General features: G+C 37.0%; 28 protein-coding genes, 1 long non-coding RNA gene and 4 pseudogenes across 56 annotated transcripts; 11 read left to right on the plus strand and 22 right to left on the minus strand.

Moving 5' to 3' along the window:
- Positions 1–9273: 9273 nt before the first annotated feature.
- Positions 9274–40899, plus strand: LOC117415682 (plexin-C1-like). 2 transcript variants are annotated; one of them, XM_034026323.3, is made up of 34 exons: positions 9274–10285; positions 12755–12886; positions 13529–13663; positions 13745–13845; positions 14817–14943; positions 15038–15194; positions 15956–16058; positions 21049–21142; positions 21564–21650; positions 22254–22340; positions 22553–22634; positions 22749–22798; positions 25119–25261; positions 25502–25678; positions 26188–26278; positions 28695–28871; positions 28973–29146; positions 29741–29837; positions 30495–30596; positions 31256–31359; positions 31571–31612; positions 31852–31985; positions 33757–33955; positions 34546–34692; positions 35238–35412; positions 35548–35651; positions 36610–36682; positions 37483–37517; positions 37612–37716; positions 38031–38194; positions 38296–38443; positions 39172–39312; positions 39430–39504; positions 39902–40899. In XM_034026323.3, the coding sequence occupies exons 1-34, from the start codon at positions 9350–9352 to the stop codon at positions 40004–40006; spliced, it is 4803 nt and encodes a 1600-aa protein (XP_033882214.3). In that variant the 5' UTR covers positions 9274–9349; the 3' UTR covers positions 40007–40899. The 2 variants fall into 2 exon arrangements, with proteins under 2 accessions (XP_033882214.3, XP_033882216.3); XM_034026325.3 differs by lacking the exon at positions 21564–21650.
- LOC117414604 (centrosomal protein of 83 kDa-like) lies at positions 39889–59831 on the minus strand (annotated as a pseudogene).
- A 5645-nt stretch (positions 59832–65476) lies between these two features.
- LOC117415096 (transmembrane and coiled-coil domain protein 3-like) lies at positions 65477–114300 on the minus strand. Of its 4 annotated transcripts, none has more exons than XM_034025059.3 (4): positions 114180–114300; positions 70883–71805; positions 68773–68908; positions 65477–66198 (listed from the first exon to the last, which is right to left on the minus strand). In XM_034025059.3, exons 1-4 carry the CDS (start codon positions 114222–114224, stop codon positions 65896–65898), a joined length of 1407 nt encoding a protein of 468 aa, XP_033880950.1. In that variant the 5' UTR covers positions 114225–114300; the 3' UTR covers positions 65477–65895. The 4 variants fall into 4 exon arrangements, with proteins under 4 accessions (XP_033880950.1, XP_033880949.1, XP_058883253.1 ...); XM_034025058.3 differs by lacking the exon at positions 114180–114300 and adding an exon at positions 95444–95682; XM_059027270.1 differs by lacking the exon at positions 114180–114300 and adding an exon at positions 95589–95681.
- Positions 114301–121407: 7107 nt separating this feature from the next.
- LOC117415348 (NADH dehydrogenase [ubiquinone] 1 alpha subcomplex subunit 12-like) lies at positions 121408–123377 on the minus strand. The gene is made up of 4 exons (XM_034025577.3): positions 123188–123377; positions 122687–122769; positions 122066–122153; positions 121408–121656 (listed from the first exon to the last, which is right to left on the minus strand). Exons 1-4 carry the CDS (start codon positions 123274–123276, stop codon positions 121476–121478), a joined length of 441 nt encoding a protein of 146 aa, XP_033881468.2. The 5' UTR covers positions 123277–123377; the 3' UTR covers positions 121408–121475.
- Positions 123378–125940: 2563 nt separating this feature from the next.
- Positions 125941–141277, minus strand: LOC117414648 (nuclear receptor subfamily 2 group C member 1). 2 transcript variants are annotated; one of them, XM_034024410.2, is made up of 15 exons: positions 141071–141277; positions 137040–137115; positions 135161–135286; positions 134810–135037; positions 133545–133629; positions 132842–133021; positions 132541–132688; positions 132363–132456; positions 131350–131534; positions 131059–131212; positions 130698–130819; positions 130432–130571; positions 129938–130075; positions 129602–129707; positions 125941–128107 (listed from the first exon to the last, which is right to left on the minus strand). In XM_034024410.2, exons 2-15 carry the CDS (start codon positions 137100–137102, stop codon positions 127933–127935), a joined length of 1944 nt encoding a protein of 647 aa, XP_033880301.1. In that variant the 5' UTR covers positions 137103–137115; positions 141071–141277; the 3' UTR covers positions 125941–127932. The 2 variants fall into 2 exon arrangements, with proteins under 2 accessions (XP_033880301.1, XP_033880303.1); XM_034024412.2 differs by lacking the exon at positions 137040–137115.
- A 1917-nt stretch (positions 141278–143194) lies between these two features.
- Positions 143195–175855, minus strand: LOC117416172 (FYVE, RhoGEF and PH domain-containing protein 6-like). Its single transcript, XM_034027247.3, has 21 exons — positions 175717–175855; positions 170195–172541; positions 166187–166310; positions 164335–164396; positions 164194–164224; positions 161061–161212; positions 160499–160655; positions 159927–160014; positions 157282–157332; positions 155811–155869; positions 155651–155722; positions 155496–155564; positions 154489–154572; positions 153975–154054; positions 151325–151424; positions 151056–151202; positions 150698–150800; positions 148059–148183; positions 147778–147906; positions 146581–146723; positions 143195–146202 (listed from the first exon to the last, which is right to left on the minus strand). Exons 1-21 carry the CDS (start codon positions 175733–175735, stop codon positions 146166–146168), a joined length of 4179 nt encoding a protein of 1392 aa, XP_033883138.3. The 5' UTR covers positions 175736–175855; the 3' UTR covers positions 143195–146165.
- A 195-nt stretch (positions 175856–176050) lies between these two features.
- LOC117416276 (vezatin-like) lies at positions 176051–192336 on the plus strand. Its single transcript, XM_034027397.3, has 12 exons — positions 176051–176140; positions 178193–178327; positions 181494–181583; positions 181819–181994; positions 182629–182913; positions 183839–183976; positions 185151–185298; positions 185641–185978; positions 186411–186604; positions 188063–188163; positions 189272–189479; positions 189777–192336. The coding sequence occupies exons 1-12, from the start codon at positions 176105–176107 to the stop codon at positions 190322–190324; spliced, it is 2397 nt and encodes a 798-aa protein (XP_033883288.2). The 5' UTR covers positions 176051–176104; the 3' UTR covers positions 190325–192336.
- On the minus strand, positions 192054–213994 carry LOC117415242 (uncharacterized protein C3orf20-like). 4 transcript variants are annotated; one of them, XM_059027273.1, is made up of 20 exons: positions 210728–213994; positions 210496–210572; positions 210299–210405; positions 208193–208761; positions 207036–207107; positions 206681–206746; positions 206044–206143; positions 205640–205867; positions 205287–205436; positions 205015–205135; positions 201427–201558; positions 200408–200524; positions 199853–200024; positions 198882–199113; positions 198341–198433; positions 197592–197901; positions 196512–196628; positions 193999–194141; positions 193479–193613; positions 192054–192913 (listed from the first exon to the last, which is right to left on the minus strand). In XM_059027273.1, exons 2-20 carry the CDS (start codon positions 210544–210546, stop codon positions 192772–192774), a joined length of 3057 nt encoding a protein of 1018 aa, XP_058883256.1. In that variant the 5' UTR covers positions 210547–210572; positions 210728–213994; the 3' UTR covers positions 192054–192771. The 4 variants fall into 4 exon arrangements, 3 of the variants coding, with proteins under 3 accessions (XP_058883256.1, XP_058883254.1, XP_058883255.1); XM_059027271.1 differs by having other exon boundaries at positions 208193–208764; XM_059027272.1 differs by having other exon boundaries at positions 208193–208764; positions 210496–213994.
- A 1740-nt stretch (positions 213995–215734) lies between these two features.
- On the plus strand, positions 215735–223954 carry LOC117414742 (methionine aminopeptidase 2-like). Of its 2 annotated transcripts, none has more exons than XM_059027274.1 (11): positions 215735–215975; positions 216583–216693; positions 217715–217777; positions 220216–220318; positions 220408–220569; positions 220924–221105; positions 221204–221298; positions 221496–221592; positions 221976–222079; positions 222896–223011; positions 223365–223954. In XM_059027274.1, exons 1-11 carry the CDS (start codon positions 215822–215824, stop codon positions 223615–223617), a joined length of 1440 nt encoding a protein of 479 aa, XP_058883257.1. In that variant the 5' UTR covers positions 215735–215821; the 3' UTR covers positions 223618–223954. The 2 variants fall into 2 exon arrangements, with proteins under 2 accessions (XP_058883257.1, XP_033880410.2); XM_034024519.3 differs by having other exon boundaries at positions 215736–215975; positions 216580–216693.
- A 2250-nt stretch (positions 223955–226204) lies between these two features.
- LOC117414947 (ubiquitin carboxyl-terminal hydrolase 44-like) lies at positions 226205–239045 on the minus strand. 2 transcript variants are annotated; one of them, XM_034024805.3, is made up of 6 exons: positions 238902–239045; positions 233790–235290; positions 230246–230444; positions 229337–229445; positions 228697–228902; positions 226205–228127 (listed from the first exon to the last, which is right to left on the minus strand). In XM_034024805.3, exons 2-6 carry the CDS (start codon positions 235227–235229, stop codon positions 228003–228005), a joined length of 2079 nt encoding a protein of 692 aa, XP_033880696.1. In that variant the 5' UTR covers positions 235230–235290; positions 238902–239045; the 3' UTR covers positions 226205–228002. The 2 variants fall into 2 exon arrangements, with proteins under 2 accessions (XP_033880696.1, XP_033880697.1); XM_034024806.3 differs by lacking the exon at positions 238902–239045 and adding an exon at positions 238688–238895.
- A 12179-nt stretch (positions 239046–251224) lies between these two features.
- LOC117415089 (netrin-4-like) lies at positions 251225–274922 on the minus strand. Of its 2 annotated transcripts, none has more exons than XM_034025031.3 (10): positions 274507–274922; positions 272373–272908; positions 269335–269610; positions 264416–264542; positions 263365–263553; positions 257534–257747; positions 256287–256396; positions 255545–255613; positions 254599–254769; positions 251225–253958 (listed from the first exon to the last, which is right to left on the minus strand). In XM_034025031.3, the coding sequence occupies exons 1-10, from the start codon at positions 274562–274564 to the stop codon at positions 253819–253821; spliced, it is 1890 nt and encodes a 629-aa protein (XP_033880922.3). In that variant the 5' UTR covers positions 274565–274922; the 3' UTR covers positions 251225–253818. The 2 variants fall into 2 exon arrangements, with proteins under 2 accessions (XP_033880922.3, XP_033880921.3); XM_034025030.3 differs by having other exon boundaries at positions 256287–256399.
- A 19493-nt stretch (positions 274923–294415) lies between these two features.
- LOC117415066 (small nuclear ribonucleoprotein F) lies at positions 294416–297024 on the plus strand. The gene is made up of 4 exons (XM_034025004.3): positions 294416–294562; positions 295111–295236; positions 295547–295611; positions 295930–297024. The coding sequence occupies exons 1-4, from the start codon at positions 294560–294562 to the stop codon at positions 295994–295996; spliced, it is 261 nt and encodes an 86-aa protein (XP_033880895.1). The 5' UTR covers positions 294416–294559; the 3' UTR covers positions 295997–297024.
- A 5210-nt stretch (positions 297025–302234) lies between these two features.
- amdhd1 (amidohydrolase domain containing 1) lies at positions 302235–309131 on the plus strand. The gene is made up of 9 exons (XM_034024455.3): positions 302235–302575; positions 303768–303874; positions 304111–304175; positions 304353–304630; positions 304985–305210; positions 305920–306044; positions 306802–306895; positions 307396–307556; positions 307836–309131. Exons 1-9 carry the CDS (start codon positions 302439–302441, stop codon positions 307939–307941), a joined length of 1299 nt encoding a protein of 432 aa, XP_033880346.3. The 5' UTR covers positions 302235–302438; the 3' UTR covers positions 307942–309131.
- An 832-nt stretch (positions 309132–309963) lies between these two features.
- On the minus strand, positions 309964–323974 carry LOC117414605 (histidine ammonia-lyase-like; annotated as a pseudogene).
- Positions 323975–326975: 3001 nt separating this feature from the next.
- LOC117414843 (leukotriene A-4 hydrolase-like) lies at positions 326976–340497 on the minus strand. The gene is made up of 19 exons (XM_034024664.3): positions 340275–340497; positions 337219–337349; positions 336055–336175; positions 335075–335143; positions 334564–334668; positions 333936–333988; positions 333153–333225; positions 332796–332936; positions 332338–332361; positions 332148–332218; positions 331703–331814; positions 331374–331518; positions 330882–330985; positions 330655–330725; positions 330451–330505; positions 329828–329923; positions 329168–329250; positions 327767–327871; positions 326976–327549 (listed from the first exon to the last, which is right to left on the minus strand). Exons 1-19 carry the CDS (start codon positions 340428–340430, stop codon positions 327411–327413), a joined length of 1854 nt encoding a protein of 617 aa, XP_033880555.3. The 5' UTR covers positions 340431–340497; the 3' UTR covers positions 326976–327410.
- Positions 340498–345783: 5286 nt separating this feature from the next.
- Positions 345784–364787, minus strand: LOC117416125 (leukotriene A-4 hydrolase-like; annotated as a pseudogene).
- An 8621-nt stretch (positions 364788–373408) lies between these two features.
- Positions 373409–388240, plus strand: LOC117415440 (ETS domain-containing protein Elk-3-like). 2 transcript variants are annotated; one of them, XM_059027279.1, is made up of 5 exons: positions 373409–373429; positions 379121–379329; positions 380362–381150; positions 383782–383904; positions 386031–388240. In XM_059027279.1, exons 2-5 carry the CDS (start codon positions 379123–379125, stop codon positions 386127–386129), a joined length of 1218 nt encoding a protein of 405 aa, XP_058883262.1. In that variant the 5' UTR covers positions 373409–373429; positions 379121–379122; the 3' UTR covers positions 386130–388240. The 2 variants fall into 2 exon arrangements, with proteins under 2 accessions (XP_058883262.1, XP_033881675.1); XM_034025784.3 differs by lacking the exon at positions 373409–373429 and adding an exon at positions 373439–373729.
- On the minus strand, positions 387080–465043 carry LOC117415439 (cyclin-dependent kinase 17). Of its 2 annotated transcripts, XR_009329183.1 has the most exons (18): positions 464200–465043; positions 423974–424122; positions 412557–412721; positions 405839–405972; positions 398195–398320; positions 397621–397677; positions 397302–397416; positions 396569–396663; positions 396013–396075; positions 392148–392271; positions 391456–391576; positions 390672–390769; positions 390052–390157; positions 389918–389960; positions 389689–389779; positions 389342–389397; positions 389014–389091; positions 387080–388759 (listed from the first exon to the last, which is right to left on the minus strand). XR_009329183.1 is itself a non-coding variant. In XM_034025783.3 (17 exons), exons 2-17 carry the CDS (start codon positions 424098–424100, stop codon positions 388722–388724), a joined length of 1581 nt encoding a protein of 526 aa, XP_033881674.1. In that variant the 5' UTR covers positions 424101–424122; positions 464200–465043; the 3' UTR covers positions 387080–388721. The 2 variants fall into 2 exon arrangements, 1 of the variants encoding a protein (XP_033881674.1); XM_034025783.3 differs by lacking the exon at positions 389342–389397.
- On the plus strand, positions 462323–472171 carry phyh (phytanoyl-CoA 2-hydroxylase). 2 transcript variants are annotated; one of them, XM_034025079.3, is made up of 9 exons: positions 465125–465399; positions 466212–466267; positions 466868–466978; positions 467933–468101; positions 468480–468561; positions 468760–468941; positions 469923–470072; positions 470237–470371; positions 470773–472171. In XM_034025079.3, exons 1-9 carry the CDS (start codon positions 465334–465336, stop codon positions 470824–470826), a joined length of 1005 nt encoding a protein of 334 aa, XP_033880970.1. In that variant the 5' UTR covers positions 465125–465333; the 3' UTR covers positions 470827–472171. The 2 variants fall into 2 exon arrangements, with proteins under 2 accessions (XP_058883264.1, XP_033880970.1); XM_059027281.1 differs by lacking the exons at positions 465125–465399; positions 466212–466267 and adding an exon at positions 462323–462344.
- Positions 472172–477424: 5253 nt separating this feature from the next.
- Positions 477425–483461, plus strand: LOC117415013 (unique cartilage matrix-associated protein-like). The gene is made up of 5 exons (XM_034024916.3): positions 477425–477628; positions 478067–478135; positions 478537–478632; positions 481239–481337; positions 481682–483461. Exons 1-5 carry the CDS (start codon positions 477439–477441, stop codon positions 481777–481779), a joined length of 552 nt encoding a protein of 183 aa, XP_033880807.3. The 5' UTR covers positions 477425–477438; the 3' UTR covers positions 481780–483461.
- Positions 482224–495829, minus strand: LOC117415012 (protein MCM10 homolog). 5 transcript variants are annotated; one of them, XM_034921893.2, is made up of 20 exons: positions 495698–495829; positions 495095–495142; positions 494318–494614; positions 494067–494186; positions 493512–493652; positions 493071–493269; positions 491268–491433; positions 490855–491022; positions 490562–490678; positions 490236–490432; positions 489743–489837; positions 489441–489548; positions 489018–489138; positions 487278–487500; positions 486870–487008; positions 486148–486275; positions 485628–485741; positions 485305–485450; positions 485099–485141; positions 482224–483705 (listed from the first exon to the last, which is right to left on the minus strand). In XM_034921893.2, exons 2-20 carry the CDS (start codon positions 495099–495101, stop codon positions 483622–483624), a joined length of 2613 nt encoding a protein of 870 aa, XP_034777784.2. In that variant the 5' UTR covers positions 495102–495142; positions 495698–495829; the 3' UTR covers positions 482224–483621. The 5 variants fall into 5 exon arrangements, with proteins under 5 accessions (XP_034777784.2, XP_034777786.2, XP_058883260.1 ...); XM_034921895.2 differs by having other exon boundaries at positions 494318–494636; XM_059027277.1 differs by lacking the exon at positions 495698–495829 and adding an exon at positions 495366–495657.
- A 2746-nt stretch (positions 495830–498575) lies between these two features.
- LOC117415981 (optineurin-like) lies at positions 498576–511196 on the minus strand. 3 transcript variants are annotated; one of them, XM_034026979.3, is made up of 14 exons: positions 510984–511196; positions 506741–506908; positions 506186–506388; positions 505588–505743; positions 505189–505253; positions 504622–504759; positions 504258–504405; positions 503661–503776; positions 503311–503460; positions 503124–503208; positions 502573–502728; positions 500254–500396; positions 500021–500115; positions 498576–499564 (listed from the first exon to the last, which is right to left on the minus strand). In XM_034026979.3, exons 2-14 carry the CDS (start codon positions 506886–506888, stop codon positions 499443–499445), a joined length of 1725 nt encoding a protein of 574 aa, XP_033882870.3. In that variant the 5' UTR covers positions 506889–506908; positions 510984–511196; the 3' UTR covers positions 498576–499442. The 3 variants fall into 3 exon arrangements, with proteins under 3 accessions (XP_033882870.3, XP_033882868.3, XP_058883261.1); XM_034026977.3 differs by having other exon boundaries at positions 505189–505256; positions 510984–511195; XM_059027278.1 differs by lacking the exon at positions 510984–511196 and adding an exon at positions 507012–507310 and having other exon boundaries at positions 505189–505256.
- A 1646-nt stretch (positions 511197–512842) lies between these two features.
- Positions 512843–531303, plus strand: LOC117415391 (coiled-coil domain-containing protein 3-like). The gene is made up of 3 exons (XM_034025673.3): positions 512843–513633; positions 514589–514763; positions 530857–531303. The coding sequence occupies exons 1-3, from the start codon at positions 513263–513265 to the stop codon at positions 531115–531117; spliced, it is 807 nt and encodes a 268-aa protein (XP_033881564.2). The 5' UTR covers positions 512843–513262; the 3' UTR covers positions 531118–531303.
- Positions 531304–554305: 23002 nt separating this feature from the next.
- On the minus strand, positions 554306–660633 carry LOC117414917 (calcium/calmodulin-dependent protein kinase type 1D). The gene is made up of 11 exons (XM_059027280.1): positions 659963–660633; positions 621095–621226; positions 609143–609217; positions 588703–588841; positions 587029–587155; positions 570899–570974; positions 565668–565780; positions 562261–562339; positions 560832–560919; positions 560420–560561; positions 554306–559935 (listed from the first exon to the last, which is right to left on the minus strand). Exons 1-11 carry the CDS (start codon positions 660055–660057, stop codon positions 559805–559807), a joined length of 1197 nt encoding a protein of 398 aa, XP_058883263.1. The 5' UTR covers positions 660058–660633; the 3' UTR covers positions 554306–559804.
- Positions 660634–666169: 5536 nt separating this feature from the next.
- Positions 666170–671962, minus strand: LOC117414606 (cell division cycle protein 123 homolog; annotated as a pseudogene).
- Positions 671963–672163: 201 nt separating this feature from the next.
- On the plus strand, positions 672164–676313 carry LOC117415728 (ADP-sugar pyrophosphatase-like). 2 transcript variants are annotated; one of them, XM_034026445.3, is made up of 10 exons: positions 672164–672305; positions 672648–672812; positions 673091–673158; positions 673434–673486; positions 673782–673889; positions 674078–674173; positions 674545–674646; positions 675764–675772; positions 675879–675932; positions 676046–676313. In XM_034026445.3, the coding sequence occupies exons 2-10, from the start codon at positions 672753–672755 to the stop codon at positions 676153–676155; spliced, it is 660 nt and encodes a 219-aa protein (XP_033882336.1). In that variant the 5' UTR covers positions 672164–672305; positions 672648–672752; the 3' UTR covers positions 676156–676313. The 2 variants fall into 2 exon arrangements, with proteins under 2 accessions (XP_033882336.1, XP_058883266.1); XM_059027283.1 differs by lacking the exons at positions 675764–675772; positions 675879–675932; positions 676046–676313 and adding an exon at positions 675051–675363.
- Positions 676314–677338: 1025 nt separating this feature from the next.
- On the minus strand, positions 677339–683219 carry LOC117414466 (protein transport protein Sec61 subunit alpha). The gene is made up of 12 exons (XM_034024221.3): positions 683033–683219; positions 681873–681940; positions 681288–681353; positions 680875–680953; positions 680543–680674; positions 680233–680342; positions 679732–679885; positions 679371–679531; positions 679076–679273; positions 678624–678815; positions 678295–678371; positions 677339–678184 (listed from the first exon to the last, which is right to left on the minus strand). The coding sequence occupies exons 1-12, from the start codon at positions 683037–683039 to the stop codon at positions 677998–678000; spliced, it is 1431 nt and encodes a 476-aa protein (XP_033880112.1). The 5' UTR covers positions 683040–683219; the 3' UTR covers positions 677339–677997.
- Positions 683105–700997, minus strand: LOC117415044 (2-oxoadipate dehydrogenase complex component E1-like). Its single transcript, XM_059027282.1, has 18 exons — positions 700713–700997; positions 698292–698444; positions 697616–697827; positions 696915–697109; positions 696473–696742; positions 695990–696161; positions 695695–695893; positions 694954–695266; positions 694396–694480; positions 693328–693467; positions 692474–692624; positions 691758–691864; positions 690790–690954; positions 690134–690216; positions 689761–689930; positions 687049–687134; positions 686740–686843; positions 683105–683160 (listed from the first exon to the last, which is right to left on the minus strand). Exons 1-17 carry the CDS (start codon positions 700888–700890, stop codon positions 686742–686744), a joined length of 2781 nt encoding a protein of 926 aa, XP_058883265.1. The 5' UTR covers positions 700891–700997; the 3' UTR covers positions 683105–683160; positions 686740–686741.
- A 771-nt stretch (positions 700998–701768) lies between these two features.
- LOC117415043 (regulator of nonsense transcripts 2) lies at positions 701769–733046 on the plus strand. Of its 5 annotated transcripts, none has more exons than XM_034024971.3 (23): positions 701769–702049; positions 703355–703392; positions 703752–704117; positions 704614–705393; positions 705701–705861; positions 706721–706915; positions 707998–708153; positions 708402–708505; positions 708646–708731; positions 711728–711836; positions 712173–712286; positions 713242–713358; positions 714834–715019; positions 715569–715772; positions 716143–716418; positions 716778–716961; positions 720912–721063; positions 722907–723017; positions 723460–723558; positions 723979–724149; positions 726402–726543; positions 728209–728329; positions 731685–733046. In XM_034024971.3, the coding sequence occupies exons 3-23, from the start codon at positions 703753–703755 to the stop codon at positions 731692–731694; spliced, it is 3843 nt and encodes a 1280-aa protein (XP_033880862.3). In that variant the 5' UTR covers positions 701769–702049; positions 703355–703392; position 703752; the 3' UTR covers positions 731695–733046. The 5 variants fall into 5 exon arrangements, with proteins under 5 accessions (XP_033880862.3, XP_033880863.3, XP_033880860.3 ...); XM_034024969.3 differs by lacking the exon at positions 731685–733046 and adding an exon at positions 728596–729374 and having other exon boundaries at positions 701770–702049; positions 703355–703396; XM_034024968.3 differs by lacking the exon at positions 731685–733046 and adding an exon at positions 728596–729374 and having other exon boundaries at positions 701770–702049.
- A 4991-nt stretch (positions 733047–738037) lies between these two features.
- LOC117415404 (proline and serine-rich protein 2-like) lies at positions 738038–750496 on the minus strand. The gene is made up of 4 exons (XM_034025687.3): positions 750290–750496; positions 748841–749021; positions 745168–745426; positions 738038–744833 (listed from the first exon to the last, which is right to left on the minus strand). The coding sequence occupies exons 2-4, from the start codon at positions 748973–748975 to the stop codon at positions 743449–743451; spliced, it is 1779 nt and encodes a 592-aa protein (XP_033881578.3). The 5' UTR covers positions 748976–749021; positions 750290–750496; the 3' UTR covers positions 738038–743448.
- An 8464-nt stretch (positions 750497–758960) lies between these two features.
- LOC117415701 (USP6 N-terminal-like protein) lies at positions 758961–804785 on the minus strand. Of its 3 annotated transcripts, none has more exons than XM_059027284.1 (15): positions 804365–804785; positions 801766–801850; positions 782218–782291; positions 778355–778437; positions 775972–776011; positions 775396–775476; positions 773812–773919; positions 773472–773581; positions 769570–769618; positions 768051–768171; positions 766313–766407; positions 765778–765843; positions 765089–765188; positions 764697–764849; positions 758961–761365 (listed from the first exon to the last, which is right to left on the minus strand). In XM_059027284.1, exons 2-15 carry the CDS (start codon positions 801845–801847, stop codon positions 759918–759920), a joined length of 2610 nt encoding a protein of 869 aa, XP_058883267.1. In that variant the 5' UTR covers positions 801848–801850; positions 804365–804785; the 3' UTR covers positions 758961–759917. The 3 variants fall into 3 exon arrangements, with proteins under 3 accessions (XP_058883267.1, XP_033882261.3, XP_033882262.3); XM_034026370.3 differs by having other exon boundaries at positions 804331–804785; XM_034026371.3 differs by lacking the exons at positions 801766–801850; positions 804365–804785 and adding an exon at positions 786841–787235.
- A 14505-nt stretch (positions 804786–819290) lies between these two features.
- LOC117415851 (CUGBP Elav-like family member 2) lies at positions 819291–970734 on the minus strand. The gene is given in 16 exon segments (XM_059027286.1): positions 819291–823469; positions 824792–824963; positions 825855–825998; positions 827138–827299; positions 827302–827334; positions 828977–829105; positions 831426–831563; positions 840419–840482; positions 841035–841193; positions 846051–846130; positions 850448–850582; positions 854535–854583; positions 865198–865280; positions 876953–877155; positions 942023–942058; positions 970575–970734. Coding segments are annotated over 15 exon segments (1596 nt in total). The 5' UTR covers positions 970628–970734; the 3' UTR covers positions 819291–823469; positions 824792–824835.
- A 100729-nt stretch (positions 970735–1071463) lies between these two features.
- On the minus strand, positions 1071464–1108055 carry LOC131737540 (uncharacterized). Its single transcript, XR_009329184.1, has 4 exons — positions 1108008–1108055; positions 1106181–1106280; positions 1073573–1073747; positions 1071464–1071516 (listed from the first exon to the last, which is right to left on the minus strand). It is a non-coding gene; the product is annotated as an uncharacterized LOC131737540 (long non-coding RNA).
- Positions 1108056–1153433: the final 45378 nt, after the last annotated feature.

The raw sequence follows: 1153433 nt of genomic DNA on the forward strand, positions 1-1153433 counted from the left end.
CACACACACACACGCACACACTCACACACACACACACAGCAGTACGGTTGTATAAACAAAGCTAAGAAAATAAAGGTTGCCCAAACAGCAACTGAGCACCACTCTCCCCACTATAGAGAGCTCCCGCTACAGATTGCTTCTACACTGACATGTTCTGTCTATACTTCTTGTGACGATCAAAATCCCATCAATTAGTTCCCTACTTCATGAACACTAAGGATCCCAGTGTACACACATTGATCCTCAGTAGTTGGTTTCCATTTTGTCCTGATACTACTAAACACTCAAACCTGAGGCTACCATTTCCAGGCTTGTAGTGAGAGGACAAAGAAACTGGCTCTCAGCTGCCCTTTTAAACCATGTGGACAGGCCTAATTGATAATCTATAAATCAATTAGCACATGGCCACATTCCACATCTGTTTTAGCAAGCATGGGAGTCTAAATACATCCTTGCCATATTTAACACACACTTTACAAAAATGAAAAGAAAAACAAATCACTACAGGTATTTATGCGTGGAGGGCCTCAGCCCTGCCACCAGAAGCTATACAGTAGTAATTTAAAGAGTGCATATATTATTGTTTTGATTTTTTTCTTTCTATATATATGCATCTCAGTCAGATCTTCGGAAGAAAAACGTATTTTTTGAATCTTAACATTACGAAGCCATGTTTTGCTTAAGTGAAGGTGTTGAAACAAACTTGATACAGTGGCTTCCCAGTTCCATAAAGCAGTAAAGCTGGCCATGTCTTCTGAACCTGCTTCGTCTGCAGAGTACTTTATAACCTCTCTGTTAAACAGATTACTCTCTGCTTTGAACTCATTGAACTCAAGTGCGCTATTGCCCTGCCTTGTTAAGACACAAATATACAGTACTGTATAAACCCCATTCCTTTTAGATTATACTGTCTAATCAGTAACTTTTCAGAACGTTTAAAAGGGACCAAAAACAAAGTACACAGAAAGAGTACTTGGAACTGCAAACACAAGTAAAAAAGGAAGTTAGAAAGGCCAAGAGAGAGATAGAAATCAATATTGCTAAGGGGGCTAAAACCAATTCCAAAATGTTTTTCCAATATTATAACAGCAAGAGAATATTCAAAGAGGAGGTTAAATGTCTAAGACACACAAATGGCAAAATCATAGACGAAGAAAAAAAAATAGCAAATATATTAAATTATTACTTTTCACATGTTTTTACAAAGGAGGACACGGACAACATGCCCCACATGTCAACCTGTTCCTATCCAGTTTTAAATAACTTTAGCATAACAGAGGCAGAAGTGTTAAAGGGACTAGGAGCTCTTAAAATAAACAAATCCCCTGGGCCGGATGAGATCCTCCCAATAGTACTCAAAGAAATGAAAGAAGTTATTTGCAAACCGCTAACCAAGATCATGCAACAGTCTCTTGACACGGTACTCTTGTACCGACAGACTGGAAAATTGCAAACGTAATACCGATCCACAAAAAGGGAGACAAAACCAAACCAGGTAACTACAGACCAATAAGCCTGACTTCTATTATATGTAAACTTATGGAAACTATAATAAGATCTAAAATGGACAATTACCTATATGGGAACAATATCCTGAGAGACAGTCAGCATGGTTTTAGGAAAGGGAGATCATGTCTAACTAACCTGCTTGACTTTTTTGAGGATGCAACATTGACAATGGATAATTGCAAAGCATACGACATGGTTTATTTAGATTTCCAGAAAGCTTTTGACAAAGTTCCGCATAAAAGATTAATTCTCAAACTGAACGCAGTAGGGATTCAAGGAAATGCATGCACATGGATTAGGGAGTGATTAACATGTAGAAAACAGAAAGTACTGATTAGAGGAGAAACCTCAACATGGAGCGAGGTAACCAGTGGTGTACTACAGGGATCAGTATTAGGTCCTCTGCTATTCCTAATCTACATTAATGATTTAGATTCTGGTATAGTAAGCAAACTTCTTAAATTTGCAGACAACACAAAAATAGGAGGAGTGGCAAACACTGTTGCAGCAGCAAAGGTCATTCAAAATGATCTAGACAGCATTCAGAACTGGGCAGACACATGGCAAATTACATTTAATAGAGACAAGTGTAAAGTATTGCATGCAGGCAATAAAAATGTGCATTATAAATATCATATGGGAGATTCTGAAATTGAAGAAGGGAACTATGAAAAAGACCTAGGAGTTTATATTGACTCAGAAATGTCTTCATCTAGACAATGTGGGGAAGCTATAAAAAAGGCCAACAAGATGCTTGGATATATTGTGAGAAGTGTTGAATTTAAATCAAGGGACGTAATGTTAAAACTTTACAATGCATTAGTAAGACCTCACCTAGAATATTGTGTTCAGTTCTGGTCACCTCGTTACAAAAAGGATATTGCTGCTCTAGAAAGAGTGCATGTCGTATGCAGATAGGCTAAAAGAATTGAATCTATTCAGTCTTGAACAAAGAAGACTACGCGGTGATCTGATTCAAACATTCTAAATCCTAAAAGATATAGACAATGTCGACCCAGGGGACTTTTTTGACCTGAAAAAAGAAACAAGGACCAGGGGTCACAAATGGAGATTAGATAAAGGGGCATTCAGAACAGAAAATAGGAGGCACTTTTTTACACAGAGAATTGTGAGGGTCTGGAACCAACTCCCCAGTAATGTTGTTGAAGCTGACACCCTGGGATCCTTGAAGAAGCTGCTTGATGAGATTCTGGGATCAATAAGCTACTAAACAACCAAATGAGCAAGATGGGCTGAATGGCCTCCTCTCGTTTGTAAACTTTCATATGTTCTTATGTTCTTATGTTCTTATGTTCTAAACCGCTACTAAATGTGCTAAGTGTGAATAGAAAAAATATACATTTTGTATTGTTTATTATACTTCTGCTACAGTGTAAGGGTTATTGTTAATGTACAAAATTGCTTTTTTCACACCATTTCAGTCTAAAAATAGGTGTTTCAAGATATTTCACGATTAAACATGACAAATATTAAACACTGTCACATTCAAAATTTTCATTTTCTCTAGAGTTATTATGCAACAAATGTTCCTAAATATTTAAATGCTTACCTGAAAAACAGTAAATGCTAAATTGTGGAATATTTCATTTTTATGTCCACCTGTTAAAGACATTCTATATTCACCATCAATAATTATCAAACAAAATAAAAACATAAATAAATGTAAAAATAACAACAGACATATGAAATGGCCCCTTCTTGTACTGGACAGAGTGATCTTTAACAAAACATTTCCGATCTTTGATGCAGCTGGTGTGTTTTTTCCACTGAAGACATTTTAAAGACATTGTGCAGCTCAATGCAGTGTGTTCATTTAGCGGAAGCCAACTAAACCGTCTGCCAGGTTCCTAAGTGCAGTGTAACAGGTAGTGTGTCAGTAAGGCAAACGTTTGCTGTGTTTATTTTTAAGTGATAAAAAAATATGTATATTTACACTATTCTTTCAGAAATTTGAATTTTCACTGGGAACAACATATTACACGGCAGTGGGTAAATTTCATGGAATGTCGTGAAATCCGTGGTAAATGTGAAATAAAATACAGCCTTAGTCATGATTCTGTGTTTTTGGATACCAGGAAAGTCAAAGCGCACATAAAGAAACATTGCTTCTTGAAACATGTGGGCTAACGAGAGAAAAAAGAGTGCACAACAAATTACATTTTTTAAATTGTTGTGATTGGACCAACTAGCAAGATACTCCAAACCAATTGAAATGCAGACATACCATAACTACCTGCCTTGTTTACTGTACAGAACACACTAGTTACTTTGTTCTGAAAAATAAAAGTTTTGATTGCTAACATATGAAGGTTTTTTAGTTTATTGTGTTTAATGGCCCTTGTTGCCACTCTAGTTATATTGGCAGTTTGGCCTCCATTCTGTATTTAGTGATATAATAATAAAGGAGGACTATATACAGAATGGTATATAGGGGCTCCCGAGTGGTGCATTCGGTAAAGGCACTCTGCGTGGAGTGCAGGATGCGCCCTATAGCTTGGAGATCGCCGGTTCGAGTCCAGGCTATTCCACTGCTGACCGTGGATGGGAGTTCCCAGTGGGCGGTGCCCAATTGGCCGAGCGCTGCCTGGAGGTGGAGGGCATAGGTCAGCCAGGGTGTCCTCGGCTCACTGCGCACCAGCAACCCCTGTAGACTGGCCGGGCGCCTGCAGGCTTGCCTATAAGCTGCCCAGAGCTGCGTTGTCCTCCGACGCTGTAGCTCTAGATTGGCTGTATGGCGGGCCTGCAGAGTGAAAAAAAGCGGTTGGCTGATGGCAAACGCTTCAGGGGACAGCGTGTGCTCGTGTTTGCCGCTCCCGAGTCAGCGCAGGGGTGGTAGAGGTGAGCTGAGCTTATAAAAAAAAATACAATTGGATATGTCAAAGTGGGGTAAAAATCAAAAAAATCAAAAAAGAATGGTATCTAGTTTTTTTGGGCAATAGGCAGGCAAATTGCTAACTGTGTATTAAATGTAGGACATGGACAATTTGTCTACTGTGGAAAATCTGGCCCGGTAATTTTTAGAATCTCCAGGGTTATTGTTTCTTTGCAAACTTTAATGGCAGAACATTTTTTGTGTGTGACTTATTCTTGGGGGGGGGGGCTGTCTCTCTGTTTGAAGCATGTGAGTGCTGTGTTTAAAACATTCAAGGAAAATAATACATACAAATTAATCTCCAGATGACAAAGATAACAAAACGCAAAGGTGAGTGCTTTAATTAGAGGAACATCTGCTTTGACAAGAAACTTGATTATTCTTGAGTAGGCCTGTGAAATGCACAGACTTCCAGGAAAATGAAACACTTTCATAATAAATGCCATAGTAAACTCGCACAACATGTATATTCATGCTTGCCAAGGTGTTTAGCATCACAAATTGCAATAGTCTGTAAAATGAAAACAACTTGAAAATACATATTTTTTAATAAATCAAGAACTGAAGTACCAATTAGACAGGATTGTGAACTGCATGCAGAATCACTGTACTTGTGTATTTAAATGCATTACATAAAAAGGCTTTGAATGTAGACCAGGATGGTTGTGAAGCACATCCGTATCAGAAGAGTGTGTTCCACTCGTTAAGGACTGTCTGGGCAGGTAAGGGCTATCTTAGGGAGTGTGGAGGTCAGTTTATTATATATGAGTGCAAACATATATGCTTTGTGTGTACTGGAGCAATTCATATACTGTTTTTAAAAGTTTTTTTAATGTTAAAACATTTTATTTGCAAATAGCTTTTTATATCATTAAATCATGCAACTGGTAAGGAGTTTCTGTAAAAAAATAAATATATCGGAAGGGTCCTATTTAAAGATTTAAAAAACAGCACAAGTTTAACATATTTTGGCAGCCTTCTTATGAATGATTCTAAGAAAAATAAGTTAACTTTTGTTTCAAAATTACTGTGCCAGTTTAGATCAATTGAATAGACCCCCATATACTGTATGTATATACAGTGCCTATAGAAAGTCTACACCCCCTTGAACTTTTTTCACAGTGCCTCAGAGTTTCATGCATTTAAATGAGGATTTTTGTTCCCCTTATCTACACACCATACTCCACATTATTAAGGGAAAAAAAAAGTTTTTATTGAGAAAAAAGTTATATATTAAAAATACAAAACTGAAAGATCATAATTGGATAAGTCTCCACCCCCCTGAGTTAATACTTGGTGGAAGTAATTGGTTTTACAGCTGTGAGTCTGTTGGGATAGGTCTCTACCAACTTTGCACACCTAGATTTGGCAATATTTGACCATTCTTCTTTACAAAACTGTTCAAGCTCTGTCAAGTTCCTTGGAGAGCGTTGATGGACAGCAATCTTCAAGTCATGCGATTGGATTTAAGTCGGGGCTCTGACTGGGCCACTCAAGGACATTTACCTTTTTGTTCCTTAGCCACTCCAGTGTAGCTTTGGCTGTGTGCTTTGGGTCATTGTCATGCTGAAAGGTGAACTTCCGTCCCAGTTTCAGCTTTCTTGCAGAGGGCAGCAGGTTTTCCTCAAGGACTTCTCTGTACTTTGCTCTATTCATTTTCCCTTCTATCCTGACAAGTGCCCCAGTCCCTGCCGATGAGAAACACCCCAATAACATGATGCTGCCACCACCATGCTTCACAGTAGGGATGGTGTTCTTTGGGTGATGTGCTGTGTTGGGTTTGCGCCAAACATAACGCTTTGTATTTAGGCCAAAAAGTTCCATTTTAGTTTCGTCAGACCACAAAACTTTTTGCCACATGGCTACAGAATCTCCTGAGTGTTTTTTTGCATACTTCAAACGGGATTCAAGGTGGGCTTTCTTGAGTACTGGCTTCCTTTTTGCCACCCTACCATACAGGCCAGATTTGCGGAGTGCTTGGGATATTGTTGTCACATGCACACTTTGACCAGTCTTGGCCATAAAAGCCTGTAGCTATTGCAATGTTGCCATTGGCCTCTTGGTAGCCTCTCTCATCAGTCTCCTTCTTGCTCGGTCATCCAGTTTGGAGGGACGGCCTGATCTAGGCAGGGTCTATATTTATTTCTTAGCAAATGCCCTTATCCAGGGCGACTTACAATTGTTACAAGATATCATATTATTTTTTTTACACATTATTTTTACATACAATTACCCATTTATACAGTTGGGTTTTTACTGGAGCAATCTAGGTAAAGTACCTTGGTCAAGGGTACAGCAGCAGTGTCCCCCACCTTGGATTGAACCCACAACCCTCCGGTCAAGAGTCCAGAGCCCTAACCACTACTCCACACTGCTGCCCTATATATAAATATATAGTCATTTTTTATTCTACGCTGATTTATTAAACTTGAATGGTAATATTCATTTTTCAATTATATTTGCATAGGGGATAGATTAAATCTAAAACTAAGGCGAATGTGTGTTCAAAGATGTTCCAAGAATTGTGCTGCTTTCCAGTTTGCGGTTTCTCTTAGGCAGCATCACATCCAACTCCTGAAACGTAGGGTGCCGCAAAATGGGGATGTTACCTTTTGTGAGGGAACTGAAGTTTTTCAGAATCTGATCAACTTTTAATGAAATAAATGAAGGGATGAAACCCCACAAGCATATATTTTCTAATTTATTAATTGAAGCATCTCGCCCAGAAGCATACAAAAGTACACTAGCCCTTTATTGATGTGGTGGTAGGCTGGGCTAGATTGCTATTACATTTTAGAATAAAAATAGGAAGTCTCAAGAACATGAAAAGATAAATAAAAAAGCTGATAGATCTTTTGATTTTTTTGGCTAAGCTGTAATATGAATTACCTTAAATTTCAAAGTGTATTTTCACAGTATGTGTGTCCTGTAGTGTAAGGCACAGGTTTATTGGGTTTAGGCTCTGTTTATTCCACAGAGATGGCCGCCATCTGTTGGAGAATTTAGGTACTGCGTGTATCTGTCCGTCTGTATGTCAAAAGTGCATTTTTACAACTGCATACAGTAGTGATCTGTTTTTTCATTTTACTGATAGCTCTAATTTTGTACAATGCAGTCTTGTTTTTAGAAATAGTTTTCGCACAACTTCAGAATACAGGAACATGCAGAAGACCGACCAAACCAATATTTGTATATATATAAGCATGTTCTTAAAAAATAAGGACATCACTAATTTACAATGGATTATTTAGGGTTGAACATACATATAAAATGTATATCTATGTAATAATGATACTTATACTTTATATGAATGACAGCACTGCACATTTCTGTAAAACAAACTAACACACATTAACATTATTTTAGCGCTTCAGAATCTGTAGGTATATGGAGTCACGCTGTCAAATCAATTGGGTAGACCAGTCCTGATGAAGTCGCTGTTAAATACGTATAGAAAAAACAGATATAACTAGAAAAGAGAATTGTTGTAAGACCTCTGTGAACACAAGTGTAAGAGTATCAGCATCTGGGGGCGTACAGAGGCTTATATCTATCAGCCTGCCTGAATGCCACACTCAAATTTTAACATGAGCATAATGTGAATGTAGGTCATTGTATTGATACTTTTACTTTTACTTCATACAATGTTATGTGTTTTCGTTATATTTTTCTACTTTATATACAAGATGGCAGTATTAAACCACTCACTTCTACACTTCCTCCCTCCTCCCCTTATCTAGCTTTTTAAATCATTTTAGGCATGGAGACCATATCACCGCAGTTTGTTCTGCCCATTGCTATTGTGTTGTCAAAGTTAATTCTAATGACTACAGAAGACTTTGCAGAAATACATTTGCAACAGGTAAGAACACCACTGGTAAATTCATTAATAACTTTTGTTCTGATTCAGGTATTTTTTTTTTTGCTTAATCCACACTTTCCAATTAAATGTCACCCAAAAATACAGTAACAATTCCCATCAGCCCCATGCAATTACCCAAAGGCTATGATAACCTTTGACATTGATTGTCAAAATACCCCACTTCGACTACCCCTAAAACGGAAGGTCCTCCCAGAGTTTTATCTTGGGATTTCAGGAAATAGGGGAGATATTTACGTTTTTATTGCAAACTGCGATACATGACTGACGTCATTGGCCATATAGTTCTTGTTCTTTAACGTTGAGTAGACAGGATGTTCGCAATATTCTTACTGAGAGGAAGAATATTGCGAACATCCTTAGGTAACTAAGTTAATTTACGTAACTGTGGGGTGTGGTTAGACTGAAGTGTTAACAGTGGTCAAGTTAAGACCCCAAACACCTCAAATAGGTAAACCATCATTGTTTGGACTTAAACTATTAGTGTTACACCATAAACTCTAGCTAGTGACTTTAAATGTGTATTCAAAAGCGCAGTTCACTTTCAGAGTGTTGCTTACTAAAACAATTAAAAAATACATGCATTGTACATTTTTTTCTATCAATAAATATTTTTGATGTAATTATTTATTTTGATAGCTTAACAATACTTTGTAAGCACTATAGGTATAGAGCTGTGTTTTTTTTTTTTGTTTTTTTTTTTGTTGTTATTACATTAGACATCGCCTATATGATGTAACGCTGTGCTGGGTCTAATTAAGTCCTCCTAAATTTGTCACTTGAGCATACTATAAGACGCAATACAAATAATTTTGTTGGCAAAGTTAAAACAGGGTAGAAAAAATAATTCAGATAAAGGGGAAGGAAATAAAAATGTATTCATTGTACAGTTTTAACACCTGCTGTTTTAATTACGGAAGTCTTCCGAGCGAGATCCCGTGGTTTAAAAAGAGGAACTTTAAACACTTAATCAAAAATCCCTGTCGTGCAGTCCGGGACACACAGTGGGGTAGATTGCCACTAGTTCTAATAATTTGCTCTGTGATTGTTGACTGTAAAGAAGAACGATGGAAACCTATAACACATTTTGTTTCGTTCTGCTCGTTTATTACGCTTGCTGCAATGAGATCTACAGATTTGGCGCTGATATCAATAACCTAGCTATTGGGAAAAATAAAGTTTACGTTGCCACCGAGAGCCACCTTTACCAGCTGAACCATGATTTGAAGTTGGAAATAAAAAACGAAGTCTTTGCCAACAGTAGTTGTACCGGCAGTAAATCAAACTGGATCAAACTCTTGGTGGTATACGAAGACAACAACACATTAATTCAGTGTGGCACAAGAAATAATGGGGCTTGCGAAGTGAGACGTCTGAATAATATTTCAGACATCATACTTTCAGATGAGGTACCCGTTGTTCCTGTCTACTTTGGTTCAGCTGTAGGTTTCTTATTCAAGGCTGAAACTAATATATATTTGGCTGTTGCCGCGTTTAGAAAAAATCTTCCGCCGAATTGTAGAGATGATGATCTACTGCCAATAACTGTGAGGGACGTTGTTGGTTCAGACATTTTTCTAGAACACCAAGCCCCTCATAAACCCTTTATTGGAGTGTGGGAAGACAAACGCCTGCACACTGTACACTTTGTGGACGGTTTTCAGTGGTTACAGAGGATTTATTTATTTTTAAATTTCAATGATACCTCAGAAAGAGCGAGAATAATTATAATGGAAACTAAACACAAGAAAGTGGACATTCTTAACTCTTTTACTGCTGTGACCCTGTTGTGCTGCAACGATAAAGCCCGGCCAGAGCTGCTTTCCTCTTCTTTAATACAGCTGTCCGGAGACAGCGCGCTCTGGGCGGGGATTTTCACAGCTGTAAAGTCGGGTGGACCTGATACTACAGCACTGGGTGTGTTAAACCTGTCGGATGCCCGATTTCAGAAAAGCGAGGCCAAGGATGATGACTTCTGCGCTTTAGACTGTCGTGAGCGACCGGTATGTATTTTACAGTATACTGTTTTAACACAATTCTGGGGGTTAATGTATAAATACATTTTAGATTCCTATGAATTCTCCCAGTCGACCTAAATGGTAATATATACAGTGTAAATAACACAACTGATTCGGTGGTTAAGAAAGTGGAAAAAACTAACAAATTGTTATCTGAGCCAAAATAAGCCTTCAAAAAATAACCGATCAATTATAACCAATTCACCACAAACCAAGAAGCTGAAAATACTGGAAGCATTGTACCCTCTGCTTGTATCACTCAGTCATGTGCTGTAATATAACACTTAAGTTAAACCTTAAATGACAAACATTAAGCAATATTACACTATGCAGTAACCTCTGTAGAGAGGGAGTTTTGTTTCAAGATATCCTAAAAAAAAAGGGATGATGTTATAAAAATGGTATAAAAAAACTGTGCTATGAAAAAATTATACAAAAAGGTCTAAGTCAAACAGTGCACAATAGGGGCTAAAATATCCCTCAGATTTATTATGTACAGGCACTATGACTTGTAATGATGTACTTGGCCATTTTAATCTCCATAGTATTCTCTGAAATCATCCCCATACTTCCCAGGCCCTGGGTACTCACCTACAACAGGACATGGCCATGCTACAATAACAGCCTTGTATGAGAACATATATGCCTGTTTCTTTTATTTATTGTGAACGTATTACTTACAATAATATGTTCTGTGTGCTTCTCTGTTGTGTTTCTGTGTAGATTAATTACCATGATCTATTCCAAAAATATATTTTTCAATCAGAAACAGTATAAAAGTAGACTTCTTTAAATGTTATCCCTGGTATTGTGGTTTCTGCACAAGAAACAAAGTGGCAAAAGACACATTTGCATAAAGTAATATGATTACTGTGGTTTACTTCTGCCTTTTTTATTTAACTTAAATAAACTCTTGAAAATGTTTTAGAAAAGAGGGCATTATACAAAGAAAAAACACCTTACCGTTTTGTTTTTTGTTTATTACAGTCCTCATAACAGAAAATACTAGGATCACAGCAAAACAAAACATTGATCACTATGCTTAGCATGTACCTTGCAAGTTGGGCTAGTGTTTGAAAAGCGTGAAGCACACCTCCATCTGTATCCCAATTCTAACTTTCTTACCAAATCTGAAGCTGCACTTTGATCCTGTTTTTTATGTTATTGTTAATCCCTACTGTCCCACACATCAGTTGCCATTTTAGAAAATGTTGTGCATATTCTGGCAATGTGGTAAATCGGTGCAAGACAAAACACGTTGTAAGAACATAAGAACGTAAGAAGGTTTACAAACGAGAGGAGGCCATTCGGCCCATCTTGCTCATTTGGTTGTTAGTAGCTTATTGATCCCAGAATCTCATCAAGTAGCTTCTTGAAGGATCCCAGGGTGTCAGCTTCACAACATTACTGGAGTTGGTTCCAGACTCCCACAATTCTCTATGTAAAAAAGTGCCTCCTATTTTCTGTCCTGAATGTCCCTTTATCTAATCTCCATTTGTGACCCTTGGTCAGGTTGAAAAAGTCCCTTGGGTCGACATTTACCTTTTAGAATTTTGAATGCGTAGATATTTGCCTTCAAATTCATGTGCAGCAATGTTTGTTTAGAATATTTCAGGTAGTTTCTCAGAAACTAAAGCAGTATGAGGAAACAGAATGCAAGCAGCACAAACTGTGCTGAGTGAAAGCGCATTTGAGCAAAAACGTTGCTCTAGTGAACTGTGTGAGTGGATGGAATGCATCTGCGTTGGATGAAAAGCAGATTAAATAAGCCCCGGTACCCAGTACCGGCATCAAAATAAGTCCCGGTACAGAGACCGCTGAGTACCAGCAGAATTTCACACCTGGATAGCATCATGTTTTAGAGGAGATGGTGAGCTATTCTGGGATTCCAAGATATTTAGTGAGTGGGATAAAAGGGTAAAGAAATGTCCCATCCACATTTATTCTGTTTCAAGGCTGGTGACACCATAATTTCGATCTCTAGTTTTTCAAATGTCACATTCTAACATTTTTTCCCCATGTTTTATTTCAATTTTATTTTAGTGTCATTGTCTTTGAGGATAGTAATGGGTTTAATTTGTTAGGAATGCTCAGTGTGGGTTGAACCAAAGAACATTTAAGCAACATCAGATGACAGGGGGTTTGTTGTTGTGGGGCTATCAACACACCTCGGAGCCGCTGTGAGGCCTTTCTGTGTGACGTTAGAACGGGTCTATGGCCAAAGCAAAAAAAAATCAATTATGGTAGTGATAGTATCGGGTCCTAATGAAGTGGTCAAACAGTCTAAGTACAGTATGTGCAGAATCTTTTCTTTTCAAAATCATTAAGATTTTTTTTTATCATATTGTATTGTGACCTGCATATTTTTTTTGACCTTAGTATAAGGTTTACAACCCTAGAAGGATACCACCTGAAGAATAAAAACATGTTGTTGCTTTTTTTCTCATCTTCCAGCCCTCCACAAGCCATAAAACTATTCCAATTAAAGCAGCGCTGGTCCATTCTAAGATGACATCCTTAGCAACAGTTGCTATCCACAACTGGGTGGTGGTGTTCATCGGGACTGGGGACGGGCAGCTGCTAAAGGTCAGTGACAATCGTTCATAGCCACTAGTACAGTAAGTGAGGAAGATGTTTGAAAATGATTTGTAATGTCAGAACTGAAAGTGGGTGTAGCTAACAAAGTACTTTCATAAATCTTAACTGTCCTGCACTTCCATTCACTTGAAAGTTGTGCAGTATTGTTTTTTTTTTTGGTAAAATTATATATATATAAAAAAAAAGAATAGAGCACTTGTCCAGTGGTTAATGAAAGCCTTTGGTATTATTAATGAAGTATTTAATGTATCTCATTCATCTCATTCAGGATTAGAAATAAATAACTTCAGCTGTAACAGCAGATCATTTTGCTGTGGCTGGATAGACTAAGATTTATTTTTGGTAGGTTGGAGACATATTGTATTATAAGCCTGATCATTTTAAAGAGTACAAGATAACAAAAGTATTTCTTAAAGAAACTTAGGAAGCTTTTTATACATATCTGAACTGATCCTATTAAAAAGTTTACACCAAAAAACAAACACAAAAAAAAAACATGGCTGTTTCTTAAATGAACTTGTAGCTATAGTATACTGAATAACCATATATTAGTTATAAAAAGTTATTCAGACACTGCAATATTATTCCTTATTTGTTCTAAATTAAATGTAACTATTTCCCTACTTACAGATTGTTATGGACCAGAATCAGAAATTGAGTTGTCCAGAAATCCTGTATGAATCCCCAGCAGAAAAGGCTGTGTTTTTTAAAATGTTACTGGACCCTGTGGATCAAGAGCACATATACATGGCTTCTGGAAACGAGGTACTTCGTCATTTGAGCATGATTTGAGAGGGAATGTATTTTGGAGGGAAATCAAGTAAACCGTGCTGTTTCTGTTTGTAGCTCACCAGAATAAAAGTAGCAAACTGTAGGACATTGGACTCCTGGAAAACGTGTTGGTCGGCACAGGATCCCTTGTGTGGATGGTGTGCTCATGAGAACAGGTCTGTATACACACACACATTTTTACAATCCTTTTCAATAGTGAAATGCTTTCTAAGCCACTTAAAACTTGTTTTTGCAGTTGCAATGCCTGAAAAACCACACCATAAAAAGAAAAGAGCGCAAGACATGTGAAATCATAAGATGGCCACATGACTGAGGTCGACTTATAAAATTTTACACTTAAGTGGTCAGCATCACACTATCAAATGAACTGTTGTGTTGAACTTCTTGGCTTTGAATAAGTCAGCTTTCACACGCAATTATTTATTTATTTATTTATTAAAGTCAATCGTGTCTAGAATGTATCAAAATAAAATGTTAAATATTTTCTCAAATCAACTCTGTTACTAAAGTATCCACATATTTTAAGATGTGTGTCATGCCACGTACAGCAACCTTTCCACCTTTATTCTGGTTTTCTCAGGATTAAAGGGCTCTTTTTTTCAAGCAAGTGTAAGGGCAAAGGAATGAACAAAGCAACAGTAATGACAAACTAGCAAGAAATGAGCAGTTAAATGAGTCACAGATTTCAGCGCACAACCTGTTTTTGAATATGTTTTCTTGTATGGATATTTTGGCTTATTGGTGTTTCTTTGTTTCTCAAAACTTGCAAATGACTTGTTGGTTTGATTTGAAAATGTATATATGCATTCATAATGATGGGAGAATGAACATGCACAAAACACCCCCACTGGATATTATTAATGTAGATCTATGAGCATAATTATTTGTGAGCATACAGTAGAGTGATTTGCAAACAACCTTCTAGTTTCTTGCTGGTTTTATTCTATTGAAGTTATTTTGTTCTATTGTGGCAATCTGCAGTTTTGCAGCCCATTATGTACTGTGTACTGTGCTTTAAACGTGCTGTTACAAGGGTGCTCCCACACCACTGAACTGTGAAACCACAGTTCGGTGCAGCCTTGGAAATGTGCTTCTTACTTTTTTTTTTGTTTGTATTAATTTGTAGATGCACCCTGGCGAATGAATGCTCAAGACCAGACTCGATTTGGGTTACCATAGCAGAGGGGTCTATTCAAAACCCCAAACAGATATTTTCCTATAGATTGATGGACAGCTCTTCTGATAATAAACAGGTACAAATACAGATACAAGTTAACATTTTACAAATTCTTTGTGAAGCAGGTTGTTTTTTTCTGTTCATTCATTCAGTCATTCATTTCCCCGTAGGATATTCATTTGACGGCACAAGTATATGTAAATAACTCAAGAGACCATTCCTTCACTTGTCAGCTAACAGCTGAAAATAAACATCTTTGTGAAAAACACAACACAACGTTTCCAGATTGTTCCTGCAGTTTCCCAAAAGACAAACTTAGTGCTGAAGGTAACTGTTTAATGAGCAGTTTGTATCCGGTTTGAGTGAAGATTTGTAGACCCTCCAGGGAAGTTTTACTTACTGTAATCATGTCCTTACTTCATACCCAGGCTTAATATGCCTAGAATACAGACTGACAGACAGACAGACAGACACATGTATGGTTGCATTAACTATAATATGTGGTAATTGTTTTTCAAGGGCCTGAAAGCTTTGTATTTTGGAACTACTAGAGCAATAGTTTTGGGAGGCTTTATCTAAATACATAAAACAAAAGTAAAAATGGTAATAGACCATGTGTATTCCTGATGAGAATATTAAATATATTTTAAAAAAATGCTTATGTTTCAAAACTATACAATATTTTTTTAAAGTCTCAACTGGCATCTAAATTGTATTTTTAGGTAATGTTTTATTTTGCAAGGAATAAATAAGTATTTAATTATTCATTAATTGAAGCTAACTTTACATGTAAACAACCAATATATGTTATTAATTGAATATGTTATGCTGAATATGTAATTAATTGAATATGTTATTATTTTGTATTAGAAAATCAATTGATATTTAATTAAAGGTCAAATAAGAAGTGTCTGAAGTATGTTGATTAGTTTTAAGCATGGTAAGAGCATTGATATTAATCTAGAGTGCTTGACATCACTTTCATGTGTTGGCCTGAACTATAGTAACATACTGGTACCAGGATGCACAGATTCGATAGATATATTTATGCATACCCCAGTGTTTTTTCCTTCCTTCCTTCATTGTAGGCCTCAAAGTTAGTGTGACATTTACCATTGGCACATTTACGTTCAGTGAAACAGTGACTCTACCTAATTGTTCTAAAATTGGAAGCACCCCCACTAAAGTTCCGTAAGTACTGTAATGTTTTATTTTAATTTTAGAAAAGCTGTTATTTATTTTTAGTCGTGCACACTTTAACCATGTGCTATATTCAGAAAGAATTGAATGTAACAATTTTTCTATAAAGAAAACAACAAATTGATGTTAAAAAGCTTTGAATAAATGACTCAAGAGGTTAACAAAAATGTGTGAAAATTTAGCACGGTAGTAAATTCTTTTCAATATGTATCTACTATACAAAACAGACACACTCCACAACTTGTGATTGAAGCTAACTGGCAACATAAATGTTAGGTTACGGGTGTAACCCTGGTTCCCTTAAAGAGAAGATGACCAACAACAATACTTTTGGGATATACCTGCCACAGGTCAGGTATTTACTGAGCATTTTATGTCAGAGCTACCGATGGGCCCCTCCGGGGAGTGACGTCCTCGGTCCCGCCTACCGAGGGAATAAGTTGTCACTCCACGGAGCTCACATCCTCTTTTGCATTGAAACCACGAATGCGAGTGATGCGCCCTCGCAAGGTTTGTTGGTCGTCTTCTCTTTCAGGGAATGAAGGTTACATTCATAACCTAACAATCCCTTTCAATTCGAAGATGACAAACAACAATACTTTGGGAAAGTATATCAAAGCCGTCGCGAGGGAGCGTGAGAGGAGACAGCGGAAAAGGGACGACTCGAAACCGTAATAAAATTAGCGGTATGAGTGCAACCTCAAGGACCCTTGTGCCTAATAAAGGCATCAGTCAATGAGGCTCCTCTAAAGAGGGCCCATGATGTAGCTACTCCTCTGGTAGAGTGCGTGGCCACCCTCCCAGGAGCGGGTCAGCCTGCGCTAGTATATGCAGCCGAAACTGTGTCCACTATCCAGTGAGACAGTCTCTGCTTTGAGAGGGCTTGACACAGGGTCCTTTTACCATGACAGACGAAGAGCTAGTTGGACTGACGCAGCACTCTCGTCCTGTCTACATAGCCTCTCAATGCCCAAACAAGACAGAGGGGGATGGAAAGCATCTAGCTGCACTGACTAATTCAAATGGAAAGCCGTAACCACCTTAGGGAGGAAAGCGGGGTTCATGCGTAATGATACCCTGTTTCCATCATCCCAAATAAGTATTCAGGCACTGTGCACTGACAGAGCCTGTAGCTCACTATCCAGCTTAGTGGAGGTGATGGCTAACGAAAAGACTGTCTTCATAGAGAGATATTTCAACTGTATGGAATGTATAGGCTCAAAATGGGCCTTAGTGAGAGCCTCTAATACCATGTCTAGACTCCACTCGAGGAGGACGTCCTTTCTAGGAGGATGTAACCGTTGAGCACCCTTTAGAAACAAGATTGCCAGAAAATGAGCGCCCAGGGAACTGAGTCAATGGGGACATGGCATGCAGCTATAGCTGCTAAGTATACTTTCAGCGTAGAGGGTGACCTACCCACCTCTAGCAGGTCTTGCAAAAACTGTCAATAATTGATATAGGGGGCCACCAGGAGAACTGTCACCTCTTCTCTCCGTACGTTCTCTAGGAAAGCTAGGAGCAACGGTATTGGCGGGAATGCATACAAGAGCGATGAACCGCTCGCAACTCCAGAGGCTCGCCTCCACCACGCAGGGCTTCCCAGCATACGTGAGACACGGTCAGCTGACGGTGTCTGTCACATTGGGATGTAGCATTGAGCCATGCCTGAAGCAGTGCATATGAAGTAACCCCAGCTGGAGGGCTGATGAAACCGTGGCCATCAGACCCAGCAACTTCTGACACAACACCAAAAGTACTATCGCCATCTGTTTAAACAGGGATAAACAATTTTGAATGGCAGCCACTCTGTCGTCTGACAGATTGGCTTGCATTGTAAGGGAGGCCAACCGGAGTCCCAGGTAAACTTTTGGCATTGTTGAGGGTGAAACCGTCATGCAAGCCTTCAGGGACCCCACTGGGGCTGCTGGGGCTGCTGAGGCTCAGGTGGAGCCCGTTTTGGGGGCTGTCTGGGGCGGCATTGGAACTGCCTTCGAGATTGCTGCTGTGTTGGAATCCCATGTCTGGCGCCCTCTCGTCGTTGCGGGTAGGCCCAGCTGTTAGCTGCCGCGAAAGCCTGAAGGCGGTGCCTCAGGTCATTACGCGGGCAGTGGGGATCGGAACCGTACCAGAGTACAGGATGGGAGCATTGAGGTTACCTGCCGAGATGCCTCGCGCAATTCCTCTACTGCTGGTCCAAAGATATGGTCAGGGGATATTGACGCATCAAGCAACGCTGACTTGTCCTCATCTGGGACCCTCGCTTGGGAGAGCCAAAGCTGCCTGCTGCCACGAGGCTTGCCAAGCTTCGGCGCAGGGCTTATCCTTGGAAGCCGGAGATCTGGAGCAGCGTACTAACCCAAGCGCAGCTCTGAAGCCACAGGTTCAGGTAGGGGCACTGACTGCAGTAGCTGCTTGTGAAGGAAGGAACCACCTTCCCATGAGGCCGCGATCGAAATCACATCATGGTCCTCCTCAGCGATGCTCACATCCGGTTCTGGAACATCCGGGGTGACCACCGGTGCAGGCGGGGTCAGCTCCGGCACCGGTGTTATCCGCTGAGCCGGGGCCAGTGGAAGGGCTTTTGCCTGCTGCCAGGCCAAATACTCAAGGACTTGGACCATTTGATTTTTCAAGTCTGAAATATCCTGTACCTATCTCGAGTTGCCACACATGGCTCAGCCATACTAGCAGGGGACATTGTGCAGGACGTGCAAGCCTGGAATTTAGCCATGCTTGATGTCTCTATGGCCCAGAGGGTGTTGTTTAAAAACTGGAGAGTGTAAACCTGTGTATTGAAGCACTCAGGCACCAAGGGTGCAGAAGCACCAAGGTGAGGTAGAATACAGTACTGGTGCACCGAAGAATCGGGGCACCAAGTGCAGGTGACATCAACGTGCTAGGGCGCCAAAGCACTGAGGCACGGAGCATTTAAGCACCGAGGGTGCTGAACTACAGAGGCACCGAGGCTCTGAGGCACCGAGCGTGCCGACAGGCGCCTATCCTTAACCGCAAGTAGTCAACACAACCCAGGGTAGCATGTAGTGTACACCAGAGTGGACACACACAGCAGCTGAGCTATGGGGGAAAAACAGTCACCATGCCAGGCAGGTGAGCTGTAAAATATATATATATATATATATATATATATATATATATATATATTTTTTTTTTTTTTACCAAGCACGTCCAGTATGCAGGCTGAAAAAGCCAGCAGATTCAACTCCATAGCGGGGTGCAGCAGAGCTGGGTCCCGGTGGAGGAATCACGCTTGTCATTTTTTTTTTTAGCAAGGCAGTAATAGAAAAAAACACATACATCTGCACATCATAAAGCTGTGACGCTAAATAGAACAGTCACCACGCAATGCGGGTGAACTGAATTTTTTTTTTGCTAAGTGCACCGAGAGGGTGGGCCGAGTCAATCTAACAGAGTCAACTCAACAGCGGGCCGCGGCAGAGCCAGGGCCCGGTGGAGGATCACGCATCTCTTTTCAGAGCCAGGGCCCGGTGGAGGATCACGCATCTCTTTTCAGAGCCAGGGCCCGGTGGAGGATCACGCATCTCTTTTCAGAGCCAGGGCCCGGTGGAGGATCACGCATCTCTTTTCAGAGCTTGGTCCCGGTGGAGGATCGCAGGTTTCCCTTTCTCTTTCTCTTTTTCTTTTTTTAACTGCAAGCAGTAATGTCTTTTTTTTAAGTTGCAAATAGCAGAGGAAAAAACAGCAAGTAGCTGTAAGGTTAGTAAAGCAAACTTGTGATGTAGCTGTTGAAAGAAATAATTAAAACGAAAGCGCCGTTGCGCAACATTTAAGCTCAGCGTTCAGAAGCCAAGTTTCTGATTCCGGGGAAGTGGCAAGCTGACTTCCAGTAAAAATTTGCAAGCAATAATTGCAAGCTAACTCCAGAAAAACTTGAGTGAGAGTTCTTTATACAGACTCAATCACAGCAACTGGACAGGTTAGTATACTTATCTTCACTTACCTGATTATGAGATGCAAAAGAGAACGTGATCTCTGCGGAGTGACTACTAATTCCCTCGGTAGGTGGGACCGAGGACGTCACTCCCCGGAGGGGCCTATCGGCAGCTTTGATATAAAATGCTCAGTGAATACCTGACCTGTGGCAGGCATATCCCAAAAGTATTGTTGTTGGTCGTCTTCGATTTGAAAGGGAACTGAAGCCTATTTCTTAACTACACAGTCCCAGGAAATGGTTGACACTCATGTTACACATGCCACTCTTGTTTTGTAAAATTCCACTTTTAAAATTGAGACATTGAGAAATAATAACTGACTGTCAAAAGTCAGTTGCATTGTGCATGTAGACAGTCTCCAATTCCTGCATTTGTGTAAATCCTTAACGGGAAAGCACTATGTTGGTTGTAAGCGGATCATATCTAGTCTTGCACATATATGCTTAGTGACAAGCAACATGCTACATGCTACAGTGCCCCAAATCAGACCCACCTCAAGCACCACAAGACAATTCTACTATCAACCAATGACTAACTAATGCAACTGCTCTGGCACTTTTATTATTATTATTATTATTTATTTCTTAGCAGACGCCCTTATCCAGGGCGACTTACAATTGTTACAAGATATCACATTATACATTATTTCACATTATACAGATATCACATTATTTTTACATACAATTACCCATTTATACAGTTGGGTTTTTACTGGAGCAATCTAGGTAAAGTACCTTGCTCAAGGGTACAACAGCAGTGTCCTCCACTGGGGATTGAACCCACAACCCTCCGGTCAAGAGTCCAGAGCCCTAACCACTACACCACACTACTGCCCTGCCACTTTTATACTGCACAGTCAATAACAAAGTGTGACGTGTTACATGGTTAGTCAAACATGGTTAGCAAAACATTGCCTACTATATGTGTTTTACAGTGCCTACAAAATAGGCCTTAGCTTGTAATTTGGCCACACAAAAAAAAACCCACTTAACTTTTCTGTTTCCCAGTTGTTCAGATTGTGTTTCAGCTGGCTGCTCCTGGTCTGTAAAAGACCATACATGCTCTACATCATCCAATCCTCAGATTGTGAGCCCTGGACAGGTAAGTGGAACCATGCTTACTCAAAGTGAATAACCAGATGGAAGAGTAGTTCCAAAAGACGGGTGCTGTTCATCATTCCTCATCTTCCGTTAGCTGCTGCAACTACTGAACATGACGTCTGTGTATTTTGTAATGAAGATAATCAAATCCATTTCATTCACTTTAATGGAAATCAAGTTGACAAGCAGTTTTACCGTTTTAATAAATGTTATTTTTAAAGCTCTGTTTTTTGAGTGTTTACTTATTTTATAATGAGAACAGACTAATAAACCCCCTCTAAAACAGCTGGGTGGGTTTCATTAAAAAAAGTCATTGGTAAATGGAATCAGTTATTTTAACTGATCGACATGCCAAATAGAAATCCATTTTAACTGTGTTTAATATCAATCTTAAAACTGTTCTTCTTTATTTTTTTTATCAGAATTCGTGTCCTACGCTAATCAGGATAAGCTTTGACAACTCCAGTAGAGAAATTCTTGTAAAATCTGAAAATACAGAGGCTTTAAAGGTAACTTTACATTCTTATAGGTCAATACTGTACTTCCAATCCTCCCTGTTAAATTCTTATGGAGTTATAAATGTCGCAAGTCAGAAATCAATACATAAAAACAATTATATACAAAAAATTAACAATGACAATGGGTCAGTTGAATCTGTATAGGCTACAAAAAGGAATGGGATAAACCACACACATCTTATGCATATGTTACTATATCTAGATCACCACAAACCATCAGTAAGTACATATGAAAGAAAATAGTATCTATAGGTCTATGTCTTGTATTCCTCTATACACATTTTTATAAAGTGCCTAGCAACATTCCATTGGTGTGCTGTTGTATTTTATTTTTTTCAAGTTATTGACATAAAAATAATTTTACCGGTATTAACCAAACAACACACACCAGGGTGTATAGTCGTCCTATAATATATGGATATCTTACATGATTGAAGGCATTTGGCTTCAACTAGTGCCTCAACACAGTATATCATGTGTTATTACTTATAAACAGTTGTATCACATTATAATTTCTACCTCTTATTTACAAGGTTATGATTATCAAACGTGTTTCTATTACTCAGCCATGGCCCACTTTATTTTTATTCACAGAACAGTGACCTTGTATGTAGATTTGGTGAACATGAAACTGTAAAACCAAAGCAGGAGAGTGGAACTTTCAGATGCTCTGGAAACAAAGTGAGTACCTTTCACAAATATAATCTTCTAAGCAGGGTTAAGGGTCAGAAAGGGTGATTTTACTTGTACATGCACAATATTTAATTAACCAAATGGCACTAATTACTACAATAAAATGGATGTTTCAAATACAGTGCAAATATTTACTGCTTACCAGTGAAGTTGAATATGGGTCATACGTACAAAATCTAATTTCTAAATGATTCTTTTAGTTGCATTTTTCAGAATTGATTATTCCTGTGGACATTGCCTATGATAAAGGTGGAATTGTTGACAACCCTAACCAACTCTCAAGTAAGTTGCTCATTTACATCCTTCACATTTCTCTGTGTCTTCTGCATATTAATGAAAGATTGACCAGATTTTGAAATATGATGTTGGATAATATGATGATTTGTGCTAATTCAGTTTTCAGCTGTTTCCTTAATGCATCTGGATGCAGTCCGGATAAACAATTGGTGAGTAACGTTGGAGTTCCAATAGCTTTTTCTGCTTATTATATAAATAGACTGAACTAAGCTTCATTATTTATATTCACATGCAGAGCCCGATATCTATCTATTTTTTAGATCTATTATTTAAAATTCATTTTATTATGATTGGTCCTGCTTTTCTTGTACTGAATGTTATTTTAGTGTTCTTTGAAATGTCTGCATATAAGGACATATAAACAGATGAAAAGGGGTCATGTGATCATGCTGGTAATGCTTAAAAGAGTTAATAAAATGGATTTTAAAGCATCGTTCAGCACTCCTTAAGCTTTATACTGTACAATATTATTATTATTATTATTATTATTATTATTATTATTATTATTATTATTATTATTATTATTATTATTATTATTATTTATTTCTTAGCAGACGCCCTCATCCAGGGCGACTTACAATCGTATACAAAACCAAACAAACAATGCTTCCAACATACAGTATTTCATTGTTCCAGAACTGTATATTTTAAGAAAAGTCCCCTTTCATTTTGGCCTTGTTTTCAGTCTCTGAATAATTCACCTAAAATCCCATCTAACAGGAAGTGAAAGAAACAAACATTTAAATACCCCTTCCAATCCCAGGTGTAACCGCTATTCAGTGTGTTATACATACTTGTTAATGCAACAAGTACCAGTATGTATTAGTCACAAACATTGTGATTTTGTTATACCAAACAGAAAGCTTAGAAACAGAAACAGAAAAGGTAACATATTACACTATGTAACACAATTTTTGTTCCTGGGTAGTAAGTGTTATTTCCTAATTGCTTATGCCTCAAAAGTATAGAAAATGGCTATTATTCCCCACAGGAATAATAAAATGACCAGGACAGTGATATTTTGAAATTTACCTATTTCCAATGAGAAAACTGGCAAATTTGTGTCTTTTCGTTCACATAAAGTCAGAAAAAAACAACATATGAATCCAAATTAACATGAATTTATACTAAAGTAATACAAAAATGACTACAAAAGATTTAGAAGTGAGTAGTTTTTCGAGATTTACGATTATACTGTAAATCACTTTCACGAATCAGACCCCAAATGTAGTCTCCCATCATGTTCTCGCTATACTGTCCTTGGTAGCGGCGTTCAAAGTCCAGTATATCCTGGTGGAAGCGCTCGCCTTGCTCCTCCGAGTACGCTCCCATGTTCTCCTTGAATTTATCAGGATGAGCATCAAGGATATGGACTCAATCAGCTCCACATAGTTTTCGGCCTTGTGATTGCCCAGGAAGCCCCGTACCACTGCGACAAAGCTGTTCCAAGCCGCTTTCTCCTTACTAGCGAGCTTCTTGGAGAATTCATTGCACTCCAGAATCTTCTTTATCTGTGGTCCGACGAAGACACCGGCTTTGACCTTTGCCTCAGACAGCTTAGGGAAGAAGTCTTGAAGGTACTTGAAGGCTGCCGACTCCTTATCTAGAGCTCTGACAAATTGTTTCATAAGTCCCAATTTGACGTGCAGTGGTGACATCAGCACCTTCCGGGGGTCCACCAGTGGCTCCCACTTGAGGTTGTTCCTCCCCACAGAGAACTCGGTCCGCTGTGGCCAGTCCCGCCTGTGGTAGTGCGCCTTGGTGTCCCTGCTGTCCCAAAGGCAAAGATAGCAGGGAAACTTGGTAAAACCTCCTTGGAGACCCATCAGGAATGCCACCATTTTGGAGTCTCCTATGACCTTGATGCCATCTCAGAAAAATGCAGATATGTATCCACTTAGGCAGCTGGAACTAAACTGAACTGGTGGGCTTAAGGCCCCTGTATTTATACTACTATTTATATTACTGGAAAGTTCTAGAAAGTTCTAGAAGTTACTCCAAGTTTACTCAGCACTGAATCTATCTGGAATGTTCTGGAAAATAGGTAAATTTCAAAATATCACTGTCCTGGTCACAAAAGCAAAGTTTGTGGGGAATAATAGCCATTTTCTATACTTTTGAGGCATAAGCAATTAGGAAATAACACTTACTACCCAGGAACCAAAACAAAATAAAAAATTGTTACACTGTGTTATACTACAGTACATAGTATTTTTTTTCTTTGTACAGTACTGTAGCATGCTAGCATTTATTTTGCCTAACTGATTTTTTCAGCTATGTATAGCTGTGCTTGTCATATACAGTAATTAATGGCATACTGGTTGATGAGTCAAAAGCACCCCTAAATGGCAGGTATCCATTGAAAATTAAATTCACCTACAGATTGATCCCTTGGTGCTTTGTGTATTATTGCCTGTGGGTGGTGAGAATCACTTAACATTGACACACAACTGCATTTTGTCTTACCAGGGGCCGGTTATTGACTCAATAGAGCCAAATGAAGTGTCAACACTTGGAAAAACCAATGTAATCATTAAAGGGAAAAACTTTTTCAGAGGAACAACACCATTTAAAGTACTAGTAAAAGGAAATTCTGACTGCAAACCACAAGAGTAAGTAAATATTATTTTAAAGCCATTAACCGTTTTGCATTTCTAAACAGCTGAGATCAGAAGCCTCTGCAAGAAAACCTCAGAAAATATCAATCTAATAAGATCCTGCTGCAAATGACAAAGGGAACAAATACAAATACGTTTCTAAACAGTGCCCTTTTATCAAATATATATGAAAGGAAAAAATACTTTTTAAGAAGATGGTAAATGTGTGACTCATCTGTCTTTTTGTTTTTCAAGAGCACAAATATTGAGCTCAACAGAAACAGAAATAAGGATCTCCCTGCCAAAGGCAAACAAGGATGTCAGAAAAGTATGTGTGGAACTGGGTGATGGCAGATGCTACGGATCAGCTTTAGTAACATATCTCTCATTACCGTCCTGTGAGAGCATTTCCCCCAACGTTTCATGGGCCAGGTATTTGTTTGCAAATTAACATTACCTCGCTGTTAGCATGAAGAATACTGAGAAATGTGTATATTAAAAGTTAAATATTCAAATGCTGTATTGAAAAAATACCCAACACCCCCTTTAGAGTCACAATTACTTAATTTGATCAATATTTCACTTACACAAAACAAGCAGTACAAATAGCAGTATTCATTTTGAGAAGCTTGGTTTGCCGACAGGAAGTTTCACTTCCCTTACTGACAGACAGAACAGGCATTTAATTTAGATTTGTTTTTGTTATATAGGCTATTTCAGTGTGGTAGCGTAAATAGAAAGCTGATTTTTGTCGCATTGTGTACATATATTTTGTATTGATGAAAATCCTCAAGTTATTATTATTATTTTTTTTTTCTTCTGCAACTCTGGTTGTAAGCTGTTGCATTGATTGATTGTGGTAGACTATTGCAACATGCTTGTGATGGTTTCCTGTTCTGTATTGCATTAAAGTCCCTCATATTATTCATTATTTTAAACAGTGGGAACAGAAGAATCACCATTTTTGGAACAAAATTGCATTTAGTCGACTCTGTAAAGACTGGGAAGCATTCTGCTGATCCTTTAAATACGGTGGGTTCTCAAAAATATTTATAATTTGTAATATCATTTGTTGGTTCATAAATGTAATGGATGATGTGGACATTGCTCAGTCCCGCAGGTCTATGCTGATTGGCCAGAAAGCCAGACACAGGGGTGGGAAGAGCAAGAGAACATATCCAATTACTAATTGCATCTATTTTGTTATCACATTAATTAGTTTGATTAATTATTTTAAGGTTTATTATTATTTATTTCTTAGCAGACGCCCTTATCAGGGCGACTTACAATTGTTACAAGATATCACATTATTTTTACATACAATTACATCGGGTGTCTTGAACAGTTGTGTATTTTACATCTAGCTAGGCCATGCACAAAATGATTTTAAAAGAAATCACACCGGTGCATTCTAGATTTCTGTGGATGGTTTTAGCTTTACAGAGATATTCTACACATGCTATATTTGAATTCTGAGCACTTTTTATTATTATTTATTTCTTAGCAGACGCCCTTATCCAGGGCGACTTACAATTGTTACAAGATATCATGTTATTTTTACATACAATTACCCATTTATACAGTTGGGTTTTTACTGGAGCAATCTAGGTAAAGTACCTTGCTCAAAGGTACAGCAGCAGTGTCCCCCACCTGGGTATGAACCCACAACCCTCCGCTCAAGGGTCAAGAGTCCAGAGCCCTAACCACTACTCCACACTGCTGCCCATGACAGTAGGTCAGTTATAGATAATAGTTTAGAGAACACTTGTATTAACTTGGACTGTCCTAGTGAAGAACAGGTCACACTTAGCAGAAGTCCTGGCCTAGGTGAATGCCTGCCCATCACTGTGCCGAGCAGCAGTCTTTGAAGGCCACTGAGATTTTTTTCTTTGTATTGTGTTTTATTTGCAATAAATATCTTATGCTGTGGATAACAAATACATTTCATTGGTCTAAATTGGTCAAATGTGGTTCACACCAGACCAACCTCATGAAATGTAAGATGCTAGCTAGTTTCCTATCTGTATGGCAAGCCAAATTATCATTTAGAGATATCTCAAATTCATTTAGAGATATCGCTAAATATTTGAAGATATCTCGAAATATTTGAAGATATCTTCAAATATTTAAAGATATCTCTAAATCATTTTAAGATATCTAAAATACATTTAGAGATATCTCTAAATGATTTACAGATATCTTTAAATTGAGCTTTAAATAAGATATCTAAAATGCATTTTTAGATATCTTTAAATCATTTTAAGATATCTCTAGATGTTTTTGAGATATCTTGAAATACTTTTCAGATATCTCTAAATCATTTAGAGATATCTCTAAATAATGTCCTGTTCATTTAAAGATATCTCTAAATCATTTGAAGATATCTTCAAATAACTTCCTGTTCATTTAGTGATATCTCTAAATCATTTAGAGATATCTCGAAATAACTTCCTGTTAATTTAGAGATATCTCTAAATCATTTGAAGATATCTTCAAATGAACAGGAAGCTATTTTGAGATATCTGGAAATGACTTCCTATGAAAATGCTCTATGTTTTCAATGGACTTCCTGTCTATTTAAAGATATCTTCAAATGAACAGGAAGTTATTTAGAGATATCTCTAAATGATTTAGAGATATCTCTAAATGAACAGGAAGTTATTTGAAGATACCTCTAAATGATTTGAAGATATCTTTAAATGAACAGGAAGTTATTTAGAGATATCTTTAAAACCCTAATTTTATGATATCTCTAAATGACAGTTTGGCTTACCATGCTAGCACACTCCATATGGTTTCCATAGTATTTAAAGATATCTGTAAATTAGTTTGAGATATCTTTATTTCATTTTTAGATATCTCAAATTGATTTACAGATATCTTTAAATTAATTTTAGATATCTTAAAAACTGCACAATTAAAGATATTTGGAATTCAATTTGAGATATCTGGAAATGTTTTACAGATATCTCTAAATATTTCAAGATATCTTAAAATGCAATTTGAGATATCTCTAAATGATAATTTGGCTTGCCATATATCTGACCCTCTGCATTTTAACAACAAGAGTGTGTCAGCTTCTTCATTTATTATACTGTACCGACATCCCAATCCAAATTGAGTTTATTAAAATGAACATCATGGTATCTCAGTTTCTAGTACGGTAGGAGTCTTTTTAATGATGTTCAGAATGCAATAAAGTCTATAGACTTTTAGTTACAAATTGTAAAATCGAATCTCTAGGAATATCTAATGCCTCCTACAGTTCAAGAGCTTCAAGTGCAGTATACTATTATGTTTGTAACGGTGTGTGTGTTTTTTTTCTAAAATCTTAAGATTTATTTGCCATAGTATGACGTTATGTGTTTGCACAGTGTAACAGAAATAGAATACCTGTGGTGAGCAAATACTCACCTGAAATGAAAATGACTTACTGTTTTATTTTTAGATGATGAACAGTTCCCATATTTCTTACAATTCACCTCCAAATGCTGGAAAGTCTACTATTTCACTTGTGGTGGATACAAATGAGTTGGACTGTGGTCATCTAATTTACCACCCTGACCCAGAGTTTCTGGGTTTCTCAGCTATTCCCGTGGGAAATGTCTTACAGATAACCATAAAGGTAATCCGTTATCAGTTTTTTTTTTAAAACCAAGCTTTGCCAATTTATTTATTTTTTGTCAAGTACAATATGTTTACATTTGTTTTATTTTTGTTTTTCAGAAAAAGAAGGATACATTGAATATTACAGAGGATGAATTAACTATTCTGGCCAAATCTAACAATGAATCTTGTCCATGTAATGGTAATGTTATTAAAGAAAATGATAAGTCTGGTGATACTTCAATTGTCTGCACTATAGCTTGTAAACTGAGCACATCCAAACTGACATTGGAGGTAAGTTACTCACGCAAGTCTCAAATATGAAACAGAGGGCTGTTCAGTTGAGATCAGTATACAATACATGTTAATTAAAAAAAGGAAAAGTTAAAAAAAAATGTCAGGCTTATGAAATAAAAGTTTATTATTATATGAAAATAGGAAGAAAAAAAAAAACAACATAGAAAGTGGTTGGGGTCATGTGTGGTTTCAGACATTAACGTTTCTTAGATCATGAAATAAAGTCTTTCTTAATTTCTTAATTGCTTGCTTTGATTTATATACTAAACTTTTAAGTGCGTGATTGAAAATGAATAAATAATTGAATGATGGAGACAGATCTGTAAGATATAATGGATAAAGGTGGTATAGAATGATTGGACAGTTTTCTCAGGATCTCATCTGGTCTGGTTCGTCCTCCAACATCAGTCAACCAGGGCCAGGTTTATTAAGGGCTTTATTAAGGGCTTTTTTTTTACCACTTTGATAAAGCAGTGCTGTGTTCAGGGTGTTGTGAAGTTTGACTGAAAAGGGAAATAACTGATTTATATAGGTTTTTAAAAATGTAAAAAAGATACTACATTTCATTATCTTTTTATGTATTTCTTGTAGATCAAGCTGGGAAACTTTTCTACTGTTTTAGAACAGCCATTTAATTATTTGTGGCTCTTAATTATCATCCCATTTTTCATACTTTTTATAGTTGTAGGTAAGTTATTTTCTTTCATAAGCATTGTGTTTTGCATACATCCTCATTATATTTTAATGAACAAGACTCGATTAGAAAGTTCCATCCAAAACAAATGCTCCCCAGTGGCAAATGTTTGTTCTATTTTTACAAATAAAAAAATTGGTTGTAATGTGCTCTTTTGTCTGCCAATGAGAGTAAGAATTCGGTGGGTTTGAGATATGTATCATCTTAGCCACAGAACAATACCACTCTGACAAGCATATAACATAAATCAAGTTCAATCTTCATCTGTGAATACAGAATGCTTATGTAGTTTACAAACATACTCTGCTTTGGGCACTATTCCTGATTATATATTTAAGGCAATGAATAACATTTTTGTGTAAAGAACAAACTTACCTTTATGTTATAAAATGGATAGGAAAAATCCCAGTAATCTGATTATCTTGTAACAGTCCTTAGTTGCGCAATCATTTTTAGTATAAAGATTTGGTCACTGCTGATTCTAGTATTGTAATTGCCCAACAGATTTTATTCAGAGAAGTTTAAAAAAGTAACTTCTGAGGAATTCACCTTTAACAGTTCAAGTTCAATCTATAAAATATGTTCAGTGCCTGTTTTTAAACAAAGAGAAACTGAAACCAGTAATGATCATACTTTTTAATTTTTTTAAAGTCTCCATCTACATAAATCAACGCAATAAAAGAGTAATGTCAAAGAATTTAAGTGAACAGCTGGAGCTTCTGGAGAGCGACATCCGGAACGAGATACGTGAAGGTAACCCTGACCCTTCCTGGGGACTCTACCAATAATCAGGAGCAGATTCCTTCACTTGGGTTACTTAAATAATGCAGGCTGATAAAACGTGCATTTCTGACTGGAAATACCACAGTTTATTCCGAAAGAAATCCCAAACTGCCACCTGCTTATCTTTTTGGGAAATTAAATAAAAAATATATATATATTGGTATGTCTGGATGAAAACTATACCATCTTCCATTTAATCATAGAAGAATCCAGGCTGTTTATACCCACCTGTGTAGTTTCTCATTTTGGCTAGAGACTGCTGGTGTAAGCTCTGAAAGACAAGACCACTGGGACAATTACCCTTTACACGTAGTATATAAAACACTACACACAAACAAAGAAAACATCTTAGCAGGACAACAACGGCAATAGGAATGAATAACTATGACAACTAACAGGATATTTACAAGAAGCAATGTCATACATTTTAGTGGAAAGCTTGCATATTTAACATTGTCAGGTAAACCATTCCATAAAATTGGGGCAAGATATGAATGAGTTTCAAAGTCTGTTTCACAGTAAAGCTTAAGTAGAGTTAATCCTCTAGTCTTAAAGAATAGCTTATAGCATATAAAATTAAATTATTGTGATAAATTCAAATTAACACATTTCTTTCTTTCCCTTGTAAGGCTTTGCTGAATTACAAACGGATCAGACTGATTTAATAGAAGGCTCTGGAACAATCCCTTACTTGGACTATAAGCATTTTGCCATGAGAACATTTTTTCCTGAGGTAATAAGCCATTGCTCTCTTAACCGCATACACTCAATATTGTGTTTCTGAGCTGTACAGTATGTGGTTTACTTCATTTTTATAATATGCTATATGTTTAGGAACATGTGGTTCATTTTGTGTGTGTCAATGTGATGTTATAGGTAACATTTATTTGAAGACCCTAGTACATATTTGATGGCTGGTTTCAGTTTTTATTTGTTCTTTCTAGGTTGGGCATAAATCCAGCCATTTTGTTAATGAAGTTGGTCATGTAAGTTTATCCCTATGTGACTTTTTTATTTCTAATACTGTATGTAACACATATCCTAATAATAACAATACTTTAACAATAATAAACTTGTATGTGTTATAAACCATATAATGTTTTTTTTATAATAATAAAACTGCTCAACACCATCTACAACATACCTAGGCATTCATTATGGCATTGCATTAATGTAGAATATAGAATTGATCTCATGAGAAAGTGAAATATGTTCTTTTTTAAAGCCTTTTCAAGATTCACGAGAAGTCAAGCAAGATGACTGCTCCAAAGCCTTGTCTGAACTTATTTTAAACAAGCAGTTTCTTGTCACCTTGGTACAATCAATGGAAGAGCAAAAACAATTCACCATCAAAGACAGGTGAGTTGCAATTTTAACAGAGAAAAAAACATCTGCAACCTACCTAGCACACCAGTTTCCTGCGTCTTTTTTATTGCTTTTGAGCTTACAGACATATAATAATAATAATAATAATAATAATAATAATAATAATAATAATAATAATAATAATAATAATAATAATAATAATAATAAACAACTTTATTTTGTATAGCGCCCTTAAAAGCAATCATCTCAGAGCGCTTCACAATTAATAGTACAGCAATAAATAAAAAAGATTATATATAAAAAAGCACAAGGAAATAAAACAATCATAAAAATCATAAAAACGCCTTTCTAAAAAAGTCTTTAAATTAGCTTTAAAAACACTCAAAGACGTTGAGTCCTTGATCTCTAGTGGAATAGAGTTCCATAATTTGGGGGCATAGCAACAGAAGACCCTGTCGCCCATAGAGCGCACAGGCGGGACACACAGCAGTGTGAGATCAGCAAAGCGGAGGTTGTGAGTAGGAGTGTAAAAAGATAAAAGATCTGACAGATAAGTCGGAGCTAGCCCATGAAGAGCCTTATATGTCAGCATTAAAATTTTAAAATCACTTCTGAATCTGATAGGCAGCCAGTGCAAGGCCTCCAAGACAGGAATAATGTGATCTCTTGAGCGGGACCAAGACAAAATTCTGGCTGCAGAGTTTTGGACAAATTGAATTTTAGTGAGGACTATGCAGGCTTCTTGAATATTTGCTTAGCAGATATAATGCAGAAGTCTTCATTTCCACATTCTGTAACTGCAGATTTGTTCACCGGAAACTGTACAGAGGAAGGCATTCCTCTATAGAGTTATCTGGATCTAAAATAGCTGCAGTGCTGCCAAATCCTATCAAGGCAGTAGTTTCAGTTACAGTATGCTTCCTTCTTTTTTTGTTCAGTAGAGGGTCTTCAAAGAAGAAGAATTGCCGTTAAACTAAAATCTCTCTGCAATCCAGCCGGCTGAGCTGCTGGTATTATTTTCTTTAAGAAAATATTTTTTTACATACTGATATGAGAGCAAGGTGAAATCAGGAATAGTTTTTCAAAATGTTGTTTCCATTCTGAAAACTGACACATTTTGCCATATGTGTACATTAATATATTCTTTACTGTAAAAGATGCACAATCAGTTTGTTACATAAATTCCGTCTACATCCTAAAAAAGAGGGTAATGCACTCAGTGCTGCAACAGAGGAACTGGTGCTACACAATTCAGTTCCAGCCCTTCCTCTTTTTCAAGTGCAAATGTGCTCACAAAGATCTTTGATACATATGTCATGCAGAAAGGTTCATTACTTTGAATTGGTCTACTTTGAAATATTGATCTAAAAAAAAAAAAAATGAAACATGTGTCAAGCAGCATGAGCTATCCACGGTATGGAAATGATGTAAAAATGATGTGCTGCATATGCACTATACATACAGTAGAGCCGGTCCAAATACAAATGCCCAACTAGACATGAGAAGCATTGAGAACAGGATACTGAGTACCAGGCACTGTTTAAGTACTCCGAATACAGGCAGCCTGTATGTACTGCACTAAACAGAGGGCTGGAACTTGTCTTTTAACATGGTACCTTACCAAAGGGTGTAGCAGACAGTGCCTGATGTGATGGTGTGTAGTACCATAATAGTAAGAATTAGAAGAGATCTGAGTCGGGGTGAAAAGTTCAGAGTGCATGGTCTGAAACACTTCATATCCACCCACCCATATAAAAAGGCCTGTGAAGATTATGCAACTCTACAATACTTTTAATGCCAACAGGTGCACCTTTGCCTCCTATTTGACCATTGCTCTGCAAAGTAACCTTGTATACCTAACCAGTGTGATGGAAGAATTACTTAATAACTTAATGGACCAGTCCAGTAACGCACAACCAAAACTGATGCTGAGACGTACTGAGTCAGTTGTTGAAAAACTGTTGACAAACTGGATGTCCGTGTGCTTGTATGGTTTTCTTAGGGTAAGTATAATACATTTTGAAATGTAAAAGGAATTATTGGGTTCATCAGTGAGTTATTTTGACTTGTTTCTCATTTTTAAAGGGGATTTTTTAAAGTATTAGTTACTGAAAAAACAAAATAAACTGGATACTGGGAGAACAAAAAAGAAGGCAATTCTGGAATAATAAACAAGGTGTCGAAAAGGAATAGTTCAGTTATTTAATTGCCAAGGTTAAATTAATTGTAAAACATTATAATTCAGCCCAGATCATTTTTACATTTTCATTATTTTCTTACAAATTAAGAAGTACAAGTCCATGGTAGGATTGTGGGGGTAATAATGGCTAAACTCACTTTTAATGTTTCAGCTATTTAATAAGATAAGTCTACAATTAAGTCTACAATTGCTATGTTAACAGGGTTAGGAACTCTATCCTATACCCTATTCACACTACCAAAAATTGAGCAATCATCATGTTTTGAAAACAGGATTGTGAATGGTTTCAACACGTGTTGGTCGTGCCTTGTTGTAGGCAGAGAAGACTGTTTTGAAAAGTGGGTTGGTTTGTGTATTATGAAAGCTGCACTGTTCCTGTTTTCTTTTATTCAGGAGTCAGTGGGAGAACCTTTGTTCTTGCTGGTGTCAGCCATAACACAGCGGAACAACAAAGGTCCTGTAGATGCCATTCATGATAAAGCTCTTTACACCCTCAATGAGGACTGGCTACTGTGGCAAGCTCGTGATTTCAGTACTGTGGTATGATTGCATTTTTTTTTTTATATAGATATTTGATTAATTCCTTTTGTGAGTTTTTCAAGTCCGTGGCTATAAACATTTATCTGAACACCCTAAAGTGCATTTTTTTCCCTCAAACATTTTTTTTTTATTTTATTTTATTATTATTGTAGGCAATGACAGTTATAACACATCTTATCTGCTACACAGTTCTTTGGCTGCTTACTAGTGGGTTAATTCTCACCAACTTCTACTGATTCTTATCAGACAGTCATCATATAGGAAATCTGTTGCTCAATGTACCTCTAAGTTTGTCACAACAGATTAAACACAATCGTATCCCTATAATGAACTATTCTTAAACGTACTAAATCAGGAGAAATATATATATATATATATATATATATATTTTTTTTAAATGTAGTATTTTCAGTAAACTAGTAATATAGCTATAGAATGTCATGTTTGGCTGTAGCATTTTCTCTTGAATAACAGCAACAGAATCACTGTTTTCATACTTTTGTGTATACCCACATACTACATTCTTTCTGGTTTTGTTTTACTAGAAACTTAAAGTTTCATTACAAGGAAGTCCTGAAAGTGAGGGTGAGGCACACATTTCTCTCGATGTCAACGTTCTCGATTGCGACACTATTGGACAGGCCAAAGAGAAGATTCTTCAAAGCTTTAAAACCAAATTTGGCCATTGCTATCAGTTTCAGATAAATGATATTGATATCGGTGAGTCTGTTGTATGTGTGATAACATGTTCTTATCATATCAGAAATCTCTTAGAATGTTCTGAAAAGTCATTGCATCTGAGTGTGAGTGTGTCTTTTAAGAAACAAAACCTTTTTTTAATATTCTTTTTTTCAGAATTTGAAAACAATGGGATTCAACAGAAACTTCAAGAAGTAGACAACAGTTCTAAAGTTCTGGAAAATGGGGTAACAATGCTGAACACTATTGGGCATTACAAGGTAGGAATGTGTTGGAACACGTTATTCAGATAAGCTTGTTTTATATAACTTTATGTAGACAAAGAGTATTGGGCCTGGCAGAGTTGAAAGGTCATGTTGTCACATGATTGGAACAGAACGAGGAATGCTGTTCAGTCTCAGACAAGCTGAAAGCAAATTCAAAGCCAGTGGGAATAAAATGCTAATAGTTCAACAGAACCATTCTGAATCATTGCAAACATCATTAAATAGTATGAGAAATGTAAAAAGCTATAAAATTATTATTGAAGTTACTGTTCTTTAAAAGAGCAAGTTGCAGGTTTGCAGCAGAATTGTTAGGATGTTACGTAGCAGCACTGATTCCACCAGAATATTGCTTTTAAATATTTAATTACATAGTTACATTTTTAATTTGTACTGTAACTGTTTAATTTGCAAAAGGGAACCAACTACTGTTATATGGTGAGTGCTGTGCTTCCCACCTATTTGTGGCAGCTTATAGCTGTTGTAGCCTCTTTGGGATTTGCAACACCCACCAGCTTTCACTTTGTTAGTAATAACTTTGAGTTTTTTTTGCGTTTGTTTTAATGTAAGCTCATGACTCAGCTCTTTATTTTTATTTTCACATACCTGTCCTGTCAAATAGAAGTGTCAGTCATGCCTGAACAATCAAATGGCCAGTGATATGAAATCATTTCTGCTCAAACCGTAATTGCTGCTTGGTTATTGGAAGATACCAACATACGAATCGCCACAGGGCATTGCAGCTGATATTTTCCAGTTTGTAATGAAAGTCTATCTTTTTGTCATGCTTTTTCTATTTATACAGTACAAGTCAACATATTATGCAGATGTAGACAAAAATACATAATATATTAGTAATGTGTTTTGTTTTTTTCAACATGGGGGGGGGGTTGGGGTGGGAAATGACCATAGTACAGTACCTGTATTTGAATCTAACTGTGGCCTTTATTTTTAGATTCCTGATGGAGCTTTAATAAGGGTCACCAAGAAAAAACAGGAGAATTTATCTACTCAAGAAAGTATAAAAGGTTAATAAGCGTGTATTAGTTTGGAAATCCACTCCACCACTAATTCAACTGCTAATATCTCATAAACTATTTCAGATACTGATATTTTAGGTATTATAGAAAGTCATTGGGCAAAATATAATGGTGCCCGTCAGTTTGAACTGCGAGATGATAAAGACCCAGCACTTCATGCTTTTAGCTTGATACTCGGTAGCAAGCTGAAATCTGTGACTCCCTAGGTCAAGATTGAAAGTTTGTAGTACAAGAAAAATGTACCTATTTGTACCAGGTATTTCACAAAGCTGTGGCCTGCACCAGTGTCAAGCTTCATGCAGTATCAGAAACCATCTGAGGTAGTGACTTCATGTTTGTTTTTATAAATACTGCATGCTAAATGTGTTGGTGACCATAACCTAATATGGCTGCCATATTGTGGCTTTAAGTTTTTGCCAAGTTATTGTCTTAATGCATAATAGAGCTGCATTCTTTGAATTTCTTCAAGGTCCATTTGCGGTTTAAAAAATAACCATTTCACTGCAACATTGCTTTGACCTCCTTTCTGTGTCAGTGTTCTAGAGCACACACTTTAACTCTATATTGTATATATTCCAGCTGAGGTTTGCCCTCAGATGTGATTTATAGATCCACTTATTAACATTACTACAAACAATACAAATACAGTGAGATGAGGTTGGCGAATGTTTGTACATTTTAGGGAGGCAGTCCTAAGACCTGATAGATTTGATAGCTCAAGCTAATGGTGATATTGATTGTTAGTTCTTTAATTTTACCTCTGTTCATTTCTCTTCCATTGTGTGCAGATGATGACAACTATACAACCAAATACTGCCATTTGGTAAGTTACAGCAACATGCATTACAACACATACGTATATTTGTGTACACATTGTATTGTGTACAATGTTTGACCTTGTCCCAATATGTTTATAGATTGAAACAGATTTACAAGAAGTTGAAGATCAACAACAAAATGGAAAGAAAAGAAAAAAGTTGAAGCTGAAAGAAGTCTACCTCACTAAACTGTTGTCAACAAAGGTATGTTTTCTTAGTCAGCCATTATATACAATATAAAAGGCACAGACAAGAGTAGAGAATATGCAACATACTTAGTTGAGTATTTTCTTAAATATTACAGTAAGAAGAAAACCAGCACTCGCTTCACATCTTTAAAAAAGAGGACTATTTATTTCCTCATTTTAAATTCTTTTTTTTTTTAAAACAGCAGATACGCAAGCACAAACGCGTTGAGGTTAGATGCCTTCCTCTGTAAATATTACAGTATCCAAACTTATTTAAGCTCAGAAAGTCACATACAACAACTCATCAGCTGTAACCACTTACTTTTCTAGGTTGCTATTCACTCTTTTGTTGAAAAACTCTTCCAGACGATATGGGGAATACCAAACAACAAAGTTCCAGTGGCCATAAAGTACTTTTTTGATTTTTTAGATCTCCAGGCTAAAAATAAAATGATCACTGACCCAGATGTGTTGCACATCTGGAAAACTAACAGGTAATATATTCTTTGAACAAACAGAAGGATATGAACCAGTTTCATGAATCTTAAGGTGTTTTTAAGATTTATAACCATTTGCTTTTTCTGTACCTATTCAGCCTCCCCTTGCGTTTTTGGGTCAATATCCTGAAAAATCCGCAGTTTGTTTTTGACATGGAAAAGTCCCCCCACCTGGATGCGTGCCTGTCAGTTATAGCTCAGGCTTTCATGGACTCATTCTCCTTATCAGACCAGCAGCTAGGGAAGGTAACATCTATTTATTAAAGACCAGTAACGCATTCTGTATTTGTAAAAAACAATTTTAAAAAGTGTTTAGACTTTAAAACTTGAAGGCAAGCTTATTGACTGTACTGTATTTTGCGTGGCACTGAAGTGCTGAACAATGTGCTTTAATGATAAGGCATGTTTAGTAAGGTCAAAAATGACACTGAACACTCAATGTAATTACACCTGTTTTCATATTTTTCATTTCTCTCTTAAATAACTTTTACTGGGATATTTAACTTAAATTCAGGGGCATTTTTGACACAATGTAATAAGAGAAAGTGGAACATCCAGGGCAATAGGACTTTACTTTGTTTATCCTCTACATTTAATGGTGGTTTGCTGTTGCGATGATAACTTAATAATTCAGACATTAGAGCTGGAACTGTTCTTCGATTTTTAAAATATACTTATTACCCTCTGAAGGATTCAGATGATAACATTCAGAGGGTGTTTATGGGGCATGGTGTAGTCTGGTTAGAAATAGGAAGGAACCAGACATACAATATATAGAATATGTGCTGTACTTTATTTAGTCACAAGAAACAAGACATTTATGCTATAACATATTTCGATAATACTGTAATTTTATGCTGACTACTGTATGCTTATACACAGTGATTATTAGGTTAGGGACAGAAAGGTTGAAACCAAATAGAAAAATTCAGCATTGTCCTAGTTTGTTCCATGTTTATTCTTTCCAATTTTAGTATGCACCAACAAATAAACTGCTGTATGCCAAAGACATACCACAGTACAAGACAGAGGTCAAAGCCTACTACAAGCACATACAAGATCTCCCTGAATTCACCAAAAAAAACCTTAATGACTTTCTGCTTGAAGAATCAAAGGTATCTAATCATTTTAAAATAGTCTTCCATTTTTTTTATGTGTTATGTTCATGATCTTGTTTGCCTGTACATAATGTACTTCAATTTAACTATTCTGTGTTTTCATTTTTTAATCAGAAGCATGAAAATGAATTTAATGAACAAGCAGCTATGGCTGAAATCTACAAGTTCATTACAGCATATTTTGACGTGGTAAGTGTTTTTTTTTTGTTTGGTTTTTTTTACGAAAATGTTTTTTAGGTAAACACTGACCCTTGGCCTTTTTAAAATTTGAGAAAAACATAACCTTAAATTAAAATACTACGAACACACTGTTCAGTTTTAAATAATAAATAACATCCAAAAATGTCTGTATTCTTTGTATATTTCTGTAGCCGTTTATGTGCTTTTTAACACTAATTGTATCTTCATATACTAGGGAAAAATCTGTGTAATTTATTTTGTGGTAGTAGTAACACTTTGATTTTAATTGTATTAAAAAAGTGACAGAAGGAAATTTGTCAGATGGAATGCTTTTTTCATCACAAGACCTTGCACTAATAAAAATCACCATTGTTATGGCTGTTCTTATCTGTGGTATTCTCGACAGGTCCTGATCAAGCTGGAACAAAATGATGCTTCAGGCAGCCTGAAACAACAGTTACTGAAGGTCAAGGGCTTGTTCTGTGAAAGGAAATCGTGCAAGTGGGAATAATCTTCAGGAGTGGAATTCTTACTGCAAGAAAGAGAAATTACATGATTTAAATAGAATAAAATAATATTTCATTTACAGCAAAACTTTAGCATATTTATATTCAGGAACACAAAGCTAGGGCAGCACGCAGTGCTAAAAATCTAACAGAATTAAGAGGAACAGGCGGTTTCCAGGAGACCGCGTTATTGAAAAACATGTACCAGAGCAGTTCCCCATACATAATACTTTTAATAGGGTTGATACCAGCTCAGATATTACTGTACAAGTCTAGATGGTAAATATTCTTCTGTAGTCCTTTTATAGGTGATAGGTGTAAGCAAGCTGTAGTTACCTAAACTTAAAGCATTTGGATAGTTCTTTTATTTAGCATGTTGCGATTCAGGAAGACATCACATAACATTACTGCTGGCTTCCAGCTTTAATGTAGCCTAGATATAATCCTTCAAATAGCAGTCGCAAGGCTACTTTGTAATATCATTTTAATCTTTGGGGCAAAGGTGTTTGTGCTCTACACATTATATCTTTAAAGATTTTAAAAACAGTAATTAGGTCTGCGAAAATATTTTATTGCTATTCCAGGTAGTGGGACCGAACCATTAGTGATTTGTGCGAGTATTAAATTGTAGCCTGTGCTATACTAAAATCTGTTTGATAAATGTTTACGTACTTATTACGGCACAACTGCCAAGTTTCTATAGATGCATTGCGATAGCATGGTTTGGATAATAGGTACATTTTTAGATTCCTAGGGATTGGATGAGAGAGGTAGTCTACTGTAGATACTGGTACAGAATTGCGTTTCAGCTTCTTGCATGTACTGTTGTGGAGGTTGTACAATATGTAATTATTTGTATAATATGCAAAGTTACAATAATAAATACTACAATTTTAAATCAAGTGTCTGTTGTGAAAAACAGGTTATACAGTATTGAAAACACATAACATTTAAATAGGATATAAAGCTTTTATTTAAAAAAAACACTGATTAGAAAACATTTAAATACAATATAGTACTAATATTTAAATAATGTGCAAAACATACATTAACAAGAAACTGTATTCTATATTTTAGTATTGAATATATGCATGTTTCACTTTAATGTTATGGGAGATGAAAATCGTGAAGATAAATCAATTAGAATATTTCAAAACTGATACTTGATCACTGATCACAACAAAATAAGAAATTGTTTTTGAAGTACATGGTGATCAACAAAATAATTCAAATAAATCTTGGAATTATTACCATCACTTTGTAGATCTCACATTTTTCTTTATGAAAAATGCACACAATATGTTAATGTTTTTAATAGTCTTTTTTTCACAGTATTTGAAAAAATTGATGAATGTCTTGCACTTTTTTCCATGCTGCATTTCCTGTTGAAGGAATGTAGCCAGCAAACATGAGCTGCTTCTGGGAGTTTGAGGAAGCAGAAACTAGTTGTTAGTGGGACAGTAGAGCAGTAGAGGGCGGAGAGAGCCCAGACTTGGGATAGAGAAGTGAGCCGCATTAGCCCGGACTTAGGAGTGGGCTTGGAGGGGCCTGGACTTGAAATTAGGATGGGAAGAGCTCCCCAACCAAAGAGCCGTCCTGTGCGTAGGACCGGGCTTGGTCTCGAAGGTCCAGAGGATCTGAAAAACACATAAAAGGGCTCTGACTCGGCAGAGGCGCCTCTTGGGGCGAAAGAAACAGTCCTGGTGAGTTAGAAAGGAAAGGATAGTAAAAGGTTCCCTGAGTAAACTGGTGCTGCCCTCGGACGAGGTGAGGGACAGGTCTCCGAAGCTGGGAGCAAAAGAGAGAGATGGGTTAGTCTGGGACTTGAGCACTGAGAGCGTAAAGCGGGCCACGTCCCGAAGGAAATAGAACCAAGCCTCACGTGGCAAGGTAGGATAAGCGCATGAGCTGCAAAAGGATAGTGTGGCCGGGGGTCCCCTCTGACTCACTCGGTGAGAACCCCCCTATGCGAAGGAAGAGGTAGCGTAGCTGACCTGAGGTCGGGGAAGTGACCCTCACTTGTCCCCCAAAGGAGGGACCCCTGGCTCCCTGCATAAACCCCACCGTGAGACAAACAGAAGTCGCGCCAGTGCATAACATAAAAGCAAGAAGGAATGTGGCAGAGTGTCCTGCCCCTATGTATATTTATGTACGCCGTTATTATTATTATTATTATTATTATTATTGTATTATGATTTATATTGTATATGACAGCAAAAAGCAGTGTTCTTTGTATTTTATTATTGTTTGGTCGGACGAGCGAGATGCCATTTTGTATTATTATTGTTTAAATACCTCGGGAGAATGTGTGACTGTCAGCAACTGATTATTTAACTAGCTGACAGTCACGCTGACTTAGTAAATCGGTGCAGAATATGACCGAGGGATAATATAATAATTGATAGCTAGTTAGTCCCTCGGTCACAAATTTAAAAAGACCTGCAGTTTGGCTGCACAGTGATGAGTGTGTTTGAGAGGCGGAATGAGCCGGGTGGTGAAAGAAAAGTAAAACTTTAAAGTGAATAGAAAACAATTGCTAAAATGTGCTGGGTCTTCACCAGCACGTTACTTACTTGTTTGTTCCGTCTGTTAAAATATGCTCTGTTGATGGTGGAGGACGGGATGTTCTGTTAGAGCGGAGAGTTGAGTTGGCTCTGTGGCAGCGGGTGCAGTGTGTGGCGCGTGGGAGGGGCGTCTGCTTGTAGTTGCGCCTACAGCTGAGGAGGAAAGACAGGTTCAGCAGACACAGCTTCACTGCTGTAGAGTCTGAACATTTGCTAGAAAGCAAAAACATTAGACATGTGATTGGGGTTTAAATAGGAAATTAGTAATGATAGATATTAATTAAGCAGCTCCCGCCCACCCGAATCTCGCTTGAAGGCTAACATTTATATTAACTTTAAAAAGAAAATGAGAAATGCAGCCTGTAAAATAGATGTATGCATTTGTGGAGCCACGGGTTAGGATTTATAAGCCAATACTGTTTGTAAAACATATAAAATAACTCATATTTAAAATAGGATATACAAGAATTGATATATAATTCATTGTAAAGTTCATATTGACACTGGTGATTTTGCTGGGATATTAAGAAAAAAAATTCAGACCACACAATCAGCTTTGGGTCTGCAGTTTCTCATATCTTATCCATTGTCTTTTCTGTGTCAAAATGCTTCTTGCCTTTCACGTTCTACGGGGCTCCAAGTTCCTCCAGCTGTTGCTGCAGTGTAGTATCCAGATCATCTAGTCGTTTGCGCAAAAGGAACAGTTCACTCTGATGTTGCTCTTCCTAAAATACATGTATATGTATATTTTACTTTTAAAACAATCTTACAAGAATTTCATATACAACATATTTAACATAAGTTAGATATTTAGTGATACTAAAAATAAACATTACACGACTGTGCATCAGCAGAATTACATTACAAACAGAATTGCAAATAGAAAAACACTTTCTTACATATAGACTTCTCATCAACATATTTTTCTGATATAATTACCAAGTTCCTTTTTAGTACTAGGACTAGACTGTGTTTAATTTAGAAGTTTTTATTAATTATTTTATTATTAAATTTTTCATCCAGTTTCCCAATTTATGTTTTTTCAAAACATGCTGATAAGAATATTTATATTATGAAGCAACCTTATTGCAATAAACCACACAGATAACATTTTAGACTACTGACAAAAGCGTGTATCTAAGTTATGAGCCACTGGTTGTAATATTCAGTTGTGAAGCCTGCTTGACCTCCAGTATGAGCAAACTCAAGGTCCCTGGGAAAGTATTTTATGTTGTTTCAAATATTCACCATTTATTCTGTAGGCCAACTGAATTAGTGTACACAAAGTAAGAGAACTTGCCATGATTATTTTAACTTGACTTATACTGGTAATGATACTGCTTTTTTCACAATGCCGATACTCACTTGGAGATGAGGAATTGCCATTTGAGCTCCTGGCGCCAACATGGATGACAGAAAACTGTCTGAATTGTTAATTCCAGCCGCTGTCACGTGCGGCCCTACAATAAGCCTGTGAAATTCATTATGCCTCCGCTGTATATCCTTTAGCCTTTTTTGAAGCTTAGCATGCTCTTCAGTGTAGGTGTATTGTCTGCAAAACAGAAACGGAAATGTATACCAAAAACCATGGAGCAGTGAGGGTAAATTTGGTCAAAATCCCAGAGGAAGGGGGAAATGATGTGTGAAGTCACACAGATGAAAATTTTACTCTTTACATACAACACATTAATGTGAAACTAAGTGACAAACTGATCACTTAATTCAAGTGTTTTAATCCTGTAAATCTGTAAACTTCACAGCATATACAATTACAAACAAATATGTTTCCTTTTATATAATTTATTTTTTACTTTGTTTATCACAGTTTACTTTACGATTGTAATCTACCGGTATGTTGCACATTGAACAAAACAATAAGCCTCTGCTTTCATGAAATACATTTTTGGGGAATCTGACACCCATGACATTTTCCCAGCATTAATTATAGTACACTCAATGTCTGATTACTTGGTGCTGCAGGCCATTTTCACTGAGGGTGTTTGATCTGAAACTACAGAGGTGCTCTTGTGGTTTGCATAAACTGCCAGAAAAAACAGCAGACATAAAAGATTAGATAGAACAGCTTGTGATGCATCTCACATGCCAACACCACAATGTACTGAACTATTCTCTGAAATGGAAAATACATTTTTAAAAACTTTATAATTTAACCCCTTAAGCCTTTTTTTCTAGGTAAGAATAGACATGTATGCAAACATACATAGATAAGTGCAATTTATGTATAAAATACAAGACACTGCAGGTTTGATATTGGCTATGGTCCAAATTAAATCTGTTATTACCCAATATTTGGAGCTCCACTTCTGCCCTCGCCCTTTTTACTGTATGTACATTTCTACCTTACACGCTAACCTCTCATACATATACAGTCGCAAAAGTATTGCCACCCTACACTAATTATACCATAAGTAACAAATTAAGAACAAGCATTGAGTAAACCTGAACCACTTTTCAATAAAATCTAATTTAAAGTTTTCCTTCATGACAAAAGTATTCGCAACCCTGCTTTAGTATTTGGGGTGTCCTCCTTTTGCTTTGATAATTATTAACCAGTATGTTACATCTTGTTGGTGAAGTCTAGGCCCATTCTGTCTTGCATATTTCCTACATCTTAGACCGAATGGATATACAATGGTTGGCTTTTTCAGATCAGTCCTGAGATCTAGTGATGCGCAGGACATTCCAGAACTTTTATCTCGAATTCCAGAGTTGTCTTAGCCGTATGTCTTGGGTCATTGTGTTGGAAGTTAAACTATCTGCCAATCAGCCTTCGAACAGATGGTATCATTGTACTTTGCAGAATGTTTTCAAATCAGATTAATGTTTCCAGTCCACGATCTGCTAAAACCAGGGGGTTGTAAACCATTTGGCCCTTGGCCTGGCAGACTGCAGACCTTGCAATAAACATTCTGATTAAAAAAAAATTATAACTTTATAGAAGCCCAAATAGAATATTCAAACATATTATATTATAAATTATTTTTCTTCGACATGTTAAACTATCAGAAATTGTGTATTTTGGTCTTTGTCATATTAATTAGTGGCTAATGTTCACTAAATGCTTGTATTTAACATGGTTTCTTGAATTACATTAAGTGTAGGGTGTCAATACTTTTGTCTGCTGCTGTATACTGCCACTGCCCAAACTGCCACTTCAGAAATACTTACCCACTAAAAGACCAGATGTTCAACCCCTGCTTTACAGGGATGGTTTTACTACTGCATGAACAGCTCAGCTTTGACATACAATACTATAGCTCAAGTCTTTGCTTATTACTTGTGTTCAATTCTAATGTTGTAAAAAGTACTGGAGTTGATAGATATATGATTGATACTTGGGTGTATGTACTTGTGGTTACAAATCATAGTCAGGAAATGCAGCTTTCAGAAATACAAAGGTTAAGGAGAAGTTAACTTACTTAAATTGAAAGTCACAGTTGAAACAGAAATGCCTGAGCAAATGGGGAAGCTAGTTTGTGGTATTAAACCAGTAACTGATAAATCCAGCCTTTCACAGTACAAACTGGCAATAAATATATTATATCTTAAAAATAAGTGTTTACAGTTGGCCTGCTATGAGTCCAACACCTTTAACAAGTACCGATGCCAACATGTCGGGCTGCATTAATGAGTTTTACTTTAACATTGTAGCTCAAAACAGAAGTGCCATGAAAAACGTTCAACTTTAATCATTCCATGCAAAAATGCATTTGCGTTTCACAAAGGCTTTGCATTTTTCAATGCGGATGACTATCTGGATTCATGCAAAAACAAAAGAAAAAGAGGCACTTTAATGTGAAAATGAAAATTACTTGTTTAAGGTGCTTTTCTCAATTTCTAATTCTTCTTCCTTTGCTTCCAGTAGGTGGATCGTATCTTGCAATTTCTTCTGTTTATTTTCATTTAGTATCTTTCTCTGCAAAAATAAACAAATATGTGTGTGTGTATATATATATATATATATATATATACATATATATAAATATCACTGTCATCTCCAAATGTGTTACTTAACAGAGCGGTCACATATGTTCACAGTTGTAAAAAGTGTGTGGGTAGTTAAGGCACCTTTTTCTGTGCACATGCAGCTCGCTGCAGCTTCTCCTTGGCTTGACACTACTTCTCTTCTAGTGTAGCAGAACACTCCTGCAGTTTGTGTTTCTCTTCTAGCCATTCTATCACGTCTCTCTTCATGAACTCTTTAAATAAAAAAGGGACAGATGGGAATTTGTTAGGACACATAAAACATAACCACATGTTGCCATTTGCTACAACAGTGCAGTGAAAGCTCTCAAATTGCTGTAATTTGGTACAACTGTAATGCTGCAATCTGGAAGGCACTGTCATCAATGAAATGCAATGCCAGACAGTTGATAAAAATTATTTGCTGGGCTCAAAACTTTGGCTCCTCACTATCAAATATAAATTGCACTTTGGTTGTAGCTGTGGTGAGTGATTAGTGATGAATTTTATAAAGGCTTATTGTTACAACTGGCTAAATATTTGCAAGTTCTGAATAAATCAAAATATGTAAACCTCTAGGAGATTCCAACAGTTTATCAATTACTTTGTGGAATGCTTTAAAAGTAAGTTTTAAACTGCAAGAAATCTATAAAGCCACAGAAAGAAAATAACACAACAGAAAGAATTCATAGTAACAACATTTAACAAAATAGCCACATTGCTGATTGAAATGTTACTAAATGCTTCAAAAAGGGTGATAACCAAGGCTTTAACCCTTTGTGGTCCATTTATTTAGTGCCTGTCAGGCGCGTCAGGTCTAATTTATTTTCACACAAGCGGTTTAAAAGTAATTTTATTCACAGTAAAACAGGTTCAAAAGGCACTGCATACCAACATGACACTCAATAGTGCATCTCCTGATCACTCGATTTACTACCAAACTCCTCAATAATGCTATCCAAATCATTATTTTATTACTACAGCATCTCAAAAAGCTTGACAAATGTCCACGATTTTCTTCGAGTACTGGATGCGGAAGCAGCTATCTTGTTTGTTTATGTCCATGTTATGTCTGTGGGGAAGGGACTATGCATATTGCTCAGATCCGCCTCCATTTATTTATTTTTTACCAGCTTCTCTTGGCTTTTTCCGGAGAAAAAACGACTAGGGACCTGTGATTGACGCCTTTTTGATGATGTCGGACCAGAAAGGAAAAATTTTAATGTCGGACGTGGTCCAACATAGGACCACAAACGGTTAAGAGATTTCAGACTACCACATTTTTCTTGAATATTAGATAACCAGTTGTGCAGTTGATTAACCCTTTGCGGTCCTATGTCGGACCTGGTCCGACATTGCAATTTTCCTTTTCCGGTCCAATGTCGGACCCTGTCTGACATCATCAAAAAGATGTAAAAAACAGGTCTCTAGTCATTTTTTCTCCAGAAAAAGCCGAGAAGACCATTCAATGGCTGAGTGAGACCGATAGGAGCTGAGAGAAGACAAAAAAAAGAAAAAAAAGGGGGTGTATCTGAGGAATACAGATAGCCCCGGCACCACAGAAATAACACGGACATAACCAAACAACATAGCTGCTCAAAGAATATCACAGACATTTGCAGAGCTTTTTTTAGATGTTATTAGTAATAAAACAATGACTTGTATCGCATTATTGAGGAGTTTGGTGATAAAACGAGTCATCAGGAGATGATTTATCGGTATGCACTACTATGAAGATGTATGTGAAAAATACAGCGAACAAGGGGTGGGGCGGGGCTGGAGATGCAGTACTCAGTGTCCTGTTGATATGCAGTGCCTTTTAAACCTGTTTTACTGTGAAAAAAAATACTTTTAAAACAGCGCGCTGAGATGCGCTGAATAAATGGACCGCTAAGGATTAAGATTATTGTTACAACCCAATAATCACCTCAACCTCTTGTATGTATTTATGCATGTTCAAGGACACAACATCTGAAAGTAATAGATATTTCAAAGTCTTAAATGAGGAAGGACATCAGTTTTAAAATAAATGCCCTCCTTAGATTTCACTGTTTTGGCTTTTTTCTTCAAGTTCAGCTCTATGACAAATGTATTTGTTTAGGGTCGATACAAATGCTTCAAGTATTTGGCTCATCCGTTTGAACGTCAGGCAGTAATAAAAACAGAATTAAGGGTGTACTTTTCTGCTTCCTGCTGTGCCTTTTCTGCTTGGCTTCTTGCATTTCGTATTTCCTCTTTTATTTGTTCCAGCATCTCACGCAATTTCACATTGGCTTCAAGTAAGTCGCTTTCTGAATGTGACAGTGCTGCAGTGCTGTCACTTGAATTTGGAGGTCATGGTTTTGCTGTTAAGAGAAAGAAAATGTCATAAAAATATTTTAAATTGTATAAATATATGGTATCCCAATACTAGTGTATACCATGTCAGACCATGCTCATGCATATGATAAAAGTAATCACATACAGTAATTAACCAGGAACTATCACCCCTCATATTATAGCCACTGTATCTTGACAAAACACTCAAAAAATCAAAGAAATTTCAAGTAAATACAATAGTCAAGTGTTTTCTGTCATTTTATATTTATTCTTTGATCTAATCTTGATTTTGATAGTATACATTTTTGTTCATTATTCGAAATGTAATAAATGCATATTCTGGGTAACAGGAACAGTGGGGGCACCCGTATACACATAGCTTAGTATAAGTTTTACATAAAGAGCCTTTAACCCTTTGCGGTCCATTTATTCAGCGCATCTCAGGCACGTCCGGTCCAATTTATTTTCACATGCGCAGTTTATTTTATGTGCTGTTTAAAAGTTTTTTTTTTCACAGTAAAACAGGTTTAAAAGGCACTGCATATCAACAGGACACTCAGTACTGCATCTCACATACCTTTTCACATACCTCTTCATAGTCGTGCATACCGATAAATCATCTCCTGATCACTCGTTTTATCACCAAACTCCTCAATAATGCTATCCAAGTCATTATTTTTTTACTATAACATCTCAAAAAGCTCTGCAAATGTCTGTGATATTCTTTGAGTGCTGGATGCAGAAGCAGCTATCTTGTTTGTGTAGTGTAGTGCTCAGATCCGGCCCTTTTTTTTTTTTTTCAGGTTCTCTCGGCTCCTAACGGTCTCACTGGGCCACTGAATGGTTTTCTCTGCTTTTTCTGGAGAAAAAACGACTAGAGACCTGTTTTTTACGTCTTTTTAATGATGTCGGACAGGGTCCAACATTGGACCACAAAGGGTTAAAAACCTTGGAAACTTAAATTATAATAATTATTAATTCATGGCAAAAAAGATCTATGGTTATTTTGTGGAACACCTATGGACCTATTATATTCCCTGAGTAAACAGACCTTTGTAAACCATACCTGTCTAAGATCGGCATTCTCATTTTTCTCTCTCTCCAGATCTTCCAGGAGAAGCCCTTGTTGTTGTTTAACCACTTTCTGCACATTTTTATTCACACAGATTAAACACTGGAAAAATCTAACTCCAAGGAGTTCTAGCTAAACTTTCAGAATTCCTTACTATAGAACCGGATGGCTAAGCCGTTTAGTGGTTACAAAACACACTTGTTCACAAAGACAAGCTTTACACAGGGTTACACACAGTACCTTTAAAGTTGTCCCCACACAGGTTACAAAGTTTACTCCCAGGCTTCACACAGAAAACACACAAACATTTTACCCTGCTTTTATAGGCAGGTGTTTCCCATCCTGGCTCTAATTCTAACCCCAAGGCACTCTGGGGGATGTATTCCTATACTGCACAGAGGACTACATCTTCCTATCTCCTACCCATACTCTGCCACACAAATTACAAAATCACAATGTGCCCAAACTTGCATTAGTTCCATAATAGAAGCACAAGGTATTGTAACAGCTCTGTACTTCTTAATTGTACGAGAGAATATTTTTAAACTGTGTTTGATTGAATACTGAATGAATCACTTGCTTCTTCTATAACAGAACAGAGAAACATGCTGCCCTGGCCTGCACTTCACTGGGTTTATACTCCATTCAGCATGGCTGGGTTAGGACAGAGACTTCACCATTTACAAAGTCAGTCCTATAACGAAGCAGAACATTCAACAACTGTTTTACTTTTTTTGACTGATCGGTCCCATGAGGAATAGATGTACAATAATATGTGATACTTAAAGTCAAGTGATTTTGTTTTACTATTGCTATGTAAACAGAAATTTAAAATTGACTATCTTACTTTTCATCTTGAATTGCTGTAAGTTTTTGAAATTCTTCCTCCCTGATTGCTTGAACTTTGCGTATCAGCTCGCATTCCTTTTCTGCTATGTGGTTCTTGTGCCTTTCAATTGTGTTCTTCAGGATTTCAATATCAGACTGTAATCCTGTAGTAGCAAAAAAAAATTAATAAATAAATGGTCCAATGAAAAAAGGAATGGTACACTATGCTTTTATGGCTTCCAAGCTCAGTACCAATTGCAAATTTTGGCAAGATGTAGCATTGCAGCACAAGTGTCAGCAACAGATCAGTTTTATGGAGCAGTTTCAATTTAACATACTGGATTAGTTCATTATCTCACAATGCTTTACAACTTTAAACACAATAGTAACAATGACCCTATCTACACACTAAGGAGTTACAAGCTAATTTTACATTTAATCTTAAGGAGAGGTCAAAGGTCACAATCAAGATCATTTTTTAATAGAGCATACATGGGTTCTAATTGTGTTGTATAGTAATGTTAGGTTACCTACCGTAACCCTGGTTCCCTGAAAGAGAAGACAACCACCGAACACCACATGTACCAAGCACCACGTGCACTGAGCACTGTGTGATTAGGCACAGATTGCACCATGTATCGTGTGCACCGAGCACTGCATGCACTAAGCACCGTGTGTACCAAGCACCATATGCAGCAAGCAGCACCGTGTGCCTGTTCACCGAGCACTGCGAACAACGCATGCACTGGACGCCGTTAGCACCGGGCACTGTGTGTACCACGCACCACGTGCACCGCATGCAATGAGTACCGTGTGCACCGAGGTACCAAAGTACCAGGGGGCAGCTATGCAATGGTCCCTACCCTAACCATGTGGTTACACACCTGGTCAGCGCGTAGCATGCACCAGGGAGACACAAGGGCCGAAGCTGTAGCGGGCAAGCTGAAAAGCAAACAGCAAAAACACGGTAGAAAAACAGATGGGGGAGAACACACTGTTGTTTGTTGTTGAGGCTCAACTCACCGAGGTGGACGGGCCTACACAGGGTCTACTCTACAGCGGGGTGTATGAAAACAGAGCTCAGTGGAGGAACACATGGCTGGTCAGCTGTTGTTAACAACCGCACTGCAGCTAATCCAGAGCATGACCCAGACAAGCAGGGTTGTGCAGTCTAATATACAGCCAAACAAACAAGGCCCAATCCAGCTGCCAGACAGCGGCTGGTAGAATCACTCGACAGCGGGGATACATCAAGGCCTATCCCTGTGGAGGAACTGTATTCTCTCAAGAGTGTAGTTTTTAGAAAGGAAAAAACACACATACACGCAAATAGTACTGCACAGGCAGTCGCTCACACACAACAGACATTAACAAAGAAGTGAGCAGGCTGCTGATTCCAGGAAAGCGGCAAGCTGGCTTTCAGCCCGAATGCAGGGGAACTGCAGTCGACTCAAGAAGCTCTTTTCTATCAAAACGCTCACAGAGGTCTTACCGTACTGTCTTGAGAAGCAAAAAGAGAAATGGCTTCCTCAGGATCACGGTTTCAATCCCTCGGTGGGTGGGACCGAGTGCATCATCCCAGGAAGGGGCCCATTGGCAGCTCTGATATAAAGAGCTCAGTAATACCTACCCAATAGGCAGGCATATCCCATAGCATGTTGGTGGTCGTCCTCGAATTGAAAGGGAACCATAACCCTGCGTGCACTGTAAGGAGTTATAAGCTAGTTTTACATGTGACTTGAGAGGTCAAAGATCATTTTCGATAGAGCACATATGGATTCCTATATGTGTTCCATAGCAACCATTAACCTATCTGCACTTTGTAAGGAGTTATAAGCTAATTTTACATTTGACCGAAGATTTTCAAAGGTTGTTAAAGAAATGCGTCAGGTGGCCATATTGGTTTATGCACAAACACTATTTTTGAAAAAGTCAATTGTATTGACACAGGGATGATGCTTGTCAACTTTGGAGTTAATCAAATAAATCATTTTTCAACTGAAGCGGTTTTAAATTTAAGAATGAAACGTAGGTCTGGCCGCCATCTTGTTTTACGAAAGAACACCATTTTGCCATATTTGAATTCCATTGTCCCCAGGATGATGCCTACCAAGTTAGGAGTTAGTTGGTTCAACGGTTTTCAAACAGAAGCAGTTTGATGTTTGGGCATGTTTTGGCGAATTTGGTGGCAGCCATTTTGATAGTAAAATTTATTGCAGCAACTTCTGCTTCGCAAACTTGAAGCGGGTTTGGTTGCTGATGATATGCGAAGTTTCAGATCAAATCGGTTCACCAGGTCCCAAATTTTTTTAAAGGTTTTTCCAAAAAATGTGTAAGTCTGCCATCTTGGTTGATGCAGGAGCACAATTTTGTTTTGCCTTTGAACTGCAATCTACACGGGATGATACCTGCCAAGTTTCATGTTGATTGTTTACACCACGTGCAAACAGGAGCACTTTAAAGTTTTGGGATGAAAAAGGACAATAATACAAAAATAAATAATTAAATACAAAAATCTTCACAATAACAATAGGCTTCCCAAGCCAGCTTGGAAGCTTAATTATTATTATTATTTGTTTATTTAGCAGACGCCTTTATCCAAGGCGACTTTCAGAGACTAGGGTGTGTGAACTATCCATCAGCTGCAGAGTCACTTACAACTACATCTCACCCAAAAGACGTAGCACAAGAAGGTTAAGTGACTTGCTCAGGGTCACACAATGAGTCAGTGACTGAGGTGGGATTTGAACCGGGGACCTCCTGGTTACAAGCCCTTTTCTTTAACCACAAACCAGCAGTTAACAGTAACATGAGCTCAGCTTTCTTGGACTTTGCAGATATTAAAAGGAAACAATCTGCTCATTCTTTAAATACATACAGTACTGCTACAACCTGTATCTTCCTGACTTACAATAAATAATGTTTAACTGAAAACCCTGGTTACTGTATTTTAAATTACTTACAGCTTCAGTGTTTAAGAACATGCGTCAATATCAGAATATACCGTAATATTGTGTGCTTATTGGATACTGGTAATTTGCAAATGAGTAAGCCATTTCTGCTTTCCCACTGCACAAAACAACTTGGGTTTTATTTAACAAATATGTGGAACAAACTATCTGATCAGTTCCCTGGTGTGGATGTCCTAACTCCACCAGTTTCACCACTATCTCACACTGATTAATTAGTTTAAATGGCAGTCAGTCAAAAGCACTAAACCAGCTAGCCACAAAGCAACATTCTGTGAAGATATGTTAGAGAAGTGTGAATATTTGTGGATTAGCTATCCACAGTTAATAAAGACCAAATGGAAATTACTTAATCAATACTCGACTCAACTCCATTGGGCAAGTCACTTATTGCAACAACTGCTAAAAGTTCAACGCACCGCAATGTGTTGCAATATTGTATATGTAGATAAAGATAGCTCACAAGGCTTAAGCCCACTGCACACAGCCTGACTCAACCGTGCCGACTCATCTCATCCAAGTTTGCACAGATTCCGCGATCAGTTGTGCTCAGTTTTGGTTTGACGTCACATATGAGTTTTTCCTGACTGGGTGTCGCACATTCCTAGAACTGAATTAGACTGACCACAACTAGATCCTGGTGATTACTATGTTTGTACATTTAATTAATACTGCCCTGTACATATTTTTTTTTTTTATTAACTTAGTCCAACATAGCAACCCTCACATTATGCATGGCATCGTATGCTGATTAGACAGCTATTGACCATTTACACCGTGCAAACGTTTCAGGCAGTGTTTGACTTTTTGTATAGTTTGTCTACTACACTGTAGCCTGTGGTAAATAAAATCCAACCAGTTGATTTTTATTTGATTTGATTTTCTGGCGTTTTTTTCTCAGCGTGTGGATCTAGAGGCTTGTGATTTGTGACCTATTGAAGATAGACACACCAGTTACTTCTGTTTTAGCACAGTAAGAAAATATAGGCTGCCAGTAGATTGATAATAAAAAGGTGACTTGATAATTTACCTTTGATTAATAAACGCCTAAAAAATAATAATTTCAAATGTGCACATATTCGGTATTTTTGAATTCAGGACACTCAGAGCAATTCAAGACTAATGTATTTTTACCTGTGGAACTAAAGTTGTCAATATTCCGCCATCTTGTATGACAAGTCACATGACAAGCCACGTCACTTAAACCTGCTTCACCATTGGTTGACACCATTATGACCAATCGGTCTCAGTCAGTCTTGGTCGGCAACCGCTGCACACAGACAGACTAATCACATCTGAACGAAACTGCGATTGAAAAAGATTCAGCATGTTCAATCTTCAAATCTGAGGACATTCCGACTGAAATCTGCTTAACTTTGGTTTTAAGGGCACACTGATGAGATTCATCCAGACTCTGTACGGCCAGTTGAGATGAAATGAGTCGGGACCGCTTGAGTCGGGCTGTGTGCGGCGGGCTTTAGCCACACTATTTCCAGTTGCAAGAGTTAGCATGCAGATGGTGCATGAGGGAAAAAAACATGAAGAAATCATTCAATACTTTTCTACTTTAAAAAAAAAAAAAGGATTTCAAAATATGCTTACATTGTTAGTAAGTATGTTGACCTCGCTCAGCCTTGTGCAGTTTGCTAGTCAGTTGTGTATTTTGTTCATGGCTTAGCTGTAGTTCTTTCTCAAAGCGATCCAGCTGCTTTCTCAAGGATTGTTTCTCTGCCTTGAAATAAAATGAGATTGTTTTCAGCAACGAAGCTATGAAAAGTAATTTTATTAAATGTAATTTTTGCACATTATAGTACAGTACATCACTATAATGAATGAATAGTATAATTCAGCACATATGACAAAGTTTAATCCAGGGTAAGAATGACTACAAGAAGAGCATTTCAGGCAATTTCAGGCAATAATAACAACTAATAAGAACCAAAAGTCGTAAACAAAGAATACATTTCAAGAATCACAGTTCAAGCATAATACAATTAAGAGCATATTAGACATATAGTGATAGAACATTTTAAATTAAGAGCGACTGCAGACACAATTGCATTTTAGCACAGGAAAAAACTTAGCAAGTTCATAAACATACCTCCAAAGACTTGATTGCAGTCTGGGCCTCAGCCAGTTGCCGCATCTGTATTCTCTGAACATTTTCTGCCTGTGCTCCTGAGTTGTCTCTCTCAGCCTGTAACTCAGCGACCTCTGCTTCCAGGCTCCTTAACTTTTGTAGCAGTTGAGCCTTTTCTCGGAGGAGCGATTCAACTCTCTTGTTGTCTCTAGAAGGATCCATACTCAGCAGTTGGTTACTCAGGTAAATCCAAGTAAACCTGAAATGGACATTTAAAACAGCCCACAATTGTATGTAACACATTAGTTATTACAAGTAACATTACATATTTATCATTTTTTTTAATACATAATGATTTTATTATAGAATTAAAATACATTTTGTGCCCATATTGTTATCAAAATGAATATGACTATGAATGTTTAATCTGTTTTGTATACATATGTGAAAAAAACTTTAGGTCATAACATTTATTATGCAGTGTCAACAGGGGAGGTCTAATTATACAGATGGGGTTAAATTAAAGGAGCTATCCCACTGGGAAACAGCAAGAGTGAACCAAAAACATTTTAATGAGTTTGGAAACACACAGAGAAATAGCACTTCAGTGCTTTACAAATGATTTTGCTACCCTCCATGTTCAATTAAAATACAATACAGGTAAATAACCCCAAAAGCTACTGGGCTATAATAAATGGTTAACTTTATCAATCTCTAAATGTGAGGGGTTTATTTTCTTCTAATTGCTTAATTAATCATGTTGTACAATTAAGATATATTGCATTTTTAAAAATCCACTCATTTATTTGTATTAAATTCTATATATGTTCTAATTATTAGTTTGGTACCCGAGTTCATGTCTGTTAACATAAATAACATACCATATATTTTCTCAAAAACTGGCATTATTGGGTTAAATAGTGATAAAATGTTTAGGTTTACTGAAGCATATTCAGTAATCTTCCAACATATTAACCTTAAATGGCTTTGTCTGAAGATTGTGTATAATTGTTTGGTTTAATGTATAGCTTTTACTGTATATATAGATGGATATCTTTCTCACATTTCAAATAATGTTGGCAGGTTAAAACCTACACACCTACACTGCTGCTTTTAACTGAAAATCATTTGACAAATGATAAACAAATAGAGATCACAGAACAAACACAAATAAAATTAAATGAAAGTAAAAGTACAAAGTGCAATCCCTGCTGTATTCGGCACGTTTCAGAATCAGGTTCAAAGGAAACCATTTGTTCACCCACCTCAGATTCATATCTGATTTTGTTTTCTTCTAATATGCACATGTGTGCCTCCTTCTGGTGCTCAAATTCAGATTTTAGAAACGTGTAATCATAACAAAGTTTGTTGTAAGCTGACCTGTACTTTTCTACATCCTGCAAAGAAAATACAGTTTTGAAAACCTAAGCCACAATACAAAAAAAAAAAAAAACACAAAAATGAATTAACCCTTTCATGCATGAAATATTGCTTTACATGGGGAGAAAATGGCACCCTCATATGAAACTATCATGCATTTATTTGTATCTGTCTCCACATGAGGTCCCCATGCATGGGGATAGGAGCAAAATGTCTGTAAAGCAGTATAGTTTTAAATGAGTTAGTCAGTAAATGACATCAATGACATGCAAAATAAAAATTGATATGGCATGCATTAGGAGAAAGATTCAACACTGCTCAGTATCTTATGCCTTTGAAAGCATAAGATATTAAAACCATTTAAATTTCTAATAGCAACTTATGTCTAAGGCCATCTTTCTGTCAAGTCTTGAAAGGGTTAAGGGCATGATTAACACAGGATATAACAACTAACCTCATCAAGTCTACTAAATTGCTCTCTCACTGGCACCTCTAGCTCCTGCTGAATTTGACCTCTTAATAGTTCTAGCTTCTGTGGTGTGATGACCTGTAAAAGAGAAAGGCTGCCATTTCAAAACAAACACCTTTGCTTGATGTGCCATCTTATATGTTAGAAAAAAATTGTGTGGTTATTTGGTTAACTGAATGTAACTGTGCAATGTTTTACTGCAGTTTGTGCATCAGACTTATTTTTACATCTTGCAGGTCTGCTTTACCTAAATCTTCAGCTCCTCTAGTTCTCTGGTTTTATCCAACATCTCCCCACGCAGCTCAGCAAGCAGTAACTGAAATTGATGTTGGACGCTCTGTTTCTCAGCCAACATGCTTTTCAGATCATGTTGCACCTTTGTGTACTCCTCCTGTAGCCTATTAAAACAATTACAAGATATTTTAATTGGGTCCTTAATGCACACAAATTTTTTGCAACCACTTGCATTATTTCTCTTTCTTGCACGTTGACTTCCAAAATTAGCGACTTCCATAGCAATGTGCAGTACAGAAACAGAACTACAACCCTGGCAGAAAACAGAACAATTTAGCAATGCTTAACTTAACAGTATTTCACCACCATCATGTGGACAGCATTGCAAAATAAAATGCAAGACTGAAATTAAAAAGACACACTAATATATATATATATATATATATATATATATATATATATATATATATATATATATATATATATATAGAGAGAGAGAGAGAGAGAGAGAGAGAGAGAGAGAGAGAGAGAGAGAGAGAGAGAGAGAGAGAGAGAGAGAGAGAGAGAGAGAGAGAGAGAGAAACACACACAACTATTTTTGTATCAATAGGAGTAATTTTAGGAAAACAATTGCTTTTTTTCTTGAAAAGCCTACAGTTAAGTAAATTAAACTAGTATATTAGTCATTATGAGTGCATTGGAAAAATTGACTCTCCAGACATCCTTGAAAAAAACATTGTACAAAAGTGTACATATAAACTTATGATTGGTAAAAGAATGAATAACAATGAAACAAATGGCACGGTGCATTATCAATGCCTTACCTTGTGTGTTCAGCTTTAAGTGTTTGATAATTAGTTTTGTGGTGCTTGCATCTCATTCTTTCAGCAATCAGTATTTTTTGAAGCTCCGTGTCAGACACTCCCAAAACTACAGGGTTAGTACTTAAATATTCCATCTTTGGAAGTAAAGGGGCAGAAAGTGCCTGAACAGGATTCAACAAGCTGGGTTGTCTGTAATGGGCCCCGCCTCCCTGATCAATCGTAGGGATACCATTTTGGACTGATCCCAAACCAAAATCAAGAAAAAACAACAACATAGTGTTTAACAAACAGTTTACATTACAACTTAATGCACTGCCGTGAACGGCATGTCAAAAGAGCTCCCGTGAAAATAAAAACACAGCCGCCTAGGAATAGGTTGGCCCAAAGATGCACCTGGCAATTCTGCCTCTACAGTCGGCTAAGGTGCGGTAGCTTGTGAATTTGTTGTCTTGGCAACAGCCCAGCGCGATCATACTTTACATTTACGCACCTAATACATTTCCTAATATTAAGAAAGGTGTAACGTTCCTTTTTAATTCGTTTCAATAAATGTAAGGAGGGCCTTGTAACCGTGATTAACTGATATACTGACGATAAGACTGCTGAAAACGAAAGGCATCAATATAATAACCAACGACGCCTGAATATTTTTGACAGTCTCTTTGTTGGTAGTTTACAGTTGCAAAGTAAATTGGGCTACTTCATTTGCCAAATACGTTGATTTACACGAAAAGACCAGAAAGACCTGTAACTTTTATATGAAAATAACGATAAAAAAGATATATTCTAAGAAGATAAGGAACAGTAACTGTACGACAAGTTACCTTTAGATGTACGTGCTTTATCTTAGCAGATATTAAGTTAGACGCAGAAACATATTTATAAACCCTTCATATATGCGTTTAATTGTGTTATTTGTTGTGGTAGTGCAGTAAGTAAGGTTGTGTCAGCTTCACAAAGTTCAGATATTTAAATATGGCGCTTTTCCTCCCGCCGTTGCACATAACCCAGAAACCCCAGGGCGTAAACTAAAAAATATGACGTAATATTTTATCACATTTCTAATGTAATGCGTAATCGGACAATAATAACGACATATTTATTCACATTTCCCCTACCTGAATAAGCTTCAGTTCCAGATATCTAACTTATTAGAACCAACAACAGCTGTTCCTGTCTTACAGGAACTCCAAAACCGAACAGCATCACGGGACCACCTAATGTCATCTTCAGCAAGCTCACAGAGCAACCAAGAGAAAAAAGGACCAGAAAACAATATCAGCACCATCTAGCGGACGTATTTTACCAACATACAGATTTGCCTTTTTATTCACACACACAAAAAAAATGTTGGTACATACAACAATTATTATTATTATTATTATTATTATTATTATTATTAGTAGTAGTAGTAGTAGTAGTAGTAGTAGTAGTAGTAGTAGTAGTAGTAGTAGTAGTAGTATAAATAGATGAGAACGAAAAGCTAAAGCAGGAAACATTTAACATTATAAACACATCTAATATTAGGCGTATAGTGGCAGAAAATGTTTATTTAAGAACGGCAACAGATACATGTATCTTTTTCATTTTAGCCAGGGCCTCGGCCAATTGCCGCACCTGTATTCTGTGAACATTTTCTGCCTGTGCTCCTGAGTTGTCTCTCTCAGCCTGTAACTCAGCGACCTCTGCTTCCAGGCTCCTTAACTTTTGTAGCAGCCTTTTCTCGGAGGAGCAATTCAACTCTTGTTGTCTCTAGAAATTGTTCCCTATTTTTTTCACGATGTTAATGTTGTAATTTACAGAATGAAGTGAACAGTTGTATATCCTGCAATACCAAGATATCTGTTAGGCCTGAGTGGAGTAAAATGGGCAACAAATACTGTACCACAGCACCACAAAACAATACCAGTGTAAACATTTTTGGTACACTGATTCATGTTTTAAGGTTATGGACAATATCTTGTATACTGTCCAAATGTCATAACCATTGTACAATAGTATCCCATATTTATTTGAATTTACCAAATACAGTCTATGAATAGATGATGATGGTGCATGTTTATAAATAAAAATATATACTTTTATTTCCTTAATATTTGCTCTTTAGTTATAGTAAATATCAAGAACCCTTTGAGGTAAGAACCATATAAAATTATCCTATACAATTTTCTAAACAAGTAGGTTTACTGCAACACAATGACTTTTACACACTTTTGTGTAAATGGCTCTCTCATGACTGATACATTTGTAATGCAATTAGCATCTCAGATATATATTCTGTAATAAATAGAGGCTGCATCTCCCTGTTACAATATGACTGGCTGATAGTGTGCTTTTAGCAGGCACTAGGTTGTCAGGTACTTTTGTATCTAAAATACTGCACAAATTCCTCATGTTTTACTTTGCAGATTTCCACTGTATTGTAATGAAATGCATTTGTTAAAGTTTAGCTTTCATGTTATCCAATATGCAGTTTGTTAGAACACTGTAAATAAGGTGGTGTGCCTTTTGTTTTTAGTGTTTAACAGCATACCAGTTTTTATTTTCAATTCATAAATTCTAGGAGGCTGTGTGGTCCAGTGGTTAAAAAAAAAACAGGCTTGTAACCAGGAGGTCCCCAGTTCAAATCCCACTGACTCATTGTGTGACCCTGAGCAAATCACTTGTGCTCTGTCTTTCAGGTGAGATGTAGTTGTAAGTGACTCTGCAGCTGATGCATAGTTCACACACCCTAGTCTCTGTAAGGTGGCTGCTAAATAAACAAATAATACATTTTTTAAGTATATTTCTATGGACGGGAAAGGCCTCTCAACAACTGACCTGGTGAATTTAGGAAAGAAAGGAAAGATTAAGGTGAGAAACATAGTATAGTATTTTTTTTTTGTCAGAAAGTAGTTTTTCAGATGTTTTATAGAAAAGGTGCCTGTGGTTTATTTTTTTTTTGTTTGTTTGTTTTTTTTGGGGGGGGGGGGGGGGGGTTAAGCTTACTGCAGATGCAGAAAGTAAAGTCCAAACAGTCAAGGGAACTTGTTGACAGCATTGTTAAGGACCACAAAGGTAAAGTGATATGACATTCACTAACGTTGTCTATCTGCTGTATCGTAAATAAAGGTTTGCGTTACAAAATATCTGTACCATTGATTGGCAATTCATGTTCACTACTTTACCAGCAGAGGGCAAACCAAGTACAGAAATCAAGGTTTGATTATTTTATTTGGTCTTTTGGAGAAAAATAATAATAATAATAATAATTATTATTATTATTTACAATCATGTTAAAAACCTGCATGGGTTATTTTGCAAGTAAGACAAGTATAGTATACCATGTAGCTTTATACATATTATGGAACACATACAGTACAATAACACAAGCCCTTGATGTCTCATTTGTCCCATGGGTTAAAGTCATTATTTTTCTAAATAAAAAAAAAATGTACCGAGAGCTGTGTGGCACTGAAAGGCACTCAGTCAAAAGCACAGAGTAATACAATTAAATCCGAGCGCCGCATGAATCTGGGTTACTTATATAACGACTTTATATAATATTTCAACATATTCAAGCTAAATGTATTGTAGTCTTTAAGTAAAGGTATGCTGCATTTTGTTAAGAATTAATCTAAAATCTAGTAAGATGAAAACAAAAACACATGGTTTTGCTATGCTTTGGGATTTTATCGTTCATGACAGATCTATTTTAAAGCATACAACATAGTAAATACTTTGACGACAAACATGAAGAGTGCTGCAAAACTATGAAATCTTGCAATTATCAAGCAATTATTCGTTTTGAAATGTGTCCTACTAATAAAAAGAAGTTTTATGTTTTTTTTGTTTGTTTGTTTTTTGTTCAGAATGAATCAACTCTGATTAGATATTAGGCAGAGTAGCCTATCACTGAGCATTAAGACAGCAATGATTTCTGCCTTCTTCGCTTCATTGAAAATAATGGTCTGGTCTTGGCTCTGCAATGAAAAACAATCAGGTGTTAACAATCCCAACCCTGATGCATGAATAACCACCTCAGTGCTACAGCTCCATTCTATTTGTTAATACAATACTTTGGCCTACCTCACTCTCAATTCATTTTTTCTCCAAATACATCTGGTATGTTATTTTTTATTAAAAAGTAACACTTGCATATGAAACACCAAATAACAAAATAACTATAGGGTCTCACAGAATCTGCTGTTATAAGGATACTTTTTTTTTTACATACAATATGTTTCTTATTTAAAGCATTTATTTAAATAATGTATTTACAACATTTCATTAAGAACAATTATACAATTTATACCCTCCCCTCCTCGACACACACAAACTGTACATGTAGATAGAGAAAACAGTGAAAACATTTATTCTCAATTATAAAATTTGTAATTTTACAAAATACAATCCAAAACAAATTCCTATCCTTTAAAATGTGCTCAAACAATGAGGCAACATCCATATTTGTTTTACATATCTCCTACAGTCAGTTCATTGGTCCACATCTTTGGTTATGTCACTATATATTTAATATAGGGTCATAGTATAGATTACTATAAGAGATGTACATAAACCATAAACATGTACAGATCAGGATTTGAAATTAGACTCCCAATTGCATAGCAGTTTGAACCCTTCCAGGTGTTAATGGGAGCTTAATTAGCCACTAGGGCTCGTAGTTTTCAGTTTTGTTTTGTTTTTTCTGCAACCACTTGGAAAACATTATCAATGAAACAGAATCAAAGTTTCATTCAAGTTACGGGACAAAAACAAATGTGATCTTGTTTTGCAATCAACGCTCTTCCAAGAGTTTAATGAAGAAACAGAGTCGGTTCAATATAACTTTAAAAGGGACATCACGTGACCAAAAGTAAAACCTGAAACCGAAGAGTCCTATATATAGGTAACCACCCCGGGTGTGTCCAATTAAGATCATAGTAAAATATTTTGTAAGATTTATTTACTGTAGTTTATCAAAAGTGTTGTAAAGCACAGCAAAATATATTAAGGTACATTTTGTAAAGCATGCTAAACAACCACACAGACTTACCACAGTAATCTTATCATAAGAGAGGGAATACTGCAGTTACATTTTTAGGAATGAAAACCTGACCATTTTTATCTTCATGGTAAAACATGAACAAGCACATTTCTAACATGGTCTTTGTGCAAGAGAAACATGTTTATCCCCAGTAAAAAACATTCTCGACTTAGAAAGCATATTTAACTGTGACAAACAAATATGGTTGGTTTTAACAGACCCTCATTACAGATTACTTTACCTACATTAGACAGACCAAGATTAGTGGTTGGAGGTCCATTGGAATAAAAAATATTTCTCAACAAGTTTGACAATTTAAAAGTAATTCTAGGACAGAAAAAAAAACATAACACAACACTATAAACATAAACTAATGGCTGACCAAGCACATTTGATCTTTTTCATTTAAAATATTTATACAGGACAATATGTCCACAGTGGCCTGTGGGGTTTATTCCCTATAAAACTAGCTTTGACATAAAAACTGAGTGTAGTTGGTTGATTCATAGCACTCACAAGTGATTCTGAAGTAGATTTAGAAAGTACAAAAATAACAGGTATGTATGACACTTTACTAATAATTACAAACTCTCAGTATTTATTAAATTACACTTTTTTCACATTAATACTTTTCTTTGAAGATTTAGACATTTAATACAAATGTTTGAACGTACAAGACAGGCACAGCATGAAACCATCAAACATGGAGGACTTCAGTACCATTCAAGCAAATCAACCATAAAGTGGGTTTTGGTCCAATGGCCCACCATGATTATTATATTTACTTTGAGGACATTTAAAATGGAAGGTTCCAATATATTCCATTCGGTAAGAGCTTGATGGGGCGAACACATTGTATTAAGATACCCATTTAAATAATAAAAAAAACAAGGCTGGGAATTAAAACATCCACTGGTGTTTTCTTTGTTAATAGTGGAGGTATGAAAGCTGTTCTTGAGTGCATGCAGGATACAGTAGCTTTAAATTTGGTATTAAGAAATATAAAATTAAGACCAATTAAGAAATCTGAAATTCAGTTGTTTTAATTTGTTTATTAATCAATTAAATTCATATATATATATATATATATATATATATATATATATATAAACTTTTTAATGGGAATGTGATCTGTATCTACATATGCAAAAACAATTAAAAGTTTGGGTTTCCTGTGTGGGTGCAAAACAAAAATACAGTAATTGTTTGGGGAAAAAATAGCATCTTGAATTGAAATACCATAGTTCAACTATTTTTTTCCCCATAGGAACCAATTCAGTTACCAATCTTCATTAGGACTTCATTTGCTGTCCTACACTGAACCTAAGCCACTCAAGCACCCAACTTGCTTATTTAGCAAGAAAAACACTAACATGTTAGTTAAAGACAAACAAACAGTTTATCATAATCAGGTGGAATAACAGGTTTTACAAGCAACTGCCATCCAGCACACAAGATATTTGAATGCATGTATACTGCGCAGTGTAGATTGCTGGCTTGGGTTGGATTTCAGTGGGTTTCAGATAGCATAATAAAAAGCAATCCAAAATCCCACATCTATATTGCACTTTACAAGCCAGCCATTGTAATAGTATAATGCAAAACGAACAGAACTTTTGGTTTTTTGTTTTTTTTTGTTACTAAAACCTCAAACACTCAATCAATCAAACTAAATACAACTAAAATAAACTTCAGTCCAGTCGACAAAAGTTTTGAAAAGGTCACCTAACAAGGCACCATGTCATTATATTTTGCCTACTTGTTTAAAATGTCAAGTTTTATTCTTTTTTTTTTTTTTTACCAAGTTTTGTACTGAGTTGTTTTAGGCGAGGTATTACAGATAAAGTCAAGTTTGTGTTACGATATGGTGCCACATGTCAGGAAGAGATTCCAAACCAAAAAGCCATTGACAGTTCATTGTCACCAGAGGCATTTGTATAAAAAGAAACAACCACCTTTTGAACATGCACGTTTGGCTAGCTGTTCCGTTGAATCCCTCCCAGAACTGTGGAAACCAACAGTAATGCTACCTGTCATTTTCACTGTCACCAGTCACAGAGAATTATACCACAGTATGCACAGTACTTTTAATAAAACTAGATAAAAGAAAACAAAAACAGCATCAGATCACTAAAGTATTTTCCTTCAGTTCGGTAGTAATAATCGCTCAATAGCAATCTGAAAGTGTTCCCAGTTCTTCCAGAAAACGGCAAGGAGGGCGACAGCAAAGAAAGTGCAGATGACGTGCAGTCGGCTCTTCATGAGGGGGGCAGTGAACTTGGCGATGGTGGAGACGCAGACCAGAATCACTGTGACAATGGCCAGCATGATGTTGATGGACTTCCCCAGCAGCACCTTGGCGTTGGTGTTTTCAAACTGCACCACTTGCTGCTGTTGTTGCTGGAGCTCCAGCTTAGAGATCTTGGTCTGGCATGACTCCAGCACTTCCTGATGAGATAAATAAAAAAAAGGAGATAAATGACACTCAGTTCCATCACTGGTTTGTAAACCTTGGCTTGGGCTTTGTTTCTGATTGCATAACACAGTATAAAGCAATACAAAATCACCTACAGTATATTGCACTTTACAAGATTACCACTGGCTGTTCAGAATGACTTTTGGCACTCAGAAAGCAATATTCTTTTTTTTGAAGAATCATCACCTTTACTGAGGCAGAAATACACTTCCTTATCTCCTGTAACCCCGTCGCCAATCTTGTGTTAAGAAATGCTTAATGCACAACTTTAGAACAAACTATGCAAGCGCCAATGAAACTCAGTATGAAAAACAAAAGCCAACTAGGGAAAGGGCAAAGAGCTACATCAGTGCTTCCCCATGACTGTCAGCCAGCTGTATATTCTTAGGAGTTTTGTAACCAATTGTACACACACTGTACAGTATATGAAAACCACTGAAATCTTAGCAGCAAGACAAACTCTCTGTGTCATAAGCCTTAGTTTACAGTCCTTAAGAGCACAGCATTGAATCCCACAGCTGAAGTATTTTAATACAAAAGTTACTCCTCGTATTATAATTATAACCTCTCTTTGAAAATGAAATTGATTTGGAGTTAAGAATCATCTATCTTTTACCAGACATAATTAGTTATAATTCATAGAACAGTGAGCCTATTGATGTTGATGATCACATTGTTGAGTGAGAAAAGGAAACCGTACAAACACATATTAATAGAACGCAGTTCAATAATTAAACTTAAATGGAATTATTAATGATAGCCTATTGGCACTACTTTAAAAAATACATTATTCTGTGCTATGAGATAATCTTAAATGAAAACATTTAACAATAACTACATTTAAACTAATTTCTTTGGAGATACAATTTTTTCACACACGTTAATCGCACTCCCCTGCCTTGACCCTCTTAGCATACCCTAAATAATTTCCTGCGGCACCATTTTAATACACTCAAGTGCATGCCAGGATTGAATGAGTGTAGTCATTTTTGAATATAAAATTAGTCACGGAATCGCATTACGCAGCAAAGCACTCAAACTGAAGGACTTGTGAATGGAAAGCTTATTTAAAAAAAAAAAAAAAAAAAAAAACCTTTCTGACAGTGCATTGGATAGAAATAGGGTTACTTGTGAAAGTGAGTTCTAGTATCACAGATGTGCATCTAGTCAGCTGTACCACCTGTGTGCCAAACATGCTTTCACTTCTCAAAATACACTTTCTAGTAGTTCTTCTGCTACAGACAACAACAACCCATGAATCAAGCTAATTACGATACTATAACCAGGGCTGTTGCAAACTGGATAGCTACCGACTGCAGACCTGTTAACAAAATTATAGCTTTGTTTTATTTCAATAACCAAATTTAATTTAAATGATATGATTTACAATTATGGCACATATAATCGTTACTCAGTAATGTTTTGTCTTATTCAGGCAATTTCATTACTAATAAAAATAATTTAAAATTATTATTATTATTATTATTATTATTATTATTATTATTATTATTATTATTATTATTATTATTATTATTATTATAATTAATAATAATAATAATAATAATAATAATAATAATAATAATAATAGCATCAATAATAAAACAAATGTAAATGAGATGGATGCAGTAATTGTATCAAATATGTGATTGAAACCAAAATTGACTGAGATTAAAATTTTTAATCTCAAAATTAAATTGTGATTAATGTTTTGAATCACTTGACAGCCCTAATTTAAACATCCTCAGAAACAAAAAAAGCAGAGATGACAAGTAGAACGCTCCAGTTACATCTGCTGTAAACCTGGATGATTAGGTAATAACCTGTGATTAGGTAAGTAAAACTGAAACATTTCTGTAACATCATTCTATAATCGTACAGTCATTATAAACACCCATCTAATGCAATTAGCATTTAATTGGCATGTTTGTAATGATGAGCGGCATAGCACAATATTAACATCGACCCTCCTTAATTACCATAAAATGACACCCACAGCACATAGAGGTTTGTTGTAAACCTGTATCAAAAATAATAACACTACTGTTCTAGCATGCTACCTCCCTTTTTGTTGTAAACATTGTGATTTATAATATAATGTAAAGTATCTTGGAGAGTTCTTCATGTTCACTCGGAGATTGATGCAGCTGACATACTTTATGTTATTCACTTCTCTTTACATGTACATTCTTTAGTGTAATTCTTTGCAAAAAACAGAATCTTGTATTTAAATACCAAACTTCAACAAATTTGTTACATATTAATCAATTCAGATACATCTTGAATTTGAGGCACCAAAATGAACTAATCCACTTAAGCAACTAACCTATTGTGGACAACAATAAACAATTAGTGGTGTTAGTAAAATACAATTTTTATGTAAGAAGTATTGCAACGTTACTAAAGCATCGTTCCAATACATTTTTCATGTTTCCAAGTGACACCATCTGTGTCTTCAATTGACAAAAAAAACAGTGCTCGTCTCTGTGTTCCTACTCTGTCTGATAGATTACAAAATATTTCACATTTCATTTCCTATTTTGAAGTACCTTAATGTCTCTGGACCGTTCATAGGCCTGGTAAGCCACTTTTTCTTCAATACTGGACAATTCTTGTTTGAGGTTTGTGGTCTCGTGTTGATGCAGTTCTGTCAGGTCATTTAACTGATCTTCCAAACGCTCATACCTGTGGAAAGATAATGAAATGCTCACCATGCCTGGAACACAGTATGCTGTGCTTTTCAAAACAGTTGAATTTCTAACCTGTTTTTACCCCTAATGGCATTCTGTTTTATTACATCGCCATGTATACCATGGAGGGGTTTGACAAAAAAAAAATAATAATAATAAAAAAAAAGAAAATAGAAAGAACTTTCCATTACACTATCAATAGGGCTTGGCTGCCAGGGTGGCACTGGTCAATTGTGAACAGTCTGCAAGGTGTCTGAATGCTCCAGAGGAATGCGTGACCATTCCTCAATGATCCTTCAGAGAAGTTTGAGGGAGAAGGAAAGCCTTTTCTTCAGAACAGCCCATACAGTTATCATTTTTACATATAATAGCACTTGCAACTATCAGCCCCATATCTGACAGATTGTCTGTCAGATCTGCTGTATTGCCCATCAAGACCGAAACTGACTAGCAATAAGCATACGCAGCTCCTATATATTATTAGAATAAGTGTTAGGCTAACATCTGTATAACAAATATTTCATTCATGAGAGGGCTTCCTTACACAAAAGGTTTTACCAATTGCTGTTCAATACATTGTCTATATCAAAGCTGGCTGACTGACATACTAGCTCAGGTATAATGAGTTTAAGAAAGAGAAAACCTATAGGGGGCTCCCGAGTGGCGCATCCAGTAAAGGCGCTCCTCGCAGGATGTGCCCTATAGCCTGGAGATCGCTGGTTCGAATCCAGGCTATGTCACAGCTGACCGTGACCGAGAGTTCCTAGGGGGCGGCGCACAATTGGCTGAGCGCTGCCCGGGTAGGGAGGGCTTAGGTCGGCAGGGGAATCCACGGCTCACCGCGCATCAGCGACCCCTGTGGCCGATAGGGCGCCTGTGGCTCTGCAGCGGAGCCGCCAGATCTGTGTTGTCCTCCGGCACTATAGGTCTGGTAGCATTGCTGTGGATCTGCAGTGCGAAAAATGACGGCTTGGAAGGAGCACGTTTCGGAGGACGCGTGTTTCAGCCTCCGTTTCCTGAGTCGGCGGGGGGGTTGCGAGCGGTGAGCCGGGGATACAGATAATAATTGGGCATGCTAAATTGGGGTGAAAACCGGGGTAAAAATAATTGGCGACGACTAAATTTATAAAAGAAAAAAATATATATATATATATATATAAAAAAAAATTAAAAAAAAGAAAGAGAAAACCTGTTTCCAACCATTTTGCACAACTGTTTACCTTCCAGCAACTCTCAGTCTCACTCCTTTAATTAGCACGCAAATGCAAACACACAGGTTCACGTGCTACTAATCTTATTTTTGTCAGCTGCAGGATTAATTTAAATTGTTTTCTGGCATGTGATAATCTAAAGTACAATAAATTAAAATAATTATTACTGTTCATTTACAAATGCCCTATACTGCCTATAATAATAATAATAATAATTAAAAAAAAAAACATTTGCTATACATAGGTTTACAAACTACTTTAATAATTTTAACTGTGGTCATTATTTATATGTGCTGTGGTTTGGATATTTATTTATTTATTTTTACATATTATGTAGCTTGAAAAAACAATAGTAGAAATGGTTTACATACATTTTTATTTATGAAAAACTAAAATCACATTTGAAGATAAGTAATGATATGTACGCAATTAAAAAGGAAAATGCCATTGCCATCATCTACTATCTGAGTTTGCAGCACTAGACAAATGATGGCTGTGCGCCTCGGATTGTATATCTTCGAAAGTCAGAATGGCAGCGCAGCAGTAATAAAATAACAATGCCTCCATACGATAAATATCCTGCCTTTTTAAAGGTTAATGTGTGCTTACATTTAAAGGGCAATTTATTAAAATGTATTCCAAAATAATTTGCTGTGACAAGGCCAAGAGAACAATACATTGACAAAAACAATATGTTTAATAATATATTATAGAAATTTAACTGCTAAAATAAACATGTTGTTTAAAAAAAAAATCACCTGTATCTTTCCTCCTGCAGGGTTTGTGTAATGAATCCATATTCCCTCTTAAATTGAATTTTAAAATTTTCAATTTCTTCTGCTAACTGCGTTTGCATCTCCTGCATCTCCTGCAAGTCTTCAAAGATCTTGGTAAACTTGGTCTGGCTCTCCAGCGTGTTGGAGCCTCCAGGGCCAAAGGAGTGGTTGCCGTTGCTGTCTGCAGAGGCAGAGGTCCCACTGGAGCACTCATCGTCGCTGGGATACTTGGGCTTGGCAACAATAGTGGCACTGCCACTTAGGGTCCTATTCCCTCCTTCAGGGTGGAATGTATCTAGTGAGTTTTTAAGTTGTGCTATGTTGTCTGCACTGCCAAACCTATTACGGATCAGGTTGGCAAATTCCCTAGGTTTGTTGAAAAAAAAGGGAGGTGTCAAGGACACACCTGGTCCTATTGTTTTGCTCTTCTCTGTGCTGGCCTGCCCAGAGTTGCCAGTTCGTTGGGTGCTACCTGTATCCTTTGGGGTATGCTGTATGTCCTTCAGGTTGTCTTTGGAGGCATCCTTAGAGTTCTTGGATGGCACATTTTGCTCAATTTCCTTCAATTTCTTGTGGTACTGCTCTAGCTTCTTCTGCAGCTGAGAGATGGCATGGGCAGACTTTTGGTTCTTCTTCTCAAACACCTGCTTGATACGGGCCACCTGCTGCTTGTCTGCACTGTCGACCAGTTTCAGGTACTCAGCTACATTTTCATCACGAGCAGTCTGCTCGATCTTCATCGACTCTGTGATCTTCAGGATCTTTTGCTGGAGGTTGTCGTTGGTGATTTTACTCTTGTGGAAATCCAGGATGCCGTCGGTCACGTCCACGTTGAGGTTGGTGTCCGAGCCTCCACGTCGGATGGTTGCAGGTACAGTGAGGGCGGTGACATCATTCCGATCCGCCTGGATAACAAGAAAAGGAACAGAAATGAGTAAATAATCAGTTCAGTTATTTACAGCATATTACAAAAACCTGGCTAATCAAATAACAGCCCGCACTTTGCCTTTCGTAACACCAGGGCACAAATATTTCAAGTGTTGTGCTACCAATTCAAAGCAAAACTATAGCATTTTTTACTGTTGTAGACTTTTTTTGTCCATATTGGGGAATACCCAACCGTTCATAATGAGATTTTATACTGATGTTTACTGCAAGTAAGTTAATAAAACAAGAATATTGATCCTCATTATAGATTTAACCTTTGAAGATCTTGATAAGGTAACATTGTGACCCTTCTTGCAGTCAGAGCATTTTATTGTACAGTTATTTGTATTGTAAAGGTAGGAGATTTCCAGCAACTGGAAGCACAAACACAATATTCCAGTCTGGTACAGGGGTGTGCAATTCATATCGCCCGACACCTGGGGCAACAATACTTGTGTGAGGGACAAGTTTTGCCGCTATACTTTGCCTGTTGGACAAATAGTTTTTATTTATTTATTTTTCCTATATTCATTCTGTTGCTAGAAAAACACTCCTGGTATATTTTAGAGAGCCACGCAAGTTTCTGAAAACTAAATTGCGGAAGTCTAGCACCTACACACAAACATTTTAAAAAGTGTTTACATCCCACCGCTAATCACTGATTGGCTAGCTGTGGAAAAAGCTGATCTTCTGTTGGTTACAAAGAAACCCAGAAATGGCTGCCAAGAGAGCCTCTGGCAAGGCACAGACTAATCTTATAAACTTATTTATGTTTTGTGTAAATTAACAAATAAGTGATACTGCTTTCTTAATACATGAACCTGATTTAAATGCAGCAATCAAGTAAAGTTACAAAAAACACACACACACCAGTCGCTAAGGTATTGGCAGATTATAAAAAATCATGTTGTGTAAATTATTAAAATATTTACCATATTGACATTTTTTAGATTTAAACACTATTACTAAAAAAAAATAATAATAATCGATTTGTGAAACTATTAAAACATGAAGATTGACAAATGTTTATAATGATACAAATTAAATGCTTATATATGAGAGTCTATACAATATTGTATTATTGTTTAAAATAAAATAGAGACTGTAAATCTCACGGCAATGGGTTGATGTATTAATTCATGTATGTATTTCTTTTTACGTGAGAGTAGTGCAGGGAAATAATATTGCCCTCCCAAAAAACCTGGGGTTCAGCAGTTACAAAACTGAAAGAATGTCAAGAAAAATCAGAATTCCACAAAGCAGCAGTAATACTTGGCAATGTTTTTGTATCTGTGATGCAATAAACTAAAACACATGTGCGTCAGGAGTTGAATTCAGCTTACAGAGAAAGAGTGGAAAAAAAACCAGACCGAACCATTTACGTATCTTAATGAACCTGTCAAGCTACAAGGCTAGATCCGCCCCTGTTAAATCACTAATTGATTGATTGTGTTCACTGTTAAATAAAACCAAAACCCTACAAGTTATATTTAACTTTTTTGCGTGTGCTTTGTGCAACGAGGGGGCAAGTAGATTTTTAAGGACAAGTAGATTTTTCCAGCATTTTGTCCCTTGGACAAGAAGTTTTTTTCAAAAATTGCACACTCCTGTGGTATTTCCATGAGCATTTTGACACAGAGTGTTACAAATTGTTCAAGTTGATTAGGCAGAACATTTATAGCGTGTGAGTGCAGTACTATGGGCTGTACTTGTAAAGCATTAGCACAATGGTATTTGCCTGGGGATTCAATACATTTACTGGCATGAAAACTACTTTATGATTTTTTTAATTTTGTATTATAATGTCTGTTTACTTTTAAAATCACTAGGAACTGAGGTGCATGTGTCTTTAATTGTTTTTTGTCAGATATCTGACTATATCAACAACTGTTCTGTTACTATATATATATATATATATATATATTTGCATTTGCATTTGTAGCTTTTGAACCGCATTAGAAATGTATACAGATTTAATTAATAATGGCTTTTTAGCCATGACTCAGGTCATGTCACATCTTTGACTTGAAACAAACAAAATGTTTGTTTTTTTAGGACCTGGTTTTAAATAATTACACACACACACACAAAAAAAAAAAAGATTAATAAAAATTCCATGATCAGCAACTTGTCAGCCTGGTCTATATGTGTTAGCAGTATTTACATGAAGTCTGCAGTGTACTCTAAGTAGCACCTCTCTATTGTGCTAGAACTTTGATACTGAGCAGAAAACTCTGATCCCCATTGAAAATCTTTCTAATAATCATTGAACTTTCTGGACATGTCCACGAGTGCTCATTTAAAAACCTATATACCGTAGTATGTCAGCCTGAGCTGGGAATTATCACAGTAATAATGCCAGTGGATGACCACCACGGTAGCACTCAACCCCCAAAAATATGTATTGCACACCCACTCGCCCTGAGTTTTGTCACTGTACACACTGTTTTCCCACTGAGATTCAAATTGAAATGCATGACTCACCCAAGTTTGAAAACTTGTTTTGAACAAGAAGACAGACAGAGGGCTGAAGTGACTCGAAACTAAGCAATGTTGTTCACTTGAAATATGAGATAGTTTAAAGGACACTATAAAACAAGTTCATCTGCACAGCTGTACAGTACTGCCATTGTTTAAGGGATGTGCTGCTTTTAAATGAGTGAGTTGGTATTCATTATTAGTTTTCAGCAAGAAACACGCAGACTGAAAGAGCTCAAGAAACATAAAACTAAGCAATGCTATACAGCTGAAATATCAAAAAGAGGCAAGGATAAACACCTAGTACTGCCATAAAAGATCTAACTGGTCTAGCGTCCCCAGTTTTAAACAGTTTTCTACAGATCCATCTGATTTCAAATACATTCTTGAATTATACTACGATAACCACATTGCATAAATAGCACTGAACAATGTGAAATGCTAGTTATTTAGAATCCTCACATAGTCTCGCAGTCTTTTGTTTGCTGGTTAATGATACTGTTGAATGTATTTGTATTTGCTTGCGATTGTAAGTCGCCCTGGATAAGGGCGTCTGCTAAGAAATAAATAATAATAATAATACTGTAAATAGCTGACTACAGTCATGTGTTACTGTAACAGTATGACCTCTATGCAGACTTTGAAGTGTGGAGATTTGTCAAATACAATAATATATAAAAATAAAATCTTTTGAAAACTTTTCATTAGTAATTAGTATTTTTTTACTAGGGGTACACATGAAAAATCTGTCAGTGGCAGTTAACTTTGACAGCTTACATTGACAGTGAACAAATCAAATAGCAGATACTTTATAAATGTGACCTCACTGCAACCTACCACCCACATTATCGGTACTTTCAGTGTTTTCTCACCAGTTATCCAGTACTTCCCCAACTAATATATTGGATCTCTGCTGTTTCTGCTCTGTCTTGATTTGGCAACCCTTTGTCACATACTATCCCAGGCAATGTTCCTCCACCACTGCCTTGAAGGAAATTGGTTCAAACATAATAAGAGTAGTTTTCAAAAGGACTTGCATTGATTTCACAAATACACACCTCGGTTTAAGCATACAAGGATAGTTTGCAACGTAGCTTCTTTGTTTGTTGTTCCACCTCCATTCCCCTATCCCACTGCTGCAGGAAAAAACAGGTTTCCCTCGCAAATAACTGACACTTAACAGAAAAAACTAAAGCAGCCTTGGAAGATGTCTTTGCAAAAGTCATAACTAGGGATTTACCTTGCATGGGCACTTTATTTTATGATGAAGAAATCTCAAAAATACAAATAGGCCATGTCCATTAAAAGTTTGTTCCCTACCCCGTTTCATTTTACTAAATACAGTTGCTCCTAAACTCAAAGCTCTTAGTTTTAGAATTTCAATAAAAGGGTACAGCAGCAGAGAATCTAGAAAAATTGACTAAATCCACATTTAATATGCATTACTAGGATCTAAACATTATTAAGACAAACATAGGCACAACCGGCAGCACCAGATGTTGCTCTCTAAATGTATGATAAAATGCTAGATAACAGATATTTGAAATAAAGTCTACTTCCTTGGATTACAAATAGACCACCATGAGCTACAGTAGATATAAATAAATAGAGAGGAGAACATTTTGTTTTCAGAGGGAAAACAAAAACCTAGACACCTTAAATGTTCAAATTGAAAACAATGTTTTTATTTATTACTCGAAACAGTGCTGCTTGTGTTGTTGTCTTGCATGTTGCTGCTCATCAGAATGTGCATCTCACTGTGAAAACACATCAATAATTTCTTCTTAAACTGAAGTTTTTAGTATCAGAGAGAGACAAGTTTGTAATTGCTACAAATCTCCTGGGGATCCACAATGAATTAAGTTGTATCACAGAAGAATGAAATATAAAAATACTTGAACTGATAAAACATATGTTAGCATTTTAAACATCCTGACTGACTTAATCCAAGAAATCCAAACCTTTCCTCTGCAAAGTGAAACAAGTTGTACTTCCTAAACTGTTCTACTGATTCAGACATGCACCTCTCATTATCTTTTATCGGAAATCATTTTTTTTCTAATAATTGAGCTTTACCTTTTTTCTGCTCCAGGTTTCAAGAAAGAGCTTTTCTTTCCCCATGCTCTGAAAACAGAGGATTACACATAACAGGGCTGTCTTTCACAGTCTCCAATGAAACAGAGCCCTCCAGTCTTTAAAAGATAAGGTCCTTCAGCTGACTGCAGAGGCTCAGCTGCTTCGTTCCCCTTCAGCTCCGGCAAGTTTATGCCAAGTTTCTGATGAAACCAAGAATGATGTCACCAAAACTAAAGGTACTGCAGGCCCTTTTCATCACTGTCATAATGAGAAATAAGGGAGTGGCAAACCACACCACCTGGCCTGATGACTTCTTATCTAGGCTCGTTAATTATAGCCTTTTATATAAGTGTCAAAATCAAATTTTCAAAGCACACAGGAGTTATATTGTTACCATAGTGTACAATGCCAAATGCTAATACAAATAACATTTTGAAAACTTTACTTACTAATAGTTGTGAAGCGGAAAAGAGTAATGCAGGCTACAGTGATCAGAGCTTATGAAGTACATTTTGCTAAGGTACAAATTTAGGTCAAAATGTAGGACTTGAAACGATGCATAAACAACTAACTACTGCTGTGAAAATTAAGACATTAGTGAGACTTGCCACTAAATTGCAGTTTTTTGAGTTGCTTGAGGGGGGGACCAATAAACAGCAGATATTGTTTGTAGTTTGTGGAAAATATGAATCGTACCATTGTACCCCATTTAATTAACACTAAATGAGTACTATCCAGTTTACAATTATGTTCAAATGACCAGACGCCATAAAAATTTGTGTCAATGGAATCAATGTTGACTGATGGGACAGCAGCATGGCAATGCAGGAAATGATAGATTTGTATATGTTAATCCATGTTCTGATTAACACAATAAGTTATGTTGTGTCTTGTCCAGCTTGCAATTATTATTATTATTTATTTTTGAACAGTCATACATGTAACTACAGTAATGCTGTCTGATGGCATCCTGTAACTCAAGTTGTTTAGGCTTATACTGCAGCTATTAAAACTGGCTGTGTGCAAAGGAAATCCCCTAATCACACGTTTTTCACTGGAGATTATTCTTTCATTCTTTTACAGGGAAGGTAAAAAAAAAAAATCACCCAGAGTGAGAACAAATACAGAATTGAAAATCTGAAAGCAATTCAAACTGTGCAAACTTATACAGTGTATGTTTACCCCAAATCTAGTTATCTTTGATAGGATTTCCAATCTTCTCACTCCAGGGAAATTCTCACTCCAGGACGCACATATTATTTGTGTGCTTGTGTGTGTGTGTATGCGTGTGCGTGTGCATGCCATTATATAAGCTACACTCTGATACAAGCCACAGACAGGAGTAAAATTTCACATCAATATTCAATTTACATTTATTACTCAGGGTTTACAGCACTGCACTTCAAGTTTATTAGTCAGATTATATTTAGATCTGCCAAAGCCCATGGGTACATAAATGACACATGAACTGCAGCCTTCATCTGGTTCAGCAATGTGGTATAAACAGTGTAGGATACCTGTAACTCAGGGTCCACTATTCCCCTCATGGTTGGACAGTTACAACCAAGTATTGTACAAAATAAGGTCTTTTGCTTTCTGTGTTTATTTTTTAAGAGGGCAAATAATACAGTAACATGCAGAGGCATCCAGAACAGTTAATAGGTTTTAATTATGTTTTATTGAATCCTGAAAAATAAATATGATAAGCATTTTAGTGTTAATAGTACAAAAAAATTAGGTAAAAAACAGAGCCCCCCCTCTCTCCCAACAGAAAATAGACATTTGTAGTTTGTGGGTGAAACTTGTAGTCTTTTAATCCAACGTGTAGCCTACTGTAACATCTGGTATTTTTGACCATTTTAGTATTTGTAATGTACTTTTAATAATCATTTAATTGAACTATTTCTTACTGATAACTGAATTAGTTCAATACATGTAATGGTTGCTAGGAATGGGCGAAAGTGCTATGCAATAGGAGTCTTATTTCCATGCTTGTGTGCGTCTCTGTCTCTCTCTCTCAGTCTCTCTCTGGGGGAGGAGACATATGTTCTTTGTTAAGCGAGGAGTTGCTGATAAGGAGGGGCTGCTTGTCAAGGAATGTGTGGGCTGTGGGTGAAGGGTAGAGACTTTATGTATTGTTACAATGCTACAGTCAGCATAGTTGGAAAAACAGTAGAGAGGCTGACATGCCTCAACTGTCCACAGCTAATTTTATCTTTATCTGTATCAGGGCTAATTCATAAACTCCAGAAGTAGTGAATTTCTCTGTATAATTTTACCTGTACGTTGATAATAAAACTGGATCACTGCGATTTGAAATTGTTAGTTGTATCTGGTTATGTTTACTCTCATGTTTCAATAGATATCGAAAATATTAGGCCTTGCTTTCTTACACTACCACCAGAAATGCATTTGGTTTCAACGTAACACAAAACAGAAATACAATCCAAAGAGGATTTCATTAGGATTACTAGAAGAAAACTATGTGTGCGCCTCCCTTTATTTGATTTATTTCTTTTATAAATCAGATCATCAGAAAGGCATCTATTGAGGTCATTCAGATTTTCAGGGTATTAGTATACAGATGGTCAGACACAGGCGTTTTTATTATATATTCTCTGTAAACCACTTTCTCAATCAAATAACACTGCAATGCTTGGATTAAATATGAGCCACCATGCATGATCATTTTTTTTCCCCCCAAATGACAGAATTATCTTATCTTGAGGAACAGTGTCCTTAAAGGCCCCTATACGTTAACAATAAACGATATGTTTGATGGTGCCCGGCATGCACTGTGTGCAAGGCTTCTTAAAATGTCAGGTTCCACTGTTAATAATGAATCAGATTCACAGTTAAGTAGCAAACAAGAATTACTGGTCTGAAATCAGCTACTGTATGTCACCCTGGTTTATCACATGGCAACGCAATTCAACAGCAGACTTTGTTTGTTTTATTTCTGACTATGTACAGTAGCAAATACTGTACAGAATTCACTGCTGAATTCTTAAGATGCTAAGAATGTGTACGTTTACCTAAATAATCTCTGGAGCCGTGTCATTTAACATTTTGACCAAGCAGTAGTTAACTCCTTAATGACATCAAATTGGAAATATTCTATATCACCCTTGACTGCTCTTCCATGGAGTCTAGTGTTTTATGTGCTCTGACTACAGGAACTATGCTGCTATCTTTAGTCTCCACATTTAGTTATTTAAAGTGTTGGTTTATTCTTACCAGGAAACACAATGATAATAAAACATCTTTTTTAGAAGAATGCCCTGCAGGAAATTGTCAACAACATACCATACACTGAGTTGTCAAAAAGCAATCCTACTGTATTAGAGTAGCAGAAACCATACATTCCTAAAAGTCCAAACTTGAAACCCTCTTTAGATATTTAACATGAATACTGAGCAGCAAAAGCAAAAGCTGAAAGACTTACCACTTAATATTCACTGGTAAAAACAAATGGCAGCAACCACACAGATATTTGTTATCACAATACATTGCCATTCAAAAGGGAAATTGTTTGCACAATTAAATGTCCAATTTAAATACCAGCAACAGCTGGGTGATTGGAACAGACTGTCCAATCAAAGTTTGGGGAACCACCGTTCTATTCACTACAGCATGCAAACGTTAAAAGTTTGAAACCGATTGCTACTGTACCAAAATGGTTTTGAAAATGGTAAGAAATTGGCCTATTTAAAATCAAGCCTGAGAATTTGAAAATAATAAGAACATAAGAAAGTTTACAAATGAGAGGAGGTCATTCAGCCCATCTTGCTTGTTTGGTTGTTAGTAGCTTATTGATCCCAGAATCTCATCAAGCAGCTTCTTGAAGGATCCCAGGGTGTCAGCTTCTGCTAATCTACTCAAGTAGTATAAAAGAAAGGGGTTGATAAAGATAAAACTAAAGCGATGTCAAAATCTGTATTCCCAAGGAGACAGATCAAGATCCAGTAAGGATTTACAGAAGGCAATGGTCAAAATGGGTTTTCTACCACCTTGTTCTAGAGTCTAAACGGTTGAATAGTGCTGCTGACAATATAGTACAGTAACAACAGAAAACTATGAATTTCTTGAGAACAACGAACACAGTGACACTCACTTAGATTTTTAACAACAGACAGGGCATTTGTATGACAAACAAGGCACCACAGTCTCAGGGATGTTACTGTGGAGTGGTTGATCAGTGAAGAGGCTGCGACTCTCACAATGGACTGAGTAATTAGGCAATGACAGCTATCCAGACAGACCAAAGATTGATCCCTTTTAAATGTGTAAAGTTCTGCTGGAGTTCACCAGGGTGTATACAACAGTTTATATGGTAAAACACTGCTTAGAGTCAGAACACTATTTAGTTAAACATAGGATTAATATGATTTAATGTAACAGATTAAATTAAAGCTTCACTATAAACCAAGTCCTCAACTTTCCTGATTAAGTAGAATGTCATATTCATTTCTGTGAGCAATGGAGAGATGACATTTAGCTGTGAATGCAGCAAATCCCTGTGCACAGATAAGCTGAATCCCACAGAGGCATTATACTGTAAAGAAGTTACAGGATGTTGTGTGTGTGATAGACAGTGCCAACGGTATCTGCAAAAATGCTATGACATTAATAGTACAGTAGTAATTTTTTGACAGATTACCCAGTCTAGTCTGAAACTTTTTGCCATATGGTTTTAGTTTGGAAGTTAACAAAAAATAAGTCCCTGGATTCCACAGCTTTTAATGGCGTGCCTAAGGAGGATGGGGAGGCGGGGTATATATGAGGGTTACATACAGTAGCTAGTCAAGAAAGTTGTAACAATTTCGATTATTGTAGCTCTATAGTAAGTAATGTCAACCTTTAGGCAATGGGATGGATCCAATAGTAATTAGTGTCATTATACAGTAAATTCATTAAGGAAGCTGTCCTGAATGGAAAGAAAACATTTTTTTTCTGTAAAAATGACATGCCTAATATTTGTTCAGGACTGTATATTACTCAAAACAACATTCCTTCATACATTACCGCAATAAATGGCATCTCCACAACACTTTTCATAACAAATAGATTATAATTACTCCTACTTTTACATTTTTCAACATGTCTTTGTAGTTGAACAAGAGTGCTCTGTTACGGTATTAATATTATGATCAATGAACAAGGTATGAACAAGCATCTCCAGGCACTGTACAATACTAATCCCAAGACAAAAAATTGAAATACACTTGATAAGAGTATTTCTCTTGCTCACAGCTCGATATCTATTACGGTAAATGAAGGAATGCCATTTGATGTGACAGCTTCCTGGAGAAGTGTATTTATTTTCTGTTTACTTATGTGTAAATCGCTTTCATCAGTTACTCAGCAGCCTTTATGAGAAAAAAAATCTATATGACTGGTTACCTTTATTTTAGGAAATCACATAAACGGAATGCTCAAAAAAATATTGAGGTAGACTTCTTTGTGTGGAGGGGCTTTCTATAGATTTTTGTTGTGTTTTTCTTCCGGAATACATCTAACAAACCAGCAAAACCGGTTCAGAGATCACCTCTCGCGTCGAGGCATGTCATCAGTATACAACGTTGAGAATTACTATTGCAGTTCCATTATCAAGTGCAATAAGCTGTTAGTGGTCTCCTCAGTGCTGTACTGTAGCAGTACCTGAATGCCAGGAAAAGAAAAACAATCTTGACTGGTTCTGATGTCGCTTATTAACATGAAAACCGCCACGAAGCATGATTTGGTAAATTAAATATCCTACATGTCATTATAAAGACAGAAACAAAACTACAGGGAGCAGACAGTGGGGTCTACTTTAATGATGTAAACACTGGCAGATCTTAATACAGCTGCACTAACATTTTTATTGCAATAAGTGAGTCTATAAATCCTGACCGAAATCCCCACTTGCATTAATATAGACTTAAACTGCAGTAGTGTTTAGATCTACTAATGTTTAGATCCTTAAAATAGACCACAGTATGCCTTCAGGAAAGAGCTCACATTAGAGGTAAATGCTGCAGTTTATGCTCCAAACACTGTTAATATTATATAAAAGCAATCAAATGCCAGTACTAAGTGCAGTGCCAATGTCACAGCTTTCCTTATACTAAAGAATGAATCAGGATTTCAAGGGATAATTCCAAGGCAACAACATTCTTTAGAATCTGAATTACATAACTTTTAAACCTTATCAAGGTTACAAAAAAAATAAAGAAAGAATAATAATTACCTGTCATCTATAAAACAGCTATGGAAAGCACAATACAGTAATTCGCGATGTCTAAAATGACACATAATAAATCTATTGTGAGACTTTATAATTGGACTAAGTGATGATGAAAAGAAAATTTTGATACAAAGGGAAAATGAAGGAACATGTAGGGTGACATCTACCCAAAGCCTGATTAAATCATTTCTTAGTCCACCTACCCATATGATTTTGTTAACCAGTATATTGCCTTACAGCTGAGACACTCCATAAAGTAGTGGTTTATATCCTCTTCTGACTCCATGTCCTTGTGATTTTTTTTTTGTAGTCAGTAAGAGGGGGTCACATGAGAATATAAAATTCAGGTTTGTCTTGTAGTTCCTGAACATGTGCTTTGTGTGTATGTGCTGTAACACCTCCAGAACAATAAATTACTATAATCCTCATATAAACACTACTCCTATAAAATCACTTATCTTAAAGGATTGATGGATTACAAATGGATCGCAATGTAACAGAATGTTTCACACAAGAGCCAAGGAAAATACTAAAACCAATGGTGGATGTGATCTGGAGTTGCTGATATACAAACACCCAAGGTATAACAGAGCCTACATTGTGCAGAAGAACGAGTGCACAGTTCTTGTCCTGACCTGTCAGCAACACTACTGGGCAACATGCTTTCAAAACACGGATATATACATACTTTCGAGATTACATTATCAAGCAAGGACTTAATAACCTCCTTGAACAATAAAATTGTTGGATTATTGATGTACAGTACTTGCTAGTACGGAGCGAGTCACAAATACTTTGATAATGATCCTCTTGGTCATCTGAAAGGTTGTAAGTTCAACCCAGGTCACTGGGCACAATCTTCGAATGCATTTTACAGCGCCTTGAAAAGTTCACTGTGGATTGATTGTTAGACCAATAATGAATTTCAGGTTGCTATATGAAAGGCATAAGGGAAGCAATGTGGAGTAGTGGTTAGGGCTCTGGACTCTTGACCGGAGGGTTGTGGGTTCAATCCCAGGTGGGGGACACTGCTGCTGTACCCTTGAGCAAGGTACTTTACTTAGATTGCTCCAGTAAAAACCCAGGCAATATTTATTCATTTTTCTTAATCCTTTATTTAACAGACGTGAACCAGTCGTGAGAGACCATCTGGATAGAGAAATGTTGGCTTAAAAAGCACATCAGATTTTCACTGCACGGTGCACAAGTCATTCTACTTGACAGGGTCAGGACCCTCAGATCTGACTGTCCTTCTAACACCTAGGACTCTGCTCAAACCTTCTCTACTCCTCTACATGCAATGCACAGCACACCGGCTTCAACATTAGGACACTCAAGTCTGGGAATTATATTTATTCTAAAAACAAATATTTCATTGTTTCCTTCAATAATACCCTCCAGTTAACCATAACTTATTATTATCAATGCATGTGTTTTTTTTATTATTATTTTTTAATATGAACAGAAAGGATTGTTCATGCAAGTACTTTTTCTCTGAAGGACCGTGTATTAAAAGGACTGGCTCCTAAACTCCTTTTCTTTTTTATTCAGACTAATGAGAACTTGAAGCAAGCAGATTATAAGAGATGATTACATCAAACTGCATTAAAGCAGCACCATAATCTGACATCTCATTCACAATCTAATGACACAGATCAGCCTGTTCAACAATCCACTGGAGTCACGTTTTACACTGTACGTCCATCACAGTCATAACAGATCTATATGAATTACTGTGTATTTATTATTATTTGTTTATTTAGCAGACACCTTTATCCAAGGCGACTTACAGAGACTAGGGTGTGTGAACTATGCATCAGCTGCAGAGTCACTTACAATTACGTCTGACCCGAAAGACGGAGCACAAGGAGGTTAAGTGACTTGCTCAGGGTCACACAATGAGTCAGTGGCTGAGGTGGGATTTCAACCAGGGATCTCCTGGTAACAAGCCCTTTTCTTTAACCACTGGACCACAGCCTCCTTTATCTGGGTTTTTAATTTGGTACCATATCTGCAGTGGGTTACATTGCTCTGCGAGAAGTAACATACAGTATCTGTCCTACATGCTACTGTGCAGTGCAAATAGTAAATCGAAACCAAGGTGAAGAAAGCACAGGGGCACAGTGAGCTCATATATTGACATCTATTGACAACGTCTGTATAAAATGGAGTTGGTTGTGGTGCTGGGGGGTCCGGGGGTCTTCATCTATTCACTATTATAAGTCATCACAAAACCACCCTCACATTTGGCACGTCATGCAGTAAGCTTTCAATATATTGCTGATGCTGCAAATCGTGTGCTCTCAAAGGACACGAGAGCCATTCGCTTTAGTATTAATGACTTGCTCTCCAGTACTGGTTTAAAGTTGTTTATTTAAAATGTCACTACATTATATAAAAATCACCTCACCTGACGTGAGCGAGAGCTCAGAATCATCAACATTTACCGTGTTACAGAAAATGTAACATTTCCTAAAACATTTCCATTTATACATTCCGCCCAACAATGGAAAGGAGAAGAAAAAAACACTCTTCTCATACAAATGCATAATTCTGGTTCGTAATTGGTAGCCAGTCACATCTTACTGAATCGACTTTTTTGTTTTGTAATTAACTGCTGCTGCTGGGGTAAGATAGAGTCTAGAAGAAAGACGTCCACAGTGTCTTCAAAGCCTGATGTCACAGGGGGATTGTCCAAAGATAATATTGTACCGCTTCAGTGGCTTCGGTGTAATAAGGCATTATCAGCCTTTTTCAAATTAAATCTGTACTGTATATATATACACTGTATATATATATATATATATATATATATATATATATATATATATATATATATATATATATATATAATCCAGGGCTGGCAATGGAATGTGAAACAAGCAATGTGATTGGTCAAGCAAGGTTCCAGCTGTCCCTATATTGCATGGATACGGACAGCTGGAGCCTTGTCACATATTCTAATTCACTGCGCTGCCTCACAGAATTTAAAGTATCGGATGGTAGCCATCTTGCTTTTACAGTTACAGATGTACAGCTGTAACTATGAAGCTGTGTGACCAATTACCTGCAAAAAATCCCAAAGTAGTAATAGACATGCCAATTTCGATGAAGTACAATTAAATGAGCTAGAAAATAGCAAAAAAAAAAAATCTTTATACTCAGGTCACTGCATCTGACTTTGTCACTTAAATATACTTTTAGCAGTTTGTAAACGCTACAAAAAAAAACACAAAGACACTTCTGCACATTATCAACCCCTCTCAGACACATACCTTGAAAAATTACTGAAATCCTAGACATTGTATTTATTTTTATTTCTGCACTGTGGCAGGGGAAAAAAAGAACTCGGTGCCGTCTCAACTCCGCCCCCTGGTGTATCTTTCAATGGCAATGTCCACAATAACAAAAATACAGATGTACTTTCTTTTGCATGTTCCAATAAAATTAATTTACTCATCTTAACTTAGTGTGTAGTTCAAAGTTATAAATGGGCAAAGCATGCAACATCCCCCAGCAGTTGCTGCCGACATTCTCTGTCTGGTGTGGACTTGCCCATACATTGAGACTGCATGTTCTGCATCCACTGAATTGTTAGAAGTGTACGGCAAAGCTTTGCCAAGTTATACAGATGTGGAAATCAATTAGAAACAGTTCCAAAACTCAGTTACCCAAGGGGATCTGGCATTCTTTAATAAAAGGCAATATATGCTGCACATTCGTTGTCATGTTATTTGTCCCATCCAATATATTATTTTATTCGTACAGAGTCAAAACAAAGAAAACATGCCTATTCGGGTCTAAAATTCTAACTGCATTTGAAAAATAAGCAGCAGGTTGTTTGAAGCGAGGTGGCTGTACTAGATCGTACCTGTAGTACTGATTTAACTTGGCTACAAATAACAGGAATACTTTTTGTCTGGGCTGACTTTACAGTTTGGTTTCTGAAAGCTGTTTATTTTACATTCTGTTCAGCAGCCTCTGTAGTAGCCTTTTGTTTAATGTGTGATTACAAGATGTGCAAAACAATTACCTTCAACTGTATGTACAGTTTCTTTGGGAAATATCTTGACACGAACATCAGCCGAAATATACTTTTCTTTTTTTGCTTTGTCGTCCATTTCTGGTATTTTACCTCCAATGCAACCTAAATCAAAACAACACAGCACTGACTTTGTCCCACCCCCTACTGTACAGTACAGGTCACAGAAAAGCCAGTACAGACTCACTGATAGGCTGATTAAAACATCATTGTCATTTGAACAATAAACAAGAACGTCAACCGCTTTGGAGTATTTTTTTGTAAATGGCATTTGTCCAAGGACATTTTTTTTTTTTGCCTAAGTGCAAGGCACGTAGGACGGTGAAGGAATAAAAAAAAGCTTATCTACAGAAGGAAGATACGTAGTTTGCGTCGTTTGCGTTGTGCAGTAGTTCATTTAAACAAGTTCTCTTTTTTTTCTTTCCCTACTTGTCCGGTATGCATAAAACTATAAAGCTGTAAATCTCTGAAGAGATTACGTTACAAGTAATTAAAAGAAGAAAAAAACACAATACAAAGTCAAACACAATCAGGAGAAACTTGATCAAATGAGAGAACACCTCAACCATCTGATCTTTAACCCCGTTGTGATAGGGGCAGTGTTGACTTTATCATTATAAAGATTTACTTGTAACTGAGTTCCTGTGAGAAAAACAAAGCATCCACTGTGACACAGCAAAGAGCATTAACTCACCAGTAACTGTCTACTATTATCCTATTTAGTTTAGCTGGTCTGCATTAGGCTGTGTATTGATTTACTCTTTTGTATTAATTGGCCTTGACCTAGTACAAAGTATTTGATGACTGTAGTACAATAAATACTACCAATAATTACACAGCCCACACTAGTGGTAAAAATAGATAATGGAGCAAATCTCTCTAAATGCCTGTACAGTATTTTATACTAATGTGTATACAATCATTGTGGACACTAATGTTTCTGTAACAAATCATTACTAACTAAACACTATTAAAGAGAAGCATTTTAACTCGAGCTCAAATCATTGGCAAGACACGAACTGCACAAGTGCACTACTGTAAAGAGCATTCCTCAGACTGAGTCAACCCTGCCGGCACTACAGTACAGGTCTTTCACCTCACCCCTGGGACTAACAGTATGCAACCTGAGTTTACAGGCATGGAAAAACAAATTCAGCAGAAAATAAGGAGGCGAAGGGACAGAGCTCGAGGCTGTACATGTTGACATGAGTAGATGGTATCTGTATCTGGAGGGAAGACTTTGAATTGCCAGCACTGTCAATATCGTTATTAAGGATAGTATATGTACTGTACAGTATTTAGAAAAGTAAAAATGAAGGATTCAGTTGAGACATTTGTATCTGGTAATGATCAGATCAATGTCGCGGACAATCCACCATGGGTTTACACAGTGATCACTAATTAAAATAGGAGTGCAATGAAGAAGACAGAATGCTTTAATTTAAGAAAGCATAAAACTCCAGTATGTTTCCGCTTTGCTTATTATGGCCGGAGGACATTTTGAATTATTGGAACTGGCATAAAAATTCAAGCTGGCTTGGATTGAAGCCAAAATGTAAGAGCCACAGAAAGTCTTTGCAAGTTCCATATAACTAGGTCATATAATCTTAACTGGAGCCTACTACAATAAAGCAGCTATTTCTACATACTGTTAAGTTTTATGCGGTCAGAGTCTGTAATTTATAATACTCTTAAAACGTCATGTGTGGATGCGTGAGCTTGCCCGTAATGATAAGGGTGCTAGACTGCTGTACTTTTCTATGAAGTAAACAGCAATCTGCAATGTTTGTCTACTGGACTAAGTCTGTAGTCATTTTCAGTTTAATGGATATTCAATACATATACTGTCTTATAAAATATTCTGCCACTTGACCGTTTCATTGTGGTCTCTTTAAAACACAGCCTCTATCTGGCCATGTGAAATCTCAGGAGCAAACAAGCTTTAATAGAGCAGCGTTTAAAAGACAGATAACTGCAACGACTCATTTGAGGATTATTTGCAACTAATCTACGAATGAAAATCCCTATATATGTGTAAGCGATGAGGATCTGACAGCGCTTTCTGAAACCTACAACACATGTAGATGTGTGTTTATAAAACTATTTGACAAAGATTACAAAGGAGCAATGTTAAAGTGCCATTTTCACACTTGCACAGCAGGATGGCAAACATTTTATTTGTGTGGCAGTCTAAAGGTTAAAGGAATTAAAAAATCTGTAATTAGATAAGACTTTTAAAATGTTTCCATGTGTCCCTGAACAGTACCCTGGAGAGCTGTCGTACCAGGCTGTGATATCTGGGATATGAAATCCCCCCATGAGATTTTGAAGAGATTATTTCGATTCCCAGGGGTTTGCTAATAGGATTCCTATTATATCTTCCATGATAAAATGTTTAAAAAGCATTCATTATTTACAGCAGTCAACCAATCAAAAGCAATTATCACTTGTACTTTGCTATCGGCATGCTTTTTTTTATCAAACATGTTCAATCTTGCTTCAGAACGTAAAATTCAGACCGTGTTGCTTTGAAATGCAGCACACCAAAGCATTTTATCAAGAAAAGTATCAACACAATTAGCTTTAAACTGCAGAACAAAGCATGATTAAATGGTCAAATAAGAAATAGCCCTGTTGTGACAAACATGCTATAATAGGCCATCCCTTGTGTGCCAGGTTCCATTCGGCTGTGTCCCAAAAATACATAGAACTATTTCTGGGGAAGTGGGGTGTGCAACACAGATGCACTCACCAGCTACAGATTCCAAATAACCTTTTGCTTTATAGGATTTTATCCTAGCACTTTAGAATATTCTGTTGCTATAGGCAACACCACTTTTTCTCCATAGGCTGGTGGGGCTTGCTGAACCATGATCCTCAATTCAATTGATTAGGCAAACACAACAGAGAAAGAAAAAAAAAAGAAACTACACTTACATGTTCCTCAAACATACAGAGTTTATCTTGAACAGAATGTCTTGCATTAGGCTTAGAACAAACCAGGAAATGGTTAAAGGAAAAACAAAACATAACAAAAACCTGCACCCATATGTCTAACAATAGTAATAAACAAAATCCCAAGTCATGCTTCCATATAGCATGTGGGCTCTCCCTGAGTAATTTCCTTAGATTCTAAACAGTTTCCTGGTTGTGAAAGTACTGCGGATTAAATAAGGAATAACTGGGTTACTCTGACTGTACATGAAATACTCCCCTAGTAGACAGGATGTTCCTGGCCAACTCCAGGAAACTGGCATGTATAAAAAAAACCTATGCCTATCTTTCATAGTGAAACAAAGCTTATCTCAGAGTGGATCGAAACAATAGTACTTTAGAGTTGCTGAAGGAACCACACCACACACATAGATGACCCAAACAAACATGTTGGTGCAGAGTCAAAAGTAAGGGTGTGTCCTGTTTTGAAACTTTTAGTACCTTATAGTACCTTGTAGTCTACCATATGTTGTACATACCAAATGTGTACACACAGGTACTAATGCATCCCAATATGAGCCTTTATAGAACTTTAATTACTCTGAAGTAATTATGAGACACAAACCTCAGCACATTTTACAAGAAAAACATTTTAATAAAATCTCTTATGTCAGTACTGTAGAGAGCTTAATTTACTGTATTAATCTGTTTCAAAACTGTCTGGTGGTTAGAACATTTTTCCTACTGTTCTTTTATTGTTAAGCTGTGTGGCCAGCTATGGGCTCATAAAGCGATTGCAGTCACAGCATATTTACAGTTGTGGCTCGTAAAAGACTACCAGGCAACTTCAAACTATGAAACCAAACCGTGAATGTTAAATAATTAAAAAAAAAAAAACATTGTTACCTTCCACACTGCAACCTAGTTCATATATGTTTTTAAGACAAATACAGATGCTTGGAGCGAAAAGCTATTAGAATGACATGTTCCCAACACCGATTTGATTTGGAGCAATGTAATGTTAAGAAAGACAAGCAATTATCTCAAACAGTGTCACCAATAATAAAATCACACTTCGACAGCAGGTGTCATTTGCAAGGCCTTGGTAGGGCACCATAACTAAAGTGTAAGATTTATGAGACCGGGTGGTAAAAGGTCACAGTAAATTTCACATTCAGAGAATACAGTGACAGGGCAGAGTTAAAGTCATTTTCTAGGGTTACTCAGCTACTCCATCATATTTCCTAAGATAAATACTGTACAGAACATACCTGTGTCAAAAGCTGCAACTGGTAATGCATTCAGAATATATATATATATATATATATATATATATATATATATATATATATATATACTGTGAAACATGCATCAGCATTTTATTTCTATACAGTTCATTTAGAGTACAACAATATGTGGAATTGAAAGTTTTTGTGCTTGTTTTTATAATTCTTTCCCTTTTTATTTTTTAGAAGCAAGCCCAGCTCCTCTTAGTACCTCTATCTATATTGAACTAGTTGTACAATTTAATGGAAAGGGAAACCAGTAATGATTGAAATAAATCATTATTTAATAGTCTTACTTTGTCCATTGTTATTTCCTGAAGCTTGGCTCCGGTCTTCCTCCTTCAGCTCAGATAAGCTGGTCTGATGACTGTGAAGTACCTCGTCTCCGAATAAAACCGAAAGGAGCTTGGACTTAGACCCCGTTCACACTACTGTGCTGGCCCAGGGCCGCCTCAGATTTTGGTCTGCAACCCTGTTCACATTTGCGGTTTAAGGCACCTATGCGCGTTCGCATATGTGACTGAAAAGCAGGCCTAAAATGTGGTGAATTGCTTTATTTTATTTTTTTATGGAACGATAGCCTGCACTCAGAATGGAAGAGATACCGGGATATACAGTAATTTTTGATTTGTAGCTGATGTTTTTTATTGCTATATTTTGTTTTCACTGCAGCACAGTAGCAATGTTATAGTATATATTAATAAAAAAACATATTTATTATTGACTATTTTGACTTAATGTTATGGTGTGTAACGTGGTGATGGTCCGAGCTTATCTCCACCCACAATCACATTATTTTCGTAAGAACACCAAGGTATTTACAACGCAGGAAACAGCAACTTGCTAGTGTTCACAGGTATAAATATTTATTTTCGTAATGGATACTTCACTCAGATTGCAAATGACTAGCAGGTTGTACATAAAAGGACTGACATTCACAAGACAAGCTCACGACTGACCAACTAATACTACTGCTCCCTCCTAAGGAAAGACACAATTAATTAATTATTCAATAACCGGTTACACCTGGAATAACATACAAAAATCATATTCCTATGATCCGTGCTACTGAGCTACATAATCAGATTGGTAATGCGATACGAAAAGGCGGCACCAAGTTTGCTCTGCGTTCATATATATGTATAGGCCGGCCCTGGTCCCGGATTGCAGGCCCTGGGACACATCGAAACGGTGGCATAAATCTAGGCCGGCCCTGGCCTGCCTTTTCTTTTTTGGAGCATTCACATACGAGAAAAGGTGGCCCTGGGTCACCTTAAATCACAAGTGTGAACAGGGTCTATAGACCAAACTACTAAGCCTGTTTGCATGTCACCACTGACATGCAATATCTATTTTGGAAAACAGAAATGGTCTTTGCACAGTTTTGCTTCTTACATGCAGGACAACATAAATGGCCTGCTCTGAGTTTTAATGGGAATCTTACAGTTAATTCAATTTCTGTCTCTCCATGCCCTCATAAAAGTTTACCACAGTAAATCTGCAGGTTTCCATTTCTTGTGGTATCCATCTATATTGCAATTTGCAGCAAAATCCAAGGAGATCACGTAGAAAAATGTGTGTTGATTTAAGATAGATTGGCTTCCACATATATCAGGTTGATGTTTGAGACCAAAAAGGTTTTGTTTGCAAAGTGTAGCTGTGTACATTGGAGACATTAAAATAGGGGGTAATAAGATGCCATCCCAGAGGAACTAAGATGCACTGGGACACCCCCCTATATCAGCCTTTGTTAATGTTAGTCATATACATGTCAGCAAGGGATTTTAAGCTGGTTTTCTGCAGTATCACTTCAAGCATTGCAGCAACTGCCGTGGGAGATTTCACAGTGAACAAAAAAAACATTATTAAAATATAAATGGGTTTAAAAAGTGAACCAACTAAACTAGAGCTCTCACAAGCCCAGATGCCAGTTATATAAATCCACTGCCTTTGACATTATTCACCCAAATGAACTACTCCCAAGAGAAATCAGCATCCCAAACTCCACTATCAACCTATAACAATAGAGGTTTTTGTTTATCTTCTATATTTATACAGAATAAAACACCAAAGTATTTACAATATATTTACAAGAAACTAATCTGGAATGCTAATTATTTGCAATTTTAAATTTAGGTTTGACACCCATACAGGACTACCGACAGGGCTAATTCATCACACAGCTGAAAAACGAAATGCTACCCAAATCTTTATTTGTTTCATTTATATTTATGTTGCATATTTCAAAAGGGATATATTTTCTTAGTTCTGTTACTGTACATACTCTTTAATTTACATATTGTATGCTGTGCATATTTTTGTTTCCACAGATCTCGGTTATATTTATTATGTAGAAATGAGAAAGCCAGATGTTCATTTCTCTAAACATGTTTTTTTTGGTCCAGTGCTAGGTCATGCAGTGATTCAGGAAACTACACAAGAAGTCTTGTGACTTCTTTACAATAAGTTACGTTTGTATTTTTTTCAGAACCTGATTTTAATAAACGCAAGAGAAGCTTGACACAGGGCCTATGTGATTTTGAACCGACAAGGAAAGATCAATAAAAAAAAAAAAAAAACAACTGTCTGAATACAAAGTATTTCATTACATATTGATACACATGTCTGAGAATATCTGATTTGTACTGTATATTCTTAACATCCCCTTTTATATGTTCAAGGATGATTACTGAATGCGTTTCCACCAAACTACCTAATTAAAACTATACAAACAAAATCACAAAGTAAAAAAAAAAAAAAGCTGTAAGATATAGGATTCTGCCTGTAGAAACACATACAGTAACTGCACACCACAGTGTGATCTAATGTTCGAAGCTCAATTGCCAGCTCAGCACAACTCCTCTCTTGTCCCCCCAGCTGTTTCAACCTATACCAACCTCAATTGACATTCGTTAATGTTTATTTGTTTTGCAAAAACAATGATTAAAAAAAAAAAAAATCTACAGATCAGTATTGTTATGCCAATATTTTACTGATGTAAATTGACACTGTACTTTAAATTACTATCAGCTGTTCTTGTAATAAGGAGTCTGACCATACTCCAATAAATACATACTTGTTGCCACGGTCTAGTTTCAGACATTTTAAAACACACACATTCTAGTTTTAGTGATCACTTTCAAGGTAATTGATTTAGGAGACAGTGAGTGGTATTTCAGCTTCAGCTTTCACACTTAAAGTGATTATAAACAAGCAGAATGTTCATGTTATGTACACTTTATGTGCATGTATTTTTGGTCTCTTTTGTGTTCTATTCCATTTTTATAACTTCAGCTACATTGTCCTCAGTGCCTGACAACAGCAGTAATATGTTATTCCCATATAAAGCACGCTTCACTGCAAACAATGCTTTTAAAACTAACATATTCAAGTAACAGACCAAACTGAATTCTCCAGGGGGTGAATTTTTACAGATAAGTTAAATGTATACGGGTTTGAGGATTTTACTGACCTCTAAGCTCAACGTCCTCATAGTTCTTAGCATTGGAATGAACACCAAACAATGCAATATGTTACAAAGTTTGTTAATCAAACTACAAAACTGTACCTCAACAAATCCAAGCAGTGTTTAAAACCTACAGAAATAACGAAAGAAAGACTCCAGATTTGCAGTAGAATCCATTCAGCTCAGTAAGTGCTGGTCTTGTAACTCCATAGATTACCTGGAAGACTGAGACTGGCTGCGTTTTATTTTTCTCCTGTTTTAAATAGGCCAGCTTAATAAAACGCAAGACAGCGTTTGGTGCTCATAAGGATGAGGTAAAAGCCAGATGATCTTGCTTTTACTGATGCTGTTGAAATAAAATAATGTAAATCTATTTTCTGTTGTGCTTGTCTCGTGTCTGGTCTTTGGTTTTAGTACTGAACGTGTGCTTGCAGAAACAATCCTGTAAAAAGAATATGTATTCTGAAAGTTAAAAACAATTGCTGCGGAATTTTCGAAACATATTAGCTTAAAAGTCAGTTGACCAAATGGGAAAGGATTCATTTCAAGTTGCATTAAATCACTTGTGGTACACATATTTCTTCCCTGCAGCGAGTTACACAGTCCGCTGCAGATAATTAACCCTGTTACCCGAAGAGCAACGTTATCTAGCCATGTGCAGAAAAGTACGATTTCCACGAAAATAAATGGCTCTTGTTAAATTATTTGCAGAACTATATGTTATGTAAAACGCGATTATCTCCTCACACTGCAACTCACTTTCCAACAACTTCAAACTTCCAACAGTGGTACTATTTTGTACTGCGGCAAGCACGAATGTTATTAGTCTTAAACATGTAAACTTTGACAGGAGAGGTGTGACACAGAACAAGCTACAATCAACAGTCAGAACAATTGCTACAGCACTCAACAATTGCTACACCGAATGCAGCAGTTGCCGGGGGAACACGTAGTAGCCGTTTTGTGATAGAAGGCTTTATCCCGTCGCTTTTGCATAAAAAAAAAAGATTTAACACGTATACATTTTGTACAAAACCTGTGTTTTTACAACATGCACACATTCCGGAATACTTGCTGGAATAAAAATACAGAATTGTTTATTTACCATAATGCTCCTACTCTGGCTGTGCTTTTCTGGTTCTGATAAACTTTTATCCACAGCAGTTGTTGTTGTTTCTGTGCCCAACATAATCACACTGCCCAGTCCGCGATGGTATTCAGGTTGCTCTGCTCTCAGTTCAGGTACATACCTCGAGCACTGTATGTTCCCGACGTGTTACCACTAGAAACTACTATTATTACCGATTACTATTGGTGTGTCTAGAGCCGCCGAGCATAGCAATGTGTCAGTAAACCACGCCTCTTGCATTGCCTGCCAACTCCTTTTAAGTTAACTCTTTCCACACTCAGCCCTGAAAGAACTATATATATATATATATATATATATATATATATATATATATATATATATATATATATATATATATATATAGTTGCGATGTATGTGCTGTAGAAATAAACTGGGGAGAGACTTTAAGAATATTTCCACGTTTATTGTTTACATTGGCATTCAAGCAATCTGCCCTCAGTTCATTCATTATTTTGTTAGAATGTACAGCTGTTGAACATATTTTAAAATCGGCTTGATTTCAAAGTCCCCAAGGCAAATCAAGGTATTTTGGCAACATACAGTATATATTTATCTTGCAAGGATATACAGTAAATAACACAGGAGCACCATGCAGCATGTATAGCTTCTCATGAAAAATGCCCAGTTTTTTTTTTTTTTTTAATAAATCATTATTTAAATTATTTTAATACCCAAGCCTTCATTAGACCTGTGGTGTCTTGCTGTGTACTTGCAGATAATGAGACGGACGTCATGCTAGGTTGAACTGTAAACAAGTTTACTGGGAGTACGGTACAAATACAAATTATTATTATTTGTTTATTTAGCAGACGCCTTTATCCAAGGCGACTTACAGAGACTAGGGTGTGTGAACTATGCATTAGCTGCAGAGTCACTTACAATTATGTCTCACCCAAAAGACAGAGCACAAGGAGGTTAAGTGACTTGCGCAGGGTCACACAACGAGTCAGTGGCTGAAGTGGGATTTGAACCGGGGACCTCTTGGTTACAAGCCTTTTTCTTTAACCACTGGACTACATGCAGACATGTTGCTGGTTAGGAGCTCTTTTTTTGTCATAATGAAATCATGTTTTGGGATATACACAAATCAAGCATGTCTTTTAAACTTGCACATTCTTAAGAACATACTAAAAACCAGGTCACTACACCTTTAAGTCAATAAAAAAAAAACCCTCCTGGGAAGAAGCCAGGCCTCACTAGTGGCCACAATTTATAAATGCCTGATATCTGAATGAGGCGTGCTCAAGGCTATCTTATTGTGCTTGCCTTTAATCCCACATTTTACAAACAGAATTGCACCAGTTTTCTGTTTTTTTTTTCATTTTATAACCCCTCCTCTATAATATAATGTTTCACACTCAGTCCTCAACTTCTTTCTGTTTTAATATCAACATACCTGTACTTCAATATTGCACAGATTCCAGAGTTAAATTCTTGCCTACATTTTCTTATAGGCTTACATTAAATTGTGGTATCACAGCGGCCCATCATGGTTGCGCTTTAGAATATGCTTAATTAATTAAGCATGGACTGCTTGTGAAGAATTCATAAGCTGCTAATGAATTAATGAGACAGCTTATTGAATTTGACACTAAAAATATCTCCTCATAAATTCTTGATGAAGAAGCATTACACATCACAGTGGTTTCCAAGAGAATGATTGCCCTTATGAATTATTTAAACATTGTCATAGCATTGTCAAATTTGACTAAACTCTAGAACTCGTACTCTAACACATTCAGCTTGGAATACTGTCAGGGGTATATGGGGTTTACTTTGTTCATAACAAGTTCATATGCAGATGTTTTGGTGTTATTGTTTTTTTTGGTTCATATAATTCATGATCAGGATGTGACATGCATCAGGGTCCTGACACCAGACAACTGATACACTAGACACCTAGTGGAAGAGCCCCATACAGTACGGTTTACCACATTGACTCATATCAGTGTAACAGCGACTGACCACAGCACTCAACCACTTTAATTACTTTAGCAGAACCTGGATGCCCTAGTGCCCTATAAGGATCAGATGCACCAGACGATTTTTGTCAACACCTTCAATAGCCTGTAAATGATTCTTGTCATTAACCACCGCCAATCTCACTCAGGAATTATGTGATGAATATTTCTCTCCATGTTACTTAAAGCATTCCCATACTAATTATAAGGGACAGTGGAGTTCACAGTTAGCAATACAATTTAATTGTAATTTACAGTGTACATGTGTGGTACCTCCACTGTTTGCTTTCAAACATTGCTTCCACAAGTCATCCCATTTTTGTGTAAAATCTTTTGCAGAGGTCTGAACTCAGCATCTTGAACTCAGATGGCATTAATAACTAGAATGTCCATCAACTCTAACTCCATAAACTCAATTTGCTGATTTATCTCAAAATTCATTTAAACCAAGATGCAATCTAGTTTTACCAGTACCATAATATTTCTAGCTAGTAATTTAGCCAGATATGATATGATATTTTTAATTTAGGATATAAATATAATAAAGGAAAGTCCACTGAGGCAAGTCAGTTGCTGATCTAATTATATCATTGCTGGCTAATATTATACCTACCCACTGCTAATACAAACCTAGCCTTCCTCTGTCTCATTCACCATTCTTTCGTTGACCTTGTTTATGTTAACTATGTTAAAGGTTTGTGCAAAGTGTCTAGCTGAATTCACTTTAGTGTTTTGTTCTAATGGTGTCAGATATGTATTCATATTTATTGTCTGTCTTGTTATACTAAACATGGGGTTTCCTCCAAATTCTCAGGGATGTGCACGTGTTTCATGAATGTGTTTAACTTGTGTTCATTTACAGTAATAAAAAGAAAACTGTCGAGATCAAGCACTGTTGGTGATATTGTTTGTTCGATTGCAAATTTCAATAACCTAACTGCTCCTACATTATTATAATTGACAAACCATATGGGTAGAAATAAAATGCTCACCTTTAGTAATGGCAATATGTTACAAATACAATCCCAACAGTTTGGAGATCATAGTGGAAACACTACCTAATCCTAACCTTAACTCCAAATTGACAGGGTCATATTTTAATTATCCTCAATGAACCCCAAGCAAATAGATTACATTGAAAGTAACAGTCACACCCACTCACACTTTATAAGACCACTATAGCTGTTCATTGTGTGCTAGCAATTTCCTTCACTATTCAGTTAGAGAGTGATCTCCTAGGGGCCTCAGTTTGCACCTAATTAACCACTAAGCGACCTCAGTGTACCAGCAATGGCAAAACAGTAGATTTCAGTGCCCTTTTCACACTTTTCCTGATACAAGCAGCGCTACTGAACGATACATGGTACTGCTACTACAACGGATCATCATTGTGTTGGAACACAGCATTGCAGCCGTCACTGGATTGTCATCTTTTGGTAAGTGTATCCTATCAAAATCTGCATCTGACTTACAATGTATTGCCAGGCTTGTTAGTGATTTACATTAATTACGTACATTATTTCACACAATCATCTTCCCTGCACATAAAAAAAAATAATACAAAAAAATAAAAAAATGTTTTGCTTATTGTTCAAGGCCCATTATAATTGTTGGGTTTCAATGGGTCAAAAAACTAATAATACAAGTTGATTCAAGACTTTACAGTCAGTATATATTTTGTAAAACATCAGCACAATAGCATTAGTGTTTTAGCACAATGTACTGTTTGGGAAGTTAATAATTTGCATCGATTTTCAAGAAGCCTTGCTTTTGTTGTAACCAGTCCTTTTTTGTGAACATGGATTACAGTGAATGCAGGGATTCATTGGGGTCCTGCTGCTGGACGATTACAGTGAGTCGTGTGTGCTTGACTCCCTCCGGCTCCACAGAGAGTGCTGCATTGGTCTTGTATTGCGCCATATTGAGCAGGTGCCTGGTGAGTCAAGGCAGAGACATCACAGTCTGATCCCTTGCCTCCAGGGTTTTACTGCTTGGTATTAGCAATTCAAATTATGCTGAAGTGTGGTAAAATACTATTAAAAAAAATTGATTTAAAAAAAGACTTGTTTGTTCTTTTAATTATTGTTGACTTACAGTTCAAATTACATGTTGTTTATTGGTTTTAAAACATCAATTGCCTCAAAAGAAAATCTAAGGAAATAAAAAGTCATCAAAACCCGCTAAAAAAAAAAAAAAAAAAAAAAAAAAAGGTTGGTAATTATCTAATAGTGCCACAAGTCACTTTTCCAAACAGCATTTAATGAAAATTGATTTCCTTAAATCAAGCTCCGTTTCTGTTTAACAATGAGGCGTAAGTCGGAACACTGAGATTCACTCAGTCATCCTGTTACCTTGTTATATTTGAATAAATGCAAAGATGGATTCCAAAGTGGATCTGAAAAAAAAACTAGATTAAGGGTTAGGATTAAGGTTAGGGCTAGGGCTAGGGTTAGGGCTAGAATTACCGTTAGGGCTAGGGCTACACCATGAGCTTTCATGAAGTACTGCAGTTGTTTCATGAATTATGGCAGCTGAATAACCAATGACCATGCTGATGAGTGAAATAAACACAGCACTCTGTGTATGTAATCTTTTTATAGAACAAGTCCAAAGTATTCCAAATAACCTGAATTAAACAATTGAAATGTGTTTCCATAAAGGAATTATATTGTTTTTACTCTGCTGTTCATTGGTCTAAATAATTATGATTTGTAAATCCAATTTATGTTGCCTAAGAGGTATACTGTATGTGTTTTAATTTGCTGTTTGGTATTCAATCAAATCATGAATTTGTTTTAAGGGGCTTTGACTACAAAGAGACTTGAAAGGTTTTTTTTTAATCCCTCATTATTTTGGATGGCAGTAGAGAAAGTAAGTCATTTTTAAGGCACAAATTACAATTGTACTGCTTCATTTGCAGGATCTAGTGTACGATAGATATAAAAATCTACACAAGCGATTCGCTTACATCCTGAGGAAAGAAGCCCAGATCAAGCTGTATTAAATTTGCTAAAACCACTAAATAACTGTGAGCATCTGTCTCCCATTTGTCAGCCAAGATAAGAAACACAACACATGTTTGTGCCTCCAGACTTTTTACTCAATGAACACATTCATTGCATTACATATATTTAAAATATGCAAACATTCATAACTGTTAATGAGCCAATATCATGCAAGATGTTACATGCAGCAGTGAGATTAATGACTTTTCAGCGTATGCGTGTTTTACAGTTAATGATGTGTTTCCCCAATGACACCAAGCAATATAAACTGCTGGCAATAGGTGTCACCTGAAATGCAACTGATGAATAAAACCCAACAGACTGTTGGTTTTAGTTTTATTAGGGTATTTTTAGACATCATTAAAACGTAATTTTATATTTTTTTGTGAAATGCCTACTGCAACGATTGTTTGACTTGGGTGACCTTTTCCATAACTGTCTCTCACATCCCCGTTATTCTGTCCTCTCACTTCTGCCCTCTGTCCTCTCTCTGCTGTTGCTCCCCTAACCCCTCTAACCTCATCCCTCTGCTTCTCCCCCCCTCCCACTCTCTCCCCTCCCGCACACTCTCTGGTGCCCTCTGGAACTCTTCTGCTAACAAAGCTGATTTCATCTCTGCCTTTGTCTCCCACCTCTCTCTAGATTTCCTTACTCTCACTGAAACCTGGCTCTCTCCTGATAACAATGTAACTCCTGCTGCCCTGTCCTCTCTCTACATCCTGTCCTTTACTCTGCGTCTCACTCGACAGGGAGGTGGGACAGTTCTTCCGACGCCTCCTCAAGACACACCTCTTCAGACAACACCTGTAAAACTCAACTCCTCCCTTCTGGACAATATAGCACTCTGCCTTTAATGCACTTTAACTTGCACTTATCTGCTCCCTATTTTACTGTATTTAATCCTGCACTTAACCCAATATGTAGAATTTTGTATTTCACTTGCAGTTGTATCTAACCCTGATGTAACTATCAACACTGTTATCTGCTCTTGAACTGCCCCGATATCAAATCATACTGTGTTTTGTATTTACTCTTATTAGGACTGAAGTCATTGTATTTTGTATCTTGCTCTTAATTGTATTGCAATTATTGATATGTATTTTTTGTATACAACTGTAAGTCGCCCTGGGTAAGAGCATATGTTAAGAAATAAATAATAATAATAATAATGTTGAAAGAGCAGAAACAATGTAAGCTATGCAATTAAAGTACGATCAGCATTTGCCCCTTGAATAGCCGTGTAAACCACCAGTGACCTTTTCTATTTTACTGGTGGATGTTGGCATGATAGCATTTTAAATCTATTGTGTACGCAAGATGGAAAAAAATTATAAATAAATAAAAGGATACCACGTACTTGGTAACTAATACATTCACATTCCTTTACTTGTATAGAAATTACAATGACTGGGTCGTCATTGATGGTCTATTTTTGGTAGTTACTCACACACACACATCAGATAGAGAGAGACACTGGTACCTACTGTATTTATGAACCTGTTAAAGCCTATTTAGAAAGTAATTTAATATAGTTTGGTATTCATGTCACTTTTCTCAAATGTTTGCTTGCTGTGTTTTCCCTCCTTAGAGAGCAGTTACAAGTTTAATTTATAAAGCCCACTACCTTTTCAAATATTTAAATAGCAAATTAAAAAGTCTAAACAATAGATTTTGAATTCTAGAGTTAAAAAGCACCTTATCAGGGTAAAGTTTACAGGACCACATTGCACATCTCCAGAGGTCTTGACTTTCTATTTCCCCTTGTTAATTAATTGCTTGCTGAATGTAACTAACTCTGCGAGTGGTAATTTGTGAAAACGATAGATTGTAAAGCCACAAACCACATTCTCTATTTTTTCCCTTGGCTGTGGATATTATTGGATTCTTGAAGCTAAATCTTTGAAGTAAGATCTAAGCAGTAAACTGGGCCACAGGGCGCCACAATCACCCAGCTTTATAACCGAGTGGCCTTTTATCTTCTTAGACCCTGCCACTATAAACGGAGGTTCATGGAGTTCATAAAGGGACTGCACACTGACTTCCGTTCTATAGTTTGGTGACCTGTGTTTTATTTCCTGCTGGGGATGCTTTTAAGTGTACATTATTAGGCTTCCAAACTCCAAAGTTGACAAGCATCATCCCTGTGTCAATACAACTGACTTTTTCAAAAATGGCCACCTGAAGCATTTCTTTAAAAACTTTCAAAATCTTTGGTCAAATGTAAAACTAGCTTATATTGCTTGTGACCTTTGACCTCTCTAAGGTCAAATGTTAAACTAGCTTATAACTCTTTACAGTGCACATAAGGTTATGGTTACTATACAACACACTTAGGAACCCATATATGCTCTATTCAAAAATTACCTTGATCGTAACCTTTGACCTCTCCTTAAGGTTAAATGTAAAATTAGCTTATAACTCCTTACAGTGTGTAGATAGAGTCATGGTTACTATGGTGTTGAAGTTATAAAGCATCATGAGATAAGGAACTAATGCAGTATTTTGAATTGAAACTGCTCCATAAAACTGATCTGTTACTGACACTTGTGCTGCAATGCTACAGCTTGCCAAAATGTCCAACTGGTACTGAGCTTGGAAGCTGTAAAACTGCCTGGCAGTTCTAGTTATTACTAGTAGTAGTAGTAGTAGTAGTAGTAGTAGTAGTAGATTTTACATTTATTTGAATCCCTTATCCAATTAATTGCCAAGTTGCAAAAGTAACATTTTATAGGCACTATGCACAGAGGTTGCATGATGAATCAATGATTGGTCTCCTCTCTCTTTAGTCCTAATCATCAGACAACACAGATAATAATACTACAAAAAGCATTTTTAATATTGCACAAGCAAAGCTAACAAGTGTGAGGACTTCCACATAGTGAAATTGTTTATAAAGGGTAGCTGATCTGGCAAACCTGGTTATATACGGGAACCAGGTAGAAAACCCTCCAGGGACAAAAAGCATGTAACCCTATCATTAATTTCTTAACTTTCAGTTTCTTTATTTTTAATGTAGCAGTGCCCACAGAACCACCCCCCCCCCCCCCACCACCATTCCAGGTCCGTTCCACAAAACATTTTAAGTCCCTTCACACGACCAGCCTACAAAGCAAGGTTTCACTGTATTTATTTAAACAGAAGAACTATTATTATTTTCTAAACTTAAAACTGTAAATTTACTCAAGATATGAACTATATGCAGAGTTAATCTCCTTTAGAATGTTGGGTGAGAATCAATACATGTAGGGATATAGCCATACATGTGTATGTCGCACTTTACATTTTCCCATATATCTGGAGAATCACTTCTCCAGTTGTGAGAAAAAATATGAATTGCCATTTCTTATTCTATAATTTTCTGTGCATACTGTTGATTTATGTCATGATCATCAACTTTTGTTTCTCATACTAATAGCTCTAATTGGTGGGGGATTTATGCTATTGACATACTTGTTACTAAAGGCAAAATTGATTATTAAATATTCCTTCTGGATTACTTTACATCTTACAGTCCCCTTCACTGCTATACTGTTAAACCAAGAAGATGAAAGCTTAGCAGCTGACATCTTTATTTTGCTATTCTCCTCAAGCAGTAATTTTTAATGAGAGGTAGTTCTCTTCATCTGAGACTAACTGATTCAGTTCCTCTGGCAGTTACTGGACCCACAGAACAGCTGTTTACAGCTGCATATTGGCAAGGATCTGTGCAAGTATTATTTGGGGACTGATCATCGACTTTCCAGATATATCCTGCTTTGTTAAAATGTATAAGCCTACGCTGCGGCCGAATGAAGTAAAAAGAAAATCACAGAAAAGAGGAAATCACTTAACTCTAGTGACCACTAGATTTCTTTTTCATAACATGGTATCACTGGCAAGAGAAGGTCTAGGTGAAATTATAAAGCATGTTATGACTGTATGTTCTTTACACAGTTGACATGCCTTTCAGTTTCTGTGACAGTAACTTCTGACTGTACTCAGCACTTATAAGCTGCACCTACTCATTATGTGTTGTTATGCCTGTTTGTTCTCTGCAGAACAGCTAAGACTCAAATGCATAATACCATAGTCCATGAGAAGAAACACCCATTTTATCAGGTAATAAGACTGCATAAATGCCTAGGGCCTTGGGAGATATACAGCATATCATCTAAAATGCACCAGTAGCCCAGCATTTTGGTATCACAAGTTGCTCTTAGGAGTATTATCTGTGGCCTTCACTACATCCCCATCTAGAAAATTAAAGGCAACTGCTACCTAATTTGTTGCACACTGCAGAGATCATTTAAGTGTAGCCTTTTTTTTAATTGCCCATAAATATTCCACAGGATTAAGGTCAAGCTAAAGTAGGTTATTAATCTAAACCATGATTAATCTGTCTTCTTTTTTTTTGTTAGTGTAGGATATAGGCCTTATGTCAAAATGGCAATGTCATCATGAAATGTAAACCAATATACCTTTCTGTGTATAATAAATCATGTATAAGAAATTACATTTACACGTATACATTTTATGTTTAAAAGCAGTACCAAATCTTCATTTTGTGATTAATAAGACATTTTGTTGTGTTAAGGGTTCTCTTGTACATGAAACAAACCACTTTACTTCACAATTCTTCCACACAAACATCATGTATCTCTTATAAAATAATAATCTTATAATTATTTGATGAAACATCAAATAAAGAAGCTATAAAACTCAGCTTATGATATACTTTCCGTTTATTTTCCCCATACTGCGTTTACAAAGCATTATGATGTTCATCGAGAAATGGGAAAGTGATAATATACATAAATTAATTTCACAACGCCAAGTCTGAGGTGCTTAAAAAACCCTCAGTTTATCTCTTTTTTATCAGGTATACCCACTTTTCAAGGGATCATACAAGACAGTGTTTTTTGCAACCAGTAAACCTTATAGTTTCTACATTCCAGTTTTAAAAAGCCACAAGGAACAAATAGAGAATGTATTACAAGACAGAATGTTTTTTATAACATGGTATTTGTATCTAGATTGAATAAGATGTGAGTGATACACAGAGATGATGGAGAGAAGACAGGAAACAACACCAATTTAACAATTATGTGATGAGGAAGCAAATTTCATTGTCTTGCAATATTTAAAAATAATTCTACAATATTCTGTAAACTGGATAGGTATATAAAAAAAAATCTTCACAGAATGATTTCTGGGAGCTTAAATATTGGGCAACTGTTGTACAGGGATAATTAAACAGCATTTTTTATTCATATACTAAGTACAGTGGTAATTTAAGGATACATAAAGACCTTTTTATTTGATTGTGTTACATGTTCCCATTTGTTGCTACATGTGAAGCCATCTTGAGGCAGGGAATGCAATTTAAAAGTTTAAAAAAGTGGTCAAAATGTAAAAAAAAAAATAGTAACAAACAAACAAAAAAATACACACACCTTATGTAAACAGTTGTAGCAACACATGGGAACATATTACACAATAAAATAAAAAGGTCCTTATGTGCCCTTTAATAGTCAGTAAAACAAATCCACACAATATAATTATAAAGTAAACCTAATGGAGCTAAAACGTGACCAGGTTTTGCCATTAATTACACCGTAACCATAGTATTTTGAAGTTACTTATTTGATGTAACCGAGTCGCTTACATTTTTAGATGCAGTGCCTATGCCATCTGAAACAATGTTCATGACTAGATCTGCTGTACATGTGTAAGTCTGGTAATTGGCAATTCAATGTGGTATGTAACCTGTACTGCAGTAAATTAATAAATCAGGAAGCAAATACATGAATAAATAATACAACCAGAAGGCTGGGGTTTCTGATTGCTGTATTTCAACATGTCACTCTTGTTTCAATGCATATGTTACAACCCCCTGTTGGGAAGTCCTCCTCTTCTTTTAGTTTCATTAGGTCATCTTTATTATGCTACTTTGTTAGCGCACATTAGCATTTGAGGTTCCACTGTGTTTCTGTTGTCCTTCATTTTGGGCATTTTAGTGCATTATTTCATGGCATAAGGTCTCAAAGTACTACTAGAACCAAATGAAACAGTTTTGCATAATGAGTTTCTCTCTGTGAACCATTTTTAGGTGAATAAATTGATGGAATGTACTGACATAATCACAAAAAGCTGTGGTGTGTGCGAACACACCTGGTCCCCTAATGAATAATATACCAGTGTGATTTGTTTAAAGACAAAGCAAAGGTTGTTGTGGGGGCTCACAGCAGAAGGTGTTGAATAATTAATAAATAGTCAGCATGATTCTAGACGTCCAGTCTAACCCTGTTTTTGTATCGGACTCATATCAAAAAAGTTTGACTTCTGGCTGTGGTAGGAGGCGAGAACATTTAAATGTTATTTCTGAATATTAAAGTAGACAATCAAAGAGACCAGAATAGAAAATAGATTGTGGTACACTGATACAGTTTAGTCTACTGACTGACTGTCCCTTTTTCAAATACAGGAACTGACAGTTTTCAATGCAGTATTTAGAAAAAATATCACGCTATTAACTGGAATGAGAATGCTGAAGTCTAAGTGGTCAAGTGATTTTTGAGTTTAGTTAAAAAGAAGACAAGGAAGTCAAGTTATACAGACACAATTCAAATTTCAGGAAATGCTTAAAACAGAAAATGCAAAGTAGAGGGAAAAAAACTTTAGTTCCTTTAAGTGATATCTGCGGTTATCTAGCTAATTGTAACAGTTGTTCTATATATATATATATATATATATATATATATATATATATATATATATATATATATATATAAGAAAATAGTCTCTGTTTAGTCATCAACCATGTTGAGTAAAAGACAAACCAAAGTCCACTTGTTAGTTGTTTGCAGAGACTGGGTGGGTCGCACACTCAGGATGGCTCAATTGTATCCTTATTTCGTTTTTTTTTGTGTCTTGAAAAATCCTGTTATTTTTTTAAAATAATTCAATGAAAATTATTTATTATTTATTTTTATTTACAGCAAGTAGTCCAAAAAATAGGCCTATTTTAGTAAATGATCTTATCTGACAGCACCTTGATGTCATCAGCAGCTGATTCCAGCTGTGACTAGACAATTAAAAGTAATGAGCACCTCGCTTTAGAAAATGAAATCATATAGGAATCCGTTATTCAATTTTTGATAGAAGCGTTTCTACAGAAATTACATCCCTTGAGCATGATGTTAGGTTTGAGATATCAGCTGTGGTGATGTAATTGAAAATATGCTAAATATAATCTTCCCCTTGTACAAAATGTAAAACGTTTTTTTTCAGATATAAATGCATTTGTCTAATTTAAAAAAAATCACATTGAATCAAATATGATCTATGATGTAGGTTCCTGATGAACAATAAAATAGTGAAGGAAGTGTAATTTGTCTATAATTAAAACATGAAACCAATACCATAAGACTCCATTCTAACACATTTTTATTATTGCAACTGACCTTTCGTCTCGTAGATATGGAAATGCAATGTCTTTGATAAAGACATGTATAATTCTTGTGCTTTTCCATACTCCCTGTGTTTTTTCGAGACAGCCATTAAAGACATTAAGGCCCCTAGAGCCAGTTGTGTGATGTACAGCAAAGTCATTTTTGTGACAGCTAAGGTAAGGGGACAGCGCTTAACAGCTGAAGGGAGGAAAGCCAACTGTTTTTGAGGGAATCTGTTAGCTGGCAGATAGCCGATAAGCTAACCCAATCAGTACCACCACTGCACCAAACTTAATCCAGGCATACCATTAAAACATGTGTCGCTATTGGAGAAAAGCAAGCTGACTATTCCTCATGCCTACTGGCATTCCCTGAAAAGATCATGTCATTTCTTAATTCCGTGACATTAATTAACAATTCAGAAATGCTTAACCACCAATAGAACGTCTTTATAAGAAGAATGTTTATTAACCTATTCAAAACAGTATACAGTAACAGAATGCGAAGTCGCTTATTGTGGATGGTTTTATTACTTTTATTGGTTGTCCAGAAATGTTAAAAAAGCTAGCTGCAGAAACATCCACCCACAGACAAATACGCTTTACAGATAACAACAACCCCTCTTGTATGGAAGTAAATGTTCTGTGTACTGGTACAATTAACACTCGTGTGGATCAGTTCATCCTCCAGTGCAGCAGCATCAACTACTATAAATTACACATCGCATTATGTTGTTTCACTTGGGTGAAGATGCAGACCCATAAACTGTCAGGAAGATGAATAACACTGAAGACACCCATGACCAGTTTAGCTATTTACTGCACTATATGAGGTCCATGGCAATGATTCTGGGTTACAGTGTACTGTTTTAAAGTTAGGCTACAGAATGCATTTCATTATTGACCTATTTCATTGTGGAAGTTGTATGTGTTTAGGAGGGTGACTGCTGCTCATGTTGAATAAAACCAATTCCCACTGTTGGAACTGAACTCTACCCTGCTTCAACAAAATAATTCCCACTGCTGGAACCTTTACCCTGCTTCAACAAAAGAATTCCCACTGCTGGAACCTCTACCCCGATTCAACAAAATAATTCCTACTGCTGGAACCTTTACCCCGCTTCAACAAAATAATTCCTACTGCTGGAACCTCTACCCCGCTTCAACAAAAGAATTCCCACTGCTGGAACCTCTACCCCGATTCAACAAAAGAATTCCCACTGCTGGAACCTTTACCCTGCTTCAACAAAAGAATTCCCACTGCTGGAACCTCTACCCCGCTTCAACAAAATAATTCCTACTGCTGTAACCTTTACCCCGCTTCAACAAAATAATTCCTACTGCTGGAACCTCTACCCTGCTTCAACAAAATAATTCCTACTGCTGGAACCTCTACCCCGCTTCAACAAAATAATTCCCACTGCTTGAACCTTTACTCTGCTTCAACAAAAGGAGGTTCTTAAACTTTCATTAAAAAAAAAAAAACTATGAGTGCGGAGGGATCCTCATGTACATGCACTGTGAAACAAAAGAAAGCATTGCCCAAAAATCCCATGGAAACAAATTCACAGTAACAAGGGAAGTATAGGGAGTGGTACTTGTTTCCATTAGCTTGTGGAGGAAGAAAATGTTAAGAGCAAAAGGGTGCATTTGCTTAGTAACTACACTATACCAAGTGATTCTTCTGTGAAAAAAAAGCAAGCAGATCTTTTTAGTGCTACTGGTGACTTTGACGATCCTGTGAGCTCTATACATGGCTACATTTTTGGCCACCAAAGAGGAAAAAGAACAAATACAGCAGGAATATAAATGATTCTCTACTTAATTTTAAAGTATGCTTTTAATATCACGTCCTATAAAATATTCAATAACCTGGCGAACATTCCGAAAGAATGTGCTTTATATAACAAACCATTATGCCTCGGGAAATACAAGCGTAATGAGTGATGTCTACTTTTTTTCCCCCAGTGTCAGCGTCTTAGAGTAGATTTGGCAAAATTGTCTAGATTTCTCACATCAGCAATTTTTTTTTCTGATATTTCATATCCCCCCCCCCCCCCCCCCCCCCAGAGATCCTGTTATGCTAAAATAATGTAACAAGAAACTTTACAATTTATTAAAATGAATAACAAGATTAAAACCATATATTGATAACGAGGTAAATACAGTCATTTCTTTGTTGATCTACTTCAGGCATCCAGTGTAGTTTTTGGCACACAACACCATAGCTAACATAACTCAGGTCAGCTCATTTTATCTAAACAGCCCCTGGAAGTATTATATTTGTTTTCTTTTGACTTTGTCTTCCTTAGATTGTGCAGACAGAAATTCTGAACCACGCCAAGAGTAGACAATAATGAACAGTGCTCTGTAAGGGATTAGGCCTGCGTTTAAAACTATCAAAGAATTGTGACACGTGGTCTGTCTGACGTAGTCTGAAAATCATCAACATGATAACTGGCTATCTGCAGGAAGGGAGAAGTACATCTTGACTCTGGAACATTAATGTTTGTGTCATGGAACACACTGAACTGTACAACCCTCTCTGGTAAATGTAATTGCCACAGAAATACAAAGTGAGATTAGCTCAATGGAAAAATGGTACAAGAATGGTTACAAATGCTGTATTTCTGAATTCCTAGAATAGAAACATAGTAATCTTCCAAAAATAGAAATCCCCTTCAGATAATTCTGATTGCACAGCCTTCTACATTATAATCCTCAGTTCTTGAACAACTCATGGGAATACTGTTACAAAAACTGGTACCTGCAAAGCCATTAACAACATTTAGTATGCAATATATACCCCTAGAAAATTGTGTAGTTGTTTGGTGTATGAGTGATTGGCAAACCTCATTTACACTGCTGAAAATATTACACACAGTCCATTCTGAGTAAAATAGAGAAGCAGAAAGCAGGACAGCTGCTTTAAAAAAAAAACGTTGCCTTGTGTAATATGCTGTTTTTTTTTTTTTGTTTTTTTTTAAACCTACAGTATATACTGTATTGTTGCATGATATAGCGAGCCCATATCAGTCTAACAGGTTTTTCATGGAGGAAAAATATATCCACCCTAAAGAGAAGTTATAACTGATCCTTAATCCTCTTGAAATGCTGCATTAACCAGAATCATAGAGCAAAGGCATCAGTGATGGAACATTACAACATTAGGCAACCATGTTTTACAATATGTTCTATTGTTTTCTACAGTATTTAAATGGGGACGGGGTGTTGCATTTATGGAACTGAATATCATAGTTTTTACTTACCACTGCCATTTGCTGGTCATTTGTTCCTAGTGTTACACACCATGGCCCCATGAACCTCGATACATTCTATCAAGCACTATGTGGGGGTTTTAAAAAGCAGCATTTTGGAAGCCAATAAGATACAAAAATAAGGAGAAATCCATTACAAAACACCCAAAATAGAATTGATCAACATTGTTTTGACTCACACTATGCCATAGCCTTTGGCAAAACAACCCTATAGAAATGTAACACTGCCAAGCCCTCCGCCACCAACATGTGAATAGAGAGACAGTGAGCCAGCTCTGCACTTTCTAAAGGTCGATTCGATAGTGTGTGAGGTGCTAGTGGTTTTTTCCCTCACCAGATCTGTTTTCCCAGTAATCAGCATGGTTAGGCAATAGAATCACACGTTTGTAGTAAACAACACCGATGACAGATTCACAAATGTGAAAGAATGATGAAATGCATTGAAACAGACAGAGATGATGTGTTTCAATCAACAACGGTTCCATCAACAAAGCATAGTGTTGCTGTTCAGTTTTATTAAATGAATACAGTATACTCTCGCTATTCTGAACCCTAGTAACCCAAACTGACCTACAGTCCAAACCATGCTACCAAAATGAAATGCATGCTGATAGAAGCTGTAGAAACCAACCTTCGATATCATAATTTCAATGATAAATTATTGTAACCATTCATTAATTATACATTCCACATTTATTCATATTAAACCCAAACCCCATTGTTAATTTGTTATGAAATCATCATGAGCAAACACAGAATTGTCATAGACAAACACGTGGTCAGGTTCACTAATATGAATAAAAGTCTTATTCCCTGTTTAATTAAGTTGTTCTTAATGGAACATTTAACACTGTGTAGATACTATAATCACACCATGACTGCTATTTCTGTTTATTTCATTTTCTTTAGAAAGGGGATGTAACATCTTGCTCTTCCGGAGGGCAAGCTGCAGCGTTCAGATAGAACTCACATTTCACAATCTATAGAACTGCTCCCTCCTCCTAACCAGGTCGATATCATGACTAACTCATCTTTAAGACCTCTTTCAGGCATAAAGACAATGAAAAAAGTGCATACACTATATGTATTGTGTTATAATTATAAGTATGTTTAAACTGCTTGATATTAAATTGGTGGAAATACTTTTTCAAGAGGAGCTGTTGACTACAAGAATTTTTACCTTTAACAGTCAAGCTCTCTGGCAATGTCAAAGCTCTACATCTTTAATTACAATGGCTATAGTGGTGGCAGTTTATCATTTTTATAAACTAAAGAAAGCCTTCCTTGCTGAAGATCATGGTGAAGAAAAGAGGATTGCTTCATTTGTCTTCCTTCTCTGTCCCAAGGGTTTGATTATATTTAAGCGTTGCAGCTTGCTCTATGCTGACACAGCAAACATCGCTTTCTCTAGCTGCCTGCCACTGATCTCGGCATTTGTTTCTCAGTAAGCGTGGTTGGTTACTCTATCTTAGTATATTAAAAAAGGTGCTGAAGGATAATATCAATCGATTTTGTTGCCCTGTTTCTGTGTATACCGAATAATGTGTAAACAGATCACACTACTGGCATTTCCTCTAAGAGTTGTATTGCTGTCTGCTGAAAGAAGTTGAAAGAAATTGAAAACTGACTTGTCTTGGCAGTGACACCCATCACTGCACACTGCTAAAATGGCTGATCTATAACAGATTTGTTATCCCCAGCTGACTATACATTTCCTGCCAAAGATGTATTGCGTAGCAACTTTATTAGGCCGGCTCTCTTTCCAGAGCAATCAATGGACCCAGGTGCTGCATACCAGGAGAATGCCCCACACCATTCCAAATACAATTGGGTATACAGGTCCTAATAAAGTGGCCAGTCAGTGGATAAAGTATGAAAAAAATAAATAAGTGAGGATTAAATAAGTCTAAACTTTTACTTTATTGCTAAGCTGATAAAATGCACAAGAATGACATTCATATCTATATAAAAAAAAATTATAGAATTCTACAGCACTGGCTAAATGTTTTAATAGATGTATTGTTTTTTATCATGATAGTACCAGTCTTTTGCTTGTTATGATATAGACCAAAGATGTGGTATATATTTCAAATTGTATTTCAAATTCTATGAACAGCTTTTTCTGCACTTCATGATAACTGCCGGTATTCTAAGGTTAACTTTATAATACTGTACAAAGCTTTATATTATAATACAATTTCCCCTTTTCAAGCAACTTGGAAAAAGTGAGTAAAACATGTTTTGTCCAAGGTGTGGTTTATTTCTAAGATACATTGTGTTTCATGTCCTCATATCAATAACTATAGCTTTGTTTCTTTTTCTCTATTCAAACATGGTTTGACATGATAAAAAGGTGTTTGTTTTAATCAGAATATAGTCAGCACACATCCATTGGACATAATGGTCTAGGTCAGGCATGGAACCAATTACAGTACAATATTAAAAACAAAATTGGTTGCAAGTGAATAAAAGCAACGACAGTTTATTTAATAGAAGCAATGAATGTATTTGCACAGTGTGAAATGTAATACTGCATTGTGTGTTAGCTGTAGGAAAAAGAAAAGAAGTAAACATCAAACATGGAAACCATGGATGATCAATGAACTGAGGACCCATTTGAAAATAATATACAGAATGCATTGGTGTTTTTCCCCAGCTGTGGTTAGTTTTACTCCTCGAACAATTCTTACTGATTTGAAAATTAGTTTCTTTGCATGTTTTCTGTTAAACACAAGTTTTACTTAAATAACCCTTGTATAAGTTTACCACAGTATTTTTGCACAGTATTTTTGAGGTCTATCATGTTTTTCCCATGGCTATACCATTAATATACTGTTTATCCTTGTTTTCCATGTTTATTAATGTGGTTTAACATACCTCACTAGTCTTTACAATGATTACCTTTACTTTTACCATGCTTTCACTATGCTTTATTACACTTTGCTATGCTTTTACTATGGGAAACTTCTCAGTACACAGTCCTCAGAAAATGTCAATAAAAATGATAATGAAACATACCTCTGTGATATAAATCTTTGGAGTTATAGCAATTTGTTTCTTCATTTCTTTTCTCTTAGGTTCCTGTCATGTTGAACCCCCAGCATGTCTGCTAATAAATGCATTTGATTAAAGCCTAATTTGCACTGTCTGGGTGTTATGGAAATCACCTTCCTGTGCAGCAGAAGTAGCCTTTCCTTCCCCTTTAAATTTAACCAAAAAAAGCCTCACAAAACACCACCCACTCACACTGATCAGGCCACATTTCCACACACATTTATTATTTTTTACAGCAATAAGTCAATAATTGCAGGAAGGTATTATTCTTCCAGGGTCACACCAAGGTGAAAATGCACCAGATTTAGCCAGGATTTAATCTAATAATTACTGAAGAGAGATTCAAATGGTAAGTCATAAAGATATCAGAACAGCTTGGCCTGGTATTTCTTAAGAGGAAGTAAAGGGTTCTCAAAAACAAAATTTTTGCCATGACCGACAAATTTTTTGTAAACCCTCAAAAATGTTATCGTGTGACAAACGTATGACAACAGTGTACCAGTCCCCATTTTCCATTGTAAATGTCCACTGCTTATTTACTGTTTGTACATAAATTTGAAACCCAAATCATTAAATCTTTCTTAAAACTATAAATATCATAATAGTAAGTAGTCTGTAATTCTACTGCAGTGTGTTCATTATTTACCATTAAATTAATATAAAAAAACCTGTGTACTTTTGTTGGTATGGCGTTTATAAAATCAAGTAAAAATATGTATACATACATTAAATGTTGTCTAGATGTGCTGGATTATTAGAGAATGTTTAAATATGCAGCTCTTCATTTATAAATAAGTATAATAGGGTTACAATAACACTAATATCAGTTGTGAGAACCCAGATTATATATACATAACAAAAAGGCTGGAGGATAAACACATACTTGTAGTCATTGGTGTTATCACATCAGTTTTGCTTCAGGTTAAAGGCTGTATCAAACTTGTCTGTAACACTGTGGGAATTCTAATATAAATTAAGTGGAGCAACAATCAATTCAGCTAAAACTGTTGCCTACTAGTCAAAGTTGTTTGAATGGGTGTGCACACCAGCAGTATGTAGAACAATGAATACATTAATAAATAGATATAAATATACCACTGCACTGTCACTCACTGTGTCAGTGTTGCATACTTCTTATGATGGATAACTTCACATCTAAAGACTTTAAAAAGTGAAAAGGGAGTTCATACCGTTTACCAACAATATGATATAAACATATATTCAAAATTATAATTTACAAGGTGTGTACATCAGTTTAACATATCATTAAGCATATGACACATGAAATTCTTTCCGCTTTTCCACTGACGTTTATTTTTTTTGTGAACTTCTTTCTAAAACGTTGTCTGTATATCCATATTTGGTCAGAGGTCAATTTCATCGTCACCAGCACATTAATGTATGCAGTAATTATAGTCTGAGATATGAGACTGGCATTGCAACAGAAACCCAAAAGACACATGACCACAATGTGGCAGTCATCGTATGTTACAAGTCAAAAACAAGGGCAACATTAGATTTTGCCTGAGGTTTCCATAGTTGAAACTATGAAGTTCAAATGTTTTATGAGATATTAGCAGTAGTGGCAACATTGGGGCTGCAGTGGTTGAATGACAATTACATAAGCTTGAGCTCCCCTCATTAGCATGCTTAATAAATATAGAACTGTCAAAAACAAAAGCATATATTTTTAACTGATGAGTGACACTAGGTCAAAATGAGGGCTAAGAAAGGACTGCACTAAAACACTGGGAAGCTGTTTCACTGGAATTTGGAGGGTGTCTCTTCAGTTGTGAATTCATGTGAATATCTGTTGTTAATGGACCCAACCATGACAGCACAGTTTACATAACAATGAGTCCTCTTTGTTAAAGGGGCAGAATGGTATGGCACCCAGACAGCCTGCATAAGGTGGCTAGGTATGCAGAGTTTCCCCGGGTGTATTTTAGTTAATTGATTAAAGAAACCCAGGGGCTTTATTTGGGCTTCGACAGCATGTAACCCTGCTGGAAATCCCTCCCACCCACTCTATATGATTTAAGTTATTTGAATTGCAATATTAAGCCAACTAGGCCCAAATTAAAATAGCCTCTTTAACACCCTTGATGAAGTAACATTTCAATGTGGCAAAACTATGCTTAAAAAAAAGGAAGTTGGACTAGAAATCAAAAAATAAGGTTAGCTGTTATATCTTTTTTATGACCAAAAAGGGTGGATTATGTTTTATTAGGATAACTGAGTGCTGTACTAAACACAGATTAAGGTAATTCCACCCGGTTAGCTGCAGTCAATCAAACACAAAACATTAAACCAAATACCGTATTACTTCAATTTGACACTGCAGCGTTAATTTTAAATTGATCAAAATGACTGCGGCCCTTAAACGAGGGCGGAGATTATATGAGGGTGGCCTTTATTAATAATACTATGCTTTACAAACGCTCAAATATTTTATTACATGATTTAAGGCATTTTAGAAACTGCACCATTAGAGGCTCCGACCTTCAGCACTATAGTCTTGGGGGCTTGAATACAGTACATTTACTGACAGTTAACGAGAGCCTATTAGGTGGGAGTTGGGAGGTCAGGGGAGTACTGTACCAGCGAATCAGGAGTGTGCATTGGTTGCTATGGGGCGGGACAAGAAGAGGAGAGAGAACGGTACTGGAGTGTGATGCAGTTGTTTTTCTTAACGAAAAATATTACCTCTGAATATCGGTTTGATTTCTGTTAAAACTAAAATATATCCTACTCGGTTATTTTTTTCTCACTGTAATTTACCTGCTGTTTGTAATTTCTCTGTAAGAGAAACTGAAACTAAATCTTCTCATAGATAGTAAGCAAGTTTTATTATATATATATATATATATATATATATATATATATATACTTGTACAGAACTGAGTAAAATTCCTATTGAATAAAAAACAAAACAACTAAACCACCTACAAGAAGACATCTTCAGCCAGCTTTCGGATAGCGCTTAGAGTGACCGGCAAAGCTCTAAGTTCCTCTGAGTTTAAGTTTTCACCATCCAAGCTGACGACGAGGTAAACAGCCCTTGTTTTGCTGTGTTGGCACTGAACTCTGCTGGAAAAAAAGGGATGTGAATGACTGCTGTGCTGTAAGTAGTTCATCTTGGGTTGTCTGTCGGGACTGTACTATGAAATAGCATTTGCTTACTAAGGTGGATGTACATTCGTTTGTATACATGCTGGATTGAGGTTCAGAGGTGTCATGTACATAGGCAGAGTTGCGCGTTTCTTTATTTTTTGAGCAGGGGTAGAAAAAAATACCTTTATTCGAAGGCGGCGTCTATTAAAAAGATGATATCGGAGGGAGGCGTTAATTCGAAGTAATAAGGTATTTCCTTACTTGACCCTTTTCTTTTAGCAGTTGATCCTGCTGATACAACTTGAAAACTAAGAAATCTTTGAACTATGAAATGAACTAGATATTACATGTGATGCTTTTGGTTTAGCCCTAAATGCAAACAAGATTATGCATCTTCAATACTTTAGCAAGTCACAGCATCAAATTAATTAAACGTTTCAATATGGACATTTAGCATGTTTTCGTTTCACTGAACTGTTTTTTACCAGGTTTTCACAGCAGAAAAATAGCATTGTGATAACAATACATCACGATGGCTTTAAATGCACCTTCAGAAAAATATTAAAATCATTTCACAAAGTGTTTGTCGACATGTGTTTTACCTCAGTCCAGCTCTTCTGTATTTGTTCCAGTTATCTATTGACTAAGATACTCTGGGGGTTGAGTGTACATTTTAATGAATTGCAACTGCACATCCACTTCAGCTTTACTCAAACTGCATATTTGAAAAAAAAAAGATAAAGCATGTGTTTTTTTCACATGCTTTTCAATAAACATGATGTCTTGTCTTGAGTTTCATACCTTTTAGGTTTTATTTTTAACTTTTTTTTCTTTTTTTCTTTCCTCTGGCTCCAAAGTACTTGTACACATACTGCATTGTAACAATATTAATTTTAAGAAACTTGTAAAATTGAAAGTGAAGAATAGTGTGAAAAAAGCGAACTATAACAATTACTAAGAAGCAGCACATAAAAGGTACAGCATGATATATATTCACTGGGGGATCAGTTATTCCCCTTTCCTGATGTTTAGCAATATCCCAGTATGCTTTGAAACCACCATTTTAATGTTCTACATTTATTTATGCCACTTATAACCAGACATGTCTGTTTCTATTTCCTAGGATCACACAACAAAACTGTTTTCTGGCCTCCACACTCTTTTGTAGTACATCAAAACTGTTCATTTTCAAAGCAAAAATGCATGTCAAGGATTGAGGGCATTTACAATTTAACTGATTCCTTCTGTATTGGTATAACTGTTCTGCCCATTGTGTCAAACAACCCGATATTGATTTTTTTCCTTTTTTCTTGTGCATGTTTGTCAGAATACATTACATGTTTTCTGGTTAATAAGGTTACTCTAGGTTTATCTCTGCAGTAAAGTTATTTTAAAACCAGAACAGATGTTTGAAAATCAAAGTAGGTTTTAACATCTGAATTGTTGAGGGTTTATGCACAGCATTATACAGTATTTAAAGACAAGTTGGTTTCTTTTTCCTGGGTTGACTGTGGTTTGTTTTGCTTTAGTTATATACAAGAGAGTCCCAATTATCAGCATTCTGTTTTTTCTATGTAGGGTTCATGGCAATCTTTTTATTATAGGGATGTAAACACTAAATATTCAGTGAAATTTCAGATATAAACTACATACACAATAAAAACCTGTTTATTTTCCACAGTTGCTGTAGCTTTCTTATGCTTGATAATAAATGTTTCTGTACAATATGTTCTTCCTGTTCCAGTAATTACATTTCCACTGATGTCAGTTTGTCTTCAATATCTTCCATCTAGTAACTCCACTAGGTATTGCTCTGAAAATTTGTAGCATAAACTGTATTTGAGTGGGTCCTGCTAGAATAGAAAAACACATAGAAACAAACATGCTGCTTGAAAAACAGCAGTGTCTTTGCATTAGTGTACTATTTAATGTAACAGTGTATGTATTTGAACTCATATCATTTATGTTTTGCTTCCTTATCCATGGTGGTGTGGATAACATTCTTTAAAAAACATCCCCATTTACTAATAAAAATCCAAAGTAACAAAAACACCGACAGCTGCTTGCTTTTGGAATACAAAATACCGCTTATCAGTAGTTTACGAAAAAGTTTGTAAATGATTTACCACAAACTGTTGTACATGTGCAGCCTCAAGCACTGACTCTTACAGTATATAAATATGTACATTTAAAAAAAAATCAACTAAGATATGGCAAACCTGCAGCCCCTCACTCTCAACAGTAGCATTCATCACTGTAGCCTTTTTATGGTTCTGTGTCCTCATCTGGCAACCAGACCAGTAGCAAGTCATTATGATTACCAGTCTTTTAATAACAGAGTAACTGGGCCCTCTAGAGGATAAACCACTACAAACACAACCTCTGCATATAATCTCTGTAAAAGTAGACAGTGGGAACACTGTACCCTAGTGGGAAAAGCCCGTTTTTTAATCATAAAATGAAATTAATCAAACATTTATACACTGCAACTGCATATTTGAAAAAAAAAAGATAAAACATGTTTTTTTACATGCTTTTCAATAAACATGATGTCTTGTCTTGAGTTTCATACCTTTTAGGTTTTATTTTTAACTTTTTTTCTTTCCTCTGGCTCCAAAGTACTTGTACACATACTGCATTGTAACAATATTAATTTTAAGAAACTAGTAAAATGTAACTTTCTCAGAATTCTGTGTCATCAGATGCCGTGCTAAAAGCATTTCAATAACCAAACATGGCTGACTCATACCAATATTGTGGTCTGTGTAGCAGCCTGCAATAATTCACCTGAAACAACCTTGCAGTGTGTTAAGAATGTAGCCAATTTCAGCAGTCAAACATTTTTTCTCACAGGGATTCTGTCATTGTGTTGAGATATAGACCTAAAAAAGAAAATATCCTTAAATGCATGTTTGACAGTCCCCCAGCCAATCAATATTGGTAAGAAGGGGAAAAAATCAATATGGATTATAGTTCAAGCAAGTGCAGTAATACCACAGCTGTTTGAGTAGCAGAAACCTCAGACTGTGACTTTTAACTAAGTCACAGGAAATAATTTGTTTGCTAACAATTATCTGTAGAAGTATCATTGTATTAGTCAACTTGTGATGAAAACCATATGGTGCAGTTGTGAGATTGATCAGCGGTTCTCAAACTGGGGGCTCAGAATGTATCCTGGGGACGTGAGAAGGTTCAGGATTTTAAAAAAGAATTATGAATTACCGCACACATCTTAACTTAAAGCAAATCTTACTGCTGATATATCTCGGCATGTCAAAGTTTCTCAATGTGCTTCTGACTGGTTCCTTTTATTTAAGAGTGCTTAGTATTGGACGAAGTCCGCTGCCATCTAGTGGTGTACGTTGTTTATCGGTTTTCACCATGGTGTGCATAGTAAGTGTTGGACACAATCGGTAAACTATTTGCAGTTTTAAGTTTGTTCTTATTATGATCGTGCAAAAGAAAAGAACACAACAGCAGTGTCATGTTGTATTTTATTTTCACTAGCATATGTATATGTGTGAGAAGGGCATCAAGTACCAGACAAGAGGAAAGTTTGAGAATCGCTGGGAAAGATGACTGGGTAATTACTTTTTTATAGTTTGTCTATTTTGCAGATTGTACATCAGCAGAAATGAATGCTGCTGATTATCCCTTTTAGGTATATAGTAATTGCTGTATATAATAGCACTATGCAGATCAAACGATACACAAGACCCGGATTATAGACACAAACAGATAAGAAGCTTTTTCTTTTAAATCTTTAAGTTTTTTTTTTGTTTTTTTTAAATTAAAACAAATATATAATCTTTACAATAGAGGTTAAATGACTCGCAGTAAAACTTTCACACCCCCTCATACTGTATATATCTATACATGTAATGTATTTGGTTCCAGATAATCGACACATTACAGTAACGTGATCTCACAATACAAAGTCTTTCAAAAGCCTGTATGACATGCTGTAACCATATGTGATGCATTCTAAGTGAATTAAAAAAAAACAACTTAAACGTCTGTTTAAAGACTTAACTGTCAGTCCACCACTGAGACACAAGACACAGCTGAAAACATGAAATACATATTTATATTTTTAATTATAAGCAAGACTTAGTATTAGAATAATTTACAAACAAGCACCACTTTTCACTTTGTAGTTGCCTGGGGTGGGACCCACTCATGTATCTTCTTGCGGGTGATGGAGTATGGGACATACTGACTCGCTGAACCGCTCAGGTTAAATTTGTGATTCTCCCAGATGAACTTGCGAGGCACTGGAGGGTGAGTTGTTGGTGGATTGTCAGTTATGCAATGCAGCCAGCGATGCCTGTAGAGTGCACATAAGAATAAAATGATTTATTTTTTATTTTTAAATGAAGACAGACAAACAGCAACCGTATTTAATCCTTTTTGAAGGCAAACACTATCATATTCCAACTTGGGAATTTAGTACATCAGAGACTGTCTCTTTTTGTATTTTAATTTATACATTTAAAAATGTTTTATCATACAAACACTAAATGTATACAACAGCCCCTACAAGGGTATAAAGAATGCACATAAAGAAATTTCCAGAAAGAAATACAATTATTAACAGTACAAAACCTAGCAACAAAAATATTAAATACATTAATTGAAATGCTCCTTCTTGTTTCTTGTACAGTACTTAAGTCCTACAGTGTTTAATTAATTAGTGCCTACCTCTAGGCTTGAATAATATATAATAATTTATTTACCATTCAGGTGGCACCATGCTTCCGTCTAGTTCCCAGTATGTGTTTTTTCCATTCATTTCTTTGGCATATATTACCCATCTGTGACGACCTGAGATGAGACAGCATCAGAAAAACCAAGGTTGGTTCCCTAACTCTTTATGCTCATAAATTGCATTGCATGTAAGCACTCTTTACGGGTTCAAGGTTCATTATGAAAGCCTCTACCTGCACCATGTGATTTGGAATTTGAGAGTTCTGTTCAGCTTTCTCATTGGATGTGGCTCATGATGCCAGGTGCTTCTAGGTCATGTTGCATATATGTTAGGCAGAATAAGTTTTTTAGAATGTCAGCTGAGTCAACATACTCTGCTTTTTACAGTAAAATGAAAGTAGATGACTTTAAACACTAAGTTAGATCAATTACACCCACAGATAGAAATCTAAGGGGGGCTCATGGTTCAGTTCAAGGCAAAGCATTCAAATCTTATTTAAAAACATATTATATAAGCAGAAGGGCAGTTCTTTCTGAAGGTGTAGATCTAGCACCTCTGCTGAATTAACTTGACCTGGAATGACCTATTAATGCATTAACTATTGGTAATCTGCATACATACATAACTGATACAGAAAGGATGACATTACCAAAAAAGTACCGGTTATCTTCAAAATATTTGTTGCCAGATTTGTCCACTCCAACAAGAGCTCCAGTTTTCACATCATTTACCCTGGGGTGGGGTGGGGTGGGGTGGGGTGGGGTGGGGGGGGGGTGGGGTGGGGTGGGGTGGGGGGGGGGGGGGTGGGGTGGGGTGGGGTGGGGTGGGGGGGGGGGGGGGGGGGGGAGTTATAAAGAAAAGTACATTAAATAAAGTGCACACCAGCAGGGTGGAACAACACAGCAATAACAACAGCCTAATATGTGTCCTGTCTAAACTGTCCAGTTCTAAATCTCTAAATTGTCCAGCTACTACACTGTGTGTTTCTGGCACAAATATAACCGCTATATACTATCCCCACAGGCTTGCCAGAAAAAGGTCAGGTACGACAAGGTTACTTCCCTTTCATTACACATTTATTAAAATGATATGCTGAACACTCGGCACGCTGAATTGTTCTATGAAGTCGGCTGTTTAACAAAAAATGTACCTGAGAAGCTGCATAACAACACCGCGTATACCTCCATGACCTCTGAGCTGCTGTATAGCTCTCCGAAAAACCTGCAGGTACTCCGCCATGTTTAGACAGAACACTGCTATGTGTTCTACCAGCAGAGTGTTCGGGTAAACACGTCACAATAAACGTTTGTTCCGTCGAGTAATTGTTTCTCCTAACAGAGAAGTCTTAATTTATCCAGGTTTGTAGGCTGATAGTAATAGCCAGATACCACGGGTTTCAAAACCATAAACTAAGGCTCAGTTGTTTTATTTTGCGTTAGTGATAGGCAAAATGATCAAACGTGTGTGTGGGGGGGGACTATACGGCAACACTCCGTACAGGGGTATAGAAGGATTTGCAGGCTGCATTTAATTTTGAACAGCGAGGACTGTTTCAAGACAGATTATATGTAAAGTCAAAAACAGCGTTGTTCTTCTATTCTAATTGGAGCAAGATTGGGAACCTGTGGGTTATTGTTACACTGCACGAAGAGACAATAGAGTTTTATATATATCTAGACCTTGGATTAATAAATATGTTTCTTTTAATTACCATAGTGGTAAATTCGGTTTTCTTTTTAGAAATGAAGGCTTTTTCCCTATCGAGGAGGTTAAAGTTAGGATTTCCCGTTTTAGATTACGGTGGTTATATTACCAGTTTGCTTGCAAGCAGTCTTCAGAAGTTAGATGTATTTTATAAATAATGTGGCAGTTTTGTTCTAGCGTTCCACATTTGCACATCCTTGTCATATGTACATAAAACTAGGCTGGCTGTCACTTATGAACGGTAGGCTTTTTCACTGGTATTGTTTTGTGTTTAAGGTCTTTAAAGACTTGGTACCTTCCTATGAGTGCTCTGGTAGAAATGACTAGCACTGGCTAACTTTGTATTGAAATGTTTGTTAGCCCACAGCTGCATGCATATATATATATATATATATATATATATATATATATATATATATATATATTAGTGGCTTAGAGTCCTGGACAAAGCTTAAATGATAACGATTTGAAGCAAACGAAATGATGTGACCATAACAATGTGGACTATTGGTGAAAAAAAGTGGTTATGAAAGATGTAAACATTAAGTCCTGTATAAAACAGGCTTATTTAGAGCTCTTTGTTAGAACACAAAGAATGAAGCAAAGACTACAGGAACATAGGCAAATGTTGACTTATTCTGTATTTCAAATGCTTTCATGGAAGTCTAATAAAGTATTTGTATTAAACTGACATTGTTGTATTGAATGAATCATTCTAGGTAACCCATCACAAAGACACTCCTGTGAGCCACTTTTGAATACAAATGGGAGAATGATCTTTTGCATATCAGCTCCCAAAAGCATGTAACTTTTTCCATCATATTATGAAGATGAAATCTGATAACCTTTCTTTCTCTGTTTTAAAGGTGGTATTTGGGAATGACTTGGAACCTCCGGCCAATGCTTCTCCTTCAGATGTTTTATTTATTCTGTTGTTTGATGTCTCTATGCTGCTGATTGCGTTTGAACCACACGTTTTTATTGTGTTGTTTGTACTTTGCGCTTGTCCTTTTATTGTTTTCCAGGACCTCCTTGTAAATGAGGCCTCTGTCTCTATGCATAAATCTCCCGGATAAATAAATAAACAAAGCTGTAAGCTACAATAACCTAAGTAAAAGTAAAGCAACATTATTTATTTACAGCCTACGGGATTCAGTTCCTTCACTTCATGCGATCGTTTCCAATGGACTCTTTCTCTGATGATCACCCAAATTGGACGGTCATTGTGCGATGAACAAATTCCATTGTGCAATTAATATAATTCTTTGCATTTAATTTAGACTATCAGTTATCTAAATGGATCAATTACACAAGTAGAAATTAATGTTTTACCAATCACAACTTTAAAAACCCATTCTGCCTAACTTACTCCCTGTGCTTAATTCTAATCGATACAGCTTCCTTGCCAGCTGCATTCAATCTTTGAGTAATGTTGTGATTTTATTGATGCCTTTCAGAAGTCGCAATCCTCTGCAGCTGTTATCTTCCCCGATCTGTGACCACTTGCTTCTGACAGCATACCAACATGTAGTCCTCCATGAAATTGATCATTCTTTAAGATGCATGACACAATGGTCCTGTTTCCATGAGTTTCCTAGGCGTGTTCTGATTTCCAAGAGTGTAGAGGAAAAGTTTAGGCACATCAAGATTCAGGGAGGGGAACCATGTTTGAATGGGGGCACCTGACTTGCAAAGTTGCAGTTGGGAGTCTGGATAGATTAGGATCTGGTCACTGGTGTTTCTTGTCTTTTTTATTAATACTATTTCTTAATATAAAGCCCTTTTATAGTGCAATAACAACTCTAGGGTGTCCAGTCCTGAGATATATAGACTTGGTTGAAGGCTCGAAGCAAATAACGCACCAAGTTGTCCATGTAAGGCAGTACAACCACTTATCTTTTGTCTGATATTGCTTACATAATTCGTAGGAAAACAAACAAACAAAAAAAAAAAAACACATGGTTCAAGGTGTTATTTCAAGGCTACTCCTGAAAATGTGGCCTCATCCTATCTATTTATTAAAATGATTATCTATTGTTCATCAGCATCATTTATTAAGCTGTAGTCTCAATTTTGTACCAAACAGTATGATTTGAGTACTGAAATGCATTTGGCCAAACAAATACTAGAATATATAGAAATTGTTTGTGCCTAGTGTTGATATTTTTATTTAAATGGCATCAAAAACACAATTACACATTGTTATAATGGAAGAAAGTATTTTAATGCATTAATGGTGGCAACCAACATCTTTTCCAGTAGCTATATATATACACAAACATAAAACTGAGCGATTGATCTCAATATAAAAAAAGAAATTAAAAAACAATCTTTTTGTTTTAAATACAGGTAAAATAGAATGTACACATCTACTTTGAATCCCAATACATTTACAGCTGCTTTTATACAATAAAAAATAAAACAAAGCAAGCCAAAAACAAGGATATTCTTTGAACAAACCACCCTTTTTGTGTTAGTACTGGGTTGCTTTTCAATGAAGCTGCAGAATGTAAACTAATCCTAGTTCAACACAATACCTTCGAAGAAAACTGTATTGATGAAAGTACCATGGCTGCACTACCAGGAATTACTTTAATGTTACAATTATTTTGGAAACAATATACTACATCATTCTTATTCAAATTCATATATATTCCAGGAAACACCCACTAGATATGTATGTTTTTAAAAACAGTCTTGAACATCCATCTAAATGTTATATATATTTTTAAAACATGATCAACACTGACATTTTTTCAGTGTTCGGTGGTGTGTATAAAATTAATCAGGCATATATTTTGTAAATGACAAAGCATGTGAGTTTGTTAGACATTTTACAGAAAGTGTCCTATTTATTTTTAACTGCTTAAGTTTTGATAGTTATGCATTGGTGTGAAACTTTCCATTGTAAATGCTCTCCTCCAGGTATGGGAAAAAAGCACTTTCTGTAAAATGCTACAGAAACAATTATTACGCTACAAAATCTGTAACATAACTAAAATTAATGACATTTATTTTACTCTTTCAGTAAACTGTCACAAAAATATTTTCTTTAAAATTGTACTGCAGAGCAATACAATGTTAAAACAATGTGGTCACATACATTAGACAATGGTGCCTCTTAAGTACAATTTAATATTTAATGATTAACATCCTTATAATTTCCAAATGGATTTAAGATGACAATAAACCTTACAACACTTCAGTTTGTCTAAAAGATGTGGCTTAAAAGGTGGCTCTGTAACTTTTGCTATTCTCAGAGCTTGTATTTGCTGAAGTTGTTTTGTACATATGAAAAAATTGGATATATAAAATGTGGTTAGGCCATCAACACCAACACTTACATTTCTGGTATATTTAATACAGCACTTCATCTACATGGTTTAATAAAAAGCCCCATTTTAATATAAATGTATTCAATACAGTCCATCTTGGCAGGAAAAATAACGTACCAAAGAAATGAGCCGTAAAATAAAATGCGCCTAGCCAGTGCAATTTAAACATATCTGCAGGGATATATAATTTACCGTCATCACCTCTATCAGCATTTACATGTTCCCATAAGAAAAGAAAGCAACAGATTTTAAAGTGCACGTGTATTATTGGCTGAAAATACCTTTAAGGTATCAGGAATTCTATTTTAATTTTACATTTATACTTTTGTAAGTCTTTTCATTAATGTATCCTCAAAGAGTTTATTTGCAGCGATAATGGGGGGTACAAGTTATGGCTCAAGGTGGCTATATTACAAAGATCTCAGAAAGTTTATTTTTGCCAACAATCTAAAGACACAGTAATCATAAGCATTAAACTCCTATACATGGAACACATCAATTAAAACTTGAATATGTTCCTTATTTCTACATCCTTTTTTCTATTCTGGTTTTCAAGCATTCGTATTTATCAGCTGTATACTTGTTAACGTCAAAATAATTTGTCATATGAACCAAACTGAATAGTTCAATCAATTAGTAGGCAGGAAACTAGGTGAAATGAGATGGAATAGTTTTTCTTACAAATCGGCACAAAAAAAATACTGTACAAAAGAGGCGCTAATAATAAACTTGAATAGGTAAAAGCCAGGTTTATTTCAATTGCAACAACTGTTCAGTTTTTAACTGTATTTTTCAATAATTCATCTATGTACAAATGCTAAATTTGCTGTTAGCCTATTTCATCTACTTGCTATACTTAAAGCGAAGAACTAACTATCTGGCTGTTATAGTCTGCGGTCTCCATTTTCAGAATATAGGGGATGATGCTATCAATCTGTACATTTCCTATGAGGCCAGCAAAGAATAATTCTTCTGTGATGGCTGCACTCATCAGTCTCAATGCCGGTAGCCTCAGAAGGAGCCTTGATAATCTACCAAAAAAAAACAAAAAAACATTTTTCCTAAATTAAATCACATTTTAGTTCAGTGGTATGACAATCTACTGCAAAAACATATACATTACAAAATATAATTCTGTTATTAAAATACATAGTTTTAAAAGAAATTATCCTCCAATATAATCATATGAGGCCCACTATTGCATACAGCTGTTTAGCTGTCAAGACTGATAACAGTAGTTCACAGGCAGATGTTTACTTCAATGACTACCACAAAGAGAAGCGAGACCCTGAGCATGGTTCCCTGGAGTCCTGGGCTACTCACTTCAGCTTCAATCATCCTAGCTAAAACACTGGAAGCAGGACCCCACCAAAAAACAAGATGATTCTCCACTGGGTGCTGCTATCAAGTACAGTAGAAAAGGTTTGGAAAAGTTGCTGTACTCTTCTACTGCTCTCAATCAGAATTATATTTTCTGTCTCTTGTACTTGATTTTACTCTTAACCCTTTGCGGTCCATTGTCGGACTGGGTCCGACATTGCAATTATTCCTCACAGGTCCTTTGTCGGACTGGGTCCGACATCATTATAGCAACGCAATAAACGGGTGTTTAGTCGTTTTTTCTACGGAAAAAGCCGAGAAAACCATTCAATTGCCGAGTGGTAGCGACAGGAGCCGAGACAAGTCGGAAAAAAAATAAAAATAAATAAAAAATGGCGTATTTCATGAATAGTCATACATGGTATCAGGTATCAGATAATGGGCGTCCATAGTAAACAAGCTGGCTAAGTGCGTCAGCGCACCGAGACTATCATGGACATTTGCAGAGCTTTTTTCAGATGTTATAGTAATAAAATAATGACTTGGATCGCATTATTGAGGAGTTTGGTGATAAAACGAGTGATCTGGAGATGATCGATCGGTATGTACGACTATTATTATTATTATTATTATTATTTATTTCTTACACAGCTGAACGCTATAGCAAACAAAAGGCTGGGGAGGGGCTGGAGATGCCTAGTGTGTGCTTTGTTGATATGCAGGGCCATTTAAACCCGTTTGACTGTGAAAAAAAATACTTTTAAACAGCGCGTATAAAATTAACTGCGCGTGTGAAAATTAATTAGACCTGGCGTGCCTGACGCGCGATTAATAAATGGACCGCAAAGGGTTAAAGGTAACCGTATTCATGTTTTTTGTAATTGCTTTATTTGAAATCATTCTTATCCATTTATTGTACTTACTACTTGCCCTTAATGGAATTTACGCTTATAACCAGATATTATATATCTTATATATAAACTTATCTTATAACCAGATATAACCAGATAAGTTTAACTGCTCTTAATCATAAATTGCTCTCAAACGCAATTTACTGTATTTTTTATTTTCTCTCATTTGAGTTTGCTCTTACTGATTTTATTGTATTTTATAAAGGCTCTTATCTGTAATGTGGTAACTTTGTAACAACTAAGTCGCCCTGGATAAGGACGTCTGCTAAGAAATAAATAAATAAATAATGCTACCTGTAAGTATCTTCTGGGTATGTTCTGGTGACATAATCTTGTAATTCCATGTATGCCTTTTCTTGGAACCTTTCAATCTGAAGAGTATTATCTATGCCTGGATGATCTAAAGCAAAAAAACAAAACAAAACACAAACAACATTAACTCGTAAGACTGCTGTGAAGCAAAATTGGGATTTTTACTGAGAATGATCATAGGTTGTTGTATTTTTCAAACAACAAAAAACAGCTTTCCCATATTGTAAAGAAATAAAAGCAAGAGTAATTACAGGAAATACATGACATTGCATTTTATACAACACCAGAAACATAAAAGAACCATAGGTCACCACTTACCAGGGCTAAAGAGAACAATAGCTTTCAAGTATGCATATTCGTAAGAATCCAGACACAGATTAGCCATGCTGTTACAGAATTCTTGCATCTTCCAGATGTGCTCCATTACAAGTTTGACCCTTTCTGCTGATAATTTATCTGTGGATAAAGTTTTGGAAAAAGTGCAAAACTGGAGTCAAGAGTATCATGCAAGTGGGAATAAATGCAATTCCCATACTAGAGCTCTTGGTGGTTCATGCAACTCCTTTGTCTAACTTCACTGAGGCAGTTTTACAGAGGCAGTGCTCAAGAACAGCCATTGCCTACTCCTGGTTCACCATGACGCTGCTGCAAAATCAGCAGTTTCACTAATACTTCATGTTTTCATTTGTTCTTGAAAACGATTTCATTTTTACACAGTACAATTTGTTTTTTGTTTGACTACTGAATGTGTTTGTAAACAATGCTCTATCACTTCTGTGTACACTCTTAGTCCCTGCTTCTCCATAGCTTACCTTGTTGTAAACTGTTCTGGAGGTGATTTATAATGGCAGTTAAAATGGTGCCCACATTCATAACTTGAGAACACTGTGCTAGACCCAATGCAAAGAGTTCATTCCAACATGCTTTCACCAAAGTTATTTCGTTGTCCTGCCTAATAACAAAAAACACACACACAAAAAAATTGTAATTCATTACGCAGTTCATTCCAATATTCAATAGTTAAAACCTTAAGAGAATGACATGAGTGTTTACAATGTAGGAACGATGAATTACTGACCCCAGTGCTTGGAAAGCAGGAATAGAGCGTGCCCAATGCATAGACAGAAACAACAGTCTTGATGCGGATTCACAGATGTAGTGAACGTTAAGGTATTCAGGCATGGGTGAAGGCATTGTAAGCTGGAGAAATAAAATACATTCCATTGGATCTCATTAGAATTAGAATTATTTCTTGTCGCACTTTATCGTAGTTCTTCTTAGAATGCCAGTCTTTATATTTACTGCAACATCACTTAACTGTTTTAACACTGCTATTTTATAGGACCTGATAAAGTCAATAGTTATTATAATTTTCAACTAATCCCAACCCTTACAAAATATTAAGTACAATCTGGAGCTATATAAAATAGTTGGTATACCTTAAAAGCGACGTGGACATCACTTAGAATAGGTCCTTCAATTTCTATAATGCTTCCAGACTGATCTCCCGACACCAGCTGCATGTTGGACTCCACAGGTTCAGCTGGCAGATGCTCGGCTGGGTCCAGTGCTTTTGCAAGTGTATCAAAGGCCCTGAAAATATGACATAATACAACACACTATCAATTTCAAAAACAATAACAAAATATGACTATACTTTTGGTAATCTGATGCACCTTAAAACGTACTGCGGAAAATGAAACAGAAAATAAAATTAGAAAACGCCCAACCTTGTGATTTCACTTGTTGATTGCTCTCCCTGTTGAATTTCAGTCATAGAACTATCTCCATTACTTAAGGTCTCCATTGTTGACAAGTCTGCGTTGTTGTCGCTCAAAACCTTTGACTTGCTGAGGTGTGCAAGTGACGTGACCACATTCGCTAGTGTGCTTAAATCACCTTCGTAAGAGTCACTCTGTAAGAAAGTGCACAGCATTTTTTAAATCCATGTACTTCTCTTGGTAGGACTCCTTATTTTTTTATTTTTACTTCAACACAATCATTACAAAACAACACAACTGTTATAGTCAAGGCTGGTCTTGAAGTGCTACTCCATTCCATTTTCAATGTAATAATTAAGGATGTGGTTGGAACAAACACCCAGACTGGAAGTGCTGACATTTCTTACCATTGTTTTAGATGGTACTCAAAATCAGATCCAAAATGTGCAAGTTGTTTGTGGGCAAATAATTTCATTTTTAGCAACACCAGTAGCTATCTGAAGAAAAGGCTAACTGGAGAAGAGCCTTTTAATCTGTATTAGTCTGATCTCTATTCATTGTATATATAATTTTACTTTTATTCTTAAGGACCACTTAAAGGCTAATGTTTTTAATCCTTTCAAGGCCATGTGACCTACAGCAAAGGTATCAGTATACAGTGCTTTACCTATAGAGTTGTAATATTTGCATTTCCTGAATTAACTTTAAAAGAACCAAACAATTATCACTGAAATAAAATGAGGACCAATGTAAATAAATGGGATTTGAAAGCATGGGTTAAAATGCCTTTAAAACTGATGTTTGGTAACATTTAAATGAAGTGACTGTACCATTTACCAATAAGGTAATAAATAAGCAGAGAGTACAGAACCATACAATTTATTAAAATCATATAATATTACAAACATAATACAACATTTAGTACAATATGTTAGTGCCCAGTTGCACTGGACTGAAATTATTACTAAATCGGTTTGATAATTGCTTGTAAATGATATCTGGTAATACAGCAGCATGTATACCTTTTCAGGTGAGGACATCGTCATTGTATTCTCAATCTTTGGGAAAGGCTGCTGAATGTTCAAAAGCATTCCTGGATCCAGCAAACCTGCAGACCTAAAATAACAAGGGTAAGAAAAAAAATAAAAGCCTGGAAACTTGGAACTAAATATTTTCCCGGTGGGATTTCTAGATTGGTACCTGCAAGTCTCCTTGTCTGTTACAAATGTGGGAGTGGCGGCCAGGGGACTGCGCAGATCTTTTCGGATGTAAATCTTTTCCGTGGAGGCTGCACAGTTTATCGATTTCTCTCGGGAAACTTCAACTGGCTTCCGTTCACACTGAACAGCTGCAAGAGTACGGCTCATGTTAGTGAAAACTGTAGAAGCATTATACCAAATGCACTATTGCAAACAAACCAAGGACACAGTGTTAGCATAAAGACTAAAAACATTCTGCAGTAATAAGTGCAACATCAGAGTAGGTTAAAAAGCCGACTTACAGTCCTGTTTCATACCAAAGCCAACACACCGCTGCAGCCGGCAGTACTGGCAGCGGTTGCGATGGTGTTTGTTGATGACGCAGTCCCTGGTTCCTCTACAGGTGTATACAAGGTTCTTCCTGATGCTTCTTTTGAAGAACCCCTTGCAGCCTTCACAGCTCACTGCCCCATAGTGGCGCCCTGGGGGAACAGCCACGCATCAAAATCATGATCACTATTTACATCCTTTAGAAAAATCAAAGCACATTCTTATATTTGGGTACCAAGTCTAGTTTATATACTTTTGACTGCCAAGTACTAATGCTTCTACTGTAATATGCACTTATACACCCAGAGATACATTCCCAAAGATTTTGTATCTGTCTATAATTTTTGTTCAATATGTCTTGATGAAATAAGGAAGCAAACTTTGTTTTTTACATCCAGGAAAATGTAACTTAAGTTCCTCAGTTTCAAGAGTCCTGGAAACAAAACAAAAAAAAACATTTTTGTCTGTACAACAGATCATGCTTAATATCTCTTTGAATTAATATTTCTATCATATATTCTGTATTTCTGTCTCTTCTGATATTCTTGGCAAGAAAAACAGCTACAAGTAGTAAGCAAAAACAGTAGCTGTCCTGGCCATTGTTATAGGGATTCCAAGTATACATATATTAAATTGGACTGCATTAAATAACTGCACAGTGACTTTTGACAGTACCTGATGCCTTGTCTCCGCACACCACACAATATTCAATTATAGGTTTTGATGGGGATAGCTCTGCTGATCCTGAATCTGTCACAATCTAAGGAAAACAAAAATACAACCTTTCAAGCAAGCATTATTATTCTTTCATTGGTGCAACATGTATTCTCAAAATAGTCATCATACTTAATGCATTTTAAGAACAGACATACATGCAACAGGTTAGAAATAAGATTATGGGTTCAAACCCGAAAATCAGAAGCCCTAATTATAAACCATCCATAGGGTATTTTTTTTAAACTTTTTTTGACAAGAAAACAAAAACACTAAACATCTCTCTGTCTAACTACGTGAAAGTAAATGTAACTACATAATTTGATTGAATTAATAACACCCATAACAAAAAAACTGAGCTCTTAACCTACCGTATCATTTTAAAATGCAAGACAAACTCAATTAGCAACATTTGTGAACAACTATCCGATATGTTTAGGTACCCTAGACTCAGAGGATTGAGAAGTGGCGAGCACAGCAGTTTCAATGACCCTTTTTTCTTCTATCTTGACTCGTTTAAGAAGCAGTAAATTCATTTAGGGCAATTGCTTGGGATTGTTTAAATACATTGCATGGCATTTAGTCAAGTCTATTTGTATCAAAAGCTCACTTTTAAATAGTGTGTTGGCACCAATCGGTTATTTTCTTGTTCAGGAAAAGTTTGCTCATTTATAAATGATTTGCATCATTTGGATTTTGAGTAAAATAGAAAGTCACTTATCAATAATAAATAAGGGGGTTTAATGGGTACATGTATAAATAATATTCACTTCTTGGCTGGTAAGGCAACCTCACAGTTTCTATACTTATTTACAGTATTTATGAATATTTACGTGTACAGAAGACATTGTAGGATATGTGATGATTCTAAGTGGGTAACATAGAAATAACCAGGGTTACATAAACACAGAGGGACAATTCCTGTGTTAAGTCTTTCCTCACAAATGGATCTTTATTTATTTATTTTATTATTATGCAATGCAAACCCATCAATTTCTATGTTTATTCTACTCGAAAATCTTAAAAACCTGAGCCTTTTCTGCTTTAACTGCAGCGGTTATTCTGAAGATACTATCTTAAGCGCTGTAATGTTTCCATTCAATAGTGGTTAGTGTTTGTGGCAGATTTTTCTGGCCATGAATTTATTTTAAAAAATCTAATAATTGCTTTGCAACGTCCATATGCTGTGCATAGAATCTGATCTGCTGTTCCGAGTGATACTGTACCTGGAACTGCTGTGTCGCCATGTCAGATGAAGTGAAAAGCAGCTGGTTGACGCCGGTCCCATCAGGCGTGGCCAAGATGACTTTTCCCTGCGAGTGGTCCTGCCTGGCGAAGATCACCTTGCCCGGTGTAGAACCAGAATTGGTCAGGATAAACTGCTTCCCCGCTGGTGCCTGATCAAGGGCCGTTACAATCTGAATTTTCTGGCCCGTTTGCTGGTCTGTGACAATCTATATATTAAAATATTGTATAACTATGCATTTCAGATCTCATTAAAATGGGGGGGGGGGGGGGGAAATCGGGGGATATAGAATTGTCATAAAAGTAAATTGTGTTTTTACTAATAAATGTACCTGTATGTGCTGCGCCAAGGCCATGCCACTGTCTGCAGGAACAATCTGTAATCTTTGTCCTGTGCTATCCATTACGTGGCGTCCTATTGTAGTTCCTTGGTTGATACCCCCGTGGGATGAAGAGACCTGCAAGAAGTAGCGAGTTAGCACTTCATAGAGATGTAAAGGTCCAGTGCTCCAAACTGTTTAAAAAAGATTTTACATATTACGAAGGTTGTTAACTTGTAAAAATATGCATTTCCTGTCAAAGATTATCAATAAAACAGAGAACTGATGTATATCCTTTGACTAGTCCAAGCAGAAGCAGGACATGCAGGCAACCAGAGGGAGGAATCATAATGTCACTAGAGTCAATAAGAAAATGTGTCCCCTGCAATGGACAATATAGGCAGAACTGATATATATCAGTTCTGTGAAACTATTAGTGATGGAAAGTCTCTCTTAAACTGATTAAATATCCTCTCACATGATGTGGGAATACACTGATTTCAAACACCATAAATAAATAGAAATTCAAAACTGCCAATACAGTAGCATATTAATATAGTGTAGCTTGAGCTCCCTGTACACAATTCAAACCCTAATTTAGTATTATCATCAAGTTTCATCAGATTTTCTATATTATTTCTGTATTACTTTGTTCATTGTGTATTCCAACAGCTGCTCAATTAAAACACTGTCCTGTCCCATACTACTTTGGCATGGATTTATAGGTGGCAGTGCCCGGTTGTTGCTGCACAAGGGTCCAGTATTTGTGTGTGACCATGGGCTGGTGGGAAGCCTGTGTCAAGCCTCCCCTACTCTGACATAAATATTGTTTGTTTCTACAGAATCAATTTCTGTGGCAGTTCAAACGTCCCCTGCACATGCCAGTCATGGGTGATAGGAGTTATTACTGGCAATCACTGAACAGTCACAGATATAAGCAGTCTTGGGCACTCAGAGTGGGCAAGCTGTACAGACCAGCTATGTGCATAATGAATGTTAAGACAGCTAGAGCTCAGCTACGGGGTATATCTCAAACAAAGTGAATGAAACAGGCTCTTCAAACAAGAGTGTGTCTGTATCAGGGTGAGCTGCAGCTCCCCTTTAAAAACAACAGTGAAGGCGACAACTTTTTTTTTTTTTTTTTAAATAAATACACATTTTCAATACATTCTCGCTTGACCCATTCAGATACACCATCACAACCCCCCTTATTTAAAAGCAAATCTAATATAGTTACTTTGATTACCATACTTAAATGTTAGAGCTTTGAATTGGGAATCGTCATTCTAATTAAACTTCCAAAGAATCCCCTGCATCTCGCTGGAGACAACAATCCAAATCAAGCAATACTACCCAGTTTATTCAATTAAACGGATGCAAAACAGCATATGAACTTTGAAGGACACTGAACGTCATCCATACACACACAAGATTTTAGTAGGCACTAGATTGAAGAGAAACAGCAAAGCATTTACCGACAACATTTATTTAACCTGTTTACACACAGGTACATAGTGCAATTTTGCACTGTGAATGTATTTTCACTTTTCGTCTTCTACTGTGCAGTAAATAAAAAAACAACTCTGCACAACATTTTTTTTTACAGCGCTGTGGATACAAATGCTTCGACATAACTGGCATCTCTCTATAATCCCACACTTGACTGGACACAACTAAGCAACTGTAAATGATTCATTCAGACAATTAGCTACAGCCATCCACTAAAATATGCTTGCCTAATTTTCCAACTCAGTTTCTTTTTAGTATCATTAACTTGCAATTGAGTGTTTGAAGTCAAGGATGACAGTAACTGTAAGAACAGGTTTGTATTTAAATGCACAAAAGGAGTGTTTTTAGAACATTTAATTGATGGTAAATATTAATAACATACCTCTACCATTTGCTGTTCAACTATCTGACGCACCAGTTCTTCCACAGTCGTCATGATGGTCATTCATTGGCACTTCCTAATGTTGATTAAATAAGAAAAATGTTCAAGAATTTTTTTTTTTGCTTTGTTTTTGGTCTTCCACCTGGCACAAAACAGCCTTGTATTTAGTCTGAATGAACAAAGTGCCTCTGGCTCTGAATTTTATGGACCTGTTTACAAGTCCAAGAAAAATTTGTTAATTTAAACATGCTGACACCATAATAAACCATCAGGGGCAGCAGCAAGGGGATGCTTAGGGGGTCTGAAGCCTCCCCCCCCCATTACTGTGATCTAAAGCTGTCTTTAAACTACACACCATATATGTTCTCAGTCTCCCTAGTTCCGGCATGTGTAGCTCCGGGATTGGATCAACATTACGGATCAGTGAAGCCTAATCCAGATCTGTGTAGTAAAATACCTTCTCATGATCCAAGTCCAGTGATCCCAGAGCCAATCACATTTTTTGTTAGTAAGTTAGTGCAACCGGTCCAGTGCAGGACGGTTGACGAGACAGAGTTCAGTGTGCAACAAGGAGCAGTGAGGTGCTGTAATTCTACATTGATTTTACAGAGGCTGATATTTTTTGCATCTAGGCTAAATTTCAAAGCTACAGTTTAGATGGATCATGTTTTACTCCCAGCCAGAAGCCAACTAATGCGAAAGAAGGCTTGAATAGTTGATCCTTCAACAAGTAGCACTGCCGAGGTTAAAGACAACTGAAACTGAGGATGTAGATGATGAATGCAGACCTAAGTAAGTCTGTTGATTCTTGGGAAAGGGCAACAACAAGTGTGATGACCAGTGCATCAGCATTTTAAACATGGAAAATCCAGATCCACCTATATGAAACACACATCTCGTGACTAGCCCAGAAACCTATTCTGAACTCAAGCAGAATTTGAAGAACGTCACTGCAGTTACATGTAGTTGTTCTTACCATGCTGTTATTTTAGTAGGTTAAAGTTGCTTTTAGGAAATAAAAGCAAAATTAAAAAAAAAAAAAAAAAAAAAAAGCTTACAGTAAAGATTGCGCTACATTTGTAGTTTTCACTTGTAGCTACAGCTAACTTTAATTTTGTTACTGGTGAAACATTCAAAGTATTTTGTCACTGAAGTCATACCTGCTTTTAACCATGAAATATTGTTACTTTAGCGTCGAGAGCATCAACAGAAAACAAGATACACATAAAAGGACAAGTGTTTCGACAATGGGAAATTATTATGAATTTTATTTGTAGTCCACACCCCTGCTGTTCCCACAGGTCCATGTATTTGATAATCATATTTATTCAAATGTATTTGAATGCGTGCCTGCACATAGTGTGACAGGGATAGCTGTAGTGGTGATATCAGGCCAGAATGCAGGAAGGCATGCGCCGTTTTTATTTTCAGACACAAAAACAAAGTAAGGTTTAACAAAAAAAACAAAAACACATTCTTGCTCACGGAGTGAAAATAAAACAGTTAAACAAAACAAAATCTCAAACCCAAAAATACATAAAATCGGTCAGGCTGGGCAGTAGCCTTTACTGACACAGATTTCTTTTAGTTTTGTTTGCTTTTCCGTTTACCTCGCTCTTGTTCCTCCTTCCTAGAACACCCACCCTGAGCAGGGAGAACTGCGGGCTTATAAGCAGGTGACCACCTCCTGATTAGCAACAAATTAATCACTTAATTCGGGAGATAGCCACCTTCTACACAAGGTTTTTTAAATTGTGGATGTGCTTCCCAGCCACGCTGCCAAACAAAACCTACGGCTCTTCCCCGTCACATTTAATAAAACAATAACAAAACAGGGCTACACCGTCATATTTATAAATAAATAAATCATAACAATAACAGTAATAACAATAACAGTAGTAGTAGTAATAATAATAAAAATAATAATACAACAAAACAAATACAAAATAATAAATTGCACAGGGGTACCTCGTTCTAAAAAATAAACAATACATTTATGGCAGGACTTTGCTACTCTGCTATTAACTTACAGTATTGTACTTATTATTGGGCCAGTTAAAATTCTATCCGGGCCAGTAAAAACACTACCTCAATGGCCCAAGGGGCCAGTACTAAAAAATCTAAATGTAGAGCCCTGATTAATATATCATTGTAGATACTGTATAACTTGTTGTAAACCTAACTTGTTGCATCCCAGTTCTTACTGTTAACTACACTGTATTTAAAGATGAAGCTTGCATTGTAACCCTGTACTGCCCTGTAACACGTGTAAGTCGCCTTGGGTGAAGGCTTCTGCCAAATATTAAATAAATAAATAAATAGAACCAAAATGAGGTACTAAAGCCTCCACTCACAATTTTACTCCCCTCCCTCCACCAATCAAATCTGTGTGAACCCACTTGACAAAGAATTATTCCTATACATAGGAATAATTCTTTGTCAAGTGGGTTTTGTATATATATCTATATATATATATATATAACTAGTTTACTGATTATAAAGCAAGACAACAAATAAATAAATAAATAAATAAATAAATAAATAAATAAATAAATAAAATGTAAAATACCATGATAAAATAGACCAGACAAGGAACTGTAGTAACGTTAAATTAGTTTATTTATATAACAATACACTCATCAAATCAGACCCTCAGTCCCAGCTGTGAATAAACACAATTGCGAGTGACGGTAATAAATGACCCGGTAATGTAACTTACAGCAAGATCCAAAGTAGGTACCCAGTATCAGATAAAAACAACCCCTTGTCAACTCACTGTCTACTGTACAATAATAACTAGTATGTCCAGTCAGTTATTTTATGCAGCACTTTGCTGTTAAACACGTGTAGAACGCACTTAACATACGAAATAACCTACAATAAGACTACAACACATCCAACGACTCTACGGGAAACCATTACAAAATATTACAGTAAAATTAAGACGTCTACCATCATGAGTTTTCCAATGCTAAATGCTAAATGTTAAATGCTATTTCTGTATTATTACACAATACCGGTACGTCTATTCACAATGCACATAAAACAACACGATAAACAAATATAACGATGTAATACCACTTTGAAAGACAACATGTAATCAAAAGACTTTGACTCTAATCTCTGGCCTTTCCTTATTCTACAGTAGTATACTGTACGTTACTGTAATTTCTAGCTCACTGTAGACACAAGACCGAGGCCTGACCGCAGCAAAAAACAAAATTATTCAATATATCAGTAAACCATATGCATCAATCATGTCATTTTTTTAAAGGGGTAAAAACGTATTCATAATGTTATACTTGTGCTATCCCACTGCGACAGAGAAAACAAGAGTAACCTCCATGTTTGTTTGTTTGTTTGTTTGTTAAAGTCGGTAAGGCTAACGACTGTACGTTAAGACGCTCTGGCAAACGTTAAAGATGTAAATTCAAAATGGTGGAAGATAAAAGTATTTTTTGTTGTGGGTGAAAGGTCAAGATTGAAGGGTTAAAGCATGCTGCCGACAGTTCATATGCAAACCATCTAAGGCAAAGGGTTTGGTCTTGAAATAGTCCGGCGGGATTTTGGGGAGAAAAGAGATATCTGTATATGGAAGTAGTCTAATTCTTAAACTTCAGAGTTCAAAATAATATTATGTAAAACCTTTTTATAAAGCGACTTGCGGTTTTCTGTTATTTGAGAAAAGAGAAACTCCTCGACTGACTTTCCAGAGCGTATATAAGCTGCTGAATGTTGCAACGATCAGCAAATTATGCTTTTTATTGTTGTTTAATCAATGCATTTTGCCAGTTAATTCGATAAAACGAGTGCATCAAATACACAGGCAAACATTTCTGACTTGATTGAGATTTTTCGGTTGTAATTGTTAACGATAAGCTTTTTAGATATGTTGTTCCGCTTTAAGTCTGATATGCTCTGTCTAATAATGTTTTCGCCATTTTCCGGCAGTCTTTTCCAGTTTATTTTATCAAATATATACTCGGGCTATAACATTAAAATGCTTCTATTAATAAAATAATAAATCTTACCTGAATTTGAAGTTTTTTGTCTGCTAATATTTAATAAAAATGTATGTTTCTGCTGGTTGCTGCAGCTCCAGGGAGGGTCAGAGTTCGTAACCTCTCTCTGCAACACGTTTCTCCGCCTCTTTACTGGGCATGCGTATTAGCGAGGGTGGAATGAAATGGAGGGCGCGTTGCTGCAGTTCGCGTTCTGCTTCAGGCGGCGTTCCACTTTGTAGTTTGGTTTCACGATAGACCCTTAGTCGAAATCGCTCTCAAACGTAATTATTTACTGTATTTTTCTTCTTATTTGAATTTGCGTCTATTTACTGCTGACTATTGTATTTTATAAGTGCTCTTATCTGTAATGTGGTATTTTCTAACAACATTAAGTCTGCTAAAAATAATAATTAATAAATATACTGGACAATGTTAAAACTAAAAACTTACCGGGCTCATTCTACAGATATTGGACAAATTGCATCACTCCTTCAAATGTTGGTCATTTTTATAGAAAATCAACACATTTATGTGTGTTTTTTTAAACCCTCTGAGGCCTTTATTGTCGAAAGAACTTTGAAATACAGAAAATATTTTCAGTTTTTGTGTAACTCAATCATAACTTCCACCGGTCTGTGTCATTACTATAACATACTGTGCATTGCCCATAAAATGAGATCATACATATTTTGTGTGTCATTACTGTTAATGTTTATTCTGTAAGGAGATTATATTATTATTATTATTATTATTATTATTATATTTATTTCTTAGCAGACGCCCTTACCCAGGGCGATGTACAGTTGTATACAAAAAATACATATCCAGAATTACACTGCAATTAACAGCAATATACAAAATACAATGATTTCAGTCCTAATAAGAGCAAATACAAAACACAGTACGGTTTGATATAGGGGCAGTTCAAGAGCAGATAACAGTGTTGATAGTTACATCAGGGTTAGATATGATATATAACACACATACAGGTAGTGAACAAAACAAATGGAAACACCTGGGTAAATGAGGGACACCAAGTATATTGAAAGCAAGGGCTTCCACACAGGTGTGGCTCATGCGTTAATTAAACAGATAACATCCCAGCATGCTTAGGGTCATGTATAAAAATGTTAGACAGGCCTGGTTGCCTATAATTATGGCTAGCATGGTTGCAAGAGGAGACCTCAGTGACTTTGAAAGAGGGGTGATTGTTGGTGCGCGTTTGGCAGGAGCTTCAGTGACCAAGACAGCTCAACTTACTGATGTTTCACGAGCAACAGTGTCTAAGGTGATGTCGGCATGGAACTCTGAGGGAAAGACATCATCAGCAAAGGGCAACAGTGGGTGGAAGCGCATACTCCAGGATCGTGATATCCGTGCATTAATTCGAATTGCAAGGCAAAACAGACGAGCAACTGCAGATCAATTGACTGTAAATTTCAACCTGGGGCAGGAGCAGCCAGTTTCATCAAAAACAGTCCGCTGAGAACTCCACAGAGCGGGATACCATAGTGGCCCAACGCCCTATTAAGTGACTTTACATTGGTGTTCCCGTTTTTTTGTCCACTACCATATATATATATATAGATAGATAGATAGATAGATAGATACTTATAGTATATAAGGCCTTAATTGTTGACTTTATGTATCTCACCCTACCTAACATATTTTTCATTTCACCAAAAATGATGACTGTTTCTCCCTACCTTGGAGCATAGTGATGTAATGTTTAGTAATGCAGCAGTTGTAGTATACATCTTTAGGACATACACTACTGCTAATGATACATGCTGCTGAGAGGCTCTTCATGCCTCAGCTGAAAATGATACTAATATTCAGACTCCATAGACTGCATAATTATGCCAAACCTCATCGCTGAAGTCATTTAATGGGGTGGGCCTTGTGGCCTCAGTGGTTTACTTGTCTTATTCCAACAGAATCAGTTAATTTTTCAGAACATTTCTGTTGCACTTGCTTCGAAATGGGGACCAACATTATGTATAATCTCTAAACTACAGTGCCAATCCCATCCTCAAGCAATACACCTAGAAACTGATACTCTATGTAAGTGTGCAATTCCATTACTGGGACAGTAGAGTGTTGGTGTCTGCTATAGGCACAAACATGAGAGATTGTCAAACACAAACACAATTTCTTGTTCAAAGTTGACTGTTTATAAACTGTACAAATACTTTACATGATACAAAATTCTGACAATTACAAAGTAGATGTTATTTTTTCCTTGTTCACCTACAATACAAACCGAATTTTGTATTTATACAATATAGTGCAATCCATGGTGACCAGACCAGTTTTTACCAAAACCCTATCAAATAAGAAAGCACACCTTACATTTTATGCAACATAAACATAAAAAGGCATAGAAACGCAACTGGTTGACACTGTTCAGAAAACAAAACGTGCCAGTAATTTCACTTTAAAATCCTTATCTAGTCAACCAGTGCAGAGGCACACACACAGGAAACTTTCATTGGAGGCTAGAAGTGTAAAATAAAAGTTTGTTGCAGATTGAAGCAAAATCAATTGTTATCTAGTTCAGACTGTAGAATGTGAAGGACAGGCATGTGGGCCAGTGAAATTGTTAAAAATGTAACTTACTAGATACTGTACTTTACAGAACACAGTTTATATCCAACAGTTTAAATATAGATGCATTCTATTGATTGAAGTGGACTATGTGGGTATTTTAATATAAATGAAGTGGAGCAACAAGCTATTCAGCTAAAAACAATGGACAGTAGTAAAAAGAAATAGGCTGTTAAAATGTATGCACACCAACAGTACGCAGAACAAATAAATACATATCCCACTGCATTGTCACTCAAATGTTGTATATTTCCTATGATATCATACTATTAATGTGACAAACATTGTAAAAAAAAAGCCAAAAAAATTCTATATAAATACTACTGGTAAATTATTATTCCACCACAACTGATAAAATTCATCATGAAATCGTGTTGTAAAAACCTGGCTATCTGAGGATAAAACAGTACATTGGACATCGAACACCACACAGGGGTGTCTAACAATACAGTAAATGATAATAAAGACAGGTCTTGACAAGAAACATGTGACAAGAAACTCGTGTCATTCTCAGATACATAAACATAAAATACTATCTATTAAATCACGACAGGTTAATCCAGCAAAAAGTAATAGATCACCTACCATGAAAACACAGATTTGAAATGAGGACAATCCATTAAAAATACTAAAAGTGAATCATAACATTTCACATTGTTTAAAATACAATCATATATATGCTCATGAAATCGGGTTGGGCATTCAAGAATGAAAGGTGAACGTGGATGACAGTTAAATGACATGAATGTATGTTGTTTGGAAATTTAAATTTGGCATTATCTATCTTCCCCTGGGAAATAGTCTGTTCTGTGTATTGCCTTATAATAAAAAATAAGGTTTGTTGTAGACCCCAGTGTGTAACTTGAATAACTTGTAACCACTCTTTCCAGTATGTTTTGTGCACATGCATTAGGAGGATACAGTGTAAAGTGATGATGTAATGTTTTTGGACTACTTAGAGAAAGAAAGTGAATGAGTGCATGTACAGGCTAAAAAATATTCATATAAAAATCAAACGCTTATCGCTTATCTCAAACGTCTATAGGAGGCTCGGAGTGTATGATGGTGAAGATTGGTGCAACATTAAGGAAGTTATCATGTTCCCAAGTACAGTATGTCAGACAGACAGACAGACATGATCAGCGTATAAGGGTCCCTATTTTTGAATGAGGACCCTAAAAATTGACCCTTTTTACCAGTCATTTTAAAATATCCTTTCTAGTTAATATATAGTAAACTCATACTTCTTTAGAAAATAGTTAATTGCATTAGCTGAACGAACCCTTTAATACAGTTAAAATCGCTCTGTATCTAGTTTATCCTCTGCGCAACATTTATAAGATGAAAAAGTGATAAAGGCATTACTGTTTATACAATAACAAAACTTGAAGAAAAAATATACACTGCTATATCAGGAACAATTACAATCTGAAATAAAAGTAGCACCAGTAGTGCTTATTTTAAAACACAATTATTGTGTCAGATTTTGTCAAATGTAAATATATTAGGTTTTATTTTTAAATACAAGGCGCAATCTCAATATGGAAGTGAAAATTATATACAGACACGTGTTCCAGTTTCTTTGTTTAACATTTTAAAATTAATACATACTTTAAAAATCCTGCATGTAACGATGTTGACAAAAAGTAAGTTTCACAATTAAAAAAGCTCAAAGGGCTGGTCAGACCAGTTTGAAGTTAACAGTTGAGTATCAGGTATGGCACTTCCTGGTTTTGTTTGTACAGCCCTGGACTAGAATATGAACTGGTCTCCCTCTACAGAACAAACATTTTATCATTAATAACCTGCTCTACAAATTCTGCAAGCCATATGTCCTAATACACATTTTCTCTTTGAATCGTTGGTTACTTTCCAATCAAACTGCGGTGTCTTAACTGTGTTTAGCAAAAACACACCAGATATGCAATAAATGATTAACAAAAACACTACTACTTAAATATAGGATCATGGCAGAAGATTTGACAGTTGTTGGCAGTCAAGGGTTACTTTGCAGCAAAAGGACATCGTAACAGGCATTCATGGAATAGTTTACTAAAAAAAATACATATAAATAAATATATAAATTACAGCACCAATATATGGTTGTTTCATCTATTAACAAAGGCACCAGGTGATTTGGTTGACAAATCTCTCAACATGTATTCAAGATTCAGTCAATGTAGTGTTGGTATGGGCAGTTTCATTTTCCAGTTTTGATAGGATATTCGGCAATTTGTTCCTCTTATATCAGAATCATGATGTTGTTTTGCACTACGGAGGAGGAATACCGCTTCTTTTTCTTTAAAGACATGTCCAGCAGGAGACATATTGGTAGTGTAGTATATTTAGAAAACACACAGGACAAAACACAGGGACACAACTTAAACTGTAGCATGTTTGTAAATGTGCAATATTGGTGAAATAAGGTTGGTTTCTTCCACAAGATCCAGTGCTTTACTGTATTTTGTGTGCTGGCTTTGCTCATACTGTTATACAAAACAAATACAAGGGACTGCTAGAGTACAGTGGCTTCTTGGAATGCTTCTATCCACCTGTATAAACAACAAAACCACAAAGTAAATCATAACCAATACAAAATTCATTTTAAAGAGCAATGTTTACAAGAGCCACTTAAGACTGCCTGAACATCGTTTTCTTTTGCTTATTGGCAGAGCAAGGAAGTCTAAAATGTTGGTATTCAAAAAGGCACTTTAAAGTCTCAAGTGAATGCACACACAACATGCAAATGCATACAAATTAGTTTTGCTAAATTCTTTTTTGTTTCAGCACACCTCATGATATTATACAGTACCTTTACTGGACACTAATTTAGTTAATCACCTCGATACTCTGGATATTGGGTACCGTTCGGGTTTTAATTACACATTATAAAATCAGTTAAATGTGGCAGGAATAAAATTACAACATACCTTTGGGCAGTGTGAGGTTCATCTGCTTTGAAGATGTAAAACAAGGTGTTTTTGTGATAGAGCTGGAATTGTGGATTATGATCAGATCGCTCATCTTTCACACTGAATCCTAGCAAGGGCTGGCTCTCTAAAGCAGCCACATCCTGAGAAATAAATAAATAATACAATTTTTAAAGAAAAGCTGCAGCTGTTCAAAAACACACAAACATTTAAATTCTTTAACCCAGGACCGTCCAACGAATGGCTTGTTGAGCTCCACAGTATGGTTCTCTTGGTTTAGAGGTGAATGAGCATAGATATACTGAAGTTCTGTTTAGTCCAATAAAAAAAAAAATATTTATATTTTTTTAATACACATACACAGCAGTCCAGATAAGCTGCATACCTGCCATTTTTACGCATTTAAAAATCCGAAATATGCACAATTTTAATTCAATGTGTCAAAATACGCATAACAGTTTTGCTGCACAGCTTGTCTGCCTCCCCGCCCACCTGCCCTAAAACCTCCACTAACTACATCTCCCAGAATACAATGTCTTCACTTACTAGGAAACTGTACACAAAAAAAAAAAAAAAAACACAACAACAAACATTATCCAATCTCTGGCTAGCCCTGTTGTCTTTGCAGCCAATCACAGTAGAATAAGAAAAATTCGAAGCTACACAGGCTGAAGCGTAAAAACCCCAGTCCAGCTACAAATCCAATTGAAACCATCATCAGAGGCAACCGCTAAAAAAAGTGCCTATAATATTAAACAAACTGTTTTATAACTTATTAATGCATTTCCTTATTTTATTTATCTGTACGGCATTATATTGAAGTTTTAGCATGTTCATTGAGTTTAAGAATTTAAAATATAAAGTAACATAATTAATTTGCAGAGTCTGTATGATACCTCCAAAAAAAATGCACTGAGCCGATAAAGAACCTGTAGAAAACACACAGTTGGTTGTACAGTAGTTCAAAGTAACATTACAGTTAAAATGGAAGGCTCTTTTTAATGCCCATCCCATTAAAGATTGTATTAGTATTTATCGAGATTACTCATGACTTCAAGGTAATGTTGCATTTTACCCCCCGAAAATACATTTTTCTCTCTCAGTGTTCAAATTAGAGGGTAAGTTACTCCCAGACCCAAAACCTTATCTGGAGCGCTGCACATACATAAACTTTCCAACTATCTGCCAAGGGCTTACCTCGCTAGCAGCATAGGTGTATAATACTTTGTTCTTGATGACAAACCATAGATGTTTCCATGGCTTCTTATTACCCTTTGACCTATACAGGTAGCCACTCATAGAAGAGTCTTCAGTGCTTGCAGACACCTTAAACAAAAAAAAAATTAAATTTAAAAAAAGAACCAATCAATCAAAGCCATCGCTTGAAATCTCTTGTTCCTTTATGGTACTGTTGGTGGGGTTATAAGGTGGTACACTATATAAATTGGGAAATGTACAGCATGAAGGGGCTTACTTACCTCTTTCAGGGCAGCTGGGATTTTCTTTTGCTTTCGTCCTGAAGGAATGCTATGGAGAACGGAAGACAAGGCACTCGATGGAGACTTGCTGGTAGGGGACACAACTTTGGGTGAGGATTGATTATCTAGGTAAAGGAAAACAAATATGTAACAGATAAGTATGTTGATCCTACAACATTCAATTTTACACGGCTAGCGCTGAAATCAGTGGCATTTGTTTACAGCGTGTGTTTTATAAATCACAGTTTACAAAAGGATACACTTTTCCCATTTCCTGTCACAGAAGCATGGTATTAATAGCAAAACTGTGGAATTAGTCATTCAAATTTTATTTAAGGTATTTAGGCTTGTAAACAATAAACTGCATGCTTGGGAACAGTTCCCAATGCCTATATTTTCTTTCAAGTTATTCATTTAACATTATATTTAAGCTGATCTAAGTTACAAAAAAAAAAACTATACAATATCAAAATACATATCTGGGGGCTCCCGAGCAGTGGAGTGCAAGATGTGCCCTATAGCCTGGAGATTGCAGGTTCGAATCCAGGCTATGTCAATGCCGACCGTGACCGGGAGGCGCACAATTGGCTGAGCGCTGCCCGGGTAGGGAGGGCTTAGGTCAGCAGGGGAATCCACAGTTCACCGCGCATCAGCGACCCTTGTGGCCAATAGGGTGCCTGCGGTTCTGCAGTGGAGCCATCTGATCTGTGTTGTCTTCCGGCACTATAGGTCTGGTGACCTCGCTAAGGATCCACAGTGCGAAAAATGACAGATTGGCAGGAGCACGTTTTATATATATACACATATCTGAAAGGACTGTGTTTTAAAATAAAGTAGGCTTCCATTTAGATGTACTGTATTGGTTTTGTTGGTACAGTACTATACAGTATTTTCAACAGTAGTAGTATTTTAATTCAGAACGATATGATTCTGAAAATATCACTTGCCAAAACTAAAGAGACAACACGTTAACTGTAATACGGTACATACTTTTAAATCCGGTACGTATTGTAGCATTATGTAAAATTTCCCATAAATGACCTAACCATAAAATCAAATCTAAATGTTATCCATGCACAGAACTGTGTAAAACGTAAAAAGCAATGCAATTTAGCTAAACCAAAAGACAAAAAAAAACCCACCAGTTTCCACAATTAAAACAGTATCCCAAGTCAGCATTCAAAATTGCAGAATATAGTGCTCGATAAGGCCCTAATGTCACAGTTCACTTGCAAATGAAAATGCACAAAAGCATCACAGTATCTAAAACTGTTTAATGATTAACTGTTACATTACCCTAGCTTGTTTCGTTCACTTTGTTTTGGTTGCATTTGTCAGGTGAAACCGGAGGGAGCGTTGTGTAACTGCACAATATAAGGACAGACTGATTTGGCATTAGAGAGAATTAAAAAAAAATAAATAAAAAAAGGCAGGCTGTGACGGATATCTCAGATAAATTGTAACATTGAAGAGATGGGCTTATATATATATATATATATATATATATATATATATATGGGGATTGAGTTACAAGGGTGGTAAAACACCGACGGTTATCTGGTTAACGGATACAAGAGTGCTGACTGTCTGTGTATTAGATATTATATATATATATATATATATATATATATATATATATATAAATTAGAATCAGTCCTTAGAAATTCTGGCATGTGATTGGTTAAAACCTGATCACATGATCAAAAATAGATCCAACTATTGCCCTTGTGACCCTGCTTATGTTCAATAGTTTTTTTATAAACTCCCTTCACACTGAGCGTCCTTCCTGTCCACACACAACAAAAATGATTTACAAAATATACTACAAAACAAATTCAAACACTAAAATCGTCATGAGAACTTTGCTTTTAGGTGTTTCCTGACTTCCTACAATTCAAACAAATCCAATTTGACGATGTAAATAAATACAACATTCACAAACTCAGACTCCTCCGAAAGTTCTATGCCGCACTGAGAAAGTCAGACAGACAGTTCTGTGCAAAAAAAAACTTAATAACCATGCGTTGTGGACTTCAAAAACATGACTTTCTTGAGTGATTCATAAAACAAATATGGACTTCAGACCTCGGCTCATAGTGGGAAACTAAATGCCCCTCGGGAAGAACTATAGCTACCTCCTGCAGCTTTTGTGTATTATAGTCATGTTGATAACTATAGTTCTTCCCTCAGGGGCCATGGTTTCCCCCTGTACACCTCCTACTCAGTCCATATTTGATAGATAGATAGATAGATCATTTTTTCAGAGACATACATCTCCTTTCTGATGTAATTTCAAAATTAGGGCTATTTGTATACTGAATAAGTAGACCATTGTGATGTACATGTATAGTATATGTACATAAAAAAATTTGATTAAAAAAAACAAACATCTGACATACAGATATATCCAACCAAATGCTATTGAGTACACTGAATGCAGTCATGTGCAGGAGATATATGCATATCTTTTTTTTAACCAATGGGCAGGTTCCGCCAGTATTTTGACAGACTAATACAGTATTCGAAATAGCTTGCGTTGAATAAAGCTCTTACCAAGTTTTATCACAATTGGATAAGCAGCTCATACATTTTAAAATGTAAGATACGTAAAACAGAGCCAGATATGAAAATATAACCACCATTCTTCTGAAGCTCTCTGAAGCAGTGATCACAGACTCTGGCAGGTTGATTCTTGAGGTATTCAAGGCTGTGTTTGTTGGAAGAACAGGCTTGACACACAATCTGAAGAGACAGTAAAAAGGAAAATGTTAGGAAAACTCGTACCTATAGACTGGAGAAATATTTATTTATAGGGGAGTGCAGTGAAATTTCAGGAGCAACAACAAAAAAAGAAAAACGCGATTTACACAGAAATGCAGGGAAGGCAGTCAGCAGTGAAAAGTAGTGAGAATAAAGTCGCTGGGTGTTCATTAATCCATTAATCTTAGTGCATGGTCTGTTCCTTGTTGACTGGATCTTGAGGAGTAGATCACAAACCTTCCCACAGGCTCTGCAGTGGTGCCTCCTCCAGGTGAGAGTGAACTCACAGGTACACACCATACACATGGTGGCTCTGGGGTCTGGGATCCAGATGGGAGCCTTGGATCCAAGAGGGGTGTCGCTCTCCACTTCCACTGGATCAGCCTGAGGAACATTTTTAACCTCTGGTTACAACCTGGGAAATTGTCTAATTTAATCTCCAGTATTTAAATCAATTAACAAGGGCGACACCACCATGTAGCATATGATGTAGCCAACTACCATACCTCTTCGCTTTTGCTGGCACTAAATGTAATTCTCTTCTTGGTATAGTCATTAATTGCTTTTGAAATGGCTTCCAGCCATGCATCCCGCTCTGTGGCAGAGCTGCATAAATACAAAAAAAAAATAAAAAAAATACAAATTTTAGCAATGAATGACAGAAGCTAGGACACAGAACAATATTAGTCTATATAAACAGAGCTGCCATGGTATATATATATATATATATACCACTGTAGCATATCTTTATTCTGAGGTGGCACCAATTAGCAAGAAAAAGTCTGTATCCCAATATTGAAAGCCTTTGTTAAGAACTGACATGCTAACAGTATGTATTTTAATAAATACCACTTAACATCCCAAGTATAAGAATACTTTACAGTGGTGCCCATACAGATGCGCTGTAGGATTAAAATTCTCAAGTACCAAGTTTCATGAAAAACAGCTTGTGGACTTGCATGCTTGTTCACATTTGCAAAGCTATTTATTTCAAACACATCCCCCATTCACAGATTATTTATAGCCTAAGCCACTACACAGACAGAATTGTCCTACTTCCCCTCTGCACTTCCAACAAAGATACATCTATTTTTCTTAGCAAACTGAAGATGTTATCGTTTCTCTACAGACATCCTGGTGAGAGCAAATAAAAGGTCAGCAAGTGCAGGAAGGCTGGCAGGAAACGTAAAGTGACCAAGTGACATTATTTAACAGTTTCCATGGAGAGTGGCCTAATTTTTTTCCTGAATGTGTCTGTAGCAGGGCAGGGCCCTGCTTGTAAATAATATTGCTTTGTGTTGTTTTGGTGGTGGTTGGCAGGGATGGGGTTAATTTCCTATCCCTGCCAAAATACATGTGAGAATGTGGCTGGAGCTAATTGAATAATTGACGATAATTAGGCTCCAGCCACATGGTATAAAAGGGAAAAAAATATGTATTTATTGGGTGAAATGCTATTCTGTGAACACAAGTGTGTTCAGAAAGCTGCTGCTGCATTTAAAGAACCCATTTCTGTGATAGTGTGTCATCTTCTTGTGACGAAAAGGTGCTGCGCTCATGCATAGTTTTTTATATAGCGCAACATCTGTTACTAACAGACGAGCTGGAAATTGGGACTGCACTGAAAACAGTTTCATACCAGCAAACAAAACTTTAAACTGGACCCATTGATTGCCGAGTCAGTAAGTGTTTCTAGCAAACGCCTCCGATACAGACTCTTGCAAAATATCCAAAAACAAATAAACCGAGTCATTCCACTGGTAAAGGCTTCTTCTCAATTTGAATCTCTGAGAACTTTGGCAGCAGCACACAAACTGTTTATTTTGTGTTACTTTTAATTATAAACCTCACAGTTCATCCTAATAAAGCGGTCAGTATTCCATTAAAAAAAAAAACACCTGTGTATCAGTAGTTTTAACTAAAGATTTGATACTTATAAAATGCATAGTTTCAGTTTGTAATAAACGTGTATCATCCATTGCACAAATTAACTGTTTTGTTTTAAGTACATTTTTTAAATGCAACTTATGTACTAAATGTTTTATATACAGTATATGTACCTATATATGAATTTTATTATTGGCAGCGGCCAGTACATTTATCATCCCTTTCACTGTTACAAAAAACGCGTTTGATAATTAGGATACACCATTTCAAGTGCTAGAAATTAATAATATTCACATTTTTAATCTCTTTATGTTGAGATAATAGTATTCCATATTTAAAAACAATTATAATTCAGGAGCTGCATGACTACTGTAAACCATCTACCTAACAAAACCTAGAAAAAATCTAACTAGTCAAACTAGTTTTTGAGTAACAAGTGGGAGGACACAAACTAGCCTTGCAAATGCACAGTCCCCAGTTCTGAAGTTCCTCTTGGTAGCCCTGTGTCTGTGTGACACAGAATCCTTAACCAATATCTCTGTCATCTCCACTGACACAACAGCAGAAGCATCTGCCACATGGTGTTGGCAGAATGGTGGAAAGAATGATGAACTAAAGAGCGTTTCACTGGGTCATTCTTTTCTTTGAACATAATGGAACAATAACCTGGCTTCCCACTGTGTCAATTATTAAAGCTAAATTCTGCCTGCATGACACATGTCGAAGTCAGAACTGTAATGTTTCCTTTAGAAATTGGGAGCACATTATTCTATTGAAATGTTACAATAAGTAACAGCTTGATTCAAGCAGTAGTTATAATAAGTATTACAAGATGGATCACCACTAGAATACAATGCATTTCACAGAATGAAGCTCCTTCTGTAACAAAGTGCCCAGCCTGTGTGATCCCTCTTCGGCATGGTGAGAGTTACTGAAAGGACATTGTTCTGTGCAGGACAAGAAGTGAAGTGCAGCCATTTAATACCTGTATCAAATGGGCATTTGAGTGGCAGGACTCCAGCCAGAGACACTGTAGTGCTGGGATTCAAGGCACTAAGGCAGGGACCTAGTGTTCCAAGCCACTGCACTGGCAAGACTTTATTGAATAAATATTTCATAGGGTCTCTTAAACAAAGGCTGAACTACTGATAGACAGCTTGCTGAAAACCGCCAAGGAATTCTTTTCAACGTCTTTAAAAAGCAAGACGTGACAGCAATTACAATTGTCATTCAAACTTGAAAACTACCAAGAAAGGTTAAACTCCATACCAGGCTGACAGAATAAACGAACGTTCCACACTTTCTATGTTCAGCTCATTCTGGTAGGCTTCTTGGGTTGGTTTGCTAACCTGTATGAAAGGAAAGGGATTAGGGGGCATGTTCCTATAAATGGCATTTGAATCTTAGCGAATCACTGGAAAATAAGTCCACTTGTTTTTTTTTTTTTTAATTTGTTATCTTAAAGCCTGCTACTGACTCACTATTTCCTGATCAAGAGGGCCCTGTGACCACATTGCCATGTGCTTCAGTCCCATCCTGGTTGCACTAAAATCAAGAATATGTTGGTAAAGAAAGGTGATTTTTATCTACATTCAATGTCTGTGTTGTATCAATTTGGATTATATATCTACTACTAATATCTAAAAATAGCTTCAGCTATCTATCTACAGTACATTTCTAAATCTAAGATATTAATCCATATTAAGCCATATACATTTTGCACAGTTATATCTAGACCTAGCCATGTATGGGGTGGAAAAAAAAAAGAAAAAAGTGTGCTTACCTTCATTCCAGCCAAAGACAACATGTTGTTTAGTTTATACATTCCAGACTGTACAGGGGTGGTATACAACAGGCCATCATTAAACTGGAATTACAAACATTTAAAAATCACCAAACTATACTGTACTGTGATGTAACACAGTATAAAACGTACAGGCCAGGGTAGATACAATAAGGATGTGGTTTGAATCAATACTGCACAATGGTTATTTCTATCTGATGGCCAGTATGAGTGCCTCACCCTAGTTGTCTTTGGACAGCTATCCATATCCACACAGCAAATGGCACCAGTATTAATGTAGCAGAGAGACCAGTCTAGAAATCATGCACTTCAAGTCATTGTGATTTGGACATGGGACTTTAAATATAACAATATTCTGCACATTAAGACACAACACTAATTACAATCAATCCTGCGGCAAGCCAAATCTGTAAACATTAAATGCATAGATTTTATGAAAGAGACATATACAAGTTACTGGTCTATAAACAGTAGAGGAGCTATACACATTTAAAAAAAAAAAAAAAAAAACAGCAAGAACAACAACACAGAGGGCTCCATCACCACTAATGTATTTAGATTTGCTTCAATTCCTTCTGGACAAATTTAATATACCACGTTGTTTTTTAAAGTTACTAACTCTAAAATCTCTTCCCTGTTGGAGTTTATTCATGACCCAATTTTGACCACCTAACACTGAACATCTTATTAAAGCAAAACCCCATTCTGCTAAACACTGACACTATAATATGTCCACCTAGCCCTAACTGCACACTGGAAGCAAATGTTTAGGAGAACAAAGTTAAGGTTCTAATAGTCTTTCAGTGTTATGAGGTAGGATGGGCTTCATCATGAATACACTCTGTTGCAGTGAACTCCTGAAGTGTACAAGCAGCTTGGTTTCTCCCACTCTGTTCTTTACAACAAAGTCTATTTCCTGTGCACAATGCAACCTTAAAACTGTTTCTTACGACACCTGCTTCCAGGAGCGACAAAGAGGAACTCACCAGAAAGAACAGTCGGGGCTGCATGACTTTCCGGGAGAGCTTCATCAGCGTTCCTTCCTTGAGAAAAACCTGGCCAAGCCAAGCCACCGAGAATGTTAATGTTGGCTCTGTATACAGGGCGACATAAAAAGAACAAGAAACAAAACAACACTTACCCTCCCCGGCTGAACAATCTCAGGGTGACCATTCAAACTATACTGGATCTGCATGAGCTTCTGAAAGTTATCCTGTGGGGCAATTACAATGATATGAGTGCACCAAAGAATAAAAGGGTTCCCCAGACTTGGAATTTTCCATTATTATTGTTGGACTTACCCCTTGTTTCATGATGTCATTTGCATGATTGGCCACTTCTATGACAACGATAAGAGCAGCTGCATGTAAAGGAATATGTTTAGAATGCTTTAATATATGGCGACATTCTAACAGCTTGTTAGAATTGTCCAGAACAGCCAGCACAAAACCAAAGACAATTTTATGATTTTCATTCATGTTTATACACAAACTAACCAGCAAATGTTGTACACCACACATTCGCAGTAAACCATTAACCTACCTAGGTAAAATGATGCTAGTTTCTGTGACTGCAGCACAAGATAAACCCCTGTCAACACACTATTTTAACATGTCAAGTGCCAAGCAACATATGCTTTATAGGTGAGGTTGTACATGTAACAGGTTTACCACAAGTAAAGCTAAGGCCAAATAAAAAAAAATATGTGTGGTTCCGTTTACCCACCTAACCCTAAATATTTTTTGCTGATAATGGGCTATATTTTTCGATATCAATCTGAAAATCTCATACGATTTTCCAGAAACCTTGTGCAAACAAGATCGTGATAAAACACATAATCAGAACGATTAAACAAACATCCATTTAAAAAAAATAAATGACTGCTATTACTATGTTTCAGTTTTGTACTCATAAAAAGCCCTTACAGGAGCAGCGTATCACCAGTCTATCATTAGGGTGGGCGAACAGAGCGTGATCGAGTTCATCCTCTCATTCTACCACCAACTAATACAGTGGAATAGTTGTGTGCCTTTGTGTTATGTAGGTATTCACTTACTCAGGCCACTAGATTTCAGTTTACAAAAGCTCCCTTATTTTAAAAATTAAACGCTGACAGGGATGCAAACCCACTTTCGCAGTCAGCTATGCTCACTGGAAGAGTTTCCACTACAAGTATTTTTTGGTCTAGTTTTTAAGCGTCTTCATGCACCGAATCAAGGATTATAAAATCCTTGCCGAATAAAGCTAATGTTATGAAACGACCACCCCTAATGTTACCATGGCGACTACCCCTAAATAACATGAACGGGACCTAAATTAAGTTCAGAGTTATTTGGTTTAAACATCAATTCAGTGTCGCAACAATGATGCTGGAAGGAAGGTTTGAAGATGCACCATCAAAATGAGACTGAGCATTTACAGCAAGGTGAAGACCTGTATTTCAATCAAAATGATGCATCACTGATAGGTGATAAGTCTAAGATATTGGACCTGCATCCCCAACTAGGTCATTGATTGAGGTTGTGAAGCCCCTGAGCCCACTCTACCTTCAACAAGAATGCTTTTCTAATCGGCGTCAATTCTGAGACCTGACTGAAGCTGCTTGCAGAAGGAGGGTGTATCAGTCCTGGACACACTGATTGGTCCTTCATTTAGCAAAAAATAAATCACCAATTTATGTCCAGATTATATTCTACTGGAAAGGGATGGTGCATATATTACAAAAGGCAAAGCTATGGAAAATAAACCAGAAGAATGCAGTTTTTGCAGTACCTTGTGTATCTCTATAATCTGTGGAATCTTCAATCAGGTTTTTCAAGTAATCTGCAAACACAAAATACAAGTTTCTGGTAAGGAAAGGAAAAGAATAATTGTAACATTCATAGCACCTAACATTACAATTTCATTTTAGGAATAAAAATACAATAACAATATTTTTTGACTACATGTTATATACTTGTGTGAAGGTTATTTAATTTAACATTATTGTATGTAGTTTTCTTTGCATTTATTTAGTTGCAATTTGAAACTTATTCCACTAGATGGCAGTTCTGCTACTTGAGGACGAATGATCAGCGGTTTAAAAGGATAAGCTACAGTACAGTGTTTTCACAGTGTGAATATTCATACATTAGCAAATAACAGCAGACTGTTCTATCTCCAGATCAGTTTTCTAGTGTGCCAATTTTTTTTTTTTTCTAAAATGTATAGATGATTCTAGCCTGAAGTGTCTAAAAGCTGGTGTGGTAGTCTTATCTTTAAAGGACACCCCTTGGATGTCTGTTTCCTGATCTCCTTGCAATTCAATATGATCTACCATAAGCAGTGTGGAGTAGTGGTTAGGGCTCTGGATTCTTGACCGGAGGGTCGTGGGTTCAGTCCCTGGTAGGGGACACTGCTGCTGTACCCTTGAGCAAGATACTTTACCTAGATTGCTCCAGTAAAAACCCAACTGTATAAATGGGTAATTGTATGTAAAAATAATGTGATATCTTGTAACAATTGTAAGTCGCCCTGGATAAGAGCATCTGCTAAGAAATAAATAATAATAATAATAATAAAAAGAAGTCTAGACAGCTGTACTGTAGTACACACTATTTTACAGAGATCAGATACGAGGCATAAAGTTCAGACAACTGCAGAACTTCCGTCTAGAGTATACAACGCTCAGATCACTGAAAAACAACTGGAAAGTGACACATTTTTACAACACCTGGAATTTAGGATGAAAAAAGCAAACAGAAAAAAAATAAATCAATACAAATGATGAAGTGCCAGACCATTCCCTGTGCCAATATGTAATCTATGGACTGTGTTCCTGTGACAGGAATGGCTGACTGGTCTGACGTCACGGCAGAAGAAGGGACAACAAAAACAAAAAGGTATGATGCAGTGGCGCGGGCGCCGTTTTATTTAAAGCAACCAAAAATAAAATAAATATTTAAACAAAAGAACACTTGCTCACAGAGCAAAATAAAAGGGTAAACAAAACCAAATCACGAACACAAAATCCAAAATAAATAAACCATGAACCATACAGGTCAGGCTGGGCAGTCGCTGTCACTGTTCCTGTATGCTATGATTTAGTTTCGTTTTAATCCTCTCGCTCACTCTCCTTCCAACACCCACCCCGAGTTGGAGATCTGCAGGCTTTTTATAACAGGTGACCATCTCCCGATTAGCAACAAATAAAATCACCTAATTAATTCGGGAGATGGCCACCTTCTGCACGAGTTTTAATTATTACTCCTGGCAGAGGACGAGCACTGATCTCGCCTCTGCCAGGACACGTTTTAAAAAATAAACAAAACAATAACACAGCGCTCGCCGACATAAATACAATAATACAATAAATCATAATAAACAAAAACAATACTCTGCACAGGGGCGGAGGGGGAGACCCCGATCTAAAAATAAATAAACAATGTACAGGGCTGCTCGCCCTGTTACAGTTCCCTACAGATGATTTACTTATCTCCTGATTTTAAGTAAAAAATCTTACTGAGACTGCTAAAGATTGATGACGAAACACCCACACCTAAAAATAAAAGGGTGCTCTTCACAAAATGTTCTTTTTTTTGTCTCGTTTTCCCCTAAAGGTCTTCGTGTATTGAGAGTGCGGAAATTTGGAGAAGCTCACACTGTTCAACTTTTTAGTCCGGTAAATTGAGTAACATGTATTGCATTTTTATAAAATTTATTAAAAGTAAAATAGAAGATTGGATAATTTGTTTCAGTATAGCTCTATAAATACCAGGATTATACCTTTCCAGAGCAGCTTCTGTCTGCATGCATATATCAAGACAGAGGCGAAGGTAAAAGAACTCTTCTGCTCTACAGAACTGCAGTTAAGTTCTAAAAACAAATGATTCCTGTGGGAGTTTTTGGTTTTTCTGTTTTTTACCACTGCTTTTAGAACAAGAGTCTATGATGTAAAATATGGTCACTTTAAACAGCCCCTTTTCCTCAGTGACGAGTGTTCCACCCACATCTGGAAATGAATGTCTTGTGACTATTTAAACTGTTCGTGCAACTCAAAGGAAGGTGGTTTTGTTGTTGTTGTTTTTACTGAAGTTTTATTTGGCTTATGTTTATTTCACATTGTTGTATTGAACATGAATACTCCACTGTTTACTTTTAGCAAATACAAACTGTTAATAAACACAGGAGCTTCAGAGAACTGAGCTAGATCTTTCACGGACAGCTAGGACAGACCCGACAAGGTTTTACTATATTAAAAAAAAAAAAAGGGGGGTGATTTCCTTAGCAATACTGGTGCCTCAGGCCAAATAAGGGAAAATGTAAAATTACAGCGATTTAACACCATTGAAGTAGCAGATAACTTTCTATTCTTAGAAACACAGCTTAATCCATTTTGTGGAATTAAAAGATGCGTGCCTATGGTAATGAACAGGTACCTGTGAGCAGCAGTCTGTACTGTGGAATTCTCTGCACAGGTTTCAGCAGGTAATGTTTGAGTGCCAAGCTTGCACAGCGCGGGCTCATCTGAAAGCACAGAAAAATGATATGATCGAGAGCAACCCTTCTGAAATTCAAAAATGTTTAGAAAAAACTGGTACAAACCCACTGTTTGCTTCAGTGATCTCTGCAGAGTTTTCAAACACTTAACCCACAGATAACTTTTGGCTGAATTCAGAAAACCCCTTTTATGGCACAGGGTGCCTCATTAGGCTGGTTGACAAAATAACATGTCACTGGTTCTCAACTCCAGTTCACCAAAAAAGGAGCAAGTTGTTGGCTCAACCAGGAACTAAATATATGTTGAAGCAGTTTTCAATAGCACATAAAATACAACACTCAGAAACAGTGTTTACTGACAGAGTCCCCAAGATGGGAAATTAGATCTAGTTAAAATGAAAAGCTGGACAGATTGACTGGAGCCTGGAGTGGAGAACCACTGGTATATAAAGCCTTATTGTATATGTCACATTATAAAAGGTAATCATCATTGTTTTATATTTGTGGTTACCTCAAACTCCTTCACAACTCCAGCAAATACAGGGTTCTTCCTGCACTGTTCATCCAGCAATGCCACATTCTTATCAAACTCTTTGATATACGTGGAATACATTTTGAGGTATGGTCCCTTCTTCACAAAGATGTCAGCTATCCTTTGATTATCATTCCTACAAGAACCAAAACATACCACTTAAACAAAACAAGCAAAACAAATACTAACACCACACAGAAACTTCCAACTGAAAACAAATAAGGTGCGCCCCATTATAAACTCTGCTGTGGGAGCATTAAGAGGCTGCATTATTTGTGTTCTACCTTATAACAAAGCAGCAAGTGCTGGTTGAATGGGGCCAATGGTAGCCATGACCACAGTAACCAGTTACGTGGTAAAAGGGACACATTACAGTGTTTTAAATCTTTCAGAATTAAGGTAACTTACTTCAAATATCTGTTTGGTTTGTGATCCTTTAACATTTCTCAGTAAATGTGAAAACCCTACTTGTAAACAGCACTGTAGAACTCCTGAGTTAGCAGGAGCATGTGACCAGGAGTACTGTGACAAGGTTGTTTACCAGTGAGCCATTCGCTCCTCCAGCTCCCGCAGCAGGTCCCGGTTCAGCTCATACAGCTGGGGAAGGTAGTAGAGAATCTGGTTCAGTATCCGGTCCTCAATCACAGGCTTCCCAATCTGCCGGGAGGCTTTGGCCACAGCATCTCGGAAATCCTGCAGACAGAGAAACAGACTGTGTATCTCAGAAGTTTTAAAAGGTGTTATTTCATTAAAACAGTTCTTTGGACCCTACGTGGTTATACTGTATGCAGTAAAAACATAAGCAAACATTTAAGTGTAAAAAGGAGAAGGGTTCCTTTTCCCTTTCAATATGGCAATGAAGAATATCAGAAAGCATCAAGCAAATTGTGACTATATATCCAGAAACAGCAGCGAAATTGCACAGCTGTCTGAAGACCACACAGCACTTGCATATTCATGACATTTAGGGGCAGTATAATTGTGTAATTTATTGTAGTAAACAGCAGACATAATGATCATCATCATCACTCATACCGAAAGCAAAGAGATAATCAGTTCCAGCTTTCCATGTAAAAATGAATCACCAATGAAGTGCTTCAACCTACTGTTATTTGTTTATTTAGCAGATGCCTTTATCCAAGGCAACTTACACAGACTAGGGTGTGTGAACTATGCATCAGCTGCAGAGTCACTTACAATTACGTCTCACCCGAAAGACGGAGCACAAGGAGGTTAAGTGACTTGCTCAGGGTCACACAATGAGTCAGTGGCTGAGGTAGGATTTGAACCGGGGACCTCCTGGTTACAAGTCCTTTTCTTTAACCACTTTCTTTTGTCCAGTGGTTAAAGTATTCTTATTCCAAAGTATTCTTATTCCAGATAAAAGTGGGAGAATTATCCATGCTTCATTTATAAAGAGCATTATCATCTCTACAAAGATGTACCATTATAAATAATGTTTATGGGGGGAGTAGCAAGATGGATGCCCAAAACATTTATGAGTGCATTATTTATTTATTTTGCACAAGCAATATTCTAAAGAATCAACTGAACTGGAGCTCACTCACTGCTAAATTCATGGTATCAGAGGAATTTAGTGGAGATCCACATGCTGAACTACCACATCCAGCATCTGGGATAGAATTCAGCCGTGATAATAAACACAGACGTAGTTCTTGGATAGAAAGGGTATTTCCCTGCCATTAGCTCCTAAACCTCCAAGTTTTAGCTCACATGGTCTAATTTATGAAAGCTGGAACTCAGCTCAGTCACAACCACAGACATGTAGAACTCAGCTCAGTCACAACCACAGACATGTAGAACTCAGTCACTGGGGATCCTAAAAGACTAAGTGGAACTTGCTGTTTTCAACATACAAACAAGTCTGGTATGTTCGTAACATACAGTACACCACCTACCTCAGCTGCATCTTTATTTCCTGGTTCTAGACAGAGTCAGCCGAGTATATCTACCACTATGGCAGCCAAAACAACTGCATGGTTTAATCAGGGATAACCAAACAATCTTACTCTGATCAGGGCAATTCACAATCAAAGGTGTAACTTACAGTGCGACTGAACAACCTACAGCAAACATACTGTAGACATATGAATAAGAGACAAGCTGGGACCTCTATAGAACACATGCCATTCTAGATGACAAAACTTAGCCTTGGCTCTCCCCCCAACTCATCGTCCCTGGAAAACTTCCAGTTAAACCTGCACAGTGTTACCATCAATCAGAAGCAGAGTGCACCAGGAGAGAGATTCGTAAAGCCATTTACTGGAATGTATCATTTTCTCCCATTGAAGTTACATAACTTTAAATTAACCTCAAATTAAATTATATTTAGCATTCAAGTATTTTTGAGTTGTTGACTTCTGAGCATTAACGGGCAGCAATGTGCTGACACTTGAGTAAAAAGGCTTTTTGCCCCAAGTGAATTAATAAAATTACCACTTAATTTAGGTTAAAAGAGCATATTGTTTAAGTAAAAAAAAACCAGAATTAATCTTATCAATTGCACACACTCTACTATTTATTCTGTCCCTTCATTATTATTATTATTATTATTATTATTATTATTATTATTATTATTATTATTAATTAAGGCAGCTGTCTTCTAAACAGCTGCCTTAATTTTTTTACTGGATTTTTACTGGACAACAGGTGGTTGTCTATTGCACCTTTTCACTTTTTTTTTTTTTTTTTTTACTATTCGGTCTCTTACCACAGCTGAGGAATCAAGCATTTATTGATGATATGAACAAAGTATTGATCTGTTAATCAGGTTCACCTTGGTTATTAAGCCTTACTCCTAGACGTTCATGCCATTCTCATTATTCTCCAAAATAGAACTGCTGTCCCCTCAATAGCTCCAAGCAGTTTAAAGAGACCAGATTAGGTTTTATATACTAGAGACCTTCCCAAGAGACCAGATTAGGTTTTATATACTATGCATACTTTTTTTTTTCAAACAACCACAGCGAGATGTTAAATCCCAAAGAAAACATCCTGATGTAAGCACTCTGCTGTTGCACTTCAACAATACCAACTTTGCACAAAACTTACAAAAAAGGAGCAATTCAGGAGGCTCCTACTACACATCTGTCATTAAACTGAAACTCATTATAATATTACACCACCTGTCAGGTCCCAGGAGTGGTGATGCAAGACATTTGATCACTTTACACTGGATTCTTTTTCACAATCATTGTGTGTATGTGTGTGTGTATGTTTTGAATGGGGACTAAAAAGATGATTTATTATAAAATGCTTTTTTTCTTGCAGTGGTTCAATAACCAATGTAATCTTTTATCATTTATACTCATAAGCAGTGTACAAACAATACTGCCATAGACGTAGGCAACATAGGTTAGATCAGACAAAAGTGTCTTTATATTAGTAAGCACCAGCACCATAGAGTCCTCAGCTGTATAGTGCCAGCTGGTTCTTGCTTCTTTATAGACTCTTTGGCTGATCTAGTTCCATATGTCCGACAGGAAACTAGAGCAGCTGATCTCATGTAAAAACACCTAAACACAGGCTTGTCACACAAAAAAAACACACACACACACACTATGAGCCATAGCAATAAGAACCATACAGAGTGACTGTAAACTTTAAAGACATTTTAGGAATTGTATTTAGAATTAAAAAAAATAAATACTTACAATATGAAGGAGTTTGAGAACATCCACAAACCTGTTTAAAAAAAAATATATATATAAAAAACAAATATATATATATATATATATAAATTTCAGTTAAATAGAAGCACATCTGTAGAAAATTCTGAAAAAAAATATACCCACACTTTCTCTGAACTCATGATCTCCTTGGCGATGTGGACAACTTTCGTTTTCTTACCTCCTAGCTGCAATTAAAAGACAAACAGATTGCAACCATCGTGTATATATAATTCTCATTCCAATTTAATCATTATTATTAGAGGTTGGCACAGGTAGCAAATCCGGAACCGGGTACCCGCCGTGAAATACCCGGGTACCTGGATCCTTTTCGGGTATTTTTTTTTTTTTTTTTAATTCACATAATAATGATGTTTTAAGTGTGTGTTATAGTACACATACATTTAGTCCCTTAAGAGCTGTAGACTTGTGTAACCTTTTTCAGTATTGGAAACATCGAAATAATAATAATAATAATAATAATAATAATAATAATACCTTCATTGTTCATATCTGAATTTTGTTCATCGCGTTTTTCTTTTGAAACTTCTCCAATCACATGAAAATAATTTGTTATTTTCCGCACTTTGGCTTGACAAGTTTTCAAACTGTCTGGAAACAAGTAACCATCGCACTGATAAAATCAGTGAAATTGGCAGGGTATGGGATTTGTGGTTTTTAATGTGTGATTAACAGTGGGCAGTGGACACCAATAAACTACATTCCAAGAGTATATTACAATTGAGCTATGCAAATTTAGACCTGTTTTTTGATTTGTTTTGTTTTATACTGTCCCCTAAACAAACAAACAAAAAATAAATTTGTAGTCACACACGTGCACCTAAATTAAAATGTACGTTCGCACAAGCAACTTTTGATATGCCCTGTTGTTATGTTGTTTTGTTTCTGATTAATTGCTGAGAATAGTCACCGCAGTTATTACTATAGGTGTACTTAACGCTCGCTGTGTTATTGATTGTTTCCTGTAAAACAGTGATATCCTGTCAGTTAAGAAAAGCTTGGTTTAACGTTGTCTATTACGCCAGCCAGAGACCCACGCTTACAACTGTATTGTCATTTTCTACATTTGCTTTAAAATCTCAAATTAATAAACAGAAACCCGAGTCGTAAAAAGAGACCTTGGTAGTGTCGGGTAATTTAAAAGCTGGGTTTTAGGGTACCCGTGCCGACCTCTAATTATATTTAGAAACAGGATTTTTCAAGCTGGTAAAAGTGAAGACATAACAGGTAGGTACATTTACAGAATAAACTAAAGTAGACACTCAATAATTCAAACTACAAAAATAAGAAAGAAAAAAAACTGCTCTCTTCAGTTTAAAACCAGCCTGTACCCACAGCAGAAGAATGTCATTCATGATAGCCAACTTCAGTCTCAAATTCATTCATCCCACAATGCACCAGACCAGAGGTCAACCAATTTGTTGAGGGTGCACTGACCCAAAAACAAGAGCTACTTATTTTTGGAAGTTGTTCAGCTACACATATTTGAGGGTCCAGATACAATATTATAGCAACAGCAGTCTACATTGCGGCTGTCCTATTGATGTGAATTGGTTGTTTTATGTAGATCTGGCAACACCTGATAATGACTACAAACACTAAGAGCCATTTTTGAATTCCTTGACATGAACCAGATCATCTCTTAAACCCCTAATGCTGACCTGACTGTCAACAGTGCAAATCTAGATCCCTGAATTCTAAACATTCATCCTCACTGTCGGGCCTTGTTCAATACTGTACTTTGTCTATGAACTTTAAAGACAGGAATATAGATGTCTTCAAAATCTTGAAAGAAATATTGGGTTTTTGAAAATTAAGAATAAATAAATATTTTATGGCCAAGAAAATAACAGGCCTGGGTCATTAAGAAAGTGCTTATAGATTAGCTCTGTGCCTTTCCTTTAATAAAAAAAAAATAAAATAAAAAAAATTAAAAAAATTCTAGCACCTAGCTTACCTCCAGCAGATCAAGCTCTCCTTTGCTGGAGGCTGAACTGGCGTCTTCTTCATCCGAGCTGTAAATGACTTCCTCTTCGTCAGAGCGGACATCCTCCAAATCAGGATCCTCGTCCTGCGAGGGCCTGGCAAAAAAACAGGAAAACCCAGTCACTCACTCCCACCTGGAAACCAGGACAAACGCCTAGACGCAAAGCCTTAGAGCAATGCTTGACGAACAAGGGATAGAAAATCACTCTGACATTATATCGGTACATAAAATACAGTCTAATTACCACTGTCCCTGTCACCACAAAACTCAAGGCCCAGGACATAGCAGCATGCATCGAATGAAACAATAGAAATAAAATTACATATACATTAGCAATAAAACTATAATATAAAGATAGTGACTAAAAAAAACACGATTTCTTTAGACCCAAGAATAGTGATACGCTGCTGTCACTTACATAGCCATTGATTCTCATATCAAGTCCAGTTTATGATTTGCTATAGCTCAATGCTGCTACCCTAGCCTGAAGAAGTGTCTGCTTTCCGTCAGGGTGAAGGAGCTATATATACAGCCTCTTGTGCTGCCTAAAAGGTTTTGTGCTGTGGACTACCCTACTCTAGGGACCGAATGAATGGAGTGACTTTAACATGGTAAACACAGTCAGGAAATCCTGACCGAGATTTTTTTTGGTATTTTCAGTTTGGTTACTGCTTATAACTGATGAGAGGGACTTGGGCAAAAGAAGGTGAATTCACCGGCTTTCAACCTGTTGGATCCCTTGGCTCCCACAGTAGTTCTCAGACCTAATCACTATATTTCCCTGCCTCACCCTCATTTACTTTCAATTGCTTGATTCTGTAGCAGTTCCAGGTATCTTTCGTCTGTCCAGAAAGAAACCGTCACTTACTGCTAAATACAGCTGCTTTGCTCTTACATCAAAGAAAACAACCAATGGCCAAACATGATAAACTCATTTATTACCAAAACTACTTAAGCCAAGAGTACAGTACAGCAGTTATAGAAAGGCATTTTATCCTGACAGGGTCCTGAGCAAAATTATTAGGGCTGACACGCTACAGTAAGCTGGAAATGGAAGCCATAAAACTAACATGTATAAACAAAGACCCGGAGTTAACAATGTATCACATCAGTAAAAGAACATGCACATTGCACAACACAATTATTTTCTAGAAATAATCAGTGCCAAGTTTCTTCAGTAGGTACAGCAGCTGGTGGAGTACAGTACCTGTGGAAAAGTAGATAGGGGATTGATCTGTAGCCAGAGCTGACTCACTGTAGTCTAAAATGGGCACACCAAGACACTCATCTGTCTGGAGGCTACTAGGTAACTGCTTAGGCGTACAAACCACTTTCAAGACCAGTTAGCTGATTTATTTTATTCCAGCTGGAAAAAATATGGTGTAACTGCACGGATACTGCAAGGCATAAGAAATTCAGAATTCAGTAAACCACTTTAAAACGGAACAGCGGTGAATTCAAAAGGCAATTATAACATAAATTGAATTGTCACTGTAAAAAGCTTGAAGGTTAGATCTTAAGTATAAAGAAAACTTCACTAAAGCTTTTGCTTCAAGCCAAGCACCGAAGGTAAAAAGAAGACGAATGATGAAGTCGTATCAGACAGTATATTATTTTTTCTACTGCAAATTCATTGGCTGCCATGTTAATACGTGCTGAACAAAAATAACTGACCTACGACCTGCACGGCCAACAACAAACAGGAAGCCTCTGCCTGTCATTTGCAATTGTGAACTGCGTACAGTACAGTAAACCATTCTGGATTATACTTAATCTTGTATTACATTCTATACCACAGTGACTACTGTAGGCTTAGATAGGCATTCAAACACTTTCCCCTTTTTTATTTCTAAAGATCCAGGGCATAACAATGAGTATGTGGCAATACACAGGGCAGTAAAGCACCAGTGTGCCAGTAAATGCATTGTCATCCTATCAGCACATCCTGAATCGGTATGCCAAGGCTTACAGTGACATTCAAATAAAATGTGTATAGCCACTGATTTTTCATCATCACAAGAAAAAAATAATTCCTCAATAACAACAACCAGAAAGGTTAAGTTTCTTTCCATTAACATAACAACATACAAATTTGTTTCCTGTTTTTCCATTCCAGTGACTTTGACAAACAAGCAGCACGTAACCTTCAAGCACCTGCAGCCCTCGGCACTGTATAAAAACAGTTCTTCTGTGCTTTATTGCTGCACCTGCTCAGTTTGTATACATGCTCAATATCAAGCCAACTAAACGTCTTCTTTTTACGATTTCATTTAGGAACTAAACTGTGGGTACCTACACAGTGGGAATGCATTTTACATCTTATCTGTTCAAGTTCAAATAAACAGCAGTGCAATCCATTCTAGTGTGATAGGCATTGCATGCAATAGGTAAGACATACTATAACAGTAGTCTGTATTAAATAATCTTAACCTTACACAAATCAGCAGGGGCTCAAATAATATAGCAATGAAGTCCACATGGACCACTTACTGTATGAATAGCGAAACAAGCTTCCTTCCTTCAGGTAGCATACACTGTCATCTGGAAGCACTTACACTCCAGTGAATATTACTTTCCAGTAGGTCCAGAAGCCCTGATATTAGTCCTCAGTGGTCAACAGGGTCACCAACCTCTCCATAATACTGAAATATATTTAAACCCTATAACTGCATGAACAATGCCTAGTAGTAAACCTACAGGCTTAAGTGAGAATTAATCATGCTGTACAATCAGTTCAGACTAGATTTACTGCAGCAGCGGCCTGATGGCAGACGTTCCTGGCACACAGTCATTTCAATAATATATCTAAATAAGGGAAATTCTGACACCCAGTACTGGGTGCAGGACTAGCTTGTGTTTTTACAGTAGCCCTGGTAACCTGTTGCAATCTACTGTGTTGTATGTCATAACACTTAATTATACTAGTATGATTATTACATACAAAACCACAAATAACAGTAACACTATACTGAAAGTGGAACTTACTCCACAGTATGTTTTTAATATCAAAATATAAGTAGGCAAGTAAAAGGCTTGTGTCTAAAACCTCTATTTAGATCAGAGGTACTGTACAAATGTTCACAATGTATGCTGTTTTTATTTCAAGGTCCATCCAGGCCTGCAGGCTCACAGCTGTTCATTTGTGTCAGCACACCACTCCACAAGGTGACATGCCACCTGCCCAACATCTTCAGAAGAGTTCAGACTACACTGTTTTTATACCATTACAGGGCACCGGTTCCCTGGAGAGAGCATTGTAGCTCAGGTATCAAACTTCTAGATAGCTTTTTTACCATAGTAAATGTAAATTAATCAGACCTACTGTGTAAACCATTCTGATATAATACACTTACTTACTACCCATTACGCCTCTGGCGTTTAGGGCAGAGACGAAGCTCCTCCACTCCTGTCTGTTTCTGGCAAGTCTTTCAATTCTTTACATTATTTATATTGTTAACACTACATACCATTCATATTTGTTTATTATTTGTGTTGTCAAGAGAAAGTATTTTTATGCAGTGTGTCAGCAACTGATAAATAAAACCACACTACAGTAAAACGTTAAATGCAAAATCAGGACAGGAATAATCTGTCTGATGCCAACTCCCCACGTTTATAATCTCTATTGCTTCATTAGGACACTCCTAGGGTATGTGTGACTGGAGGGGTTTTAATACTGTAGTTGTCAAGACTTCTAGATTTCATCAAGAGTTTTAATTCCATTTTAAGTGAACATTTAATCATTTACTGTAGAAATAAATTGCCATTAACTGTAATATAATTATTAGGAATCTTAATTGACTGAATTATGGATTTAAATATATATATATATATATATATATATATATATATATATATATATACATATATATATATATATATTATTTTCATAATTAATTGTTAGTATTTTTGCTATTATTAACCTTGATTATCCTCCACCATGCATACAATATTACATATATTAAAGTATTGCATTACCTGCAGTATATGTTCTTTTGCCTGTAGGTTATATAACTCCTAGCGGGTTCATAAGGTTCCTGTACCTCATATACGCTTGTCTCAGAGTCTTCCAGGCTGCAGGAATTTTGCCGGTCAAAAGCCAGAGAGTGTGGTGTGTGGTTTCGAGAAGCATGTAGGAAAGGCAAATTCATGTATTCAGGGATTTCCTCATAATAAGGCAGGTTCTCATATTCAACAGCTGATCCTTGACTTGTGAAAAAATCTGTCGGTGAACACCCCTCCTCAGAGGTCTGTAAACAAGGGCCTTCGGGCTCATCCACTAAATCCCATTGGGCAAGCCTGCTGCTCTGCATGTCAAACTGGCCTTTCAGTTTCAGCCCATGCTTCTGGGACACAGGATTGTGCGATTCAGCGGAAAGTGCCTTAACCGGTTTGCTTTTCCCATCACCTCCCGGCGTGCTGGGGTTTAACTCACCGTCGGACCCATTTCCTTCCACAGAGATATTTCCTACTGCTGTGCTGCTGTCTAGCGACTGGCTCCCCTTGGTAAAAAACTTGGGAAAGTCAAACATTTTCACAGCAAGCTTCATGCCCAGGAACTTCCTTAAAGAGTTCTTCTTTTGACCTGTTTTGGGAGAGATCTCAGATCTTTCCATGTCTGCTGATGAAAACGACTTTGCCCTGGTTTTTCCGAGATCGATATGAGGCGCAGTGCAAGGAACATTCTGAGCATTGCCGTTTTTTAAAGATTCAGGGTTCCCTAAAAAGGGTACAATTGGGTGAGGCAGCTTCCATGTTGGTTTCTCCTGTGGCTGCCCTTGCAAATTATCTGTGAATTCAGGATTGCTTGTTTCTACTGTTGCACTGGGACTCCTCTCATTCAACTCTGTTGATAAGTGTTTTTTCAGCAAGCCTGCTGCTGGCAAACTGTGCCTTTGGGGCTTCTTTGGAGCCACTCTCGGGGACCGTTCTGCTTTGAGAGGCAATTTCTTGTTGCCATTTTTCAATTCTACAAGAGCTGGGCTGTTTGCTACAGACAGCTGTAGATCGCAAGACAGTTTAAGTTGTTTTGGCAAACTCAAAGTCAAAGTGCTATAACGGATAAAGTTGCTATTTTGCCCAGTCGGAGTGGTGTTTTCACTTTCAGTTTCTGTATTGGATTGTTTACAAGCTTCATCTTCCACATTCCCAGATATTTCGACTGGCGTGTCAGCAGCTTTGTCCTGTTCAAATGATGGAAAATGATTACACAGCACATCAGGCGTCACAGGTTTTTCAACTGTTTGAGGAGCACTGTCTGCGTCAGGCAGGAGTTCACAAAGCTCAGGATTTTCATTGCTCTTTCTGGGATACGAAACACTCTGAGCATGAATAGAAACATTTGGGGACTTTATTTGACTACACTTGCTGAGTCTATCTGGTTCATTTAGCAATAGCTCACTCTTATCTGTTTTTTCATCCACAAATGTTTCAATACAGTTTTGTCTGATAAGCCCAGGATTTCTTGGTTTTCTGGGTTTTGGGACTGGAAGAGCTTTAGTTGGTGCAGCTGGTGGTACTGGAGAGTCATGTGGATGTCTGCTCTCAGTTGATATGACTGTGCTGTCAGCACTTCCTGGTCCCTCTTGATGCTGAATCACATTGGAAATGGCTACTTTACCACTCTCTGATTGGTCAGGACTTTTTTCTGCAAGATCACCAAAATTAGCTGTGGATGAAACCTGTTCAGTGTCAGAAGCCTCTTTCATGGTATTGGATTTCTCCAGAGGTTTTTGCTTTACGTGATAATTATTAGGCGATACAGCTTGGACCAAAACACCTTTGAGTTTTTGTTCCAAAAAGCTGGCCTTGAGGACCACCTGATTCTTGTTCAAAGCCTTTTCCTGGCCAACATCTTGTTTGATTCTTGTCCTTGGAAGAAAACATTGTCCATCAATGTTTTCATTTTGCCAGACCTTTTCCAGCTGACCAATGAAGATTTCATCGTCGTTGCAGTGCTCTGTATTATTGCATTTATGGCTACAATCAAAGCTGCAGGTGCATGTTGGTATGATATAGCTGGAATTAATCTCATGCAGTTCTTTCTGCAAGCCATTTTTACAATTAAGGACACCCAAGTTCTGGGACAAGTCAATCTTCTCTTCCTTTAGGTTTTTATTGTTGTTTTTTTGAGGGCAAGGTTTCACTTCAGGAACAGAAGAGCTTTTCGGTAGCCTTGGTTTTGGCGCTACTATTGGCTTGGCTTTCTTCGGCAAAGGGGCAGAATGTGACAGCACTATATCTGGCTTGGGTGCAACTGGTGGAGGAAGAGGCTTCTGGGTCACAGCAAACTTGGGTTTGGGGGCCACTGGTGGCTTCTTTATATCTACAAAGAGAAAAAAACAGTTCGTTTCCTGTCTTACAAAAATAAAAATCATACACTACTTTAGGACAATGCCTAAAGCATGGACTTGTCCTAAAGTTGAACAGTTATTTAAACAAAAATAATGTCACTTTTTATTCTTTATCAAATTTCCAAAAATGTGTAATATGTGATGAAATAAGATTACATTTTCAATGCTCTTTTGCAATTCATGAACTGTAAATACATTGTTATCCATTGCGCCTACTCAAAACAACAACAAAACTTAAACAAATACAGTAATAGATCTGAAGTACAATTATTATTTTTATTATTATTATTATTATTATTATTATTATTATTATTATTATTATTATTATTATTTATTGTATTTTGAGGTTGCAAATGCACATATTTTTGGTGCCAGTATTAAATTCTCACGGATAACTTATAAAATCTAATCAAAATGTTAAAAAAGTGAATTTTAAAACTTACAACCTTTAAAATGTCCTACCAAGTAGCCCACAAATATATCCCAATAAACAAAGCATGTGTCTGGCAGACAGCACAAGAGGGAGCTTTAGTTTAACTGAGTTCTGTCTTGTGTATTTAAAAATAGAAATCATAGTAAATCACAGCCAAAATAGTCAGTTTATTCTTAAAAACAAAAAAGTGTCCCTGAATCCCACGTGGCAACTGGAGCCCCAAAACTACTCCTTGCACACCCAAAAATGAAACCAGAGGTGGGGCAAGGGACGAGGAGCTTCGGGGTTACAGGAAGGTCAAACTGAGTCTCTCCACCACAGCTGTGCTGTGAGGCAGAGAAACAGAGGTAGCAGACAACTGCTAAAAAGGTAGAGTGTGCAGCCATAGAAAAATAAGTCACAGAAACAATGCTTTATTTGTCCTTAAGAAAACCTCACATGGAATGTGAGACATCTGCACTGAAGGGTTTTTTTTTTCCTTGGCTTCAAATTACAGTGGCGCTTGTACAGCAAACGTTGTACCAAAGATTAAACAATCTAAGCCAGAGTAAAGCAAGACTGCCCCCATTGCTGAACATACTGCACTGCACCTACTGTCTGCTCTATGTAATTTAATCGTAATTCAATTATCTTGCCTGCCTTAGAGATTTAACATTCAGTGTTTGATTAGAAAAGTCTTTCAGTTTTATACTGCAAAAACCTTTAGGCTCAGGAGGCAGAGAGAAAAAATGAACATCTTCAAAATATACAGACAGGGTATAGAGTACCGCATTAAATTAAACGCTCTGTATCAACATCCAAACATTTTTGCCCTCTCTAAAGATTCAAAAAATAAATCGGCTTATTAAAAAAGTAAAATCAGCACAGTATACACCTAGCCCCTAACCAAAATAAACTACAAGTTGAAGTTTTGTGAACAAAAGCTAAACATCCTCTAAGGGGCTTAATCTATGGGGAATGTTATATCACATCGAATGGGTTATATGTCTACCTAGCAAACTTGATTGATAGAATCACAGAACACAGTATTATTCCAACATCTTAATACATTAATAGATTAATACATACCAATTGGCAGTTCTGCTGCATGTACTGTACAAATCAGTTAATAATACCCAAGTAAGACTCCACATACCTTACTGGATTCCTATATTTGTACAGCTGTGTTGTGTACGAGAAAAAAACACATCTAGTAAGGAGCTGGCCTTGTTCCCATGCCATGCTTGTACAGTAGTGTATTGTGAATCTTTTTTAATGTCATGTTAAATCGTTTTCAAAAGCATGTGCCTTATATTTAATCTATAAAGTAACTGTGCTGTATTACGATCTTTGTTTAGCAGTCCAAGTGGGTCAATTCGATTGAATTTCAATGCTAAAATGCCACACTCGATGAAGGTTTTTCAGCTTTTCTTTGATGCTTTCTGCATTATAGCAGAATGGTTAAACTACTCCCAAGCTTCCCCATTGCTGAAGATAAATAAAATATGCTAGGCAAGTAATTTCCATGTTAGGTGCACCCTCTTGAAAGTATTTTTAAGAGGCTGGCTTGTTTTTATTAAGTAACGGAAATATGTTTTGAAATATTTTCCCACTGAAAGCAATATGTCCCCACAGCACACAGATTTAAAATAACGTAATGGTGCCACTACAAAATAAAATATATTTTTAATACTGTATGCACGCCTAAACACCTTATTTGCTTGTCTTTGGTAATACATAAGAAATCGAAGTGATTACCCAACGGTCTAATTCTCAGCAGCCTAGGTGGTCTTCCAAATGTGAATTTATTTTGTTTCTGTGACAACTGGATTTATGTTTTCGAAAGAAAAGAAAACATGCACTGTACCGGTACCTATACAGAAAGCTGAAGAGTTCTCAGACCATGAAGAGCCACTCCTGCTAAATAACTTAATTACACGGCGAATAACATCTATTTTGTTTTGGTAGATTTGTTTTGCAGAAGCCGTGTCCAACATAGATAATAGTAAACATAATGTATACATCAGGGTTGTTTCACTAATATTCGACACGGTGTCATCGTGATTGTGCAGTTTCTTGTTTCAAACCTGGTTATTAAAATAAAGAACAATACAAACACCGTATATAGCACCTTTGTACGGAGACGTACAATGCCCTTTTCTCCTGCAATCTGAAAACAAGTTGGTAATACCTGAAAACTAAATTACTATAAACACAACTGTACGCACTCTGCTTAATGTGGCATTTAAATCCCAAATCACTTCAATGAACTATTCAGTTGCTTTTGTTTTGTTTTACTAATTGTGTTCCGTGTGCATGACTGCTCAGAGAAGAACATACTGCAGAATCTGAATAGGACTTATCAATTAATTAAATATACTCATTATTAATCAATATACACATGATGTACTAGGTCACGGATACAACAAAGACTAAAGTTTTATTTTTTACGTTAACAAAAAAAAAGTGTTTACTGTTTCTATAATCTACTTTTGTATTTATTTTTTAAATTAGCCCACTGTAACGTTAAACTGTGAAACTTGACGACCTTCATTCAGAATCTTATAGTTGTGCAGTATTGTTTACCAGTACAATTATTGACTTTACTCCTCAAAACAGTTTTAAAACGCTTAAATCTGGACCTAACGTAGGCTAATAGTATAATTTGCTCATTATTTTAATTACACATTATTCTCATTGGGACCGAAGGTACGGAGCCAAGATAAGAAACTAACCTGCACTCATGATTTCCATGTTCTTTCATTTCACTCAAATTGTTTTTTTAATCGGGATATATTCCTTCGTTTCCCCCTTTCATCTCAAACTCCAAGAAGCAATGGTAAATGTTGTTCCCATGGGGTGATCTGGTAGCCCAATAATCCCAACGGACTTTGTTCTTATACCCAAATGTAAGAGTTCTCTGTTCGCTCGTTCTTGTAAGTTCCAGTCTGCTACTCACAGCGCTACTTTCCCACTAGCGAGTCTTTCAAGAATATTGCTCCCTCAATGACGTTAAAAGAAAGGCTTGATATGGAACGGAACGGGCATCCCCTACAGCGCCTGCGTCTGCATGGGACTACAATCCCACAATGCTAAAGGGGTGGAGGTCCATGGCGGAGAGCAATGACTGAGGAGTTTGATGAAGAGGTGGTCTTTGAGGTTGGTGCAATGTTTCCAGATGTGTTATGCAAATAGCTGTAACAGATCGCTATTGTAATAAACAACAGAAACATCAGGTTTTGCGTCATATATTATGTTTGATTGCAAAATGTTTGAAACAGCGTAACGCAGTGCTGTTTGAATGAATGTATTCGTGTAATGTCAGACTACTAGGCTACTTCTGTTGTTAACGAGCTAGGTTAAATATTACATTTTAAAAACGCAGATTAGAAATATGATTTAAATAATGGTGTGTTGTGTTTTATTATTATAATTTTTTTTAAAGAATCAGAAGACGCCAAATGTTCTTTCCGTGTTGTCAGAGATCCATAAGAATTCGCTTGCATGTGTTTACACAAATAAATGTTTTATCTCGTCTATTTAGGTTAATTGCTTTTTAATGTGTAACCCAACACACAAGCACCAGGTATAAGCATTCGTTCTGCATTTTAAATTAGCACTGTGAATTGGGCAGAGACTGGAAAAGTAGGTCAGTGTATGACTGAATGTATGTATGAAATTATGTTGTATATTATTATAGTGTAGACTGCTCTTTTATTATGCTAGGTTAGTCATAACAACATATTGCTGCTGTTTGGGTGACATGTTGAGAAATGTATGTCGCGATTCACTTCAGTTGAAAACAATCACTTTGCCATCAGAGGTCTTTTTTTTTTTATAAAACTACTGTGCCTGTAACGAAAATAAATAGAATGCAATGCTGGATTTAAAAAACAAAAACAAAACAAACAAAAAAGATATATGACTAGTCAGACTTTTTGATTATTAGATAGTATAATACTGTTTTAATATTGTAGTTTAAGTTGTACATAGTTCAAATCAGGGGATCAGAAGTCATCATTCTAAATGCATACCAGAATCAATATCCAGTGCAAGCTGTGCTGACAGTCCCCAGGCAATACCAGACTTGGAACACAGATACAGTAGCAATATTCACAAATTCAAACACCCAAATTAAAATGTGTAACATGTACATAGCAACCAAATGCTGAAAAATGCTCTGTATATGTAGCTGGATTGTTTCATTTAAATATATATATATATATATATATATATATATATTCACTTAGATGCATCTTATCCAAAGGGGTTTTGTGTTGGCTGCTTCCTGGTTGTAAAATAATCCATTAATTTTACAATCTCTGAGTGATAAGTTTGTACAATGAATACTTTTAATCAGTCATGTTTATTACAGTATAAAAATCTTTGAATCATTTTCAGACATTTTCTTTCTTCTGATAAAGTGCAAAAGTAGATTTCATACTTCAAATATCGGTGCTCTTTTTGCTCCTACTCAACAGTTCCTGGTCGTATCATTTTGAGAAATGTGTAATTACGTGTATTGAATATTTGTTTTTATACACTCGAATATACTTGCTTATATACTTAGAATCAAAGAGACCATGTGTATAGATATAAGTATGCCTTTCAGAAAGCTTAAAACATTTATTTTGTAATACCACCATACTGCATATCCTTTTCGGACCCCTGCTATACAATATCCAGTATCTAATGCATGTCATAGGACCCTGCTAGAATTTTTTTTTTTTTAAATAAAACTTGCTTAGTTTAGTCAATGTGTAACTCCATTGATCAGTAGCATGTGCTCCTTAGTTGGATGTGCAGCAGAGTTTCTCTTTCCACTGGCAATATATAAATCATGCCATGCTGTTGCAATATAATCCATTTTGTGCTAACTTTATTGATTCTTTATTTTAAATCTAGGATACAGTTCTGATAGCAGTAAAGTGAGGCTTTCACCTTTTTTGATTTAAGCTTTTGTGCTTTACTCCTCAGTTGATACAGTGGGTCAAGAGGCCAGGAATAAGATGAGTTTATGTTAAGAGCTTTATTTGCCTGCAGTGGCAGGAGCTTGCTTTCTGCCAGTGCTTTGGCACCGGGACAACAGAAATAAAATGTTTTGATATGATATTCATGTATATTTACACATTTGTCACTTGGTTCATAAAAAATATAAAAAACAATTTCAGTAATTTGTGGATCTAACTTTGGATTTCTCCCCGTCACCAGAATTCTCCGCTGTTCCAATACTTGCAGGATTTAGGACACACGGATTTCGAGACATGTGCAGCTGTGTTCCAGGAGGCAGAACATTGCACAGGAGAGGAGGGGCTCCACCAACAGGATATCCACACCACACCAAGAGTGAGTGCTGCTCATGAACCCCTGCTCTGCTCCTCTGGGTCCCCCTGCTGCTGCCTTTATTTTCTTTCAGCTTTCCTCCTTTGCATAATACATTGCCATACAATTGCGTTTAACTAAACCGTTTTTTTTTTTAGTAGCGGCCATGGTTTTTAAAACTGCAACTGCATAAAACTGACAGTAGATGAAAAACAGTTTTCTGACCTGCTTGACCACACCTTGAATTGTCTAAAACTGGGTGTGCCCAAAACCAAGACACCACAAACTCCCTGTGCTCTACATAGTTTTGCAGTGCCCCTTCTACCATGTGGAATAGGGGGAGGCCACTTTTGGCATTAAGCCATACCAGCTTGAGCCTGGGGCACTTGGTGTCTCTTGACATGCCAGGCTTGACCGAATGAAGGGCATTAGGAGTGCTTTGTCAGAGATTGGTTTGCATGAGCTTGTTCATAGATCAGCTCTGGTTTTGTTGCATTGGTCATTTATCCAGGGAAATGTTATTTATTTTTAGGTTAGAGATTTAGTATTACTTCTGTGGTGGCTTTCCTGAACCTGAATATGTACTTCGGGGATAGATCTGAAATGGGCAGATTGTATAAGACTCTGGAATTACTAGTAAAACCCACCAACGAGAAACAAGCATGGCATCTAGCACAAGGAAACCGGTATTTAACAGTAATGACTCAATTAAATGATATTACTTCATGTATTTAAATAAATTATAATAATTTAGTTGGCTGGTATTCAAGATAATCTAGGAATAAAATGTAAACTGGCGAATCTTAATACTGCCACTGAACTAATTTGCATCATGGTTATGAAAATGAAACCTCTAATAGTGCATGTATGTCTCTTTTAGTGCAAAACAACGGAGACAGTCTTTTGTATCGATTTAAAGGAAGGCAGTATCTAAATGTGCACCCTTGTGATCAATTGCATAGCCCTACTGGCTTTTGGTTCATTTTCATTCCATTTTTAAATTTTTTTTTGTCTTGCTTGTTTGTGGTCAGATTGTTTGGTAATGAGTCCAGTCTTATGACCTTGGAGGATGATGACTGAGAGTTCTGCGTTCTGTTCTGTAAACGAGCTGCAACATTTTCAGCAGTCACCTCTGGAAATATAATTTGCTTTTTGGAAAATCTGTCATAATGATTTCCTCTTACTGCATTTATTGTATCACATTGCCTGTCAGAAGCCTTGAATCTCTTAAGTGAGAAGGGAACTTTTTCTACAAGCAGTGATGGCCAGAGCTGCATATTTAAGCAAGACTGTCCAATGCAGGCATATACTGTGGGATAATGTATGCTGTACTGGGAACCATTGGCTGAGATCAGGTGAGGGTTATATTGGAACGTTTGGACACTTATTAGGGAAGGATTTTATGTTGCCAAATTTGTATTTATGGCATTTTTTCATTTGGTGGTAACTTAATACAAAATGCTATTTGATTACATAGCTACAGAATATATTATACTGCTGTAAAGTCTGACCTGCACATGTTGTTAGTATAACTGACCCAGGATTGCCCTGTTTTATTCAGATTAAAAGGTTACATGCAGAATACATTAATGCAAGATTGGCTCAATCACCATTGTATTCATACACATGCTAATACCGGAGCTTGGCACACTAAATTGTATACCCCCTTTTTCAGGATGTGAGTAAGTCCTTTTCTGACAAGGCTGGGATCCAAACTAAAGCTGTGGCGACTTGCCAGAGCGCAGTAGTGCACAGATGGAGAGGCATGGGCTAGTCTTTTAAGTGACTGCCCTCCAGGGAAGGGGATACAGAAGTAAAGTGATCACAGGGAGAAGCTTGGCCGGCGATTAGGCATTTCGAAATGGATTTCATAGGGCTAAGTGGGTAGTCCAGCTCCTCTTCATTTAGATCTCTGCAGGATTTGCACGAACCCGATTTGTTTCTAATCGCATGCCTTCAGGACCTTCAGGACAAAGTGGTGAACTAGCAGGAGTTTCTTTCTTGACATGTAGGATTTTAATGTACATTTGGCACAGCTTATCCCTGAGGTCTTTCTTTTAAGCTGAATCAGTTCTAGACAGGGGGTGGTGGGGTTAGGGGAAGCTTTCATCGCCTGTATGTTGTTTTACAAGATCTAATTAGGAAGCCTAACTAATACGGCTAATTGATTGAAAAATCAAGAAGTTACAGCATAAACTAGCTTTGTAGTGGAAAATCCTGTGTGTCACTCACAGCTAAATTCATAAATAAATACATCAATAAATTCCATACATAAAAAACTTCCAAATAAGTTGGAGTGTACAAAATAATTAGCCTAATTATGGGAACACTCACCTCCCAATAACAATGTGCCAGAAATGGGGGGAGTATTTGAATTAAAGTGTTATTATTTTCAATCTTCACGCATTTTAAGCCAGGGAGAAAAGTGAGTGTGAGCTGCATCAAACACAATAATTGGGAGAGGACTGAACATGGTAAGCTAATGTAATTTAGACAGATGAGTTTAGCATGCTAACAAATACATCTTTAAAGACCAGGACCAGATATAGGATTTAAAATAGGGTGCGTTCCTAAATGTGGAAGTTGTCTCCCCTGATAGGAAAAGGCAAGGGCTGCGTTTGCCTTCACAGCATTGGCTGCATGGTCAGATTTGTTTTTCTTCTTTTTAATTTTTTTTGTCTTTACTGGGATGACTTGGGTTTATATTATTTTTACTAGCAAACAGATACATTATATCACATCTCAGTCTAAATGAGTCAGCCAAAATAATGCAATTGAAAAGATAAGCATGCTGTAACAAAGCTGGTCACGAGAAAGAAAGGGAGGCAATGCCAGTTTAATGTTTTCTGCAGCTGTCTCCTGGGGCACTTAACTAAAGAAAACTTACATTCTTCAAAACAAACAATAGACTGAGGTTCTTTGAAACAAGTCAAAGTTAGAGTAGATTGATAATTCAAGGACAGCTGGAGTTGGTTTTTGATGTGGTGTGCATGAGGTCTCCTGCAATGGATACCTGTGGTGGGCAAGCATCCAGTGTGACATAGATTCAGTTCAGCACTTCTGTGCTCTGCAGGCCAGTCCTCTAATGATACAGCTATATGTTTGTATTGTATTGTGGCTTTGTATCGATGTTTTTAAATCAATGGGCCCTATCCAAAAGGTTTACAATGTTTTGTATCCTGTTTTTCAGCAAGGGCTTTTCTTGAAACTGGCTGATGCCATTCTGAAGTTGAACCCCTTCCAGCAAGGCAAAGCATCAGACAGCCCAGAGATGCAGTTGGTGAGTGTTATTTCTTAATAAGCTGTAACTAAGCCAGTACACACCCAGGTTCTCTCTAGACTGCCATGTCAGGAAATGTTGGTGTTTTAGCACAGCCCCAAACCAGCTGTTGCTTATCAGACTCGTGGTGATTAAGTGCACCTTCCATTAGCCACACCTGGTACAGTGTTGTTACAAAACCTCAAGTGGAGCACTCTACTTCCCACTCTATTTTTTATTTATTTTTTTTAACTAGGATGTGGGATTTCGGCAGTATTCGCTGCATACCATCCTGGAACAGGAAGTGCTGCTACAGGAGGATGTGGAGCTGATTGAGCTTCTCGACCCCAGTATCCTGTCCACAGGACACTCTGAGCAAGCGGAAAATGGCGACACTTTAGGCCTGCGCTTCATAGCAACTCTAAATTTTTGGTAGTGCCTTGAAAATGCTTCTTCTGTCATATCGCACAGATGTGCTACTATGCTATAGTCAGGACACTAATTTCCAGGTTAATCTGAAAGTAAATTAAGCACTGAACGGTTTTAAAGAACAGGGTGGTAGACAGACTTCTTGAGACAAGTATGTTGATTGATGTGCACAATGGATTTTCTGTTGTGTGTGTGTGTTTTTTTTTGTTTTTTTTTATATAAAGTTGGTTGCTCCTTTCTGTTGTTCTCAGTACCACATGACTTTTACTGGCCATTCTCCTCCTGTATTCTGGAATTCTACCATGTAAACGTGCCTGCATTATGAATACTCCTGCTTTTTTTTATCCATTTATAATGTATTTGTTGTATGTTTAGAGAGTCTCCCTCTTGCATTATGTTTGTGTCCAGCCTATTCAGCTTTGATACCCCATATTAAAACAAAACATTCTGATCTTGTGGTTATCTTTTTGCCCATACTGTGTAGAAGTCAAATATTGTTGTCAAAGTCACCAGCCTGGGTGACATGATCAAATTCATTAAAATAATATAAATTCTAATCTAAACTGGGAGCAGGTACAAGCAATGAAAAACTGATCATAATCCTAAGTATGTAATGTAAGGCATTTTGTCTCCTCAGGGACCTCCCTGTGCTGGCTGCCTTTATCGGGGTCCTGATCGCCCTGCACCTGTTCTGTGATGATTTGTCATGGGTGGCCCTGGGGCCCGGCCTCCTCGCTTTCACCTCCTACGTGTTTCTCAGGGGATTGAGCCTCTGGAAGACCGCCAGGCTGCGGATGACTATGAGAAAGTGCAGCATCCAGCTGGAGGAGCTGACAGCCAACAGTCGGGCCTTCACCAGCCTGGTGAGGAAAGCACTGCGCCTCGTTCAGGAAACAGAAGTCATCTCCAGGGGTTTCACCCTGTAAGTCTCTCTTCACTTCTTTTTTAATACCATATTTCAATGTACAAACTAATACACACACACAAACATACCTCCCTCTTAAGACATGAAAGCTGTTTAGGTTACTTGGTAGAAGCTGTCAACAAACTGGTTAAAGTTTTTATCTCTCACCCTCGTAAAGTAGAACTGTGGAATTCCTTGTATTTTCTGTGAAGTTTGTCATTCTATCACTTATCAGGTCTGCATTGTGTAGAAAAGAAACCGCAGCAATTGCTGGTTTACAGAAACTCCAGTCCTGATAAGATTACATTGTGGGAATGGAAGATAATTCTGATGATCTGCATGCAGTCATCTTTTCCAGTGCTGGAGTTCCATATTTTGTTTAAAGGTTTTAGTCTAATGGTGAAATGTCTCTGGCTACACAAATTTGACATGCAGTCTTTACATAACTGTTTTATTATGTAGGATAAAGAAGCTACTCTATTTTTATTTTATTTATTTTTTTAATTTTACAACAAATAAGCCATTGGCTCCACTTGGTTAAATATCCATGTGGTGTTGAATTTGCATTTATTCTAATTATTCTAAATAGTTTATTTACATCAAACAATATGTAATACTCAAAATTCATAAAGACCTTATAATTCTTAAATTCATAGTGACTGGAAAATGGACTTCTTGTACTATGAGGCACTGTCTGAATTGTCATCTCCCACAATGTAACTTTTTTTTGTATTTAGAAAGTTGACAACCAGTTTGCTCACTCTGATATACAGGAGTACAGACTGAAGTGCATACCAGACCCCTGTCCATTAGATTCTGCTAACTTGGTAAAGCAAAGCCATTACGCCAGCCCCTTCAGCCATTACGTGTTGTGTGTAGTTTGAGATGTTCTGGGACATCTGTACAGTTGTATCACATTTCACTTTTCAAGTTTGCTTGACAGGGTCAGTGCTGCTTGTCCATTTAATAAAGCGGGGCGACACCGTAGCCAGCAGCTGATCGGCCTTCGGAAAGCAGTGTACAAAGCCCTGAGAGCCGCCTTCCGAGACTCTCGGCTGGCCACCTGCCACATGCTGAAGTCATATCCTTTTCATCTGAGACCGCAAAGCGGCTGCTGGGTAAATGGACAGCAGAACAACACCGATCAGGAAGCTGCTTCTCATTAATCTGTCCACTCTGCGCTGTTTATTGTAAGACGAGTTGAATTTTACTACTGGGGGTGAGGTCTGTTGACCTGGAAAAGACAATACTTATGTTTGCCTCAGAGGTGGGTTCAGTAGACCTAGAGTTTAATTGAAGACTGTTTCTAATGTTACGGTAAAAGTCAGAATATTGTCAACTATTAAGATTTACTGGTAAATGTCCAAAATAAACATGATGGTGCTTTACTTAAGGCATTTACCGGTAAATCTCAAGCATAACCAAGTGCCTTTGACTGTAATGACTGAATATCTCACTTTTGTGCATTGTTTGTAAGGCTTCAGGAGTCCTGTGTAACTCCGTGCCACCAAATACTGTAATAATTAAGTAAATATATCTATAAACTGCCTGTCTTTGTGGCGTTTTGTGTCATAGTCATAGTAATCAAAGTATGATTTAATTTGCATTGAACAGAATGTTATTTTTCATTAAACTACGTATTTGGAGTACAATAGCCTTCAACACCATTGTGAATTGTTTTATATGCAAATTTACAGAATTTTGGTTGTTCAGCATAAGTAGATTCCAATATTGTACCACGTTGAACTAGTTTAAATTGCTCAATTGTGCATTACTGTAAGCTCATTAATGATTATTTTATTAATGGAAAAGGTGTATGCATAAATAAATATATTCTTCAACATTAAGGTTTTTTGTTAATTGATAATTTGTATACAGGACTAAATAAATTATTTGATGATATAGTATACCTGCATTTACCAGTAAGCTTTGGTAAATCATAAGATTAACCGGTAAGTCTAAAAAACTATTTCTTCATAATTTCAGACATTTACCACCTTATTTGGTAACATATATACTAACAATACATAAATGTTGACTTTTACCAAAGCATATATACTAACAATAACAATGTTATTCTACATGTTACAGAATAGACTACAGAGTTGTTTCTTTTTGGCCTAGGGGTATTAAAAATCTATGGCTATAAGTCTTGCTTTTATACACATGCTTGCACACTTTTCTTAAACAATTTTTGTAAATGGGGAAAGAGACCCACGTTTTCTGATCTTAGTTTCTTTAACCCCTTCGTGAACGTACCCCCTGAACTCAGAGATAGACAACGTGACAAACTATGTATCAGCAGTGCCCCTGAAGGAGTTGGGTTTAGGTTTGAGTGAGGAACAGCTGTCGGACGAGCAGGCCCAGGAGCTCACCGACGATTACAGTCTCCCTGCGCTCAAGGTAACGGGGCCTTTTTTTTTCCACTCAACCCAGAAAGAAAAGTTACAAAGGCTAATATGGTAGAACAGTATTTATACCAGTTTTCTCAACAGGAGACCTATAATATATTATTTGGAGAGTTTGGTGACTTTCTATAGCTGTCATCCACTTAGACAACACAAGTCGATTTTTTATTTTGCAAAAATTAAGGAAGCTGTAAACAAGACGGTGCATGCTGCTTCTTAAACTTCTCGGCAGAGTTTAATGTCCTCGAGGCAAATTCCTCCGTGCTTGCCTTTAACAGCAAATGTCATATATTTTATTAATACCCTTAGTTTTGTTTTTGCTTTGTGCTTTTAACAGGTACTTTTTCAGCTGTGGGTGGGGCAAAGTTCTGAGTTCTTCCGGAGGCTGGCTTTGCTCCTGTCCCCAGTGCACATGCCCACAGACTCGGGTCTGAGCCCTGAGCATCTGATGCATCAAGTAGTGACGGAGGTGACGGGGCCGCTGCACCGCACGCTGACCACATGCCTAGAGGAACTGCGGCGCAGCTATGAGTTCCACCGCTACTTCGAGACACAACACCAGCCGCAGGGAGGGGGAGATCGCTCCAACAGGGCCAGGCAGAAGTGCAGGGAGCTCAACAGCCTGTACACTGCCGTGCGCAGCCTCCAGCTCCATCTCAAAGCCCTGCTCAATGAGTACGTGCTGTCGGCTATTGCGCCTCCTCATCTTGTGGTTGCAATTTGCTACATGTTTACCTTGGTGATAATAATGGGCTTTAGTCCCACAGTTGCATGATTTTGTGATCACACATTACTTTTGGAGTATGACGTATAGCAGCTGTATTTCTTGGCTCTTTTTTAGGTCATTTTTTTTTCCTTTGTTTGTTTTAGTGTCATCTACAATCTGCACTTTCCATCTTCATTTAAGTCAGGCCTATTTAGGACACCACTTGTGATTTCAATAATTTGGAAGCTTGTGTAGCCTTATTACCCATGCTACACAGGTATTTTATTTGGGACCATTTATTATTACTTTTCCACATCATTTTAATTGTTTGGATGTGTGTTTATTGGCATATCAGTAGGAATTGTGTGTTTTGCTACTGTTATTTTCCTTTCTTATTGCAGAGTGATCATTCTGGAGGATGACCTAGAGAAGCTGATGGTTTCCGGGGAGCCTCCAGAGATGACTTGCACAGTGTACCGGGAGCTGGGGCAAAAACTGAAGCTGATCCAGCCACACATGCAGGCCAGTTCAAGCTGCTGGGAGGAGGCGGTGTCCCAGGTTGACAAAATGATACGCAGAGCCACAGACTGCAAAGGTAACATTTGTTTATAGTATAAATATTAAGCATGACACGGAGCTGGTGCCCATTCGTTAACCTTGTGCAGGGATAAGACCTAAAAAGTAATTCACAAAGACAGTAATATCTAAAGAGATCCTCTGAGTTGAGAAGATTGACTTGATTTCTTGAAGTTATGTTGAGGTGTATTGAAAGTTGTAGCTTGAAATGTGGACATTTTTCACCTAGTGCTTCTGCATTGGTAGTAAATGGATGACATTTAGGGTACCACTAGCTTAATATAATGTTTTGTATGTATTTGAAGAGTGACTAGTTTTGAAAAAGTTTTTAATGTCTGCTCATTTATGGAAGATTACTCAAGTGAGTTATGTCTCACTCTGTAGCTCTTTTGTAGTAATTGTCCTATGAAAGGTTTAGTTAGTTTAATTGGAAATAACTGTGACTCATTTCCTTACAACTAACACTGCTGCATTCCTCCTTATCACCTTCTGGGAGATTAGGCAACAGATGGGAGATCTATTCATATGGTAAACAGGCCAGTTTTTAGTTGCCTCCCTAAATATAAGTCATTATCCCAACTGTATTGGCATTTTCTAGTGAAGTGAGGTTTGAAGTGTTACTTGCTATTAATTTGACCGGCCGATGCATGATTTATTGCTTTTGTTCCTGTACACAATGTTGGCCTTCATTGACTTTTGCTGATATGTTGTCTGCTTTGTGTCCAGTAACCCATTCATTTTGATCCTCAGGCTATGCTACGTCAATGGTTATCTAACCACAACAGTTCGTCCATCAATTACAATGGGCTATAATGAAGGTTATATATATATATATATATATATATATATATATATATATATATATATGTAGTAGTAGTAGTATAAAACCTTTTAGTAACATAATATGCCCATGCTGTCCTCTTATAAGATTTTAGTAATCGCAGTACTCCTCTAAATTTACAAAACCTTAACCGTCTGCTGTTCTGTTTAATGTGCCTTACTCAACTGTTTTTCTTTCTAAACTCAGGCTAATCCTGCACTGGAAGATAGACATTGGAAGGCTATGTAACTTCACACTTGTCCCCTATACCCTGTACCCTCAGTTAAGTGTATTATTAAAATGATCAGGAGCCAGGAGTTTGAGCAGTAATTGTTCCTCCCCTATAGCTGCATGAACAACTCCTAATAGTAAACCTACAGACTCAAGTAAGACTTAATGCTGTGATCCTGTAAGTGTGATCAGTTCAGAGCAGTTTTAAGAGGTACCTGATTGCTGAAATTCCTGGCACCTGATGATGTCAATAATATACATTCATTGAGGACTGGGTGCAGGGACTCGTGTGAGATACTAATCATGCTGTGTTTTCTGAACAATATATTTCTGTGTTTTTATTCTGTACAATACATGGTATTCTGATCAATAAATCACTGCTGCTACAGTGAACTAATGTTTGCTGCCCCTTAATATTCCCTGCAGGAAAGCCTGAAACTCCAGATGAGAGCTTCACTCCTGTCCTGACTCCCACGTCGCGTCCTGTCACACTGATCGAGGACAGAGATCCCGTCCCGGAGGAGCAGGTACTAAGTGTGTTACACGAGCTGTGTGGGACAGCAGGAACAGGAGGGACTACTATATAAGTAGGCTTGTTACTTTTCAATATTAAACGGTAAAGCTCATTAAACGTCGAATTCACAAAAAATATTTGAGTTTGACTGAAATAAATGTCTATGCGATAAATGTCGGTAAAACCACTCGCTATTTTTTTTATTTTCTTACCAAAACTAATAATTTAGAAATCATCTCTAGTTTGTGTAGTTTTTATACTTGCTGTCTGTCCCATCACCGTTCCACTCTGAATGACTACGGTTTATTTGAGACAATTTTTAAATGTATAGCTCAGCTATGACCAAACGTTATTTCAATTAGAATGTTGGTAACCATGGTTTTGTTGCATGTTGAATATCATAAAGGGGTTTCGCTCAATGTGACATTTTCCAATGGCATAAAAAGTCTGTTTGTTTTTTTTAAAGCATAAAGGTCGATTTCACCCATTCTCTGCTTGAATTAAAAAATAAAGATTGAAAAAAAATGTTAAATTCTTTCAAAAATAAACATTGATATTAATCGTCGATTTGGCAAAAAAATAAAAATCAAATAGTAGCAAGCCTATATATAAGTAGTCTTATTACCATCTAAAAAACACTGTGTTTCATCATCACATATTTTGTTTAATTAGAACTATTGACAAAAACAGAAATTCTATGAAAATGTGTTTGAGGTGTCATGATTTTGAGGCAGATTTACTAAGCTTTTGCTGCAATACTTTTCTAAAGTGGAATAAACAAATTGCTAATGTTTCAGAACTTGAACAAATTAGGTGTACATAGAAGCTCTTACAATACATACTGGGTTGTTTTGTCTAGTTCTGAAAGATAAGCAGTTTTTTATATGGAAAGAGAAATTTTCTGCTGAGAAAAAAAAAATCATAAATCTGGCTCTTTGTTTTATAAAGTCAGAGCATGTTGTTGTTGAACTGGAAGCAGTAGATGACAGTGCAGAAGAGGGGGCAGGTCTGCTCCTGTAGACCAAACAGGAATTGCTTAACGAGGGGACTCTAGACGGAATCACTGCAGGTTCTTTTTTTTTTGTTTGTTTGTTTACTGAAAAGCACATTTGCCTCGTCAGGAGCTGGAAGCCTATGTGGATGACTCCGAGTCGGATGGAGAGGGCAGGGGGGTGGGGTTTGACTACCTGTCTCCGGAGGAGCGAGCGCGGCAGAAGAAGGAAGGCGAGGAATCCAAGAGGGTCTTACTGGAGCTCAAATCAGTGCTGGGGCTCCGAGCCTCCGAGATGGAGAGGCAGAAGTGGAAGCAGCTGCTGTTCAGCGATCAAGGTCAGGGTGATGCATGAGTGTGTGTTAATTACATGACTGTAATTTAGAGTGTAGGTAACATTGAACATTTTGTAACTTTCGTAAGGACTGAATAAGGCACATACATTAGGTCTGACAGTTTTCCCTACTCATAGAATATCCCTACTCATAGAATACTAAGCATAAAAAGTCATTTGTCATACTGGAATGCAGATATCAGTTTGTAGTCTGTGTTGAATGCTTTATAGTCCTGTCTATTAAACTTTTAATGTGTTTTACATATTTATTCATATACATTTAATTTCTATTGCTTTGCAGCTATTTTGAATCCTATAGTGCCTGCAGAGACTTTAGAGCCTGTTGGTACCTCTGATTCACCCCTGGACACACCCTCCCCTCCACAAGAGTACAGTCGGTATAATCATGCCCCTAAAGAAGAGGGTGATTGTAGGAGTGAGTTCACTGGCAGTGCTGCAGACTGTCAGACAGAGTATTGCTGTGCTCTGCCAGAGGGGGCGCAGAGTGAGGAGGACACTACAGACAGGGAGACATTGAACTCCCACAGGGCTGAGGGAATGCTGCACTATCAGTATGACGGGACGGAAGCAGATGCTGAGAATGATGAAGCTGCTGCTGAAACCATGCCCTCCCAGGACGTTTTGGAGAAGGTTTTGCCAGCCACTGTGCAGGAGACGCTGAGTGGACTGAATGGGTCTGCAGCCATCAGTTTCAGCTCTGCTTTAGCTGCTCAGGCAGCGGCCAGATCGTATGCCTTCTCCAGCATGCAGGAGCAGACCTTCGAAGAGGATGAGGGTGAAGGCGAGGGGGAGGATGGAGGAAAACTGAGTGGTGACTCTGAGGAATAGAAAAAATGGAGCTGCTTTACTGGCACGCATTATTGGAAACTGTACAAAAGGATATTCATTTTAATATTTTCTGTTATTTATAGAAATCCTGTAAAGATATGTCCGTTTGTAATTTTAAAACACAACTTTTTATTTTAACGGCAGAAAAGTATTGTCTTTTATGGATGAACAGAATATGTAACCAGAATGCTTTAATATTCCTGTACCTCATTTCCACTGTCCACAATACTGTTCTGGAAATCATTCTTGATTAGAACCCCCTTTTGTAACTGTCCTTTTTCCCCTCTGCATGGGGGGGGGGGGGGGGCAGCATTGGCTGTGCGGTTCAAAAAATGAATACCTCATAATGGGTCAGTATGGCTGTGTTTTCCCACAAATACTGTCTATACATTTTTTTTTTTTGGTAGTATGTCTGAGATGGTAACAAACCACTGTGAGCTGTTTAAGAACGGTGCTTAACAAGAACTCATTAGAGCATGCTTCTGTCTGAGCAGGGCAACATTGGACAATGGAAATGTAGTATCAAAGCACTGTGCATGGAGTAGATCAACCCTCTAACCTACCGTCCAGCAAATGGGGCAAGGTGCTGAAACTCGCAATGGAGTTTCTGAATGATAAAGAATGCTTTCCTTGGTTTTAATTACCATCTCAGTATTTTGATAGTGGGTGACAAGATTGGACAGAAAACTGAAGCAGAGACATACCATGCTGCTTTAAACAATGAAACACACTTAATCAGTGGTGGGGATTAATCTGCAGTGTCTGACCAGAGAAACAGCTGCTTAGGCCTTGCCTCTGTCACTACATAGTAGTGACATTTTGAGTAGAGATGCGAAGAGTATGCCAGGTAATGTTGAAAATACAGGTTGTGGTCTTGGGTATGGTACCCGTACATTTGAATGTATTTGTAAAACCTAAACCGGGACATGTGCTCTGAAGAAGGACTTGCACTTGGTCTTTAGAGCAGGTACGAAAATACTTCTGTTTCTTTAACAACATGATTGTTTGGTGATTTATTTCATTAAAATGTGTTGTGGTTTTTGGACACTCATCTGCTACATAACTCTGTAGCCTTCTGTAAACCAAATGCAGTGATACTGCATTCACAATTTCCGTGCCAACATCTATTGAATGGTCCACAATTGCATGCAGTTTTGTTGCATTTGTTATATACAAATGATGAGATGGAAGGATTGTATTCTAACAAAACATTCTATGCTAAAGGGCACCCTTGATTGTGTTTTAGCAGTATGTACTTACTACGACTGTGTGCAGCTGAGCAGTCATTTGCTCATCAACACATCTCACAAAGGGCAAAGGGGTTTCATTGATGTAACACAAAATAGGCTATTTATTGCACATCACACTGTTTAATCACAACACAAGGATGAAAGGGTTTTGCTGTCATAGTACTGGTAAAATAATATGTTGACAGCTGGTTTCACAAGCCTTGATTATCACTCATCTTGGACTACCTTACCTAAAATAACATTATGTAGTCCAAGATTAGTTCTAATCGAGGTCTGTGAAGCCAGCCCTTAAAGTAATATTTGTAATGTAAACCAAAAACATGGTACAATGCCCTGTATCAAAACCAACAATATATAGGATCTCTAAAAAAATATTGTTATATTGTTTGATTTTTTTCAGTCTACAGCTTAGATAAAACAGCACACATGTTACAAATAGTTTTACCTTTTACAAAAATAAAAAACATCATTTTCTTCACTCCAAATACATTACAACTTTTAGCAAGACTGTATAATTCCACAATTTGTGAAAAACAAGTAAGAATTTTACATATTATTAGATTTGTATGATGAAATTGACCTTTTATTAAAATGTTTTTGTGTGTAAATCTCCTGTGTAATCTAAAAGCCCTCCTTTATGTTGTTGCTTTGTTTTTCTTTGTATGAAGGATGTTGACGAGGCACATGTACTGTGTGGATTGCACTCGTTCACCACAAACCATTGACTCTTCTGTTATCCAGTATTTTAAATAAATATTGCAGTATTCCTGTACAAAGTATTGATTCATGAGTGATTTGTCTTTGTTTCCACACTCACAAGTCCTCTAAACACTACAGCTAATTATATATATATTTATATTTAGATATATTTAGATATTTTATTTAACCAAAATGTAATCATGTAATCAAAGAAACTACAAAATGATATTGCAAAAGTCTACTGGAAGCCATCACAGTAGTACAGTATTTGACTTTGTGAAGTAAAATGTGTTACTTCTATAGGGTGATGCCAAAATTTTGGCCAGAGCAGTACACTTACAACACTAGTCCATTTCATTCCAAAAACATTCACATTTTGGGAATCCAGATTCTTTATCTGTAACTTGATTATTCTGCTTCTGCATTGCTGTTGAATGTTTTGAACACTGATTGAACTATAACATTAACTGCTGGTGTTCCAATGGATATATTTAAGTTTTATTTAGCAATTCTCATCAGATCCAGGTTTTTGAAATGGCCCTTCCAAGTGAAAGATGGTTGGTTCTTTTTCTTTCTGTCACAGAGCAGGTGGCTCCTTTTGGACATATTAAACGTCACAGATTCTTGAACCGACACTGCTCTGTAATGCAAAAAAGCAGCTAACATCAGCACCTGTTCATGTAAATCCAGACGCAATGCATACATTCGGTTTCTGAGAGTATATTAAGTGGGTGTATTGATCGCTGGTGTGCGAACATGCCAGAGCACTGTGCTTTAACTGGGCCTCCCGCATTCAATTTTCATGTAAGTAATAGAAGACAGTCTGACATCATATATAAGCTAAAACCAACTGTTTATGTTTATTATCATTTATTGTTAATATGACATGTTTCACTGATTTTTATCAATCCTTTGATTCAGTGTGTGGGGTATTGCTAGCAAAATAATAAATGATTTGTCTTCACGTACCAGATGGTACAGCTCTGTGTTAGCAAAGGGCTGAATTCTAAAATTCCATTTAATGTGTATAGATCCAAAGCCAGGGATAATACACATGATCAGGCTGTTAATTAGCCATCTCAGATAAACATGTCCAGTTCCAATGCATAACTGTGTTTCTCTTTTACTGAAGGACTCTGCTGGGATATCTTCATTTACTGTACCTTGTCCTACAGGGCACAAAACAAATAATTGCATGTCTGTACCTGTCAGCAACCTGGACTGTGCTCTTGTCTTTGTGAAGGGGAGCTTTTGATTGACATATGTCACGTTGTGAAGATGTGCTGCATTCTCCCTGTGCTCCTTGAGTCGTGTTACTTTCAGAAATCTCCCGATGAGGGCTGTAAAACAAAAAACAATAATAATAATGTTTACTATTTAATTGTGCAACGTCCAACAACTGGTCCCATGCAGCTCAGTTTGAAGTCCGCAACAGTTGTTGAATTGAAAAGACCACAGCAGCCCTTCTTTTATCACTTGCACAAGCCTTTGAAAGTGCTAGGAGCTGACATGGTGTGCCAGAAAAGGTCATAGGTTACACCCTTCAACATGCTGCATTTGATGACACACTAAGCCATTGTAGTACCACACTGTTGGCAGTGTAAAAGTTGGCCATCTGCTTTTTAATCATATGTACAGCTTCATAGCATTGATTCCTACTCCTAAATAAGTAAGTAAATACATAAATAAATAATACAAGTCATATGGAGAAATGCTAAAGAATACCTGAATCTGAAATCTGAGGGAAGACTGAGGCCCATGCGATAGTTGCCACGTGTTATAGAAATCTGCTTTTGTAGGTCTTTAATAGAGCTGCTGTACCCATTAAAAATATAGTCAGCAAAGAGCAGCTTTCCACAAATGTACATCTGTAAATAAAGGTGTGGAAAGCTATTAGTGAACTGCAAGAACTGGATTTCTACCCCAGCAGATACCTGGGGAAACAAAACAGAAAAGTTTATTTTATCCCCTCTCTTGTCTGTCCACTGGATACATTTTCTTTAGGTTTCTTTAAAATTAATGAATACTGTGTCCTGTTGCTATGTAGCAACTTTATATCTAACCCCCGTTTGGGATTACTTGGTCAATATCATCAAAACATGAAGAGGTTTTCAAAATAAATAACTGGAAAAAAAAACTTTATCCTATACAATGTCTTGAGGCATATCTGAATTCCATTTCCAGCCACTTCAAACACATAAATGCAAATGTGGACGTTGTGGGGCACAACTGTATTAGTAACATCTGGACCATTTCCTGGAATTTATTCAGCGGGGGAGTCTGTGTTGGCTGGTGTTGGTCAGAACATTTTTCAGTGCCTTACAAAAAAACATATACTGAAAATTGTGATAATGATAATGTTTTGGGATTTCAATGGGTCTGCTGCTGATGTCTTCCCGGGTGATGCATTATGGGTGGCTACTGTTTGTTACCAGTGTGTGAATTGATTGATTTCAGAGGCACAGACTAATCAGATATAGTTTTCTGGGTATAATGGACATTGGCTCACACTAAACCACTGGTACGGAAAACAGCATCACTTTCAAAAACCATGTAAAATAAAAATAAAAAAGAAACCAGTGTTTCAATGTTTCAAAGATCTCTCGGGTTGCTTCAGTAAACCCTGCTTCTGTTATGCCAGAAATGTTTTCGAAATGCAGAAATAATCAGTTTTAGTTCTACAATAATATTTGCCTTGGACAAGATTCAGATTAAACTGTAAAGTTAATTCTTTTGAATGAGTCTGCTGCCTCACTTAATATGGCAAAGCCATATCTTCAACTACTAGTGTGCACAGCTGGATGTGCACTAAGCTTGGAGGGGCTCTATGCTCAATACATAAACCAGAATAATACAAACTCACAGCCCACCTGGAAGGGGGACATCTGGACAATCCCCTTGATCAAGACATATTAAGACTTTTACAGCCAGATAACCCTTCATCACAGCTTTACAGCTCCATATTAAAGCAGATGTGCCCTTTTCATAAAACAGCTAGGATTTTATGTTCATGACCTTGCCACCAAGAAAGGAACATAAAAGATTCAGGTCAGGAAAAGCTATTTATTGCCCCTTTGAAACCAATAATAATAATCTTGATCACAAAAATGTCTAGCTTAGATTCATTTTGTTTTGAGTTGTTTGGGTGGGACGGATAGAACTTTTAATAAAGCACGTTTTTGTAACTGAATTCCTTCATCTAGATTCTGTAGGACAGGTAATTTTTATTGTGTTATAACAAAGCTATATATGTTTATGTTTGTTTATGGAATAATAAAGCACTAGCCTTGATATATAATTTAAACAAGATATTTGCATTCTTACTGTAAGCAAAATTAATATTATTATATATAGAGAGAGAAAGAGTGAGGGAGAGACTCCATGACCATTTCGTATGTAAGTATATATGTAAATAATGTAAATATATATTGTTGTAAAACAAGTGACAGCTGTTTATACTGAGCATTTGTTTATGAATTCAAGTCTGCTGGTGTAAAGTTAAGATGCAACAAACTGGTCGTAGAAGCTGACAGGTTCATACGTACACACATACACACACAACTCTTAAGTGAACTATGTTTCGTACAGAAAATAAGCAGGCAGTGTTCCACTGGACACCATTCAGGAGTCTGAAGGAAGGTGGATTTGCACAGATGTCAGGAAGACTTTGCCAAGATCAGAAAAAGACAGCTGCCCCTGGGAGTCCACTACATTATTACAATTCCTTTCTCCAAAACACTGGGTCTGCTGTAAGTTGAAATTCACAACATTTATGTTCAGGTATTACTGAAAATAACTTAATGTAAGAGGTATTATTCAATATAACCTGCTATAAGAACGAATATTAAATAATGAAATCCACATGTCCTGGGTTCAGCAGAGGACCTTTAAATTCAAAGCTATGTCAATGAAATTCAACCCGGCAGCTGCAGTAGTTATGCTTAAAATGTATGCTGGGCATATATATGTTAGTACTGAAGCTTACATTGCTGCCATCTAGTCTATGGCCCGAAATGTACTAAGCATTTACTCCGTGCTGCATTTGCACAATTTTTTTCCCTAAAATGGAAAAGTTATAATATTGCACAAAAGTTATTTAGAATTTGTTTTCTGGTATGGCCATGAACTAAAATGAGATGAGCTCTTTCACAAGTAAGATCCAATTAAATAAAAAAAGTTGATTAGCAATAAAAATACCATTTAAAGAATATATGTGTAGAAATGCTCTGGTCACCTACCAGAAACATACCAGGAGCCACATTGTGTCTTTGCAGCAGTAGAGAACCCTGGGGGACAGTTTGTGTCCCCGCTGTGGCGATGTCATACTTCACCAGGCGGAACGAGTCTAGTCGACACTGGGGGCACGAGAGAAAATACAGCAGCCGCTAAGTGGTTTAACAGAATAACGTTAAATACAAACAAGACTTCAGCAGCCACTGTGTCCCTGGCCTCTGCAATGAAAGCCAATTTCAAGCTGTTGCAAGTTTGAAAGTTTATGGAGGGCGTAACCACTTTTTCTGAGCACTTCCTGCTAAACCTCATATAAAAATAAAGAGTGAAGGCTCGGAAGGCCATTTATTTTGTTCAGCAGGCTCAGCAACAGGTTTCTATTGTACCAGATACAATCTCCTGAATTTCCTTTACAAATCTTTTATTCTTTGAATATAAATAAACACAAACTGCATGTTAATTTACATACACCTCTTTGAAAGTGATTACAATTATAAAGGGAAATAAGTAAGACTGTTACAGATCAATTCAACTTCTTGATCTTGTTTGGACAGTTTGTCACCAGCTGTTACAGGGCTTCCTAATCTTTTGAACATTACTTCCTTATGTCATTGTTTCACCAGGACCAAAAAAAGCTGTCACACTATTAAAACCTGTGGATTTTACAATTGGCATTTAGCCCGGGACCTTGAAATGCAAATGCTACACTTTTAAGGGGACAACAGTTAAACAGAATTAACCCCAAAAAAGCAATTTTCAATAGAAATCACTGTCGCCAGCTCACGTAATAACTCTCTCATTACAAACTGCATTCTGCTACAGCAGGTTGTAATGGCTTATTTTAAAATGTACCTCCATGTATACTTAAGTTAGTCACAGCAGAAATCCTCAAACAGATTAAAACAAGGAGATGGGTTGAGAAAAAAAAATGTGATGAAAAATGTTCAAAAGTCTATTTTAATTATCTAAATACTGTCCTAGGTGTTTTTATCCCTTGAATTACTTCTTTACCTCTTTATTAATATGTGTAATACTGCTGTGTCTCTGACTCAGCACAGTATTCTTATTTAGGCTTGTTGTCTCAGTACCTGTACACAAGGCATGCTCCTGTTTTTGTTTTTCTTCTCATACAGCTTTTCCAGTATGTCCACACTGAGGCTGCTCTGTGGGTTTGACGAGGAGACCACACACACCACCACGATCTGCTCGATGCCTGGCATCTGCCCTGTGATGAAGGCGTCATACTCCAGGTCTGTCAGGTAGGGGGTCTGATGGTTGCTGCACCTGCACCTCTTCTTCTCTCCTTCCCCCATCATCACACTTCTAAGAAGCACAGGGCAAGGGTTGTGGGAACTCAGCAGTGGCCTGTAGTTTTTGGGACTTTTGTGTATTACTGGCCTGAGGAGCAGATGAGAAATCAAAAGCTGTTTAAGACATTGCCACACAGTTACCCAGTGAGTATTCATGATCGCCAACACACTGGGTAAAGAGGATTAAAGTTTCAGAGAGGTGTTCATTCAGGCTGTGAGGTTAATACCCTTGCTTTAATTTGACAAGCTCAGTGGGATTTTAAATTTCTTAAGCAGAAAGGATCTTCTTAGTAGACCACAGCAACACCATCAGCAGAGCTCCCCCCCCCCCCCCCCCCCCCCCCCGCCCCCGCCCCCTTTCTTGTGCCTTTATTTTTCCTTACCATTGGCTGAACATATTTTCTTCTATAAAGAGACCCCAACACTACAGTATATCAGGTTTGATTTGAGCAGAAGAGGAATCTTTTAAGTAGCCCACCTCCCGGGGGCGATAGAGCTGATCACGCTAACCTATTTACTGTCCTTACCCTAATTGTAGACTGTTCTGTATCCTGGTTGTGAGGTTGCCTGTGATGACAGTGGGCTCCTCCTTCACATTCACACTTACTGAAGAAAAGGTCCTGTCACAGAGGGGATGAACACATTGACAGCTCAGCGCATACAAGTTAATGTTACTATAACCCTTACAAAATAAAAATAAGAAAAACATACCAACAGAAAGAGCTTGTGGCTTTCATTAGGATTCAAACAGGAATGATACACTTTAAAAACATTTTGATCATTTCAATTACAGCTAACAGAGGGTGGGTCTGTGTGCCATGTAAAATATGTCATTCAAATGAACAGCAATTACAACATTTGGCCAGTGGGTAGCAATCCTATTACAAGAAAAACTATTGTAAAAAAGTTATTTTACACATAATATGCAGATATTGGGATACACCTAGTACTGTAAGTCCAATATAATTCACAAACCCTTTCTCCCCACTCTCCATCCAACAGGAACAAAAGGTAATGTGAATCACATATGACCTGAATAGGCCTCTATGTAGTTGGTTTCCCTGTTACCTCGATGACTGGGAGCTTTTGGGAGGGTCCCACAGGATATTCCGTGCAGGGGCTGAGAGGAAACGGAAGGGGCTTGCCTCAGGATTGTTGCTCTGTGGCTGGACTGCGTCAGTCTCCTTCCACTCCACATCAATGGGGACCAGCGAAGGTGATGCAGCTGACTTAGTTTTGCGTTTCAGGATGGTCCTTTGAGGTGTGCTAGACATCTTAGAAATATCTGGCGAACTGATTCCTAAGACAAAATCGGACAATAAATGGCTTCTAATATGAAAGAAAATAGTCATTAAAACAAGAATAATGCACTGGGATATGATCAATTATTTTATTTTATTTAAAAAACATAAACCAGGGGCTCCCGAGTGGCAAATCCAGTAAAGGCGCTCTGCGTGTGCAGGATGGGCCCTATAGCCTGGACGTCGCCGGTTCGAGTCCAGGCTATTCCATTGCCGACCATGGATGGGAGTTCCCAAGGGGTGGTGCACGATTGGCCGAGCACCGCCCGGGGGGGGGGGGGGGTTTATGTCGGCCAGGGTATCATCAGCTCACCGCGCACCAGCGACCCCTGTAGTCCGGCCGGGCGCCTGCGGGCTTGCCTGTAAGCTGCCCAGAGCTGCATTGTCCTCCGACGCTGTAGCTCCAAGGTGGCTGCATGGTGAGTCTGCAGTGTGAAAAGAAGGCGCACGCCTCCGAGGGCAGCGTGTGTTCATCTTCACCGCGCCCGAGTCAGTGCAGGGATGGTAGCGGTAAGCCGAGCTTTAATAATAATTGGATATTCTAAATTGGGAGAAAATAATAAAAAATAATTGCCGACTACTAAATTAACAAAAAAATAAATAAGTAAAAAAATAAACCAACCTGCGTATAAGCGCACTAATTAATTATTTCCTGAATGGCAGCTCATGTACTAAATTAACTATGTCATCTTATGGTACCTTACACTGAATAAAGCAAAACAATCTGCTCTGGCTTGCCTGTAGCTATACGATAGTGTTCCATCCAGTCATCCAATATGTTCTTGATCTTCCGTTGAAGCTTCCTCAGTTCCTGTGCTGCCTCCACTCCCCGCACATGACTTGGTCCTTCTTCTGGGATTTCTAACATCTTCACAAGCTTGGAAAATTCATTTGAAGATTTTGTGGCTTCCTGTTATATAAAAAAGAGCCGCAGTTCAGAATTCTCTTGTTTACTGTCTTCTGTTACTGTATGTTCTCTGTTTAGCATATAAAATAGATGATTGCAGTGAGTTGGTATTTTTGTATGTAAACATATGTAAAATATGTTGCTTGATTTTGTAGGTGTAGCTTTTTCACGTTAGTTTGGAGAGAATATAACCCTAGGATTACTTTTGAATTATGCCAATCATGCATATAATTAACCCTTTCTTGGAAAACATTACTATTAAGCCTATCAATATAAGGCAATTCAATATACTGTAGAAATGAACGTTTTCAAAATAACAAAAATAAGTTCAAAATGTTAAATCTGTAGAAAAATGTCAGTTATCAGCATTATTTTCTGATACTCACTGATTTTTTTGCCATGAATTTCTTTCGTGCTTCTATTTCCATCATTTTCTTTCTGTTTGCCTTTGAAAGTTCCTTAGATGCTTTTGATGAAAGCTTTTCCCCAGTCAATATAAAACCCTATAAAAAGGTATTGTGAAACTGTTGAGCCGAGCTATTTGGATCCTCACATCTCTACACATTATGACTCCTTATAGATAGGTATTGTGAACCACTGCCCTATGCTATTGATAAAAGTGGTCGCTATCATGTGGTGTAGGTCACTTGTGTGGTTGGGGTGTACAGATTTTCCTATTAACAGAAACAATTAACTATTTCAGCACTAAGTAACTTTAAATAAAGACTAAGAACACAAACTAATTTATGTTTTTCAAATTAGATTGTATTTTAACCTAATTAGTTTCAGCATCTTATCCTTATAAGTAACTTTTCTTGTATAAATCTAGATCTTCCAATATTTGTTGCTCTTCTAAATGGTCCAGTGGTCTATCTATCTATGTTTGCAATAACTTTTGGCACCCAGAATGGAAGATTATTTTTCTAGAATGTTGATGTCATCGTACTATATTGCCAGTTTGGTGCAATTAACATCATTCCATAGGTCAAAATGGGTCAAATTCAAGGGACAAATCAAAGAAGCATCATCTTCTGAGACAGAAATATACTTCCTTACTTCCTGTAAATCCCGTTGCAAAATCTTATTTCCATAACTTGAAAACAAATAACGCAAGGTATAAAAATAAATAAATCCAACCAGGGAATGGGCAGAGCTACCACATGATTGTCAAAAGTACATTCTTAGGAACTTCACAACAGACTTCTCAAAACAGGCTAACCTATTTATACTGGAGTTTTTAATTAAATATAAATTACAAATATAGTATAAAGTTAAGAAATACATACCTTCAGACTTCAATCAATAAAGCCTTAGATTGTGGTTCTTAAGATAATACAGTAAGCAAGCATCAAGCAATTATACTGACACTGCAGCTTTAAGTTCCCAGACTTCATGTACAACTCACCAGCTCGTCAGGACCTGGAGGGATTACGTTTGTAAGTGGAGAGAGGGACACTTGCACACTCTCCTGCTGCCACCTATAGGATAAATTGATTGAGGTCGGGCTCACAACTCGAACAGTAATAAAGTCATTCACCTGCAAAAAAAGAAAAGGCACCTATTTCAAACTTACATAGCATTAAACCTATCTGTGTGAAACTGTGGCAAAGTGCCCCGCCCCTGTGTGCATTTGTGTGTTTTGTGTATGTATGCGTGCGTATGTTAATGTTGGTGTATAGATTGGTACACGGGATATAAACGGGTCTGTGTTTCACGTGTGTTTAAAAAGTGTAGATTTGTATTTAGGCACGAGGAGAGCACAAATCACTTCACGTGCTGGTTAAATGTAATATGTGAGCACGGGGTTGCACAGAATTAATTCACGTGCTGGGATTCAAGTGAATAATTAATTAGTAATTGAATCCCAGCACAATAGTATATATAGACGCACATTTCGTTCAGTCAGGGTTGGGTGTTCGGAAGAGGAGAACGGGTGAGAGAGAGAGAGGAGTAATTAAGATCGCAAAAGTAAAGAGAAGTGTTTTGTTTGTACTCACCGTGTTTGTTTGTCTCTCCGTGCACCGTTTGTTTAGTGTTAATCCGTTTTGTCTGTCTGTTTATTTTGGCTATAGTGCCGTGTCCTGTTTTGTGCTGTTTTCAACCCTTTTATTTGTTAATAAACGCTGAGTGCAGCCATTGCACTCAGCTCATCACAACCACTGTCTGTGTTTGGATTCCTTTCTGGTCTGACGCAACCCACTCTGGCCGTCTTTGTGACACGTGGTGTCATCGTGGGATAGCCGCGCCTCCAAGCGTCAGACCAGGAGGGGTCTGGATTTAAAAAAAAAAAAAGAGAGTCAATGGCAGAAGACGCCATCAAACTGCGGGGCTGGTTCCTGGAGAATGCTGGGCTGGAGGCCCAGTCTCTGCCCATGGTCGTCCGGGGTCCTGTGGATGATGGACAGTGAGAGATGGGAGGCATATCAGCAGGAACACACCCCAAACACCTTGGAGGAGGGTGTGGAGTTTGTCCTCAACTACCTGGAGGCAACCATAAATGGAACAGCAGCCCAGGTAGCAGGACCACCAGCAGAGGAGTACCTGCTGTCCCCATCTCCACCAGCAGAGGGTGAGTACCTGCTGTCCCCATCTCCACCAGCAGAGGGTGAATGCCTGCTGGTTTTGCCTCCACAGCCCAAATGGGAGGAGCCTGAGCATCCACAGCCCAAATGGGAGGAGCCCAAGCGGAAGGAGCCCGAATGTCCTACGCCTGAGTGGGAGGAGCCCGAACGTCCTACGCCTGAGTGGGAGGAGCCCGAACGTCCTACGCCTGAGTGGGAGGAGCCCGAACGTCCTACGCCTGAGTGGGAGGAGCCCGAACGTCCTACGCTTGAGTGGGGGGAGCCCGAACGTCCACAGCCCAACAGGGAGGAGTCGGGGCGTCCACAGCCCAACAGGGAGGAGTCGGGGCGTCCACAGCCCAACAGGGAGGAGTCGGGGCGTCCACAGCCCAACAGGGAGGAGTCGGGGCGTCCACAGCCCAAAGGGAGGCAAGTCGGGGCTTCCACAGCCCTGGGACCCAAGCCACCAGCAGAGGGAAAATGCCTGCTGGTTCAGCCCCAAGAGCCAGAAGGGGAGGAGTTACAGGCTCGACCCCCCTGAAAATTTTTGGGAGGGAGAAGGGCAGGATGCTGGTGTCCCCCAGCAGCTTCTCGCTATGCTGCTGAAGGCAGCACGGCGTGCACATGCCCAGCCGCCACAGCAGAGGGAGCCAGCACCGCCAGGAGCAGAGGAGCTGGAGCTGCCTCTACCTCCACCACCTCCAGGAGCAGAGGAGCAGGAGCTGCCTCTGCCTCCGCCACCACCACCGCAAGGAGCAGAGGAGCTGGAGCTGCCTCTGCCTCCACCACCGCCACCGCCAGGAGCAGAGGAGCTGGAGCTGCCTCTGCCTCCACCACCGCCAGGAGCAGAGGAGCTGGAGCTGCCTCTGCCTCCACCACCGCCAGGAGCAGAGGAGCTGGAGCTGCCTCTGCCTCCACCACCGCCCGGAGCAGAGGAGCAGGAGCTGCCTCTGCTGCCCGTACCTCCGCAGGGAGTACGGTGGCCGGAGCCCCAGAAAGGGGAGCTGCCGGCCACGAAGAAGGGGGAGGAGGTCTGGAGACCACTTTCCCCAGCAGCAGTTTCGCTGCAGGAGTTCTTGTGGCCGGAGCCCTACAGGAGGGAGCTGCCGGCTACGAAGAAGGGGGAGGTCGGGGGACCACCTGCCCCCGCAGCTTTTTCGCTGCAGGACGGGACCAACAGGCTGTCAGCCGTGCCACTACCGGCAGGGGTGCTGACAGCATTGCCAGCCAAGGGCCCACTGAAGCCTCCCTTCCCAGCCCGAGACTTTGTTCTGGACTGCTGGGTTTTTAAGGGGGGAGGTGGCCGTTGAGGCCATGTGTGCTGCGCACAAGGGGGGGTATATGTGGCAAAGTGCCCCGCCCCTGTGTGCATTTGTGTGTTTTGTGTATGTATGCGTGCGTATGTTAATGTTGGTGTATAGATTGGTACACGGGATATAAACGGGTCTGTGTTTCACGTGTGTTTAAAAAGTGTAGATTTGTATTTAGGCACGAGGAGAGCACAAATCACTTCACGTGCTGGTTAAATGTAATATGTGAGCACGGGGTTGCACAGAATTAATTCACGTGCTGGGATTCAAGTGAATAATTAATTAGTAATTGAATCCCAGCACAATAGTATATATAGACGCACATTTCGTTCAGTCAGGGTTGGGTGTTCGGAAGAGGAGAACGGGTGAGAGAGAGAGAGGAGTAATTAAGATCGCAAAAGTAAAGAGAAGTGTTTTGTTTGTACTCACCGTGTTTGTTTGTCTCTCCGTGCACCGTTTGTTTAGTGTTAATCCGTTTTGTCTGTCTGTTTATTTTGGCTATAGTGCCGTGTCCTGTTTTGTGCTGTTTTCAACCCTTTTATTTGTTAATAAACGCTGAGTGCAGCCATTGCACTCAGCTCATCACAACCACTGTCTGTGTTTGGATTCCTTTCTGGTCTGACGCAACCCACTCTGGCCGTCTTTGTGACAGAAACACAAAACCTAACCCTGGCAGTTATCTTATTCACAATGAGTGGGACTGACACAATCAGCGATCACATTTTGAACGAATAAAAACAAGGAAATTATTATTTATTTACATAAAATAGTATGATAAAATTCTAAACTATTTTTTGTATCCAGCAGAGTTACAGAGGCCATTTCAGAACAAGATCAGGTACCACCCAATAGATCTGCTATTCCAAAGTCCTGTCACCTCTCGGATAGTATATCTGCACGTGCCACATTCAGGATGCTCTGTTGCACTGTCCATTACTACACAAACAGTATATCAGATAACTGATAAAGATATGTCACCTCATCCTGAATTACTCTAAGAACAAACTCACACATATACTGTTGCATGTCCGTAGTTTCATTGTGTCACTTGCTTTAACAGTGTTTCTTGTTTCTTTCAAACTATTAACACTAATGACACAAAATAAAATGGAATGCTTATACCTGTATCAGAACTGTCTCATTCAGTTTCACTCCCTGTGCCCAATTCCATTCTTTCGTGACTGTGCCTTCCTCATCAGTCAGTATGCCCCCGTCTTGATCAAGCAATAGTGCCACTGTGTGGCTGAAACAGGAATTACAAATAGCATTATTAAAGACCACACTTAATCAGGCAAGCATGCAGTTCAAGGTCTGGTTTCTGTTGAAGAGCACAGGAAAGGTAAACTGTGGACGGATGTAGTAACAATAACATTTTAGTATCCCAACAGTATTACCTGCCTGGATGGCAAACACTGGCATGTCCAAAGGGTGTGAAAGTAGCAAGTGTGTAAGGATCTGATGAGTCACTGAACACATTAGTGTAAAATCCACCACATGGCAGGCCTGAGTAACTCTGGCAGACGGCAATGCGACCTGAAGGGTAGCTGAATGCCTCTAGTTAAGGAGTGCTTACACAGGTACCTGTGAAAGAGCAACACAAGGTAGCTAGAAATGTAAACGATACACTGGAAACAAGTTTGAACATGCAAGGAACTGATGACTGTTGAACAGTGTTTGTTCTATATGTCACAGATAAAATGTTATGAAGGGATTTACAGTGGTTATTGTCTGACAAAAGAAAGGATACTAAATAAATGAAGAGCCGTCAATGATTGTGTAGTGCAGTTTCTGTAAGGACGGGTCTTCCTGCTTGAGTTCTGGAATCATCGGTCTCCCATTGACCAGTGTGAAGGAACAGTTCTTACTGCCCTGCTTCTTGTACTTGGCAAAGGCTTTGTTTTTGGCATCCCCATAGTGACGCAGAATGACCGGTTTGCTGAACCCTGCTTCCTTCAGATTACTTGTTTGTTCATTTCTGTATTAGACGACAAAAAATACATTATATACTTAAAGGCAAATTCCACTCAATAAAAGCGTTATTCATTGATTTACTTGGTGAGCTGTTTTTATCTTACCAGGGTTGAAGATGTTTAAATGCCTTCCCTCATGTCCAAGCACGAGAGAATAAAACGGCTCATTAATAATACATACATGGGCACCTGAGCGAGTCGCAGTCTCTCCACAGCCCAAGCACAAAGTGCTTTCCATTCAGGGTCCTGGGGTTTAGATTCCTCCTGCTGAACAATCCAGCCTAGTCAACAATAGCACAGACAGGGATATGAATTCAAATGCAGCTGGGATTGAAATCATTCTTCCATAATTTAACAGTCTGAGTCAATGCATGTTTTATACCAGCCTAACACATCTGAGCTTAGCCACACTTGGAATCACATGCTTAGGTGTGACTATTAAAGCTTATAGTAAACCCTGACATTGCTTGAACATCAATGCTATTTCCATTACTTAATACGTAAATAATTATTTGAAACTTGGGACCATAATAAATTAATATGTTGTGTTTGTTGTGTTTAGAAATTCTGCAGTTAAAAAAAAAAAAATAATAATAATAATAATAATAATAATAATAATAATAATAATAATAATAACAATAATAATAATAGGTGCTTCTCATCTAGTTTTAATTTTGCTCCTTTTGAAAACCAGGCTGTAATGTCGGCAACTAGAAAAACAGTTTATGGTAACCTGGGCAGCAATTACTGGACATCACACACAACAACCAGGCTTCAAGCTGTAAGCCCTGATTTGTTTTATTATTGAAATACGTTACCTTGCTCTTCACATATCTTTGACGATATAGAAAAGGTTATTGTAAGTGGCAAATGGGACACCTGAGCTGGAAGGTAAAAAGAAAAAGTAAAAATACTTAAAAAGAATATGCAGACTTATTACAGTCTGTATCAAGGTTTAAATAACAAATCAGAACTGAGACCTGAAGTATTGTACAAGTAATGCAGTTCCTATCTGAACAGATGTATGACTCTCCCCTGTTGTTTCACTATTCAGTAATTAACAAATGTGGTTAAATCCCACTCTGACAGTACCTCAGTAATGCAAATGTAAATAAAATAATATTAGTTGTAACACTGAGCATTTCAGAACTGATTCATATTGTCCCTGGTCACCTGTTTCGTTCAAGGGTTGTGTGGCTCTGTCTTTTTCTGCCGGACTGCTTCCTTTCCTGGACTGCTTATCACCTTGAACAATTGGTAAAGTGGATTATTATAAAAAAATAAAATAAAAAAGATGTAATAAACTAAAAATGAGTGTGTTCAGTCCACAGTTATTTAACATGTTAATAACCCACAGCATGAATAAATTAGTATACGCAACTTGAAAACAGTGTTCCATAAAAAATAAAAAGGAATTGACTGGTTTTATTTTGGTGTTCCATGTTTTTAAATATGTTCCATTTAATATGAGAATATTGAGGGAAGAGTCTCTCTTCAGAATCATTGTGACAGAGGTCCTGCTTTTGAAGTACTGTATTTCTAAATGCCTTTGCTTTGGGAATAATCCACAGGCCAACAACAGCCTAAACCACACTTTACAGATAAAGTGTATTTGTTTTTTATTTAAACTAATAATTCCATAACTAAGCAACAGAAATACACCAATATTACTTTAGTTAAGTGTGTTTACCTGAAATAGCGGGGAAATAACCAGATACTTTTTTTTCTTACAGGCCTACATGTGCATAATCTCTTGCAAAGCAGCAGTCACCCTGCCTGCTCAACAGGTTGGTAACTGGAGAAGATTATGAGCTCCAGCTCTCTTTTCATGTTCAAGGACCAGCAATTAGAGTTAAGAGGTGGTAAATGTTTTAAACTTCCTTTCATTGTCTATCCAAGAAGTAGAATGGATAAGAGTAAATCTTTTATCATAATTATACCTGACGCCAGGAGAGCTAAACAGATATTCCTATGACACATATAAACAGCATGTATGCAATAGGAATTAGCAATGAAATTCGGATAAGTGATACTCCTGATCTATGTAAAAATGAAAGTGTTAACAGACAAGGATGGATGAATGGACAAATAGACCCCACCATATAGCTCCAGAATGTGCTACTCTTGACAGCTCTTGGTAAATAATGTTAATAACTAGTTTTATGACAATTGGATAAGCAGTTATCGAGGTATATGCAAACATTATAAGTGTAAAATACTGATGGCCAGATGACAGACAGACAGACAATCAGACAACCACCTGTATCCCTAAGAATCTGTTATTCTCAGTAATTGAAGATAAACACTTGATGGTAAGATAGTAAACTCACGCTTTTGTCCCTTTGTTTCCTGTTTAAAGTGTACACTCATGCCCCTTTCTATCGTATTTTCGGCCCGAGTGACTCTCTTTTTTGGTTTACTTTTTCCATGCAATTGTTTGTCGGCAACGTCTTCAGAGAATTTCTCGGAATGCACGGAACTTCTGAGCTTCAGGTGTTTCATACTTTTGCACGCGAGGGACTGCTGTTGTCTTTTGCTGTACACTGCTCCTTCGACAAGCTCCTTCCAGCTACAGTTCAAAATATTTAAAAGACCTCGTGGGAAATTGACTTCTTCACACCCTTCGTACTCCAGTAACATTTCCCCCAGTTCTTCGAGCAAAGTGGGTGCTGCATACTTGTACTCATCAATCTGGCTTGTCTGCGCGTGATCTCCAAGTGAGCTGGACACTGGTTGAAGAGTAGGGTCTTCTGCAGAGCTATTCTTGGACAAAGAGTGGGACGGGTCTTTGTTTATCAATGGCAGAACTGAATGTTTTTCTTTCTTTTTCACGTCTTCAGTAAGTTTACTGTCCCCATCATCATCCGCAGAATTATCTTCAGAGGCAGACTTTTTGCTCCTGCTGGACAAATGCAACGAACGTTGAAATTGTACTTTAGCTGTCTTAACGCTAGTAGGCAATGATGATATAACAGGCGATTTTTAAATATGTAATTCAAAATTGTATTTTATAGTCAATACAATTAAAACAACAATATGCTATAGACATTACACTATGTAACACAATTTTTGATCCTGGGTAGTAAGTGTTATTTCCTAATTGCTTATGCCTCAAAAGTATAGAAAATGGCTATTATTCCCCACAAACTTTGCTTTTGTGACCAGGACAGTGATATTTTGAAATTTACCTATTTCCAATGAGAAAACGGGCGAATTTGTGTCTTTTCGTTCACATAAAGTCAGAAAAAAACAACATATGAATCCAAATTAACATGTATTTATACTAAAGTAATACAAAAATGACTACAAAAGATTTAGAAGTGAGTAGTTTTTCGAGATTTACGATTATACTGTAAATCACTTTCACGAATCAGCCCCCAAATGTAGTCTCCCATCATGTTCTCGTTATACTGTCCTTGGTAGCGGCGTTCAAAGTCCAGTATATCCTTGTGGAAGCGCTCATCTTGTGCCATTGTGCCGTAGTTCTTCACCAGAGTCTCAACCAGCTCCACATAGTTTTCGGCCTTGTGATTGCCCAGGAAGCCCCGAACCACTGCGACAAAGCTGTTCCAAGCCGCTTTCTCCTTACTAGTGAGCTTCTTGGGGAATTCATTGCACTCCAGGATCTTCTTTATCTGTGGTCCGACGAAGACACCGGCTTTGACTTTTGCCTCAGACAGCTTAGGGAAGAAGTCTTGAAGGTACTTGAAGGCTGCCGACTCCTTATCTAGAGCTCTGACAAATGGTTTCATAAGGGCCAATTTGATGTGCAGTGGTGGCATCAGCACCTTCCGGGGGTCCACCAGTGGCTCCCACTTGACGTTGTTCCTCCCCACAGAGAACTCGATCCGCTGTGGCCAGTCCCGCCTGTGGTAGTGCGCCTTGGTGTCCCTGCTGTCCCAAAGGCAAAGATAGCAGGGAAACTTGGTAAAACCGCCTTGGAGACCCATCAGGAATGCCACCATTTTGAAGTCTCCTATGACCTTGATGCCATCTCAGAAAAATGCAGATATGTATCCACTTAGGCAGCTGGAACTAAACTGAACTGGTGGGCTTAAGGCCCCTGTATTTATACTACTATTTATATTACTGGAAAGTTCTAGAAAGTTCTAGAAGTTACTCCAAGTTTACTCAGCACTGAATCTATCTGGAATGTTCTGGAAAATAGGTAAATTTCAAAATATCACTGTCCTGGTCACAAAAGCAAAGTTTCTATACTTTTGAGGCATAAGCAATTAGGAAATAACACTTACTACCCAGGAACCAAAAAAATAAAAATAAAATTGTTACACGGTGTTATCAAACAAAGTAATAAGAAATTAATATGGGCTAGTCAACAACAAAAATAATAATAATTTGGTCATGCAATATCCATATATATATATATATATATATATATATATATATATATATTGCATAATTATTGTAATGTTTACCTTCGTATGAAAGCTGCCAGACGTGGATTGATGTTCAAGTATCTCAAATCAGCAGGCAGCTCTCCCACCAACTTCCTTGTACGTTTATTGCATTTCCTACCAACGGGCTAAAACATTTATTTATTTTTTTAGTTCAACTGCATTTGTGAGTAATTACATAATTTCCATAAAAAAACAATAACTATGACTTGATTTACCTGGTCGAAGAAGTAAATAGGTCCGCTGCATAATGTTAGGTTCTCTGACATTTTCTTCCATTAATGAATGACAGCTCCTAAAACACGTGTTTACTCTTCACAGATTAAATATTTCCTAATACCAATAGCATATTAAATTATTTCCACTGATTACATATGTTTACAAAGTATATTAATTGTTGATATCATATCTAATTAATTAAGAATGTTTTCTTATTTCTAGCGCACTTACCTGTAATTTGCTCAATTGAACGACATTTCACAGAACTTTACTAGCACCATTCATTTCTGCATAACTAGTACGGTAGCAGTAACGTCACTGGAATAACTGTCCTGTGTTCTACTTACAGTACATATTTTTCAAGGAATCTATTCAGCGCGTTCCCATATCTACTGTAACAAGCGGTGGTTGTGTGTGTGTGTGTGTTACTCACACAGGCATATATACACTCCTTCCAGTTCTGAGTTTGTTGGCCTTGTTGCTTAGCTACACCAAGCTTTAGTGTACTCTGCAAATAACCCCTTTGCTTTTACAGCACTATTATTGTAATCCAACAAGGTGTGTACTGAACTATGGCTCATAATAATGATAACTTTTGAAAAACACGAGCGACATAGTAAAAGCTAGAAGTCAAATAATTGCACCTGATATTATAGAAAAGTAATGCTATAAAGTTAATTTATATGCTAGGTATGTTTTCAATGTGTCCTTATTTGTGCTTTTTATTGTCTTGGGCCTACCTTGGTATTTTGCAGTATAAATTAGCTTTTTTTTCAGGAGTTAAAATAAAATAAAATAAACAGTCTCTGATTCAAATTACATACGAGGGCAATACTCGGGACTTGTTCTGTGGGGGCTTCCCAGCGACACTGCAGGACACCCTCCCACATGGCCAAGCAGGACCACTGTGCCCAGAGTCCCTTCACGACCGGAGAGAGCCAGGCAATGGCTTCCCAGAACGGATGCTGCCACCGCTCCACCCACTCCAGGACCGGAAGGAGATCGGGGTCCCGCTCCTGCAGCCGGCGTCACTCGGCTGCCTCCATCATGGTCAGCTGCCCACAGGTTGCTAGCAGGGCTGGATCACCCATTCCAGGCAGCTGCTCTGCGGGTTCTGAGCCTCTTCCGTGCTGCTCTGCTTGCAGCTCCTGCTCCCGGTCCTCCTTTCTCTGGCAGTGGTCACAGCCCTCTTCAGCACACGACCGCCAGGACAGGGTGTCCGCGTTGGTGTGGCAGACCTCGGCCCAATGTTGTGAATTTAAAGGGCTGCAGCTGCTCGATCCATCAAGAAACCTGTCCCTCCGGCTCCCGGAAAGTCAGTAGAAACTGCAGAGCGGCGTGGTTGGTCTGGACAGTGAATGGAAGACCGCAGAGGTAGTGTCGGAACTGATGCACCCCCGCCACCATAGCCAAAAACTCCTGGCGAGTTACGCAGTAGCGGGTTTCCGCCTTGGTTAAAACCCGACTGTAGTAAGCCAATACCTGCTCTCCTTCTGGTCCCTGTTGGGAGAGGACTGTCCCAGTCGCCAGGTTGCTTGCATCAGTGTCCAGTCAAGGCTGCCGGGGCTCCAGTAGAACAACTCGCCCTTTTTAAGGAGGCGGTTCAAGAGAGCTGCCTTGTCCACAAAGTTGGCCACAAACCGCCGATAGTAAGAGGCCAGGAAGGCCATCACTTGTCATTTGTTAGCAGGGGTAGGCCAGTCCCACACAGCGCTGATCTTGTCCGCCTCGGTGCTGATGTCCTGACCCCCCACTTAGTGCCCGAGGAAGGTGACCCCCTTCCTCGTGAGCCAACACTTGTTCAGGATCAGCTTCAGAACCGCTGCCTCCAGGCATTGCAGCACCTGTTGGAGGCATGCAAGGGCCTCTTCAAAGCTGGGTCCGTGCACCAGCAGGTCTTCCAGGTAGACAAGGCAGTGCTGCCGGGGGATGCCAGTTAGGGCCCATAAGCCGCTCGAAAGTAGCAGGAGCGTTGCAAACTTCAAACGGCATCACCCGGAACTGTCATAGACCCTGCCCAGGGGAAAAGGAGGTCTTTGGTTGAACTTCAGGGGCAAGGGCCACCTGCCAGTAGCCACTCCTTAGGTCCAAGGACGTGAACCGTGAGGAACCAGCCACCACATCCAGGGATTCGTCTATGCAGGGAAGCGGGTAAGAGTCCTTTCTAGTGATCTTGTTAAAACCGTGCAAAGCCCCTCGCAATTACGCTACCAGACTGCGATTGTTATGTCATGAGCAGTTTCTTCCACACTTCGTGGTCGAGGAGAGACCCTTGGCCACTGGCTCGGGGGCCTGAAGGAAGTGGTGGTGGTTGGCAGAGAGCACTGTTCAGGCAGCTCCTCTGGTCGAGGTGGATGGACACGGCCCCCCCGTTTCCGACGAGACCAACCTGACGGCCGAGTCCTCCTCTTCCACCCAGACGGAACAGGAGTGGTGTTCAGCTGCAGTTGATGACTGACTGGGTGACCCAGGGAAGGTGGTTTCTGTACTTGCTGTCTCCCCGGGGCCGACACCGGTGCCCTGGGTCCGGCCAGGGCAAGAGCTGGTTCTCTAGGGACATGGAGTACTCCCCCAGACAGGTCGAGCTGGCCGCCAATACGGCGGAGGAAATCCAGCCCAAGAATGCACGGGTCTAGGACTGGGGTAATCCACACCGGGTGTTTCAACACCTGTCGCCCGATGTGGATGGTCAATGTCTCTTTTCACCCCGATCGGCGTCAGCTCCCCCGTCACTGTCTGCAACTGGGCAGTAGTCGCTGTGTCGTCCGGACTGCTGGTCGGCTTCGTCCCCCCGAGCCCTGTCGCTCCATAACCCAGACCACCTCCCTCTCATGTGCTAGTTCCACGGAATACCAGAGACTCTGGGGCTGGAGTAGATGCACCTGCGCCTGTATAGCCTCCACATACTGTTCCCTGGCCAGCTTCTCCTGAACGTCGGAAGGCGTGTGGACAAATACGTGCCGGGTTAGTATCTCTATGGCGGCCGCCAGCTCGCGGAGGGACTCCCCTGCCCTCGTTGTCCGACTCGGACTGTTGGCTGGCTGTTGGCTGCTGCCAAACTGACTCCGGAGGGCCTCACTCAGTGCTGTGTAGTCAGCCTGCTGCTCTGGGGTGAGGGTCAGTAGGCAGGGCAGAGCATTGTCCGACAGACACCCAGCAAGTCGGAGGGCCTTTTCCTCCCTGGTCCATCCTTTGAGTCGGGCCACCAGGTTGAACTGGGCGTGGAAAGCATCCCAGTCAACTTTTCCATTGAAGCGGGGGGGTCTTGACTCGACTCCGCTTGCCGCTGTGTGGTGTCGGGATGGCCGCTGCCTCCATTTCCTCTAGTGGACTTTTTGGTCCCGGCAGCCTGCACTCGAACTCCCATTCGGCCACCGGTCAAGGCTAAACTTTTTATTTGTTTTAGCCTTAATAATCGCTTTAACAAAGCTGCTGTCAGCCACAGCTCACGCTTCTACAAGTCGGCTTTCTCTTCTCTTTAGCTCTTTCTCTCTTTCCCTCTTTAGCTCTGTTCTCCTTTTCTCAGTCCTACCCTGGGATCCAGCTCTCAGCTTCTTTTACAGGAGAGCTGGAGGGAGGCAGTGCCCGTTCCAGCCAATCCAGAATGGACACCTCACCCTACTGGAAGGTTCCAGATTGACAGCTATATGGAAATCCCCAGCCCAGGTGCCTCAGTCTGGGGATCATAACACTCTAGATGAAAGGGGGCAGGGCCCCAGCCTGACCGCGGGTAACCTCGCTGGATGGAAAAGTACAGGCTGAGTTCTCCAGTTCACTCCAGCGTGCTGACCACGCGCTCTTCCGGGATGTTAACAAGCAGTCAGCGCGCTGGACCCGCCCATCTCACCAGCCTGCCTCGGGACTCGCCGTTACAATATTGATGTTTGTGATTAATTGATTTTATATCCAAGTACTCACAAGAACATTCCAATAAAAGACAGCAGACAAAAGACACTATTGTTGAAACCTATCAGTCCTCAGATAACCCCTTTGACTGAGTCTACTGCCTCTAGGAGGTATGCAGTTGAAAAAAGTACATTACTGCACATTTTGGGGGAAAGAAAGCTGCATTTCTGTTCATCTTTCTGTTTTAAGTACTTTATTTTTACTTTGACTAAATTGTGTAAAACGTTTCACGTTAGGTTTGACACACCCTGATCTTGGACTATTTAATAGATAAGGCCTTCCAAGATTAGTGCCAGTGTTTGGGAAATCAGCTGCTAAAGTTCTCTTTCTGCGTTTCAGGGCCCCTGCCTGATGTGTTTTTTTATCAGCACGAAGGATATGTCAGATGCAGTCCTATGGCCTAACAGAGCAAGTGAATGGTGAATACTTTAATTAAACATAGTACTGTGGCATGTTAAACTGGGTCAGTAAGGTATAGGTAGAGCGTTTTGACTGTGCAAATCCCACTGATACTCAGTTGAATTGTGATTCTGTGATTGTCTTGGTGGATGGCTGCATTGTCATTTTATGGGATGCCCAGGCTGTCTTGTGTAGACTAGCATGGGGTGGACTTGACCAGAAACAATATTCACCCATCACAAACATACAATCAATCTCTTGGTACACAAGTGCATACATGTACATTTAAAAGAGTTATGCAAGGATGATACAATGATAAGGAAGGATTCCAGCCATGCCTTGTACAAAATCCAGGGTTATGATTGGGTGATCCAGTGTTAAGTTTAGTGATAAGGGATGCGAGAAAACACAAGACTGCAAGGTGAATGAAATCCTCCCGTTTTTCATTGCATTCCAGCTTGCATTTTCTTTGTTATTGCTTGTCTATTATGTTTGTATTGGTTACTGGCAATGTAGACTGCACAAGACGATACCAGTAAGTATGATCTGAGCTCTTTAAAGATGATGCATCTGGTGCCCTGAAACCTTACAGTATTCTTCCCTACAATAGTTTGGCTTACTGAACTGTACGCGCATGCTCACCTGTCAAAATCTGATCTCACCAAATCGTTTCAGACTTAAAGAGAAAGGGAGAAAGACTTACATTTACATTTATAGTGTGAAACAATATTTGACTACTAATTTAAATGGCAAGCTTTTTATTTTATTTTTTTTGGGTGGGGCACTTTATATACTCAGATATCCAACTCGTTATCCTTCTGCCTAGCCAATACTTACAGGCCTATCATCATTTTCATTACGTCTAATGGTCTGGCACCCAACCTTATATATATAGGGCAAAAAATATCTTGTATTGGTGCCTACACACTCGTGCGATTTCCAAACGAGACTGTGGAGGTCAGGCAGGCCCCAATTGACTCCCAGCAGTCCCTGCGCTTCCTCTCTCGTTGTGTTTCCATCATGGCGGACATGGTGCGGCAACAGGAGCAAGAGAAAAAATCTGAGCAAGAGAAACACTTGAACGGGGAGATGGAACCCGAAGACAAGGAAGAGGCGGATACGACAGAGGAAGCAGCAAAGAAGAAGAAGAAAAAGAAGAAGAAAAACAAGTCTGGTAAGAGTAAATATATTGGTAATCAGGCCACGATTATACAGCGCGTTGCTGCATGTCAGTTCAGTGTGCTGATGAAACATCCAGATTATGGGAAAAGGCCACATGAAAATACGCCTTGCAAAAAAAAACAAAAACCGACAGTTTCTTTCTGTATTAAAAAAACAAAACATGATTCTGCTCACTTGTGCTATATATTTTTTCTCGTAAACTTTATTTTATTTTTGAAAGTTTGTATTTTATTTTTAGTAGTTGTGGAATTGAAGCTTACATTATGTAGTACTACTGTACAGCAGTACGATTGGGTGTATTATTGACGTCGGTTGTCTTACTTGATTGATCGCATGCTGCAGTGAAGCCTGTTTTTTAAAGAGTATATATGTATATATTGAAAAAACATTAACATCACATTTTACGATTACTTACATGCGTTTTTATATAACTTATTTAATTGGGTTTTTTTTTATATTTGTTAACAATTGCTTACTAGCTTTTAAGAAAGTAAGTTATGTGTGTTGTACACCCAAAGATGCACGTTATAAAATGCGGGGACTACCTTCACTGAAAATTAAAACAAGTAGCAGTTACACTTCTTAAAATCTTTTAGCAGGAAATAATGAAAATGAGAGTAATGCCACAGCTGCTGGTGTTGACAAAGTGACAGATCAACTGGAGAAACAAGCCCTGGAAGACAAAGAGAAGGATGAGGAAGGAGAGGAAGGCAAGTGGACACTTCAGCAATTAATGGCTGTTGTATTTAAGATGTGTATTTCGTGACTTCGTTTAGTATTTCAGCCGCAGAAATTGCCATTTGTGTCCCTTGTTACGGTAAGATAATTTATATATGCTGACTGGCCAAAAAATATATAATGTTTTTAAATCCAATGGTCTGTAGTGCATGCAGATTTGGGTTGTCATGTGATCCACTAGACCTGCATGCTGTGTGTATGAATGTTGTTATGAACTATTTGGTAACAATCCTGTGACAGCAGAAGGATCTCTGTGACTTGAGAGTTGACAGTGGGTGCCCATGCAACTGGCTTGTCTCAAAGTAGTTGAACAGTTTCCCAGGTGCCTCTGAATTGGCAATGCTTGCAGAAAACAACCACTGGGAAGCACAGCTTTGTTTCCAAGTGGAGCATCAAGACTTAACTGCAGATGTGTGCAATATATTACAGTTTCTTTGGTAGTAGGTCACTCTAATGTTTGGCTAGTCAAGTGTACAGCAATAGCCACGTTTGTTGCATCACTTAGAATTTTAGGATTAAGAAAATATATATTAACATAATTGATCATAATCTTTTTTAACATCATGTAACCAAAAAAACTACAGTGATATTACAAGTGTCTACCAGAAACCGCAATAGTAGTACAGTATTTCATGTTATTTCAAAATGTTTTGTTTTATTTTTCTATTTTTGTCTTTTCATTAAGTAAATGGAATACTACAAAGCGGTATGTAATTCAATATGTTAACGTAACATAATTCAGCAGATTTCATTTGACTATGAAGCAAAATTAGTTAATTCTATAGGGTGATGCAATTGTTTTGGCCAGTCAGTGTAGTTTAATTCCCCTTATATTCTGCATTGTCAAATGCTGTTGGCTTTTTTTATTGAATTACTTTCAGTAAATAAATCTAGACCCTCAATCGTCAAATTTGATAAAATGGTAGATTCTTAATTTCCAGTCACAGATAATTGTAGTGAGATAGATATATGTATATATATATATTTTTACAGATGGAGAGGAAGGAGAAAATTCAGCTGGGAAGAAAAAGAAGAAGAAAAAAAAGAAAAAGGGATGTAAGTAATGTTTTTTGGCCTTATTGTTTCATTGCAAACTTCTTTAATATTACTTTGCACGTCATACACACAAAGTATTTGAAAAATTACAGGGACTGTTTGACTGCTGCATAGATAGTCAGGAGTGTGCAATTCATATCGCCAGACGCCCGGGACAACAAGATTTGTGTGAGGGACAACAAGCTTTACTGTTATACTTTGCGCGTCAGACAAGTACTTCATACGAAAGAAAATTTAAAATAAATAAATAAATCGTAACTAAATCTCAAAGCAAAATTATATACAGAGTACACAAATACGCATATCCTTTTAATTCACAAACCCTCAGTGACACACAGTAACAAACATATTTAAATTAATGCAACAATACTGTTAAATGATACCACCAGCTCTAGGAAGAATATTTAACATAATAAAAATTACAAAAAACTTTAACAGTAGGATTTTCGCACTACCTAGAACCGCCACATGGATCACTTTGACCCATACATTTTTAAACTGCTTCGTTATGAAAATGAGAGACATACGATCAGATTCAACTGAAAAGTTTTATTCATGAACAGCATATCTTACATTTGCATCGCAGAAACACTATTTAAATGGAAAATTAAACATAAGGCTTTATTTTTAAAATGAGCACATATACAGTACGACTACAAACAGTGAAAAAATATAATAAAATACACATTTCAAAAGAAACGGGTATGTACATTAAAGGCGTATATGTACACACAAAACTGAAACTTTTAGCATAATTATTGCGCTTATTGCTCCATTAATTGTTTTCTTTATGTAAGTTTTCAGGGCATTTTGTTAATGCACGTCTATTTTTGTTTTTCGCTGTTCTACATTTTTTTTACACAACAGTACTCGCAGTACTCGCACACGTTTGGTCACCATCATAACTGTTGCATGAAACCGGAGTGTAAAAATCCAGCACCTCTGCACTTAAGCATTTGTATGTCAGCTGAGAAGTGTTTAGCTGATACACCCGAAAATAATCTTAATATTTTTTTTAATAAAGTACCCGGCGCAAATGTAGTAATTAGGCAGGGATTGAAAACCCTGCATTCATTGTCACTATTTTTGCTTTGAAAACAATTGGTTATTTTTTTAGCAGTCATTTTTAACGTTTTAGCCTCTCGAAGTGCTTAACACAGAAAACCCGCCCCTTCAACTCTCTGATTGGTTAAATGTTGTGTCAAGACGTAGCACAGCTGTCGTGGTGCCAAGATTTTTATTTTTTTTTAACCCAGCAACGTGCAAGTGATCTAGTCTGCTAGAAGCGCAACCAATCCTTATTATTAAAGGCACAGTAGCATCTGCAAGACGGTCGGCTCAGGTTTTTTCAGCCAGGCGGCCCGTCCGGCTGAAAAGGCCTGGGGAAGAACCCTGTGTATGTTTCCGTTTTACTGTATAGCTACTTTTTATTAGGGGTGTAACGATTCATCGACTATCGATGCATCGCGATATTTTATAAAACGATCCAATCCATGATCCATTGTATCGCGATACAAGCAATCATTTTATACAGTTACCTGTGCACGTGCATTGTGAACTGATGTAAACAGGCACTGGCACGATGTCCAGGATGTGAATGCTTTCAGTACATTCCTGCACTGAAATGTCTGCAAAAAAGGAAACTAACTTCACTGGGACTGTAGTATGATGTGCTATAGTGAACACAGCATTTGTTAAATGTAGGCCCTCCGTCCATTCAGTTTTCTGGTAGGCTAAAATTACAGGTAGATGTGTGAAGAGACTATGAATGAATACAATTTTCAGAAAGAATATGGTAAATTGTCTGTGACGTACATACAGCATTTAAAAAGCAACTATTTCCATATCATTCTTAAAAGAAAGTGGTATTTTTTGACTGTAGTTATTTATTATTTGCTGTACATTTAAATAAAATACATTATAAACTGATGGTTCTGTGTTTTCTTAGTCAAGTAAAATAATTGTTGGCCTGAATTAAGTAAAGCCTCATAGAAACGGTAAATACTGTAGTGTAATGCATTTTGTTACTGGTACAGTAATATTTTATAAGAAGAACTGCGATCGCAGATCACCAACCTGCTTAAGTGTATACTCTGTAACTGTATAACTGTTCATTAAAAAAAAAAAAATTTAAAAAGTTTTACACTTATGCAGCTTAGACTGTAGTTTGTGGAGACAAGGAGAGATCTGGCTTAATATATATATATATATATATATATAAATATATATAAATGTGTGTGTGTGTATAGATTTAACCTTAAACTTTTGTTCTAAATAAATATTATCCTTTGGTGAACATCAAAATGCAGCTCTATATATTACACCTGCTTCTGTTTTATATATAGCGATACCAATGTGTAAAATGAGTCTTAACTTCAGTTCAAAAACTGACAATCAGCAGCTATAAATGTTAACACTTAATTATTTCCTGCTTGCAGCAAAGGTTCAAACTGATCCACCTTCAGTTCCAATCTGTGACCTCTACCCAAGTGGAGTCTTCACAAAGGGACAAGAATGCGAATATCCATCTACGCAAGACGGGTATGCTACATGCAACTTGCATTGCAGTGAAGTACAGTAGTTTTAATGCAACACACAGTATGTTTCATTGTATTTCTTCTCCTTTGCAGACGAAGTGCTGCCTGGCGCATGACCAATGAGGAAAAGAAAGTATTGGATAAAGCCAATGAAGAGGTTTGGAGTGATTTCAGACAAGCAGCTGAGGCTCATAGACAAGTCAGGAAGTACGTCTCAAGCTGGATCAAACCTGGAATGACCATGATTGAGATCTGGTAAGATTGTTACTTTTCTCAAGTTGTCTTTCAGTGGTTTGTTTTTTTTATTTTATTTTTTTATTGTATGTTTTTGGTGCACACCCCCATTTTTCACACTTAGAATTTTATAAATGAATGTACAGTATCTAGCTAAGGACATTCTGCACACAATTTATTACAGAGTTCTTGTGTTTAGCCAGCAAATGTCCTGTTTTAAGTTAATCAGTTTGTAATTCCAACTATTTTCCAGTAACTCAGCTGTGGTTTTAGTCAATTTAAATGCTGGTTTTGAACAGCAATAAAATATATATTTTGCCATTTAGTTTTCATTGGTCTCCTATCTTATAACTAGTTGTAACAAAACTCTTTCAGTGAAAAGCTGGAAGACTGTTCCAGAAAACTGATCAAAGAGAATGGTTTACATGCAGGCCTGGCATTTCCAACTGGCTGTTCTCTGAATAACTGTGCTGCTCACTATACGCCCAATGCTGGAGACCCGACAGTTTTGCAGTATGATGATGTCTGTAAAATAGACTTCGGAACGCACATCAATGGTTAGTTACAAACCTTTCATTGAAACATAGAACATGCAGATCAAGCATTTGCAATGCTAATCTTGGTAATCCCATTGTTTTGTTTTTTTTGTCAACAGGTCGCATCATTGATTGTGCTTTTACTGTAACGTTCAATCCAAAGTATGATAAGCTTCTTGAAGCTGTGAAAGATGCCACCAATACTGGAATCAAGGTAATTAAAATTACCCTCTGCCACCTTTCTGTGTGGTGTTCCTTTGATTTTATGTTTTATTTATTTTTTTAAAAATATTACATTATTGCCCTTGTATCTGCAGAAATAAATAAGATAACTATGTAAAATTCAATCCCCTAAACAAACTGTTGTAATTTCTCCAGTACATTTTGTTTTGATTTTGTTTATCGTTCTAGTGCGCTGGGATAGATGTCCGCCTTTGTGATGTTGGTGAAGCTATACAGGAAGTCATGGAATCCTATGAGGTTGAACTTGATGGCAAAACATATCAAGGTGGGCTTTTATTTATTTTTTTGTGCTGGTTTAGCTGCATTGGAGGTCCTCTCTATCCATTGAGATGGAATATCTTAAGCAATGGTGAGCTTTCCTCATTATTCTGGTAACAGTTTCAGCCACTCCACTCATTCTGCTTGTGGCCAAGCCAGCCACAAATTTGAAATGCTGTAACTGGCCATTCCACCAAGTGTAGACACTTACAGTATATAAATACTGTTAAGACTTTATCTGTATTTATTGTTCGATCATGCTATTGTGGTTAATAGGTTAATTAGTGAAAAAAACCAAGTCATGAAATAACAACAAATTATTTGCAAAGTAATAAACACTCTTCCATATTTGCCATAAGTTTATGTTGAATTTGCTGTGTTTTCTTACAGTGAAGCCAATACGTAACTTAAATGGGCACTCCATTGGACAGTACAGGATACATGCTGGCAAAACTGTTCCCATTGTCAAAGGAGGAGAAGCAACACGAATGGAGGTAGGCTGATTTTATTCAATCTGGTATATTAAGTACACCATAAAACATACTTAATTGCTATTGGTGCATAGTCTGCGTGATTTATTTATTTATTTTTAAATACATATTTGAATAGGAATAAGCTTTTTGTAAGTAACATGGAGAAAGCAAAAAAAGGAAGGTGTCCAGTTTGTGACCCATTTATTAAAATCCATAAACATTAAACATATTCTAAATTGTAAAAACGTTATAATACACTCCAGATTAGTAGTTGTCTATATAAAAAACAAGCAATCGGTGTACTACAATATGGAAGTATTATAGGTGGAATACAGCCTCCTAGTTATTTGAGAAAATGAAAGCCATGTGTAGTATGCTTAATGCAATACTCTAATGCTAATCTGACTTGAGTTATACATTTTTAGCTGCATGCTGCAAGGCTTACTGATAGACTTCTTGGGTGTTTATTAGAGTGCAGTTGCAAGGTGCAGTATCGATAAATCTTTAGCTGTCGGATGCAAAGGAAAACAACCAATAATGTGTGTGGCTTTAAACAATTACCATTCTTAAAGTGGAGGAACAGCTGTTCCTATTTCCACATTTAATGTCTATGCTTTTTGGAAACTAATTGAGTAATTCAAAATATGTAGCTCTAAGTAATGCGTGCTTTGCCCCCAACATAAAAGTTGTTTAGGACTAGTGAAGATGACCAAGAGAGGCTGTTGCTTGTGTTGCAGACTCTGGTATACCTTTTAATGTGAAAAGGTGTGCAAAAAATGTCTGAAAATTCAGGTATTTGTCAATACTGTAAGGTATTAATATATACTTTTTTTAAAGGAAGGAGAAGTGTATGCCATAGAGACTTTTGGCAGCACAGGAAAGGGGGTCGTTCATGATGACATGGAGTGTTCGCATTATATGAAGAATTTTGATGTTGGACATGTGCCAATCAGGTTAGTTATTTTTCATTTTCTTTTCTTTTCTATACAAGATAATGCATTTGAGTGGAGATGCAAAGTTTACTCCAAATATTATAATATAAATGTGTAACACAAACCACTATATAACCACTAAATTATAGCATTTTTTATGGTATAATACACCTGGTGTAGGTTTCAAAGTAGAATAGATATTCTGGTCTTTTATTATCTATGTTGTACAGAAAACCGTGGAACCTTGTTACAGTTCCTTCCTATGATATGTATTATAAATCCATCCATCCATACCTGAGAAAGAAAACTGTTAATGTTTTATAGTCTTTCATTCAAAACCATGTTTATTTCCATCATTGTCTTTTATCTTCCAGGCTACCCAGGGCTAAACACATGCTGAATGTAGTCAATGAACATTTTGGCACGCTGGCTTTTTGCCGCAGGTGGTTGGATCGCCTGGGTGAGACAAAATATTTAATGGCTCTGAAGAACCTTTGTGACTTGGGTATAGTGGATCCCTACCCTCCACTCTGTGATACTAAAGGCTCCTATACAGCACAGTTTGAGCACACCATTCTGTTACGCCCCACTTGCAAAGAAGTTGTGAGCCGTGGAGATGATTATTAAGCTCTGCAATTTATTTTCTTTCTTACATTATTTTTCCTGACAAGCTTTATCCTTTCTCACTTTGCTTTGGCAGAAATCAGCATGAACTAATTAATCTGAAGCTCGGTGTCTGTCTAAGCAGGGGACTTGTATATCTGCCATGTTTTGACAGGGATGGGAAATAGGTGACAAACTAATGTTTTCAGTTTTTTGTATATTTCTTTCTTGATCTAGAAATGATGAATGTATGCACATCCTATTGCTGATTTATAACACCTATGCCCAGTGTAGGATTGCCTTTTGAATTTTCCTGAAAGTTTTTTTTTTTTGTAAAAATAAAGATTAAACTCAAATCTGATTATTGGTTTCAATATTAATTCAATGTGTTAATTCTTCTGATTTGTCTATTCATCTTCTTTCCCCTGCCTCACTTACTTTTAGAACAGAGCATTGTAATTTATGGTCTTTCTGATTTTAATTGGGCAAGCTACACTTTTTAAATGATTTAATTGTGATTTTATTTATCAGTAATTCCACAATCCTTGCTACAACTTCCATCCATGATTCAGTACACACTGGGAAAGCATCCATAAACACCAGAAAGTAAGGATATTTATGTAGGTAGTATGTTCTGAACTGTACTTGCCTTCATACACGCTTGATTATTTTTATTTGTTTAGTGTTTTTACTCCCAATATAATTAATTTGGTACTGAAACTACTTTTGGGAGCAGCAGCCAGAATTACATGAAGTCTTTTTACTAATTTCCTCTTAAGTGTGAAGATAAACAGACGTGATTCTGGCCCAGGTGATCTCGCGCAAGTTTTAACTTAGTGTGAAAACAGTATTAGGTTTCTAGATAGCCTCACTACTGCATAATTGATTTGAGTTTGAAAACTAAAGATGGTAATGAACTACACTACTGTTTGTTTATTATTTACAATCTAAGCCAGAATAATGAATAAATAACTGAAAATTAGGCATGACCACAAAGCCCATGCACAGGTCATTTAAGTTGACACCAATTTGTCCATAGCTACTGCTATTCTGATGGAAGGTGCATCAATATGAAAATAAGATTGTGATACGGGTGATGTCATACCCATGTTCAATATAACAGCATTTATATGAATCTCACACCCAAGTACTGTAGTTTAAATGGCTCATGAACATTTTGTAATTGGTTGACTAACTTCGATATAAAAACTGGTGAACTAGCAGTTGGCTTGAGGTGTAACAGGAGTAAACTATCTGTTCTGAACACAGTATCTTAAGGATTATTCATTTTGGAAAACTGAATTCCTTCAATAAAACTGAACACACACGTCAGTAACATACATCCCTTGCCACAGCTGGAAATACAAAATAAGAACCAGCTGTTATGTGGGCCCTGTATCTTAATTGTCATAAAACATGCCATACCCAAGACTCATGAAAAAGGTAGCAGTTCTGACATAATAAATGTGACGTGTACAGACGGGTACATCCTTATATCCCCAGATTATAATTTAAATGGCTTGTTTAAAAAAAAAAAAAAAAAAGTACTAATAAAACTAGATCATAATTGGATAAACTATTTTCTAGGCCTCCTTTAATCATAGCACTGCAGATTCCACTAAGAATTTATTACTAATACATACATCATATTTAGGGTTTCTTATTTGTCTATTTTAAGAATACATTTTATGGAAGGTATCAATATTTTTATCCCCAGGGACAGGCATCTTTGCATAAGGCACACAGTCTTTACATACGGTATACCTGGTTTACTTTTTTTATGATACTGTTAGGTTTCATTTTATATTTACAGCTGTGACAGATCTTGCTAAAAATGTTTTTAATAAATACATTATTTATTGCATCCAATTGTATTCTCTTACTGTCTGGAATATTTCACACGGTTACAAAAAGCAAATGCAAAAAGAGTAATTTGAGTCATGTTTCAGGACTTAATTATCTTGATTTATCATGAAGTAAAATGCACATACATGCCCTTTACATTATAGAGTAGGCTATGTTAAACAGCTCATAGCTCCAGAAGACAAACTCGCAAGAGAAAGCTGTTTTACCCAATGAAAGTCTTCATGATAACAAGTAAATTGAGTCATGTGTGTCTCAGTGATTTGAGAGTTATTGGGACCGACGCATTGATAAATCGAGCCCGACCGTGCTTTTGTTTTCAGAAAGTGGTATGCAACTGCAACTCAAAATTATGCCTCATCTACCAAAATGATAGTATTGCAAAGGCAGAGAAATTACAAAAGATAAAATCAAATGAGGCTACCACAATCTCTTACAAGTATTAAGCACACTCATGCTCACGAGATAGTATCTTGTGCGCACGAGATACTAACCTTTTTTTAATTCTCACCATGTCCCTTTAGGAGTTCATAACACCTATCATAACTTTTTATTCATGTTTGCTTACTTAATAAATATATAAAGCAAGTGCACATGTGATGTAAATAAACTGCATATTACATGTAGGTCCCATTTAAAAAAAGAACAATTGCCTAAGCTATACAGTAACCATGGAACACAAATGTCTGGTATTAAATGAATCAAAATAAAATGAGCCAGAATGAAAATATATATATATATATATATATTTTTTTTTTGTAAAAACAATGTCAGTTTATTGAGGTAAAAGTTATCTAAAACTGAGGTAACAATTTGCATAGTATTACTTCCAAACATTTATATCAGAAAAAAAACAAAATATACTACAGAACACTGAATTTTTACAAACATCTTAAACAAAACAAAAAATATCCATTGCAACAGTGCTGTGCTCGACTATTTTTTTTCAATTTTAAATACGACTGTAGAAAAGTATAAACCAAAATATTTAACCGGTTATCTCAGCTGGGGCCTTTACGCGCTAAATGTTTCCAGTAGGGGTTTGCTAAACATTCCGATTTGGGCTTCCCTTTAAGATGTTTTGGTATTCCAAATTAGAAACCTATAAAATTGCAAAATGTGGTCATATTTTCAAAAGTATTCTGACAAGAGTGTTTTGAATTAATTATCCAATAGTCTGTTCTCATTTTACCTAATTTTAGTTAAGGCTGCACCAAGGCTGAATGCAAGGTTGCAATACAGATTTCAGATCAATATAGTGTGAAAAAAAAGGTTTAAATCACTTACCTATAATACATTTAAAATGGATTGGTGATTACATTTTGATTCAGAGCTTTCAGTCAGAAAATTGCTCTGTTTTGTAATTAACAAGCTTCTTTGATGAGAATAAAAACAAAAAAATAAATCCTGGAGGGTCAAAGACCAATCTTAATACCTGGCAAGCCCTGTGCATTTGTGCACTGCAATCTCCTAAATAGATCAGTACACCACTTTCCCTGAAGGGCATATCAAAGACAGAAAAACAAACGAGAATTTACATCTACAAATGTACACATACATCAAGACACTTGCATTACTAAACTACCTCTCAGAACTGATTTTATGTTGCATTACCAAGAGCTTTGGTTACCAAATAAAAAATACATATTAATAATAAAGGGAATAGCTTACATTTCAAAAGCATGTGATGCTAAAGCATTTATATCCCAATATGAAAATGTAGATAACCCCACCCCCCTCCCTCCTAAAATGGGTATGTTCCCATCCCCATTTAATGCCTACTTTCTTCATGTCAAATATATTGGACATTAAGCAGCAAAGGGATCAAATTAATTAAAATATTTTAGACCTGTTCTGAGAAAACATTAAAGTCAGGCCTTCCTTCTATTTTGACTGAGTGCTGAACAAGTCACGAAAGATTACTGGCACCCCCCCCACCCCGTAATAAAGAAAAATCTAACTTGATTGTTAACTAATATTAACACTTATTCTGGGTACATTCTAAAAGGGACTATTAAAACATAACTTGCATTGTATGGTTGTTTCAGTACAAGAAGTGCACAGTAACTGACTGAGATTGTTCAGTTGAAAGGCAAGTATCTAAATATGTATTTACTCTCAGAACAGTATTATGAAATTAATACTTTCTGAAAGACCATAGCAAAACAGACTACAAGAATTTCCTCATGGCAGTTCATCCTGTTTAAAATGCTTGAACAATTGCCACATACATGCAGTTCAGTTATTTTTATCAATGTAAATCAATTACAGCTGTATATACACTTACTCTTAACAAAATGCAGTTTACAAACATTGTATTACAAAACATTATAAACAAAATGTACACCAATTCACAAAAGGTGGAACCTTAAACTAGTATTGTAATCAATACTTTGTATCCATACTTCATATTCACAAAGAAAAGTCTAAACAGTGTACAAAGACTAAATGTCTTTGGATGTGCTGATGTTTTTAAGTGAAGGGTTACCCTTTTCAATGCCATGCTGGTGTTCAGCTGCTGGAGGACTACTCTGGTGAGGCATTGTTTAAAGAGATGGTCCTTTCTCCTGAGAAACACGCTGGGTATAAAACAGTATGTAGGCCTGTGCCTTACACACTTCCTCCACAGTGCAGATGTTTAACTTGGAATCATTACAATGCACCCAGAACCCTGCAGGAAAAGGATTGTGAATCTCAGGTTGTATCAAATTTATTGCAAGGTCATTAATCCTATAACTTCAGGCTAAATAAAAAATAAATAAGGAGTATTTAATTCTCTCAACACATTGGTACATGATATCCAAGTCTAAAAACTACTCTTTTTTTACCTCTGGTCCGTACCTCAATTTGTTTAATTGATTAAAAAGCAGGCAAGCAGTCTGTTTTAATTACGGGTATATACATTCCCTATTTACACAAGATTCATAAGGATATTCAGCTATTAAAGAAACAGTCCTGACACAGTTTGAGATACATTATGTGATGCATGCAAATGTCTATAACTTAACTGATGGAGTGGTATTTAAATGCAAAAAAGCAATTTCATTGAAGACATGTTTACTTTATGATAAAGTTTAGTGCTTTAATGGTTTTCTGCTAAAAGCAAATTACAATTTGGAAGTGCAATGAAGCTATGAAAACAAAATAGCACCTGTTTTTTCCTGTTGATATTTATTTAGGCTTTGAAAAGAAGAAAAAAAAAAAATGATTGTACTTCAAGCACTAATAACTCTTGCCTACCTCCTTCTGTATTATAGCAATACGAAGTGTAGTGTCCTGAGCCAAATCCCTTTCCATGATGCATCACCACAGCAGACAAGTCATATATGAAACAGTCTGGCCTGAGGGTCCCTGTGGAATCCCTACAGCAGTAGGGCTCCATGTTCAGTATCTGATCAAAGCCGACATGAACTCCAATTTTCTCACGATGATTTCGACCTGACCACCTGAATACATAGATTGTGAATAGGGTGAATTTTAAAGCACTCACTGAGACCACTACAAGTATGCATCATCACAACTAACACTGTACAAAGCTAAAATCAAAACAATGAATAAAGCAATTTTCTAATGATTTTCTCAAAGATGATTTCAGGTATTATTACAACTTCTTGGCAGACTACTGTAGAGGCCTGGCATAGTCACTCAGGAGATATCCTTGCAGGACACCTACAATTCTCATACTGGCACAGGACAAACAATGGGAAACACAGCAACGCAGTAAAAATAAAAATGCATGTATGGGCTTCAACATTTTGTTATTGCATCATTGTGTTCCCATATGGCATATTTAATGTGAGAAACACAAGAGACCTTATACCAGCACTGCACCTGCACTCAATCATCATTGCAAACATTTGGAAGCCTTAGTAGGTGTTACCTAAAACGCTTAAGGTGCAGTCTCAAGACCTGAGGCAGTTTGTGGACCATGAGCTGCTTCTGAGCTTCCGTCAGGATGACTGGTTTAGAAGAAAATCTCCTGCGCTTACCTTAAAAACACGAGGGGAGAAAAAGGAAAGTTACCATGTCTTACCATTAACCCGTAATCGTGTCTTACTGTTAATGATTAGCTCAGTGTCCTGTTCTTGACAATATATTGTTGTGAATACAGGCAGCATTAAAATGTGTAGTATTTTCTTCAGGTACACAATCTTCCTAAAGCTGGTCTATTAAACTTTCTCTGTTTATTCTACTGTTTGTAAGTTTGTTAAAAAAAAAAAAAAAGTTGGATCATATTAGGGCAAAACACACCCACAAACCTTTAGTCAAAGTCCACATTATTTATCAGACAGTGCTGTGCGAATTAAGATTTAGAACAATATGTAATCTGAAAATAAATAATGGCAGTAAAACAATCTAAACTGAAAGACGCATAAGGTTCTGTTGCTATTATACTAAAGAACAAGTTTAATCGAAATATTTTGTAACTATGTGGATACAAATTATTCACAAAGCTTTAACTCAGGGGTTATTTAAAGTCTGTTTTGATTAGATAAATACAATCTAAATGGTGTGCCTTCCTCCCTTTGTAACACACACACACACACACACAATTGGGGACTTATTAGATGGTGGGAGTTGGTGGGGGGTATTAATACATTCCCTGTAAAACTATGAAAATGGTTATTTGTGCATATTATTTACATTATGTATTCACCATCAGAATACATATTAGCTACTGGGCTGGAGTAATAAATCTAGAAGTGTTACTCTAGATTCACAAACCGGTAACTTTGAATCTGCACCCAGTGGGCATATGTGATATTGCATACATACTGCCTTTACTCACTGTTGCACTGATCACATGCATATATCTTCCCTTCCAAGGCTTCAGTCTCTGTGAACTTTGCTAACATTTCTGTTAGCAGGCAGGGATACTGCGAGGCAGTTTCTTTTCCGTAGCAGTGGTACCTTTCAGGGAATTCTAGTGACAAGTCCCAGAATGGCTCCACGGTATTGGATTTATTGTCACAGGCAAGGCAGGTAACCTGTCAAAGGAGAACAGGTTACACTTAGTGCATTTCTTAAATGGTTGGCATTCACTTTACCTCAGAATAACCTACACAAGAGTTACCAGTATTCTTCTAGTCTCTCCTGTTTCATCTAGGATTGACAGAGGAGTGGTTTCCTTTGATCTTTGTTACACATACAACCTGTCTATTTTAATATACAAGCAGCGACCAATATAAATACTTAATAATTTTGCTATTAGTTGACCCATATGGTCAGAAGCACTTGTTTTCTTTTTGTGAAACTATGTGGTGTTGCATGCCATTTTCATCCCCACTACATTGATCTGCTGCATAATGGGAGAATCTAATAACATAACTAGTGAAAAGACATCAGCACCTATTTCTATAAAACAATTTGGAATGGCATATTTCCATGAAAAAAAACACACATTTCAATTTACTCTGGAGAAATAATACCTTGTAAGGTAGCTTCAAAATCAGTTATATTTTTGTGGGTCAATAAGTAGTGACAACTATTGAACTGTTTTTGTAAATAATTACTTTGCAGTGTCAAAGCAGCAAATGCTTCTGTAAACCATCAATAAATCAAACTGACAAGCAAACTGCTCTATAAAAGTATCTTCTTTTATGGCAGGAATCTGCTCTGTATTCACTTTACATTTTGTAACTGGATATGGAAGAATGCCCATCTATACTGGTGTTGTAAACCAGAGTAACAGGAAATTCAGTTAGGCTTTGTTTCTCATTACTTATCACATTCAAAGTCCCTTGTCCTTTCTATTATACATCTGCTGTTTTGTTAAACCCAGTTTCATGCTGTGTGGTTTGTACTGTTGGTACCAATGAAGCTGCAAATGCCAAGAAGCCCTTGAATATACTGTAGATTGTTGCAGTGAAAGTATTCGGCAATTCCCCAGTAATAAAACATAATTGTAACTGAAACCAGTTTCCCCTTAGGTAATCCTAGGCACAGTATTAAAGTGTTAAATACAGTACAAGCTCACCATTCTGACAACAGCATAAAGGCCAACAGGATTTCTGGCCTACAGGATTTGGGTTTAACTGTCAACTGATTACATGTCACAGACACCTGTTGATACCATTCAGCAGGTAGGTTTTATTTTTTTTGTAACCAATAAAACCAAAACAACATCATCCTTTCCTGAGTTGGGTCAGCACCTTTGTTGAGCTTAAAAACCAGAGTAGAGGAGAGGCCTTGCTTGGACTGGTGCAGAACAAATGGAGCTATGGTAAGGGGTTGTATATCACTGACAACTAATGAAAAAGGGCAAAACAGGTAGCCCTGAACCGGCAGACCGATGTTCCCACCCCTACCTTAAAATGCGAATCAGTAAAATTAAACACTAGTGATATTGATTTGTTGAGAAGTTTGTGCAATGTTACAAAAAAGTCTCATTTTAGTTTTTTAGTAGAACAAAAAAATTATAAATCAACCAGGGGTCCCCAGTGCCTCACCTATTAAAATGATTGCCTCTTGCGAGTGCAGGGTGACTAATGCAAGCATGGCTGAAGTGCAGAGTGGATCATGCAAGTGTGTTTCAAATGCATAATTGGACATTTCAAATTGGGTAGAAAACAAGGGTAAATTTGATCCTCCCAAAAAAGAATACAAATAAATAAATTATCCACAAATATTTTCTATTTGGGTACCTACATTTACCCAAGAAAAAAAAGTAACACATAAAAAATATATATATATATTATTTTTTTTAATGCAGTCTTGGACTACAGGTGTATTACTATTGTTGTATTTGTATCACTACTTCATACAGTACACATTTAAATGTACCAAAAAGTACACAAATAGGGTTTATTAAAAATCTGTTATTTTACTCTTGACTGCTATCTTGCCAACGTATTCATTTAAATCGTTCAATTTAGCACATTTATGATCTGCAGCACAAAAAATAATCCCATTGCAAAAATCATTATTAGGAAGATAATTTGGAAAAATACTGTGGCAAGCCCTTGGCTTATATTTCCCAAATGGGCACAGAGCCCTCCTATAAAAATAAAAGCTTAAATTGCAGATGTTTCCAGTACATCATAACTTGAATATAAAAAGCAACAGCAAAGCAACCACAGAAAACAGGCATGTTTATTCAATCCTTTCTAAACATAACAGCTTCTAAACTTTAATGAGAAAAATGTGTACAACACAAAAAAGGAAACCCTTTTCACATGAGTATATACAACTGATTGAAGAAAGGTGCTCTGTCAAAATGTTTTAAGCTCTTGAAAAGTAAGGTGATATAAACTAACAGCTGTAAATACTGCTTAGAAATTTCTTCCTGTTTATTTTTTTAAAGAGAGACACATACATTTAATTGTATTTAACTCATGATCTCACAGAAAGAAAGACGCGCATATTAATAGTGCTATGTATGCCTTTAAGAGGGTCTCAGATGGCTGAGGGAATAGAATGGACAAGGGGCTTTGAACATCCTAGTAGTTGATGTTGAAAACCCTTTATGGTGGTGCCTCGAGTTTTAGCCTTAGTTTCTGTTTTTGTTAATTGAATGCTGCTGTCAAGTACTTTATTAAATGAAGGCTGTGTGGTTAAAGAGTTCCAGTTCAAACCCCACCTCAGCCACCGACTCATTGTGTGACCCTGAGCAAGTCACTTAACCTCCTTGTGCTCCGTCTTTTGGGTGAGACGTAATTGTAAGTGACTTTGCAGCTGATGCATCGTTCACACACCCTAGTTTCTGTAAGTCGCCTTGGATAAAGGCGTCTGCTAAATAAACAAATAATAATAATAATAATAATAATAATAATAATAATAAATTAATGTAATACTTTAGTAACCTTAAAAACAAAAATAAATTTAGGCTACTGCTGTGCTATGCTCTCCCGTACTTCCTTGTTAGCTAGGTACTGAATCCCTCCATGTTAACTTATGGTTTTGCACATTCAGGCTGAGTTTCACTCAAACAAACTGCAGCATCCTGTAAGCTGAATGAATACATTCCATGGGGGCTTAACACAAGATAAAGTCCATAAAGAGGTGAGGGCTGGGATATACAAATCAGCTCCAAACGTTCTACTTCTCTAGAAAACAGGGGGTTCCAAATGTATCTGTTTCAATGCAGGTTTTTGCCCATTTACTCTCCTGTAACTTCTGCTTTATTTATTTCAATTATTTTTTTCAAAGTGTGTGTGTGTGTGGGGGGGGGGGGGGGAAGAGGAGATGTTATCAGAAAAAGAAAAAAGTTACCTGTACTGAGCTGCCAGAAGTGTTACCTGGGCTGAGCTGCCAATAATGTTTATTTAAAAAAATATGTACATATATTTATGCACCTGGTATCGTTAAGAAATATTTCAACCTGAAGAACCTACCTGACTGAGAAGCTGCCCGTGAAATATAGTGTTGATTACATTCAGGACCTGTTTGATAAGCTTTCTCTGGGAGGCAGGCATGTGTGCAGGCTGTACAGTGCCCGTGGTCTCCAGTTCCCGCTGCACTTTATCCAAGAGCTCGCAGAGGAACTCCTGAGCATCCTGTTGGGCATAGCCCCTAAAGGCTGGGATAAGCCTCCACACTGAGTGGAGCATGGCAAAGGGGGACACCAGAGCCCACTTCCCCGACCACATCACCTGGAAAAGGGTGTGCAGCTCGTGGCACAGGGAAATGTGTTTAGAGCTGGGCTCCTTGGGCTGGATAAGTTCCATGCTCCTCGTACGTGAGGCTCCCCCGCTCAGGCCTGCTGATAAGTTCCTCCTCTTTAAGATGGGGGATGAGGGTTTGTGAGCACTGCCATTGGTGGCGCTGGCGAGCAGCTCCAAGGCTTGGTTGAGGTCGAGCTGCAGGAAGCACTCGCGGAAGATGTGCAGGTGGCTCAGCACTTGCAGGATAGAGTTCATATAGCAGGTGTTGCCCAAATTGCGCAGGCCTGTCACCCCAGGGGTTACTGTGGGCCTCCGTTTGATGGGAGAGTCTCCAGACTTTAACTTGCCTGCTCTGAGCGAGGTGGATGTGGTTGTTTTTTTTTCCCCTGTGCATATCTTCCTTCGCTTACGAATTGCCGTTGCTACTTTTCTTCTTGCTGCTTGTTGCTGTGGTGGCACCGGTATCCTGCTAAATGTCTTGGGCAAAACTGCCCGCACCTTCATTGTGGGAGTGCTTGTTTGGCTCTGCTCCTTCAGACGGTAGCTCTTCCTCGGAGGGGTGCTTTCCAGCTCCTCCTTCAGCCGACGCTTCAGCTCCTGCCTCCTCTCCCGGGTCTTTGTCCTCCTTATCTCTGCCTCTTCCCTAAGCCTCTCCTCCTCTGTCCGCCGCTTGCCTCCTGCCGTCAGCTCAAACCAAGAGCGGAAGACACGGCCCATTAGGGAGCGTCGCCGGTGCCAGAGCGCTGTGAACATGCGGTCCTCATCCCACAACAGCTCCTGCACACTGCCTGCAGAGATGTCTTCACTGGCCATGGAGCGCAGAGTTCGGCCGCTGCGAGTGGTGCACTCATAGTTCTGGCTCTTGATGGCACTTAGCGTGCTGCGTAGCAACTTGAGGTCCCCTGTGGCATTGTCGTTCAGCACGTAGTCGTCGCACAAGTAGCAGAAAACGTACAGCTCATTCACCTCTAGAGCCACGGGGTGCTTCTTTTCCTGAAAGTGCTTGATTGCATGTTCCTCAATGTAGCGTCCGCAGGCCACATGCGAGCAGCTGAGGCAGGCCCACACCGATTCTGTGGTGTTACAGTCAACACAGTGCCACTTCTGCGGGTTCAGAATCGAGTGGTCCTGGGCAAGTCGTAGCCGTCCAACATGTTTACATTTATCCATATCTGTTTCAGATCTCTGCTCTCAATAAGGCGAGTTGCGGCTCACCCCAATGCATCTTAACCTAAATTAGAGAAAAAATATCTATTATTTTCTTCACTTTTTTTCCTTAATTTATTCTGTATGCATGCCTCTTTTTCTCCAGTCTGTTTTAGGAATTAATTTAAGCTTTAATTTTTACAAAAAACAATGGTTTCACATAGGGGCACCACTACTTCACAGTAATATGTATAATTTATGTGTCTGTATTTCCAGAAGAGTTTCTATAATGTAACAGGCTTACAGCTGTTTTTCTAGTTAATGTGTACTGTAGTTACACACATGCACAGATTTTTTTTTGTTCTTAAATTCATAAACTAACATTTTCAGAGCGAGAATCAGTGACTTAATCGATAATATTTTGCTCTTAGCAATTTAACTTTCAAAAGAACACCTGGGGTGTTTGCACACCCCTTGCATTACTTGTTGTAATTATTATCTTCCACAAGGTGTTGAAGCAAGCCACAGATTTTGCCATTTGAAAACAGACCTTTAGAACAAGTGCTGCTACTATTCCAAGTTACTGATTTTGTGGCTTTATTACACTGTCAATGTGCCACCTAGCAGAAATAATCAATGAATCAATGTCAGTCAAATTTTCACCATTAATTTCTGGTTTTTAATAACCATGTGCAAATAATGCCAGAGGGGAAAGAACTGCCTAGAAGTAGTTGCTCTGTGCATTGAATGGATCAGGGTTAGGGATAGGGTTATCTTCGGTTCAGTTAACAAAGACGTGGAGTTCGGCGGTTTCAGATCAGATGATACACACTCTGATTGATTACGTGTTCCTGTTACGCTGCAATCCACATTTTGGAATTTTGGAACATTTTGCTACAGCACTACCTTGGATGTTAATTTATTATTTCGTGTTGTGTTTTCCCACTGGACACTGCAATTTCTTTCTTGCAGAGATTATGTTAAGCCCTTTATTTTAGTGGACCAGAAATTTAATGTGTTTATATGTTTTAAATGTAGCAACTTTTATTTGACAGTTTTTCACCTACAAATGTGGTTTTTCATCATGCGGTTTTGCACTGAACACTGCATGCAGCTTTAAAGTTGAATGTTTGTTTTGTATAAAGATTTTAAATGACAAAACAGTGGACATACTGCAACAGCTTTGAACTGTATTTCACCAGTCATTAAATACAGTGTGTTTTATTTAAAAGTTTACCCAATAATAAATTTGCATAATGAAATTAGAATATTAGATTTCCTTTTCAAGATGTATATGAACAGAGGGGAATCTAACAATAGTCATGTGACAGCTCTGACCTTGACTGCCATATGGGAGCTGTAATAAGGTGAATCACATCAGTTGAGTGTGAGCTGTAAAACAGTGAGTACGTGTTTTACTGTTTTTTTACTGTTGAGTGAATGGTATGGTGTTAAACATCAAGAAACATGTATTGTTTTGGTTGAAACATATACTGAAACAAAAGCATACAAAATGTGCAGAGAATTATTTAAAGTAAAATATCCTGTTGAGGAATATGGGGAGCCATCATCAAAGCCAGCCATTCAAAAGTTAGTGCAGAAATGGAGGGAGACTGGTTCTGTCAAAAACCTAAAAAAGGTGCGCACGAAAACCGTGTTAATTTAGAACAAAGTGGAAGAAATTCAACAATGAATATTGCATAGTCCACATGTCACTGAGGAGTCTCTGCACAATGTGATGTGCCTTGTATATCATTATCAAACAACAAAACTGCTTAAGTTAAAGGCTTCAGGAGCTTCTAATTTCATTTTTCTAATTTATTATTAGGTAAACTTAAATAAAACACCCTGTATGTTAATTGCATGTCTTGATTAACAAGACTGTGTGCTGTGCTCTACCTTTGAATTTTAAGCTTGCCTAATGGTAAACGTAATCCATCTACCTAACATAAAAATAAAAAATAAAAAAATACTCCCTCTGCAATAATGCCTGTAATTTGACCCCTACCTGAGTTAACATCCCTCCCACCACCACACTTTTGCCTTAACAACAACTTTACGCCACCTGGGCATTGACTCCGCAGAATCTGGTAAATAAATTAATTAATAAATAAATTATTCACATTTTCAGCTGGGTTGAACAGACCACCTTATTTTGCACAACTAAGCTAATCATTGAAGCCTGCAGCTTTGTTAACAATTGTGGGGGATTTTGGGTTTGTCTCAAGGGGCTGTACGAAAAAGAATGAACGAATGGCTTTTGTTTGTTGATGCTGCTGCCACACACAAATTCTAGGACAAAAAAAGCAGTGATGAATGGCTTTCAGCGCATTAACAGAAGCATGAAGCCTAAAGTCTCAACTGAACTTTGGATCTAACCCAAGGAACTGTTTCTTTAAAACATTTCTGCATTTCCAAAGTGAAAAAAAAAAAATACTTTACCTATTCTTAAATCTTTGTCTGAGGGTTTCTTTCCCTACTACAAAGCACAGAACACTGCATATTTTATAAGTTCAAAAGGAGATCCTACCAAATGTCCTTCATTGTTGTTACAAACTTCTGCATTTCATAAGAGGCCCCTCCTTATTCAAAGCAAGAGCACTGCACATGCCTAACATGTGCTAAAAAGTTAATATAATAAATTACAGCAACAAATAGTTTTTCACTAAATCATTTGTATTTTTTTTAACTTTCTTCATTATGATTTAAACTTGTTTATGTGTCTTTTTTATATCATGTTGCTGTGGAGTAGCCTATTTATTTATTTTTAAAGTAATGAATAAAAACTAGGAACTACTTCCACCCACAACATGTAGAGTTAAATACTGCATAAAATAAAAACAGCGTTTAATTAAACATTGATTAGCACAGAGGTGACAGGCTTACAGTAACACAGTGCATTAATCAGACCAGCCACTAACTGCGTACCGAGAACAAATCGTCTGTGTTGTGGCAAGATGACCTAACTCAGCAGAACTCCCAAAACACTTAGCTGCATAGTAGTAGTACACAGAAAGGAAATGCTCAGCTTATCATTTAATGTTTAACTCTGAAAAGTTTTATAAATAGCGAACAATGTAATTCCCCAGTAATTTAATCAATCACTCTGACTTGCATTAGAAACCATATTACAAATTTAAAAACATAATTTGTACACAATACCGTAATAATTCAACAAAACTGCACGCCGTTTTAACTTGAAACAACACAATAGTAAACAACCGATATCAAGCTAAAACTAGATACATGAACTGACCCCGTGAGCTTTAAATTCCCACGGGCTTCTTTACAGTGTTTATTATTACTAGTATTGCCAAAGCCAGGTCAGGAGGATTCCAGGATATAAAACCCCACACGAGCGACTAAGTTTTTCTCCTTACAAGACCTGTATATTTATGAGTTATAAGTTATATTTTCTCTACAGACACTGTAGAATATCGACAATACGAAAAGTTCGAACGGCAACGATAAACACAACAAACCTCCAGTGTCTCTGCCCGCCTGGAGATGCTGTGGTGCAGATTAAATCCCACTGATTCCACAGCGTGTCTCATCACACGGGTTAAAGCTAAATGACTGTTTTGTCACACTAAAGAGAACCCTGCATTGGTAACATATGTTTAAGTCGTTCGGTGTGGCACTCTGTTTATTTGTTTTACTGTTCTGTATTTTAATGAATATACAACGCTAACGTACCTACGAAACGACACTCAATCCGTCGCCATCTTGTCTGCTCACATTGACTGTCGCGTGGAGCACTCAGCGTCCTCCCATGACGTCGCACGAGATAGTGTGTGTGACGTCATTGGTCTCCTCCCACAAATAGTAGACTGGGAGTCGGTGGGGTGTGATTTTTTTTTAAGCCTAAAGTCCTTTTTTTTGTAATCTACATTCTCAATTACCTTTTTTGATATTTGCAATCATGTGGTTCTTATTGCAGTAACTAAAATACTGTCTTTGATTTACTTTTTTAATATACTCTGTTTTTGACCTGAACCTGATCTAGCCTGCATTATAATGAGATGAAAGATAATATGACAGTTTGATATACACACCTTAAATTTACAATAAACTGACTCAATTGTGTTAATAGGAAACAGACAAGATTTTTTTCGAGTTAGTCAGTGTGTGATTGGATTTTGTAGCAGTAACCAGTAGAGGGCGTTTAATTTCGTTGAAGCACTTCAGCTGGTTTTAGAATACTGTTGCGATCTCGGTTAACGCAGGCAGGCGCATCACGCAGGGCGAGGCAATCCACACGCAGCCGTAGGGCAGGCGCGAACCCGGGACATCTCACACTAAACCATAGCGCCGACAGAGCTGCCGGGTTTGCGCCCACCCTCCGCCTGTGTGTGGATTGCCTCGCCCTGTGTGATGCGCCTGCCTGCGTTAACTGAGATCGCTACATTGGTGTCAGAGTGGACGCAGGTACCCCGGACTGATCGTCGGACTGTAGTCTGGTGAGCAAGTCCGGGGCGGACTTGAGGCTGGCAGGGGAGAGTGTAGTGTGCACGGGGGAAGGCAGCAGCAGGGCTGGTAGGTGACCTAATCACACACAAAGACATAAGACCGATATACGCTCCTTGAAAAGGAGCCGGCTCTTTTGTACAGAGGTATCGGCGCTATGAGCCTGCCTGTATTCCCAGCTGACGTTTCAAAACTTAATGTCAGGGGCAAGGGTCAATTACATTCTCTGGCGGGCCAGATAAGGCAATGTCCAAACCTTGGGGGGCCACAGGGCGCTCAAGATGTGAGTACTAGAAAATGTTCTGAAAATGACTGCTGCAGCAAGCATTCAAGTTAACTAATGAAAGCGCGTCAATTAGTGATCGCTTGTAGTTATGCTGTATAAGCATCTTAAGCGCCTGATTAAAAGTGTTGCACATTGTCTAAATATGCATGTTCTAGCTCCAATGTGTTTAAATGTAAATGAAAAGTTTATAAAATTAAATACACAGCATGACAGTAAAACAGAGGGAAAATAAACTTAAGTGCATATCCACCGTGCCGTCTTTGAGAGGCGTGCCGTAGGTACATTTCTTACTGTTGCCAAACAGGTTTTCTTTAAGCCCAAAAAATAAATTTGACAGACTCGGTTTCTTCTGCTAATTTCCTGTGCTTGGACACTTACTGGTGGCCGCATTGCATTTTTTCCTAAAAAATACTTAGTTTATCATATGAAAAATAAAGAAAATATAGAAATATGCACTTAAGTTTTTCGTGTATTTCTATAATAAAGCCAAACTGTTTCTCATTTTGAAACGTTCAGCAGCCCCTCTCAACTTCCAAAGACTTTCTATAATAACCTGGAGACACAAATCTGGTGTTTTACAAGATAAAAAAAACAAACACCAGGTCAAAAGTAATAGGTTAATTAATCATATAACTTAATACAATACCTAAGCTAATGTACATTGCTAACGTATTTAAATTAAATCACTACAAAAACTACTTTCACTTTCCTGTTCCAATCACATGCTGCACAATTACTTGCAAAATCTAGCGAAATTAAAGCGATTTCCAATACTGTTTATCCTAAAATTATATTTAAAACTGTAATATTCCAGAATAGGTTGTGAAGGCTTTGCGCCACTGAATTAACTATAAAACAAAGGATGTCAAAACATAAAATTATACAATTTTTCATGTGTGTATTTCAGGCAGAAACAGTACCAAAGTAGACATCGCATTTTTTCTTTTCTTTTTCTTTTAATTTTTTTTTAGCCCTGCCATTGTAGTTTCTTCGCAATAAACAAAGTGACACATTTTCATAAATAGCGTTACAGAGATTTTTTTATTTATTTATTATTTTTTTTAAAGCTGTGCACACAAGTGAATACTGTCAAATTTAACTTAAATAAACTCTTTAAGACATAAATGTGGAAAATGGGGCGTTGCACAAAGAAAAAAAAATACCAATTTGGTTTTTGTTTATTACTCTCCTCATAACAGAAAATAGGTTCACATCAAAACAAAAACGTTGCTCACTATACGTAACATTTACCTTGCTAGTTTGGCCAGTGTCTGGAAAGTGTCGGTATTCTGACTCGCTCGCCAAATCTGAAGCATCACTTTGTTGATGGTGTGTTAATACCACACATCATTCGCAATTTTAGACACAGAGGTTGATTTTTGCCTTCGAATTAATGTGCAGCAATGTTTGTAAGAATATTCACATCGTTTCCCCTCACCAAATAAAATAATATTACGCGGAGATTTGTGACGCATGCATGAAAAAAGCTGGCCAATCAGATGACTTGTTCCTGATTAGGGTGCCAAAAAACAAAAAACAAAAACGAATTCGGCGCGCGGGCCGCCAATTGAGGGTCCATGGTCTTGGGGATTTCCAAAACGCCAATGAACAAACACTGCCGTGTTCAATGGTACTGTTAAGAATGCTATGCATACACAACTTTTTAAATTGGGGAACTGTTGTTTTGTTGTTGCCCTATGCATTTGTTTCAATTTTTTGTTGCTGTTTAGATTAGATTTAGTGTAGAACCAACACAGTTACTGAAGTACATTCACAGAAAACCAAAAGAGAACATCTTATCAATACTAGTATTAACTAATACTAATACTATTAATACTTTACTTGGAACTCTTGGAAATCCAAATGAGAAAGTGTGTCCCACAGTCGGAAGGACACGGAGCCTTAAGCTTCAGGTGTCCTTGCAGGGTAATGAGCTTACTGTGCTGCCAAACCAAATGTTACCTGAACCAGATGCGCTTCTCTCTAACTACTGTATAACACAGTAGAAACACAATAATTACACATATGGTTGTGCTGTTACAATGCAACAAATTACACAATGAAAAACGTTGGCAGTGACACTGTGTGTTGAATGCACTGTATTTAACACCAGGCATAGGGCAGCAGTGTGGAGTAGTGGTTAGGGCTCTGGACTCTTGACCGGAGGGTCGTGGGTTCAATCCCTGGTAGGGGACACTGCTGCTGTACCCTTGAGCAAGGTACTTTACCTAGATTGCTCCAGTAAAAACCCAACTGTACAAATGGGTAATTGTATGTAAAAAATAATGTGATATCTTGTAACAATTGTAAGTCGCCCTGGATAAGGGCGTCTGCTAAGAAATAAATAATAATAATAATAATAATAATAACACATATACAAGTGCACTGTACTGTAATTATAGTGCAGTTAGAGACCATGTAAAGTTACTACCCAGATACCTTACAAAGAAGCACTTCATCCCTGCCACTGTGGGCAGCTCCAAATTCTACCAGATAATGACATTTAAGTGCCTTCATAACTCGAAAAGTGATTCTCTGGTTATACATACGAATTGAAGTGTGACATATCTACAGGCAGATGGTTAAACACAGACAGATATGCAACTTCCATATACTCCCAAATTATTATACACTTGTTCAGAAGAAAATCTAACAAGCTTCCTCACAATTTGGATAAACTGTTCTCTAGATATGTTTAAACATGGAAGAGTGGCATACAGACTGACAGCCTCTATACACCATCACTTTATAAAGCACACAATAACTAAAGAAGTTCCTTAACAAGGTTCATCACAATTGGAAACATCTGTCTGCCTGTCTGTATATCTAATTTACATGTTTACATGTGTAAACAGCTGGTGTAGGTTATGTTGATCTACTTGTTCATGTTATATTTGTGTTTACATGGCAGAGGATATATGCCAGTGACAAGCTTCTTAATGTTAGTACAGTATGTTTACTTTTAATGTGCAGTATACATTTTTACCATAAGAGGGCAGTATGTGATAGTAAGACAGTTCTGTCATATTCAATGCGATGGTAACATTTGTGCTTTGGTATGTATTGTTATCTGTACTCATTCCTCCCACACATTTGCTGTGGCAACTGCAATGCTACCAGTTCTAAAGAATAGCATACACTTGGCTTTCCTTGCAATAACAAGATAGCCTAATAAAACAAATAACACAGTGCTTGGATATAAGCAAATTCATGGTATATTCATGGTGTGTGTGTGTGTGTGTGTGTGTGTGTGTCTCTCTCTCTCTCTCTCTCTCTCTCTCTCTCTCTCTCTCTCTCTCTCTCTCTCTCTCTCTCTCTCTATATATATATATATATATATATATATATATATATATATATATATCACACACAACACATTAGATTGTTACAGTTTGGCTATAGTGGAATTTAAAACTGACATTTTATTTTATAAACATTTTGATACATTTTTTAAAACATCAATTATAATAATTTCTTTGGTTCCCAAAACACTGTATCCTTTTGAAATCATATACTATATTGCACTGCAACTGTTCTTCCTTATTTGCAGCAGTATTAGGTAGTGGGGCAGTTTATGATATATTAAAATATAGATGTTTTCGTTTTCTGTATGCCTTTAAAAAAAAAAAAAAAAAAAAAAACCTGGTTCAACCAAGATGAAGTAAAAAAAAAAAAAAAGACAAAAGAAAAAACAAGCCTATACTTGCATATTGTGGGAGGGCATACCTTCAGACAGGCCTTTAGAGAGGAAGCTTCTAGATTTCTCGGAAAGAACATTGATCTCAATCTCATTTTCAGTTGCAACTATTTTCTGTAGCTCTATCAGCCCTGCCATGTCAACATAGTTAATATTGTTAATATTATTACTCCCAGATCGCGAATTGTTCAGCAACTCTTCTCTTTTAACCACAATTTTTTTTACTCAGACAGACTGTTATCTAAGTGCAGAAAGATTGTTGTTATTGTGACTATTTATAACAGTCTGAATCCAACTGCTCAACCAGGAATAAATAAGTATGTACCTCACATCACAATAGCTACCCCTTAATGGTGACTGTTTTTCCTGTTTTTTGTTGTTTTTGTTGTCTGCCATGAACAGTTGTAGCATGGATAGAGCTCGTATCCTCTTTATAATATATTCCTATCTTTGCCCTTCAGTTTGTTTGCTGCTCTCTGTTTGTTTAATAGCTGTTTGTTTCGACAGGGAGGAATTCATTCCACTTCTATCACTCTCAGTGCCACCAGACATGATTTAAAACTGTCTGTAAACTGTTAACTAAATCCACTGGTGTGGTCAGGCGCTTCAATACAGTGTGGTAGTAGATCGAAATGTTAGCCTTGAAGACCTCACAGCAGTACCATCTGAAAAAAACATGCATTATTTATATGTAGAGTCGTAGGCTAGCAAAGAGAAGAAAGCTAACACTGCTAATACAGCAGCTCCACAAGCTGAAGCCAACACACATTCTCTTCTGTCTTGGATTTTGTATGTTGTGCTGGACCCCTATGAGTGTGTTGGCAGCATTCAAAGGGAGAAAAGTAGTTTAAGAGATTGTTGGTTTGACCAATAAACCTCAACACCCAAAACTCCATAACTGTTGTTCATGGACTATACCTATCATGCGTATATGTCTGCTGTTGATTTATATATTAATGATCTCAGTACTGTTGATGCTTAATCTGGCAAAATATGTATTAATAATTGTTATCAGGGGTACATTTTTTTTACTGGATCCCAGAACTGGGACCTTTTTGTTTCACAAGCAAGAATTAAACAATTTTCAGATGATGCACTGTATGAAAAACTTTATATACATAACATGTACAATAAAGAATGCTTTCCTGTTTTCTTGAATTGACTAACAAGTGTACTGTAACGATATATTTTAGGATGCGACGTCTATGAGTAAGAAAATGGTGAGTCTTTTTGCACCGCAAATGGCAAAATGCCAAAATGCCAAAAAAATACCGTTCTTAACAACAGTGTCGTCGCTCTGTTTAGTTGAACTGCCGCTGGCATTATTGAAACATGAAGATTATGTTAAAACACGAAGGCAAAGGTCGGCATGCAGCTACCAACAAGAACAATAAAGAGGAAGCCCTGATCCACAAGCAGATGAGAACTTGTATGGGTTATATGGAAGCTACATTTGGTGTATAAACAAAAATACTATCCCTCTTCCTTAACTATACGATCAATACATTTTTGCTTACAAATTAACCCCCTGGTTATTTTAGAAATATTATCACTACAGACATTTACATAAGGAGTGACACAGTTGGTTTAATTTTGATGGTGCACACAAACTACTGTGGTAAAAAAAAAAACAAAAAAAAAAAAACATTCAAACAATGACTCTGACAATTTTTAAGTGCATCTCCAAACCATTGTTTGTTTTAGATTTGAAAACCAATAGAGATATTAAACCAATACCAAGGTGCAGCATAAGAAACTGATTTTATTCTGATAGTGACACTGAAATGAATTTACCATACAGCCTGGTGTATGAGGCATACAATAAATATAGATAGGACCACAATATCAAAATGATGCTGTAACATGTATATAATTATTATTTATTTCTTAGCAGACACCCTTATCCAGGACAACTTACAATTGCTACAAGATATCACATTATTTTTTACATACAATTACATTATTTCTTACATACATTTACCCATTTATACAGCTGGGTTTTTACTGGAGCAATCTAGGTAAAGTACCTTGCTCAAAGGTACAGCAGCAGTGTCCCCACTTGGGATTGAACCCACAACCCTCCGGTCAAGAGTCCAGAGCCCTAACCACTACTCCACACTGCTGCCCATGTGCACACACCTTTATTTTTTTCAACCATTTAAAATGTCCACATGTTTTTATTACAATAACATTGAAATTTGAATCTGCCAAATACGCTAACCTCACACTTCACCAGGTCCAAGTCATTTTGATTGGGAGTTAGATTGTATCAGTTGTGGAATGCAAACCACATACAGCCTAACTGTTTGGCACAATACAACTTTTCATGTACTTCTAAGATTGTACTATAAAATCCATTGACATGTGGACGGTTTTTAACACTTTCTACAGAAAAGAATGCAAGATACTTATGTTACAATAAATCACGGTACTTAGACCTTCTAACGCAAACATAATTTTCCAATTGAACGTTACTTATAATAAAGTTGAATTGTCATTGAGAACATTCGAGGAGGATAAAAAGCAGGATGGATATACTCAAAACAATGAATATCTGTGATACCATTTTTATTCATATATATATATACATATATATATATATATATGTATATATATATATATATATATATATATATATATATATATATATATATATATATATATATAACTTTACCACTTTCATTGATTGTAAATCACAAGTATTCAGATTGCAGTCAAGGTAATGGGTCACAGGTAACTGCTAAACATTCCTTAAATGTTTTTTTTTTCTGTATTTCTCTTGTTCTGACCAAAAGGCCTCTGAACCATGCATTCCTTCACGGAAGAGTGGTATATGTTTAGGTTTGTAAATTAGTGACTTGATTCTTTTATACTGGTCTTCAGGTGAGACATAGTTTAATATGTATTTTTTTTTTTACTTTTGCCTGCGGGGCGCAATTGGTGGAGCTGCTTGTATGCACACGCACCCCCTGAGCAACTGAAGTCCTGTGCCAACACAGGACAACTTTGTCAGCTGCATTCATACCTCAGTTCTTTACATTAAAAGAGATAATACTCTTTTTATCTTTGAAAATGTCAATCTTACAACAAAATAAATGTATATACCTGAAGACAAGTTCTATAGGCAAATCAAATCGGGCTACTTGTGTTCTCTAAATACAGTCAGTATGAAATTTCTGCATGCAGGCTGTCTGGCGTGAAATGAAAACATTTTATGGTTATAAAATAGATCTAATAAAAGTGCTCTTGGTATGTAGCTTTTCCGGGTGCATTCTCTCTCTCACAGTATACATGACGGAGTAAAACATAGGTACAATCCTGTGATTCCCAGTTGTATCAGGCCAGCAAAGTCATATCCAAGAATGTTACACAAAATCAACCACTTTAGCCCGAAGATAAAGGCTGTAGGTGCAAATATAATAGGATTGTTAGGCAGTACAAATGCCTGGCAGATTTCAAATCATGGGTCCTGAAGCCTGCTGGTTTAAACCGCTTCAAATGACGACCAAGCAGACAATGATGCAAAGAAGATTACACAAGCTTCTTCAAGTGTTCTCAGTCGATTGTGTATCGATTTAGGGTTTAGAAGGCACAGCACGTGCTTCAAATGCTACCTGCTTTACCTTAGGGTTTATGTATTATGTTTAATGAATAAAATACATTCTGACAACAATGTAGTCTAGATCCATTTCATGAATATTAAACCAGAAAAAAAAACATCTGCAAAAGACAATACTACCAAAAGGAGCCATCTAGCTGAACTATGTCATTTGTGAAGCAATTGCTAGGTTTTCAGCTTTTAAATTGACCAGCATTTGGCATTTTTGAGTACCTAACATGGTCAGATTCATTAAGGGGTTGACCTTTTTGTCCTTCCTGTGTTTTGTTTGTTTTATGTAGTAATTTATTCATCTCCACAAATAGCAGCACCCATTAATGCATGATGTTAAAAAGGGTCATAAAGCCTCAAGAAATTCTTTTCATTGTTGTGACGGTATTGTTTGTTTCACTCGAGGAGAAAATGGTTTAGCAATGAGCAACTTGCTTGCTTGGTTCTAATGGCAGATTGTTTGTTGCAATGAGTTCTGGTCTGTGATTGGCCACTTTCTACCTACTTTGTAGGCTGAAGAAGGTCAAGGTCAAAAGCAGCCAGAGAGACCTGAGCTGAGAGTGGAATGTTCAGTAATTGTTAAAACACTAATAGAAACACAGTGTCTGTGCTTGTCATATCCCCTGCAGGAAGACATGAACAGACCAACGTTCCTTAAAGGTGCAGTACAGCATTCTTTCTTCCTCACTGACTGTATGCTTGCTTCCAAAAGTTAAGAGTAGCTTGCCCTTTTCAATACTAAAACAACATATGAACTCATTGGCTTTTAATTGTCAGTCGTACATAAGCATTGGCAAGGTTTGTGTCCTAAACACAGAATTTGAAAGCACTGGAAAAAGTCCAGTTTTAGAATGTTTTACAAGATAATTTCATGCCCATGGACACTGATACACAATGAACATTGAGGCAGTCTCTGCAAATATAAGGAATATAGTACTTGGGAATATGAATATGTATCTCTGCTTGTTTAATATGTTCATGTACATTCATTTATAACAGCAATTCTACATGAAACAAACTGCCACCAGTGGCCAAATGTACCCATCATAAACATTGTATTGTCTGGATAAATAGTAGAAAAAAATGGTTTTAAATTCAGAAGTTGTAGTGTATGCAGTGGTGTAAAGAAATCATGTGGCCCTCAATTGAAGAATCACCCTTTTGCGTGTTACACTTGAGTACTTTCTAAAGTTCAGCCACAGTTCATATTTAGTCTAAGGAAGACTGATACTCGGTACTGTAAACATGACATGGCTTTAAGTATTGACTTTGAATATGGTAGACCGAAGCCAAATACCAGGCATTTGACAGATACCTTTTCCATTACCTGTGACTGCTAGACATTCCCTCGCAATCCTGATATCAGAACATATGGGAGGCTGGGAAAACTCAATCTTACACTTACTTTATTTTTCTCCCTTCACTCTTTAGGTTCAAACAGAGGTACTCTTTCTTTTCCACTGTTTTGATTAGTACAAGGTCCACTGTAGTGACACCCTAGTGATGCTAGACAAGCTGTTCAGGACAAACCCAAAACAGGAAAAATATTTGTTTTCCCTACAGAAGTTACAGTAAATTATACAGTCATAACAAGCAATGTTTTAAAAAAGATATATATATTTTTTTCTCTCATCTTAAGAATTCTAATTAAAAAATCTTGCATGTCCCTGAAAAAGATTATTAAGCACAGTCAAGCTCAACAATACTGAGCTGTTACCATACAGTCTTTACACCGATAATGAGTTACAAAACGTTTTACTCAGGTCTACATAATAAAAAGAGCAGATAAAGTGTGGTTTGTGTGATGCTGTGGGCCTTGTATTCCCTGCGACTTTGCTGTGAATTACAGAAGTCAGTATAAATAATTGTAGAGGTTTACAAAAATGTTCACTTTGGTATGTGGTGCAGTGGGTTGAACATTTGCTATATAAACCTCTTGAGCTTATACCTTTCACATCTAGTGCTTTTCATATAATAATACACCACAGCGTTTTTTGTCTTGTTTAATTGAACCAATGAAACATTTCGATTTAAATGTAATTGTACTGAAAAAAAAAACTTTCAGGTGATTTCCTTGAGACCTTAGAATTTGAACAAATTGAACTGTACAGTACTCAACACTCTTATTCACTGTATTCACCTATATTCAACATCTCCTGCCAATTTATAAACAAAGACCTCACTGTGCTTATAATTTGATTTTACTTATTGAGTGTTCCTAATTGCAAGATAATACAAAGAAATAAAACACATTTCAGACAAGGTGCATGGGTAAATTGAGTTTATTTTCCTTTGTCACACCACGTCTCTGAGAACGGGCCAAACTGCTCAACACAGGCATTGTGAACGCAAAGTGAAAACTGCAATGCAATAAAAACAGAGGAATGTGAGCTGAACAAAAGCAATAACCCAATTATATAGCACACAGCCAGTGTATTGTCTAACATGTAATGCATGAAGGCTGTTACTTCATTAATGATAGACGATGGGATTCAATGAAAGGAAGCTTTTTTTCTGTGTGTGCATTGAAAAGATATGATAAGATAATAAAAAAATTCATTTGAATTCATTCATATTTTTTTTAAGGACAATTCGAGAATATCCTTTTGCGTTTAATGTCACCTTGGCTCCTATTAAAAAAAAGTGTTATCCCTTTATAAATTATGTTTTTAAAAATAAAACATGAAAAATCCTATTCAGTAGTTCTGTGTTTCTATGAGACTAATTATTCCATAGATCCTGTATACAACTGGTGTAAACAGCAACACATTTACATACCGGTTTAATGCCTGACTCAACTTGGAAAGAAATCAAGTACAGTACGTTGAAATAAAAACTGCCTTTTGATTTGCATACAAATTCAACAAATCTTCCCAACCAAGTGAATGCACCTCAGTCCTGACCTGAACACTCCAGCAAGTGCAAGATGATTTTGTGATGTGGTTTCAGTGCCTGTGTTTTAAATGCATATCTTTTATTAAGAACCACAATCTGTGATAAACCAAAATATTCTCAAGGGGGATCAGTAATGTTAATGAAGCTATTTAAAATAACTGGTTAAATCTACTTGCAGCTTGTGTTATGCAAAAAAAAAAGTGAAAGCATAACCTTGACCATTCTTTCCTGTTGTGTTCAGTCAGAATATACCGCTGGGTTGTGATTTTGCTACAATTATTATTGCTCTCATAAAGTTTGCTCTTGTTAGTCGACTTTGTGAGTCGAGCATTCTGCACAGATAGCTCCAAGTCTATTCTACATAGTTACAATGAACATTGCTCTTTTTAACTGCATCAATGTTCTATGCTTCACAGCTCTCAAACAGATGGCACCATACCATTTTTTTTCACGCTCAAGTTGTTGTCTCTGTGTCTGACTTCCCGTCTAGCAGAACATCAATATTTTCATGCAAAGCTGTGGGAAAATTAACTGCCTGCAGCTTTCACCCTGGGTGTAAGGTCCACGTCAACACCAAAGTGCATAACCTCAGAAGCTATGTGACTACCACTTCAGCTTATTGGAATATTTTAGAGCACTGACATACCACTTCATTCTCATCTATGATTCTTCCCAGTTAATGTTTTCCCAGAATTTCTATAATATTGAACAGATAAGAATCGTGCATTTGATAACCAAACAAACCAATTCTGGCATTGATAAAACACATAACCTCCCGGGTTGGGTTTTAGCTACAATTTCTATGTATTACCATCCATGAGCCTCTAAAGCTGCAACAGTTCCAAGGTCCTTTTGCTATTTATAAGGTTTATTTTCAGAAACAAAAAAATGTCAAAAACAAATACTAGGCCACATGTTATCTTTTACTGAAGGACATGCTGTCTTCAACATTGCCTTATAAAGAATGTAATCTGGTAATATTTAATGTCAGCACCGTTGATAAAGTGCTGATTCTAAAGCAGTTGAATGTGAACTTAAAAATGGAACAGGTTTTATTTTTTGAGTTACACCCAGGATTAACTTAAATGTTCTCTTTTTTTTTTTTTTTAACAACCCTGCATGAATACACTTCTGTTTGTTCTGGGCACAGCTTGCACTTTCAACCATGTTAGCTTTGTTTGACTGCTTCAGTTCATGGCTACTCCTTTTGATACTATATTTGTGCCTTTTTTGAATGTTGAAAACAGTTTAAAAACTGACTAGGAGTTTTCTTTATAGTACACATAACATAATGTATATTTCCTTAAACAGACCAAGAACTGTGGTGTTATTCCACCAGCCTTGGGGGATCTAGAATGCCTGAAATAAAAAATGAAAATTCTGCATCTTACCAAGACTAGTACCATTACCCTGATCAGCAAGTGTTTAATTGTTGATGTTGATGATGATATATGCAAGTACATGATTCAGACATTGTTACGAAAGGTGGCTATGGTGACATTTACAATTCCGTGCTCAGATTCTAAAGGTGCAGAACTCAACAAATCAAGTCAATTGAGTTTTCATGAACACAGTCAAGGCACCCCTGGGGGTGTAATGAAAAGGGAATTGGCATCTGTAATCTAATGCTTTGTAAAAATGAAGTATGTGAACAAGATATGAATCATTAATAAAATCACAGAATACAGCTTTGTACTAAATATTAACTGCCTCTATACCCAAGAGAAGGCCTTAATATGGCAGGTATATTAGATCAGAGGTCAGTCATGGCCATCATCACATTAAGATACAGAGTTTATACAACCATGCAAATATAAAGACACAACCTCAAGTGGTGTCTGAGATTATTATATGAGGCTTTGACTCTTACATGGCAACAGTTTTGTAAAATAACTGACACAAAACATTGAACCTGACAGAAGATAAAAGAAAACACCTGACCCCAATATGAAGGGTAAAATCATATTTTGCTAGAGGAGTTTCCAGAACACTAAAATATGAAGCTGGCATCTCAAATGATGCATAAGACATTTGCAGTTGAAACAGCTGTTAGTTAAACCTCAATTCAGAATCAAATCAAATTTACATTTTTATTATATACTGTACATGAACATATAAAAAGTAGTTGTCAGATATCTAGTAAGTGCATATATACATACATACATACATACATACATACATACATCTATCTTTATGAAATAATGGTCCCTATTCAAAGAGTTTTAACGCATATGTTTTTCAGAAGTTTGGTATACAAGAAACTGTTCTACATTGTTGCTAAACACACCAACAATGGTTAAAATGTTACATGAACTTCAAACTTTTCTCAAAATAGACTTAAAAAATGTTATTTAATAACTAATGAGTTAAAGCTGTGTGTAGGGCCCCTTGAAAAATAAAGTTCATTTTTGAACACTGTCTTTCTTTCCTTTTAACTTAAAGAGTAAGTAGTGGGGTTCTGAAAAATATAGCGTAACACGTCCCCACGTGATGCTACAACTGTTTAACTAACGTACCTGTAACTTTTCATTTCATTTTTTAACATACTGACAACTTTTTACACTTTTATAATTCTAAAGTCTGTTTCAAATGTCTTTTCAAAATGTCTGCTCTAGTGCACTACTAGTGTAAGGATTATTGCCCATATTGTCAAACAGGTAACACAGCAATAACGATCCATGATGTGGTATGAAACAGAAAAGCCAGAGCACTTTTTTTTTTTTTTTTTTTTAATTGCTCTACCTGCAGTGATTTAGAGGACAGATCTCAATCCCCAGTGCACTAGAGCGGACATTTTGAAAAGAGCTTTGATACAGACTTTAAAGTTATAAGAGTAAAAAGTTGTCAGTATGTTAACAATGAAAAGAAAAATGATAGGTACGTTATTTAAACACTTGTAGCAACACATGAGGATGTATAACGCTATGTTTTTCGGAACCCTGCTGCTTACTGTTTAAGCATACGTTACACAAAATTATTTTAAAATAATGTTCAAGCAATGGCTTGTTATGGCTATTTTGATCTGAACCCAAAGGACCTATTTTCCACCAATTATTTTATCTTCTGAAATACAGTGAGCTATCAATCATTAAGATGCAGTATGTCCTCAGAATAGCTAAGTGTAGTGTGTGTGCATTATGGGATCTTTCCTCAAATAATGCATCAGCACAAGCTGAATATTCAATGTAAAAATCATAAAGAAAACGAAATTTTCACTTTTGATCCCACCTTTGCATTATTCAGTCAGACAAAAACCTTCAAGATTCATTAAGATGACATCCCCATAACAGCAACAATCAAACAACGAGTGTGTAGAGATTGCTGAAGTACAATCTTCCACTTCAAACTTCATTTATGGACTTTTCCATGTCTTTCCTGGTGAAGCAGGGCCATTATCTGCTACGTTGCTTATTTTTTAAATTTTGTTTTTAAGAAGCATCTAATCCCACAGTCTTTAATGCCTTGACCCAACAGATAGTAAAGTGCTTTAGAGAATGAAGTTAGGTATGCAGGAAATATTGCCAGCTTTGGTTTGAGTCCTATCGTACCTCAGTACCTATACTTTATGGCACTTTAATCCATTTCTGCTTCTTGGGTGTTCACTCATCAGTTAAACCCACTTAGTGCACAGAATACAAATCTGTTCTTCACCTTAAATTTACCACTTGCAGTCAGTCTTCAAAAACTGCATTACTTTTCTCCCGAGGTCTGGTTTCCAGGGTTTGACAAAACTTTTCATGTTGACAATCAGTCGACCCATCCTCCGATCCTCATGTCCTGCCACCAGGTATTCCGTCCCTGAAAGGACATTCCACAATATAAAAAAGATCATCTTACTGCTTACACATTATTATTTTGTTAACTGTTGAATAATTAAGTAGTGCTGAAAGGCCGAGCCACAAATATGGTACTATAAATGACTGCGTAAAAAATGTATGTGATTCAAAAACGTATTTTGCTAATGTCCTGTTTTTTTATCTAGACCGTTCTTTTATAACCCACAGTAGAAATATTTCTTATACATCACAAAGGGTTGAGGCTTTTAACCCTTTCAGTCCTGAATTATTTTAGTTGAGTTGAGGAATGATAAAATAAGTCATCATTCAAAAAGGAACTCCTTTATTGAGTATACATGAGAACAGAGGTCACAATTGATGAAAGTAGAGGTGCAACACCATAATATTAGATTGTCAATCAAATTTCCATTCTTTATTATTTAAAAAGAACAAAGCTAAAAATAACGTTTCAGCCAGAGGGCCTTCATCAAGCGTTTGGTAAATGGGACTTTAAAGTCCCCTAAGTACTTTAAGAACTCTAAACAGCGCTAAGATAAGACAGGACCTTAAATGCTGTTACCATGGCTATGCTTTACCATGGTTTAACATATTTTCACTAAAAACTAACCCCCAACTCACAACAATGTTAGAGAATGTCTTACCAGGGTTTAGAATTGGACACGTGCAGCCTCGGGTTGTCCAGGATTCAGGGTACAGTGTCAATCTCCCATCAACGATCTTCATTTTTGTGGGTTTTAATACCTTTTTGACCTTGACGTTTACTTCTGCATGTGAGCCTTTGTCATGAGCTGAGAGAATCTTTATTTTCAGGACTGAAAATCATAATAAACATGCTGTAAATGATTACACAATATATTATCCCTATTTCAATGTTGTCACATATGAGGCTATTTTACTTCTCTTATTGGATTCAACTGGCAGTGTTTACTGACATATATATATTTTTTTATTCAAGGGCAGAAGACAGTGATAATTCATGTTTGTTTTAACAGAGAACGGACAATTAAAAGGGTACTTTCGGTTAATTTTGGCATCAGGGGTAAATCTCTTTTACTCTTATTATCCACAAAAAAGAAGGACCCACATCTGAATGAGTATTAGTATGGTGGTTGGTAAGTGGTGTATGTAGAATTAATGTAAACTAGACCCATAGACATGAGTGATTTTTTTTTTTGATTTTTTTTTTTTTTTTGGGGGGGGGGGGGTATCTTGTGTTCCTTCAAATCAAACATGAACATGAAAGTTAATGGACTATCCTCTTTATGCATCATGCTATTAAGTTGTAAACAGTGTATGTGTGTAAATAAAGCTCTTCATAATTGATAATAATAAAGGTATATTGGTGTACAGGAATCTGTCCTCCATTGCTAAACTAGCCATTCTAAGAATCCTGGAATAGTGTTCCGAACATACCTGGCTTCACCTAATGCCTTTGCAGGTGAGTCTCAGGTTAAGATACATTTCAAGTTGGAATACTAATTTCAAACGATCAAACCATATATACTGTCATTCGCTCAAGAGATGGAAAGAATACCAAGTGCCTGTCACATATTTTTCTTTTCAATATTTCTTTAGAGGGCAACTCACTGTAGGTATACTTCATGGCGCAGAATATTTTGGGGTTTCCCAAGACCTGCTCTTTACATTCACATTTACCTAGGAAAAGGAGAAACTTGATGAATATTTTCACAAACTGAGCATTAGTATTATTTCTTCAATGAATTAAACCACTTTTTTTACTGGAGCAAATATATTGCCATTTCGACAGTTTCTTCATTTTTCTATCCTCATGCCCTACCATGGTATAGGTCCTGAGGTTTACCATAGTAATAGTAACAGTATGATATAGTCAAAGCATAACAGTATAGCACCAATCATGTTAGCACAGGAACATGGAACACAAGGAACACCGTAAAGCAATTCCCCTCAAGAAGTATCTGCAATACCAAAGATTAAATTGTGTGCCATGTTTTTACTCCAGTAATTTTCTCCAGAATTTAAAGCTAAGCTAAATAATTTTTTTAAAGGAAAAAAAAGTGCTCGTCAACGTAACAAAACTGAGAAAAACAACAACTGAAAGTGTTCAGGAGACTCTGAATTACATCACTTGTTGTTTCCAGTTTTGTAGAATGTACAGTTGTTTTTCTCCTTCTTAATAATTTTATTCTTTACCAAAACTACAACACTATTCATTTCATATGAGTTAATTGTTACTCTACACCCCTTAATTGGTAGTAGGTTACATAAAAAACAAACAAACAGTACTCAGTCAGTACCAAGGCTTGTTCGTCAGAAAAGCTACTGAAGATGCAGAGAAGTGTGTGCTTACCTGAATGCCGGAGAGCTGAGAAGCCTTGTTCATCCACCCAGTCCCACACGGGCTCAGTCTCATTGTGCTGGGAGAGATAGTCACTCTTGTGGTACCAGTCTACATCAGAACTGCTGAAAGATTCAAAGAGACATTTGCAAAGATGTAGTGCACCAGCCTTCAACATTACTGTACAGTGGTGTCATTTCTCATGGTTCCCCTGCCAGCACTGGCTTAAGCACTGTGGGATATTTCCAGTTCTTCCTAATTGACAACCATGTTATAGAAAAGGGGGTGCCCTCTCCCAAGTCAGTGCAGATGAGATACAGAACTCTTTTAAGACCTGCAGCAAAAGCTGGCAATAATTACCAATGTGTCATATATTGAAAGTAATACTAGTGAGTGTTGAACTGTGTGAATATCATTTTCTTTCTTGAAGGCTTCAGGTTTACAGCTAAAAGGGAAGGTTACAGCTTATCATGTTTAAGATACAGGACTCATTAATGACACAGCCTTTTTGTCTATAACAAGTTGATGGAAAGGGTTGATTCAGGACAACAGCATAGTGGATTATCCATCCGAAAATGACCTTCTCATTTTGCATTTGTTTTGTATTGTGTGTTCAGTAACCTAACCCTTTAAACAAAGGTCCACCTTATTTAACAGTTCCTGTAAATCTCACTCTTTAACAGACAGAACAATTTTTAGTACGAATAAAAAAACTCACTTCTAATGCAGATAAATTGCTCCTGGTAATGGTCTGATCTTGACTGCTCTACAAATATTGTCGGGCACCGTTAAATTGATTTTTTTTCCCCTTATGGGAGTGGTATAAGGAAATAAGACACTGGCTAGTAATAATAGAAGCTCTTAACAAACCCAATTTGTAAAGATTGTAATGCAGGGTAAGTATACATAAGAACATTTCAAATGGACCTCTGGTGGGTACTTGGCCTGGGTCCCAGACAACCAAGAAGCTGCTCCTTAAAACACCTGGATCCTTCCCTGTGAATTATCATTTTCTATGCTTCATAAATGCATTCCTTCTTTCTCTATACTGTATTTTTCCCAGCTTTAACATTTTTAAACAAGAAATAAATTAATGACGACCATCATTCTTTTAATTGGCAATTACAGTTTGCTGTGAATAGACTTTAGTTTTCTTTACTATGTAGTACAATATAATAAAACTACAGTCTCTATATAAAGAGCCTACACAGTGGTGTTTGAAGTGCCTGTCTTTGTTTAGAGATCCCAGGTTTACCCACCTGCTAATGCAGTCCCCAGTGAATGGATCACAGCTCCCAGCACAGTCACACGGTCGGCAGCCGTATTCTCCAAAGCCCCAATATCCCACCATGCACTTGTCACAGTGTGGGCCCCCAACTCCGGGCTTACAGACACACTCCCCGTTGCTCGGGTCACAAAGGGAGAAGGCACTGAGTTGATATGGTACAGAACCAACAGGATGGCAGGCACAAGCTAAAGTTAAAGAAAAAGTGGAGCATTAATGAATTCATTACAGTATTTCAAAATTGTCCATCATCTCTTTTCCAGTGTGATTCAACCTAATTTGGTCAGTTTTTAACCCCTCCGGGAGACTGAATCATTAGGTCAATAAATTACCCACAGCAGTGAGTCAGTGACTATACTGTACAGTCGCCCACATTATCAAAACTGTGAACATTTTCTATAAGTATTGTCAATTAATGCACTATTCTAGAATTAAGTTTCCACAGAAACTATTTGTGGTGCTCCTCTAACAACAGTATCACACTACTTCCAGTGTGCTCTGTGCTGGAATCTGTAACCACTTCTGGCTCCCAGTACATTGCACTTGTAATATATACAACATCAGAAGGACATTTCTCCATATGGTGATAACACTAGGTTTAGGATGAATTGTATGTGCAAATATTCGTTGATTAAGATTAATTATATCAAACAAACATGTTTGCAAAGCACTCACTGGAATTTGCCTAGTTCTTAGCACAGTCCAACCTTTCTCTCACTCTCTGTGCAAACTTGCCAAGTGGAATTGCTCCTGAATACGGCAATGTCTGCTTGTGTTACATCCTAATTTGTCACAGTGTTTCGTGGTTTGGCACTGTCAAAATGCAGGGTAATTCAATAACTGAAGTAAAAGTATAGGGGAAGAGAGAGTCATATTGTTTTGGGATTAGCTACTCACTCTTTGTTATGGCATGCTCCAGTTTGTAGAAATAAATATTTTGAATCATAACCCTGCTAACTACCCAACACTTGTTTTTCAAAAGCAGATAAAGGGGTTTACTGGTAAGTAATGGTTGTTATGTTTATTAGTTTTATTATTAATACATAGTAATAAAAGTAAAACCTGCATTAACTATAGGCAATCACCTGTTCTTACCAGTCAGTAAACCCCAAAACACATTTGATTTTCAAAACCTACAACTTTATCTCTGGTTTGCTTTTACATTTGGTTATGTTTTTAAGCAAAACACCAGAAAATTATCACTTTGTAATCATGCAGGAGGAGGTACTAAAAATAAGTTACTGAATCACACCCTAAGTTGTGTGGTTAGTCGATTAGAATCACGCTGAATTAATCGCTACATGATATACTTAAAATCATAGCTGCAGTAACACATTTCTTATCATTATTGTACATAATAATGTCAAAATAATTGTACACTGTACAGGATTAAAAGGCACTTCAGTATAATTTTAGCCCTAGGAAATTGATATTTGGAAAGAAAACAAAAGGTTTGCTTGTCTTATTCAGTTACAGTAAAAGTAGTTTTTACTGTCCATATGCAATAGACGTAATAAACTGTGGCACATACAGGTAAATCCTAGTTCCTTCATCACTGTCAAACCCCATTTGTTTCGTGCCATAGTCTACTTACAAAGCCAGTAGAAATGGCTCAGTATAAGGGCAACATTCAGGATAATTATGAATTTGGTGGTACTTGATAAAGACTAGGTTAACTCTAGGACCTCATAAGTTTATTTACTTATTTATTTATTTTTGAATATAGTTATTAATATAGTTATTTCTTGTATGCCGCAGCCATGTAGTCAATCGTTGAAAGTGCTTGCATCTGCCTCAATGACTTTCCAAGTCCTCATCTACATCTGGCTGTTTGTCAACGGTACAGCAAAAAAAAAAAAGTCTTAATTCTTTATTTATTTTACAGCATAGATCAGATTAATACTGTATTTCATCAGATACCATTGTCAGACACTAGCTAGTGAAAGGCCTTTTATAATTCAGATGAAGATTAAAGACTGTGGTTCTCTACACTGTTTATCTCCAGAAGGCTGACAGCTCAAAGAACAATGATAGCTTTTTTCAAAGTATTTTCACATAAAGTGACAGAACTGTAAGTGTAAACGGCTGTTAAAAAAAAGAGTAATTTGAGCTAAAGGTAATAATGTCTATTATTTGGTAAGACTTTAATCCTTAGTGATTTTGTTATTTACTTCTATTGTATCATAACAGCTGTTGTATTCTTAAGATGAGGATATTGGATTTCAGATGCTTTGAGAAATATTTTCTGGAATGAACACAATGTCACTCTCCAAGATTTATGGGGTATGCCTGCTGCTTAAATACAAATTCAGAAGTTTTGTTATGAGTCTAAAGTTGTCTTTCCTTCCTTTTCATCTGCCACAGCCTTCCGCCCCAGGTGATATGTGCTCGTATTCCGAGCTGGCGGACTGCAGCTTTTCTTTCTGCCTTCCCAAGCTGTTTTCCCTTAGGGGAAGTGAAGCTAGCTTCCCTAGGTAGGGAGCACCACCCTTCCCTTTCGGGACGTCTCTCTCAAGCAACCTCTCTTCTTGTTGTAAGACAATGAGGCCTCGCCTCTATCGTAGCCCCGGCACCTGTTCTGTGAATTTTTAGGCAAAGTACATTTCTAAGAGAAACAAAACAATTGTAAAACGAAGAAACAGCTACATTTCAAGAAGGAGCAGTTCAGTTAAAGCAGTTTCATGCCAGTAGCAGTAGGCTGTTATTATTATTTTGTATTCCTTTTTATTTGAAAATAGAAAAGTAAAAAAATCTTATTTCAAAATTATAACTGGTAAATTATGCCTATATTACTATTCTGATATCATTTCATTACGTTCAGCATTTCCTGTAGCTATATAATAAATGTAAAATCTGTGACCCTTGCACACAAAGAACTGCACATCTAATATTTATTAGAGAAAATAGGCTTCACTCAAAATCTTTTCCCAACAATACATTTCTTTCTGATGCAACATGCAGCTATTGTAAAGATGAATAATGCTTGAGCTGGGCAAGGCACACATGACTTATGTAATGTTTAACTTTAGACAGAATTGGTTGTAAGAACACATCAAAGTGTGGTAAAGCATAATGAAAGAACGAGGGCACATAGGTATTGTAAACGACAACCTTTTTCAATAGAATGGTCTTTAGGAATTCCAGTATAACATTCATCCTAGTCACAATGGCACGCATTATCTGGATCTAAAGCGTTTAGATTTTTGTAGAGGAGTCAGCTTTGATTAGAAACTCCTGCAAACATTCAGGTTACTGCATCAATCATTTCAATGTCAAACCATTGTGTGTTTCCCTCATGTACTCATACTACTTAAATTCCATTTCTGTTCTTCATTTAAAAACAAAAAAGCTGTTCCAGCTAACAACATATTAACCAACAGCTACAGTTGTAATCAACAATGTGGGTATAAGAATAAATAGACCTTTGCTCGCAGATCACCAGTGCAGCAGACCAGACGCAAGGCTCAGTATCTGTAATGTACATTTCTTCATGTTCCCAAATGCCTGATAACTTACCAGCTTTTAACATGATGGCACGTGGTTTCATATGGAAATGGCTCTCAGCGAATCCTTTCCCAAATATCCTAAATGTTTTTAGCCTAATAAATACCCCAAACACTGTTGAGCTTCATCAGAAACACTTTTTTAGGCTTGTAAATAAATGAAGCACCAGGAAAGCAGAATTAATATTTAATAGATTATCACGGGGCAGGTTTGGGAGACAGCTTCTTCGATTCTCAATAGTTTCTCATAAGAATGCACTCAGCCCTACATACATGCAGCACACAGTTTAGCAGAGCATTGACAATTTGAGTTTAGATATCTGGCACAGAGTGTTTGGATTTAAGTTGCATTACTTGGTTCGAGGTTGTTTTCAGGAGTGATAGTAAGGATATGCAGTTGTGCAAAGGCAATGCACATTGATAGCTCTTGACAGCTAGGAGGCTAATATGTACAGTTATAACATGGCAGGAATAGAGGGAGCAATCTCATTGGCTAACAAGTGTTCCAATCTGGCTTCACCTTGTGCTGAACAACATATTTGGGCCATATTTGAACACCCTGTCATACATTATTGCTTTCTTATAACACTATAGCTATTTCTATTTTGTTAAATGTTCAACTAGGGCACCACTGCAGTGGTAGTGTTGTTAACTATAGCACAACTCTGTTGGTAGTTCTGAACCCTGCCTTTTCTTTGAGTGATTGGTTTTGTATCTGGGAGGAGTATCCTGGATACAAATATTGTTCATCCTAGTTTCTTTTTACTGATCAAAAGGCTGATCATAAGCAAACTACCTATAATGTAGGAAGATCACACACAAAGCATCAAACAAAACACACAGAACTCCCACATGAAGAAGAATGCACCACAAACAAACCAGAGGCAACACAAAATCCAGGATGCAAAGCTAACAACAAAGCAACCGCAATCACGGACACAGAAACCCAGACATAAAAGAAAGCATGTATAAATAACACTTCAAAAATGCCTCATTTAACATATCTGAATAAAGGAAATATGTGCTACAGTGCAGAATATTTCTGTATATATCTTTCTAAGCCATCCTCAAGTTTTTGCAGCCCAAAGCCCCACTGCGTATAAAGAAACGTCATTCTTACACAGCTGTCGATTCTCATATAACCCCCTCAATCTGGCATATGGATCAACTTGACAGTTTTTATTTTATGGAAAAAAACTACAAGTTTATACCCATTCATGAGGTGGCACATATATTTAAAAAGCGCTACAGTAAATGTATTTAGATTAGAAGTCTTGCGTGTCATACAAGTAATTAGAAAACTCCCCCGGGCTACAGGTTGTTAGTAGTGTCAGTAATGTTTTTGAGACTGTACAATGATACACCTTCAATTATTTGATACCCTTATCTTTCTAGTAGTTGTGAAGGGGAAAAGTGAAAAATTCCTTTCTGACGATTCATCTAGCTGACATTCCTGGGTAGTGGGCACTGCACTTCTAGATATAGCTTCTGTTTGCTCTCTGCTTTTTGACTCGCTTCCTGTTTTTATACCTTACTCACTTGAAGTTATATGCTGACTACTCCAACAGTCAGGTGCCCACCACTATTTCATCACCTTGCCTGCCCAGACTTGCTCTCCTGCTATCTTGATGATTTAATTTATGTTCCATTTCTACTGTAACCTTCTCTAGTTTTCAGTCTCTGAAGTTCTTCCAGTCTAGGTGTCTGGTGCAGCTGTCTGGTTTACTCACTGGCTGCCACTCCTTAGACAGTCCTCAAAACCTGTTCTTTTTCTATAAAGCACATACTTTCAGTAATTTGCCTATTAGTTTTAAAGGAATCCAATGTTAAAAATAATAAAATATTGCATAAAATAATTATAGATCCTGAGCTAATGCAAAATTGTATCACAGCAATTGTACCACTTTTTGTCCCACTCAAGCAAGTGATAATACAAATTTACAATAAGAAAATCTAATGCTGTCTGTTAAATGTACTGTAATACTGACTGAGGTTATCTAGCTGCACGATCATTTAGACAGTTGATAGCATTCACAAAATACTGCCGCTTTTCCATCCGCCCTCAATATTACTATAATATTTAACCATATTTCATATAACATAAAAAAAACATAACTTAAACTGGCATTATTTATGTGTTTATTTATTCACATGGGCCTGGTATAATATCCCTAACTTAAAGTAACCTTTTGTAGTCCAATGTCTAGTATAGGTCTACATAACATAAGGATGTTTTAACTTCATATAATGGAACACAAATGCAGGTGGCGCTGTGCTTGGGAATTGTTTTTCTTGTTCTTACGTTTGCAGGAATCTGGAGCAGAGAAGGGTCTGAGGGGATCTCTGTAGAAGCCAGTCTTGCACCTCTGGCAGTGCTGCCCCTCTGTGTTGTGCTGGCAGTGGTCACACACTCCTCCGCTGCGCTTCCCTGACGCCAACCACACGCTATGCTCGAAGTGGCAGCTGTCTGCGTGCCCATTGCATTTGCACTCTGAAGCAAGGGAAAGGTAGCTGACGTTAGTTTTCAGTCATTGAATTCTATCCAATAGTCCTTGGTAAAAATGATACTATTTCCCCATGTCTAGCTAAATAAAAATAAGAAAAATTGCTAGTTTTGAATAAAGATAACAACATTTCTAGGAGCTGCCTAACCTTTCAAGAACTGGAAATACTGCAGCACAACAGAGGAAGGGGACATTTCAGATGTCTGTACTAGCCTGGATGTTTCTCGGTTAAGATTCAATGCCAAATTCTCAGAACAAAAGTGTAGACAGCTCTTTTCTTATGTGACACAAACTCATATTGTATATACAGTATAATCACAAGCATGTGAGGGGTGCGCTTTACACAAGATTTAAGTGCACATGTTTGTCTGAGGGACTATTTTAGAAAATATTCTAGACTTTACAGTCATCTTCAGGGCATGGGCTAATATCAACCAAAGGAGTAAGTGCATTTTAATAGGAAAACGTGTATACACACATACAGTATGCACATGAGGAAACGTTTTAAAATTCAAACCCTCCATGCCATCAAAGCTAAACTGCAAGTTCAGGATTGTAATTTTTTGTTGTCTGGATAAGTTAAAGAGAAAGGTCTTAAGGGGTGGTCCTTCTTGGACCCCACAGAATGACAAAGAATTATGCCTGACTTGTTTTTGTGTTTAAATGTTAGCGAGCATCTCAGATGAGTGGATACTCTATTGTTTAAGCATTGAGTAGCTAATGTCATAAACAATGCATGCGCCAAGATACTTTAGAAACAGTATTTGGTTACCATCTAGAAACACAAAGAGACACATGAGGAATCTAATGAATGAGGGGCGCCAGCGTGTCAGTCATCTTGTTACTTACTCTTACATTCATGGGGGGCCCCGGTTGTGCCGTCAGCAGGCTGCCAGGGCTGGTCATTGTAAAGTGGTGTGCAGAGCTGACAATGATCACCTGCTGTATTGTGCTTGCAAATGCACTTTCCGTGGACCTGCAAGATGCAGAGAACAATGAGGACTGTGTAATCATGAAAATAGTGAGCTTTCCCACATATTATGATGATTCATTATTAAGATACTGAATGCAGTATGACACTCACACACATATACAAAGAAACTCTCTCTTGACAAATGTATCCCATAAACATGAACACACACAAGTGCACATTGGTTTTTAGATGAGGTTAACAGTTTATAAATGGCATTTCTTTAAAGATTAATAAGATTATTAATGATCAAATATGGATCCTTTTTCAATCAAAAACACATAAAACCAAGGATAAGCCTTTACCCTCTTGAGACCAGGGTACAACTCCAGTGTCAAATGAGCCTGGTTATTTCAGCCCCTAGTGAACATTTCAACACAACTATCAAGGGACTGAATGACAGGGGGTTTTCAGGTCATAATTGACGTAAATGTTACAGTTCAAATGAGGCATTCCACCAAATGACTAAAAATGTCAGGGTTTCTGGCCAAATTATTTGTAGTCATTTGGCCAAATGCCTGGTCTACAAAATTACTGATACATACAATTATACTTCAAAGAAATACATTTAGAATAATCCTACTTATGCATAATACAACATCTGTGGGATAGTACAGCCCAACTGTGACATTGAACTTCATCCCTTAAACCTTGAGGGACTGCACAGAGACATAACAGCATTGAAGACAGCATTCCACAAATTAAAGGCCGGAACCACCAACGACACTGTGGGCCTTTTTGCCAATGCAGCCCTGAGAAGCCCTCTCGAGCCTGGTTGTCTATGAGCACTGGGATGGAACACAGGGGAAAAAAATTGGAACTAAGTTATATAAGCAAAACAGGGTTTGGTATTTAAATCTCAATTCCAGTAAGGCTATTTCTTTAAAAAAAAAAAAAAAGAAATAGAGAGAGAGATTAAGTCAACCATAAAGAGCAGTGCAATATGGCCTGGCTTAATTCCAGCTATGATTATTTTCAGCACTATCTACTCCAATTATGCAAGTTTACCAGTGGGATTGGGGCCGATTAGCCTATACAATTGCCATCCCTAGCTTTTATCCGCTGGCTGGTTTGTTACCCTAAAATAGGAACTTGTTATGTAAAACAGTTCCCTTGTCCATAAACGTGGGTTGGGAGAATTAGACTGATGGACAAGAGGAAATAAAGTTCAGCACTGTTTCCCTGGAACCAAAAGCTGCAGCACATTCCCAAGTAGATAAAGAATGCTGTCAATGAAGCAGTAACGTGTAGGATTGGGAATCCTGAATGTTAAGTGGGCAAAACAGAGACGGTTGTTGTGCAGCAGCTTTTAAACGGGTGCTCAGTGATTTATCTGCCAGGGGACTGAATTGATTCAATTGAACTTGCTTCACTGTTGTCCCTGATTAAACCACGGTAAAAAAAAAAGGCAGTGTGGTAAAGAGTATTAAAAACCAAGTAAAACATAGACAGGTGTGGTAAAGCCCATAAAATGCACACTTCTATGGGAAGTATATTATAAATACAGGAAAAAGCTGTGTGGTGAACCACAAAAATACAGTGCAAATTTACCATGGTTCAATGGGTATACAATATTTAATAGTTAACCATATTTAAAATGTTTACCAATGCATATTTGCTATGTTTCTGGGTCATCAGGCAGGTTGACAAAAAGTTTTAATTATCTGGGTGATTAAAATGTTGAAATTATGTGGTAAAGCCACAGTAAACCACGTCATGCAGCTATTCAATTAAAGGAAAGCGATGTTATTTAAAGGTTCTGTTTTTCTTCTCTAGGACATTATTTCTCATTCAAATGTTTTCATTCCATAATAATAAACAGAACTCTTTACAGTCACGCAGTATCCTCATGTGAAATCCAAATCTAGAATTAAATAAAAAATATCTTTAATTTTCTGGATTTGGGCCTTTTTCCCGTCTGAAGTAGGAACTGATAGCATGGAAATCAGGAAACATAACTTTTAAATAATGATAACTGTTTGTTTGCCCAGATTAAAGGAAGGCCCTTGACTGTTTCTCAGAGTACCGTATACCTGGACCCCATGTCAATTACTAATTGTTTACAACAAAAACAGAAAATCAAAGCTCTGCTTTTTGTCACAAGCTTGCAGGACTATCACAGTGCTCAGTAATTAGGAAAACGATAATGGTTTCAGCATGCAGGCATTTGGATAAAGATACTGATATTGCTTTTAACTCAAAATGCTTCCTGAAGGAAAGTCACATTTCAAACTGACCCCCCATGTCAAGTTAATTATTACACAAAACAAAGTACAAAACATGAGGCTGTGTGAACTTGATGCCTGACTAAAAAGGAATCTTCCAATTAATAAATATATATGGTGGGACTGTTTCACGCAGTCATTGCAACAGCAACAACAGCATTAACCTCAATGGAATTGAACCTTGTAGGTATTGGAGAATCTTTACATTTACAGACCGCATAGCCCCGATAATGATGACAGGTCTTTTTTTTCTCAAAACGACAACAGAAATCCTTACCAAGATGAAAGCAACTTACTGGCATTCACAGCTAGGATATGAACCTAGGATCTCTTGACTCTTAGCCCTTTGTAAAAACCTGACTACATCTGATGCTCTCCCTAAATCAGCTGCATTATGTATGAAATCTTTTTAGAAAGTAAAGCAATGGATATAAAAAAAAATTGTGTTTTTCATGGGAATGCTCTATTGCTCCATCGAAACCATGTCTTACAAATCAACCAAGGTTTCCAGAGCGACTGTCATTTGAATAGTGACAAATACTTTCAGCTGCATTTCATAAAGAGAGAAAGGTTAAGTGGTCCTTGTGCTGGTAAGTGTTCTCTAGTATGGACCTAGCGCCAGTTATTCAAAGTCTTACAAATGCAGATGAAAGCATGCAAGCTAGCAACACATGGAATGAAAAAGTGATTAAGCTGTCACTCAACCTCAAAACATATGGCTCCTAACAAGGACTCTCTTTATAAATGCGATTCAATGTGCACCCAGGACTGCAGGAAGTGGTTATGGTTATCCTGGGAAATGTGTGGGAGAAAAGGTCACGGTATATCAAAACCTCAGGTCAAGAAGGCTTACCACCCACCCACCAGGTGGACAACGTTCCTGAAGAGGCTGATTATGCAATCCCTTCATTCCATAGCCTTTCATGTTGAAACATTTCCTAACATGATGCAACAAAGAGACAACCACAAAAAAAGCAATTAACTGTCATGTTGTGGTGTACTGACTAAGAGTTTAAGCAAGCAAATTAATTGTTCTTGTTTCAAACCACCAAGTAATACCAAGCCTCTGGTCTAACACTGCCTAATCCGTAGGTGGGTGAATACTGTCTTGTAATGTATTAGCAAGTCAAGCAATTGTCACAAAGTACAAAAGATGTTGTCTTCATGAAATACAGTCTACATGCATATATCCAAAACAATGGCAAGGGACAGACACCAGCAGAGTGTACTGTTGTACTGGATATACATTCAGATACATGTCATTATCTTTAGATCCCTTAAACTTGCAATAATAGAAAGCTTGCAAGGTTTTCAGGCAGGAAATCTATAGTATCATTAATACAGTTCCAAGTACATTGCATTTATTCATTGATCAAACTACAAGCCAATTAGCGTCAAGTTCCCATCAACCTATTAGGTATATAAACCTGTTTCGCAAACGTAGTCCTGCTGTGCATTTGAATTGTCACCTTCTCCCCAGCCATGACCACCACCTCACTCCCAGCCTCGTCTGGAGGGATGGGGCGGGGGGGGATGAATATACAATGTTTCTCTGCAAAATATTTTTGGTTCACTGGGTTGCACACGTCGCATAGATTTATTATTTTATTCTTTTTTAGCAGGCGGCACCAGGATGCTCTGAAGGATGAAGCTGTGCTCCAACTATTTTTATTCTACTTTTTATTTTTCTTCAACCATTGTTTGGGTTTAATGTTTTTGGAAATCTGTAACATTTTGTATTATAATAAAAGTGGTTATTTAACGCAAGATTGTCCTGACTGAATAGACTTGCTGTATATGGCTGTTCATGCCAATTTATCAGTGGTCAGCAGACATTCCTTTAGTCCAGCCACCAGGTTTGTAGGTCTGTGCCAGCTGGGCATTGTAGTGGAGTCCTTTCTAGGTTTAGTACAGTTAACCAACTATTGTACAAAATCTCACAACAGAGTAGGAGAACCGGACAGATTTCTTACATTGTCTTCCAAGCTGAACTGTTTCCAGAAACGTACTACTTAGATTTAAAGCAGTTAAATGCATATACTTCATCCATAAAAAAAATATAAAAAAATGTAACCTAGACTAAATGTATATACTGTATAAATAGATATAAATAAATAGTTTTCAACCTATAGTGCCCATAAGGAGGCTGTGTGGTCCAGTGGTTAAAGAAAAGAGCTTGTAACCAGGAAGTCCCCGGTTCAAATCCCACCTCAGCTACTGACACTTAACCTCCTTGTGCTCTGTCTTTCAGGTGAGACATAGTTGTAAGTGACTCTGCAGCTGATGCATAGTTCACACACACTAGTCTCTGTAAGTCGCCTTGGATAAAGGCGTCTGCCAAATAATAATAATAATACACTGCATAGCACACAGAGCCACTTCGTGCCCACTTGCTGTACTTCTCTTTGATAAACTGGGACATTTGTTGAAGCATGCAGTCGTAAGTGATGCTAGAATATTGGTCTAAACCACCATGATTTAAAAATGAATAATCTCATTGAGAATTCTGGCTTCCAGCTATCACTAGAAAGATAAGAGAGGGGGGGTTCTTGATGTTTTTTAATTAGACATACCATATGATGTGTCCTTTCCCTGACTGAGCGATACCCATCCACTGTTACGCAATGCTCAGCATGGCCATTGCAGAAACAGCTGCCCTTCACAATGAAATGGTAGACCGCGTAGTGCGCCAGGTGCTGTGGTTTGGTGGCTGGGTCTTTACCCAGACACGGGCACTGCTGCCTCTTCAGGAGCTGCACTCGAATGTTGGTCACCTTCAACTGGTCCTGGGATTCTGCACTGTAAGGGTCCACTGCTGAATGCAAGGGTGACAGGGCCCGGTATATAACCTGCACAAGCAAAAGAAAAGGAACTCAGTGAGTAACAGCTTGTAACCTCATTCCGGTAGTTATATTTAGAGACATCTATTCAGGGTAGCCCTTTATGGATGTCAAGGTCTTGAGGTGGTGAGGAGATGCCTCTAGCAGTACTTCAATTTGACAGCCCATTCACAGAACAGCTGCTGTCTGCACATAGCACCCACAAACTATGCTGAAGTGTTGCAGAGTGTGCCCAGGTTATCTTCAGGCAGGAGGCAGATTTACAATGTGCAGAACTACTACACATCCTGATTCACATCAAATCCCTGTCAAACAACTGCTTAGCTTAACATACCTGATGCATTTTAATAACACTTAAAGCTACTTAGAATAAGTTAGCAGTGGGGAAATTCTTCTGGAAGTACTTCTATTCAGGGTCCCGGACTTCAAACTCAAGAAGCCAAGGCAAGCTATTGGATGACATCTAGTAGATATAACAGTTGTGTTTTCTGTGCATGTTTAGTTCTCCAGGCTATTGAAAGAAACACTATTAATTTCCTATGCTGTGCAAAGGGGTAAGGAGGTCATTGTATTGTGTTCATCAATTAAGGGTGAATAACAAATAGGCTTTGGGTTCTAGGATACTTGAGAAAATCAGTTGACAAAAGCTGTTGATGGATTTAGGCCTACATACCTCTAGTGATAACAAAAGCTTTTGGACAGCGCCTCTGACTTATGAAGTGGTTCAGTTTTATGACCGTTGCGAATGCACTATAAAATCTTATCCTTATAAAGAACCTTCACAAAGTTCCTTTCAGGATCACTTTTCATTTCAAGCAACAGCTGTAACAAGATAATGATGTTTCTTTAAGGCAATGGGGTGAAAGAATCTGTCTCAAAATAAGAAATTTCAGCTATTTGTGTGAGTTGACAAGCACCGGATTTGAAATAGCTGCCTTAGCTTTCTTGTTAAAAATAAATAAATAAAAAACATAAAACATGTTCCTTTAAAAAGTGTACTTTTCTGAAAAGGTTTTTAAAAGCTTTAATGATTCTCCAGTGGCAGCGATTGCTGAGGAGTGATTGTTCAGATACAACCTAAATTCAAATATCTATGCAAGACAATATCAAAGCCTGCTTTTGTAAATTGCCATTATAGTTTTCTGTTTTACTCTTGAGGGAAAACTAAACACTTCTGTTATGCACATTTTTGTTTGGTGACTGATATTATTTCTTGTGCAATATAGGGAGTGTAATATTTAAAATATTACACTGTTTAAATAAGTATTAGGTTAAATCATGAACTTTTTAAAATAAACACCTATCATTTGAAAGAATGTGTTGAGGGTTTGCACATCTCTCCAAAGGCGTTGGGGTTACAAGCACAGGGTTACAGAGTATAACCTCACAGCTACACTCATCCATCATGATAAGAAACACACAGCTGGTGCAGGTATCTTCTAATACTGAAGGAATTACCTAGTATCAGGTATATATATTTTTTATATTACATGCACACCAATTTACATTCACCACAGCAAGGCAATGCACATTATGTTTCTGTGGTAGAATTATATCTGTATTGTACAATATGTAGAATAATAAACTTGCGTCTCATTTCTTCAAATCAGCAACAAATGATTTTTCAATGCACTGTGCCAATACTTGTTGGAGGGTGATTTATATGGATCTGATATTATTTAAAAAAATCAATTTTACAGCCAGAAGGGCTTCTGCAATAACAGATTGAGTACCTCATAAATCAGCAAGTCAGTGGCTGAGCTAGGATTGGAAACTCAGGATCTCCTTCCTCTGAGTAATTAGCTGTAACCTGCAAACCACACTTCCTCCTCATCATTTTGATCAAGTTTGATAGTTAAGTAAAACATTTAAAGGATTCATTCTCTGCATCTGCTAGCAAACTTCCATCTGGATCCTAGTTTCCTGACCATCCATCTTGCCTGCTGAATCTTCCCTATGGTCATGGAAGCAGGTGACATAGAAGTGTGAAAGGTTTCAGCATCTTGAAAGGGGGCACACATACTGTACAGGGTGGGATGGAAAATGGCTTATCGGAATTGAAAACTAACTTTATCCCCATACTTGTTTCTTGCAAACTGACATAAGTCATAATGCAAAATTAAATCATAAAAGGTGGGCAGCTGGCTCTTTGAGCTAAAATATATATAAACTAAATTCAAGAGTCTTAAAAACAAAACTATTTTAAACAAAAATGATGTCTGTATACTGGAAGTTTTTTGTTTTAGTTTGCATGGAGCATTGTGACAAACTGTGAAGCAAAATATAGCTCATAGTCCAAGCATAGTTACATTGAGACAATGCTTCATGATGTTGGCTAGGCTGCATTACTGCAGTACTGCATTCTCTTCAAGACAGTGTAGGATTTGCACTATTCAAATCAATAGATGGCTATTCAAAGCCCTCTGTTGGTGTAGGTTATATATTTACTGGCATTATACAAGTTAGTGATTGGAGAGTAAAGTTGTGTTTTTTTTTTAAATGTTGTACTGTACTTCTTAGCTTCTACTTCTCTGAGAATAAGAAAGCCTCCTTTTCCTAAGATGTATATATCCTGTTTAAACTATTTATGTGAATAACAAGATTGATATCTTGAGCTTCTTTTTTTATTTAAATGGAAGAATTTCAGCTCCAGCAAAGCAAACGAATCACTTCCACCCTAAAAATACAGAGAAGTTGTGAACGAGGGCACTCACTGCTGTTTCACCTCAGCAGGACTATGCTGTTCACATGAACCCTGGCTCCCTGCTTACCTCTCCTCGTGTGCAGGGGAAGGCTCCGGAGTATTTGGTAGTGCAGAGGGCCCCTTCCTGTTCAGTGTCATCCCCCAAGCCGAATGTTTCGTTGCAGTTGGTGGCGTAGTATTTGCAAGGCCTCCAAGTCTTCCCGAAGTCTTGTGATCTCTCCAGCAACATGGCGGCCGGCCGGGGGGACTTGAACACCATGATCATGTGGGTGAAGTAGAACTCTGCCCCCAGGTCCAGCTGGATGGTCTCCCGCTGCACGCCCTCTGCAGACTGCCACCACGTGTTGGGAAAGCGGAACGAGGAGTCTGTCATGGCCGCGGGCAGGTGGGAGTGCTGATGGTGTGCCGCGTTACATTTCCCACACTTGGGCGGCCTGCAGGACCTGTTTGCATTCTCTGTATAAGAGCAGTAGAGTTCGGTGGAGTTGTGTCCGCACACTGACTCGGTGAGTAGGTTCCTGCCCAAGGCCAGGTTCCCCATGCGGGGGTTACAAGCCTGGTTCTCACAGCGATGACCCACCCCTGCAGCCACCCTGCCAAGCCCTGCAAGGGAATGAAGACAAGGAATGAATTAGGAGTCATGCTGAGAAATTATGATTGGTCTTTTGAAGGATTTAGTCTTTGCTTTAGTAGGTAAAAATGTTCATATTCATACTTTTAATGTTGTAAAAACTTTTTACATAACGGATCCTGCTCTGCCAAAATAAGGATGTGTGAAAAAATGGACTATAGTGTTTCCAATCACATACAGCGTACCTTGAAGGTGTAAATGTTTGCCTTTTACTTTTATCAGAATGAGATTCTTTACTTAGCACTGCCTTGTGGCTGGACTTTGCATTGCGTTGTGATTTTTGAAGAGAATGTCAATGTCTAATTCAATTGAGGGTAAGTCCATTTTCAACATGCAAACATACTATTTGTGTCTACCACAACAGAGCCTGTTTCAATGCCAAAATTACAGTACACTCACTGACCAGAAGACACTGACATTGAGTACTTTCACTGTCAATAGCTTTCTACCTTCAGCATAGAGCCAAGGCAGTTTCTGGGGTTGAAGAGGTCACCAAGCAACTGCACTGATCATCATAACCTTTTTGAGTTTATGTGTCAGGACCCCCTTGTAAACGAGGAATAGTTCTCAATGGGTACTCTCCTGGTTATATAAATAATAAAAATAAATATACTATTTAAGTGAACACTATTTTGAACAGTACTGTCTATATTTAAAATTTGTAAAAAAAAAAAAAAAAAAAAAAAAAAGTTTTTACAACATTAAATACTGGTAACATACAGCCTATCCCCAGATATTCGTCCTCATTGTTGCATGTTTAAGTGCTGGATAATGAGAGTGCATGTACTGTGCTCTCTGTTCTGTTCCTTGATAACTGAGATAACTGAGTGTCTGATATGTGAATGTCCACTGCATAGTGCTGCTTGTAAAGCAACTAGCACTTGATTCTCTGGCTACTCTAACCAATAGCTCAGAAGCTTAAGAAAATAAAAACGTTGTAACTTAACAAACACTAAGATAGGTCCCTGGGGCATCAGTTGGCCAGAACAATTTTTAAATAACCGGTATTTAAGCATCTACCAAATCCCCATTGTCGGATCCTAGACTGTAGTTGTTAATTCTAGATAGATAGATAGATAGATAGATAGATAGATAGATAGAAAAATTAGACCGTGGTATTCATTCCTACCAGCAGGGTTCTGGAGAATGCCCTTAGGATATTAATATATTCATATCTTTACAAGCTCTGCCATGAAAGCACCTGATTTAAACTCGCGTTTGCAATGATGCTGCACTTGAATTGAAGTAAAAAAATAATAATAAATCCCAATAAACCGAAAACACTTTGTATTTAGCCAGTATTTTTAAATGTGTTATTTGTTTATTAGCTGACAGCATGAAATCAAAGTACATATGTCAGAAGGCTCTCGTGTTGTATGTGTTTTGTATACACTTTTTAAATAATACCACATGTGAACACTGAAGACAGCTGCTACAGCAGGCAATACCTAAGAGGCTTACTAATGAGATGGCGTTTTCGTTTTAATGAATGTGATTTGCCAATTCCTAGGTTATTCTACTATAAAAGAAAAGCGCAATACTTATAAACACATCAATCTCAAACACTAACCTGAATCAAAAGTGAATCCAAAGAGTGCAACCAAGGAGAACAGAGTCCAGTGACACATCGCAGTCCTTGTGAAATGCCTTGAGAAATGTTGGATTTACGTAGAAATACTCAGACAAGCCAAAGAGCTCTGTGAATATACAGGGTGCTGAAATTTCACTGCCATGCCATTACAATGACATGTGGAGGCAGGTTTTACCAGCGGGAGAAAGCGAACTGGCTTAGCTCAGTTGCCTTGATCCTAAACATGAGAGGCTAAGAAAAATAATTGAAAGTCCCAAACGTTTGACAGCTTGGGATCGATCTTCTTTAGACTGTGAGTGCTCACATAAATATCAAATTTCAGTTTAGCGAAAACAAAAAGTTCTTGAGTTGGAGATGCGATGCCTGTCTCATACTGCTACTTCAGTTTCGCTGTAAATAAGGTAATAATAAAGAGTGACAGGACGCTGTAAGCTCCGCCCAGTAGCTTCGCATTTTTTCCAACTTTTAAAGCAACATTCCTGTAAAGCATGAGTCACTCACTGTCAGATCAACGCTTGCACGCAAGGTTCCTTTATCAAATATGCGTTTCACCAATGGATTTCGTTTCTTACATAAATCGTACAATATCAGCAATTTGAATTTTGCAGTCTCGCCACATTGTTGAACATTTTAAAATTGTTTGTCAATATTGTGTGTAACTATTAGATACTATATTGTAACATTAACACTGTAATACCATATTGTAAAATATGTAAAATTAGTTATACCAAAACTAGTAACTAGTACAATTTTAACAAACATTTCAACTTAAATATGGTAGTTATATAAACAAAAACAAGAAGAGGGTATATTATTTATAAAGTAATGTAGAAGAGGTTCTGTAGATAATAAATAAGACTTTATATTTAACAATAAGTGATTAATCGTGTATTATTAGAATGCTGGTCAAAGGGCATACAATTCAAAGTCTTCCATGTTCGTGAGAAATAAACAGCTGTTGAAACAACACTTCAATTGTTACACTTAAGTATTTTTTTATCCTGGGAGGCACGATTCTGAGCCCTTGTGTCTCCCTCTCTGCCACCTGCTTTGTATATATTAAGAAAAGAGAACCTGTGCGTGTCTGGGGTTGTGGGGGAGCAAATTGTGTGATACAGCAGATGCTCAGACAGCTCAAAAAGACGGATTAAAACTAAAAGGAGGTGCAGTCGTGACAAATTGAAGCTATACTGTAGGCTACCTGGATACAATCAGAACGACTGATCTACTGAATGGAGGGATCAATCCCACCAAATCTAGTTTAGTCATATAATGTAGGCTGGAGCATATTGAAAGGCTCAATGAAATGTAATAATTATGACATGCCCATTAAATATACTGTCATTTAAAACGTTAAGGTTCTGAGGTAAACCGTGGTAAACGCCTAGCAAAATGAGTAAAGCATAGTAAAAGTGAAAGCATGGTAGCAAGGTGTATCGATGGTAACCATGATTGTTAAACCCAATTAAAAACATAATGCGTTTCTTAAGCAATCTTAACAGTAATGCATATGACAAACATAGGAAAAACAAACAAATATTTTGAGTTCCTGTTTATAAGCTGCATTATTCCTTATGTGAAATAGTTATCAAGGATACTCGTCATATTTGTGCCCTGTAAATTAGGAAATGGAGTAGGGGGTTTAGGAAGGCTATGTAGAAAATGTGTGAGAAGAAGGAGTGCCTCTCAGAAATGAACTTCCAAAACATTTTCTTTTTTTTTGTATAGCTTAGCTATATATCTAAACTCAAGTAATGATACAATGTTATGAAAGAGTTATAAAAGTTTGGAATCCGTCAGATAAACCAAAGGCTGAAATGGCACATTTTAAAGATTCGAATGATGTCGCGAATGGACCTTATCAATGTATTTATGATGGTTTTTATCAGTGTAACAAATACACCATTGAGCACAAAGTCTCTTTAATCAGATCATTTAAAAACAATATTCTACAACTGTTGCAACACCTTTTCTTTTCATTATTTTTTAGACTTAAAGAATACAATTGTACCATTGTTTTTTCAATTGTTTCAGTAGCTTGCAATTATTGAACTTTTGTTATTGTTATTAATAATATTATTTGTAATGTGACAGACATAGAGAACCATGATAGTCACAGCGTGAAAATAATTGAAACTAAAAACAATTACTTTAAAAACTAAACAAAGTGTACATTTGCTCTTAAAAAGAAACCAAACGCACAAGTCGTTTCACAAAGACGGTATTAGTGTTAGTCCATAAAAAAAATACAGTACAATAACATTTTGAACAGTGTAATTGCATAGTAAATGTATCAGGATAAAGTGTTATTGTTTTTTTTTTAACAGTGTTGAAATGCAGTCAGTTTGAAACAACTTCAAGCACAGCAAGCCAGTGGTGAATGATCTCAAGTCATACCTCAAAACTATTTGCAATTGACACATTTTTCTCATTCATGTCAATCATGCAGATTCCTTGAGGGAGGGTGAGAGGTATCTCATTATTCATTATTCACTGTCTATTGGAGGCCCAGTTATTTCACCTATCAACCTGCCAGTTGTAGTTCGGTCATCATAGCCAAAAGCTAATGATCCCTGACCTTATAGTCAAGAGCAGTGGTTTTCAACCCCAGTCCTGAGGACCCCCTGTGTCTGCTGGTTTTCATTCTAAGTGAGCTCTCAATTACTTAACTAGGCCCTTCATTGAACTGATAATTTGCTTAATTCAACCTTTTTAATTGTTTTCAGCTCTTAAACAGTTGCATATTTCAAGTTAGCTATAACATTTTATAAAGCACAGGTTCATGTTGTAACGGTAAATGCATAGTACAATATAAGCACAGGGAAAGCATTTTAAAAGCGTTATGAAAGATCCACTTGGTTGAAAAATAGTACACAGTTCAGGATGTGGCCACATTATGGTCGTAATCTGTTGAGCACCTATGTAGTATATTAGGTCCTGTTATTTAGTTGGACATACAGTTTGATAGAGGAAAGTGGCCTGTTAGTCAGAGCATCTGAATCTGTAACTTGGAAATCAAACCACTATGTCAGACATTTTTAAGGAATGAAAAACATACCAGAAGACAATTATTGACTGATCTGAATGCTGTCTTGACATCCGAAAGGCTCCAGGAAATGGGTACAATAACCCAAACAATAACGTCCACTGTGAGCATGTGGTATCAACAAAAACAAGTACCATAAGGCAGATATGTGGTGATATCAAAATATATTTATTTCTCAAGAGGCTATTACACCTTATTTACTAATTCGCTGTTGAAAGCATTTCTCATTCACGAAGTAATCTGGCTGTTTTATCTATACTTGAAGGTTATACTTGTTACTGCAGGTACATTATATGTCAGAGGCAGGTACTTGATCACTCTTCAAGCTGGAATAGTCTATGAATATTTCTATTTTAAAGCTAATAAGCACGACATATTGATCTAGTTTAAAACTTACAAAGGAATTAAAGCACTTTTTAGATGTACAGCAATTATTTAAAGTGCTTTAGATGCATTTTGATATTAAATAATAATCTAAAGTTAATAGTCGCCCCCCCCAAAAAAAAATAAAAATAAAAATAAAAGTCTCAGATAGCTGTACTGAAGTAGGATTGTTGTGCACATTATGGATCCTAACAGTTGCATAAAATGATAAACTACAGCTATCCCCAAAAGTTTTGCATCACCTAGAATTTTAGGGTTAAGACATTTTTTTAAAACTAAATGAACATAATTATTCCATTTAACATCATGTAATCAAAGAAACTACAACATGATAGCACAAAAGTCTACTGGAAGCCATAAGAGTAGTAGAGTATTTCATGTTAGATTTTGAAATGTCACATTTTTCAATTTTTGTCAGTATGTAATTCAATATGTTAATGTAACATTATTTATCAGGTTTCATTTGACTTTATAAAGCAAAATGAGTTAATTCTATAGCGTGATGCAAGACATTTGTCCATAGCTGTGCATAAATAAACTCTCTAAGTACTCCTAGTGGGAGGTAAATAACCAGGATGTATCTTTTCAGCCAAGCACACTCAGGGTATTGGCACCACTTGAATCCTGCTAGCTGACAGATACCCCATGCAACTGACCCAGAAGTTTCTGAATATTAAACCCATTATTGGTCAGAGCTACACTATCTTGTATGTTGAATACAAAACAGGAATGCAAAACAAATCAGCCTATTCTGCTCTGTCCTTTTTTACAGGTCTTGACACACATCGCACTGCAGCTCTGTTCTTTGCCAAGAATGAAATACCAGTGCTGTAACTAAACAACAAGTCTGGCCATATGGCAGCAGAGCAGTTCTTTTTCAATACAAGCGCAACAGACTCTCTCAATAACATAATACTGGATTAGTATGGCACCAGCCATTGTGAGTGCAGTATAGAATATCAATACACAATGGACATAATCACCAGACAATAAGAATGCTGTTTGTCATTTTTAGGACAATTATCATACTTTCCATACAAATTGGTTTTAACATTCTTTTTTTTTAATCAATTTACCCCTATTTTTTTCAGGAGGACTGCAGATCAATGAACATCCTCTGTTCCCATTGTCAAGCCTATCCTATTTTCACCCACTGAATATGTAACAGATTTTACCAAGCTGTTGAGCCCTGGAAACAGGATCCCAGCCTGGGAAGAATCAATGTGAACTTGTCTAGAAATTACTAATCATCTTAAATTATTAGTAGCTTCATTAGGATGCAGACTTTGTCAGTGCATACTGTACAAAAAGCCCAACTAAGGGTCCATGTGTGTTAATAAAATATGTAAAATATTTGCACAAGGCATTCTAGACCCAGTTACAAAAAAGTCCCTTCTTGCTAGGGTAGGCTAGTGAAGTTCCTGGGGTGGATCTGTGAGGGCACAGTGTCAATACAGCTGGGCTTGTACAGTGTATGGCAGATATAGGTCAATATATGTACAGCAAAATAATGTGTCTGGGAACAAAAAAGCAAAACAAAAAAGGGGTATTTGCTTGAACAATGTGTACTGTTTAGGAAAGGAAACTTGAGGGCCATAAATATGCAAGCAAAGGATAATATCATATGGAATAGGTTAGGAAATATCACTGAAACAATGAATATAATAACATCATGACAGAACTATGTAGATTTGTTTCCTAAAAAGTGGACTGAGTGATATTCGAAGAAAGCAAGGAAGTGGAGATAAGGAAATCAAAGCAATGGGGCAGGTCTTTTCCTCTTCCTAAAGGTTCTTATGTTGTCACTGCATGTGCACTCTGTACAGAATGTCCTCTCTCACAGTCCAGTTATGTTGAATTCCGAACATGCTTTTAATCTTCAGCCGTTTCTGTTTGTTTTTTTCTTGCCAGCAGATTCTCCCATGCTTTACCATTCCCAGCAATTTGTGTGGAAAACACTCTGATGAAATTATTCCATGATCTTTTGGGATCGACATTTTTATCAACATTTTTTATTACATTATTTATGGGTTTAACTTTAATAGAATTGTGTGCTCTCTTTACAATTCACCGCTCCCTAAAACTCCCTTAACCCCTAAGGTTATGTTTTACCCTGAATGCAAGGCATAACTATTTCCCTATGACTGCTTTTTTTAACCACTAATGTGTCTTTAACCCCTTCAACAGGATTTATCTGACATGTAGTAATGTCTCAGCTGCATATTTTACATCAGAGAATGGTTTAGTCAACTCCTTGGAATTTCAGGGTTTTTTCATACTGTCATTAGGGTTATATATACATTCACCAACAAGTACAGAATTGTGGCATATGATGAACTCCCCATTTTAACCAGCCTCAGAGTCAGACCACTTGTTTTGTTGTTTTTGAAGGAGGCTTGGCTTTGTTTTTTTTTTAATAACCTCAGGGGCAACACAAACCCTTTGAGGTTTCACATGTTTACATAGATTTTATTGATACTGATAGTTTTATACAGCGGGTCCATTCTAAATGTATCCTCCACAAATGGTGTCAAATTGGAATAGAGGGAAGGTGATATTCTGATCGATTTCAAGTGTTTTTTCACAGATATTTAGGATTACCAACATTGAGAGTCTATTTTTATGAACTAAACATTCAGAGTTCTTTTACCACCACCCTAACTTTTAGAAACCACATTTTTTCATGAACCTCATTACATAGTATTTTTAATTGTACAAAAAAATACGAATAAGTGGGTCAATTAAATATGGGGGAAAACCCCAGCTGGATTACACAAGAATTAAGGAGTGGCACTGTTTAGGTCATTAAAATAAATCATATTATTCAGAAGTCCAAATTCTTATTGGCTATTCAAAAACAAACCCCCTTGCTGAGAGCCAATAAACGATTACTTTGATAATCCATCAATGGCTTGGCAGAGGGAGACATGATGGATGGGTCTTTTGTGTTTCCAGGGTGGGATGTCACAAGAGCAATTCATAATTTGGACTTGCGTTGAGTTTCAAATATCTCACCATGTTATTAAAAGGTAAAAGTTGTGCAGGTCAAGTGTTTAAAAATGTGTCAGTAAGGTGTTTGTGTGTGTAGGGGGTTAGGGGGTAGCCTCAGAGTTTTGAGTCGCAGTACAAAATCTGTACTTTAATTTGTCCATTTGCTATTATATATGCCATTTTATAAAGTTCAAGCATAACCATGGGTACTGGTATGTATGTTTTCACACATCTTTCATCTTATACTAGAAACACCTACTACTGAAGAAAATTTTTAATTTATAGTAATTTAATTTTTAATTCTACACCCCAGGGTAGAAAAAATGAACATGTGTGCATAAATGCACTAGTCAATACTACTGTAAAAGACCACCTTAACTTCACATATAAGAAACAATGACAGATCAAACCCATTTCAAATTTACACAACATAGTGGATAAGATCATTGTATTACAAAATAGACAGTATATATTTTGTAAACATGAAAAGCTCTCAACAGTTTATAAAACCATAAGTGGTCTATCATGTTCATGCTTGATTTAGACTCTGTGAAACTATCAACAAAGTGCTTGTATCAAAATAAAGCATTGCTTTCACTGCTAGCAGTGATCTGGGGTCTGTATCACCACCAATCTCAGCAACAGCAGATTTAAATGCTGCTTCCGTTCAAGTAATAAAATTGGGCCCATCCTGACATTTTTTTGGACAAAAACACAAAAAGGGATGCTAGTACTTAGAAATTCCACTGCTTAAATCGTATGAATAGACCCTCAATCTTAGGCAATGGCATCAATTTAAGCAGTAGATGTTTTTACCACAATGTAAGAAATTTCACACAGGTTATACAACTATACATCTCGGCAACTGAGCAATAATGTGCCATCTTTTGTGAATTGTGTGCAGTTTTGGTATTATTTAGTACTTATAAGGACAGCATTGGAGTAATGGAATACTGAAGTCAGGCAGTACTCATGCCTGTAAATCCTTGTTTTGGACCATATTGTGTTGAAACTACATTTTATGGTCTTTTACAAATCACACACGTAGAGCTTGTAGAGCCTTTGGAAGAGTTCCTTGGCATCCAAGAAGGATTAATTTCCCAATTTAGACCACCCTGTGCTATTACTGTCTGATTAGGATTTGCTAGTTTGCACTGAATACCCAGCTATTAATGTCAATGGCTCCAAAATACCATTCAATAGAAAGATTGTGTTTCCTGTGTCTAAATTGCCTTGGTTTACTCAAATTGAGTTTGGTTGAAGTGGACCTCTGTAACCATACTTAACATACCTGAGTTTGCACAATAGGAAAAAAGTTAGCAATTTAATAATTAATTATTTTGTCCACCAAAAAAAGTTACATCTTAGTTCTAGAAAACACAAACGCTTTGTGGTTTACTATAAGTCACTTATGTACAGCATGGAAAAATGCAAATTTGGATTGTTAGAGGGCAAATTCCTACAAAGTGAAGGGGGGGGGGGGGGGGGGGGGGGTCAGATGGTGGCTTTTGGTCTGAAAAGATTAGAGTATAAAAAGGTTTCACAAGCTGCTCTTGGAGTCTTTTCTGCCTGTGCATTTTAGGATATAAACAGACTAATCCCCCCAGCCTATCTTTCATATTATTAAAAGAGTAAGTGATTAACAAGAGAAAGCTATGGCTGTGCTGACCACAGGATAGCCGTGTATAACAAGAAAGAAAAAGAAAATCTTGAACTTCTTAAGTGGTGTTCGTGGCTTTAGGAAGAGGCACACAATAGCTCTAAAGGGTCTCCTGGAGTCTTTACTTAAAAGCATTTTTTTCTTCTTTTTTTCTTACTTATCAAAAAAGAATTTTTTAATAGTCACCAGGGGTTCCTGTTGCAATGAAGAACTTTTGCAACGCACTGAATCACTCTGCTTTCTATGCCTACCTGAACAAAATTAGATATATCAATTAAAAACACTAAACTAAATGTTGTCTTTATACTGCGGCCAATATGTTATTCCATTCTTCTTTTTTCAGTGGGCATGTACCTTTTGCACATAAATGGTAAATAGTGAAAACTGTTCCAAAAGATAACCTCCTCTCAGTTCCCTGCATAAGGTAAACATGCCCACTTCCTACCTAACAAAAGAAACACTGTTTTTGTACAGTAGACCATGCTTTATTTATTTCAGACATCAGATTATGCATGCGAAGGCTGGTGGCAGGAAGGCTTCTTTCACAAAGGAATAATGTATTTAAAGAGTTTATACCTCTTGCAAACACAGTCAGTAATTTTTTCCTCTGAATTAATTTTATTTTTTTAGTGGCAATTAACAAGACATACTTTGTTACAGACAATGGATATTATCTTGAAACAGATAACTAGAATGAAGCCGCTGGCTGCTGATATAATGCTGTTATTGCTATGTGGTGCAGCTGAAATGCACACAGAAGCATGTTACAAGCATAGAGAAGGGTTTGGCCGTCTCTTATTCTAATGAGTTGGCTGCAGATCTGCAGCGTCATTTGTCTTTTGCCCAGGTTATTATGCGGGCTGTCAGGGAGGGTGAGGAAGGGGACAGCAGTGCATCCCTCAGCCAGCGGGGAGCGGGGAGTCTGTTTACAGGGAAGCAGCGGGGAGCTGTGGGAACATGGCAGCTCCAGCAGCACCTGCCAGGCCTGGGCGTCTAGCACAGCTCTAGAGGTTTAGAGAAAGCTTAGCAAGGTCTCGTGGGCTATACGCCTTAATGAGGGTCTGTGAAGGATTGACTCTGTGTCTTCAGTGGATTTCAGATTTCAAGAATACACTGGGATTCACAATGCCACCGCGGATGGTTAATTGCAGATCAAGCATAACTTCAAACAATCTATCATTCACTATGAGGAAAAACTAAAGAAACTACACAGAATTACAAAACATGGAAGCAATTTCCAGTGATGTTAAAACAAGGTCAAAGTTTACAAACCAAAACTATCTGGAATTAGTATTAACATTTTATAAACGTTACTGAAAGGTTTCTATGTGTTTTATTTACATGTATCAGATGAAAAATATTACAACAGTTTTCAAGAAAGGTAACATTTTCCAACTGAACAATTTATTGCACACTGAAGAATACACATGCACATGGCATACTTAAAATGATAGTTATCTGAATGATTTAAGAATGGAATTCATGTTTGTATTATCTTTGCCTTGTCTACAGCTATCCTTTGCGCTGGTATCGCTCAATCCAGCCACCTGGGTCCAACTCCTGTAATCATCCTCTTTACTAAATATGTTGTTTTTGCCCTTAAGCCCAGCAGTGGTTAGTGGTGCTTTAAGCAATATAGAGTGTGTGTCGCTGTGGGATATTGCCACGTCTTGAGGTCCATTGAGAGGGCCCGTATTGTGACTATACAATGGCTATGATGTATTTTCAAATTAAACAAGGTTTAAAGATAACTGTGGCAATATACCGGTACTGTGTAACATGATATTAAGGTTACCATGGAAAATCCCGGCCCATCCCTAGAGATATCATCACAGCTATGACATCACAAAGCCCATTGAAACTGGCTTTTTTTTTTTTTTTTTTTAATTCTGGAGGATGACATCTATATGTCAGACAATCACAATTGTTGTTGTTGTATCTACTGTAATTTTAACCTCAGTGTCTGAGACCCAATAAAAAATGAATTTACCAATAAAACTGACCCAGGCTGGATGCAGTCGCATTTAAACTTTAATAATAAAATAAAATAAAACAGTTTACTTGGCAAATTATGCATTTGGAAAACAAACATAACGATTGTTATCACTATTATTTGCAGTTGACCTGATTCATAGACCTCTCTGGTATCAGCTTTTGATATACTGGATTAAATCAAAATATTAGGACTCCTATAGCCACTGTAGTGCAACAAAGCTGCTTTCTGGTGACACTATTGCATCACCGGCATTTTTTTAATGAATTTGATTGTGTACCTTTTCGTGTGGTTGGGGGGTTCTTGACCTCAGAAATTATTGTACCTCCCTGAGAAAAGACAAAAGGATGAGTAATAATATTGAATGTTTAATCATTTTAATCGCTCTGTGGTAACCACAAACCTGGTGCCACCAAATTCACTGCACTACACAAATAAATCCAGGTAGTCTTTTTTTTTAATATTTGCTAAATATCCTTGCTCTCCAAGTAAGCTTCAGGTCAGTAGTGTAGACCCTGGATACGGGTATGGGCAGGGCACCTGGAATCATTCTTCCCATTTATTCTGCTTGGTGATTTTAACTTACAGCTGTCTATATGTTTAATGTAGTCTGCATTTTTTAATTTAGTCTGACCTCCCATCAAGTCTGACAACTTTTCAGCCTTAAAAGTCCATACAAATAAACCTGGAAGCAAATGGTTAATCTACCAAAGTAATAATTTTCTAGCTGTCACAGCACACTTTTTTAAAGGCATAAGGCTATAAACACCCCAACACGTTTAACATATCACAGAATCGAGAATGTGCCTGACTAACAAGTTCTAATAGGGGATGAGGAGTGGGCACCCTTCCAAACTCACTCATCATCAGGTGTGAGATTTATGTGTGATGTGCGTGAGAGGTTTAACCGCTACCATTTGTAGGACGCTTTAATCTAGAGAACCCTTGTGTGTTATTATAAACATCTGGAGTGAAAAAAAAAAAATCTTACCAAATCACAGTCACAAGAGGGGGAGACTCTCCAGTGATGCAACATTATATTAGTCTGGCAATATGTGACCTTTTCTTTCAAAATAAGTCTGACAGTAGCAGGGCTCACTGCTTTTATTTTCATATAGAATACAACTTGACGCTATTGCATAAAAATGACCATCTTTTAATCTAATATAATTATTACTTCGGAGTTTCTGTTTAGTTAATGTCCATGTTACTGTTACATTATTAGTGCTATTAGAATACTTCAGAAAGTTCAGTGTAATTCTTAATATATATATGACAGGTATGAGCGGGTTCTTTACTAAACTGTAATTATATATATTTGTTTTAAGATAGTGCTTCTGGCATGTTTTCTCTTGCCTTGGATAAAAAAACAAACAAACAAAAAAACGTTTTTGCTCAAATATGCAAATTCTTTATAAAACGAACTCCCCGGTTAGTACATTTATTTTTCATTCTGTGCTGTACAATTGATGTGTCAATTGTGTAGTATTTCTGTTGCAGTAATTAAAGAAGAAACTGTTGAGGCTGTAAAAAAAACTTATTATTATTATTATTATTATTATTATTATTATTATTATTATTATTATTATTATTTATTGTTTTGTTTAAACAAGGAATGTCCTGAAGTCATAAGAAAACATGCATTAAGGGGTGCTAGTTAGGCAGGTATAAATGACATATAAATGTAATATAATATAAATTGTTGATGATGCTATTCTAGTTATTTCCAATTTCCAAAGCTGTATTTGTGTTGCAGATATATATTTTATTGGGTGCTCTTGGAAATGCTGTAACAACCCTGTTATTTATGATAAAACACATCATAGAATTCCCTGTTCTTTTACCAAGACATATAACATCCAGCTAAAATGACAAAGAGAGGGTACGTGTGTGCCAACAAATACACCTCCAAGGAAGTGCCAGGGCAAATTATATGGCCAAGTACTGTGAGTGTTTTTATAGGGAGCCAGGATATCCCTGAGCAAAATGAAAATAACAAGGGAAGGCTTGTGCACATCTTGCTAAAAATCCTTTGAAATCACCTGTCAGTTTAAGAAAAAATACTCTGTGTTGTTTATGTATATATTGATGTAAAATGTACTAAGCAGTACCATTCCAATTAAAACAAAAGCTGTTTCCAAGAGGATCGGCCTTAATTCAGGTAAACACTAAGTGATGCTCCTTTATCACGTCCTTTAAAACAAACAAAAACCACACCATTAATTAGCACCAAAGGGTAATGATTTTTCATATGCATAACCAACACTAAAAAACAAACATGTATACCTGAAGTTCATCTTTAAAGCCTACAGATATTAAATTATTGCAAATATTGCAATAGAGATATTTTACTCGCATAGATCTGGTTTAGATCTGGCAGCAATGCAAACTTAAAACAGGCTTAATGAAATTTGATTAATCTTGATTCTTTCTTTTTTTTGCAGATAAACATCTCCTTGTTTCTTCTTTACAAAAGTCCCTGTTAGTTCCAATGGCAGACGCATGAAAGGGATTATTAAATCACTCTTCTGATAACATTCCAGTGTAATGAGTGAAAATAACTAAATAGATTGCCAAGTTATCTATATGTGAATTTGTTTATTTTGTTAGTCATGGGGTTTTCCAGATATTGTGAAGCAACATGCCACATCAAATGGTATGCTTATACAACACCTTCAAATAAGCCATGCCTAAAAGCTAAAAACGAATACCATACTGAAAACAGAATCAATACACTGTGTTTAACTTGACTCCTTGGTGTGAAAGGAGAGCTTGATGACTGCTCTGAAGGCCAAGATCAAGCTGATACTGTAAATGTTAAGAATGTATGGACATGCTGTCTCAGCAGCTACAGGTGAAATGATATCCCAAACATTACTTTGTAAATACCACATGTTTTTTTAAATCTTTTGGTGCCAAACATGTCTTCACATTATTTCAACACACACTCTCTGTGTGGCACAGTGCAGATAATTATGACTTTTGACGATTTACGAAATGCTGATCTTCAGGGCAATACAAGTCATCAGCTGAGGCAGGTCGTGAATTTATGGATCCCTTCTTAACTCTGTGGACATATACAGCAGTCACAGCAAATATTATTTGTACACACAGTGTACAAAACTAACACTGGTTCAACCTGCAAGACAACTACATCATATTTTATAATATAAGGGCTAGGCCCAAACCCAAAAAAGTGACATGGCTTATGTCCCTTCCACCTCAAAATAACGGAAGAACATATCTTACTGTATAGTACACGTCAAGTAACTGGACTAATGGGGGGTGTAAATAGTCTGGTAAGCTGGATAATTGACCCACACCCTAAGGAACAAGGACACATTGCTAAATGGAAAACTATTAGATTTGCCTGTTTTAAATGTTCAATAATGAAGGCACAAGCCAAAATGCTTGTCGACTTGACTTAATTTCACATGCTTAAATGTGCAATGTTGCCAGAGTCCCTTTGTAACCTGCAAACCCCAAATTAACTTTTTACACATGACCATTGAACATGTTTTATTGGGTGGACTGGTTGATTGACAATCTGTTTGATAAACTTCCAGATACTCAAATCTGTATATAATTCTAAAAAGCAAGCGACATAGGTTGAAGTCAGCAGAAATTACTGAATACTAAGAGAAAAATATCAGTGTTTAAACTGAATGCTACACAGTATACATAAGTGATATATATCATGAACCTGAAATCGAACCTAATCTAACAAATTGCCAAGCTGCTGTTTTCTTGTTGAAGGTGCATGACTTTATTTATTACTGGTATCCAATGGTCCACTTAACAGGAGCTGCTTGCCGTGTTGGCTGAAAGCCTAGCCTGGATGAAGAGGGCTACCTGAAGGTTTGTTGTCAGAATGAGTAGGAGTGGAGCGAGGCTTGTCCCCACTCAATGCTCTGTGTAAGATGTTGTTGAAGTGGCAGCAGGAGGCAAGCGAAGGGCGATGTGGGAGGTGGGTGCAGCTCCCTGGCTTTGTGTTGGAGATACTCTGGGCGGCAGAGAATAGTTGCTGGGTCTTTTGTTAGAGTTTTAATCGAGGCACAGCAGAAGGCTAGAAACACTTTTTTAAATATAAAATTACTTTTGGCTTTTCTTATATATAAAAGAGGAGTTCACAAGTGTATAGTTTTATTGAGGGAAATCAACTTGTGGTTGTAGTCAACAAAATAATTCCATATATCCTACCTCTCCTGTACATCCATTTGCTTTAAAAGTACCAACTGTGCAGTTTTGAAAGAGACATGTTATTGCAAACTTCCAAGGTCATTTCACCTCAGCAGGGTGAAAGCATGCTACTGACTGCAAAGCATATCATTCAATAGAGGAAGCAATTGGTTGGTTAATGATAGGAAAAATGGTGTTGAACAGTGGGAGCAATTCTCCAGGTGAAATAACCAAGGAAGTGCAAGATAACCTGCTTGCAAACATTAAAGTGTAGTACAAGATACATCACAATTTTAAACATGAAAACTCATATTTACTTTAAAATGTGTTTTGTTTTTTTCAAAACTGGACATTTGAGACCTATATAGTGAACAGAAGTGAGTGACAGGTAATATATATGACTATTTAGATCATTAAACTAGACTTATTAACAGATTAAAAATTTGATGGGAAGAGCTACTGTTAACTTGTGTATTCTTTACAAATATTACCCCTTAATTTATGAAGACTTGTTTTTATTGATAAATGCAAAGACTGAGGCACAGCTTGATATGTAACAGATTAAGGTAGTGTGGAATAATGCAATATTTTGACCATGGATCACCGTCATCTAATCTGACAGAGGCTAACCTCCACTGACATGTGACCTCCAATGTCACTCAGAACTCAACCAAGGACCACCGAACTTTCTTAACGGCTACAGTTGCAAAGGTGACATTGGGAGGTGACTTTCAGAACATTTTGTGAAACGTGGGATCAGTCTTCCATAGGATTTAGTGAAGGGGCAAGAATACTATATTGATTGGCTGGGTGGGGGATAGCAGGTTCTATAGTTATATCATACATCCCTACAAAAAAAAAAAAATAATAATATGCACATCAGTTCCTTTAATGGGAGGTTCCATAAATTCCTCTCATTGAACATAAAAACAATACACTACCACAGCTGTAAATTCAGAATCAGAGCCATCAGTAACATGAAACAGTAAATAATTGTGACCTTACTGTATACACATGTACAGTAAAAATGTGACATACAGACCGATGCCTTCACATACCTCCAGATTCTGATACCCAGTTGCTTGTGTTAAATGATATCCTTGTTCAGATCTAATTTCATTATTACTTTGCTGCCAATAATGAAACATGCCTATACAATATCATTTTAATTAAATGAAGTTTAATTTAATTGAGTGTTTGGTGTATTACAAATAACTTGACTAAATTAAGTTTTTAATTGTGTAGGTTTAAACTGGATGTGCCACACACCTCATACACCTGCAGCGATCCATTATAAAATACACTACCAGTATTTATAAGAAACCATGCCAAGAAAAAAAAAAATCATAAAACCCTTAATGCATACTAAATTAAAAAAAATAAACCTCTTACATTAAATCAGGGTTAATAACTATTTTTATTTTCTCCACCAATTATACAATATTTCTTTACTACTGCCAGGGAATTGACAGTTCACCACGAATGAATCACGTCTCTGCCTAAGTAGACATGTTTGGTTTTAATACAAAATGAATAACCACGTGATTTTCCAAATAAGTTTTCCCCCTGTAAGTTTCATGGTAAACTGCACAGTGAAAAGGGTGGACTGCAACAAATCAACTTAATTAATAATGTTCAAGAAAAATACTTTTGCCCTATATGTAATAAAATTGTTTGGTTTAAAGATTCCTTTCGGATAATAAATCAGGTTACTAAGCCTTAAAGTACATCAATCTGATCAAATATTTGTTGATTTTTTCATTATTTTGAATGCCAAACTTATATTTCACTTTAATGCCACGATTGCTGTAAGTGAGCTAAGTGGTAAGAAATGTAAAACTTTAATGATTGTTCACTTAATCATGGTTCGGAGACAGTAAAACAAAAACAAAAAAGGTACAAGTTTAAGCTCTCTGTAACATAAACACAACCTGTGATCTTACATATCTGCTGCTCAGATCAATTATGGAATCTTCTAACTTGAACAATTGTTATAGAATAATTATATTCAATTATATTTACATGATGTTTTTATGAACCACCATCTAAAAAAGGAACAGATGTTCAGAGATATTTCAGCAACAGCCATAAGATACAGTTTGCAACCTGCTATCTGCAGGTTAATATAAGGGTAACACGAAATATACTTCCATACTTTCCTAAGAAGTTAAGACTTGTGCCAGGAATGATAAGCCAATCAGCCCTATCACAGACAGGGTGATAACATAAGTCTACACAAAGCAAAGCTTGGGGAGAGAGTCAGTGTGACTTTACAATGTGTTTATTGTTTAAGTTTTCCTTGGTTCATTCAAGTTTTACTTACATAGACATTAAAGCTGTCCGTTAGAGGGTGGCATACAGAGAAGCAGTAGGAGGAATCAGAATGTAAGGCCAAATCCTGACAACAACAGTGAAGTGGCTAATGGAAAGCTGCAAGTCAGTTACCAGTACAATAGTAACGATGATTAAGAGAGAAACACTGAGGGATTACAAAATTACCATGGAGGTCACATAGGCCATCAAAGCTGCTGTTGAAGTGCATCAGAAGTCTTCAGGGCTGTAATTGTTTTCTATGCATACAAAACAAAAAGGTTTTCTGTTAATCATTAGATACTTTTATGTACCTCTTATGTATGGGCACCAATCCACATGGAAATAATGAAGGTTAATAAATTAGCGGCTGTTTAAATCATTAAAATAGATCCCATTGTGTCATGATTTAAGTACTGCAATTTCCAACATTAGAATAGTTAGAAATAACTTGGTAATGGATAATAATATTGATCTTTCAATTAGGCATGATAGAGGTAAATACAAAATACTCTAAAATAATGTGAGATTTGTAAATCACAGAATTGATATTTAATGCACAGGAGATTTTAAGTCTTGGTTTATTTTGCTTTATTTCGTCTGGAAATACAAATTAAATAATTATCTTCAAAATAGGGCCCTAACATTCATCATGTTACAGGCTTCATTCTAACCGTAACCCTCATTATACACTTATTTTCCAATCTTTTAGAAATAAAGTCTAGCTAATATAAACTGGCAAAAAAAAAAATTAAAATGTGTGATACATAACAGACTACATAACATAAACCTGCACTAATATTGTCATGGACGTTGTGCATTTCCATAATGACAACCCCTAATGCTGGGTTACATGTTTCCCCACCAGTGCAAAGGCAATTAAAATCTAACTACAAAAAACAAACAATCACATTTTGTGAAGCACAGTCTGTTTCTTGTATATATCCTGTGCACCAAGCACATAAAAACATCAAAAACTTGCAGAGGAGGATGCAAATGACAACTGTGTACATTATTATTGCATTATCCTTGTTTACACACTGTTAGTATTTGCTGTTTCCCTGAGGCTGACAATTCTCTTATATAGAGCAGACATGGTCCTTAAATTCAGGGAAACAAAACAATGACATTATTTTTTTTAAAGAAGTAAAATCATTCCTGTTGATGTCAGTGCATTTAATGAACACTGCGATCATCTTAATATCTACTACTATCAATTAAGTTCAAAAGCAAAACAGGCATATTTGTTTTCTCAACATTGTGTCTTAATGCTTGTTTTGCCAGCATATTGGTAAACTCTTGATAAAGTCAACTATACTTATTGTCACAATTTTTGCTCAGTTCATTGAAGTGATATTTAAAGGGTCTGACTTGTGTGTTGTTTTGGAAGGTCTGGTAGAATGCTGCCATCTTATGTCAGTAGCCTGTAATGAAAACAAAAAAAATATTTGTGTGCTTTGGGAAACATGTTGCCTATTGTCTGTTTCCACGGATCCCGCTTAACACTAGTCTTGGACTACCTTACCTAAGGTAACATTAGAAAGTCTAGGTTTAGTGCTAATCAGGGTCTGCAAACAAGCCGTAACAGTAATTCTGTCTATAGTACCTCATTCCATTTTGTCTCCAGCTCCACTACACAAGACTGCAGGCTGGGATAGCAATCAAGACATGAATGGATAACAATTACCGTGGTAAAAAATAAACCCTTTTTAAAACCTGACATAGGGCATTTGTGTGCCACGTAAAAGGGGCCAGGCAAAACTAGTAAACAATTCAATGTTCAGTTTCATGTGCCCATGAATTTTTCTATTGCTGTTCTCGCTATTATTATTATACACTACAGCTCGTTAATAATGTAATTGGACTGTTCAGTGCAGTGGCGTGAGAACATTTACTAATATATATTGAAAAAACACAATACATACACTACAAAGATTGTGTGTAATATTTTTTACTTTAATACAGTACAATAATTGAGAACTCTGAACATTTACGTGGCAGTGTGTAGTCTATGCTTACAATACTTCTACATCATTTGTTGTTTTACTACTTATCCCTCCTTGTCCTTAAGTTATTTTCCCCACAAGCTACTGAGGTATGACACAGGCCCGGTAGGCCTGCCAGGGCTGCCTGGGGACCCAGTGGATTCCACACCCTGGGAACTTTGTTCAGAGGGCCAGGACATCAAATCTGGCCTGGGGGTCTGGGACTCATCCCCCCTGCAGCAGCAGATTTGCAGCAGCCAGGAAGCTGCCATTGGCCAGGCTCTGACTGGAGAACAAGGCGCTGATTGAGGAAGGAGGGGAAACAGAGGGTTACAAAATTTGCAAGTTATTTGATTTTTTTTTTTTGAAGACTAGCTTACATTTTTACCTTTAAAAAAAAAAATCTGAGTGGAGGGATGGAAATAAGACTCCCATTGCACAGCAGTTTGATCCCTGGTTTTGCTAGTTCAGTAAGACACACCTGAGCTTGTTACCAACACACACAATCTGGAATGGGTAAAACTACTATGCAATAGGAGTCTTATTTCCACCTCTGTTTTTTTAATATTGAAACAGTGGCTAATCTAAATAGTAAAGCAGACACACAAGAAAGTCAAGCACATAACATCCCATTGACTGCTAGTGGAAGACTACTGCCCTTAGCTGGATTTCATGACCCGCTGAACTCTGATTATTGTATTGGGCTGAATGCCTCACAGCACATTGATTCACATTCTATTCAGATCGCTCTGCATTTGCAATCCAGACTGTAGACCTAATCTAGTAGTACTTTGATAGGGGTCTTTTATTGTATATAACCAGTGTATTGTTAGAAATGTGATCTGTACTGTGTCTCCCTACATACCTGTACAGTGTTTTAAGTGTTTAGCTGCTTATTCAAAACATTTTAAACATTTATGATTGTAGTGTTTTGTAAGGAAGTGGGAGGGCCCTGTGCTGCAGGATATATATTACACCAAGAAGGGTGCTACAAATGTACTTTAGCTTCAGTATTGACAGGGTTTGTAATACCAAATATTTCTTTGTTTACTTAAATTATAGTCACCAACTCTGGACCTTCAGGGAGTGTAGGCGGTGGACATCACAAAACTAAGTTGAAACAGGTCAACGCTGCTCTACAACGCTCAAAAAAGGCATACGGCATATTAACAAATACCTACTTTTAAGAATCCTCAGCATTCATTTTATGTAATTAGATTCAGAAACAACGATCTATCCTTTTATTTTCATTGTTACACATGTATCAGCCACTGTGAGGCGATATAGCAAACTACTGTCCCAAACTCACCTCCTTCATCACAGGCACGTTGTCCAATCAGAGCACGTTTCCTCTCGGGGTGAAAGTTGAGAGGTCGAAGAAAGCAGCCATTTCCTCCTGTGTTTTTTTTTGTTGAGCGGCGTGGGATTTGGGTTGCCTTTTGTTTTAGAGACTACCAGAAGAACATACCAGATTTAAAAATAAAATGGTGAGGTTGTAATTTATAATTTTGTGTCAACATGAATGAGTTGTTCTTAACCGGTTATGGCTATCTTTCGTTCTAGTACTGCTTTATTCATTCATTCATTTGTTCATGTGTTTGTTGTAGTGGTAATGTGTAGGCCCAGGCTCAGTGATAGAGAGCGTACAGAAAGGTTGCAACTCTAAATTGAAAATAATTCAAAACCCATATGTTGATTACCACTATCACACTATACAACGTGTTTGTTTTTTTTATGAAAATGTTTGTTAAAACAAAGTGAGTGTATGGGCTGTAGCAAGAAAACAATTCGCAAGATCTGGCGAGTGATTGTTAATAAACCCTAGCCTAAAAGAAACGTGAACTCTTATATACGCTAATAATATGTTTTTTTTTTTATTTAATTTTTTTTATATACAAGTGTCAATAATTATAATTAATATATCTTAATTTTGACATTCTAGGAATCCTCAGTTATTTATTGTATAACATGTTTTCTCTGAAAAAATGAGTGTCTGTTGTATCTGAGATTTACTGTACTGTTTTGTTTTATATAGAGTTTACCTCTGAACCCAAAGCCATTCCTCAATGGTCTAACCGGTAAACCAGTTATGGTAAAATTGAAGTGGGGAATGGAGTATAAAGGCTACCTGGTTTCAGTGGATGGGTACATGAACATGCAGGTTGGTAGATGTTTACAAGTTTAAGGAGCAGCAAGTTTAAGTCATTACTTTTTGACTATTTGCTACTTATGACCAACAAAAGCAACTTCTGAAATATTCTGCAGTAGGCGGGTCTTATGTAGGACATTTTGTTTTTACCGTAATTTGTTATTAATGCATACATTTAACACTTTTTATAAGTGAGAGTTTACAAACTGTTTGTAACTGACTTGAGGATAATGGATTTGAAACTTATTTACAGTACATTTAAAATGCATCATAAGATTGAAAAGCCGTTTATTAATGTGTGTTTATTTTTGTCATACAAAAGTTGGCAAACACAGAAGAATATGTTGATGGAGCATTGGCTGGTCACTTAGGAGAAGTTCTTGTTAGGTAAGTTACCTGGTGTTAATTCATCTTCTAGTTAATTGTATAATTCTGTCAAGTATTTTTTATTTGTTAAAGTTGAAAGAATAGGTCAACTATACCATAGGGCCAAGTAGACTTACCAATTGAGCTTTTATCAAATGAATGACATTTTTTAGGACTAAAAAGTGCTGTCTGTATCTGGCACTTAAGTTTGTCAGGCAGTCTTATGATGCGGTATGGTTTGGTATAGGGGCCTGCGTAAATTGATTCTAAACTGCCTTCTAATATGTTTGCAGTGCCATACTAATTTTGTTTTTGTTTTTTTTGTTTGTTTTTTTTAAGATGCAACAATGTTCTTTATATAAGAGGTGTTGAAGAAGAGGAGGAAGATGGAGAAATGAGAGAATAAACATTTTGTAAAAGAAAACCAAATTCCTTTTATACCGGATGTATCAGTTGTGTATGAAAGAGTTGTATGACTTTGTAACTGATTTAAGTTTTTGGTTTATGTTGATTTTGTGTCTTACTGAAACAGTTGTTTTTAGTTTAACTTTGTTTTCCATGCCGTGTGCTTCAAGAACAGCACAGAAATAATAAAATTGTGCATATTGCACTTTTCTTAACACTGTTTAATGTGCGGTATGACTTAGTCAAATTAGATAAGTGCCAACTAACCTTATCTGAAGAATTTAATGACTCATGGAATAGTAATGATTCATTAAGTTTAATACTGATAGTAATCTCTATAGGATTGGTATTTGAAATTGATCTGCCCATCACTAATACATAATTTAAGATTATATGACAAGTGGAATTTCTCCTTGGGATTCCAATTACGGTTTTCATGCAGTCGCAGGACATGATACAGTTAGGATAAACAGATGACATAAAGGCTTCTATTCACAGTTCAGCCTGCCAGTTTGAGAGATTTTGTAGAGAAAGGAAGCACCATGTAGTAGTACGAATAGGTCTCTTCCTGCCTCTAATTGTATCCGCTCCTAGCACTGTTGATGCCCCCTTGTAGTTATTGCTTTGTGAATAAGGCTTGCTACTTTGTTACACTTACTACTATTCTTATTTGACATCTAAAACCATATTTGTGTTCTGCTACTTACAATGTTTAATGGGGAGCAGAAATATGTCAGACCTCTTTTACACAAGGTATTATAGTTGTATGGCATTTGAGAAGTTAAACTATTATCAGTTCCTACTCTATGTAGATGGGACTTTTTGTTAAAATATTAATCAATGCCATCAGCCAGGCAGCTTCTTGCTCTAGCAGGCTTCTATCAAACAAGAATCATCCAATTGGTGCTGTGCCTCAAAACCAACTAATTAATACTGTGCAACTATGAAAGCAACCAGTCCTGTACCTGCCACTGCTGCATCAGCCAGTCTGGTTACTTGTTTAATAAAGTTATGTTTTGTTTTCTCTCATTATGTATGTGATCAATCATTGGTTTTTTTTTTTTTTAATGAAAGTAATCTGTACTATTCTCAAACATTTTGCAGTGGAAGGGCACCTGGCAAATATTTAGTGGACTGAAATTCAAGGTTCTGAGCACAAAATTTATATTCAACTTAAATAGGCTGTTTTAATAAAGGCATGGATATATGTGACCGTTATCACAATTATTTTACAAAGTAGTAGAAACACTTGACTTTAAAAGGTTGTTACACAAAGTATTTGGTCTACATGCCAAACATCTAAACAAAAAAAAAGTTTAAGCACTGCTCCAAATGTGTTAGTCCTCTTGAAGAGCCTTACGCAACAGATCTTCTTGTTCCTTGGTAGTCATCCCCTTTGGATTTGTTTTATTGTTGGTGGCTCTGAGTGGAACATCAACTTTCTTCCAGCCTAAAAAACAATTATCTGTAAGCGGTACATTTGCCTAGTCTTAGTTATAGGTTACATAGAATGCAATATTTTTGTTTCTAATGTTATTCAGTTTTTAATGTTAGTGGATTAGTGGATTATAATACTTATCTGTGGCCTGCCAATTTTTAGTGAGGAACACTGCCCTAGAAAGAAGTTATGGAAGAGAAGGGTCTGAGTTGGTCCATTTTAAGGAAATGCATAAGACTCGTGATCTAGTGAAGATATGAGGGTGGGTCAGCCTTCTTCCAACCAAACAAAATCAGGCATCTAGTCCAGCCTTCGCATTTCCAGCCGACGGCTTGAAAAATTGCCGTCTACCCTCCCTGATGAGCCGCCTAAATAGTTATTTCAAATACAGTGGACAGTCTGGGAAGAACAAATCTAATAAATTAATCTGATCTTAAACTTTGACATTTTCTACTCCTAGCTGTATAGTTGGCTCATCTATCTCAGTGCCTCTTGTGGCAACACATTCTTTAAATCTCGATGCCTAAAAAATTAATAAAGCTATACACTTATTTTGAATTTTGCGTCCTGATTAAGACACATATTTAGGCCCAGGATATGCAGGATTTAGACCCCTGCAAAACCCTGAAGTTTGTTTTCGGTGGTGGGTGTTGCCACTTGCACCCGCGCTGGGGGGAGACCCCCAAACCCCCCTGCCTTCTACTTTAAATGAAAATGAAAAGACTGCTAGTTAACAGGGTTGCAAAGGCCAGGGTGTCAGTGACTGCAGCTTAGATAAAGGAATATCAATGGGTACTACACTAAAAAGTGCAATGAGTGGGGTGGGGTCAATGGGCATTTGCAAGGTCTGACAAGGTCTCAAAAACAGGTCCTGAATGGAGCCAACCTGGGACAAGACCAGAACATATGAATGACAGAACCAGGTGCTAGTGTGCATCTGTCACACATTGAATCCAGTTCAGGCTAAATTCAGGCCCGTTTGACCTTTGACAAGTGGAGGCAAACTGTTGAATTGTCCCAGCCTATGTGAAGCACAGACCAAAAATGACTGTTTCAATACATCATCTGTGAAATTCTTCCTACTGGTTTTTCAGTGTAGACAGTGAAGGGCAATATAGAGACAATATGTTACACAATTTGGATACAACTCCCCTACAGTTAGGGTTAAATTCTTGTACGGAATCAATAGTGGATTTTTAGAGGGCGGCAGATGAAATTGAGCAACTTTAAGTTATGAATTTGTAAGTAATGAAAAAAATGTGTATGTGGTGGGTTACATTTTTGGGAATGCTGGTGAAATTATGCAAAATTATTATCAATGTACACATTTTTCAGTGATTTAAAACCACTTTTGTACCATATACTAAAAGCAGAGTCTCCCACCAAGGCTGGGAACAGACAGTTTACAGGATTATAGGCCAAACTTCTGTCTAAATGAAGACCAAATCCGGAGGGAGTGACAGACAGGGAGGAGTATATTAGTGCAAGTCAGGAAGCAGACCGGCAAAAAGCTGTCTCCAGGACCCATCTAGCTGGAGGTGAGACCGTGACTTAGACCTGGTTCAAGTAATTTATAAGATATCTCCCTGAATAGCAGGAGAAATTGGCAATGTTTACAATGACTGTTGGACCCCCCAGTATAACAATCTAAATTATTGATGTCATCATACCATCAACGTACCTGTATTATACCTTTCTAGATTTTGGAAATGCGAGTTACAACCATGGAAAGCTTGGAGGAGGTTTGGTTTGGTTTGATTTAATTGACATTGTTCCATGGGTCAAAATAAGGTCAAGTTCCAGGGACAAATTGAAAATCATCATCTTATCGAGATAGAAATACAGTATTAAGAAATGCTCATCTCACAACATCAAAACAAACAATGCAAGGGCCTAGCAGAACGATCAAATATACCTGATGTAAACCCTTTTTGTAAACACTCTTTTTAATGCAATATATGTTTAATTCAGAGTATGATTCTTTTTAAATATTAGCACAGCCCCTCCATAATTACCATATTATTATTATTTGTTTATTTAGCAGATGCCCTTTTCTTTAACCACTGGACCACACAGCCTCCTAACATGACACCCACTGGCAGGGCACTTAGACGTTTGTTATAAACCCATGTCATAAAAAGGGTCAAGTAGATTTTTTTCAGTAAATGTAGTGCCACGATTATAGCGTACTATCTCTGTTTCTGTTGTAAACATAGCCACGGTTTGCTTAGTAGGGTACTTAAAAAGTACAGCAATCTACAGACTGTCCCATAAAACATAACAGACATGATTGTTAATATTGATTGTCTCTATTTCTTTTAGGTGTGAAATGTCTTAAACAAAGGAATGAATTCTCTGGAAAGAACGATTGAACATATGAATGCAAAAAGAGGTCCGTCATATTGAATACATTGTGTAAATATTCTGCAAAACATACTATTTCCTATGATGCCTCTTATGGAACACCCTATATATAGAAAATGTGTGTGTGTGTGTGTGTGTGAAAGACTTGAATAAATAAATATTTCAATTCTGTTTGAAAAGTAAAAACAAAAACCTCAATCACTGTCTGAGTCTCTGTCTTCTGCTCGACGGTCCGTCCCCCGTCGTCGTCCCCCCCCCCCCGCCACCCCCCCCCCCCCCCGCCACCTCTGAGGGCTGCGTTGGAAGTCCAGCTGTGCCAGAACTCTTCGATCTCACAGCCGGGACAGAGGAGGACCCCCAGACCAACCCCTACTACACTCCAGACCCCTGATACAGCCATTGAAGAAAAAGCCTTAATAAATCTGGCCCATGGTTTTTGTTTTTTAAATCCAAGAAACAAGTTTTTCAAAGTCCTGAACACAATTTCAGCTGTTTGTCTAAGTCAAACAGTACCTACTTTTTGGAAAAGGCGGTTCTAAGGCCTTTTCTTCTTTCTTCTTGTCCCTTTCCTTGATTTTGGCTTTCTTTTTCTGATCTTTATTTCTTTGCTGTTCCTTTTTCCTGCTCTGGGGGTGTCATATCTGTCAAAAAATCCAAATTCATTCAGGATTTCCTCATTCTTTGAAATTATACTGCAGAAAAAAGACAGTACATTGTTTATGTTTTTATTAATAGTAAAACTATATACAAATATAACCATTGAACAGACTATATACAGTAACTATAAGACAGACTATCTGGGTACAAATCTCTTGCTGTTATGAATGCACGTGAATATTATAATAGAAATTCAAAAAGAAAAATGAGGACATTTCTAAAGTAATTAAAAAATGATGTCGATGCCCTAAGTGGCTGATAATAAGAGGTTGGTTGCAATAAAGACCTGGCCAAGATTAACTTCTCACAGGTACTATACAGCTACTGTATGGCAAAAAGTTTAGCATCACCCAAAAAATAAAAAACAATTTCTTCATAAGGTCGAATGAAACCTGCTGAATAACGTTTTGTTAACATATTGAATTACATACCGCTTTGTAGTTCTTTGCACTCTTTCTAGAGCAGCAATATCCTTTTTGTAACGAGGTGACCAGAACTGAACACAATATTCTAGATGAAGTCTTACTAATGCATTGTAGTTTTAACATTACCTCCCTTGATTTAAATTCAACACTTTTCACTATTATTATTATTTATTATTTATTTCTTAGCAGACGCCCTTATCCAGGGCGACTTACAGTCGTAAACAAATACATTTCAAGAACCACAGTGCAAGTAATAATACAATTAAGAGCAAGATAAATACAGTGACTTTGGTTCAAGCAAGTACAAGTGTGACAAAATACAATTCAATAATACATGTCAGCAGATAACAGTGTCAGTGATAGTTACATCAGGATATAATTAAATACAAAATACTACAGATTAAACACTTAGCAGATTACAGTACTCTGAAGTACTGGACTAAATGCAGCAAAATAGGGGGCAGATAAGAACAAGTAAAGCGTTAAGGAAGGGTGATAAGTGTCCCAGGGGAAAAACAGAGGAGTTCTACAGGTGCTTTCTGAAGAGGTGAGTCTTGAGGATGCGCCGGAATGTGGTCAGGGACTGGGCAGTCCTGACATCTGTAGGAAGGTCATTCCACCACTGCGGGGCGAGGGTGGAGAAGGAGCGGGCTTTGGAGGCAGGGGAGCGTAGAGGAGGTAGAGCCAGTCTTCTAGTGCAGGCGGAGCGGAGAGGTCGAGTGGGGGTGTAGGGAGAGATGAGGGTCTGGAGGTAGCTGGGTGCAGTGTGGTCAAGGCATCTGTAGGCTAGTACAAGAGTCTTGAACTGGATGCGAGCGGTGATCGGGAGCCAGTGGAGCGAGCGGAGTAGTGGAGTTGCGTGGGAGAAGCGAGGCAGAGACACACCAGGCGGGCAGCAGTTCTGGATGAGCTGGAGCGGACGGGTGGCGGACGCAGGGAGGCCAGCCATATATCCGAGCAATTTATGTGGTCCAGTGGTTAAAGAAAAGGGCTTTTAACCAGGAGGTCCTTGGTTCAAATCCCACCTCAGCCACTGACTCATTGTGTGATCCTGAGCAAGTCACTTAACCTCATTGTGCTCTGTCTTTCGGGAGAGACGCAATTGTAAGCGACTCTGCGGCTGATGCATAGTTCACACACCCTAGTCTCTGTAAGTCGCTTTGGATAAAGACGTCTGCTAAATAAACAAATATTATTAATAATAACACTTTTCACAATATATCGCCAAACTGCACCTGTCCTAAAATAATAATACCAAAATATCTTACATGTCTGTAATATAAATAATAAATAAAAGAGTACTACGTAACGGTGTTAAATTATAATCTGGATTATTATTATTATTATTATTATTATTATTATTGTTATTATTATTATTATTGTTATTATTTCACTTATACGTTGGTTTGTAATCTGCGGCCGGGAGTGTTTTGTTAGTGTCCACCCCCTCAGTTAGCCTATGCAAATTCTTTCCTTACTCACTTGGACAAGTTCTACGGTGCACAGTCCAGCTCGTTTTGATTGTTAAAGTACAGACTGAATCCGTCATCTCTGCAAACATGTCGAAAGATTTTAGGTTGTTAGTTAAAAACGCGAAACAAGTAGTCCTTGTTTGTACTAATGGTGAAAAATTCTTAACTGGAAAAGAAATGCAGAATATAGCAGTGATTGAAAATGCAAGTTTGGTCATCGGAAAGTAAGTACAGTGTTTATTTTCATTAGGTGGGATACTGATCGGAGCTGGTTACAGTGGTAACAAAAACAACGTTTCGTTGAAACTGTGCTTAAAAGATTCTGTATCTTCCAATTTCACTTCATAATCATGTACATTATTCTTCACCTAGAAACGATTTTCCATGTCGTTATGTTTATGAAAGTATAGACACGCATACAGTACATAAAAGTATGCTAATGTGTAAGGTGTAGTTTAAACTTGGGAACAACGTGGTACAATGTTAAATACTTTTTTTTTTAAATGGTGTAATTTACAGAAGAATGTTTGTTTTAGAATATATTTTATTTTATACATACTAGAATTTTTCTGTATTTAATTCATGGGCATTCATGCATACTGTGCTGTAGAGATTTCAAGCTAAAATCTTAAATATTTTTCTTGGTGTTTAAACTGCCTCGCCATCAATGAAATGTACATCAAGGTGGCGTTTTAGAGTAGATTTATAATTCAACCACCCAGAAGGACTAGCAAACTATTGACATTTTTTCACTCTGTTTTTGTATGTGTAAATCTGTTTGTATGTGTGTGCCTATTGATTACAAGGAAATATATGAAAAACAAACACCTTATAGATATATTTTTAAGTGGCTTCGACTACACATTTAATTTGGGCAGTCTGAATGTTAACAGAAGTTCTGAATGCTGTGTCAATTTGACCTTTGCAATCTCAAACTGTCCTGTATACATAAGATTCTCTTTAGACATACTGCTTATTTAATTAACATTTTGTAAAAACTTTTTATTTCATGATATGGTATACTGGTTACGATTACTGTGAGCATTTTATGATTATTTGACTTCATTTGAAAATTTTCAATGATGCATTTTGCAAAGTTTCATCGAAACAAATTAAAGGAAAGTTGGGCCATACTTTGACAGCTGATGGTTTGGCGCATAATGGTCCAAGCATGAACACAGCGGAAGAAGCAGTAATAGTTACTTTCTTGCAATACATACTGACATTAGTTGATCAGCACATTTGAATCATGTTATAATAATCTTTATAGTGTCTTTTAGTAACAAATAAAAAAAAGCAAAAAGCAAAAACGATAAACAAACACACGTCTGATGAAAAGCTTGTTGCATTCATAATACCCTCTTTTCAATGCTTAATTAACTGAACATTATTCTCATGTGTGTTTTTTTTCTACAGAGATGGTCTCTTGAAAGCAGTTGGACCGGTTGACAGAATTGATTCTCAGTTTCAGGGGGCATCCTTTGAAACAGTAATTGATGCCTCTGGAATGTGTGTCACACCAGGTTTGTGGAAAACAAAACAAAAAAACATAAAGTATTTTTGCATACAGTCGTCATTGGTGAATAATTAATGCACTAGTTATTATTTAACGTGATACAATGAGGAAATAATGCTTTGGGTATAATGCTTTGTTTTTTATTTGAAAAGCAGCCCATGCATTAGTAGATCACTGGACTCTTTCTTGAGTTTCTGTTATTGTCTGGAACACATGTCGACAATGTATTTGCTGTTGTTTCAGGTTTGATAGATGCACACACTCACCCAGTTTGGGCAGGGGACAGAGTTCATGAATTTGCAATGAAGGTAACTTTTACCAACAAACAAAAAAAATGTAACAACTCATTTCTACAATAAGTGGCATACATAAAACAGTAAATGTGGACATCAGTAAAATAACATGATTGCACTGCTAATGCACAGTAAATAATATTGTAATAAATATAGTCTAGTGTTTTAGACCGTTGTGTATTTGTTGGTCAGTTGGCAGGTGCCACCTACATGGAGGTTCACCAGGCGGGGGGAGGGATCCACTTCACAGTGGAGCACACCAGGCAGGCCTCGGAGGCAGAGCTGCTGGCCAGTCTGAAGCAGCGCTTGCAGCGGATGCTCAGGACTGGAACCACGCTGGTGGAGTGCAAGAGCGGATACGGTTTAGAGCTGGACACCGAAGTGAAAATGTTGAGTGTGATAGAGAGGGCTCGCAAGGACCTGCTGATCGGCATCTCGTCCACTTACTGCGGAGCTCACTCTGTGCCAAAGTAACCCTTCTTCTTCATTTCTGCTAAATGCACTACACAGCATACACCACTGTCTCTGTTATCATAGGTCTGCTACACCATGTTAGAATGACGCCTCTCATAGCAATGCCACCACAGAGCGCTTTACAAGCAGAACTACAAACACAGGTCCAGAGATACAGTATGACTTTACTGTAATTTTGGATGAAAGGAGGATTTTCACAGTAAAACACCAAGCTAGTTTCTCAAACTAGTAGGCCAATACAGTATAACATTGCAATAAAGAACCAAAAGTTTAGTTCTTAGTAGGCCAGTTCACGCTCCCAGTAATATAGCAGGCAGTCATATATGTCCTGTTTGTATTTGTGTTTATAGAGGAAAAACTGCTGCTGAGGCAACTGATGATATTATAAAAGTTCAGCTTCTTAAGCTAAAGGAAAAGATGTCCAAAGGTGAACTCCATGTTGATAATATAGATGTGTTCTGTGAGAAAGGAGTATTTGACCTGGAATGCACCAGAGCCATCTTGCAGGCTGGGAAGGATATGGGCCTTCAGATTAACTTCCATGGTGATGAACTTCATCCAATGAACTCTGCAGAGGTAAGAGAATATGCTAAGACTCACTGTGAAGTAGCATAGTTCAGCAGTCTTGAAGGGTACAAAAGGTTAGTTTGCTGCCATAAGCCCCTCTCAAGGTTCTTTGGTATAGTAGCAGCTTCCAGTCTTTATTAAAAGGTTTAATATTTTTATTAAAATGTAATAAATATTTTTTTATAACCATGCTACTGTTGATTTAATACATATTGTAGCTTCTACATGCCGATTTAAGACACAGTTTGTGCAATATTAAGTATATACAACAATGCCACCTACTGGACATTTACATATTGCCGCTCACTCAGTTGAATTGATTACTAAGATCCTTATTTACAAAATTTAAAGCACTGTTTTAAGAAATATGTTGTTAAGGATTGTTTTTAAAAGCTTATTTTGATTAATTGAACCAAGTTTTCCATTTACAAAACCCATTTCAGCTGTTTCAAAGAAGTTTAGAAGTTTATTCTCACGTTTCAAAGAATTATTTAAAATAATAAACACCCTTCAAAAACTCAGTCCTAAAAGTTTTGTAAATAGCACCTAATCCAAGTCTTGGAACAGGACAGATAATTCAGTTTTTAAAAGTTTAATCAAATATCTATAGTATAATATCTGTATCTCATATCTGGGTAAAAAATGTTCATAGTGCAGTTCTCACTTTACACTTATGCCCTGCAATTCTCTATTATTATGACAACATTACCTTTTTCAGCTGGGCGTGGAACTAGAAGCATTGGCTATCAGTCATCTTGAGGAAGTGACTGACAATGGAATTGCTGCCATGGCCAGAGCCAAAACATCAGCTATCCTCTTACCAACCACTGCCTACATTCTAAGGTCAAATAAAGAGTTTCTGTTAGTTCTCTCTTTAGTTCTTTTGTAGCACCCAGTCACTAGTTGCACTGAGCCCTTTGAATTAAATGAAAGTCAAGGAAACCAAAGTATGGTTCAAGCACCTTCAAGGGTTAACCTTATTAATAGCAGCTAGGTTAAGCCTAAAAATAGCTGTTATTAAGTAATATGCAATAAGCAAGAGTTTATTAAAACACAGTTAAATAACATAAATAAAAATAAACACATGTGAACAGAAAAACTAATACATTCAGTATAAAAGCCAATATTAATAAAAAGCCATCACAAATTTATTTTAGGTGGTAAGAAAAACTCACATTAAATAAGTATTAAAATAACACTGGTTAGTGTTACTATCGCAGACCTGTTCAAACAGCAACACAGAGGCCCTTGCCGTCTTCACATCTGTATTTGAAATTATGTAGTTTTCTTGGATGAAATGATCCCCATAGAGTGCTCCCGAGTACAGCAAACCCCTTAACTTTGACCTTAAATGTGGGTCAGAAATATCTGCCTTATAAGGCTGACTCAATCAACTGAGCATGTTTTCATCTTTTAATGTAGTTCAAATCTTGCCTGTTTTGTTTGTAGAATACAGCGGAATACATTCTGAATAGATCGCTATCCGTATCAATGGAAGCTGTATTTGATGATGATCTCATTTCATTAATTTAATTGAAACTATTTCTCAAATGATTCTGCGCGAAAAATCTGGATTAATATGAATCTACTTGTATTTCAGACTTAAGCAGCCCCGAGCAAGAGATATGCTAGACGCTGGAGTTATTGTTGCTCTGGGGAGTGACTTCAATCCTAATGCCTACTGCTGCTCCATGGTAGGTGCACCAACTATATTGCATAAACTACTGAACCACCCTCCCCCCATCCCCCATTAATTACATGTGTTTAACTGGCTTAGAGCAAGAACATTGTAACATTGAGGCTGTGGTCCAGTGGTTAAAGAAAAGGGCTTGTAACCAGGAGGTCCCCAATTCAAATCCTGCCTCAGCCACTGACTCATTGTGTGACCCTGAGCAAGCCACTTAACTTCCTTGTGCTCTGTCTTTCGGGTGAGATATTGTTGTAAGTGACTCTGCAGCTGATACGTAGTTCACACACCCTAGTCTCCATGAGTTGCCTTGGATAAAGGTGTCTGCTAAATAAACAAACAATAAAATACCAAGAATAATAGTTTTGAGATAATGTTGGTAGAGGTTCTTGCACTCGGGTAGGGTTAGGGGTATGTTGTTCACATTCATGACATATACAGTACAGGGATAAGTAAGAGTACAAATGGATAAAACCGAAGGTACATGCTGTGTATTTTCTTTTTTAGCCCATGGTCATGCATTTGGCCTGTGTCAACATGAAGATGTCCATGAAGGAAGCATTAGCAGCGGCCACCATCAATGCTGCCTATTCTTTGGGAAAATCCCACACCCATGGTTCTCTTGAGGTGAACAAGCAAGGAGACCTTGTCATCCTCAATTCATCACGGTATGGGAAAATAGTAATATTTAAATGAAGTCAATAAAGAGGAGCCTCATAACAGAAAATTACTAAGAGCCATGATATGGAACCCTGTAATGCAAAAAAAATAAATAAATAGAAACAGCGACATATTGCTGGGGCAAAACCCTCTTACCTGTCAGCAGGACATACTGGCACAACTTCACACAGATATCATTTATTGCAATGTTTGAAAATACAGCATTTACACAATATTAATGTTCACTATCATACATTTGTTTTTGTTTTTCCTTTTTTATTTTTTAGGTGGGAACACCTGATTTATCAATTTGGAGGTCATCAAGAGCTTATTAAATTTGTAATTGTTAAAGGAAAGGTTGTGTATGAAAATGACAGAACTTTGGACTACTGAGCCTTAGCTACAGCCTGTGCACATGCACAATATACACAATATATATATATATATATACAAAATATACACAAAGCAAGGAACATTGATTGTATCAGTGATAACCTGCAGGATGCATTCTTAAACTCTTGGTGTTTCTTTTTAAGTTTTACTTTAAACATGTTTATTAAGACAAGGATGGCCATTCTCAATAAATTCAGCACTGAACATCAGAAAAGATTTTTATATATACTATCTATTCAGCATAACTGTAAAAAAAAAACAGTATCGTTTAAACATAAACATCGTTTTAAGTAGCTGGTGTCTTTCCATGCCTGGTACACGCTAGTCACTTTCAGTCTGCCATGTGAGCCATGTCTGCTTGAGTTTTTTTGTTTTAGTCTGCTAAATGGACTTTCCGAAGCAGTTTACAAAGGGCAAAAGGTTAGGTATACAGCAAATGCAGTTTGAAGTTCAAGGACACATTCTTTAGAATATATTTTTTAGTTTCTGTCAAACGATAGGTAAGAACTGATGCAGGTAAAACAGACAGTGGGGTTTCAGTGCTTACTGAGTTTACTTTACAATTACATTTTACAATAAAAGTTTTCAAACCAGCTGGTAGTAGATGAAAAGCAATGCCTTTCCACAGCCTCAATACTTGATTACATTTGAGACTTCGTAGTTTTTCCTTTTTATAAATAATGATTTTAAAACAAAGTTCCTTTTCTGTTTTTTTGTTTATTTGTTATGTGTTATCAGTTATTCTATGAACTGCTTCAGCAAAGTGTCATTATGCTTTGCTCAGCATTTTGTGAAAGAGTGGATCATATGGAGGAGAAACTATACAAGCAGATTCATTTTTGTGTTCAGAATTGTAGTCCTGGGTAGGCTTTTTCAGGTGCTACTGTACACTGTAACCTGGAGGAAGCTGGAACCATGTTGCTGGGAAATGTATATAATATGAATATACTGACACTATACAGAAGATAAACAGCCACACACTGTTAAGAAAATGTCCATTGGATGTACATGCAAGTTCTTATCATAACGAAAGCTTTGTGAAGCTCTGCAGCCTGTGTTCCACTTGTTTTTTCATTTTGAAACAAAAACATTAAAAACAGAAAAATTAGTCTTTTTAATTTTTCGAGGACAGAAATTCAAAAAAATATGTATTTCTAATATTTAATTATAATAAAGAAATAACTAGCCAATGTCTATTTTATATTTGTATCCTCAATGGCTAATTATTTTCCTTATTTCTTTATTTCAAAATGAAACGGGGGCCTGTCACGTTAACTATACCTTTTTTTTTTAATGCACCTGCTCCTCTAATGCAGATACACACACTCACCAGCATGTTATACAGTACTTTTACTGCAGGTATTTTTGGTGGAATTTGTCAAGCATTTCTAAGAATTTTGATCCAAATGCATATTTAGTTTTTCAAGTGCTTTTCTGATGTACCACTCAATTATGCATGACTTGCTTATGTTCCAAATCAAACGTTACACAGAGGATGGATGGTTACATACTATACAATGGGTTAAGTTCACAAAGCCATATACTGCAAAGTGTCATTGGCACCATTCTAGGAGGAGAAAACACCACTGAATGAACTAAGCTTGAATAGAATAAGAGTAATTTAATCTAAAGGTTCATAGTGATTCTAAAGTTTTAATTTCAAGTTTTGTCACATTACAGGGTGTTTTTCTCCTTTCAAAAAATGGTGCTGATGACACACTGTAGTAAAACTACACAATCTCATCATATTTACATTTGCACCAGCAGCACTGAACCCTAACTAGCAACTGGTTTCATTTCTAGACCTTTTCATCCCTGTGTCTGCTGTTAACAGGCTTAAACATTGATACATCTTTCATCCCTGTGTCTGCTGTTAACAGGCTTAAATATTGACACATCTTTTCTAGTTTTACAGTAGGTTGGTTCTCAGAATAAATGTGTATATCTATGATACATTTACTAAAAAAAGATCTTTCACTAAAACTAGCCCCTTCTGTTTTATGAATGATGTAAATCTTTGACCAGACTATATATTTTATGGAAAGATAACAGAATGGAAACCCATGAAGTGCACTGAATTTCTGTTGTTCACAGACACAGAGTCAATGCAAAATTGAGAGACTTGAGACATGGGTTTGGAAAAAAAAGACCCTTAACTAAAGAACACACCTAATTATCATTAGACAAGTACGATAATTACGGAATGCTGCCATTTAACAGCACCACACGACACAAATTGGCTGTTGAGCAGAAAATTAGCTTTAGTCTTTTTTCATTTGATTACATCTGACCAGGGTCTGAAATGGGATGAAAGCTTGATTTGTAATGTGAAGTTCTTGGATGAACTTTTATTAAATAAGTTACGTGCACAGATAGCAAAACCTGTGGAAATCATGTGAAAATGCTGTGTCAGACCTAATATTATACCATACAACAGAACTTAATATTATTTCTACAGTTTTTAAGTTTCTAACTTGTTACCAACTTATATGTACTAACTAATTATGCAAGTTCCAGAATAAAGTAGTAATTCGATTGCTGCAATATGATTATTTTTGGGGTTCAGAATTGTAAAAAAGTTGGCAGGCATACAAAAAGCAAGTGTGTTACTGGTGTTATACTAAACTGGATGTAAATGTTTAAGACAAACACGTTTAAATTCCTAACAAAAAAACAAGTCCTGCTTTTAAATCCTCAATTTAGATTTTTATATTTATTGACCCATTTCGATCAGACCTTTACAGTCATAACTGAGGTAGAAACCAGACTTTTGTATTCACAGCAAGCTTCATTAATAAACTCATACAGGATATGTAGTTTAGAATATGTAGATACATTTGGGCATTTTTTTCATTTACCAGTGTTTATACTGTGAAGTATTATTCTAAAGCAGTGTTAACAGTGGTAGATAAATAACAGTGATAAGACGGGTAGTGGGTTCTCCCATGCTACATCAGTGATCACTCTCGTTGCAAAGACGTTTGCGTGGTGATGCTGGAGAATTGAGCACAAAGGCAGTTGTTGAGACTGGCCGGGATTCAGGGATGTGTTCCATTCTATATTTTTCAATGTAAGGATGTGCCACTTTCCATATCTGTAGGGAAAAAAGCAGAATAATTCAGTAATATATAACCGCAAAATATAGTAGTTAATTGCCTAGCAAGTTAATCATTTTATTATCAAAGTATGTTCCCAAGTTCAATGGATATTTATTGAAAACAGAAAATAGAAGCTTTATCAGAATTTAGCTTATAAGCAATAGGTACTAGTTTCCAATATAGTAGGTCATTGGTCTCATTCCGTCTGATACCTGGTAATTCCTTCTAAATATGTTTTTGGTTTTGTTTCAGAAACTAAACAGCCTTATATTAAAAGTCCCAAGCGTTATGATTTAGAAATTGTGAGTACAGTATGGCATCTGCTGTATTCAGACTTTTTGATATTTAAAATAGGAGACTCTGTTCCAAAACGCTGTCTTTAAATAGCTTGTAATACCCAATCATATGATGACGATGACGACTGTACACTGTAAGCTGGAGGAAGCTGGAACCATGTTGCTGGGAAATGTATATAATATGCATATACTGACACTATACAGAAGATAAACAGCCACACACTGTTAAGAAAATGTCCATTGGATGTACATGCAAGTTCTTATCATAAAGAAAGCTTTGTGAAGCTCTGCAGCCTGTGTTCCACTTGTTTTTTTCATTTTTAAACAAAAAAATTAAAAACAGAAAAATTAGCCTTTTTAATTGTTCGAGGACAGAAATTCAAAAAAATATGTATTTCTAATATTTCATATGATGACGATGAAGTTTATTTTTTGTATTTCTGTGTCTTTAAAATGGCCACAATCATTACTGCTAACAAAACCATCACACTGAAAATGTGACACTCAGCGCTGTAAAACACTTGGTGAAAAGGGTTGGTACTTATGACAATATGTTTTGGAGTATCATGAATACAGTAGTCCAGTATCAGGAATCCTCTTGGATTTATAGAACCAGCAGATAATTAATCATGTACAAAAAAAGTTGCTGTCCCTGGCTGACATGACCTTTTACTACAAGCTTTCTATAACTATCGTTTTACGACTTGCCTTTTGGTCCAAAAGCAGCCTGTGAACAACTTCAAAATCTGGAGCCATGAAGCGGTCTCTAATCCAAGGCCTGAAAGGGACAGTAGAACATTAGCCAAACATTAACTAGTCTATCTGGCACTTTTGTTAGAAAATATCTGGGCAAACAGGCTATTTCTGTTTAACTTACTTTGCAACGGAGCGCACAAGGTCATAGACCTTCTCCAATGGCGTGGTAGTTCTCAGGGGGCGTAAAAACTCAATCCCTTGGCAGGCTGCAAGTAGCTCTATGGAAAGAACTGAAACGACAGAAAAAGCACAGTTGATGTTATTTATTTTCCTTGGTCAAATATGCTAATACATTTAGCTCCTAGTCTGTAAACTTTAGATTCCTCACTGTCCTCCTTGGTTGCTATCATTGTGACAAACTCAGAACTGTACTTATATATATATATATATATATATATATATATATATATATATATATATATATACACACTATAGTACTTATATATATATTATTATTATTATTTGTTTATTTAGCAGACGCCTTTATCCAAGGCGACTTACAGAGACTAGGGTGTGTGAACTATGCATCAGCAGAGTCACTTACACTTACAAGTCTCACCCGAAAGACGGAGCACAAGGAGGTTAAGTAACTTGCTCAGGATCACACAATGAGTCAGTGGCTGAGGTGGGATTTGAACCGGGGATCTCTTGGTTACAAGCCCGTTTCTTTAACACCTGGATCACACAGCCTCCTCCTATACTATAGTACATACATATATATATATATATGCCTGATTCCAGCCTTACTGAAGCACCCCCAGATCATCACCGATTCTCCACCACATTTCACAGTGGGTGCAAGACACTGTGGCTTGTAGGCCTCTCCAGGTCTCCGTCTAACCATTAGACGACCAGGTGTTGGGCAAAGCTGAAAATTGGACTCATCTGGGGGTGCTTCAGCAAGGCTGGAAACGGGCAGATTTGTTTTTGTGAAGTATGCATGAATCAAGCCAAGTACAAGGTTGTCCTGGAAGAAAACTTGCTTCCTTCTGCTCTGACAATGTTCCCCAACTCTGAGGATTGGTTTTTCCAGCAGGACAATGCTTCATGCCACACAGCCAGGTCAATCAAGGTGTAGATGGAGGACCACCAGATCAAGACCCTGTCATGGCCAGCCCAATCTCCAGACCTGAACCCCATTGAAAACCTCTGGAATGTGATCAAGAGGAAGATGGATGGTCACAAGCCATCAAAGAAAGCCGAGCTGCTTGAATTTTTGCGCCAGGAGTGGCATAAAGTCACCCAAAATCAGGGTTATTCCACCAAATATTGATTTCTGAACTCTTCCTAAGTTAAAACATTAGTATTGTATTGTTTAAAAATGAATATGAACTTATTTTCTTTGCATTATTCGAGGTCTCACAACACTGCATCTTTTTTGTTATTTTGACCAGTTGTCATTTTCTGCAAATAAATGCTCTAAATGACAATATTTTTATTTGGAATTTGGGAGAAATGTTGTCAGTAGTTTATAGAATAAAACAAAAATGTTCATTTTACCCAAACACATACCTATAAATAGTAAAACCAGAGAAACTGATAATTTTGCAGTGGTCTCTTAATTTTTTCCAGAGCTATATATATATATATATATATATATAATACAGTGTGTGTAACCCTCATGCATGTTCCGCGTCGCTTTATTTGTCCATATAATTAGCTTAGTGAATAGAGTGTCCACTGGTTCATTTTTTGCACTTCCCCCTGCAACGCAGTACTTCTGGTCATTTACCACCATTTACTGAATGAGGCCCTAAATGTTTTGCACATACCTAGAGAAGCGCTTATTCAATAGTGATTAAACTTGGTCTCCACAAGCCATTCACAGCTGTCTGTATGTCAAACTTACATTTTTACATGCGCATACAGTGGATTTGGGCATGGTGAGCTACATTGATCATTATTATTTTTTCTATATTTTTAACCTATTTGGGGTCATCAATTGATCGAAATTCTGCCACTGTTTAAATCATTAAATTCATATTTTGTACGTACAGAAATGTACTAAACAGACTCATATTGTATGGGATGGGTTTTCATAACACAAAAGACATTATCTGAACCATTTAAACAGTGGCACTACCTAGATTAGTTACTATTTTGGTCAATTAAATGGACCCTATTGTTGGGGTCTATTCAATTTTATATTCCTAATGGGGCCAATTCTTCTGTGCCTGTTCAATTTACAAAATGTAAACAAACTAACCGAATTGTTAAATGTGTGGTCTCTTGAGTACCCTCAAGGAATTTCCCATTTTCCTGCAAGAACTCACTGAAAACTGAACATGCTATTCACAAATTGGTTTTGAGATTTGTACTGTATATACAGAATGCACTGTCGGCATTGTTCTACCTTGCTCTACATGTTCAATCACTTTGAGGGCTTTCCTGGCAGCCCAGCCCCCCATAGACACGTGGTCCTCAGTGGAAGCGCTGGTGGACAGGGAGTCCACAGATGAGGGGTGGCACAGCACTTTATTCTCTGAAACTAGAGGAAAAAACATTGTGTTAATGTAGACCTGGGCCACCACAGCTGTACTAATACTGGCAACACATCGTGGCCATTTAAAAATACCCTGTTGACTAGCACTCTTAAAATTATAAGTACTCCTTAATAGCCTCATTAAATAAATAGCCCTGGAAGAAGAGATCTTGCCTGGGACTATATTATGAAATCTGCTCTGAAAGGTAGTTTTAAATGATGCAATATAGTGCTTTTAAGATGGCAAACAAACAACCAGTGTGAGGTGTTGTCTCCACTTACCCAAGGAGGCAGCCGTGCAGTGAGCAATCATAAAACCTGAGTTCAGTCCCCCTTCACAGACCAGAAATGCTGGGAGCTCGCTGAGAGAAGAGTTACACAGACGTTCAATTCTTCTCTCGCTTATTGCAGCGAGTTCATGCACACCAATCGCAAGGTAGTCTAGAGTAGTGTTCTGCGATACCTGATTTAGGCTACCTCGATACGATACCCTGCATAAGATCACGATATTCGATATTATCACGATTCTTTGAATTTTATGTCCATTACATGTTAAATGGCTGTCAAATAAAAATGTTCACAAGTACAAAGTGTGGTAGAGGCTAAAACTCACTTAATGCTACAGCATGGTGGAATGCTTGCTTTTTAATTTTATTTTCTGTTGAAACAAGTTCTCTTTTTATATAAGAAATACAGAAAATAGTGTAATCAAAGTCATTGCCACCAACTATTAAATACAACTGTAAAGAAAGCTTAGTATAAGAGACATTATTTTCTGTATATATTGTGTTTCAATATATATATATATATATATATATATATATATATATATATATATATATATATATATATATATATATATATGAGAGAGAGAATCATTACTTCAAATTAATTTTATAAAATAAGTTGAGCTGATGAAAAAAGCATTTCTGGCAAAGAACTTCTGATACTGTAGTACTGAAAACACTGATAACTATTAGAACATAATATTATGTTTCATCTTATTCAAGCCAAACGTCTCCTTCAAAACAACATTGCAGTGCACTATAAACATAGGAAATGTTACGCAATTTTATTCAGACCATCATGCGAGCGTGGATGTTAATTTTGCTAAGAAAATAAATTAGACAAAAGACTTTTACAACTATAGATTAGAGCACATCGTTTACCTGCTGAATCGCGTATGCACGCCTTGAACTATATATGGGGGGGTGGTGGACGGGGGGACGGGACTATGCAGCCTATGTACTGTACTGTATGTTTTTGTGCTGAACTTGCAACAATCAGACGTCCGTTTCCAGCATGAAAGCTAATTGTTTTACACACACAAAAAAATGTTTTACGACAAAATCCAAGGAATATATAAAGTGTTAACCATTTTTAACATGGAGTCGTTTTAATGACACGTCTGCAAAATATATTTTTGCATCTTGGTGAACTAACGAACGGCATTTTGATCCGCTTTTAGTGCGTTCCTATGTTCTCTTTACACAGTGCTTTTTTTATTGTACTATTTCAACTTCTTACACACACACACACACACACACACACACACACACACACACACACATATATATATAAATACTAATTGGGTGCATTATTTACATTTTTAAGACGAGATGAAATTCACAGAATCTCAATAATATGTAAAACAAAATAACTACAGTAAAAGTAGAACTATTTTCACTGTAACTAACTTACATGCTGTCGCTTCACTTCAACAAAGAGATTGGGGTGGCGATCTGATAAATGCTTAAATAAATTGGTGGTGTTTCCTCCCTTGTTTTTTACTTCTTTCAAACACCTCCTACATTTTGGATGTCCACCTTCAACTGGATTGCCGCTTTCATTTAATGGATAACCAAAATAGTTCCACACTACAGTGGAATTGGCTTTAGAAACCAGCTGTTCTCCCGCGTCCGCCATGTTGATACTTGGGCAGTACTGTAATTAAATTTTCCGAGAACGCGCAGCGCAGGAAAGTTAGTTTCTTCCGGTATATGCAAAAAAGTTCATATCGTTTTTAAAGCACACAATTAAAGTGTTGTTTTGAAGTCTCAAAAAAAAAATAGCCAGACCGAAAAACACGATATATCACCAAAAAAAAGACGGGATAAAAAAAAAACGATATATCGATTTTTTTTTTTTTAACCCGATATTAGGTATCATATAATTTTTGTATCATGATATTTCGATATACCGAAATACCGCAGAACACTAGTCTAGAGCCTGGAAAATGAAGTGATGCGTGAAGTATCTTAGAAATGCTTAGTTTTTTTTATATAAATCATACATTCCTCTACGTACATTTTTAAGAAAATGCCTGATTCTAAAACACATCTTTATGGTATTTTTGTTGCACTTTTTTTATTTACCACTACACAACTGTAAATAACCACAACAAAGATGATAAATAGTAATAAATAAATTATGCATACTTTAGCTGGGTATTCACCATGAAAATTTCCTCCTGCAATGGTTTCGCCTCTTTCTGCGAATACCATCTTCAGTAGTGGTTAAGGATGAAACTGGTTGGAATAGAAATCAGCATCGAAAAGGTATCATTTAAAACAATATTAAAGAGACTAAAAACACCTGTTCAGCTAGAACAAATCCAACAACCCTTTCATACAGATGGTCACATCTCCAATCCTTCACTTCTGGACTCTTCTGGTGACATTCTGATTAAAGGGTGTAAAGGATACAGGGTTGTCTGTGGCGCTGTTAATCTCTGTGTCAATGATATTCTTTACAAAAGCAATTGTGTCGTTCACCACTCCATGGACCTGAAAGAGAACACATGCTTTTATTCACACCCACTGTACACAGCCATTACAGATAGATATCTTTAAACACACATGACGAGGCTGTGTTGCAGTAAGTAACCTCTCATAGCGAGTGCTTTGTATTACAGTACCTGAGGGCAGCAGCGTAAAGTGTATGCATCCTGAACTCTGTCGCAGAACCTGTGGCTTTCTGTTAAAAATTAATAAATACATTTTAGCGTTTTCATTTGAAAAGCAATCCATTCTGAGTCCTCCGTTAAACTCTTCACCTGCAATTTCAGAGGGGTGGTGTTCTGAATCCAGAAGGGATCGGAACCTGAAAGCCACCTCTTTCTGCCCAGGGTGGGGGCGCAGCTCATGGATGTCTAGGAAGGAATGTAAAGAGACTGTCACTACAGTGCTTCATATCGCTAACCCAGCCGTACTCCCATTACTCCCATCATCCACTGTGACACGCACCACTGTCAAAGGCCTTTGTGGTTCCCTTCAGGACCTCCAGTGTCAGAGCTGCGATGATGTCAGCCTGTCTGGCGATAGCCAGGGCTCTCTCGACCGCCTCCGAACCCAGAGACGTGATCATCTGGGTTTGTGGCAAAGTGCCCGCCACTGTGTGTATTTCGTGTGTTCTGTGTTGTATGTTGCGTGTGTGTGTTAGTGTCGGTGTATAGATTGGTACACAGGATATAAACGGGTCTGTGTTTCACGTATATTTAAAAAGTGTAGATTTGTATTTAGGCACGGGATTGCACATCACGCACGTGCATTTAAAATATAATATGCGAGCACGGGGTTGCACAGAATTAATTCACGTGCTGGGATTCAAGTGAATAATTAATTAGTAATTGAATCCCAGCACAACAGTATATATAGAGACACATTTTCACTCACTGGGGGGTTGGGTGTTCGAGAGTGGAGAACGGGTGAGGAGAAGTAGGAAAGTAAAGTGAAAGAGATCGTAAATATAAGTGTTTGTACTCACCGTGTTTGTTTGTCTCCGTGCACCGTTTGTTAAGTGTAGTACGTTTTGTTTGTCTCTTTATTTTGGCGTATAGTGCCGTGTCCTGTGTTTTTGTTGTTTCAAACCTTTTATTTTCTGTGCTGTTTATTAAATGCTGAACGCGATCACGCGTTCAGCCTCACCAAAACCCCAAGTCTCTGTCTGTGTATTCCTTTTCTGGTCTGACGCCACCCACTCTGGCCGTCTTTGTGACACGTGGTGTCATCGTGGGATAGCCGCGCCTCCAAGCGTCAGACCAGGAGGGGTTTTGTTTAAAAAAAAAAAATAAAAAAAAAATATATATATATATATAATGGCAGAAGACGCCACAAAATGGCGGGACTGGTTCCTGGAGAATGCTGGGCTGGAGGCCCAGGCTCTGCCCATAGTCGTTCGGGCCCTGTGGATGATGGACAGTGAGAGATGGGAGGCCTATCAGCAGGAACACACCCCAAACACCTTGGAGGAAGGTGTGGAGTTTCTCCTCAGCTACCTGGAGGCAACGATAAACGGAACAGCAGCCCAGGTAGCAGGACCACCAGCAGAGGAGTACCTGCTGTCCCCATCTCCACCAGCAGAGGGTGAATGCCTGCTGGTTTTGCCTCCACAGCCCAAGCGGGAGGCAGAGACAGATAAAGAGGTGAAGGACAGGGAGGAGGAGTGCCGCCTAAGGGCCAGGCATCCACGGCGATGTAACAAGCCATCGCCGGGGTGCCTCCTCTGCGACCAGGATCACCTGTTCGCCCACTGTCCCTTCCGCAGTTATGGGGAGGAGCCTGAGCGTCCACAGCCCAAGCGGGAGGAGCCTGAGCGTCCACAGCCCAAATGGGAGGAGCCTGAGCGTCCACAGCCCAAATGGGAGGAGCCTGAGCGTCCACAGCCCAAATGGGAGGAGCCTGAGCGTCCACAGCCCGAGCGGGAGGAGCCTGAGCGTCCACAGCCCAGACGGGAGGAGCCCGAACGTCCTACGCCTGAGTGGGAGGAGCCCGAACGTCCTACGCCTGAGTGGGAGGAGCCCGAACGTCCTACGCCTGAGTGGGAGGAGCCCGAACGTCCTACGCCTGAGTGGGAGGAGCCCGAACGTCCTACGCCTGAGTGGGGGGAGCCCGAACGTCCACAGCCCAAAAGGGAGGAGTCGGTGCGTCCACAGCCCAAAAGGGAGGAGTCGGTGCGTCCACAGCCCAAAAGGGAGGAGTCGGTGCGTCCACAGCCCAAAAAGAGGGAAGTCGGGGCTTCCACAGCCATAGGACCCAAGCTGCCAGCAGAGGGAGAATGCCTGCTGGTCCCACCTCCACCAGCAGAGGGTGAATACCTGCTGGGGCCGTCCCAAGAGCCAGAAGGGGAGGAGTTACAGGCTCAACCCCCTGAAAATTTTTTGGGGGGAGAAGGGCAGGATGCTGGTGTCCCCCAGCAGCCTCTAGCTATGCTGTTGAAGGCAGCACGGCGCACACATGCCCAGCCGCCACAGCAGAGGGAGCCAGCACCGCCACAGCCTCCCTCTGAGTGGCCAGCATCAGCCCCATCGCCTCTGCCTCCACCACCACCAGGAGCAGAGGAGCTGGAGCTGCCTCTGCCTCCACCACCACCAGGAGCAGAGGAGCTGGAGCTGCCTCTGCCTCCACCACCGCCAGGAGCAGAGGAGCTGGAGCTGCCTCTGCCTCCACCACCGCCAGGAGCAGAGGAGCTGGAGCTGCCTCTGCTTCCGCCACCGCCCGGAGCAGAGGAGCAGGAGCTGCCTCTGCTGCCCGTACCTCCACAGGGAGTACGGTGGCCGGAGCCCCAGAAAGGGGAGCTGCCGGCCATGAAGAAGGGGGACGAGGTCTGGAGACCACTTTCCCCAGCAGCAGTTTCGCTGCAGGAGTTCTTGTGGCCGGAGCCCCACAGGAGGGAGCTGCCGGCTACGAAGAAGGGGGAGGTCGGGGGACCACCTGCCCCCGCAGCTTTTTCGCTGCAGGACGGGACCAGCATGCTGTCAGCCGTGCCACTACCGGCAGGGGAGCTGACAGCATTTCCAGCCATGGGCCCACTGAAGCCTCCCTTCCCAGCCCGAGACTTTGGTCTGGACTGCTGGGTATTTAAGGGGGGAGGTGGCCGTTGAGGCCATGTGTGCTTTGCACAGGGGGGGGTATATGTGGCAAAGTGCCCGCCCCTGTGTGTATTTTGTGTGTTCTGTGTTGTATGTTGCGTGCGTGTGTTAGTGTCGGTGTATAGATTGGTACACAGGATATAAACGGGTCTGTGTTTCACGTATATTTAAAAAGTGTAGATTTGTATTTAGGCACGGGATTGCACATCACGCACGTGCATTTAAAATATAATATGCGAGCACGGGGTTGCACAGAATTAATTCACGTGCTGGGATTCAAGTGAATAATTAATTAGTAATTGAATCCCAGCACAACAGTATATATAGAGACACATTTTCACTCACTGGGGGGTTGGGTGTTCGAGAGTGGAGAACGGGTGAAGAGAAGTAGGAAAGTAAAGTGAAAGAGATCGTAAATATAAGTGTTTGTACTCACCGTGTTTGTTTGTCTCCGTGCACCGTTTGTTAAGTGTAGTACGTTTTGTTTGTCTCTTTATTTTGGCGTATAGTGCCGTGTCCTGTGTTTTTGTTGTTTCAAACCTTTTATTTTCTGTGCTGTTTATTAAATGCTGAACGCGATCACGCGTTCAGCCTCACCAAAACCCCAAGTCTCTGTCTGTGTATTCCTTTTCTGGTCTGACGCCACCCACTCTGGCCGTCTTTGTGACAGGGTTCCATTGATGAGCGCCAGCCCCTAGGTAGCAAAGAGATGATAAACCTGAGACTGGACAGTAAAGATTACAATCCAAGTTAATATGCTTTCATCACAAACTTTCTTTTTACATTTTTACATCAGAAGTCAGATAATGTTGTACCTCTTTAGGCTTCAGTGATATAGGTTTCAGTCCATGGGCCCCCAAAACCTAAAGAAAGTATTTTTCATGATCAGTTCAGTGTGTAAAGGTGAATGTACTGGGTGTTGACTCTGTGAAGAAGTTATTAAAAACCTACATATTTGGCATCCGCCCAGCCACTCTTGGGTGACCACATCTTGCCCTCTCCCATCAGTCCCAGAGCCAGGTGAGACAGAGGGGCGAGGTCTCCGCTGGCACCAACCGTCCCCTTCTCTGGCACATAGGAGAGGCAGGAAGGTGCACGCAATCATCAAGGGGAATGGGTTACTTCTTTTAGTCATTTAGGTTATAATGTGCTGTATGTCGTCAATGCCACTGAAGGTCTGGTTACCATTGAAGGCTTCAATCATCTGATGGAGAGTGTCCAAGGAAATGCCACTGTAGCCTTTGGCCAAAACATTGATCCTCAAAGCCAGGAGCATTCGGGAGCGCTCAGGGCTCAGTGGCTTGCCAACACCTAAAATCAAACAAATTCTGAACCAATGCCAGACTTGTTTTTCCAAGCATGTGATAGGCTACACTTAATTTACTTTGTTTTTTTCCCCATTACCGCTTGTATCTATCACTCCTTCACAATATTAAAGCAATTTTGAGAAAAGGCGAAGATATTTCTTCCTTACCTGCCGAATGAGAGCGAACCAAATTCTCCTGCAGTTCCCTGGGAAAGAAAAGTTAGTTAAAGCTCACCATCTCAGATAACCATTCACATTACTATCATTCATGATTCCAATCTACAAAAATGGTTCTATTGATTTTAGGTTAATTTGTTTATAGAAATTGTAAATGCAGTGAATGGAATATAATGTATACACTTCAATTAACTTTTTAACTGCTGTGATGGGTAACAACTCAGTATGCTAACAGATTAGTCTTTCTAAAGGATTTGCCTGCTGCTGGGGTTGAGGTTAGAGTATTTATTTCAAAAGTTGGTGATATTTGGAAAGTTTATACAACCACTTACTTGAGTTTGCTATTTGGGATGACTGTTTGAGCAAATTTTCCAAACCCTGTTGTGATTCCATACACAACTACAGGGAAACAAAGTGTTCAAAGTTAATAAACCATTCACATACCTGCACTGGAAATGTCAAAAACATTACTTGGGAATAAAATGTCTTTTACCTTTGTTTTCTGTCACGATGTTCTCTATAATGCCCTTGACTGTCCGACCTTCTTTTCTGCTTCTGGGGTGAGCTAAAATAAAGCACCGATATTATAGTCGTATAACCAGCTGTAAAACGCGCATCTAGAATAAATTATCCAGTCATAACCAATGTGTCTCACCTTAATCATGTAGAGACCCTTTCGTAAATTGACCAGATCAGTGCTTGTAAGATTGTTCCCGTCCAAACTAATATACTGAATGCAAAGGTAGAATACGAACGGTTTATTTTATGAAGGGTTACTTAAAACGTTAACAAAATGGTAAAGGTATGGTAGACTTACTTCATTTCGTTCTCGATATGGGCTATTACTATGGGCAGTTATTAAGGTTATTATTATTATTATTATTATTATTATTATTATTATTATTATTATTATTATTATTATTTTGACACATCATGCACTGTAGATCACAACCAAAGTAGTACACATTTTAAAAAAGGATACAGATGACCGCTTCCTGGCTGGGACGGACTGAAGTCTGGAGACACGGTATCCCCGTCGATTACTAAATAAAGACACTCATGATATTTAGTCATATACAACGGTGTTGTAATAAATTAGCACATTAAATGATTTTCTATACATAAGAAATGTTACATAAATAGATAACGTTTTAAAAATAAAATGCATATGATGACTCTATGCTACACACTAGCTTACAAGTGATAGAACAGGAATTATTTTGATCATATTTTTATTGATGTAACAAGTAGTAAATATGTTTTAGTATCGGATCTGAAGAACACAAACTCAGCAATACAGTCTTCACAGTTAAGTAGTATTTTGTATGTCTAGAAATTAAACATAAAACGGGCTTTTTACAACACAGGTACCACTTAATATATTAAGAAATAAAAGGGCTAAAAAATACTGATGGAAGAAAACTAGTTTTTAGCTAAAATTTCTGTATGGGCTATATAAAGTGAACGAGGTTGCCCCTTATCAATTTCTACAAAGTCATTGTCTTCCAGCGTATCTTCCAAAGTATCATCCGCGTCCAGCAGTCCTTGCCCTTGGCATCTCCTTACATAGAAACTCGTCTCTTGCACGGAGCCGATGCCCCCATTATCCGGCTTGTTCTTTATGTATCGTTTCAGCGCCTCGAGACCCAGCCACTGCACTGTGCGGGACAGGTCCCTGCAGGGGACAGTCAGCCACTCATCCCTGACATGCACTGTGAATCGCGGCATTGTGCTTCTTCCAGAGGTGGAAGCTTGCAGTCCAACTCCAAACTGATACCCAAAGCGTGCTGCACCTCACTGTAATCACAATCAGTATGGTAGGGCGGGAACAGCCACAAGCCACGAGTACTGAGACCAACTGTGTATACTTGCAAGACGAACGACACACGCCTCACACCCCAAGACTGGCACCCTTAGGGACCTACCTAAATCGCAGTTTCGAGGAAATCGTGAAATTGAGGGATCACCGCGAAATTCACCTCTTAGGGGACAATGCATACAAACAAGTACTGAGAGGAAGAAAAAAAGAAACCGCGTTTAAATGAACCACTGCACAATACAAGCGACCCAAACTGAGTGCTTGATTAGATGAAAAACTGGTCCTGCAGCTTTTGGATTCTCCATTTCAGGCTGCAGAGTTGTCACAATTATCTTTTCAAACACACTTAAAGTCTGAGACTTGTTTACTTCTGATCATTTATAGTAGGGAAGTCAAGAGAAAATACAGATTTTTAGATATAGAAGTTTTATTTCCAGATATGTTTAAATTCGATGAAAACTCTTTGTAAGAGTCAGTTTTTTTTTGTTTAATTTAAAAGGGGGAATATATATATATAAACAACGTAACCAAATGAATAATAATTATAAAAATGAAAGTTAAATCATTGGTATAACTTCGGATGTACCGCATGCTAACCTGAATCTTTGTTACTTTTAAGTGGAAAACAATATGTCTGCCTAATTGGCATTTTTACCGTCATGTAATAGATATCTTTGTTATAACTAGCTGTAGTCGTAAGTAACCAGTGTTTACACCCTGTAGCAATGTCATCGTTATTTAATAAACATTAATTATAACTTGTATAAGTATTTGAAAATAAATCACATTAAAAAATATATGTGATTTAAGTAATTTCAGCGGACACTAACAAATGTTTCTAATGTATATAGATATAAGTTAAAGTTACACATATTCTATTCTTCTCTTCTGTCAAAATTTAAAAACAACTGTGCTTGCAACAACCATGCATATGTTTCTCCTTCTCAAATGTGACGCCTTTCTTTTTGTGTCGCTGTAGAGGTGGAGTTAGAGGCGGAGTTAAAGGGTGCCAGGCTTGGGGTGTCAGGCTTGGGGTGTGAGGCGTGTGTCGTCCGTCTTGCAAGTATACCCTTCTCAATGAAACCACTCTCACGCAGCACAGGCCTTTGGTCCAATTATTTTTTTTTTTTTAAATGGAGTATTTTATATTTACTTGTTAATACCACATAAGAGCTATTGAATGCCTTATGTAGCTTTATATTTAGGCTTAATGCATGCACATGGATTAGGGAGTGGTTAACATGTAGAAAACAGAAAGTACTGATTAGAGGAGAAACCTCAAAATGGAGCGTTGTAACCAGTGGTGTACCACAGGGATCAGTATTAGGTCCTCTATTTCTAATCTACATTAATGATTTAGATTCTGGTATAGTAAGCAAACTTGTTAAATTTGCAGACAACACAAAAATAGGAGGAGTGGCAAACACTGTTGCAGCAGCAAAGGTCATTCAAAATGATCTAGACAGCATTCAGAACTGGGCAGACACATGGCAAATGCCATTTAATAGAGAAAAGTGTAAGGTACTGCACGCAGGCAATAAAAATGTGCATTATAAATATGATATTGGAGATACTGAAATTGAAGAAGGGATCTATGAAAAAGACAGAGGAGTTTACGTTGACTCAGAAATATCTTCATCTAGACAATGTGGGGAAGCTATAAAAAAGGCCAACAAGATGCTCAGATATATTGTGAGAAGTGCTGAATTTAAATCAAGGGAACTAATGTTAAAACTTTACAATGCATTAGTAAAACCTCACCTAGAATATTGTGTTCAGTTCTGGTCACCTCGTTACAAAAAGGATATTGCTGCTCTAGAAAGAGTGCAAAGACGAGCAACCAGAATTATCCCGGGTTAAAAAGGCATGTCGTATGCAGACAGGCTAAAAGAATTGAATCTATTCAGTCTTGAACAAAGAAGACTACGCGGTGATCTGATTCAAGCATTCAAAATCCTAAAAGGTACAGACAATGTCAACCCAGAGGACTTTTTTGACCTGAAAAAAGAAATAAGGACCAGGGGTCACAAATGGAGATTAGATAAAGGGGCATTCAGAACAGAAAATAGGAGGCACTTATAAGGTTGACAAACAAATTCATGATATATTTAGTTTCTCCTGTTGTTGAGTATTCTCCACGGTTCAGGCATTTCTTATGTTAGTGACAAGTTTATCAGAACTGTCGAAGGAAATGCTGAAGTGTGTAGATACACATATCAATGCCATATTGACGTTATTCAATTTACTTTACCCTATAGTAAACCTGAACCATGTCCTTGGCTCCTAGTTAGGTTCCCGAAATGTCTAAATTGACAGAATTGTGGAGTGCAGAAGTCTCATCTTAGAAAGTTAGTGTAAGATTCATTTTCTAGGCTTGCCTGTGCTTCTATTATGCATGTTATGTTTTTACCATTGTGTAGAGCAGTGAACTTTTATCATGGGTTTGTAGTGAAGGTGACTTTAAATATATGAACTTTTCTTTACCAGCTTTTCAACTAGCAGGATAATCTTGAAATCCAAACAGCCTTATAAAAATACGAGCCAGCCTTTGCTTCAATCACACAATTCTGAATCTTGGCTATGCATAATCAATAAATGTGTCAAAGCTATCTATACTGGTATGAGGTAAACTGGTTAGGGTATTTACAATGATTTACAAATCTGACAGCCTATGACTTTCAACATGTGATAACACACACAGTATGGAAATAAATAGCAGAAACAACAATACATAAAAGATTTGGAAAATAATAAGTTTATCATTGTCAAGTTTCCCCGTCTTTACCAACATAACAATCTACTTTAATGATCAAAACTGCAGCGGATCCAATTAGAGCCTGTATAGTGTTATTTTCAGGTACGCGGTAAACAGCGGTCCGTTTCAGTAACCATGTAACAGCAAAACACTGATTAGTGTTATTACCGTAGGAGTTGACTGTATCAAGGAAGCCATCATCTTCCTGATGCAAGCCTGTATGTAGAGCTGTGGGGTTCTTTTGCAGAAGCATGTCTGCCCTCTTGTGGCAAAATTCAGAATTCACATAACTTATTGGTCTATTACTGGATATTTTAAATTTCAACAAAAAAGGAAAAAAAGTGATCTAGTTTATTTTATTTTGTTTTACATCCTAAGCTGTAACAGAGTTTGAAATGTGTATAAATGTGGATTTTAATGAAAGTTTTGATTCTCAATCTCTTTGTGACACAAAGCACAAACATCCGACACATCAGTCAAAACGCAAAAGCATTTTTATTTCTTATGTTTAACAAGCATTCAGTTAGTGGAACACTTCAGATGATCATCCACACTGGAAAGCAGTCAACAGCATGGCAATAGCTGCAACATGATCACTTGGGTGGGGCATTCATTTAACACTTTTTTTTTTTTTTTTTTTTAAATCAGATTTATAAAAGGATCAGGGGCTTGACACCCACTCCTTCATATTCTTATGTGATTAAAAGCTTCTTGTTATTGTTGCCAAATCTTGTATTGTATTGTATCTTCTGCATTAGACAGTCTTGTAAAGACTGGTGAACCTAAGCAATAAAAACCTTGATCAATTCAGACTTTTTTGCTGGTCTGAAAGTCACTTCCCCTTAACTTACACTAATACAAGCGCTGCTGCCAAGAGCGAGAAATCCAATGCTGCACGTCTAAGCCAATTATTACAAAGCAGTGCTTTTCCCCTGGTCAATCTTCAGGTCCTTGGCCACAAGCATGGCTGTGACTGCGTGCATTGCGGATCTACACTTCAGAAAGGTACTGACAGTCTGCTCACGGTACTTGTCAAAATTGTACAGCTCTCTGAAACAAAGGAGAAAAAAAATATAAAGTAAATCACAATATAAAAGTAAACCCCAAATAATAATAATACCTATGAGTTTATAGAAGCTAAATCCGTTACTGCAATTGTTCATTAAATAGAAAGCAGCACTTTGAAACATTGAAACTAATGTTAAATATACACTGCATGTAAATATGTCCACCAACAACTCAAATCAGAGAAGTTAAGAGGCGCTACCTGAACAGCGGGCGAGTAAACTTCATTCTGCCTTGCTCAGTAGCCATCTGGAAGGCCAGAGGGACTGCCTCCTCCCACTTAGCACGGACACAAACACGCAGCCACCTGCAGCAATTGCAAAATAAGTAAATATTTCATCATCAAAAATAAACGAGGGGTGATCATCTGATCATGTATTTATCATGTAAATACATAACCCAACTTTACAAGACACCCAATAGTATGGTATATGATTGGACCAGATATTCCATGTTAAAGATATTGAAAGTAATTACTGTTTTATTTAATCACACTCAACACTAATTTATATCAACTTATGATAAACTGGCAGAGAAGTTAAAAAAAAAAAAAATACCAACCGCAAACCCACATGTTCTCTATTTCACATCTGATGATATCTATATCACCATCTAATGATACTAGCTTTAGGACTGTACATTTTTTACTGCACTGACATTTAGAACAAAATATATGCTGACAGATAGTACTTTGTTTCTCAATAATTACAATACTGCAAATACCAATGAGCTTTTCATGACTAATCAATCTTCTTAAATGCAACCGAAACCTATTTAATTTAGCTGCAGCACACAGTTCACGTAGGTAAATTCAATTGATCTAAAATGAAATCATAAAAAATAGCTCTATTTTAATGATATAAACGGTGGTGCTATGGAAATTCACAGCTATTTGAACTGAACAGTGTAGTTAAGCAATCTAAGCACTTTAAGAAACATAGGCTCAGATATTCTAAGTGATACTCAATCTCCTCGCAAAAATTAGTGCTTTTGCACAAAAACTGATATTTTCCAACACAGCACAAAACAGTTGCGCGAAGTTGGAAAATAGCAGTTTTTTGCTCAATTCGCAAATCTGTCTGTGCCTCACAAAACCACCTGCGCATTCAATACCAATAAAGCAGAAATGCACAAGAGCTACTCGTGAATGCACAGAATTGGAATACTACACAACAATGTAATGTAATGGATACATTCTGCGCATTTGCAAGCCTGTCACAGTCTGTCTCAAAACTTAGCCATTTTCGAGCAATTCAAATATTTTTGTGGTTAAGCATATCAAATTTGTGCACATGCACACATTTGAATCTAATGTTTATCACTATCACAGGCATCTGGGCCATCACAGATTCTACGGAATTCAAACAGATGTACTGATGCTTTGCTGTCTGCCACTCCTGCCAAATTGCACTATGCATACATTATATTTGTGCACAGCGCAAAACGGATTGTGGCACGCAAAAAGAAGTTTCAAATAGGGTACATTTTGCACATTCGTGCATAACGGCCATTTGCAACGCACATAACCCTCTGCACGGTGCGCAAACCTTTAGAATATCTGGGCCATAATATATTTTGAAAAAACTAAAACACCTGTACATACCTGAATCGTATTTCAGAATTTTTGACAGCATTTAAGTTGTACACCTCCTGCATCCTCTTGACATGTGACAGCGGAATTGGGTCCTGTAACAAACAAACACAAATTATTTATAATAAACCATAGGAAGGGTCCTCATAAAAACAAAACTTGGTATGAAAGTCCAAAGTTTCAGGTTATACAAGTTTAATACACTTAAATAAAACTATGAGAAAGAATGAACATAATTTACACTCCAATAACGTTACTTGCTTATTAATAAAGTGCTGTTAAGGGTTAGGGTCATATCCGATTGAATTGGTTCCAGGGATCCATCGAATGTAACAATATCTTTCCTGCCAAGAGCTGAATTTACTGTTTTAGACCCATAATAAAATGTGTATTAAAATCAGTTTCCATCAGTACTGTTCAGTTAGTACCAGTATGTGTAAATAACATATGGACAGAGGTAAATTGGGTAAAAGAGGCTATCGCATTTACAGGATTGGATATAACAGGTTGTGCTGTACATAATCAATCTTTTTTTACAGCTAATCTTAGAAGCATAACATACAATATACTAACCACACATTATTTCACACTATAAAACATAAAACACATTGAAAATCAAGCAATACAACACTTATGACCCAACACAATTTGCCACCTAAACCTACACAGTACCTCATGCAGCAACAGGGCAAAAAACTCAATCACTTGATGGGATGACAGCTTCTGCAGATCAGCTGCACTGAAAGAGCTCAAGTCAGCTTTGCTTGCCTCGAGGAAAACACAAAGTACATGAATATACAAACATAGGAAATACATAAATAAGGTTTCTGTTTAGGGATCATTGTACTTTTAGAAGTTGTGTTTTTTGGATGGGAGAGACCTGTCTATATATCTGTCATCAGATACCGAATGTTTTTGAGGGTTTTAATGCAACATCAGAGTTATCATAGCTGTTGTTATTTGGCACCATAATTAAAATGATATTAGAAAAATACTAGTTTCACAAGTACATTTCTCATATTTGTTTCACAACTTTGCAAGGATCCCAATATTATGGCAAATCATTGGACTATATTTTCTACAGAAAAGATAATGAATATGTCATTTTGCATTCTCTCTCCTGAAAATGTGAAAGTTTAAGCCAATACGTTATCAACGTCTATTAACAATACACTTTGCTTATTCATACTAAACCATATACTATTAACACACTTTATGCTATACACGGTACATGTGTGTTCAACAAATAAAACAGTGGTAATTAGATTGCAATCCACAATGAAAACCATGCTAACCTTGATCCATCTCTTACATAAGGCAATGCAGGCATCTGCTAATGTTGTGTCATATCTGTGAAAATACATCCATGGTTACTGCTTAACATTCCTTTTTTTAAATTACATCTGAATGACATTCATACCTACAATTACATATTATTGAGCTTCACGAAGCACACAACGGCAGAAGTGTAGTTTTCATGAAGAAAGTCATTTACTTACTGTGGTTTTACTGGAGGCATGCCAGGGGTATGCATCCAGCCATTCCAGTCTACTTTATTGAGAATGTCAACCTGGTAAGAAATGTATACTGTAAACATAACTGTAATTGTATTTAGTTTACATACAAATATTGAAAACTGACCACAATACAATAAATTATATGTATTTGTTCTAAATTTAAACAGGTATTTGTTTATTTGATGAATGAAACTAAATTAATACCCTACCTTATCCTTGAAATATTTATACAGGTAGTTTTTCCAGTCATCTGTGCTGACACTGCTATGGGCAAACATTTGAATGTAGGACTTGACGAAACCCATAAACACCTCTGTCAAAAACAAAACAACAATGTAGTAATTGTACGCTGCAATTATCAGGCAGCCATCCAGAGGCATTCCAACAAAGAGATTAATTGTTAATGATAAATAATCTTTTGAGGCTCAGCTTGTTAAGAAACGCTGCCAGAAATGCAGGTTTAAATACTGTCTAATTAAATAATACTCTGTAGTAATCAGCCAATGAGAGAACTTAAAAGTTTTGGTCCCGATGATCAATTGTTTTCATTGAATTCTTCTGCTTTATAAAATCCAGTGTTCTGGATAATCAAGTGGAAGCTGTATAAACAAAATGCATTTAATACTGAATTGTTCTCTTTCTGCCAGGCCTGCTTCACAGCACAGCTGGCCCATATGCACAACTACAGCCTTCCACGTTACCTGGCCCCCCAAGCAGCTCCTCGAGATGGTAAAGCAGAGCGAACCCCTTTTCATACGGGACCAAGGAGAAGGCTTCATCTGTATTCACTTCGTTCAGATCAGGAACAAGATTGGTCAGGGGGTTCTTCGCTCCAAATGTGTTGATCTGAAGCAGAAAACAATTATTTAGGTTGACAAACACCTGCTATAGAGGTTTGCAGTTGACAATTTTTGGTTATGAACAATTTGCCTGGTAAGGTGTCATTTAAAAGTCAAGTTCAGCCAAATCTTTCAAATGTATTTATTTAAAATAAAAAACCCTCCACAAATTTACAGCCTGACTAACTTACTGAATCCTGCAGCTCTTTCCAGCCTCCCATAGCTTTGAACTGCCTGAACGGTTCATTGAACATACGGCCCGCAATCATACGCTCCAGGTAGACTGTATGGCCTTCGTTTAACCTGATGGAGAAGCAAACTTGTATGTTAATCATGCAGGATTACTTATTGTTTTCTCTTTTAATTCCTGCAGCCACAGCAGCATGGCTTGAGGTTTCATCAGATCCTACAATAGAAGCAAGGTTGATCCCGGATAGCGATGTATAGGCCAGACGGGTGACATAAGAAGCAGGAGGCAGCATCTACTCTGTTTGCATTTAAAATATAATGGCCAGTGCGCAGCCATTTTGTTGGCAAATTCAAAAGTCACTGTTAACTACAATATTTGTTATCCCCTCAGGCACACACAGCAATCTTCAGTGTATTTGTAATGTTCTTGTTGCCCCCAAAATGTACCAGAAGTGCTCCCATGTTTTGTTGGTCACCAGGTTGCCCGTCCAGCTGTGGGAGATTTCATGTGCAATTACCTAGAGAGAAAAACAACGACAATCAAAGCGTTGCGATAAGTATCAGACAGAACTAGAACACAACAAAGCGTGCTTTTAACCGGAATGTTTAAAGCTCTCAACTACGGCTGATTACTTACACTGGATAAGGATCGGTCTCCAGCCTGAAACAGAAACAAAAAAACATTATCCCTTGTTCAACCTAAAAAGAAGTCTCTGTGTCCTTTGCATCTTTCATCATAAATTAAGTTACTTGAATTTCTCAATTCACCAGCTATTACACATTCAACATAACCCAACTTCCTGTAGCTATTGCATCAACATATATCAATAGGATGTTACTGTGTGGAAATGAAAACTCTATAATTGTATTGGCTGCTTACAGTCACCACATCCTTTTCCATTGAAGGAACTAAAAATGGGAAGAAAAACATTGAGAAACAAACAAATGGCGACATCCTTTAAACTGACTAGAAATCCTCTTTTTTATTTAAAGGCAAACATAATGCAAATAAACCTTGGAGGGCAATTATCATTATTATTATTATTATTATTTACAGAAACAGAGATTTCATTTAGAACAAGACTCCTGTCTTACCAGCAGGGTTGGGGTTGCAAAGGTGAGACAGGGATTCTCCATACCACCATAAGGGAAGGAAGGAGGAAGCACCAGCAGGTCATACTGTCCCCACACATAGGGCCCGGCCAGCTGTTCAGCAGTCTTCAGCATGGCTTCAGTCTGGAAAAAAATGTGAAATTCAGGTTTGAAATTGAATAGATCAATACACATCCATAACTTCAAAACTCTCAATCAGAATTCTAAGGTTAAACTATAAGAAACCTGCGTGATTAGGTCTGTGTTTAATCATGCTCCAGGATGATGGTGTTGTCAACAGAGAGACAGAGATTCATTTTAAACAACACTTGTGTGGAGATGTTATTAAACATGACCCACCTCAGCAAACTCATAGGCTGCGAGATCCACCAGCTCCTTCTCTGACCACACCCTAGTTCTAGGTCCAATTTCTCTGCAATAAAAAGATAAAATCAGATATTTTAAACTCATACTTGAGGAGTTCAGAACAGATGCAAAATTTTGTTTCTAGGGCTCCCTTACCTACACTAATGAGGAACTGAGAAAGTATACAAATAAATTGATTAGAAAAATGGTAAAGCAAAATGCCTGACGTATATGGGCATTTAGTCTGGAGGGTAAAACCACAGCTTTTTTTTTTATAAGCTTTCGCAGAAGTGTTGTGTCTTTGAAGTGGTCTAGTCTGGCCAGTATCAATTCAGCTTTGCTGCTGGGGTCTGGTAAGCTGGTAAGACTGCAAACAGGATGTGCAACTGCAGAAGAGCAACATAGGTCATCCATTGGAGGATGCTGAAGTAAGGGAGCAAGGAAATAACAATCAGAAGAGTTATGAAGGGCTGATCTGACTTTAGGACACAAGGAGATGATGCACCACTTCTTTACCTTCAGAATTAAATTTGGGGTCATTATTTTACTTCCCCCTCTGGAAAGCACTTTAGCACATACTGATGAAGGCATTAGCCAAAACTGGCTACTTGATGTTACTGTTTCACCTCTAACTGCTGTATCAAGACATTAGTAACAAGTCATCTTGACAGCTTAGCTATAATTTCCAAATATATACTACGACAAAAAAGAAGACCCTTATCTTACTGTACATAGAACCACATATTCTCAAATCCAACAAAACATACTTGAACTCACCTGCTCTCTAATGCACCAACCACAATAGCAATCAAGTAAGATGGCATTGCCACCTATTTAATAAGAAAACATACTGTTAGATTAAACACACCCAGTTTTCATCCCAACTTCTGTACAATTTATTTTACAGTAATTTCTAAATGGCAAGATAAGAGCCATTATATTACTATTCCCACTCATTTCAAGGGCTGTGTTTATTTGCAGTATTCTCTTTCACTGCCTGTAATTGTCAGTATGAAAGCAGCAACACTGGTTTTTAGATGTCTGTCTGCACGTTAACCAAAGGATGTGTCTAGAAACATATCTCAACCAATTAACATACCATTAGTTTATCTGTGGTTCAGCTGAAAAATATTACAGGAACTCAATTTCTTCCTGACCAAAGGATGTTAAAGATGTTACCATTACCCAGAAAAACTATTAGATCTGTTGCCTGCAATATTTAAAACAGTCATCTTCCTATATAGCCAATATCTGCAATAATATTTACATGATTTTAAATAAAAGGTTTATTCATTTTATTTTGCGAATCTTTCGTTCACCACAGACACATGAATTAAACTGTCAGCACCACTGTTTTATCAAATATTTGTCACCCGACCCCTGCTCTTAGGGCTCTAACACTTACAGCTTGCCTGAATCGGTAGATGGTCCTGCTGCTGTCCTTGGGGTCGGCCTCTTGGCCATCCCTGACAGCACTCATAACAGCCACCAACTCCTTCGGCACCGAGACCTGGTTCAAAGAGAAAATCCTTTTTGAGCAACATATAAACCAAGTGACATGATGATAAACTATAGATATGGAAAATATAATGCCCTTAATACTGTAAACGTACTGTAGAATGTTAAATAAACAACACAAATACAGTTTTATAAAAGCATGTTTCAGCTTGATACACAACCACATCCTCTCTGTGACTCTTTAGAACTAAGTGGAAGCTTCTGCCTACTCTCTCAGCAACTGCACATTGCTGCCTCTCTATAATGCCCTTTTGTGAAGTATAAAAATGTTCTCTATTGTATTGTTTAGCGGTATTGATAAAACAGTGTGTACTGATAAAGTGTTGTGGCATACAATTGTATCCTGATAAGAGAGGTGGCTTATGCTAGGGCTCTGTTGTGTTCTCAGAATAACATACCTGAGCATAGTAGGTATGCTTCACAGATGGTGTATCCTGACATGGGACCATGGTCCGGCAATGGGTAGCCTGAAACAAAAAGTTATACAGAAATAATGATCTAGATCAAAACATAAAGCTGTAAAGTATAGCTTAGTTTAACAACCTTCACTGCAATTCATACAGGTATTTAAAAAACAATTTTACTTGATTACTAAAACCTTTGCCCCAAGTTTCCTAACTCTTAACTGTGACTCCAGGTCTGTTTTTTGGGAGCGTTTTGCTACAACTGAGCCCCAATCCCTACCATTCCCATTTAATCTTTAACAAACCAAGGGGATAATAATATAATATACTCAAAAAAATAGAGGTGCTGTAAGGGTTTTTTTTTGTTTACACTATTTAGTCATAGAATTGGACCAAGTTCAGTAAGACAAATTTAGATAAAGGGTGGAGAAACCAGACAATATGAGTTGTTAATTTTGCTTCTCATGTGGTATTACCAGTATGGATTCCAACATCTTAATTCAAGATAAAACCAGCTGTAATCTTCATCACTGAGCAATAAGAAGGCGTTCAAGTCAACTTGTGGGCTGGTTCAGTATTGATAATGAAGGAGAGGGTGCATTTTCATACCAGGTTTACTGCAGAAAAAGGTACAGAACCTTTGTCCTTTCATTAGATATTTAAAAAAATGGATTTATAGAAACTAAATCCATTGAGATCAGCAAGAAAACCAATGACCCTTGCACTCCGGTTTGAGCGAGACGCCATTACTAAAAAGATCAAATTCAGTATCTACTTTTTTTGTCAATAACAAATTCATTACAGAACGTGGGACCCAGTTCCAGGGACCTGGCCCATTGAAAGTCTTTACATTGTATTTTGCACATCATGTTAAAGCACCAGTTACTGGCAGATTGTATTTACAGCCGAGGTCCATTTACACAGTGCCTGTGTCTGTGGTACTGAAGGAAGGGGGTGTGGTCTAGGTGTCATACCTGGCACTGACTGAAGAGATAGGGGTGCTTCTTCCCTGCTGTCTGCTCAGGGGTGAGCCACTGCAGTGCGAAGGCTTGTGGCGAGGTCTCATAAGACACTTCAATGATCACGTGCTGACCCCTGAAACAAGGCAGATCTCCCAGTTACATATATGCTTAAGAAATGACTGTTTGTATGAAACTAAACACGGAAATACTGTTATCTTTAAGGTTCCAAAATGTCCTCATGCAAACACTTTAGACCAGTGCCTCATTAAATCATAATCTTCATAATTATCAGAATGCGGACTGAAAATTAAGCCACTGCCTTACAAAATGTCAGACTGTGGCAATATAGAGTATGTAGCGCATAATCATTTGGTTGCCTAAGATCTGAACACAGGTATCCTACAAGATAGAAAGCCTTTTTCTTTTTAATAATTTTTTGTAAGTGGTAATATTGATAACAAATAAGGAGATTAGATAGATAGATAGATAGATAGATAGATAGATAGATAGATAGATAGATAGATAGATAGATAGATAGAGTGTGGCAGAGTAGGGGGTGGAGGAGAACAATTGTAGTCCAGGAGGGAGCTGCAGGACTACTGAGAGTTTTGCAACCGGTAAATGGCTTAGCCGTCCAGGTTTATAGAGTTCCTTTAAAAAGTTTAGTTTTGCACTACTTGATGGAGTTAGGTTTTTTGTTTTGTTTTATTTTAATTTCTGTAAATAATAAAAGTGCACGCAAGTGCTTTTCTTTGCAATTCTTGTGTCTGGGGCTGTGTATTTAAAAGGGTGAAAAGGCTTTGTTACAAACATTGAACTTGCTTTAATTAAGGGCAATCATGTGTGTATTGCCTGATGCTGAGTAACATAACAGAAACATATCTTGCTACATCTCTTCAAAAAACAGGATGCCTCACTATGGTTTACAAAATATATAAATGTATATCTATATATCTATATATCTATATATCTATATATGTATATAATTAACTGTGGTCTGTTAACTAGTCATGTTTAAAGATTCACTGATTAGACTTCTTAAAGGTCACCACTGTTAACGTCCCTTCTTGGGATTACAAAATACCGTCTCCGCTCTGCCTAAAGAAGGTTTGCAACCACAAAGCAGCAATGTTGAAATGCACACTTAGCTGCTGCTGCTGCTGCTTGCACGCTTACCTGGACAACTCAAACGGAAGGGTGATCTCCAGGGGAGAGCCATTGAAGCTGTGTGCCGTTCCCAAAGTAAACTTGGCATCCTGTCCATTGGCTGTAACTTTGTTTATTTTCAGGTCCTTTGTGTCCAAAATCTGAAGGTAAACATAAAAATGCTATTAAACTTGAAAAAAGGAGAACACTACTAAATATAAATATTTTCCCCTTCTGTTTTTATTTTTTAAAACATTTTTTTCATACAGTAAGATGGCAAAGCTGTGCAAATCTAATGCATCCTAAACAATTAATTAATGTTTGTAAAAGATGTTGGAATAGCCAAGTATTACACAACATAAAGCTACACAGAAACAAAGGGGAAGGTGAAAGTGCAAAAATGAACAGCAAAATGTAAAACAGCACAAGTCAAACACATAGAAGGAAATGTAAAATGAAGAAGTGAAGGCTAAAGACACACATATGACAGTAAATCCGGTAACATGTTACACAAAGGAGCCACCAGCTAGAATTAAAACAAAGAATTTGCTAAAACTGTAACAAACACATCAACTGATACAGCCTTTAAAAAATATGATCAAAAGGACTATAGCCCAAGGCTCAAATAATATTATTGCACAACTTATTGCACAACCCTGTCACAGGTCTGTGTAACACATCTCATTTTAGCTACTGTATAAGCAAGGCAGTAAATACATTTAAATTGGCTACCAATATATAAACCAGAAAAGTATGATTAAAAAAAAATAAAAAATAAAAAATAAATATTTAAGCTAGTAGTGGCATATTTATTCAAGGGAGCTCTGTATTTGTGTTTGTAATGATGTAAGTATTTGTCGTCAAAAGCTCAGAAAGATGACCTGCTTGGCAACCTTCAGTAGCCATTAGAACAGTGAAAAGTGTTTTCAAATGTAATTCTTAAAACATCTGAAATCGCTTATCTGAAGCAATCTAATGCATCCTAAACAATTAATTAATGTTTGCTTTTCAATAATTTACTACACAGATTATAGTCCTGCGATATATATAACAGTACTATTACTGTTACTTACTTAGTTATTGAAAAGCTAGATGACACAACCATTTGTTCTCCCCTATTGGCGACTTGTATACTGTTGCATTAGGCTTTCCAACAGCTGCTTAATTGCTTTAAAGCACATCAATGTGTCTTAAATCTTTTATAACTAAAGCTACTGTTGCACACAAACACACCAGAATTTCCAATATCCAGCCTTAGCCCTGAGTCACCACATCTCATCAAGGCAAGAGGCTGCATTAGATGTGCTGCTTCAAAAGGTCAGTTTCAAAGGCAGAACTTTGTATTCTTCAGCCTGAAGTCTCACTGTTTCCCCAAAGGCCCTTGCATTATTTCAACTGTAAACTATAAGTGTAAAGAGTTGGCTACACCTGCTGTGTGTTCACTCATTATTGTATAAATGGGCTATCGTTCACTTGACAAATGAATGTGCTTTGCAAACACCAGCCCCGACCTACACTTTTATTCAGTAATATGTAAAAGCTCTAGTTCCCTTTTGCACGTCAGTTTCAATCACAAAAAGCAGCTACAGACTTTGACAGCACAGGGCTGACGGAAGGTCACTGCTTGGAAGGAGAATCTTTATCAAAAACACCCCAGGGGCTGACGCTTCACTAAATAAGTTTCAATTTCCCTGTAGGAGGTGGGAATCGGGGGGAATGATCACTTAGCTCTGCATAGCCATTCAGATACTCGTCATTTTGAAGCAGTGCCATCCGGTCATAGTTGGTCTGGGGAACATAAACCTGGTAGTAGTTTTTTTTTTTTTTTTTTTTTTTTTTTGCATTTTCTGTTAATGTTATAATATATATTGTAATCTATTTTGAGACTAAATTGTGAGATTAAATTGTGAATTCCATGCATGAAATGTTTTTGTACAATTAAAAAATCAGTAATTGCTACAAATTGCTACAAAGTAAAAGAAGAAAAAGTTAAATTTCATCTATCAAATACTCTTTAATGTGCTTTCTCTAAATGTCTTCAAACTCTTCTGAAACACAATGCATACTATAATGGTACACAGATCTTCAAACTCTTCTATTATTATTATTATTATTATTATTATTATTTATTTCTTAGCAATGCATACTGTAGTGGTACACTGATCTTCAAACTCTTCTGAAACACATTGCATACTATAGTGGTACACACTCTTCTGAAACACACTGCATAGCGGTACACAGTACGCAGTACGGATTATTGCCCCTCTTATGCTTGGTTTCCCTTACAATTTACACCGAACTAATAAAAAAATTATAAGGAAATTGAAAACACCTTTTAAATGACTCGAGAATCAAATTTCAACAACAGCTTTCAAAGTCAAAAGGGGCTTCATGATTCAACTTGTGGACATTAAGAATTTAAGCAATCCGTCCTTTTTGCTTATACAGTTTTCCCCCCATTTACAAGAGATTAACAGTCAAATCCAGATTCTCAGGAGTTAGCTTCAAACAAGATATCAATGCTGCAGCATTCACAGACATTAGCAGTTTCGTGTATTTTCACTTTTTTGCGTTATCTTTCTGTTGTGGTTGCTCAAACAGTTTATACTTCGAGGTTTAACAGTCTTTGAATTTGGAAATGCCGACCACACAATAACTCCATTTGACACCAGCTTGTTATTAACACTTCGCAAAGTAACACCTGCGGCTTCAGACCCAGTGACAGACAAAAATAAAGCTTACCGTACCTAACGTAGTTTACTGTACCAAAAACTAAGAACATAAGTATTTAAAAGTCTGGAATGAAATCACAGAATAAAAAAAACAAACAAACAAACAAAAAAAACATATATAAGTAGGATTCGTATCTGTTATACACGCGTTTGTGGATCGTACTCCTTCACAGTAATTCAATGCGATTGACATACTGATGTAGTATCAGCAGGCATCACAAAACAACACATCAGAAGCATTGTGATACTATATACCTACATAGTTCACATATTACTGCTGTTAATCATTTACAGATGAAAGAATTACATGCATTTACTGTAGTCGGTATTACAGAAGAAAAAAGACAACGTTACCAGGCTAGACAATTTGTCTTCCAATGCCTCTATAGTTAGAGCGACGTTCCCTTTAATAACATGACGGTCGAAATCTACATGAAAGCGCAGATTCAAGTGTCTGGTGATGCACTTGGAGAAAGATGCCAAGGAGCTGGGATCTGTCACCGTTGCCATGATTCAGTTCAATGAGCTTCTCAAGAAAGCACAGCTGCAGCCTTATGCCATACATCCACGCTGGGCAGGGAAGTGCGCTGTGCTTACTGGGATTGTAGTTTTTACAGTTCCCGAGCTCTATGAACTGCAAGATAACTACATTTCCCAGAACACACCGCACATACAAGATGTCCCAACAAAGAAATAACGGTTGCGTTGAATTATTTTAAAATTTAATGAAACGAATATTTTGTAATTCCGGAAATTCAAAACAACACTGCCATACTGGATTACCTTTCCTGTTAGGATGTGGCACTTTATAATACGTAGTGACGATAAAAGAGAGAAAGGGATTTAAATAAAAGAGAGAAAGGGATTTAAATATGAATTTCTAACACCATTCCGGCAAAAGCCTTTATTTTTTAATCCCACAATAACTGGCATTTCCATTAGTGGCTGGTGAACAAGGAATTCTAACTGTTAATCCTCTTTTGTTTTAACTAGCATAAACAACGTGTAGGCTGGTATCCTGCAATTTCTTATTTCGAGGCTTATTTATTTCAGCATTCTTGAAACTGACATGAAAAAAAAACAGTTAACCCTTATTAAGTTACAAGTGACATATGTCCCCCTGCAAATAAAATGATGCCAACGATCTTATTTTTGGAATGAGGTGCACGAAACAGGCTTTAAAATGTACTGACAGGTTGAACTGCGTTATTTTTTTTGTTTGTTTGTTTTCAGTGAATACTAGAAGATCATTTTGAAATGGGGTTGTTTTTGCAATCACAGAGGCTTCCATCCAAAATCAGAGTGTTCACAACCAGTCATAGAAAATATTGTGTGTGCGTCTTCAAACGCAACCCATAAAAAAAATAAAAAAATCTAGCAGTATACTCAATAAATGTGTCAAAGCTATTTATATTTGAATGAGGTAAAATGGCTAGGGTATTTACAATGATTTACAAATCTGACAGCCGAATGACTTTCAACATGTGCATACCACACACAGTATGGAAATCCACAGCAGAAAGAAAAAAAGGTGAGGAAAATAATAAGTTTAGATAGTTGTCCCTACCTAGATAAGTTTCCCCGTCTTTAATAACACAAACATCTATTTTAATAATCAAAACTGCAGTGGATCTGATTAGAACCGTTGTCACGCCAATTTATGCTCCCAATCAAACGTTCCTACTATTTTCCCTGCACTGCGCATGCCCAGATTTGTTTTCATGAAGACCGAGGACGCGTATCAAAAACTCCTATGTTTTTGGATGAGAAAGTTCGTGTTTTGTAAAGTTACATTTTACTCCACATGTAATAATTATTTTATATTAAATACAGACAGCTGGTGTTAACTAACGATAAAATGTACAATAGAGCTAGGTACATTAAAAAAAAAAAAAGCAAAAAATGGCAACTGTACGCTGACTGCCACATTGAAGCGTGGCGTTTTCTTGACTCTAAGTCAGTGGGGGGCAAAGCACGGCCCGCGGGGCACTTCAATCCGGCCCGCGAGCCATTTTTAAAACTAATTAAATGTCATTATATTTGAGTTGCAATTTTTGGCCTAAAAATGACTTCTTCCATGCTATACAAACAAATTCCAATAGATGGCGCTGTAGCCTAGCAGCTGTTGGTATTAGGCCTACATTCAGTCAATCTGAATGCGCTCACGGTCACCTCCATGCTTGACGACGTTGACATGAAAAATGAGTGCGGCGAAAAAGAGAAAAGTGGACTCTGAATGTCGTGTGTTCAAGGAAGAATGGACACCAAAATACTTTTTCACTAATGTTGGACAGAAGGCGGTATGTCTGATATGCCAAGAAAGTATTGCAGTTTTTAAGGAATACAATCTCAGTCGTCATTTTTCAAGCAAGCATGCTAACTACGCTAGCAATCTGTCCTCTCAGGAAAAGGCAAGCAAGGCCTCTAAACTTGCCACGAACTTAAAAGCCCAACAAAATGTTTTTACTAAACAGACCTCTCTACTCAAGAATCGGTAACTAAGGCAAGCTACATAGTGGCACATAACATTGCAAAGCATAGCAAGCCTTTTGCTGAAGGGGAATTTGTGAAAGACTGTATGGTGGAGACTGCTAGTATACTTTATCCTGATAGTAAAAGCCAATTCGAGAAAATTAGCTTATCACGCCGAACCATCACCAGGTGTGTGGAAGTAATAGGAGATGAGCTAACCTCCGAGCTGAAAAAGAAAGCAGATGGCTTCAATCTTTTTTTCTATCGCACTGGATGAGAGTACTGACATCAAAGACACCGCTCAATTTTTAATTTTTGTCAGAGGAATTATTAACTTTGAAATAACAGAGGAACTTCTTGCAATGGGGATAACCAGGGGCTCTGACTTATATGACAGTGTGTCTGCCTGCTTGGAAAAAATGAATCTACCGTGGCGTAAACTGACACAAATCTAACCGGTAAGAACATTGGCCTACTAAAAAGATTACAAGACAAATTAAAAGAAGAAAGCCCAAACTCGGAGGAATTGATATTTCTTCTCTGTATTATTCATCAGGAAGCCCTGTGAAAAAGTGTGTTGAAGCTCGAACATTTTGTCAAAGTGGTCGTGAAACTTGTAAACTTTATATGGGCAAGGGGGCTTAACCATCGTCAGTTCATTCAGCTGCTCAATGACACAGAGGCAAAGCACCAGGACTTGTTATATCATTCAAATGTGCGCTGGCTAAGCCTGGGGAAAGTCTTTCGCCGTGTGTGGGAGCTGAGAGGGGAGATTGGTATGTTCCCTGATACGGTTGGTAAAGCTGACAACTTCCCCGAGTTACAAGACACAGACTGGCTGGCCGACTTTGCTTTCGGTGTGGACATACTGGGGCATCTGAACAATCTAAACATGAAGCTCCAGGGAAAGGGTGTTTTTGTGCATGAACTGTATTCCAACGTGAAAGCGTTCAAGGCCAAACTTCTGTTGTTCTCCAGACAAATGAGCAGCAGGTCTCTCGCTCATTTCCCGACACTGGCAGCACTGAACGCGCCCCCATCATGCAGTAGCATACATCATACAGTGACATACAGTAGCACTTTGATCGACCTGCATGCCGAGTTCTCCCGCCGCTTCTCAGACTTTAGCAAGATTGAGACTGAGCTGGAGCTTGTATCATGCCCCCTATCTTTCGAAAGCGAGAAAGCACCACCAGACACACAACTGGAGCTCGTCGACATCCAGTGTGACAGTGCTTTGAAGGAGAAGTACAAAACAGCTACAATAGTTTTATGGCTCACTGAATGAAACAAAGTTTCCAAACATGAAAAAGCACGCCCAGAGGATGCTGGTTTTATTCGGGTCCACATATGTGTGTGAACAAACGTTCTCAGTCATGAACTACAACAAATCCCATCACAGGTCAAATTTAACAAATGACCACTTGTCAGCTGTTCTGAGGATCTCTACCTCAAAAATGACACCAGACTTTGATGCCCTTGCCAAGAGAGGTGACCAGACCCATTGCTCACATTAAGACCCAAATCACCAAGACGGGTAGGCAAGGCTTATGCTTTCTTTCTCTGTTTTCAACAGTCTTAGGCTTTTTTTATGGTGATGGTTATTGCAGTGAGAACTATCCAGCAATACACTTGGATACAGGCCTTTTGTCCCCATTCATCTGACAATGAACACTTATTACAATGGCTCAGATTGTGGTACTTTATGTGGGCTGAGATGATTTGAGAACTGTAAATATGGCTCACAATGGAGGTGAAATGAGAATTGTTCCTTAATATGCTGTCATAAACAGGCCGTTCAATATGAACCAAATGATATGCTTTTTGCTCTTACTATTTGTGTCACTCAGATTGTACTTTTAGAATGGAGGTGGTTTTTACAGTGCTGTATATCGGACATCTGCTGTCATATACAGTATGTCATATATGCCTATTTTTATGTCTCCAGTCATATAAACATACTTTTTTTAAAAGTTTGCACTTACTTTTTGTGGCTGTGACTTTGATTGTACTTTACAAGGGTAGAGATGGTACAGTGACAGAATTGTTGTGCAAGCATATGTACACCTACAGTACACTAGTAGTTGTGTGTCAACGTGAAAAAGAACAAAGGCTTCACATGTTTTGTCACGCATGTAGTATGTGGCCCTTCACTTGGTTTCAAAAGCTCAATGTGGCCCTTGAGCCAAAAAGTTTGCCCACCCAGGCTCTAAGTAATAAGAAACTCAGTACACCTTTGTAAAATTGTTTTGCGAAGGTATTATTAGTAGGCTTCCAAGCCCATGCCTGGGAAGCCTATTGTTAAGATTATTATTATTATTTTTCTTTCCGCCAACAAAACCTCTCCTTAAGGTCAAATGTAAAACTAGCTCACAACTCCTCACAGAGTGCAGAGATGGTCATGGTTATTATAGAACACAAATAGGAACCCATATATGCTTTATTCAAATGGATTTAGATTGTTCAAGTCGATTAGTCACATGCTTTGGCAGCCATACTGGAGATGTCTACAACTCGGTGAATGGCAACTAATCAAACTGCTTAAATTGCACCGTAACTCCTTGGAAGCTGTAAAGTTGCTTGCAACTTCTAGTTATTATTATTATTATTATTATTATTATTATTATTATTATTAAATATTTGAATTCCGATTATGTTGTTGATATTAGTTGTTGAATAACTAATGTTAATTATATCACATTATTTTAGTTCCACTATATATTTTTAGAATCTTTTTAAACTACTCCACAAATATGAATGTTTGTAGGCTACTTTTAAATTAATATGTATTATTGCCGTTTTTTTGTATGATATCCGGAATGTTCAATGTTCATGTTGTATAAACTGGACTGGTTGCGGATAATTAATAGCATAGCGGAGGTTAACTGGATAACCAGTCTTAATGCTGAATGAGAGGAGGTCTGCACAACAAAAAAAACCCTCCCAATGTTCCTTTATTTAAATATATCCATGGGGTATAATTGCAAAGAAAACCCTGATTAGTGGAAATGTTAGGCTTAGGGCAAAATCCTCTGCTCTATCCTCACAGCCCAGCGGACACCCCGTGAATTATCCTGGGAGTTGACTGTGTCAAGGAAGCCCTCATCTTCCTGATGCAAAGCTGCAAGCCTCTATACCCTCTAGTTAGGGTTCTTTTGCGAAGTATGTCTGTCCTCTTGTGGCAAAATATATTCACGTAACTAACGCGACAACTACCATTGGTCATAATACAGTTTTTTTTGGTAAATTTAAACAAAAAAGGGAAAAGTGATCCAGTTTATTTTATTTTAACCTAAGCTATATGTTTGTAATGTGTCTAAATGTGGATTTTAATGAAAGTTTTGATTCTCAATCTCTTTGTGACACAAAACACAAACATCCGACACATCAGTCAAAAGGCAAAAGCATTTTTATTTCTTATGTTTAACAAGCATTCAGTTAGTGGAACACTTCAGATGATCATCCACACTGGAAAGCAGTCAACAGCACGGCAATAGCTGCAACATGATCACTTGGGTGGGGCATTCATTTAACACTTTTTTTTTTTTTTTTAAATCAGATTTATAAAAGGATCAGGGGCTTGACACCTACTCCTTCATATTCTTATGTGATTAAAAGCTTGTTGTTATTGTTGCCAAATCTGTATCTTCTGCATTAGACAGTCTTGTAAAGACTGGTGAACCTAAGCTATAAAAACCTTGATCAATTCAGCATAACATTTTTTGCTGGTCTGAAAGTCACTTCCCCTTAACTTACACTAATGCAAGCACTACTGGCAAGAGTAAGAAAGCCAATGCTGCATGTCTAAGCCAATTACAAAGCAGTGCTTTTCCCCTAGTCAACCTTCAGGTCCTTGGCCACAAGCGTGGCTGTGACCGAGTGCATTGCGGATCTACACTTCAGAAAGGTACTGACAGTCTGCTCACGGTACTTGTCAAAATTGTACAGCTCTCTGAAACAAAGGAGAAAAAAAATATAAAGTAAATCACAATATAAAAGTAAACCCCAAATAATTACAATACCTATGAGTTTATAGAAGTTAAATGTAAATATCTCCACCAACAATTCAATCTGGTAAGAGGCGCTACCTGAACAGCGGGCGAGTAAACTTCATTCTGCCTTGCTCAGTAGCCATCTGGAAGGCCAGAGGGACTGCCTCCTCCCACTTAGCACGGACACAAACACGCAGCCACCTGCAGCAATTGCAAAATAATTAAACACAAACCCACATGTTCTCTATTTCACATCTGATGATATCTATATCACCATCTAATGATACTAGCTTTAGGAGTATACATTTTTTACTGCACTGATATTTAGAACATGTTAACCACAAAATATATGTTGACAGACAGTAGCTTTTTTCTCAATAATTACAATACCGCAAATACCAATGAGCTTTCCATGACTAATCAATATTCTTAAATGCAACCAAAACTTATTTTAATTTAGCTGCAGTAGACCAGCGTGACCTGAAACACACACACATAGGTAAATTCAACTGATCTAAAATGAAATAATAAAACATAGCTCTATTTTAATGATATGAACGGTGGTGCTATGGAAATTCACAGCTTTTTGAACTGAACAGTGTAGTTAAGCAAGCTAAGCACTTTAAAAGACATAATATATTTTGAAAACACCTGTACATACCTGAATCGTATTTCAGAATTTTTGACAGCATTTAAGTTGTACACCTCCTGCATCCTCTTGACATGTGACAGCGGAATTGGGTCCTGTAACAAACAAACACAAATTATTTATAATAAACCATAGGAAGGGTCCTCATAAAAACAAAACTTGGTATGAAAGTCCAAAGTTTCAGGTTATACACTTTAAATACACTTAAATAAAACTATGAAGAAAGAATGAACATAATTTACACTCCAATAACGTTACTTGCTTATTAATAAAGTGCTGTTAAGGGTTAGGGTCGTATCCGATTGAATTGGTTCCAGGGCTCCATCGAATGTAACAATATCTTTCCTGCCAAGAGCTGAATTTACTGTTTTAGACCCATAATAAAATGGGTATTAAAATCAGTTTCCATCAGTACTGTTCAGTTAGTACCAGTATGTGTAAATGACATATGGACAGAGGTAAATTGGGTAAAAGAGGGTATCGCATTTACAGGATTGGATATAATAGGTTGTGCTGTACATAATCAAATCTTTTTTTACAGCTAATCTTAGAAGCATAACATACAATATACTAACCACACATTATTTCACACTATAAAACATAAAACACATTGAAAATCAAGCAATACAACACTTATGATGACCTAACACAATTTGCCGCCTAAACCTACACAGTACCTCTGGCAGTAACAGGGCAAGGAACTCAATCACTTGATGGGAAGACAGCTTCTGCAGATCAGCTGCACTGAAAGAGCTCAAGTCAGCTTTGCTTGCCTCGAGGAAAACACAAAGTACATGAATATACAAATATAAGAAATACATAAATAAGGTTTCTGTTTAGGGATCACTGTGCTCTTAAAAGTTGGTGATTTTTGGATGAGAGCGACTGTAAAAAGACTTGTTCTGTGTATTTGTCATCAGCAGGGATCCTAAGAATCTGTTTGTTGTGGAATAATGTGGAAAAACACAGATTTTCAATGCCATCTCAGAATTTTTGGTTTTACACTTGGGGCAGGACAAAAAACATGCAAGGCTTTTTTTGTTTGTTTGATAACCAAATCAATACAATTACCATATAAATCAACAGAAGTAATTTGCTTTAAATGTATGTAAACATACTTGTTCAATAAAATTGCTTCTGGTTCCGTGTGGAGTGCAGGATGCGCCCTATAGCCTGGAGATTGCAGGTTCGAATCCAGGCTAAATCACTGCCGACCATGACCGGGGGTTCCTAGGGGGCGGCGCACAACTGGCTGATCGCCGCCCGGGTAGGGAGGGCTTAGGTTGGCAGGGCAATCTACGGTTCACTGCGCACTAGCGACCCCTGTGGCTGATAGGGTGCCTGCAGGTCTGCAATGGAGCCATTCAGATCTGCGTTATCCTCCGGCACTATAGGTCTGGTGGCTTCGCTGTGGACCCGCAGTGTGCAGCAGTAAACCAGGATAAAAATAATAATTGGGCATTCCAAATTGGGGAGAAAACCAGAGTAAAAACCATTGGCGACGACTACATTTAAAAAAAAAAAAAAATGCTTCTGGTGTACAGAGGTCAAGGTTGAACAAGGCACACTGTCACATTCATGCTGAAACGTAGCTGCTACTACTACTGAACAAGCTGTTTAAAGATGCCGAAAATGATAAAAATCACCCCTAAGATCGGGTCAAGGAGTTTGGCAGTAGCCATCCAGATGACAAAGACTAACTCGAAGATAAACCAATATGAATCCTATTTTGGGGTTTTTATTATTACTACTACACAGTAAAAAGTAAAATGGTAAGTTTGTTTATATTATTGATTGATGGCACTGGTGAGCTTGCAACTTCCTTAGAATTTAAAAGTGTACCTATAAATACTTGTATTAAGTGTTATTCAATAGTACTGTTTGTGTATCTTACAATGTGACAGGGGGGCACTCCATTTTAGCCTTTTATTTTAATTGTGGAATAACACAAATAATTTTTTATCATTAAACAAGGATCCCTGGTCATCAGATACTGAATGTTTTTGGGGGTTTTAATGCTGCATCAGTGTTTTCATAGCTGTTGTTATATGGCACCATAATTTAAATTGTATTAGAAAAATACTAGTTTCACAAGGATTTCTCAAATCCGTTGCACAACTAATCCCAATATTATGGCAAATCATTGGACTAAGATAAAGATCTGAATATGTCATTTTGAATTCTTTCTCCTGACAATGTGAAAGTTAAGCCAACACGTTATCAACGTCTATTAACAATACACTTTGCTTATTCATACTAAACCATATACTAGAAACATACTTTATGCTGTACACGGTACATGTGTGTTCAGTACCGGGTTTACAATGGTGCTACGGCGCCGGGCCCACACTCAGAAAGGGCGCATAATGACCTACATGTTTTTTTAAATGTACAAATTGCCATACATTTCCATAGATTTCCAGGCGTGTGGCGTCACTTTCAGCCAAAGTGCCTGACTCGCATGCATGCGTGCGCGCTGCAGGCACAGGTGAGAGCAAGTGAACTAGAGTCGCCGTCGATCAGTTATTTGAACAAAATAAAATCATGAAAAAAACCTTTAAGCGGCGCTTAGAAGCACAAACATAAAACTGAAGTTGCTGCAACTACTGCAAAACTTACTTCGTTAACAGCGCTGCCACATCATTAACTGCTTCATGAGTGAGCAGTAACGTTACTTGATACTCCGGCCTACACTGACAATGGCTCTGACGAACACGGTGGCTCTTATTATGCTGCTTCTGATGAAATCCTTTCGCCACAGTCACACAACAGCAACCTGACAATTAATAATAATATAGCTAAATGCGATGCTGTCTGTTGCAGACTGTTGATACTGGCTGTGTGTCGAAATCAACGGCGGTTGCCCTCGCTGACCAATGGGGACGAGACGGAGCGTACAAAAGGGTGTGTGGCCCAGGGCTCTGTTCCTTCTGGCAAGGTACAGTGAGAGAGATGAAGAGAGAGAGAGAGAAAGTAAACAAACAAACTAACGGAGTACAAATAACGAGGGGAAGGGAAATAAGAAGGACGGTTGTGTGGCGCAGAGCTTCCCTGTTAACCCCTTGTTTTTATTTCTCTCATTAGAGCACTAACGGGACGCTCCGGAGCGAGACTGGAGGAGCGCAAACCCGGAAGTGCTGCACTGGTTCCGCCCTGTTTTACCTTGGGGGAAGGAGGAAGGACGGACGATTGTTTTTGTTTTGGTTATTTACATTCTTCGTTGTTTTGGTTTGTGAAATTCCCCCTGTTCCTTTTGCTTTGTGGTTGCCGGGTTACACATCGTTGTGTATCCTGGCTCTATTATTATTTCTGTTGTGGCAAAATAAAGCCGCGTATTATTATAACTGAAAACGAGACTGGTCTCTTATTTTCCCTGTCACCCACTCAGCTACCTGTCACAGTCACACATGTAGTAAAAATAAATTTCACGTCTTTTTCATGCGCATTTACACATGCTGTACTTTCATTTAAGCTGCCAACACTGCTGCATAGGCACTGAAAAGTTTAACTGCGTGATAATGGACCATTAGTTGTTTATAGTTAAAGCATATTAACAAATTGTATTGCATTAACTAAATTAATCCACTTCAACAGAATCATCACAAATCTGATTTGGTAAATTGCAATCAGGATCTTGTTTAGTCTGATTTAGCAGATGATCTACCTGTGATGATTAATTTGTGGTACGCTGCAATCAGGATTAGAAGGTGCACTAACTTTAGTCCAATCAAGTTGACTAAACCTGCTTAATCCACTAGTTAGACACATCAAGTGGATTACATTTGGTATGCTGCAATTGAGCCCTGGTGTTCTGGCCAGCTTTAGCTTTTGTTAGCTGTTTTTACCCAGTGTTTTGTTTTGTATTAATAATGTAGTTTATTTACTTGTGTGTATGTCCTTCTGCACTAGGACTACCATTGCTGGTACCCTAGTGGACCTGCATCTGTGTGTGTGTGTCAAAGACAACGTCTGTCTCGATCTCCAGTAATTTACAGCGCTTCCCCAAACCCCCTATTACAAGGGGAAAAATGGGGGCCCACAAATCTGTTTGGCACCAAACCCACAAAAAGTTAATCCGGCTCTGTGTGTGTTAAACAAAAACAAAAATATATATATATTTAAAAAAAACAACACAGTGGTAATTAGATTGCAATCCACAATGAAAACCATGCTAACCTTGATCCATCTCTTACATAAGGCAATGCAGGCATCTGCTAATGTTGTGTCATATCTGTGAAAATACATCCATGGTTACTGCTTAACATTCCTTTTTTTAAATTACATCTGAATGACATTCATACCTACAATTACATATTATTGACGGCAGAAGTGTAGTTTTCACGAAGAAAGTAATTTACTTACTGTGGTTTTACTGGAGGCATGCCAGGGGTATGCATCCAGCCATTCCAGTCTACTTTATTGAGAATGTCAACCTGGTAAGAAATGTATACTGTAAACATAACTGTAATTGTATTTAGTTTCCATACAAATATTGATGTGAACAGACTAAAAACTGATCACAATACAACCTGTATCACAATACAAGAAATTGAATGTATTTTTTTCTGAATTTAAACAGGTATTCATTTGTTTGATGAATGAAAATATATGAATACCCTACCTTATCCTTGAAATATGTATACAGGTAGTTTTTCCAGTCATCTGTGGTGACACTGCTATAGGCAAACATTTGAATGTAGGACTTGATGAAACCCATAAACACCTCTGTCAAAAACAAAATAACAACAATCCAGAGGCATTCCGGAAAAGAGATTCATTGTTAATGATAAATACCCTTTTTAAGATTCCGCTTGTTAAGAAACGCGGCCAGAAATGCAGGTTTAAATACTGTCTAATTAAATAATACTCTGTAGTAATCAGCCAATGAGAGAACTTAAAAGTTTTGGTCCCGATGATCAATTGTTTTCATTGAATTCTTCTGCTTTATAAAATCCAGTGTTCTGGATAATCAAGTGGAAGCTGTATAAACAAAATGCATTTAATACTGAATTGTTCTCTTTCTGCCAGGCCTGCTTCACAGCACAGCTGGCCCATATGCACAACTACAGCCTTCCAGGTTACCTGGCCCCCCAAGCAGCTCCTCGAGATGGTAAAGCAGAGCGAACCCCTTTTCATACGGGACCAAGGAGAAGGCTTCATCTGTATTCACTTCACTCAGATCAGGAACAAGATTGGTCAGGGGGCTCTTAGTTTCAAACGTGTTAATCTAAAGCAGAAAACAATTATTTAGGTTGACAAACACCTGCTATAGAGGTTTGCAGTTGACAATTTTTGGTTATGAACAATTTGCCTGGTAAGGTGTCATTTAAAAAGTCAAGCTCAGCCAAATCTTTAAAATGTATTTATTTAAAATAAAAACCCTACACAAAATTTACAGCCTGACTAACTTACTGAATCCTGCAGCTCTTTCCAGCCTCCCATAGCTTTGAACTGCCTGAACGGTTCATTGAACATACGGCCCGCAATCATACGCTCCAGGTAGACTGTATGGCCTTCGTTTAACCTGATGGAGAAGCAAACTTGTATGTTAATCATGCAGGATTACTTATTGTTTTCTCTTTTAATTCCTGCAGCCACAGCAGCATGGCTTGAGGTTTCATCAGATCCTACAATAGAAGCAAGGTTGATCCCGGATAGCGATGTATAGACCAGACGGGTGACATAAGAAGCAGGAGGCAGCATCTACTCTGTTTGCATTTAAAATATAATGGCCAGTGCGCAGCCATTTTGTTTGGCAAATTCAAAAGTCACTGTTAACTACAATATTTGTTATCCCCTCAGCCACACACAGCAATCTTCAGTGTATTTGTAATGTTCTTGTTGCCCCCAAAACGTACCAGAAGTGCTCCCATGTTTTGTTGGTCACCAGGTTGCCCGTCCAGCTGTGGGAGATTTCATGTGCAATTACCTAGAGAGAAAAACAACGACAATCAAAGCGTTGCGATAAGTATCAGACAGAACTAGAACACAACAAAGCGTGCTTTTAACCGGAATGTTTAAAGCTCTCAACTACGGCTGATTACTTACACTGGATAAGGATCGGTCTCCAGCCTGAAACAGAAACAAAAAAACATTATCCCTTGTTCAACCTAAAAAGAAATCTCTGTGTCCTTTGCATCTTTCATCATAAATTAAGTTACTTGAATTTCTCAATTCACCAGCTATTAAACACTCAAAATAACCCCAACCTGCTGTAGCTATTGCATCAACATATATCAATAGGATGTTACTGTGTGGAAATGAAAAATCTGTAATTGCAGTGGCTGCTTACAGTCACCACATCCTCTTCCATTGAAGGAACTGGTAAAAACGGGAAGAAAAACATTGAGATATCCTTTGAATCCTCTTTTTTACTTAAAGGCAAGCATTTTGCAAATAACCCTTGCAAAAACAGGGATTTCATTTAGAACAAGACTCCTGTCTTACCAGCAGGGTTGGGCTTGCAAAGGTGAGACAGGGATTCTCCATAGCACCATAAGGGAAGGAAGGAGGAAGCACCAGCAGGTCATACTGTCCCCACACATAGGGCCCGGCCAGCTGTTCAGCAGTCTTCAGCATTGTTAAAGTCTGGAAAAAACAAACATACAATTATTGTGTACTGTAGTAGCTAACAACAATACAATAGAGATCCTCCTCTCCAGTAAAGTATCACGCATTTCAGGTTTGAAATTGAATATATCAATACTCATCCATAACTTCAAAACACTCAATCACAATTCTATGGTTAAACTATAAGAAACTATCAAGTAGATACATGTTTTGGTTTGTTTTTCAGTGTTCAATGTATATGGATGAGGGCAGTAGTCAACAGCTTGGTGTACTTGACTTGGTTTCATATAGTTTTACATTAATATATCAATACAGTTATATAATAATAATAATAATAATAATAATAATAATAATAATAATAATAATATCACTATCTCTTAATATAATTGCAATCAGCATGCCCACATCAATCAACACCACTTGTGTTTCAAGAAGGGGATTGTTTCCCTGTTCTGCAAAGAAGTGTAGATGTGCTAAATAGGGCAGCCTGCATGATTAGGTCTGTGTATAATCATCCTCCAGGATGATGGTGTCGTCAGAGATTCATTTTAAACAACACTTGTGTGGAGATGTTATGAAACATGACCCACCTCAGCAAACTCGTAGGCTGTGAGATCCACCAGCTCCTGCTCTGACTACACCCTAGTTCTAGGTCCAATCTCTCTGAAATAAAGATGGAATCAGATGTTTTAAACTCATACTTTAGGAGTTGCATTTGATTGAAGCGTATTTGTGCAGAACAGAAGCAAAATCATGGTTTCTAGGGCTGCCTTGCCTTCACTAATGAGGAACTGAGAAAGTATGTAATTAAATTTAACAGACAAATGGTAAAGCAAAATGCCTGATGTCTGTCTGCACGTTAACCAAAGGATGTGTCTAGAAAAATATCTCAACCAATTAACATACCATTAGTTTATCTGTGGTTCAGCTGAGAAATATCACAAGAACTCAATTTCTTCCTGACCAAAGGATGTTAAAGATGTTACCATTACCCAGAAAAACTATTAGATCTGTTGCCTGCAATATTTAAAACAGTCATCTTCCTATATAGCCCATATCTGCAATTTTACATGATTTTAAATAAAAGGTTCATTTTATTTTGCGAATCTTTCGTTCACCACAGACACATGAATTAAACTGTCAGCACCACTGTTCTATCAAATATTTGTCACCGACCCCTGCTCTTAGGGCTCTAACACTTACAGCTTGCCTGAATCGGTAGATGGTCCTGCTGCTGTCCTTGGGGTCGGCCTCCTGGCCATCCCTGACAGCACTCATAACAGCCACCAACTCCTTCGGCACCGAGACCTGGTTCAAAGAGAAAATCCCTTTTGAGCAACATATAAACCAAGTGACATGATGATAAACTATAGATATGGAAAATATAATGCCCTTAATACTGTAAACGTACTGTAGAATGTTAAATAAACAACACAAATACAGTTTTATAAAAGCATGTTTCAGCTTGATACACAACCACATCCTCTCTGTGACTCTTTAGAACTAAGTGGAAGCTTCTGCCTACTCTCTCAGCAACTGCACATTGCTGCCTCTCTATAATGCCCTTTTGTGAAGTATAAAAATGTTCTCTATTGTATTGTTTAGCGGTATTGATAAAACAGTGTGTACTGATAAAGTGTTGTGGCATACAATTGTATCCTGATAAGAGAGGTGGCTTATGCTAGGGCTCTGTTGTGTTCTCAGAATAACATACCTGAGCATAGTAGGTATGCTTCACAGATGGTGTATCCTGACATGGGACCATGGTCAGGCAATGGGTAGCCTGAAACAAAACGTTATACAGAAATAATGATCTAGATCCAAACATAGAGCTGTAAAGCATAGCTTAGTTTAACAACCTTCACTGCAATTCATACAGGTATTTAAAAACAATTTTACTTGCTTACTAAAACCTCCACCCCAAGTTTCCTAACTCTTAACTGTGACTCCAGGTCTGTTTTTTGGGAGCGTTTTGCTACAACTGAGCCCCAATCCCTACCATTCCCATTTAATCTTTAACAAACTAAGAGGATAATAATTTAATATATTCAAAAAACAGAGGTGCTGTAAGGGTTTTTTCTTTTTGTTTACACTATTTAGTCATAGAGTCATTCAGTAAGACAAGTTTAGATAAAGGGTGGAGAAACCAGACAATATGAGTTGTTAATTTTGCTTCTCATGTGGTATTACCAGTCTGGCTTTTTCAATGTTTTTCTCAAAATCTCCGAAACAAACAGCTGTTCTTGACGACTTGTGCAAAAGTCGGATTCCAAGTTCAGGGGCAACAAGCAGAACAGTAAACACTGTATGAAAACCAAAAGGCTCTGCACAAGTGCTTTGAGAAAATTCAAAACAAGGACAGCTGGGATAATGGATCAGTTCAGCAATATTATGGACTGGCAAAGCTTCTTGGAGATAAAGGCAGCAGTGTGGAGTAGTGGTTAGGGCTCTGGACTCTTGACCGGAGGGTCGTGGGTTCAATCCCAGGTGGGGGACACTGCTGTTGTACCCTTGAGCAAGGTACTTTACCTAGATTGCTCCAGTAAAAAACCCAATTGTATAAATGGGTAATTGTATGTAAAATTAATGTGATTATTTAAAGGCAATCGTGTGTATTAGCTGATGCCGAGTAATAACAGAAACATGTCCTGCCACAGTTATTAAAAAGACAGGATGCCACACTACGGTTTCAAAAAAAAAAAAATTATAAACAGAATGATGGCACAGCAATAGACTCAAAATTAGGCATTTTGCAAGCACATATATGGGCAAATGGGAGGAAATGTTAGAGTAAACTAGACAAGAAACCATTATAATACACAATATATGTGGATGATTGTGACAAGAGATCGAATTATTCTTGGTGTTAGATCTCCCTCCCCACCTGCGAGGGCGCTGTGTAAAGGGAACAGAGTACCCTGGACTGGATGGCACAACAGTTAATTCCCAGGGTTAGACAGAAGTCGACCATCTAGAAAGGGGGCAGAGCTACGGTACACGAACCACGGACTGGAGGAGCGGATGCGCTCGTTGACAAAGGGGTCATGGGTGATGGTATAAAAAAGGGACGTAGTGATGCGACGTGTTCATTTGTGAATGGTTAACACGAGAACCAAAAGGAGACTGTGGGAAAATAAATCGTGAGTGTTTTGTGTTTGTCTTGTCTAAAAATACTGTTTGTTGTTTAGACAACTGACAAAATTTGGAGCTGTCATGGAAGGACAGCATTAACCCTCTGCGGTCCATTTATTCAGTGCATCTCAGGTGCGTCAGGTCCAATTTATTTTCACACGTGCAGTTTATTTTAGACACGCTGTTTAAATTTTTTTTTTTCCCCCACAGAAAAATAGGTTTAAAAGGCACTGCATATCAACAGGACACTCAGTACTGCATCTCCAGCCCCACCCCACCCGTGGTTCGCTATATTTTTCACATACATCTTAATAATAGTACATTCCGATAAATCATCTCCTGATCACTCGTTTTATCACCAAAATCCTCAATAATGCGATCCAAGTCATTATTTTATTACTATAACATCTAAAAAAAGCTCTGCAAATGTCTGTGATATTCTTTGAGCGCTGGATGTGGAAGCAGCTATCTTGTTTGTTTATGTCCGTGTTATCTATGTGGTGTCGGGGCTATCTGTATTCATGAGATACGCCCATTTTTTTTTTTTTTTTTTTTTTTCAGTTTCATAAATTAGAAAATTATATCCACCCTAACATTTTGGTGGATTTAAGGTGGACAAATTCTGAAATTCTTAGACACCTTGGTTAAACCTGATCAAGGATCTATTAAAACAGATCTTTACTCAAAACCTACTGATATGCATCAGTACCTACATATGTCATCTGCACATCCTATCATGGACAGCAGTGTGGAGTAGTGGTTAGGGCTCTGGACTCTTGACCGGAGGGTTGTGGGTTCAATCCCCAGTGGGGGACACTGCTGCTGTACCCTTGAGCAAGGTACTTTACCTAGATTGCTCCAGTAAAAACCCAACTGTATAAATGGGTAATTGTATGTAAAAAAAATAATGTAATTGTATGTAAAAATAACGTGATATCTTGTAACAATTGTAAGTCGCCCTGGATAAGGGCGTCTGCTAAGAAATAAATAATAATAATAATAATACTAAAAGAGCAATTCCTAAGGACTGGGTATGAGGATACAGATAAGGATAAGAATAATCTGTTCTGATGAAAATGACTACAAAACACAGAAAAGGGAATTACAAATAAATCTTAAGAAAAGAGGATATAAAGAACAAATTAATTGAGAGAGAATTGAGAAAAGCTGACAAACAATAGGAATGTACTAGTGTCACAAGGCTGGCTGAGTGGTGATGTCAGACCCAGGAAAGGAAACACACACAGTAATGAAGTTAAATGAAATGATGAAGGCGCTTGCTTGCACCTGTTTATTGTAAATAAAAAGGTTGTACAAAACAGAAGACAAAATAAACAGACAAACAAAACGAAGACACTAACAAACAGGGTGGACGAACGCTAAACACAAAACAAGTACCGTGCTGGTTCTCCAGCACATAGTAGCAGTTGTTATATTTAAATATCTCCTCTCTCACCCATTCTCCACTCCCGAATACACAACCCCGAGTAAGTGTTTTGTGCATCTATATATATACACAATTGTGCTGGGATTCAATTACCAATTAATTATTCACTTGAATCCCTGCACTCCCGTGCTCACATACCAATACACTTTTAATTTGGACGTGAAGTGATTTGTGCCACCCTCGTGTCTAAATACAATTATACATTTTAAACACTAGTGCTTCACAGACCCATTTATATCCCATGCAGAAATATCTATACACCAACATCCAACATATAACACAAATACACACAGGGGCGGGGCACACTGCCACAATTAGATTATAAGAAAAGGGAAGAGAGGGTTAAGAGAGTACCATTAACAATTACATATTCTCAAATTATTACCCAACATTTCAAAAATAGTTTGGAATCATTTACATACACTGCACAATTCAGAAAAAATGCAAAAAATATTTCCAAAAGCACCAATCGTAGCTTTTAGAGGGGATGCAATTTTAGCTGACATTTTAGTCCACAATAAACATAAAGGGGGTCATAGATACATTAAGCGACATTGCAACCTGTAAAAGCACATATAAAGTGTGCAAATATATTGGTAAATATAAAAGTGAAATCTCAAAAGAAAATATTCAGTCTTAAAAAATCTGTTTTGTAAGGATAGCAACCTTGTATATGGTGTATTTTGCATAAAATGTACTAAAATAAAATATGTAGGAGAGACAGGTACATCATTACATAAAAGAATACAGAATCACTTAATAAACATAACAAATAAAAAAAAGGAAATTAACCAATAGTTCTGCACTTTACAAGGAACAGACACACCACGGATGACCTAAAGTTTGTAGTTAAAAAAAAAAAATAATAATTAGATAATGTACAATATAGAATAAAAGAAAATAAATGGATAACTAGACTAGATACCATGATGCCTGAAGACAAATAGAAAGGAACAGTAGATTGTTACATCATTATCTACATAGTGAATGACATCAAAGACAATACATTTAAAGAGAAATAAATGTGTGGTTACTATGGCATCAAAAAGCCTATAAATACCTCCAATGTTTGTTTTCAAACACGCTTTCCCTTGACAAAGGTGTGTTAAACATACCAAAACGTTGGGAAGTTGGCTCTTGTAACAAAAACGTATTTATAGAATAATAGATGGGCTTCAGTGAGTTACAGGAACATAAATCCATCTAGGGTTTCTGTGACACCATAAATTACGAGACCGAAGGTCGAGCAGTTAATAAACTGTTACAGAAACCCGAGATGGAATTGTTTTCCTGTAACTCACTGAAGAGGCCCATCTATTATTTTTTTTATAATACATGGATACCCTTGTGATGCTAATATTAAAGAAGACGAGGTTCAGCAGTACAGCTGGTTTTTTTTTTTTTTTAAATGCAGTGGTTTAATTTCCTATTCCTCTCCAGTATCTCTGAGATACGAATGTACCAGCTTTACATATTTTTTTTTTTTTTAAACATATTCTCATTTTGTTGTTCATTAATGAACATTTCTGTACTGTGGGTGTTGTCGAGTGATTGAAAATGAGACATTTTGTGTTTGAAGGAGTCGAACAGGTCAAAGTTATATTTTCAAAGTATATTTTCCTCTAGAGGAATTATCACTTTTTGACGTCACTACTGTGGTATTATGCCTTTATCGAATGGCTCAGGATGCAAATATAGCCTTCATTATATATATATATATATATATATATATATATATATATATAAAAACTGTGGTCTGTTGACTGGTCATGTTTAACGATTCACTGATTAGACTTCTTAAAGGTCACCACTGTTAACGTCCCTTCTTGGATTACAAAATACCCTCTCCGCAACCACAAAGCAGCAATGTTGAAATGCACACTTAGCTGCTGCTGCTGCTGCTTGCACGCTTACCTGGACAACTCAAACGGAAGGGTGATCTCCAGGGGAGAGCCATTGAAGCTGTGTGCCGTTCCCAAAGTAAACTTGGCATCCTGTCCATTGGCTGTAACTTTGTTTATTTTCAGGTCCTTTGTGTCCAAAATCTGAAGGTAAACATAAAAATGCTATTAAACTTGAAAACAGGAGAAAGCTACTACATATAAATATTTTCTTCTTATGTTTTTATTTTTTAAAACAATTTTCTTCATACGGTAAGATGGCAAAGCTGTGAATTTAATGCATCCTAAACAATTAAATTATTTGTAAATGTATTACATAAAATAAAGCTACACAGAAAAAAGGGGAAGGCGAAAGTGCAAAAATAAACAGCAAAATATAGAACAGCACACATTACATGTTACTTCCCAGCTCATTGACCAACTTACTGCACAACCATGTCACAGGTCCGTCTAACACATCTCATTTTAGCTACTGTATAAGGAACACAGTCAATACATTTAAATTGGCTTCCAATATAGAAAACAGAAAAGTATGATTTTAAAAAAAAAACTAAATGATTTACGGTAGTAGTGGCATATTTATTCAAGGAAGCTCTGTATTGTGTATGTAATACATGATGAATATTTCTATTATAAAGTCGTATTATCACTGAGTAATGATGTGGGAGTTTACTACTGGCAAGTAGTGAATAAAATACTGAATAATAAGACTTGCATTCTGCAGTTTATAAGAAAAAGTTCATCACGCAGTATCATAATTATATAACATTGTATCAAGCTAATTCACTTGAATTCAGTAAGACACATCTGTGATGATGTAAGTATTTGTCGTCAAAAGCTCAGAAAGGTGGCCTGCTTGACAACCTTAAGTAGACATTAGAACACTTAAAAGAGTTTTCAAATGTAATTCTTAAAACATCTGAAATCGCTAATCTGAAGCAAGCAGTGCCTCTTGCTTTTCAATAATTTATTACACGGAATACTGTCATGTGATATATATACCACACTACTATATTACTTAGTTATTGAAAAGCTAGATGACACAACCATTTGTTCTCTCTCTCTCTCGCCTCCCATATTGGCGACCTGTACACTGTTGCATTAGGTTTTCCAACAGCTGATTAACTGCTTTTAAACACATCAATGTCTTTATCTTTTACAATTATAGCTCATTTTCATGTTTCAGTTTCCCTGTAGAAGTTTAAGGTGGGAATCAGGGGGAATGATCACTTAGCTCTGCACAATAATTCAGATACCTTGCATGTTGTTTTTTTGTATTTTCTGTTAATGTTATAACATATATTGTAATCTATTTGGAGACATAAATTGTTAATTGCATGCTGTGGCAGGAATGGCTGACTGGTCTGACGTCACGGCAGAAGAAGGGACAACCAAAAACAAAAAGGTATGGTGCAGTGGCGCATGCGCCGTTTTATTTAAAGAATCCAAAAATAAATAAAATATTTAAACAAAAATAAACTTTGCGCTCACAGAGCAAAATAAAAGGTTTCAAACAAAAACAAATCACGAACACAAAATATATAAACAAACACAGGTCAGGCTGGGCAGATTGCCTTCACTGTTCCTATGTTATTTTCTTTTAGTCTCGCTCTCTCCGCACCTACAACACCCACCCTGAACTAGAGAGCTGCAGGCTTTTTATAACAGGTGACCATCTCCCGATTAGCAACAAATTAAATCACTTAATTCATTCGGGAGATGGCCACCTTCTGCACGAGTTTTAATTATTACTCCTGGCAGAGGACGAGCACCGATCTCGCCTCTGCCAGGACATGTTTTAAAAATAAACAAAATAATAACACGGCGCTACGCCGTCATAAATCTAATACAATAAAAATAATAAACAATACAAACAAACAAACAATCTGCACAGGGGTGGAGGGGGAGACCCCGATCTAAAAATAAATAAACAATGTACAGGGCTGCTCGCCCTGTTACATATCCCCCTCCTTGTGCGAAGCACACATGGCCCCAACGGCCACCTCCCCCCTCAGTCTCAATGTCCCGGAAGAGGGGGAAGCAAGTTATTTCCGGGGGGTGGCCATGGTGGAATCTCCGGCACCCCCAAATTCTTCGTGGCCGGCAGCTCCCTCTTCCGGGGCTCCCTCCACACTCTCTCCTGCCGCGAAAGTGCGGCTGGGGGAGCTGGTCTCCTGACCATCCCCCTCCTCTTCATGGCCAGCAGTTCCCCTCCGTGGGGCTCTGACCACCCAAACTCCTGCCACGAAAGTGCGGCTGGGGGAGCTGGTCTCCTGACCTTCCCCCTCCTCTTCATGGTCAGCAGTTCCCCTCCGTGGGGCTCTGACCACCCAAACTCCTGCCGCAAAAGTGCGGCTGGGGGAGCTGGTCTCCTGACCTCCCCCCCTTTCTTGATGGCCGGCAGCTCCCCTCCGTGGGGATCCGACCACATGACCTCCGGCCGCGAAAGTGCGGCTGGGGGAGCTGGTCTCCTGACCTCCCCCCCTTTCTTGATGGCCGGCAGCTCCCCTCCGTGGGGCTCCGACCACAGTGTAGTGACCCCAGGTGAAGCAGGATCCCTGACGACCCCAGGCGACGGCAGCGGCAGCGGACCCTCGGGAGGCGACGGCAGCGGCAGCGGACCCTCGGGGGGCGACGGCAGCGGCAGCGGACCCTCGGGAGGCGACGGCAGCGGCAGCGGACCCTCGGGAGGCGACGGCAGCGGCAGCGGACCCTCGGGAGGCGACGGCAGCGGCAGCGGACCCTCGGGAGGCGACGGCAGCGGCAGCGGACCCTCGGGAGGCGACGGCAGCGGACCCTCGGGAGGCGACGGCAGCGGACCCTCGGGAGGCGACGCAGGACCGGCAGCAACCCTAGGAGACGCAAGGGAGACACAGGCGACCCCAGGCGATGCCGACGGCGGGAGGGGAGCCCCTTCTGGCGGCCAAGGCGGCAGGGGCTCCTCCCCTTCTGGCGGCCAAGGCGGCAGGGGCTCCTCCCCTTCTGGCGGCCAAGGCGGCAGGGCTTCCTCCCCTTCTGGCGGCCAAGGCGGCAGGGCTTCCTCCCCTTCAGGCTGCCAAGGCGGCAGGGCTTCCTCCCCTTCAGGCTGCCAAGGCGGCAGGGCTTCCTCCCCTTCAGGCTGCCAAGGCGGCAGGGCTTCCTCCCCTTCAGGCTGCCAAGGCGGCAGGGCTTCCTCCCCTTCAGGCTGCCAAGGCGGCAGGGCTTCCTTCCCTTCAGGCTGCCAAGGCGGCAGGGGCTCCTCCTCTTCAGGCTGCGAAGGCGGCTCCTCCCCTTCTGGCCGCGAAGGCGACTCCTCTTCTGGCTGCAACAGGGACACCAGCAGGCATGTTCCCTCTGCTGGCGGTGGTGGAAGCGGAACCAGCAGGGATGCTCCCTCTGCTGGTGGTGGTGGTGGGAGCGACATGTCGTCCTCCCACGGAGACGGAGGTGGCACCAGCAGGTAATCTCCCTCTGCTGGTGGTGGGAGCGACACGTCGTTCTCCCACGGCGGTGGAGGTGGAACCAGCAGGTATGCTCCCTCTGCTGGCGGAGGTGGGAGCGACACACAGTCCTCCCATGGAGACGGAGGTGGCACCAGCAGGTATTCTCCCTCTGCTGGCGGAGGTGGGAGCGACTCACAGTCCTCCCACGGAGACGGAGATGGCACCAGCAGGTATTCTCCCTCTGCTGGCGGAGGTGGGAGAGACACCCAGTCCTCCCAGGGCGGTGGAGGTGGCACCAGCAGGAACTCTCCCTCTGCTGGCAGAGGTGGGAGCGACTCACAGTCCTCCCACGGAGACGGAGATGGCACCAGCAGGTATTCTCCCTCTGCTGGCGGAGGTGGGAGCGACTCACAGTCCTCCCACGGAGACGGAGATGGCACCAGCAGGTATTCTCCCTCTGCTGGCGGAGGTGGGAGAGACACCCAGTCCTCCCACGGAGACGGAGGTGGCACCAGCAGGTATTCTCCCTCTGCTGGCAGAGGTGGGAGCGACTCACAGTCCTCCCACGGAGACGGAGATGGCACCAGCAGGTATTCTCTCTCTGCTGGCGGAGGTGGGAGAGACACCCAGTCCTCCCACGGCGGTGGAGGTGGCACCAGCAGGTATTCTCCCTCTGCTGGCGGGTACCTGGGCTGTGGACCTTCGGCCTTCCCTTTTTTTTTCGAGGTTTAACAGTCTTTGAATTTGGAAATGCCGACCACACAATAATAACTCCATTTGACACCAGCTTGTTAACACTTCGCAAAGTAACATCTGCCCAACAAGAAACATCTGCTGCTTCAGACCCAATGACAGACAAAAATAAAGCTTACCGTACCTAACGTAGTTTACTGTACCAAAAATTAAGAACATGTATTTAAAAGTCTGGAATGAAATCAGTGTGCCGTACTCATTCACAGCGGTTCAATTGCGACTGACATACAGACATAGGCTCAGCAGACATCACAAAAACAACATTCTCATCATAAGCATTTGATACTATAGAACTTGATGTATTGTACATAGTTCACATTGCTGTTAATAATTTACAGAAAAAACAAGACAACGTTACCATGCTAGAAAATTTGTCTTCCAATGCCTCTATAGTTAGAGTGACGTTCCCTTTAATAACATGACTGTCAAAATCCACATGAAAGCGCAGATTTAAGTGTTTGGTGATACACTTGGAGAAAGATGCCAAGGAGCTAGGATCTGTCACTGGTGCCATGTCTCAGGAAAGAGATGTGTGAAGCCAAAGATCTTCTGTATATACAAGATGGTCAACTCTGCTGATTTGACATTGGAACTTCCGTCCGTGCTTAAGCGGTGCATTATGGGAATCCAAAGAGTTCCGGTAGCGAATTTTCCTTATTTATATCATGTAAAATCTGCCTCATTTCCTATTCCAAGCGTTCTCTTTTTAAAACGTTTGCATTTTTAAGCACGGTTCACCTAGATTTATTTAGAGACACCCCTTCTTAACACATACGTGTTATTATTTCTGCGGTCGATGTTTGCACCTGGCCTGACAAGAGCCCTTTATCGCCTGAGTGCAGACAGAAATTCCCACTGCCATGCATATTCACGAGCAGTCAAGTAAATAAGTAAATAACAGAAAACGTTTTTGAAGTTCATAGCTCAAGTTTTTTCTTTCTTTCTTTTGTACAGTAGTATGTTTTGTAATTCATTTTCTGTTACAGAATCGCCGTTCAGCAGTTTTTTCATTCAGCCATTTTTATCTTGTTTAGGAGTGGAGGTGGAGGGCGACAGCGTAAGGAATATCTGATATAACTAAGTGTCCTGAGGGTATCAGATGATTATAGGGCATTTGCCAAGCACTCCCACCTTTCAGCTAGGCAACTCTACGAACCCAACCCTAGCCCTAAACAATTAAGAATAACCTAAAGCCCTCAGGTCAGTTTAGTGGATATTCCTTTGTGCTGCTGGAGGGCGAAAACGGGCGGACTGACAGTGATGTGAAACCACCCCAACGACGTTTACCTTCGTCCCCTCTGTTGCCCCACCACCGAAAAAAATAAAAAGGGAGCTCTCAAATATCTTCATTTTCGACGTGACTTAAAGTTGTGTAAGACTTTTGGAGACTGCATGTGGGTTTGAACAATCGAAAACCATTCCAGGTATCGTCTTCAACAAGGCTGCTTTAATCAGGGACCAATACAGTACAGACTCGGCCCTTGCTGCGTATGCACCGACAACAGCTGCTCGCTTTCGTGCTTAAGTGGGAACTGCGTTGCTACTAAACATTACCTTCAGGAAATGCTATCTGACAAACTGTGTTGATTCCATTGCAGTGTGCAATAGGTCCTATTAGTTTATATTAAAACAAACAAAAACATTTAGCAACTCTTACTGGTTTACTTTTAAACATTATATTTAGTTTAACTTTCAGTTGTTATCAATAAATGTTATTTAACGTTTCTAATTATTTGAATTTCTACCCCTTGCTTAAACATTTAAATATAACCTATACATGTTACAGCTGTTTGTCGACTTCGCGACCGCTGTTTTTATTAATATTATATTTAGGCACTTAATCTGCTTCAGATTCCACCATCCTAATACTGAAGTATTTATTTGTATAGATTTTGTATGTATTTAAAACTAAATGTGGATGTATTGTATTCATAAACAGCTATGGATTTTGAATACCACAGCAGTGGTTCACGCCATAAACAGAACAAGTGGTTCAGATCGCCTGTCACTGGTTAGCAACATCTGGGGAGTCCGGAAAGAACAAAAGAGTTAGTTTTTCAATATATTACTGTGTTGTGTAGTATTGGTTCCTTTCAAACCAGATCCAATATGTGATGGAGCTAGATGGTACAATTTACAGAGTTTGTGTAATAAATGAGAGGAGTAAACTTGAGCTGTATAATTAAGACACCTGCAATATTGTATATTTGTTTCTGTAATATACATGCAGGAAGGTTCAGCTTCAGAACTGTAGTTTACATAGTTCTTTGCAGTTTGTGATGGTGTTTGGTGATTCACATCTGAGGAGCTTTGTAGATGGAGTTGTGAATATGCCAAGTGGACACCTGGCATTTGGATTTGGTTTCACTCCAGGTGTAAGTGCAGCAATTCAGCGGTAGGAGGTTCTGAGGGCACCATACCTGTAGAGCCAGACTTAGTGACTGTGTTGACCTCAACATGAGTAGCACCACTGAGCAACCTGGGAAGGAATTCACAAAGCTTATTCGCTCTGTGCAGCATAGATGGAGCAAGGTATGACACACCGGAACATTTGAGTGCTAAACAGTTGCACAGACTATAGATTCACTCAGAAAAATAGTCTGCAATACTAAAATAAAAAAATTTAATAAATAAATAAATAAATAAAAAGTCTATTTCCAAGCATCTCAACTTCTGTCAATGATTTTGCTGATTTTTATTTTAATATCTTTTTGTTGTTGTTTTGGTAAAGGTAGTAGTGATTGATTAACCCGCTTGACTGTTGACTTTGATATTCAACGGCTGCTGCGTCAGGAATACCACCGCTGTGCAGTGAGCATTGTCAGAGTCCCACATACTTCTTTTATTGCTCTGAACACACTCTTAAACTCAGGGGAGACATTTAAGGAGGAGAGATGTTTTTGACTCCTGTAGTGGATTGTTCGTGCACTGGGCTTGCAAACGTGTCCAGACAACTTTCAATAAATCAATAAAATCACACAGGCTCACTTAATTTGAAGTTTTAACTAATCAGAGCAGTAATAGTGCTCCTTCTGTTTATTAAATGCGTAATAATGGATCGAGTGCTTGCAAGCCACTTTGGATTCCTGCTAATAGGCAGCCTGGGCGTTTCCAGTGCCTTTACAGGTTTAACAGCATTAGTACTTTAGTACAGTAATACAGGTATGGTTATGTATGGTTATCACATACTCAGCCCTTAGGCTAGACATGCAAACTGCTAAAGCACCCACCGCTAAATCCAATATATCACTCTCCAAAGCTAAAATGTAAATCCTATACCTTATAGCAATGTGTCAATATACAGACGTGCTCAAATTTGTTGGTACCCTTACAGCTCATTGAAATAATGCTTCATTCCACCTGAAAAGTGATGAAATTAAAAGCTATTTTATCATGTATACTTGCATGCCTTTGGTATGTCATAGAATAAAGCAAAGAAGCTGTGAAAAGAGATTAATTATTGCTTATTCTACAAAGATATTCTAAAATGGCCTGGACACATTTGTTGGTGCCCCTCAGAAAAGGTAATAAAAAATTGGATTATAGTGATATTTCAAACTAATTAGTTTCTTTAATTAGTATCACACATGCCTCCAATCTTGTAATCAGTCATTCAGCCTATTTAAATGGAGAAAAGTAGTCACTGTGCTGTTTGGTATCATTGTGTGGTACACAAACTCAATAATCGGGACAGGAAACAGCATGGCATCCGCAGAGTGGAAGAACGGATGTGCTCGTTGACCAAGGGATGATGGGTGACGTTATAAAAAGGGGACGTAGTGACGTGATCTGTTCCTTTGGGAATGGTTAGAATGGGATTAACCTAAAGAAAACTGTGCTGTAAAATCCTGAGTGTTTTGTCTGTTTAGTGTTATGTCTAAAAGAATACTGTTTGTTATTATTTAGACTGCTGAAACGATCCAGGAGCTGTTGCAAAAGGCCAACACGAACCTGGACAACACTTCACTTTGTTTACACTAAAGTACTGTATTTTCACCACGAGCAGTAGAGCACGCACTGTGGACTGGTGTTTGTGTTTGTGTGTGTGTTACGTGTGGGTGAACTGAAACAGGACTGTTATTATTTCAGGGCCAACCCGCGGATTACAGATAAGCAATACACACCGCTGTATTGCTTCTCATTGACATTGTTATTATTTACTGTTGTTTTGCCTTCAGGCCATTGGATGTAAAAAAAAAAAACATTAAACAACATTACACCTGGATTATCGTTGTCTGTCTGTTCATTAATCACTGCTGCATTACCTTCACCTGCACACAGTTAAACACTTTGCCACAATGATGTTTCTATTTAATTCAAACATATTTCTCTGCAGAGAGTTTATTTCAGTTTATACACTCTAATAACAAAGGCAAGCAGAAGCTTTTTTTCCTAACATTAACACTTGTTCAGTATTCTTAGTTCAAATCCTGTTCATAATTTGCTGCAATATTATTTATGCTGGTTTATATTCTTTCAAATATATTGCAGTCATTACAATATTTGTTGCAGTTTCACAAATGTTCAATTTGTATCCCAAAGATCAGCCTGCTTCCAGTAGCTGTGACAGTCTTGGGTCAGTTTCTGCTCTCAGCGAGTCTGTCAAAGCCACCACAGGTGTGTGTGACAGTCTTTAAAAGCCTGATACCTGCATAAACTTAGCTGGGCTCCCATCTCTACATTCTCATTCCCATCATCAATGGGCAAACACATTTTAACTGAATCTGGGTCCATCAAAGAACCACACGCCCTTGCAACCGAGGCCTTCCATGCAAAAGGATCTAATGACTTATAGCACAAAAGTGACATGCCAGAACCATCTGTAACAGCATGAAGGGACGGTACCTCTCCACTGCAGACCACTTGCCTGTCAGCTCCTCAGATCTGTGGTACATTGATGGGATTCATCTAAGTGATGACCGGGGTGTGCCTCTCCTTGCCCAGCTGATTTGGTGCACAGCTTACTTACAGCAACAACAGGAATCCTAAGCAGGAATCCTGGCATCACCCCATGTCTGGTTGTGAGAGGAACAGCACGAGCACTGTGAAAACCACATCCATTTGCGTGGGCAGAGGTGAAACACAGCATGATGAAGATAAATGATTTCTTGAGGTGCAGTCTGTAAGTATTAGAGCTTTGTGTTCTAATTTACCTGTAACTCTAGTTACAGATTGTTTTACTCTTCCTTAATATTTACATTATATTATAACCATGTGAATGTGTTAGCTTGGCAATTTTCTGAGAAGTACAATTTTTACTTTAACTCCCTAGGTTTACTGATGTATTAACAGTCCCCTAAAGTAAAACACATAAACACAATGATGAATTTCTAACACGATTAATCAAAACATACTTTTTTAAAACGTTCAGTAAATTACTTCTAACTTTGTACTGTTTCTATGGCCTGGTACCTCATGAGCATCCTGCAGATGGCTCCAGATCCACCAAATTATACCGTGCTTCAATATAATGAATAGTTTTGTGAGATGCGTTCTCTTTTTGCTTCATTGAAGCTTCTATTATAGAAATTAAAATAGGTAACAACTCAGAAGAAAAACATTTTACTTTAAATACATACTACATTGTGGGAAGTGAATGGTCTTATTAGACGTTGCAGATGTGTAAATAAACCATTCTGCAAAAAAAGAAAAGGAAAAAATAATGATAATGTGCAGTCAGCATTAAAAAAAATAGCAAAAGAAGAAGTGAAAGACAAAAGTAGATTTCTAAAAGACACATACCCTAAAAATTAGTTGTGAGCACCTGAAACTGCTGACCACACTAACCACACAGCACTAGACTGCATGTTATTTTAAAAAGTTGCTTAAAGATGTAGTAACTAGTGTTCTGAGAGCCACTTCCTTCCTTTTGCAGGGAGAAGCCCTCTATACTGTAGCTTCTGAAGTAAGGCAATGGAAATATTGGAAATATTAAACCTTAAATGTATGCTAAAACATATTAAAGAACGAATAGCTCTTCAGCTGTACCTGACACAATTTATTTCCCCATAGGCTTACTCAAGGCGTAACTCAAACTACTTTAGATCAGATTGCGTTGTCCAATAAGACTGTACGATGCATGCAATGCAGAACAGCAGCTTTAAAATGCATTAGAAGAAAACAACAGAAACAAGCAACAGGCTGGAATTAGAACTTATATAAACTGTTAATAAGTAAATAACAATAATACGTTATGTGTTCTGGTTTCCTGTTAGAACATTGCCAAAAAATGTGATAGGAGCGACCTCTAGTGGCTTAAGTGTGTTATAGGTACTATACCAAAGAGCATTTCACTACAGTTGGAATTGGAGGCTTGTCTACAGATGTTCATAATCCCTTCAAATATCAGAAAGTTTATTTTTTTAATTATTTTTAAGTGAGAAAACAAATTTAACCCCTGAGGTTATGGAGATTATGGAAAAGTTGCTTTTTTGTTAGTACTGTCAGATCATTATTATTATATTACATTCTTTTCCAACTTATTTATGCTGTTTGATTTTTTTTTTTTTTTTACTGTTGCATGGGTAAAATATAAACACTAATAATTATCACAATGGTATTCCAAAATGAAGGAAGTACTTGTTTAAAAAAAAAAGGCTTAGCAATAATAATAATAATAATAATAATAATAATAATAATAATAATGTCCCAAAAATAATAAAATAAGGAAAACTATACATAAATATGGGACAGAACTTCTCATTTTTGTAACCATATTTAGCTGTTGTTTATACATTTGCTGTATCTAATGACATCATGATTCAGAAAAGTGTTTGTGAGAATGAGGAACATGAGTAATATATGCACTTTTGTTAGAACCTGGCCTGTTTTGCAGTCTTTTCAAACTCTGACACCAGTTTGAGGGAAGCTTTATCTACAGTGAATATTAAATCTAATAAAGCAATTGTATACCCTCTTTATTTTTAAATAACTATTATTTGTTTCATTGTGAATAAGGTCACAGGCTAATGGATGGTGACTAGACTCTTTCAGTGATGTATTACAAGAAATAGGCAGGTAAATATTTGTAGTTATTGTGTTATTCTGAACCCAGCTTACAATAAACCGTTTTTGAATTGCTGTCTTTGTATGTTTAAATTAAAATGTTTTTAAACATCTAGTTTTAAAGAACATACAAAGTACAGAGGCTATTAAAAGATCTAAACAGTGACGTGTATAAATACTGGAATGCTTCGACTCCTGTTAATTAGCCGGTGTTTATCTCATTAAAATGGTTCCCATTATAAGATATGAGGAGTTTGATAAATAGCTGATTATTTGATAATGAACTTGAGCAGAATCACAGGGATATGAAAAGGTATAACATTTAAAACATTAGTAATTTGTATACATTGTAAATGTTATATGCAAGTCTTTTTGGGACAAAGCAGGTCATGTGAACGCAGATGTGTGCCTGCCAAGTTTCCTGCAAATGAAAGGATATCCCTCCAGGAAGCAGGAAGGTGGATCAAATCCCCCACAGGGACCATCGTTCTATATTGTTGTAAAAAGTGGACAACACCCTTCTGCAGAGAGATTTAAAAACTACAGACTATAAAAGGAAGATGTGGCAAAATAAAAATGCATGCACGCTACTGTGGTGTATTTTAAAAATGTGCTAACCTTATTAACTGCAGTTATTGTACTGTATGGATTAACTGTATAACAAAGCCATGGGAGAAAAAAATGGAAAAATACAGGAACTGCACATGAACAACAACTAGGAGTTACCATTTTTAAAAAAAAAAATATTTACTAAGCACACATGTACTAAGCACACATTTGTTTGACTGGCAGGATAAAAATAATAAAATTGCTATGTATTTGTTATTTGTAATACGTTGGTATAATAAATAATGTAACAACCATACAATGCAGTTTATGTAGTTTACATGCCAGTACTCTCATGTGTACCGGATGTGTTTTGTCCAAACACATGGAGGTTTGTCTAATATTACATTAGAAACCGCTTCAATAAAGCATCTCACTTTGGAAATAATAAAAATGGACTTAACATCAAAGTGCTACCAAAGAGAGCAGCTTTACTGATCGTTTCATTCAGCTGTAAGAGTTGCAATGCAAAGTAAATTCAAATGTTCCCTGCACTCGCTTGCAGAAAGGTTACCCTTGGTTATTAATTGTGATATCGGAGTAGTACCCTGAAGAAACCCAGTCTGGGCCATTAGCAGACCACGTTACCAACAATGGTGTGGTCCTGCTTGGTAACGCACTGGTACAGATATGGCCTAGTGGTTATTGTCAGCAGTGTTCTTCATACTTGTGCTACCATAGTAAAGACCCAGTATATTGTTCCATTTGAAATAACAGTTGGTAAGGTTTGTTGTCATTACTACCTGCTAATGCCCAAAGTTATTGCAAAATAACATTACTATCATTTCTTATTACAAAATAGAATGCTGGCTACTTTTTTTGTAGCCTGACAAAGAGGTTTGCATAAGGTACAGAATTATTTTATACAGGATACAGGACCACCTCACATTTGGTGGAATGACTGAGTCTGAAAAAACTGTTCATCCAATGCATGATTAGTAAACATTTACTGTGGGCAAAGCTAACCAAAAGGACTTACTGATGACAGTAACAGCAGCAGGCCTTCTCTATTGCTTTGCTCGGATCAACGTCAGGTTGCGACCAGACATTTTTAAATGGTCAGACATGAGACTGCAATTTAATGCACACAATGAAACAACTCTGACATGGAAATAATACTGTTCCCAGCTCAACACTTACTGCATCTGTCTTAAATAACAGTACCTAACTGTACCCCTGGAACTAGCTTATAAACAGTTCAGCCATCATGTCTGCAGTTAAACCCAATGCAGTATGCAGAGACTGAGCGTCTGTCCACTATGTGTCTGCAAGGTCCTATGCAGTACAACTTTCCTACAGACATAGACAGGAGAGCTAGTTATAAAATGTAACTATGTGCATTCAGTCCAGTTATAGCATTTCTGTTTTATATTTGCATCACTTTAATTCGGACAGAATGGTGAGTGTCACCAGGTCAGGCTGGCTGTCGAAGCAGCTGTTAAATGTATTTAATCTGCTTGCACTTGAAAACCCCGAAGTTTGCTCGCGCCGAGTGAAGCAACAGGAGCTCCTCCCAGCGGTACAGAACAGGAAGATGCTGACGTCAGTTGGAGCAGATCTGTGTGTAGTTATTGTTACAATATTACTATGTGTGTTATAATACTAGAGCGATGTTGGACATCATTGGGCAGAGAGAAGAGGGGAGGAAAAGGCTGTTTACACAGACTGCAAACCGCCTGGGGAATAATGCAGGAAAGGAAGTGAGCCGGCTCTCTGTCTGACTGCTCCAACTTCCTGCGAAATCAGGATCTCATTACAGAGAAACAGAGCAGTTCAGACGACAGTAAGAATGGAAAACAAGGGGATTTTACAATATTCTTTTTAAAAGTGTTATCGAAGAGACATACATCACAGGTCTGGGTACGTTTAACTAAGCATGTTTGATTTTCTTTAGAACTTTCCGGTTTTCAGCAATGTGTTGTAAGTAACATGCTAGTATTATTTCTCAAACTTTAAACTTAAAAAAAAAAAAAACGGAAGATGTACAAACCACAAAAATGTTTCACGGGAAATGCTGCACATACAGACAGTACCGACTGTATAGATAATGTTAATGGTGTCGGATACGTAGTTGTCTGGAAAAGCAGAACTCGGTAGTCAGTATTTTTTATTCTGGTAAGAAGTAGATATATCAGTATATTGAAACAAACAGGGGAGGGGTGTATATGTTGACGAGTATGGTCCAATTTGTTATATCAGAGATTTATTAAAATTAGCAACAAGTGGCTTTTTAACTTCGTTCTTTGCGATGCTGAAGTGCTGCTAATCACATTCATTAATGTAGTGACATTTTAGACCCGAAGCAGTAAAGTTATTATCGTGTGTATTGCTAACTTTGTTTAGTGATACTATTATTTTATGTGAAGAGGATTGTTATATCTGTAATAGTCAAGTTCATTTATTGTTATTTACCAATAATGTTGTTCTGAAAAATACTGTATTAAATCACTAACGAAATAAGACGTTACGCCTTTAAAAGGCGCTAGTAGAGTTTCTGGTTTGTCTGGAAACAGCAAGACTAATTGCCATGCGCTTCCGGTTTGAAACTGGCAGCAGACATCATCTTGAAAATGAGTCACTGGAGCAAACAAAGAGGCGCATGAGTTTCCCCGTGCTCGGGTGTTAATAGATTTGCAAGTTTTGACTGAATTTGTTAGCGCTCGTGCTTTCTGAAAATGACAATTATCTGGATTAACAATAAATAAATAAATAAATAAATAAATGAGAACCAGCATGTGGTTTGGGGGGGGGGGGGGGGTGTTGTTGTTTTCCATGGGGCAGTTTGTTTTTGGAGAGGTAAGGTGATTCTGCAGAGAAGTGAAGGCTGAGGCTCCTTGGAGTTTCCACAGGCATCTTACAGGAAGAGAGTAGATTTAGTCATGGCTAAGTAATGTCTGCACACACCAACTAATCTCATTATGAGTTTCCGTTCTCCAACACAGGAGGGTTTTGTGAAGCCCCGAGAGGCTTTAAACCAATTGAAAAGGAAACAAATCACATCTTTATTCACAGGCAGCCAGCCTAAATAGTCGCCTTGTGCATATTTGCCGAGGCCCTAGGTACCTGTGTTGTTCTAAATTGTTTTTAGTTAAATCCTGTCCTTCATGTGTATTAGAAGCCTGACAGATTAATACATTTTTATACATTCAGAATACTGCTGACCCGTAACCACTTTTTAAAAGGCTTTGGAGAAACCAGATGTTAAAAGATTGACTAATAGTAAAGAATGTTTATAATAAATAAAGAACTGAAAAAATAAACTAACAATAAGACTATCAGTAATGATAACAGGTGTTGTTATAATTACCTTAAAAAACAAGGAGGGGAGGGGGTTAGGTCGGCCAGGGTGTCCTCGGCTCACCGCGCACCAGCGACCCCTGTAGTCTGCAGGCTTGCCTGTAAGCTGCCCAGAGCTGCATTGTCCTCCGACGCTGTAGCTCTTGGGTGGCTGCATGGTGAGTCCGCGGTGTGTAAAGAAGCGGGCGGCTGACGGGGTGGTAGCGGTGAGCTAAGCCTAAAGAATAATTGGGCATTTCAAATTGGGGAGAAAATAATAATAAAAAAAAAACCTAATTGCCAACGACTAAATTAAAAAAAAAAAAAAAAAAAAAAAAAATAATGCTAAGGAAAGCTCTGTTTCATCAAAACTATTAGCAGTTCAATAAATAGCCAAAATATAAGTGGAAAGTCAACCCAAATAGAGGAATAATACAGAATTTGCCTGGTATTACATATCATGTTGTATTTTGTAAAATAACTACCAAGTCAAGGTGCATCTTTGGAAACACCTTTATTGAATCATTTATTCCAGCAGCCAGTACCCCATCTGTTTGATGAGATGTTTGTTTTGTATCTACTATGTAAAGTGAATCATGTGATGCATTGTGCACAGAAATGTTTAGAGCACTTAAAAAAAACAAAACACATACTGTTGCATCCTGTTCATTGAAAGGGATAATTGAGTTACAAAATTTAAAGGATGAGTCATAATTTTCATGAGGGACACAAGTAGCTTCAAAGGAAAGTGTAGACATAAAAACAAATTGCCAGCATCATGACAAAATGTGTGTTTGCTTTGTGGTAAACAAACTCCAGACCAGCTCATAGTGATGGACAGTTCATTAGCACACGTACATACCTGTTATTCGTGTCACCTTGCATCACTAGTTATGAAAGAGATAGTTAATGAATCACACATAGTTGTTAACTTTCACAAAACCATCTTCATCTTAAGCTCGGGATTGACAACATAATTTAGAAAATGTTAAGGTTCTAGGCCCCTTTCCCTTTCAGAAACTGAAATACAGTAGAACCATGCCCCAAAAAACCGGTGTTTACAGTTGCACAGGATGATAGTATTTGGCCATGGTGTAAAAACAAACAAACAAACCAAAAAAAAAAAAAAAAAAAAAGTCATGCATAAAGTAAAATGCACTCTACTTATTTTTATTATGTGTTACCCAATTAGAAAAAACATTTTAAATCATAGTTTTAGAATTTTTTAATGCCACAGACACGGAAAGGAAATCTTCCCCTTTAGAAAAAACCTTCTCTTAAAACATTTCCTGCGATGCCTCCCGTGGCAGGAATTCCTACCTTTTTGTTTTGGATCTGCTTTCCCAGGAAGACGCCTTTAAATTAGAATTGGAGGAAGTCCTGATTTAGACAGTTTTATAGTTTACAACACAGATGTAAAACTCTGAGGATGCTTGACAGGAAATGTTTTAATTCGCTCTGTTTGGAAAAATCAACATCATTCCATTTTAATTTCACCAGGCACTCCCTGATGTGCAGTGAGCAGTGGGCACTTTTATAAACCCTTATACATGTTGATATAGTGCTTGGGTTAGTGTTAATTGCGTGGTGGACTTTGGCTGTGCATGTATAGAATACAATATTGAGCTGTTGTGAATAGGATCTCTGAATACTGTCCTGTTCTTGAGGGTTTGAACATTTCCAACCACATCCCTTCTTTGTCATCATGAAAACATGTAGCCTGCTAGCTGTGGATGGTGGTGCTGTTGATCCTGCATTGGTTTGCTCATTATGGTAAAGGGCTTCAGCAGCATTTTATGTATCTCTACCTTCAAATCACATCCTTTTTTCCCCCCTTATGTGCTACTCTGTGGTTAAACCACATGCACAGGAGAGCAACAGTACTGAGCTACTAACAGGGATACCCAGTCTGTATTGCATTCCATTTTGATTTGCAGTCTTTACCAAACCTCCCATTTTAGATTTTTGTTGAGTATTATTAAAGTCTCCACACACCGGACACAATGCGATTTGTCCAGCGATAAAATGGTATTTTCACACCAGTGGCGATGTCATGGAAAATTTCACCCCCCCTTATAAAAATATATTAAGAAAACATTATTAATATGCATCAAAACAACCAGCACTATTGGTGTGTCTGTATTAGACCAAATTAGTTAAAAGGTATTCAAATTAGGTTCGGGTTTTTCAATATGATATCACAAATTATAACTGAGTTATGAGTAAATAGTAAACATACACACGCATATCTATGGTTTAATTATGACATTATAATATATAATATATATAAACAATTTTGTTTTACTGTAAAACAAAATTGTCATGAGCACGGACTCTCTGATCGTATCATCAGCCTGTTATACAGCTAATAAAAATATATACATAATAGTTTTTCAGAATGCTTTCAGTAAAGGTAAACAAATCATACACACCAGCTATATCCAGTTCTCTGGAAATGGACTCCCAGATGTTCTCCCTCATTGCTGTGTTTTTATAATTTTTCTGTCCTTTATTGTACAGCTCTGGGTATTTTGATACTGCAAGAAAATCTTTTTCTTCACCATTGTTTACTGAAGCCTTCAAGGCAAGCGGTTCCTCATTGGTCAGTTCCCCAGCTGTTGCGTGACAAAAATCACAAACTTGGACACCAAGTTCATTTTTTTTGTCGTGGTGTGGTTGTCGTACAACACAGTTGCTTGTTATTATTATTATTATTATTATTATTATTAATTTCTTAGCAGACGCCCTTATCCAGGGCGACTTACAATTATTACAAGATATCACATTATTTTTACATACAATTACCCATTTATACAGTTAGATTTCTACTGGAGCAATCTAGGTAAGTACCTTGCTCAAGGGTACAGCAGCAGTGTCCCCCACCTGGGATTGAACCCACGACCCTCCGGTCAGATCAGTCCAGAGCCCTAACCACTACTCCACATTGCTGCCCTTCATTGCTTGTTGCATCGCGACCCGTGTGTGGAGACCTTTACTTATTTTATGTTAAAAACTTTTTACTAAGGATTAACCAACTTGCTGCTGGTAGAACATATGCACAAGAATGTGATTTAAACTCAGGATGTCTTGGCTGTTGGTCCTTTAACAATTTAAGTCACTTGGCTGTGGTTAAGTCCCTGGCTTCACAATTTAAAGGCAGCTGTATATGAAATACCTTTTAACAATACCTATTTGAAATCAGAAGGTTCTCTGTATGCATCAAAGCTGAGAGTTCAAAGCGCAACAAGTTTCAGATCTTAGCCTCAGTGGATAGCACACATGGCCTGGTTTTAATCATGAAGAGACGCCTTGGCTTCTGACTGACCACTTTAGTCCCAAATTAAGGGAATTGAAACCCCAGCCACGTCCGAGTCGTTAAAAAGACAAAGGTCAATGTTAGCATAAAGTATACACAGACAGCTGTATGGTGGCAATGTACATTTTATTTAAAATATGTGACCATTACAAGCAAAAAGCCAAGTAAATCATCTATTACAGCATATATAATGCAGAAATCTGAATTTCATGCATAATTTGTCTCTAGATATCATTAAAACAGACTATTATGAAACCTGCATATGTTAAAAGTATACTCAACTCTCTGAATACAAAGCATGTCCACCATTGGCCTGGTTCACTTCCTGTGGCATTGAACTCATGACCCCACACATACATCTTGCTCAAATATGACCCTATTCCTCAGCAATACTCTTCCCTAATTTTAACTGGAAGTGTAGATTTCACTCTTACCTATAAAGCACCCTTCTCCATCAAAAACAAACAAGGTAATATTAAGCCAGGAAAACCAGTAAGTTAATTGATTCGTGCATTTCTAAGAAGCTGGAAGACGTAAAAAATATTAAAACGTAGATATAAAAAGTTTGGATTGCTATTTATGATTCACCATAGGTTCTTCAAAGTAATGCCAGCTGTCCAAATCATGTTTTAATGGTGGTCTGTCCCTTTGCCTTGCAGTTATGGAGAGTGCTATCACACTGTGGCAGTTCTTGCTTCAGTTGCTTTTAGACCAGAAACACGAGCACCTCATCTGCTGGACGTCCAACGACGGGGAGTTCAAGCTCCTAAAGGCAGAGGAGGTGGCCAAACTGTGGGGACTTCGCAAAAACAAGACCAACATGAACTACGACAAACTTAGCAGGGCGCTCCGTTACTACTATGATAAGGTGAGCCTTGGTGTTGTGACATGTATTTACTTTCTAACATGGCTTACTGTTCAATATGCAGTGGTGTCCTTTATCCTTATATTTACTCCATGTTTTCAACCCCATAATAAACTACTGAATCTGGTTTGACAACATTTTTAAAAGGGAAGAGTTTTCCACATTAAAAGCCATAGCAAGTATACGTGAATCACTTTAGATTTTTATGTTTAAGGTACTTTGAATTGTGTCTGGAAATTTGCCCTTGAAAGAGTGTGAAGGAGTAATTAACCCAGAGGCACAGCAAGCTGTGATGGGCTGATTTCCAGACAACAATTGTCATGTGCAGTAGAGGAACTTGGTAATGCAAATGTGCATATTAAATCAATCCATCAGGGAGCATTCCATCATGACGTAATGTGGTTTTGGAAAAACCTGATGACAAAAAAACCACATTGCCAAAGCTATCTGAGCACAGCAGCCTACAACTCGGACCCCTGTTCTACACTATATCCAATTTCAGATAGGCATTATCTGAAAAGCTTCAACAAGCTTTCCCAAAAATATGATATCTGCCACCTGTACTGCAGTTCGTCCCTTCTAAATTATTCTAGCATGTACTGGTAATTTAAGGAAATAGTTCCCTCTCTTCCTAGAACACTGGGGTCTCCCGAACCAATACTCTTCCAGCACCCCTGATCCAGCTCTGGATCTGCCATCTACATGCAGTTTCTGCTTCCAGTAGTTGTGGATGCCACCTCATTGCCTGTTTTTCTCTGACAAGCAGTGCATTTCATGTTTCAATCAAACAAAAATCCTCACTTCAATATTTACCATTGCAGGCACAAGATTGACTAGACTGTTCTTTTAAAAGATAAGGATTCCACTTAGATCAAACAAGCCTATACTATTTTTAAAGTGTGAGTTTCTCAATTTATTGACTCACATTCCATTTAGCCTATTGGGGAATTGCTAGCTGCAGATGTGAAGAAATAAACTTACTTTTTTTTTTTTTTTTTTTTTAAACCAAATGAAATGTACTTTCTTTCTTTGCAGAACATTATCAAAAAGGTGATCGGACAAAAGTTTGTATACAAGTTTGTCTCGTTCCCTGAAATCTTAAAAATGGACCCGCACACAGTGGAGCTGGGCAGAGAGAGCATGTTGTTACAGGACAGTGATTCTCTGAGTCTGGAGACCAAAGAGCACCAAACCCTTTCCGCCTTGAGAAACACCGGCCGCAACGACTATATCCACTCAGGTCTCTACTCCTCCTTCACAATCAACTCACTACAGAATCAGGCAGAGGTTTTCAAATCAATAAAAATGGAGAAGCAAGACGAGAAATCGGATGACAAGCTGCAGGGGGATGAGACGCGGACTGTAATCCGCTTTGTAACAAACAAAACAGAGAAGCATGTGACGTTGCCGGTGGTTTCCATGCCATCCTCTCCTATGTCAGCTGAGGCCGTGGCTTCTGCAGCTTTCTTGACATCCTCTGCCTCTGCCAAAGCTTCACCAACTTTGATGTCGGCTCACACCACAAACTTCTCCTCTCCCTCCCCTAGTTCTTTCCTGTCAGGATACAGGAGCCCCAACTCGGAGGCAGATGACTTGGAACTCTCTTCCCAGCCTCTGAACCTTTCTGCCAGCCACAAGGCCAGGTCCCCTCAACTGTTTGAGAAGAGGAATAGCAACGGCCTTCCCCCAAAGGCCAAGAAACCCAAAGGCCTGGAGATCTCAGCCTCTTCTTTACTATTCTCAGGCACTGATATCGGCTCTATTGCCCTCAACAGCCCAGCACTTCCCTCAGGGTCTCTGACACCAGCCTTTTTCACTGCACAGGTAAGCCTAATCCATGTAGATGTTGAAGCTGTACATAACTGTTTTTCATTTTTGCATGTGAAGTTAAGTGGAAAAGGGGCTGAGGTGGTATAATGTTTAAACCAAGGCTGAGCATCAGCGTATTTTGATCCTTCTGTGCCAAAGCCATAAAATGTAGCTCTCAGAGTTACATGGGGAGGGGCTAGCCAATCACACCTGTTTGGCGTATCCATTGGCTTCTAGTTCCAATCATAATGGAACATTTAAATCCACAGTGGCTCTCACCATGTAGGTGAAAGGACAATTTAATTGGTTTTGGATTTTAGCACACTTTTCTTTTTATAATGTTTGGGATTCAGAATAGTTTCATAGCATGGCTTATTATTCCAATTGAGGAGTTGGTGTTGCGTGAGCTCCGAATTACTATAGGGGCCGTATAAAAAGGGAGAGACAAAATCATTATGCATTCCAGGACATCCGTCACAAACAAAGAACCTAATCATCTGTTAATTACATTTTAAGTTTTGATAAATATCCTTGGTGTTTCTTTGGCAGTGCTGTAATAAACCCATCAAGTTCCTTAGGAGTGGATTTAGTCCAGACCATGAAGTAATTTTCCCCAAAGTAAAACTTAAAACAAGTCAACTGCCACAAGAAAAACACCCTTGCAGTATTTTGGCATTGTAAATATTGCTAAGCTATGGTGTACTGATGTTGTATTCAGCTCTTCAAATATATTGTTTTTGTTGGCAAAATGATACATATCCGGCTAAAGTACAGCTGTGGCCAAAGGTTTTGCATCACCTAGAATTTTAGGATTAAGACACAATTTTAAAACAAAAAACTGTCCTGTAACAGCATCCTCTCTCTGCCCAGCTCCACTGTGTGTGGGTATATTTTTCAGATTTCATAATTTATATCTTATTTAACATCATGTAATCAAATAAATTACAAAATGATATCTTGTAAAAGCTACCGGAAGCCACAATAGTAGTACAGTATTTCATGTTCGATTTCAAAATGTCACATTTCAATGTCAGTTTTTCATTAAGTATATGGAAAACTACAAAGTGGTATGTAATTTCAATATGTTAACATAACATTATTCGGCAGGTTTCACTCACCTTATGAAGCATTTTTTTTTTTTATTCTATAGGGCGATGCAAAACTTTTGTCCATAGCTGTATATACTTATATAGTGAAGAGTGCGCCTTGAATGGGCATTAATTGAAGATTAGAGCATTGTAAAGCAACCAGTACACAAAATGAGTTCAACAGGAAAATGGAAGACACACAAATCTTTATTCAGTGTAGAGCACTGTATAAGAAAAAAAACACATTTAAGTGATGCCACATGTTGTTAATACCACGAATCATGAACCAGAGTCTTGGTTTCTTAGTAACACTAGCTCACTTCATTTAGGTGACAGGGAAAAAAAGTTAAATTGATTTCATATGTTTTTTTTTACAAGCCTGATTCTAAATCTGAAGATCATTACCTTGGGGGTCGCACGAATCAACAGCGTAATTTCCAGCAGTAAACTCTCTCTCGTCTCCTCAGGGCTCAAAATAAATAGCCATGCATACCTTGTTGGATTGCTGCACAAATAATCTTGCACTGGCACTCAAGTAAAGCTCTGTATTATCAGAAGGCAATGACTTTAGATTCCAATTGAACCATTCTTGCAACAACTAAAGAAGGAGGTTTTGGCCATTTTGCTTTTGCATCTAAGACGAGTGCTGTGCAAGCCAATGTTCTATGCATTTTGCATGCCCATGTGCCATTCTTTTTATTTTAAATTTTATTTATTTTTTTCAAATCTACTTTTCACCCGAACCACATTGGACATTTAAGCTACTGACCCGAGGCAAGGGCACAGCCTGGGAAGCTGACTCTTGACTCACAGGTAATCTGACCAGTAGGGGGCGTCGCTCAAGTGAGATGAACAATAGTAGCACAAACGTCAACTCAGCACCACCAGCATTCATACTAGGAAGCTCCTGATCTCCACAAAGCCAGTTTTCCTTTCAGAAATAGAAACTATGGTAATTGGCAGCACTTCTTCATTCAGTTTTATTCAGAGATGGTGAAAAAATACTAGGAAAGTATTCTTGATTTTTCAAAATGTTCTTGTATCTAACTCCAAATGTACATTCTCTCTCTGACTCACTAAGGACTGAAAACCCATGTTTTTCACATGGCCCATTACAGCACTTCAAAATAAAAGCCAATATCAAGGTCTCTATTCATTACAGAGAAGAGATAGTAGGTTTAGTGTCTAGGGGGATTTTGCAGCTTCTGTTTTTGGTCAGATGGAATTCTCCTGTGGAGAGACACTTATTCCACTCCCAAAGCATTTTTTTTAAAGCAGTTATTGAAAGAAACCCCTTACTCACAGCCCCACAATTCAGGTATATGTGATACAAAAAGATTACTATGTATTAGATATGTATGTAATAGCTGTAGGTCTTGTTTTAACAGAATCGGAGTAGAATACAGTGGTTAAACTGAAAACTGCTCTAGCTTGCTGTAAAAATGTCACTGCACCACAGCCACACATCAGTGGCAGGAAGAGATTACGTCTTAGTTGAATGTTCTGGGTTAATGAATAACTATAATAGACTGTTTTATATATTTTTTTTACATTGCAGACACCTACAGGGTTGTTGTTAACCCCCAACCCATTATTATCCAGTATTCACTTCTGGAGCAGCTTAAGCCCTATGGCTCCTTTAAGTCCTGCCAGGCTCCAAGGAACAAGCTCTTTATTTCAGGTAATGTTTAATCAAATATTTTAGAACTGAAGTCTTCCATGCAAAAACATGTTATCAAGGTTGCTGTTGTTCCATGACACCAAAAATGTATTATCAAAATGCAGTTAACCCTTCATGGAGTTGGTTTACAAAGCAGAAAGGAGATGTTCTTGTACTAGGGTGATTTTTGAGAGTTGCTGGTGCCTGTTTCTTGCCATGATGACACACAGTGTATCTGAGTGATAAATAGGGGCTGGATATAAAAATCTAGACTGCAGTTGGAAAAGTTTTTCATTCATGACTCACTACCTCAGTTGGCCAATATGTTCATAGTTGACATGTGTATTTATCTGCTTCACTACTGTTTACTTGTCTGATAAGTTCAGGATTATTTTCTTATCAAATGTTCTAGGCTTTAAAACCCTGGTAATGTTTCCAGGAAATCAATATGCTGGCTCAGTAATTCAGATGACAACCTACTAATGATGCACTAACCTTCCGGAACAAATTGCAATCAGTCTGTTTTGTTTTTTGAAATCTTAGGAAAACTGATGATGGCTCTTTCAATATCATCAGTTAAAGGGGCGGAACTCAACTTGTGGCACAATGGCCTTTGAACTTTACATTGTAGTTAACCAAAAAGTTACCACTAACCAAATACAAGGAATGTGTTAATGGCTTAAAGCATTTACAAAGTAAATCCAATATTTTTTTTAAACTTGGAGAGAAATTATGATGCCTGTATATGAGCTTAGGTGAAGACAACAACCCCTCTGTTGTCTGTAAGTGTGTTCAACTGTTTATCTGGGCAGCCTTTTTACAGTGATATAATCTGAAATTTGTCACATACTGGCACTGGTAACATGAAATCGCACAGAATGCTTGGAGCTCTGTTCACATGCGTTACAGAATAAGCTGCATTTCTTAAGGTGATCTGCATATACCTTGCATATCCCTGCAAACAGATTCACTCTTTCCTGTTTCCACCTTCCCTGGCACCACATCAAAAGTCAAGATCTACTCTGAAGCAGGACTGATGCTGTAATTAATTAAAAACAATTTATATTATATATTCATTTTATGGTAAACCATTATATATATATATATATATAAATAAATAATGGTTTACCATAAAATGAAGGTTTTAAAATTGACAATTTAAATGTAAAAGTCACCACTGGATTTTCCCTCCCCCACCCCCTTTGAGGCATCCAACCTTTTCAAACGTTACTTAAATGTATGGCTGTCACACTTTGAGAACCGCTGATCCAGTTGTGTTGAAGCTCGGTTAGGGCACTTTATTTGGAGTACTAGAATCTGTGGATATATGGAGGAACCAGTCAATCTGCTGCCTGACTAATGATACAATATATTGTGATGAAACCAAAGATAAAATTTGTACAGAAAAAAAGACAGGATACTCCAATTGTCTACTATGTATTCTAACTAGCCTACCAGATGTTTTCCACATCTTTCAGTGTTCTTATGTTCTTAGAACAAATATAAGTCTATGTTTAAGTAATCAATTAACCAGCTGATTTACACAAGCAGATTTTTACCATTTTAAGGCCATGTTATATTATTTATATTATATATATATATATATATATATATATATATATATATATATATATATATATATATATATTATTAGTTACCTTTCTCCATTCAACTGGAAAGTAGATGTAGCTAGCTTTAAAAATTCCACAGCTCACTATCTCAGATCATAATCCTGCCTGAAAACTGGAGTCTTGTATTTTGCCTGGCAAATGTTGTTTGTCCTAGGATGACCGGTCAGGAAGTGCGTATTAGTGTCAGCTGATTTTATCTGAAAAGAGCTCTGGGGATATCAATAATCAGGTGTTCACAAAGATGAAGTCACGAAATCTAACAGTAAAAGTCAAGGACAGAGAAACAAGTCATCCAGGAATCAAATACAAGCTCAGCCCCGAGACTCAATCTTTTGCATCAAATTTACTTGGGCATATTATTACACATTTTAAATTTTTTTTTTTTTTTTTTTACTTGGAAGTCCTCGGGGCAAAAAAGATTTCATGTTAGTACGCAGACAGTCAATAACTTCGCTCACGACATGCATGCCACTCCACAAGAAGCAATAACTCTTACTATATTTTGTTTCATTACAGTTCCCTTCCTTGTTAAACGGTCACTTACCGATGCCAGTTCCTGCGATGGATGGGTCTTCTTCACCAATGCTGCTTTCTTCTAATGGTCAGAAATCCTAACTTTGCCTGAGTGAATGCCTTAACCAAAGACAGCGTTCTTTTTTGTGAAATGCAAATCACTTTTGGTTTTGCACATTTACAGATACTTAATTTTTTTTTTTTAAGGATTTGTGTAAGAATATTGTTAAATCTTTTTGATAAACACCTTACTGTTTTAAGTGTTAAACATTAGGAAATGGTGTTCCTTCTACTATTTTGTTTAAGGTTTCCATTGGCGGCTGTGAATCGATGTTGCTTGTCCGTTTTTAATTTTTTATTGTATGCACTGTGCTTTTAATGTTATTACCGGCTGTGCCTTCCCATGTATACAATTAAATGTATCATGTAAATGTATTCTTTTTCAGCTTTAAGAAACAATTACAAAGACGAGATTCCAGTACAGTATAAAGGCTCTATAATGGCTATCAATTACTATTTTCATAAAGGAATTGATAAAATGTATTCTCATATTAATTTTGTGGTTTAACAGTGTAGAAAATATGCCTTATATATTTGTTGTATAAATAAAAATGTAGCATGGAATGTTACATTAAAAATAAAGAGTTGGCCTTTTTTTATAACCGTGTTTGTGTGATGCACTAATCTTACACAAATCCTCAGTAAATCATATAAAGTGCTTACTGAAATCAGATCTGTCAGTGCAAGTGCTTTATAAAACAAGGTTGAAGTTCTGTGTGCACATGTTAAGGTACTTGCATTAACTCGGGCTGATGTACTTGCACAGATGGCTCCAGTTGCAAGGAAGAATGACACTGACAATCTACTACTTTTATCCCTCTATAAATGTCCAATGTTATTTTGAAAGCTATTTTTGTGCATATGTAAAAATTACACTAGATTTACTTCAAGTACACAATCTATTAAAACGAGTTGTTAATATTCTGCGTTTGGTCCCCATATTTCATAGCATATCTACACAATGCAGGTTATACAATAAGCCTCCACATTAATGGTAAGATCATGTAGTTTTTATACTTGAAAAAAGTACAATATTAATACATTACTGTCAAACATCACAGCAGTTTGTTAAGCCTACAATTTCAATTTGAAATCTTTTTTTTTTGTTTTTTTTTTTACATATACAAATGCTGAAAAAGAGTAGTGGTCCAATGCATATCATTACACAATAAACTGTTTTTTTTGTTTGTTTTGTTTTTTAGCAAAATTCCAATTGAAACCTTTGTTTTTAGCAAAAAAACACAATATACTAATAAAACACATTTACCCCAACATGCCACGATCACAATTCACAAATAAAGTTAAAATGTAACATACAACATTCTCTTAATACTGTTAAATAACTACATGGTTTTATATTCATAAGCAGAAATGGTAGGACCCCTGAATGCGTTTACAGTGAATGCTAGAAATGAACTCTCAAAACTGTGTTTATCCCTATAAGTGATCAGACATTTCAGATGCACTAAACAATTCAATTCTTAAAGGCAAATAAATGCATACAAATTACTGCTGCCAAGGCGTACTTAATACTCACCGAGTTGCATTAGCAAGGTAGGGAAATTATTACAAAATGAAGAAGAAATGACATGCAACAGTTCAGAAAGGTACATCTCATTCTCTTCTATAGAGGTTAATTAAGTAAGCTGATCACATCTTGTCATACTCAATCTTGATACCCATTGTTATTACCATGTTCCAGTGTATTCTTAAACTGTGTGCTTCACCTGTTTAGGAAAGGTGCAAAAATATTGGAATGATGTAAAACCAAGCATGGGGAGTTTCTTATTTAATTGTTTCTCAGGGGTTTCCCTAAATAAAATCTAGGTATTTTTATGGTTTGAGACCTACTGTTAGTTTTTTTTTGTGAAAATCTCCCTAATTACTTAAATAAATACACATACTTGTTGATCAAAATGCAGTTGAACCCTATCAGAAGACCAACACTTTCTGGATATAGAGCACTGTTTCCATTTAGAATACATCCATACATTCATTCAAATGAAAACTGCATGTATGAAGAAAACTGAAGAAAAAATTAGGATTCATACACATGTGTGTGCCAAGTACAGAAGGAAGGTTGGTAGGCATGGTCCATGAATTCACTTTCTGTAGCCAAGCAATGCTGACACTAGAATTTAAAAAACACCCCCCCCCCCCAAAAAAAAAGTACAAAATTTCAACAATTCAACACAGGTCGCAGAGAAGAGACAAACCAGTTCACATGATAAAAGCCACTGCAACGTCTTCAGCTATTCCAACGTGTTAAATATAGACAGTAGTGGTTTAGCAGCAAATGTTTCCACAATAAATAACACACTGTGTTTTAGTCCTGCTCAATAACTGCAGCAGCTATAACCTCACTGGCTCTAACAGCAGAGGAGAACCTTAAAACCATCTGTACAAAATAATGTCACACTGTGACAGGTGAGTATAAAACACAGTTCACATGCCTGACAGGAAATGAGACACCTTTGTAAAAAGGGCAGTGTTGATGCAGAGAAGTCTTGCCAAGATGTCCACGCTACTGATCACAAGGAGATGCCTTCAAATAAGTCCTTGACTGGATGGTTGCTTGGTTGGTTTAGATAAACAGAAAAAGGTCATGTATACTAAACTGTGTTATCAAAGAGTCTAAAAGAGCATACTCTGTCTTCTGTTTTTGCCAGGTCCTTAAAAACAAACAAACAAACGATTTCAAGTCAGTTATTCTGTTGGAATTTTTTAGAATGAATACACCTATACTAAAACAAACAGGAGAACCCCCTCCCCCAGCGTCTCTTACTCATTCGTTGAGAAATGAGAAAAGTGTAAACTGTTAGAACTGCCATCTTAACATTACTGCTCAGAACGTAGTCGTCATGGTTTCTATTCTTCCTGTGGTGTTTATATGTGCATGACGTTGGTCGGGATGCTTTTCCGTTACCTGTTTCTGGGTATGATGAACTTCGAAAGCCTGGGTCCTTCTGTAGCTGGATTTCCTTCAGAGTAAATATTGACACGCCTGATAAACATAACAAAAAACAAACAAATAAAAACAGATGAGTCTGGTCATAAAGTTACATATTTTGATTACAGCCTACAAGATTAGTCAGAGAAAGTTAAAAAATACCACCCCCCTTGTGACTAAGTGTTCAGCCCCTTAGTGTCCTATAGACATGTATTTCACAGTGTTCAGCCCCTCTGCGTCCTGCAGACATGTTTTCCCACAGTGTTCAGGCGCCACCTCTGGTAAATGCTGATATTGTAGTCACCAGTTTGTATGGAGAAATGGTTTTCCCAGATACATCAACATTTCGGTTCATGATGGCTACAGGAGGCAATACAGTTAGAGAGGCACAAGTCACACCAGTATTTTCATTAAGTGGTGTGTCAATTCTATTTTCTAAGTTAAAAGGGATTTTCTTTATTTCTTTAAAAAAAGGATATGAATAAAAGTAAACTACATATTTCAAATATATTTATATATTTTTGCCAGTTGCTAGATGGTTAGCAAGGATAAGCAGGATTTTTTTTATTAATAAAAACAATAAAGCTTTAATGTGCCTAAAGCAGTAGGAGTCAAGTTAAGGCGTGTGTATTATTAGGAGAGGGCACTTACTCTCAGGCAAGGTGTGTACCCGTGTTCCAAGGCTTTTGAAGTAGGCTTGTTTCATTGACTCATCTGCAGAGATTCGCTTCTTAGATTCATACTAGAAAGAAGGAAAGCAAATAACATTTTCATTTTCATAAAACATCTGTGCTACCAACAAGATAAAATAAAAACGGCCATAACTATTCTTCTCAATTTTATTATATATTACCTAAAAGAATAAGCCCAAGAGACTTACTTTCAAAAACATTAAGACCAGTTCAATTCCTTCAGAATCCAATCTGGGGGGAAAAAAAAGAACATTTACACCATTTTCAAGTCTGTTAACCAGCATACCACTATATTGGGTCATATGATCAAAATAAGAAATACCTGGGTGCGTGGTTAATCAAAGGCTGTGGTTTATATTTGGGAAAGTTGTATGATTTAAATTCTTCAATGGACGAAATCCCTGGCCAGTTGTCTTCTGATGGAGTGCCTATGTATAAAACAGGGGAAAAACAATAAGTTACCAAGTATGAAGGTGCTTCTGTACAATTACCCTTTGAAACAGTTTAACTACATAATTTCATAATTACATACATTTAATTTCTATATCTTGACCTTTATTAATATTGTGACGAGTAAACAAATGAATTTATTAAAGCTCCAAACAATTTGTTAGCTGTACCTGGCTATTCATCTATAATGTAGGCAAGTCGTTTGCATTTTATTATTTTACAAATCAGGTTAATGATGATGTGTTGACAATACATTCCCCAGACAGTTAGCCTGAGATGATGCTTACTTACAGTGAAAATGCCCAAATCCAGATTCATTTTATACAGGGATGACCTCCACTACATCCACTATCAAACTAGACCCTTGGTGTGCTGTGCTGGAATGCACCTGCTGAAGTATTCTCACAGGCAGGAGTCAGAGAGGCTCAGTCCCTAAGGAATGGCCCACAGAAAACAGTATTTGGCTTTCATGTAGAGAGGAGAAATGCTTACCTAAAAGCCTAAAAATTAAGTGCAATTCATCTTCTACTGTTGAACCAGGGAACAGAGGCCTTCCGGCAGCCATTTCGTAAAATATACAGCCCACTCCCCTGAAAGGAAAAACAAATACTTTAGGCATATTACAGATTTTTTTCTCCCTTCCAGCCTCATGAAGCTACAAAGCCTTATCGCAGCAGACATATTTCTAAATGATCAGATCTGGTTTAGAGGTTATGCATGTTGACATCTCAAGAGCTGTATCTAATTGCCCATACGGTTAGTTTTAAACCATGTTCAAAATGTACAGAATTGGGCAGCTGTCATATGAGAACCAACAGAACAGCTCTGAGGATTGCTCACTGCGTTTAGAACAACTGATGGTCTGCATTTGTCCTCAAATTCTAGGTTGTTTAGTCTGCATTTCAAAATGTTGGTCCTTGCCACTTATTTCAATTCCTGACCATGTTGCTTTAACTGTGGTATATGGTGTATAACATTTAAGATGGTCCTTAACGTAGATCATTCTAAAACAAAAATGCTTGTGGTATAGAATATAAAACCAGTGTAACATGATTTCTCATAAAAAAAACAGGAACCAAAGACACATGGCAAAACACCACAAGACAGTTAAATTGAGAATTAGAGAACTGCTAAATCACAATGGAGTCAGTTAAAAGCATTAAAAACAACAGAACTTGGAACATTCTAGAACGATTGCAAACATCCTAACAAGACAAGAGAGTGATAAACAAACCACACTTGCACCTGCATGTTCTTTAAGCAACAGTTTGCTTACCACATGTCAATCTGGGTGGAATACTCTGAAGATCCCAAGAGAACATCAGGGGGTCTGTACCATAACGTGACAACCTCATTGGAGTAGGTCTTTGTAGGGACTGACTTGGCTCTTGCTAATCCTGCACAAGAAAAGCCTCTCAAATTCAACACAGCACAACTGATCACAATGACAGCACACAATTAAAAAGAAACAAAATAATTAAAACAAGCAGTAAAACAGTATCTCACAAGAAATACAGACTGGTACAAAAATAGGAACCCACCAGCCTAATCAAGCCAGAGGTGACCACCAGCCATCTTGATCAGATCGTCTCAAAAAGCTAATCATCACACTTTTAAAAGGAAGGATCGTTGCACAATAAAATGTTAAATAAATGTAACCATTTGGATCTATCATGATAAATCAAGAAAAAAAAAAAGGATTTGAGGCGGCCATATAGGACAGAAGGTTAAAGTCAATATAACAGTGTACAGCGATAACCAATACCAAGCACTAATGAGATAGACTGCTCTTCTGCTCCTGTGCTACTACCTGTTCTTTTAGTAACTGGCTTCTTATTGGGTTCTTACAATTTGTACCACACTGTATCGGTTCCTAATATGCTCAAATACAAATAACCTAGTAACAGAACACATTTTTAACAGCGCAAAATGAAAGTGAAACTCAACCATGTATTCAGTATTACTTACCAAAGTCAGCTAATTTTAGTTCCCCTCTCTCATTAATGAGCAAGTTCTGTGGCTTCAGGTCTCGATGTAAAACTTTCCTCCTATGACAGTAAGCCAAACCTCGTAAAATTTGAAATAAAAAGATCTGAAAAAAAAGAAGAGAGAAAAAAATCATATAAAAAGGCGGTACGTTCTTATTCTGCAGAAAGTAGGGCCTTTAGCAATTCCCAAAACATTTTATAAAAAACTGACAACTTCAATTCAGGCCTATACTTTACCTCCAGATGTCCATATAACCAAACAAGGGCTCAACTTCTAAAGAGTAATTAAAGTTAAGACATTAACTAACCAACAATTATAAAACTTTGAAATGGAAATTTTATCCAAAAGTGGCTCCAGAATTCATGAAGGATTTGCAAAGTTCAATAGCACACTGAGGATTCTAAATCTGAAGGCTGCCTAATCTATGCAAAAGAAAATGGTGATCACATTCTAAATATTTATAAATATTTTTACAAAATGTACTTGCTTAATAATGGACATTAAAACCTGTAAAGTTTAATTATCCTTGTGAATTCTCTGAAAAACGCAGTACATTACTCAAGGATCTAATGTAAACATTAAAGGATCAAACAAAATGTGAACTTCAGCACATTGTATTGAAACATTGTGAGCCTTTAAATTTAATTTACCATACAAAAATAAAAAACAAAAACAATTAAAAAAAACAAAAAACAAAATACTGCATACCAGGATTGAATGAGTGAAGTCATCGTTTTTAATATAAAATTAGTCACAGAACCACACTGGGTAATAATGCATGCAAGGAAGTTTATTTTTTAAAAGCTTTCTGACGGTTCATTGGAAAGAAAGAGGGTTACTACTGGGTATCTACTGTCAAAGTAAGTTCCAGTATCACAGAAGTGCATCTAGGTCTGCTGTACCACCCTGCATGCTGCTAAACATGCTTTCACTTCTCAAAATACAGTATCAATGCAAACCCATGAATCAAGCTAAGTACGATACTATAACCAGTGCTATTGGATAGCTACCGACTGCAGACCTGTTAACATTGTAGCTTTGTTTTATTTCAATAACCATTTATTTTAAATGATATTATTTACAATTATGGAGGATATAACTGTTACTCAGTGAATGTTTTGTTTTATTTAGGCAATTTGAAGTTATTAATAAAAGAGAATTCAATTGTATTATTATTATTATTATTATTATTATTATTATTATTATTATTAAAATAGCAATGAAAAACATCAGTATATGAGTAAAGGAAATCGTTTTAAATGCAGTAAGGTGAGTAATAAACTGACTCCATTGTGATTTAGCAGTTGGTTCAACAATTTAACAACAATGTTCGATTGTAAATAAATATAAAACTAGGAAGAGAACCCAGAAATAGGAAAACTGGGTTTTTATGATGGGTTGTTTTTTGGATGATGATATATATATATATATAGATATAGATATACATACATACACATATTTTACATTTTTATTTCAAACAAACTTACTAATGGTTTAAAAAAAAAAATCCAGATGTCCAAATGCTGTGTGTGCCGACTCAGTTGTGTCTTCAGTTTACCTTCAGAACTTTGGAAATTTTATTTGGTGCTTCCAAAGTTCTATAGAACTCTGTGCCACTGCACACATATACAGCATGGCATTTTTTCCACTGTTTACATGTATTTTCTAGTGTGAAATAATGAATAGCAATAATCAATGTTTTTAATGGTAAAATTTAGCAATTTGAGTTGAAGTCAAGATTTGGCACAAGTTACATTTGAAGGATACAAGAATTTTTGTTTGAGCACAGATATAAATAGTTATTCTAATATAGCCTCTACCTAGGAAAATATTGAAAAACATGGTGTAATGTAAAAGGGGAGGCAAAAAAGCTTTCCATAGATGTATAACTTGCAAGGGTTTGAGACAATAAGTAAGGTAAAGATCAAAACTTTTTGGTAAAAAACTGACTCAGGAATATGATGAACCTTCTTAAACACTTGCTCAGGTGAAACACATTCTTCAACCATTTGAATTCAAAAAGTCCAAAAACAGCTCCAAACATGAATATGTGCCCTTTGACCTCTGATCATATTACCCCACACTGTGATATATTCAATAAACACAGGTCTTGTTCAATGGAAAGATACCACTGTTGTGTTAATCCAATGTGTAAAACTCTAGTTACTGCCATTTGTCTTACCAACACACCTAACTTTTTAAAATATTAATTTCAGGTCAATTACATGAAAAACTGCCTCTTTTTTTATTTTACCACATTGCCAATGACGTACCCATGCTAGAAGGATGTATTAGGACCTTGTCTGTCCCAAAAACACATAAAAAAGTATCTCTACCAGGGGTTGAGGTTCATCACCTGTCTGTCTGCTATTTCCTCCTGGATACACTTGCATCACCTCAAACTCAACCTCTCTAAATCTGACCAACTTTTCTTTCCCTCCTCCTCCCCCTCCTCTGATCTCTCCATCTCTGTTCCTCTGGAATCTACCACACTCTCTCCCTCTTCCTCAGCTAAGAACCTTGGAGTCACCCTGGACCCCTGCCTCTCTTATTCCCAGCACATCTCCACTCTGGCACACACTTGCATATTCTTCCTGAGCAACATTCGAAGAATCCAACCCTTCCTCACCAACTATGCTACCCAGCTCCTGGTCCAGGCCCTGGTACTCTCCCGCCTAGTATACTGCAACTCCCTCCTGGCTGGCCTCCCTGCGTCCGCCACCCGTCCGCTCCAGCTCATCCAGAACTCTGCTGCCCGCCTGGTGTTCTCTCTGCCTCGCTTCGCCCACGCTACTCCACTACTCCGCTCGCTCCACTGGCTCCTGATCACCGCTCGCATCCAGTTCAAGACTCTTGTACTAGCCTACAGATGCCTTGACCAGTCTGCACCCAGCTACCTCCAGACCCTCATCTCTCCCTACACCCCCACTCGACCTCTCCGCTCCGCCTGCACTAGAAGACTAGCTCTACCACCGCTACGCTCCCCTGCCTCCAAAGCCCGCTCCTTCTCCACCCTTGCTCCGCAGTGGTGGAATGACCTTCCTACAGATGTCAGGACTGCCCAGTCCCTGACCACATTCCGGCGCCTCCTTAAGACTCACCTCTTCAAAGAGCACCTGTAGAACTCCTCTGTTTGTATCCTGGGACACTATCACCCTTCATGTAAATGTGCTTTATTTTGCTCTTATCAGCCCCTATTTTACTGCATTTAATCCTGTACTTCAGAATACTGTAATCTGCCAAGTTTTTAACCTGTAGTACTTTGTATTTAATCACATCCTGATGTAACTATCACTATTTAATCATATCCTGATGTAACTATCACTATTACCTGCTGTATTATTGAATTGTGGTTTGTCAAACTTGTACTTTACTTGAACAAAAGTTATTGTATTTCTTGCTCTTATTGTATTACTTGTATTGTAACGCTTGAAATGTTTTTGCTTTACGATTGTAAGTCGCCCTGGATAAGGGCGTCTGCTAAGAAATAAATAATAATAATAATAATCACCAAATTTGGTACTCGGGCGACAGTCTACCTTGGTTACATTAGCATTCTAATCACTTGAAAGGCAAGAGGAAAAACACTGAAAAAACAACATCAGAAAAACAACCTTTAAAAAACTATTCCAGGCTGGCAGCACAATTAAGATGCTCTCAGTACTTATCTGTTAGCAGGTAGGCTAATTAGGTACCAGACAACATCTTTATTGAAGCCCACACAGTTTTATAACATGAAAAGCTTTTAGAAAACAGGGGTTTAATTGCTATGCAATACAGGAACTGAGGCTATGCTACTGAGAAAAAAAAAAAACAACACCTTTCTGTAGGTATTAATGCTTACCTTTACATTGTGCATACTCATAATGTTTCCACAGTCATCCATGTATTGCTTCAGATCCTTATCCTATAAATATGGACATAAATTTGACATATCATTTAACATAATCATTCTACCATAATATAAATGATCAATTATCTCATAGGGGCATCCACAGGCTTTAAGAAATGCATTAAGTAAAAATAGAATAGTACAGTTTTTTTATTTTTAGTATTTATTCATAATAGTATTTTTAACTGTGTGCACATTTTGGCATCAAACTATCATGTGTGTGTCCATACACATCTGAGAACAGTTAAATATACACAATTTGATAATTGCAACTATCTAAAGCTGTTTGGAGGGGGGGGAGGAGGACTGAAAAAGACACAAACTACCTAATAAAAGCACACACACACACACACTCTCACACACACACACACACACACACACACACGTTACTGTGAAGCTGTTCTTAGACTAATAATCAATAGCAACATCTCGATTCACAAGCATGTCATCCCACTTCCCAAACATGTCATTGCTTCCTCATGATGCTCTCAGAACGAATAGCCCTTACCAGGTATTCAAAGACTAGTGTCAACGATTTGTCCGTGTGAATGATATCATGTAAGGTGACGATGTTCGCATGCTTCAGATCTTTAAGTAACGACACTGCAAAAGAAAAAAAATGACATTAGTTTATGCACTAGAAATATTTTCAATTCCATTCACAAAATAAACACTATTTTTTTTTCCATCAACGAATTAATTTCATTTGAAAAATTATTTAATTTTAAAATGGTATCATAATCTGGACACTAAAGGGTTTTTAGTTTTAAAAGTGGCTTTAATGTCCAACCATAAAGCACTGATTTACGTCAGATGGATTTAGGAAAGCGCTACCCTTGTTGCACTTCAGCTCCATTTGTCAGATTTGGCATTATATTATATAACACTTAAAACGCTTTGAAGAGAAGGGAAAATCTGTTTATCTGGCTTGTTTACAAAGCAGTTAAAAATTTGCGTGTCTACACAGTGGAGGGGATTTTTAACAACTCGTCCAGACTCAGAGTGGGTTTGTACTGCAGGGTGACAAATGGGATTCTAAATGACCCTGTGGAGTTATTTTTGTTTTAAGCTGGCACCCTCAGTTTGTGTGTGTGAATGAAAATCTTGCTCTGTGCACTCATTTTCAGCCTCCAAATGATGTATTCAACCAAGTTACTCTCAGACACCTTCAACTTTAATGAGGGGACGTTTGTACCACGTCTCACCAACCACACAAATACATGTACAACAGTTTCCTTTACCTTCTCGGATAGCTGTGCAGGGTGCTCCCTCTTCATGTTCCAGTCTGATCTCCTTTAGTGCTACCAGGTTGTCTGTCAGTTTACTCCTACCCTTAAAAACAGTTGCATAAGTTCCCTAAAAATGCAAAAGAAAAAAAAACAAAAAAAACAACAATCATTATAAGAGGAACATAACTGCACCATTCACAATGATCTTGAAGACAAGGTTAAAACAGGAGAAACACAAACTGTTACAAAGACTGCATCAGAAAAGCAAAGGCTGTAAACTGTGTACAGTACAAATTCAAAACAGAGAAACTAATAAAACCCAGCGACTGACCTCTCCCAGTTTGTCCAACTTGATGTAGGTCTCGAGCTTTCCGAATCCAATTTCAGACTACAAACACAAAAGAAAGAGACATGGCTTTAATAGGATTACTGTCATTCATAATGCCAAACAGACCACTTTAATAAAGGGGAAGCAATAAAATGTCCCTTTTGGAAAACCTCACAGTTAATACCGTTAAAAGGTAAGAGATTATTTAGGGTCACAGCTGCTTACTGTAGATCATTAAAATACCCCCCTTTTGTACTGATTAAAACAGCTGACTGCATATCCAAGATGACATGAATCCAACTGTCCTAACGCAACAAATAATTGGGTTGCTAAAAAAACTAACACATAAATCAGGCATAGAGAACTGCCGTCCAAACAGAAACGAGTAATAAACCTACTTTTTTTTTTTTTTTTTTTTTTTAAACAAACAGTTTTTATTACTATATTGTTAAATTAATTTGAGGCCTACGCAGTATGCAACACTGAGCTGTGCTGTGCTGCGTTACCTGTGTCAGTGAAATGCCACCACAGTAGCAGACAGGTTAATCTTCACAGAGTGCCATGGAGACAGACTCACCAGTGATGCTCTGCGAGACCGCCTACTCATTGGCTGGTCGAATTGTGGGCTGTTCAGCTGCAGCTTCTCCAGATACCCGTCTGGTATCCTAATGTCTGCAGGCAGCGACAGACGCTTGTTGAGGTCCTAGCAAGCACAGACAAGCACATGTATATTAAACAACACTTGTCAAGCCAGAAGTGCCTGTTATTACATTTTCAAATGAAGGCTGCTTTTAATCAAGTACTTGAGCAACAACATCCTTCACTTTAAGCAGTTCTTAATTAATCACCTTTTTTTGCATACAATTTTCTGGTCAGGCTTTAGACAGCCTAGCTACTGTAACTAGAATCGTAGAGTAATTATTATGGTATTACTGGTAAAGAAATACAACAAGCATCTTAAAGACCAAAAACCTCTCTCTGTCAGCGTAAGCAAAGCATTATGTTAATTTGTTTACCGGTAGTTTTCACATAAGACCTGTGTACAGCAATTTAATTACAGGAACTAGAATCTGGGAAGGAAGTTGGTAAGTTTAAAATGGATACAAAACATTTGAATAAACATGACAATGTAAATAAGGAAAACAAAATGTTTCCATTTTGAAACACGGCACATGGTGTAGTTTAGCAGACTGCTTCTACAGATTCTCCAACACTGTTATAGTTACCTTTCAGCCAAAATGAAAGGTATTAAGCACTTTTAATCTAGAATATTATAGGATTAATTTTATTGTTAATGTTAACTAGAAAACAAACTATAACAGTAACAACCAACCCAAAACGGTGCCGAGATGTTTGGTAGATGAACAGTTAGAAATTTGCATTTGGAAATCTCTCACATAGTGGCTTATTTTGGATTGAGCAAGTTCACATAAAAACATTACAATGAAAAAAAAAAAAGTCTTTAAATCACTTATGGTATATGTGGTTCTGTTATATTTAGAAATGTCTAATTTCCAGACTGAGTGGATGAACGTAATCCTAAATGCTATGCCGGTTCATTTAGAACAAGGATACGATTTTAAATGTCTTCATTAAACCTTTTTGAAAATGTAATATGATTGAGTGAATTTCAACCTAAATTAAACAGCACTGCTAAACTAGGAGTACATGAACTCCAGTCAGCTTATATGATGCTTTCCGACATGCCACCAAAATGCTTTCTGCACAATTTCCTCCATTGAAGGTTACTTTACAAGCAGAGTAAGTTTTAATGTCCAGATCATCTTCAACTCCTCTAATCAAATTGATCCAAGCTTCTGTGTGCATGAGAATGGCATCACTCAGCCATCAGGGCCCTTTTAGCTTGAATCAGCAAGGCACCCCAGTTGCCATGGGCATGTGCCGAGGCGCACTTATACATCCTCTCCATGTGTGACTAACACTAGACTGAGATCCATCAGTGTCTGACAAGATACAACTTCAGAACAGCAAGATTAGAAGGAGGGCACGTCACGCAGGGTCCAAGATTATCCGGCTAAGCCATAAAGCAAGGTACAATACTTTAAGTGCATAAAAACCACTGTAATGAGTAAATAGAAAAAAAAAAAAAACACCCAACAACTGCTTTTACAAACCGTCTACTATATTAAGACCACTCGACCTATTGGATCTACAGGAGTGCAACGGAAAATGGGCAAAACTCTTATTAGCAGAACACAACAGAAAGTATTTCAGTTATGGTGTTTATCTGTAACTGTACAACTGTTTCTTTAGAAACTGAACTTCCTTCACAGAAATTAAAGTTGCACAACCCAATGAACTGACAGAGACGATCTTTGTGAACCGCTGTTGCCTTTATAAACTGCTGGTGCAGCTTGATCAGTGGGTCCTGTAGTGAGCTGCAGACCTGCTCACGTCCCAATACAGCTGCTGAAATGTGTACCAGCCTCTTCTGTGCACATGCTTTCTCACTGGCTGTCAGCATACAGCATGTGTCCACTCCGGCCACTGGTGTGGCAACGTGTTATGTTGGTTGTTCTGGTACAAGGTGGCTGACAGTATTTCAAAATTGGACATCAAATGACACTGACGCAACATAAATACACTATCACAAATGGATATAAATAAATACTTATTCTGGGATTGCAAACTTGCTTTCTTGTTCCTTAACTTCAGTTTTTTGACAATTTTTGCCTGTCACAATGCCTATAGTGAAGATGCCTTCAATACAACATGAGTATCTCGGCGCTTCCATGCCACATGTTAATACGTACCGGGTGGTAGGTCAGTATCTCAATCTGTGGCTCTTTGGTATTTACTATATCATTGTATTAGTTTTAAAACATGCCATCTGAAAGACATTCACGTCATTCAAGCTGAAGTACAAGAGCCCTCTAATACCCAACTCCCTTTATCCAACGACTGTAAAACAGCGTAGGTGTGCTCTGTGCTGTGAAATCCGCACTCCACCAATCCTGCGCTAAAAGTAGTATTCCTGTAATCTACATGGCTGTAAAATCACACAGCATCTCTCTATAGACAAATCACTGCAGTATTAATGTTACTGTTATGGCAGTATTATTACCAGACACATGTGGCTATTCCCAGCTGCCGATGCATAATGTTAGTCACCAGAGGGCAGTAGCTATCAAGCAAGCACAGAGCACCCTTTTGTGGTGATGCAGTTAGAGATTTGCTACTCCAATTAGGATTACCAGCAGTGCTACAGTAAGCTTCTTTTGATTATCAGCCAATTCACTTACAAAACAAAAAAGCACCTAGCATTATCTTCTGACGGGGATCTTTCTGTGCTGTACTGAGAGGAATTATCAGGATAAGATAACCACAGTGTCCCAACATTAACACCCACAGAGACTGCTCCAATGAAAAATAGGAGAAATGGCAGCCCCGTTTACAGAAGTAAGGAGTCATTTCGGCAAGCAGCTTCAAAAAGTGATTAGTAATGCTACTGTAAATGAACACATTCATCTGGAGAGTCTAAACAATGACACCAAACCCATTGATACGCTAGCCCTATCCCTTTTACACCAAATTAGTATTCTGTCAGTAAACAAAACCTGTTTGTCAGTACACAAAATCAAAACTCGATTGTAGTGCACAGTTAAAGTAGTTGCAACCTCAAATTGGTGCATAACATAAAACACTGCAGTAGGTGTGTTTACCAGATATGATTTATACAATGTATTTGCAGTAAAATTAACATAGGATTTGTAAGGAACATTTAAAATGTCAGTGTTCCAGCTGTGTGTGTTGGACTACACTTGCAACCACAAATATTGTCACGCCTTTTTAGAAAATCTAGAAGACTTTATTTAGGATTTATTGTTCGAAAGAAGTAAAAGCTACGTGAGTAGTTCTTGGAAGCCAATGAAAATTACTATGGTTACCATATACATTTATATCACACGTTACCAAACTAAAAATAGCAGAATCAATTGAGACTGGACGTGCTGAAACATAATGCCATTTGTGTAACTGCATTGCAAAAATAACAGGTATAGTAATTCTTAAATTACAACTGTGTTTTCCCTCAGTCTTCATTGACACTTTTTAAATGATATATACCTTTTAATTTATCAATAGTAAAGTGTAAGCAGAGAACACACAATGCTCTCTTTCCACTGTTTTTTCAGGTTTGATGTAGAGTAGTGCTTGCCTTTAAATCTACCAATTTTATTTTACCATGGATTTTGCTGCTCTAGTTGTCACCTTGTGTGCTGAATTCTCAAAAGAACTGTACACAAAAAAAGGATTAAGTACTTTAAAAAGATGCCTCATGTTGTATCTGAGGATATTCAGCTGTACACGATGACATGTGACAGATGAATCGTTACCTGTAGCACACAGGTAAAGTTTTCATACAGGTTAATTACTTGCATCATGAACAGCATTGCTTCAGATTGCTTTGAATTGCCCTTTGTTTTTTCTGGACATGCCCTCAATCTACAAGCTGAACTTGGGATAGAAAGCCTAAATAGAGTAACTGAGTAAACTCGGGGCCCAATTTCGATGGAACGCAAACGTAGAGGGCAAAGTGCTAAATTACGTTTGCTCTGTCCAATAAAGAAAATCTGATAGCAAATAAAAAGCAAGTAACATTCCCTTTAAGAAAACAATGTCTTTGCTGTAATCTTGGTGAAAAAATTGCTCTTTTGCCACAGCACCATTTGATAATGCAGTGTTTTTAAATATTTACCTTCATTGAACACATTTTGCATATGTGATTGCAGTGTTTCATTATATTCATAATCATAAACAGCTTGCTCAAAATCAGGGGCAAACAAGTTTTGCCCTAGTGTTAGAGGTTTACCCACTCATCAAGATCAGGCCTTCAGACTTCTAGGAATATCAAGAAAGGAAATGAAAATGCCATTTGATAAACTCCTGATAAACGCCTTCATTGTATTTCACAGTACATACCTGTACGACCTGTTCCTATTCAGTTTTAAATAACTTTAGCATAACAGGCAGAGGTGTCAAAGGGCCTAGGAGCTCTTAAAATAAACAAATCCCCTGGGCCAGATGAGATCCTCCCAATAACTCAAAGAAATGAAAGAAGTTATTTACAAACCACTAACTAAGATCATGCAACATTCTCTTGAGACAGTGGTTGTACCGAAAGACTGGAGAATTGCAAATGTAATAGAGCCACAAAAAGGGAGACAAAACCGAACCAGGTAACTACAGACCAATAAGCCTGACCTTCTGTTATATGTAAACTTACGGAAATGATAATAAGATCCAAAATGGAAAATTACCTATATTGTAACAGTATCCTGGGAGACAGTCAGCATGGCATTAGGAAAGGGAGATCGTGTCTAACTAACCTGCCTGACTTTTTTGAGGATGCAACATCCAACAATGGATAATTGCAAAGCCTATGACATGGTTTACTTAGATTTCCAGAAAGCTTTTGACAAAGTCCTGCGTAAACGAGGAATTTTCAAACTGAACGCAGCAGGGATTCAAGGAAATGCATGCACATGGATTAGGGAGTGGTTAACATGTAGAAAACAGAAAAGTACTGATTAGAGGAGAAACCTCAAAATGGAGCGAGGTAACCAGTGGTCTGCTACAGGGATCAGTATTAGCTCTTCCTAATCTACATTGACAGATTCTAGTATAGTAAGCAAACTTGTTAAATTTGCAGACGACAAAAAAATAGGAGGAGTGGCAAACACTGTTGCAGCAGCAAAGGTCATTCAAAATGATCTAGACAGCATTCAGAACTGGGCAGACACATGGCAAATGACATTTTATACAAAAGTGTAAGGTACTGCACACAGACAATAAAAATGTTTGTTATAAATACCATATGGGAGATACTGAAATTGAAGAAGGAATCTATGAAAAAGATCTAAGAGTTTATGTTGACTCAGAAATGTCTTCATCTAGACAAAGTGGGGAAGCTATAGAAAAGGCCATCAAGGGAAGTAATGTTAAAACTTTACAATGCATCAGTAAGACCTCATCTAGAATATTGTGTTCAGTTCTGGTCACCTCGCTACAAAAAGGATATTAGCATTCAGAATTCTAAAAAGCTATTGACAATGTCGACCCAGGGAACTTTTTTGACCTGAAAAAAGAAACAAGGACCAGGGGTCACAAATGGAGATTAGATAAAGGGGCATTCAGAATAGGCACCTTTTTTTTTTTTTTTTAACACAGAAATTGTGGGAGTCTGGAACCAATAAGCTACTAACAACCCAACAAGCAAGATGGCCGAATGGCCTCCTCATTTGTAACCTTTCTTATGTTCTTACATAGATTCTAACCAAGGGCACTTTTGCTTGTGCATGGTTCAACTTCTAAGCAGGCTACTAGTGAAGTTTTCAGGCCTGAGATATGAACTACACTGGTGTGCTGGTAGCAACAATAAAGCTTCAAGTTCAATGGTGTGGTATGGCGTGGCATGGCGTGGTGCGTCTCCAAGGAGAACCGATGCAAGATGTTAATCCATCTTGAGCTTTAGAAGTGCTAATTCCTAATTAAAAGGGAACAAACTTGCTGCTCACAACCCACAGAACACTTGATACATCAGGCTTCATCCAGGAGACAACCACCACATGCTGTCAGGACAGCTGTCACATACCAAGCATACATCTAATGTCTCCAACATAGGACAATTACAATTGTAATTTATTTATACATGGCAGGGCGTTTTAATAGTCTCCAATTGATCTTTATCCAATTTTTTCTCTCAATTTGAAATAGCCAATTGCATTATTTTAGGCTCAACTCACCGCTAACACCCCTGTGCTGACTCGGGAGCGGCGAAGACGAACACACGCTGTCCTCCGAAACACGTGCCGTCAGCCGACTGCTTTTTTTTCACGCCACAGGCCCGCCATGCAGCTACCTCAGAGCTACAGCGTCGGAGGACAACACAGCTCTGGGCAGCTTACAGGCAAGCCCGCAGGCACCCCGGCCAGTCTACAGGGGTCGCTGGTGCGCGGTGAGCTGAGAACACCCTGGCCGACCTAAGCCCTCCCCACCCGGACGACACTCGGAAAATTGTGCGCCGCCCCTTTGGAGCTCTCGTTCACGATCGACTGTGGAATAGCCTTGACTAAACTGGCGACCTCCAGGTTATAGGGCGCATCCTACGCTCTACGCGGAGCACCACTCGGGAGCCCTCTCTTGCCTATTCTTAGTCAATCTACAGGTATCTGCAACCTTCCTTGGTTGGGTTTGCTGCTGGCAAGTGCGTGATTGAGGAAACTTTACATGTAAAACTACAGTTCTGTAACTGTTTTCTACTAACGCTGCAAGTGAATAATTGCGTCATCTACACTGGTTCAAAGGCATTTACTGTTAACTTAAGGTAGCTGTAATAACTAAAGAATAAATAATTTAAGACAAAAGCTTGATATGCATAAAAATCCTTATTACTTGTCTCTTTCATGCCTTTCATTTGAAGCATCTTTTGATTGAGAAGTGTTGATCTGTGTTAATGCCCTAGTCAGCATCACGATCAGTTGCTTCATACACCAAGTGAATGGCACCAGGTGCACGATGACCTTCAGTTAAAATAAAAATAGGTCAGTATGATCAAAATAGAAACAAACCGTTCCATGCAGCACGCTTGACACTTTTATAGTCTCTTAAAACCTCATGAAAATGCATGAGTGTTAGCAATAGCCTTTGCGCCTAAATGAACGCAACACAAGCTGAAGTATCCTGCCATTTGAATCTGATGCAGGTGTTTAGTACAGAAGACATGCCCATGGCTTGCAAACCGCTCGTTATTTTTAAACAAATAAATAAAAAAAATAACTAAACAATTTAAATAACTGGTGCAAAGTGAGGAAATCTATTGTATCTCAGTTTAAATTGGGTTATATTGTACATAATTATTCCACCTGGTTGAAGAAATAGAACACAAAGAGATGAGACCCATTACCACCCAAGTGCTGGGAACAAGCTGGGGTTCCAGGAGATGAAGTCAAGGTTCAAATCTGCGGCTTTCTGACCAGGACAACACAACAGTGCTACAACTAAAGACACCAAACTGAAGAGCAGCAACTGTTCACTTACTAGGCATGTTTACATAAAAAGCAGACAGTAACAACTGCTGGCTGCTTATGTCAATTAACTCAGCTGTTTATATGTGACAAGAGACCATGGTGAAGCTGGCAGTGTTTTTAGATCTTCAGTTATGCCTGGGACCCAAATCAAGTATCTATTGAGCTGTGCTCACCTCCATGGAGATCCTCCTTTGCACTCGATTCCTCAGACACACTCCCGTAGGAGACTGGACCTCGTCCGACGATGTTCCAGACGCCTGGTCACTTTCTCCATCGGAGCCGATCTTCAGATTCTCATGTACAATGTCTAAACAAAAGCAAGGGCAGCAAAATAGCTTAGTCATTTGGGCTTAATATGTTTGAGTTTCATTCAATTGGGAATCACTGAAAATGAGAGTGACAATAAGTGCAGGGACGCCCCGTCCAGTCTTCCCTACTGGCAGAAAAAGGATTCCCTGTTTTGGGGACAGAGGGTGTGAGCAGAGCGAGCCAACTGTACATGGAGCACAGGTACGGAGCGGGGTAGTTGCTGGAGCGGAGCAGACATTTCCAGCCCGCTGTTTCACAGCACCTGTTAAACCTGCAAGATGATATTTCCTAACTTTTACTTCGATTTCAATTTACACATTTCTTCAGTACCAATCAATAATAATGAGGAAGCGTCTCGGAATTGAATTAGATAACTTAAATCTGATCATAGCTGGGCATGAGGCTTGTTAAACTGTGTATGCCTTATACAACAGAAATCACATGCAAGTGATAATAATTATTATCTCACTGTTGTTAATTATCTTTTTAATTAACATTCAAACATGCCTGGGAACATAGAACACAAAATGATGCAATATGGATCAGACAGCTAGCCATTATAAAATAATAAAATGAACCAAGAGCAAGCTTCTGTGCGCCTCTCTTCTGTGCGTGTGGGCCTGTCCGCCCGCATGCAGTTTTTGTAAAATGTACCAAACAAACGGCGACCCCTCGGGGGTGCCCCCAATTCTGCTGGGGGCCCTATGGTATAGAGTAATTTGTGTATAGGTTAATTCAGCCCTGTTCACAACATTAAGGTCATAATAGTCCCCGCTCGCTTCCCCTTTTGTTATTTTTATTGGCAAGGCATACAATAGAATGCTGCCTTTTTATAATACTTAGTATTTTGGAAACAATTAACTTTATAATATATGCAATTAAAGGATCTAAAGTCTATACATATGTTGTTTCATACTTATGTTTGTTAACACTCCTGACCTTTTTTTTTTAAAAAAAAAGATTGTATACTGAGTGTATAAAAGCTGGCATTGTAGCTTTGGAAGCAGGGAAGTCAAAAGGTCAGAAATGAGGATTCAATTCCACAAGATCCTGGGTCTTAAAACTAGCATAATCATTGATAACTGTGCCCGGAGCAGTCGATTTTTCACCACACAGTGTTACCAATTGATTGCCAAATGATTTTGTTCATGAATGGGTGTTGGTAGGATTGCTGGTATTTCCATTGTTTCTGTTTTGCACAAGGCTGTATTGTTCTACCATTGCTGCTGCTTAAACTACTTGAGCAGTGGTAGGAAGATTTTTCTAGGAACCGCTTTTTTCTCTTCTATTAATAAATAATCACTTAATCAATTAATAAATATTCTCTGTCTGCTTGATTAATGACAACAAAGCAGACAGAGAGGACCTAAAACGTGTCTCATCTATTAGAACGGACCCTTCCTCCACTTAACTTGCTGGTAGGGCTCTTTGTTTTCAGTTTTATTTTTGGTCATGTGATCTCCATTTAAAAGTTATATTTAACCAACTCTTAAACTCTTGTTAAAGCATTAAATTGTGAAACCAGATCATTTTTGTTTTTTTCTCCTGTAACTTGAATGAGACTATGATTCTGTTTCATTGATAATGTTAAAAAAAAAAAAAGGACAGCGCCTTATTTTTAATTCAAACCAAATACAGAAAGGAGTTCAGTTACCTTGCTTTTACCGGATTTAAAATCTTTGCAAAAATGTTATAACCTGTTAAGAGTGTCCTCTTAATCACGATTTAATTAACTCAATTTAAACTTCACTTGCTGTTTGCGTTTGGTTTGAATTAAATAAGGTGCTGCCTTTTTTTTTTTTTTTTTTTTTTGCATTATCAATGAAACAGAATCATAGTCTCAATCAAGTTACGGGAGAAAAAACTAAAAGTGACCTGGTTTCACAAATCAACACTTTCCCAAGAGCTTAATTGAATGGAGGCGGCTAAAAAAAAAGAAAAAAAAGGACGTCACGTGATCAAAAATAAAAACCGAAAACGAAAGAGCCCTACAGCTATGCCAAATGAATTAATACTGTTTCTATTGTTACCACCAGACTTTGTTTATCAGATTACAGCCACACCAAAGACAACATGTGAAAAAAAGGATGCATTTTAGTGAAACAGTTCTTCTACTGTATGCAGGCCAGGTGTCTATTATTATTATTATTATTTGTTTATTTAGCAGACGCTTTTATCCAAGGCGACTTACAGAGACTAGGGTGTGTGAACTATGCATCAGCTGCAGAGTCACTTACAATTACATCTCACCCGAAAGACGGAGCACAAGGAGGTTAAGTGACTTGCTCAGGGTCACACAATGAGTCAGTGGCTGAGGTGGGATTTGAACCGGGGACCTCCTGGTTCCAAGTCCATTTCTTTAACCACTGGACCACACAGCCTGTCTAACCACAGTAAATATTACTTGTTGCTGTCATTTAACATACGTAAAATTGCATTGAAGTGAATAATTTTGATAGCAAAATTACCCTAGTTTGACAATAACGTTAGTGTGCAAGGGACAATAATAAAAGTATATACATGTTAATTAATACTTGGACATTACATTTATAATAATAATAATAATAATAATAATAATAATAATAATAATAATAATAATAATAATGAGCCAAGAAATGGATCCGGTGCACAAGGGCCTTCACACTGCTTTAACGTTAAACAGTGTAGAGAAGAATATAAACCCACTATCAGCACACGTGTAACATAACTGCTTGTAGTGCAAATGGAATCTAGCTCCTATCCCTGTCAGTGAAGCGACACAGTCACGCTTGCCATAATCTGGGGTTACATGTTCTGAAAGAAAATGGATGCGCTTTTCAGCTGCAGAATAAAATCTCCACCATTGTAAAGAAAACTTCTATAAAAACAACAATTGTAAACTCGATTATAAAAGAACAGTATAGGCAGAAAATGTTATGCACTCAAAGTATAATAGCGATCATCATAAAGGTCAGATAATTACGACTCCCAATGGGATAGTCACCCTGGTGTTCTGCTTCGCACACCATCTGCTGCAGGAGAGTGACACCACCGCCTCCTACACTGCATACCCTGTCGTTATCACTCCCTTTATTTCATTCCAACACAGCCTGCCATGTTTTATGAACAGATTTTTCACTTTTGTCTTTAGAGAAAAGAATACATTTATTTCTGTCTCTTATCTAATCAGCCGAGCCCCTCTTTCGGTCCATGTCAGTCGTCATCTTCTAAAACAAGCTAAAAAAAAAAATGGTGCTATACATAACCCTCAAACAAGGACTCCCTGTATAGAATTTATTTTTGAAAGCCTGTCAGTTACAGTAGTTCTAGCACTCATTTATTAGACATAATATGTAATAAATTAAACAGCATGTTACATATACAGGAGACGTGGCAGAAACCTACACAAATTATTTTGGGGGGAAGATTCTGTCTGCTTTACTTGGCACCAGGGATCATAAAAGCTACAAATTTCCACTTTATACAATGATTTATTCATAAAATTATTGCTGGTACATGTTAATGGATTTTTTGAACACATTCTGTCTGTAACATAACTGTGGCCTGGTATGTTTAGACAACAGCACTTTTAGTCCCCCCATTTTGTTGGTAACAAAAAGGCCCTTTTCTTTGTGAAAGGCGGCATTCATGCTCTCCCTTACAGAAGTGCAGCACTCAAATCTCTACAAGCTAAATTAGATCATTCACAACTGTTTATAGGTCTGCATATGATTAACTTAACAGCAACTTCTTGTAAATTTGCTTAAAAAGGTAATGTCTTAAAAATGAGTGCCCATAATGTTACTTTGAATTGGGATACTTAATATACTGCACATGGCACAATAATTAAAGGTTGGCAAGTATTTTTGAATACATACAACTGAATTGATTAATAGGAAAAACTGCTTAAGTTTTTTTTTTTTCATAAAGAAACTATCCCTCTTCTAACAGGACAGGAGTTCATATTTGCTCAGTGAACAGAAAGTGAAAGTTACGTTTCTGAATTACCACAAAGTGTCAAAGGAATACTTTTCCTCTTGCCCAATGGAACATGACATAACTGTTCTTAATTCGATTGACACTGGAAGTTAACTTGTTAAATTTTAAAAATGGCTTCCCACACAGCTCTGTTACAAAGACCGGAGTCTGAAATTTTCCAACATCAACGTCATCACGAATGCTCAGAGATTGGCTTTGTTCTGTAGGTGTAACACCTACACAAGTTTAGCTGAAGCCATGCCAAAACAGCTCACCCCCACAGTGAAGCACTGATTAAACAACACACAGTAATGCAAGCAGAGAACTTATTTTTGCTGCACAGCACTAAAAAACTCACAGCACGACTGCAGGTGATTAAAAGCTAAGTGGAAGAGTCGATTACTGACAAGCAAATCAAATGGAACACATAAGCCGTTAATACTGTAGTCATCTTAATACCTAGTTACTGCAGCTACCTCCAGAACCTGTCTAGCATAATCAGCATTGCCTTCTGGTCGACAGAGCAAGAGTGCAAGACACAAAATAAACGCTGCCAATAACAAAAGCTGCAACCACAGTTTCCTGTCTCAGTAGCTGCTAATCTCCTCCTATTCCTGGCACCATTCAATATGGAGGCGTACTGTACTACAGATCAGCAAGACACCGACTGATTTGTGTTCTCACCTCATTTCTATTAAAAGGATTATCATGCAGACAGAACTCCAGAAAGCGAAACAGTAGCTACTTTAATGCAGTAAAGTTAGGGAAGGGTTTGGCTCTGGTTACATCTGGCTTCTGCACTCACAATTCACACCACTGGGTATGTTTTTAATCTGTATTGTTATTGCGTTTGACGAGGTGAAATTTAAAAATTACCCGAATGAAACATTGCCGTCACATGACAACACACTGCAAGTACATTATATTCAATTAGCACAAAAGACTTTCTTAGAAAACCATTGGGGGAAGAAAAAAAACAAAAAAAGCAATAACTTCCTTATACATGTTGTTTCTATGGCAACATAAGCTTGTAAAACCAATATTGTATTTTAAATAGAGAGGGAAAAGAAGACTATGCATAGCTAAATTACTTCTAGTGTTTAACATAATTGTAGATAACAAAATAAGTCCATAAATCTAAGCCATTTTGCATGTTTGCTGCATAAGTCTCAATTGTAGGAAACACATATTACAGCATACATGCATTTTAATTTTAAACAGGATATCTGTACTACTTTAGGTTAAGAAAGTTCTCAGTTTCTATGGCTTATTCTTGGGTTACCATTTTGCAATTGGTCATTTAACCTCACTAGCATCTTCTGGGTCAAAGTATGTCGGTCAGTAGGGGAAGCAGCCGATTGGTTATTGACAGGAAACTACAGTAGCTAGTGAAGGGGCAGGGACAATGCCACTCTCCTGGTAAAAGGACCCAGGAAGTACAGTACAAGACAGTTTAATAAAACATGGCTTGTAAGCAACAGAGTTCTCTTTAACCTTGTGCAGTGCCAGATATCATGTTTTGAAATGAAAATACATGTGTCCTATATATAACATGTGTTCCTTTCAAAACTGCACATTTAAGACCTTTAGAAAGAATGGATGTGTATGGCGGAGGGATGTTTATGGCGGAGGGATTTTAAGGAAGAGCTACTGACTTCTAGAGGACAAAGGCCAACCCTGCAGGTGTCTGCCTTTGAGCTTATTGGGGGCCTGGCCAGCAGGGTTCACTGTAGCGCAAATGAGGACAAACAGTCCCTGCCAGTTTGGCCTCCCTAACCCTCAGGAGCGCCAGAGCCAATTTAAGGAACTATTTTGTTAGCTACAATTACTTTAATAAGGTAATGCACCATTAAAAAGGTTCTGAAAAAGTACCCCAAAATAACTACAGTTTGTGCTATGCTAGTGAGCCGGATCTTTACAGTAAATAGCATGGAATAATAAACTGTGTGTGTACTGTTAACAAGTTTGCTAACCCCTGGGTAAATTATTTCGGTTTAAAAAAAAAAAAAAAAGATATCACAAAGACAGATCATTGAAAGAATTATAAGACCTCACTAAATTCAATATAATTTATTGCATGCTTGCCGTCATGTGTTGTCGACCTCAGCTATGTTACACATCTGTATTTTCATTTCCCCCTCACCAAAGCAAAGCACACTCTGATACCCTCCAGGCCAGACTGGAACTGTTATAGATATCTGCATGTGTGGAGCAGCAGGAGAACTCTGGTAGGAGGAATGCAATACACTCGCTATGCATACGGTCTGGTGCTGGTGCTGGGATACAGTTTACAGACCACAGTAGGTTATGGTCTTTGAAGATTGCTTATCCTCACCAAGCCAATTTGAATACCTTCAGGATGGAAATGGAAATGAAAAAGGGCTTGTACACTTTGTGAAAACAGACGACGGCTAAAAAGCACAGAAAACGAACAGAAACATGATGTAGATGAAGACTACGGCAGGAAGATGAGCAGCAAAAACTATTCAGCATTTCAGGGACTGAACTGAAGACAACCAGCAAGAGACCACTTATAATAGTACATGACTAATAACAAGATTATTAAGAAAAATGTCGCACTGCAATGAAATATAGAATGTGTAAGAAATTGCACAACAAACTTACCCAGTCTGCTTCCATTCCTAGTCATGGGCATGAAGGAGCTGAGGCTTCCACCGATCACACTGTGTGGCCTTCTCAGGGGGGGTTTCTTGAAGGAGCTGGTGTACTGGTGGAGAAAGGCATGCATGCTGTGTGACGTGGGGGGCCTGCCGTTCCTCACAATCGGCTCTGGGATCCAGGGAAGTACCAAACCATCAGGGAAGACGAAACAAAGACACTCAATGAATATCAAAACAAGCACAGTGTGGGTTTTTACACCCATGAGAAAAGTACAGAACACTTATCTTCAGATACAGATGTTATTATAAAGATCCTTATTCAAAAATAGTTTTTTTACAGCTCAGGCAAGCCTAGTAATAATTGGAATGCCTGCATGGCTCTACATTCCACCTCTACATTTCTGGTGAACTTTGTAATTATTTGAAACATTGTTTAAAAAAAAAAAGAGGAGTCACATGAATGCTATGGAAGAACTTGAACAAATATAAAGGTTATCAAATTCCAATGTGCCATTTCCCAAAAATATACCCTCAATAGCTCAGGCAGTCAGGTGTCACCACTGTGAAAGTAGATCACCAGGACCAATATTCACATTACATAGAAAGCAAGAGTGTCAGTAATATATCCCCCGCCATGACTGTAAATTCAACATCAGAGCTATCGGCACAATGAAAAGGTTGATGACTATGACACAGATCAGCAGTACTGTATTTCAGAATAGTATATAATTAGAATAAGCAATTAAATGTTTGAAAGTAGCAATTTGAAAAGTGATTCTCCAGCTATACAGTATGGAAAAAATGAAAGCGTGACATACAGATAGACAAATGTACGGACAGACAGACACCCCCGTATATCCCATGAATCTGATATTCAATAACTTATGCTAAATAATCGTAATACAAAAAGTTTCACAACAACTGGATAAGCGGCTCTCTAGATAAGTGTGAACTACGACTAGGGGTGTAAAGATACACTAATAACCTGACACAATAAATATCACGATATGATATGTATTACGATATACAGGTTACGATACAATATGTGTCACGATATACAGGTTGCGATACAATATGTATCACGATATACAGGTTGCGATACAATATGTATCACGATACATAATAGGATTAAATGATCATTTAATGATGGACCATTTTGTTAAGTCAAAAATTAAATGATAGGCAGAGTAGGTACTCATTATGGACTATAAAATGCACTTATTGTTCATTGAAGAACCATTTGGTGATCTGCATTGAGCGACGTTGTGCTTTTGTTCATGCATCACGATACAGACGATACATACCACTATTACCATACTATATATCATGTAAAGAAAGTATCGAGATTCATTGATGCAGGGGATTAAAAAACAAACCTAAAAAACACTGCTGTTAACAGTTTAAAGCAATAGCTGAATAATCTGATCTGTTACTATACAGAGATTGAAGTCTGATATTTCTATAATTTCTGCAAATCCTGAAGTTGTGTCTCAAATGATTTAGAGATATGGAAGTGCAGTAAAGATGTTTAATGAAATCAGTACCCAACAACTGTATCATTCTAAAAATGACAAACATCATACTGCTCTCGCCTAATTAAACAATTTAACGTTGGTTATGTGAGTAACACAAAAAAGACTGCTTTGTTAAAACTGGAATAGATTATAATAACTACTTTTAGGCTGTAAAAGGCAGTAGAAAAGTACAAAATACAGTATCTATGTTATTCTTTGTTAGCAGCAACTATTAGTGTCAACTGTCCACCCACAGAATGTGTCACCTTCAAAAGCATGCATTAGTATATAATTCGGTGAGCTGCGTTGGAAGGTTAACTCTGGACCAACAATTTCATTTAACCGTTATTTTACCAGATAAGAAGATTGAGAACAAATTCTCATTTATAACGACAACCTGGTCAACAGGCAAACATCACAGCAGCACAAAGGAAACAAATACAACATAGAAAAAAATGAATAAATAACACATTAACAAATACATACACATGTATCAGACAAGAGTGAATTCAGATTCTGAGTAAATAAAAAAACATCTCCGAAACAAAACTCTGTAGTTTTAATTTGATTTGAAATTCATTCCAGTCATAAGAAGCCGCAAACTGAAATGAATTACACCCCAAAATAGTGGACACTCTGGGAAGAATCAATCTAATCAATGAATCTGATCTTAAATTGTAAACTGAAGCAGAGAACTGTAATAGGTTGCACAGATATAGTGGGGTTTTCCCAATCAGGATTATATAAACTAACCTAAGCCAATGATCCAATCGCCTAGTGTGCAATGAAGGCCATTCAACCATAATATAAAGATCACAGTGATGAGTAAGATGAGAAGCATCAGTTATAAATCTTATAGCAGAATGGTATATAGCATCAAGCTTCCCCAAAGCAGCTTTCAAGGCCATCTTGTAGACAACATCACCATAATCCAGTACTGGAAGAACAGACATCTGGACTAGCGTATACCTAGCATAACATGTAAAACATGATTTATTGTGAATGAGGAAACTAATTATAGATTTAACTTTGGATTGAACCTTATCAGTATGGGTTTTAAAAGACAAAGCACTGTCCAGCAAAATGCCTAAATATTTATAAACTGCTACTTGCTCTAATTCAACCTTACTAGAAGTAAAAATTCTGCAACCACTATTAAGAGAAACTGTCGTATTTTTTCTATTAAAATGCATAAATTTAGTTCAGCAAATGGTGCAAGTCATAGAAGGCCTGTTGAATTTTATCAAAGCTAAGTTGCAAACCAACTGAATACAAAATGATGAAACATTGTATAAAATTATACTCACTTTGTCTAACTCGCTGTGAAAAATATTACTGATAAAAATGCTGAACTTAAAAGGGTACATAAGGACCTTTTTATTTTATTGTGTTACGTGCTCCCATGTGTTGCAACAACTGTTTATGCAAGGTGTGTGTATTGTTTTAATTTTTAACATTTTGACCACTTTAAACTTTTAATTTGTATTCCCTGCCTCAAGTTGGCTTCCCATGTACCCACATGGATCTATGAAAACTACATTTCCCATCATCCTCCTGCTCACTGGTAAATCCATCTGTTGTATGGGAAAATCTGCTACTGGAGGAGCAGCTGCATGTGTTACCAGCAAAGTATATGAATAGTACAATAAAACCTCAAGTGCTGATGTATTAATTGCACCTCATCTAGTAGACGTGCGTACAATATGTATTTCTGCCCAGTGTTGTAGAGCAGTAAGGGGTAGACAAACAGCCCCTTTTCATTCGGGCAGGCATAAAGTTTGCATACTGTGCAATGCTGTGCAAACACAATCCATGCACTTAAAATGATTATTCTAACTGTTATAAGAGATCCCTTTAACTTCAGGTCAGATGTAAATATTTAACACTGGTGTAAGTCATATCTTTTAAACTTAATAGATGATTTTTGATGCTACCCATTAGTAACAGTACAATAATATGTGAATTGACTCACAATCAATGTCTTATGAAACAGCTGCTTACTGAAATTTCTGTTAATTTACACTATGTAACTAAATATAAACCACTACCATGTGTGCTAGAACATAGGGTTTCTACTAGAATCCGTTTTTCTAATCAAATTCAGATAACTTTCATTTGATATATTATAAGGCTTGTAGGCAGCAAAAAATACTCATAAGCAACAACACACAGCTGAATTTCCCTTAAACACTGCTGCAGAGTAGGAATCTCTAGGAATACGTTGCATAGCAATAGAAGATAGGGACTTGCGTATCAGGCCCTCAACAAGTATTCAGTGTATGAATGTAAACCCGTCACCAAGTGGTAACACAACAGCTACGGGCCAATGTTAAATAAGCATGAGGCTGGTCTCAATTGTGACAAGTGTTTGTAGGTAGCACATACTCCATGAATAGTTCCCATACAAGTCCAGATAAAAGAGACCATTACGCACTGTGCTTTCGAATAACACATACCAGGCTGAGAAAATAATTAATTATTCAAGTCGTCTGGTTTTGCAACAAAACAAAATTCTATAAAAAGATACTCAGTTCAGCATTTATCAGCAATGTAAAATGTACCCAGTAGCTAACTAATAATTCTGGGCCATTATACAAATTGAGCAAAAATAATTAAAAGCAAGTTATCAGAATACAAGGATAACTGCTGTTGGCTCAGTGTTAATGAGATTGCTGCTTTCTATTAGCTGTCTCTCCAGTTCAATTATTGAACACTGCAGTAGATGCTTCATGTAATTGGCCTAAACTGTAGGAAAAAAATTGAACTGTTGTTTATTAATTTAATTAATTTACGTATTTAGTTACCTATGCACTACAGGCACCCCTCACCCCATTAACTACTGTACCCCTTGTTTTACTGTAAGGCTTTCTCAAACAGGAGATCTAGGGCTAAAGTGAGCTGTCTGGTGAGAATGCAGCAGTGTTGCAGACAGACGGAAGTCAGTTTCTCATGAAACCATTGTTTGTAAATACAAGAACCCTCTTTTTTAAAATTGACTATACTGTTAAGACAGCTCATAGACCTCCCATATGAAAAAAAACAAGGAAGGACTGCTGAAGGCATAAAGTGAAGGACAACAAAAAGAACCAGGGGAAACTACAAGAAGCAAGTCAAGACTATACATATTAAACTCTCTCATTCAGATTTAATGTGGAAATATTAGGAAAGGTTATTTATAGCTTTGGTGGACTATGGAGGACAGGCATCACTCAGGTCACAAACCTCAAAGAAAATGACTGCAGGGAACTTGTATTAATGCATTACGCAGACAGCAGCTGTGGTACTTCAGACAACTACAGAGCTATCTTAAAACCTCATTTCCATAACTCCACTAACAGTAGCCAGTGCCAGTAGCATGCTGCTCTAGCTGTCCATGAAATAAGCAGAACAGGTAGTGGTTTTGAGATTCCTGATTTTATCACCCAGATGCTGCACTTCAGTTTTCAAGGCGATCAGGCAATGTAATTCTCACCAATTAAAAATCTCAACAGGATATAAACTAACATGAACAGAAATCACATTGGCCCTCAGCAGTCATTTTTTTTGTTTCTATCAGAACCCGGTACAGTTAAAAAACTGGAATTTTTTTGCCAGTATAACTGATGCTGTAAATTTGGAAATGCAAAGAAGTCAGTAATTTGTGTCCCCAATGAAAACGTATTTCTGATTCGGTCAATTCATTGGGTGAGTTTTCCTTTCTATAAAAAAACTGGGCTCATGTCAATTTTAAGATAATAACTTTCAGAATCTAGCCCAGAGTTACTAGTTACAATAACTGTGTTTCTCAAAACAGAAAATCATCAGGATTTCATCTCTTAATTAGATGAAATGAACTATTTATAATTGGGAAACCTTGGAAGCTCTAGTAAATATATTTAGAAACAGCCACTGTACCACTTTGTTGGCTTTGTCTGTCAAAGCCGCTAAAGTGGGCGTGGAAACTTAAGATACAGTCGTGTCTATGACCCCATTCACACTGCTGGGCCAGCCCTGCCCCATATTTAGGACTGCAACCCAGTTCACATTTGCGTTTAAGGCACCTTTGCGCATTCACGTAGCTGACTGAAAAGCAGGCCTAAAATGTGGTTAAACTGCTTTTTTTTTTCATTGAATGACAGCCCGCACTCAGAGTGGAAGAGCTACCGGGATATACAGTAATCCTTTTGTAGCAGATGTTTTATTAAATTTTTTTTTCAATGCAGCACAGTAGCAATTTTATGGTATATATTAAAAAAAAAACATTTACTATTTTGACTTCCTGTTATGGTGTGTAACGGGGTGACGATCCGAGCTTCCCCCCACCCACAATCACATTATTCTCTCAAGAACACGAGAAGAAGCAACTTGCTAGTGTTGACAGGTATAAATATTTATTTTCGTAATGGATACGTCACTTGGATTGCAAATGACTATCAGGTTGTACACAATGACTGCCATTCACAAGACAAAGTCACGACTGACCTCCTAATAGTACTAATGCTCCCTCTTAAGGAAAGACACAGCATTAAATAATGTTAAATACATTACACATGTTCCTTCTCATTTATACTTGTTTAACCTGCATGAATACCGTCTTTGTTCTCTATTCTCTAGTCCCTAACCATTACCAGTAAAGACTGTACATTACCATTACCCCTTTTATTGGAAGATTACCGAACATATATATATAACAAAACCCTTGTCCCACATGTAAAACGGCAACTTTATTAAGTGCTGTAAATACAGCAATACACAGTCACATATCAAATACACTTTGCTCAACAACATGCACGATACAGAATAAACCACTGCTCTATTGTCAGTAGAATAACATTAACAATAATAAATCACAATAACAGGCATTGAAATATTAGTGAGGGTCTCGCCCTCACATGGTGCATCAACAATCTTAATATTTGTGGATGAGAACAGTATTTTATGTGTGTGTAAAAGCAAGCAGCTAAAATAAATTATCTGCATTTTAATGTAAAGACACACACTTCTGTAGCTATGTATATCGTTGCGTGCAAAACAAATGGTGGCTGAATATGCCAAGTAGCCATAACCATTACTGATCATCACCGAGATCCACAATCCTGCAGGTTTTATATTTATCGCTTAGTTACTAAATAACAGGAAGAAAATGTAATTGTGACAAATTAAGCATAATTATGAAAGCACTGCAGCTAATATTACGTGACAGAAACAACCTGAACGTTAACTGCTAGATTTTCTTTAAATTTAATATTTTTATAATTGTATGATGTAGAAATAATTACCATTCAATATTGATCCACTGCTGTCTTGCCTAACACAGATTCAGCTTTCTATTTACCTTTCGTGCACGCGTGGGAGTGTCTGCTGAGCTACGTAACCAACTTACTAATGCGATACGAAAAGCCGGCCCTAAATCTGCTTTGCATTCATACATATGTAAAGGTCAGCCCTGGTCCTGGATTGCCAGCCCTGGGCTGACTTTTCTTTGTTGGAGCATTCATATATAAGGAAAGGCGACCCTGGGCCACCTCAAATCGCAAGTGTGAACGGGGTCTATGATGACTCCAGAAAGCACTATGCCAATGAAAGTGTCAATATGACGTAAAATCAAAGCCAAACAGAGCAGAAATCAAACCGATGACCTTGAGGTGAATGCCCGTTTCCCATTGCCAGTCAACCATGAGATAGCCAGCCCCCATCTTCATTAGACAACTTAATTCTAGTTGACTCTGAATGGCAACTTCTCATCTACCTCTCACTGTAGTTAAGCTTTTGAAGTAACATTATGGTTCTTACCTGCCGCTGTTTATTATGCTGACTTGCAAACTTGCAGAGTCCTTTTTCCATTAAGCTATGCTATACGGTTCTCTGGATCAATCAAACTGCATCGACTGAGCACTTAGAACTGGAGGACCTTTTGCTGGTCCACATGGAATTGGCACAGCACTGGGTCTGACCTGCCCTCTGTATCAGATTTGCAGCATGCTATTCTCTCTGATGCCTGCAAGGAGTCAAGTGCAGCCGATTGCCACCACTGCCAGTTTGCAGGGCTTCATTTACTAAACATATTGGTTCATTTGAGTGCTCTATCATTCTGTGTTTCCTTTCATCTCGCTGTGGCTCCTCCACTCATCTAAACAGTGTTATTATTTGTCTTGTGTAATTGCTATCACAGGCTGCAGCTGCACGGCCCCATCCATTCTGCTTCCCCAATTTAACTGCCAGATAAAAGGTTAAGTGAGTCGGAAGCAATCAAGAGTGACACAAAAATTTGCATTTTACACCCAATGAACTCTATGAAGGAAACAAGCCAATGTAAATTGTGCAAAGTTTGTGTGGAAGTTAAAGACCCAATTAGTGTCTTACATAACTGATAAGGGTTATGGGCGGCAGGGTATTGTGTATTTTCCAATTGATAAAACGTCTCTCCCTTTCATGTATTTTAGTCTCACTTAACTGCTTAAGCGGTTTCTTTGTGTAGCTTACAGAAGTTATAATTGTAGAATGATTCCCAGTTTACTAAAAGTAGAATCACCACAGGTTGTTTCTCCGATTACTGCAACAATTACAACACTTTGTCATATCATAAGAACTTCTGTACCCAACAGGCAAGCTTCCCTGGCCTTTGACACAAGACTGTCATTTTAGATTGAGTGCCAGATTTGATTGACACAAGGTTCAGAAAGCATGTATCGCATCCCATTGACTGAAAAACACTTATATGTGTGTGTGTGTGTGCGTACCTAGATAGTCGTACTCATGATCATGTTTGTTCAGTAGATTTCACACTCTGAAAATGACCTTTTCTCTATTCCAAAATAACACTGTAGCTTTGTTTAACTTCCACTATTCAGCCAGTGTTGTGTTGTACGACTCCATCTCCTGGGGTGCTGTATTCCAATAGAATGTAAGGAGACTGGATGAGCACCACATTTCCTAATTATCCAAGATAGCTCCATTTGCCAATGTAAAACAAAGCTCAGGGGATTCAAATCCTTCCAAATATACCAGTAAATAATGAACTGTCTAAAACACACTGTACACCAGTACTTACAGAACAAAACTTTTGGGGAATCACTGTACAATACTGCACTGACCTCATCTGCATACATGCAGGCTCCTGTCATTAAGCCACAGTATTCATGACCAGAGAAATCAGAGAGCATCCGCTTTCACTGGGCTGTAAATGCCATCTGAGCCATCCTCCTAATCAGAACCTGGCTCAGAAAAAAACGCAGGGCCTTGATGTTGGACTTTTTGTATTGCATGGTTTTCCAAACCAGCACATCTTTAGATCTCCCAGGATTTAATATTGGTCTCCTTTGGAGACACTCTAATTGCCTTCATGGTTCACTTCAACACCAGCATTAGGATCTATGTAATGTGACAGCTATTACAGTGAGAAAGGGCTGCCCCATTTTCCGTTGCATTAGGCGTGCTGCATGAGCATGACATATTGGCCCTGATGAAAGATATATTTCACAGTCTCAACAGGGGTCTGTTTGATTTGCAGTGGAGAGCCTGAAATCTCAGCCTAATGCTAAATGCTTAGTCTGCAGCCAAGACCTGCATTCTGTAGTTGCCTATCACACAGAAAACAACCCACTGGGTGCAAGCATTTACCTTGCCTCTGCATACACAAGAGTGCTCCCAGACCAGTGGTGTGTAGTGAAGCCACTTTAAAAAGTAATATAAAACAGGAAAACTAGAACTTTGTTCTGAGAGCTGGTGCATGCATGTTGTTTATGTTTGCTTTAAAATTCTCAGCTGGATATGTATGCAAGTCATGGTCAATAAATAATTTAACAAGTCTGAAAGGTGAAAGGGTCTCTATGGTACAGGGAGTATTTACAAAAACAAATTAGAAAACAAGGAACTTTTACTATTACTAAAAAAAAAAACATGCCAAAATGCCAACTTTGGTCCCTGTTCACAAAGTCCTGAGTTACTATTCACGGAACTCTGCCATGCTGGTGTTGGATTTTGAAAAGCTTTGTGAATAGGGCGTATAGTACTCATGATGCAAAGTGTAACTCTTATATTCACAAACAGAACTTTGCCATATTTTTCATTATTAAAAAGTACTTATTGGTGCCAAGATGTAGAGGCAACTTTATAGTTCCAGAATTCAAGCTTTCAGCTGACTGAGGCATGCAGTCTTGGGTGTTTTCCTTTGTAGATGATGAGGGGGAATCTTAAAGCTCTGCCCTCACTTGAGTACAAAGATGCAATGTATAATTTGAATAAAATATCTACAAACATTGAGGTGTCATACAACAATCCTTTAAATACAAAGCTGAAAGTAGATTAATAACAAGCTAGGTCTAAGATGATGGCTTTGGGACTGGTTAGTTCTATCTGGGTTAGAAAATAACCAAAATAAAACAGTAAGGCAATACCTACATCTATTGCTGGAAAACTGACTCCCACCATGTGGCGGAGTGTCCCGCCCCTATTTATTATTATTTGTATTTTTGTTTGCGGCGCGGGTAAAAGCGCCGCGTCTTTTATTATTATTTAAAAACCCCGTGAGGATGCATGGCTGATCAGCTACTGATTATTTCAGTAGCTGACAGTCATGCATCCTTACCAAACGCGTGCAGACTCTGGCCGGGGGATAATAAGATAATTACCAACTAGTTAATCCCTCGGCCAGAGTATATAAACCTGCAGCTCTCTGCACTTGATGTTGGGGTGTTGGAGTAGAGAGTACGGGGAGCGGAGAGAAGGTATAACATTTAAAAAAACAATTGCTAATACGTGCTGGATTATCCAGCACGGCACTTACTTGTTTGTTTATTTATTCGTTTGGCCCTCGTGCCCTTTTGTTTGTATTTTGTTTAAATCTTTTGTTTGTTTGTTATTAAATACGCTGAGTGCTTTTGCACTCAGTTTCACCCGCCCATCCACTGTTTGGAGTCAGTTACTTCCTGGTCCGTGACGTCATCCACCACACCACTGCGAGCCAGACTGTCACACACCAAAAGCAGCATAAGCCTTGAAAACAGTCTGCTGAATTGCAACACTGCTAACCCCACAGCATTAGGAAGATAATATATACCTGCTTCACAATCAATTCTTCTGAGGACCAGCTATTACCCATTTATATTCCTAACCCAAAATCTTATCTACACTACTTCTATTCCTAAACCATCAACAAGTTTGCTGTAATACAGACGACTTTAAAAAGAAAGACACATATTTAAACTGTCTGCAGCAAAACTGCCTGTTTTCTGCTGGTCTATAAAACTCTAAACAAACAAATCACGTTATTTGTATATTTATGTCTGAGAACAGCTACCACTCTCAACAGCAAACCGTTACTTGCTTTGAAACACCTATAAAAAAAGAGCCATGAATGGTGATGTGGCGTTAAGGTCACGTAATAAAAGGACCTCTGGTGTTTAGACTGGGACACTTATTGGGCAGTGTTTTGAGAGAGCTGGGGTACTATTCTGAGCTGTTGAGATCTTGTGTAATTAATTTGACATTAATTTCAGGTAAAGGCAAAGCAATCTTGCAGAAAATTATTTTCAAAATATTAGGTACAGTAAAATCAAGGAAATTAAATGAACTCACAGAAGTGAGGTAAAAGCAAGGCCTCTTTTTTTAAAGGACTGGCTATGTTTGATTTGTCCGGAAGTACCTCACTCTCAATATTAAACGATTATATGATGACCGAAGCATCTTGATGTAATACTTTTAGAACTAACTGTCTGTTTCTGACCTCCTGGGTGCAACAGGGTAAATTATTATTATTTGTTTATTTAGCAGAAGCCTTTATCCAAGACGACTTAGAGACTAAATCAATTCAGCCACCGTGTCCTACATTTGGTCTTCTAACTGACTCCCAACAAGGGTGCCTGATGTGACAAATCCCTCACCAACACAAGAATCCCATGGGAGTTGAAGCGATCACACTGAGGCTCACCATTATCTTTGCTGCTGTTCTCTTCCACAGTCATTTGCTCGGCCAGCTCAGACAGCGACTCGTCGATGGTCTGGCTCCCGCGCAGGGTGAGTGAAAGCCGCCGTTTGAACTTCTTCATCTTTTCCATTAAACACTCCTCTCACAGAAGCCTGCAAATCAAGCACATTTACAACATGAGCACTAAAAAGCATGACTGAGGGTGAGCACAGCAGAGGCTCAATATCAGTCTGCTGTTCTCAACTGAAGTTTGAAGAACCCACGCAATTTCAGAAGCAACTCTCTCTAAAGATAACAAAATAATGAAAATAAAATGTCCATGGCTGGACTGGAATTAAATTAAAATAAAAGTGAAGGACAGTAGAGTTTCCCCAGTGGTTTGAACTGAAGGAATTAACGTACAGTGTACTGTATAATTAGGGTTTCTGTTTTTCGGTTTTTATTAATTGTATTTTTCGGTGCTTATTTTTAGCTATTTTCGAGTTATGTAAATCAGGTTTTTTCGGGGCTTTTGTTTTCAATAAACTGTTGGAAATTAGTGTTTTCAGTTACTTTCTAAAATGCTTGAGCGTTTTTTTTCTGTCAAAATATGTATTGTAGTAACTCGACAGTACTTGCACACTTAAGTTGTACCTTCTTTCCTTTGCTGGAATTATATGCCTTGTATAAATCACAGATTGCAAGGAAGATACAATTGTAATGCATGTAATTGAATGCAATTTAAAATGTCTATCCCTCCTCATCCTACTCTCTATCCTGCTCTGCAGGATGTGGGCCAGCCACAAAGTGTTTGCACACATGTTCACACCATAACAATTCTCTGACAAAGTTGTCCAAATTTCACAGTGCAATCTCCACCCCAACTCAAGTCTGAAAGCCCTACATTTATTTTCCTTTCCTACAAACTTGTAACTTAACAGCTTGTAACAGGTGCTAAAGCCCTATGTGCTTTTAGAGGCTTTGTAAATTACATTACATAATTATACATTTACAGTATTTGCTGTTATGCATTGAATATTTTAATGCATCTATTCTTTTAAGCAAACATCTTATACTATATGACTTTGGTTATAGGATACTAGGCTGTACATTTGTTTTGTGGGGGAGATTTTCAAAGCTCGCCTTTCTTTTAATATTACTAATTTTCTGCATAGTAGCCTCTTGTGCTATATTTATTGATTTGGTTTTCTAATCACTTGCTTCAAATCATTATTTCATCAACATCCGGCAATCCAAATGATTTTAATTAACTTACTGTAGCTACCGGAACATTTTAAAAGGACAGTATGTTCTTTATCAAGGAGACATAATGAGGACACAGCTTCCTTCTTGCTGGCACTTAATTGGCATGATGGATCAACAATTGCAAACAGTGGCTCAGCACTCTAAAGAACTGGGTACAGCAGTCCTGGTGAGGGGGCAGCTTAGGAAGACCAAGATTTTGAGATTCAAGAACAGTTTGTAGTAAAATGTAATTAATAAATAGTGCCGACACCGAGACACAATCATTGATTTTTCTTTGTGCTAGACTTTCATTATTAGATAAGCTACTGTAGTACTGCAGAGTAAAATAAAACGTATACCCAACCTTACCCATGCAAAATAGAGAAGTTCACATGAAAAAATAGTGTGAAAGCCTGATGGGGTGCAATACAGTACAGGATTGGCTACAGTGTCACCCATCCATCTTAAAATGAAAATTAAATGAATCATTTGCTGCAAATGCCCTCAACTGCCATTAAAGTAATACACACCTACTGTAACACTATGGGCAACGCTCAGAAACAGGAAACACCTTGAGAGAACATTGTCCTGAAACAAACTCCTAACCAGTGAGCAATTTCCCACCGCATTGTGTCCAGCTGCTTTGCACTCCCACAGCCAGCTTCAGCAGGGAGCAGTACAACCTGACCTTCTTAGTCAAGTGTAAAAACAATTGCATATTGTGACCCACAGATAACATTTAATAAACCTTGCTGGCACAATACATCTACCGATGAGATTACACAGTCAGATAACTAGTGGCACTGTGATTACTGTACTGTGGAGTTGAGCAACCTGTAATTTACCAGATTTGTACTCTTCCAAGGTTTTTTTGAGAACGTCACACTGAACTGTAAATACAACATTCCTTGCAATGTGTCAAATGTACAGTATATTTTGTTGGTTCTTAAACATAAAACTGCCAACCATTTTCTTCAAATGAATAGGTCACTAGAGTTATACTAGGATTCATCTTTCTGCTATCTAGTGTCTGATACATACCGCCGAAGGCCAGGCAGAAGATTACAAATAATGAGCCAAGTTGTTTATATTTGTGATTTAATGTGGTCTCAAACCTGTCAAACTAGATTGCAGGTGTCTGAGCAGACATAAAACAATGACAAGAATCTGGCGAGTTCTGGACGTCACTGCACAATGACAGTGAAATCCAAAGGATGCACAACTGGGGCTTGAGATGCTCAGCGCTGATTAAGCCTGCAAATGCTGTTGAACCTGCAACTGGCACAGACAGGCACAGCTCTGGCTCACCTCACAGCTGTTCATGTCCTGCCTCTCTCAGCAACTGTACTGTAGCTGCAGAAATGTTGACACAGCCTATGGTTGTAAAAAGGAATTGTTCAGAATAGTTCTATATGTGAATGAGTTAATTACTCATTCATCCTTCATGGTATACATGCTATTAACATTGTTACATTGCTCCCAACTCAGCTGGCAGAAGGAATATATTTAGATATAATTTAAACATTTTGAATTTAAGATGCTCTCGAATTTAAGAAGCAGTCCAAATTTACTACCCTCAATTTGAGGGAAAAATAAAACATCAACACTCCACGGCATCAGGCAACATGTAACCCAGCAACTAGGGCTGCAACAAAAGGTACTTTTTGACATTCGAAGGTTCGGAACACATTACCGAAGTAAGGTTCGAACCTTCGATGGCACTAACTTGCATAATTTACTGGTGACGTAACCACAGCTACTTGTTTATATTTACGACTACTACTACGACGACAACGACGATTACTACTACTACTACAAATAATAATATGAACTTACGATTGTGACCCCAGAGATTGAATGTGCCTCCATGATACATCAACAGTCGCTTGCACAGTTTGCATAAAAAAATTTTTTTGGTCATCTGGGCATTTAAAAAAAAAAAATCCCAAACAGCAGAGGGGTTTGAGACATTTCTTTCAATGCAGCTTACACTATCGCTTTGCTGTCGAGATGGTGAATGAAGAAATTTGCCTCTGGTTAACACGGGCTGGAGGGGGGAGGGACAGACGGTGCTCAGTTTTTTTGAAATTTAAATTATTAGTGTTAGCATTTATTTTGTACGTTTCAAAACACACTCTACCATAGCACTTCTTTTACACTGTCTTGTACACTAGGTATTCAGTACATATTTTACTGAAGCACTACAACCACTATAGCTACCCCCCAGTGCTTTGGATAATATACACTGCTCCATACACACAGCAGTGGCACATAGAGTTGCTACATATAAAGATTTGGTTAGATTTTAATACAACAACTTGTGTAAGTAATATGCATTATACAAATAAAATCGAATTTTGCATGTGAGTGACATTTAATGTGTGATTTATAGTATTTCACACATTGTAAAACAATTTCTATTAACAGAAAAATTCAAATTCCTGGCTAGCGAATAAACCTTCAAACCTTCTAATACAGCCCTACCCACAACCACAACAGCATTGAACTGTGGTATTGCTTGTCATGTCGAAAAATACGGCGGTCTGATCAACATTTCCGATCTGTCCAAGCTGGTACTGTTTGTTAGAAATGCTGAAATTGTAAACGTTTCTGTTGGAATTCCTCAGAAAGCTTGGTTTGTCTTTTCTCACCAGTAAGTCACGTTGCTGCTTCTGTATTTGGATAGTCACGTCTTTTGTTGGCGATTTTAATGCATGCATCACTTTATTGTACTCAAATGTAAAACGCAGGCTATTTTTGAAAAGGTTAAAGCAGTGCGTCTTAAATTCGGAGAATACGGTACCTTACACCCAACCACTGTTGCTGTACTGTACACCTGTGTTGGTATACCCTGTTCTGGAGAATGCAGTATACATTTAATGTGCAGGTAAAAAATGCAAACAGCAGGTACCTTTGCTTTCAACCATTCTGAAATGTTTATCAGCGTTTTAAAATCTAACTTCAGCCCACAAACAGTGTTTCCAAAAGAATATATTTTTAACCACAACATTGAAAATTAACAATATTCCTAAACCGCAGCTAATGAGCAGATTTGAGTAGCAGCCACTCATTTCCGCTTCCCTTTCTGAAAGTCGTCAGCAAGGTTTTAATTAGCTCCGTTGAAACCAAGGGCACCATCTGTTCGACACAGGCAGCTGCCTGCAAGCTGTCAGAGCTGCAGGTCTGAGCACTCCTTCTCAGTGGGGAAGATGGCCTGTAATGATCAGCTGAAAACAACTCGAAATTCCTTTTCCTTTATCAGATACACTAGTCTAAGCGCAGTAGCCATGATGTTATTAACTTTAAATTTCCAAATTAACTGGTATATGAACAAATCAAATGGGTCAGTGAGGGAGATTGTAGGTCATAGGGTCAGAACATGGTGGGAAAATGTGCTGTGTCCCAATTATTATTATTATTTATTTCTTAGCAGACGCCCTTATCCAGGGCGACTTACAATTGTTACAAGATATCACATTATTTTTACATACAATTACCCATTTATACAGTTGGGTTTTTACTGGAGCAATCTAGGTAAAGTACCGTGCTCAAGGGTACAGCAGCAGTGTCCTCCACCGGGGATTGAACCCACGACCCTCCGGTCAAGAGTCCAGAGCCCTAACCACTACTCCACACTGCTGCCCTCAAACTATATGTATTATGTGCTAAATATTCTTCAATTTGAAGCACACTCTTGGCAAAGCAATGTACTACTCAGTCACATGGTTCTGGCATTACAGCTGGCAAATCTCTTATTCCATATATTCTAATTTCCTAGTTCTTACAAAGAATACAATGCTTTCTCAATTGTTCATTACAAAAATGGCTTTCCAATTAGGAGATGAAGCGCTCATAGCAATGTTTGAATGCACAAAAACAAACTGTGTCCTATACAATGAATACTAACTTGACATTTGCTTTGCCTGTATCCCATGTCCTAAGCCAGCTGCATCCCAAGACTCCTACACGATTGAGCAGTAGCATCCAGATGTAGAGTACTCACTACCACCTAAATACTGTGCAATTAAAAATCTCTCTCAGCTCCTTCACAGCTGTAGTTTAGCTGGTAACTAAATGGTTCTGTTAGACAAGGTACTATACATGCATACGTAAGCCTATACTGTAGTTCTATTCAGACTTTTCCCCACCAAGGTTTTCAGTGCTGCCACCCATAGCAAAGGCTGCAAATATACAATTTCTTTATGTATTTTCTTCAAACACAAGCGTTTCGTGTTATTTAAACATCAAACTGTTCAAATAACGTACCTGTCATTTCTCTTTTCATAGTTAACACCCTGACAGCTTTTTACACTTAGAACTTTAGTCTGTTTCAAAGCTTTTATCAAAATGTCCACTCTAGTTGACTGATAGTATAAGGATATTAACCACATTGTCAAACAGGTAACACAGCAATAAAGATCCATGATGTGTAATGTTCCGCGTTTTCGTTTTTTATCTTTAAAAAAGATTTCTGGGAATTTTTGGGTGTTTATTTTACACATTAAAATAGGGATGAAATCGGTAAAATATTGTTTTAAATTTAAACCGATAAAAATCGGGGGGGAATCTCAGTATACACACACTTTACATGTGGAATATGATGTGTAGCAGTTCTGGTTTCTGATTAATAATGTCCCTGGCACGTATGATGAAGCCGAATCTGTGCAAGTTGAAGCCACATTTTCCCAAGTTAGCGGGGCAATCACTGTGCTGACAGAAATAGTATCTACAGATGGTATGAACATGACATCAGCACAAAACAAGCCAGGTTTATTTGCCTTGAAATTATAAAAAAGAAAAAAAAAAATTGACAGAACTGGGTGGTGCAAGCCATCGGGAGACAGGTCAAAAATCACACTGGACATTTCCATTAATGCATATAAGTTTACCAACTAAAGCATCACCATTTTCTGTCAAATATTTAAGATTAAGATTGTCGGCTTAGGCAGTGTTTAACTGATGGACAGACAGTACTGTCACACAAAGTCACCAATACATACATCTGCAATAAACAGTGGCTGTCCGGCAAAGCACAACGCTCTGACAAACTCATTAACACAGTCATTCTGTGCTCTCGTTTTATTAAAGCGTGTGTAAAAGCCACATAAATGGATTGCTTATCTCAGTTCACTTTCTTGTTTTAGTTTAATGTGTCTTATTTTTCAGTATGTTCTTTTATTGTCAGCGCGAACATGTGCCTCAATGCAGCAGTATTTGCAGCGCTATGCATCCTCTGCCTCACCTGACCCACTTCTGCTATTTTTGCTTTTTGTATACTTCGAAACATTTGTTTTCTTTTGAATATTCATAAACTGATTTACGTTTTCTCCCCATTCCTCATCCTCTATTATATTTTCGTGTAAGTATTTCAATTTAGTTTTTGATCAAGCTAGTAGTTATTATGCCCAGCAATTGCCACAATAATCAGACTTTGAGTGGCCAACATAATCAGGTGATAGTGTTTGTGAAGTGACAGAGAACCTGATCTGTCCTCTGATGTCTACGTCTGCTGATTAGAACTAGAATACATAGGGCTGAATGTCTGAGTCAAAATAAAACAACATTTTGATCAAAATGTTGAGTATTTCCTATAAAATAGTAGTGGGAAAATATGGAAAAATACTGTCATTTTTCAGTAAAATTCGGAATAAAAACGCAAAACACTAATGATGTGGTATGGGATTTAAAAAAAAAAAAAAAAAAAAAAAATCTAAAATCGCTCTACCTGCACTGATTTAGAGGAAAGATCTCAAACCCCAGTGCACTAGAGCAGCCATTTTGTAAAGAACTTTGAAACAGACTTTAAAGTTATACGTGTAAAAAGTTGTCAAGATGTTAACAATGAAAAGAAATTACAGGTATGTTATTTAAACAGTTGTAGCAACACGTGGGAATGTATAATGTTATATTTTTCAGAATCCCGCTACTTACTCTTTAACCTCTCTACAGTTCTTTTTCACCACGTAAAACCCTGCATCCTCTTGGAGAGTAGCTCATGTTTAGTGCAGTATGTGGTCCCTGTAGTCACAAAATAAAGCTGCGAAAACAGCTGCTTTTGAACAAGCCACCAAAATCTGTTAATAAAAGTGAAATACCATTGGCTAGTTAATGTGTCTGTCACATTTTGTGCTTTCCTCTTAATCTATAGTGCATTACTTAAAAGCAAAACCTTGAGGTCTTGACAGTTTACAAATTCAACAGTAATTACAGCTGAAGGCTCTTCAAACAGTCTTCATTGAAGGCATCTGATGGCTTTTTATGCAAAGCTATATAAAAATACTATCAGCGACCCTGTCACCACATAAATGCTTCAAGGTCAGTACGGTACCAAAACAGCACTGATGAAGGAATTGAAGTGTTGTTGTTACGTCAAGAAAAATTCAACAGAAGGACCGACAGTGATGTTTTTATGTTACTGAACCCTACTGCATCCTCAAGTGGACAAACCCCTCTTTCTCTTAATATAAACCAGGTGAAGGGCCCCTTGTGCATCCCAAGCTTGTTTTGCAGATGTAGTTTATTACTCTCTTTTTTGTACATTCTGTTCTACCTTTCCAGTTCAAATGTGTCAAGTAGAAGCGTGTAATCCAAACAAGACAGACAGCTGAATCAAGAACAAACCAGCATTCTTGAGAAAATAACCAAATGTGCATACGGTACTTTGCTGGAACAAATTAAATGTTGATTAGCCTGCTTTTTGCATAGTAAGGGATCTTCAACAATTAATTTTTCTTGACATACACAACATTTTTTGGGCACCATTTTCTAGAGGAGTGTGGGGGGGGGGGGGGTCGTAAAACTGATGAAAGCAGGCAGTTTCCCCAGAAATACTGGGTAAAATGCAACTTCTGGCTCGGTTAACAAGCTCCGAAACACCAGACCTGGACTGGAGGCTGCAATGAACACCTACTCCCATGAACACAACTACAACTCTGCATTTTCATTTCCTCTCATTTCAATTTCCTGGTCAGCAAGCAAATGTTTTTGGAAGCAAGCAAATGTCTTTTGGATCAAGTCCTGTTTGAGTCCAACGATCATCACAAATACAGAGGCAGACCCATTCTGACATGGGTTTAAATGGGAGCTATCCAAAACAACGCTTCAATCAAGGCTTGTATGAAATGCTGACTGGTTTGTTTAACTGGTTTCACCGACATCTAAAAGTAACAAACAAATGACAGTAAAAGTCCATTGCACTTTTTTTTTTTTTTTTTTGCTTGTTTGCATTAGAAAATGACAGACCATTGTCCATCCCTCTCTTGTACTACATCTCTACACAATGGAAATTACTTATCAAGTGTGCTTTCGTGTGTGAAACTTGCAATAAAATGACACCTGGTCATGTGCTTCTTTGATTCTCTGTCTCTTTTATATCAGGTCTGAATTACCTTTTATATTATTAAACTCAATTGCACTACCTAAAAAGAGACAGCACCCCTGCCCCCACTGTACAACCCTGTCGTCCACAAAAGGTACATGCCTTTAAAAGATGCTCTTTCAATCAAAGGCTTGGCTTCAGTTACTCTGGCTTTTATCTCTGCAGACATATCATTTTCTCTTTCATGCTGTCAGAAAAGGGCAATAAATCACACCTTGTGCTCTGGGGTTGAAGACAAGATACCCAAACCATTACATATTTTACTGCGCCGTTTCCATTTTTGAATTAAAGGGAACTTCTAGCATCAGATGACTATTTTCTTAGAAGTGACACTTGTATTTTAGGTCAAAACAATAAACTATTTAATAATCTTGACAACAACATTTCAGACAAAGTCTTTCCTCCTTAAGAAACTGAGCCCTTTGTAACATACGTTTTTTTAATAAATAACAACAAGAAACCAACAACAAGCACCACAAGCCATACGTCACCATGGCAACATGAGCCAAGGTGGTCCCCGGGGCCTGCTTCGTAGTTGTCACGATCTGGCAGTTTCATCAAAAACTCATGAATATGGATCGCTCCTATACCTGGCGGCATCAGAACCCAAGAAACAATTAAACTAAACTCTGAGCTGTCATTTTTCTCTAAACATTTTAACACCACTGAGTTTTTTTTTTCTTTTGCACTATACATTTACATGAACAAATAAAATGGAACTCTGACAAATCGAAATGCTGCAGTCACGTACTGTATACGCTGCACAAGGTTTTACTACAGCAATGAGAGGGGTCTAATCTGAGGGTACTCCACAGCTAGCAGCTTATGGAGCCTTTTAATAATGAATAAAGGAGGAAGGGAGCTACTGCAGATCCCAGCAAGGCTGTCAGTGCAGTGGGGAAGCCGTTTTAAATCAAACCATATTCCTTGCCCAGATCCTAGGCTCCGATGCACCAAAATGGTAATAATAATAATAATAATAAAGCTTATATACCAAATTCCTCACATCATTGGCATTCCATCAGCTTCCATTACTGCTGTAGTCTCTAATGAGTCAGCATGTGCTGCTGCAGTACAACTGCCTATTACAACTGTACCGGCAGGAGGGACCATTTTATAAAACCACAACATTATAAAACATCACCCAAGGCTACTACAGACTCCCATGCCTGACCCTGGAATTAGGTACATCCGTGTCAAATGTGGACTCCAACTTTGAGCTTACAGTAAAATCATGCAGTATGCCCTACATACTTTTAACCACAGTAGGGCACATGTCGAGAGATTCCTTGGCCCAAGGCCAGTGGGACAGCTGGGATTTAAACACAAAAGGACCTTGTACAGTAGCTCTCAGTCCTTTACTCCAGCCACATACAGCTTCCCTAGGTATGACTAACACCTTTAATGCAATTCTGTACATAAAGGTATCAAAAGTGTAAATTGGGTGAGTTTCATACTTCAAGAATTAAAATAAATACATAAATAAATAAATAAAATAAATAAATAAATAAAATAAAGTTAAAGTTTCCAGATATAATACAACCCTGACCTCATTTTTGGTGACTGCAGTAATTAATTTCATGACACCTGACAAAGTGAAGCATGGTGCTATACAAGATTGCTGGTATTCTGAATTACATTTATTTTAAAAAATCAATACTAATGCTTTCCAGAACAACATAATGCGAGTGCAGCCAACCTGCCCCACCTCTGAGATAATATCACAAGCCCATCTGGATTGGTCTGCAACACATTACACTATAGTACTCAGCGAGGCTGCTGAAGGAGAGACCCTCAATTATTCATGGTCAGCTTTATCAAGTGTGACCCTGGTTCAGTTCCTGAGAGGAAAAGCTAAACACATTTCACCTGCCTTTTTCATCTTATTTAAATCAAATCTCTCGGTCACAGACAAATTAAACAGTATACTGATAAACAGGAAGAAGCACATAACATACAAAATTCTAGACAGGATTCTAGACTCTGGGACTAAAGTACCACAATAGAACACAACATTTATAAAACCCAAGTTATTTTTTAAAGGGGTCAACTGTCACTTTCACTTAAGTACAGTAAATAATAGTTTACCTTGATTAGCTGCTCCAGGGAACTTACCCCAGAGGCCAACATCATTCAAACCAATGTTTTTGTGGTGGTGGTGGTGTCATACCTCTGTTTAAAGTCTGGGAGGTTAAAACATACTCTTCAATGTTAAAAAAAAAAAAAAAAAAAAAAAAAAAGCTGTGATGTTTGTCTCTTGTTTGTGTTCAAGTAACACTCCCATGTATATTTTTCCAAGGAAATCAAAATACAGGGAGGAAGGGAATAAAAACAAACCACTTAATACTGTATAACATGTGACCCTGACGTAAGTGGTATGTTATTATTTACAACACTACTGCCTCATTGCCCGAGACCTGCGTCCACGTCATAAGAATAACCATGGTTAGAACAATAACACATTTGTAAGGTTTCATGTAATCAAAACAATCAGCAATACACAGTACATGCAGCATCAATACAGCAAATCTAATTATGTTCTCTATAACGGCCCATCTTTTCTTTTAAGACAGCTCCTTGTTACAAACCAACTGCCAACTGAGCATCCTAAATCAAAGTCTGCGTGATCTACTGTCTCCCCATCATTAAAATGAATTGACAGAGGGAGATGCAGCCTTCATATACCACATTTAAGGTGTTTATTTTCTGTTTGTCTAAACCCTATGCAAAGTCCCCCCCCCCCCCCCCATTATTATTATTATTATTATTATTAATTAGATTCATCAAAAAAGATGTCCAGCCTGCACACATGCACACCATGATTCAGTACAATCCTGCTTGCAGCTGGACTGCTCTGTGGCTCAATGAAATGTGACTTGCCCTCTGGGTCACATACTTAAAATCAATCAGGGACAGATTGAGCTACAACTCTTCATTTCCTTTTTGGGCCATGGTAATTGGATCTCATTTTTCAGTTGATATACAGTAGAAGTCGTCCTGTGTGACGACTATACGTACTAAGATTTTATGTGAGCATCTTAGAAGACTAGGACTCCCTTTGCTATTGCGAAAGACAGACAAAATGATAACCCTAACTACAAAAGGTAATGCAGTATCCAACACTTAATTGACGATGCCTCATCAAGCCAGCCTGGGCATGTTGAAGCGTGGGGGCAACCGATACACTAATAGCAGGAAAAGGAAATGAAGTATGGCATGCTCAGCCAAATGCACCAGAAACCAAAACACCCAATACTACCTCTCAGCTGGCTGCTTGGGACATGAGGTAGGCTGACTCACAGCCTTCCTTAGATCATCAGTTCCAGTGGGCCTACGTTTACAGTTTTGTGAGACCCCTCAAATGAATGGAAAACAGCAACAGACCGTATCAATGACTTTGAAGTGATACTGTAATTAATGTTTTTTGAAGGAAACCATGTCCATTTACCAATCAGAATGCACTGCTTTACAGAACTGTGACAACTGCATTGTGCAACCGGGTGTGTAATGAGGCTGAGTGATGTCTGTAGCATTTGTTTCACAAGAGTATCACAGAAAAACTCCAGATAAAATAAGGCTCCTGTCTCAACTTGTTAAAATCAGAAGCATTCGAGATCAGCATAATTTCAACTCCCCTTTGACATGACCCAAGAAAGCAAAACCGCTACTTCCTCTCAAAGAAACTGAACTCAATGTGCAATATTTTTAAAGTGTTTCACCAATCTTAAATTAACTCCTATTTTTAAAAGGTAAAACACCTGTTAAATTTGACAAAACTGGAATCAAAAAACTAAAGTAACATAACCCAAGTTCTGTTAAGCACAGTCAGTGTGTGTTTATCATTTTGTAACATTAACATGATTTTTTTTCTCCTTTAAAAAAAAAAGGGGGGGGGGGGGAGTTAAAGAATGGAGGAAATGCTTTGTAAATATAGCCCAGACACTTAATTTCACAAATCCCACTGTGAGTAGCTCCACCTGTCTGGGGGGATGGGATTGCCCTGACTATTTATCAAGGGCTCGTGTCACTAGCAATAATTGTTCATGGCATCACCAACAACTTTAAAACACTCAATCAAATACAGGAAAAAATAAAGAAACACGATTAAACTAAGTAATTTGTTATATAGTTTATAATGATTGCTTGAATGAAAGCCTAGCAGTTCATTCTAACCTTGCAAAATCTCAGCATTTCAGTTCTTCAAAATATTACGAGGATCAACTTTCCCAATCCAGATAACACAATTTCTCCCTGCAGTCAGTTCTGCTCAAGATGACTTTAGTAATCCCAGTGCATCCCTTCAAACAGCAGCAGTCAGTGTGACCCAAGGATTCAGTGGCATCCTGCCACCTCATCTTCACTATACGGTATAGTACCAGATGGGCATACAAAATTCACATTTTCAGGAAGACTTGGTCCTTTCAGTTTAAACAGAAAATATAACAAATTGCATAAACATTTTACAAAAGTAATGAGATGTTACATGATTTATACAGAATTAAGAAAGCCACGAAGAGCTATTAAAACAAGGTTTTATTAATCCAAGACAGCCAAAACTGTTTGATGCTATTCAAGGTGAGCACGGTACAGTATGTTGCAGAGGAGAATGCCAGTAACAATGTAGTAACCAGACAGGATTTTGCTGCTACGGTACTGGATTAAGTTAACCATTTTAAAAGAAATCAGCAAAGGCAATTACAGTATGGCACAGTACATAATAGGTTTGCATAATTATCGTTTGATTTGCTAATTAATCCCAGAATCAAGCCTAGCGCATTAAAGTGCAGAGATGACATTACCAGTATTTAAATGTAACCGTGCTTGGCTTGTATTTCATAAGCATGTCAATCTAGCAAAGGCCTGAGAGTGTGAAAAGCTTTCTAAATGAAGTGTACTGTACATTCTACTAATCCATGCTCCTGGCTCAGCTTGGGTTAGGCAACAATAAAATACATCTATCTTCCTGGAGGAGTTATGGTAATAGTTAATATTTAGACTTCCCTTTGGTTAGTCTGTTACAGTAACTGTCTTTCTGGGAGTGTGTGTGTGTGTGTGTGTGTGTGTGTGTGTGTGTATGTATTGTAAAAGAATCACACTCACTTCGTTCGTTGCCCCTTTAAGAATCGACCCGGCACACAGAAATGGATTTTTTTTAAGCGCGTTTGCGCAATTTTTTAATAAACAGGAAACAAACAAAATACACAAAATCAAAATAACACCTAGCTCTTCTGGAGCACTAACTCGACTTTCAGGAAACACCCTGACTAACGCGGGACAGCTAAGCTGTTTACCCGTCTTCACAACACACTGCTACAAACAGCACTTACTCTCTCTTCATTTGGCTACCCGGAGACAGCGCACCTACTGCCTCCTTCCACTCAGCAGCCCCGAGCAGACTGCTTGTTCTCCTTTTAAACTCCCGCACCTGGGCTTAATTTCTAATAACGCCCAGGTGCGGAAGACAATTAACAATAAAACAATTAACAATTAACAATAAAGCAACACAAAACGGTGCATTCTCACAAGTTTTTCTTTGCAGGGAGGTTTTAACCCCCTCCCTGCCGTCTCTCACAACCCGCTATATTACATATCCCCCCCCTTGTCTTTCCAAGACACCGGCCATGAGACGGCCACCTCCTCCCCTAAAACACAACCACCCACCCTCGAGTCCATAAATGTCAATTTTCGCCCTCCTCCACGGGCGAACTCGAGGGTGGATCGGTCCACGTCCTGGGTCAGCCAGGTAGGGACCGCGCACCGGCGACGAGGGACCCCACCGGTTTGTCAGGGGCGACCGGCACGACGACCGGGGCACTGGAGGCTGCAGTAGCGGGCAGAGGTCTGCAGCTGGGACCCAGTGCAGCGACGTCCGGTCAGCAAGGGGGAGCGACGCAGCGACCAGGGGGAGCGTACGCGACGTCTGGGAGCAGCACAGCGACGTCTTAATGTCCGGGAGGAGCGGAGCAGGGGACCAGGTGGAGAACTGTGCCCGATCCTGCCGACTCCTGGGCTCCAGGTCAAGTGAAGGGAGGTCCAGGCTAACCGACAGGGTGTCCAGGAGCAAGGGGTGAGGGACTGGACGCAGCGACACCGGACTGGACCGTAGGGGTGGTGGTCGGGGCTGTGGTGGAGGTACGCTCGTCACCTCCTCCCTAGGCTCCGGAAGCGGCAGCTCCTCCCCTCTGGGCTCTGGCAGCGGCAGCTCCTCCCCTCTGGGCTCTGGCAGCGGCAGCTCCTCCCCTCTGGGCTCTGGCAGCGGCAGCTCCTCCCCTCTGGGCTCTGGCAGCGGCAGCTCCTCCCCTCTGGGCTCTGGCAGCGGCAGCTCCTCCCCTCTGGGCTCTGGCAGCGGCAGCTCCTCCCCTCTGGGCTCTGGCAGCGGCAGCTCCTCCCCTCTGGGCTCTGGCAGCGGCAGCTCCTCCCCTCTGGGCTCTGGCAGCGGCAGCTCCTCCCCTCTGGGCTCTGGCAGCGGCAGCTCCTCCCCTCTGGGCTCTGGCAGCGGCAGCTCCTCCCCTCTGGGCTCTGGCAGCGGCAGCTCCTCCCCTCTGGGCTCTGGCAGCGGCAGCTCCTCCCCTCTGGGCTCTGGCAGCGGCGGCTCCTCCCCTCTGGGCTCTGGCAGCGGCAGCTCCTCCCCTCTGGGCTCTGGCAGCGGCAGCTCCTCCCTTTCTGGCTCGGGAGACTGCGGAGCTGCGCTAGCCTGCTCCCATTTCTGGAGCAACAGCTCCAACTCTGTTGGCTCCCTTCTCTTCACTGGGGCCAACCCCATCTCTCTCTCCCATCTCTTAAGTTGCTCTCTTTGAGCGGCTGTATTGCGGTTGATCTTCTCGATCAGTTCCCATAAATCCATATTTCTGGGTCTTAGGGGCGCCCACACTTTCTGACACCAAATGTAAAAGAATCACACTCACTTCGTTCGTTGCCCCTTTAAGAATCGACCCGGCACACAGAAATGGATTTTTTTTAAGCGCGTTTGCGCAATTTTTTAATAAACAGGAAACAAACAAAATACACAAAATCAAAATAACACCTAGCTCTTCTGGAGCACTAACTCGACTTTCAGGAAACACCCTGACTAACGCGGGACAGCTAAGCTGTTTACCCGTCTTCACAACACACTGCTACAAACAGCACTTACACTCTCTTCATTTGGCTACCCGGAGACAGTGCACCTACTGCCTCCTTCCACTCAGCAGCCCCGAGCAGACTGCTTGTTCTCCTTTTAAACTCCCGCACCTGGGCTTAATTTCTAATAACGCCCAGGTGCGGAAGACAATTAACAATAAAACAATTAACAATTAACAATAAAGCAACACAAAACGGTGCATTCTCACAAGTTTTTCTTTGCAGGGAGGTTTTAACCCCCTCCCTGCCATCTCTCACAACCCGCTATATTACAGTATGTATGTTAGACACACACACACACATATATATGATGTTGTGTAAGTTTCATTTTAAAATCAGGAATACAGAACAAGCGCTGTTGGAAAGTACAGGGGAAACAATTCATTTTTGTTTAATTCTGTTACAAAAATACCTACCTTTTTTACAGTGATGCATTAATTTTTAAACATTACCTCTAAATGATTGTGTTCTGCAGTTAGTTTACACATATCTGTCTACAAAATTCTTCAACCACAGAAAAACAACTATTTGTAAAAAAGTACTGCTTTTTAAACAAAAATTACAAATTACAAACTGTAAATTGTTCAAACCCTGGCATGTCAGAGTGGTTCCACAGAAAAGCTTAAAGGAACAACATGTGAAAGGACTGATTTCAACTAGTCTGCAAGTCTCAATTTTGTTTTCTCAGACTATAGTGCAACTGCATTTGTAACATATACATCTACAGAAACACACACAAACATGCCAGACAGTAGTAACTTTCAATTTCCTCACTGCTGACAAAGGCAGCCATGATGCGATTCTTAGCATTCCTTTACTACCCCTCACTCACAGTGATTAAATACTGCTCCACAGAGACGCCCAGACCTTCAAACAAGCCGGTGGTAAAGGTCAACCAAGCCTGCCTAGCTTGAATAACCCCTGCAGTGCTCATCAGCAAAGCTGACCTGCACACAAATTCAAGGCAAGTTGCCCTAACCAGCTTACAGCAGGTGAAAAAATTATTTTTACCTTAGAGTCCTAGTTATATATTCTGCTGGCTGATCTTCAACGTGCTCGGCCACGGACAGTGGATTTCCCAGCTACCTTGAGTCCTGCTGAACTATGGGAATGGTCCATCTATGTTCTGGGATCAATGCTACTTCAGGGAAAGCGAATACTGGTTTAAGGTTTCATATTGACATTCAAGCATGAATGATGGTCTCATTTGTCTCAAGGGAAATTAACCCTGGTCACGCGCAGTGGGGGTGGGGTCAGGTGATAGGTCAGGACGTCTTGAGTTAACGGAGGAATCAGCCAGCCTCTGCTTTATTTCTAGATCAATAACAAATCAACAGTAGTGCCTCTGTCTGGCCCGAATTCACAATGTTTTAATTGGAAATGGCCCCTTAATCATTTATTTAATTTAAAAAACTTTCCACTCTACAGACTGGGTCCTTCCATTGTCATAGTTCTGGTATTAATAACGGAGTGAAACCTACAGTATATAATGTACGCAGTGTGTCCCGTTACAAGCACATTTTAATGGCCGAACATAACATATACTGTAAATACTGAGCAATAAAATAATGTGACCAAACTAATAACACTTCTCTTGTTTCTCAAGGAGCTTTTAGAAATTCAAAAACACAGGCCTAATAAATAATAATAATAATAATAAAAGCTTTTAAATCAAGGGCCTTTGTGACACTAATCGTATTTTAATGTATAACTGATAAGTAAGCAAATACAATGCCAGCCAAAAGATACTGAGAAAGACAATAACATGTACTCACACCACAAGCTTCCTATATACCTGCTCACACTAATTATTCTTTAGTATGCAGTTGCCAGGTAAGCACTGCAAGAAAAGACAAACAGTGCTCCAGGGTCCTGGTGTGTTTGGTTAACATGCTCCTATGTGACACTTTGTGTTGGTCTCTGGCTAGATGAGGCCAAGCTGTAGATGAACAGCTGCTATGTCTGCTTGTCACTTGCTATATATATATATATATATATATATATATATATATATATATATATATATAATAAAGCAAAGAAGCTGTGAAAAGAGATGAATTATTGCTTATTCTACAAAGATATTCTAAAATGGCCTGGACACATTTGTTGGTACCCCTTAGAAAAGGTAAATAAATAATTGGATTACAGTGATATTTCAAACTAATTAGTTTCTTTAATTAGTATCACATATGTCTCCAATCTTGTAATCAGTCATTCAGCCTATTTAAATGGAGAAAAGTAGTCACTGTGCTGTTTGGTATCATTGTGTACACCACACTGAACATGGACCAGAAAAAGCAAAGGAGAGAGTTGTCTGAGGAGATCAGAAAGAAAATAATAGACAAGCGTGGTAAAGGTAAAGGCTACAAGACCATCTCCAAGCAGCTTGATGTTCCTGTGACAACAGTTGCAAATATTATTAAAAAGTTTAAGGTCCATGGAACTGTAGCCAACCTCCCTGGGTGCGGCCGCAAGAGGAAAATCGACCCCAGATTGAACAGAAGGATAGTGCGAATGGTAGAAAAAGCTGAACTCCAAGGTGAAGGTACATCAGTTTCTGATCGCACCATCCGTCGCTTTTTGAGCGAGTGTGTGCTCCATGGAAGAAGACCCAGGAGGACTCCACTTTTGAAAGAAAAACATAAAAAAGCCAGACTGGAATTTGCTAAAATGCATACTGACAAGCCACAATCCTTCTGGGAGAATGTCCTTTGGACAGATGAGTCAAAACTGGAGCTTTTTGGCAAGTCACATCAGCTCTATATTCACAGACGAAAAAATGAAGCTTTCAAAAGAAAAGAACACCATACCTACAGTGAAACATGGAGAAGGCTCGGTTATGTTTTGGGGCTGCTTTGCCGCGCCTGGCACAGGGTGCCTTGAATCTGTGCAGGGCACAATGAAATCTCAAGACTATCAAGGCATTCTGGAGCGAAACGTACTGCCCAGTGTCAGAAAGCTCTGTCTCAGTTGCAGGTCATGGGTCCTCCAACAGGATAATGACCCAAAACACACAGCTAAAAGCATCCAAGAATGGATAAGAACAAAACATTGGACTATTCTGAAGTGGCCTTCTATGAGTCCTGATCTGAATCCTATCGAACATCTATGGAAAGAGCTGAAACTTGCAGTCTGGAGAAGGCACCCATCAAACCTGAGACAGCTGGAGCAGTTTGCTCAGGAAGAGTGGGCCAAACTACCTGTTAACAGGTGCAGAAGTCTCATTGAGAGCTACAGAAAACGTTTGATTGCAGTGATTGCCTCTAAAGGTTGTGCAACAAAATATTAGGTTAGCGGTCCCATCATTTTTGTCCATGCCATTTTCATTTGTTTTCTTATTTACAATATTATGTTGAATAAAAAAATCAAAAGCAAAGTCTGATTTCTATTAAATTTGGAATAAACAATGGTGGATGCCAATTACTTTTGTCAGTTTCAAGTTATTTCAGAGAAAATTGTGCATTCTTCGTTTTTTGTGGAGGGGTACCAACAAATTTGAGCACGTCTGTATATATATACACACACAGTACTGTGCAAAAGTTTTAGGCAGGTGTGAAGAAATGCTGTAAAGTAAGAATGCTTTCAAAAATAGACATGATAATAGTTTATATTTATCAATTAACAAAATGCAAAGTGAGTGAACGGAAGAACAATCTACATCAAATCAATATTTGGTGTGACCACCCTTTGCCTTCAAAACAGCATCAATTCTTCTAGGTACACTTGCACACAGTTTTTGAAGGAACTTGGCAGGTAGGTTGGCCCAAACATCTTGGAGAACTAACCACAGTTCTTCTGTGGATTTAGGCAGCCTCAGTTGCTTCTCTCTTCATGTAATCCCAGACAGACTCGATGATGTTGAGATCACGGCTCTGTGGGGGCCATAACATCACTCCTTGTTCTTCTTTACGCTGAAGATAGTTCTTAATGACTTTCGCTGTATGTTTGGGGTCGTTGTCATGCTGCAGAATAAATTTGGGGCCAATCAGATGCCTCCCTGATGGTATTGCATGATGGATAAGTATCTGCCTGTACTTCTCAGCATTGAGGAGACCATTAATTCTGACCAAATCCCCAACTCCATTTGCAGAAATGCAGCCCCAAACTTGCAAGGAACCTCCACCATGCTTCACTGTTGCCTGCAGACACTCATTCGTGTACCGCTCTCCAGCCCTTCGGCGAACAAACTGCCTTCTGCTACAGCCAAATATTTCAAATTTTGACTCGTCAGTCCAGAGCACCTGCTGCCATTTTTCTGCACCCCAGTTCCTGTGTTTTCGTGCATAGTTGAGTCGCTTGGCCTTGTTTCCACGTCGGAGGTATGGCTTTTTGGCCGCAAGTCTTCCATGAAGGCCACTTCTGACCAGACTTCTCTGGACAGTAGATGGGTGTACCAGGGTCCCACTGTTTTCTGCCAATTCTGAGCTGATGGCACTGCTGGACATCTCCCGATTGCGAAGGGAAGTAAGCATGATGTGTCTCATCTGCTGCAGTAAGTTTCCTTGGCCGACCACTGCGTCTACGGTCCTCAACGTTGCCCGTTTCTTTGTGCTTCTTCAAAAGAGCTTGGACAGCACATCTGGAAACCCCTGTCTGCCTTGAAATTTCTGCCTGGGAGAGACCTTGCTGATGCAGTATAACTACTTTGTGTCTTGTTGCTGTGCTCAGTCTTGCCATGGTGTATGACTTTTGACAGTAACCTGTCTTCACCAACCTCACCTTGTTAGCTGAGTTTGGCTGTTCCTCACCCAGTTTTATTCCTCCTACACAGCTGTTTCTGTTTCAGTTAATGATTGTGTTTCAACCTACATATTGAATTGATGATCATTAGCACCTGTTTGGTATAATTGTTTAATCATACACCTGAATATATGCCTACAAAATCCCTGACTTTGTGCAAGTGTACCTAGAAGAATTGATGCTGTTTTGAAGGCAAAGGGTGGTCACACCAAATATGGATTTGATTTAGATTTTTCTTCTGTTCACTCACTTTGCATTTAGTTAATTGATAAATATAATCTATTAACATGTCTATTTTTGAAAGCATTCTTACTTTACAGCATTTTTTCACACCTGCCTAAAACTTTTGCACAATTCTGTACATACATAGATATATATATATATATATATATAGCAGCTCTCTCAAACAGCGCAATGAGGCTGAGCCATAAAAAAACCTGAAATACAGACTGTAATGATTAAAACACAATGCTCACAACTGTAAATAAATGACATTTCTTCACTTTAAAATGCTCTAATGTTTTGGCCATCAGCTAGGCCTTGAACAGAGAGCAACGAGAAAAACAATACCACAAGCGCTATTACATATTGCGCGAAGTGCAAGGCATGACAGCACTTGAAGCCGGGATGTCAAGCATTATCCCGTAGGACAAGTGGAATCTCTCTGTCATTCCCTTTCAATCCTGGTATTCTACGATAAAATGACAGTACAGTTTTAATAAAGAGAAGTCATGAAAGGTCAATGGCAACAGCAGCCTGCCGCCATCAAACTCACAGTGGAAGCGGCACAGCACGTAACACAGACAAAAAAAAAAAAAAAAAAAAAGAAAAAAAAGGAAATTCCCAAACTCATAATATAGTTTTAACTGCAGGGCTCACAGTGTACTTGGAGACAAGAATATTTCTCACAAGATTTTATCCACCCAAATATCATCCCTCGTGAGACTGTAGTTATCTCTTAAATAAAGGCGTTGAGCAAACCCGACAGGCCCGAACACAAGACAAACAGACCTATACATTACCCCCCCCCCCCCCACCCCCAAACTATCAGATTCTTTCATCCCTCAAAAATGTGAAAATACCAAAACATCCCATTAATCTAAAACACATCACTGGCTTATACAACCGATTTTTATTGAATTCCAACAGCCTCTACAGTAGTTATAATATGCTTTTAAAAGTTTCCCTGAAGACCACTTGACTTCATAATCAGCCAAGCTTGGAGTCCAGTAAATTATTATTGAGCACTGGATCAATAATCCCACTCCTAAAGATAAGGTGGTAAATGTTGTTAAAAATAAGTCTTATACGTGATCAAAATGAATGCCAATAACAACAACACAGGAGTGTACAGAGGTAAGGGCACACACAAAGCCAGCAATATGGAATTCATAACTTGCCATATATCAGATTAATAACCAGGCTACAGAATCTTAAGGTCTAGTAATGTTTTACATCCAGGCCAAAGCAGTACCTCTGTTCCATTTGCCATGAAAAGATGACTCCCAGGATATTCTTTCCAGAGATTGTTACGTGGTGAGGGTTTCATAGTTTAAACTTCTAAAATGCACACTACAGAGATGAAAATAAGATGCCTATTGCATGGCAGTTTCAGCCACTCCAGGTTTTGCTACAAGCTTGATTAGCCACAGTGTATAGGTAACAAGCTCAGGTTTGTCTTATTACACTCACAGTAAAACCAGGAATAGAATGGGAATTATTATTAACTGCTATGCAATGGGAGACCATTACCATCCCTGGATTCCTAGTATATTCTGGGTCTGGAAAACCCAAACCATTTCTAAACAAGAAGTATACCGTGTGATGCAGTATGACATCATGATGCCTGCAGTAATTGACTGGTGTTACTTTCAAGAGAGAGTGTGTAATGTAGACATTCTGTATGAACTGATACTGTAAAGAAATAGAAAGCTGTTTTTTGCGCTTAAAAAAAGGATTTGACATTTACAACCTCATTCACTAAATTCCATATTTAAACCTTAAGAAATTCATCCAAACATAAAACCACCAGGGACCGGTGTCTGAAGTACTTATTGTCCACTTCTCTTGATGAGTGGATGATGATTATTATTATTATTATTATTTTTAGTAAATTAGTTATTTACACCAAACCGCTATTTGTGCATTTATTCATTTATTAAAATATAATTTAAATGTCAGTATACTTCTCCATTTGACAGGTGAAGCTAAGTCTCAAGCAAAAAATGGGCATCTGGGGGTCTACTGGTGGGTTACTAGGCCACACAACAGAACTTTGGTGACAGCATTTGAGAAACACTGAACTCAACGAAACAAATGAATGTGAGCAAATAAACACCCACACAGTATCAGTAGCAGCTTCTTTAACTGCAGGGCTACAGAAATAAAGAGACACAACAGACATCGGAATCCCCTCAGCACAAGCAGGAAATGAACCTAAAACCTTCTGGCCCAAAGACTTCTGAGATATCAGAGTCACCAAAGTACAATTAAAACACCTCAGGATTTTAATCTTCTCACCAATAATGAGTTCCACAGGCAAATCCATTTCAGCTGCTTAAAAGTAATGAAACACAAACCAGCAAATGTTCTGCTCAGTAGCAAGAATGTTATAATGGCTTTGAGGGTAGGGCTTGATTACCATGTGCTTACTGACATCCACCTGCCTGTTTAATTCAAGTGAAGTCCCTTTCTTGATGTCAGTAATCTATTTAGTCCCTGCTAGAGAGGTGCAATTAAATCTTCAAAGTGTCTTTAAAATTGAGTTTTGACCTAGTAATATGAGAAATGATATGTACTGGAAACAGACTGAAGGTCCTCAGTAACGGATAACTGAATTTCAAATGGATTTAAATTATTTTAATGTAGCCACTTCTCAGATTTTGTTAGGCTGAATGCCAGTGAACAAGTTGACTGAAAAACCATGTGAAATAATGTTCTGCTTATAAAAGGTTAAAGGTTTTTCTGCCACTGTGTTTTGGTGATATTGTTAAGCAAATTAGTTTAGTCTAATACGGCATCTCTTGGGACCCCAAAATTGTTCCGAATTATACAGTGTGCTGGATTACAGAGTTAATGTAAAATCTAAAAAGATGTAAATGACAAACAACTTAAACACTAAAGAAACTCTACAGCATGCACCACACTTACGACAAATGCACATATTTACAATTATAAACTTTGAAAAGAGAAATGACATGACTTGGTGCCGGACTGCAGTCAGATTTCACTGCTTTTAGGCAGACAAGAATTACAAATCATGCTGGACTCCAGAATAGACAGGTTCCACATTGTAGTGGGTATCACACTATTAGTTTCAATAGGGATTTGGTCAGGACCCCAAATTTATGCTTAAGTATGTAGAGGGACTAGATTAGACAGATGTTACTGTAATCTCTTTCTGTTTTATTATTTTTTTTTTTTGTTGCATATCCGTTTAACTTTCCTTCATAACAGTATAGACATTATTTATTTTTTTATTTTTACTCAGTGCACTTCGTACTAGGTGTTTTTCATATTTTGTAGATAGGCCTATATGAAGATACAGACCAAAACACCTACAATGATCCCTCTAAATCAGTCTCGGATTCCTGGCACAGTGGGGTCCTAATACACTGCATCTTCGGAATTACCATGAACACAACTCTTTATGCTTTTCGAAACGTATTATTTACACACATTTATAAAAGGGTAATGTCCAAACTCAACTTGGACACCAATGTCACAAATCGGTTCCAATTATCATATCGGACCTTTCTATCAAAGTCTATCGGATTTGCTGTTTCAGTTTTTTAGACACTACATAATGCATGGTAATAGCCTCCTATACATTAATGTAGGGATTATGATTGCATGTGTGTGTGTGTGCACACTCGTTCTGTTCAGCTTTTTCTTCAAATTACATCTAGTTCATCTAGTTCTTCAAATTACACTTAAGAAAAACAAATAACAAAAATGAACATTTCTGATAGCATGATCACAGCAATAAGCTGTGGATAAATGCACGTAAGTCCTACACTATGGTGTGAACTTACTCATAGCTCAATAATGTTACTCTTTATATGTATGTGTATGTATGCATGAATATATATGGCCCTTTGTACTTACAATACCACTCAGTCTACAGTACAGAGAACATGCAGCTATACTCAAGTGGAACAGTAGCTCAATCCCATCTAAATCCACAGTACTCTAACTTATAAGCAGTTCAAATTTTCTGCAGTTCTGTTTTGACTGTGCAGCAAGTCCCTCTGCGGTAAAGCTTGCTACCCAACGCTGCATTCCAGCACAAAGGGGCAAAGATTTACTAAGACTGAGGAGCATAAAGACTGCTGACAGCAAGACCCGGGCTCCTCAGGGATCTAGCCCTCTGGAACACTGCCAGAGAAGATGCAGCCTAATGAGCGGTGAAAACACTGGCTGAACCATTTGTGATGAACTATACATGAGTCTCGCACCGAGCACTGCACATTCCTCTGCAGCTTGTCTGACGTGCAAGAATCATGCACATGGAAACATGACAAGCACACAGTCAGGAGTGTTAACTGCTGTACACGGTGGGAGTCAGTGAATTAAAATGGCCACCTTCCTTTAAATACGTAACCAAAGGCTTTCATTATAGTTCTAAATAAGGCGGGTGGGAGTGGGGGTTGGAAATTGCTGTCACCTTTGCTTATAGTGTAAGGATGGAGGTTATACACTTCTTACATTAGATGGTTACAAACAGAGCAAACCATATTTGGATGTGCAAACAATTACAAATGCAGCAAAGCAGTTGTTGGTTTGTACCTCTAAAATAAAATTGTTTTCCATTAATAACTTCAAAGATTTCATACTGAATCATTGTATCTGAGATGCTGAAACCCAAGAATTAAACTGGATCAGATATTATAAAATGGAGCAGACCGGTCTTTGTGGCTTTGCTGACATGTTCACTGAGGAGTAGAGAAAATCACCACATTAATGACAAGCTTTTATATGCCGATTAGAACACTTTGAGCTTTTTCTTTAGCATTACAAAGCATGCAGTTAGTACACTGCACATCTAATCCAAAAAACACATGAAAACAAACGCTTTTCATAAACGTCATGAAATGATCCGATTTATCCAAAAAATGGAAAGTCCTATTTTTAATGCAGATGCAGTTTCTGCACAATCCGCTGGTTTCACAGACCCGATTAGCATTAATACTGGTCTGTCTTATTTCTGGTACCATCTGATAGTCTAGGTTTAGAGAAATTGGAATGTGTGAAACCAGTCAAATATTTTTGGTGGCAGGAGTAAAACTCTCGATCTTCACTGGAACCTCCAAGGAGCACTGTGATCTGCTAGAGAGGATACCCAAGGCCGGTTTTCTTTTCAGTACTACTAGATAAGAAAAATTTACTTCTTTAAAATACATTATTTTGCTGTTTCAGGTATTCAGTAGGGGTGCATCGATAATCGGTAGCCTATCGGCATGGCACCGATATAAGGAAAAAAAAAACACCGATAATGTACACCGATAGTCACGCTTGAATTTCTTGCGCACAGAATTTAATGTTTGGTCAGGCACGCTTACTAATGACACAAGAACACAGAGAGTCGTTTTCCCAGTGCTGTGTAACATGCAGTCATCCTGCAGTAAATATGTCTCTTTGGATTTTATTTTTATTTTTTTAATATCTGAAGACAACAGTAGGACAGTGAGTTGTGTGCAGCAGAACAGACGTGATGCTACATTAAATCCAATGTTCAACTGTGAGTAGAATATTATTCTGATGCTATTAAAAAAAAAAAAAAAATAGGTTGAATCTTTTTTTTCACTTAATTTTTAGTCGTTGCCAATTCTTTTTATTATTTTCTGCCAATTTGGAATGGCCAATTATTTTTAGGCTCAGCTCAACGCTACCACCCCTGCGCTGACCTCGGGAGAGCGAAGACAAACACAAGCTGTCCTCCGAAGCGTGTGCCGTCAGCCGACCGCTTTTTTTCACACTGCGGACTCACCATGCAGCCACCTAAGAGCTACAGCGTCGGAGGACAACGCAGCTCTTGGGCAGCTTACAGGCAAGCCCGCAGGCGCCTGGCCAGACTACAGGGGTCGCTGGTGCGCGGTGAGCCGAGGACACCCTGGCAACCCCCCGGCGACTCAGGAAATGGAAGCTGCCAAACCGTCATTTTTTGCACTGCGGATCCACAGCGAAGCCACCAAACCTATAGTGCCAGAGGACAACACAAATCTGAATGGCTCTACTGCAGACCCGCAGGTGCCCTATCAGCCACAGGGTCGCTGGTGCGCATTGAACTGTGGATTCCCTTGCCGATCCAATCCCTCCCTACCCAGGCAGCGCTCTGCCAATTGTGTGCCGGCTCCTAGGAACCGATGGTCACGGTCGGCAATGGACATAGCCTGGATTCGAACCTGCACTCTCTTGAGGCTGCAGAGCACCTTTACTGGATGTGTCACTCGGAAGCCCCTTCAAAATTACCTTTTGTAATTTTTGTTGATCTTGCTAAATCTGCATTGGTTGCAGGTGTATTCGGCAGCATTTTGAAGCAGGAATTGATTACTGTGCCATCTTTTATTAAGTAACATATTCAAGTTTGACTGAATTTTGTTATTTTAATGACATTTTTGTATTAAGTGAACCATCTACATTGGGCTGCATTTTTAAGCAGTGTATGCTTAAAATAAGAATTTAACAAACATTGTTGTAGTTGACATTGCGTAGGCTAATTTATTTTCTACTGTACAGTATAGGTCGAATTTATAATAAGCAATGTTTGACAGTAAGTAGCTATAAAAGTTAATATCACATTAAATAAGTGTTTTTACTAGTACAAATGCAAAGTGTTATTTGTGTGACTACTGTAAAACAAACGTATAAATTGCTGTCAAGCACACAATATAATACTACGTTATTCTTTGTATTCATTTTCTGAAGTAAATGCAACAAGTAAACAATACCTGTTCATTTTTGTCATAAATATTGCCCATCCAATGTGGGACTAATGGCTTTAGACTAGGTACAATACGCGACATCCCTAATAGAAATGGGCTTACAAAACAAAGGTTCAGGAAATCTATTGTAATAAGAAGGTGACATCACCCAAGGTTGCAATTTTCAGACCATTCCACAGTACTGGCTGATACAAAGAACGACTCCAGGATAATCTGAACAGAGACTCATAGGGCTGTCAGAAACAGTACTTACTATACTGGCATCTCCTCCCTCTTACCTTTTGACCAGGTGTGAAATTCTATACAGTAAGAGAGACACCCTCCCCCACGGCTAGGTCTATTGGATCAAATTCTCATTACCCAAGTCTGGCAACAATGAATCACAACTGAGTAACATGAGGATTGAGAACTGCTATGTCAGGATAGAAATGTGTTCAGTCAGCGTGTGCGTTTGTTAATTCAGTCACATTCAATATCGTATTAATGTATTACAGTATTAAAGTATTGTACATTTCTGAATGTTTTAAGTAACCCACCTTAAGATGACGAAACCTTCTTGTGTTTCAACAAGCCCATTTTCACAAGCTATTTTCCATTACCTTAGAATCCCCTTCTACATATTAAAATCCCCAACTAGAAAAAAAAAAAAAAACACCTTGGAACCACCTGCATTCAACACAACACGTTACCAATGGTCATTTTTACAACTTCACTCAACTTAACCTAAACCAAAGTATAAACAGGAACTCTAAATTATAACCCAACGGTGACTCTGCAGGTTCAATAACATTTGAACTATCCTGACAACACACAGAAAGCTCTGTCGCCACTGTGCAATGGAACATCTTGTGTCACTTTTTTTTGTCGTGTGAAGATCAAAAGCTGACCAACCCAGACACCTTTGAAAAGCAAGACCTACCTAAAATAACACCTTGACAGATCTAAAAGTGCTTTGACTTAAAGTGGATACTGTTGGTCTTTAGAACAGGTACAGTACAAAACAAACTGCTCAACAAGAGGATAACTAGAAACTGTACAGTATCTACTGTAACAGGATTTAAGCCCAGAAATGTATTCAGATTGTGTGTTAATAAGCTTGCTATTTCAGTCCTACAAAAAAGAAGATACAGATACATGGGAAAGAAGAACTCTGTCAGGAGAGGTTCCTTGACTGATTACAGTTGCTCAGCGATGACATTAAATATGTAAACAATGCAGTGGCAATACCATTGAGGGCATTCCAGAGATCTCAGCTGCGATATAACATTACTAACCAGCACATTCAGAGCACTCAGTTGTGTTTAAAAGGGCTCCTGGGGAGTGGACCACAACATAACTGCATGAGGAGTCTCTTTTAGTGACACTTAATACTAATGTACAGTATAGGGTCCATTTGAAAATTGCCGTTTTACAGCGGACATGAATCTTATAGGCAGGTCATGAAATATGCATGCAAATCTGGCTTCTACATCGCTTCTAAGGCCCGCCGCACACAGCCCGACTCAAGCCGTCCAGACACATCTCATCTGAGTATTCACAGATTCTGCGATCAGTTGTGCTCAGTTTTGGTTTGACGTCACAATTGAGTTTTTCCCAACTGGGTGTCGCACACTGCTAAGACTGAATTACTGACCACGACTAGATACTGGTGACTACTATGTATGTAGATTTAATTCATACTGCCCTGTACACATTTTTCTATTAACTTAGCCCAACATAGCGACCCTCATATTATGCATGGCATAGTATGCTGATTAGACGACGGAATCAGGAACTCTTTACAATATCTACTTTCAAAATAGCCAAAACACACTAAAAACTTCACAGCTACTGAAGCTGCTTGCAGTCCTTTTACAGTAGCAACTTCAGGGGAACAATTTTCTATTTTCTATTTCATTAGGTACAGCAAATCTTAATTATCCCCTGCAGTCTAAAATTTAAATTTAAAAATCAGATATTTTATTTCAACTTTAAATGTTCTGTTTTGCTAAACAGAAGTGATGTTTTCTGCATAAATTAAAAAAATATATATATATATTTTTATTATCAGAGATTGATTCGAAGCATACCAAGTTAACAAGCACTGAAAACACAACCCTGCAACTGCAATACCACTTTCTAGTCATAAAAGCCGACACAAAATACCCTTAAAATAAAGAACAGTTGCTTATAAGGTTATGTGGCCATTTACCAAGAGCTATACATTTTCATTTGGTTGAATTATTTTTTCATTTTGTTATGTAAACGCTATTCATTGACAACAGCAGAAAGAACTGCACAAAAAGAGCATTACACTTTTGAGGAAGCTACACATATGAGGGGACTATGATGTATTGGTTTGCTGCACCATACAAGGGGAAGGCAGCAGTGTCTGGACCAGGCCTTCAAGGATGTGGTGGGACTGCACTGGGTTCTACACCCTGTAAATGCAGCGTGACTCAGTCTTAAACCTCTTCCAGCTCGACCCCAGCTGTGACTAATTCTTTGAAATAAAAGGCTAGCCTGGCTGGTACTCTGCATCCATACAATTCATCTAGAAATTCCTGGCAAGCGCAAAGTGTAACCCTGCTATCTGGCACCCACATTGATGTGCTTGCCCTCTTAGCTAAGGCTGGAATGTTCTTGCCAAGTGATGAGATGTTCTGGGTTTTTTCTTTTCTTTTATGCGGAGATGGTGAAAACTGCAAATCTCTCAGCAACCAGGCACTGCATGTGGCACTGCGTTTTACAAACAAGTACATTTTGGTGCATATGTGTATCACTGAGAAGTACCAGGCAAAAAAATGAATAAATAAATAATTACATAAAAATAATACTAACGCCATTGGAAGAAATTTTTTTTTTCCTGGACTTTACTACAATGCCAGTAATTATGGTGGCTTTGTTTTCACTGCAGTACTAGTCATTGGCATTCATTTTCTACAGCAATGCCGCACATGGAAGCACGCTGTAAAAAAACAACAAATCAACCTTTGCAGCTTTTACATAGGTCCTTGACAGGTCATTATTTTATAAAAACATAAGGCGCATGTAAATATCAGCCTGGTATCAGATCGTCCACTGGGTTTCAATATGCAGACACATTTTAAAAAGGTACCAATTGTTCTTAAGACTTACATTGGCTTAGTAACCATAACATGCTTTGGCTTTTGTTTCATAGACTGGTCAATAGTAGCCCCTTTGACTGCCAGAAAGTAAGAGGGTAACACTGACAAGCCTCCACACCTGGAAATGCAAAGTTTTACACCGACTTACATGGGGCTAAGGGGTTTCATTGTTTGGCTGAATGCTTCATGCACAATTCTGATGACTTATGAACAGAAATAGATGGTTTGTAAGAACCACTGCACATCCAACGCAGCTGAACTGCAGACAGCAGGCACTGGAGAACGTACAAAAAATGATCTTTAGGTCACTAACTGGGCACAGTTTAAAGCGTTAAAGCACAATCATGTGCCTCTCTCCTAATATTCTCTGGATGGCAAAATAGTTGCTATTGTTCCTTACCCTCCTCTGTCCATTCAGCGCAAGGTTTTGAAATTAGAATAACACCATTTTCAGTAATTAAAGGCATTGGGATGTTTGTCTCACACTGCAATATACCGCTCTGGCCAAACATTTTGCATCACCTAGAATTTTAGGATTGAGACATAATTAAAAAAAAAAAAAAAAACTATATGAACATAATTTAGATCTTTTATTTAACATCATGCAATCAAAGAAACTTCAAAATTATATTGCAAGTGTCTATCCAAAGCCATAATCACATTTTTCAATTTGTCAGTTTTTGCGAAAACTACAAAGCGGTATGTAATTCAATATGTTAACTTAACATTATTCAGCAGGTTTCATTCGACTATGAAGCAAAATTAGTTCATTCTATAGGGGGATGAAAACATTTGGCCAAAGCTATAGGTCATGTATTTAGATACTCATTTTATGCCTGAAAATCAAGATGTTGCTTTTAGTTCAAAAAGGCTTCAAGCAGCACAAGCAGCACCATATGGTGGGAGAGGGGTCTACTTTTATGAGCTTTCATTTCTGACCCAATTAAGGTAATTAGCTCCGTCTCAGCAGATGGTTGTTTCTGTTTGCTAACAAAATGAATGTTTGTTGAGGTCAGGATTGCGCCAAGATTATGTTAAAAGAGAATGTGTGGCACACATAAAATACAATAGGAGTCTCCAGCCAACCCTTGCCCTGTATTTTCATCTGGCACTATGACACGATGATGGAAAGGCCTGGCAGACACAGTCTTACAGGTGGTGCTATCACAAATGGGCCACACCCTGGGTGCTGCTGGAAAAGTTCCAGGGATGTGATGCGAGTGCTTATAAAGAATACTCCAGTCAAAGAGAACACTTGGTAAGTAGAAGACTAGTCAATTTCTCCCTATTCACTCCACATGGCTTAGAGCTGGGGTCAGGTCATACAAGCACGAAGCCTACTTGAACATTCCAAGGGTGGAAATACTTTAAAATTCAATTGCAGAGAGAGCAGTTTGACTGCCTTGACATTTCCTAAGCTCATAACAAAACATGGAATAGATCAAACTGCTATGCAATGGGTAGTCTTCATCCCTATGCATTGGTGGACTCTGTGCAACAGTCCAAACTTACTTTCAATAAAATACAGCAACTATGGTCTATTTACCATTAGCAAATGTTGTGACAACAAGGAACCTCAAAATATACCAAAGGAAGAATTTAACCAGGGGAATGCCCCCACTAATGGAACACGCGCTGGCACAAAACCACTTATTTTGTCTCAAAAAGGGTCTACAGAACAATTGCAAAAAAATGTCTCATGTAAGTAAATAAATAAATAAATAAATAAATAAATAAATAAATAAACAAACAAATAAAGTTGTGTAGTCCTTCTACAGCTGACCCCTGCAGTCCGTCTCTCTCCCCCCACCATAAAATTTAGTAGTCACCAATTAGTTTTTTGTTATTTTCTCCCCAACTTCGTAGTGTTCATTTTTTTTTTTTTTTAGCTCAGCTCACCGCTACCACCCCTGTGCTGACTCGGGAGAGACGAAGACGAACACACGCTGTCCTCCGAAGCGTGTGCCGTTAGCCGCTTTTTTTACACACTGCAGACTCAGCATGCAGCCACCCAAGAGCTACAGCGTCGGAGGACAACGCAGCCCTGGGCAGCTTACAGGCAAGCCCGCAGGCGCTCGGCCAAACTACAGAGGTCGCTAGTGCACGGTGAGCCGAGGACACCCTGGCCGACCTAACCCTCCCTCCCCCCGGGGCGGCGCTCGGCCAATTGTGCGCCGCCCCCTGGGAGCTCCCGTCCTTGGTCAGCAAAGGAACAGCCTGGACTCAAACCGGCGATGTCCAGACTATAGGGCGCATCCTGCACTATGCGAGTGCTTTTACTGGATGTGCCACTCGGGAGCCCTTATTCTATTTTTTTTAATCCATAAAATCCTTTCTGTACTTCACGAGAGAGACCGGAACAAAAGGAATGCATTCCAGTATTAAAGCATAAAATACAATCAACACAACAAATAAAATACTGCATTCAACATTTGTACAATTCATAAAATACTGGTCAGATGCTTTAACCCAATACTGGAAAATGGGCAACAGGAAGGTGCTTTACCTCACCGAGTGTATTGTTTGAAGCCTTCCTTGTCTCATAAAAAAAAAATGGTTTTCCTGCAATTCACAATGGGAGTCTCTGCAAATTTCTTGTAAAAATGTCTTTGTTTCAACTTCTAATACAATTGGCTGTAACTAAAGCAAAGGCTAGTTGGGGAATGTACAAATCAACAAAAAGCCAACACCCCCACACATCTCTTAAATCACCAACTGCATGATTCATCACTCAGCAGCTGGCACTCAGCGTTTAGGAGGCTGGTTGTCGTGATACAAGCAGGGTACAGTACTTCTACCACTAACTCCAACTTTCTGTCCCGTTTAATGTGTTTCGGTCTTGTGTTGCTTTACATTTTGTTTCTGTTACATGCAAAGATTCCATTCGGCCATCATGCTGGCACTTAGTGCCTGGGTGGGATATATACTGTTACTGTACGCCCTGATAGCATCTTGATATAACCTGTACTTTGCTTCTAAACTTAAGACCCAGGGTGGGCAGGGTGTACTTGTTCCATTACCACACTGTCCAAACATTCAGGAGCAGTATTCTTTCCTATGAAAACAACTAGAGAGGCATGCAGCTGTCAAGCACCTTTTTTCTTCTCCATTTAATGTTGCAGGGGTAGAAATCTCCAGTATTTCCACATTTGTTTTTGGGGGAACCAGTTCTCTTTCTGTGAACCATATGACGATGTAGTTCAATAACATTAGCCTATATACCTGAAACATTATTACAAGGACTTGCACAATACTGTACAGTTCATCACTGCTATACTGTACCTGAAATGTAGATATAGAGCTCTTAAGTGAGGCAATTCCAGCCATTTATCTTTTTAAACTGCTTTATGGTTAAATCTTTTACTAGCTGCCAGGCATATTTTTGATGTGGGAGAGGGGTAAGCTGTCCCTGTCAGCTGCAACAGCATCACCTGACACTCGACCCTTGTTTCTCAGCCCTGCACATTGTTGGTTGCGTGAAAGCTTCCCAGGTTAACGCTAAGCTACCAGCACATGGCTTAATAATGGTGAATAATACCTGTAAAGTAAGCTACATATGCATTTTTACAGACCTTAGTAGTGAGACAATTACTGCCCTTATATCTTAAGCAAAAAGCAATTGCCACTTTAACAATTCACAATGTACTGCAGTGTAATGATCCAATAACCTGCAATAGTTCCTTTACATGACATAGGCCTATTGTATAATAGATGTTTGTGTATTATGATACATAACCAAAAGCAATAGACAGCTACTTGTCATTCACCAAATGGTCCTTGAATAATTAATGAATGTGATTTTTAGTTATGACGAATAAATGTGATTCATAGGTGGTTCGAAGCTCTCCATATCTCATTTCCGATTTGCCTTTCAATAAAATGTAATAATTATGAGAACTGGATCTTCTTACACCCATCATGAATAGGCCTATACCGTATACTGTGATACATATTGCCATACATACTGTATTGTTAGTCATAAAGCCCTTTTGTCTCACTGAAACAGTCAGTCTTAGGATTGTCATTCCAACCCTCATGCAATCCAACAGAAAGCTGTGCTTGAGTTTGGAGTAATTCTAAGTGGTACTGAAATCACTGCATCCTAACTTACCCGATTCTGAGCTATGGTAGTCTCAAGAACTGGGTCTGTCATCTAAAAGATCCAGTCTGCCATTCCAGTTTCTAGAGCCTTGTGACTTTGGATTGGCTACTGTTATAAAATGTATGCCATGAACTTATTTGCAACCATTTAATATCCTAATTGCAGTACTCATTAAAAAAAAAAAAACAGTCCAGACAGTGTACTGTCATGTAAAAAACGAATGCAAGGACAATCGCAGTATTAGCACATTATCTGTATGAACCATTGACCTTAATCTTACAAAAATCAATATAACTTCAAAATCATTAGAATACACAATGCTTAGAGTCACGTGGAACAAAGTGGTTTAATCTTACATGAGCCACTGTATGTTTTACACCGAATTCAAAACAGACAACGTTGAGGCTGCGAGTGGCTATATTCCTTGCTCAGTCTCACAGAACCAATTGCTTTCACAGGCCCTTTTAACCACACCTCTAAACTAGTTTTCCTTTTCAATGCCATCCCAGCACTGAGTACAAATGATATTTCCTAGCACACAGCAGTCACACACAGTGCAGATTAGGGCACTGTCTGATTTAACCGATTTACATTACTCAGTCTCAAACCAATTTCTGTCTTGCAATTCCCAAATGATGATTACAGGATAATCTGATGCACCAAATCAAGCTTGTCAATTTATAATGGGCCTTTTTGAGGGTTGCCTTGGGAAATAAAAAAACAAAACAAAACAAAAAAAATAATTAAAAAAAGGTTTGGTTATTTAAGTTGGAAATAGGCCTTGTGGAAATCCCAAATGTGAGGATGTGCGGAGGCTGAGAAGGTAGCCTTTCAGTAGTAATCTGTAAAATTAAATTAACAAGGACAGCAGTGGATAGAGGAAAGGAAAGCAGAATGCTGGCAAAGACAGCCGGTCACAGGCCGTGCTAAGCAGATCTCTACTCTCATACATGTATACAAAGCACCTACTAAAACCCATAGCATTTGCCAAGGATGTCAACCAAATAAATTCAGTATTTGATGGAAACATGACCCTGCCGCATATAGAATTATGTATTGTACTATGGCACCTCTCTCATAATACTGTAATTCAATAAAGTGTTAATATAACTCAAAGAAAAGCTATTTAGAAATCTGAGGAATGTGCCAGCAGTTTGGGGTGGGCCCTGGCCACAAGTCCACCAACATGTGACCACCTGCCTCAAGAAAGGGGCAGCCTGGGAGAAGGTAAACCGCAGGACAGCTGAGTGCTGATTAGAAAGCACGGCTTGCATTAGAGGGCTGTAACTGATTTGCATATGTTTTAAAATTGGGTGCATAGGGGCCTAGCATGGTTCATATAATCTTTAGCTGACAAATGTAATAATGAATAGGTACAATACATGTGCTTGGCCTGTTAATGCAAGAGATGCTTAAGCCACATTATACAGTACATTGGCAATATTGACACGTCCATGCATTCTACTGAAACACGGGTGAAAAATCACATTTAAAATGTTTTAAAATATTAACGTCGGTAACTATGGATACCGAGGGATCTAGTATCAAAAGAAAAACGAGATCAATGTGCATTACTGTAGGAATTTTTGCACAACAATTCCAACTTTGCTAGCTGTATGCTGGTTCAGATTTTCAACATAAACTTTCAAAGGTTTCCGTGTTTAAAATGATGTTTCAACAACGATGGTGTCGACAAAATGCTGTGTCATTTAACGCACATTGTAGGGCACTGCTCTGGCCTGGTTCACCTCCTACCGCACCTACCAGGTAACCTGGCGCAGCTCAACATCCATACCTCACCCTCTCCCAACAGAAGTCCCCCAAGGATCAGTCTTGGGTCCTTTCCTGTTCTCTCTCTACACCCACTCCCTGTTTTCAAAAGAACTGTATTCGGTTTCTTCACCAGTATTATCTCACCTTGTATATATACATAATTGTATGATGCATAAGTCCTTTATTTTTAGTTGAAATAGGCTAAGCAGTCACAGGAATACCAGAGAAAAAACATTTACTGTATACAATTGCAGTTAACAAATTTTATTTTTTTCAAATGTGTGCAGTGTGGAGTAGTGGTTAGGGCTCTGGACTCTTGACCGGAGGGTTGTGGGTTCAATCCCCAGTGGGGGACACTGCTGTTGTACCCTTGAGCAAGGTACTTTACCTAGATTGCTCCAGTAAAAACCCAACTGTATAAATGGGTAATTGTATGTAAAAATAATGTGATATCTGTATAATGTGAAATAATGTATAATGTGATATCTTGTAACAATTGTAAGTCGCCCTGGATAAGGGCGTCTGCTAAGAAATAAATAATAAAAAAATAATAAAAAATGAGCCTTGTTACAAATACGACTACTGCAAATGAATAAATATTAAACAACAACAATGCAATACAAGTACACTATCTAAATTGTAATTATTCAAAACATTTAGTTCCCTTTTAAAAGAACGAAATGACAGGGACCGCAAATTATTAAAACAATCTTTATTTAAAACTTAGAACATAACATGCAAGACGCAGTTGTGTAACAGATCAACTATAATCAAAAAGCGCAGAGAGGGAGTTGCACAGATCTTTCGCCAGACCTGCCGCTGTTTCTCTGTATATGTATTTATTTTGTGTTTCCACTTAGAGTGCACTCTGGATTCTTGACCGGAGGGTTGTGGGTTCAATCCCAGGTGGGGGACACTGCTACTGTACCCTTGAGCAAGATACTTTACCTAGATTGCTCCAGTAAAAACCCAACTGTATAAATGGGTAATTGCATGTAAAAATAATGTGATATCTTGTAACAATTGTAAGTCACCCTGGTTAAGGGCATCTGCTAAGAAATAAATAATAATAATAATAATAATAATAATAATAATAATAATAATTTGAGTTTCGCCCCACAACGCTGACAGCTTTGCTTTCTTGCTCTCCCCAGTTCACGCCGCGGTTGTCAGAAACAAACAAACAAAAAAAAAAAAACATTTGTAAAAAAATTAAATAAATAAAAATATTCTGTGTTTAAGCTATTCATTGGTACAATCAAATTAGTTATTTAAATAACAATAACAACAAAACAACAAAAAGACAGTGTTAAAGCGTGATTGAAACTAAACCAATAACTAAGTGGGTTATAAAAAATTGGGAAAAACACAATCCAGGCTAGTTTTTGATAGCATTTTTTTAAAAAAATAATTCTCACCGATCCACTCAAATATTATTACACTTGTTTCTTTGACGTCCTTCTGCGTCTGCACCCATTTAACAAAGAAATAAGTTATCGTCAAAAGTTTACATAGCCCAGTGTATGGATATTTGTGGTATGTACACTTCTGACAATTTAATAAAATGTAGATATTTACATATAGTCCCTAATATAAACAGTTAATAAATTCAAATATTCAGGACGCTTCTGTCTCAAGTCGTTCTTCCTGTTTTTGTGACGCTACAACGGCACTGCTGCTTCTTCCTGTTTAGATTCCGTGGGGGAGGAGCCAAGCGGCACTAAAGTCAGGTGAGTTTACACTGCCTTTCGGACGGAGCTGGCGCTGAGCCACGTCTTTATTTGGACGTTTTTAGGACAACTGAGAGAAGGGCGTGTGCGTTTACACTGCAGAAGAAAGACCTGAAACGGCCCAAAGCCGTCCTAAAAACGGCCAGTAAACGCACCATTGGAGATGCCCCAGCAACACAGCCAATCACTTGCCAGCAGAATCCACATATATAGCTCGAGGCAGATGACCTCTTTTTACAACATTAAGTTAATAAGAGGTAGGTAAAATCTAATATTAATCGTCTTAATTTGTGTTAATCAAATAAAACATTTCAGATTCATCGGACAGCTGTAGAACATCCACAAAAAACGAAACTTATTCTGCTTTTGTTAAGTACTAAACTCATGACTGTCGATAATCAAGTAAAAAAAATAATGTAATTGTATGTAAAAATAATGTGATATCTTGTAACAATTGTAAATCGCTCTGGATAAGGGCATCTGCTAAGAAATAAATAATAATAATAATAATAATAATAATAATAATAATAATAATAATAATAATAATAACAACAAATGAATCGGGGCAGTATGAAAAAAATACACGTTCTCTGATACAATATGTTTAACTGAGTCTGTTGTTAATGCCGATTTCTAAGTTATACTTTTCAGTCAGTTCAAATGGTCCTGTCTGTCGCATTAAAGCTTGAGACGATTTATACACTTCGTGTCCAGTTCCTTTTTATGCTCTGCACTCCTTTCCAAGAGAAAGATATACAGTAATTTGTGCTTCATTAACTTTGTACCAGATGTCGAATCATCCGAGAAAGGCGTAGTGAAGCCATAAATTAACCCCATACTTAATACTCTTGTACAGTTCTCTAACACACACTGACTGGCACTTTGTTATATTTGTTTTAATTATTAATTTGTATGTTTTTAAAATGTTAAATAACAACTTTGGATTCCATTCACGCCTTCAAACGAGACTGCAATCCAAAATTGGTACTTTAGACAGCCTTAAGTGAAAAATGTTAAGCATTTTGAACAGCTGTATTTGTATAAAACTGATTTTTTCTATAATTTTTCTATATTAAAGTAGACATTTAAAACATATTTTACATTTCTAAATTTACATATTTACTACGTTGCCTTTAAACTTTTAATTGCTTTGTATTAAAGGGACGTTATAAAGTACCTCTGAATCCTGTTTTAAGCACTTCACAATCTTTAAATTGGGGGTGTCTCGACCCCTAGCATTTTCACTTCACTCGGCAATAAACATCCACCTAGGGTTCACCCAGTGATTTTTTTCCAATTCAACCACTTTGTGAGTTATTAAACTTGCCCCCCTCCCTTTAAAATTAACAAGGGATACACAACACAACATTATTGAAATGAACCGTTGTTAAAACATCCTGCTTCCTGTCATTATTAGGTTAAACCAACCACTGTTACTATATTATACCATACAGGCAACATGAAGTGATCAACCTTCTTGTTAAGTAAAACAATTTAAATCGAGGTTAAAATAAAACACATTTTTGTTATTGTCTTTAAACTGAATGCATGATTGTGCTGTTTGTAAATCAATATTTTAGAAAACAAAGTTTACAAAAACACACACAACCACTATCAGTGCTCATATAGATTGTGAGAAACAATTTGAAACGCAGAAAAAATGACTGTAGCCTACTGATGATTAGAGTAAGTTAAAAAAAACTTATTTTAGCCATCTGTTGCAAACGTTTATAATAAGCAGAAACTCGCTTTTGTTGGTTTTAAAACCAAAATGGCAAATACACTTGGTTATTTTCACGTAGCAAATATTTACCATCAAGTCAAAACCAAAAAAGTACTGTATCAAAAATAAAGTATTCGGTGTAAACAATTTAAATAATTCAACTTAAATATTTCCCTATAAACTGAGATTTTTATTTTCTTAAAAACAACACTTTTTCATTTTAAAATAAGTTTGCCAATTACACAATATATAATGCAGCCATTGATGAATCCGAATCGCCACAGTGCTGGGTGCTGCAACAGTTTCAAGTCAGCATACATTGTGTATTTCTTCCATTCTTTGTTTAACACATAACAAAAAGGATACAAATCGGTGAAAATCAGGCTTACCAGAAATAGAATATAGATAATTTTTTCAGATCCCCTGACCTCGTTGTTTCTTCGGAGGCCGGATACTGTCCTTCCAACACAATTCAGTCGTTTTTTGTTGCTGTTTTATTTCACGGTCACTTTAATCCGATAGAAAGCTCCATCGAACATGGCTAACAGGGTACGGATCGACCCGTTCGAAACACAAACACGTTGAGACTGAGTTTATGTCCGTTTCTTAAAGATGATATGTGGTGAAACTGCCGGTGCTGGTGTGTTAGTATATCTCATGATATGAAAGAGGCTGGTGTTTGTGAGTAATCCTGGAGGGAAGGGAAGAGTTCCTCTGTCTGCATACTGACGCCTCTGCCTCGTAGTGGCAGCGAGAAAAATGTGGTCACCAAATAATTCAAAGCCTGAACAAAAAAATGATTAACAGCGACGCCTATCGTTTGATATTTTAAAAAAAGAGGATTGTTTCACAGCGCTCCCTGGTGTGTAAAAATAAACGTGCAATGCACCTCCACCAAAATGTCACGCTCGAAGCGCAAGATGTGGACTTTAATAAATAAATTTCAAAACTTTAATTGTTTTTTGCAAAGAAAAGAAAGTCATACCAACCAAACAAAAGTAGCAGGTAGGCGTTTGTATTTTATACAAATGCTATCTATATATCTATAGTTAACATTTGCATTAAAAATGATCCCTGTCTTCAAGAATGTGTGCTACAGTATATATAGGTGTTTTTTTGTCCAATCCCTTTGTCAAGCTTGAATATGTTCACTTACCTGAAATTAGTGTTTTTACTACATGGCATCACAAGCTTCAATAATAATTTTATACAAAACAAATAAATAAATAAACCATATTTATTTACCAAAAGTTTTTATGCACACAAATATAATTTAATATATGCCGGTATGTTTTGTAAATAAATGAATACAAGGTTTAGCTTTTTTTTAAAAAACATTATGTAGGCCTATTACTTTAGACTCGACAACTGCCTGCCGAATATAGAAACTAGCGGCGTTTCAGAAACACTTTTGACTGTCCTTGACTTTTCCCCCAGTGAAAGGTATTAATCTCGTGGTAAACAGACTTCTACGTGTACAACTATACCAACGTCCCTTTTGGACCTGAGTGGATATTTTCAAAATGTTTCGAGCAGCTGATCGTTTGAAAGTTGTTCTACAGCATTTGGATCGGCCGAATTCCCGAATTGTATCCTTTTCTGAACTGCGTGTGTTAGATTGCGTCCATCGGATTTACAGACGAATTTGTTCGCCAGAAATTGCAGTCTCTATGGGAAGCCATACAGGAAGATCTGAGGCTCTGAAGTACACAGGCAGGCCAAGGCAACAAGGTCTCGGTAATACTGCGTTCTTTACATGAATCATTCATTGAGAACTTCATTTTCAGAATACATTTGAAATAAACCGTCAAATGTAACATATTTGGTGTCCATGTAGATACAAAAAAATAAATAAATAAATAGTTTTAAAAAAATTCTTGATGGTCATTTAATTATAATGTTTTATTTTTAATGTTTCAGGTTCGAAGTTCCGGGTTTTTTTAAATAAATTAACCACACCTTTATGAAAAATGACGTTGTCGGGATAGTTTAATAGTCAGTCAGTTTTGCATTTCAGAAATAATAATACAAAAAAAACCTGCAGTTTTGCACCTCTTCGTTGCCCCTAACTAGCAAAGATATGGCGAGTGACAACACAGGCTGCACTTTGCCCAAATGTTTCAGTACTACAGTTTATCTTTCTCCATATCAGCAGATAAACGTGGAATGCAGTGACATCGCGGGATGCAAGTGCTAACTTGGCTTTTGTTGGGGAAGGAAACAAAAAGGCGCTGTATTGAAAAACAAAACAATACATACATTTGTTTATTTAAAGTCACCTTTGTTTAAATTAAATAAAGACTGGTGGTATGATCTTGCATGCGGAATCACAACAAGTACTAATACTTTTAAAGGTACTCTAATTTATTTATTTTATTTCTGACCTTAACATTAGCTTCAGAAAGCGTGTGCCACTTCAGCACAGGTTGCAGCCTATACCCACCCTGTGGAATTCCGGTATGTTGTGAGATACTTATTTTAATTATCAAGCCTATTATTTTAGGCAGTCTGATGTACACAGTACAATAGTAGGTCAGCAGTGATAATAACAAATCGCTTGCTATTCATTCTCTGATACTTCACATTTTAAGTAAAGCTAAGCTGGTCGTTTGTATTCACAAACTTTTAGCTCACAAAAGGGCAGAAACTGGCACACAAGAACTTAAGAAATGTGAATACAAAGTACATTGAAGCCACCACACCATTTGCCTAATTTAATGGATTATAAATACTTTCATGGTAAACTATTCAATGCACTTCATAAAAGTGCTTCCTACCTTATTTTTCTAAACTTACTTTTACTTGGCTTTCATCCTGTCCTCATAGAAAATTGTGTTCACTAAACATACAGAATAGATATTCTACTTGTAATACGATTTACATTTGTCAAATTAACCAAGATTATTTGAAGACGAAAGATGTATAAACAAATATAAAGGATAGCAATGGCATATGGTTTTTATAAGGAATAATAATCTCCATTATTTCAGTTATTATCCCTTCTTTTATGGTTACATGTTATTTGCCCGCGTTAAAATATTAAATTTCCCGTTTCAGCTACACTACCGACAGTGATGTCCTTACCCCTGAGCAGAGACTCTTCTATGAGGAAAATGGGTTCCTTCTCATTAAGAACTTGATACCTGATGAAGCCATTGACCGCTTCAGGTAAGTTAACAGCAGGCAGATTTCACTGTGCACTACATTTTAAAAAAAAATGTACAGTGCATATACCCTATACAGAATTTGTGTTACAGATGTGCAAAATGCAAAAAGATTTGCTGTTCATACAGTCTTTACAAATATAATGAATAATTGCCATTACCTTCTGTTTAAAGTAATTGTAGCTTACAAAATAACGTCATACCATTTTGCACTTTCATTAGCTACATGAGGTACGTCTCAAATGTCAATTTTTTAAAGAAATACATGTTAAAGCACACATGCGTTTTCAATTTAAAACGTGATATCAGGTACTACTTTAGTTGAGAGGTTTCTATGCCTTGTACTCCCTGGGTCATTTCACCTCAGCAGTGTTTTTTTAAGTAAAAACATATTACTGGCTGAAGCAGCTGACTGGTTATTGACAGGTAATAAGCCAGTGAAGGTGTGGAGACAATTTCACTCTCAAGGCGAGACCCAGGAAGTACAAGAGGTCAAAAAGCATGGCTTCCAAACAGAGTTTTCTTTAACCTAGTATAGTACCAGGTATCATGTTTTGAAATGAAATCATTTTTTGCTATAACATGTGTTTCTTTCAAAATTGCATATTTGAGACATATACAATTAATAGATTTATGGAACTATTTTGTTAGCTACAGTTGCGTTAATTAGATCAGGATTTACTGGGCTTGTATTATATGTATTTTCTATATTTTAATATTGTGTAGAATTGTTTGGTGGGGTTAATGCAAGACATAATCTTCATAGCTTCAGACTTTATTTTGATGGGAATTACTATATATATATATATATATATAGTCATGCTGAGTACCAAAGGATCCCTAGCACAATACTAGTGGTACTTTTCATGTGCTGAGAAGTTTTTGCCTCTTTATTTGATTTTAAAGCTTTTATTAGCTCTCCTTTAATGTCCTGATGGAGCTGTGCACTTCCTTTCAGAACTGAGTTTGAGAAGATCTGCAGGAGGGAGGTGAAAGTCCCAGGGCTGTTGGTTATGAGGGACGTCGCAATCTCCAAATCCGAGTTTCTTCCAGACCAGAGTGCGGTGTCCAAACTCCAGGATTTCCAGGAGGACCAGGAACTCTTCAGATACTGCACGCTGCCACAGGTCCAGTGCAAAACAATAACACTATATAGTAGACTCTGATGTTGATGGGATACAGCCATCTCAAACCAGTTTGCATAAGATAACTTGTGTCTTCTAACAACACTTTAGTTCAATTGTCTTCGATTTCATGAATGTCATTCAGAAACAAATACAAACAGCTTGAATATGTTCAGGGTGGTGTAAATAATCTCTCAAATGTCTTACTTGTACACTTTCAAGTTTCAGATACATACTGTTAAATTCATCCTTTTGCCGTTTTCTATTTAAATATATACTGAAAGAAGTGTTTACAGCAATCTTTTAAAGGCAGCTATACACCTGCAATATGATGTGCCCCCTAAGAATAATTGCAATTCTGTTCTTTACTTTCACTTCCAGATTTTGAAGTATGTTGAATGCTTTACTGGACCCAACATTATGGCTATGCACACCATGTTAATCAACAAACCTCCTGATGCAGGTACAAGTGCATATTTTAGTTACATTAAAAAAAATAAACTACCTACAGAGATTAAATTTAATAAACACACATCTCCACTGGCTGCCCTATATTTAGGATGAATATTATTAACGAATTAACAGGTTTTACCAGTTCCATTCAACCTCAATGAAGCACAGCAATCTTTATTGGTTTTACTGTACAATGTATTTATTTTAGGGAAGAAAACATCTCGCCACCCCATGCACCAGGATCTGCACTATTTCCCGTTCCGGCCTGCTGACCACATTGTGTGTGCCTGGACCGCCATGGAGAGAGTGGACCGCAGTAATGGGTGCCTGGTGGTACTGCCTGGAACTCACAAGGGGACGCTGAAACAGCATGACTACCCTGACTGGGAGGTAACTGCTGAGCAATGCTTGTCATCAATCAGTCCATGTTACCAGTACAACCACTGCATGCAGTAAGGGTAGGATATGCAGTTCATTCAGTGAGAAACATCTGATCCAGCACATGTATAAACATTCACTTATTTTAGAAGAAATATACCACACCATGTGATCCACTACTAGCTATAGGCCAATGCATACCCAGGAATCCTGTTCACTTGGGGGAACACGTCTAGTAAGTACTTCATACACATTCAGCTTCTTTAGTGTAAATTTACATCTTTTTAGGAGCTCAGTAGAATCTAGTTGGCATATTTTCTTACACTAAACCTTGCAGCAGTTGATATTGCCTTAATGCACATTACTGATGAATTTGTGAGCATACAGCTCTATAATTTGATAACTAAATGTACTGATCAGAGGCTGAAGATAAATACTGGACTTGTTCCAACTGGGGCCGTTACCAGCCACTCTGCTGAAGTCCACAGTTCATTTTAACTTTCCCCTGAGGCAAAGTTAAAAAGCTGTGTCTGTCTGATACAAACCCATGCTTGCCAGAAAATTGGTTAAATTACTTTGCAATCCCTAACACATTCTGATTGTAAAACAGAGTATGACAAACATATTTCTTACTAGCCATTTCCGCTTGAATAATGGTTTATTTCAAAATTAATCAATTACATTGTAGATTCCTGTTTTATTTATTCTCTTGGTATGTACTATGATTGATAATTATTTATATATTTATATATACACACTGTATATATATATACTGTATGTATATATATATATATATATATATATATATATATATATATATATATATGTATATATATATATGTATATGTAGCTTTTCAGTATTGTTTTTTTAACAGTGGATTTTTCTGTTTATCAATTTACTGTTAATTTTAAATGGTTGTGATTGATTTGCAGACTCTTTGGTAATGTGATTTCATGAAAGCTATTCAGAACCCTTTGTTTGTGTTTGTTCAGGGTGGAGTAAATAAGATGTACCACGGAATTCGTGATTACGATCCAGACCAGCAGAGGGTTCACCTGGTGATGGAAAAAGGTGACACTGTTTTCTTCCATCCACTCTTAATCCACGGATCTGGAATGAACCGCACCCAGGGATTCAGAAAGGTACAGGGATTGTTTGTGTGCTTGATATGTGTATACATCTTTATAAATAAATGAACATCAATAACTCTTTTACATGATCAGTTTACATGATTTTTTTTTTTCTTTTACCAGTACCGAAGTGCCATTAACGATTTTCAGCAGATATATTTTTTATTCATTCTTAGGCAATTTCCTGTCACTATGCAAGTTCTGACTGTTATTACATTGATGTAAAGGGAACCTCCCAGGAAATCATTGAACAAGAAGTCAAGGAAATTGCTCAACGCAAGTACAACGCAGGTTCAGACATCACACTACAGGTATTTGCCATTGTTTTACATAGAGTGCAACTACATGCAAAATATCAATCAAGATACCAATACGCAGCAGCTGTTCAAAAGGCCAGGTTGTAACTAAATCAATCATTATATTTTATATGAATTGTATTATTTAGCTTTTCACTGACTGTCATCAGTGATGGTATGAAAACATCCGTAATATAATCAATTACAGCTTTACGTACATTTCATTTTGTATTTTTGTACATAAAAAAAAAGTTAAAAACAGGACAATTAAAATATGGTACTCTATTTATATCAAGAATTTTTTTTTTTGGTCTAGTAACTTAAAATAGATCTCGGTACAAAGTAAATAGTTAAAGTTCTTAGTTTTGACAATCAGTATTAAAATGCTGTAAAACACATTTTTGTCTGTTTTGAAGGATACCTGGGCTGTCAGAGGGCGCCTTGTGAAGGGACAAAGGACCATGCTGTGAGCGGAATGGGAAAAAAGTCCTGTGTGAACTAATCATTTAATTGAAACCTTGAGTGTGTGTTCATTAAAAAAAAACGCCTTCATGGTAATGTTACACATGATTACTGATTACACTGATTGCACATTACAAATAAGTAAATTAATCCTTAAAGTTGCAATTATACAGAGTATTTGTAACAGTACATGAGAATGCTTATGAGATGTTGGAAGGGTCGAGAAGCAACTGTAAGCACTTAAATTGAAATTTAATTAATCGTCAGGTCGTAAAATACACATGAAATGCCTCTTATGATGAGCTAAGATTAGGCTTTGTAATGTATGAATGATACATATTATGAATTGATGCTCCCATGCTTTTGTTTTAAATTAAGTAGGAAATCATGTGGTGCCTCATACAGTAGACACTTGTTAATCTGAACCCTGGTAGTCCAAGTTGACCTATAATCTGTACCTTGCTATCATAGTGAAATGCATACTGATATTAAATGTGGAAACCACACTTCAGTATCATAGTATATTGATAAGTGCGTAAAACATCAATATGTTTTATTACTAATTCTCCTCAAATATAAAATTGTGTGGGTATAAAAAACACAATGTTACTGATTACACATTACAAATAAGTAAAAGGTATTGACAGTGTCGACCCAGGGGACTTTTTCGACCTGAAAAAAGAAACAATGACTAGGGGTCACAAATGGAGATTAGATAAAGGGGCATTCAGAACAAAAATAAGAGGCACATTTTTACACAGAGAATTGTGAGGGTCTGGAACCGACTCCCCAGTAATTTGTTGAAGCTGACACCCTGGGATCCTACAAGAAGCTGCTTGATGAGATTCTGGAATCAATAAGCTACTAACAACCAAACGAGCAAGATGGGCCGAATGGCCTCCTCTCATTTGTAAACTTTCTTATGTTCTTATGTTTTTAAATTAAAAACTTGATTAAAAAACAAACAAACAAACAAAAAAAACTAATCTGAACAGTTAGGCCCCAATTGGTTTAGATTAGCGAGAGAATACTGTAAGAAAAAAAAAAAAAAAAAAAATGTATTTGAATTACCAACACTTCTTATAATGTGTTACAAAGAAAGCTTTTATTTCTTTCTAGTTTCTTGTTCATGTTAGTGAATAGGTCCAGGGAATTCTGCACTTCATTTTAATAAGCTTCCTGTCATACTGAAATACTGTGCATGAAAGTGAATGCGCCAGAAGAAGAATGTTAGTCAGACGAAGATATATTTTGAGTTCTGTTATATTAGATCTTTTATAATAAGTGGAATACTGTGGAAAAACAATGCCTTCATTAATAAATAAATAAATAGTTGCTGTCAATTATAATTTATCAGTGTGACCCATTTCTTGAATTCTGTTGTATTAAAATTGCTATGCACTCCCAGTATAGAATTTGTGTGACCAAGCACTACAGCTACAGTGGCTCTCAAAAGTATTCACCCCCCTTGGACTTTTCCACATTTTATTGTGTTACAACATGGAATCATTGTTGAAAAAACCTTGCATCAAATCTCGGCTAGAGTTTGCCAGAAGGCATGTGAGAGACTCTAAGACCAAGTGGAAGAAGATTCTATGGTCTGATGAGACCAAAATAGAGCTTTTTGGCCACAACGCTAAGTGCTATGTTTGGCGCAAGCCTAACACCGCACATCATCCTGACAACACCATCCCTACCATGAAGCATGGTGGTGGCAGCATCATGCTATGGGGATGCTTCTCTGCGTCAGAGCTTGTGAAGATAGAGGGCAAAATGGATGCAGCAAAGTACAGAGAAATCCTGGAGGAAAACCTGCTGAAGTCTGCAAGAGACCAGGGACTTGGGAGAAGATTCATCTTCCAGCAGGACAATGACCCCAAACATACAGCCAAAACCACACTGGAGTGGCTTAAAAACAAAAAGGTCAATGTCCTGGAGTGGCCCAGTCAAAGCCCGGACCTCAATCCAATTGAGAATATGTGAAAAGAGTTGAAAATTGCTGTTCACCAAAGGTCCCCATCCAACTTGACGGAGCTTGAGCAATTTTGCAAAGAAGAATGGGTAAAAATTGCAGTGTCCAGATGTGCAAAGCTGGTAGAGACTTATCCAAATAGACTCATGGCTGTAATTACTGCCAAAGGTGCTAAATATTGACTCAAGGGGGTGAATACTTATGCAATCACTTATTTTCTGTTTTGTATTTGTAATTAATTTAGAACAATTTGTAGATTTTATTTTTCACTTTGACATTATGGACTTTTTCTTTGTAGATTAGTGGCAAAAACTCCTAATTAAATCCATTTTGATTCCATGTTGTAACACAATAAAATGTGGAAAAGTCCAAGGGGGGTGAATACTTTTGAGAGCCACTGTATGTAAATTACCGTAACTCCAATATACTTACTATACTGTACTGTATCATTGTTTTATAAATGGAAGCATTTATTTTTAAAAAGAAGAAAAACTATATACAATACAGTGCTTTTGTTATGAGACTTGTTTACTAATCTCCAGTGGAAAGTGCACCACTTTTGTTAAAACTGAAAGTGAAGATGAAATGAGCAACAAATTACTTTACTGCTGGTATGAGTGTTTGTACTTGAGCAGTTTAATAAATTCGACCCAGAGTGTGTCAGTAAGTCATAGTGAGTTTACAGCGGTTTCTAGCGAATCTGTACTCTGCATTAATGGTGTGCACAATGCTGGGTCTGTCTGGCCCACTGAGATGTTTATTGTGATGTAATCCCCAGACATCAGTTTTCTGGTTTCTTAAACAAGCTGGGATTCTTGTTATAAAGCAAGATTTCTGTATGTACAGCTTGATTTAAGTACTGATTTTTCTCTAAATACCAGCGAAACTACTTGATGTGACACTATTGCAAGATTAAAACATTCTAAAAAGCAACATCAGACTGGCCTCAGATGAATTAATAGTATTCCCAGAGCGACTGTCTAGAGGCAATGTACTGCTTTCCATGGAAAATGACCTGCTATGAATTGGATTCCTGTCTGCTGGACCTCACACTAAATAATCCAAAGTACAGGACTGCACATATGAGCTCTTCATTGGATGGATGCTGTAGTTTTCAATAAAGACTGTTTTGTTTTGAAGGAGAGATCTTTGTAGTTTCAAAAGGTTTTTTTTTTTTTTACTGTACTGTGAAGTTGATCATATTCAAAGGTATTTTTTATCTTTAAAATAATTTATATGAATCAGTTCTGTCCCTCTTACCACAACATTTTATGGTGCTGTACGTTGTAATGACTGGCAGAATCATAATTTAGAATTTAATCAAGTCTTGGAATGTGAGTTATTTCTTATGACAAGGGCCTGTATAAAGGCATGCCATGCTAATATTCGGTATCACAAGTTGATTAGTTATTGGTTACCAAGGAAACAGTATTATTCCACAAGGATAGTTACAGTTGCACATGAACATTGTAACATATTTATATTGTCATAGTTGATTTACTGTATCAATATATTTCTTATCCTTGTGCATCATTCCTAGATGGTCATAGGATCAAGTCAGCGGCTGTGAGTGGAGTGTATCCCAGAATTATCCTGGCCCTTAGTACTTTATATTCAGTGTTAGATGATAGCATGCCTCTTGTGCACCTGTATACCTGTGATCAAACTGCCCTCTTATTTATATCACCTAAGATCTGGAACACCTGTTAATCTTGACTAATTAAGCCAATAATTAGTGCAATTAAGTAACTGAGAGCTTGGTTGAAATGAAAACCAGCAGACCCAGTAGCTCTCCAGGACCCTGACCTGCAGCATCTGTTTATATGCAAGTGTGTAGGTACCATGACATGAACTGTCTCATGAGTTACAAAGGTAACAGCCTACTGTCTTGTTTGAGATGTACCTGTTATGAATTCAGATTGCCATGCAATAACTGCTGATACTGTCTTTTCCCCACCAAGTGCATTTTTTTCATACATTACAATTAAGTAATATAATTTTGTTACACTCATAAATGTGATCATTTCAAAGATTATTTTCCGTTAAACAAAGACATAGTAGCATTCTAATGTTTGTTCTAATGGAAAAAAAACAAACATTTTTGTAGTCCTGCAGGAATCTGTTATGATATTTCAATTCAAGGTGGGAGCCACGTTATGTGTTTTTTGTCAAGTGGCTTTTTTATTTCCAAGTTCCTGACTGTAAGAAATGAATTCAAGTCTACTTGACTGTGTTTCTTTTGAGTTTTACCTTATAATCTATGTGTTTTTGAAGTTATGGATGAAGTTCTCGAACGATCAACAGGAGGCAATGCCCTCTCAGGGGTTCACCAGCTGGAATATGATCTAAATTTGGATTTCTATATTAGGATTTTCAACAGAGAAATGGTATTGTAATAAGGAATGGGCTGGAAGACAGCGTCACAATATGGAACTTTAGGAATGTATTGGAGCTGGACCTGATTCAGCACATCTACATTCCAATGTTTGGACTTTGGTGATACAAATCAGCCAGTGCCTCAGCTGAGACAGTACTTGTCAGTGCAACTCAGCTTCAAACAAAAAATTTCAACCACTGAAATTGTGCAGTGCTTTTTAAAAGTGATTAATTGGGCTGGATCCAACCATGTTTAGACCTGTATACAAACATTAAAGTGCGCCTTTGAGAAGCTTCAATCAGTTTTGGTAGCTGAGTGAAAAACAACTGATTAAGACATTGGATAGTCTACACTTGTGTGTGTGTGTAGTGTTATTAAGCATGACAACTGTGGTATATACTGGCTAATATAACCCCTGTAATAAACAGATATGGAATGATAGTGGGACTGGCTTCTTTAGTAGCACATGTTCTGCAGCAAACAGCTTTTGAAAGGCAGTAGTCCTGGGGTTTCTCTTTTCCTGATGTTCTTAATTCGTACTTTTGATTTGTATAAATTCTCAAGAAATTAACCTGCAGTCCAATTAAATGCAGTCAAACAGTTTAGTGTGATACAAACCCAATTACAAGCAATCTGACAATCTCATACTTGTGTGTGTTTTGTTTTATACCTTGTAATTTATAACCCAGGAATATTTTCAAATTTTTGGATGGAATTGGTACAGGTATGAGTGTGTCAACAACACACATCAATATGATAGGCAAAAGCATCCTTTAAACACATAACAAAGCTGAATAGCTTGGTACATTTCAATCTGTTTCTTACCAATGTGACCAAATTATATTTTGTCTCTTACAACTCTCCAATCTACCATTGTTTGGGAGGTGGCAATAGTATTATGAGCTGTAAGGCTTTAATAACCCATTCCAGATCATTACAGTGTTTGTAAAAACAAGCCATCACTCATCTGTAAGCAGCTTACTAATTGTATGTCTTCAGTTTCTTTCAAAGCTGAGTTGAAATGATAGGAAAAAAGCTAATGAAGCAATGTCTGGCTAGAACTGTAAACTATAATGTTGTGCATGGTCCTTTAGGCTTCATGCTCCAGGTTTTACTGTTTTTCTTTGTACCAAGACCTCCCTCTCGGCAGCTTTCAAATAGGTTATACAATTTAACCTGGTAAAATGTTGAGGCAATGATTCACAGCTCACTCTCACATACACTGACTGCACACTGACTTCACTGTTTAACACAGCTGGTGCCAGGCTGTCACTGTTAACCTCTGGAGAGTTTAGAAAACAATCTATACATTCACTGGATTTTGGGACCATTCCAAAATTTTAAAGGAAAAAAAACACAGAATGATGCCTCATCAAGATTTAACTAGAGAAATGGTTCAGTAAGATTTTACAGTAGGAGCTACTGTATATTCTATCATGTTTTAAGATATTTATTCTTTAACCTCAAAGGATTTGGGGAATTCGGTGAGTCTAAATACAGATACGGTTTAAATGAAATCTCACCAAAAATGTTGAGGGTTTCATTAGTAACCACAATAGTGTTAGAGGATATTAAATTTGCCTTTATTCTGCACCATTTGTCACCAGTTTCTATTACAAATTAATCTTGACTCAAACTGTTTCTTCAGCCAACAACAAGTTTGTAGGCTGGTTAAAGTGGCTGTGCTTTGGGGACCACATTTTAGTAAATATTAGTTCATATAATACATTTTCTTCAATGGTGTAAACAAGACTGTATAATAATCACATATTTATGCCCACAGTATAAATAAATAAAAATAAATGAAATTGTAAAAAAAATAAATAAACAGAAAATAAAATAAAAAAAATACACGGGTTAAAGCTTTTTAAAGCTTTGAAAAGAAAATCACAGAAAGGGAAAAGAATACTTTTTCTGGATTAGGTGAAAGCCTTCAACTGTGATATTGGAAAATAGCAGCTCATAACTACTTCTGACAACCTGAAATCATGAGGACCACAAAACATGTGAGACAACGTTCATTATCTTGTTCACCTCCTGTTTCTGTGTTTAACCCATGTATTCTGATTAAAAATGAAATTCCAAAAAGATGTAACAGGCATGTACCTGTACTATAGCATACATGCCAGTGACATTACCCTTTGCCATTATATGTTGTAAAACAAGTACCAGCTCCCTGTCACACAGCTATACCAAGCATAGTGACCCTTGGGCTTGCTGTTGCTAGATCTTTATGTTCCTGTGGTGAAGACTACATTGGAGTAACTGCTAATGCACCTCCCCTTTACCCATGAAACCCCGGCTCCCAGCCTGCCTATCAAACACATGAGGAATTTCCAACCCAAACTGGTAGACTCACTTCATTCACCATTGTTCTGGTCCCTCAGTGAGAGCGCTACAAAAATGAACTGGAATCAGATCATCTTCATTTCTTTGCTTGCAACGGTTTTAATACTGGCAAGTAAGTAAAGTGTATTTGTTTTACATAAAATGTAGTAAAACATACAGGGGAAATGTATTCTAAGGTGAATTTGGTATAATATTTAAATAATATTTAATATATAAAAATAGAAAAAAGCTAAATAAAATATAGTTTCTAAAAGAAGTTTGAAGTACAAGTCAACTGAAAATACAAAAGCAGTCCTTAATTTGAAACTATTGGTTCAGTCTTTACTATCAAGGACTGAAGATACAAAAAGGAATTAAAATGATATATTCATACTTAATGTATAGTTTTGTTTTATAGAATAATATGTTCAAAATTGGCAACAATATATGAATGTGAAAAAGGTATTAATCAGCCAGGTAAAAAAAAAAAATTATAAAATAATGCTTATTAATTTTTCTATGCAAAGTATGGCACTGAATAATGAGCTTTTTTATTGTTTTCATTTTCAAGTTGCCAATGAAGCTGAAAGTGCAGCTGTCCGAACCGACAAGTCAGACATTAAGACGGGGGATGGGGAAAGTAAGTAGAATCCGGATCACTTTTCTTCCACCTTAAATGCACGATTGGAATGGGTTACAATCAAGGCTTAAACTCCCTGGTTTTATCTCAGAGGGTGCTTTCTTTTCTATGCTTGAAGCTCTTTTCCCTGTTTCATGTACTTGTCAGAGCAGATGCTGATTTTATTAGGGTTTTTCTTTTTTATTGATTTTGTATTGCTGTAACTGTCTATGTATTGTTGTCTGTTGTCTGTATTTATGTTGCCTCTTGGCCAGGTCGGCATTTTAAATGAGAATTTGTTCTCAATGTCTTTACCTGGTTAAATAAAGGTCTGAATTGAATTGAATTGAAATTGAATTACATGCAATGATATATTCATATATTTAAATAGACATATTAAAAAAGTTAGTTTTGAATTGCAGATCTGAAAAAGAGGATTTTCATGCAGGAATCTGAAGCAACTGCCTTTTTAAAACGACGTGGCAGGAGATCCACAAAGTCGAAGGATGAAGTGAATGGTGAGGCTGTTTCAAACATTCTCAACAACGTTTTTGTTCCGCCTCAGACTCTGCACTCTCTATAGAAGGAATGGCTGCTGACAGATAAAGAACTGAAGAAGATAGTAGTAACTTCATTGACATCTATCAGGAGATAAAACACATTTGGATCCAAATCCAAAGTGCAGCTGATGTAGATCAATATTAAGATTTTTTTTTATACTACTTTACTACTAGTATGTTATTTATAAAATATATTTTAAGTAATTTCTTATTTGCAGGATAAGAATTATTATGTTATTTAAAGTGTGCATTGGATTGACATACTTTGGAGGTATATAACAGTTTTCCTGTTCAAATATGTCTCAGGTGCTATGCAGCTTAGTAAAAGAGAAATAGATTATGCTTGGCTCTAGCAGGCTTTTGTAGGAGGCGCAGGGCAGAATGGAGAAGTCAGCACCAAGGGCTGTCACCTAAAACATTTGGATATTCCTTAGTAATTTTGACCAATTCCTTTGCCTCAAAAAATATTTTGGTCATGGTACAAATTCAATTTTTTTTTTAAACCTAATTAAAGAAAAGCTAGTCTCTTTCCACTAGGTAAGGTAAGGAATGTGAATGCTGTAGCTGGAAAAGTTAACCCCTGCAGTGTAAAAAACAACTCTTCAATTGGGAGGGGTGGGGTGAGGAACAGTGGAAGGCTGATTTAGTTAATTCAAATGCACTATTGTACATTCATTTTATTGAGTTTGCATAAATGAATTTTATAATTTTGAACTGTTTCTACCTCATTCTTCTTCAGTGCTGTAAAAAAAAAAGTTTTATATAACTTTCTTTAAAAAGTAGTGATAAATAACTGTTAACTAAGTCACTCTCGAAGTGTAGGCCTTTGATTAATTGGTAGAAACAGTGAGGATGGCTGGATAACCAATAAGCCCTCATCCTCAGTGAGAAAAACAAATCACTCCATGTACGATCATGAAGTATTACATTTATATAACAAGTTTTAAATAAATGTTTATAAATGTACTTTATTCAAAGCTAGACCTTTCAACACTTGTTGTATAATATGCAATCTGCATATTATACCTAATGAATGATTAAGAGTAACAACTTCACAACAAAGGGTTTAATTGAAAAATATATCTAATCTTGAAGTAGTGTGTGTGTTGGGGGGGGGGGGGGGGGTCTTCATTGTTTTATTGTTTACCAGTTGTAGAATGTGGCACCACCTGGTGACCCACAACTGTCTTATCCAGGCCTACAAGTCTATACCCCTCAACATTCATTGGTGGTTATAAATCATTTTCTACCATATTTAGTTATTACTTAATGCTTCATGTTAAAATTTGTATGCTGTTTACAACTTTACCACAAGCAAAGGTGTGGTAAGCCCCAGCTAAACAAGCATGACATTACTGGGCTCTGGTTTTTAGTTGACTGCCATGATATACACTATTCTTGGGTTATGGAGTGCATTGGTTATGTGCTTTGTACTGTGCCCCAGAAAGGTCATGGTTTTGAATTTCATCCACCTTTAACGCAGTCTTCAGTAACTGAAGAAGAAAGCCAACACACTGCTTTTGAATTGGTTCCTGATCTTAGAAGTTATTAATGTTCCATTAGCGAGGGATATGTGGCCACAGGCAATTGCAGCAATAGTGTAACATTACTAAGCAGTAGCAGTAGTCCTCCAGACTAGTTTCCAGTCAAGTCTATACAGTAACAATAAATCACTGATGATGGTTAGGATCGATTGGTTTTTAACAAACAGCATGTTGTGTGCCAGAAAAACCTTTGGTTGCCAAACAAATTCAAAGTGATCAATGCTTTTCATTTATATTTTCCTTTTGTATTAAGAATGGTAATACAGTTTATTTATGACTCAAAGAAACAAATTCCATATTTGTTTTGTACACAGCTGAATTCAAAATACTGGTTTATCAAATCCAACATATTAGTCATCTTAAACATGCAGTTTTACCATTACATACTGGAAGAAAAAGTAGATAATGCTGATCACACTATAACAAAGAAGAGCATGTCATGATGACATTATTTAAAAGGTGGGCCGTACCTTAGACTTCTACTGGAAATTATTTTACACAGCCCTGGGAATCATAAAGGTCAACAGAGAAAAAGGTGTAACGGCAATACGAGACTCTACAGTTTATGTTTATCAAGTAAGTGAACGAGACACACTGCACATAAAACAAAGCATCAGGAACATCACCAACCGGATCTGCAATGGAGCTCGAAATCAGGAGACATGCATATGCATTAGCTGGGCTGTGATAATCCCAAAGCTAAACTTGGCACAAGATGGCATTCCTTCAGTCAAACAGGCCACATTTCTACCATAGGCTGGAAGCAGCACAAAGACTACATATTGATGTAGCAAGTGAATACGCTTTGAGACAAAATGATGATGGGCCACAGTTCAGATAAAGGGAGGTTCTACTACAATCTTTTTTTTATTATACCAATACATTTTTAAAGTTTATTTGACCTGTAACATCTGTTTTACAATGAAAAACTGTGTTTAAATAATGTACTGCATATTTTTGTTTAATATACTGTTGTATTCAACACATTTTTAAGTCTTGTGAGCTTTTTTGTTACTGCAGCTGAGAACAGGCAGAGACTAGCTGCGGACGAGCGCAGGAGGGAGTACTACGAAGAGCAGAGAAATGAATTTGAAAACTATGTAGAGGAGGAGCGTGATGGTAAGGAAACAACTCTTCCTCATTCCTTTTCACCCATCACACCCTTTCCTAGCCCCGGAATCAACACAACATATATAGTAACTAGATTATCATTGCTATCTTGCAAAAATAGGCATTTCAACTGTTTATTTTCACAAAAGTAACACTTATGCAAGACATAGATGAATCAAACACTAATGATATACAAGAATAGACTTGCCAGGGTATGCATATTTCATCCTACAAATCATTGCAATACATTTCTTATCAGCTTCCCACTTCTGAAGTAACATGCAAGTAGATAACACTGTTACCCATTAGTTCCTTTTGAGTGTCAGTGACAAGTCTTTACTGTTGCCCTACAGAGCAGCAGGAGAGAAACCGTGAGAAGACTGAACAGTGGCGTGAATACCACTACGACGGCCTCTACCCATCTTACCAGTACAACCGCCACCACATTTAAACCCTGCACTGAACACAATCGCCAAAAAAAGGACATCATGCCAGAGATCTACATCTCACTAAAATGTGCGGTTACACGTTTATAATATTTAAAACAATTAAGTATACCATATTAGCTTGAAGAAGAAAGGCAGTCATTAAAAAAAAAAAGTATACAGCTTTTCATAGTGCATTGCTTTAGCTAAAATAGTTCTCAGCCTTCAGAAACATGTTTTGTAAAAATGTAACTAGATTCATATCAAATATTGTAAAACTGTTATATTATGTAGATTTAAAGGCAATGGTATATTAAGGGTTTTTGTATAAAGGTAAAATATAAGGCACAAGCTATAAGGAAACAAAGTTTGTCTAGCTTTTAAAGGTTCAAGAGTTTCCTCTAGTGGTTGTGAAAATTGATTATTTTGAAATGGAAGACGCAAAATTATCTAAAGTGTAAAGCTGTGTGTAAGTATCTAAATCATGTCTTGAACTGACAAGCTTTTTTTTTTTTTTAATTTACTTTAAAATTAAATTAGATGCATCATCTTGTTTGGACATCTTTGTGCTTTATATTATAACATTGTGATGTGAAGATTTATTGTATAGTCTGTATTGCAAACCATGTATAATAAATAAATACATAGGTCTAACCTCAGCAAACTTTGTTTAATCTATATAGAAAAAACAAATATTACAAACATATGAAGACACTGTGGACAAGGAGCTTCCATGAAATTGAAAAGGTAACATCTACAAATGAAAAAGACGCAGAGGCTGGATCTTCTGAAAGCTCAAACAGTGCCACGTATTTACCATACATTCCTAATCTTAGAAACAATGCCATGGATATGGAATACATATTATTTTTGAATGAGCAAGCTGTTTAAGTATGGAAAACTCAAAATGACAGTTAATGTGTATTTTACCTCAACTTAAATACAGGTTTGGCATATTAAGTATTCTATCATATACCAGTACATCTGAAGCACATTTATTAGTTCTTAAAATAATTTTAGAGAAGAAAATGAAATGGTAATTAACCTTGTACAGTGCAAGCAGATTAATGTTCTGCACAAAGGATATACAAAAAACAAAACAAAACTATTGTTATACCATATCTTTGCATTACAAATATCACCTGTGAAACAGTAAACAAAAATACATTATTAAAATGAAACCATGTTTAAAATAGTATTTATTTCTATGAATGGTTATCTTACTGTACATCATGTTTTATTTAAATCAATATATAAAAAACAAGTGACGTAATCTCCACCCATACATTAATTCTTATAAAAAAGCTTGCATGTTTTCTTGTTCACATTGGTATGTACACCGATGAGTACACTTCTTGTTTTGTAACGGCTTGCACGTTCAAATACACTGCATGAAGTTTTCATTGGGTAAAGAAAATACTACATTTTCAGTTCACAACATCATAGCCACAATATAAAAGAAATACTAATCAATTTCACAAGGAAAATGAATTTTCATGAACACTAATCAGCTGTCTTGTAGGAACTTAACTTTAAGCACAAGGATATGAAACAAACAGCACTGATACATTTTAACCAGGCATCCTGTTTTCTGGTTGTTTCTTCATGATTTGAAGGTCTATACCACAAAACTATTTGGGCCATATTCACAAAACATTTACCACAGTGCTAAATTAACACATGTTATTTATTATTATTATTTTTTTTTTTTAAAAGAAAGCAACTGATGTTAAAACAAGATTGATTTAAAAAAAACACATCAAGCAAATACCTCGGGAGGTTTATTTAAGAGCGTCTAATTGCAACTTTAGTGTTTCTAGCTAGTTTTAAAAAAATGGCCCAAACATTCTGGGCCACGGTAATATGGATCACTGTAAACTGTTGAGGAATTTTGGCTGCTCCTCTCCTCTTGTCAAAAGCAGCTCTGCACCAATTTTGGGCCCTTTCTTCTCCTGAAGAAAAAAAAAATAAGAAGATGTGGTTACTTTAATGCAGAAAAGCCTGCATTACTACAGATAATGATGACTGGGACTTGGTGACTCAGTGGGTGGATATATAAATCAGTGCTAGGAAGTTCACCCTTACCTGTTGTATGGAGTAGTGTTAGGACAACAGTGTCATGTTAATTTGCATATAATCATTTTTAAAAAGTGTTTGTAAAATGCATAAATGATGACAGAATTAAAAAAAAAAAAAAAAACAGACCCACACACATATTCTATTGTATGGTCATTTAAAGTTTTTTTTTTTTTTTTTAACTCCAGAGATTTTTTTAATTTTGAGTTTAAAGCTAAATAAAAACGCAACGGGATAAATTTATCTTCCCGATAAAAGATTTTGAATTAACAATGATTTCTTCAAGAAATTTTAAAACATATTTAAAATAAATGTATGCTGCATCATTTTTACGCAAATTGACTTAAAAGAAAATCTCGGTCTTAGCACTTCAGACCATAAGATCAGTAGCAAATTGTATTAACATGATTTAAAAAAAAAAAAAAAAAAGGAAAAGGAATGGAGTTTAGTTTCACTGGAGCCAGATCATAAAGTTTGGCTGTATAAAATGGATCAGGCTCGGATTCCACTCACCCGTCACTGTCATCCAACAGTAGTGGTGTGTGCACCGTAGCAAGGCAAATTAACCAATGACAATCAACTAAGTCAACATCATACAGTTGCTGTATTTCAAAATGTTATTTTTTTATCATCATCGGAAGTGCATACTATACTAAAGAAAAAATAAATGAAGACAGGAAACTTAAAATCCATAGTAGCTTTTTTTTTTTTTTTTGAAAGTCCTGGTATTTACCCATAGAAAAAAAATGCATTTATTCTGCACAGTAGTTAGTGAAAACCACACGTTGTGCTCTTCGTGCGGCTGACACATCTACTGATCACTAACTGATACAAAGGTAAGAACGCTTCATTATGTATATTTTTACTGTCATGATGGTCGTGTGGTGTTGAGTTGGGGGGGATACGTCTATTTCCAAATGTTGGCAAGTATGACCGTATCCATAAAAAACAACTGCATTTATCCTGAATAATGGCAGATTTGGCAAATGTGTGATTCCTAAAGATTTTTTAGCAGTTGATTTGGCATAATAAATAAGTAGTTTAGTGATTCTCTTAACTGTTTAAATTGTGTACTACAGATGTATCAAGGCTTGCCATGTTTTGTTGTTTGTCTATTTTATACCCCCCCAAATGAATGTGACAAATCGCACCCTGATAATAATAATAATTACAGTTTCTACAGTATTTAAATATATTATATTATATTATATATATATATATTATATATATATATTATATTATATAAAATAGGAAGAACAATAAACATACCCTTAACATGCCATCCCTTTCCCACTTGAAAAGTCCACAGTTGCTGAAATTGAAAAAATGACGTAAGTAGGAAAAAACAAAACAAGTGGTCTTATCTTGATCAGTGAAAAACACAAAGATTTTAAAAAAGGTCAAAAGAAACCCTTTGCAGAACGAACTGGTCCTAGCAAAGGTCAGAAACAAAAGGTACTTTCTCCAGCTCCTACCTGCAGTGTTTTTGGGGCAGCCTGTCCAGTGATGTTTCTCTTTGCCCACATTTACATTTGAAGAACCGCTTGACTGCTTCATGCCAGTGGTAATCATGTTTTTCAGTAACGCATTTATCCAAGGGTTTGAAATATGTGTATTTACACTGTAATAAAAACACGTTTACAGTATCTTGCAAGTTTTATGCTTGCCATACAAGTAGCCTATTAAGCTTTGGTTACTCATTCTGAGAAAAATCAAATCAAACACCTACAGTACATAAACACTTTCACACCATTAACAGAGTTACTTACTAAATGTATTTTTGTTTTTTCTGACTTACTGTTTTACAGGTTACAGCTCTGCATTTCAGCTCTCGGATATTTCTCATTTTGTCTTCCATTTGTTCTTTATTTACCAACGGCTCAAAGTACCTCTCCTGAATTTCTATCTCAGCCTGTAAAAGAAATGATAGGTCAGATCTAGCTTCTAGCTCCAACACCAATGTCTTACAAAATACAAGAGCCTTTAACTCTTTCAATAATGCAGACCTGTAAAATAACCCCTCAAAACTGCAGACAGCTACTGCAGCTATGAAACATCACCACTCAACTCAGAAGACCAGGTACTACCTTTTTCTTTATAAGACACTGAAACCATAGGCTTGTCTTTTTAAGTTACACAGTGTTGAAAGAGCCTCTTTACAGCCTATTCCCAATAGTATGTTACTGCAAACATGGCAATTGTACATGCTACATTAGTCATTTCCATTGTAATGTTGAAAAATGTTTGAGTTGTGATTTGTATTTGCCGTTTCCTTGATGGTTACTGTACAGACTTTTCAGTTAGCAGGTTTAATCTACCTCTTTCACTGCTCCAGTGTGTCTTGATTTGGCATTCAGAATTTCCTGAAATTCAGCTGACTGTAAATACTCCAGCTGCTCTCGCCGTTTCTTTGAAGCAGGCTCTGTTTCATCTGTTTCTACTTTAGCTGGAAGGAAAGGAAAAACAGCTTTTAAATGTCTTAAAGATTTATTTTGGGGTGCCTGTTAAATATATATTTTTTATTTTAATTTTTGCTTGATATGTTATTCACAATCATTACAAACTCTGATGACCATGTATTTGGAGGTAATAAGGAGGCTGTGTGGTCCAGTGATTAAAGAAACGGGCTTATAACCAGAAGGTCCCCAGTTCAAATACCACCTCAGCCACTGACTCATTGTGTGACCCTGAGCAAGTCACTTAACCTCCTTGTGCTCCGTCTTTCGGGTGAGACGTAGTTGTAACTGACTCTGAAGCTGATGCATAGTTCACACACCCTAGTCTCTGTAAGTCGCCTTGGATAAAGGCATATGCTAAATAAATAATAATAATAATAATAATAATAATAATAATAATAATAATAATAAATTGCCAAAAGAAGTGTCACTGATTAATTGTGGTGGACCACATTAACATTAACTTGATAAAAGGTTCATATATTTCTGTATGTGTAACATTAAATACAAATAGAGATCCCCGGCAACATGCATCATGATTACTGCCATGAAATACTGCAGTGAATCGGATTTTCAGAACTTACTCTCAGGAGATGCAAGGCTCTTTTCCACTCTTTCTGATACATCATTAATGCTTGTGTCCGACCTTTTTCTTTTGACACCATTAGGATCTTCCTTTGATATCCCAGCTCCTTTTGCCCTCAACTTCTTTAAAGCAGCAAGCTAAAGAGAAATAGCAAGCATAATGTAAATATTTAATATTTAATAAAACACCAGCGATGACTGAAAATCTAGTTCCTTTTCCAGTGAAATGTACAACATAGTAGAGTGTAAACTACTGTAGGATTTACTGCTACAAACTGAATCAACCCAGGTAATGCTACACAGAACTGCTTTTAAATACCGTATTTATCCTGTTGTTCACCACATGGAAATACTGTACTAGGACACCGGAAATAGAAAGCCTACATAGAAGTTGCCATTTCAGGTACCTTGGCTGCAGACAAATGTGGCTTTGGTACTGGTGGTGGAGATCCATCAAAAAACAAGACATCGTCTCCATCTGCAAACCCCCTGCCTAGTTTAGGTGTCAGTGGCGTCGCTGCGGTCTTCTTGTCTTTAGGGAATTCAGCAGCAGCTCTAGGTGATGCGAGTGCAGATCTCCCTGGGGTGGGTGTTACAGGGCAGTCAGGTGTACCTGTGTTCTGCAAGAACCTAAGAAAATATTTATACAATGATTACATTAAATAAACTGAAAGGTTCCACAAAAACTAATAGTCCTCAATGTGAAAAATACCAAACAAAATATTTTATTGGCATTTTTGCCTTCAGTTGGAAGCATTAGTTAAAACCACCAACATTAGTAACAATTCTCTCTTCTACCACAATCTGTAGAGCATGCCGTTTTTAATTCCTGTTATTTGTTATTATGTGCACAGTGTAATAGGGATGAGACAGTATAACATTTCCACGGTACGATAACCTTATGAATACCACGGTAACCCTAATGTCATGGTATAAATCATTCAAGTTATAAAATGAAGCAAATACAAAACAGTTGCATCAAACATTTTTGCAGTTTGTGATTGAATTATTTTTTTCCCCCACCATGAGCGGATTTGGCGTTCTGCAACATCTACAAAACAGCACTCTGTCTTCAAATCTTTTTTCTTAAAACCAAAATACATCCATGCAGTAGATTGGATATGTTTTGTGGGTGGGATAAGACCTTCCTCGGGCATTTTGCTAAGGCTTGAATTGTCATTGCTTTGTTTGGAAGCAGACATTGTTACTGACATAATGTATAGCACTCTTTCCAACACATGTGGTTGATGTTTTCAGTAAAAAAAAAAAAAAAAAAAAGGAAAGTGCAAAATGGTGGCGATGATGATTACGTGGACGGAACGTTCAAGTGCACGACTAGGTGAGAGAGCAGAGTAATGATAAAAGTAGTTCAAATGAAAATTACATTTTCTTTCACTTTGTTCATAGGAAGAGCATTAACCATCATATACCGTAATAACGATAATTGAGGTGCAGCGTAATGTATCTAAACCACAGTAAACCTCAAAACTGGTATACCGACTGTGACGGGGTAGCTCCGCCCGTGTGTATTTTGTACGGTCCATTGTTGTTTTATGTGTGTATGTATGTATGTATGTATTGGTGCAGGTGGTGTGGTTTTAGAATGTATGTATTTTGACAGTGTTTTAGGTCGGCAGGAGAGTTAATTACCTTCCCTGCCAAATCACTTAACGTGCAGACTGTGCCTGAGCCGACTGAATAATTAATAAACAATCGAGCTCAGGCACAGATGTATAAAAGCAGCGGATTAGCCGCTCCTCTGGGTTAAGTGTGCTAGAGACGGAACGAGAGACGTGAGTTTAGAAGAATAAGATAAATTACAATTGCTATCCGTCCTGGTTTTACACCAGCACGATAAGTTTGGTTTTGTCTCCGTTTGTTTTGGCCACCATCCCGTTTTGTGTTTAGTGTTTTATTTACTGTTTTGTTCAAGTATTTAATTTATTTAATAAACAAACGCAACAGCACTTCATACCTCGCAGTACTGTGTGTCTCCTTCCTGGTCTGACATCGCCCGCAAGCCATCCTTGCCACACTGACCCATCCCTACAGTGTAATGGGGATCCAGATAGACCCCTGAACAGTACAAGGTACAATTTCTATAATGAGGTGGTGTCGAAATTGTTGAACGTGCTACAGTAAACTACCTTCTTTGAATATCTTCTGATCGTTTCTTCCTTGCTTCCAACATCTGTTGCTTCTGTTGTTTTAATAGTTGGGTTGCTGATATAGACTGGATAGTTTGCACTGGCTTTCCATTTAGACCTACTAAAAATAAGATAATATCCAATCTCATTATTGCCATTGTTACTCTACTTTACCTTTGCAATAGCCAGTATCTAATTTAATTTGCTGTAGAGATTCTGTCCTAATGTCACCCTGCCCCCCCCACCAATTTCAGCAAAGAATAATAACAAATACATCTTAATACAAAGATCCTGTAATCAAGAGAGACATATCTAAGACACATGTGTATGTCTATTATAGTGATGCTTGTGAATTTGTTTAAATAAAGCAAACTAAATCACTACTAAAGCATTATATAGAATTTTTATGTAAAATGGATTTACCTGAAGCTTGGGTTAAATGTCTTCTCAGGTTCAGTGCACCTGGCGTTGGCACATCCATCAAGTTCTTAAATTCATCTGAGCATACTGGTGCCCCATTCGACTGCATTGCTAAACAGATAGAGATAATCAGGGGCATTTCCATTAACCTTTGTCACTATTATGTTACTTTTTGATATTTCTTTTAATATGTATACCCATTTTAATGTCACAAAGCATGGATCAATGACAGAAAACACTATATGATTGAATCCAGTTAAAACATTCAACAACATAGAGCAATTACACACGGTTCTGTCTCTTACCCTTTTTCTGCGCTTCTTTGGCAAGAGAGTCCGCTCCTTTTACAAATAAATTACTCAAAGTCGACTGGACCGGCTTCTTAGAAACAGATGCGGAACTGTGAAAAGGAAAAAACACTAAATTATAAGCCTGGAAAAATATGTATAAACTAACAATACCCCTTGTTATGGCATGAGTACACACAGAACGCAGACAATTTTACAGCAGTATTTTTTAATTTTTTAATTTTTACTTAGAAAAGTTTTCATAATAATAAAAAGACCAAGGCACTTTTTGACCGGGTAGGGTTATCGGTAATAATAAAAAAAAAACCTTAAAAAAAAACACAATAGTAAGCAACTTAAAGCTGACTGGATCCACCAATCAGAACTAAGAATACCAAGCCAGTGCTACTCAAGACAATCCAAAACCTGTAAAAACCATACAGAAAGTTATGGATAACAATTGTATCCAACACAGGTAATAAGAGTAAAAAAAAATAAAACCACTCCTTACAGCGAGGCTGCACACGCTGCTGAAGAAACTCCTCCGTAATAAAAGCCATCGTGGCAGAGCCGCTGCTTCAGGCTGCCTCCCTTCCCTTTCTGCTTACCAGGGACTTTTCCCGAGAAACTGGACTGCAGCTCTGATCTCTTGGAACTCAGTTTTTTATACTGTGCTTTCACATGGTACTGGCAGAATTGACACTCGTTCTGTTTGGACCAAAAATTGAAAATGTTATGAAGAAACTTGTACTGAGATACAGATTAAGTTTCTATTCAGGAGAGTAAGTTAAGATTGTTTATTATGGAAAGTCATACATAATACAGACTCCCACACACCAAGTTCACAATCTGAGTACAAGGATCTCCATTTTTCTTCTTCGCTCTGCAGGTCCCAAAATCTTGTGCCTCCCCCATGAGCAAGACCTTCTGCGGGTGATCCACTGACAAACAGACCTGGGCCAGAGGGAAACCAGAACATAAATATTTTACTTCTAGCTTGAAATACAAACGTGAATTATCTTTGGATTGCAGATAACTACACAACTTTAGTTAAAGCAGAAGTTCCATATTTACTGCAAAGGGGCTGAATTTTTGCTCTTTGTTGGATTGGTTTGATCATTCAAACTCACCCCATCCGAGCCCTCCTTTGGTTTCATTGGGTTTGGATTGAGGATGCCGATAACAGTCCCTGGGTCTGTTTTCCAGTGTTCTTTGTGAACTTCTCCAAACAGGAACAGGGAAACATACACATCCAGGTTACGAAGGTCAGTGAGACGCCAGATACTGAAGGTTTTACCCTGAAAGAATAATATAAATGAAGTTTAAAAAATGGCACTTGTACGGAATAAGTATGCAAATAATCTTGCATCTGAATAACCTTATGAACTGGTCTGAGCCACTAAAATGGAGCATTACATATAAATACACTTCCAAAAATCAACATTTAGTATTGACGTATTACTGAAACAAACACCTTCTTCATAACTTTGAAAACAAACACTGTTGAGAAATAAATATATTTTCAGTGAGAAACTTTTAGTACATTGCTAGAGCTCTGAGGGGTGTATTTATTCACAACCACCCCGAAGGTGACCCAGTCACTCTCGTCCAGTTTCTCCTGGGCCAGCTTCTCCGGCAGCTGGGAGAGACGGATCATCTTGCGGTCAGACATCTTGAGCTCCATTTCAGTGGAGGACACGCGGGGCCTCCTGGACAAGACAAAACACACAAGTGAAGTGAATTATTTATTTCAGTACTTTTTAAAATGTTAATCAGGTAAATGTTCCTTTTAAAAAAAAGAAATGGCGAACCTTCAGTTTCCAAAATAATAGGGATGGGAATTTTAAACGTTTAAACTCTAAAGAAGTGGTTCAACGTTGAATAATATGTTTATGTATAACTGGTCACGTGACAAATTTATCATCATATACAGCACATCCGACTGTTCTGGTGCCACACGAAGGGCGGACAATATAAAAAGGAAGGGGTTTGGCAATTACCACCAAGTAGCTTTTCTAATTGGTGAAACAGAAAGATTGACACTGGGGCGGGTTTTATCTGTCAATCTGGCGCTTCATTGGTGCACTCTGTGTTCATGCTGTAGTTGTCGTGGTATGGTATCAAGTCCACGGGGTAAGAAAGTTAATGACAAGTGTTTTTACTGACGTTTGTTATATATTTAATAAAATGGCATCTAAACAAAGGAACAAGGCGAAGCCACGTTTGGAAGTATTTTGAGGCACCAGACAAGAACACTGTGGTATGTAAATAATTACGCCAAACAAAATTGCCGACCACAAAAACACAAGTTCAATGCTTCACCATTTGAAATGAAAACATTCAGAATTACTGTGGATGAAGTTACTGATGGCAGTAAAAAGCAAACATCCATAATAAACAGAATGCTCTGATGGCAACTGACATTTATTTAGCCCTTGCACCCCTGTGAATATGGATAACACAAGGATTTTTTTTTTTTTCCCCCAATAATTCAGAGAACGCATAAGTAAATAAATTTTGTATTGGCTTTAATTTACCAGTACACTTTTATGCAAATCATTAAAAAAATAAAAATAAATCATTGATCTCTACGTAATTTGTCACAGAAAGGGATATTTAAAAAATAAATAAATATGGATTTCCCGTTTGTGGCACCGATCCCTGAACAGTAGAGTTAATATAATAATGTATTGGAATCTGTGCTTTTGATAGATTCTGTAATATATGTAAGCTGTGTTTTATTATTATTGGTTTTACTTTGTGTTAAATAATAGGTTTAGTTTATTCACTTTGTGCCTACAGGGCCAGCACAGGTACATCTCAATAGTGCAGTACAAATACAAATGCTTTTAAAAAGACCAAATTCCCATTGAGCTTATTTATTTTTTTAGATTCTATTGCTTTTTTAGTATTACATGTAAAACAGCCGTTATAAGATTGTTACCTTTATTAAAAATCTCCATGGATGAATCTACCGATTAATCTACTGGTTAATGAACTAATGCCCATAAATGAACTGATCAAAAATTTGAATCGAGTGACAGCCCTAATTTCAACATATACTTTGGTTTGTACATTTTTTTCTTTACGATGTTAAAATGTTATTTGCTTATTTAGGGTTTCTTTGCTTAGAACACACTAAATCAGGGCTGTCAGTATACATCAGCATGTAATATAAAGTGTATGTGTGTATGTAGTTTAAATGCTGACACCTGCATTGCATTTAAACATTCATAAAAATTTACCAAAAGCACATCCCTACAAAATAACGAAGTGAACCACAACAAACAAGCTGCTGGATCACTAAAATAACAGAACCTTTACTGTGTAACTGAAGCCCATGTACCTCAGCCTAAGTCCTGAGAACCTCTCCACTGTGACGTCCTGATCTGATACTCTTGAGCTGCTGGGTGTAGGGCCCCGTGTGCCAGACTGCACTGCTGCTGCTGGAGGGGATCTAAGAGCAGTGTTGGGTTTATTGCTGCTCCTCAGGGGCTGCGACAAGGGGCTGGCACCCATACTCTTCTGATGGGGGGTCTTGGTCTCTTTAATTTATTCCAATGAAATACATACAAAAAAAAAAAAAAAAAGGAAAAAGCCTAACTGAGATTCAACCCTTGTATGTGGATACAGTGCAGGTGTGCATATAATCCATTATTTAAATGAAGCAGTAATGATTAGGAAGCAATAGTGGTGTGCACTTGGTTAAAGGTTTGCAATGGAGATTGCGGCCTCAGTATTTTAAAAAACAATTAACTTCCAAAATCCAAGTCTTGCTGCTTCTTACCTGTTGTTGGATGCTTTGGTTCACGGGCTGTTCTTTGCTTGGATTTCAAAAGGCCAGAGCTATTAAGCTGGGAAGAAAAACAAGGGGAGTCCTGAAGCTTTTTAGATTCATTTGTCTTCAGGGTGATGGGTGTAGACTTATCTGTAAATAAATAAACAAAAATAAATCGTATTTTAAGAATAGTATATATTTTAAAAAACGTATTCTGGTATCACATTTAAAGTCTAAAATCATTAAGACAAGCCATCACTGCATGCATTCACAGATATGTTTAATCTAGCAGCCAACCCCAATATAAACAGTGGACTATATAAAAACCAGATCACCAATTAAAACAATGCTCTCTCAGCTCTTTACAATTAGGAAGTCAGAATATCCCCCTCTAAGGACCAGTTTTCAATTAAGACCATAACAGGAATGTACCACTGTATTTATTTATTTTTAGCCTCAAATGTAAATTAAACAGCAAGTCAATAATTCTGACCCAGAGACTACCATTCTTTGTTATACTACAATTTATAATGAAAGTCAAATTGTAATCACTGTATTTGATACCTGGTTGCTGTTTCTGCTTATTCGGGGGCGTTTTCTGTGGAGGGCTGGTCAAGGCCTGCTGGGTGACAGCTAACTGCTTCTGTAAGGTTTCCATTTGCTCCTGCATCCTTCTCAATTCAGCTGTAAAACAAATACAATGCACATCATTATTCAAAATTAAATTAATTTATTTAAAGCCACGACAACAGCATAGTTTAGTACCCATGTTAATGCCCCCCCCCCCCCAAAAAAAAAACAAAAAAAAACTTTACCTTCTAAGTCCTGTTTAGATTTTTCCTGGTTTTCTTCTGAAAATGTTCGTTTTTTGGTCATTTCTTTCGCTGGCTCTTCTTCCTCTAAATCCTCAACGTCGCCAAACAACGTGTTTATATCTTCTACCTGCTCACTGACACCCTCACCCTCGTCAAACTCTTCCCCGTCATCATCCGCATCAAACAGATCATCCAGCTCGTCTGTGTCCCCGGCTCCCTCCTCACCGTCGAGCCTTCCTGTCTCCGCCGCCTCGTTCTCCTCCATCAGGGAGGCCAGCAGATCCAAATCATCATCACCTGTCAGCAGGACAGCCAAGGTCTTTTGTTTTTCATTATTTTTAATTACAGCTTCGTCCAAATGTTTTGCATCACCCTATAGAATTAACTAATTTTGCTTCATAAAGTCGCATGAAACCTGCTGAATAATGTTACGTTAACATATTGAAATACACAGCGCTTTGTGGTTTTCCGTCTACAAAAAAATTAAAAATGTGACATTCGAAATCTGACATGAAATAGAAATACTGTGCTACTATATTATGGCTTCCGGTAGACTTTAAATAATCACTATTCGTTTGAAGGTTACCACTGCTGTGAAATCTAAATACCTTAAATGTTAGACCTTTTTTAAAAAAGAAATTACATACAACAACCTGTAATACATTATTGCATCAAGGACCCCCAAGCAAACAAGATCGTGTTGGAGAAAAACAAGTAAAATTAAAATAAAGCACTAAGCGATACTATAAGAAAATTGCGTTGTAAGAAAAGTCTTACTTTCCATTGTTGAATGCAGTATCGACAGAGGCGATGCACAAAGGAGATCTGAAAAATAGCAAAATCTAAATTTCCACGGATTACAGTCGCTTCATCACCCTAGGACACTCAAAATACATTCCCAAATTTGTTACCACTAGTCTATTGCATTTCGTTTTATTGCATATATATAATATATATAGTAAAATAAGTTAATAAGCAACTATGCCATAAAGGTCACCCAATAACAATATCCTTTGCCAGGACAGGTAAAGAAAATGAATGTCCTTACTTTCATAGCGTTAAGGACAAGCTTGTGCCACGGAATTAACACACTGTGCCAAATAAAACATCAATATCGATGTATCCAAGTTTACAACATGTGATCAGTTAAATTAAACTAAAATTGACCGTAACACTTGATTTAGGAGTACCCCGACTGGAAACTACTTAACAGCTGAATGATAAGATGTTGTTTACATCTGCGACCTAAATCGTAATAAGAAGAAAACAATATCATCGCATAGATTGGCCAGATGTGTGTATTGCTCACAAAATCATTCTAATCTTTTAATTCGCATAATATGTACTTTACTATGATGCAAATTACTTGAAAAACCTTACTTGCAGATCCTACAGCAGCAAAGAAGCACTGAAATCTGGCGCCAATCCCAAGCCCCAACCACAGCAAAAATGTAGGTGTCCTTAAAGTTGCCTGAATATAAAATTATAACCAGGCCGGATTATCCTCCCGATCTACACACAACACGCTTTTAAATATTTTTTTTATTGTAATTAAAAATGTTTTACCGATTTATAGTGTGTACTTGGTTTTAATTATAGGTGGTACAGAAATGTGACCTATCAGGCGCGCACAGACAGCTGACGTAGATCTTGAAACTGAAAATATATATGTAATGCGCTCATCAAAGAGTGGCTTCACAATGTTGTGAAAAAACACATACTCTAGACTGAACTGAAACAGTAAAACTGTGGGTGCATTCGCGGAGATCATTCTTAGAAGATCAATGGCTAAATTGATCAGCTAATGATCTCCGTGAACGCAGCCACAGTTTTACTGTTTCAATTCAGTCTAGAGTGTTGTTTTTTCACAACATTGTGAAGCCACCACAATTTAAATTATGAGCGCATATATATATATATATATATATATATATATATATATATATATATATATATATATATATATTAGTTACTTTCTAATAAAGGGTTTGGAACCTATATACTGCCCTTTCACCAATTAAGTTATACTATATATATATATATATAGTAGAGGTCCGTGCACCTGTTTAATTGTGTCTTGTGTACTGTACTGTAATTCCTGTTGTATTGTGTTCCTTTCCCCCTCTGTATTCCCTGCAGTTGTTGGTCTACTAGAATCTGTGTCTGTGTAAATGTAGCCTGCGCGTGTGGTGCTATATATATATATATATATATATATATATATATATATATATATATATATATATACAGTGCCTTGCGAAAGTATTCGGCCCCCTTGAACTTTGCGACCTTTTGCCACATTTCAGGCTTCAAACATAAAGATATGAAACTGTAATTTTTTGTGAAGAATCAACAACAAGTGGGACACAATCATGAAGTGGAACGAAATTTATTGGATATTTCAAACTTTTTTAACAAATAAAAAACTGAAAAATTGGGCGTGCAAAATTATTCAGCCCCCTTAAGTTAATAGTTTGTAGCGCCACCTTTTGCTGCGATTACAGCTGTAAGTCGCTTTGGGTATGTCTCTATCAGTTTTGCACATCGAGAGACTGAAATTTTTGCCCATTCCTCCTTGCAAAACAGCTCGAGCTCAGTGAGGTTGGATGGAGAGCATTTGTGAACAGCAGTTTTCAGTTCTTTCCACAGATTCTCGATTGGATTCAGGTCTGGACTTTGACTTGGCCATTCTAACACCTGGATATGTTTATTTGTGAACCATTCCATTGTAGATTTTGCTTTATGTTTTGGATCATTGTCTTGTTGGAAAACAAATCTCCGTCCCAGTCTCAGGTCTTTTGCAGACTCCATCAGGTTTTCTTCCAGAATGGTCCTGTATTTGGCTCCATCCATCTTCCCATCAATTTTAACCATCTTCCCTGTCCCTGCTGAAGAAAAGCAGGCCCAAACCATGATGCTGCCACCACCATGTTTGACAGTGGGGATGGTGTGTTCAGGGTGATGAGCTGTGTTGCTTTTACGCCAAACATAACGTTTTGCATTGTTGCCAAAAAGTTCGATTTTGGTTTCATCTGACCAGAGCACCTTCTTCCACATGTTTGGTGTGTCTCCCAGGTGGCTTGTGGCAAACTGTAAACGACACTTTTTATGGATATCTTTAAGAAATGGCTTTCTTCTTGCCACTCTTCCATAAAGGCCAGATTTGTGCATTATACGACTGATTGTTGTCCTATGGACAGAGTCTCCCACCTCAGCTGTAGATCTCTGCAGTTCATCCAGAGTGATCATGGGCCTCTTGGCTGCATCTCTGATCAGTCTTCTCCTTGTATGAGCTGAAAGTTTAGAGGGACGGCCAGGTCTTGGTAGATTTGCAGTGGTCTGATACTCCTTCCATTTCAATATTATCGCTTGCACAGTGCTCCTTGGGATGTTTAAAGCTTGGGAAATCTTTTTGTATCCAAATCCGGCTTTAAACTTCTCCACAACAGTATCTCGGACCTGCCTGGTGTGTTCCTTGTTCTTCATGATGCTCTCTGCGCTTTAAACGGACCTCTGAGACTATCACAGTGCAGGTGCATTTATACGGAGACTTGATTACACACAGGTGGATTCTATTTATCATCATTAGTCATTTAGGTCAACATTGGATCATTCAGAGATCCTCATTGAACTTCTGGAGAGAGTTTGCTGCACTGAAAGTAAAGGGGCTGAATAATTTTGCACGCCCAATTTTTCAGTTTTTTATTTGTTAAAAAAGTTTGAAATATCCAATAAATTTCGTTCCACTTCATGATTGTGTCCCACTTGTTGTTGATTCTTCACAAAAAATTACAGTTTCATATCTTTATGTTTGAAGCCTGAAATGTGGCAAAAGGTCGCAAAGTTCAAGGGGGCCGAATACTTTCGCAAGGCACTGTATATATATATCTATATATATATATATATCTATATATATATAGATATATATATATATATATATATATATGTAGCATTTCAAAATGAGCAGATTGACACAAAAAATCTGAAAATAATTGTCAAGGCTGTATCTAAAGACCAACTGTGTTCACATTCACAGCCAGCCAGTTAAACTGATTACCTCCTTCATCTGTACTTGACGGGCGTTTATGGCTACTATAGTACTGTACAGAAAGTGATCACGTTGAAATATGTTTTACATAGAAGAGGCATCAATACAGGCAAAATACAAAACTGTTCACTGTAGAAATTAGTGTAAAATATCAGTGGGATTTTCCAACTGCCAGATTATGAGCAAACAAAACACACCAAGTACACAGAGTACAACTGAACTTTATAAATATATTTTTATTTTGTTATTAGAGGAATTAACAAAAGGAAAAAAAAATAATGATTTTGTCTATATTGTCAGTGATAAAATCCCTGTAATGAACACAATTAGCTCTCTATATAGACTTTGACTGCTTTCAATTTTCTATTTATATGTTTACAGTATACACTCCCCCTGTCAAGATTAACAAAAACAAATACAAAAGCCAACTCGTTAACTTGACTGATTATAGCATAATTATACTTTTACAGTGCATACATAACATGATATTGCAAACAGCAGCACTAGTTTTATACCTATTAATAACCTATTAAAATTATGTTTTCTGGAGTACCACAGCTGTATATAACATTATATACTGCCTAGTCTCATCTAATTTATGCAAGATTATTCACATGACATCATCATAGATCAACTTGTAATATAATGTAATTTAAAGTTATACTACCGACTCATTTCTGGATGAAATCAAAAGTTTGCTGACACCATATCCATTATAAAGTATAGTTATGGGAGGGCTTCAGTAGCTTCACATGCAATTCTGGTAATTTAAATACTTTCTAATAAAGGGTTTGGAACCTATATACTGCCCTTTCACCAATTAAGTTATACTTGTATTTCCATTTTACTGTAGAAAGCAGAAATATATAAACAAATTAAGAACTTACAACCAAGTTGTAACAAAAAAATTAATTAATTAGAGAACATTCAGGTTACAAGTCAAGCTTTTAGCTCAACATATATATGAATTATGGTGAGCTAAGATAAGAAGGGCATTCAAAAAAAAAAAAAGTCTAGACATTATCCCCTTTAACCAGTGCTTAGTTAGGTAGTACTGTATGTAATGTGACCATTTCTTTATATGATGCAGTCCATGACGTGTATCTGGAGGCTGTCGATGTCAGGGAGGATTTCATTACATTTAGGACATGCACGCTCCGGAATATTCACCTGCTGTTGCCAGTCTCGATTTTCAGCACCTGAAAACAAAACAGGACATGCCGATGACATATTATGGAAACAAATGGCAATTATGTTTCTCGTTTTATTTGTGCAGTATATGCATTGTATAGTTACATAGAAAATGGCAGTGGTATACCACAGCAAAGAACACAGTTAATGAAAGTGTGTCAGGTAATTTAAATAATGGAATACTCTTTAAAATAATCAAAAGAATGCAGTTTTTCTAAATTAAAATCCACAGGTTCAAAATGTTATTTCCATGTTCTATAAATACTATCACATAAATACTTCAGAAATCTAATGAATGAACACAATATGGATGCATAGAATATGCACAAATTTAGACAAACATCGCCCTCAAGTGCAAAACTGGTTTCAATGAGGTGGACTACTGTACTAGTTGTTTTCAACCTTTAATCCGTTCAGAATTTACAGAAAACCCATCCAATAGCTCCTGCCTTAACTATTCTTACCTCTTGCTCCTCCCTGCACATTCGGCTGTTGTACATTCTGCTGTGGACTTGCCCCTCTGGAAACATGGCGACGCTGCACCTCATTCAGCGATTGCCTGAAATATTAAGACACTTCCTATTTACAAACTGCAGGGCTAGAAATACAGCAGCTCTTTTAGCAACCGGAGGAGAATGTGGATTGTTAAACATGGACAGGTACTATTTTGAACATGTTTATTGAAAATTATATCTACCTTCCAAAAGACTCCATCTCCTCTTGCAGTTTGCAGTTCTGCTTCTTTATAAACTCCAGTTGTGCTACAATTCTCTCCTTTTCTTCATGTATCTTTTCTCGTGCTGCACGCTCAGCATAGAAATCTGAAGAGTAAATCTCAGCCTGCGGAATGGGATCACAGCACAGTTTCACTCATTGTCCGTTTTCACTGCAATGATTAAGGCTCAGAGATGTAAACTGATGGTAGTTAAACGCATTCAATTATTTATTTATTTATTTATTCTGTCCTAAAAACATCCCTGAGCTACATTGTAACTTACAGGTAACATTCGTAACCTTGTGTGTCACAATGGGATTTTTTATTTTATTGTTTGTTTGAGCTTTTAAAGTGACAGAGATGTTTTTTTCACCAGCTTGTAAATACTGTAAATAAAAGCGTGCCGAGGTGCTTTACAATACTGGAAGTCTCCACTTGAGATTGCTGCGCCTGGAAACTAAGATTATAGTCACCCTCCTTTGGCACACTATAGGGGGCACTATATTGCAATTTATACCACGGGTGTGGGTATATCTAGTGTGGGATATATTGTTGTTATCGTACTTGAGTAGGATCATGAGTGGATAACATGGTATAACATGCTTACCGGGACTAGTTTTGAATGTGTCTTTGTTTATATTCCAATCCAGTTGCGTGCTGTTGAAATTCAGGACAGAGCTGCGTGTTGGTAGTTCAAAAAATACTGCCACCTATACATGTTTTATAACAATTTTAAGATGTCTGAAATAATTTCAAATTACTATTGTTTTTATTTGGACTGCCTATCTGCCTGCGTCTGGACTTATCCAAACAGCCTGTAGGCCTTTCATTAATGCCGGTAAAGGTAGGAAACAGAGAGGATGTAAACTGACAGACTGAGCTCAAGTTTCTATCTAAAGATGGTTGCAAAGAGGCCGTAAACAGGGTTCGAAATTAATTTGCGCCTCAGCATAGTCTGTTGACAATGAAACTAAAGATCCGGCAGGTAAAAGAATCCCTGAATTAATTGATTTGATATAAAAAATGTACACGTTATTGCTATTTATAGAGTGGATAAGGGGCAGGGCTGATCTCTGTTCTCCGGGATCGGTAGCCCGCCCACCTCTGCTCTGGATTGCTTAGCATAAAAGCGATTCTGGCTTTAGGCTTGTGAGATCAGAGGATGCTCACATGCCCTCAGAACGTCTGTGTTGTGTGGGGACCCGCTGCGTTGAGGAGAAAAAAAACAAAACATAATTGGACATTCCAAATTGGGGGAAAAAAATTAAAAAATAATAACTGGTCTCTCTAATATTCCCCTTAGGAGTATGTCCTTACAAAAACCACTAGCCCCTGTCGGTATACCACGAACGGTCATTCAGTATCCTTCCTCTCTCTCTCTCTCTCTCTCTGCAAACTAATGCACCAAAAGTGAGCTATGGCTGTTCCCATTAGAGTGATCTCTCTCTCTCTCGATAAGCTGCGTACCTGATGTTTTTACGCATTAAAAAATCCTAACTACACACTCAATTTTAATTTAAGGCGTAAAAAAAAATACGCATAGCAATTTTGCTGCACAGCTTGTCTGTATCCCCTCCCACCTCCCCTAAAACTTCCACTAATAACTACATCTCCCAGAATACAAGGTCTTCAGTTACTAGGACATTGTACACAAGAAAAACCAACCCAACCAACAAACATTATCCACTCTCTGGCTAGCCCTGTTGTCTTTGCAGCCACGTAAACACCCCAGTCCAGCTACAAATACAAAAATACAAAAAAAAGGTGCCTATATTAAACAAGCTGTTTTATGACGTATTAATGCATTTCCTTATTTTATTTATCGGTATGGTTTTATATGGAAGTTTTTACATTTTCACTGAGTTTAAGAATTTAAATTTTAAATATAAGTAACATAATTAATTTGTAAAGTCAGTGCAATACCTCGAAAAAATGCACTGAACCGATAAAGAACCTTGTAGAACACACGCGTGGTTGTACAGTAGTTAAAAGTAACACTGCAGTTAAAATGGAAGGCTCTTTTTTAATGCCTACTCCATTACCATTAAAGATTGTACAGTATTTATCGAGATTACTCATGACGTCAAGGTAATGTTGCATTTTACCCCCTGAAAATACATTTTACTCTGTGTTAAAATTAGAGGGTAAGTTACTCCCAGACCTACCTACCGTACATACATACAGTAGTAGTTTAAACAAACAAACAAAAAAAAATCATGGCTCCTCGCTTCAGGCCAGCTTCAAGCTGATGCTGTAGATCATTTTTGCCAGTCTTAGCAGTCTCCTTGTCCTGTTCATTACCTGAGCCTTGAACAAAGATACAGTCTCCAGCTCCTGCTCCTGCTTAAATATCTGCTGCTTCATTTCATCAATCTTCTGCTGTTTCACTGCCAGAGCTTCCTCAGCAGCAATAAGTCTATCATTCACCTCACTCATTTCTTCTTGAGACACGTTAGACTAGGAAAAACACAGATTATAGTAAATATAACCAATATAACCAACAAAAACACATGTATGCCTTTAAATTAATGACAATACAACAAGTATGATGTTAATTTTTGTGCCAAAAATTAAAAGACTATTTCGCACAGCTTTTAGAGAATATCTATCATTAGGTCTTTGTCTTCCAGAAACCAAAAAGTCACATGACCACACTACGGAATCTATGTTATGTCACAGGTCAAAGTGTATTCTTTGTTTTGAGTATGGGCACCTCACATAGTTGGAATGAACAGTTTAGATAGTACGGGGCTGACAGAAACACAAGCTACCGTCACAGGGATGCTTATTTAATACTTGAGCTTTTAGTTGGACAACCTTATTGCATCTGAAGGATGCTTACTGTTCTTTACCTTCATTCCCTCCATTGCTTTCATCACTGCTGTATAATCATCAAACAGCTTGGCATATGCATCCTGTAACTGAATCCGTTTTCTCCTGTTCAGGAATAAAAACAGTTTTTTTTGCATCAAGTGTCATTTCCATTTTTCATTTTTATGGTTGTCAGGTATTTAACATTTTATTGTGGATGCAACCTACTTCTCATCCTCTGTTTTCATCTGTTCCATTTTACTCATTGACTGCAAGCTGTCCATCTGAAGCTTCAGTGTTTCATTCTGATACTGAACCTCCTGTTTTTTGACAAGTTGTGCACGAAGGGTAGAAAGATCTTGCTCCAAATCATGACACCTAACAAGAGATCATAAAATATAGAATGGGTTACAAACCATTTCACAATTAAGGAATTAAGCTGAACGTTATTAAAAGAGTAGTTATTCTTGTGACCATCGAATAAATCAAAATTGTCTATATAGACATAATTGAATGGCAACATGAGCACTACAATATCTAAAGAGGTCGTGGAAACTACTTTTAAACGTGTAACTTGCCTAGCTTGCAGGCTCTTCTTCATCCCTTCAGCCTCATCCAGTTTGGACTGTGCCTCTTGTAGGTCTTCAAACAATGACATCACCTGTGACTTTAAATTCTCCACCTCAGAAGCAGGCTGCAAAAAATTGGAAACATTATTTATAGAATGGCGGTACAAAGCCTAAGTTGCACAACCATGGTGGTAAGGTCCAACCACGATATATGCATTTGCTTTAAACATGTATTATTTTCCAGAGCACATTAGATAGCACTTACTGGCAGGCTTTGAGACTTTAAACAACGAGTAGCTAATAGTGACTATGCAAGCTGTTTAGAACCATTCAGGGACTTAAGGTCATCTGGCTGTAAATATTCTTATTAGTTGCACTGGCTTTGGTCCTGAATGAGCACACACAACAATAATACACAGGGTTGTATTAATTAATACATACATATCAACATTTGAATTATCTTGATGGTAGGTCCTGTAGTAGGACCTTTTACCAATGTTTGTTTATATATATATATATACATATATATATATATATATATATATATATATATATATATATATACAAAATGAAAAAGTTTATAAAAATAAATGCCTTCACACTTACAACGTCATGCTGAGTCTCTGCAGTAATTTCACATGTGGTTGTAGCCTCCACTTCCATTGGTACTGATGAGGACTTCTCATCAACTATCACTTCTGTCTGAGTCCCACTCTCAGCAACATTTAATTTTCTTTTTTCTAGATCTGACATTCTAGTAAGAAAAAGAGCACTGATCAGCTGGCTTCTCAATGATCATTTTTTTGCTTGTAATCACTAAAACAAACCCACTGGAACAACCAGAAACACATAAAGCCCTGTTTTAAAACCTGCAGCGATGTGCCACCTCTTTTAAAAACATCTTCTGCTGGTAACGCATCGACCCTTTACTGTGCAGAGATCTAATATTCTATTCCAATAAGGCCTGTACCTTTCTTTTACAGCCCGGAGTTCAAGTTCAAGCGTCTCCACCTTCTGAGTCTCCAGTCGCAGGGACTGAAGCAGTTGGCTAACTGTTAATTCTTCAGACTCCAAACGGGTATTTGCTTCATCAAAACACTTATGCCGACTTGAAAAAAATGAATTTACAATTTAACTATGTAAAGTTTCGGGTATATCTGCCCGCAATCTGTTACGCAAACAAAATATACTGCGAAATTAAGAAAGATACTAAATATATCCAAATATATAGATCAAATTATACATTATCCAAAAAGGCAGCAATCTGTATGTTGCACTATATCTCATGATTGAATATTTCATTTCAGTCCACAGAATAACATTTAAAATTCTACAAAAGGGCCTATCTTTCTAAGCAATTATTGAGCTACACTAAATTAGTTTAGCCAACACACAAGCCTCTGAAATTGGAACAGTCACTAACAGTCATGGGTTGCTGGTAAACTATCAATTGCTCCAGTGCCTAGTCGGTGCTGCTATGAGCTAGTGGTATCTGAGTAACACAAGTGCATCAAACAACCTGTAACACAGGACTTACATATAAGCAGCAGAGGGGTCTGCAGGCTTGTTTTGCAAATCTTTAGTCAATTTGAACTCTCCCTCCTGCTGAATTAACAAAAAAATATATTGACAGTCAACTTTGCATATATAGCAATTGAATTTCTCAAAAGTGAATACAGTCTGGGTAGCACAGTGCTATTGTTTTCCACAGAACACGGCTGCAAACATCAGCGCAGACTCATGATTACATTTGTTTTTATAATTAAAATGTGTTTTTTTAGTTTTTTTCTTGTTAAATTTGTTTATTTGCCCTGAAATAGTTATACCTGAAGTTGTTACATTTGTTTTAAAACCAATAGCAGAACTGCATGCAATATGAGCTTAAACCAGAAACTGCAAAACCAAAAATGATCAATGACCTTTTGCTTTCACTTACTGCAATCCTGATTTCGATAAAGGAATCCTCAGGTGAGTCACTTCGTTGTTTTAACTGTAGCTCTGAGTTCATTGCTACCAGGTCACATTTCTCAGCCTGCAGGCGAGTGATCATAGCCTTTAGCTGCTCCACTTCCAGAGTATGATTCACAACACCCTGGAATTTAAAAACCAATATACAAATAAATAAATTAAACATTCTTAGTGATTTTAATTCCAGCATTGGAGGGAAAAAAAGGGGTTTGAGGCTCTGAGATATGTAATATATCATCAAACCAAAGCTCACAAATGTTCCTGAACTTTCATGCTGAAACACACAGTTTATTATTATTTTTTTAGTAAAGTTGGTATGTGAATTTTTTTTTTTTCAAAATGGTCAATGCCTGTTAGTGTCAGCGAGGGAAAACTGAAAATAGTTTTTAAGATTCAGTTTCCTTTCTTTCTTTGTTATGTTTATTTATTTTTTGGCCAGTCTAAAAAATGCTCATGTGACAATGTTTTTAGCAACACATTGTACGGCACCTTATGACTTATGCCCTCTACTGGGAATACATAAATAAAGTTCTACTGAAGATTTCTGTAAAACAAACACGCCACACCTGAGAAGTCTCAAGCCCGTTCCCTTCAAACATCTGGATTTTCTTTCTCTGCTCTTCATTGCGTTTGGTGAGGGCTGCCACACGCCCCTTGGCTTCTTGTAGTTTATCCTCCAGAAAATCACGCTCCTCCTTCTGCTTCTCCTTCCAAGAAGCAAGGTCCTCAAAGCGCTCCTTCATGGATGTATTGGTGTGCTTGAGAGCTTCTGTTTCAGATAATAATTATATGTAAGTAATGTTAAATCCAACAACAACATAAGAAAGTATTATTAATACTGTATACAGCCTCTGTAAGATCTCTTTAGAAAATGCCTGTTTTTCATTTAATGTCTAAGTAAAAAAAAAATACCATGTGCTGTTAAATAAAGGACAACATCTCCAACACTGACAAAGTCAAGTGGTCTGTTGAGCAACCACCTAAAAACAGCATCTTAATTTTTTGGGGTTATCCTCTGTGAAATGAATGGTGACTAGACGTTATAACTAAACAAATTACTTTTTTGCCTGTATAACATTTTTGTATAAAGCTATCCTTTTCTTTGCTTAAAAAGACCTCACCTTTGAGGTCGCTGTTCTCCTTAATGAGAATGTTCATTTGTTGTAGAGTCTCTTCCAAGGTGCTCCTAAGCGGAGCTCCGTGAGCCAGACCCCCCTGCCCATTCTCTCGTTGCATCTCCCCATTCATCATCCGAGTATTGGAAGTCATTATTTCATAGGTTCTTAAACCTACAACAAAACATTGCAAACATTTAAAACAATAAAAAGACAACTTAACGGACTGTCCTTGAACCACTATTACACATGTTGAATGAGTAAAATTGAAATCTACCTTAATTATTAAACATTTGCATGACTGAGGTCATGCCATCCTTGCTGGTGGTGTTTACTTTGACTGCTGTATCCAGGGTTGCCACCGGGAATTGGCATCTGTGTCAGGGTGGCAGGAATTACCAAACCCGGACACCCTAATGTCCGGTTTTAAGTGAAACACGTAAGAAACACCAACCTTCCTTTAATATTTTCTTTGCCATACCGTGTAACGGGACACTTTGGAGTGTAATTTATTCTGGCTTTATTGGCGGTTTGGATTGAAATCGCCAATAATACTTCCACCAATCAGAGTGGGCATACAGTGTGCGATCCCGCCCTCTGACAGACTGGTGGTATGCGGTAGAGAGTGACATGAAGACGGGATTGAAAAAAATTGTCTTAAATTTTACAGGATGGAATAGTACAGGAGTGAAGATCACAGGAACGGGAAATAAAAAAAAAAACAACTCTCAGGACGGGCAAGAACGGGATTTAAGCTTCCGGGAATGTGACGGAACGGGACTACTCTGCCACCAGCAGGCAGGAAGAGTTTTTTTTTTGCTCTTTAAAGTCATTAAAGAGTCTATGATATGGAATTTTACTTTTAAACATAATATTAACAGGTCTCACTTGAACATATAAATCACATTAATTTTACCAAATTATGTTTAATCGCGCTCCAATTAATCAAATAATACCCAGAAATACACAGACAGCGATCTCCATTTCTTGGTTTGGGGCCAGGAGACTGTGACGTCACAGAGGGAGATACCCACAGGCTACTTGCATCTGCCAGTGTTGCTGACAGCGACAGTGAAAGCGAGAGTAGCCTAATTTTATCAGTTTCAGAAACCGCTTATGAATGAGAATCATGTAGTGATGGATCTGACGTAGAGAGAGAAAACAGGGATTGTCTCCCGTATCAATTCAAGCCATATGCCTCAGAATCAGAAGGGTCAAACTCGGAGAGAGACCAACGAGAATCAGCGTCTTGACAACAAGGAATGGTTAATAAAAACCTTTACGTTTAACATAGATTGATACATAAAATATTTCATATTACCCATAATTGTATAGTTATGTCAGTCCTTTAGTTAACAATATTGATACATGAATTATTGATACTAGCAGAATAACCGAATGCTGTGGCACTGGCATGTATTAACATATTTCTCTCTATATACATATGTACAGTATATTAAGGATGTGCACATTTTCGGTTTTTATTAATATTACCTTTAATCGTAATGCAGAGATGACAACGGCTACGATTTGGCCTTAGCAGCTACTATTTTGGAGGTTCTGCTATGGCGCTACGTTGAAGGGTTATGTATAATACTATGATTTTTAATAAATAAATAAACAATGGTTACTCCCTGAACGTTTATGAAATATTATTTCAATACCATGTTTTTTTTTGTTGTTTATTTTTTTTTATGAATTAATGGTTCGTAATACTGTATTTCACATACTAAAATCTCTGTGCCAGGTTGCTTAGTAACCAGTTTAGAAACTGACGCACAAAACTCTAAACAGTTGTTTTTCTATTACCAAATGTATATATTACATCATTATATTGCACAATGTGCTTATAAAGACCCTGTACTTGCACTGTATTTTTTTCTGAAAAAACAAAAACAAAAAACAAATTACTAGTAGTATACCGGTAGTGTTAAATGGAAAACCGTTTAAAACCTAATTTTATACATGAATACGAAAATATATGTACCTCCAAATAATAGTTGATTTCTGTATATCACGGGATGGGATGGGATGGGACAAAATTTTTTTTTTTTTTAAAGTTATGGGATGGGACGGGACAGGAAAAATCTGGACAGGACAGGATTGGCCAGGATTGGAAATGATGATTCTTTCATGGGATGGGATGGGACAGGAACATTTTTGACAGGACAGGATGAGACAGGATTGAAGTTTCATTCCTGTGTCACTCTCTTGTATGCAGCACAGGTTAAAGAAGCGCACGCTGGACAAGACAAAGAATGTGCCAGATGTCAAAATGTCGATACGTGTAGATACTACTATCCACCGTGCTGGTTTCGCAAAGTCCCTAAACAGTAAAATAAATGAGCTCTGCACCGTATAAAAAAAACGCTGATTTTGCCAGCGCTTGCCAGTTTTAAATTTAAAGCGTTTTACTTTTGGCTTCATTGTTAAAGTTTTCACATGTGCAATACTGTCCTACAATTACTACATGATACTGTGATCACTCCACTGTGTTATGTTAATGAACCACAGCTAAGTTTTAAAACAGTTAGCAAATGCCTATCGTAAAAGTGTACTGCAGTTAGTATTCCTTTCCAGTTACTGATATCTTAAAATTGAAGGGCCATATGAGAACGTTAAAAATATTGTAACTCATTTTTAGAAGGCTTGTTGTTACTGCAGTGACATCATAGATGCTATAACTAGTTACTGTACATGTATTTGAATGTTTTTTAAATTAAAAGTAGACATACAAAATTGACATTTTTCTTTGTGAACGTGCTAAGTGATAAATACCAATTCAAAAACCGTCAAAATCTACCAAGGTAGTAAATCTGCAAATTTAATACCAGCTCAAATGACCAGTTATACGGTATATTAGTTGCTTAAAAGATGTCCACTATTTTAGGAATGTACTGTTTAGCACGGATCTGTACATTCTACTGTCTACATTACATTGATCTGCGTGTGATAAATACATAACCTTTACAGTAGAATATTGGTTACTGATGATATATAATGGTAATTAAACCACATAAAAGCAAGCGTGTACGTATAAACATTGCATATTTAGCGGTAGCCCGAACCAAACTGAGTACATTTTGACTAATTGTGTTTCTTTTTACCGACACACAACCAAAAGTGCCGTAGTTTTTAACGTCTATTAATAACGTTTGTTAATATTTATACAGGATCGTCGCTTCAGAAATTGCATTGATTTTTCCACAGTGTCACTCATCACCACAGCTAATTGTCTCAGGTAAGATCAGCCTCTAACAAACTATAACTACTATTTTTCTGCAAGCAAGTTCGATTGCTAGAAATATCAAGAGCACAATACTGTGTATACAGCATGATTATTGATTTGTATCGAGATCTGTTGGTATTGTGTTAAACTAGGTTACAGTATACTGCAGTTTTGATAGAGCTAGGCTGACTGAGAAATATATCCGGGTTTGGTCTGTGGAAAAGGTGGCAAATCCTAGCTGTATGACAGCAGATAAAATGGTCACGTGTTTATATTTCCCACAGTTGAGATGTAACCTTCACCCTCACCGTATTTACCTGATAAAATACAGATTATTTAATCTGCAAAAAGCCAATTCCTTATATCCCAAAAAGCACTGCCGTAGCAAATAAACAGCTCTTATGAAAATAATAACAATGACATTTTCATATATTAAACAGCATGAATTAAGAATAGACAACTGTAAAGAAAAATAAACATTTCCAAAAAGGGTTAAAAGCTCAGGTTATGAACATTTGTTTTAGTTTAAGCACTTTCATCATGCGATAGTGTACGAGAATATCATGGGGAATAGCAAGACATATTATTATTAAACTCTCTGGGACCGTATCCGTGAAATTCGTGAATTAACAATTCGAATTATACGTTTGAAGTCGTAATTTACTATGACGCCACTACGGAACTAAAATGAACTAGGCCTGCAATTAATATGTAGTTCACTGCTTTGTCAGTTAAACTCACACAGACATAATCATTTAATGATTTGTCGATCTAATTAGAAGTCAGCGTGATTTACAACTGTTTATTTTATTATTTGTATAATTTAACCTAGACTTGCGTTTCTTTTTTTTTTTAAGCTTTCACTTTCAGTTCACTTCTCGAACACAACAGATCCGTCACGACCATGTTTGTATTTATAACTCCATGCAGTTACAAAAAAAGAGAAAAAAAGAATTGCTCTATTAAACAACAGCACACAGCTAACATTTGTAATACTAACGTACGTAGTTTATTTCTTACCAGATCAGGTACAAACTGAATTCACTGCAAGCTTAGTCCTTATTTCCTATCTGTCTTTTTTCCAGTCTTGATCTTAGCTAATGTCTAGCTAAGATACTGACGAAAATAAATCATTATCCCGAGATATGTCGCTATCCTTCTTCTTTGGAAACACACACACGCAATTCCTTGTTGATTTTTTTTTTTGCTTGGACAACTGTTCTCTTCGCTCAGCTGACAATGACGTCACTCGTGTATTTGCGTTCAGGTTCCGCCTTACATTTCCAGGGAATTCCCCACCAGTCTTGCGCATTTTCTTAATTGTTTTTCATTCCTGAAATAACTCAGTTCAACACAGTAACATTGGATGTCTTTATATCTATTTTAATTTCCAATACGTTTATTACACTAAATACTGTAGTCATACATTACTAACTAACAATAGTGTTTTGTTTTAAATTTGGTAATACACTTTGTCGACTAATATAGCAATATGCGACTTTTGCAGAATAAATAACACAAATATATTGGTACAGTATAAATATATTTATTTCTAATAACTGCATTTATTTTGACACTTTTAAACGTTTTATGTTGTTTTATATAGTGAATCCCCATTAACTAACCCACAGTGGTCATTTCTAAAACCACTTCTCTTCAGAAATTACATTTAACTCTAGAAAACAACAATAGAGATGAAAGAGAACACATAATATGAACAAGTGAGTTAACAATCACAAATACATAGATTTAAAATGTAGTTTGTAAAAGTATCAAGTTAATCTAGTATCTAGTATAGCTTTATAAAACGTTAAACAGTATTGGCTATGTAGCCTATTCTATAAACGAACCAGTACTGTAGGACAGGTGATAAGAAATACAATTGCACATTTACCGTCGGTGCACACTGCAGAAATGTATTTATAGTGATCGATTGCCATACAAAGTACTATCAGCAGGTGGTGCTGTTCTCCCTTAAAATAAGTCTATACAACTAAATTCATGAACTGCATTCCGATAAAGGTTAGCACCAAACAAGCGGTGCCAGAATTTTTTTCTGACATCACCCACCATTCAAGCCAGCTTTGTTGTCCGAAAATCACACTTAAGAGATATTCATGAAACCAAGGAGATTGTCTGTGTCTGCATCTTCCCTAGTAGTACATACTAATTAACAGGGTTACCCCTCCTTGAAAATTAATTGCTGTGATGGGAAATTTGACATTTTCCAGTCCAAAATAGATGTTGGTGCCTTTTGTACAAACATGACTTATCTTAACTAAATAAGCACCACATAGTTCTACAAAGTCAGAATGCCACCACATTGATCAGTGAAGTGTTATTAGGTTAGAATCCCGTTCTTATAGGTACAATATCATGTTTATTCTCTTGTGTCTTTACAGTTACAACACATTCCCCTTCATTTATGTGTATTTTTTGTATAATTGACTTTTCCTAAAATTACAATTACCAATACACTGCTCTATGAAGCCAAATTTCACCCTCTGTTAAAGTATTTATTGCACTGGACAGTAACGAAGCCATCAAAGCAATACAACTACAAATGGAGGTAAGAAATAGCAAGAAATGTTCCGCCACCATGGAGTAGGTAGTTTAAAATAAATAAATAAATAACTGTAATTTCGTTCATCTAACAAAAGCTACAGTATGAAGTCTGACTTTTTAACTAAACATGAAACTAAAGCACCGAAAGTGAGCTATGGCTGTTCCTATTAGAGTGATCTCTCTCTCTCTCTCTCTCTCTCTCTCTCTCTCTCTCTCTCTCTCTCTCTCTCTCTCTCTCTCTCTCTCTCTCTCTGATTGGCTTTTCTAAACAACCTTGGAGATTCCTGCTCTATGAAAAGTTTTGACTGGATTGAGGAATGTCTCAAAGCGACTCCTTCAATCTCTCGCGAGGGGCCGGTGATCTCTGCGCTCTATCAAGTACTGTGCCTGGACCCATAGAGAGTATGATTGTTCTTATTTACATCTTATTTTGATGCTACGGGATTTTTTTTTTTTTTTTTCCAAAGAAAAATAAAAACTTGCAGGAAATATACAAAGTGCATTCAAAGTGAGATAAACAACCTTCTAAAACTACGTTATGTGCTACGGAAAAGCTGTAGGAAAATAAGGGAAATAATTCACCAAATTTGTTCCAGTCATATAACAGTTAACTCATTCTTTCTTATAGAAAGTTCGGATTGTAACTTCTGTCGGACAAAAGGTATTAATTTATATGTACTGTAATTACGTATCTGTTCAACCGGGGGGGGTTAGAAAGTTTATTCAACAGCAAGATGCTTCCTGTATTAATAACCCTTTGCTTTATAATATATCAAGTGCAACCCGGTCTGGGATGCCAGCTTCCTTCTGATTGGAGACACCTCAGTGAGGGATGCAGAGCTGAGCTCGCAGAGATTATAGTGTATGCCAAGGTGTTGGCGCTGCATCAAGACGTGTACAGCATGTACAATTACTTACCATACCAATATGAAGGCAGCGAGGGGGGGCTCTTCTACTCGGCAGAGATTGAGCTGCTCTGTGACCAAGCCTGGGGCAGTATGTTGGAGGTGCCCGCTGGATCTAGACTGAACCTCACTGGTCTGGGCTACTTCTCCTGTCAGTCACACACTGTTGTACAAAACTACTCCTACATCTTTTTTCTTCGGTAAGTATTCCACAATGACATAATGACATCATAGTTATCATAGTGGATTCAGATACTGTACTAATTAAGTCGCCAACTTTGCTTAAATTTAAATTGATTTAATATGTTCCGTGCAATGCTATTAGATGTGCCCTAGTTCATTAGAGGCTATTCCAGTGGACATTTCTCCTTATTAAATTTGCTCAGTAACATTTAGCAAGGATTTACCTTTGGGGCTTGTCAATGGTGCTTTGTGACCAAGTTAAGTGCATAGAAGGCTAAACTATTGATGAAGGCAATTATTTTGTAATGTAAAAGGGAACATGAAAATGTAAATCATTTGCAACGTATAGAACTCAGCCTCTCACCTCTCAATAGAGCTGAACAAGTAAAAAGTATTATTTTTTTTTTATATATATATATGAAAAGTATTTGGAACAATAATAAGGCCCAAGCTGCGTAAGCTTTGAAATACAGTTTTAAAGTAATGATTTTCTCAGTCTGCAGAGAACTTGTATGATTTTCACAGCTGGCTTTATATATATATATATATATATATATATATATATATATATATATATATATATATATATATATATATAAACTGAATGCATTGCCTATTTTTTGTTTTATGTTTTTGATACAAAAGTCAGTAGTAAAGTTTTGGAAAAAAATCTATTATTTGTAATAAAGTTAATTTCAAATGACACTATACTACACATATGCTGAGCAAGGTGGTTTGGTTGATGTTTTCCATCATATTCAAATTCACCTGAGTGAAAATTCAGTTTCTACTGCTGCTATCAGCATGCATTTTTTTAGTGAGTCTACTGTACTGAAAAGTATAGGCGATTGGGTTGCCACAGCAAAGGTATGTGATAAACAGCTTTCAAACCAGTCTCAGCCCTGGAGAAGCAGTGGATAAACAGATGGTTTGCAGTCACTGGCCTTACTATTTTATTTATGTCCTTTGCAGGATGGATGAAAACTATAACATACTTCCTCATGGAGTGAATTTCCAGGATGCGATCTTCCCAGACACCCATGAAAACAGAAGGACCTTTTCCAGCCTCTTTCAGTTCTCCAATTGCTCTCATGGACAGCCCCCCCAGATGTTCAGCAATGACTGGGAGGTACAGGAGGACAGCCGGGTAAGGATTCTCAAACTCCGCTCTGACTCAGCCCTGTTATAACAATGTGGTGTTACTTTACTGCTGTAATTAGTGCAGGGTAATTGTATGCTTATTCTATTTGGGGCATGTCTGTCCTTCTTTCTGAAGCTATGTACTGGCTGGAAAGTCAGTTAGTCGCTTTGATCTGCTTCTGTGGAAAAAAACAACAAAACATTCCTAACAGATTTGAAAGATGCTCTCTGTCAAAATATGCTGTGTCTCCCTATGAAAATGCAGCATTCTGCTGTTTGCAATGCTATTGTGATTATGGTAGTAACATTTACCTGCGGGGTGGTAGTCTTACACTCTTGTTGTCCTTAACTTGGTACCTCTTCCTGCCAAGTCTCATTTCTCAGCAGGATGAACAATCTTTTCAGGACTATAGGCAATCAATCTGGGTTTTCCGAATGTAAAACACTACAAACATACCAGCCTGGGATAGGAGGGGCATGTCTTATTTTTTATGTCTTTTTTTTTTTTAACAAATTCTATTTAATATAACAATCCTAGGATGAGGAGAAATCATGTGAAAATAATATTTAAAGAGTTCAATGTTACCCTATATGGATTTAATTCTAAATAAAACCAGTAACAAATTATGTATAATACTATGCATTACTGTGGTTTGCAACTGCATTTTTCAAAATATGATTGAATGAACTGTGCCATAAAAAAAAAAAAACAACTTCTTCTAGAGTACAGCTGGTGCTATAAATTTTTGGCGTCTCATAAATGTCTGTGGTTTGCTGGTAAATCTGAGGTTATATGTACAACAGAACATTCTAATTGGCTTCTCTTTACCCACCTGCAGTGGGAGAGCTGGGATACATTAAAGTCTCCCTTTACGATGGTGGTTTCTGTGTGGAGCAGCAGGTGCTGACTCGCTTATTGTGTGCCAGTTGTACCATTTTCATCTATTATAAAAACCTCAGTTCAGACAACAAATAAACCAATAACAATGGCACTATTCTTCATGTGCAGCACATTTTAACTCTTTAATTTGCTATAATAATCTTGTTCAGTCTTGACTAACACCAAAGGCTCTTAAATTGAATTGCAATGGTTGATGAGCTTTTTATTGACAGCAGTTTTTAAATACCCCATAAAAGGTTACTAAGGTGCATCATGACAGAGTGAAAACACGATAAATCTGAAATAATATGGCACAGCTTGCTAAAAACCATGGTTATCCATTGTAAAGCACAGTAAATGTATACAATTAGCTCTCCATTTCTATTATGTTTGCACCAGTGAAGTTTGTCCCATTTTCTATGCTAGGTTAATGAAAACAAAAACTTACAAGAAACATCTCAGAGTTCATATCTCAGGGGCAAACGGAATGAAAATGGTGTCTATTTGCTATACCAAATGATCTTCCGTGACAATGCAATCTGTATTGGATGGGAAAATCATAGCACAAGGACATCTGCACTGGTTGGTAACATTTTCATATTTTTACTTACCAGTGGTATCGCAGAGGTATGAAGCAATACACACTGGTAATTATTATTATTATTTAGTCATTTAGATGACACTTTTATCCAAAGCGACTTACACAGACTTGGAGGTGAACAATGCATCACAACTGCTGCTGCAGAGTCACTGACAATAGAACCTCGGGATTACGTCTCATCCGAAGGACGGAGCACAAGGAGGTTAAGTGACTTGCTCAGGGTCACACACAGTCAGTCAGTGGCTGGGATTGAACCTGGAACCTCCTGTTAACAAACCCTTCTTTAACCACTGGACCAACAAGCCTCCTTAATTCATTGTAGTACCTATATTAGTACAGTGTTCATTGCCCAGCACCACTGCGTGCTATTTGTTCCAGATCCACTGTGTTTTCATTGCTGTGGAATTATACTAGAATTTAAATTGTATTTTTCTAACTTTTTAGTAAGGCCAAATAAGGGCACAAGACACAGTCTGATCAGGTACCTTCAGACCACACAAGCTGTCAGTCCCATTAGAGATGAAGTCAGAAATATTGAGCTTTATGCAACATTACTATCACTATTATATAACTTCTATTCTGGGAGTTTTAGTTTGATCCCTAGCCAGGCCGACGTCAAAGCCCAAGCAACTTGGGCACTTGCCCTGGGCCCTGTCACCAGATGCTCAAAAAATGGCAACTTTGTCTTTTCAATTTAGTATATTTTCCCTTATGCAATGCCAGCAATCCCATGTAGCTGTTAGGGAGCAGCAGAGGTTGACTTCACTGTGAGCTTTCTTTGTGCGCTAAACTTCATGCAAAGGATAAAGGAAAAGCAACAAAATGAATACCAGTATACATGCAGAAATAAAATTGCAAATATAAGTAAATGTAGCATTTCTGTGCCAGCTCTCCTTCTGATGCCTTTAAGTCTAGAAACATTGCGTTTTCACTAAACTAAACTCTATCCGTGCAGTGAAACTTTTCCCCTTTTTTCTTTTCTCTCTTTCTGCTTGCGTCCTCTGTTCCCTTCATCCTGCCTCCTCTCTCACTCCTTATTGGCTTTCGTCCTCCTCAGTTCTTCGTAAAGCCAAAAGCTGTTGGCTGATCTCGCCATACCAAGGTACAGGGGTTTCCCTGGTATTTATTTTATTGTAGTCACGAGTGACAAATCCTTTCCAAAATATTTAGTCATGTTAGAAAAACAGTAGTCACTATCTCAAGTAGAAATGTTCAACTATTGTTTAGCTTGTCCAATTTAATTTTCAATATACATTACATTTTTTTTACCCACTAGTCTTAACATAGGTATCAGCAAGTTAAAGATTATCAATGTTTATCTCCGGTCGCAGGTGTCATAAGAACGATTGGATGCCTTGGCTCTTCTCTCAATTGAGTGGAAAGAAGCTGAATCAGTTAACTTTTTGACACCATAATTTACCAATTTGTCTCTGAAAGTCTTTTGTTAATTTTACTGATAACTGTCAATTCACTGCTGTAAGAATGATTATGAAAACTTTTTTTTGATAGAATCACATTTTTTATTTGGGGGTTAAGGTGGGGGGGCCCACTGGAGTTCAATTGCTCGGGGCCCACAAAAACTTGACGCTTGCCCTGATCCCTAGGATGACTTGCCAGCTTTAGACTTTCACACAAATCAGAAGTTGAGTCTTCTCTGGTTTGAGAGAAGAATGCTGATGTGGTCTGTTTTCCTAATTCTGCGGCTTCTTTCACTGCAATATTTACCCTCCCCTCTCATTAGCATTCAAGACACATTGGCGGCAATGACAGAAACTCCTCTATTCTTTTTTACTAAGTGAATCCCATTTGAAGTTTGCTTACTGGAATGAATTCCCTAACCATAACATGTACTGACAAAAGCTGTTTTTCTTTAAGCTTTCCACCTTTTAAAGTGGAAGGTAAGAGCCAAGGTAAAAACACAATAAGCATTGCTAAGGGGATTAACAGATATGCACTAATCTTTATGTAAGGTTTTAAAGCAACAGGGGCATCTAATGTTACGATCCACCAATAAAGAAAGGATTTAGGAATCCCCCTTAAAAATCATGCTCACAAAGGCCTTAGAAGAGTACTAACCAAGGCTTCAAAAACACTTTCTTACATTCCCTCAAGCCCTGCTATTTTCACTTTGACTTGGGGGGCAATCCATTTATCCTACTTCCTATGCAGAAGTTATGAGGACCCAATTCCAACTTCACACAGGATGTGAACTTAAACTTTGGTGTTTTTCCTTTGAACCTGTAGGGCCTGATTAAGGCCCATTTTGAGAGAGGAATAATAATTGAATTGTTTTATTCCAATTTTCTATAGATTTAAAATAGGGATCAAAGCGATTTGCAAGGGACAGAGTCACAATTAATTTGAAGCCTGAAAAACAAACCATGTGTCAAACTGATAGATTTTGCAAGTTATTTAGCATAGCTTCTCAGGTGGTTGAAAGCACTTGGTTTTGCCTTTGGAATGTGTTATTACTTACATATTATAGCGACACTCAGAGCATTTTTAAGAGAGGATAAATTTGACATTTTCATTCTGTTCACAACTATCCATTTGTCAGAGAAATTGAACTACAAAGGATTTTGTTTTTGACCTGACAAGAATAAACAGTTATCATTTTGTCCTCCTCTGAAATACCAACAGAAGGGTTTTCAGGTTCAACAGTCTTAATCCCAGTATTGCTTTGGGCCTTTTATCAGAAGGCTGTAGAGTTCACATACCAGTTTCTCACTGCTAGTTGAGGCATTCTGCGTAACCTAGCATTGTTGCAACCAGGTTTTATACAAAGCGAGTATCGTTCTTGTAAATGTGTGATACAGGGTGAAGACAGAAAATTACTGGTTTCCTAAGTAAACACTTAATGACAACCTGCATGACTGAAAACACAGATGTGCAAGTTGTGGTCGTAATGTAGAGGCCTCAGGCTCTGTACAGAGTGAAAAGAAAAATACACTTTTCTGATTTATATCTGTACTGGCAGTCCTCACCAACAACAGCAGTCTGCTGATACAAAATCTGATTTTTGTCAGTATTAAAAGATTTAAGAATTTTCATATAGAAAAGTGTAGGTAATGGATTATACATCTGTGTGTAAAGAATTCTCAATATTTAGAAATGTTCATGTGATGGAAAACTAAGTGAACACATTATTTACCCAGAATCTTGAAGATCTAAATCTGTTGTGACCTACTTCTGATATGGGAACCGCTAGCCTGAATTTGGTCCAACTTAGCAAAGACATTTCTTAAACAAGTTAACGAACAAATTATCCATGTACATCACACCACAGGAGAGAAGCATGTTTTGGATCACCATTTTTTTACCATTTTCACCATTACTTAGAATTATAGTGCCTGCTCATTTTGGACAACCCTTTTGAAGGTGTTTTTTGAGTCGCCATTACAGGTCTGTGTTTTTCTTTATTTAGCAACTGTTCAGCTGGCTCCAGGACCTGTCATGTTTGCACCTGCTTTGTTTTTAATAGTAAAGCTGTTATTTGGATAGAGGGTCTCATTGTGTGGCGGTGGATGGCTTGTTTATGGTTGGGTAAAATGTTACAGGGTTGCATTTACAGATGGCAGGTAGTGACAGGGTAATGTGTGAGTCTGAGACATGAATTGTTGTCAGGTGGCACCAGTGCTAACAGAGATGAGGTTCATTTCTGTCTGTGAGTGTTTAGTCAGTGGTAGCACCTGGCATGACAGATTAGAATGCTGAGAAGCATCATACAAAATAATCACTTTTATTTTAGGTTTTGCTCTGCAGTTTGATACAACAGTAGTGCAGTCTTGACAGTTTTTGCCTGTGATTGTTCTAGGTATTTGTATGTTCTGGCTGCAGACTGCATCTTATGCCCTTGACACAGAATGTGGTAGATACCAGGAAGGCTGCAAAAATAATGTTCTGTGGTTCATAAAACATGAATGGACTTGCAACCTCAAAAATATTTTGTACAGACGCTCTGTTACAATGAAAGGTCATTGACATTTCAACTATGGCATTAAATGTTAGGGCAGCAGTGTGGAGTAGTGGTTAGGGCTCTGGACTCTTGACCGGAGGGTTGTGGGTTCAATCCCCAGTGGGGGACACTGCTGTTGTACCCTTGAGCAAGGTACTTTACCTAGATTGCTCCAGTAAAAACCCAACTGTATAAATGGGTAATTGTATGTAAAAATAATGTGATATCTGTATAATGAGAAATAATGTATAATGTGATATCTTGTAACAATTGTAAGTCGCCCTGGATAAGGGCGTCTGCTAAGAAATAAATAATAATAAAAATAACACACATCAATCAATCCATCATTCAATCAATCAATCAATCAATCTTTATTTGATATAGCACCCTTCACAATATATTGTCGCAAGGCGCTTCACAGGTACACAGCTCCCTGTGGCAGTGTGCCCCGCCCCTGTGTGTATTTTATGTTTATCTGTTGTATGTAGTGCGCTATTGTTGGGGTATGTATAAGTGCACGGGATATAATGTTGGGCTATATAGCACGAGTGTTCTAATATGTATTTAGGCACAATCTACTTCACATGCAGATAAAATGTGTATTAGTGTGTGAGCACGGGGAGTGCACAAATTAGTTCACATGCTGGGATTCAAGTGAATAATTAATAAGTAATTGAATCCCGGCACAACTGTATGGTGCACGTTTTACTCATTCGGGGTTGTGTGTTCGAGAGTGGAGAACAGGTGTGGAGAGGAGAGAATTAATTAAGAATTAAAGAATTAACAGCATGATACTTGTTTGTTCGTTCACTGTTTGTTTAGTGTTAGTCTGTTTTGTTTGTCTATTTATTTTGGCTCAAAGTGCCGTGTGCTGTTTTGATCAACTGTTTTATTTTCTGTATATTTATTAAAACGCTCAGCAAGCGCATTCACATTTCACTCGTGGTGCTGTGTGTGTTTCTTCCGGGTCTGACGTCACCGCACAGGCCAGCTTGCCACACTCCCTTATGGAAACAGGCAGCCAATTCCATAATTCGGAGGCCCTAAAGCCAAATGCTCTACCACCTGTGTTCTTTTTTGATACCTTAGGGACAGTAAGCAATCCTGTGTCCTGGGATCGCAGTGGTCGTTTAAGTATATATGCTTTGTAAGTAATAAGCATGGCCTTAAAATCAACCCTAAACCTTACAGGAAGCCAGTGTAGGGCTGCCAATACCAGCGTCATGTGATCATATCTTCTACATCTTATTAAAACCTTGGCAGAAGCGTTTTGCACAAGCTGCAGTCGAGGTAACACATATCTGGGAATACCAGAAAACAAAGCATTGCAATAATCCAGTCTGGATGTTATGAAAGCATGCATCTTCCATGGAAAGGAAGTGTCTTAGTTTAGCGATATTTCTTAAATGAAAAAAGACACAAGTTATTTTTTAATTTTTTTTTTTAATTTAGTCGTTGCCAATTATTTTTATTATTTTCTCCCAATTTAGAAATGGCCAATTATTTTTTAAGCTCAGCTCACTGCTACCACCCCTGCGCTGACTCGGGAGGGCGAAGATGAACACACACTGTCCTCCGAAGCGTGTGCCGTCAGCCGACCGCTTTTTTTTTCACACTGCGGACTCACCATGCAGCCACCCAAGAGCTACAGCGTCGGAGGACAACGCAGCTCTATGGCAGCTTACAGGCAAGCCCGCAGGCGCCCGGCCAGGCTACAGGGGTCGCTGGTGTGCGGTGAGCCGAGGACACCCTGCCCGACCTAACCCTCCCTCCCCCCTGGTGACACTCGACCAATTGTGCGCCGCCCCCTGGGAGCTCCCGTCCACGGTCGGCTGTGGAATAGCCTGGACTCGAATTCGCGACGTCCAGACTATAGAGTGCATCCTGCACTCCACGTGGAGCACCTTTACTGGATGCGCCACTCGGGAGCCACTAGTTATTTTTCTAATATGAGGTTCGAATGAGAGATCTGGGTCAAAAATGACACCCAGATTTCTCATTTCAGACCTCAACTTAAATGGGAAGCTGTCAACCTGAAGAACATCTGAATTTGTACTGTTTACTTGATTTATTGATCCCTGTAGCATTACCTCTGTTTTATCAGAGTTTAACAATAAATCGTTTTTTGACATCCATTGCTTAATGTCGGCCAGACAGATATTAAGGATATTTGCGATTGAGGTGTCACCTGGTTTACGGGATAAATATAACTGGGTATCATATGCATAGCCATAGAAATTGACCTCATGTCCACAGACAACATCACCCAAAGGCAGCATGTAGAGGGAAAACAAAATTGGCCCAAGAACAGAACCTTGTGGGACGCCACATTTAACTTCTGATGCACAACAACATCTCCAATGGTGCTATAGAGTCAAGATCCCAAATTCAGAGTTTCTCTATGATATGCAACCTCTAAGTTCAACTTCTAAATTCTAATGATCTATTGGTGGAGTCCTATTATGTGAGGGACCTTTTATACTGTTAGACCAGTGTGGAACTTTAATTGTCCCCAAGCTATTCTGCACATGCCTGGAAATTCCCATTTATTTTTACTGCCATCATAAATTAGATTAGGGGAAGTTGGTTTAGCACATACTTTTTAAACAGTGGATACATCATGACTTGAGAACTCATCCTTTAACCTAAAAACAGAGGTAAGAGTCAAAACATGATAATGAAACACTTTATTTATCATGCCTGTCTTTATATTTATACTATGTTTTGGAGATTAAAAAAAAATGGAGGTTGGCTGTAAAATCTAGATATCCCATTGTAATGTAAGGAAATTCAATCAGATATACTGTATTTGTTTCCCTTAACAGCTGTCCAATATATAGAGTTCTGCACATATGAAAAGTGTATTTTAATTGCAGACAACAGACCCTTCTTGCCAGTCCATATCTCAACACGTCTACAGCAGTTGCTTTTGCAAACTTGATACCTGGAGGATTATAAAATGTTGCAGATGTTACATGGTAGACGTGATCCATAGAACACAATAGACCCTGATCTAAAAACAGGCCTGAGGGAGTAAATGTTTCTCACTTTGCAAATTTGAGACCCAAGCTGCAGAATGGTAAGAGCAGGTGCTTGGTTACTGTATGGTAAAAACCCTGACACAATTATTTTTAACTGTTCACTAGGCTAGCAGTTTATAGTTTAAATCAACCATTCAGCTATTTAATTCTCAATGTTAAGCAATATAGTGAAGCGATATAGTCATAAAAAGCATGCAGTTCCTATAAAACCAGTGATCAGTAACTAAGCTGTATAGTTTAGCACAATAGAATTGATTTAATTTAGAAACCCCTCTTTGATATTCCCAACAAAATAATGACAGGGGCTATGGGTTGGTCATTGTTTCCTGTCAGCCGGTCATAATTTCCTGTTAATTTCTTACCAGTGCAAAACATGAGCTCCTGATGTGATGAATCGAGCTACATGAATGTGAGATTGAAGTGAACACAGAATAAGTCTGAGCACGATGAGCTGTTTCAGTCCTATTGATTGATTGTCTGTCCGAGTCTAAAAGATGTTTCCCATGCAACACAATGTGAGACAAGAGAAGCAGAGAGTGTCTAGGAGGTTCTCTCTGGGAATAAAGTTATTTTCACACAGTCCCCTAGCAAGACCTTCAGAAACTGTGCAGTCTGCTGAATTTTAGTTTTTGTTTGACTATCTGTGAAATTGGATCATGTGGCACAATTTCAGTATTTTTTATGTCAAAAATGATAAACTCACTAAAATTATGTCATCATTACATAATCTTCTTGTAATTGACTACAGCATGATGCATAGCAAAAGTTATTCATAATGCTTCCCTAAAATCCTAGCACTTGCCAGCACATTTATAAAGTCTACCCCTGTGATGTCAAACAATGTCAATAGTTGTTAACTCTTCCACTGGAATACCTCAGAGACCGTTACAATTTAAATTGCTGATATCAGATCAGTCACCAAGTGGCTGATTAAATCTTCCTGGGGGACATTGAAAAAAGCAAAACAAAATAAATAAATAAATAAATAAAACTTATAACACTATTGGGATTTCCTTTGTAAAAAAAAATCCAAAACATTTTGGTTTAGGCCCACCTTGTTTCTTAGGTCATTTACCTTAGTGCATTGATAAAGTTGTCTTGCAGTTCTGTAAAGTGACGCCTACAACCCCTTGGTATTAAGTACAAACGCAAGTAGCACCAAATGGCAGAACCAGTTCCAGTGGCATAGCTTCACAATGCTCTACAGTACCTATAATTCCAACATGCAGCTTATTAAAGGGAAGTGCTAAACAAACAATCAAATGTACAGAATGTTATAATATGGCTTGTTTATTGATAAATATATTGACATATATATGTCAACAATTAAAATATTCCTTGCTCGACAATTAAAATATTCCTTGCTTGGCCACAGTGTAGTTGCTCTAGTGATCATGAGCTATGTTGGTAAATACTGAGTCACCTTTTTTATCAATCAGCATTTATTTCTATGTTTTTTACTCATTCAGGGACATAACATACCTAAATGTTTATTACTAAACGAATGTGAGTTTAAATTATTAGTAGGTACACACGTTTCGCTATGAAAGCTGAACATTAATATCAGCTAAGAACAACTAAGTTACACATTTTTAATGAAAAAACAATTGTTGCCAATGTTTTCACTAAAGTAAAATCAGGCTTGTGTGATTGTAAAATGCCACTTTTTGATATATTTACTACTGGGAATAACTTGTTCAACTTGTTCAAACCAATGCCAAACACAACAAGGTATAATACATAAATAATGAACGAAAAAAGTGGTGGTCGGGGGGGAGGGGCAAAATATATAGTTTGACCCCCCCATATTCAAAGTGTGTGGGGGGGGGGGCACGTTCCCCTTCTGCCCCATGGGTTAGGCGCCGATGATAAGCACTTTAATGTGACACTGGTATTTTTTTCTATAGATTCTGATACCTAAAGTGATAGCCACTAAACTGATAGCCCTGTTAACCTAAATTGGATTGTTTAAAAAAAAGAGCAGTTACAAGTTTTATAACACTGCAATAGATGATGTTTGCTCTATAGTTCACACAAAGTTCTTGCATAGGTATAAGACCCCTTGTCATATTCAGTAGACATACTGTAATAGGAAAGTGAGGCTTTGTTTTGACTGGTTTCTTTGGATTTTGATGGTTAGAGAGCTGGACTGAAGGCTGTGAGTTACAATGCGGAAAGCTTCAGATAGGCACCTTGTGTCAAAGGCAAATGCATGTGCACTGAAACAATTTAAAATGAAAACACCAAGGAACTGAATGAGAAGCACAGTGTAGCAGTTTACATTATAGACTCACTTCCTCTTGGAGGTTTGGTTATAAAAAATAAGTGCAGTCTGAAAAACAAATAAGGCTCAAATCCAGACCCATTGTCAAATTAGAATTATTCATATTTGTGATATTGCGTAAAGGAGCAATGTGTGTCCCATGCAAGTCAAATGTCATATAGCATGAAAGTCTTAGCATGAAAATGTATTTTGTCTAGGAATTATTTTGATCTCTGTAATCATTTTTAAAACCGTTTTCATGTTTGTCTCAGTGGTTAGAAACTAAGATAGTGTTTTAAATCACAAGAATAAACTCCAAACCATTAAAAGCAGTTGAGAAAAGTTCTAATAAATATCCCGTTGATTTTTCTGCCACCATCATCTTTACGGTTAACGTTTAATGTTATGACTTATTACGAGTAATAAACCGAAGAGAACGATCCCTTTCACATCCCTGCTGGATGCTGTCATGTGCAGCCAGACAGTCAAACATGGCCTCCATTATCCCTATTTTATAATTGAAAGCAGCTGGCCATTGCTATAAACATATGTACTTTCCCCCATAAATACCCAAAACTCACCACTGTCACGCCAGGGTCAGACATAAACTAAATCCATCAACATGCTATTTCTGGAACTGTATTTTTACAACACACAGGGGGTGATCTAAGGAGAAACAATTGCGGCTGCAAAATCCAAATTGCCTAGTGGCCAGGCAATTAGTTTGCACTGCGGCCTATGTAAGCTTAAGAGCAATGCAAATTACTCAACACTCACAAATAATGAGCTGCAATCATGATAATGAGGGCTGAAATGAGCGCCGCCTGTGCATCGGGCTATTTGGCGGCCCCACTTCCAGCCCAGAGGTGAAGTGAGTTAGGAGTACAGAGAGCAGTAGGCACTTGTCACGGATGGCTAGAGTGGTGCGTGTGGGTGGTGACGTCAGGTTCAGTAAGCAGTACACAGCAGACTGAGGTACGGGGTTGAAACTGAGGTGCTACAAAACACAAAAAGGAACGGGCACATTGGCCAAAATAAACACAAACAATTAAACAGAACGAGTACCTACAAGGTCTCACAGTTGGTAGCATTTGTTTGTCTTTCTCTTACTCACAGTATATTTTCTCTATCCTCCTGAGGCCAATGACAGGTCTCTGAAGGTGTGTGCTTTATACAGATCTTAATCGCTTCTACATTGGTTTGCACCTTCTAAAAGGAGGTGCACAGTTTTTGGAGGGTCAGCAATTGCCCAAGTGCAAGGCAAAATCCTTACATCTCATTATAATGTTTGCGCCTGCTTAGTATTTCTAATCCCTACCCTATTCCATGCTCTTTTCTTCATTTAAAAACATTTCAATATGTGCGTGTTATCTTCGTTTTGCCCACAACTAGTTTGATGTCTGCTGTGGGAAAGGAATGAATAGGTATTCCATTAACTCTGTCTGGACAAGTTGGAATGTCCACCTTTACTCAAGCTTCCATCTCACCTAGAAGAAAAAAAGATGACATCATTAAAGTTTGGTTGTAAGTGATGACCTTAGGGGTATTATTTCTGTTTGGTGATGAACAGGTGTGGTAATTATTTATTCTGAAAATTCACACATTTGATGTGCTACAGGCCAATATTTCAATATTTCACAAGTAGTTTACAATTGAAGTCCTTGCAATATGTCAGGTCCAACAATTAATTAATTCATTTGAATTGTATATATTTATTTACAGTAGGTATATATTTCTTGTATTATAGATATTTGGTTAAATAGTTTACTGAAATAAGCCTGTTCAGTGAAACATAACTGGGTCATGTAAAGACTACCAGTGCCATGGCCTCAGCATTACAGGGAAGATTATTGTAGGTCCAGACTTTTATTAAAAGCCACATTACTCAGCAAAGGCAGCTGGCAGCTGTCTGTAGGATGGAATGCTTCCCAATGTGTTATTGAAGTTCTTTATTGGCCTGCAGACAAGTAGAGGAATTTATAGTACATATTGAGCATATTACCAACATGTACCCCACCAGGGTATACATCTTTGGGGGAGGGATAGGTCATAAAATCTTTATATATCATGTTTATATACCATGATTTTAGAATTATTCTTAGCCAAGTCCAGAGATTGGCAGCATCTAATAATAATACTCACTTGTTAGTGTCTCTGAGCAGTGCCAATGTGGGGGATTCAGAAGATGTGGAATGCCCTATAATAACAGTTGCTGCACCAATGACATTAACCAAATTCCTCTGGAAAATATTTTTAAGCGGCACTTTTAGATCTATTAAGGAAAGCTTGTCTGTATGTTTTGTATTGTGCAGGCAGTGTGTGTAAGGTGTTTGGCTTTAGCAAATTATCGGATTAGAAAAAATATATATTTCAGAAACTTTCAGCCGTTTTATTAGGTGCCGAGAAAGGGTTTCTTTTTACAGAAAATGGCTGTCTTTTGACCTTTCCCCAGTGGTTCAAGGTTAAGGAAAACACAATTATTGTATTACTCTGTGTGGAAATTTGCCTTTGCATTTACACTTGCTTCAAACAGTCCCCCAATTATTTAACTATCAGCTAGTGCATAGAAACCGGAATAATTTATTTTTGTCTTGTTTACTGTTCATTTCACTTTGGAATTTGCAAATTAGCTGTGTGGGAGGCCTCAGAATGACACATGAAGAGTCAGGTTTCAAATGAAAAAGGTGCAACCATGTTTATTTACAGACAAACACCAAAACAGTGCACACAAACAAAAAGACGTACAGCCACTTTAAGACACACTTTTTACAAGACAGGTCCTGAGAGGAGCGGACATAATAAGCTCTGGTCCTTCATGTACCACAGTCTCCCCTCTGTCCCAGGAACACTGTCCTGACCGGTGGAGAGGCTGCCCCTTTTGCACACCTTGGCTCCGCCCCGTACCGGATTACCTGGGAACCAGGTGTACCTCGTCCAGGTGTACCTCGTTCCCCTCCACCAGCCTCCTAGCAGGCCGACACCTAAGGGAATATTAACCCCGTAGTTTCCAGAGCCTGCTGGATGTACAGGTTCCCCCTGTTCCCCTGCTGGTGGGAGGTGAACTTTTCAGTGCAGGGATTTCATTTACCGTCACAAGCTATGGTTAATGGGGTGTATTTGAATGATCTAAACATTAGCATGTCTAAATACCGTAGCCACATAACAAACTACTGTGTACAATAAAAACACAGTAAGTCTGTGAAAAATCTAAATTATAAATTTGTCGGTATTAAGATCTGGTGTTGTTTAGATCATTACAAAATTTCCTTTTTTTTCTTTAGTTACAATTGTGTTAAACCTAAAGGTTTTAAGGTTTTGTGTTGCAATGAACAAAACGCAACCCCCCTGTGCAGTTGCTCAGATTGAATGATCCAAACAGTATTACATTGTGCTGGTGCAGTCATACTGCCCACATTGGTGTAATTTCAAGAGCCCTTGTGTTTTTATGCTACTACTGTTAGATGAATGTGTAACAGCTTAACCAACCCTGCAATTTATCTTTAACATATAAAGGCGGTAGCTGATAAGCATCTGCCCCCTGGTGAGTGTTGTCAAGTTTCGAGTCAAGGCCAACCCAATAACCGCAGGGTGGATTTGAAATTTAATGTGAACATGGTCTGTAGCAGAGCTGATACTTCTAAGAGCAGGGCATTGTGGGGGAGGCTATGTTTGTATTACATTTTCTGCAAAAACACTCTGTAATTAAAAGACTTCTCTGACACCTCAAGTCTAGCCGTTAGATCATAATTTAGCTTCTGCTGCTGAGCTTATGTGCTACGCAGCCAAGATAATACAAGGCTGTTGGTCATGTTGTTTTATAAATCTTTTCTGTTAGGACTCCCTGTTGCTTTTTAAACCTATTTTCCTGAAACTCGCGTCATTACCAAGACTTCTAGAATTTCATTACCAGGATGACAGGTACAGGTAAGACTATTCAAGCCTGTTTAAAGGGCACGGTTTCTTAATACTGGTTTAATTTGTATTTGTTTTTAAGAAACGTGTCTCTGTCACCCCTAGAGGAAACAAAAAGAATAGCTCTCTGTATAAAAACCAAACCATCAGCAGCTCTGTTTCCTGCAGCTCCTGCTTTTCCTTGGAGTTTCCTCAATATTAACCAGGCACCTAACATTGCACACTATGTGAAATCTGACAAATGGATCCAAGCTGGTACTGTGTGGCTGCAGGCCAGTGTAGGAGCTTTTGTTTGTTGTTACAGCTTTTCAGATGCAAAGGGTTAAGCAGGCAAATGATCTGCAGACTATTAGTGCCAAACTGAAGTGTTAAAAATTGACTGGAGGCTTATAATGCTGCAATGTGGCTTCCATATTGCAGGAATCTGAAAAGCTAGTAAATTGGATCTTTAAAGGACTTTGATTTATATTGACATAAATTCAGCTTCAATTCAACAGTGGTGGTAGCAGGGGTAGCACTTTGGTAATAGGCATAGGACTTCAACTTGTACACTAACGCTTAAAAAAATGTAAAGACTATTCAGGTGTTTGTATTAAATTATGATACAGTATACCCTCGCTATAATGCCCTTCATAATAACGAACCTTCGGCTATAACGAACCTGGCCCTAGGGCCCCAAATAAAAAAATGAAAAGAAGATAATATAAACACACACTGTCAACATTTCGGTCTCTGCCACCTCCGCAGCGAACTCTTTTTTCTTAATAAAAAGCGTGCGCTGTGTAACTATGCCTCCGAAACGAAAATAATTTTATGTTGCAACAAAGCTGGAAACTATATTGATCATTTGAAAAAAGGAGTAATGCAGGCATATCTCTGTCGTGAATATAGGTTTTCAAAAAGCACTGTTTTTTGGCTTGTTCAGCAATCATGTGGCAAAGCAAACTTGAAAAAAAAACTGTTAAAAAAAACTTGAGGATCTTATGAACTTTTCATGTCAAACTTTTCATGTCGGGTTGATTTGGAATAAAGGCTCAGTTTGGGATTCTTGCATTTTGGATTAAGATTTGCTGCACTTTGAAACGATTCATGTCAGATTGATCTTGAATAAAAGTTCAGCTTCAATTTGGGATTTTTGTTTTTCGTACTGCGTTTTAATTCTTTAACGGATTGGATAAAGCAAAGGCAGAATACTGCATACATGAGACGAACAGGTACATGTAATTCTACTTTTATTCACAGTATCATCTCATTAACTTACTCCAACAGTTTATTGTTCATACTGATTGTCCTTTCGTTATAACAAACTCCTCAATATAACAAACAAAAGGCTTGGACCCCAACAGGTTTGTTATAGCGCGGATGTACTGTATTCAGTTTGAATTCACATACATTTGCAGCCCATGTTGTAAAGTTGTATTACCTCTTGTCGCTTTGTCTCCCTGCAGCTCCTGTGCTCCTCTGTGCAGATGGCCCTCTTTGAGGAGGAGGATCGTACAAAGAGGCTGCAGGAGAAGGTGGCTGTCCTGGAGAAGCGCAATAAGCAGCTGCGAGACCGCGTCAAGAAGGTCAAGAGGTCACTGAGGCAGGCCCGCAAAAACAGCCGGCGTATGGAGCAAGCTAACAAGAAACTGCAGGAGAAACTGGTAGAGGCAGTCAGCGAGCACGGCCCCCATCCTAACTCGCCCTCCATTTTCCTTAAGGTGTAATGCGCAACGCACGTGTTGCCGTGACTGTTGGTGATCCATTAACCTTGCCCCCTTTTTGATGGGCACTCATGGAGGTTGCTGGGCAATCTTCATTACTGAAATGTTTTTTTGGTAATGGTCACAAAAATATGTATTGCAGTTAGTTCTTGTTAAACACAGGTATGTATATATATATATATATATATATATATATATATATATATATATATATATATATATATATGGCTAGAAAGGGAGTATCTCATTGCACATTGACATATAATTGTTATCCTATAGTTCATGCACAAGTAATATACAGTATATAAAAAAGGGTTTTGAAGGTATGATATGATGTCTGGATAAGATAAAATACTTACAATAATGCTGAAAACAGCTGTTTTTATTACAGATACCACAATACCAGTCCTGGTAAATTAATATTATAAATCACTATAAAATGAACGTCCTGCTTCCCCAAGCTTACCAGTGTACTGGAATTATTTCATTAGCTACAGTTAATAATTATTAATAATTATACTGATTATACTGAACATTCTTTCTCAATGTTTTAAAGGTGCAGAACAACTTATTTTTTCTTTACAATTCATGTGCAGGGATTAAGAATGCCTGTGAAGAAATCGTCAAATAGAAACCCTCTAATAAATCACAAAATTCCGTAAACTCCCCCCACAACTTTAATGCACCATTAATCTGTAGTAAAACTACACTTTTGATTTATTACTGTAGGTCTGATTGAAATGATAATTGTTGCAATTAAACTGCCCTAATGTTTCATATGGGAGCCAGAATTTCCCCTTGTCAACCCTTAGTATACTTTTAAATATCCCCTGCACTAGCAGGTTGATGTTTTTCTGTCAGCATCTTTATGGAATTAGCTTCAGGCACTGGAAGGAAATTATGCGTGGAATTTGTTCATTTCATATAAAATAAGCAGTAGTTGTTGGCACCTGCATGCGTTTAAATATGTAAATGTGCTCTGAAAATAAATCTGTACTATACTTTTTGGTATTATTTTAATCCTGGTAACAACACTGCAAGTCCATTATATCCAATTTACTGCAATCATAATCGACCCTTAGTTTAACACCAGTAGCAAGGGTGGCTTGGTTGACTGGTATTTGCAACATCAATGAACTCTCAGAATACATATATAATCTAGTGTATGCAGGTAAGGCACCTCATTGTTTAGCTTTACTGTTAAATAATAAGACACTTGTCTTCTCCTCTGGGACAGCAATTGAAGTTTAACAAGTCAGCTGTCAGCTCTCTGAGGATTAAATACTAGATAAAACCCAAAGCATGTAAACCTTTACAATGCACTCTGCATTCTCACACCTCATCTGAGTGATGAAGATTCCCTTCCTGCCAATGAGGCTCTTGAGCACTAAGTGTCACTTTACACAACAGTTATAGGCCTATTTGTCCTCGCCATGGTCTACTAAAATTACTCACATGCCACCTAAAAACAGGTGAATGTCTCATTCAAACCATAATGAACATTAATATATAAATTAATTACTGTCATCAGTGCTGAGCACTTTTTAAAATGCTGTCAAACGCCTGTTTGATTCCGGAAGTTGGACAATTTTTATTTTGCGTTAATGTTACTGTATGTAGCCAGTTTTACTACATACTTCTCATTTGAATAGTGTAGATATTTTTTTTAAGTTAGCAGCAGTAATTATTACTATTAAAACAAATGCCTTAGAATATCCCAATACCCCAAGAAAAGACATCCACATACAAAATGGTGTAAACACACTGTAACTTTCTAAAAGATGATAAGGTTGTTGTGTTGTATTTGTGAAAAGTCACCAGCAGGCCTCATCTGTTGCTGGCAGGCCTTTCAGTTGTTAACACTCCTCGTGTCTGCCCCATGTCTCAACCCTTTACCTAGTTTTTAAATTCTCCTTCCTTTAGGCAGTGTTTTAAAGTGGACTTCTCTGCTGTCTTCAGGACGATCTCCCCATTCTGTGAAAACCCTCTTCTATCACTTGTATTTTTCCCCTGTGTTTCATGTTTGTGGCAGGTGTATGTTTCTTTCACAAACTCTTCTCTGTCTATAGATGGACGAGAGACCGCCAGATAGATATATGTTAATACATATGATACAGTACTTTAACTTTTGTGTCATAAATTAGTTGAAAGCTAAACAATTGGCATTATTATTGATATACAGAAATTGCAACAAAATTTTATTGTAAGAGTAAGATTATTCATAACTTTAACTGCTCGGCTGGCTACAAACCAGAAAGACTTGTATTCGAGAGCACTTAACTTCAGTCTTAATTCTTATTCCAGCACAGGTCACAGTAGCAAAGGTCTTCAAGGAAAGACTAATATGACTACAAAGTACAGTTAAGAAAACAAATTGCACAGCTTTTAAAAATGTTTTAAAAAAAAAACCTAACAGAAGCAACACATCTGCTAATGCCAGTATTTTAAATGCTTGCTAAAATCACAACTAAAATATCTGGGTAGTGGTGGCTCTGAAGTGTGGGCTTGACTTGTGAGATGGTTTTCTTTCTCACCACTGCCAACCCCACACCAACCCAGTGTACAGCTCAAGATTATCAGAGAACCTTGAGTTTTGTAATGAAAGGATATTTATAGAGCGATTATCAAAACTTTTAGTGAGATTCAATCCATTGCTTTGTTATGATATGAAATGTTCATTTAATAATACTGAGCTATTTGCATACTTAAATGGGTGGAATGCTTAGTTCCCCTCACCTGCATGTGCGCTTGCCATATTGAAATGCCGGAAGCTTGTGTGTGTGTGTGTGTGTGGCCAGGTGAAATCTTTAGGGTTTGAGGTTATAAAATTTTGTCGACAATAAAAGTGCAAAATCTGAAAATGCCAACAATAACACTGGCAAAAGACTATAATTTTGCTTTGCTTTCAAATGACAAATAAAATACTATTAAACAAGAACTATAGAATTCTACTCAACAGGCCTCCTTCCTATGTGAATCCCTTGGGGGGTGAGGGGGGGGGGGGGTTGAGAAAATTGCCATACAGTATATTTCTATTTGACAGCAAAATAAGAAATAAAATAACTGTAGAGCAGTTTTGGTAACAGTAGCAATTACAGGATGCATATTACATAGTAATTACAGTAACTGTTAGGAAACAACTGTGTAGTTTTAGGGTCATTATACAATAATGAGACACATCTTGATAACTGTTGAGTAATCACTGCTATTTCTATTGTATTAATACATAGTGATTATAAATACTGTTTAAACATTGACATGTATGTATATATTATATCCAAAAAATCATCAAACTTCCAATGAGGAGTAATGCAGTAATTACACATTTGCTTCTTCTACATGGTAAGTTCCTTGTTAAGTCATGTGAGTGTTTTTTTTTTTTTTTAAACTGCATTTCGTGCTCATAAAAGACAATGGTTCTGCCCACCGGCAGACATGGCAAGTACATCTTAATCCAGCATGAACACATCTTTCTGTCGTGGGCCTTTTTCAAGCAGAGACTGACAACTGTGTCAAGGCATGTGCTGGTTTAGTGAGGGGGAATAATGTCTACTTGGGGCCAGGTTGAGACCAGCAATCTCATTTGGGTGTGGAATTGATATGAGCCTCCTACAAATGTATCACTTTACTCGAACACATTACTACATTGTTTGGAAAAAAAAGACATACAACTTGTTCTTTGAACACATTCATTTAGTCCCCCAGTCGGATATCACTCTATTAACCCTTGCCCTTCTCATAACATGACTCCACTCTGTAATGAGATTAATTGGCTGGAATGAGCTCAGGTGTTTACAGCCAAGATAAATCCACCATTAACCCACTTCACATGAGGACAGCCAACATAAAGTATACATATCACACAGTCAGCCAAATACACATTAATTCATCTTTTGAATGAGAGCAGAGATGTTCCAGAACAGAGAGCACAGAGATGGCAGGAGTTTCAAGCAGTGTTCCAATTAACTAAGGTCTGTGTTAGACAGGCATGACAGCATGTAATAAATATGTACATTCAAAACAGCAAGTGTTACATTGCTGTCCTGATACAGTGGGCACTCTGTTTTAAAAGATGCACACTGGCAAGTAGATTGCTGTACAGGACTTAAAAGATGTGCTGTACATGTTTCAAGAAAGATAATCACAACATAAAGTTTCTGGAATTTAAAGTTTACAATAATAAAAGAAAGAAATCTGCTGAGTAAACGTCAACGTCACAAAAGATTTCTGGTGTACACTTATTTATAACAGGAAATTATTTCTAGGTACAGTACCCACCATTGTATTGCTGGTGAACTATTTGACACTTCCTGCCAGATATGTAAAAACATACCAAATTGTGTTGGAGTGAGGAATCAGTATTCCCATGTGCTGTTGCTTGTTGAAATGGTTCAATGGGCAGCATGTATAAGTTCTAGTTTTTTTACAGAAACAAACTGATGACAGCCATTTACCTTCATATTCCAGAGTACTGTAGCACATCTGTTAAGTTATATTAATTATGTGATGTGGCTGATGTGCCACATCAGTAGTATAGTTGTTTTAACTGTATTTGCTTCACCCCAAATTTCACCATCCTGCCATGAATACTACTATAAATTGCCGAACTACTCTACCTGCTTTTTAATCACCAGAATAAACTGGCAGCAGTATAACTACAGGTATGTTTCAATTGTTAACATCAAGATCAGGTAACTACAGTATCACTGCACACTGTAAGCAGCAACCATACTTCAAGTGGACATCCAGTAGACTTCATCATCCAAGCCAAGTCTTGATATTGTCACAAATGACTCATACAGAGATCTATAGTATGTACCTGAAACTATGTCAGGATGGGGTGAGAACATAATACAGCACATTTTTCTTTATTTTCCTAAATTCACCAACATAGGATGTCTTACAAAAAGCTCCATACCATAGTGTATGAAGTCATAATCATTTACATTTTTTCAATGTAACAGTTAATATAATGACAATTTGCATTACAGTATGTTGCATTTAATAAGAATCACTGCATTGCTTTATTTTTTGTTTGTAGCTTACAAAACAGCAGTATAGTCCCTAAAAACACAATGTTTGTGTTGTTTAGTTAGTCTCATCTGACAGAGAGAAAAGCCTCAGAGCCTAAGAGATTAGGGGCAGGGTCTCACCCACCCATGTTGGTTGGAATATTTGCAGTATTGAAGAAAACAACCTACCCCAAAACTAAGTGCGACACCCCATAATGATAAGTGGCAGTCATGGAGTTCAGCAATTTGGTATGTACTTTAATATATTTTGTTTTGGAGTGCCAGAACCTCCATGTACAGTAGGAGTTTGATTATGCACAAATGGATGTTCTCCTAAATAAGTCATGCCGGTCCATATAATATCCAAATGAAGGATTAAACAACATCTTCAGGTTTTAAATGGCTCTCTTTTTGGTTAAATGCTCAGTTAGGGGGTATTAAAGCAGTTTTTTTTATACCTGGATATGCTTACGATGCGATGAAATAAATAAATAAATAAATGAAACATGCAAGGTGATGAAATAGCTACACCAATATACTGTACCACTCTGACTAATACTGTTCCAACTTATTATCAATAACACCTGCAACTTTCCAGCGAATATAACATGATTTAAAAAAAACAAACAAACAGAGATGCACTTAACTCTCAACAAAACAAACTTTAAAAATACTCTCTAGCAATATTATTTTTCATTCAATATACTTTTTAGATTTTTCTTATAGAATCTGGCTCCAAAAACAACACTCAGGAATCTGAACTTTTTCTTGAGATAAAAATAAATAAATAAATCATACAAGTTGGGTTTTTTTTGTAAGGGAAGTGTAATGTACATATTTACACATTTCCCAGCTGAAAACAATGTTTAATTGTAAATTATTATGCAGACTTGGTAAAATTATTACAGTGTTAGCAAACATTTACAATAAGGTCATATTTTTATTTCCAAGACATCCTCAGCCTGAAAAACCTGTCTGTAAGTATTAAACGATATAACATGTAAAAGGATATGTGGGTCTGTGCAGTGTGATTTTATTATCTTTAGGATAAATGCACTGCTGCTGTGGCTGCTATTCTTCCTGTGGTTTCCCAGGATACCCTTGTGAAATGAGATATCAACAGGTTTCCTGGTAAAATATTTATATTAATGTAAAATATCTAAATATATAGTTTTTAAAATTGTATTCCTCCTGTTCTTGGTAAGTTCATCCTCGTTCTGCATGACCATGTTGACAAGAGACATTTGAAAGAAACCGTTTGAACAACGCCTCTTAATGTGCAGCAACAGGGGTGTCCATTGAAACCTGAATAAAGTTCAGCTCCATATTTTTCAAGTGGCCATTGCTTTTCGGAATCAGTCGAGAGTATGCAAGGGCCAGTTAGGTTAAAAACAAAAGAAATGCTAAAATGTTATATTCAAAGTTGTTTAATAGGGCTGTTAGCTCTGGACAGAGATGCACATTTTAAGCAACATATCATATATGAGGAGCATTTTTCTCATAAACACACTGAAGGAAATCAGGGTTCTGCTAATTAGTCACTTACATTAAAAACAGGAGTTTTTTAATGTCAAAGCTGAACACTTTAGCTGCCCTTGTTAATTCCTCCTGGTACCCTACCCATCTGAGCCAGTGTGTGGGCTGCCTTGTATGTCTGAGCCAGCTCTCCCAAACAGTGATCCACATTTTTCACCACAAAATGTTTAATGTATTTACCTTACTGCTGAGCGTGCATTAACAATGTTGCTATTAAAACAAATGAGTTTTCATTCCTGGCATTAGATTTCCATAACAGCTGTGCCAGTTCAGCTGTATCTGCCAGGATCATTAACCCTTCAAACAACCCCTATAAATTGTCTCAAGAGAAAAGCAAAAATAAAAGCAAAATGGTGAAGCATTATTCACACATGGTAAAGTATTATTCAAAATAGAGATTATGATTTAGTGTGCACACAGGTTTATGCCCTTTTCTTAACACATTTTATATCGACCTGGTGCAACATAAACAACAGCTTATACCAGCTTCATTATAAGACAGGTGCATCAAATGGGACAAAGTCATGTCCAGTTTTTATAGGGTTTACTTGGAAACAAAGATGTTGAGTATTACTGCATTAAAATATCCTTTTAGTGTCCTTTTCCAACAGCCTTTGAACTTCATTGAGTCATTTACAGACATTTCAAAATCTTTCCAGGTCCCCACAGAACAAATTAGTTGCAAATACAATAACAGGCATACCTGTCAAGGTCCCGGGACACTTGACGAGGAGATTTGTGTAAGGGATAGTGTTAAGTGAGCAAAGAGGCACTGAGTGTTAACCCCCTCCTGCATGGAGGGGTCCATGAAGTTTGGACTGGAAGTCTGTGACATGCTTGAACCCACAACCTTGTCTGTGTGCTGAGATACTTCCACACTCAGTAAGCATGTTTGCTAACAGTGACAAATATTCCATACATTCACAGCCTGCTGTCCTAGCTGTGTTCAAATCGCTATCCCATTCACCCAGTCAATGACCTTTTCAATCTTCCATTTGTTCTTTTCAGTATGCAATCGATTTCTTATTAACAGTTTCAGATAATGGTCCAAACTTTGCATGCAGTCTAATAGAATTATATTTTTTTTCAATGATATTAGAATTAAAATGATGGTGGTAAGAGGTTTATGAGTTTTAGGTTGGCGGTATTTAGATCTGCTGTTAAGCTCATTAAAATAAACTTCCGTATTGTATTATGAAAGGCAGACAGAACAGTCTTCTGTCACTTTTCTAAAAATAACAAAGAACATCAGTCTTCTGTTGTAACACTCTGTATTCTCACTATAAACATTACATTCATTATTGAGTGTTTAAACAAAATGTCTAAAAATATGTTAATTACTGGAATTCAGTCTAAACAACATTTTACCTTACTGAAGGTGCTACATTAGAGGATCCCTTTGTAAACGAGGCCTCGATCTCAATGGGTAAATCTCCTGGTTAAATAAACAACTAAAACAAAAACAATAAGTAACCTATGAGCATTAGACCACAAGAAATATTGGGTATGAGAAGAGACTGCTAAGTTTGATTTAAAAAACACCAAAGATGATAAAGTTTGTGTTGTAAAATGTTCAAAATACCCTTCCAAAATATCACGATAAAATAGCTACCTAAAACAGCTACACATTTATATTGCTCCTATTCTGGCAATGTGAGACTTTGATTACATTTGAATAGTTGTATAACAATAAATGGATGGCCTATTATCTTTTGGGTGTGGCAGAGTAACACTGGTATAGATTCTGATTGTCTTGCTGACTGTGATCTGGCCTGTTTGTTTTTCTAGTTTTTGCACCATTGACAGTTGAATATCAGCTAGCTGTACTGACATTTCCCCAATTTCCTGGACTTATACACATATCAGTAAAAATAAGGATTAACACTGTTACTTTACTTTGGGCAAACTTTATTTTCTCCTCAGCGTAGAATATAAACATTTTGCATATAACCTTTTGCTCTTACATTTCCTGATGGTTTGTTTGCTTCAGACTTCAGGTCATTAACAGTGAGGCCCGCTACTCCTTGGGGTCATCAGAACAGACATAATTAAAGTGAAGTTCAGGGATGAGTTGCAGGAAAATACCACCCAGGCTTTTCTTTATTAAATTAGTCTTGCTTAACAGGTTTGTACACTGGGTTGGATTTTAGTTTGCATTCTTTCTGAGAAAAGTGGCCAACATTTTGCCCTTAGATAATATGCTTTGTGCTGTAATTAGGATAAGCTTTGGAACTGCCAGTAATTAAGTTCAGCAAAAACTACAGCATATTCTGTTTCTAACCACAATCCTAATCGTAATAATCACCTTTTGAAGCCACGTGTGACCGAACAGTAATCCATAATTATTGCCAAGTGAATCCATTTAAATCTTTATCCAGTGGTAAACTAAGAGACAATATTTTCATGTTTGCAGCCACACCACTTTTTTATTTTTATTTTATTTTTTTATATCTCATCAGAGTTAAGAAGATAGCAGGGCAGGTCTTGGGTCTGAGTCCTCCAAGGTGCTGTAGAAAGTTGTTTGCTTAGAAAGAACCAATGACCAAGCATTGTTTGAGGAGAGAACCATGATATTGGAGGTGGCACTAAAACCTCTGTGGGCAAGACCAAAATGATTGTTTTTTGGTACACAATTAAATATTGCTGACTTTTTTTTCAAACGACCAATATGCTGTGACTGGAGTCATCCCAGTTCCAGTATCTATTAAAATTATTTAGCCAGGATGACCTTCTAAGACTTTATTTCCAGTGGGGACAGTGGTTGAGTTACAATCAATCACACAAGACAAACAATACAGAAACACAAACTTCAATTACTAGTGATCTCAGACCAATCCGTCATCTGAAACACATAACTGGCACCTGTATGGTCCTTTCAATCACAGATTATTTGACAAGGGTGTGCTATTAAACATGTTCTTGACACATGTAGAATAACTGGTCAATGCAGACATGAACAAGGTGTATGTTTTATTCGTTTTTAAATTATTTCAGCACCACATATGTGAAACTAATGGTCTTATTACAGTTAACCTGAACTTTACTTACTCATGTCCTTTAATTAAAAAAAAAGAACGATTATTGAGTGGAATTGCTTATAATGCAGAGTAGTATCTGGTAAATCTAACAGTAAATCTAAGTATTTTATTTAAGAAACAAAACAAAACGAAACAAAAAAATTAATAATCTCGCTTAAGTAACCTTTAGGAACCAATTCCATGAACTCTAGTTGGGGAAAAGCCTTTTGGGAAATAAAAGCAGTATTTATTTGAATTCCATCAACACGTCATCGCCTAAATCAATCTTGCTGCATATCCTCACTTTGCATTCATGTCTACTGTAGTAATGTTTCATAAACCCAAGCCATACAAAATAAATAAAAAAAATATGTCATTCATGCAAAACACTAGAAGAACACTTCATGTTGCATTTGAATTTTAGGCTAGCAGGAAATGTATGAAACTGGTACTGGTTTAGTGAAACCAAACAAATTTCATGGAATTCAAAAAAGAACACCAAGACAAAGAACAGGTTTTAAAAAATAACTATTGATAACATGAATTAATGATATGAACATGATGATGATGTTACATGGAATCCTGACATGAACATTAAGATCCTGATCGGCTAACTGTTTCAAACCCATTAAGCCAAGGTCCACCAGATCCAGGAGCACTGTCATTGTATTCGCTGCTTGAAAGCACAACAGAGTATATATGCTATTGAAAAAGGGTACAGTAAATTAGATATAGAGATGCAGTTGTCTTGTCATCTTTACAACAAGCCTTCAATTAAATACAGAAATCAGACTGAAGGACAATCACAGCATCATTGGAAATAAAATCATTGGTAAAACAAATATAATACACTTGATGGTGGATCATAAAATTGGAGACTGGTAGTTTTGCTTGCTCTCAGCATTGGCACTCATGGTACTGCTGGTGCTGCTACTGCTGTACCTACTGCTATGGCCTGTTTATCTTCAGCCAAGCCAGGAGTCTTTCAGCAGAGGACTTAGTTGGACCAACAAACCTCCACAGCAGCAGATTCTGGTACAAGCACACAGACCATACAATGGTTTCCTGCAAGATGTACTACTGTATGTACACTTAAATGTGAAGAATTTGACTCCAGGGCTCATATTTCACCAGCTATTGAAAGTTGGAACCCTACCAGTAGATTCCTACTAAAGTTTCTGGCTCAGAAGTTCTTAGAGAAAAAAAACTGAACCTGACAGTTGATATATATTTATTTCTAGAAGCATCCCTTCCAAAATGTACAGAGGTTATGTATCTTCAATGTGTACCAAGAATTATAAAACTCCACCTATGGAGTTTCAACACATCACGACACCTTGTTGTACCATGATTCTTAATTAACTTCATGGTCTGTCTTTCTACAAGGATGGGTGGATCAATACAGAACTTCCAGGATTTTCTCAGGAACAGATTGTTGCGCACTGCATTATGGGGCTATCTAAACATACAAGCAGAAAAGAATGGGAAGCCATATAGCAACATACCAGCTGCGGACAGAAACTCTAATTCAGGGATAGATATTTATCCACAATCTTACTTGTGAAGATAGAGTCACACATAGTGAATATTTTGACTACAGTAAACAGTAATCATGTGTTGATATTTGGAAGCAGCTATGCAACCAATTATGTTTCTACAGTGCAGCAGTAAAAATGTAATATTGTTTTTAGTTATGCCATAATGAGAATTATGCCATGATTTTTTTTTTAACTGTGGCATTTTTTATTAGTAGTATGAATGACCTTATATGATTTTTCATTTTTCACATGTTTGAGGTCAAGGGACACAGGTAAAAAGTGCTTCAACGAAACCTTTCTTCCACTCAAACCCCTGGGTGTTGTTATTTCTTTGCATCCATGCTGATTTCCTGTCGGGATTAGTCAGATGCAGAAAAAGCCTTGTTTCAAGTTAGGGTTGACAAATAATCTTTTGTTTGAGGAATAATCTTTTGTTTGAGGAATTTGCCATAAAAACTGTAGGACTGTCAAGATAGCAAAGCTTTATCAAATTTAAGAGGTACAGTCCCATAATCCAGGTCTCATCACTGACTGTCATCCCATGACCGTGGTTGAGTGACAACTAAGAGGAGAAAAACTGAGCCAAAGATAATGTTTGCAGAATGATTATTCCAGCCCATTTCATTTCATATATGAGCTATATACTGTACAACAATGTTATTGTGGAAATTGGGACGTCTATATTGAAAGATCAGCCAGTAGAATGGTGACATTCTGACTTATGATCCTTTGGAAGGATGGAGTTTTGTAGAGATGAGTTTTTTTTGTGGGTGTTTTGGACTTGGGAAGAGAGGTTTTAGCATGTTGGAAGTATGGTGGAAATGATATTCACAGTGAATTGAATATAGTAATGGAAAATGTGGTAGTTCTCTAGTAAACTAGTATTTTTTGGATGTCACTTGATTGTACTTCATTAACTTGTGTCCATCAGAACACCAGGTACACCTGCATTATGAGACTCAAGCATTTGCACCTAGTTTCACTTTTGTCTCATAAAATCTCAGCATACAATGGACCCATTCCATCCAGCTTCATATTCAAAGATGCTGTCACATATTAGTATTCTTATAATCTCACTCATTACAACTTTCGCAACATGAGATCTCTACAGGTAATGATTCATTTTTATGCTTACTCCCTACTCAACATTTTTGTTTAATGGGTTTTCACATTAAATACAATTTATCAAACCACTTAGATCAGCTATAGTTTTTGTATGCATGTACTGTATGTATCTGCTATAAATTTGCTACAGTTTATGAAATATTTAAGTTGCATGTGACGTGTGTCCAAGGTATCTAGTTCCTGACAAATGTAAATGATTCTCACAATCTGCCCCCCTACTAGCACTGATAAGTGCATCCCTTCATACTCGTACTGCATTATTGACTGACAGTCTCTCATGAGTTCTTGGATCAGTTTCATCCATGTGTTTCCTTGGGCCCTCTAAGGAGTCTGGAAGACATTCATAGACAATGCCTTGGGTAAGTTGATGGTTGTTTGAAAAATACATTTTAGGAGACCAGAAAGTATGTTATTGAAAAAAAACTATGCTTAGAAATCAAAGACCAGTTTACATTTTTTAAAATAGATTTCCTAGTCACATGAATAATGTATTTTTTTGAAAATACTAATAAGTGTAACTCAAAAGATTTGGCAACTGATGGTTTAGCAATTAGATAAAAAAAAATACCAGTGCTAAATCAAACCTTCTAATTAGTGCAAGCATATTTATAAACATGTAGATAACAGCTGACCTTTCAGAGTAAGACAGTGACTCTTTCATATCAGATACCTTCTATTGAATTTCAGTCTAGGTTGTGCTCCTGTGGACTATTCTGTGACATCAACAACTGGCAGAAAGGAGGCTCATCTAGCTACATCTTCTAACGTCATGGCAACAATTAATAATATAGTAAAGGCACCATCGATTGTAGTCACTTTGAGAGCAACAGTTTAGAAATATTGAAAATCGCATTCCCTTCATATGAACCATTTCAAAAGATTCTGGATTTGTTTATGACTGTTTTCATGGTTTGTCTATGTAGCTCTTACATCTCAGTGGGCTAATCCTAATAATTTAGGTGACTTAATAAGAGGTCAGCTGTATTGATTAATACAACTGGCTTCCAATAGAGCCTGGTTCGTAAACACAGAACTCTAAGTTCTTATATAAATTATCTGTTTTTTGGCAATTAAACCATAAGGTATAAGCATTTATTGCTGAACAATATGCATTTAAACATCCCATACGAAATCATACTATAACAATTGCAGAAAAGCATCCTTCATGTACACTATAACTATTAAAAACACTACATTTAAATAAAACCTAACCAAAGATACCTTCAGCCTAACCTTAACAATATCATCTGTCTCTGCTCATAATAATGCTTAACTTACCTCAATTGCTTAACTGGTTACAGGGACACATTGCTTATTATCCCCATAACTCCATAACCACACCACTTCTCAGTTCAAAATAAAAAAAGACGGGCAATTTTTTACTCCAACCTGACACTGTTTTCTGCTTACATTACAAATAAACATGCATTACAGATAAGCTTAAACAAGATGTTTTGCATAATCATTCCAAGCAACATCGCTGAGTGAGCTGAAGAACTTGTCAATATTTACCTTTTAGCTGAGCTGTGGGCTGGAATTTGAAACGGAAAATCTATATTGACTTTGAAGATGAGCCAGCTGGGAGATAAAGACTTGTAAAGAATTAGGAAACATTCCAAAGTCAGGTTCTTTTGTGGTCAGGAGCTGGAGAAAACAAATACAAAGCCCCCCAGATATTGATCATTCATGCATATTTATTTTTATTTTATTTAAGTCTTGAAGTAATTGAAGTGGCAAAGTGGTTTGCAGTGCGCAGGTGTAGGGGTGATGCAGTGCTCAAGACAAGGACAAACAACAAAGTACTGGTGAAATGGTAATCCAAAGTCTGATGACAACAGTAAATAATAAGTGATAACAGGCAGTATACAGCATGGTGTATTGCTCTGTTTAAACCATGGGTTCAGTCCCAAAATAATAGTCCTGGAATATAATCACCAACAATAAACACAAACACGAACACAAGTCCGTAGTGCTGTAGTGCTCGTGGTGCAAATACAAGTAATTGTGACTCAAGTGCAGTCTTGTCCGGGTTTCGTGCTGGCCTGTAGCGACAGCTCCCGATTGTGTTAGCCATCTAATAACAACAAACAAGTATTTTAGAACAAAACACTCACAATAACAATACAGGTTCTCCTTCCGGTTCAGCATTAACCATAACAAAGGAACAGATCACCTCGCTACATCCCCTTATATACTGTCAATCACGCCCCCTTGGTTAACGATTGCAACCGCTCCTCCAATCCGTGGCTGCCATATCATTTCCCTTCCGGGTCAATGATTTAGTGTACTGTAGCTCCGGCCCCTTTCTAGATGGCCAACTTCCACCTAACCCTGGGAATGAATTGTCTGGCCATCCAGTCCAGTGCACTGTTCCCTTTACACAGTGCCCTCACATAGGTCGGGAGGGAGATTTATCACCAAGAATCATTCTGTCTCTGTCACACTCCCCTACACAATTGGGTTCTGCCAATCAATAGTATTACCTAAGGTTAGATATATCAGTATCTGCAGCTGTGCAATTTAAAATGTTTATTTTAATACAGTACTAATGTGGGATTTTAGGGACAATTACACTTCTGAAACTCCAGACAAGAGCTCCGGAGAACTTAAAGTCTATGAGCGTCCTCGCAGGATGCACTCTATAGCCTGGACGTCGCCGGTTTGAGTCCAGGCTATTCCACAGCGACCGTGGACGGGAGCTCCAGGGGGCGGCGCTCAATTGGCCAAGCGTCGTCCGGGGGGAAGGAGGGTAAGGTCGGCCAGGGTGTCCTCGGCTCACCGCGCACCAGCGACCCCTGTAGTCTGGCCGGACGACTGCGGGCTTGCCTGTAAGCTGCCCAGAGCTGCGTTGTCCTCCGACTCTGTAGCTCTGAGGCGGCTGCACGGTGAGTCTGCAGAGTGTAAAGAATAATTGGGCATTTCAAATTGGGGAGAAAATAATAAAAATTAATTGGCAACGACTACATTTAAAAAAAAAAAAAAGTCTATGAGCGTCCTCTGATCTCACCACCAAGCCAATCACCTCTTTAACCCAGGCTACTGGTCCCTGGGTGATAAAGGCCAGCCCTTTATGACCAATGAAGTGCTCTCCATGCCAATATTAGCACCCTAGCAAAGCTAGGACACAAACCTGTGCTCCACTGACTTCATGAATCACCACACCAGGTGATCACATATTTTTTGAAGCCAAACACAATTTTTGCATGTTACATATTTTTAATAATGGGTTTATGACCTTTCGTCATTGGCACGGAAAAGGTTAAGTGGTTTTGATAGTAAAAACCTGTACTCCATGGTTTTTAGAAGCAGCCTGCCAGAAGGATATGAACTGTGTAAAGCACTTGCAATTTAGCATGACGCAATTTTACACTGAGACCACATGAACTCGTTCAACATAGGACCTGTCAAGCTGTCGGAAAGATTTCTAGTTCCTTTGATATGGGCCTTATTCAGAGCCAAGAAGCTAATTGTAAAGCCAATGTTTTAATGTACAGAGCCATGTAGACTTGAGTTGTGTGTCTCTTTTCATTGAATATAAATGACTGATTATAACATTTCTTTGGCATGTACGCATGTACATTGTATTTAAGCATTTGAAGATCATTGTCTGGGAATTGTTTGGATAATTTTTCAATTAAATGTATTTACATGAGTCAGAGCTTTACTCATCCATGATTATAGGACTTTTTGAAAGATAACAGTGGATGATTTTATAAAAGTGGAGATACTTTTAAAGGTTACTTAAGGCTATTTTAATGATCTAAACAACAGTATATCTAAATGTATAAAAAATGTATATATATATATATATATATTATTTTGCAGATGCCACTCCACTGTATTATCATTGTCTTTATGATGTTAACAAAGGGTAATAACACATGCAGAACAGAGTCGGCTCAATTGTTATTATTATTATAGTTTTTACATTTTTGATCAATTGTACCCATTTTTCTGCCTAATCTGAAATGCCCAATTCAGATATTGTCTCACCTTTGTAACCCCCTTACAGATCAGGAAGGCTGAAGATCTCCCATTCCCTCTGTCAAACTACTGAACCCTGGAGGAGGGCCCAGCCTGGGTAATGTCTACCTGGCCTTGTCATGTGCCTGACCTTTAGAGGTCACTGAAACAAGATGAGGGAAACCAGCCCCAGCCGACTTTCCTCCCTAACCCTGTGAGAGTGCAAAGGCTGGGCAGCGATCCATAGATTGTCAGCCTAGCATTCCATGGAATTTAAACCAGACTTGTATGACTACGCGGCACTACAAACTGCACACATATAGAACATTAAAATTGACCGCAGTGTGTTTATTGTGTGGAAGTGTGACATCTACCATGAATAGATTTGACTGTGTATGAAGTCAATAAAATTTTTAAATGTAACTTATACTGTATATTCATTTCAATGATTCTGCCCCATTAAGAATCTTTAACACACATTTTATTGATCAAAACCGTTATTGACTTGGAAGTGTATTCTTGTGATCTGAAACTCTGTTGCCATGGCGAGTATACCAGCAGCTTGCCACCAGGTGGAAATGATTGTTGTTCCAACCTGGAGGTAAAAACTGTATTCTTTCCTTGTTTACATGTAATCCAAACAACAATCAAAGGCCTTCTTAACCCCATTTTTACACTCTAAACTCCAGTAAACGTGTATCAGCATTCAATTCATCCAGGCTATATGAGATGAATAAAGATATTATAGTAAACATCTATTCATGATGCATATGTATTCAGTGTGTGACCAAACTTAGATCCATTGGTCGGATTTCATGCTGTATGTGGTTCAACGCCATCTGAAATAAGAACATGAGTTTAGTGCCTCTACCTTGTTATTTTACTGAGGAATAACTTTACAATGGAAATACATTTGAGCTTTAAAGTGCCAGGAGATGTTACAAGCCAAGAAACTGCATGCAGTACCTTCCTGGGTAGGGGTGGGTATTGGCCAAATCAGAACAAAAATCTATATGATGGCTATGGACAAAATCAAGGCAATCAGTGTCCTGCTATTCCTTTTGTAGTGGAACCTATCTTTTTTTCTTGGCAAAAAAACAAAAAACTTCTTGAATAAATGGAGTTGCATGAGTGAAACTGAGAGACTCTCTCATCATGGTCTATTATTTACACAATATGGTTCACTGTCCTTGTGTGCTTTTGTGATTGGATAACTGGCAATAATGAGTTAACACTGTTTTGTGGGAAGGTCATGCACAAATGCTTAGTATTCATTCAACTTTCACACTCATTTGAGTTACTTGTTTAGTTTTAACTACTGTTGCTGGTCATCTTCGTTGACTGAAATAAGTTCAGTGCTTTATTTTAAGCCTGGTATTCTTTTGTTCTAAATAAAAGATAATACAAATGTACAAAGGTTGTTCAATATTTTTTGTGACCAAACTTCTAGATTAATTAATCTAGAACCAGAAGGATCTAAGAAGGTAAATCACACCAATAATTGCTTGCAAATAATTTTGCTCACTGATCTGCAGTAAGCGGATTAGCATTTGTGGTTTTTGGAGAAACGGTTTAGTATAAAAATATGTGATGCCTTCCCACATTATAAAGCTGTATGCAAATTTCAAAACACTGTGTATTTGCTGTGCATGCACATACTGCTCATAGTATTTTACTTGAGATGCTTAAAAAAAGGATTTGTCCTGGAGGTGATTTATTATTATTATTATTATTATTTATTTCTTAGCAGACGCCCTTATCCAGGGCGACTTACAATCGCAAGCAAATACAAATACATTCAAGTGTTACAATATAAGTCATACAATAAGAACAAGAAATACAATAATTCTCAAGTGTGACAAACCACAATTCAATAATACAGCAGATAATAGTGAAAGTTACATCAGGATATGATTAAGTAGTGATAGTTACATCAGGATATGATTAAGTACAAAATACTACAGATTAAACACTTGGGAGATTACAATATTCTGAGGTACAGGATTAAATGCAGTAAAATAGGGGGCAGATAAGAGCAAAATAAAGCATATTTAAATGAAGGGTGATAGTGTCCCAGGATACAACAGAGGAGTTCTACAGGTGCTGTTTGAAGAGGTGAGTCTTAAGGAGGCGCCGGAATGTGGTCAGGGACTGGGCAGTCCTGACATCTGTAGGAAGGTCGTTCCACCACTGCGGAGCAAGGGTGGAGAAGGAGCGGGCTCGGGAGGCAGGGGAGCGTAGCGGAGGTAGAGCCAGTCTTCTAGTGCAGGCGGAGCGGAGAGGTCGAGTGGGGGTGTAGGGAGAGATGAGGGTCTGGAGGTAGCTGGGTGCAGTCTGATCAAGGCATCTGTAGGCTAGTACAAGAGTCTTGAACTGGATGCGAGCGGTGATCGGGAGCCAGTGGAGCGAGCGGAGTAGTGGAGTAGCGTGGGCGAAGCGAGGTAGAGAGAACACCAGGCGAGCAGCAGAGTTCTGGATGAGCTGGAGCGGACGGGTGGCGGACGCAGGGAGGCCAGCCAGGAGGGAGTTGCAGTAGTCTAGGCGGGAGAGTACCAGGGCCTGGACCAGGAGCTGGGTAGCATAGTTGGTGAGGAAGGGTCGGATTCTTCGGATGTTGCTCAGGAAGAATCTGCAAGTGCGTGCCAGAGTGGAGATGTGCTGGGAATAAGAGAGGCAGGGGTCCAGGGTGACTCCAAGGTTTTTAGCTGAGGAAGAGGGAGAGAGTGTGGTAGATTCCAGAGGAACAGAGATAGAGAGATCAGAGGAGGGGGAGGAGGAGGGAAAGAAAAGGAGGTCAGATTTAGAGAGGTTGAGTTTGAGGTGATGCGAGTGCATCCAGGAGGAAATAGCAGACAGACAGGTAGAGATACGGGAGGAGATGGTGGAGTCAGAGGTGGGGAAGGAGAGGAAAATCTGAGCATCATCAGCATAGAAATGGTATGAGAAACCATAGGATGCGATGAGGGGGCCCAGGGAGCGGGTGTAGAGAGAGAACAGGAGAGGACTCAAGAATGACCCTTGGGGGACTCCAGTCAAGAGAGGGTGAGGTGTGGAGGTTGCTCCACGCCAGGTTACCTGGTAAGTGCGGTTGGAGAGGTAGGAGGAGAACCAGGCCAGAGCAGTGCCAGAGATCCCCAGGTCAGCAAGAGATGATAGTAGAATAGAGTGATCAACAGTGTCAAAGGCAGCAGAGAGGTCGAGGAGAATTAGGACAGAGGAGAGAGAGGCAGCTCGGGCACACTTAAGTGAGTTGGTGACAGAGAGAAGGGCGGTTTCAGTGGAGTGAGCAGAGCGGAAGCCAGATTGGAGAGGGTCAAGCAGAGAGTGGTTGGACAGGAAAGCAGAGAGCTGGCGGTGTACAGTCCGCTCGAGGGTTTTGGAGAGGAAGGGTAGGAGGGAGACAGGACGGTAGCTCTGGAGGGAGGTGGGGTCGAGGGTAGGTTTTTTGAGGAGGGGAGTGATAGAGGCTTTTTTGAAGGCAGAGGGGAAGATGCCAGAAAGTAGAGAGGTGTTGAGGAGGGAGGAGATGAAGGGGAGTAGAGCAGGAGCAGCAGCTTGAAAGAGGTGAGTGGGGAGGGGGTCCAAGGCACACGTGGTGGGTTTGTGACCCTGGAGCAGGGAGGAGAGGTCAGAGTCTGAGAGGGGCAAGAAGGTGGAGAGGGAGGGCGAGTTAGTAGGGGATGTAGTGGGTGTAGGGGTTGGAGCAGGAGGGGGTGCGGGGGAGGGAGAGGTGTTAAAGAGTTTGCGGATATCTGAGATTTTAGAAGAGAAGAAGGAGGCAAAGTCGTCAGGGGAGATAGAGGAGGGAGGAGGAGGGGGGGGAGGGTTTAGGAGGGAGGAGAAGGTAGAGAATAGTTTACGTGGGTTGTTAGTGGAGGCTTGGATTACAGATTGGAAATAAGCACATTTAGCAGAGGAGAGAGTAGAGGAGAAGGAGGAGAGAAGAGTGCGGTAAAGGTCTAGGGCAGCAGGGAGTTTGGTTCTCTTCCATTTCTTTTCAGCAGATCGCAGTGTGATTCTTGCCGAGCGGAGCACAGAGGTGAGGGGACAGAGGGAGTCGAGGGAGGAGGTGAGTGAGGAGAAGAGGGTGGAGGTAGCAGAGTCTACGGAGAGTTGTGAAAAGGAGTCGATAGGAGGGAGGTGAGAGAGAGCAGTGGAGGCAAGGACAGAGGGGGAGAGAGAGCGGAGGTTACGGCGAGAGGCGACAGTGGGGGTAGGAGGAGCAGGGAGAGGGGGGAGAGACAGAGAAAAAGAGATGAAATAGTGATCAGAGAGGTCCAGGGGGGTGACAGAGAGGTTGGAGGGGCAGCAGGCCCTGGAGAAGGTGAGGTCCAGTTGACGGCCAGCTTTGTGGGTAGGAGGGGACGGAGAGAGACAGAAGTCGAAGGAGTGAAGGAGAGGGAGGAATCCAGCAGAGTGGCTGGGGTTGGAGAGATGGATGTTGAAGTCACCCAACAGGACAGTCGGGGTAGACAGAGAGGGGAGGGAGGAGAGTAGATAGTCGAGTTCATCCAGAAAGTGAGTGAGAGGCCCAGGGGGGCGGTACAAAACAATGAGCAGGAGTTGACAGGGAGAGGTTAGTTGGACTGCATGAAATTCAAAGGTAGTGACAGAGAGGGAGGTGAGATCAGAGGGGACAGAAAAGAGTAAGGAGGGAGATAGGAGAAGACCCGTCCCACCTCCCCGTCCGGTGAGACGCGGGGTATGGGACAGGACGTAGAGAGAGGACAGGGCAGCAGGAGTAACAGTGTTATCAGGGGACAGCCAGGTTTCAGTGAGAGCGAGAGAAATTTAAAGTTAGAGAGACTATTTATGGGGCTTATTCCACACATTTTATTGGAAGAACATGAGATTTGGATTGATTCATTTTATAATTTAGAAAAATACAATGTATTCATTTAATCATATCTATAACTGAGGATTTGTGCTGTATAAAACAAAGTTTTCAAGATATTTATTCAATTTAACTGGTCTCCTTCCCATTTTAATGCCCTCTGTATTGTTTTCATTCCTGCTTTCTTAAAAAATTCCTAATTTGTTGTTATGCACATACAGTAGCAAGAACTAAAGGTTCTACAAAGGTTGGACAAAGTCGTAACACAGGACACAGACAACGTGCTTGACAATAAACCATTAGACAAAACTGCTGTTTGGAATAAAAGTTTTCACCTTTATTCAAAGGAGGTATCTACATCTAGAGAGTTTAGAAAGCTGGTATTTTGTATGACTGACACTAATCAGCCTGCTAAGATTTTTTATTATGATTTTTATAATCTGTATAAAGTAGAAAGACAGGTCTATAATCTTCCATCTCTGCACTTTCAGATTTAACCAGGAGAATAATTGCAGCTGGATGAACATTCTGTACTATATTGTGTTTGGCAAGGTAATGCCCACTGCGGATGATGAAAAGGTTAAGTGTTCCATATCCGCTGGTTCAGATGCTTTCCTTTAGTTAGAGTTTGATGTCTGTTAATGTACAATTAGACATAAACTAGGCAACAGGGAATGGTTGATCTGAATTTATTGGAGAAAAAACAATTATTCTCACCTTTAATTTTACTCATGATAGAAATGTTGATATGTTTACATGATTGTCAAAGGCAGAGTCTATTGCTATATAGGCCCCATAACAATTTGCAACATCACAGTCAGAATTATGTTACTGTAAAATTACAGGAATCTTTATTACATGCAAAGAGTAAATACTTTATGTTTCATTTTCTTTTGGACAGTATTCTCATGAAAATATAACAATCACAAGACCATTTGTTTTCAGTTTATATATATATACACACACACACTGGTAAGCAGTAGAGACCCAGAAACAATGACGCTGTCATTTAAATGACTTACTCTGGACAATTTGGAAGCATTCTTCAAGTATCTTGGAAAAATAACTTTAAATAATTTACAAGTCAAGTTTATCGGTTGATTTTTTGTTTTGTTTTGTTTTGTTACTGAATGTGAATTAACTTTGTTGGTTGTTAACTGTACTTATTTCCAACCCTTATTAAGTACTGTATAACCCAAACTGTTAACATAGTCTGTCTTATGAACCTGTCTACCTATTTAAACTTAAAGGCATTTTATAATGGGAATTAGTCTAAATTGTCACTTTCCTACAATTTTGTTCCTTTATAATATCCGCTTTGTAATATTCAAAGACATAGCCATGACCTCGTCATTTTCAATAATGTGTTAATCATACTTTACCAACCAAATCATGCTGTCAGGCTGCAATAACCAAATTACAATTTTTAATATATATTTCTTAAGCATAACATGAACAGTTAAAGCTGTCAGTATGAAAACATCTTTGCTGGAATGAAAATATCTCAGACAAAACATTTAGTTGCAGAAGTTAACTTTTTTACTGGTGTCCATACTATCACCAGTCTTGTTTAAGTACATAAAGGAACAACACATTCTGTAGAAGTTGCAATTTAAAACAACGAAACAGTGTCTTGGTCTGGAATGTATTAAGACTGCGGATAATTCTTTATATCTGAATGATTCTTTTATTGGCTCATGCAGCGCAGGGTCATGCATTTATTTGTATGATAGTTTCTGTATAGTTAATGCATTTTAAGATATATTTCACTCGTGATTTTCAAAACACTGACAGTGTGCACTTCCTGGTTCCTACTTAAATTCATCCACGATTTAAGACTTGTTAATCTGACCAAATTAAGAATGCTATTCTCATGTCAGCCCTTTGTGTTTAAACAAACTGTCATGCATTTGAAAATGAGAAATCCAAACGCTATTTGTACAGTGCATACAGGGAGAAAACTCAGGAAAGTGGTTCATATCTCAATTTAACAGGTACAATCACCTTTTATTACACAAAGTACATTCTCTTTGGTTAGAAATTGACACTCTTTAGACACTCTTTAGCTAGCTTTAATCTGCACCAACATGGAACACCTTGTTTTAATAATTTGTTTTAAAAGCACTATATGCTGGTAAGTCTGTATGGAATACGGCTTTGTGCATGTTTTTTTTTTTTTTTTTTTTTTTTTTTAATAAAAACTGTAGTCGTCTCCAATGGTTTTTTAACCTGGTTTTCTCCCCAATTTGGAATGCCCAATTGTTATTTGTATCCCAATTCACCGCTGCAACCTCCTGGCGACTTGGGAAACTGATGAGCCATGTTCAGGAAAAGGGGGGTTCTATAGTCACTACAAAATAAAACAATACACGCTTTTCTATTTTAAAGTTTGTTTTCTACTGCCCATGCTATTAATTGTTGCCTTTCAATGCACATTCTTGAGTCCTGCACTGGTTTTAAAGGACCAATGACTTCCCTTCCTCCTCTCATTGGCATAAGCCAGCAGCCTCATACTAATGAGATGCAAGAGGTGCATGAATTGATAATAAGTTGAATTCCAAAATAACAGGTGATGCAGGGATGATAGATTTCTAACAATTAATTTTTGTGGTTTTAAATAAGACTGTATACCGTGGTGTCATATATATGTGTGTGTGTATATATATATATATATATACTGATGCACAATGAAAACGCAACAGTCTAAGTTTTACATCAATAGCTCATTGGGCACATACATAATGTTATTTACATTTTAAATAGTGAGCAGATATGTTTCTTGATTGTTTGAGTAGTAGTGTTCCTTTGAATAAAAAAATACTGAGCTCAAGTCATGTGATTTCATAAAAACGCCAGAATGAGTTGAGTAAGAATCTGTATAAATAGCCATTCGAAACAACATGATTTTAATTAACGCAAGAACAGCGAAAGGTACGACCATGCCCCGCTTGAGTAATGAAGATTGCCTGATTGCTATCGGCATGATTGAAGGCGGGCTGTCTGTGAGAGAAGTTGCCTGGAGAATGAGATGTTCTGCTTCAGCACTCAGCAGACTAGTCCAGAGAAACAAGGAAACCTGCTCTGTAAGGGACAGGCCATGTCCTGGAAGGCAGAGGGTCACCACACCGGCCCAGGACTGTTGCATCCAACTGATCCATCTACGTAACCGTTTTCAGCCTGCAGTAGCTACAGCAAGAGAAATTCCATGAAGAAATAACCCATGCATCAGCAGAATGACTGTAGCTCACCGTCTGCATGAAAATGATTTTCATGCTCGGAGGCCATACAGGGGTAACATGTTGACAGCTGAGAGATGAAATCACCGTCTTCTGTCGGCCAGAGAACATCTGAGGTGGCAGCAGAGAGAGTGGTGGAATGTTTAATTCACTGATGAATGCCGTTTTGCCCTTGACAGACCTGACGGAAGACAACGTGTGTGGAGACGTCGTGGTGAGTGTTATGCTGCTGAGTTGTTCAAGCCAACCAGTGGGGCGGTGATGATGTGGGGAAGAATCTATTTTAACACAAAAATGCCTTTGGTGCAGATTGAGGGCAACCTTACTGCTCAGCGATACATTCACAAAGTCCTTGAGGCAACAATTTTTTCCGTTCTTGCAAGCCAATCCAGAAGTGTCAATTTTCCAGCAGGACAATGCAAGACCACACAGTGCTAGGACTACAATTGAACAACCTCAAGAATACAATGTCGAGGTCTTGCCGTGGCCAGCATTTTCTCTTGACCTAAGTCCAAAATAACATCTATAGGACCAAATCGCCAGTGCCATCCACAGGAGACAACAGCGACCCACCAAACTTCGTTAGCTGGCTGTAGCTGCACAGGATGAGTGGCGGAACATCCCACATCAGTCTGTCCAGAGGCTGATCAGGTCTATGCGTCAACACTGCCAGGATTGTGTTAATGCTCACGGAGGTCATACCCGATACTAACTTTGTAATGTTTTCATTTTGACAGTGTGCCACATACTGAAACATATCATGATTCTTTGATCTGTATTTTTGTTCACATTTTCCGTGACATCTATGTTTAAAATATTTTATTAAATACATTAGACCTGAGTGTTGCATTTCTTTTGTGCATCAGTATTTTTTTTTTTTGATGACTTGCAACTTTCTGTTCTAATCAGTACATTTCGGTTGCTCCACAAAGCGGTTAGTGTAGACTGGCTTTAAGAGTAAGAATATTAAAAACTAGCAAGTGAAATAGTCTTCATGTTAAATGCGTTATTCAAGTCATATAAACACATGATAGTCCTGGGAGCTTCTAATATAAACTTCAGTAGGCTTCAGTCTATGCTTCCCACCATAAATGATAAGCAGTAAAATAAGTGGGTGTAGTGGCCTAATCTGACTAATCAAAATCTCAGAACAGCCAGATTATGTTTCAATTACAGCTACCTGCTAAGTGCAGAATGAAACAATGGTAATATATGCTGTAAAACAGCACAATTAAAAACATTGAATATCTTAATAATACATACATAAATACATCTAGCAGGTTCTGGGTTGACAAAAGACTAATTCAAGTGTATACATCAATAATGCACTTCCTCTTATAAATGAGTCAGCCTCTAGTAAATCAGCAGGGGACAGCTGCATATTGAAAAGCTTCACTTGCTATATTTAAAAAAAAAAAAAAAGAGATGAGGCATAATCATAAATGATAAGCAATGCATAAAGCAGCACAGTCACATCAGAAGGTTTGGTACATCTAACTGCTGAAAATACCTTGGCACTTGACTTCATTACGTTACGCAGATACCTGCACAGTTTGCTTAATACTTGCCCAGTTAGCCTAAGTGAAAAACATATATTAATAGTAAACCCAAACCTTCATGAGTGTGTTTGATTTATGGAAAAAAAAGATAAATCACTTCCAGCCTTCAGACTGGATTTTCCACACACTTGGTGCACATTGACATAAAACCTCATTTTTTAAAAACAGATTTACATGAAAGCTAATGATTGCAATAGGTTGTTTTCCAGCTTTATTTTACAAATAGTTAGCAAAGAAATATCATTTTTAAAAACTTGCAAATAAAAACAGGGCACTTTGTCTTCAAACAAATAATTTAAGAATAAGCAAGTGCTTTGATGAAAATGCAAACTTGCAACATGCTCTACTAACATCAATGAATTTAAAATAGAGTGAAAATAAGTTATTGCTACCTACTGATCATTCACCATGTCAAGCAGTCTTGTCCCTTTCCCAGACATGTATCATAATATTATCACTACTTCCCCTGTTCAGACTGTGCATCCCTTTCATTTTACACTTGAAAGACTTTTTCATGTCTCCTCTTTCCAGCCAGGCAATCTAAATAATGTATACATTTTAATATGTATTTAATCTGGAATCTTTCTCAAAGTAGAACTTCAATAAAGATGACTGCACTGGATATTATGTTAACTTTCGGGCAGGTCACATGGTCCACATATCTAGTGATGGCATCAGAAATGACTACAGTATGACTTTCCAGAACAAATGTTGACATTGCCACAGTGAGCATAAGGGGGAAGATACTGCCTGTGGTTTTAAAAAGTCTTAGCCAGCAGGCTTGGACAACTTTAATGTTCTTGAGTTTGGTAATGATTAGGGATTCTGTTTTTTTGTATTCATTTATGTGTTTTTCTTTAGTTTTTATTTTCTATACTCTCAGAAAAGTGTATTTTGAGTGGTCAAATATTTTTAAAACACCATTTAGAGACTACATCATAAAGTTAAAACAAACAAACAAAAAAATCATGTAAGTATTCAGTGGATGATGCTAACAAATGGTATGGTTTACTAATTCTTGTTTTTTTTATTTTTTTATAAGTTTTATATTCCCAACAGCATGTTGTACTGTAATAAAATTAAACAAAAACAACAACAAAAAAACCATTAAAGGACATTGTGTGATTTCTAATTTTCCAGTGATAACCTGGACATGGAAGTCCCTGCCTACAGTATTTATTTACAAACCTTTGTCTGCTGTAGCACTGTAGTCGCTTGAATACAAAATCATGTTTTGCCTTTTTTGCCATTTATCTGCATTCTGGGAGTGAGACATAACTATCAGAAACAAACTAACAAAAACAATCTTCCAAATAAAATAACTTCAGATTTGCTGCACAAAACACAATTGTTATTTGTTTTGTTGGTACTTTTTAAAAACCGTTAGCGGCTTCATTATCAAAATGTTATCCAATGGTAGAGGCAGTATTAAGTAACTGACTGACACTACTCATGTAAGTAAGACTAAAGATTCAGAACTTAAAACTACTCACACTTCAAACAAATTATACATGACATTGAATCTATTAATATGAGAAATAAATCATACAGTACATTTTGTTAAATGTGAAGACTGAAGGAACTTTTGTTTCATGAGCTATTATACTACAATGCCCTTAATTTAAACAAAGTTAGGTATCTGGCACATACAAATATATAACAGCAGACTTGGTAAATTAGCATGAAAAATATGCATTTTACCACGCCTTTACAGTGCTACTATTACTGTCTGCATTCAATATGTTTTATGGTGGCTAACTATGGTTTTCACCATGTTTTACCATACTTCTCTGTGATACGCAATGCTTGCCACACCTTCCTTTGCTTTTACCATTGTACACAGTAGACTTTTATAAGGGAGACCAATTATGATATGAACATAATTAGTTACATTTTCTAACAGGATCATTTTAATGATTCTGATTCAAATGACTAGTTTCCCTGAGAACTGACTGTCCTTGAAAAAAGCTGATACTTCTTCAAACAAAATAGCAGGTTTTAGCACATGGGACACAGTTACAGCAATTTAAATGATAGGTTCTGGGGTTTGTTAAGATGGCAAAACATCTAATTTAGGCTTTTCTAAGTTTACTATGTTAAATCTTAATTTGTTTCTATATGCACATACTGATTTTAATGAAGTATATATGAATATAATTACGTGAAGGAAATGGTTATAGTGATTTATATATAAGAAATGTACTAAACACAAGATGATAACATTTCCCAGGTGTGAGATAGCATAGCTAGAGCCCCATTATTGTAATTTAAGCCATTTTCATTTTACAGCCTTCTTACAAACAAATGCTAATTACGACTAAGTCTGACTGACCTTTGTGTTATTTTCACGGAAAGCCATCAAAATCTATGCCAAAATGATCACCTGAAAAACAATTCACAGAGGTTTCTTAAATTCTAAAATACTTCTTTGTCACAAAGACATAGAACTAGGAAGCTTAGAAAAACAGAAATAAAGCTTTGGACGTAATATTTCAGAACTTGGTAATCCAGTTACAACTTGGATTTATGAAGAAAAAAAAAAACCCAAAAAAGTAGAAAGCCACAGGAGTCATGTTGCAAAATCACTGAGAAAACCTAATGTCCCTTATTAAACCAGAACGTTTCAAAATGGATATGCACAGAACCGGATACTGAAAAAATCCATTCGGATACATTGGGGTTCAATGCAAGTTCTATGATACATGAAATTCATTTATAGTTACAGTATAAAATATGGCCATAAAAAGTCTTCCTTTCTTCCAGTCCTTCCAGGCTTCAGTGCACATGGCAGGGTGAAATCATTAGGAGAATGGTGGGATACATCTCACAGTGATGTCATTTCCCATCTGGTTCCCTGCAGGGTGAGTGGGTCACTTGCTTCCGGTATGCACTGTGGCCACTGTGGTGGGTCGGGGTCTCCTCTCAGCTCCTACTGGAGACAGGACAGGGGAGGGGGACGAGGCTGCAGACGCTAGACTACAAGCAGTGGAGGGGGACATACCTGAAGGGAAAAAAATAAGATCAAGTAAAATAAGAGTTTCACAACTTTTTGTTTCTAGTTGTTTCAATTTCTAAATTTAGATTTTCAATTTCTATGATATGGAAGTAAAACATAATAGCTTGAAAACGAGTAATGTGTAAGTTGTTGGATACAGAATGCAAGTTACTGGCACAGTGTCTCATTTCAACCTATCCCTGCAATTGTATAGGTGGTAGAATACATTTACAACAAAAAGAAGAACATGTTTTTTAGAAGACGATAAGTTATTGTTACAAACACTTTTGCCTTCATCTTTTGGAAAATATATTTTATAATATTATTTATTATGGCAAAGCTTATCCATACCCTTTGAACAAAAACAATTATTACATCATTTCACCATTTGATTGGATGTGTCATCATCAATGTGTTACTTGGAGGGGCTTCTTAATGAACCTCTTGCCGCTTCTGAACTCTCCCCTAACAGGTAACGGAAGGTACTTACAATCTTTACGAGCGGTTGTGTCTGTGGGAGGGCTGTTTAAGTGCGGGCTGGTCTGTGCGTTTTGGTGGTGTGAGCCCTCCATGCTGCTGCCCAGGTGTAATCGTCTCATGTGCCTGATAACCGCTGTGGCATTAAAGGCTTGCTGGAAATAAACAGTTAAAGACAAACTTTTTAGTGAGACACAGGAAGACCCATCTATTATCACAAGAACTGTGCTGATCAACATAAAGAGATACAGTAGCAGACAATGGCTGATTTACTGAAACAATCTGTGATTGTGTTCAAACAAACACATGCTGTACTGTTTTTTTATTTTATTTTTTTTACTAAATGCACTACCGAGATTAAATGTTAGTGTGTTATTCGTTCATTGTGTAAAATAATAAGAAATAGATTATCCTAGAGTACTTACCCTCCATTTACTTTTTGCAAAATTCTTTCTAATTTGTGCACTGACAGACTCGTGGATATTCTTGCTGAGGGCTGTATCGCCAGCAATCCTGAAACAACAGAATCACAATGGTAGCTGGTAAATAATAAAAGTTTAAATTGAATGTTTTAAGATATAAATCCCATTCCAGGACAATTGACACAGTGATAAAGCACGGCTTCCCCCCACAGTGTTTGAGTGCATTATATTAGAGACTTGTTTGTTTGCTTTACCTCCCTCACATTATCACACAAAATCCTGATCAGAACCATGTCTTCATATTTGTTTACACCGTTGATTTGTCACACGAACTGTGGTGGCAAAGGGATAAACTGTGAGTGTAGCAAAAGGATAAACCGTAGTGTCTTCTTCACCCAACACCCTGAGGGGATGTGTGGGTGTCTTTGAACTGTTGTACCACATACAGAAATGTATTGCCCATGTATTACCCATAATGTGTGACTAAAAATTAAGAGTCAGCAATATGTTTACAAATATAACATGCCTTTATGTTTATACATATAACATAATATACTTGTGATATTCTCTTATGTTTATGAAGAACAGCATTAACAATAATATGTTCAGTACTGTTTTCCTTTGTCAGTGCTGCCATATTTCAGACAGATATTGATTTCACTGACTCGTTACTTGTACATGTGCCAACTAAAACGTCTCACAGGCAGATAGTTGCACATAAAAGGCAAAAGCTAAGAAAGTATGAAACCAAGCTGGAGCTACTGGATCACATAGCTACAGTGTTAATGGAAATATAATATAATGGAATCTAAGAATGGAAATAAGGATCTACAGCACACATTTACTACCTTTACATCTATGACAGAAACACACACACACACATTATATATATATATATGAAAACAAATAAAACCCCTTCTTTCTACACAGCTGAAGAGGGGCTTTTGTCTGAAATGTCCTGAAATAAAAACTTTTTAATCATATAAACCTTTTTTGTACATCCAAAAAAAACCCAAAAGAAACACTAATAGTAAAAAAAAAAAACCTTTTTGTACACTGCAGTTGTACCTCCTTTCAAACCTATATATAATAAAATAAAAAAAAAACCTGCCACCTATGCAGCCCTATCAATAGCCTGAAATAGAATGCATCACATTATATTCTACCCTAAGTGAATGTCTTAATACAGTAGTTCTATAATTGTACTTGGCCCACTTCAAAAATATAATGTTTTTTATATGTGACAAATACTTGTACTGCTTAAAGAAGTCACATTTCATTTCAACAGGTTTTTGCTTCACTTTCCTCTTGATGAGATTTGCTAGTGTTTGTACATCACAGTTATCAGCTCTTCAGATCTATTAGCACAATCCCTAAACATTTAGTGACAATGGCCCATTATGTGCACGACAGGTTTAGTTCTGTTACTTACCAGGGATGTCGGAGCGCCTGATCACATGTATACCTTTTATTAGGATCCTTCTCCATCAAACTGCTAATAAAATCTTTAGCTGAAAAAAAGGAATGGTAAACATTGGCCGGGTTTCCACACAGATTAGAAAGCCGTCACTCTCTCCACAGTCATTACTTATGTGACGTAGCTCGCACATACCACGCACAGTAAGTGGGCCTTTTCATGCTAAAAAGCGTGCTCAGTTAGGGTTATTTTCACGCTAAAAAGCCGTACAATTGACCAACAGGTTTTTTTGCATGACAACATATCCAGATGTCGTACATTACACTTACTAGCTTCTTTGACCAAATAGAAAAACAATAAGCATACAGTACGAGGGGCTTAGTGTTGGCTTTTTTTTCGTGACACCATTTATTTAACGTTTCAGATTATTGCCATTAAAACTGCGTTATAGTTAAGTTGTTTTATAAGCAAGGTTATAAAAAATACTTTAGTGCCTTTGCAATAATTACATAAATAAATCACGGAGCCCTTACACTTCCTTTTTGTGATTGGTCATCGAACAGCTGATTGCTTTATTCTAGACTTTTCTGTCCCTTAGCAATAAGATGCAATTCATTATACACTAGCCTTAAGCTGCGTCTATCGTGGGTACCTTACCAAAGGGAACAAAAGTGACATTTGTACCAAAATATGTATTAAATTAGCAGAGCTGTGTTATTGCTGTGGGCTACCGACAACAACAGACTTGAGTCTAATTCACTGAGCAAGATTTGCTTTGAAAGTATGAAACATAAAACGGATAAAGGATAAAGGATAATACACAGCGCTTTCTTATGGAATGTGGTTGTTTTTTTATTATTTGTGTAACGCTACCGTATGTCTGTTTTTTTTTTCTTTTTCTTTTGTTTTGTTTGTTTTTGGCCAAATGAGGCAGGCCGTGTTTTAGACAACCTAAAAACTTCATGGAAACCCAGTTTAAGAAAGCTGTACGGTTCAGTAAATCGCACAAGGCCAAATTGGAACTCAGACTCAAAGATTTAAATGTACCCTCCCGTATTTTAATATTAATGAGGTTATTTGCATTTGGAACAAGGATTTTTCAGGCTAAAATAAAACTACAAAGTACTACCAAAATAAAAGAAAAGGGTGAGACTTATTTTTCTTTTTCCATGGAAATTGCCCCATTGACATACTATTCCCAAAACTGGGAAAGAGGGCTTAGGTTTTATATGATAACTAAATCAAACTTGACTTAAACCAAGTTGATATAAAATAAACTAAAATGTATTGAACAGTAAAAGCAAATGTAGCCTTTGATAGTCTTACAGATTGTTAATGGTTCACAGATTCCCAGTGAAGTATACCAGTAAAAAAGGGAGCTAAAAGGAACTGAGCACTCTGTGAGATTAAAATTGAACTGGCTCCAGTCCGCTAACCCATGCCAAAGTGTTTGAAAGCTTTATCAGAGCTATTTATTGCATGCCTACCTGATTCATCAGCTCTGTTTCCTTATAGTATTCTGGACAGACAACAGCTATAAGCTAGTGTATCATCCCAAGATGGACACAGGATGCAAGTTACTGGCACAGGAAAACCATGAGAGTCATTTATATTGTCCCTCGGGGTGTGTAGAAATCTGCAGGGTGTAAATCAGTAGCCTTCACTACACCTTTATGTTGAATTCCTCAGTTCTGACTTCAGCAAGTCAGACCACAGACCATATGGATCGGATAATATGTACTGTATAGCAAATGGAAGGGATCTGGGAATGGAATTTGTTCCAAATAGGTTTGATAATCTGTACATTTATTTTAAAATGCATATTAGGTATTCATAGGTTTTCTTTATATTATCGCATCAAGATAAAAAAATAAAAATAATAATATGTAGGATGAATTTGTTCAGATGGTAGATTCTCAATGCTTTAAGTTGCTACATTCTTGTCTTCAGTATTCATCGCTGTGGATTCCTTTGGTGTAAAGAATTATACACCAGACATCTGATTAAGTCAATTTGCAATTTAAACTATTTACTGGTATGCAAGTACAAATTGTATCCACATGTGTAATAAGCCGATGTTCTCTTTTTTTTAATTAACTTGTTTTATATATGTCCTGATTTATTTTATAGACTGAGCTAGGTGCTTAATAATACAAAGGCTGTGCACTAGCATGCATTTTATTAACTAAAAAGACCACACTTTTAAAATGATGAATCCCAGATGATTGATTTATAATTTTTTACTTCATGGATAGCATTAGTGGCGCAATGACCTGTGCCAGGTTCCTTCTGGCCTGAGTGATTTTAATGTTTGCTGAGGGAGTCTGTACTGGCTGAGAGCCCCAGTAATGAAAATCCTCAGCAGGGAGTTTCAGGGTACGAGAACTCAGGGCTTAGGCTGGTTCCAGTACAACTGTGTGCCAAACTCTAAATTACGCACCTATAACCTATCCCAGACTTGCAGGTGAACATTTAGTGTATAGGTAGAAAGCAGAACAACTATGCATAAAAGTCCAGTACTGAAAAATGCTCTTGTACTGTATTTCAGTTATGTAAAATCAATAGTTCACTTTTTAATTTTTAGGCATAATAGCTAAGTGTTCGTACATTGAACATTCTTTTCAAGCTGCACTGGAACTTCGTCACTAACTATTAATACATCTTTTAATTTTTTTTTATATCAATCAGTTCCAAATGCAAAAGAAAAGTGATGCAGTAAGCAACACTTGAATTGCATTTATGTATGCTATGATGTGATCAGTGTTATATGAATTGGAAACTTCAACTAGGTACAGATGTTGTCTTTATACAGTATTATTTTAAATGTGGAAGTTGTAATGCTTTACCTAATTAAAGTTTCACCTCAATACTAAAAGCACAGGTAAGCCTGTACTGACTACAACTGATAATAACCCTAACTGATCAGTTTTAATTAATTGTGCTGCGGTGATTATTTTGTTCCCTTCATCCCAAAGCAGACAACCGCTGAAAGTTACATTCAATCCGTATCAGGGAATATGTACTAGTATAAAATGGATACAAATATTGAGGGACCTTTCAGTTTATTTTTTTTAATACTGTATACCTGAATATATACAGTACATGTTCACTGTTCATATCAGTTCAGTTGGTGAACTTTATAAACAAATGCAGTTTAAGTAACACATAATTAAATACATTTTATAATTTCTGACTTAATAAATTTGCAGCACTGTACCCATAGTTCAGTTAGACCATTTTAAGGGTTGATCATATAGAGATAAGCCTAATGGATGTGTGAAGCATGCCTAAATGGCCAGGAATGCTTAATTGTGGATCGGGCGTCCTTATGGACTTCTGCATGTTTAAATTAAACTACTGCTAGTTTACCTGATCTCATTATCAATATTGGAGCTCATATATTAAGCAAAGACACTACTCACCAGAATCTGAAATGTCATCCCAGTACGGAGCATCAAACTCATACTCTGCCTTCAGAATCTGTTCAAAAAGCTTGGAGTCATTCTCATCATAGAACGGAGGGTAGCCACATAATCTAGAGAAAGATAAATGTCATTGACACTGTACTGTACTTTAACACAGGCTGCAGTATCACATAACAGGACACCCTTTGTGAATAAGATGTTGCATGTCAAAGGGAAACTACAAATATTTGAAGAGCAAAAAACAATATTTAAATCCACAGAGCAACCAACAGATTTTGCAAGTGCTTGGTGAGAAAATATGCCTTTAACACCAGGAGAGACTGGTGCTCCCAGTGACGGGTCAGGGTTTCGGCTGTGTCCCGGGGTTTTCAGGGAAGCCTGCAAGGAGCCGAGAAGCTGGAATGGATTATATAACCGCACAGTGATGGTGAGATAGGCTGGATACAGAGAGATGGAGATGGTGTAATATAATTCAAGTCCAAGCGGGCCTCAGTTATCCAATTAAGGAAAAGAAATTAAACACATCCACCAATTCTCAGTGTAAGAATATAAATCTAGACACCCTTTTTAAATCTCTTGAGTACAGGACAGGTTTGACCTTAAACTTTCAATTAGTTAAAATTATCTGTAATGTTTTTGTGAATTACCTGTGTAATGTATGTCATACAGATGACATGAACCTTAGCTGGAAAATGGAACAAAGATGTATTTTCAGCAGGACCCTACACGGCTAATGAGGATATATGTGACATAAATATTAAAAGAGCAATGTATCACAAGATAGGTTTTTATTGTAGCTTTAAGGTTCAGAAATGGAACACTACAGTATTTCCACAGCCAAATAATCTGGATCATTCAACAGCAAGGAGTTGCACATTTGTACCTTTTTGCTTTTTTACATAAAAGTCAACACTAGTCCAGGCAACAACAGGAACATAAGAAGTTGTCTTAATAATAGAAACAGTAGGGCAGAGGATGGGTGGTGGGGTTAGAAAATCACCCTACTGCAAATCACATCTGAGTAAGCTTTAGCAATATGGTTGGTGCTCTTCCGGATCTCAATTACTCATGAGAGGGCCACTGATAACCGTAAAGTCTGGTAGGGTGATATTGACATCAGCAGAGTTCCGCTCTTTTACTGTAGCTCTCCACTGACCCAGTGCACCGTGCTGTCAGTCGCAGCTGTATTGTTAGGGTATAGAGATCAAGGGGCCTGCAGGCAGTACCTTTCAAGGGGTCTGAGAAGAATTACTGACATAAAAAAAGAATACAATCAAATTTGGATTTCCCTGATTTTTAAAGAAATAACAAAGAAAATGCCGTTTAAATTAAATTTAACTAACACAGCATAGCTTTTTTTACTAGCATAGGCTACAAATGAAAGGCAGTTTATTTGAACCCCAGTACAGCATCTCCATGTTACAGACATTTAGGTGCCTCGTGTGAGATGATAATATCTTGGTTAGATTCAAAAGCCATTGGCATGATCAAATAACTTGATATATGAACCCAATTTATAATCTGGTGTTCTGTAGGAACGGGGGTGCTACAGTATAGTGTTTCTGGAGACAAATTAGACACAAAACTTTCTTTATTTCTATGTTTGCATTTCAAAGCAAGAAAAAAGTTTCAGTCACTTAACGATGATATCAATTAGTTCCCTTGACTGCACAAGCAGTTTTCAAAGCTGAAGTGGGTTAAATGGACCATACATTGGATGCAGTGCTATCAAAGATGCTTCCGAAAATGGATTTGCATGGGATTGCAAAATGTTTATACTATGCCATTGTTACAGTGAGAACCCTGTTTGCAGCTTTAAGGGATTCTACTAAAACATAGTGACATCTCTACTCAAAGTTACTTTATTGTAAATATCACATTAAACTATCATGTGCCAAACCTGCATTAAGTATCGGTTGTGATGTTAAAACGAGGACCAGCAAAGGTGCAAGATAATTTTTCTTACATTTTTCAGATAGGAGCAGTTTGAAAACCTTGTGGTCCAAGGATCTAGTTTAAGCTTGAAATGTAATTGGTTCTTTAAACTTAAATTACAATACTCTTGCCCATATTTAGCAATGTACATGTGCAGATTTAGCAATGTATATGTGCAGATTTAGCAATGTACATGTGCAGGATTTAAACCCCCAGCTGGCATCATAGTTTTCATCCACTTCTGTAACCAGCATGATACAATTTTGTTGCTTTATTTAACATGCATTCTGTTTTTCCTCAATACATGACAGTGTTGAAGAAAAATGCTCCCGTGATTCACAGCAACAACAACTACAAAAAAACCAAAAAAATGTTAATGCTGCTAAAAATAGTTTCATGAGTAAGACGCTTGTTATGAAGCTGATTAGGCTAATCGTTGAAATATGGAGTCAATTAAAATGAAAGATGGAACATTTTAAGATATCTCTCTGTAATGTGTAACAAAGAGTGTCTGACTGTTCAGGATTCTGAACATGTAATAGATGACTGCAGATTTTTGATTATGGAATTCAAAGGGCTAAAAGTCTCACCCATTTGTTTAAATCCAGGATTATAGGACATTTTACACCTTCCTTTTTCTGAACTGAGGTATGTTCCATTCAGTTCCAAGGCATTCTGAAACTGCAAAACTTGTACTCATTTCTACAATTAAATATTTTCAAATTGTTTACTGTTTTCTGGTCATAATTTGTTTGATGGGTCTGTGCGATAATTACAGTATCTCAATAGTATTCCTGGAAATAAAATTGTATCCATAACTTCAAATACTTCAAATCATTTTGTGAAATAAAATAGTACCAATACAGTTTACAAAACGGTAACTTACAGCAGTGATAATAACTAACATAACACTTTGCTACCATTCTATAAACTAAAATCTAAATTCTAGCCAGTCTAAAACTGTTTTGGTAAAAAAGCTGTTTTGAAACCTACTTTAGGAAACATGTAGAACAACATTTCATATTTCAATGTTTTAACTAAAATAATCATTTTAGTAGAATCTTTTTTTGTTGTATTTGTGTTTCCGTTCTTTCACAATACAAAACAAGAAACCTTAATTACAGGTTTGTTTTAAGCTGAAGCTTTCGGCCAAGGACTGTTGGTTTTCAGGATGTGGTTAAGTGAACAATAAGAAAATAACAATGTTCAATACACTGGGGTTCCATTAGCCAATGTATGCACTTTTCATTCAGTTTATTTCCTCTGGTTTCTTTCTTTCTTTCTTTCTTTCTGATTCAGTATATTCTCGAAGGCATTGCCCAGCCAAGGCCATCAGGAAGAGGCCGGAGTTGCAGGGAGAACGCAGGGACTTGGTTAGGTTAGTTTAGGAGATTTGATCCCAACAACAGTAAAGCAAGGGTTTTGTAGGGTAGGTTCCTGAATGGGACATCTCTTTCAGTGAGGCTAGCGCTCGCCGTTTGTGGCAAACTTTTATTTTTAACTTTGTTTTCTTTATTAAATCCGGTGCTAGGATTACCATTGTTAGTATCCTAGCATCGGGCCCGTGCTGAATTAAATCTGCGCGCCTGTATGGCGTATCAACACCCACTGCTCTGTCTGAGACTCATTATTCTTCAGTGACGACCCACGCACATAACACGTCCCCCTGTTACAATCTGTCATCTAACTGAGGCAGTGTGGTCCAGTGGTTAAAGACCAGGGCTTGAAACCAGAAGGTCACTGGTTCAAATCCCACCTCTGCCACTGACTGACTCACTGTGTGACCCTGAGCAAGTCACTTAACCTCCTTGTGCTCCATCCTGTGGATGAGATGTTAAATCAGTGTCCTATTGTAAGTGACTCTGCATATAATGCACAGTTCACAGCCTACCTCTGTAAAATGCTTTGTGATGGTGGTCCACTATGAAAGGTGCAATATAAAAATAAAGATATTATTATTACAGTACTTATAGTACCGTAGTACTTAAAAGTACATAAGAACATAAGAACATAAGAAAGTTTACAAACGAGAGGAGGCCATTCAGCCCATCTTGCTCATTTGGTTGTTAGTATCTTATTGATCCCAGAATCTCATCAAGCAGCTTCCTGAATGATCCCAGGGTGTCAGCTTCAACAACATTACTGGGGAGTTGGTTCCAGACCCTCACAATTCTCTTTGTAAAAAAGTGCCTCCTATTTTCTGTTCAATGACCCTGTACACCACCCCCTGGTCCTGTTAAACACATTACCATAGCAACCAGTAACTGATTAAATGAACTAAAGGTTCAGGGTACAATTTTGTTTTTAGAGCAAGCTCACTGACTTTGTCCAAAATCAAAAGTACAACATTTAGCTTGTTCTATTTATTAGTTACAGTTTGTACACTGCAAACAGAAATAAATAAATAAATAAATAAATAAATAAATAAATAAATAAGGTTTGACAAGGTTGTTTCTCATCATGTTGCTAAGAAAATGACCTCATATCCTGGCTTCTAATCGAAGAGCCTACATAGCTGTTGTTTATTTTTGTTCTTTTTTATGTAGCTTGCCTTTCTGTAAGTAAAAACAGCTGTACATAAAAACAGCCTAAAAAAAGTAAAGATGTTTAATGAAATGGCATAGCTTATGGAAATAGATTAATCAGAAACAATATTCACAGAAAAGCTTTCATGTACATCAGAACTGTTATTATTATTAGTAAAAAGCACCTTTCTTAAACATGTAAATTCAAAGGACTCCACAAAAAGGTTGACTGGTAGCTTAATGCCATCATTTAAAGGCAAGACAAGAACATGTACACTGTGAACTGCAGTTACCCATAGGATCCCACTAATTACCGGTGCAGTTTCAGCTTGAATTTAAAAAAAAAAAGGATTTAATGGTGTGTCTGCTTCACCCAGGGAATGGTAAACAAAACGTTAAGGACAAAAGTTTTAAAACCATAAAATAAAACTACAGAACTGGAAAACATTTTCAACTAAACAATACTGTATTTTACATGTGTGACTAAGTTACAGGCAGTGGAGTCACTGATGTCTGCATACAACTTTTATAAAAGAGCCAATTACATTCAGCTTTGTTCTTACTATTTTTCTTTATTGCTAAATAGAAAGGTAAGATCATTTATTTCATGCACCGATAATTACTGGACAGAAAAATACTACATTTAGCATAAGAAAATAAAACATTTAATTATATAAATTCAATTTTTCATTCTTCCACATACAAAGCTTAGTGTTTTTCACAGTATACTGTGCAGTGTGATTCGTGTTAGTATGCAAGAGTACTCACAGAATATAGGCAATAACACCAATGGACCAACAGTCTACTGCTTTGCTGTAGGGTTTCTGTGCCAAGACTTCTGGAGCTGTAAGAGAATATAGAATAGTCTGGTGAAACGATGAAAAAAAAATAATGAAAATGCAGGTTACCTAATAATAAGCATTTTATACCAGACAGTACTAAAGAACTAGTTTCTACACAATCACACTAAGTGTTATGATGTAGTACAATACAAGAAATATTGTTGTCTTCTTAGTGAATAATTAGATTTGCAGACAAGAACATTGCATTATAGCTCCTTCAGCTAAATAATGACTATATTCTTAAGGTTAATAGTCACTTACTTGTATGCCAAACAGTGGTGATACAAGGGGGAAGCTTCCCTTCAAATTTCCACTAAAAACTACATCTCCCAGGATACCATGTCTTAATTTACTAGGCAACCATACACGAGAAAAATCCACCCAAAAAAACAGTATCCAATCTCTGATTAGCCTTGTTACTTTTACAGCCAATCAGAGTCATTGTCAGTAGTGACAGTCATTTGGTTGAAGCGTGAGAAAGGAACAAAGCTGAACCCACAACTTCTACCACCTTGTAGTAAAAAAAAGGCGCCTATAATATTAAAGGAAACCTTTATAAGTTATGGATTTTTTATGAATGCATTTCCTCATTTTATTTCCGTGTTGTCAGCTTGTACGCTATCCCATGGTGTTGTATTTACATCTTAACACGTTAATCGGGATGAAGAATTTCATGTTAAAATACAGGCTCCAAATGACGTAATTAATTGCAGTGTCAGTGTCATACCTCAATGGAAAAAATGTGCCACCGAGCTGATAAAGAACCTTGTAGAACACACCCACTTGGTTGTAAGAAACCCAGCTGTTATATGCGTTGTTTGTATTATATTGGTAAGAATTGGTATCTCTTGAATATCATTTATTGCCAGTGAGTATATAATATTACATACTGAGTCGCGTGGTAATTTTGCATGAATTAAAAACTAAAATGAAAACATTCTGCAGCAAAAATACTCCTACAGTCCTTTCTTAGAGCTTTTTAATTTATCTTTATTTAACTCTGCCCCCCCCAAGCCCATCTGTCTGTCACCCATTTGCTTCCCCTCCTCCAGAATCCTGGAGTGACCACTGATGCCAAATCCATATTCACATGTTATACTAAAAGTTCAACTTAATGGAGAAAATATATAGTCTAATCTAGAGACTTATAGTATGGTGAATTTCTTTAACAAAATGTTTCAATTATTGCCCAACCAAAGAAGCCATTCACAAAAAAATTATCTCTTAGAAATATCAGCTTTTTAAAATGGGTGATGCAGTGAGTTGCAGTCACGGTAGAAAAGTAACAAGCTGTGAGAAGACTTGCACTCATAACTGAATCCACGCCTCCCAGTAGGCTATCTTGTTTGTTGTGACAACATTCCCTGAGAGATGGTGTCAATTCAGATCAAAGCTGGTTTGTGTCTAAGCCAGCTTCAGTCATTTCTATTACAAGATTATGGCAGTTCAGCAAAATCTAAAAGTTTAAATCATTTATGAGGACAGTTGTTCAGAAGATTTGTATTCACAAAACTCCAGTTAATTTTAAGCTACAGTAGTTGTTTCCAATGGCATAACACCTTACTAGAACTAAGTAAATCGAGATCTTCAATCTATACAACACAGATCATTACACAATAGCTGTAATACAGAAAAAATTAAATGGCCCCAAAACGTGTTAGGGGAGAAATCATAAAGCTCTAGTTAATTTTAAGCTAACTTTTTGCTGTCTGGCTACAGATGTCAACCAATCCCTAACAGATGAAAAAACTCACAAACTACATAACATCAAATAAAGATTTTGATAAAAATTACATTTTGAAACATTTGTCAAGGGATTATAACATTTTTTTTGTACTATTCCTACATATCTTACTAGTGAGTGTTTTGTTTCCTTTTGAGCCCAGTGGGGTTGTGCAGTGTGCACTGGGAATTCTTTCTTGCTGGGAGAGGAGCTGAAAGAAAGGGAGGGACTCCATGCAATGCAATGGGCTGAGATACCAAGCCATTACACATGCTCACAGCATACATACAGATCTACTGTAATTAATGAATGCACAGTGGAAAACTATGAACAATAGGTCAAAAACACATGTTATCTAATGTAGTTTAATATTCTTTCTGCCTTTTTGAGTCACTTCTGCTCACAATTGCCATGACAATGTCCTGCCTCTTCCTCTACTAACAAACTGCAGAAAATAGCTACTTCTCACCTCACCAATAGTTTGTTTCAAAATAGAAGAATCTTAAATAATTGGACTAGTTTACAGAAATAGGCTTTACCATCAAATAAAATAAAATGAAAATAAAAATCCATAAAAGCCACTAATAAGGCGATATAACATATTTTGCTTAAAAAGTGTTTGTAGTATTTTTGCTAAGACAGTTAGATAAAAAAAAAAGGAATCCTATAAAAGTAAAAGGCACCAAAAGTCAAACGATTGTAGATATAGAGAAGAAATGTCTAAATTTCCTGGATAGATGCTGCATTGTTTTTAATGTTTTATAGAGTATATATTATTTCGTCAGTTGTTCATGTGTTTCCTTTACATGTACATAAGAACATCTTTGAAGGAAAGGAGGCCATTTGGCCCACCTAAGCTTGTCAGGTTCCTTGTAGCTGGTTCATTTTAGAACTTTGTCAAGTTGGGTCTTAAAGGAGCCAACTGATTCTGCCTCAATATGAATAAGTAGCCCATTCCACACCCTCATCACTCTTTGTGTGAAGAAGTGTCTCCTTCCCTCTGACCTAAGTCTATCTGTTCTTAATTTATTTCTCCCCTCTTGTCTCTACACAGCTAACTTGTTTGTATTTTTGTACAGTAGGTGTGCACTTCTGTTTCTCCATACATGCCAACAGTCCCTATATGGTTGGGACAGTCCCGATTTCCTAGCAAATGTCCCGCGTCCCGATGCATAGGAAGAAAGTCCCGATATTTACACATAGAAAAAAATTAATTTATTCTGCACAGTAGAGTTATGCTCTTCGTGCAGCTGATACATCTGCTCATCACTAACTTACCGGTATACAAAGGTAAGAACGCTTCATTGTGTCTATGTTTACTGTCATGCTGGTCGTGTGGTGTTGAGGAGATACGTCTATTATTATACGATAGAGTGTTTTTTGCGTATGACCCCTCCCGTGTGTATGATGCGTATAACACCCCGCCCCCCCACCCCCCCCGGGGACGAGCGTCCCGCTGCACAGTTTCCAAATGTTGGCAAGTATGTTACTAGCTTGTAGCAAATCTATTTTGTCTTTTAGGTCAGTATATAGTATTTCATTAGCCTCTAGATCAAAAGTGAACCTGAAATATTCTCTGAGACTTCAGACACCCTGCATATTTCTATTAACGTGTAAATTCAATTTTTCTAACTTCTGCAGTAGTACATTTTAGTAGATAGACTTCACACACTCTGAATGTGCATAATATCATTTGTATCTGTTTATTATCCTATATGTGTTCTTAATCATCATGCAGTCATGATTCTGCACACATGAATATTTGGTATCTTTAATAAAGTCAAGGTGCCATTTCTGCAATGAGGCCATGTGACAGAGAGTAAAGGAATTTGAACTGTAAATCTCCCTCCCGACCAGAAAGGGCGCTTTGTAAGGTTGGTGGTAAGCTTGCCCGTAGACGGGCTAACTCGCTGGTAGGATGGAACCGGAAGTTGGCCATCTTGGGGGAAGCGCGTAGATGCAAGTGCCCTGAGTGATTCCATTGCAATCAGCTGCAAGGCAGACTTCAATTGGAGCAACCATGGCGACGGGCTGATTGTGGGGAGGAGTTCTGGTAGTACAAAGGGGACGCATCTACGTCAGTACGGCCCCTTACTGCTGATGAATTAACCAAGCCGGAATGCTATTGTTTGTTTTGTTTTGTCATTGTATGTGAAGACGATTAAGAGCGAGGGAGCTGCAGCCACGGAGCCAGCACAAACACCCAGAGCACTAACGCACTACACTACACTGCACAGCACGAAACCACAGAGGGACACCAAGCACTTTTCCGTGCACATAGTGGATTATAAATTGTATTGTGTTATTATTTGGGGACTGAAACCTGCCGTGTTGCACCCTAGTTGGTAGAGGGTTGCTTTATTATTTTGTTTAAATAAACATCGTTTGGGAAAGGAACTTTACTGTGTGGACCTTGATTATTCACCTGCACCACTCGCACCCTGACAGGCCAGCACAAAAATAACCACAGGGGGTGCACAAGTGTGCACCAGTATTTTCTTCCCCCTTAAAACAATATGTTTATTAGAGATTTGCAATGAAAAAACTGCAATGGAAAACAAATTCACTGTTTAAGAGGGAGAAAATGACTGGTGCACATACCTTACTCATACAGCTCCAATGTTAAAATATGTTATCCATGGTTATGCGTGCAGAAACAGTAATACATGATAATTAAGAAGACTACAATGTGATAATATGCAGATACAAACATACATATTGTGCAATTATTATTATTTTCTCCCTTGGAATTACAGAAAGAAAAAAATACACATGCTGTTTCGTAAAAGATGTAAAAACTAAAAACCATGAAAAGCTGCCTTTATGTACTGTGATATGGAGCAAACAGCAAGTGAACAGGCATCAAGAACCATCATGTTTTGTTTCTATCTAGCAACTTAAAAAGACAAAGAGCCTTTTTCTTCCACTGTGTAGAATATAGCTCCTCTGAGTTTTCAGTGTTAACTGGTCCCCAGCCATTCAGTTGTATCAGAGCCCAATACTATTACATTTTAAGCCATTTTTATAAGCCGTTGATTGCTTTTTCCCTGCTTCAGTGCCTGGAATTGAGGCCAAGTGGGTGGCTCCCTGATGTGATTGCCTGCTGTTTTCTGCCTGGGACTATTGCTAAAGGCACCTGCAGCAACTATCATGTTATCCTCTCCTGCGGTGGGCACATTATCACTGCACTCACATAATTTGATATTTGTACTGAAGAAATATGATGTGCTCTACCAAGTTACATGGTGGCTCATACCAGCGAGTTTGTGGGTTCTGTTGTTTTAATTAGCTTAAAAAAGGTTCATGTGCTCTGAAGCAGACTGGTTTCTTCTCCAAAGGGCCCTTAAATCTGATGAGAATGTGGTAACATTTCCATGAGATCCACATGAAGAGCTACAGTACGTTTCAAACACTTCAGACAGATTCTCAAAGCTAGTTACTCCAAATCGTGATTAGCGCAACATTTTTCTGAATGGAAATAAACACGAATTATATGTCTAAAAGTCCCCTGAATGAAGTCTTAGTTGTTTATTTCTGGTTTGGTAATTTTTATTGGGTGTTTCTCCCTTCTGAGAATGTAGCCCATAGTGTTAGTTGCAGACACAATAATCTGAGATACAGTACATGTTTTTTCATCCCTGTAACAGGGGAGATCTGTGCTGACTCTGCTGGCGTGTTCACAGTGCTGCAGGAAGAGGGCAGCAGTCGTCCAACAACCGCCTGTGGGTCATGACAGTGAGACGGGGAGGTGATAGAGAGTGTGTGTGGACTTTCCCTCTCTCTGAATGGCTGGAAGGCGGGTCTTGGGGAGATTGTTGGCCCTATAAGATAATGCTCTGCTGTTTCCTCAGGTCTGCCTTTTTAGATGCGCTGGGTGTGCGGAAAGTGCTGGTCGGGAGTGAGAACCAGCGGGGAGGAAGAAGCCTCCTGATAGAGAGAAACAGGGAGAGCGGGGAACATTTGGGCAGGCCCAGAGTATTGTACAGGCTAGCATAGTGAGCCGGGAGAGTAGGACGGTGATCCGGGTCGTGCGGGTAGCGGCGACCGGGATATCGCTGCTAAGTGCAGCACCTTTTTCTTTGTAGTTTTATTACTGTGTTTTATTTTCTCTTTTTCTTTCACCTTCTATTTTCAGTATTGTTTGGAGCACCTGCAAGTGCTACTGCCCGTGAACTAGTTTACCAGACCTCTGGTATTCGCCGTGGTTCTGTTTACCATCGCTGGCAAGCAGACCACGGACACACAGCGCCCTCTGCGGGCTAAAGAAAACAAATACACCCTTGAAAAATAAAACTGGGCACCTGTGTGGTGACTCCAAGTACACCTGTCTGTCTCTGTGTCAGTGACTTACCCACCACCCTTCCACAATCCCATATATAAACAATATTGTAATTTTAGTGTTTAAACTCTATTTATATGAAGTGACTTATTTTAATGAATGATACATTATTCCCTTGGGCCAGCTTTGCTAGAGAACTGCTTTACTGTATTTGGTAATATTGAATACACAACTAGGTTATCTGATGATTTGTGTCATGACATTTTTTTTGTTTTTGTTTCTGTAAAGTATTTGGGCTTTGTAAACACAGTAATTTTCCACAGTACTTTTTTGGTGGAAAACTTCCAGTTAATTATTGTCAAACCACAAAAGCTTTGTCAGTTTGGCCCAACGTTTGTAAATATGGAATTTAGTCCAGCCACATGTGCAGTATTTAACTATGTGATCATTGAGCATGCTATTATAGTAACACGCTAAAAAAATGTAGTTGGAGAGCCCTGTGACCCAAATAACTGAAAAGAGAAATATGAAAAACAATGTATGGTGCCAGAGATTTGCAGAGATGGATAGCCTGGATGATTCCTCAGTAGCACACATTTACCATTTTAAGACAAAAGGATCATGCCAATAGATTATTTTACATTTAAAATTCCAATCAATATTAAAGTGAAACACACACCACATTCCCATATACACAAATATAAATCTGACTATCTGAAAATACTGACATATACTACACCAAATTTTTTTTTTTTTTTTATAGAACAACAGTATAGTATACTGCAGTATTTATATTTATAATAGACAAGAGTCATTCCTACGAACTTTGGTTGACATTGGTTTCAGCCTCATGATTGCCTTTCTCTTTTACTGAAAATGAATACAGATTTGAAAGAAACAGAACACGTCTTTGGACATTTTGTTTAGTTAACATGTGAAACAGCTGATTGCAAAAAGAAACCATTTACTGAAACAGATGACTTGTTTTAATCCAGTTGCTGAAGGGTAATTCCCATGTTACAGTAAGTACATACTGCACAGTAATATAATTATTATTAGGGAGAGCTGAGGTAGTTGGGGAGTCATTTCTTTTGCTTGGGCCTTACATTTCATCAAAACCACATCTTTGTGAGCACTATATTGAGGTCTATCTCCATAGCTTACACACAGTAAGTAAAGGTAGACTAGGACCGTCTTTTGTTTTAAATTAAACTGCGACCTCGTCAGGTTTTGTGAAATAGCGCAGAATACCTTGTTTTAAACTGTAACAGTTTCTAAATAAGACACCATTTAGGGTCCAGTAACACAACCGATTCTCAAGCCTAACTGACAGAGCATTGCTGTAATGCGCTATGGGAGCTCAGCAGCAATCATGACAATGTAAGACAAACTTCCTTATGGGCAAACACTGATCCATCTGAATTGTAGCCAAACAGGACTTTTGAGTTTCTCATCTGCTTTCAAAATTATACTACAGTCCCTCGCTTCTTGGGTACTGTCCTCTGTCTCAGAGGCCCATTGTTTTCTATCAGTGGCCCTAAGAGACCTTTTGCTTTCATTAAAGCAGGTTGGCAAGAACACACAGAGTGGTAATGTTCAGAGTTATCAAATCCCCTATCTGACTCTTTACTCAATTACTTTATTAAACATTTTACCTTTTAACAGAGGCTTTAATTGAAATTGATTAAAGGCACTTTAGGGTCTATAAAATGCAATTAAGCAGGTGTATACTGTACTTTGGGTTTTTGACAACAACAGTCTTAAGTGAACAAATTCTGTCATTGAGCATGAAGAAGGACGATACCTTCACTATCACCCTGGTATAGTATTAAGTTGATAATGCTTCTGCTTTTCTGTCATGGCTATTCCACTAGTACCTGTATATTGTTCATACATGTGGAACTGTAGTGGATTCCTTGTGATTTACAATGGCCAGATTTCTGAAAGGAATAAACATATCTCCACCAGACCAATAAATGAGTTTTTTGCAAGGTTTTTGAAAATCTGTGCTGGATAACTACTGTTAGGGGCAGAGTGAAACAAAACATACAGGCTTTAATGTAAGGACGAAGGCCAATGGTTGTTTAATGTGTAAGGGGGATGTACAGCACTGTTGTAATGTTGTAAATGTTATGTTGTAAGCTCTAAAATACTGAAGAAAAAATATAAATGTGTGTATATATATATATATATATATATATATATATATATATATATATATATATATATATATATATAACAAGGGCAAAGGGAACGTCTCTTTTGGACTTTTTAATATACCATTAAAACTGCTGGCACAGATTGCTATTATATAGACAACAATAAGAAACCAAACACACAGTTACTGCAGATTCAACCAATAAAACCTAATAAAGATGAAAGTTTAAGATTCAGAAACTATTCATTGTATTTGTTTTCTGTAAAACAAAGCCAGTTAATGTAATACTTTTAGCATTGCATTTATGCAACATGAGCACAAATATCAGAATATTAAGGTAAATGTGTTACAGTAGTCTCTGCATATAGGAACACCTCCTAAGAGAACACTTCGCCTAAGGGAACACCCATAGGGTGAAACGTAATTTTCCCATTGTAAATGCTCTGCCTAAAGGATGTAGCATCAGGTTGGGTCATAATATCATTCTGTTTATGAAATTAACAGAAATTGAATATACAGGGGGGTCCTAAGCCATTCTCTGTGTCTGCTTGGTTTCTTGTCACAAACTCCCCCACTGACAAAGAATGCTTTTAAAAAGAGTCGTAAACTAAATACTTCACCATCGCTGAATAAATCCTGTGGCGCCAGGGGTGTCTTCCACAAGGTAAAAACCAGACGGTTTTGAATGCTTTGACACCATGGACAGAGAACAGTCCACCTCATAAGTCCAGCTGACAGGGGCAAAACAGCGGACCAAATGAGAACACTGGGCAATCTCTGAATGAGAGCAGCCAATGGGAAAACACCCCACGTGGACTCGGGCACAGCCCCAAATAAACAAACTATCCAATCACCGGGGTGAGATGATGATTAGAAAAGGATGAGCGCAACTTTCAATGGGGGCCCCCAGACATGCAGAACAAGACTCTGAACTTTGACAATTTGAAGACCCGCAGCCTGCGATCGGCTTGAACAGAGATACTGTTTTCAGAAACTCTGATAAGGGATAACAACTCCAGTGTACCTGGGTGTGGGAGTCCGCCGCTTAAAACGTCTAAAATCCTAAAAGTACTTGGAATCAAATCTCTAACTTAGCCACTACTGATCACCAGAGGAAGCTAGTTGGACATATCATTTGAAGTCTACAGAGATTGAAATATATTCAGTCTGTTATTAAGCTAGCAGTGCCGGCATCTACGGTGGAATATCCCAGATATACTCAGACGAAGAGTGTACGTTTTGTGGAGGATTTGCTGGAATACCTAAATAGTTAATGACTCTTGTTTTTGCAAACACATTTCTTTTCTGTCCCCTGGTGTGGAGACGCAACGCAAGGAAGACAGACCCTGGAATTTGAACTTTCCTTGCCAGCTGGACAGCCTTTGAGTGCCTGTTTTGATGAGATACGGACCGGCTGGAAGAGGCAGCGAAAGTCTGTTAAGTATTCAACACATAGTGTTTTTATGCCCTTATGAACTTGAGAATAAGCAGACCTTAAAGTAAAATTAATGTTTTGTTTGAGGTAGAATGTAAGAAATGTATTATTGCTTTCATGCTTTCATGCTTTCATTCAATGACCACTACAGTAATTGTTTATTTGTATGTGATTGATACAAACTGATGTGGGTTTTACAAGGCAATTATCATCCAAAGTAGCTGTCTTGATAGTAGATAATTCTTGTAAGGTTGTCTGGATACAAAGAGCGTCTTTGAGAATTGCCTTCTAAACCAAAACATCTATATGAGACTGTAGAAGGGTGGTAGGTAATTCACTGAGTGCAGTGCAGTATCAGTGCAGGCACACTCACAGGTGCTCAAACAAAAGAATAAACAAAAGGAGAAAAGAAAAAGGAAAATAAAACACAGTAATCAAAAACTACAAATAAAAGGTGCTGCACTTGGCAGCTTCACCCCGACTATTGCTACCCGCACGGTCCGGGTCTCCATCCTACTCTCGCCGCTCCCTCAGCCTGCTAAAAATACTGATGGGATCTGCCCACGGTTTTCCCCGCTAACACTATTTTCTTTCTTTTGTTCTCTTTTGGGATTTTCCTCCCCGGCTGTGTCTCGGTTATGGACCAGAGCATCCGCACGTCTTTTCAGAAGGGCAGACCTGAGGGAACAGCAGAATGTTATTTTATAGGGCCAGCAATCCCCCCCAAGACCCGCCTCTCAGCCATTCAGAGAGAAGGAAAGCCCGCACACCCTCTCTCCCACCTCTCCCTGTCACTACCATGACTGACAGGCGAATATTGAATGGCTGCTGCCCTCTTCCTGCAGCACTTTAAATACATCAGAAGAGTCAGCACAGGTCAGCCCCTGTTACAGAGGCTGATTTAACGATGCTTTGATGATCAAATATTAACGAAAGTAAATATTTGTGTTACTAACAATACCCCTATTAAGACTAACCTTTGTCTTAAGTAACTGTCAGGAATGTAGTTGTAACCTTTAAGGGTATCTGCCATAGATTGCTAATCAGCTATCGGGAGTGGGGTGTCGTTTTGTTTAAATGTTCCTTTTAGTACTGCTTAGTTTAGTTAATTTTTCCTTTCTGTATTACTGTAGTTTAGTTGTTGCACCTTTATTTTTCCTTTATTTAGTTTTCATTTCCAATAAAACTGTTCCTTTGTATTCACTAGAAGCGGTGTCCAGTCTGATTATTTCAATATAGGTTGGTCCTACATGATTTTGAATTCAAATAAGGTATTATATGATTACAACTTAAACTAGTCCAAATATATATATACTACATAAACTACAAGGAACAGGAACTTCGCTTAAAAGAACACCTTTTTGTCACCGATAGTGATTTGTTCACAACTGATACAGTACTGTTTTGTAACCCGATAACTCATCATCATCAAACTTAAATTCAAATGGTTTATTCAATCATTTCAAAACTGACTTGTCTGTTTCTATTGCTACAAAAAGTGAGAAATTGTTTGTGAGAAAACCTGAATCAAACACAAGTCACCGAGCAATTTGGTGTTTCCCGTTCTGGTGAGTTGCTTCACCATTCTGTTAAATAATTTTGTGCATGTCTTGTACTCCTGTACAGGTATTTATAATTAATCTAGAGCTGCTGCTGCATTTTTTAACGTGTGTAGGGGTCCTGTGTTAATTTAGTTTGATAGTTAATTTATTAACGTTAGTTTGTCTAACTTTATTATTATAGTTTATTAACATACATTAGCCTATTGCTTTTCTCTTACGTATTCTGTTCATTTCATATGTTGATGCACGTGCATCATGACAATACATATTTATTTATTTATTGATTAATATCGAGTCTGTGGTCAACTCTGGCTCAGAACACTTTGCTTGCTTCCTGAGGGGCGTTCTCTTTCCCTACTGTATGCCCAGGTAATACATTCTCCTTAAAGTAGGATGCGAAAACAAGAATAAGAAAGCTTTATTCGAAAAACCTTAGGATTCTTTATGATATTTGCAAGTTAATTTATTTTACAGCATACAGATTCTACAATTAAGAAAAATAATCTACGATATTAATTGCCACTTTCTACTTCACTGGTATGTAAAAAAAAAATGAAACAATACTTCAAATGAAGCAGTTCACGCAGTATTTTCTCAGCTGTGTTCCTCTATGAACCAGCACTCCACATTCTACCTTGGTGATTGCCTTCTCTCTTAGGATTAATAAATAGCGTAGTGTCACTGAACCAAGTCAGAGACCAACTAAACATCTGTTTTACTGGAATAAAATCACTTTGCAGGTTTAGACTGAGGTAGACATCATTGCACTGGAGGAAGTACAGAGAACGGCAACTAGGCTGATCCCAGGACATAATGAGCTATGAGGAAAGGTTAAAAAAATTACATCTCTTCAGTCTAGAAAAAAGATGGGAAAGAGGGGACTTCATTGAAGTCTATAAAATCATGGAAGGTATAGATAAAGTTAATCCAAGACACTTCAAATTTAGCACAGAGAAAAACAAGAGGGCATAAATGGAAGCTGAGTAAAACTATCTTGTATCTATTGACCTGTATGAATTATTTCAGTCAGGCTTCAGAGCTAAACACAGTACAGAGATAGCTCTGGTTAAGGTTGTTAATGACCTTCTGATGGCTGCGGATGCAGGTCTAATTAATATTCTCATCCTTTTGGATCGGAGTGCAGCGGCACGGTCGACCATGAGGTATTGCTGAGTCACTGAGAATTATGTAGACATCTCTGGTACGTTGCTTCGGTGGTTTAAATCCTCTGTGTCTGACAGACAAGATTTTGTGGACATGGGGAGTTTTAAATCTGAAAAAATGCATTTCTTAGCTGGTGTTCATCAGGGCTGTTTTGGGACCTCCTTTTCAGGATTTACATTTTACCCCTTGGTCAGATAATTCTTTGTCATGGAATAAATGTTCATTGTTATGCTGATGACACAATTATATCTGCAGGCTAAACCTGGGGCAGGATGTTTCTGTTCTACATGATTGTTTGTCAGAAATTAAAATATGGATACAACACAATTTCTTGCAGCTAAATTTGATAAAACTGAGGTGATGTTAATTGGCTCTTCAAAACAGCTTTGCAAAGCCAATAGCGTAAGCTTATTAATTGATAGTGTGGAAATAAATTCTACTGCTTTAGCAATTTGAGACCGTCTCTGTCCATCTCAGATGCAGAGAAGCTGGTTCACACTTTTATTTCCACACACATTGATTATTGTAATGGTCTGTTGGCTGGGGTGTCTGGCAGGGTCCTTCAGAGACTCCAGCTGGTACAGAATTCAGCAGCTCGGGTTTTAACTAGAACTGCTGGATTTGAGCATATAACCCCAGTCCTGGCTTCCCTCCATTGGCTGCCAGTGAGGTTCAGGGTCGATTTCAAGATTTTACTTCTTACCTACATGGCACTTAATGATTTGGCTCCTAAATATCTTAAAGACCTTCTACATGTTTATGCCCCCTCTCGTGCCCTGCGATCAGCTGATCTAAATCTTCTCGTGGTTCCTAAAGCTAGGCTGCGGTCGATGGGTGACCAGGCTTTCTCTTGCTATGCCCCGTGCCTATGGAACACACTGCCACTCACTGTAAGGGTGGCCCCTTCTCTTGATGTTTTTAAATCTTGCCTGAAGACGTACATTTATACTTAAGCTTTTTAAATTATTTTTAGCGTATTGGTGTTGATTTTATTTTTGTTTTGCTGGGTTTGTTACTTAAAATTTTATTGGAAAAAGACCATATGAGCTATAATTAGCCTGTTTACAACGGCGTCCAACAGTACCAAATTACAATCCCATAAAAACACAGAATATACATTTAAAACTCTACACATCATATACATACACAGAGCTTCTTCAGATAATGAACAACACATTTTTTAATTAACGATGGGAAGTCTCTGATCTAATCCCATCGGCAGTGCATTCCAATCTGAAACTGCAGCAAAAGCTAAGCATTTCGTAAGCTGTAATCACAGGTAAACTCCTGGAATAGATTACTCAAATAAACAGGCAGTTTGTTAAATGCCCCTTTAAAAAGAATCTGATTCCAGTGAAAATTCCTTCTATTATCAGGTGACGACAAGTTTAACCTGGAATACAAGGTACAGTGATGTTCTAAAGGAGTACACTGAAGAACAAATCATTATTATTATTATTATTATTATTATTATTATTATTATTATTATTATTATAACAGAAAGTAGGAAGCACTTTTAAAATGCATGGAATAGCCTTCCAAGTTATTAAATATGAGCTAAAACAATGGGAATATTTAAAAAAAAAAAAAAAGATTCTGTGCTTTTAAACGTTCATATGTCCTAGATTCAGGGTTTGAAAAGCAGCTCAGACTGGCTCAGCATGTGACCTCTGTGTGCCACTGGCCCAGCATCATGGGAAAATCCTTTCTAAAATAAGTATAGTAGGTCAAGAACTAATGAAGGAGGTTTATATAAAACGAGACGAACAAGATTTTGTAAATAATGATTGTGTATTATCCCGATTCTATTGAATGCCTTCATCTGATTTTGCAAACTATCATAATAAGCTTGACCCGTTCATTTGTAACGTTTTCATGTTTAGGAAGTAGTACTCAGGGAGATGGTGGCTGAATTCTCAAAATGTTTGTTTTATTTGAAACTACAGAACATTTCTGTCAGGGGACAGTATGTACAAAAATCTTCAGTAATATACAATTAAACAAGAACTGTTGAGTATTAAATGGCAGTGTTTATATTTATATTTGATAGTGAAAAAGAAATAAATAAAAATCAAGATAGATAAAGAAAGAAGGAAAAGTCTATGTATTGATTTATGTCTTCATTTATTTCAATATTTATTAATGTATTTATTTATTTATTTATGTTTTTTTTTACCAAATATATAGGATATCCTTCAGCATAGTTAGTTCTCAGAAATTAACATTCCTTTTTGTCCAGTGGGGATCACAAATAGGGTTACTCTAATCAACCAGTATTGAGAGGAACCGTACTTACTTGCGCCAATAATGACCACAATGAGCGTTACACTGACAGGAAACCAAAATTTTTCAGAGATCAAGATCAGAATCTCAGAATGATGATGATGACTCGCAAAATCTCCAATATGTAAAAAATATAACAAAGTAAATTTCAATAAATCATTTAATATAAAGGACAAAATAAATATAAATGTCAAAATATGTGTTCCTTAGTATATTTCCATGTTGACAACACAAGTTGATTGTCATTAAACTTGGATGTCCTGTAATATACATGTGCATGGATAAACGTGCCTGGGGTCTGCAAAAAAATACGTTATGAGAAAATGATTTTTACCTTACTTTGGCGACTTATTTCTCTTACTGTATGACAGGTATTGACTTTCTTGTCATACAGTTGGGAACTACAGATTAAAAGTGTAATGGTGTGTGGCAGAGCAGGGCTCTGCCCTTAGAAATACTGGCAGGGAAGGAGTTAAATTCTCCTCCCTGCCCAGATTGATTGCGTCAGGTTGGAGCAATCAACCCATTAATCATTCAATTAAGGACTCAGCCACCTGGCACAAAAGGAGGCCTCAGCCTCCCATTTGGGGAGAGAGAGTTCTGGAAGGAGAAGAAGAAGAAGAAGAAGAGTGTTTTTGTTTGTGCTGTGTTTTATTAGTTATTGAATCCAGTGAAGGCAACACCCAGCCTGGAAGCCTTAATTTGTAAGTTTTTGTTTGTGTCTATTTTGTGTTTTGAAACCTTTTTGTTTGGCCCTCGTGCCTGTTTATTTTGTATGTTTGTTTATTAAAAAGCTTTATTTTGAACTTTATACTGTCTCTGAGTCTCAACCTCTGTCATCCTTGTCACATGGTGCTTTTGGCTGATTTACTTTTGCTGTGCCAATACCCTGAAAACACGTAAACTATCCTTGCTGTATAGAGAGTCTCTGGCAGTTCTCGCTGATAATTTGGCACGAGGAACTACTGTTCCTCTCAATGTAATGATGTAAGTGTACAGTTTGAATTATCAGGCTTGGAAAAGTATGATGCAACAGATTTGATGAGATTAACATGTAGCTGGAAAAAAGCATGTAAGGGAAATAGAATTGAATGCAATAAGCGGAGCAAATGCTGATCAAGCATTATGTTGATCTGATAAATATATTGACAGTGAGTCTAAATAAAAATTGCACCAAAAAGCTGTTTTTCTTAAATTTGTTTTTCATGTATTTCCAACAAAAGGGTAATTGAATATAGGCCAACTGCCCATCACATAACTTACAAATGTTATACAACCTGTGCAAGCCATTTTGTTAGGTTTATGTAATAGCTTCCTCTGCTGAGATCATTCCTACTTAATTTAGCTTTCTGATTAAGAACCATCTCCATGGGGACTGGTCTGACTCTTTACTGTCATTGTAGTCCTTTATCAAGCAGGAATGCCTCAGGAATTCATACTTTGGTTCCTTACCTACATAACCTGGAGTCCCACATGCCGTTGACATGACATCTCCTGTTCCTTCCATTTTAGATAACCCAAAGTCACTGATCATAATCTTGGACTCGTCAGCAGGGTTAAAGTATAACAGGTTTTCTGGCTGGGTACAAGAAGGACAACACAAAACGGTTCAACTGAATATACAACTGACAACACACTTTGTTACCTCGACTACAATAGAAGTAGCTGTTCAGCAAAGAATTGTGTAACCTAGCTAATTTGCATATACTATGAATTAATGTGCTCAGTGTTTTTTTTTTTTTTAACCAAAGTTTCTCTGTGATTTACCTTGTCTTTACCAAGGTTTTACTGTGGTTTATTACACAACTATGCTTTTAACATGGTATGCTGACGTTAACTTTTATAAACAAAATGAGCATTTTTTATTTTATTCCATAGAAAAATTGGCTTGACAGTTCTAATATTTTCCAGTCAGCTACTGTTAGCATCATGAGATAGTTGCCAAGGCCATTGTCACAGATGGAAAATAAAGAGGGATGACTGATCTTACTCGTTCTAATACAGTTTTACAATCATCAGTAAGTCTGCACAGAGTTTCTACTAGAATTGAAAAACTGTGATGTCACCAAAGTGTATTGTCTCATTCTTCTGTGAGAAATGTTTGATCACTAAAGTAATAAGATTTCTGCAGACGAATGATGCCTGACAAAATGTATTTTATTGAACTGTTCAGGTCAGTTGTGTTTTGTTTTGTTTTTCAAATATACTGTATGACAATCGACAATTTTGAATTTTTTTTTGTGAATTACAATAGTTTAACATATGTCTAATTATATATAATAAAAGGAATCAATTTGTGGTGTGTGGTCTCTACCAAACAGTTGAGTTAATCTTGTCCAATGGCAACAACATAGAATAATATAATCAATCATGTTATGCTGTTAAAAGTACAATTATTACAGCATAATTACAATGAAATAAGTGCTATGAATCAAGATTCTGTGTGAAGGCAAATACCTTTAAGCAATGATATCACTCCTGGAAACAAGGAGCTTGACTAAATACTAATAACTTTTTTTTTTTTTAAGTTTAGGAGGAAAGGGTTGACTCTTAAGGTCACTGCACACCAGTATTCAAAATGAAGGAGGAAAAAATACCTGTCATTGTAAAATACTTACAGCTTTATAAAGATCATTGCAATTATAAAGATACAGAGATGAAAGATAATATATGGGAGTCCATTTTGAAGTTGCTGGATAAGCCTAGTATGTATGATTTATTGCCATCATGTTGCTGAATATGGACCAGTCTTGATCATAGTTTTGTCAATAGCAATTCTTTATACTTTTATAGATATGTCAGTTTTCAAACTTGTCGCATCGCGTCTGGGCCATTTCGATGTGTATGCTCATGTTGCTGCGAAAGTATCTTGCATAGCGGCCTTAAAAGTGACAAACTCCAATATATATAGTTATCCAAGCGTTTCTGATTCAGGGATATGGTCAAATGAATGCTCCACATAATGTTTACTTACTATATGGTGCTATATTTTATTTGGCAATATACAATCTTGCAGTCCTGCAAAAATATGTAGAACTGGCAACAACACCAAAAAAATGTTTTTTTGTTTCTTTTCTTTTTAAATGCCCTGCTATGTTCAGCTCCCCAGTGAAAATGGTACATTACCTTGAGGTCTCTGTGGACTATGCTCATTTGGTGTAGATAATTGACAGCGTCCAAAACCTGCCGTATCAGGGTACTGGCATCCTTCTCTGTGTAAAATCCTTTCTCCACTATTCGGTCAAACAGCTCGCCTCCCGAGACCCTGTAAAAAAAAAAAGTGAGGGGAAATGCATTCACTATTTCACTAAGAGCAGTCATTCGAGTATTGGAATGATGTTTTAGCAAAGGATGTGAACATGCATATTCAGTTGCTCTCACAGATGTGAGGGCGCCAAAAGAAACAATGGATTTTGACATTGATCACAATGAAAGCTAGTCTGATTGAGAAAGGTTCATGCATAAGAATTATGAATGAATCAAAGTTACATCACGAAGAATTAGCGTAATGAACAAAAACATAAATGTACAGAACTAGATTAGAAAGTGGAATATCATTTTATTAACAGTACAGATATTGACGACCTAAACTCTTTCCCTATAATTGATAAGCACTGACACCTGGTGATTACAGTTCTGACCGTTCTTCAAGGCACTTTACAAGGACTTTTGATGTGTTTCTTGTTGAAACTGGAACAGAAATTGGAACCGAAGAGCCTCTTCCTGTATAGCAGATTAAAACTGTCATCACACTAGAAGTTACTTTGAAACAGAATGAGAATTTAGACGACTGACTGACTGAAATCATGTTGCCACATTAAAACTGTATTTTTTTAATAAGGATTATATCAAAATCTTTAAATCTGCTAGAATTTCCATTTAACAGCAGCAATCACTGTCCTCTCGAAAACTTTTACGAGGCAAAAGAGAGGAGTGTTCACTTATTTAACAGCTGAGAAAAACATGGTGGAGTTCCTGACATCAGTGACATGCAATAAGAGTTGCATGAAAATGATTACACTATGTAACACAATTTTTGTTCCTGGGTAGTAAGTGTTATTTCCTAATTGCTTATGCCTCAAAAGTATAGAAAATGGCTGTTATTCCCCACAAACTTTGCTTTTGTGACCAGGACAGTGATATTTTGAAATGTACCTATTTCCAATGAGAAAACGGGCGAATTTGTGTCTTTTCGTTCACATAAAGTCAGAAAAAAACAACATATGAATCCAAATTAACATGTATTTATACTAAAGTAATACAAAAATGACTACAAAAGATTTAGAAGTGAGTAGTTTTTCGAGATTTACGATTGTACTGTAAATCACTTTCACGAATCAGCCCCCAAATGTAGTCTCCCATCATGTTCTTGTTATACTGTCCTTGGTAGCGGCGTTCAAAGTCCAGTATATCCTGGTGGAAGCGCTCGCCTTGCTCCTCCGAGTACGCTCCCATGTTCTCCTTGAATTTATCAAGATGAGCATCAAGGATATGGACTTTGAGGGACATCCTACAGCCCACTGTGCCGTAGTTCTTCACCAGAGTCTCAACCAGCTCCACATAGTTTTCTGCCTTGTGATTGCCCAGGAAGCCCCGAACCACTGCAACAAAGCTGATCCAAGCCACTTTCTCCTTACTAGTGAGCTTCTTGGGGAATTCATTGCACTCCAGGATCTTCTTTATCTGTGGTCCGACAAAGACACCGGCTTTGACCTTTGCCTCAGACAGCTTAGGGAAGAAGTCTTGAAGGTACTTGAAGGCTGCTGACTACTTATCTAGAGCTCTGACAAATTGTTTCATAAGGCCCAATTTGATGTGCAGTGGTGGCATCAGCACCTTCCGGGGGTCCACCAGTGGCACTTGATGTTGTTCCTCCCCACAGAGAACTCGGTCCGCTGTGGCCAGTCCCGCCTGTGGTAGTGCGCCTTGGTGTCCCTGCTGTCCCAAAGGCAAAGATAGCAGGGAAACTTGATAAAACCGCCTTGGAGACCCATCAGGAATGCCACCATTTTGAAGTCTCCTATGACCTTGATGCCATCTCAGAAAAATGCAGATATGTATCCACTAAGGCAGCTGGAACTAAACTGAACTGGTGAGCTTAAGGCCCCTGTATTTATACTACTATTTATATTACTGGAAAGTTCTAGAAAGTTCTAGAAGTTACTCCAAGTTTACTCAGCACTGAATCTATCTGGAATGTTCCGGAAAATAGGTAAATTTCAAAATATCACTGTCCTGGTCACAAAAGCAAAGTTTGTGGGGAATAATAACCATTTTCTATACTTTTGAGGCATAAGCAATTAGGAAATAACACTTACTACCCAGGAACCAAAAAAAAAAAAAAAAAATTTGTTACACGGTGTAATCAGACTTGCAAGTCCTAGACTATGCCAGACACAAAATCTCCCGAGTGCCGTAAATGAACTATAATTAATTTAGTTTACAAGTAAAAGAAATATAGTGTCTGTCTAAACCCAAGTTAAAACTATTGGATGTAGGATAACACATTATTGGTTATGGGCTTAGTTTAGTTAATGAAGGTACTTGATTTTGAAATGTTTCACACTACTTCTTATGCAACAGATCTTTTAATATGGTATACCCATACCTGTCAACACTGCTTTCGTAAACTGAAATCTTAGTGGCCTAAAATGAAGTGAATACCTACATAAGACCACAAATATCAATATTGCTGTATATAAATACATGTTATCAATCAATCTGAATTTCTAAAGCAAAGTTGATGCTGAAATTGTAATAAAAATGCTTATCTTTCACTATGTTTACACTTTCCTGCAGAATATTTCAATGTGTGAGTCTAGGAACATGTCTACTACAGATTTGCTAAACTAGTCACAACATACAAAGATGTCTGCATATGTAACTTTCTTAATCTATGTTTTTCCTTTGGCAATGGTTATTGAAGCACTGGTTTTCTGAGAGTCACTGGTTTTTTGGTGTTTTTGTGATCTCTCGTGCTTACCACACACATCATCATTCTTGCTCCCATGTCTCACCGTTAAAATCAGTCCTGCATAGATTACAGAAATCATGTTGTTTTCCAATGTTGCTTAGGATTATGAGAATATGTTGTGGTCCAAGAAGCTTGACATTTAGATCAATATTTTTTTTTTTTACTGGACCAGGAGGGCTTACTACACAGCAACCATCGTAGATGGTCAACTACTGAATACCTGCCTGCCACAGGTCTCCCCAGGGTCCTAAACCCTGCTAAGTGTTATTATTATTATTTATTTCTTAGCAGACACCCTTATCCAGGGCAACATACAATTGTTACAAGATATCACATTATTTTTACATACAATTATATTATTTTTTACATACAATTACCCATTTATACATTTGGGTTTTTACTGGAGCAATCTAGGTAAAGTACCTTGCTCAAGGGTACAGCAGCAGTGTCCCCACCTGGGATTGAACCCACGACCCTCTAGTCAAGAGTCCTGAGACCTAACCACTACTCCACACTGCTGAGGATTGTACAGACGGGGATTGCAGTAACCACAGACCGTACATGCCTTTTGCTGAAATTAAAGGTTTACTGACATAAAGGGGTTTAACAGTAGTTTTGAGCAAAATACAGGAGAAAATCTGTCTTGATAGTTGTCCTGGCGGCGCGTCCAAAAAACGGGAGAGTCCTGGCAAATATGGAAGAGTTGACAGATCATCAGCATATATGGAATAAATCTGCAGATGTTTCACAGAGTTGTATTATTTAGGAAGCGATGATGCAAAGCATTTATACTTGTAGGCAAAGCGATTCACACCTGTGAACTGTAATTGATAAGCCTTAGTCAAGAATCTCACCAAAACAGGCTTGTGAATGTGAATATGCTGCAACTTATTCATTCATAAAGATGCATCTTTTTATATTGACATTGTTATTCTGAACGCAGGATATATAATTCTACAGTTGTTGTTGATTTTATACAGTTGTATCTCAATGGTGGTATAACACCACACGACAGCTTCCAGTAAAACTGCCGAAATAGAAATCGTATGCAAAAAAGGATGAGTCAGTTTCATTTTTTTGAGATAAAAAAGAAGCTATTGCTAAGTGCGTCAAATCAGCTTTCATCTCAAAGACCTTAATCCCGATGGTAGGTTTTAGTACTCCCTTGTGTGCAGTACAGCATTTTGAGACGTGTGTGAGAGTAAGTCAACCTACTCAAGGTTAATCTGTGATAACTAAGCAGCTTCACAGTGCTGCCAGTCCATCGTCTTTCAAAGTGCATCACCAAAACCAAAACGATGCAGGGAAGAAAACAGTCACCATCATTCTTTTAGAAAGCTTTTTCTCAAGGCAAGTTCTAATTAATCTCATTAGGAAACTAGTACTAGTACAGGAGAAAGAAATACAACACAGAATAATAACTAAGTAAAGGTAAATTTGTTTTTAAAAGACTTTCTTCCTGTTGGACAATACCAGTGACATTAAAACTCCACCACTTCTATAAAAACAAAATAAGAGACATTACTAATGTGAAAAAGTAGTTAACCATGACTTACATCCACTGTATGTTCATGTAAAAATAGAAGTTTGACATAGACAGATGGCTCCATATACTCTCCAGATTGTGCTAAAGAAGGTCCTTTGCAAGTTTTATCACTATTGTTGGTTCTCTAATTATTTGTGAAAACGACAGGGTGACATACAGGGTTAGGGTCCAGGGGACAGACATAAAGCATCTATTTACCCCCGTATTCTATTACTTGTAATAACCTCAGTCAAAAAATGCCCTTTAAGTTTCATTTCAATTGGATAAGTAGCCATCCATATCAATGTAAAACTGTAATGTAAAAATTAGGTCCTTTGAAAGTTTCCTCATAATTAATCAGGGGAAAAAAAAACTAGGAGTGGCCCTATGCTTTCAAACTACCAGCGTGTTTCATAGAGGATCTGTGGTGGTTTGAGAAAATTGCAGTGACATTATTTATTTTTATTGAAACTAGAAATAGTGAGGTCCCCACAGGGAGGTACTGTATGATTCCTTCCCCTTCACGGAAATGCTCTCTTCTTTCTTCATTGAAATTAATTGGTGCAAGATTCATGTTCCACCAGGATAATGACAAACTCAGTCAGTACATGCTGAACATTATCAGTAACCCTAAACCATAAAGGTAAAATATAAGACTCCTGTAAAGGGAATATAGACAACTCAATATCTGTACTAAGAAATACGAGTAGGTACCATAAAACATTAACATTACTCTATGGTTAGGAAAATAAGTGTATATAAACTGTCTGTAGTTCTTCACTTTTGCACAAGTAACAGTATATCTGTTCTATGTGGTATTCTATGTACATACACTATTTGGCATATACTGTAGTTACTGTATACATTAATACAAGTATACTTTCTGTTTTAGCATCATTTGACCACAGGAGGGCCCCAGTACCATTTTACTCACTCTGAACAAGCTGGTTGACATTGGGCTGTCATTTCCCCTCATATGAAGACAGTAACTGTCCTCTACAGCTTAGCACGGTAAAGTAGGAAACAAGACACACACGTGTGGCTTCTTTATGTTCTGTGAATCTTAAACAGAATTTAGTCTTGAACAGTGACTTTCAAACCTGGAATGCATACATTTTATTGTAAATGTGATTTCAAAATATTTTAAATTATTATATAAGTGGCAACCATTTTGAGCAATTTCCCCTCTGTTAGTTCAACAAGAAATCCAATATGTGATGTCTGTTTATTATTTTACTTTGGGGTTTGGGGTGGGGCACTTAATAACATTATACAACAGCTATCTGAATCTAGATACACTGAAATAGACTACAGAGGCAGTTATAATAGCCTTTACAAAACAGCAGTGCAAGTGAAATCCCATAATTTTACAAGACCTGATAATTAAATGACATCCTATTAAATTTGGTCAGGTCATGATTACACAATTGCAGATCCCTCACTAGTAAACTGCATCATCCACTCAAGCCTGAGACAAATAACCACTGTCATTAGGCTACAGTTTAAGTACTATAGAAACCCCCATGGCCTCAATAGAGCTCATGGAAACATGTCTAATTAGTACATTTGGTACATCATATCTAACATATATTTGCCCCTCCTGCTCTCTCTTCCTTCTCTCCTCTCTCCATTACCGATGTCCAGCTTATTGTTGAAATCAACTACTGCCACATGCCTCTTGGACCCCTGGCCAACAAATCTTGTCTGTCTCTGTGCTTCTGACCTTGCTTCTTCCATGCACACTCTCAACCTGTCCCTGGTTTCAGGCCTGGTTCCTGCTGCCCTCAAGTGCCTGAGTAACACCAGTGCTTAAAAAACCCTCCCTTGACCCGGCTGTCTTATCTAACTTCCGTCCCATATGCAATCTTCATTTTCTCTACAAAACTCTTGAAAGGGCTGTAGCCAGCCAGCTGATTAAACATCTCACAGATAACAATCTGCTTGAATCTCTGCAGTCTGGCTTCCGGCTGCATCACAGTACCAAAACTGCTCTGCTCCGGATTGTAAATTAACTTCTGCTTAATGCTGATGCTGCTCCCTCTGTCCTTGTCCTCCCTGACCTAACTGCTGCTGTTGATACCATAGATCATGGCATTCTTCTTGACCGGCTTCAGAAGTATGCTGGGATCTCTGGAACATGTCTCTCCTGGCTGTCCTCTTAGCTATCTGGACGCATGCAGTCTGTTTTCTATGATAGAAGCAGTGCTGATGCAAACCCGGTCACTTGCGGTGTCCCTCAAGGGTCTGTTCTTGGGCCTCTTCTCTTCAACATCTACATGCTTCCCTTGGGTCACCTCATCCGACCACATAGCTTCATGTTTCACTCCTATGCAGATGACACCCAGCTCTTCCTAAAACTAGACCCTGGATGTCCCTCTGCCATGGTCCGGCTCTCAGCTTGAATCCAAGAGATTGAGGCCTGGGTGTCTGCCAATTTTCTTCAGCTCAACACTAACAAATCTGAACTTCTTCTAGTAGGATTGAAAACTCAATTAAAAAATCTCACTATTGCTTCCTTGAACCTTGAAAACTGTCTGCTGCTGCCTTCCCCCACTGTACGAAGCCTTGGTGTATTCTGGATAGTTACCTCTCCTTTGATGCCCAAATCTCCTCTGTAATCAAATCCTCCTTCTACCACCTCCAAAACATCTCAAAGGTCCGTCCCTACCTTTCCCTCCCTTTCCCTCCTGGATGCAGAGATACTCTGTCGTGCATCTCCTCTCGACTCGACTACTGCAACTCTCTCTATGGTGGTCTTCCATCATGCGCCATAAACCGATTGCAGCTGGTTCAAAATACAGCTGCTAGGAACCAGATGTAAAAAAACAGGATCACATTACCCCCTATATTGCCCAGCTGCACTGGCTACCTATAAAGTTCAGGATTACTTTCAAAATTCTCCTGCTTGCCTACAAGGTCCTTCATCACACAGGTCCAGAGTATCTCTCCAACCTGCTGACCTGCTATGTCCCTGCACGCAACCTGAGGTACTCTGACTCTGGCTTGCTTGTTATACCCAAGCACCACACTTGGAGACTGCTCTTTTAGCTTCATGGCCCCGACTCTCTGGAACCCTCTCCCAGTTTTAGTGCGTGTAGCTCCTACAGTCGCTCACTTGAAATCAACTCGCAAGACCCACTTGCTCTCTCTTGCTTTCAATGCTCTTTAAGCCTGATATCTGTTATTAGCTGTTGTCTAAATTGCTATTTCAGGTTTTTCACTCCATTCTCCACAAGAATTTTCTAAGAATACAATTAAAAAGAAGGAAAAAAAACTTCCATGGGTGTCAATTGTTCAGTTCTTCTGGACAGATGCTTCAGAGCTTTATCAGTTAGAAAGTTAAGTGAAAGCGATTTTCTAAAATAATTTAATTAAGTGCAACAGGTGCTTAGGCAGCATTTCATGATTTTAATGCACAAGGATTCGCATGACAGGTTTTTATAAGGAATAAGAAAAAACATAACTGTCAAAAAGCGTTAAATCAGAGTTTCTTCTTGCTAACCAAGTCAAATTCTCCTGTCACATAAAGGAGTGAGAAAAAACTACTTCCATAACACTCTCATACACAGCTACAGGTACATGCATGGGAAAACAGGTACCAACCAAATTGATCATTTACATTGGATGTTATGATATAAAGTATTATAAGCAACAGATACTCCTAAATTAGGAAAATTAGCTTTGACTTTTTAAGTATTGAAGTTTCACCAAACTACAAACACATTTTACTGCCCAATTTGAAATTCTCAGTTTAAATGTTGTGTCACAATTGCAGCCCACTTACTGAGTGCTGATCTCTGGTTTGTTAATAAAATTAAATGTATTTATTTGAAGGCAGTAAATAGGTAAAGTGCATCACAAGATAAAAATCTTCCAAGTGTATAAGCATACAAATCGTAAATGGGTCAAGGTTTTTTCTGTGTATGTTTTAACTGTCAAGATTGGTTTGATCATATGTTGTACCTTTAATTTATATTTAGTTGCATAGGGATTCCAAATACAATGACAGGACCCAGTACAGAATCAATAGTCTATAAATTTGACTTACCGTACACCCATAAAATATGAACCAATGGCCATTTTGTCTTGCCAGCTGTCCTACTGCATGTCTATGATGACACATATGAAACCTTGTCACGCAACAGCTATAATAGTGGATGCATCATGTACATTTAGAAACAATTGATATTCATTGCAAAAAGTGCTGCATGTGTTTCTTGGTATTCTGGCACCACCAGCATCCTTATTAAAGGTCGTTGAAAGGTTTGTGGTGAACAATTTGCTTTTTGTCTTGTTTATTCACAAAAGTGAAGTGAGCACACACAGGACGGCCAAGTATTTTATGTAAACATGTTGAGGTACTGAAGTTAAGGAGAATCTGATCTGCTGAGTAGTACCAGCACTTTGTACATAGGTCTCAATAATATCCTGCTGTGGTGTGCTCTGCTCTGCAGATGCATTGCTTACTGCAGCAGTCTGTACAGAAGCAGTAGATGCCACATGCAGCAGCTCTACTCTATGATAGTATCCAAAGAGAGTGAGATGGAACCGAGCTGGCTGTTTCAGTAAGCTGTTTAAATTTCCCCAGAGGCACTCCAAGGAGCTGAATATAACAAGGCTGTGCAGGGTAAGCCACACTAATTTAACCAATCAGTAAGAGGTAATATTATCAAGGTATGTGCTTGAAATTGAGTCTAAATAATGAATACACAACATAGATATTATATTAAGGTTACAGTCTCTAATTCCATTGTTTTATATTTTACTTCCTGGACAACTGAATGCTCTAATTTCAGGGTCAAATGCTCAGTAATCACTTAAAATATGTTCTATGGTTTATAGCTCCCCCTTCTGTGCAACCATGCAACAAACTGCAGAACAGATTAAACACAGATGACCTCTATGTGTTGCATTGGTTTTCATGGCAGGTGTTCTTGTTTCTGTAACAATAATGTTCATTTGTGAGACATTGATGTTGTTTGCATGTTGTGAATTGTCAGAATAAAATCTAACACAGATTCACAAAAGCCTGGTCACATGAATCAATTTGCCATGTGTAATGGGAAAGACGTCAAAATCACTGAACTTCATGTGAACCTCAAGCAACGAATGCACTCGTATCCCCCTTAAAGAAAAAGCTCAGCAAGCACTTCTAATATCTACACAAGAAAGGACTTAAATGTCATGAAATATAAGGCTTTTTAAGTCATTTCTGTTTTGTTTTATGGGGGAACAGATTTGAAGCGCTACGACTTTATAAAAATGCTAAAAACAAGAAACTCCAAGCAACTACATTTCTACCTTATTATAATCATACAATCATCTTTACTGGACATCACCAATAATTCATCCCTTTAAAATGATGCTGTATTAGAGTATCTGCTCCATAATACAAATACAAAACTGCACTACACTGAAAACATATATACTGTACAATCTTACTATGATTGCAAACCTGATGATTTCCGAATATAATTAACATTTCAAGTAGGGTCACTAGTTTTTATTCTAAAACAGTATTTATTAAAAGTCCAGCCATAGGGTACTGTGAGCTAAGTGTGTTCCATTATGATTGACTCAGTCACTGTCAAATTCTGATGCATTATCTCTCTGACACATAGAGAGCAAAGGCCTAACGAGTACACCAAGGTCCCAACTCATCTACTGGTGTGATAACAGAATTTATTGATGTCATTTTCCTGAGGGATATGAGCTCTTGCTGCTGCCCTGAAGCTGCCCGGTTTGTCGGTTTAATATCTTGATGTGCACAAGAAAATATGCTACATTGTGTAAGTAATGCCACTGTTTACTAAAATCTTGTAGGTAGAAATGTATTCTCCAGGTTTCCTTTTTGGGTTCATCTAGGTCATTCTCACGCCATTTATTCAAAGGACCTTGGTAATCATTTCCAAAAGTCATAATATAGCAATCATAAAATGTGCTTGGATATTTTGTTGTTTCCCTTGCTTATACCATGATTTTCACAATGCTTTATATTTATCTGTGAATAACCTTTCTTGCCTGAGCTTTACCATAATTTACCACATGTGGCTATGCTTTAACATGGTATGCATTTGTAAGGGTATAAGCAGTAGACAATTTTCCATATTCAGTACTGTAATCTCCTTTCTTCTCATTTGTTTGTTTTAAATACAGATGCACACTATACCCACCATGGCAGGAGCCATGGTGTGTTGCTTGTGATGACATGGATTTATAGAGGGGCAAATGTCCTTTAAGTCTCTAAAATAGATGTAATTTCCCTTCCTTTAGCCTATTGTTATGGGCAGCAGTGTGGAGTAGTGGTTAGGGCTCTGGACTCTTGACCGGAGGGTTGTGGGTTCAATCCCCAGTGGGGGACACTGCTGCTGTACCCTTGAGCAAGGTACTTTACCTAGATTGCTCCAGTAAAAACCCAACTGTATAAATGGGTAATTGTATGAAAAAAATAATGTGATATCTGTATAATGTGAAATAATGTATAATGTGATATCTTGTAACAATTGTAAGTCGCCCTGGATAAGGGCGTCTGCTAAGAAATAAATAATAATAATAATAATAATAATAATAATTGTTTTTACAAACAAACAAACAAAAACAAAACCGGTTTGTTTGGATTTCTCAAGCCCTAATTATACATACAGCGCTACACTTTTATTATATTTTTTGAAGGTTTGAATTGCTTAACTGTATATCTTCTCTAACTCAGAATGACTGCTTCTTCCATGAAATTTCAAAACAAACCAGATAAATACCAAGGAACCAATAAGCAAGATGTGAATTTGGCATACAAAAGCACTAATTAACATTGTATTGATGTATGGCCCCAATGCTATAACAAGGTTAGCAAAAGCCAATTAAAGGCTGCAGAAATGAATACCATGAGGTTGTTTTTAAAACTATAAGCAAGAAAAAGAGTACATTTTAGCTTTCACTTGGCAACACTGACACACAATGCTTGCTGGGAATGAATAGCTCCAAAACAATGAGCATTGTAACTGAGTGTGTACTCTTTCCCCCAATTCAAATATTCCCCAATACGTAATATAAAAAAAAATGGTTAGTGAAGTACTTTATGGTATTCCACAGAGTGTTCTGAAAAAAGGACACCAATTCCAAGATGCTACTGTACAAAAAAAAAAATTGTGAATTTTTATAGGAAGAGAGTCAACTGCAGCAAAAACAAAACAAAACAAAAAAAAACTGTCCTGGTGAGCATCCCACTGAAAAACGCTTGGTCCTTAAAGGGTTAACCACATTATATGTAATTATAAAATATGTATGTAGTCTGCATCTTTCCCCTTTATCTGTTTTCTTTTATTATGTGTATGTTTATAAATTAATATTTCAGCTCCCTTTGATGCAATATCAAGCACTAACTTCAGCTTTTTTATGTGAAACAAATACTAAGTAAGTAACTGTTACACATTATGAAGGCGCATTTGTCTTGTCAAAATTACAAACTTCTTTTTGGCAAGCATTATTTTAAAAAAATCTACATCTAGCATTCAAATAAATGCACATTTTTGTAATCCATGCTCTGACGTCATCATATTTAACCAAAATGCTATAAATCCCATCGACTGTGCTCCACCAATCCTGTTTAATTTACACACCACAGCCCACCAGAAGTACTATGTAACATCCTGTACACTCTCCAGTCCTTTTTTAATATTTCACATTGCTTCCCACCCACCTCGTCTTCGTATTCCAGTGTGTTTTTTATATGTACCTTGAGCGAAGCTGGTGACTCAGTGAGTGCAATAAGCTACGTTAGAAATGAATAGATTAATTTGCTACACAAGGTAACTGTTGTGGGAACCAGCACTGGATCTCAGGATGACCCAAGCCCCAGTGCATTATTTGTCAAACAAAACTCTTAATCCTGCAAAATTGAAATGCCATTTATCTACAAATATTTTAAAAGAAACAGGAACTTTGCCATTAGCAGCTTTCAATGCGTAAAATGACAACGTTCCCTGATGAGCCGGTAGAGAACATTCAAGCCCAGGAATCTCATTAAGTTAGGTACGTTATATAAATACTTTACTTCCTACATGTACTTATACATATACACATACAAATTAGTTTCAAAATGCTGTTTTGAAAAAATGCGTGGCAAGTGGTCTATGGGAAAAATCCAAACACCAAGGTGGTCCCTACATTGAAAAAGGTTGAAAACTACTGGTTTAGAAGAACATAATTTGTATTCAGACAATGTATTGCACAAAAGAACCACATTGCTTTAATGCTGGGTAATCAATGGAAAAGTGCCACTCTATTTATGAGCATCACAAACGTATAAGTCAGCAGTCATTTAGCAGCTGGAACTCATTTCTGAATCTAACAAACTACAACAATAACAAAAGCAGACTCTATACAATCCTCTTTTTAATTTAAAAGCTAAAAGATCCCTGCTGAGATAATAATGCTCTTTTGGCGCATATCACAACAATCTGAAATCATCTTTATCCCCTCTTTTAGGGTCTATTGTCTGCTCAGATCTTCTGTAATTTGTCTATTTGTTCTGAGCCAAATGCTGCAGGATCGTTCTTGCTTCTAGGACCATCTACACATATGCTTTACCCTCACTTCACAATTTCACCCCAAATCCTAACCTTAGAACCACTAACAGTTTGCAAAAAAATAAAAAAATTCAGTCTGTTAATGAATGGGATAACTAAAACATTATTTTCTATACGACAGATGCTTTTGAGAGTGTGGCAGTCCCCGAGCAATTGATACTGGACGAATCAACAGCCTGCCTGTCTTTCCATGAAGTCTGCCTTCAGTCCCAGCAGTACGATCTATAGAAGCTGAAGTTAACATCAGTTTTTCTAGGCAGCATGCAAGTCCTTATTTTCTGAAAAAGTGTGTTTTTTTGTTTTGTAGTGACAGATGTACAAGCCGTGTATAAACAAGGATCCTCAGATTGAGCTCTCACAGCAGTTATTTATTCACTTTTTCAACTGAGGCATAATGACTGGGAGACGTTTACAACAGCACAACAGTATCAGACCAGCCCAATCAGGTTTTATCTCTGTTTCTTCCCAACACTGGGTGCCTGATCTCGGTGCCTCATCTGTCACTTTTCAAACTTGTCCAGATCTGTGTTATTTGCAGCAGTGCAAAGTTGATGTATGTTTTTTTCAAAGAATCAACTTTACTACATAACAGTGGAATTATAAATCTTCTTCAATTCCATGTTTATATGAAGGTAATTAAATATGAATGAATTATGGTAATTGCATGTACAGGACCCTTTTACATTTTTTAATGCACTAATGGCTCTTGCAACATATGTGCCTGGGCTGACCAAATTTGAACTGTCCCAAAAATGCTTAATTGGAAAAAAAGAGGATTTTATTCATGTCATTTTAAATGTGATATTGGAAAAATATTCTCAAAACTTATTTCAGCACTCATACTGTGTAAAAATTGTACTCAAGTACACTAAAATAAACTGTCAGCTGTCTACAGGGTGATGTTAACACACAGCAAATCGGATATGCCTGCCTATTGGTAGGTTTTTTCTGAGCTCTCGATACCAGAGCTGCCGATAGGCCGCTTCCTGGGATGACGCCCTCGGTCCCGCCCACCGAGGGATTAAAACCGTCATACTGAGGAAGCCATTTGTCTTTTTGAATTGAACCCGTGAGGGCGACCGATGCGACCTCGCGGTTGCTGGTTGTCTTCTCTTTCAGGGAACTAGGGTTACGACCACCAACAACATTACGTATGGAAAATGTATACCAGAGCGAGGGAGAAGGAACAGCATCAGAACCGTATAACCGAAGGTGAGCACAGGGAATCTCCTGAAAGGGGTTCTATGAAAGCTGGAGGAGAGGGGATGGGGCCCTCTTTGACAACCATCGACATTCTAAATTGACAGGAATGTACAGTAAAAACAATTGGCAGCTCTTTCATCCCAGACAAGGGATGAGCAGCAAGGAATGTTATCTGGTCATTAAGCCTGACAGGCTTTGAAATTCTAAGCTTATAAACAAAGTGGAAGCTAAAGCATGTACACACTTGCTCAGATATGAACATACTGTAAAGTAACCCACATTATTATTATTATTTACACGATTTAAGCAAGGTTCACATTATAATATACTCAGCTTTTTCAATGACTGTCCAACAAAACTGAGAATGTAAGTAAAGTTAGTATCTGGGGAAGACCTGATTGATTACCAATTGAATACCAGGTTTTAGCTTGAAGAAGCCTTTAGCCGAGCTGCAATTTAAAACTCAGGTCTTTATTAAGACTGAGATCTGCTGAAAGTAGCCTTGGCAAGTTTCTTTTCCCAAGAAAAAATACATAAGCATACAAAGGGACTGAGGTTTAGAGACCTCTTCATTCAGTATGTTTTTTTTATGAGATACCATTTATTAAACATTTCAAATTATTGCCATGTGCAGGTAACTCCAAAAATGATAGCGCTTTATAATTTAGTTGTTTTATAAGCCAGATTATAAAAAATACTGCAGCTACTACTAAGTAAAAAAAAAAAAAGCACCAGGCTAGATAAGCGACCGTGTATAGAGTTAAAGGGGAATCTGTTAAACCTAATTCACAGGCCAAGATTTGTTTCACAAGACAAGCAATAATATGTTTTGTAAAAATAAAAAAAAATTAAAAAAAAATGATTCCACAAATTTCTTCAAAGAGACTAATGTGAGGCTTAATATCAGCTTTCTGCAAGACTTACAGTACAGAGTTCCAAAAAGTCACAAAAATGCCCAGTACATTGGAGCCCCAATAACAAAAAATATAACAAGAGCCTTGCGCTGGCCCTGCAGAATTCAGATATTTATTATTACGTTAATAATAATAATAATAATAATAATAATAATAATAATAATAATAATAATAATGTAGTGGTAAATGTGGGCGAGTAGGGCAGCCTATTGTAGAGTTACTACCAGTATTCTGAAAATGTACTCTACTAAAGATTTTGACTGCATATTTTGTATATAATTAATCTAAATGGCTGGATTTTAGCTCCTTTTGTAGAATACCATTAAGACCAGAATTGCAGAAGCTACCCTTCTGTAGAGAGCCTTGTATATATTATATATGTATAATATGTATATTACACAAATATGGATTGAAGTTGAGGCATATATTTTAGTGGCCAACTACTGTCCCCAGAGGGGGTATGACGGGATTATATGCCCCAATCCTAAAGTTTAAGGCAATATTGTCCCCCGGACAACACTATATCAACACAAGGGGGCAATAGTTTTTCACAAAATATCCAGTCCATTTTATTAAACCTTGAAAGACAGCTTCATCTGCTTCAGGTCTCGAGTCTTGTATTTCTCCAAGACTTCTCTAAATCTGTGTTTTTGGAGGGGAGATATTGCTAAAAGATGGCAGTAGATGTTTTTGTTACAACTTTTGTGTTTTTAGCATCTTTTTACGTTTAGAATTTGTTGAAGCCCATCTTCAGAAAGCTGAGCCATTTTTTCCCCCTTGTGCTATAAAAGGTGAGCACGTTAGTCTAGGTCAGAGTCGTTGCTATGAGTATCGTTGCTATGGAATAATTAAAGTACAAGTACCGTTGCTCTCAATAAAGATCGTTGTTAAAGACTGTAGTGCAAACTATAATCTGTCACATGATGGAGTTTTAATGGATTTTAAAGGTTTAACAGATTTTAAAGGTTTAAAGATTTAATAAAATACATATGGAGCAAAAAACTGTTTAGCAAATAATGCATGGATTGTGCAAAGTACAATATACAGAGCACTTCGTCAGCGTTTTATCCACCTTAAGTATATTTGTGTAACGCTCTGTCTGGGTTTTTGTTTTGAAATGCACACAGCAAGCTATAAAACCCATATTAATCTATAAAGGTTTTTTTTCATCAACACAATATAAAAACTTCTTGTAAACACAGTTTAAGAAAGCTGAACGATACAGAAATATTTAATATACCCTTGCATATTTTAATATTAATTAGGTCATCTGAATTTTGAAGGACAATTTCTCAGCCTTAAAGAAAACTGCATACATTATGAACCCAAATTGCCCAAAAGGTACTACCAAAATAGCATGGTTGACATTTTCTGCAAATCTGCACGGTGGAGTTCAGGTTGGTGCTCCCTTGAGAGTCAACTGATTGGGCTTTTTTGTGTTGTTTGTGCATTGGAGAATCCTGTTAAAAAGAATCCTGAATAGATGAGTTACACTAAGTGTGACTTGTGTTATCTATGCATGCTGATAAGTCTATGAAATTGCTGAAAGAGTTTAGGATATTATTTACAACACGGTTAGGAGCATCAGCTCCTATTTGGGAAGTACTCACATATGTAGAATAAGGCTCCCTTGCTGATGCAGGATAAAAAAAAGGGTCGTGTAGATTGCTTGAGGTGAATTTTTGGCAGCAGAAAACCATATCTTTATACCAAGGGTACTAAACTAAAATGAGTAATCTGATTCATCTTTGTTTATTCTGACTAAGAGTAAATGACTGAGAAAATGCATCAAGATTCAGTCCAGCTCTTAAAATCCCTTTTTACACAGAGCCATAAATGTCTTAAAATGATATGCACAGATGTTGTTATTCATAATTGGCATGCTGGTAATGTTTTAGTCATATCCATCAAAGTGAGATGATTTTTAAAGCATATACATCAATATAGAATCGTCTGAAAGCAGCTGTGTGTCATTGAATTCTTAATAAATCAAAACACAATGTATGAGTAATTGTGTGAAAGATTGCAAACAATAATGCTAATGTAAATGGCTTAAGGGGTGGTTTAATCAAAACGCCATTTTATATCCAGCTGTATGGACACCCATACCATTTATACTGCAGGAGGATCCCACTTCAAATAAATGTCAGCAGTGTGAAAGATTTGAATACAAGTCACTGTAATTATCTTCATGTTAAAATCCATACAAATGCTTATAAAACAGACTCAGAAAGCTGGCCTTTTGGCTGACCCCTACACACTTAATTGATTTTAATAATACTTTCAGAAATTGACATTAAGATATCAAATATATTTTTGGAGCGCTGTGTATTTCCTATTCTGAGATTTAGTGTATTTGCAAGCTGCTGAAAAAACATACAAAATCCTCATGAACTTCTAATATAGCTAGACACCTCACACACTGATCTTTGCTCAAGTAAACTGGGCACCCAAAGCAACTAATTATACCAGCGCCACCTCTGGTGAAAAAGTATATGCCTGTCATTCTTAGCCCGCTGCGTACAAATGAATGAATGGTAACATATGAATGAATGCATTTACTTTCAATCAAGCATCAATTCATAGCAATTCCTTTTCGGGCCAATCTCCATAGCTTCATGCCAGTTCCACTTTTATGAATGAACCTTAATTACAGGACAGCTGTTGATAATGAACAACAGAAACAATAATTCTGGGGATATGAGGCAAGTAAAAACTCTCCTCATTGAATCAAGTCAAATTTTGAGAGTTGAGAGTATATTATTATCATCTGTGAGAAACATAGTCCCCACACTATAACAACTAGGCTTTCTAGACAACAGGGACTGGATTTTAAAGCAGGGGTTTTTTTATAAACAAAAGAGAAAATAGAGGCTGCGTTTTAAACCCATTTCCGCAGCCATGAAGTTAACTTCATATACAGCAATACATAACCCAATAATACAGAAGAAATGTTCCGGCCTATGTCTGACTTAATACAATCTATTTTTTTTAATAACTCCACTTATGAAAGACAGGTGGCCTTTACAGTAAGGCTGTTGATCATTGCATTTCACACCTGCACTATAAATATAACAGCTGTGGAACACAAAATTGGTTCATAAAAAAAGATTCTACTCCCAGTGATGGATTATCATTTTCAAAAGCACTTTCAAAATGGGTAATCGTCTGACGAGTGTACATTTTCTAGCAGTGCCTTTTGGAATCAATGCATGCCTTACCAATAATGGCACTTTTATCTTATTATAGTGATTGAAACTTCTTGTATTCGGAATGAAGATGCACTGAAACAGAGCACAGAACTTTAATCTCATATTTAATTTGTTTTAATGTTCCAAACACATTAAAATAAAACAAAAAAAATATCTGTAAAACCCATGCAGGTAATACATTATCAAAGATAACTGATGTGCTATAAGGAGCAAGAGATTATGCTTTTATTAATTATATATAGTAAGAATACAGCTAGATGGCAAGGATTGTGCATGTAGTTGTGTCTGTGTCTGTCTAAATCCATGAATTTAACAGAAAACATGCCTCATAAACTGCAATTAGTATTGCTTACTACTGAGTGCTTCATAGTAATGAATCAATATTATTTATGTCCATATCATACATTTAGTTAGTGGTATACCATTGAACCATTACACAATATGAATACATGTAAAACATTCACATATGCAAAACATTGCATCTCAACCAGTCTAAATTAATGCAGCCCCAGCTGGGGCTACAGTGTCTACCTGTAATTGATATAGAGCTATAGGATTCCTGAGCTGTGTAATGAGTGTCAATTCAATATGACAACGTATGGTAAGACTGAAGCCTAGCATAAAAAATGGTTCTAAAAAAAAAATTATTTTACATTCAAAACATCTACATGCAGCACCGTTCAACACTGATTCTGTGATTGTGGTATCAAATTAAATATATGCTTTTCTACTTCTTAAAGGAATTCTTCTGACTCTGCAGGATACACAATTACCCGCCATTGTCATTTCTGACAGTAAGTGATTAAGTATTCTTGTCCAGTCACTATCAGAGTGCCTAATGTATTTGGCACCGAGGCACTGCAGTGGGAGAAAGGAGGGAGTCAGTTACGTGATTTAAGACATTGTGTAGGAGTAGAATGGAGAACTGTGATCACTGCGGCAGCTATTCCTGTGATCTTTAATCTGAACATTGCTTTTACGTTGATACAATAAAAGACCTCTGAATCAACATGAACTAGAAGGATTTCCCTTTTTAACAATGCTTTTCTTTTTTTCTATCCTTTCCTTTTTTATTTTTTTGTAAGAATGAAGAACTGAGGTTAAAGCTGGACCCCATCGCTGTCTCAACACTATGTAATCAACCTTTTCTTCTCTAGGGTGGCCAGACAGCTCAAAACAATTGCAATTTTGCTCAAATATCCTGAGCTGCATATTTAATTTAAATTGCTGTCTTTTTAAAATGAAGACATTGTCTCTAAAAAGTGAGCTGTTGTGAGGAGGAGGGCATGGGTGCTTTTATAATCAGTAAAACTGTGCCAGATGGAGTGTTTTCATGCTGCATCAGTTGCTTTATTGCGTAGAAGTTGCGAAAATCCGCCACCTTATTTGCACTGTGTGTTGTCCATGAAGACTTAATTAATATATTTTAGTTTTCAATCAAAGTTTTTGTGTTTTCTTGGTTTGTAATTCGTTTCAGGAACTGCAAACAGTCAAATTGAAGGGCTTAATCTAATTCCTTTAAGAGGCTGGGGAGGGCTGTATGTAGCATGCTTATCTCTCATTTGGAAAGTCATCAGTTTGAGTCCTCCTTGGATATACCTCCTCTTCTAATACCCTTTCCTACAGTAGCAGTACTCTTTGCTGATGAATTATTTAACACCACTGTTACAGGCTCATTTTTCACAGACTTTATCTGAGAGATCGCACCATTTCTAACCAGAATACAGATATCAGGGAAGACCATGAGGCAAATCATGACTTAATCACAAAGGAACCTTTTTTCGTTTGTTTTGTTTTTTCAGTGTTGATTCTGGCAGGGTGGGTGAAGAAGATACAGAAAAGAAGATTAGGGAAGAGTAATAACTAGATCATTCAACACAGCAACTCAAACAAGTTTATTTTAAAAGGCATATTGCTCAAAGATTTAAAAATGCTCAATCTATGATTATGTGCAAACAGTTCCATATGAAGAAGAGATGATCTGACTCCATTATAAGGTCACTGAGATTTAAAACATGCTTTATATGTCATTAAATGCAAGGAAATATAAAAAAAATACATGGAATGCCTTGGTAGAGATTAAAGAATAATATTGGAATATGAAATAATAAAAGGAACAGCAACAAAAAGTCACATGTAACCTGTGTACTTACAGCTGCATGATGAGGTACAGATGATTTGGGCTCTCGTAAATATCTTCTAAAGCAACAATATTTTCATGCTTGATTCTGAAATAGAAAAAAAAGACAAGAATTCAAGAACTTATTTTAAATTCTGCATAAAACAATATGAAAACTGTATATACAAATATCCTTAACCTTTTATTTATATGGCAACCATATGGTACAACCCTCCCAAAATCTATCTATAAACAGTAGGATATAAAGCTATCTATATAGCATGGCTGATGCTTATCAGGAAGCAGCACTGACAGGTAATGTCCTGTAGCTACATTAGTTGACTGTCCCAAGAAAATGTTGTGTCTCAAGGCACAGTGAAATACTTTTCTTACTGCATGATTAAATTTTCGCATTTCATCAAAAATGCAGAATAATTCTCCATTGTCATAGAGCATATTTTACAAAGCCTGTTTAGTACTGATCTTGGATGTTCCCTTAGATAAAGTGATCCAAGATCACTTCTAATCTGGGTCTGTGAAATCATCCATTAGTCTGTTTCCCCCAAAACTGTACAATCATTAAGATTACAAAAAGCAAACTTATTTGGATGTTAGTTATCATTATGCACATCCAATTTAAGGCATCCTGAAGATATCTACTTGGAAAAGTATTTGTGCACATATGTGAGTAAAGAATAGAATCACAAACAGTGAATGACAGTAGTAGCATATCCATCATGTTCAGTAGCTGTAGTCCAGGTTGCAGACTTGTCTACAGTTTATGTAGCTACTTGTCTAATAGGGGCAGCAGTGTGGAGTAGTGGTTAGGGCTCTGGCCTCTTAACCGGAGGGTCGTGGGTTCAATCCTAGGTGGGGGACACTGCTGCTGTACCCTTGAGCAAGGTACTTTACCTAGATTACTCCAGTAAAAACCCAACTGTATAAATGGGTAATTGTATATAAAAATAATGTGGTATCTTGTAACAATTGTAAGTCACCCTGGATAAGGGCATCTGCTAAGAAATAAATAATACTGATCTAGCTTTTACTGTAGATTCAGAAAATGGTTTTGTATTTTGACTTTGTTGCTGTAAATTGTAACTGAAGCTGAATTAAAGTGAGCTGAAATACAGTCTGTTAACAAGTCACTTCTGGAAAGGTTTTGCATGTGTTGATATTCTATTTAAGTTAAAAGTCAAATGCAGTACCCTGATTATAATGATGCAGTCTGGAGTCAAGGAGACCATGCATTTGAGTTCTGCCTTATGCAGAGAATGCAGGAAGTAGTGGAATGGAGTTCTGGGCACAATGGGAGCCATGTCCACGCTGTCTTTTAACCTATTTGTTACTTTAAAGGGCTGTACTGTAAAATGCATGAGCTTTGCATTGGCTTTGATAGGATTAGAATAAGATTTCATTATTTCAGTTTATCTCTGTGATCAAGGTCCTCTCAGACAGGGAAAAGCTGTCAGCTGTGAAAAATATATCCCTGACATTCTCTACACTGTTACAATGATGCCACCTTATAAATATACTGTATTCTGCAGCTAATTCATTTTGTTCTGTTTTTGACCAAGTGAAAATGTCAGGCCTCCACTCAGAATATATGTTTTGCCTTTTGTTGTATTACAATGTTTGGAGAGCATATTAGTAACTTTCACCAATAACTATCATTTTTTTAATCTACTGGCTTCAATTTTAATGAGGAAACTAAAGGGGAAAGCATACATTATGCATCACTACCTGGTCTTTAAGAACTGTTAAAGCCAATATGTGGTGTGTGTGTGTGTGTGTGTGTGTGTGTGTGTGTGTGTGTGTGTGTGTGTGTGTGTGTGTGTATATATATATATATATATATATATATATATATATATATATATATATATATATATATTATTATTATTTAAAGAAATACATTGAAAATATATCCAGCATGGATCCAGCATGCAGTGTAGGTACGGTGGAGAGTGAGAGGGTCTGTGAAACCAGCAGAACAGTGGATCTATAGAATTTAGCAACTGCAAATATCCAACCTTAAACGTTGACAGTTCTTAAAGAGCCATAAAAAGCTAAACAAAAAGTGCAGTATTTTTGTGCTCATCAGGTAACACTTCAAACTTACAGTACACATTTGTTTTTTTGAAATTTAAATTCCATAATCGTTCCAACTTTCCTTTACCCAATAACACAGACAAACTCTTATTGGGACTAAACATTTGCATTCAATTTTTTTTTTTTAACTAATCAGAGTTAACAGCAGGATTATTTCGAGACCTGTTCACTTGGTTTTACTGTTTACTGCTTGCTTAAAAAAATGACTATTGCATGTTTTTTTATGATCTTTTGTTTTTATTGACAGAGGAGCAGCTGAAACAGAGCCCAATTCGATTAGTTTTATTGCTGAAGGGCTACATTGAGGAAAATTCGGTTATGTGATTATCAGAGTTAATATGGAGCAATATTTATTTGAATTAAATTAGCACAATATTGATGATAATTTCTCCTAATGTTGCTTCTAACAAAAAAGGTAATTGGTTTTGGCCCACAGTCTTACGTGACTGTATATGCTGCTGTGTGTCAGCTGAGTTACAGACCACCAAAGAGGAGGTCGGAGGACATAGAAAATACCAATTTTAAGAGAGCTACAGTATAAGAATATAATCTTTAAGAAAACTGAACCTAAGTGGGAAATACCAGGCATAGCAGCAGCATCTTCTACAAAGCTTATTCATGCCCACTGAGTACAGCTTGAAGATAAGCCTGCCATAAAGAACACATTAAAACCAGCTCATGCATTTAGGGTGCTGTACTAAAATAAAAAAGGCCAGTTCCGTTTGCCAAAATTACAATGTCTGCTAAAAAAAGGCAAAATGTAAAGAAATAAAATACACCCCACAAAAAGTACACTTTTGGATAATTTAAATAAGTCAATAATTATATACAAATGTGTAAGTGGCTGGAAGGATCCTATTATAAGGATATACAGTAAAAATGTCACTATGTCACTAAAGAGATTCTGTGAGATTCAATATATTAGTCTGTATATTTACCAACGAGATTAATAAACCTTAACCAAGCAGGATGTGTTTTTGTTGTACAGAGGTAATTGGATATGAAACAACCTGTGGGGTCTGGCATGGGTCAGATCCCAGGCTTTCTATTCATCATACATGCTCTGAACTACATTGCTGAATCAGAACCCTATTACCTGGAACATGATAGATAAAAAAAAAAAAAAAAAAAACAATTCAGTATTTCATTTAATCAGTAACGTTTGACAAAGGGTAGCCTCTCAAAAAGGTTATACCTAGTAACTTGATTTTCTTACCTCCCATCTTTATCAATATTATGGGCATTTAAAGGTTAAGTTATTGGATAAAGGTCATGCTAGAATAATGAGAAGCCCTTTATTTTAAGCTATTTTTCCACAGATGTGTGGATGTGGTTAGACTAAAACTCTCCTATACTGGGGTGCTGATTTAGAAAACAATGAACTTGCAAACAGAAAACGGACGCAGCTATATTTCTGGAGTACTTTGTGAGTAAAATTGTAGCTAAGTTATTGTCTTACTGTTACCCCGTTTACACTAGCCACTGGGCAGCTTAGCCTAAACCCAGCTGTCCTAGTTTGAGCCGTCATAAAAAGAAGTGACCTATTCCACAGAGTTGGCGTCAAGCTGTCTTGGCTCTCATTCATGCTCTACTATGAATGCATTTGTACCTTGCAACCTCAGCTTGTGTTTAATCAGAAAGAGAAAAACGTGTGTAATAGAGATACACTTGAGTTTAGGTGCTATGTGCACATACAGATCCAAAGTCGACTTACAGTCCAGTACAAGTGGCTCAAATGAGAAGAATCTGTTGTTCCAACCGGGTCTAAGGCAGCTCAGGTCAGAGATGTAAGTGTAAACACAATTGTGAAATAAAGCTGGTTTTTTTTTACCCAGTTGTTCAAAGAGTATCTTTATTGCAGCCAGAGCCGGCGTCAGGGGGGGTTCAAGGGACACAACTGCAGCCTTTGGGGGGGCCCAGCCCTGAGTCAATTTCTTTTTTTTCTGAGCCCACTTGAATGAGTAAACATAAAACATATATAGGCGCCCCATTCTGGCAATCGGTTAGTATTACGGTCATGTGATTGCTCTGCTGGCAGATGTAACCAACAGATGGTAAAAATTCAGTATTTAAAAAAAAAAGTACATGCTTTTGGGATATTAATTTGTTAATATATATATATATATATATATATATATATATATATATATATATATATATATATATATAGTGGTATTGAATGCATTTGTAGTGTTGTATTGAATGCATTTGTACTGTGGGCTAAATTTTGTTGCAGATGTTTTTTTTATATATATATATAGAAATGTTTTCATACTATCTTTTGTACTTAATTAATATTATTATTCATTTCTTAGCAGACACCCTTATCCAGGGCGACTTACAATTATTACAAGATATCACATTATTAATGTACAGCAGCAGTGTCCCCCACCTGGGACTGAACCCACAACCCTCCGGTCAAGAGTCCAGAGCCCTAAACACTACTCCACACTGCTGCCCTGATTAAATAACATTAATTTAGGAATCCAATTGATGCCTATGATTAATATGTTTTTGTGACATTTGAAGCTATTAATATGTGTTTATATATATATATATATATATATATATATATATATATATATATATATATATATATATATATATATATTGTTCACAAGCATCTTAAAATAACATTATTATTATTATTTGTTTATTTAGCAGATGCCTTTATCCAAGGCGACTTACAGAGACTAGGGTGTGTGAACTATGCATCAGCTGCAGAGTCACTTACAACTACGTCTCACCCGAAAGACAGAGCACAAGGAGGTTAAGTGACTTGCTCAGGGTCACACAATGAGTCAGTGGCTGAGCTGGGATTTGAATCGGGGACCTCCTGGTTACAAGCTCTTTTCTTTAACCACTGGACCACACAGCATCCTTAACCATAATGTTACAATATAGTTTGTTGGAAAATAAGAATAAAAGTTTTTGCTGCTGATGTATTTATTTATTTATTTTCAAAAGGTTTTCTTTAGGTTGTGCTGGAGCTGTGCTGCATATTTCTTTCTTTTTCTTTATTGTGGGGGGGGGGGGGGGGCTACTTCACAGTCTTGCACCAGGGCTAGTAAATCCCAGCCCTGGCACTGATTGTAGCTACTTAGTTTTGCAACCCAAGTTTACCACAAACCATCCATGTATCATTAATAAATAATAACAATAATGTTCACAATGTTTAGCAGTGGGCAATGTGCCAGCTGTTACATTAGCACTGCAAGACAATGAATAAGGTTCAGCACATATTAAAACAAAACATGACAACAATGTTACAGAGAAATAGCACAGAAACAAAGTAATAAACGCAAATGCCGTTATTAAGAAATGCTTTAAGGGCAAGCAGTAAATCTCTAAAATGAAATGTCTATAATGCATTTGTTAAGGCCTAACTGCAATCTCAGTGAATAAATACTGCATTTAGAATGTGCTGAATGAATAGTAATAACTTGTATTAATGTGTGACAAGGCAATTACTTTGTTTCTATGGCGACGGTTAAATAAGTGCATCACAATTACAAACAGGGATAGTTGTACAATATTTTTTATGATGCAGTACATACAATTCAATTGAACTTTTGTCTATGGTATAAATCTAACTTTTCATTGTGTGGTATTTGTGAAAAATAAATTAAAAATGTGATATTTGTGTCTGTTACTATTTCCATTCTGGTGAATGAAATGTAATTAAACTAAATAAATTATCTGAGAACTACAGAAACACAGCTACAAGTGTATCTTTCTTAGTCGGAAACAAGTTGTTATACTTAGGGGCGTGTTTGATACCCAATGTCATCAATATTAATCTACATTGCTGTTGAGCCACTCAACTAAGGTATTTTTTCTAGAGAGGCGGTAATATGATGTGCACTCCGAGCCTGCCTCATTGACTCTGACACTGACAGTCTGAGTGAGACAGTGACAGTCACAGACAAATTGGACAGTCAGAAGGTGCCGCCTTCTTTTTCTGTACCACGCCTAGTGTGATGGTTGATTATGATTATGAGGGCAGGTCCTCCTAACCAACCCCTAAAATAATTATCTTTTTAGAGAAGCTCATAGATATACAAGCAGCCAAAACATACAGTAACTAGAAACCAGTTTCATCCTGATTGAGGCTCACCAGCGCAGTGTAACCTTGTGTCTTGACCATACTCTTGTTGTAATTTTGCCCTACATTTCAACTGACAGCTCCAGTTATTGGTAAGTACAGGGATACCCAAACATGTTATTTGGGTATTTGCATACCCAGTTAACATTTTTGGGGGTATTCCTGTCCTTAACAATGACTGGAGTTGCCAGCTGAAATGAAGGGAAAAATTACTACACTGTTTTGACTGCTTGTTTATCTTATTATTAAGTTATTTAGCAGTTATTTGTTTATCTATGAGGTTCTCTAAAAAGAAAAGTGTTATGAAATTTGTTATTTATTTTGTACTTCATCTTTTATGCCTTTAAGGTCAACTCAACAGTATAACTAACAAAAAACATTATTTCCTTATTAGTATGTATTCAAGACTTATTGTCTGTCATTTATTATATATTAAAGACTTGTCTGTTGTTTCAGCCGATCTGATTGAAATCAGTCGATTAAATGGCACGTTATCAATCAAAATCATCCCATATTAATGGACCAGTAGGTACCTACTAGCTTACTACCCCCTACCCCTAAACCTAATGTCTACAACTAACCTAATCTATACCCCTAAACCTAATCTCAATCCCTAAACTTTACTATTAAAGTCATTTTTACTATTATGTCAACACCGCTACTACATCCCACGTCCATTAAAGCCCTTCATCCCAACCTACTGTACCTCTTAGGAGGCTACTAGGTACCTACTGGCCCATTCCAATGGGATGATTTTCCTTTATAACGTCCCATTCAATCAACGGATTCCAATCAGATAGGGTGGTTATTAATTTGTTGCAAGACTTACTGGAAAGAATTTCTATTTGAAATTAAACAGTTCTTTCAATAATTAAAGGCTCCGTGTCCATCCTGTTACATGAACAATAAAATGGCATCATCACTTTCACTTTTTTAATTTCTTTTTTAATCTCTATAATATCAATGTTGTATTAACTGGAAATCACATATTCATGTGCCTGCAAGTAGTCAAGTAAGTTTCAAGTGTAGGACATAGACTTAATTGAAGGATTAAAGTTTTGATCAACAGTGAACTTATTGCGAATTCATACCAGGCAAGGACTAATTTATGTGGTAAATCAAATAATTAATCATTAGCTTTTATGTGTATTTAATATCCATGTTCTAGCCTCTTGTAACACAACTATCGCTTTTAAACAAAATTAGATGAGAAATAAAAAGTGTAGTACACATTTATATGAATGCATTTGAACATGTCAGTCCTGTTACTGAGTATGAGGTTGTGTTATGAAAGAACCAATATGTAGGAAGGCTGCTTTAAAGTTATCTTTTTAGTTCCACAGTTTGAAACAGTGCATGTCAGAGTAAAAGAAAAACACAGTTTCAAATGATTAACGCTACCTTGGTTTTCTTGCTACAATGTCCCCACAAAGGGAGCAAATACAGAGCCTTTACCAAAGCAAACTGGGCATTTTCTGCTAAATAAATAATGAATGCTTATGTTAGACACAGTCTACTAGATTCATGTACTGCCTTGTCTGATTTAAGCTGTAAATAATGTATTTAAAGAAAACTCCTCAGATCCATTAACAAACCACAACATTACAATGCCTGCAATGGCAAGACTTTGGGTTTAGAATATTGCAAATAGGCCCTGGATACAGTGAAACACTGCTAGTGAAATGGATTACCAGTGTTTATTGCTTCATACAATTTGAGAGGGTGACTGGGCTTCCATGTCATAGATTTTGGGTCTGGGGAGAATAATCACAGTATGGCATCTATAGCATCCAGACTGGGATAAAAAATATATAAACAAACAAATGAATCAACCAATCATTAAACAGAATCTTCAATAACAAGTATTTTTTAAACATCCATCTATAATAATAACAAGCTTGTTAATATTTCATGCTCAACAATCACAAATGAAAGTGCATTCAATGGCAATTACAACTTAAATGACTAATGTCAGAGAAGTAATACACTACCTCCTACAACATACATTTGAATGCAAGTTTTTAATTGAGCAACGGAAGACAATTTGCATTAAAAGCTGTACAGGGTCACACATGAAATGATGACACACAACCTACACAACAACTATGGAATTTCCAGTAGGCATGTTCTATTGTAAAAAAGATCAGCCTACAGCCAACTTACACTAAGCGTGAGGACTTCTAAATCATGCCCAGAACAGGCAAAAAGAACAATTTATACTGTCGGCCACACTGGGTTCAGTACATCATAGTAGGACTGTACTTTCTGCAAAATGATACATTATATGTGCACCCTGAAATAAACACATTTTTGTGTCAATTTACAGGAGGACTCATTACTGCTGTACATACTGTGTTTACTGTATTGCTGCTGTGCAGGAGGGGTGTCATGGAAAAACATGATAACCCCCAATTTAATTTAGCCTATCCTTTCTTCATATTACCAACCAAATACAATTTTTGGAAAACGGAATCGTTTGTGGGAAATCACGTTTTTCCATCACGTTTTAATTGTACTTTAGTATTTAGCAAAATTAGGTCAATCTGAAATCTCTGATATCAAGTTCTTCTTTCCAGAACATCACTCAATGGCCAGTGGTTGATTAATCAAGATCTCATTTTTAAAGAAACCCCTCCTCCAACAAAACAAGTAAAACATGCAGCATGTGGTGTTTGATTATGTACTGACTAGCCAAATGTTTTATTGAATATGGTATACTCTATCCTGTGAATACATGTTACAATGTTATCTGTTACCACAAAGGAAAGATGCTACCAAAGGTCCTTTCATACATAAAAACTAATGCAGAAAACAGGACAATTATGTTGTTGTGGTTTTTTGCTGCTAAGCAACAGATACGTAGGATGTATGCTTTATGCATGTGTGTGGAACCTTTTTGTCAAGTCCACTTGTCAGATTACTTATTATACAGAGCTGACTGGGGATTTTCAACTGACAAATAAGCAGTTTCTTTGTTTCCAGTTTCTACAAGTAAAATAAAAATGTTTGAAACAACGCTCTTTGTGCCTCATACAAATTCAGTACCGAATCGATTAGTTGTGAGTGCCTGTTCTTGGAGTAAATGCAAAAATCCAATAATGCTGTTTTAGAAAGAAGTGATTAGATGCACAAAAACAATGAGAAAGTGTAAATCTCTCCATCTCTCCCTTTCCATTTTGGGAAAAAAGCTTAATGTACAGTGGGCAATGAACAAAATGTCTCAAATTGTTTGAAAGATAAATGTATTCACATCCCCCGCACTGGTTTAATCATAAAATTAAATTGCAGGTTGTGGGGGCATTTTATAATTGCTAACTATATATCAAATATAAAGTGATTGGAATAAAATAGAATTCTCCAGGTGTTCTTTTTAATCCACTACACAGGTCTTTAAGCTGTCGTCATATTTGGCTTATTCAAGGAATTGGTCTTACATTCAGGGCTTATCCTAAAGCATATGGTTAGGTTTATGGAATCTGAGATGACTGCTGTAAATATAGAACCAGACATTGGTGAGTGTCTTTGCACTCTAAGCAGAGGACATACAGCGAATATGTTCTGACAATGCAGTTAGTTTATTGATCAAAACAGCACTATCTGTATGGTTGACCTTTTCTGTGGTGGGTGGTGGGAGTGTGCACACTTCTTCCCAGTGGGGTAAAACCACAACTTCGGATAGCTCTTCTCTGATCTAAAAATTGACATATTACGTGTATAATGTAATGTGTTACAGTTTAAGGGAAGATAAGTTACTATCAATTTGGTGCATGATTCTAAAATCTACGCAACCCCTAACATACAAACCTTTATGGAAATGTACATTAACAAACTTTTTTTTATTGGGGGGGGAGTTAAGATAATAAGGCATGAAATTTACTCCAGTGGTTTTAAATCATACACTACCAATATATTTTCAGGTTTGATATCTAGCTTTTTATGAGTCATGGGGGTCTATTTATAAAGGGTTAGCACCTGTCCAAATGAGGAAACAGGAGTACATGATTCGATTTCGTCCATAGCCGCCTATTTAACGGCAGTTGCTATTCATAAGAGATCATTCAGATGTGTCGTTAAGCCCCAACAATTTTTGTTAATTAAGGCATTTTCTTAACGAATTGAGAGAAAGGTTAACGATTACGTCACTAGCATAAAGTTTTCATCGGTCCTGAGCGTCACCCTGCTATTATCCAAAAGCTTTATATGAAGGACAATGTTTAATATAAATATATACTCACACAAGAACATATTCTCTGCCATAATAAGTTTGAAACAGCGCTGTGAAGCGGAGAGCAAGTCAGAGACTGAGAATAGACAGTTATTTTATTATTATTTATTTGCCGTGATCCGCAGCTGACAGTGGTCCTTCCTTTTTATTTCTTTTATCTGTGTTCACAATAAACAGTTTGGACAAATACTGCCTGTGTGAACCTATTTATTTTCATGGAGAATTACAATATACAGTATACCTGTGCTGCTGATGCAGTCGTGTGAAATTTGGGCTTGCTTGCTTTTTTTTTTTTTTCGTGCACCACAAAACTATCCATTTTGTGTACAGTGTGCAATAAATACTGCGTGAAACTTAAACATAAACTCACCCCTGATTGATTCCCTGCTTTAAGCGGGGTTTATTATTATTATTATTATTATTATTATTATTATTATTATTATTATTATTATTATTATTATTATTTATAATAATAGTTTTCAAATGTCCTCCTACAGTGCTTTTTTTTTTTTTTTTTTGGTCCTGCAGTTAATGAAATTCTTTTGTGTGCGTATGGAAATGTGTTTTTTCCAGCGTTGCCAAAAAAACGAAAATATAAGGTAGCCTATTTATTTAAAAAATACTTTTTTTTCTAAATTTTGCCAAGTCCTGAATTTTTGGGAGACGTGATTGGGGCATCGGAATCAGGTTTTGCAAACTGCCCGTGACTGGCAGCTGCAGACTCGGGTTTCAGTAGTACTGTCGGTAGATTCCGTTTTTCTTTTTGCAACAGCTATCGACGGCAACCAGGGAGCATTAATAATGCTGATGATGTCATCAAAAAGAGGGAGATTTTCATTCTTGAACGACTGTATACCCATTCATAAAGTGCTTTGCGACAGTCGCCTGTATTCTCAGATCATTTTATGAACAGCAATATGGACGACTGTCGTTAGTTTTAAAAATGAAATTCGTACTTTTATGAATAGGGCCCATAGTGTCCACATAAACTAAGAAGAAAACATGATGATATTTTGGTAGATGTGTATGTTCTTCTGTTTTAATTAAAAAGCCCCTAGGAATTAATAATTTAGGGAATAATTAGCAATTTGGTGCTACAATGTAAGACAGTCAGATCAACAATACTGTAGAGTTGGAGAGGGACATAACCATGGAGATGTAATGTACAATACGCAGATTTAAAAAAAAAAAATCAGTGTTCTAACATACATTCAAAACTTCAAAATAGTTTCAAATAATAATAATAATAATTACAACAAAAAAAAAAACTTTGGGGGAAAATAAATGTTGATCAGATAAATGACAAAAGCAGAAAATACCACCTACATGCTGTAAATGAGTGTCAAAAGATAAACCATTAGATAATATGAGGTGAACTTAGATTTTCCTGTAAACATCAGAGCTTATTATGACTCCGTAGGATTGTCAGAACTGTTTCTACTCAGTTTTCACTCAGGGCCTGCATGGTTACTGGTACAGTTGGGTTTACATTATTCCTTACATTGTATTACTGTATTTGGGTGAAATAGGTAGCATGTACTTACTTTCTGAGAACAGCAATCTCATTCTCTATGCTGCTTTCCTTGCCCTTTAGTGCTTTCTTTGGGATACACTTGACGGCAAACATTTTCCCAGTGGACTTCTCCTCAGCCAGCACAACTTCTGAAAATGCTCCACTGAAAAAAACCAAAATACAGTACCTATTACTTTCTGTTTCATCACTATTGCAGACCAGCACGGTGCATTTGTTAAAAATAATGTTATAATGTGAGTTAACATTTCAGTTATGTTGCAACAGCTTGGGAAAGTTTTAACAGAAGATGTGGTGCACCAAAACTATTTTGAGCCAAAATCACAATTATTATTACTCTAATCCCACCCCCCACCCCCACCCTCCCAAGAGAAGAGTTCTATGAGACTGGGCTGAAGCATAACCAATCAGTTTAAGGAGGCTCACACTGAGTGCTTTCATGACCACTTAAACTTAATTCTGTTTAATTTTTGTATCTTGTAAGTGGTAATCTGCAGCTGCCATGTGAACAAGATTCTGCTTCTCAGGGGTTCTGTGTCTTGTTAACATTAATTAATAATTAAAGTGTGACAATAAGTTAAATTTGAGCTTTTATTAATTCACATACTTTTATATGGCTTCAGACGTTATTACCATAAAGGACAGTCCATATGAATCAGATAAGTCACTACTGACTGTACTGGAGGGATTCACAGGCTCTGAAAGGCATATGGCCCTGGAGGTTCTAGTAAATAGGTGAGCTGGCACAGCTATATTTCCTAACAGTCTACATTCCGAACCATTTAAGCTTTGATTTTTATTTGTTTTGTTTTGTTTTTTTCACCTGCCAGCCTGACAAGTGTTATTCCTGGGTGTTCCTACCATTCCTGACCTGTGTGTCACAGCTGGAGAGCAGGGGAAATGGGTTAGCATTAACCCATCTTTATTACAGCTCATGTGCGTGGATCAGTCTCTTCAAATGTTAATTACTAGCACTGCTGAAGAACCACTTCAAACTGACAGGCATGAGTTGTTATTCCCAGGTACAGCTTGCATTGAAATTAGAAAACTGTTCACAATATTACATATTCACAAATAAATTGTAAAGCATACTTAGAAAGCTTTGCTATGCGTCGATTATTGCTTATAAAATCCTTTCTTCTAACACTGAACCTAACCCTAGCTCTCAGTGGCTGTTCAGGTGTGTGTTTAAAGGACAATAATTGCAGAATATTTGACCTGTGAATACCTTTCTTTGTAGCCATTATTGATAAGGGCACTTCCTGCACTTACAATAGAAGTCACATGATAAAAGCAGAGACACATTAAACAGTCATAAGAAAAAAAAAATACTGAATGCAAACATTATTCTGCTAAACTTACTGCATGTGTTACATCAGTATTTTGCTTACATTCTTAAAAGGCAACTTGGCAATGAATGGTATGAGATGTCAGGTTTATTTGAACTAATGTCTTATTCTGTAATGTTTTGATTTACTTTGTAACCTTTTTTTTATTTAGTTACTGCATCATAATCTAGTAACTTTTAGGAATTCTGAAGTCTAAAACAATCCTCAATAGAACTGTCAGAATCTTGTTAAGACCTGTGTACAATCATTGGCCTGTCTCTCTGCAACAGTCTGCCCCTAGTGGCTATAGTAAATATCACATTTACTCTAGTACTGGATAACCAGACTCTTAGAGAGCATGTACTTACAACTTGGACATTCCGAGAGCTTGACACCACAGGGGTACTTTGAGTTTAAAAAAGCCACCAGAGTGTAATGACGGAAATGATAAATGCTACAATGTGAATCTAAACAATGACAAGAACACATTAGTTAACATAACTGTGATATTTCCTACGCATACCAGATTACTCTTTAAAGGGTAGGAAGACGTATACATTTCCATTAAAGCTTACAATGATTCGGGTTCTGAATCATTGTAAGCTTGTAATTCTATATATCTACCGTATTTCTTCAATTTGGCGCAGCTGCGTTTATTTTTAATTGATCAAAATGACTGCGGCCCTTAAACGAGGGCGGAGATTATACAAGGGTGGCCTTTATAAATAATACCATGCTTTACAAACGCTGCAATATTTTATTACATGATTTAAGGCATTTTAGAAATGGCGCCATGAGAGGCTCCGATCTGCAGCACTACAGTCTTGTGTGTTTTTGGGGCTTAAATATAGTACATTTACTGACAGTTAACAAGAGCCTATTAGGTGGGAGTTGGGAGGTCAGGGGAGTACTTTACCAGCGAATCAGGAGTGTGTATTGGTTGCTATGGGCGGGACAAGAAGAGGAGAGAGAACGGTAGTTGAGTGTGATGCAGTTGTTTTTCTTAACGAAAAATATTACCTCTGAATATCAGTTTGATTTCTTTTCATACTAAAATATACCCTACTCGGTTATTTTTTTCTCTCACTGTAATTTACCTGCTGTTTGTAATTTCTCTGTAAGAGAAACTGAAACTAAATCTTCTCATAGATAGTAAGCAAGTTTTATTATATATATACTTGTACAGAACTGAGTAAAATTCCTATTGAATAAAAAACAAAACAACTAAACCCCCTACAAGAAGATATTTTCAGCCAGCTTTTGGATAGTTCTTAGAGTGACCGGCAAAGCTCTAAGTTCCTCTGAGTTTAAGTTTTCACCATCCAAGCTGACGACGAGGTAAACAGACAGCCCTTGTTTTATCCCCTGCTGTGTTGGCACTGAACTCTGCTGGAAAAAAAAGGAACGTGAAGGACTGCTGTGCTGTAAGTAGTTCATCTTGGGTTGTCTGTCGGGACTGTACTATGAAATAACATTTGCTTACTAAGGTGGATGTACATTCATTTGTATTACATGCTGGATTGAGGTTCGGAGGTGTCATGTACATAGGCAGAGTTGCGCGTTTCTTTATTTTTTGAGCAGGGGTAGAAAAAATACCTTTACGTTTTTTTATTGAGAGCGGCGTTTATTAAAAAGCTGATATCTGAGGGAGGCGTTAAATCGAGGGTGGCGATAATTCGAATTAATACGGTATATATATATATATATACATACACACATACACACCGATTCCATATAAGTCACATGATGCTGTGACATGTCAACTTTGCTGTTTCCACTGAAACAGATGGGGCCCACCAGAGTTGAAAGATTACAGAAGAAATAAAAAGATATACCGGTACTTCCCTCCAGGTTTGACCTGTGTGTGTTTTTTTTTTTATAAATGTGTTTTACCGGGAAGTTTACACACAAATATTTGCATCTCATTTTCAAAGTTTTCCCTGGAGACTGCAGTTGTAATCACTCTTTAGTTGCAGATTAATCATACAGGGAAAGCATTTACATAAAGCATTTACAAAACATTACCCATGTTCAGTTTACCGTTTATAGGACATATTACATGTATAATGTAATGTGTTATAGTTTAAGGGAAGATAAGTTACTATCAATTTGGTGCATGACTCCAGAATCTATGCAACCCCAACTGAGGAATTAAACTGTAATATATAAAACTTTATGGAAATGAAATCAGAAGCTATAATAGCCAAATTGAAGAATTAAGATGTAACCATTTTGCAGTTTTGTAATGGAAATCAGAAATTATAAGAAATGGTAGGTGAATAAAATGCACACTTAATTCTGATAATATAAAGTACATAGGTCCCTGTGACAAGGTGGCTGAGTGGGAACAGGTGCAGAAGTCATGCAGTGCGGTAATTAAACAGACAGAACCTTGTAATCCAGTTTGGAACAGTGAACTTTGTTTTTATTCCAGGTCTGGTGACCTAAACAATAATCCCCCGGCAATACACAACAATGTGTACTGCACTGGGTAAACAATAACGGGATTGCAGTCCCAACTAATAAACACAATATCTGACCCACAATAATACATACACGGTCACCAGTCCTGGGTGCGTGCAGTAGTGCTCGTGGTGGGTGATACAGGTTAATTAATGACTATTGGTGAAGTGCCGTTCCGGTTTAGTGCTGGCCCTAGGCGACAGCTCCGGAACTGTGTTAGCTGTCTGGTAATGTGCAAGACAAGACAATTACAAGACAAAACAAACAAAACACTCCCGGTACTTTTTATGAATAGGAACGGAGTCTCTCACAGTCCTTCTCAGTTTATTTACACAAACCAAAACGAAGGAACAGATTATGATTCTCCGTCCCCTTTTATGCTGTCACACATGACCCCTTGGTAAATGAGTGCAACCGCCTCTCCAATCTGCGGCTGCCATGTTGTTTCCCTTCTGGGTCAATGCGTTATTGCAACAGAGTCTCATCCAGGGAACTCTGTTCTCACTGCTTAGCACCCTCACAGGTCGGAAGGAATATTTACAACCAAGAATCATTGTATTTCTGTCACAGGCCCTTACTAATTCAGTCACCTTTGTAACACCACATAAACATTTTCCATCAAGGTCTGAGAAAAGTGACATATGTACTCACTAAGCACATAGGGTTCCACAAACCAAATCACAATGTGCCTGCTTTCAATCTAAATAATCTTTGTTGGAATAGAGTATAATGTCACCATGACAACAGTGCCACTGAATCTTATCTCTGTGGTTCAGTGTACTGCTGTGCTGTCTAAAATAATACTCAGGCCAGTTTACTGTTCACTGTTCAGAAATCAAAAGAGAAAAAAGGGCACAAGACCAACTACTGGTTATACACTGTATATTATTTTACAATTTCTTCAATCAGATCATTTCAGTTTTTCACACTGTACCTTGAAGCAGTTCCAGTTCTGGTGAAATGAAACTAGCTGTCAGATTGCTGTAGGCGGCTACACAAAGAGATCTATCCGTTAGAACTGAAAGTGCTGCATTTGATTTTTTTCCCTGAGGATCATTAAATTACAATGTTGGCTGTTAGGACTCAAGGATGATGCTGCTGATATGCAGGGGGAGGGAAGACTGGACCACTCCCACAAAGGTGTGGGATTTTTTTAGGTTTTAGGTTCAAATGCCCACATACACTCTCAAATCAAATTCTACTGCCATTATAAGTCACTAGACATAACACAATCTGAGGTGTACAACCACATCCACATACTTAATAATGTCTACAGGTACCTAGATATATCTCCAAACAGAAAATAAAGATGTTCACATTTTTCATGCTTTTAGTTCATTACTTTATACCCACCTTATTCTTGTTTTTGGACATTCTGCTACCCTGGACACCACCAGTAATGGAACTTGTTTGTGTACCAACTATAAAGACCCTATATGTCAAAGCATCTGGTCTGTATCATTGATATGGCCAAACACACTGGTATAAAAATCACCTGTGTATCAAATATTAAAACAGTAAGACGTCTGCATACAATGTTCATATAACACTGCAGATAGGAAGTCACAACCTCAAATGGTTTCCAAGATTCAAGTCTTTGACACTGGGGGGCGGGGGGCAGCTTTGCAAAATGAAAAAGTTGATTTTGTTGATTTTTCTTGTATGAAACCCACAACCGAACTTGCCACAGTGTAAGGCAAACATTTGCTGTATTTATTTTTAAGTGTTAAAATACGTATATTGACACTATTCTTTTAGAAATGGGAATGGGAATATTATACGGCAAGGGGTAAATTTCATGGAATTCATTAAATCTGTGATAACTGTGAAAAAAATAAAGCCTTAGTAATTATGGACTAATATTGCTTGGCAATACTGAATTTTATCATGAGGAAGGATAAAATAAATCACTTCAACATGATGTCAGTGTCTGATCGAGTTTCAAATGAGTGTTCTGTCTGCGCCAGTTTTGTTAAATATACTCATAACAAGGGCCATTGTGTGGGCACCAGGTCCTCTACATCTCTGATATTGTTTCTTACTAATTATATACCAGACATTTAAAACAACCATTTGCTGATATTTGTAAAGCAGACCATCTGCACAATCTGTCACAAACATTAAAGCCTTTAAATATAAAAAAAAATTGTTAACAAAGTATTTGTTTCAGGGATATATGCCTGTTGCTATGGTATCATCATCTTGCACTAATGAATGAATTTCAATGAACTGCAGTGCTGAGATATAGTTTCTGTATTGATTACTTGAATAATTCTTCAGGTGTTGCTAAGTACAGTATATTAGTGAAACCCACAGTAATGAGTCAATGATTCAATAGGTATACATTTTGTTTTTATATGGAAACACTGTCAAAGAAGATAGCTCATATATTTTAAGTAATGTTTTCATATTATATGGATTCCATGAGATATTAGAACGATACTAATTCCATTCAAATTTTTTATATATGGTGCATATGGGTCATTCATTTCAAATACGGAGCTTTACTGTATGGTGGACCTACATTTCAGACTAGAAGGATTTTGTCTACAGTAACATGGCCAATCATACCAATGTGTGCTTGCAAATTATTAAGCTCGTTGATCTATTGATGTGCAGCTTTGGTTTTGGGGAACCATTTGCTATAGCAATCTGCAACTACACGTCATGGAGCTCAGTACAAAGACATTCAGAAGTTAAAGGGTTACAGGCTTTCATAAAAAAGCACATAATAAGGAAACACATACAAATAAACAAGTACAACACTGTAAAATATAGTATTAATATTTTAAACAATATTGAAAATGTATTTTCTTTCCATATGGATCAACCGTTTTGTATTTAAGCCATACAGCCATATAGGGATATCCAGGATAAAATGGGTAAAACAGTTAAAAGCAGTACAAACACCAACAGCTACCCAAGTACAGAATAACAATAAACAAACAGGCAACTTAACTGAATCATTTCGTTTGGACCATGTAAGCACACTGTAATCCTAAATAAATAATACCATTAGGTATCATCTAGAATATGACCTTATAAAAAAAAGAATTACAAAGATTCTCATTCTTTCAATGAAGAAAACAGCAAGTACAATAGATAATCACCATCTTGATCATGTGTTCAAACTGAACGACTGCATTATTGCTGTGCTGACAGATGGTACTAATCTTGCAACCCATATTTAGATATTTATGAATGCATGGCAAAGGGGTCAGTTACATCAACAATAGAATGAATAATAATTTTCCTTTTGGACGGAGAAGAAAAAATAAAATACTGATTCATAAAATGTGGTACTAGTCACCCATTCATTGTGTGCCCTGTAGCTACAGACAGGATTTACTTGAAAAACAAATACTGGTCTCAGCAGCCCTTCTTTAATTTGCCAACGCTTGCCTCAGGATCTCACTTGTCACTGTGAAAAATATCCAGGTTAAACTTACTTAAACAAAATAAACAAATAAATGGCTTTGTGTTGAATACTCTGCTGCAAATGGGTTTCTCAATGGCATGTTCTTTTATGTTTTTTTGTAAATAATCAGTTTAGCTGTCAAAGGAAGACATCTCATTGAGACGAGGCATGTGTGTTCATGCAGTCCCAGTCAACGAGTCCTACAGCTTACTACTTGGCAGCACGCAATGTTTTTCCTAAGAAGGACAACATAATTAACATGGAAGCCATTTTAATTTTTGTGTTTGTTTGTTTTTTTAATAAAAGCTTCCGCTGCAGTTCTATCTGCACTTTCTTATACTGTATAAAATAACACAAGTCCAACATCACAAACCTATTGGGTCATATAAAAAGTGCAGAATGGTGTTTTTGTTTTTTTTTAGACTACTCTTTTATTGTGAAAAATATTTACATGTGTTCTAATTTGTTTTTAATGTTTTGTGTTAATATAATACACGTTTTATATATAGATGGACATCTGAAATGAGCATAGCTATTCAATTCGTGACAGTAGATGTTGTCCACTCCGGTGAAGCCTCTTTGCAACCTATTGTCATTGACTACGCAGTCATGGTGAAGTATATAACATCCACTGTTGTTCCAGAGGGCTTGTTTCACATTCTGAGCACAATTAAATCCTTGATGCTAAACCCTCAATCGACTGCAATCTGCCAGTTAAGCTTCTGTTTTATTAAATCCCTTGCTAATCTCCTGGGCAACAGAACTACACAACCTTTTTACAAGGGCAGAAATACACTACAGGTACAAAAGTGTTTTTAAAAAATGATGCCATTCTATCCCATTTCTGTTCAATGGACCAGCTTCCCAGCCTTGGAGACCGAACGGTTTGGTCTCACCTCCGCGAGGGCGGCTCTCTGCGAGCCAAGGGGAATCTCCTTACTCTTCTCATTATTTATTTCCAGTCACTCAAGAATAGATTAAAAATGTATTTGCCACATTTATATGGAAAACACACAGCTTGTTTTGTGATTATTGCTGGTTCTGTGTTCTCAGAAAGCCAAGGTTCATAAACTGTTCATGTTATATAAATGTTTTGCCTCAGATCAAAACACACCTATTTATTTATGTGTTTATTATTGGTCTGTAACCAAGACCAAAGTCTGGACAATAAATTATTCTACAAAATTGCTATAGGGAAAACTGTCAGAAAACAAAATTTGTACAAGTTGCACAACCCCTGCAGAAAAGTAATCATGTCACCATCTTGGGAGACAGACTGCTAACAATTTCAGTGGAGGTCATATTAATGTCATTCTTAGTGGTACAAACTATAGATACAGTGTGTTAGACATAAACAGACCTTCAGACTAGGAAAGTGAAAGAAGCACTGTTCATTTACAGCATATTGTTCAGACTGTGACCACAATTCCAGTTTAGAATATTTTTACATGGCCACAGGTACTGCACCCCACCCAGTAGATGCTAACTCACTGGCTGTAGAAAATCTGTTTTAGTGCCCCGTTAACTCTTTCTATATTGGATACCCCTGCAGGTTCAGTTGGAGTTACTACTTCTTACAACTGATAACACTCACTACAACCACTGGGGGAGTTAGGACAGAAAGGGTTATGGGTGATATTCATAAAGCATTGCATAGATGGTATCCATTGCTGGTGTGCTAATGTCTTGTGTAAAAGGTCCATATTTTCTGTTCTACTTTTTCCCATTTCAATATTATTAAAATAATGCTTGCCAAATATCAACCTTGAAAAGCCCTGAAAAGCAGTTTAATTATGCCTTTGTCAAAGTACAAAATGCAAAATCAAGAATGAACCATTACAAATCTTAATTATAAATGCTGCCTCTGGCTTATATTTCAATGTCTCTTCAACATACAAATATCTGATTTGCTGGCTGGGGATATAACTGTAATTATTTTTTTCCATCTATGTATTTTTTTTTTAGATCTCAATAAAAAAATAATTTCTGTTTCAACATTTTGATAAACGAGGCAATTATAAACTGTGATGTCTTGATGACAGAATGTCTGTTTAACAAAGTACATGATTACTACCTTTGAAAATACTGTAATGTACATATACTGTAGTGTATATTTCACCAAGTTAGGAAGTTAAAGGATATATAGGGGTACACCATGTACGTTCATTCTGCAGTAACTAGTACTGCAGATATTCCACAAAAGTTTAGCAATGTGCCGTAATTTGGAACAGTGCAATTCGGCCCACCATTCTGTCATTGGATTTGAATGAATGCAAGACAGATTCCAAAATGAGATTGCAGCAGCACTGAATATGAAAAAAGTTATTTGATGAAAGATCTCTCAACTCTAGTTGTCTATAAATGTTTACAACATATGTGTGTTTCGGTGGATTGTCAATGGTGGTCTTAGTGCTATAGTGTACAAGTACCCTTTCAGGTAGACTGTTTAGAAAGGAAAGTGGTTGAATGGGCATGGAGAATAAACTCACAGAGCATAATGGGCCATCTAGGGTTGCCTTTGGCAAATTTACAGGGCATCGTAGGAAAGCTCAAATGGGAGAAGCAAAAGAAAATGCAAAACAGATCCAGAGAGACTTGCAATATATTCCCTTTCACTGAAAGAACAATGTATGACAAGAGCATAGTTTCCACATGTTCCACAATCGCTGTGCAAATGAAGAATGTTTTACTATATGTAACATTATGTGAGTCTCATTAGACACAAGATTAACGCTATACAGGTGCCAACACTAGGACGCATTTCATCCTGTCACAAGCGTTACATGGCTGAGAAATGATTGGCACTGCTCTCAGAAATAATGTTCAATTTTATCGTTTTTTGGCAGAACAATTATTAAGTGAGGAGAAAGCTAATTCATCATGTCATACATGTAACAGCACTCTACTTTATGATGCATTCCTCACCAGTTGCTGTGGAAATTACTTTCCAGCACAAAAGCTGGGAAGCATCCAGGCTTTGCATCTAAAGGAAGAGGTGGTTTTACATTGACACCCTGATCCAATTACACAGTAGCTGAGTAAGCAGTCGTCCTCCTCAAACGATTTAACAACCTATGACTTAAAAATCAAGATATCTAAAAAAAAAAAAGTATAATGATGGTATTACCGTCTTAATAAAGGAATGTTGTACAATGGCAGTGCAAAATACATTTTTAGTTTAATTTCACTTGTCAATAGCTGCATAATTACTGTAAAGGGGTATTAAAGTCTCTTGTACTAGCCTACAGATGCCTTGACCAGACTGCACCCAGCTACCTCCAGACCCTCATCTCTCCCTACACCCCCACTCGACCTCTCCGCTCCGCCTGCACTAGAAGACTAGCTCTACCTCCGCTACGCTCCCCTGCCTCCAGAGCCCGCTCCTTCTCCACCCTTGCTCCGCAGTGGTGGAATGACCTTCCTACAGATGTCAGGACTGCCCAGTCCCTGACCACATTCTGGCGCCTCCTCAAGACTCACCTCTTTAAAGAGCACCTGTAGAACTCCTCTGTTTGTATCCTGGGACACTATCACCCTCCATGTAAATGTGCTTTATTTTGCTCTTATCTGCCCCCTATTTTACTGCATTTAATCCTGTACTTCAGAATACTGTAATCTGCCAAGTGTTTAACCTGTAGTACTTTGTATTTAATCACATCCTGATGTAACTATCACTATTTAATCATATCCTGATGTAACTATCACTATTATCTGCTGTATTATTGAATTGTGGTTTGTCACACTTGTACTTTGCTTGAACAAAAGTTATTGTATTTCTTGCTCTTATTGTATTACTTGTATTGTAACACTTGAAATGTATTTGCTTACGATTGTAAGTCGCCCTGGATAAGGGCGTCTGCTAAGAAATAAATAATAATAATAATAATAATAATAAAGGGGTGGAGAGAATGTCACCCTGCAGTTGAAATGACAGGGAATGCAAGTAAAACCGAAAGTAAAGCATAAACACTGAGGCCCACATTTTTTATTAAAGCTGCCAGTAATTCTGGGCCTAGCATTTGCTTGATTATTTTAAGAAATCTGAAAAGCAGGCATTAATTTGCCACAGTCAGACAGTAGGCTATATAAAAGGCAAGGTGATGTGAGAGACTTGTCTGCAGCAAGAAGGAGACATCATTTTCAAGAACAAAGAAACATTTAATAACATTTTGCAAAGAGCTAATTTTTTAACCCTTCTGATCAAGTCAGTTTGTAAATTACGGTTTATAATACTGGTACCGTATTGTTTTGCAAACTCCAATTTTCAATACATGTTTCATAGCTTACATGACTAAATAGAAAGTCTGCAAATAGAGGATATAGAATCCATGTAAAAATGTTATTAGAAGCACCTAAAAAGGTCTCCCCACAGTGGCAAAGCAAGGTTCTAACGAGAGCCTTTACTTCTAGAGTGTAGGCATTATTAAAAGAACGGTGGAGGAGATTAAGAAAAGATGGAACAATATTCCGTGGAGCACAAAAGAAAAAGTCTCATATACAATGAGGGCTCATCCTCCAGCGTTATTTTAGTAATTCCTACAGAATGTATTTTTTATAATATGGCATTCTGGTATTTAACAATACTGGTTCAGGCAGTATTGTTAAATTCGAGTTGGAAAGAAAACGGTAAAAAAAAAGGACAGAGGGACAGATCACGCAGTTAGTTTGTAGCTAGAGCATGTACAGTTTTTTGACCACATAAACCATACAGATATGCTTTAAAATCATACATAGAGTAAGAAATACAGACAAACATAAGAAATAGAGTTGTAACTGCTAAGACTTTAAGAAGATATAAGTCGTAGTTAAACTGAAGACTGTTCGTATGCAGCTGTATTGTTGCTGTACAACAATGGAAGGATTATCCACCCATTTAACAGCCATGGATGTAAGTAAATAAAATGTATTGTTTCTGAAGTTTGAAAAGTCTATATGCCTGGAATTATTCTATACGAAATAAGAAGTGGAACTAATATGCAAAGCACAGTAACTGGATGATGCGTCGTGATGTATAAGCAACCTACAAACTCTGAAGTGGGACATTTGTTTATTAAGAAGCCACCGCACATTCCATATTTTATTCATTTGACCTGGTGATGTATTTCAAGCTTGTAACACATCTTCATGTGTTACAAGTACTGCTTGTACCAAAATCTTCACTTCCGAGCATCCTCATCACCATGGTTAGTACCAGGCTGAGGTCTTTGTGTGCCATTCATTTTCTTTTGAAATGTGTAGCCTACACACGCAGGGTTGACCCAAACCCGCTATTTATTGTGAGAGGTGTGTAATTCTCCACCGCTAATTGCGGTGAGGGGTATTTAAATTGGTTGATTGCGGAATCGTCTGCTTTACCTAATTAGTCTTATAAAATCGGTCGTTATTTTGAATACTGAATGCGCACATTACGTGGCTTTTTGGGGTTGTTGTTTCCCAGTTATAAATTTGGGCCTGAGGGCTTTCTTTAAACTAACATGGTAGCAGTTTTAAAAATGAAAATATATGTTTTCAATAATATGCTTTTATCAAAAATGCACATGTGAGACTTATGGAATGATTTATGGGTGAATTATGGAATTGTTTAATTAGCTAAAACCCCTTTAACAGAGCCTGTTCTCAATTGCAATGCTTGCTGCAGTCATGTGGAAGCAGCTATGCACAAAACCATGAGACTCATCAAAACCTTTAAAAGTTCAAGTATCTATGTACAACACCAATTAGTTTGCTTCTGCATATAAAGCATTGCACATTCTTAAAGTATTAAACATGAATCTATGGTCACCATAGAAATGTGCCAGCTTGCCTCTGGAAGAGGCACTGTGGAGGTCAAACAGTATTAGCACTGTACATCAATTTAGAATTAAAAATCCTGAGTGGCTGATATTGATGAAAAAATGTAACCAAGCAGAGGAACCAATGAGACATTCAAAATATGATTCAATTCTTGAAATAGAACAACAAAGTGACCAGGTTTAACTGTGACAATACATCAACAGAGTAGTTCTTCCTGCACATTGTCTTTGTAGATAGGCAATGAGGCTTCCACAGTGACCCAGCATAAACACCCACTTAAAACCATTAGGAACTCGAATATGGTTTAGCAACTTAGCAGGGGAAAGTAACTATAGCAACAACAGCGGTAAAAACAAGGCATGAAAAGCCTTTTTCTTTTGCCGTGCCCTGTGTTGTGCTTCTGGGAAGAATACCCCAAATATATTGGTCTGCACAGAATTTAAAACGATGAAAATGTATAACTGTATAAAGTACTTACAATTTGGTAGCAAGGTTCATTAGTCTTTGTAAACAGAACATCTGAAGCATTATAATGACAACAACAACTTATTCTGTTGTAAACACATTTCTCAACAGGAATTACTTGCATTTTTTGGGGGGCTAAATTACAATTTAAAGACGCCATCAGCTTAGACAAGTTTCTTTTTCTCTTATTTGCCACACTAAACACCTGTCAGCATGTCTGCTTTAGAGCCTGGAGTAGCTAGCATAATAAACAGCACTACTACATGTCTCTTTCACACATCTAGATCTGTGGGATATATTTGTATATAGTCTCATCGAGCAGTTTATTTCAAGAACGAGGAAGAGTGCAATAAAACATACATGTCATTATTCCCCTAAATATTGGCCTGATCCTTTCAGGAAACATCACTGTCAGGCAGCTACTATAAGACATGAGAAAGTGAAGTCTTTGAAATGTGTTCAGATGACAAAATGAATACCTTTGCATAAACACAAAATAAAACAACATAAAAAATACATTTTAGTAATTTATTACAATATACAGTATATACAGTATACTACTGTAGGGTGAAAGCCTACAGTTAAATGATCATAAATACTAATTTTGCTAGAAAGAAATGCAAGAATGGGAATTACTTTTGACAATGTAATTATATGCATATATATTTAATTACAAAGCAATATTTGCTGCTTGTTTTTCATTGCATAACTCTAAAAGATATATTTATTTCTCAGTTTTTGTCGTAATAGTTACACAATTGTTTATTGTTATAAGACTCTACAACAATGGTTCTCATTAGTTCAGGTTTTTATACAAACAATTGTCTTTTTTCTTGTTGGACTTGTGACTTGTTCTGTATGGCATGGGTGCATAAATCCGGTCCTAAAGTTTGGAAGTCCTGCTGGTTTGATCAAATAATCAGGAAGGAGGTTCCATTGGTTGAATTAAGTAATTTAGGGTATAGACAGAACACTCTGTGCACCCTTGGGCCATGTCACCTACCTGAACAGCATAAGAATACAAAAGGGAATGTTCTTCAGCATACTTATTGCTTAGCAGTCAGTAACATACACTTCAGAAAATAACATTCATCACATTTTTGGAGAATTTCTATGCGTTATATACAGGTTGATCATTTTATGACAAGGTGCACAGTTAACATATGTTGGTGTTTTTGCTAGGATAGTAAATCCTATTGGAACATTTATTTGCAAAATATCTTGCTATCCCTGAATAGATAACCATCTTCTCTTCTAGCAGATTTGTGTTTTACCACAAAAAATGCTTTTGGCAATGTGGTACCAGTCTTGGAATTCACCAATGTAGAAACCTATGTTAGGTGTAAAACTGAAGAATAAAAAATATCCAGTTGTTCTGCACTGGTAAATTAATAATACATATTTTACATGTACAGTTTTAATATTGGACTATTATCTTCTCATTAACACAATGTTAGTAAGTTAGTTATTATTATTATTTGTTTACTGAGGAGATGCTTTTATCCAAGGCGACTTACAGAGACTAGGGTGTGTGAACTATGCATCAGCTGCAGAGTCACTTACAGTTACATCTCACCCGAAAGACGGAGCACAAGGAGGTTAAGTGACTTGCTCAGGGTCACACAATGAGTCAGTGGCTAAGGTGGGATTTGAACCGGGGACCTCCTGATTACAAGCCCTTTCCTTTAACCACTGGACCACACAGCCTCCTTAGTAAGCAAAAGGTGTCAGTAAGTGAAAGTGGCAACACATAAACCATCCCCAGTTCTGAATGTTTTGATCTGTCCCAATACTACACTGGAGTATATGGATGAGTATGATGTAAAAAGCCTCTGCTCAATTATAGACAACAACATTGCAATGGTCCATATAGTGCAGTCTACAGTATAACTGATTTCTTTCAGTGGGTAATCATCATGGGAAAAGACAGAACATTAGACTTTACAATCACACTACCTTCATGATATTATTTATGAAATATATTCTGCTCTGCTTGCAAGGTGCCAACCATTTAATCTCAATAAAGTTAAGTGCTTGACTTTAGCAAATTGAAATCATTTAGTTAAGTGAAAAGCAAAGTCTGATTATAGTTTTCCACAAGGGTCTGTATCAATTAAAGGTTGGTTCTTAGACAATAAATGACTTATTCTAATCAATATATGTCTCAGAAACCAAAATGTGCTTTATCTGCCTATGCAGTTTGAGCACTTGCTACCTTATTTCAGAAGCACGTAAAATATGCATGCAGTTCTAAATGGATAACTATTTTGCAATTATTACTGCAATGCAATGTTCCAAAAGGTCTTAGTGGGTCTAGGTGTAATTAGTTCTAGAATAGCAAAGACTTGTGGTAAAATAATTTCTTTTTTGGGTATTGTATATTTATGTAAGCCAACCAAATAGACTCAGAGTAAGATTAAAAAGGAATCTGTCATTTACCTAGCGTGTTTGCACCCTGTAGGCTACAATATGACCTACATTACTATATTATTTTTATTTCTTAGCAGATGCCCTTATCCAGGGCGACTTAAAATTGTTACAAGATATCACATTATTTTTATATACAATTCCATTTTTACATACAATTACCCATGTTTTTTTACTGGAGCAATACAGTTAAAGTACCTTGCTCAAGGGTACAACAGCAGTGTCCCCCACCTGGGATTGAACCCACATACTATCTTTTGTACTTAATTAATATTATTATTCATTTCTTAGCAGACACCCTTATCCAGGGCGACTTACAATTATTACAAGATATCACATAATTAATGTACAGCAGCAGTGTCCCCCACCTGGGACTGAACCCACGACCCTCCGGTTAAGAGTCCAGAGCCCTAACCACTACTCCATACTGCTGCCCTATACTATATAAGTATATACTATATAACAGCTATTACACCAACAACTAACCAAGCAATCCTAGGATTACTGTCCCCAAACTTATTTAAGTTACATACAAATGTAAGACTTGAACACCACTATTTGACATCATTGAAGCACTTACATAAGGGTGAAAACTGCTCTTAGAACTAGGAACATTGAGAATATTAAAATGAATTCATAGGAAAGAGGTCAAATACTCATGAGATGGATATATTTGTTCATAAATCAAATCAGCACAAGGTATCCAATTGATGAGGACTTATATTTCTCAGGAGGACTGGAGGTACTTATGTGTAGATTCACAAATTAAATTACTAGGAGCAGGAGGAGAAAAGGTTATTTTTAGGAATCCACTTGAATTTAGTAGAGCCCAAAAAGTAAAATATACTTCACCTAATCTGATTTTTAAAAAAATGTATATAAGAAAAAAACATGTTTAAGAGACAGATATGTATTTATCTTAGCTTTGAAAGGTTTTATCTGTTAAGAGAATAGGTAATGATCTGACTCAACCTAAACTATGACATGATCTTCTATTACCATTTCTGTGAATAACATCTATTAAATTCACCCGTGAGAACAAAGTCTAATTTTAGTGTCTAAATGATAAAATCTAACGGAGTGCAAACAAAGCCTGGTTTTACACTAATTAATCATACCAAGTGTGATGTTTTATGGGCATAGTTTTATTTCTCTCGCTTACAGTACAGGATTTAATTTCAAAACATGGTACATAACATGAGTAATTTAGAGTTATTTATACTGTATGTATAGATCTGTCTTATTTTTATATTCAGTCTCAAATGTATATTCTATTTTGCTCAGTTAATTTATGTTCAATAAGTAAAAATGTAATCTGCTTTCTTAGTCCAGAGATCTACTCATGTTAAATAACCAAGTTTTGAAAATAACCTTCTTTGTACCAAGATCTCAGTATTATTTATCAATTTGTGTTAGCATTTGTGCAAGATTCAGGGGGTGGGAGTTGGGGCTGCCTAATTAATGTCTATCATTACTAATTTTCTATTTAAGCCACAATCCTACGCAGTTCCCGTCTAGTGTTTTCACTCTGTCTTCCTCCTCCCCTCCTCCTCCTTCTTCTATGTGCCTTTGCATCGGTCTCCTCTGGGGGGAAAGTGAGTCTCACTTCCCCAACCTCAGGTCAGCTTCAGCGACCTCGTCCTCGCTCTGGGGGGGTTCTCACCGCTGTGAGTCAGAGGGGACCCCCGGCTACAATATCCTGTCGCAGCTCATGCGCTAATCTTACCTCGTCACCCGAGGCTCTGTTCTATTGCCCTCGGGACGTGGCCCGCTTTACGCTCTCAGTGCCCGAGTGCCAGACTAAACCATCTCTCTCTACTGCAAGTTCCCTGAGGGATGCCTCTCTGCTCCCGGCTTCGGAGGCCAGCGCCTCACCTCGTCCGAGGGCAGCACCTGATCAGTCAGGGAACCCTTTTTCTATTTCTCTTTTCAGGTCCTGATTCATCAGAATTTTATGTGTTTTCAGATCCTCAAGGCTTCAGCCTTTGATCAAGCCCGGTCCTTCGTAAAGGCGGCTCATTGGTGGGAGATCTCTTCCTATCCTAACTTCATGTCCGGGTCCCTCCAAGCCCGCCTATGTCTGGGCCATCGGCTCGTCTTCGATCTTAAGTCCGGGCTCTCTTTGTCCGCCTCTGTCCCACTAACAAGCTAATTTCTGCTTCCTCTGCTCTATCCTTAAAGCCTCAACAAACACCCCATGCAATAAAAATATTGATATATTTCATTCCATTTGTGGAAGCATAAAAAAGGAGATCTAAAATAGGCTTACATTTTCTGAATCAACCATCCTTATCATGGGTTGTATAATACACTAGGGATACCACACTTAGATTACTGTGTCCAATTCCGTACCAAAGGGACATTGTGCCCTGGAGAGAGTCCAACAAAGAACAACTATAATAATCCCAGGGCTTAAAGGAATGAGCTATGAAGATAGGAAAATAGGCTCAAAAGAACGGAATCTATTTAGCCTAGAACAAAGAAGAATTAGGGGGGTCATGATTGAAGTCTTTAAAATCTGAAAAGGAGTTGACAAAGTTAACCCTAACCAATCCTTTAAGAACAATGCAGAAACCAGGACCAGAGGACACAGTTAGAAATTAAGTGGCGATAGACTTAGGACACAGGGAAGGAAACACTTCTTCACACAGAGAGTGGTGAGGCTATGGAATGGGTTATCTAATCATGCCGTTGATAGAATCACTTGAATCCTTTAAGACTCAACTTGACAAAGTCTGGATATCAATCAGCTAATAGGAACCAGGCAAGCTTAGACAGGCCACCTCTCGCTCATAAATATATTCTTATGTCTTTATGTTCTTGAATGCTTTGACAATTGTAAAACCAGACCCCACAAATCAGCCCACACCAGTCTTAATGTGAACCCATATGCAGTCAGCCATACTGTGGCTTGGTAACCTCACAACCTTCAGTGCACTAGAGAAATAGCTGGAGCTTCACCAGCAGTCCTGGTTTAATAATCACTCCCAAATGATGCTATTTTAGCATTTTGACCGTGCAGAACTGGAAATGTTTCTCTGGCTGAGCAAACACCTTATTTAGTATTCCTGCTTAAACTGCAATTTATGAATGGCTTTCTAAGGCACAGAGTTGTCTAGGTGACATGTCTAGAGTCTGTGCTGTGTTAATAGAATTGCATTGAAGCAGTGTGCAATGTGTGATTATACGCTGTTGTTGCTGGAATATTGAATTTCAGTTTCACATGCAGCACATCTTTCCTAAATTAAATTCTTCTATCAGAATATGTGATAACAGACTGCATTTAAATTGAAAGTGTATTAACCCAGTTTTGTCATACTATGGTATACTACAGTATTACAGTGGTCAGTATTGTATGAACATATGCTAGCTTATTTCCCTCACTCATAGACTACCAGCAACAAATAACAACAACAACACATTAAGTTTGTTTCAGTTCTGACTGGTTAATTTGGCTTTATAATTAATACAATCCCTACACTATATAGTAACGCAAGACAGGGAATATATCTTTGGCCACATGTATCCGTGTGGAGCCATTAGAAATAAATTATACTGTGTGAAAAACTGGGTACCTTGACAAGGACATTTGAATGAATTAACTACTTTATTTACTGCTAAAACTGAATTGAAAAGCAATGTCAATAAATAACAACCTGGAAAAGAACAGACTGACAGCATGATGCATTATTTACGCTTAATGTTCAGTTTTCACATTTTATTTTATTACAATTTCCACATAAAAAATAACAAAAAAAAAACAAAACATCCACAATTATTTGTAATTTATTACAAAAATATTCACCTATTCATTATATTATTTCAATGTTATTTTGTATTTCGATGCCTTGCTAGGGAGGGCCTGGGACAGAAATATTTTCTCTGTCAAGAGTGCTATTAATCTTAAAATGGTGCTCTCAGCTCAAATGTACTGTTTACACAACATTAGCTAGGTCAAACTATTTTTCAACTATCAAAAGTTTGCCACAGCAACTACAACTAGAGTTTCAAACAAGTTTTAATTCAGTACATCTAAAGATTAACCATCCATTGGACAGCGTGGGAGTGACATCGTGTGAGAAGTGCTTTGTGGAAAAGTGCTAATTACTTTAATCAGAAAATACATTAATTGGGAAATTACTGCAGCTTAAAATGCAGAGTAGTTAGAAGCAGTTTGAAAGCCAGAGAAACTAAAGCAGCTGCAGAAACTAAACTTAAACTTACAAAAAAAATGAGACAGTAACAGGAGCTTGAGGAGCTGGCACAACCACAATTCTTGGAAGTCAGCACCCCTAACAGACTGAAAGCCATCAGGGAAATAGAAGAGGGTCAAAACAGCTGGGTTCAGGTAGGCAGAGACAGGAAAAAAGAAACTTAGTCAAACACAACCACCAGAAATCAAAACATCAAACAAATTTGAGCCACTTCAAAATTTAGATGATCAAAACCAACATAAAGAGAACGAAAGGAACAACATCTGAAAGGAACAACAAAAAACAGAAAGGAGATGTAACGGGGCGAGGAGCCCTGTACATGTATTTGTTTATTTTAGAATGGAGTACCCCTCCACCCCTGTGCAATTTATTATTTTGTATTTGCTTTGTTGTAGTATTATTATTGTTGTTGTTGTTGTTATTGTTATGATTTATTTATTTATAAATGTGAAGGCGAAGCTGTATGTTTTGTTTTTTTTCATTTAAATGTGTTCTGGCAGAGGCAAGGTTGTATTTAAAAAACTTGTGGCCGAGGGGTAATGAGATAATTGACAGTTAACCCCTCGGCCATAGTAAATAAAAGCCTGCAGCTCTCTGCACTCAGGGTGGGTGTTCGGAGGAGTGAACGAGAGCAAGAGAGAGAGAAATCAACACAAAAGTTAAAAAAGCCTATAGGAACAGTGAAGGCGATTGCCCAGCCTGACCTGTAGTAAGTTTTGTGTTCGAGATTTGTGTTTTTGTTAAAACCTTTTTATTTATTTTGGTTTGTTGAAAATAAAAGTAGGGAGCACGACAGACGAAGCTGAAATGGTAGAAATGACAAATGACTGCTTCCTAACGCAATTTCTCAAGGCACCTACTAGAGGGGAGGCATGCCTTGATTTAGTCTTTTCAAATAACAAAGACAGAATAACTACAACAGAGGTCAGAGAATCATTGGCAAACTAAGATCACAACATGGTCTCATTTTAAGTGCTTTTATAACCCAAAAAATAATGACTAAAGCTAAGATTTACAATTTAAAAAAGGCAAACTATTAAGGAATGAAACAGAGACTAACCGAAGTAGACTGGAATAAAGTAGAGAAAACATCCACAGAAAAAGGATGGCTGTTTTTCAAAAATGTAGTACTACAGGCACAAAACAATTACATCCCAAAAGTAGACAAATCAAAATCTAAAACAAAATGGCCAAAATGATTTAATAGATCAATTAAAAAAAATATTCAGAGAAAAAAGGCACTTGACAGAGTGTTTACAAGGGACCAAGAACAAAGTACACAGAAAGGGCACTTGGAACTGCAAACTCAAACTCAGGCCAAAAGAGAGATAGAAATGAGCTAAGGGGGCTAAAACCAATTACAAAAAGTGTTTCCAATATTATAACAGCAAGAGAACATTCAAAGAGGAGGTAAAATGTCTAAGAGATACAAATAGCAAAATCATAGATGAAGAGAAAAAAATAGTAAATATACTAAATGATTACTTTTCACAAGTTTTTACAAAGGAGGATACGGACAACATGCCCCACATGTCAACCTGTTCCTATCCAGTCTTATCTAACTTTAGCATAACAGAGACAGAAGTGTTAAAGGGACTAGGAGCTCTTAAAATAAACAAATCCCTTGGGCCAGATGAGATCCTCCCAAGAGTACTCAAAGAAATTAAAGACGTTATTTACAAGCCGCTAACCAAGATCATGCAACAGTCTCTTGACAAAGGGTTTGTACCGACAGACTGGAGAATTGCAAACGTAGGGGCAGCAGTGTGGAGTAGTGGTTAGGGCTCTGGACTCTTGACCGGAGGGTCATGGGTTCAATCCCAGCTGGGGGACACTGCTGCTGTACCTTTGAGCAAGGTGCTTTACCTAGATTGCTCCAGTAAAAACCCAACTGTATAAATGTGTAATTGTATATAAAAATAATGTGATATCTTGTAACAATTGTAAGTCGCCCTGGATAAGGGTGTCGACTAAGAAATAAATAATATCAATCCACAAAAAGGGAGACAAAACCAAACCAGGTAACTACAAACCAGTAAGCCTGACTTCTATTATATGTAAACATATGGAAATTATAATAAGATCCAAAATGGAAAATTACCTATATGGTAACAGTGTCCTGGGAGACAGTCAGCATAGATTTAGGAAAGGGAGATTGTGTCTAACTAAACTGATTTCTATGAGGATGCAACATAGACAATGGATAATTGCAAAGCATATGACAATGCAATGCAAAGCATATGACATGGTTTATTTAGATTTCCAGAAAGCTTTTGACAAAGTCCTACATAAAAGATTAATTCTCAAACTGAATGCAGTAGGGATTCAAGGAGCATCAAAGGGATTTATCATGCACTCAGTAGTAAACAGAATATTTGTTATGGCTGTCTCATCATTCCAAATTCTTGTTGCTATCAAGATCTTTCCTTTTGTGTACCTCTGGAGTCATGCCGGTCATTACTTCACACTGTCTTGTTATGACAGCTCTCTCATGTTGTGAAAGGATCCAGCGAGAAACTGCTGCATGGTTTTGTGTAAATCCAATCAAGCCACCTTTTATTTTTGAATCTTTATTGCAGGTTTGTTCAATTGCCTGGTCACATGCAATTGAAGAGAATCCATGTCCACTTTGACGCTGGACTGTCCACTGTCCCCGAGCACTGAGTTCTGCAAAACATTTTCAGTTGTATCTACTATGACTTTCTTTAAACAATTACAATTCACAGTTAGAAAATGTATGACTTACCTGTAATTTGAAGCATCGATACCTTCATGCTTTTTCACAAACTCCATGAAGATCTTGGTAAGTCTTGTCATCCACAACAAATATTGTAGGCTTTGCTGTATGGCTGCTTAGTACAAGCAGACTTTTCTTTATCTGATGAATTTGTCAAAAATCTGGTGTAGTCCCTGTAACATGTTCTGTGGTACCTGACATCCACTGACACACAATCCTGTCCTTGTATGTGAATGATAATACTATGATCCTCTTTCAGCTCTGCAGCTCTTTTTAACTTTCCTGCATCTATAGTTTCTGCCTGGACTAATTGATCTTTCTGGCATTATATGTCTCTTTTCTTGCATATGATACAGATGGCAGGAAGGACAGCTCCAGGTGTACTGATAGGGAGGCCATATCTTGATCTAAGTTTCTTCTAGGGCTAGGAAAAGGTGTGGTGCTATAAGAGGCACATTGTCTATCATCCTGTTTCTCTTGTAATATTGATGGCTGTGCATTGCGTTTTCTTGCACTCTCTATGCGCTTTTTGTCTATAAAACGCCTATAGCATGTTGGGTGAAACCCTGCATCACTGAGGATGTCATCGAATTCATCTGACAAGTGCTGTTGAAATGACTCAGCAATGTGTCGATCAGAACCATGTAAGTTCAACCATACTTTAGCACTTTCTCGGCATCCCACCTAGTACGTGTAAAGGGTTGAGTGCACTCCTTGATTGAGTCTAGATGCATATAACAATGCAAACTAGTTCTACAGCTGGATTTCTTGTTAATCTTAGATGATTGACAAGGGCTTTCTTGGTCTTCCTCAGCATCCTTGAATGTGGCCATGTTAGTTGTACATGACTACCGCAGTTGTTGACTGGTCAAATTACATTTTTTAATGCTTTAATACTGCCCCCTAATTATGTGCTACAGGTGACTGGCTCAATAGTGGGTTAACTTGCCAAATACACTGGAAGTTAAAACATAAAAATAAAAAGCTAGTCTTACAGAGACTTAACTAATGTCACTTTGTGAAACTATACATAGTTGACATCACAATTGCTGTGTTTGAAATATCCCATGAATATTAAGTTTTGTTGATTGGAAAATTATTGTCCTTGCTAGAGACAAGTTTCACTTAGTGACCAGTTTGAAAAAGAAAACTGAACCTGCTTAGATTGTATTATTATTTATGCTGTATATTCATAATAAGGATTATATTATTTGAAGCACACTTACCTTGAATTAACTGTTAATGTATTTTGATACTTGGATGTTTTATAATTTGCTTTGTTCACTTAATTTACCTTAATTTAAACAGAGGTACATTTGTGGTATCAGGAGACATGAGGCTCTTTGATGACATCACCAATATGCGACAGCTTTCTAAACTGAGCAGATGCTTCTGGGAAATTGGCATTGGCAACATAAATGTGCAATAAAAAGTAGTGCCCCTGATGCTGGGACAAAATTACACAATAATGGGTCTCAAAATACAGCCTACTAGGAGTTTATGTTGACTCAGAAATGTCTTCATCTAGACAATGTGGGGAAGCTATAAAAATGGCCAACAAAATGCTCGGATATATAGTGAACAGTGTTGAATTTAAATCAAGGGATATAATGTTAAAACTTTACAATGCATTAGTAAGACCTCATCTAGAATATTGTGTCCAGTTCTGGTCACCTCGCTACAAAAAGGATATTGCTGCTCTAGAAAGAGTGCAAAGAAGAGCGACCAGAATTATTCTAGGTTTAAAGCATGTCATATGCAGACAGGCTAAAATAATTGAATCTATTCAGTCTTGAACAAAGAAGACTATGCAGCGATAAGATTCAAGCATTCAAAATTCTAAAAGGTATTGACAATGTCGACCCAAGAGACTTTTTCGACCTGAAAAAAAGAAAAAAGGTCCAGGGATCACAAATGGAGATTAGATAAAGGGACAGAAAATAGGAGGCACTTTTTTACACAGAGAATTGTGTGTCTGGAACCAACTCCCCAGTAATATTATTGAAGCTGACACCCCAGGATCCTTCAAGAAGCTGCTTGATGAGATTCTGGCATCAATAAGCTAATAACAACCAAACGAGCAAGAAGGGCCAAATGGCCTCCTCTCGTTTGTAAACTTTCTTATGTTGTGTGTGAAGACCGTCTAGTTAAGCAGTAATGAGAAAAAGCAAGACTGAGATAAAACACCACATGCAAACAAACCTCAGTGATGTTCTTCTTTGATGTTGTATTACATGCAGCCCGCATCCACCCCCCACACAGCAACAAACTGTCACCTTTAATAGCCGTAGCAAACAAGAGGCAGTTGTAGTTTATGTTAAAATGATTCTCAGCTCCCAAAATAAATATTCCCATGCATTATATTCACATGCAGCTAACTCAAAATGATGCCTTTTTGTGAGGCACGCAAGTGAGTAACACAGATTGGTTATATGTGAGAATTATAGAAAGAAGAAGCTAGAGTACATCTGCATGTACATGCTAATCCTTTGTTCAATTCATCTCATATTTGAATGTTACTTTTTATTTCTACAGTTGTATACATTTATGTCCTTCTGTGTGTATATAAGAGTAAACTGTGGTATACAATGCTGTTAAGCACAGTAATCTGTAGCAAAGTAGAGAGTGAAAGTACTGAAGATGGTTTAAATCCAATAAACTGCCCAGAATAATGAGTAGGACTAGAATATAAAATAAATATAGCGCAGGTAAACAATGCAGTTGTTAAATGAATTAATCAATGATTCTTTAAAAACAAAACTGGAGCTGTAGTGGACTGAAGCACTTTTTTTATGAATACGTCACTCTTGACCCAGAAGGGATTATTACAACCTCACTTTCACAGGAAATAAGGTCACGTGCTGACAAACTGCATTTGTTCAGCCAAGAAAACTGAATGCCTGATGCATTATGGCACTGATTTAACAGATTGCTCTTTTTCTTTAGAAAAATGGTGAAGTGTGGCTCCCCAAGACAGCTGATCCTATGAGACAGGAGAGCATGCGGTTACACTGTCTCTCCTCAGTTGGTGTCAGTCAGCTTCATTCTTTAAGTCACTGGGTTTATGAATATGCACCAGATATTGAGGAATCAGTCATTTGCAAAATAAAACGTTAAAAATGTTAATATTCCATTACATTTTACTGTAAATTGCAAAAATGCGTCAAGATAGACCCAGCCCGGGATTAAATGATTAAAAGCCATTTAAGTCCCGTCAATCATTCTTGGTTTACACAATTACTGTTTACCAATCAATAACAATCTAAAATAATTGTTATTTCACTAAGATTAAACTCAATCAAAAAATACATATCCCAATATGCACAGTGGTAGCTCATATGAAAGGAAGGTCACGTGTTTGTGATGAATGAGTTATATTTGGTAGTTTCGCTACATATTTTCATGGTCAGTTTGCAGCCTCAGTATGGCAGTAAAAATGTCAGTGACTTCCAAACAGCTTTTAAATCACCCCATTGAGGAAGTTAATTGGCATTGATTGGTTCTCAATTGTAAAGGTGGGGGACGCCAGATTTTCTTGTTGGGAAGCTAACACATTAATTTGGTTTGGTTTTATTTAATAACCAAAAACATCCAAAAAAAAAGCAGTGTGGAGTAGTGGTTTGGCCTTAGGACTCTTGACCGGAGGGTCGTGGGTTCAATCACAGGTGGGGGACACTGCTGTTGTATCCTTGAGCAAGGTACTTTACCTAGATTGCTCCAGTAAAAACCCAACTGTAAAAATAATGTGATATCTTGTAACAATTGTAAGTTGCCCTGGATAAGGGTGTCTGCTAAGAAATAGATAATAATACTGCAAGGGATGAATTCAGGTCACGGCATGTTATATTATCTAATTCTTAAGCAGAAGGATAACTGAATTTTCCAATTCCCCCTGGTAGTATCCCTCTTATCAACTAATAACTAGCAGTGACATAACAGTATGTTGCAATCACCATGAAAATTAAATATACAGCACAGCCATGCTGCCATGGTAGTAAACAGCACATTAAGTAGAACGACAAGGGGGCTCCTGTAGTGCACTGATTTTCTCAGACTTGCATATGACACATTTTTGATGAAAATTTCTTGCCACAGTATTTTTTTTTTCAGTGTTAGTGTTATTTAATACACCACCATTGAATGTTTTAGTTATGGATGAATTACATTTTATTAGCGCTATCAGTATTATCACCCTTTTCATTCTGTTGAGGATTTTATACTTTGCTTGCCCTCTTTTCATTCTGTTGAAGATTTTGTACTTTGCTTATGAGCAGATAAGACAACACTATATACGAGAAGCTCCTGCTAATTAATAGAACCTAATTACTCCCACTAGTTATAGTTCAAGCTTACTCAAGTGGTCTAGCAGCAATACATACCCTGCAGCAAAAGAACCAAGATGCAGCAGTTTATCTACAGTAATGTATTTGATATATTTGCATATCCTGAAAAACCTAAATATTCTCAGCAAATAAAATGCTACTAGGAGGTAATAAAATGGATTTGAACGCATTAGTTAGCACTCCTTTAAACAGATACTTTATATCCACATTTTTCTAATATTTAGTTTCCAGTTTAATGTATGTGTGGTCACTATTTTTTCAAGCCAGCACTAAAAAACCCAGTCATGCGCTGTGGAATCTGTACCCTGTTATAAAATCACAGTAGTTTGCTTAAACCAGTATCTCAGTCATTCTGATTCTGATTATTATTATCATTCCAAGTTTAAGTTCCATTGTGAAAATTCCACCTTGAAAAATTATAATACAAAAAGTACATTAAAACCTACATTGTCCATCACAGAACCATTGTAAAAGCTAACCAGTAAATTTGCATCACAGATTTTTACAGTGCTTTACCATGCTTTTTGCAGTATATAGTGGAATCCCTTTATTAAAAAAAAAAAAAAAACCTATAGGACTGAGTAAAAGATCCATAATAGAGAACTGGTAGAGTCAGCTAGTTTCTACAGCTGGTCAAATGAGGGAGTTTACTGTACTATGCAATTATAGTGTTTACAGTACATGGTTAATCATGGTTTTAATTACATGGAATTTTTTAACACAAAAAAGACACAGCGAGAATAAAAAATGTTAAAATAAAAATAAAACCATTGTCCTCTTACAGGTCAGACAATAAATAGTTGCTTTGCTTTTTAACTTTTTAACATAGTAAAAGAATGCTGTAGTAGCAGTCATCTGGCAATCAAATGGCTGCTGTGTTTGACTTCCATGGTCTTCACAGGTCATCTGCTCAGCAGCACAGAGTAGACCCTTGAGCAGACACGTCCAAGAGAACCTCAAGCAGTATGCAATACAGTATCTCCAGTGATACAACCTCGAGTGCGAGAGACCAGCTGCAGTCATGGTGGAAGTACCATGTTCAAGGACATCACTTTGAATGCTACCAAGACATTGCTATAGCAGCTGTTTTAAAGGCCCCTAGAATATCTTTGTCCACAGACAATTCAAGTTGTATAATAAAATACAACATTTTCAAGTTCACTGGCTAGTTACAGAATGCAGCTCCTAATAACCTATTTCTTATAAATATACTATATGCCTAGTCAGTTTAAAAGGGAACAAATGCCCTACCCCCACCACAGTTGTTCTGCATTCATAGAAAAGTGATGCATTTGTGAGCTGACTCATTAAATGCAATTGAAAATATTTGAACAGCTGATTATAGTCTATTCAGGGATAATGAGGTAGTTAGTAGACTTATAATATTTTGGTAGGCCAGGTTAATAATCACTGTAACAACAGACTATGTAGGTATGACCCAGACTTAAGGGAAGTCATTTTGTAACTTTTTTTCTATCCACAAACATCAGTATAAACTGAAACATCACTCAATCATGGACTAAGGCACTAGCTGAAATGTTTGTTTAATTTCTTTTTAAGTTTTACCTATTCACAAACAAAAGAACAAAGTATGAACACCGCAAGTGAAAGGTCATCTAATTCATCACTCATCCTAATCCACTGAAAGCACAAAGAAATACAGAAGAGGAGTTTCAAAGACCAGGAGACCATTAGCATTTAGTTAAGATTATTAAATCAGGACTTAGATAATGAGTTCTGTTCTAAAAGTAGCATACATAAACAAGAGCGAGAGAGAGTCAGAGAGAATAAGGTAGGCTTAAAGCACTGAAATTAGCCTCCAAAGCAGCGACTGACTGACAAGCCACAGCGGCTGTCATTAGCATCTACAGCAACTGCCTCTGCCCATTACTATAAGCTGTGTCAGGGACAGCAGGGCTGTGGTGAAGCCACAGAGGTTCTGTAAATAGCATTAAAGAAGAAATAATATTGAGTCAATTGTTTACTGAGGTCTGTATTTTTTAAATCTGGGATTAAAGTGATAACTTGCCTTAGCCACACTTGAAGCGTGAGTCAATGCATTGTCAAGCCCTTAACAGAGACACTGTAGAAGGTGAGCGAGGGCATGACTCCCTGTTAAAATGCTGAAAAGCAGACAAACCCCTCTCCCCTCAGCAGCTGCTTAAATTGTAGTAATTCCTTAACTTTTAAATAAAAACCAGGGATGTTCTTGGAGTGGGGCTCTAAAATACCTCACATAATAGAGCTAAATTGAACCCCTACATTTTGGGGGATCACAATTTGCTACAGAATTATACACAAACTTTTTGATTGTGCAGTGAATGAAAAACAGTTGCAATGGCTATCACAGAGATTATAGGCTGAACCGGAAGCTTTTCAACTTGATGGTCTTAAAATCGAATCAATTACACCAGTGTAAAGATTAATATTTTTTATGGGCTGTAGCAGGGCGGTAGAGAGCCCTGTACGTATTTATTTGTTTATTTTATTTTAGATCGGGGTCTCCCCTCCGCCCGTGCAGTGTGCTTTTGTATTTGTTTTGTTTTATGATTTTACTGATTATTTATATGACGGCGAGCGCCGTATGTTTTGTTATTGTTTTGGGATCGTATTATTTTGTGTTCGTGATTTGTTTTTGTTAAACCTTTTATTTTTGCTCTGCGAGCAAGTTTATTTTTGTTTAAATATTTTATTTATTTTTTAATTAAAACGACGCAAGCCTTTTTAAAATGCAGTACCTGGTGTCAGTATTTTTTCCTGCTTCTGCCGTGACGTCACCGTTCGTCAACCCTAAGTCTCTGACTACAGTGGGCGAATACGTTTTTTTAAAGAAATCCTGGTGACTCCACTGCACAGCACTAAATTGAGAATTATCGTCAAGTGAAGACAGAAAACAAGAACATAACATATTCCTCTGTTCTTTCCTTTCATATAGTCACTGTATTGGTAATGTCATTATCATAAGGTTCCTCTATCCTGTGGAATAACTTTTTTTTTTCCACTTTTCTGAATTAAATAGACATGTTGCCTACTTTCATCATGGCACAATATAAATGTTCCTCATTTGACTGTGTAACATAAGAGGATCAATGGGTAATAATGTCAAAGTGCTTTTTGGTAATTAATGCTACGCAATTTAACGTTGTGGAAGTTTGGGCAATTACTTTGCAATGTACAGGAGCCTAATTTTTCCATTCAGTGAAACTTCATAATGCATCCTAAGCAGTTTCTCAGATGTCGGCTGTTCGCTCTACTTTATTATGACTAGCCAATGGAAGGTAACAAAGCAGTAAGAGGAATCAGAAAGCAAAACCAAACCATAAAAACAACAATGAAAACGGCTGAATTAAAGCAGAATATAAGTTGTTGTTCCCAGTGCAATTGATAAAGAGCGGGGCTATGGGTTGCTGCTGTAGCTGGAATATTTCACATTCATATTCTTCTTTGCTCTGTTATAGCTGTGTAAAACCACAATGTGTCCCTTTCCTGCTCTGAGGATGCTAGTTTTCCCCACAGGATCAGCCTTCTCATTCCCACGCCCCCATCACTTGGTATGAAATGTGATATTCTCACAGTTTATTGTTATTAAACGCATACACAGGACTTTCATTTATTTTATTGAACATAAAACTATGTTTATCATTAATTGTAAATGTAAGAACTACAAATACACTGTGCAAAGCATGTCATTTGAAAACATATGCAGTCACATATGCTCTTCACATGCCATCCTCTCTGGTCAGCAGCTCAGAGCAGGCAGATTCAAGTGCTCTGTATCCATCACTACATGCAAATTTAATAAATCGCTACAGCAACAGTATTGCAACAATAAATCACCACTAGCTATGTTTGTAGTTTCATTTGTTTTCATTGAAAACAAATGGCAAGCCTAGAAAAATAAACTGCATAGGACATTTCTCACTAAAATATACAATCTTATACAGCATGAACATCTGAAAATGTGTTTTGCAAGATTAGGTTCAGCCTCTGTGGTTATGATACCTGAGGATCAGTCTACTAGGGGCAGAAAGTGCAAAGGAAAGTAAACAGTGACCACAGGTTCACAAAATCTATTTAGTGCTGCCTTGAAACTGAGAACTACAGGATCCACCCCTCGATGCTGGATTCCACTGAAGAATAAACCTCATCTCCTCCCCTAATGAACAGAGGGCCGCTGGAGAGATCAGGCAGATTAGTCTGTCCACACAATCCATCTAAAAAACCTGATAACATGAAAAATTGCATTTTAGTGCAACCGATGCCACAAAATGCTTATGGGTCACAGCAACACGTTTGCTTAGTTTGTAGCTAACTTGTGTGTGGTTAGTTTCTGCAGCAACTTAAAGGTCATATTTCATCTGCGAGTAATGACTTTAGTTTAAGTCATGCCAAAGTAAACAGACAGTATTATCATTCAAAAACATTCTGGTGTAACCACAGATGCCTCACATGTAATAGCTTTTGGTGCTCCCAGGCTTGTGTTCTCAGCAGGTTTCAAAACAGCCATCTAGAAAACAGCCATGGTGTCTGTTCTTGGTAGAAACTAATTTTTTTTTTTTTAAAGTGCTTTTATTGGAAAATACAAATCACACACTCCAAGAGGAGAAGATAAATGAACCCAGTTTGTGTTTTTTTTTCTTTTTCTTAGCCTACCCCACTTAATAATTGCTCTATTTTGAAAGTGAAGTAGCATATTTGTCTAAACAGATATTAAATGTCAACTCAAGAGTCCTTCAATTCTTTAGATAAATGCTATTAGAATACATATATATATATATATATATATATATATATATATATATATATATATATATATATATATATATATATACTGTATATATATATATATATATATATATATATATATATATATATATATATATATATTTGTGTAAATCAAATTATTCACCCCTACAAAAAAAAAAAAAAAAAAAAACCTAGTATTTCCCTGACATTTGACAAGTCTCTCATACTCACTGGTGCTCATATAAATATACAAATTCCTCATAGGTCTGTCTGAAACCTTTTGGTTTTTTTCTGTGGCTAAGAAATACTTGTTTTTCTTCAGTATTTGAGAAAACACTATGAAATTATGTTTTTCTATAACTGAGTTCTCTAAGTGTACCAACAAGTCCCTTTGGGATTTGTAAAAATCAGATGGCAAACCAAAAACTCCCAGAACTCTAACTTGTCAACAGAAGAGAATTCAATATTTTCTAATAAAACATTGTGATCGAATTAGTCAAATGTCTCCTGGGATTCCTGTGGTTCAGTTTTCATTACAAAGATGTAGTGAAATACTTTCACTGAGAACACATCTCTTCTTTATTCTATTATTTGCTCTGTTATTTGCTATATATAGGTGGAAACAAAAGAACGGCAACACAATGACTTACCAAAGATAAGTACAGCTTGGGAACTGACTTCCCTGCTTTCCCATCAAGCCCTGACCTAAATAAATGAAGTATGTGTCAGGTTAATATGTAGCTAATATTACTATCCAGAAGTCATTTAGTCACTGGCTGATAAATATGGTTGGAATCAGACCAGAAAACAATGTCTCCTGTCAGAACAGCATAAAACAAGGGACAACTATAGACAAACTCTATAACCAGTCCACAAAAACTGAAAGAGGAAATGGAATTTGCCATGTGTGTTATAACTTGTCAGAGACTTAAATGAAATGCAGACCGTTATTACAGGTCATTTTCACCAGCCATTACAGATAAATGTGGCGGAAAGAGGATCTGAAAAAGCAACAACTTGGACTACAAGCATGACTGACAGAATGAAGCATTATTATTATTATTATTATTTATTTATTTATTTATTTATTTATTTATTTATTTATTTCTAAGCAGAGCCCTTACCCAGGGCGACTTACAGTTGTATTCAAAAAATACATATCAAGAATTACAGTACAATTAAGAGCAAGATACAAAATACAATGACTTCAGTCCTAATAAGAGCAAATGCAAAACACAGTACGATTTGATATATGGGCAGTTCAAGAGCAGATAACAGCGTTGATAGTTACATCAGGGTTAGATACGAGTGCAAGTGAAATACAAGATACTACAGATTGGGTTAAGTGCAAGATTAAATACAGTAAAATAGGGAGTAGATAAGTGCAAGTTAAAGTGCATTAAAGGCAGAGTGCTATATTGACCAGAAGGGAAGAGCTGAGTTTCACAGGTGTTGTCTGAAGAGGTATGTCTTGAGGAGGCGCCGGAAGGTGGTTAAGGACTGGGCAGTCTTGACAGGGTGGAGAAGGAGCGGGCTCTGGAGACAGGGGAGCGTAGCGGAAGTACAGCCAGAGAGGTCGGGTGGGGGTGTAGGGAGAGATGAGGGTCTGGAGGTAGCTGGGTGCAGCCTGGTCAAGGCATCAGTAGGCGAGTACAAGAGTCTTGAACTGGAAGTGAGCGGTGATCAGGAGCCAGTAGAGTGAGCGGAGCAGTGGAGTAGCGTGGGAGAAGCGAGGCAGAGAGAACACCAGGCGAGCAGCAGAGTTCTGGATGAGCTGGAGTGGACGGATGGCGGATGCAGGGAGGCCGGCCAGAAGGGAGTTTCAGTAGTCTAGGTGGGAGAGTACCAGGACCTGGATGAGGAGTTGCTTTGAGTAGTTGGTGAGGAACTGTCTGATTTTTCATATGTTGCTCAGGAAGAATCGTCAGGTGCGTGCTAGAGTGGAGATGTGCTGGAAGTAGGAGAGGCAGGGGTCCAGGGTGCATATGGTTTGTAAACCATATGCACCACTGTAGTGCAATTCTGGGTACCATGAGGAATTAACTTACTATTTGAAGTGCAGTTATTTAACTATGAAATAATAATAAAAAACAACTGAGGACAGAACCCATCTTTAAGTCAGTCCTGGGGGCAGCAGGACCAATTTATTTACATCTTTATCAAGATTCTTTATAAATAGTAAAAAAAAAAAAAAAAAAAAAAAAAAAACTTTCCATATCTTCATTTTAGGGCTGCTACGATTAAATCAAAAATAAATTTTTCAATCGATTCCATTCCTCATTATATACATCGATATAAATACTGGATAATCGATTCAATAATTACATTTTTGTAACGCGCATAGTTAATAACATTATTTAAGTTTATCAAAGACATGCACCGAACGCACTGCCTTGGTATTTACAGTATTTCTGCCAGACAAGCAGTGGGCGTGCTCTTCTTTTCCTGCTCATGTTAACTAGCACCTGATTTGCTGGACCCATCCTACTAGCAAATCAGTTTTGAAAATGTATTGTAAGTACGCCCCCCTCTGTGTATTTGATGTAAACAAAAAAAAGTGCCTCCTTAAATCCAGAGCAGGGATTTCTGCATTGTGTGTTTCACAGATAGTGAAGGTTAGGTGGTATAGTATTAACAAGATGCAATGCGTGATGCTGCAGCTGTCACTGAATAAAAAAAATACATTTTCCATAAACTTGTCTCTAATTTATATAGATTACATTCCAAATTACTGTAATCTGTTTGGAATAAATATTTTAGTAACACCCTGTAGTATTGCAGCGATCTTGGTTAACACAGGCAGGCGCATCACACAGGGCGAGGCAATCCACACATGATTAGCATAGCCCCGATACCTCTGTACAAATGAGCCGGCTCTTTTGTACAGCGGTATCGGCGCTATGCTTTAGTGCAAGAGGTCCCGGGTTCGCGCCCGCCCTCTGCCTGTGTGGATTGCCTCGCCCTGTGTGATGCGCCTGCCTGCGTTAACCAAGATCACCACAGTATGTTAAACTTGCTTTAGGCTTGTTGCGAAGGTGGGTTTGTTTTCTCCTGATGCTACCAAGGCGTAATTACCCCTCACATTCAATTGATGTGCACAAGCTTTTACTTAACTGCAATGGTATTAAAATAATCACGTCCGGGGGCGTGTGTGGTGTGCCCCAGCCCCTGTGTGTATTTTGTGTGTTATCTGTTGTAAGTAGTGTGTTATTGTTGGTGTATGTATAAGTGCAAGTGTAGCATGAGTGTTTTAAATTATATAGTTGTATTTAGGCACAGGGATTGCACAATCACTTCACGTGCAGATAAAATGTGTACTAGTATGTGAGCACGGGGAATTCACAAATTAGTTCACGTGCTGGGATCCAAGTGAATAATTAATTAGTAATTGAATCCTGGCACAACTGTATATATAGGTGCGCGTTTCACTCACTCGGGGTTGGGTGTTCAGTGTGGAAAGAATAGGAGTCAGGAGAGAATTAAAGCTAATAATAACAATTGCTACTCGTGCTGGAAGCACCAGCACGGTACTTGTTGTTTGTCTGTTTTTGTTTGTTTATTTGTTTTGGCTGTCGCACTGTTTTGTTTGCAAAAGTGTTTGTTTTGTTCAACCGTTTTATTTTCTGTTTATTAATAATAAATGACCCCAATCTGCTGTGGATTTCCATTCATTTCAATCGCAGTGCTGTGTTTCTTCCGGGTCTGACGTCCACACTACAGCCAGCCTGTTCACAGGGCGGAACAATCATCGATATTTATTTGAAAGATTATATTTTGCATCGATTGCTATTTTGAGGCTTAAGTGACAGCCCTACCTCATCTGAGCTTTTCTGTAAACCTCTGCCAGAAAATAATTATTTCACTTGAAACCTCAAGCATTTACTGACATTAAATACTGACAACAACAATAGTGCTAATGGCAAGTAAGTTGTTTATTTACCTATGTCATTTGCAATAAAAGAATTGCTCAAGCATGAAATGATGCGGGATGATATAATAGATTATAAATGGAACAGATCAATGTCTTTTAAAAGTACTTAGTATACTAATACAATGACTATTCAAATCGATTTCAACAAGATTTAAAGACATAATGGTTTAAGGTTCTCAGAAAACACAGAATACAATGGTGAAACAGGCTGATCATTTTCTTTTAATAAGGAACACCTTTAAAAGCCCATGTTTATGCAAACCCATATATGACATTTGTAATAGCCTGTGAAAACAGTTTTCTTCACATGGATTGAATAGGATCCAAATGTATTTTTAATACTTCCAGACAGGTGTGGATTAGTATAGAATACATATTTGCTAATATTGATCTAAGAATATTGATCTAATACAGAATGAAAGGTTGACCAGCAACCAATTTCTTTTCAAACACTAAAAAGCAATAAATAGATCATTCACTATACTTTAAAAATTCTGAACAAATATGAAAACCAAATCAGATCAATTTTCTCATTAAACACATTCTTTTATAAATGGGTTCAGTATGCAATCAATGTACATGTTTTTTTTTTTTTTAACTTGAACTTTTATGTGTTTTTCTTGGTTGACTGTGAGGAGAGTAATATCGTTTCACTTTGCTCACCTTTATAATAGTTAATCTATAACAACATACTGTGTTGAGTCTACAGATATTAAGAACGTGGAACAAAAAAAGCAGTTTCACTAAAATGCATCTTTGATTTGTTTGAATATTTTATTCTTGATATTCCCCATGCACATCTATGCAGATTACTAATTGCAGTTTGGATAGAATTTTTTAATATTAAAATAACCACACAAATAAACTAAGATTATTGAAAATATTAAACCAAACAACCTTTATCAAGCCATTCAGATGTATGCAGAGCTCAATAGGGTTGTGTAGATTATCCTGCAAATGTACCCGATTTAACAGCATATGCATACTGTAGAATGATGGATTCCACTTATATTTGAAATAAAAGGTAATAAAGTCCTGGCAATGTTAAAAAGCAATAAAAATGGAATAAATTAACTTTCAGAGGAGGGAAAGAATGTGGTATAGTTATATTTACACTACAAGGCACAGAAAACGTTTCTTCAAATCATCTGGTTTATATTTTCTATATACTGGTCCGTGGGTTGATTCTCATGATCAGTCTAACTTTGTCCACTTCACCAGATAAATTATACTAATGTACTGGATCTTCTGATTAGTGCGCTGCAATTGGGATTAGGTGTGTTCAGTTTGTTGGGATTTTCTCGTCCTGAAGTTAGTCCACTTGAAGTGGAGTCAACCACTTGTAATATGTAGGAAAAGGAGGCTGTGTGGTCCAGTGGTTAAAGAAACGGGCTTGTAACCAGGAGGTCCCTGGTTCAAATCCCCCCTTAGCCACTGACTCATTGTGTGACCCTGAGCAAGTCACTTAACCTCCTTGTGCTCCGTCTTTCGGGTGAGACGTAGTTGTAAGTGACTCTGCAGCTGATGCATAGTTCACACACCCTAGTCTCTGTAAGTCGCCTTGGATAAAGGCGTCTGCTAAATAAACAAATAATAATAATAATAATAAAAGCTGATCATGTTTTTTTCCCTGCAGCACTAAAGACATAAAATATTACATCAAATAATTAAGAATAGGTCTACAGTAAGACACAGCCTATTGGAAACTGAGCAGAAAGTACCCACTGATTTATTTACCATACCATTATATGTGTTCTTAAATGTATTACCATTTCAGTACTCACCGATATACAGCACATTTAATACAGTTAACAGCATATTTAGCTGTTGGTGCAGTCTCTAAGCAAGCCTTCATAAGATGGTATTTCTTTTTTTGAATATTAGTATAATGTCTTCCCCCTGAACCATTTGGTTAAATATTGTTAATAGCAAATTTGTTATGGAGGGCGATCAGTGCATATCTCTACTGCAACCCTTAGTGGTTATTTTATACTGGCTTCATTGTAGAAATTCCACCAAACTCAGTCTTGCTCAGAGACAGCCCCAAAGGTCAATGCTGCAGAAGTTATTAAACATGCCAAATATAAACAGAAAACATGATTTGAAGCACATATCATAGGATAATAAATATAGATTATTGTTCTGTACAAGACCATATCCAGCTACCCACAAGTGTGTAAATTGTCTTGTATTTTACACAGTACCCTATATATATATATATATATATATATATATATATATGTATATATATATATATATATATGTATATATATATATATATATATATATATATATATATATATATATATATATATATATGTTAAATATTATGCAAATTCAGAGGGTATAAAGTTTGTATTTAAGAGGTGGATATTTTACAGTATCAGTATCTAGGTAGTGATTTTTCCATTTCTACAGCAGAACTGGAAAAAAAAAAATCTTTAGGGGCTTCTTGACTAACCGTGCATCGTGATTTTGCTGTACATTGTTGGAGCGTCTGACCACAGCCTAATATTTACTAATGGAATTAGTTACAAACACTCAACATTCTGGAGCATTCCACTTATGAAACACAATGACCTTTCTGCTTACAGCTTGGCCTCAGAAACAAACAGCAGCTAATTATGTAACGTACCAGCAAAGTGTTACATCAAATTAAGCGCCCGGCAAAGTCATTTTTCCCTTTTCTCTTTAAAACATTAACAACAAATATAAAAAAGTTTTGCGGTTTTTTTTTTTTTTTACATTTGTTAAAACGTGCAAGACTGGTGTTACTGTATTAATTATGGTATATTAAATTAACATTACCTAACATGCAAACACGTTATGATCTGTGCAAGTGGCATAGAAAATATAGTTACTGTGTTACATCTTCACAATGCATAATATACTATAATGTATATTGTTATATTAACAAAAAAAGTTTGCCCAGTAAAAAAACAAACCACGTTTCTTCTATTGTATTGTCTAGAACTGCCATTGTATGCGACTGTAATGCTTGTTTTAAGTTACTTACGTTCCAAGGATTTCCTTGAATTCAAATACCTTCTTGATTTCATCAACATGTTTTTTCCATGACACCTTACTGGTCTCTCCGTTTTCCCGAGCCATTGCAAAGGTTCGACTGCGCCGAGTTAATGAAACCGTTTTTCTTTTTTTATTTCCACGAGCTCTTTCTGCAGCCTGTGAGACTTCCTGCTCACACCAACCCAATTGTTAAGAGCTGCAATTTACTTTATTTTCCCTTTCGATATGTCACCGCCCTTTTTTCTTTTTTTCTGTTCTTTCCCTTTTATGCTCTTCTTCTATAGAATATGACGCGTCTCGATGCTGCGCAGACCACTTTGGGACGCCGTGGCTTTTTGTCTTCTTTTGAAGTATTTGCACCTGTTAAGTTCTTCTGTCGTGCAGCTAATGCTACTGTTGGGGGAGTTATTTATGTACCTTTAAATCGCTCTTGCTTATCAGCTAGCGTCTTTCATAATACGCAAATGCTTAGCAGCAGTCTTTAATCAGGTTGCTTACTCCGAGGAAGTATATTTCATGTACCATGCTGGTTGTGCTATCGGTTGGTATGGCAAAGAGATAGAAAACGAGTAAGATGCTGCTTAGTGCTCACTCTGTCAGCTACTGTGTGTGCGTGTGCGTGTGCGTGTGCGTGTGTGTGTGACTAAATGACTGGAGATAATTCGCATTGCACCAAAACTACACACTCACTCACACACACACACACACACACACACACACGCTCGCGTGCGCGTCAAAGGCAAGGGGATGTGCTTCAGAGAGCAGATAGGGTAGCCGTTCTGGATTAAATACTGAACGAGTTCGAAACAAACAACAGAACGCTTTAATATTATTATTATTTAATTATTTATTTCTTAGCAGACGCCCTTATCCAGGGCGACTTACAGTCGTAAACAAATACATTTCAAGAATCACAGTACAAGTATTAATACAATTAAGAGCAAGGTAAAATACAAATACATTGTTGGCAATAATTCATGTCGTCAGCAGCAACTCGGTTCTGTAAATGTATGCCTATGATTTCCTACAGAGTGCTGCTGCAATAATGTTTTGATTTCAGTGACCCAGTTACAAACATGCCTGTTTGTGTTACACTTGTGTAGGTAAACAACAATCTGTTTCATAACGAACAAAGTTTGTGGCAAATCATGTTTTTCTATCAAGGTTTGCATAAATAAAATAAATCAGATAACATGCAAAACTATTTCATGCTACAACTTTACGATTTTTAGTGTAGCAAGATGTTTACATATTATTTTACACCTCCTCTGAACCGCAACCAGAGCAATGGAAAGAATACTGCTGTGCAGTAAAGCTTCCGACTGTGTTATCGATAGTGTAATATAAGAAAGGCGCTGCTTAATGTTGAAGCCGGTACACTTTAAAATGCATTTGATCCATAGGCTGTAGATTATGTGTTTTGGTAGACTTCTTTTATAAACTGAAGTACAGATTCAAACACAAAGGGTTCAGACTAGGCATTGTCCTGCTAAAGTGGCCCCACCCCTACTGATTTATAGATACAAATGATGAGATGCGTTTTGGAGTTTCACATCCCACCTGCTCAGTCATGACATGGCTTGAAGAGTTGTCCTCTCAAGGCTATTGTTTGTTTTTCTAGAACATACCAGATGGCGCATATATATATATATATATATATATATATATATATATATATATGTATATATATATGCGCCATCTGGTATGTTCTAGAAACACACACACACACACACACAGGGTGATTAGAAAGTAAGTTTAACACATCAATGATATTGTGCGTTAATGCAGTTAACTTACTTTGTGTGTGTGTGTGTGTGTATATATATATATATATATATATATATATATATATATATATATATATATATATATATATAAATCAAGTCCATATCCACACAGTTCTCAATAAAAGTAATCGTCTTTATTTTATATACTTCACAGCAAACATAGCTAACACGTTTTAACCCATAGGTATTCTGACAAGAAAGGTAAGTACATAACCCTTAAATAGTCATTATTTATTTCAGGTGAACAAAAGGAAACATTATATATATAAATACATACATACATACTCCAATATCTGTGTCTCTTTGATTCAGCACCCTGGATAATACCTTTCAGTTTTTCACTAGAAAATAGGGGTTTGGGGCGTTCTGTGCTGAATCATTATGTTGTTCCTCGGAATTCTTTTGAACCCTTACTTTGTTATATAAGAATCATGTTTTCAATATGGAACAAAACAGAGATAAGTAGGCCTCCACTGTAAACCCAAATGTAAATAAATGCTAACAAATGCATGCAACAGATTTTAAACACACCTTAGTGTTCATTGTAATTGTTTGAGAATATACTTTCAACTCTGTTTTACCAAAATGAACATTACGGTAAACTATAACAATACAAATATCAGTTTAAAATTTGTTGAATAGGATTTTTGCTTAATTCTTTAACATATAGTTTTACAGTATAGAACCATTAGCAATTACAGCCCTTGGAGATTTTCATTCAGATAAATTTAAGTGCAATTTAGCTTGCATACATCAACACTGGTGATTTTTCATAAGATGCTTGTCCTTTGTATTAGTAAAATTTCCTAGAAACATTTTTTCTTTAACAGTTGGATGGATGTGGTTATTACACTCGGTGAATTATTCATTTTAAAAACCTCAGTTTAAAATCAACAGCAGTTGAGTAACGACAAACGAACCAAAAGGTGCCTCAAGCAGTCAAAAGCCAGAAATGAAATATAGGTTATCAATGAATCAAGTGCTCTGCTCACAGATTAAAATATTGTGAAGACAATTAATCCTGCATATAAAGCTACAACTCTTTTTTTGGATAAGAATAAAATAAAATAAAGTTTTGAGTCTAACAATATAATTCTGCACTGAAAGATAATTAATGTTGTATCCCATATTACCAATAACATATTCAGATAAATAACACAATTATAAAAAGCAACCCTTTGAATATGCATGGCATAACAGGTTAAAACCAACAATTTGTAATCAATATATTGTACGACTAGATGCCGAATATTATGAATTCTAAGCATGATATAATGAAAGGCTGTTGAAGTAAAATATATGCATATTGTGAATCTATGACAGAGAATTGAAGACTGTGGGTCACAGAATGCAGCAGTGTTGAAGAGCAACTGGGAAAAAGTATCGACTTTGAAATGTGGATGTTGCACAACATATAATAATACGAAGACCGTTCTTATAGCCAGGTTTCCATCTGTAAATCTCTGCCACCGTTTCCATATGCAGTCTATGCTCCAATCTGCAACTGGATGATTGGTATACTTTACATTTATAAAGGAATTCACAAACCTCCAATATTTCCCTGATAATAAAATGAATTCACAACACACTGTTCTGCTTGCCTGTTTTCAACCGTCCAAGGTTTAAAATGTACCACGCGTCCTTAGCAGTGGACAATCTTTAAATAGCTTCCTCCATGAAGTTGGAGAGTGTGATCTGTCATCGCTCAGTTGTGACTAGAGCTTTGACCCAACTGAAATTGGTTTGACATTGATCTGCTGTTGATGAAAACAAACGAGTCCAAAGTCATTTAAGCAATGTGGCATTTCTTATCCTTTTTTTTTTAATATTATCTCCACAATAAGGAACCAAAATGTTTCTTACTTGGTATAAAGATGATCTTTCTTATTTCTTTAGTGATCAGTGATCCTCTTCTACTATTTTGGTGTTATTAGATCTCTCTCGTGCCTTTAGCACTGTAGATCATTATGGCAAGCCAAATGATCATTTAGAGATATCTTCAAATATTTAAAGATATCTCTAAATCATTTTAAGATATCTCAAATACATTTAGAGCTATCTCACAATTATTTCCAGATATATTTAAATGGAGCTTTAAATTAGATATCAAAAATGCATTTTCAGATATCTTGAAATCATTTTAAGATATCGCAAAATGTTTTGAGATACCTTTAAATAATTTTCAGACATCTCTAAATAACCTCCTGTTCATTTAGAGATATATCTAAATTGTTTAGAGATACCCAAATCATTTCCTGTTCATTTAGAGATATATCTAAATCATTTAGAGATATCTAAATCATTTCCTGTTCATTTAGAAATATCTCTAAATGAACAGGAAGTCATTTCAAAATATAGAGCACTTTCACAGAAAGTAAATTTGAGATATCCTGATTTAAAGATATCTCTAAATGAAAATGAAGTTATTTTGAGACATCTCTAAATGACAGTGTGGCGTACAATGCTAGCAAAACATTATTTAAAGATATCTGTAAATCAATTTGAGTATCTGTTTCATCTCAGAATTACAGTATATTAAGATATCTTCAAAAGGTTTTATTTACAGTTCTCTCATATTCATTTAAAGATATCGGCAGATGATTTACAGATATCACTAAATATGTCAAGATATCTTAAAATGCAATACCTCTAGATACCTCTAAATGATCATTTGGCTTGCCTTAAGATCATAGGCTCTTGGTGGAAGTTCTGCTAAGTCCTGTTGGAATTCAGGCACTGTCCTGGAGTGGCTTAGCTTGTTTTTATTACAGCAATGGATTACACTTTAAAATAATGGTCACATTCATAATGAATTCCGACTACCACAGGAATAACACCTGAACACCTATGCATGTTTTCTGAATTCTGAAGTAAATCATTTTGAATTGAGCCCTGTTAATTCAACTGAATTTAATTACCCTTATTCATTCCATGTTCCTTTGTAACAAAATATGTTGATCACATGTATAAGGCATGTATTCGTGCATTAATTCACACTTCTCACTAAATAAGAGGGTATGAATTAGTAAAGAATAAACAGTGAATTCATTAGTAACAGCTGAAGGGGAAATTGGAACCTAAATGTTTCTAAATCATGCTGAATTAACAGGACTGAATTCACAATGAATTACTTCAGAATCACTGTTATATCACTTATAGAAGTTGTATTTGTTTGAGTGCTATTTTTTGTATTTGGAAGTGAATATACAGTATGAGTATATAGTCTGTCTTTTTGAACAGCGTTATTGCATTGTGCTATTTTAAATACAGTATTATATGTACCTATAATATATTCCTGCACAGTTGATGAGTATTCTAGTTGCAAACTACTGCAGGTCTTACCACAAAAATGTATTCACCCCCTATTCTCAAGACATAAAGGGTTGGGCTAAGTTATCAATCATGCAAACACAAATCAATACAGGTCTTTGTTATTCTTGTAATATATTCCAAGAGCATTACCAAGTCTAATGCTAGAAGTTAGTTTCATTAAACGGTTATAGATTCCAAGGAAAGATAACATTTTATTCAGTTTATATCTGTGCTGACCTAATAATAACAATACTACACAGTTTTTGAACAGTTTTCAACCTTCAGGTGGGCATATATTTCTTTTGATTATAAACTAATGACCAATATATTTGTCAATAAAAATGTTATAAAATAAATACTGACAATTAAAAATATATTATAAGTTTGCATTACAACTAATTTTGCATTTACTGTACTCTTTTTACATCACCAGTAAAGTTAGTGTTTAATATATGAAATTCTCTTGAATAATTGTACCCAAGTATGTGCAAGTCTCAATTAGGATTTCTACTTCTAAATACAACATTAGGAGGTAAATGAAAACTATTTGTTTTGCTTCACGTACTAGACAGCCATGCAAGCTGTGTGGTGTATGACTCCTGCAGGAAGCTTTCAATCTGCACAAAAGAAAACCTAAGCTCTTCTTTAGAGTTTTTGGCATCAAAAAAACAGCCACACACAATATCTGGAGGGAACATAATCACGAGAGGGAGACAAGCTTTTTAAAATACACATTTAAACACTGCATTTGTAATAAATGTGTATTTACAAATTAAGGGAAATTTTACTTTCTTACTACACAACTATAACTACAAGATATTACTATAAAATAAACTTAATAACATTGACAAACTTTTCAACTAGAAGCCTTTCTCGAAGATAAACTACATTATTTATATTGTAAAAATTTCATTAAAAAAAAAAAAAAAACTAAGCAAACTTCATCCACACAATGCCTGAGAATTGAAAGACTCCATCGTTTGTGGAAGAATGGCTCCCCCGAGTGGCTGAAAACAACACTGCTTCTCATCAAAGACGTGTAGTACAGTAGGTATGCATGGTTCAGGCTGTCCATCAATAATAAAACAGACAATGCCTTACAGCACTATCATTTATTTGATGACTTCCTTGTTGCTATTAAAAATTTGAATCCATTTAAAAATAATATGAACCATGGTTTACATCACTAATCATCATTACTGATAATACAAAAATCAAATAAATCATATAGGGACTGAACAAAATAGAGGTTTTGTTTTTATTTAGCATGTTAAGTACCGTATTCCTTCGAATATGACGCACTTTTTTTTTTAACCATTTTTGCTTCTCAAAAATAGCCTGCATCTTAAATTCGAGTACAGAATAGTGAGAAATGTCAAGGCATCTGCCCGGATACACAAGCAGCAACGTGACACACTGCTGAGAAAAAAACAAAACAAGCTTCCTGAGGAATTGCAAGAGAAACATTTACAACTGCAACATTTCTATAAAACAGGTCCGGATGGGACAGATCGGAAATGCTGATCAGACCCCCGTATTTTTCAATATGCAAAGCAATGTTCAATGCTGTTGTGGTTGCTGGGTTACATGTTGTCTGATGCCGTGGAGTGTTGTGTTGTGCTTGCTGTTGCCAGGATGTGTGATGTCGTAAGTGAGTGCTGGTGTATGTATGACAGAGACGCCATCTTAAGTATTATACAGTGAGCAGCACGATAAACGAGCTCCGTGGTTAATCTACAACAACACTGTTTTGGGTCAGTTTTGTACGATACAATAGCGTAATTAAATGCGTATTTACTTGATGTTTTATTTTTAAATTTGGTCGTCGTCTTAAATTCAAAGGAATACGGTATATTATTTAAGCATGATATAAGCTTTTCCCAATCAAAAGTCCATATTGTGGTACACAAATCTGTGTTCACAACACTGTATTAACATCTGAGGCTAATAAAGTGATATTACAAATATGCTACATATAATGTTTCAATTTACAAATAAAGATAGTTAGCTTGTCCCAAAACACACTTTGTCAAGTCTTTATAACCACAAAAAATAAAGCGCAGATCTATATATAATAATTGTACTATGCATATATTTTCATTAATGTGTAGTTTTAGCTTTTTTTTTTTAGTTCAAGCCAACACTGTGAAAGATGAATGTTTAATAATCTGTACATCTAAATGTATTCATTAGATGTTTAAGTTTCCCAATTTACAAATACCTTTTCTTTCAAAATGTATATAAAACAAATCACTCATTTTCTGTGCTACAATACCATTGTTTTCAAGCAAATGACAGACCTAATTTATTCTGTACTTTAATAAGAAGAAAACATATTACAGTAATAATACACAAAGCTATTAAGTTAATGTTCAAACTGATCAATAAATAAATCAATCAATAAATAAACAATATCAAGCACAGCTACTGGTTGAAAAACTCGGAGCTTTCCCTTTTTTTCTCACTTTCTTTATTTGTAAAATTGTTTCACACGTATATATTTGTATAGTGTATGCAATTTTTACATGATTTAAAAAATATACATTTCTACATGTTTACATTACCGTTTGCGATGTAATTCTCTCTAAAATAAAAAGCAATAAACTTATTTTAGTCATTCTCTATTTTGGCATAATATTACTTGCTTGAATAGACTGTCTCTCCCATCTCCAGTCCTGCTTCGAGGTACAATTTTCCTTACACATTTTCATCAGATTCATCATCTTGTTGATTTTTTTTCTGAAAAAAAAACAACTTATTGCTCAACAAATGACAACAAACTAAAGAGTAATACTGGAAATACAGTATATAGAACTAAATTAATACACATTTAATATTCAGAGATCCACAGTTATTATTAGTATACCATTTTTCCATTGAACTAGTCCATTGAACTAAGCTTTTAAACCTTAGTTATCTGGTCAAAACATCCCATACAGCAGCCTATGTGACCGAGTAATAGCTTAACCAAAGCCTGTTTTTTTATTAGTGCCAAAGATCAGCGAAAGAGCATGGTGACTTACTAGCTTGAGAAAGTCAATGAGCTTGTATGTACCCTCTCCCCTGGAGAGGTCCACAAAGTCCCTGGGTATTCGATAACTCAAACAGGGACTCGGCTGGACTGTCACATCGCTGGTGGTATAGCGAAATGCTGGAGAGTCCTTTTAAAATCAACAAAGAAATAAGTATGTTGTACGCTGAATATTATCTTTGGGAAGAAGTACTGCATTAAAACAGTAGGAACTGAGGCATTAAAATGTTATACAAAATCAGTTATTTAACCAATGTAATACTGAACACTTAATGATTAAAACCTGTCATGTTTGATATTAAACTATCAATCCATGTAAATGCAATTATATGTCAAAGGGGTTGTAGTAGAAATGCTTCATCAATACAGAATTTAATTACCTTAAATTAAAAAGTGACTGAAGCAGTAATTAAAAGTGACACTAAACTCTTGTTACGAGCAGTTTCTAAAACCCAGATACAGCAGGTTATAGTCTTGTATACTATCTACTCTTCAAAAACAATTTAAGATAATTTATGGGCACAGTTGGAGATAATAAGAACATTTTAATGTGAAGCTGTGTATTTAGAGATGCTGTGCTGCGGCAGTCTATTGACACAAGTATTTACATGTACAGTACTAAGCAGTGCAATAAAATATGTTTTTAATTACTATAGGTTATTTATCAGATTATAAATACCTGCTCTGTGGTCTCTCCTCCACAGTTTTCATCTCGAAGACTGGTTCCTGACGCCAACTCCTCCCAAGTAAACAAAAGTGAATCTGTCACTTCACCAAAGGGGTTAAAATCTATAAGCCATACCCGACCCTACAAGGAAAAACAATTACAAACCATCAGCTACATTAAGTTAAAGTGCCCTTGGCTGCTTTGGTAAAGCAATGTATACAACACTTGTATACATGAAGAGCAATTACTGAATTTAGGGCAGGGGTCTCCAATCTTGTTCCTGGAGGGCCGGTGTCCCTCCTGGGTTTTGTTCCAGCTGTACCCTAAATTACTTACCAATTAAGTGCTTATTGGAAGCTTAATTTATCCAATTAAGTAATTTAGGGTACAATTGGAATAAAAAAGAGGAGGGACACCGGCCCTCCAGGACCAGGATTGGAGACCCCTGATTTAGGGCAAAGGAGTGTAATTTAAACTATTCTAATTACTTACCCTACTGTCTCTGTAGACATCAAACACAACTGAAGGAAAAAATACAAATACTCAGTGTTTTTTAAATCCTTTACATAACATATTTAAACAGAGTTGTCACATCACATCACAGAACAGCACAATTAAGAGTGGGCCAGGACTGAATACCAGGGTGCATGACACTTGCCTGTAAAAGTCTGACTGTTTCAATGCCTTTATTCTTAATTTATTAGCACTAAATTTACAAGCTCTTATATTACCTTTCTGGTGTCTATATTAATGATTATAATAGTGGGCAGACTGAAATGCTGACACTCTTTAACGCCATTATAATCTAGATGAGGTTTTCTCACTTATTAACATACATACATACATGCAATAAAAATACTGGAAAACAAACCCTGAAAAAATCAGGTTTATAATCTTTAAGACAGCTGTTTCAACATCAGCCACTATTTAGAACCTTAAAATAGGCCCCTTGGTTAATTTTTGAGTACATTTGTGGAACAAATGCAAGAAAGCAAAATGTTAATACAGTTTTAAAAGAAAAAGAGCTCCAACATCAGTAAAAACAAAACTGCAGAACAGAAAGAAAGAAAGATGGAGGAGTGTTGTGTCAGTTTGCAAGGTGCAAGGTGCAGTCGTAAAAAGTAAAGACTTGGTATGTGGTGCAATGTTATTTAAAGTTAATAAAAAAGTTAATGGATCTATATTTCTTATTTATTGAGTTGTTGGACAATGATTAAGGCAGATTTATGTCACCAGAAAATATGTATTTAGCTTAAGAGCACTTACGGTTGAGCAATGAAGTCTGAACTCTTAAAGAGGAGGAAAATGTCACTCAGGCTCTGGCACTGCAATGAACTGTTCATAGCAATCCAGTTTGCATCCTATTGGGTAAAAGAAATGACTAAATGCTTCAAAATGGTTAATCAAACCATGTTAAGAATAAAATAAAACATTTAAAAAAATATTTTGCTGACTCTGACAGTGCCTTTTCCTTTACATGTAACAATAAGACCGATAAACGACATCACCTCAAATACAATACCGTTTTGAAAGGAACCTGATTTGGAACCGCTGTTCTAAAGTTATAAATCAATAAAGCAGCAAGACATCACACAGCTTTTTATTTATTTATTTTTTTAACCCACAGCGTCCCTCACATCCACTCTTACCCTTGGAGAACTCCAGTTCAGTTTAGGAAAGACACTCCCATCCAAAGTGTTGATTGCCTCTTCTACTTTTGACGTAAACTCTGGAAATTCAGGGGCCTAAAAAGGTATATTGTAAGGTTGCTTACAGGTTAATTCTCAATATGCAATGCTGTAAGTTATTATTCTAATATAATATATTGAGCAAAAAATAAATACAATGTTAAGTTGAAAAAAAAAAAGACAGTTTCCATATTTACATGTTCTAGTACTTATTGTAGCAGTTGCTGTAGTTTCATCATCTGACCACTAGTATTAGAAAAAGAAAAGAAAACGTTTTATTTTTTGGAAATGTTTTCATCATTCAATAAATATATTTCTAGAAATCAAGAGATTGATTAATTATTATTATTATTATTTTGTTTTGCTAAGCTTTTGAATTAAAACAATATCAACTATTTTGGTGATGACTTTTGCTTCCAATACTGAGTAATGGAAGTATTGGATATAGAAGCTCTCTATTTATACACATGGGGGTAGCATAAACTGTCAGCCTTCCATGATTACAGATCAATGTTATTTTGTTATTGAAACACTGGACTTTGTTCGCATTTTTGTATGGGGGTGTCAAATGTCAACTATAATTGGGACAAAATTATTATTTACTTTTTTACTATTCAAAACAAAATTAATAATAATAATAATAATAATAATAATAATAATAATAATAATAATAATAATAATAATAATAATAAAAAAACTGGCTTAATTCTGAAATTTTTAAAAAAGAAAACGTATCTACCTGTATTTCTTCTTCGTCGTTATTCTGAGAGTGACTAAGCGGCTCTCTCTGGAACAAAAGATTATGTAACGTTTTGACGCGTTGCAATAAAGGTACGCATGACTTACACAGTTAAATTACACATTTGCTGTACTGAACTGACTTTTGTTGTTCCACAAACTAGTCATGCAAATCCGAAATGCCATGTTCCGTCACATTTAATGTGGACTAATAGTGCCTTAGTGACAGAAGCCAATATAAATAAAACACCTGAAAAGACTCTAAAACAATATGTGGAAAAATCTATGTTGATATTTATCTGCACGCTAATCACTTCAATTTTTATGCTAGCAGGCAACTATCTGAATTGTGCAATATGTAATCTACTACTGTGTACATTGGACACGTATTAATTACAGAGTGGTATACGTAATGGACATTTATCCCTAGTGCTGTACGCTATAGTTAGTAAAATTAATTGGCACCGGGATTTCTGAGAATATGTAAATAATCAAGATTTCGAAAGATTATATAACAAAAAGCAAAAGGGACAGCAATTTGTCTTTTATAACTTTAAAAAAGAAGTAGATTGGTAAATATTTGTCAATCCACGCCCCTACAGGAAGACCTACACTACATATTATCTACATTTAGTTTATGAGGCCTCTCAGTGGTTTCTTCTCTACCAAATGTTAACAATAGTGCATGTTACCTTTTTATTGTGTGTTTTTAAAATATCGGATACCAGACAGAAAACTGACAGTTTACGACCTGCTCTTTCTTCATGCTGCTTGCGACAGGAAAAGGAAATATCTATCCGTTTGGAAACGCACGCCGTCTAAATTGACCGCTGTACGCATTCAGTTTGTGTTCCGCCAAGATGTTTTTTAATGCGTAGTTGTTGAAGCTGCTCAAAATTAGACTGTTTTATTTGTCTGATAACCAATTTGTAACTTTGTGTAAAACACGGTTATTGTTGCATTGTTTCAATTGCTATCTAGTACAGTACAAATGGATAAAGATCAGTGCTACGGAAGGATTTGCAAAGAACGCCATTCATGATTTCAGAAGTGATCGGTGAAACAACTTCGTGAACTCATTCATCGCACAGAGAGCTTGGTCTATACAGGTAGATAGTGAAGCGGAATAAATTTTTTGTTGTTGTTTCTTTATAGAACATTTTAGAATACAATACATGAAGGTATTAACAGCATTGGACATATACATACGGTCTGCATCGTTTCTTGCAAACTGCACTAATATACGTTTATATTTGCTATTGCTTTAATAATGTATTAATAATTTAAATGAACCCTTAACCAATCACTAGTATTATTTATAAGTACTCGTACATTCTCTCGATAGAAATACTAAACAGCCTATAAATTAGCACTATTTTATACATTGTTCATTACTTGAAGATTTGAAGTAAGGAACAACAAGTCTAACCAGTATATTTGCATTCCCACAGAATCAGGGTATCGTCAGCCTCTAACAGATAACGGTACTGCAAACAGCGAATTACTCAATTTTGGACTTTGAGCTTGTGAACACAGAAGGGACCAGCACTGTGAACATGGACGGGTCTGTAGGAGACTCACCTAAAGCTATTATACCATCTGTCATTAAAGAAGAGGTACAGAGCATAATCAACTTTGTGTTCGTAGTCAAAGATAAAATATTAGATTTGTTGTTAAATAGGCATATTGGCGAGTGCTTTTTTTTTTATCAATTGTACAGGATGGAGCAACTTTCTCAGGAAATCTCCACTAGAGGTGACACCTGGTCAATTTGCCTGGAACAGCTAGCTGTTGAATGGGCAGAAGCAGTGATTTCAAAAGCGTTTAGACACGGGTGCCCCGACTAAACTGCAAAGCAATATTGAATGGGTTTTTTTTTTTTGTTGTTTTTAAGGTGATTGCAGAAGGAAAATGGGTAAAACTTGAAAAGACAACCTACATTGACCCTTCTGGCAAAACAAGGTATATTTAGTTTGGGAGGAGACAGCATTATCAATCAATATCTAATATGATAACATGGCTGCAACAATGCAAGAAAGTTTTTTGTTTTCCATGAGAATTTAGTTCCTCACAACTGTGTTCATGATATTGTATGTCTCTCTCTCTCTCTGTGTGTGTGTGTGTGTGTGTGTGTGTGTGTGTGTGTGTGTGTGTGTGTGTGTGTGTGTGTGTGTTTATCTCTTCGTTGATTTTATTTGACTCTCTTAACAAGCTATTTTGTATTACTGTTGTTTTAGGACCTGGGAAACGGTGAAGAGGACGACTAAAAAGCATACTTCTTCAGCTGATGGTAGGTACAAGACTACACTACAGTCCAATGTGTCTAGTACACAAATGGGACCCTTTGCTTTTACAATTCCATTTTTATATAAACTAAATATTTTGTACTTTATTTAAAAAAAAAAATGGAGATACAAGTTTACAGTGTTATTTAAAATACATTTCTAAAAGGCAACGTCAAAAGTTAAGTTCAGATTCAGGCAGGAGAACATATTTTTCATTTCATAATTTTGATAAGGCGTAATTTTGCCTAGCACGCCTGAAAAAAAAAGGTTAACAATCTTGTTTCATTCTTATTCTTTTAGGTGTTGCAATATTTGCTGTTTTAAACAGAACTCTCCACTATGATTGCCTTGTGATGGTAAAACAGTTCAGACCACCAATGGGCTGCTACTGCCTTGAGTTTCCAGCAGGTAAGGGGATTCACATATCAGTGGTGTTTGCATTTTGCATAATAAACCTAAGCACTGAGCATTAAAACAAAGCATAGTTATGCTGTGTAGTAGTATTTATTTGCAGCCTCAATTGTTGGAAGATGATTTCAGAGCACACATTCTTTATGCAAACACGTGGTTGAACGTGTACATAATGTATGTTTCAGGCCTCATTGATGATAATGAAAGTGCAGAGGATGCTGCTTTGAGGAAACTACTGGAAGAGACTGGATACAAAGGAGAGGTGGTTGGGGTCTCTCCAGGTAACCTGCTATTGTATTTCATACTTAGGATTTGTCATAACCGGCGGATCTTAAATTTATAGACCTTTTAGATGCACCGCTGTTTAGATCATTAGATCACTATAAATGGTTTTTGTGTGTGAAGACATTTTGTTTGTAGGTTTTTTACAAGATCGCTTAGACTGTTTGTTTTATTTCATACTTCTAAAGTCCCATTAGTTTTAGAGAGCATCCGCTAGTGGGATAATGACCGCTATACTCCGTAGCTGATTGACTGAGTGGATCACTAAGTTTTTTGATACTGGAACCACATGCTCTTGTAAAACATATTGCAAGTGCAGTTACTAATGACTCCAATTGTATTAAACTCCTACAAATCATTTCATTTTTAGCCATTTGTCTAGATCCTGGTTTGACAAATTGTACAACCCACATTGTGACGGTCAATATTAATGGAGATGAACCTGAAAATATCAAACCCAAACAAAAGCTTGGTAAGATTTTCTTTCCTGTACATTTGACTTTATTGTTGTGTGTAAAAAAATTAAATAAATATAAATAAATAAATAAATATCACTAATATGGTACATTCATGAAAGTACACAGAGCAAACAAACAACAAAAATCCAGACCAGTAGTGCAGCATTAAAAACAGTACAAAAGGCACTTATATTTGAGCATCAAAAGAAACTTAAAACTTTTATATTTGGATAAAATTCACTAGATGTGATTGAAAAATGTTTTAGAGCAGGTGCAGTGACTTTTTATTGTGCTGATTAACAATTGATATCACGAAGATGCTGCAAAATGATCTGTCTGTTGGGCAGGTGTTGTGAGTCTTGGTCTCCCATTTCGTGGCCTGTCATTGACAGTGTGTCTGGTTATACCGTCTCGCCAGGTTTGAAATTGCTAGCTGTGAGCAACCAAGATGGCGAGCCACATTACGCTGCCCTCGTCCAGCCTCCGACATGTCGATTGCACGAAGGCGCTGCTCTCTTGACATACGTGGCATATTGGTTTTTTTTCTGTGATTTTTCTTTATTGCTTTTATTCAAGCTTGCAATTCAACAGCTGAAATCACTCCATATCCAGTGTCCAATCAACTGTCTAACTAATTAGGTGATTAAGTGCATATGCTTCAGTCATAGTCACTCAAGCGTGTCATGGTCAAGGATTAATGATCGAATGATTAAAAAGAAACCAAAATCATTTTGTCAATGTCCATCATTTATATACCATATATATATATATATATATATATATATATATATATATTATATATTTATATATATATATTTTAAATAAATGTGTTATAATAGTGCTAAGTTTATTTTGATGCTCGTTTTTATATATATATATATATATATATATATATAAAAACTAATTTTGACCTTCAGGTAAAGGTTAAAAACCAGTAGTATTTTGTGTAATAGCAGTTTCTAATCTAGATCTTTTGAATAAAGAAATACTTTATTATTTCTTATGTTGCAAATGACTTTGCTGAAGTAGCAAGGTTAAGCTACAGCTATTTTAATTAGCCTAGTTTTTTCTCTAGTGCAAAACATTTAATAAACAAATATGCTAACCATGTTTTTTTTTCTTTCTTTACAGATGATGGAGGTATGTTTTCTTGTATTACTCATGCGCATGGATAACCAAATGTTTTGTTTACTTATTTACTTAACATCTGAGCACTACTTCTGTTGATATGTATGTTTGCTTGCAGAATTTGTGGAGGTAGTTCTAGTTCCTCTAAATGAATTGCAGAAGAAAATTGATGGTAAGTTTGCGTTATTTTACAGTTTTTAACGTAAATATCAGGGTTGCTTTTGTAATTTCAGCATGTGGAATTCAGCTTTATTGAAATAATACATGTTTTTTCATTTTTTTAAGAAATGGTTAAGAAAGAAAATGTGGTGGTGGATGCAAGAGTTTACATCTATGCCATGGGGAGGACACATGCAAAATCAAAGCCAACTGAACTGCCAGTTCTGAAATCCTGAATACAAGTTGACATTCCTGTTTTATATATTTGTAATGGGTCCAAATACAGTTATTTGGCATATGTTTGAACACAATTCAAAGAAAACCACAATTCCAGAATTACCTGTTAAGATGCCTTATGTTTTCAACTTTTAATAAAGTGATCATTAGAAACCTGGCTCATTGTTTTTCATCTTCTGTACTTTATATGGCATTTAAGTTTTCACTATACCCAGCAAAAAAAAAAAAAAAAGGTGTGTGTTTATAGATATAGATAATACATTATATATGAGAGAGAGAGAATCTTGGGGACTATAGTAAATCCTAAACCAAACCAAAGAACGAAATACAGTAACAGGTTACCTGGAGTAACCCCAATCTCTCAAGGTTGCTTAATTCCATTTTAATTGACATTTAACTGTATGCTTTTACCTCAGAAGGCTTGAAGTACCACACATTTAATATTTTATTACCCACATCAAGAACAAATCAAAGTAAATCTGTTAATAAGATGCACTCAAAAAATAAACAATTAATGTTGACCCTCAGACATATTCTGTGTTAGTGGCACTCCAGTGGTTACCCAGGTAATTCGAATCCTTGTCATGGGAGGTTAATTGTCAATCCACCACTATTTCAACTCCTAATATCACAAACCATTTGCACCTGCTGGTGAAATCTAATGGTGACTTCAGATAGTGGTTTCATACTCTAGACAGTAATCATGGGTAGACCCATTTTGTGACACCACTGCCATTACCTCACAAATCAAGGTTTCAGGATTATATAAATACGTATGCCAGTTTTGTTGGTGACCATGACATTGGCCTCTGACCTAACTTTCAACTTTTAAGCAAACATACCACTAGATAATTCTATAGTCTCTTAAAAAGAACATAGCACCAACAATTATATTTAATATATACATATAAAATACTGCATTTAAATTTACATTTTCTTAATCATTTTTAGAGAATAATTGTTAACTGCCATTTGTATTATCTACTATGTCCCCTTTACACTTGACATCTGCCCCTCATAGATCCAATCAATCTTTTGAAAATGATTTGTGGAATGCTATTGGTTTGAGATAGTCCTTATCCATTACAGGCATGCTATGCATGGTTAAAAGCATCATGTCACACAATCAAGCCCATCTGTCCAGTGTTAAAAAAACAGCAACACTTTTGATAATAACCAACATTAATTCACAAACAAAATTTATTATGTAACTGACAACACCACATCTTTCCCATTCTTAAGTCATAACTTTTGCACAAGTTAAACAGCTGTTTATTGTTTACACTTGTTATAGTACATTACTGCTGTAGAACATAACAAGTACTATGAAATATCTGCACATAAAGTGCTCACAATCACTGTGAACAAAGTACTGCTTGCCTTGTTTGAAATCTCATCACCTCCAAGGAACAATACAAGGGTTTTTGAACACAGTTTTTTAAAAGTAAGTTTAAAGTTGATGCATAAATAGAAAATTTAAAAAGGAGGCATATCCTAAGAGACATGTGCAAGTGCTACCATAGCACTTGCATATGGAAATAAGCATTATTTAATCTGTTTAGAAACCTTTTTGGCAGATTGCAATCAATTGCACTGCAATTCTGTAGTGTTTCAAACAGGTAAATGCATTGGTTCTTAGCATTACAGGCAACACTTGATACTGAAGTTCATGTAAACATTTTAAAAGGCAGCTGGCACTAAATGCTGTCCACAGGCAGAACTTAATATCCCATTACAAAACGGGATATAGATAAGCAAAATTATCTTTTAGACAAAAACTGATGAACATAAAAAATATTTCCCTTTTGCATTAAATAAGGAAGAGTTCCAAATTGAGCACTTTAGAAAAATAAGCCCCCCATCCCTCCAACTTCAGCCTGTTCCTTGACAAAGATTTCAAAATACTGGTAGATGATGGTAACAGCAAGCAAAATCCCAGTGCCTGATCCAATGGCTCCCAAGAAGTCGGCCATAACTGACAAGGCTCCAATGCATAGACCACCAAAAGCAGCTGCCGTAGGAATATACCTGAACAAGAACATTTACATTTCACGTTAGCATAATGTAATGTGTAACAAAACAAAACAATCCTTACTAAAAGTACAGCAAGAAGTAGCGTAAAGACTCAGTTCTCTTACCTATTGAGCTCATGGACCATAGATGTTTCTCTGTGGCCTCTCATTACCATCTGTTGTTCCTTCAGCTGTTTAGCAACCTATAGTTACAAAATATATAGTTTGTGTAACAGACTGCTTAAATCTTTAGTTTATACATACAAATGTCAGGTTTTATAATTCAATACATTAATAAAAGTTTGCAAGGCCAACGTCAAAGAACTGAGAAATAAAAAACAAACAAACTAGCCTACATGGTAGCAGAGAAAATCCAACTGTACTATAATTTGTATTTTACATTACAACCATAACATAAAATCCAATTTCCAAAAAATACATTCTGTTTCACTTACATCCTTTGCAGATGAACCAGAAACATCAATCCATGTCTTGGAGAAGAAAGCGCACGATCCCAGCATGAAAATAATGTAAATTATAACATGAATGGGATCTTCAAATATGGCACCCATAGACTCTGGAGGAGAGAGGTAGTAACACAGACCCCCAACTGGATAGGAACGAGCAGGTCCACCTCCGCTTACATCCTGTAAATTCAACATGTTACAAAATTAGGTAAGCAGTTCTCTAGCTATACAGTACAGTGGTCAATAAACACCCTGGGATTTCAGATAATCAGTAATTTGCTTTCTAAATGTACCTTTACAAGTTCATAAAAAGCTTAAATGACCTAATACAGATTTTTTTTTTGTTCAAATGAATGTACTATACTATCCTGTACATTGTCTTACTTGGGTACAATTATAAAATCATTAATTCTAAAACACATGCAAATAGCTCTGCTTACCGCCCACTGCCCAAGCAGGCTGACCAGGAAGTTCCCACTAAATCGAACAGATAGCATCTGAGAGATGACGTAAAGGTTGGAGACCAGGGCAGACTGAAGGATAATTGGAATGTTGGAGGTGTAGAAAAGCTTAATGGGGTAGCTGCTGTACTGTCCTCGGTAACGGGCAGACTTGATTGGAAGATCTACCCGGAATCCCTGAAAAATTAAATTCAAAACTTTAGTTTAGTTATAAAACTTAATGTGATTAATGCATAGGCAAACAACTCTACAGCCGTGTTATATTTCAACCCACCTGGAAGTATATGACTACAGCAAAGACAAACACTGTAGCAATCAGGTTCAAAAAATTGGGCAGATTCTGGCGGTAAAAAGCCTCACGAAGAGCACGGACTTTATCAGCTCTAGTAGCCAGCAGGTGGAAGAGGGCAATCACTGCACCCTCAAATTCCGTTCCTAGAAAGAAAAAGAAAAGAAAGAATATATATGATTTGGCTCTTGTAGTGATGACATTTGCACATCTCGATTACCCATAATTCTACTACTTTCTCACCATAACTCTAAAGCTGCAGAAAGAGAGAGGAGAGACACACAAACACTTTTTTTGTAGTTGCTTTACTGTTGGAAAATTACATTCATTTAAAAGGAATACATACCTCGCCCAGTGTTGATTGTGGTTGGGCTAAAAGCTTTCCAGACAATGGTTTCACAAATGTTTGTAGCAATAAAGAGTGAAATCCCAGATCCCAAACCATATCCTTTCTGAAGCAATTCATCTAAGAGCAGCACAATCATGCCAGCAACAAACAGCTAAAAAACAAAAAAGCCTCATTAAAACTTGATCTAAACTGTGATTTAATCTAAAGCAAGATACAATTGGTACTATAACCCCACAACTCAGCCGCTGCTTAGATGTATACTGCTTGTTTGAGTATTTATAATAAAGTGTGAGACTACAAAAGTGATCACGATAACTGCAAAAATTTAATTAAAAAAAAAAAAAAACACAAGTTGCATAAGTACAGTTACACCACAGCCAATATGTCCAAAGCAAGGAATTGAAACAGTCAAAAGAACACAAAACTGATATACTGCCTATGGATATTCCTTTCTGCAACATCAAACTACATTTATACATGTTATATGACATCACTCACCTGAATAATGATTATGAGACAGATGCCAGCCCCCATTTCTGCAGGATCTCCATACATTCCAGTCATAACATACACAATGGCCTGACCAATAGTTATAATCATACCAAACACTGGTGGGTAGAAAGAAAATGTGTTCATTAACTTTTAAATAACAAAACAAAGAAATATATTAATACAATACATGATGCAGAAATTGTCGTGTTTTACTATTATTAGTCAAATACAATTAAGCATGAAAATAAACATGCATTACTGCAACCTTTATTATATTAAGCTTTTGTGGTCCCTCATTCAACCATTTAATACTTACATTTCTGTGCTCCATTAAATAGAGCCCTGTCTTTTGGTGTATCTCCAACCTCAATGATTTTAGCACCAGCCAGGAGCTGCATGATCAGGCCAGATGTTACAATTGGTGAGATACCAAGTTCCATTAGGGTACCTGCAAACAAATATGTAAAAATGATGTCATTCCATCTCCTACAGCCAGCTACAGTTTCAAACAGGTATATTGTCGATTGTCAATAAGACAAAGTTAAAATAGAGGTTATTACCAGAACACAGAATGCAAATCACTCCACTTGCAAACTACAGTATTTATTCATATTGTAAATAAACTCCATTAGAACATGAAAATATTACCCCTGTTGGATGCCAGGATGACTCTCATCCAGTAGAAAGGATCTGCTGAATCTGATGACATAATTCCAAATAATGGAATCTGCAAAACAAAAACATCTATTATTTTACCATTACGGTATAAAATCATTAACACAAATACATCCCATCCTACAGCTTTATAAAGCCATCCCATTTTCTGTCCAACAGTGGTCTAAATATGAGATTTAAATCTACTAGCCCCTTGAGTTGGTAGATGGTTCACCAGAAACCATGGATTTAAACCATTACCACCATGCACCACAGATACAATCTGAAAGTAAAACAGTCTGCAGCATTATTTACAAGACGATTCACCCATTAATCATTGGTCAAATTCTAAAATATACATCTGTAACTATGACTTTAAAAATGTGTATTAAGTATATGTACATTACCTGGCAGCATACTAAGAATATAAAAAGTGTTATAGCCGTCCATAGCACCTTCTCCCTAAACTGGATCTGGAAAAAAAAACACACACACTATAACTGCATACCACCAACCATAGTAATACTAAAATGGAAACTGATATTTGAGAGCTTTCACTTCTTAAATAAATTGCCCAGCTTTCATTATACCCAAGCTATTAGGTGAGGAATGGGCATGCTTTTGATTCTTAAAAAAAAAAAAAAACACACAGTTCATAATTAGAACCTAATTACACAGTACACTTGAGTAAAGTTTACTCAATGCAGTGTAAGTACTTTAAAAATATTTTCCATTGTGCGGAGGATCTGTTGGTTCTTCTCATTTTCTTCCTTTTATTGACAGCTTTATTTTCATCTTTACCCAAATTTCATTCCAATTTCCTACATACAATCCAAACTTCCACAATACTTGTATGATTAATTCAAATTCATTTTTATGAATCTTTTGAGAATTTTAGGTTAGTTAAAACACTTTATTTTTTCCTATCACTACAAGGGCAAAATCTCACAGACCAGCTGGTCACCAAAACAAATGTGAGAATATATTCTTACCTTTCTTTCAGGCTTCTGTATTTCAGGTAGAACAACACAGAAGGGCTTTATAACTTCTAAAAATTTGACTAGTAAAAAAAAAAAAAATACATAGTAGATCAATTTGATATTCTTAAACATAACGTTTAGTTCAACCCATAAATATGTTCCCTGCAGTATCACAATGCAACATACAATGTATTTTGTGTGCAAATACAGTCTTTTTTATTTTATTTTTTATTAACCTAACTAACACTCCGAAGCAGCCTGGAAAGTATGATGCAAATACAAAACATTCTGCATTACAATGTAGCAGCAGGGGTTATTCAGGTACCAGTCTGGCGACTTCAGCCAAGGCTGTTCGGTATATTCACATTAAATTAAATGGTGCGCATTTCCATTTGTTTGAGCCATTATCAGATGATCATTTTTATAAAGGACACCAAGATGCGGTTTTGCTTTAGGTCACTGTTGAATACGAACTTACAAAATAATTCTAAGGTCTATTTTATTTATCTGATGTGATAAAAGAATAAATCACAGCGTAATACCACCAGCATCTTATCCTGCCTGTATATAAAATGTAAAAATTAATTGTATAGAATGCAATTGCGATTTTCAGTCAAATACATTGAACACATAGTATAGTTTAAACACAAATTAGGGTTTGCCCAACACTCCCAGTATAAATCAACGTTTGCTATACGTACAATCTGAAAAGAAAAAAAAACACTTCAGTAAACATTCAGTGATATTTAACTCAATGACGATGCAACGGTCGACTTAAAAAGTTTGGGATAACGTGGCTGGAATATAACAAAACAAGTAGGCCTATAACTTTTAAGCCAAAGCCAAACTCAAAGTACTATAACAAACAACTATCTCATTTTATTAAATTCGGTTCAATTCCATGTAACTTTGTTTCTAACATTTTTAATGCTTTCTTTTCTAATTATTTATTTGTACTTCTTTGAATCTACATACTTAAAACATTAATCGGTTTAGCTCAACTCACAACCGTTGTTTTTAATTTTAATAAATGAGTGGTACTAATAATAGTAGCAGCACTGTGAGTTTTACCAAGTCTCGCTGGACTACGACGACTACTGTCTGTACTAACACCGCAGTTCTACGAAAATAACTACTATGTTTCATAAGTAAACCAAGAATCATATACTTACTTCCCATGTTTGAAACTACAATTTAAAAGAGCTTCAAGAATTAACATTTAGAATGTAATATATAAATATGTTCCCCTCTGCTGTTCTGCGACTCTTCGCCGATTCTCTTTTCCTTCTCTCTCTCTCTGCTGGGGGATGGCAAAAGGAAAGGACACGTCACGTGATGCTTCCAAACAAAATGGCTGTATAGCCTCGGACACGTCAATTTACCTCGTAACACGCCTTGGAGTGTAAATTATTATTATTTACATCTCCCGTCTCTACATACACAATACTCTTTACTAATTTAGTCAAATAATACATAACCTTTTTTTTATATAAAATTCTCACTAGGTCAAAAATATGTTTCAGGCAATATAAAGACAGCTTGTTACAATACATGTGTTACTGTTACACGATAAAACTAATATTATTATTACTATGGTATACTTACATTGTAAATAAATTACAACCGCTTTAAGCAATAATAGCATCTAACATTGAAACGATTACCAAGCTCAATTCATCAGTGGGCTATAAGGCTGCTGTGGGCAGCAAATTGAGCTATTTACAGTTTACCTGAGATATACCTCCCGAGATTCTCGCTTTCCCCCACCCCGATTAAACACGTGATTTATTCTGAACCACTGTAGCGGTATATGCGTGTAACAATGTTACAAATGAGTGTATGTTAATTTTAATTGATACACAAGCTAGGTATATGCCTATGCATGTCATTACGATGACACTGGTACACTACTAATGGAGAATACTGTCTTGTCAGGGCAGTGTTTGCCTGCCTAATTTATATATTATAATTAGGCAGGCAAACACTGCCCTGACAAGACACCTAAATGTAATGTAATACACGATTTACCCCTGTAAGTATACTGTAAAGTAAAACAATGGAACACATATTAATAGATGTCTTTATTTTTTCCCCAAAGCATTGCATCACAGAACTCAATTACATTCACAAATTACAATGTAACAACTTTATTAAACTCAAACATGTTCAACTGTTAACAAGTGTTATTGTTTGGATTAGGTTAGGTTTTTGGGACAGTAATTAAAACAATTTTAATTATGGATTGAGTAATGTCTCATACCAAATATCACCCTGTTCAAACAATGACCTGTCATTACAGTGTATAAACAAATTAAATGATACATAAAACAACACACACACACATACCACAGATAAAACCACTCTAATTTCAGAATTACTATTGTTGTTGGTTTTCTAATATTACATTTATTTATTTATTTGCATTTTTATATCGCCTTTAACCAAGGCACTTTACAAATTTAAACAAAATAATAGAAATCAAGAAAAATGGGTGAAGAAAGAATGTAAGTTATTGGGCTAGGGTGGGGAGATACAAATTAGTTGCTAATATGAAAGCAGAGGGCCAGAGGCTAGGTCAGGGTCAGGCAAGCAGGGTCATAACAGGAGGTCAGGGGCCAGCAGTATCAGTAGAATGGGCTAGGGAGAAGAGATGCGTTTTGAGGAAGAAGCGAAAACTACGCAGTGTGGGTGACTTTTTTATGATAAGTGGGAGTCCATTCCAATGAAGGGGAGCAAGAAGGGAAAAGGAACGGAAACGGGATTGGGCACAGGGTGAGGGTGGGACCAAGAGGGACAATAGGACAATAGGGATTGGGAGCGTAAGGGACGTGGGGGGAACATAGTAGGTGAGTGAGGCTGTTGAAAGCAATAGCAGAGGTGCATGAAGATAGGTATGACTGTAGCCAGCCAAGGGGTGTGCCAGAGATACTGAAGTTAGAAAGAGGGGAGAGGAGGGTGGGGTGATCGACTGTGTCAAAGGCAGAGGAAAGATCAAGGAGAATGAGAATTGAGGAGAGGCCAGCATGAGAGGAGTTGGCCAGATGATTCTGGACAGTGAGGAGGGCAGTCTCAGTGGAATGGGAGGGGCGGAAGCCAGATTGAAATCGGGGGTAGAGGGAATTGGTGGATATGTAGTGCGATAGGCGCGAGTGGACTAGACACTCAAGGAGAAATATGGGAGAAGAGAGATTGGGCAGTAATTAGCAGGTCAGGCAGGGTCAAGAGAGGTTTTTTAACAGAGGGATGATGGTAGCTGATTTGAAGATGGCATGACAGATACCAGTGGATAGAGGAGTTAAAGAGGGAGACTAGGTAAGGGAGGATAAGAGGGAGGAGTGGGGGTATGAGGAAGGCAGAGACAGGGTCCAGGGGGGTGGGGGGGAGAGGTAGGGTGGGCCTTGGCAATAATGGAGGAGAGTTCCGGTAAGGATGGGGGGGGGGGGGAGGGGGGGGGGCAGTAAAAAGGGCATTAGCAGCAAGTGGAGGTGGAATGGGAAGCTGAGGAGAGTTAGGAGGTGTAGTCGAACAGTACCGATTTTGGTCGTGAAATAGTGAGAGAGATCACTAGCACTGAGGGTTGGGAGGGATGGAGATTGGGATGAGGAGGGGCACAGAGTAGCTTATTGAGGGTTGAGAAAAGCTGACAGGGATGGGGGGCCAGAGCAGTAATGAGGGTTAGGAAGTAATCATTTTTGGCTAGTTCCAGAGCAGAGTGGAAACTGAAGAGGAGGGCGGGGTAAGTCATGGTTGAGGAGGCCTAAGTGAAGGAGAATAAGGACGTGGTGATGCTAGGGAGTTGAGGGAAGAGGACAGCACAGTAGACAGACTGATCTTTCCATTCTTTTGTTGTTTCCTTGCTAAATCTTGAAGCAATTTGTTAAATTCTAAATTGAAAACCAATTAAACTAACTTCCACTATCTTCTGCTACAGGTAGTTGGGTTTGAATAACATATACTGTATATAAATATAGATCAATAACTTCTATTCACACCTTTTATAAATCTGTGGCCTATAAATAGCTATTAATAGAAGGGACAATGTATTGCAAGTATTTTATTTCCATTACAATTAAGTGCATATTGGGGGGGGGGGGGGGGTTGCTAATACATTACTCCTTATTGTTCAAGGGAAGATTTATGTTTCTTATCCTTTCAAATACATTCTATAGGCTCTGAAAACAGTAGATTTATATAGGAAACATAAAATGTTAGAGACTTTTCCAACACTGTAATGTTAATGTGACTAAGGACTCTATTCAATAAAACCTTTAGTTACTAACAAGCGAATGTGAAAATCTATACAATTATCAGAATGTGGGACTGGATTTGAGTAAGATCTGCAATGCGTATACAATTGTATTTATTAAATCCACAGAGTATGTGTTTCTTTTTATTAGCATGACTAATTACACAATGGGGTTTTACTGCTGTTAAATGAACTATTGACTCAGGGCCTCTTTGGTAGAAAGGCAGTCAACAGTACATGATTATGGGTTCGAGACATTATCCATATTGGGTCAGATTTGAGTCTAGAGTTTTAGTACTGAAACAGTTGTTTGTTGTTGCTTCACTACCATTTAATTTGGGAAATGCCTAGGACACGTTTTTGGTGCAGATACAAGTACTACAATGGCGTCACCTTGGTTTGGATTTAATCCAATCCCTAGCAGATTTCTAGGATGCAATGTATCTCAAAAGATCATCACATTTTCCCAAATACCTTCCAATAAAAAAAAAAAAACCTTCCCAATCAACTTTAACAGCAGATGTTGCATAGGAAAATAGATTGCGTTTGAATTTATCCAACCTTGAGGCTTATGCTATGATTTATCTTCTCTGGCAGGCACAGTGTGGATAGCTTCAGGGGTTCCCAATGTACCTTTAAGAAAATGTTTGAGACAGTAAAGTTTCCTGCTGCTTCTGGTGGACCATTCCAATCCCAACGGCAGGTGCTGGTAGAGGAGGCCGGCTGACAGGCCGAAGCTGCAGGGAAGAAACAGAACCACACAAGGGACAGGGATTGTGGTGTCCATTATTGAACATTCAATTTAAGTTACAAAGATCGTGAATGCAAATTAACTAACACATTTACAATAAACATTTACAAAAACAACCTTTATATATATATAAAGAAAATAAAACATTTGTACATATTGTTGATGGTGATAGGATTTAATTATCTACTTACCTTACATGATAACTGTTTTTCAAACCTTGGGGCTACAAAAGACCATGGTCCCATGTTCTGAGGTTCTTCCTGACTCCAAATGAAATCTATAATGCAGATATATATATAAAATGTACAGTGTTTTTTTTTTTTATACAGCAGCTGTATAAGCTTCTACTGAATCATGTCATGATCCATTCCAACTTTACTCAATAATAATATTTGCATATTAGATAGTATAATAACTTAACTGAGAGCCATAAAAATCAGTTTATTATTTTTCCTAACAGTGAGTTGGTCCTATGTGTTCTAACTGTAAATGACAAAACTCATTTTAAACTAAACAAAAAAACAACAAAGCCTCCCCGGTATCATACTGTAGTGGATATGCTATATCAAATCGAATGGTTTGTAAATATGAAGTAACATGGAAATGTGAAAAAGAGGTGGTGCTGAAAAGATTAATGTTCACTGGGTACCATCTGTAATGGAACTTTATTCAGGAAATTATAGAATACAACTGTGTACCAACTATGACCCTATATCAAAGCATGTGGTCTGTATCATTGATATGGCCAGAGTTTAAAGCAATGCAGCAGTGAGAAAGTTCATTTTTACTGGACAACACTGGTAACTTAAGTAAGAAAACCAAAGGATCCAGCTGTGTACCAAATATTAAGACAACAATTAAAAGTGCATTGTTTCTATGCAGCTTTAACACTAGAACCGTCACGGCACTCATTTTGACGGTTTGAGGTTTTCAAATTGAAATTACTCTGCGTGTCTGAAAGTTATGCAGTTGTCCGTTTATGACTTTTCCTAAATACATGTATTAAATACCCTGATGGCATTTGAAAGGGAGGATCACGAAATTAAGGAAGTCATAATCCCACCCACCTAGAACTGCCAAAGCAATTTTGACTGCCTTTTACAATACATGTTTTTATTTTGAATATAACCTACAATATCTTATATATATATATATATATATATAATATTGTAAAACGATCGTAGCACTCACAGGTTCGTGCCCCTTTAAAAATTATGACCCAGAACACTGAAATGGATTTTCTTGCGCTGACGCGCTATTTTTTTTAATAAACATCAAAATAAACACAAACACAAAACAAAACCTAACTCCGTTTTGGAGCACTTACTACACAGGTTATTCCCTGACTAACTTGCAGGACGGCTAAGCCGTTTACCTGACACCACAGAACACAAACCACACAGGTTTAACACAACACTTACTATTTCAGACTGCTCGGAAGCAGAGCACATTTCTTCTGCCTCCTCCTACTCAGCAGCCCTGAGCAGTCTGACTGCTCCTCTTAAATACCCTGCACCTGGTCCCACTTCCCAATTACCACCCAGGTGCAGGGGATAATTAAACAATAAAACAGTTAAACTAAACAATAAAACAATTAACAAAACTAACAAACAGAAGCACAAAACAATTAAACAATAAACAAAAGGTGCATTTTTTTTTCCATTTTACTCTTCAGGGAGGTTTTAACCCCCTCCCTGCTGTCTCACATTCCCACTGCTGTTACAAATTATATATATATATATATATATATATATATATATATATATATATATATATATATATATATATATATATGCATGTTGTTATCTCTTCTGGACCTGGCAGCCATCAATTCCTTCGTTTTGTACAAGGAATGCACCAAGGAAAATATCAGTAGGAAAGATTTCATCTAGAAATTAGCCATAGCGCTTCAGCAGAAACATTTCGATCAGAAAACTGCAAAGCAGCAGGCTGCTGCAGCTCAACCTGGATTCAGTGCTGCAGAGTAACACATGAGAAAACATGTTACTTTCGTTTTAAATTAAATTGTTTTGTATGTACATATACCTGTTTACACACTAGTTTCTTTTGACATGTTTATTTTATTATAGTTTTTCATTTTTTGAAGTGGTGCTTTATATGTGGCAAGTTAGAAAATAAACCCTTTTGTTTAATTGTTCATTTAAATACAGCGTTTCAGGCTGTGCAGATGTTTGATCTGACGTGCTTGAATAAAACTTTTGAGTTGTAACCGATAGTTTGTCTTTCATTTTAATACTGATGTTGTTTAAAATGTACCCATCATAATGACTGCCGGCGGCGGTTTTAGGTATGAGTATAACCGCGGCGGTTCTAGTGTTCACTTCAGAAATCACATGACCTTAATATGGCAGCCCTTTAGGTCAGAGGTCAATTTTATGGTCAGCACCCGATTAGGCATGGCTTTTATAACCCATCAAATATTAAGTCACTAACTCAAACACTGACGGTGGCAGCTTTGCATTAAAAAAAAAAAACAAAAAACTTGAACTAAGGAATAATAGAACATGTGTGTACTGAGAATGATGCAAATATCTCAGCATTTTAGATCCTTATTATCTGGTAATCAAAAAGTCACATGTCAACATGGTGGCCATCTTAGGTCAGATATAAATATATAAAGTGTGTTGTTAGATTTTGCCCACAGTTTCCACTACACTAAAAATCCATCTTAAATGGGATTTTAGCAGTTGTAGGTGTGGCAGCGGTGAATTGATGGGGATACTTAAGAACCGTGCAGGTGCTGACACATTCTATTGAAACCAATAGAGATAAAACTAGGTTTACATGCTGGGGTCGCCTCGGCAACCAAAGAACCATATCATTTAGTGTTGGGCACTACGTGAATTAAACATACAAATGGCAGAATTGGTTTCAAACCTGACCTTTTGCATTTTTGTACTGGTTCAGCTCTTGCTGCAGTGCCTCCACAGGGAATGGGCAAAGCTCCTCCACTCGGATCAGGGCAGTGTTTTTCTGAGCCTCTCCAGAAGCCTCTCTCTGTTTAAGCAGGGCATAGTAGTGCTTGCCAGAGCACAATACCACTCTAGTCACACTACAACAAAGACAAATACGTGATGTGCAAAACAAATGAATGCAGTTTAACAAAAAAAAAAAAAAAAATGTTGCAAGTGTTCAAGGACAGCTTAAGTCACAAGTTATTATCCATTTAAAAACTGCATTCACGTGTTTAAAGATTCAGTATGTATACAGTTATCCAATTATTATTTTGACAAGAGAGCTTGAAATTTAACTTACTTTTTGGGATCCACAGATGGGTCACCAAGAACTGGTTTGAAAGTTGTCCCTGGAGCCAACTCTGAAAAGCTTGATACAGCACCCTGGAACAACAAACGGGAAACAGAAATAAGCTTGTTCTTTGAATTTCTAATTTTATATATATATATATATATATATATATATATATATATATATATATATATATATATATATATATATATATATATATATAGTGGCTAAGCCTTTGACTAGAGCTCGTTTGCACCCTTTAAAAACACTGACCCAACACCGAAACTTTGATTTTAGCGCCATTGTGTATTAACTAAACTTTCCATTTCAAATCCCTCATTATAAGCCGGACGGCTAAGCTGTTTACCAGTCACAAAAACTCCTTGTTACACAAACAAGTTTACACAGCTCACCCAAGGTTCACACAGTACCTTTTTCTTTTCACCACACAGGTCTCCGCAGCACATAGCTTCCTCAGCCTGGCACACAGCCCTTATATGCAGGGGCCTCACTGATTCATTGGAGCCAGGTGTTTCTCTCTGACTCCTCCCCCTACTCTGCCACACACATTATACTGTATATATATATATATATATATATATATATATATATATAACAGTTCAGAGTAAACTGAGTTATAAATTTAGAAGTTTATAAACTCTCACCGGAAAGCGAAGCAGCATTTTGGGAGAAGCAACAATCAGGGGTTTGCGAAAGTTCCGGATCATCTGTCTACGCAACAGGTGAAAATACTGTGCAGGAGTGGTGGGGTTTACCACTGACATATTGATATTGTCTCCATCCACACCCTCCTCTTTACTGTCACATAACTAAAGAAAAAGGGAAAAAAACATTATACTTAGTACATTCTTGGATTATATTTGGTTCCCTGGTATGTTTGACATTCTGAAAAAAGGTTCAATATGTACAGGGTATTTCCTAAGCAACCAAAGTCCAACAATAATGCTATATTTGGTACATTATATTTAGGGATAAAACTCAATAAAACATCCTTGATACAAAAAAAAATAAAATTGGTGGATAGCCAATAAACACCAGAAAAACTGTGGAAATGGTTAATCAATTCACGTTGACGTTACCCTTTTCCCATTAAAAAATAAAACCTACTTCAAAAATAATAATAAATACATTTCCCAGTGCTGCTGGGCAATGTCCCGCCTTACTGACTTGTATCTATCATTGATTCATTCTGAATACTTTAAACCCGCCCCAACTACTGAGTGACAGCACATTCCTACATTTCTATTGGAGACTCCGCTTGCGAGATTTAAAACGAGATTACAATAAGGAATGGAGACTTGTTAGCAGGATTTAAAGCTGTATTACAGTTAAGATACAGAGGATTTAAAACAGAATTGTGGCGAAATGTACAAAAATGCCTACACACAAAAACCCCAGAAGAATGTGCCCGTGACCACAGGGATTTTGCTGTGGAAGACACAGCAAAGGAAACAAGGAATACAATTAATAGAAACCGAAAAACAGAAGCCCTAATTATATTACAAATGATATGCCACCTCTCTAATAATATTCATCATAGATTCAAGATTTTCCACAAAGTATAACATGGCTTGGTTGGTTGTTCAACAACAAACACATTCAAGGAACTCACCTGCAGGAACCGCTCAATACGACAGGAGGAGTGTTCTGGACCTGCACCATCGTATCCGTGCGGTAGCAGGATAACTAGGCCACTCTGAAGCAGCCACTTAGCTTCACCTGCCAACACAAACCACTACATTGGTTAGAAAGTAGCACGGGCCCTTATTTTTAGATTTACGTCTGGTTTCACAGACCCTAATTAGCGCTAGTCCTGGGGGTCTGTGAAACCAGCCTTTACATTCTTAAACTTTGTTTAACTCAAGCAAGTCTAAAGGGGTAGGCTGGCAAGAAGCACTTTTTTTTCTTCTTTCAAAATATTGCACAGATAATAAATCGGAAGATAACATTCAAACTATTTAAAAAAAGGGAGGATTTATAACTTACAAACAAACAGTATAAAACAAGGAGATGCTATTTTAACACTTTTGGGACCAAACAAGACACATATCAGAAGAAAACCATTACATATCGAATATATAGGGTGCTGCACGACACAAGCTGATAATACTGACCACACCATATATTTGTTTACTATATTTTTATAAAATGTAGTTAAAAAGGAATACCTAAATAGTATTGGTAATTTTACTGCAACACCATTTTCCTTGCCAATGTCATTTTCACAAACTATTTGATACAAGCCATCTGACACAAACTATCTGATGCAAATATATTTCGAATGGCTGTATCACATGAATATCAGGTTGGATTGTTTCTTTTCCTTACCTCCTGAGATAAAGGTGTCAAATATAATTTGAGCTCCATTAAAAAAATCTCCAAACTGGGCTTCCCAGATTGGTAACAGCATTGGGCTCTCGATGCTCATTCCATATTCGAAACCAAGGACAGCCTCTTCAGACAAAGGACTGTTGCATACCTAATTACACAAGAATGCGGTTTACTTACAGAAATGATAAAAAAAAAAGAACTAGGGGTTTTAATCTTGACATTTTTTATTGATCAATGATCATCCATTCTATTGATTGATGTATCACACCTTTGCTAATGATGTGAAATTGTATTGAAAGACAATCACAACTAATCACTTTTAGTGATGTAATCTGACATTTTCAAATACTGTATTTAACAGATAAGTTTTTGGTATATCGTAAGCTTTCAAGTTTCACTAACAAAGATAACTCACTGAGTGCCATTTTATTTAGATTAGCTGAAGAAAAACTATGATATAGCTGTATAGTTTTTGATACCATCTGAAATACGTTGAAGAAAAAGAAAAATCAGCTTACTTGTGACTAAGATGATATGTTAAACTTGTAGTACTGCCATGAAATGAAAGCACCAATGAGCAAATGCTGCAAGTTGCAGTCTTTTTTGAAATATTGGGTATACTTTCCAGTTGCCCTTTTGCCAAGGTCTTTACAAGTACCCTCTGCCATTTTTCAAAATTTCTTTTTCCTGCACTTTTTTTGATACTGCATTCAGGTAGACCATGTTAATCAATCAATTATTTTTAAAACCCCTAAAAAATAAAATTTTCTACCAAAAAAACTGAGAACGTATATATTGTTACTAGTACATTTCCTCCAAACACCACAATGTTGCAAAGATCTTCATGTTACCTCCAAGAAACCCTTTTGTTCCGGCACTATGTCATTGAGAGGGATGTACATATCATTGGTTTCCTGACAGACTACCATCGCATGACGCTGACTGAATGTACCACGTCCAACATCCTGTCCACAGATACGTATATTAAACCCTTTAGAGGAGAAAAAAAATAATAGTTGTAGCTGCTAGAATAAAAATAACGTGTGACCATTTTGCTTAATTACCACTGGTGTGCAAGTAAAATACAGTTGATGGCTATTTACAACATTATTTTGGCAAAGGTTCATTTCTTCTGTATGTTTCAAGTGAAATTGTATTTAAAATTCACAGAAACTATTTTGTTGTTTTGTGTACTATTAAGTAGTTGGGTAAAATGACAGTGTGGTAAATTCCTTTAGTTTCAATTTAAAATAATCTTTTATTGTTTCCAAATTCTACAGTAATGTGTACAGAGAAAGCATGACTGATTTTGTGTGTTATTATTTACAGTAGCCTATAGGCAAAAGTAAAGAAACTGCACTGGGTATTCATTTGATTGTACTATTTGTACACTGTACAGTCATTCTTAATGGAATGTGTACAAATGACACAACACAGAAATGGTACTTTAGCAAAAAGGGAAATACATTTAAAATAAATGAAGGTATAAATGTGCATGTTTTTTTTTGTTTTGTTGTTTTTTTTTAAACCAGACACTTAGTTATCCCAGGTAACCTGTCCTCGGTTTAACGATGGACTTCTGTATTTTATTAACCAGCAAAAACTAAATGAGCAAACACCACGATAATTTCAATTATCACGATTTTTTATCCCGCAATTATCATTTCAGAGATTTTCAATAATGTCCCAACCCTAGTATACTGTTCCCCATTGTCCCTGCAAGTGATTTATTATTTGGAGGCAGTGGCTTATCAGACCCTGGCAATGGCAGAGAGTGGCTCAACTTGAAACTTCCCAAGCCCAATGTTTACACTGTGAGGCTACTAAACCGTCCCACTAGGTACAAGTAAATTAGTCTTGATGGGCATGTAACAAAATGTAACCAGTCTTTGTCAAAATCTTTTGTGTTAAAATCATACCTTGACATAGAAGGGAACCAAATGCCATTGCTTCAACAGTAGACCAATCTAATTTTGTTCCCTCTTCCAGTTTCCGCAGTCTGGCCTGAAAAAAAGTTTAAAGTGAATATTGACAGGTATGAAAGTTTACTTTTTACAGTACTTGCCATTTCAACATTAAAATCATTATATATCCCTTGCATCCAAACACCCCAGTTTTCTTGCTATGCATAACAAACATTGCAGTAAACTACTGTTTTTTCATGTGATTTCCTGGTCCCCTAAAGAGACTGTATTTTTCACACAGCACGTTCTGTCCAGACCAGAGTGACATGCACAGTGTGACACACTGATATATCACTATTGTCGAATCATTTTAGTTTTATTTTAAATAGCACTTTGATATAGTCATTATTTTTTATACATATTGTGTAATTTTAAGGTCATTATTATTAGATTGTAGCATACGTGCAAAAAAAAAAAAAGTGATTTAATTTATATGTAAACTACATTGTGGCCTACGCTTTTATGTATGCTATAGTTACAGTGACTTTGTGGTCTGATTGGTTAAGGCTTCACCTCCTTATGCGTCCTGTGAAGATGACTGTGCAGGTGGATATCCTCAGGGATGAATACAGACTTGGCTCCCACGAACTGCAGCAGGTCAGTGGAGAGCCCCGTGTCCCAGGTTGTGATCTTAGCCTGCGGCTCCACCAGCTCCCTCCAATGGCCCTGCAGGTTGGTGGGAGGTGGGCTGTACAGTGTCATGTTGGTCAAGTGCTTGTTCATTTTGGCGTAGTACGACGTCTTTATCTCTGAAATTTCCTGCTCGGTCAGGAGTCCTTCTGCTACCAAGCAGTCTGCATACGAGTCAGGAATACTTTTCCGGGATCTGCAGTGTAAACATAACAAAATAAATAGAAAGGAATCCATGATCCCTGTCACATGATAGAACAGATTGCAATTGCCACAAATGGCAATGACGGCATCTGCTTTGACATAAAACGTCTGTGGTCTGCCTGCAAGCAGCATTCTGTTTCATAAAAAAAAAATTATTCAGGATACTGATAGTCCCTCTAAAGATGTTTACAGGCCTTCCTATTTAGATGAGAGGGAAGTGAAAATAAATATACTGAAAAATGATTTTAACCAAGTTTAATTACAGTACCACTCCTCCCCTACTGTCCAACAGTTACGTAGATTAGCTTGCGACTTTAAGTAAGGTTTTAATAACATGCCCTACTTCGTTAGCATTTTCACAAAGGCTAACATTTTACATTTCAGATTATTCACTTCCAGGCAGATTGAAAGGCGACATACCTGATGATTTTGTACATGGCAGGATTGGTAAAGAAAGGCTCATCCAGCTCATTATGACCCCACTGTCTGTAACACAGCAGATCGACAATCACATCCTTACGGAATCTCTGCTGATACTCCATGGCCAATCGGGTAGCTCGAAGCACTTCCTCTGCATCATCTCCATTAACGTGCATCACAGCACAGTCGACCATCTTACCTGGTGGACATGAATATAAGTAACTGCATTGTTCATGGAATTGACATATGAAAATGACTTCATTTTAAAGAAGTAGTGTAGTGATCTTTGACATACCAATATCACTGCAGTACAATGAGGATCTTCCTCTCTCAGCTGGAGTGGTATAACCCACTTGGTTATTTACAATCAGATGGATGCTTCCACCTACTCTAAAGTGGGGGAGGTTTGAAATAGTGAATGTCTCAGGAACAATTCCTTGGCCAGAGAATGCGGCATCGCCATGGACCTGTAATTAAATACAAAAGAACATATTATGGTATGTGCAGTGCTATTTATTGTTGTAGTAGATTATCCCCAGGGATAAACACTTAACAAAGTGCCTGTCATCCAAGCACTGTACTGTGCCTTCAAGCGTACACCTTATACACAAAACGAACAATTGAGTCATCTCCAAAATGATTGCTTCTGAAATTATACCAGTAATAATTACAGTACTAGAATTTGAAAAGAAAATCCATTGTGTTTTTTTGTAGAAATTGTGGTAACAAGGAAAACTGCCGAGGCACCCCAGAGCCATGAGATTTGTAGCACACATACCTGCAGACAGAGGACTTTGTCTCCTGGCTGAGCTGAGTTGTCAGGGGAATAGTCCCCGTCTTGCTTGTACTGCTGCCTTCCTCGAGTTTTTCCCACAGTGACTGGGTTGATGGCCTCCAGGTGAGAAGGGTTAGGCAGCATGGTCACGTGGAGAGGGTGCCCAGAGCCAAAATCCAGATCCACAGAGGAGGTCAGATGCGACAGCACGTCTCCAATGGCCGGGGAGTTTTCAGGAAACTCACTCAGCCCTCGGATCTTACGAAACATTAACTTTAGGAAGAAAAACAAGTTCAATTTATTCATGAAAATCACCCACGTTATATTAATCAATACTTGTTAAAACCAAAAAAAGGTAATACATCAATTGTAGCTGGTTAGGCTACTCTAATCCTTTGTTTTTCCATACAGAACTAGTGTACATTGCATTCCTCAAAATAGTCACCTCAGGTGGGAACTGAAGGAGACCTGTTAGGAGGTTTAGTCTTCCTCTGTGAGGCATGCCTGTGATCACATCAGTCACTCCGCTGTAAGCAGCGAGACGAAAGAGCTCATAAAAGAATCCCATCATGCTCTCTGCCCCTTCTCCACCATACCGTTTCACTGTGGCAAACTTGGTAGACAAGAAGTGGTCAAATTCCTAAAAACAAAACAATTTAAATACAGGTAATGCTATGAGTTAAACGGAACATGTGTGGTACAAAAATATAGTACAGTACTGATACCTTATTAGTGTATAAATAGGCACACAAGCAAATACATTTGTATAAACTGGCTTATTTGAAAAAGCAGTTACCACTTTGCTTTCATATATAAGCCCATGCCCCGGTGTCTGGATACAACCCAGTGGTTGAAGATGAGTTCAAATGCAAGAAGTATGACTTCATTTTATACATTTGCATTACTAGGTAGATTTTTAATAGATTTTCACTTTTGTCTTTCTCTTGAACTATTTTCTAAAATAGTTCTGCATTACATTATATCCAAGGAACAACTTTGTAAGGGCTCTAAAAATAGAGGTATGTTTTTCTCATTTATTTTGGAATATTTAATTTCTGTATTTGTTTTCTTGACAAGTGTGCTGTGGGGGTCGAATTTAGTTTAATTGTTGAATATATAACGATTAGATATTCTTGTCAGTGTTACCTGGGATTGGAGCATTAATGTAGCTAGTTGTCTCCTCTCCTCTGGAGTGAATACTTCTTTCTTGAGCTCCTCAAACCTCTGAGCAAACCACTCCCTCTCCTCCAGTGTCTGCAGTTGACTTGTCTCGATGGACATGTGGCCACAGTACGTATGATTGAGGTATTGCAACACATCTTCTAATGAACCCTCTGCCTTCCCAAAGTGCAATAAGCCTTTAGACAAATAGTGGGCATACAAAAGATAAGTGTTTAATGTATTTAAAATGATACAGATGTAGTAATAGCTTATTTTCACATGCTTAACAATGCTAAGCTACCCAAATGACAGCTGGGACTGTAAATCATTTCAATGCACAACATTTTATTAGATCAGTGATACTCTGAATGGGAATGGATCAAATGGTTCTGTAAGTATCACTATAAAATGATGCTGTAAATTATTCTGAAATAAATCATTTAATTAAGTGTTCAACTTTTACAGTCCCTTGCCTTAGTAATTGCAATAAGGTTGTCTGTCATAGATCTATAACAAAGGCTAGCTCAAGTGTTTTAAATGTAGTAAGAGTCAGTGTCATCTAGTGAACACCTATTGTTTATTGCTGTTTAAAAATAGCATCATACAGCATATAGTCATGAAAGAGGGGTTTCCTAATTTTTAATAAAACAGAGCTATATACCACTTGTATTGAAAGGTCCGTGAATGACTTCTGTTAAGATCTGAACCTCAGGTACCACATCCATCGCTGCCTCTCCGGTGAATAAAGGGTTCACTTTTGCTGCTTTGTGCCCGTGTGCTCGGTACGCTTCAACTAACCGAGCCAGTCCATGATCTACCAAAAGAACAAATCTGTATTAATTGCGCTCCTATACCGTACCTGGTCCGACATCGCAATTTTCCCTTTCCGGTCCAATATCGGAACCTGTCCGACATCATCAAAAAGACGTAAAAAACAAATGTCTGACCCTGTCCGACATCATCAAAAATACGTAAAAAATAGGTCTCTAGTCGTTTTTTCTCTGGAAAAAGCCGAGAAAACCATTCAATGGCCGAGTGAGACCGATACAGGAGACGAAAGAAGCCAAAAAAGGGGGCGTATCTGAGCAATACAGACAGCCCCGGTACCACTGAGATAACACGGACATAAACAAACAAGTAGCTGCTTCTGCATCCAGCGAATATCACGGACATTTGCAGAGCTTTTTTAGATGTTATAGTAATAAAACAATGACTTGTATCGCATTATTGAGGATTTTGATGATAAAACGAGTGATCAGGAGATGATTTATCGGTATGCACTACTATGAAGACGTATGTGAGGCGGGCCTGGAGATGCAGTACTGAGTGCCCCGTTGATATGCAGTGCGTTTTAAACCTGTTTTACTGTGAAAAAAAATAATTTTAAACAGCGCGTGTGAAAATAAATTGGACCTGACGCGCTGAATAAAATGACCGCAAAGGGCGACTGAAGCCTGCTATAGTATAGGTCTGTTCTGTGTTAATGATGGTCCTTGCTACAGACTTGATGTACTGTACCAAGTTTATGATGGAGGAGGATTGGTATCAGTGGCGACGCTTAGGGGGCGGGGGCACACCTGGTCACGTGCTCCGCCCCCGCCCCCGCCCCCGCCCCGATTTCTGCCATTGCATTGGATCGTTCACACTGGCGCGGCGCGGGCGATTTTTTTTTTTCGCTTCCCATTATAGTATACCTGTGGGTTTACATATGACGCGGTACGGAAAAATCCGTGCCGCCCGTTGCTATCAACCAAGGAGAATACATAAGCAAGCTACACTCGCTCAACCCCACACACAGATGCATGTAACATATAGGCTATGATTACACACATAGACGGGGTAGAGGACATATACTATGTAATGCGTAGCCTATGAATTTGAACGCACTCGCCTCACGACAGATCTTACTGCCAGCTGACCTCTCCAGCGGCCACCCTACTAATAATATTATAACGGTAACCAAATCCATCCAGGTCTTAGAGATGGAACGGTAAATGCACAACCTATTATTAATTGAATAACTAATCCGAATGAAAACAGTTTTGGCATTTTGCCATTTTGGACGCTGCTGAGAGAAACGGCAAAACTGTTTCAATTCCTGAGTCCGGTTACCTATTCATTCTGATTATTTGTTAGCTATAGGGCAGCAGTGGGGAGTAGTGGTTAGGGCTCTGGACTCTTGATCGGAGGGTCGTGGGTTCAATCCCAGGTAGGGGGACACTGCTGCTGTACCCTTGAGCAAGGTACTTTACCTAGATTGCTCCAGTAAAAACCCAACTGTATAAATGGGGAATTGTATGTAAAAAATAATGTGATATCTTGTAACAATTGTAAGTCGCCCTGGATAAGGGCGTCTGCTAAGAAATTAATAATAATAATAATAGCTCGTCGGTCAGCTCAACAAAGCCTGATAGGCTAGTGAATGTCAGTGCAGTGTGAACCTCCAGAAGAGTGGTGTCTTTATTTTGACTGATCACAATTAACTAATGCAGGGAGAGGATCACTCAGTGTGAACTTCCAATGCGTCCGTTTGTAGAGTTCCTCTACATATCTCACATCTCACATAAAAACAATGCACACAGCTTTTACACTAGTGTCCATACATGTATGGCCTGAAGGGAGGTAGGGGAAAGGAAAAATTATTAAAACATTAGCTATTTATATGAGGCTGTGTGGTCCAGTGGTTAAAGAAACGGGCTTGTAACCAGGAGGTCCCCGGTTCAAATCCCACCTCAGCCACTAACTCATTGTGTGATCCTGAGCAAGTCACTTTACCTCCTTGTGCTCCGTCTTTCGGGTGAGACGTAGTTGTAAGTGACTCTGCAGCTGATGCATAGTTCACACACCCTAGTCTCTGTAAGTCGCCTTGGATAAAGACGTCTGCTAAATAAACAACTATTTGTTTTGGTCGCCCTAATTTGTCTAAACTGCAGATAACTGTTGATGAACCGTCTGAAGACAACATCTAGCAGCTACCACCGGCAGTCGTGCGCCAGTCAAAAGTTAACACACATTTCTTATGACATACACAACTTTAACTAAATCGACATACTTTGATTAATGACATAAATAATACACTGACCTTGTATGCGTTCATTTATCAAGTCTGTCTTGCTCAATTTCAAATCGCTTTCTGTCTTGGGTTTGTATCCATACACCCCTCTTTGAGTGTGATACACATTACGTAAAAGCGGCCGAATGGCATTTGGGGATCTTCGTGCCGCTAAACTGCACATTTTCCCTAAAAAAAAGACAGACATGATTTAATGATACAGCGTTTGCCTAAATATTTGTACTACGCTTGTGCCGTTTTAATGACACTCGAGTCAAACAGCCATACTGGTTCCTCGAGCAGACAACACCTCCAAATGTGATTGGCCAAATGTGCATGCCATGAGATTATTATTATTTTTTTTACAAGCAAGAGGCTGCGACACCTACAGTAGAAGAGGGCTGTGTGAGTCAGAGGATTATCTCTATGGTATATATCGTAGATGTTTATATTATTAATGTGACAGTGAGCTCCTGAGTCACAGACACGTTAGAAACGTACTATATATATATATATATATATATATATATATATATATATATATATATATATATATATATACTCACACACATTCTGCTTTAGCTTTTTATTTTAACATAAGTGCAAGTTTTCCAGAATGTTACGCCGAAGATAGTGTTTGCAGACAAAAATGCATGTTACCCATTTTAAATGAAATGGGGGAATAAAAAGACACCAGACAACAATTTTAATATTGTGATTTTCTGTTGCCTATACCAGTACATGTAATGCTTTTCAAACGATATTATATATATATATATATATATATATATATATATATATATATATATATATATATATGTGTCCAGTAATATGTGCGTGGATAAATAAAAAGTATGGACAGAAATACTGAGAAGTTAGAGCCACACAGCGGTAAATGAACATTTTAATACATACTGACCAAAACAGTATTGACTACAGTACTGTATGCTTTACATTCTAATTTGTTAAAATAGCTGTTTTAACCGATGCTTGTTATAACACCTTCTCCATCCAACACCAGTACCATTACCATGCACAGAACATGTAAACAGCAGTACGTCTCGTCTAATATTTTTCCTCGCGGGCCTATTCCAGGGTATGGCAGAAGAAGCGCCTGTTATACGTCTCAGACACAATTCTATCAAAAAATAACGATACAAGGAGAACAATCACTAAGAATAATCTATACTTGAAAAAAAAAGTATAATATGTCTATGTTTATGTGATATATTACTACTTGTTTACACTATTATTTATTTAGTTCAGGCACTATTTTTGGATAATCGTTCGTGGAGGTCCTTTAACAAGAGAGAAGGTTTTTTTATTTTTTATCTGGAAACAAAGTCTGATGTTTACAGAAATTGAAGGTAAACATATTCAAATATTGATTACACTGCATTATATGTATTTATTTATTGATTACATTATGGTAAAAACAGCTTGATTTGACATGTAGCACTGTTACTTTATTGAAGTGCAAACCAAACAGGTAGCTACCATACATGTTTGTTGTTTTTTTTTTTACTTCCTTTATTGCTACTACAATACAAGGCCTGTATAGTAAACGCAGTTATTCGTTGTTACTAGATTTGGTAGTTGTATAACTATTTTTAATAACAGTTAAGTTTGCCATAACATTTTTTCCCCCGTAAACTCATGCTGTGTAGATATGAGAGGCAAGATACCGTTGCTGGTGTAGTGCGTTTTGTTTTAGTTTATTTTCAAACCAGATATAATGTACGTCATTTTAAACAAACATAATAAATAAATCCATAGTATTTACAAACCCAGTTAATTGCATTATGATAGCAAAGAAGTTGTGTTACATTTCACAATTATTGATATTTTTTCAGTTCGCGATGGCAGTCAATACACATTATACGCAATTCATATTGGTCTATTATTATTATTATTATTATTATTATTATTATTATTATTATTATTATTGTCATATCATTGGTAATTTACTTCTGTATGGTTCAGTGCAAATTAATTAAAATAAAGTCGGTTTTTCAATCAGATCAGTTCAGCATTTTAGTTTACAAATGAATGCAGCTTGATCACATTTTGGTTCCAGCAATAGTAGCTGGCAACAGTCCCTTCTTTCCTTTGCTTCCCGTCAGTTTTTCACAACCTGCCAAGACACCCTTTGAAAACACCGTTTTTCTTTAACTCCATACAATGTATATTTTTAAATCAATTCCATTTCATTCCCTTTTAATCAATTTCAATTCCAATTCCAATTCCAAGTCCTAAAAGGAATTGTAATTGATTAAAAGGGAATGGGTATTGTAATTGTAATTGATTAAAATAGAATGGGAATGGGAATTGTAATTGATTAAAATAGAATGGGAATGGGAATTGTAATTGATTAAAATAGAATGGGAATGGGAATTGTAATTGATTAAAAGGGAATGGGTATTGTAATTGTAATTGATTAAAATAGAATGGGAATTGTAATTGGGGAATTGATTTAGAAATGGAATTTGAATTAAGAAGGAACGGACCACCCACCATACCTGTCTTTAATTAAATGCAAATTGATAGTGATAGTGAAGTGATAAAACAAATGACAAAAATAGAACCAAACAACATAATACAAGTATGTTAATCTCTTGAAATATAGACTGAAATGCATTAAATAACTGCTGTATGTTACTGTTTTTTAACAGGTGTACTTTTCAGAATTGCTGTCTTCTGTGTTCATACAGTAGGTGAGCTCTTACCTAAATGCACACAGAGAAGGGAACTTATGACACACATTTAATAGTAAACAGACCTTAGAAGTAAATATTCACCATGACTAGGTTTTAATAAAAATCTTACCAATTGTTTTAATTTAGACTATTTTTATATAACCTGACCAAAGTAATATATGGTATTGTCATGCTTTTGGTTCCTGCTACATCAGAACTTGATTCTATTTTGCTGTTCATCTGTATTACTTGTGACCACCAGTATAGAGGTATGGCTTGTATGTGGTGTACAGTTTTAGTCACTTTTGTATTTACCTTGGTATGTAATACAAAAATGCAACTTACAGTTTTTTTTGTTTGTTATTTTTTACAGTATGCCTGCGGAACGCAATAAGTCAGTAAACATGGATGAGAAAGAGGCAAGTTCTATCAGCAGCAAAGACAAAGAGAGTGGAGATAGGCGACCTGCCTCCACCAGGGAGAAGGGGAAGGAAGATTCCAAACTGAGCAGCAAGAAGGACAATCTGAAGGCTGCAGAGGAAAAGAAGAGGAGACTGGAGGAAGAGAAGCGTAAGAAGGAAGAAAAGGAGCGCAAGAAAAAAGAGGAGGAGAAGCTGAAAGCTGAAGAGGACCAGAAAAAGAAAGAGGAGGAAGAGAAAATAAAGCAGGAGGAGGAGGAAAAGAGGCTGCAGGAGGAAGAAGAAAGAAGACAGCGTGAAGAAGAAGCAGCGCAAATAAAGTAAGAGCTCAATTTACATGTTACAGTAAATACTGCCTAGGCCTAGATTGTGTTTACACTACTGCAAGGTTTAACCTCGCTTTTTCTGAAAGAAGATACGGTAAATATTAAAACTAGTAGACCACTTAGAGTGCTAATTTACATGTTCCTCCCTGCATGAGTTGTTTGTCTTGTTGCCTTTTAGAAACAAATAGGGAAAATAAAATTTGACCAAATGTTTTGCATACATATAAGAATCGTCATGTTGGAATGTAGTTAGTTTAAACTGATAAAGTGCGATCCAGAATAAATTATCTGCTCAATGGATTACTATATGTTTTTAATGTACAGAATTATTTTGATGTGACTTGTACTTGCTGCAAACATCTTAGTTGTATAAGGTTTACTTTATTTTATTTTTCCTTTGGTGGTCTATTTGAGAGAAATGTAGAAATACCTGAAATAAATGAAATAACAAACTAAAAGTCTTGCTCAATGTCTTCTCTGTTTGTTTTAGAGAAAAAGAAGAAGCACACCAGTTACATCAGGAGGCATGGGAGCGCCACCAATCCCGGAAAGAGCTTCGCAGCAAGAACCAGAATGCCCAGGATGGCCGTCCTGAGGAGACCTTCTTCAGCAGGCTTGATTCTAGCCTCAAGAAGAACACTGCCTTTGTCAAGAAGCTGAAAACTATCACAGAGCAGCAGAGAGACTCTCTCTCCAGTGATTTCAGTAGCCTCAACCTCAGCAAGTACATTGCAGAGGCTGTTGGCTCCGTTGTGGAGGCAAAGTTAAAAATATCTGATGTTAACTGTGCTGTTCATCTGTGTTCTCTCTTCCACCAGCGCTATGCTGAATTTGCCCCTTTGCTTCTCCAATCCTGGAAAAAGCACTTTGAAGCAAGAAAAGAGGAGAAAACTCCCAATGTAAGCAAGCTGAGAACCGACCTCCGATTTATCGCTGAGTTGACGATTGTTGGGATTTTTACTGATAAAGAGGGTCTGTCCCTCATCTATGAGCAGCTGAAAAACATCATCAACACAGACCGTGAGACACACATGCACGTTTCAGTGGTGATCAGTTTTTGCAAGCATTGTGGGGATGACATTGCTGGACTGGTGCCCAGGAAGGTGAAACTGGCTGCTGAGAAGTTTGGCTTGAGTTTCCCTCTGAGTGAGATCATCAATTCTGAGAAGCAGCAACCCTTCCAGAACCTGCTAAGGGAGTACTTCACTTCCCTGACCAAACACCTGAAGAAAGACCACAGAGAGTTGCAGAACATAGAGAGACAAAACAGGTGATTGCATTATTTATGTGTGTGCTAGCACTCTTGTGTCACCAGAAACCCTCGATAGAATTACAGCCTTATTATGCACGGCTCGGTGTACTTTATTATTATTATTATTATTATTATTATTATTATTATTATTATTATTATTATTATTATTAATAATAATGATCATATGTAAAAGTGTTCATGGCTGAAATTAGATAATAAACATTGACTGCATTACATTAACTGCAATGTACCAAATTGTATTTATATATTTTATTTGTGTAAAGCCTTGAGATTCTGATATATGGATTCTTGTGTATCTGTGCAGGCGTATTCTGCATTCCAAGGGGGAGCTGAGTGAAGACAGACACAAGCAATATGAAGAGTTTGCCACATCTTATCAGAAGCTGCTTGCTAACACTCAGTCTTTGGCAGACCTTCTGGATGAAAACATGCCTGAACTTCCACAAGATAAAACTGTACAAGAAGGTAGCGTCTACACGTAGTGAATCTGTGTATTAGCACACATTATTGAGAGTATCAGAATCTGATATTTATGTACAATGGATTTAGGTCATGGAGATGGCGCTTATTTTGTATATGGTGGTAGGGGATTTATGTTCAGAAACATGTTTTCTTTCATTTTTACAAACTAACTTAATCGCACTGATCCCCAGCTATTTCAAGTACTTGACTTGGGTGGGAATTGGTTCTGCCTAGTGCCATTTCCTGTTTTAAATAGCTGAAAAAACTTTAGTAAATCTGCATTCAGTGGTTCCAGTCAATCGGTGGAGAAATGCATTATTGATTCGTAGTGGGTATTTTATTAAAGCAACAGCAGTTTGTTACATTTTGTCTTCTTAGTAAGGCCACATAACTTGCAGTTTCTTTAAAACAACACCATTGGCATAAGTTTATCATCATGTTTTCTATTTCTACATTCTACAGTATGCATTGACACCACCAGGTGGCTCCTTTTTCCAATTTATCAGTGATTTAGACCAGGGCTTCTCAAACTCGGTCCTGGGGACCCCCTGTGGCTGCTGGTTTTCATTCCAACCAAGCTCTCAATTTCTTAACTAGATCCTTAATTGAACTGATAATTTGCTTAATTAGACATTTTTACTTGTTTTCAGCTCTTGAACAGTTGCATAGTTCAAGTTAGCTGTAACATTTGATAAGTAACTTGAACTGGTTTCAAAAGAGAACTAGAAAGGAGAGGAGAAAGCATGAAAGTGAAGATATAAAAATCAACCAAAAGAGGCTGATTTGTTGGCCCTTCTTGCCGTTTTGTATTCATAAGTTTTTTTATGTTCTTCTTAAATTGTTTGAAATATATTCTTTACAGAGCATGGTCCTGGCATTGACATCTTTACTCCTGGCAAGCCTGGAGAGTATGACCTGGAAGGAGGAATCTGGGAGGACGAGGACGCACGCAACTTCTATGAAAATATGGTCGATCTGAAAGCCTTTGTACCTGCAATATTGTTTAAAGATAACGAGAAGACGTCTCAGAACAAAGACAACAAGGAAGAAGCAAAAGGTATTCATAGGGTTTCTAAGTGTATAAAAATGTTCTGAAATATTTTAAATTCCATGATAACCACAACATCTGCTTTCAGGGTCTACTGGTTTTGAATATTTTCATTCTTTTAAACGCAATACTGAGTTTGCGAAGCGCTGACAGTGTTGTCTTGTTTTAAAATGTAATTGTTTAATTTGAAAAAGAAAAGGTAGTTGGATACAAACCCTTCGTCTGATCAGTTATAATTAGAAACATATTTAAAATGACAGGTCTTTTGGTACAGAACAGTGACCTGAAATAATTATTTGGTCTTTAACGCCACTGGTTATTTCTTAAATGAACAGCTCACCAAAATAGACTTTGCATTGGTGATACACACAGCTAAACTTTTTAAAGAATATAACTTAGACCAGATTATGTCTAAAAAGAACTTCCAGTGATGTCATGGAAAATCTGAAGTATTAATAGAAAATCAGGACTGCCTGTTGTGTTACCAAACCTGGCAAACCTGCTTGAACAGTTTACACAATAGAAAAGGTGTGTTTGTTTTTGTCATCTTTAGTCAACTAAAAATATTTATGTTGAATGTTAAAGACATTTTCTGTTGAAGCATGCATTTTTATTTCCGGAATTCAAATTAAATGAAACTTTTTAATTGTCATGTCTGTCTGTTTACATGCACAAGGAATGAATAATTTTGTAATTTATTATTAATAATTGGAAAATAATTGTCCATCATTTACATGACAAACTCAAGTTTGGAGGAATCAATAGCAATATCCCAAATCTGATTCCAGCCTAATACTCCATGCAGGATATATGCAGAATTTTGAAATCAAGTTCACAAAAAGGTAGCTTGAATCTGATTAGATTGTAGATATAAGCAGGCAATTCTGTATAAGAAGAAAAAGGTGAAAAGAATCTGGTTATCAGCCATAAGTCTTCCACTACTTCCAATACTTATTGCCAGCTTAAAGGGGACTCTTTAAAAAGTGGTGTACCATTTATACTTGTCTTAAGCTGATTAGTGTATTCTATCACTTAAAATGCCATGAATTGTGCATGTTGAACTGCTGTGTGTGAAACTTTTTTTTTACCAGAAGTTAAAGATGGGAAGGATAATAAAGATGTGCCAAGTACAGAAGAGCTGGAGATGGAGCTGGAGACCCTGGATATTAATGATGATACTCTGGAGATGGATGCAGTGGATGAGGCAGAGGCAGATGACCTTACAAAGAAATTACTTGATGAACAAGGTAAAGTTTACTTGAAATATGCAATATGCAATTTGCAAGCAGCATCTGCTTTGGCAACTCTAATCTCTCCACTGTTGTTATAACATGCATTTTATTATGTGATAAATACAGTAGATTGTTAAATATCTAAAAGCATGTCTGTAAACAAATTATATCTTATAGATGAGCATTCAGACCAGTGATGGTTTTCTATTCTAGTTTTATTCTATAAAGTGATTATTTTGTGACCATTATTTATTTTTTTTTAGAACAAGAAGATGAAGAAGCAAGCACAGGCTCCCACCTGAAGCTGATAGTGGATGCCTTTCTTCAACAATTACCCAACTGTGTCAACAGAGACTTGATAGACAAGGTGCAATTTAGTTTGCTTAGTCCCTCTTGGAGCAATGCTTTACGAGTAATCGTTTTTTTTTTTTTTTAATTGTATATCTTGCACAATTAGGAAAACTTCACAAACGGATAACAATAACTTGTTTGCACTGTTTTCCACAGGCTGCAATGGATTTCTGTATGAATATGAACACCAAGTCTAACAGAAGAAAGCTTGTCCGAGCCCTTTTCACAGTTCCCAGGCAGCGGTAATACTCTTTTTACAAATGGTAGAAAACTAACAAAGTCTTTTTAAATAGATTTTCTTTTTTCTTCTTACCATGAACAACCAAATCAATTTTTTATTTGTGTTATGTTTTTTCAGTTTTAAATCTGAATGTACAAAATTATATATATATATATATATATATATATATATATATATATATATATATATATATAAAGTTTGTTGCTTCCTGGTATCTGTCTAAGAGAGAGAGAGAGAGAGAGCCATATCAATGACCGAGGTTCTTATAGAGCCATACACACATATAGGGATCGATAGAGATTGGAGGATATGCCACGGCCACTTGAAAATATTCTATTTATTTTATTAGTTAGCCTTGGCTTCATCCATTCCACGAGCCACAAGTGAAGTCACAGAGTCCATGGCTACTGAGTAAAAAATAAATGTATTTTTTTCAGTTGGGCTGTGGTATATTTAGGGCTTCTGTTTTTCCTTTTTTGTTAATTTAATTTTTCGGTGTTTATTGTTAGCTATTTTTGAGTTTAATGTAAATCTTATTTTTTGGGAGGCTTTCGCTTTTTATACTGTATGAAATTATTGTTTTCGGTTACTTTCCAAAGTTCTTTTATTTTTCTGTCACAATATGTATGAACTCGACAGTACTTGCACACTTCAATTGTACCTTCTTTCCTGTTGCCATATTCTTCAGGGGTTTATGTGTGCTTTAGCATTTTTTTTTACATTTGGACACAATTTTTAATTCATTTTTAAATTCAACGAGCGTGTAAATACACCCTATGATAGAACTGTAATATAATATAGCTTTCAATCTCACAAGCAAGAACAATCCTCCACTTCTAGTAATTGCAATCTAGTTTTAAATCTCACACGTGTGTTACAAGAAATGTATGAATGTGCTGCCACTCAGTAGTGGGGTGGGTTTAAAGTATTCGAACGAATCAATGCGAAATACAAGTCAACGGATAATGTTGTTTTTTTTTGTTGTTTTGTAAGTTACTGTATTGTATTTATTGTTTCGCTGGGAAATGAGTAATGTCAACTAACTGAGTAACCATTTTGTGTTTTTCCGGTGTTTTATTGGATATACACTAATTTTCATTTTTTTTGTATGGAGGGTTTCATCAGTTTTTGTCGTTTTAAAACCGAAAATCAGAAGCCCTAGGCATATTACATGTATTAAGTAGTCTATTTATTGAATTAATTGATTTGCTTATTTTTTTTATTTTTCACTTTAAACATTGTGCCCTTCCACAGTGCAATGAATAATCTGTTATCATGTCATTCATATTATTGGCCCCAGCAGAGGTTTTTGCTATGAAACGCCAAACAGAGGTGATATTAAGCTATGACGGGCAAAATGTCAAAATAATCGGTTATACTGAAGCTGTGCATGTAATAAGCACAAATAACATGATTTATCTGTGAAAAATGTATGCTTAAACACAACTACAATTTATTTGCATTTGGACTGCACTTGCTTGTACCAAAAACTAAGATTGTCTTTGTAGTCTTTTCACAAACAATCATTAAGAGCCTTCTAAATCTAAAGAACTAGATAGAGGGGCTTAATGAGACATCTGTTGGACAGCCCTGAGATAGACCATAAGACAGAAAAATATAGAAAGCAGAGGAGGTAACAAAGTAGAAGTATAAAGCAAAGACACAATGAATATTTTAAATGAAAAAAGATACAGGTGTGAATGCTGCTAGTGCTAATAAGTGGTACAAACATGGATTTTAGTCTTGTTTAATTTCTTACCTAACAGGTTCAACCAGATTTGTGAGGTATTTTGGTTTTTCCGGGAGGGGAGGGGAATTTACATGATAAGGTTCCTTTCAGTACTGAATTTAAAAAATATATTCGGTGGGTGGCACACCCTGCATAACTCAGTTGTTGGCGACACACACCTTGCTCAACTACCTGCATTTAGTGTTTTGTTATGGTGCATAATAATCAACGCCAAGGACAATCCATAGCAGCCATCATCTTCCCTTACTGGTCATTTGTCTTTCCAGATGGCAGGTGTTCACACTGATCAGGCACCAGCTGGCCCTTACATGCACACCTGATTACTCACATGTAATGTGGTTCTGGCCCTTTGCATAACATTGCTTTGTGATTTGCCTGCGCTGTTTCTTAATAGTTACAAATAAAGTACTGAATGTACCAAGGTGTTGAGTCAAACTTGAGAAAGGACAACATAACATTTAACTGTACAGGGATGGGAGTAAGACTCCAGGTGCTGGCTTTACTATGTTTAATAAGACACACCTGAACTTGTTACCTATATACTGGGGCAAATCAAGCACATAATACAACCTGGAATGGGTGAAACTGCTATGTAATAGGAGTCTTATTTTACATCCCTGCTATGTGTAAACTTTCTCCTATGTTACACTCTTCACTTTTCAGTGATTTATTTCTCTCTGTTGTGTAAGTTTACTTTGCAACTTATTGGACTTTGCGTAGTCAATATGGTTTTAAATAGAGACGTACACAAAAGACCTGTTGCTGATTTAGTATCGCCTTCCAGGGAGAGGGCTGGGTAGACTTGAATTAATTAAATATTTTTTTGTCCCCTTTTCTTTGTGCTCTTCCCTTGTTTAGTCTATTAGCCTGCGAAAGTGATCTGTAAAGTTTCTTTTTTTTAAGAAAACAGAGCCTTGATCATTGGCACAAGTTCTTAAGGGAGCATTCTCAAAATATGCAGTCATTTACAGTTTAACCACAAAAAGGAGAAAAAGCTTAAATGTTTGGGGGGTACCCATATACTGAAAGGGGCTTTAGACAGTAAAAACAGGGATTGTTGGGTAGAGCCAAATTTTTTAAAAATATATTTACCAAATACCTTTTATATAAAATACCGTAGTTTGGTTAAAACTATAAATGAGTCAATTGGTGAACTGGTCACGAACCAGTATTTACATTTCAGGTAGATATTTGGTTTGTAACTTGTGTATATTTGCCCAATTCATTGAAAATGGTCATTTTTACAGGCTGGATTTGCTTCCGTTTTATGCTCGTCTTGTTGCTACATTGCATCCTTGCATGTCTGATGTTGCAGAGGACCTTTGCTCTATGCTAAAAGGAGACTTCAGATTTCATGTGAGTATTTGATCTTTTTTCCATCCAAATTATTTCCAACCCACACATAAATATATTAAAAATCGTTTTGATAAACCAAAAATTATTTGTGATAAAAATGTACTTGGGTCATGTATAAGTTAAGACAAGTGCACATTTAGACAGGTGTATGGTGAACATTGGCAGGTAGGCTCATCAAAACAATGTAACATATATCACAATGGTGTTAATTTGTCACAAAATGCAGAAACTATGCATGATTTGCAAATTTGGAAAATGACCATATTGTAGCAGAATTCTAGTTTTGGTTTTCCCTTTTTATTTAATTAAAAAAAAAAAAATGTGTATGTGTTTTAGGTAAGGAAGAAGGACCAGATCAATATTGAAACAAAAAACAAGACTGTAAGATTTATAGGAGAGCTGACAAAGTTCAAGATGTTTTCTAAATCGGACACTCTTCATTGTTTAAAGGTTGGTGGCTTAATTTACTCTTTACAACAAATGTTTAGATATTAGTGTATGTGGTATAGTGCTTGAAAAACAAAACCTTTCATGTCAGTAGGTATACAAAGCTGCCACCATCACAGTGCCTAAGCTTCATAGAAACCATTTGAGGTACGTTTTGGTTTTTATAAACACTGTACACAAAATGTGTTGGTGACCCATGACATTGAAATCTGGCCTAATATATGACTTGTTAATAATAAATATATATGTTGGCTTGCTTGCACTGTTTTTGACAAATGCAGCAGGTCTCAAACATAGGTGCATATTATATACATAAAAAAAACACAATTTTGCAAAAATAAGTCTAACAGTACCAGCATTTATGTTGAACAAGTATTTTTGCTCCTTTGTTTCTTTTTAACATAGCACTTGTGGAGTTTAATAAATTATTATTATTATTATTATTATTATTATTAATATTATTATTATTATTATTATTATTATTATTATTATTATTATTATTATTATTATTATTATTGTTTAGTCATTTAGCCAATGCTTTTATCCAACGAGTTCTGTCAGCCACATTCAGAACTTACAGCGACGGAGGACCACGCAGTTTTGAATTGCATACAGGCCGGCCTGCAGGTGCCCGGCCAGCCACAGGGGTTGCTGGTGTGCGGTGAGCCAAGGACTCCCCAGCCGACCTAATCCCTACCCCATCTGGGCAACACTTCGCCACTTGTCTGCCGCCACTGGGAACTCCCGTCCCCATGGTCGTCGGTGGCATAGCTTGGATTCGAACCAGCGATCTCCAAGCTATAGGAGGCACCCTGCACTCCGGGCGGGGTCCCTTTACCGTGTGCGCCACTCGGGAGCCCCCATCAAATGTATTTTTTTTGTTACCATCGTGCTGAGGATTTGTTGAAAAGATACAAAAATAACTTAGCCCTTTATTCTCAATGCTGTTTTTACACAGATGCTACTATCTGACTTCTCTCATCACCACATTGAAATGGCCTGTACACTTCTGGAGACATCTGGGAGATTTCTCTTCAGGACACCAGAATCCCACTTGAGGACCAGTGTCCTTTTGGTAAGCTAGATGCTTAGATTAATGTAATGTGTATTGCATTGCTTTTTGTATAATATAACCTTATGTATCAAATGTTAAGTCCAAAATGTGCTTTTTGACTGCAGTGGATAAACAATAAAAGCTTTAATTTCCACCACAGTGTTAAAGAAAAAATAGAAAGTAAAAACCAACTCTACATTTATTATTAACCCCCCCCCCCCCCCCAAAAAAAAAAAAAAAACAAGAACACATTTGTGGGTTAACAGTTTCTGTAAAAGTTTTATTTTCATTTAATTTTTTTTATTTTAAAATGTTCTTGTTCTTAAGGTGAATCCTCTTACTTTCGAGGACAACACAGCAAATAATTTATATATTTCCCAAAATTATAAAACACAAGAGTGCTGTCAGCAGTTACATACAGGCCATTGATAAAGTAACACATTGGACCTTGGTGCAGGAAAAGAGCTCCAATTTTAGGAAGCTCTAAAGGCAAAAGTACATTTCAGGGGGCTGGGGAACTTAAAATAAATAGGTAAATACATAACTGGAGTTGACCAATGGCAGATAATTTTCTAATGTATAACTTATCAGTAACAGATGAATTCATAGATCGCAACTATCATCTTACTGGGAATGACATTATTGGTTCCTCCTCTTTGGAAGAGCACCTGCATTTCTCCCTGTTGGACTAGACCAGTACTTTCCTAAGTTTCTTAATTTGTCACATCTATTGGGTTATTTCCATTTATAGCAGTTTAGTGCTTATAATTATTCTATAACATAAACACTCAAATAAAAAAAAAGGATGTAAAAGTAATTTTACCTATTCAGAAAGACAATGCTTAACATGGGTGTATGTAGTGTTTCTACAGCTTGAGGATTCTGTTGTTTGTTTGGAATTTTGGATTTAAATGAAGAGTTTTAAGGGAACTGAGGTCTCAAAAAGCTGCATTGTTGGAGACAATGAAGCCCTTTTTCTAAATACCCCAGGTGCAAATAGAAAAACCTCCTTCGAGGACATAAAAGGTTGAATGAAGAGTCAGAGAAACATAGGAACTATAAAATGTATACTTTGATGTTTTATTTGTTTACACAGAAGAGGTTTCTGAATGCTAGCAGTTTATTTCCATTTCCATTAATGCAGAACCTCTTTATCACTTTAGATATAACACAACAATAGCCCCCTGTCATGCTATTGGATTGTAATTCAAAGTACTGTGTTTTTGTCTGCTATTTCTTTGAGTCTTCTCAAATACGTATTTTATTCCATCTTTGGTTTGGTTCATACCCAAATAGTGTTGACAGATTTTTCTTCATCCCATTATTTGTTTGGGGCAATAGGATTCCTTTATCAAAGCGATAATGATTGTATGTTCTGGCTTTCTGCCCTTCTGTTATAAAAGATTGGAATAGAAGCACAGTATCGGGTCTGAAACTACCAGTTACATAGCTAGATGTTCACAAAACCAAGACACTAATTTACACTGTTTGTGCAGGAACAAATGATGCGGAAGAAACAAGCCATGCACTTAGATGCCCGCTATGTCACCATGGTAGAGAATGCATATTATTATTGTAACCCACCACCAGTTGAAAAAACTGTGAGGAGAAAGCGACCACCACTTCAAGAGTATATCCGCAAACTCCTTTACAAGGACCTGTCCAAAGTCACCACAGAAAAGGTAAAAACATTACAAGTAGGTCTGTGTTTGCCAGATATTCCAGTCCTATACAGGTATGCACTGGGACATCTTGGGGGGGAAAAAAAAGTATCATCTTGTTCATAAAGTTCAACACAGTTACAAGAACTGTTTAATATAAACTTATATTATGTCATCTGATGCTATGCTTTCATTTAGGCTGTCGTTGCTTTAACTGGCTAATCAAATAAGAATTGTCATTATTTTATATACAGACATAAATGAGAGGTTTATTAGCCCTTGTTCCATGTCATATCCTAAGTCAATTTGTAATGGTGGACAATAAAAAAAAATTCAGTAGATGACAGACAAACGTGAAAAATGGTTTCGTTCTGAAAGGTCAGACCTATCATATTTCACACACTGCAATTTCATTCTCAAACACACCGAAACACTAGTCACCATTTTGACCTCAAGGTTCTAATAATTAAACCTGTCAGCTGTGAATGATCTGAAGTAACGTTAATAAGCAAGCACTGAGGACCAGACAAAGGAAATGAGTGAACAAATGTTTATCTTTCTTGATTTTAGGTGCTACGACAGATGAGAAAATTGCCCTGGCAGGAACCAGAGGCAAAAAATTATTTAATCTGTTGTATGGTTAACATCTGGAATTTAAAGTATAACAGTATCCACTGTGTAGCCAACCTGCTAGCAGGGCTGGTGGCATATCAGGAGGATGTGGGCATCCACGTGGTGGATGGGGTGCTTGAGGACATCAGACTGGGAATGGAGGTGAACTTGTTTTGTATTTTCTGTTCTCCTGAGGGGAAAAAATGATGTATTGCTTATTTGTCATGTACTTTGCTGCTTTACTAAGTATATCATAATGTGGCCCGGTATAGAAAAAAATTCATGATTTCGTAAATTCAGTTTTTTTGCTCAAAGTAATAAATGTGTGGTCTTGCATGGTAAGTAATTATTGATATTCTTCAGAGTGGTCACAGCAGACAGATGGGACTTCTTCATAGAGAGAAGCAGAATCGCAAGCCCTTTTGTACACTTTTAAAAATTAGCCTGTAATCTTTAGTACAGGTTTGACTATTTTCTTTTATTTTTATTTTTACGCAGAATGTAAAATCATACTGTTTTTTTTTTTTTGCAGGTTAACCAACCCAAGTTCAATCAAAGACGAATCAGCAGTGCCAAATTTTTGGGGGAATTGTACAACTATAGAATGGTAGAATCAGCAGTGATCTTCCGGACTTTGTATTCCTTTATTTCATTTGGTGTAAGTCCTGATGGAACTGCCAGTCCACTAGATCCTCCAGAGCATCTTTTCCGAATACGTTTGGTTTGTACTGTTCTGGATACATGTGGACAATACTTTGACAGAGGATCAAGCAAAAGAAAACTTGACTGCTTTCTTATCTACTTCCAGGTATGCGAGTAAACTAGTGTGATATATTCTTAAAAAATTGTGTACAACAGTAATCTTTTAAGATTGTATATTGAAATGGCTGTAGATTTTGATGATATACATATTTACTATATCTTTGAAAGTAGAGGAGAAACTTGTTGCTTTTTCCCCAAATCCTACTGTACTAAATGACATAGAATGGTTGGGAGTTGATACAATACATACAAATCTTAATACATACAAATACACTGAGTACCCCAAAACCAGAAGGAACTGAGATATATACCTAGAGGGTTATCATCCAGTTTAATTCATGATTGACGATGATGATGATGATGATGGAGGTTTTTTGGTCTGTTGGATTTGTGTTTTTGTTTCAGCGTTATATCTGGTGGAAGAAGAGTTTAGATGTCTGGACCGAAGGCCACCCATTCCCTATTGATATTGATTACATGCTCAGTGATACCTTAGAGCTGCTGCGACCAAAGATGAAACTGTGTTGCTCTCTGGAAGAGGCTATTCGGCAGGTGACAGGCTTGGAGCGTGAATTCCTGGTTAAACTAGGTGAGCATATTCCAGTAGTTTTACAAAATAGTTCACATAATTTGTGCCCAATTAAATTGTTGCTGAACACCCTTTAGTGTTTACAACAAACACACTAAAAAAAATAGGAAAATGTATTTATGTAAATTCTGTTATCCTAGGTCTTGTTTTGCTTATTGATGTTAAGATGCTTGATATTGTAAACTATTCTAAAAAAAAGTTAAATCTGAAAAATATATATTGGGTATTGAAAAAACAAAATATTTCTGCTAGAGTGAATATGTCTTCTTGGAATGAAGACGTTTCATGGTGCTGGTCTGTGACAACATATTTACATGGGGAGTGGGTAATGACAGGTTAAACTCCATTTAGGCATGTTTCACTACATTGTGCACTCACAGCTCACCTGAAGGGTTAAGTTAATGTACTGTAGAAACTAGTTAAGGTATTTTTTCAGCTAAAAAGGTATGTCTCTTGTGTTGCTTCACTGGATGTTTTTCATTCTTTTCTTATGAATAATTGCATAGCCTACAATGGGATCTTTATTTATTTTAGTTTCTCATTGTGAAGGTCTAACATTCTTCAGGTGTGGTAATTTCTTGCTTTTTGTTTGTTTCTTTTCAAGTCAGTGTATATTTTGTACATTCATTTCTTGGCCTAGTTTGTCACATAAATGTAGTCACAGTTACTAATGTTGGTCAAAAGGTAAATCATTAATTTCTTTATCTTCTAAGGCCTATTGTGTTTTATCATGAAGTAGTGTTGGGACGATAATTTGATAATATCATGGAAACAGTGTTTGTTGATATACACACACACACAATACTGATTTATTAGTATTGTTTTTGTTATAATATTGCATTTTACTGGTTATCATGATGATCGCCTACATGGTTTATCTTCCATCTGTGTGGGTGCAATTAAATGTGCTGTAAAGTGGCTGGCCCAGCAAGGCACAGTAAGCACTAAGGTAGGGAACTTCAGTGAAACTTAGATGTGAAGTGTTTAAGCTGAACCATAGTAAAGTGACACAGGTTTCATTTGGGACTGTAGTAAGTGCATGCCCATAATTACATGTTTAGCAGTACAACTGAATGGTTTTGGGATTTGTGCTGTGTTTTGATTGGCTGGAGTCTCATAATGCTGATTAAAAGAGTAATCTCTGATCAGAGTAGGTTAATGTTGAGCAGTATTTATGTACTGTTTAAAAGAACAATAATTTAGTTTTTGTGTTTTCACCTCTGATATGGTATTTTGTTTTAAAAGGCAGTTTAAAATATTTGTGTTCAAAATAAAGCAATGCACCACATTTTACATTCAAACATTTTCTTGTTTCTGAAGTTCAGTTTTATCATGATAAGTGCAGTTACTGGCATCATTTTTGGATGATTATTGTGATGCAGAAAATCCATTATCGCTCCAACGCTACCTTCAAGCCCACATTGTTGTGCAGTTACAGCTGGCTAAGGCTGGTGAAACATTATACCACAGGTCACAGCCTTTCAATCAGTGAGTCCTTCGTGATCCAGTATGGTATAAAAACCACATCCATGACAGTAGATAATAAAACCAGAACTTATTAAATTAAATTAATGAAGTAACCTTTTTTTCTTACCAAATAAATACAATGACTACAATCATTTATTGCTAAATTTAAAAAACTTGGTTGAAGAAAAAGCAGTTTCATAGTGCTATTTATTATATATAGCAGGTAACAGTAAGATTTCCTCTGAGTGGACAGTTTAGGTACTTTTGTCTGTAGTTGATTTCATACAATATTCAGACTATATCATAACTTAAATAAAGAGACTCCCTGTGAAATACTTTTAACAAGGAAGTTAATGAGCAACAATTCTACTGTATAGAAAGCGTGCATAGCAAAGCTTTGGCACCTAACTTATACAGAAACTTCCATGACTCTGCATGGGTGAGGTTATTAATCACCCTCACAATCCAATTACTGTGTATTTTTATTTTTATTCAATCAATCTTTTGAGGTATTACATACATTAATATGTAATTAATACAAATTCTAATGATTATTAGAATAGAATAAATGTATTACCAGTACACACAAGACAATCTGCAACATATCCTAAGCCATGGATGCACCATTATGAAGCACCTCCATCTGTACATTTATTGTATTCTATAATTCTATTCTAGGAAGTTGAGTATTTGACAGGGAGTCACTTTCTTTAAGCTGTGATTAGGCTCGCTACTTTTCGATTGTAATCGGTAAAGCTTGTTAAACGTCTAATTCCCCAAAAATATGAGTTTGACTGAAATAAATTTATATAGGATAAACGTCGGTAAAACCACGCGTTACTTTTTTTTTTTTTTACCAAAAATAATAATTTAAGAAATCATCTCGTCTGTGTAGTTTTTATACTTGCTGTCTGTCCCATTTCCGTTCCGCTCTGAATGGCTGGGGGTCGCTGTCAGTCAAATCAGTGGTTCCTTAATAGGCTAGTGTAGTTTCACCGTCAGCCATTTCATCCTGTCCTGACAGATCTCGTTGGCTGAAGCAGCACCAGAATGCTCTCATTCGTTTAAATGACTGTCAATCATCAGACCGACTGTGCACTTTCATTCGCGTCAATCATCAGACCGACTGTGCACTTTCATTTGCCAGCTATAGCCTGTCATTCAAAGCGCCTACTTTGAAATTAGTGGGTTAAGGTGTAAGTGAGCGTTTGGTATTATAGGTATATACGGTAACAGTTACTAGTTTGATTTGAAAATGGGGCACAAGAGGAAAACACTTAATGAGTATTGTGCACAATACCCTGATCGACGGTAGAAGTCTCCACGGCAGGACGAAGCTGGCCAGACTGCCTTGCCTCCAGTGAGTCCAGCTGCACTTAAGGAGAGGGGCAGAGCTCGGAATAAGTTCAACTATCTAGTTCTTTGTTATTTTTAAATCCTTGAAGTGTACACAAACGCGATAGCATACATCTAAAACGCCCACATGCAATGCATTACATATTATGTTCAGGTTAAATAGCAGTGAAGCTCTTTGTAGGACAAATACCACATTTCAGAGACTTTAAATAACGTTCTTCACTAACTATTAGAACTAACCAAAAAATAGGAATAAATAACACATTTCAATCTACTATATGGTAAATAGGAGAAAATAGCAGAAACAGTTACTATAAACAGAAAAGATAGTTACACGGCAGTCAGTTTTTGCCACAAGTACATTATTGGAATGCTACATTGTAATTTGCAGCGAAAGAGTCCCGCATCTATCCAGCACTGTGAAAGCAGTATTATAAAAACAGTCTCAGCTATCCCAGTTCAGAAAGTAGGAAAATACAAATAACAAAAATTATTATTATTATTATTACAAACACCAAGGATCAGAATTTTCCTGACTGATTTTTCAGACTCAAACTCTTAAGTTGTATCAGTGCACATTTACTTTTTCAAATGTCCTTAGCAGTAACAGAGAGACTGAAATAAAAAGGAGGTGGATTAATATTTATAAAAAACAGACAAATACACTCAAGTATTATTCCAGTTTAAAATCTGGTTTCAAAGAAAATACATAAACAAGGCGTGACTAATTGCATGTCACTACTATTCTTTAAAGGTTAGTACACAGTGTCCTCTTTAAAGTAAAGCAGGGGATAAATCTATCTTTAGAAAAAAGGCAAGGTTAAATAAAGTACCATCCAGCTTTGAACATGTGCATGGTTAATCTGATTTTTGTAAGAAGTTCAGTCTCTCCACCTGTTTCAGCCTTACAATAAGCACAATAGAAATGTCACTTCCTGTGTATGCTTTTCCTTAACACTGGCCTCCCCAGGAAACCATACCCTTGGCTTCTTAGGATTTCAGTTGGGGTTTGCTCTTCTGTTTTCATATGACAAACCATTCATCACTCAAGTTCATAGCTAACATATTTCCTTTTTTCAGAACTGAAATGTTGACATTGAATATTTCTTTTCTAAAAACATATTTAGGGCTAGCTAATGACAAAGACTCAAAGGACTCAAGCAGTATTAGAGAAGGAGAAGCCATTGAAGAGGAAGATGAAGATGATGATGAGGAAGGTGGTGCAGAGACTGAGGAGCAATCTGGAAACGAGAGTGAAATGAATGAGCCAGAAGAAGAGGTATGGTCTGAGCAATAACAAGACCCATTAAATGCTGTACTAGTTTTTGCTTTCACCTCTCCAGAAACTCATTTTTGGGGTTAAATGAAGAACAAATAGCTCACCTAGTCATTCTGCATTGGTTGTAAATCTATAGTAAGCAAAATAAACATTTGAGACAACACTGAATACAAGAAAATGTTATACATGTGTAAGAAATTATATAGATGAAAACAATTAACAGCAAACCAGTTCATAATACTTCTATGTAATATATTTATTTTTAGAATCTGTCCATTTTAGACTTTAAAAGCAATAACTTGCATATGCTTTGTAGACCCTTGATAAGGAATGGTTTCATCAGGGTAATTTGTAGGTTTGAGCTGCATAGCTCTGGAATCAACATTACCAACTTGGGTGGAATTTGTTTAATCTCTAGTCCAACAATTTAGTATTCATTATGTATCTTTCAACTAGAAAGACTGAATCTCGCATGTAGCACCTCGGGACCAAATCCAGTGATGTAATGCACATATGGTTCATGCAAATAAAGAGCCATAGCCTATTATAAAAATTCAGCTCCCTTTAAGAGAAAATCTTAAACTATATCTCTTTTAGGACAAGAGGGATTCCATTGTGTAATTTTATTTTGTTTATTTAAATACTGTAGCAGACTACAGTTTCAACATGTAACTATAGTAGTGTTCATGTAGTGTATTGTTTAAGGAAAAAAAAAACATAATTATTTCAAAAACAAATAGAATCATTAAAGGCTGATTGTAAGAAAGTCACCAAACAGCATTTCAACACTTCTTAAGGGGTCAGCATTACAAGGCTGGGGTGTATAAAAGGTACTTTTCATGAGTGGCAATAATCAGATAAAATGCAAATAAAGTGTATTTAAATATCAGATTAAAAACAACTGTCAGTTTATAGAAAATGGTGATATACAGAGGATTTAGCATTTCAATAAGCAGGATAAAAGTAAACTGGGTCATTCCACACCGAAGGGATTACATTTTGTGATCTTCCCCAACACCATATTTTGATGTTGCATATAGCTGGAAATGTTTTAGGAAGATTTCCGAAATATTGGCTTTCAATTTATGAGAAGTTATGGGCATATAATGGGGAGGTGCCCATGATGGATGAGAACGAGCACTGAAAGGGGCAATGTTTAAGAAGTCTGATCTTTAAAGTATTCAAGATATCTTCTTGATATGCGCTGCATACACAGAACTACTCTTCAAGTTTAGTAATGTGTCAACATACTACCTTTTGGTGACCATATAAATGTAAAGGATACACATTTAGAAAAAAAAAAGTGCAATGATGTCAATAAAAATGCCATATTGTACTTGCTTGAACTCCTCAACCACTGTAGTTATTGCCGTCTCTAGGGATAGCAGATACATTTGTGCTATTAATAAGTCATACGGCTGTTTTTTTTTTTTTTTTCCTAAGGCTGGAAACAAAAACTATTTTAAGTATAAAATGCCATATTTAAGTACAAGGATACAGTTTACAATTCATATTTTTTTTCCAGATTTAACCCCCCCCCCCACCCCCACCCCCACATAGCTTTGTGACATCATAAAAGCACAAATGTGTATCTGTTATCCCTTAGATATCTATTAGATCTAATATTTTGGGATTCTTCCTAAAACACTTCCAGGTACATTCATATGTGATATAAGAATCTGAGACAGTGAGGTGGATCCATTTGATGTGGAATGAGCCTATTATAACTCTGTTGTTTTGCTCATTCACTCCAAACTAAGGAACATTCTCTTTATTTTCTACCTTGGAATGTTGCTAGAAACATTGCAGACTGTAGTGTAAATTACCGTTTTGTTTATTTCAGGAGGGTTCCGAGAATGAGGAGGAAGAGGGAGAGAGAGAGGAGGAAGAGGAGGAGAACACTGACTACCTGACTGATTCAAATAAAGAAAACGAAACTGATGAAGAAAACAATGTAAGTACACATAAACGCTTGTTCAGAAATCGATCTATTTGAAAATGTGAACCTTTTAGTATCATCCAAACTATGCAAATTGTGTACAATTTGTTCCAATTGTTAGTTTTCTTAGCTTTAAAAAAAACAAAAAAAAACAGTTATGCTTTGTCCAGATTACAATATTGATTTTTGTGATTTGTTTCTTGATTTAATCCAATTTAAACACCCCAAACCAGTCAGCTTTACTTAACAATTCTGTTGCCCAAATTGCATAATATGGCATCTCTTATCCAATAAGAGACAGCCTACACCCAAATTATTTATGTATGGTTTAATTAGTTACAAAGTACACTTTAAAAAAGCTTTTCAATACTAGGATTTTTTCTTTTTTATGAAATATGACAGAACATCTGTTGACTGCACTATATTTTTTTCATTCTTATATTTTTCTATCCGAAAGGAGGTAACGATAAAGGGTGGAGGTCTCAAACATGTTGCCTGTGCAGAGGATGAAGACTTCATCCAGGCCTTGGATAAGATGATGCTGGAGAACCTTCAGGTAATAATATAGTTGGCAAAACTTCAATGGTATGTTGTGTCATTATAAGCACCACAGTAAAATTAATTTATTGAATTGTGAAATTAGTCTTTTATTCGTGTTCATTTTATTTTCTTAATTATCTGAACTTCCCCTGTGCTGGTAAATAGGTTCACCCTGGGAAGTCGAATGCAGTTGCTGCCTCACCCACTTTATTGCTAAGGCAATGAAATCTGACACACTGCCTCTGTTCAGTTTACATGGTTGTAGAAACTGCTACCCCTTTGAGGGGGATTGAAATACATAATGCTTGAATGTATAATAATACATCACAATGCAATGAAATCATTGAGTAGAACCCACATTGTGATTTGCTGTTGTTTCCAATCGGATATTTATTCTCTGTAACACCTATACATACATATATATTTTTTCTTTTAGCAACGCAGTGGCGAGTCGGTGAAAGTGCACCAGCTGGATGTAGCCATTCCTCTGCAGCTGAAGAGCCAGCTAAAGAAAGGACCCCCCCCTACAGGAGGGGGGGAGGGAGACCCCGAGATTGCAGACACCATGCAGTTTGTGATGTTAACAAGGAAGGGCAACAAGCAGCAGGTACAATGTTATTAACTTGTTTGTATTAATATTATTGTAGGAGGGTATAGAACTTGAAAATGGAAGTATCCATTCACAATTACATTTGTAACTATATCTTAACTTTCCATCCAATTGAGATGAAAGGAGTCATGATGACCAGACCTGCTTTTTCATGGTACTGACTGATTAGACTGTATTGTTATTCCACATTGGCAGAGGGATATGTGTGTGCTGGCGCTTGTTCTGTATTATTGCAGTTAATTATCATTTGTAGTTTTTATAATTGTATCAAATAATATTCAGTTTCATCCAGATTATAGTTTTTGTAAAGGACATCCAGGTATCAGAAGAGCAGGCAGCTAATTTGTAAATATCACCTCATCCTTCAGTAACATTTCTATATTTAGAATTTGAATTAAGATGTATTTATGTATGTATGTATGTATGTATGTATGCGTGTGTGTGTGTGTGTGTGAACATTTTAGTTAATTAAAAAGAAACTTGAGAACCTTCTGTTAACAGCTGCCCCTGAGAGATTCTAGAATACCAGGGACTCTGAAACTGAATTCATTGAGTGAAGGAATTGCAAGCTTTTTTTTCTCAGTTTAATAAAATAACACACACAAAAAAATGTATTCCTCATGTTCTTTGACTTTTAGTCTGGGGCACTAATAGTCAGTAGAATTTCCTGAACCACACCCATGCTAGATTTTAATCTTTCTTTCTTTAGAACAGTGGGAGCGCTTGTATATATCTGAAATCCAAAATGCAGCCGCATGTTCTCCCTAACAAAGGGTGTCCTTTTATAAGCGCTTGACTTTTTAAAAATAATATATCTTAAGTACATTTTCACATTGGCAACCCTTTCTAGTCCAGAAATATACCTATTAACTTAATTAAATGTTTAAATATTCAATTTCTTGGTAAGCGTGCAAACAAACCCTCTTTCCTTTTTCCAGTTCTGTAAAATACCCATGGGAAAAAAAAATGTACTTAAATGAAGATAAGGCATTGTATTGGCTGAAAAGAGCAAGTCGTTTTTATAGGGGATTGACATTTGTCCTCTGGTCGATGTAAAGCTAATGAGTCAAATGTTCTAATCTCTGTTGAAATGAATATTAAGTGACAGTTCATCATTGTTTATTTAAAGCTAATTAAATGCTCTTAAAGTGGGTTAAACGGAACTGGAGTGATCAGCAGAGTTTAAAAGAGAGAGCACTTATTTAAACATTTCAATTTTGTGCTTTTTATACAGTACCAGTACTGTGAATGCCACTTGTAAAAATATTGACTTTCAGTTTCCACAGACATCTTGATTTCTATTTCGGCCTATTAAATTGCAAGAAAATATACTGTAGTGGAATTTGTGGTTTTGGGATTGAAACCGTGCCTTGTTCTGAAAGGTGATTTAATGTTGCTGTAGGGAGTTGGCTTTTCCTGCAAAAATAAGCAAAAAGGAATAAGAAATGTGGAACGGTAAGCACCAAGACTAAATTGAGAGAAGAAAAAAAAAAAAAAAACAACATTAGCCAGAAGGTTGAGGGTGCTTTCTCAGTTTGAGCAATGGTACACTTAAGTAAGCACTGACCGTTGTGTTGCTTTTGAATATAGCTGGAAGAGTTAACTTGATACTAAAACAAATGTTTCTGTTTTTTACAATTTATGTTTTCATATCCCGTAATTAAAATCCTGTTTGCCTGCATGGTTATTTGTATCTCAGTAGTACAAGCACAGCTAAAAAAACAAATCCACAGATCAAATAAAACTTAAACAAAACTACATAGATAAAAAAGAGCCGGATAGAAAAACTTTGTGGTTTTAGTTTTTAGTAATCTGTTGAGTTATGAGAGCATGAAATTGTCTGTGGGTAACAGTTAATTGAACCATGTCTTCATTCTCGTTAATGAGAGATTCAGCTATTTATATGGTATTGCTTATTACGAGTGATGTCCTTGACGGTTACTGGTAATCTGTCACGCAATTGTATTTAGCACTGTAATAGCTTCATGGTGTGTGCTGTCACATTGCACTTAGAAATATTTTGCCCTTGACAATTACTCTGTCTGTGACATTAATAAACAGCATGATATTTTCAGTAAATGTGCATTCAGTAATTAATTCAAACTTAAATAAACTTGTTTAAGACAACATCTGGGAGGGTGATGGAAAACCACAAAAAGTTTCTCCATGTAAATGCAATAGATTCCATGCAAGTTCTCTATTATCCAGTGTTTTTGGTAATGTTTTTTTGTTTTGTTTTCTTTTTGCAGTTTAAGATCCTAAATGTTCCCTTGTCATCCCATCTTGCTGCCAACCACTTCAGTCAGCAGCAAGTTGAGCAGGAGGAGAGGATGCGCATGAAGAAACTCACCCTGGATATTAATGAACGGCAAGAGCAGGAGGATTATCAGGGTGAATATTCCATTGCACTTGTATTTGGGGAGCACCCCAGTCATGCAACAGGCATTAAAAATAGGGTTTTCAAGGGAAGATTACAATTATCTGTCTTTACAACTAAATAAATTACATTTAATATGGGGCACTGGATGCAGTGGTTGTGCAGGAAAAATGCTTTGAAAAATGTACTTTAATTTAATGGTACAACATATCTTAAGTTAACTATTTCCAAGTTTTGAGAAAGCTGAAACAAGACACCCTGCTAAATCCATGATACTTACCTAGAACTTGCAAGCAATTGATTCCCCTTTTTTGATAATTGAAAAGAGGTATGATTAACTGAATGGGAGTTTGTAACCTGCCCAGGTATGTTACTGAGCAAACACATAAAGGGCTGCTTTTGCCAGACTTCAGGCAAGTTTAATTACCTATGACCCCCTTAATAAGTTACTGTTTCAATCTGTTTAGCTTCAGGGTCACATCAGAAAGAAGGAATGATGCATTTTTCTTGCTGTGTTTTGATGTTTTATTTTTTTAGCTGGAATGGGGTGTCTACTCTCTAAGAAATTAGGTAAAGATGTTGAGTTCAGCTGGGTAGTGTCAGAAGGTTAAGTGTGGGTGCAATATGACATTACATGCAGATGTAGATTGTACAAAAAATTGGATTCATGCCTTGTTAAACATTAACACACATTGGAAGACCGACTAAACATGTTTGTCTGGATACACAATCCAGGGAAAGGCATAAAACAGCATATCCTTAGGTGTGTTTACACTAGCAGATATATTCCGCAACGAGAGGACAAGAGTTACAATTCTCCAACATTTCGCTTGTGTAAACGCTACCGAGCACGTTCCGGAATCGTAACTCTTAACCTATCAAAATTTGAGTTCGTATTCCGCAACAAGAGGACAAGCGTTATGATTCTGGAACATTTTGCTTGTGTAAACGTGCTGAGGACATATTCCGGTAAGATTGGAGAAAACCCCCAGCGTGCACTGCACGCCTACCTACACTACACAACAACATTTTCGACCTGAACCATCTAAATAAAAGTAAGTGCAATTTATATATATATATATATATATATATATATATATATATAATATATATATATATATATAATATTTCAATTGTATTGTTGCTCACCTTTCTAAAAGTTCTTCAAAATGGTCACCCAGCGTCCGTAGCTTCCATTGAAGATATTCAAAATTTGGCGCTCGATGATATCGTCACTACGGCACAACGTCACCGCCTCTTCAGTGTACAGAGTACACATGCTCACACTTCGGTCCTGAGAGAACTACCCCCTGCTGTTTTATGCAAGTGTAAACTCGCTGTTTCGGAATATTTTGTACTGGAATCAAATCTGAAGGGTTCCAGAACGACAGCGTAAACACACCTCTTGTGTGCTTCCTTTAACATCATGCATATTTACTTTTCAATAAAAACATTTATAAATTAGGTATTTAAATGTGATGTTTGCGGATTGAATAAGTGGCTTTAACCATAGGCATAAAATTGTAATGGGGTTGACACCTTGACATACAAAAAAACAATCACAGCCCATCATGAACTTTTTCTTGGTACTGCCGGCTTCAATTTATAGAACGCTGTCAGCCTGCTGTGTCAAGAATCTTGGTCCAGTCAATGTTTTATGTGAATTCTGTTGTTTGCAGAGATGTTGCAATCCCTAGCACAGCGCCCAGCCCCTGCTAACACAAACCGGGAAAGGAGGCCCCGTTACCAACATCCCAAAGGAGCGCCGAATGCCGATCTCATCTTCAAGACTGGAGGGAGGTAAGAGAAGTTTGAAATTTGCTGGGATGATGAGAAAATGTTACTGTTATAATAAGATTTAATTGATACCCCCTGTAATACTCTACAAACTACATAAACTTAAAATATACAAGTTAACTGAAATTTGGTAGTAAGCAATCATTTTCAAAATTTAGTATGTACGGAGTAAAAATAAAAGAAAAGGTGCTGTAACTGATTTATGTTTTCTCATGTTTCTTCTATTATAAAAAGTACATTAAGAAAGCTGATTTACCTCTGTTTTTCAGGTACACATACAAGTGAACAGAGGCAACAGATGTTTTCATATGAGTGTATTTTCTTAAGTGTTTTGAAATAAAAACAGGACTTTTTGAAATTGATTAAGGATTGTTTTTAAGTGGTGTACAAAATGTCTTCACCTTGTGTTCACTGCCTATCTGGTGTCCTGCAGAGTCCCTCGGTATGGCTAATCCAGGTACTGTTGCTCACTGTGCTCCAACGCTGTTTATTATATTTATTTTTTAATTCAAAGTAAGTTTTTATACTGTTAAGAAAACATTTCATTCAATAAACATCTTAATGCCTCTACTTATGCCTTAAATAGTGAGGCGTATTTGTGTAAATATCCCAAACAATGGAATATCCCAAATGCTGCACTAACAAGGGTGATGGCATCACGAATGTCATCACGTTGATGGAGTTTGCAAAGAAAGAAAGAAATGTTACACATTGGTAGCACAGTTGAATGATAAAAGTATGTATTTACAAGTGTTGCATTTATGTATAGTTGTCCTGTAAGCCACATTCCCTTCCCTTAATTCTTTTTACATGTACAATTACACAAAACAAAAAGCTAATCCAGCAACATCAGCAATAGCGTAGGCAATAAAAACTATTTTACTGCCTAGTGTCAGATTCAGCATAAATTTAAAAAAATTAAATAAATAATGTGGTCAGGGTATGTATGCACCCAGTTTCACTGCACACTGTTCTTTTCCCCTTTACATTCTTTGTAAGCATACTCTTCATGCTTTCTTTAAATAAATTGTATGTGAGCTCCTGAAAATTGTGTTTTGTATGTTTTGAGTCTTTTCCTAAAATATGCTGTCAATCCCTGTTTACAATGGTAGTGAAGAGCAAGTAAATAAAATAAAAGGTACAGCAGTTCCTATTTATCTGTATCAGAATATCTATGAATAAACAGTTGAAAAATATGGCATCTATGGAATGGAAGAAGCACAAGCAGACACACTCAGTGCCAGTGTTGTAGACAACTTTATCTCCTAAAAGCATCTTTACCCTTCCCATACCCATGTCTATAAGGTAGTACTGTAGTCAGTATTGTGTTTTTTGAGGTGGGGACGGCACACCGATTATCGCGTTATAACGTTTATACATTCAGGGACTGAAAACAGCATTTGGCATTTCAAGCTATTTTAGAAGCAGGGCTTGTTTCACTACAAACAAAACCAACTTTTTTAAAACAATGCTCTTCAGATTTCCAAGGCTGGCTTGATGGAGTGTTGGTATCAATATGCAGTCCCTGAAAATATATGAATTGCTATTGAATTATTGCTTAAAGAAAAGCTCTTGCGGTAGTTGTTTTAAAGTTACTTTCTTTGTTGTATAAATAGATTTGAAAACCCTATTGAGCTTGATGTGGAAAAATAGAAAAATCCATTTTTTTTCCCATTTCAAGCTCAATAGGGTGTGCTGTTCTCTATTTAACTAAGACCAATTTCTCTCCCTTATTTAACAAGTTTCCTCATTTTCTTGCCTTGGTCAGTTTAAAAGGTAAAATGGTGAATGAAAAATGTAACCACATTAGCGGAAACACATACTGTATGTGGTGGACTATCCAAATGAGCTGATGTGGAAATATTGAAAAATGTAACACATGAAATGTTTTGATTTGATATCCACTACTATTAGAGAACCACCAATACTATTATGAGCAACTGCTTTTTTTTTGGGGGGGGGGGGGGGGGATTTTGGTTCAAATGTTTACAAGGTATATGAAGATGAAAGGGATTGTTCCTTGTAGTGCACTATATTTTGTAAATACTTGTGGGAGGGCATTTAAAATAATAACTGCAAGGCTATTTGTTTTGTTTAGGTTAGATTTGATTTTTTTAGTTTTTATGAAATGACGAGGAAATTCATAGGTTTCAGAATACCACTGGGTAATGTATAATCACATCAGCCATTTAGCAAACATAAATAACTCTAAATGTTTTGATTGGTGAGCCGTATATTTATTTCCATGTCAAAGTTATGTGAATAAAATACATTCACAGTGAAAACCCTATTATTGTGGCCATTTCTGTAAACAGTATAGTGTCAAGTTGCCAGACCAGTGGGGGTGTAAGCAGTTAACTCAGCTGCTGGATAATTGATCCATACCCTGAAAGGAAGGACACATTGCAAGTATCTAGCTCTTTTTGTGATTTAAAAGCACAATGATGCCAGTTATGAACCTTTTGTAGCATGCAAAATACAAATAATTTTGTACTGGGTAAATACAATGTAAAGTTTAATTTAACTAGCTATATTAATCAAGGGGTGTTACTATATTTATAATGTCCATTTTATTGTTGTTGTAGTTGTATTTTAAAATATAGTTTTTAATATGCAAACTGAGCACAAATAAGCTTCTTTTTTTACTCATTGTGGTGCATCCTATATAGACAGGTTGCATCCATGGCTTTATTACATTCTATTTTTGATGTCCAACAGGCCTTGGTTTCAATTGATTTTGGCTTGCTTGTTTCTCCCTCAGTTTTGTTGTTGAAGTCTGAAGCTTGTGGTTTGAAAAACGATTTCAGTATTTATTTTCATGCAAAAACACAATATAAAATATATTATTGTTAAGTAATAGATGATCATTCAAGACATCCAACTGTAACCACTTTGACAGTCAGAAATGATTATGCTGCCAAAAAAAAGCATTTGAAAGATGACCTGTGATGGGCACACAACTTTAATGTCTGTTGATGAATGCATTATATAAAAAATGCAAAAAGCTTGTGGAAGGTTGGAGATTGAAAAAAGTGGTATGGTATGTGGGAGGTGTAATTGAGGTGGCTAAAAAAAACAGGAAAACGCAACACTAAATTTAACTGCTGCAGGATGAAATAAGGATTTAAAGAACGCACAGGACTGGGTTCTATATTTGAAACAACATTTGGTATACTGAAATTTCTAACCCTATGTTAAATATAAAAAGCAAATCGGAAGGCGAGAGAAAGAAGATCTTCAGGAATACCATCGATAGGATGTGGCAGATCTTGTGAAGTGCTAGCAGGAAGCTGGAGATGTGATAGCTGATGGCGCTGATTTCACACCTTAACCATATTTGTTTTGACTTGTTTTTCAGGAGACGCTGATAGAAGCAGTGAGTGTTGGTTCAGTTTGCCCACTCTGTCTCTAATACTGTGAGTAATGACACCCTCAATCACTTGAATGAGAACAGCAGACACACCTCACCATGGCTGGAGAGTGATCAGCACGGGGGGCTCCCTTTCGTCCAAGCTAGGGGTCATGGGCAGCCATTCCTGCCAGAGCAACAGCAGAATAAAATGGCATCCAAAACAATTACACTTATCACGAGAATGAGCGCATTTGTCAGATAACCCGATTATACCCGAATAGTTGGACTCGAGCGAGAAGAGTAAAGGCTCGCAAAGGGATCATTTCTCGTGTCCAAGACATTTTCAGTTAAACACACAGGCCCTTTATTTTCAGAAATCTTTACAAATTAACATCACTCTTCTGATACTAATGTTCCTTTAAGAGAAAAATATATTCACCAGAGAGGGAGAGTATACATGTAGTTAAGGGCTAACCAGCAGCTGATGAACTGTGCAAGTGAGTTAACAGTGGTCTGTCAGCAGGTACATTGATTAAAGGGATAATGGCAGCTAGCAAGCATTACCGCAAGTTTTTTTTTTCTTCTGCTTATGGCTGTCAAATTAGAATAATAGCTATGTTAAAGGGGTAATTGCAAGTGGAAGAAGGCTTCAGGTTGTTTGTATTTAGAATTTGACTGTGTGTGCTTTTAAAATAAGTCACGTTACACCCTGGGACAGAACTGTGATGTACACTTTATTATGATTATTTATTTCTTAGCAGACACCCTTATCCAGGGCGACTTACAATTGTTACAAGATATCACATTATTTTTACATACAATTACCCATTTATACAGTTGGGTTTTTACTGGAGCAATCTAGGTAAAGTACCTTGCTCAAGGGTACAGCAGCAGTGTCCCCCACCTGGGATTGAACCCACAACCCTCTGGTCAAGAGTCCAGAGCCCTAACCATTATTCCACACTGCAGCCCACTTAAGTTACAAACTTTACAAACTGTAAAATTTTGGAAGTCTCAATGGAGAGAACCATCATGGTCAGGTCACCCAGCTAGTTGTTGTGAGCAGAAATTAAACAATACATTTTGTTTGTAATCGGATTCAATGGGTTCAATAAATCATCTACAGCTTTTTTTTTTCCCCCCTAGTTCCATTGAAATAAATAAAACTGCCATGCAAGCATTGAGAATACAACTCCAAATTTGTAAGTTCTGTTGAAAAAAAAAACCTCATCATTTCATTTCATGTTAAAGTCTTTGCTTGTAGAAGTGTTGTTATTGTTTAAATGTTTAATTCAAGAGCTGCATGGCCTTATTCATCAGCTGTAAACATTTGTGACCTGCCAATATTGTAGTAAACTACTATGACAGAAATAGTCTTGTGTCATTCTTTTCCCTAAAGGAACTGCACTCAACTAAGAATAGTGTTCATTAATATAATTGTGAATAACATGTAACAGAGTAGCAGTATGAACCCTCGCGGATTATAAAAAGACAAAGGCATGCTTCATAAATAATTGTAGGCAGCTCTGTTTTGCCCTGTAGGGTATTTTTTACTGTGTCTGCTTAAAACACTTGACTGATAATACTGAACAAAGGACACGCCAGTAAAATTAAAATAAAGCTGTTGATTTGTTAAAACATTTTTAAATATCAATTTGAAGCACACAGCTGTTTAATCATTGTAATGTTGCCTTTTATAGTCACTGGAGAAAGATATGCAGTAAGCATGATTTCAAATGAGCATTGTAGTCTTAGCACAGTTAAGCTCACATGTGTTGAAATGTTCAAATCAATGTAAAGGTATATTCAAGTTCATGACATTGAACAGATGGCTTTTTCTACCAAGCATGCAGTTTTAAAGGATACCTGTCAATAAGTGCTGATTCTGGCCCAATGTCTGAATTTGTACAGAGAGTAAGCCTGTGCATCACAGGGATGACAAACCAGCCCTGAAAACCATGTGAAAGTGGTTCAGTTCAGTTGACTGCTGACAGACAGATACATACCAAATGTATTGTGTACAGAATAGTCAGAATTTTTATGGCCTTGATTTGGATGGTAATCCTACATGTTTAGAAATGGTTAAGGCAACGAAATCAGCCACTTGTCTTAATTGTAACAGAGAACTAAAGGATCATCAAACACAAACAAACTGATTAATATACGCATAGGACTGAACAGCTCAGGACTACATTGTTAAAACATGAAATACATGTCAAGGCATGGAGACTTGTAGTTTTTGCCATAACAAAAAATATACGTGCAGCACATTAAAAGTGTAGGTTAGCCACATAAAACCACAAATATTGAATATATGCTTGCTATTGGGAAAGGTCTGTGTCTAGTCCAACCCCCTAAACATGGAGATTCAGAAAGATGAATAAAAATAATTTTTGTGTATTATTAGCTGTGCCCTCCATTAGACGAATACAAATTCTAGGGTTAACATTTCATGTGCACTTTTAACACAAAGGCCCAAATCAATATTTAAACAGAATTTTTGATAAAGACAAAATGTTCATTTGTTGTTTGCCTGTTTCCATCCAACAGCTGAACTTGTGGTCATTAAAGATATAAAGCTAAAATCCTTATAACTTTTAGCCAATTTTAATCTACTGCAATGTGGTGAGTTTACCCCCATACGGTTACTTTGAATTCCAGATATTAATATTAATTGCCTTATTTTCCGTTAGTTTTGTTTGTGTGCATGTGCATGATTTTTTTTTTGTACTTAAGTCAATCTTATATAAAAACAAGTGGAGTTCATTTTCTTGAGTCTTGAGTCCATTGGCTTAGCAATGCTTGGTACTCTTCCAAAAAAAAAAAAAAACCCAAAGTGATCAATACCATAAGACTGTGTTAGAAGTACAAAAACATATTGGACTTTGGAAAATATGTAGGTTTTGGTATTTGACACAAATAATGTCTTCTAGGTTGTAAAGTGCCTTTCAGTGCCCAAGCAGTTTATGAACTGTTGAGAACACAACCACAAATAAGGCAAGACTGCATTTTTTGAAATGTTTTGATTTTGTGAGAAAAAAGTAATGACCATAAAATTCTGCTAAAATGTCACAATAGTAAAACGGGAGATATGGAGTTACTAGCTTTAACTTTGAAAGATAGAAAATCTACTTTAGCCTATAAAAATGTTGTGGAAACACACTTATAATTTTTTATAAGTGCTACTATCTGTCCAATTTATTTTGAAACATGAAGTACATAATGTGCAGTACATATATTCTGACCTAACTCATTGTATAATTATTACCAGTTCCCATGTTATTTTACTTGCATCGCTAATGTTGTACAAGCCTGATATTGCATGTATATGTGGAGGGGTTACAGACACTGCACACATACAATCTAGAAGTGACGCCTGCTGAAGAGACTAATAAAGGCACTGTGTTTCAAGAATTCACCCTTAGGATGGTAAACCAAAATACCTTCTTCACATACGTACAATGCACGGAAATACAGGTGTTCATAAACAATAGTGCGTAACAGATTTTAAACTTGCATTAATACCTATTGTATTCCAATAGAGATGATGTAAAAACAGACTCAAACTACCTTGTCTTACATGCCGTGGATGTCCTTTTTCTCAGGAGGGGCTTTGCAACTCGTCTCCTATAGCTCCTAAAAGAAGCAAATGCATAGAGAGAGTAGCTACTGTATAGAGTTCTGCATAGAGTTCTGTAGCTACTGTAAATATATACATATTCAGAATTTTAAAATCAAGGTGGTAGAAGTTTTAAAACTTGCACATAATTTTCTTCTTAAACCAATTCAATAAGTATTGGAATGTAACTGAGAAGTCTAACCGGAATGCTGCCTATGCCTGTTCAGTTAAGGAATTCACACACTAGAATGCTACCAGATCCAAGAAACCTGAGACTCCAGTCCTCTCCGATCTGTTGATGTCATGGAACATCTACTGTGTACAAGTTCCAGAGAATGCAAAGGCTGAGGTTTTACAATTATATTCTTTTCACTTACTTTCATAGCAACTTAATCAGTTCTGGAGTAAATTGAATGTTTTTGTGGAGGAAAGGCTTAGTACATCTGTCCAAAACACGTTTATGGCCGCAAGAGGTTAAACAAAACAAAAAAAACAACAGCACTGCAATACTGAATATAGACAGTGAACAGAATGCTTGTGGATTTTGACAAATTCATTTTTTTTGTAACCTTTACCCAATATTTAAAATGTTCTAAAGACTTGTACAGCTTTTTTTATCTTGATTCTTTTTAGACAAGGTGTGGTTCTGTGCAGCTTTTTATCTTGATTCTTTTTTGGTGACCTGTAGTCTTATTTTATAATTTCCTTGTTCCTTCTAACCGACTGTTCTGAATGGTTCCATTTATTTAGTTAACTACAACCAGCCTTGTCATTACCACTAGTTTTAACAGTAGAAGGTTTTAATTAACATGGTTTTAAATAACGGCCACACATTGATCTATTTATTCAGTGTCTTTGCTATGCTGTTTCACATGAGTAATGTTGACACAAGCCCCTCTTATCTGCTGTACTGGCACAACCTGTTGGAGTGAAAGTTTCCTGCTGACTTCAGATTCTTAAAACTCCCTGTAGAAATGTCATGCTCTAATTTAATGCTGGAATGCAAACAGTTTACAGACAGAAATGTTATGATAGTCTCTCTCCTCTCCAACTACAGGACATACATATCATCTTTGTGTCTTATTTATAAATGCTTTTAGTTTATTAAGGTTTTACATGTACTGTAAGCTACCCAAGTTAGTGTTTATCCCTTTTTACTCATAAAGCAACATTAGTCAAAGTAGTCAAATGGAAGGTAAATTCCTGACAAACACCTTAATTTAAAATTATTTTGTTGTACTTGACAGCCTGCGATAAAGTTAATAATCTAAAACAAGCATCTAAAGTCGTCTGTGTCTATTTGGATAGATAGAAAAGACAGATTGTACTGTGTGACATGGCCACAATACTGAGATTGTTACACTGTAGTCAATACAGTCACTATCAGTACAGTACCACAATACAGATTTACAGTATGAACTATCAAGCAACATGATTATTATAGAAGATAATAATGAATACTGCAATAGAAATATCAGCACCTACAACAGTATAGGATTTTAGTAACTAATGTAGTTTAGAATGTTAGTAATATAGAATGCCAACAATAGTTCTTTCTGTGGCAATAGTGCCACTGTATTCACAAATTATATTCAATGGGGACATTTTAACACATTGTTGGACAAAAATGTTATGTTCCTGGAAACTAAGAACACTTTATGGCATGTGTCGTTAAAACTGTGCCAAGCAGATGGCTGGCCAGACTGAGAATAATACAGTATCTGTTACACAACTTTATTTAAAACCTGGGGGTTCAAAAAAGGTTGTGTTCTAACATCAGCAGATTTTTATTTGCCATATTACTGATTTTGGATTAAACAAACACAGAGAATCTGCTTTAAGTGCAACCTGCTGTCTCCAACAAGAGAAAGATTGCCTCAGTTCGATTTCACAAACCTTATGTTTTTGTTGTAGTTTCTGAAAAACACACACACACACACACACACATATATTTCAGTGTCCTCTAGTGTAAATGAACACTGGACCACAGGTAGGTTTCAACAGGGCACATAGAGGGCAGTTCAGTTTAAGCATGAGCTCTAACAGTAACACATAACAAAAAACTATGTTGGTAACATATAGCTACTACTTCAAGGCTGTAAAAACAAAATTACAGCCATCAGTATCCTGGAAAGGTAGAATACCATACATAGAAGTGTGTTACAAATGTCCATGCATGTTCTTTGTATCCTCAAATTCTGATTAAGAATGTTGTAACCTAGACCCATCACAGCTGGAGAAGAACCTTTGCTGAGGGGCTAACAGGAGTCCATTTTATAGACTGCAAGTGTAACATGGCAGCTCCTCTTTATTCAAACATCACCTTTTATCATTATTTATAAAGTAATAGCAGTTATTACTATCAGCTACACAGTTAGATATTGTTTTGACAAGGACCATTATATATCATTACAGGAAAGCCTTTGAAAATGTTTCTTTTGATTACTACTATACCTCCCAATTCAATTCAAAATAAATGGGTTTGAGCGTTTGAGTATTTTGGGAGTGTCTGTCCTGAAATTGCGGACAGCTGTAAGCTTTTATTTAATGAAGTGCAGTAAATGGGATGTTTGGAGTGAAAAATATGAAATCATTCCTATACACTGTTTTGTAGAATAATTGTATCATAAAACAAAGCCAGTACCATAAATGTTTACCATTTAGTCAGGATATTCTTAAAATTGAACCTACATACATGCAATCCCCATGTCATACAGCACAAAAACAATATCACTTTAGATCATTTTTCCAACAGAATTATTTATTTATTTATTTGTTTAAATAGTACAGTACAATATTTCACATATATGTATCCCTTACTCTGGGTCATACTGCAGACTTACTGCATGTTTTGCTAGACATTCCAAGAGCTGTTTTTTAAGCTGGTCAGGCAGGTTTTCTGCTGGCCATGGAGGATAAAAAAAAACCTGTTATTCTGGGTCAGTGAAACTAGTAAACTGAAATCCATTTTTACACAGTGTAGTTAAACACCTAGGGTGAATGTTAAGGTTCTACAGACTTCACCACTATCTTGGTACTAAAATTAGATCTGGTTTAATACCATTTAGAACATTATATCGGCCTAAAGTAAACCCTACTTCTATGTTACAAACACTTGAGACAATTACTGTTTTTATTTTTAGACCCAATTATACAATTATGACACATTGCCCGAGTATGTGTCTTTGTCTAAAATGTACTGTATGCGACACACATATCATTTTTTTTTATTATAGCTTGTAAGGCAGACAGTAAGAACAGCTGGAATGCTTTGTAGCCTTGTTTGAGACTTTGTTGCTAAAAAAACATGCATAATTATATTTTTTTATATATATTATTTATATTATAAAGTCAGAAGGCATTTTACAGACTAAACCATTTTTATACTATAGTATGCTATGGAGAGAGGTGGTTACATCAACATGCAGTTGTGGGATTGCCTTTTGCAATGAATGGCACTTTTATGCAGTCATAGCTACAAATATGCATGCAGTAGGTACGGACAGGAATCACATACTTGTTACAGATACCAGCATATTGTCTAAACTAGAAAAAATGTTAAATAAAAACTTCCCTTTTGATGTTTTGTTTCCTATAATAAAATTGTCACTTACTTGCTAAACATCAAACCATCTCAATGCTTCACTGAAGCAAGCCAAATATGTTTTTCCAATTTTCCATTTTTATAGCCTTGTTTATTTTAGGCTGCCAAGGAATGTCTAGCCAACCTGTCTGAAGTGAAGAGCACACAAACAGCAGCTCATCAAAGGAGTCTAGTTGGGAGTTCAAGGAAACCCATTTACAACATGCCTCAAATGGTCTACGAAAAAAGAAATAGTAATAATAATAATAATAATAATAATAATAATAATAATAATAATAAATCTTCCAAAATATTCCAACGGTAATTGTAGCACATTTTCCCCTCATTCTTCCTAGCTGGTTAAATAACTATCTCACGAGAGATCAACACTGAATACAGCACTGTTCACAGAATACTGTGCTTATACCTGAAGTTTACCACTTCAGATCTTTGCTTTTCCTTACTTCACAATGATTTACTACACATTGCTATGCTCCTACCATGGTATTCTGTATTATTATTTATTTATTATTATTATTTATTTCTTAGCAGATGTATCACAGTAATCTCTATTCTAAAGGGAGGCTTTTTGGTCCTAGGGCACAGCCTTTAGGCTTATCAAAAGCTCCTCACACATAGACAAATGTACAGAATGCAATAGTCCAACAAGCATATTGATTTTATCTGGATTTGGAGTTTAACATCTAATACTGGTATGACATGTTTATTAAATTAGGCAATGGTTTACTGTACTAAATCCCAGGTTTTGAAATGCAAGATTCTGAATCGTCATTCTCCAATTCACACCATAAGATAAAGGAAGGCTATAGGTTAGGTGCCACTGAACTTGCAGTAAATGATCCAGCTTGAAATCATTATTGAATTCTTCTTCCACACAATAGTTGCAAACCTGCTCCTTGAGCTTCCTATGTGGGGAAACATTTATCATAATGACAATGCCTTGTCCTTTGCTACCTTTACATTTCAGTAGACACAGCATACTTTTAATTTCAAAGTAAAATACATATTCATAACCATCTCTCTTCCAGCAGACTTACATGAGTATGGAACCGAGACACACAGTGCTGATATCACTATGTAACACAATTTTTGTTCCTGGGTAGTAAGTGTTATTTCCTAATTGCTTATGCCTCAAAAGTATAGAAAATGGCTATTATTCCCCACAAACTTTGCTTTTGTGACCAGGACAGTGATATTTTGAAATTTACCTATTTCCAATGAGAAAACGGGCGAATTTGTGTCTTTTCGTTCACATAGTCAGAAAAAAACAACATATGAATCCAAATTAACATGTATTTATACTAAAGTAATACAAAAATGACTACAAAAGATTTAGAAGTGAGTAGTCTTTTTGGTTGGGGTAGTATGGGTTTCTCTCCTCAGCTCCACCTCTGAAATTGTCATCTGGATCTACAACGTCTTCCTCGCTCTCCGACTTGCTGCTCTCTTCTAAAGACGGCTAATCTCTCTCCGGAGGAGTGGGTACGGGGAGCTTATGGCAGTGTGGCACCAGGGCGATGGATGAAGGAAGGTCCGGATACGTGATAGCAGGTGCATTCTTGCCAGTCCGACGTTTGGAAGGGTCCACCATGCAGAAATAGCAGTTGCTTGAGTGATCAGTGGGTTCCCGCCAAATTCTTGGGATAGTGAACTTCATGGCTCTCTTTTCCCCTCTGTACCATCCTACAAAAATACATTTATTTCACCCATGACTAATGTGTAAGAGATTCTCACAACATTTTTCATATATGATATATTTTTTCAATAACATTGAAAATTGTAAAACATTTTAAAATTAAAAACTTTTACAATTTTAAAAATTAACAAATTTTATAACATAAAATTCCGAGCAACAATTGTCCATCTTCCCTTCCAGAGTTTTTTTGCTCGCAGGTGAAATGAGGTGCCCAGGGTTTGTCTTGATCCCCGACAGGCATGCCGAAATATGCCTTGTAGGCCTCACACATCTTAGCAGATGTTCCCACGAAGTACTTTTTCGCTCTTGTCTTGATAAATTGGCCGCAGACATAGCAAAATGCGTCTGCCGGATGCTTGCAGCCTCTTGATGCGATCTCAGAAAAATGCAGATATGTATCCACTTAGGCAGCTGGAACTAAACTGAACTGGTGGGCTTAAGGCCCCTGTATTTATACTACTATTTATATTACTGGAAAGTTCTAGAAGTTACTCCAAGTTTACTCAGCACTGAATCTATCTGGAATGTTCTGGAAAATAGGTAAATTTCTAAATATCACTGTCCTGGTCACAAAAAGCAAAGTTTGTGGGGAATAATAGCCATTTTCTATACTTTTGAGGCATAAGCAATTAGGAAATAACACTTACTACCCAGGAACCAAAAAATAAAAAATAAAAAATTGTAACACTGTGTATTCAAACCTAAGATCACAGGTCCTTGGTACCATTAGGCCAAACACATATTTTTTTTTTAATAAAAGAATTATACAAAAACATTGATATTAAGAATACAAAATGTATTTAACTTTGTTATTATCAATTTCACTTTATAAACAATGTTATATATTTTACAATATAGAATACAGGCCTGTAAATGGTTACCTACTAAAAGTGAATACAAGAATATACTACCACATATATGTAAATATGTATATATACACCATTCCCTTTATATTCCATTAATAAATGTTTATTTTTGAAGAAAACACAACTAAAGCAATACACAGGGAAGAGGACATATACATTTAGCACGAATCCCCATTAAAATACATACAGATATGATGTGTAGGTTATTATGGAAAGTATATATTTATATCAGATTTTTTTTGTTGTTGTAGAAGACCCAAAATAAACTAATCGATATTTTAAAAAAATAGATATATTAAACTTGCTTCTGTTTTCAGTGCTACATATAGGTCTACGATTTGGTAAACAACACATACGATATACAGCTATAGTATCAGTTTAACAGCAGATGACCAGAGACAGCCATGCATAGCAGTTTCATCCATTTCAGGTTTTAATACAAGCTTGGGGAGCCATAGTGTATTGGTAACAAGCTCAGGTATCTTGTTAAACTTAGTAAAACCAGGAATGGATCAAACTGATATGCAATAGGAGCCTTACTTTCATCCCTGAAAGTGCTCAATTAAGACCTACAGTAATATTTAGGCAGTGATTTATTATTTATTTATTTTTTTAGGTGAAACCAACATAATTAATACGTGTTGCATTTTGTTACCAACAATGTTGGTGACCAATACAGATATATAATAGTGTAGTAACAGATGCAATTACATTTATTCAGAGAAGTCTTTTTGGTAAAACCTGAGAGAAAGCAGGATGCAGTAAAATTTACAGAATCATGTATAGGTACATTAAACCCAATCAAATTGATTTTAATTTAAAAGAATTGCAGCTGTAAACAGTAAATAGTATTATGTAAATAAGTTCTGTAATGCTATTAGAATTCCTGCCATAGATTTGAAAATGTTAAGTCTCTATTGATCAACTACAAAATGCACACCATTGCACCTATGGATTGTTATGTGGGTTAACTCTTTTATATGCTAAACAAAACTTATTTTGAGGAAATCATGCAAAAAGAAAATTCCCTTTACTCTGGAACGGTATTAAAGCAGTGCTGCACCACAATGCCATTTACTAGGTAATAGTAAACCATAGATTAACTTCATAAAAGCAACTAACTTTTTTTGTGTCGTACACAAACATAACCTACATATGCCTTTAAACAATGCTTTGGAGTATACAGCAATGATAGATCTGTCACAGTCGTTATGTCACTTGTTCAAGTGGCTTCATTTTACATCATCACAGCTTAATATCACACTTTCTCTTCCGCCCCTCTTGTAATCTTGTTTTAAATCTCACAAGCAGAGTCTCCAATAGAAATGTAGGAATGTGATGTCCTTCAGTAGTTGGGGCAGGTTTAATGTTTTGAGAACGAATCAATGATAGGTGCAAGTCAGGAAGGCGGGATATTGCCCAGCAGCACTGGAAAATGTATTTATTATTATTTTTGTAGTAGATTTTATTTTTTAATGGGAATAGTGTAAAGTCAAGGTGAATTGATTAACCATTTCCACAGGTTTTTTCAGTGCTTTCCGGTGTTTATTGGCTATCCACCGATTTCATTTTTTTTTTTTTTTTGGATCGGGGGTGTTTTATCGGGTTTTATCGGTTAAAACCGAAAATCAGAAATTCTAATTATGATGAAAGCTGCATCTATAAACATTATTATTTAACACCAGTAAGTCTCTGCAGTTGACCTTTTGAGAACATATTGGGTGATCTCAATAATAGTAATAACCAAGGCACAAAAAGATCCTTTAGTCTCGAATCCTTTCTTTTAGGTATTTCAGCCACCTAATTGGATAATCTTCATAAGCTACATAACCAAATCTGCACGGATCTCCATTTTCATCATTCAGGTTTTCAATATGTTTTTCAGTACATACCGGATTTTTTTCATGACCACACCACTGCACCTGTTGACCCAAAACTCACATACTGTACAAGTATGTGCATTTCTTTTCCCAATAAAGAAATATTTATTTTAGAAGACCGAGTTTTCTCAGGGCTTCCCTTCTTGATTCATCAGTGGAACCGCGGCCAGAGAACTGAACTGTAACTCCTTGTGGTCTAAAACCAGATGTTTTGGGTATAGAGCAAGTCCTCTTTATGTCTAGGGACCTGCTTTTGTTTCCACTAAAACTCTTGGATCCATTGTGGTGAGAAAACATTCCTGTGGAACGGGCATTTGGTCCAAATGTGACTGACTTCACCCTTGAGTAAGCAGGCAGAGCTCCTGTTTCAGCACAACTGTCACTGTTTTGAGGTGCGTTGGACGTAATCTCAGTGTTGATTGAAGGACTGTAACTGGGGGGCACAACCATGGACTTGTAACCAGTTACCCCATGGTGATCAGCAGAGGCTCCTTTTCTGGCAATGTTTTGATCTCTTGGAGGTCCATCAGACAATGCCTCAGTTTTGCTAGGAAAGGCTTGACTTGGTTTCACAATCTTGGACTTGTAATCACTCTGAGCATATAGACTAGCTGAAGCTCCTTTTTTGGCACTGCTGTAATCACTTTGAGGTGCATTAGAAACTGTTTGAGTTTTGCTTGAAAGAACTTGACCGGGGTTCACAACTATGGACTTGTAACCACTCATTCCATGGTGATCGGTTGAAGCTCCTTTTTTGGCAATGTTTTGATCATTTTGAGGTCCATTAGACAATGTCTCCGTTTTGCTTGAAGGAACCTGACTGGGGTACATAACCACAGACCTGTTGCCAGTCTGCCTGTGGTGATCAGTTAGGGTCTTCTCTTTCACGAGACCCAGTTTGGACAGAGCTTCAGTCCTGGTTTGTTCAGGTGCTGGGTCTCTAAACGATAAGCTCCTGTTTGGGGTCATTCTCACTGCCATCTCCTCAGGTTCAGGAGAAAAGTGGGGAGCCCCGGTTAGGTTGGCTAACATCTGTACTTTCCGTTCCTGCACATTGACAGAGGCTTTTGAGATGGTCTGGTTATATTCCTTGCCACTCCCCATGATAATGATGTTGCTTGGAAACCTACCAGGCTTTGGAACAGTCCCTAGTCTGCCCGAGTTGTCAGCAGATAAGGGAGGACTTTTGTCACTTTCAAAACTCCTTCTCCTCTCATCCAGAATTGAGGTTTGAGACGTGTGCCCATTCCCTGCCTTTCTCTCTGCAATCTTCTGGGCAATTACAACAGGAGTGGGAATAGAGCCTATAGGGTGAAAATAAGCAAACGTGTGCTGGCTCTGGTCTGTCAGGGTGGCTGGCAAGGGTCTGTCCCACTTTGGAGATGTTACCATAGGTGGGGGAGGAGGGTAGTAGTCTAAAGGGTGGTCGTTTTCAGTTATCTCCTGTTTTAGTTTAAATTCATCCTGCTGCTTTGTGTAGATCTTCCCGACTGAAAATAAATAAATAAATCAATCAATCAATAAATCAGTCCAACAAATACTTAAGTAGGCCATGGACATACACTTTATATATAAATGTTGACAGGCTGAACAAACAAACAAGGGGCTGCTTCTCCACAATTAACCAGACGTAATACTAATCATCATATTCTCGTCAGCCTGTTGTTATGTGGTTCCTACTGTATCACAACTTTGTGTCTACTGCATGATGAAGCAGTAAACCAATCATCAAATTGCAAGACCCACAATGATCCAACTAGATCACAGTTGTACAATTCAAGATGCTCAGTTATGTTAAAGGTTTTTTTTGTGAAATATCTTTACCTGGCAATGGGGAATGGTTAATAGTATTTCTGTATTCTGCTTGTTCAGGGTTTATTTGAACCAAATCAATGATTTCTTCTTTTGGGCTTGGAGCTCTTTCCTCTATAAAAGTCGGGGTAGACCTGTCATTCACAGGAGTACTGTCCCCAGAAGACAGGTCTTGTTTTTCCAAAGAACTTTCCAAAGAATCGATGGTTTCCTCAAAGAACATTAGGCACTCCTTTTCCTCACGAGTAAGGGACTTTAGGGCATCATCCTCCTGTAGGAACACGACAACATAAACAATTTTGGTTGATATATTTTTTAGGTGTCTCAGTCCATATTAATCTCCTAAGATTGAACAGTGAACAAGCCTCTTTGTCACTGGTCTAAAATCCACTTATTGATGCTTATCCACCGAGTAATAATTACATTGCTTGTGGTGGTCAATGGTCTATACAGATAAACAGCCAGTAAATAAAAACTTCAATGGTGAGCATAAAGTCATAAAAACAAAGCCAGTAAAGGCACTCTATATAACACAGCATGTTTATTTGATTTATTTATTTTTATTCTGCCTTTGTCAAATTATCTGCAAATAAATAGTGCCTTAGAAACCAGATAGCAACTATGCTATTACACCAAGCACCAGCTTTGTGTACACACCAAAATGAACCCCTCCTAAATATAAAGTAACCAAAATAGAAGCAGTTTAAAAGAAAAAAAAAATTAACGGATCACAGAACAGGTTTGCAAAGACCAGAAAATATATAAATTACATCTGAAATGCATCCTTGTGTCACAACAATGTGCATTCACTCACTGTGCCACCTCATAGGATAAACAAAATGTCTTGTGAGGCAATCAAAGGAAAGTTATGACCATCAGCAGGTGTGCAGGGCAAGCACACAATCATTGGTGAGCATTCCTTTCAATGTTTACCATCTCTAAGATTACATTTATGTAAAAATGGCTAAATGCTTCAACAGACAGCCATCATTAAAGGCTTTTAATTAAGCCTAATTATCAATACTGAAGTTACAGCTAAATATAAAGCAGGTGTTCCACAGATGATCTGTCAGGTCTCTGTATTAATCTTTATTGTAACAAAGTTACATTCATAAAGCTGAAACTTTATACAAGGCATCAAGTTACAAGTATGGACTTGTGGTGTTAGGAATAAGAAAGATCTACAACAAGGTTAAATGATACAGGTACCAACAAAGATAGGGAGAAGTGGAATTGTACATGCAGTAACTGTCTGGGTTTTAATTTTTCCTGTTGAATGTATCGTCCCCCGTCCCTCCATTAGCAGTATGCAGTAAGCTAGGTGGATGGAATCAAGCAGTCTGTTTTTGTTTAAGAAGAATATTTACTGCATTGTGTGGTTTGTGTTTTTCTGTTGATTACACAAGATAATGTCAACCTTCAGTAAAACCCTTTCAAAAACAAAAGATGATAAACTCATTTTAAGAGATGCTGCGCAAATTAAAAAAAAATACTGACATTCCTCATCTCATTAACAATGTATTTCAGCCAGTACCCAGTTAAATAGCCAAAGGGACCGAATGAAGGATGAGAGAGAATTAACAATTAGCTAACAATTAGTCGGATTAATGAATCCTGTTTTAAATACCATTATACACAGCTGTCACAATTACTACATTCACATAATTATTGTTTTGAGATTAAGCTTTTATTAGGGAGCTCCCCTAAATCCCTTGTTTAGAAAGACACAGGGTATTAATGCTTGTGACAGGGTAGCCATCTGTCATGTGGATGCGTCCATTCGTTCCTGAGTGACAGGTCAGATCGAGACGGAGGTTGAAGTTGATATGCCCCGCAAGCGAACAGGATTTATTTATGTTGCAACACACTAAACTATGTTCGTTCTGTTGCTAGAAAAACACTCCGAGTATATTTCTACAGAGCCACGCAAGTTTCTGAAAACTGAATTGCATAAGTCTACACACAAACATCTTAAAGTGTTTACGTCCAAACTGTATCACTTCTGATTGTAACCACAGTGGATCAGCTAGCCAAAGAACCCCAGAAATGGCTACCAAGCGAGCCTCTGGTAAGGCACAGACTAATCTTTAAACTTAAGGGATTATTTACATTTTTTGTAAATAAGCAAACAAGTGATACTGCTTTCTCAATACATGAACCTGACATTTAAATGCAGCAATCTTGTAGTTACAAAAAAAACCAAAAAAAAAACACACAACACCAGTCGCTGAGGTATTGGTGTGTACTGGGATGTTTTATTTTTTTTTAAAAAACATAAAACAAACAAAATAAAGTTAAGTTTACTATTTAGAAGCATTTCAAGACAAATGTAAGATTTTTTTCTTTAGATTTTAGTGTTGCTAACCTAGTTTGCCATTTTCCATATTTACATTTTTTTATTTATTTAAATGCTAGATTAAAAAAATACCATTTTTTGTTACAAGATTTAAACATAAGTGCTATTAGTTATTTATTGGCCATGCACAATCCATCGATTTGTGAAACTATTGAAACATGAAGATTGTCAAATATGTTTATAATGATAGAAATGAAATGCTTATATATGACATTATCTTTACAATTTCATTTTAAAATAGACTAAATCTCATGGCAATGTATTTATGTATTAATTCATTTATGTATTTATGTAAAGGGCAGCAGTGTGGAGTAGTGGTTAGGGCTCTGGACTCTTGACCAGAGGGTTGTGGGTTCAATCCCCAGTGGGGGACACTGCTGTTGTACCCTTGAGCAAGGTACTTTACCTACATTGCTCCAGTAAAAACCCAACTGTATAAATGGGTAATTGTATGTAAAAATAATTAAATAATGTGATATCTGTATAATGTGAAATAATGTATAATGTGATATGTTGTAACAATTGTAAGTCGCCCTGGATAAGGGCGTCTGCTAAGAAATAAATAATAATAATAATAATTTTTCAGTCAGAGTAGTGCAGGAAAAGAATGTTTGCTGCCCCCCCCCCCCCCCATAAATACTATGTACATTTTGGTGGAGAAACAGTAAAAGGAATGCAGAGAAACTTGACAGGTTATACACATCCTTTAAAAATCTGGGGTTCAGTAGTTACAAAACTGAAAGAACATAAAGGGAAATCAGAATTCCACAAAGCAGCAGTAATAGTTGGCAATGATTTCATATCCAACCCTGTTAATCACTAATTGATTGATTGTGTTCACTAAATAAAACCAAAATCTTACAAGTTATATTCCACTTTTTTGTGTGTGTTGTGCGACGGAGAGGGGGCAAGTAGATTTGTCTAGCATATTGTCCCTTGGACAAAAAGTTTCTCAAAAAATGCACACCCCCTGGGATACACGGGTTACTGTATTGATAATGTAATGTCATGGCATATGTAAGCAATACGGCATGGCAATGTCTACGTGCCCCAGGTGTGTTAGAAGCCATGAGGCAAAGCAGAGTGGCTTTAACCACCCGGGTGTGGTGATATTAGAGTGTATGCCATACCTTGAAGTCCCCACTGAGTCATAAAACTACTGAAAGAAAGCATTCCAACTGTATTGCATTAGAAAATGCCATTCACCATTGAGGGTAATATAAATAGTCAGATTTGGCCTAAAACACAGCTTAACTGTATAATACTACATTCAAAGGGTTTCCTTGCCATTTAAATGATAGCTCCTCATGAATAAGGCTGAACACTTACAAGGGTGGAGCTCCGTGAAAGAGATTTTGTTCTGACACCGTCATGGCTTCCATTCATACCAAAATGCAGCCGAGATTTTGGGGCAATCTGATATTCCATTGTTTCTGAATTGGAGTCAATATACTGTCTTGGCATTGTACTCCAAATGGTTTCTTCAAGAACACTGTGCCATACCAAGCTTCTGAAAATGAAATGTTAGAGAATTGTATTCATATACTTATTCTGCAATTTAAAAACGGACACGGCTCAAACAAGTACAGTACGTTCATAGTCTTGATCAAACAGTTTGTTTGGGGCTGCCGACTAAGATGGACATTTTATGCTAAAGCAGCAACAAGAGACAGTAACTTAGACACAGTCCTAATAACAAATTCTTATGAAAGGTGATAATTACAGGAATTGTAGTTACCTAGTGCTCTCAAATAACAATCACAGGGTCACAAACAGCAGAAACCATGGAAACAATACTGACACTTCCTCACGTGGAGTTTAGTGCAGTTATATATCATTAATAGTACTAAACATCATGACTGCATTTGTATGGGTCTTTGACTGAGGATAATCAAAACACATTCAATTTATATTATTAAATTGTCCACCGTTGTACAGTACATGCACCATTTAAAATATGTATACATATTTCTGCGTTTTGAAATCGCGCAACTAAGTAATAGAGGTGGCACAGGTACAGTATCTAAATTTGTGTTGTCGGGCAGCGTCCGCGCCTGCTGAGACACAGTAGACAAGTAAACAGTAATAGGTTTGTTGTGAATCAGGGATACCATTTTCTTCTAATAAAAGGACTTTAAATAGATCAAGCTACATTTTTTTTATAAAACACACACAGATTGTGTTATAGTGTTGCCCAATTTTCAAACGTCTTTGGTAATTAACTATACAGATGTCATCTTTAACAATGCGTTCTGTATAAAAATTGAAGGCTATATTTTTCTAGATCAAAAAATAAACACTTTCAGGGAACCACATGATTTCGCAATAAAATTAGTTTAAATGCACAGATGCCCCCCCCCCCCCCATAAAATAAAATAAAATAAAATAAAAAACCTGCTGTCCTCCACTTATATTAAAACTTGTTTTTATTTCACCAGTAGCAAGCAGTTGTATAATAATTTAATTACTTATAAAAAAAAAAAAAAAAAAAAAACACACACACACAACACCACTACTTTAAAAACATCCCCAAAAAATACTATAGATACATTTCAAAGGAAATGTAGTTTTATAGTCTGTAAAGACGAATGGATATTTAAAACTGCAGTTGAGGAACTATAGTTAAACTAAGGTTTAATGTGGAATTCTACATAGTTATGTTTCGGGTCTTTGTATAAAACAAAATACATTATTGTATAAATAAATGTTTATCTATAAAGCAGACATCGTTAGTTAAACCCAAATCAAAAACAGAATACATTTTTAAAAGCAACTTACCTTGGAAAAGTATATTATTTGGGTTACACGAATTCCTCTATACACAAAAAACAGTGCCTTTTATCAAAGCCGCTGCATTTACAAAAATATTGGCACTTTAAAATACTGTCGCTCTCCTTATTTTCTAAAGATGTGCTGCTTGTTAGCTCTACCTTCTCAATGGCAGTCTGTTTCAACAACTCAACTCAACTCAACTAGTCTTATTGCTAAAACAAACGCTCAGGCGCAGAAAGACTAACCCACTCTCCACCCTCTCCAGCAACGTCAAACTAGCTTGCATGTTTACCTTAAAGAGACAGGTGCCCCAAATAACAGTTACATTGAAGGGTCCCGATTTACAGAAGTAAGTGCTATGTGTTTGTAAATAAGGTTAATACTGTTTGCTAATATATTCTAACATATAATGTAACCTTACATTAAAACTTCTTATTGAGTCTCCCAAATTTTACATTGTCATTTTAACCAGGTCTATTTGACCCAACACTGATTTCCATTGAACTTAAATGTTATTTTTTCCCCTATAATATTTCTTGCATACAAAAATAATGCCTCTGGTTAATATGACCTGAGGTATTTATCTATGTAGCTTTGTATGCATGAAGAAACTAATATGCTTTCATTTGGTCTTTTATAACATGGGCAGTCTCCACATATGAATCAATGTAGGGCCCACATTGTAGGCTATCAAATTCCAAGGACATCAAAATGGGTCCTGAGCCTACTAGATATGCTGTTACTTGGATTCATGATTTAGCATCAACATTTGATTTATTCATACCACCAGCAATCGAACATACAATACTGGAAATTACCCACTCGGAAGGCAGGCATGTACTTGGTCAAAGTGGAAAGAACGTGATCATATTGATATGAATGCATACCTTAGGTTACCTTTGTTAGTTGTAGTGTAGAGCTCCAAAGGGGAAGCAAGTGCTACCTAGTTATATCTTACATGCTGGTGTTCAAATAAAGATACTGTTTCTAAAAGTACCGATACAAGTAACATGCGGGTCATGTCCTTTTAAAAGTAGACCACAGTCCAAACAATAATGTAAAATGTGATTACTTCTTAACTATTACTTTTAATTAACACAAATCTTTCCATTCTGCAGGGAGTTATTTAAATATCTTTAAGTACTTCTCTTAATGATTTAAAAGTCGTTTTGAGTTTTTTGGGTGATGTGATGGAGCGGAGCTGAAGCAGGACAACCTCAGCGACAACTGGTTCTCATCTCTTTTGGATCGTTGTGGACATTTTGCTTCAAATATCATCCTGTGCATGACGGTGGCCCCAGAGTTTTTCATTGATATCGAGGTAAATAAATGCATTAGGTCAAAAATTGTTACGGAAAAAAAAACACACACACACACAACTCGGATGGTCATCCAATTGTTATGACATTTGGTATGGGCTTAACTTAGCATAAGCTGTTGAGCGAATCCTCGTGTAACCCATGGTAACCTGTGTTTATCAAGAATTCAAAGCATAATAAAAGTACCCCATGATGCCTTCACATATCATATTTTGTTTTAATAGGGCTGATGAAACCCTCTCTATAATCAGCCATGTGGACACAAATGTGTGTACAGACAGTCGAGAAAGAATTAGTATGCACCTTTTCTATTTTATATTGCTGTGACACCCACATGTACAGTAGATGCAATACAAATGTCCAGAATATTACTTCAGGAGTTTACCACAATAAAATTAATTAACAGATAGAAAAGCACAACTGGTGCATCATCCGAGATAAGGAGTTGATGCCCCAAAAAGATTTAAAAACTTTTGAAATGTTTTTTTACCTAAATGTACAGAGGACTTTTCTGCTACCCTGCAAGTCTGAACTACACAGTCAGGCTGCTGCTACTACCTGCAACAGCAGGACGTTATAAATATCATCTGCTGTTTTTGTAATACTGGTACTTATAACATTTCACAAATATGGTACCCACAGCTAATATTTTGAACATGATCTTAAATAACATCTAATTTACCCTTTCTATTGCCTATTACAGCACAAAATGTAGCTACCTTCTTAAATACACCAAAACTACTACAAAGTTTGTTCTGTATTCTGGCAGAAGGCAAAGGTATTCTACATGTCTTACATTTAATCCTTTTCCGTTTTTGTGCAGCTGTCTTTACCACTGTGTTATGCGAGATGAAACTATAGTAACCAATTTCACTTGCCTGTATTTTTTTTTTTTTTAAGAACCAGAAGTTTGTGGTATTTACTGGGGAATTGCAAAGGAAATTCCATTGAAAATGAACTGAGCATTCAGCAATTGTGGGCAGACAGAACTGTATTACACAGATACAGAATTAAATACCACACATCCACAATTATGTCTACAACTAAATGTCCAGAACTAATTTTAGGTTACAGTTTCATGAATAACATTTGGGGCAGACTAATATATAGAGTCAGATTTATTGATTTTTGGTAAGCCATGTTTGGGGTTTAGTTTTTCTGGAACTCCTACTGTAGATTTGCACACATTTGATGAAAAAGGTGATCATGTAATTTACAGAATGTATAGAATAGTAGATAATTATTGGTAATGCATACATGGACAGACACACCCAGAGTCTGATATTTGCAATAGCTTATGCTAAATAATGGTAATTATGACATTTGAAAAATAGCTTTTCCACATATATGTAAAAGTGTGGGAGGGATAATAAATACAATGTATTGCATAAAGCAGTTGAATGCATCCATGACAAGGCAGGAGACAAGTCAACCAAGAGCAAACATCTTTACAACTGTCCTTATCAGCTACACTTCTGAACCAATATTGATAGAAGGTTTTTTTTTTTTAAACTAATCTGACTGAAGACAATTATTACATCTTCATTTGCTTTACTATGCCACAGATGTATAGGTCTTATAGCGGATAACTCATTCAGAAATATGTCTGATATTCATGCCTCACATTTTAGCACAGAAATGCAAAACCCATTTCACTACCAAAACCCTTGGTATTCACATATAAATATTTAATATTGGAAGCCCTTTTCAAATAGTACAATTTTTTATTTTTTTTCCCCCCAATGGACTGGTGACCAAATTAATTTATTCTAAGCCTATGCTTCTCTAGTCTGAAAAGTAAATCTGAATCTGAGGCATACTGTTCTACGACATGCATATTACAAGCTCCTCTAGTTAGGGGCCTCAAAATGTGCCCTGCTTTTATTTTCAAGCTCCATTTCACTTATTTGTAGGACACTGCAACTTTAGGAACTTTATCACAATATTAGGCAAATGCATGTCTTACTACAGAGAATGAATATAACACCCCATAAGGAGTAGCTCCCAGCGCATTGGAAACCAAGGTGATTGCCCAGTGTTGAGTTACTGTGATTTGGGCCAATGTAACACATCTGAAGCTTGCCAGGAACACCAACGAGATCCTTCTGCTTTCCTATACTTGCTGATGCATACACAACTCGAACCACAACATTTCCATCCAGTGCAATGGACTGCACAATACAAACTATCACCATAAAAGGTTTTAAGATTAGGATTTAAATAAAACGCAGTACATATTGACAGCAGGAAAGCTTGTGGACATGGATCAAGTGCAACTTACCTGTTGTAATTATTGCAAATTCTACCTTAGAAGTATGACAGTATAATATGCATTTGTGTATGTATTCAGAACATACTGTACTGCAACCAAATAATGTATTACATTGGCATTAGGCTTCAATTACTAGCGCAGCAGCACCACCACCTTGTGGTGAGAAAAGGGACTGGCTATAGTTTTTTCTTTCCAGAATGGATACTTACGATACCTTAGAATGGGTTGCCTGTGGATGTGGTTAAGGGCTAAGGAATCTAAATATTTTAAAAATTAAAAAGGGGCCAGTGAAAAGTTTGGCCATGGTAATTGATTTAATATGGTGTTTATCTCACTTTTAATCTTCCCAGGGAAGGCACCCGAGCAGCTAAAAGTAGGAGTGAGAAAATGTAAGATTCTGATGCAACATTCTCTCAGTTTTCTCTCTCTCTCTCTCTCTCTTTTTTTTTTTTTTTTAAACAAACTCAAAACCATAAAATGCATTTTTGGTAGAACAAAGAACTTTGGTACATACATACAAATGATACACATAGTTTACAGATCAAATTCAGCATGAAACCTTCTGAAACATGTGTAGCAGGTTTTCTTGCCTTCCATTTAGTTGAAGTATTGTGAAACAAGTCAAGTCTATAACTCTCAAAACAAATACACTACACACAAATGATTAGTAAAAAAAAAACAAAAAAAAAAAAACACAAATTTGTTTGCATTAAACCAGCATGTGCTTTAAATTACTTCAGGAAATCCTGAAAATTATAATTAAGTGCTTATAATGATATTATTTAAAAACACAAAATGAAGCAGTGTGCTTTCTGTATTATTTGTGTGCTTTGTCAGTTGTGTGAGTCCACACAGGTTGGCGCTTCTCAATAAAGGACTTAATCCCCTCTTGTCCGTCTTTCAATGCCAAGTTGTCCAAGCTGTGTTGCATCCCTGGGCCATCTGTCCGTAAAACATAGCTTTGCCAAGAGATACTACAGGCCTGCTTGTGTCATATCTTTTGAGCAATCCTCAAGGTCTCTTCTTCTAGCTTCTCCTCTGGTACCACCTTGCTAACCAGGCCATGGAGTAAGGCATCTTGGGCAGATATTGGTGCACCAGTAAAGAGCATTTCCAAAACTACCTAGTATTAGATATGAAATAATGAAATCAATAAAGACTGATCATTTGAGTTGATTTTGTAAACGTGGTACCATACGTATGCTAAACAATTTAACATTATGAGACTACTGCTAAAGCCTTAAAAAAAAAAATTAAAGGAAACGAACACTACTCCAACATTTCTGCATTACTTAGTTACATTTTGATGGACATCCAAATAAAACAGCTGCAGCAATTAATTCCTGAATTTTAAAAACAAATTAATGCTGTAGGTGTCGCTAGGTGTTTTTCAAACTTGCCTTTCTTGGCACTGCTCTGCCAATTGCAACAGCAGGTGTTGAACAGAACAGTCCAACTTTTACTCCTGGGGTGGCGAACATGGATTTTTCAGAAGCCACTGCAATATCACAGCTGGCAACAAGTTGGCACCCGGCAGCCGTGGCCATGCCATTTACCTTGGCAATAACTGGCACAGGTATATCTTGTATCAAGGTCATGACCTATGTGCAGAAATTATAACAAGAATTAGGAGGAGATAACAGACTGTCATTCCAGATTTGTTTAAACTATAAATTTGACCCACGTTATTGAGGCAACGATGATGGACTCCAGACACAGCGATGACCATAAAGACAATCATTAGTAAGAGTGGCAATAATAAAATAGACTATACAGATGAACAGGCCCAGAGTATTTGAGAATGGAATAACTACCGTGAAAACAATGAGGTCGATGTTAATTACTGTGTAAAATACACATCAATAACTACAGTTAACAAATCATGGTTTACATGGCCCAGTGGAGAAAAACAATTTTACAACTGCCTTCCAATGTAGCTATAATGAGATGTGTATGTGGTGGTAATGTGGTGTGTATTAAGATTATTCAATATTAATAGAACCATGGCAAGTGTCAGTTTAATCTGATTACAATAACACAAATTAGAAACTACTTTAATAAATCACAAATGGTTTAATTTCCCCATCATCAAAAATATAAATCCTACAGTTGTAGGTACAAATACTGCCCTGATGGGTATGAGAATAGTACCAGTAGTAACTATCAATGAAAACAGTAGTTTATCTAGCGTGGTGGTTTAGAGTTCAACTATCAATACAGTAATACAGTACAGTAGTCACTAGCTGCATTTAACGTCTTAAATAAACAATGATTTACATTGAACAGTAGTAAGAAAACAAGACCCTCCCTTATGTGGAGGTAAGCTCCTTCAAATCATGACCAGAAGAAAAAAACAGGTCCTTCAGCTGCAAAAGAAAATAGCAGTTTGCAATCAGCTGTTAACACAAAAGTGTTAGAAAACTGTAATGTGTGCTAACATAAGGTACACAAAATAACCATGTTACATTGAACAAGTCATTAATATCAGCCTGCTGGCTAATGCAAAACTTTTTTGAAAATTGAAAATCTTTGTACTAGGATCCGATAGACCATTTGGAAAAACAAAAGAGAAAGAAAGAAAAAAAAAAAAAACTTCCGTCGTTAATAATGTCTGGGGCACAACTAAGCCGTGGCCAGACACATTCTTACTTGATTTTTGTGCCCAGTCATCTACCTTGTAAAGAGACTCGTGCACCTTTGGCTTAGCTGGAGGCGTGTCCTTTCTACTGGGTCTCTTACAATAGAAGTGCTAAGCACAAACCATCCACTGAGAGGGACACTAGTACTGTATGTCGGATTTCAAGGCCACTGTTAGGGTTACAGTATGTGTCTGCTGAACACATGTATCCTAGATTATTATTTGTTTTGCCCTGTTTATGAAGTGCAATACATTCAGAGTAGCCAGTACTGTGCAATATGCTTACCGGTAGCATAACTATACCTGAAATAATGGTAACTCTGAGGTCCTCTTTCTATCTCATGTAGAATGTCAGTCTGGAGAGAATTCAGCATGGAAAGCGACAAAACATTTCTTTTTTGGGGGGTTACTTAGAATTATATTTCTACAAAAATAAAATACAACAAGCATGTATTCCTACTGCTTAAACGGTGGAGAACATACACCTCGTTGGACAAAAAAAAGTTAAAGTAATAGAAATCGTATGGGATCTTGTAAAACCCCAAAAGATTGCCAGTTGATTGATAAATGTGTAAATAAAGTAGACTGATTTGATTATAAAAAGGGAATATTGTTGGGGACTATGGACCAATTTCTCAGTACTTGGACGCACCATCTGTAGATTAAATCACATAGTTAAAACATAACTAAGCTAGCGTTATTATTATTATTATTATTATTATTATTATTATATTGATTTTTTAAACAGTAAAAATCCATGTCATAAAGCCAGATATGTGCGGTGCTTTTTTAATAAAATATTTCAACTTTTATACAATGTATCAAATAATGTCTAAGAAAGCAGTGTCACGCTTTAAATACGGACGTTCTGTCAGCCGTCTGCGTTACATCATCCCACTAACATGAGATCATGTTTATGCCAATATTCCAAAACGCTTATAACATTATATCAAAAATCAGAATCCATTTAATTCGGTTCCACAAACGTGATCTTTATATTTTCAACCATACTTAAATGTAAACTTTAAATTACTGTGTACTATATTTAAAAAAAAAAAAATGCTTCAACGTCATCATTATATTATTATACTGTCAGTTTTGTGTAAACTTTAAAGTAACTGCTAGATAAGCCATGTTTTGTTTTCCAAATAACAAGAAATAACAAGAATCTAAGAGCAAGTAGTAAACCATCCTTAATTATCGTCTCACTAGCGACACCTAGACTTTGGCTGATTACGTAATTATTGCTAGTAGTCTATTTTATACAGAAGATGGCGCCAGATGCACACAACCTATAATGTACTGTAGGTATGCAATTCAAACCATCTTAAATATTGAAATAATAACAAATGTAAGCATCTCACTTCAGTGATAGTAATGTGTACTATTCTGCATATACAAATAGAGTATCAATCTTATGTGTTTATTTGTATGCATTTACTAGGATGAAGAATAAGATGTATGGATTCCTGATGCAAGACACATGCTCCTTTATATTTACCTTTGCACCTTACTGCATGCAGGCACCGTTGGAATAAACTAAACTTTCCTTAAAATTGAATTATGCCTTGTTCTTGTGATGAATGCTTAATTCTCTCTAAATTTAAAAGAGCACTCATACAAGTTATACTGACATTTGTTCCATCTTTGAGGGATGTAAACAAATTGGACTTGCGATACGGCTTACATTCTAATAAAGTGCAAGAAAACTAATCAGAAGAACAATGTAGTAAAAAAAAAAAAAAAAAAAAAAACACACCAAGGGATTAGTAAAAAACAGAACAGGATTATGGGACACTGCAGTTTTGAATTTCTTTGGTCCCCAAACTAATAAAAGAAGTGTGCTGCGGATGTACTGGGATGCTAAAAATCAAAAGATTATCAAGCGGTAGACTTTAAAACAAGCAAAATGCTACAGACCTGAAAAGCAAAAGTATGTTATAGTTTCTACATGTTCAGTGAAAGTCAGACTGGACAAAGTTATAAATTGTTAAAGAATGACAGTTTGGTCAATAAATAGGTGTCTTTTTCAACTGAGACACTATTGGAAATCAACATGCATGTAGGAGGTACAGGTGAACAGTTTCTCCCACACACCAAACACTGGCCTAAATATCCTGCTGTGAAGAAAACAAAAGATTACAATTAGTTTGAAATGGGGGATAGTCGAGACAACTGAACTCCTGCCCCTTTCTTCAGATTATTCATAAGGATACTTAAATGAGATCATGCATCTCAGTCATGTATTACTAAACTACTGATGGAATTGGAAAAGAAAAAGACATACTGAAAACAAGGTCTTCCTAATTATTACTACTGTAATGTTTTAAAGAGATACAAATCACATACAATAGAAAACAGTACTACAAAACCACTCTAGAGGACATAAGAAAATAGTTTATGTATTATACATATAAAATCTCCCCCCCCCCCCTCCCCCTCCCCCTCCCCCCATTTGGGAATAGATACATTAGCTACCTTACATCTGCTCTACACAGTAAATATTTTACCCCCTCCATTTATGAACAACAAAAACAAGTTAAAGCTGTTTTGCCAATTTGATTTTTACCACATCATTAAGCTGTTTTTTTTTTTTTTTTTTTTTTTTTTAAATTAGTGAGGAATGAACTTATTGTATTTTGCTGTTACAATCTAAATTGATGAAATACAATCTTTAACATATTAATAAACATTGGGTTAAAATTTCCATTTTATTTTACATAAAAAATGGTAAAAATGAAAATGCCCCCCATGTACCATATTATCATTCGTTCAACTGAGAGGCACCCTTCCTGAACATCACTAAAAGTTTACTGGGTGGGTGATACATCATGTCAGCCAACAGAATTGGGCATTAGCCCGAGCTATATGCACTAAATTAAAAAAACAAACAAACAAAAAAAAAAAAAATAGATTTAAGAGACATACCACTCTTGGATGAAAGATATTGTGGGGAGAAAATAAATTCCTCAGTTAAAATAAAATATATTCAGTTATATAAAAATGGTGCAATGTAGTGTTGCCAAGTGTGAATTTTACAAAAGCAGTAAGAAAACTAAATGCGTCAAATTAAAATATAACTGCACATATCTGAATATTCCTTACAGTCAAACAGAATTTAAAGAAAAGGCAAACAATAAATAAATTTACACAAGCAGAAAACAGCAGCAATAATGCACATACAATTGTTGAAAATATTCTAACCACATTTTAGATAAAATTGTTTCCAACTATGAATTTACTATGACACATTACCTCTATAGTTACTTAAAATATCTTGCTCACACTAAATGACTGTGTTGTGTCACGTAATTATAAGATGAGCATGTTGCTTGTAAACATAATAAAGCCACTATGATTACTGTTTGCCTTTGCTTTATAGCGATACTGGGACCCAATGATTCTTCACAGTAGCGCCGATTCTTGCGCTGAACGCCCATCTGTAGGATATCTGTGGTGGTGTGTATTCAAAAAGGTTTGATGCAGCTGTCTGCTCGGAGTTGGTGGTTCTGGATATGGAGTCCTATATCGAAGTGAAGCATCTATAGATGCAGCAGAAAAGTTAAACTCTTGAACCGGGGCCATCTGTGCCCTTTGAAAGTTTGGTGACCTTGGCATATTTCCCATGTACCGAGCATCAAACTCCTGACTCCATTGCCGCCCATGGTGCTCCTGTCTGTATGCAGAAATCTGGTCTAGTCGCTTCCTGTTTTCTTGCATATTGTCCACTTGTGGGTACACTGGCACACCAGTTAACTTCGTAGGCTGTCTTAAATAGTTGCTAGAATTTACAGAATCATACTGTGCATTTCTGTCAGCAGGGGTGACAATAATACGATTGGCCTGGGAAGAGCTGGAAAACTGATAGCTATTAATAGGGTAGGAGTTCATATATGTCTTTTCATGAGATAGGTCTGCAGCAGTGGGCAGCATGGTACCATATTGTCTGTTGTCAGGCCTGACATCAATGCTGTAGTTGTACTGTGCTCGAGTTGGAGAGTTTCCATGATAACCAGGAGGAATAGAATAAGATAGGGGAGGTTTCCCATGGGATCTTTGGTCTGGACTATCAAACTGTACTGTGTGCATGTGAGATCTCTGTTGACCACCAACACTGGTGTTGTTCAACATTTTTGTTGGACTAGCAGATTTCAGTGACGGATTGATAAAAGTTGACTCATTTCTTGGACTGCGTGAAATGGACCTTTCCAGCAGTATATCGACACGGTTTTCAAAGTCGTGTTCAGCTCCAGAAACATTATCATACTGTGATGCATTGGACCCCCTCTTGGTTTCATCAACAATCAAACCTCTAGTCTTTGGCCTCACCAAAAACATCTGTGACTCATCAGGACTGGACAACCTTGGAATGTTGTAGTTCACAGCCCTACTCCTACCATCAGCAGCAGCCTTTGCAGTTACTTCCACAAGTTTCATTTCAGAAGGTTTATTCCATCTGGGTGCAAAGTCTTTCCTTGTGCTTGAAATAGCATTCAAGTTATGGTTAGCCGTTACATTGTTAAACTGTCTATGGCTGTCCTGACCTGAAGTCTGAGGTGCTGGTACACCATGTTGTTTATGAAGTTCTGCTTCTGAAGAACCTCGAGCCTGGCCTTCATGTTTATCAGATTTTTGTTGCTTAGCTGTGGATCTTTCAAGCGAGTCCTTTCTCCCCTTCCTTTCTCTGGAAGGTTTCTCCTTGTCTCTCTCTGGAGAGGACTTTTTCCTCATGTGAGAGTGCACTTCTGACTTAGCACTGTTGCTCTGCCCATTGACAATATGATTTGAGACAACAGGCTGTGGCTCTGGTGGCATCTGCCCCAGTGGCTTCTTAGGAATTTCATCCTCTTTACCTATAAAACAATAAATAGAAGAAAAAAAATTAATACCTGGTACGCAAATATCAGCAACAATAAAGGTGAAATTGTCAAAATCTTACAGATACAACATTAACACACACTTCATGCAAGTGAACATTAATCATTGCTGAGAAAAAAAACAAAAAAAAAACACCAAAAAACAAGTACAAACATGCCAATCAAGGTGCAATAAACACCGAGCTGGAGTACAGCACTGACATAGAAAACATACACTAAAACCTTGAATGATTTTCACAATACATGAAAGACTTTTTTTTTTATACAATTCCATTTTCTATTGGTTATAATGGCTAAGTACACAGCATGTGCCGGAAAAACTAAATCAAATCCAAAACAGATTGACGGATTAGAATTTACAAATGATAAATGTACAGTGCGGTAAAAACAGTGGGTAAAGAAACAAACTGAAACCCACAAATGTAATTATATTCCAATAAAGTCAGTGCATGTATGTATGGTGTGTGTGTATGTAATGTGGCAGAGTATGGGGAGGAAAGGTGTAGTCCAGGGGTTGATGCAGGACTACATACCCCAGAATGCCATGGGGTTGGAATTAGCCAGGTGTCCCTAATTAACCTAAAGTTAATTAGGGACACACCCTATTTAAAGCAGGTAAAATGTTTGTAGAGAGGTCTGTGTTAAAGTTGGGACCTGTGTGTTTAGGAGTGTTTTTGTTACTGGTAAGCAGCTTAGCTGTCCAGTTTATTAGTTTAGAACCTAAAAAGTTTAGTTAGTGCTCCAACTTGGAGTTAGGTTTTTGTTTTGTTCCATTGTTTTGTTAATTTGTATTTGTTACCAAAAGTGCTAAACGTGCAGTTCTGGTGGCCGGGACACTTTATCACTGTATGCATGTATGTATGTATGTATGTATGCATGCATGCATGTATGTATGTATGTATGTATGTATGTATGTATGTATGTATGTATGTATGTATTCTTTAAAAAAAACAACATAATAATAATAATAATAATAATAATAATAATAATAATAATAATAATAATAATAATAATATATGAAACAAGATGGAGGATATACTAATCGAATTAAGAATGTTTAAATTCACAAGCACAACATTTAAGACAGATGTGATGCATGCATGCTGTTGGCTGATGTACTCTAACCAAAGTTTAGGACTTTTTTTAAAATTTAGATTTTAAAAGGAATGATTAATTCTAAAATTGGGCTTTTATGTTTCCCCACAAAAAAACTAAAATAAAAAAGTTATATAACAGTATACATTAAAAAAGGCACAGGGTGGGTGGTTGAGAAGGCAAAATAGGAATTGTGTGGACATATGTAGGCCAGTTCTGCAGATAGTGAGCCATTTCAAATGAAGGTCATGGTCAGAGCACCACATACTGCAAAGTGACAAGCGTACTCTTCCACTCAAACAAAATTTGAGCACACTTTACAGCAATACATAGTGAATATAGGAATAACTACATAGAAATGTGCAATGCCAGGCTGGCAGCAACAAATAGGCCAAATGAATGATGCAAACATGTAAAACCATACAAGTACGGCCCACCAGCTGCAGTTGTACGTGGAGGTGTGACTTCCAGGCAGAGTAAGACTTTTGTAGGCTGGCAATGAATCAGGAAAAGAAGAAAATGAAAATAGAGTAAAGCAATTTAACAAAAGGTGGTATTTGATTTTAGCAGGTGCTGAGGGCTTGTTTTAGGTGACTCTTACATCTTATTTACACATTTTATGGAACAGCAGTCAATAACATTACAACCCTTTGTGGTCCTCTGTCGGACCAGGTCCGACATTACAATTTTTTGTAACTGAGCAATACACATAACCCCGGCACCACAGAGATAACACGGCCATAAACAAGATATCGGCTTCCGCATCCAGCGCTCAAAGAATATCACGGACATTTGCAGAGCTTTTTGAGATGTTATAGTAATAAAATAATGACTTGGATCGCATTATTGAGGAGTTTGGTGATAAAACGAGTGATCAGGAGATGATTTATCAGTATGCACGACTATGAAGAGGTTTGTGAAAAATACAGCGAACAAGGGGTGGGGCGGGGCTGGAGATGCAGTAATGAGTGTCCTGTTGATATGCAGTGCCTTTTAAACCTGTTTTACTGTGAAAAAAAACACTTTTAAATGGCGCGTCTAAAATAAACTGCACATGTGAAAATAAACTGGACCTGACGCGGCTAAGATGCACTGAATAAATGGACCGCTAAGGGTTAAAGCTAATTTTTGGCTTTTAACAGACATTAAAATATGCAACAATGCGTTACTGAATATGGTTTACAAACTGTCTGTATTCTTCACCACAAAACGCTAGCAGGACCATCCACCTTAGAACCAACCAATTAAAATACTTCTCTTTACTTATCTTAGAAGTACAGTATTGTTCACTCCCCAATATGCGAGTAACTTCCACATACAGTATGCTATAGCAGAGATAAAACTACTAATCAAAACTATAATGTTAAACCTCTGAAGATGTAACCTAAAACTGATGTCCAGTAAGATTCAAATTAAAAGCATATTTAAGAAATATGACTGTTAAACACCTCGTTTTGATACTAAAAAAAGGTTAAAACAACTAATATACCATGCTACATCTGTGTAAAACCATTCATGTTTAATTAGGCATCTCCCAGCAAATTAAAATACATCTGTGAATAAGGACAAAACACTTGTACCATCTAGTGGAGTTATGGCAAGATGCTTCCTTGATTTGTTTGTAGATAATTTTATCACCCTTTCAGAATGCATAAATTAGCAAAGTTGTACAACTGAGAAGAATTCTAAATTGCATTTGTTCAGAAACTACAGCTGCCAAATTAAGATCTTTTTTTTTTTTTTTCATTTCCTTTTCCACCTGTGAAGAACAGGTCTGAAGTTATTCTACAATGTTTCCGAACTGATCAGGCTTGATAAACAGATACCAGACCTGTTTCATAGCCTGCAAGTGAATCCACAAACTGAGTTACCAACATAAATCTCCAGCTTAGCTCTTCCTAGCTTACAATAGGACCTCAGTTTTACGTACAAGGATGGAACACAAAAAGGTTAAGTGACTTGCTCAGGGTCACACACAGTGAGTCAGAGGCGGAGCTGGGACTGAACTAGGAAACTCCTGGTAACACTAAACACTGGACTACCAAGCCTCCTAACATTTTCTACAGGAGTCAGCAGTATCTAGTAGCAAAAACACTTCTGTAGTGTTACTGTTTATGTAGGTGTGTCAGGACCATGTTCAGACTTGAAAGGAAAAGTAAAAAAAACAAAAAAAGTATCTATAGTACAAATACAAAAAAAGGCCATTTCTTACCTGGTGGTGGCAGTTCTAACTTTGACCGTTTTAGCTCTGACATGGAGTTCTGAAGCTGATCTATCACAAAGTCATCATCAAAGAAAAAATCTTTGGACAGTGTTTCCTGAAGGAACCCCACTAGCTCTTCCATTGACAGCTTCATCAGGTGCTCTTAAGAGAAAAACACAAATCAATGAAATTAAAGCTTGTTTTTTTTTCTTTTTTTGCCAAAGGAACAAGCAAATTTAAAAGGTAAGGAATCACTGTCTACCGGAATTGTATCTAACAAAATATGTCCAATTGCTTTTACAGATACATTTTTGCACAGGCTGATAACCTGGTACATATAGCATAGTTAAATTAAAATAAATCCCTACTTCATTAGGCACTAGGTTTGGTAACAATCTTACTTTTGTGGAGTTTAAGGATAGTGTAAGACATGGCTGTAAGGATTTTCTCTCCTTCTAGGATGTAGATATCCCATATCCTTAGAGTTAAAGTAAAGGGAGTCTGCAAGACAGAAAAACAGATAAACAACAACGATGTTCTATGATTTTGTTACAGTAATAACATTTTGTATAATATGTACCAAAGCTATCCTGCTCATAAGACAATCCAGTATCACCAATCAGTTTTCATTTGATTTCCAAATGTATTTGCTAAAAAAGAGATTGTAAAACCACAGTTTAGAACATGTTATTTTTAATATCACAAAATGTATGCCTTTAATTCACGCATTCTATACACACACACTTTTGTGAATACAGTATTTATGTGTGCACTTTACAGAAGTCACTTGACTACTCTGCTTGATTCCTCATTTTCTGTGAGGAACTCTCACAGGTCTCAGAGATGTGGCAAAGGAAGTAGTTGTAATAACCAAACCTAGCCTTGTTGTGGGGAAGACAGACTAGAATTAAAATGGATACCCCAAGCCACCCACCATTATATTCAAGAAGGATTGAACAGTACAGGTTTGCCAGCACATTTCCAGTATTGACTCACTTACAATAAACCCGAGATGTGCCGTACAGGATTTTATATAGTTACATTTATTTATTTATTTATTTAAATAGAAAAAACAAAACAGAAAACCTACTCTATCAAGGAAGCACTGAAAGAACCACTTCATGGTGTAAAGGCTGGTGAAAACATCTTGGCTGTCCTGTGAAAATAAGCACAGTGAAATACAGAAAACTTACTTCTGTTCCAGCACTTATGAGAAAACAACAAATTGCAGATAATAGGTATCTATAGGTTTTAAAATGTTAACTACAGAATACAAATACTAGCAGGCTACAGAAAGCAAAAATGTAATCCAATACATCTAGTTGGACAAGGACAAGCCCTCACAGGGATTAAACACTTTGATTGTTGATGTTCCTTTATCTTGTTTTGTATATAAATAGTTTGAGCGCTTCAATGTAGCTCCATTTTTATTTTGTGTTCCATGATAAGGCAGGGATTAGTAAATTGCACTTTGCCAGTTTAATTAAATGCAAATCAGAGGATATACAAGTTTGTTGGTTTGAAGCACTTGCTGTACTACACAAAACCTAGTTAAGGTGCAAGTAGCACATACAGTCTTTTCAGTGGGAGTGCCTCTGTGCAAAATACATGTTTCAGACTCTTACCAAGTGTTGCTTAAGTTTAGGCATCATCTTCTTCAAAATCCTTTCGTGGTGTTCTTGAAACCTCAGTAGCTTTGGAAATCCAGGAACAAAAAACCCTGAATTTGGACATTTATTTTTAGTCAGGTATCATAAGTCTTATTCAAAATGCCATTTAAGATAAGCCCCCTTTTTTCATAAATACAGTACTAAAAAATAAAATGTTCCTATATTTAGATTTTATTACAATACAGTATGTGCTATACAAAAAAAGCAGTTTTGAAATGTGTCATTTGACTTAATTTTTGGAAAATAAATAAATAAATAAAATAAAATTCTACTGGTACTAGAAAGCATATTGGGATACAGTCAAAGATACAAGCAAATTCCATGGAACATTATGGCATTCCTAAAACTGTACAACCCTTTCCTAGTATTTGGCATTATCAGACAAAATGGATATATGCATATGACATCACAAAATATTAAAGTATGAGATAATTAACTTCTGTATTGTCCTGGATCATCATTTTCCTTTGTGATTATCCAGACTATCCACAATTTTACTGTTTTTCAAACTGCCCCCTGTTGACCGTTAATGCAAAATGTAATCACTGCTTTCTGTACATATTAAAATATATAAGCAATTTGTTTCTGGAGGTTTCCCGATTGGGATTGTCAATTACCTAAACAAATTGATTTTACAAACACCCCCTTGTCCCAATTAGACCCCATTCACACTACTGTGCTGGCCCAGGGCCGCCTCAGATTTTGGTCTGCAAGCCTGTTCACATTTGCAGTTAAAGGCACCTTTGCGCATTCGCATATGTGACTGAAAAGCAGGCCTAAAATGTGGTGAATTGCTTTTTTATTTTTTATTTTTATGGAACAATAGCCTGCACTCAGAATGGAAGAGCTACTGGGATATACAGTAATCCTTGATTTGTAGCAGATGTTTCTTAAGAATATATTTTTTATATTAAAAAAACATTTTGATGCAATGTTATGGTGTGTAATGGTGTGACGGTCCGAGCTTACCCCCACCCAATCACATTATTCTCTCAAGAACACGGAGGTATTTAGAATGCGGGAAACAGCAACTTGCTAGTGTTGACAGGTATAAATAAATAATGACAAGCAATGAATCCAGTCACATGTTCTTTATTTTCATTCGCTAGGATTCCAAAGGAATCCCACATATCTGATTTACTATCAAACTATTATCCACTACATGATTTAAACCCTGAGCTATCTTTTGTTTCACCTCATCCACAGACATTTTTAATATCACCAAGCAGACGTGATAAAAGGTTCTTGCGACATATGAAACAAGTGGCAACACAAACCAAGAACACTGCTTAGTCAGTCAGCCGACTCCTCCTTAAATCGCCTCCTGCTTTAGTGCAGGAAATACCGGTACATTTACCTTCTAATGTGTTAATTGGGAAAGGGGCAAAGATGAGTACGCTGAAAGGACAGAACTTTTCTGGCGATTCAAATTCAGACCCGAAAATTACAATTTTCCTTGACCCGCATCCGAACCATAAACTGTGAAAAAGTTCACATTCAGATCCGCTTTTGCAGGTCACCCGCGGGCACCCGACCTAATGCACGACTCTACTGCATGCGCCAAAGCATTTTAAAAGCAACCATTTTCTCAAAATCGAGTGGCGGTTAAGTGTCAGCTTTATGACAGAACTAAATCGGTATTGGTTGCAATTTCACAAGTTGACCAAGTGAAGTGGCACTTCAAAACACTTACCGTGCATTGCATGTTTTTGACCAGACAGAAGTTTCACAAGGGCCCAGAAGGCATCCTCTTCATTCATATAGATGAGCAGCAAAGCTGTGATTTGGCTCATTCCCTGGCAATATCCCACTTCCTATAGTGCAAACAGGGAGAGAAAACATTAAATGGAGTTTCAGTATCAAATAAACCTTCTACATGCTGTTCAAAATACAGTGAAACCTGGATGAACCAGTTGCAAAAGGCACTATACAGGTTCAATTAAAAGGTGAAATAAATAGTGTACAAAACTAAATCATTCCCTCACCTTTATCATTCATGGAATTTGTTTCTGATCACATCCTTGAAACTTATTTAAAAAAAAAAAAAAGTTTGAACTCTGCATGGTTCATTGCAATAGGTTTCCTACTAAAGACCATTATAAGATGACTCCAATTAGTTCCCAACATTTTTGTGTCAGACTAAATGTAAGACAAATTTGATTATTGGTCTCACCTACACCTCTGTGTGCGTCCCTGCTGACAACTGCAAAGTGATGCACTAGTTGAGTTACTTGCTGCCGCTAATGAATCAAATTAGTCCCACATTGATGATGCAAATAGCTGCTATGGGGAACAAACTAGAAGCCTCTTAGTGATCTTAGAGAAAAAAACTGCTATGAACTTTTTAAAAACATGTTTCAAGGATTAATGACAAACAGAAACAAAAAAAGATTTGGAAACCAAATAACAAATGGTACGGAGGTAAGAAGTATTTAAATTTGTAGACCTAATTTATTCTATATTTAAGACAGACTGATTCTTATTTAAAAGGTGCCTTTGTTATTCTAAGAAACAGTTCTTTGGATTAACATGCTGTCAAAAAAGTCAATGTTAGGTGAAGATAAATTTTGCAAGTGAGTGAAGGATGACCATACTGTGCTGTAAAATTATTTAGTATTTAGTATCTACATGCAACAATACCAATAGAATATTTTGATAAAGCACATTTTTGTACCACAGATGAATGTGCAAGTGACCTAATAAGGATTTAAAGATGAAGTAGTTCCCTCTTTTTTCTTTCAATACATTTGGTCCTTGTTTTAGCAGGAACTGTATGCATTACTTTAGACTTGTTCAACATTAAGGTTCTGGTTATATCAACCACTATTATTCGATTGTGAATAGAAATACAATGTTGCAAGTTAGTCATAATTAGCAACCTGGGTCTAAATCAATACCTTCAAACCTAACATTTGTTAAGCCAGACCAGAAAGTATGTTATTAGTACTATGAAGTGTTTTTCGATAGCAATCACAAGAACCCACCCACACAAACAAAAACATAATTAAATTACATCAATGGAACACACGTGCTGGGATAGATGTGGAGCCTACCGCTGACAGCAACCCAATATTTAGTTGAGAGCAACATATCTTTTTAAATTTCATTTTTCTCCATAAGAAAAAACAGTAGGCTTTTTAAATGCTTAATAAATCAGTTATGAAATATTTAAAGAGGACACAGATTACCAGACACTCAAACATCTCACTTACTGTGTTATACATGGAATATGTAGTTAAAACATGGAATAACGCTTGTTGCCTGTGAAGAAAGGAATGGAAGAATTATTTATATTTAAGTAGCTCTATAAAAGTCAGCATTTGACACAACAAAGTGTCAAACAGAAAACGTAATATAATTGAAAATTATATTTTCAATTAAGTATTGCTGACCAGCAATAGCTCCCACCGAATGTCCTCAAAAGAAAAAATATGAAGACAGCAATCACTAAGGCAACAACTTTGCTGTTATTTCTATTTTAGGGCCTTTTGTACATTCTAAGAAGAATTATCAAATAATTCTCGGGAAAGAAGACCTAGGATTTGCAAAAACATGAGCGGCAATTTAGTTTTTAATTGGATGTCCAAAAGGCCATATATATAAGTTCTACCACAGCTCAGTTTTTCAAGCCTAAGAAGAATTGCAACATATACACACTACCTCACGACAAATAGAGAGGAGTATTATTTATTAATTAATTTAAAGTAAAGCAAGAAATAGCCAGGGATTTGCTTCCCCTGCAGGGGACAGCAAGTTCACATCTTCACAGGATCATGATTATGAATTATTGAGACGGCAATGTCTATGTAACTAAAGTGGTTAGGAGCTTTATCTCGTACTGTACATTACTAATTGTTGTAACATGGAAAAGAGAAATAACAACAGATATTATTCTGCTTGGTTTAAATGATCTGTCTGTTTACAACATACATTCCATACACTTGAGTGCCTAAATTCACAAATCTCCTATACGCTGTTAGTTCATAAGGATTAGCAGAGGAAGTGGGATATTCTTGTGAAGATGGTTAAATTAACCAACGTCACCTTCTCCAACAAACAACTGCTGGCAGCTGGAGGAAAAAAAAAACTGACACACCCAAGATAATAAACACAACAAAAATAGCTGGTTAACATAAATGGTAATTTCTTGCTGGCAAGCCATTTACAAGGCTACCTCAGCACATGACATATAGTCACATCTTTTGAACACATCTCAATTGGGGTACACAGACACCACTTTCATTTCTGCGTATGTGTGTGCATTAAGAAACCTGAACCTTTTTGTTCCTTCATGTTTAAAGTACCTCACTCCAATAATACAACAACATGGCGGACATTCTAAACCATTTTACAATTCTCTTGTTATAGTAAGAAGAAATAAATGCTTAACTATCACTGCCATGTAATCTCACACACCTCCAACACCCTGTCTGTCTGGGGAAAAAGGATAAAATCTGGTTACTTTGAATTTCAAAGGACCTTTCAAAAGGCTGGGTGGGGCACATACAAATACCAACACCCATTAACAGGTCGCTTTACCATTGGTTACGTACCAGAAACAGGGAGGGGAACCACCCTGTGTTAAGGGGTATTTAACATCTTGTAAAGTCATAATAACTTGAAATCTGTCTGTTCTGTACTTGGGACATGATTCCCTGCATGTATTATAACAAACATATTATTAATTGAAGAAAAGGACTTTGTGCATTTTCTTAAGAAACATTGGAACTCACTTTTTAAAAAAAAACTACTTCACTAATGTAATGCAATTCAACTGAATAACCATGAACAGAAAGATTTGAACATAACAGTACTGCTATTTATGCATATCATAATAACTCAAACAGAACCAAGAGCACACAAATTCAATATTAAAGATATTTTCTAGTTACCGAGAGAAAAAAGTACAAGAGATTATCCCCCAGGAAAAATCAATCAGGTTTCAAATATAACTTCCTATAGCACTTGAAAAACAAAATGTTATTTCATGGTGGAATAATCAAAGCAAAAAACAATCACTTCATACAAAATTATACTGAAATGAGTCCACATATAAAATTATGCACTAGTTGTAAAGTAATCCCTTCCATCAAATTGGCAGACAACTATGATACTCTTTGAAAAGCATTTACAAAAAAGTAATGTTACAGAAAATTAGGTTAAGAAAATTTGCCAATTATAACCCCAATTTTATTATTTATTTTTACTTACGGTAAATAACAATACATTAACACATGAATATAGGTAATAAAATAGTTTGATATTTTTTTTAATACTGCAATTTTGTTTTTTTTAGTTTCGTTTAATCTAAAAACATGTTAGCTTTAATTATCAACTAAAGGAGGCAATATAAATGAAGGCATTGGTATTAATATCGTAGTACTGTATTCATTTAGGATGGTTTATCCCTCCCCTCATTGAGCTATATTAACAGTAAATTTCAACACATATTATTCTGCTATGAGGCAAGTGCTTATTGTGTGGCAGGAAGAAAACCATCAGTGTGAGGAGGTGCTATTCCACAGAGCATGATCGGACTAATGACACTTGTTTATTAGACCACAATTATTGCTGGTGTGCCTTGGAAAATACAAAAATAGTAAGGCACTGTAAAAGCCCTAGGGAAAGCTCCTTTTCATCACACCAAAAACAACTCTACTCCCAGCTAACTAGGGCTGCCACTCAATTAAAATATTTGATCAGGTAATTTATGGGCATTAGTTGACTAAATCGGTAGATTAAATCACATTTTAAAATAAAGGTAACAGTCTAAAGCGGTTCCTGCACAGTAATACTTAAATAATAATAATAATAATAATAATAATAATAATAATAATAATAATAATAAAAATAAAAATAAAATACTAGACATTAATAGAATATAGGTAGAACACAGACATTGCATTGTGCACTTACATTAATGCGTTTGAGCGTTTCATTGTATCCGAAAAAAACTGTCGGCATCCAATGCAAACTTTGTTTATATACAGTATATAAATGTATACCGTACTGTACTCACTGTATACTATTTCTGATGCAGACTAGTACTTGCATAATGCGTTGGAGCGTTTCGTTGTTTACTTCCAAAGAATGTCGGCACCCGTCCGATGAAAACTTTTTTATCTCGATGCAGACTTTATATCTGTCACAACAGCACTCTTACCAATTCTGAAATCGTGTGCTATTTTATTCCTGTTAACACCCTTTCCAGCAGTGAAGAGACATCTCTCTTTTTTTTTTTAAAACTGTAAACACACTTGCTGTAGCCTTTTGCATTGGCGCTGTCCACATGACTGACGTTGATGAAACTTTGATCAGGGCAGGTAAGCAGTCAGGGCAGATATGTGACATTTTATAACATGAAAAAAATAAATTCTGCTGGATTAAATTGTGAAAAAATTAATCTCTGATCAATTCAACAGTTGATTAAATCGGCCCAATTAATGTGTTAATTGGAGCAGCCCTAACTGTAACACCATGCAAGCAGTCTCCACAAGGTCTTTGTAGTTTCCAATCTCAAAGCTGTCACCATGACTCCATACTTAAAGATAAACTACACTTGGCTCGAACATTCTTTAAATCATATTTGACTCCAGGTGACAAGACAAACTACGAACTGCATTGCTGTAGCACCTCCTGCTCAGATTAACCTTTCGATGCTGTGTGAATAAGCACCACAGTCAAGTTAGCCATGTCCCTCTACTTAATGTCTTCAGACAATTTCATTGTCTTCTAATGATTTCTTCTTTGCTGACAGAACTAATTAGAGGAGCACCATTTCTTTATGATGTTACTTTTCTCCTACTTTCTGTTTTCATCTTTTGTATATCACATTAGCAGTTGAGAGCCAAGTGCAAATTATTTTATCTTCACTGATGCTTTTATTATAATGAAATGCTCTATAGCTAAAAAAGATTAAAAAATAATTAGGGAGTTACAAATATAAAAAAATAAGTAATTATCAGACATTATCATGTTCACTAGACTGTACCATTGGGATTTCTGTATCTTTTTTAAATATGCTGGGCCTTATTTTGATAAACATTTATAAAATATATTTAGTATAATATTTATAAAATGTAAATAAAGAAATAAACCAGACAAGACAACTTACTTTACATCATATCTATCCCTGAACATGATATGGTCCCTGTACGTGCGGTTCACATCTAGATCAATCTGCCTGACATCTGGTGAAAGCACTCTTGCCCTCTGCTTTAGTTTCTTAAAAGAAAAACAAAAAGAGAAAAATTAGGCATATACACTACTGGCTACATAGCTGATGACATCCAACAAGGTAAAGTAAACACACCAAGCCTATTTTCTCATTTAGATACGAGCAATTCCTATTAAGCTGATGTGTATATTCACATTAATTCACTGATAACTTTAGGACAATATGGCTTCAGACTTATGCTGCTGTATGACTTTTGTATGTTTCATGATTTACTTGCCTCGTAAAAATCCTTCTTCTCAGCTTTAATTTTTGGTATATCAAGAAGCAAACTCCAGATCTCCCCTCGAAGCTGAATTGGGATTCCCTTATATATTCTTCTCATAAGCTAAAAAAAAGAAAATTAGATACATAGAAGATACACCATGAATGTAAGTACATTGTAATTATTCCACAAGCCCCCAAAAGAGAAGTACTTTCTTTAGATCCAAGTTCTGCCTCTGCTGCTTGTTTGTAATTAACACAATCACTACGGTTTTTATACTTTTAAAAATTAGATGGGGAATAAACCCCTAAAATACCCTCAGAGGCGTTTAAGACAAGCGTTTGTAACATCCTGTGTTTGCATCCACTTTAACGATCACAACAATACTGATACACTGATTTATTATGATCCATTAAATGTCATTTTTCATTTAACTCAATGACTAAATCTTTTCTACAGTCTGGTGTCAATAACTTTCACTTTTTACAACAATGTATCAATGTTAAAAAAAACCAAACCAAGTGTTTAAAGAAAGTTTAACTGGTGCAGATTATCTCATAGTTAATCATCCATGAAAAAGCATTACTGCAATTTGGCATTTATAACATAGGTCTTGGTGGGGTTTTATGAACTTAAACCTTGTTTCTCCTCTAATGCCTTTGACAGTCCAGGCAACACCACCCAACTTTGTCAGTAAGATTTAGAAAAAGAGAAAAAATATCATTAGCAGACTGATGTCAACTTCTACAGTGTGGTTATATCGCAGTGGTGATCCACCAAAAATAGCAGATTGTGTCATGAAAATGAAAAGGGCAAATATTTTGTAAAATTGGTATGACTTAAAGATGTTCTTATCTCCACATTTTAAAAGAAATGAAAAAATCAATGTAGAGTAATTTTGCTAATTCCACCGATGTGGAAAAAGGCAATATCTTGTCAATGAAACTAAACAGATAATACCAACTTGCTGAAATAGCATTGCTGCTATCACTATGATTGCATTCCTTTGGAGTGCAATTAAAATAAACTGATTAGAAAAGATATACTGTTCGAGTTAATTAGTGAATTGAAAAAGATACAAAGCACAACGTTTGTATTCCATGTCTAAGGGACAGCTATAAAGCTGTAGCACAGTCATTTTTACAGATTTGCATTACAACCACAAGGCATTTCAACACTTGCATTCACTGTGGGTATAACAATTGTTAGGTATACTGACTTTATGGCATACAACTCTGTATATACATTGTACAGTGATTAACACTTCTCATCTGACATTTTTGCTTAATGACATCACAGTAACAATATCTAATGCTTAGATAAGAAATAAGCAAAGACCATATAGTGTTGATTTGTATATTGCAAAAATAATTAACTGATACAAGGAGAAAAAGAAACACTGTACATTATACCAATTATCAATGTTTACTAATTTGTTTAGTTTTTCCTGAATCTAATGACAATATTTAAAATTTGATGAGAAGAATGAGAAATAGGTGTCTGAAACCCTACTTGACACATTTTAGAGATGTACTGTACAAGTACAGAAAAAAAAAGTTTCAATACACACTTATTGGTAGGAAAAGGAGTCTCAATTACCTTTTCACTGTTGTTGTATTTATCCCAGCTCTTCATCATTTTCAACCATTTTGTAGTTCTCTCAATTTCTTGAAGTTTTTGCTGCCAAAAAAAAAAAAAAAAAAGTTTAGTAAACACATCTAACAATTAAAATGGCCAATTAATGTGTCACTCACCATAATTCCACTAACATTTGACTCAACATAAAAATATTCAGGTTCCTTTGCATGGAGTACATTTATTTATTTATTTATTTAATTCAAATGTAGTGTGTACATTAGGATTAATTAGGTGCTTACACGAAATGATGGACTGCATTGGCTATTGGAACCGACCTTAAGCTCTCATCAACCATTTTCAATTATCTTGAAACATAAATCACTGTTGGTTTAAAGTTCATCTGCTCTGCTGCACCGTCAACAGGAGTGGAAGGGTGTTAGCAATAATTAGCACAATAATGTGCATGGTTTTGTGGTATTTTAGTTCCTTACAATAAGCATTTATTTCCCTGTGTTAAATTTATGCAGAGAAGTACAACTATAATGAGCAACATCTACATATACAGTAGGAGTGGTGATTGCAGTCATGTTTATTTACCTTCTCTTCCACTGAATCATACGTTGGAAGCTCATTCGCTCTGTTAAAGAAAGAAGCAGCTGTATGAGCCTGTAAAAACAACCGAGGCAAATACAAAATAGGGAACCCGCCTTTTTTTTTTTTTTTTTTTAAATCACACACTACCCCTGCAGTTTCTGGGGTTATCTTTGGGGCATCCCAACATAGTAATACAACTTGGTTCATTTGACCCTTTGGGACCTCAAGGACTACCTGTTTAGCAGACATTTAGTTCACATGAGCCATAGTCTTACACATGCAGTGAATTCAAATAAACACAATTAAATACATACATGAATAAATGGTTAAAAAAAAAAAAAGGAAAGCGATCCAATTCACTAGATCTCAAGAATAAAAATGTTTAAATTGTTTAATATTTACCAGTTTAGTTGCTTATCATATTGTTGGGAACTTACCAAACAGTTTTAAAGCCAGCTATTCTAACGAGAATCAGATTATTTTGTGTTTGTTATTTGTGAACAATAATGGTAATTTTCAGATCAACAATCTTGAATTGAATTTTTTAAAATCAATACTGACATTTCAAAACCCTTGATATTTGGTGCTGTATCACAGTAAAGCCACTTTGTAGTATAACTGTTCTCATTAACATCCTTGTATACAGAAAGGGAATTCAGCCTCCAGTCTTAAACAGGAAATAACTGACTAGTTACTCTAAGCACCAGAATAACTCATTAAAAAAGTTCCAGTGCTACAGATGCTTCTCAATTCAGCAGCCTAAATGCTCCCCAACACTACATGCTCTGAACACAATTTTGATTGAATCTGTCTGGCTTTCATAGATAATACTAGTTTCATTCAACTCGCAAGGTTGTCTGTTGCCCAGTATCAGCGTGTCTCAGTGATCTCAGCTGCCTGCACCTCTGAAGCCTGGTTGTTTTACCATTCAAGTAGCAGTCCTAAATATGTGCTGTAGCATATCTATTTGTCAAATTGTATTAAAAAAAAAACAAAAAAACAAAAACACACAACACACCGTCGGCTGGCTTGGCACTAATTTTGGACTTTCTAATGTTACCTTAGTCCAAAATGTGTGTTAATCGTGGTCTGTGAAACCAACCATTTAAGGACTTAGTATTTAGATTAAAAAAACAAAACAAAAATCATTTTTTTCTTAATTGTTACTCCTCCTTTCTCTTGTGAACAGTCTTTCTCTATTCACTGTTTTGAATTGACTTTACTGCTGATAGATCTGAGGCATGACCAGTGAGGCATACAACACAAAAAACTCACTCTGATTGGCTGAAAGCTCCTCAGCAGTATTGTCATGATGTTGACAATTACAGACACATGTACGCCCAATTAACAAGTATTGATGAAATTGTCACAAAATGAAAATCAGATATTACATTACTATACATCAGTATTGTGTAGGATAGCTGGGTTGTGTTTCAGCTGTTTAGAAATTAAGGTGGTAAGCAACTGCAACCTTAGATGTAATATATTTATATTATACGAACATTTGATCTATTACAGTATTAATCAAAATATAAGACACACAGCCACCATTTTATACAATAATTAAAGTTATACATTACACGTTTGTCCAGCTAATTAACTTGGGGTAGTTAGAAGACCATAGGGAAAGCAGGAAGCATAGAACACTTGCATAGGAAGCCATACCATGATTTTATTATTAAACAAACTGCATAGTCGGTTCCAATAATAATAGGCCACACTGTCTATATGTGGTAATTAAAACAATTTATCTGACAAACACATCCATTCATGATTCTACTTAAAAGGTATACTTTACATATTCACATTTTCCTTACATTTGACTGTTTTCCAGTTTAATATCCAGATAGCTTAGTTACCATGCTCACTAAATATTTCAGAAAAAAATGTAAAACACACACACACACACACACAGAGAAGGGGAAGTTCAGTGCTGCACTGTGCAAAGAAACTCAGAGTATTGAGTAGCATTTTAAAACTAGAAGAAAAAACTCTAAATAAAACATCTCTGTGCCATGAAACCAAGTGCATTTCATCTTGTTCCAATACCAAATTGACACTGCACAGGTTTCCATTGCAGACTCAAAGATTGACATAACAAAATAAATGTCCAATTTCCATTTGAATATGGATGCTAACTGGGTAGCTTCCTCAATCACAGTGATACAGGGGACCAATTTCTTCCAGCCTGCAACCAAAACTGGATCTGACAGACTCACATATAAACCTGCTCTCAGTCTTCTGCCGATGTTAACAGATGGGACTGATTTAAAATAGCTTTCGACACAGTCCTTGTGGCTGAAGGAAAGAGGCCTTCAATGGTTTCTTGCTCATTTTATAATAGTGGTGTAAGGTTGCTTTCATAAATAAACTTAACAAATCTTACTGTAAAAATCCAAATCTGTCTGTGACTTTGTAGAGGTGGTAGTTGGCATCCTCCCAGGGTTCCACAGTTGCTCCATCTCTTCCCTGAAAAAAAACAATTGAAGCATACTTTGTAGATAGATGGATAGATTAGATAGATAAATAAAAATAAATAACACACATATTAATTATTCTATGTTACTAGTATGCTATTTTTTTTTAACCAAATACAGACAATGATGACAACTGATATGTAAAGTATCTGACAGATCAACTGTGCCTCACAAATTACATTACTCAATTGTCTCACTTATTTTTGCTGGCAATACCAAAGATAGCTTCAAGCTTAAATTCTGGAGGAATTTAAAATCAGTTTGCTTTCCATCTTTAATTGAATGGTACAAAAATGGTAGAAAAAAAAGCACAGGCTTGTCTATAGCATTTAATTCAGGTATTTAAATTGAGTTTAGATGCAAACAAATTGTTTAGGTCAAACATTTTTTTCCTTATTTCATGTCAAACCACAAACCCCCCCCAAAAAACTAAATGACACATTTATATACAGTGGTTTGCAAAAGTATTCACCCCTACCAATATCACATTTTGTTGAATTACAAATAATGTATGCAGTTTTTCAAACAAACTTTTTTTATTCAAAGCTGTAGTGGTTAAACTGAACACTGTTATATGAGGAAGAGGTTAAAAGTCAGCAAAGTTTGCAAAGAAAATGTACAAAATTAAATTTACTGGTTGCATAAGTATTCAACCCCTTAAGTCAGTACTTCGTAGAAGCACCTTTTGCAGCAATTACTGCTATGAGTCTTTTTGGATAGGTCTCTACTAGCTTTGCACATTAGGATGGTGACATTTTTGCCCATTCTTCGCGGGTAAATTGCTCCAGTTCTGATAAGTTTGTTGGGGATCGTCGATGGACTGCAATCTTCAAGTCTCGCCATAAATTTTCGATTGGATTCAAGTCAGGACTTTGACTGGGCCACTCAAGAACATAAATTCTCTTCTTGTTCAACCACTCCAGCGTGGCTTCGGGTCATTATCCTGCTGAAATGTGAATTTCCTCCCCAGTTTCAGAGTCTTAGCTGACTCAAACAGGTTTTCCTCAAGGATTCGCCTGTACTTTGCACCATCCATCCATTCTCCCCTCTATCCTAACAAGCTTCCCAGTCCCTGTTGAAGAGAAGCATCCCCTTTGACAGTTGGGATGGTGTTGACTGGGTGATGTGCAGTGTTGGGCTTGCGTCAGACGTAACACTTGGAATTTAGACCGAAAAGTTAAATTTTTGTCTCGTCTGACCACAAAACCTTTTTCCACGTGTCTGCAGTATCATCTACATGCTTTTTCACAAACTCCATACGTGTTTTAAGATGAGACTTTGAGTAATGGCTTCTTTCTTGCCACCCGTCCATACAGACCAGCTTTGTGTAGGGACCGGCTTATTGTTGATGTGTGAACACCGACTCCCATCTCAGACACAGAACTTTGCAGATCTCTCAAGGTCATTCTTGGCTTCAGAGTGACATCCAAAACCAGTTTCCTGCTTGCCCGGCTGCTCAGTTTGGGAGGGCAACCTGATCTGGGTAGTGTCTGGGTGGTATTAATATTATTATTATTTATTTATTAGCAGACACCCTTACCCAGGGCGACTTAGTCGTAAACAAAAATACATTACGAATCACAGTACAAGTATTAATACAATTAAGAGCAAGATAAAATACAATGACTTCAGTTCTAGTAAGTACAAGTATATTACAAAATACGATTCAATATCGGAGCAGATAAGTGTCAGTGATAGTTATATCAGGATATGATTAAATGCAAAATACTACAGATTGAATAACACTTGTGGCAGATTACAGTACAGTCCTCTGTAAAGTATTGGTTTAAATGCAGTAAAATAGGGAGCAGATAAGTGCAAGTGAAGCACATTAAGGAAGAGTGATAAAGTGTCCAGAGGGAAAAGAGGAGTTCTACAGGTGCTGTCTGACGAGGTGAGTCTGAGGAGGTGCCGGATGATGCATCTTCCACTTCTTAGTGATGGACTTTACTGTGCTGAGGGATAATCAGCGCCTTTGAAATTTTCTCATACGCTTCTCCTGCTCTGTGCCCCTCTACCACTTTATCCCCGACTTGTTTCGAAAGCTCCTTGGTCTTCATAGTTGCTTTGTTGGATCACTATGTGAGTTACAGCTTGAAAGTCATTATATACCTGAGGGAAATGATCTACAAGTTAAACCACTTTAAGTACACAGGCTGAAACCATTTCACTAATTGTGACCTTCCAAAGAAATCATTTGCACCTGAGCTGATTTAGGGCTGCAGTAGCAAAGGGGCTGAATACTTATGCAACTGAGATTAATCTGTTTTTCTCTGTAAATCTTACTTATTTATATTCTATATGCAGTTTTTAACTATCAATGTGGAGCAGTTTGTGTAGATTCTACAAGTAAAGTCTAATTTGAAAGCGTTGGAGTACGCTCAGGTGCCAGCAAAATGTGAAAACTTTTGCAGGAGGGTGAATACTTCTGCAAACCATTGTAAATAAGCAGCAATGACTTTTTGCAAAAAAAAATTACTTCCAACTAAAATGAATAATGATTTACTGCAATGGATTAAATGACGAAAAAGTAATTTACAATACAGAAAATAAGGAATTGTTTATTGAATGGTCAGGAAGCAGCTACTGTACCAGCTAAAAATAGCAGCACCAAGTAAAGAATGCTCTGCAGACCAGAGACAAAATTCCACAGCAATTAAAGGAATGAGATTACAGCTGCCGAGATTGGTTGACTTTTTCAATCCAAGGCTTTAAAAATCTGTAGCTGGTTTTGACACTCCCAGACAGTTCTGATAGAGAAAGATAGTGTCACTACAAACAGATATATACACAGTACAGTGTGCTACTGCTCCTAGAGCGCAGATTCATACCTGGGAAACCATCAGACCAGGTTTCGGTTATTTTCTAAGCAGAGTGTAACACACAGCACAAAGCTGAAAACACTGCATTGTGAACACTGTAAAATTAAAGGATTTTACAAAACAAAATGAAGGGCTCAAACAGTTTCAGATTTTTACTCATCCTCATAATAATATGACTAAACATTAAAATTAATTTGCAGTATCCAACTAATGTCCCTTAAGATTAACTGTACTTTTTTTGTACCACAATAAAAATAACCTTCTTCAGAAACTCTTCACAGAATATCTGAAATAATTTGGAATACCACATATGAAGCTTGTAATATAGTATACAGCAAAAACAAACAATGGCAAAGAAAGAAAAAGACAATGGTTTATACAGTACTGAAACATTTGACACTGAAATTTTAGATCATTTTTTTAATCCAAGGGTAGTCTCTTTGTAACGTCACTTAGCGCTCAATTAGTAAATCCAAAATGATCCAAATACACTTCAGATACTTGGCATCACTTTCCAGACTGAGAACACACACTACAATAACTCTTCCAATGTCCAATGTGTTTTTTTTTTTTTGTTTTTTTTTAACCTTCCTATACTGTACAGTACTATATATCCCATTCTATTAAAGTCACAGGAAATATCAGTCATGTTACATAAAATGAATGAGTAACAGGAAAAAATCCAATAGACTAGGAATCAGTTTCAAAGTAATATGAAAATGGACTGAAACTAGACTTCCTTGATTCATCAGCAGCAATAAATGGAGCATTGACTGTACATATTTATTTTTAAATATATGAATTCCAAACTTATCTTTAAAAAATAAAACATTTTTTGTGTGAATTGTATTTATAGATTTATTTTTTAGCAAAATAAAAGCATTCTAAGGGCATAATGTACGGGAAATGACGTATCAAATTGAATAGTTCCGAGAAGTATTGACCCTTACCTTGTCGTACTTGGATACTATTTCATCTCTTTCCTGGGCAAGCTTAATCGCAGCGTTGTGTTCCGCATCGGAATCTGTAGAAATTCCAGAAATGGGAGAAGTTAACTTCACCATTCTTCATTTATTCTTCACGTCAGCATTGTTACCTCCAACAGTTTCATACTGTATAAAGTAAGCTTGCAGTGCTTAGGTAAGCAACTTCCTCTTTTATGTGGCAACGTCTGTACACAATGACTCACGCACCCAGCTTCTCCCAGTTTCTATACAACTTGGTAACAAAAACACTCATTCCACTGTGAAAAAGGGAACAAAAAGGTATTGCACTCATATAAATAAAAAGTGAAAATAAATTAAAGGACTATTCTGGACTAGTTAAATAATTAGTACAGTACATCAGACAATAAAGCATTGTAACTGTGCTGACTGCTCTTCTTCATGTAGGCTTTTTCAATCCCACATGCCATCAGGCAGAGTATGATTTAGTATTAATTATAACTGAAAGCATCTTCTAAGAAAAGCTCTGAGACAGCTACTGTAACTATGTAGGGCTTCCACTTTGGACTACTTACTGTAATCAGGGCACTGGGAATTGAAATGTCAGTTCTTACCTTTCTTTATAGCTTACAGTTTGCCTTCACAAATGGATTAGCACACAAGGTTAAAAGGCCTACTACAGTAATACTGTTGCTTACACAAGTTTTACAGCATTGTGTAATACAAGATATATGAATGTGCAAGAATATCAATCCCAAGCTTTAAAACACTTTGAATTTTACATGACCTAAAAAAGAAAAAATAAGAGGGGGGGCTTGATTTATTGAACATCTCAGCAGCAAGGTGAATGGAAATGCATGCAATAGTATTTCATGTTTAGAATTTTAGATTCAAAAAGTATGTGTCAATTAAATTCACATCATCATACAGTACCAACAATTCTGTGGTGTTTCATAATAAAATAAAAAAAAAAATTAAAACAAAAACACTGAATGCTGTATGGAAGGAACTGCTTTGGAAGCACAGTTGCTTTTGGTCTAGCAACTCAGCGGTAAGACAACAACCTTTTAGAAAAAAAAAATTGGCTGTTGATTAAAACTTATAATACACTTCAACACATTGGAATTTTGTGAGGGCAAGCAAATAAAATAAATTATATATATATATATATATATATATATATATATTCTGAGCTGATGGCACTGCTGGACATCTTCCGATTGCAAAGGGAAGTAAGCATGATGTGTCTCATCTGCTGCAGTAAGTTTCCATGGCCGACCACTGCGTCTACGGTCCTCAACGTTGCCCGTTTCTCTTTGTGCTTCTTCAAAAGAGCTTGGACAGCACATCTTGAAACCCCTGTCTGCCTTGAAATTTCTGCCTGGGAGAGACCTTGCTGATGCAGTATAACTACCTTGTGTCTTGTTGCTGTGCTCAGTCTTGCCATGGTGTATGACTTTTGACAGTAAACTGTCTTCAGCAACCTCACCTTGTTAGCCGAGTTTGGCTGTTCCTCACCCAGTTTTATTCCTCCTACACAGCTGTTTCTGTTTCAGTTAATGACTGTGTTTCTACCTACATATTGAATTGATGATCATTAGCACCTGTTTTGTAGAATTGTTTAATCATACACCTGACTATATGCCTACAAAATCCCTGACTTTGTGCAAGTGTACCTAGAAGAATTGATGCTGTTTTGAAGGCAAAGGGTGGTCACACCAAATATGGATTTGATTTAGATTTTTCTTCTGTTCACTCACTTTGCATTTAGTTAATTGATAAATCTAATCTATTAACATGTCTATTTTTGAAAGCATTCTTACTTTACAGCATATTTTCACACCTGCCTAAACTTTTGCACAGTACTGAGATATATATATAGAGATATATATATATATATATAGATATATATATATATATAGATATAGATATATATAGATATAGATATATATACACACACACACACACACACAATCTTCTGCGAATAAAAATTCAGTTAATTAATAAGTTACAGTTTGAAGTATTTTCCCTGGAAAGCTAAAAAATAAATATATTTAAATAAAATTAACTACATTTTCCAGTCGTGAAAATATGCACTGCTGTACACAGATAATTGTCCATTTTACAGTACTTGGGTAGTCTGTTAATTATAAATACATTTCTTGATCTGAAAGGCTTACTGTGCTTGGGCCAACTTTCACATTTCACTGTCCAGCTTTAAAAGGGGCTGCATTCACAGGCTACAGCTGTTAAAAATCCTACCCTTCTGTCTTGACAGATGCTCAGCCCACAAAAACTGTACTTGGTAATCTCCTGGAATATTAACAGTTGCAGGACTGGAGTATAACTCTAGGTCAGCACCCATTTAATAAACTTTTATGGATACATTACGCAGTACGACAAATTGACATATACAGAAGTTAACAGTTTTGCTATCCGTTTCTATGTGAACAATTATTTTTTTATTAATGGTCCTTTCTTTTCCCCACCCCTTGGGAAGAAGAAAATGGGGGAGACAATACAGACCCAAAAAATATCACAACATACAGGAATACAACATAATATCAAGACAAAAACAAGAAACAATAAAACTAAAATTAATCAAAAGAATACCTTAATTAATTTAATAAAATTTATCCTAGGGGAAAATGCCATAAATATGCACTTGATCTTACTCAAACAACTGTGCCTCTATCAGAAGCAGTATCCCATGCTGCCATCGTATTAGCGGTGGCTAAGTGTAGCCGAGTCGTAGACACAAGGGCGTGGTCCGAGTAATATATTTTGGATCTCTGTGGACTTTACAAAAGCACAAAATATTACAGGACACTTATGCAATTACCTTGTAATGTTTATTTTAAAAACAAGCAACATCAAAAGATAGTTTTAAGTTTGAGCAAGCACAAAGATTTTACTTTAGCTTGGCATATTTCATTTGTAAGAACTGACCTATACTGTAGACTTTACATGTAGTTCAGAGAGAATAAAAAATATAACAAAACTAAAATGACATAATAACTTATTGATTGGTTTTAAAATGACATTGTAATACTTTAATCATTTAGTTCCCACTCACTGACCCCCAGTGTTAAAAGGCAAATTAAGAAAAAAAATTGATTACAAGTTTTGTGTCATTTATTCAGGATTCTAAAACTGCCATCCCTCAAGATGTTAGAACCAAGAATATCTTCTGGCTTACTATAATTTAGATCATGGCATGACATACCTGGGATTTAAAGCCATGACCTTAAATGCAAAGGCTCAAAATTTACTAGCCCAAATTTATGCAAATGGTTTATGCTATTTTGGAGCCCTACATCATTATCTGCATTTGAAACCCTCCATATCCAGAATGCTGATAACATTTAGACAGACAGGGATCACCATTATATCCCTGTATACAGTATGGGGATAATAAAGTGCCCTAGGAGGCCAAGAACAACAAGTTACCTCCAAGCCCATTTTTAAACATTGTAGACCAGAAAACACAAAACAATAATTCTGTAGCACAAATCTACAAACAGTGTTAATACAGTATACTGGGACACCTGGTGGCACACTGTCACATATTATCTAAGAATAACATTGCAATATTTCTGAAATATTAATATCAAAACGAGTCAGAATTGCATATGTGCTTTTCTACAGGGTATAAAATTTGCCTTGGGCTACAAAAACACATTCAGTATAACCGTTTCATTTCCTCTGCAGGTCCAGTGGTGCAGAGAAAGAACTCAATTAAAATCACAATTAACATAATTTCTTCCTTTCCCCTCCCATCACTGTCCTTCACATATGCCAAAATGTTTGCACAGCTCATTCGATCTGCAGCAGTCTTTCTTCCTTTTATGGTGTGGAGTTTGTTATTCCACTTAATAAACCATTTCCTTAACTCACAGAACTGAACACACCAGTTAGTTTTCTAGGTTATTAGAGTCCGCAGAACAATTTAATATTAAACATAATAAGCAGTATTTTTTACTAAATAAATATTCGACAGGATAAAACTTTAGCCTCTACAGTTAAAACGGGTGCAGTATTTAACTGCCAACCACAGCAACTGCTAGTTTACAGAAGAAAACCACACCATGAACATGTAAGAAGACAGATGTCTTACAGTATTATTATTATTATTATAATAATAATAAATAATTTATTAGCAGACGTCCTTATCCAGGGCGACTTACAATCGTTACAAAATATCACATTATTTTTTACATACAATTACCCATTTATACAGCTGGGTTTTCACTGGAGCAATCTAGGTAAAAGTACCTTGCTCAAGTATACAGCAGCAGTGTCCCCCACCTGGGATTGAACCCACGACCCTCTGGTCAAGAGTCCAGAGCCCTAACCACTACTCCACACATGGTTAATTAAGTTTGTGAAGCTATCAAAGTTCACAAGTATGGGGTGCATGATAGGCCTAAGATTACACCAATTGCCAAGAAAAGACAAAGGCATATGAATACCCACATATGACTAACCACTACTCCACACTGCTGCCCTACATTAGTAGACCTCGGCATGTTAGACAGTACTTGTTGAAGCTGTACATATTCAGTTAAATTGTCCAGAGCCAAACCCAAATAGGAACAAAATCAGCTTAACAGAATAAAATCATCTTACCCCTCTTTAAGCTTTCCTGGCGCTCCTCAAAGCGATTCTGAACTTTAGTCCGCATTGATAACAAAGTTAACCCATTCCAAATTAAAAGCAGAGATTCAGAAAACAAACTCTCTTAACCAATTCTCGTCAGTGCTAAACCTCATGCCAGGGTTCTTAGCAAACTGCTGTGCTGAAAAGTGAAAAACAAGACGTTTGGAGGAGGATGTACAAAGATGATATTTGTTTATCGAAACAAGACCTTCAGACCACTCCCTGCCCAATCCTACACTCGACATTCCAGACCAATAATAAACAAGGTTCTATTGAAACAATTCCAAAAGATATGCTTTGAGTGACGATTCTGGTATACAAGAGCATGCCTGAGCTTGGGGAATGTTTTTATGTGTTCCATTTTTTTTTTTTTTTTTGGTGGAAAACAGTACCTCAATAAGCAGAAGTCGCACAAAATAATTGCATTTTTTTGTTTGTCTGCAAATCATGGAAATAAAAGAAATCATACATTCCCTTTCTTGCTTGAAAGCATCCGGGACACTGACAAGGTCAGGCTTCAGGTACTCCCTGTGTAGCCCTCTTTGTTATAACTGTGATAACACACGAAGTGGGTTGCTAGAAAGCAACAGAGAAACTTGCACACTTTTGACTTGTGCTCATCTGGTGCAGGTAAAGTGATAATCCAGAGAATTTAAGTTATCATTGTGGTATTGGATTTGTTTAGCTTTAAAAAGAAAGGTCTCCCAAATGGTCTTGAAAGCTAATGAATTTACCCTCAGTGAAACCAAAAGCGTATTAATTAACAGCAATAAGGGTTTATCTTTTGAAGAACCAGATTACACAAACAAGCAGGTTGACACAGTACCCTTATATTAATTACAGTTTTGTCAGCCTGAAACAACTACAAAGCATTACTTAGGGTGAATGTTAGTCTGGTAGCTGTATAGGCTACATGTACTCTAAACTACCAACAACAACAACTTAAACTATCAATGTTATTTAGGATTCAACCTATTTTTTCTTTTAAGCATCAGAATAACAAGAAAAAGGGCCCCTTGGTTCCTGACAGACATACTGAACTACGTGACTACTGATCAGAGGACCGGCGCCTGAACTGGATTAGGCTGAGAGGACAGTTGAACTATGTACAGATAATTCACACATGCAACAACAATAGTTTTGGACGCAAGGAAAACATAAACTAGCGATGTTCCAGTGGAAAAGGACAATAAAACATCAAAAGGACTGAGTTTAAAAATAGGCAAGATACACAAATGATCTCATGAAAGTGGCTATCTAGCAGAGTGAGAAAGACTATAAATATCCAAGTCAAACTGAACATTTTGCGCTCCACATCGAATGCTAAACAAGGTGCTGTCACTCTGCTAAGCAAAGCTGTAACTCCGGGACTCTGCTTAAAAACGGAATAGAGACGGGACTCTGTCTGAAAACGGACCCAAGAGGAGGAAGCAAGCTGCAAGCGAGTCAACGACCACAAGCAATGAGACTGAGGCCCGGCTGAAGGACTGCCGTAAAACTTAGAGACTTATCAGACAAACCAGTCTAGGTCTGCTGTACACCTAAAATCACAGTATCGAAAAGAAACTGTGCCCTGCTACCTGCGTAGCTAAAAGATTGAGCATAGTGGACAGAGCAGACGGGAGCTGTTGTGGATCCTATACAGAGGACTGAAGACTTTGTTGATTCTATCGAAAATTGAAAGCTTTGTATTTATCTATTTATCTATCTATATATATCTATATATATCTATATATATCTATATATATATATATATATATATATATATATATATATATATATATATGCGCATGCAGAGATATTGGTTTGCATGTGGGAACAATACATTTATGGAAATTATTGCACATAAAAGGCAACCGCTGTCAGGCCACAAGCCTTAAAAATCCCAAATATTGTATATCAGTTTTCATTATTGTTCAATTTCTTAATTAAACTTAAATAGAAGTGTTGATTGTAAAACAAACTTGCACATGCGTTGCATTGTTTTGTCACTCAAGACATTTTGAGTGTAAATAAGTGAGCAAAAAAAAGTTTTAAAACAACTTCCAGTTTGACGAATACATACCCGAACTCATAATCGAATACAAATATGAATACTAATAGCATAGTTACGAATACAGATAACGGCTCTATGTACGACCCCTAATAAATAAATAATAATATATATATATATATATATATATATATATATATATATATATATATATATACACCCCTCCCCAGGACTACAAAATTACCACACACCATGAATACAGAGTACCTATACAGGGAGGGCTCTCACCCTAATTTTTTTTTTTAATTAGGTTAGAATAAATTATTTAACAGCTGTGAGGTGATGCTGAATTTAACCTTGAAAGCAAAGACAAGCACACAAAACAGAATATGCATTGTGAAAGTGCTTGTTAAAAAATGCTGAAAACCTGCTGTGCATGGCAATTATTTGGCCTAATGTTGAATGTGACTCCTGATGAGCATTCTGTTTAGTACACAATCTGTTTTTTAACCAATGGTCTGGGGACATGTTCATTAAGTTTTCAAACTTAAACATGTTTAGAATATTTATAAAAAATGCTTGCTGTCCAAGTAATAAAAAACTAAACATGCAGTGTGGAGTAGTGGTTAGGGCTCTGGACTCTTGACCAGAGGGTCGTGGGTTCAATCCCAGGTTGGAGACACTGCTGCTGTACCCTTGAGCAAGGTACTTTACCTCGATTGCTCCAGTAAAAACCCAACTGTATAAATGGGTAATTGTATGTAAAAAAAAAAAAAAAAATAATGTGTAAAAAATAATGTAATTGTATGTAAAAATAATGTGATATCTTGTAACAATTGTAAGTTGCCCTGGATAAGGGCGTCTGCTAAGAAATAAATAATAATAATAATAATAATAATAATGAAAGATAAGGTGCTACAGGGGTACCAAAATATCAAAAGGTACCAAAAGAACAAAAGGTGCGTCTAGGGTTACTTGCAAAGATAAAATTAACAATACGTAGGCCTTTGGGGCTGGTACGTGGGATACAACTGTGAAAGAACATTCGAATTGAAAACTACTATTCATTTTCTCATTACATAAATGGTTAAACTTGATCAAAGATTTATTAAAACAGATCAAAACCTACTGATATGCATCAGTACCTACATATGTCATCTTCACATCCTATCCATACAAAAAGAGCCATTCCTAAAGGACTGGCTATAAGAATAAAAAGAACCTTTTCTGATGAAAAGGACTATAAAAAACATAGAAAGGAATTAAATACATCTTAAAAAAGAGGATATAAAAGTACAGACTATTGAGAAAGAATTGAGAAAAGTTGACAAACTCAACAGAAATGAACTACTTGACTATAATAAAAGAAAAAGGTTAAAAGGGTACCATTAATAATTACATATTCTAAATTATTACCCAACATTTCAAAAATAGTTTGGAAGCATTTACATATATTTCATAATTCAGAGAAAATGGAAAATATTTCCAAAAGCGCCGATTGTGGCTTTTAGAAGGGATGCAAATTTAGCTGACATTTTGGTACATAGTAGACAATTTGGGGCAGCAGTGTGGAGTAGTGGTTAGGGCTCTGGACTCTTGACCGGAGGGTCGTGGGTTCAATCCCAGGTAGGGGACACTGCTGCTGTACCCTTGAGCAAGGTACTTTACCTAGATTGCTCCAGTAAAAACCCAGCTGTATAAATGGGTAATTGTATGTAAACAATAATGTGATATCTTGTAACAATTGTAAGTCGCCCTGGATAAGGGCATCTGCTAAGAAATAAATAATAATAATAATAATAATAATAATAATAATGACAAACGGATCGTAGACCCATTACAGGATATTAATCTGTAAGAGCACATGTAAGGTATGCAAATATATTTGTAAAGATAAAACTGAAATCACAAATAGAGAAAAAAAGTACTCAATCTCAAAAAATATCCCTCATGCAAAACTAGCAACCTTGTTTATGGTATATTTTGCCAAAAATGTAATAAAATTAAATCAAATATGTAGGAGAGACAGGTACAACATTATACAAATGTATTCAGAATCACCTATCAAACATACAAAAGTAAATGAACCAGTGGTTCAGCACTTTACAAAGAACAAGCATGACATGAATGACCTAAAATGTGTAGGTTTTAGAAAAAAATAAATTAGACAATGTAAAATAGAGGACTAAAAGAAAATAAATGGATAAATAAACACCATACCATGATGCCTGAAGGTTTAAACAGAAAGAAATAGTAGATCATTACATCAACTACAGTATGTGGAAAATGACATCAATCACATTAACAGACTTACATAGAAATAAATGAGTGTAGTTGCCATGATATCCAAAGCCTATAAGTTTGTTTTCAAACACACTTTCCCTTTGACAAAGGTATATAAACATATCGAAACGTTGGGAAGTTGGCTCTTTTGAATTTTTTTGAATAAAGAATTATATAGGGAGTACCTTTACATTTTGATTTACATGCCTTAATTTTTTCCCCACTCAACAGCTGGTCTAAACAGATGGTAACCAAAAAAAAAAAACACACAGGAGGATACGTGGCAGAGACACATCATCTAGACATGTGGCCAAAGGGAGTTCTGGCAATGTTTCACCTTTTTTTTCCCCCCTTTTTGCAGCCGAATACCTGAACCACTGTTTCTGAAATCAAACATGGAGAAGAGTTGCAACTACATATGCATGTATAAAATGAACAGGTAAATCCTGATTGAGTGCAAGGAAATTATCAAATATTTTCATGTGACTGTACGGTATAAAGTATTTTTTATGAGATTATTTTTATATTATTATTTTTTATAAACTATGCCTCTCTTCTTAGCTGTGTACCTATAGCAATCCATCCACAAACTGCACCACACTTCACACACAGACAGCCAAGCCCTGTGAGAACCAGCCAGACTTGTTGGTTTACTTACATAGATTGACTGAGGGGTTGTTTGCTTTGATTACGTCCATCATAATGTCTGTAAACACCTCTGAAGCGAGAGGTGTTCGTCTGCACTGTGCTTTGTTTTTTTGACCTGACAAATCAAAGTTTCTATTTCCATTTTACATTTCAAAAGGACAGCGAAAACATTTAATACATGCAAGTAACTACCTTTGTGATATTCTAAACTTTAGAAATGTGTTTATTTGGAAGCATATGCTTGTATAAACATCCATGTAATCTCTGCATTAGCTCTATTCATATTGTATCCAAATATTATTGTATATCTCATACTTAATGTGATCTGTTAAAACTGATTCTCAACATTTTTTTGATGTACGGACCCCTTCTGAACCTCCAAACTTTGCAGACCAACATGTATTACTATCATAGTGACACACACACAGTCTGTCTCTGTTGAAGGGTTTCAATTGATACTCCACTTGCTTAATTTATAGGGCTGGGACGATAGTGTTTTTTTACTATCGATGCATCGTTTTATAATGCATAATGCAAAAGAAACGTGTAAATAATAAGTACATATATTTTCATCAAATCTAATCACGAAAAGTAAACGTTTCTCCATTTGAACTTAAAAAAACAAAAAACACCTCCAACAGGGAACACAAGAATAACTATTTACAAGTCCAACATAAAAGTCTGAGCTCTCTTCAGAGCTTATTTTCTGTTTTTATTAAGAAATATTATGGCATCCACATTCTCTGGTTTCAAAGAACGGAGTTTGTTCACAAGCATCCCTGCTTTGCTGAACACACGCTCGTTCGGGACCGATGTTGCAGGGATACTTAACATGCTCTTTGCCAAGGCTGCTAGGTTGGGAAAGCGTGTCTGGTTATATTTTCACCAAATCAGGGGATCTTTGCTGATGTTTAATGGAGTTCAGAAGCATAAATTGTCATCTCTTGTTGGATTAAGGTTTCCTTGCAAGTAGTGTGTGTTTGTTGCCATCCACGAAGTAACAATTCAATTGCTTGTTCGGTTTTCTTTTTAACAGGTAAGTCCTCTGTGCTGCACTCACTTGTACAGACAGGATTTCGTCATTTTCGAGGTTGTCCTCCTCCAGCCTCACTAGTTTGGAAGACAGTGCTTCAGACACGCGGGCTTTGGACTGTTCGGATAGGAAATCCAGATGGCGAAATTGTTGAGCTGCACAACTGTCTCTTCCCAGTCTTCCATGGTGTGTTACTTTGTGGAAAGACAGAAAACGTTGAAGCTGTTTATATTTAAAATAAAATGCACAAGTCTAATTATCTTTGTCTAACTTTTAATTAATGTTTATGAATACCTGAGCAGCAGAATTCTATGTCATGTTTTGCAGCCAGATTGTAGGCTTCTTTCGTCTGCCACTTAACATAATTGGCTACGAGGATTTGTGTTTTTAAGCCAAAAATAATTAAATGGGTAGGCAAGGTGATCTTCCAAAGAGTGAACAGAAAGCAGAAATCCATGTACCGTGCAGCATTAAGCATAGAGTGCTTTGTTTAAGTTAAAAAACGATTTAGGGGCAACTTAAATTTTTGGTATATTGCCAGGTTTTAATATTCCAAGTTAATTTAAAAAAAAAACACATATACAGTAGAATTTTTGCTTGCTAATAATTTTGCTACAATGGAGTAAGTGCAGAAACTGCAAATGAAAAGGTTGGGACCCAGAAGAATTAGTGCAGTAAATAGTGACAGAGGACGGGCTCCCACCCCCTGGACCCCACACCTTCACCTGCATCTGTAAAACTTTGGCCACCAGCTGCCACTGTGCTATGATTTACAGTACATTGTATTTATTCTTTGTACTTCTAGTTCTGTATTATGGATGGACATATAATGTAATAATCTAATGTAGATCAAATTATGTATTTATGCATCTAAATCTATAGTATATTAAACTATATAAAAGGTGTGACACCATTTTTTATATACATGCTATTTTTTTTTATTTATTTCATTGATTCTTTTAGATGTCTAATATATTAACAGGCATAGTGTTTGCAAACATGAGAGTGTGCTACTGAAATCACATTCCTGGGCAGGTGTATGACCAACCAACCCGTCACTGAATATTCTACTGGATATTCTGTAGAACCAGCAGTGGTCCCGAGGTATCTGGAGACTGAGATCATGAGGGGTTATGCCACAGTTACACATAACAAGCAGAGTGCATTAAAAACACAAACTGGGTAAAATGCAGGCAGAGCCTTGACATTGCTATACAGATATATGCTAAAACCATAGTTTGATGTACAAACTTGTAGCAGTTTTATACAATGTTTGCAGTGTTATGCAACCTGTTGACATTTTTATTGTAGTGGTTTACTATTTTGTGAAGTTGGTTATGTTGAATATTATTAACTATACTGTAGGTCAAAAAATGTATGCTAAATTGTCAAAGAAATCCATATAATATACACTAGGGTACCCTAAGGTAATATAATTTAGATAAAATATTTTCTACTGATGAAAGAGGACCTCCAAAATAAGTTTTTCATTTCTAGAGAGATAGAGAGATCGATATTACACACACACAAAATGTTTTGTTTGCAAGCATAAAAATGTAGGAGTTTGTTCTGGTAATTCTCTTGGACTAAGCAGCAAGCACTTTAGCAGTCCAATTCAGATAAAATTACCAGCAGAGCATTATGTGAATCCTTTATTAACCCACATACACAACCTCACTTCCCGCTTTGGTTAACACTAAAAATCATGTTTTTGGTTGAAAGGGTATCAAAAATGTTAATTAAAATGACCACTTTCACCCTACAGTTGATATCTCTCACAAAATGTAAATTTAATTCCTGCTCTTTGTCCACTTTTTTTTTTATTTTTTTTTTACATATTGAGTGCTTTGAACTCACTGATCATAAAGAATACAACACACACAACACAGTACTTTTGGGGAAAGAATAAAATAAAAAAAATCCTAAATCTCTGAAATACTTTTTCTTCTTTTTATTTCAACAAGACTCTCCCATTTCCCTATTTTTGTGTTGAAGATGATGAGAAGAGATTGGCAACGACATTTTTGATTAGATTGCCATGTCACAGCTTGCACTATAAAACGTTAGTGTACAATATTTATAATACGATACATGACAACCTTGAAATGTAATTTTAGATAGATATATATAGATATATAAAATTACATTTCAAGGTTGTCATGTATCGTATTGCCATAGAAGGAAAACCAAGGAAACAAAAAAAAAAGTAAATTGAAAAAGCACTTGAAGGCATTTCACCTTAATTGCTTTGTATTGTGTCAAGCTACAAAACTGTCCAGCATGCATTTGAACTGTGCTTTCTTGTAAAAGCACACTGTTTTAGTTCCGCTTGCAGTCCCTACCTCTCTTTCCAGAAGCTGCCCTCCGTCTCGATGGTGGCACTAGTTCCCTGACAATCTGGAAGACTTGCATCATTGCTGGTTTCCAGGACAGCTGGGGCCAGCTGCTGTGCTGGAATTCCAAATGGTTTCATCCCTCCACCAACTCCTTTCTGCCAAGACCAACTCCTTTGAGCTACGTGCAGAGCACGCAGCAGTGTCTGAGCAGCACTAGCTCTGATACTGTAGTCTCTACAACAATTCACCTTCAGTTACACAACATTTTGCAGCAGTCCTCAACCACAATAATTGCAACAGATTGCAAACAATGCATTTCTTTTGGATGCACCACATGGGTTAATGATAATACAGTAAAAGCACAACTGGCAGTCCTAGCTGAATTATCAGTCATTAAATATGTACTTATTCCTTGAAAGGTAAGTCACTGCAGGCACTGTAACAAGGCATCATTCTGCATTCCAGCAGTAGGATGAAGTTGTTTATATAGTAGTATCATGCCCACAAGCAAAAAACAATAAGACAGAGACGTAAAGACACTATGCATGTTTTTTTTAAAGCTATGTATGAACAAATGGTTATACAAAGAGGTATAAGGCACATACCTTTAGTACTGCGAAGCAGGACACTTATTGAAAGAATTGTTTTCAAAGAGCAGTGGTCAAGAAGACGCCTTCAACTTCAGTAAGCACATCACCAACAGAATAAAGTCCCTTCCCCCTTTTATTCATGCTTCCTCTGATTTTCCAGTACATGACTTGAATTCTTATTCCTAACATCAAGTGCAAGAAACCCAGAGAACAGCTTACAACCTACTATATAGGGGCACTATGAGTTAAGCACGGCATCTGTTTAAAAGATGATGCACAACATCTACTACTCTCAGCTACAGGTAATGTCTCTTAGTCACCAACATCAATTTCAAATGCGGTACAGTGCTGTGGGAAAACGGCATATCTCTGCAAGTGAAATGAAAATATGCATGTTAAACTGGAAACCAAACTCTTCCCTTCCTAAAGATCAGATATCATCTTAATTTGCTGCCTAAGGAAATACAATTATGTATTTATTTTTATTGAATAAGGTTTTCCTGCATGATCATCTTAACAAGCCAGTAATTAAATTTTTACCGCATATGTAACATTTCAATTTCCTCTTTGATGCTAGAATATTAATAATGTAAGGACAACTTAAGAGAGGCGGGTACAATGTAATGTCTTTGCCACCTTAAAGGCTATTTAATACCAACCTCAGTCTTTGTTTACAATTAAATGCACAATTTGCTAAAGCTGCTAATATTTGCTCTACAAGCTACAAATAGACATATGCATAAACATTTACAGGTCTATAAGAATTTATTCAGTGTAATTATTTACTTAAAGATTATTTACTTTAATAAATCCTACTATTTAACAGCAATTGTTCTTGCCTGAAGAAAAAATAAACATGTACTTGGTAAATTCATGCTGTTGGCTCAATAATACACTGGCCCAGGAGTATGGAACTCTGGCTGGGATCTAAAATTAGCCTAGATGTGAGAGTGGATATTAACCCTTTCACTCCACTGGCTTTTGCCAACAGCTTGGTCCTTTTGCTGCAGGATCGATCCACAATGGTTTGCTCAAGCTGAACAGACAAGCTACATTAATTACATCCAAGAAGTTTAAAAACTAAACAAGGGATAATCAGGTTTCTACTTTTCATACTACACAAAAACATATTTCTCTGTTTATTTCAAGGACGAAACCCAAAGAGATTGACAGGAGTGCAAGACTGATTCTGTAGAACGAGGACATCAATCACATTTAATTTTTTCAAGCGCCTATCTAAAGATTGATGAAGATTATAACCAGACACTGCCGCAGCATGTGGCCTTGGAATTATTTTTCTGCTTTGCAGTGGAGTCTGAAAGCCTTCATGTTCACTGGCTTGATGCCCTTCTGTGGTGTGTGTGTTTTATACAGGCCTTGGGTAAATGTTATGCTGCCCATTATAATGTGACAATTAAATTCTTTCACAATAAAAATACATCTTTAAAACAGCTGCATTTGACAGATTACTTTTCTTATATTAAGCTCAGTTTAGCAACGTGATGTTCTAGTATGCACTCCGGTCATTCTGTCATTGGATTTGAGCGAGTGCATTAATGTCCAAGTTTCCACTAATTTTAGATTTGCATGTTACGGTTTTCCCAAATCAATGGACTCTTAAAACACAAAGTCACACTAAAAAAAAAAAAAAAAAACATCCATTTTCAACACTACCCTTTCTCTGTGCAGTTACACATAAAAACATTTGAGTAAGTTGATTTTATTTGCATATCTTTTTTTTCAAAGAATTAACAATTTTCAATTTACTGAAAAGGGATTTATTAATTAGTTTAGGAAACAGACTAGATTGGCATCATTAATTCTGAAAGCTGAACACTGTGAAGTGTATTTGCTATTTCAGGATTCATGGTGATAATTAATGCGCATTTCCTGCTGAATACATAGAGAATTAGTTGTGTGTGTTCTGTGCTTTCTTTATTTCTTCAAGCTTTTATAATCATCAGCTTGTCCAGTCAACCATTGATAGACATAAGAAATGCACACCTAACTAAATATATGAGAGAGAGAGAGAGAGAGAGAGAGAGAGAGAGAGAGAGAGAGAGAGAGAGAGAGAGAGAGAGAGAGAGAGAGAGAGAGAGAGAGATTATACAACCATTTATTTAAATAACTTATGTAGTTATGAATTTTGGGAGCTGTAATTTTATTTATAATCACACCACAGCATATTCAGACATGAACAGAACTGGACCTTATTGCTTGATCGAACTGAACACCAATTAGAATAAAAATCAACCAGATGTTCATTGTCTACACCAATACAACTCTGGACCCTGAAACAATAGAAAGTCGGGTCTAGTAGAACATGGTGTAGAACATGGTGTTGGCAGATCAGTAGGGGCACTCTCCCTACAAGCCAGAGCTCAAACAATTCCTTAGTACTTGCAGTATACCCCAAAGCAAGTATAGTTTGGAGAAGATCAAGACAAGGCAACCATTGTGTTAATCATTTAGCAGTAGAACAGACCGAGAGACAGCTACAGTCAGTGCATAAGGATCCACATTTTAAATGATCAAACTTTTTTACCTAATGGGAATAGAAGATGTTCAGCCCTGCAATGTTATTGATTTAGTGAAGGTTACTGCTGTAGTTGTTTTAATAATTTCAAAGAGAAAACAACCCCCCCCCCCAGTTTGAAATTAGTACATATTCAAATGCTTCAGCTATTGGTATTAGTACTAGAATGCTGAGATTTTAACCTGTTTTAATGTGGTAATCCCTTTAGAACAGTGTTTCCCAACCTTTTTCAATGTAGGGAGCACCTTGGTGTTTGGATTTTTCCCCATGGGCCACTTGCCATGCGTGGTCCATGGGGAATATATATATATATATATATTTTTAATTATTTATTTCTTAGCAGACGCCCTTATCCAGGGCAGCTTACAATTGTTACAAGATATCACATTATTTTTTACATACAATTACCCATTTATACAGTTGGGTTTTTACTGGAGCAATCTAGGTAAAGTACCTTGCTCAAGGGTACAGCAGCAGTGTACCCCACCTGGGATTGAACCCACAACCATCCGATCAAGAGTCCAGAGCCCTAACCACTACTCCACACTGCTGAGAAGTTGTATGTGCAGTACAGAATGTTTCTTTTAAGTGTTACTCACCAACTGAAAGACAGCCTTGTTTGTTCCAGATCAACAGAACTGGATACAAATGTGAATGGTCCTACTCTATTATTATATTGACGAGTGGATTGTCTATTTGAAACACTATTCTATTGTAAAGAACATAATATTGCCTTCATTAAAAATGAAAATGTGATACTGCAGTATATTTTAAATATGGGGAAGAAAAGTGAATCAGAAGAGCAATTGTAAGCTGCAACCTCACTGACTTAAGAGTACATTCAAATGTATCGGAATGTGATTGCCTCTTAAATATATATTTTAAAATTTACCCACAGTATTAACACTACAGTAAATTATCAAACATGAAACAGCATTATAGGCCACTGCCAAATTTGGCAGGTAATTTCACAAACAAACGGATCATGTACTCTTCATAGGCATACACCAAGACATACATCCACAGTACTGCATGTATAGAGCAGCACCTCATAAGAAATAATTACACTATAAAAGTACAGTACTTTACAGTATCATTATTTCATGTAACAAATATCCATAAAAAGTTTCCTCAAATTCATCCAAGCAGTTCTGGACACATTCATGATCCAAACCAATTAGTTCAAAGACAAAAATGTAAATGTGTCATTACTTTATGATCAATTAGTACATCATTTTTAATAGGGCATTTCACTATACATGCAGTTGCCCATAATCCCTGGATCAGGTGAACCTCAATAAACGGTTCTCTAGATAAAAATGGCGTGACATATAAACTAGAATTCTTGCAGCTCATCCCTCCATAGCTGCAGCTCATGCCACATAACTTTTGTGAATGCACAGGGTTGTGTTTTGCACATTATTAAATACAAAGTAAACCTGTAGAGGCAAGACAACCACATGTCCTGATTTTTGTACAAAACTTCAACAAAGAACCATAACAATTGATTTGGGCGTGTACTTAAATACAAACTATTTTTTTTGCAAGGCTGACATGTACTTGTAACTTCCCTTTTTTAAACCTGGGAAAGAAAGTCAGACCCTGGGTTTGGAAGCACAATCACAGAAATGGGCAGGACACTAGCAGTGGAAACAGGAAAGGGCTGTTGCTTAGTAGTGCAGAGCAGACAATCAAAAGGGGACAACACAGTAACAATATTAAAATGTAATGTATTGTATATGTAAAAAAATAAAATCAAGGTTACAAATGCTGGATTATTTTTAAAAATGTAAAAAAAAGGAAGGGTGAAAAATGTAAGTAAAAAAAAAAAAGGTATCCAGATGCTTTTGTGCTTGTTTGGCTGCTATAGTTCGACAAAGTACACTATGTGATTATGCTCTGCCAATGTGAATACAAAAATGTACATTTTGTTTATATGTTTATGGTTTCTATGGAGGAATTCAATAACCTAACAATATCAATATGGCTATTCCCTGCAACCTAAAAACAATTAACCATAAGCTTAAAAATCGCTCGCCACCACCTACCCTGCAGTCAACATCCATTCAATTTATTTAAAAAAAAAAAAAAAAAAAAAAAAAAAAAAAGCCTGTCAAATGTGTATCCTTGTTGAACAGCTAAGGTATTGGACAACCTTCAGCAAATGAAACAAAATAATCAAATCAGAATCAACAATCAGTTAGAAATGTTTAGCACCAGCACTATACTGCAGTACTAAGAATAAACTAGGAAGAAACATCCTAGTCCACATAGAATGAAATAACAAGGTGAACAGAACATTCCCAGTTCCCACACAAGTAACTACATTGTATGTGGTCAAATGAGGTGGTATGGTCAAAGATCAACGCTTGCAGATTGCAATCTTTGGTTGGAATGTGAACAGTGTTATTAAGGAGAACATAATATGTAACCCTAAACAAACAAACCAACCAACTTCATATACTGTACTTCTTATAAACAAATAGGTAAAGAATGCAATCCCTGCTAGGCTTTCAATTCTTTATTTAGGCTTCAGATGACAGAAAGACTGATATCAGTTCATCTATTATTTACTGACGGAGTTAAGTGTCCACATCAGCCATACGTATGATCTGTGTTGGTTTGCTTGGTTAACCTGCATTACGACACTACTTGTTCCAGTTGCAAATGTTGGCTTATCTTTTATTATCTCATCTACATCTCCCACACACTAAATTTGCAAAACCTTTCTACATCAACACAGATGCATTACAAATTGAGCATTGTATTGTGTTTCTAACACAGTTGATTAGTAAAAAAAATAAATAAATAAATAAATAAATAAATAAATAAACTTTCCTTTTCCTTCAAACAAAACCTACTGTATTAAATAGGTACTGTCTGGTACAATACAGTATGTGTATTAATAAGCCTTTTTTAAATTTTTTGTATTTAAAAATATGCCAACAAATTAGCAGTTAGAAACACCACACTGACAAACTGATGAAGTTTCACAAGGAATTGTCTGGAATCACAAATCCCTCCAAAACAATTTACACACAGCTTTAAACACAGAGACGCAAGTTTCTGTAAATATGACCCAGGATTCAATAGGTAATGGGATGCTCTGCAGCAAAGTCATTCATTCATGTGGGACAAAGATGATCTAGGCCTATATATTTGTAAAAAAGGCACGATTCACTTTAACTGAATTCAGTACAATAAAAGAAAATATACCATTGGCAAATAATTCAAGTTTGCTGTGTCTTTATTTACACTAAATGTAAAAGGTAGCAATCTGAGGCTAAAAAAAGTTATATCAAAGCCAGTAAAGGAAGAACTTTAGCTAATCAAATAGACACTGATTTTGTTTTGATTTGAAATAAAACCATATAATACACTCATACAAAATCGTTTGTTTAATATTTTAACAGCCCTACTGCATATTAATCTTGAACAGAATACCAGGAAAAGGGCATGAGACAAAATTTACTCACTCATTTTACTGTGTTTCTGTGCATGCGGTCCAGTTGGGGTTTCAAATGGGGATATATTCTTGGAAAGCTCAGAGGTACACATGACCTAGAGGACAAAACAGAAATACAAGGGGTAACAAAAAATATGTATATATCTGAGTATCACATGAGCAGCAATAACTCATCAGCGAATGTAAAGGCTGGTTCACACTGGGCATACAATTCATACGAACGTACGCAGGCTGTAGTTCACACTGAGCGATCCTATCCCTGCGTTAATTCATTCTAATTGGCCAATGAGACAATCGTGTGACGTGACCTGGGAGCTTTTCATTCTTTTATTTACAGCCTGCTGTGGTGATGCTTGATTCAGTTGAAGATGAAAAACATCGTGCTCACCATCCGACTTCAAGGCTCCCGCGATACCCTGCCAGGAATTTTCTTTTTCAATGTTGTCTTTATAATCTGGCCTTCCCATATCATACAGCCATGGACAGCCACATACTTGCTCTATTAGCATTTCGTCACTCATTATCTATTATTATTAAAATTATTAAATTATTATTTTTAAAGTCATTACGCCATTTGAACTTGCAAGCAGTTTGAACTTGTTCGTAGCGTTTGTATGAATCGTATACCCAGTGTGAACCAGCTTTTAAGATTAAGTAGGTATAAGTCTCTCTCCCTCACACTTATCCTTAACTTTTTTGTTTCTGTGTGTTTGTGATATTTATTTGAGCTAGCTGCATACTGTACGTCTTCAGTTCCTTTATTAGAAGGGCTAAACATAGCTTTCTGACCTGTTCAATTCTACGGTAGAACAATATAATGTAGTGGAGTGGACAAACATTAGATTACATAGGAACAGTGAGTGAAGGTTGATGTTGCTTCCACTGTATGTTATCTATTTAACTTAAACATGCATGTTGGAACACACTGATCAAGTATTATGATCTGGTGAAATACTGCAAGAGAAAAGTAAGACCACATCCAGTAGTACAGTAGATGGCAAGTCTGCAATCCTTACTTTACACAGTAACACAAACAAATATATTTGACTCATAAAATGACAGGCTCAGTATAATTACTGTTTACACCTGACAGGATTTAGATGTTGCAATGCAAAGCTGGAATGACGTCACTGGATACCTACTCAAGTTGAACTACAAAGACACTGTATAGTTTTAATTATTCACCAGTTACCACATTATCCCTACACCCTTATCAGAAACCAGTAAGAGCTGTTTATTTTACAGCTTGTGCCTGCCCCTTAAACTGGGCATTAAACTGCAGAGGTAGTCAACACTATCTCTAGCTTTAGGTTCACCGACATCGACATCATCATCATAATAATAATCTTCAGTAGTAACATACTACAGAATAACTTATTATTATTATTATTATTTATTTCTTAGCAGACGCCCTTATCCAGGGCGACTTACAATTGTTACAACATATCACATTATACATTATTTCACATTTTACAGATATCACATTCTTTTTTTATATACAATTACCCATTTATACAGTTGGGTTATTACTGGAGCAAATCTAGGTAAAGTACCTTGCTCAAGGGTACAGCAGCAGTGTCCCCCACTGGGGATTGAACCCACAACCCTCCGGTCAAGAGTCCAGAGCCCTAACCACTACTCCACAATACTTGAGTCAACCAAATACCGGCTGTATTTTAGCCACATAAAAATGTTTAAAAGGTATAGGCTATGTTTTAATTATATGTCAGCCAATAAATAAGTCTGCTACAACGATTTGAAAAAACGGTGTGTATCGTAAGCCGGTGCCTCCTTGACATAAGTAAAACGAACCACTAATGCTGGAGAACTGACATGAATTCTTAAAATAAACACATTTGATAGTTTAGAATCTACAACTCAACGTAGTCATAAAAATCAACCTGGCACGGTTTTTAACCAAGCCACATATTATCGTCCATACATTAGCTTTGAACATACACTAACAATATTCTCACAAGCTGCTGTGCTAATGAAAAGCAAAACGTCAAAATGAAAGCTAAGAACTGAGCAAAACATTATGCAATGTTTGGTTAGGAATCCTAATTGTATATATTTCAAATCAATCTCATTAAAATGTGTTAAACTATTAAATACAACAAAACTCAACGTGCTCCCATTTGTAATAAATTACACCGCAGACACCAAACCCCTATCAAGTGAATGAATGAACGGACGGTATGCCCAAAAACCTCGTATACCTTTCTGCAGTCAATCAGCCGATACAACAGGCTGGACAACAGTCTGTCAACAAGCCTGCGGCAGTCCTGGGTTAGCTTTAGTAGGCCGCAATGAAATGAATTTTCAAAGTTTGGAACAACATGAAAATACTCTCTAAAGTCAACAACGAGTATTCAAATACTGGGATATTTGAGTCAATCTCTCTAATATGCATCTATGTGTAAACCCCACGTTTACAATGTCTGCCACTTTTAAAAACTCTACCGTAGTTGTAAATTAGCGATTTAATATATCGATGAATGTACTACATGAGAAAGTTTACAATGCTGCCACTTCATATATTTTCAAAGGCTTAAACTTGTTATATAATGATTACCTTGTTTTTAAACATCTGAATCCATGTTGCTTACATTGTAGTTTGTTTTCTTGAATACATTTCTCGTGAAAACGATCAGGACTCCTGAGCAGGAAGTCGCTCGCTCGCCCTCCTGGACTGCAGTTCCAAAACTCCTCACTATGGAAACCACCCCCGGGCTTCTGATCGGGATCGGTCCCACTCCAGGTATGCGCCACCACCCGGCCTTTTCATGCCAGCCACGCTGAATCTATTTATTTGGCAGACGCCTTTATAAAACCAGGTAATAGCAGCGCAGATTTGTGGTATATAGAAGTAAAAAAATAAATTAAAAAAGAGGTCCAGTTATGTTTTTGTTTCATCATGGGGATGAATTCTACAGCCAACTCCAAACTCTTTTTGAGCAGGCCATACATTCAGGTGACCATATGGCTGTGTGTTCCGCGGGATCGTTCAGGCTTTTCAACTCACAACCCAATGCATTCTGGTAAGCGTAGTCCTGCTTATCTTAAAGGTAAGAATGGTACCTGAGACAGGTAAAACGTACCAGAATGCATTGGGTTGTGAATTGAAAAGCCTGAATGATCCCCAACTGTCCCGCTGAACACGGAGCCATATGGTCATCAAAAGATATATATAATATAAAGCCTACGGTAGATGGCTATAGAGATAAATATTCCATTATTTGTCATATATTGTGTTCATGGTTTCTATTTAAGGTGATTTTGACCAAGCACCAGTTGTATAGCAGTGATTGCATTAAAATACATTATCCACATTGTTTATCTTAAAACATAGGCTACCCTCCTCACCTCAAGCCACTTGCATTAGACTCCTCACATACTCTACAAGTTCAGTTGAAGAGCTTGTTTAAAGCCAAGGTTCTATTAATATTTTCAAAGAAAGAATATTTGACAGTAATATACATATTTGTTGGCTCTGTGGACTGTCAGAGATATTTACATTTCAAGTCCAGGAAGGGGAGTAAAAGGGGAATATAGTTCCTAATCAAGCAATTTCCCAGAAATATTCACAGTGACAACGAATGGATGGGCATAGTGACTGCACTTCCTTCAGAATGGTTTCCTCCAGTGCAGGATTGTGCTGTTTCATCACTGTTTATAAACACTTTTACCACAGAGCTTTCTTTGGATCTCCAGAGATGCAAGTTTGTGAAATCTAATAGTTTCAGTATGCAGTTCAAACATGGAACTGGTAGTGCTGCACAGTAAGAACCAGATTCAAACAAGTTCCTAGTTTTTTAAACCCAACATGAACAAAAGTCATACATGTACATATTTATATAACCCCCAAAAGGTTAACATGAAGTTAGCAACATTGAAGGCATTGACAGATTAATTGCTGCTGACAGAAATTCACTTCCTCTGTACTCAAAACCTGCTCCGCTTTTCTGTATCCCCGAAGAGAATTTCTAATAAATCTCTTTGTAACTATATAACGCATAGCTTGAAGTAGTTGCTAATAGCAGCATTATCCATGTACTCTTTGTATCTATTCAAGGTTATTAAATAAATGAATGTATTGTATATGCGTTAGATATCTGATTCTAAATATGTAGTCCAAGGAATGTAAAAGGTAAAAGGAAAGGCCCACAACCATCAACCACATTAATATTCTCCACTGTGTTTTGTACAGACAAATAGAATCTCTCTGCCATTGACTTTCATTAGGACTCCAAATCTATGTATTGTATGTTGCGTAGGACACTGTCCACTTTCTCCAATGACAGCATAGCACAGCAGTTTGTCATTGAATGACTGTTTCTGATAAATCATACTCAGATCGGAAGCAAAGCATAACTCACTTTTCTATACTATTAAAATCCAGGACCAAAGCACTTGTGATGTACTATAATTAGAGAATGTATTGAGATTTACTTGGAGACAACCATCTCCCATGCTAGTATACAAACCTTGACTTGATTCTTACCCTTGGAAGTGTTATTTCTTTGTACAATATTGGCCAAAAGTTTTGCATCACCTAGAATTTTAAGATTGAGACATCTTTTTTTTCTTTAAAACTGTATGAACATAATTTAGATATTTTTATTTAACATCATGTAATCAAAGAAACTACAGAATGATATCGCAAAAGTCTACTGGAAGCCATAGTAGTATATTTCGTGTTAGATTTCGAAATGTCACATTTTTAAATTTTTGTCAGTTTTTTGTTAAGTATATGGAAAACTATAAAGCGGTATGTAATTCAATATGTTACCGTAACATTATTCAGCAGATATCATTTGACTTTATGAAGCAAAATTTGTTAAATGTATAGGGTGATGCAAAACCTTTGGCCAAAGCTGTACACTCCTGTAGTTATAGCTTAATAATGAACTGTGGTTATGAACTATGGGACATGCATAATAATGAGCTTAAAGGGTTTTTACATGTTCAACCAACTTTGAGTAGGCACAGTGTTCAGCATTGTATATTCTATTGTGAATGCAACTTCATTTGGATAACAGAATTTGGGAATGTTCTCCAAAGAAAAACCCTTGTTTATTTAGTTCTCATAGCACTTGACAGCTATTTTATGGAAGGTCTTTGTAAAGTCTTTGTTTTGTTTGATTCTGCTTGACAATGCACTGTTTTAACTGATTTAGAAATAATGAGCGAGCCCGGATAAGTTCAGTGGATAAAAACAATAATATCACAGTTCCTCTCCTAATGTAACTATCTATCTAAATCAATTTCTTTCACACATAGAACTGTCTTTTCCTTTTAAGAAACCAACAAAATCTGACCCTATTTTTAGTGTCATTGGTGCAAGCGTTGAGGTGGAAGTAGAAACTTATTTTATGGGAGGTAGGTTGTAGGAGCAGGCATTGTGTTTGTAGGGTGGATTTATTCATGTTTGGTGCAATCATATTTTAATTAGCACCAAGTCTTGTGTGATTATTTTTGTGAATGGTGGATACCAAGGTGTAATTCACTGTCACTGCAACACATATGAAAGATATGGCACCAGTAAATGCCCTCCCGAATGACAGCAGGAAACTCATGTATTGGTCCCAGTATTAAGTAAGCGACACCAGAACAAATTGATGAGACCAGAACCAACTTAGAGGGAGGCAAATACATGGACAATGTACTCCAGGCAGAGTAGGAAAGGCTACTGTGGCTGCAGTGATGTTGACAAGAACCAAACATGAGGGAGGTTATTAATCTGGTCAAGACATTATAGTTTTAAATGTGTTATTGTGTGAAAAAAGCAATGTAAAGGTGATAAAAGGGATATATAGCTTGTTTACTATATATGACATAATAATTCACTTCTACAGTTTGGGGTGGGTATAAAGTTATCTTTAAAATATTTCCATAAAGTATCTTGGGTCTTGGCATATTTTCTCAATATAAAAAACAGACCTGCTCCTCTTCCAAACCACTAGATGGCAGCAAAGTCTGATCTATTTTTAGGTACTGTAAACGAATATTGGGTGCCATGGATTTAGGTTTTCAATCAAGTAGTCTGCTTGAATGTCTCTAATTAAACTTCCAATAGCCTAATATGGAAACATCAAGGTAAAGGCAGATTAAACATTATTAATGTTCTGAACCCTTGAGTGGTTTTACACAGAGGAAACATAATGATGTAGCACAGTGAACTATGTTATTGTCTTCTTAGTTTCTAGAAGAGATATTGAAACTAAGTTCTTATTGACTGAATATGATTTTAATTTAAACCGCAGTGGACCTCAGTTCAAGGTCAGATGAGCTTTTGTGGATAATGGCTGTGATCCATTAAAAGAAGATTATGTCTAATTATGAAAATCATCGATTACTTTATATATTTAAAAAAGATATATTTCTGGTGAACCGTATAATAAATATATTGTTTTGAAAGCAATATTTTTCACTTGCAATTAAGTTTACAGATTATAAGTTTATAGTTTATAGAAATAATAATTGTACATTGAGGTACAACACACACACACACACACACAAAAAAAACATTTGTAAATCTGTATGTCCTACAACAAAGGTATTTACAGTATTTGTGCCTTTCTCTAGTCCTTCAGAATGAAAGTGAAAACAAATAGTTCACAGGAGTGCCTGAAATTTAAGGCCACATAGACTGTCTATAGAGCTGAGTCACATATAATATCTATATATCATTTTGCAAGGCGTAGGGTTCAAGCCTCAGCCCAGTCATCTATTTTTGCATATTGTTGTGTTTTTTGTTTTTTTATATCTGGAACAAAAACTCACAACATGGGTAAAATAAGACTGCAAGGGTATTAGGGGGTTTATTAAAGTCACAGTTTCCACATTGTGTAAAATGTTAGATACAAACGTTTATGTAAATACTACATTCCTCTATAAAATAAACACTTTTTCTACAAAACACTGCCAACAGTTCAGTCTGTTTACAGTCCCCAGGCATGGTTTTAGCTTCCTTTACTTTTTTACTACTTTGTCACTCAAGAAACTATATAAATATGGTTCCCAAATGGTGCATTGTTATAAAAAAACATTTTATAGGAAACATCTGTAGAGAGGGGTTCATATGATAAAAACATTCTTTAGTATTTGGCACAACATTCAAATAAGTATTTTATATAAATAAAAGCCCTATATACCTAATAAGGACCAGCTGGCTATAGCAGCCAGCATCATGCAATAAAACAATATGGGACCTTTTTTTTTTTTTTTTTTTTTTTAAACTCCCAAACATTGCATTCTGGTACTTGTAAACCTGCATCTCTTAAAGAGATGTCTAATAGGTACTGGAATGCATTGTATACAGTCATGTTAGTGTGCACTAAAACCAGTGCTATTACATTTATAAAAATGACACACACATAGCACCCATATTGAAAAAGCTGACAATTTGTGTTTAGTAAATACCGTACACTGTTAAAAATTAATAAATAAATAAATAAAAAAAACTACTACTGAAATGCTTACTTAACAGTCCCTATATGGCCCCATAGAATATATATATATATATATATATATATATATATATATATATATATATATATATATATGTTCTGCACAGTAGAGTTAGTGAAAACCACACGCTGTGCTCTTAGGCTGACACATCTGCTTATCACTAACTTACCTGTATACAATGGTAAGAACGCTTCATTGTGTGTCTATGTTTACTGTCATGCTGGTCGTGTGGTGTTCAGTTGTTATGTGTGTGGGTCGACTCGTCACTGAATAATAATAAATCAGACAGATTATTCAAGCATTGGATTTATTAACACACAAGTACTGCCACTAGGGTACCAGCACAGTCCTAGCTGGGCAGAGCCTTCACAGGTACCGTCTTGCAGTTGAAGGGTTCCGTAGTTATCCTGCGGAGCGGACGCTCTCCTCGATGTAAACAAAGCGCCTCTCTGTGTAGCAATAGCGGTGCAGTCGCCTCGAGCTGCGGCGCAGACGCTTTTTTGTTCTTCAACACAGAGAACTGTGCAGCCTGAAACATTAAATGCTTTCTTATAAAGCTAAACATATGCACTGTACTGTATATTATTAATTTTGACAGATGACCACTAGTATGTATTTAATTATAAAATATGGTATTTACAAAGCATGCATGCTTTTCTAAGATGTTTGGGTTATCATTTCTCTCTCTCTCTCTCTATATATATATATATATATCCTTTGATTTTACAGTATAATATTTAGTTGTTGTAATGCACTAGTTAGAATGGAAAAGCTTTTATCTTGTTTATTACAAACTAGAATAGACAGGTTTGAAAAACACTGAATGGGAGCGTAGGGAGTAAAGAAGTCACAGAACTCACATATATTATGGAAAATCAAACAGTATGTGTGGGAGGAAGGTAGTTGGTGAAAGTGAACCATATTTGAATATATGTTCAGGTTATTTCACTTGTGACTGATGTGCATATAACTTAGTCAGATGCAATTTATCAACACATGCCTGGAGATGTAATTCATGTAACCAGCACGTCATTAAGCTCTCTCATCAAGCAAGTGCTGTCATCTCCAAATTTTCTCTGAACAACATTTAGTCTGATTATTATATTGTACAACATCTCTTATCTCTTTCACTGTGAAATTAACAGTTTGGTTAAGGCATGATCAAATCGTTTCCCATGAATGTGAATGTACATTTTTATTGTTTACCTTTTCTTTAAATGATTTCATGAAAAACATTTTATTATAAATGTAGGCCTCATTTTATTCATGTAACTGGTATAAAAATCCAAGAAAACATACTGAATCTCTGTTATAGCTGTCATGACGCAGTCATTTGGGGTGTATATGATTGATTGATTTAAAACTGGGACCTTGGTGTACCATGGCTATGAATATCAAACATCTAATAGTGTATGCAAGGCTCTTTAATGCGTTTTTCTGATATGCCAACATAAAAAATATATTTTAAGTCATACCCATGAATTTAGGATTCTAAAACAGCAATATATGAAATGTGATATCTTTATTATCCTGCATAAGGATGCTCTTATTTACTAGATAGATAGATAGATAGATAGATAGATAGATAGATAGATAGATAGATAGATAGATAGATAGATAGATAGATAGATAGCCTGCCTCCTGTGCTCGCTGTCCTTGACAGCAATGAAGAGACACCTCTTGGACACCGACAGTGCATGGAACTCCCTCACTCTTCATGCCGACGTTATGGCCAGGAGGAAAACAGTTTTCAGGGTGACGAACCTCATATCCACTTCCTGCAGTGATTCTAAGGGGAGATTAGACAGTGCTTCCAGAACCAGGTTAAGCCTCAATAGTCATGTGTAAGAGAGGTGAAGGGAACCTGTATCAACGCTGTGCTAAGGTGTTAGCGTTTTACAATTAGATGTAATAATTGGAACAGTTCTTATTTTTAGACCCATATATCAGAAATCAAGTAGATAAAATAAGCTAAACATTTATTTAAAAGATAAAACTCAATCACAACAAACAAATAAAGGGTACCTGTGGCCTTACACAAATATTTTTTTTGCAAACGGATGCACTTCTGTTTCAAAACCTGTCTCATTCGCTCTTAAGCGGCTGCAACAGGACAGTGAGATGAGCTGATTCTGGAATGTACAGAATGGACAGGGTGTCAACATTTCAAGTGAATGGTGCTCGTTTACAGTTCCGTTAAGTGGATCAGACTGAGCAGCCCAACTGAAATCATTGCGAAAGAAAATTTTGCAGCACCAACAGTCAAAAGCACATACTACTGCAAATAGATTACATGAAAAATCAAAGGAGCAAACTCTTGAGAAAATGTGCGACAAGTGGAATGCATCGAACTTTGATAGCACTCGCTATTTTTTGATCTGCGTATTACCTTGCAAAAATTGATAGGCCTTTCTCTGATCACTTTAGCTTATTAGAGCTTCAGAAGATTTTGGAATTTGTTTGCATTCTAGATACAGTGCAGTGCTATGAAAATAACAGACCACTTAGCTTCTGAAATGCGAAAGAATCTGTCAGCACCTTGTCCATAACAACTGCAACATGTCTGTGGTCATTGACGAATTAACAAGTCTGAGTAGCAAGTCAGCACTTGTTGTTTATCTGAAGTGCGAAAGTGACAAAAACAAGGAGCCTCATTTCATGTTCCTCGATCTAATTGAATTACCAGATCAAAAAGCTGACACTGTGCTTGAGCAACTAATGTGTTTGGATAAATACGGATTCTGTGATAACTATTTAAAACAACACCTGGTGCCATTTACAAGTGACAGGGCAAGTGTCATGCTTGTCAGATAATCTGGCGTAGTGCAGAGAGTCACGGAAAAATATCCTGATATCATTGTTTGGCATTGCTTGAATCACAGACTGGAGTTGGCAGTATACTATCTCTGAAACTAAGGGCATTAATCATTTTCAGTTATTTATGGATAAACTATATTGTGCATACAGTCGATCTCCCCAAAATCAACGAGAACTGGCTAAGTGTGCTGCACAATTGGATCAACAAATAACAAAAATCATCGTCCATGGGTTGCAAGTTCTTTTTTGACAGTCTCTGCGGTGTGGTACAGTTATGACACTCTTTGTGATCATTTTCGACGTGCAATGAATGACACAAGAAGAATACCGGCTGACAGAAAGACATATGATAGAGTGCTCAGGAGGCTATCATCGAAACAGTTTTTGCTTGGTCTAGTGCTGATGTATGATACCCTTGTGAACTTTTCCTTCTTTCTGTGTGTCTGAAGAAATGAGACACTACAATTGTGCAAGCGGACAAACTCATTCGGCAGAGTATTTGTTTCATAGAAGCGCTCAAAGTACGACCTGGAAATAAAACTCTCGAGGCAGAAGTTGTAATTACGGAGGGGAAATTTGGAGCTGTGTCCCTGACTGACAACAGCAAAATCATTGCCGTCAACCGTCAACAGTTCCTGACAAGTACAGTCAATAACTTAACCAGTCGAATGTTCTCTACGACCTCATCACATGAATCAACTAGGCAACTATGGTGAAAAAAATACCAGTCACTGATCGAAGAATTGAGCGCTCTGGACTGTCTCTGGCCTGAGGAACTTTTTGCAAGATATGGTGACTGATGTCCGTTTTGCCTAGATTTCATCAGAGATTCCGGTAAGAGTGCAATCGCGGGTAGTGTAGAGGAGTATTCGTGGCCACAGACACGCTAGTGCGTCAAGGCCAATAGTTTCCTGCTGGTCCAGTAAGGAGAATCACCAATAACTGGGCAGCAGTGTGTAGTAGCGGTTAGGGCTCTGGACTCAATCCCAGGTGGAGGACACTGCTGCTGTACCCTTGAGCAAGCAGGTACTTTACCAAGATTGCTCTAGTAAAACTGTATAAATGGGCAATTGTATGTAGAAATAATGTGATATCTTGTAACAATTGTAAGTCACCCTGGATAAGGGCATCTGCTAAGAACTAAATAATAATAATAATAATACAATAAGGTCGACTGTCGGGGTGCCAAACCTCTCTCAGATGGACTGCGCCACCTGGGGGTTCAGTTATTATTATTATTTATTTCTTAGCAGACGCCCTTAGCCAGGGCGACATTATTTTTACATACAATTACATTGTTTACACATTGTTTTTTACATACAATTAACCATTTATACAGTTGGATTTTTACTGGAGCAATCTAGGTAAAGTACCTTGCTCAAGGGTACAGCAGCAGTGTCCCCCACCTGGGATTGAACCCACAACCCTCTGGTCAAGAGTTCAGAGCCCTAACCACTACTCCACCAGTCTGCATTCGACAGTCATCCTCTCAACAGAGACGGTCCGCAATGATGTTGGGAACCACGGATATACACGATCACGGATATATACGATCTTACAAGATCATACTATAATTGCTGACCTTGACCAATAATAATAATAATAATAATAATAATAATAATAATAATAATAATAATAATAATAATACATTATTTAACCATTACCAGGTAGTTGCAGATTTAGTGGAAACAGCTATGCCTCTTCTTGCATCCCATTAGCAAATGCAGAGCATTATTTTATTTGTTAACTGATGCATAAAACCTCCATTTAGCACACTAAAGCACGAAGCACAGTGATGCCATCAGAATGTAACTTGCAGTGCTTGCTTATTATGTTGGTGAAAAAATGATTTTTGTGAATACAGAATGGCTAGGATGTAGGTCATTCAAACGTTTTTATAAAGATACAGTACATCGAGAGGAGGCCTATTCAGTTTTGTTTTTCTCATTTATTAACCTGCAGCAAATCTTTTTAGGTCTTACATACATTACAGTAAATCCTAGACAAATATTATTTTCATTAGAAAAGAAAATCCTGTGTAAATCCTGTGCCAGAAGCAAGCTTTGGTCTCAAACCACCACAAATTTGTGTGTGAATACTGCTTGTCCTTGATGTTGCACAATGAATGAAACATCACTGGTTTTTGATTAATCATGGCGCTTACCTGAATGTGAACACGTGTCTTGGCATCAGAGCTGTTTGATTGTAGGACCAAGAGATATGTATTATAACGGCAGCTTGCAACTGTCTTGTTATTTCTCATGTAGCCCAAATGATCTTCAAGCCAAGTGTGAACCTGCCACTTTTTTGTACCAGTTGTAAGTGTGTTATCTACTGAACCAACAACAGCTACTCTTGAAAAGTTTAATTATCTATGATATTTCAATGCAGAAAAACAAAACACATACATTAAAATGTAATGTATCTGGATTTGTATTGTCATATCTAACTGTTGCAGGAAGTGTGAATTCAGTTTCAAGCAGAATCATTTTTGTGTTGCGAGACATTTAATTAAAAACAGTAAGGCATTCCAGACTAGTGGCCATCTGGCACTCCCATTGTTCTAGTCTTAATGCAGATTGCGGTACTCATTATATGACTGCTTAATGGCTGGTATATATAAAAACCCTGGATTAGTAATTGTTCTGTTTCAGTTAGCTTTGCGAGAGGGAGTAGATAAGGAAACAAAATCCCAGCCATATCCAAGTGATACCCTTGACTGATGAGTTTGATACTGTGTACCTCCAGAACACTCAATAATGGATTGCCTGTAATTAAAATGTATTTTGAATGCAGTGTTCAATTATTATTATTTTTTACCTATGTTTTTCTCTCCAATCTAGAAATGTCCAATTATGTTCCATCACCACAGCAACTTCTCACAACAAATCAAAAGAACTGAAGATTGGGTGTCCAATGACCTCTTTAAAAGCAGAGGCAGACTGCTACATTCATATGAAATATATGCATGGAGTGGTATTGTTACTATATATTACACTCTTTCTATATTTTAGCATACCTTAGGTAACATCTCTATGAAATCAGTGCTTTTTTTGGAATGTGCTTTCTAATAAAACTAGCATTTTAAATGGTTACAGCTAATACAATTATTCCATAAACCTAACCAGTCAAGCACTTCCATGATGTAATTCTCACAGGTGCAGTGTTTGCTTTTTAAAAGTAACTGCTGTAGTTGGTTAATTACATGAAGGCATTGAACATGTAAAGAATTTCCCTCTCAAGGAAAATGAATGCAGGTGTCACAATTTTCTTTTGAAACTGCTTAGTACCTGTGTGAAAGGGTGGTGGGTAATTCACTGACACACAGGACACAGAGAAGTAACTTAGGAACACCGCACAGGTGCCCAGTTTTATTATGGGAGCTTAATTTCTTTTCAGCCCGCAGAGGGCGCTATTGTCTGTGGTCTGCCGTACCAACTATGGTAGCGACAGAACCACAACTATACCCGGGGGCGGTACAGGGTACAGAGTTTCAAATAAAACAGTAATCAAAAGGCGAAAGGAACAGGGGAAAATAAAACACAGAAAACAAAACTACAAAATAAAAGGTGCTGCGCTCGGCAGCTTTACCCCAACCGTCGCTACCCGCACGGCCCGGGTCTCCGTCCTACACTAGCGGCTCCCTCAGCCTGCTATACACTGTTTACCGGGGCTGCCCAAGGTTTTTCCCCGCTACCGCTAATTCTTTTATTTATTTATTTATTTATTTTTCTTGTTGGGATTTCCGTCCCTGCAGATTTTTCTCCAGCGCTTCCGCACACCTTTTACGTCTCAGAGGGCAGACTTGAGGGAACAGCAGAATGTTAACTTATAGGGCCAGCAATTCCCCCAAGACCCGCCTCTCAGCCACTCAGAGAGAAGGAAAGCCCGCACACCCACTCTCCCACCTCTCCGTGTCACTGCCATGACTGACAGGCGGATATTGACGGGCTGCTGCCCTCTCCCTGCAGCACTATGAACACATCAGAAGAGTCAGCACAGGTCTCCCCGTTACAACCTGTCACAAGCATAATATATGGTATGTGTTCAAACATGGATACAAAGTGTAGCTTAAGTTCTGGATAAAATGAAATAAAATGTATTATATTTTGGTAAATTCCAGGACCCTGTATGCTTTCACTGATGAAATGTTTTACTTTAAAATAGCTGAATGTGGCTAAATGGGGCATGTGTGTTCTGCTTTCTACACCTAGATTAAATAAAATTGAATGTACCTTCTATTTTAAAAGTAATCCTTTTAGCCTTAATCGCCAGGCTCTGTTTGCAGCGATGACCGTTCCTGCTGCATGTTAATGCCTTGCTATAGGCAAGGGGATCATTTTATCAGCTGGTTTTCTTGTTTCTCTTATTCACAAATTTAAAAGTGCCTTATTTTTTCCTGCACTCAGCACTTCAAATTGACTGTAGCCAATTTACAGAGCAGCAAAAAAAGTATTTACCTGCAGTATACTTCAACTGTTAACTTTTCCTGATTTGTATGCAGAAAACATCTTGACATTCTTTCATCTATTTTTTTTCATAATGGATCAATTTGTGTCCTTTTTTGTATTCCTGTTTTGTTGTACAGTATAAGATTTCTCTAGTTATGTTAGTGCTTAAAATCACTATATGGAACCTGTGCAACTTTTCAGTGGGTGGTTGCACTGGTACAACAAAACACTTCTGAACTGACATCAGAAATGCACATAAATGACACCTACAGGAACACCTCAGAAATGTTCCAAAACTAAAAAGAAACTGCATTATGTGGATGACATGATAAATACATATACAAAAAATGCTAAAGAAATATACGACTCAGGGATGCCAGGATCCTGGTAGAAGAATTTCATAATGCAATGTGTGAGAAGTATTGAACTGTGAAGATAGTGAAAAGCGGAACTAACAAACCTTTACCAAACATACAGTACTGTCTATGATTTTACTCTCAACCCACTGCACACATGACCATTGTGCATACATTTCTTTAAATGTATAAAGCTGAAGCGCTCTCTGAACATATTAAACCCTCTAGTCTATTTTACATGATCTAACACTGGCAGATCTGAATTCTCTGGGGTTTCCCCCCAGGCGTTATGTATAGGACCACTTAACAGTTGAAAGGTTTTCTGAACATTAAGGGCAGCAGTTTTAACATCTCAGCGATTTAGACCATTAAAATAGATCCCAGTATGTGTTACATACACAGTTTGGGCGTCAGTTTATGGGACAAAGAAAGTCTGTACTTAATGAAGATTTACTGTATCAAGGGAAATATACTGTATTGAGTTTGGTCTTTGTAGCCACTGTTCAGGCTTTGAATAATAGACCAATAAAGCACAGTGGATAGCAGCCAACATTCCAGACAGACAGCTATGCATCTCTTAAGAGCAAACTAATGGTTTTAATTAGAGATCAGGTATTTCATTATTGAAGAGAAGTATAGGTAGTACATAATTAATCAATATCTCACAAGTAGTACTGAAATCTTAGTCTGATTTGAAAATAAAAAGCCAGTCTTGTATGAAATGTTAATTAAATATATCTGCAACTTCTCCAACGTTCCACTTATCTGTGCTTTTCTGCTATTACATCATACCCTGGTGACCCCCAACCCACAAAAAAAACCAAAAAAACGAACATTATATGCTTCCTTTGGCTTTGCCTAGAAACATTACATAATAATAATAATAATAATAATAATAATAATAATAAGCTTCCTTTGGCTTTGCCTAGTAACATTACAAAATAATAATAATAATAATAATAATAACAATAATAACAACAATAATAATAATAATGATAATAATAACAACAATATGCTTCCTTTGGCTTTACCTAGTAACATTACATAATAATAAATAATTATATGCTTCCTTTGGCTTTGCCTAGTAACATTACCAAAAAAAAAAAAAAAAAAAGCTCTACTTCTTAGGATAAAAACATTGCGTCACCAACTGCAGTAGGGATTATTTGTGGGCTTGGGCCTGGGAAGGAAACGAACATTTAGAATACAGAAAATGTAAAGTCAGCAGGCAGATATGACAGACTTAAACTTTACATTTTTTGAATAGCAGATGATAAAACAAATAAAAATGCTTATACCTTACACTAAGTATGCCACAAATTAGTTTGGGATCTTGCCATCAGTTTTGTAATATATATATATATGGTTGTATATTGTGGTATTAAATGTCAAAAAGATTTTACTAAAATAACTAATCTTTTTCCCCTACCAGACAAAACTAGAAACACCCAAGGGTAGTTTCCTAAAGATTAAACATGTTGGATACAATCAGATTGTGTTGTGTACAAGATGAAGGCTTTCTTTTTATTTAAGTTTCCCAATTGCCTCCCTTTTGAAGTTTTTTTTTTTTAAACTGATGACATGTTTGATATACTGAAAATGTAAGAGAAAACAAAACACAGCAAAAGTAGTGATCTACAACAGAGATGAAGAACAGAAGCATTCGGTAGATCAGCAGTACAGTTGATTCCTGATAAGTGAATAACCAGTATAGCTATAATGATATATTCACTTACCAGGAACGGTTCCCCCATTTACAGTTTATGTTTGTTTGTTTGTTTTAAACCAAACTTTGCACACTATCCCGTCAGACAGAGTGCAGCCACAGAAAGTGAACGAAAGCCCATGGCCCCAAACTGTTGTTATTTTTTTTAACCATAAATGATTGAGCCATTGGAAAATGCATGTACTTAATTCAAGCAGTATTACATAATAATCCACTTCAGGTGTAAATGAATGCTAAAATGATTCTTGTAGTAGGAAATATGCCTTTTCTTAACAGTTGGAAGGCTTTTTCTCATGGATTGTCAAATTAGGTTTTAGCAGACTTTCTACACTTACTAATTACGGTTGGTGGCTTACAGGCAAAATGCCTCACCCTTGGAAAGCCCCCCCCCCTTGGGCTGTTACTATCAATGGCTAACTGCACTGCCTTGGAGCAGGTAGGAGTTTAAAAACTGCAACTTCTGAATCAAAGCCAAACAAGATTTAATCATTTGAAAAACTCAGATAGTTTTAAAAAAAAAAAATGATGTAGATACATAGATTAAATGATTTGGTTTTGTTAAGACTTTTGAGGTTATTCACAAAAGATGGAATCGACTGTAACTTATATACACAACAGATAGAGAAACAGAAGACGTGGAACATCAAGGTGTGTAGATGCATTACAACATCAGACAACCACCAACAATACAACACGCAGAGAGAGAGACAAGTATTAGGAAAAATGGTTTAATATTGGAGACAGAAGCAAAAACTGCATCACACAATAACATACGTTACAAAAATAAGTTTGACTGTTCCAACTACACGGTTATGTTCACAATGAGGACAGGAGAATTAGAAAGAAACATTGATCTAAAACAGCTAAAAGCAAACCCCTAATTATTATTATTTTTGTTGTTGTTGTTAAACTAATACATTTATCCACTGAAGGTGACTAAATACGTCTAACCCTATCTTATCATGTAACTGCACAACACATAATTAAAGTGAAACTTACCGCTTTGTCTTAGACAAAATTCTATTACTATGTATTAGCAAAAAAGAAAAAAAAGCAAGCAAGCCAAAGTTGTTCTAAAAAAAAAATTTAAAACAAAGCCCAACTTTCTTCATACCAACTAGAAATCAAACTCGGAAATCAGTCACAATCTGGCCCACAAGAGTAAGCCACAGAAATTTCCAATATTTTTTTCCTTTAATCTCCAGTATAAAAAGTTCCACTGGTACAAAATGCATAAGTACAATCAGTTGTAGAAATAGGAAAGCCCACTTGTTTTGACTTAAATTCCATCAAACAATAGAATCCAATGTATCATTAACAACAGAAAGCACACTCAAACGTTGTTACATATTCCACTGAAATGCATTAACTTTGGCTTTTCTCAAGACAATACTTAAAACTATTTAATTCTTATAATCCTAAACAAAATGACATTAATCTACTAACAACAGCTCTTACAGCACAGAAAAACACAAATACATTTTTTTCCATTTGACATTCGCCAAAAAATGCAATGAAAATACAGTTTTCGTTGTTAAATAGCACTTATGATAATTAACAAAACAGTGACATGATTTAAAAGTACAAGCCAGGAAACTTTAACCCCAAGGTGAGAAAGCTCAATGGTACTCCTTTGAGGACTGTACATGTATTGTGCTTTTAAATATTAAAACATACTATATGTTTTCTCATCTTCTGTAAATATTGATTGAGAGATTTAGTGGTTGTAGCTTACAAATGGCCTTTACTGACTCACGTTAGACATATTGTAACGATGAGGTCACAGGTTTTGTGTATGCTGACGTAAAATATCCACCAGGGGATACCAGTTCAAATTGGAAGAAACTGACATGGGAGTTCCAATCAGTAATACTCTGCATGCATTGTGTATGTGCATGCAATTTCCGAAGCGTTTTGCAGAGAAAATAAAGTGTTTTGTGCTAAACAGAATTTGTTCATTTGAGGAAGCAGGTCTGCAATGCACTCAACTGTAAATACTCATTAACTCATTTTCACCTGCTGGACTGCTCATACATGGAACGGAACAAAATAAAAAGCCAAAGATCCAAAAATAATAGTACCATATTTGATCGTTCTTTTAATATAAATTAATCTTATTTTGTTACTGTAAACATTGCTGAAAGAGTGCAAAAACAGTCCTCAAAAGGAGAAGATGACCTAATAGTTTTAGCGGAACTAGTGTGTAAAAGCGAGGGATACTACAGCAAGTCTTTACATTAGAAGGCAGATTTCGGCATGTCAATTACAAGAGTAATTGACATGCCGAAACATTTTCAGTCCCTGCTCATTTTGTCATTTCATAAGGGCACTTAAACCAAGGTCTGGGTCATAATGTTGGCAGTTCAGGAACCTATCACAATAGCATGTATATATGGCACTTTTTCAGAAAGATGAATTTCATACATTTGTATATATACAGTATGTTCTAAACGTGTAGACAGTAGGTGAATCCCTGTAGAAAGTGCCCTTGAACTATTTTTTGTTTTGCTTGGGTTTACTTAAAGAAAAACAAAAAAAATCTTCTAGACTTGGTTTATGTGCCCATATTTAGATCAACTGTCACTATGCATTACCCGATTTATAATTGAAAATGGATCAACTGTATACTTTGTCATATTAAAATAAAATTAAACAAGCTAAAAATGCAAATAAAATAAAAAAAATAAAATAACCACTGAAAGAGTTTCATTGTAAGAATTCTGGTAGTTAAACCTGAATTGTAACAAATATAATTTGAGTATTTGTATAAAAATTAAGATGCTATCTTGTAATTAAATTGTGCTTAAGATGTACGAAGGTTGGCTTGGATTGTGTTAATGCTCTTTATCTGCTTCGTCAGAAATGTATCGCACCATTGTCAGCATTTAGAAAAGTCAAACAGCATTCACCTTTTAAATAAACATCTGTACTCTGCTGCAATACATTCTGAATGTTTAATGGATTTTAATTGAGCAAAAAAGGTTAATTCTGAACTATGAACATGGTTTCTTGACTTACAATTTTCATAAATACTGAATATGTCCCCGAAGAACATAAGCAGATACTAATTTCTCCCTCATGTCCTAGACAACAGCATAGGTAATTAAGTTAAAGTAAGGCTCAGTGTCACATTAATACGGTTGCATTTTAAAGGCTTACCCCAACACTTTTGTTTGACTTAAAAATCAGTTCAGTCTCTTCATTTTATTAAAAGGCAAAATACAAGATATTAGACCACAAACAAAGCAGCACCTGTAGCGCATGTAAACACACAAGCAACAACAAAAAAGGTGTTTTTAATTTAAAGAAAAGGGTGGAAACTTCTTAGCTTTGACTTTGGCCCTCTGTCCCTTTGTTGGCTAGTGATTAAACATATGAAACTCCTACAGCAGAGTGTCAACATGAATAGCAAGGGTTGTTTTAGCAGACTTTGAGAAGAACAGAAAGGAGGCTTTAGAGATTCTCACCTTTAGGGTTTTTTTTTCGTACATTATATTAAAAGAAAGTAGATTGTGAGGTTTGCTTTCACAGCACTACTGTGTGATGTTCAAAAAAGTGAAACATGGGCACTTTTACATGTTACATAAAAGCAAAACGAGAAATAACAAACATTAACAATTTCAGGCAACTAGACCACAGAATAGCAAGTTAACAAACTTTTTTTTTTTTTTAAATCTATATATTTTCTTAAATATGAGGGATTCATACAAAACACGCAAGTAATAAAATACCCATGTTATCAAATAACTTTTCACAAGAAACACACTGAAGCTCTAGGCAGGAAGTACCTTTGGAATTTGGCACTAAATTCCACTGATTTAAGTTTTCTTTAAAAAGAGAAAAAAAAATCACATTTTGCTGAACAATAAAACACATTTTTATATCGTTTTCCACAATAGAAATAAAAAATGACATCAATGCTTCACAAGCTCACACACATTTTTCTTTTAGGAATTTATTTTCCACAAGAAATTTAGCAAATACGACTTGCTTAAAATAAAAAAAGAAAAGAAAAATGGGCTTCTATTGTTCAAGTAAACCGATTTTTAATCTTGTCTTTAAAAACATGAAACACTTAGACCTTAAGACTCATGATGATACCACAACTTAATCCACAAGAAGCACCAACGTTAATACGGTTTACAGTTACTTTTTTCTCTCTACATTTAACCAGTATAAAATATAGGTAATTTCATGTGCATTTAACCATGGATTGTCTAACTGTGAATCAGTTCAGCAAAAGGTGACAAGTAGGTAGCATTTTCCCCAAAACAGGGCAAATCTTCTTTTTTCCTTAAACTATTCTAGAAAAAAGTGGTTCTATATATAGTTTTAATGAGAAAGTGAGCCACTTAAAATGGCCTTATCAAAAAACTTTACACTGCCTGAAAAATGTAAAAACTATTACAGAGCTTTAAGAGAGATTCTATATTTAATCAGACAGTTTTTTTTTTCAAACTGCGCAGAAGTAGTCTGTTTAACTTAGAAACTGCCATTCCTTGCTCCTGGACACATATTGCTATTGGTACCAGCAACCAGGCAGAATGCCAATCCCTGTATAATACTTTCAAGTTTGCTTTAATGAAAGAAGAAAACAAAAACAAACAAAAAACAGAAACATTTTGCAACAGGCTTTTTTTCATGACTGTTCATTTTTTTTCCCTTGTATGAATGCAGCTATGCTTTCACATTAACTTCCCAATATTCATAGCTAGATGAGGTCACATGCAAATTCAAAGGTCAAACTAGGTCAAAGGTCAGTAGGAGGACCAAGTTATGATGTGAGGTCAGAAAGACATCAGAAACAATGACGGGACGATGACACTTTTGATTTTTTTGGACGCCACAGGGACATGCTAGGCAAACGATGAACTAACAGGCATGAAGATGTCTAGGGGAAAAAAACAAGGAAGAGTAAAAGTTACACAGAGTCTATGCAGCAGAAACAAAATCACTTTCATGGGTACAGGAAAACAATGCAAATCTCACGTTATTAGAAGCTATGATTCATTTAATTAATTTGCATTTTTATATATATAGATATATACTTTCTATAAAACACACACATTGAACACCCCAAAACAATCCATCAGTGCACTGGACAAGTGATGGATTAATTTTGAGGAAAAAAAACAAGTGTTTTGTAAACAAATATAAACATAAGGGAAAAGCCACAAAACTGAATATAACTAATAATGGACAGAACAAACAAAACCACCACATAAGTAAACAACAAGAAGCATGATTACTGCAGATCTGGGGCTCAGCAGTGAAGTGGGGAGGGGAAGAAGTCCAGTCTTGGCACAGATTTGTTATATTCTATAAGACTACTTCACATGGTACTAGCTAGTAAAATGAGAACTGCTCTTTAGGTATCCAATAAATTAACAATAGGCAATAAATAAATTCAGTTTTTTCTGAGGCAGTAAAAATTTTTGTATAAAAATAGAACTGCTTTTTTACAAATAAAATTTACAAGCCTGTGGCTCTTTATTCTGAATTTATCTTTCAAGAAACATCACATATTTTCTTTGTTTTCCCATAATTCTTTAGCTTTAGATACAGGTTTCAGGATGTGTTTGTGTTCCACAACACCCCATTTCAACAAAGACCAGTGTGATGTGACCAATAATATCAAGTCTATCTAGTTAATGGAATAAAAATATTCTTAAAATAAATTAATAATTGGAAAGACATTTCAGAACAACATGCTAGTGCTTGTTAGCATCAATTACAGAATAGGCCACCACAAAATTACCCATAATCGGCTAGTGCCATTAGAATATATTGATTGGGTCCATAAAGCACCCTGATTCCCTTTATAGGGTGCACATGGCACCAGCAATTAAGGAGTTAAATTGCACATTTTTTTTTTTTCCAGAAATTCTTAAAAGACATCAGGTCTTAGGTTAATGGAGTGAAACTTTTTTCAAAAGAAAAATAAACAAATAAATAAATAAATAAATAAATAAATAAATACATACCCTAGTCTAAACAACTTATCAGCTACTGTTAGGAAAGTCTACTCAATGCAATCTGAGAAATATGAGAAATGATGGGAATGGAAGCATTTATGTAAAACAAAAATATATAATAATAATAATACAAAATAAATAAAAAAAAATTAAAAAAAAAACTCTCTTGGTGAAAGTTGACAATATGTTCCTCCTCAGTCTCCTTTACTGAGACAGGCCTAGCTCTTTGGGGACTTACCCTAGCAAAGCTAACATAAGAGCAGTAAACTTCTAGTGCTAAGATCAGTATGGTTTGCTGTCATTCTTGGAGCGCTTAAGTTGAACCTTCAAGCGTTTCATGCCGATCTGGAAGCCGTTCATCGCCTGAATGGCGGCCTGTGCAGAGACTGGATTGTCGTAGCTAACAAAACCTACAGAGAGCCCCGAAGAGCAAAGAAAATGACAGAGACAATTACAAAAACGCAACACCCCATCTAGTCTATTCAAATCACGACTACATTTAACAACAATTAAAAAGGTATAATATATTGCATAAGTTGGTATTGCAATTGTTTTTAGATCAGTGGTGCTGAACGTATATCTAATGTACACAAACAAAAGAAAAAAAATATATACTCTTTCAATTCCTTTATATACAGTATGTAAAGTTAATTATTGCTGGAAGAGTTAATGCCATCCTTGTAACACAAATAATGACATGTCAATAACAGCATTTTAGCATGCGTCTCTATGGATTGTGTGAGGGTGATTTATTTACACATGTATTACTGTCCCAAGTTAAATTGTCCATTGCGCAGTAGCTCAGAGTCAACTTGAAGCAGGCAGCATTGCATAGTGGAGTGCATTTAAAAAAAAGGGGCGGGCGTTTAGTAATATGTTCACGCACTGGTTTGAGGTAAAGCATTACATTATAGTTATTTGAGTCACTTTCACACATAAAGACTTTGACTGACTGCCTTTGGACAGCAATTAAACCAAATGGTAACTTACCGGCACTTACTATATTCATGTATAGTGAATTTTGGCTGTTGTATCAAACTACAAACGCAGTAACAATGTATATATTTATCAACGTGATTAGATCACAAACGTCATTAAATAGGAAACTGTGTGATGATGTTTATTAATGGCATGAGCGGACATGGCCAGCATAGCTCATTCCACCCCCTCTACAGAAAGTGTAGTAGTCCACTATTTGTGGAACGTGACCAGAATTCTGTGCAGGTCGTGGACAATTGAAGTTGGGCCAGTAATATATTTATTTGTTCAATATTACATTCCGTACTACTTTCATTACATACCAAAGCACTTGCTCAGATTGGTCTGTTTGTCAATGAAGACTTTAGCAGAGACAACATTTCCAAAAGGCATGAACATCTGCAGGATGTCCTGGTCTCCAAACTCCTGGGGAAGGTGGTAAATGAACAGATTACCACCTTCTGGCCCTGTTGAAGATGAAGAAACAGAACACATATTTATAATCAGATTTGTATTTATTGATTGCAGACAATGCCCCCTGATGGATGAGGTGATTACAAATATACATTTTCTCTGTCACTTCATTTACTATATTACACACAACACAGGGCCAGATCAATTGAATTGATGATCCTTCCACATCGCGTGCAATGTTGCAATCTTGTACAAGTCAATTCAGCAGTAAAGCAATGTTGGCTGTTATTTTGAGATGACCAAAAAATCTACTTTAAAATTCAAAATGATTTTAAGACAACCACAACATGCCAGAAGTCAGTTGAAATGCAAACAATATATTGACTGATCATCAGGTTAAAGCATGCTTGTGCTTCAAGATGGAAATACTGTAAAGCCATAAATATTTATGACCAAAATATCTGGCGAATCACACCCATAAAACCTATTTTGCTGTTGCAATATACCAAGTATATATTGTTAGTTAAATTTGATTACGTGCCAAAAATGTTTTTTTTTCATACGTGAAAAACGCATTATAATAGGCTCACAAATATTTATGGCATTCCAGTAGTCTATTTACAATGAGACGAATGTGATCAGCACAGGCATATAATAGCATGATGCTATTGCATGTTTAGCCAACACAAGAATACATAGCATCCCAGCCTTGAGATTCATATAAACCCTTACCAAGTAATGTCTCATTTTCAATTATGCCATACTATATCTATCAGAACCAATACAACATCTTCATAAATCAAGAACATTTTGTGAACTACATGAATCCAAGTGCGCTGTAACTGCCTACTGCTTTTTGGTTTGCCCTGATGGGAAGACATGTATATTTTCACAGTAACAACTCTTCAAAATGTATAACTTATATATATATATATATATATATATATATATATATATATATATATATATATATATATATATATATATATATATATATATATATATATATATACACATATATACATACACACAGAACTGCTAACGGGGCTCTGCCCTCTCATTGGGTTGCGACCTGAGGGGACGGGGGACGGGGGACCACTACAATTCGCAAAATGGCCCCAAAAAGACTACAAGCCCCAACAGCCAGAGCAATGTGCCGAGGATATAGACTATAGATGCCAGGAGCACTCACCTTCTTTCTGGCTGCCTGCTGCACTCTGTTGCTGGAGCAGACTCTGGCTGTATAAGGTTGGAAGTGCTGCTGCAGCGTACTGCTGAATTCCTGAGTATGCCTGGCTCAGAGCATCCATGGTGCCTGCCGTCCCATTTGTCAACCCTGTTGCACCAAGTCCTCGTTAAGGGCCGCCATACCTGAGAGCATTTGAGCAACTTTACATAAAACCCAACAATAGAGAAAGAAAATTGCACTTATTCATTAGTGCTTTTCAAAATAAGTTGACATTCTCACACAGAACAGAAAGGCTATGGAGAGCTTGGACAGCCATGCAACTCAGCACCAGATTTTACTGAAAACAAAACAATTAATATATTACTGCTTAAAAGCCTTTCAGATGGCAAGAAAACATTGAATTCTCAAAGACTGAAGCTGTTACTTGAGGGGCCATAAAGGAGCACAAAATACATATAAATATTGCAATGCTTGACAATTGTTTAAAATCTTCTACAACAGGATTATATTTTATATTAATGATACTATAGTTTTGTTTTTTGTTTTTTTAGTTCTTTGAAGTCTTGATTTACTTTTTTATATGGAGGTTAAGATAATTATATTAACACTATCACTAATTAAGGAAAATTCTTGAAACTTGCAAGAATATTATATAAAGATTACCATTTTTATACGTTTTTGAGATCTGGTTTGTATATAAGAGGGAAAAAATTAACATGTACCTAGATGGGTGGAGAAACTGTTGGGCACTGAAATAAAAAATACAAAATTTAAACAAACAATTATATTTTAAAAATATGTCTAGTAGTGAATGATAAAGCTGAATCTCCTTGTCGGAGTTAGGGATTGTGACATGGGCCACTAATATAAAACCCAATGTCATCTATTTAAAAAACAAAATGTAACCTCAAGTAACAACGATCTCAAAGCCTACAGATCAATACACCAACATATAGATAGCTCTGGCTTCGACAAGCAAACATGCTTTTTAGTGAAGAAAAACCATGCACATATGAAACACAGACTGCACTAGAAACACTAGCAAGGCAACATTTTAAACACACGATTTTGCAGTGAATTCACAACTTATTTTGCATTAGTAATAACAGATTGTAATACAACAAACTGGTGTTCCTGAGCAAATTATAACTGCCACCATTTTCTGATGAGCCAGTCTCTGCTTATCATGGCTAATACTAGAAGCTAGTTTCGGAGACCCTGGTTAGCGTTAATCTTCAACTACCTTAGTTTCTCTCAATAACATATGCCTATTGACTGGCCTTCAGTTACAGTGCCAAATCAGACTGAGGCTTGACTAACTTTTACATGAAAAAAGGTACACTTCTCATGGTATTTCCCACTACATATATGCGTTCTGCATGTTAAGTTCATAAGAACATAAGAAAGTTTACAAAACGAGAGGAGGCCATTCTTGCTTGTTTGGTTGTTAGTAGCTTATTGATCCCAGAATCTCATCAAGCAGCTTCTTGAAGGATCCCAGGGTGTCAGCTTCACTTCTGACAGATTCCACTTTACTCCATTAGTAATTAATAGAATGCATTACACCTCTAAGTTTAAACAGACTTTACTATTATTCTTTGCACTGTTAGTACTTCCTCACTACACAATGACCATGGTAAAAGCTGGGAAATATGCATTAGCCCCGACTGATCTTAAATAACTTAATTTTCACTATTCCAAAAAATGTATTTGACACAATAACCCTTCTGAATTTGTAATGGACAGGGATCATGGGAAGTAAATAAAACGCCCCTTTTTTAATTGGGGGTTTTAACCAGATACGTGAAAAAACAAAATCCTATCCTCCAAGTCAATACTTACTGTTAACGGTGCCTGCTAGTGCATTTATATTATTCAATCCCACAGTAGCTCCAGCCAGTCCCTGTAGAGTTCCCAGGGACGCGAGGGAGTTCATGGCAGCACTGGCACTGGAGTTTGGTGTACCAGAGACTGCACAGGAGAGAGAGAGACAGGGCACAGGGGAGGGTTTTGGAAATGAAACTGGGGAAAAGCAATTCTCATCTCAGCATTAGAGCTAAATTCACTTTCTCTTTAATATGGAATTTTAATAATATTCCATATTAAAATTGTATAGAAATATACATGTATAAAATATACATGCATACAGCATCTAACTTGTATTCCATAAATGCACATTACTGTCAGTAAAATGAATACATAGGCCACCACAATTTACAACAATTGGGCCTCATTGGGTTGCGACCTGAGGGGGGGAGGGGGTCTACAATTCGCAAAATGGCCACCCCAAAAAGACTACAAGCCCCAACAGAGCAGTAGAACCCTCATACCCATGCATAACTAAATTAAAACCAGACTAGTTACCCAGAAATATAATACCAAAAGCAAAGTGTACACAGAACACAGTCACTTCCTGTATTTGTTCAGACAAAGTGTCTTCAAATTCAGAACAAGTGTGCCTTACAGTGAAGCTCATCAAATAATCTGTTCCAGATAATCTGGAGATTACGGACAGAAAATCGGAAACTCAATAAAATATAAAAGCATTTTTGGCACTGTACCTACAAAAACAATTATTGTGGTGACATGCAAGCCAGCCACAATTTTTCTGTAATTATTACAATTTATAATTTGACAAAACAAAACACAAACCAATTTTTTTTTAGTTTTTTTTTTATACTTGTAAACCCCCATAGAAATGTAATGGTTGCCAATATAACAATGCATTAAGAATAATCAAAATTACAGGCAAATGCTTTCAATCTTAGCACACAAACAGTCATATCATCATGAGTTTGTTATAACAGAGTAGTGAAAGTAATTAATCTAACTCAATGTCATGTATAAAAATTAAGACACCGGCAGGATATTAGCTGTTTTATAAGATGGCTGTCAACACCGACAACACCAATAAGCTACATCTTTGAGCTTTTGAATGCATTAGAAATATTGATTAAAGGAATGCTTCAACTCAACCTACAGTGGGAATGTCTCATTACCAACAGAGGACTTTCACTTCGGACACATTAGATCTAAAAGCATTACCAGATGATCTAGATTTAAATATTGTAACTAAAGCAATGATTTAAGACTTTTTCACAAAACTATACAACAATTCCACCCACAGAACACCTAAACAATGATATATGTCCCAGAAATGCACATCAAAGTACTAGTTCCATTTTGATAGATAAATACAAGGGGAGATAAGGAGCTGATTAAATGCCTCAATTGAAGTTAACAGTCAGCAAATACAACCACAGTTTCAAAACAGAACTACTTACTGCAAAATAAAAGCAAAGTACAATATTCTAAATAATAAAAAGAAAGTGATGAAATAATTCAAGTGAATAGCACAACCCAGTTTCTAAGCAGCAAGCAAGCAAGCAAGCAAGCCCTAAAATTTTGATCCCTGCAATCACACCATGGGCAGCAAAATCCGGTTCAATAGCGACTCTATTTAATTTTTCTGAAAGTGTTTCTGTCTCCCAGCATGTCCAACAGGGCTAAGGTACAAACTCTCAATTTAACAGATTTCACATTTACCACATTCTTTCCATTTGATCTCCTGTGCTATTGTTGCCCTCACACAACATTGACTAATAACCCTGTCTGCTGGGAGAGATAGTGTAGGAGTCACTGCGTGTTCATCAAGGCTGCTGCCTGACAGTGTCTGTCTAAAGTTTAACAGGGTCTGCTGGAGTTACCAGTGTGGAATCTCTCAAGATCAGGTTTTCCTCCACCAAAGAGATAAGTCTTCTCTTAAATTATTAAAGACAGCCCCACCCACAAACAGGATGCAGAACTACTGCGCTTCGTCATGCATATGCAAGTCTCGTGCAAGCCTCAAACCTGCATCATGCATTGAGTGTTCCCATTGGCACCCAACTCACAACCTTTAGGTTATAATTTTTTTTTAGCCACCATGCTGTTACAGCACCATGCACATGTTTACGGGACTACTGGAAAGAAATTTAGATTGCGTTGTTTTTTTTTTTTTTTGATTGTTATTAATATTATTTACTGGCTGCAGTAGCAAAACCAAGTCTTTTGAAATGAACAGCTTTGACCAATGAAAGCCATTTTAAAAACCCCAGCGAAAAAGGGCTACAGTATACTTTTTTTTGGTTTGTCATTTGGGAGAAATATGAAGATGAAGAACCAAGAATCGTTTTGTATGATTGTATGATTATGTACTGAAAACAGAAAAAAGTATGTTCAGTTATGATACATCTTTAAAAAAAGTAATCATATTTCCCCCAAATTTGGTCCCCTCCGAGCAGGGTATTACCTGGACTTGTGAGTGCTCCAAGGGCACTAGTGGTTGCAGAGAGAGGGTTTGCATTCGAAGTTGCTGCTGAGTTTTGTGCTGCTGCTGCAGCTGCTGCTGCTAAAGTTGCCAGGTTCTGTAACTGCAAAGCATTCATACCTAAAAAAGGAGCCAAAAAGGATTTAATATAAACCGTGTTTTAATTTGACTCTTATCATCTTGCAGTTTTGTGAAGTTCTATCCCAAGCAGATGTAAACTCTAGGGAGAAGTCCGGACAGAGGTGCTTGTTTTTGTGGTTTTAGTACATTAGTGGAACCGCTCACAACAGGTTCTCATTCACAAGATTTGAGGATACGCATGCAGAGAATGACCAAGCCAGGTCCCAGACTCACAACCTTCTGAACCGCACCCTAACCACTCCTTTAAATGATAGCTATTACTAGCTATCACTTTCGAAGCAGATCACTACAGTATGTTTCAAATATTCTTTGTGTTTTACTCAGTCTCTCTACTGAAGTTTTATATTCTTTGTATTTTACTGTCTCCTACTGAAGTTTTCCAACAATATTTTACTAATGAGCCATAAAATAATAATTTGATAGTTGTTTAAAATGAAGCTGCACTTTTTATTTGTATTATATAATACAATAAAATTACTTTGAGAATCATATTTTCTACTTACAGGATAGCCCTGGAGGGAGACAGCAGCAGCAAGCACCAACAGCAAATTACAAATTACTTATTTGATCAAATCAGGTTTGGAGCAAAACACTAGAATCATCCGGAATCCTGGAGATCATATTACTGTTTTGCCATAAACTTACAAACCAGTCAGATTATGAAGGCTTATTTCTACAGTTTAAAAAAAAAATGGAAAAAATATTATTACTTGATAACATAAAACAGTTAGAAGGATTAGATCCTTGTTGGAGACCACCAAGATGTCAACACAACAAAACTGCTAAGAAATAAATAAATAAAACAGGACAAATGTAAATGGATCTAGAAGCCATGATTATTTATTTTAGTGCACTCCAGAGTCTGAAAGCAGGAAGATTAAGCCCAGCCGTCTCTCAAATGTATACCATACCCTGGACATTTATAGTACACAAGGGGCGCTCCTTTACTGGTACTAATTTAACTCTAATTAAAATACATACATCTAAATTATTTCTTTGCTGAGGCTATACTATTGCATTTGTGTCAAAAGGATGCTCCTGGTTCATCTACTACTATGCTGGAAGGAACACGCAAAATAAACAATCAATGGATGTCTACCAGGGTGGTTCAAATGCGACCTTCACTTTTAATATGGCCAGTAGACCTTACTGCAAAGTCGCCATGTTGGTGACTAAGCATTTGCATATATACAACAGAACTTCGGTTCTGTAATAAAGGCTTTCTGCTTAACTGTCAGAATCTGCACCGCCCTTTTGATCTCGCAGAGTCAATCCTTTTGTACAACCAGCTCCCTTTTCTTGTTTCCATAGTAATGCGCACCAGCCAGTAAAGTTAGGGTAGAACAGTGAAAATTATCATTCCGAATTCAATTTGCGTTGTCTGCAGTTCAAAAGAGACGGTTATTGCCAACTTAAAGACATTTCAGAAACAAAAAAAGGTTCTTACCCTAAATAAAATGTCAAAGAAACTGAAGCAATAGTCAAATCTATTTGCATTTGGAAAATCCACATCTGGCCAACTCCACAAAAATGAGAATGTACCTGAAGATGATGCAGAGGAGCTAACAGAGCTTTTAGCCAGCTTATCTATGACAGTAACTGAAGAAATGTGTTCACTTCCCTAAAACTTTTATATATCTATCTTCCATGGCATTTGATTAATATAGTTATATTTCCTGGCATTTTATGCACACAGAAAATAGCTCCCTGGCATTTAATGTATATAGTTCCTGGCAATTTATGCACAGAATATAGTTCCCTGGAACTTTATGGAGTTAGTTCTCTGGTACATCAATTGTATATAGTTCCCCTCCCAAAATTTAACGATAATAATAATAATAATAATAATAATAATAATAATAATAATAATAATAATAATAATAAAAAAAACACCCGTTACATGAAAACAAAGCAACGTGTGTGCAAAATATGTGTGCATATTGTCCCCGTTTGAAAATGCTGGCCACCATAAAAATGCACTTGGCTACCGGTTGATGTCCACAGGCATGTCTTGCAACAACAAGGGAACCACCATCCTACTGAAAACAGCATGTATCCAAAACAAATACTCACTAAAAATCAGTACCTCCACAGAATACAACTTGGCAAGTAGAATATTGTGTTTTGTGCCAGACTGACATTAATGACAGGCACAAACATGTATCATAATAAGAAGTAGCTACCATCATCAACATCAATATTTTAATACAAGCATTAACTGGGTTGCACTTCATGCAGGAAGTGCCAAGACATTCCACCACTAAGTGGTGTGTGAACACAAATAATATGTTTTGAAACTCCCAGTTTCAAAAAGGAGTGTTTTAATACCACAGCACCCACTGTCAATATATTGAGCCATCAGCATAATGAGAGCTTTTCAAAGACTAATAAACACAGGAGCACCTACTAGTAATGAGCCCCAAATGAGTAATCTTTGATTCCTGGATGTATGGATACATAAACATGATCATGAGCAATCAAGAAGCACAACTATTCTTCACCCAATGTCTGTGATAAACATCTCCTGCAGAGAAGCACAAGCACTTGATGACCCTTTCAAATACTTTCAGTGTGTTAAAGAATATTGTAGCCACTCAAGGACACGAGCAGCATGATGTCTGGAAGAAACCCTTAAAAGGAAACAACTAGAAATTCCGTTCATTTTAGTTTTGCAATTATATATATAGCCAACTGGCTACCAACTTGCTTGCAAGACCTTGCCATTTCTTTTTTCTTCCTGAGAAAATATGTGATATTGTGACTCCATCTGCTTTTGTAGTTTACTATAAATCAGGAGGAGTTGAAAGGTCACAGTATAACATCATTTCAATCGAAACAAATAGGCTCAACATTTGTCTGAATATATCATTTACATATACAGTGGTCAGCTCTGCTTTTATCTCATTACTGGCTGATTAAATAAATAAATGACATATATATGTACAAGGGGCCATGCATGCAGGTTTAATTTAATGTTCACCTTAGGCAATGTTATATCTTATTGTTCATGGCAATTACTATGAATCTGCACATCAATAAGTAGGAACAGATGTCAGTTGTTACGAGTGCTTGCCCGTCAGAGCCTGTTGAAAAGTGGCAGATGGATGGTAACAGAACACTCAAATCCCATTAGCATATGCACACAATTCTTGCTTTTTGGGTTCGACAAAGAAGTGAAGAGAAAACAGCAAGATCTTTTGCTAGGTAAGGTTCTCTACCAGTGGAGTTCAAGTCTGAACAAGGAGCACAGAGGAGCTGTGAACAGTTCTTCAAGATTTTTTTAACGTGGTATCCAATCACCTCTTGAACTACTGTAGAGCAGCAAATAATTAAAGACCTAGTATCATAATCTAGCCTCAACAAATATTATACAATTTTGTTTTATTTTTATTATGGACACTTTTACCGTACTTCTTGCTGCCTGTTTTTTTCCCCTATGTTTTCACTTTGTCAGCTGCAACTTTAGCTTGTAGGTTGTGTCGCTTCTTATTTCATACCAGAAAAAGACAAGAGGAAATCTAACTGCCTCTGGAAATAAGACCGATTTGAAAGGATTGATCCTAATACAATTGTGATGCACCTTTGCATTCTGTGATCAGCTGCAACTACCATTGTGCAAAAGATTTTTCCCATTTGGAAAGAAAACATCATTTTAAATATGTTAAAGTTGCATATTACTGTATTGATCTGTGCTATATTAACATTCCAAAATATTAACTGAACAATATACTATTACATATAATAAAAAATAAAATAAAAACTGGTATGTAACTGGTTTGCAGCAAACTAACAGTCATTTCAATCTTTATGATTGATCACAACAAAGTTATCTTATTCAAAATAATATGTACAAAAAATAGGCAAGAGATTTCTTTTGACGTTATACCATGCTGCGGCTCCCAAACAGTGTATCAAGGTGCAGTCTGTACCAGTGCTAATCATTAAATGACACACTAGAGATTTGGAGGTGCACCTAACTGGAAATTAATTATGATGTAACCTCAGGGAAGGAAGCCCCCAGGTAAAAACTGCATCACCAGCTTTGTGAGAGATCAGAGCTACATGTGGCTGTCTCATATGAATCTGATATAGCACTGAAAATTACAGGTGAAGCAGGATGATGGAGAAACAACAGGAATGTTGAACAACAGTTACAGGTATTGTCATAACTAATATAAACATGAAACAAGGTCTAAAAAATGTGTTTGTGTAACTCATGTGAAGGCTAATACTAAAAAAGGTTTTAATTTTAGCACAGTACCCATTTTTTAAATTTAGTATGGAATATACATGTATTACAAATTGATGTTTATTTCAAATTAATTAGGCAGGAAACCATGGGGTCTATTGTAATAGATTAAACAGTGATGGATCTATATACAGTCGCCCTATTTTAATTCTATTACTGTTTTTCCGACAGGTGTGAATTATTTACCCACCCATTAATAGTGAAAAAAAAAATAGTGAAAATGAGGTCCTCTGAAAATCAGGCTGATAGATTCTAGGGTGACGGAATCTGCCACTGTTTATAGCCTTAAATTAGATAGCATTCATTTTTCAAATCCATTTAACACCTACCATCAATTATGCCCTTCTTAGGATTCCTCTACCTAACTACTGGAGTGGAAATATGCAGATGCTAATTCTCTCTCAGCTCCTGGTTGGCAGCTTTATCTCATCACAAACCATTTTTCATTGATGAACCTAGTCATCACCACAACCCTCAGCTTTTTATAGCAATGTAACACTAGCAACAAATATATCCCTGGGCAAGGATACAAATTACATTTGGCAGGTGTCAGTATCAGGACACAAGTAGTCCACCAGGACAAATATGGATCACAGGATACTCAGTAACAAAAGCCCACGTGAACCTTCTTAACATTCAGGCCAGTGGTTTTGAAGACATACCAACTAGAGGCCAGAACTCATGCATAAGCAGGCCACCAATACCAGAACCTGTTCATAACATTACACATTATACACACAAATACATTCACTTTGAAAAATGAATCTAAATGTATTTTTGTACATTATGTGCTTCTTTTAATACTAAAGTTAAATGAAAGTTTATCCACAACTGGCATATGTATTGTATGCACATATATGATGCAGACACACATGTGTCTCCACTAGTCCAGTTGTTTGGGTGGGGGGGGGGGATATGAAATCCGCAGGGGAAGGGGGTAGCCAGTCATTCAGATGGCAATTACGATGTGACTGCCCCTCACAGAAATGGCTTCCGAAGCTCCCTGCTGTTTCTGTAAACAGTTTTTTTTTCTAAAGTGAAGCTTCTTTGTGTAGTAATTTCCAGGGAGGATTTGGGATAAAAACAGCACTCCGCACACATTAAAAATATATACAGTCCTGAGGGGCTGCCGAGTGGCGCATCCAGTAAAAAGGTGCTCCGCATGGAGTACAGGAGCCTGGAGATCGCAGTTTCGAATCTAGGCTATGTCATTGCTGGCCATGACCGGGGGTTCCTAGGGGGTGGCGCACAACTGGCCGAGCACCGCCCGGGTACGGAGGGCTTAGGTCGGCAGGGCAATCCACGGTTCACCGTGCACCAGCGACCCCTGTGGCTGATAGGCGCCTGCGGGTCTGCAGTGGAGCCATTCAGATCTGTGTTATCCTCTGACACTATGGGTCTGGTGGCTTCGCTGTGGACTAGCGGGAACACGTTTCGGAGGACGCGTGTTTCAGTCTCCGTTCCCCGGGGGGTTGCTGCGGTGAACCGGGATAAAAATAATAATAATAATTAGGCATTCCAAATTGGGGAGAAAACCGGGGTAAAAATTGCTTAATTGCTTTTCCTGTCAGTTCAAAGCCATGGGATTCTTTTCACTTTTCAGTTCATCTTTTCACCCGTAATGAGCGTATGTGGTCTGTTGTAATCTTCTATCCTCAGTGTGTGCAACCCAGAAACTTAAATGGAAGGTCACACAGCAAGAATGACCTAATGATAATATTCATACATCATCTGCTATAAACACAGCTTGTGATGTTAAATGTACAACTATCTGCCTTTCAGATACTATTAGCCTTTGATTCCTGATACCAAAGATTTCTTCATTAAACAAAAAACAAAAAAATAAAAATTACATAATTCTGCACAGGGCCACAGAAGTAACTCTACTTCATTATGCTTCTGCAGTGTTTAGGTTTCCTATTAAAAACAGGTCACTGCTTCTTTTCTGTCATCCTTAATTATTATTCAATGAGCTTTCATTTAAAACTGCAGTTAGGAAATCAAACGTCTCACTGCAGCTGGAGTCTGGAGACACACTGTTTAGACAGCAGACAACCATCAGGATTATAAACTGTGAAGTTGGGACATGAAAAATTCACTGAAAAGTCTACAGACACAATGTTACCTTATTGTGACCTAAATTATATGTACACATCCATACATATAATATACAAAAAAAAGAAAGCTTAACTATGTATATATATACATACATATACACACACACACATATCACTAACCATCACAGTATATGTACATTAATTTATGTGAATACAAATATCTTCTTTGGATAGACCTCAGAGAACCCTTCATTCCCTTTATCTCTGCTTGCTAATTAACTAATCCCTGATCAAAATTAAAATGGCAGGAGTTCAGCTTCTATCAGTGCAACAGTGGAAATGTCACCACCTTAAAATTAATCCGTAAAAATAGTAAATCTGTATTTTTAATGCACAGTTGTAGTCAAAAGTTTTTTGTAGTAACAGGAAGGAAAGCTGAAATATTGTTTGACAGTAGTATACTATATGTTGATGTGCCATAAGCGTACGTTACAATTTAAAATGGGTTTTAAGTTTTACTGACAATGGACTTTATATTTCCTATTTCAACAAGTCATGTAAAACCCATTTTAAAGGCTTCTGGAAAAGCGCCATTTTAATCAAATAGAATAAATATGTTTTTTGATGCTGTCTGTAGAGCGAACTTACCTGTTTTTTTTCTTGCTTACCGCCCAAAAAATATTTGTGTTCATGCCCACCACTAAAATCCTAGAATAAACAACTTGTATGATATCACCGTGTAACAATTTATTGCTTATGCCTCAAAAGTATAGAAAATGGCTATTATTCCCCACAAACTTTGCTTTTGTGACCAGGACAGTGATATTTTGAAATTTACCTATTTTCCAGAACATTCCAGATAGATTCAGTGCTGAGTAAACTTGGAGTAACTTCTAGAACTTTCCAGTAATATAAATAGTAGTATAAATACAGGGGCCTTAAGCCCACCAGTTCAGTTTAGTTCCAGCTGCCTAAGTGGATACATATCTGCATTTTTCTGAGATGGCATCAAGGTCATAGGAGACTTCAAAATGGTGGCATTCCTGATGGGTCTCCAAGGCGGTTTTACCAAGCTTCCCTGCTATCTGCCTTTGGGACAGCAGGGACACCAAGGCGCACTACCACAGGCGGGACTGGCCACAGCGGACCGAGTTATCTGTGGGGAGGAACAACGTCAAGTGGGAGCCACTTGTGGACCCCCGGAAGGTGCTGATGCCACCACTGCACATCAAATTGGGCCTTATGAAACAATTTGTCAGAGCTCTAGATAAGGAGTCGGCAGCCTTCAAGTACCTTCAAGACTTCTTCCCTAAGCTGTCTGAGGCAAAGGTCAAAGCCGGTGTCTTCGTCGGACCACAGATAAAGAAGATCCTGGAGTGCAATGAATTCCCCAAGAAGCTCACTAGTAAGGAGAAAGCGGCTTGGAACAGCTTTGTCGCAGTGGTTCGGGGCTTCCTGGGCAATCACAAGGCCGAAAACTATGTGGAGCTGGTTGAGACTCTGGTGAAGAACTACAGCACAATGGGCTGTAGGATGTACCTCAAAGTCCATATCCTTGATGCTCATCTTGATAAATTCAAGGAGAACATGGGAGCGTACTCGGAGGAGCAAGGCGAGCGCTTCCACCAGGATATACTGGACTTTGAACGCCGCTACCAAGGACAGTATAACGAGAACATGATGGGAGACTACATTTGGGGGCTGATTCGTGAAAGTGATTTACAGTATAATCGTAAATCTCGAAAAACTACTCACTTCTAAATCTTTTGTAGTCATTTTTGTATTACTTTAGTATAAATACATGTTCATTTGGATTCATATGTTGTTTTTTTCTGACTTTATGTGAACGAAAAGATACAAATTCGCCCGTTTTCTCATTGGAAATAGGTAAATTTCAAAATATCACTATGGTCACAAAAGCAAAGTTTGTGGGGAATAATAGCCATTTTCTATACTTTTGAGTCATAAGCAATTAGGAAATAACACTTACTACCCAGGAACAAAAATTGTGTTACATAGTGTATTCTAAGTGACTTGCTGAACATCCAAAAAGGGAAGGACAGAGGAAGCAAGAGCGCAAGGCTGGCTTATACAGTATATCCAAATCATTATTCCTATACCCAAAATAAACTAATAAAGAAATGTGGACATAGTGGAGCTTCATTTCAATTATATGACCTTACATTGCCAGTCTATGAACGGCTGGGGGAGGGTTTAATGGCTTTTGACGGTTATAGTCAGGAGTGGCTTTAGCAATAAACTTGGTGGCGTTATCACTGGACTGCAATTCTGAAGGTAGAGGGATCTGGGAAATACATTCCCTGCCTCAATACAATAGTTTTGAATGGGTAACGTGTTACCCCTGTGCATACCTAGGCCACAGAAAGAAGCACCTCGAACACATTGTGTCCTGTGAGCCTGGTGGGTAAGGAAGCACTCTCCACGTTATAGGTTTGACTTGTTCCCTAAAGCCATTTGCTACGTTTCTGCCACGGCTGTAAGGTGAAAAAATAGTAAATTTCACTCACCTGCCATTTGTTGAATGCCGCCAAAAGCTCCCAGGTTATTAGAAGAGGTGGCTTGCTGGAGGAGCTAAAAGCAAAAGGGAACAAATTTGTATCAAAATGACAAATTCTTTTCCTATCGCAACACCCTCACCTTTTGTTTTTTATGCATATTTTCATGCCACAGGGATCCTTATAAAGCTTGTATTGTCAAACTAAGAATCCCTCAGGGCAGTGCTGCAAATGCATATTCATGTCTAAGCCCTGTTCAAACCGCATACACAGGAAAACCTCACTACAACTGGTGCACTAAACAATTAATAAATTTACAACTTTAACAACCAGGTGTTAAATCTGCTTAAACCAACATGCTGTGACTAATTAAAAACTCTCAGTAGTCTAGTGTTGCAATATTACAACTCTGTCAATCAAGGCTGGTTCCCCCCCCCCCCCTCCCCCTTAATCAAAATAAGTTATTATTGTAAGTGAACGAAAAACACCAAATCCAGCTGTCAGTCTAACCAATTACACTCCAATCTCTCTTTAGAAACAGCCAAGAAATGTTTCATGAACAGCAAACCAGATTTAATTAAATCAAAAAACATGTGCCGAACCACTCGGCTGTCAGTAGACTACTCACTGCCAAGTACTGTGGTGTAAGCCCTCCAAGGCCAGTGAGGTTCCCCCAGGTGGCAGTATTGAGCTGCTGCATCTGTTGTGCCAGCTGCTGCTGTAAGCGTCTCTGTTCCTTATCCTTCTGAGTGTCAGCAAACTTCACCACAATTGGAGAAGAGCAACCCTGTCAGAGAATTGTGTTAAATACAGTTAGTGGGGAGGCAGGTTAAATAAAAAAATAAAAAAATAAATATTATTATTATTATTATTATTATTATTATCAAAAATGCCCCCTCAACTAACAATCTGCAGTTCATGAAACTGTACATGTATTTTTTTGTTATTGTACGAACTGTTTTGGAGTTTTAATTTTACAAACTCTCAGGTTTCTAATGCTGAAAAACAGGAGTGGTTCATTAATTGATTTCTAGCACTTACACACAAACTAAAAGCAGTGTGCAATTCATAATGTTAAATACTTGACACAAATAGATATTCTATGCTTATGCCTTCCTGAAGTACCACCTTCATTATGTGTACTGTACGTTTACCTCCTCTCTATCAGGACGTAATTTTCCCAAGGGAAGCCCACTATCACAAAGTTTGAGAACCCTTGTTCTAGATGGATACTCATTGTCTGATCTGGGGATTGCTCAAACAACTGAGCTACTCCCTCACGCCACCCACAGCAACATTACATAAAGCATAAAAGACAGCAGAGCAACACAAGATGTTGGTTGGCAAGTTCAAGTACAAGTGGGAATGCCTAATAGATGAGAATGCACTGTATAATGCAGTTTGAGATTTGTGTTTTCTTCTTTCCAGTTTGCGGTCTATGAAAAAGTAAAGGCCCCTTTTGTTTATGATTTGCAGAGTTTGGGCACTTCACTAGTATATCAGGAAGCTGTCATTGATTCAATTTAACGATTACAGTCATGAAGTGTTTGGGTTCTTGCCCTTATTGACTGCTGGCTTTCAGTTGCCCCAAGCCTCTGCAGCAACTCATATGTCCATAAGTTCAAGCTACAGTTGCTGTCTGGGGAAAACCCAGGCTAAATCAATCAATCAATCAATCAATCAATCAATCAATCAATCAAGTCATCCACTATCATAGCATCACTGTACACAGTCTATCAATTAACACTTTGCAGTCTAGCTGAACAACAAAGCTTCAGAATGTTCTTTCTTTATTTAAGGGCTGTTCCTAATAAAAGTAACCATACCTTGAATCTTACAATAAATGTGTATTCTAAGGTGTTTTGTAAATGGGGTTCATTTTAGAAATAAGGGTTCAAATGCAGATGGATTTATAGTCCCTATTTATTTATGAAATAAAATGCATGTATATCAAAGTTATTCCCCTATTATGGAAATAATGTCAACAATAAAGATAGTGACTGTTATTAGATCTAAACCGGAGCAAGCAAATGCATTAATGTATTACTGTACATAAAACAATGCTCTAGTCCAGTGGTTCTCAAACTTTTTTTGTTCACGTGCCACCTGAATTTTTTTTATTTTTTTTAATCTCGGCAGACCATACTAAAAGCATAAAAAAAACTATAATATTAAGAATAACCGTAGACTTACCTTTCTTTATTTTAATGAGATCGGTGGGCCTGTTTCTGTGAGCAAAGTTATTTTAAAATTGAAGTCTTAAAGAACGGTTCTAATTTACTTTTCATAACAAATTTATCGAGAGGAAAAAAAAAAGGATTATATACTTCAGTGTGTAATTCGGCTGGTCGAGTACTCAATTTTGTTATGTTAGCCTCCGTGCTGATCTCAATCACTCTGTAAAAAGTGCGGACATAAACCGCAAAGATAGCCTGTAAGTGCAACATTTAAAATACCAATGTATTTTTGCAATGCATGGATAGTAAACTTTGTCTTTGTCTCCTTTTCTGTATATTTTCATTATCAACAAAAATACATGATTGGCATTTTTAAATGCTTGGTCACTAACAAGGTAAACATTGCAGGTTGTCAGCTCTGTTTACGGAGATATTGAGACCGGCAAGGAGGCTTCATTCATTTTAATTAATTACAATAAATGGAAACTTTGAAAACCTCCAGTTTAATGTTTACAACAAATAGAACCTTGCTTGAGGAGCTATTTTTTCTCCAAAGCGGAAGGATATATAATAAAATTGTTAGTGTTTCTGAGTATTTGAATATTTTAATTGTATCTGTTTTATTCGGTTTGTGCCTCCAACCCAACTATACAATGCACGCCCTGTCGTGTGTTATCCCTTACTTTACAAGCTGCTGTGTTGAGTGCATATGAGCGTAATACATGAAAACTCTCTAGTAAAGAATACATCTTAGACACTCTAAAACTATATACAGACCTTTTTTTAACTTGGAGATATTCTCTATGTATGCATTTTCTTCCTGCTTCTGTAGCTGAGTTTTTTAGATTTCAAATTTTGGATTTGCAAAAAGATCTAATAACTATGCTGTCGCTTCCTTTCCGTAATTATGTTAACTTTCCACGGACCACCTGAAAGGACCCGGCAGACCACAGATTGAGAATCACTGCTCTAGTCCAAGTGCTTGGAGTTCACTATTTCTCAAAGCCATGTTTACCCCTTTCACCCATATAGTTCAACTTATTATGTCTTGGACTGACTGAATATTACCTGTCTGGCAGCTGACTTCATAAATGCATCAAAGTTCATATGAGAGGATAACAAGAAAATAACCGTTTTTTATATTTATGTAGCTTAAAGGGTTTTTATTCAATCCATATATATGTCATTTTATGGTCAAGTGAATAACCCCCCTAATCTGTTCAATGTGTCAGTCTGTGCTGGTTCTCCCTACTCCCCAGTACTGGCCTTGTGTATTTCATTACTTCATCACACATCCCTCAAGAATGAAAATTATGCAAACAACAACAACAACTAGAATCTAAGAAATATGCTGTTGTTGGAAATCATTTTAACAACAATGAACTGTGGTTTTGTGCCTCTGCCAACTGCTGCTTTAGATCTTAAATTGGAAACAGAAAAATAGTTGACTATGTTTTGTAACCACTATGTATGTATGTAGTTGAAAATATAACAAGATCAATGTAAAAGTAGGTACTGCATTGTTACTTAACTGTTGTTTGTTGACCTATTATTTGAAAACACATGTCATTATATATATATATATATATATATATATATATATATATATATATATATATATATATATATATATATATAATTACTAAAGAAACCAGTGTTTTACTCTTTTTAATACTTCTGCTATTTTGTATGTGCTGATTTTTGCATTTGTAGAAATACTTGTAGTTTATTATTTAAACTTTTCTTTGAAAAAACAATAGTACCATATTATCTTTCTTTTTGAGGGCGATTATCTGATGGTCGATGGCACTTGCAGTACCAAATGAACAAGCTGTGCATTTAGGGGTCTTTAAACTTCCACCTCCTTGTTCTCTTATCTTGAGCCAGAACCCACTGCTAGCAACATTTGAACTTGTATCATACTGAAAATAATATTTTTAACCCAACCAATGTTACGTGAGCCACAGTTGTAACATCTGCATTTAAAATGTCTCAAAAGGCAATTTAAACTAGAATCATAAAACCCAAACATGGGTAAAAGATAAAATGCTCATCTTTAAGTCATATATTTGGAAGGTTTTATGGAAGGTTGCATCATACTTATTTCATTATTCAAATGCTACAATTCTCGGTTAGGCCATGTTGACAGTAAATAGTACAATATACTTTACTGTGTAAACAACACACTACCTTCTGTTTTTATGTTTAAGGTAGATAGCAAGATAATGAGGAAGAAATACTCCTCTCTCACTTGTCTCTCATAGTACCCAACCCCACCCTCATCAAGTGAGGTCTACTACTTTTTTCAGTTTACCAGGAAGGCCCAGTAGATAATGATCTTGTCCATATATGGCCTGATGCATAATGCAAGCGATTCAGCCGCAATTACAAGAAAAAAAATATTTAGAAAACTAATTTTTAACAAAAACACCCAAATTTAAAGAAAGAAAGAAAGAAAGAAAGAAAGAAAGAAAGAAAGAAAGAAAGACAGACAACATGAATTGACCTAGTTTCATTCCAGAGAGCCTGCCAAAATGAATGCATTATTTAACCAAATAAATCTCTGTATTTCTGAGATTCAAATTGTCTAATGACAGGCACCCATTTAAGACAGCCCTTATTATTTGTCATTATTTCATGACATGAGGATACCTGAGGCGTTATTATTATTTTTTATTTTTTAATTTAGGGAGACTGAAAAAAAAGACTGCTCTGAAAGAAAAAAACGTGCAATATATTAGAATGATATACATTTACTGGGAAAGACAATTACTTTGCAGCGAATACTGTTAGTAAAAAGCAAAACAACAAAATGACAAATACAAGCTATCTTTGGATGATATTTTCAAGGAAATGTTTACGGTCATGTGTACTACAGAACTCAGTTTTTAGGTGTCTATAAATAATGACAATTTACTACTGTTTGTAAAGGCATTAGCATTGCAAGTCGCTATCTCAGGAAGGAATGACTTCCTATTTTCTAATGTTTCACATAGAGAGACATTCCACTATCATCAGGCAAATAATCCATCTGTGAAATACAGCTTCAACATGAATGTGTTCATTTTGAGTTACATAAATTAGAAGAGCAAAACATAAGGAATTGAAGAGTATTTTATAATTATTTTAATTGTTTGTGAAAAAAAAGAAACTACAGAATATAATACCACAGTTCATAAATCTAACATCACACTAATATTCATTTACCCTCATTAACAGTTTTACAAGGCAGAATGCCTTTTTCAAGGGAAGTATTGCTGTAAATTGATTTATAAACTTTAGAAATGTACAGCAATGCACTGTACAGGTGTTTGGTTTCTTCACCAGCTTTAATGCCCAGTGGAAACCAATGAAGTGATCCTAAATTTTACATAAGGTTATTTGGAATGTGCCAAAAAGGTGGTGGTAACATTTCCCTAACTGATTCCACAAAGAAGAAAACAAATAAAGGGCAGACAATACAGTACCTCCATGGTCTGAGACTGGTGCATGGCTTTGATTGCATTCTGTGCCATTGACCTTGAAGAAAACGTGACAAACGCACAGCCTGTGGGGACAATGGGAAAGGGAGCAGGAGAGACAAAAAAAAACAACAAGACAAAGGGTTGGACACTTGTTAAACCAACACAGTCTACGAGAACGGCCACAAGACGACACTGTTCTCAGTAGTACATGAAAAATAAACAGCAGCACTAAGTATTCATTCACAGCACTGACTTGTTAATCTGCCTATTGGTTAACAGTCAAACGGAACGTGCAAAAAGGAGCTCATTTTTCATTGTCACTCACAGAGTCTGGAGAGTTGAAAATGCTGAGAGTTTGTTGTACAGGTTACACTTGACTGAAACAAATTTCTAGCAACAAATAAGCATGCCTGATTTACATTTCAAGATTTGCATTTACATGTATTTGTTAAGTTCTCGCTTACACTCTTAGTTTAAATGTTTTTCACAACAGCACTTTTTTATCAGGAATGTACAAAATAGTGGTGCTGGAAAGAGTTTGGGTAATTTTATATCTTTTTTTCTTTCATGCAGTGGGGTGGTTTACCGCGACACTTAACAGCTCATTAAGGCACTCTATATCTTGTTTCTATTGTTGTATTGTATGTCATCTCCATAGTTTAACTGGGACACTTCAGTTCTAGGAACTGACAGTAGAATACTCTTGTATATATAAAAAGAATCAGACATAAAAAGCATTTTAAATCCTCCAGGCTATGCAAGTAAAATGGAAACATGTTCTGATGTAACATACATTTATTAAATATATTAGCCAAACTGACATGACTGCTCAGCCAAACATGAAGCTAATGAAACTGGTTAGATTATCAAGTCATGACTGTAGTGGCATTTTACCAAACAGCAGTGAAAGAAAGCAGTGCCCATGGATTACCTTAGAGCCATAAGCAACCTACTGAGTCTGCTCACAATACACATTATGCAGTAAGAATTCTGCACAAACACCATTCACTTAACAAACAACATCACCATCTTCTTTCGGAGGCATCTTTGTACTTTTCATCCCAAGTAAATAAAAAATGTGCAGATTTTAAAACATTTACAATTGATCTGCTGAACAAGAATGCAATAGCCGCTGCTATATACTTTGGCTCTTGAGGGTCTTTTATGGATCCCAAAGCTCTTTGTTTATCTCTAGATGATCCTGTTAAAGACATCAGACTAATTAGTTTCCTAAAGAGTTCCCGAAGAGCAGATGTTAGCATCACTGCTTCTGAAAGAGCTCACACAGCTCCCAGCTTCCATCTGCTCTCTAGTAGGATCTATGACTGAGTGACAGCATCATGTTTCCTTGGTCATTGTGACTACCCACAATGTAATTTTATAGCGTCAAGGCAATGGCCAGGTACTAAATACACTCTTCCAATTACAAGTGACTTATCTAACTATTATGCTGTCTACCATTGGCTACAGTCTGAAAATAACTGTAATGCTCTAATCAGTAAAATATTAAAAAAATAAGATAAAAAAAAATGGCACTACATTGTTGACCTGTTTTGAACATAAATTTGTTAGCATTTCAGGGAGGATCAACTTGGTCTCCCACAGAGATATAACTTAAAAAAAAAAAAAAACAGTTCAAGAAATGTTGGCCTCCAAACAGTATAAACAAATACAACTATGAACATTAAAAAACAATCACTAACAACCCTTTCCAGGCTCTACCTGACATGTAGATTGCATGGTGCTTTAATGCAGGCAGGTTTTGACAGGAGCTGTAGGGGTCTCTGTACACTGGTAGAAAACAATGTAATATTTTTCCAGCAAAAGTCACATCTCATTTCTAAGGATTTGCTATAACATTTTCTTTATTATTGTGTGAATTATGAACTGCCCCACTGACTCTCCATAAAGCAATGCTATTTTGAAGCTCAAGCAATAATACCACACAATTTGTCAATACGTTGTTAAAGAATTTTTTGGTGAAGCTCTGCCTACGATAAGATTGCACAGTCTTGGAAATGTTTCCAGCAAAGGGCTGGCTGACAAGCATGAAAACACATGCTTTTTGTATGGTTAGAAAACTGGAGTAGAGTCATTCTCCTGTTAAATAACAATACAAAACAAAGACTAACTTTTTCTGTAAGCAAGACTGAAAATAGTGTCTTGAAAAAAGATAGATGGCTTTAGAGTTTAAAGTGAAACTTTAATAACCTTGTTTCAGTTTGTTCTGGGATAACAAAAGCATGAGAAAAAAATAGATCACGATTTGTTTTCACTTGACTGTAGAATGAACAGCCCTTTAATGAAAGTAGGGTAAGTCCCATGGCACAGCACATCCACGTGTGGTATGATCCACATTTTATTAATAGAAGAATCCTTCACCGGCAGACTGATTGGTATTACATTTCTATACTATGCAGTAGTGTATAATGTGCTTGTAAGGGGATTTGAACAAGAGCCCTACTTCAGGGCCCCCCATCTATCAGTGTCTGGCATCACAAGTACTGTATACCTTTGACAAAACCTTTTTGAGTGCATTTCACTGCAAGCAGAACTTTTGAAAGTTCTTTGCAAGACCTCTGGGAATGCGGTTAGCTCTTGTGATCTTTTATTCAATTAAATATACATGAAGACAAAATAGTAAGGTCAGAAAGGATCAGAGACTAGAAGGGGGAATGAGACAACCAGGTATGAAAGGTGGTAGGATTGGGCAAATAAACACACACACAGACATCTTTATGAAAAAAAAACAAGCGTTCACATAAAGACATAAATTGTTGGTGTCTTTGCCCTTTTGATTTCAAGTGGACATCTTCTTAATGCCAGGGGGGACAGACACTACAGGGGTCAATTTTTCTTGTTTTTCTGTACAGCTGCATCCCTTTGCTTCCTCAGTACAGATGAATAGCGGGAGTGTGAAAGGTTTCTCAAAGTAATTTCCTTGACAATCACTGGGGGGCACATAGCACTGTGAGAGAAAGGTATTTCTGAGCACATCTACAATACCTGTCACCTCAACTGAGAGAATACAAGAAGCCAAGTGTGGCAACGGAGACTTTTCTGAAGAGTATCTTAAGCATCTGATAAGTGGTGTATTAATGGAGAAATGAACATTTTTTTCTTCTTTCTATCTTTTTAAATTGTAATATTTATTTATTTATTTATTTATTTATTTATTTATTTTAAATCTCAGAAAATGCAAGCTACTGTTACGTTTCTAATAGTTCTTTTGGAAAGAAACTACCGAATTGATAAATAACATTTGATAAACATCAATTAGTCAATTGTATGTGTTATTATTGCCATAGAAATAGGAAAGTGCCACACAAACCATTGTAACATTTCTCTTTATATATCAACCTGCATCTGCATAGAAAAATTGGTTATAGTGGTTGCAATTGGTAAGTTATTACTATATTTTAATGCTGTTTTTAGACAAATACATTTTATGCTAAATTTTACAGTGAAAAGGGGAACTGACAATTAAGAATTGTCATTTGTATTAGGGGTACTGTTGCTTATTATTCTTATCACAGTCTACTCCACTTAAGTGTCATTTAAGTCTATATCCTGCTTACATGTATTCAATTCCAAACCATTGACAATGCTACATCATTCTATTTACCTCATTTAAGTGTAATATTATAAATGTATATTCCCGTTTTACAAACAGGCACAGGCCAATGTCAAGTATGCGAATGCATTCAATACATTTCCCGCACTAAAATAGCTGCAAAAAAGGAACCTGAAAGAGTTTTCATTAAGAGACTGTAAAGAACTATGATGTACTAAAATGAACACTTTTAAAAAGGTATGCCAATAATGATTTTTGTTCAATTTTCAGGTAGGCTCAAATTAACAGATGTGTGAAGAAATGTAGATTTGTGAAGAGACTGTGAATGAATACAGTTTTCAGAAAGAATATGGTAAACTGTCTGCAACAAACAGTCAGCATTTAAGTAACAATTACTTACATTGAATTCTTGAAAGTAAAGGGGCATTTTGTGAATGTGCATCATTTACCATTTTACTGCACATTTAAATAAAATAATGTCAAACTGATGGTTCTGTGTTTTCTTATTTAAATAAAATAATATTTTGTTTGGCCTGCATTAAGTGAAGCCTCAAAGAAAAAGTGAACACTTAGGACTGTAGAATAACGCATTACGTTACTGGTACAAAAATGTTTTATAAGAAGAAATTGGGATCACAGATCACCAACTCGCTTAAGTGTATACTTTGTTTAAGTCTATAAATATTTGTGAAAAATACACTTAAGCGGGTTAGACTGTACTACATACAACTTAAAAGTCAGACAATGTACTGTAGTAACCCTGAATGTAACACAGATTGCTTCAATTAGCAGCTGCAGAAAGAAACAAGAGAGGCTGCAGACTGACCTCGGCTGAGCCCGTCGGGTCCCCGCAGAATTCTGCACTCTTCGATTTGACCGAGCTGGGAAAACATCACCCTGATATCGTTCTCATTACACTTCTTCGAAACCATTCCTATGAACAATTTTCTGTCTTCCACGGCTAGAAGATAAAAAATAACAAATGAGTAAAAGGCCATTTCATCTTCTCACTGTGATCAATGTCTCATTACCACATGAAGCCAGGTTTCAGCACATCAGTCTGGCAGGATCTCTACTGAACACAGGACCAGCCCTCCAGGCCTGCGTTTTTATGTAGGAAACACTCGTAATTTCTCCTCTCAGTTTTTATGTCTGAAAATCCAAAAAAATGGATTCCACCCCTGTCTAAAAGAGACCTGGAAGTTAAACATTAAAACACACCATATCCTGGAGTTCAAATACTATGCTTCCTTTAAAAATGATGCCTTTCCACTACATCCAGGACTATCTTATAAACTAGAATGGATTTGAGAGAACTAAATAAATAAATACATATATCGTTGTCCATTATTAACCTACCAGGGTTGTTACAGTATTGGGCTGTGAGGCGTAATATACTGTATGAAAAAGAAAATCATCTTTGCAAGTGAATAGTGAGTCAGACTAAAAGGACCAACCTAGGCTATTCTACATTTATTTATTAAAAGTAATTTGTTTATACTGTACAGTTGCAACAAACCATTTCATTACTTAATGTCAGCAGCAACAATATTCATTTCAATCATGCAATTTAACAGTGACACATAGGAATATCACTGTGTCACACTCTTGTGAATAGTATTTTATTGCACACTTGGGAGCGCTTAGCCCTTGCTCAATACTTGTGCTTAAATTGCAAGGTCTGTGATACAATGTCAGCATGTCATTAACTCAGTGTAATGTGTCCCAGGGATAACACACACAGACTATTAGCCAATTAAATCGTCTCTGGGACTAAAATAACTTATTATACCTAATGGTGAGAGCCTATTTTCCATTATGCATCTATTAAAATATCTGCTATAATTGTATGCAATAGATAACATCTTCCTTGTCCTTCAGTTTCTTTTAGATTTGTTCCCTAGTGTAACCTTAAGTGCTTCTAAATTCATGAAAGAAAAAAAACAAAAGAAAAAAAAAAAAGATTGACACCATAACTTGATTTTCCAGTGATTGGAGTGCTTAATAAAGTGTAGATGCAGTGCTGTGGATATGTGCCCTGAACACTCAATGTAATGCTAATCCAATTCATTGTTAATGAGAAGACTGGCAGACTTTACTGTGAGGCTAAAAGAGAAGAAGTCAGTTTTACTCTGGGAAATCAACAGCACAGTGTTTATTTTGTTGTGCAAATTTGAGTGTTTTAAATAATCATGATCAGGATGTTATTGAGAAGACTACTGTATTTTAAACCCTTTTATAAATATATCAGGCTTGAGAAAGCTTAAAGGGTTTCTACTTCAAATTTAGGAGCAATCTGCATATAACAATAGAAAATATACTATGTTTTAATACATTTAGATTTAACACATGTTAGCTTCAGCAAGTGCTATCAACACATTTATCTTATGTGGAATAAAATCTAGACATATGTTTTTAAATGCAAGTTTATAAATGAATTTTAAAACAACACTGGAAAAAAAATCAAAGCATTTTAATATATATTGTTACATAGAAGATTTTCTTCTCTGGTATGTTTTCTTATTTTAATCTGGTAAACATTGTGTACTTCAGAGTGATAGTTGCAAGACTGAGAAATGCTAGTGGATAACTGGAGTTACCTAGTTGGCTAACACATGGCCACTCCAAGTTTAAAATTAGATCCACTTAAATCAAACTTGGATCCAACTCTCTTCAGACCTTGATTTTATCTGACCAAATTTAACACAACTCTTGGATTCCCTTTACTATGTTTTGTTTCTCTTCTACCGTTTGCATTTTATTATAATGTTTTATTTTTTTTTAAATCAATGCCTTTTTAACATTCTTGGTCAAACAGCAGCCAAGGTATCTAGAAGCATGATTTCAGTAAATGCGTTTCTGTTGCACAGGTAATCATTCTGCCTGTTCTGCCATCAACATCTGCGTGCTTTAAAGGTCCATGAAAACCTACATTTAAAATGGTTTTCTTTGTAGCAACCCTCAGGCCAGGCAAAATTGCCCACAAGTGCAAACAGACCATAGCAGCCGATCATGCTATGAACATGAAACACTTATTGGTCAAAATATGTTCTTTAGCAGCAAATCAGTTACATTCACACACACACATTTACCACCTATCTTTGAGGACTTTGTGGAATATGATTGCATTCAACATATTTTGGGTTAAATGGCTTACAAGCGTGGGAGCACAAACAGTAATCATTAACGGCTGGTTCCACAGACCCTGATTAGAAATATATTTTGACTACCTGATGTTAAGGTAATCCCTTAATTAGTTCTAACTGAGGATTGTGCAACCAGCGGTTTGTGTTTAAAATTGAAAAACCAGTCCTTTCAAATGAATTGGAAATTACTTTAACTTCAGGACTAGAAAAGCTGTTACAAAATAACAAAACATGTGTTATTCAGATGTTACTCCTATTGAATCCTATGGAATTAAAAATGTGCAGCAATTGTTTTAAAGTGTTACTGAAATAACATGTCGTTTAAGATTTGTCAAGAATGTATTGGCTGTTCAAACGATTAAATTAAGTCACAAAGATAAGGACCAGTTGTCACTGATGTTGTGCTGGTTTTCAATGTTAATTTTAATTTGGTAACACCCTAGTGTACAATCTGTCAAAGTCACACCTGTATCCAAAGCTGGTCGACTTAATTAACACATTTCCTATGTGTTAATGCTAACATATGGCATTTAATTATAGCTGCTTATTTCAACATTCAATGTATATATATATATATATATATATATATATATATATATATATATATATATATATATATATATATATAATTTTCAAGGTGTGGTATCCGAAGCATAAATCAGCAAGTATAGAAAAACATTATCTGTAATTGACAAACCCAGGACTGGAAGACCCATAAAGCTGTCTAACAAGGATGAGCAATACTTGAAGATAATATCCTTAAGAAATAGAAAGAAGACAAGCGTTGAATTGACAGCAGAACTGGCAAAAGGCACAGGTGTCGTTGTCTATCAAATCAACAGTACGAAGGTCACTCTTGAAATCAGGACTTAAAAGGATGTGTTGCAGTAAGAATACCTCTGTTAAGACAGGGTAACAAGACTAAAAAGCTAAAATATGCACAAGAACATAGAAATGGGCCTATGGAACAATGGTCAAAGGTGCTTTGGAATGTTGATGTATGGACAACGACACCTGTCCCCTCTTGCCAGTTCTGCTGTCAATTCAACGTGTGTGTGTGTATTTATGTATGTATGTATGTATGTATGTACGTATGTACACACACACACACACACACACACACACAGTGGTTTGCAGAAGTATTCACCCCCCTGCAAAGTTTTCAAATCCAATCAAAAATTTATGGCGAGACTTAAAGATTGCAGTCCATCGACGATCCCCAACAAACTTATCATAACTGGAGCAATTTTCCCATGAATAATGGGCAAAAATGTCACCATTCTACTGTGCAAAGCTAGTAGAGACCTATCCAAAAAGAATCATAGCAGTAATTGCTGCAAAAGGTGCTTCTACCAAGAACTGACTTAAGGGGCTGAATACTTATGCAACCAGTAAATTTCATTTTGTACATTTTCTTTGCAAGTTTTGCTGACATTTAACCTCCTCCTCATATAACAGTGTTCAGTTTAACCACTACAGCTTTGAATAAAAAAAAAGTTTGTTACATAAAGCTGGAAGCTTTAATCGGAGTCTTTCAAGAGCTACAGAACAGGTCAGTGTCACGTAATTTATCGATGTACTACAAATGCAATCAACTTAATTGTTATATTTGGATATGTACCTGTACAGTGCAAACCTTCTCATTATCTTCTTGTCTAATTTTAACAGTGGTTGTTAATAGACACATTTCTAAGGAATTATTATTACATTCATAACAACCTTGAGCTATAAAATGCACATTCATTTTATGAAATAAAGTGTACTTACCATTAGATTTTTCACTATCTGCAGGTTTCATTTGAATGGGATGATGCATCTAAAAAACAAAAACAAAAACAAATAAAAAAAACACAAGAGGCGTTAAGAATAAACCTCATTCATCAGAATAGATGTAATTTATCCTAAAAGCACCATTTTTAATCTGAATCCATAAAGTGCAAGCGAACTACAGAATTAAAACTGAATAGGCATTTAAAAGGCATTAAAAGGAAACTGTTTTTGGTATATAATGTAAATCAGCAGTTCTCAACTGGTGGGGTGCATCAAACCTTCGAGAGGGGGCACGCTGAGCGTTCGAATAATACAGTCATTTAGCAATAATAAAAATGTTCAAAATAAAATTTCACACAAGTAAATGTGAATTTTATAAAATGCACAAACATTTTAATTATATTTATGTTCAGTTTTGTCTATGCTACCGTCTGGAAAACAGCGCTTAATAAAATGAAGACCCAATCACGGGCAATTTTGTGTTTAAAAATCAGTTCGAAGTTAAAAAAAAAAAAAAAAAAAAAAAAAAAAAAAAAAGAAATGCTAAGTTTGGGCGTTATTTAAAAAAGGTTATAACCCCTGCTTTAATACGGCTTCGAAAACGCTTGTTAAGCCAATAACCTTCCTTTCACACCACATTCAATAAAGCATGTCATCTGTATCCCAAAAGTCACCAGCTCCCATCTCATTATCAGACCCCAGCTCAGCCCCAGAGACCTCAGTCATGACGGCCCATAGATGAACCAGGAGCCCATAAAATATTTACATCTAGACAGAGGAGTCTGTAATAGCAGTGCACAAAGAACCAAAACACTAGCCAGGTACACAATACTATTTAACATTTTACAATGCGATCTTCATTTATTATCACAACTGGCATGTTCTTATTAGAATAGTACAGTTAGCACAGAAGCACACATATGTTGAAAATCTGTTTAGATAATATACCTGATAATAAGAATCACTGATAAGTGATTGCTGATCCCTTGAAATTTATATTAACAAGACTTGACTGTATATGTGGCTCTCTGGCTACAATAGACCTGTTACTTAAAGACCAGTTCACCATTAAAATTCCACTCTGCCAGATCATTTTGATTTAAAAACAGCCTGAAGAACTCCCTCTGTTGGGGCCAGCTTTTAATAAATAAGGGTGACAAACATAGATGACAGATGGACAGCTACTGGGGGTGGGGATGGAACAAGCTAGTTTTGGCACAAATACTGCAAATAAAATAGGTTAGGCTGGGTAAAATACTACGAGACAATTTCAGAGCATGTCTTGATAATTAAGTCATCATGTCTATAGTTTTTTCCTATCTATATAAAAGGATGTATTGCAAGAAAACTAGAACTTAGGAAAAAGGTATGAAAAGCGAGACAAGGCCATACCGTCAATCGGATGCACAAACTGTGGCACCAGTACCAGCCATGGCCACACCACAGACCTCGAACAGAACAGCTGTAACACAGGGCATATTGGAACAGCACCTAACTTCAAAATACCCATTTGGATATGATATGCAATGCTAACCAGGTTAGCATTTTACCAGATAGTAGTCTAAAACATTTGTAACATTTTAGGCAAATAACATGCTGGCTATACGAGTACAACCCGATAAGTCAAACAGGCCATGCACAGAGGAACATATTTAAAATCACAGTCTTATAGCTAGTTGAGTTTCAATTTTTCCCACTAAAATCCTATCATCAGTAATTGCACTAGTTGTGTGTGTCAACTGCCAGTTGCATTTGTAATAAAATGAGAAATGCATGTCTTTTTTTTCTCATCAGCAGAGCTTAGACAACAATGAAAATCTGTGATGCTTAATGTAACCAGAATAAAAATGTATCAATGAAATGTGCCTATTTCTTTCAGCCTGTGACCACCTGCAATCTATCTTAATGACTCACAGGCACCTAATCTAAAGAGCTTTCTGCATCCTTAGTGTTGGCTGCCTCTGAATACAGGACACAGTTTATTAAAACCAGACTTCATTCACAGCTCTGAGGATCATGGCAACTCTCTGGTTCTAAAATTATAAAGGCCTTGATCTGTTAAGAACCCCCCCCCCCCCCCCCCCCCTAAATAGAAACAAGGTCTTCAGTAAAAATATCTGGAGCCTGTGGACAACTTTCAAGGAGTTGTATGAAACTAGTTAATGTTTAGCTGAATTAAACGCTAATTGTTGCATTTGATTCTGTAAACCCGTTAAATCCAAGTTTCTTCTCTCGCAATCATAAATGCTAATAATCCTTTTAGAATTGAAATGAGCTCTTGAACTTGGATTCCCCTAACTGTCCTCTGGTGTAATCTTATTAATTGGTCTCTAGCACCTTTCCCTGGTCTAACGTATGTCATCCTTCATGAAAAATGGATGATGTCAATTGTCCATGAATGACAGCCTCATTTATAATGCAGAAGTACTATTTGTGTCAGTGGGCACACAAGACATATCATGTTAGCAGATTTGGAATAAGTCGTTTCTCCATCAAACCAACATAAGCTTTGTTCAAGGGTTTTTAGTTTTTGACATTTTGGAAGCATTCCTGCATACATTTGGATTGATGGAGAGTGTGCGTTTGATGTAATAATTTAGCTTTCTACAGTACATTGGTTTCAACATGCAAGGACAGGAATTCATATTTTTGTCATAAAATATTTTCTGTTCTAGAACTGACATCTGAAATACTTTAATGTATAAATTAAAGCTACTTTTTAAGGTGTGCTAAATAACAGCATACAGAGTATACATTTTAGTAAAATATCCAAATACAGGCTGTGTAAATCACTGAATAAATGACTTATTTCTTCATAAGTACAGACTGATTCATGAGGTACAGTTCCATTTTTTTCTTCAGGCTTAGAATCAGAAATGGTTAAAAATTAAATATAACCCTAATCCCGTGGAAAGAGTTAGAGACACAGGGATAGAGGTGTACAGTATTTTCAACATCACATATTTGATTTCCTTCCATTGACCTTTGAAAGTGGCTGTGAGGAAAGCTTTAAGACAAAACAAAATCATCTTCTTCATTAAAAGGACAGGGCTTTTTCCCAGTCAAGTTTCATATAAATCTCAGGATATGAAGGATTTAATAAACACCCTTGGCATTCTAATGGTTTGTGGAAAATAAAAAAGAGCTTATCGTCTCCTTCTAGTGAATGGTTTACTTGCACAAATCCTTCAAAACATCATGTAACTTAAAAAAACCCTAATCTTTAAACAAATATGTGTGTGTTCCCAAGTTTGGACCAGTTCCGTATCCAAGCCACTTTGTACTTTTTGGCTAAAGTACAAGCTTCTCAACTTTTTTTCTTTCCCGAATCCGAATAACTGACCCTTCACAAAGAACTGCGAGATAACACTTAAGCTCAGAATCTTAGCCTGCTGTATCAGTTCATAATTTGAACAAGTTGCATTTGTCTCCCTTGGGTGGTCGAACCCTTTTCAGCACAACTATCTAAAGATAAAAGCCTGACAGGCCGTAATATGCCAGCACTCTATCTGCAAGTGTCAATAAAAATAAAGACTGAAGACAATAAGCTGGCAAACTGTTGCCAATTCATATTTTATAAATAATATATTAAAACCCTTGGTTCACCCTTCCTTCTCCTTTAACAAATCAACTGAGTTAGATTTTAAAGAGTATTTGCTATAGCATTTGTGCTTTGTTCCTGCAATTACACACATCATTAAAATGACTTGTATAACCAGGACTGTAATGATATTGCTCTGGGGTTTGCTTTGTAAGGCTCCAATAATAAAATGGGCTCTGACCATATTTACCACAGGCTTGATATTCAAAGCTGCATAGAGAATATTACCTCCAGGAAATAAATAAACAAACAAACATATATGAATTGAACAGTACAAATATTTTCTGTCATTTCATTTTTACCAAGATCAGTAAATTTAAACAGACTATACATATTTACCACTAACTCCAATCCATTCACTTGTGATCAGTAATTCTGTATACACAGAAAAATGTGTTCAAAATGGTTAAACCTGGGCAACTAATTCAATAGTACTCTCACTATTTCTCATTGCTGACAATTTACCATCTCCAGACAGCTGCTGACAACTTAAAATTCCCACAATGAATAATGGCACCTTACACATCAGGCCACAAGTGAAATCCTTTCAAAGACTCCTTCTGCCAGGGCTTTGTTTTATCAGAACTGTTTCCACTCCCCTATAATGTGTTTCAGCAGTTTTTAAGTTAAACAATTTTTTCTGATGCTGTATTATCACAGTCAAGTGCAAAAAGCCTTGATATTTATAGGCATGGTTATCTGACTTTGAACTATTTTGTCATAGTTGTCATCTAACTATTACCCTGAACTTATTTATTTTTTGTAGAAAATGAAATATGTCTCTTGACACTGTTACAGTTTGAGGACATCAGATAGGAGATCTGTTTAGAAATATTTTTCTTCATTGGATTCCCTGTTGGTTCAGTGGAACCTTTGATCAACATTAGCACAACGTTGTGTGGCTGCCTGGCTGAGCTGGTCTCTATATCTAACAATGAGAGAATATCTAAATTGTGTTTTTCTAACCTTTAATTAAATTTAAAACACAAAAAATATTCTGAACGAAAACTCCAACAGCTTTTCGTTACGGTATCTCCCTTTGTATTTAAGCCTGGGAACCTCGCTAATTTAGGCAGGGTCCGAGGTGTTAGTTTTGAACTTGGAAATCTTGATAAATGCAAGGTTTCCTAGTCAAACAACACGGCACCCTGCAGCGGTTCTTACAGGGATTTGCATTAATACATTGAGTAGTGACTGATTGATCATGCCTGACCCATTTTCTTTCAAAAAGGAGAGAGAAAAGGAGCCCTGGTAGTAAAAGAAAAAAAATGACGAGCTAAAGCAATGTTCACAGCTAGAGGGTACTTTCAAAGGACATGTCCTAGATCGGCTCCTCTTCCCAAAATCTAAAATATACAGTGTGACAGCAGGCTTTCTGACAGTATTTATTATTTATTTAGTTCTTGTATGCCGATAATGGAACTGCATTTTCATGTTAATCTTCACACCATAGCAGTTGTAAAAGAGCTACCATTTGCCACTTGCTGTGTCATCTTAAATATTGCAGTCAAATAAACAGCAAAAGCAGAAATGATTACCATGGTCAAATGGAAATTTAACTTCTAGGTCCTAGTTGTAATAACTAACATGCAGGACTCCCATGTGCAACTTGTCAAGCCAACAAGCTTGGAAAGCATTGATCCTAATTGAAGCAAATTGGCAGAAACAAGATGAATATGACACAATTGCTTCTTCCTTTGTGCCAGTCCAAATGAAGACTGGGAAATCCTTCTGCTTGCAGTCTTTGCTGCCCAGAAACCATGTTTATGTTGAGCTTGGCCAACATTTAGGTTTATGCGGTGGTTTTTGTCTCTGGTCTCTATGAGAAAGAAGGGTTTAACACAAGTAATAGCTGTTGGTATTGTTCTACCCTTTACTGCATGTGCTCAAGCCATTACTCTCAGAGCTATAGATGGCAGTCTTAGGCAGTTTATTAAACTTGATCTTCAATTATTTTCATATTCCTTAATAAGAAAGTACCAAATGTACACTGGAAAGGAATCCTTTAACAACATTTAATTAATACTTACAACTAGGGCCCTACCTAAATCACAGTAAATTAAAAAAAAATGCGGCTCAGTTGTGGACAAAGTAAGAAAAATTGTGAGAAAGTAATAATAGTCCTTTAATAATTGCGTTAAATTTACAAAATTCAATGGTATCCATTTTTTTTTAAATTAAAACATAAAAAAACAAATGAGCTGAAATGACAAACATTGCAGCTTTATTTTGCATGCTAAATAATGTATTTACATGCCAAATAATGTATTTGCATGACCAGAAATGTTTTTACTGTACCTATGCATTCATACAAAACAAACAAACAAACAAAAAAACATGTCTATAGTCTCACCAGTACATTTTAAAGGAATAATAGTTCTAACAAAAATGCTGGACAAAATCGAGTCCAGTAATCTTTAGACCTCTACATTTTAGAAGCATCGAAGGTCAGTGCCGAACGCCCACTGGCAGTCTTCTCATTCATGCCCTGTCGTTGCTTTGTGAAGACTTGTCCATATTGAGACGCTGCATGCTCGGCATCTACACAATTAGGCAAGATCGACAGGGATTGCTTTGCTGTCTCTGCTAACACTGGAAACCACTGTAGAACTACAGGTGTATCCCAAAAATTACCCAAGATCATTTACTTCACATTCACAAGCAAAATGCTTGTATTGGGCAAGCTGTGTTGGGGATCGCATCCAAAGGTAGTGCCTTTTCTGATAGTGTATTCACCTGTTTCACACAAATACCCGAACTGCCTTCATAAATGCTAATCCAGGCTGCGTGAACCTTGGTCCCTGTCTAGCTGGTCCCCTAACATTCCCTGCACTGTCGCAGTAGTATTCCTTAAATTTGTTTGCTGTTTTCTTGAAAGCTCCCTGTAGAAATGCATTCCGATCTGCATCCTCACTATGCTCTTCTTTTGCATTGTTGTCTGCTCAGTGAAACAAATCAATTACAGTGTTGTACGCTTCATGGATAAAAGCAAAACCTAACTCAAAAGATTTGATCATTTTCATCAATGGTTTGGCGTGCTGAGCAATGAATTCAATGTCAAGAACGTGTCGCTTAAAAGCGAGATTAAAATGGCCAGTACGTGTTTATCAGGTGAAATCTTCATTTCACTTTCAATGAACTCACTGTATACATTAACATGCTCAGTGTGGTATAGAACTGCTTGAAACCACAACTCCCATCGCGTCACCACTGGTTCTGGACACAGAGGCACTTGATCGCGACTGGTCTCCTGTTTTTCTGCAAGAAAAGCTTTGAAACGCTCAAAAAAATGTATACGCCACTGATTGCTAGCCAGACTTACAATGTGTGCATTGCACGTTCTATGCACCGAATTAGGAAGTAGACCACGTAGTACTTCTTATATGTACAAGTACACAGTATGTCACATTGTCTTTCACAAACTCAGACACCTTGTTAAACTCAATATCAAAATCTGTCAGGCATTTGATGACAGCTTGTGACACAGTTGAGTAATTTACCAGTTCAAGTACAGCAGTGTCCAAAAAGAAATGGGGTATGCTTTTCCGAACCAGCCATTTGGGGGTACAGCAACAATATACAACACATAGTTAATCTTGTCATCTGTTGACTCGTTAAACACAATGCAAACAGAATCAGCTTTTTTCATATGCTCTTTCAGCGCGTTCCTATGTACTTCAAGCACTTTTGATAAGTAATCTTGGCGAAGTCTATTAGCAGAAGGAACTGCACCTGTGTTTGGAATTTTTTTCTGAATATACTCCCTCAACACAGAGTTATCCAGTTTCTCCAACGGTAAGCATGCACTTGAGAATGCCTCAACAAGTTCAGAATATGCCACGTTTCGAGTGTCATGACTCTTAGTGCTGCTGGAGATAGCTGATTGGCGTTTTGTTTTTAATATCAGATCAGTCTCCGTCTAGCCTTTTTCTGTCTGTATTAAATGAACTCCACTTACGTGTGTGGTCCAAGGTGACATTGCAGGGTGTGCAGAACAATTTTCCACCGTCGGCATGTCATTCTTTGGGATATTGCTCAGTACGATCTAAAGCACCAATATGTTTAGCAGTTTTTGAGTCTTTAGCGTTCGCCATTTTGCCTGAACTCATGCTGTACAGTACTGTAATTGCACATGTGGTCAAGCTACAGTTCCCTAGCAACATGTAAAGGATACCAGCGCGAGATCTGACGTGTACCTTACTGCTCTGGTTAAGCAGGGAAGCCAGGGAACATAATCAGGCTACGTTGCAAATTCCTGCAGCTGACTGTGTGTGCCACGAAATAAAAATCAAGTCCTGAGATTTTGGAACATGCAGAGGTAGCGCTTGCAGAGCTTCAGTGTTTTGCAACGCAGTCCCGGTGCACTGCTAGACATTGCGGCAGAAGCTATCTTCTGTTTGTGTACTTTACTGTATATGTTTTATGGTCCAAATCCCACCTCAGCCACTGACTAATGGCGTGACCCTGATCAAGTCACTTAACCTCCTTGTGCTCTGTCGTTCGGGTGAGACGTAATTGTAAGTGACTCTGCAGCTGATGCATCGTTCACACACCCTAGTCTCTGTAAGTCGGCTTGGATAAAGGCGTCTGCTAAATAATAATAATAAAATATATATATATATATATATATATATGAGAGAGAGAATGCCGATAATGTACACCGATAGTCACGCTTGAATTTCTTCCAGCACAGAATGTAATGTTTGGTTTGTCACGCTTACTAATGACATAAGAACATTGAGACAGTCACTGCCCTTGCAGTACTGTGTAGCGTTCGGTCAACCTACAGTAAATATGTCTCAAAAGAGCACTGTTTGGAATTTTAAAAAAATACATCTGAAGACAACAGTAGGATAGCTGAGTTGTGTGCAGCAGAACAGACTTGATGCTACATTAAATCCAACCATGAATTTTTTAGGTTGAATCCTAAATAACATTGATGGTTTAAGTAGTTATTATTATTATTATTATTATTATTATTATTATTATTATTATTATTATTATTATTATTATTACTGCTACTACAGAATGTACTTCAAAATGACCTTTTGTCATTTGTGTTGATCTTGCTTAATCTGTATTGGTTGCGGGTGTATTCGGCAACATTTTGAAGCTGTCTTTTTGCTAGTAAAAATAAGAATTTAACAAAAGTTGTTGTAGTTGACATTGTGTAGGCCAAATTTTCTACTGTACACTAGGTAGAAGTTATAATGCGCAATGTTTGACAGCAAGTGGCTATAAAAGTTAATGTCACATTAAATATTTGTATCTACAGAATTGATTTTACAAGTACAAATGCAAAATGTTATTTTTGTGTGTGACAATGTTGACAATATAATACTACGTTATTCTTTGTATTCATTTTCTGAAGTAAATGCAACAAGTAAACAATACCTGTTTATTTTTGTCATAATGCAACAAGAAAATGATATCTGTTCATTTTTTAACACATATAAATTATAAAACAGGTTAAATATAAGCTCTATGTGTTGTTCTAGTAGTTTACAATCGCTTACCTGCACTATCTATTATCAGTATCCAAATCGGTATCGGCCGATACAGGCATATAATTATCAGCTATCGGTATCGGGCCAAGAAAAGAGAGAGAGAGAGAGAGAGAGAGAGAGAGAGAGAGAGAGAGAGAGAGAGAGAATAATATATGGGTCAGAATATATATTACCACACAATAATATGTCTCGAGTTAGTTTTCAGACGTAATGCACGAGTGGCATAGCCACGAGTGCATGAGACATATTTCAGTGCTAATATATATTCCAACCCATATTATTTTATAAATTCTATGTTTCTTGCCTTCTTTTTTAAACTGCTGCTTGTGTAACTGACACACTGCTGTACAGTGGTTACACTGCTATGTTTCAGAGAGAAATGGGTTCAAAGCCGTCCCCATTTCTATACATTTTTTTTTTTTTTTTAACTGACAATATGAAATTTTAAAAGGTGTACGTCCAGGTCTTTTTCAGGCAGCTGGGGAAATTCTCTTGTTTCTCCCACTGAACGCAAAATACAACATTGTGAGGTTTATATCAGTAAGTGTTTTTCTTACTGTATTTTGATTTTCTTGCTCTTTTAAAAAACGTTTGTTTAAATTCGTCTATCATTGGTGTGAAGCTTTTTTTCTTTTTAATTGCCCATATCCTTGTTTTGAATGTAGCCTATTATTGTCCGCTTTACAGTGCTTGTTGTTAGTGATAAATATGGCGGCTGTGGCTATTAAGCAGCACAGGCAGACGCTACACACTGAAGGTGACGACGTTGGTAGGAGTCTGATAAAGTACTAGCCATGTACAGATACCAGGATTTACTTTTTCCAGTTGTTGCCATGGTATACGTATATACACACACACACACACACACAATACAAACAAACACTACAGATACATACTACAAATCTTTGAAGATACTTAACATAACTAATTCCCCTTTTCAATGATAAATCATTAATACTGTACACCAGTAACCCTTGCATTAACTTTTGCACAACCTCAGACAATTGCTGGACAAATGTTATGGTTTGGGATCATAAAACCAATGAAGCAACATGTTTATTTTTTACTGTTTAACAAGAGATTCGGCCGCAGTTATTTATACTGCGGCTGCTTCTGCTGCCGGTGGTGCCCACGTCCATCAGGGAGAGAGAAGCACACTCTGGTATCCATAGCAATTGTTTAGATAACCAAACAATATTTACTGGTACCTAACTCTCTTTAGACAGGTGGACAGGCTACTTACCTTAGACTTATGACTATCGAGAGTTGCCCCAAGCCAGAAATGAGATGCTTAAACTTTCATTTCAAAAGGCATTGGTGCTAAAACACTAGGCCATTCGTCCAATAGGAATATATCATTACCTTAAAAAAGGGGCCCCTGAGGGGAGCTCGCATAAATCCTTTACACTGTGCCTGAAGCACAAAATACTAGATATGCTCAAAAATGTAGCTTTAGGAAAGATACATTAGGTAATAATGCTTCAGAGTTTATTAACTTCTACACACGTGACAGTTAATGATAAAAAATGTGGTTTAAAGTACATATACTCACCCCAGTTAAGGTTTTAATATTATGCAGTGCATTCTGTGCCTCAAGTGCAGCTTTTCTTGTGTAATATGTTACAAAACAGCAGCCTGCAAAGAAAAAGAAAATGAAGTCATGATGAGTATATACACAGTGCGAGAGAGAGAAAGAGAGAGAGAGAAAGAAAGAAAGAGAGAGAGTGGGGGGGGGGGGGGGTATATGTGTGTGAGCAAGAAGAGGATATTTGGAAGCATTACATAAATCTAGACATTTGACAATGGCTGAACAATCCCATATGAACTCAAATGCATTCCACCCACTGCTTTTATTTTTTTCATCCTGTTTAACTCAATTTTGTTCTTGAAAATTGAATCTGTTTGCCATAAAATGTTAAACTGCAATACTTTCAATATTTAAAACCACATTTCCAAAACTTAAGTCATAATACACAAAACTTTTTTTTTTTATTTACATCAGACAACGTAATTTAACATTTATATATAAAAAAAAAAATGTTTATGTATAAAATTGAACTGTTGGTATCTGTTGGCATGCCTTCTCTGAAACTTGCTGGATACAATAATCTACCTTATTCAACGGCTTCTTTCATACATTAAGAATGTTTTATATATGAGGGAAGAGCTTCAGCTGAGATATCCTATTCTTCAATGCTTAGTAATTATGGAAAGCATATTTCTTTGATGCATCATTAATAGTGACAGCAATTACATACAAGGGCTACATTATATAATCGTTCAAATAATAATGGTATCTTATCAGGTAAATCCAGCCTATGGCAAATTCAAATTCAGGACATCAATAGGTTCCTTGTGTTGTGCATTTGGGAATTCATCTGAGGACTGTGTCAGAATGACAGATCAAGGAATCAGGGCCCTGGAAGGCTAAGAGTGTTAAGACCGGCTATGTTCACTGCCTGCATATTAGTTCAACACTTCCTACTTCACAGGCAAAACAGGTGGGGAATTTGCACATGCACTGAAACCTCAAACAAGGAGCTCTGGCAGTGATGTAAAAAAACAACAAGCTAGGTTAGATGAAAAAAAAAAAGAGGCCTACAGTTTCCATTTAGGTCAACTTTTTCTGCTGTCATTTAAAATTCTCATTTCCACTGAAAGTGTGTGTCTATTTAGGTAACATAAGAGAAAAAGACTTCAGTGTGTCATGTGACAATGTTTACAAATGAGTTTCTGTTCACCAATATGATTGAGTGTTGAGAATCATTAGGTGGGGGATCAGGCAGGGCAAATAAGAAAGCACAAATATGGTACAATGTATATTATAACTATGTTAAGACTCGTCACACCCAATTTCAAGCAAAGAAGAACACTTTGCTTCACTAAAACAATCCCCTAGAACGAAACGCATGCACACACAAAAAAAGATTCCTCCGTGGCCATTTTATTTGGCATGTTACAAATGCATTCCGGATAATTGGGCACCAGTTCTGGTTTTACAGTCATCTCTCTGTTGTAGTTGGGGAGTTCTTTTGGAAAGGGCACACTCAGTCATTGGAAACCTGAATAAAAGCGCTCTCTATACAATGTCCTACAACTGGAAAATTGAAGCGCTTTTGACCCAGATTGGTTAAATTCTGCTACAATTCCAAGCCTGTTGGGAGTGCATCAGAGAACTAATGTGAACAAGTATGATGTACTGCGACATTTCTCCTCCATTATTATGTAAATTCCAGCTAAAAGTATGACAGATAGGAATTATATCAAGGACAAAATTGCTTGACTAGGTTTTCAACACTGTGAATGAGCCAATTATTTTAAAGAATGTTTTGTAATGCATGTTTTTCTGAATTTTGGCCATACTGTTCACTTTCAACATTAGATTTTCCTTTTAACATTAATATTTGATCTAGTGACATGATAGGGGCCTTCATTATTTCAGATTTTCAGAATTACTCCGCTCTGCACTTACTATTACTATAGAAATCTGAAGAGAATCCACCCCCTATTACAAATATTTCAATAGTTCACACTATGCTTGGCCAGCAACCGTGTTTCATAATATTTTGTGCATATTTAAAAAAAAAAAAAAAGTAACCAGAGTAACCCCTCTGCAATAAATATATTGGTTTTCAGTCATGTCTGTTACAAAGAACACAGATATCATTAACCGCATACTTGGTACATAACTGAATTTATGTAAAAATTTGTAAATTGGTTCCCTATAAACTACAGTTGGAATGTGTGTAAGCAATTGCCTTTAAAACAATATTATTTCCCTCTAAAGGCATGGCATTGATATTCATACACCCAGTAAAAATATGTGAAATATTAATGATCTTCAAATTAAATGTAATTTAAATGTTTTTTTTTCTTTCTTCCACAAAAAAATGCAAATATTTCAAGAAGCTATCACTATATTTAATCATGCTTGGCATCCGAGATATGATGCATCTTTATAAATATGCTGAAGTTTGAACTAATGATTGACCATTCTTCCCAGATGTGACACCATGCTGTAACAATGGAACAGAGCACCATCCCCATCCAGCATCCCCTGAAGAAGATTCACCTTAACGTTGATCCAGGAACCCTCATCTATTCCAGTGCCAAGTGCCAAATGTATTGCTGCCTCTGCCAAGTCTTTCCAGGAGAAATTGGCTGTCAGCTGTAATTCCAAGCAGACGGCGCTTCAAGATTTTCTAACTGCTTAAACTTAAAACCAGAATTTTGAACTGCTCTAAAGAAAAGCTGATCGGGGTTGTCTTATGAATGCAGTTCCAACAAATTACAAGGTAGCTCGAAGATGCCTTGAGGGTTGTGTGCACTAATGCTCATTTATACCTGCAGCTTAACAGTGTCACATAAAAGGGGCCAAATTAACATTATCCAACTTCCACCAGAATGACTGACAGGGCTTCTCTCTCTTTCTGTCTTTCTTTACTTCAATGTCCTCCTTTTAGGCGATTACAGAACCAGCCATTTTCAATGAGAGCTCTCCGCGAACCACTTGAGACTGTAAAACAGCTAAATAACTTCTGGTGTCAGAAAGCAGACAGGGAGGACAGTGGCAGAAGCAAGTGGAATGTAAGGTAAGTTGTTACACTTGAAAGAATTAGATCCTGGCCAGGAACAGTACGGAGATGGGTAGCTAGCAGATGGTAGCAGAACTTGAGCAGTGCAGTGGATTAATGCTCCACCTCGGTGCACTGGACTTTCACCTCTGGGACATGATCTTAACTGAGGCAGGAGACAAATAAACTGAAACCCCTTCTAATACCAATGGATATGAAATGGATTTTAGGTGGTCTGAGTGTAAAATGAAAAGTAAGAGGAATTATATCCGTCAACTGCTACCACCTGAATCCCCAGTGACTAGAAGCAGGCATGTTTCAAGGAAAACTGCCTGAAGCTGCTGAGAATAATTTTTATGTTGTTTGATCTTTAAAAGAAAAGTTTTTAAATCTGGTGGTCTGTTGTGAGCCTCTGTAACTATTCTTGTTACATTATCAGTCTGTATTACATCAGAGAAAATAAACTTTTTTTTTTTTTTTATGCCAGTGCCAGTCAAGCAATGCCTGTGATCCATCTATGGCATAGACTGTGCTCTGCATCCAAATAAAGTATTTTGCTACAAAAAAACCCCAAAACAACAAACACCACACATATCACATACATTTGGCATTTGAAAGCTGTTGGCTCCAATATATCACCAGCATTCTCACAGCCTTTCAGCTGTTAGTCCCTCTCAATTTGAGAAGAGCTTGCGGATTACAATGTGATTGCCATGATTTATAGCAACAGCTGATGCCTCGCACTTCACTGTTAATTGGGCTGAACAAGACACAATGCATCTCTAGACTCCTCATTTCGGCAAGTCGGTCTTCAATATGGCAGAAAGAATGAAAAATATAAATAAAACAAAATATATAGTTCCCAGCTAAGAATTCTTGACTAAACCTGTGATGGAGCTTGCCGATACTATGTAATTGCCCTATTATTGCATTTTAATTGGCCTGACTGTATAAAAATAAGATAGCTTCTACTGCACATGATACACCTTACAATAAATTAAATTAATTATGCTTATAATTAAAAGCAATTAAGAGAATAATCCCATCCCTGTTTACTTTGAAATATGTAGATAAATCACTGATGCGTCAAGCTGCATGAGCTTTTAATAGGCATGGTAGGTAGAATACAACAAAAAATCAGATGTTGTAAGTCTGCTTTAGTATTGTTATTGGGGAAAAAATAATTCACAAGACAATAAATCAGTCTAGGGAGATGGCTATTTGTGATAAAGGTGGCTCTTTTCTGTCTCTAGGCCAACAGGGTGACCAAATAAGTTATTACAGTTAAAAGCAATGAATCAGAGACCAAGTATGACAGGACAAACCATAGTCATTTACTCCAGTGAGGTTTTATTATCTCGACATGGAAGAACAATTTAAGATAACACAATTAAGAATGAAACATGTCTCTTGGATAAGTTGATGGCCGGTACACAGCTAAAATAAAGTACTTTTTCACTCTGCTTTCGAAGGTGTATTAATAATCATCATGCACACACATCTCTAAATGAAGACATTAAAAAAAACCATCATGTTTTCAATTTGGGGTTAATAATAGGGTTATTTTCAACCCTCTCTTGGCACATCATCATTGTTCTTGGCCTCAAGTGGGAGGCAATGTGGAACAAGTTTTAGAAAGATAAATGACATTCAGCCTGCCATGCCAATTCACATAAAATATTACCAGCTTGAAATGTAATGTTTACAGACTAATTTAGACTTCATAATTTCCTTCCAAGGTATTTAACAGGGTTTTGTAAAAACAGATGTACTTTTAATATTCCTATAAACACCAAGTTCTCTTCAATTGTTCCGGGTCAATAAAAAGTTTACCCCCCCCCCCCCCCCCCCCATATTTAGCATCCGCGCTGACTTGGGAGAGACGAAGACGGACGGCTCACGGCTTCTTTTCACGCTGCAGGCCTGCCATGCAGCCAACTCAGAGCTACAGCGTTGGAGGACCATGAAGCTCTGGGCAACTTACAGGCAGGCCCGCAGGCACCCGGCCAGTCCACAGGGGTCGCTGGTGCACAGTGAGCCGAGGACACCCTGGCAGACCTAAGCCCTCCCCTACCAAGGCGGCGCTCGGCCAATTGTGCGCCGCCACCTGGGAGTCCCTGTCCATGGTTGGCAGTGGAATAGCCTGGACTCGAACCGGCAATAGGACGCATCCTGCACTCCACGCGGAGTGCCTTTACTGGATGCGCCACTCAGGAGCCCCACATTTACAACATCTTGGCTTGCACAGTGTTACATGCGATATACTTGTATTTGTTGATGAAAAACAATACTTAGCGATAACGTACAAAATAAGATAATTTCAACTTTAAACAATCATGTCCAATAAGTTCAACTTTCATCATTTGATTCAATATGCAGACTAGATTAAATCTAGTCTGGTAGTAGATGACACTTTAAAGTGTATTTGTTTTATACATTTTCTTGGTTTCACCCTGCAATACTGTTTACTGTTTAATGTGCAAATGCATGCAGTGCAATGCAATGCTATTTTTTCTTGTATGGATGTTTCTATGCAAGCTTATAAATCCTATAACACACTATTGTAGATAGTTATAACAAGTTTTTCCTCAAAACCCAGAAGACACCCACACATCGATGAGCGTAATTATTTGGGAGTGCACATTAGCGTGACACCCTTCTGGTTCTCAGATCAACTCAGAAGTTTCCAAGATGACCTCTGCATATACCGTCAATGAGAGATTCCTGCTGTATATACAAGTGTCCCATTTTAAAGTTTTTTTTATGTTAAACAATACCACTTTAAATCCTGGACATTACCAAAATACATATTTGTTTTACCTAGATATATGTCGAAATAAGGCACATTCTGAAAAAAGAATTGTTATTACGCTCTTATGTACACAAACAATCCCCTACGGAAACCCAATTACTATGCTTTAAGGACTCTAAATTATTTTTCTCTCTCTCCCGCTCTGGTGTCAGTCTCCGCTGTTTCAGATACCATTCCTTGAGTTCACCACGCCTGCTGGAATTTCAGATCAGTGCCCGATGTGTGGCAGAGTGAGAGAGATTGCCTGGACAAGATTGCTGGAAAGACTGAGGAGCTTTTGGTTGAACACAAAGGTCAAAAAGAGTTTAGGGTCATGAGTTGCATTTTTATTACTCTGTTAAACATTTGTAGGCTTTTACCACAAGCAAAAATGAAAACCATGTGCTGTGCCTTTGAAAATGTTAAAAACATGACTTGTAATTTGTTCCTACAGTCCAAGCCAATTATTATCTGAAGCCAATTATTTAATACTTTTGTATGGTGTAAAACAGTTAACCAAAAGGGTTATTAGGATAAACCATGAATTGAAACTGCAGTTACAACTTAAATGATGTGCGCCAGATATACAGCAGTGCAAAATAAAAAGAAGAAAAGCCATCTCTCAGTTGTTGACTGCTGCTTTTTTCCCCCCTTTACAATCCAAGCTTTTTTTTTTTCTTTTTTTTTTTTTTTTTTTAAGATGCAGCGCTAGAACAAATATGGTGATGCCATTCTGGCATAAAGTCCTACAAGGCCTGGGGACTTAGTTGGGAAGGTCTCTGCCAACCTCGCCTAGATTGTGCCTCCTAGGAGACAGATCTGAGATCCCAGAGGTGACAAATAAGGAATTCTGTCTGATCACAGTGGGCATTATTTCTGCTGCCAGGCTGGTCCTCTGTGTTTGGAAGAGCTCCTCTACTCCGAGTGGCAGCTAGTAGACATCAGGTAAATAAAATGATTAACTAAGCTACAGTATAACCCCTTTAAAAAGGACAGAAACTGTTCTATTTCTATTCCGCATTTTAACAAGAACACAAATGCTACTGAGATAGCATTACGTGGACAATGGAAGCCATGACCCTACCTATTTATAAAACATGTCCTGGGTAATGGGCCACCTTATAAGAAGGGGACACTGTATATAAACACCTGATGATATGAACTTTTAGGTACGGTCAATTTATTTTAATTTTTTTTATAAACCCCAAATGCTTTTTTTTTTTTTTTTTTTTGCATGGGAAAATCCAAAACCTAGGAAGTTAAAAGGTTTAAGTTCTAAGAGGAGGGGAGAGGGGTGTGGATTCCATTCTACAATTGTCCAGCCAGCAAAGAAGAACATAGTGACAGGAAATTCAAAATGGTGAACTCAGTACCACCCCAGAGCTAAGTAATTCAATCTATAAAAATCAGTAATGAGGCCTTAGGTTCAGCAAACTCAAATCAATTTTATTCAATATTTGAAACAAAATATAGCAATCTTAGAAAGGTATTACTGTGTATTTAATCCAAAAAGGATGAAATACAAATTCTATATGTTTTTGTAAGAATTACTGGTATTTAAAATAATTTACCTAGAAAAACTTAAGCTAAATTGTCTAATGTTTTAAAACGAGTGCCTTGGGGGAGCATTTAGGTTTAATCAGTGTTAAAGCTATACTATTTTTTTCACCAGGCTGAGAGACACTTCTGATTAAACTCTCTCTTTTTCTTTTTTGTTTTAGCAGTTTAAGAGATACTTCGTCATCTGTGTGAGAAAAGCATTTAAATAAAATCAAGATTTTTAATCGTCTGTATCTATGCAACATGGGTGCACCACCAGTGATTAGCAAGAAACGTGGACTTGTTGCATGCAAATTTGTGAACAGTTGCACATCTGGTGGTAAAAAGATTAGGTTATACTGACAAGCAACTTCTATGTTTTCTCGTTTTTTTTTTATAGTACATTTCACTCATTTAAAAACTAGTGATCCAGCTATGGTAAGCAAAATTATCATTTAGAGATATCTTAAAATGCAATTTAAGATATCTTAAAATATTGAAAAGATATCTGTAAAACATTTAGATATCTGCATTTTGCAGTTAAGATATCTAAAATTCATTTTAAGATATCTGTAAAACAATTGGAGATATCTCAATTTATTTACAGCTATCTAAGTAATATGTAGATATATGTAAACCATGTGGCTTAGAGATATCTTAAAATGCAATTTAAGATCTCTTTAAATAAAGCATAAGGTTTTTAAAGATATCTCAATAATTTCAAGATATCTCAAAATGACTTCCAGTTCATTTAAAAGAAATCTGTAAATCATTAAGATATCTCAAAATGACAGTTTGACATACCATGCTAGCAAAATCCTCATGGTTTACAGATATCTACATATAATTTAAAGACATCTGTACAGCAATGTGAGCTACCTTTATTTCATTTTTAGACCTATCTAATTGATTTACAGATATCTTAATATTTAGAGAAATATATAAATTAAATTTGCAATATCTCTAAATGATAAATTTGGCTTGCCATAATCCAGTTGCCATTAAATAATGGTTCTGTAGCTTGGTTGCATCTGACGTTCTACCAAGTTTAAGGTTGTTTGGTGAAAATGTAATCACGTTATTGAAGTAACATTGGTGCCGGGAACACATGATGGACACAAGTTGGTATAAAACGCAACGTTCCATGTTAATTTTCTAACAGTTAATGTGACTTCTCTTTTAACCCTTTGCGGTCCATTTATTAATTGCGCGTCAGGCACGCCAGGTCTAATTAATTTTCAAAACGCGCAGTTATTTTTAGACGCGCTGTTTAAAAGTATTTTTTTTCACAGTCAAACGGGTTTAAATGGCCCTGCATATCAATAAAGCACTCACTAGGCATCTCCAGCCCCGCCCCACCCTTTCGTTTGCTATAGCGTTCACCTATGTAAGAAATAAATAATAATAATAATAATAATAATAATAATAGTCGTACATACCGATCGATCATCTCCGGATCACTCGTTTTATCACCAAACTCCTCAATAATGCGATCCAAGTCATTATTTTATTACTATAACATCTCAAAAAAGCTCTGCAAATGTCCGTGTTTTCTGTGTGCTGATTCAGTCAGCCAACTTGTTTACTTACAACCGCCCCCGTTATCTGATACCAGATACCATGTATGAATTTTACATGAGATACGCCTTTTTTTTTTCTTTTTTTTTTTTCGACTTGTCTCGGCTCCTGTCGCTCCCACTCGGCAATTGAATGGTTTTCTCGGCTTTTTCCAGAGAAAAAACGACTAGACACCCGTTTATTGTGTTGCTATAATGATGTCGGACCCAGTCCGACAAAGGACCTGTGAGGAATAATTGCAATGTCGGACCCAGTCCGACAATGGACCGCAAAGGGTTAATGCATGATGATTGATGAGAATGCCGATGAGAATGCCAATGACATATACAGTAAAATAAACAATTGTCACTTCTATAGCCCAACATAGTCGAAACCTTTTGGTTTTATATAGGGCTGTAACAAAAGGTACATTTTGACCTTCGAAGGTTCGGGATACATTACCGAACGAAGGTTCGAACCTTCAATGGTACTAATTTGCATAATTTACTGGTGACGTCACCATAGCTACTTGTTTATATTTGAGTGAAAATCATACCTTACATGTAATCCATATAAATGGAATAAAACATTCACGTGTAGTTTAAAAATATGACATAGAACATTAATCATGTTTTTATAATTGAAATAAAAATAAAAATACACGTTTACCTACACGTAAATCGATGCTGCTTGCGATATATACAGTAAGCTTGCATTTCAGCAGCACCAACTATAGCAGACTTAGGCTAATACTACTAAAAATATAATAATAATAATAATAATAATAATAATAATAATAATAATAATAATAATAATAATAAATATGAACTTGCGCTTGTCAAGTGATCCCAGAGATTGGTTGTGCCTACATGATGCATCAATAGTCACTTGCACAGTTTGCATTCAACTTTTTTTTTTGGCTGTCTGGGCATTTAACAAAAAAATCCCAAACAGCAGAGGGTTTGCGACATTTCTTTCAATACAGCTTACAGTATACAGCGCTTTGCAGTCGAGATGGCAAATGAAGAAATTAAAGGTGGACGGTGTTCAGTTTTCGAAATTTTAATTATTAGTGTTGGCGTATATTTTGTATGTTTCATACATATTCTAGCATAGCACTTCTCTTGCAATGTCTTGTACACTAGGTATTCAGGACACATTTTACTGAAGCAAGGTACCACCGCAGTGCTTTCGCATAATATACCCTGCTCCAATGCATGGCAGCAGCATCATGTAGAGCTGCTACATACAATGATTTGGTAGTGGATTTTAATACAACAACTTTTGTTTTAGTAATATGCATTATACAAATCAAAAGATTGAATTTTGCATGTGAGTGACATTTAATGTGTGATTTATAGTATTCACACATTGTCAAACGGTTTCTGTTAAAAGAGAAAAAAAAACGAAAAAAAAAATAAAAACCAACAACATCAACATAGTGTGTGAATGCCGCCTGACGAACCTTCAAAGGTTTAGAAGGTTTGAATTCCTGTCTAGCGAACAAACCTTTGAACCTTTGAACACAGCCCTGGTTTTGTATAATGATATTAGAAACAGAGCAATTGAATTATACCCAGAGTATTTTATTTTTTGTATCTTGTATGACTTCATCTAGCATGCTCAAATAACACCACAGCTTCTTGGAACAATTTAGGGAGTGAGGAGTCAGTTGTTATTATTGGCACAGCTGCCAGCATTCTGTGTAGTTTGGCAGATCACATGCTTAAAAAGATAAGAAATGACTCCAAGATGACAACAATACAGCCAGCTGGGCAGGTGTAGGCAAAGGATCGCAGTGAAACTGAAGCTTGCAGTTTAATGTTTTCCTGGCTTATCACCGATAGCTTTTTAACAACTGTCGGACAAATATTTGAATGTGGAAAAACAACCTGGCAATAACCTCTGCTTTGCAGCTTGCAAATATTGCAATGACAAATTAATATAAAACAGAACAAGCCTTTTTAACACTGTTCACACAGCATTATATGAATTTATAAATGAACCCTGAAAAATCTGTTTGAAAAGGTGAGAATTTTTTCCAGTCCTTCAGTACAAATCTATAATGTATTTGATTTCTTTACATTAGTCTAGTCATTGTAAGTAACTGCAGTAAAGCATGTAATGTTATGTTCTTGCTTACAAAAGCATGTATTAGGTTAATAAGGTCAGTATCTTTCAAAGAAAGTAAATGTAAGAAGTTCAAGGCAGTTGTATTTTTCTTGCAGACCTCTTTTTTTTCTTTTTAAATTACATGCCATGAGAATTTACTTGACATGCAGTGTAGTCTTATAAAACTGATGACTGCTGTCTTTGTGGTTATATCTATTCACAGGTGCAAATTTTGGTGGCAGGAAGTCACAGCTGAAATCCTGCAAAGGAAATTAATTTTGCCATGAAAAATAACATCTTTATTGACAATGTGCTGTTAGGTGTAGCACAGACTTATTTTGCAGCTGTGGTAAAAACTGGTATGTCTGGAAGAAAGTGTTGCAAGTGACGTGTTATATCCCCCCCCCCCCCCCCCCTGCTTTTTGGGCCTGAAATGCCCTCCCTTCACAACATAATTAACTAGACCAATACCCCAATGTGCACATTTTCACCAACAACCTCATGTATCCACTTGTCCTTATCTAAAATATTTGGGCATAGCACTTGTGCACTTTGTTACTTTTAGCTTGGGGAGGTCGAGAATTTGATCTCACTACTAAAGGAACAGCAGACTGTTGGCCCCTAGGGCTTAATACACCCCATTAAATTCCAATAAAACTACCCTAGGTATGAGGACAGGCCCCTCTTAAAACATAAAAGACATACAATATGAAAATAGAAAAATCAATACATGCCTTTACCTTTACTCTGAGGGGGATTCTGACTCCTGTCGCGGAGGATATTAATCTGGTAGACTGCACCATAGGGTTCAAACAACTCCTTTAACTCTTTTTCTGACCATGACCGAGGGATCTGTCCAACAAACATTTTAATGGCGTCAGGCTCTGGCTGGTCCGAGTGCTCTAGTGCTCCATTCATCTTGCTAGCAGTGCCGTTACTGTAAAAAAAAATCAAAAAAAAAAAATCACAGGTTTAGGAACAATATTATGCTGTTCATCTTTTCAACAGCAAACTGTTCTTAATTTCTGGTAGGTACCACTGCTACTGTAGTACTGTGGGACACACATTTCCGTAAACATTCTCTAAAAATGTGCAGTTGCAAATCAATAAAACCACAGCATGTCTGTACCTCCTATAAAACGTTGTATATTGTATTATGCAACTATGCACTGCTGCTGTAAACACTATTGCAAGAGATATCTGTGGCCAGGCTGGCAGCAATAAAAGCAAATCTGATTTTTGTAATAAAGTCACATGAAAGGAATATTAAATGCTTGGAGAGCTGTCAGATGACTAATCCAAGGAACTAGAGATGAATCTGCAAATTGTATGAGGCCTCCATGCATGTATCAAATTAGGCCAAGATCCCCCAGAACAGAAAATACTTGAGCTGTACTGCTGAAAACGAATGATTAGCAGCTTGTATATGGTAGTGATACGGTCTAAGCTTCTACTGTACCTTTGATTACGTTTGGGGGGGGGGGGGGGGTAAAATATTATCACTTAAGCGATTCCTTTTTCATGTTTCTCTCCAATGCTCTACTGCTTGTGGAAAAGGAAACCTTAAATATCCAACAGCATTTTCTAATAGTTTAATCTGCAAGATGTGGGCTATAAAAGAAACCACGTTGCAGGACCATTGTGAGGACACTTAATTGTTGCAGTGCTCAGCTGGATTTACTGCAGAACTCCACATTGTCTCTATGGATACTGCTGACACCACCTGTCTTACCTCAATAATTTGTATCATGGGACATTTTGTATAATATATATATATATATATAAATTAAAAAATAAATAAATAAATAAAAGCAGAATTCCAGACGGTATTCACACAAAACCCCCACACAAGCCGTCATGTTTAGTGTGTACTACAATATTTCACACTACAACACCAGATTTCAATGGGCTTTAAAATTAAAATACCAGATTCCTACAGTCAAGTGTATGGGATCAAGTGTCAGTTTTTTTTGTTTTTTTTAAACAATCAGGATCAACATACTGTTCTATTCAGTACAGGCACATAACAGGCTTACTTTATGTCCAAACTAAACCATGTTGACCAGAACACTTGTATTAAATCATAAAAAAATAAAAAAAAATAAACAAAAACTAAATTAGAATTCATAAAGTTGTTTCAATGTTACATGTTAAACCTGTCAATAAAAGCATTTCTGCTAGCTTCGGATTTCCAATTTGATAAAATAGGCGCGCCTACAGTACTTGCTTAAAGCATCAAGTCAATGCAACCGGGCATATTATGGAAAGCTTTGTTTCAAAGTAAGGGAACAGGCCGCTGATCCTGTTAAAAATCAAGAATGTCAGAAACATGTTTTCCCTGCAATAGAAACAAAAGCCACAGTGTCTTAGGCACAATCATAATTGGAATGGAACCAAGAATTTGCAATAAAAGCTTTGTTAAGATGATTTATGGAGGCACAAGTATATGGTCAGCTTTGTCCCTTATATTTTCAAATATCCTACGCTCTTGCAACAAACAATTTATCCTTTGGGACTAAAAAGAGTGCCCTGCTACGTAAGCACAATCACAGAGAAGGTGTCATTCTTTATTGTGAAGAGCACCCGGGGCCGAGATTAAGCTGTTGAGTGGTCTGCTGCTCTGAGTTGCTGCCAGAGCATCCTCTCTCAATTTGCACCAATTTTCCATCTAATAACGTAACTACTGCTTCCATCATTCAGCCAGCTTGTAGGGCTGAATTCCTACTATGAAAAATTGTGCCTAACATGTTGGCAAAGCTATTTTATTTTTTTGACTGTTTGACAAATGCATTTATCTTAAAACGAATAACTGTATCTGTTTTTTTTTTTAAATGTATAAAAGTAGAAACTGTTTAAAATAAAAAAATAAAAGCTGCCCTGTGCACAGCAGCATTTCATTTGAAGCAGCTTCCGCTGCATCCATTTTGCTTGCTATGCAGCTTCGCCCAGGTTCATTCCAGGTTCACAATGATTCAGAACCTCAACTAACAATTCATTTTCTTTCAATATTTTAGATTTTTTATAAAGTCTACACAGAGTAATTGAAGAAACGCGACAGACTTTCAGCTTCACCTTTTCACTTCTTCAGATGCATTTAACAAACGGTTTAAGTAGAGTGTTTGCGTATGAAAACAGCCCTAGACATCTGACATTCCAGACTAAATATGAAGCCATGGTTATCCCTACTGAGGGCTGTCAGAATCAATCCAGTACGTCTTGTCATAACTTTTGATTTATGTTAAAATATTAACATGTTTAAGGGATGTTAAAATTAACCATCTATATGCAGCAAAGTGTGCGATGAAACTGCCAACACTTTTTCATTGTACAAAAGAATGCTGTTTTGTTTTTCTCTTTTGTCGGTATCGTTTGGTTTGGAATTTCATGCAAACGTCCGTTTCAGTTCAGTTTTTTTTTTGTGGAAAATCAAAACCGTTGCATTCCTGAATTAATTATGCATAATTAAACACATCAACTGACAGTACTCTGTGACTATTTCCTACCAACCTAATAATGCCTTACCTCATTTGCTAGACACAAAGGGATTTTTTTTTTTTTTTTTTTTTTTAAATGCATCACCAGGAATAAAATTGGATATACATGATTTTGCAGCAGGAAGGACAGCTGTGTGAGCAGGCAACTGTTCTGTCTTTTACTCTTTCAGGAAAGTCGACAGGTGATCACTTAACAGTAATCAGTAATGCTGCATAATCCTAATTAATCATATTTACAAGAAAACACCCTGCTTTGAAGCACAATAACACAAATTCACTGGGTTTAATTGGAGGTATTTATTTAGTTACACCTACACTGTGACAAGCTGACAGCTGAATTCAAATTCTCTCTCCTCATTCAACATTCCCAGCACGTACATCACTTGCTTCCTTGTCAACACTGTGAGCCAATCTTCTTAAAACTACCCTGCCCGCGCTTAGGCTTTAAGTGCACTATAATGCCTGAATAATTCAAATTAACAATTATGCCAAACCATCATTCTGATACAATCTAGGCATAAAGATTTATACCCAACATGTTAGAAGCATGGTGGCCATAATGTCATGCATACAAAATCAGCCTCTGTACCTCAATTACTTGACCTCATGGTACATTGAATAATTGTTGCTCAGAATGTGTTGTGCCTAAAAAGATGGGATGTGCGTATGTTTATCAGTGGAATCACTGTTCAGTTAAAACTATGCAAAGTTTGAATATGATTTGACCACCAATAAAAACAAAGCTCTCAGAAACCAAAGCCATTCCGATATCAATCACTACTGATCTACTATCTTTCAAACATTTTTGCTTAACACACCACAAATATTTACAACTTGCAAAAAAAAAAATTAGTGCTCGAAATGCTTTGAGGAAACAGCAATATTAAATCGCGGTGATCTAGGTATACTGTACATGCACTGTTTGTTGCATGGTCATATATTACAGCAAAAGGGTCACCAGATGTTACTGCAAGCCTGCTGTTTTCTCATTACAGCTATTTTTTTTTTTTTTTAAAGCTTTCAGACCATTTGTTGTTCTTATTGAGCAAGTTGGACAATATAGAAATCTCAAAATGCAGTGCTTCCATTTGCAGTTATACAGTAAAAGTGGAAAATGTTCTGAAGCTTTTTCCTCATCCTGTATATAGTGATACACGTTGTATTTGTCAATATGCTATTTCTCTGTTTTTCTCTCATTCAAAAGCTCTTATTAGATACCAACATGTTTTAGTTCATACACCACCACAGCAACCCAAGATAAAACTGGTAGGAGAACTCATTCCATGTTGGATCAACCAAAGCCCTTTAATAAAAACTTAACATATGAACTGTTTTAACTGGCTACCATAACTGCTTAAATCAAAAAATGTTTTACGTGGTTTGCACCAAGTGCCTATTGCATTAGGTACAACAGCAAGCATATCGGAACAAGAAAAGATACCACATTTCCCAGCACACTAAGGAACCAGTATCACCAAAAGTCTCAATGCTTTTGAATGTTTTCTTTCCAAATGAATTCTTCAGATTATGACACTCCACCTGGCATGGAGAAGCTTTGTTTATTGTATAATACTGCAAATTCTATCACCTCCCTGCAGGCAGATAGCATCATTCAAATGAATTTCAGATTGATTCCCTATAGTATGCCTCCAGTTTCATGATGCTATTATCAGAGATGTGGAGTTTTGACTTTCACATTACTGGCCTGGACATATTGTACAAAGTACATGTCTGGCTAAAAAACACAGCTGTATTTCATTTTAAACTGTATCAATTGTAGATTTAAAAAAAACCCAAAAGGGATTCAACTGATATATTGTTGGAAAAAAAAGCTTTTGGATGTCATGGGGAACGGTGCCAGTATATTAATTAGAATGAGGAGTGCCAGAATGAAAAAATGCATTTTAGACTATGGTGTTGAAAGAGAAAAATCTTCCTTTGTGTAATTTGAAACAGCATAGACTGACAAACTTAGACAACTTTTTAAAACAACTGTACCCTGACCACCCAAAAAAATGTTTTCTGCGGGACACTGTCAAACACTAGTAGTTAACGTATTTATACTGTAGGTTTGTTTTCTCTTTCTACCTACTGGTGTACTGTTATAGTGGTATATTTTCTGCCATTAACCAATCCGTTTTTGAAAATGTAACAAACTTTGGAATCTGGGAAACAGAAATGAAAAAAAAAAAAATGTAGTATTGTTATGCCAATATTAAATTATTAGTGGTAAGGAAGTAGTCAACATTAGTATGCCTGGGACGCATACAATACTTTAAAAGTGCTCATTATCCTCAAGTCTCTCTATGGCCTAAATAAATGTAGCCATGTTAATAATGGGTAAACGTGTTGCTATCATTGGAAGCTGCATTTATTACTACACTTGCTTCAAGAGTGACGGAAGTTGCCATGGCGACATGATGGATGATTCTAAATTATAAGATAAATGTCAGCCCGAGATAACAGTGTTAATGAAGCTTCGTTGACAAGCAGCTCCACGCGGCAAATAATGAGCTTACCTGCATTAGCATATGTATAACCAAAACAAGGGATTGAAAAATAGATTTTTCAATAAAAGGAAGATAAAAAATTCAAGGTTTTTAGTGATGAAGTATATCACTGTCAGACATACTTGTCTTTCAGTCTTCAATGGAATTATATTTAGTAGAAATATGTATAGGAGTTAGGGATAAAACATTGTCTTAAGCTTTAGACAAGGGCCTCTCACACTGATGGCCTATAGGCCAAATCCGGCGTGCACAGATAATGTATCCATATCCAAACACAATAACTGGAAGCAAATTGGATTTATATATTAGGTGAATGGAAAATAGATGTGCAGTCACTCAGTGGCAACTGTGTAAACAATTAGCATCTGTTTTTTATTACCATGTGCATCCTGAATAACGTAAAAATATGTACAGATAATAATTTTTTTTGGGGGGGGGGGCACAGGGGGGGGGGGGGGTTATTGGCAAAAAAAAACAACACAACTATACATACGCATATGTGTGTATGTGTGTGTTAAAAAAGGAATGTGTTTGGGCTTACGTTCACTTCTCAAAACAGGTACACTGACCTTAGTTTGTAGATTGTCCCAGAGACCAATTGGTCACACTCTCAAAAATAGGACAGGATTTACTGTAGTATTTTAAAAAAGATTTTCTTCATTTTATTAGTTAAAACATGTTTTTACTAAAACGAGCAAACAAAACAAAAGAATGGCAGAACTATGCATTTCAACACATAAATGAAAGAGTGCGTGTGCTGGGCTACAAAAATAAACAAGCCACAAAATAAAAAATGATGGTCATTACCTAAATAAAACTTTCTGGAAAGGTCTCATCATAGACGTCTTTAGTTTCTTATAGCAGATTTATTCTCATGAAAAATGCCTTGAATCCCTGAGGAGTCAGTGGCATCCTGCCAGTGGAGATAGGAAGTGAGCATATCAAGATTGAAATGAGGAGACCAGACTTATCTTAGAATTTGTCACATAATATTCCACTGTTTCATTTAACCCACACCAGAGCTGTCAAAAAACATTTTTACATAAGTTATGATATCTTGCAATTAAGACAACAACAAACAAAGCTTAGATCGTAGCATTCATGGCAATGAAGTTTATAGTGCTGGCATGTGTTTTTTTACCCCCATACTCTCCTATAAGAGTCACCCTCTTATAGGAATTCTGTAAATGTGTTTTCAGTACTATGGGGGCTCTATTGAAGACACCACTGGAGACAGAGGACTGGTTACGTTACAACACATTTCTATTGACTAATGTACTGGGCTCATTCATATGATACCAATAGATGCCAAGCGAATTTATAATTCTTTTTTAGTTAAAGCCTCGTAGTCTATGTCTCTAGTGTATAATGGGGATCCTACATCATATCCAGACCAGTTAGCACAAATAAGCCATCTCACTATCATATATTTTTTTCAACACTTATAATGGCATAGCAGATATACAATAGAAGTGATCTAAGGCAAGTACTGTACACTGACAATGGTAACTTACCAGACTTTCAAGAGATGCATATTGGCTATAAAACAAAACCACTGATGTGGTGATAGGCAGATAGAAATTAGCAGTTTCTTTTGCAATGGAAAATAAAATAAAAAAAGAGTAATTTAAATTTCAAATTTGCATTTATTGAAGTTCCCACTGTTTTAAAAGAAATCTGCGCAACACATGATTTTCTAAAATGAGTAGTTGGCCTATTTATCCACTATATATTAACAAGTATAGACAGCAATGAAATGTCTGAAAATAACGCATGGATTGTATTCTTGTTCAATCCTGTCATGAAACTAAATTCACATAGTTTTAATTTAATTTATCAGGTTGCTTCAAATTTCATGGGACAGGAGCAAGGGCTATGTGAAGGAATAACCTTGGGAGTAGAAATTGAAGGAATGTGCTTGTGATTTAGAAAAAGGACAGGGTCTATACAAAACTTTTTATTACATATCAAAGCTGTACCTTTTTTTCTTTTCAGTCGCTGTGATGCTATAACATTTCACACATCAGGAACACTTTACTGTAACAGGTCTGTCTATAGCTGTAGCACTTGTTTGAATTACATTACATTCTGACCACCGAGAACCATGGCCAAACCACCTTGCCTGCAAGCCCAACATCAGCTGCACTACATTTAAAAACGGTCTAGTGCTGTGTCTCTATTAATAGTGCTGTCAGGGCTATGACAATAGTGCCTAGGTTTGAATAAATCATCTGGATTGTAAATGCAAGTTAATGATCCTTTAGACACTGATGGATGTCAAAAACCAAGCATACATTGTGCTCTGACACCCAAACCATTTTGAAGACAACACTTAAATCCCAAATGGTATTATTATAGGTTTTTGATGTGGTGAAGCATATTTTAGGTCAGAGCCACTCTGCCACAAATATTGCAATATTTAGCACTATTACAATTTATTACCGCTACAGTATAAAATTATTATTTTTTTATCACAATGCAACTCAAAACACACTAGTAACAAACATAGCTAACAACTCAAGAAAATAATTACTAAAATTAAATGACAAACAGACGAAACTTTGAAGATGCTGAATAAGGCTTCTAATCTATAACAGTTGTCATTTCATTGTTGTTTCTTTTAGTATTTCTTAAGCCGTTTGCAGCCTCCATTGGCGATGTTTGATTCCCCAAGTGGCCTTTGGGCAGCTGCCATCAGCCATGTTCGATTTTGTACTGTGTGTCCCTTCTTAGCTGTGTAACTACTACATGCCATCGTTAAACTGCACCAAAACATCGTATAGACAGTCAAGCCCTTTGCGAACCGCATTGTGAACAGTGATGTAATGCAATAATTAAATGCACCAGCACCTAATCAGGGCTATGTTTTACTTACTGTAATATTGTAGATAGCTTTTAGGTTCTTTTGCATTTCAGGTTTTGTGATTATTGCCAAGGAAACACTGTTTAACAAGCAACCAAAATGGAGCACAAAATTCATTACTTGTTTTTAAGAACATGGAAATATAGCAATGACCAAGTGAAAAAAAGGGTTTACTATAAATGTATTTTTCTGAAACCACACGGAATTCAGTGTTTACGTTTCTAAAAGAGGATTAGGCAAAAAGTTACCACTTCCCACTAGCATGGTGATGTCTAATCACGTGTCACTTATGTTTAAATTACAACAGTGTATCTTTAAGGGGTCATTAACTTTCACTTCCACTGTGTTTATTCAACCAGTTCGCTACTATGCAAGGATATCTCTCTTTTTTATTTTATTTTTATACTTGTATACAAAATATCTTTGCAACATGGAATGATGCAACCGCCAAGTTAGAACTGTGATTAAAATAAGTCAAACACCTGTGCCTGTGTTGATTCTTGCTGTATGTCTAAATAGTTAGTAGTAGTAAAAAAAGAAAAAAAAAATTCACACAATCAATAAAGCAATGATTACTCTGCAGTTCTAATTAGTCTCTGCAGTTCTAATTAGTCTCTGCAGTTCTAATCTGTATTGCATTTTTTTTTCCCGCACATAACAAAAAACACACACTGCACATCTGGTCACAGATACATTCAACATAAGAAACAGACAAGTCTAATTTATTTCAAATAAATAAATTAATCAAAAAATCTAAACCAAGACCAACTAGTATATTATACCTTTAGGCTATTCATTGCTATTCCTACCCTGATAATTATTATTTACTTTTTGTGTCAACCAACCCATATGCAGCAAGTTTACACAAACCTATAAAAGGTGCTTGTTTAATCTTTATGCATATAACTAAATATTACTGATCTGTCCAAAACATCTTGCATACTACATTAAAAAGGAATAACTTTACAAACACTGAAAACAGACATTGTATGTATAAAACAAGAATGAACAAAAAGTATTTCTTCAAATGTTTTCTAGAAAAAAACTGAATGATAGTTGCCTTACAGAACAGTTTTTAATGAAAGCCTCCGAAATAAAAAATGGAAATGAAGTAGAGCACACATAGTCATTAATTTTCATCATTTTCCAATCATCTCCCTGTTCGGTGCTATGGATTATTATCATATTACTGTTATGTTAAAATAAATATAATTAAAATACTAAGCCACTACAAAACAAACATTAATTTGCCAAGAAGCCATGTCACAATAACAGCAAATCATTGTTTACAGTGCTACAGATAAGACATAAAAGATAAGTCTACTCACAATGTATGCAATATAAAGACAGAGCAAATAAAAGCTTTAAAAAGCTTTTAAAAGTTTACAGTGTAGTCATCGTGGGATTTACCATGTATTGTACGATCATGTGGCATATTTTGTTTACATACATACATCATTTACTCTCAATGACTCTTGTGCTTTATTTCAACTTTAAAGTAGACAAGACAAAAGAAGTTTATGAGATCTGAAATCTAAAACACCAATACAGCGCAGTAGAAATCGTGCAACTGATTTGCACTGCATTTCACATATGTACTGATTTGTGCTTTGCTGTGTGCCATCACACAAAGCATTCTGGAGGCATATGCTGCTCCCACTTTGACTGCATGCAAATGCAGTGAAAGCGTTTGTGACACAATGAAAAGGCCAGAAATGACCTCACCGCACAGCCCACAGATGCTGAACAGGGTCTCTAATTGCAGCTTAGTGGAAAAAAAGATGACAAATGAATGGAACCAATTTATTACTGAGCTGCTGTACAGTGACTGTAACTTATCTCTCTGTACTTAAGGTATGCTTAGGATGTATAACACACATACTGTATAGGCAGTTATAAGATACAGAATTTTAAAACATTGAGTATCCTTTTGATGCCAGAGTCCTTACATTACTAAGGGTATTATGAATGTGTGTTTATACTGTGTAACTAACAGAATTCTGATGTACAGTGTACTGTATGAGTACATACATCTACAAACAATGTACTTTTACATCTAAACCTACAACAATTAATTTATGTACATGGGATGATTTTAATGAAGGCATTCTAGAGTAGTCTCAAATTAAACATGAAAAGTCAACTTAACATGCAATAATTAGCCTTTTAGTCAAGCATGTAGCTCAGAATTATGTTATCATTAGTGAATTTAAAGTAGTACTTTTTAATTACAATTTATGGGTTGGAAAAAGTTTGTCATGCATACCAATTACAACTGAGCAGATGGCATAGCTCACACATCTCACCTACATTCAATGGTTTCTTTCTTCCACCTTAAACTGTTTTTGCTGCTCTGCTCTCAAAATAGTTTTTAAAAAAAATGAAGTGCAAATTGCAATTTATCATGTTCCTCTTAGGCATTGTATGTATTAGTGTTTTATCTGCAGGAAACCGAGGATTCAATTTCCCCAACTAGCCAAAGCTACATAAAATGCATCACCTATGCATCACTTGATCCCCTTTCCAATTACCTAAAACAGTGCTAAAAATCTGTTACTACCAAAAGGGAACCAGAATTTAATCTGCTAACATGTAATTACTATATTAGCACAACAGATGAGAATCCTCTGGGTTTCCAAAAATAATTTGGCCGTTGCATATGGTATACAGTGTTTGTGTAACCCAGTAAATAAGACTATTTCAAGTAGTCTCCAAGACAAGAGGCTTCTTGCAGTTTTCCCCCCTTGTGCTAAAGTCAAACTTCACATACATAATCAAAGAATACAGTTGTGTATAAAACCGATAGCTAAAAGCATCTTTCTGCAAAAACAAAAAAGTCACATGACCACAAAATGGCAGCCACCTTAAGTTATAGGTCAAAGTGAAGTTGAAACCAGGGCAAAGGCAGATTGATAAGCACATATAAGCTCTTCTCACTCTACACAAGATACTACTGGCGATGGACATTATAACATGAACACTACACATACCGAGGCTTGGCATATGTAAATAGAAACCCAAGTTTCAAAGAACATCTGTGTATTCTAGAACTATACTGCACACTGGCAAAACAGTGGGTTAATACTTTGTGGTGCAGCCCTTATGCAAGGCAGCAACGCACATTGTGTGGACGAGATCAGAAATTCTGGTCTGCGGGATTGCAGCCCATTCCTGTCACAGAATCTGTGTTAATGAGCCGCACGAAGTGGGTTTACTGGGACAATTTCGCAGGGAATCAGTTAAGGACGGCCCACAAATGCTCAATGGGGTTCATGTCCGGTATTATTATTATTATTATTATTATTTATTTCTTAGCTGACGCCCTTATCCAGGACGACTTACAATTGTTACAACATATCACATTATTTTTACATACAATTACCCATTTATACAGTTGGGTTATTTTATTATTATTATTATTTTTTTTTTTTTACTGGAGCAATCTAGATAAAAGTACCTTGCTCAAGGGTACAACAGCAGTGTCCTTACCGGGGATTGAACCCATGACCCTCCGGTCAAGAGTCCAGAGCCCTAACCACTACTCCACACTGCTGTTCCAGTAATTAGCCAGTTCATGGCAGATTGTGATGCCCTGACTGTCTTTCCATCTTCACTGGACGGAATCTCATAATTTTGCCAGTGCTATGGTTCCAGAATAAACAGGTGTTCTTTCAAACTTGGCTGTCTATTTACTTATGGCAAGTTTCTGTATTTTGTAGTTCATTAAAATGCAGCACTGCAAGGAAAAAACATAAACAAATTTACCAGAAAGCTTGGTGTATTTTCAGTGCTCCAAGTAGCGACCATTTTGGTCATCATGGCGACAATCTGTTTTCTCTTTCGGTGACTGGAAATAATAGTTTAACTGCCTACAGACGACCACCACCTTTGTGGTTGACAGTTTGTCATACAGATTTTTAATCAGAACATATTTTGGCAATCTGTATAACATATGTTGTTAATACTGACCCACTGTCCATTCAGGTGGCTGTAGCACATGCTGATCAGCTTGCAACATTCTAGAAGACGTGCAGTAGTTTTTTTTTTTTTTTATCTCTGTGGAGTCACCGGCCTCTGCATTCTAAAAAGAATCTCCGTTTTAAAAATGATGCTGATACTGTATCTCTGCTGATGTCCTGTGTATTTGTACATTAACATTTTGCCCCACACACCATCTTTCTGGTATTTTTTACAAATAAACACATTTTTGAAATCCACTAACGGTCAGGCCAACTGAACACAGCTGTTGTGCCTATTACAGACTGGAAGGACTTTTTGGAGCTGCGAGTCAGAGCACCCTTCAAACTATTCCTGCATAAAACAAACATTTCTACATAAGTTTGCATTCGGTTTCCAAGTAAAGAAATTGAATGATACTCTCTTCAAAATGATCAATCCTTCACGATTAGAAAACTGAACTGCTTTACAATAGTACAACAAATCTAGCTATCTGTATACCTGCTACAGTGGGACAGAAAGTAACATGTAGATTTACTTGCTATTATATTCTGTTTAAACAGGAAGAGGCTACAGCAAACTTCGTTAGATTCTGCAATTGCTGTGCTTCCAGTGTTATTTATTGTTTTAGAACAACAGCATCTCAGCTATGGATGCACATTAAGTGCAGTGTATGAATAGGCAACCATTTTATTTTTTAGGGGACCATGAATGAAAAAAATAGGGGCCTGGAGGCTCCAAAAAATAAACAGCTTACCTGGAGCACTGATAATGGGAATACAGGGTTGGACAGATCATGCTCCCAATGCACAGCAGCTGGAGGTACTCCAGGTTATACAAACTGAGCCACCCATATAATGTTCAGAATGGCTTATTTACATTCTTGCAATATAATGAGCAATAACTATTAAATATATATATACTAAATGACTCAAAACCTTATCTGCAGCGTATGGTCAACGATGTGTTTAAAAAATAAAAATCATAGCTTTTTATTTCTGTAGTTCAGTCAGATCCTGTAGTCTTCATTACATGTTTTTGTTTAGCCCTGCAGGTACCTGTTCTATAAAAGTTATTAGGATCATCAGTCACTTCACTTTGTCTGCCTTGAAGAATTAACAGTTTATACAAGTTCAGTTGAACTAGTAGGAGATCAATAAAATAATAACACACACACACTGCATATCTTTAAAAGATTTATTACCAGCCGATTGTTTTTCAGCTGAATCCTGGCTTTAATGTTTAAGGCAACATGTTCACCTAGTGATCGATCGTAATCCAGCTGTCTTCCACTACTGAATTATGTAACTCCTAATCACTCTGCTCATAACAACTTCTACATACTGTAATGTAAAGTGAACTGGTGTGAGATAATAGCATAAATTGAGAAGGCAGAGACTGAACAAATAACCTTTTGCTTTAAGAAACCAACACTCCGTTACTATATACATATCAGGCCTGTGTGTGACTTTTTTGCTTTTTTTTAATATAACTTACAAAGCATTTAAAAAGGTTTTTTAAATCAATGCTTAAATATTAGGGATGCACCAAATCCAGGATTCGGATTCAGCCCGAATACCTACTTTTTGAGCAGGGTTCAGATTTGGCCGAATACTTAGGATTCGGTGAACCGAATCCGAATCCTATATCCGCCCAGACGCACATCCATTTTAATATGTTGTGGGGGGAGGGGGCTATAGCAGTAAATTGTGTAAGTTTCAAACTGAAATCTTATTCAGGGATATATTTCCATTTCCAATGGTAAGAAAAATACTATGAACTAAAAGCCTCAAAAGAATAGACTGTGCGCGTCCCTTATTAGTAGCTTCCTGTCTTTTTCTCATTCAACAGTTTCCTTCAGTTTTCTTGACAGTTTTTGTAGATTCGGTATTCGGCCGAATCTTTTGAGATGGATTCGGTATTCGGCCAAATCCCAAAAACTTGGATTCGGTGCATTTCTATTAAATATTGAAATGTTATAACATCAATCCTTTTTGCCACTTAATTCTATCTTGTGGCATAGATAGAACTCTCAGGAATGATGCCTTACTGTAAGCAGTTTGGGCAAAAATACATTCCTAGAGGTACTGTAATCCAGTGTTAGGATGTCTAATACAATGGAGGCCCCAGGGTACAGGACTAGAAGTAATGGACCAAAGGCAAATGCCTGAGAGAAGCATTTACAAAATCAGAAAGACTTGCTACCAAAATGACATTCACTACAAAATTTCCTCTAAATCTAAGCTGTCGGTACAGACCGAGTTCGACATATTTGAGTAATGAAATCAGCTAATGTTCAGTACATGGAAAATTTCCACATCCTTACTTATCTAAAAATACCTTGGCTTGTCAGTGGAGACAATCAGTGATGACGAATTGCTGCAAGAGACAAGTAAATCTCCAAATGTACTTCATCATTTGCAGACTACTGAAGAGAGCTACTGAATCCTGAAGACAAAAAACCAACACAAAAAAAAAAAAAAAAAACAGTACAGTGTCATGGCCTTCAGTGTAGTACATCTGCTGTAAATTAGGACTTATATACTTTACCAGGGTCCCCCTCCCCCACCCCCTTTAGGAGCAAATAAGGAATCCATATACAACAGGGTGCCTCCATTATCCCCAAATTTGTATACACTCATTAAAAGGTCCTTCAAAACCCTTTGCAGTCCTATGTCAGACCTGGTCCGACATTGCAATTATTCCTATCAGGTCCATTGTCGGACCCTGTCCGACATCATCAAAAAAACGCAAAAAACGGGTTTCTAGTCGTTTTTTCTCCGGAAAAAGCCGAGAAAATCATTCAATGGCCGAGTGGGAGCGACAGGAGCCGAGACAAGTCGGGGGGGGGGAAAAAAAAAATTTAAAATTAAAAAAAAAATAACAAGGGCGTATCTCATGAATAGTCATACCTGCCCCTGGCATCAGATAATGGAAACAAGCTGGCTGATACTGCATCCGCGCACAGAGAACATCACAGACATTTGCAGAGCTTTTTTGAGATGTTATAGTAATAAAATAATGACTTGGATCGCATTATTGAGGAGTTTGGTGATAAAACGAGTGATCAGGAGATGATTGATCGGTATGTCGACTATTATTATTATTTCTTACATAGGTGAAAGCTATAGCGAACGAAAGGGTGGGGCGGGGCTGGAGATGCCTAGTGAGTGCTTTGTTGATATGCAGGGCCTTTTAAACCCGTTTGACTGTGGAAAAAAAATACTTTTAAACAGCGCGTCTAAAATTAACTGCGCGTGTGAAAATAAATTGGACCCGACGTGCCTGACACGCACTTAATAAATGGACTGCAAAGGGTTAAGCCGTTTTTTCTTTTTTTTTTTAAAGGTGTTGCATGCGTATAGAGCTCAAGAGAGAACTTTATGTTTTTTCTCAGAAAGATGGAATGGGGACATGGGAGAACACACGAATATGGAGTCTGGCCCTAAAAGTTCTTATGTTTCAAACATCAGACAATACTCTGAAAACACCAGCGGAGACTAGAAGCATCACAGCCAGTGTAGGGAGATGCACATTTGGACTGACATTTAGTCTCTGCCTGAGAATATATCTGGGAATGGAAAAACATTCTGCATTAGAACGCCAACATGTTTTCAACAACTACATAAGTGCTCATAAAAGCGTGGCCACTTATTCACTGTAAATATGTAAAATATTCAATCGACAGTCAAACATCCTAAACAACGTTTGTAATGATTTGTTGCCAATCACATCACACAATTGAATCATGGCAATTCATTTCTATACATAATCAATATAAAGCCTTTTTGTATGTCAATTAAGATTATTGTCAACTACAATCAATACATCTGACTAATACTAACACAATAAAAACAATATTGATTTATACATGTAAATATATATTGAAAATCTGCTCATTTCAACCAAAAATGTCTGAAACTGATTCTATGAGATTTTTTTTCTGAATGTATGACAGTATATATTTGTTTGTACAAGAAAAGAAAATAAATAAATAAAACACTGGTACTTACTTAAGTAAAACATGTTTGCAACAAATGCTGTGCACAGTAACTACACTGCTGGCAAAAGTACACAAATTTCAGACTGCTGGAGAAATGAAAAAGTACTGTAATGACTATATCAAACACTGCTATCTTAACACAGGCACAACAGCATTGTATTTGCCTGTGCTGACACCAAAGATCAATATGTGAGACCAAATGCCAACTGTAAAGGGCGATGTCAGTCAGCAATTCTCTGGCTAACAGCTTATCTGAACCTCACACTTCACTGAGTGAAAATACAGCCATTGATCTGGGTGTCACTGCTCAGAACCTTTATACATCAAAGTTACTTCTTTTATACTGGATTTTAATGCCACTATTTTATACAAATCAATACTTCTATTATCTCACATGAACTGTGCTTTTATTATTCTAACAACTAGGGTTTTTAACATAACTGCTCAATAGAGGTAAATTATGCTTCTGTGTTGGACTTTGAAATGTGATGTGCTTCAATGTCACAGTATTTATTTATTTTTTTTAATCTTCAATGGGTTAGCAGTTCATTTTAGAGAAACCTAATTCAATAAAACCTAATTCTAACCACCACTTAAAGTTATTGATTGGTATGTGTTTAAAATGTATTTAGCTTTTCTGTGTATGGCATTGTGATGAAGCCAGAGCACTGAACACAGAGTATTAAAGTTCCACGCCTACATACTGGTTTTAAAATACTGTATATTTGTGAGTTGTCAAAACACAGGACTAAAAAAAACGTGCTTGGTTTCATGTGGTCCAGTGGTTAAAGAAAAGGGCTTGTAACCAGAAGGTCCCCGGTTCAAATCCCACCTCAACCACTGACTCATTGTGTGACCCTGAGCAAGTCACTTAACCCCCTTGTGCTCCGTCTTTCGGGTGAGACGTAATTGTAAGTGACTTTGCAGCTGATGCATAGTTCACACACCCTAGTCTCTGTAAGTCGCCTTGGATAAAGGCGTCTGCTAAATAAACAAATAATAATTCTCAGGTGTCATCCCCATGTTACTCCTCTACTTGACCAGCAATAACCTTTTATAATGTAATATTCCCTTCTTGACTAGTTAATGCGCACTCGCTCCTTGTTGCCTTCATATTCGGGAGCTAATCAGGAACCTGAGGGGAGGAGTGATATAATGCACAACAGACATAATCTCTAGATAAAACATTAACACTACAAATGTAGCCCAAAAAAATAGTTTTATCCACTATTCAATAAATTTAGAGACCCACTGTTTTAGCTTTCCGATGCCTCCAAGTGCTTTTTGCTCCTGTTGTAAGTATTTGTAAGCACTCATGTTTTCATTAACTAAGCCTTGCTGCCTCTAGAGATTGTTTGTTCATCTGTTTATTAGAATTTAATTATTGAAGCAAAACACCAAGACAGAGCCCTGTGCTCTGCATGTCACAGCATTTCTCTCTCTGCATTGTGGTTATTTCATTTTATATCAATTTTTGGTTTGAGACCAATACAGTTAAATAAACGTTTTTTTTTGGAAGAAAGAAAGATAAAATTAAAAAAAAAGTAAAATCAAAACAAAATGAAAAGGACCATCACAAAACAACAATTCAAAAGATTATTTAAGTTAAAACACCAAAAACTAAATTAGTTTCTGCCCATTTTTTGAAAACAGCAAATCCATTATACTAACAAGACTGAATTTCATATTTAATAAATGGTGGCATTTTTTGACAATGGTAAGATATAAAGCTGAAAAGCCTTCAGGTTTATTACTTCTAAATTGTTGGGTGGATGAAATACATTAAACATTATGCTGATAGGCCAACACCAACTACACTGGATGTACTTGTACTTGTCTTAAGGTTCATTCATTTCTATACAATGTTTAAACAGTTCCAGAGTTATTTCTGCACAGTCACGTCTGCCCATGCTGTATCGTCTGGTAATAAAGGTTGATGTCTTAATGAGGGTCAGCCGAAAGCAAGAATGTTGTATCTTCGTAATAAGTGTATATGTTAGGTCTTTTCTGTGGTTCTCTGCAGAGTTCTACTCTCAATAAATTATTAAAGTGTCAAAATATAAACACTTCACATTAGCAGATTCATAACACTCCAGTGATGGCAAAGCAGGTAGACGTACCTTAGGGAGCTGCAAGGCTTTGCAATTTCATGCCCTGAAAAAAATGCACCTTCTCCCTACTGTGTACTTGTGATTTTAACTTCAATACAAACCCTAATGTACTGTAGCCTGATATACTGTCCCCTAATTAATATCTTGTGAAAAGTTTAAAACATATGCTTTTAGCCACCTGTTAGCTAGCTGGGAATGTAAAAATAATATTTCTGAAAATGTCAGCTTTGCCCTAAATATAGATAAGATACAATAAATATTTTAAAATAGTAGGGACTGAGGGCTCACATTAGTTTCAAATGTAGGAAAATAAATATTACTTGAAAATAAACACATTTTGAAGAAAACTTCATGAAAAAGTTCACTTTTACATTTTTTTTTCATGCATCTGTGTAGAAATTGGTCAAAGAGCTGCTCCAAAATAATAACAAAAGAACAAAACAATATAAACAGTCAAAAAATAGCTCAAAGAGGAAAATAGAACCAGGAGAAACCACATTAAAAGTGAGTCAATTACAGAATAAAACATGATTTACAAGTGATTTTAACTAGACCTTGTAGCTGAAGCACCAGCAGACAGGATAAATAAACATGAAACATGGAAAAGAGGCCAAAACATACCGTAAAGGGAAACATCTGGATATACTATCCAGTTGGTTATAAAAGACCCCCTACTCCATACATTTAAAGCTGTTTAATTATTAGTGGCAGCATTTACCCCTGTGCAAAGTTTGTACCATTGTATTATTTTTTATATTAAAAAGGAACTCAAAACTTGTAATGTTACAGAACTAGCAATCAACCAAAAAATGTATACTGCACATTGTGAATGGTATAAACTTTTAAATTAGAAATATTGTAATATTGTAAGCGTAACCCATTAGCCTACATGCATCACACATGGGAGGAGTCATACACAAAAAACACTCATTATCATATAATAGACGTATCCCTTCCCCAACTCAACATGACACGACCACCATGACAGTAAAAATAGACAATGAAGCGTTCTTACCTTTGTATAAGTTAGCGATCAGCAGATGTGTCAGCCGCACGAAGAGCAGAATAAATGATTTTTTTTCTATGGGTAAATATCGTGACTCTTCCTATGCATCGGACGTGGGACATTTGCTAGGAAATCGGGACTGTCCCGACCATATAGGGACTGTTGGCATGTATGCTGAAGTTTGTCACACAGATATTTCATGACAGGAAATGTTTTGTTTGTTTATAAACATTTTGGGCTGATTTAGTATGCTGTCAGGTAATTCTTTGTACTTGTAGAACCCATTGTGGTCGCTGAATCACTCGGCAGAGAAAAAATTAAATAAAAATATCGATCTTGAACTACAGACTGGACTAACTGTTGTTTATTTGTTGTCTGAAGTCTGACGAAGGTTTTTTATGCTAATTTGAAAAAAAAAAACACACACTTGTCACCACGTAGAAAGCAATTACGTCATCAATCGAATTCAATCGAAATTATAACGGGCTGCCTGCAAAGGGTTAAAGTATGGGCAAAGCTTGCGTGTAAATGGAAAGCTGTGTCTAACTTGCTTTATCATTGTAAACAAGTTTCAATCCATACCTTAAATCTTTAAAGTGCAAAAAAAAGAAAAGTCCAATTTCAGCAAGTCGCTGCATCAATTGACAGGTCCAGGCAGCAAGTTTTGTGTGCTCAACACATTAACCCTTTGGGTCCGACATTGCAATTATTCCTCACAGGTCCTTTGTCGGACTGGGTCCGACATCATTATAGCAACGCAATAAACGGGTGTTTAGTCGTTTTTTCTCTGGAAAAAGCCGAGAAAACCATTCAATTGCCGAGTGGGATCGACAAGAGCCGAGACAAGTCGGAAAAAAAAAATAAAAAAATGCGTATCTCATGAATAGTCATACATGGTATCAGGTATCAGATAACGGGGCGTTCATAGTAAACAAGCTGGCTGAGTGCGTCAGCGCACAGAGACTATCATGGACATTTGCAGAGCTTTTTTCAGATGTTATAGTAATAAAATAATGACTTGGTTCGCATTATTGAGGAGTTTGGTGATAAAACGAGTGATCAGGAGATGATTGATCGGTATGCACGACTATTATTATTATTATTTATTTCTTACATAGCTGAACGCTATAGCAAACGAAAGTGTGGGGCGGGGCTGGAGATGCCTAGTGAGTGCTTTGTTGATATGCAGGGCCATTTAAACCCGTTTGACTGTGAAAAAAAATACTTTTAAACAGCGCGTATAAAATTAACTGCGCGTGTGAAAATTAATTAGACCTGGCATGCCTGACGCGCAGTTAATAAATGTACTGCAAAGGGTTAACATTTGAGAAAAGAATATAAAATTGGAAACTGGATTGGAGATTTCCTTTAATCTTATTGGTCAATATCAGGTCCCTAATCTCTGGTAGAAGGACCTTGAATGTTATGTAAAATCTCTGTTCCAAATCAATCCGCCGGACAATATGTAAATACAGTATTATTGATTTATTTATTTTTTAAATTAACTTTCATTAATATGTTTTAGTACTTAAGGTTAACATACTAAAATGTACACAAATGCACAAACCTGCACTCAAATCCTAGTGAAAAAATAAAAAAAAAAGTTAAATGGGACTTACTCATTTCCATGTTTAACATTTATTAAAAGGTGGAAAAAATAAAAACAGGTTCGCTTTTGTGTAGGAGATAGAAGAACAGCACCATGTAAGAGGTAGATTGATTTTCAATATTAAGGGCAGCAGTGTGGAGTAGTGGTTAGGGCTCTGGACTATTGACTGGAGGGTCGTGGGTTCAATCCCAGGAGGGGGACACTACTGCTGTACCCTTGAGCAAGGTACTTTACCTAGATTGCTCCAGTAAAAACTCAACTGTATAAATGGGTAACTGTATGTAAAAATAATGTGATATCTTGTAACAACTGTAAGTCGCCCTGGTTAAGTGTGTCTGCTAAGAAATTAATAATAATAATAATAATAATAATAATAATAATAATGTTATTTAGGCTATGGAAATACCCATGACGCAACATTGTCCACCGCTGGTAATTTAAAGCTTTACAGATACAGCTCACGATTCTGAGATTAATAAAAATGCATGGATTTGAATTGACTTGGTTATCTGTCTCCTTCACAGTGCCCCACCTGGACAGAGAATTATTAAACTGTGAAGGAGACAGACTAACAAGTCACTTATTTTACCACAAGTCCTTCAAATCCTCATCTCCAAGCCCACCAAAGGTCTGTTTGTTAACATCGTGTCCCACAAGGGGTTTCAGCCCTTCAAAGATGGGGACTATAAGAAAACCAAGATTTGCACGGCAATGAGAGTTTTGTGGCAACACATTTTACACTGATTTTTATAATGTTCATTTCAAACACAAGATTTATTTCTGTAAAGCTGAAACTTTGCAAGGCGTTCAGAAGTATTTGTTGTTAGTATATGTTTGGTAATTTTACGAAACAACTACAACACATATTAAAAGAAAGGTAAAAGGTGGGGAGCACATACCCAAGAACGCTCACGCACACTAACGCAGCCAGCTGACTGCTGGAGATCAGTATGAGGGATCTAAGAAACTTTCTGCTCCTTAGCCAGCAGGAAAAGTAAGACCAGCTATCAGTTTATCTTGTTAGGTGTAGTGCATTAAGAAGTAACCTTTACAGCGGTGTACATGTAGGAGAAGCTTAATACAATCTGTATACTATAGGGTGAGGGGGTTGTAAATTCCATGGATTTGCTAAAAGACGAAAATTCAAGAGAATCAGATGACCCAATTCAATCTGCATTGTAGTACACAAAAAGCATGGTACTCTATTTAAGGAGACTGGAAATAATTTAAAACACTGAATAACAAAGAACAAAAAAATATGTATTAAAAATCAGGATAATATGTTACTCTAGGTCAATTGTATTAACTTTGATGTCACACATTATCAAGTTATTGACTACTTAAGACATAAGTAATAACCCACATGCACAAAGTACAATAAGTAGAATTAGATGGATTAAAAAATAAGAGCAACAAAAATAAAAAATAAAAGGAATCTTGTGACAATAGGTACAATGCTTTTACATCATTCAATACAGAACAAAACAGAATCGTGTTCTCATACTGACCCTTCTCAGTCACACACAACCAAAGATACGCAAATATGAGAGATAGAAGACTGCAATTTCAACTCTTCCGGATTACAAATGTTACAGTTGAATGGGACCTCCTTACAAAATGGACCTATTTTAGTAAGACAGAAACCAGGTATAGACTAGGCCTCTGCTCCATAAATTCACAAAATAACAAAAGATGAATAACAAAAGATGACTACATACAGTATATGAGTTCACCAACTGTATTGTGTGCAATGAGTTAATACAACTGCAGAAGCAAGGATTATTCAGCCCAAGGTGATGTTTTACCAGTGTCTCATAGTTCACTGCCTTTTCATCTCCATATGGACAGCTGTCATCTTCTTGTGTGCTGCTACATGCCTGTTGTGGCTGTGGCAACCTTTTCATACTAATTTCCAGCCTTTTGCAATCCACTGAATCTGTGCTCAACAGAATGAAAATGGTCACATGAGACTCTTTTAAGCCAGGCTTTTCCCATTTATGCCACTATCGAAGCACACAATATTTTCTAGAGGACAGGTGAAATTGCCTAGCACAGTTGGCACTTGTATTTTATTTCTTGTAGGGGATCATTAATATTAATGACATAAAAATAAAAAGAGGCCTAAACATTTAACTTAAAACATGACCACATTGCATGTCTAAATTTAGGACAATAAAGACAAGATATAAAGCTTTAACAACTGGTATCAGAAATCCGAATTACTCAAAGTATACTGTTATTGTCACAGTAGAGCAATTACTGGTTGAACATTTTAAATCTCAGGGTTTTCTATTGTTTCTACAAAAACTGATTATGAGAATGACTAGTGGTTTTTTTAATACTTTAAGGAATTAATGTGCCCCAAATGATCATCAAGAGACTTTTACCCAAGATAAATAGTGTTTGTTACATCCACAAAGTGCAGCTATTTTCTTTAGATTAGCTCTTGCCTATCTCCCATATGCCTTTCTTTGTTCTTATTTCAAACTGTATTATAAGTAGGGCTTCTGATTTTTGGCTTTAACCCATAAAAATCGATTCAACAACAGATACAAAAAAAATGGTGTTTAGCCAATCAACACCGGCAAACACTGGAAATGGTTACTCACTTCACGTTGACTTCGCATATTTCCCATAAAAAAAAAACAAAAAAAAAAAACCCTACTTCAAAACAAAAACAAACAACCTTTCCGTGCAGTTGGGTAATGTACCTCCTTCCTGACTCGTATCTATCATTGATTCATTCTGAATACTTTAAAACTAGTGCTGGGACGAACACAGGATTTTCATGTTCGGATAGTCGCTCATAATTTAAATATTCGTTTGGATATTCGTTCACTTTCAAAAAATAATAAAAGCCATTATATTGTTCAGAACATTAAAGTAGAAAAATATCCCAGGAGTAAAGAATAAGTTGTGTAGGTCTTACATTTCCCCAGTGAATTACAAAACAAAAGGATACTTAATAGCAGTTCAAGTTAACGTTGTTTTGTTTATTCCCGAAATAAATAGTACATAAATTTGACACCGCATTTTATTTATTTCTAACTTTTTCCATTCTTTGCCATTTCTTCACAGTAAACAGTGGCCATAGACACATTTTCATAAAGTAATAACATGAGGTTTACTTGTGCCTTTCTGCAGCTGAACAAGCAAATTAAATTCAAAACAAACACTTATAAAACAAAAACGTGGAAATGGTGTTGTAAAATGAAGGGGAAAAAACTCACCGTTTTGGTTCTTGTTTATTACATTCCAGATAAATTATATAATCTATATAAAAATCACTACACAAAATGTCAAGCAAGTTGGGCACTGCTTAAGCGAGGCATTTCAGAATGACGTGCTTGTCTTTTTTCTGTCCCATGAGATTCTGACTCGCTCTAAAGCAGCACAACGCGTTTTTGATACAGATGGCCTTCCTAAGAGATCACTATGCATGCACATAATCTGGTTGGTTTATTTTTTGCTGTCTAAAACTTTTAAATAGGAGACTCAAGAGCTGCTGTGTTGCTCCTGTGTTTGTATATATTAGTATCACATATCACACAGAGTTCTTTTTTATTTGCCATTTTTTAAACAGTCACGCAACTTCTGGTGAGGCGGTAAATAAGTGCAAGGTATTTTTGTAATTTCTAGAGAATACGAACATCTGATTTTTGTATCCGAAAACATGTCAACAAATATTTGTTTGAATATTCGGATATTTGTCACAGTACTACTGTAAACCCACCCCAACAAATTCTACATTTCTATTGAAAATTCCGCTTGTGAGGCTTAAAACAAGATTAAAATTACAGTAGAAAGCTTGTTCGCAGGATTTAAAGCTATATTACAGTTAGATAGTGAGAATTTAAAACAGAATTGCAAATTGTGGTGAAATGTAAAAGAAAAAATGCCTAGGCACACAAACCCAGAAAAATGTGCCCTTTGTTGTGAAAGAAAGCAAAGGAAAGGTACAACTAAGTGTGCAAATACTATCGAGTTACAACAATTGTGACAGAAAAAAACAACGCCCAAGCATTTTGGAAAGTAACCGAAAGACAGGTTTACCTTGATTTTGTGAATTGAAAGCTACAAAGAGCTGTCCTGATGGTCTTTTGTTGATGGTTCTATAAATGTAGAAAGTTAGTGCTCTTCTGACATCAATTAAGTGCCGTCTGGCCTCTGATTTTGATTTATGCGGTTTTGGGAAAAAATCAGGAAGAGTTATGATCTGATCTAGATGGAACTGTGTCACCACTTTTGGCAGAAATTGAGGATTAGGTCTGCAGACAATCCAGTCCCTGAAGATCAGGAAATAGGGTGCATCAATGACTAGTGCCTGTATTTCACTTATCCTTCTTGCTGATGTTACTGCTACCAAGAATGCAGTTTTCCATGTGAGGAATTTTTGGTTGCATGTTGCCATGGGTCCAAAACGGTGGCCCTATGAGTTTATTCAGTACTAGACTGAGGTTCCATTGTGGAAGGATATGTTTCCTTGGGGGCCTTAGGTGGTTAACCCCCCTGAAGAATCTGGACACCGCGGGGTGAGAACCTACCGGGTGATCCTTCCATCCAGGTAAAATGCTCGGTACTGCAGCGATGTGCACTTTGATGAAAGACAGCACAAAACCTTTATGGAATAGGTTTGTGGTGTGCAAAGATTTTGAGTTGCACCAATGGATGAATTCCTTCCATTTACCTGTATAGGCTTGAAAAGTAGATTTTTTTTTTAAGCTAGTAAGATGTTGGTTACTTGTTCAGATAGCCCCTGATCTAGTAATTGCCGCCGTTCAATTTCCAAGCAGCTAGTTATAACCATGCTGGGTTGTGCAGCATCCTCCCTCTGTTCTGAGACAGCAGATGGTGGGTCACTGGTAAGTGTATTGGCCCGGCTTCTGCTATCTCTAGTATTTCCAAGAACCAGAATCTCTTTGCCCAGTAGGGAGCTACTAGGATGAGACTGGCCCGGTCTCTTTTCACCTTTCTGAGCACAGCTGGAATTAATGGCAGGGGAGGATATGCGTACATTAAACTGGCTGACCATGGGATGGACAGACCATCTACTGCCATGGCTGCTTCTTGTTTGAACCTGGAGCAGAACAGTGGCAGTTGGGTATTTTCTGCTGTGGTGAATAGGTCTACCAGTGGCTGACCTAGTCTGTGGAAAAAACCATTGTAAAACCTGTGGCTGGATTTGCCATTCGTGAGGCAACCTCTCTCTGCTCAGATGGTCTGCCAGGCTGCTGTCAAGTCCGGGTAGGTATGTGGTTGTCCTGTGTCCTGCACCAATTCCAGCTCCTTATGGCCAGGAGGCACAGTTCCCACGACTTTGTGCCTCCCTGGTGATTTATGTATTTTATGACGTGGTGTTGTCAATAAGAACTAGCACATGAACACTCTGGGGGCTGTGGAGATCCTGAAGGGAAGCACCTTGAATTGGTACATGCCGTCCTTGATGGCAAACCGAAGGTATTTCCTGTAATTGTTGTGTATGGGAAGATGAAAATAGGCATCCTTGAGGTCTATAGAGACCATCCAGTCTCCGGGTTGAACTGCCTTGATTACAGTGTCCAAAGACACTATTTTGAACTTTTCTGTTAAGATGTATTTGTTCAGGCCTCTGAGGTGTAAAATGGCTCTTAACTTTCCATTCTTTTTGAGTATTAAAAAGTTCCTGGAGTAGTGGCCCTGCCTCTGCAAAGATGAGGGGACCAGTTCTATGGCACAGGAAAGGTGCATGGATCTTATCTCCTCCTGTAGAAAGACCCCTTGTGGACCTGTCCAGTCCAGTCATGTCTTGTCCAGATGATCCCTGTTGCTGATGGTTGGAACAGGAATGCCAGTTTTTTAAAAAAAATATGCCTCTACCTCTGGCAAAGCCACGGAAGGATCCGTATGGCCTGCAGCCTTGTCCCCTTTGGAACCTGCTCTGTCCTCCAAAGGTTAATTGTGTTGGTTGAGGTCTAAAAAAACCTTTGCCTATTAAAATACTATTAGGGGGTATGCCTCTCCCTGTTGTTGAGCAGGTTCTAATGGCTTGCCTTCCCTCCTTCATCTCTGTTAGGTAATGCTTGAGGTCAGTGCCAAATAGTAATACATTATATATTATATTACATACACACACACACAAATAATCCATATTACACACAATACAGTAATTTTCTTAACGACAAACAAGAAAATGTACGTAACACCAAAAACTATACTGAGTCCTAACCCAAGCATATGCAGGAGAAATTTGGACATAGATACTCCAGGACATAGATACACCAGAAAAATGTAACTAATAAAAACAAAAAAACAGAAGCCCCAATCAGAAGTACCCCATCCACACCCAGAATTACACCAATTGACATCTTTCAAATAACCTTTTCCCATCCAAATCTCTATTTTTCTCAAGTGTACTGGCAGAACTTGTAATCTTTTCTAAATAAATAGTAATTTGTTTTACATCAGAATGAGATACTAAGTAATGAAAGGCTATCAGTGCTACCTATTTGCATTGAGGAAACCGACATCCTTTTAAAGCATCTATAAGTATATATGGACGCTATGTTTTAAGGCCTGCATCCGCCCCTTTTCCATTTGTCATCCTGGTATTATGACAACCTTGGCTGATGAGTTTAGAAACAAAATCAACAATATCGAAGATACCGAAACAAATTATTAAAAACACATGTGTATGAAAACAAAACAATGTGGTCACCTGCATTCTCCTTCTGGGAAACAATAATGTTTTTTCCATTTCCACACACTTTGAGAAAATTAGCCAAGCAGATTACACAATAGCTCAAATCTTAACAGGCACCAGATGTTAGCATTTCAGCTTTTGGGAAAGAGTGTGGGATATGACAACCTGTTTAACAAACTTACAAATTAGAAACAGTGGTAAGGCTATAAATGACTTAAGTATGGTTCAGTACAGACAGTACAGAGTTTGTTACCCCAATCTGTATTTAAAGGACCACACTAATGCTCAAAGCTGTAGAGAACAAGCGAAGTTGTGTGAAAACAGCAACAATAATACATATTACACCAATAAACCCAAGGTCAATACTTTCCCGTATAGAAAAAAAAAAAAAAACATTAACCCTGTGAAATCAGATAACAGAAATCAAGGCTCTGTTGTTTCTCCAGTTAGTGGTAAACTGGTCAGAAACACTTCTAACTTGAGCTACAATCATTCCAAAAGTATTTATGTGTATACAGCAAAAACAAAGTCTGTCCACTGAGCCCATTTACATAGTTTGAACACAAGCTTAAATACAGATGTTTGGGCCACATATGGCTGGTATCTGACAATTGATTCAGCGAAATGCAAGGATTTCACTCAAGACACAGACAACTGTAAAATATATTAAATTGTGTATGTGCCACAATAGCGTAAGCCCCTTTAAACACTTGCTCAATAAGCAGCAGCATACTTTAGTTATTACAAATGCAGCGTTCAAAATATATTTTGGCATAAAAAGACTTAAATCGTCAAATTCAAAAACAGGTGTTAAGAATCTAAAAGATAATGTACAAGGAACGTTTGTTACAGTAGCTGAATGAATCCTGGATTCAGAGAGACTTGAAAGAGAGATAGAAATAAATATTGTTGCCAAATCGTAAACAACAAACATGTTTTGATGACGTTACACCTGATGTACTCTTTCTTAATGGTACCTCATCTCTCCTTGACTGCGCTCTAGGTCCCAGTGCCTATGTAAACTCTGAAGACAGGTGCTCCAACTCAACATGCCAACATTGTTAACAGCTGGTGCTCTGGGGAACTACACTCACTGCCACAACGAGGAGATACATTTAAACAACAACATTGCTGAAGAGAAGATATTAGGCAGACTTTCTTCCAAATAACAGTTGCAACATTCATGCAAATATCTCTAAAATGGGAATAGAAAATAACTAGAAGGAACTGTGTGTTTTGCAGGAAACAGGTCTTCCTATTAGAACATGTGATTCACATTTTTACCTTTTGCGTTAAATTGTGTTTTTCTTGTCCTAGGTGTTAATTATGTACCATAAAAACTTCCTGACTAGTTGTTTAGTTTACTCAACAGAAATCAACCTTACCAAGAAACAAAAGGAGTTGATCAAATCACTGTAAAATCCCTCATCATCCAATTAAACAGTGTATTGGTGTTTTTGAAGTGGTCCATTCCACAAATTGTTACTATATAATGACTTGTGCTTTGAGTTAATGGAGTTTAATTTCAAACAAACACTCCTCATATGTAATTCATTACTGCAGCCTTAAATCCACTGTATAATGCAACTATAAACATGCACGGACATTACAGAGTGCATGAAGATTGCTTTGTTAAATTAAAACACTCACCGTCTACTAAAAAATGGAAAATGGCAGCTTAACCCAATTTAGGATATAATTGCTAAAAAATATACATTAAAAAAAAAAGTTATTTTTTGGACTCCGCACACAAGGAATAGCAATAATAATAAAACATTGGTGTCAAAGAAATTATGAACACATCTCAAAAACAAATTGACAGTCTTAACCTGGAGCGGCCCTAGACTGATTATGGGGTGCTCAAAAGGTCTGAGGTGCACTCACAGAGCTGCAAAGGGAATTTCTCATGGTTCATACTGGCACACTAACTCACTGCAGCCAGCGACGTTCTCCCTCACATATGAACACAAGCATACAAAATGAGGTACATGACAAGTTTTCCCTAAATAATGCTTCTGCAGCTTGATGTTAAAAAAAACAAACATGATCCATCTAGTTACATGGTAGAAAAACAGAAGCATCAGGACAACAATATATTCTTACATTATGTTCAGATACCAATATAAATGTACAACGTTATCATACAATCACTTTTATAGCTAGCAAAGCATCAGGGTTTTAAAAGACCCAAGACTAGCGGATGACTCAGTAGGACACACACAGGAAATGCCAAAATACAATTATTTTAATAAAACACTTTTGTTCTCTTGTGGGTCATTCCTTTCTAAACATTTCTTCAAATTCCCTATGCATTTTAATAAAAGTGAATCTCCCTTACTACGTCGTCCCCCCTTTTCCCTTACTGTGTCATCTGTAAATAGATTTTGCCTAGGATGATATTTCTTCACTTGCTTTAAACCAGGAAAAAAAAACTAGTAGGACTCCTTCAGCTGTTTGTAGGTTAAAGCACAGGCCTCCCCCAGATAACAAAATAACTTTCACATTGTTTATAGTTGGAAGAGGAGGAAGAGGAATTACAAAATAATTTCCACAAATGTAGGCCAACCAAACGGATTGCTTTTCGTACAGCTTCTGATGATTTACAAGAACAGACAGAGTCCAAAGATTTTTTTCCAATGGCTCGATAACTAATTTAATGCTGAACTCAAGAAACCTTGGGCTCCAATTAAAAAAAAAATTAAAAAAACACAACAACTTTGTTTCAAAGTCAACAAGACAAATATTGATAAACAAAAGGCAAAAAGCTACAGTACTCTAAATTTCTGTTTCTGGCATTTCACTGGAATTAGTAAACTCTCTTAGCTTGCTTTTTAATTATGCGGTCAGAAGATACATGTCACATGAGTTAATCTAGCAAACAAATCACATTTTCTATGGCTCTTCAGAATAAAATGCAGATATGCTTATATGGCCAGCACAAGTACAGGAACATGACTGACTAAAAATGTTTAGTAAATGTTGAACAAAAGTAGAGTTGTATTGCCTGGATATATCCCTGCTAGACTTTGCCAGGCAAAGTTTGAATGACAAATGGTCCATTGCTTGCAATCATAAATCTATATTAAAAAAATAAATAAAACATATTTACCGCATTAGCAAACTGTTGCCATTCTGAAGCTGTTAAAATGTATAACTGGCCCCAGCAGACACTGTCAGATTAACAACAAAACAAAAGGACAAGCAAAAGGAATCTAAAATTAGATGCCTTTTCCAGCCGTATATGTACAATTGTTTAGAGATTGAACAATTTTTATACATCTAGTGCTGTCCGAGAACTTTACAAGCTTTGAGACAATCGGCTAAATACTACAGACATTAAAATGGAACTGCTTATTCACAACACTGCTTGGTTCTTGGTACAGCACATGAGAGAGAACACATCAAGATAACTTACCCAATTAACACAGCTGCAAGAGAAAATGGGCACTAAGCTAGTCACTTTATTATACCAGTACTGGTCTGATTTGAAGCTCTGTGCATACTGATATCATTTCATGTATTTATTTTTTAAATAAAGGGGGAAGTCATTGTGCACAGCAAACATCAAGATACAAATGTATTACGTTTCAAGATGACACATTTATATGTAAAAAAATGTTTAGCCATAAATGCAACATCTGTTTCTATTTGAGTAGCAATATGTAACGCGAATGTCCCATTACTGCTTACTATTAGCACGCTGACAGCTAAAGCCCCTATAATAAAAGTTGGTTCGCATACTTTGCATGTCAGGATCACTATGCTTTAACAATATCCAAAAATGTAAACTACAGTATTACACTGTCACTACTCAACGGATAGAGTCGAGAAGGTAAACACAAGGTATGCAAAGGACTACACTATTACCCTGTCACTACGCAACGGACAATAGAGCCGAGGATGTAAACACAGCGTATGCAAAGGAATTTTTCTCCCTTCCTGTATTTTTAGTTTCAAACTAGGGTATTCTACCAAAGTCAATCCCCTCTGCAAATATATTGCCATTGTTCGTAAAAATAAAACATGTATCCAAACAAAAACAAAACAAAAAAACAAATGCAATGTATCTAAATTCACATTGCCACGTTTTTAGCAAACACCACAAACAAACAAAAAAGATCACCTCACAATACAAGTCAATGTGATTTCAATGTGCGCTGTTTACACTGAAATACGATGACTAAGTGTAAACTATTATCAAAACGAAACTAAATTCAAAGATGTTGTTTTCACCCTCAAACTGATGAGTGACGTGCATACTTGTTTGCGCTGGACCCTCATCTCTGCATCAGGGGGAAATGAATAAGAATTTTGCATCCAGTGCTTAACAACTTGTCATGCGTGCTTCGTCTGAAAAATATCTTTCAATTCTAACATTATGAAAACGGCATGTACACCAACATGATGCGAACTACAAAAATGTGGGCAATTGCAGTTCCCACCCAAAATGCAAATACTGTAGTTTGGCTAAAACCCCACTTTTCACCTGATCAGAAGAAACACCAGGAGCAATACAAAGTTGCGTGTGGATTATCATGGCCACAGCGACCACTGTCTCAGCAGACTGTGGATCGATCATTCATATGCACAAAGAAATAACACATACAAACTTAAATTGACATTTTGAGTACAGTATATGGCGATGACAACTTTTATTGGGAGTTTATAGACGTAATACGTTTCTAGCTCATTCACTTGAACACATACATAAATACATGTATGAATTACAGACATCCATGCATTTTTAAGTAGTAAAACATTTCTAACTAAGAAACCGAATATACTCATCGGCCTAATGCGGGCAACAATTCTAACTGTACAGTAGAAATTGATTAATTGTTTTAAACTTTTAAACTCTTATAAAATGAAATATGAATATACAATATACCGGTATGTATCAAGCCTTTTATACAAACGGACACTCTGCCCTTTTTTTTTTAGGCAAGCCTATCCATGCTCTCCTATGTCCGTGCCAAACCCTTTTCGCAAAAGGAACACACAACGATCAGCTACACTGTAGAATGTAACTCGATATAAATGTATTTATGTTAATCTTTAACCAACCCTGTTAATAAATACTGTACTCACATTCTATCAGACCCCATCAAACGTCTCTCTACCAACATTTCAGGAAGAAAATCCAGATCAAACGAAGAAGTCATGTTCTTTTTTTTCTGTGCACGCCGCTGTGGTCTGGCAAATAAGAGCGTCTCTACGCTTGTCTGATTCAACAACTGAGCTGACCACAAGACGGACAGGGACAGGTGCGGGAGGCCTCCCGAAGGCAATAGCCAGAGTCGGCAGTTGTCACATTCTCTCCCCCTTCATTTTCCTCCAATCCCCGAAATCCCTACTGCTGAGGCAACTGTAGAACACCAGGTGCTGAAATGGTAGGCGTGGCTCGTCAGTACTGCGGTTGCAATTAACCATTTATCGTTCTCAATGCCAAAAAATTTCAACCTAAAAACAAGTGTTGATCAAGGAACATCGCATCAGCAGTTTTATCGGGGTTTAATTGTTTTTTTTTTCTTTTTTTTAAATGAATCAGACAACATGCTGTACATGTGTTTTAACAGTGTTTTGTTTTTTTGTTTTTTTTTAATTATTTTTTAACTCCAAATCCCCATAATTATATCACATACGATATTTATTCCAGTTCCCTGATTTAAATGAACGCTCTCTGGGACCGAGAGTTTTTTTTTATTTTATTTATTATAATGGTAAATTACTAAATGTGAACTTCTGTAAACTAAACTACTATGCAAAACAAGAAAACGGCACCATTTTCAGGTTTAATGATCCAAAGAAAATAAAATATAGTATTTATTTACTCTTTTGCAATCCTGTTTATTGTTTAATAGTACAATATGCATATTTGCAAACATGCCATTTACAACACCACGTTCCAAGTCATGTTTGCTGTACTGGCTCTTACTGTTTTACTTAAGTTGCTTAAAATATTTATGTTGCTTTTAATTACATGTGAATTAGCTGGAAGAAACTGGAGGGAAGCCTTCTAGCTGACTTAAGCCTTCAGAGCAGTTTGTTATATTGTTCCCAGTCTCAAATCCCTGGAGGGAATCATGGTTTCAAAGCAGCTTTTAATCATGCTATCAGGGGCGAAGTAGTATGTAATAGGTCAGAATGAAAGCATTAAAAACACACAGGTTAGTGTTTTATTTAACAGCTACACCATACCACACTTTTAAACACATTCCATGCTGTCACTTAAAGACAAAGCCAGTGTCAAGCTCACAGGAAAAGGACTCTCAAGAATGATAACATCTTCATATTTCTGCTTTAGTTGATTCTCTCAAAATAATTTATTTATTTTACAGGCATTACCAGGTCACAATAGGCCAGATTCATTCAGCTTTTACTCTGGCACGATAACCCATTATACAGTATGTAAGAGAACTAACACACATCCAATTCTGTAAAATGACTTTAGCCTCACAAAAAAAGAGAACATGCTTAGTAACTGTGTTATGAGTGGATTTAACCTTTAAGTAATTATCTGCTCAATTTCATAACAAGCTCTTAATAGCCCTGTTATGTAACAGTTACCGTTAAACACATGTCACATTTACACAGCTGTAAGTTCTTTTGTGCTTTCATAGTTGGGTGTCAATATTTTAATGTTGTAGGAGCTGACATTGGACAGTTTCCTGTAGCCACAATTGATAATTAATAAAATCTACATTTACATACTAGATTTAAAAAAAAAAAAAGTGGTTAAAATGTATTAACAGGAATGATTAAATTAGTTTCTTATTTAAAATGTAATACTTTGGAATTTTTGTTTAAAATGATAACATGAATACTGAGAATATATGTATATATATATATATATATATATATATATATATATATATATATATATATATATATATATATACTATAATGATGTCATACAGTACAGTACAGTGGCAACACAGGCAGTTACCTAAAGCCTTCTGAGGTTTGACTTTTCAGGTTGCTTGTTTATGGTGATTTTAAACATACATGTTATGTTAAATTCACCATGACATGACATCACTCAGAGATCAAACTTCCAAGCATAAGGTAAGATTAGCCCCTTAAAAAACCACATAGATACAGCCAATGCATAAAATGCTTCCTTGTAATGATCATGCTCCAGGTGAACTCTTGTTTTCTAATTGAACTGAGGTAAAGCAGCCGCTGGATTAACTTAAAAGGAAAGTTTCCTTTTAATGACTCTCTTTATAACAACTTGAACATTTTAATATGTTTTGGCTGCTTCTTTCTCTCATCTCCCCTTGAATATATAGTTTAATTTACATTGATTCTCCAGAATCAAAGCGTGGTTCTGTGGTAATAAAAAAACAAGACCAAAAGTATGCAAGGAATGGTTACACTTAAAAAAAAATTACCACAGTAAATTTGCGCAGTAATGTTTGAGATTACTATGATTTTCCCTTATGCTTAGTATTTAGCATGCTTTCCAAAAGTTTTTCTATGCCTTTACCATTAAGGGTACAGCTGCAGTGATCCAGTGTACCAGAAGAAAACTGCTTTTGTACCGCATTTCTCTCTGAATCTATTTATACATGGTACACATAGTATTATACATAGAATGATGCTGCATCATGGATAGAATAGGGCAGCAGTGTGGAGTAGTGGTTAGGGCTCTGGACTCTTGACCGGAGGGTTGTGGGTTCAATCCCCAGTGGGGAACACTGCTGCTGTACCCTTGAGCAAGGTACTTTACCTAGATTGCTCCACCAAAAACCCAACTGTATAAATGGGTAATTGTATGTAAAAAAATAATGTAATTGTATGTAAAAATAATGTGATATCTTGTAACAATTGTAAGTTGCCCTGGATAAGGGCGTCTGCTAAGAAATAAATAATAATAATAGAATTATTTTCAATACATACGCACATACAGTGCCCTGCAGTGGGAGTCACAGATTTGAACAGTGACAGTCTTTTGTGGGTGTAAATACATCTGATAAATCTTTCAGAACTGATATTTTACTCCTCTGGGTGAACCTATTTTAGGAATAGTTTACCATAAACATGCCAACCTGTGAAAAATCCTCCTCATAAGAACCCGTGTTTTGGTCTATTGTCATTAATATACACAATGAAACATGCAGCCTGAAAAGATTGTTGTAATGTTTTGCCTTTAAGCAAACTTTTCAAGTTAGATTAACACTACCAACCAAAGAAGGCTTTTACATCCATTTAAAATTATGGAATGTCATATTTTACTTCCCCCACAACTTCTGCAGCAATAAGAAATTGATTTGATAAGAGTTTCGACATTGTTTTTCTGTAATAAAGAAAATGTAATCTATTGGAAGTAATTATTTTCTTTCCCCTGAGTCAGTTTTCCCACTGAAGTAATATTTTTGTTGGAATTCTGTGACTATGACTGATATGGTGTAGTAGAATGGACATGTTTCCTTCAAGCCAGGACCTGTTTCTTATCAGTGATAAGCCACTCAAAGGGCCAAAGGTAATTTCCCCAAAGGCAAACTAATCACCACAGAGAATGACCATATCTCCCCCACCCCTGGTGTTGGTCTTCATTGTTTGGCAGGATCTACAGTAAGATCTGCACTGCTTAAATAAATTGAGCACCAGAATTTTGTAAGCTCAAATTACACTATATAATGTTCTGGCTTGGCTGTGTATGCGTATCTGATGTTAATGCCAGCTTCTTTTGTGTGTTCATAGAACTCCTGCAATAATGCCATGCATACTTACACACAACGCAGAAACCAGACAAAAAAAAAAACATACCGGAGCTGGATGAAGTCATGGGACCACCAAAGCTGAAAAGAATGCTACGTGTTAAATATGTAAATCAAGTGAAAGAGCAAAGCATTCCAAAAATGGAAGGTGTAAAATTGAATATTTGATTCAATGCAGAATACTAGAGAGGAATGGTTCCTTTTTCTACTTCTTTTTCAATAGATTATTAATGTTATAAGAAGGCTTCAGCTGCTGCTATGGATACACTAAAAACAAACCACGTAAACAACACAGACCAATAACAAGCACTACATTGTTTAAAATATTTTTTTAACCCTCAAATATTCATCCTTAAGTCTATTTTTTCTGCATTCCTGAACACCATACGATTACTACATCAGCCCCTGCAGTTCATCACAATTCCAAGCAGCAAATGATTATATGGGTCAAGTAAAAATAGGCTACTGCACCAACAGCTCACGCTGCCCTGATAATGCATGTCATTTCTTACTCACTGACATGCTTATGCAATAGCTGCCATTTCTAGTTTCAGTTCATTGTGCCACAAAGACTATGAATGGAAGTGCTGCTAGGAAAAAGGAAATTAAAAACTCACCATTCTGAATCTAAGAAAACTGTAGCAAAACAAAGCACTCAGAGAAGCATTTACTGTAAATGAAATGTGAAAAAGGGCATATTCAAATGCTTCCCTAAACATGCCACTTTAGTTATATTTTGATAAGCCTATGGTTTCTGTAAGAAACAATAGTATGCTAAGACCTTTTGTTGATTCATTCCAGTTTTAATTGGGATGTTTAATGGAAACGTGTCAGTTTGAACGTGCTACATTGATTCTAAAACAGGAGACATAATTCACCACTGACAAATGAAGAACTGAAAAGGAATTTGTTTGTAATGCTTTTACCTTGATCCCTGCTGAACACTCATGTGACAATGTAATGCTTGCAATAACAGGACATTATGCCAATCATTTATGGTAGTGTACAGCACTGTACTAGAGATTCACTGGAGGATTTTGTTCTCGTGAGTTTGTTACTCAAATTCCAGCAGCTCATTTATTTTAATTTCAAAGGTATGTCGTTTCAATGACCCATTGCTAGGAGGACCACTGACAAAGGCTGCTTCTGTCATTTTGAAGTTCCCTTTCTTGGCCTCTCCCTCAGGTTTCATCAACTAAGGTGTTTTCAGGCCTGGAAGCAGTGAACTCACCATTAGAGGCATTTTGTAGCTCCTAATTAACCTCCCTGATTTCGGTAATTAGTATTGATTCACTCTTGAATTACTTCTTTAGTATTGACGCACAGTCTGCACAAAGTTCCAGATATGAATATTAATGAACACTCTGGTGCTTTTGTATTTATCAGTCCCTGACGTACAGTTTACACTCTGACATACTGAAATGTGATACGAGACATCCACTGGTTCTATATTCATTTAATAGAGTGGCAGTAAATATGTTACCCACTCAGTTACATACTATTCACTTAAAATTAGGAAGGTAATGAAGGGTTTTTTTTTTATATCAGTCATGGAAGAAATTGAAATTGATATTTGGAGAAAGTATGTTTAACCCTAATAATAATAATAATAATAATAATAATAATAATAATAATAATAATAATAATAATAATAGGTACAGTGAAGTATACACCATTCTAGCCACCCAAATCACAGTAACACGATAAATAAGTTATACATTCTTATATCCTATTCAGACCTCAAGTGCCTATGGAATGCAATTTGTGCAGTATACTGTATGTTATTATTATTATTATTATTATTATTATTATTATTATTATTATTATTATTATTATATTTGGTAATGGTTATTTTCCAGAATAGTTTCCAGAATAGTTCTTATAACTTTTTTACTGCAATTCTATTTTTTTTGTTGTTGTTGTATAAATATGTATCTTTCTTTATTTTGTGTTTTTTGTCACAGCTTCCAAAAAGTATGCTTATATTGCATACTATTACTTGATGTGGCCTGTATCGTCGACATTGCTGTGATGCAGGTAAAAAACCAAAACAAACTACAATTACATTTTAAATATGTTTTTTTTTGTGGCTGTTACAGAACACATTAAAGAAAGGTAATCACTACGTATCCTATATATTAATGTCCAACATCTTTGAGCTTGATTTACGAAGCGCGCACCTGACTTCTGATTTGACATCAGACTGAGACACTGCCCCGCATTAATAAACAAGTTCTTGGAGGTCTGCAGTAGGTTTTACTTCTGTATTAAACTAGTAAAAGCTGCAGTTTGGATTTAGGGCCGGGCCTAATCAAAGTTAGCACTTACCGAACGAGGACACGAAAGCATTCGCGGTAACAAAACACAAGAAAAATTCCAAGAGAAATCTCACAGAACAAAAACCAGTATTTTTCGCCCTTCTAAAAGCAGCTGTCGCTTGTTGACGGTTGAGAAGGGGGAGTGGTTTGCTATCGCCCAACCAAATCTTCTCAATTCCAACTATAAATCACATCGCAAGACTTTCGCAGGACCGGATTTTATAGTCAACTTCGAACTTGTCGACAGCTATCGCGTACTAAGCAAATAGTAAAAAAAATAACACTAAACATCCTGATATTAAAAAAAAAAAAAGTATATGCCTCCACTCCACTGACCTCATATATCGAACACTTGCACACAACACTGAATAATTTAAAATGAATAATTTACAGTATCAAATATTAGTATATGTATTATTCCTATTATTATCATAATATATGTTGTGTTTGTTGCACCCTTAAATGAAACATGCATAAGACTTCTTTAGCCTACTTTTTTTTTCATGGCACTGGATAGCATTTCATTCGACTTCTTATTGTATAATATGTACCAGTACTGATCCTGGCGACAGTGTTATGTTAGTTTTTGGATGTTCTATTCACCCCAAGTTTTTTATTTATTTATTTGTAATCTTCGTTCTTGTGCAGTTACTATGCAGCCTTGTGCACAACAGGGCTCTGGGCAGCACCATTCCAGTCGGGTATGAGGATGCTGGCATTGCATGGTGTTGACACAAGCCAGGGCACGGTATGGATTTTTACAAAAATCATGAAAACAATGTGACGTCACGGAAACAAGGTAATTGCCAAGTGTGTGCGTGTGTGTGTTTTCTTTCAAACTCACGTCCTTTTTTAAAAAATATTTTACACAATAAAAATAAAAGCAGTTCATTGTCATTATTATTATTATTATTATTATTATTATTATTATTATTATTATTATTATTATTATTATTATTATTATTATTAATAAACATATTTTTATTATTATTACTACTAGTAGTAGTTGTATGTTTTTCACATGTTACCTCCTTGTTTCCGCCCCTTCAAAATGTCACAAATGCCGGCTGGGGATTGGTCAACAGCTGTTTTCATGTTGCTTTCGGTGGTCCCTCCTACTCCTGCGAAACTTCTCTCCACCCATTTCGCGGATTGGAAATGATTGTTTTGGTTTCAGGATAAAGAAAATGCGATATGGAAACTAGCGATATTATCGCATAAACACTCTTTCGCAAGAGCGATCGGGGTTCGATTTGGTCTGGCCCTAAGAGTGTGTGTTTCAGATTATTATTGTTGTTGTTGTTGTTGTTGTTGTTGTTGTTGTTGTTTATTAGACACAACATAAATATAGGCGATATCCAGGATGTTATTGTCTATTGCAAAACCTTTTATATTTGGTCAGCAACATTTCTTACATTATTGTATTTTAAAACACATAACAGATGTAAGCTATTTTCTAATATGCTTATTTTTATTTTACTGAATTGTTGCTGTATGTACAGTATATTATTTAAACAAAAGGTTCTTAATGTAAAGCAATGCACAGTTGCACTTAGTTGAAAATAATGTACACAAGGACCAAGGGTAATTAATACCTGAAGCACCAAGCTGGCAAGGTGGATTGAGCTGATTGGATTGAAAAGGTACATTCTCCTTGCTGTTGCTTTTCTTTAACTTGTGCGCATGCATGTATAATTATTTTACCTCGACAATGCTTCCTGGATTTTCTGTAGTACTGTTTTACTATTAGGTAACAACCAGGTGTATTTTCATTTCTTATCTTAAAATACATGGAAATTAAATTGTACACTTTATTTTGACAGTGGTTACAATTAATTCAACATGGTTTCAAAAGGCAGTCATCATGTTTGTTTAGAAGCAACCAAAATGTGAAGTGTGAAACAGGTTTATAATATTACACAGGGCAGTCTGGTTGCAGGCAATTTATGAGATGTATGACAGGGTTAGTGCTGGTGAATCAAACCCTATAAACTTCAGTTGTTGTTAACGGACAGACCTGCAATACATCTCCAGTTGATGCTAACATACATTATTCTAACATATACCTTAAGCACCATTAACAGCAGACGCTGAATTAAATGCCTAGTTTACCCTAGACCAAATAATAAAATAAAACTCCAGAACCTTTAATCCATGTCGACACCCATTTCTGAGATCCTAAAAAAAAATGTATAGAATTAAACCCCGTAAAAAAAAAATCAATGAACTGCTTGACAGCTCCATTGTTCTGTTGTCCCATTGTCGGACCAAAGATGTATTCAGCGTTCAAACGTCTGCTACAAAATAAACAAAAGACTACATTTTTCTAAGAACGGGGTGCCAAATCAACAGCCTTCTTTCTTCAAGCAAAGATAGCTCCAAATATTTTATGCGGCAAGGTTTGCAAGAAAAATAATATATATATATATATTATGGCTATAAACTAGCAAAGGGTATAGCCTTAACGAATCTATTTAGGTAGTCTAAATCCAGATTAAAGGGGATTTTAGCACAGCATGCCCTAATATGGAGTCTTCTTTGCTTCTCAGGATTATTGTATGTACCATGCATAAACAAGTAGAACCATAATATGACAATATATTAAGTACGTAGTCAAAGGAATCTGTTACTACCAAGGTGTTGTTAATCCACTTTAACAACATTGTAACCCATTAGAGTGGCATAACATGCACAGTAGGTATTCACATGAATAACGAGCATTAATAGAACTGGAAAAAAAAACTGCACAGTACCTCAGAAGCAGCTCCTCATTTCTCATAGTAACAGCGGGTTTGGGACAGCGCATGCTTTCTGCACAGATATTCTCAACAAAAGCCAGTTTAGAAGTGTGCTCAAACATCAGTGCCACTGTAGCTCCACACTAATGGCCACTCTTTCTCTCTCTCTCTCTCTCTCTCTCTCTCTCTCTCTCTCTCTCTCTCTCTCTCTCTCTCTCTCTCTCGTCAATACTGAGTGTCTAAGCAAAGGGCCCCTGTAGATTCACTTAGCAGAAATAATCCTCTCTGACAAGTTATGTTGTTGGGGCATATCTTACATTCATGCATTGTGCTGCCAAAGGGGGCCTTGTTTGTATTCGGTCTTGCCTGGCTAGTACTGGCTTGACTAATTCCCATCAAAATTAGACATAAGAGAAAATAAATGAATTACATTTTCTTCTCATAATTGCAAGAAACAAAGGAATCAAATGTTTCTGTCTTTGTGTTATCTAAAGGGACACTTTTTATTTTCTGTTTTGTTGTGTTTGTGTTAATTAAAATATATATATATATTTAAAAGGAATGTCTTATAGCATCTGAACAGTGTAGGGAAGTAGTTTGCAGCTTTAAGGCACATGAAAAATGCTGTTTTTAAATGTAAGGTTAACCCTTTGACTGGCTTCTTTGATTATAAAACAAATATTTTATCAGCCTACATTTAATAATTATATTGTGGTGATTTTTTGTTCAGTTTGCATACCCTGATTCCCATCCTGAATCATATTGAATAGGTATAAAAATGAGACAACCCTTTTTAGGCAGCTATTATTTTCAGGATAAATCTAAAAGGTCTTTAGAAATACCTAAAACTATTAAGCTTTAGTCAAACAGCAACCCAATACATACAAAATATGATTTATACAGTATAATGAGGAAATCATTACAAATCTGAACATTGTAGAGCTCTAACCAAAGTTAATAATTTCTTCTATTATACAACTTAATAAAACCCACGCAAAGCTTTTCAGCTTTTCCGCTGAAACTGGAAAACAAACAGTATACATTTTAGTCCAAAAATCAAAATCGAAAGAAATATTCAGTCAAATTTGATTAACAATAAAGTAAATCCAACATTTTATTAAACCTTCATTTTCTGGACACATACAGTATATTTAGGACAAAAAACACAATTGTTCTAATACAGTATAGGTGCTTACTGTCTGTGCAATATGTGCATGTAAGGTGCAGCAGCAATAGGCTCTAGGGATAGAAGGCAGGAAAGCAAAAAAACATTAGTGTCACTTGAAACTAGAGTTTGTTGTATAATGTGACACACATGCAACTGGATCTTCAGTTTCTTAATAGTAAAATTGAGTCCAAAATCAAGTCTTTAAAGCAAATCAAGCATTTGCACGTTCTTGAAGCCTGGGGAATACTGTATTTAAAGATGCTAATGTATTTCGCCATACTGTGCTTAGTCCTACGATGTCCCACTTGATTCTTCCAAGTTCTTCTTCCAATTCTTGAAGTCTTGCTTCACCTGAAAGAGATCTGCAGTTGTACATGGCCAGGGTCAGTGTTCTGTGGCAGCCTAAAATCGTAACCCGGTGATTCTTAGCACCCTCTGCCTTCATGCCTAACCGGCCGCTGCCTTGGTCGGTGGCAATCCAGCCTCCCGGGGAATGAGGGCCATGTTTTTGTCTGTGCTTTGGCCATAACTCACCATGCTGGCCACTCGGGTTGGTGAATGCACCTTCTACTTTAGCCGAGTATGTTACTCAGGCTTTCACAGCATGGTTGAACCTGCCAGAGTAAGGGGGCCCCACTGTACTTTGTCTTGAGAACCCATTGTCCCCCTCCTGCCACTCTGAGGCAGTGGAAGTTGGACTTTAGGTGGGATCTTCAAGATTTTCAAAAAGATGAAACAATCGAGGTAAACAAAATCTACAAGGAAGTGATGCAAGTAATTGCAGAAACAGCAAAAAACATCACTGGAACACAGCAGTACAAAATGCGACCAGAAGATGACGCAAGAGGCAAAAGACCTCATGAAGAAAAGAAGGGAAAAGAAATAAACAGCCGCTCTGAAGTCAAAGACTGAATACATTGAGCTCTGCAAGACAGTAAGAAAGCGTATTACTGAGGATATACGGTCGTTCAACTGTAGGTTGGTTGAGAAAACTATTGAAAACAACCAAATCATGACGAAAGCAAAACAAAGACTAATCGTCGGGGGGAAAAAACAGATTTTAGCAATCAAACAAGAGGACGGGACTGTCATCAATAACTGTGAATTGAGAGTCGAAGACTTTTACAGAAAATGATATCAAGATGAAAAGAGCAACGTAGCAGATGACGAAAACGAAAAACACAACCCGAGGAAGAAGTTCCAGACGTGAAACATGCTATCAAACATATGAAGACAGGAAAGGGACCCAGAGAAGACGGCATAATGATTGACATCATGAAAGAAGGCGGTGAAGAAATGACAAAAATACTGTCACATATTTTTACAGATTGTATTAAGCAAAAGAAAGTGCCAAATGACTCGAACAACGCACCGGTGATACTTTTACATAAGGAGATAAAGAAGACCTCAAGAACTACAGACCTATTAGGTTACTTCCTATAATCTTCAATTTTTTTACCAAGATACTCACCAACAGACTTCAAGATAAATCTGACTCGGCACAATCAAATGAGCAGCAGGATTCAGGAGTGGATTTAGCACAATGGATCATCTTCAAGTTGTACGGCAAGTGATTCAAACCAGAGTATGAACTACCACTTTGCTTAGGATTCATCAACTATGAAAAAGCCTTTGACTCTGTTTACACAAGATCTGTATTTAGCTCTCTGAAAAAATATGGAATTGAGAAAACGTACAGAGACTTGATCAGCACCATTTACAAGAATGCAACATCCACAGTAAGACTCCATAAAAACAGCGACAAAATCAAGATTATAAAAGGAGTTCGTCAAGGAGATACAATTTCCCCACAGCTCTTCACGGCCACACTAGAAGACATTTTCAAAAGACTGGATTGGGAAAATAAGGGGCTGAAGATCAATGGAGCCTACTTGAATCACCTACGATTTGCTGACGACATCCTCATATTTACAACGTGCCCAGAACAATTACAAACAAGAATACAAGAACTACACAAGGCTAGCATCAAAGCAGGTTTGAAAATGAACCTGAAGAAGACTCAAGTCATGTTCAATAAATATACCACTCCACAGGCAATTGCAGTCAATGGGATCAAGTTTGAAGAAGTCAATAACTACGTATACTTAGGACAGTTTTGGCAACGGAGAACCAAATGTGCGAAATCAACAGAAGAGCAAAAATGGGCTGGAGTGCCTTAGGAAGATAAAACATGGTTATGAAAGGAAAGTCTTCGACCAATGCGTACTGCCAGTGCTAACTTATGGAATGCGAAACCTGGACCCTCAATGCAAAAATGACTCAGAGATTACAAACGACTCAACGGACTATGGAAAGAGGCATGCTGAGAATAACAAGAGACAGGAAAAGGAAGGAATGGATAACATCCCCCGGAGCACCATTAAATCCATTATTAAAAAATGGAAAGAATATGGCACAACTGCGACTCTGCCTAGAGAAGGCCGTCCACCAAAACTCAGTGACCAGGTAAGGAGGGCATTAGTCAGAGAAACAACCAAGAGGCCAATGGTAACTCTGAAGGAGCTGGAGAGATCCACAGCTGAGATGGGAGAAACCGTCCATGGGACAACTATAACCCGGACGATCCACAAAGCTGGGCTTTATGGAAGAGTGGCGAGAAGAAAGCCATTGCTGAAAAAAACCCATATCAAATCCCGTTTGGATTTTGCCAAAAGGCATGTGGGAGACACAGCAAACATGTGGAAAAAGGTTCTCTGGTCTGATGAGACCAAAATTGAACTGTTTGGCCTTCGCGCAAAACACTATGTGTGGCGCAAAGCCAACACTGCTCATCACCCTGAGAACACCATCCCCACGGTGAAGCATGGTGGTGGCAGCATCATGTTATGGGGATGCTTTTCATTGGCAGGGACTGGAAAAAGACTCACAGCTGTAATTGCTGCCAAAGGTGCTTCTACCAAGTATTGACTCAGGGGGGTGAATACTTATGCAACCAACAAATGTTTTTTTTTTTTGTTTATTAACTTTTGTGTCACAATGATGATGATGTATTATTTATAGATAGATAGATAGATAGATAGATAGATAGATGGATAGATAGATATACTGTACAGTCGCATCCTCAAAACTTGACTGTCAAAATATCTTACCTTTAAATGTAATGTGTCAACATTCATACAATTCAATATTTTAACTAGCAGCCTTGTTTTTGAAGAGTTTTTTCCCCCTTCACAAAGATTTTTATTTAAAGGAATGCTTTTTTCAAGTTTGATATTCCTGAAGCTTTTTAACCCAGTTTTTTTTTTAGATAACACATTCAGCAATTATGAAATCTGAATTAATCCTAACAACATCTGGTCTTTTTTAATTAGCTCAAATCCTGCCAATGAATAAGTCATTTAAAAAAGTTTTGTTCGCAAGTCTCCAGGAGTGTAACTACTTCTTTAATCTAAGTTTTACTATGTCCTTACTATGTCCTTACTATGTCCTAACTATTGAACTGACAATCAATGAGAATAATCTTCCAATTACAAAAGCTAGATTCAGGGCGGTGTTCCCCTTAGTCCACTTGATGACATGTCAGTGCTTGAAATTTGCACAACCCTTAACCGTTAATTTGTACTAGGATACAATGGATCAGAAGCTGCACACTCCTAATAGGGTCTGTAAGAAAATATCCCATAAGGGGGAAAAAACTAACAAAAGCGACAGCACAGTAAATTAGTTCACACAACAGCAAAATGTAGTTAAACTGCAGGCTGTTCCCTAGCTTCTGCTACAAAGCAACAACACTTGTGTACATTTATGAAATAACTTCTGAGCAATACAAGGGCAGACAGTCCACAGTACATGTATGTGGATAAAGCTAGGAATTTCATTAATTCCTTTAACTTTATTTTTTACTGAAGAAGACCGCTGATCAAAAAGAACAAAGTACTTGTGAATGCATTATGCACTAGTCAGAAGCAGTAGCAATCCTAAAACAAATTAACTCAGCAGTGTGGAGTAGTGGTTAGGGCTCTGGTCTCTTGACCGGAGGGTCGTGGGTTCAATCCCAGGTGGGGGACACTGCTGCTGTACCCTTGAGCAAGGTACTTTACCTAGATTGCTCCAGTAAAAACCCAACTGTATAAATGTGTAATTGTATGTAAAATAATAATGTGATATCTTGTAACAATTGTAAGTCGCCCTGGATAAGGGTGTCTGCTAAGAAATAAATAATAATACCAATATGCTGTCAAGTAGTTCCACATCTTTCTGTATTATTAAATGTTTACTGATTAATGAAATGACCTAGACTAAGGCTCCATTTTTACAAAGTCCATGGTCGATCACAAAGTCTCTAACATGGTTTGACAGGGAAAGGTCAATGCCCATTGGCGACACAAGGGAAGGAAATATCTGATGTACAATTGTTGTCATGGTAACCCCTAAAGCTTTGTACTCCACTGTTCACTGGTCATCACTGAGAGCTGGCAAACTACAATTAACCTGTTAAAGTCAAAATAAGTACCCTAGCATAAAAGCATAAAATAATAAAAACAAGTAAACAGTATCAAACCACAGTGTATTACATCCTTCTTAAGATGATTCATGGTGAAGTGGGTTTTTCCAGTTATTGTGAAAGACAGTGGCTTATAAAAGAATATGAACACACAAAAATATGCCCCTTTGTTATTCATTTTCAGATTGATTGTTTAGTATTGAATCTCATGTGTGTTGTTTTAATAGATCAAGGACGCACACAACCCAGTTTTCTTCATTGAGAAATTCCTTTTGTATTCCTTACTTCTAAATGAGATCACAGACAGAAAAGAAGCAAGCTCACCAAACAAGTAAATTCTTTAGCTCCTGCTTTTGGGAGACCATGGTATATGGGTACATTATTTCATCTGCCTGCATGCATTAGGCTGTGCTTGGGTTCCTATCAATAAAAGAGGGATTGAAGACTTTTCTCTCTAGTGTATTTGCTCTAAAACTCAACTCCCCCACAAACATTATTGAACTGTTTGCCTGTACTGTATTCTCTCTATATATTCTGTACTACCCATTGTAAATGCAAGTCACATCCTAGAAATGTCTTCCCGTTGTTTCTTTTGCTGAAGAAGCATATCAAAATATGAATACCTTTTTTTTAAGATAATTTGCAATCAGCACAGGGTATAAAGAACATATTTTACTTATTGATCACATCAGGAAAATTCATAGTATAGCCTGTATATGCATCATTTCAGCAACCTGCACTTACAAGGCACAATGTTGTGGTACTGTTACCACAAGACTTTCAGACACATCTACCTTGTGAGACTCTGTATTTATTGTCCTAATTATAATTGTCTTTTAATGAATCCCCATCTATTTTAATTGTTCCTATTAATTTAATTCAGAAATGCATTTGTCTGTTCTGGGCATAAAGGGACTCAGCAAAAAGATACAAGCCTTCAAGGGTTTTAGGTGTTGTTTCCTTTCAACCTGATAACTCCTTTTCCCACCTGTTTCACAGAAGCATCAGACTAATTGCTCCCTGTCACTCACACCACTGCAGTATGTCACATGTCCAGAAGTATTAATCTAGTTTTCTTTTTTCAGCTTTCAAGATCATGAGATTTTCTGTTAATCATATACAAGGCATTGCCTCTACCAGATCAAATAATTACATTGAGAGCTTGTAAAAAGGGTTGAGGCCCTAGGTTCATGAATACCTTATTTTAATCCATGCACAAGACATCAGGAAATGCATCATTACTGCAACTAATAGCAGCAGTACTGCTAAGGATAATGCTTTGGCGTTTATTGGTCTATTGCAATGTTATCTGTAAAGATATATGGAATATTCAATATGCAGCTATCTTCATAGGAAAATGAACCCTTGTCACTTTTTATTAAGTGGTGTCTCACAGCCTAAAGCCAATGGCCATTTTGTCAAGTGTTGTAACAGAGAGATTTTCTCTCTTACACCAATAGCTTATTAAGCACAGTTATCCTAAAGAAAGTGTTTATTCAGAACAACCTATGGTCAAAAAATAAATATATTTGATGGAAATAATTAACCACACAGATTTTTATATTTCACAAGTCCTGAATAGATTTGGAAGCAGCAATCAATTGTCCTCAGCACAGATCTCTGGTTTAGTTCATATGTTGGACATGTGAGCTTTGAGTGTTCTCTAGCCTGAATTCTCACTGCCAAACTGTAAATCTGAAATCAGTAATCTAAGGCAGACTGGAAGCTCCTCTCATCTATTGAGTAGGTAAATCCCTTGAGCTAAAATGCCATGGGAACCAGTGTATGCTACTTGGGGGCAGATGGAGAGGAAACAGACACAACTAAAAAATAAAACAGCATGCAGATCTCAGGAGAGTGGAATAGACAGATACACAGTGAATACTTTTCATTAAAATATGATGCACTTGCTGACATCTATGCAGTATATATAATGGCAAGTTATCTTTTTTATGGATTAGATCATGATAGTGATACATCTGCCCTACAGATTGTAAAGAGGTAGAAAATGTCAAGAAGATGAAGTATAACAGGGAGCAACTAAAAGCAGGTGCTGCACATACAACAGAATAAAGATTTTTTAATAGAATATATACTGGGTGATTGTAATACTGGTGTGACATTTTACAATGGAATCATCCTTGGGGAAATATCCATTTGTAAAATACGAACAGCATTATATATACTTTTTGTAGTAAATACAGTAGGGGTGTGTAGCGGTGTTGTGTCACGTGTGGGTATCCGCTGAGAAAACAACAAGAGACGCAGAGGGTTTGAACTTGCAAATGCCGCTCAGGCGTCCAGGTTTTATTATTTACAAGCAGTTGTTGCAGTTGTAGTGTTGGTGGCTGCCCTTAGGGTACCAGCAATGGTATACCAGGGGTGTCCAATCCTGGTCCCGGAGGGCTGGTGTCCCTCCTGGTTTTTGTTCCAACTGTACCCTAAATTAATTAATTGGACCAATTAAGCTTCTACTAAGCACTTAATTGGTCCAATTAAGTAATTTAGGGTACAGCTGGAACAAAAACCAGGAGGGACACCGGCCCTCCAGGACCAAGATTACCCACCCCTGATATATACAATGCAGTACATAAATATACAAAATGCAAAACAAAACACTGTGCAAAAACTACTAAGAAAACAAAAGGTGACCATGCAGTGGTTGTGCGCTACCTCTGCTATACAGGAGGGTCCTGCAACAGGAAGGCTACACAAGCATAAATTAAATAAACTCTTAGCAGACGCCCTTATCCAGGGTGACTTACAATTGTTACAAGATATCACATTATTTTTACATACACTTACATTATTTTTTACACATTATTTTTACATAAAATTACACATTTATACAGTTGGGTTTTTACTGGAGCAATCTAGGTAAAGTACCTTGCTCAAAGGTACAGCAGCAGTGTCCCCAACCTGGGTTTAAACCCACGACTCTCCGTTCAAGAGTCCAGAGCCCTAACTACTACTCCACACTGCTGCCCAATTGATTGTCAATTGTTCAATTCACATCTGGTCACCTGCTGCACACTGAGTTTCAATCGGGCACACTGTTTTAGAAATCCTTTTAAATGATACAAAATAAAACACAATATATTTTATATATAAACCACCGCCAAATATACATACATGTACAACGGCAGGCCTCTCCCCCTGCCACATGGTGCTCATCTTTGGGTTCACAACGATATGATACATACCTCAACACATATATAACGAACAATTGTTTGTCTTTGTTATTGTCAGCTTGCACAATAATTTCATAAGTTGTATTTGCTTTGTTTTAAAGTAGTAATGTAAAAAGGAAAAACAATTAAATGATTACTTTTCATAGGTTTTTACAAAGGAAGACACGGACAACATGCCCCACATGTTGACCTGTTCCTATCCAATTTTAAATAACTTTAGCGTAACAGAGGCAGAAGTGTTAAAGGGACTAGGAGCTCTTAAAATAAACAAATCCCCTGGACCGGATGAGATCCTCCCAATAGTACTCAAAGAAATGAAAGAAGTTATTTACAAACCGCTAACCAAGATCATGCAACAGTCTCTTGACACAGGGGTTGTACCGACAGACTGGAAAACAGCAAACGTAATACCGATCCACAAAAAGGGAGACATAACCGAACCAGGTAACTACAGACCAATAAGCCTGACTTCTATTATATGTAAACTTATGGAAACTATAATAAGATCCAAAATGGAAAATTACCTATATGGTAACAATATCCTGGGAGACAGTCAGCATGGTTTTAGGAAAGGGAGATCGTGTCTAACTAACCTACTTGACTTTTTTGAGGATGCAACATTAAAAATGGATAATTGCAAAGCATACGACATGGTTTATTTAGATTTCCAGAAAGCTTTTGACAAAGTCCTGCATAAAAGATTAATTCTCAAACTGAACGCAGTAGGGAGTCAAGGAAATGCATGCACATGGATTAGGGAGTGGTTAACATGTAGAAAACAGAAAGTACTGATTAGAGGAGAAACCTCAAAATGGAGCGAGGTAACCAGTGGTGTACCACAGGGATCAGTATTTGGTCCTCTGCTATTCCTAATCTACATTAATGATTTAGATTCTGGTATAGTAAGCAAACTCGTTAAATTTGCAGACGACACAAAAATAGGAGGAGTGGCAAACACTGTTGCAGCAGCAAAGGTCATTCAAAATGATCTAGACAGCATTCAGAACTGGGCAGACACATGGCAAATGAAATTTAATAGAGAAAAGTGTAAAGTATTGCATGCAGGCAATAAAAATGTGCATTATAAATATCATATGGGAGATACTGAAATTGAAGAAGGGAACTATGAAAAAGACCTAGGAGTTTATGTTGACTCAGAAATGTCTTCATCTAGACAATGGGGAAGCTATAAAAAAGGCCAACCAGATGCTCGGATATATTGTGAGAAGTGTTGAATTTAAATCAAGGGAAGTAATGTTAAAACTTTACAATGCATTAGTAAGACCTCACCTAGAATATTGTGTTCAGTTCTGGTCACCTCGTTACAAAAAGGATATTGCTGCTCTAGAAAGAATGCAAAGAGCAACCAGAATTATCCCGGGTTTAAAAGGAGCTGCCTCTGTCTCCACCACCGCTAAGAGCAGAGCAGCAGGAGCTGCCTCTGTCTCCACCACCGCTAGGAGCAGAGCAGCAGGAGCTGTCTCTGTCTCCACCACCGCTAGGAACAGAGCAGCAGGAGCTGTTCCCGCCTCCGCCACCAGTGGGAGACGAGCTGCTGTTCCCGCCTCCGCCACCAGAGGGAGACAAGCTGCTGTTCCCGCCTCCGCCACCAGAGGGAGACGAGCTGCTGTTCCCGCTTCCGCCATCAGAGGAGCTGGAGCGGGCTCTACCTCCTGTTGCCAACAGGGAAGAGGAACTCTGGCCGCTGCCACCCTGGCCGGAGGTTCCTGCACTGTTGGCCACGCCCGAGGTTGCCGTGCTGTCTGCTGCTCCACCGGAGGGTCCAGTGCCAGTAGTTCCGGAGGGTCCAGTGCCAGTAGTTCCGGAGGGTCCAGCGCCAGTGGTTCCGGAGGGTCCAGCGCCAGTGGTTCCGGAGGGTCCAGCGCCAGTGGTTCAGGAGGATCCAGCGTCAGCGCCAGTAATTCCAGTGCCGGCGGAGGGACCCAATCCAGTGCCTATGCCGCTAGGGGCGGCCAACCTGCCTGGGCCAGCTGACGGGTATCCAGGAGGGACCCGAGAAGGGACAATAAAGACATTGGGTTTATGGGGTAGACCGGGGGTTAAACGGGCACCCCCTTACATAAGCCCAGGGGTCACCACGGGGGTTAAACGGGCGCCCCTTTACAGAAGCCCAGGGGTAGTCACAGGGGTTAAACGGGCACCCCCTTACAAAAGCCCCATGGAGGTGAAGGAGTGCTGGGGAGTGTTGGGGCTAGCGGACTCCAGTCGGCAGGGTGCACAAGGGGGGAGGACTGGCCCTGCCCGTCTGGTGTTTGACAGGGGTCGGCTGGTCCCCAACATTTCCTCCCACCCTCCCTCCCAAATCTGGTGGAATGGGGGGGGGGGGGGGGCCGTTGAGGGCCTGTATGTGCTAAGCACATAAGGGGGGTGGAATGTGGCAGAATGAGGGTACTGGCCTGTGTATTGTGTGTTTTGTAGTGGTGGTGGGTAATTAAAGGGTTAATTCACCAGCACTTTAAAAACATGTGAGAATGTGGTGGAGGGTTTAATTGATTAATTGGGTGTAAATTGCTGCACAGGTGTGTGTATATAAGGGAGCACTGAGAGCACAGGTTTAGTTGGTGTTAGGATTCTGGAGAGGGTAGATCTCTGATCCTGTGTGTGCGAGATCTGTTTTTGTTTAAACTGTTTATTTTGTTTGTTTTATTTAATAAATACGTGCCGTAGCGCTTTTCCCTGCACATCCTGACTCTGAGTCTCCTTACCCCAGTCAGCCTGTCACTCAACCTCACATAAGCCTCAATTATAAGACATGCATTATTCACTTTCTTCAAAAACATTAACTGGCCAATGTGTCTGGCCTTTAGAGCACTTCTTATAACACCTGTTGAACTGAACACTCTGTCTGATGGCACACCCGTGTTTCTGTTCGAGTGGCAGATTTGCAATCTGCATTAATGTCTTGGCACCTTTTCAAGTGGGTGGAAAGATTATTTGCATTTCCAGCAGAGTTTATTTCTTTGCGGCATATTTTATAAATCGCATGTGATATATGTATCAATCTTGTTTCTTTTTTCATTTTGATAAAAACCAAAATTCTCACAAACTTGTATTTTAATCTTCCCTGTATAGGGTTATCTTTGTTTTTGTCTGACACTTGATCTCCTGCCATCCTAGCAGTGCGAACTTAAAAGTTTTTCTGTATGTGTTCAGTGGCTACCTCTAATACAAGTTGAGAGTGTATTTCTCGCACACGCTTTACTGTTTCAGGCCCGCGAGCAAAGTGAGTGCAGGTCTTGATTACAGGTAGACATACACTTATAAATATATTGTATTAGAAATCATGAAATCTAATCATTCTATCTTTTATAGAAGATGTTGTGGTTTACATGTTTAGAATGCTTTGTCATTGACATTCTGAGTACTACACTCTCAGTGAAATTCTAAGTGCAGTTGCTGCTAATAGGTTCCAATGGGGAAATTCAATTTGACAATGACTGCGCTTCAGTGATGTAAGCAACATCTGTCCCTGCAAATACAAGAAGTAAAAGTGACTGGTTACACCCCTAACATGCAGCACTGTATCTCTGGCTGAGAGCAAGGCTATTGTAAATAACAAACATTTTAGTTTGGAGATACAGGCACTTCTTTTTTTTATATCAAAACATCAACTTAAGATGTTTCTTCATTGTTTGGGAATTGTGTAGTTCAATGTTCTTTCCTGAGCCAGTGATATGTACTGGCATAACATGTTTGGCATAAAATACTATGACTTTTTTTCAAGAGATTTGGCTTGAAATCATAATTCAAACTGTTTTCTTGTCAAAAATACCTAATATTTTGTAAGCTTCATCCACGCAAAAGGGGAAACAGAGCTGATTTAACAATTACCACGTTTCGGCGATACGAACTCCAAGGATCCATTAAAATGATGAAGTTAAAAACGACAACCTGAAGTGTGAAATGCTACAGAAATTGCTACTATGTTGAGTAGAGGAGACAGACTTACTTACAGAGGGGGCTAATCCATTTGAGCCGCCAAGGCAATATTTCACATTTGATTAAAAACACACTGCTCCGTGCACTTGAGAAACAGTGTGGCTAAAAAAGCAGACGAGGCCTGCATTTGAACCAACCTTTCCCATCAACCTGCTGGGTTGTGGCAGAAACATTAATCTTTTTTTTTCTTTCCAAGAGTAAATCATCTGTTAGGAAATCACTCCTTTTTATATAGAACTGGAGGGAAGATATTCCTGCTGTGGGATTAAAAGAAAACTTCTGACAAGGATGGCTCTCCTGTCCATATGGGTTCATCAGCAGCTCACATCTCGTTCCGGGGGAGTAGCCTTGCAGTCCACAGAGGAGATGCTAGTTATATTATGAGTGACTCAAGTGAGAATAGTCTATTCCCTATTTAAAAACAACATCAAATGATGTATACCCTTCGTTTACTGTGCTGTTGCAGCTTAATGAAATCGCTCCTTTTGTACACCTACAGGTTTCACAGATAAATATCTGCTCTATCTGGGATTTGGTTTGCCTTTTGATACACATTTTCTGTGTGAAAGACATCTAACATAGAATGTCTGTCTCACCATCAAAATCTTTAAATGTTCAAATCAAATGTTTTGCAGATGTTGATCTTTCAAAAATAATAGACAAGTAAGGAAAAATATACAATGAAACAAGAAGTTATGAGGATGTTTTTGTACTTGCATGTTAACCACAAAGGACTTCATCTTCCCTCACACAGAATAAACACCCACTTATTCTTTTTCAAACTAGGTAATTATATTGGAGTATTTTAGTCACTCGTTGAATTATTCATACGGTCATTCTAAGAGTAGCTAGGTCTTACTGTACAAGGTAGAACAGCAAATTATTTCTGCCTACATGGGTCAATTCCCTCCCTGGGGCCTTGTGTTCTATGTAGCAATAATGTTAGCCTTAGTAGGCTTATAAAACAACACAGCTGGGGTTTTCTAAATAAATCTTTGGCAAAAGCCTTCCTCTTTTTCATTGCTTTGTTTAATACAAACAGACATAAAAATTGAACATTGAAAAAAGGCATACAGTAAAGCTAATAAACCAATTATCACAAAGTATCCCTCAATGGTATGCTGACATAAAAGAGAACAGTTCACCGTGGAAGGTTGCAGTAATTGATACCTTACAGCACCTCATGGGAAACTGTGTGTCCAATGTTAATAATAAGCTGCAATAATGAATAAACAGGTCTACAAAGGGGAGTAAAACACCTTCATCAGGAGGAAGTCTCTGGCTGATGAACAATGGGTTGTGGTGCTTTTTAGGCAACATCCATCCATAACTTAAAACACTTGTTAGTGCTAAATGTATAAATATATTAAATGTATTGCACTTATTTTATTTTTGTATTAAGTGCGTAATAACAAATGGTACAACCAGAAGGGGGTTCCTGGCTGTTTCGACTTGATAGACAATATATTGTACCATTCACTTGACACATTTCATATAACAAATAAATCTCACTTCAAAATCCCAGAATTATCTCAAAAGTTCAGGCACACGATTTTCAAAAGGTTTTATAGCACTTGATAGGGTGATTTAATAAATACCTACTTTATTTAAGGAATCACTGCTCCTTGCTATTACAAAGAATAGGCTTCCATTGAACAACTTTAAGGAAATGATGTGCTGATCTAGTTTGCCTTTATTGTTCATAATATGAGAATGCTTACAAATTATCAGTACGATGTTGCCAGATATTGTATAAACAGAAATCAGCCATTGTCTTGAAATGTAAATGCCCAGATTCATATTTTGGGGATTTTTTATGTGTTTCAATAAATTAAATTATTTAACACTGGCAATGCAAGCTTAAATTTTATATTTTAAATGATATAAAAAGCATATTTGTTCTCATTAATCGTACCATGTTAAAAATTGCCTCTGTTGAAATTATATGTATAAATAAAAGAAAAAGAAGGAGAGACAGGATTTGAACCATGTACTGCGGAGTGGGCTACAACCTACAACATTACCATTTACAGAATGGGGGCAGAATACTTAAAAAGCAATAGACTTTGAAGAAGACTTCACTAGTGAGTGGGAGACCTGCCCCAAAGACAAAATTGATTTACAAAAAAACTATATGTGCTAAAAATACAGTACATACACACATAGCGCCACTCAACTGAATCATTATAATAAGCTAATATGTTTTTTTAAGAGCTGCTACACTTTTTTGCTTTGCTATATTGTTAATGGTGTTTTTTTATATTTATTATACCATAAGTCTCAAATGTATTTTAAACTGTAACTTTCATTAGACTTTCCCATTTTAGCATAGCACCATCTTAATTAAAATACAATGACATGAACCTGCATGACACTGACAAGTTTGTTAACCCTCTTAGGAATGCAGCTAAATCGAAAATATTATTGTCTTACAATGGTATGACAACAGCATTCCAGTCTCCCTTTTTTTCCTGTTGTAAACAGAGTATATGTTTGTTTTTAGTAAACCGTAATTCCCATTCGTGGTTAAACAAAAAAGCAACAGTGCATTCAAAATATGCTTTGTTGTTATTACAGTATAAAAGCATTAGGCACTGTATAACAAATAACATACACTAAAACCATTGTAGATACAGCCTTATTATGTATAGTCGGGTGTACATTTATATTATTTCTCCACTATTTTTTATGCAATGCCCCAAAAAGTTCAAACATATGTGCAGTTAATTATTTACCATATTAATATATACTATATACTATATACTAATATGACTATACACTATTGTTTTAGAATAGTACAATGTATTTTGCAAAGTAACATAATACAAATCCAGCATTTGAGTTTTATTCTTCGTTTTATCTGCACATTAAATTATATATTTTTTTATGCTGCACATACTATATTATGAGCATATAAATCTCTATATTTCTCAGTTTTAAGCATAAAGTGACAAGCATGTCAATGAGTTTATCAGAAGAGATTTCATGTGGAGTTCAGTATGTACTATTGATTATACCTCGAGGGTGTTAATTCCTGAGATAATGAATATTTTTATATCGACAGCACTGTAGAATGTTAAACAATGCTGATGTCATTGTATTACTTTTATGCTTCATAGTGGATTTAAATCTGTGTCACGTTTACCTTTTTTACATTTTCTAATATCTGTTCCTAATTAATATCCCATGTTCAGAAAATGAAGGTTCACCTGAGATAATAGCACCTGATATAATGGTCAGGGCATCCCTAACCAGGGATACTGTAATAACCTCAAAGTGTGACTCGCTTCTAGTAATAATATCAGGATTAGATCAAGTGCCAAATGTACAAACCACAACCTCAGCTTTAAAGAATTTCCAACAACTTTTTTTTTTTTTTGCTTTTCTAAAAATAATTTTAGATCTCTACAGGGCTTTCTTAAAATTATAATAAAATATGCTGCTTAACTCAGCAGCTAACATTTGAAATCTACACCAAAAATCACATTCTGCCAAACATTTAATCATACAACCAATCTTAGGAATAGATCATAGTTGCCCAAAGCAGTTTATAAATGCCAAAAGGTATTTCAAGTGATCCGGGAAGATAGGAAACAGCACAACATGGTCCAATAGATCTTACAGGTATTGTTATAACATATATGGATATGATACCAGCTCTTTAAACCGGTAATAGAAATGGCACTCCAGGTCATGCAACTACTGTATGTGTAAGTGGAAGTTTTCCCATTTGCATCAGTGGAGAAGAGGAGAAAAAGGGGATCTGATAATATAAACGAAATCTATAATCCAATTATGCAGAATACTTTTTGTAAGACTCTAAATAGTCAACATCTGACACCTGACTAACCCAATCACATACTTCTATTTTCTCAAATTGATTATATCGTGATGACAGGAGTAATTTATTTCACAGATGAGTCATATAAATTAGACTCTATTCTATCAAGCTTCACAGTTAATCTGGCTCAGTGAAGAAGAAGAGAAAAAAAAACAATGTCACTTCTATGGTATGTATTCACAATGGCCCAAGAAAAGGAGCATTTTAACAGTGGCATACTCTGTGATGTCAATCTTCAGAAAATCACCAGCAAAAGCCACAATCAGGTACAGAAATCAATTCAGACAGCCAATGCCTATCTAAAGTCTTTATGTCTGCAATTGTTGGTTGAAGCTTGGGAACATCTGAGGCTTCATTCCAATTACCTATTTTATTAATAGTGCCTTTTCATTTTTTATAAAGTAAAATCCCTTCTAGGAATGGAAATTTGACCGAAACAGTGGACTGGAAGTGGTGAAAATCAATAACCTATGACCCTAAAGTAGACAATAGGCCAACAATCTTGCATAGCTGATTTAGTCAGATTTCTTATCAGGGATCTGGCTACTGACTGACAGACTTCTTAGTTATTAAAAAGTAATCTAAAAAATGGTGCAAATCCCCCACCCCCTAAAAACTACCAGTTTTTCGAAAGGAAGGTGGCATGTTAATTTCGTTTAATGTCTGCCTAACTGATTGCACTTAAATATATAGGCCACATTCACAAAGCATTTAACCCAGCACAAATCATTTGCAGGGTTTATTTATTTTATTAATTAAATATGTTTTGTTTAAAGAAGCAAAAAAAAGTGCAAATGTTACAGAACTTGCAAGAAACAAACAAAATCCACTTATGGAATGCTAATTGAATGAAAAATTATAGATTTTTAAAAATTCTTTACTTCAAAACTGTATCAATAAAGTACTGGTGTAAATGCTAATTTTGAATATGTTCATATATATATATATATATATATATATATATATATATATATATATATATATATATATATATTCCTTGCGTATTTACATATTGGTTCCAGCATCCCCTCCAACTATTAATGTTGCCAAGCATTATGGAAATTGTCATTGTGCTTGTTTTCCCACAAGACTCCAAAGAAAATCAATTTGCCATTGGGGTGCATGTGTGCCACAGGCAAAGAGCACTGTCAATATATATTTGAATCTTGCATTCACTTTCAGTTTTAAATCACTTGGGAGATTTGCTATTTTCAATTTTATAATGTCCCAGTGGTTTTTATTGAGTTGTCTGGGAAATAAACACTGGAATATCGGATTGTTTTGAGTTTTATTTTGCTTTATCACAGGCCATTTTTATCTATTTTTTTAAATCTTTAATTCATGTGTTGAGCTAAATTATGCCATTCTTATATATATATATATATATATATATATATATATATATATATATATATATATATATATATATTTAAACTACATGAAAATCTTGTGTTGTGACTACTTATCCCCCATGGTCATGATATATTATATAGCCAACACGTTGGCAATGTCTTTTATTAAAAGGCTCTTGTGGTTTAACCTGAAAGTTATAAATACTTGGGTATGTACATTATCTCGACCCGTGGTCTTGTCCCACAATCCTTCACTATAGTCATAATGTACCCAAGTGTTATTTATTGCTTAGATTTCAAGGTAAACATATTTATTGAAATAATTTAACTACAAAAGGAAGCTGCTGGAACGAAAACGTACACATACATTGTCACATCTGTAATATAATATTAAAATACAGAAATGGGTGCCATATAGGACAACAGCAGAAGGCTAGTGGGCGAATTATTATAATCAGGAAATATACTACTTTCCAATTTAAAGAAACCCAAGAGACTGTAATATAATATTTTGAATTCCAATATGAGTTTGTAGATATTGCAGTTTAACTGGTGAGCATTAAGAATTCAGCTACAGCTGGCAAAAATCTTGCCCTCTGATTGGCTGTCCTTTATCCATCCAAAAGCAATTGAGGCTACACAATTGAGTACACATAGACATGATTAAGTACACTCTCTCTTGACAAACCAAACAACAACCAACAGATAAAACAGATACAGAGAGATTCAGCCTGTTATCTTTCAAATGTCTGACTGCCAGTGGAAGAAGCCAGTGATAGCAGTGTAATACTAATACTAGTTTATAGTCTGCAGCAGCAGAAGGCTGCAAATACAGTCATGAGTCTGCCCAGAAGCTGGCAACATGAAGTATCTTATAAAATAATTTAAATGTCCACACTGGCCATAAAAAACACAAAAATTATATTTAGGTTACAAAATAAATGTTGAGTATAATCGAATAGTGACATGGTTTTATTATTTAAATACCAACCATCAATGAAATAAATGTAATAATAAAAAAATAAGAAATTAAAAAAAAAAGATATATATAGTAACTACAACATCCTTGAACATCTTCAGGTCTCATTATAATTATAATTGTCGATCATTTTTGAATACAGCATTGGGAACAATTGGGAATTTTGAGCACTAATGAATACTATTCACTGGTTCAATGGTGCTAGGTCAGTAATTATAAGTTGTTTTCTCTGTGAGAACATAATAACTATAAATGGTTATAATTAACAACCAATTCTTCCACCGTGCCAATCCACAAACTAATGTAAATGTTTTAAAAAGTCACGAAATGCAAACGCTGAATTTTCCAGTTAGGAATGAGTTATGAATATGTTTCAAATAGATGATTCATGCAGCTGGGAATAAAAAGTGAATTGTTGACAAGAATTGAAAAAACACTTGTATAAAGTTCTGTGTGTCTGAGCTCCTGATAACTCTAATTATTTCAAGGCCATGCATTTGAAATATGCAATATGTAATATATAGTGAAAAAAAAGTGTCTGACTCTGTCTCCCTGTCCAGCTCTCTCTCTGTCTTCCTTTCCACCTCTATCTCTGTCTCCCTGCCCAGCTCTCTCAGGCATCCTGTCCAGCTGTCTCTATTTTCCTCTCTCCGTCCAACTCATCTCATCTAATTGCGACTTGGCCTGGACCATTCAAAATAAATTCCCCCGCTCTGTTTTGCAATACACTCTGGAAGTTGCAGTTGTTTTGTAATGCACTCTGGGAGTTGCAGGTGTTTTATAATGCACTCTGGGAGTTGCAGGTGTTTTGTAATGCACTCTGGGAGTTGCAGTCTATGCTCTGCTGTGACGTAAAACTGCAGGTGCTGCTGGGACAACAAAGTAACAAATAGAAAGTCACATAAATTCAGCCTATAGTGTGGAAAAGAAAATGGGCAGATAGTCAGTGATAAGCGCCAAAGTGCTACTCAAATGTTTTAAATTCAGAAGTGGCGGGGCTCAAATATTTGAAATTGAGAAGTGGCGTTACTCCGTACCAGTGAGTACCGCCCCATTTCCAGCACTGGTAATATAGCATAGACAAATGAAGAGTGTTCTGGGAATTTGTTTTTTTTTAGATAACCTAGCCTTGTGTCATTTTATTGACCAAATCCACTTTTCTAAAAACCAAAATGTCTGTGGGTTATTGACTTTTTCTACCACATCTTTAGAAAAAGGAAGAAAAATAGTTTACTGTAAAATTAAGCATTAAAGGGGAACCCAACACAGAAAAAAAATCTAATAAAAAATACTGATAACGCTCCACATGGCAAAAACCAAACTACAAGTTAAAAGTAAATCACGGATTGTATCGCTGTCTGCAATGTGAATAGTAGTAAATGTTGGATTCGTTCACGTCGTGACGTCACAGTAAGAGATCGCAGAAATAAAAAAAAGGTTCAAGAAAATCCACACTTAATCGCTAAATTACCTAGTTTTTAAATTGGAAATTGAAAAAAGACACATCATATCGTATTTCTATGATATCAAAGGATAGTTTATTGTGAACATATGTATGGGTTTTTGGGTTCCCCTTTAATATTAGGCAACTATAATACAACTGACAATGGGGCAAACCTCTAATGCAATAGCAAACAACGATTGACCCTGATTGTGACGAAAAAACACGGTGCAAACTGCCTTTGTCCTGTAATGCGATTTTGGTGACTTACCCCGTCCTTTTCCGTCTGCTTTAGTGCCAGTGATCGGCATAACTTTCAGGGTGTGGCTTAATTTGCATGTTAGCTTTGAGCGATTTTTGTTTGTCAGAACAATGTCACTTTGGAGACGTCCTAAAAGCTGTATTGGAAAGACGCCAGTAATACCTAAACCTTAGGGATACTATGAAAAGTTCATCCTTCCGAATAATGTATTTGATTAACAAATAACTAAATATGTGTTTGCTGTACACAAATGTACACATGTTTATTCCTTTCTTCAGCACTCAGTGCATTTGATCTGTTGTATGACATTATTTATATTCTAGCATGCTACGTCAGAAACAATGTTATAAGTACCTCCAAATGAGTGTAAATGACTGATTAGACTCACCCTTGATAGACATTTGTACTGCAGCCAAAATGGAGTGGAAGGAACTCCACAGATCATTTATGTAATTTCTTTATCATGTTCCATTTAAATATTAATAATAGACTTCATGACCAGAGAAAAGCTTTTTGTAGGTCACACATTCATAAATAGATTTATAAAAGTAAGTCATATAGATTTTTATTGATCCCCTAAACACATGGAAGCGTAATATTAAGGTACAGTTATAGCATTAGTCTTATCATTCCAATACTGATCAACATATATTGAATGCAGTATGCATTTGTTATAATTATATGATACTATCTGTTTTACTTAAAGTTTTACATTAATGTAATATAGTACATATCAAAGCTTGAAGCCTTTATATTATTATGTCATCCATACATAACCTACAGTATTTAGATACTGATACTGAATGTAATTTTGTAAGAGGAAAAAGTGTAATGATTGTAATTCTGCAAGTTGTTTTCAAGTTGTAATCAAGGGTGTCAGTTATATCATTTTTGAACTGCCACTAAAGGGAAATGCATTACTTTTATTGACTAAAACATTTTTCAATGACACTAAGAGAGACAAGTTAGGCAATTCCAACTCTGTGCTACTGAAAGCTGTTCTTTAAACACATTTGCTGTGGTATCCTTATTGAGAATTTAACAATTGTAGTGCTATAATGTTGTTGTCTCAGCTAGGTCCCATTTGTAAATCAATTACAAACCTTGAAGGCTCTTTTGCTGTGCAAAATTCAATAGTTAAAATAAAAAGGAAAATGGCCTAGATCAAAGTGTATTTTTTATCTTTTGACAATTTATTCAGAAACTATATGGGTTTAAAGAACAGTAGTAATATGCTGTCATGGAATCTTCAGTCTGTTATGACTGAACATGGTCTGTGGGAAAAGCAAGGTGGTCTCCATCTTAGAACAGTTTTGGAAGCACTGTCCTATGTAGCTATTTTGGTTAATGTCTTGTTAGAAGATATAGAGTACTAATCTTTTGATTTAAACCCCTTAGTCTCATTCTACATAAATTAAGAAATAGGCATAATTCAATTCGGTCATTGTGAACTTGAGAATACCTAAGAGCTATCATTCTTATAGTTACTGAAGATTCACACCAGATCTGTTCTAAGGTAGAGCCTGTTTTTTTCCAAATGTTGTTCAGATATACTCTGCTGTGAAAGACTGGAGAATCAGCATACTCCATATATATGTTACAACCAAAGACCGAAAATCGGACAAATGCTGTCATTGGCCGTTGCTCTTGGGCTCTGACAACAGCGCCCGTCATTGACATCAATAGCCGCTCATTTTGGGCGATGTTGTTTTCTTAACATAAATGTAGAGTACTTCGGACATTAACCAGCCATTATCAACAATTCCCAGTGAATCTTGGGCAATGTGTGTAACTATGCCAATCTGTAGCAAATACTTCATAACGTGGGACAATAAGCGTTCCACCTGCTGTCTCTTATTTTTAGCAGCATTAAGCCTGGCCAGGCAACACTATTTTTTTTTAAGAAAAAGGTACGCAGAAAAAAAAATGAGCCAGTTGTTTGGTTTTCTATTAGGCGTGTATCCCTTTAAAAAAAGACGTCCTAAGTCATGCTTGTAAAGTTTGTAATCCATTGAAGTTCAGTCAGTATAGTTCATGGAAAAATACAAAAAAGCTATAAATAACAACCACAAAACTACAATGCAGCTGTGTTATTACTGTGTACACCTTGCCCTGCTGTTGGATCTTCATTCCTAAACTGTGATCAGCAAGAATATTATCTCTGAAGAATCATCCTTCTCGATTTGGATTACCAGTTAGACCGAGATTTTTCTTTTTGCATTGTTGTTTCTCCCCCCCCCCCCCCCCCCCCCACTGGGGGACTGGGTATTTTTCGGGATATTTCAACAATGACTGATTTATACAGCATTTAGATTTTCAGGAATATTATTATTATTATTTATATTATTATTATTATTATTATTATTATTATTATTATTATTTTCCAATTGACTCATCTGCTAGTAATCTGTTATTACCGGTTTACTGGTTTTGTGTTTCAAAGCATGTTTTTACTTTTCTTGTTCTTTTCATTCTGAGCATTTGCAAATATTGTGTAAATAAATCTTTTGAGTTTGATACATTTTCCCGTTTCATATTTGCTATTAAGCAGTTCTTCTATTTTCAGTGAGATGTATATTGTATCTCTCTGTTCTTCTCTTATTTAGAAATAATAGTTGAGAATGTATTTGATTTATAGAGCTGTTTGTTATAAATTGATAGTCATTAGTTTCTAAAATGGCGTATGCATTGTTGTTAATTTAAATCTGTATGATTGGTTCTTTTAAATATTGAATACATTTTGTTGAATAAAGCAACAAAGTATTCTAAAATATACAGGGGTTGCTTACCTTTTTATTTATTTTGTTTTACCGCTAGTATATTTTAGTAGTTGTATTTATGATTGTTTCAACATTGACCACCTAGTACTGGGTAATGTCGTAATTGCCCAGTCAATTTGTTATTTAGATCTTTATGACTACATTGACCGATAAAATCGGACAATGATGTGAATGACCGGCCGATGCTGTCATTGGCCGCTGCTTTTTGCCTCTGACAACAATGCCCGGTCATTGACGTCATTGGCCGTAACATATACATTGGATTCTTGGTATCAAGACCTAAATTGAAAGAAAAGCAAGAACATTATCTCAGCCTTATTTTACACATCAGTGTTAGAAGAAGGATGTGCTTACCTTTGGATAGTTCCAGACAGTTCAGAGGGGTCCTGTCTACAGAAATAAAATAATACAAACACATTAGTTCAGAAGAAGCTACAACACCACTATGAAATAAAATATGATTATTGTGAGATTAGTGCTGTAAGTCTTGTGAATTATATAGAGCAGCATGTGCTTGCAACCTATTTCAAGCAGCAAATCATGCATATCTGGAAAGGTTGGTGCAATATGTTATTTCATAAAAGTAACTACTGTATGGAAGATGCTAAATATAAGGTCTTAGAAAAATAGATCAATGACAAGAAAAATGACAAGTTCAACAAGTATTGCCAAAGATACAATGCATTAACACAAAATAACAGACACGAAATAAACAATTATATTTGTGTCAGGTTCATCTACTATGTATCGCTGGCATTGTGGCAGGATGCTACAAACTCTGCAGCTATTACTGGTCCCTCTCTCTTCTCCTCCAGCAAGACCTGCAGTTTCTCCTCTTGGTTCTGGAGCAGAAAGCCCTCTATTCTGTCTGCTTGCTTGAGGCAGTATCTCTCTCAGCCCCCCCTTACATCTCACAGTGGAGGATGAAGTGGGTCTCAATCTCTCCACTGTGGCATTGGGTATATAATCACTCCTCTCTGGGTCTCCACTGTGCTCTATGCCTGCCCATTTCAATAGCCAATTTGTGGTCACTGATTCTGTATTTAGTTAATAGGTGTTTGTTTTTGGGGTTCTTGATGATAATGGTACTTTGCCAGGGTGTATTCTATGTTGAAAGAACTGTACAGGTGGAGTTTGTTCTGGTGTTTAATCTGTTCTTTCCAGTTTTCTACCAGGGCAGAGCTTAGTGTTTTTTTCAGTGCCTTATGTCTGATGGACTCAGTGCCAGGGTTCTCTTGGATATTCATGCCAGTTTTTGAGGAGCGGGATGCCATGTATGAGTACAAAGATTGTTTAAGTGCAGTACCTGAGACTTTGTTTTAGGTGGAACCAGAACTGAATTATTCTTTTCTGTTTAGGGATTAGCAGAGGGGCTCTCCCCAGCTCTGCTCTGCAGCCGTAGTTGGGGGATTCTCTGTATGTGTGCAGGACCTCTTTACAGAACAGAACGTGTATGATTTCTGTGGGGGTTTTATCCCACTTTGAGTAATCTGCACTCATGGTTGTACCCGAGACTTCACTCCCATAAAGCAGGATTGACTGAATTATGCTGTCAAACAACCTGAGTTATACTGTAGTATGCTCTGAGAGCTTTCTCTTTTAGTGTTTTGATTGCCAGATTGTAACCTCCTGGTGCGCTTAATGTGAGGCCAAGGTAGCTGTATGAGAGGCTGTGGTCTATTTCTATTTAATGTCAGGTTGTCTTGCAGACCCTCCTGTGTGGGGGACAGGAGGACCAGGACATCTGCGTACAGCAGGAACTTCTCCCCAGTGTGACTGAGGGACAGGACTGGGCAGATCATTGATATAAATGTTGAATAGAGTGGGGTTCAGGTACAGCCCTGTTTCACTCCTCTCTCATGCCTAAAGGGACCTGTCTGCTTGTCATTAATCTTTACCTTACATTGTATTGCTGAGTACATAGATTGAATTGTGTCATACACTTTTCCACCAATCCCTGACTAGCAGTTAGAGGTACAGTCCAGGGTGCCAAATAGAATCAAATGTTTTCTTGAAATCAATAAAGCAGGTTAATATCTTGCCTTTGTTGGTGTTGTGTACGTGTTAGAGGATTGAAAGTGTCTCCACTCTTATAGATGGGGGTGATGAGCCCATCTCCCCACTGCTTAGGAAAGTGTCCAAAGAGCAGGACAATGTTAAACAGCCTCAGCAGAGCTTCCTGCAGGTCAGAGTTGCTGTGCTTCAGCATCTTATTGATGATCTAATTGGGGCCACTTGCTTTTCTAGGTTTTAATTTGGAAATGTGTTCTCTGATCCCATCAATGGTAATGGGGGTGTCTAGGGGGTTTTGGTAGTTTTAAATCTCTCTCTCTCTCTCTCTCTCTCTCTCTCTCTCTCTCTCTCTCTCTCTCTCTCTCTCTCTCTCTCTCTCTCTCTCTCTCTCTCTCTCTCTCTCTCTCTCTCTCTCTCTCTCTCTCTCTCTCTCTCTCCTGAAACAACATCATGCCCCAAAGGCATCCTTGCTAGTGTGCTAGTGCAGCAGTGTGGAGTAGTGGTTAGGGCTCTGGACTCTTGACCGGAGGGTCGTGGGTTCAATCCCCGGTGGGTACACTGCTGCTGTACCCTTGAGCAAGGTACTTTACCTAGATTGCTCCAGTAAAAAAAAAAAACCCAACTGTATAAATGGGTAATTGTATGTAAAAATAATGTGATATCTTGTAACAATTGTAAGTCGCCCTGGATAAGGGCGTCAGCTAAGAAATAATAATGATTTACTGTCCCAAGCTAAAGGATTTTAATGGAATCAATGCAGCCCTATGACACAGAACATGTTAGAGTTGGTTCACTAAACTGGGTTATACTTTAGGAGACTTGTCTTTTGTAAAACATTAAACAAGCAAATATTGCTTTGTGAAAATATATAAATATCTGGAAATATATGCTTACCCTCCTCTATAGGAACTATGTCTTAAGACCAAATTGCAGTTCACTTGGCAATTGCTTTGCAATTACATTTTTGTTCCCATAAAGGCAGTATCCTAATCAGGAATGATTCAATTGTGGATTACTCTTCTTGCAGTTAATGTGAACCCTAGGAATGAGCTATTCTGAAAATATTCAGTTTTCTGAAAAGACCTACCTTGTCTTTAATTAGTTTGTCCTATCACCCCTTGGATGGGCAAAATTCAGTATTTATTTTTAAGCACATACTGTATGTTACAAGACGGCATATTAAAAAATGACTTCCTTTATTAGCCAACCTTCCATTTGAAGTCATGATATTTATACAGTTGAATACCATGTACTCTGAAGTACCTGAATTTAAGTATTTCCACTCATTAAAACACACTTATCTAGTCTTCTAAGAAGGAAAATGAAATCAGCCCTAGAGGAATGACACAGCACTTGGAAATGGCGCATTAGGCTTCATTTACCCAGATATATTTTAAGGGATAGAAAAATCATTGAGGCTACACTATGAAACCATTGAGTCTTTGCAAAGATACATTAGTAAAGTGACAAATCTTAGAGCAGGAGCTATAAAGCATTTTTAAGTAACACAAGGAAGACACAGATATTCATCATACAGTTGGTGAAAGACATTACACATCTAAAAATACAGCTGATGCAGATCATTAACTACAGCCTTAAAGATACAAATTAGAGTTTGTGGTATGATATTAGATATTAATGTTCTGCACAATAAATAAGAAAAATAAAACATTTACATTTCTGCTTTTGCTCTATGGAGATGTCATCCAATTTGATGAAGTTTCTTTTCTGTAAGCAGTTTAAAAAGCTATTATTAAATGCATGCATATGTTGAAAATGCACAAATGTATTTGACACAGTTATCTTTATGATCGGTATTGGTCAACAAGGTTGATGGGATACCAATTCATGTAGTGACCTTTCCAATACATCCTTGAAAGAGCACATCAATATTTTGTGTTTTCGGCAACCTGATCTTAGATACTGTAATGATTAGCTTACCTGGTAAATCATTGTATTTTGTTATGGGCTGTTCATATGAATAATGATCACAACTTACATATAACTTAAATTGACACATATGATGACAAAGTGAGTCCGCTTGGTCTTGGTTTAAATCAAATGTTTTGTTTAGTAACCCATTTTCTTTTATTCAGTCCAATTATGTTCTTTCAAATCACCGCTCAACTCTCTACAACAGCTCAAGAGAACTGAAGGGGGTTGACCTCCATTCCCACTGCCAAGCCAATGGCCTCTTTTACCAATGAACTCTGCAGTAGATCTTGGCAAACTACAGTACCAGCCCAGCAAACCTGAACTCACCTGGCACCAGGCCAGTAGGGGACACTGTAGCATGGGGAGGTGTAACAATCCTAAAGAGTTCCCCTGAGAAGATACATCAAGGACACAAACCTGCATTCACTGACTGTATGCAAAATACCTTCATGACAGGTCTCTTTTTGGATGTGCATGTATGCAGTACCATTGCAGAAAACACATACCACATGTGTTTCAACTTCACTTGTGGTGTTTTAGTGTGAGTTTGAAGTTTGACATGCATTTTTTTTAAAGTTATGTTCAACAAAATAGGCAGTAATAATACTGTAAGTAAGAACAGGAGATACAGCAGATAACGCATACACGTGTGTTTGTTTCTATAATGACTAACCTTTGACACTTCTTGACACCGTGTTAGTTATTATTGATATTGTATATAATTGAACACAATAAGATTTAGCTGTAATTAGGTACAATTATAAAGCGCTTGTTATTACTTTATGTTTTAATGACAGACTTCAAAAGCCTGGAACTTTTAGTTTAATAACTGAAAATATATATATATATATATATATATATATATATATATATATTGTGATAAACCTCAGGGCATGGTCCTGAATGGGAGATATGTGAGGGCAGAGATTTTGTTAGGACTTTGTCCGTTCACAAAATGGAGGTCCCAATAGGACTACAGTTTCCAAAATGGTCGCCCACCACAAACTACACTACCCAGGATCCTTACCAGGTAATTAAGGTATGTCAGCACACCTGCAGGTGATCAAGGGTAATGACCAGCCCTATAAAAGGAGCAAACTGACAGCACCATAGTGAGAGGGGAGTAGAAGGAGTTTGGTGCTGTGTGTTGAGAAGATTTCTGTGTGTTCTATTGATTTCTGGATTGCAATATTGTGTATGACCCTGGACTGTTTGGATAACCCTGTTGGCTTTCTTGACCCTATTTTGGATGACTACCTGATTGTTGGCACACTCTGGATTAACATTACAACTCTGATTATTGGACTTCCCTTGAAAATAAACACGCAGGTAACATCCTGTTTAAAATAAACTTACACTTGTTGTGTCTATTGTGTTGTCCCCGCTCATACTTGTGAACAAAGTACGCAAAGAAGGACTAACTTTGTCACATTTGGTGGAGAATGCGGGCAATTCTACTACATTTGACAACACAAATACAAAATTGAAAAGAGCAACTGAGACTCTGTGAAAGCAAAATGGAGGCAGTTGTACAGGCACTGATGCAAGCTGTTACAGCCCAGCAGGAGGCAACCAGGGTCCAGCAGACGGCGCATCAAGATGCCATGCGGATGCATCAGGAGGCGCTACAGATCCAGCACACCACAAACCAGTTGCTGCGGGAGGAGCAAGAAAAAGTAGCTAAAGAGTTGAAAACAAGCATCCAGGAGCTCGCCTCCAGGATTGGACCAAAACCCCAGCCTGTAGCACAACAGATACGCACAAACCACTATCTGCAAAAGATGACTCCGCAGGATGACGTAGAGGCGTATCTCACCACGTTTGAGAGAACGGCTGAGAGAGAAGGGTGGCCAAAAGAACAATGGGCAGGGTTCATCGCACCTTATCTTGCCGGAGATGCCCAGAAAGCCTACTTCGATCTGGAGGTCGAAGACTCAAAAAAATTATGACAAACTGAAAACAGAAATAATGTTGCGGCTTGGAGTGACCAATGCAGTGAGGGCTCACCGGTTCCATAAATGGTCCTATCAACCCGGACAACCCCCCAGAACCCAGATGTTTGACCTCATCCATTTGGCTCGAAAATGGCTACAGCCTGAGGCCCACTCATCAGCTGAGATCGTTGAGGCCGTCGTCCTAGACCACTACCAGCGATGTCTGCCCAGGGATGTTCGTCGCTGGGTCGGGCAGAATGAAGCTCTTTCTGCTGACAACCTGGTCGGTCTGGTTGAGCGATATTACACAGCAGAGTCCGGTGAGCAGTGGCAGGATGACAGACATACGTTCCCCAGGCCCTGGCGAACCAGCGGACAGGGTAAGTCTGTTCCTAGGAACTTGGGGGAAGATGAACAGCGGAGCGCTGTAAAGACAGTACGAGACTTGGGGGTAGAAACAAGGACACTGGCAAAAGTTGACAGTAAAGGGCCGGTGTATAGAGGGTCATGGCCCCGACCTACTATTTGTTATAATTGTAACAAAGTTGGACATATTGCTGCACACTGTCCTCTTAAAGAAGAGCCCATGCAATGCAATATGGGTAATGAGAATGAAGCAGACACTGTCTTGTATTCCTGTCCTGTTGTAACTGCTGTTTCTGAGAGAAAAAATCCCAATCATGAACATATGTGTACTGTGAAGGTTGATGGGAGAGAGGTGACAGCTTTGCTCGATTCCGGAAGCATGATTACACTGGTTGCCGAAAATGTGGTGCAGACCCAAAAATTGGATAAAGATCAGGGTGTCAGTATTACATGTATACATGGTGACACACGCCAATACCCCACCGCATTAGTACATATTCAGACAGATGCAGGGTCTCTTGATTATCAGGTTGGCGTTGTACCCTCCATGCCATATGATGTAATACTGGGGCGATATTTTCCTAATTTCACAAAATTGGGGCCAAACAAGGGCACATTGGAACCGCCCACCACAATTCTAGAGGGAGGTTTTAACCCTCAGAGCCAAAAGCAGGCAGCCTCAATCCCACAACCTAAGGGAAAAAATGGTGTGGACTTTGATGAGCCACGTGTAAAGGTTTTAGTAGGAGACAATAATGATAAGGAGGAGCTTAACGCCCCTGGGCCTAGTACCAGTAGTGACCCAGGTACAGGTGTCAATCAGGAAGAACCCAGTACCAGCACTAGTAGGGAAGGCATTAACCCCTTGTCAGTCCACCCAGTAGTTGAGGACATTGATTTTCCTGACTTGGAAGTATCGTCCATTAACTTTGGGACGGCGCAAGCACAGGATCTTAACCTATATCATGCAAAAGAAAATGTGAAGGTAATTAATGGGACCCCCATACATACAGAAAACATGCCTATCAGTTATCCCTACTTTATGATGAAGAATAATTTGTTGTATAGAGTGGATAAAATAGGATTAGAAATAATTGAACAATTGCTGGTACCTGCTGGTTTCAAAAAGACAGTACTTGATTTGGCCCATGGACATATATTAGGGGGTCACCTGGGGATGGAAAAAACTCGGGAGAGAGTATTAAGAAGGTTTTTTTGGCCAGGTGTTTATGGAGATGTGTCCCAGCATTGTAATTCATGCCCAGAATGCCAACAGACTGCCCCTAAACCGGCATTTCGTAGTCCCCTAGTTCCTCTTCCCATAATAGAAACACCATTTGACCGGATAGCAATGGATTTAGTGGGACCATTACCGAAATCCTCCAGAGGGCACCAGTACATTCTGGTTATTTTGGATTATGCCACTCGATACCCTGAAGCCATCCCGTTGCGTACCATGGCCGCTAAAGGCATAGCAAAGGAGCTTATGCTCATGTTTAGTCGGGTGGGCATCCCAAAAGAAATCCTTACAGACCAGGGCACCCCATTTATGTCACGGGTTATGGCGGACCTTTGTAAGCTCCTTAACATAAAACAGCTACGTACTTCAGTGCATCATCCACAGACAGATGGCCTAGTGGAGAGATTTAACAGAACCTTGAAATCTATGCTACGTAAGGTGATTGATAAGGATGGGAAGAATTGGGACTTCATGTTACCATATTTGATGTTTGCCATACGTGAGGTTCCACAGTCATCACTGGGATTTTCACCCTTTGAGCTAGTGTACGGGAGGCACCCACGGGGGATATTAGACATAGCACGGGAAACCTGGGAACATGAGTCCACACCCTATCATAGTGTGATCGAGCACATCACTAACATGCATGATAGGATAGCAGCCGTCACCCCAATCGTGAGAGAACACTTGAGACAGGCACAGGAGCACCAGCGTTTTACCTATAACCGACAGGCCACACTACGGGTGTTTCAACCCGGGGATCGGGTGTTGGTTTTAGTCCCGACTGTTGAGTGTAAATTGCTAGCCACATGGAAGGGACCATATGAGGTGATAGAAAGGGTAGGGGAAGTGAACTATAAAGTCCGACAGCCAGGCCGAAGGCGGCTTGAACAGATATATCATGTCAACTTATTAAAAGCTTGGAGAGACAGAGATGTTTTGATGGCGATCGAAACGTATCCCATCCCACCGGTAGGAACACCTGAAATCAACATTGCACCTACACTTTCCCCAGAACAGGCACACGAGGTGAAAGGTTTTGTGGGAAAAAATAAGAGGGTGTTTTCAGGGATACCAGGTAGGACACAGGTGGTAGCGCATGACATTATCACGACACCAGGGAAGAAAGTGAATATGAGACCGTATCGGGTCCCCGAAGCTCGTAGGGAAGCCATAAGGGCAGAAGTAAAGAAAATGTTGGAATTAGGGGTTATTGAGGAGTCCACCAGTGAGTGGTCAAGCCCTATAGTTTTGGTTCCCAAACCGGATGGCTCGTGGCGGTTCTGTAACGATTTCAGGAAATTAAATGAGATCTCAAAGTTTGATGCTTACCCTATGCCAAGAGTAGATGAACTATTAGATCAGATAGGGAAAGCCCGTTACATCACCACCCTTGACCTTACAAAAGGATATTGGCAAGTCCCCCTAACTACTAGAGCTAAAGAAAGAACAGCTTTTGCGACCCCTGACGGGCTGTTCCAATATACTGTATTACCATTTGGCCTACATGGCGCCCCGGCCACCTTTCAACGACTTATGGACCGGATATTGCGGTCCCATCGGGCATATGCGGCAGCCTACCTGGACGACGTGGTGATTCACAGTCCGGACTGGGAGTCACACTTGCCTCGAGTCCAGGCCGTACTTGACGCCATTAAAAAGGCCGGGCTGACAGTTAACCCAACCAAAAGCAGTATAGGTCTAGAAGAGGCCAAATACCTGGGGTATAAGGTAGGGAGGGGAATAGTCAGACCCCTGATAACAAAGGTGGAAGCTATAAAGGGTTGGCCCAAACCTGTCAACAAGAAGCAGGTGAGGGCATTCCTGGGTATTACAGGGTATTACCGCAGGTTCATACCAAATTTTGCCACAATAGCAACTCCACTTACTGAAATGACTAGGGCCAAGGGACCCAATATGGTTAAGTGGGATGACAAGGCAGAACAGGCCTTCAGTAGCCTCAAGGAAGCCCTGTGTAGTGATCCAGTCTTGGTTGTCCCTGATTTTGGAAAAGAGTTTATATTACAGACAGACGCCTCTGAGGTGGGGCTAGGGGCCGTACTGTCTCAGGAGATAGAGGGGGTTGAACATCCCGTTCTCTTCTTAAGCCGGAAGCTGGAACCCCGCGAAAAGAACTACGCAATTGTTGAAAAGGAATGCCTAGCGGTCAAATGGGCTTTGGAGAGCTTACGGTATTACTTGCTAGGCCGTCAATTTACCCTAATCAGTGACCATGCCCCCCTTACCTGGATGCACAGGTCCAAGGACAAAAATGCCAGGGTGATGAGGTGGTTTTTGAGTTTGCAGCCTTACACTTTTACACTCAAACATAGGGCAGGGAAAGACATGGGAAATGCAGATGGATTATCCCGTGTCCATTCTTTTTTTGCTGCTATCGCTCGACCCGTGGGGTCGATGCTGGGGGGGAGGATATGTGATAAACCTCAGGGCATGGTCCTGAATGGGAGATATGTGAGGGCAGAGATTTTGTTAGGACTTTGTCCGTTCACAAAATGGAGGTCCCAATAGGACTACAGTTTCCAAAATGGTCGCCCACCACAAACTACACTACCCAGGATCCTTACCAGGTAATTAAGGTATGTCAGCACACCTGCAGGTGATCAAGGGTAATGACCAGCCCTATAAAAGGAGCAAACTGACAGCACCATAGTGAGAGGGGAGTAGAAGGAGTTTGGTGCTGTGTGTTGAGAAGATTTCTGTGTGTTCTATTGATTTCTGGATTGCAATATTGTGTATGACCCTGGACTGTTTGGATAACCCTGTTGGCTTTCTTGACCCTATTTTGGATGACTACCTGATTGTTGGCACACTCTGGATTAACATTACAACTCTGATTATTGGACTTCCCTTGAAAATAAACACGCAGGTAACATCCTGTTTAAAATAAACTTACACTTGTTGTGTCTATTGTGTTGTCCCCGCTCATACTTGTGAACAAAGTACGCAAAGAAGGACTAACTTTGTCACAATATATATATATATATATATATATATATATATATATATATATATATATATTCCCTCAACTATTAGACAAACTGGCTATGGTTATTTCTATTTAATAATGATACCAAGATAAAACTGCCCTTAACAAACCTCCCCCTCCCTGAAGAAAGGCTTATAACAGAGAGGATATCTAAAAAAGCAAAGATTTATCTTCAATTGGTTTGCTCTGACATTTAATTCCATTTTGTCATTTTTTGTAAGAATGGAAACATTGATTTCGTTTTCTAAAGTTACCTGTCATTTATCCACCCCAGTTAGAAATCAATCATGCAAACTTACAAGTTCAATGAATGAAAAAGAAAAAAAAGCATATAATATACAGTTTGTTTTTAAAATGTAAGTTTTGGATGGTACCACGGTGTCAAAAGGACTGTTTTACGGTTTAATAGCACTAACAAAAAAAAAACAAAAAAAAAACCAGCAGTTCTAGTTAATGAAGTGACTGAAGTGGGGCACATGAAGTAAAAAATAAACCCAACTGATTCAGTACTTAAGAAGATTGTGTTTGAATCCCACATACCTCAACCAGTTCAAAATAATAATAATAATAATAATAATAATAATAATAATAATAATAATAATAATAATAATAAACATTTTAAAACAAATGGTAGTGATATCTTGACTAAAACATTTACACACAATAAGATATTGAGCAGATAACCCTGGTAAAAAGTGTTATGATAGTGATGGGGATAGCAACAACAAGGCTTTGGATCCTCTGATCTGAGGCTGCAAATCCCTTTGGTTTTAGTTCTGCTTTCTTGCTCTAGATGCAGATACATGAATATTTTATACTGTTTATTTTTGAATCCTACAATTTGTGTCATGTTTGTGTGATATTATTGCTCAGAGAGCAGAGGGATTTCTTACGCCCTGATTACAGGATTTGAACTTCATATACACAGAGGATCAAAACTTGTGCTTTTCATCTTCAGATACAAATTCTTAAAAATAAATAAATATTTGCAAGCGCTTGGGAGCTGGGCTAAAAAAATATGTATTCTTGTACTGCATTCAGAGAAATATAAATCTATTCTAATTTCACAGCTCATTTTATTAAATAATTCTTCCATACATTTTTCAAATAAGTAATACGGTTATATATTATTATTATTACAACATATATCTTCATATGGAGCATATGGCAGGTGGCTTATTTCACATCTCCAGTTTCCCTGGGCTTCATGTGGAGTCAGCTGTCTAGTCTATAGAACAGTTGGAGCCAAGAAGGAGGTTGAATGCAGTTTTGGAACCTCCTCCAACCAGCAAGTGCTCACTCCTCTCAGTGGGTATTTTGAGACACACTTTCACAGTACCATAACGAAAGCGCGAAAAAAACAAAGGCATTCAATGAGTGATTTAATTCTTTCAGTTCAGGTCTAGGAAAGAAACACACAATCATAATTGTAGATCACTTGTGTAGGTTAGGATGAAAGCAGACCAGTAAACTAGATTAATATGCAGTAGAGTCTTAATTTTCAGTACAACACACTGAAATTATTCAATTGGTCTAGGGCAGTGTTTCAGTAAAAATATAAAAAAAAAGTTCTGAAATAGTTAAAATGAGTAATACTCAGTGGCAAATGAGTAATACTGTAAAACAAACTTAAAATTCTGGAAAACTAGATACATTTTCAAAAGTATGCATTTTTTTTTTGTTAGATATCTTGCGATACACCATAAAACCTCTGCTGTGAAAAAAGAAACAGTTACTCAGTGCTTAGCATATTATCTTTAGTGGTTAGTTATCAATCCCCAAGCAGCACTCCGAGGCCAATGTTCACCAATATCCCTTGCTAAGTCAGTTTCCAGATTCTAGTGATATTTCAAAGGCATATCTGAATATATCTGAATCCTGGACATTTACATTGCATACAGTATACTTGAAAGTGGGAGAGTGGATTTTCTTTTTAGACTAAAATAAGCTTAGAAAATCTACTTGTATAAGATCCTGTAATAGGGGTCAAGTGGTGTCTTATCTCTTATTTAGCATGTTCGAGAAAAGTCAGATAACAAAAGTGCCAGTCGAAGAAACACAAATTCTAATCACAACTCTAATCTGCACCGACTGACATGGGTAAAAAACAAAAGGGCAAGAAACAAGCCACTTATTTTTATCAATGGATAAAGGCTCGGCTCAGCCACTGACTCATTGTGTGACCCTGAGCAAGTCACTTAACCTCCTTGTGCTCCGTCTTTTGGGTGAGACGTAATTGTAAGTGACTTTGCAGCTGATGCATCGTTCACACACCCGAGTCTCTGTAAGTAGCCTTGGATAAAGGCGTCTGCTAAATAAACAAATAAAAAGGCTGCTACACACCAGACGCAATGCGGCAAGCAAAACTAAGTATTTTTCACGCGACGCAGGAGCGGCACTGTAGTGACACAAAATAAATAGGATTGAATCTTATTTTTTGCGATTTGACATGCGTCAACTAGGGCATGGAGCAATCAGAGAACAGCTTCAGTGCACGTGGTCCAGCAGGGTGGAGTAGCATCCAAAATGACAGAGGAAACACTAATACTACCCAGAGCTTTATGACAAAGGTCATCACAATTATAAAGATACAGATTTGAAAGACAAATCTGGGGGGTCCATTTCAAAGGAACTGGATAAGCCTGGTATGTATGATTTATTGCCATATGTGTTGAAATACCGTCAGAGAAGACACTACACTACATCATGTTGACGAATATTTACCAGTCTTGATCATAGTTTTGTCAATAGCAATTTAACAGTTGTATAGATCTGGCAGTTTTCAAATCTGTCACATCACTTCTGGTGTGTATGGTCATGTCGCTATGAAAGTGTCTCGTTGCCAGTTAAAACATTGCATCGCTTCTGGTGTGTGGAGACCTTAAGACTGAGAAAAGGTCTGAACATTGAGGGAAAGCTGAGATCTTCAGAATGAAGGGGTCAAATACAACAGATATTTTCTGATATATATTTTTTGTGACTTTTCAGTTTTCATTTAAGCCATAATTATGGGAAGCGTCACGAGTATGAGAATATAACAGTTGAGTGGATACAAATCGAGGGAGACATTTTTTTCCAGGTACACTCAATGCTGGCTCTAGTTATAGCTATTACAGGATGGACCAGACTTATGTACTTACTTGCATGCTACAGCTGTATATTTTCTACAGTGTGTGTTAAAGCGTTTTGATCTGACCTTTTTGTAAGGTTGTGGATTTAAATTTTAAAAAATGGGGAGCACCTTCGTATTGTTTGTTTATCCAAACTGTGCTATCACAGGATGACAGGACTTTGATTCCCCATGCTGTCGAATGACGGACAGATTCACCTTGTAATATAGTATAAATTATAATAAAGGTTTTCATTATCAGTTTCCATAAAAAAAATTAAAAAAAAACTTTGCTCTGAAATGCTACATATGAATGTGCTATTGTAAATGAAAGGAAAAGAATATAGGTAATGCATTCACTTACAAATTCTCTGAGAGTGTAACATATACCATTTGCTGCTATGCCAAAGTATAATTGGTCTATGGGGCAAGATTGTGTTTTAATTCCTAGCCCATAACTTTCATTCTTTTTTCTATTTTAATTTACAGAATAAAATATTTGATGGCACCAGGAAAGCTTGGCAGCTGCTCTGCCCTCAAGTGGTGTTATATCAGTTTTTATTCAGGACCCGTTTTTAACATTTGTCTAATTATTTACAGACTAAATTGCAGTGAATTATACAAATTAGAATGCCACAATGAGACAAATGCAGTTTCGTCACACACAGACAGACTGGAGGTCTCCTCTGCCTTAGAACATAAAAAACAAAGCTTTTGATTTTAATTATTTATTTATTTATTTCTTAGCAGACGCCCTTATCCAGGGCGACTTACAATTGTTACAAGATATCACATTATTTTTACATACAATTACATTATTTTTTACACATTATTTTTACATACAATTGCCCATTTATACAGTTGGGTTTTTATTGGAGCAATCTAGGTAAAGTACCTTGCTCAAGGGTACAGCAGCAGTGTCCCCAACCAGGGATTAAACCCACGACCCTACGGTCAAGAGTCCAGAGCCCTAACCACTACTCCACACTGCCGCCCTAATAAAATACTCCACACTGCTGCCATAATAAAATGATGATTAGTTTTTATATAGCTGTATCTAACTCATTTGCTTTATACTTTTCTTGTTTTGCATTATGTTGTGCTTTTTAACAAACCCATGTTGCTTATGTGATAATAACTCACTCAAAGTGAGAGCTCAAACAGGTGTCAAACTCTCACTTTCAGAGATTTATATAAACATGTCGGTGCAGTTTACAGTATATGAAACAAATAGACTTTCCCTTATAGTACCAGCCCTGTAGTTTCAAACAGTAAAACCCTAGGGATTAGTTATGTTATGCTCAAATGATTTTGTAGAAAACAAGTCAGAACAGTGCATTAAAAAACACATTTTAAAACTAGCAATGTGCATGCAAGCAGCAGGTCTATTGCACTTTGATAACATGTCCAGATGTGCCATTCAATGTGACCACAGCTTATTTATCAATCAATGAAATGTGCATTGCAACACATGCTGTATTAGATTTTTCCATGTGACTGCCTGGTGAATTACCACTTGTGGGTACAATCGATTCACTGCTTGATTTACAAAAGCACCAAACTTCCGCTACAGAATAACACCTAGCAATTAACAGTCTATTCTGTGAAGTGTATAGGAGGAGAATAACAAGAAAATGTAACGTGCTAAAATAAAGTTAGTCCAACAACCAAAAAAAGAACATGCTTGCAACATGATTATGCTATACTGTATGTCTGTAATGGGAACATTGATGTGTTCTGTCACAATCTACGTCATATACAGAATATGCATTTTACTATAAATAGCACATCTGGTCAAAAGTAAAATAGTGATTTTAATTTGTAAGGCGATTGATTTCATTGGAACGCAAAAATAATTTGTCATGTGCATTGTGACATTATCAGCATCCCTAAAGCTTTTTATCAATAACAATATCACTAAATACCTGAAGCACATTTTTAATTGGCCAAAGACACGACAACTCCCATTGGGAAGAGCCATTTCAGAATTAGAGTTGGAGGTCCAGGTTCAGATTTTCTTGGTCAGTAATTGCTTATTCAGTGACGCAGATGAGTGGCCCCCTGCCACATGTGATCAAAACCCAGATGTTAGACGCAGAGCATGTTTATATTTTTTTTATTTTTTTTGCTGCCACTGCATTAATGTTTTAAAATGCTCAAACACTGAGTCAAATTTGTAACTACAACACTAATAATTTACAGTAAACACAGTTATAATTTAAGTGACCACAACTGAACAACACATGTGGCTGAAAATGTGCATGATTACTGTTTTTTAAAACACGCAAGCAATATTATACAGTATCCAGTACAATAGTGTAGGGTATGACACTTTAATTGTTGGGAAGGAAAATGCAACTGAGCAACAAACAACTGAGGTACAGGTTTTAGTAATAGTTTTATTTTACTTTCACACAAAGACTTTGCTCTCCATGGTATTTTCAACTGTGGAAACACATGTAAAAACTGTAGAAAAAATAATTTCAATAATTTTTGCATTCTTCTGTGTTTAATCTAATTATGCATCTGCCGGGAGTCCCACATTTTATGAGAAATATCAGTTTCCAGGAAAATTGAATTCAACACGAATCCAGCAAAGACAGCTGTCTGTGAGATATTAGCATTGAGGTTGACAATTTCCAATAAACACATTTAAAAGTGCACTGTAACACAATGCTGTGTAATCATTGTACTATGACAAATAGAATTCCAGGCAGTCCCATGTGTTTTTTTGTTTTTGCCCTCAGATAATTAAATTAGTTTTATAGCAATTTTCATGATTGCAGAACAGAGGGAGACCAACATCAGTTTTTGGCAAACTCTGAAGAATCAGGATCATATTGGCAAGATTACGTCCATGTAATGCGTCCAAAACAATGAGCTCATGCTTTACTAACTGATGCATAACCAAAGAACTTCAACATAGCTGGAATATTTTCACTTTGATGAGATATTAATAGATTCCTTTCAAATATGTTTTTTTTTTTTTTTTTGCATAATTTAATATTGGTAAATATTAAAGCAGTGTGGAATCATATACAGTTTTCATTCTGTAACACTGTGTAACAATTTTTTTTTTTTTTTTTTTGGTTCCTGGGTAGTAAGTGTTATTTCCTAATTGCTTATGCCTCAAAAGTATAGAAAATGGCTATTATTCCCCACAAACTTTGCTTTTGTGACCAGGACAGTGATATTTTGAAATTTACCTATTTTCCAGAACATTCCAGATAGATTCAGTGCTGAGTAAACTTGGAGTAACTTCTAGAACTTTCCAGTAATATAAATAGTAGTATAAATACAGGGGCCTTAAGCCCACCAGTTCAGTTTAGTTCCAGCTGCCTAAGTGGATACATATCTGCATTTTTCTGAGATGGCATCAAGGTCATAGGAGACTTCAAAATGGTGGCATTCCTGATGGGTCTCCAAGGCGGTTTTACCAAGTTTCCCTGCTATCTGCCTTTGGGACAGCAGGGACACCAAGGCGCACTACCACAGGCGGGACTGGCCACAGCGGACCGAGTTATCTGTGGGGAGGAACAACGTCAAGTGGGAGCCACTGGTGGATCCCCGGAAGGTGCTGATGCCACCACTGCACATCAAATTGGGCCTTATGAAACAATTTGTCAGAGCTCTAGATAAGGAGTCGGCAGCCTTCAAGTACCTTCAAGACTTCTTCCCTAAGCTGTCTGAGGCAAAGGTCAAAGCCGGTGTCTTCGTCGGACCACAGATAAAGAAGATCCTGGAGTGCAATGAATTCCCCAAGAAGCTCACTAGTAAGGAGAAAGCGGCTTGGAACAGCTTTGTCGCAGTGGTTCGGGGCTTCCTGGGCAATCACAAGGCCGAAAACTATGTGGAGCTGGTTGAGACTCTGGTGAAGAACTACAGCACAATGGGCTGTAGGATGTACCTCAAAGTCCATATCCTTGATGCTCATCTTGATAAATTCAAGGAGAACATGGGAGCGTACTCGGAGGAGCAAGGCGAGCGCTTCCACCAGGATATACTGGACTTTGAACGCCGCTACCAAGGACAGTATAACGAGAACATGATGGGAGACTACATTTGGGGGCTGATTCGTGAAAGTGATTTACAGTATAATCGTAAATCTCGAAAAACTACTCACTTCTAAATCTTTTGTAGTCATTTTTGTATTACTTTAGTATAAATACGTGTTAATTTGGATTCATATGTTGTTTTTTTCTGACTTTATGGGAACGAAAAGACACAAATTCGCCCATTTTCTCATTGGAAATAGGTAAATTTCAAAATATCACTGTCCTGGTCACAAAAGCAAAGTTTGTGGGGAATAATAGCCATTTTCTATACTTTTGAGGCATAAGCAATTAGGAAATAACACTTACTACCCAGGAACAAAAATTGTGTTACATAGTGTAATCAATCATAATCATCTTATGTGATTTAATGGTTATAATACACGTCTACACATTGAGCCAACCTCTCTGATTAAGTACATGCAGGTGAAAGGCCAAGGTAATATTTAAGTACTTGATGCTGCCCAAGTGTATTAGTATGTTTCCAAGGAAACAGATGTGCCCACTGCTAAGAGATAAGGACAGAGCATATTTTCTGTAATCAATCCCCAGCAAAGCATAACATGTTAAAAATGTGTGTGTGGTCACACAGAGCATTAAATATGTTGCACTTGGTTTCCATATTTCTTTTCCGCAGTGTTTCTTTGGCATGGCTTTCACAATGCTGTTGGTTATCAAAGTATCGCTTCCTCAGCTGGTGGACTGAGATTTTAATAATTTGAAATACCATGTAAGTAGTTTCATGGTAAGCAGTTTTCAGATTTGGTCTCAAGAGTGTATCACATTGTATGTTCAAAGGGATTGTACTCAAGGTAGGAAGTTTGTTTATGTTGGGATTTTTTTTTTTTTTTTACAGCATCGTTTACAGTGTTATATTTTACTGAAATAAATAATACAAGTAATCTTGAATTAAATTGTATGAAAGCTTCTACTAGTTTTGTTTATTTTTTATACTTAAAACATTTCCATGACGCCACCCTTTCATTTTTTAATGGATTAATTCTACAAACCTTCTAACTAAAAGTGGCTGTGTGGCTTTGAAGAGAAGGGGAGTGTGGGGGTGGTAAATTGTTGATTAACAAATCCACAGTTTGTGCTACAAATCTACAGAAAAATGTTGATTCGTCAACGAAACCACAGTCAGTATAATTAAACAGAAATGTGAATCCCATTTTATTACGCAACAATCATTTCAACAATTACAGTATTACATATTTCAAACGTAACACTTAGAAAAGGGCTTGCGGCTTCAGTTTAGCATTTCATATTGTTTGCTAAAAGTAATACATTAACATAATGTAAAAAAAAGTTTTTATAATTACAAATTCATTTCCACATAAACACCCCCTTCTAATTTTTATTTCACATATCTTCTGCACAGGTTCAGGAACAACAACAATTTCATCATCTCTTAGTAAATCTCCATCAATTACACAGACGTTAGATTTAAACATAGTTTTTTTATTTCTTTCATTCAACTGGTGTTCAAACAAGCTTACAGCCCACATACATTTTCAAGTAGTTCTCGAAAACCAATTGCTGGCAATGATATTTAGGTCTACTTCTGTTTTAAGTTTGTCAAAACGATCAATAACTTTACTCTCTGTTCTCTTTGTTTTTTCCATTTTTATTTTTCTAATGCCACTTTCATGTTCTACATCTGAAACACAGTCCTTGCTACTATCTTCACTTACAACAGCACTTTTGTCTGTGTCAGTGGGATTTCAAACTCTGAGGAGCTCGTGTCAACATTCCCACAGTATGAGGGACAACCATTTTAACAGTTTGAACTAAGTGTAACAAAAGAGCAAAAACCAAATCCAATTACCAAATTAACAATCAATTAAATCTCAATATCGAACGGCACTCGAAACAGTAAATTATTTTTACCGATTCAACACTTATCGTTGCTTATCCTTTACATACTTAGGGTTAGTTTCATCATTATAATGTCCATAGCAAGATGTAGGACGACAGATCCATAGAAACTGAAGGTATTACACAACAATACAGAGTATTTAATGTAAGAAAATAATTCCATCCATTTCTCACTTCTTTTAGGTCTTAAATGTGTAGTTTTGAAAGAATAGCACATGTTATAGCACACATGCATTTTCATTTAAAAACATATCTGGTACTACTTTGGGTTAAAGAAAGCTCTCAGTTTCTATGCCTTATTCACAGGTTATCTGCTGACACTTGTACTTCCTGGGTTATTTCTCCTCAGAAATGTCTTATGGCTCAAAGCATATTACTAGCTGAAAGCATGTCAGTCAATAGGGGAAGCACCTGACTGGTTATTGACAGAAAAGAAGACAGTAAAGGGGTGGGGACAATTTTACTCTCCAGGTGTAATGACACAGGAAGTGCAAGACAGTCTAAAATCATGGCTTGAGAACAAAGATTTATTTAACCTAGTGCAGTACCATGTGTTCCATAAAACTTGTTTCCTTCAAAAATGTGCATTTGAGATGTTTAGAATGAATGATTGTGTATGGCGCAGACATTTTATGGAACTATTTTTTTAGCTACAATTACTTTAAGGGAAGGCTGTAGGTTTTGATTGAGAGGAGTGAGTGTGGAGTCTTTCAACAAACCTTGAACAAAGCTATACAGCAATCACCAGGGTGTCTGGATAGCCATAAAGAAACATCTTCTACAAAAGAAAATCAATCTTGAAGAGAAAGATATGGCAAATGTAGCTACATCAAAACTAACTTTCTTATAGGAGATCCTATATCCCCAAAGTGTCATTTTATATCATCATGACACCAAATAATTTAAGGTGACAACAGGCTTCCTAAAGAGGCCGGAAAAACAATGTGCAGTATATATATATATATATATAGACTGACTCAAAATACGTTTCCATTCAATAAGTCGGGTTAGAAAATGCCAGGCAATTACTGCTATTGAATTCATGCAAGACAGTTCCAGGTGGAATGTTACAAATATGTGGGTTTGTGCTTTTAGATTTTATGTATTGTTAGAATCATGACCTGATTAAAAACAGTTTGTTGAAACTCTGGAATGGGGTTGAACAATAGGTGATATCAAATAGGACAAAATTAATTTTTGAGATTTTTTTTTTAATGAAAATACAAACAGTTTTTTGAATGGTTCTTACCAGCTTGAACGTTTAGAACCAATGACAATTGAGCACACACATTTTCTGTTCCTGCTTGGCATACAGTAAGAAATACACTATGCAAAGAAATGGTTTGGTGGTACCAAACTTTCAATTGCCCTATGGAATGATAAACTGCAAGCCCACAACAACATATTGCACAATACCAAAAAACAAACAGGAAAAAGAGCAATTCATGGATTTTCTTTCTAAGACAAATAGTGAAAAAGCGTTTACAATTCCAAATCCCATACCTTTTCAAGCTTATTGATTTCGAGTCTTCATTCGATTCAAGGCAGAGCCCAGAGTAATGTAAAATACTGCTGGACTTTGGTTTTTAAACTCTGATCACTTTAATTATCAATAATATTCTTTAAGGGTTAACATGCTGTCCTGCATGTGAACTGTGAAATGCATGTCACTCTTCACAGGAATAAGAAAATAAATGTTTTCTTGTTACCATCCTATAAAATACAATAGGATGGTCTAATCTCCAAACAAAGCATTTAAACATCTTTTTTCAGTTTAACAATATGGAGAAAGTCCCATATAGGCCTAGCAGTGATTGGTGTTATAACTCAATGGCAGTAAAGTTGGAGAAAATGTAATCTTGAAGCACTTGTATTGCTTAGCTTACTGAAGCAGCATTAGCAATGTCGAACATTGACCCAGAAAAACAGCATTCAACAACAACCGCAAGTTGTAGCACTTCACCACATGACGATTATATGTACGGCACAAGGGGCTGTCAGAGCTGAGTGGAGCAGAAACCTGGCCCTAAACAATAAAATAAATATTAGAAACGGGTGCCCAAGAGAAATCATGCTGAACTATGGCTTGGTTCATCTAGGCTATGCAAAGCCCCAGGTGCAGATCAGGTAACACTACATCCTTTTTAGGAAGTACAGCCTAACTTCACTATAACTACCCCTTCTTATAACAAACACCCATTTTTAATGATCCCAACAGCAATAACCGATTTTTTTCAATGCAAATTAGCCCTATTAGAAAGATCACACACCGGATCAACCTAGATAACGATCTCAGTACTGACTGACACTGAAATTTCTCCAGTGTCAAGTCTGTTATTCTCTCAGTGAAAACAAAGACCATGATTGACTTATTTAAAGATAATGCTAATTCAAAGATTACCTATTGTAGTACGAATCATGCATGACGAATGCAATCATTGCCTGTCAGTCATCTTCACACAAACTGCAACCAGGCAACGGGTGTGAGGAGCATAGTTTTTCATTTCTTTACTGTTTTCTTTTAAACATACCACAGGGGGGGAATGAGTGTTGGTGTAATTTATATATGGAAACGGGTTTGTTTTGTGTGCTTGTAACCAGAAGGTCCCCGGTTCAAATCCCACCTCAGCCACTGACTCATTGTGTGACCCTGAGCAAGTCACTTAACCTCCTTGTGCTCCGTCTTTCAGGTGAGACGTAATTGTAAGTGACTATGCAGCTGATGCATAGTTCACACAACCTAGTCTCTGTAAGTCGCCTTGGATAAAGGCGTCTGCTAAATAAACAAATAATAATAATAGAATGCAAAATAGGATAATGTCTCTATCCTGAGGCAAATCCAACAAACAGATGCTAAAGAAGAGTTTTGTGAAGCAACTGATGCATTTATATACCTTTTATAGATGCAGTCGCATCATGATGACATTAATAAGACAGCAGTCTTGGTAACCAAGGTAACAAACAAAAAGATTAGGTCAAAAACAGCATCAGGAAACTACACTGTAGGAAACAGCTGTGGTAAAATATGCAGAGAACTGAAGTGTGAACAATACTTGTTCTCCAGCTCAGTAGTACATTTGCAAAATACAATTTTTCAGTGCTCTTTCCTAAATAAAAAGAGTACTTTCCTTTTTTAAGAACAGTTTTTGAAGGCATCAGCGAAGAAATGTGTAGGACTGATTTCTCAATCAGCCACGGTGGCTAAAAGATGTTACATGGCACATAGGGCAGGATTTTCAAAAGGTCATAAATGATAACTCAGAAAACTAGTATGTAGCAGTTGTATTGTATTATATATTTTATTTTCATTTAATATTTTCCTATATCTTTTTTATAGAAAAGCACTATGTGTAATTCTTTGCCCGGGCATTCGCCAGCCTACCTCTTTTTGTTTCTGAAAGGTTGGAAAGTATCTACAACGCAATCACCACCACTCCTCTTCTTCCCATCAGCTTGGCATCTCTGCTGTTTTAAGCACAGATTTATATCGCTATGGCACTGAACACTCTCCAAAAAGTCCCAGATTGCCTCGGTAAATATGCAGTAGTCTGTGCAGCACATTTATAGGCAGGAAATTGTGATACTAAGGTGTCTAACAATTATACCCTAGGGGCAATGAAAAGTCGTTCTGCTGTGCAGGCATGATGCATTAAGAAACCCTGAACCAAGATACTGTTAAAATCAATTAGCTAGAATGCTACTCAGGTAAGAGCCATTATCAGGCCACAGCAATGCTGCACATTGTATAAAGCAGCACTAATATTAGCATTACAGATAACAAGTTGATGACGAGCAGGCACATTTCTACATTGAAACAGACATCCCATGGAAAATATTTCTTATAATACAGAGGATTTATAGGATGAAGATTGAACACTACTTCATTTACATAGCCTCAATAATAAATATGCAGCTCAATCTAAACCATTCTCCTACAGCTCAGCCCACTCAAGAATTTTCTAGGGAAAAATGAAATTTTACAAAGACAAAGCTTTTTTGTCCATAGCTTTTTACAGACAATGTCAGTTGCTATTGAAACAAAGATGAATTCTTTTTCAGATGCTGAATGTATAATTACTATGGTGCACTTCATGTTATTATTTTATTTAAATTGTTAGAAATGTTACCATACTACATTATCATGTAAGGTTTATAAAAATGTTATAAAATGTGAAATAGACATCTCCACACTTATGTTAACTTAGGTCTGGTAGTCCATGATTATCATTAACCAGGACTTGTAAAACCAGCCAGATTCTTCACACACACAGACATACACTGAATAATCAAATCAACGAACACATAAATGTATAAACACATTTTAAAGACACATTTGTGTTGCAACATATGCTGTTTATTAAAACCAGCAAATACCCTTTTGTGCCTTTGCATGCTGTGAATAATTTTTTGTAATAAGTAACTGATCATACAGATGAAGGAAACAGAGTTTTTGTATTTTAGCCTAATTCCATCCAGGACTTTGCTTTAGTCCATTGCTAGCTTGGCAGACTCACATCCTATACAATCATAACAAATGAATTCAACATGCAGTGATCAGGTGTGGCAGGCCTCAACATTATGTATTGCAATCCAATATCAAAGCCCCTCTGGCAGATAATTTATATTATTTTACACTATGCAAGTAACTCTAAAAGTATTTCCAGTGTCAACTTGTAACATATTTATAATAGAAAACATAGATCTGAAGCATATTATTCTCAATAAACAGTAATAAAAAAGTATTTTTGTACTGCAAATACAATTGGTTAGTTCACAAAAACATTTTGAAATGCTTCCCTCATCAAAGTCTAAAACAGCAGTAGCTTTTTAAATACCCAATTTGTGTATTTGCTGCATGTTACCTTTCAGCTATTATTAAGACGGATGAGTAAATGCAGAATGACTTGGGTGGGGCATTTGTTTCCTGCTTTACATCCCCCAGACACTTGCTTACTAAATATATTGGTATCCCCGAAAAGATATGCACCTCTTATCTCATTTTGAAATCTGTCTTCAAATCCAACGACTGGGTGAATCTCATTAATCGAAATTACACCGCACTGCTAAACTGATGCAGAGTTTACTCAAAAAAAAAAAAGGAATTGTCAGTAAATGGCAGCTCTACTAGTCCCCAATTCAGATGTTTAATTTAGGTTTAAACATACTTTCTTTCCCATACATAGTGCTTGACTCTTTATGGATTATCCTCTAACTCTTCAACTCAGTAACCAAAAGGAGCAAGCCATCCCACAAGTGCATTTATCTTAAATGTTGTTCATGGGGTATTTCTTTTACCTATTTTACCGAAATGTGAAAATGATCATCAAAAACAAACAAAGAAAGCAAAAGATTTTCAGGAGCAAGCCCCCGTACAACAAGTGTAGTGATACAACAAATGTAGACCATTTATTACCAATGCAGAATAACAGGCTGTTAGTGCTGAGATGTTTCAGTGGTGACGATTATCTGCTTATTAGTATGTGACTTGTTTTAGAAACAGGTTCATAAACATAAAATTCCTTTCTTTATACAAAAGCATTCGTGTTACCACAAATGTATACAAAGCTCAGCGGAATAATACAAAACATTTCTTGAGCACTCTGAGAGGGCAATGTGTGAGTCATTTTAATCTACTGCATCAAGTATAAAACACAGCAGAACCCTGCAGCAGGGTCTAAAATGACCATCAAAATCACCAGATTAGAATATGAGAGAGTATTTGGTATTCCCTGTTGCAAGTCACAGAAAATACATTGAAATCCTATCCCACTTCACAATACCCCAAATCCAACAACCCTGCCCATACCATGATGAACTGTGCCAAATACATGTGTGGTTCTGGTGATACTTTTGATTCACAAATTTCCCCATTGTCGCATTATAACAAATGGTTTAAATACATAAGCAACACGCTGTACTTTTTAGATATAACATTCATATTTTCACCCCCCCACCCCCAGTGCACATAAAAGTCTAAAATAGATAATGAAGTTATACATTGACTTGTGCAACACACATATGCATTTTTAATTCATTATGCACGTGGTATATTGTATGAGGAAGGACTGACAATTACATTATTAGCGAATAAGAGTGCAAAAGCTGGATGCTGGAATGCATTGATAATGGAGTTAATGGCAACACTACAGATACTGTAGACCTGAGAGGACCACATTCATCCATCCAGCACTGTCACCTTTGAAAACACCTACTTTATAAAGAAAGGAATATGTGCTAAAATCCCCTGATCTGACCACTTTAGCATTGATTGAGATTTGACTAGAAGCAGTCAGCCATTCTAACATGTCTATTGTTAGTCCACCCACCAAAGGCTACAATTAAGCATGTTTGTAATAATACCAAAATAATAAACTGTATTTTAATTCCTTTGCCTCATATTAAGTAGAATAATAGTTAGATGGAGATACTGATACTTTTGTATATACTTAACATCTGCTACAGATTTTAAACATTTTAACACCTTTATAATAATCGGCTGCTAGTTTAATGCTCAGTCTTGCTTAGAATATTGCAGCATTGTTTCTGTAGCCCCCAAAATTGCAAATGGAGCAGGTATGTTAATAGTGCTACCTCGCTATTTCACAACTCAAAAATTCACAAATATGGTTAATTCATGGTTAGGCTATGTCAACAGTAACATGTTGTGTACTTTACTTTCAGCATAAGGGCCCTTAAATGCACATTGTGTTAATGTGTATGTCAGACAGTGAAATAAAAAGGGAGCAATGTATATATAAATAATTATTATTTAACAGTAGATAGTAATGAGTGTGTATTATAGCTACACATACCACACACAGGTAGTGGTGCAAGCTTAATATAAATGTATACTGTGATATCCTCTATTGTTCTTAACAACAAGTGGTTGTACTTGTATATTGTTTCATAATAACATAAACAGGAACCGTTTGCCTATTCTGACTGCAAACTTTTTTTTTTTTTTTTTTTTTTTTATCAGTCCAAACAGGATCAGTAAAATGTGAATGACTTTAAGGTGGTATAGTTTAGACTTCAACTGAAATGTGTACTAGGCAGGTGTACTTATTTCCTTCTGGGCCAGGGCTCATCCTCAGAGATCTTAATGTAGGTTAATATATTAGCAAGCTATTTTATCTGAAAGCTACTTTACACTCCGCTCCTGATTCAGTAAAAAAAAAAAAAAAAAAAACACTAAATCCTAGAATTCTAAAATAAACCAAATCAGACACACTACAGTATATACAAATACATAATACACAGCCTGTTAAACAACAACAACAACAACAACAAAAACATCTTAAAGCTGACCCTTTGTTAAACTCCTCCCCTTGGTGATGGGCAGCTGCTCCCTCTACTAATCTTAGCCTACAGAGCTTTAATAAAGAATAATAAAACAGAGCCATTTAGAAGAACACACATTCCGTTTCTTCCTGTACCCCTTTATTGTCCTGCACCACACATTATATTACAAATCACACAATATACAGTTAGACCACTGCCTAAACTACAGCATTCCTGACAGTTACTGTATTCAAGATGCAGTGCCCCACAATCAAGTTCAGTTTTATGCTAAAATACAATATAATTCCTTGGTGTTTATTGACTACATTATTCCATAGTTTAACCTCATGTGCCCTCTTTAAAACAAACATTGTAGTTTGTTTATGTTGCTGATGTCCTTACTGTTAAACATATAAAATATATGTTTAGCAGTAAGGACATCAGCTTCTTCTCCTGTTGAAACTTTACTGACAACTCTCTACAGGGAATGTGTATAGAGCTGCTTTATACATGGGCTTATAATGTGTACAAACTATTTTTTAAATATATATATATATATATATATATATATATATATATATATATATATATATATATATATATATATATTCAAATATGGGGTATGGGATCTTTATTGGTTGAGTATGGACTTAAATCAACACTGTATAATTAGGAAGTATTTTGTGAAATAGAGACATAATTAAAATGAATTAAAGAAATCTTTGCAATAAAGAAAAAAATACATAATCTACAACATGTAGATTACGTATTTAATCATGTGTTCAATTTTAAGAGGACAGGGACTCGCACAGATGAACACAATGTATATTGTAAGATTCTCTTTGTATTGTATAATATACAATCTCTGTAGAACGGCACTTAAATGTTGTATATGCAATTCAGAGATAAGATAAACATCTAAATGGTAAACATTCAAATACATTTTGAACTATAGTTCTGTAAATTGCTGTATTTGTATATTTAAAACTGATAAATTAAATTGTGTAAATCATTGTTTTACTTATTTGTGTTAAACATACCACTACGTATGTTTACTGAAATATATACTCTCCAGTATGCTATCAAAATTATATTTTGTAAAGACCAATAAAGGTATCATAAGTGTTCATAAAAAAGTGAAGTTAAAGTAAAAATACAGCCCTGACAGGAAGTACCAACCACACACAAGATATGAAATGGTGTTTCGTTATTAATGTGTGGAACTGGTGACACATTTCCTATACAGTGCTCTTTCAGCTAACAACAAAAAAAAAAAAAATAGCGGAAACACACATGCAGTGAAGACACTTAGGTAGGCTCAGAATTACTGCAAGTCACAGGAGGATTTCAAACTTGTTTAACTAGTTTTGGATTCCTATTTTGACTTCAAACTTAGGCTTAATAATAATAATAATACTAATAATACTACTACTAATAATAATAATAATAATAATAATAATAATAATAATAATAATAATACAGTTGTACATATTAAAACTGACAATCACATATTATAAAACAGTAAACCTCAATAAGAAAATTGCCTTTTAAAATGTTCAACCAAAATGATTTCAGAAATATAATATAGTGAGCTGTTTAACTGAATGCAATATCAAGAAAGGGTCATTGTTTTTCAGCAGTGGAGGAACGACAGTTGCGAAACTGCAATTGCTTGTTCCTGCAAAAAAGAGTCATGCTTCTAAAAAAACAGCACAACTTGCCTTCAATAAATTAAACAGAATTAAGTCAAACTGCAGGGCCTGGTGATTTGTGAAGGGTTAATGAAAATGGAGTGCTTCATAGCAGCCACCAGAAGTCAAACACATAACTGTATAACTTAACATTGTACTGTAATACACTGTTTTCATTTGGGTTAACCATAACACCAGCCTTTATAACAGTACACCAAATCAGCAAAAAACCTCTGATATCAGCTCAGTATCTGTCAAGACTGTAGGCTTTAAACATATCCAGCTACAAGAAAAACCTTGCTAAACCCTACCATTAAATGTTCCACATTACAACTTCCATTCTTATTTCTGCTCTACCGACAAAACAAATCTTCAGTAAGCAGACATTAACAAAGCCTACCTTAATACTTCCCAGCCTTTCATTGGATCCAGATCGGAAATTATAGAAACCATTGTTAACTAGCAGCACAGGGGGGTGGAAGCCTGAACAAAAGCAGCGAGTGCTGTACTTCGTCTGCAAATGACAACAGCCCAGTCTAACTCGTCCTACTTCTCTGGCTGATAAGCACTTGTCATAGCTTACTTCCGCCCCCAGAATCAATCCTGCACTATATTGCTTTCTAACCTTGGCTTAATTTCTCTGCCCCTACCTTTTAAAGCCCCTATAATCTGCTCCATCTGATCAAATGTGACCTTTATCTTAGTGTATCTCACTTCATTCCCAGTGCCACTCTCTGTGAAATCTCTCTTTATTAACACCGTCCTCTTTGGCTTTCATGGAATAAACAGAGAAACATCCAGACTTTAGCAGCAGCAGTATTTTACAGATCACAAAAAAAGGCTTCTTGTTTTCAGTTGGGCAGTGTTTTTGTCCTGCAGTTTCACTTCCTTTTTTTCTGAAGATTTAACAGTTTCATGTTGTGTAATCTACCTTGTTCATATATTTATATTTTCTCTTAAAAGTATACTATACTTTCACTGATAGATGCTTCCCTGTCTTCTTTTTCCTTCTGTGTTGCAGATATATCGTGTTGGATCGTTGTCATGGCAAAGCATTTATACTGGACTCTCCTTTCTGTTCAAGTGCTGAAGAGGACAGTATTATACTTAGTAGACTGGTCTAATTTTACAAAAGTTGAGTTTTCAAGTTCTTGTTTTATGTTTTATTTTTATTTTTTTTATGAACAGACCTGTTCTGTCAACAACCTGCAAACTGTGTCATTTAAAACAACCAGAAAGAATAATACCCTTTCTGTTCACCACAACAATATGACTTTATTTGGTACCAGCAACAATGGAAAAACATACATGTGTCTGTATTTGTCTGTGGAAAGACAATGGTTATACTGCATTTTACAGTATACTGTACAGCCATCATAAAGCATATATTAAGTGTGTCACAAAATAATCCCATTTTAGTTTCTGCCAGGCAATCTCTGAGAAGGGGTTATTTTTAAATTGTAGACCTTTTAGTAGAGTTTTTTTTTTTTTTTTTTTAAAGCAACAGTATACTAACACTTAGGCCATTTGAAAGCCCAAATTATAAACAGCACCAAAATGAAGTCTACCTTTTAGTGTAAGTGCCAAATCATGTTTAAGATGATTTTACGACCACTTATATGTAAGAGGACTTGAGCACTTGAAAAACCATGTTGCCGACCTCTTACAGTTGGCCACTTCCTATTAATAACAGGTCTACAGAATGGAGATGGCACTGCTTCCCCTCAGAGGTTTTTTAGTCATAACGTCAGGAAGAATTGGGATATTGGCATGGAGCCAGCACTATTGTGTTCTATTATTCTGTAAGTGGATTCAATTCAATGATGCAGAACAGTCGGGTTATCTCATTATGAACTGACTGCTCTGCTCTAAGACACAAGAAACTGTATAAGGGTTGAAATGTTTGATTTCTTAACTGTAAACAGAGAGACAACGAGAGGAGCTGGTGAGACTCAGAGCTTTGTTTGGCTTTATGTTGAGAGAACAGCCACTCAGTCGTAAAATATTTTCTCTACTGTTTGGGATTCAACAATTCCCTGTCATCAGTTTTTTTGTTAAGGAATTTTAGTTAACTGCATTTCTACTGTTTTTTCCCCCCATAATTTAGGATGTCCAATTATGTACCCTCACCACAGCAGTTCAGTAACCAAGTGTTCAGTAACAGAACCACATTGCAATTTAAAATGTCCGATTACAATTTGTGATCATTATTTTTGGAGAAACAAGTGGCACTGTCATCATGGAAAACCCAGAGGAGACTCTAGAATGACTCTCTAAACATTACTTAAAGGAATATTTTACAAATTCACTGTCAGGGTGGAAGACATTGCCTCTAGTGATCATTTTTATAATAGCCTCATTACACAAAATCCACTTTGTTCGGGCTTGCTCACAGATAGTCTGTGCTATTATTATTATTATTATTATTATTATTATTATTATTATTATTATTTATTTCTTAGCAGACGCCCTTATCCAGGGCGACTTACAATCGTAAGCAAATACATTTCAAGTGTTACAATACAAGTAATACAATAAGAGCAAGAAATACAATAACTGTGCTAGAGACTATTAAACAATATCAATGAATGCGGAAACTGTAATAAATGATGATTATGAACATATTGGAAATGAAACACGAAAAAAAATCAAATTCAGTGGGTATAAAGTGTTCGTTTAAGCCTTTTTTTATTTTTCAAATAGGATCGGTCACAGCATCTGTGATTTTGGTCTCTTTTACCTCTTTTACCTGGTCGTTACACCACTTACAACATTAAAGTAGTTGAAGGTGTTACATCGTTTGAATACATTTCATTTTTGTTAAAGGCTGCAAAGCTTTAATCTTTTTGTTCTTATTAACAATGAATTTGTTTTACATAGTCTTAGATCAGATTTCTCTTCTATCCCCGAGGCTTAGGAGCTTACCTGATTCAGAAACCACTTTGAGATCAGAGAAAGCCATGTCTTACGTTTTTCTAATCATCTTGTAATTATTTGGTAGACTGATAGTGTCTCAAGAACATTAACTTGCAATTTGGCATTGTTCCCAACAGAATGGGTGAATATATGTGTCATTTAAAATCAGTATCACTCACTTTTTTATTATGTAGTCCAAGGTCACTCCTCAACTGAGAAATTGGACGTAATTTATGCCCTGTTTTAAATTAGTGCAGTGTTTTTAAAGTGAAAAACAATGTTAATGTTACAAAAAGATACAACTAAACTTTGAGTGATGGATTCAACTAAACCCTCTTTGTAGTTATATGTAAATACTACATTTAAGTAAAAAAAAAAAATATTTTAATTATTATTAGAACATTTATTATTTAAAGCACAGTGTAAACCATCACATACTATTTTGCTATCATTGATTATACAGTACAATGATGCATGGTTTAGCAATCTGCTGTACAGGTACAGGTAATTGGATGTTTGTTTTTTATGCTATTTAAGATTACTTTTCTTAGGATGTACAGTACAACAGAGCTAACTGAGACAGTACAAGTCAGTGAATATAACTTAACATTTATTTCACTCACAATACTATTTAATTAGGGTTACCATATGGCTCCAGATTAACCGGACGCTTTGAGACAGACCGGGATTTCAAAATTCCCCCTAAATTGAAAGTAATTCACGTATAAATGAGCTCCACCTTTGCTGAGATTAATCCTGCTGTGGTGGAATTGCATGGGCGCAGCAAACAATTCACACTGATCAGCTGCTTCTGATCAGATCTTAATGAACGAATAGCTAATTTATCGATAGAGCAACGAGATGATGATGCGATTGTATCTGCAGAATAATATGGGCGATTGAATTTTAACAAACAGAAAAAAATAGCGACTGGCTGCAATTCATTCTTAGTTTAATACAATTATTTGACGCGCATGCGGGTATTTAAGCACCATTCTTAATTGTAGCTAAGGATGGTTCATTTACACCTTCATTTATTTCAATTTAGGGGCAAGTTTGAAATCCTGTTCTGTCTCACAGCGTCCGGTTAATCTGGAGCCACATGGTAACCCTAATTTAATACAGTAGTCAGGGGTGTGCAATTCGTATCGCCAGACGCCCGGGACAACAAGATTTGTGTGAGGGACAAGTTTTTCTGTTATACTAACGTCGGACAAATAGTTTATTTATTTATTTTTCCTATGTTCGTTCTGTTGCTAGAAAGACACTCCGGGTATATTTTTAGTGAGCCACGCAAGTTTCTGAAAACTGAATTGTGGAAGTTTAGTACCTACACACATTTTTTAAAAGTGTTTACGTCCCACCCCGATCACTTCTGATTAACTAGCTGTGGGAAAAGCTGACCTTCTATTGGTTAAAAAGAAATACAGAAAGGGCTGCCAAGAGAGCCTCTGGCAAGGCACAGACTAATCTTTTAAATGTACGGTATTATTTAAGTTTTTTGCAAATTAGCAAATAAGTGATGCTGCTTTCTTAATGCATGATCCTGACATTTAAATGCAGCAAGTTACAACAACAACAAAAAACACTATAGTCGCTAAGGTGTGGATTAGAAAAAATCGTGTTGTGTTTTTTTATAACATTAATTCTGAGTCAACTTTGTGGTCAAGCGTGTACAGTACCGGTACTTGTTGGGATGTTTAAAACAAACAAAAAAAAAAAAAGTTAAGTTTACTGTTTAGAAGCATTTTAAGACCAACTTTTTTTTTCTTTTCGATTTTAGTGTTGCTAACCTAGTTTGCTATTTACCATATTTACATATTGTATAGATTTAAAACGCTATATTAAAAAAATACAACTTTTTTTTCTAGATTTGAACAGAAGCAATATTAGTTATTTATTGGACAAGCACAATCCATCAAATTGTGAAACTATTATCTGTACAATATGTTATTATTTTTAAATTAAATAGACTGTAAATCTGAGGGCAGTGTGTATGTATTAATTCATTCATGTATTTTTTTTTTTTTGTGAGAGTAGTGCAGAGAAAGAATGTTGTCCACCCAAAAAAAATTTAGCCATCATGGGACAAGATGTTAGATGAAGAAAAACAGCTGTTAAATGTTGTACACTGTTTTTTTTTTTTTTTTTAAAGTATATAACAGAAATAAACTAAAGAAAAAACATATTTTGTCTTTGCAGAATTTGATGGAGCCTATTGTAAATATTGCATGCATTTTGGTAGAAAAACAGTACAAAATGCAGAGAAACTTGACAGATTATATATACACAAGACCTTTAACAATCTGTGGTTCAGCAGTTACAAAACTGAAAGAATGTAAAGAAAAATCACTCCACATAGCAGCAGTAATAGTTGGCAATGATTTTGTATCTGTGATGCAACAAACTAAAACACCTGTACGTCAGGAGTTGGATTCAGCTTAAAAAAAACAGACAGAAGCTATTTTTATATTTGAATAACTCCCGAGTATTGCTTATTATTGTTGTACTCTTAGTATGTTACTTAAATTTACTAGCAAATGTGTTCCAAACTGCACTGAAAGGAACATTTTCTTAAAGTATTGTAACAAGCGGTGGTCTCCGTTTCCTCTCAAACGAACAGACAGCAGACAGGTAGCGAAATCAACTCAACTTTATTTTGAACAAACTCTAAAGGTCCCTATCGGCTAAGACCCACGCCAATAAAATGAAAACTCTCTGTTTCTTGTATCTCCTTTTCAGTTTCTCTATCTCTCCGCGCACATTGCCGCTTCCAGCTCTCTCTCTCTCTCAACCACACACTACTCTTCTCCTCCCCCCTCGACACACACCCCCGTCATGCACACCCACCAATCCTTGCGCTCTACCAGCCTGCACGCCCTCCTGACCTGGCATAGCGCAACATAACCTTGGCTACGAGGAGGTCTGATTGGCTAACTATACACAAGTCCTGCCCCCCCTGGCGTGGGCTCCCTTCACAATACACAGAACACGAACAAGACACACAACAAACACATGTCCCTTCAATTTGGCCAGGTCGCTACAGCATGTTATATATTTGCTGAGGTCAGGGAACCTTTTGTGTATTTTGAAGAATTTAGTGAACCTGTCAAGTTACAAGTGTCGCATCCGGTAAAGGCGCTTCGCGTGGAGCACAGGATGTGCCCTATAGCCTGGAGGTCGCAGGTTCGAGTCAAGGCTAGCGCCGTCTGGGTGGGGAGAGCTTAGGTTGGCCAGGCTGTCCTCGGCTCACCGCACACCAACGACCCCTGTGGACTGGCCGGGCGCCTGCGGGCTTGCCTGTAAGCCACCCAGAGCTGTGTTGTCCTCCGACGCTGCAGCTCTGAGGTCGCTGCATGGTGGGCCTGCAGAGTGAAAAGAAGCAGTCAGCTGACAGCACACGCTTCGGAGGACAGCATGTGTTCGTCTTCGCCGCTCCTGAGTCAGCGCGGGGGTGGTAGCAGGGAGCTGAGCCTAAAATAATTGGCTATTTCAAATTGGGAGAAAAACGGGATAAAAATCAATTGGTGACTGCTAAATTTAAAAAAAAAAGTTATATTCTACTCTTTTGTGTGTGTTTTATGCGACAGGGAGGGGACAAATAAAGTTTTTAAGAAGGACAAATAGATATTTTTTTCAAAAAATGCACACCCCTGCAGTACAGGTAGAAATTCAAGCAACTACAGTGTACCAGGAGAAAAAAATGCTGGTCAACAATTGGTTATGCTGTTTCACAGGAGCTTTACTGACTATGTCATCTTCCAGGGGACACCAAGTTCATAACCCAATCTTTTTAGGTTGTAACAAGATTTATTTTTTTTTTATAACAAAAAGCTTTATCGAGATACAGTTTGTGTTTGTGTGTGTCGAAGGGTATGTATATTACTGTTGCACATTATGTTATAGTATTGTTGCACAGGAACATCTAGCATTTGAGATTTGTATCTCATTCACAGAGCTTACATGAGCAGGAAACTTTCTCGAAGTCAGATAAGTTGGCCCTATAAAAGGGTTTAGGTTTAGTGAAAACATGGTCATACTTGTTTAGCTGTACATTTGAATTACTCATCTGGCCAACACAAGGGTTCAAAAAAATGAAGAGAAATGAAAAATGAGAATGTTGCAGTCTGTAAAGAAACTATTCTTTTTCAAAATAAATAAATAGAAAAGTTTTAATTTCATGGTAATGAGTAACAGACACGATAGTTTGGCATAACTGTAATGCTAGAGAGGGGTCAATTCATCAAAACGAAATCCCTTTTACAGCAGTTTATTGATCCTTTCTGTCAATTGTCAGAAGTGTTCAATTCAATGACACATATTTGCATTGAAATACATGAAAAGCCAAGTAATTGGAACATAGAACAACAAGCAATGTTTGGTTCAGAGATAAATCATTTTTATATTTCTTGCACCGTATTTCTAAAACAGTAGAAAGTAAATCCATCTTTTTTATGCACAGCAGGACATGCACAACAAAGCACAGGAAGTCTTTGTGCTGGGTTTTCTCCAAACAAATATTGTGATAGTCCTGTCCTGAAGAGAGAAATTGAAGTCAGTTCAATAGAAGTTACCTGAAACCACAATTACCATGGGTGTTTTGCTTTTCCTTTTGTAGTTTTAGGTGATTACATCATCTTTCATAGACTTTCTCTTTTCTTTCTGCCTGGTTTCACTTTGTTATAAACCATCTGCAGAATAAGAGTATGGTTGTGTGTGACACATATAGTAAGCATTATTAACACTAAATGAGCTGCCTGTTACCACATCGTAAATAAAGGATTAACAAAGACAGATGCCAATCTTAGCATGGCAGTAACTGCAGGATAACCTTCAGCATTGCAGAATGCTATGGCATATATTTTATTTGTATGGATGTGATACCATTTGGATTAAACATACAGCATACAGTAGGTGTAGAAAGACAGGCCAGCTAAGAGAATTTGAATACTGAGTTTAAGATTTAAATTAACCCTAAGCCTAACCCTAATTGAAAGAATGTTGTACAGTTTTACATTGGCCCGTCTTTCTGCATCAGTTAAAGAGTGTGGCCTTACTTGGTCCTGGTATCAGGTGAGTTTGATTTTCAACTACAAATAGGAAACGTACGGCCTTACGACAAAAATATACTATAAACAGGAAAATGTGTAGTTATCCGTCACCAGCAGGGTCCAGCATAAGAAATCTACCGATAAATTAAAATAATGTAACACAATATACTGAGTATTTTGTGCACATAAACACACAATGGATGCATGCTTAATCTGCTCCTACCTTGTCTAAAATAAAAAGACACTGTTTAAAATCACATAGCTTTGTGCAGTGTTTTTTTAGCTATTCCAATTCATCGAATAAATACACTCTCTATGCTTTTAATATCTTTACCCTTTATTTCAGAGTAAGTAAATATTTTTTACATAATTTCAGTGATTTGTTTTCAACAGTTGATAAAAGTAATATGTCATTTTTTTTTAAACAAAAACCCATTCAAAAATTAGAATGGAGAAAGGTTGTAATTTAATCCTGCTGACTCAGGCAAGCAAATTGTTGTTGGATGCTAGAATTACAAAGCAGTGCAGAAAAAGTAAAGGTGTTTCAATGCTGTAATAATAATAATAATAATAATAATAATAATAATAATAATAATAAATACATACATCATAACGATTACGATTTTTTTCAAGTAACACAAACATTTTATGAGAAAAACACTATTTAGCATATGATTCTATAGCACATGGCAAATACATTTTAAAAAAGTCACTTCTCCACCTGTCTTATTCTGCTTAAATACCAAAGTAGTCATGAGTATAACAAATTACCAGTTTCCACAACAGCCTATATATATATATATATATATATATATATATATATATATATATATAAAACCTATAACGGTTTTACATGCAATATATCCAGAGTAGATTTGAGAAAGATGTCATGCATTGCATATCACTATAGTTTCCAAAAACCATGTTAATAATGATTAGACATTAGAATCTTGCCCTGTGTAAATTAAACACTTACAAGCTGTACTCACTTTCCTGTTCATTTTCTGATAACTAATTCACAAAGTAAAGACAAGGTGCATATGAAAGGAGCTAGAGTACAATTACATTGTAATGACTTATTGAACAGTATATATGCAGCACGCTGTAACAAGCAGATGTTATGTTGTATCACATACCAGTGCCTAAAAGGGTTCATGCCTGCAATAGAAAAACTTGGCCCGGAGGCATTCTAGAAAATGAAAATGATTCCTTGCCTGTCAAAAGATTCCAACACACCTGTCCTGAAACTCATTTTCTGCTCTGTAACAGCAAGTACTGACAGCGCAGGCCACTAGAGATTTGCAAATCCTTGTTAAAGTTTTGCTGACTTGTCAATTATGCCTTTTCACCAATAAAGCCTTCTGAGTTTAAGCCTTCAAGCATCCATATCCTCTAGTTTGGCCAAAGTATGTACAAATACAATTGAAATTCTTGGTCAGGTAGCAACAAGCCTCCCCAGGTCAAATATGGGCTGCAACACAGAAGATGAGATCCATAAAAAAAGACTGAAAAAGTGCCTTAAGCTTTTTTTTTTATGCAGTGGCCTCATGAAAGCCTTCTTCTCAAACTGAAATCCAGGAGGCCATTGTCTAAATAAAGCTTATCTTTTACAGAGTGGTCTCAATTTGGGAGTCCCATGTTAAACCATGATAAAAAGCCCTGTCCCTTTTCTTCCCTTTTTCTTAAAAGCAGCAACCCCAGCCTCTTGCCTATACTGTACCTACTGCCTCCCCTTTTAAGCAATGATTCATTGAAAATACATTCCAGGCCTTTCAACCAGCTTTGCCTTCCTGCAGAGGCAGTGCTCGGAGCCAAATGTTTTAGTACTGGCAGAAATAGTTAAACTGGAAAACTGTCAGTCTGCCAAAACGATTGCTTTGGTGATAAACTCATAGTACATTCTTTAAAGAAAAATAGTTCTCGTGAAACTAAACTTGCAGAGAACAACCAGCAAACATGGGTCTGACAAAGGCATTATTAAAATCTTAGCTAAACTCTTTACTGCAGACACATGCTTTGCTGAGTTGTAGATAAGCCTCATCTGTTTTCAGACATTCTTTTTTTTGTACTGTTCCGCTCCCCAGAATTCAGAATATTTTATGCATCCATACATACATACAGAAAAATGCTTAACTGTAGTATTTCCTCAGCTTAACAATTTGTCAGTGCCATATTTTACCAGCCACATGAATGTTATACAAGCACTCAGACTTTGGTTGGAGGAAGGGTTTCCCAATACTGTTCATTCCTGTGGATCAGGAATCTTATACCATTTCATAATAAAGCATACATTCTGAATCCACTGAAAAACATCAGCATGGCAGCTTTTATTTGACAGACATAGATCAGTTCAAGCTCTTTTTGTTGTTTTTGGTTTTTAGAATGCCTTAGTTTTTCCACTGAACTTTCTGCTCAAGAATATTGAGCACTTTTAATAAACGTGACGTTTACATCTTCTTGTCCTGATGAATTTTACCTCATTGTTGACAAGTTGAATAATTTGTATACCAGACTGTAACTGAAACTCTGAATGAAGGCACTAGATGAAAAGTTTCTTGACTTAGTTTCACCAAGTTTTACCTTTTCATTTATGATCGAGTGTTCTGGAAATTAGGAACAGACAGTAAAAATCTCATATTTATATGCAGCATAGAAAATGCGATTGCTGAAAATATGTTTTGTCAGGATGTTAGATTACGCTGTATTTTAAATGACTAGCTTACGAACACATTAATATGAACCTACACTCTTTATAAACCAATAAAAGGGTATAAGAAAATAGAACTGCATGTAATTTGCTAAACCTTACCTTTATTAGTTTTATTTTAAAAATATCTATAAATATGTTAATTTATTTTTGTTAACAGGTAGTTATTTGTTAACATCTATGTAGTATAAAAGTTTCCTATAAAATAAAGCACAACTTGATATTATCATTTACCCAGAACTTGACATTAGGAGCTGGTATTAAATATCATGATGTAAAAGTGTCTTGCCTTTTTCTACAGATGATCACAATTTGAACAACCACAGAAAATAATAATACATTTATTATTAAGCAGCAGGTTAAGTGGTCTATTTTGTTTTTGACAGCTCTTTGATGGCAATGTTAAGCTGTACTGTGGTCTGTACTATAAGTTCAGCATTTTGTATACCATTTGTGTTTAAACAAAAAAAAACTTTATAAGATGTCTAAGGATGTGTCTCAATACACAATAAATCTACTTTCTAATAAAGGAAGTAATGTGTCACTGGAAAGGTCAGTATGTTCTTCCAACTTTCAATTTAAGTGCTAAGAATGTAAACTCTGTACAGAGAAGGAGCCTGTGACTGTGCTGACTGGGCAAAGCTTTCGAAATTATAGGACTGGTTTCTAAAAGCGTTTCCATTGACCCTTGTTTAATAAAAGCCAGAGGCACATTGTCATGTTCATAAGTTCCTATAAATATGCCTACATGATGGCACCCCTTTGAATTACTATGACCTTGGGTGGTTCAGTTCAATGAGAGGTTAGTCCGATATTGTAATTGCTGCTTAGCCTATAGATATGACACAATTACCAGAAATAAACTGTATATACAGCTCTAGAACTGGTTTAAAAACCTAATTTGAACTCTGACCTTACACAAGCAGCTTCAAATTACAAGGGGAGAGGGGAGTCATACACAAGTCTCATAACTCACAAAAGCAGGATTATTCTGAATTTAACCTCAACAAACAGCAAATTGGTCATTGTTGAAATATGTGTGCTATACAAATGTTTTTTTTTATTATTTTGTTTTTCACTAAAAGCATTTACATTTGCTTTAAAAGTAGACGTACAGCAAAAACCTGTCTACAAATTGCACCTGTGTATAAGCTGCATCTCCTTTTTAGGGCTAGTCATTTTAGAAATATATATTTTTTTGTAATAATTGTACACATACGTACATTACTGTTTACATCTTCATTCATGCTAAACTACTTAATAGTACTAAATAAACAGGCATCAATCCAGTTTAATCCAAACAAGTACATTAAACTTATTCAAATAATAATAATACAAAAAAACTACAAATAAAAAATAACTGAAACTTGCTGTCCTTAAATCATTTGGTGGCCCATCACAATGGGCATATAAGCCTTACCTCTATACAGTATGAGTTGCATGTGCATATAGTTGCTCCCTTCCTCCAAAACTGCCAAGACAATGTACATATACACCAAATTCTACTGTAGTCTTCCAGCAACTGGGTTGTAAGTGATTGAAAAAGGTATATGAATGGATGTTACAAATAAACACAGATTTTACACATACATTTAAATAAATGCATTGACTCTTGTCTATGTGGGTGGAATGTACTCTAGTTTCTTATGATGACTCAGTAACTAAGTGAATTTACAGACATGATAGCTAAGAGAGGTTTATGTCAAAATCCCCACCAGATCATGTCTATAACTTTATACTTTGGCAAATGCCTTAAATGAATTGCTTCGAAACTGCCAAGAACAGCATAAACTCGAGGGACAACTGTCCATCTGTTTCATGTATAATGGAATTTGTCATGCAAATAATTTTAGAATATCAAGATGGCTAGTTATCGGTCACCTGCAGGGTTCATCACAAGAAACTGTTAAATATGACAAGGGACAGTTTGTCCTTTTGTGGGTCAATTGTGAGTCTATTTCTATGTAAATATATATTTTTACATTTAAGTGGTTGAATACAGCTTTAAAAGCTACACATGGTACAAATGCTCCTAATTCGTCTGTACCTTTATTAAGCCTTTTACTTTTAGCAGGTGTTAAAATGGCATTACCGTTTGATGATTGTATAGGATTATAGGAACTCCCTGCCCACTTCTAAACACAGCAGAGTGGAGTAGTGGTTAGGGCTCTGGACTCTTGACCGGAGGGTTGTGGGTTCAATCCCCAGTGGGGGACACTGCTGTTGTACCCTTGAGCAAGGTACTTTACCTAGATTGCTCCAGTAAAAACCCAACTGTATAAATGGGTAATTGTATGTAAAAATAATGTGATATCTGTATAATGTGAAATCTTGTAACAATTGTAAGTCGCACTGGATAAGGGCGTCTGCTAAGAAATTAATAATAATAATAATAATTGGGTGAGAGGCCTGAAAAACAAAGAGGTTATTAAGTTTACAGAACTGCAGCATACCCTGTATTACAAGATATAGTGTGTTTGAGTTACATTTAATTACGGTAAGTACAATGCAGTATAATATGTAAATATTCTGTGCTTTTTATTGCCAGTTGTATGTAGCATAACAAATGAACTGGTTTATATATGCACTGTGTATATTGTTTGACATAAGTATATGGTTCTAGCAAGTTATTAAAATCATTACCCTATATTCTGCATCAAGGACTGTTTTAAAAGACATGTCCTCTGTGAATGACATAACCCAGCAGCAAAAGTAGCATTGCCTAGGTTGGTGTGACCCAGAAAACTTGAAAAATGTATGATATTTATAGATACGGAGCTAATGGTTTAGAGAGAAGTCTATGGGGAAAGAAATGTCCAGATACCACAAGTTAGAATATATATTTTAAATCAATTATACATTACTGTATATCACACATGCGCACATGTAGTAATGTAGTTCATTATGTACATGTAAACCCTATTTATTTTTAATACATTTTTAATAAAGATCAAAACAAAACAAAAAGCAACTAGACGCAACTCAGAACAATACATTGGCTGTTGATTTCTACATCTAAGGGGCAGATTAAATCTAATGCTAAGGTGGATGTGTGCAGGGCCAGCCTTAGTCTGTGTGGGGCCCTAGGCGGGGGCCCTAGGCGGTGACGACCCCCCTCCCCCCTCAAAAAAAAAATACCTATTGAAAAAAAAAAAAAAAAACACACATTATATCAATTAAACAGTAGGCTACTGCTCACCTTCAGTAATCAAGTATGCAAGGCATACTGCATGTGTGCTGTCACTTAAGCAAAATAAAAACTGTTTGCAAACGTTATCCTTTTTATATAAATCTAAAATTATATTTGACCGATCTACTTATCAAATCCAACATTTCACATTTGGATACTGCACATTCAACTGCAGTTTTGAGTGCTCTACTAAAACAATATGCCAGCTTTATTTTATACCACGTTGCATTTACGAGTGTACTTCCAAACATTTAATTTGTCTCAGAAACCTATTCAGACCGTTGGCGTGGTGGTCCGTCTTACTTTAATACACACAATCTCGATTTCATTATCGATTAATAGCAGCCTACTCACTTTAAGAAAAGCCTCCAGTAAAACTTTAAAAGAAGATGCTGCACTGTCATGCGCCGTGTCTTGGTTTTCTTTGGTGGAATGTAAAAAGGGACAGGCTATTGATTAGCCTATCAGACAGCTAACCCTTAGATGTTGCATTTTTAGAAATACATTTCTTATGATCGAGTAAACTCACATGAGGTAATATGTCCACTTTGTCAGTCAGAAAGTACAAATGTGGTAACATTACATTGGTAAGCAGAAATCAATATTTTGGAGCTGATTATTGTGAAGAGTCTGAATCGGATTCATGTGTTTCTGGCAGGTTTGTATTTGGCGGTTTGTCTAGATACGGCAGCAGAGCTCCTTTTTGCCGCTTGTCTTGAATTTCTTTATATTTTTTATTTTTCTTTTACAATGGCCCAACTCGTACTTGTGAGGGGCCGACATAATACTCGAAAGACTGTTTCGACTCTGAAAACGTCATACACTTTGTGACACGAGCGGAGCCCCCTTAGGTGTGGGGCCCCAGGCTGCCGCCTTGCCCTAAGAGGCTGCAAAAATTGCATGGCTTTCCAGTTTGCGGTTTCTGTTACACAGCATTAAATCAAAACAATTGCTGGAATTTAAGGTGCCACAAAATGGGAGGAGAGATATAACACAGGGATGGGAGGGAACTCAAGTTAGAATTTTCAAGAATCAGACCAACTTTTACTGAAATAAAAAACAAAATTGTCTGTAGTCACTCAAACACAGGAGCATAGAAACAACAGAAGGTAAGAAAATATGTATTTTGTAATGTATTAATTGAAGCATCTCATTCAGATATGTATGTGTTTAGAAGCATATAGAAGTATGCTAGCCATTATTGTTGTGGTTAGGCTCTAGGCTAGATTACTTTTACATTTTAGTCTGTTTTGGGCAGCAGTGTGGAGTAGTGGTTAGGGGTCTGGACTCTTGACCGGAGGGTTGTGGGTTCAATCCCTGGTAGGGGACACTGCTGCTGTACCCTTGAGCAAGGTACTTTACCTAGATTGCTCCAGTAAAAACCCAACTGTATAAATGGGGAATTGTATGTAAAAAAAATAATAATAATGTCATATCTTGTAATAAATGTAAGTCGCCCTGGATAAGGGCGTCTGCTAAGAAATAAATAATAATAATAATAATAATAATAATAATTTAGAATAATAATATGTAGTCTCAAGAACATCAAAAAAGATTAATAAAAAATGCTGGAAGATTATATATATATTTCTTTTTTTTTCAATATATGATATCGGCAACTGTACATTATGTTTGTGTTGCTTAGTCCATAGTTGTGTTTAGTGTACTTTGGAAAGATATAATGCCCATAGATGTTGTGTTATTGTTTTTTAAGCGTGGACCATCAAGTGCATTGAATAAGGACCTGCGTTACCTAATGCAAGTTCTACAATGCTTGAATGGGTATTTTTTTTTATACCACGTTAAAATGACACATGCCCTACAATTTTTGTTTTAATACCAAGCAATTGGCTGGCATTGTGAATTGTTGCTTTAATACCAGCATTTATCCTGCCTTAGCTATTGGTGCTCACACTTTAGATTTAATCTTCCCCTAAGTTATTTCTTGCTAGTGTTATACCACAAGTAATTGTTTGTGGCTTGTGTTAGTATTTGCAGTGGTTTAGATACTTCATTTATTAATATAGACAAACAAATCCTTGGTTACTGTAAAACACTGTTCCTGTAACACAAACACTTCACATCACTAAGCTTGCTGTTTGCTGTTTTTAGTTACTGCTGTAACCTCAGGCATACTTGGTTGAAATATGATTGTTTATTATTAAAAAATAAAAAAAAGGTTATAAAAAGCCGTTTAATGTTAATACCTTTTCAGGCTTTAATATTGATATTTTTTGTTAGTTTAGCCTGTAGGATTTAGGTGTTTTTTTGTGAGTCAAGTCTATATGGAGTGGGCTGTGTCTAGCATTGGTGGTTGCCCTGCTACTTTCTTTGTTTTGAGTATTGTGGAATGTTTACTGTGTGTGTAAATAAACCATGGACTCCTTAGCGGCGTTTCTCTCTTAACATCTTCATCAGACGATTTTCCAGTTTTCAAAAAAAACGGAATATAACAAAATCATTATTACATATTTACCTACATTTACAAAACTATCAGTGCATCAAATACAAAAATAGGAAATAATAATTGACTGTTATTAAAAAGTAGTTTCACTGAACCTTTGTTCTAGTGCACTGCATTAAATATTTGTATTGAATTTCCACTCATATATGAAAATAACTATCAATAACAGATGAAAAACAAAGCAAAAAAGAGAATGAATGAAAGATAAGAGAAGAAGGAAAAGAGAGAGAGTAATGATTACCAATGGCAGGTGATTATAAGATTATGGGATTGGAGAAAGCCTGAGTTGGTCAATATACCCAGGCTGACTACAATATAGCAAAAAAGGTTGCCATGCCTTGAAGATTTTTTCCCTTGATCCCCTCAGAGTGTATTTGATTTTTTCCCTGGATCCCCTCAGAGTGTATTTGATTTTTTCCCTGGATCCCCTCAGAGTGTATTTGATTTTTTTCCAATTTCAGGAAATATAGAAGATCCCTAACCCAATGTCTATCAATCTTTATTTCTTATATAAACCTTTCATGATAAATCACCTTAACCCCTTGCTGCCGACGCGCTTTAAAATTGATCATGTTTGATCGATGACAAAACATGTCATATCTCTGCCGTCCATCCAGCAATCTTGTTTGTGTGGGTCGTAGCCATGACTACCATGGTTTGGGCTAAGGTGGGTGGGACATATAATATTTTGATTACAAGGACGAGTCACTGACTCTATTGTTGTTTTTTATACACAAATGAAATAAGCTTACCTGATTTGAAAAACATCTTGAACGATACAAGCAAATTCCTACACTACTTGGTTTGATTGAATGAGTAGTATACAACAAACTTCAATATGAAAGCTGAACATTAATTTCAATAAACAAGTTTTTAATTAAAACAAATATTGTAGCCTACGTCACTAAAGTGAAAACTGGTTTCTGTTATTTTTAAATACCACTGCTTCCGATTATACTACTGCTTAATTACAGGAACAACATTTTATTTAGGGTTGAACTTAAACACGTTCATGCCTGCCTGTACCCCAACCCCCACGCAGACTTCCCCTATTAAATAAATAAATAAAAACAATATCAACGGTCTGGTTCTCTATTTCCTTTTTTCAATGAACATAATTGAATAAATAGAGAATAAAAACAAACCAAGCTAAGAACTATGTAACCTAAATAGAAATCTTTTTTTTCTTTGTTAGTTTTGTTTTGCAATCTCCACAAACTGTGGGTTTTGTTGCATTCACAGCGCTGATAATGTTAGATATTCCACAACTTTGGTGCTCTAAAGCTGAACGCTCTGCCACCTGCCTTTTTTCTCTGTGTCCAGGAATACTAAATAAACCGTCCTGTGATCTAAGAGAGCGATTAGGTACAGATGAGGTCAGAAAATCTTTTAGATATAGGGGAGCAAGCCCATTTAAAGCTTTATAAGTTAAAAGCAAGAAAAGCAAGACCTGAAATCAATCCTAATCTGTACAGGGAGCCAACTTAAGGCTGCTAACACATGGGGTATTGTGTTCATATTTCTTTGTTCTTATTAAAACTCTGTCAGCAACATTTTGCACAAGCTGCAATTGAGATAAAACACAACTTGAAATACCAGAAAAAAGAACATTGCAATAATCAATCCTATATGTTATAAAAGTATGCATCAGTCCCTCAGCATCCTGCAGCAAAAGAGAATGTCTTAGTTTAGCAATATTTCTTAAATGAAAAAAGACACTTTAGTTACATTGCTAATGTGTGGCTCGAATGAAACATCTGGATCAAAATGACAGCCACATTTCTCATTTCAGCCTTCAACTTAGGAGAAACTACCAAATGCAAAATCAGATGGATTTATATTTAGTTGATTCTGTGATGGCAAAAGCATCATCACTGTTTTATCTTTTAACATTAAAACTTTTTTTGACATCCATTGCTTAATGTCAGTAACACAGGTAGTCAGAGTATTTTCAGCTGAGGTGTCACCCAGTTTCAGAGATAAATATAATTGAGTATCATCCGTATAACAATGAAAATGTACCTCATGTCTACGGACAATGTCGCCCAGGGGTAGCATTTACAAGGAAAACTAAACCGAGAACAGAACCCCACGGGACACCACATGTAACATCAGATAAAAGAGGATTCTTCCTCAATTTTAACACATTGAAACCTATTTGAAAGATAGGATTTAAACAAAGACAGGACACAACCTAACAATCCCACAAGATTCTCAAGATTATCAATCAAAATAGGATATCAATAGTCTTAGATCTAGAAGTATATGAACTGAAGATAGATAACAGCACATCATTTACGACTCTGATAAGTGCAGTTTCAGTACTATAATCAGAGTGGTAGCCTGATTGAAATTTCTCATATATATTATGTACAGCAAATTTATTAGAGGGCGGGGCAGCTTGTTTCCAGATCATCAAAATCAGGCTTCTTGCCAACAAGGTGAGATGTAATTGGGGAGAGCTCAATGGGTACTTCAAAAACAGAGCCAGCCTGGGACTATCCAGTACATATGTATCAGTGAGGCAAGTTCTTGTTTGCAGCTGACACAGGTGAGGTCCACATCTGGGTAGATGTTATCTTACTTTCGACAGTACAATTTTGAATTGTATTAGCCCATGTCGGGCACAAATTGATAAGAATTGTATTCTACTGAGAATGGATTCCCACACTTCATCAGGAAACTCAAGGCCTATATCCTGCTCCCATGCAGTTGTTATTGATGATAAGGGACGGGCAATGCAAAGAACAATGCCGTACATTTTTAATATGATGCCTCTACAACCAGGATTGAAATTGAGCAAAGGTTCAATGTGGGATTCAGGAGGGAGCTGGGGAAAAGTGGCAACACATTTTTATAGTACTAAACAAATTTGTAAAGAATCTGTGCCTTTTAAATCAGCTCTTGCGTACAATTGAACTACGGCTCCGGACTAGTAGAGTCATATGGACAGCCAGCAATGCATCAGCTTTTTTTCTCAGATACACGATGTAAGATACAGTACAATGTCATCTCTCTGGAAGCCCTTATTATCTGAAACTGCAGATTAAAAAATCCCCTTTCAAAATAGGATTTCCATGTCAGCTCCTAGAGAATGTAATGACCTAGAATTCACAAGAGCAGCACCTTAGAATTATTTATACCATAAAACCAGGCCAGACTCAACTAAAACACATTTACCCTTTTTAGGCTTGAAGGGAACAATTTATCATGAAGCCAGTCTATGATACAAATGTTTTGTGAATGTATTAATGCAATCATCCTCTGTTTTACCCCACTTTAACAAGTAAAAAATAACAATAACCTTATTTTTCCACTTTTTGGATAACTGCTTATGAACTATCACACATACAGTATTAATTAAAATGAAAAAAAAATCAAGTAATGTTATATTGATTAAGTCTTTACAGAAACATAAAACAAATGCAATTCTAGCAATCATAATTCCAATAGCAATATACTAGATTTCACATGATGGTCCTAAAAATACTTTTACAATATAGTTTTCAAAGTACAGCAAGCCATAAAATTCACATGTTTTACTCATTATTTCTAAAATAATTGTATTATGGGAATCCCACTGCTATATAATGTATCTGTGTATATCAGTTTTTAAGTATGCCCATTCAAATTGGAGTTATATCTTGAAACAGAGCAATCTCTTTTAATGTTAATCAAAGACTTTGTCAGCTGCAGTAATCAAGATCACAAGTCATGACCTCAACAGGACCTGCCAAGGGACTCATCTCAACAGGAACAGCAGAAGTTACCAGCTTAAGGCAATAGCAGGATTTGCATCGTAGGGATACATGTTGTTTAACTGCTAACAGGAGGAAGCGGGATTTCAAATCCCAAACCTCCAGTGGAGAAGGGAAATGCTCTCACACCAGAATGTATCATTGTCAACATGGTGCACAAATATAATTTATATTTCTGCATTCAGTCAAAACTGCTTATAACAACAAATCAAGTGATGTGATCTGCTGGTTATTCAGCAAAATGAGACAAAACATTACATTTCTAAAAACACATTTCTGATTTTGCTATTTTATTAATTTTCTGTTAAGCTGTTCTGTAGTTTTTTTGTAAACTTGTTTTTACTGCATAATGAATAGATTAAGTCTTAAAGAGTAAGTAGCAGGGTTCTGATAAATATAACGTCACACGTCTATAATTTCTCTTTTCATTGTTAACATCCTGACAACTTTTTACAATTAGAACTTTAATGTCTGTTACAAAGCTATTTTCAAAATGGCCTAGTGCACTGGGGTTTGAGATCTGTACTCTATATCACTGCAGGAAGAGCGATTAAAAAAAAAAAAAGAAAAACATAAGTGCTCTGGCTTTTCTGTTTCGTACTACATCATTGATCGTTATTGCTGTGTTACCTGTTCCATAATGTGGTTAATGTAAACTTTAAAAATAGCAAGTAGGTCACTGTGGCATGGTTATGCCAACCAACCCCAGAACATATTCCCTCCCTTGCCCGTTAGAGTACAAGCCAAGGTCAGCAAGTACCAGGATTTGTGAGCAAGGTCCTGATCACATGACTCACCACACATACCATGCAGCAGTGCCTTTACTTGGTAAGCGACTGGGCAACAAACAGCAACTTGTAATACTCTTGCTCCTCAAGTTAACCTTACAGATAATGATCTGGTAATGCTCAAGTATGGTAACAGGCAGGCTGGTACTAAATTTAGATCAGATCAAGAGTAACAGCTTCATAAATTCCACTGAAGTTCGGACACCACACAGTTTCTGCAAGTACCTGAAGAAAATGCCGCAGATTTCCAGGAACGTGTTTCAGGAAATACATTTTCTGCATATAGTTGGGATGTACAATGCTATTTTAAGATCTAGGCTTCAGGTAAGATCTATGTTTCAGGTACTGTAATAAAATTCATGCAATGGCCAGCAATAAAGTTTTCAGCTGCTAGAACTGTTTTGTGAGATGAAACAAAACCAAAACAGAAAAAACAATCATAGAACTAAAGTCTAGAAAAAACAATTGATGATGATTTATTTGCAGTATCCAATTGCAGATTAATTAATTCAGCATTTATGACCTCTGTGTCTCTTAACTGTCCAATCTTAAAACTGATTTTAGATTAAAAACTGCACAATGCAGATATTTCAAAATGTTTTACAAATATCTTTAAATATTGTAAGATATCTTAAATTACATTTCAAGATATCTCTAAATGATAATTTGGCTTGCCAGACTGTTCAGTGCTGTTATTTCATTGAAGACTAAAATATACGCATATTTGCCCTAATATACACAATGAAGAATGAATGAGAATTGAAACAATTTTTTTTTTTTTTTAAACAGTCTTTTAATGCTCATAGTCTTTCTTGCTTTCAATGTGTAAAAGGTACCTGACCTAGTCTTTGCACCGCACTGCTGAAGTGCCATCTCTGACACTTAATTTCAGCTGTTAAAGTTTAGGTTCTGGAAACAATAATGTCTCCTCATGAGAAGTAAGGGCGAGGATGTAGCCTTAAACTTTTGTAACAGTTTACCAAGGTTTACCCAGGGCACTGGACATGTTGCCCAACTCAGATATAAATCAGGTAGATGCACCCAGGCTATACTTCAACATTGCAACTCTTTCTCCCAATTGACCCTACCTAAGCCCAACAGGACTCACTGATAAGGACAGGTATACAAGGCTGCATGCAACATATACGGTACTTCCGTGGGCAGATGTAACTCAAGGAAACATTGTGAGTCCCGTGCAGGGTGTGCCCAGGAGAGGGACACTGACCTCTAATTTCTCTTTTATTCTACAGCCATGTTTATTTTTTAATTTTTTATTTTTTTCAATGTCCCCTTTGGTAGAAAGAAAATCAAGCAGCTGCTCAAGCAAAACTATCAGAAGAAAAGAAAAAGTTAAAGAACAAAAAGGCACTGCTTCACTGGTCTGACAAAAGATGCCTTTATATCAACTATAGCCCAACAACTACCCTCGTCACAACACCCCCAACATACTGAACACTAGTCTCAGTCTCTGAAGGCTTTTCATTCTTGGAACACTCAACAATCAAAAACAAGCAATTTCATCATGGAAAGAAGCTGCCCTCTTCACGTGACCTGAACAAAGGAGTCTATAAAGCTTTGTGTCAGGCGACCGAATGAAAATAAGATTGACAGTAAGAACCATATGAAGAGGTCAAGCTGAACACGATTCCTCCCTGCAAGATAATTTATTACATGTTATAAGCCCAGATGCATCACATGTTTTTCAGCATTTATCAACTGCATGCAATAAAGGTTGTTTTTAGATTTTTGTTCTACACTTAAGGCAAGTTATACAAGGTCACACATATTGGGGTTTAATCAACTGATCAAAATAGTCACAGATTCCAATTCTGCCAAAATCATTAAAATAGTGTGCCATGAATAACCATTAAACTATTCAACATCACTAACATTACGTGGACCACTTAATGTGCTTTAAATAAGTCAAATGTTTTTGTTATTGTTATTAAAAAAACGTATGTATAATGCAGAAGTATTTCTTAAACATTTTCTTTTTACTTTGCTTCCCCCAATCTTAAAATCTGAGTAAAACCTGCATTAAAGAAACGTTATAGTCTGGTAGACACATGTTTTGTGTCTTTCATTGAAAAACAGCCATAGGATTACACCATCCTTAACAAGCTGTTATCCATTGTACCAAATAGAAGCAAAGTGTCTGATCTTCACTGGGTATTCCACAGAGCAAAATCAGACAAAAACTGATCATTTCAGTTATTGTACAAGGATTGAATAAAAAGTCTAGATACAGAGACTTCTTTATCAAAATTGCAATCATGGGAGCAATAAAAGCACAATATATTATACAAAGAAAAACTATGTTGGATTTCAGAGTCCTTGTTTTACACTTTAGAATTGTTTCTACTAGTTTTGTAACATTGTTAGTTTTACTTTCCCTTCACAGATATATTGCAAATCACGCTGAAAAAAAAAAAAAAAAGCTTTAATAAATAGAGGCCATATGGTAGCAATTGATGTCAGCACTGTGTTATGTTGACAATCTGCTGATATTATCTGGTCCTGTTGACATATGAAAGCTTCATGTAACTATTGCAATACACTTTCAAGCACATTTGAGTCAGTTCTGTTTATTTTGTTCTACTCTGTAAAGCACCCATAACTTGAAACACTCAATTATATATTTTTGTAACACTACAAAATACTGGTCCTGTAAACACACATTTTACCTAATGCTTTCATATGTCACTAGTCAATAAAGAAAGCAAATGCAGACCTGTTTTTCCACTTGACCCCCATATAATGCCTTTTTTCTTTAAATTGTTAAAATTAACAGAGATGGTACTTTGGGGTCACTTTTAATGAAGACACTGGCAGATATTAAACCCACTGACCTTAGTATCCTGGATTTAGCAAGGTGTCTATTTACACTCTAAACTAGTTTAGCAACCTGAGGCATTCTTAGTATTTAGAAATCATTTTGGTGGTGTCACCACTATGCATTGTGGCAAAAAATTCAGTGATTAGTGATGTGGTGCTTCAAGGAAATATTGTAATCATAACATTAATCAAATACAGCCGATAAAAATTCACATAACATGTAATGATGCGTTTAACAAACATCAGGATTGAGGTCTGGAAAATTATGTAATAATGTTAAATAATTAAGAGGGAAAAATATGCCTGTCTTTGAACCCCAATAAAGCCAAAACAATAAAACATGCAAGAAATTTTCACAATCAAATATCAATCAAAAATCAGCTCCAGGAATACTTGTATTTACAGACACACGCCCCATTTGCTGTGTGTATGAGAACTTACATAAAACAATCCAATTATTATGCTAAGCCCTTATTTTATTACCAACATGTTATATACAGGACATATACCATGGGAGGACAAAGCAAAATCTACCTTAGCTTAATATAGAACTAGATATAGAAATATAGAACTTCAATCTGTATTAAATTCTAAATGTTAGGCACTATTATCTCCTTTATACTCATTAATAATATATATATATATATATATATATATATATATATATATATATATATATATATATAGTAACCGACCGGCACTCACTCGGGTTCGTGCCCCTTTAAAATTACGACCCAGGAACACAGGAATGGAGTTTAAAGCGCTGTCGCGCTATTATTTTAATAAACACAAAATTAAAACAAATACAAAACAAACTAACTCCGTTTGGAGCGCTTACTAAACAGGTATTTCCCTGACTAACTGGCAGGACGGCTAAGCCGTTTACCTGACACACAGACACAAACTGGTTTAACACAGCACTTACTATTAGGACTGCTCGGAAACAGAGCACGTCTTCTGTCTCCTTCTACTCAGCAGCCACGTACAGCCAAGCTGCACGTCTTAAATACCCTGCACCTGACATTAATTTACAATATCTATCAGGTGCGGATGATAATTAAACAATAAACAATTAAACAAAATAATAAAACAATTAAACAAAATGTGCATTCCGCACATGTTTCTCTCGCAGGGAGGTTTTAACCCCCTCCCTGCTGTCTCTCATAACCCGCTATCTCACAATATAGATAGCAATATACTATATATATATATATATATATATATATATATATATATATATATATATATATATATATATATATATATAACAATACAATTCTGCTAAGTTATTTTAAAAATTTACCATATGAAATCTGAATGTGGCCTACAGTTCTAGATTGCAGACATTAATTTACTGTACAACCCTTGGGAGTCACTGCTAATTCCTTGTGCTTCATTTCTACAGTCAGCAATGAAGCAGATAAATACAGTACAAGCAAGACTGTACTGGAAATATATTGCATTTCAACTGGGATACATTGAGTAAATAATTATAACGAAGCAAGCAATGATATAGTATACCTTTTATAATGGTCTGTAATGAAGCAACTTCCAAGAATATTTTATCCATAGAATACATGTCAAATGCATTATGCAGAATGTTCGCCTCACTGCATGACAGCAACACTTACAGGGCAGGCATCAGATGAGACTAGGTGGAAACCATGGTCAAACTGAACTCTCTCATCCATCCATGCATGAAGAGGAAGACGGAAGCCAAAATGTTGTAGCTTAAAATAGTGAGTTATCTGTTTATTAATGTTCTTCATTTATATATTAGGGCTGTTCCGATTAACAGATTAATCAGACCGATTAATCAACTAGAGATGATCGCAGATACATTTTTATTTTTACAAATTTAATCGTGCAGATTTCTTTTTTTCTGTTTGGGCATTATGGGGTTAAAATCCAAAGCAACTAATATGTGGGAAATTCCGCGAGTTGTCTCGTATAAACGGTATTACGTGGAGATAGTTGGAGAGAACAGAAAATGGAGGGTTACGAACCAAAGGGGAAACTACTTTTGGGTATAACTTAGACTCTGAAGGAAAAATCATTGGAAAAGAAAAGGTGTTCTGTTTCATTTGCAAGCAAAGTTTTTCGTACAAGGGGAGTGCGAGTAGTTTGCAGTATAGTTTGCAGTTATCCCACATTACTTTAACCATTTGAATTGGTTATCCTATTACTACAAAGTACGTATTAGCAGATTAATAAACAGAACTCTCTAGATGGCAACTAACATTTATTTAGCCCTGACATCCTTGTGAATACATATAGCAGGATTTTAAAAAATGTATGACTCACAGGGCTGTGCTTTTACCAGGTGAGCCGCTCAGGGATCCCAGACATAATAAACGTGGCATGTTAAAGGCTGTATGTATTCATGTTTGCTTAATTTTCAATTAGAGAATGGCATGAGATATTTCCAAACTGCCTGTGAATCTATATAAGTCTATTTTTTTTTTTTTCAAATAACAGTTGTTATAGAACATTATTTTCAAATCCAAACCTAAAAGTCCAAATTGCACAATTTTAAGTTTACAAACTTTGACATGCAAACAGCAGGCTTTCATGGTTACAGCTATAACACAAATACAAAGCAGAAGGCATTTAACAGAAACTAAACCTGATAGAACCAGGTGTACATTCTTACCAGCACCTCAAACTAACTGCAAAATGGTGCTGCTGGTGGTGGTTCTACCTCATCAGACATGTGTAGCAACTGGATTTAGTGGCACACATGTATTCCCTGGAGAATGTTTTTGGTCTGCACATAAGCGATGATTGACACAAGAAAGTCTATGTAAGATTATGTGCAGTTGTTAGATGAGAAACAAGCCTTAAAAATGTTAATGTGATACACAGCACAGTATATCCACCTAATCTACAACGATTCATCCACATCTTAACATTCACAATTATGAACAGTCTGCAGATATTGAGAGAATAGAAAGCTAAATGGATTCAAGGTTAAAATTTCACATTTGGGCTTCAATCTTTATAAATAATTTACAATTCTTATCTACTTTAACACGGTGCCCTCCTGTGACTCTTGTTGTATACAGCCTGTAGCGTTCTACAGTTTATGATGAGAGCCTTTCCTAGCTGGGGGAGAAACATGATCCAGGTCATAACATTTTGGAATGCACTGTAAACTATTTTAAATATTTTACTAATGGAAGCATATTCATTTTCAAAAAGTTAATGTCAGGCACTTAAAAGCATGTTAAATGACATTAAGTTGTGATATTTTTAATGGATATGATCGATATTGATTATATATATCATCATCATCAACATCTTCAGCCTTTTTCAATCCACTGCTGGATGAAGGCCTCCCTAAGATTTTTCCACAAAAGCCTGTCTGCTGCGTCCCTCATCCACGTTGCTCCGGCATGTTTCCTAATTTCATTTTGCCATCTTACTGGAGGTCTTCTTGGTCACTTTATATCTCTTGGGATCAAGTCTAGTATGTCCTTGGTCCACCGATGGTCTGTTCTTCCTGCTACATTGTCAAACCCGCTTTAATGCTAGCCTCAAGTAGTTCTTGTATTCTTGTTTGTAATTCTTCTGGGCATGTTGTAAATATGAGGATGTTGTCAGTAAATCATAGGTGATTCAAGTAGGCTCCTTTGATCTTCAGCCCCTTATTTTCCCAATCCAGTATTTTGAAAATATCTTATAGGATGGCTGTGAAGAGCTTTGGGGAAATTGTATCTCCTTGACAAACTCCTTTTTTAATCTTAATTTTGTCGCTGTTTTTATGGAGTCTTACTGTGGATGTTGCATTCTATGATGCTGATCAAGTCTCTGTATGTTTTCTCAATTCCTTGTTTTTTCAGAGAGCTTAATACAGGCTTTTTCATAGTCGATGAAACCAAAGCAAAGTGGTAGTTCGCTGGTTTGAATCACTTGCCGTACAACTTGAAGATGATCCATTGTCCTAAATCCACTCCTGAAACCTGCTTGCTCATTTGATTGTACCGAGTCAAATTTATCTTGAAGTCTGAAAAATGTTGTAGATTATAGGAAGTAAGCTAACAGGTCTATAGTTCTTGAGGTGTTCTTTATCTCCTTTCTTATGTAAAAGTATCACCTATGCATTGTTCCAGTCGTTTGGCACTTTGTTTTGCTTAATACAATCTGTAAAAATACGTGACAGTATTTTTGTCAGTTCTTCACCTCCTTCTTTCATGATGTCAATCATTATGCCGCCTTCTCTGGGTCCCTTTCCTGTCTTCATATATTTGATAGCATGTTTCACGTCTGGAACTTCTTCCTCGGGTTGTGTTTTTTCCATCTCGTCTTCGTCATCTGCTACGTTGCTCTTTTCATCTTGATATCATTTTCTGTAAAAGTCTTTGACTCTCTTCAAAATCAATTTGTGGTTCTTGATGACAGTCCTGTCCTCTTGTTTGATTGCTAAAATCTGTTTTTCCTGATGATTAGTCTTTGTTTTGCTTCCTTCATGCTGTGGTTGTTTCCAATAGTTTTCTCTACCAACCAACCAACCTACAGTTGAACGACCGTACTTCAAACCCTGCCACAACAACATTGGATTGAGTGTCTGAGTGCAGTTATTGTTTAAATAGAAAGTTAGTCCCTGAACCACGTAATTGAGCAAAGCGCTAAAAATGAATGTTGTTCTGACGACTCACTGGACAGAAAGACGCTTACTTGTCTACTGTCAAAGTGAGTTCCAGTATCACACATGATTGCATCTAGCCTGCTGTGTTCTGAACACGCCTTTACTTCTCAAAATACACTAGCAGCTCTTCTGCTACAGACAGTAACAATACAACAACAAATTAAACCCACCAGTTTCGAGAGAAATTCAGGATCGCTGCAAGCCCATGAATCAAGCTAAGCATGATAATTAAGACTTTTTTTTAAAGGAGCAGGCTGCGTTGCTGTTTTTTTTTGCAGTTCTTGGATATTGTCAGAATTCTCGCACGTTCTCTTTTTTATATATATATATATATATATATATATATATATATATATATATATATATATATATATATATATATATATATATATATATACACACACACACACACAGCATATGCTCTGAGCACACTCTTAAACTCAGGGGAAACGTTCAGGAGGACAAAGATGTTTCGGACTCCTGTAAGTGGATCGTTCATGCACTGGGCTTGCAACATATCCAGATAACTTTAATAATCAAGAAAATGACACAGACTCATTTAATTTGAAGTTTTAACGAATCAGAGTAGTATCAGTACTCCTTTGGTTTATTAAATGCTTAAAAATGGATTGAGTCGTTACAGACACTTAGGCTATAAAATGCAAAAAGCTAAAAACGCCCAGTACTAAATTCTATGTAGTGTAGGATATATTGAAAACTAAGAACTATCTTCAAAATGCAGAGGCTTGTGAATACGACCAAACAGCAATCAGTTTTTCAGAGATCCTCAGAGCATGGATCACACAACTTTTAGTTAGCAAGTTGCGCGATACTTGACTGGGGTTTTACCTTGGTTTTTATAGGATTTTCCCTCCATTGAATACATCAGGAGTCCCAATTAAATCTGATCATCAATCTGCCTTGACAGTTCCAATCTTTGAGTTAATTATATATTCTAGAAGGACCTGGTCAACTCTGTTTTCAAAATTAACTGAATGTGAGCTCATGGTACACTATCTTCCACCCCTCCTTTCTCTAAAAATTATGTGAACTGGAGTCCACAGGGTCCTTGCTACCAAATACAATACAAGTATATGTGTATATATGAGAGATGTTTTTAATATGTAACACCAGATCTATTTAATGATATTAACCTGGGCCAAAAAAATATATGTCCCTCTTAGCAGCATATTATGTTACCTTTTCAGTGTGTTGTCAATGGGTCAGTTTAACTTCATATAGAAATGTGTGTTAATAAGACCACTAAGCATACAGTGGCAAGTCCAGTTATTTTCATTTAAATTCATTTAAAACATGTTAAATATAATAGCTTTGTATTAACTGGTACCATGCTTGGACCAAGCTTGACCTCTCTCTCGGTTTCTAAAAATTCACCTGCATAAGCAGGTTTCACCCTGTTTACTTGCCAAGGCTAGTGTTTTAATTAATACGAAACTCCACTGTAAGCAGTTTTCCAAATTCACAGCATGAAGTCATTTTTTGGCCGATTCAAGAGACACCTGGTCTGGTATCTTTTCAGATAATACAAAAAATGTACATCATAACTTTTTATAACTCAGTTCTCATTATTTTCTTATAATATAATTAGATACACACTCCTGTCTTTCTTAAAGCACCTTCCGTTGGTTATCATTCAAGGTTGGCAAATCTCGCTTTTAAGAGTCAACACCGAATTCTGCTTTGAGGTGCCAAAGACTAAGCTTTATTTTTTGAAGGTCTAATGCCCTTCCAGAATTATACTGTGTGTCTGAGACAAACATTTAATTCCTTCACATTTAAATTCTTCAGTTTCCTTGTAAATAAATACCTTTGTTTCTTACTTCTGTAAAACCTTTATATAAACTAAACAGGTGTATTCTATGGTTTAATTGATAATGTTATGTATTAAAGACTTTTTGTTTAGTTGGAGAAACTGAACTAATTCTTAAATTGATTAAATTAAATGAACATTATCACAAATGTGTGTTAACAATATGTTTGCAATATTGTCAGTGCCATGCTTCTGTTATAATATTTAATTATATCCTGATGTAACTATCACTGACACTGTTATCTGCTCCGTTATTGAATCATATTTTGTCATATACTTGTACTTGCTAGAACCAAAGTCACTGTATTTTTATCTTGCTCTTAATTGTATTATTACTTGTACTGTGATTCTTGAAATGTATTCTTGTTTACGACTGTAAGTCGCTCTGGATAAGGGCGTCTGCTAAGAAATAAATAAATAAATAAAATAAAATAAATAAATAAATAAATAAATAAATAAATAAATAATAACACATACACGCAACACAGGTGCCGGCGACGAGACACATACACGCAACACAGGTGCCGGCGACGAGACACATACACGCAACACAGGTGCCGTCGCCCCGACAACCTCACATTCTCGCTAAATTCCATTCCGCTGCTGCCTGGGAACCCAGCATTAAAAAGATCCAGGTGAAGCGAATCAACTACATGTTATAAAATCATTTAAAGTGTAAACTGTAACTCTAACAGTAAACTTGCTGAAGGAATGCAACTAATGTTGTAACCTCGTTCTCACCTGCTTGTGGTACAGGCAGTGTTGAAGATGACTCATTGGTGTTGGCCAATGAAGCGAGGATTTTTTATGGTCAGCGATTTAAAAGTCAATATCCTCTCTATAATGAGCGATCTTGTTAATATTAACAAACAGAAATACCTTTCGGATAACAGAAGATAGGAGTTTATCTTACAATAATCATTTACAAAAAAAGAAAACTCTATTAAATACAGTTTTGTTAAGTATAATTAGCGGGTTGTCAAAGTTTTGATTTGGTCCGGGCTCTTGTCCAGTGCTTCAAGTTGCACGTTCCTTAGAGAGTGACTGGTCAAGGGGGCAGGTCAGCATAAAGCAAAAGGAATTCCGTTTGACCTCGTCTGCCAGTTTCCCTCTGTGTTAATGCCAATTAGTGTATAAGGCACATGTTTTCTGAAAGGGTGAGGTCATTCCATCTTACTGGTGTATCTCATGAGGACTGCAAGTTCAAATTACCCCTTTCATCAGTTCTGACTGCTACATTGATTCTCAAAGATATAATTCAAATGTGCCACAAGTCATGTTTTAAAGGTAGCTGGAAATGTGCTTTCATTTTTTTTTTGCACTGACTGTAGTTTTACAGCCATCCAAGACAACATGAACAAGGCAGTTTAATAATGCAGGCCATGTACACACACTGCATTACTTCAATCGTCAATTTATTTCAATTGGACATGGCCAGGAAATATATAACATTTTTATAGTCTCTTATTTATACTGTGATGGATAAATCCTGTAGCAAAATGCATCAAGATTTAGAGCAGTTGCAATGACTCAGGGTGGCATGCTATGATAAAGTTCAGTTTTATCACAATTGACCCAGATACTACTCTGAAAATGAAAACTTATCTACAGATAGAGGCTGGGAATAGTATGCGAGTTACTCTTGTTATCGTAATTTCTGCCAGAAAAACTCTGCTTCCTTTAAAGCACGCTTACCCAGTCCTATCTTATCTGCAGAGTGCTTAAAGGAGTGTTAAAGATTAGAAAGTGAAAATATTTATAACAGTGTCATACTTTTGTTGACTGACTTGGCAGGTTATTGCGTTTAAATTAGGATGGTGCTGAGTACACCATTTGTTTCTGTCCTCAACTGAGACGCCAGGTGTTTGCATATTGAGAAGAATATAAAAGTTGTCGAAACACTGATATATGGCTTTAAAAAGTACTGAATTATACTGAAAAATAATGAGTTGAGTTATGTAATACACAAGCTAAGTATTTACTGTTTATTTATGGTAGGGGTTTTAGTTTGGCCCCTCAAGTCAACCCAGATATAAATAAGTTTTAAATATGCATTGTTTTCCGGTGCACATACAAAGACAGCAGCTATAGATAGATTCAAACTAAACAGAGTGTAGCTAAAGTGATATCTCTCAAGTTCATCTCCAGACTACATGGTAGTTCTTGTTGGATGTCATTTCACAGTTTAGGGTCATGTAATGTATTCTGCCTACAGTACTACTCTATACCAACCTCTGTTAACTCTCAGCATTTGATTTCCATGGTTCCCTGGTGCTACACAGTCAATTTCATTACCCTGCCATGAAAATGTTTCTACAGCTTTTATACAGGTGATCTACAAGGAAATGCTGCACCTATACATGGGGATTCACCAGAGTTGACATGTTTAATTGTCTATGTTAATCTCATTAAAATTCAAACTGTCAGTGTTACTTTGAATTGAGAGTTGTGATCATCTTTGGCTCTCTTCATTTGACACTCAATTTCTGTTCATGTCATGTAAGACCTGGCTGGCAAGGTTAGCAGTGACATGGAAGTCGTGTAATCTCGGAGCCAGGGTCATTACGCCATAAGACATACTGCCAGTGAATTTTAACTGCATGTTCCAGTGCAGTAACAGGAAACAAGAAAAATACCACAAAAGCACACATGAAAACATATTTAACATTTTTAAACAAATCTAATGAGTAATTGTGTCCGGCAAACTTAATAACACACTATAAGTGAAATGTTGACATAATTGCATATATACATTGTTTTGTTTGATACCTATCCTACTCCCTTAGTGTTTTAATGGTTAGAAGAGCTGACAAAATGTTCTTAGTACAGTAGTAACACATAAATACAGAATTTATTTTGTTTGGAAAATATACATTTTCTCTGATAAATGTGATTTGGATGAGCACAATGAATAACTATGGTATCAAAGATCACGCATCCAGATGTCGGTTCATGTAAACAGCCTAATAGAAAATTATTTGAAATACCATCTTCAATTACTGTGGTACACAAGAGAAAAACGTCCAAAAGCAAGGCAGTAATACACTTATAAATAATTCTCAAAGCTTACTTGAATTTGCTTTCTGGGTTTGTTGTAATTTGATTTAACAGCTGCTTCCCAATTAACAATACAATAGACATCTGGCTCGAATCAGACTTTCAGCAAAGACATATTGGAAAAATTTATAATGTGGTAATAATTTGTAATAATTAAGAGACCTGTACATTACTGCAAGGACGTAACTTGGTACAGTTTCTAAAGTACAATGAAAAACAACAACAAAAAACTAAACAAAAAAAAACAGAAATATGCTTTGGCAGTGGGGGAAAATCCAATTGAATGTAGGGGTAGATGTAAGTATAGGTGCTGTGCAAATAAGTGTGGATGCAAAATTCAGATTGCATTGCGGCCAAGCAATTATTTTGCCCTGCGTCCTATGTAAGCTTAAGAGCAATGCACATTACTCAACTCGCACAAATAATGATCTGCAATTATGATAATGAGGGTCTCAATGAGGACATTGGTCTATTTAGCGCTGCATTTGCAGCCCAGAGGTGACGTTGTTAGGAGTACAGAGAGCAGCAGGCGCTGTATGACATTTGCGGAGCAAACCAAAAAAACATATGTTAGAGGAACTGTAGCAAGGTCCTCTTGGCACACGGAAAAGAAAATAAAGTTTTCTGAGAAGGAGCTGAGAGTCCTCATGGCTGAGGTCACTCAGCATGAAACAGAGTTTTTGGAAAAGCCTCAGCCAACATCAGTTATGCTAGTATCCTTAGAAAATGATATGTATTAGTAATAAAATACATTTGAATGAGATGGATGCAGTAATTGTATCAATTAAATATGTGATTAAAACCAAGACCAATAGATTACATTTTTTTATCGTGAGATTAATTAAGATTAATTTTTTTAATCGCTTGACGGCCCTAGTTCTCTTGTTAGACACACTGGATCTGCAGGGTGGTGTAGTAGCCTTCATCCTAGCCTGCAAAAGAACGCTTACAGAACTGTTCATGAAGCGCACCGTCGGGTATATATTATAATAAATGTTTTATTAGATCCATAAAGAACTGCTTTTGAGATTTAAAAAAACCTAACATGCATTTGTTGTGTGCGCCAGCATTTCCATTGAGTCAGTGGTGTCCAATTATTCTGACAAATGAGCATTGTGTTAGTCTCAATGCAGAATAGTTGTTGTTGGTTTGCTGAATGCATGGCCATTATGCAGTGGATACTTACAACATGGATTGTATGGATTATTGTAGTCTGAAAAAGACTGTGAACTTTAGTGTTTATTTTTAAAAGATGGTCTGGTATGATGAACATTTTCACAGTACAAAAGACTTGAGTTAAGTGATACTTGTGTTGCTGCTAGTGTGTGTTGTGAATAAACCATGCCAGCTCGATCATAAATCCTCCAGAAACAGGGCCGGTGTCCCGAAATAAGTCTGCCTCGTAACAAACAGCAACGTAACAGCAGACACCCACCCCTGATGTCCTCCAAACCCAATTAAAAAAAACTGTAAACAATGGTCAACCATGCCACTGCCTGGCCTCGAGCTCCAAATGGGAGTTTACACCCTTTTTTATTTACCACCACACCACTGGTCACAGGTACATGTCATATGAAAAAGAGAAATAATCAGACTCACTCTGTTTAGTAGAAATAACAAAAACCACAGCAAAAGAGACACTTTTTAGAAAAATCTGATCTGACAGTGTACAAAAACTTCAACATGTAGGGAACATGGATTTTTATTTTTAAACAAATGGGATAATAAATAAAGGAATTATGGCTATATATACAAAAGGGACCAAAAGCAACCAAAAAACAAAACAAGAAATGGAACAATTGAAAAATGTGCAAAAGAAAACATATTTAAATTATTCATCCCAGGGACCCTGATCATGTGGTGCAAGGTGGAGCTATTCGCTGTGGCTAAAAGCCCTGCAAGGTGGCAACCATGGCAACGTAACCCCAACAGCTGACTTGTGTCGTGCATCTGATCCACAAACACAAAAAACAAATATATATGACATTATATATTTATATATCGGAAATATATATATAATATATTTATATCGGAAAATAGGTCCTTGTGCCTTTGATGTCACCATTTCTCTTTTGTAAAGATGTTGCGTGAAAATGTTTGTTTACTGCACAAGGTAAGTTTGTCTTACAGTGCAGCAGTAACACTCGCATTCACGGCTCTCTCCTGACATGGTTCAATGCTGGAAATACACGAATAGGACCTTGTTTTACATGGTGCATCACCAGCAGGGCTGTCTCTTACCGTGCCTGAGTAAAAAGAGTTAAAGGGCCAGGTCGCTGGCAGGATTTTTAACATTAGGTGGACCCTACAAACAGGATATGAAGTTTGAGTTATTTATATATCATTTTCTGTATCAGTCATTGCACCCTGGTGATTAAAAGCACCCCTGTGGTCTCTGTAGATCTCTCAAACATTTCTTCTCTCTTGGTACAGTTGGTACACCAGACTGTAACCATTAACACGTCCCCCTGCAACACTCTTCCCCCATTTGGATTTAAGAAATACCACATCTGATATTCTTACTGAGTGTTACAGGTAAATGGTTGCACTCTGGTGTGTTACCTGTACTGACAGGAGACATGTTTAAGGCCTATATTGAGGATACTCACCTACTGATGTCTTGACCAGACTGCACCCAGCTACCTCCAGACCCTCATCTCTTCCTACACCCCCACCCGACCTGTCCGCTGTGCCTGCACTAGAAGACTGGCTGTACCTCCTTTATGCTCCCCTGCCTCCACAGTAAGAACATGTAGTAAGTATGATAAATGGATGAGAATGATAGTAAGTATGATAAATGGATGAGAATGATATGTACCGCACTGTATGTTCATACTGATATATATGCTTTCTATGTAGATACCTGCTATTCTCTAAAGGCTACAAAAATAGCTATTTTATAAAGGTGTACATCTACTTTTTTCACTGCTCCTCTTACCATTGTGCACTATTCATGTCTAGGGCATTATTTTACTTTAAAAAGTCTATAGGTCAGCCCTGCTCTCCCTGTTATTCCGTCTCAAAGTTCCCAATCTTTTGCTGATGGACAAAAATGAGTCCCATTCATTAACACCAATTATATGATATTCAGCAGTATTAAAAATAAATCATATTAGATATTAGGTAATAATCGTTATGACAGGAAAGACATTGACAGAGATATTGTTGAAACACTTGTCTAACTGTACAAATAGGTGTATTATTAGTACAAAATGTTTCAAAACATTGATGACTACCATTTTAAAAGAAGAAATCATTCAAGTGATACCTGTCAGGACAGGAGAAGGTTCAATAAAAAATAAAACAATACAGACCTGCATTCATTTGTGTTCTATGGCAACCTTCAAGCAAACATTTCAATTTATATACTATGCTTATATACAATAATCAACAACAACACTACTTTTTTTTTTTTTTTTTTTTAAGACAAGACATGTACACGGATTGACATGTTTGAGAAATTCCAATGTCAAAATCTAGGGAACAAAATCAATGCAGTCTTCTAACAAAACTGACAACTGTAAAGCGGTGATTCCCAGCACCACTGGCAAAACTGACAAAGCTGAGAAAGACAGCTGACAATCTCAGCAGCATTTGTTATCAGTTTTAGCTACTGATGGCAAAATATTTTGATATAATGATAAGTGCCAGATACTTGGAATTTGTGACCCCTACTGTGCACCTCTGGTGAGCGAGCACACTTTGATGTGATTTGCTGTGTAAACACCATTCTACCTTAGTTTCCTTTTTCCTTTTAAGAAAACGTACTTACATGTTACTGTGGCAAAGTGGCTGGTGATTGGAAACAGGTGCAGAGGTGATGTAGTGCAGAAATAATCACACACCAGGAAACTGTAATCCATTTGGAAAAGGGGTCTTTATTTTATAACTCCCGGTCTGGCGACCAAACAATAAACCTCCGGCAATACACACCAATGTGTAAAGTACGGAAGAAACAATAATAAATGGATTGCAGTCCAAATAATAAAGACACGTTATCCGGCCCACAATAATACAATACACGGTCACCAGTCCAGAAGTGTGCAGTAGTGCTCGTGACTGTGGTGTAGTGTTGTTCCGGGTAGTGCTGGCCCAAGGAGACAGCTCCGGAGACGTGTTACCGTCTAGCAATTTACAAAAACAAAAGACAATTACTAACAGCGACAAAACAAACAAAACACTCACAAACTCTATTTTTTTTTAGTTTTTAGGGTTTTTCTCCCGGTCCTTCCAGTTCCTTGTCTCTCGAACCAGTATCATAACTTTGTGCCGTTAAATAGACTTGCAATTAAAACAATGTATATGAAATATATAGTATAGACTAGTTTGGTTGTTAAATGTTTATATACAAACAACATATAAATATTATATATAATTCATATTAGTTCTGTATTTTTAAACGATTGAAAATGTACATTTTCTTAATTGGTAACATGTAAGTAAGTTTCCTGAAAAGGAAAAAAGTAACTATAATGGTGTTTACACAGAAAATCATGTCAAGAGGTGCACAGAAGGGCTCACAAATTCCAAGTATCTGGCACTTACCATTATATCTTTCTAATTCCTATGACAGGAGGTGATAAGTGTGCTCTGTGGTGTGGAAGATACCGTTTTTGCATTAGCCACCGTGGTTGTTTTGACCACCAGTATGGCGGCGTAGCCTGCTGGTGTCATGTGACTGCAACCCCTCAATTGACAGTGGTTGTGGCATTCTTCTGAAAATTGTATTACTGTTCAATAAGACAACTTACTAGTTGCATGGTCTGCTCACATTTGCAACCCCTCTGCTGGAATGATTGCAAATCTGCACACAGTGGTGGCGCAATATACAGTTTAGTACCAAAAAAAACATAATATGAGGATTTGTTACAGTGCAGTATGTATTATATGCAAAGTATGTATATGCATGGTTGCATTTTGTTTTCCTTTATAAAAAGCTGTTGACTTATTTCATAGAGATTCCTGTTGAGAGGTGTGGTTGGTCTGAAGTAGCCACAAGCTCCCACTAGACCTGCGCTTTCCAATACCTGTTTTTAATTAGTGTCCAGCTGTACAAATTATGGTGAGGAAACTGAAAACTTTCCAAATATTTTCCTTTTCCCCAGAAGGCAGACTAAACCCCCTCACTGAAAACAATCCCACAGGCTGTGCACAAAAATCCAAATTTTATGATACTGCATATGGTGTTGATCATGATAGTGTAATCTGATTCAGTCATTGTCACATTGGTTTGGAATTGACCTTTACATTTATTTATTTATTTGCCATAGACACAGCTCTGGATAAAGTCATGTATGTCATAAAACTTTTTTTTTTTTTTTTTACATTTTACTTTCAAATCTAATTGAGTGATCTGTTCACACCTTACGTCACCAGACATATTTAACGTGAGTCTGTTAGATCGGTCTAAGGGATATGTTATATCAATTGAAATTTTACTCAAGACATAGTGCTCGAGACAAATGAATAATGGCCCTATGCATTTCGGGTTTCGATGGTTTATTTTACTCGAGAAGACCCTCTTTTCACCCGACATCATGCAAATGAAGGGGACTGTTTTCGCAGACAGCTCGGGAAAATGTGGTGTCCATGCATAGAGAACAGGGACACGAGAGAATCTCACCTGGAAATCCATCGTTGTCAGGTGACATCTTGTTTGAGTGAAACTGTTTAAAGCACAGTATTTAGATGATCTAATAAAGCTGTTATTTGTAAATCATGCCTGGTTGTTTAATAATGTGTTTTACTGCTCTTGCCCAAATTGTTTTTCCAATGTCCAGTGATGGGGTGGCATATTGTTAGTAGGGAACTAATTTATCACATGACTTATTAAAGAAAAAAGAAAGTAATTATCCCAGAGGTATATAATGAAACTGCCCAACCCAGCTATTGTTGATCACCATGACTGAAAATCAGTGGTTTGAAAACAGGACATAGAACGAGCTCATTAACATTTTCACATGAAATGCGGGTTTCCATGTGAAAATGGGCGTGGATTTCCAGTGTTTTACCTCATGCTCATGAGATTTACCCTATCCCTCTCTGTGGCCATTATTTTCGGCCACAAACCTGATGATCCTCTTGAGCTGTTCTCCCAAACGTGCACACGCATCGCTACTTGTAAATAACCACACATGGAAACCCCCAATGATACAGTATATCCAGAGGTTAGAAACAATGCAGAGAATACAGCTGTGTAGCAAACATTAAGACAAGAACTCAAAATGCACAGTCTCAATGCAGTTTTAACTTTTAACTTTAAAGGTCACATGACCTCAATATGGCAGCCATATTAGCTCACAAGTTAATTTCATGCAACACACTTCTAATGTAGGGTTTATATGAAGTCACTACTGTAAATATTTTTTGAGATACAAGGCCTTGACACTGTTGCAGTTGCATAAAAAGTGTCAGAAAACGTGTATGATAAAATATATCTGTGTACAGTGTATAAAGCCAGTCTCATAGCTTTAGGTTTTTAGCCCAAAACCAAAATGTCACATGACCCCAAACATGGCAGCCATCTTAGGTAACAGGTCAAAGTGAAGTGTGCCATTAGGTTTTGCCCGCAGTTTTTGAAAAAAACTGAAAAATTGAAATTGCCAGCTTAAATGGTTTATGAGATATTAGCAAACTCATACAATCACTTTTAAACATATGTCTTCATCTGTATTTTAATAAACTCATAGAATCACATCCTAACATTTAGAGTTTTGTAATATAAATTATACAATTGTTTTAATATCATATTGGAAAACTAAAAAATGAAATAGAAAGATGGATGTGTTTTCAGTGGGAAAACCTATATCACCACAATAAAAGTAAGAAAGTGCCAAAACACGTCTCCATAATAAGGTCATTGCAAAGGTCATTGCAAAGGTCTCTGGACATCTGCCGTGAAAACTAAACTCTTTTACAACACACATGCTTGTATATTTATCTTTATTAATGATTGGGTCTTCAGAATATTTTTTAATAAACTGGCTATTAAACCTTGGAACCTTTAGTTAACTACACCTGCCACTGAAATATTACTGTTTTATTTTTGTTTTTTTTTCCCTTTTTATGAAGCCAATACATTTCTCATGGAAACTGAATGTTTAAATGTTTAATTTGGCAAAATGTCCTGTATGGTAATTTCAGTGATTTACAATGTGACATTTATGTTCAGCATATATTTAGTTCAACTGATTTTTCTACATTATTACCTGTTACCTTAAAACTAAAGAAACATCTGTTTATCTTCAAAGCTCATGTTCCAATTGTTAAAGGATCCTTTTAAAATTCCTTACCAACCAACAGTGCTACTTTTTCCACACAATTGTATTGACCAGTACAAAAGTACCTGTTTTGTCCTGCTGTGTTCCTATTATATCGGAAATGTTCTGTAACAGGTATAATAGTTGCTTTGTTTACCAAGAAATCTGTGATATTGCTGCTACCACTGCCTTCATTGTGCATTTAAAGAATGCATTCAGAACCCACAGAGACAATGTTAGAAATCTTGATTTACATAAGAATTTAGTTTATTCTTTCCTTATGAATTTTTGCTTCACTGAGTTTTGGGAAATAACTGATGGGAAATTAAAACAGCATACATTCTAGGTGGTCCACATTATTGATACATTTTTTCATTCTTAAAGATGGCAGCCTGGAAATGGAGCAAATCATTAACTCCAGCTTTTATTGACTGCAATATATTATAATTGTGTAATGTACTGTATTTTGATGACTGAATTCCAGTGTGAAATATAAGGTCCCAAAGGATACAACAGTGACATGTAACACTATTATTTAATTATTAAAATGCTTGCCTTTGCTAGATTTGTGCTATCATTTTGTAAATAATAAAACGAAACTGGTATTATTATATAATCTCCTAGGAAATGTAAGGTAAGAATTATCTACAGTGTCTGTAACAGATAGCTAGCATGCTCAGCATGTTACATGAGAGAGTTGACACACTGTGATGATTAAACCATCTTAAACTACAGGCTAATTAAGGATTTATAGTAAACTAATGCATTTGCTAATTGAATATTATGCTATAATATGAACCTCTTACTTTAAGTGCTATTCTTGGGTTAAGTTGCAGTCTTAACTGATTTCCTATTCAGCAATTGACATGCTAATTATTTATTAATACAGCCTTAAATGGGAAGTATGCTCCAACAAACATATTTAGAGAATAAGATAAAGTTTGTTCAATTACTAGCTAATGTTAATACTGCTTTGATACCCACATTGTATGTACTGAAAAAAACTGCCATGTTTCCTTGCAGTTCATGTTATTATGCAATACAGTGAATACCACAATGCCCAAATGTTAGCATAACTATTTTACTTTCCTGTATTTCACTAGATTTAAAGTCAGTACTAATGTTATTACAGTGTCATATCATAGCCGACATAAAGTTTGTATAGTGTTGTTTGAAGTCCTTTTATTTATCTGTAGCTAATTTGTCATTTTAAAAGAGACGTCTATACTGTACATGAAAACTGCCTTTACTAAAAGGTTTACCGCCTGATAAAATTGAATTACAGTATTTATTGTTTTCAACCAATTCCAAATGGTTTAATAGTTGATACTAGAAAAGGTATGGTGAATGACTAAAGGTATAAAAATGACTAATGGTCTTCAGTGTCATTTTAAAAGCATGATTATGATAACAACAACCTTCAATTATGAGTTGAAAAATGGAACTGCAATAAGGTGACTGAAGCAAAACCTGTACACTCCAGTGTTCTATTTTATGAGAATGATTTATCTGAGACATGCACCTCAACTGAATATGTTTATTCTTAGTGTTTTTAAGTACTTGATACAGTATTGTTTTAGTAAGAAAAAACTACATAAGAAATATTAAGCTGCAGAGACACACTGAATCTCCATCAGTTCTAATTTGGTGTATAGAAAGTTTATATTAAACAAACTGTGCATGTCCAAGGCCTTGCACAAATCTACACATAGATTTGATAGAATGGATGTCTCTGGAGATTTCCAGTGTAGTATTCTGTTCTCCACAGGCCTTTTCACATATGCTTTGTTTTCAAGTGAACCAACCCAAAGGAGCGGTGAGAAAATGAATGATACAATAGCTAGATTTTGCCACAAACAACACACTGGTACTTTGCTTTTCTAATGGAATTATGCCATTGATACCATTGACATGTCCAAGTACAAAAAGGCCTCACTTATTATAATCTTACTGCATTATAACCTTGTAGTTATAGTACATGCCATTGAAGACTATTTTCTCATTGGATACCATGGCCAGTTGAGCCCCATTGACCCTTGCAAATACGGTTTACATTGGGTAATTTCTCCAGAGCTAAGCATATGAAATTTGGCTCCGATTTGCTCCAGTCAGCTAAAAATTGTCTTCTTAGCAGTCTTCAGGCTGCAGCATGATAGAAATGCAGCTTCATATAAAAAAAAGAACAGCTGTACTGTTATAAATGTTTGCTGCAGTATACCATGGTAAAACAATATCAAATTGTGATAAAGCATAAGAGGCATGGTATATTGTAAAATTATCATTCCAATGCCCCATTGTAATGTAAACCAAGAGTGTCTACCCTTTGGTTAAATTGTTCAATTAAAGATGTTCAAAATAATGTACAGTAGATGCTGGTTATTAGCAACCCTGATAAAGACAACTTTCGGTTATTAACAGCATTTTCCCAGGAACCAATCCCGTCCCACAGACTTTAATGTTAATGGAATTCTGATATTAGCAACTGCACGCCACTTATTGACGACTTTATTACTAGTTGCCAGTGCTACAGAGCGCACTTGCATGATTTATACGTATACTTCACAGCTTTTATAACACACTGACTTTGCAACTGCGTATTTCTGGCAGACTGAGGCAGAATCCTGGCTTTGAAACTGGCTATGAAGCTGCACACAAAATTGAGATGTTATAGCAGGAGGTGGTGCATTGTAAAAAGCAGACAACATTGAACCATTTCTTATTTTAAAATTGTGTTCTTTAGAATTGATTGTAAGTACAACATATATATTTTTTTATGTTTGCTTTACTCATTGTAAGGACAATTGTAGTACATCGCTGTGTAGTACTACAGTATAAGCCTACTCCCTTTTTTTTGTTTTACACATGTTTGAAGTAAACAGTTCTATGTTTGGATATTTTGTGTTTCTCATGTTCATTTTTTAACACTAACATTTAAAACACATGTATTTCAGTGCCATAGTTGTACAACTACAGTATATGTCGCTGTTCTATATAAATACACTTGAAAACAGGGGCTTTTTCACTTACTGGCAACTTTCGGTTAATGACAACTTTGTGCAGGGAACCAAGAGGTTGTTAATAAGCAGCATCTACTGTATGTCAAGGTACTGTATATGACAAATTTGCGCACAAAAAAAAACATCTCTTGTTGTCACTGTCACTAAAAAATTATTTCATGAAAGCTTTTAAAAGACAATACAACGGGACTTTACATCCTACATTGAGAAAAAAAATGTTATGTGATTCTGATGCTTACTTTCAAAAACTGATTTTCTCTTTCACTGCCCAAACACATCTATTTCTTGCTCTATAAGTGTCCTGCTTTCACAGCCTCGAAACATACAGTATATAACTCATGGATAAGTGTGATTATAATGTATTTTATAGAACATCATCTGTTGTGTAGTCTCATTACCTCTGGGGAGTAAATCGGATCATCGCCATATATTGAGCTTCCTCTCATTAATTTATCTGGCAGTCATCAGAACATACTCCATTTGTATACTTCCCTCTGCAGTTCTTTCCATATGCTTTTGATTGGGCTTCAGACGCCGAGATGACTAACTATTCTAAATAGCATTAACTATTAGTGGCATCCATCTACATCTGAACAATAAGTGCTTTACATATCATGGGCTGCATTTATCACTGTGGAAAACAATTCTGTACTCTGGAAAACGTACTTGACTTTAAGGAGAAATTGAAAGTTCTCTATCTGTATGCTAAGCGACTTTCCTAAATAACATTTTTCAAAATCCTGTTCAATGTTCAATTAAGTGATTTTTCTTATCCTATTCTTTATCGGTCTTTGCGTATCACTGAGGTCATCCTGCTTCAAAACACATACAACATTGCACATGACATCACAAGTCTTTCAGAATTAAATCCCAACTTTTTTGTTTTTAAAGCATTTTTTTCCCCACCATGTACAAGATCAGGTTCTTCATATTATATAATCCTTGTACAACACTTCAATTTCTTTACATTTCTTCAAAATCTGTATTTTAGAACACACGAAACCTGACTCTGTTTTCCTATGCCAGGAATATGCAAGGGTACAACTTTTAACATTATTGGATAGTGTGACATATGAGCTTCATGAATATTAATATAAATATCCTTAAGGCAAAATTGGCAGTCAACTTTTCTCCAACTTAGCCTCAGCAAATCTGTCCTTGTTTCCAAATAATTAAATATACATGTGTGTCTCTGGTTCCTGCTCTTACATCTCCTGCCCTGGTAATCTACAACTTAAGGCAACTGTTTCCAATAGAAGATGAAGTTAAAGGGTGGGGTCTAAGATCTCATACCCTAATATATAAATATATTAGAGAAATGAATAACATTTTGACTCAAGTAAACCCTCATCTCGTGATATCTCATAAAATATTTAATACAGTACATGTCTGTCCTTTACACCTCCATCATATGTTTGGTTTTGATTTTTTTTTTTCATTTTGTTGGGCATCTGTAACAGGGTGAAAGTTTGCCACACAAATGGCGAGCGCTAGTCCAACTAAAAGGAACGTCCTGCTCCAGGAACCTACTATTCTACACAAACCCTCTCTACACTCTGTTTGGGATCAACATCCCCTAAACTGACCTACTTCTGGTCTCCCAGAGTACTGGCATTCTCACAACAATACCAGCCTGTTCAAACGGCCTTTTCATATGGTCTCGGCTGGGCAATGCCTTCACAGGCACCGTCTTGGAGTGGAAATATTTTGTGTAGTAGTTCCTGCAGAGCGGACAATCTCCTCCTCAATGTAAACAAACAAAAGCTTTCGCTCTGCGCTCGTCTGTGTAGCAATGGCTGTGCAGTTGCCTTGAGCTGTGGCGCAGACGCTTTTTGAGCTCCGTGCAGCCTCCCCGGGCACGCATCCCCCCCCCAGCCAAACATTTTGTAATAATTACTTTTTTGTTTAAAATAATGAACGTGAAAACCATGTACGAAATAAAACAACAACAACAATAAAATAATAAATGCGCACGTTAAAACAGCATGTTAAAACATGAATTTAAGACGACGAGTGGGCCATAAACACAGTAATTATATTTGGTACACAACCCATTGTATTGGACATTTATTATTATTATTATTATTATTATATTATTATTATTATTATTTATTTCTTAGCCGACGCCCTTATCCAGGGCAACTTACAGTTGTTACAAAATATCACAATACAGATAAGAGCAGTTATAAAGTACAGTAAAATCAGTAGAAAGTAAGAGCAAATTAAAGGTTCTTGGTGGATGAGGAGGGATAGAGGGTGGTGGATTCAAGAGGAATAGAGATAGAGAGATTTGCAGTGGGGAAGGAAGAGGGGGAGAAAAGGAGGTCTGATTTGGAGACGTTGAGTTTAAGATGATGCGAGTGCATCCAGCAGGAGATGGCCGATAATTATATTTTTAGTTTTAAACAATCCAACTATCAGAAAATTGTAGGTTTTAAAACTAATTACATTATGTCTACAGGGGGTATATCACTATTACAGGAATATATTCTTATTTATTATTTACTATTATAAGATACATATCTGCATTGTAAAATCTTGTTCACAATTTTTTTTTAGAAACGTGGTTATGTACAGTGGTTATGACTGTTATGAAAGGTCACCTATGAATCATAGTATATTCACATTGCTATTTAGTCAATAATGCAGCCATAAATAAACTTTCACCTTTTCCATGTTTCACTATTGAAATGTTACTTCTTATGTGTACATTAATGTATTCCATTAACAACAGGCTTGTTCAATATTCTGTGGATACCACCTCTCCATAAAAACACTTTAACTGGTAGCATTTAATGATTTGGCCATTACAGTGACCATCAGTGTCAGATTGAATGGTTTACTCATTTAAATCTTTCAACAACATCAACTGACAATGCATACAAAATGATGATGAGGATTAGAAAAAAAAATAGATTCATCAAATGTTAATTACACTAAAGCGATTATTTTCTTTGTATTCTCCTTACCATATAGTCCCATCTGGAATGCATTCTCATTAACAAGGATATCTTATTTTATTAATTCAAATAAGAGTTCTTGAATCTTTTTTTCATAAATTGAATTGTGAAAAAAATGTTAAAATGTATTTGAATTGTAATGTACTTTGGTCCGGAATTAAAGTTTGGCTGAATTGCTTCTAAGGATCATAGGGGGTACACAGAATGACTCGCTAAAATAGAAATGCTAAAATAAAAATGAAAGTAAAAGACAATAATGTCCATGAATTGATTTTTTAACGGTATTATATAACTATCTCTAAACCACTTTGCATACATATTTAATTTTTGTTTGGCAGCTCAAAGGTTAGTATAGTATAGTTAAGCGGAGTTCCACTCTGATTAGGGTTGGTGAAGCTGGCGTCTGTCAATTCTACCTATGGAGAGCACAATAGACTTCTCATGAACTTTGCAGTTTTCTACTCGTCATATAATTGAATACTAATCAGTGAAGCACAATCTTTTTGCGTTTTTTTAGAAGTATAAATGCTCCGTTAAACATTAATAACAATCACAATACTCGATTGTCTGTTTTTGTTTTATTTTTTTAATAACAATAGCAGCTGGTTGAATTTATTTTCAGTGTTTGATGCAAAACTTTTGGCCATAGCTGTACATCCAGATAATTTTTATGTTGGCTTTAATACAAAGTTTATCATTCATGGGGTTTCCATGCGGGTCAATTTACACATGAAATGGCGATGCGCGTGGACTTTTAGGAGAATTACTTGTGTAAATCAGGTTTGTGGCCAAAAAAAATGGCCAAAGAGAGGGATAGGGTAAATCTCATTTACTCGTGTACACACAAAATTTCACTAGTAATCTTCAAAAACAGCACTAGTACTTTACGCACAGCTAATTTACATATCAACTCCCACCTTTCCCATTCATTTGCATGACATCGGGTGAAAAGCCCAGTACTATAAAGAGTAAAATAAACTGAGCGAACAGAAACCCATTTTTCTCGTGTCTCGAGTTAAAAAAAAACAAAACTTTAAAATGGCACAAAAATGGGAAGTAAATGGTAATATGATAGACATTTAACAGTGCAGACTATTTTGGATTATTTATATTTTTTCCGAATAGAACTTTTTTTTGCGAAGAGATTCACAAATACTGTCTTTTGATTCTGTGCATCCAAAGACCTGGACTTAAAAGTTTTAAGAACTAGACCTACTGTTTGGTATTATGTCCTAAGCTAGTCAGTTCCAAACTGTTGTGATATAGGATAGGAGTTTGCAACACACTTTAAATGCTATTTGAATTTGAATATTGCAAAGGAGAATTAGGAACAAAAGGAAGCAGTTCTTGTTTAATTTCAATTATAATTGGTTTATCCTTTGGCATATACTCCAGAGTAACATCGTTTGCCTTTTCTAACGGAAACTTAAAAATTGAAAAACTATTTTAAAATCTCTGTAAGAAATTGGCCTTATGTGAGAAAAGAGGCTTTTTTTTGTAGTGTTTATATGAGCTTTTGGTTGGCCCACAAGTCCTATCTAAACTGGGCCTCAATCCAACCTTGCCATTAAGACTTCCTCAATTGAAATGCCTTTTGATTTCCTTTTCAACTCCTGAGACCTGCAAAGTGTAATTTATGCAAATTAGACACATTTACCTCTATTAGTTTAATGATTTAATTAGAAAATCACTTACAGAAATTTAAGAGAAATATAAAATACTAATAAACATTTCACTTTCTATCTTTAAGGCTGTTCCTCTGGGAGATAGTCACACATCCCTGTTCATGATTCAACTGATGGAAAACATAGCATTTTAAAAGGCTTGTGGTTATAAAACAAAATGTAAAAAAGGTTTCATGATCATGTACAGTATGGGGGAAATGGGTTTAATAAAGATATATTCAGGCACGCAGCCCATATTTTTTAGAAATGTGTTACTAAGTCAGTGCAGCTTTTTGAATCCCTTGGTAGAAGTACAAATATCCTGAATAAACGGCTGTCCCAGTTAAACGAGAGGCATTTGAGACAACCTTAGGAGCACTTTTTTAATGAAAAGAATAGAAAATGAAATCACATCACATTATTTTGAAAAGTCCATTTTTTTTTATTCCTAAACAAAATTAATCACTGTTTTTAAATTCTACATCTTATCACAAGGCGAAGCACCTGCGAGGTTGACCCACCAGAATTTAAGCAAAGATGCATTCAAAATTAGTACCTGTAAACATGTTACCACACAGGTTATCCCACTTAAGTAGAATAAAAAAAAATGTATCCCATGCCAGATATGCTCGTGCTTGTGGCACAAATATATATTGCAGCATAGTGGGGCTTAAAGCACCTCTTTTGACTGACAGGTGAAATGTCCCCACTCGTCCCCTCAAAAGAAATACAGTACATTGATTGCCTTGGGTACAGGATCTCAAATTAACTACATATGTTGGGTGTTAAAAAGAAAACAAAACACAAAACAAAAAAAGAGCACCACTTTGTTCAGCTAAATGCAAAAGGTTCCATTTTAAACAGTTTTCTTTGGTGGGTGTCGGTGTGGGGTGGGTTCACAGTTAATCCTATGGTCCATTATTCTCCAGTAGTCACAGGAGTCTACCTGAATGTCATTTTCTAATCAGTAGCCATTCATCCAGGGGGTTGTGAAAGATCTCTGTATGTTAATTGTGTCTATTTTTCCATTGAAGACAAACACTAATCATTTCACCATGGGAACTGGATCCTGGATTAAGGTCCAGAACTTGACACTTCTTTTGTTTTAGTCCTGAGTTAAGCAGCAAATAGGTATTTAAATCTATAGATCTCTTATACAGAAAGAGAAGCTACTAGCACCTTGGTGCTTATTTATTTTTTTATTTTTTGTTTGTTATTAAAACATTTCTGTGATGTATACCCTTTGATCTTTTCATTGATTAATTCTATGAATCTTCTAACTAAAAGTGGCTGAGTGGCTTTGAAGAGAAGTGGAGAGAAGAGCAGATATATTGTTGAGTAACAAATCCAGTTAGTGCTAGGAATCCACGGTTAGTGTTATGAATCCACAGAAAATTGTGGACTCGTTCACAAAACCACAGTGAGTCAGAACAATACAACAGAAAAGTGATGACCATTTTATTACGCAACAATATTTTCAACAATTAGTCAATTAGTATTACACATTTCAAACGTAACACTTAGAAAAGGGCTTGCAATTTCAATTTAGCATTGTTTGCTAAAAGTAGGGTAATACAATTATACATTTACAATGTAAAAATGATTTTCATAATAATAAATTGTGACAAAGCTTCTTTATTTATTTACAGTATTCACAAATCACAGATGTAATATACTTTACACTGGTCCATACACAGTTCCTTACATACAGCTATTGTCTTTGAAACTTGTCCTTTTATACCTGCCTAGCTTGTTAAATTATTAACAGGTATATTAGTTGAACAGATTGCCAGTCAATCAGTGTTCTTGGATAGCAATGACATTCTGGGAGATGTACTTTCATTCCTCATTTAAATGCAAGAGCTACATTTTTTTTTTTTTTTTGCATTAGCACTCTGTAAACCTCCATCAATTACTGGATATTAGATGTAAACTCAGCTTTTTCATTTCGTTCATAGCTTTAACCACTGTTCAAACAAGTTTACAGCCCACTCCTCAAAAACTGATCGCTTGCAATGATATTTAGGTCTGTATGTGTTTTAGGTTTGGCAAAATGATCACATTCCTTTGTTTTTTGCATTTTGTTTTTCTTAAAGCCACTTTCACGTTCTACATATAAAACATAGTCTGCCCTACTATCTTCACTTACAACAGCACTTTTGTCTGTGTAAGTGGGATTTCAAACTCAAACTCAGAGGAACACATAACATGCCCGCAATGTGAGAGACCAATGTTAGGTTACTTAACGTAACCCTGGTTCCCTGAAAAAGAAGACGACCACCAACACCATGCAATGCAAGGGAAAGACAATCGACTCGATTCAACATGAGAAGCTCTTTTCTATCAGCACGCTCAGCTCAACACAGAGGTCTTACCGTACCGTCTTGAAAAGGTAAAAGAGAAATGGCTTCTTCAGGATGACGGGAGCGAGTGCGTTATCCCAGGAAGGGGCCGTTTCTCTACGCAATGGGCAGGCATATCCCATACATAATGTAATTGGTGGTCATCTTCGAATTGAAAGGGAACATTTTAACTGTTTGAACTAAGCATAACAAAGGAGCGAAAACCAAATCCAATTACCAAATTACCAATCAATTGAATCTCGTTATGGAACAAGTATCAACTAGCAAGACGTTTGAAGTGGCATAAACAACTGAAAGTGTTGAATCAGTAAAAATAATAGTACAATTACAGATTACTCTGAAGTATTATTATTATTACAGAGACTAGGGGATAAACTATGCATCAATCACTTACAGTAGGACCTCGGTTTTACGTCTTATCCAAAGGATTATTATAATTTAATTTAATTAACTACTTCAATGGAAGGTGATCTTTAGCCAAAATATACAACATACACGTAGTGTGGACAATATACTGTTTATTAAATAGGCTTTTGTTGACGTACTACACATGACATACATTTAAAGCAAACAGAATTGAACAGCTTTACTTTTAGCTAAGCCTGAAGCAGGTACAGGGAAAAAGTGTTGCATTACTTTTTGTTGTTGCTGTTGCCAATTTTGATATCAAGTACATAAGCCTCAAAATTAACTTTCATTAGTTTAACTTGTAATATTAGTCCAAGAAACATCCCCAACTGCTAGATGGAAGTTTTTTGTTTTTTTTCATATGGTGCGTATCCTTAACTGATGACTTGCACCCCTATTCGATGTTTTCAGATGGTGTTAATGTTACCAAACCCCATTAAGCTACAGTATCTAACCAAACACAGTATCTCCTTACTAAAATATGAACATGTTTTCTTTGTGTGTGTTAACATGCATATGAAACACATACAATACAAAAGAGTGCCCTATTGGAATGTTGTCCTTTCATTTGTTTAGAGTTTATCGAGCTAGTTGCACTATACAGAAAGTCCCATATGCTTTGTATTACTAATTACTGTAGATGTTGGAAGACACTGATATAGACAGGGTGTACGTAAAGGCTGAAACTAATTAAGGTACGTCTAATATCAATAATAACACAAGAGTTACAACGTAGTATGAGGTGTCATCTAACCCTTTGAGGGATTTAATTAAATCATTAACAGAGACAAGTAAAGCATTTTAATCAAACTAGAACACACACCTCAGATGGTGTTTGCTCTAGTTATCATTATCCTAAGAGTAAGCCACGTTTTTCTGAAACTACGCACCCACTTATAAAGCTCCAAAACAATGAAGATGCCAAAGCAGGTGGTGAATGTAATTACTTTGGGACTGTAATGAATAAAGTGCTTGGAGAAACTAAATACGTAACCACCCTTTCATTCCCCTAAAGCTTTTATTTAACCATTTTTGTGTTTATATATATTTTTTGTAACGCAATTGTATTTCTACAGGATATAGCCTCATTATTTATTCTAAGTGGAAAGCTAATTAGAGGTATCCATGTTATTTATTAATGCATCAATTTGTTTTAGTTTCCTTATACAGTAACTCACAAACCCAAGAAGCTTGCGATTTCATACACAGCAACACTTGCTAGAGGGGAAGGGACTAGTGCATCGGATGTAATCTATACAACTACATTACTAACTAATGGTTTTCAGATCAGTGGCCGATGGTGGAGGTAAAAGAACTGTGGTAAATCCCCTTCTCTCATTGTCCCTGGAGGCAACTGCCAAGTCCATCACCATGGTAACAGACCCATTGGCATTCCTGATCAAGAGCTAAAACAAATTGATGCACCTATTGTCTATAGACCAGCCTGACCGGCAGCATGGAGTTTGGGTCGCAAAACCTTTTTAATGTGTAACGTCAGCTATCAAACACATTGCTGTGTTAAACCGTTGTGTCAGGTGTTTAAATACTTGGCTAAATGATGCAATATCTGTGTAAACCCTAAAATCCCATTTATTTTCAAAACCTCACTATTCATACATTTTTTTGTATTAATAGTTTTCTCACAGTAAAGTATAATCTCTATTCTATCACTATTATAGTTTCTATTTATAGTACTACAATGCCAACAATAGAGGCGGCAATTATGAACATGTTTGACGAATGAATGAATGAATGTGTTTCTATGAATGGTTTATAGACTTTTCATAATGGATAATGCTGAAATGGTTTTAAGGGAAATACACTGTACATAGTTAAGATTAACAAAGCAACCTAATACTAGCAGTGTATTAACTCTATTCCTCCACAGCATGTGAGCGGAGCGGAGCAGGACCATTTTGCTAAGAGAGTGGAGTAGGTAAAGTGCCTGAGCAGAACATGAATGTGAAAAGCCTCTGGCACCACTTCCCGCTCCAAAAGATGTTTTGCAAAGGAAAAGTATTTGACATTGTACATATAAGGTATGATCCATAAAAGAAGCAGCTTTTGCGATGCTCAGACAATATTGTGCAATCTATGAAATCGCCCTGTATAATTAAAGTTAACAAAATAATCAATAATATCCAATTTGCACAGTTTTATTACAACAGCGAAAGCCATTGTGTGCTTGTATATGAACCATGTTAATTGCAAATTTCATAAAAAAATCTTTAATCACATGGTATGTGCAAAAGGGTCAGTGTATGTTAGGATCCCAAGTCGAAATACGACCCCATCGGCTTGGGGTTAAATTACTTTTTCAGATAGATGAAATCGTGTCGTGTTCGGCTTGGGGTTGTCTTGCGAGTGATCCCCTCGAGGTGCAGAAGATTCACTTTACCCAAAGCATTTCCATCACTTCATGTAAAAGTTAGATTGAATTATTCTCCAGGGAAATTAATATAATTAAAATAAATAAATAAATAAAAACTTAAAAAAAAACTGTTATTGCTGTAATAATACATATTGTGCAGACCTTTTTTGTCTAAGTGTGAACGTGTCAATTATAGTTAGCAAATGTATTTTTTACAGAAATAATGTTTTAATAATCAGTTTTACTAAAAACATAATTGTACTCACTGGAATCGGATCCCTGATATTTGTATCGGGTGTGTCGGTACCAAAGTGGAGCTGGAGTGGAGTGGAACTGGCTGCAGAATGGACTGGGGAAATAAAAGCCTTGGAGCGAGTGGTTTCAAAGGGGAAGAGAGCGAGGATCAGCGTTTATGAGCGCTCCACTCCGCTCACATGCTCTGATTCGTACTGGTGGACTCCCATTCCTGCTATTTTTTACCCACCAGGGTCAATCAGGGTAAAATGATATGGAACACACTTTTAAAGCTGCTCAATAACTATTTAAGAATAAATGATACAGAACAGAAATGCATCTTTCATTTAACTGTAAGTAGGTGGAACATAAGAGGTAGGTTTTAATTACAATATTTATGATGACATTTTGCTACAGTGAGAGGATGTGTTTTCTTTGATAACATAGTGAATATATTTTAAATAAAATATTACATGATATCAATGACTGTGTGATTGCTGGCTTGTGAATTTAAGAATTCTTTTGTTATCAGTGCCTTTTAATTATTTATATTTTAGTGACAAAAGCTGGCTTTTTATTGTCCAAATGATCTCATCCTCTGTCACAGGAAAATGGCAAAAAATGTAAAAGCTTTAGAATTCTTGCAGTACTGGAGATAGTTCCATCTTGTCCATTGCAATAGAATGTAAAGTGATGTTTCCACAGAGAAGGTAGCCTCTTCACCAGAGTAAAGCTGCTTAGCAACACCTCCTCAGGCTGAGAAAGAAAATAAAAACAGGACCCCTGTCAATCTAGATGTGTGTGTGTGTTGTTTCGCTGTGCGGTTAAATATTGCAATCATCTTGCGATTAAAAAAATGAATCTCACTTAATCTTGATTATAAGTGCATATTTAATTATTATTATTTATTTCTTAGCAGACGCCCTTATCCAGGGCGACTTACAATTTTTACAAGATATCACATTATTTTACATACAATTACCAATTTATACAGTTGGGTTTTTACTGGAGCAATCTAGGTAAAGTACCTTGCTCAAGGGTACAGCAGCAGTGTCTCCTACCAGGGATTGAACCCACGACCCTCCGGTCAAGAGTCCAAAGCCCTAACCACTACTCCACACTGCTGCCCATATATATTGATACAATTACAGCATCCATCCCATTTAAGTTTGTTTGTTATTGATGCTATTATTATTATTATTATTATTATTATTATTATTATTATTATTATTATTCAAGAAACAACCCAGCAAAAAATTCTGTTTTCCTATTTCTGAATTCTCTTCATAGTTTTATATTTATTTCCAATCCAACATTGTTGTTAAATTGTTTGAACCAACTGCTAAATCACAATGGAGTCAGTTTATTACTCACCTTTATATATATATATATATATATATATATATATATATATATATATATATATATATATATATACACACCTGTATATATATTATATACAGTGCACTCCATTTATAAGAATCATATCCATCCCGGAAAATTTGATTCTTATAAGCAGTTGATTCTTAAAAGCGGGCCGATATGATTACTGTGGTGAAGTGCTGCTGAATGAGTATGTTTGAGAATAAGAGCTTTGTTCCCTGCAGTTGACCACTAGATGTCATTAGTTCCCGCATGTATGCACACCTCCGGAAAATCCATAGTTGTTTCTTTAATGAATTAAGGATAATGGTCAATTGGTTAACTGCTTGTTAAAGTTAATGTCACCTTGATAAAAAGGGCTTAGCTGCTAGCTTTGTGATGGGAGGTATAGAGGAGTAAGGAAGTGGAAGTGTACGTGCATGGCAGAAGCAGAACTTAAAGAAAGAAAGAAAGAAAGAAAGACTGAGATATCTATTTGTTCCAGATCCAAATAAGTATCGTAGTCAAAGTGTATGTGTAGTTCCTGGGGGGATGGGGACAGGGACGTATTAACTATTTTGGTTTGTATTTGTTTAGTTGGGTAAACGGTTTATCCGTCCTGACGTCAGACAGGGACCACACAAAGTAGTTAGTGTGCTCCAAGTCCAAATAAGGTTTATTTTGTTTGTTTGTTTTATTAGCGGTTGTTTCCCCACTGCACTGTAAGAAAAATAAAACCAACACCGGTTTTAAACTGTAAATGAAGACTCCAGCCTGATCATTTACACTGCCCTCGGCCACGTCACATTACAATTAGCAAAAGCGCCTCCGCATCAGCAGTTTAAATACAGTAAACAGATGTCAATGATGCTCAATCACTGAGGACAATAAATCAAAACGAGTCCTTGTGGGTAAGCAACTTGTTATATGATCACGATTATGTTTACTCAAGGCTGCAGAATCCTATTTTACTACAGTATACTTGAGAAGCAATCGTCTCCTGAGGGTGCCTAGTTTAACTGCCATGCAGTGTTACGTGTAATGGGCTTTGAATTAAAATGACAGTACAATATTTCACTGTCAAGACTACCACTGCATTTAAGCATCTGTGGCTTACTTATTTTCAGTAGCGATGCAAACCTCACAGTTTTTCACTAAGCAGAGATGCAAAGCTCTGCAACCCCCCCTCCTCACTGCACTGCAAACCACTCGTATGTATTCAATGAATGTTTATTCACATTATTGAAACAATTTTCACTTACAAAGACCACAAAAAAAAAAACATACCTGCACAATGTAGTGGCGCACTCACTGTCTGATTACAAACAATGCTGTGTTTCCTGCATTATTGCACGATCCATGCTGCGTACGTGCCTAATCATGCGAGATGCGATCAAATTCAAAAACAGCTTTATTAGCTCTACACATCATTGCATTTGATACAGTACTGTATTATATTATATGTAGTCAGTTTGCCCCAAAATGATTCTTATAAGCGGATTGCTGGATTCTTACAAGCGGCAAGCGGAGTATTTTAGCATGGTTAGTATAGGAATGATTTTTTTCCTGTGGTTTTGATCACTATATGGGGTTGATTCTTAAAAACAGAGTGCACTATATATATATATATATATATATATATATATATATATATATACACACACACACACACACACACACACACACACACACACACACCTGGGTCTCTTTTTACTACCCGGGTATCGATTATTAATTTGAGAATTTAAAGAAAATGTAGAAAATATGAAAACGCAGTTGTAAGTGCGGGTCTCCGGTTGGCGTAATAAAGACAACATTAAAACAAGCTTTGCATTAAGGCCCGGACCAAATCGCAACCTGCTAATCACACTTAACAAAACTGTATTTAATAGAGTTTTCTTTTTTTGTAAGTATCTTATTTCTTCTACTCATAAAAAGAAAACACTATTAAATACAGTTTTGTTAAGTGCTATTAGCGGGTTGTCAAAGTTTTGATTTGGTCCCAGCCTAAGCCTTTTCTTAACTGACAGGATATCAATGTTTTACAGAAAAAAACAACACAGCGAGCGGCAAGTACACCTCAATAATAACAACTTCTCAGGAACTAAAAATATGAAAGAAAACAACATAACAACATCCTGTTGAGTTTATGTCAGTGATAACTCTGTGATCTGTGGCTTCCAATGCGAAATGTGAAATCTACAGTTATTGCAAAGATATAGTTTATCACCAAAAAGATCAAATAAGTAGCCTTTATTTAAAAATGAATAAACAAATAAATACATTATTGTGAGCGGTACACCAGAAAACAGACTGAAACCGTAATGAAGTAGATTAACAAAGAAAAAGCATACACACTCCAAAATGCATAAGGTACAAAGTACAAAATCAAAGGTGTGTGTCCTGCTTTTTCCAGAAGATTGCTTTTACTCTACAGATGTCCTTTTTTTCTTCTTTCTTTTTCTAATACATTGCTTTAGTCCCGAGGTGCTCTCACTTGTTTTCTGCATGATGACTATAAAATACTTGATAAGAATGTTCTTGATTTAGAATAGTTTTTAGAATTTTATATCTTGCCTAAAGCTACAGCTTTTATCATTGCAGCACTCCTACATAGTTAGAAGGTTCACCTGTAATTCTCATCTGCAGTTCCAGAAGAGAAAAGATACTGTATTAAAATGCCTTTTAGGCTTTCAATAGCGTTTGAAACGGAAACTAAGACCGGAACAGTGTCTCTGTGATTGTTACATGGATTGCTTTGCAAGCCAGCCTGTTTCTGTACAGCTCTTAATACTAGCCAAGGGAGCTTACAAAAGGCCTTGAAGAAAAGGTGAGCCGATATGAACTGCTTCAATTATGGGTTTGTGCAGCTTGCAGGAAGGAGAGTATTGGGTGTGGAAATAAAAAGATTGCACAGGAGCTTGTGTTCTGCATAGAAAAAGTTCATGATAACACCGAATTAGTCATACTGACCATTGTTAATTTTACAGCTAGCTGATGCTATTTACTGTAAGTCAATTTCAATCAGTCTGGGTGTCCTTAAAAAAGCTGATTCAAAAACCTGTCATTTAAAATAAAAAAAGTAATACAATGTAATTGTAACGTTCAAATCAATTCAAAGGTAATAAAATGAGAAGATTACTATGCCATTCAAAATGTCTGTTAGATTTTGCCAGTTGTCAAGTCCAGATGAAAAGAGCTCAATATTTGGCTATTACAGGACTTATTATGGCTGCAGAAACCTTAATGGATTTATATGAGAAATAATGTACCCTTATAATGAAAAGATGATCATGACATATTCAACCAATTACATGTAATGAACAAAGCACAGAAGCAAAAGCCTTTACTGCATAAACACCATGGGCCAATTATGCTTACTAACATGTTGTTAGCTTCACCAAGAGAAATAGAATTAGTGTGAAAGGGTTTTAGATTTGTCAATAGATATGTTAATAGAGAAACTTGAACCATAGCAACAGCACTCTACAGTAGCTAAAAATAATATGTGCAATACAAGTTTGGAAACGGCAGGGCTCTAAGCTCATAAACAAAAATGCCATACAAGCCATGGTTCGATAATGTGCAATAGTAACAAAAAAAAACATTAATCAAAAAACAATTATAAAACGTACATGGCATTACACATATCGTTACACTGATACAATGCATGACATTTACATGAGAGTAAATGTATTTGAACTGTCACAAAAAATGAGGCACAGCCACAATGATCATGAAAAACACATTACAGCTGCTGTCCAATCAATATTTTATTTTGATTTCATCTCTTACAAAACCATGACAAACATGGATTGTTTAATGAGCATAATGCATTGGTCCATGCATGATTTATTTTTTAATTTTTTATTTACTGATGCATATTGAGTGCATGCATATTGCTTGTTATTTTAAAAACGCAGGTGCTTTTTATATAGAAGTGTATGCTAGAACAGAATAAACTTTAATGGTAAGTATCTTCAAAGCTCAAATACTGTATATGCTAAATCCATGTTGCCTAGCTGATGCAAACAATACAAAAAAAAAAAAAGCTATCAAGAACCAAAAGATTAATTTCTATAAATGTTATATTGTCAGATGCAATAGCTGTTGCTAAATATAAAAAAGGGATTATTGAAACACATTGTTTAATATACAGGATGTTTAAGTGAGGAGGGGCCCAGCCCCCCCCCCAGCTACGAAAATCACTAAGGTGACCCCCCTAGCTATATGAAACAAGGGCCAAGGGGACACAATATAAGATAACATGATATTATAGGATATTTCAAAGTTTGTGGAGGAACTACAATGAGAAGCATACGATTATAGATGAAAACTGTACAGTTACATTGTCATTGTGTGGGATAATCTTAAGTGTTATTTTAATAAATCAGGGTGCAAGTACCAGACCACCACCAAATCGTACCATACAATTTTCTTCTCCCTACCTTATATTAACAATAAAGAAGGATGCATTCCTAGATTACTCTGCAAATATAAAAACTTTCAGAAAGACTAAACATTCCTGGTGATTCCCAGGTGGAGAACTTAGGGCCGTCTACGTGAGGGGAGACACACTAAATAATATAATAGTAAGAGCAAGACTTCCACGAGATTCTCTTAACATATTACAACATGAAATAATAAAATATAGGCTCTTAGGTTATAATAACATAAAGGCTCTTGGGCTATATATTGATTTGAAACTGTTCATACAATTCAAGGAATTAATATTTCAGCCGGTTCTTAAGCAGATCAAAGGCGGATCCTCTCTTTTTATGAAAGGAACCTTATACCTGCTCCCTTCTCTGATCTATATGCCTATTTTCAAGAAATTAAAAATTAACTCCAATCCCATGTGTCTAAATTTGAATGACCGAAACAAGGAAGACTCTATAGTGAACAATTAATCAACAGCACATTCCGAGGTGTATGTGTGTATGTATGTATGTGTGTGTGTAGATATGTCTGTGTGTATGTAATGTATGAATCAACTTAAACATGAGTAGTTTAAACTTATTAAAATAAAATCCTTACCATCATGTGAATTTTAACTTGAAAGAGTTATGCTTTCATATGCTTGCCCTGGACCTCATATTAAAGTGAATATGTAATTGCATTTTTAAATCTTTCATACATTATTCCTAGTTTTAGTCACTTTATTTGTACCTCAGGTATTTATCTTGCCTAATTTCTTTCAGCAACAGTTTAGATATATTATTTACTCAACAGCTACTAAAACCACAGATACTTCTGGAACCTAGTGTGCTTACCAAGCTGCAGGGGACGGGTTCCATCAATAATTGTAATTACCATTTTGTCTGTAGATGATTAAATAATTCCACTTTTAAAGCCATTATCCTGGCTTTAGGTTAAAATAAAACATAAGCTGAACACAAAGGTTTGTTCACAAGCAACAGATTTTAAAAAAAAAGGTTACAATTGCTCAATATCATTTTTAAGGTAAAGACATCCATCATAATATAAAATTGACAACAGAAATGTGACAACTGACAGTATTACTCCTTAATAGTCCAACAAGACAGTTTATATATATATATATATATATATATATATATATATATATATAGAGAGAGAGAGAGAGAGAGAGAGAGAGAGAGAGAGAGAGAGAGAGAGAGAGAGAGAGAGAGACACACACACACACACACTACTGGTCAAAAGTTTTAGAACACCTCCATTTTTCCAGTTTTTAATTTACGCAGTTTAATGTCTCAATGTACTCTGAAATTAAAGCATAGAACAAATAAACAATTGGAGATAAAAAAGAAATCATGGAATCGTTTTGTTTAACAAAATTTAATCTAAATTTTTGACTCATCAAAGTAGCCACCTTTTGCAGATATAACAGCCAAACACACTCGTGGCATTCTTTCTACAATGGAAATCAAATATTGTTCGGAAAGTTCTTCCCAACACTGTTGCAGAAGTTCCCACAAATGTGTTACACTTGTTACACTTGTAGGTTGCTTTGCTTTCACCCTTCTATCCAGTTCATCCCAAACCAGCTCGATGGGGTTTAAGTCTGGAGACTGTGCTGGCCATTCCATGATTTAAAACCTACTGTCTTGTTCTTTTCTTCTAAGGTAGTTCTGACATAGCCTGGAGGTATGTTTTGGGTCATTATCTTGCTGTAGGATGAACCCCTGACCAACTAGGTGTATACCAGAGGGTATTGCATGGCGCTGCAAAATGCTGTGGTAGCAGTTTTGGTTCAGGGTGCCACTCACTCTGTGCAAGTCGCCGACTCTGGATCCAGCAAAAGAGCCCCAGACCATCACGCTTCCTCCTCCATGTTTGACAGTTGGTGTCACACACCGAGGAACCATCCTTTCGCCTACTCGACGGCGTACAAAAACCCTGCGTGATGAACCGAAGATTTCAAATTTTGATTCATCGGTCCATAAGACCTTCTTCCAGTCTTCAGTAGTCCACTGGTGGTGCTTCATGGCCCAGGCAAGTCTATTTTACTTATTTTGCCATCTTAGCAATGGCTTTCTTACTGCCACTCAACCTGTCAAACCTGCAGCTCAAAGTCTTCTCTTCACAGTTGAAACTGAGACTTGCTTACTTCGACCAGTGTTAAGCTGTGCTTGAAGCTGTTGTCCTGTGAGCCGCCTATCACGCAAGCTGTTGACTCTCAGAAACTTGTCTTCTGATTCTGTTGTGGCTTTGGGTCTGCCAGACCTCTTCCTGTCAGAATTTCCTCCAGTTTCCAAGTGTCTTTTGATGGTGTAGGAAACTGTACTCACTGACACCTTGGCTTTCTTTGCAATTTCTCTAAAGGAAAAACCTACACTTTTAAGGGTTATAATGGTCTGTATTCCTTTGTTAATTGCCTTTTTCTCGCCATTATGAGAGCAATATACTACTTCCTGCAGTACAATACTGTCCAAATAATGCTTAAGAGGGTGTGGTAACACAGTCTGTTCCAACACTGCTTTTATACAGACAGAGGGTTTGTAAGTAATCAACAAAAGTTGGGACACCTGTAGGAATTGTTAGCATCAACTTTCAAGGCTTAATTTACTTCCATTGCTGCAGAACAGCTGTAAGTTGTTAACCCATTACTTGTTCCCTGAAAAAGGCCTTTTTGTATAACTCTGAAATGTACATTAATTTTCAGTTTTTGGTAACCTAAACTTTTTTTAACCTCCGGCAGTTTACCGCTGACCTTTGTACCATTTCAGGTTATTCACTGGACTTGAACTGCTTAAATTTAAATAAAAACTGGAAAAATGGGGATGTTCTAAAACTTTTGACCAGTAATTTATACATATATATATATATATATATACATATATATATATATATATATATATATATATATATATATATATATATATATATATATATATATATATATATTTAACTGAGGAGCTTTACTCTGATTCTCTGATTCAGTCAAAGCTCCTTCAAATTGTATTTATTTTACTATAACAAAACTGAACTAAAACTATTTGGGGTTTTAATGCTAGTCTATATAACATATCTATGCCTTTTTTTCTGGGTGGTAGATTTTCAATTTTTTTTTATTTTTTATTTAATTTTTTAATAAAGAACAGGGAAAGAAAGCTTTGATCCTGAGCTTCTATTTAAAGCCCCACATAACTGCATCTTACTCTGGAAGGAACCAGCAGCCTTAAGGTCTCAATCCCAGCAGCTCCTGGAAGAGTAAGCACTAATAAGTTGCTAGAGATATAGAGAGAAAGCTTCTGAGTTGAGCGTTCTCTCACCCAACAGCAATAATCTGTTCTTGAATCCAAGCACACCCTTTCAGAGCTTGTCCTCCGTTTCTAAACTTAATATAGGTGCCACGCAATACTTGAGGACAGGGCCCTATCTCCTAGGAAGGCAATCAAGTTGCTTGCCCTCGTTTTCAGGGTCTAGCATGAATTCAGGACCCCTGTCTGTCTGCCCAATCCCTGCAAGTGAGTGCTTGCATTTTAATCCTGTCTGAGAGAATAGAGGAGAAAAAAAGTCAATTTATTAACTGTGAATGCCCTGTCGTTGCTATTTTAATAAATGAAACTATTTCTGTTCATAATGAAAAAAATAAAATAAAAAAATAGGACAGACATTATTTAAAAAAAACAAAAACAAAAACATATGAAGCCATTGGAGAGACAATTTTTAAATACAAAAATTAGGAAGTCTAATATTAACCTCAAAGGGTATGATGGCATAAAATTATCCGTGGCAGTTTACTTCTTTAATTTAATCTAAAATGTAAGTGTAAGGCCATTCTAAAGGGAGCCCTGCTATCTTGATAAGGGAAACTAATGAGATGGCCTTTGCAATGCCGGTCACATACCAGCCACAGTGACAAGGACCTCTATCAAAAAATAAAGCAGAAGATAAATGAGATTTTTCTAATATCCATTTCACCCATTGTTCATGAGTGTCATGAGATACCACTTCTATTTATCCTGGAGGCAAGGAGACAAGATATGAGTTTCAGAGCAAGCTTAGGAACAACTGGCTGTCGCTTACAAAACAAAAATATTTTGTATTTATAAATTCAACAGGATTCTTGTTAGGAAAACATTTCAGAGCAGCACTCTCAAACCCACCATGTTATTTTTACTACAATAAGAGATTTTTTTGTATGTATGTATTAAAAAGTTTCTAAATTATAAATGTTTTCAACACAAAAGATTCTGTGATAACACTGGTATTGTATGCAATGGTTTCAAATATACTGTTTACAATTAAATACTGTAGAGGAAGTGCAGGGCATTTTATTTTAATAGTTGAAGCTGAACTCCTTAGCCCAGGTGTCACATGGTAAACAAAAACTAACTTTAATTAAAAAATATTCCTCTACTCAGATTTAATTAACCAGGGAGGTTTCATAGGGCTTTGAGCAATGAAGTGGTATTAAATGGGTCGTGCTTTAGTTTAGAAAATAACTCACTAACATACTTACAAATCTTGGTCATATGTGTTACTGGTTAGTTATAAAATAGCAACCTACATTACATTAGCTTGGGCAGTATGGACAAGCAGAATAATGCAAGGACGGCATTTCACACATTACCATGTAAAAGTGGAGGGATGTCTGTCAAACAGCTGAAAAAGTGAACATTGAAAAGACAAGAGACTCAAGTCACCAGTAATGCAATTCATCGAGAATGAAAGCGGATTAGTATTCAAGGAAGGCTGAGTTTATTAGAATGCTCCGTTTGAAGAAATTGCTGTTAAAGGCTTTACAGATCACAGTTTTATGATCTCAACCGCAAAATCGGTGCCTGTGCTGGAGAGTCATGTGGCTTTAAAAAGGTCACTTGAACAATCATACTGATTCAGGTAGCAAAACACCATTACAGCTAAACAGGAGTGACCGTGCATAAAACGTCAGGAAAGCTGCCTGAAAATGAAAGAGATATTCTGAGAATGCAAACACAATTCTACAAAATCATACAGTTTTGCATTTATGAACTTGAATACACAAAATAACAAATGGTCAAAAGTGACTTAAATAGCACTAAAAGCTTTAAAACAGTCATGAGGATGGCAGTATACAACACATGATCCCTCAGCCACCTTCATTCATGGAATAAGGAGTACATAGCACTATGTGTATACATATCCTCCATAAATATTTCCTTCCCTGCATAAGAACATAAGCACTATATAGTCACACCCAGTGCAATAGCACAGTGCCATTAACATATCAAAATGTGCAGCTGATTCTGTCTCGGGACTCTTGCCTAGTATTTTTAGTTACTTGGAAGGTATGTTAATGTATGCAGCAGAAGGCAATTTAAATAAATATCTGTCATGTAGAGTTAAAACTGTGTCTCTCCAGTGTTAATTATGGAGCTATCAGGAAGGCAAAGGGAGGGAGAAATATCTCACAAGCCCAGGGAGCCAAGTGACAGCTCTGTACCTCTGCCAGCAAAGCAGTTTGACATCACAAGCTCCTACTTCCTCTCTTTCTGAATTTACATAGGAATTACTTAAAATAGTTAATTTCAAGAGGTTTAATTGAAAATTAATTTGTTTTTACTGTGTTTTCTTTCTTTTTTCTTTTTTTAACACAGCAAAGCCCTTGGAATAGAACCACTTCAGCCTCAATTATTACTTTGGTTACGAATCAAGTTTACATTATGTACTTCTGTGCAGTTTATTCAATTATTTACCGCTTTTAATTCTAAGACTGTCATATAACTGTCCAATAGTGCGGCACAAAAACACTGACTACTACAAGTCAAACATGGCCAGAGGTAATTAACATAGCCACCCTGTTCTTCCTTGTAAGGGTGTCTCTCAAACAGAACAGGGCTCCGGACAAACGTTTTGCCTTAGGAGCCAGTGGCTCCTAGGCCAAGAATTGTGGGCTCCAAATTCAATTGTTTGGCGCCACTTTAAGAGCAAGTTGGTTGCTTCCATATTCAACTGCTTAAAATACAAGAAAAACATTAAAATGATACTGTGTAAGGGTGGTGGGCAATTCACTGACACATACGGGAGACAGAAGTTTTATTTGAAAACACTGCACTGGTGCCCAGTTTTATTATTTTGTACATTTCTTTTAGCCCACAGAGGGCGCTGTTGTCCGTGGCCTGAGTACAGACAACGGTAAACAGGACCACAGAAATACCAATACTGGTAAACAGTTAAAATCTGGCGCACTCACAGGTGCTCAAAATAATAATGAAAACAAAAGGCGAAATGAAAAGGGAAAATAAAACACAGTAATAAAACTACAAAATAAAGGTGCTGCTTACTTACCTTATTTCGTTCTTCAGTAGCCACTGTTTGTCTATCCATGGTCGTTGTCACGGTCTTCTGCCGTTTTAACAGAAGCTATGACGGTCAGTTATTGGAAATACTGGACTTGCATTTTGCATTTGTGCCTTATATTTTGCCATTATATTTGGTTCTATTTAGATTTGTTTCCAGAGCTCACTGATGGCCTTAGGAATCTCTCCATGGCAGAACTAAAGCTCGCACTGAAACCCCACACACTTCCCACTATACAAATAGCGTGTATGCACTCTAGTGACGTGTACAGTGATAGTTGGGAGTAAATGTTTCAGTTTTCATTTTTTTGGCAAAAAAATGAAAATTCCACGGGAGAGAGCAAGTTCTGTGATTTTCCGTGATTGTGGAATCCTGGAGGGACTAATTAACCTTAGTTGTAAAACACTAAGACAGAGGGTCATGGTTTTCCAAGTATCAATGAAGGTCTCCTCTTTAACAATTTGGCTGTTGGCTCCACACCTATACACAAAACAATTCAACAATCAATCAATCAACCAATTTATTTTTATATAGCGCCTTTCATAGCAATGCCATGCCAAAGCACTTTACAGGAAAAATACAAAAAATACAAATTACAATGTCATAACCAAAACTAAAAACAGGATTACAAAATGACAAAAACTATTTACCTCAAAAAAAAAAAAAAAAAAAAAATGAAATGAGGACACATTAAATTTTTGACATATAAATATATGTACTATATATTACCAGACTTTCAATTTGGTATCATGGAGAAAATAATATTAATATACAAGACTTCTATACTAGAATTCAACCACGTATAGCAAGTCAAAAGAAGCAAAAAAAAAAAAAATGAAATAAGGGCACTATTAACTATTAAACATAAATATATGTACTGTATATTACTGGATTTCAATAATTTGATATCATGGATAAAATAATATTTATATACAGAAGTTATAGAAGTCAACAAGTCAACAGCAGCAGAAACAATTAAATAATAAAGTCTATAGAAAAACAAACAATATGGTGATAAAGCAGTGGTATCATGGAGAAAATAATATTTAAATACAAGTTATAGAAGTCAACAAGTCAAGAGCAGCAGAAAAAAATAGTCTATAGAAAAATGAATGATATGGTGATAAAGCAGTAAACGTAAAAATCCAAGGTGGCAGATATGTTTTCTATTCGTTCTCAGAAGTACACCTAGAAAGTGAATTATGTTGGATCAGATGGTGCATGATATGGTGATAAAGCAGTAAACGTAAAAATGCAATGAATGTGGCAACCACTTTTACCAAGCAAACAAATAAATAAAAAAAGAATAAATAAAGATGTGTGCGTACCGTCAACAGCACAAGCCTCTTCTTGCCCTTTTCAAGAGTCCGAAGAAAAAGAAAAAAACATGAAATACTATTCAAGTTATTATTTTAGATATTGAATCTAAATGTGTATTGAATTATACTTTCAGAGACAATTACCTTCAAAAAGAGCCGTAGATCAGGCATCTGTTCTGTTGTGACCGGAGTTGTGTGACTCAATAAAAACTTAAAAATATGCGCTGGTAGACGCGTTTCCTGTGCGTCACTTTGTTGACGTGTATCATGCAAATTTGCATGTAGGGATACAGTTTTTTTTCCTAGTACCTAGCCTTATTTAATAACAAGGCTCAGAAACACCGATTTGTTTCCCCCACAGCTTATTTTTGCCGTGAGACATCTCGGAAGAGAGAGCGCGTCATTAGTGCTTAAGCACCTAAATTAGAATGGCTTGGTGCCAAAGGGTTAAATAGTTCTATCTAATTTTCCTTCCATCTTTACTTCTTGTCTTATTGAAATGTTCTCCTGGATTGCCTTGCAGTTTAGTCATCTAATCTGCCTCAGTGGCTGTTGTTGTTTTTAACACATAACTTTTAAAGAACTTACAAATTGAGATTCAAACTGGAAGTACAATTACCATGCAGATGTGGACTGGAAAAAATGGAATAATACATAATTTACCCCATCAAAACTACAGTAGCTTGAGAAATTCTCACTCAACGTGTACAGTAAACCTTGCTTGGCTTATAATGCCAAGTTTACATATAATATATGTTGGGGTTTGTTTGATATTTTAACTGTTAACCTTTTATGACAAAAAAAACAAACAATGTAATTCACATTTTGCCTCACAGGGAACGTGGGTCTTGGGTATTAAACAAGACATATACTGAATTTGAGTTAAGTCACAATCTAATGAGAAAACTGAGTAATTGGAAGTGGCAAGGCTTTAAAGAAATTTTAGAACATCTTTTCTCATTTGAAACTAACTATATATAACACTTCCAATCTGGCAAGCCATCTTTTTTTTCCAAAGCTGTACAGCTTTGGGATTGTAGTGAAAAATCCAGAAATCATTATTGATCCTTCAATCAACTGTTTACACACAGGGGTAACTTTCTTTATCTTAATAGTGTGATAACAGCAGGCAGAACAGTAACACTGGGAGATAAGGCTAGATTTATATCACTCCCTGTCAGCTGTCGAGACACAATGCTCTTTTTCATTCATGGAGATCGATCAAATCAATACTTCCTCACCTAGAGAGTATGTTGCTGATGACGAAGTAGAGAGAAATTAAAACTAGAAAACAGAAATGCAGCACACAGGTTTCATTTCAGGAGTTTGTTTATTGTAAATGGATCCCAAAAGGGCGATTCAATTTCTTGTCAAATCAGACATTCCCATCTAAATCAAAGTGAAAATAATTCTTTAAAGTAGCCTCTTGGTATGGAGCATTTGTACAGATTATAAAATGCATGGATATAGAACGTGATCCTGAATTTGTTGTGGTCATTACCTTACACAAAGTAATCTTCACCCTGGATAGTTCTGCAGACTCTCACGAATCTTTAAAGGCATCCGAGGTTATTAGAATTTGTCTACATCATTACAGTGCACAGAGAATTCCTTTACTCTGTAATTGCCTCAACCCAGATAGATAGAAAGCTTATATTACCATGATTAGCTTGTTTTATCATTGTGACATATCTTTTACATTGGTAAGATGTGACATTTCTTGATAAAATGCCTCTGGTTGGCAGCCTCACAGCTAGTTTAATGCAATAACCAAGGGTCAATAAATCTGTACAGAATCATAATGAGTGTGTGGGCTTAGATTATAGCATGATTTCTACCACCTTTTCACAAATCATGATATATTACTTAAATTCTAAACATGTACATGGCACTTGAAATAAGAAACAAAGAGATTTAAGCACTTCTGACATTTGAGGCCTGAAAATTGGAATCAGACAGGGCTGATAGCTTATGAGAAATTCACTGTAATTTGTAATTCACTGTGGGCGATCTTTATAGCAATTAGGCATTCAGAGGTATTCATTTATTTATTTAATTACAATATTTACACAGGCAAAACATTCACCTGGTGTGTCACCCTCTCACTTCCGGAATTATAATAACAATTAACATATTGTTATGAAACAAAACAAACAAAAAAACAAATTTGCATAAGTAGCTGCCAAAATGATAACCTGACAGAGTATTTAATATTGCTTCAAATGAATACATTGTGTTGATGCTCAGGGACTGATATACATAATCTGTATCCAAATATGAGGGCTCTCAAGAGCATTTCTCTTTAATCACAAAGCAAACAAGAATCTGCAATTATAATGTATTGTATTATAATCAAAGATGAAGGCTCTGCACTGGTCAATCATGTTTCAGGTTCTTGTTTTTGTTCAAATGAAATCATTCACCTGAAATATTTTTAGATACTGCAAATATTTTTTAGAATTCCAACTTCTACACTACCTACATCTCCAAGAAACTGACTCGCTACCTGAACTGGATCGGAGTCCCCACCAAAGGTACCCCCTCTCACCGACTACGGGCGCTATTGATCTCAGGGCAGCCCTGATTCTGTGCTGTGTGCTGATCTCCATGCAGCCCTGATTCTGTGCTGTGTGCTGATCTCCATGCAGCCCTGATTCTGTGCTGTGTGCTGATCTCAGGGCAGCCCGGATTCTGTGCTATGTGCTGATCTCAGGGCAGCCCGGATTCTGTGCTGTGTGCTGATCTCAGGGCAGCCCGGATTCTGTGCTGTGTGCTGATCTCCATGCAGCCCGGATTCTGTGCTGTGTGCTGATCTCCATGCAGCCCGGATTCTGTGCTGTGTGCTGATCTCCATGCAGCCCGGATTCTGTGCTGTGTGCTGATCTCCATGCAGCCCGGATTCTGTGCTGTGTTCTGATCTCAGGGCAGCCCTGATTCTGTGCTGTGTGCTGATCTCCATGCAGCCCTGATTCTGTGCTGTGTGCTGATCTCCATGCAGCCCTGATTCTGTGCTGTGTGCTGATCTCCATGCAGCCCTGATTTTGTGCTGTGTGCTGATCTCAGGGCAGCCCTGATTCTGTGCTGTGTGCTGATCTCCATGCAGCCCTGATTCTGTGCTGTGTGCTGATCTCAGGGCAGCCCTGATTCTGTGCTGTGTGCTGATCTCCGGGCAGCCCTGATTCTGTGCTGTGTGCTGATCTCAGGGCAGCCCTGATTCTGTGCTGTGTGCTGATCTCCAGGCAGCCCTGACCCCACCTCCCTCCAGAGCTACCGTCCTGTCTCCCTCCTACCCTTCCTCTCCAAAACCCTCGAGCGGACTGTACACCGCCAGCTCTCTGCTTTCCTGTCCAACCACTCTCTGCTTGACCCTCTCCAATCTGGCTTCCGCTCTGCTCACTCCACTGAAACCGCCCTTCTCTCTGTCACCAACTCACTTAAGTGTGCCCGAGCTGCCTCTCTCTCCTCTGTCCTAATTCTCCTCGACCTCTCTGCTGCCTTTGACACTGTTGATCACTCTATTCTACTATCATCTCTTGCTGACCTGGGGATCTCTGGCACTGCTCTGGCCTGGTTCTCCTCCTACCTCTCCAACCGCACTTACCAGGTAACCTGGCGTGGAGCAACCTCCACACCTCACCCTCTCTTGACTGGAGTCCCCCAAGGGTCAGTCTTGGGTCCTCTCCTGTTCTCTCTCTACACCCGCTCCCTGGGCCCCCTCATCGCATCCTATGGTTTCTCATACCATTTCTATGCTGATGATGCTCAGATTTTCCTCTCCTTCCCCACCTCTGACTCCACCATCTCCTCCCGTATCTCTACCTGTCTGTCTGCTATTTCCTCCTGGATGCACTCGCATCACCTCAAACTCAACCTCTCTAAATCTGACCTCCTTTTCTTTCCCTCCTCCTCCCCCTCCTCTGATCTCTCTATCTCTGTTCCTCTGGAATCTACCACACTCTCTCCCTCTTCCTCAGCTAAAAACCTTGGAGTCACCCTGGACCCCTGCCTCTCTTATTCCCAGCACATCTCCACTCTGGCACGCACTTGTAGATTCTTCCTGAGCAACATCCGAAGAATCCGACCCTTCCTCACCAACTATGCTACCCAGCTCCTGGTCCAGGCCCTGGTACTCTCCCGCCTAGACTACTGCAACTCCCTCCTGGCTGGCCTCCCTGCGTCCGCCACCCGTCCGCTCCAGCTCATCCAGAACTCTGCTGCTCGCCTGGTGTTCTCTCTACCTCGCTTCGCCCACGCTACTCCACTACTCCGCTCGCTCCACTGGCTCCCGATCACCGCTCGCATCCAGTTCAAGACTCTTGTACTAGCCTACAGATGCCTTGATCAGACTGCACCCAGCTACCTCCAGACCCTCATCTCTCCCTACACCCCCACTCGACCTCTCCGCTCCGCCTGCACTAGAAGACTGGCTCTACCTCCGCTACGCTCCCCTGCCTCCCGAGCCCGCTCCTTCTCCACCCTTGCTCCGCAGTGGTGGAACGACCTTCCTACAGATGTCAGGACTGCCCAGTCCCTGACCACATTCCGGCGCCTCCTTAAGACTCACCTCTTCAAACAGCACCTGTAGAACTCCTCTGTTGTATCCTGGGACACTATCACCCTTCATTTAAATATGCTTTATTTTGCTCTTATCTGCCCCCTATTTTACTGCATTTAATCCTGTACCTCAGAATATTGTAATCTCCCAAGTGTTTAATCTGTAGTATTTTGTACTTAATCATATCCTGATGTAACTATCACTACTTAATCATATCCTGATGTAACTTTCACTATTATCTGCTGTATTATTGAATTGTGGTTTGTCACACTTGAGAATTATTGTATTTCTTGTTCTTATTGTATGACTTATATTGTAACACTTGAATGTATTTGTATTTGCTTGCGATTGTAAGTCGCCCTGGATAAGGGCGTCTGCTAAGAAATAAATAATAATAATAATAATACACAGTATTCAGAAAATTAGAAACCGAGAACCTACAAATGTATTCCATCATTGTATATATGGTCAGTTACACACATTGGTAATAATATTGAAAAAACAAACAAAGTAAAGTTGTGCACCTGCCCAAGTACTGTATGGTCACAAACTCTAATAATGCTACCATGAATCCAATATTTAATATTTGTTTTTGTGATCGATACAGTATCTTACTTTAAAAAAGCAACTAACTAATCCCTAAGTTTTATTGATGATACAGATGCTGGATTAAAATTCAGAAATAAAAAGGAAACTGTTTTCTTTATAAGATGGAGACAATGTACCCTTTTACTGTACCAGCCTAGGCAGCAACAGTTCCTCATTTTATATCTAATATTTTACTATACTTAACTCTCTCAAGTGGTTTGTTTATCAGTACTGTGGCAAAAATCACATATATTGTATTTATTGTAAGATTAATTAGACCTGACGTGCCTGACGCGTGATTAATAAATGGACCGCAAAGGTCTAAACCCAGTTTAAGAAATCTCCATGATATCAGTTGTCGTGCAAAGCCAAATTGGAAAGCAGACAGCAATATACCCTTCCGTATTTTAATAGTAATTAGGTAATTCGCATTTGAATGGAGAATTTCTCTCCCTGAAAAGAAAACTACATGGAAACCGAAATTATCCGAAAGGTACTATCAAAATAGCGTGAGAAGCGTGAGTTTTTTACAATGTGAAAAGGGCTTTGTTTTGAACAACTTAAGGTTGACTTATTAGTTAGTAATCATTAGACAGTACTGACAAAAACAATCACTTTAAAGTTGCATTAAATAAGGAGTTGCCCCCTGGGAAATGCTAGCATAGTCCAGATTCAATATGCAACATTGTGGTTCTGTCAGCATCAATGTTATGATATTGATTATCACAGCTGTCCAACATGAGTCAAAGTGCTTCAGCACTGCCTTGTCCCTTGAGGTATGTGGTAAACGTGAAAGTACCTCTGAACTAATAATAACTGACATAAATCTATAAAGTTATTGCCTGAGGAGATTTGTAGAAGACACACAATAAACACGTGCATCTTTTATTTATGAATTTCACATTTTCGCGTATCAATCATTATGATACTTCAGGGGCTGTGCATACAGAATAAAACTATGCATTGTTGTAAACATAGAGGTAGAAGGATCACACTGGTAGAACATTTTCTTTAATGGTTAGAAAAATGTTTTCTTCTTTTAAATGACAAACCTAATCTAGTCCTTAATTGTATAACTAGTAATGTGAAAATAAAATAACAAAAAAACTGTTAAATATTTGTGACAGTCACACAATTATACACCTCTTCTCTATCTCCTTCATCTAATGCCAGCTTTCTAGGTGAAAGTCTAAGTTCATTGTTTCAATGCGGTGCCTCCAAGTCCCTAAAGTCATAAAGACAAAATTAGCTTGACATTTCCAGAAGTACATTTATTCAGTGCTTGAAACATTTACATCACCAGAACCTTAGAGAAAAGGGTAGCAACCAAGTATTCATGTTTGCTTATCTATTTTAGACTCATTTCCAATATATCTGTAGGCCCAATTTATGTTTGTCATTTTTATTATAAATATGTAATTACATGCACTTTCATATTATATTTTTCCCCAAATTAAAAAAGATCGACACATTACTAGACTAATGTATAAAGTGTAATTTCTATGCAAATACTAATCATCTGTACAATTGAATATGTATTGGTGTAATATTTCCACTGCAACATATTAGTATTTAGACTGCTTTGTAGTGGTATTGTATGCACATGTTTGAACACCAGTCAAGTGACAATGTTTAGAATCTATAAAAGCAGCTAACTTTCCACTGCTCAGCTTTTCAGAGCTTTGCTCCAAAATACTATTTTCGAAAGCCTTTTTGCAACCACTTGTTTTGCTCCTTTGCTTCGATTCATCTAATTATCTCAGTGCACATGTTGCTGAGGTCAAGGAGCAAAAGATTCCATTTAGCTTCATTATTGAACACCTAGTTCAGGGTGGTTGAAAACACACAGTACCAGTAAATTAGCTGGTGTTTATTTTGTACCCCTTACCTAGACAAAGACAGATAAATACTATAGTTTTCGTAGTATAATGTGCACCCATGTACATATTATTAAGGCTCATGAAGAGGGGAGCACAGAATGCATTTAAGGGTGTTATCTATGATTTTGTTTTTCAAATTTGGTGCGCTTCCCATGAACGCACAACAAACACGGAAGCAGGCTGTGTGTATGCTGCAGAGCAGGGCCGAGGTGAAAGCAGGAGAAGATGCCACTAAAATATGAATAATATTGAGCTATACAGGCTTACTGAAAAGCATATGTAGAAATCATACTTCAATTATTACTGAGGGGACGCTTCATGAAATGAGCTGTTGAGAGATAACAACAATAAGGCACCCTAAAATAAGGACTGTATTCAGAAAGCACACTCAGAGCTCCACTCGTGGAGTGTAACATCACTACTTGAAGCCATTACAGTTTTATTAGGCTTGTGGAGTGAAATGATTCTACTGCAGCAAGTGAGTAAGCCACTGACAGTCATTCCAGAGGTATGCTCAATTTGCTATACATGATTTACAATAGTATAGAATCATTCAGACCAGAAGACCAATTAATGATCACTCAGGTTTGTGCTTGGCTGACCACAGTGTGTTACATAGAAAAAAAAAACAGCATACAAAAATACTGCATAGCATCAGGCTTCCATCATTGTCTCAGTGGAGAGCAGAGAGAGCAGAGCTGCAGTCATTCTTAAATACTTTCACTTGAAAGTCATTTTCTAAGGATATATTTTATAAAAACACACTAACATATTAGGTTTATTTGGTGATTTTATTATTTTCTTCAAGGTTATTCCTTCAGTTTATCTAATTTTGTTTTTAAATATCCTGGTAGTTTAGATGCTCTTTTTTTCTTTTTAATCTATATATATATATATATATATATATATATATATATATATATATATATATATATATATATAGATAAAGAATGTGACCATGAGCATATATTGCTACAACAGTACTTTAAGGGCCTTCAGACTTGTGCCTTTAGAAGCAGTAATTCATTTGACTCAAACAAGCATTAAGACTAAAAGCTTTACCATAAAATACTCGCTGAAACTCAGATGTGGAGAGATTACAATTTGGAGGCTTCTTTATCAAAAAATCCCCAGTTCATTTTATAGGTCCCACTTCAACATCTCCAAATGTGCAAGTGAGTGTTACGTTTTGGTAACAGCTTGTTGAGAGATTCCCAAGTTGATAGTGCAAGCACTTGAAGACTAATGAGAAACAGCACCTTGCCAACTCAGTCAGTGTGCTTTTGTCAATCAAACCCCAAAGAGTTCCTAAGCATCCAGCCCTATGTCAAATATGCACACCAAAACACAATATTTAAAAAAAAACACCATGGCACCATGCAATACAGACTTTTGCTATTCACCAGAAGCAATCCATGCATTTATGACACTGGACAAACTCCTCAGTTTATTGACCAGAGTGTGCAGAGCTGCTGTTACCTGAACATGTGTAATTCTTTTCAGTACTATTTGAGCAACTGCAAGTAAACTATAGTTGTTTTTAAAGGAACTGCATCAAAATATGTCCCTTCCATCTACCCATTATAGAATGAACAGACTTAGTAGTGCTTTAACAAAATGTACTATAAGAACTACATTTTAATAATATAGTTTCTATACTCATTACGGATACTCGATTTTACTTGTTACTCGGCACACATCCAGTCAACAGTCTACACAAGAATATTCAGTAAAAAAAAAAATTAAAATGAACTCTTGCTACTGACTATTCCATACTCTCCATTTTCCACAAATAATTTTTAGATTTTATATGTTGTAAAGTGCATATATATATATATATATATATATATATATATATATATATATATATATATATATATATATATAAAAAAAAAAATGTGTGTGTGTGTGTGTGTGTGTAAGTCTGGGTGCATAAACAGAAAAAGCCCCGTCACCCTCAGTGCGCAGCCTGGAGTTGGGGACAACCAACATACCCGCCTCAGAGGAACGCAGGCTACGAGCAGGGACACAGGGAGTAAGCAGTTTAGCAATATATAAAGGAGCAGGGTAGCATTGCAATTTTAAAATCAATCCTAAAGTTAACAGGCAACCAATGGAGTTGACATAGTGCAGGTGAAATATGATCACAAGCTTTTGACCTTGTTAGGATACAAGCAGCGGCATTCTGGACATATTGGAGCCTTCTAAGAGTATTATTAGGAAAGCCACAGAACAAATTGTTGCAGTAATCCAATCTTGAGCTGATGAGTGCATGAACTAACCTTTCTGCACCTACTGATGATAAAAAAGGACATAAATGGGCAATATTGCAGAGGTGAAAAAAGGCTGTCCTAACAACACTGCGTACATGAGGTTCAAAGGTTAAGGAGGAATCCATAATAATACCCAAGTTCCTAATACTAGAACTGACTTTAATACCAGAACCATCTAATGACAAATGATTCACAGATCCCAGTAGCAAAATGTAAGATTTGTCAGAATTTAACTGTAGGAAATTATCATGCATCTTTTTATATCAGCAATACAGTCCGACAGAAGAGAAACTGCTAAAACTTTTTTTTTTAAAGTAAAATAAACCTGGGTGTCATCGGCATAAAAATGAATTTACACCAAAACATTTGAAAACCTGACCTAAAGGCAGCATATAAATATTAAATAGTAGAGTGCCCAAGACAGAGCCCTGTGGGATGCCAGAAATAATTAATTCAGAATCAGATGTGAAAGCACCATTGGACAAATATGATCTAAACCAATCGAGAGCAATGCCTGAAATTCCAACAGTCTCCAGTAACCTTCTAAATAAAATATTGAGGTCAACCGTGTCAAATGCTGCACTAAGATCAAGTAAAACTAGAATGGAATAATATCAGGACACTGATGATCAGGATTTCTGCTTAAATGGGACAGAACTCTGGAACACGGTTCTTCCCAATGCTGTTTATGTTGTTTAATTGGGACGTTATTTAATTGGAATACAGTATTTTCAAATGATGAACGGAGATCGCTTTTCAGAGCAAGACAGGTTTGCATACCGCAGTGCAGTGATTACACTGTGGAATATGTAAATTACGTAAACCAGGTTGAACACTTGAAAGAGCTGGAGTCTCCTATGGTTTCTTGGGCTGCTGTGGCAAAGAAAGTTGGTGTGTCAACATCGCAGGTGCCAATAAACGTGTTTTGTTTATTGATATCAGTAGGCCTATGTTGCTGTTTATATTTAAAGTGCCTTGGAAGAATGACCTTTCAATGCAAAACTTAAAAGTAAATAGCAAATAAAAGATGCACACTATTACGCCCTAACCATGAGCTGAATTAATTGACAAAAATAGAACACTGGTGAAGAGGGACAGTAGACTGCTAAGAATTGAATAAACTGTTACCTTGAGTAGCACTGAGGTGTTTAACTGCTCACTACAGTATGGCCTATTTGAAATAAGCTAACCATTAAAAAAAGTTTTCTGATTCAATGTTTTATTTATAAGAAAAATAAATGAACAACCAATCAACAGTAGGGTCAAAGCCAGATACACTAAACAAGCTAGGGCAAATGTTGGATTCTGGAAGGCAGGATGAGGGAGAAAACCAGGAACAGTGATCTCAAATCCCTGTTGCTGGGAATGATTTAGGTCCCACTTCAGCTAGGGCCACTAGGGAAAGTGAAGTGAGAAGCCTGTTTTCACGAGGAAGCACTCCACAGCTTCACTATACAAGGAGTTCTGTGCGGAAAAGCAGAAAAGCTATTCCTCCAAAAGCAATGCGAAGGTTAGATTATATACAGTGTATTTTAATTTTTCAAATTTGGATGAAGTTGTTGTATGGGTAACTACTAAACTATGATGTGCCTTTTTCCAGTAATATCAGGGGTCCTGCTACTTTTAGCAAAGAGCTTATTCTGCTTTCTGGTCCAAAAGCTCATATAGTAGTCAAGCAAGGACCAAAACAAGAACTACATGAACTAGGGCACGTCGTAAATGCCTTTGAATTCAACACGCATTGGAGTGAAGAGGAGGTCTAGAGAATGGGCGGAAGGCATTTAGCAGTCAACTTGCCAACGATATAGAGTGTTTGTTTATTTTAAATTGCTTGCTTCATTTTTTATTCATAATTAATTTTGAAATATAGTTCTTTAAAAATGTAATTCCTTAAAAAAAGAAAACATTGATTGCTTTATTTTCTACTGCATTATACGGTGTACTATACTGTGTTATCTGTCTTCTTCAGGACATTTGGTCTGATGGATTGCTGTTAATGTCCATTGTGAATTTAAGGTCTTATGAGTACTGATTAGAAAAATACATCAATTAATCTAAAGTTTTCTTGCATGTATGAAGATCTTGTGCATTTATTTTTTCACATTTTGGAGCTCAATATTTCATGATTTTCATAGATAGGAGGAAACTGTTTTTGGTACTCATAAGACCTTTATTGTTAGTGTGGAACTTTTTGTTTAGACCTATTTATCATTTCCTTTTTCGAAATTCTTTTTTTAGCATACAGATACTAATGTCATGCCAGAACAAGCTAGTTAAACCGCTGTTGATGGAGAATCAGCATTTGTCAGGTCTGATGATTTCACAAATGTTTGAGCAGAAATCTGTTTACATTCGGTCTTCAGAAGTACTTCTGCAGATGGAGAGCTCTGATAGTGACATTGTAAGTATTTACAATTAAAATATAAATTCTTCAGGCTTGTTTATTATTTTATTATTGTTTATTTTTATTTTAGGATACCACCAGAAATTAAAACGAGGATCTGCCACTGCCTGAGGCTACTGTGAACAATCCAACTGAAACAATAGTGATTGATGAGGAGACCTTCCTGCAATGTATTGACCAAGCTACTACTAGTGAAGAACATGTGATTTTCCCTTTTGTGGAAGAATTAGAGCAGAGTGTCCATCACGAGCACTCTCTACACATAATGCATCTACTTGGAACTGCATTGTGAACAACCCTGACATTGCAACTACTCTGCCCACAGCTACTTGTAAAACAAAATCTACCAAACCACAGAAAACCAAGCAATCTATTCAACAGCATCACAATATGAAGAGAATTACAAGTAAGCATTCATTTAGATGTTTCTGTAAAGTTTACTCACAAAGCAGTGGCAACTTATTACATTTTAAAATGTAATATAATTTGACATTAAAATTGTGTATATAGTTCATACAGTGTTTACCTTCACGCTCAGTTTTAGTCTTTTCAAGTGTGTTGGAGCGTTGACCCACACAACAAAGAAAAAACAGTTCAAAAAAAGGTCTGCACTCAATTAGAAGGTCAGTCCACTCAAACTCTTTAAAAAAATACTCTTCATAATTTATTTTCTCTGACAATGTTGAGTGGGGACGTTTTTTTTTTTTTAAATGTTTATTGTGTATATACTCATTCAAAATTTTACTTCATTATCTGACAAGACTGTAAATATTCAGCTGAGGTGGTGTGTGTGTTTGCATGTACAGAAATGGGAGGTAAAGAAGAGCTTGCGCATGTGTACAATAATGCCTGTAGTGTAATTAAAATGATTTGCAGTGCCAGCATTCTGCCATTTGACTCTTACAGCTGATTTCACAGACCCTGATTAGCACTAATCTTGGACTTCCTTAACTAAGTTGAGGTGTCCAAAATTAGCACTAATTGGGGTCTGTGAAGCTAGCCACTAGTCTCTTGGTCTTGGTGTAATTCTTTTTTTACATTTGAAAGATGGTAAAATTTAGTGTTTTAATCTTTCAGACATTACACAGAACTTTTCATGTATGGGCCACCTAATTTGGACGAAGATGAACAGTACATTGAAGATTGCCTATACCCCTTGCAAAGCAATGAGTGGAACAGGTAAGATAAGTGTATACACTGTAGAAGTAGTTTGATGGAACGTTGTTAATTCACATTTGGTGTTAGACAGCTGTACACTGTTTAAGGCAAGAATACACCAATGAGGAATTTTGATTCAAAGTATTTGCAAGGTCAAATTTTAAAATCTCTTTCACCCCCTGTTTATATAAATAGATTTCTGGGACATACAGTGTCCTGGCAGAATAAAATTGTATAGATTGTAATGTGTGTATATATTTATTTATATATATATATATATATATATATATATATATATATATATAAACACTTGTTCATTCACTGTCTTACATGGGTCTTCAAGAGGAGGTGATTGTATTTCAAAATATGCCCATTTAGTGAGCAAGCCGTGCCACAGGGGTAAATTGGGCAATAAAGACACTTTATCCAATATGTAATATTTACAATGGATAAAATGTGCGCAGGGAGCATGTCTTATTGTCTTATTTTATAACAACTAAAGTGTTTGTATATGTATGTATCTGTATATGTGTGTGTAAATATACTGAATAGAAAGTATGTGTGATGTACACAAGGTTTAAATGATTACAAAATAATTTATTGCAGAATGCTTCGGATAAAAGTCATTCTTCAGCTGTATGAAAAGAAAAGACCCAGCTGTCTGAAACATTCTATAATAAATGATGTTTTAATCATTTAAACCTTGTGTACATCACAAACACTTGATTTAGGTGGACCAGCAAGGGAATTCTTGAGGCTTCTCATGCAATTCTTCCAAAGCAGCACATTATTTGAAGGCCCAGAGAACAGAAAGACATTAACTTGTGATGCTCAAGGTATTTCATTACTTATTGCAAAGACAACTTGCAAATACTGGCAATGTGGAGAAGAATAGGACTCCTATTACATGTATTTATTTATATGTATCTATTATTAACATAATAGGGTTACTATTTTACATGTTACATATTTGGTATCTCAGTGTAGGCCAGCATAAAATATGTGTTTCTAATGATATAATTAATTTATATGTTATATTCATTTCACTATACATTATGTTAATTTAATTATCCGTCATTCATTTCATTACAGTATATGCCATATTCATTTCTTTATACATATAACATTCAGAAAGCTGTAATTTTGAACTGAACAGCCCCCAAAGTGGACAGCAGGCCCGAAATAGCATCCCTTCAGCAACCAAGAACTCAAAAGGAATTGCATATAAACACTTGTAATTTGAATATGTCATAAATCCATGTTGTTCTTAGTCTGGGAAAAAATGAGAATTGTAAAATGTATCCTACTTAAATTGTACAGTTTATGTAAATTGTTTGTACACCCACTAATCTTGTTAGAATGAATCAATTCAAGGCTTACATGCATCTAGATGGAACAGCAAACTGTGGTCTCTGTGTAAAATGTTATCAGCTAAACTATGTACACTACCTACAGTATTGTATACAGTTTGGCAGAATTGTATTTGTGTCCATTTCTTGAGGAGATTGGTCCCTCTGGCAAAACAGAAAGGTCTTTCTAGGACAGTTTGAGTGAGGCACTTTCGTTTTTTGAAAAAATATATAATACAATAATCATGTGCCAGTAATGCAAGCAATGTGTGTTTTTTTTTAACACACCTAAATAAAACAGTTATTCATTGATTTATTGGAGAACCATAGTAGGGATGCATTTATTTACCAAAATACGTATGTTGCCACAAAGATGAAAATGAGATAAATCACAAAAGAGGAATAGCTATTGCGTGTCCACTAATTTTGTCCCAGCTGGACTGATAAGACATTCTCCAGACAGTTATAATTACAAGTCATTTGTAAATGTAATAAGAGCTGCTTTTTATTACAATCAATAAAAAACAATTCTTCATTCAATTGTCTTCCTGGCTATGACATGATTGCTGCCCCCCTGGGTGAGCACAGCAAACACAAAAAAGCCAAGATAAACAGGGAGGTTAACTCTGTGCAGAAAATCACAGTATTATTGGGCCAGCAGTTGTCTCATTTTACATGTTCAATGATGAAGCCAATAAAATAAATGATGACTGAAAACATTACATTCATGTGACTTGTTCTCTTTTGCATTGTTTTGATGTCCCTAAGCAACTGTAACAACCGCAGTGCTGTCCAATTCCCACACTGGGCGAATGGTACTTGTTAGCGATTGGGCATCTGCAGCAACATTTTGTGAATGGGTTATCTTATGCAGGCAAGCTGGCTATAGGGCCAACGTACATTTCGATAGATTGATATCATTAAAAGGGGCCATTGCATGGAGGTCAAGTCTCAAGGTTTACCCGTGAAACTCACAGTTTTTCACAATTTTGAGAGTCTCATGGCTGTGCTTAAGTTTGTTATTGTTTGTGAGGCCCTTTATACATGATACAGCGGTAAATCCAACACAACTGTCCAAGCATATTATTTCATTTAGGGGGAGTGCGCGGGGCAGGGTCACCATGAAGAGGTGTACATTACCATTCTATATTCCTGGCCACACCAACTCCCCCCTTACTCCAAAGATAGAATTGCCTTGTTGTCTCAAACTGACGGTTTGTCTGCGCGAGCACACAACATGTCATTAGTCGAAGGAGAGTCTGTGACACTGTCACTGTCTCATTCACACAAATTACCACATAAATAAAAGAGAAATGGACATCAATGAGAATTTAATTATTAAAGTAAAAAAAAAACATATTATTCTTTATGATGCCAGTGTCAGTGGTTATAAAGACAATAAAAAGAAAGACACCATATGGTAAGAAATAGCAGAACAATTGGAAATTGATGGTATGTCTATCTCTTTATTTCACCTTCATTTTAGTCAAAGTTATGGGGAGCGCCACACACTGGTTTCGTATTTTTGTAAAATGACGCTTCTCTGTTTTAATAATGTTGACCAATAATAATAATAATAATAATAATAATAATAATAATAATAATAATAATAACAACAACAACAACAACAACAACAACATTCACACACTAACTGAAGATTTTATTAAAACTGAAAATCAATAAAAAAAAACAAGCATATTAAACTAATTCTCAGTATTTACAAATAAATATGTGTAGATATATTCTTTTTGAATAATTTACATGTTAAACCAGATCACATACTGTATATACATTCACTGTTAAATGTCATTTTTTCTCCACAAAAGGAGCAAAAGCAGACAGTATTTTCTTTTCATGACTAGCTACAGTTCTGTTTCTTTATGTACTTGTGCTGTATTCGTGTCGTTTGTTTTGCTCCTTGTGTGCATAGCCCTTAGTGTAGGTCAGTGACATAGCTGTCAGCCATGTGCAAAAATATTGATGCGTTCCGTCACTAGCACCCCCCTACCGCCCCCCTTTCAAAAAGTAAAATACAGTTTGGTATAGGACGAGTCTGACAAATAGACTGCAGAATTAACGAAAAAGAAGCCTTTTACTCAAAAACAAACACTTTAAAATGATGTGTATACCAGTTATTATACAATTTTAGTCAAATCTGAATTCAAACGATTTTCTAACCATTTACTGTGCACAATACTGAGACCAGAACCATACCTCATTTTTACTTAATTTCTTGTGGGTGGGCATCTGCCAGAAACTTTTGATGCCAGTTCACTTGCTGTGCAATTTGTAAATGCTGCACAAAAATATCTGCTAACAGCACAGTTTATTCATAAATCAAAAAAGGGAGGAAATGCTTTCAGTAACTTACTTCTAAATAAAAATAATAGCACAACCAGTTGGGTATACATTTACATTTTGTTCGTAATTGCATCTAAGATTGTTGTCATTGAAAGCCTTATAGGCAGACATTTTATATTATATATATATATATATATAATGATTTATGCAGTGTGAAGCGGCTCCTTAGTATTCAAGCCATGGTATACGCTATATATACGCAGTTATGTGATGCTGTTTAACCAATCAGAGGTTGTTATTTTTCCAAGCTGTGTTATAATTAAACTTTAGAAATCATCATCTAGTTTATCATCATTGATCATCATTTGTTGAAACCAGAAACAACTGATTAATCAATAATTGTAGGGACTATTGAAACAGTCATAGAGTGATGTATGTTCTGTATTTAAACCTATACTGTGATTGCTGTGAAGCTGTAAGAACATTGTTGTCACTTTGACATACATTGGTTAGTTCTTGCTCAAAGCAGATATGGTTTAAACATAAATATTAAAGTAATCACTGGCAACAGATAATCCCTACTCTCTGACACTTGAACTAATATTTATTGCATTTTTTTTGTGATAAAACAAAATTCCGTGGGCTTGCAACCATGTGGGCACCAACTGACATATCTGATACCTGAAAAAATATTCATAACTTTTGATCTCCAGTTTCCTTTTGTTGAGAACAATTATGCAGAACATGTAGCCCACGGCAATATTGAAACTAAGGGATGTATTTTCAATTTTTTTTTTTTATAATAACCCATGTAGGCAGTTCGACAGTTAGTAAATTATTCTGCATTTTCTCACTGGATTCACTGGGTACAATAAAAAAATAGGTAATGTTGGATAAATGCGAATACTATAAATATGTTCCATATAATGTTCTTTAATACCTAATAAAGACACACAATGCTACAAACCCCAGAGTCACTGTTGTTTGAAGCAGTCGTCAGCTGATAGTTGAATTTATCACATGACAGCCACCTCTAAAAATGTTATTAGCAGTCATACATTTACATTTATATAGTTGCTATGGCTGATTCTGAGTCAATGACTGCTAGAACTTGTCCTTATCTTCCTTTACATGTTTGGTACCACGTCCATAAGAATCATCCTTTTGTGTCTAGGACCTATATAAGTTGATGCTCACAATTAAGGCTCCCATGTTTACTTTTTTTAAGCATATAAACTACCTGAGGTAAAGTGAACAGCACATTTTAAACGCCTTGTCAAGTGGGTGAGTTCTGAGCAGGGGAGTGCTGTCTGGGCCTTCAAGGTATTCCAGACAACGCCAACTAAACTGTCGACAGCAGTCCATTTACAGTGCTCGCTTGTATGCTGCGAAACGTACGCTAATGTTTTCTTGAAGGGCCTGCGATGCGATCAACCAATAAAAGATCTGCATTTTCTCTGCACAGTTGAAGGTATTCTCTGCCTCGGCTGAAGGTCTTGGGAGTTTAACCAATGGGAAGGTCAAAGATCTGCCCTGGTTTTGCAGCTGTCCAATCATTAGTGAACAGAGACGGGACATATATATGATAGGGTAAGCAGTGTAAGAATAGCTGAATTTCGCACGATATTGCATATTAGAGAGACCGTTATTGAGAACTTTGAAGTAATATTTCAAATAGCTTTTTACACATTTACTCACCAATTCCAAAATTCAAATATGAAAGGTATCTATGGCTTACCGATAGCTGTCAATTACAAAAATTGTACTGCTGGAACTGTCTTTTGCGGAGTACAAAAAAGGCAATATGGAACAGCACTGGCTACAGCAATCTTGGATGCCTTCCTTTAAACTGATCAATATGAGGTCCCTAATCTCTGGTAAAGGACCTTGAATGTTATTGCTCACACTGTGTTCAATCTCTGTTCCAAATCAACCTGCTGGAAAACACGTAAATACATTTATGCATTTTACCTTTTTGTTCTGCTTGATGAAAATCTCCATTCTAGTACACGCCCTCTGAATGCTGTCTGTCAAATCTATCTATTTAAATGTAGTATAGCAAATACCATTAAAAAGAAAATCAAGAATCAAACTTAAATTCAGCATATATCATAATACCAACAAAGCCAGGAGGCTTTGAATAAACTTTACGAATACACCGAACAAACACTAATAATACATCTTAGGACCTAATAGTAACTTAAATACTGAAACTCACACACATTCAAAACCTGCACTCAATTCCTAATTAAAAAAGAAAAAGTACTGGTGTTTTTATTTTTTTATGTTAATCAAAAGAACAGGAAATTCAGTACTAACGCAAGCGCTTATTTCCTAGACTGTGAAGTTATACAATCATTATCAAAAATACCAAAATGTTATCGAAAAAACTTATCTGGTTTCATTCTACAGGACTTTGACTCATAAATCGGCAAGGATTTGCCTTCTGTTGTAACAGGTTTTGGATTTGTGTTTTTCTGACTGTTCGGCAACTGGTACCGGCTTATAGCTGTGATATTGCTTTAACACGTTGCTCCAGGGCAGATGACAGGTGGTCCCTCTTCACAGTTAAATTATAGGAGAAAAATGTTCCGTGGCCTCTGCAAGTAGTTGATCGTGACAGGTGGTCTCTCTTCAGAGGTGGTCACTAAGGCAAGATTTACTGTATAAAGATTTACTGTATAAGATAAGATTTCTGCTTGTTTTGAAAAGGTTGATTCAAAGAACAGGGGGGTGGGCATTACCCTGTCGACCCAGTAACTTAAACAACAACAAAAAACCAACAACAACAAAAAAATACACAGTCCCGATCCCAGACAATAGGAGCTGGAGACCAAAAACTCTACCGCACAGGCACTGGATGCATTTATTAACCTTGGACAGGAATAATATTTACAAGCACCAGGGCTCAAACCAAGATCCCTATACTACACTGTAAGCAGGCTGCATAATGGAGTTCAAGACCAGAGCCAATGCCATTTTTATGCCACCACTGTTGATGTTCCAAAAAAATAATACGGTCTAAATGTGTGTCTCAGATTTATAGAAGCAACAATAAAAAAGCATTTATTATTGTTCTTCTTTCTTTTTAATAAAGTTGAAAAATGGGAATTGAAGTCTATCCTCAGCTTGACCTCAGCTGACTTGGGGGACTGCAATGCTAGGATAAAGCAAACACACAATGGTCTGTCTACAGAAAAGACAATATATTTGACAATATATTCGTGCACACTTTTAATCCTTTAAGGACCAGGATCATGTTAACACGGTCATACTGAAGTGGGCTTCTCAGACTGTGATTGTGTAAACACGATAAAAAAAGCACTTTGTTTTGATGACTTACAGGGCCATCATACTTTGCAGTACAGACTTGAAACACATATGATTGGATAGGAGAGGGACTGACGTACACATCCTGATTTTTTATTTCTTCGTGTGACGTCACTGAGATGGGCATTTAGTGTTTGATGGGTGGAGACAGTTTACAACAGCCAAAGAGACAAAAGCAGAAACAAAACATCACAGGGACTTGTTTAGAGCTAATAAAAAAAGGGGAAACACTGTAAACCTGATGTATTTGACTTATAATTAAATTACAACATTTATGTTGTCATTAATATGTCATTACAATTACTCAGGTGAAACAATGCCTTATAATTTGCCTAAACAAAACTTCAGGAAGTATTGTAAGGTCCCTTGGGTCATAGAATAATGCATTTTTATACATGTATCTAAGCAGAATACATAATAAAAAATACTTAACTAAAAAAAAAAAAGTATTGTGTTGAAAATAAAAGTTTGTATGGTTTCTGAAGTACTTTATAATGTTTCCCAGAGTATTCTGAAAAAAAGACACCATTTCCAAGATGCTACTGTAAAAAAATAGGAAGAGTCAAATACAGCCAAAAAAAACCCTAGTCCTGGGGGAGTACCCCACTGAAAAATACTTGGTCCTGAAAGGGTTAAACCGACAATGTATTAATCACACTGGAAAACTGCTTATGTCAATGCTTAGTATTTTAATACAGCAAACTATATCACAGTCAAAAGGCAGACTTATACCCCTTCTCCACTGGCACATCCGACCCGTGAGGGCTCGGTACGGTACGGGTATGGGTGGTTCTCCACAGGCTATTTATAGAGCTTTGTGGGAAACAAACCGTGAAACTCCAGCTCAAGACATCTGAATCCGTCTGTGAGCCAAGCCGAGCCAGGGGCGGGGTTAAGGATTTTTGTTATTACGTTGCAGCAGTCAGTACACTCCAGAAAGAAAAACAACAAACATGGCAGATAGTTAGTGTGATGTGAGAAAAGTACAGCCTTGGGATGCTGAGGAAGTGCAGGCTCTAGTTTCTCTGTGGTCAGATAGTGTTACTTCAAGATCTGGAGTCGTGCGTCAGAAATGAGAAAGTTTATGCCCAAATTTCTGACGAGTTGAAGTAAATGGACATAAACCGTGGGTACGGTACACTTAACTCACACTCAAAAACACAAAATTCTACCAAATTTCTCATCCTTGTCCTTTATTATATTAATATAAAGAAAATAAAGTGAAAATAAAACAATTCTAAACTTATTTACAAAAATAGTCAAACAAAATACTGTACAGCTGTACCATACATACAACTATGGCTTTCGTTGCGCTCTCACAGATTCTTTTTTTAAGCACCCAAACTAAAAAAACAACTAGAAAAAACAACAACTATCCTTAAACGAGATATCTTTGGCAAATCATATTTTTAAAATCTTTTTTCCCTTCAACATAACTAATTTAACTTTAGTAAGTCAATATAAATCAGTAAAATATGTTGATTATGTGGATTATAAAGACATTCCTAAATATGTTTACAAAATATAGCGATACAAGATACAGCTGTACTGTTGGTCTTAATTTTTGAACACCATTTGTTTGCGCATCTTTTGGCAAACTGAGTTAATTAATAACAATAATTAATAACAACTGTCTTTCATTGCGTGTGATGTCAGTAGCATGGCTCGGCTCTGCAGTGGAAAAGATGCATTAGAAAAACCTGCATGTCTTTCCGTTGCTCTTTTCTCTTTTAGGGATGTGCAGGTTTTGCAAACTGAGATTAACAAATCTAGATAAGATGAATACCTACAGTAGAGCCAGCCAATCATATTCACGCCTGGACACCTTGCTGCCACTTTATCAGCTGAGCAAGTGTCATCGCTTTCCCAGCGTGGTTCCAAAGAGAGAGCACAGCCACACCTGGAGCCAGGACACTGCAATCTAGATGAGTGACTTTGTAAATTTATTACCAACATTAATGTAGTCTATCTCATCATTCTCTGTTTTTGTGACGTGTGCTTCAAAAAGCATCTGAAGCACATGTGATCAACATGTGGTAATGGTATGCTGACGGTTATAAAATTCCACAGGAGTATACATACACAGAGATAATAAACTTTTCTCCACACTCCTAAAAACAGGAGACATATGAGATAAGAAAAACAGGCACAAGGTTTATTCTACTGTACACTGGAAAATGGAAACTGGAAACTTTACAAATTGTTTTACTATAGACTCTAAAAAAGCTTCTAAGTGAAAACTGACTACATTTATAAGAGAAGAAAATTGGTCACTTTATAGACACCAAGTGACTTGAAAAGAAACAAGACCACTTGCTGTCAAGCACTTATACCAAGTGCCATCTGATACAGCAACCTGCAATGTTAAAAACTCTTTGTCATAGTGCGATAATCACTGCTCTAATTCTACCAGGGCAACCAGTTAATTCACAGAGAGAGAGAGAGAACCATCGGCACAGACATGAACGCCGTTATTACCCATTACAACTGAGAAGTAAGGGGTCAAATATGAAGCAATTATACCTTTTCAATGCATGCTAACCCTCACAGTGGAGAAGCTGTATTATTTGCACAAAACATGTGGCTAAATAGAAACAAAAAATGAAAAAAATGTAAACTGCCTTACCAGAATGTTTCTCTACAGGCTTGTTTGATGGAACGATGTTTTGAAAGGTTTCTTGTTTAATTATCCGAGTCTGAAAAAAGGAAGTGGAGATTGTTAAATTAACAAGCTGGAATCTTTTCAGTTGTCGGATGAAGGAATAAGAATATATAAATAAAGTCTGTGTAATTTGAATTTGCTCTCAGTTGAAGCTGGATCTGCATTGTTGTGTCCCGCCCTTCTTCCCACTGGGTTCCACTACCTGCAGGGCCAAATTGACAGCTACTGTGAAAACAAAAAAAGGGGAAAAAAAGCATGCTGGGACCACAGTGTCCTGCAGACGGGGTCTTGCGAACACTAATGCTTATAGATAAGTATAGAAACTTTCCATTATATTCTTCATAACACAATCTTACCTAGATACATCTTTGCAACTAAGGCTGTGCAATGATAAAGGGCTGCATTTTCACAGCATTTTAATGAGAGCATCTTAAAGAAACATTAGCCTGTTTTATGCAAAACGGATCCTCCAAACCAGGATTAGTTCACATCATAGGAATGCTTCTTGAAATCAGACATGGCTTGAGAATACCTTGTTTTAAGTCTCTTGATGTATTTTTTTTTCTTTTTTCAGCTGAACATTATTTATATTTCTCAGGCTATTTTTTTTATCTTGCTGACAGCGCAGCTTAAAAGCACCCTAATACATAGATAACATTAAAATACACACACACACAGACTTAGCAAAGAGGGTCCAATGTATTTCTAAGGAAGGTTGCTATAAATCACATTAGAAAGGTATTTAACATTCATTAGTTTCAGAAAGAGTGTGAATAAAGAGCAGAGATAACTGACGTATCACCTGGTTTTCTTATCAGAGCTTTTAACAACTGTAACACACTATTAAGCATGCAGCAAATGTTAGAAACGCAAAACGCAGAAACGGTTTACAAACCTTGCATAATAAACAGTACCCAGTCATAGCCTGTACAGTACAATATAATGTCAAAAAAAAAGGCAGTGGCCAGGTGGCCACTGGAAAATGGTATTGGTTCTCAGACGAGTGACGTTTCAACCTATTTGAAATCTTTGTGGGTGTGGTGACAACTCCGGGCAAACTGCACTGCTCTGGGTGTTTAGCAGTGGTTTGGGAAGCTGTAGCAGTTGTGCCACATAGTTAAAGTAGATGTTCTGTTTGCAATGCATCTTTTCTTTACTAACAGGCATTTGCACTATACCAAGACAGAAAATGTCCCTATCCATGAAACCAGATGAACTTGGCCATTTGGGTAAGGTGAACCTTAAATCAAAAACATGATACATCAGGACACCTTCTTATAGCCCAGGTTGCCCAACTAATGATGACTATATAAATTACTTCAGATGGGAGACTGAAGGGATCCATACACAGTTTTGCAGGCTTGAGAAAAAAATACTCCTTCATTGTGTAGGGTATTGTTTCTTTTCTTCTTCATCAGCATAACTTACAAGCATAGATACCACACAGGCTTATATGGCAACCACACACACACACAAACAGGAATATGAGCAGGTTGAAATCCTGTTATTGGAAAAATTGAACTCTTTATTTGAGTGGATCATCTTAATTATCATTTATGTGTTCGAGGTGTATTCAGAATAAAAAAGGATTTATTTTGCAAAACACTAATCTGAAACATTAAGGATGTACTCAAAACGAATATTGTCAAACTTCTGTTGTTTACTATCTACACTGCTATATATATATATATATATATATATATATATATATATATATATATATATATATATATATAATTTATTTGGGATACAGTATCTCTTATTTATATAAAGAGAATATTTATTATATTTATTAAAATAATGAAATTAGGTTGTTTAAAATGCTGTCAATCTTTCATGTGGATAGTTCAATATGCAACATTGTCTTTGTCAATCTTTACTGTGGCCGTGTCTTGGAAAGTGTACAGCCAGTAATTAAATCTAGAATTATGAATCTGCAAAGAAGTTCAGAGGTACATGGAGGATATGCTAATAACAGACACCTGTCAGGACAGAGATGGGAATCTGAGCCACCACAGAAAAGGGGAGAAAAACAACGGCAGGAGAAAGATGTCACCCCTGTCATTGACTGACGAAAGAACAGCAAAATGGCAAATAAAAGATGCAGACAGACCATCGACATATCTGAGTTCAACAGAGCTTTGATTGGGAAAGCACAGGCATGATAAAAAAGCACAAATAATAATTTGAGGCGCCACATGGATGGGCAGAGATATCTGGTCAATGCCACAATCTCACTCTTTAAACCAAAACAAGTCTTGCCCAAAAGTTACTAGCCAGTCTAGAGACATAACTGAATTAATTCAGTAAATTCGGACAAAAGAATGGCTTTCATCCAGAAGTGATTGGAAACATGGATGAAACACCCTGCTATTTCCATTTAGTTCCGAACAAGACACTGAGTACAAAATTTGTGCGCTCAACTGGTGCTGAGAAAAGACATTTATCAGTGGTTTTGTCATGGTGATTTTTGTTATGTTTTGCTTTTTTTATTATATATTTTTTGGTGGCCAAACCCAGTTTAAGAAAGCTGCACGATATCAGTCGTTGTGCAAGGCCAAATTGGAACGCTGACAGAAACATTTAAATATAATTAAATCAGGAAACAAGATGATGTCAGGATGCAATTGCAGCCAAATGGAGTCCAGTTCTACAGAAATCAATACAATGAAGTAAATAAGTAATACCAAAGTCCTGTGGAAAATGGCAACAAAGGTGTTTTAATGTATGATGCAGGTGATCTTCAGACAATTCTGCTAAGAAATAAATAATAATAATAATAATAATAATAATAATTCTGCACTATTTTATAATCATTTAGTATTGACAACCATTGTATTTGAATTTCACTCATACCTGACTAAAAGTAACACAAGCTGGAAGGAATGAGACTGGGGGTGTTGCAGGCTTCCCATCGCTTCTGCCTATAAAGCTAACGCTATTTGTTCAGCTGCATGAATGCCTGGGTGAGTTTTCATAACAGGGACAGTGGAAATAGCCACAAACAACACAGTCCAACATGTACACTTGCCTTTTCCCATTTAAAGTTCAAGATAGACTTACTAAATAATGCAGCCAAACTCAAAGAATACCTTCTTTTTAAACTGAACAAGGTGCTTAAATTGAATTTGGTTTCAAGCTCAGCTCAATTCCTTTGTTCTCCTTTTGTTGTAGACTTAAGATATATTCTTTCTGGTGACAAGGCTTCATCCAGGATACAAGAGTTAAGGCTGGTGACATATGCAGAGGTAATAAACAACAGTATTTATACTACAGATGTTAAGACTTACTTTTTAAATTAAATGACCATTTATTTAAAAGCACATCCACATCTATATCCTGGTATTTAGCGTATTTCTAGAGCCCCCTTAATGACTCAAAAAAGCTATACAGTTGTGTAAATAACTGAATATTCACAACTTTTAACAAGCAGACTTGGTTTAAAATACATTATATCTATTGTATATCTATTTGGTACCTGGAATATTACAGTTACAGAAAAACACAGAGACAGTTTGACAGTAGGAGAGACAACAGTCAACATGCAGATTTATAACGCCTGTGTGGAAGGGTGGTGGGTAATTCACTGACACAAGGGAGACACGAGTGAACTCGAAACACCGCACAGGTGCCCAGTTTTATTAATGTTGGGGCAGTTCCACTTTTTGGCCCGCAGAGGGCGCTGTTGTCTGTGGTCTGCCTATCAGCGATGATATGCAGAGCCACAGAGATACCAGAGGCAGTACCGTTTATCAGTGCAGGCGCACTCGCAGGTGCTCAAACAAAATAATAAGCAAAAGGAGAAAAGAAAAATAAAAATAAAACACAGTAATCAAAAACTACAAATAAAAGGTGCTGCACTCGGCAGCTTCACCCCGACCATCGCTACCCGCACGGTCCGGGTCTCCATCCTACTCTCGCCGCTCCCTCAGCCTGCTAGAAATACTGATGGGTTTTCCCCGCTAACACTGTTTTCTTTCTTATGTTCTTTCTTTTGTTCTCTTTTCTTTTGGGATTTTCTTCCCCGGCCGTGTCTCGGTTATGGACCAGAGCATCCGCACGTCTTTTCAGAAGGGCAGACCTGAGGGAACAGCAGAATGTTATTTTATAGGGCCAGCAATCCCCCCAAGACCCGCCTCTCAGCCATTCAGAGAGAAGGAAAGCCCGCACACCCTCTCTCCCACCTCTCTGTGTCACTGCCATGACTGACAGGCAAATATTGAATGGCTGCTGCCCTCTTCCTGCAACACTTTGAATACATCAGAAGAGTCAGTACAGGTCTGCCCCTGTTGTTACAGCCTGTAACAGCATTTTATTAAACCTTATGGTTGCTATATCATTTTACGAAACATGCCTGCTTGTGTACTCTCTTGCTCCATCATCTTTGCTAACATCTTTACCTGTACTGCAGATATGCTCAACTTTATAAAAGGCTTTTCTTATATTATAGGTCCTTACCACCGAGTTACAGACCATCACTCCTGTATTCTGATTGGCTGACCAATATTCCATCCGGTTTTGTTACAGAACCCATTGTTCGATAATGAACATTCAGCAGATGTGTTTTGGTGGTATAAATGCTCATTAATGGCCACTAAATTAGAAGGGGATCACTGTTATCAGAAGAAATGCATTCCCTCCTTTCATGTCAGAAAGGCATACATCAAACTGGTAACTTCTCTACCAATCACTGCACTGAACTCTAAGTTACAGTTGCGATTGACTAGTTTTAGGGTTACCTTGCATTCTGTTTGTATCAACTAGTATGTAATGTACATGTAATGTACACAGGGCAAAGTCTGATTGTACTCAGTTCCACCCATCTAGCGGCCCATAATCAGGTGATAATGACCCTTGCCTTGACGTTAGTGCTGTGCCCCATGATCAAAATTGGGACCCATAACATAAGAGCTGAGATATTTTTTTTGCGATTACAAACAATGCTAAACATTTACAATTGAGCCCAAATGAGACTTCCCCGTCAATAGAAACAACAGGACAGATTTATTTTTCTGATTTTTTGTTACAAGTAAATTGCAGCTGTTTTAATAAAACAAATGCTATCGTAATTGTCTATAAATGACTGAGGAGAAGAGAGGAGATCTTGAAGGGGAGAGAGCAAAAACATTATTGTTTAGTATTTTTTTTTAATTATTATTTTAAAAAGATAACCTGCACAGTTGCCATGGCAATAACTATTAGATTTGTGACTAACAATAGTACAGGTGACAGCATCATAAAAATAGCAAATGCTGGATTAAGATGGATGCTGGTTTCCAGGTTTTATTTTATTTATTTATTTATTTTTAACACAAAAGAAACAAGAACACTGAAATCATCCTAATTTATGTAAATAACTATATTTCAAATTTAACTTTATAATTTCATAAATCTAAGCAGTGAAATAATTAATATGGTTCTGGGAACTAAGCCTCCAAAGCATGTCTCCTACTGCACTACATATTTCCATCATCTTTTTCTTATCTTACTGTAGAACAGAAAAAATAGGGATTGCATCACAATTTACTGAAGGGTTTTTGAAGTTGTATTTAATGCCTCTGTTTGATAACAACATTTTTCATAATCATAGGCTTGTCTTTCTCTCATTGAGGAAGATGCTCCTGATAATGTCCTAATTGACAGGTACATGTCTCTGTACTTCTGTGGTTCAATACATTTTTCATGTGCACTTGCCAATCCCCTAGATATCTCCTGCTGTCTTCTTACAATCAAAAGGGTCCCGTGAAAAAAAAAAAAAAAAAAAAAATCTCTCAGGAATTAGGGGCTTTGATATATGGATCTAGTTTTGAAAATTAGCCTTTGAAATGCATCATTTTAATGTTTTGTGTCCTCAGTATGAATTTGTTTGTAATAAATAGAAATATAATGGATGCAACAACTAGCCAGTAAATACAGTAATAAAAAATTAAGATCTACAATGAAATGCTTACAGAAGTAGGGCATTCTGTGTGAACTACACATTAGAAAGTCAGAAAAAAATAACAGTTTGTTACAGTAGTGTTCAAAGGCATATGCATATGTTACAGATGCAATTGGAATATGTGTTCCATTACTGCTAGTTTGTTATTTGTGTTTAATAATGCAAGCCCTTTCAAACTACAGTAATACAATTAAGTCACATATTCATTAATAAACCAGTGATGATTAAATGCCATGTGCTAATATATTCAAATAATTTCGCACTTGAGGCATACACACATTTTACAGCCACCACTTTAGTACCCAAAAAGCAGAGGAAATTACCCTAAACAGATACAAGTGTGTAAAACCCCTTAAATCAAGAGCAACAGAGTAGGAATGGCAAAGATCTGTTCCAAAAAAAAAAAAAGTGAATAAGCACAATACATGGATGTAAATATGTGTGGTAACATATTAATGGAGCTAAACACCCTCTGAAGCATACGATTTCATCTTTCTGTACATTTCATACACAAATTTAAGGATTTTCTTCTTTTAACATTTAGCATTGGTTGCCAAAAATACAAGATACAGCATAATTTATCACAAATAGCTTATACATATCAGCCAATTAACTGTTGATGTTTTATTACCTGAATGATTCTTTAAATTGCCTTAAAGCGACTATGGCATTTGATAATCTTTAGACTGAAAAGTCAGGGCCATTCCATTGCTGCCAACAATTAAAAACATGTTCTGGAAAAGTAAGAGGTATTTAGTCTTGCAGATAACATTCTCTATTTTATGTGTGGATGCTCCAAATTAGTGCAAGGTGAAATGATGCAGCTAAACAACACTCTGGTCAAATTGAAATGTTATGGATTGACCTAGTAGAGAGTGTCACCAAGCCTCAGTTCTTGCCTTGTGACACAAATGCATGTATAACAGTTATGACTTAGTAGATCTTATAACAGATAACAACAAAGCTTTCAGTAAGTAACATACTGTATCCTGATATACATTGAAGGATTACACACATGCTGATATCAGCTTCCTAAAAAGTGCCAGCTGAATTTAAGCCTAAAATTATTGAATGGTTTTGCAATATTATTTCCAAGGAGAAGAAAGCCAGTTCTGATTTGCCTCAGCTACTCTACATAAAATCCAACCAATGCCACTGCTGCTCTTTCATCTATTCTTTCTGGGGGAAAAAAACTAAACTTTAATCATTATGAAAAATGCAGGTTTCATTGGAGCCACATGTCACTGAAAACATACTGCTCAGTGGGAGCTTTTCATGAATTGCCTCACTAGACATCTACACCATCCTGTTCCTCCATTAGCATTCTGGTTTTAAAACAGCTCTAAGACAACTAAAAAATGAAAGCGCTGAAAATAAATACCCTTAGAATACATTTCTTTACAATGCTGAACAACACAGTGAAAGAAAAGTCCACAGTAAGACGTGATTAAAAATCATTTAAGAAGGGCTGAGTATTTAACTATGCATTACAACTAAACCACATTGCAGTGTGGTGTATTAATAACAGGGACTTGGTAGCTGTTAGAGTAAGTAGCTTCATGTGTCATTGTAATTGCTTGTTTATATTTCCCTTATTATTTTAATGTGATTATAATCATTCTTAGTGGTCCTGGGCAATGTTTCTCCATACATGCCAACAGTCCCGATATGATCGGGACAGTTCTGATTTCCTAGCAAATGTCCCGCGTCCCGATGCATAGTTAGAAAGTCCTGATATTTATCCGTGTTCACATGATCAGATCTTAGTTTACTGACATATGCCATAGCCAGTCATACTGGAGAAGTGTATTGTTTCCTCATTGCTGCTGCAATATGATTTGATGTGTATGATTTAGAGTAAAATATGCCAATGGAACGTGAAGCACTGGAGTTAGCTACACCTTTCATTTTCATACAGCAGTTGTTCACAGTTCTGTGATATATTAAAACAAAAAAATGCCAATAATGAAAAAAATAAACATTTTCCTTAATCAAATAGTAATAGAAACTAGAAAATGTTTAAAAATTAGAACGAAATAGGGGCTGCCAAGTGGCACATCCGGTAAAAGCACTCCGCCCAGAGTGCAGGATGCACCTTATAGCTTGGAGATCGCCGGTTAGAATCCAAGCTAAGCCACTGCCGACCATGGACGGGAGTTCCTAGGGGGCGGCGCACAATTGGCCAAGTACTGCCTGGGCGTGCTAGGAGTTAGGTTGACTGGGGAGTCCTTGGCTCACTGCGACCCCTGTGTCAGGCCGGGCACCTGCAGGCCGGCCTGTACACAATATTGAACTGCATGGTTCTCTGATGCTGTAAGTTCTGAATATGGCTGATTGGAGGGCTTGGAGCAAAAAAAAGCGGACAGCTGAAGGCACTCGTTTAGCAGGATGCGAGTGCTCATCTTCGACTCTCGTTCTAGTTAGAAAAATTGGAAAATGAATACAAATAATTGTTAAAAAAAAAAAGCAAGAACGAAATTTAAACTATCGTTTTAAAAAAATGCTATATACATATATGAATATTTAATTTAAATAAAGTCAGCCTGTTGGGCCCAGCAAATGAAAATGGCAATTATCAAAAAAAAAAAAAAAAAAGCTTGTTTAACAGTGACTGGGGTAAAAAAAAAAATCCTTTATTCTGTGCAATAGTTAGTGAAAATCCTTATATGATTCCAATATCCTTTGCACTCAGCTTTTCGAACTAGGGTGATTCATTTTATTTACTTCTTCCCGGTTGGGCTCCAAAATAATTCGCACTAATAGGAAATTTGTGTTAAGTGAGTTTGCATTATAAGAAGTAATTAGCAACAAAGCGGCTGCTAAATTTGTCTGGGACCATGTAGAAAATGTGTTATATCAGGAAATGTCTCTAATCCAAGTTTGTTTTAACGAGAATTGACTCTATGTTCATAGAACCGTGAGATACGGTTTTATAGTCAACAAGAGTAAGGAACATTGACGTGTTTTGTTTGGGTTGGTTTTTGCACAGGTCATCATGATCTGACTGTGTATTGCATTTAAAAATAAATTAAAAAAAAGAATAATAATCTGGTTACATGCACAATAATTTAGGGGTGTTCAGGAGTGTTAGACCATTTTATGATTTTGATCAATTACAATACTTTGCTCCTTGTTTGTTTGGCAACTTAGATTTTGTCATTATCATTTTAGGGGGCTGTGTGTGTGTGTGGCGGGGGGAGGGGGCTTATTAAACTAAGAATATTATTATTATTATTATTTATTTCTTAGCAGACGCCCTTATCCAGGGTGATTTACAATTGTTACTCTGTAATTGTATTTTATAGTTCAAAACCGTGATAAGATTTGACGATGAAAGCCTTTAATTGTGCCATGTTTTCATTTCTTTGCTTGTTATTGATGCCTTTAAGGTGAAGTATGTGTATGTTTGCCTTATTTTTAATCATTCTGTAAGCCTTACCAGATGTTTTCTGCTTTTCTAAAGACATCAGTCGTGCCAGGCTGACAATTTAAGGTTGTTTACATAATCCAGTGTTGTTTAATCTGTACACAGCAGACCTGTTGGTGTTTCTTAAAATAATGCATGCTTTATGGAAATATTCAATGGTTTTGACTAGATTACTAAATTTTATAGCAAAGCAGCATCTGTGAGCAATCTGAATTCTGCTTTTTTGTCTGGATATTTTGTACTTTTTTCCCACTTTGCCAAATATGTAAATCACCAGGATTGGCCAAAGAAAACTATGCATACTGTTGAATGGCGTATGGAACCACACCATATGGCAGTATGATTAAGACCAGACACCTCTGAAGCCAGTTTAATAGAGAATAATTAAGATAAGAATACAGGGCTCTGCACATGCATTACATTAGCCATCTCTTTAATATCTGAATGGAAAATACAGATTAGAAATGTAATAGCCATATGATTCTTGACATTTATAGTAAAATACTGTAGAAAAACAACTGATATTTCTTAGGTCAATGGGCTGTTATCTTCCCATTTGTCCTGTTTATACTGGAACTTACAAAATACCTGATTAAGTTGATATTTCTTGACTAGCACTATAACCCAGATATATGCATATTATGTTATTTTGTTTTCATCTTGGAGTCAAGACCGATGTATTGTATATTCAGTACATCTGGGCCATCAGATACATTATTTCACATCATCATTAGCCTCTAAGCAATGGAAAGCTTGGAAATCAAGATACAAAGAGGTATTTTTTCATTACAATCTATGATGTAAGAGAATATCTATAAGCCAGTTGTAATATGTTCTTTGGAAATACTAGTTTTGATGCAGTCAGTCTGTAATAAGTACTGTGTTGCACCTAAATGTCTTAAGACTTAAGGCTAATTGGTTCAAGTTTGGATTGTATTGAAGTTCGTCTTTGACACTGCATTACTGTTTCCCCCAATATTTCTGAATACTATAAAATAATTTCTATTACAGTTTTCAGCTGCCAGAATAAAAATTAGTACAGGAAAGACTTTAATGAAATGGTCAATGAATCCAACTTTTGGAATAGCTGATCTAAAACTGTGTACTATTATGTAATCTATCGTGTATTTAAAACAATAGTTCTAACACATTTAAATAATCTTGAAAACAGTTGGTTTAAAATGCCGAAACAGAATTCCATTTTTTTTCTAGTCGTCCCTTTACCTGTACTTCAGATGAGTAATGTCAGATAAAATAAGTAAAAAAGTACTTTCTGTATAATTTACACACTTTTTTCTATCTTACCTCATACCAACTTGTTTAATAAAGTACACTGGTTGTAACTAATATTGCACCAAGAATACAAGTGTTTAATGATTTGTCAATAACAGAGTTACCTTCACTTTTACAGTCACATTTATTACTGGCAACACTCAGCCAGATCAATGAAAAAAAGCTCAGCCAATAAATTCAAATTAGAAAATGCAAACCTGGCAGGGATTTAGACAAAAAAGGTGCATCAATTTGCTCAAACCTTCTGTGTTCTTTTTAAAATTGAGCCCAAAGAGACATGTTTGTATGCCAAATTAAGGTTTAAAATGCATGCAATTTAAAACTCCAATCAAATTAGATAAATGTGAAATTTATTGTAATTAATTTACCATGATAGCAACATATGTGGATTTTCTTGTACCAATTACAGCACACAGATGTATTTATGACTAACAATACATTTTGGCACTAAAGGGTCCACAGGTATGATTTAGATCAATCATATGCAATTGTAAATGCTGTTTAATTTACTTTTTTTTCTTTTAAGGGCTTTTATAACAATGCAAGCAAGGTTTAAAGCTTGATTGCATTGAAAGCAACACAACACGTCTGCAGATGTCGGTTGTTCCTTACAATACAGTAAATAACCAGCTTCACAGGGAAGAATGAATATCCTGCAGCCTACCAGGTCAGTTTCACAGGTGGCCATTTACCAACCAGCATGAGTCCCATAGAGGTTTGTTTACCCTGTCAATAGAATTGCCTCCCTTAAAGCTAAGTTGTCTCAGTTGAAAAAGCAGCAAGGAGGCCACTTGTTTATAAACTACAGGGAGTCTTCCTTGGCGATGGCTGTTTAGAAATCTGAAGCAATGGCTGATTTGATTTTGCTATGGTTGTGAAATTGTTTCTTTTTTTTTTGCATTTGTCAGCCTTGATTCAACCCTTGTTTATAGTGGTAGGCAATAGCTACATTCACAGAAATATAATAAGTATATACAATCACATTAAACTATCACTTAGTAAATAATTTAGAAACCAAACAAAAAATAAATTATAATAGAAGGAAAGTCCAGGATAACACTGTAAATACCCACTGTGTTGGTGCAATTTACAGTGCTAGTTTATCTTGATTACTGTGCATTTTTTCTTTAACCCTTTGCGGTCCTATTTTTCCTTTCCGGTCCGATGTCGGACCCTGTCCACCATCATCAAAAAGACGTCAAGCACAGGTCCCTAGGAAAAAGCCGAGAAAAGCTTTCAATGGCCAAAAGAGGCCAAAAGAGGCCGATAGAAGCCGAGAGAAGCCAAATAAAAAACAGAGGCGGATCTGAGCAATACACATAGGCCCTTCACCACAGACATAACATGGACATAAACAAACAAAGTAGCTGCTTCCGCATCCAGTGCTCAAAGAAAATCGCTGACATTTACCAAGCTTTTTGAGATGTTATAGTAATAAAATAATGACTTGGATAACATTATTGAGGAGTTTGGTGATAAAACGAGTGATCAGGAGATGATTTATCAGTATGCACTACTATGAAGAGATATGAAATACAGCGAACAAGGAGTGGGGCAGGGCTGGAGATGCTGTACTGAGTGTCCTGTTGATATGCAGTGCCTTTTAAATCTGTTTTACTGTGAATAAAATTACTTTTAAACAGCGCATGTAAAATAAACAGCTTGTGTGAAAATAAATTGGACCCGACGTGCCTGATAGGCGCTGAATAAATGGACCGCAAAGGGTTAATCTGGTTGGGGTGAGATATGTGATAAAGAGAGAAAGAATCAATGTTGTAAATCTCCCTCCTGACCAGAAAAGGCCGCTGTGTAAGGTTTGTAGTATGCTTCCCCATAGAAGGGTCGACTCAACGGTGAGCGGAAACAGGAAGTCGGCCATCTTGGTGGAAGCACGTAGCTGTCAGTATGCGAAACGACTCACATGCGATCAGCTGCAGGCCAAGCAGCGATTGGTTACACCGGGTGCCGAGCTGATTGCATGGAGGAGTTGGGTAGTACCAAGGGGACGCAGCTACTCAAGTACGTTTCCTTACGCTGAGTGTTCATCACTAAACAGCAGGAGCCTGCGTTTTGTTTGTTTGTTTTTGTGTTCGCAGCTGCCACGGAGACCGGATCTGCAGCCACTGAGCCAGCAATCACCCATGTAACTGTTTCACTGCACAGCTAGCACAGCACAGAAAACCACCAGACCTTCACAGCCACCTGCACCAAGAGCACAGTTGCATGCACGGAGGACGTGTGGCCATCGGAGGGTCTTGAAACCTGCCGTGTTTTGCTTCCCCTATACCAGCTGCTATAGGGAAGACCTACTTTATTTTTGGAAATCATTTACTCTCTTTTTTTGTACAAAATTAATAAACACGGACTGGTTTTGGGGAGATAAACCTTTGTTTGGACTTTGTATTATTGCACCACTTTGCACATCCTGTTCACAGGTATTTCTCTCATTTAAATTTTGGATTGCAATTGGATGCAGCTCCATAAGCAAAAGGTATAACATTGCCCTTTTAAGCACTGAAAAGTATAGACAATCAGTTGGCTTTTACAATTTAAAAGTGTCTGTTTTCGTTTTTTTAGCAAATACAATGTGGGAAAATGAATTAACAGTTACAAAACAAAGCAGACAATTTCAGCTTCAGACCCAGTATTTAGGTCTCACTCAATTAGTCATTTTACTAGTACTGGTGTATTTGGGTGTGTTTCCTTTTTTCTGCCAATCCAATCCATGAGAAGAGAGGGAAAGAGAAGAATACACCACCATCTGAGTTAAATCAGAGACAGCAGAAAATGCAATCTCAGATTCCATAGAAAGCTTGGGGTACCAGAAGAATAGACCCTTACCACTCTGTGATGGGTGGTAATATGTGCTTGACCAGGAAAAATGTTAACACAAAATTAATATTATTTTAGCTGTTGCTATTGGAGAGGGAATGACTGTATGTGATTGTATTAATATTGTATAGCTGCACACATTCTTTTTTGATACCAGGATAAACTGTTTGACAAATTGATCAATGTATTCATTTGTGTGGATACATGAAGTCGACCAAAATTTGCACCCAACCAATTCAGAAATTCAATTAGTTGTTAGGCAGTGTTTGACTGAACATAGCTGAGTTAACAAGTTCATCTACAAGGGTTTTATAAAGGATCCACATCCCTGTTTTTGTGATACAGACTTCATGTGAAATACAAACATGCAAACATTGCATTGAATAATGATAATCTTTTAAAATGTCTATATCTACGGGGTCCCCTATTTGATCACCTGGTAAAAGCACAGTGGTGTGCAGGGTGAGTCATACAGCGCAGGTTCGCTTCCTAGCTGTGTGAAATGGCTGTGGAATTCCGAAGGGAGTGTCGCATTGGCTCTGGCAGACATCTGCAGGGCTGGCCTTTGTCCTCCAGAGATCAGTAGCTTGCTGACATCCGCTCTCGAATTTCTGGGTGAAAAAGAGGTTATTGCAGGATACCCACTGAATCTTCAGTTCTGCTGAGCTGTGTGGGGAATTGCTGCGGTGAGGGGAAAAAATTATTGGACATTCGAAGTTGGGGGAAAATCGGGGGTACAAAAACTGAGCACACTAAATAAAAAAATTTAAAACATTAAAAAAATCTACTGTTCTAATATTTTTATAATCTTCACTGTACTGTAATTGTTCAAATAGAATAATGTATAGAAATGATCTGTAGTTATCTACCTTTTGTTTGAGGTTTATTATATCCCTGCCTACTACTGCCTTGATGATCATCATCAGGGGTGATTATAACATGTCAAGACTGCTGAGAAAGACCCCTCACTGCCTCACTTGGACTGTAATTAAAGGAAAAGGCCATTAAATAGCGAACAGGCCAGCTGCACATTTTTAAACCTATGCTTAAAAATAGATCACAGCATGGCCTACATATCCAAAACAATACCAATAAAAAATGCATCTGATTACTGTAATTGATTTCTCTGCAAGATATGAATAAATGGCCCCATCTCTAAATGTCATTCCGTTCCAAGAATTGCATTTAAGCTCCACTGAATAGAAAAAAAAAGCTCAACCAGATTCAAGATCTCCAACTTCCTTGAAAGTAGCAGAAAATCTACCTGACAGTTGCCATGGCAACGTGGGACAGGATGAGTGCACCACCAGCCTATGAAGCTGTTCTTAATTGGAAGGCTTTTAGCCCACACATTTTTCTCATTGCTGCAGAGATTATTTCTGCAGAGATTATTATATTTCGCAATTGATTTATAAAGACTGGTTCATACAATATTACTGCTCACCATTATTTAAAATAAAACCATAGCTGATGCAATTTAAAGCAGATACTTCAGTAACAAGCCAAAGCTTACATTGGAATAATATCTAGGTTTTATAGGTTAGCTGTACAAAAAAAAAAGAAAAAGGGAACCAGATCACAGATCAGACTGTTTCCGCAATTGACACAGGATCACAATCTCTTCAATGGATTGCATTCCGCCAGCATTTTTTGTCGAAAATACAGCAAGAAGAAATCAAAACTTTACAGAACTTTCGTAAAGCAGAGTCTGTATTTTTACATCAACTAGAAACTGGTTTAAGTCACATGTCTCCTCCATGACAATCGGCCATGGCAGGAAATTAATTAAATTTATGAAAGCTCAGTTGGCTTAATTTCGTATCCCTTCTAAAAACAACATTAATTAATATTAATGTTCAGTATTTGCATAGTTATCTGTATCACTCAATAATATTTTGATAAATAAACTTAGCCAGAACTTCAAATGTGTAGCAGACACTCCTTCTTTAGGAGGTTTGGGATATTTGTCTAAGAAAATATTCTGCAAAATAAATCAATAACCAGTATGTGATCTTATGCAATTATGTAAATATAAAACCTTAGTTTTGATGTAGAATAAAACCACATGATACAAAATCTGACCTTTTTTTTATTTTCAATTGGTAATCTTTATTGGCTTAGTGCAGTTATTCACTGATCCAGCCCCTACCCCCTTCTATTTTCCTCATGTGATCTACTTTTAAATCCCCCTTTGTGAACACATAAGTATAAATATGCCACCCATCCTCACTAAACAAGGCAGCTTAATAAAGGTCTGTGCAGAGATGTTTTATTCTAGCTTGCTAAGGGATAAGGTTCAATTTTTCGAAGACGACCAGTATAATCAGGAAAGTATATCAGAGCCGTCGCGAGGGAGTGTGAGTGGACAGCAGATGAGGGACATCTCACTACCACCAAACTAATCTTTGTGGTGTGAGAGTGCAACCTCAAGGACCCTTGTGGCTAATGAAGGCATAGAGGGATCTACCACATTGAGTCGGTAGAACCTGGTGAATGTATGCGGAGTAACCCAGCTAGCCGCTGTATAGATATCAGTCAATGAGGCACCTCTAAAGAGGGCCCATGACGCAGCCACTCCTCTGGTAGAGTGCGCAGCCACCCTCCCAGGCCACTTGGTCGAACGACAGGTAGGCTTGCATTGTAAGGGAATACAGCCGGAGACCCAAGTAAACCATACTGGTTAATTGCACCGGTGTTAATTGGTTTTTGGCCTTGTTGAGGTTGTGCCCCAGTCTCCCAAGACCTGGAGACCTGGGTCTCCAAGACCTGGGTCGCTCACGGATGTAACCGTGATCCTCGAAAGGGAGGAGGTCCCACGCGGAACTGTAGCATGTAACCGGTTTGTACGGTGGCAAGCATCCAAGAGTCTGAGGTGCAATTGCACCAGTATTGTAGCTGGTGTTGTGAGAAGGGGTGGGTCTGAGGCCGCAAGCCTTCAGAGGCTGGGGTGGAGCCTGTCTTGGAGGCTGTCTAGGGCAATCCTATGGGAATTGCCTTCCGGAGCACTGCTGCATTGGGGCCCCACGTCCAGCGTTCCCCCATCCTTGCGGGTGGCCCCGGGTATTTGCTGCCGTGGAAGCATGTAGGCGGTGCCTCAGGTCGCCACGTGGCGCAGTGGGGATCGGAACTGTCCGGGTTACCGTAGATACGGGCGGACACCAGTGCTTCATCCTATCCTGTACCGGAGCACGGGAAGGCAGCATCGCAGCCACCTGTCGAGATGCCTCCCGCTCTCGTGGGAGTGTTGCAATATCTCTGAAGGTATGGCCAGGGGAGATAGGTGTGTCTAATAGGACCGCATTGTCCACATCCGGGACCCTGGCCTGTGATAGCCAAAGCTGTTTCTGTGCCACAAGGGTCACAATGGGAGGGGGCTGAGTGTGAAAGCAAGGTTCTTGTGGTTCCCAGTCTTCAGCGAAACCAGCAAGCAACACAACATAAATAGAATGAAGAGAATAAAAGTAAATCCACACACGTGCTGAAGTTACAAAATGCAACATGCTGGTCCTCTTGAAAAAAAAAAAAAAAAACTATGATAAATGCACAGCTTCTTCCATCTTAATGTCTCATCCAATCATTGCAAACATGTCATGTGAAGCAATACAGTTAAAGTCTTTAAAACAAAAAAGAACAATCAGCGAAGAACCGTTATTTTCGTAACAAGATGTAATTATAGTTGATTCAGCTTCAAAGTATCAATATAGTAGATCATTCCAACTGGGTGATAGGGAAGCATTCCTGGACCTAATCCATTTTTCTTTGCCAACTTTCTGAGCCTTCCTGTGATCTATGTAAGAAAATCAATTGCTATTGACAATGTTTGTAATTACAAATACAACCCTTCACTTCTAACCTTCTGCTACTCATTTGAGAACAAGCTCATAGAAAACATTTAACACTGCACTGATATTCTACATTGCAAATTCCATATGGTATACAGATAATAAGGGGTCACTTCAACAATTATAATATACATACACCCCATGCATCGTTTTAGACAATTACAATTACACCAGTTTCTCCAGTCATTAACCGATTCTTGGGATACAGACACATAAAATACAATAAAAAACGATGTTCTCATATACACATACAAAAAACATTAATCTCATTTCAGTTCATTATAGTACTAAGGAGATGCCTGTGTTTCAGGCTGCCAAACTATATTCAAATCATAAGCAGGCTAATAAGACTTCATATTTTGATGAATATGCTGAGATGAGAGGACAGCTTTAAATCAAGACAATGAAACAAAAATATTATTTATTGATATAGTGTACCACAATCTTTTAGTACGATTTTATTTAATCAAATGTTTTGCATACATTTCAAGATTGAGTGATTGTTAGTTGTTTAAGTGACATTGCCTGATGGGAATACAGCACAATCATGTTTCACACCTTTCCTACTGTAAATGACTTAGAGCTGACAAGTTTTAAGCCACTTTTATCGGGGCTTCGCGACTGCCTCATCACTGTCTTACAGAAAGTATTTTCAGCATTGTGGTTGATTAGCATGAATCATGCGTCAAGCCAATTAAAAACCTGTTAATGCTCAGGAATAAAAATAAGTCAATTGAACCACATTCATCTATATAACTGTTAACAAGGGAGTGATTTAGGGAATTAAACACAAATTTCTGCATTTGCCTACCCTGAAGGAAAGTGTCAAAATGTTAATTTCACTTAAATTACTTGCCATTACAGTTCAGTAAGTGTGGTATTGAAAGAAAGGTATTTTTTTAATGTGATTTACCAGAGCAATTCACTTTTTTATTTTTTTTATTTTAACCTGTCACTGACTTAAATAGAGAGGCCATTTAGATAAAGTTCATAACCAGAAATGATGTGCTTTTTTGGTGAAAGTTGAAAGTTGATACAGTAGATTTATTGAACAGCAAACTGTATGTCATAGCATCCAGCCATGCATACTTGACAGGAAAGCAGGAAAATGTGTTCTGATGAGTGCAGTTGGATAAGATATAATCACTGGGTAATTTTTGGAGAGGAAGCATTCCCTTGAGATGTTGGGTATTATTGATGTTATTATTTTTCTATGGCAGCAATGCTGCTGATCACCATCTGTTGGTGAATAGGAATAATGTTAGGGAGCACACACAGCAATGTCCATTTCAACCGCTCTCTTTAGCTGTTCATCCTGAGGAACTGGCAGATTGGCCTGTGAGCTTCAGTGAATTATGAGACTTTATGATTTGCTACCAGAGGTTGTAGGGCTTATACTTGGCTGGTCAGCATGAACAATAAGGGTGACTGCCTTAGCTGAGAGTCTCATTTTCAATTTATAGTCTCGTCTTTTTTTTTAAGCAATTATCTTTTAAAGAGTAAAGTTTCCATTCATTTTTTTTATACCCACATAAAGGTGGATATAGTTTTAAAATGCTCACCAAATGCTTTAAATCATCAGCGGTTTGATACGTTTTTGGTCATCAGTTTTAATTGCATCTCTTTGTAATTAATGTTTTTTTCTTTAATCTTTTTTAAAATCTTTGTTTATGCACACACAGTATGGGTTTTAAAATCCATACTGTATGTGCATCACTGGTTATTAGTACAGTCTGTTTTCTTTATGCTTTTACTTTACGCTCTTTCAGTTAGAAACACCCACGACAGTCAAACACATCGGTTAAAATAATACAACTACAAATGACCACATGTAACATGCAGTGTGATGGACTGTTAAGACACTCGCTTATGGTAACTGACATTTTAAACCTCCCCGCCACCACACCTCCTTCCCTAATAGTATACAATTATGGAAACAGATCTACAGTTTATGAGAAAGCAAATTGTCAATAAGAGAACTCAAAACTCATGTTCAGCTCTAATTACTGTACACAAAGAGAATTGTAAGGTTAAAGGAAGTGCACATTTTTGTTTGATAGCTGGTTTCAGTAAATCAAGCTGCTTATTTACAGCTGTTGGATCTCCAAAGGCCTCAACAAAAATAGGATGCATTTAAAATAAATATAGACCCCCCCCCCCCCCCCCCACCTTCCCCCAACTGACCACAAAAGTTATAATTAGAGATAGAAGCAAATCCATTTTAGAACCAGGGGGTCTCCATATAGGACTCGCTAACTAAGGAGATTATGAGAATTTGTATCTGACACTAATTTGAGATTTTATATTAGTAATCTCACACATGGATCAAATTAAAATATGTTGGGGACCCATAGGTACTATATAGAGAAATAAGATTGTATTATGGACTTAATACCTCTACCGAACAACTGAAAAATTATCATCTTTAGTTATAATCTGAAAACACAGCAGATTTCACAGACTTATTATATGTCTATGATAGAATTGTTTCCTCATGGACAGATGAATGTACTGCATAAATGTACACTGGTTGTCAAAGTGTACTATATGCTTATAAAAGGGCATTGGGAAATGGAGCTGTGTGAGTGGCTGTCGAGGCATTCTAACTATTTAGGCATTTTCCAACAATGCACAGGTTGGAACTTTTTTTTTGCCTTATCACATTCTTAAAACTATTTATGAATTAAGATAAAAGCACATTTGGGTCAACAGCTTAGGTCAACCATTAATTCTGCACTAATAAGTTCTTCAAGCGATTTGTAGTCTCTACAAATGTGGGTACTATTTTGCACTGGTAGCAGGATACATTCAATAAAACTTAAAGTTTAAAATCTGGTACTGGTATTTTTTTTTTCTTTTTCAAATTAACAAAGTTATTTCCTAAGTGCAATAACACACTCCAGGTTGTACAGTCATCATAATATACCAGAGGATGGTGTGTTACACGATGACTGCAGACCCTGTCATGTGTAATTGCTTATATACAGCAGAAGATTCATGAAGATTAAGAATTATACTTGGAATAATTAGTTTCAAACTCATTTCAAAACAATGTGACTTGGTAAACCTGAGCCTAGTGGAAGGAATCATTTAATAGGAGTAAATGTGTGAGTGCAGTCAGGTTCTTCTTTGGATCCTGGTGCCATTTGTTAAGACTGATGTTAAAAAGAAATGATTTAAAAAATCATCTGATGCTAATTGCAGTTATTACCAGTCGTGACACAACCTGGCATAGACTGCATGGGTTTGTTTCTGTTATTATTGTATAGAAACTGAAAGCTGAACAGATGTTACATAGTATTTCTCAGTAAGTAAGGGGAAATAATACACACATAATAAGAAAATCACATTTACCACATTAAATCAATGTTGCAAAAGATGATAAAGAGTATAACGGTATAATAGATTATCTGGGTTTACATTTCTTTTACAATGGCACTTTAAAGGGAAACACAAATATAGGTTTTGAAGGTTTTAAATGCATGCGAGTTGAAATGAGCTTTAATTGTTAATACAGTCAAATTTGTCTAGTAAGAAAATGTCTGGAAAATAAAATTTCAACAACACTACTCTCCAACAAGTAATGGGATACAGAGTGTAAACATATTTGTCAGGAGGGTAGAGTGTGCCTTTGTCCTAATACTCTCCCAATTCTGTTTGAAGGTTGTTGATTTATATCTCTCTATTCTAACTAAAACCCTTCTACTTTTTACAGCTGGTAAACTGCACAAGGCACCAGAGAGGTTAAGAGACATGTCCAAAGTCACAGAGCCTTAGGGCAAAAGTGGGATTTAAAATTAGAAATCCCTTGTTTATTAATAATTCTTTATAATAATTTATCAGCCTGAAGATAATGTTTGACAATTCATAAAAAGTTGTAAAAATAAAATAGCATTCAATGTTGCTTTGAAATCATCCAAATTGTTTATTGATTACAAAAAGATCAATCGAAAGTAAACAATTTGATCAAATGTTTGCATTTTCCCTATATAAAAAATAATAAAACAAACAAATCATAACAATAAAAAACAACACATCAAAGGCTGTTAGGCCTATTTAGGGCTAAATATGAAGTATGGCAAGCACTCAATTTGGCACATTTCAAAGTTTCAAGAAAGAATTGACTACAATTTGTCACTTACCTTACCAAAATGCATTTGTACACATTTTACAGGTGTGCTTTCTGTTCTTTGTTACAAAATAAAAATAACTTTCTTCAGAGTTCGTATGGTGACAAATTCACTGGAAGTAAGAAGTCAGTTTGAAGTGCTGACGCATTAGGTGCAAAACAGGAAGGAAACTCGGGTGCTCACAGATGTAACCTCACAGTAAATAGAAAGTCTGAGTCCTAAAAGTAAACTGTAATTACAACAGACAAAAAAAGAAAATACTAAATAATGCCATATTTAGCACCATATGAATAGCAATACTGGTAATATTGTCATTTCATCATTATTAATTATTATTAATACACAACACTGTGCGTATCTTCATATTTGATATATTACGGTATGTGGCTGGACACATCTCATTATCAGACTCATCCTGTGATAAAAGATAATATCCTGGTGGATGATTAATCTGCAAGTCTCTTCTTCACATATATAGACAGTTTAATGAGTGCCGTGCCGTGCAGTGCAGCATCTCTCTGGAAAGTTGCAGCCCTGTCTAATAATAGCTTTCACTGTCTTTCATTAGTTTTTAACTGCATCCATGGATGGCCATCAGAGTAGCTGGGGAATATTCTTAATGAAAACGAAAGTAAATATATGGCTAGATCTATAAATTGCTAGCCCTGTTAAAGAAAATCGATCACTGTAATATCTTGTTCATATCATGCACCTGTAAGGTGGAACTTGTTATCCTCTGACCTTAAACAGATTTTTGTTTTACATTTTAAAGCATGCTGTATAAACATTACATTAACCCTTACATTTGGGGAATAGTTCAAAATGGTATTGTTAAAAAGATTAATATATTCACAGAATATGAAAAGGCTATATGCTGTTTTCTGTTCCCCTTCAAATGTTTCATACCATGGAGTTACATTATATTAGCATATTATGAAAATATAGTACATTAGAAAAAAGGTTTCACCAAAAATACTTTCCAGCTAAGGTCTTAAAGTTTGCATTGTCATTCCAATCATTGACAATGTCAAGCTATAGTTGTTCACCTAATCTCTTTCGTGACTCCTGCAATTCCTTCGTACATATTTCCTAAAGCAGCCTGTAGTCAGTGACTGAAAATGGCAGATTTATTAAAATGTTCAATCAGCATGGCAGGTGCACTATTCTCAGAAGGGGGCTAAATTATGTATAATTTCTCCCATGAGTTTAAAGAGATGCTGTGGCAGGGCAGAGGAAAAGCCCTGCATGTAAATAAATGTAGTGTGTTTATTCAGCACGGGTGAATGTATTGTAAATGTGGGTGAGACAGCGAGGTAAAGAGAAAGAAATCAAAAACAAAAGTAAAAAGTAAACAAATGGAAATCACCAGCACGGTACTTGTTATTTTGTTTTGTGTTGTGCAAGACTGTTTGTTTAAACGTTTTATTTCACTCTCTGAGCAGTGTTTTTGTTAAAATATTTTCTTGAATAAAAACGTGCCACGTAGTACCTACCTGTGTGAATCTGTCAGCTTTCTGATCTGGGAACGTCACTACTCGGCCAACCTGTCACACATGGTGTGACAGCCAGCCAGGGCAGGTACTGCGGGTACACATTATTATATCATAATACTTCAATTTGGCGCTGCAGCGTTTATTTTAAATTGATCAAAATGACTGCGGCCCTTAAATGAGGGCGGAGATTATATGAGGGTGGCCTTTATACTATGCTTTACAAACATTGCAGTATTTTATTAAATTATTTAAGGCATTTTAGAAACAGCAGGCTCTGATCTGCAGCACTATACTCTTTTTGGGGCTTGAAAACAGTACATTTACTGACAGTTAACGAGAGCCTATTAGGTGGGAGTTGGGAAGTCAGAGGAGTACTGTACCAGCGAATCAGGAATGTGTATTGGTTGCTATTGGGCGGGACAAGAAGAGGAGAGAGAACGGTAGTTGAGTGTGTGATGCAGTTTTTCTTGACGAAAAATATTACCTTTGAATATGGGTTTCATTTCTGTTAAAACAAATATATCCTACTCGTTTTTTGTTTTTTTTTCTCACTGTAATTTACCTGCTGAGTTTAAGTTTTCGCCATCCAAGCTGACGACGAGGTAAACAGACAGCCCTTGTTTTATCCCCTGCTGTGTTGAAACTGAACTCTGCTGGGAAAAAAAGGGACGTGAAGGACTGCTGTGCTGTAAGTAGTTCATCTTGGGTTGTCTGTTGGGACTGTACTATAAAATAGCATTTTCTTACTAAGGTGGGTGTACATTAGTTTGTATTATTTTATTATTATTTATTTCTTAGCAGATGCCCTTATCCAGGGCAACTTACAGTCGTAAACAAAAATACATTTCAAGAGGTATTACTTGCTGGATTGAGGTTGCAGTCTCTTCGGGGGTGTCATGTACATAGGCAGAGTTGCATGTTTCTTTCTTTTTTGAGCAGGGGTAGAAAAAAAATACCTATACGTTTCTTTATTGAGGTAGCCTGTTTGCTGTCAGCCTGGCCACTGCCAGTGTTGGCATGGGAGGAGGACCTCCCACCGTGGTCACCACCCATGTACCCACTGCTGCCCCTGTTCCTGGGCCAGGATGACCATGTGGTTGAGACAGCGAGGTAAAAGAGAAAACGAAAATAAAAAAGTAAACAAATGCTACACGTGCTGGAAATCACCAGCATGGTACTTTTTTGTGTTGTGCGAGACTATTTTTGTTTAAACCTTTTATTTCACTCTATGAGCAGTGTTTTTGTTAAAATATTGTATTTATTGGATAAAAACGTGCCACAGCGCACTTTTCACAAGTAGTACCTGCCTGTGTGTGTCTATCAGCTTTCTGGTCTGGGAATGTCACTACTCTGCCAACCTGTCACAGATGCTTATTTTGTATTATTTATCATTGTAAAATCAATGTGTTTTTCCACAATGAGCATACTGTATGCTGAATATAGTTGTTTTTGTGGTGATAGCTGGTTAAAAAACTAAACATGAAGCCTTTAGAGAAAAACACACATTAGTCCCTATTGGTTTGGCTTCCATTTTAATTGAGTTGTAGATAACATAAAGCCCCTGTACAGTACTGTTTATATCTTAAAGGAAAATATGTTTAACATGTAAAATTTGCACTTATTTTATTCAACTCGGTCAACTATCGGAGAGAATTTATTACAAAATTAAACCTTTCAGGCATGGCTTTTTGGGATCAAAGTTTTTCAATCTCACAACAATTATTTCTAGTCAGTACAAGTGCTATTACATTTCAACTGAGTAACACTTGAGGGTGAAAGGACCCCCTTTGATTCTATACTATTTTACTAATATCATAAATCTTACGGTACATATGCAGTGTGGCTCTGTAGTTACAGTGCTTTTGTAATAGTTGCTAACCCCTTGGCTACAGTTAAGCAGAAATTCCCTGCAGGGAGTGCATTATGATGCCCTTGTCATGGAGTTGTGGAAAGGGTTTATGCCTTTTGCAGGAACAGAGGTTCTGACAGATGGGAGGGTCTCAAAGTGATGGTGAGAATATCTGCTTTGTTGGGGCTAAACAGAGGTTGGAGCATTATCCTTTACCTTTGTAAAAGTGCAACTTGAACAAAAGTTATTGTATTTCTTGCTCTTATTGTATTGTATTGTAACACTTGAAATGTATTTGCTTACGATTGTAAGTCGCCCTGGATAAGGGTGTCTGCTAAGAAATAAATAATAATAATAATAATTTCCAAAATACTTTATTTTCTGTGTTGAATGAGACGAGTATTGCAGGTCCCAAGCCAAAGGAACCTTGTTTCACCAGATACCTTTCTGCTTGAAAAATATAAATACTCCCAACAGGGTTAAAGACAAAAACTGAACATTCATATTGCAAGAAAAAAAAAAAGACTATTTTAAAAAAGCCTTTTTTTCTTGTCATGGTTGGTTTTATGGTATATGGACAATGACAGTGAATTGAAACAAGTCCATTGAATGTATGGTACTGCGAGCAGTCCGTGGGGTCTGTTGTTAAAACATGAAAGATAGGTAGCTGCCAATAGTTGCACAGCTTTTAGATCAGCAGTAGCAAATTAGGTGTTAACCTATGCTGATATGTACTTCAACAAAGGACAGCTATCAAAGACAGTGCTGTGGAAGCTACTTTGAAAAAGTAGCTAACTAAAGCTACAAGCTACTCCCAAAAAAGATAGCTAGCTACACTTAAGCTTATTTGAAAATTAGTAGCTAGCTACATTTAAAGTGAAACAGGATAACAGCTGCAAATCACACTATTTTCACAATAGTCAATTGTACGGGGCTATTAAGATTCAATGTCTACTAAGAAGCTCTTGTTGATGCAACATAAAAGTAGAATTTCAAAATGGGAATCTGACAAACAATTACGCTTTGGATGAAAAATGTCCTTGCCAACACTGAAGAGGTGTTCACAGGCTGCACTGGCGGGCAAACCTGTGTTGAACTTGATGAACAACTTCCTCAGGGTTGGCAAGGACTTGTATCTTTTTTTACGAGTGATTTTTCACTGGATTCAAAAAACCTGCCCATTTCATTACTCAGATCACTCTTCCAATTTCAGAATTTTTGGAAAGAATCCTGAAAAGCTTTCATCATCCTCACTAGAAGTCTCAGTTCAGTTGTCAGTTGCATCTCCAAAGTCCTGCACCTTAGGTTTCTACTTTGAGATGATGGGCATCTTTTGTTCTGTCTGGAGGTATTGGAGCCGGAACACAGGAAGGAAATGTTGTTCTTCAAATATGTTGTCAAATCTACGCTGCAGATCACCGAGAATGGCATCAAGCAAAGGCAATTGGGCCAGTAATAAACAGATTCGAGGGCAGGAAAGACAGGAGACGGAATCATATTGAAACAGTTTACTAGTGCTTCTGCTGCAAAAAAAGCTTCTAAAGTAGTGGTATCGGCAGCTATGTTTCCCTGGAAAAAGTAGCTAGCTTGTGTAAAAGTAACTCACTAGTGCAAAGCACCTGAACAAAGTAGCTTGCTACAGTAGCATCGCAACTGATAACGTGCTACTCCAAGATTGCTCACAGGTTTAGAGATGGAAAGTGAAAATGAAAAAAAGATATATAGATTGATTCTGATGTCACAGCAGGCATCTGTTAGAAGCCTGCTAGCGCTGGAAGCATAAACTGACGTTATTCAATACATTTTTATGCCTTGGTGAACTTCTTTTTTCCCCCATCACATATTTATAACTAAAACATCACTGGAGACTAAAGACTTAACTTTCTTCCAAATACAGGAGATGTACAATATGTAATGCCATTGGCATACTGTGCTTCTAACTGGCTTGGCTTGTTTCAACAGTGATATAAATGCAATTCCATTCATGCAGTGGTTTAGAACATAAAGCAACAAATGCTGTGGAGGGAGCACCAATCTAATTTCAAGAACCTTTACTGGGTTTAGATTCTGACTGTGCTTATTGACCAGTAACAACAAAAAACTATTAGTAATAAGAAAATGTTTTTAAAAAAAAAGATGTACAAAGTATTGGAACCACAAACTTTACAACAAGTATTGAGACAGAATGTACATGTGAAATTGTCAAAATCTGTTTTAATATAAATATTTCTTAATGTGGTACCCTGGTCTGATCAGGAATCAGAAGCTCTCAATTTATCCGACAACTAAGGTATACTGTAGTTGAGCTGGAAGTGTAGCAGAAGAGGTATTGTATGTTCTTCTAGTAATGACCAAGGGCTGACAAGTTGAGCAAGCTGGAACTACACCTAGAGGCTGTTTTGTTATTTGGAACTGAAAAGCCACTATTGATTTTGTAAGGCAAAGGATTATTCCAAGTGCCTGCAGTCATACTGTACAGTACATAGAAAACAGCAATAATGGTGTGGTCAGTTAAAAGAAAATGAGATTTTCAAAGCCTCTCCTATAAGGATCTTAAATGATGGCCACGTACATTTAAGTAAACACATTTCTGTGTTTTCTATCATCTAAACACAATCTGAAAAGGACAAATGTACATTAACTGGCCTTTAAGCATCCATTAATTCTCCAGGATGAGTCTCATGCTCTGCACATACATGATTTACAGAGGATATCATAGCGTATGTCATGGACATTATCTCCACACATCAGAATATGAGATGTATTACTCATCAAGGAGGGTGTGGTCATTAGTGCCCATTGAGCACAATCACTTGAATTTTAAATTAGATGATTGTTAAACTGAGTCTGACCCTTACAAAATCACAACATAATAGCCACGTATAGTTGTATCACCGTAGTAAGTACATACTGTAATGTTACCTTTAAAAAGCTATCACTGCAGGGGAAAAGGTGTCCCATGTCTTCTTGAAACACTGTTCCTTGTCCTTTCTGTATTTGTTAAAGTGATTGTGGCTAAATCTTATCTGCTGTCTGCTTACATTCACTATATAAGTTGCAAATGTGCAGTTTCAAAAGATATTGCAAACATATATTTTAATTATTTTCAATACAAGAAAGAACAAAGAGCAGCAAGCGACAGCACTACTAATAACTGACAGCCCATTCGGAATTAACAAAATATCACCACTGTACCAGAAAATATTTCCCACTCACATATCTAACACCCTACCCACTCATCTTTTTTATTGTATTCCTTTCCTGTTGCAACCCTTTTAATTCTGATATCTTTGTTATTTTATTCTAATTATTTCTTCTCTTTTCCATTCTTGCCTACATGACTAACTACCGTAAAACCCGTTGAATAAGTAGATTTTCTAGGCATTTTTGCAGGGCCCTAAAAGGAGGAAGCGACTAATATACCGGTGCGACATATGCGTTGGTGTGTCTGATATTAAACTACTGTACCAGCGCCACAATGGGATTACTACAGCCACGGTTATGGCTCACACAAACTTAACTGTCAACAACCTGATTTATTTTTTCAGGATCGATGGCATTGAGGTCATGTTGCTAGGTAGAAACACAAGACCACTGTTCTAATTAAAAGTTTTAATTTGTTACTTTCAATACCCTTAGTCATTTTGAATGTTAAACGCAAGCTTTCAAACTCGTGACTGACCTCCTCTTGAAAACGCCACAGCTATACTGCTTCACTGATAAACACAATAGCTGTCATGAATTTAATTAATTTTCCTTATTCCCACCCGTTGGTTTGTCAACATTCAGACTGTACCCGCCCCTGGGATCCGTAACAAACAGGTTAGAAAGCCGAGTAATCAACTTATCAAGTCTTCCATTCGTTATAACTGCAACGTTATAATAATGCAGGTGACTTTGAGACTGGATAAAGCAGAACAGTTAAGACAAAAAATGGAAATGCTACTCAACAGGTTTGAAATTGCGCGTTGTTGAATTTGCCAAAATACATGTTAATCGCAATGCTGAAAAAACAGTATGTGACTCGAGACGAAACAAAGACAAACTTAAAATGGCGAAAGAAAAACGAGCTGATAGAGACGGAAAGTGTTTATGGCCTTATGTAGAAAACATTTTGTTTGAATGTAGTATTTTGAATAACTTCAGTACATACTGTAGCTTGTTCTACATGTCAGTGCAATGCAGTGGTATGCTTGTAAAGTATGTGTATGGTTATGGTTCTGATTAACAAAACCAAATGAATGTATTTATACAACTGGCAATTTAATGCAATTGTACTGCACTGTATGCAACACTGAAATGTTTTGTTTTCTAGTTATTAGATGGTGCACTGTTCAGTTTATTTTGTGTGTGTGTTGCTTTTTTTATTGATGTAAGCAGCATTGTTTAATACTTTTCTTTTAAATTTGAATTAATACAACAGATTTGTAAAAGCCAATGCAGCAGGAACTATTGTCTAAGTATGGGTTTAGAAAGAAATGTTCAGTAAAGCAAAGAAGATATGTTCTTGTTTGGGTACTTGATAAGCTAAAATAAAATACCGGTAGGTTAATACAGATGTGATGTGGTATGTATAACTTGATTTTATGTTCTGTTAATTATTACTTTTTAAATTTTAGAAATTTTGAAAAATTGAATAGTTTCTAGCAATTTAACTAAAAACAACACTGTAAAATTATTAATGGAATAAAATGTTGCAAACAAGGGTTATTTCGAAACTAAACCAGTGCATCTTTCTTTATTTATCGGTGCTGAGCATGTAGGAAAAAAAATCAATTGTAAAAAAGTATTTTAAACACATAAAAGGTGTTTTCCTAAAACTGAAGTCTCAAAAATGGGGAGCGACTTTTACACCAGTGCGACCTATAAAATGACTTATGGTAATCGATCACACCTCCGTAAGCTTAATGTCCTATTCGTGGATAATCAGCATACACCCACTCCTCTTTATGTGGCCGGTGGAGTCCACACTCCAAAATACTATATGTACAGTGTAGCGAATCTCAACTTCTAGTCAAAATGTTTCATTGAATGTTGAGGTTTTTCTTTATTTTCTTTTTTAAATTCAACACTATTGAGTGTTTCATCATTTTAAAAAATGACATCTGGTACAACACTAGGAAAAAAAGTTCTCTGTTGGCTTGATTTTGCCTTCCTGGAAATCTGTTACACTGTATGTCCTGGTAATTTTCACTTCAGCAATGGCTTCAGTGTCAAGCATCATATTAGCTGTCAAGCATTAGGGGAAACGGTTGGTTACTGACAGGAAAAAAGGCCTTGAAGGGTGGGGACAATTTCACTCTCCAGGTGAAAGGACAATGAAAGTGCAAGACTATCTGAAAGCAAGGCCTGCAAACAGATATTTCATTAACCTTGTGTAGTACGGACAAAATTCTCAGAAGGTCGTTATGCCAAAAGAAGTTGTGATACTTCATATTGGTTAATTTTCTCCTGATTTAGTATTCTCAGTAGGTTATTATAGGTATTCAAGTAAAAAATAAATAAATAAAAATACTCAATTTATCCCAAATGAAATGCAGATATTTTATCAACATTCTGAACTACCTAACGAGCATACCAAATTCACCCAATTAAGTGCTTATTAGCATAATCATCCAGCTATTCTCAGAAGTCTGATGTGATAGTTTACAAAAAAATATCACAAGGAATCTTTTAATTAATGATTGTTTGTATAAAGGTATGTAGGAAGCCACAGGGTTTATAGATTTGCCAGATGTACTTACATCCCAAACAGTTCAGCTTGAAAAGGCATATATTTTAGACTTTAGAGATTTCTTTCTAAACTACACATTTGAGACTATGGGCCTGAAACGCGTTTGCCCCTGATTTTGATGAAAGAATTGCACAAATGGGAGCAAACTGCCTTTGCCGTGCCCTGCAATGCAATTTTGGTGACTACTTTTCCATCTGCGTTAGTGCCAGCGGTTGGCATAACTTTTTGCATGTTAGCTTTGAGCGATTTTGATGATAGAGCAAATTGGGTGACTGCATCTCAAACTAACCAGGTAAGGGGAGGTTTATTTGAAACTCTGGTGCTGTTGATCCTGTAACGAAAAGGGAACAGCAAGTGGTGAATGAGCGAGACAGACAGCGATAGAGCAAACACACATAGATAATACAGCTGTGTGAACTGTAATGTGGAACATGCCTTTGTTAACTTTAGGGCTGCTCTAAAAAATACAGATTAACATGAAAAAAAATAATGAATTCAAATATATTCCATGCTTCGTAATTACTGGAAGTGTTTTAGATTTGAATATGCACATAACCATTAGCTGTGTGGCACCTTTTGGAATTTGTATATATTTCAAACTCCACACAAGAAAATAATCTCTTAAAAAAAATACATGATCTGGAATACATTATTTGATCTAAAATAATAAAGGTTTCTAAAATATGAAAACTTTTCTTGAATATAAAGTCCATATATCACACCTGTGTTTGCCAGATCATTTAATATTTCTAAATGTACCTTTTCTTTGTGTGTTGGGTTTGAAGCATATTAGCAGACAGACAGCAAAATAATGCATATGCAAATTTAAAACATGTTGGACTAAATTATTTCCAGAAATTGACGTATGAGATGTAGGCCCTTGTATTGGAAAAGTGTTTCATACAAAACTTTATTTTCACAGCATTATTAAAGTTAATGAATCCACATTCCAAATCACAGTTCCTATATAAATCTTTTAGGCTCTTTATTGGAAAGGATGGATGAATAAATATAACGAAACACTGGAGTCACATCTGCCAAAATGTTTCAAGGAATGTAAATACTTAATTAACAAATGGTGCTAGGACAAAAGCTTTACGTTTTCTGTTTATCAAAATCCCAGCAAAGGCCACGCTAGAGCTATGTTTTCTTAAAGAGAACACCAGTTGTTCCTGATTTGCTAGCAGTTTCTGACTCCCACTTTTTCTTCATTGGTCAGTGCTAACGAAATTCCGCCAGTGCCCATCTCCCTTCAAAATCACAACATGACAAGGACAGCGCAATCCAACGCAAATGTAAAACACTTTGCCCCACGTTTCCTCACAATCGGGCCCTTATACTGTGAATGGATGTGCATGGCATGGACAATTTTATTAATTATTTTGTTAGAAATGAAAACTGTACTAGGGCCCTATTCAGAGATCGCAATGTATGTTCTGGGATAGGCCCCTGTTAAATTGAATGTGATGTGACCCAAATGGAAACGTATGACATTAGTAGTGACCAAAACATTACTGTCAATGTTTTCAACAAAAAAAAAGTTTAATAAAAATTGAACATTTTTTTTTTTTTTCCAGATTCAGTTTGGGTAAAGTGTGTCACAAGCTTTCCCTTTCTCTTTGTCCGAGTCTTGAATAATTTATTAAACAAATTATTTCAATTAAGTGGGCATTAAGCTGAACAGAATTCTAAATATCTGGCTGCCAGAACATCCCTATTGTCAATATCCTTCAATGCTTCTGTGTCCTGTATTTTGTAAAACAGTTATTATTATTATTTATTTATTAGCAGACGCCCTTATCCAGGGCGACTTACAATTATTACAAGATATCACATTATTTTTACATACAATTACCCATTTTACAGTTGGGTTTTTACTGGAGCAATGTAGGTAAAGTACCTTGCTCAAGGGTACAGATGCAGTGTCCCCACCGGGGATGGAACCCACAACCCTCCGGTCAAGAGTCCAGAGCCCTAACCACTACTCAAATAGATTTTTTTTTTTTTAAATTCAGAGATAGCTAAACACTGCCTGGATACTTGTACCTACTGTAAAATAGGGTTGGTCTACCATTTGCCCCGATCACAGCCTTGACACAAAAACGACAAAAGGATGTAGAAGGTGTCTCGTGGGATGTTAATCCATTCAGTCATTCATATTTTAATGCAAGGGGATTGTGAGAACAAATGAGTTGTGCAACTTTATCCCAAAAATGCTCAGCTAGATTGAGATTCGGGGATTGTGGTGACCATGGAAGATGCTGTTGTCATGCTCCTCAAACCAAACCATTCATACACAAGTCTTGGTATTTGTAAAGGGTATCTATTATAAACATAATAACAATGACCTGGAATTAAACTTCACTAAAAGGCAGTGGAAAAAATGTAACAGATTACTACACAAAACAGACTTGCAAAATAGCATTTGACAACAGGCTTCTAGACTGTAAACGTGACGTTGCCGAGTGATATTTAATCCCTCCTCTATCCAATGATGTAGATTTCAGAGCTGTCTTGTAAAGCATGGTGACCAAGAAAATCAAGAAAATGACTTACATTTTTTATTGTGTTCACAAGATTACTATCCCAGAAACACACTGCAGTATGATCTTATATACATGCTTGCAGTCCTTAAAGGGTTAAAGCTAATAGTGGCCAGAAAATAGAGCATTTTAGTGAGTCTGAATAAACCAACAAAGAATAGAAAATAACATCCCACAGCTTTTGACCTCAAAATTACAATTCCCTTTTGGAAGTAGCGACTGAAGATAAATTAAGTGACACAGAGCACAAACTAAATTCAAACGCCTAGGTGTAAAATTCTTTCCTGTGAGTTATTTTCCTATCTGTCAAGAAAGCTACAGCATTTGCTTTAGGTGTAAAAGTAAATTATTTCCTTTTCATAAAGATCATTATCAAAGACATTCCAATAAAGGCAGGCAAGAAATTCATAGCACAGCCAACATGAATTGTGATCATGTGATCATTATGAAGAACACATGTTATACAATAACATGACACCCACATGAACAAGATATAGTATTGTAATGGTTTGTTAGATATTTAGATTAATGATCACTAAAAGAGAGCAATGTAAACCTTTGTCTAGCCTAAAAGATAAGGTAACCAGAAAGTATAACGGTATTAGCTACATAACTCAGTAGCTGTTGGTCGCTCAGAGGTTTGCACAAGCATGTCTTGAAAAGCTCACCCCTGCATTATTTTTTAATGAGCATGTGTTGGGGGAAAGAATATTATATGTAATGATATATACTTTGTATGAGATAATGTGAAAATGTGCTGGTGAATTTGGCTTGCTTACACCAAATTATCCAAAAAGATTGACTTTCGTAGTCGAACATGGTGACAGGGCCACTTTGTAAATGCACATAGATGTCTGAAAACCAAACACACAACAAGCCACAAATCAAATACATTATTTAATTAAAAAACAGAAAGAACACTTATTTCACAGCTGTACAAAGATATAATAAGTATATACTCATTGACATACTGTATGCACACGGTAACCAACTCACCTGAGAAGTATTGTTATGGCAAGTTAATAATATTGCAAAAGTTTGGCACAATTTTTTTTTTTTTAATAAATTTAGTCGTTGCCAATTATTTTTATTATTTTCTCCCAATTTCGAATGGCCAATTATTTCTTAAGCTCAGCTCACCGCTACCACCCCTGCGCTGTCCTCCGAAGCGTGTGCCGTCAGCCGACCACTTTTTTTCACACTGCGGACTCACCATACAGCCACCCAAGAGCTACAGCATCGGAGGACAACGCAGCTCTCTGGCAGCTTACAGGCGCCCGGCCAGACTACAGGGGTCGCTGGTGCGCGGTGAGCCGAGGACACCCTTGTCGACCTAACCCTCCCTCCCCCCGGGTGACGCTCGGCCAATTGTGCGCCGCCCCCTGGGAGCTCCCGTCCACGGTCAGCTGTGGAATAGCCTGGACTCAAACTCGTGACGTCCAGACTATAGAGCGCATCCTGCACTCCACGTTTAGTGCCTTTACTGGATGCGCCACTCGGGAGCCCCCAGAACAAATCATCTTAACTAAATTCTGCCTAAAAGATTTACTACAATGAACACAATGTTTGATATTTGAAGGAAAAGTCATGTGCCATTTGGTGCAAACATTATACATAGAAAAACACATACGTTAATGATATTCTTAAGCTACCTGTGCTGCACAGTAAATGAATATGATTCAAGTAGCTGCCTGTCATACATGATAAGGTTAAGGCTTCCAACAACTTCTGCTGTATAATAACTCTGCTTCTGGATCAGTGTGCAGTCATCTTGCAGCCCTGTCAACCAAACAACGAGTGGTGCCAGGCCTGACACACATGACTGCTCATGAAAAGTGGCTCAGGATATGTCAGTCTCACATACGTCAATAGAACAAGAGTAGAACAGAATCACAACAAATTAACAAGCCAGCAGAAATTGTGTTTCTATAAAAATAAAGAATCCAAAGTCTACAGACCAATCTTACCCCTTGGGTTTTTGCACTACGATGTATAATTATGCAACAGATTCAAACAGTAGGCACAACACACCACAGTTTTGGATGCGAATACCCAATTTCTCAACATCTATTCTTTTCATGCAGATGTGTGCAGTATAAGAGTTTAGTTTACTCATTTTCCAATGAACCCTTTCTCATTTATGACTGTACATTATTACTGAGATTTAACTTATTCAGAATTATTGATAAAATAGTATGCATTGCAATGAATGTCTGGTCTAAGTTTGAAATCAATCACGCACTGAAGGGATTTAACAGTGATGGATCATGACTACTTTGACACATACTGTTGTGGAAGCAATAACACAACAGTCTACACATGTTAAGAATAGACATGTTTAAGAATAAGTCCTCAGGACTGTGCCTCTTTCTGATCAATCCTGGAGAAGTCAGTTGAGGATCTCCCACATGTGTCATTACAAAATATGACTGATACGTTATCAATATCTATTCAGAACATGAAAGCTTTATTTACAACAAGAAAGAAATTGTGTCAATTGCTATCTAGGTACTTATGAATCATATTATTTGGGACTAGAGACACAGACAATGTGCACAGTGGATTCAGCTTGCAGAAAATGTAAATCAAAAGAAAAAAAAACAGTATTATTATGCAGCATTGTGTATCGATGTGTTACCAAGCTACAGTAAATTTCCAAATAAGTAAGATATCATTTAATTGTAAAATTATCACAATGCTATAATCATATTTCAAACTTTCTTTTCCAGCATGAACTATCTGTTAAAAATGGTAAATGTCATTAAATAAAATTAAGAAAGTTTAGTAGCTTTTATGTGATAACGTTCAACAAAATATCACCAATGTATAAGTGTAGTATAAACTAAATCAAGCAGCTGCAAATATTTGTCTTGTACAAACAAAAAAAAATAATTGTAATGATATACTTTCAGGTAAGTCTAGCATTAAAAGAGGTCCCTTTTTGCCACAGAATGAAGATGGCAAGCTGAAATTATGAAGCATACTGTGCACAGTCGAGTGAGGACACGAATCCTTAACATGCCCAATTTTATGGACAAGGCATTATCGGCTGTGTGATTCAGAACAAAACCATTGTCAGCTGCCAACATTGCTTAACGAGGTAATTACAAATGTTGCATAGTGTGAAGAAAAGGAGGGACATCAGAAACATGATAAATCTGCATTTTTTTAAAAGTTATAATTAGGAGAAACTTTGATTTGATGAGCTGAAAGCAAGATAGTAGAGGTTAAAATGAATGACGCCAGTCACTTGTCTTGAATAACAAGTAAGGAGATTAATAGAACAAGTAGGAACCTAATAACCCACCCGAGATGCTGGCCTCACTACATCTTTTTTCAATTTTGGGGAACTTCAGTTTGTAATTTAGACTAACAACTTGCCTAAATGTATGCAAATGAAAATTTGAGAAACACTATTCATGCATGGAGAAAGCTTCTCATGCACGTAAAGCAAGACATTTGCATCAAATTGGATGACAAAATCTTTATCCCAAAATACACACATATGTCTGGAGTTATACTGGATTTTGCTCTCAATGGACCCATTCTGATGGAGGAGCACATCTCTACAGCCAGGGTGCGATTTGATGGGGATGGGGAGGACAATGATTTATTTGGGAAATTTTAAACATTTAAAATGATAAATGTATGCTGCATCATTTTTACACAAACTGACTTAAAACAAAACCGTAAGATCAGTAGCACATTGTATTAACACGATTTAAAAAAAAATAAAAAAAAAATTATGGAGTTTAGTTTCACTGGAGCCGGATCAGAAAGTTCAGCTGTATAAAGTGGATCAGGCTCGGATTCCACTCACCCGTCATTGTCATCCAACAGTAGTGCTGTATGCACCGTAGCAAGGCAAATTAACCAATGAAAGTAAACTACGTCAACATCATTCAGTTGCTGTATTTCAAAATGCTTTTTTTTTTTTTTTTTAATCATTGGAAGTGCATACTATACTAAAGAAAAAATAAATGAAGTAAAGACAGGACACTAAAAATCCATAGTAGCTTTTTTTAAAGCGCCCCAGAGCCAAAGACTGGAACTTTTATCAGCCGAGTCACCCACTGAGCAGAGTGGAAAAAGGCCAAGATTAACAATTGACTCCTACAGATTAAGCTGTTAAAATACGTATGTTGTATTATGTCCCATGTATTGTTGTTACAATCTGTGTAGTTATCAATGAGGTTATGTACAACAATGCAAGTACTTGGCATGAGTGCGTTTCAACAAAGCAAATATCAATTCAGTATTTATTCTGCACTAATTTGAAAACACATTTCAGATTATATATATATATATATATATTTATATATATATATATATATATATATATATATATATATATATATATGTTACATTTATTAATAAATCTGTTCTGTTAATCTGTTAAGGGGCCGTACTTTTACCTTCTCAACTTGGTCATTCATACGTCATCATCCAACAAGACCCTCCAGGGGTTTGATTAAGTGGTCTTCATATACAAACAATTAATTACTCCCACAGCCAAACCACCTCTGGAAACTGAATTTGAAAACCCACAAATAAACACAGTACACCAGGTAATGCATTTTAAAATAATCCATAGGGCTCATAAGACTCAAACATTTCAAATGTATTCTATACTATATTCTAGACTCAAACTGACCTAGATGCCAGCTTGGTCAGCCTTGCAACAATTTACATGTATTTTGGGAGTGCCACTCAATGGGACATTTCCAGTCTCAAGTGCCCTTAACTCTATCCATCCTGTTTGGGATGAAGGCATCTGCATCTCATTCGCTTTTTAATGTGCGTATTCAAAAAATGGTATTCCTTATTGATTTGGTACTGTGCAGATGAATAAGGCCTGATTCAGGGTCTCCAATCGTAGAATACTGCATGTTCAGAACTACCTTTCTTTGTGGTCTATTTAAAATTACTTGCATACATTGCTTACCTAAAAAAAAAAAAAGACACATTTTTATCCTTATGTCAAAATATAGTCACCCCGTGTCCTGATGATAAAACAAAACATGCATGTCGTTCCAAGAAAGACATATGCAGTGTTAAAGTTGTAAACATTTGGCAGTATATTGTAGATCAAGATACAGACTATTTAAAACTCAATCTATTTTTTTTTTTTAATGGCAACATTTAAATTATATTTTATTTCAAAATGAAACTTAGTGGAGCCACTTACAGTCCCAACATATACAACGTTGAAATAGGATAACCAACTGGTACTGTAGCCTACAGTAGTCATATGTAGGTAACTGCCCTTAACAACCTCAGCCCAAAAGCTAGTTTAGTCAGAAGAATCCAGACTTGGATGGCACTCCGTCACATCTGTTCTTCAGAGCCTTACTGGAGTGCTGTATATGGTAACAAAGTTTGAGTTCCACCCATGTTATTTCTTTGTTCTATGGTGCTATTCAATAAAACCTGTAGAACAGAACTTGATCATACCTTTACAATGTAAACATCCAATAAGTTCCAATACATTTTTTAAAATTACATTTATTGATTTCCCCCATTGGATTTCAGTAATGACAATTTCAGTGGGTACAGTACCAGGAACAGCACTGTAATAAAGATGCAAGTATGATTACTATAGTGATGTACTTTATTAAAATGTCTGTTTGACCAAAATTGATTAGCTAAGCCTTAAATCCTTGGAGAGTCTGAAATCTTATCACAAACTAGTGGAATACCAACAGCTCCTCTTCTCTATTATTACTGGTGATGGATGTTCTAGTTTTATTAAAGGTCACCCAGTGCAGAAAATAGGGACCCAAGCTTAAATGACACACGATTAAACTCTATCACCACTGTTTTTTTCCCCATTTATCAGCATTTCTGGCAAATTGTGTACATTTGACAATTTATTAAAAAACAAAACACTATGTCAACTGGTTTCTTTAGTACTTCTATATAAAAAATAAAAAATAAAAATAACCTGCATTGCTGAGCCATGTGGAGTAAATAAGAATACAGTTCCCTAAAGGCTTTATAGGGTATTTTGTATGTATATTGCAACATCAAATAAAATCCGGAGGAATGGGAATACTTCAAATGCTACAAGAGTCCACGTGGGAAATGACCTGTACATGAGATATGTTGACAGACACAGTAGGGGATTTCATTATAGCCTGGGAACTGACTGGCATTGCCAGCTTTTTCTGTCTCTCTAACCTCTGGCAGTGCTTGGAATTGCATCTGTAAATGTTAAATCAATATTTCAGCCCTATTAAATAAAGGAAGGCCTGGTGGAAATCAAAGTGCCGCTCTTCTACTAATGGCTGATGTGGTGCACTGGTCTTACTCTTCAGCTGTCAGGCAGGGTGTAGGAAAGCAAATGCAGGTTTTGCATTTTAATACCCACTGTTTTCTTTCCAAATGGAAATCTACAAGAAACATGTTTGTGGAAACAGCAGGAGTAAGCCTAAAAAGGAGAAAGAAAAAAAGTGACTACAGCATAAAAGGGAAAATATCATTTTCTGTTTAAGAACCACCAGAACTCATGTCTTACTGCTGCTACAATGTAGTAACACATGTTGTATGTTGTGCTATAATTTTAAGTGGGATATTTAAATGATTTGGAATTGTGAGTATACAACACTGCAAACTAGCTAATGGGGTTTCAGTTTAATGATCTAAAATGAACACACAGCTTTGTGAAATTTTCCATTTTTAGACACATAATGCAGACAGAACAACTCAGAATAATGTAAGTGTTTCATCCTACAGATAAGATGTTTTCAACTTGTTTTTATACTGGTACAATTATTCCACTCTGAAAATTGGTCTTTGCCAATAGTTACTTCACAATAAGAACATTGGGGTTTATGTTTCTCTGCACAAGCAACGTTATTATAATATTCATCAGGGCTGTAGCCAGCCATGACAAATGACAGAGGCACTTGCTAATGCGCATTGGAATATTAATAAGCTGGATTCGCCAAATCGCGGACTACCAAACAAATGTATTATTCCTTATTAGGCTGATATGTACTTCTTTCTATCAACACTATTACTTTGCCTCACCTTGTAAAAAAAAAGTCACTAATAAGCCTTTCGAAGCCATTCGAACACGTTAACTAATGTGGCTATGGAGGTATGAACTGAGCCGTACGGTGTTGCTGTAGTCTGTGACAGTAAAAGATTTTGAAGGAGTATAGAGGCTATATATATATCTCAGCAGGACTTGGAATTTTGTGTACACACACACACACAATGAGGGATGAAATGCATTTTATATTGCGGTAAAGCAACGTATTAGAGAAGCTAAATAAATAATGATTAGTATGATTTTAACCGAAGCCCATACCACAGGTGCCTGACTTATTTACAAAATATGTATTGGCCTTAAGAGAAATAGTGTTATGTCCCCATGTGTTGCTACAAACTGTTTAAATAATGTACCTGCAATTTCTCTTTTCATTGTTAGCATATTGACAACTTTCTACACTTATAACTTTAAACTCTGTGTCAAAGCTCTTTTCAAAATGGCCACTCTAGTGCACTGGGGTTTGAGATCTGTCCTCTAAATCACAAAAAAAACCCATAACAAGTGCTCTGGTTTTCTTGTTCCGTACCACATCATGGATCATTATTGCTGTGTTATCTGTTTGACAATGTGGGCAATAATCCTTACACCATCAGTGCACTAGAGGGGCCATTTTGAAAAGAGCTTTGAAACACATTCCACGTTTAAGGAAAAGTCAGTTTCTCTTGATTTGATCTTTGACTCCATGTGGCAGGCTGAAAGCCCTGCCTGTGCACGTGTGCAAGTTTGGTGTGGAGACTATTGGGTGGCAGGGAGAGGGTTTAAATCCTCCCTGCAAAAACACAGCCAGAGGTGTATTTAAAGGGTGATCATTTGGTGTTAGGGAGTAATGATTAGCATTGATGTTGGTGAGAGGTGGAGGTTTTTCGTGTTCCGTGCTGTCATGTCCCGTCTGTTAGTCTATGTGTCTGAGTTTTGTAGACCTTTTATTTTGGCCCTTGTGGCGTTTGTTTGCGGTAAATGTGTTCTGAGTCTCCCTTCCTGGTTGAAACAGCATTGCCAGTGATGATGTCCTGTCACACTCCTTTTCATCGATTGGTAAGCCCTAACCAAATCATACCAGCTTCGGTTTGCTTTGTTCGAAATCACAACATTGGGAATATGGCATATTACAGTGAAATATCTTGATTCATTATTTCAAGGTAAACAGATACAATGCAAGTCATAATTTTAGTTAATTTCCTTTTAATCACAACTTAAGTGACAGTTATTTGTCAATGTATTAATTTTCATATCATTTTCAGTTTTAAAAAAACAAACACTTTCATGAATAAAAAAGGAGACCGATATACAGGGTTTACAGTAATTAACTGCTGCTTTATTTCTGGTTCAGTCAGAAAGCTCATGCGATAGATTTATTAAAACAGACTAAACACTACTACAATATACATATTTTACACTACATTATTTGGCATTTGTCCTCACCTTTCATGGTACCCCTGCCCATAAATTAGACAAAGCCATAAAAGCAGGTGACGACTGAAGAGGGTAGGCGAACTCTGGCACACAGCAGGGACATAGTGGATTGAGGCAAGATAAAAATCCTTTCCTTGACATATTGTTTATCGAGGGATGAATAAGAAACTAGCTATTCGACTGATGATTTATATCCGATTTGATTTTAAAAAAGCAGTAGCTAATAGAATAGTGCAGAATATTGTTATTTTCTTTTCAAATGAATTCACTGTGTACGAAAGGAGAAATAAAGGCATAATCTTTTAATCAGCTATTTGCAAGGATTACGTTTCCCATGTCAGATTCGCTTGGCATCAAAATAAAGGTTATCAGCTACTTTGAAATCATATGTAAATTGACTCCTGGGGCGTTGAGGTTTGAGGGGTGATCTTGCTTCCCTTGCCACGATTGTGCATCCCTTTCCTATAAGGAAACTTTTCCACCTGCTTTCTATATGTACCTCTATCTGTTAGACACACACATGCATGCATACATGGTTGATGTATGTGCCTCTACCTGTTACACAAACATACATGGTTTCCTTTGTAACTATATATATATATATATATATATATATATATATATATATATATATATATATATATATATATATACACACACATACCTGAGTGATCACAGGGTTGTCAGGAATAAAATGAAAAATTACTTTACATGCATGCGAATGCGGATAAAATTGGATCGTTTCTTTGGTATTTTTTTCTCTTTAATTGCTATATGATAATCATCATTATTCAACAATAAGCTCCGTGTTGCAGCATTTAATACAGTAATCAACCAACTATTTTTTTCTGGCGTTTTCATTTAAAAATAAGAGATTGATTCAAGAACATACAGGCTGAAATCAAACAAAGAAAACCTTGAAGATGTCACAATATCAGTTACAAAAGAGTGGATTTCTTTATTAACATCCAGCATCTTTCTGTAAAGACCACAAGCACTAGCCATTAGATGACCCCCTTTGGGTTTCAGTAGAGCTTGTCCTAAATGAGATATTTAATTTCCTCCATTCTTTATATAGGCTTAATTAGAGCAAATGCTTTGCTTTTATCTCCATGGTCCTTAAATAAAACTTAAATTTGCTCTCAGTCCCACCTGTCAACCATTATTTATCAAGGAAGCCATAATGTTGTACCACTTTAGGTCCCGAAGGCTACGTTTTCAACCAGAAAAGAGCCAGCTGATTGGAGCTCAGGCTTTGTTTTACAGCCACAATAAATAATGTATTTGGCAGGTAACTTTCTAAATTGTTCTCTAGGTGACCTTACTGCCACTTCTACCTTTCCTCCCTAGTGAATATAAAGTGCATTTCCAATGACAGTGATGTTTAGTATAATATATATATATATATATATATATATATATATATATATATATATATAAAAAGATACATTAGTCTATCTCATGCATCCCGAATTTCCTAAAACAGGCATTTGAACTGAAATAAATAGAATGTAATACAAAATGTTTGTATCAATTATAATTGTATATTCCAGTATTTTGTTGAATGTTTGGTTATTCGGTTTCTTTTTTATGGTATGTTTTAGTTACGGGCGTGCTGTTAATTACCTTTTAGAAGTATTTGTCAGCAGGTATTAAATGGAACAAAACACACCTATTTATTGATTAGTACAAGGAATGCTGTTCTTCCCTAATCTTTACAATGGAGTACCAATCAATGGCAATTAACTTCCACACTGAGTGGTTTAAAAAACGATTGGAGACTAATTTCCCTCTCATCCACTGCCATACAGCTGTAGCAAGGCCGTAAACTTACAGTAAAATATGCTGACAAACTAGCAAGTGCAATGTCTGTCGGGTTTAGGAGATAACACCTTGCCCAGGACTAGAATCCCACAATTCAGTGCAAAGAAGACGCTTTTGTAAGAAACTAAGTTAAATGTATGGCATACATACTACCAATGCTACCGATTTAAGCAGTAGGCTACCAATTTTTAAACTCTTTTACCACATACTGATTTCAACGCTAATCATACCGCTTTCTAAAATTAAAAAAAAAAAAAAAAAAAAAAAAAAAAAAAAAGGAAAAAAATGTGAAAAATGGTAATAAAAACTGGAGCCCCAAATTTACATTAAAATCTGCTGACCCGCCACAGTCCTTGTACAACCTGCATAAAAAACACATACGACAGCAAAAAGCCGGGTTTATGATTTATTGTTTGGCAAGGACGAGCGAGGTACCATCCGACATATTGTTTGCCATTGTTTTATACCTTGTGAGAATGCGTGACTGTCAGCTACTGATTGTTTAAAGAGCTGACAGTCATGCAGACTTAGTAAATCCGTGCAGAATGTGACAGAGGGATAATATAATATTATTATTATTATTATTATTATTATTATTATTATTATTATTATTATTATTATTAGTTTATTTAGCAGACGCCTTTATCCAAGGCGACTTACAGAGACTCGGGTGTGTGAACTATGCATCAGCTGCAGAGTCACTTACAATTACGTCTCACCCGAAAGACGGAGCACAAGGAGGTTAAGTGACTTACTCAGGGTCACACAATGAGTCAGTGGCTGAAGTAGAATTTGAACCGGGGACCTCCTGGTTGCAAGCCCTTTTCTTTAACCACTGGACCACACAGCCTGAATAATCGATAGTTAGTTAGTTCCGCGGTCACAAATTATAAAAGATCAGCAGTTTGGCTGCACTCGGTGAGAGTGTTCAGAGTGATGAACTAGAGAAGAGTGAGAAGGTAACCTAAAATCATTAAATATAAAACAATTGCTAAAGCATGCTGGGTCTACACCAGCACGATACTTGTTTTGTTCCGTTTGTTTGACCAATGTGCCGTTTTCTTTTGTGTAGTTGTGTTTTATTTAAATCTTATTTTATTATTTAATAAAGCACTGTAGCCATCTCTTTCACAAGAAGTTAGCAATGTGATGTGTGTGTTTAATTTGACAAATATTTCCTAAAGGTAGAAAATTATGTTTTGGCACACACTTCCTATAGTGTCAGAAAGGTGTGTGGTATTTGGTGTGTATATAGTACCCAAAAGAAGATGGGAGACAAGCATGTGTAAATCACAAGGGAATAATTATTGTACAATAGGAGTAAACAATTATTTTATGCACAAAAGGAAAAAACTAAAAGATCCGATTCTGCCATTTAATTATGGCGTACATTTTTGTATCCTTTAAAATACCAAGTGGAGGTGAAGCTTCCAGCTCTGGGAATCCCCACACACATCTCAATTTATTTTTCCTTTGAAAAATAGTTTAATTAGAAAGTTGTTTAGGTTAAATGATGAGAATTCTGCCATGAATGAGTATGCTTGGGTCAACAACTCTGTGAAGACTGCCATTAATAACATATAAAGCTGCTGTGTTATCTTTAGCCAATAGACTGAACAGGGAGAATATATTCTCTACATTAAATACTTGCTAATGCCTAAAATATCACTGTCATTTGGAAAGATGATATTAAGCCCTACCATTTAGGTCAACTGAATAAGACTGGAAGATAATGATTTACTGTAAAACTCAAAGGATCATGCCTGTGAGATCACCAGAGGAACTTTATTTAAAAATTTGGTAAAGTCATGAATGCAGATTATGTAGATTTTAAATGTGTAATCAACTGCTGACAATTACTGGTAGATTCAATTTAGTATTTAGAGATCATTGTTTTCCTTTTGCAGAGTATAAGTCCATTTTAAAGCAATAATACTTGACAAAGGGCCATTTAGTGACAATATTACGGGTCATTCCTTGTCAGAAATTAGGCTGCCGTAAGCAGGTTATAAAAGACTACTGAGGATCTTTCAGCCAATCAGAGCACACTGTTTGCTTGCTCTAGTCCATAACATATCACAGAGAAACCCAATTCATGACATTATCTGCATCATTTTGAGTTTTAACCATGCTGTATTCTCTGTATCAGTACAGTTGACGTTGCCTGCATTAAAAACATATATCCAAGCACCTCTTGAAATTTCATTTAACTCTATCCATTAAAAACGATGACATCACAGTCGGCCACCTACCTCAGCCTCCTACATCACTAGTTCTGAAGTCATACTAAGGTCACTGTCATCCACAAAATCATCCAAAACAGAGGAAGCCATTATCACAGATAAATTAACACTACTTGATGCAAGTGCCATATTTGAAATGTTCGTAGAGCACAGAAGTGTTAAACTAGCATTGTTCATAGTGAATATGGTTCGTTACAAACGTTCTCAGTTGAACGCACCCCGGTATTCACTTCAACCTTTATATCTCTTGTCAATGAAATTGACAATGGACTAAATAAAGTGCTCATGACTAGAAAGCAAATAGATACATTTAACAATTAATAAAAAAAGCTGTATTAACTAGTACAGTAGGGCAAGAACTACATAATTCCCTCCCAGGCTGCAAGTTTCAATGCTGCTATGAAGTCTATGAAATAATGGTTGGATTATGTTGTGCAATACTATGGTTTTAGGTCTTATCTTTATATTGATTGTTACATGAAGACTGCGTTGAACAAGGGCCACTGACCTTCATACATTGTTTAACCCAAGTCTTCCAAGAAACTGAATACTGTTGTCTTACCTTTGGGACCATAAAATGTTACCTTTTTACTTCCGAGACTCGTTCAGCTGAAAAGCCCTTTAGTAAATGTGTGCTTAGTGTAGAAATGACATTAAATAAAAGGGCAGTTTTAGAGCACATGTTTCCAGGACTGCAATGAAAGCAAAACTAAAAAGAGGGAAGATCACATCACTTATTTAATTTCTGAAAGGTCAGTAAAAGCTTGTTTCTAATGGAATGGTAAAGAATGACATTTAAAAAAATTCAGGGCAGAGATTGTTGTGTTTTACGCTTTTGTATATGAGGACCGTTAAAAGTATCTTTATGTTCATCATTAGGTACTGTCATGTTAAGAGTCTTTACATTAATTCTTACCTCTTATTAGCACTAGACACTTGTCCTCTTTTGTGTTAAAGAGCTCTTGGATCCTATCACACCCTGTTCTAATCGTATGACTGCAATCAGGCCACATGACCTGCAGAAAAGAAGATTAGGTATCATGAATCTAAAAAAAACAGCAAAGTGGATTATCAACCTTAAAACGAACCTGCATACTGAATATTTTGACTAGAAGAAACATGTACTTCAACTGGAAGCATGATAACCTCAAATTTATTCTGATTAGCATACAACCTTCAACTTGCACCCAAAGGGAAAGTTATACACTGAAATCTCAATGAATACAAGAAGCCATGCTAAATTCATGCATGGTAAAGTTGAGAAACAATGCTGTAGGGGCTGCGTCCCTGCCCCTTGTTTTCATTGTAAATAATGTTTTGTTGTTAATGTAATGGAGAAACCCAGACTAAGGGCCGGACCAAATCAAACCATGATCGCTCTTGCGAGAGTGTTTATGCAATAATATTGTTAGTTTCCACATCGCATTCTCTTTATCCCGAAACCAAAACTAGCCATTTCCAATCCGCGAAAGGGGAGGAGATGGATATCGCTTGTTTGGGAAGCAAAAGTAGGTTAGAGTCCGATTGTAAAATAATTAATACACGCACAAAACCCTGGCATGCATATATACATGGCCTTGTATAAGTATTCACCCCCCTGACCAGTTTCCCCATCCCTGCCGATGAAAAGCATCCCCATAACATGATGCTGCCACCACCATGCTTCACCGTGGGGATGGTGTTCTCAGGGTGGTGAGCAGTGTTGGCTTTGCGTCACACATAGCGTTTTGCGCTAAGGCCAAAAAGTTCAATTTTGGTCTCATCAGACCAGAGAACCTTTTTCCACATGTTTGCTGTGTCTCCCACATGCCTTTTGGCAAAATCCAAACAGGATGTGATATGGGTTTTTTTCAGCAATGGCTTTCTTCTCACCACTCTTCCATAAAGCCCAGCTTTGTGGAGCGTCCGGGTTATAGTTGTCCCATGGATGTTTCTCCCATCTCAGCTGTGGATCTCTCCAGCTCCTTCAGAGTTACCATTGGCCTCTTGGTTGCTTCTCTGACTAATGCCCTCCTTACCTGGTCACTGAGTTTTGGTGGACGGCCTTCCCTAGGCAGAGTCGCGGTTGTGCCATATCCTTTCCATTTTTTAATAATGGATTTAACAGTGCTCCGGGGGATGTTCAAAGTTTGGGATATTTTTTTATAACCCAACCCTGATTAGTGCTTCTCCAGAACTTTATCCCAGACTTGTTTTGATAGCTCCTTGGTCTTCATGATGCTGTTTGTTTAGATATGCTCTCTAACAAACTCTGGGGCCTTCCAGAAACAGATGTATTTAATCTGAGATCATATGACACTTTAATTGCACACAGGTGGACTCCATTCAACTAATTATGTGACTTCTGAAGGCAATTGGTTGCACCAGAGTTTATTTAGGGGTGTCACAGCAAAGGGGGTGAATACTTATGTAATCAAGACTTTTCAGTTTTTTATTTGTAAATAATTTTGAAAAATATGTAGATTCTTTTCCCCGACATTATGGACTATTGTGTATAGATCAGTAACAAAAAAATCAATTTTAATTCCAGGTTGTAACACTACAAAATGTGGAAAAGTCCAAGGGGGGTGAATACTTATGCAAGGCACTGTATATATTTTTTTTTAATAAACAAAAACAAACACCTAGCTCTATTCAATCAATAACTAAAACACAGAACAGGAACCTAAACTATCTTACAGGACGGCTAAGCCGTTTACCCGCCAATTAAACAAAACATTCAAACAAAACAGGTTTACACTACCTTTTTTCTTTTCATATGCTTGTCCACACTATCAAGCGGGCTCTCCACACAGCAGCCCTGAACAGACTGGCTGCTTCCTTTAAATACCCTGCATGATCACCAGGTGCATGGGATAATTAATAATAAAACAATTAACAAAACAATTACCCCAACCAATATGCATTTGCACATATTTTTTTACGCAGGGAGGATATTAACCCCCTCCCTGATGTGTTACTATATATATATATATTATTATTATTTTAGTAGTAATATTTTTCTTACAGGCATTTAACATTGTCTGTGTTTTATTTGTGCGTGTTTTTCTACAGTTGTTTTCGCTGTGTGTTTTGTTTGTGTGCATTTCCTGTGCAGTTGTTTTCTAATGTGTGTTTTATTTGTGTGTTTTTCCTACGCAGTTGTTTTTTGTAGTTTTGTTTGTTAATGAGTTTGTTTTTGAAAGTTGTTTACAAAATTGTTTATGTTTTGTACAGTTGAACGGGTTGTTTTGTAGATGTTTATTATTGTATAGGTATCTGTACAATATATCTACTGTACAAGACACTAATGAGAACAAAACCAACACATGAATACATATTTTTTCTACAATCAGAATCAAGTGGCAATATTGTAAACCAAGAGGTCCCTGGTTCAAATCCCACCTCAGCCACTGACTCATTGTGTGACCCTGAGCAAGTCACTTAACCTCCTTGTGCGCCGTCTTTCGGGTGAGACGTAGTTGTAAGTGACTCTGCAGCTGATGCATAGTTCACACACCCTAGTCTCTGTAAGTCGCCTTGGATAAAGGCGTCTGCTAAATAAACAAATAATAATAATAGCATAACCTACACTATGACCATTGTTCATATGTAGTTGATGTTATTAGTGGTCGCAGTAGCGTGGCTAAAGCATTTATCCAACAAGGCACCTTACATACTTGAGAATGAATATGTAGTACACCAGGCTGTAACAATACAAGCAACCAGGTTTGGGGTCCATTCCAATTTTCCATTTCCAATTCGGTTTTATAAGCAAATCCAATTCTAACACAGTCTATTCCACACAGTTACAATACCAATACAGCACAGGGTTAGTTTACTTAGAAGTAGGAGTTTGAATAAAAAAATAAAACTGGAATTGACCCCAACCCTGCAAGCAACTGTGTTTTAACTGTAAATCACTGCATTTCCAGAAAATCACTGAAACTATTTCATTATACAAACATATATGCAAAGTGCTGTTATTGTACCTTATTCAGCTGATGCTAATGTAGAATACACCTCTTCTTTCACAAGTGCAAAAGAAAACTCGGGTCCGGTTCAGCAGAGAGGATGAAGTCATCATTATGGCAGAGGTAGTGGAGAGATGGGACGAGCTCTTCAGTGTGCTGAGCCTTTCTCTCGCTCGAGGTGCCAAGGTCTGTATACAGCAAGACAGCAACACGGGTCCCGGCATCCTCGAGTGGTGTAAGAGAGCTTAAGAACCAAAGTGGTTGCCCAGCGGACGTCCACCACACAGACTGGCGGGGGAGTTAACACCACACCGGAACTCACCCCCCTGGAACAACGTTTGCTGTCCCTGATGGGCCCGAATGTGTGGGGGATGTCGATGCTCCTGATGTTGGCTTTGGTAAGTATATAGAGGTGATTAGCAAATGTGCTCATCACAACATGAGGATTTGATTTCAGTCTACATACACACACATGCATACATACAACCTATGTTCTGGGGAGTAACTATTCACGAGTATGCTGAGTGAAACGTGCATGCATTCTGTACACATCAAAGCTGTGAATTACAACATTAAGAAATACTAGCCTGTCTTTTTAAGGAGAAATGAAACTAACATGTTTGATTTTTTTTTTATTTTCAACACAAATATAGGTGCACTCACAGAACATTAACATTAAACTGTCTGTTCTGTCACATGGGGCCAGAGCCACCTCTGGAGAAAAGTTCCGGCACCCTGCCACAGACAGAGGAGCGTGACACTGTGGACTCAGACACCATCAGCAATAAGGGCAGCCATGAACACCAACAAGAGCCCACAGTGCCGTCCATGGCTGCCTCCACTTCCAGATGCAGGGGTCCACCTCCACAAGATGACCTGGCCCCCATCCTGGCAAGCATCCTGGACAGACAGGAGCAAACACTTACGATGCACAGGGAGGCAATTGGAATATTGTGATCGTTAGCTGCAGACATGCATATGTACAGTATGTGGATCATGTCATCTCAACACCTGTACCTATGCACGTCCCAGCTCCAATGATGACTAGCAATATTTTAGTTGCCTCCCAACGCACACCATCCCCTGTTCACTGCACCCCACGCACACCGTCCCCTATTCACTGCACCCCACGCACACCGTCCCCTGTTCACTGCACCCCACGCACACCGTCCCCTGTTCACTGCACCCCATGCACGCCATCCCCTGTTCACTATAAAAGGGTGTATACTGATTTTAGAAAAAATAACATTACATAACATTACAAATAACAAACATTCAGTGGTGTCTATGATAATGAGACACCACAGTCATTTCAGTTATTTCTCTAAAATACTGAATATCATGGCTAGCCAATAACAAAAAAACATGCAGAACTGTTAGAGCAAAAGTGCACAGAGGTCTTATGTTTCCAATCCTAATCTAGCCATGTGCTTGCCATGAGACTTTGGGAGTACATTTTACCTCATTAATCCCATTCACCGTAAAATCACCATTAAATTGATAGGTACATTTAAAATGATCTATCTAAAGAGGATACTATAAAAGGTGGCACATTTTAATAAGCAGAAAGTATTAATATAATCTTGTTAATTGGAAGAAACCTTTTTAGTCTTTACACCTCAGGCTTTGGGTACACTGCAATTCCAGATTACTTTATTGGTGGCGAGTTGGCCTTTGCAAGTGTAAAATTTTAATGAGGAGCTATTCTCATAAATTACACTGTGTCTTATCTTTGTCATCAAATAGCAAGACATAGCTGCTAAAAAAGGAAAAAAAAAACGTTGTTTTTGTTTTTTAAAGAAGCACTCCATGTATGTTTCATACAGTATGTTAAATATTTCATTTGCACATCCCTTCAAAATGTATCTTATAGAGAGTTTCAAAACAGAAATATGTTAAAGGAAATTCAAAGGCAAATTTTATGTATGAATAAAACTAAAAATTGTAGTTTCTGGAAGAGCAGAGGCTTGATTTGATCAAATTATACCCTGCTGGATTAGCCATTATGAATAGCATTTACAGCGCCGAGGAATCACATAACATAAATATTTTTTATACTTAGACACATTGCGTTTATTAAAATAGACACAGGGCTCGAAATGAACGGCAGCCATGTGGCAATTGAGTCCCCTTGCCTATTCACGTAATGCCTTTCAAAATGTATGTCTATTCACAGCCATTATGGCCGCAGTGCCCTTTCATATACAGCAACTAGAGACGCCTACATTACATCCAAACAGTAACATGATTACGTGATTTGCATGATTGTCACATCAGTGGGGGGGAAACAAATGAACACGACCCTTTCAAGCACATGGATTTCTACTGAGTGTAAAAACTCCATCTCAGAAGAGTCCAGAAAACAAAAGTAGAAAGCCTGCTCAATCTGCAAAACCTGATACTCACAAGTGGTTTTCTTTCAGGTTAAAAAAAAAAAAAAGTACTGTAACTAACTTAAATATGCTTCAATTGCCATTATCCCCTTATTTTTACCACAGCAACCCCAAACAGGTTTTTAAAGTTGCCCCTAAACTGAAAGAAATTAATCCATTAATTAAATGCTAAACTTTTGAGATCTTAATATTATTGCTTAATTACCGCGAGGCAGCATGACGATGCAATTGTCTTTTACGAAATTCCAACAGTAAAATGCATCTTAAATATTTGTATTTTCATTATGTATTTTATAATCAGAGCTCAGATACAGAATAACATACAGAAAGAGAGTAAATAGAGTAAATATTAGTTGACTAGCACACAGTACAGCTCCACTTCAAAAAAAAAATGAGGCGAGGAAGAGTTTTCATTGAAAGAACAGTGGACAGCCTGTACAGTATTTGCTAATTATTTGCAGATGTAGTCTTTGGAAAGTTGGTAGCTTTATCCATACATGCAACACAGCGACTCAGATTTTATATGTTATGGGGTTTTATATGGCATTTTATATGGCATGGGGTTAAAATTCAGTCGTACATATCTTTTAAGGCTTGAGAATAAATTATTATTAATTATTGCCTGGTTAAAGCTTGAACTGTTTTCTAATTTGCCTTTAGGACCAGCTTACTGTACACTTTATTTGCATCAAAAAATCAGTAATTTGGGGGGCTCCTGAGTGGCGCATCCAGTAAAAGCACTCGCTAGAGTGCAGGATACGCTCTATAGCCTGGACGTCGCGAGTTCGTGTCCAGGCTATTCCACAGCCGACTGTGGACGGGAGCTCCCAGGGGGCGGCGCTCAAATGGCCGAGCGTCGCCCGGGGGGAGGGAGGGTTAAGTCGGCCAGGGTGTCCTCAGCTCACCGCGCACCAGCGACCCCTGTAGTCTGGCCGGGCGCCTGCGGGCTTGCCTGTAAGCTGCCCAGAACTGCGTTGTCCTCCGACGCTGTAGCTCTGAAGCGGCTGCACGGTGAGTCTGCAGAGTGTTAAGAAGCGGGCGGCTGACGGCACACACTTCGGAGGACAGCGTGTGTTCATCTTCACCCCTCCCGAGTCAGCGCAGGGGTGGTAGCGGTGAGCTGAGCCTAAAAATAATTGGGCATTTCAAATTGGGGAGAAAATAATAAAAACTAATTGGCAACGACTAAATTATTAAAAAAAAAAAAATCAATAATTTATGTTGACACAAATATGCTCTGGAGACATGGCATTTTAAAGTGGTCTGCAGTTGAACCTTGTTTAAATCAACAATTTTATATTTTTTTCTAATATTTTCTGTAATCATTAATGGAAAAATGAGGTACAGTACACACTCACGGTGATTCTGCAGTAGACATGTGGTGGCTAAAGTGTTTTGAAATCAAGATGTACTGCTATCAATCAGCTACTAGGGGGGCAAGTCGATTAAAAACTTTCCCACAAAGAAGTACATTTTAAAGTTCCCCAAACTGAACTTCTTTCCAAGTCAATCAACTCAACTTTGCGTAACTTCCCGGTAACTTTCAAAACTTTACATAGAAGGAGTGTGTCCTATTTAAATTAAGAATGGTACCTACTCCCTGGTAATTGATCAGTCTCTGAGCTTCCCGTTAAGAAAACTTCCCCCAGTAAAAGCATGGGAAGCTGATAGTAGTAAGTTGGAAAATAAACAAGTCAGATTTTCACAAAGATCTAACCAATCATATTTTTTAAAATGTGAAAAATATAGCACTGACGACACAGGGAAATAGAGAAGCAGAAAATAACATAAACTTAATGCAGCACTATTATAGCAAATCACGCACGAAAGGGTTTCAAGCTGGACTTATATTTTAACAAATTAATCAACAAACACATGTAAGCAGGAACAGATCCTGGACATGCATTGTTTGTGTTTATAAAATTGCTTGGATAAATTAGGCGCTGTGGTTGGCTGAGAAAGTCACATGATCATGCTGTAAGAATTGTCTTACTGCACGGGTATGACATCATAGACCAACTCATTTAACTGATCTATTAATATCACTACGGCTGAATAATAATAATACATGTTTTCAATGACTGGTTGAAATAAAAAAAAAAAAAAAACACCTTTGGCTTGCACTTTTAAAACTGTACGAAGTGTTCAACTGAATAAAGTCCTAAGCCATTTTTATGCCAGAGTTAGAAACGCTGAAGGAAATGAATACAGAATCTCAAGTTTTTTGGGTCTGAGAGCTTGCGTAAATCACTATCTGAACAGTGGTCAACACAATATGTGAAACTGAGTTTAAATCGAATCGTTGTGATGGGTTACACCCTGCCCCTATGTTAATTTTTGTATTATTATTATTATTATTATTATTATTATTATTATTATTATTATTATTATTATTATTATTATATGTATTTTGTGTTAAAAACAAGGTATTATTATTTATTGTTGTTTTGTTTGGCAGGGAAGGAATTAAAAACCTTCCTTAAGTCTTCAAACTGGCTAATTGTTTACCAGTTTGAGAACAGCCACACCAATAAACAGCAGCTGTGTGCTGGAAAGGGTTAATTTTTGGTCTTGTATGTACTGTGAAGTTACGTGTCGTGTTGGAAGGAGATTGCTGAGAGAAGGAGGAGAACTGTCGGGAGTTAGTCCGTGTACCTGTTGTGTGTATCCAGACTGCTGTTGCCATCCCAAGAACTGAAGCTTTTGAGCCAGTACCCAAGCCCGGAATCACCAGCACTACAAGCACCCACACAGCAACCCAGCACTTCCCTTCTGCACTCTACCCTGTCTGTGCACTACAGATAGCTAGCTGCATCCCGGAACTGTCGCTATCAAGCCAGTACCCAAACCCGGGAAGCAGCACTATCAACTGCACCTGCACCCGAGCACAGCAGTCTGTTTCACAAGCTACACTTCACCCCTGGACTTCACTGGACTGTATACAGTGTTTTGGGGTTTGTTTATTTTAATTATAAAGAGATTCTCTTTTATAAATGTTTTAGTTTGTTGGGATAGTGTGCAAGGTAGCCACAAGGATAGGATAAATTGAGAGGGAGGGAAGAGATAAGTGTTTGTGTCACTGGTACTTTTTTTCCTTCTTTTTCTCCACCTAGCTGGGCTAGCAATGGGTGTCACAGGGGGACATTTGGGCCTAACCTGTATCAAAGTACTGCTGGAGGAAGCTACAGAACCCCAGAGGAAGCCAAGAGATTGCAGCGCAACAGTTGGCAGTGGCCTCTTGTTTTTTTCTGTGTCTTTCCATTTTTTTATTCTTTTGCATTGATACTTTGCATCCTAGTTATTTTGTGGATGTTAACTTTTTTTCTTTGTCACTTTGCACCCTAGCCTTTTTGTGGGTGTCAGCCCTTAAGGGTTTTATTTTTATTCTTTTGAAGTCATCCTTTTTATATATTATGGACATTTTAGGACTTTTATAAGAAAATATTTTTAAACTTATCCTGCCTGTGTTGTCTGTCCCCTGGGTAGGTTGGTCCTTGGTCTGGGTCAGGAAATCTCTGGTGCCCAAAGTTCACTAGGTGGTGTAGTGGCAACGACTACACATATGCATTTATAAATCAAAAGTGGTGAACTATTTTTGGGATTCATTTGTTTTTCGTCAGTATTCACACCGATAAACAAAAAAATAACAAAGGCAGAAAATTGCTTACAGAACATTCTCAGATAAATGTCAACGTCTTTTATTTAAAACATCAAATGTGTCTAGCGCAGAAGGCTGATGCAGATCATAGAAAAAAAATGATAGACCATTGGGCATAGTATGCTCTTGTATGATTTGATCTGAATTTAAAATTGTCAAGATCACAAATGTCATTTTTCTTTCTTGGGGGTATAGATGATTGAAATGACTGCTGAAGTACTGTGGATAGTGTTAAATACACTCTTTCATGTTTTAATGTTTTTTATATAATTTCTGCATTATCTATATTATTTGCTTTATATTGGGGCAGCAGTGTGGAGTAGTGGTTAGGGCTCTGGACTCTGGACCAGAGGGCCGTGGGTTCAATCCCAAGTGGTGACACTGCTGCTGTGCCCTTGAGCAAGGTACTTTACCTAGATTGCTCCAGTAAAAACCCAACTGTATAAATGGGTAATTGTATGTAAAAAATAATGTAATTTTATGTAAAAATAATGTGATATCTTGTAACAATTGTAAGTCGCCCTCAGAAGGGCATCTGCTAAGAAATAAATAATAATAATAATAATAATAATAATAATAATAATAATAATATTTCTAATGCTTGCAACCTTTTTTCTTTCATACATCCACTTGCACACTGGATATATTGGCAATTGACTGATACTATTAAAAAATTATTTTATCACAAATTTGACATTCTTCTCTTTCTAACTATTAGGAAGTGTGGCAGGGCAGAAGCCCTGCTACTGTAAATGGTGTGTGTGTGTGGGAATGTATGGTTGGCAGGGATGGGATAAAATCTGTCCCTGCCAGCAATCACAGGTGTGGCCATTCCCTAATTAGTTAATTGAGTGCTAACTGGGGAGTGGCCACATGTATATAAGGCCTTGTCTGGTGGAGGATGTTTGGAGCTCTAGTTTGTGAAAGTGATTGCCCAGCACTTTTATTATTATTATAATTATTATTTATTTCTTAGCAGACGCCCTTATCCAGGGCAACTTACAATTGTTACAAGTTATCACATTATTTCACATTATACAGATATCACATTATCTTTACATACAATTACCCATTTATACAGTTGGGTTTTTACTGGAGCACTCTAGGTAAAGTACCTTGCTCAAGGGTACAACAGCAGTGTCCCCCACTGGGGATTGAACCCACAACCTTCTGGTCAAGAGGCCAGAGCCCTAACCACTACTCCACACTGCTGCCCTAGCTTCCTTGTTTCTGTCTCTTTCCTGCTGATAACATCTGGGGCCTCAGCGCTATCCTGTCAGTTGATGGGATGGTGGACTGGAGGACCTCCTTGCTGGCCTTGAGGACCAAGGTTGGTGTCTTGCCTGCGGGGAGTTTGGATACACAGTGGCCTCTGAGGATGAAGAGCCGCTGTGGTCTGAATAACCACTGCCGTTTCCAAGTTCTAATTCAATTCTCAGTCAGTCCAAGTCAGAAAGATGTAGATTGATGGTGGTGAGCTAATGCAATTAGATGCTTGTGGCCTGTCGTCTTGATGTTCACAGGCTGCTGGGTATGCCTGCAGCCTCCTAGCTAGGTATAAGAGACACTAATCCAGCTGACATCTGTAGGTTATTTATAGAATAAGCTCTTGGATCCTCTTCCACTGTGGCCTTAAGAAATTAAGCCAACCATTTTTTTTCCTGTCTAGAAATGAAATTTGCAAGGCTAATAGAGGTTTGAATAAATATGACTATACAAATTCCATCAAGAACCAATAAGGCTCTTTAATGCTGGCAAATAAACAGGTGTTTTAGGAGACAGTGCATTTATTTTGAAATCTCATTTGTAGCAAAACTATTTTGTTAAAGGAAAATGTTGACGTATACGGACACCCTGTCGGGCCTTATTGCATACATATAACCATGTTTTAGTTTTCATGAGGGTAAGTCCAATCTGTACTGTATACTGTCAATGATGAGCTGAGCAATTGGTTAGAAACTGCAATACAGAGTAATACAATACAGGACATCAAGTTTTCTCCACTAAAGAGGTCACTATTGTCAACCAATGGTGTGGTAGTCAAGATCACAGCATTTTTCTTATTTGTACTAAAAAAACAAGATATCTATCAGTAAAATTCCTTAGTTGTCCAGTTAGGTTTGCAAGTAAAGACCAACATCTGTGAATTAAAAAGATGGATACACAAATAGTTGGATTGCTAGATATTACCTGTCATAAGTGTGAATATGTTTAGAAGGAGAGAAATGGGGAAAACAACAGTGTGGAAATGTCAGGAGTATTTTGGCAAGCCTTGTTAGCAGAGCAGCCTGCAGCCATGCCAGCCTACCTAAATCACAAGGAAATGCTTTAGAACGTATATAAGAAATTAACCACCAAGAGTAGATGTAGGACAGTTAAATACAGATTTACATGCTTGCAGGGTCACTTTTACACTATTAGTTATGCTGTCGATTGGAACTTTGATAGAACTGAATGTTAGAAGCATCTGTTATTTCCATAGAAACACCTGCAGTAGATACTAGCAATTAAATCCAATCCCCGAATGCTGAACTGTCACATAGCAGCTTTTGTCAGATTGACACCCTGTAAAAGAGCAGAAGTTATGTTTGTAGTTGGTGGTCTTTCAGTATTTGGAGTTGTTTTTCTCTCTTATAGCTATGAGGCCTGGCATTAGCTACATCCTTCATTACTGTACAGCATTCGTTGTGTTTGAAGGTTCTGAGATATATATTAAATAGTCAGCCTGCCGGGTCCAGCACATGAAAATAGCATATATCAAAGAAACAAAACAAAAAAAAAAAGTGCTTGTTTAACAGTTACTGGAGTAAAAAAAAAAATTAATTTATTATGCTTGGATTTAGTGAAAACTACGCGTTCTGGTCTTTGTGCGGCTGACAAATCTGCTGATCACTAACTTACACAAAGGTAAAAATCATTCCAACATTTTGTCTATTTCATCATGATGGTAATGTGATGTTTTTTTTGGGGGGGGGGGTACTGTCTATTACTTATATGATAATGAGTGTTTGGGTGTATGAGTTTTTATGCGTATGCCATTCCCCTCCCCTTCCCCCCCACCTCCACCAGACGCAGGTGTCCCGCTGAACAGTTTCCAAATGTTGGCAAGTATGTTTATGGCTTTTTTTTCAAGTTTAAGGGCAGTCTTATTAGAGTTTGTTGAATACTTGAAAATACATATTACAGTAGAACTCTCTTCCGATCCCCAGATAACAAAATACTTTTAGAAAGGGATGTATTGCCATGTTAATAATACTTGGTGAAATACAAAATTGAGATGTTGATATTTCAGAATGAACAGTTATTATAATGGAAATCTTTGAAATGTTAATTTGTGGTAATCATGACTAGAAAGCCAAATTGGAGTAGAGAAAAAGAGATGAAGAACAAAGTAATTGAGGATACAAAAGAAAATAAGTAGTCACGTCTGGAAAATTGAGTGTCAAGGAAAATATTTGAACTTCAGCTGATTGATGTGTTTTAAAGGGACTGCTGTGATATAAATATATTGTTATATTTCAGTGGCGCCACGGTGTATACGGTATTTAACTCTTCCCACCATAGATTATAAGAAGACATCTTGATGGGATCAATGAGTAAAAGCAAAATGAGCAAAAGATAAATTGCAAAAGGCCAAAAAAAAGCCCAGATTAATACCAACATGGAACAAGGCAAAAAGAGGCTTGCTTGTATCTATCACAGGTTTGATCCATGTTTGAGTAATTCTCGGCCAATCTGACACTGGGTAAGGTAGATGTTGAACATTTTGAAGTGAATAAGTCAATGCACAGGATAAAGGAGTAATAATTATCTTTTTCCACCACACACTTTTCAGTGTAATGTGTAGTGCAAAAATTGTATAATCTGTGACAATGTCAATGAAAATTACAGTGAATCCTGTTTCAGGTGACAAAAAACACAAACCGGCCACTGGTGACTTTCCCATCGTAACTCAAGATTGGCGAGTCCAAATTGTTTCACTCTATGCTGTATGCCTTTACTAGGTAAGCCATTAGGGACTCCTGACAGGTGGGGATTTGGCAGCAAGACACTTGCATATTGTAAACTACAATTTGTAATTGGGAGCCACCATGAAGCCTGGAAACATGTTCACCTCACAGCAAACTCTGTATATGTACATCTATGAACTGAACTGACAAAACATCATCATGAGCAATGCCGTGCTATTATACTTCCACAGATTGGTTAGATGATGAAGAGCTCAGTTCACACATACACATCAAGGGGAGATTAAAGGTCTCTTGCAAAGAAAAAAATGCACTATGTATATTAACCTCAATAATATCAATACTTTAAAGTGAACAATGTATTTGTCACTTCCATCCCAATTGACTTCAATCGAAGGCTATAATTCACAGCAATTCCTAGAGTCACCCTTAGTAAAACAGCATCTATAATTAAACAGGTTTTTTAAAATGCTTTCATTTCTTCAAAAACCCACTGTTTGTAGTTTTTAGAGTGACTACTTTTAAGCTTTAAACAACCTTGCTATCAAGGTTAAGTGGTGTCACACATCTTGTAAATTATAATTAAAGAGTGCTAATAAATTTAAGAGAGCCATATGTCTGTGATTAGTCTCCCAGAAGACATGCAGTTTATAGATTTGAACTCAACAGTGTGGCAAAAGATTACACTGTTTGGAAAGGTAGAGGTCCATGCTTACTGATTGTATTTATTGATTGGTTAAAAAATGCTTTCATGTATACTGAAAAAGTAAAAGCAAAAGAATTCTGAGACACTCTTATTGTTATGGATTTTATTTTACATTGGATATAGTGGATGTATGTAATCCTAGTTAAACAAATACATTTGGATGTTACACAGAGAGTTCTATATACAGGAACTGTATTTGAAGAACTGCTTATCCAATTGTAAAGAAACTTGGTATTCTTTAGCACACGTTGAGAATATCAGAATTGGGGATAAAAGGAGGTAAATGTATCTGTATGTAACAATTATATATTTCACATTAACATATTTTCCATGATGCTGATAGTTTAGTATTTACAGCTATGTGGGGAGGTATGTTTAGGGTTTACATATGACTCTATGTTCACTGGAGCAGTTTGGGAGAGTTCAGTCTTTTCAACTTCCTGCACAATGCATTCTGGTATTTTACCTGTCTCAGGTACCTTTCACTTGTTTCTTTTCTTTAAGAGAAGCAGGACTACACTTACCAGAATGCATTGGGTGTGTTAAAAATCCTGAACTGTCCCAGTGCAACATGGAAGTCATACGGGAACCCTAGTTATTAATATACTGTCTCATGAAACGGACAGACAGTCTCCAATTCTTTTATTACCTCTTCACAAAGACATTAAGAAATAAACTGATATTTTATAAAGGGTATTAGCAGTTGCTTTATCAACATGTATTTCAAATGCAATTGGCTGCTGTTTTATTTCAAGGATGTTAAATGCTGTTGTATTTTCCTCCTTTAAAGGGGCCAGGATAACATGTATTCGGAAATCTTTTCATAAAATATTTGAATCTGTATTTATTTTTTAAGGGTTGTTCCCTTGTCAAGTTTCATTAAAATAGTCTTATCAGAAGCAATAAGTGAAGCAAATATTAGTTTGAAGATCTTCAAACGTGGCATTTTTATTATACCTCATGAAAAGGTTATTAGCTGATAATTCCATCTTGTCTTCTGTACACAGTGGTGCCAAGACTTGAGTAGCAGATGCATAATTTATCTATATATGTCAGAATACTGTAGTTTATTAATTTGCAACCAGCTTTGTACACTGTTAAAATATAGTTTATTCTTATAACAATTAAAACTTTATTTTCAATGTATAATGCAAATGTGCATTATTTGTATCATCTTTAATATTACTATCAATAAATATAAATCTGTCAAATACACTAAAATACAAATAATTGAGTAATATCTGATTGCTAGCTGTATAAAGATGGGAAAAAATACAGCATGAAAGACAAATAAGAAAAAAGAGACTCTTTTAACCTGATTCCTTCAAAATAGTTTTTCATTATTGTATTTCCATTCTGTTGGCGCCGATATAACAAGCATTATCTTTTATCAAATGTAACCAAACCTGCATATTTACAAACCCAACTGAATTGTTATTGATCATTTTGACTTCTGCTTTCTTACTGGATATACATACTGCAGATGAAGATAAACAAGTATTTCTACATTAGAAACACATGAATTAACAAAAAAAATGAACAAAAGCAGAAGTGAAAAACAAACACGGTTAAGTGAAAATAAAACGAGAAAAGTTTTGACTTGGTAATATAACGTTAAGTGTTTTAAATAAAAATAATAAATAAATAAATAAATAAAAGCACATTGTCTTAGCACAGACATGCTCTTAATTTTTGTGTCACCATGAAAAATAGACTATATGGTATTTGAATTGCAGTGGGATGCGCACAAATTGCCATATTACAATTGCCTGCAGTGTGATACCATTTTTTTATACAGTTTAATTCTCCTCCACGCTGAGCAGGTGCAAATTCCCTCCACAGCTGCTGCCTGTCAATACCAACTCTTGATTTAGCAGAGTAAGCTGTCAACTACTGTAGGATATATATATCTCATGTTCATGTTTTCCTTTCCACTGGAAATATTACCTCCAAGCAGTGGCGACTCGTGGCTTGAAAAACTGGTGGGGCACAGCCCCCCCAGCCCCCTGTCCTCTACCTGATGTCCTCTACCCCATCTATGTGTGTAGTAGCTAGGCTATATAGCATATACCGTAATCATAGCCTATATGTTACATGCATCTGTGTGTGGGGTTGAGCGAGTGCAGCTTGCTTATGTATTCTCATTGGTTGATAGCAACGCGGTAAATAAATAGTTCGCTCCGTGAGCAAAAAGAAAAATCTGCGCCACCCGTGCCACGTCCGTCCCGCGTCCTGTGTGAACACACAGGTAGACTATAATGGGAAGCGAAAAATATAACAATATTGCAATTTCTTTATTTCTTACACATGTTTCAGTGTGAACGATCCTAACGCAGTGGCTAAACCACTGCCTGGCAGAAATCTGGAGGGGCACGTGACCAGGCGTGCCCCCCCCCCCCCACGCATCGCCACTGCCTCCAAGTCAATGCCGCTGATATCTGGAAACTAGCCGAGTTCCCATTGCAGGTTTAAGTTTTCTACTGGCGCTTAGCACTCGAGGTACAATGGGTCATCACACTAAATCATATACCTTTTCTGCTGTTAAATGTATATATATATATATATATATATATATATATATATATATATATATACATTTAATAGCAGGGTTAGGGTTAGGGTTGATGAACTGCCGAAAACATGGTGAGCCCTATTTAGCAACGTTCGCAAACCCCTAAGGCAATCGCAAAACACTTTTGCAGTCAGTTACCGCACCAAAATTAGGCGCATGTGGACTTTTGCCCACCTGTTTCAGTGCCCACCCAGGAAGTCAGCGTTAGTGCTGGACATGGGCTGAACTTTAGGGGCGTGTCCTCATTTACAGACAAGCGATTTAACAAACTATCAACAGCGAAAGAGAGAGAAAAGAGCATTCAAAGAAATATGGAGTGCACACTGGATTTCTACATGGCCAGACAAAGAGACGTGATCTATTTTCTGAGCCTGTCTGATACACAATGTATGCAGAAATTTTGCCTCAACACACAAACAATCACTGACATCTGCCAATTGCTTCAGGCTGGCCTGCAAGGAGACATGCAGAGAGCACACTGTTTGCCTGTAGCACTAAGGGTACCCGCTGCACTGCATTTTATGCCACTGGCTCATTCCAACGTACTGTGGGTTACTGTAAAGCCATAAATATTTGCGACCAAAATATTTGGTGAATCACACCCATGGAACCTATTTTGCTCCAGAAATGTTGGCTACCTGTCGCAATATATGAAGTATGTATTGTTAGTGGAATTTGATTTAATGCCAAAAATGTTTGTGTTCCATACACAAAAAAACAAATTATAAAAGGCTCGCAAATATTTATGCCTTTACAGTAGAGTGCAGACATGAGCCAGTCAGCTGTGCAGTGCGAGATTTACCTGCAGCTTTACTAAAGCAGGCAGGAGAATTCATCCATTTCCATGTCTCTCACAAGCTTCTTCCCTGTATCTCATTGCACACATGTGCAGTTACGCGCACCAACACAGAATAGGCACCTCTACATAAATCTTAAGGGGACCTATTCTGTCAACGTGCAAGAAGTGTGTGATCTGTGATGCCAACAACTACATCACAGATGTGTATGCAAACTATCCTGCCTCCGCTCATGACTTGTTTATCCTTGCTAATTTGCAGGTGGCAGCTGCGTTTCAGCGGGATGACAGTCTGAGAGGATGGTTGATAGGGGACAGTGGGTATCCACTGAAGCGGTGGCTACTGACACTGCTGCTCAACCCCACGACCCCTGCTGAAGGTATAATCGTACCTTTTAAATGTGCTCGTACTGTAATTGAGCGAACATTTTGAATCCTCAATATGCGATTCTGATGTTTGGATGTCTCTGGGGGAACACTACAGTACACTCCTCAGAAGGTTAGCAATATCATCCTGGCTTGTTGTGTTTTACATAACATAGCTCTCCGTAATGAATGTTGAACTTACAGAGGAAAGATTACATGGTTTGAGGGAAGCAGATGCTGAACTTGAATCCCCTAGTGGTGGAGAATATATTATAATTAAAAATCAGACCTAAAAATCAATAATAAAAAAGGATCTCTGTTCAGATTCAGGGTTCAAAGCTCTTAAATTGTTTCTTTTGAGTTGAAATAGTGAATGGCAACATTTCCAATTATATCCTTTGATTTGATATTAATATTAGTAAATATTCAAATCAACAAATACATCTGAAATGTCTTCAAAATAAAACTTATATATACAAAAGGAGTATAATCCACTATTTTCAAAGTGTTGGCTCACTCTCCTTAATCATTTTATGAATAGAAGTATTGTATTGGAAATGTGATGGGCTGAACAAAACACTATCTGCTGCGAACAAACACAACTGCAGTGCACTAGGACAGTTATTCACATTTGCAGTTTCTTCCATTTAAGATGTTAATAAAAATGTCAGTTTTATTATCAGTACCAGGAAATTAAAACATTTAAAAACATTTTTTTAGAGAAGGTGAAGCGAAGCTGAATAGCCAATTAACAGGTTTGTTTCTGTTTTAATTAAGAATACATTAAGGGAATGTGTAACACAAGCAAATTACCTGCTTCAGAGAATAGCAACAGAAAATATATTTAACAGAATATGGACATACTGGTGTTTGTATACTGCTATACCCCAACATTGATTTACTTCTGAAACTTTCAAAAACATGCAAGGGTTTTGTTAAGTTCATCTGGGTTAAACAAAGTCCAGTTTTCTTTTTAAAATAATGTAGGCAGGTACAAATAATTGATACAATGTCTACCCAAGAACCACATGGATTACTTTTCATACTGTACAAATCTGGATAGAAGGAAATGTTAAAGTGGTTTGTAAAAGGTGCTGGTATGCACATAAAAAAATATTGGGTGGGTGGCCAGATGATGTATCGTTTTTAAATGCCATCTACAATGGGGGGCTCTGGTTGGCTGAGGTCTAATAACAATGCATCTGCTCATGTTTATCTGTTCAATATATCTGTTTAACTCCACCAAACAGCGGTTTACCCACTTTTTTTATTTACCACAACACCACTAGTTTTACCCATCAGAGAATCATAGAACAACATGTTATGGGTGTAGTTTAATCATCTGCAATATGGCTCATCATCTTCTAGGATGGAGAGGTCTGCATTTAAGCATTATAATATAAAAAAGAGGGCTTTACTGTCTGGTAAGGCCCGTCTTGTGCCGTTAAATGCCCCAAGCCGAAGGCGAGAGCGTTTAACATAACGAGAAGGGCCTTACCAGACAGTAAAGCACTCTTATGAGGGTTCTATTGCTATTAGAAAATGGATATGTTAAGAAAAACAACATTTCAAGTTTTTTCTGTTTGTTTTTTTCATGATTTTATGCAGCATTCGTTTTTGTTGCTAATGAATACAAATGTTTTCCTTCCGCATTATTCCATGAGTAATGCGGTTTTCTCAGAATTCCATCTGTGGTCTGGTAGCTTTCACTCAGGCTTCATTATTCCACCGATGGACTGGCACGTTGTGGGTTCAGTAGTCTCCGCCTATACACCTCCTATGAGAACACTTTGCCTAAGGGAACACCCTTGTGGTGAAACAGATTTTTCCTATTGTAAATGCTCCAGATTAAGAAACTGGAACTTTGCTTAAAAGAACACCTTCTTGGCTGGTTTGTGTAACAGTGTAAGTTTCAGTACTTAAGTTACCGTTAGGTCCTAAAGTGTATTAGCAAAATAAAAAATTGAAAGTTTTAGTCATTAAAAATATCTGTTTGTCTAGGTGTTAATGCTGATCATGCTGTTTGTTCAGTAACATGTTGTGGCAATGTGCCCCGCCCCTGTGTGCATATTATGTGTTGTATGTTGCGTGCGTGTGTTAATGTTGGTGTATAGATTGGTACACGGGATATAAACGGGTCTGTGTTTCACGTGTATTTAAATTTGTATTTAGGCACGAGGAGGGCACAAATCACTTCACGTGCCGGTTAAATGTAATATGTAAGCACGGGGTTGCACAGAATTAATTCACGTGCTGGGATTCAAGTGAATAATTAATTAGTAATTGAATCCCAGCACAACAGTATATATAGAGACACGTAGCATTCACTCAAGGTTGGGTGTTCGGTGAGTGGAGAACAGGATTGGAGACAGAGGTAATTGTGAATTGTAAAAGTGAATAGTTAGAGTATCTGCTCACCGTGTTTGTTTATCTGTCTAGTCCGTTTTGTTTGTCTATTTATTTTGGCCTCCAGTGCCGTGCCCTGTGTTTTGTCTGTTCAAACCTTTTATTTTCTGTTCTGTTTATTAAATGCTGAGCGAAAGCATTCGCTCAGCTTCACCAAACCACACCTCTCTGTCTGTTTATTTCCTGCTTCTGGTCTGACGCCACCCACTCCGGCCGTCTTTGTGACACATGTTCATAAAGTTTATTTGAAAGCCTCCTTCATGTCTTTGTTAGAGAAGAGAGCGCTGTCCTGTGTTGTTACTGTGATATGCTGAAATAATGTTGCTGAAAGCCAATCAGACTGCACTGAGTTGTTTGATTTGTTCAACTCGTTATTCAAACCGGAGACTAGTTGCTATTGTGGTTGTTGTATTGCCGCTGACAGCAAACACTGTTTTTGATTTTTTACTATTTGCTATACAAAATGTAAATAGACTGAACATATAGGGCAGTGGGGAAGCAGAATTAGTCTACATTGACAGACAACATTCAGAGGGTGTGTACAAGAACGGAGATTTTCTTTCATCAAGCACAAAAAAATTGAAATACATAAATACGGTATTTACCTATTTTCCGGCGGATTGATTTGGAACAGTGATTAAACATAGTTTGAAAGAGATTAAGGCCCTTGTATTGACCAATCAGGTTAAAGGAAATCTTGATACATTTTCTAATCTGAAGTAATATGTTATGTGACATGCATGCCTATGTGTGGCAGGATAGCAGCAGTGGGAAGACTCAGAGACAGAAAGTGCAGTGAAACCAAAATATTTTAATTAACAAAACACAAATAAAAAGGCACGATGGCCAACCAAAAAGACAAACACAAAAACAGGCTTTAAACAAACCAAAAAGAACCACTCACACACTCTCTCTCTCTCTCTCTCTCTCTCTCTCTCTCTCTCTCTCTCTCTCTCTCTCTCTCTCTCTCTCACACACGTCGTCGTCTCACAGTTACAAACACTCTCCCACTAACTCCCTTTTATACAGGTGCCTGGGCTAATTGGGCAATTCGCACCTCATTAGCCCAGGCACATTACACACATTCCTCACACAAATTCACTGAACCACACCCCAAACTCACTCATATCCACTCTAAACAATACAAAAAACACAAAACCACCACAAAATAGGCTGCACCCCATCACACACCTCCCCTCCTTGTGCGCAGCACAACATGGCCTAAATGGCCACCTCCCCCCTCAGTCTCAAAGTCCCGGAAGAGAGGGAAGCACAGCGTCCATGGGGGTGGCCATGGTGGGAGGTCCGGCACTCCCCAATTCTTCGTGGCCGGCAGCTCCCTCTTCCGGGGCTTCCGCCACACACTATCCTGCCGCAAAAATGCGGCTGGGGGAGCTGGTCTCCTGACCTCCCCCCCCTTCTTCATGGCCGGCATTTCCCCTCCGTGGGGCTCCGACCACACGATCTCCGGCAGCGAAACTGCTGCGAGGGGAACTGGTCTCCTGATCTCCCCCCCTTTCTTCATGGCCGGCAGCTCCCCTCCATGGGGCTCCGGCCACAGTGTAGCGACCCCAGGCGAAGCAGGACCCTCAACGACCCCAGGCGAAGCAGGAACCCTGGCGACCCCAGGCGAAGCAGGATCCCTGGCGACCCCAGGCGAAGCAGGATCCCTGGAGACCCCAGGCGACGGCAGCAGCAGCGGACCCTCGGGAGGCGACGGCAGCAGCAGCGGACCCTCAGGAGGCGACGGCAGCAGCAGCGGACCCTCGGGAGGCAACGGCAGCAGCAGCGGACCCTCGGGAGGCGACGGCAGCAGCAGCGGACCCTCGGGAGGTGGTGGAGGCAAAGGCAGCTCCTGCCCCTCTCCCTCGGGTGGTGGTGGTGGAGGAGGAGGCAGCTCCTGCTCCTCTCCCTCGGGTGGTGGTGGTGGGAACAGCAGCTCGTCTCCCTCTGGTGGCGGAGGCGGGAACAGCAGCTCGTCTCCCTCCGGTGGCGCTGCTGGCTCCTCCGACAGCGGGGTTAGAGCTGTTGGCGCTGCCGGCTCCTCCGACAGCGGGGGTAGGGCTGGTGGCGCTGCCGGCTTCTCCGACAGCGGGGGTAGGGCTGGTGGCGCTGCCGGCTCCTCCGACAGCGGGGGTAGGGCTGGTGGCGCTGCCGGCTCCTCCGACAGCGGGGGTAGGGCTGGTGGCGCTGCCGGCTCCTCCGACAGTGGGGGTAGGGCTGGTGGCGGGCGTCTCCGCTGGGCTCCTTTCAGCAGCAAAAACAGCGGCTGCTGTGGAGCCTGAGCTTCACGCCCTCGTCCCTCCCAAAAAAAAATAGGGGTTTGGGCCTTCAGCTTCTCCCCTCCGGACACAGGACGCACTGGCTCCTCCCCTCCGGACCTAGGACGCACTGGCTCCTCCCCTCCGGGCCGTGGATGCACCGACTCCTCCCTCTCGGGCCGTGGACGCACCGACTCCTCCCTCTCGGGCCGTGGACGCACCGACTCCTCCCTCTCGGGCTGTGGACGTTCTGGCTCCTCCCACTCGGGCTGTGGATGTTCGGGCTCCTCCCACTCAGGCTGTGGACGTTCGGGCTCCTCCCACTCGGGCTGTTGCAGCGGCAGCTCCTCCTCCTCATACTGGGTGGGGCAGATGGCCACTGTGTGTCCATATGCCCCAAAGCCGGGGCACAACTCTGCCACGAGCCCTTTTAAAAATAGCTCCCAGCTGTCATCTGGCTCCTCCTGGGCCAGCTCCATTTTCCTCCACCTCATCCTCTCTTCCCTTTTTTTTTTTTTAAACAAAACAAAAAAACTGCACTTCCGCTCTGAGTCTCCAGGGGGCGCTATCCCACTCTGACACCAACCTGTGGCAGGATAGCAGCAGAGGGAAGACTCAGAGACAGAAAGTGCAGTGAAACCAAAATATTTTAATTAACAAAACACAAATAAAAAGGCACGATGGCCAACCAAAAAGACAAACACAAAAACAGGCTTTAAACAAACCAAAAAGAACCACTCACACACTCACACTCACACTCACACTCACACTCTCTCTCACTCACTCACTCACTCACTCACACTCTCTCACTCTCTCACTCACTCACACTCACACACTCACACTCACTCACTCACTCACTCACTCACTCACTCACTCACTCACTCACTCACTCTCACACTCTCACACTCACACTCACACTCACACTCACACACTCACTCACACACTCACACACACACACACACACACACACACACACACACACACACACACACACACACACACACACACACACACACACACACACACACACACGTCGTCTCACAGTTACAAACACTCTCCCACTAACATACCCAACCACTCCCTTTTATACAGGTGCCTGGGCTAATTGGGCAATTCGCACCTCATTAGCCCAGGCACATTACACACATTCCTCACACAAATTCACTGAACCACACCCCAAACTCACTCATATCCACTCTAAACAATACAAAAAACACAAAACCACCACAAAATAGGCTGCACCCCATCACACTATGGTATACCATATGACATGCATTGGTGCTGTTCACTGGTGACAGATCGAGAAAGACACCATTGTGCAGGTTTTCAATTCTGCATTCCATTCTGTCTCTGTCCATAGTAATCTCATCCACCTTTACTTCCCATACCAGTTTAGTTTACCCAATTGGATTTGCAAAGTTGTACCTCTGTGTCCATTTAAACAGTACAGCTAGTCCCTAGTAAACTGGCACTACCCTGTTATCATTGCCCAATACAATCTGTATAAAGTAGAAAATTATATAAATATGATTAAACTGTAATGTAATGTATTGTGCAAAAGTTGAAATGCCATGAAAAGATATTCCAATTAATACTAGGTTCCTTGACTTGTATTGATTAAAAAATAAATAAAAAAATAAAAAAACTGGAAACAATCTTAATCTGCATATATTTTATATCTGTATTATAAAATAAGAATGATCAATATGATTTGTATTTAAATCCAGCATGAGATATCCTAAAGCATAATTTCATTTTAATAGCATTTCATTTTTAATTATTTTGCTGTGGCAGCCCTGTGCAAGCAAGGACCCTGACTGTTCATTATTCCACTCAGGCAGGTGACCTCTAATTTCTGCAGAATAAAATGTCACTTGCTGGCAGGAAGCTTTTTAAACTAGTCAGGAAGGCCCCATTGGTGTGGAGAGGGAGAGGGTAGAGGGAAGTCATAGGTTAGGAACACCCAGATGAGGTCTTTGTTAAACCTGTTTCTTGTTCATTGATGGAGGAAGTAGAACATGGGGGTTTGAATTAGAGACAGGCACAAATCAATAAAACTGCAGGAGCTTATCCTTGCACAGCAAGGAAGTCTGAACCAGCTGCCATTACTGTCTGCTCCTTTTGTTAAGCAAAATAAATATACACATGCCTATGGATCTATGCATATGTGCTAACACAGTATTTAAATATTTACAAATAAATGGTATATATGTGGCATATAATGTATTTTAGGTAGTTCTTCAAATACAGCATGAATGTATTTAACTCTCAAGAGAACCAATCATTAATTTTGGAACTGTTCCCTCAAAAATGATCTAGAGAAGCTGGTCAGTTTACTGAGTTAGAGAGCATGCCAGTAGCTCTTTGCTATTACCGGTAAGTCTTATCACTGTTAGGATTTATTAAATCACCTTTACATATGTTTTACTGATAACTTTGGGTCTGGTTAATTGTATGAAGAAATAAACTGACTGCTGAGTGGACAAACACCCAAAACCTGTTCCAGGTCCTGTGTTTTACCCAACCTGTTTTTTTCAATTGTAATTCAACTGCTATCCCCTAAATGTCCCTGAAGCCACTCCAGTTATAGGAATCGAATTCACAATTAAGAAATCAACACATTACGCTTTGACTAATTAGAAAAATAAAAGCTAATAATGATGAGTATAAATGGTAATTGAATAAATTGATGCGTTAAAAGATCGCAATCAAAACGCATTTCATTGAGTGAACGCACGCAACAATATCCACCTGGTGTTCTGTACACCGATGAGTATAATTTATTTTGCACAACCTGCAATTTATCTTTGGACCACACTCGAAAGTCAACAATAGGCCGACATTTATCATCAGAAAAACACAGAAAACGAAAGGCTGAGATTGACAGCTGTGAGACGGCGTCATCCAGTAAAAAACGTAAGGGGAACGAAAATTATGAACGCCGATGAGATGTTATTTTCGATTTGACAGAGGCATTTGTTTGTGCTAATATTCACCTGGAAAAAATTGATAATCCCAAACTACGTGCATTTCTGAACAAATAATAATGAATGCAATAAATGTAATAAATGGGGGAGCAATTCTTACAGCAGGTCAACTGAGAAGGGAATATCTACCCCAAATTGCTGAGTTGCACAAGATGAAAATTGTACAACTGGTAAAGATGTCTGACAGTGTATCTGTAGTTACTGACGAGTCTACAAATGCAAAAGATCAGTATGTTTTGCACATTTTGTTTGTTCTCCAAGGACTATCGAATACCTTCAACCTGAAAGTAATATTAGTCGATACAGTTAATCTGCACTCTGTGAATTATTCATCAGTGGCACAGGGCACTGTGAAATGTTTAAATGCATTTGAAGTTAATTTTAATAATGTGACTGGATTTGTCTCTGATAATGCAAGTTACATGATCAAAGCATACAATGACATTCTTCGAGGTTCACTGCGAAATTCTGTACATTTGACTTGTAATGCCCACATAATAGCCCTTGCCAGCAATATCTTGGCAAATAATTTAAAGCTGAAGAATTATTTCCCAAATTTAACACGAAAGGCTAAAATAATATTTGTCAATTGTTACCAATTCTGTAGATGCTGAAAGAAGTGTTTCTTCTTATGGCCAAGTTTTTACAGAACAACATCAATCTTTGAAAGAAGGCAGGATTAACCAACTGACGATGCTCAAGTTTAATAGCAACATTTAATGCATGGGACATTTTCTTTCTTGAAACTGTAAGTGACACTTAATGTGCTGCTTGCGAACAGCCGTGCATTATTATAATTATTATGTTATAATTGTAATATATATGTTACAGCATTGATGTTATGATTTCAGTATTTTATATAAATTGTTCCGGGAATCTGTGTTTTTTTTCTTAATATTTTGTTGACAAATGATGTGTTCCTACTAGTAAACGGAAACATTTAAATTATTTATTTACACATTCTGGTCCAGTGGTTAAAGAAAAGGGCTTGTAACCAGGAGGTCCCCGGTTCAAATCCCACCTCAGCCACTGACTCATTGTGTGATCCTGAGCAAGTCACTTAACCTCCTTGTGCTCCGTCTTTTGGGTGAGACGTAGTTGTAAGTGACTCTGCAGCTGATGCATAGTTCACAAACCCTAGTCTCTGTAAGTCGCCTTGGATAAAGGCGTCTGCTAAATAAACAAATAATAATAATAATAATAAGAAGAAATACTATAGAATAAGACGTATTAGTAATAAAGGGATGCATGACTAAATAAATGTCCGTAGCTGCTGCTGCCACCTAATCAACGCGCCAATGCGCATTAATAGAATGACTAATTGAGATGATTAAAAGAATTGGGAGATTATTAATCAATAAGTGTTTTAATTAAGCAGACTACATGACCACCTTGCGGTGGGAGGAATGAAGTGCAGCATAAGAGAGTAGGTCGAGTAAAACGCAGAGCCCTATTTATAATGTACTAGCCATTTGCCATTATCTCAACAACTTGATTTGTGCTTCGGGGGCATGTAACAATAAACTTCAAATACGAAACAATCACCTTTCATTATCGCAAAATGTCATAAATCTTTGAGGTATAAACCATACACAAATCTAAATTAATCATTATAATAAAGGACCCTGCAAGTTCTGTAAGTGGTTTTCCTTTTCTATTTTTGCTTCATGTATAAATCATTTAAAGAAAATATCCTCAGTATTTCAAAAACGTGCCATTTTAAGCTTGACCCAAATTTAGTGCTCATTTGCAGACACTACATTCTTTGGCTCAGAGGGCCATAATTCCATAATGAGAACTGAGTGATATTGTTTAGGGATTCTATTTAAAGTACCTTCAGGTTCCCCCATGTGAGAAATCAAAAGAATCAAAGATAATGAGGTGGGGATAATCTAGAAAATTGGTCCATTTAGAATGCTATGACTCACATGGGAAATGCAGCACATGCTTTTAAGTGGTTATTTTCTGTAGGTTTTCACTGTTTTACTAAGCCATTTTTATCTAACTTTGTCTGTTCCTGGCCTATGCAACATGGTTCTATAATAGTTATTTTCCAAGGCTCATTGGGCAGGATGTTCCAATTTCATAAATCTGTCCCTTTTGCATTTTCCATTTAAGTTGTATTTAGCTAATTTAATCATGCCATGGACGGAATTAGATCATCTTTACATTCCAAGCTCAAAGACCTGTAGAACATACTTGTGTTACACCTAAGCTCTATACCAGCCTACATCCCTTCCATCAGGATTGGTTGCAAAATGGAAAGCTTACATATTCTGTTTTAGGGGACAGCTGGTACAAAGTTAAAATTCATTTAAATGGTAAGGAGAAAAAGGCAGCGTAACATCAAATACAGTTCGCACCCGTTTATCCACCTCTCTTTAATCCGTGACTCATTTAGGTGGGATCAGCGCTGTAACTCATTGATTCTATTATAAAATTCTGGATAAAACTGTCACATGGGTTTTCCGACTTCGTCTTTATTCTTTTGTTAGACTAACACTATATATGTTTCAATGTTGCAAGCTTTAGGTTTGATGTTTTAGTTTTAATGTGTTTTCACTGTTGAAATTTAAACCTTATGCCTGTTATTGTAAATTTAACATTGTTTGGAAATTACATTTTTATACAAAACATATGTGCTTTTAGTGATTATTTCTGGTAAAATGGGGTTAGATATCTTATTTCTTCCGCTTCAGCATCTCACTCTAGTGGACGTTTCATAAAACCGTCACTATTATTTATCCGTCAGGAGAACCTGTGACATGAAGGGTAGTGTGCCAACTGTATACTATTTGTTACAATTTGCCATCTAGAAATACAATTTTGACACTTCACAATAAAAGCTAATGTTCAGCCACCATTACTTTAACCATGTTTTATTTAACAAAACAGCACAGAACATGATTAGCTACAATGCCTCCCATTCTGAAGCTGTAAATTATTGTTGCAAATTACTTTTTTAAACAGTGCCTTAAGATACAGTTCCCACAGCATTCAATATCTTAAAAAAAAATATGTTTCAAAGTGCAGGTATTCATATTGAATTATAGAACATTTAGATTTTCACACCACCTATTTAGTATTTAGCTTTACTTTCACAATTTCACAATTTTCACATTCTTCCATCCTGTAAAATTGCAAATTAACAATAATAAATGACAAGAGTTAGAGTTTAAAGGCTAATTAGCATATAAGCCAACACATTGTATTTTTATCGTTCTTAATCAACACCCTCCCACACATTCATTTTTAGATCTGGAGAAAATTATTCAATGCATTTAAAAAATAAAATGAACTAAATCATGTAGGGAAAAACTAGCTTTTTTCCTTACAAAAACTCAAACTTAAATGAATGGTTTTAGTAATACATCCTCCTCAAAAAAATGATTTTATTTAACCAGGTCAGACTAATTGAGAACAAGGTCTTACTGTATTTACAGTGGTGAACTGGTTAAAGGAAGAGAATTCTTGACCTTCCTTAATCAAAAAATCCAATGCTCAATTGCAGTACATAGCTGTCTTCAGACAAATTAGTCATTCTGAGTTGGATACTAATAATCTGCCATGTGCATAATACCACTCATTTGTCATATGGGGACCTTTTTTTAAGAACTCCTACTTCATTTGTCCACCTAATTCATATCTTCCCTGTGCTGTACCATAAAACTATTACAAAAAGCTATGTTTCTAAAAACCTTCACAATTGCCTTACAATTAATTTGATAGCTTGGCGTACTGCTCCCTTAGATTTCAAAACATTTAATCTGCGCTGTGACATTATTATGGATGAAATCTGGCATTTTACTATTGCACAGCTAGTCCTGACTGGAAAAGAACAGCCTTTTCAGAGTTCATTTTTCAACACAGTCAGGCCTAGGCTGTTGGCACAGGCACTATCTCCCCATTGCTCCGTTTTCTGTAACCTCAAAAGCACATCAAATAATCTGAATTAAACACTAACATTATCTGTATTGTAAAAGTCTTTAGTGTAATCAATGTATAAAATCAATGTATATAATGACAAAACATTGGGTTATATGAGCCTATTATATAATGGGCCTCTTCTTGATATGCTTCAGCTGAATTATTCTGACAATATGCAAATATCTTCACATTGAACACAATTTTAATGGCATTTAAAATTAAGTCAACTGTTTGGGAAACTGTCATTGGGGAAAACCTGTGAAACTCTAGCTGCTGTCAAGCCAATTAGCACATCGCTATGTAAATACAACTTGTCAGATGCCTCTGCTTTATTAGTATATTTTATAAGAATGGAAAACTGCAATTGCTAAAAAGCAAACTATCTATTCAATACTTTAAATACCACCTACTTACTCTTTTTATTTGAACAAATTGCCATTATCCTCTAAGCAAGCTGCCATCTGTGTTGTTTTAACATCTGACCAAATACTCTAATCTCAGCTCCTGGAGGGCCACAGTGTCTTCTGGCTTTCGTTCCACCCGAGCTCTCAATTACACTGTACTTAATTGGTCTAATTATGTGATTAATTGGACATATGTAACACTTCTCTCCAGGCCTCAAAATCTTGTATAGGTAATGTACCTTGAATCATGTGCATTTTTTTAAATCATCATATGTAAAAGACCTTGAGGAAATATTAAACATGTCCAATTGAACAACTAATTAGAGTTAATTGAGAGCTTAAGTTGGAATGAAAACGATTTCAGGTTCCCTTTCAATTTGAAGACGACCAACAACAATACTTTTGGGAAAGTATGTCAAAACCATCGCGAGGGAGCGTGAGCGGACAGCAGATGAGGGAAGTCCCACTACCACCAAACTAATCTTAGTGGTATAAACATGCAACCTCAAGGACCCTTGTGCCTAATGAAAGCATAGAGGGATCTACCACATTGAGTCGGTAGAACCTGGTGAATGTATGTGGAGTAGCCCAGCTAGCCGCAGTACAGATATCAGTCAATGAGGCACCTCTAAAGAGGACCCATGACTTAGCCACTCCTCTGGTAGAGTGTGCGGCCATCCTCCCAGCCTGCATTAGTATATGCAGTCGAAACCGTGTCCACAATCCAGTGGGACAGTCACTGCTTCGAGAGGGCTTGACCCAGGGTCCTTCCACCATGACAGACGAAGAGCTGGTCAAACTGATGCAGAGCTCTCGTCCTATCCATATAAAATCTCAATGTCCGAACCGGGCAGAGGAAATTCAATCGCGGATCCACCTCTGAAGAAAAAGGAGGGGGATGGAAAGCCTCTGGTTCCACTGAATTGTTCAAGTGGAAAGCCGTAACCACCTTAGGGAGGTAAGCGGGGTTCGTGCACAACGATACCCTGTTTCCATCATCCCAAATACGCAACACAGAGATCTTACTTTACCGTCTCGAGAGGCAAAAACAGAAATGGCTTCCGTGGGCTGACAGTTTTAACCCCTCGGTAGGCAAGACCGGGGATGTCACCCCAGGAAGGGGCCTATCGGCAGCTCTGATATAAAGAGCTCAGTAAATATCTACCAATAGGCAGGCATATCCCATAAGTAATGTTTTGGTGGTCGTCTTTGAATTGAAAGGGAACAACTCTCACAAGAAGTGAATCAAATACCTTCGCTCTTGGGTATAATAATAAAAGTACTTTTTAGTATTGTTAAACAACTGAAAAATGTGTCACTTTATTGTGGAAATCAGTGTCAAGTTAAATTATAACAGCCTGGCACGGCACAAAAAAATTGCAAGATATATATATAAAAAAAATAAATCTGCGGAATGTCTGTAAAAGCTGGTCCTGCTGCCTTGAAAGATGAAGATGAGATCACAGGAATCCTTCTGACAATTAGAAGCAGTTGCATGGAAATAATTTTCCTAGCTGAGTTACAGAAACCACCCTTAAATCATTCTATTAAATAACAGGATGTTCACCGGGCCCTGACAACAGTTAGTACAAATGGTTTGCTGTCTATTGGTTCAGTAATTATGTGTGGCTCTGAAATATATGGGTTTAATACTTGGCTATAATTTATGTTAACATTTTCAGTCAAACCCTTTAGGGATTCAACAAGCAATTTTAAGCTGCTAAATGAGGAAAAGGTCATAACTGGTTTCAATGTATTGACCAGAAAAATCAATAAAGCAATGTTCATGGTGTAACTTTGTTGCTCTCCTACTACAAAATCAAAATATATTTATGATGGTAATTTTCCTTACTGTCATTTCAAAACTGTTATTTAATGGAAAACAATGTTTTTGTTGCCAGCTGGTATCAAACCCATCTCTATCCTGTCCTTCCTATAATAAGACAGGCTCAGCACTAGGCTACTGTTTATAATGTATGTTGTGCCTTTTTTTGGTACTTTGGTTTTATGTATAGAGTGACAATTGCCCCCACTATATTCTATTCAAGTTTCAGAACACATTTCACAATAACCTTGTGCTTGTTATAGGATTATGAGGTCCCTCTATGTGCCTGCACGTTTTTTTGTTTTTTGTTTTTATTACTGGCATACTCAATTAATTAGTAGTTCATACTGTAACTGTTCACATTGGATACTTACAGATTAGTTGTCAAATCATATGGTTTCCCCCATCAAAGGTTTATTCTAAAATTATAACAAAGTGAAAATATGTATTGTGATAGTTTTAGGAATATTTTAGTTAAACATAAATGGTATAATGCCTTCTGACTTAGAGGAAGTTGGTTAAAGGTACGATGAGCTGGTTTAAATGTCTGACTTTACCCAACACTTCAGGTTAATTTTAAGATTAGCTGGTTAATGCTATATTTCAATCTTCGCTTTAATGATTCCAATAGAATTTAATATACCGTGCTGTATTCTTTGCTCACAAAAAATGTTGAATTACAGTGGTCACACATCAGTAGCATGTCCTTACCATATTGTTTCTTTTGAATTGCAGTTTGTGATATGTATGTTTTAGGGCATTCAAGTTATATTTAATAATCATATACAATTCTATTTACTTATAACTAAAATTGAATTTCTGAAGGCAATATCCTCTCTCCAATTCAAAATAATATAACATGTTCCTCAGAAACTGATTTTTGAATGACCTAAGAATGTAAATCTGCTGAGCAAAATAATATTATGTGGGGAGTTGATCTGGAGTGATTTCTTTGCAGAATAGAATTATACTGTGTGAATACATAAATGATTTACACTTTAAATATGGCATGCACAGTGTAATTTGCAATACGTATTTTACACACACATAGAAAATCTTAAAATGTAATTAATGTAAATAATTTAATAGGAGGGGACCTAGCCACACGCACAAAGCAAAGACTGCAATAAGGCAGAGTATGCATGTTAGCAGTCTGAAGGTAGAGCACAAAGAAAGTTCAATTATATATTCAAATTTTGATTAAGGATGACACCCTCCCTTGATTTACTTCTACATCTGCATCATATTTTTTTTTCTGCACAGCATGTAACCTGTGAATGGCAGAATTTGTGCCAAGAAAAGCTATTTTCTCAGATCAGACAACAAATGATGTATGTTGAATGCTTTTTAATTGTATCATTTATTATAATTAAAATGTTGCAATGCCATTTTTAATTGAATAAAATCAAAGTAACGGAGAACTGAATTTTCAGAGTGTTTACATCCCTAGACGCAGGTAGTATGGGTTTACTAATATTTGATGTATGATACATTTTAACCAAACTAGAAACAACTATCGGACTACTTCGGATCAGGTTTGTGTAAAGAAGGTTTATCATCTTTACAACGTAAGAAAAAAATAGCTTCTATGATGTTGTTCTATAATTTTGTTTTTGTTTTATGCCTCACTTTTCTCATTCTGAAAGGTGCATGGTAGTAGTTCTGCAAAAATAATTTAAGAATGCCCTATTTTTAAATAGTCTTTTTTTCTGAACATGAACTGCTAATTTATCCTACACCAAAAGTTTTCCTGCAGGCATAATCTTTGGAAGTGCTTTTGCTTTCTTAGTATAGGTCTCAGACTGTGATATTGCCGTGCTATAAGTCTAAGGGGTAGATGTACCAAGATGGGCCAGTTGCAGAGCAAACATTCCGCAATTTGCATTTTGGTTACGACAATTCGCAACGTGCACATTTTGTTGTATGTACTAAGAAAAAATATGTTAATGAAGAGAGCCGCAATATACAAATTTAAATATTAACTTGCATCATCTTAGAGAGATCTCTAGCGAGAGTTGTGCGACATTTTTTCAAATAAAATAGTGGCAGTTGAGTTGTGGTTTGCTGCAGCCGAAAGTGCCTGAAGGATAACGTCTATACATGTAAGGGTGCAAGAATCAAAATAACTCTGTTTTTCTTTAATGTAAACGTCATTTGTACAATGCATTCTGTTTCATCTTCATTTTACATTTATATATATATATATAAATGAAAGGCAATTTAATCCCATCAGATTCTATAGTGGGGCCCCAACCTTCACCAGCAGAAAGCACAAAATGTAGCCCCTCGCTTGGCAGTATTTGTTCAGACAAGGCATTGATGTGAAAAGTGTAAAATCTACCTTAGTCTGACATTTTCAAAGATAGCCCCTCCAGAAAAGGCCTGAGGCAAAGTTGAGGAGCAGGTTAGGAAAGATGTTTCTCTATATACTGTATATCTAACCTATCTACCAATCCACATATTGTATGTAGGTGTGCGGTGCAGAACCATAACTCATGTGGTGTATATAATGTCATGCTAAAACCAATGTAACTTTGATCTACAAAGGAATGATGTAACCCAGTTAGTTCCAGCAAAATGCATCTCATCCTTTTCACAGTAAGAACACTTCCTTGTTCCATTTCCACATATACAGTAAATATGGCCTTCTGAGAGAAAAAGGGTAAGCGTGGATGCATCTGAGCATACCATAGTCTGCCAGTCCTGTTTCATTGTAATATGCTCTTTGCACAACTAGACTAGGGATGTATTCTATTTCCATAACAAATTAAATGAACCATGCAAAGAACAGCACATTTACACGAGTGATACAAACAGAATCTGTTTCCAATTTTGCTGTCAAGCTCCTGTGTACGTTCTAGAAAACAATAATCCCATAGGGCTTAGACTGAGATGCGACAAAGGGAGGTTTTTGCTTTCCAAACCAGTCGACCCTTCTGGATCTATGTATAAGAATACAAGAATTGTTATCTTGGTAGTACCATAATCATCCCTGGCAAGATTTGTACTGTAGGTAGGACTGCCACATATCTGTGACTTGCTCAATTTTGGGATCTCATTTAATTGGAAACCCAATAGAATGACTGGCATCTCTTGGCAAGGCAACCCAACATGGTAAGAACCTACCTCAGACAACTATATAGTATCTTGTAGACTTCATGCCCATTGTGTCCAAGCTGTTATAACAACATCTTCAAACTACCCGTGTTTTTGTTTAGTTTCTTTTGCTAGAGGGTAGCTAACCCTTTTTATTTAAAGCTGAAGTTACTTCTTTGTATTGGTTTTTAATGACTAGGGGGCCAACAATGGCTAACATACACATGACTTCACAAGGGCATGTCTACAAACACCCACTCAGGATCTCCTCCCACGCAGTCGGTTGGAAGTGCAAGATTTGAAGCAATTTCCTCTTTTTACTTCCCTCTTCTCGATGGCAACCAGTAATCTCAACATCAAGAAACGTGACGCCTTACTGTGCCTAATTGAAAAAGTAAAATTGCCCCAGGTCTGCTCAGATACTTGCCTCACAATGAAATGCCATTCAGAGGGTGCATTAGTTTGCACGCTATTATACGGAACCACTGTTCTTGGTGTTCTAATAAAAAAAAAATCATAAAACATTTTAAATGTCTTGTATAAAGTGTGAATATTTGCATTATGTCCAAATTATATTGCATATTCATCCATTTGTATTAGATTCTCTAGCAAAACAAGCATCTTTGCTATGACAAGAATGACAGCAAAAGAATAAGAATAATAAATGAGAGCTTTAAAAAAAATATGATATGAGAGTAAAATGATGTGTGTCACGAATAACATTGGAAATAAATAAACATCCAGAGTATTACATATAGGGATTTATTTACTTAAAACATGAAAAGTAGTGGGCAGCCTAATGAAGGACAAAAATACATGTTTTAATAAATCTTCTAGTAGTGTACCAAGATCAAACGTATATTCTTGAAAACAAAATCTAACACCCATCATCAGCCCAGTAAACCCCTTTAGGATTTCAATAGAAAAGTCTTAACACATTCCTGTACAAAATCATTTTTATACCCAAAATATGATTACTTAAAAGGTGTTTTGAAACCAGTACATTTGAACAATACATACTGTGCCCTATTCATAATATCAGTATAAATATGCACATAATACATGACATACTGGAAGCACAATAATTCTCTTTGGAATGTATGAAAATAAATGCTTATTCTTAGAATAACCTCGAAGGAATCGGTAGAGTGACGCATAATTATTTTACATCACTTACTAATCCACAGAGTCCGAATCCTATTTCAAAAGATCCCACTCGAGCTATAACATACCCCCATTCAATTGTATCTAAAATTGGATAGACTGATAACCTATAACAATTTAACAGAAGGAAATTGCCCTTTGAAGCTAAGAGGGCATCTGAACCACCAATATCTGTAAATTGCTATTATTTGATGGGTTAGACAGTTTTTGAAAAAAAAAAACAAAAAAAAAAAAACATTTCCTAGATTATGAGAACTGGCAAAGCATAAAACCTATACGGGAACAAGCAACCAGTTCCTCAAAACTGTATATCAATAAATGATCACTATGGGGGCTCCCGAGTGGTGCATCCAGTAAAGGCGCTCTGGGTGCAGAATGCGCCCTATAGCCTGGAGGTTGCTGGTTCGAGTCCAGGCTATTCCACTGCCGACCGTGGAGTTCCCAGGGGGCGGCGCACAATTGGCCGAGCACCACCCGGGAGGGGGAGGGCTTAGGTTGGCCAGGGTGTCCTCGGCTCACCGTGCACCGGCGGCCCCTGTAGTCCGGTCAGGCACCTGCGGGCTTGCCTGCAAGCTGCCCAGAGCTGCATTATCCTGCGACATTGTAGCTCTGGGTTGACTGCATGGCGGGCCTGCAGAGTGAAAAGAAGCGGTCGGTTGACGGCACACGTTTCGGAGGACAGCGTGTGTTCATCTTCACCGCTCCCGAGTCAGCGCAGGGGGGTAGTAGCGTTGAGCTGAGCCTAAATACAATTGGCCATTTCAAATTGGGAGAAAAACGGGGTAAAATCAATTGGAGACTACTAAATTAAAAAAAAAAAATAAATAAATGATCACTACACTCAATAAACTCGGCAATGATTAAATATACTAATATTGTTTACTGTACTAGGCTCCTGTGTGTGTCTTTTGTAACGCTGTTGATGTTAATCACAGTACTCATTTTTTTATTTTGTTTTATTTCTTTTTTTTAATCACACCTGATATGAAGCTTTCCTTGTGTTTGCTTTAAAAATATTTTCCCTGTGTATCACCTGCAACTGATCTTCAACTAAGCTTTTGCTTTATTTAAATGTCTACTATGCTCTGTTCTTCCATTCTCATCTAATACAATATACATCAAGGAGATGTGAACTTAAAGCTTGAATGGATTCAGCTGACTGACATCAGAACAAAGCATGGCTATCATTTGTCATAGATATAAAAACAAGAAAATGGCACCAGATTTCAACTCTAAATACCACATCACCCTTAAAATGAACCTACTTCATTTAAACCTTTTAGCTTCCCAAAGATTTGAAAATACCCTCTTGTGAACAGTGACTGCTGGATTATTATTATTAATCATGTCATTCTTGTGGCCAGAATTTTCTACAAGGTAAGCAAATTACTAGCTGTTGTATTATTTTTGTGTTTATTGTTTTTTTGAGGTGTTGCATTAGATTTTCATCTTTGTAAAACATATTTCAGCATAGATATAATATATCCAAGCACCACCTGTCTCTAGTGACAAATCAGATGATTGACTATAAATAATAAATTAGTCAAATGACCTACCGGTAATTAATATTCAACTGTATATATTAAAATATTTATGTGAGTGTTCCAATTCGGCCTTGCACGACGACTGATACTGTGCAGCTTTCTTAAACTGGGTTTCCACAGATTTTAGGTTGTGTTGAAGAACTGCATGGATCATCTGCCTCATTTGGCCACAAAAAAAAGTGAGCGAAACAAAACAAAAACTAATTTAATTGTATTATTATGATTTATGTAAATATGACCGGCAAAAAGCCTTATTTGTAAGTATTGTTATTATTTGCGGTGCAGACAAAGTCGCCGGCATTATCTGTTATTGTTTGCCATTGTTTTAAATACCTTGTGAGAATGCGTGACTGTCAGCTACTGGTTATTAACTAACTGACAGTCACGCAGTCTTTATTACACATTGCTATGCTTTTATTATGGTAAGGGTGCTGGCATTTGGCCATGTACAGAACTTAGACATCTCCAATAAATAGAGCTATTCATTCCAAAATATTTTTGACATATTTGATGAGGTCTATATTGGGCAATATTGTGAGTTCTTATACAGTAAATGTGGAAACTTGGGTGAGGAGGGACAACTGTTACAATATCTACAGATACCATTGTGTTGTAACATCAACAGTGTCTATGTACAGTAATAGCAATATATTTCCTCTTCATATTCTAAGTGCATTCATCAGGAGAGTCATACTGCATATCCACTTTAATACTCAGAATGGGTTAGCTGAGGTATGTGATCATAATTAGGGCAGAATTTCTGAGCAGTGTGTTATAGACCATAAATCCTTCACTCAAAGCAAGATTTACATTGTTTAAAATGTTTACATTGGCATTGAGGTCTAGATGTATTACCATTGTGGGAATACATTCTAGGATTACATAAACCATAATGAATACACAGGCGATTATCATAGAGGAGTTTTTCTAAATGTCTCCCTTGTGTTTAAAAGGCGCTTGATAATTTGCCCTTCTGGGACCTATAAAGCTCACACATAGCTGAATTAATTGTTTATCAATGTTTTGGCCTACACTCATGAGATGATTTATAAATTCACAGATTTATTTTATCAGAATTTAATTATTTAGTAATGTTCAACAAAAGTTGGTCCAATTGTCAGCTTATTGTAACTTGATAATGACCATCCACATGCTGCTCAAAAAACATCCAGTTGCTGCCCTGGTCTTTTTAACTTATGAAAATTCCATTTAGGGACTAACTGGTGCATTCATTTTGCAGTTATATAATACATTTTTCATTTGAAAAATTACTAAATATTTCATGTAGAATGGCGAACCACCAGCTATGCTAGTAGGTAACCAATTCTTTTGCTGAACCGGGAGATTTTTTTTGTCATTCGATACACATAAAATATAAATATGTAGTCTGTTACAAGCATGTCAAAAAATATTGCTAGAGGCAAAAATTAATTTCAGAAGCTGTATCACAACCCATTCGCATTCGTTACTCACTCAAGTCCACGCATTTGTAATGTTCATTTTAAATCCAATTGCATTTTATCTGTGTTCAACCACCCAAGCATTCAATATTAGTCTGCATATAGTGAAACAATAATAAAAAATGCCACAATTCATGTTCAACTCCTGAATACATGGAACTGTTTCCATCATAGTATGAAGATGGAATTTGATCATTTTTCTTTCTCTGGTTAGAAAGATCATATTTGGGAATTGCTTAGAACCTCCTGCCTTTGCGTCTCCTTCAGTCCACATTAACAAATAGATATGTCCTATTTATTCTGGTTTTTTATTTCTGTATGCTGCTGCTTAAGTTTGAACTACACATGTTTTTTTATTGTGTTGCTTGTACTTGGAATAGTCTTTCTGTTGTTTCCAGGACCCACTTGTAAACAAGGCCTCGGTCTCAGTTGGTAGATCTCCTGGTTAAATAAACAAATAAATCAAAAGAATATTTAGGTTTAAAAAAAAACCGATTTATATTAGCGTCAAACATTTTCAATTCTATATTTTATGTTCTTTTTTGGTTTGTTTCTATTTGATTTGACCCAGCACATGCACACCATGTATACTAGATTTCATTATAATTCAATAACAATTGTAATATCTTACAAATATCCTATATATTGTTTTAATGAATATTATTTTTCTTTAAACAATAAAATAAAGATTTACAAAACATGATGTATCGGGCCAAATTCTCAAGGCATTTAGTTGAGTGCTGGGTTGGCACCATTTTACTTCTGAAAGGAAAAAAACAAAACTAACCCAAAGCAATGAAATGCCTCCAAGTGGCAGACGTTCAAATATCTTAATGCACTCCATTAGGCTGAAGATGTGAAACACCTTCAAGCTGAAATATGTTGTCTTCTTCATTATTTTAAATATCTTAGCTAAATAAAAAAAAACTATCCAAGCCAATGGAAAAGGTAGATTTTGTCAATGTAAGTAAACGCCGACAAAACTCCCAGATTGATACATTTTAAATGAAAACAAATATTTGATGATTTAACTGATATTATGGGGATTACTTTGATAAAGCTAATTACCATTAGTATGTTCCCTAAATATCATTACTATCAACCCTCGTATTGTAATACTCTCAATAACTTGTCTCCACTTTAACCCCATTGTCAGGGATAATATACTGTTTGAACCCTGGTTGTTGGCTTTTGCGTCCAAAACTACTCTATTAAAGCATCCTCCATAATATGGCTTTACTGGAAAACTCTTCCTAGAATACTTGAATTTACCTACACAGAACCGTTTTTGATTCATAATAGCCTCAATAACCTCTGCAGAGGGCATAACTTTAACATTTGAATTCTTAATTGAAGATGGATTGTGATGTAGAGACTGCAGCATTTACTTGTATGCTTTTGCACACAAACCTGAATCAGCTGTGCTACATATAGATTATTCTGCAATGGAAGAATGATAAAAATCCAGGTTTTCAGAGAGAGAATTGGAAAACAAAATAATTTTAAGAGCAATACAAACTACAAAAAAGTATTATCATCCAATATACCCCAGTAGAGCCCACCAGTACGTTATGGTCCAGTTCTACCCCAGAAGATTGTATAAGACAACCACTGGCAACAGGCAACAGCTCAACTGGCATGAACTTCATTTTTCCAGCCCCAATACTTGCTGGCTGTTTTAATTAGTATTCAATCATTCTGACATGGAATCATTAAGTTATTTCAATTCCACAATCTGCCGTTTTTTTTTATTTTTTTATTGCTTTTCAGAATCATTCCAGCTTTCCCATTTGGTTTAAACTAAAACATATTGTACTAATATATTTAAATACAAGAATGCATTGGATCCTTTTCAGTTGTTATAAGAAAAAAAAAAGGTTCACTAAAGTTCAGGAATTCAATGGCAGGATTTAGATATGAGTTGTGAAGTACAGTACTGGAAGTAAATCTGAGGATTGTACCATTCTCTGTTCTGTATTCACTTTTCAAATGTTTTAATTATACAAGAAGGTAAGTCAAACAAACAACTGTGGCTCTCCATCAGCTGGCTGGATAGCCCAGGGCTTACAGTACTATAGATGCACCCTGGATTAAATAATTGTGGCTTTACTGGCAGTGCCAGAAAAGTGGATCAGATACAATGTAACGCCTGGTGGCCAAGGGCTGGACCCCAAGCAAGTCAGAAATAATATCTATATATTAGGAACAGATTTGCCAAGATTAGGATTTTTGTGTCTTTTACTGTGCAATGTTGACATACTGCAAACATTTAGAAGGATGCAAAAGGTTTAAGTAAGCATCATTGTATGTTGTTAAAGCAGAGCTATGCAAAAGAGTTGCTGTATGCATATTTGTCCTGGCACATCATAATAATACTAATAGAACAAGCCATTTCAGTTGTTAAAGATGTGTCGTAAAGGTAGACATTGTGCACTAGGCAAAATTTAAATTAAATATCAAAACAAACAAACACAAAAAAAAAAATTTAAGTTATTTTATCATACAGTTGTATTATGCTAAATATGCATTATAATAAATAACAAAAGGCAAAAAGGTTTTTTAAGAAGTCTCTTAATATGACTGAAAAATGATCAGGCAAGAACAATTGCTTTAAGAGAGTGGGTGTCATTCTACCATGGGGAGATATAAATGGATGTTCAGTATGGCACTTCAGATACCTAATTACCAGAACCAAGGAGCTTCACACAATCCACTTGTTTTGAAAAATATCTTTAACAGTGCTTTGTATCATAGCTTATGAAGATATTTAAAATAATATATTTCAGGCAGATGGCATTTTGCTTTTGCTGTTCCATTTTCCAACAGCACCTCTTGACTTATCTGCTTGTGTCCCCTGTATTTGCTCTTGTAATTTGTTTAATACTGTACTTAATGTACTTTTCCATTTTTTACTAGTTTACCTTAACCTTGTTACATCCCAATTATTAAGAAAGAAGTAAAAAAAAAGGTACTTATTGAGATTTCAAAACATTTAATGAGTTTCCTCTTTTTCTCATATAACATTGATTGCCTCAATGAGCTGGGATAATAAATAGGTAACAATATTATTATGAAATTTCAGAGGGTATAACATTGGAATAGTATTAAAATGTGTATGACATTGTAAAGTGTTGGAATCAGCAGGAGGAAAGAAAACCAAGAGGCAATGGGGTGGGGATATATCGGACATCAAAGATACTGTGCAAATTAATTGTGGTACTACTGTACAGATGTGAGGTTCAACATGACATCTACTGACACACTGTACATTCCCCTCTTTGGATGTACCCAATCCCAATATAAGGTGCATACATTAGTCATCACATGCACAATTTGGAAAGGCCATTGCACACCATATCACATCCCTTTATTATTTGTTATCCATCATGCTGGGCACACTATTAATGTTTTATATGCACATTCTTTAATATGCTCCACTGCTACACCTTACTAGAGGAGTCAGAACTGTTATGGGCATGTGTGACAGAAATACAATGAGTTCTGGTGATAAATCTTCCTCCCGACCTGTGAGGGCGCTAAAGAACGGGAGGAGAAGTATCTGGAAGGGCTGGCCTGACAGTTCGTTTCCGGGACCGGGAAGTGGGTCAGCCTGGAAGGAAGCGAGACTCTGTTGTAAGACCGTATTGATTTGACAGGTAAACGAGGGGCAGCTGCAAGTAATAAGGCAGCTGCAACCGTTTACCTAGATATCATGCGGGATTACATATAGGGGCCAGGGTAACGCTGTTCTTTTCCTTCGTTTGGGTTAAGCCAAGGACCGAGAAGGACGGTATAGAGTGAAGTGCTGTATTACTCTGTAAAGAGTTGAGTGTGTGTGTGTTTTTGTTTGTTTATTGCTGTAAAATAACTGTCTGTGTTTTTGAAACCACCAGACAGCTAAAGCACATCCGGAGCTGTCACCTTGGGCCAGCACAAGGTGGATCACCACCTCACAACTGTCACCGAATAAAAAGTGTATTCATTCACCACCAGCACGACTGCACGCACCCGAGACGGGTGAACGTGTTTTTGTTTTCTTTATTCAGGACTGTATCCTGTCGTTTTCATCCCCGAGCTCTACACATTGTTGTGTATTGCCGGGGCTTATTATTTATGGTCGCTAGACCAGGATTTAAAATAAATAAAAACATTTGTCACTGGATTACCGTTGTCTGCCTGTCACTCCTGCACTGCATCACCGCTACACCTGTTCCCCTTACTAACCACTTTGCCACAGCATGTTACAGTAAATAACCCAAAAGGTATATGAAAGGGATAAACATCAGCATGATGTGATTATAATGTAATGCAATAATAGGTACTTTAAAAAAATAAATAAATGCTTGGTCCATAGGCTTTTGCAGTTTATTGAAAATTAACATATTTCTGTGTGTGGAGTCACACTGACCATCTGGCATGTGATTTTATTTTTTTTATATGAAATGTACATATTTGTTAAGAAAATGTTGTACAATAGTTTAATCCACTAAAATCGAATAAAAAAGCAGATGCATTGCATGGCCTTGTCACAACACAAAGATGACAGTGAAAGCAATGAAAATGTCTCTTTGAAAACAATCTGCTGTTAATTTATGTTTGATAGATGCCTTGAGACCCACTTTTCTGCAAGGTAGTTCTGTTTTATAAATAATAAAATCAAGGTGATTTTCTAAACTATGGCATGGATCTTGCCATACCTTTAGTACTTGAAATAGGTATTCATATCAAGCATTGTGGTTTCAAAGTCCAGCATTTTGTTTTGGTACCAACCAGAAATGTAGTTTGTCAAACTGAATAGGTAGTTTTATTGAAGGCAGACATTTACAGCTTTTATAAAGATTAGAATAATCTATTTGTACAGACAAGATGCAAGTCACTAAAAGAAAAAAAAAATGACTAATTCTAACAGTGACTACTAAAGTGCTTGGGACAGGTGTATTGGGAGCAGACAACCATATATTTAAATCTGGTATAAAAAATGCTTTACAACCTGGCTGAAACAAGAAATTCTGAAATTTAAACAATAGCATCATTTAGATGCTAGCCTGCATAAATGTACTTTTCAATATGTTCACCAATATAGCCTTTTTAAGTTCCACACCGTCATGCTGTTATGAAGAATAGTTTTGTTAAATTGGGGCGTTCAAATGTTTTTTCCAATGAAAATAGCCTTTTTTAATTCCTTGCATCCTTCATTTTAGAAACTCATCTTCATAATAACAACAAACTTGATTACTTTTATAATATGAATCACATAGTATGGCTGTCTCAGAGTGAAGTTTAAATATGTTAGGAAATTAATCTATTACACTGGCTAAAATAAAACAGATTTTAACTTCACAGTAATGATGATAATGATTAGATTAAAAACTAAACACAACAAAAAAGGGTTGCTATTAAAAATAATGTATTGCAATATCTATTTGAATGAAATACATAATATCTACATAAGAAATTAAGTAAAGACTTAATATTTATAAAGTTATCTTTAAGGAACATTTGCTAAATTAGATTTACATTTGCTTCTGGTTAATAAATGACACATTGCTTTAGACATGATCAGCTAAGTATTTTAATCAACACAGCCCAGAACAAAGTTGTACAATTATACAAGCTATTATACACATTGCTGCAATCATGCTGTGTGACTTAATTGAATGTAAAAATCCCAAGAAACAAAGACCTTTAATGTAGGAGGGTGTTATCTGAATTCTGAACAAAACATTCTGACAGGCTTTTGCAATTTATAGGTTCTGGTAATCACCACAGTTTCTTTTTTTTCTGTCTGACAGATGCTTTTACTCAGGTGGCATTAAACATGTGGAAATGTACTGGATTTAAGCAATAAATAACAGTGGCGTGTACATTACATGCGATTTGGGGGTTGCGAAAAAGGATTGTGGGACGAGACACTGGAGGTCTAGTCCTTCAGTAGTTTTCGTTGTCCTCAAATCACACCAGTATTCTTCATTGCTATTCAGTCACCTACATATAAATACCAGTTTTTTACACTGGAAGTTAGGCTCTACCGAGAGAGCCTAAAAGTTCAATTCAAACAGGCAACGATTTTAAATAGCAATACAATGTAGTGTCCTTCTTTATTACACAGTTTAAACTCGGGAGGGAAATTAGGCTAATTAAATATAAATACTTACACCTGTAAGAGTTAGCTAGACATATGGTGTCGCACATGCGACGCAGCACAAATTCAAAAAAGATGACATACGTATGAAGAGGTTAAATAATAAGCAGGTAGGAAAAGATATACCTGGGACTGGTTCTAGTACCGCGTCGACCGTTATAAATATTAATATTGTTTTTTTTTATTTGTAACCCTACTTGTATGCAGGAGTGGGATAATAACAATGAGTTGTTCCCAAGTATGGACTCTATCCAGAAAGCCAGAGCTCTCGTCATGGAGTGTAACCTCATTATTTGAAGCCATTATGTTTTTATGAGGTTTGTGGAGTGATATGGTTCTACAGCAGCAGGCGAGCAAGCCGCTGACAGTAGTTCCGGAGGTATGCTCAATTTGCTATATTTGTTACCATTTACGTATACCCTGTCAGCCAGTCAAAGAGCAGGATTTCTCTCCTATGTGATTGAATACAATTTAATAAAACATTTTTGGCTACAGTGTATCTCAGAACACCCAAATTCAGCATCTCAAGTGGATTTAGTTTGAAAACACTGACGTAAAGATACAGCATAGGTAAATTAAACTGGTGCTAGACCGTGGGATTCGGTTTAATTATATAAACAGTGACAGATCACTATCACTGACCATTTACTGTTGTAGAATGCTTTTATTCAGAGTGAATATGAAAAGGTAGTTTTTTCAATGGCTACAGCAGAGAAAATGCATCAGTATTAGATTTGCCACAGTTTACTTAAAATAATTAGATTAGAGTCTTACAGTATGTTTCCAGGTACAGTCAGCAGTGGGTTATAGTAACATTGGGTTTAAACTGGTCTGAGATGGTTTGTTCAGTGTAAGTTACTAATACATGTTGTAATAGTTAACGTGATGTGATTGTTAACCACAAATATAAAAGAACATGTTCTTACATTCCTGTGCTTGAATTTCAGTTTTCCATGCCTCTTAAAACAGGTGCATTGTTGATTCCCTTCTACCAACAGGTGCAGGTAATTGTAATCTTCCACTTGAAATAATAATACAGAAAATCACTTCTAAAAAAAGCAAGACAAATTACATACCAGTGTTTGTATTTCATTTACTGCAGTTTTTTTTTTTTTTTTTAATGTAAGAGGATAGAGAGGGTTAGTAAAATAGTGTTACAATGGCTAAGGATAATTCGTGTGGGTTGGTATTCTGCCGACAGCTGTATTTAAATGGAGCTGAGCACATTTCTTTATTGATTGGGAGGTAGGTGTAGGTTGTGTGGGTGGGTGGGTGTGTTATTGGGGAGTTGCTGGGGTCTGTAAGGATGTGAATAGGGAAAAAGATTGAATAATTAATTCTATATCAGTTTAGATCACATAAAGAGTTTAAGAAAAGTTATAACTTATAAAAGTACCAAGCTATATATGATTTTTTGTTAAATAAACAATCCTGATATACAGTATACTGTAAATATTGTATTACAAGTACAATAGAATACCCAACCCCCTTATCTGAATTCCATTCTTATCCAGACTGAAGGAGCATAAACTCTTTATCTGAATACACATATATGCAAATGTTTTGCATGTTTCTGGAGCAGTTTGGTTTAAAGAGGGGTCTATTGCATTGCCAGTATCCACTTAAAATATAAACAGTGCAGCAGCCCCTTTCATTGCTTTATTGCTGGAGGTGCAGCGGTCCACATTGAGAAGCCTGTTGAAGCATATGTGCAGCCACAAGCTTGTTAAAACAAATGTACTTGCAAGGTGACTGGAAATCAAGCAAACACTGCAATTTAGTGGGGAAAGTGAAATTCGCTACCATGTGCATCTGTTTCTCGCATTTCTTTTGATTCCATTCTCAGAGCATTCAACAGCTTAGAGTAGACAGCATTGCAAAACTCCAAGGGTTCAAAGCTATCAAAATGTTCAAATACAATGGCTAATGTGTTTATCATCGTCCTGACATTTTCACATGTAAAACTGACAGTAGAAGATATGGAAAAATACAGTAGTGGGGAATAAGTTACAAGTACTAGTAAATGCGCTTAAACAGTCAGATGTTAGTTCTTGAAGGGTCCAATAAAACATGTACTGTATGTAATGAAAACAATTGTCCTTCTAGTAATAGAAGTGGCTGACATTAGGCAATAATTCACTTATTTAAGCAAACCACTGTTGATCACTTTATTTCTATGTTCAATACTAGCCTAAACTCTTGCTACCTAGCAATAATTTCTGCAAAAGATATTTAAGCTATCTGTTGCTATGGAGCAGTTTTTAATATTAAACAATGACAGTTTGCATATCTTGGAGCCTTTATAATATGGGGGTTGAGAACAGCATTCAAAATTGCATACATTATTAATAGTTTTCTAGCAGCCATGTGTTCTTACATACAAATTGCTCCCATTACTCTGTTATAGAACTCCCAACACAGATGACCTACATATTAACCCAATCAAAATGGAGAACATAAGACCTTGTTTCATAATTAAAACAATTTTCATCAGATTTTTGTTTTAATAAAGTCACCAAGTTCGTTACTGGTAGATTCTCT

This window comes from Acipenser ruthenus, chromosome 7 (genome assembly GCF_902713425.1).
Source record: "Acipenser ruthenus chromosome 7, fAciRut3.2 maternal haplotype, whole genome shotgun sequence".
NCBI classification, from domain to species: domain Eukaryota; kingdom Metazoa; phylum Chordata; class Actinopteri; order Acipenseriformes; family Acipenseridae; genus Acipenser; species Acipenser ruthenus.

What these genes read in the sequence shown, in the direction of transcription:
- LOC117415682 (XM_034026323.3), top strand. Translation starts at nt 9,350, where the DNA reads ATGGAAACCTATAACACATTTTGTTTCGTTCTGCTCGTTTATTACGCT. An exon ending in TCTGACTGCAAACCACAAGA is followed by an intron (nt 25,262 to 25,501) that starts GTAAGTAAATAT and finishes TTGTTTTTCAAG; the next exon opens with AGCACAAATATTGAGCTCAA. An exon ending in CAATTCACCATCAAAGACAG is followed by an intron (nt 31,986 to 33,756) that starts GTGAGTTGCAAT and finishes TAATGCCAACAG; the next exon opens with GTGCACCTTTGCCTCCTATT.
- LOC117415096 (XM_034025058.3), bottom strand. Translation starts at nt 95,527, where the DNA reads ATGTTGGGCACAGAAACAACAACAACTGCTGTGGATAAAAGTTTATCA. An exon ending in GCCAGAGTAGGAGCATTATG is followed by an intron (nt 71,806 to 95,443) that starts GTAAATAAACAA and finishes CTTGTTATCCAG; the next exon opens with GCGGATCGGAATGATGTCAC. An exon ending in AACGGTCCAGAGACATTAAG is followed by an intron (nt 66,199 to 68,772) that starts GTACTTCAAAAT and finishes TTATCTCATCAG; the next exon opens with GAAGTGCTGGAGTCATGCCA.
- LOC117415348 (XM_034025577.3), bottom strand. Translation starts at nt 123,276, where the DNA reads ATGGCGGAGTACCTGCAGGTTTTTCGGAGAGCTATACAGCAGCTCAGA. An exon ending in GTTGTTATGCAGCTTCTCAG is followed by an intron (nt 122,770 to 123,187) that starts GTACATTTTTTG and finishes ACCCCACCCCAG; the next exon opens with GGTAAATGATGTGAAAACTG. An exon ending in AGCATGGTGCCACCTGAATG is followed by an intron (nt 121,657 to 122,065) that starts GTAAATAAATTA and finishes TGCACTCTACAG; the next exon opens with GCATCGCTGGCTGCATTGCA.
- LOC117414648 (XM_034024410.2), bottom strand. Translation starts at nt 137,102, where the DNA reads ATGACCATCATGACGACTGTGGAAGAACTGGTGCGTCAGATAGTTGAA. An exon ending in CCTTGGCGCAGCACATACAG is followed by an intron (nt 135,038 to 135,160) that starts GTACATTTATTA and finishes TTTAATATATAG; the next exon opens with ATTGTCACAGACCAGCAAAC. An exon ending in TATTGTTCTCTTTAGCCCTG is followed by an intron (nt 129,708 to 129,937) that starts GTAAGTGGTGAC and finishes TTTTTGCTTTAG; the next exon opens with ATCATCCAGGCATAGATAAT.
- LOC117416172 (XM_034027247.3), bottom strand. An exon ending in CAAAAGAACATATACTGCAG is followed by an intron (nt 166,311 to 170,194) that starts GTAATGCAATAC and finishes TTTTTTTGCCAG; the next exon opens with GCCCTCGCAGGACGAGGATC. An exon ending in GTGCCAGCAAAAGCGAAGAG is followed by an intron (nt 151,203 to 151,324) that starts GTATGGTAGTTG and finishes AATGTTCCTCAG; the next exon opens with GCTGATCCAGTGGAAGTGGA.
- LOC117416276 (XM_034027397.3), top strand. Translation starts at nt 176,105, where the DNA reads ATGACTGAGGAGTTTGATGAAGAGGTGGTCTTTGAG. An exon ending in ATAGCAACTCTAAATTTTTG is followed by an intron (nt 181,995 to 182,628) that starts GTAGTGCCTTGA and finishes TTGTCTCCTCAG; the next exon opens with GGACCTCCCTGTGCTGGCTG. An exon ending in CAGAGCCACAGACTGCAAAG is followed by an intron (nt 186,605 to 188,062) that starts GTAACATTTGTT and finishes TATTCCCTGCAG; the next exon opens with GAAAGCCTGAAACTCCAGAT.
- LOC117415242 (XM_059027271.1), bottom strand. Translation starts at nt 210,546, where the DNA reads ATGTCAGAGAACCTAACATTATGCAGCGGACCTATTTACTTCTTCGAC. An exon ending in CTGGCAGCTTTCATACGAAG is followed by an intron (nt 208,765 to 210,298) that starts GTAAACATTACA and finishes GCATTTGTCCAG; the next exon opens with CAGGAGCAAAAAGTCTGCCT. An exon ending in CAGAACAGTCTACAATTAGG is followed by an intron (nt 197,902 to 198,340) that starts GTAAGGACAGTA and finishes TCTGCTCCTCAG; the next exon opens with GCCAGTAATACACAAAAGTC.
- LOC117414742 (XM_034024519.3), top strand. Translation starts at nt 215,822, where the DNA reads ATGGCGGACATGGTGCGGCAACAGGAGCAAGAGAAAAAATCTGAGCAA. An exon ending in GGATGAGGAAGGAGAGGAAG is followed by an intron (nt 216,694 to 217,714) that starts GCAAGTGGACAC and finishes ATATTTTTACAG; the next exon opens with ATGGAGAGGAAGGAGAAAAT. An exon ending in TGATGGCAAAACATATCAAG is followed by an intron (nt 221,593 to 221,975) that starts GTGGGCTTTTAT and finishes GTTTTCTTACAG; the next exon opens with TGAAGCCAATACGTAACTTA.
- LOC117414947 (XM_034024805.3), bottom strand. Translation starts at nt 235,229, where the DNA reads ATGGATAAATGTAAACATGTTGGACGGCTACGACTTGCCCAGGACCAC. An exon ending in CTGCACCTTAAGCGTTTTAG is followed by an intron (nt 228,903 to 229,336) that starts GTAACACCTACT and finishes CTATGTATTCAG; the next exon opens with GTGGTCAGGTCGAAATCATC. An exon ending in TTGCTATAATACAGAAGGAG is followed by an intron (nt 228,128 to 228,696) that starts GTAGGCAAGAGT and finishes CTTTTCCTGCAG; the next exon opens with GGTTCTGGGTGCATTGTAAT.
- LOC117415089 (XM_034025030.3), bottom strand. Translation starts at nt 274,564, where the DNA reads ATGTGTCACTGGACTCTGTTCTCCTTGGTTGCACTCTTTGGATTCACT. An exon ending in ACTGGGGACTGCATTAGCAG is followed by an intron (nt 256,400 to 257,533) that starts GTGGGTAAACCT and finishes TGAATCTTTCAG; the next exon opens with CAGTTCTGATGTAGACTGGT. An exon ending in GTGTCCAATTCTAAACCCTG is followed by an intron (nt 253,959 to 254,598) that starts GTAAGACATTCT and finishes ATGTCCTTTCAG; the next exon opens with GGACGGAATACCTGGTGGCA.
- LOC117415066 (XM_034025004.3), top strand. An exon ending in ATGGGTACATGAACATGCAG is followed by an intron (nt 295,237 to 295,546) that starts GTTGGTAGATGT and finishes GTCATACAAAAG; the next exon opens with TTGGCAAACACAGAAGAATA. An exon ending in TTAGGAGAAGTTCTTGTTAG is followed by an intron (nt 295,612 to 295,929) that starts GTAAGTTACCTG and finishes GTTTTTTTTAAG; the next exon opens with ATGCAACAATGTTCTTTATA.
- amdhd1 (XM_034024455.3), top strand. Translation starts at nt 302,439, where the DNA reads ATGTCGAAAGATTTTAGGTTGTTAGTTAAAAACGCGAAACAAGTAGTC. An exon ending in ATCCAATGAACTCTGCAGAG is followed by an intron (nt 305,211 to 305,919) that starts GTAAGAGAATAT and finishes TACCTTTTTCAG; the next exon opens with CTGGGCGTGGAACTAGAAGC. An exon ending in ATGCCTACTGCTGCTCCATG is followed by an intron (nt 306,896 to 307,395) that starts GTAGGTGCACCA and finishes TTTCTTTTTTAG; the next exon opens with CCCATGGTCATGCATTTGGC.
- LOC117414843 (XM_034024664.3), bottom strand. Translation starts at nt 340,430, where the DNA reads ATGGCAACGGTGACAGATCCCAGCTCCTTGGCATCTTTCTCCAAGTGC. An exon ending in TATGTAAGAGATGGATCAAG is followed by an intron (nt 329,924 to 330,450) that starts GTTAGCATGGTT and finishes GTTTTCCTCGAG; the next exon opens with GCAAGCAAAGCTGACTTGAG. An exon ending in TTGCCCTGTTGCTGCATGAG is followed by an intron (nt 329,251 to 329,827) that starts GTACTGTGTAGG and finishes TGTTTGTTACAG; the next exon opens with GACCCAATTCCGCTGTCACA.
- LOC117415440 (XM_059027279.1), top strand. Translation starts at nt 379,123, where the DNA reads ATGGAGAGTGCTATCACACTGTGGCAGTTCTTGCTTCAGTTGCTTTTA. An exon ending in TCCGTTACTACTATGATAAG is followed by an intron (nt 379,330 to 380,361) that starts GTGAGCCTTGGT and finishes CTTTCTTTGCAG; the next exon opens with AACATTATCAAAAAGGTGAT. An exon ending in CAGCCTTTTTCACTGCACAG is followed by an intron (nt 381,151 to 383,781) that starts GTAAGCCTAATC and finishes TTTACATTGCAG; the next exon opens with ACACCTACAGGGTTGTTGTT.
- LOC117415439 (XM_034025783.3), bottom strand. Translation starts at nt 424,100, where the DNA reads ATGGAAAAGATGAAGAAGTTCAAACGGCGGCTTTCACTCACCCTGCGC. An exon ending in TAGGAATGGAAGCAGACTGG is followed by an intron (nt 405,973 to 412,556) that starts GTAAGTTTGTTG and finishes GCTTTTGTTTAG; the next exon opens with ACATTGTACATGAGAATCTG. An exon ending in GGTCTCGCAGAGCATCACTG is followed by an intron (nt 397,678 to 398,194) that starts GTGAGTCTGTCT and finishes TTGTGTTTGTAG; the next exon opens with TCTGAAATTGGATTCGGAAA.
- phyh (XM_034025079.3), top strand. Translation starts at nt 465,334, where the DNA reads ATGTTTCGAGCAGCTGATCGTTTGAAAGTTGTTCTACAGCATTTGGAT. An exon ending in CAACAAACCTCCTGATGCAG is followed by an intron (nt 468,562 to 468,759) that starts GTACAAGTGCAT and finishes TATTTATTTTAG; the next exon opens with GGAAGAAAACATCTCGCCAC. An exon ending in GCACCCAGGGATTCAGAAAG is followed by an intron (nt 470,073 to 470,236) that starts GTACAGGGATTG and finishes ATTCATTCTTAG; the next exon opens with GCAATTTCCTGTCACTATGC.
- LOC117415013 (XM_034024916.3), top strand. Translation starts at nt 477,439, where the DNA reads ATGCACCTCCCCTTTACCCATGAAACCCCGGCTCCCAGCCTGCCTATC. An exon ending in AACGGTTTTAATACTGGCAA is followed by an intron (nt 477,629 to 478,066) that starts GTAAGTAAAGTG and finishes TTCATTTTCAAG; the next exon opens with TTGCCAATGAAGCTGAAAGT. An exon ending in TGTAGAGGAGGAGCGTGATG is followed by an intron (nt 481,338 to 481,681) that starts GTAAGGAAACAA and finishes GTTGCCCTACAG; the next exon opens with AGCAGCAGGAGAGAAACCGT.
- LOC117415012 (XM_059027275.1), bottom strand. An exon ending in TAAGCAGAAACAGCAACCAG is followed by an intron (nt 493,653 to 494,066) that starts GTATCAAATACA and finishes ATTTATTTACAG; the next exon opens with ATAAGTCTACACCCATCACC. An exon ending in GTACTCAGATTGTGAACTTG is followed by an intron (nt 490,433 to 490,561) that starts GTGTGTGGGAGT and finishes TGGTCCAAACAG; the next exon opens with AACGAGTGTCAATTCTGCCA.
- LOC117415981 (XM_034026977.3), bottom strand. Translation starts at nt 506,888, where the DNA reads ATGACTTCCAATACTCGGATGATGAATGGGGAGATGCAACGAGAGAAT. An exon ending in CTCCGGGCTGTAAAAGAAAG is followed by an intron (nt 504,406 to 504,621) that starts GTACAGGCCTTA and finishes TTTTCTTACTAG; the next exon opens with AATGTCAGATCTAGAAAAAA. An exon ending in GAGATGGAGTCTTTTGGAAG is followed by an intron (nt 500,116 to 500,253) that starts GTAGATATAATT and finishes TTAATATTTCAG; the next exon opens with GCAATCGCTGAATGAGGTGC.
- LOC117415391 (XM_034025673.3), top strand. Translation starts at nt 513,263, where the DNA reads ATGCTTCCTGTATTAATAACCCTTTGCTTTATAATATATCAAGTGCAA. An exon ending in TCCTACATCTTTTTTCTTCG is followed by an intron (nt 513,634 to 514,588) that starts GTAAGTATTCCA and finishes TGTCCTTTGCAG; the next exon opens with GATGGATGAAAACTATAACA. An exon ending in AGGTACAGGAGGACAGCCGG is followed by an intron (nt 514,764 to 530,856) that starts GTAAGGATTCTC and finishes GTCTCCCTGCAG; the next exon opens with CTCCTGTGCTCCTCTGTGCA.
- LOC117414917 (XM_059027280.1), bottom strand. Translation starts at nt 660,057, where the DNA reads ATGGCTCGGGAAAACGGAGAGACCAGTAAGGTGTCATGGAAAAAACAT. An exon ending in TTCAAGGAAATCCTTGGAAC is followed by an intron (nt 621,227 to 659,962) that starts GTAAGTAACTTA and finishes GGTTTTTTTCAG; the next exon opens with TGGAGCATTTTCAGAAGTTG. An exon ending in GGATGACATTTCAGATTCTG is followed by an intron (nt 562,340 to 565,667) that starts GTGAGTAGTGTC and finishes CCTTTTTTTCAG; the next exon opens with CTAAAGATTTTATTAGCAGT.
- LOC117415728 (XM_059027283.1), top strand. Translation starts at nt 672,753, where the DNA reads ATGGACGGGTCTGTAGGAGACTCACCTAAAGCTATTATACCATCTGTC. An exon ending in CTGCCTTGAGTTTCCAGCAG is followed by an intron (nt 673,890 to 674,077) that starts GTAAGGGGATTC and finishes TGTATGTTTCAG; the next exon opens with GCCTCATTGATGATAATGAA. An exon ending in GGTGGTTGGGGTCTCTCCAG is followed by an intron (nt 674,174 to 674,544) that starts GTAACCTGCTAT and finishes TTTCATTTTTAG; the next exon opens with CCATTTGTCTAGATCCTGGT.
- LOC117414466 (XM_034024221.3), bottom strand. An exon ending in CATCCTGGCATCCAACAGGG is followed by an intron (nt 680,675 to 680,874) that starts GTAATATTTTCA and finishes ATTTGTTTGCAG; the next exon opens with GTACCCTAATGGAACTTGGT. An exon ending in ATGGTCCATGAGCTCAATAG is followed by an intron (nt 678,185 to 678,294) that starts GTAAGAGAACTG and finishes GTTCTTGTTCAG; the next exon opens with GTATATTCCTACGGCAGCTG.
- LOC117415044 (XM_059027282.1), bottom strand. Translation starts at nt 700,890, where the DNA reads ATGTCTGTCTTTTTTTTAGGGAAAATGTGCAGTTTAGCGGCACGAAGA. An exon ending in TGGTTCCCTTCTATGTCAAG is followed by an intron (nt 693,468 to 694,395) that starts GTATGATTTTAA and finishes TCTCCTCTAAAG; the next exon opens with GGTTTAATATACGTATCTGT. An exon ending in AAATGCTGCTTCGCTTTCCG is followed by an intron (nt 690,217 to 690,789) that starts GTGAGAGTTTAT and finishes TTGTTGTTCCAG; the next exon opens with GGTGCTGTATCAAGCTTTTC.
- LOC117415043 (XM_034024969.3), top strand. Translation starts at nt 703,753, where the DNA reads ATGCCTGCGGAACGCAATAAGTCAGTAAACATGGATGAGAAAGAGGCA. An exon ending in ACAGAGACTTGATAGACAAG is followed by an intron (nt 708,506 to 708,645) that starts GTGCAATTTAGT and finishes TGTTTTCCACAG; the next exon opens with GCTGCAATGGATTTCTGTAT. An exon ending in AAACTGATGAAGAAAACAAT is followed by an intron (nt 723,018 to 723,459) that starts GTAAGTACACAT and finishes TCTATCCGAAAG; the next exon opens with GAGGTAACGATAAAGGGTGG.
- LOC117415404 (XM_034025687.3), bottom strand. Translation starts at nt 748,975, where the DNA reads ATGCCAAGACAGTATATTGACTCCAATTCAGAAACAATGGAATATCAG. An exon ending in TTTCACGGAGCTCCACCCTT is followed by an intron (nt 745,427 to 748,840) that starts GTAAGTGTTCAG and finishes GTGTTCCTACAG; the next exon opens with GAGGATGATGCCCTAAAGTC. An exon ending in TAACCATTCCCCATTGCCAG is followed by an intron (nt 744,834 to 745,167) that starts GTAAAGATATTT and finishes ATTTATTTTCAG; the next exon opens with TCGGGAAGATCTACACAAAG.
- LOC117415701 (XM_034026370.3), bottom strand. An exon ending in TAGTATCCAAGTACGACAAG is followed by an intron (nt 778,438 to 782,217) that starts GTAAGGGTCAAT and finishes GTTTTTTTTCAG; the next exon opens with GGAAGAGATGGAGCAACTGT. An exon ending in ATGATTCAGTGGAAGAGAAG is followed by an intron (nt 775,477 to 775,971) that starts GTAAATAAACAT and finishes TTTTTTTGGCAG; the next exon opens with CAAAAACTTCAAGAAATTGA.